Source organism: Eulemur rufifrons, chromosome 15 (assembly GCF_041146395.1).
Source record: "Eulemur rufifrons isolate Redbay chromosome 15, OSU_ERuf_1, whole genome shotgun sequence".
NCBI classification, from domain to species: domain Eukaryota; kingdom Metazoa; phylum Chordata; class Mammalia; order Primates; family Lemuridae; genus Eulemur; species Eulemur rufifrons.
In genome coordinates, this window is record NC_090997.1 from 33,785,880 (window position 1) to 34,939,312 (window position 1,153,433).

Here is a 1,153,433-nt window from a genome sequence, read left to right on the forward strand (position 1 = left end):
CATGTGTGATGTATGTGACATAGAAGTAACACAGTTATTTTAACCATTTGCTAAGACATTTGAGTTGTTTCAAGTTTTTAGTGACTACAAACAAATGAAGCTGCTATGAACATTAGTTTACAGGTTTTTATGTCAACACAACTTTATTTCTCTGGTGTAAATGCTCAGGAGTACAATTATTATGTCATAAGATACATGCATGTTTCATTTTGTAAGAAACTGCCAAGCTGTTTTTCTGCTTTATTTTAATTAATCTTTGCACAATATATTTTTCTATCATTTTACTTTCAATTTACCGATATTTATATATTTGAAGATATTTTCATGTATATAGCATATAGCTATGCTTTTTAATACACTCTCACAATCTCCATCTTTTAATTAGTATATTTATACCATTTACATTTAATGTAATTATTGATTTTTTTTTTAAGTGGTTAAGCCTGACACTTTGCTTTTTATTTTGTTTATTCTCTCTATTTTTCTCTTTTTTTCTGCCTTCCTGAAAGTAAGTTTGAATATTCATTAGAATTCCATTTTGATTTATCTAGAATGTTTTCAGTGTATTTATTTGTATAGATTTTTTTGAGCTTCCTGTAGGTAGGAGATTATGTGTATGTACATAACTTATCACAATCTATTGGTGTCATAATTTTGCCAGTTCTGGTAAAGTATAGAAAATTACATCACTTTATTCTCCCACATTTATAATATATTTGACTTAAATATTTTCTCTATATAAATTATATACATACACTATGATGTATACAATGAACCATCAAATATAATTTAGAAAAGTTAAGAAGGAAAGGGAAGTTTATTGGATTTTTACTTGTTCTATTTTTCTTTTTTTTTTTTCCAGCTTATTATGGGGGTACAAAAGTTCAGGTTATATATATTGCCCATGCCCTCCCATCCCCCCAAGTCTGAGCTTCAAGCGTGTCCATTCCCCAGACAGTGCGCATTGCACTCATCATGTAGGTATACACCTATCCCCCTCCCCCCACCTCCCACCTCTGTCTGATACCCAATTGGTGTTATTCCCAAATGTGCACTTAGGTGATGATCAGGGAACCCAATTTGCTGGTGACTACATGTGGTGCTTATTTTTCCATTCTGGGATGCTTTACTTAATAAAATGGGTTCCAACTCTCTCCAGGACAACAAAAGGGATACTATATCACCGTTATTTCTTATAGCTGAGTAATACTCCATGGTATACATATACCACATTTTACTAATCCACTCATGTATTGATGGGCATTTGGGTTGTTTCTACATCTTTGCAATTGTGAATTGTGCTGCTGTAAACATTCGGATGCAGGTGTCTTTTTTATAGAATGACTTTTGTTCTTTTGGGTTGATGCCCAGTAACGGGATTGCTAGATCGAATGGTAGGTCTACTTGAATCTGTTTAAGGTATCTCCTTTTTTTTTTTTATCATCTCCTGTTTAGAAAAAAAATAACTTAATCATTCTTTTACCTTAGGTCTGCTGGCAACAAATTCTCTTAGTTTTCATTCATCTGAAAATGCCTGATTTCCCCTTCATTCCCCAAGGTTATTTTAATTGGATATAGAATTTTGGGTTGACAGTTTTTCTTTAGGCAGTTCAAAATTATTGTTTCACTTCTTTCTAGCCTCATGGTTTCTGATGAGAATTCCACTGTCATTTCAATTATTTTTCCCCTATAGGTAAGATGTCATTTGTCTCTTAGTATTTTCTAGATTTTTTCCTTTGTCTTTAGTTTCCAGAAATGCTATTATGATATGTCTTACCATAGATTTATTTGGATTTTTCCTGTATGACATTTTCTCATCTTCTTGAATCCGTATGGTTGCATCCTTTGCCAAATTTGGGAAATTTTCACCCATTATTTGAATACTTTTTTAACTCTCTCTCTTTCTTCTCCTCTTCTAGGGCTCTGACAGCATAAATGTTACATTTTTCATTATAGTCATAACAGATCCCTGAGGCTCTGTTCTTTTTTTTTTCCCAGACTTTCTCTGTTTTTCAGATTGAGTAATCTCCATTGTTCTATTTCTTTTGTCCTACATTCAAATTCAAGTTCTTTTCTCTGTCATCTCCCTTCTGCTGGTAAGCCTATCCATTGACATTTTAAATCTCAGTTACTACATTTTTCAGTTCTAAAATTTCTATTTGATTTTTTTTTTTTTTTTTTTTTGAGACAGAATCTTACTCTGTCACCCGGGCTAGAGTGCCATGGCATCAACCTAGCTCACAGCAACTTCAAACTCCTAGGCTCAAGTCATCCTCCTGCCTCAGCCTCCTGAGTAGCTGGGACTCCAGGAGAGTGCCACCACAGCCAGCTAATTTTTTCTATTTTTAGTAGGGATGGGATCTCACTCTTGCTTAGGCTGGTCTTAAACTCCTGAGCTCAAGCTCTCCTCCCACCTCAGCCTCCCAGAGTGGTAGGATTATAGGTGTGAGCCACCATGCCCAGCCTATTTTTTTTTTTTTGACAGAGTCTTGCTCTGTTGCACCAGCTAGAGTGCAGGGGCATCATCATAGCTCATTGCAACCTCAAACACCTGGGTTCAAGTGATCCTCCTGCCTCAGCCTCCCGTGTAGCTGGAACTACAGGCACACGTGTCTGGCTAATTTCTTTTTTTTATTTTTTGTAGAGGTGGGGTCTTGCTCCTGCTCAGGCTGGTCTCAAACTCCTGACCCCAAGCAATCCTCCTGCCTTGGCCTCCTAGAGTGCTAGGATTACATGCATGAGCCATCGCACCCGACCTATTTGAATCTTTTATATTTTTCTTTTCTTTTCTTTTTTTTCAGAGTCTATTCTTCTGTGAAGATTTACTATTTTTTCAATTGCTTCAAGCTTGTTGAAACATTTTTATAATGGCTACTTTAAAATCCTTGTCATGTAATTCCAACATGTTTTTCATCTTGATGCTGTCATCTGTGATTGTCTCTTCTCATTCAAGGTAAGATTTCTCTGTGTTTTCGTATGACAAATGTATTTATATTATATTGTATCTGGACATTTTGCTTATTATGTTATGAGACTCTGGATCTTATTTAAATTATTTGTTCTAGCAGGACTCCTCTGACAATGTACCAGTAATAAAAGGGAAGGGACACTACATCATTAGTGCCAAGTGGCAGTAGAAGTTCAGGTTTCCCACTTAGCTGCAGTTGACACCCCAAGGAAGGATCCTTTCTTGCAACTGGATGTATGTAGAAATTCAGGCTCCCCACTACACTTCTATTGACACCACTGTGACTTGGAGAGGGAGCAATGTCTCATTCTTGCTCTTGATAGTCTCCACTGACACTGTGAGGGTGGGGTGGGGTACAGTCTTGTTAACATTGAGAGAGAATGAAAGTTCTAGCTTCCCACTCTACCTTCACTGATTCTACCCCAGTGGAGAAGGGAGCAACTCATTGTAAATTCACAGAAGTAGAAATTTTGGCTCCCCACTCTGCACATTATCAAGGGTGTGGGTAAATTCACAATTCTATCCACAGTGTTTGGCTGGTGTAGGGAGGAATTGTATTGTCTAACAGTATTCTCAGTTGGTTGCAGTGGCTCACATCTATAATCCCAGCACTTTGGAAGGCTGAGGTAGGAGGGTTACTTGAGGACAGAATTTGAGATTAGCCTGGGTACCATAACAAGACTCCATCTCTACAAAAAAATTTTAAAAATTAGCCATTGTGGTGGTTCATGCCTACAGCCCCAGCTACTCAGGAGGCAGAGGTGAGAGGATCACTTGAGCCCAAGAGTTGAAGATTGCAATGCACTATGATCATGCTATTGCACTCCAGCCTGAGGTGACAGAGGGAGACTCTGTTTCTTAAAAAAGAAGTAAAAGTCGCTAGGCCATCTCTTTTCTTGTTCTTTGACTTGAAAGAGCAGACTTTTTTTCTTAGGGCTATTTATTTATTTACTGGTCTAGACACATTGGGGTTTCCACATCCCTGATTCTTCAGCATACGTTGAAGGATATGAGGCAAAAAGAAAACCCAGGGAACTCAACACAGTGAGAAGCCTAACTAGTCTGCCTCCTCCGTTCCACTTTTCAAATTCTTCCAGTGTTTGTTCAGTATGTAATGTCTGGGATGTTTAACTTTACTTAGCAGGAGGAATAAGGAGAAGTACATCTACTCCATCTCATCCCCAGAACTGGACCAGATGTCTCTCATTATGATTTCAAATTGCATTTTCCTAATTGCTAATGATGTAGCACTTTTTTTACGTACATTTTCCATCTGTATAGCTTCTCTGGTGAAATGTCTGGTCATATCTTTTATCCATTTGGGTTCTTAAAATAATTTCCTAAGGTATTGTTACTGTTGAGTTTCAGTTTATTGTATTTCCTAGAAGCAAGTGTTGTCAGGTATATGGTTTGCAAATATTTTCTCCAAGTCTATAGCCTGACTTTTCATCCTCTTAGAGTCTTTCACAGGCAAAAGTTTTAAATCTTGATGACGGTAACTTTTTTAAACAGCTTTGAATACTCAGACTATTAAAAAGTTCTTCTACTTAATTAAACACATGGCAGAGAGAATTGTTAGAGATGTTTATCAGTGCCCAATGGAGAAGGCTCTGGATCATAAAACACTAATTAAGAGATCACTCTCCTAAAAAGAAGCATAGGCTTTGAGACAGGCTATGTGGGACATCCATCGCTAACTAGATGTCTGGCCTTTAACCAATTATTTGACTTCTTTGGAACTCAGTTTCTTCACATGTAAAAGGATGGTAATCAAAACTACCAGATAGAATTATTATAAGTTAAAATTTTAAAACATATAAAGGCTGGCACATAATAAGTACTTTAAAAATGTTAACCACTATTATTGCAATTGTTCTTAGCATTATCATCACCATTGTTGTTGTTATCGCTTCTCAGTCTAACACTTAGTGCCAGATATGGAACTTGAGTATCAAGGAACCCCCATGTAGTCCTTTGTCAAATCATTCTCTTTAGAAATAATTTAGTTTCTTTCATACTAATTGAAAATCTGTGGAAACTGATAAAACCTTGTTAACCTCTGCTGATAGGTAATAGTCCACATATTACAGACAACACTTGCATATTCATGTAGTCTTTTAATCTCAACAATGTCTCACAGCTTCTGTTTTCTAGATTTTAAAACATTTCTGTTGTTCTTTCCTTATCATTGAAACCTTTTTCTTATATAATATAATATCAAATAAATAAGTCATAATTATCTTAACTGAAAACTTGAAAAATAAGAAAAGCAGAAAAAAAGAAAAGTATCACATAATCCCATCACCTAAATTCTGAAAATACTTTGATATATTTTCTTCTAGTCTTAGTGTTTTACAAAGTTTTTGGCCCTCTAAGCAGAATGATAACCCAGTTTTTTAAAAAATTTTTAGTACACAAGCATTTTCTCATGTTATTAAAATAGTTTTATTAAGATAATTTTAATGGTACTATAATAATCTTTTGTGAAGAAATAAATGAAGCCAAAGGACATGAAGAGTTTAATATGTTCATACACACACACATACACACACACAAACACATACACACAATGCTCAAAAGGAATGGTATCAACTGATATTGAAAATGAAAATCAGGGCACCATAGTGTCCATTAGAGCATTCTGATTCCAGAACTGCACATTTAAAAAGTTGTTATGAATTATGATAGGTGAAAAGTATTTCAGCATTTTAATTCAAAGAATAATTCTAAGTGGTATATTTGAATATATTTCCACATTATTGTTAATCAGTTATATTTACTCTTTTGTGAATTGTTTCTTCCAATTTCTCTTTAATTCCTTGTGGTCTTTTCAGTAGACAATTTACAGAACAAAGATATTAACCCTTTTTCAGGGTCACATGTACAGGTTATGCTCTGAACTAGGGTATCCAGCAGAAAAGGTGAGTAGACACTGAAATCCAACTCTATACACTGATAAAATGTGTTTTGTGAATCACACAAAATTGTATCTTTGGACATACACAATTAAGTGTTGATCTTTTTTGTTCTAATTTTATAACTATAATTTAAACCTTTAAAGTTCTTTCTCCTCTAGACATTTGATACTCAATAACTCTAAGATATTCAAGCCTTCTTTTTTTCCCACAATTAAGTCTTTAAGTCATCTGGATTTATTCTGATGTCATGTGAGATACGATAAATAGATTTTCTTCCTAAGTCAGTAGCCAACTGTTCCTGAACCATATAGAAAATAAACCACTCTTTACTTGACCATTTTAATGTTTTTAAAATTCCTTTTAAAAGTTAAACGAATGCTAAGATAGTTTTCTGAGGTATTTTTCCATTCAAATGTCACTGTTTTAATTTTTGCAAGCTATATTTTCATAGTGTTAATACTTTTATCATAGGTCTCCGTTTTTTAAAATTGTCTTTACTTTTGTGTTAATTTTTCCAGAGTACGTTAAAATTGTTTTTCAGAGATGAAAACACAGCTGATTGAAATTTGGATTATAAAGGTGTTAAAAATACAAGTTAATTCAGTAATTCTCTGCTTTAAAAATGTTTCACTTTCCCCATCAGGATTGGGTATGCCACTCCATTGGTTCAAATTTTCTTTTCTATTTTTTCAGTAAATCACTATAATTTTTATAACACCTGTTCTATGTATTTTTCATTAAATTGAATTCTAGAGATTTTATATTCCTTAGGTTCTCTCATGAATAAGACCTGTCTCAAAAAGCTAATCATTGGTTACAGTCAGCTATGGGGGGGAGGGGATGGGTGTATACCTATATAATGAGTGCGATGCGCACTGTCTGGGGAATGGACACACTTGAAGCTCTGACTCGGTGGGGGGGGGGCATGGGCAATATACATAAACTAAATTTTTGTACCCCCATAATAAGCTGAAATAAAAAAAAAAAAAGAAGTAACACTGCCGTATCAAATAATCCTCCTTAAGACAGAATTCTCTAAGAGGAAGATGATTATTGGTTTTCTCCATTCTGTGCACCAGAATCTTGACTACGAGAATGAGAAAAGGTGTACTGTTTCAGATAGCTACCTTCAGTAATACCCAGAAGTACTGTTTAAGTTGAAAAAACATGAAACCAATTAACATTTTGAGGGTATGTGAACTCTCTACTTTTAGGATTACTATATGCAATGTAGTCTATATCTGTACATGTAATAATCTTTTTTTGGATATACATTGGTTTTAGCTATCTGTCTCCAAATCCTCCTCACTAAGAAACTAGTGATGATGTTTAAACAGTGTGGCTGGGAAGATAATCTCTCTGCTTGTCCTGTCTGTATTCTCTATTTGTGTGTGGTAGGCTGTTCATTTCCAGGTGCACAGTACAGCCTTAATCTTTGCATATGCATTTGGCTCTATGCACAGGATTGGCTACATTATGTAAATACAGTAATTATGACTGCCTAGCCCAATTTACCTTCTGCTTCTAGTCTGCCTGGATTCTTTCAGTGTGGCTATGATGCTGTAACAATTTGGAAGGCTGTTAGCAGCAATTTGGGGTTCAACCAGGGACCTCCATTTGTGTGATGCTATAAAACCTTTCTCTGTAGTTCCATAGAACACCCCTTTGAAATAGTTGCTTATATTAACATTTAATTATTTTATGTGCAAGATAATGATGGTGGGACTATACTAGTATCATTTACTGAATAATCTATTATAGAGTAATTATCAGATAATTGTTAAACTCTCTAGCAATCAATCATTGACTAAGCCTTCTTTTCCCTACTGAAATGATAAATAAATAGTAAATACTATCTATTGATAAATAATAGGATCTCTTTTGGGGCTTGATATGTGTAATTATAAATATTCTAGTAACCACATTTAAGTAAAAAGAAATGGGTGAAAGTTACTTTTAAGATATGTTTTAATAACCCATTTTAGGTTCCCAAGAGACAAAATAAAGTTGGTCTCATTTGTCTCAGTTTGAGTAGAATTTTTCATGCCAGGACATTTAGCAGACTACTACTCATATACAAAGTACCCTTCTCTGGGTCAGTTGCTACTTTTCCAATTTAGTATATACCAGGGGTGGGAACCTGCAGCCTTAAGGCCACATGTGGCCTTCTAGCTCCTTAAGTGCGGCCTTTTGAATGAATCCAAATTTTACAGAACGAATATTTTTATTTTTATTAATACACTTTTGTTCATCTTTTATATTTTTATTTTATTTTTAAAATTAATGTATTTAAAATACCACAGAATAAAATAAGTTTCAATGAAATAATCCTCCCAGATTGATCAGCACAAGTAGAACATTAGTAAGCCATGAGAGCTAAACTGATGGCTGCTATGCTCATGATTTAGTTCTAACTTCCCCTGACTGACTGGCACCACTATCACATGAGGCTGGTTGGCAAGAGTTTATGGGGGTCAAGTATGCCACTCTGTTATCAGCCTTTTACAGTGGTGTACTGTTTATCTGTTTGCAGTGGAATTTGTGAATAGTTGCACAGCTTGACAGTATTTTTTAATTCTGTCTGCTTCACAGCTCATCATGCCAAAGAAGACCAAGAGAATGCTGAAGGAAGAAAACAGATTTTTTTAATGAGGATTAGGAATTTCAATATTATCTTGTTTCTGCTAAAGATAAGACGATTTCCTTGCTTTGCAATACTACAATATCAACATTAAAGAAATTCAATGCTCATCAGCATTATAACACTCATAAGGACCATAGATTTTTTAAACTAGAGGGAGAGGCACAAAAGATTGTACTGCAGAAATTAAAAGATAAAAAGCAAAAGCAAAGACAATTTTTCCAAGCAACAATAAGACCTGGAAATAATGCCACTGAAGCAACTTATAAAGTAGCTTATATACTCAAGGAAAAAAGAGAAGCCATTCAGTGATGTAGAAATTGTGAAAGAATGCATTATTGAAGTTGTAGGATGCTTAGACCCCGATAACATTTCAAAGTACAAACAACTGCCTCTTCCAAGGAGAACCATAACTGATGGGCAGCATGAATTAGCCTTCAACTTAACAGAACAACTTCATGCAATACTTCAAAAGGAAAATATATATTATTCAATCACTTTGCATGAATCAACTGATACTACTGACTTGTCTCAGGTTTTATATTTCATTTAAATCATAACAGATTTTATTTATTTATTTATTCATTTATTTTTTAATTTCAGAATATTGTGGGGGTACAAATGTTTAGGTTATAGATTTTCTTTTCTACAAAAAGTTACTTACTTTGGGCACTCTTGCTAACAGAGCATGGAGAATAGATATCTTCAACAATTTTCAAGATAAATGTCACAAAATTGGACTCAATTTGGTAAATTTAGTGAGTGTATGTATAGACAGTACACCTGCCATGATAGGAAAACATGAAGGGATAAAAACATGCGCAATTTTTTTAAAAAGTATTAACAGATCCAGATATTCTCACTTCTTTTCATTGTATCTTGCATCAGCAAAATCTCTGTGCTAAAGATACTATTTTAAGTGACACTTTGCAACAAGTTATCAGTATTGTTAATTATATTCCTGCAAATACAATGCAGCATCATCAGTTTTGAATGATGAGACATTCAGTGTGGAATTTCCATATCATTCTGAAGTGTGGGGGCTATCCCAAGGACAGGTGTTAGCCAAAATTTTATCTCTGAGAGAACGGATAGTTAAATTTTATGAGGAACAGAATCAGCAATGTGAATTATTGAAAGATTTCTATAGGAATGCAGCATTACTGTGTGATATATCAAATCAAAATGACTTGAATATGTCTTTGCAAGGTAAAACTAAGTCTATATTTAATATGTGGCAAAAAAAAATCTAAGCATTTCAAGAAAAGTTATCTTTTTTCAAAATAATTCTTCTTCAAATGGAAATTTTGCATGAACATTTTCCCCAGTTACCAAAGGTCACTGATGAGCAGGATGACATATGTGAATCATTTGAAGAATATGCAGCTGTTATGGACCTATTAATTGGAGAATACAATGAAAGTTTCACTGACTTTGAGCATCATGACATCATACTCAAATTATTATAGCACTTCAGCCTCACCTATTTGATATCTCCAAGGCATCTAAAAACCTACAGATGGAAACTGATTGAGCTCTCAGTAGATGACAGTTTAAAGTCATTGTTTGATGCTAAGAAAGATCCAATTAAAATATGGAAAAATGCAGTAGAATACCCACGCCTTCAGCAACATGCCTTAAAAATGCTTTCTTGCTTTTCAACCACTTATTCCTGAGAATCTACATTCTCCTACCTAACCCACATCAATATGCTCTTAAGGTCACATATAACTGATACCCATCTAGAAGATCAACTGAAACTGTAGACCTGCCTGCTGCAACCAAATATTCAAATGCTTTCCAACAAAAAGCAGACACAATAAAGTCATTAAAGAATTAATTAACTTTAAAATTAACAAATAGTTTTCATTTTTGAAATTATTAAGTATATAGTAGTTAGATTTTTCAAATAATGTGCATTTTTAAGTATATCTAATTGAAGTTTCTTGAATGCAGCCTTATTTGAACACAGCTAAATTAATGCAGCCTTCCAACATGAAAAGCTTCCCCACACCTGATATTTGCTACTATCCATCCAGGTTCTACCAGTCAGCAGGGAAGAAAATTTATTTCTGGGGAGACTACACATTCCAGTATGCATGAATAATTATTTATTCTTTTTTTTACACCTAATGTTATTTTGCACTGGGATAGAGTTAAGCTTAGACAAAAGGGAAATAATCCATATGAATAATTGTTATTTGTCCATTACCTGGATTTCAGGGTTTCATTTTCCATCTTGAGGGCAGGAAATCAATTGTTGGGGGCCTGTGATATTTACCCTGGCAATTGTTTTACTTTATTGCATCATAAAGCCTCCAATGGATAGATAAAGAAGGCACTGATAGATGTAAGAATATAATTGATTCATATTTTTAGTTTCTAGCAGATGCATATTTTCACCATTTATTGCTTTTCATGAGAACTCAAAGAAGGGATTTCTCAGCACCAACTCTCACTCTGTCACTATCCTAGAACTCTTGTGTTGCTGTTTTGCTGGTGAATCGGTGAATCTAGCATCTATCTCTATCCTAAAGCTGAACAACAACAACAAAATCTGCATGCAAAATTCTTGAGAAATAAATTTGCCTTACCAAGCCAAGATCAAACTAGCACATTGGAGGAATTATAACACATTCTTAGTTTTACTTCAAAAATTAAGTTAGGACAAAAACCCAGAGTATGCTACCAAATTAAAACAGATTTGTTTGATGGAAGTACTGCATATTTTATTTTATTCTAACTTATCTGCACAATAGGATCTGATCAAGAAATATAAAGCACAACAATGTGTCTGAGAATTTTTACTGCTATTGCTTGCAGGGTTACCTATTCATGCTGGGTTGTTTTCCTTCACAAGGTCCATGGAAAAGAAGGGTCTAGGTAGATGATTGTCCTGCTTACATATCAAAGTCATTTAAGAATGATAACCAGGTTAAGGTGATTATAAAGGGATATAATTGCTAAAATATGTACATTTTGAATTTCTTAGAAATTTTTGGTGATTTAAAATTAATTAGCTTATTTAAAAATAAGGTCTTATTTTAGAAAATAATGGAATAATAAAAAACATTCAACAATATAATCTCATAATTGGCAGGATAAATACAATCATCCCTAGATATACTCAAAGGATTGGTTCCAGGAGCCCCGTGGATGCCAAAATCTTCAGATGCTCAAACATCTTATATAAAGTGGTGTGCTCAATCCCCTTTTTCTGCTTGTTTCTCAGATCCTCAGAGGATACTCACAACTATTATCTCCTTCAGTCAGGAGAGTGAACAATCCTCAGGAGAAGCTGAAGCATCCTGGGGATAACAACAACAACATCTGCATGCAAAATTCTTGAGAAATAAATTTGCCTCGAGATAAGACCTACAGACCCAAACATTCCAGGATTTCTATTGAAAGGTTACTGGTCTATGATCCCATATGCAGAGACTTTCTAATTAGCTCTTGTTCTTATATATTAACAAACACCTGAGTGTCACCAGACATTTAAGGAAAGTTACCTTCCTTCTTCTGTTAAAAAAACACACACTCACACACATACAAACATACCTGCACACACACATATATATCCCTCAAACTGGAGATTAACCCAACTAACACTGCACTGCGGCATTCTGATTCCCATTCTCTGATTCCCACTCCTGATTACATCCTCAGGTTACCCATCATTTCATTACTTAGGTTTTGGATTTTTGGCTTTCCCTGGACTTTCTCAGTGCTTCTGAGTATAAAAACCACTACTCACTCCAATGTTTGTGCAGATGCATGCTTTCAGAATAGATCACTCATAAAGCTCAACCCAGGATCACCTGTCCTTATCTAAGTGGAGGTAACAGCAACAAAGAGAGGGGAGGGGTACATTTAATCATCCAGGGAGAGCTTCTGAGATAGGTTAATACAGCACATTATAAACAGACAGGAGTACTTGGGTCAGAATTTGGCTGTCAGGAGTAGTCTCTATTGTCTCTACAATCTATCATAGATTATAATAGGTTATCTCTATAATCTATTTCCAAGGATAATATATATAATCAAATTCCAAGGATATTGGGCTTAAGATTCAGGTAAAAAGAGAACCGAGAACCTAGAAGAAGTGAGACAGAATCCTATCTCAACTCACCCAAGGGAGTATGGATCAAAAGAAATATGAAATTAGACTTGACTTTTCCATAGAAATATCTTCAGTCTGAATATGGACATTCTTCTAGTCAGTGGCTGAGGTTACAAATGGTAAAAGTGATTTGGGCCTGTAGCCTAGCACTGCTGCTGTGGCCCTCTCCCTGCAAGAAGATGAGCCTGCTTGGGCCATTAACACTTATAATCCTATGGTCCCCAAACCCTGGCTATAGACCAGTACCAGTTGGTGGCCTGTTAGGAACCACGCTGTACAGCAGGAGGTGAGCAGCTGTGGAGCTAGTGAAGCTTCACCTGTATTTACAGTCACTCCCCATCACTTGCATGGCATAAGCTCCACCTCTTGTCAGATCAGCAGCATTATTAAATTCTCAAAGGAGCTCAAACCCTACTGTAAACTGCGCATGCCAGGGATCTATGTTGACACTGCTTATGAGAATCTAATGCCCAATGATCTGAGGGGGAGCTGACATGGTGATGCTAGCACTAGGGAGCAGCTGCAAATACAGATTATCATTAGAAGAGAGGTTTGATTGCACAATAAATGTGATTCACTTTAATCATCCCCAAACCGTCTCCCCTTCCCCTTCCCCCGCAGCAGAAAAATTGTCTTCCATGAAACTGGTCTCTGGTGCCAAAAAGCTTGGAGATCGCTGTTAACCCAAATGTTAAGGTCATCTTCACTGTTAATTTCTGGAAAAAGTTCTCTCAAACCTCGCCGAGTTGAGACCATCTCTGTAGAAGTTTGCAGGAAAATTTGAGAAAACTTTCATTTGAGGGAATTGATTAAAGCCTTTCCATCTCACTGGTGGTCAGAGAAACTTCATGTATTTTCTTGTATTGAATACACTTCATAGGTTTCTAACAAAGATGACTTTCCAGAAAGTGAAATTTATGTTCTGGCTCTTAAAAGGTGAAGTATAAATAAATCCCAAAATGCACTTAAAACAAACACCACCACCAGCAAGTAGGCCAAGTGGAACTGGCTGAGAAGGTAAGAAAACAGAGCCGTGCGCCCAGCCTGGGCCACCGCATTGCCTGAGGGATCATCCTTTCTGCCCAGGGCTGGTCGCCTGCAACTATTATAGCATGAGGATCCGCACCCAGTGCTGCTTGGAGCCCCAGCTCCCCAAGACAGCTCTGAGCAACAGGGAGCCCAGCCTGGGCAAGCGAGAGCGGTGCTGAGGCTGCGCTGTTGATGCACCTGCTGCAATATAGTGCTCACAGGTGAGGTAACAGCACTGCCTCCCACTTCAAATGCCACAACTGAGGCATTTGCGGCAAGTTACAGGCAGCCGCGCTGTGCTCAGCCACCAGGCAGCCAGGTGCAAGTTCTGCTTGTTCCAGGAGTCAGAGCAGTATGAGAAGCAGGTGGCCCACCTGAATACCCGGAAGGAGTATTTCTCACCCTTCTACATCCGGTGCCTGCGCTACCAGGGTAGCCTGCATAAGAAAGTGGGTGATCTACACCAGCTGGGACTGCCCCGTCTTCTCCTTGCCAAGGACCTGGATGACCAGAGCAGCTTCTGAGGCGCTTAGAATGCTAGCGACCCTGACAGGCATCCCCGCGAAGGCATGGGGGTGAGTAGAAGGGGGTTGGTGAAGAATGAATAAACTTCAGGCCTTTTGAAAACAATAACCCTTTTCCTCCATATCCCATCTGGTGGAGGAGAGTAAAGAGGCCTGTTGTCATCAGTTAATATTTTTTGATCAATGCTTCTTCATCCTGCACAAGAAATAATGTGCAGGGTTGAGAAGCTCCAGAACATTTGGAATGCCAGTATCATCACAGCTCTTTGATAGCTCCAAAGCATATGTACACCAACTCAGTTCCGCCCTTCCTGAATTCAGCAGGAAGCCCAAGAGCTCCCCCATCTAAGACAATAGCCTCTACTCCCTGAACTGTCCCCAAACCCAGGGGCTTATGCAGACCCAAAAAGAGAGTCTGACCATTTCTAATCCACACCCAAGATGATAACAGCCCTGTGGGCTTTCAGTTGGCTGCCACCCAGCCCCTCCTGTTGCCACTGAAGGTATCAAACCCCTAAAACTGAAAAGATGCATTTCTCTTCTTCCCACCCCACCATCACGTTTGAGTGTCTCTAAGGAGACATGTTACCCTACCTCTGTTGACAAGGGAAAACCTTCCACACCTAAGTGATAGTTCTAAGAAAGTCACTAGTCCAGAGGGACTTACCAGTTCAAGGTTGAGCAAAGCAACTCATGCTAAAGCAGTGAAAAATAAAACTCATATTCAATTTTCCTTAGGTAATAAGTTACTTTTGTCTTTGGCTGCACTGCCTGGTGCACTCATTTTTTTCCCAATGAATTTAGTCAAAGACTTTATTTTGAGGCAAAACTCTGAATGTGAACAAGATGTCCTGGCAATAAGTCTTTAATCTTCCAAGGAGTGGTTCACCAAAAACATGTTGTGAGTGTCCATGTATGCTAAGAACTGAATTAGGTGCTGTGTGATTAGAAGGATGTGACTATGATTAATAGCAGCCTGGAAATATTTATAAAGGAGAATCTCGAGTTCCCACATATAGTACTTTTCCTCGTACTTTCTTTAGCCTCTTGAGAAAGTTATAATGGCAGTTATGAAGAGGAAGCTATTAGCAACCAGGATATGTGAGAGAACATTCTGAAATATGACTTCTCAGAGGAATTACTAATAGCCTTTAAGTTAGAGTGACATTCAGTATATTTCAGATAAGACTCCTAAAACCAAAGCTTCTCTTCCACTTTACATATAAGAGATCTTATGATCACTTTGTTCAACTAAGCAATCATACTTCATAAGAACCAGACAAACTTTGGATTCAAAATATATCCCTCTTGGAAGAGAATCTTGAAAGGCTATGATGGGAAAGCTCTATCTCCTGGCTTAAGTGTTTTTCAGCTCCTGGAATGATTTCCTATTATTTCATTTTGTGCCTCACTGAGTATTTATCACTTATTCAGTTCTCTTAATTCCCAAGAAATGTTTTATTTTTTTCTTCATCCTTTGGTTTTTCTTCCCTTGTCAGAAAGAAATATCACTCCCACAGTTGATTTCTTCTTTTCTTCAAGGGTGGAGAGTTCTAAAATTGTTGCATTTTGCCAGGTGGTGAGGGCTTTCCAACCTCTAATGAAATGCTCTTCATAGAATTGAAGCCATTGTCACAAAATACATGCTATACAGACTCTTCATTTGTAAAGTTAACTTTCTTCTTATGATGCAACTTTCAAAATTCTGTTCCAAGTTGAGCATAGCTACAGTTAAATAATGTTTGGATGGTGTGGGAAGAGCCCAATACTCTGGCACAGAAAACTGCAAGCATTTTTCAAATGCTAAAACATCTACATATATTTAGAGAAATATAATTGTGTATTGCAAATGTCAAAGAAAAGCTTATTTACACATAGGGATTATGGTCACTAAGTAAATCAAAATTGAAAGAAGAATGATCATATGAACAAATTTTATGAAAAACTATGTATATATTCTTTCTCTTTAAAAGGTGTCTAGCTAGCAATTACCTGTTTTTCATACTTTTGCCTTGAGAAACCTCACAGAAATTCAGGATGGGAGGGCTTAAACAACCCCCAGATATAACCACATCCCTCAACACTGGTCTTTCAGCCAATTTCTAAGCACCTCTAGCAATGGAAAACACTATTTCCAAAGATTGCATTTTTCCTTGGATTTCTAAGACTTTCCTGTAATAAGTCAGTGCCTTTGAGTATAAACACACCAAATAGCTATGTCCCCACCCAGGATGCTGCCTCCATGTTATCTGTAATTATTTCTCATAATGAGCAAATATCTTTCTCCTTAAACTTGGACCCATTGGTTCTAGATTTGCCTTCTGAACCCACACAGAAAAAATCTAATCCATTGTCTGTGTAAAAGCACCATACTAAAAGACCACCCATCAAGTGTCCTCCCTCAAGTCTTCATTCTATAAACTAAACACCCCTTTCTCCAACGATGTAATATGGTTTCTAGACCACTAGATTTTCCAAACACCTCCCTCTGGACACCCTTCAGGAATCTCAACTATTATTGAACAGATGATTCCTGGTAAGGTCTAATCAACATGAAATCCAGCAAGACCACTTAGACACTTTCTATAAACGTAGCCTAAACCACAGGAGTTTTCTTGGCAGACACATCTGTTCTTTATTCATTGAGTTTACAATCAGCTAAGCCAAATACCATCTACCCAGGAATTGTACAATTTGACTTTTGAACCCAAACATATAACTTTGCATTTAGACATTGTATGTTTCTTTATGTTATAGTTATCCCAGCATTTTAACTTTTTAAAATTATTTTTGTTTGTTTCTTTATCTAACATATCATTCTTTTTTGTTTTTTAATCTGCGAATGTGATTGATACACCATTAATACATTTTTCTAAGTCCATTTATTTAAACTGTTGAATAGAATAGAATGAAAGACAGGGTCTTTGGGCATGTCTCTATAGAAATCCACTCAGAGGAACATCAATCCAGTGATATTTCCCATTCTCTTTTGGGCATGGCCACTCTGGCCCAGCTACTCCAGCCTGACCTTCATAAATAACTACGCCCCTCTGCTGTTTCCTTTAACTTTGGAAGAAATATCTATTAAGAGTTTACCAAGTTTTTACAGATACACCATCATTTCTCCCAGGTACTCAAAGCCATACTGACCTATACAATGGTGAATACAACTGATATTGTTACTATATATGATTAGCTGGATGTGTATGTTTCAGGATTCGTTTCTGTTCCAGGGCCCCTTGCACAGCATATCCTATACATATATCATCCCAGCTGCCCTATACTCTGTACAAGAGAAAAGTGATAGTTGTGTTTGACCCAAACCAAATTTGTGTGCCTAAGAAGGTAAAGGTACATTTAATGGGTCCAAGATTTAGGGAGAATGATGTCAGCTCACTATGAGGAATAATTACAGATAACATGGAGGCAGTGCCCTGGATGGAGGCAGGGGTTATATAATGTGTTTATACTTAAAGGCACTGGGTTATTCCAGGGAAGGGAGATAAAGTGTAGCCCCAATGCATTTCATCTCTGTGCTGTATCACTGCTAACAGCTACCTCATGTCCAAGAAAATGAATGGTTATTCTCATCCTATCCACCATCCTCCTACCATGGTGTCCAACCCAAATCGCTTAACATCAACACTGTCTTATACTCCAAGTCTTTCTTCATCCCCCCTACACACAAACTAAGAGCATACAGCCCATGTTTAATATTCTTAGTTGAGTATTTTACTAAGCCAACCTTATACATGCATTTGAATTAAGGTGTTAGTGTTGACAATTAAAATATCAACACACCAATTAATATTTTCATTTTAATGAAGACTGTCAATGTCCTAAACCAAAGAAGTAGATATTGAATCCTTTATGTCATGACAAGCAAATGACCATATTTCTCCACTGACATGCAAAGCCAGCCCTGAAACCACAACCATCCTTGTGAGGCTATAAATGCTGTCCTGTGTATAGGTGACTCCTCCAAAGTAAAATTGATTATTAACTTTATTTTTATTTTATATACAGATGACCAGCCCTGTTAACCTTCCCTCATTTGAAATAAATAGATAACCTTATTGTCTATTTAAAAGATAATATTAATGACCAACCTGTTAACCTGCCTGGTTAGTAAAGAGCTTTTATCCCAAAGTTCTTTTCACATATATTTAAAACATTCTATTGAGAACAAAATATCAGAAAGATTTCAAAAGCAATGCCCCAAAAGCAATTATCTGTAAAAACGTAGTAATAGCACCAATATAACCAAGGCATTGTAGCAACCAGTCCTGAATGTCAACTTTCATTATAGAAGATCTCAGACACTGCCACTGAAGCTGCATCCCATATTCACATTGAAATGCAATCAAGTTTTTTAAGTTGTCATAACAACATCTGTTCTCAAAAAACAATTTACCAGATCTCAAATGTTTTCTGATACTTTTCACCCAATTTAATTGAAATTAAACTAGTTCATATATATGCAAACATACATGTACATTTTGGGATTGCTTACCAGAAATTCCAGTAAAAATTTTATTAGCCTCTAAAAATTTTACGATAATCCTAGCAAGGTTAACAATGAAAGGTCTTGTTTTCAAGGGTTTTCAAGTGGTTTGTTAAAAAAATTATCATTAAAGTGTCTAGCATCACAGTATCATAAGGATTTAAAATGGATTTTGAAAAGTTGTCTTAAACTTTTAACTCTATGGGCTTAAGCCAAAGACAACTCAGGGAGATGAATAGCCATTCTTTTATATGGATACTTGCAGAAAAAATTTTATGACCAAAAGCTTCCACGGTGTGCCATAATCCCTGTTTTTTAAAACAAACAAACAAAACCCTAGTCATTGACCAAGAACACAATAGCCCTTATTTTCTAAAACCTCTTTTTGCGATTGTCCTAGTCTTGAGAGAGCAAGAACAGTGCGCCTCTATCCTACTGCGTCATGTGCAAGGAAACTATTCTTAGGTTAGTATGAGCTGTCTTTTCTCAAACTCAAACTCGATGGGAATCCCAAAGAGAAGTAGAGAAGATATTTTCGCAACCTTTCCTCCCCCCCCCCCCCACAATTTTATATTTGGAGGCTAAGTTTAGTTGTAGAGGCTTGATACGTCTCAAATTAACCATCGAATGTGTTTGACAGTGATGTTGTAGATCTCCGCCCTCACAGCTACTCTAAGTCAGTTGTTCTCATTTTGTGGGAAGGCAGTAGAACATAGCAAGGATCCCAGAATCATATGGTATGGATTCAAATTATCTGCTGTTTACAATACTGGTTAATCTGGCAAGTCATGTAAACATTTTAAATTTTAGTTTCCTCATTCTTAAAATAGGGATGATGGTAAGGTTGATGTGAAGAATTGATAACAAGATGGATGAGACTTAGGCAGTCCTAAGTGTGTGTAAGCACTTCAGAAAGGTTAGTTTATTCTTCACCATCATCATTCTCATTATCTTCATCATTGAGTTAAAGCTAGATCCTCTCGCTCTAAACGGAAGGCTTTTCCCCATCTCATGCATATAACCTTGAACTGCATGAGAAAAAGACAAAAGGTAAAATAAGTCAAGCATCACTGGAGAACCCTTAAGCTAGTGAGTGAAAAAGCACCATTGATCAAGAACCAGCATGGTCTAGTTAAGCCCTTCTAGTGTACAGTAGTTCCCAATTCATCATTTCATCAATAGTAACTGGCATGAGAAAGGAAGACAACTTAAAATCTCCTATAATGTGATTTTTCATCTGACCTTCACAATAACTTGTATTATACATTAGACAGAGCTGGTAAGACTAGCTCTGAACACATGTTCTTAGAAGTTAAATGTCTGCCTATATCACTGAGCCAATAAATATGAACCTGGGATCTCCAGCTCAGGTCTCCAAATTCAAGTCTCCAGCTTCAAAGCTTGGAACTTTTACAGCCACCTACTATTTTCATTTCTTATCATAAATCATTTGTTTGAAACCTGACTTGACTTTTATTGTATCCACAATGTTCTGCATAGAGTGAGTTGGTACTGTTCAATAAAATGTGTTCGTTAAGTTGCTCAGAGGAAGCCAGCATATATGTAGAACGTTATGGGTTGAAAATCATTTCCCCATTTCAAATGAAGAAAAGACCTTTGATTTTTAAGCTATCTATGAGTTTCCAACAAGTCCTAAATTGACTGTAATAAAATTGGCCTTACGGTTGATCACAATGGATTTGGCTGATGATTTACCAGCTATGCATCATTTTACTCAGCATCCCACACTACTGCAGTCTTGGCTTGGGCTGTGAATTTCCTAAATAACCATTATTTTGGCTATATGCCGTTCAATATAGTTGGTTGAGTATAAACCATGAGATCAATCGTTTTGCTTTCCTGCCTTTGGCAATCTGTGTTTACAGTACTATGCCACCCTCGGGAATTTTTTATTACAAAAGATTTGCCTATATAAAGATTCTGCAAACCTAGTAAAGATGAATTTTGGTACAAAGTCAGATTATCTTAGAGACATATGTAAGAGCCTTCACAAGTGCATTTATTAATATTTGATGCACTTAAAAAACCAGAGTGAGGGGGAAAGCATCTGTGGTGATATGAACATATGCAGCAAGTTTGTTCATTGCTTGTTTGAGACTGTTGATCTGTCAATATATGTACTGGGTAATTACTCAACTTGTAAGTGTTAAATCTGAGGGATCTGCTAAGAGAAGAAGCATAGTAAAGCCAAGTAAGTTAGTATCCAATAATAGAGACCATTAAAATGTGTAGACAAAGATGTTCTCAAGGCAGTGTATAGTTACCTTTCTTCAACCTTGGAAGAAATCATGGATACAAATTGTTTTAGTCAACACTTACAAATTTTCAACAGGGCATGAAGAATAGATGATGTTATCATTTCTTCTGACAAATCCCTCCTGACACATTTTGATGGTAGTCCTCAAATATTTTGTGTACTTTGATCAGTTTTGCAAAGAAACAGTAAAAGCCACAAAAGTACATTAGAAACAGAATGAATAAGATATGAAAACAAATGTTAAGGAGCCATTGGGGCTTTTGTTAGGACAGAAAAAGTAGACATGTGTTTATTTAATACCACCTTTGCTTAACAGAATGCTGGTACTGTAACTGGCATGAGGAATATTCCTCACTTGAAAGTCTGCATTTGGACTATAAGCTGCCCAAAAGTCTGGTTTTTCAGATCTAAACATAAACACACACCAACAACAACTGCACCTCTCCAAAAGCATTATTGTGTAAAGTTGGCTTTATGTTTAGATGTTTTTAGAAAAACTGCATTCTTTGGCAGCACCGTATGCCAAAGGAATGATGACTCTTTAGTTAATTTTAAGCTTTATATATTCACCCAAAATGTTGCTTTTGTGCAAATATATTGTAATTATTCTAATAGAATATGTGGCTACTTTTCAGGATGCTCTATTAAACCAATTACTCATTAAAACTTTTATTGGCTCTTTCCTGTTCACAAGTGGGAGGCATTTGGAAGTCTATCACTACCAGATGGAGTGGGAAATATATGCCCAGGCAGGGTAATGCTACTCTGACATCAAGAGATAGAAAAGTTTCCAGAAGACTCTCTAAAAGTGGAGAAAAGTGCTCACTCTCCAATTGTTACTACTTGTTTTGCCTTTTTTTGTGGACTTGATAGAGGACAGAATATGTAAGTAACATTCCCCAGATTGCTGTCCCTAAGAAAGGGGTGGCAGCAATGCCATGCCAACAGCACAGATCAGTGTCATACCATCTCTCCCTCACTTGTAGAGTCTGTGGTGGCTCACAGCGGTACCCTACCTTACTGTTGACCCTACTAACCTCTCTTGCCACAATCATAAGCTAGGAAATCTCCCCACTTCTACTCCTAGCCCTGTGCTCCTTTTCCCTTTATCAGTACTGTTTCTGCCTCTCATGGTGGCCAAGATGAGTGGTGCTGAGGGACCCATCCTGAGTCCTTAACCCAGAGCTAACCTATCACTCCCTGTGGTTCCCCATCTCCATATGCCACACTGCTAACACATGGCTTCATGAATGCCAGGCCCTCTCCTTCGAGTAATGGTCAACTTTGCTTTGTCTCACTGTCTGGGTCCCTGGTCTGGGATAGGGCTTGAACTTTACCCTGAGGCTGCCTCACTACAGGGGCTGCTTCTCCTTGGCATTGCTCCAGGGTGAATTTGCACTCTTCAGAGACTCATACATCATTCCTTCTTCTCCTCTTCCTCTCACATTTTAGGGTTTGTGCCTCTTCTTCATTGAAGGATATTTCTTCAAAATTGACCTCAAAATTTGAAATGGCTGGTTTTCTTCACGCTTCTACCTGGAGATTATTTTCCATTACCTTATGATTTCCTCCTGCAGCTTATCAACTTCATAATCTTAATTGTTATTTATGTCTTTTAAATTCATTTCTTTCATTAGAAACCTAAATGAAGGGCATGAAAAAAGTGAAGCTGATTTAGCCATTCAAGAATATAATATTAGTAAATAGTGGAGAGATGTAAGAAATGGAACAGGTGGTTCAGGTGACACCTTCTTTAGAGTTAACAACTAAGGCTCACACAGAAGAGCTGACTCATGTCTGCATGAGCCTCAGAACCCATGTCTCCCATCCACTCCAGTGTTCTGCTGTGTGACTCAACCTTCCTCCAGAAGCTGTACTGCAGAACCTTCCCTTCTGTATTTTAAGTGTGAAGCAACAACTTCTCTTGATCTTGCAGAAGTCTCCAATTGGTATTCTGTGAGTTATTTCTGGTCTGCAAATATGTTTGCTTTGCCCCCACAGTGTTGCTTAGTAACCTGAGCTTTAATGCCTCTAGACAGAGGAGGTATTGTTAAGATTAATAAGTCTTTGTCATTCCCTATTGTAGTATACTTTTGCTGGCTTCACTTATTGGCATGATCTGGTTTTAGACCCCTATGGACTATGTATGTCCTATGAAAATCACAGTTGACTTTTTCATTACAGAACCACTAATATGCTAAGATAATGCCTGGTACATAAGAGACACTCAATAAATATTGAATAGATGAAAATTTTATTTGAAAAAAATGTGTATGGGGGTTGGTGAAAAAAAGATGCAAAAATATAATATAAAATTGACTGCAATAATAAACTGTGCTAAGATCTGACTACTCAGTAATGTACACAGCAGTCACCTCAGATTATGCTATCTCCAGCACCAACACGTTCGTGAGCCTCACTTCATTCCTGAAATTTAGTCCTTTTCTGAATATCATCATGTTCCCCCATCCTGACTCAGTTAAATGTCTCTTATTTGTGCTCCCTTAGTCCAGTTAAGATTACAGTATATGGTACGTACTATAATATCTTATTTACTCACTTGAATTCTTCACTAACTATATACTTCTTGAGGACAAGGGCTATGTCTTATTCATAGCTATATCTGTAGCATGCAGAAAAATGCCTTATTGCCTCATGCGAGTAGGCTTTCAATTAATATTTGTTGAGCACTGAAATAAATAATTGATGACTCAAAGCCTTTCAGGTTTTAGCTCCATTTTATTTTCTTACCCTTTATATTTTATATTGAGAGAGATGCCATAATCACATCCATAAATAAAAAAAATTTGAGGAAAAAGTTCTATCTTTTTTCCTATTGGTTTGAAATTCTCTGTATCACCTCTAAAACCTTGAGAGGTGAAGTTAAGTGTGTGTGTTTGTGAGTGGAAAGGAAGGTGGAGGCAGGCAGGAAAGAAACCTGACTTGAGCAGAGGAATTGAGCTTGTGCTTCCTAGACTGTAGCTTGTCTCTCGGGCATAACATCTCAGTTTCTGCTCCATGAGATGTGAGGTTCTGTCAAGTGAAAGAACAGAAAACACCCTCCCTTAATGACAGCTTGCACCATTCCTCAGAAAGTATCACCCCAGGACAAAAACTGCATAAGATGACTCCCTTACTTTGGGATATTTCTTTGCAGCTTTTAACTATATATGTTCTGGCAGAAGCAACTTGTTATTCTTTAGTGAATTCACCAAAGCAACAGTTCAATAGGAATGGAATTTTTTTAACTGTTACATTTTTTTCTACTACCGTATCAACTTTTTCTTTTGCCTATCTGGTTGGAATACCAGATACCCCTTTGAGCTTAAAGACCATCCTTGGAAAAAGTCTGACATTCCATGCCAAAAGCCCTAAAGACTCCACAGCTTGAAGCTCAGCCAAATTGTAATCTAAAGTTTTTCCCACAAGAGATATTAGGGCAGTCTCAAAGATAGCTCAGGGGATCTGCTGAAATAGTGTTGGCATCTTATCTTTAGATCTATTGAGATGCTAAGTAAGAAAATATGGACATCAAATTACAAAGCCTTCAATAAGACAAAGGATGGGTTGACAAAAAGATAGAATAAAGGAGGATTTTGCAATATTCTAAGTGAAATAGGGTGAGAACATAAATAAGAGCAGAGGCTATGGAAATTAAGAGACACTATTGAAGGGACTCCTGGATATAGGACTAAATTGTTTTCACTGACCGCTAATCAAATTCAGATCTTCATTATCTGTCTTCTGCCTGCCAGTTTCTGAACCCAGAGATACATAAAGTTCCATCTCAGAGCAACATTTTGATCAAGAAAGCTCGAAATAGTAAGCAAAGATTTCTTTAATTTTAATTTTTACACACGGTCTTTACTCTAATTTTTCTAAAACCTTGAAGAGAATGGAGATATACAGAGTTCAAGTAGCGTATTTAGATGCCACATCTCTCCTGCTTCCTTCCCTCACAGGCTGCTGCACTGGTACCTCTCTCCAAATTCCCCAAATCCTTTTCCTGTACTTATCTTTCCCCAGCCTGGGCCTGCCTCTTGATGTTTGCAACCTTGAGTTTCTTCTTATCTCTCCAGTTCTACCTTCCTCTCCCTATTCTCTTTGGTTTTTTGTCTTGTGATTCCAGAGAGAGAGTTGGGCATCTTCAGATACTTTTTGAGAGAGTGTAGGAAAAGGGAATAACTTCTGGGCAAAACCAAAACCCCCTTTTGTAGGTACATTGAAAAAGCAAAGTTTGATTCAGAATGTTTGAACCAACTAGACCACCAACCTCCCCGCCTTCAGTCTCTTCAAGATTATGTGGTGCAGAAAGGGAAAAGGTGGCAGACAGGAGGCACAGGCTGAAGATTACTCAGATGGCTAGTGTAAAAGTTATGATGCTAATAAGTGATCAAAGTGTGGCCCATAATTATCCAATTCCCACCTGGGAGTATAAATAAGAAGGTTTCTGAATCCGTGGCTCTCAACCCTCGACCTAAGAACTACAGGGACCCACCACAGTTCCTCTCTGTCTTTGAGTATGAGTTTGCATATGTCTCTAGTAACCATGATACTTCTCCCACTGTGGCTATATGGATAAACTTTTTTTGATATGGTTTTCAACATTGTCATGTAAGCTAGATGTAGATGTAGATATTTGGAATCCAGCACTGAATGTTCACTGCTTGGGTTGTTGGTAAGAGTTCAGACTGGTACATGATCTTGGGCATCTTTCTCCCTATTTCTGCTCTGACTTGAATCTACATAGCAGTACAATTATCATACCTTTGATTGTGTGTTCTGAGTATTTCTGTGTGCCTTATCAGCATAAAAGACTTGTAAATATTTGCCTGAAGGGTTTGTGATGATCACAGAACACTTTTGAGTTAATCATTTCTCCCTTGAGACTGACATATCAGAACATCAGAACATCAGAACTAGGACCAAGCATGGGAGATCTGAAGTCTTTTGACACCTCTTCATCACTTCTAATGTCAAATAAAAGACTATGCAGATGCCTATAGAACACATTCTCCCTACTCCTGAAAATGTTATCAGGTTTTCCAAAGGCTTCAGAAAGTTACTTCATGACTATCGTAGTTTATTACTAAAGTCCTAGCATGTTTGTTAATAGGACACCAATTGTTTTGGTGATTCTTACATTTTCAAAACTATCTTCTTTTCTATGAGGAAAACATCTTCTCTCTGTGATAGTGTCTAATATTCATGCTGTCCTCAACTTGCCAATTTCAGGCCTAGGTGTCAGAAAGATTGTGGCATAATAGTCACGTCAGACTTTGCATCCTACCTTTTTTACACAGGTTTCTCTTATTAATTAATCAGCAACCTCAATCTAGGCTCCTATTTGTAGCTTACTTGTGATAAACTTACCTTAAGTCAAATTTTGAACATTCACTGATTTCATGAAGGCAAATGTTATTAAATGCTTCTATAGTTTTTGGATACCATGTACTAAATTGCAGAAAACAGGAAAAAATGTCACCTTAATAGCAGCAAGTGCTTAATAATGCTTATTATGTATCAGGGCTGTTTTTGGCACTGTACATTTATTAACTTAACTCTCACAAAAAATCCTAAGATATAAATATAGGCATGTTGCTATAATAAAAATATATGTTCTGGAAAAAAACTAAAAATAACAAGTTTTATTGGAAAAACAGAATTAGGATAGTGAAAATCTATGTACCACAACACTGTGTATCATAACAATAAAAATAATAGTAAGTTTTATTACTATTATTCACAGACAATTTTGACAGGCCAGAAAGGCAGTTTAGAATATCTGGATGCTCAGAAGTGGGGAGTGCTAGCTTGTAGGCACTCACAAGCAAATGGGTATGAAGATCTGAGATAGTTGGATAGCATCTAAGGTAGGCACGAGAGGAAGTACAACCTACAAGGACCTAAAATTATGCAAGACTTGAGTCATGCCAACAAAGTCAACTGGGCCTAGGGTTTTCTTTGTGAAAAGTTTTTGATTACTAATTCAATCTTTTTTTACTTTTTATAGGTTTATTCAGATTTTCTATTACTTTTGAGTCAGTGATAGTTTGTGTCTTTCTAGGAATTTGTCCATTCATTGAGCGTATCTACTTTGGGGGTATATAATTGCTTGTAGTATAATATTCACTTATAATCTCTTTTATTTCTAGAAGATAGTGATGTACCTTATTTCATTCCTGATTTTATCATTTAATCTCCTCTCTTTTTTTTGTCATCCTATCTAATGCTATGTTACTTTTGTTGATCTTTTTAAATGACCAAGTTTTGGATTCAGTGATTTTTTAAAAAATAAAGAACAGAAATTTATGTCTTATAGTTCTGGAGGCTGTGAAGTCCAAGATCAAAGCACTGCAAGTTCAGTGTCTGGTGAGGGTCTCAATCTCTCCTTCCAAGACGGTGCCTTGTTGCTTTCTCGTCTGCAGGTGATGAATGCTGTGTGCTCACAGGGCAGAAAGTATGGAAGGACTAAACTAGTTCCCTCCAGCCCTTTTATAAGACAATCATGACTTAATCCCAAAAGGCCCCTCCCTGGGACATAGAGCACTGCTTCAGCCTAGGTACTGGGGTGCCTGACTGCTCTGGGCAGCCAAGGCACCATTTCCTGGAATGCAGGGTGCTGTTTGAACTTAGGCACTGAAAAGGCATGACTGCTGTGAGTGGCCAACGTACTGATTTCCAGAGCAGGGTATTGCTTCAGTTCTGGCGCTAGGCGGTAGAGTGAGAAGCGGTTCCACCTCCACTTAGCCCCATGGGGAAGGGTATAACAGCTGCTCAAGCTCTGCTTGAGGACACTGGGCCACCAGGTTGGGGTGATTCAACAGTAGCTTAGCCTCAGGGATAAAGGAGAGCCATGGCTACTCACCCCCAGAGCAAGACACACTCCAGCTATAGTCCCAATTTCAAGATGGTGTAGTGAGGTAACTGAGCAGCCCACAAGGGACAGGGTACAGCATTGGCTTCTTTTCTGGAGATAGCACAGATACATGGACTCCAGGCAGCTCTCTAAGCTGAGTTTAGTGCCTGCAAGGGCAGCTGGGACCCCCAGCTGTGAGGACTGTAGGTGTCCAAGGATTTGTTGAGGGTCCTGGGATCCTCTTGTTTACCTCCTTGCAGCGGAGAGAAGTTCCTCCTAGTTCCTAGCTGATCCCAATGGGGGGTTAGGGTGGGCAAGGCCCAGTATTTCCCTCCATTCTCTCTGTGGCCATCCTGGTTTTCTCTGCTCACCAGTGTTTCTTTTACTCCTCTCTCACTCAGGTGCCCTCCCTCAGCTATTGTTATTAAGATGTAGTTGTTGTGGCTGTCTTTGTGAGGGAAAGAGGGCTAGGGGTTTCTAGCAGGCAATCTTGCTGACTTCACTCCTCTCTCGGTTTTGTTGATTTTATCTATTGTTTTCCTGTTCTCTTTTTTATTTACCTTTACTCCAGTCTTTATTATGATATTTCCTTCCTTCTGCTTTCTTTTTTTAATTATATAAATTTTTTTATTTTTAATTTAAAAATTGTTGAAAATTATTATGGGTACATAACAGTTGTATTTATAGGGTACGTGTGATGTTTTGATACAAGCATGCAATGTGAATTAATCAAACCAGGGTAATTGGGATATTCATCACCTTAGGTATTTATCATTACTTTGTGTTAGGAATATTCCAATTCCATTCTTTTAGTTATTTTAAAGTATACCCTAATTTATTGTTGATTATAGTCACTTTGCTGTACTAGCAAATATTGTTCATTCTATCTATCTAGCTATATTTTTGCACCCATTAACTATCTCCATTTTATTTTCCATCCCCACTGCTCTTCCCAGCCTCTGATAACTGTCATTCTACTCTCTGTCTCCATGAGATCAATTGTTTTTAATATTTCGTTCCCACATATGAGTGAGAACATTGCTTGCTTTGTTATAGTTTCCTCTTCTTTTACGTGTTTTTTAGAGCAAATATTAAGTTATTGATATCTTTTACCCTTTTAACATGGGCCTTTACAGCTATAAATTTATGATAAATTTTGCTGCATCTTATGAGTTTCAGTATGTTGTGCTTTCATTTCATTCATCTCAAACTATTTTTAAATTTCCCTTCTGATTTCTTCTTTGGTCCATTGGTTACTTAGGAGTGTGTTGTTTGCTTTCTGCGTATTCATCCACTTCTAAAAATTTCTTTTGGTGATGATTTCTACTTTTATTCTATTATAGTCAGAGAATAGACTGCATGATTTTCATCCTTTTAAATTTATTGAAACTTGTGCTCTATATCATGATGTATCCTGTAAAACATTTCATATACATTTTAGAAAACTGTATATTCTGCTGTTGAGTGGAGTATTCTGTAGCTGTATATTAGATCTAGTTAGTTTATGTTGTTGTTTAAACCTTCTATTTCCTGGATGATCTACTGTCTAGTTGTTCTGTCCATTGTTGAAACTAGGGTATTGAAATCTGTAACTATAATTGCTGAATTTTCTATTTCTCTTTTGAATTCCGTCAGTTTTTGCTTTATGTATTTTGGCACTGTGTTGTTAGGTGCATATATGCTTATAATTGTCATATCTTCTTAATGGATTTATACTTTTCTCATTATGAATGTCTTGCTTTGGTTTTATTAGCAATTTTTTCTTAAAGTCTATTGTGTCTGATATTAGTATAGCCACTCCAGCTCTCTTTTGCTTAGTGTTTGAATAGTATATCTTTTCCATCCTTCTATTTTCAGCTTATTTGTGCCTTTGATTTTTATATATCTGAAATATATCTACATGTAGACAGCATGTAGTTGAATCATGTGTTTTTAAATCCATTCTGCCAGTTTCTGCCTGTTAATTGGAGTGTTTAATTATTTATATTTTATGTGATTTTTCTATATGTCTTATTTTTTTGTGCTTTGCTGGTTTTGCATTACTGCTTTTTTTAAATCATTTGTCATTAGGAAATTGAAAATTAAAACAACAATGAGATACCACTACATACCTATTAGAATGGCCAAAATTCCAAAAGCTGATAATAGCAATTGTTGAGGAGTATGCAGAGTAGCAGGAATTCTCATTCACTGCTAGTGGGAATGTAATATGGTACAGTCACTTCAGAATATAGTTTAGAAAGTTCTTACAAGGCTAAACATAATCTTATCATATAATTAAGCAATTATGTTCCTAGGTATTTATTTAACTGACTTGAAAACTTTTATCCACACAAAGCCCTGCATGAAATATTCATTGCAGCTTTATTCATAATCACCAAAAACTGGAAGCAATAAAGATATCCTTTGATAAGTAAATAGATAAACAAACTGTGGTATAGCCATACAATAGAATTTATTCAGATACTTTTTTAGATTACTTTGTAAATCAAGACACAAAAAGATATGGATAAATCTTAAATACATACTGCTAAATGAAAGAAGCAAGTCTGAAGAGGCTACATGCTATATGGTTCCAACTATCTGACATCCTGGAAAGAGGCAAAATTATAGTGATAGTAAAATAATTAGTGGTTTCCAGGAGTTCAGGGTAAGACCAGAAGGTTAAACAGATAAAGCATAAGGGATTTTTTCCAGGCAGTGAAACTACTCTGTATGAAATTGTAATGGTGGATACATGACACTATGTATTTGTTAAAATTCGAGAGTGAGTCTTAATATATGCCAATTTAAAAACATTTTGGAAATCAGGGGATCCTAAGATATTCAATACAACCTAATTATACTGAAAATATCTGAAACAACCCTGCTGAAACAGTGGAGAGAAGGGAAAGGTGCTGACCTAAGTGACTTTGGAAATGAGTGGTGTCTATAAGACAAAAGACAAAAGAAGCTATGCATAAACACTTTACTTGAGTTGATAAGATTACTTCCCATGGCTGGATAGGTTAACAATTCTGATATCGCTATATATGTATACAGGAATTGGACAAGTAAATAGATAGTGGATGGTGGGAGCCAAGTTTCTCATCATTGGAATGGGAGGTTACAGACAAGCAAGAGGAAAAGTCCAGAGGGGTCCATGTGGTAATGGATTAGTGTTGGAGATATCAGTATTAATAGTATGAATTCAGTTTAGCTTAATGTACACACAAATCTTTACATACAGAAATGTATATAGACATTTATACACTGGTTAGTGTACATACATGTATTTCCTTGTGCTGTCAGCTGAAAGGACCTAGAAACAATACCACCTCAGAAACAACAATCACACTTAGTATCCAGATCATAGATTCTATTGTCAGCTCCCAGTAAAGGGAACCAGGGATCCATGGAAAAATGACTAATTCTAAACTGGGAGAGGGAATATACCAGATGATCTCGAGTACCTTGTAATGCTGAAATGTTAAAAAAAAAAATACTCCCCAAAATCCCACAATGATGGAGATGTAGTGGGTTGAATCATGTCCCCTCCCTGAATTCATGTCCTCCAAAAATCTCAGAATGTGACTTTATTTGGACGTAGGGTTTTGCAGATCTTGAAATAGTTGAGATGAGGTCATACTGGAATAAAGTGGACCCTAAGTCCCTTGACTGGTGTCCTTATAAGAAGAGGAGAGAACACACATAGACACAGAGAGGAGAATACCATGTGAAAATAGAGACAAAGATTGGAGTGAGTCTACAAGCCAAGGAGTACCAACGACTTCCAGCAACCACCAGAAGTTGGAAGAGTCAAGGAGTACAGCCTTCCCTACATCTTTCAGAGGGAGCATGGCCATACCAACATCTTGATTTCAGACTTCTTTGTTACAACAGCCCTAGGAAACTAACACGGGAAGTATGTCAAAGGGGCACAGCCAACCGAAAGAGGGATATCCATAGTGATTTTATTCCTGAGAGTATAGTATGGAAGTAGGGCAGGTGTAACTTTACAATAGTGAAACCTGACAAACAACCCCTTAATCAGGTGATCAAATTCAACATAAACAATGATAAGTCATGTTGATAGTATATACCTTTGATATGATGTAACGAAAATGATACTTTATCTTTGTGATCTTCCTCCCAAGAACACATAACTCTAGTCTAATAATGAGAAAAAAATTAGATAAATTCCAATTAAGAGACAGTCTACACAATACCTAATCAGTCTGCCTCAAAACTTTCAAGGTCATCAAAACAAGCAGTCTAAGGAATAGTCATAGCTAAGAGAAACCTAAGGGAACATTTAACAATATAATGTGATATAATGGATGGTATACTGGAACAGAACAAGTATAGAGAACAAGAAATCTCAAGGGAAGTAAAAATATATATGTTTAACTTAATGAAAAGGAAAATAAAGCATATCAAAATTTGTGGGATGCAGCTAAACTGGTTCTGAGAGGGACATTTATAGCACTAAAATGCATACATTAGAAAAGAGAAAAGTCTCAAATCAGTCATCGAAGCTTGCACATAAAGAACTTGGAAAAATAAGAGCAAAATAAACCACAGCAAGCAGAATGAAGGAAATAATAAAGATAAGTCAATAAAGTTAAAAAAAACAATTAGAGAAAATTAATGAAACAGAAATCCACTTCTTTGAAAAAAATCAAATTTTGTATTTTCAAAGGGAGCCCTTCACATTTGGTCCCTTTGTTCTTTTGATATATGTCCATCATTTTTTTTTTTTTGCCAGTTTATTACTTTTTGCTAAAATAATATGGCCCAGGCTCATCTAGTACTCTCCCTGTCCCAGTTGTAGAATCAGGCTTTTGTCCAAGGAGCACTAAATCTTTTGGGGAAGAATAGTATTTGGAAACCAATGTTAGGGCACTAGATGTTCTTATTGCTACTGATGTGTCATTGTCATTGCCTCTAGGCCTTCTCAACAAGCAGGGGTGGGTGTGTATGTGTTTAAAATCAATTCACTGTGATTCCTCTAATTTCAATTCAATACCCCTGGGTACCTTATAGTGTTTTTCCTTTCCTTACTTATAAATTCCTTATCCAACAATGATAAATGATAAACCCTACTCCTATTATCCTCAAAATATTTACTGATTTGCACATAGAATACAAAGAAAGCTCAGAACAAATACAAGATATTTTAGTCAGTTCTTTCTAATAAGTTTTCTGCTTCATTATCTTCCTTCTTCTCGAACTCTAACTGTACATATATCAATACTACATGATATTGCTCCATAGTCATTGAAGCTGTTCACTTATTTTCTACCATTCCCTCTCTGTTTTCCAGATTAAATCAGTTCTATTGCTCTAACTTCCAGTTTACTAACCCTTACTTTTTCCATCTCCACTCTGTTGATAAGCCCATCACTGAATTTTGTATTTTAGATATTGTATTTTTCAGTTCTAGAATTTTCATTTGGTCCTCTTTTATTTTTTTCAGTTTCTATTTTTCTACAGAGATTCTCTATTTATTCACTATGACTCTATTTTCCTTTTAATTCTTCAATATGTTTATTATAATTTCTTTAAAGTTCTCATCTTCTAATTCTAACATCTGTAGCATATTGGAGCCTGTTTCTATTGACTGCATTCTCCCTTGACCAGGAGCCACATTTCCCTATTTCTTCACATGTATAGTAATTTTTTTTAAGTGTCTTTCTCAAGAATTTATGTTTTTTCCAGAGTTCAGATATTTATTCTCCAAATTATTCTATTTATGGAAGTTATTCAAAGAGGCTTACAAGCGTTTTCAGGAAATTGATCTTATTCCAAGGCAAGCCAATATTGTTTTAGACTGTAACTTATAACTGCTTTTCTACAGAATGTCTTTTTTTTTTTTATTTCAGGATATTATGGGGGCACAAACATTTTGGTTACATGTAATGCCTTTGCCTCTCCCAAGCCAGGGCTACAAGCATGCCCTTCCCCCACATAGTGCACTCCGCCTGCATTAGTCGTGAGTCTACCCTCCCCACCACCCCCCACCTGACCAGCACCCAATGAATATTACTGCCATGTAAGCACCTTAGTGTTGATCAGTTAAATTTTATACTGAATTTTATGGATAATCTATTGTAGAGACTAAATTTTGTTAATGGCTTTCAAAGAGTTTTGATTTTTGTTTTAGCAGGGAGTTTATTCAGCTGGATTCAAACTATAAGCTCTGTTTTCCCTGCAGTTCACAGCAGCTGAAATCTCAGCTCAGTTCTCAGCCTTCCAGCTTTTTAGGTTCTTTGTAATATCGCTCATGCTTGCACGATTCAGGGTTCAGCCAAAGATTTGGATATACTTTTTAAAAATAGATTTTGGTGGCTTTCACTCTGTGAATTCCTTCTTTTTAGCATGTATTCCTAATCGTCCAGTCATGATGGCAGTACCAATGCCATCCTTTGACTCCTTTAGTCAATAAAATAGTGGTTTTCTCTAGCTTCCTGGCACTGCACCTTAGAGTAAAAGCCAAATAAATAGGAACCTTTCCCAGTTCTATATTTTTCAAATGTGATTCCCTTCAAGTTTTTTGCCTGTTTTTATCCTACTCCCTTGCCTTCAAATAATAATTTTTTTAAAAAGTATTTTATATAGGATTTAGAATTATATTAATAGTTTGCAGTAGAGTCACCCCTAATCAAGCTAATTCACCATTACCAGAAGCAATATATCTGCCCAATCATTTTTGATGGTCTCTTAATGACCCTTATTAAATTTCTTTAACCATATCAAACAAATGCATTCTATATTTTTTTGCCAGAACATTCTTATTCTTGAATATTTGACAAGTCTGTTGCTTCTTCTTTCTCTTACATTAGCTTTTTAAAAATTTATTTGTGAATTTTTTCTTACTATGGGCTCATATTTGTTAGTGTGTTTTTATACTTTGAGGTCTGCATTTAATGTTCTTTCCTGGAAAGATTCAGTTTACTTTTGTTTTTGGTTTGGGGTTTGTTTGTTTTTGTTAGACATGTAAAAGAATCCTCCAATTCAGGATTTCTCTAAACTAAATTTTTACTTTTTTGGAAAAACTAGGGAGTGAGAATTTTGGCCTCAAACCCACATGAGGAGATTTTTCCCGCTCCATCTAAGGCCATATCTGTAGGAGACAAGTTTCTTTACTTACGTAGTTCACCTTTTAAGCATGGGTGTTGCTCTTCAGGGCTTCTAGCTTTATGATAGGGTGCATAGTCCAAGTTACTTTTTAATGCAGGTACTAAGCATTATCTCCTATATTTATCCACCTCCCACCTTCAGTACCATGTGTAGGGTTCATGTCTAGGTCATTGAGAATTGAAAGATGATCAGAGCAGCCCTGGCTTCAGTCATTGCTGACTTCACTAGATTTCTATTTTGCCATGATTTTCAAGTTTTGACTTTTAGCTTTTCCCTTACTTTATGACTAGTGCAGTTAGTCATACAGAAAGATGTGTTTTTGTAGCCAGCATTTTAAGTGTTTGATAGCTGAAAGGTTTTTCAGGATATCTAATATACAATGTTGTTAGAAAAAGAAGTTTCGTCTAGTTTTAAGTAATGTTACTTTTGAGTTCTTTATTTACATTTGCCTTTAATCCAAGTGTTGACAATATTATGGCAGAAACAATTTGTTGTACTTAGCAGAAAGGCCTTTGGAGGATTTTCTTCAGTATAGTGGCTTATATACTGTATATAGCAGAAATTTGATACTGTTAATGATACATTTCCGTAGTTTCCCAGGCTGATGCTGGATTTTGTTTCCTTCTGAAGTGATAAAATGTTTATCACTTATGATCACACTACTAACTTTCTTGGATCTATGTTAGTGATACTACCTATCTACAAAAATGGATAGAATTAAGTAAGACTATTTAAGGATTAAATTGTCTGTCTCCGAAGTTCTTTTGTTTCTAAGAATTCACAAATTCAGAGACAGTTGTGATCAGAAGAACATGATTCTACTACTTCACTTAAATGAAGGAAAATTTGAGTGGTCATCTATCCATTCATTCCTCTCAAGCAAAATGACAATGAAATTGCTTTTTATAGATGACAATCTATTCTATGCAAAGATTTCCAAAGAAAACCACACTTTTAAAAATGTGGTTGCAATATTTATCATCTTTCATACAAATCCTCTCCCCATCTGTCCTACCCTTGCCTGTTGCCTCTTAGTTGCCTCAGTTTTCTTGACCTACCCAAGAAGAAATGTCAAAGATATTGGTAAATATTTAGAAAAGAGTGACAATAATTTTCTTCACTGTCTTTGGCCAGTAAACAATCAAATTCATTGTCACTTTAAGAAATAGGGATGGCACAGCTTTTATGCTGTCTGCCATCATCATGTCGCAGAGGTTACTATGGCAAAACCATCACATCTGCCCCGCCTGGTCTTACATATTTTTTAAGGAGCTTGCTAATATGTCTCTGAGACCAAAACACGATAACTATAAAAATCGAGAATTTTCTCTGCCCTCTAAATATCACAGTATTCTTTTATTTCCCCCAAATTGTTGTATTTATACATTATGCCAGCTATTAAATCCATCTTCAGTTTGTTACTCCACTATATTGATCCCTATTATTTTCATCTCTTCCCACAAATCCAATTTTCTTATCCTTTAATAATTTTAGTGGCTTTTCTCTGAAATCTCAAGAGTACACTCCTCTCAAGATGAGTCATTGAGTCATCATCATCCCTTCCAAACTCATGAAATATATACGTATATGTATGTGTGTATATAGATATATAGAAATCCAGATAGATATATAGATATAGATATAGATAATAAATATAAAATGCACCCTGCATAGAAACAACCAATAGATATAGGCTGATGTTGCTAAAACTTTTGATTCCAGGATCAGTTATAGATTTATAATTTTCCTAAATGGAGGTTGGGTCAGTCAAGGTGAGAGCTTAGGGTCTTTATGTGGTTTCTGAGCATGATTCCAACCCTGCATTGTAGACTTTCTGGTATACACTGAAATTTTTCAAAGTCCTTAGTCCTCAAAAGCATATCTCTCTTGTTTTTCCTCCTAGGCTTTTCAGTATGTCCCTCAGCTAGTACTATGTGTCTTAGGGGGCATAAAGTAGCTCATTTGCCTTTGAATATTTTAAATACTTCCCTCTGTATAGCCATGTTGCCGCTTCTGTACCCTGAAAGAGTTCTGAATTAGAAAAATAAAGGTAATTCCTTCACATTAGGCTTTGTGACACTCCCAGACAGGTCAAAAGAAACAACCACAATTCTTTGGAAACAAGAAGTCGTCTCTGCCCCAGAAACCTCTACTGGGGATGTGAGTTGTCATCTTCAAGACCAAAGCTGAGCTGGGGAAAGTGGGGATGGGTCAAGGTTGAGTTAAAATGTCACAAATATCTACCTGTTTTGAGGTGCCTTTTTCTTGATTAAATGTGAATCTTTTACTACTTTCCCAAATTCTGACAGTTTATTTTGACAGTTTTTGCCATGTTTTCCAGTGTTTCAGAGGCAGGATGTGTTCTTGGACTTCTCTACTCCATCATTTTTGCTGACATCACTCCTACCATATTCTTTTAATTGTTATCCTTATACATATAATATAGTTGATTGAATATAGAATACAAGCTGATTTTTTCATTCAGTAGATCTTTATTGTGTACATGTACATACTACATGCTAAAAACTATCCTAAAAAGAAATATAAAACCATGAACAAAGCAGCCTGAAACCTTGTTTCAGGAGCTTCTGTGTTTCTGAGAACACATCAAATACCAAAGCTACTGGATCAGCTAACCAGGGCCCATGGACCAATACTTGTTTTTGTACATAAAGATTTATTGGACCACAACCACAGCCATTCCTTTACATATTGTCTGTGGCTGCTTTTGAAGTACAACATCCGAGTTGAGCACAGGCATACCTCGTTTTATTGCACTTTGCTTTATGAACTTTGCAGATATTGTATTTTTTACAAATTGAAGGTTTGTGGCAACCCTGCATGGAGTAAGTCTATTGGTGACATTTTTCCAATGGCACATGCTCACTCTGTGTCTCTGTGTCACATTTTGGTAATTCTTGAAATATTTGAAGGTTTTCCATTATTTTTATATCTGTTATGGTGATCTGTGATCAATGATCTTTGATGTAACTGTGGTAATTGTTTTGGGGCACCACAAATAGTGCCCGTATGAGACATCAAACTTAGGAGGAAGATGCAGTGGCAGGTGCAGTGGAGCCGTGTTGTTCCCTCTTCTGCTCCTGACGCACCGCTGTTGGCTCTTGCGGAGGAACAAGTTGAGCAGGAAGCCATGCTGCAGCCATGGCTTTTAAAGATACCGGAAAAACACCCCTGGAGCCAGAAGTAGCGATTCACCGAATTAGAATTACCCTAATCAGCCGCAAAGTAAAGTCCCTGAAGAAAGTGTGTGCTGACTTGATCAGAGGCGCAAAGGAAAAGAATCTCAAAGTGAAAGGACCAGTTCAGATGCCTGCCAACACTTTGAGAATCACTACAAGAAAAACTGCTTGTGGTGAAGGTTCTAAGACTTGGGACCGCTTCCAGATGAGAATCCACAAGCGACGCATTGATTTGCATAGTCCTCCCAAGATTGTTAAGGGAATTACTTCTATCAGTATTGAGCCAGGAGTTGAGGTTGAAGTCACCATTGCAGATGCTTTAGACAACTGTTTTAATAAATTAATTACCAGTTGTTAAAAAAAAAGACATCAAATTTAACTGATAAATGTGTGTGTTCTGACTGCTTCAACAATTGGCCATTCCTCGTCTCTCTTACTCTCCCCAAGTCTTCATATTCCCTGAGACACAATATTGAAATTAGGCTAATCAATAATCCTACAGCCTCAAAGTGTTCAAGTGAAAGGAAGTGTCACACATCTCTCACTTTAAATCAAAGGCTAGGAATGATGAATGCTCAGTGAGGAAGGCAGGTGGAAAGCTGAGATTGGCCAAAATCTAGGTCTCTTGCACCAAACAGTTATCCAAGTAGTGAATGCAAAGGAAAAGTTCTTGAAGGAAAGTAAAAGTGCTACTTCAGTTAACACACAAATGATAAGAAGGTGAAACAGCCTTATTGCTGACCTGGAGAAAGTTTTAGTGGTCTGGATAGAAGATCAAAACCAGCCACCACATTCCCTAATCTAGAGCAAGGCTCAAAATCTCTTCAATTCTATGAGGACTGAGAGACATGAGAAAACTTCAAAAGAAAAGTATGTAGCTAGCAAAGATTGTTTCATGAGGTTAAAGGAAAGAAGCCGTCTCCATAACATAAAAGTTCAAGATGAAGCAGCAAGTGCCGATGGGGAAGCTGCAGCAAGTTATCCAGAAATCTAGCTAAGATCATTGGTGAAGCTGGTTACCCATAAACCACAGATTTTTGATGTAGATAAAATAACCTGCTGTTGGAAGAAGATGCCATCTAGGACTTTCATAACTAGAAAGGAAAAGTCAATGCCTGATTTCAAAGCTTCAAAGAACAGGCTGACTTTCTTGTTAGGGCTTAAGTTAAAGACAATGCTCAGTGACCATCCCCCAGATCCGAGGATCTTTAAGAGTTATTCTAAGTCTATTCTGCCAGTGCTCTATAAATGGAACAACAAAACCTGGATGACAGCACATCTGTTTGCATTGTCAATGTACTCAGTCACCCAAGAGCTCTGATGAAGATGTATAAGAAGGTTAATGTTGTTTTCATGCCTGCTAACACAACATCCATTCCATAATCCCATGGATTAATGAGTAATTTCAACTTTTAAGTCTTATTATTTAAGAAATACATTATATAAGACTATAGATGCCATAGATAGTTATTCCTCTGATGAATCTTGGCAAAGTAAATTGAAAACCTTCTGAAAGGATTAACCATTCTAGATGCCATTAAGAATATTTATGATTCATGGGTGGAGGTCAAAATATCAACATTAACAGGAGCTTGGAAGAAGTTGATTCCAACTCTTATGGATGACTTTGAGGGGTTCAAGAGTTCAGTGGAGGAAGTAACTACAGATGAGGTGGGAATAGCAAGAGAACTGGAATTAGAAGTGGAGCCTGAAGATGTGACTGAATTGTTGCAATCTCATGATCAAACTTTAATAGATGAGGAGTTGCTTCTTACGGATAAGCAAAGAAAGTGATTTCTTAAGATAGAGGCAGCAATAGGGTTTGAGACAATTGACTCCAATTTTGAAAGAAGTTCTACTGCGGGTAAAATGCTATTAAATTGTATCACATGCTACAGAGAAATCTTTCTTGAAAGGAAGAGTCAATAGATGTGGCAAAGTTCATTTTTGTGTTATTTTTAAAAATTGCTGCAGCCACCCCAACCTTCAGCAACTGCCACCCTCATCAGTCAGCAGCCATCAACACTGAGAAAAGCCCCTCCATGGCCAAAAGATTATGAGACACTGAAGGCTCAGAGGATAATTTGCATTTTTAGCAATAAAATATTTATTTACTTATTAGAAATGGGGTCTCATTATTACTATTGTGCACTCAATAGACTACAGTATAGTGTAAACATAACTTTCACATGCACTGACAAACCAAAAAATTTGTGATTCACTTTATTGTGACATTTGCTTTATTGTGGTGGTCTAGAACTGAACCCTGAGGTATGCATGTAACAAAGCTGAAATATTTATCTTTGACTGTTTATCTTTTCAGACTCCTGTACTAAGATATTGATACTCAATTTTAAGAAGAATAGAGACCGTATTACATGTAAGAATGTATAAATGTTATGATTACATTGCACTTCAAATACATAGGCAAAGAAGAATAAATTATTAATGGATACTTATTTGACCTGAATGTGCCAATAAAATTTATTAATATAAAAGAGAACACCATATGGAAAATATTGATAAATCTACTTTCCAATTAATTATGTCCACAATTCAACCTTTGTGTATGGGTATAAGATTTTTAATATAATTTGCATGTCACTTTATTATTAAACTTTCCATACAATTCTGTACTGAAAATTATAGCCTGATTTGAGGCAATACCATGGCTATAAAATTGTGCAGCATCAGAGAAGATGTACTCCAAATTTATAGGATAGTTTTAGGCTAAGGTGAAGAGAATTTATATGCATTTAGCCAAAGAATTGTATTAAACAGTTTACAAAGATTATTTTAGAAACATAACCACTTGAGAGCAGAGTAGACATTGACCAATGTACTCAATCTTAAAAACAAGTCCACCCAGAGAGACAAGGAAACTGGTGAGGATTATCTTGCTGACTTCAGGATAGGAAAGAATTTCATGGTTATTTGTCACTAACACTATGTTCAAGAGGGAGTACACGGTTTGGCTTAGCAAAAAGAAGATATCAATATTATAATAGTACGATGCAAAAGTAGCATCTAAGAAATGAGAAAATTAGTCCTATAAAAATTATCTGCAACTTTCTTCAACACACTTCTCATTGAAATATTTTTTTACCTTCTGGGTACAGAGATTAGAGATAAAGATAATTTCTTAGCACCCTAGAGAACTAAGACCAGCACTAGACAGTTATCTAGAAAGTGCTTGAACTTGCTCCCCTAAAATCTGAAAGCAATTACTATTAAAATATCTGACTGTATTAATATATTGCTACAAACTTCTAGGAGCATTACTGGCTTGTAAAAAGGCATAAACTAACATGCTTTGCAGTATCTTTTTCTTAATCTTGAAGGAATTACTGATTTAATTATGACAAATTTTTAGAGCAAGACTCAAATCGCCTATATATAGCAATATATTTCACAACCAATTCCTAAGGACAACACGCTAACTTTGTGCTTTAACACACCGCAAGGTTGTCAATTAGTATCAAATTAAATCCAGGACGGACACATTAATTATCACTAGGTCAAAACATTTCATTAGATGTTCTGTTGAACATGTTCCCTCTGAAGATTTTTTTTTGGTAATTACTAAAGAATGTTTGGGCCTCTGAAGTTCAATCTTTTCCTCACACGTCCGTACTGCTTTCCAATCATCTAAGTGTGATAGAGTTTTAACTAGAAATCACGGGTGGTAAGACTGGCAGAGAGGCTGGATGAAGCAAACCAGATACATCTGTAGCATCGGAAACAAGATACCTTAACCAAACAGCGTCTGACAGTGTTTGCATAAAAATGTTATTTCGATGGTGGAACATTATTCAGACCTATTTTTGAAAACCTCAATTTAATTGGCAGTTCAGCTGCACGAGATTTCTAATAATGACATAATTATAAAGGGGTACAAATTTTCAAAAGGTAATTTCCACTAGACTCTAAAATTATAAATGCAATATGTTTTCATAGGTTTATTTTTGTTTGTTTTCTCATTTGTCCTATAGCTTTGAAAACAACAACAGGGAACTCTGTTCAGCTCCCTGTGAATCCTGTGCTTCACTCTGCCTGACCTCTCTCCTTCATCAGACTTCATTTGATGTGGAGAGTAACGGCAAAGCTGGCTGAGGAGGGAGACTCAAAGAATGTAAGAAAATAACAACAACAAAAATCCCAATGCTGTAGATGCAGAGCCCAGATAATATCGTAATTGTCTACTGCATAGAGACGGAAAGCTGATTAAATTTCACCTACCCATAAATGTAGAAATTACAAGCTTCAAAAAGATTTTTAAAAACTCTACTTATTGATGATTTAGTAAGGGTAGCAGTGAATTTGAGAAAAATTAGAAAGTGAGATATCAGAGGAAGGAGTATCAAGGCTCATCTTAATTTGTGGCTCTGAAATGAAAGGTTGTGGACTATCATATACACAGTATCGGCATTGCTCGTTAAATTTGGTGTGATAAGGGGATTTCAGTAATACTCAGAACAGTAATAAGAGGGTGAATTTAATAGGATGAACTCCAAATGAGTTGGACAAAACTCACAAAGAATAATTTTGTGATTCTGTGAAAGGCTGACATTACAGGATCTTCCCTCCTGTCCTGTGGGAACCAGGAATGAGTTGCATCCATTTGGAGCAAAGATGTATGTATCCATCTTTTGCAAACAATATTAGGTTGCATAAACAGAAACTATAACTAAATACCATAGAGAGAGGCAAAAATCCTGCAACATATCCATTTTTTCAACTATATTATAATAGCACTGAAAATAACAGATCAATAGAAACTGTGAGCTGAACAAAAACTTAGTGATGTTTTAAATTATCACACTCTGGGTTGCAGATAAGGAAACTGAGGTGCAAAATGGCTTGTGCACATTTTGAACCAAATGTGTGTGTGTGTGTGTATATACACGCATACAACACACATGTGCATGCACACACACATACACCTTGCCCCTGAAGTGACATCTTTCACCTTCCTGTACTTTGATAATTAAGCCCCATGCAGAAGGTCTTTCATAAGCAGCTTTGTTTTCACAAAACAGCAGCCTAAGCTTGTTAACACATGTGAAACATAGCAAAGAGTTAAATCTCCATGCAAAAATGCATTAAAATTATCTGAAAGCACACGCACAAAGCCAAAAAGAGGACTTAACTCAAAGCAGGAGGTGAAAGCAGAAGAATTAGGGTGGTTGGAAAAGGCAATTTTAGTCTCATTTATATATAATGTTTTCATTTTGGATAAGTAGAATGTCTTCATGTACTAGCTGGGCAAATAAAAATTTAATTTTAAAAACTAGGGTTTTAGTAGCTATAAGTTAATGTTAGCATACTTACATACACTTTTTTCTTTCTCAGGTTTATATTTTTAAAATTCTAAGACAAAGAACACAATATTATCATCTCTGCAACTCTAGTTGTATTATCTCAAGACCTAACTAGGTAACTTTTCATGACTAAGCATAGGAAAGCTCAGGTCTTTTCCCATCAATTTTTACCATAATCTTATATGACTTTTTTTTCTATCTAATTGATAGATCACTGCACTACAAACCACACAAGAGATAGATTTTCTTCCTATGGTATCTATTACCAAACCAGGCACCATATAATGGAACGATTACTATCAATCAAAATTTTCTCTGAAAATTTTATGAACTACCAGGAAACTAAAATCTTTATAAGGAAGAGAGTAATAGAATTCTGACATACAAATATTTCATAAAAATATGTTAGAAACAGGTAATTCTAAGATATGAATCCAGTGCTCCATCTGATTTAAACAGGTCAGTGATTATTTGATGGGAACCAGCGTTACCTGTTGTGGCCAGCTTCTGATGCTGTCACATTTAGCAAAGTTGGGGCTGGTATTCACTTTTAAATTTTGATAATTTTGATATTTTGGACACATTGTAAATAATTTTTAAATGTGAAAAGGAACGGAAAACTCTACTAATACAATTCTCTAACTTGGTTTCCATTGCCATTATTCCTGGACATCACATTCTAATTTAATGTGCATAGGAATGTAATGGAAGTAGAATTTTAGACCTGGAGAAAACCTTTGAAATCTTCTAATTCAGCTTCTTCAGATGAGAAATCAAGAACCAAAAGGTGGAGTTACTGACTTAAAGTCACTCAGCAAGTTAGTAACAATGTCAACTGGGACAAATGTGCCTATCAATATATACAATATAAATGTGCTTTCTTATGCAATCAAATTAGAAGAGTAAAATTAGTATGACAAAGATAGCCATCACAAGAGTTTGTTAAATATTTTAAGACACAGCTAAGCAAAAGCTTGCCTCTAAAATAGAATTTTTTTATATTTTCTTTTTCTGTTTAACTAACCTTACTTTCTCTTAATTAATATCCAGCATCACATTCTGCTTTCTAATTAAGATTAAATTCCTAACATTGTTCCTTACAGATAGAGCAGTATCAGAACAAGTGGACTCTTGCCAATTCCCCAATCACTCATTTTGTAAACTTTTTATTTTTTGCTCTCCTCCTGTGACTAAATCAAACCTATGAGGTACTACTGGGTTAATTCCCTTTCATTTTGTGTTGAAAAGTGCTCTTCCTCCTGCAACCTGATGTACAACTGAAAATTTCAACTGCTAATAAAACAGCATGGATTCCTAAGTTTGAAAGCAGACCATCTGTGCACCAAACACCTGGGTGTAAAGAACGAAGCCTCCCATTATTGATTCAAAACATGAATATGAATTGGGGAACTCTGGAAAAGTATCAGACAATACACTCGAAGGTACTAATAAACTAAGAGCTTCACACAATGCCTGATAGATGTTGCTTTAACTTCCCTTCAGTTTTTCTTTTTTTCATTCCTTTATGCGTAGGGTTGCCAGACTTAGCAAATTAAAGTACAAGATGTCCAGTTAAATTTGAATTTCAGATAAACAACAAAGAATTTTCTAGTATAAGTATGTTCCAAATATTGCATGGGACATACTTATACTAAAAAAATTCTTTGTTGTTTATCTGAAATTCAAATTTAGCTGGGCATTCTATATTTTATCTGGCAACCCTAGTTATATGCAGATACCTCTGAGCTATCTCTGAAGTAATCTAGTTTTTCCTATGGATTAATATGTGATTTTCACATATTTGGAGGAGAGAGAGATTCAATGAGTAACCATCTTATAAACGCTTCCTCAAGACCTGACATGAAAATTTGCCAGACTTGGTGTATTGAGAAGTCCACTGGTAGGCAAACATTTCCTAAAAGGGCCTGATAGCAAATATTTTAGGTTTTGCAGGGCATACAGTCTCTGTTGCAACTATTCAAGTCTTCCTTTGTAATGTGAAAGCAGCCACAGACAATGCGTACATAAGTGCGTGTGGCTGTGTTCCAATAAAACTTTATTTACAAAAACAGGTATTGGGCTGGATTTGGCCCACAAGTGGCAGTTTTCCAACTCATGTCACGATTGAACTGGCACTTAGGTGATATTCCACTGGTATTAAATTTAACTTCTTGGAAAATCAGTCTAACCTAATTAGATATAACCAGACTTCCAAAAATCATAAAAATATCAAGATTGTTAAGGTAATGAAATCAAGCTTTTGCATGAATACTCTGCTTTATCCCTCTGCTATTGAAGGCAGATGAGAATGAACATAAGATCATTTGTGTTGGAAACATTAATTAAAACTAATTAAATTTAGTACATTGTACCATTGCATCGTTCATAATACAGAGAAACTCTGTATTCACTTAGCAAAATTACAACTTTTTAAAAAATTAATGGAAATTTATTTAAAATTAAAATTCAAAGATGGAAAATTTAAACAAGAAAAATAACACTGAAGAAGACATCTTGTTACACAAGGGCAGCTGAAAGGCAGACAAATAACAGGATATGGCTGGTAGGATAAACAGAGAGAGACAAGTCTTAAGTAGTTTCCGTGACACATTGCTGAGCTGTGGTAACCAGAGAAGCACAGAGGCTGATTCAAAATGGATACAGAAAAAGTGAATATGGCATGCAGGAAGAGTGACAAAAAGAGCCAAGGGCCAGGAAAGAATGAAATGGAATGATGTCTTAGAGAGAGATACCTTCCCTGGCAAGACTGGTGGAAAATAGAGCCCCAGAGATTGGTTTTGTTTATGCTCTCTTGCCAGCAACTACTTGTTTACAATACAAGGGTTAAGTCAAAGATGACGGGTGTACCTGACGATGACAGGAAAGCATTTTTACAGTAAGCGTGTTTTGCAGTCCTAGGGCTTTCATCTGGTAGAAAGAATTCAGGCATCATTTAAAATCAATCATGCATGTGACAGCCAAGGATGCATTTCAGATAATCCACTGGGACAAACGTTTCACTTGCTAAATTTGAGACGCAGATAAAGAGATGCAAAAGCAAATTGAGTGGGAAAAATTTCACTTTATTAAGTAAGATTCCTTCTCCCTTTTCATCAGTATCAGAGCTGGAATAAACCTGACACAACAGTAACTGCAGAAATGACTGAAATGAAGTAAAGAGGTTATTGTCATTGAGTAGGTATCCCCGTGGCAATGGGAATAGACTTTGTACACTAAGAGTGGAAAGACTGAATAGACACAATCTGTATTCTGAGAGCTCAGAGTCATTCTGATGGTTGTGAGGATGAGCGAGAAAAGATACACAGGAGTCATCGTATCAGAAATGACCAACATTCTAGCTTTGCTGGAATGAACTAATTTGTGAGATAAAATTCTTTCCAAGTTATAATGCAAATTTAGAGAAAACAGCCCAAAACAGCTTTAGCTACTGCTTTGTTATCACAAAAATGGAAACTGAACTACTCTTAACAGGAGAATTTAGACACTGATCAAAATAACTTTAAAAAATCCCCAGCTCCTGTGGAAATTATTTTTTTTGCATATGTCACATCAAAATGCATAACAAAGAGTTCTTTGTGATGAAGTCACTAGATATCATCAAAGGAAAAATTTATCTTGCTGGAGGCATAATAACTAACCCTTATAGAGCACTTTTTAAGTGTCAGGCATGGTGGCAAGTGCTTTGATGTAAGTTTAACAACAACCCTGGGAAGAAGGTATTATTAATATCTCTATTTTCATATAGAGAAAAAATTAGACTGAGAAAGGTTAAGTAGCTTGCTAAGGAACACAACTAAGAACAGTGCAGGGATTCCACTGCAGGCTGCCTCACCTAAAAGCCTGAGTCTTGATCACAACTCTACACTAAAAGGTTTTCTGCATGCCCAGTCTGAAATACCTGGTCACTCACCCCCAAGGCAACAGCCAATGTGGCCCTCATTACTTGGCGTTTGCCCCTGGGTTTTGTGGGTGAGGTTTCCTGCCACAGGCCACAAACACTGCTCATCTCTTCACTCACAATACTGGTTGCTGGCTAGAAAGGTGATCTGATTGTGTCATCTGTCACCACACTGATTTCCACAGTTCATTCTGTCAATCTTACAGACTAAGCAGATGTGTCTTTTCTCCCTCTCTCCAGCCTATGGGTAGCCCTCAAGAAGCCCATTCTTTGGTTGTAGATATTCATAGAAGGCATTCTTTCCTGACTGAATTAATCATAGTACAGTGATCACTTAGGGCAGTTGTATTCAAAGTATAGTCCTCAAAATGGCAGAGCAGCAACACCCCAGAGCTTGATAGAAAGGCGATTTCTCAGGCCCCACCCCAGACTTACAATATCACTGTCTTTGCAGTGGAAGCCCACAAATCTGCATTTTACCAAAATCCCAGGGTGAGTTGCAAACACGTGAGAGTTTGACAGACACCAACTTAGGGGACTTCCTATGGCCATCACTTTTCCTCATGTTCAGAAGATTCCTGGCTCTATATCTGGGGATTCAGGAATCACAATCAATTCTCCAGGGCAGGCATTCCCAGTCTCAGCTGGCTAGAGATTCCTTGGCTAGAGATAGTAGATATTGGTTGTAGCCACACTTGAAAATGTCTCCTTGTCATAAAATGGTAAACTGTACGTTTTTCTTGGAGCCCTAGTTCTCCTCAGATACCCAAAGAAATCAATGACACAGCAAACTTCATCCTAGGATCAGACCTATCACAGCTCCCGGTTACTCCTGGGCTTTGGTATGCTTCACTGCATAAAAGAGCTCAAAACTGAGACCCAAAAACTACACAGAATTCAGTTCAATGTAAAGTGATGGAAAGTGAAAGGTAAGTGACAAATTTGTGATAGAGAAACACCATCCCTACCTTCCAATCCTTCAGTTTATACCTGGCTGCCTCAGTGATCACCTTTTCCTGAATGTTTACTTAATATTCAAGAGATTAATTTTGATTAAGTCCCTAGTGCCAGAGTCCTATCCTGCCAAACAAGAGGTTTATAGTCTACTTGAAGGGATGCCGTGAGTGCATAAATTATACAAAGGTAATATAAACAAAACAAGAAGTTGCAAACAAAATCACCAATTATTTATATCACAAGCGGTGGAAGCTCTATCTAAACAGAACCTGATCATCTCATTTATGCAACTGATCCTTGATAAAAAGAAAACAAATTAAACTAGAGTTTCAATCATCCAGCACCAGGGGGCCTCAGTGCACATTACAGGCAGCTCAAATGGTTAAAATTTCAGTTTTTCAAAAATGGTTAGTATAGATTTCCTTTAACTTTAAAATTAATTTTCTTCCTACTTTTTCATCTTGTACTAAAGATTTACCCCCACCTGTCTCCACATCTCACTTCCTCCTTGTCTATCTCTGTATCAGTCACCCTATCCTTGAAGTTTTTGCATCTCTCTCCTTGTGATCACACAACTTATTTTAGATCTGGCCAGAGTTTCTTTAGAAAATTTCAATCTGGACTCCTAACACCCAGAATTTAAATTCATTCTGCATCCGGACAAAGCAGGAAGGAGAGACTTGTAGAGACAGACATAACATGAAGGCAGATGTCAAACAATAGTGGGTTAAGGAAAGACAGATGTCAATAAAATAGGAGAGAAAGTTGGATCAATAAATATGTAAGCAGAAAGATAGCTGATTTGAAAGACTAAAGATCCTGTAAAAAGCTTCGTAAGACTTTGCACAATCTAAACAAAAGGCTTCAACTAACCGTGGCCTGGGTATCTGAAATTTAGCACTTATACTTTACAGTTACCTTAATCACTTATAAATAAATGGCATAATTATTCTTCAGCTATGAATGTGCATGTCTACACTTTCAGGTAGAATGGTCAAAATCATTGTTATATCAAAATCTGAGTTAAATATGTTTTCATTTTCTAATATTCTAGTAATATCAGCAAAATTATTGCATAGACTACATGTAACTTTTCAAAAAGCAAAAGCAAGGAAATTTTGGCAAGTTGGTAGTATAGGAAAAACTGTCCTTAATATAGTTTTCAAAAGCATCTCTGAATCTAATGGTTGATCCAAACAGAAGCAGATTGTCAAGTGTGCAGCCAATTGATCTTCTACGAGGAACCAGTCACATGAATCTCCATTTTGGCCCCCCACGGGCATCTTCTATCATTTGAGCACTAGATAAGTGTTTCTGATGTCTACTTCATATTTGCAAAATGAGTTATATAAGTAAACACATTAAATATATTGTTTAGGGATACTTACATATGTGCTGATAGTCTTCCTTAAAGGAAGGAGATGCTAAACATAAAATTCAGAATAAAAGTTCCCTCCCAGAAGGAAGGCAGTAGATTGCTATAAGGAAAAGCACAATGGTATTGGTGATGCTCTGGTTCTTAAATTAGGTAATGGATGTGTATTTTATTACTAGCCATCATAACTTATATCATGCATGGTTTTGTAGGCATAAAATGTTACATAGTAAAAAATTTAAGCAAATCATCCACAACTTTTATTATTCTACCAAATCTATAGAATGCCAATTCAGAATAACCCCCAGAGTTATGAAAATTCATGAGTAAATACTAATCATATAGGGAACTAAGGAAGGCTTAGACCTTAAAATATTTTTCTAATTGATTTGAAAGTAGGGAAGACATCACTTTGCCAAAGAAATCAAGAGAAGTACACCTGACCCTTCTGTTTCTTGGCTGTTCATGAATGTAACAATAACAAATTTGTCTTTTTCCAAAAATAATTTATAACCAATTTCCCCATAGAAATTATAAGTTTTAAAGATAGGCTGGGATGTATTTAAAAATGAAATGTTTTTTCTTAAATACTAGGGTACTATGAATTTTAGTTGGGATAAATGTCTGCAAATGCCACCAAGCGGGTTGAGGAAGAGAATAAAATACAGGAGCTACTACACATTTTAAAAATATTTTGATTTTTGAAAGTTAGATTTATGTCCAGAAGAGTTTTTCCTACATTTTCTTCTATAAATTTTATAATTTGATGCATTATATTTAAGTCTTTAATTCATCTTGAATTAATTTTTGTATATAGCAAGAGACAGAGTTTCTGTTTTATTCCTCTGTATGTGTCTATCCAATTTTTCCACCACCATTTATTAAATAGGGTGTCCTTTCCCCAGTATATATTTTTGTCTGATTTGTTGAAGATCAGTTGGTCATACCTATACAGTTTTATATCTGGGTTCTCTATTCTGGTCCATTGTTCTATATCTTTACTTTTGTAACAGTATCATGCCGTTTTGGTTACTATAGCCTTGTAGTCTAATTTGAAGTCCAGGTAATGTGATGCCTCCAGATTTGTTCATGTTGCATAAGATTGGCTATTCAAGCTCTTTTTTGGTTCCAAATGAAGTTTAGGATTATTTTTTCTAGACCTATGAAATAACATTGGTATGTTGATGGAAACTGTGTTGAATCCATAAACTGCTTCAAGCAGAATGGACATTTTGACAATGTTGATTCTACCAATCCATGAGCATGGGATGTTTTTCCATTTGTTTGTGTAGGAAAAACTCTTCTAGACATAGGCCTAGGCAAAGGATTTATGACTAAGACCCCAAAGGTAAATATAGCAGCAACAAAAATAAATAAATGGGACTTAATTAAATTAAAAACTTCTACACAGCAAAGGAAATAATCAACAGAGTAAACAAGCAACCTATACAATGGGAGAAAATATTTGCAAACTATACATCTGACAAAGGACTAATGTCCAGAATCTACAAAGAACTCAAACAAATCATTAAGAAAAAAAAAAAAAAAAACATCAAAAAGTGGGCAAAAGACATGAACAGAATTTTTTTGAAAGAAGATAGGCAAATGGCCAACAAACATGAAAAAATGTTCCATATCATTAATCACTGGGGAAATGCAAATTAAAACTACAGTGAGATACTGCTACCTTACCCTTGCCAGCATGGCCATTATTAAAAAATAAAAAAAAAAAAACAGATGCTGGCATGGATGAAGAGAAAAAGGAAGACTTATACACTGTTGATGGGACTGCAAACTTATACAACCTCTATGGAAAACAGTATGGAGATTCCTCAAAGAGCTGAAAGTAGACCTACCATTTGATCCAGCAATACCACTACTGGTTATATACCCACAGGAAAAGAATGATTTTATCAGAATGACAAATGCACTTGGATGTTTATTGCAGCACAAATCACAATTACAAAGATATGGTATCAACCAAGTGTCTATCAGTTCATGGGTGGACAAAGTGGATGTGTGTGTGTGTTTGCGTGTATATAGATTTCTATATACACGCAAACACACACACACAAACACCCCATGGAGTACTAGTAAGCCATAAAAAGTAATGAAATAATGTCTTTTGCAGCAACTTGGATGGAACTGGAGACCATTATCCTAAGTGGAGTGTCTCAGGAATGGAAAAAAAATATCACATGTTCTTACTGTAACAGAGGGAATGGCCTAGGGAAAAAAAGGGCAAAAATATTTTCTGTCTTTTTAAAACTTTCCCCACTCTTTTGGGAACTGCAGCTTGGCCTGCATCCCTGAGACAGGTTAAGTCTTTTGTTAAAACTCCCAGGTTGCACCAGCCCCCCAGGTGGGTGGCTGGTGGAGTTCACAGGATTTCTTTTTGGCAGAGATGGGGATTAGAATAGTTAACCACAGTAATTGCCTGAAGCCGAGAACCCTCCCTTTAATAGCTCTGTATTTCTGCCTATATTCAGGAAATTTGGGATTTTTGAGACGAGAAGGTCCTCCTTTGTCGGCAAAGTAAACTCTCTTTCCTTCCTTCTCAAACCGCTTGCCCTCTTTCTTCTGATTCGGCCTCATAGACAAATGACTGAGCTTTCAGTAACATTAGTAATATGTGGGAGCTAAACAATAGGTACACATGGGCACAAAGAGATGTAACGGACATTGGAAACTAAGAAGCGGAGAGGATGGCAGGGGGCAGGGCAGTGAGGGATAAAAACTTACCTATTGGATACAATGAACACTGCCTTGGCAGTGGGCACACTGAAAGCCTTGACTTCAGCATTTTACAGCGTATCCATGTAACAAAAGCATTAATATTTTGAAATTTTAAAAAGTTAGGCTTATGAAAACAATAAAAAATAATAAAGACTTGAATTGGTGCTTTATCAGCACATTTGAAATTATCTTAGGTATGGATATAGACAAGATAAGTGGAGATTGGGCAACAATGAGGTAAATGTACAACTTGTTGAATGAACGTGCCCTAAGAGTCAGCACTCATTGGTGGGTGTAAAGTAATTCAGGTTGTAAAGTAATCTTTATCAATGTAGCAGATTACAGGAGTATGGAAACATTAGTTAATGAAATATAGGATATAAAGAATATTCCAAATGGTCTTGACCAGCTACATTGGTGAACCAAACCCAGCAAAATGTATGTAAAGTCCAACACTTAGGGTTATAAACTGTAGTAAGAAGGTATATGTGAAAAAAAAAAAGTTACCAAAAGGGGATTTGATCTCTGTCTACATAGAAGTAGAGTGTTCAGAAGGAATGAAGTAATCATTCTCTACTCTGAACTGGTCAGCTTCTACTCAGGAAATTTTGTGTTCATTTCTGAGTGCCATATCTAAATATGTACAACTATTATGTACCCATAATAAATAAAAAGAAAAAAAAAGAGATGTTGAAGAAAACAACCAGGGTAATCAGTTTTCTTGAATCAGCATCATATATGGAGTAGCAGATATCTAAACCAAAGAAGAAAAGACATGGCAGGGAAGAGAAAATGAATTCTCAATTGTGTATACAGTTACTTCAGGAAATCTCATATGACTAAAGAACTGGATTCAATTTGCATATTGTTGTCTGTGAGGCTGAGGATATAACCAAAGAAAGGAAGAATTATCTGAAACTTTTTCTTCCATGGAGATAATTAAACTGAGGTAGAATGCTATAAAGGAGACTCAAATATTTGATATAGGTTATATGAGATTCATTTTAAGATTACTTCCAAATCTAAATGTGTGTGTCTATGTGCATGTGTCTGTGTGTAATTTTTAATTTATACATTTTTAAATAAATACAATTTTTAAGATTTAAAAAAAATAGCTCAATAAAATTTTGACTTAAACTAAAACATGAAGGGAGGGCAAAAATGAGAATCAAGAGAGTCTAGAGAAGCTGATGTTGAGAAAAAGATTAAAACAAAGAAAAATAAAATACAGTGACCAAGAGAGCATTAATGTTCCCCTCAGCTTAACTAAACTTTAGACCTCAGAGTCAGGCCTCTTCCTGACTCTGGGCTGTGACCTTTCTTTTCTTGGAGCATTTACTTTAAAAAAACCTTTCAACTGTAAATTCTTTCTCTGCCCCTTTGAGATGTATATTTTCTCCCAGCCTTTTGCCAGTTTTATAATCCAAAAATGTCTTTCTCAAGGACATGGGAGCCATCTCTTTGAAAGGTAATTATCAAGGAAAGTAGTGCCCTTATCTCTGAATCTCAGAGGAATGTCCTTGGGCACCAATTAGCAAACACATATGGCATAATGACAGAGAAGAACATTTGCAAATTCAGGAAAAAAATTGCTCACAATGCTCAACACATCCCATTGATCCTAATGGCCTCCAGCACTTTTCTACTAGCTCACCCCAGTGCTTAAAAACTCTCTTGCCCTTTGTTTAGCATAATTTAATTCAGACTGAGGCCTCTCTCCTGTATTGCAATAGGTTTGAATAAAATCTTCCTTGCCTATTTAACTTTCTCCAGGGCAAATACTGCTTTGACAATGGCAGCCAAGGTAAGACCCAAGGATAGAAAGCCAGGCAAGAAACCAAGGTCTATACAGGTGCCACCACCCAGCAAACATTTCTTAGTGCCAATTAACAGTCTATAATTGCAAGGAATATAGTATTTATAGTCTACTAGCACAATAAGGGTTTGCCACAAATGACTTTAATTTAGTTGAAAATAAGGAGTGCCTTGAGAGATCTCATAAAGTTCTATAAACAAATCATAAAGTTATATGGTTGATGTTAGAAACCAAAGACCCAAGAAGCATGTGTAAAACTCCAGCAACAATAGGAGTAAGGCAAGAGATTTTTGAGACAGCTAATACACAAACAAGAGTCAATTACCAGGCATAAGGAGTAGCAGAGTGGTTGAGAAGGTGACATGGAATAAAAAATGTGGTGAGAGTGGCAGAGCCTCTCTGCCTCAGCCCTTGATTAGTATGTGATCACAATAGGGATCACACACACACACACACACACACACACACACACACACACACAAATATGTTCCAAAGATCTGGGGGAACCAGGGAGGTCAGGTCAGCTGTCTGCTTTAATGATATGAACAGTAACAACAACACCCAATAATAGTGCCATGCCAAGTGTTTTACATACTTTACATCATTTAATCCTTCCTAAAATCCAATGGAGAAGATGCCCACTTATCTGATAAGGAAACTGAGTCTCAGAGAAGTCACACAGTCAGCAGAAAGTGAAGTTGACATTTAAACTAAAGCTGATTCCAAAACCCATATTCTTATCTGATTAATCCAGTGGTCCTCAATTCTAACTAAATGTTAAAATCACCTGGAGTGCTATTTAAAATAACAATGTTTGGTTCCCATCTCCAGAGATTCAGATTTAATTGGTTTGGGGTGAGGCCCAGACATTAGTGTAAGAAAGTAAAAAGTAAATGAACCCTACTAAAGGTGACTGTGCTATGCAGCCAATGTTGTGAGCTATTGCATTAGCTATTCTGTTGCTCCTCCTACCATTTCTGTGGTGGAAATAATAGCACAAATCAATACCAGCAGAGACAAAGCTGGCTTCTTACCACTTCCTCACCTCTAATTCACCTTAGAAAACAGCGTTCTGGCTTCCACACTCACCATCCACTCAGACTGCAACATGCTGCTAAAGCTACCAATTAACTTCCACCTGACAAATCCACAATCCTTTTAGTACTAGATCTTCTTCCTTCATCATTTGACACTATGATTAGAGCATCATTCTTGAAACTATAGTTCTTTCCCGTTTTGTGAAATACTATGTCTGTGGAACTATCCTGCGCTTCCCTCTGAGTTTTCTTCCTGGGCTCATCCCTGTAACTTCTGTGTTTCCCAGGTGTTTCCCAGGATTCCATCCTCATCCTCTACTTTTCTCATTCCACTCATGCATTCCTGCAGAGTTATCTCACCCACCCCTACATTATCAACTACCCCCTAAGAAAAACAAACTCCACATTCCTGTCTCCATCCTAGTCTCTGTCCTGGGCCTCAGCTCCACATATCCAGCCGCCTATTCCACATATCTCCACCTGCTTTATTGCAGACCAAGGATTCCTGGACCTTGGGAGATTCCAGCCCAGGAGCCAAGGGTCTCCCATGTGATCCAGAACCTGTTGTTCTGTGCATCGTGTAGGGGGCAGAGTGATCATTTACTCATCCGCTCCATGCCTTGCAAGCTTACTTCTTATGCCTCAGAAGGCATTTGCCCTCCTGATGTCAAAGCAAAAGCTTACTAAGAATATTATTTTAATGGAATGTTAAGAAAATAGAAATTAAGAGAAATGTTTTCTGCAATATCCTTTGCCTGTTTCCAGGTTCTTTTACATTCTACTGGGACATAAGCCAAAGGAGCTATTGCTCACAGTCATGGTTGATTTGCGATTTCCTTATTCTGACTCTGTACTGCTAACTAGAACTAGTATACAATACTCAGTTTTGTTTTTCAGTTCAAATATTTAAGAAACTAAATATAATTTATTTCCCAATTATTTAGCTATATACAGTTGATGTGTTTTCCTGCCTTTTTCTCATTTCTGAGATCACATTTGTTAAAATATGTTGTTTGATAAAGACAAATTGTTAGTTATATGTTCCAATTTTATGATAAATTAATGTTCATTAATTTTACTATATAAACTAATAATACTCTGAAAGAAATCACATTTTGATCATTAGCTATTTTTATAGTATTATTCTTAACAATTATGATACTAGTGATAACAGTGATAACAGATAAATTATTTTCTTTAGTGAAATTTTTTCATAATTTATGTTGCCTATTATTAGAATGTTCATCTTAGTCTATCTCTAATATATCAGAACACAAAAATGTTATAGAATTCTTTATTTTTACTAGAGTTATGAATGAGTAATAAGGTTATATAAATTAAGCACCTGGCTCAATAATTGAAGTCCACATTTATGAGTTACAAGTCCAGGAGCTGCTTGCTCAATATTAAGTGATAATTATATGGATGGGTGCACCATTTAATTTATAATAAAATACGAGTGCTTTGCAATTAACATTAAGACAAAAATCCAATTAGGAAGTTTGCAAATTTAGTCATTCCATTATTTAATATATTAATTTTGTCATATTAAAATTATCTCCCCAGTGTTAAATTTTTAAATGAATTTCTGGTACAATTTCCCCTTGCTTATGAGCTAATATGCATATTATGCATGCTGGATACAATAATATTCAATGGATTCTCCTTTTTTGCTTCATGAGTTTAATATAAAACATCATTTTCACTGTGCTCCATGTAAGACTTGCTGAAACTTGCCTATGAACACAGAATTTCTCCAAGACTTAAATTTTTTATCTCCCACTTGAAGCAAAGCTCTAAACTGAAAACTTTAGATAAGATGGTTTATGGTATGATTTGTGATGTAAAAATTTGAGTCAAGAGATGAAATCTATTGCCTTTTTCAATACTAATCTTTTTTATAGATAATTAATAGAGAGAAACACTTAAGTAGCTTTGTGGATAATTTGCCCCTAGGAATGTTCATTATGGGATTCAATTAGGTATAAAATAGGTGAGTTCATACCAAAATGGAAGCACAACTAATCTGTAAAATAAAATGCCTTGTGATAAATTTGGCTGCATGATGTGATCCAGTTATATTCCTGAGTAATAGTTTTAGGAAGAAACCAGAATTACCTATCATACACAGAAGTCAGGCGTTTGACCAGTGCCCACCAGGCCTGCTATGATGCACAGACATTTGCACTGACTACCAGGGAGACTGCCAGACACTTTTTTTCCCCCTGTAGGCTGTGGGCCACAGAAATGCCAGTGGAGACAGAAATGCTCTGGGCTGCCATCACAGCTTCTCTCTTTGGTTGTCTAGCAGGAATAATCAGCTGAAATTAACAGTCTCCCATCTTCATTCCCAGTCTCATATTTCCACATCAGTGTAATCTGAAGTTATCACCAGTGTAGAATTCCTAGTTTGATACAGAGTTCAAACATTAAAAACAGAAAAAAAAAATTACCAATGGAATTTTAAGGATAAAGAGTAGCAGTATTGGTTTCCATGTATATAGGTTAGGATTTTGTAGTCAATGTAAGCAACATGCCCTAAAAATGCTTTCTTGCTTCTCAACCACTTATTGCTGCAAATCTACGTTCTCCTACCTAACCCACCTCAATACATTCTAAGGTCACAAATGACTGATACCCATCTAGAGGATCAACTGAAACTGCAGACCTCCCTGCTGCAGCAAAATATTCAAATGCTTTCCAACAAAAAGCAGATACAACAAAGTCATTAAAAGATTAGTTAACTTTAAAATTAACAAATAGTTTTCATGTTTTGCAATTATTAAGTTAGTAGTTAAATTTTAACAAACCAATGTACACTTTTAAGTATATCTAATTGAAGTGTCTTGAATGCAGCCTTATTTGATTACAGCTAAGTTAATGCAGCCTTCCAACATGAAAAGTTTCCCCACCCCTGTCCTAAGTCACGGCTTCCTCTCTACCAGTGCTGAGTATCTTTCTTAATTTTCTAATAACTATTAAAGGGTCCCTCTCACTCCAAGTGTATGATTTTGTAAGTACAAAGCTTTGCACGAGATTACTTCTTCAATTTCCCCCCACTTTCCTCTGATATCTTTTCTGTGCGATAGATTCAACGATCAAGGGAAAATTTTAATCCACACCTCATCTGTAAAAGATTTTTTAACCCTTTCAGAAGAATTACTAGCTTTCTTCTTGGTTTTCCTACAAAGAGCATAGTACTTACTTTACTATCTTTGGTTAGTTGCATATGTATCTCTCTCCTTCAGTAGCATGTAAGTTCTTTGAGGGTAGAGATCATGACTTGCTTGTCCTTATTAAGCTTTAAAATACATGCTTTGAGAAAACAAATCTTTCTGGCCAGTGATGTCAGTTGCCATTTGGAGAGCCACTAGAGATGAAAAAGTATGGTCAGACATTCTGTTCAATTTTCTAAAGAAATGCCACAATGAAAAGTGACAGGGTATTTGAGAATTCTCCTAGAGCATCACATTTTGAAGCAGCAACTTTTGAATGCTGTTTTAGGATCCATATTTGCTCCCAGTATTTTTTTGTTCAAAGACTATGCACAGGAGATTATAAAATATCAATAAATGGTCATTTCATTCATTGCATTCTTTTTTTCTCTTAGAAAATAAAAGAAAGATATCTTTAGCCTTTAAAGATCATTTACCACTAAAGACTACAAAAATAATGATAAAGTGATTTTTGTTCCACTTCTAAAATTCTCAAGACACAAAAATAAGTTAATTCAAATTTCAGCTTACATTTCTAAAATATAAGAAAGATGACAACTGAAAAATTCATGATGATAATAGTCATGTGAGGTCAATGCCATAGTGATAGCAATTTGAGTATTAATTCACACTCAGTGGGTATGTAAAAATAGAGTTATCTTTAATTATCTTTTGTAAAACTTGTTTTTTAAAAATTATTGGTGATCTTGGCATGTACTGTAATAAAACTTCATTTTTATAAATGGAATCTTTTTGGAAGAATATTAAGGAAAGAAGGTCAAAATAAAGCAAATAAAATAAGCATTTCAATAAAGATACAGCTCATCTCTTCAGATCTAAAAGAAAAGACCACTCTACTCTCAAATACAGCTTCATATCAATATAAAACAATGCAATCTGACTACTAGAACAAGTTAATAGTTAAACAAATAGAAGAAGTTAGGGAAACCACTTATTTCTCCATATTATAACTTTTTATACTAAAATTTCAACCTACAAAGCACATTCCAAATTAAAGTAAAAATTGGTTTTGAATTTTAAAAATTAACCCTAGCTACAGGTATATAACAAAGATGTAGCAAAATGTATTATCCATCATTCTGAAGACTAATAACTTCCAAGTGGATAATTATTTCTGATAAATTTTAACAAAAATAAAATTTCTAAAGTTAATTTACCATAAATTTTACTATGCTTAAAAATACCTAATTAAATCTCATATTATGAACAGATAAAAATTAATTTTCATTTTAATTCTGTTAATTAGAGGGAGCTGCTCAAATATGGAACTTGAAATATAGCATCATTTTGTTTTTCAAAGAATTACAAAATATTCTATTTGTTGAAATATCTAGAGAAGAAATTGATGCCTATTTCAGATAAAGTATACTTACCTGCAATTCCTGAAACTGTGATTTTTTTTCAAAATTATTATATGTAATTATATATTTATCAATCTAGTTTTCCTTCTTGAAAACAATACTGACTTTGAGAATTTTAAATAGACTATTAAATCTAAATATTCCTATGGCATCTAAAATTTCACCATGAAGAAATATTTTAAAAAACTTATAAAATAAATGCTTTCCAACAGCATTTCAAAAATTTAACATTATAGAAGAAGTGACATTAGGCTGTTTAAAAACCCTTTAAGAGGAGCAAAGAACAAGGGTAATAAATAGAAACAATACCAAATATGGTCAAAATTAATCACATTATATCAGTAACCATTTTAAATGTCAATGGTCTAAATACATCAACTAAAAGAGCATATCAGAGCAGATAAAAAAATAAGACTCAACTACATGTTTTCTAAAAGAAAGCCACTTTTAATATAAAGACACATATAGATTAAAAGTAAAGGTATAGAGAAAAATAATCCATGTTAACACTAATCAAAATAAAATAGGAATAACTATATTAATTTCACACATAGCAGACTTCAGAGCATGGGAAGTTATCAGGAACATGGACATTACATAATGATAAAATGAGTCAATACTTCAAAAGAAGTAACAACCTTTAATGTTTATGTCCCTAACAGCAGAGCATCAAAATATATAAGGCAAAAAATGCAAGAGGAAATAAAAGAAAGATAGCTGGAAAATCCCAAATACTTGGAGATTGAAAAGCATACTTCTATATAAAAATGGCTAACAAACATATGAAAAAGTGTTCAACATCTCTAATCATCAGGGAAATGCAAATCAAAACCACAATGAGATATCACTTAACCCCAGTGAGAATGGCCTTTATCAAAAAAACCCAAAACAACACATGTTGGCGTGGGTGTGGAGAGACAGGAACACTTATACACTGCTGGTGGGACTGCAAACTAGTGCAACCTCTGTGGAAAGCATTATGGAGGTATCTTAAACAGATTCAAGTAGACCTGCCATTTGACCCAGCAATCCCATTACTGGGCATATACCCAAAGGAAAAAAGGTCATTCTGTAACAAAGGCACGTGTACCCAAATGTTTATAGCAGCACAATTCACAATAGCAAAGATGTGGAAACAACCCAAATGCCCATCAATACATGATTGGATTAGTAAACTGTGGTATATGTATACCATGGAATACTACTCAGCTATAAGGAATGATGAAGATACAACATCTCTATGGTTCTCCTGGAGAGAGTTGGAACCCATTATATTAAGTGAAGTATCCCAAGAATGGAAAAACAAGCATCACATGTACTCACCAGAAAATTGGTTTCCTTGATCATCACCTAAATACAAACCTGGGAACGACACCAATTGGACATCAGACTGAGGTGGGGGGTGGGGGAGGGGATGGGGGTATGCCTACACAATGAGTGCATTGCGCACCGTTTGGGGAGTGCTAACACTTGAAGGTGCTGACTCGGGAAAGGGGGGGTGGGGGAAAAAAATATGAAACTATTGTTTTTAACTTGCACTGTTCACTTAATAATTTATCATGAATATTTCCCATATTATTTCATATCATTGTACAAGAAATAATGTATACATTATGAGGACATACTGTATCTAACAAGATATACTGTTAGACTCTTTGATTCTGTAAAATAAAAAAAAAAAAAAAAAAAAGAAATAAAGTGCTATTTAAGCCACAAAAAAAAAAAATAAATAAAAAAAAATAAAAATATAAATTCCAGTTTTTAAAAAAAAAAAAAAAAAGAAAGAAAAGCATACTTCTAAATAACATACAGGTCAAAGGAGAAATCTCAAGATACATTTTTAAATATTTTGACATAAATGAAAATAAAAATATAGCCTATAAAAACTTGTGAATGCAATAAAAACAGTGCTTAGAAGGACACTGATAGAGTTGAATGCATATATTACAGAAGAAGCAGAAAGCACTAAAATCAATCATCTAAAGCTTTCACCTTAGGAAACTAGAAAAAGAAGAGGAAACTAAATCCAAAGTAAGCAGAAGAAAAGAAATAATAAAAAGTAAAACAAAAATCAATGAAATTGAAAACAAGAAATCAATAGAGAAAATTAACAAAACCTAAAGCTGATTCTTAAAAAGATAATGTTGATAAGCCTCTAGCTAGGCTAAGAACAAAAGACAGAAGATATAAATTGCTGTCAGAATTGAAAGAGGAGCATCACTATAGATCCCACAGACACTAAAAGGATGTTAAAGTAATATTATGAACAGCTCTATGTCCACAAATGTGATAATCTAAATGACATGGACCAATTCCTTAAAACATACATTCTGTCAAAACTCATATAAGAAGAAATTGACAATCTGAATAGGTCTCTATCTAGTAAAGAAATTGAATCAGTAATTAATAACCTACGAAAACCAAAAACATCAGACCCAAATGGGTTCACTAGTGAATTCTACCAAATGTCTAAACAAGACATTACACAAATTTTCTACAATCTCTTCCAGAAGACAGAAGTAAAGGGAATACTTACTAGTTCATCCTATCAGGCCAGCATTACACTAACACCACAAACCAGATAAAGACATTACAAGAAAAGAAAACTGTAGACCAATATTTCTAATGAACATATATGCAAAAATACTCAATAAAGTATTAGAAAATCAATCTAACAATGTGTAAAAAGAATTATATACCATGGTCATGTGAAGTTTATTCCAAGTATGCAAGGCTGGCTCAACATTCAACAATCAATTAATGTGATCCATCACATCAACAGGCTAAACAAGAAAAAAAATCACATGATTTATATCAATAGATGCATAAAAATTACTTGACAAAATCCAACACCCATTTATGACAAAAACACTCATTAAAATAGTAATCAAGATAACTTTCTCAACTTGATAAAGAGCGTCAACCAAAACCTTATAGCTAAGATCATACTTAGTGGTGAGAAACTCAAAGCTTTTCTGCTAAGATAAGGAACAAGGATGTTCCCTTTTACCACTGCTCTCAATATTGTACTGGAAGTCCTAGCTAATGCAGTAAGATAAGAAAAGGGAAATAAAAAGTGTACAAATTAGGAAGAAAGAAATAAAACTACTTTGTTCACAGATCATATGACTGTTAATATAGAAAATCATAGTCAACAACAACAAAAAATCTACTGGAACTAGTAAATGATTATAGCAAGGTTGCAGGATACAAAGTTAATAAACAAAAACTCAATCATTTCCTATATACAGGCAATGAACAAGCGGTATTTGAAATTAAAAGCATATTACCACGTATATTAGCACCCCCCCCCCCAAAATGAAATACTCAGTTACAAATCTGGAAAATTATGTACAAGATCTGTATGAGAACAACTAAAAAACTCTAATGAAAGATATCAAGGAAGAACTAAGTAGATGGAAAAATATTCCAAGTTCATGGACAGGAAGACTCAATAGTGTCAAGATGCCAGCTTTTCCCAACCTCATCTACAGATTCAAAGCAATCCCAATCAAAATTCCAGCAAGTTATTTCATGGCTATTGGTAAACTGATTCTAAAGTTTATATAAAGAAGCAAAACACCAAGAACAGCCAATTCAGTATTGAAGAAGAAAGGCAAAGGACTGACACTACCTGACTTCAAGACTTTCTATAAAGCTACAGTAATCAAGACCATGTGAGACTGGTGAAAGAAAAGACAAACAGATCAATGGAACAAAATAGAGAGCCCACTGGAACCCATTCTACTAAGTGAAGTATCCCCAGAATGGAAAAATAAGCACCACATGTACTCACCATCAGATTGGTTTCACTGATCAGCACCTAAGAGCACATTTAGGAATAACATTTATCAGGCATTGGGCAGATGGGAGGGGATGGGTGTATACATACATAATGAGTGCAATGTGCACTGTCTAGGGGATGGACACACTTGAAGCTCTGATTTGGTGGGGTAGAGCGGGGCAAGGGCAATATACATAACCTAAACTTTTGTATCCCCATAATATGCTGAAATAAAAAAAAAAAGAGCTGAAAAAAAAATAGAGAGCCCAGAACTAAACCCACACAGATATGGTCAATTGATCTTTGACAAAAGAGCAAGGCAATATAGTACAATACAGATAGTTTTTTCCATAAATGGTGCTGAAACAACTGAACATCCACAGGCAAAAGAAAAAAAAAATGAATCTAGACAGAAACTTCATACCTTTTACAAAAATTAACTCAAAATGGATCATAGGCCTAAATGTAAACACAAAATTATAAAACTACTAGAAAATAACAAGAGAAAATCTAGGTGGCCTTGGGAATAGCAATAACTTTTGAGATACAACACCAAAGGCACTATCCATGAAAGAATTAATGGATAAATTGTACTTTATTAAAATTAAAAACTCCTACGCTGCGGAAAACAATTTCATGGGATGAGAAGACAACCCACAGACTAAGAGACAATGTTTGCAAAAGACACATCTGATAAATGATTATTATTCAAAATATACATAGAACTCTTTAGAAGTAAGAAAATGAATAACCTAATTTTAAAAATGGGCAAAAAAGATGAACAGAAGCCTCACCAAAGTAGCTGTATGAATGGCAAAGAAGCATATAAAAAATGTTCATCCTCATATGTCATTACAGAATTGCACATTGAAATAATAGTGACTGGGAGATCGAGGTGGGAGGATTGCTTGAGGTCAGGAGTTCAAGATCAGCCTGAGCAAGAGCAAGACCCTGTCTCTACAAAAAATAGAAAAATTAACCAGCCATAGTGATGTGCACCGGTAGTCCCAGCTACTCGGGAGGCTGAGGCAGGAAAATCTCTTGAGCCCAGGAGTCTGAGGTTTCAATGAGCTATGATGACACTACTGCATTCTAGCTAGGGCAACAGAGCAGGACTCTGTCTCAAAAAAACAATAGTGAGATACCACCACACATTTATCATAATGCCCCAAATCCAAAGCACAGATAACACCAAATTCTAGTGAGGATATGGAGCAGCAGGAGCTCTCATTCATTGCTGGTGGGAAAGCAAAAGGGTACAACTACTTTGGAAGGCAGTTTGGCAGCTTCTTACAAAACTAAACATATTCTTACCATAAGATGCAACAATCACAGTCCTTTGCATTTACCCAAATGAACTGAAAGCTTATGTCCACACAAAAACCTGCACGTGCATATTTATAGCAGCTTTAGTCATAATTGTCAAAACTTGGAAGCAACTAAGATGTTCTTCAGTAGTGAATGACAAATAAACTTTGCCACATCCAAACAATGAAATATTATTCTGTGCTAAAAAGAAATGAGTTACGAAGCCATGAAAAGACATGGATGAAACTTAAATGCATATTACTAAGTGAAAGAATCCAATCGAAAAAGGCTACATAATGTATGATTTCAACTATGTGGCATTCTGAAAAGGTCAAAATTTTGGTGACAATAAAAAGATCAGTGATTTCCAGGGTTTAGGTGAGAGGGAGGGATGAATAGGCAGAGCACAGAGGATTTTTATGGCAGTGAGACTATTCTGTATGATACTGAAATGGTGGGTACGTGTCATTATACATTTTTCCAAACCCATAGACTGTACAACACTAGACATTAACCCTAATATGTACTATTGACTTTGGGTGATAAATGGTGTGTCAGTGTAGATTAATTGATTGTACCAAATGTACCATTGTGATGTGGTATACCAATAGGGGGAAGACTGTGCATGCATGAGGACAAGAAGTATAGGGGAATTCTCTGTGCTTGACACTTATTTTTCCATGAAAGTAAAACTTCTCTACAAAAAATGTTACTGGCTTTAAAAAATCTTTAAGTAATGTCTGTTATTCTCTGTAGACTAGAACTTAAGAATTGGAGATGTTATTAAAGCAACTGCAGCAAAACTGAAAATAATGGCTTTAGTAAAAGTATACAAACCTACTTATATAAGATATGAACATTTTTAAATTCATGTTTCTTTTCCTCTAAATAGTTTTCAGACTTTGTTATTTATGGATAATGGACAACTATAAAACTGCTTTCTAGATTTGCATATCTCAAACTAATCTGATGCCAATACAATTTTAAAATTATGATGTATTGACAGAACCCCCAAGGATCTCACTAATCTATGAATGTTTGAACAATAAACATTAAAAATATCACCATTGTGTACCACGGGTATAAAACCAGAGGATGCAACATGAGCAGATAGTCAACATCAACCTTCCGGTGCCCAGGTATTGGTGAATGCTGCCTCTGCTTTAGCACGCTGATTAAATGGCATGTGTTAAGTGTTTTCTCTTTTTACTTCCTTAGGAATTTTCCTTTCTAAGAAAATTCTCAGGAATTTTTCTTAAGGTTGCATTTTCTTAAAGTTATATTCTGGCATAGTAATAAAAACAAATCTATAAATATTCTAAACTATTTCTTACATTTTAAGAAATGCACTGAAAAGGAAAGGTATTGATAATTTTCATGCATAGAATACCTATTAACATCTTGAATAACAAACACCAGCGTCCTATAGAACAGGATCTGGAAAATTTTGTACTAGATGATTAAGCCCCTTCAGAATAAAAGAGAAATGTTCTATTGACAAACTCTAAGTGAACCAACAGTATCTTCTTTTATCCTGGCTAACATTGACAATAATGTCAACAGTGAAGTTTGCTCAGCCGTGGTGTCATTTCTTCTCTTCTAAGAAATACTGCTAGAAATAGTGCATAGTATATTCCATAGTATATTCCTTCAAAAGTTAGCATGCTCTTTCTACATATATGCATGTGTGCACGTGCACACATGCTGAGCATGTTATGGTTGGTAGAAATTATCAAAACCTCATCCTGAAGATGGAGAATGTTCAAGAAATGATGAATATTAAATTCACAATTCAGTACTTCATTTGTGCTATAATTTGACAGATGGAGCTCTCAGAATCTCTAACCTGATCAACCAATGACTTCTCCCTCCTTTTATCCAATCATATTTTCTACTTAACAAATGGAACAAAAACTCCTATATCTCTACCTTATAGCAAGTATCATATTTATTTTATTCTGTGTGGTATATAGAATTTGATTAAAGTGTTCAAATAATGACAGTTTAAAAGCACAAGATTCCATAACTGTTAGTTTTAGAATGTGTGGATGACAGTCCCAGGAGGCCAATTGGAACAACAAAGAGCACTGTGACCACGGATCATTCATAGAGTCAGATCATTGCATGATGCAAGTTTATCAAAAATTTCTAGGTTTTATATATCCATATCCTCTAATGCAGCAGTCCCCAACCTTTTTGGCACCAGGGATCGATTTCACGGAAGACAATTTTTCCACGAATTGGGGGTGTGAGTGGTGGTGCCAGAGCTCTGCAGCCTGGTCCTTAACGGGCCATGCAGCCCCAGGGGTTGAGGACCGCAGCTCTAATGAATTGATTTTCTTTAAACAAAGTTTCAGTTACTGAAAGATAAGAACTATAAATGTTAATTTTCCATAATATAATAAGTACATTTCAATACTCATTGCACCTTATGGTTTTGATACAAATGTGTGCTGTTGATGCAAACAAAAGTTTATATAAAATTTACCTGTTGACAACAAAATGATGCAAATTTACACTGTGGCTACAAAAGAAATCAATCTAGTATAATAGAGATTATTTTTAAAAGCAAAACACTGACTTAGAAATTTGCCTGATTTTTATTTTTTTCATTACAAACATTAGACTGGTTCTGCCTTTTTTTATAGAGATGGGGTCTCACTGCTGTCCAGGCTGAAGTGCAGTGGTGTGATCATGGTCACTGCAACTTTGAACTCCTGGGCCCAAACAATCCTCCTGCTGGGGACTATAGGTCCCACCACCATGTCCACCTATTTTTTTTTTTTTTTTTTTTTTTTTTTTTAGAGACAGGGCCTTGCTATGTTGCCCATGCTGGTCTCAGCTCCTGGTGTCAAGCTATCCTTCTACCTCGGCCTCCCAAAAAGCTGGGATTATAGGCATGAGCCACCACACCCAATCAAATTCAGTTTTTCTCTATGCTTTAGTCATACATTATTGGGTACCTAATGGGTTAGTCATATATTGTTGGGTACCTAAAGATATCATAATTTAACAATCCAATCCTGCAACAAATATTGGTTTGCTGGAGAAAATCACAAGGTAGAGAATAAGTACAACTGTGATAAAAATTTCTTCTGCACCACTTCAGTGGAAAGACAGGGAAGGAAGTAACAAAGTGAAAGCATGAACAACACACTTGGGAGACAATCAAATACTTGCTTTGCCATCTTTTGTATGAATCATCCCTTTTCTTGAAATAAAAATGTTAGACTGCCTTTTTTACTTCCAAAGTTAAAATAATTGAATGCTGTCAATCTAAGAATAAAAAGACAATAGCTGTGATAGCCCATGTTTCAGAAGGTATCACAGTATCCTAATTCTTGGAAGAAGCTCAATGTGGTATTATCTATATGGTTATTTTGAATATTATAAGTTCTTCTCCTGAGTCGAAAGTACAGGGTGTGGAACTTGCAATTTCCATTGTGCAACTTATCTTGGGAAAGCTGTATTCAGTTAGTATATCTCATTTTTCACACAATTTTCTGACCCTGTAGAGCAATTAAGGAAGACCTCGTCTTGGCTGCTTTGCTAAATGTTCTTAGTGCCATCTGCTGCATGCTTCCGGCTACTGTAGGGGGAACTACTCTAGTTAATAGGAGTTTATGAAACTAGAAAGAGCTGACATCATATTTGTCAATCTGCAGTCCATGTGTGGAAAGAAAAAACACTATTAAAGCATTCTGACACAGGAAATACTTTGGATACTATCTTAGAAATAGTTAATAATAATGTTTAGGTTTGTGATTCTTACACTAAAATTGTATCTTTAATGTACTCTATTTTCTCTGCTTAAAAGGTCTATGTGTAATAATTTTATCTAAGTGATTTAGCATTAGCTACCGGTCTCCTAAACTGAAACTATTATTATCTTTCAGCCTGCTCCTTAGATAAATAAAGAATCCATTATAGTTAGAAGCAGCAAAAATAATTTAATGGAATGAATAAAATTTATTGGGTGATATTAACATTGTTTTTTTAATTAAACAGCTTTTATTTAAAAGAGCTAAATAATAAATATGACTGATATATAAAGACATAAAAAAATAGATGCACCCATTATTCTGAAGAGCATTTCCAAAGATATATGTTGATAGGTAACTACTATTTAAGTGGAGAGAAAAGGCTGCTTGTGATTAGATTATTTTGAAGAATAAGGAAACTGGTATCCATAAAAGCGACCCTATGACACCTTAACCAACACCACTACCCAGAGACATGGTCAGTAACTCTCTGAAAACTGATACAGATCATCCAACAATGTTCCTGTTATTACTTCCTTACTTAATTTTTCTTTTCCTGGTAAAATACTCATTACTGTAAAACTTAGGATGGCTGCCAGTCACGATGAAGCTCTTGTGTCTATTCTGGTTCTAATCTTTCCCCTTGTTATAATTCTGAGGGTTCTAAATTTCCCTAAGATTCAAATAAGTATTGGCCTCAAGCGACTGCATTGTTCAATGGATGCTGTTCCAGTTCTCACATCACCTGGTGTGTTTTCTTTGGAAAGCTTGCAAGGGGCTTGATAATTTCAACTAGATTTTCTCACTTGCTGTAATAAGCATGAAGAAACATGCTATGTTGAGATAATTACATAGTTTAATCCTTAATAGTCTGGTTTGTTACTAAAATGTGTGGGTATAAAATGCTCAAAGAGGATTGCCTCAGTATTTATTTCTTAAACTGTCTACTAGCAACAGTTACTCTGTAACAATCCCTTGAGCTAGTTTTTCTTTTTGTTCTTGAGAATCGTGCCTTTCTTTTACCCTGTCTAAAGACCATTCTTACCCGGCAGACAATTAAAATATTCAAGAATCTGATTCCCTGTAGTGTTTTAAGATCATAGCTTTCTAAAAAGTACACAAGCCATTTCCTCAACATTGGAAATGAAGCAGACTCTGTGGTAACGCAAAGGGTATTTAATTATGTATAAAACAAATTATAGTTGCAAAATGATAAAGAAATTAGAAGCATTAGAGTAGAATACTGTAAGGACAAAGTGATCAAAAGTACTATAAGCTAATAACAAATATATTGCAAAAATACTTAGATTGGCAGAACTCTTGAAAGAAAGTATCAGACATTATTTCTAAAAGCCAGTTGAGTGGAGCTGTTCAAAATCTTCGGTACCAACCAACACCAGGTATACAGGAAAAATTGCATCTGAGAGAGCCTTTTTTTAAGAGTTTTCTCAAGTATAAAATGTCTAATACCTATCAACAGAAAAATGAAAAGGCACTCCTGAGGCCCTCTTGGATTCATGCTTTGTTCAGTACCTAAAATTTAAACTTCAATTCTGTCCCACAAGAGCAAACACTCAGCTACGTCCTGAGAATTTGCTGGAATGAGTCTTTAACCCTCAGGAGACTGATGGGTAACCTGTGAGCCTCTAGCAGGGTAGACACTATCTGCTCACTAAAAGATGTTAAAACACATGCCATGAGTGTGACCATCTGCCTATTTTTCCATATTTTTATTACAGTGAATATTACTTTAGAATGGCATAATTGTTTCAATTTTCTTTACACTTCATTTTTCTGTTTGTACCATTCACTCTATTTTTGTTGAATAAATGAAATCAGATTAATTTTTATAGAAAAAGGAGTAGTATAGTGCAGGAAAATATTTTCTATTTTGTTATGTTACATATAATCCAACATAACCACTTAAAGTTTAGTATTAAAAAGGCACCTATTATCAGCCTTTGAAAATGACAAATTTATGTGCCTAAAAACATAAAGAATGCTTCCAGTGTGAACATGGCCATGAAAGTCAGCATTATTCCCCTACTGGAAAACAGAGAAAAGAAATAAGAGGAATGAAAACAAAAACCTGAAATCTACATTTATAGTGAAACTAGGGGGCAAATACATTCCAGACTTAAAATACATTTAAGGCAGCCTAAAAATTAAAAATAAAAACATTTTACATTACTAACAACAGTGTATGTGAGTCCAGTTCTTCCACAACTTCACCAACATTCTGTTTGATGAATCTTTTTAATTTGAGCCATTCAAAAAGATGCATTGTTCTATTTTCTTATGATCTTAATTTATATTGGCCTAATACTCAGTGATGTTGAACACCTTTTCATACCCTTATTGGCCATTTGAATATATTTGGTCAAATGTCTATTAAAAGATTTTATTTTAAAATTGAGTTGTTTTCCTTAGTGTTGTGTATGGTGAATTCAAATCTTGCCAGTCTGGTGGTGGGAAGTGGGGGTACTATTGTTATCTCATTAAAATTTTAATTGACATTTCCCTGGTTATAAATGAGATTAAACACCTTTTAAAGACTTTTTCCCTGTATATTGCGGGGGTACACATGTTTAGATTACACATAATTGCCTTTGTCCCACCCGAGTCAGAGCTTCAAGCCTATCCATCCCCCAGATGGTGTGCACCACAGCCATCAGGTGTGAATATACCCATCTCCTCCTCCTCCCTCCCACCTACCTGACACCCAGTGAATGTTACTACTATATGTGTGCATAAGTGTTCATCAGCTAATACCAATTTGATGGTGAGTACATGTGGTGCTTGTTTTTCCATTCTTGTGATGCTTCATTTAGTAGAACGGGCTCCAGCTCTATCCAGGATAATACAAGAGGTGCTAGAACACCACTGTTTTTGTGGCTGAGTAGAACTCTATATACCACATTTTATTAATTTACTCATGTATTGATGGGCACATGGGCTGTTTCCACATCTTTGCAATTGCGAATTGCGCTGCCATAAATATTCAAGGGCAGATGTCTTTATTATAGAATGTCTTTGTTTCCTTTGGGTAGATGCTCAGTAATGGGATTACTGGGTTGGATGGTAGTTCTACTTGTAGCTCTTTGAAGTATCTCCATATTACTTTTCACAGTTTGTATTAATATGCAGTCCCACCAGCAGTGTATGAGTGTTCCTAACTCTCTGCACCCATGCAAACATTTATTGTTTTGGGACTTTTTGGTAAAGGCCTTTCTCAATGGAGATAAGTGATATCTCATTGTGGTTTTGATTTGCATTTCCCTGATGATTACAGACGCTGAGCACTTTTTCATATTTGTTGGCCATTAGTCTATCTTCTTTTGAAAAATTTCTTTTCATGTCCTTTGCCCACTTTTTGATAGGGTTGTTTGATTTTTTCTTGCTGATTTTCCTGAGTTCTATATATATTCTAGTTAACATCCCTTTATTGGATGTGTAGCATGTGAACATTTTTTCCCATTGTTTAGGTTGTCTGTTTGCTCTCATGATAGTTTCCTTGGCTGTGCAGAAGCTTTTTAGTTGGATCATGTCCCATTTATTTATTTTTGTTGTTGTTGTGATTGCCTTTGGTATCTTCTTCATAAATGCTTCGCCTAGGCCAATGTCTGTAAGAGTTTTTCCAACGTTTTCTTCTAGAATTCTTAAGTTTCACGCCTTAGGTTTAAGTCTGTTATCTTCCATGAGTTGATTTTTGTGAATAGTGAAAGGTGTGGTATCCTGTTTCAGTCTTCTACATATGGCTATCCAATTTTCCCTGCATCATTTATTGAATAAGGATTCTTTTCCCCAGTATATGTTTTTGTCTGCTATGTCAAAGATTAGATGGCTATATGAGGATGGTTTTATATCTGGGTCACAGTTCTATTCCATTGGTCTGTGTCTCTGTTCTTGTGCCAGTACCATGTTGTTTTAGTTACTATAGCCTTGTAGTATAGCTTCAAGTCTGGTAAATTGATGCCTCCAAATTTGTTCTTTTAGCTTAAGATTGCTTTTGCTATACAGGGTCTTCTCTTGTTCCATATGAATAATAGAATTATTTTTTCTAGATCTGTGAAAAATGATGTTAGTATTTTAATAGGTATTGCATTGACTCTGTAGATCACTTTGGGTAGTATAGACATATTAACAATGTTGATTCTGCCAATCCATGAGCATAGTATGGTTTTCCAACTGTTTACGCCCTCTGCTATTTCTTTCCACAGTGTTTCTTAGTTCTCCCTGCAGAGGTCTTTTACTTCCTTAGTTAACTATATTCCTAAGTATTTTATTTTCTTTGTTGATATTGCGAAGGATGTTGAGTCTTTGATTTCATTCTCAGTTTGACTGTTGTTGGCATATAGAAATGCTACTGATTTCTGTACATTGATTTTTTTAAAAGGCTCATTGGCTTTGTTGACTCCTTTTTGGGAAAGTGTCTATGCATGTATTTCACCCATTTTTTTCTATTAGATTTTCTCTCTTTTTATTGAATTGTAGGATTTCATCATATATTACAGATATGAGTCCTTTTTCTGTTAGCAAATATCTTCTCCCACTCTGTGGCTTATCTTTTAATTTTTTTTTTTTGATACAGAGTCTCACTCTGTCACCCAGGCTAGAGTGCAGTGGCATCATTGTAGCTCATTGCAACCTCAAACTTCTGGGCTAAGGTGATCCTCCTGCCTCAGCCTCCCAAGTAGCTGGGGCTACAGGTGTGCACTGCCACTTCCTGCTAATTTTTTCTATTGTTTGTAGAGATTGGGTCTCACTCTTGCTCAGCCTGTCCTCGAACTCCTGGCCTCAAGTAATCCTCCTGTCTCAGCCTTTCAGTATGCTAGCATTACAAGTATGAGCCACCTCACCCAGGCTTTAATAATTTTTATAGTACTTTAAGATGAACAAAATTCTTACTTCTAACAGAGCCATACTTATTGATCTTTTCCTCTGTGGTTAGTACCTTTTTATCTATTTAGAAATATTTTCCTTTCCAGATGTCATGAATATATTATACAAACTTTACTTCAAAAAGCTTTATCATTTTGCCTGTTTCATTAGATGCCTCATTCACCTATAAAATCGTGTGAGGTAGGGCTCCACTTTTATTTTTTTCCACACAGGTATACAATTATTACAGCACCATTTATTTTTAAAAATGTCCTTTTCTGCTGTTCTCCACTGTTTAATTCAATGTTCACAGATGCATGACTCTTTCTACCTTTTCTGCTCTGCTGTACTGTCTTAATTATTCTCTATGCATTAATGTTACTAAATCTTTATATCTGATAAAAATATACGCTAACTTGCCATATAGCACAAACTAACATATGTATCATTGCTTTTTATTTCTTTATGTGTTTTCCATGTGGAGTCATTTTTATTCTTACTAGGTAAATTCTTTAGAATTTCTTTTTATTTATTTATTCAGAATATTATGGTGGTCAAACATTTTGGTTACATGTAATGCTGTTTGTTCCTCCCAAGCCAGGGCTACAAGTGTATCCCTCCCCCATACAGTGCATTCTGCTTCCATTAGTTGTGAATTTACCCCCCTACCCCAACCCTACTGGTGCCCAGTGAGTATTACTACCATGTGAACAACTTAGTGTTGCTCAGTTAGTACCAATTTGATGGCAAGTACATGTGGTGCATGTTTTTCCATCCTTGTGATACCTCATTTCAAAGGATGGGCTCAAGCTCTATTCAGGATAATATAAGAGATGCTAGATCACCACTGTTTTTTGTAGTTAAATAGTATTTTATGGTATACATATACCACATTTTATTAATCCACTCTTTTTAGTATAGTTTTGAGGATGGCGAGCACTCTCAATTTTTTGTGTATATGAAGATGTCTTTATTTTATCTTCATTTTGGAAAATTGTTTCACTAGCTATCTGTCTTAAAACTTTGAAGATATTATTCTACTGACTCCTAGCATCCCTGGTTGCTGTTATAGAATTGGTTGTAAATCAAGCTCTGTTCCCTTGGAGGCAGTCCACCTTTATTTTTCTGTTGTGTTTAAGATTTTCTCTTTGCTTTAGGTATTCTGCATTTCCACTATCATGTATCTACATGTTTCTTTCATTCTTTATAATTCAAATTTCACTGAGATAATTTTAGCTTCATATGAGGTTGTAAGACATAATATAGAGATATTTTATGTAGACTTTCCCATTTTTCTCAATGTTAAAATTTTGTAAAACCATAATATAATACCACAACCAACATTTAGGCAATACAGTGGCTTTATTCAAATTTCTCTAGTTTTACTTGTACTTATTTGTGTGTGTATGTGTCTTTATATGTTTAGTTTTGTATAATTTTATTACATGTGTAATTTTATGTGTCCATTACCCCAATCAAGATAAAGAATAGTTTCAATACTACAAGGATCCTTCATTTTGCCCTTTTATAACCACTTCTACCTCCCTACTGCAGTCTCTTGGGTCTCAGGACCAGACTACAAAAATCAATTCTTACTCATGTTATTTTAGATCTTCTTGGTCTGTGTTCTATGTCTCTGAGCCATGTCTTTTGCATTTCCCATATTTTTGTCCTTTCATGCTACAATCTGAAAACTTTATTCTAACCTATCTTCCAGCCTACTAATTTTCTTTTTAGCTGTTTCTAATCAGTTGTTAAATCTTTTCACTGAGTTCTTAATTTCAGTTATAGTTTTAGAATGAAAGGATTGATTTGATTTTCTTAAAACTAGTTTCACATTTTTATGATATTCTGTTTCTGAAGTTTGTTTTGTTGTTACATATTTTTAGCTCATAAGTGTAAGTTATTTTATAATATATGTCTGTTAATTTCAATATCCGAATTCTTTATGGATCTCTCTCTATTGTCTATTTTCAAGCAAGGACTTCTTTACTTCTGGTTCACCTTTACTCTGAGAAAATAGTTCTTCTCAGACTCTGCAGTTGGGTAGAAATTGATTTTTGAAGTCTGTCCTCATTTCCCAGGAGGCTGCCAAAACCACAGTTCAGTTTCACAACTGTTTTTTCCAATAGACAAATACCCTCTGGGCAAAAGCAGATTTTAGTTTGGGACTTAACTCTCTGAATTTTCAGTTTATCCTAGATTTTGGCCAGGTAATTCTTCACTATACTTTTGGCACACTTATGCTTTTAAGAAATCTTTGGAACATTTTATCTATCTTTTTAGTTGTTATTCAGGGTACTGAGGACTCCCTAAATATTATTTTGCATTATCTGAAAGTTTAAATCACGTGAAATTTAGAAATTACACACACACACACGCACGCACACACACAGAGGCACACACACACACACACAACACACACACCCCACCCCACAGGCTGAGGAAGGATTCTAAAGATGTACTTGTGGGAGTAGGAAAATTTGGGAGAATTTTATCACAGCTATCCATGCCATAATACTTGTAAAATCAGCCACACAACCATGGAGTCTGTGTTTTGTTATTTACTTTTGAGGTTTAAAAAAAGATGTACATTGCCAAAACTTCTTGGCATAAATACAACTAAAACACAGAATGGAGCTTGGGGGTGAAGGAAAACAGATTTATTTTCCATATTAATCACATAAGTTCATTTACTACTGGAAATTTCTAAGGCAGTTAAATTTAAAATAATTTATCAGTTATTTTTTCTTTAGTTTTAAAACTACTTTCAAATTAGCTAAAAGGAAAGATGATAACTGGTACTGTTAACATTCAGTGTGTCTTCAGTAGCCTGCTGAGCTCTGGAAAAGTCACTATATGGAGTCTGTGAAGCTAAGAAGGTGAGAGCAGTCCTCCGCAAGAAAGCTCGTGCCTTGCTCTACAATTAACTGAAGGCAGGTCTCTACAAGGCAGCAGCAACTTCGAAAAGCAATAGCGAGGTGGATCTTAAATGTGACTCCTTGGTCAGCAATTATACCTTAAGCAAAGAGGCATACAGTATAAACTGCTTGAAGAGGGGGCAACTAAGATAACAATAATAAGGAAAGATATAAAGACACTTAAAATTGAGAGGAAAAAAAAACTCTGAGTATATATTTGACAAAGATGTTTCTATTTCATATCCTGTAAAATAAAATGGCAATGTTAGGTAGTTAACAATACTGACTGAAAAACACTAAGATATTTTAACATAAAAAGATTTATTTAAATGAAGATAAAGATGATGAGGAGTGTCTATAAGTAAGTCCTATGTAGCACTGACTATAAGTAAATCCCATTTAACCTAGTTAAATTATCTACAGACAACAAATTCACTCACATCAAGCTTTATCTTTGAGATGTTTTAACCCTGCACTTACAACAATCTTCAGAAGGTCAAGAATAGTAAAGATTTGTGAAAGATTTTTGAGCTGTCATTATCTTGTGGTCTGTTTCTTCTCTCCTACCAAAAATGGTTTAGTAAGGTCAGAAGCTCCCTACATTGAAAAAAGATATTAATATTTAAGAAATTACACCAGGTGATTTGAGTTATTTGTAGATTATGGATATTAGTCCTTTATTGGATGTACAGTTTGTAAATATTTTCTCCTATTCTGTAGGTTGTCTACTTACTCTGTCGATTATTTCTTTTGCTATGCAGAAGCTTTTTAATTTAATTAAGTCCAATTTATTTATATTTGTTACTGCTGTGTTTGCCTTTGGAATCTTAGTCATACATTCTTTGCCAAGGCCAATGTTTAGAAGAGTTTTTCCTATGTTTTCTTCTAGAATTTTTATGGTTTCATGCCTTACATTTAAGTCTTCTATCCATCTTGAATTAATTTTTGTATATGGTGAAAGATAGGGGTCCTGTTTCATTCCTCTGCATATGGCTATCCAGTTTTCCCAGCACCATTTGTTGAATAGGGCTTCCTTTCCCCAGTGTATGTTATTGTCTGCTGTCAAATATCAGTTGGTATCCCATTAAAAAGTGGGCAAAAGACATGAACAGAAATTTTTCAAAAGAAGGTAAACAAATGGCCAAGAAACATATGAAAAAATACTCAACATCACTAATCATCAGGAAAATGCAAATTAAAACCACAATGAGATACCACCTTACCCCTATCAGAATGGCTATTAATAACAAGTAGAAAAGACAATAGATGCTGGTGTGGATGCAGACAGAAGGGAACACTTATACCCTGTTGGTGGGACTGCAAATTAGTACAACCTTTCTGGAAAACAGTATGGAGATTCCTCAAAGAAATAAATGTAGACTTACCATCCGACCAAGCAATCCCATTACAGAGCATCTACCCAAAGGAAAAGAAATCACTTTATCAAAAAGACGCTTTGCACTGAAATGTTTATTGCAGCACAATTCACGATTGAAAAGATGTATTTACAGTATCATCCTAAGGGCCCCTCAATTCATGAGTGAATAAAGAAAATGTGATACACACACACACACACACACATACATACAGACGCACACACACATACTCAGCCATAAAACATAATGAAATGACGTCTTTCACAGCAACTTGGATGGAATTGGAGACCATTATCCCAAGTGAAGTATCTCAGGAATAGAAAAACAAACACTACATGCACTCTCTAATAATTGGAAGCTAAACCACGGACACACATGGGCACAAAGAGATGTAAGGGACATTGAAACCAAGAAGTGGGGAAGATGGGAGGGTGTGAGGGGAAAAAACTTACCTGTTGGTACAGTGATTACTATTCTGGTGATGGGCACACTAAAAGCCCTAACTTAAGCTTTATACAAGGTATCCATGTAACAGAAACATTTGTACCTCCTTAATATTTTGAAATATAAATAAATAAATAAGTCATTAGATCCAAACTAGGAATTTACATCACTCAAGATAACAGCATATAAGTAAAATAAATATTGAGGAATTTCAGAAAAAGAAAAAAGAAGCAATTATACCGGCGTTGACTTATTCAGAATCAGTTCTACTCTGATAGCCCACAGGATGTCTCATAGGAAATGAACTATTAAAAGTTTATCCAAGGCCTGTGGATGGCGCGGTGGCTCATGCCTGTAATCCTAGCACCCTGGGAGGCCGAGGCGGGTGGATTGCTCAAGGTCAGGAGTTTGAGACCAGCCTGAGCAAGAGCGAGACCCCTGTCTCTACTAAAAATAGAAAGAAATTATCTGGCCAACTAAAATATATATAGAAAAAATTAGCCGGGCATGGTGGCACATCCCTGTAGTCCCAGCTACTCGGGAGGCTGAAGCGGTAGGATCGCTTAAGCCCAGGAGTTTGAGGTTGCTGTGAGCTAGGCTGACGCCACGGCACTCACACTAGCCCGGGCAACAAAGCGAGACTCTGTCTCAAAAAAAAAAAAAAAAAAAAAAGTTTATCCAGTTATCATATTATGAATGTGAGTTTCCCCTACAGCACTTATTGAAGATAGTTTGTTCAAATTATTTTCTTAAAATGTTGAGTAGATACAAAAATACACATAAAATATGCTTAAAGAACAAAAATAGCGATGCAACACTTCAACACATATTTACCAACAACTAAGTTTAAGAAAACACAGTATTACTATCACTTTGTAAATCTCCTAAATGCCCTTCACCAATCCCATCTCATTTCCCAACTCTTCCTGCCATCCCAAATAACCATAATCATATTTTGTGTCATTCCTTTGGTACTAACTATGCTTTTTAAAATAGTACCAAATATGTTTGTATATGCAAACAGTATATTATTTACTTTTGCATGGTTTAGCACTGTATTTAAATGGAATTATCAAGAGCAAAATCTTCTTGAATTTAGCTTTATTGCTCCTGAGATTTGGTAACATTGTATGTGGTTGTAATTAATTCATTTTACTGCTCCTTACTATTCCATTGTAGGAACATGTCAGTTTATTTATTCAGTCTACCATTGGTTTGTTTCCAGTTTTTTGCTTTTAACAAACTAGTTCTAAAAACAATCTTGCTCATATTTTCTGGTGTCCATGTGCATGTGGTTTTTGGAAATATAGACAAGAATGGAATTGCTAAGCCAAACGATTGATACATCTTCAGCTCAATTGGAAAAAGTCAAATATTTTTGAAGCGATTGTTCCAGTTTACATTTCCACCAAGAAAATGTATTTCCATATACTAGGCAAAATATGATGCTCTCAGATTTTAAAATTTTTGCCAATCTAGTGAATATGAATTCTCATTATGTTCTTAATTGCCATCCTCCTTATTCTTTTTATTTTTTATTTTTTGAAACAAGGTCTCACTCTGTTGCCTGGACTAGAGTGCTGTGACATCGTCATAGCTCACCACAACCTCAAACCCCTGGGCTCAAGCGAACCTCCCTCCTTGGCCTCACAAAGTGCTAGGATTACAGGCATGAGCCACTGCACCTGGCCCATCTCCCTTATTCTTAATGAATTGAACATTTTATATATTTTCTGACTTTCTGTTTTTCTCAAGTAAAATGACCCTTTAGAGTTTTGGGTTTTTTCCTTTTTTTTTTCTTAATACATTCTATTTGATTGTCTTTTTCTTGTAGATTTTTGGATTTCTTTATATATTCCATACTCTAATGCTTTGTCAGTTATGTGCATTGCAAATATCTTCTTCCAAATTTAGTTTGTCTTTTTATTTAATTTGTGGATATTTCGAGCAGAAGTTCTTTATTTAATGTGCCCATTGACGCCTTTGGAGGGGAATCTTGTTTTAAAAAGCCTTCTCTATGCTGTGGGCATAAAGATATTCTCCATCATGATGTCAATTGGAAATTATTTTTGTAATTGTGTTTAGATCCAATTTCATTTTTCCCCATAATTGTCCCAATACCTTTTCTTTAAAAGTTCCTTTATCCCCATGAATATGAAATGTCGACTCATCATCAATTGAGTTTATATATGTTTCATGCTGTTTCAGGACACTTTTCTATTTTGTTGATTGGCTAAATTACTGTTGTTTCATAAGTATGCTTTATAATTAATCTCAATAAGGCAAGTTTATTCTTTTCAGAAGTGTCTTGGCTATTTAAGGTTCTTTACTCTTCAATATGAATTTTAGAATCAGTTGGTTTGTGAAGTTCCATAACAGAATAAAAAACAAGCAAATTCATCAGCAGAACTTTTACCAGAATCACACTGAATATACAGATTAACTAAAAAGAAAGCTTTATAATATTGTCTTTCAATTTTTTTAATGTCCTGATATTTAGAAAGATTTCAATCTTAAATATAGTGTGTTCTTCATTGATTTAGATCTTGGTCTTACTTAATGCTGCTCAGTTGAGTTTTATATTTTTTCCCATTAATATCTGAGAAGTTTTCTGGTAACTTATTCTTAGATTCTTCATTTTTTAATGTCTGCTAAAGGTTATATTTGTTTGATTCCATTTTCTAATTCTTTGTTGCTAATATATAGAAATATGATTGAAGTTTTTCATTGATTCATGTGTACAGCAGTCTTGATAAATTTACTCAGTGATTCTTTAGAGGTTTCAACATTTTAAAAAAATTATACTATCTATGAAAAATGTTTTCTTTTTCCTCCTAAACTTGATGTATCTTTTTTCTTCCCTTGCTGCCCTGATAAAATGCCAAGTAGAAATGGTGAAAGCAGGAATCCTTTTCTTTGGCTTATCTTAAAATGAATGCTTTTGAAGTTTTATCCTTATGTATGCTCTAGAGCTTTGAATAATATCTTTCATTAGGGAAATTTTGGCCTTTAGTTCTTACTTTGATAAGACTTCTAACACATATGAAGGTTTAATTTTATCAAATCCTTCATCTGCATCCATTTAGATCATTGTACATTTCTCCTTAAGTTGTTAATATGGTTTCTTATTGAAACTTATTTTCTGTTAAACCACCTTATGTTGCCAAATGATCATACTATCAGAATGGTTATCACTTTTAAGCAATGCTAATTTTTTCTTTAAGATTTTAACATCTATATTCACAAGTTAGTTTGCACAGTAATTTTCTTATATTGCCCTTTCAGGTTTTGGGACCAAGGTAGTGAGAGCCTCATAAAACGAGTTACAAACATTTCCTCTGTTTCTACTCTGGTAGTTTGTGTAGAATTGGAATTAAGTGATCTATTGAATGTTTGGTTGATTTTATGAGTAAAATATATAAGCCTTTTTTCAGAGGGTGCACAGGAAGGAAGACTTTTAACCACTGATTCTGTTTCCTTAAAAATGAATACCATATTCAAGCTTTTTTCCATTTTTCCTTAAGTTAGTTTGATTTATATTTTTATGGAGATTTGTTCATTTTATCTCATATTTTAAATTTATTGGCATAATATTTGAACAATAACTGATTTTAAACTACACAGAATGCCTAGTTGTGCCCCCGTTTTCACTGCTAATTGTATTTTTTACTCTTTTTTTTCCTCTTGCTCTGTCTTACCAGAGTTTGTGAATTTTTAAATTCATTTCCAATAATTTTTGGCTTTGTTGATTCTCTCTATTGTATGTCTTTTCATTTCATTTTCTATTATTTCCTGCCTTCTATATTTGGGAGGTGAATTTAGTTTTTTGTTTGTCTAATTTCTTGAACTCATTCATTATGAGGCTTTCTTATTTTCTTACGTAATAATTTAAAGCTTTCTATTTCCTTCTAAGAACCACGTTAGCTTCATCACATAAGTTTGATATGCAGCATTTTCATTATCATTCAGTTATTGGTACTTTCTAATTTTCACTATGATTTCTTCTTTGGCCTATGTGTTTTTTAGAAATGTTTAACTTCCAAAAATATGGATCTTTGAAAGTTGCTTGATCTCGTCTGATCCCAAAGCTAAGAGGATCAGGTCTGGTTAGTACTTGGGTGGGAGACTGCCTAATCTTTTTGTTAATTACTTCTAAATTAATTTCACTATGGTCAGAGAATATGTTCTATATGACATCAGTTGTTTGAAGATTGGTAAAGCTGGCTTTATGGGACAATTTGTGGTTAAATTTATAAAAGTTCTAAGTGTTCTTGAATAGCATGAGTATTTTGCAGTTGATCCATTTGGGTAAATTTGCTGTGTTATTCAGATTTTCTAAACCCTCACTGACTTATGTGCCTGATCTCTCAGTTACCAGACAAATATTTTAAAATTTCTCACTCTGATGGCATATTTGTCTTTTCATCCTTTTCATTTCATACATTCATACATACATAAAAACTGTGTTATTAAGTAGATGTATACAAATTAGAATTCTTTGATATTGCTAATAAATGAAACTTTTTTGAACTTTGTAATTACCCTACTAATGTTTTTTGTCCTAAATTATATTTGGTCTGTATTTACATAATTATACCATTCATTTTTTGACTATCATTTGACCAGCATATCTTTGTTTAGTCCTTCCATTTTCAGTCTGTATCCTGAAGGTTTAGGTGCATTTTTTATTTTTTAATCAAGACTGAAAATCCTTGTCTTTTAACTGGATCATTAATTCTATTTTTATATTCCTGAAAATAAAATTAGGAAATGCAATAATAATCATATAAAAACTCAGATTAATTTTCCCAAACATCAACAAAACACTGTAAAACTCATACAATAATCCATCAAAGATTTCTGCATTATATAAAGCATTTAAAATCCAACTTAGAAATGATTTAATGCTTTGCTTAACGAACTGTTTATTATGTTGTATCTAGTGTTTTGTGAATATTGGATTCAAATTACCTTGACTTTCTATGCTCAATAATAAATGTGTACTGTTATATAACCAAAGAAATAATATGCTAAATATGGTAGAAATGCTTCTAAATTGAATCTAGGTGTTAGTGCCTCCAGATAACTGGCAGAAGCAAATATAGAAGCTAAACCCTCAGGAAAATAACATGAGTAAGAAACAAACATTATCAGGAAAGCAGTTGAGATACTTCTGCAAAAACTGTAAAACTTCCTTCTTGAACATACAAACACCTTAACATTTTTGTTGATGTATATGTTGATATATCACAATTAGTTTTTATTTCAGATAGTAAATTTTTGATAAAATATTTGCATGTCACTATTGCAAATATATAAATATTGAGAGCTCAGAAGAGAGGGATATTTCTATTTGGATTTATTTCTTCTATCCTATTTTTGTGTTTTTTATGTGACCCATCTGTCTGTTTCTTTTTTGGTTTATTTTGTTTGTTATTTTGTTTTGTCTTTTTAAAATATTGATTGAATTTTTTTTTCTCACTCATGTTTTCCTCCACAGATTTGAAAGTTAAACATTCTTTTTCTATTCTTTTATTGGTTACCTGAACATTTTCAACATTCAACATATCTATTTAACTTACAAAAATCTGAATGTATAATTTTCACTCCTTTAAACAGGTTCTTACTAAACCTTTAAATCTGATCACCGCTTCCTAACTTAATATGTAATTATTGGATATCATAGCTCTATCTTGTCTTAAATCCAAAAGGAAGTATTTTTATACATTCAGTGCACAAAAAGGTTTGTATTTACCACTTTCTTTTTCCTTTAATTATTTTTACACCTTCCATGTAGACATGAGTTCATTTGACCTGGAGTACATCTTTTGAATTTTCTTAAGAGAGTATCCTTTGGTTGCAAACTCTCTCACTTTTTCCTGATCTGACAATAACTTTATTTCTCTTTCATTCTTCAAAGTTATTTTTGCTAAGTATATAATTCTAGATTGACAGGTATTTTCTCTCATCACATTGAAAATATTTCACTGTTTTCTGGCTTCTATCGTTGCTGAGAAGTCAATTGTCAAGCATAGTTTCCTTCTCTCTGGTTTTTTTGTTTGTTTGTTGTTGTTACATAATAGCTGTACATATTTTTAGGGTACTGTGGGTTTTTTTGACACATGTACATAATGTGTAATGATCAAACCAGGGCAACTGGGACATCTATAATCCCAAACATAAACTCTTTCTTTATGTTGGGACCGTTCCAATTCCTCTCTTCCAGCAATTTTGAACTGTATAACAAATTTTTGTTAAGTATAGTTACCCTACTGTACTAGTGAACACTAGGTCTTATTCCTTCTATCTAATTGTATTTTGTACACCTAACCAAGCTCTCTTCTTTCCCCTTTCCCCACTACCCTTCCCAGCCTCTACCGATCAACTCTCTACCTTTATCAGATCCACATTTTTAGCTTCTGGGTATCAGAGACAACTTGCAGTATTTGCCTTTCTTTGCCTGGCTTATTTTACTTAACTAAATGACCTCCAGTTCCATCCATGTTGCTGCAAATGACAGGATTTCTTCTTTTCTGTGCTATATAATATTACTTTGTATATATGTATCATATCTTCATTTTTTAAAATGTTTTATTGATATATAATAGCTGTACATATTTTGGAGGTACATGTGATATTTTGATACCTATATACAATGTTTAATGATCAAATAAGGGTAATTTGGATATCTATCACCTTAGACATTTAATCTTTTCTTTGTACCACATTTTCTGTGTACATTCATCCACTGATGGACACTTAGGTTGAGATTCCACATCATAACTATTGTGAATAGGGCTGCAATAAACATGTGAGTGCAGATTCCTTTTAGCACACTGATTTCTTTTCCTTTGGATATATATACAAATCAACATAGCACTGGCACAATAACAGAGACATGGACCAATGGATCATAACAGAGAACCCAGATATAAAACCATCCTCATACTGCCATCTGATCTTTGACAAAGCAGATAAAAACATACACTGGGGAAAAGAATCCCTATTCAATAAATGGTGCTGGGAAAATTGGATAGCCATATGTAGAAGACTGAAACAGGTTCTGCACCTCTCACCACTCACAGAAATTAATTCACAGTGGATATCAGACTTAAACCTAAGGCATGAAACTCTAAGAATTCTAGAAAAGGTTGAAAAAACTCTTATAGATATGGGCCTAGGCAAATAATTTACGAGGAAGACCCCAAAGGCAATCACAGCAACAACAAAAATAAATAAATGGGACCTGATTAAATTAAAAGGCTTCTACTGAGCCCAGGAAACAATCAATAGAGCAAACAGACAATCTACAGAATGGGAGAAAATATTTGCATTCTATGCATTGAATAAAGGGCTTACAACCAGAATCTACAAATGGATATTAATTATTTTTAACTACCTTAAAGTATTCACCATTAGTTTAAAAGCTAGAAGAGATGATAGAAAGGTTTCACATCTTCTGGAGTAAGTACTAATGCTGTAGAGAAGATCTCTGCCTGTGTCACCAGCACATGGAATTAATTAGAAGCTAATAGACTAACCACAGTAATTACAGTTGACAATGGGCTGTGACTGTTTAGTCTTTAATGCAATCCCAGCACCAATGTTTGCATCAACAGGAATTGGACTACTAAAGTGAATATCCTCCTCTAGGGGTGACATTTCTAGATGTCCCATGTTAATTAATTGGAGACATAAGATTCTCCCAGAGGCTAGGGTAATGGGCTAATTAGAAAATTGCACACCGACAAAATAAGAAATTTTGTTTTTCCTGTCCAATTTTCCTGTCTTCTATGTCTACCATTCTGTCTTTTCCTGTGTTTTCCTTTCTCTTCTTTTCTACATGAAAGGTTTTATTATACTTTTTCTATTTCTTGTCTTATCACTTCTATCTGATATATTGAGGGCAAACAAGTTGCCTTTAAGTGTCCAGGTCCTTGGATTACTAGGAGACACATTTATACCTGATGAAGAGGAGTGTACCTCAAGCAGAAGTCTCCACTTTGGAGTAGATTCAATACTTTTTGATTTGATTTGGGGGGCTTGGGGTACAATCCATGCACTTGAAGAAGAGTTGTACAGATGTTGTATAGTCAAAGGGGTGGACTATAGCAGACATTACTGGTTGTCTATCTATTCCCCATCTCTTCTAAATAAATGGATCTCAATTGTTTTCATTATGTCCAGCTAGAATAATTCACTTTCCTTCCCTTAATTTCAGTTATGGTTTGCCATGTTGTAGCTCTGGTCAATGAGAAACAGGTGGAAATTCCTCAGGAGGACAACCTTCCTGAATAAAAGGCAAAGTCCACTTTGCCCTTGAGACTCCTAGCGATACAGCAGCCATCATTATGAACATAAGGATGAACGATGCATGCTAAGAAGGTGGAAGCAGCAAACAGAAAAGGTTAAGCCTTGATGGCTTTGTGGAGGCTTGTTGGCTGACTCTTGACTCAAGACTTTTCTGCTTGAAACAGATAAATCTTACTTAAACCAGTATTTGGGGGGATTTTCTATTTGTGGCTGAACACATTCTTAATAGATACATTTGTAATATAAGGATTCAGAATCCTCAGGAACAGGGCATCTCTATCTTTCTGTACTTTGCTGTACCCAGAGATACCAGGTTCAGCTCAGTTGGAAAGTGACTCTGTTCTTCTCTCCTGTTTTTAAAGCCAGAGTGATCAGTGTTTATGCGTCTTTGCTGTTATATCATTTTTCTTCTCCCAAATGTGGCTGTTAATGAAATTTCTAAATAGACTACTCTCTATTCCTAAAACCTTTTTCTAATTTGGAGGGACATTATGATTTTGTGGTTAAAAGAACAATCTCTGGAGTCAGATAACCATTGTTCAATTCCCCCCTTTCCCATTACAATTTGTATGATCTTGAGCAATCACTTAACATTTTTGAGATTATTTCTATACCTCAAAAATGGGGAGAGTGATAATGCCCACCTCATGTAGTTGTTGCAGGATTAAATAAAATTTGGCAGGAAAACATGTAGGAAAGGGTATATTGACTTTTTTTTCCATGAAGAGTTTAAAATTTTAAATATGGCATTATTTTAGAATTTCTGCACTGTTTGAAAGGAATCTAAGTTCCATCCCAACTCAAAAATTTAATAGCTTTTTTGAAATATATGAAGGTTGTGTGGTAGAGGTGAGGGAATCAGAACAGAAACTTAAAAAAAATTAGAATAGGAGGGAGAGACTGAGTTCATTGAGATTCATGTACAAAAATGTTTCCTTTTTCCTTATACTATTGTTAATATTTATTTACTTTAGCTTTGGAGCTACTAAAAACGTGAGAGCTGAGTGATGTTGGATTTTCCAGTTAAACATGTTCCTTTATAAGAAAAGATTTTAAAATAAATAGATAAATATCCTAACATGTTGTAACTCCTAACTTTTTCTCCTAATGTATGTTTTGTTTTCCCCATAACAAAACTGGAAGGAATCTATAAGTGTTATTTAACAATACAGAGCACCTACTAGGTGCAAAGCACTTTGCATCTATTATATAATTTAGTTCATCTCCCAGTAACCCTTTATTGTCTCTCATTTTGAAAATAAGAAAATTGAGGAGAAAAGACATTAAACAACGAGTCCCAGTTTACTCATATGTTAAACAGAGTTATAGGGATTTAAGCTAATCCAGGTAAAATCTCTGATTTTTGCAGTATAATTCAAAACAGAAAACAATCTAGCACAAGCTTAATAATTTTCATTTAAACCCCAAATTAGAACATCATTCAAGGAGTATTAAGGAAATAGGAGTACTTTCATAATTCAAATATGAGGAGTAGTTTTATTTCCCCTCCCTACCCCAAAATGACTTTCTTTATCAGAACAAAGAAATTTGGAGGCTTAGTAAATCAATGAAGGCGGAGATAAATCCAACATTTTGGAGAATCTATGTGTCCATGTGTCTATAACCCAATTAACTGTGCATATGTGTATACATAAAAAATAAATACTACCAATAGAAAATGTATCTTTGATTTAACAAAGAGCTTAAAAACAAACTTTACCAAAAAAGAGGTAAATTCATTCAATAAGAAAATGAATTAAGCCATTTCTGTCCTTTTGATATTTTCAAATTCTAACAGATTTCCTTCTAACTCAGATACCATTGTTATAAAGAAAATTGTTAGCTACTATAGTATAATACATTCATATATTATCGTTTTTTTAACCCAAAGCACATAAGTACTAAAACATTCTTGTATTATTTACTGAAGTAAAAAATATTGTCAGTTTGATATAACTCTTCTAAGGTTGTGATTACCACAAGGAATGTGTATTTTTATTAAATTTCTCAAAAAAGATGTAGCAACCCACAAAGGACACACTCACATTAAAATAACACTCAGATCAAATGTCCATGCTTGAATCTCTCATAAAATACCTCTAGTGAAGTGATGAGTAGGCAGCTATAAACCATAGTTATTTTAATTTGCTGATTGATATTCTATTAGCATCCTAATCTAAGAAGCTCTTGTATAAATTTATGTGAAATCAGATAAAGTTTGAATAAACCCATGGTGTCATTTCAAGGATCTATATTCTAATGCAATCAAGAAAAAAACATCTCAGAGAGCCCTTAAATAACCACTGACCCTGAACCAACTGACCACTCATTTGTTCTTTGGCTATTTTGCTGCGTTTTTCATTTTCGTCCTATGGCGGAGGTAGAAAGATATGTTAATTTTTAGGTATAAAAATATTGATTTTTAACTGTCTAGAATATTACTAAAACAGACATGCTTACTTACCTGTGGACCTTCCCTGGTATTGTACACTTTGAAAGATTTTATTTTAAATTGGAAAAATATTTTTCATGTGAACGTTTAGCATCATTTTTCCAGGAAGATAAAAAAAGCCAAAATTCTAAATATAGAAACAAATGGTATGTAGACCAATATATATTACCAAAAGGCAGCAAGCAAAACTTCCCACCTCAATACCTTCAAAGGCTGTCCTAAAGAGTTTGTCCAAAGCAAGGTTTCCCAACCTTGGCCCTATTGACATTTTGAGTAGGATAAATTCTTGTTACGGGGCTGTCCTGTGCATTGTAGAATGTTTAGCAACATCCATTCCTCTACCCCGTGGATGCCAGCAGCAACAAATTCCTACACCTTTTCCTATACTATGCACTGTGACAACCAACAATATCTCCAGACATTGCACATATGCCCTGGAGGACAAAATCATCATGGGTGTAAAGAATTAGCTCTGGATGAATAAATGTTTCTAAAACATACTAGTTGGCTTTGGGTTATCAAGTTTTAGGTAATATTTCTGTTATTGCATGTTACGTAGTTAAGTATACTCTAAAAAGATTGTAAAGCTTTTGAAAAATTACAGTAAACCACAGGCTGCATTAGGTAGGGATAATGTTTGTTCTACGGTTTTGACACATGGTAGGAACTCAACAATTGATGAATGAATAAATTCTCACTAAGAAAATAAGACAGGAGTTTGGTCTAAACTCAGACATGAACCACTGTAAAACTGGACACTGAGAGAGGCCCACCTTAGAGGCCCAGGTAAGGGCTAGGGAGAATAGCCCCAATGTCAGGTGTGAGCAGTAGTCTGCTAGGCAGAAGAGTATTCTTTGCTGCAGGAATTATGCAATAAGAGGTTATCTAATGTGTATAACCCAGGAATGCTGGAGCCAAGATGACATCCAGAGGGCAGGCAGGCAGTTATCACTGCAGCAGTAGGTAAACCAGTAACAGGACTCCAGTTCCCATTTTGGGACACAGGGACAAAATTTTAATTCCTGAGGGTGACTGAGAAGAACAAAAATGAGCATTTTCCATTACAAAGTACTAGTCAGGCAACAGAAAAAGAGATCTAAGCATAGAAATGACTATGATCCCTTTATCAGAGTTGAGGCCCCAGCTGGACTCACAATCTTCCCTTGTATTACATGAGTAGATTCCCAGTCATTTGTATGCTTTGGTGGGCAATATTTTAAAGCATTGGATTGCAATTATATTAACATATATGTATATGTGTTTATATAAACACACACTAAATCATACACATGTACACATAAAATCATACTCTTGGATTTATAATATCCAAACTCTGGAAGATTAATTTGGAATATAAATATTATTTCGAGTAAATATGCTCCTACAGTATAGCCATATGAAAAAAATAATGAGAGTTCAAGGACTCATTTAGACACTTCTAACAGAAAAAGCCATAACAGAGATACAAAATCTGAGTGGAAGGGCTTTTAGTGACCACAAACCTTGCTATTCTAGAACTCCCTTGATAGAAATGTCATCAAGGTATTCCTGACTGAAGCCTGAGAAATAGTATAGACTATTCCAGAGAGGTCAAATAAGTTCTGCCTATTCTGAATTTTCTCATATGTCCAATACAAGTCATCCTGATGATATCCTCTAGAGAATCCTTATAAAATTCATTCTTTAAGAATATACTCCAACATCTCAAAATCTGGGACCCATAAACCCCAGGTTTTATGAATTATATCCACGTGTCTGTGAACCCCAGAACTTGTACTAAAAATTATGGTTTTTTTTTTTTTTTTACTTTTTCTAAGGCTTTTACCCAATTCTCAAACCTCCGTTATCCAGAAAAACTTTGTAATCATAAATTCACAAATATTCTAGAGTGATGAATTCAACACCTATTACAAGATGTCAAAAATATCACATCTATTTTTGAGTGAAAGTTAAACACTACTGCCATTTGAATATTGCTGTTAGAACTGAATAATATCCAAAGCTATATACATTAAGGTTTACTTTGTTTAGTTGTATCTAGTAGCCTTTAATAAGACATACATCTACACATGTATTGCATGGTACATTATCAGATGTCGTTGTGTCCACTTGCTTTTACACTTCACAAATAGTTACCTAAAAACACGTATGTAAAACTCAAAGTTTCATTTCTGGGTTATCTCAAAGTTTACTCATAGAAACCAATTTTTTACAAGTTCATACTTCTATAATTTTTACATGTCTGCTAAATCTCAGCTAAAGGTTAACAATTAAGGAAGATAATGCTTCAGAAAAACTAATCAGCTATATTTCAAATTACAAACTAAAGCACAAATTGAACCTAAGATAAATCTTGATATGCATGAATATTAGTAGTAGTAGTTATTTATTAAGGACTTACTATATTTCAGCACTGTGCTAAGGTCCTTACATGAGCTATTTCATTTAATCTTGTGATATGGACATTATTATCCCCATTTTAAACATGAAAGAAATGAAGACAGCGAGATTCAGTAACTCAGCCAGGAACCAGAATCTCACAGTTTACAAGTTTTTTCTGATTCCAAATCCTGAGCATATTTTAAAATATATTTAGATATTTATTGGTATTTATTGCTCCACTTTCAATTCTCATCACTCAAAACAATATTGGGTCTTGCCCCCAGCTTCTTCCTCATTTTTAATCTTCCTATTCACATCAGGAAATATCTTCTTCCTTAAAAAAATTTTCAATTCTGTCTCTCTTTTTCTCAATATGCTTCAGTCTCACATACAAAATGACATGCAAAAACAAAACCAAAAACCTTGAAAACATGCCAAGTAATACTCCCTCACTTCACTGTCCTTATACTGTGTTTCATCAAAATTTTACACCAGCGTGGCAAAACCCAACTTGGTTCCAATCCCATTTTTCCTCTGTTTTTCAGGACCTTGCCTCTCACTCAGATTAACTCTTTTTATTTTCCAGATTCCTATGCAAGGCCCAGTGTCTCCTTGTAGCATTTTGATCTTAACCATTTCCATAACCCAGAGCATCCCAATCAGAGTACTGCAGACCTCGGGACATCCAGAACCTCAGGCCCATCACCTCTGCCTGTCACTGGCCTCTTACTTTTGCCCCAGTGGGCCATGAGTCTTGTCATTTTGTAGCTGAACCATGACTCCAAAAGACAGGAAGTACTATTCTAAGTACCTAAGTAACAAACAGGACCATTCTTTAGTTCAGTGTTTTTCAAAAATAATTTCAACAGCCTTTCCGTTAATATAATTTTATGCAGAAAACTAGTATGTATATGTAGGAGAAAAACAAATCTCTAATTGAAACTCTGGAAACTTGTATGTCCCCACTCGTGCCAACTCCTGACCTGTCTGGGGGCCTCCAGGTATCTCCTGTAGCTATCAGCAGCATTGTTGAAAACTGTGTTAAATATTTAGCAGGTATCAGCTTCTTTTTTTTCCATATAGTTTTTCCCTGATGATCTGGTCAGTTCCTCAGTCTTTCACTCTAAATAAAATCAAACAATAACATTTAGTTTATCTAGCATGCTTCTTCCTTCCTGGTAAAACTAAACATGAAAAATGCATGCTTAGTAAATTAAATTTTTTTAATATTAGCTATCAAATATGATGATTTTTATTTAAAATGGTATTAAAGTACCGAATAAAATCAATAGAAGATGTCCCAAATTGTCTCAGACCTCACAATTGACAGTGAAACAGTATCAGTCAAAATTGCAGCTCAGTTATTCAAACACCTGTGCAGACTCACTTTCAGGACCTGTGAGAGCGGCTATAACAGCCACTCAAGTCTCAGGTGAGTCAACATCATGTTTTGTCTAGAGCCTTCCTCAAACCCAAATCCTCTGCTTGCTATAGTCTCTCTCCTACCTTTGAAATAATTATCTCCATGCCCTTATCTTCAAATTCTTTCTCTTCCTGCTCGGATCTGATTTTTATTTCTACAATTCTGCAAGAAAACAAAAACAAAAACATTTTTCAAATGACCTCTTTTTTGCAAAATCCAAAATCTTTATCTTGTTTGATCTCTTTCCACCATTTCCCTATGGAAGCTGCTTTTTAGACTGTTGTAGCAGTGGTCCTCAGGCATTACTCAGCTTCCTTTATGTCAGTCTCTTTCCTTCCTTTTTCCTCCTCCCATACCCCAAATGCTCATGTTCACCAAGACTGGGCCGTCAGTCCTCTCCCTTTTTAAACTAGTCTACAAGTGCTTCTCCAGGTAATTTAATCCCAACTTATTGATTCATCCATTATAGATATAGATTGGTGATTCTCAAATTTCAATTCTTATCTCCCCCCTGAGCTGCAGATTCATATATCCAACCACTGACTGAACATCTCCACTGGGCTGTCTCAACAGGTATGTCAAACTCAATACAAAATTGAACTTCCTTTCTCCAGACTGCTTCCCCTTCAGTCTTTCATAGTTAAGTGAACAATACCACCATCCACTTAGATACTCATGCTTGAAAATTGGAAATTAGGTTTAACTTCTGTCCACAGATTGGTAGCTCTCACTAATCTCCAGTATAGACTCATCTTTGAGTCCCCACACTCGGAATAATGTGTGCCACTCATAGGTGCTCAGTCCATATCAGGGGCTTTTCTGAAAGTAGAAATAGTAGCATGTAGGTTTCCTGTTTAACAGTCTTCTATGGCTTTCTGCATAAGTCAGGATAAAATCCAAAGTTCTTCCTGAAACTTAGCCTTAGAGCCCCTTTCTTACTTTTCCTACCTCTTGCTAGTACCTACACCTTCAAAAGCAACCTGAGCTCCCATAGAATGCAACTATTTATCATTCTCAAAGCATGATCAGCTCTCAAGATTTGACATTTTCTCAAATGTGTTCTCTGCCCTCATGTCTTCACCAAAGTCTAGTTTTTCTTCAAGACTCAGCTCATCTATTACATCCTTCAGGGAACCCTCTGTAGTTTCTATAACATTCTGTGCAAACCTCTGTGAACTCATCACCATATCATAATTACCTGCTCATTTATCCATCTCCCCTACTACTCCGTGAGTATGATATGAATCAGGGCTTTCATCTCTGCACCACTCCAGCTACTATGGCCCTGATGATTAATGATTGCTTGTTGAAGGGATGAATAAGTTTTGAGAGCTTCATAAAAGATGCTTTCTTAATTCCCCTTTGACAAATAATGGTAACATGTCAGTACCACTAGGGGGCACAGAATTATAACAGAATTTTCCAGTACAATAGCTCAAAGGAGATGTTTTCCTTTTTATCAACCTCTTCACATAGTTTTTAAATGTATAGATCTTTAAAAGATCAAATAACTCTATTCAAATTACATCCAGAAAGAAATGTTTAAATAGTTGGCTAAAAGATAGAGAGCAGTGCTGAAATACCAACATGTCAGAAAAATGAAAATGAAGTATAGCCAAATACAATAAATAGGGTTTTATAAATAAAACTGAAGATAGAACTAGGAAAAAGATCAAAATGTAAATATGATTTCAAGAAATTGTTACTATGAGACTTGAGACTGTTTCTAAAATTTCAATACAGAAAATATCTATACAGGGAAACGCTTTCATGGGGGAAAAAAAAACAGTGAAAAAGCATACTGAAGCCATTTCTGTGTTTAGAATAAAATCCCACATCCTGCTCTTAAATAACCAATAGAAACTTCTTAATATTTCTCTTTTGTAAAGAGAAACTGTCAAGATTATTAATACACAATAATAGGTTTGGGGTTTTTATTTCAAAAGTTGATATTTTAATAGATCAGTAGTTAAAAATCTAGTTTTTGTTTTTTGCCTTCATCGTTTATTTTGCATCAAATACCCCTAAGTTTGACCGTCCAGCCTCAACTACTTATTAGTTTCAAAAATTTATTAACTCTTCCGCACCTCAGTTTCTTCCCCTATAAATTGGGTATGATTATAATGCCTACTTATGAAACCGTTGTCACAATCCAATGAAATCATTCTTGTAAACCACAGTGCCTAGCATATAGTAAACACATGCTAAATAATTGCTATAATTTTGCTTTGACAATTGTAATCAGCACAATATTTTAGTAATTCCTAGACAAAGTAATTTTGTTAGCTGCTGGAATGCAAATGGTGAGACCTTTTGGAGCCCCTTCCCCACTATTTCTCAGCTCCCCACCAGCCTCTCCTTACGGTCGTACACACTCACACCTGTATCCTTTTTACATCCCTGGGGCAGAAGCTGTTTTGAGGAGCAATGTCTCATTTGCTGGGAAAGGTTGGCTTGGGATTCCTATTGTGTCAGAGCCTTCATGCAGTCTGGGTAGGCTCAGATGATCTCTGATGTTGTCCTGGGTTTTCTGATTAATTTGTGCTTGTTGGAGAAACATCTTGAAAAGCTTATATCATATCTCTTAGAGATAAGAATTCTTGATTGACAAGAAATGGTACTGTGGTATATACACTATACTGATATATTTAAAATAATAATAGGTAAATATGTTTACTGAACCATTGGTTATGAGTTCTATGAAATGCAGTATAGTTGCTGTGCTTTCTGGTGTGGTTATGGCCTAATAGGAGGGAAATAAAATTGAAAGAGAAGGGTGGAGTAGCTTAAAGGGCATTCTATTCAGGAGTGGGAGACTTCAATTCTACCTCTAGGCCTAGAAGGCAAATTGCTGAGCTTTGTACAAGTCATTGAACAGCAGCCAACCATGGATTTCCATTTCTCTATAAGTAAATGTCCTTTTTGTTCTAGGGTTTAAGAATTCTATTTATTATTCCAGCTCTGATTAGCCCAGGAACCTCACACTTGATTAAAGTGCATCGATATTGCCAAAGCATAGCACTTATGTCACTCACTAGTTGCTCAGAACCGTGAATATTATTTGATGGGAGGGTATGTTGTGGTGGGAGGTTGGGGCAAATGGGAAAATGGGTAGACATGGAGAAGGAGGAAAGGGGGAGAGTCACCGGGAAGTGACATTTTGTGAAACCAGTCCAGATCTAGTTATGATGCCTCTCTTGTGGGCATTAAAAACCTTTCTTATGCATCTCGAATTCATGTGTAGAAGTTTTTATTAACACTATTTCAGAGTACCTTTCAGAAGAAAAATACAATGGAATAGAAAACACTAAAATAAAATATTTCTAGTAACTATGTTCAATTGAAACCACATCCATGTAGACTTCCGAGAACAAATTTCCAAGGTTGCAAATTTCAGGCAGACATCTTATGATACGTAGAGAATGAATAGGTGAAAGCAAACCCTTTTCAAAGGCTGGTTGGGGGGGAGCGGTCTACTTACATGCTCTACACTAGCAATAAACATTTGTCTTTACCTCTACCTCTTCATAATGCTCAAATGGAGTTATTAGGCACAGAATATACACTATGTCGTTTTACTCATTGCTCAATATGTGTACCCTTTCTTCTGATATTCGAGTTTTAAAATTTCAGCAAAACAAACTAATAAAAGGCAGTTTCCTAGCAACATCTGTATTCAAAGGAACAACAAAGCTTAATCACACACACTTTATTTTCTCCAAAGTTAATTCTGGTCTTTTTAGGGAAGTTAGTAGGTAGCAAAGAATGCAAGGTGTTTTCTAGGAGAGGCCAGCACAGCCTCAGTCGGCCTTTTCTTCCTAGGCATTGAACAGCAGGATGTTTAGGGCTTGCAGCTAACCCAGTCTTTCCCAATTGTAGTAGGTAGAGACAGTGACACAAAACCGCGTCGTATTTTGTCCATCCTCTGTTGGAGATGCAGATCGCCTGGTGGAAGGGATACTGAACTGGGATGCCAGGCTTCTGGGTTCCTAACAACCCTGGCACCAACCACCTGGTGAAAACTTGGGCGAGTCCTTTTCTCTGGGCTGTGTGTCTAAATGGAGATTACTCTAGAAGAAATGATCTCAAAGGTGCGTCCCAGCTCTAAACTGCTACCAATCACAGGCTCTCAAAACAAAACAAAACAAAACCAAAAAAAAAAAAAAAAAAAAAGCCTGATGGCATTTCCTTAATCAAAATCACAGTTTCACTAGTATTATTGCTGCACTCCCAGGAAAGCATCACTTGGAAATTAAGCAGCTGGCTTTCTTCCAGGGAAACGCGTCCCTGTGCCCTGCCTTCCTTAGACTTCCCATGTGCAAGCCCAGCCTCACCAGTGAGATGAAAATGACCTTACCTACCCAGCAGTAGTAGAAGTCTGCAACAAGGAAAACAGCTTGGTTAAGAGGAAGTGGTTTTCATTTTACTGCCTGCAGACAAGCCAAGATTTTGACGTTTAAAGCGGGCACACGAGTCATTTTAAGTCTCTAGCTCTTTCACCCTGAAAGTCCCTGCACAGAAACTCCATGGGGAGTCTAAATATAGCAACAGCAAACTCCCCCCGCCTTCAGTCCTGGTCCCCGCGCAGCTCTAGGATTCAGGAGCTTGCTCCGGGGCGCTTTCTGCATCTGCCACGAATAGCAGGGCACGGAGCAATCTCTCTCGCACCTCCACAGTACGTGGGTGTGAAGTGTATTAGGGAAAAGCGAGAGTGATTCTGGGTGTTGGTGCTTGCTCGGAGTCACGTGGCACCGCAGCCAGCTGCTCGGAGCTCTCAGCTAGCGCCCGCTGCCCAGAGGCTTGGGGGGAAAGGAGGAAGGGAAGCAGGGTCCTGCTGGTGACCAGGAGCAGGCGAAATGGCTTCAGACAAATAACAGTGATAACAATAAAAAGTAAAAGTAAAGCATTGCAATGGAGTTGTTGCCGCAGGCAGAAAGCAGCTGCCGCGGGCGTGGGTGTGTGTACAGGGGGAAGCTGGTAGAGTATTTATCTCGGAGGGGCGGGGACAGCCGAAAGACGACTTTGCCTTAGTATTGTTTTAGCCTTAGGCAAGGGAAGGGCACTGGGGATCACCACCTTGCAACTGTCTGCTATGGCTTTGTTGTGGAAGCGTAGTTTCCCCTTCAATTTAACTTGGTGATTTTCTCTCATATTTGGGGTGCAGGCCACTCTATTGGAAGAAGTTCCCAAGCCTGGCATCCTTTCAATTCCCCTATGCTGAATGTGATGCTTAACTGGGTATGCTTATAATACACTGTTTCTGAAGGCCAGAGGCCACAGCCAGTGGCACCGTGGCCGCCCCTCCCGCCAAGGGCGCAGGCTTTGGGCCACCCCGGTGCCAGTGGTGGAAGACCCAGCCAGTTGTCCCTCGCAACAGGTCTCCAACGGCGCAAGTTACAGCATCCCCTCAGGAGCCCTCTCCCAGACACGGTGGCCGCCGCCGCCACTGCCGACACTTCGCAATTTTACGATTTTCTGGGACTTAAATGGAAATTTCTTGACGGAGGGAATCGCGTTTGTTGTCACAGGCTTCGCGCTGCTGTCAGGCGGAGCCCGGGGGCAGCTCGCTCACCGCGGAGGGGCCACTTTGGAGTTTTACGTCCTTCCCACACCCCACCCCTGGGCTGGGAAGGATGTCCAGTTAACTCGCGGGCTTTCTGTCTGTTGCTGGGAGGGAAAGTCACAGTCTGCAGGCTGTAGTGAGGCGCGGGAAGATGCCCGGTCCCCGCCTCACGGGCTCGGCAGCCGCGTCCTTCGGCTCGGCCCACTGAACTGCCTAGGACCCGCCCCGTGCGCAGGGACCCGAGCGCCACTGCCGGGAGCGGTACCCGACGCTCCCACTCCTGGGCTAGTTAATACCTGGAGGGCAGGGCAAGGCCGTTCCCGCTCACGCCCCTTGAGGAAGGATGGCAGGATCCGGCGCAGCGGCATAGCGGCAGGAGAGCGCAGCGACCTGCGCCTCCAGTTTCTCCTCAGGACACCGGGCAGACTTAACCTTCCGGACAGCTCCAAAGCCCCTGGGAGAACCAAACCAAACTCGCGCCTCAGAGAGAGGCTTCGGAGGCCCGTCCTCTGCGGGGGGAGCGGACACAGTCTGGGCGTTGGGAGCGAAGAGAGAGAAGAAAGGGGGAGCGGGGGCTGGGTGTGCGCGCGTGGGAGCGCGCCTCGGAGCGCCCCGCACTCCCCCGCTCCAGCCCTGAGGGCACTTTGGGAAGGAGGGAGTGGTAGCCGCGGGAATTAGAGGGGGTAAGAGAAACCCTCTCTAAGTGACGCTCCAAACAGGTCCGGATTTAGAATTCGAAGCTAAAGGCTGCTAGAAATTGGGACTCCTCGGCCTCCTCTGCACACCCCCCTTTTCCCCGCCCCGAAGCCCCGGCGGTTTGCTGGCTGCCTGCTTCCCCGCCCCCGGCTCGGAGGTCGCTGGCCGGCGGGCGCCCCGTCGGCTGCCGGCTTCCTCCTTGAAACCTGCTGGCGCTCATGAGGCCGCTGCCCCCGCCGCAGGCACTGGCGCCCCCCTCGCGGTGCCCGTGGTGATGCCATGCCCCGCCACCACGCGGGAGGAGAGGAGGGCGGCGCCGCCGGGCTGTGGGTGAAGAGCGGCGCGGCGGCCGCGGCGGGCGGGGGGCGCCTGGGCAGCGGCATGAAGGATGTGGAGTCGGGCCGGGGCAGGGTGCTGCTGAACTCAGCAGCCGCCAGGGGCGACGGCCTGCTACTGCTGGGCACCCGCGCGGCTGCGCTCGGCGGCGGCGGCGGCCTGAGGGAGAGCCGCCGGGGCAAGCAGGGGGCCCGGATGAGCCTGCTGGGGAAGCCGCTCTCCTACACGAGTAGCCAGAGCTGCCGGCGCAACGTCAAGTACCGGCGGGTGCAGAACTATCTCTACAACGTGCTGGAGAGACCCCGAGGCTGGGCGTTCATCTACCACGCGTTCGTGTGAGTACTCGCGCCCCTCGACTGTCCCCCGCCACGCCCGCGCCAGGGGACCCCTGCGCCTGGCCCCCTGGGTTGTGATCCGCGCCCGCGATCTGGACCCCGCGAGCGCGCGCTCACACACACACGTGGTGGCTTTTATTTCTTTGCACGTGTTTGTGGTCTTCCTCCCAGAGTCTTCCTCCTACCCCAGCCCCACCTCTCCCACCTGTACGGCTTGAACCTTCTCCCTAAGGACACCCAGTGAACTGCCTGGTGGCAGCTTCAGGCGCCCGGGGCGAGAGCCAGGCAGACGCGGGACTTAGGCTGCGCGGATAATTGGGAGCAATTAGGTCCGTAGATACCAAAACTTCAACCGAGCGGGGCGCCCGGGAGCTAGGAAATGTAAAGGGAGAACAAGCGCCCGTGTGAGGCTTGAGAGTATTTTGGAGAGATTGGGAGGTGATGGCGGGGTTAAAACGTGGTAGAGAGAGGAGACATCGAGGGCTAGGTCCCGAGGGCGGAGCAGGGGAAGCTGCTACTTGGTGGAGAGAGCTGCTAGGTTTTAAGTGCGCCCGGAAGCACGCCTCGCCACCACCTCAGTCACCACCAACGGAAAATCTGTTAGTGCTTGCAGCCCTTCCTGCAACAGAGAAGGTGGCCAAGGTCTAGAAGAGGCGAGCGGGGCTGCTGAAGCGATGCTCCCGCGCTGCGGGGGTGTGTGTGTGGGGGAGCAGTGGGAACCTAGGGTGCAGGAGCGCGGGCCGAGGTGCGGTAGCAGCAGCGCAAATGGGCCGCCTCGGACAGGCATCAGGCAGTGGGTTAAGTCGGTATTTGTGGCACTGAGTCAAAGTGTATGTGTGTTAAGTAAGCCCTCGCCATCTAGCAGAGAATGCTTAATGAGAAAATGATTGGAAGCAAATGTTTATTTTTCCCTTAGGCATTTAAAACCTTTCAGTGGCTTTAAAGTTTACTACTGTTTTCCCCACAAAGTCCATTCATTCAGCCTCCTATTAGAATTAGGTTTATCTGGGCATTTTAAGGCTGTTTTTATGTCGCCACATCATGTCTAATTCTTTTATTCTTCCTCTTCTCCTTTCTTCTTCTCTCTTTTTAGTTTTTTTTTTAAATCTGCTTCTTTTTGTTAAAATGAAATATAAAGACATCAGCCTTAGATCAGTAGAGAAAGTTGCAGGCACTCACTGATACGTTCCTTGTTTCCTAGTAAAATAAGTTTTGAACACGAACTAGGTTTCTTTTAGAAATAAGGTGTCATCCATACATAGCTTTCACCTGGGATGAGGGATTGGCATCAACACCAGAAACATTTTTTGAAATAACATGGAAGAAGGAGCTGTTTTGTAAATATGTGAACCTGGAATTTGACCACGTAGGAGTCAGGAAATTGGTGGAGCTCTGGTGTCTGGAAAATTTTATAGACCCAGATTGATGTGAACATATAGCATTAGGTAGAATATTCCAGCCAACTTGCCATTTTACAATGCACACAAGGAGAACGTTGTGTTGCATCATTATTACATCAAAAGGTATACTTTTTATTATTCAGTGATGTAAGATTCACATTGATTTAGATGTGGTTACTGTAATAAAAGATAGAGAAATGCTATAGATGCTTTTCATCTCCTCTGAGTTGACATATAATTAATCCAATTACTTAATGAGCCTGATAAATTGTTTTGACTTGTCAGAATATACTAAAAAAATTAGCAATGATGATCCTCAATTTGGCAGCTAATATGTACTGTATGGATAATGATTTTTTTAGAAGGGTATGCTCAGAATATTCATGCCTTTGAATTTTCAATATGATGCCATTTGTAGCCCTTTATTTTTGGTAAATTATGCATTGTATATTCAAAGAGGGTTAGAGACAACCTTGGTTGGTGCACATAAGTTTTCTTGAACATGAATGTGAACTTCTTGCAATGCAACATTTTTTTTTCTATGTGTTGATATTTAACAGGCTTTTAAGGACTTACAGAGTTTTAAAATTTTGATAAATCGTTTTTCCAAAGGTTCACGTTTGGATACTTCTCTACCCACCAGGATTTATCAGTCTAGCAGTGTCTTTAGTGGTAGGTAGGAAATAAATTATGTACTTGTCATTATGATGTAGCTAATGTGAAGTTTTGCATTATACATTTCTAGAGTCTGAAACTGTAATGCCTGAGCAATTGGGTAGGGGTGCTATATCCACATGAGGACAAAGAGGGAATGGATAGTATCACCTTCTATGAGGATTGTGCATAACTACAGCAGACCCTAGGGAAAGAAGCCATCTTTGGCAGTTGCTGCTTGTGATTTTAAATGAGCTTTAGACTAGCTGACTTTACATATTACATTAATAAAGCAAAGTTGCTTTGAGCTGTAAGTCTAATAAGACCATAAGAAAAAATTTCTAGAGAGGTCTAACTAACTAATTCCCTGCCAGCCTGGGAATCCCCAAATCTTACTTTAATAACAGTTTTTGTAGCACATTAAAGTTCTTGCCAAGAACAAGTGCACTATGATTAATGAGGTACTTCAGGGATGAATTTACTTGGTCGACCAGTGTCTTCACTGCCAAAAAACAAGAAAAGTATCTTTAAAGTTATGCTTCAGGTAAAGAAAAATTTCTATTAATTATGCAAAAATAATTGTTATTATGATACTTTAATGGTATAAAATGTATTTCTAAGAATACATATCCTAGCCTATTGATAAGATGGCTGGCAAGAGCAAGAAATGACCTTCTTCAAATGCTTTCTTCCAATCTTTATAAATTAGTGGAAATAAGATCTGTGCCCTTGTTGCTCTTTAGGATTTATCAGACAGCCATGTTGCCTGCCTTCAGCTCTTCTTCAGTTTACTGGATGAGCTATTCAAACATGAGGTGACATATTTCTTTGAATGTTTTTTGTCCGTTTTTAATTCCTCTCTTTTAAATGAAAATTTTAGAAGAATAATGGGGGTAGTAGAGGAAGACATGATAGGGTTCCACGTATAAATTTGCATTGATGAAGCAAATGTGGTTCTCAGAAATTATATGGGAAACATTGTCACAGATACATGTAACTCATCACTTTGCCCAAGTATCTTTGCCTGGTTTAATGCCATGGATGGGAATTTATAGATGTTTTACACTGGAAGATAGAGTCTAGTCATCTAAGCTAGGAGCCCTGAAGTAATCCTTTTTCTTATACTTACTCTTGCTGGCCACCCAAATGGTCATTAAGTTCTTTGTTCACTTTATAAATATTTTTCAAATAAATTGCCTTCTCTCCTTTGCTACTTCCACTATCACACTCTATTTCTCAATACCTCTCCATTGGATGATTTGTAATTTTCTCTTGCCTGATCATCTTGCTTCTATTCTCAGCATTCTGACTCTCTGCTCTGACACCATAGTATTGTTCCTACAATGCAAATCTTATCCTACCATCCCTTTGCTTAAAATATTTTGATAACCCTCTATCATCTACTTATTTATTTATTCATTCATCTATTTATCCTTCTATAAATACTTGAGTATCTAATATATGCTAATTTTCAAATTAATAAGGCAAGAGGACTCCACTCTTGAGGAGGGAAGAGACTCTAGCATGGTATGACTACAAGCTTGTGAACAAGTGTGAAAATAGTATTACCAATACACTTAGAGAGGTAGGTTACAAAGTTGCATGGGAATAGAAAAGGAGTGGAAGAGAGGAGAGCAGAAAGGTCAGCATAGGCTTCAAAGGGGAAGTGAGATGTGAGCTGAGTTTAGACAAATGAGTAATTTTCAGATGAGCAAAGCAGGGAGGAATGAACAATTTTGATAGTGAAAACAGCTTGAGGAAAGATATGGAATTGAAAATCAGCGCAGTAATTCTAGGTATTAAGTATTTGTAGGATGAAAGGCTGCTGTAAGTGAAGGAGGTAGAGCAAAAGGTAAGTACCTGACCTTGAATGGCCTCAGATGCTGGCCATGAAACCTTGTCTTTATCCTGTAGGTAGTAGTGGCCATTGAATAGTGATAATCAAGGGAATGACATAATCATATATGAATTTTGGAAAGATCTGCCTTTCATCAGTTTGGCAAACAAGTTGGAAGGTACTAAAAGGAATCAGTATGACCTGTAAGAAGACGATAGCAATCGTGCTAAATTTCCATTTACTCTTGCATTCTTTTATCTATAAATTGATTCTATGAATGTCTGTTGACTATTATTTGCCATGGACTGTTCTAGGAAGGTGAAAGATGATTGCCTAAGGAACTAAAGCAATAACTATGGAGATGAGAAGACAGAGTTTAATCAGAGAAATGGTAAGGAGATAGAATTGGTAGATTGTTTTCACCAGTCTGATGTGTAGTGTGAAGAGGATGATTCTGATTTGGGAATGGGAGTGCCATTTACTGTTATACAGGACAAAGGGTGAAGGGCAGGAACATGTTCAGAGCAATGTAGTGAGTTCAGATTTGGACATGTTGAGTTTTAGATATTTTTGAGTCATTTGGGTGGAGTTCATAAGTGGTGGGAACACAGCAGTGAACCAGGCACAGTCTCCTTATAATGGGTCTTGGATCAGCAACAAGAATTATTTCTGGCACACAGATAATACTTAATAAAATATTTTTTGAATGAATGAATGCATTCACAAATCTGGAGTTAAATGATCAGGTATTTAGATTTGGAAGTCTGTTGGTTTCATGGTAGTTAAAGCCATGAATAGAAAAAATGAGACAGTCTGGAGAATGCGCAGAGCAAGTGAAGACATGGTGGAGGCCAGAGACTGGGGATCACTAACACCAAGCCATGGATGGAAGAATAAGAACCTATGGAAAACTCTGGGAAAACCCTGACAGAGCAACCCAAAGGTTAAGAGAAAAGCCAGGAGACTTTATTTTCATGAAATCCAAGGAGTACATGTACAGGAGGTTATGGCCAGTAGTGTCCAATGCTGCAGAAAGGACTAGAAAAGTTGTGTAAGATTTCAGTGGATTGCTTGAAGGAGGCCACTGATAGGCTTTGCTGCAGCAGCTTCAATGGAGCAGTGAGGGTCATACATATGACTTAAGTGGACTCAGAAGTAGTTAAGAGTTGGGAAAATGGACACAGTAGTGTTAAACTGCAGATTTCTTGGAACAGTTCACAAGAGCCTCCTGGTATGGCCTCTGGCTGTCTTTCTAGCCTCATCTGCAGCCACTCCCCTCTAACATGCACCCTGAGCCACAACCTTACTGAACTGCTCCATCCTGTGCCTTTGCTCATGCTGTTTTCGAGGACTCCCCCAACTCCTTCCACTCTGGCTGTTCCACTCCTACTGTTTCTTCAAAATACGACTGAAGGATTGATTCATCTTGGGCATATTTCCAAACTGTTCCTTCCCTCTGCCAGCATGACTTAGGTGCCCTGTGTCTCAGGTTCCCTGGCACTCTGTGAATGTCATGATAGTGGTGCTTCCCCCACTGTTTCATCACAGTGGGCTACTTAGTCTGTCTCTTCACATGAGGGTGAGCTTGCTACACAGAAAGTCACCTACTTATCCCTCAATCTCAAGTGTCTGGCAAGGTGCCTTGCATCTACAGACCCTCAATAAATACTTGCTTATTGACTAAGTAAACAATTTTCTTCAGAAGCCTTCCACAGAGAGTTTCAGAGTGAGCCAAAGCTGAAGGAACTATCAAGTCTTTTCAGTTTTCTTAGAAGTAAGATGTTGATGATTCATTTAAAGGAAAAGGTGTAGGGCTAGAAGTAGGAGACTAGTGCTTTGCTCCCAGCTTTGCCAGTAATTAATTTTGTGACTTGGAGTAAATCATTTCACCCTTCTGAATTTCCAAATCTTCATCTGTGAAATGGGCACTATACTGTCTGTGATCCAACCAAGATGGTGGAGGATACTGTGGAGAGTTTGAAATACTATCATAAAAGGGAAGGATTATTTGGAATAAGAGGTGATCTGATCTTTTTATCATTTCCCTTCCTCATCTCTCAGCTGGAGGGCTGCCTCCTAACTAGTTGCTTTAATGTCATCGCTAAATCCTCAAAGCCTCTGTGCCACATAGTAGCGAAAGTGATCTTTCTAAAGACTTAAAAGAACATATTGCTTCTGTTCTACATGGTGAAGGAATCTGTTTATTGCCTATCTCCCCCTCAATTCCTTAAAGGGAGGACCTCTCTCTGTCCTATTCACTGTTATATCACTAGCACCCAGAATGGTTTCTGTCACATAGAAGATACTCCATGCATGCATGTTGATTCACTTACTGACACCCCAAATCTCCAAAATATGCTACTGGTTCCCTTGTGGAAGATGGAATTTCATTCTACTGGCCACTCTATATCAGACTCAATTAGACCCAATGAATTACTTTATTATTTTTATATATATTCTATTGTGAGTGAAATCTGTGTCTATAGAAATTGATTTTGTAGACAAATTGTTTTTGCTCCTGCATTCCTTAAAAATCACTGATTTCCCTTAAGTGTACAGATGCCTTATATAAGATATGCTGCTTTATAATCTGCTAATATATAAAATGTTCCATACCCTTCAAATCAGTTTTTAGAAATATAAACAATGCTATAGTATTTGAGGATCATATTACAATTAGAAATGTTGAAAAGTCTTAAAATATTAGCACTGGGAATAGTATAGCCTAAAAGAAAAAAAGGAGTATTTCAAAACAGAATGAAGGCTTGATACAAGAAACACTATAAACAGGGAAGATAGCCAGCAGCCTTTTGTTAATTGCTTACAAAGAAGTAGTGCCAGTTTTAATTTTTAATTGCAAATGGCTATTTTGGCAGATGAAAATGCCAGCAGAGCATGTTTTATCCTAGCCCACTGGTGTGAAACTACTTGAAGCCCAATTGTTGAACAACAACAGCTCATAGTTATGTTTAATGATATGTAGATGTTTCCATTTTAATTTCCTTTTTCTTCAACCATTTATGAGTACGTTATTTGAAGTTTTCTTTGGTTGCAACCTAGGAGACAGATTGGCCACACAACTGTATTTTTTCATAATTAGTGAAATTCTTTGATGGGTGTCAGAATTTCAGGTGCTCTTTTAATCCTTTGCAGTCATATGAAGAATGAGTTTCTTAAACATTATTGAAGTCATCAATTTCTGAACTTAAAAATAGTTTAACCTTTTCCCATTATATACATTTGTATAATATTTGTGCATATACTTTCTATACTCACACAAATGCATATACAACATAAGCATATACACACACTGTATCCTTTAGCAAAGGATTTATGTTAGTGTAAATAAGTACATTTGCCTTTGTTTTGCTCCCCTAAAAGTAAAACAAGAAACTTGAATATAATGCAATTTAGAAGTAGAGTCTTAAATTTACCCTTGATAATACAGAGATTGCCTCATAATTTGAAAGGTAATGAAATTTAACTGTACACGATGATACACATTTTATAAATTCAGTCATAGTGGTCATCATTCCCATTTATGGCACCTGTGAGGTAATTCTAAGATCTCTATTCCTTTTTCAGTCAGTGCCAGGATGATCTTTTATAATCATAATATCGTAATCCATTGTTTCTCTTCTTTTTTAACAGTCAATTCAGTTTATCATTTAATTAGTAGCCCTTATATGTACCAGTAATGTGCTCGATGCTGGTGGTTCAAAAAAAGGGGATGATGTGAACTTGACCCAAAGGAAATTCCACTGGGGAATATAGTAGGATTTAGATTCAATTATCAACTTTATTTTTACTGATTTGACAGCTACAAACAAGTTGCTTCTAGTACCGGTTTCTTAATCTATAAAATAGGAATAAAATATTCTATCAAAATGTTCTGATATTTGATATAACATATGTATACATATATAATTTTTTATGTGTACATATTCACACTCAGTATGGTGGCTGTTATTGAAACTGGATATAAAAATAGAGATAATGTAATAGAGGGCTATATTTCTATATTAAAAGTCTAGGATTTTATCCTGTAGGTGATGGGAAATCTTTGAGGAAGATAGGATTTAGACAGGTAATAATGTCATTGGATTTCCATTTTACAGTAATCACTGTGGAAGCTCCATCAATAATGGCTTGAAGGGTCAAAACTAGAGGTGGAGGATCAATTTTGAAATTGTTCCAACTTAAGTAAGAGATAATTAGAACTTAGACTGGGCAGTGGTGGTAAGGATGGCAGGAAATATGGCAATAGAGTTGAAAAGTATTAATGAATGATTGAATGTGGAAGATGAAGAAGAGGGGTAGATTTGTCATTTGCAGATTCTTGGCATGGATGTTTGGATACACAGTGGTAACATTACCTGAGATCAAGAATGCAGGTGGAATAACAGGTTTAGGGGAATGTAGGGGGTGATAAAATGAGTTTAGCTTTGGAAATGCTGAGCATTAGTGCCTGTGGAAATTCCAGCTATGTATGTACAGTAGCTTATGGATGATGATGTAAAGGACATCAGAATACAGAGAAGAGTTTAAACTACAAGGAAAGTTCGTAAAGAGAAAAGGTAACTGGTCAAGGATGGAAAACTGGAGAATACTGTGTTAAAGGGATGAGCAGAGGAAATGGGGAGTGAAATGGAGTAGACAGCAAGATGTGAGGCAATACTAGACAAAGAGATGGCAGGTGGTTGTGGAAAACAAGGCTGTCAGAAGAGTTTCAAAATACCGTGAAATGTAGAGTAGTCTCCCATGATGAAGACCAAGGAATTACCCTGGGATCTGGCAATGTGACATTCTTCAGTGATAGTTTGACCTCGTTAATGTTAACCTTCAGTGAAGTGGTGAGGGCAGCAGAAGATTGCTGTTAGTTGAAAAATGAATCAGAAGTGAAGAGAGGAAGCAGCATATTTAGGCCATATGTTCAGCCAGTTGGGCAAGAATAAAAGGAGATTGGACACTAGCTAGAAGGAAATACAAGGCTAAGGGGACAATCAAGAGAGAATATAGTTAAAGGAAGGAAGATTGTTTATCACCAATAAGTGCTTTATACACATGAACTCTTTTAAGCCTTAGAATAACCCCAAGAAATACTATTAGTGTTGTCATCTCCCTTTAATAGGTCAGACTACCAAGGTAGAAAGAGATTTATTAATAATAACTTGTCCAAGTTCAGCCACTGAATTAATGGCAGAGCAGGGCTTTGAACCAAGGCAAGTTGGCTGAGAGCCCACAGTCTTAGCCACTATGTCTTGATGGTGAATAGTACATGTGGGCCCAGGGCTCCTCGGATCACATGGGTAGAGTAATTACAAAAACTACATTCGGGTCTAAGTATAGCTCTTAGCAATATAGCATATGCACAATAAATGTTTGTTGAATAAATGAATGATAGTTAAAATGCCTTATAACCTAGTTATCAGAGAATTACTTATAACTTAGTAGTATTAAGAACTTTTGTTCCTTTGCCGTCAAATTCTAACCAGCCTAAGTTCTAATTTTCCCATAAAATTTTTCCTGACAGTTCTGGCTTATTTTCTTACCCTTATTTACCTCTCATAGCTTTTATTACTTGGATCATGTATTTAGTCTTTAATTATGTTATTGAATTATCTTCTAATTGGATTTTTATCTAATTCTTCACCGATAGTTTGTTAGTGTCTGAAGAAACTTCCCCCTTGTTTTGTGTCTCCTATGTATGCATCAAACCCAGATTTTTACTGAATACTTTTAATCAAAATTCACCTAGCTTATTACCACCAATGAGACTATTTAAATATTTTAACTTTTTTTTTCAAACAAGAATTTCCTTAAGTTTTTCTAGTTTGAATTGGGTAGTAACTCATACTGATGACCTAAAGAATTTCTCAATACCATTTCCTATTAACATTAAATTCCCCATTTATGCTTTCATTGCAGAATACCTAAGATTCATTACAAAATAGCAGCAGTTTGCTTTAAGTTTCATAATAGCTGAATATAGAACACGTTCGCTCCAAACTGATTTCATAGTGTTCTTTCTCTCTTTAAAATAATAAGTACTTATTTTCTTCATACTAATATGAATGTATTCTATTCTCCTTCCATGCTTCTCTTTCTCCCCTCCCGTATATACATTTTCATGGACATTTTTTCCGTTCTCTTTCTCATTTGTCCCATTGTTTTTTCCTTCCAGTTACACTACACCTAGTTTTGCTTTGATTTTTTTTTTCCCTTCTTCTTTGTGCTACATTTCTCTTTTTTTGAAAGCTGTCTGTTCTTAAGCGATGCATTGACCCTCTAATTACTCACATGCTTTAAGAGCATAGTGCCTAAGTAGACTGAGTTACCTAGTTTACATATCACTCTGTGGTAATTAACAGAGAGATATAGGGGTTAGAAGTGCAAGAGAAGAACCCTATTTTTCTTGGAGTTTTAGTTAGACTTAAATAAGGGGAGTGAAGCCTTAAAATTGCTCTGAGATTTTCTAATATCTACCTTTATTTCTGAAATCTGAGAATACTCAGATATTCATGAATAATTTTTAAAAAATTATACTTTCCATTGTGGAAGTTGCCTACTTTATATAGTTAAGAAATAAATTAGAAATTAACTTTTATTCCAGGTAGAATTATTATAGAAAGGCACATTAAAGAAGTCCAAGTATATTTGTAACATATAAATAGCAATTAACTTAAAAATATTTACCATATAGGCTATTAAATCATTAGGAGTCTCCTTACTCAGTGAGCCAAGAAATAGATCTATAATCTGGCACTAGAGAGCTGTACTTTTCCTTTTTAATTGGAAGATTAAAGCATGAACTCAAAATGCAAGTGCATGATAGAAGTACGTGTGAGATAGCAAACCACCTGTATTTTTTTCTAGTTGGAAATTGTTCCAAAGCGTAGAGCTTATGAGGGCTATCCCATAACCTTTTATAGAATGGAAAAGCAGTTTAGGGCTTTAATTTTTCTAAACCTGTTTTCTGTTACACCTGAGTGAATCTAGGAGGTTTGGATGAGGTTGAGAATTTAGAGACAGGGTCTCGCTCTGTGACCCAGGCTGCTAGAGTGCAGTGGTTTGATCATAGTTCACTGTAGCCTCGAACTCCTGGGCTCAGGCGATCCTCCTGCCTCAGCCTCCCGAGTAGCTGGCACTACAGGCACACACCACTATGCCTGGCAATTTTTAATTTTTTTTGTAGTGAAAAGGGTCTCACTATGTTGCCCAGGCTGGTCTTGAACTCCTGGCTTCAAGTTATCCTTCTGCCTTGACCTCCCAAAGTGCTGGGATTACAGGCGTGAGCCATTATGCCTGACCCATTTATCAGCTTTCTAATTTGTAAAATTAGGATATAATTCTCAAATATTTGTTCAATAAGCTGACCTCTTGCTATGTGTAAGGCCCTGGAGTAGGAACAAGAGGCTTACCATAAATAAGACATAGGCTGTTCCCTCAAGGAATTTTTATCTGGAAGGATATTAGTTTACTATTTACTGAGCTGCAAAAACCATCTCTCTGAATTGACTTAAGATAAAAGTAAAGGGTGGCTATTCTCCAGTGGCATTTAACTACTGCTTCTATTGAAGGGATTTTCAAGATAAACTCCAGGATCACCCTATACAGAACTGCTAATTGCCGGTTCTCTTGACCTCTTGGGAAATTCTGGAGCTGGATGTTCAGCTGCCTGTGCAGGTGGGCATTCTTCTCAGGGCATTCCCACACAGAGACCCAACGTAGGAGTTCCCACTGATCATAGTAATTTCTAAAAAGTAGTAATTAAACTAGTTAAACTAAATGTTCTAGTTAATAAAACATTCTGAATATGTTTAATTTGCTCCAAAGTATTTTTAAAAATAGAAAAGAAATCAATGCTGCTTCATAACCCTTTGTTTGGGGATGTTATTTTTTTTCCTCCCCAAAATGGTTTAAGAACAATAATATAAACCAAAAGCTTGTTTTTAAAAAAAATCAAATGTCTGTTTATTTTTGGTGTACACTTCAAGCTTCTAATATTGTTAACTTTTTAATTCTAGTACATGAAAGGAAAATAAACCCAGCCCTCCATGGGGCCCAGAATTTGCTCTTTCATTCATTCAATATTTGAGTGCCCACCACATACCATGTCCTTGGAACACTCTGGAATCACTTCTTTCCATTTGTTAAACATTCTTCAGGCATGTGGAAAATGCCTCTTTTCTTCAACGTGCCTGATGATAAAAATCCTATAGTTCTGTTTTGCTCCATCAGATGGAAAAGGCAGAGAAGTTGAATGGCAATACAAATGACTTTTGGGGAACCCATTTAGAACCTTCAAGATAGGGTCCTGAACCCAAGGGGCATCTGCTCTTACTCATGCAGTCCTTGACAACTAGAAGAAATGACACTTTGTTTAGGGGCAGCAATCTTACCAAGCCTGAATGTTCAAATTGACATCCAAGTATTTTTCTCTAGAAGAAAGCTGGGTAGGTTTTTTAGTTTCAGATCCATCAAGGGATAAACTGACTGAGATGAGTTAGTATCTTCCCAAAGGAACCAGCCACCCTAGTTACACGGTCCTGCAGTTCTTCCAAAGGTAGGATAGGAAACACACTAGGAAAGAAAACTATGCCGTCGTCATGTGTGCCAATCATGCTGACTTCTAGACAGTCATTCAGGTTACCAGTTAGTTTGGTCCACATTTGAGTAGCCCATTATTCCCTTCTTTTGGTAGAATGGCCCCAGTCATTCTACTGAAATTAGAAATTAGAGTTTTGTAGTATCTCTAGCAGGAAAGATTCCCTTACATGGTTCCAGAGCTTTTGTACCCAGTGTTGGACTTGATAAGTTATTTTACAAATTACTGTTCCTAAACTAGTTGGATCATGCTGCCCAGAGCTATTTTCCAGAGCCAGTGGGTATGGAGTTTTATTCCAGGCTTCAGGGCAGGAAGTGGATAATAAAAGTAAGTTTATAGATGGCACTGAGAGAGGTAGCGTAGCCTAGACAACCATAAATAAGAACAGTCAAACTATCACATTGTGCTGAAGAAAACATAATATTCCTCTAATTGAAGGGTGGATACCATAATTCACAATTGTCATCAATGAGAGACTGTACTTTTTTCTCCAAAAAATGTTAAAGGCAAATAATACTTGGGGTTGTTTTTTTTTTTTTCATTTCTTGTTGATTCAAATTCCCTTTCCACATTGCAATATTAACATAGATTTCTAAAGCACATGATAATATATTTAAAAGACCTATTTGCAATGAATCTATTGTGTGTTTTTACACTTGCTTCAAGGGCCCCATGTAAAGTTAGTGGTTGCTCTACAATAAGTGTCTGGAAGTGGAACAGCAACGCAGCATGACAAGGGCCTGTCCTGGAGGGTTTCCCTGGGAATGTGAGGAAGGAAGAATAGCAGAGACTTCAAAGGGAGAGCTGGACTTCTTAGCCCTCCTTTTGCTTCTGGTTGGCAAAAGAGATGAAAGAGTAAAAAAATTTCAAGGTTTCAAACAAGTGTGAATGTGAACAAGCGGAAGTTGCTTAATTCTGTTTTAGGTAGAGACAAGATGCACAAGTGGACATATGGCCCGTTTGGGCTTTGGGAGAGAAAGATGGAGGATCATCAGTTACCATTGTAGAGGTTGGATAAAGAAATAAGAAGAAGAAAAGGTGCTGAGAGAAGAGCGTAGGGTGAGAAGTTTAGGGAATATTGACATTTGGGGAGGTAAGAGGAGAAAGAGATTCGTGAAAGAGACAGAGAAGAGAAGAGCTAGGGCAATACAGCATCCACAGGAAGACTGAGTCTCAAAGAAAGATTGCTATGGGGTAAAAGTATTACAAAGAAGAGCAATGAAGATGTGCATGTAAAAAAAGGCAACGATGTAGAAAAACTGGATGAAGGAGGAGGGGCCACAACCTAGAAGGAAACTCAGCCATCTAGGAGTGGGCAGCATCTGCAGTGCCATGTGTTAGGAGGACATTCAGTTTCACAGGAAAGGTGATGCCCTGGGATAAAAAGAACCAAAACAATCTAGGTAGGGTAAAAACAAAACAATCAGCATCTCAAAAGCTACCACACAGTGTGAGGGGTGTTGCCAGAGGTATCACTGTATAACTGGAATGGGGACTCCAGGAGAGAAGGTGGTATTTAGAGAGCCTCCAGTGAAAAGCAGGGATATCTGGTTGGAAAGCAATCTTGCAGTCTCTAGGAGAGATGGTGATAAGTGCAAAGCAGTTCTAAAGAGTTTGGGATAAGGCACCAAACAGTGCTTGGAGGAGAGAAGGAGACAGATTAAGTCGCATAGCTGACAAATGAGTGAAGAGAGAGGGAGACTGGTAAATTAGGAAAGCACTCGGTAAAGCCAAACCTTTATTTCTCCAATCAGCTAGAGGTCTGTACAAATGAAAAAGCCTCAGGAAAGGGCCCCCCTAGAAAAAGGAAAGATTAAAGTAATCAAGAGGAACAAGATCCTGGAAAAAGAGAGGTCTAGATTAATGGTAAACAAAAGTTTGGGTTGTTAAAAAAGTTCGAGATAGCAGCATTGGTAGGTGTGATAAGGCAACCTTGGGGGATGAATAACTTGGCATCTTGACAACAGCAAAGGCCCTTGGTGGAGTTTTGGCATGACCAGCAGAAGACTACCTGGAGTGTGAGAGTCTGAGAATTTTCTGTAATGGTGGCATGCAGAAGAAATTTTAAAAAGCAGATGGAGCCATAACCCAAGGCTGGCAACTGTGTAGCCAAAGTAAAGGGAATGAGAAATTTTATAGAAGTCACTCATACTGAACATGTGTGACCTTGGACAAATCATAAACCTCTCTAAGCACCAACCATCTGATAAATGTGGAAATAATGAGGCAAAGTGTTAAAACTCATTATATAATTGCTGGCATACAAAATGGTAGTCTTTATACTCCCCAACCAAATATAGTCTTTTAGCCTCTTCAGAGGAGGAAATAACTACAGTAATAGGCACATGTAAAAAACGTATATGTAAAAAAACTCAACGATAAATGAGTGAATAAATTAATGAACATAATATAACTTATTTTACAGCAGCATTGTATTTGGTGCCAAGATTTATAGCCAGACATTTCCTGTTGTGTGTACAAGTTCTCTGAGCTCAGAAATCAGGAAATATTTTATAATCTCTTTAGTTTTGAATACATGGATAAAAGCACATTCTTAAAGCAGGGAATACTGCTTCGACATGTTTAAGTAACAGGATTATAGAGCTGGAAGGAGCTTTGGTGACCTACTCTAGCACTGTCCTTTTTTTAGATGGGAAAATTGAGACTGCAGAGATGTTGAGTAACTTGCTCAGGGTCACTTACTGTTGGAGCCAGCATTGGTGGTCAGGCCTTCCCATGGCCCACGTAGAAATGACTCCAGCTGTAGGTCTGTGACCTGCCCTACCTTCCTCTACTGAAGGTATTCTATGATTTTTAAAAAATGAATACTGACATTCCTTTCAAATACTATTACTTATCCAACTATTCTATGAAGAATATTCTATTAATAAGTGTTTTAGTACTTTTCATTCAGGTAAAAGAGAAAATATTTCTCCCTTTTAGAAACTCCTAATAGCCAGCAAAAGATACTAATTTCCATGACCTTTCTTTCTCCTAAGGCAAGAAATGGTTTCTTTTGGACTTAGAACGTATCGTGATTTGATCTTTAAAGGCTTTAATAACTGAATAGATCAAATAAGAAACAGATTAGTAGTTAGTCCATTCAGTTGCAGGACTGTGACAAATTTGTGAGAAATATTTCCAGACTTCAAGCTAGTGGGAGTGGGAAAGAGTATGTATAAATGTTACATGAGGAGTCTAAAATCATTATTCACTCATATATACACACACGAACACATGCACACACACTGTTTCATTACACTTGGTAAATTCATTAGGACAAGGCAAATGTATTCATCCAGAAATTTAAATAAGCTCAAAAGTCTGTACAGTCTTTACATTTGCCATGTTAAACAGGCCTAGCACCCTGTTTATATGCCCAAAAGAGCCTGGGCCAAGACAGATGTAGGCAGGAGCAGCTGGATGTGACCCTAACTCCTGTGAATCCTTGCCCTACTTCATGAGAGGTAAGGCACATCTCTAGCTTCACAAGCACAGCATCTTTGTGTGTGTGTGTGTGTGTGTGTGTGTGTGAATGGTTAAAATTACCTTGAATTTGGTTTCTACCCTCCTGGTATTTCTTTGTCTATATTTAATATGCTTTTTATTGTTAATATTATCATTAGAAAGGTAATAGTTTTATTAGTAAATTATGAGAGAGAAAATAATTTTGGTGATTGTTTAAAATTGTTGGCCTGTAAATGACTGTCTTCTACATGGGTCACGTGCATGCACTGAAATGTTGAACTGTACTGTATGTGCTTCTTCAGGCATTTTCTTTTTCTCTAAGACAATTTTGAAACAGAGGAGTGACCGGAGAAAATGAAGGGCTCCCATTTATCTTTATGAACAATTCTATATGCCCTATGAGTCCCATGATTTTTGAATACTTACAGCATTCTCTCAGTCATCATAGCCGCCGCACTGCTGGTCCTGCTTCATTGCTCAAGCCAGCTTGGGCAGGGAAGGGAATGCAAGGCAGGACAGGCTGGGTTCCCTTTGGCACAAGTCTATTGCCTTTCGCCTTAGGAAAGAGGGTTAATTTGGCACTACTAGATAAAAAGCACTTTGAAAAGGCCTCCCTTTGTCATGGAACAGATTTGTACACAAACACAGAGCTCTTTCCATTGACCCTCAGAGAAAGGGACCCTGCAGTTATTTCACCCTGAGTTTACCTACAAAGAAAGTCTAATTATTTGACATTTGTTAAACATCCCCAGTGTGGTGTTGCTGTTCAGCCACGTCAAACTCAGATCTACATTCTATGTAGTACAGGTTGGGGTATCCCTAATCCAAAAATCCAAAATACAAAATGCCCCCAAATCTGAACTTTGTGAGCACTGACAGACATGATGCTCAAAGGAAATGCTCATTGGAGTATTTTGGAGTTTGGGTTTTTGGATTAAGGATGCTTAAAGGGTAAGTATATGCAGAATCCAAAATCTGAAAAAAAATCCTGAATTTGAAATACTTTTGGTCCCAAGCATTTTGGATAAGGGATACTCAACCTAACAATATGTTAAGGTTTTTTGATGGCCCCTAAAGACAGCCACAGCTGTTATGTATTTGTTACAGAGACCAGAATTTTCTTTAATTCAGAGATCTGTGTAGTTTGCAAAGATGCAAACACAAGAATATTCCTTGAAGCATTGTAATGTCATTTTACAAATCCAGTAACAACATAAAATCCTGTCATTAACAACTAGCTAAATCAATGATGGCGAAGCTCTCCAAGGGAAAACCGCATTCTTTGAAAACAATGAGGTAGATACATGTGACATAGTATGGCATGATTTTTGAAATGAATTGTTAGGAGGAAAAATCAAGATATAAAACAGTATATATAGTATACACAAGTATCTACCTTGTAAATTAAAAAAGTGTACACACAGTAAGTTCTTGTTATTCGTGGTAGTTATGTTCTATTAAGGTCATGGCAAATACTGAATTAGCGAATGCTGAATCATTGCTCCTAGTGGAAATATAGGGTTAGATCCTTTGAGCCACAGGAAATATTGGCCACAATATTTCCATCAACCAATCAATACATAACCTTGCTTTATGTATGTTTCTGTTTAAAGACACATTATTTAATATATATTGTTGATTCATTAACACTGAAACCACAGGCAGTAACACTGTAATTCGTGCCTGAATGAAGCTTCTCCATGAGGCACATCACAGCCTCCTTGGGCTTAGGAACATCAAATAGCCCTTCTGTCTTGTGCGATGTTAGCTGGGAATGTGTGCAACAGAAAACTCACGTTTTTGGCTGCTCTGCATATGTCTGCAAATGGCCTCAAAAGCACTGTGAGTATTGGCTTGGGGGTTACAAATCAATTTTGAGTAGGCAAATTTGTAAATATGAAATCCACAAATAATGAGGATTAGCAACACACACACACACACACACACACACACACACCATGTATACGTATGCATATAAATGGAAAGTTTCTGGAAGGATTAAATGGAACTGTTTGATGGAAGTTATCTTTGGGGTATAGGACTGTGGGGCAGGAATGAGACAAGATGCACCTTTTCTTGTAATCCTCTCTACCCTACATGACTTTTTACCGTGTATATCCCATATTCCTTATTCTCTGTCCCCTCTGCTCCTTCTCTCCCACCACTGCTATCATCACCATACTCTCAGCAGGACATGCACATTTTCTGAGGAGCTCTAGGAACAAGGTTTTATTTGAGCCAAATTGATCATAGTGAATACCCACTGAATCAGGCACTTGGGCAAGTTGGTCTATATAATTTTTCAAATGAAGAGTATTTTACAAATGCTCAGTATGACACTTAGAACCTAAGTTCTCAGAGAAATTTGTGTCATGCAATATTACCTTGTCTCCTAGCACGCTGGGGAGGCCTGGACGTCACGGCACTTTATGTCTGCTAAATACTCCTGCTTAAATTCTTACTGCAGGTTGTCAATATGGAACTTTAATAAGTAGGAAATAACTTAATATTCATGATACAATAACTATTAAGTCAGTATATGACATATGGTATGGAAGCTCTCTTCAGGTAGAATTCCAGCTTCTGGATTCCTTCCACCTCTCTGATAGAGAGGAGAGGAAGAGAAGAGGCGGCAAGTCCCTTGTTTTGGTCCCCGCTGGGTTGGTGCTGGACCCAGAGTTCTTGAGTCCCACCTTCCCCACGATGTCCAGACTCCACAGCATCCACTTCTGGCTTGTTCTTAGCATGCTTGGTTTCTTGGATTATTTTGAAATCTTGCCATTTATAACTTGTAACTTTAGAAAAGGGGAAAATTTTAATTTTGATACAATGTTTCTTTCTTTGCATATGTCATAGTGTTCTTTTCTATTATTGAAAGAAAAGCCTGAATAGAACCTTCTTGTCTCCCTGCAAAGTTTTTTCCTAATTAATGTAGAGATTTCCACACCCCCTCCAGGTAATTCCTGTGATGTACTGTAACTCTGGTTAAAAGCTAGCTGAAACTAAGCTGACAGTAGGTAAAGAAAAAGATGTATAAGGCATGCCCATATCTCATTATAGCAGGGATATATTAGTATTAATGGTCTCCAATGGACTGTCACCCTATGTCCATTGTTAGTGTTTAACCTAAATTCAAATTTCTGTATAATTGGATTTCTGACAGTGTTCAATCTATCACTCAATCTTTTCTTAAATATTGAGAATATTGTCTTTTAAATATGTTTGTATGCATACACACATATATAATCAAGATGTGTGAAAACACCTCTTCGTTTGAAAAAAATCAACAGGCTTATACAGAATAACTTTAACAACAAATGGTGAGTTTATTTTAAGAATAAACTTTGTAAATGTATAGACCTCTAAAAATAAAAATAGTAAAACTTCTCATACGTTTATTTTCCTTACTAAATATGACAGTTACCCACAAGTAGAACAGATTGTAGTTATTGCTGATCTTATGTCTGAAAAACCACAAGCATTTTGGGAAAAAGCGTATGGATATCTAATGGTCTACATAGTTTACTGTTGCATCTATACACAGAAGCCTTCAACTAAATCGACCTTTCCTGATCAAAACTGTGTGTAGCTGATGTGTGTTCTGCCAATCTAGGCTTGCTTGAGTTTGAGAATGTCTTCTAACTTGGGCCGCCAATTCTGCCATGACTGGTTTAGTGTCAATTGCTCTAAGAATGTACATTGTAAGGTGATACAGCTGTCCAAGGGCAAGTGCACTGCCTAGGTGCCTTGTCCCATTTACAAATGACCATCCAGGCATGACTGTGAGCACTAAGATATGAATCACCATTACTTTGTACACTTTGAAGAGGTTCTTCTGGCTTACTAACCCATTAAAACTCTCAAATCCACATAACTATTCTATTCTTTTCCTATAGGCAAAGCCATGTGCAAAACTAAACCATCATCAGAGGTGCCTCAGTAAACATAAGCACAGAACAATCAGACTCAAATCTCATAGATCTGAGGCCCGTTATAAATAAAGTTTTATTGTAATACCATCATGCACAGTCATTTCTGTATTGTCTATCACTGCTCTCTTGCTACAATAGCAGAGTTGAGTAGTTGCAACAGTGATGTATGGCCCAAAAAGCTGGAAATGTTTACTATCTTTTGTAGGCCAGAAAAGTATGTTTTATATCATGTGGCTTTGCCCTCTGGGTAGGTAACTTATGGAGACATGGGATGAAAAAAAAATAAACATGGTGAGTCAATCATCAGTAGAGTTGAAATTGAAAGGATGCCATTAGTTAGAGTCAGAGTCATGGCAAGTGAGGTAGAGAGCAAGGTGAAATTATGAAGAAGAAGAAACCATGAGTTAAGCAGAGAAACCTGGTTAGAAGATAGGGGAGTAGAATAGACCCCCTCCCCAAAAAAGCAGAGGTGACCTACTACACAGAGAGAGAGAAAGAGAGAGAGAGAGGCCCCATATGGCTTAGGGCCCTGAGACAGAGATTAGCTTGTTCCTCAATCTCCCCTGGATTTTTGACAGCTGTCCAGTCTACAGGTATATGTACCTAAACCCACCTCTGTCTAAAGAAAGTGAAGAGCTCTTTTTACAATCAAAAGAGAGGGACTAAAATAGGCCATCATGTGTTTGGCCATCATGAGGCAAATTTATTTCTTTGATTTCTAAGTTCCTATGGGGATGACACACCCATTAGATCTCAGTAATGATAATAAGCATGAATAAACAAATTTGGGTAGAAAAGTCGATTGAAGTAGTAGACAAGGATTGTGTTGATAAAATACTTAAATGTAATGTTGACTGCAGTTAAGATACCTCACACTTCATGAAATTAAATAACAATTCCCCTTTATTTCATTTATTCAGCCACTCAGTAAATACTGAAGACCTACTAAGTGTAAAGAACTTGTGCAAGACACCTTGATGGATGAGAATATGCATGTCACAAGACTCACTCCCAGGGAACATAAATAGTCTTGTAATAAATTTGAGACAGGTACACTGACAACTACCACACAGAGAAACCTGTGGTAATTAAATTTAATAATTATTTACAGCAGACTCATTTTGTACTAAAGCATAATGCCAGGCACCATGGATACTGGATGGATGAGGCTGAGCTGTTGGCATTAGAACAGTTGCGCTATGCACAAGGAGAAAGGAGGCTCATTCTTGCCTCTGATACCAGGGAAGCCATCATGGGGCATCGTGTAGATGGGCACATGAGATATTCTTAGAATGCCCATTGCAACATCATGGCAGTAGGAAAAAATGTTCATAAAGAGAATAATGATTAAATCACTGGAAGTGTCATCATATAGTAAAATACCATATAGTAGTTGAAAGGAATGAACTTGAGCTATATGAATCAATATTGCTACATCTCAAACCTAATGTTGAGCCAAAAATAAAGATGTAAAAACATTCTCATAGTGTGAGATGAACTATACAATATTTTAAAACATTGAAACCAATAATTATATATTGCTTGGACCAATATACATATGTTATATAAATTTTTTTTTTATTTCAGCTCATTATGGGGGTACAAAAGTTCAGGTTATATATATTGCCCATGCCCCCCCATCCCCCCGAGTCTGAGCTTCAAGTGTGTCCATTCCCTAGACAGTGCACATCGCACTAATCATGTAGGTATGCACCCATCCCCTCCCTCCACCCCCATCCCCCCCAGTCAGAACTTCAAGCGTGTCCATTCCCCAGGAAGTGCGCATGGCACTCATCAAGTAGGTATACACCCATCCCCTCCCCCCACCCCCCACCTCTGTCCGATACCCAATTGCTGTTATTCCCAAATGTGCACTCAGGGAAACCAGTTTGCTGGTGAGTACATGTGGTGCTTATTTTTCCATTCTTGGGATACTTCACTTAATAGAATGGGTTCCAACTCTCTCCAGGAGAACCAAAGAGATGCCATATCGCCATTATTTCTAATAGCTGAGTAATATTCCATGGTATACATACACCACATTTTACTAATCCATTCATGAATTGATGGGCATTTGGGTTGTTTCTACATCTTTGCAATTGTGAATTGTGCTGCTATAAACATTCGGGTGCAGGTGTCTTTTTTATAGAATGACTTTTGTTCTTCTGGTAGATGCCCAATAATGGGATTGCTGGATCGAATGGTAGGTCGACTTGAATCTGTTTAAGGTATCTCCACATTGCTTTCCACAGGGGTTGCACTAGTTTACAGTCCCACCAGCAGTGTATGAGTGTTCCTGTCTCTCCACATCCATGCCAACATGTATTGTTTTGGGACTTTTTGATAAAGACCATTCTTACTGGAGTTAAGTGATATCTCATTGTGGTTTTGATTTTCATTTCCCTGATGATTAGAGATGTTGAACATTTTTTCATATGTTTGTTAGCCATTCTTATATCTTCTTTTGAAAAATTTCTATTCATGTCCTTTGCCCACTTTTTGATAGGGTTGTTTGATTTGTTCTTACTGATTTTCCTGAGTTCTAAATAGATTCTTGTTATCAGTCCTTTATCTGATGTGTAGTATGGGAAAAATTTTTCCCATTCTGTAGGTTGTCTGTTTACTCTCGTGACTGTTTCTTTGGCTGTGCAGAAGCTTTTTAATTTGATCAGGTCCCATTTATTTATTTTTGTTGTTGCTGTGATTGCCTTAGGGGTCTTCTTCATAAATTCTTTGCCTAGGCCAATGTCTGTAAGAGTCTTTCCTACGTTTTCTTCTAGAATTCTAATAGTTTCCGACCTAAGGTATAAGTCTGTTATCCACTGTGATTTGATTTTTGTGAGAGGTGAAAGCTGTGTGTCCTGTTGTAGTCTTCTACATGTGGCTATCTAGTTTTCCCAGCACCATTTATTAAATAAGGAATCTTTTCCTAAGAGTATGTTTTTGTCTGCTTTGTCAAACATTAGATGGTTATATGAGGATGGTTTTATATTTGGATTTTCTGTTCTGTTCCACTGGTCTGTGTCCCTGCACTTGTGCCAATACCAAGCAGTTTTTATAATCACAGCCTTGTAGTATAGTTTGAAGTCTGGCAAATTAACACCTCCCATTTTGTTTTTGTTGCTTAAAATTGCTTTTGCTAAACAGAGTCTTCTCTGGTTCCATACAAAGTGTAAAATTATTTTTTCTATATCTGTGAAAAATGATGTTGGTAATTTAATAGGGATTGCATTGAATCTGTAGATCACTTTGGGCAGTATAGACATTTTAACAATGTTGATTCTACCAATCCATGAGCATGGTATGGTTTTCCACCTATTTACATGCTCTGCGATTTCCTTCCTCAGTGTTTCATAGTTCTCCCTATAGAGGTCCTTTACCTCCTTAGTTAAATATATTCCTAGGTATTTTATTTTCTTTGTTGCTATTATGAAGGGTACTGAGTCCTTAATTTGGTTCTCCGTTTGACTCTTATTGGCATATATGAATGCCTCTGATTTGTGTGTATTGATTTTGTATCCTGAGACTTTACTGAATTCATTGATCAATTCCAGGAGTCTCTTGGTTGAATCCTTGGGGTTTTCTTGATACAACATCATATCATCAGCAAAGAGTGAGAGTTCGATCTCTTCTGTCCCTATTTGGACTCCCTTGATTCTGCTCTCTTGCCTAATAGCTCTCCCAAGGACTTCCAATGCTATGTTGAAAAGTAATGGGGACAGTGGGCAGCCTTGTCTGGTTCCAGTTCAAAGTGGGAATGCTTTCAGTTTTTCCCCATTCAGTATGATGTTGGCTGTGGGTTTGTCATATATGGCTTGTATCATTTTTAGATAGGCCCCGTCTGTGCCTATTTTGTTAAGTGTTCTTATCATAAAAGGGTGTTGAATTTTGTCAAATGCTTTTTCTGCATCTATTGAGAGGATCATATGATCTTTATTTTTGCTTCTATTTATGCGGTGAATTACATTTATAGATTTGCGTATGTTAAACCATCCCTGCATCTCTGGGATGAAGCCCACTTGGTCGTGATGGATTATTTTTTTGATAAGCACTTGGATTCAATTTGCTAGGATTTTATTGAGAATTTTTGCATCTATATTCATGAGGGATATTGGTCTGTAGTTTTCTTTTTTTGTTGCATCCTTTCCTGGTTTTGGTATCAAGATTATGTTGGCTTGGTAAAAAGTGTTGGGGAGAATCCCATCCTTCTCTATATTGGAGAATGGTTTATGTAGGATGGGCACCAGTTCTTCTTTGTAAGTATGGTAAAATTCAGGTGTGAACCCATCTGGTCCGGGGCTTTTCTTTTTGGGAAAGTTTTTTATTTGCTGTTTCGATTTCAGATCTAGATATCGGTCTATTCAGGAATTCTATTTTTTCCTGGTTGAGCCTCGGAAGGCTGTGTGTTTCTAAAAATTTGTCCATTTCCTCCACGTTTTCTCATTTGTGTGCATAAAGATTTTTGTAGAATTCATAGATGATATCATGTATCTCTGTGGCATCAGTCGTGATTTCTCCTTTCATGTTCCTGATGGAGGTTATAAGAGTTTTTCTTTTCTGCTCTTGGTTAGTCTAGCCAGAGGCGTGTCAATTTTGTTTATTTTTTCAAAGAGCCAACTTTTTGTTTTATTAATCTCCCTTATGGTTTGTTTGTTGTCCTTTTCATTTAGTTCTGATTTAATCTTAATAATTTCTCTCCTTCTGCTGGGTTTGGGGTCGGTCTGTTCTTCCTTCTCCAGCTCTTTGAGTCTATTCATTAGATTGTCTACTTGTAAGTTTTCTGTCTTTTGGTATAGGCATTTATGGAAATAAATTTTCCTCTCAGGACTGCTTTAGCTGTGTCCCACAGATTTTGATAAGTTGTGTCTCCTTTGTAGTTTAATTCAAAGAATCTTTTGATTTCCATCTTGATTTCTTCATTTATAAAATGATTGTCAGGAGAAGGTTGTTTAGCTTCCATGACTTTGAGTAGAAATGAGAATTTCTGTTAGGGTTCATTGTTACTTTTATTCTACTGTGATCTGAGAAGATGCATGGTATAATTTCTATTTTTTAAAATTTTTTAAGACATGCTTTATGTCCTAGGATATGGTCAATCTTGGAGAATGTCCCATGAGCTGATGAGAAGAAAGCATATTCAGTGGTTTTGAGGTAGAATGTCCTGTAGATGTCAGTCAGGCCCATTTGTTCTAGCATTCTATTTAAGTCCATTATTTCTTTGTTTATTTTTTGTTTGGAGGATCTGTCCTGTACTGTCTGTGGCGTGTTAAAGTCTCCGGCTATTAAAGTGTTGTTATCTATCATTTGGTTCAGATCAAGTAGGGTTTGCTTTATGAATCTGGGTGCACCTAAGTTGGGTGCATATATATATATAAATTTTGTTAATGTTTAGAATTGATAGATACAAGGACAGCTTTTAAATCTGGAGGAAAAAGGAGGGAATGGGATTAAGGAGGCATATGCAGGAGTTTCAACTGTATCTGAATATTTTACCCCTTTTTTTTTTTTTAAGACCTAAGTTTGAGGAAACACAGCAAAATGGGTGATAGGTACATAGACATTCATTTTATTATTCTCAGATACTTTCTGTTTGAAATATCTCAAAAGAGAAAAAAGAAAAGCCTAAGTATGTTTATATGGAGACGCATCCCAAAGAAGGTAAATGTGGGTGGTTATATTCAGGGTGGTTATACTCAGTTAATCTCTCAAACTAGATGATATGGATCAGGATGGAGTTTTAGTTCTTAGCTCCCAGTTTTATTGTGTACTTAATCATATTAGTCAACTGAATGAAATTCACTTTTGATAGAATCAAGGAACCACTTGATGTGGTCAAACTAATAAACGAAGCCTGGAGATGGCTGTGTTTGAGCACAGGCTTTGTCCTGCTTGCAGGTGTGCAGCTGTGCATATACAGACAGCAGCAGAGGGATTCTGAGAACTCTGGTAGCAGATATGTCAGGAATCCCTGGCCATACTGTTGATGCAAAGCAGATGTTTCGAACATTTTGGGGTCACAGACCCTTTCAGAATATTAAAACAAAAAAACTATTATGTAATACATCCATGTAACCAAAAACCACTTGTATCTCTAAATCTATTAAAATAAAAAAAATAAAAATATATCACAAAGGAAAAAAACAACTGCGAACCAGGTCCTTAAACAAACATGCACACTTTTGCCTATGTACATGGTTTCATATATTTCCAGAAGTTCACAGACCATGGAATCTAAGACCTGGGTTAAGAAACTCATGTATAGACACATTACCTAGGTAAATCTGCCAGTGAAAGACAATCAATGGTGCAGTTTCTGTGAATATACACAGGACTCTAGAGATGGAGCTACAGACTCAGTAAAGAGTTTACACAATCCAGTGAGACTTCCTAAGTTCATTGATTTAGATACCCTGTTAACTACCATCAATCTTGGAGCACGCATGACCAGCGTACAGAATCTGTCCTTGCACTAATTGTTTGGTAATAATTCTTGAATGCTTCTTTAAAGAATGAAGCAACTGGGCATGGAAAAATCCTTCAACTAGTTCTGTCCCTTGTTTGCAGTCATTTCGGATGCTGTAATCCAGCTGAAGCATTACATGTGAGAAGGAAATTCAGTCAGATGACAAGCAAGTTCTTGGCATCAAACCCCGACCACCAATGCAGAATATGACTAAGTAATGAAAGTTTTAGTAAAAGGTCACAGACAACATGAACTTAACACATTTTTATTCACCAGGTGGCAAATAGAAATGAAATCCCAGAAGTTTGGTTCATTGAATAAATATTGCAGTGACTGGCATATCCAAATATATTTAATATTTAATACAGACAGTCTCTCATTGCAAGTGCCATTTTTTTCTGACTGTTATATATTTTCATTCATGATTTAAACACTTAATGACTCTTTTATAATATTAAATTCCATTTCCATTCTTCTGTTTATATAGTCACTGGTTTGAAGGAACAATTAAAATGCATTTATGTGGGATATAAATTAAGTATCCTTTTTTTGTCTTTTTTCTTATAATTTAATCTGCATTAGATCACTCAACTAGTAATTGTTATTCTAATAATTTACGCCAACCATGTTCTTTTCTTTGAACTGGCTGACTAGCTAAAGTGTATAAAAACAGTGACTCATGGACATGCATTTTGAAATAACCAATATAAATAAGTACAGGATAGTTATACCACATTTTAAACAACCACCTAGACAAATTAAATGCAAAAAGAAAAAAAAGTACTGCAAATATCTTGAAATATGTACTTCAAGCTGACTTTCAGAATAGGTCTACATTTATATAGCTGTGTAAAAAACAAGGAAAATAAAACAGAAATTCCAGAATATTTTCAAACTGACATCTTGACACTTTACTATTTTCCTCTTCCAGAAGAGTAAATGAGTGGTTTGCCCTCTGGGGAAAAATCTATATAAAACAGAAAATCTTTTAAATTTGTATCTTTATAGAAGGAAAAAGTAATAGCTCTTAATAGTAGGGGAGGGGGTGGGATATGTGTGTATGGAAGGACACAGTTGAATATATTAGTATAAGATATTGTTTACTTATAATTATTTGCTTTCTTTTTTTATTCCTTACACATCTATGTGGTGAGCATTGGTTATATGAAGATGGAAGAAATAGTCCTTGCCTTCAAGTAATTTCAGTCTTAAGGCAGAAAACTCGGGAAATCAGTGTGTTCTCACCTTAGTGATGCAATGAGAATGACATGTGCTGTAACTAATCCCATGGGATGTGAAGAAGAGGATGGTCAGAGGAGGTAATGGTTAAACTGAGTGGATGAAGGAGGCAGAGGCTCAGCCTGTTTGAGAGGACAGGTGGGAAGGAAAAGGACAGAAGCCAACTCAGGAGAGAATATTTTGTGAACTGTTTGGGGGACCATAAATTGTACCCTCTGTGTGGAGGAAAGGTGTGAAGTGAGATTTCTACCTTCTTAGGGTCTGGTTTTCATACGTTTTGTCCATATATTTAATGTAGCTGTGCTCTTATTGTACTATAAATACCTAATTACTTCTTATTCTACTTTGTGAAGTCCTCAAGAGTAGGGACAGTAATTTGTTCATCTCTTTTCCCTAGTGCCTAGCATAGGGCCAGGTGACTAGTGAGTACAAAATGAAGGCTCTTTTAGCTGAATTGAATGAATGAAAGGACAGATGGATGGATGGACAGACAGATGGATACTCTGTAATTAGAAAGAAATGTACTTGGGCTATGACTCCTTCAGTGGAAAAAACAACACAGGAGAAAAAAATGCAATACATGGGGTGTGGTAGGATGTAAAAATATTTTTACTAGACATACTCTTGGACTTTATTGCAAATTAGAAATTATTTTCTCCTATGTCTGGCCCTTCTAAAATTTCACATTCATGCATACACTAGTATACTTGTTAAATTGTTGGACTAAAATCACCAATGATTTAGAAGTCTATTCTTTCATTGAGTTGATAGATTTTAAAAAGTAATGCAAGTTTTCCAATTAAACACTCTAATTTTGCCATGTGTAACCTGAATTATGTGAAAATAAACTGCTTAGTATACTGGAAAAAACTTAATTCTGTTAAACTCTTTAAAATGGTATTACATATCAAAGAGTACACCTTTAAACTACTAATGGAGGAAAATAAAATAGCTCCGGAGACACAAGGAGAGAAAGCAGACAGCTGGAATTTTTGGGAAATGTCTGTGGTATTCGGGTTTATTTTTAAGGGAAAGAAAAATTTTCCATTAAATTTTATAACACAATAACATTTTTAAAACTTATACCCAATAAGAATCTTTATAATGCTGATGTAAAACTCAGATTATATTTTAATCATGAATTACAAATATCTTTTTTGATGGGGTGGCTACGATAAGAAAGAAGCTTTTATAAGATTCTTCCATCTCCTTTAATTACATCCTCCTCCTGTCTCAATGCACACACACGAGAACACTCAATTTTTTTCAATTTTTATTTTTCATGGGATCTATGTGTCAACAACACCACATCATATATAAATAAGAACACTCCAGATATTCTCTGGGACATTGAAAGGAAATCAAATAAAACATTCTGAAATGTGTAGGCAACATTAAAAGTGCTTGAAACAGAAGCAAAAAAAAAAAAAAAAAGTGAGAGAAATAGGCTTTCTAGCCTGTGTCTTTTCTAGTTAGATGTTTCAGGAGATGAAGAAGTTTTAATTATGTGCTTCCTTAGCAGAGTGGGATATTAATTCCTCTGAATCATTCTCTCCAAGTCCCACTCTCATTTTTCACTCCCTCTTTTTCCCCCCCAGCCTTCCCCTCCCCCTCGTTCTTTTTTCATCCCTCCTCTTCCTCCCTCCCCTCCTCCAACAAAAAGCCAAAATTGCTTGGTGGTGATCCCCCAGAATTGAGCAGGATTGAACTGAGACCCATTATTGCTTGATACTATTCTCTACCTTATCCAACCTGAATATCCTTGGATCCTTTAGACTTTTTCTGATCCATATCACAGGCTGCCTCTCCCTGCACCCTGCCCAGTGGAATTGCTCAGGGGCCTTTTGAAAGGTGGAAGGGACACTTGTTAATGCCAAAAGAACTGTATTCCTATATTCTGTTGTAACCCTGAAGAGAGGCACTGTGCTAGTGAGGAAAGAACGCTGAGCCTCACATGTTGCTGCGTGTGGTCTCAGGCAAGGAAAACTTCAGGTCCCAGTTTCCTTATCTATTCAATGAGAATGGTTAGAACTATGTCACTGAAGTGTGCTTTAAATTACATAAAGTGATATATGTAAAAAGCCAGGCCCCTAAGTGCTGCTGTTTACAGCATTCTGTGATGAATTCCCCATTTCAGTCTGTACCTTTATTCACAGATAGTCACAGGTACTCACAGATGCTAAGAATCACAGTAGTAGTTGTTTACTGTTGTTTGTTTATTCCATAAGGTGGTTTATTTTAAAAAGAGAGACCTCCCTCTTGGGTTTTCATTACAGTATGTTTCAGCTGCCACATTTTCTGAATTTTTCCGTGTCTTGAAGCCTTTGTGTTGGTGTTTCATAACCAACCTGTAGGTTGTCAGAATCAGTGGAGCATGCCATTTACTGCTTGTCTTGGTTACACTGAATGATTCTTTCTTTCCCTACTGGTTCAGTTTTTGCTTTAAAGATCCTACTTTGTTTGAATAGATTTTTCATTAGTGTCTGCTTATGTAATTTAATCTCCATTTCTAATTGTGAAATTTGTTCCATCGATATGAATTTTCTTTCAGTACTATTCAGAGAGAAGATAATGGTTAGTACCCAAAAGAGGAAGCTTAAAAAATGCCTTTTTAAATTGTCACTGTATTGTGATTATCTTTATCAATAACACTATTTTATAGTTGTGGTCATTATACTGCTTATTAAAAATAGTCATTTGAAATTGCTGTACTAACATCAATCTCTGAATAACATATTTGCAAGTATAGCATTTTATTTTGTCAGTGCAAATATGTACTGCATACCAATTCATGTTGCTAAATGTGGATATAAAAACAGTTAATTCTCTTGCTAAGGATATTCGTTTATGAAAGTAAAGTAACATTATCTTAATATTTTTTCAGGACAACTATTTCCAGATATTTATTAGAGAAACTGTTCTAGGAAAAAATTAAATTATACATATTATGTGTTTAACTCTGTAATAGAAACTTACACAACCTTGGACATCAGATAGTTTCATGTAAAATTAGATATGCTATACTCAATAAATATTTGAAAGACTGTTTTATCATCTGTAAAATATGAATAATAGTAGCATCTTCTCATTGAGTTACTTTGAAAATCATTAAAAATAATTCATACATAATTTAACCTAGTGTCTAGCATGTAGTAAGCACTTAATGAATACTTGATATTATGAATGAGTGCATGCTATAAACGTAGCCCAGATTAAGACAATAAGGACATAATAATAGAAATAATCCACATTTTTAGATAGAGGAAAACAGAAAGGAAATAAAGAGAAATGACATTGTGTTTGAGACATGTGATATAAAAATAGGAATAGAAGGAAACTGGGTCCATGGAGAAGGAACTGGGAGAGTTTGGGGGTTTGGGAGAGAAAGGGCAACATGAAGTTGTGTTTGGGATACACTGAATTTAAAGTGATAGAGGTCACTATAGTGAAGATGTATGTAGCTATCTCATGGATTGGACAAGAACTTTTGTGTTGTTGTTGTTTACTTAGTTTTTCAAGAAATATTTATCGTGGGCCAACTGTGTACTACGTGAGAAACCTAGGATGGAGACACATAAATCTGTGAGTCAGTTTTCTGGGGGAAAGTTAGACATGAGGAACAATGTGCTCAGCATGGAGAGTTGGTCAATGATTACAAACAGGAGAGGAGAAAAGAAGGAAGAAGTCTCCAAGGAAGCAGCACGAGAGGCTGAAGGTATATCCTGAGAGTGCTGTACGAGCAGAGAAAACAACTTAAAAAATTGTAGACATTCAGAAGAATCACTTTTATAGAAGCTGAATATGATTTTTAGAGTTTAGGATCATTCTTGTAAGTTTCAGTGATAGAAAATGAAGATAAATAGCTTATTCTTAACTTACATTTACCATATTTACATAAGAAAATGATTACACAAATCTACTTCTTTTCATGTGAAATCATTATTTTCATAAAAGTAAAGATATTGAAGCAGTTGTTCAATGAACAATGAAAAATGTACTTTGCCTAAATCCTAAGGAAATCTGCTTGAATATTTGAAAGTGCTTAGTTTGGCAATTTTCTGTACAATTTGTAGTAAACCAGCCATATTTCTGATAAACAATGATTACTTTCTTTTTGTTTTTATGTTTAGTAGTGAGGATCTTTTTTTCTTTTAAAGAAAAGAAAAAACCTGGATGTTTTGCTTCATTGGTTGTGTGCAACAAAAGGTAAAAAATGAGGGAAAGGCCTTCAGAATAAACTGTAATGCACTTAACATGTGATCTATATAGCCCAACACCCAGTCACCAAAGGAGACCTTGAATACTGCTCATTTCAATTCAAACAAACAAATATCTATTGACTGCCTGTTTTTAAGCACTGTGTTAGGTTCCACAAACCATAAGCTCACAGTCTTCGAGTGTAAGGAAAGAAGACAATTACATAAATAGCCATGACACGAAGGAGTCTGTTGATCACTGTGAGACATTCCCAAAGTGCTGTGAAGATTCCAAGAGGAGAGGGCGAGCATCTGGTTGAGAGTGAGCAAGAAAAGTTTCATGGGGAAAGTAGAATTAGAAAGGTACAGGGAATAGGAAGAAGGAAGGATGCCACATACCAGACAGCGGGAACAATGTGAGCAAAGACATGGAGACAAGCTTGGTGAGTGGTGTTCCCAGGGAATTGTTGTCTTGTTGGAGAAAAAGAGACATAAAAGTGGAGTAGTAAGAGATTAGGATAGAGAGGGAGGTGTGGGGGCATCCTGTGAGTGCTATCATGAGGAAATTCTGATTGATTCAGTAGGCAATGAGGAGCTATTAATGAATTTTGAGTAGGGGAATGACATTACTGGAGCAGCAATTTAGAAGACTGATATGACAGCAGTGCATGGTATCTTCTGGAAGGAAGACAAATGGGAATTGGAGAAACTAGCTGGGAACCTATTATTATAGCTCAGCAATTAATGAAAGTCTGAACTAAGATGGAAGAAAAAGAAAGAAAATATATATATACATATATATGTGTGTGTGTGTGTGTGTGTGTATATATATATGTATGTCTTCCAAAATGCAAATATTCAGAAACATTCTATATATCCAGAGAACATGTCTGGATAGTGTTTTAAATTTTCCAGTTTGGCACAGACTGATCTGTGGTGTGATTTGGCACAGGTGAATCTCAGCCGCAGAGCACCACTTTTGTCTGTATGAATGATGTCTTCTCACCTTTACGAGGCCACCAGATTGGATGCATAAATAAAATTAGTTGCTGCTTCTATTCTGCTTGTCCTGGACACTCACACAGCCAAATTTCACTGGGGATTCAGTACCACACAAAACAGTATGGTTTTATGAACTGATTGCCCCAGGAGTTTTAGAGAGCCTTCTTAATTACTTTAGAAAGGCAGCTGCTCTCCTCACTCACTGTAAGTTGGACATTGTGTGTTTGCCCTCTGGGATCAGTCCTCAAGTGCATCTCTACCTGGTATTCCATCAGGAGCAACTGGTATGTTTGAAAATTTATTGCTTGATTTATTTTTCAAGAAGCTCAGTTTCCTACTCAGTAAAGAGAATATTCTCTGAGCAAAGAACATTTCGGTTACTGTTATCATCTATTTATCTGTTATATCTTTGCCCTATTAATGCATTTAATTGTAATAAAACTTTTAACACAAATAACTATAAGACAAGAATCTTTTTCAATATACCATTCCTAGCCTTGCTTTTATCTCCCTTTCACCTAATGAAAAGTAAATTTCGTTTTCTTAATTTGTGAATTCAGTACACAACATAGACTCAACTTCCTTATATTTATGTTTAGTAAGGGTTTTTCCACCACACCAATGTACACCCACAGTAAGCCCCTTATCTCTGGCTCCAAAACTTTTGGCCTGGGCTTAATCATTCCCATTGACCATTGCATTTGGGATACATTTGACTTTATCACTAGGTACTTCAAGACATTATTATAACATCATAAAACAAATTACTTTATTTTTAACCCAAATCTTGTGAATCAAGGTAGATTTTTAAGCCTAATAAAATGATGAGATGAGGAAAGACCACCCACATTCCATACATTTGTTTTGGCCTCTACACAAATACAAAAAATAATTGTCCAGTTTTTAATTGCAAGGAGTCTTAGAAATGTGCTTATGATTTTCAGTGTTTAAGAGAGTCACTTATAACTTTTTCTCTTTTGAAATCTTTCAAAATTTATCCCCTGATTAACTCATCTAGTTGATAAATGGGGACTTTTTCAATGAAATATATTTAAGTGTTAAAATGACTTTCTCAGACTGAAAGAGGTTATTTTACTTCTGAAAGTTTTGGAGTTTGCCTCATAGACTGTTAGTGCCTAAGGGAAGAAACAGGTCTTGTTCACCGACAGTGGTTCCTAGGAAATGCTCAAGAAGTTTACTTAGAGTTGCAGAATGTGCCAAGATTATAAAAATTCTTTCCTGAAACTTTTGTAGATAGAAATTCATAGCTTATTTGCAAATGATGTTATGGTATGGTCAAAGCTTACTTTTGTATATTGTCAAACTTGTATAATTATTATAATGTTATAAGAGAATTTAATGCAATGTGTAAAGAAACATTATGTTTGATATTTCCAAATCTGCTTATTCTTAGTTATTATTCTTACTTTGTGACCACTTCAACCTCACTTTTCTTGGAAAGGTCCTCAGTATCTGATACACTCAGACCACATTAAGATGTAAATGATCACCAAACTCTCTTACAATGTTTGCATTTTAATCCACAACTTAGACTGAAGTGAATCATAACTCTTTTTTTGTATTCTGGGCATCTGAAGGCTAGTGAGTATGATGGGCAGCCCAAGAAGCTTTACTTGAAGTCTTAAAATCATTCCCTTCTGTGCTTAGAACACTGATGAAGATTCAGTCTACATTCCAAAACATCTGTTTTGAAAGAATAAATGCCCAAGTAGGACCTTTTGAAAATAAAGTGGGTTTGTTATGCAAATTAGATATTAATTTTTGTCGATTTTAGTAGTCAATTACTTCATTTTTAGTGATGTGAAGGCAGTTTAATTTAAAAAGTGAAAATAGATAGAACAGGTACAGGGGCTAAGTAAAGCCCCAGGAGAAGTGTCTTTCATTGTACATTCCCTCTTCTAGAATGTTTCTTCTATTCCATATTCTCAATCTTGCTAATTCCTAGATTCCTTTAGATCCATATGATAAGTCACCTCCTCTCTGAAGTCCATCCCAAGACTTCACATGTCCAGTGACTGACTCCATCTCTGTTTCCTCAGCGCCTGGAGTGTTTAGTAGAAACATGGGAATTTCTCCCTCAACAGTGGTATCTCTCCTACTAGGCTTCTCTAGGCTCAGACTTTGTCTTTTATCTTTATTCCCAGTGCCAAGTAACTGGCTAGCTGAATGAATAAAAGTAAGTTACTACAGATTATAGCCACATGCCAATTTGAATTGTGGAGGAGTTATTTTCATGTTTGAATCTTCCAACTAAGCGATGATTAGTATTCTTGAGTCAACAGTTGAGATCTGTGCTCTGAACTTTTCTCCTTCCTGATGAGTATTGGCCACTTCCTGTATTCTTACCCAAATATACTTCATGATAGATATTTCTTGGAATCATGAAATTTTTTATAGTAGTCTGTGGCTTTAAAGAGTATGAGATTTCTAAACACATTTAACAACATTTAGACAATGTATGTGTGGGCTGTACTTATTTAAAGGTTTTTAAATACTTCCTATTAAGGGAAAAGTTAGTTTACCTTATGGTTAGCTATTCACTGGGATTGCCTTCTTGCAACTTGCTATCTCATCAGAGCCTCCCCCGCCACCCGCATAATATAATTTAATCAATAGCAACTTCACTTTGAAATCTCCACCCATACCTATCCACTTGTTTATTCATCTACCTCCTTGACATCTCTGGTGATGTCTGATAGGCATCTCTACCTGAATATATACAAAATCAGATTCATCACCTCATTCCAAACCTTGCACATACCATTGTGGCTCACTAAGTTGTAGTGATTGGATGAGCCTGAGAAACATAAAGGTTGGGGTTTAAAGGTTGGCCTGTGATTTAACTAGTTTTATTGGCTTTGTTATTTGGTCATGTAATTTAACCTCCCCATGTTTGTTCTTCATGGGTTGCATACGTGAAGAATTTAGCATTCAACTTCGTGCACAATGGGCTATTTTTCTGGATTTATATAATAGAATCTCATCATGGGATGGAACCGGATTTTTTTTTTTTTTTCTTAGAATAAGATTGTTGAGATGAAGGACTGGACTGCTTTCAAATTATTTGTTTATTTTTAGCCATCACAGCACCTAACAGAGAGTGCTGCATTCAAAATGAACTCGTGATAGAGGCGGTGCCATGCTTATGGTTTCCCACACATTCTATCTTTTTGCACTGTGTTTGTTTCATATTTTCTTCCTTCTCCTAAACCTCTATTTGGCATGATCTTCCTTCTGACGTCTTTCCCTCTGATGCATAACTGTTCACCTATTTAGAGAGCAATCTTTATTATTGCTTCCTCTCAGTACATTTATATCTTGAACCTTAATTTTTTTACAGCTGAGAAGAATAAAGTTTATTGCCATGTAAGCATATTTACTTTAGTCACAATTACTGTTTAACACTTTTTAATGATCAAAAGTACTAGGCATGAAGAATAGATATTTTATATTATAGGAATAAGAGGAAAAATAAGTAAAATTTTGTACTTTCCTTGTATAGTAAAATAAACATGGTTTGTTTCTTTTGTATTCTTTCTAGCAACTCAAGTGTGGTGGGGATGTGATGACATAAATAACTTTTGTCTGGAATGTTTTTATTTATTGAAAAGCAGGTGTGGAGCAGCTACTCGGTAGATAACATTACACTGTGCCTGTGAGAGACAAAAACGAAATTAAAAATTAAATAATATTCACAAATAATCAAACTGAAGGAGGTAAGTGATCAAAAACTCGAATTACCTCCTGGGAAAGAACATTCTTTTATATAATACCTAAAGGAATATTTTTCTCTCACCGTTAGAAAGGGCTTGTGATATCATTTAGTAATTACAACATTTTGGGCAACTTAAAAACTGACTCATTGTTCATCTTTTTGGAGATTGTTGTTGTTGTTGTCATTGTTTTTGTTTTGTTTAAACTGCCCTAATTATTAGTAAAAGAAAAATAAAGAAGGCTATTTTTGACAGCTACAAATACATACCATACAAATATGATGATCTAGAATGATTACCAAACTTTCTCTGAACTTAAAAAGGCTTAGAGAGTAGTATCAGTGAATTTGTGTTGCTCTTTTAAAAACTTTCCAAGATGAAATATTTTAAAGGTCTTCCAGAAAACTCATGCTTGGTAAAATAGTAGCTGCCTATTAAATTAGTCATGTTTTTAAGGAGACTTAATGTTTCATTTTATTAAGATTTGTCAAGGATGTGAAGCATTACACATTGCAGTTATCATCACGGTTGGTATTTAGCATAATTCACTCCTTGATGGATAGCCTTTTGGGTCAGTAGTTTCAAAATATTTTGTCTTCTGCATATAAATGAGGACACTGAACTTTGCAGGGGCTTATCTCCCAGCATCCTCTCCCTGTTCCTCTCCTATTCCCCGTTCACCATTTCATGGTTTCCACTCTACTCTCCTGGCTGTTCCCTCATCAGCAGGGCCTGCTCCAAGCATGGAGGTGATGTTGACCTCACACAAAAAGAGCAGGACAGGAGAGTGGGAACAGCTTTAAGGTGGCAAGTCTTTGGCATCTCCAGGACCAGACAATACTGTTGACTTGGTTTAGGCCTCACTTGTCCCACCCCTTTCTTTTCAGGATCTCTCTGGCCTCCCCTAGAAGTATTCTATAGTCAATATAATAGGAGGGCCCATGATCACTGACAAAAAATGGCAGGGTTTCTCTAAGGAATCTCACAACTTATCTAGAATCTGTTCTTGGGACACTTCTCATCTCGTTTCACAAGAACTAAGAGCTACCTCATCAGAGGTCTGCCTTACATTGTTCTCATTACACCGCAAAAAATGGAATAAGAAGAAAGATTCATGAGTTACTACCATCCCTGACATGGTGTAAGAAGGCCAAGTAAGGGGCTGGTTGAAAGGAAAGGTCCTATGGAAAATACCACTGGGGGTTGCAGGAATTACTCTTCAGGTGGCCATGTTCTTTGAAGGCGTAGTTTGAATCCTGGAAGAGAAAGCCATAAAAGCACATGCCAATTAATTTTAAATTTCCCCTTATATTCCTCTGTAGGTAGTTGGTATGAGACAACCAAACATATTTTGGTCTGGTACTTGACACTTTAGGTTTCACAGAAGACCATTTCTCTGGTGGGAAAAAAAAAATGACAAAATGTTTACATTTTCTAAGGGTATATATTAATATATAAAGCCAAATTTACTGCAAAGCAAATGGGCTTTAAGTGTCACAGTCCCTAACTTGCAGAGCCCCTTCCAAGGCTCTGAACTTAATTCCCCAAATTTATATTTGTAATTTTGCATTCTATTTTCTCAAAGAGAGATCTACTTTTGGGTCTACCTTGTGGTTCAATGATAAATTCTACCTAGTTTTTATGTAACCCAAGTCCAATATGAAGAAACTCTGGGAAGTAAACTCTGTGACTTGCTGAGCAATACAATTTTATCTGTAACACTCATAATGATTGTACTGAAATTTGAGCAACAGTGGGGTTACCTAAAATGGAAATATTTAATTATTGTAACAGGTAATATATAAATACTATCTTATAAAAGAGGAACTATTTTATTTATAGGCAATACTTGGTTGTGTATTTTAAAAGGCTCTATTTTATTCTCAAAAACAATGCTTTTAACCTAAAATACACAGTCTATCTATCTGCATTTTGAGCCCCCTGACTCCCTCCTCCAGTATCTTTGGCCACCTGCAACGTTGTCTAAGATTAAACCAGAGTTCCTAGAAGTGAGTGATCTGAAAATACACTCCCTTTTACCTTAATTGCTGCTGAACATTAAGTTTTAGGATGTCACACATCTCTAAAATGAAATGAAATTTTTAAAAAAACAATGTTCAGATTTTTATTGTAAGTATAAAGATGTAAGTCAAGAATAAATCTAAAATTGGCATACCATGTCCAAAAGATCCCAAATGCAAGTTCCCAAAGAAGGATATTAAGGTTTAGGAAAGTGAGCTAAGTATAGGACTTTCCCACTAAAGTATGGAGCTTTTAAAATGCATACTTCAGTTTTAAAGGAAGACTTTCTTTCAAAGACACGTCTTTTTCAAATTTTATGGTGTGAAACACAAAATATGTTCTTAAAAATACAGGTTGTATTAATGAAATACAATTTTGGTAAATATTATTTGGAAAGCTATATGAAAGAAGAAGGGAGAATAAATTGAACCCATGAAATGACAGTTTGAGAAAATAATATGATCAAATAGCTTAATTTAAGGCCATAATTCAAAGAAACTTTATTGGAATAGTGTGAATTAGATAAATGTAAAAGAAATAAGATATTTCTTAAAACTGTTATTTTCATTGTTACTGTTAAATTTGTTTGTCTTTAATCTCATAAATCTCCCCTACGAGATTGCTGAAAACATGAAGTAGTTAGCCACATAGATATTTTATCAGCTAGATAGACTGTATATTTTAAGATAAAAGCATTGTCTTTGAGAATAAAATAGAGAATTTTAAAATATCTGACCAAATATTGCTTATAAACAAAATAGTTCTCCCTTTATTAGATACTATTTATATATTATCTATTGTAATCATTAAATATTTCCATTTAATTTAAGACTGTGATTTGAGGGTAGACTCCATTTGTGTGATATGGTGTTTTAAATTAAATACAGAGTCTAAAGCTTTATTGTCATCATTTAAATCCCACCAAGAATTGCCGAGAATTTCTGGAAAGAGAATCAGTAGCATCCTTGTAACCCTCTAACTAGCTCTGTGTGGATTTTTCATGTTGTAAATTGGCCATTATATAAGAAACCTTCCAAATCAAGACTCATATGAAGTCATTAGAAGCATGGTAACCTTGCCCAAAGCAATCAAGCTACTTCCTTCCTTTCCATGTAACTATGTTTTTCATGGATAATCCACCTTTTCAAATTTCCACTTGTTTACCCTCATTGGCAAAAAATCATCAAGAGCTGCCTGTGTGAAGGTGGTTATAGCATGCCAGAAGTTATGTAACCCACACCCTGTTGTCCTTGAGGTAATATCCCCAGGAGGCCATACCCTGGTATATTATGTTATTGGAGGGGGAGGGCTATTTCTTAACCTTGATGGAATTGCCTTCAGAGTCGCTTCATGAACTACATGAGAAGATAGAGGCACATATTATAACATGAAAAAGGACTTTAACGTTAACATAAAAATTATAACTTTAAACTTTTTTTTTACCAAATGTAATAGGCTAATAAGCGATTTACCCTTATTCTGAATCAATTTAGAGCTATAAATTTGAATCTCTTTATGCCTTTTAAAAAATTCCTTAATTTTCTTTTGAATAATTTAAGGCATTGAAATTATGCATAATAGCTAATGTATAATGAAATGATTCAAAATACTTACAAAATATACTACAAGGTGATCTGAACTATATGTTTACTCAATATTAACATGAAAATGTGAAAATATGTTAATGTACTAAAGTAAAATCCTCATAATTATTTTATTATGAACATTTACACTTAAAATTTTTAAAGTACATTATTGTAAAATTCAAAATAAAGGGTAGTGAAAAGTCCAATAAGAAACTTATTAGGTACATTTATGATATAATGGTGAACTAATTTCTAGGGTTCCAACTAAATGTACAATTATGTTATTGTTTCCATCTTTCATAATTATGTATTTCATTGTTTATAAATATACTGCAATAAATACTCCTAAAATATTGGCCATGATCAATCACCAAATAAATCAGTTAAATGGTTTTAAAAAGATGTATACTGCTATAATATTAGCAAACACTCATTAAGAAATCAATGACATACTTTTTTAAAAAAGATGTCAGAAATAGTTTATAATAGGAAGTGTCTGGTCCTTGCCTCTACTCTTCCACTACTCTGTTCCTACATCTGTTTTCAGTTGCTCTTACAACAAACCATTAGGCTAGCTGAGCTCTAAAATTGTATTTCATCAAGTGAGAGGAGTGGGATGGGCTGGATATATCAAATTAAGGCAGCCACCAAAGCTGACAAGCCTGATATTTGTCTCTGCTCTGGAGTTCGACACCATTAAGCCTCCTATTATACTTGTGTTGATCTCTCAGACTCTTATCCCAACTTCACCCTTCCTTACACTATCCAGGGGAATTCAGGCCTTTGCCTTTTGTTTTTCTAGACAACTGCAGGTTTTTTTGAAAGTTGACAAAGGAAGGAAGAAAAATTGAAAATTGCCATTAGGCAAACACCACAGAAATAATTATCAATAGCAAGATCTGCCAGTAGCTGTTAAAGTACATGAACAAAAGATGGAGGAGAAATAGGATATTTGCATAGTCTCAAAGTATTTCCTTCAATATATTTGTTAATTTCAAAGAAGGAAATGGGCACTTTATGGTGGAGAAACCCATTAACCAAGTCACTGGGTGATTTGGTTAATATCAGTAGTAATGAGATGTATCTATATCATGTTTCCTAATAGGATGGTGGTAATAGGATATATTGAAATTGCATATCCTTATATGGTAGTATTTTTGTTCATAATGCATAATCTTAATCTAATGAGAAAATATCAGAAAAACTCAAGTTGAAAAAATTTTACAAAATAACTGACCAATAATCTTTAAAAGTTTCAAGATCATTGAAGGGAAAAATAGACTGAGGAACTGACACAAATTAGAGGAGACTAAAGAGACAAGTAATGCAATGTGGGATCTTGGTTTGGATCCTGGAACAGAACGAGAACATTGGTCGAAAAACTATAAAATTCAAATAAAATTTTTGGTTAATTAATAATATCATAATGTTAATTTCTGGGTTTTGATAAATGTACTATGTTTATATAAGATGTTGACACTGGGAAGGTGGGGTGAAGGGTGTAGAGAAACTCTCCTAAACACCCTATAGTATGGGTTGTACTATTTTTGCCTCTTTTTCTGTAATTCTAGAATGAGTTTAAAATTTTAAAAGTGACTTCTTAAAAAGAAAAGTTGACAGTTCAATATTATTTAACTGTATCTACTAAACATAATTACTGAGTGCCAACTAGTGGCAAGTGCTGCAAATGATGTGATGATGAGTAAATGCAATTTCTGTCCTCGAACAATTTATAGTTTGGTGAGAGCAATAAAATAAATTAAGCTAGTAATATGAGCATTGGCATAAAGGATCTAGAGATGACCTCCTGTTGGTACTCTGTGTGTGTGTGTGTGTGTGTGTGTGTGTGTTTTGGGCAGGATAGTAGGTTTAGAAGAGATTTTATGTGCATGACATGAGATAGAACTTAAAGAATAGATAGGATTTTGATGGCAGACAGAGAAGCATTCCAGGCAGAGAGAATGAAAGTGAGCGTGTTTGGGAATAATAGGTGACCCAATTTGCCCAAGCATAGAGTGCTACTTGTGGGTTATTCCAGGTGACTCAGTAGTGTATATCTTAGTCAGCTCAGGCTGCTATAGCAAAGTACTATAGACTAGATGGCTTAAACAACATAAATTTATTTTTTTATAGTTCTGGAGCCTGGAAATCCCTGGTGCTGACTGATTTGGTTCCTGGCGAGGGCTCTCTTTCTGGCTTGTAGATAGATAGCTTCTCTCTGTGTCCTCACATGGTAGAGAGAGAGCACAAGAGCTCTCTGGTGTCTCTTCTTATAAAGACACTAATCCTATTAGATCAGAACCTCTACCCTTATGATCTAATTTTACCTTAATTGCCTCTGTCAAGGCTTTATCTTCACATGCATTCACATTGGGGATTGGGGCTTCAACATATGAATTTTGGAAGGACACTAGCATTTAGTCTATAACATTCCTCCCCTGGCTTTCCAAAATTCATGTCCCTCTTGCATGCAAAATATTAATACATTTCATCCCCCAAAATCTTGACCCATTTAAGCATCAACTCTAAAGTCTAAATTCCAAAATCTCATCTAAATATCATCTAAGTCAGATATGAATGAGACTCAAGGTATGATTCATCCTGTGGCAAAATTCCTCTCCAGATATGAACTCCTGAAGTCAGACAAGTTATATGCTTCCAAAATACAGTGGTGGGACAGGCATAGGATAGACATTCCCATTACAAGAGGGGAAAATCAAAAAGAAGGAAGGGATGATTGGTCCCAAGCAAATCCAAAATCTAACAAAGCAAATTCCATTAGATCTTGAGGCTCAAGAATAATCCTTTTGGGCTTGATGTTTCACCTTCCAGGCCCACTAGGGTGGCAGCATCACTGCCACAGCTCTGCAGAATGGCCCTGTCTCGTGGTCTCTGTGGCAAAACCCACCCTCTGAAACCAAGGAGGAAACAGCTTTGCCCACCCCTCACCCTTCACCCCCAGGCCTGTGGTGGGAGTGGCAGCCCTGATGACCTATGAATTGCCTTCAGAGTCATTCTTCCCTTTTCTTGAAGAATAGTGCATGTTCACAACCAAATAGCTCTACAGTCCAGTCGTACAATCCAAGAAATTTGACAGCCTTCTTTTATTCTATCACACTTTCTCTATCCCCTTTAGTTTGAACTCCTAGTGTCTCTCTGCTGAACTGGCTGATTATATTCATGGATTGTACTCATGATTTCTTTATCGAATGGTTGTTCAGCTACACCCTTGGTGCTCTCTTCAGAACAAGCTTTCTCATTTTTTAAAATACAGATAAGCTGAGAATTTTCCAAATCTCCAACTTCTGGTTCCTTTTCACTTCAAAATTCCTTCTTCAATCCACTTCTCTCCTCTTAAATTTTACTATAAGCAGTAAAGAGGATCTAAGCTGCACCTTTGATACTCTGCTCAGAAATCTCACTGGCTGAATATCCAATTTTATTGCTCAAAATTTCTACTTTCCACAAAACACTAGAAGACAATTCAACCAAGTTCTTTGGCACTTTGTAGTAAGGGTCATCTTTCCTCCAGTTTTTAATAAATTATTCCTCAGTTCCATCTAGGTCCTCATCAGAATGACCTTTAATGTCCATATTTCTACTGACATTGTTTTCATGATTATTTATGTATTCTCTGAGAAGATGAAAGCTTTCTCTCTGGCTCTTCTGTTTTCTTTCTGAGCCCTCACCTTAATTACCTTTAATGTCCATATTTCTATTAGCAGTTCCTTCATGGTAATCTCTTCCTTTCCTAGCATGCACCTCCAACTCCTCCAGCCTCTACCTATCACCAAGTTCCTAAACCCTTCAGAACTCCTAGTTTTTTTGTTTGTTTGTTCGTTTGTTTGTAGATATTTGTTACAGCAATACCCTACTTCTCAGTCCCCAAATCTGCCTTAATCATCTCAGACTGCCATAACACAATACCATAGTGGTATGAAAAGAATAAGTGGTTTCAGCAACGTAAATTTATGTTCCCACAGTTCTGGCAGCTAGATGTCCCAGATTGAGGTGCCAGCCAGTTCAGTTCCTGGCTCTCGTCCTGGCTTGTAGACAGCCACCTTCTTGTTCTCCTCACACAGCGAGGAGAGATAGCATTTGAGATCTCTCATGTTGCTTATAAGGACATGAATCCTATGGTATCAGAGTCCCACTCTTACGACCTTGGTTAATCTCAATTATCTCCCTACAGGTGCTAGTCACATTGAGGGTTGAGGATTTAACATATGGATTTTAGAAGGACACAAACATTAAGTTCTTAACAGTAGACAGCTTTTACTTTGAGAAAATTGATTGAGTCACTTGCTGAGAGAGAAAGGAATACGGCTACTGATGTATTTTATAAGGAGTTTACAGGGAGGGCTTGTAGGGTTGTGTGGAAAGCTTAGATGTGTCTGTTGTCAGAATAGATAAAAGGATTTCTCATAGTTATGTTACCAGCATTTTGATAAAGTCTCTGTAAGAAGGAATACTCAAGCTTTCATGAACCTTATTTCAAACCATATACCTTTGTGTTTTTTACTTGGGTCTTGTTTTCTAGAGAGACAAGATAATGACAGCGAATACATTTATATTCATTACTTTAAAATTATGCTGCATCTTGGGCTTAAATTTTCTAATATTATTTATTCAGGAAATAGCACCAATTTTATAAAATATGTAGTAATTTCACCTTTATATGTAACAAAGTATATCAGAAGTATCAAAAAGTAACCCTGACAACAGCTTCCTTGCAACCTAGTCCATGATGGCAGAGAGTACATGGGCATGCAGATTCTGGGTAGAAAATACTTGTTTGTGGTGATACACACACACACACACACACACACACACACATACATATATATCACCAGAAAAATATCTATGTATATTAAGCATTTTTTTTAACAGAAGAAAGACAAAAAGATCCATTAAGATTGTATCATATACATGAGTAGGCAGCCTAGTGTTTTTAAAAATAGAAGTACAAAAGTTTTGTATCAGAAGTCCCAGGTTCTAGTTTAGTCAGTACTTTCTAGCTGTACATGATTTGGAAAGTGATACCTTCCTAGGGCTTCAATTTTCTCATGTGAGGAAAATGGAAGCTCTATCCTCTGCCATACCTACAAATTTGTCACATTCAGAAGTCATCATTCTCAAGAAAGCATTTTGTATTATATTTATTTCACTCATTATTTCATTGCTATAATGGTAATTATTTTCTAGTATTTATCACTTTCAAGTTTCCTAATTAAAGGTGATAGTAAAAGAGATATCGGTGTTACAGTAAAAAATATGATAAGAGTGATGAAAAGCACTTGTGAGAAGGTTAAATGATTTGTAGCGATTATGACTGAGGAAGAGAAGGCCAACAGGTAATCCAATACTTGACTCAAGCACATGGAAACTATTCCAGAGAGTTAATAATGATTACTAAAATAGGAAAGTTCATCATGAGTTATTTAGGATAATGGAAAACCAAATAACTTTCCAATAGTGAGAGTGACAAAGTAAAATTGGCTCCTGGGGAGGTTGTGGAATCCCCTTTTGAGAAGCTGCCCCATTGGCTAGGGAGCGTTAACCTCCAGCCTCACCTGGAGTCAGGCACTGACACTCCAGAGACCCAGTGCCTTTCAGCTTTGCGCTTTGTGCCTCCATGTGGATCTAGGGTGCTGGGTCAGTGGGTGAGGGAACATCTTATTTTCCCGGTCATGACTATTTACCTACAGAAAGAGAAACAAGGGAAAACCACACCCTGAATATACAATGTATCAAGTGTATTTTCTTCTTGGAAAAATAAAATGTCTAATTTTTATTTTGAAGTATTGGAAACAATTTTATTTAATGAGTATAATAAATGGTAGAATGTCGTTCTTTCCATGGTTTAAATGAGCACATTTAAAGTGAATGAGATGTAAAAGAAGACAAGAAGATGGGGGTGGACTAGGGAGAAAGGGGAGGGAGGAAAGGAGACTGGAGTGGAGGGATTCAGACAGGCCATCAGTTGTCCCTTTGCGGGAGCGTGCGGAGAGGGGAGACAAGGAAGGAGGACATGGGGTGAGAATGTTTTAGGTTTAGTAAAGAGCACACCCTACTGTCCATTTAGACCGTGGAAATCGGCATTGTTACCGACATCTTCTGCCTTTGAAAGTTAGCTTTCAAATCACTATGTTCAGATCTTCAACCCTCTGATACCTTTACTTTGGTACAATAACTTGAGAGGGCCACCAGAGTAGACACTGGAAATTATTTTCTAGACTGTGGTAATAGTGACATAGCAGTTTTATCCAGATGAAATCAAACCAGATGTTCTCAGACCAGAAGTTTTCCACTTCAGCAATGTGAAGAGGTTAACATGAATCAGCTTTTTATTTCCAGAACTCCAGCCAATCTTAGTACAATATGTTATACTAAAAGCATTTGCACATTATTTATTTTATTCTAATGAAACATTATCTTACACGCTATTAATACATTTTTAGCCTTAAAGACTTAAAAAGATTGAAACTATATAGTCAATAAGTATTACTATGATCCTTTTTAGAAAAGAGAGAAGGAAAATTTATCTATCTAGTTATACCTATTTATTTATTATCCATTGGTTTGTTTTGTTTTTTAGGAGAAATTATTTTTCACTTTCCCAAAGCCTCGATAATAATTAAATTTCTTAACTAGATGGATTAGAGATTAGATCCAGGAGATGCTAATGGAGATTCTTAAAAAGATTGGGAGCAGATGGGACAAACTGTCTTTTAATAATCTAAGTAAGGCTTTGCTATCAACGGATTTTGATTTCCTGCTTCATACAATAGCTAAGTTGCACTTTAGATTTTTTTTATATAAAGCACTGTAGTTCAGTCTGCAAAAAATCCAGTTGTTAATTTTTTTGCTTAGCTCAAGTCTTTCTGAGGCAAACAAGACCAACCAACCAACCAACAACAAAAACAAAACTTTCTCTGTTTATATTTCCTGGAAGACATTATATATTGGTACCCAGGGACCACTTAATTTTCAAAATTGAGTACCCAAAACAGTCTTAGGGACACATAAGTCTTAGTCATGAACTTATTTGTTAAATTATCAAGTTAATTATACTTTCTATTTCAGAGTTTTGCAAGAAAGTATAAAATTTTCATCTGTTATAAATGAAAGGTTAGTTCCCAGGAAAAATTAGATAAACAGGTCTAAATTGTATTAATTTATCTTGGAATTATAGTAATATTTAAACTAAAACATAGCACTTTTGAATTCTCTTGTGGAAAACCAGTCTTTCTCTATGCTATGAGCCATTGATTTCAGTTTGCAATTCTGGCCCTGCTGTCTGCTCCCATGTCTTGCAGTCTTGCTTCTTACGCAGACAAACAGCAGCCAGCTGAGATTAACCATCAGTGGTTAAGACTGAGTGACTGGACAATAGTGAGAGCTACCAGTGAGATAATAACTGCGAACTTTCTTGGCGTGCTTCTCACTCCAGCTTTCTGAAGGTATATGGTACTGTTTTCCAGAATGATCCAGTGAAACTTTGCCTTTATGGAATTGATCTTCCTTGTTTCACCATAGATTCTTTTAAACTAAGCCTTAGGGTTTTATGTTCCTGTAGCCTTATACTATTAATTTTTAGCAGGATTTTCCAGTGATTTATGAGATGGAAGCAGTGGCTTAGAAAAATTGATCCATTTTAGAATTGAGGGAGTAAATCACTGGACATTTTAACCTAGTTTACTAGAGAGTCTTTGCTTTGTTTTTAATATATATTCAATCTGAGTCTCTTCCTGATTTTAGAACTGGCATTGCTCCTATATAACTGTTTAAGTAAACCCAGAGCATTGCATCTTTGGAGGTACTATTATAGGCTCTAATTTCATTAACTCTTACAAAGACCTTTCAACTTTTGAGTTTGCTAATGAGAGGTAACTAACCTGCCTTGTTCTACTGTATATCCTATTTAGCACTCCATGAAAAGGACTAGTTATTCTCTGCTCTTATCTTGGACACAAAAACACCTCACCATGTGACCTAGAAATAGATGGGCATGCAATGCATCCAAAAGAATGGAAAATTTTCTCTCTCTTTTTTTTTTATGGATTGTTAAAATATTGTTTTTCTCTGCCATGAAGTAAAAGAATAAAAATCTTATGATAAAGTCCTTCACTCTACTATAAACTCAATTTTACTGAGTCAGACTATGCTCGGGGATGATGTAGGAAGGACAGCATGTTTTTGTTGTATGGTAAGTCTAAGAAGAAGTTGGTATCTGTGTTCCTAGTTTTTGAAATGACTTTCTGCAGTAAGCATCTCAAACATTCCTAAATTAAGAAAGACTATAAACGTGTCTGTATGAAAATGATAGCAAACAAGACTGGTAGTATAAAGAAATTTTGCTATTAATATTTGTTACTTTATATTGCAGCTGTGGCATTAATTGACCAGCATTACTTTTTTTAAAATGCTATCACTTCTCTTTTTGTTTATATCTTATTTTTGCTTCCCATAAATTTGACATTTTATTTAAAATCTTGGCATAATCTTTGTTTTACCAGTTTTATCCTGGTTCCTTATGAGCCATATTGATTTTTTTTTTTTTTTTTTTTTTTTTTTTTTTGAGACAGAGGCTCACTCTGTTGCCCAGGTTAGAGTGAGTGCCGTGGCATCAGCCTAGCTCACAGCAACCTCAAACTCCTGGGCTCAAGCAATCCTACTTCCTCAGCCTCCCGAGTAGCTGCTACTACAGGCATGCACCACCATGCCCAGCTAATTTTTTCTATATATATATTTTAGTTGGCCAGATAATTTCTTTCTATTTTTAGTAGAGACGGGGTCTTGCTCTTGCTCGGGCTGGTCTCGAACTCCTGACCTTGAGCGATCCACCCTCCTCGGCCTCCCAGAGTGCTAGGATTATAGGCGTGAGCCACCGCGCCTGGCCTCAGCTTCATTTTTGTATCTGTATGTGCATGTATATGTCTGTGTTTCCATAACAAGCTTTGAATTTTTAAGGCTTATCTTCTTGGGCCACCAAATCAAATTAGTTCAGTAATTGTGTTCTTAGTTCACTTTGTCATCCTGACAATGGGTCAGCCAAAACTTGGTTTGCAGGATCAAATACACACGATGCCACTACTGTCTGAAGCCTCTACTACGTTCCTCCGTGTGACATATGGTCAGGTGAGCCAGGACTTACTTATGTCGTACACATCAGTAACCAGTGTGAGAAATTCCAGGCCTTTCAGGTGCTGCCCTCTGGGAACACCAGCACCAGCCTTTGGATTAAAGATCGTCTGGTGAGATTATCTCCAGGAATGGTACAGGTGGGATAATTTCCAGACAATTTGGGAACCTCAGGAATGGGAATTTTTATGTTCAAATGACATAAAATAACTTTTGGCGGGGGGAGGGTCGTGTTGTAAAGATTACCATCGCTGTTGGCCATACCGTGAACTTTTCTAAACTACTGAAACTTATCTTGAAATGTTTTCCATGTCTAACATCACAGAAAATAAATGTTTCTGGCATTTAACATTTTACTGATGCTTGCCTTGCCTTTACTAAACCTTATCTTGTAATTGAAGAATGTGCCTGTTTTTTAATTCTAACTACAATATGCCTTACAATAATGTTTTAAGGTTTAGGTAAAGTACGGTTTAACCTTAATTTGTATCTGTGACACCAGGCACAGGAATTCAATTGAATGAGAAATTTATTCTGGTCACCTACCATGTTCAAAACATAGTAAGTACCTAGGAATTACTTATAGAATAGATATACTGCTGTTGAACTGTAGATCAAATATCAACAAACAAGTTGAATGAGCAGACTTGTTTGCCTCTTGTCATCTTTAATTACACTGATGGATACCACATGTCGTTCTTAGGTGATTTTTGTTCGGGTGGCCAGTAATTACTGCCATTATTGTCTGTGATACAGCAGTGCTCAGATAGCAGCCATTCTGCTTATAATCAGATGAACAAGATATTATGTTTGGCTTTGTTTATGGAAAAAAAAGATATTTTATAAAATTGTGGGTAGAGCCCTATTAGTAAAAAGGATGATTGGTTTCTTGGAATTCTAATTTTAATTTTTTGAGAGAAACAGATTTAGAAGTGTCCCACTGTAAGGCTCAGTTGGTTTGTGACCTTGCTTCTCTAGCTGAAATCCATTGACTCTATCAGAAATGTTGCTAGAATAAGAAATAATCCTATAAAAGGGCATTAAGCAATGCTAAGAAAAAGATGATGATGATGATAATGATGACACTTTAAGCTCACCATGTGCAAAGCATCATATTAAACATTTTAAATGCATTATCACGTTGAATTCTCACAACCCTATACCATTATCCTCATTTTACAGATGGAGAAATTGAGGCTCAGAGACATCAAAAAACTTTCTCAAGGGCATAAACAGTCCTCTATTTATCAGGATTCGAATCAGATAATTTGACTCCAGGGCTTGTGCTCTTAACCACCACATTGCTACATGTTATTAATATTATTTGATTATTAATAAAATCTTGCATTAATGGCACTTCTAAATGCTTAACATTAAAAATAGAGAAAAAAGTAACAATTGTCATGTATGTGTGTGTATTTTTTATAAAAATTACATTACGCTTTTTGTTTTTCTGGAAATTGTCATTGCATTAAGTTGCTAGAAGACCAAAATACAAAACTTGACATTTTCTCAACAAATGTGTATGATGCTCTAGTAAGTGTTTAAGATGTCTTTGGAACAACATTTAATTTGCCAAATCTTTTTTTATTAATGTGTTCAATTAAGTAATTATTTTTCCCCCTTTGAATATGTTCTGTATTTGATCCTCTGCTACATCCAAAAAGCCATACAATGTAATTCTTACTTAATCCCATTTTGACTCTAATTTGTTCCAAAAACAAAAAAATATGAAGCACTTCTTTTATCCTATTAAAATAACAAATAAAATGAAAGAATCACTCAAAGCAATTTTTTTTCAAAATTTAAAATTGACAGGAAATTTTGTTTGTAAAACTATGGAAACCAAGTTGAGATTTATATACAAGGATTTCAAAACTTGTTTTGCTAATGCAGTGTCACTCAGGATTCCCTGAACCTCACAAGGTAAGCTTGCAGGGAATGTTTGTTTTGAGAAACGATGATGATAACAGGCAAGCATTTTCTAGGTAGAAAATTGATTTATAGTTTACATAACATACAATTCACCCTTTTAAAGTGTGAAAGTCATTGGGTTTTAATATATTCACAGAGTTGTACAACCATCACCACTATGTAATTCCAAAATATTTTTATCACCCCAAAAAAGAAACCCCATGCCCATAAACAGTCACTCCTCATCCCTTACTATACCACACCCCATTTCTGGGCAGCCACCAATTCATTTTTTGTCTCTATGGCTTTGCCTATTCTGGGCATTTCATATAAATGGAGTTATATAATATGTGACCCTTTGTGCCTTTTCTTTTACTTAATGTTTTCAAGCTACATCCATGATATAGCATGTATCAATACTTTATTCCTTTTTACTGCTAAATAATGTTCCATTGTATAGATATACCACATATTATTTATCCATTAATCACTTGATAATGTTTGGATTGATATATTTTGTTCATACTAAAAGTATGACGAGTAGGAACATGAATACTGTTCGTGCTTGTTTCCAGCTGGAGGACAATAATTAACACCCTTGCCTTCTTCCCCGTATTAAACAAAGTCACAGCCTATGAAAAGAAGGTATCATTAGAAAGAAAAACTCTGACTTCTGTTATGAAGACAGTGGAGAACCACGAAAATTTTTTTCCTCGCTAAAATGCCTCAGCAAGTTAATTTTGTTTCTCCTTACTTTGCCTAACATTCAATAGTGTAAAGTCATTGGCTAGAACCACTCCCCCCATTCACGTTAACAAAAATACAAGGAAATATTTCTTTTTAATTAAGTCTAAAAATAATCAATGTAGTATAATGAAACCAAAAGTATACATTAACATTATGTTTCCTTATTGTCTTTGCTGTATTATTGCCAAGTAACCAAAAGGAAACATAAATTTCAATTTATAGTGAGTTTTGTGAACTGATACTTTAAGTGGGTGTCTGGCAAGTGGCAATGGAAGAAGGAGCAGTATACTGCAATTACTTACTGCAAATCACAAGCTGCTAGGAATGCCCCTTACTAATTGTGTACCAACCAAAGTGCTTGAGTAAAAAAGTGTCACCTGCATGTAAAAGCTTTGCTTATCTTCCTACTTGTTTCTGTAAACCATGATTCATGTTCAGTGACCTGTGCATTTATCATAGGTCCCTTGGAGAGTACACAGGTCCTGCTTGTTTGGGAAATTACAACATAGAGGATGTCAGAAGCAAGCATGGGGGCTTGCTGCATGATGATGATTGCCTGTGACTACTATTGTGGATAACTATAATAATGATAGATGATAAGAGATAAAAAACAGCAGCTGTTATTCATTGAGTAATTACTCTCTGCTAGGCCTTTTGCATCTACACTTCACCTCTGAACCTCAAACTCTCCAAAATAAGTTTTATTATCACCATTTTGCAGCCCAGAGACGTATGTCACTGAAGAGTGAAGTGATTTTCCTTGTGTTGGATAGCAAATAAGTGATGAAGCTGGAATTCAAACACAGATCCAAAATCTCTCTCTTTGAACTAGTCAAAGATGGGTGATTATGAAAACTATAGATGCTGTAAACCCATCATACTGATGGTAATATGGCTTATGTGGCCCCAAAAATGCAAGCCACTGCATGTGTGCCCTAAGTACACCGGTTTTGAAAACTTTTGTTGTGGACCTTGCACCTTCATGGGTGCCCCTTAAACCTTATCCCTATAGCTTATCATTAGCATGCTGCAGTCTTAAGACATTCAGGAGAAGACGTCATAGAGTTTTTATGGAGTCAACTTGGAAACCAACCCCTTTCAATACTTTCAGTGCTTATTTATGACTTACCAAATCTAGAATCACTCTAAAATATTTTAATTTTCCCTTGAGGAGTCCTTAAATGTACACTGGCCTCACTCCTGGGTTGCCTCAGAAGATGAAAGGAGTTTTCACCTAACAGGGAACTGGAAAACTCCTGGAGTTCCCCAGGACTTGAGGATTTCCTGGAGTGTCAAGAGCTAACCTCCTTGTGAGACCCTTCTAATCCACTGGTCCAGCTTTCAAGTCTTTGGAGAAAAGTGCCTCAATTGAGTTAGCTGTATACAAAGCCACATCATAAAATATCCCCTTATATATTTTGATGCTTAGGAATCCCATCAGCAACACTGAAGGGATTGGACAATTTCCTCCCATAGTCATGTTCTTTTGGCCAGCACAATGTTAATTTAAAACAAAACAAAAGAAAAACATTGCTTTTAGGAACAACGCACTTGCTCAAGTTCTCCATAGTCCCCTCCAATATCTGTTGTATCACATCCAGCCAAATTCCCTTGTTAACATTCTCTGCCTGACCACCAAAGGCATTTGCTTCTGCAGGTCATGGAGGTAATAATCTTCTAAGTTTCCTCCAGCTTTACTATTCTCTCATTATTTCCAATTTACAAAACAGCACTTGCACATTTTCCCCCTTTGGCCCCACACTCGGGACCTCCTTGCTTCCCTCCATCCCACTTCTCTAACCTTTCCTCCAGTGCTCAGACATCTAGTGCCTCAACTTACTGTTGGTGGTCCAAGTTCTCTGCCACCATTCCTTGCCGTCTCTCAGTGCCCGACACCCTCATATACCCCCACTTCATTCTTCTTATTACATTTTCTGTCTATGTGAAGAGTTATGAATGTAAGCTCTTTAAACTGATTCACACCGAGAATAGATGACTCCTGTATTTCTTGTTTTACCATTAGGAAGGAGGGTTGGGGTGGGATGAGGAGGTGCTTATGAGTGCCAATGGTCCTTTAATTGGTGGATGGTCAGTGTGGTGAGGGTGAAGGGATTGTGGAGGAGAAATGCTATTCTGCTAATTTTTTTAACATTTCCCAAAGAGAAAGTAGAAGCTGTGGCCTGCAGCCTCCAGGAGGCTCTTCACCTTTCTGTGTTGAAAGGAAGAGTTCATTGCTGCCTCACTCTGGAGCGTACACCCGCTCTAAGGACAGCTCTGTCCTCAGCTGTATGGGACTTGGTACCTCAGAGTGTATACCTTGGCCTAAATGTGCAGTGAATGGAAAATGCCATGCTTTATTCTTCATGTTTTATTTGGTTTGCTTTTAATTCTACAACCTGTTCTGCAGAGTGTCTTTATCACACTTTTATAAATGGAGAAATTAAGGATAATTAGTTCAAGTTCATACAGATGTTAACTGTTAAAACTGGTCCTCAAACCAAAGTACACTTGAACCCAAAAGCCAAGCCTTTGCCTCCAGACTTTTTGAGGTTTTCAGAATCCCCCATTTCAGATATTGCGGTCGGAGGAGGGAGAAATCTGCACACACATGCCACCCACTCCTGGACTTTGGTCTGCAGTGGGAGCTTAAAGCAAGCTCTTGTTAGGCACACATGCCTTTTCTATTGCCCAGCTGATCTTAACTGTACATGGTTTAGCTGTCTCTTAAGAATGCCGTTTGTATAACTGCTTAGCGACTTAACCTAGTTATGATGAGTGGAGCGATTATGTGAAAATGTTCAGATTTACATGGTCTGGAACTTAATTTTATAAATGTTGTTAATGACTAGTTTTTCTTTTACACTTCCACATAAATCATTTTCTGTCCTCATGGAAAATCTTACCTGTGGGAGAGCCTTTAGTATCTTTATTTTACTGATAATGAAACCGAGACTTTAGAGAGTTTACCGACCTGCACAATGTCAACACACAGGACTTCTGATTCCAAACCCTGTAAGTGTACTCTGTTCATGTATGTATAGTTTGTCATCTATTATGCACATGGTATGATCACCTGGTCCCTACAAAGCAAAGACAATAAGCCCATCATGGTTCTCCCAGACCTCCTGTTCTGAATGAGTGTGATCCCACCAACCATAGGCACCAAGGTCCTTGTTCATTCAAAATCCTTCTTCAGGCCCTGAAGCTTTTGTTTGCACTAGCAGAGACTGGCTACCCGACAGACAAGATCCTAGCCACTTGCTAATTTTAAGGCACATCCACATAATGGAGTGAGAGTCTGCACTGACAAAGTAATTTTGGTTTCTTTCCGAGTTGTTACTTAACTATTTTGCCTGGAAAACTCTGTCCACTGTGACAGATAGTAACAGTTTCCAAAAAAACATTGATCAATGTCTTTTTGACAGACCTGCCTCTCCCACCTGGACATTAATATCAGGCTTCTAGGCCCTAATTTTGTCATTACACATTGTATACATGTATCGAAATATCACACTATACCCCATAAATATGGGCAATTATTATGTCAATTAAAAATAATAATAAAGGCAAAAAAATTCATTGGTCCTATGCACTTTGAGTGGATCATTTACCCATGTTATCCCATGTAATGCTCTGCATTGTCATTTGGAAAGCGTTAGTTCACCAGTTATGAAAATCTTCCAAATATTGACACATTAAATTTATACAGTCACAAAAATTTACATTTGTTAATATATATTAATAATGCTGGAATAAAAAAAATATGCTCCTAGACATTGCTCTATTTCTCCTCTACCTAGTTCTTTAAAAACATTTCCATTGGGCTGCATTTCTTGGCGTACAACATTGTCCCTCCCTCTATGTTGTTTGTTTATATGTCAAGCCAAAAACAAACACAAATAAACATAGACAAAAAGAGAAAAGGGCAAAAATGATGAGATTGAGGGGAAAGAGTATAAGAGTCTGTGTTGTGCCGAATGATTGAATCCAGACAAACTCTGATTTCATTTGCAAACTCTATTTTATCTATTTTATTAACATGTGTTTAAAGCCTGGACCCAAAGAGCTGGGATCATAATCCAGTGGTTTCTGTCGGTAATAGATAAAGTTTCTGGCTACTCACTAAGTGGTTTGCTCAGAATAAATCCCTCAATCTAGTGAAACAAACTGTTTTAGGTTGAACCTCAAGTTTTAGTTAGCAGAATTGTATGCATTCTAGCATATACTGATTTGGGTTTTTTTTTCTTTTGAATTGGATATATATGTGCATAACATAATAAAAAGGCACATAACGGTTAATAGTAAGAAGTCTCCCACCCATTCCTGCTCCACTGACAACCAATTTTACTCTCCAGATATAACCACTGTCCTGACATTTCTGGTCTCCTTCAGAGATGCCGTATGCATTATGACAATAGATATTTTTTTCTTTTTTTCATGAATATTACCATATCATATATACTGTATATAATGCTTTAGCAGTTCATATAGTACTGCCTTATCTTTCAGACTATATAGAATTGCATCAGATGGATATACACTAATTTATTTAACCAGGATTCAATTATTTCCAATATTATGTATAATATCTCAATGAAAATACTTACACGAATTCATTTTACTTGTATGCTAGTATATCTGGAGGATAACTTCCTGTAAGTGTATCTTAGCTTGGGTTGCTATAACAAAATACCATAGGCTGGGTGGCTTGTGCAATAGACATTTATTTATCACAGTTCTGGAGGCAGGAAAGTCCTAGATCAAAGTGCCAGCAGATTCAATTCTTAGTAAGGGCCCTCTTCCTATCTTGCAGATAGCTGCCACCTCGCTGTGTGCTCACATGACCTCTTCTTTGTGTATGCTCAGAGAGAGAGAGCTCTGATATCTCTTCTCATGAGGATATGAATCCAACTGTGGGGACTTCACCTACATGAGCTCATCTAAACCTAAATACTTCCCAAAGGTCCCACTAATGCCATCACACTGGGGATTAGGGCTTCAACATATGAATTTTCCTATGTTGAAAATTAAGTCCATAAAATGAGTGTGTTGACAAACAGTGTGTAAAATTTGACAGATTTGCTATTGCTTCACATTGGGTCCTACCCATTCCCATCATAAGAAAGAGTAAGCCTTTGAATCTTGCCAAGAAAGTATGTTACCAGATTTTTTTATGTTCTTTGAGCTGATAGGCTGATAGTCTCAGTATAGTTTTAATTTACATTTATTTTGTTAATATGTGAGGTTGAAGAACATTTCACACACATAGTAACTATTAGCACTTTCTTTTCTGAGAACTAGCTATTCACAGTCTTTGCTCACTTTTCCATCAGGTTGATCTTTTTCTTATTGTTTTATACCTATGTACTAAAAATTAGTCGTTTGTCTTTGATATAAGCTGTAAATACTTTTCTCAGTTTGTCTTGTGTCTTGATTTTTTTAAGGGTGTTTTTTTCATGCTGAGTTTCAAAAAATATTTCTTGTATTTCATTTCCAGGATGAGATTATAAAATACTTTGCCCATCTTTACTTTCAGAACTTTTATGATTTTGTTTTTCATTTTTAAGTCTTTGATACATCTGGGATTATTCTGCTACATATTATGACATAAGGATCCAATTTGTTGTTTTATTTTATTTTTGTTCTTTTAATTAAAGTTACTCAGTTCTATATCTGTTTATTTCTTCAGAAAAAAGGTTAGTCCATCAAATAAGGATAAAAACCTTTAAAAAGTCCCAACAGTGCTAAAATAATATGATTCTGTATGATTATCTATTGATTTTTGTCACTGTAAGGACAATCTGGATAATTCAGGTTTAGAATGTATATGTACGTGTATGTGCATGCATATGTACATTTTAATTACTGTAATTAGGTATATTTTAGGCCTGTTCTTAATTTACCAGTTAATTGCGTAGCTCTTCTATGTAACTCACACAATCTATAAATTGCCTTTATGTAGTGAAGATGAGTTACCTAGAGCAGTCGAAAGTAGCACAAACCCCAGGATTCTGTTGCACCTCCAAGGCTTTACTAAATACTTAAACCAGTATTGCTCTCTGCTGTGTTTACACTGATGTGGATTGCCTGTGCCACACACTTGAGTGGAAAATCATTTTCCTCGTTGTGTTATTTCTATTGTATGTCTTACCTACCTTCCCCAGGAAAACTATGAACGCCTTAGCAGAGAGATTATGCCTTATGCTTCTATTTACTCTTTTCGGTGAACACGTATTGAGTATTTACCATGTTCTAAACACTGTCTTAAGGATGAGAGTGGCAAAGGGAGACGTAGACCCTGCTTTCAGGGAGACACAGACTGCCTAGTGGAGACACAGGCAGCCACTTGACAATGACAATAGATGTGACAGTCATAGTTACAGGGCCCTCAGAAGTTCAGAGGAAGGCCATCTGATGTGGACTGGGAAGAACATTTTGGGGATCTGAGGGGATAAAAAGTAAAAGCATCTTCTTCTAATATTTGTACTCTAAGTGCTAGGCAAATGATGGATATAAAGTTAGTTCAGGAAAATCCTGGGCAACACTTTACTTCTGTTTATGTCTCAAACTGTAAATTGATACATCATTTATTTGGTTTTTTCTAGGAATGAAAAATGAAACATTTTTCTTGCGAATTGAAAAAAAAAACCCATGTGAACACCAATATATAAAATTTCAGCCTTTTTATTGATCACTTTTTAAAATGTTCTAAATAAACAGACACGCCTGGAGCTCTGACTTGGGGGAAAGGCGGTACATGGGCAACGTATGTAATCTGCAATTCTGTATCCCCCATAACAATAAGATGAAATAAAAAAAAAAAAAGAAAAAAAAATAAATAAAATGTTCTAAATACATGTTAGAGTGCTTTCTTAATCTAACTATATTCAGCATAGTTTCAGTTTACTTGGGTTTTCAAAAGTAGTATTCTTTTGTACAGCATCTTTGGGGACTCTTTAGAACCTCCCAGGTGACTAGGTTATTAAAGTTCACTCTTTTAAGAGTTTTTTCCTTTCCCTCCCCCTGTTATCAAAGTCAAGACTGGGATCCAGGTTCACTTCCAGCATTTCTTTATCTCTATCCCCTTTGCATTTGCTGCTTTTTATTGTGTATGATTTGGGCAAAGAGATGAAGAAACTGGTCAGAATTACAGTATACCTAAAGGGAGAATTTGTAGGATCCCTGTGACAGTGTGGAGCTTCCTCTTACAAATAAATAATGCCAGAACATGTGCAGTCAATTTTGACTGTTGCCAGATCTGTTAAAGTTATTGTTTATTTCTCAGCAATGTTCAATACAGTTGAGGTTTTTAGATAAGTTACCTGAGTATGAATGGGATATGATCATATGTAAAAAAATAAAATATAAAAGGTTACTAGAAAGTATTTAATGTTACTCATCAAATACTTTATTAAAATTGCATCTTATCTATAGAAATTATTTATTATGTCTATCCATATTATCCATCTAACTTGTTTGAATGTTCTATAATAGTGTAAAATGTCTATGATTACAAAAAAGTGAGCTTTTAGAAGTTTCAGTCTTTTGGCATGTTGCTTTCTCATTGTATCCAAGTTGCCCCAAAATATAAGCTCAGTGAAAACTTATTACCTCCAGAAATATTTCATGTCAAAATAAAGCACATGTAAAAGTAAAGACAATTCTTTAGAGTGAGAAAAGCCTTATTGCTATAAAAATAATTAAAGAGTTTTGACTACTAAAAATATCATGGGAAGTCATTAAGCATTCATTGCTCATTCAAAGTTCTCACAGTTGGGAACTCAATTCACTGATGGTCTATCTACAGTTAATTTTGAGGTTTAAAATAAACCTCACAGAGACAGCCCTGTGGCGTCCTCTGGTTAAAAAACAAAAACTGCAGCTACTCCTATCAATCTTCAAATGTGTGGAGCTCTCTCACATCAGCGGGGGAACAGAATGAGCGAGGGAAGACACAGGAAGGAAGTGACTAACGGACCTTAAGTCACAAGTCTAATTCCTCTGGGGACGAAGTTGGCTTTCACACAGGAAAAACAACAGAAAAGCTCCAACAAAGAGAGGAGACGTTCCACAAGCGCAGGCAACATCCCTAACTCATCAAGCTTCTCGTAAGTGGCTACTTGCCTAAGGGGGACTGGGGGAGAGAGCATCGACCCAGAAATTCAAGGAGCACCCAGGAAGCCCACATAGCATCCTTGCTAACAGAGTAAACTGCATTTGTGACGGGCCCACACCAGAAGATTCCAGTCCCCTTGGAAAGATAAGTTTCAGAGGTGGCAGACTTTATAGTAGCTGAGAATTTGTGTTCAACTGAAAATTGGAGAACTATATATACTTGTGCTTACAATGTAGTAAGCAAAGAGTAGCCTATCTGTGCTCATTACATTAAGTTTTAAAATTAGTCATTGAGGTGGTGGTAAAGTTATGTACATGAAATGCATTACAATTCAATTACATTGCATGAGTTTTAAAATAATTACATTTAGTATTTCTAGTTGAAAAGAGCAATTTTTGTTGCAACCCCAAGTGCTGAAGGAAAATGAAAAACAAAATGAAACAAAACAACTCCATAGTAAGTTGACAGTAGCCTGACACAGTAACTGATTTATCTTCTGCTTCAAGAGTTATTTAAGAGTTACTTAAAGAGTCCAAAATTAAATTTGTAATATGTGAATTTCAAGACTTAGCTGGAACAGCTTACAAAAGCATGAAAATGTACTGTTTCCACATACTGTTTGTTGTACAATCAAGCATAGTTGCTCTCCATGTTTATTGGTATAATTTCATCATCGTCATCATCATCATCATCATATTCCAAGTTACTCTCTCTAAATTTTTGACTTGCTTCTAATTCACTGTGCTTTGGTTCCCACTCTTCTCTTTGCTATCTCTCCCTCACTAAATTGTGTGTTTCATGAAAGGGAGATTTGTGTCCTATTTGGGGTTGTGGACAGAGTATTAGTAAAATTTCTTGTCATATATTGTTGAATTTAATTGACTTAGACAATGTAAAATATTGATGTTACCAATTACTAGGCATCTACCTACAAAAGATTTATAATGGAAGTGGCAAAGCTTATGAAGTGTCAACATAAATGCTACTGATGCTCCTGTCAACAACCATTCCCCTAACCACATGCAGAACTCAATACGGGGCAGCCCATGACTCTGAAATGTATTGCCAAAAAAGCCTCATAGTGTGATATTTTTGATTTCTTAAACCACAACAGTAGTGGAACTGTATATGTTCTTTTGCAATTCTTTTCATTCCTCATAGGAAGAATGCTAATGTATATGGTATATATTAAATATCATGTAGAATAATGTACATAAATTACATATAAATAGTTTTTAAAGAGTGTAAAAAGAATGGAGATTATACCTATTATATTTTCCTTACTAATTTTTCCTTAACAATTGTTATGTATCAGATAATTCAAAAATATCCAGAATCATTAGCTCTTTAATCATTTTCATTTGGTAGCTTAAATTAAAAATAGACAGCAAACTAGCTCCGCTTCTTAGCATAGGTTCTTAGAAGTGTGAATTCAAATTAAAAATCAGTAAATTCAAAAGGAGTTATAGCTTCAGAGTACTTGGCATAATATATTTAAAAAGAATATTTATTCCCTTCACCTTTCTCTCTGTGTTAGGCTTGTGGCAATTATGTGGTTCCTCTCCATAGCCTCAAAAATAAAGAGATTTCAAGTTGGAATGTATAGTTCTATTTTCATAAGTATCATTTAGAAACCAATTTATAAACCCTGTGATTTATGAAATATTTGTGAACAAAACTCCCAGTGTCATTGGAATGATCCAAAAGAAAGAGGGTCTCATATTGAACAATTTGCCAGTTTAAGACCTGCCTTTTACAATTGCTCTGCAGTTGACCCTTTAGTCCTATTTTGAGTTACCAGATGAAAATAAGGTTTCCCTTCAAGTGGTGGTTGCTAGGGGCAACTGGTACTGACGCCAAAAGATGAATACTCTACCTCCTTAGTATAATGCCTACTTTGTGCGCTAAATAAAGAGCTAAATTGTAGAGAAGGAAGTCGTATAAATGTGAAATATCAGGAAAGAAATAGAAACAGGAATATTAGAGATGTGGAAATAAAAAGAATTACTATCAGCACTTTTTTTGATAACTGCCTGGCATTTTGGACAAATGTCCTAATCTCTTGGACACCCTGCATTTCCACTTCTCATGGCTAGAAAATTAGCATTGTTCACTGAGGCAAGACTTTCTTTTATAACATGAATTTATGTCATTAGTTCTTAGTGAATTTTGAAAAAGGAGAAGTGAGATTTTGATGGAATTCCATGGGGAAATGTTTATCAAATTTTTTAGCTTGGATTTTCACCCGTAAACATTTTGTGCCATTACAGTTGCTTTACACCGTTTGAAAAACTTGTAGTGGATATGGTTAGTTATTTCTGACTACTTCAGTAATAGATTGTTTTATGAGCATGTTGATTTAATGAGAGAGACTTCATATAGAATGTGTTATGGCAGTGTTCGTGATTCCTTTGACCAAATTATGCTTAATATATCCATTGCTACAGTTGCAAAAACACTTTTAAAAAAGCTTCTTCATTGTATCCTAGGCAGTGCTGTTCTTGAAGGGTGAGTTCATCACTCCTTTATTGGCATCTGCTCTGTGCCAGGTGTTCTGCCCGTCTACAAAGAACTCACAGACTGATTGGGAAAATCGACATAACATCACGTAATTATAGATAAATATACTATGAACTATAATCAAGGCATAAACTTGATGTTATAGGAACACAGAAGAAGAAACATATTCACTGAATAAGTCAGATTTAGCTTGCAGGATGAGTTGGAGTTTATAGGATGTGTGAGAAACATCTGCCTGCAGCAGTATCACTTCCTTGATTATCAGGGTTCATGCAACTGATCTGTTTTATTGCATGCCTTTTTCCTTCCTCGCCACTTCAAGAGCTAATTTGTTGGTTAAGGGAGATAACTCAGCTAGAGGAAGATTCTTCTTCCTTCAGTGGGGAATCCAGAATATGGGTTTCTCTATATGAGATTCTACAAATACATTCTACATCAGCATGAATGTTTTTGACATTTTCTAAGATGATGAAAAGAAAAGAATGAACTCTGTAGGCACAGCTAGAAATAGCCTCTTCAGGAAAGTATGAGCTCTGCATTTGAGACTTCCCAGGACAGTCTTGACTCCAAATGAGTCCTTTTATCCTGATAAGAAGCTGCTTATCAGACTTTATACCCTTATGCTCTTGATCCTAGAAATGTGGTCAATGTAGCAAAGACAAGGAGGAATGAAGGAGGGCTGGTGAGGAACTGCTGTGATACGGTGCAAGGTTTATGAGACTAGAAAAGTATAGAAAGACACACCATAGAACATTTTGTATGCAACACTAAGAAACCTGGACTTTGTCCTCCAGGCAGAAGAACACATTTTACATTAAGAGATGGGATCTTTTTTTTTTTTTTTTTTTTAAAGAGAATAATTCTAGTAGAAATATAGAGAATGGATTGGGCTTGGGTTTTCAAGAAAGGGACTGAACTTAGGCGTATAAATTTATGAGCTACTAACTTATGATAATAATTAAAGCCACAGGAATGGATAGTAGAATCCAGGGGAAACATAGGGTAAGAAGACACACAGGAAGAAGGGAGAAATCCTTAGAAGCATGGGTGATTGAAAATAAAAGGAGGAATAAGCAAATGAGACTTTGAAGAAGTGTTTAGAGAGTTAGAAAGAATCAGGATAGTGTGTTTAGGAGAGAAATAAGGAGAGCATTTTTAAGGTAGAGGAGTTGATAAGAAGTGCCAAATGCTGCCAAGGGGTCAAATAGGATGAGACTTGAAAAAGTACCATGAATTTGGCCATTAGGTCATTGGAAACTTAATGCTGTTTGGTTCAGTTCATAAGGTCTTCTTTGTTAGAAAAGAAAAAAATCTATTAGTAATGCGGTAAAACATTCTTTAGGACCCAGGAGAGGGAAATAATGGAGGAAAAGTTTTTTTCTTTGGAGGGAAAAAACAGAAAGATTATAGGACACTGAAACAAATCTTACGAGAGTAAAGGAATCCCTAATCATAGAATTGCAGAACTTACTATTACTGGTTATTTAAATTGTACCACCATAGGCCAAGACTCCACCTAAACTACCCCAGAGAGGTGAATATTTTAATTGCTTGTATAGAATCCTAATTATGAGCTAATAAGAAGAGGTATTAAAACTAGCATCCCACTGATTTAATTTGGAGAGAGACATTTATATTAGCTATTTCTAAGACTTTTCTTTCAGCTCTTCTCAAAACCAGTTATTTCATAACTGGTTCTTAGTTGTGAAAGTGGAACTGCTGGAGTAAAGAAAGAAATACAGTTTCAGAGGTTTTCGTTTCTGAAGGTATCAGAATCCCATGTTTCTCTTTCATTTTTTTTTTTTTTCCCCCACTGATTTTTGGAGAACACTGATTAACTTAAATTTTTAGATTTAATTTCTTCCTTTGGGCCATTACACATGAATGCCAGCTGCCTTCTGCCAAGCAAAAACTAGGACAGTTCCATTCCAGCCCACCCTGTTTTAAACTGCAGGGTCACTGAGGATGTAGTGAGAAATTATGCATTTTTGATCATGTAAAATATGGATCATTTTTTCTAGTAATTACCCCTTTTCTATATTTCACAATATATCATTTCCTTGAGACATAACACACAATAAATATGTAACATCTGTGCCCCTTATGTGGGGCTTCCCATACTGTGGACCTCAGAGAGGCCTTGCGTGGGTTTGTGCCACTGTAGGCAGGAGGACTTGGTCTGTATATAAACTGCTGGATGCCTGATGGCTTCTGAAAACTTGATAGAGTGACAGGTACACCCTTTCTTTGTGTTCATCCTTTCTTTTCATGGATTGAGAGATGTAGACAGGGTGTGTTGGAGAGTTAGCAGAAAAAGTATTGGCCTAAGAAGGAGTCCTCAGCTCTAGTGCTGACCTGGGCTCATATTAACTCTGTAACTGACTGTGGGCAAGTCACTGAAGCTCACTGCATCTGAATTTCCTCATCTATAAAATAAAGGTAATCATGCCACCCTGATTACCTCATAGAATGGTAATGAGGACCCAGCGTGAGAACATCTGGACAAACTACTTGAAGAGGTGTGTTATTGTCATGATAGTGGAACTACACATTTCTATGTTCTAGGACAAGAGCTATAGAGATATTTGTACACATAAGTACTTTGTAAAACAAAGATCCTGTGTCTATATTTGATGACTTAGATGCTATTTCAAAAGGACATTAATTTCTACCTAAGCTCAATAATATTTTCATTTCTACTTTTTCATAATGCTTTTTTTAATTTATTTTTTATTTATTTATTTATTTATTTTTATTTTTTCAGCTCATTATGGGGGTACAAAAGTTCAGGTTATATATATTGCCCATGCCTCCCCATCCCCCCGAATCTGAGCTTCAAGTGTGTCCATTCCCTAGACAGTGAACATCACACTAATCATGTAGGCGTGCACCCATCCCTTCCCCCCACCCCCATCCCCCCCAGTCAGAACTTCAAGCGTGTCCATTCCCCAGGCAGTGCGCATCGCACTCATCAAGTAGGTATACACCCATCCCTTCCCCCCTGCCCCCACCTCTGTCCGATACCCAATTGGTGTTATTCCCAAATGTGCACTCAGGGAAACCAGTTTGCTGATGAGTACATGTGGTGCTTATTTTTCCATTCTTGGGATACTTCACTTAATAAAATGGGTTCCAACTCTCTCCAGGAGAACCAAAGAGATGCCATATCGCCATTGTTTCTAATAGCTGAGTAATATTCCATGGTATACATATACCACATTTTGCTAATCCATTCATGAATTGATGGGCATTTGGGTTGTTTCTACATCTTTGCAATTGTAAATTGTGCTGCTATAAACATTCGGGTGCAGGTGTCTTTTTTATAGAATGACTTTTGTTCTTCTGGGTAGATACCCAATAATGGGATTGCTGGATTGAATGGTAGGTCTACTTGAATCTGTTTAAGGTATCTCCACATTGCTTTCCACAGGGGTTGCACTAGTTTACAGTCCCACCAGCAGTATATGAGTGTACCTGTCTCTCCGCATCCATGCCAACATGTATTGTTTTGGGACTTTTTGATAAAGGCCATTCTCACTGGAGTTAAGTGATATCTCATTGTTTCACAATGCTTTTTAAAGTTCACTGAAGGCGGCTCCCAAGAGACACAATTGAGCCACCATACTGAGGCTTCCACAGACAATGAGACTCAGGCCTTTACTCTTGGGGTCCTGAAGTGGACTGAGGAGTGCTTGGACTGGGAGCTCCCTGCTTACCAGCCCTCCCAGCAGCTCCTTCAGAGCAGCGCATGCCCCGAGGTGGAGAGACATCAGGCCTGCTTGGGCACCCCATGGGTGACTCGGGACCAGCATGCTTCTCCCTGACATGGTGAAGGATTGATCTTCTTGTTCTTGGGAGGTGAGGAAGCCCACATGGTCAGGTCTGCAGGTGAGTGCAGTGTGGGTCCTAGCTACAGCATGCTGGCAGGGCACCCCTTCCCCCACGGGAGGGCCGCACTCTCAGCTCAGGCTGTTATTCTGGGTGGGGAACCTCCTGGCCTGCAGCACAGTCATTGGGGAGCTTGGCTGGCTTGGGCTTCTACCTGCTGGCAGACACTGGAGGAAGACTGTGGAGCAGAGAAGGAGGGAAAAGAGCAAGGCCCAGGGCAGGCTGCCAGTCTGTCAATCTCAGATGGACTTTCTGGTTGGTGGGGCCACTTCAGCCCTTGCCTGATGGCTTTGCCCAGAAGCTGTGAGCAGACCTTTGACCCCTGCCAAAACAGGTACCTTGCCAGCTTTTGTAGAGCCTGAGGGCAAGTTCACTCAACCCAGCCCCGCCCAGTCACACTCCCTCACTGCCTCTGCTGTGGCACAGAATAAGGACTCACCAGGAAGTTCCATGGCCCCACCCACTACTTGGGGAATTCGAGGGCTTCTCCTGAAGGACTAGATCTGGTCACAGAACCCAAAAACAACATTACAGCTTGTTCTTCCTGCAAGCGCCATCTACTGACAGGGGGCTCAATTTTCATGCTCTTTACAGCATTTATTGACTCAATTTTATAAGGTATGTGAGGGTCCAAGAAGCGGCCATTTGGGGAGTGCCCACCTCACCCACAGAAAAACTGTGCTACTTGATAAGGACAGAAAAATTCCAGCCTGTGGCCTTAGCACTCAAGCATTTAGGCCCCTCTCCCCATTAACAGCCCTTCCAGTTTGGAGAGCTTGTCCTGACCTTCCTACCAGCAGCTCCCTCTAGTTGGCAGAAAAGCAACTTCTGAGCCAGCCGAAGCTTTCCAAAGCCTTTCAGGCTCTTGCAACCTAGCCACAAACTGCGTTGCTCCTTCCCCCATCCTCAGAGGTGATAGAGATCAAGAAACCCCCTGAGATCTACAGGGTCACTCCTAAAGCTTGGGGCTTTTATATGCCCCACTTGGGGGACCAGAGCTCACCACAGGCAAAGCAGCTTGCTCTTCCATGTAAACATCAATCAATGAGCGGGGAGCAACCCCACAACTAAGCATAGTGCCTCCCAACTCAAGCAAATAGGGAGTGGCTGATTCACACTCACAAGTACCACCCACTATCACCAAGAGTAAGCAGGGGGACATAAATCACTACCTGCTGTTGGGAAGAGATGAAGATAGCAGGTCAGAAATAACCCAAGATGTACACCAAACCTGCTAGAACACCCCCTCGGCAACTCAGGACCAGCACTCCTCTCCCTGGCATACTCAGGGATCAATCTTTGGGGACCCAAACACAGGTTCATAAGCCAGGCCCAGCACCCCTGGGTCTTGACTGAGAGGCCAGATGAGAAGAAATCAGCGAAAGAACTCCAGAAACATGAAAAATCAGAGTGAAAGGATAACCCCAAAAGAAAACAATAACTCCTCACCAATGGATGCAACCAAAATGAAAAGATTGAAATGACAGATGAAGAATTTGGAATATGGATTGTAAGGAAGTTCAATGAAATACAAGAGAAAATAGAAACCCACCACAAAGAAACCACAAAAATAATGCAGGAGGTGAATGAAAAATTTACTTGAATTATTTAAAATTTAATTGAATTATTAAAAAAATTCAAACAGACCTTCTGGAAATGAAAAATTCATTCAAGGAAATACAAAACAGTGGCAAGCCTTAAGAATAGGCTATATCAGGCAGAACAAAAAATCTCAGAGCTTGAAGACAACACCTTTGCATTAAACAAGTCAGAGAAAGAATTGAGAAATAAGAGAAATAAACAAAACCTATAAGAAGTATGGCATTATGTAAAGAGGCCTAACATAAGAATCATAGGCATCTCTGAGGACGATGAAGAAAATACACAAGGATTGGAAAACTTACTTGAGGAAATAATTCAGGAAAATTTCCCTGGTCCTGCTAAGAATTTAGATATCCAGGTACAAAAAGCTCAACAGACTCCTGGGAGGTTCGTCGTGAAGAGGCAATCACCATGACACCTAGTCATTGGACTGGCCAACGTAAACACAAAAGAGGCACTCCTATGAGATGTAGGCGAAAACAAAAAGTAATGGAAATTAAACAACCTACTGCTGAATGATTTTTGGTCAATGAGGACATTAAGATGGAAATCTAAAGATTGACTAAATGACAAAGCAGACACAGGTTATCAAAATCTGTGGGATTCAACAAAAGCAGTTGTAAGAGGAAAATTGATACCCATAAATGAATACATCCAAAACACAGAAAGATCACAAATCAATAATTTTATGAATCATCTCAAGGAATTCGAGAAGGAAGAGCAAACCAATCTCAAACCTAGCAGAAGAAAAAAAAAAAAAACTAAGGTCAGAGCTGAACAAAATGAAATCAGTAACAACAGAATTATACAGAAGATCAATGAAACAAAAAGTTGGTTCTTTGAAAAGATAAACAAAATTGACAGGCCTCTCGCTAGACTAACCACAAACAGAAAAGAAAATACTCTGTGAGCTCAATCAGAAATGAAAAAGGATATATTACAACTGATACCACGGAAATACAAAATATCATCTCTGAATACTATAAAAATCTCTGTGCACATAAACAGAAGCAAAAATAAAGACCATATGATCCTCTCAATAGACACAAAGAAAGCATTTAAGAAAATTCAGCACCCTTTTATGAGAACAACTCTTAACCAAGTAGGCATAGACAGAGCATACCTCAATATTATAAAAGCCATATATGACAAACCCACAGCCAACATCATACTGAATGGGGAAAAATTGAAAGCATTCCCACGTAGAACTGGAACCAGACTAGGTTGCCCACTGTCACTATCTCTCTCCAACATAGTGCTGAAAGTCCTAGCCAGAACTATCAGACAAGGGAAGGAAATCAAGCGTATCCAGATGGGGAAGCAAGAAGTGAAACTATTAGTCTTTGCTGATGGTATGATCTTATAGCTAGAAAATCCCAAAGATTCTGCCAAGAGACTGGTGGAATTAATAAATAAATTCAGGAAAGTCTCAGGTTATAAAATCAATGTACATAAATCAGTTTCATTCCTATACACAAACAACAGTCAAGCTGAGAATCAAATCAAAGACTCAGTACCTTTCACAATAGCAAAAAAGAAAATAAAACACCTAGGAATATATTTAACTAAGGAGGGGAAAGACCTCTACATGGAGAACTATGAAACACTGAGGAAAGAAATCACAGAACATGTAAACAAATGGAAAAACTTACCAGGCTCATGAATTGGCAGAATCAACATTGTTAAAATGTCTATACTACCCAAGGTGATTTACAGATTCAGTGCAATCCCCATTAAAATACCAACATCATTTTTTGCAAATCTAGGAAAAATAATTCTACACTTCATATGGAACCAGAGAAGACCTCGAATAGCCAAAGCAACCTTCAGCAAAAAGCACAAATCAGGAGGCATCGCTTTACCAGACTTCAATCTATACTACAAGGCTATAGTAACCAAAATAGCATGGTACTGGCACAAGAACAGAGGCATAGACCAATGGAACAGGACTGAGAATACAGATATAAGACCCTCCTCATATTGCCATCTGATCTTTGACAAAGCAGACAAAAACATACACTGGGGAAAAGAATCCCTACTCAATAAATGGTGCTGGCAAAATTGGATAGCCACAATGTAGAAGACTGAAACAGGGTCTACACCTCTCACCACTCACAAAAATTATAAGACCCTCCTCATATTGCCATCTGATCTTTGACAAAGCATAGACCAATGGAACAGGACTGAGAATACAGATATAAGACCCTCCTCATATTGCCATCTGATCTTTGACAAAGCAGACAAAAACATACACTGGGGAAAAGAATCCCTACTCAATAAATGGTGCTGGCAAAATTGGATAGCCACAATGTAGAAGACTGAAACAGGGTCCACACCTCTCACCACTCACAAAAATTATAAGACCCTCCTCATATTACCATCTGATCTTTGACAAAGCAGACAAAAACATACACTGGGGAAAAGAATCCCTACTCAATAAATGGTGCTGGGAAAATTGGATAGCCACAATGTAGAAGACTGAAACAGGGTCCACACCTTTCACCACTCACAAAAATTAATTCACAATGGATATCAGACTTAAACCTAAGGCATGGAACTATAAGAATTCTAGAAGAAGAGGTTGGAAAAACTCATATAGATATAGCCTAGGCAAAGAATTTATGAAGAAGACCCCAAAAGCAATCAGAGCAACAACAAAAATAAACAAATGGAACCTGATCAAATTAAAAGGCTTCTGCATAGCCAAAGCAAACAATCAATAAAGCGTATAGACAACCTACAGAATGGGAGAAAATATTTGCATGCTATACATCCAATGAAGGGCCAATAACCAGAATCTACAAAGAACTCAAGCAAATCAGCAGGAAAATATCAAACAACCCCATTAAAAAGTGGGCAAAAGACATGAATAGAAACTTTTCAAAAGAAGATAGACTAATGGCTAATAAACATATGAAAATGTGCTCAATGTCTCTAATCATCAGGGAAATGCAAATCAAAATCACAATGAGATATCACCAAAGTCCAGCAAGAATGGCTTTTATCAAAAAGTCACAGAACAATAGATGCTGGCATAGATATGGAGAGAAATGAACACTCATACACTGCTGGTGAGACTGCAAACTAGTACAACCTCTATGGAAAGTAGTATGGAGATACCTCAAAAAAGTAAAAAGTGGACCTACCATTTGATCCAGCAATCCCACTACTGGATATTTACTCAAACAAAAAAAAGACATTGTATAAAAAAGTGAGTTGCATTCAAATGTTTTTAGCAACACAATTCACAATCACAGAGATGTGGAAACAACTCAAGTGCCCATCAATACATGAGTGGATTAATAAAATGTAATATATGTATACCATGGGGTATTACTCAGCCATAAAAAAATGGTGAACTAATACCTTTTGTAACAACCTGGATGGAACTGGAGGCCATCCTCCTATGTGAAGTATCACATGAATGGAAAAACAAACACCACATGTACCGAACTATTAAATTGGAACTAAATGATCAACAGTCATGTGTACATACGGTGGTAAAATTCAACAGAAATTGTGCAGGTGGAAGGGGGGGGTGGAGAGGATGGGTAAATTCACACCTAAAGGATAAAATGCACTCTGGGTGATGGACACACCTATAATTTTGACTCAAACTGTACAAAACAATTATGTAACCAAAACATTTGTACCCTCATAATATTCTGAAATAAAAAAAAAAATAAAGCTCACTGAAAAGTACAGAAAATAATAGATTTTGTTGTATCTTCCCCTTATATAAGATGGTGTTACAATTTTGCCACATTTCCTTTAGATTTTCTTATGAAAAAACAAAGTTTACAGATGCTGGTGAAGCCCCACCTCTCCATCCCATTTCTCTCTTTCCTCTCTGAATGTTATCGTTCTCTTTGAACTGGTGTCTATCCATCCTGCATATTCATGTTTTTGTACTTTTTCTACACATTAATTTTTCCATAAGCTACATATATGTAGTATATATACACTTATGTGCTGCAGGAGGATGTTTCAGTCAACAACAGACCATATATATGACAGTGGTTTTAAATTAGTGTTATCTAGATGTTCTCTGGACACTCACAGTATCTTAATTATGACATAGTATACGAAATTTATTTTTCCAGTGCTTCAAGAATACTTTGTTGCATAAAGAAGAAATGTACATTCATAGTTTGAAAAGTAATAATTTAGGACTAAATAATGATTGGCACTTTGATATGACATACTAGTATTTGTAGTGATAAGCTCTTTTGAAGATGAGGATAACCAGGTTACTGCTCACCCTTCCAAAGTCTGGTATTTATTTGCAGTCAATCGTGGTATTATTCTTTACTTTCATATCTTGCTGTGTTCATCACTGTGAAACTGAAGTAATATTCTTCTAACTCATTCTGCAAAACCATTAAGTTATACATCAGGTGATCATTAAAGTCAAGCAAGGTTTAATTTTGTGATTTCATTCTATTCAAGAATCATTGAGCAACCTTTTCCCTGTGAACTAGTACTTTAAAGAGTATTGATTCTGCAGTTCTAATAGGATGGCTTTTTTTACTGGTCATTTAGACTGTTCATTTATACCTTAGATCTTACCAGTTACGTATTTCTGGATAGCATTTGAACTGTGGAGGGAGCAGGTGGGATGCAGGAAAGGAGGGAAGGGCCATGTGGAAGTTATAGAACCTAATAACTCATAGTGGGTCACAACTTGTTTATTTCCACACCTCCTCCTGCTGCTGAAATTTGGAATACAAATTCTAGTTTTATTCCTAGAGGAGCACTTTTCTCCAAACTATATGCAAAGAAAGCAGCTGAGGGTGGTAAAACAAACTGTAATCCAAGATGAATTTCAAAATCAGAAAACTTAAAAGAAATTAGGATAAAATTCCCTAGACGTCTGTGAAAAATGAACAAGGCAGGAGTGATGAAGAAATATTTGATGCTGAAAGGCAAGAATATTAAAAGAAAATAAATTGAAATTTTAAAACATGAAGTTACTGCCATTCTACATTGACGTTTGTTACATTTTTAACCATTTTATTAGTCATGGTTCTTACCTGTTATGTTGTTTTATTAACAGAGTTCCTTTTATTCAGCTTTATTGAGGTATAATTGAGAAACAGATATGTTAGCTTGATTATGGTGATATTTCACAATGTATACATATATCAAAGCATCAAGTTGTACACCTTAAATATATAGAACTTTTATTAAAGAGGTTCTTGATAAAACAAAAATCCCTTTTAAGTGTGTTCCTTGATGTTTGCAATTGATTTCCACTCAATGAGTAATCAAGTAAGTATTTTCAGGATAACGTTATTCTTTGTTTTAAAACCCAAATATGTAAAGCACCACGAAAAATTAGTATGTTTACATGGTCTTGTTTTTGTTTGTATTGCAATTATTGAGGGATTCCAGGCATTGCATGAATGTTGACATTCATTACATTACATGTTGACAAGTGTTTAAATAGAGAAAGGAGAATAAATGTTTCATTAAAATTTGGAAATAGGCTTATGTTTTAAAAAGGCAGAATATAGTTACCAATAACACAGTGTCATAATTAGAGAACATATTGATTCCTTATTGGAAGTACCAGAAAGTGCCCATTCTAACACTGTTTTGGCTGAAGCTTATAGATAAGGATGGCTCTTAGGAAAAACTAGAGTTTGGATGGTGCATGAATGGTCAAAAATCTAGATTTAGGAATGAAATCAGGCGGGACTTTTGAAATTTTAGATTCAGATTCACTTTTAAGGAGTCGGTTTCATAGAAAGGAACGGGAAAGGTTTTGCTATAGTCTTCATTGTGGTATGAAATACTGATTATCAGATGACTGCTCTGGTTCAAATTAAGGATGGCTAAAGATGATTTCAGTGGTTAAATACTGACAAACTGTCATTTAGAGATTCACATATTGCTCCAATGACCAAAAAGAGATTTAAATAATTTCTTTATTCATGTCAACTGAGTAAGAACTGCTTAGTTCTTCTCTTGACCTGTGAAATTAATAATTTAAGTCAAAATTTTTTTCTTATTACGAGAATTACATTATCCTACTTGGCTGATTATATCATGAAGTTAATTAGAAGATTGCCAAATCCCTCACTTCATTGTGAGCTATATAAATATCACAATTAAGGGACAAATGATGGCCCTATTAATCTCAAGAATTTATAATTTGATGAGTTGAAGTTTTATTTAACATAAGAATCCTTTAACCACATAATTTTTGTTCTCAGCCACTTTGGTTTAATGTTGAGATGAAATGACTAATTTGAACTTTGGTTAATTTGAAAATTTAGCATAGTACAGATAAGGCTTGAGTACCCTTACTTTCGAGTACTATTCATTACTTACACTGTTAGATTAAACTTCTGTGAGCAAAATGGTTAACAGTTATTGAATCAATGTTTTGGGCATCATGCTTTCCATGAAACACAACTTATTTTTCATGCAATCAAAAGTCATATGTTTTAGCATATTATTATTATGTTTAGGCATTATTATTCCAGTTCTTAAATGTGCAGGTAGCTCACCCAGCTAGTAAATGACAAAGCTGAGATGCAAACCTAGTTCTGTCTTGTTACAGGATCCAGTCCTTTACCTGCATTCAAGGAGATAAATAGCTATAATTTTTTTTTTTTAGTTTATCATATTCCAGATTCTTCAGACAAATGCTTCTATGAATAACCCCATTTCTACCATCACTGTTCTAGCTCAGGCCCATTAAACTCTACCCCATTCAGTTTTGGGGTTTTTTTTTTTTTTTTTTTTTTTAAGATTTATCAGATTTCAATGGAGTGTCTGCTTTTAAAACACAATATCTTATTTTGTGGTACTTAACCACAGTGAAAATTGCTAGATGTGTCATAGGTAATTTTCCTCATAACAGTAAAATAGTACATAAAAAAACTAAAGCTTACAAATGACTTTTTAAACTTAAATTCTAGCAGATGAAAGATTTTTTCTAAAACAGCATCCCATTCACTCCCCTATGATCCTATATGTTTTCTTGAAAGGGAAAGCAAAGGTAGAACTGCAACCAGTCCTCAAAAACCTTTCACAAAGTAAAGATTTGCACAGGCTAGGAGAGGATCTTCCATGCCATGCTTCACAGTGGCCAGGTTGAAAGATTGAGAATGACTGAGCAAACCTAGCCCTTAGGTAAACCTCTGTAAAGGTTTTCTTTCTAACTAAAAAAATTGTTAATATTACCTGGAATCATCAGATACCCTGTAAGTTTAGGAACAAATGACATTGTTTTCACTCTTCTATCATGTGACTACATTGCTGTTTACTAAGTTCATTCATGGTTTCTGCTCATTTTAGACATACAGCAGCAACAATAGCAACAAAATTTCCAGGTGGGACTTTAATACTAGGAATATGAGGAGAAATTTTTGGTAGCTTGAGTTATTGAAATGACTCTCTTGTGAGATTAATAAATTATATTTTGGTGCATTTTTCAGGGAATACTGTTAATTACCAGCTCAAAGTAAAAGAATGTTTAATTAAAGCCTCATATGCATGAAAATTTAAAAAAGCAATCAGACAAATTTTTTTTTTTTCGTAGTTGTGCAAAGGTTACCTGAAACTCACATAATGTTTAAGGCTTTTTATTCCAACTTCAGACCCTCTGAAATAAATTCCACTTGGTTTAACCTCAAAAATACTGCTTTAGATAATTTTTTTTTTATTTCTGAAAATAACCAAATATTATGGTAGCGGTTTTGCAAATAAAACACTGTCAAAAATGAATAAAAAAATTGGTAATTTTGTAAATAGGTAGGATTATAAATTCTATAGCTTAGAGTTATGCTATGTTTCATGCATGAGAAGAAAAAAATAAAGTACTATGGGCTGGTTTTTGATGTAGTCAATAAACTATTGCATCACTATATATCACTATTACAGAGGATACTCAACTAAATTGTTAAATTCTTTCCATAGCACATTAGAATTATAGAATAATTCAAAGCAAATACAAATTATTTTCTTGGCCTCTCTTCTTAATTTGTACATACTGTCCTAGAACACCCTTTCAGAGGAAAGTTAACTTTTACAAATGACTTTTCAGTAAAGATACATTATAAGGCTGAGGTTGAACAAAGATAAAATACTAAAATATTTGTAGCAATGTGAAGGACTACTTAGATAAAAGGTAGGAACCAAATACAATCACCAATTCATGTGGCTCAAGGGAAATAAATGTGGGCATTCCTAAGTTATTGGCCAAGAATAAGGAAATACGGGTTTCTTTCTTTCTTTTTTCTTAAGCAGTATGAAAAGGTTTAGGAAACAGGTAATTTTTTACTAGTGATAAAAAAGTATGAGTGTTTGGAATGTTGCAATAAATAGCTATGGTTCAAGTAAAGAAAGATGTGTTTTCAAATTTCAAGGAACAAAAACTCCCTTTGTTTTGTTCCTCTGTGGAAATACTTGAAGACTCAGCCCTGAGGACTGTGCAGCATCAGATAAGTTGTGATGTCGTTCTCCCATGTCCTCAGCATGTGACCCATTCAGATACAAACTTAGGTGCTAATTGTCAAGTAGGGTATGTTTCCCTAGACTTAGTTGCAATTGGAAAATAAAATTGTAACTTTAAAGTATGATTTCACTTCATAAAGGCACACTTTTGGCAGGCCCGGGTGAAAAAAAAATCAGCCATATTTATTATCATAACAATTGTTCAGCCTCTTTACTGCCTTAGAATCAGCCTTGATTCCTTTTCAAAATAGTTCGCTAGTCTTTCTCCTCCTCTCCATCCCTGCCATCTCTGACCTGCCTGAGGCCTTGTTCAGCTCTCTCTCGTTCAGCCTCCTAACTGGATTGTTCCACTCAGTTCTGCCCTCTGCACAGCCAGAAGAGTGGTCTATTTCAGATGCATATCTGTTGATGTCACCCAACTGCTAGAGCCCTGCAGCTAGAGTCCTCACCACTAGCAGACACAGGACAAGCTCTAAGCAGGGCAGACCACTCCTCGTGGGCAGGAGCAGTGGTTGTTTGTCCATTTACTGTACCCCGAGACTCTCAACTCCACTCCAGCAACACTGAACTTGCAGGGTGCTGCCCTTCTCAGCATCTGTCTTTGCCAGTGCTACCCCTTAACACTCTTCCTCTTTCCATTTACTCTAATTTCTACTCTTAGAGTCAGCTCCCATGTCACCTCCTCCAGACATTGGTTGGGTGACCCTTGTCATTAAGCCCATGTCCTGAGTATGTCTCTATTATTGTACTTCCATGTTGCTTTGTAGTCAAGTGTCTTCCTCCCCAGTAAAGTGTTAACTTCTGAGGGGTTGGAACAATGTTATACCAATCCAACAAAACCAGAGGGGCTGAAAATAGCTAGTTAAACCATTTCTTAAAAAATATTTTATTTGGCCAGAACCAAGATACACAGACTTAAATTCCTGCAAAGAAGCATTTGCAAAGAATCCAATTCAGTCTATAAAGTAGCAAATTTATGTGGTGTAGATGTATGTCAGTGTTTTTAGATATTGCTTCATTGGGTCTGATTTTTGAAAATATTTTCCATTTATCCAATTCTATTTGTAAGATGTGCTTTAATTTTCAGCTAAATTGCAAGAATGTGCATGGCCTTGAAAAGAAAGTAATTACCCAGGATGAGGACATTTGATATATTTGCTGTTCCTGTGAAACTTGTTAAACTACTCATTCTAAGAGATTTTCTCTTAAAATAAGATTTTGCGAAAGGAGAAATTCAATAAATGGTTTACTTGTGGCTGCTTTTAAATACTAATATTTTATGCTACATTTTGAGTGCCTTAAAAACATGGCCCAACCATGCTTTTCTATGAAAATAAAAGTGAATCCTAAGTTCTCTCTGAATACTGATAACTGCACATAACAAGGTGTTGTGTTTGAAAATTTCTTCATCAATTGTTTCTATTCTAGGGTTGAACTTCACATTCTCAGATATGTTTTCATTATCATAATTAGGTTTGGCGGAAGATCATTTCTTATTTTCTTCTCTTTTAGTGTGTGCAATTATAAATCTTTAGAGAAATATTTCTCCCTGTGTTTATAGAGTGATAGTGGAATCATGTTAACTTTATTTTAAAAAAAGATTGTTTTCTAAAACCCAAAAACACCAACCTGAAATATCTGCAAGTTCATTATTGAAGTCTTTAAATAATACATTCACAGCATGCATGTTTTCTTTATGTCTTTATAAATTGTCCTGTTTTTTCTAATTTCTCAGATATTACCCGATGAGACTCTGCAGGACTGCATGCAAGAGGTGAATGATAGATTCGATTCGATTCTCTTCTCTTCTCTTCTCTTCTCTTCTCTTCTCTTCTCTTTTCTCTCTTCTCTTTTCTTTTTCTTTCTTTCTTTCTTTTTAAGAGAGAGAGTCTGGGCTGGAGTGCAGTGGCATGATGGTAGCTCATTGCAGCCTCAAACTTCTGGGCTCCAGTAATCATCCTTCTGCCTCAGCCTCCCGAGTAGTTAGGTCTACAGGCATGTGCCATCATGTCCGGCTAATTTTGTTTAATTTTTTGTAGAAACGGGATCTTGCTATGTTGCTCAGGCTTGTTTCAAATTCCTGGCCTCAAGTGATCCTCCTGCCTCGGCCTCCCAAAGAGCTGGGATTATAGGCATGCCCACCAATAGTTTCTTTTAGGCAACTGCAATAATGGCTTTCTTTGCTTAGTACAATACATTAAGTATTTTGCAAAAAATAAAATCACACATGGAATGATATATACCAATAGAAATTTTATAATTTGAGGGGCTCTTTCCTAATAAAATGGGATTGTAATATGAGCTTAAGTGTTCCATATATCTTGTTCTTGCTTTTTAAAATTGTAATCTTGGTTTTTCTGAAAAATAATTGTTATAAATGATGCAAAGTTATTTCCATTCTTATAAAATGTAAAATTTCCACTTTGCTTAGACTTAATACAGAATTACATTCTGTAACTATTAATAGAAGCCTTTTCAAATATAAAATACTTTTATTTGATCTTTATGCACTCTATCCTATTGCAAATCCTTCGATTTGTTGATACCACATAGAACACACTATCTATTTCCCTTTGTCTTTCTCTGCCTCATTAAGTTTATTGCATTTAAAAGATGATTATAATGCTATTACATTAAATGTACAAGTTGCTTACAGAGAAGATGTCACGGTTATAGATTTTATGATATTCTCCCCTCAGCTCAGAAATGTAGAAGTGCTCCACTGCCACACAATAGCTTAGCCTACCTTTCAAGTTATTTATTTCTTGATTGTTTCATGGTGTCATTGTTCCAAATAAACTGAACTAGTTAGTGTTTCTCCAATGATTTCGGTTCTTTTCTGCCTCTCTGCCTTTGCTCACTATATTTCTTCCACCTGATGTGCTTTCCTCAGTGTTTCAGTCCAAATACCATACACATCAGTCACCTTAACCACATAGGGAGGTGTTGATGTTCTTGATACTTGCACCCTAGGGTGTACTAAATAACTACTTAATCACTTCAGTCCACATAGTCAAGTTGTGAGGAACAATATGCTTGATCATTCCAGTTCACCTCGGATCTGCTAGTCATCAATAAAGCTAAATAGCAGAAGCTAAAGCTAGAATATGTATTTGTATTAAATCCATTTACTACATTTGTCAATGTTTGATAAGTATGAATTTCACAAATATTGTGAATCTTGCAAATGTTGCCAAGATATAGATGGTAGAATTTCCTCTATACAATAAAAGAAATACTAGTTGCTTCCTTGACTTTGTGCTTTCTTAAAGTAAGAAAGTTTAAGTAGGTGCAGATTGAAATGTTGAAGCATTTAGCTGCAACTATTCTTAAAAACATGCCTAGAGGTTTTGCTTTCAAAGCATTTTTTAGATAAAACACAGCCAATAAGGTAATAAAATGTGTAAAATATAATCTCTTCTGTAGGATTTTGTGGTCCCTTTAAAAAGTAAAGTAAAGGAGAAATTTACAGAGCAATTATCGGACCTAATTTTTAACACAAAAGAGCTGTCAGATTTTATACTCTAATTATTTCAATCTGGGAGGTAATTTGTTATATTGTTACAATGTTGACAGGCTCAAATTCCCTGAAATAAATTATCAAAATAAGTCTAGCATAAGATAAAAAAAATTATTCTTTTTAGTATTACTGTCTTACTTTAAAAAATGAGGGTTTTTTGTGTATGTGAAAATTTAAACAAAAGAAAGAATAGCAAGATATTAAAATGAGGTATTATGTTGGCATAAATTGATTTTGCAATAATATTTGACAAATGTTTGCTGCATGAAGAGCTGGTTAATTTACTTTGGAATTTTGGCTAAATGAAACAGCGAAAGTCAGAAATATTAAACACATAAAAATGAAATTTAGTTAAAATGCCACTCAATGTGTAGTTGTATTTTCCCTTTTTGTAATGAATTGTGGAGTGGATCAAAACAGAAGTACCTTACTTTATCAGTCACTATAAATCTAGCTATTATTATCTCTTATATTAAAGCAGAAACATTGACATACTTTGAGTACAAACTGTGAAGTGTAAAAGATATTTTCTGTATAAATTAAGAGATTCTGATAATTGTATTATTTGTATAAAGTATCTTGTTACAATTGAAATTTAAAAGATGTCTGTTTTATAGTAAGGATCAAAAAGATGAAATCAATCACCCATTAGAGATTTCTTTATACTTTATCTTTAAAACACTCAGGATGAAGAGATGAATTACAACTATCAGTCCTCAGAGATTTAGAGTACACAGAGAATAAACAGACATGTGACCACATAAATGTAATAGAAATAATAAATGTTATAGGGATGGTTGTATGGGATATAGTGAAAGCACAAAGATAGTGGCCTTACTTTGCTCGTGGCCGTTTTGTGAGTCTTAAAGTATTTATTATATATGTTAGAATATATTCATATCTTTATCACTGAAAAATCTTAATCCATATGTAAATGTATATATTTACATATTTTAATTAGCTTGTGAATTTCAATCTCTGACCATTTCTTTCTTCTTCTTCCCATTCCCAGATCACTTTTTGATATTAGATTAAGTAAATGAGAAAGTTTATTAACTACGTTTAGCAGTAGGTTTTTTCTTTTAGTCAATTCCCAATGTGGCAGCCTAAATTGATGTCGTAGAGACCTTGAAAGCATCAAGATGCCTTCCTAAATATCTGAATTAAAACAAAAACATAATTTCACCAAAAAGGAAAATGTGACTACTGCAAATTTTCATAAAAAGAACAGAATAGTTTTCTGTAGTGATCTACACCATCTGTGATTATAAAGTGTCATCTTTGTCTCTTCCCTTCTTGTCAAAAGAACAATACTTAGAACCACATGTAATAATTTTCTATGCTCATTCATATTTATAAACATGCAGACACCCACACCAACAAAATCATTCTACCTGTATTATTCTTAAGATATGTTTAGAAAAAAATTATTAATTGTTTCTTGGTTTCCATATTAGGGACAGAGATGTCTAGCTAACATGATCATAAGAACTATGAGTGTATGTGCATGTGTGTATACCTATTTAGACATGTGCACCAACCAGGGTTTCCAATTGGGAGTGACAGCTACTTCATGGATGGTTTTTATATTTTCATGCATATTCACAAAACCACCTGCTTTTTAAAAATATTGACTGTTTCCATTACTAAATGTGAAATTTTGAATCTCACAAATGTTGCATATCCTACTAGAGAACCTGTGTTGATAAATATTGTTTTAAATATCAAAGCAGCAGGCCTTAATTATATTAATATAAATCAGTATTAATTGTCTTGATAATAGAAGTGTTCTATATGTGATCATTGTTGCCTCACCTGCAGGTGTTATCTAGCTCTTGATTATATGTATGTGTGTGTTTATTTCAGAATTATTTTGCATGACATCATCATACTTTATATCTGGATACAGTAGGGAATTAAATGAAGTTTACATTTGTTAATTGAAATGAATAATATTGAAAACTATCCAAAAATGGACCTTGAGAAAAATTATAGCCATGGGAAAATGCTTAAATGTTCAATTTATTCCATGATCCTTAAATCTCCTGGAATTTAAATTATACATTAAGCTGATAATATTAAGAGTTAATTGAGGACAGAATATAAGCTAAATCCCAATTATAATTTTTATATGTACATGTTAATCATTCATCAGACACAGAACTTATTAATAAAATCTGAATCAAAAGATTGTGTTTCCACTAGCTCTCCAGAGCAAGTGGACAAGTGTTCAGTCTCTGCAGCTGACATGGAGGCATTTACACAACCAGCCAGCACCTTCAGGAATTTTGCCCTGACCTGGCCTTCAACTCAAAATCAGCTCCAAAACAGTAGTTCTTCCCTGTTTAAGATTCATACCCTCCCCTCTATTTATTTTTCATCAGTCCTAAAGATGCAGTCCCCACCTTCGATTATTCTCACCAACTGCTATTCAACTGCTTATCTTGGACCTCAGACCACTTTTGAGGAAAGTCATATTACCTATTCAAGTTCCAGGCACAGTTTTTAAGAAACCCACCCCATACTTAAATATTTAGGTCATTAAATATGAAAAGTCTGATTTTGAATCAGAAGTTTCATTTATTATATCTCAAACAAGAAGTAGTACAATTAATAAAAATATGCGCCTAAACTATCAACACAGTTTTGCCATCTTAACTGTTGCTTGTTTATGCCAGCAGCGAAGAAGCCTGGAGAGTGAGTGGCAAAGAAATTGCAAATGGCATTTTCCACAGCTTGTTGAGAATTGAATATTTTTCCTTGCAAGAAGTGGTCTAAAACCTGGAAGAAGTGGGAGTCAGTTGGTGCAAGGTCTGGTGAATAAGGTGGGTGACAGAGAGTTTCCAAGTCCAGCTGCTGTAGTTTGAGCAGCTTTGTTTGTGCGACATGTGGTTGAGTGTTGTCTTACAAGAGGATTGGCCTGTCTCTATTGACCAATCTTGGCTGCTTAATCACATGTATCCTCTTCCAGTTGGTTGCAGTAGACATCCACTGTAATTGATTGACCAGGTGTTATGAAGCCATAGTGGATAATACCAACCCTGGACCACCAAACAGCCACCATGAGTTTTTTTTTGGATGAATATTTGGTTTTGGACTGTGTTTTGGCACTTCATCTTTATCCAGCCATTGTGCCAGACACTTATGATTGTCAAAAAGAATCCATTTTTCATCACATGCAGCAATACCGTGTAGAAATAGTTCACCTTTATGTGGTGACAGCAAAGAAAGGCAAGCTTCGAGGCGATTTCTCTTCTGACATTCATTTAATTCATGCAGTACCCATCTATGCAGCTTCTTTACCTTGCCTATTTGTTTCAAATGGTCCAATATTGTTTGAATAGTAATGTCAAACCTTGCTGCTAATTCACACGTAGATTGAGATGGATTCGCTTCCACTACAGCTTTCAATTCATCATTATCCACCTTGGGGTCAAGTCGCCCACGTGGCTCATTTTCAAGATTAAAATCACTAGAATGGAACTTCTCAACCCATTGATGTACTGTGCATTCATTAGCCACATCCTCCCCAAATACTTTGTTGATTTTTCAAGCTGTCTGCATTGCACTGGTTCCATGACGGAACTCCTATTCGAAAATAACACAAATTTTTTACTTATCCATGATTTCACAGAAATTGCTCTAAAATTTTTTGACAAATAATCACAAGCCAAACAGTGCATTTGGAAGACTGAGGATGTACCTTCACAATAAAAATAAAACAAGAACAATCAAAGTGAAATGTCATAGATAGCAACTGTCGAGCTTAATACTTAAGGAAATTGGACATTTCATACTTAATAACCTTAATCCATCTTTTCTTTCCCCCCATATACATTGTCATATTTCCAAAGTAACTGCTTTCTGTAAACTCCTCAAGAATTCTCATTACCCTTTGTTTCATTGGTTTCTCTTAGACTTGCTTTACTCAGTTCTACTTTGGGACTTTGCACATATGTTCTCCATGCCACATGAAAAGCACTTTTCTCTTAATTTTGTCTTTTAAGTACCCTTCTAGCCTTCAGAGCCTATTTCAAGGCATCCCTTCCATGGAGTTTCCCTCAGGCTCTTCATTTCTCTGGACACTATAAATCACAAAAATATTTATTAGCAATATAGGACATCTAGACTCCATGAGAATGTCTTCTGTTGTACTCCAGCAATATCATCTTTTACCATGGACCCAGATTTTTCAGACAAGGACCCATATGTTAGTCTTTTCTTGACCCCAATGTAGAACACAAAGAGACATAATAGATGCTCAGTAAATGCTCATTTATTGAGTAGTTTACAAAGATCATGATGAAAACTGTAAGTCAGTGGTTCTCAATTAAGGGCAATTTTGGCACCTCCAGGGGACATTTAGAAAAGTCTGAAGATATATTAATATTTTATCATCAGTTGGGAAGGAGATTCTGCTGGCATCTAATGAATCAAAGCCAGGGATGCCACTAAACCTTCTACGGTGCACAGGACAGCCCCATAATAAGTTATCCCCAACCCCCAAAATATCGAGAATGCCAAGGTTAAGAAATCTGGCTCAAATGGATGTTACATATGACTGTAAACAAAGATCTCATATGTTTTCTCAAAAGCAAGAACCTCTAGTGATTCAGCTATTAAACACAAATATATGCAGTTCCCCTCTTTCTTTCTATTAATACTATTTATGGAAGATCAAAGAACTGCTCCAGAGATAGCCAGGAGTGATTTGAAAACTTAGTTCTTTAAACTGTCATGTAACTACAATGTAATGAAATTAAATAAAAACTGAGTCTACACTGTTTTTATCAAAACATAGTAGGACCACATTGATCCTTTGATAGTGGCTATCCTTATTCTTCCTAAATTTACTCTTTGATCTGTGAATTCAATAGTCTTTACCCTTCTTTATTTATATTACCTCCGATGATGAGAATAAGGTTGTTTTTTTTCTTTGTTCATACTTAAATTGTAATGACAATTAATGATAAAGCATTCATGAATGTTATTTTTTTCAAAATAGTTGCTCATCTTAAGGCATATTTTATATGGATTAAGCTATGAAAGGGAAAGGAGTCAGGATACAGAAAGATTTTGGAAAAAGAAATTAAAGCGTAAAAGGGAAATTTCTTTTAGATATTCTTAAAGACATAACATCATTTGGAATTTTACCCTATTGTGAAGAGGAAAAAAGTTACATTTGAGCTTATTAAACAAATACTTTTTTCTTCAAACTTTCTCTAGATGAAGAGACAAATGAAAGTGACAGTAGATGTAGTTCCTCTTTTGGCTCATGTACTTTTCTACAAGCAATTAGCTTTCTACCAGGATATTTTGAAAGAGAACAACATAATTCTGTAAGAATTTGCAAGTATTACATATATAGTTTTTATTAAATTATACCTATTTTTAGAAAAATGTTAAAGTAATAAATAACCCAAATATAATATTGATCAGTTTTCCTTACTTTTAAGATTCTCTAAAAATAAAACAGGCATAGGAAACATATCCATTTTCTTAATAATACTTGGTTTGAAGTACAAGTCTTTCTAAATGTGTGCTTTTATTGCCTTGTTTTTAAGACATTTATTTCAATTCATACAAAACATCCAAATTATTTGGTCCTGGAATCCCATTCATTAGTGAACTAAAGGACTATCCAAATAAATAATAATCTGGGATTATACTTGGTCCTTAGAGAAGAAATATTTCTAGAAATAAAAATACTGTTATTCTCTTTCTCCTGTAATTTTCATAGCACTCTGATGGCAGTTTTATGGCCCCTGACAGAGATTTGGCCCAGAAAAGACATGCTTAAACAGAGGGTGTACCCCTGCTAAATCGAAATGAATTGTGAAATAGCTAGAAATGTTACAACTTCTCTTCATCCTCTGAAAATTGTTTCAAGATGTTTTCTATAAACTTTCACTACTTCTTCTTTTTAAAAAATATTCATTCATTTAGCAAATATTTACTAAGAACAAACCATGTACCAGCCACTAGGTCTTAAGTGCTGAGTCACTGGTGAGCATAACAGATTCTTTCTGTACTACAGAGATTACCCTCTAGTGAAGCAAACAGTAAGAATCAAATAGCCATACAAATAAATATACCCATTAATTTATTTAAAAAATATTCATTGAGAGCTCTCTGTGTTCTGGACCTGCACCAGACTTGTGGAATACAGTGTCTGAACCCATGAAGCTTACATTCTGGTGGGCAAATGAAACAGGAAGCAAATAAACAAATAAATAGATATTATTATGGTGGGTGCTATGAAGAAGAATAAAGCTATGTAAGGGCATAGAAAAATTTGGGATTTTGGATAGTCTGTTTAAAGAAGAATGGGGTGAGTGAGGGGAAGAATGGTAGGAGAAGAGGTCAGTGAGATAGGAAGGGGCCAGATTCTATACATGGCAAACAGTGTTGGTTATTACAAACTGTGAAAATGCATTGTAATAAATATAAGGTGTTAAGAGAATAGATAATTGGGAGCCTAACCTAACCAGAGGAATCAAGGGAAGCTTCTGTAATGGAATGAATTGTGTCTTTCCAAAATTCAAAATTCATTTGACTCTCAATGTAACAACCAGAAAACAATTAACAAAATGGCACTGATAAATTCCTACCTTTAATAGTTATTTTGAATGTAAGTGGATTAAATTCTCCAATCAAAAGGCATAAAGTGGCTGAATTGATAAAGAAACGAGGCTTAACTGTATGCTGCCTACAAGAGATTCATTTCACCTTAAAGGATACTCATAGACTGAAAGTAAAGGGATAGAAAAAGATATTCCATGCAAATGGAAACAGAAAAAGAGGCTGGGTAGCTATACTTATTTCAGGAACTAGAGACCATACTTTTAAGTGAAGTATCACAAAAATGGAAAAAAAAAACCGATATGAACTCACTACTCAATTGGAACTAATAGATCAACACTCTTGTGCACATATGGTAGTAAAATTCAACAGAAATCAAGCAGGTGGGGGGGTGGAAAGGGGATAGAGAAATTCACACCTAATGGGTACAATACACACTATCTGGGTGATATACACACTTATAATTTTGACTCAATCTGTACAAAAGCAATTCATATAACCAAAACGTTTGTACCCCTGTAATATTCTGAAATTTAAAAAAAAAAATAGACTTTATGTCAAAAACTGTAAAAAGAGACAAAGGTTATTATGTAGTGATAAAGGTGTCAACTTAAGAAGATATAATAATTGTAAATATATATGCATCCAACATTGCAGTACCTAAATATATAAAGCAAACATTAAGAGTTTTGAAGGGAGACATATATTGCAACAAAATAATAGTAAAAGATTTCAATACCCCACTTTCAACATTGGACAGATGAGCAGATAGAAAATCAGTAAGGAAGCAATAGACTTGCACTACACTTTGGACCAAATGGATCTAACAGACATATTCAGAACAAAACATACCACCCAACAGCAATAGAGTACACATTCTTCTAAAAGTGCTCATGGAACATTCTCTAGAATAGATCACATATTAGATTACAAAACAATTCTTAACAAATTTAAGAAGATTGAAATCATATCAAGTATCTTTTCTGACTCCAAAGATAAGAGACTAGAAATCAGTAACAGTAGAAATCATGGAAAATTAACAAATATGTGGAAATTAACTCCCAATGTGACTGTATTTGGAAACAGGGTCTTTAAAGAAGTAACTACACTTAAATGAGGTCATAATGGCGGGGCTCTAATTCAGTAGGACTGGTGTCCTCCTTGTAAGAAGGGGAAGAGACACCAAGGACACATGCACACAGAGAAAGGCCATCCAAAGACACAGCAAGAAAGTAACCAACTACAGGCAGAGCAGAGAGGCCTCAGGAGAAACCAACCCTGCCAACACCTTGATCTGGATCTTGGACTTTCAGCCTCCAGAAATATGAGAAAATAAATTTCTGTTTTTTAAGCCACTCAGCTTGCGGCATTTTGTCATGACAGCAATAGCAGACTGATACATAGGTGTTAACCACTTGAAGACAAGCATAAAGGAACAACATGTGCAAAGACTGTACATTTGGAAAGCACTTGGTGTGTGTGAGAATCTGGAAGAAAAGCCTGTTGGCTGTAGCTAGAGATCAGACATGATAGTGGTACGAGGAGAGATGAAAGAGGTAGAGTGAAGGCAAATCATTCAAGGTCTGGCAGGCTTTGTGAAGGATTTTGGCCCTTATCCTAAAAGAGCAGACATGATTAGATTTGCATTTTTAAGCATCGTCTGGCTGTGGAGAATTGGAGTAGGAAAAGAATGGGTGCAGGGAGTCACATCCAAAGGTCCCAAAGAGATGAAATAGCCTAGTTTGGGATGGTGACAGTAGAATTAGAGAGAAGCGGATTGATGCTCACAGATGAAGTTGACAGCACAAGGATTACTCCTACATTTCTGGGTTGTTCCAATGGAAGGAAGTTGATGCCATTTTTGAGGTGGAGAACACTGGACTCATAATTTTACCCCCAACTTGACAGTTCCATTTTGGACATGTTGAATTTGAGATGCTTCTGAAATATCCAAGTGGAGAATCAGTGAGTAAATCTGGAGCTCAGAGAACAGATGGAGACTGAAGATATATAAACGTGGAGGTCAAAAGTATATATATAGTAATCAAAATCTGCTACAGTGTAAGTTCTCTACAGACTGGAATTGTATCTGCTTTGTTCACCGATGTATCCCAAATGCATGGATCAATGCTGTCACGTAGGAGGCACTGAATCGTATTTGTTGAGTGAATGAATAAATGAATGAATGAATCATGAATTAATAGATTATCTATGGAAAGAGTTTAACATGAAAAGAGAAGGAGATCTAGAATAAAATTATGAGGAATGCCAACATTCACAGTCTGGGTAGAAGAGAATGAGCTTACAGGGAAACAGCAAAGGAATAGTCAGAGAGAGGAAGAAATCAATACAGTGTGAGGTGTGAGAAAGGTGTTGCCACCCTATGAAGTGAGTGGCCCACAGCAGCAAGCATAGCATAGGAATGAACACTTCTGAATTGTAAAAGCTAAAGTGGCTTTAAAATGGGTAAATCTGTCACTGTTGTCAATCTTTGAATCTAAGATTTGATTTCTTACATGTAAGATTTCTCTCTGATAATAGCCTCTGAGAACTACCTTTGAAAGCATATCTCTGACACATTCTCAGCATGAGTGAATATATAATTACATCATCATTCTTTGTGTTAAATTATGACCATAATGACAGTTGGGGGAAAAACGTATTCAACTGATAGAACACCAGTAGCTTTTCTTGATAAGTTGACTTGAAGTATTCTCTCAGGATGGAAGTGCAACTACTTTTTCTTTACTACCTCCTGTATTTCACTCTGTGCTCCCCTTTACTCCTCAGTAGGACAGACTTTATTAACTTCATGCATAACCACATAGTGAGTCATAATTAAGATTTCAATGAGCAGTAAAAAATGATTTTATTTCACCACGTATATACCTTCTAAAAATAGACTGATTAAAAGGAAAAAATGATATTCTGGTGAAGATTATAATTAATTTCCGATGTTGTGACTATACCATGTCTAATCCTGGTTATTCTCATATGGATTCTCTGCCTTGCAGCATAGCTGTGGGCCCTTCTGGGCACTGTTCTTCACACTCATAATGAGCACAGTTATAACTAAATTGGGGTCACAGCTCTCAACATAAAGATTAAGGATATTCACTAGAAAATCCTGCCAGTCCATCTCATCTGAATGACCTCTTCCTTGAGCCAGATAATCCACTTGACTTTTACATGTAATTATCTGTAGTGGAAAGAATAGGAGAAAAGTCATTAATTAGTCCATCGTTTGAATCTCAACTGCAGACAGTAAATATTTAGTTTAAGAAATACTTCTCCCTCTCCCTCCCTGCTTTATTTTCCTTCAACACACTTGTCCTACTTGAAATTTTATCGTATGTTTATTACTTACTTGGTTTTGGTCAGTCTTCCCTTGGAAGATATCCTGTGTGAGAATAAAAACACTCTCTTTTTTGCTGCAGCCCCAGACCCAAAACTAAGCTTGACATATTGTAGGTGCTCAACAATATGTACAGAATAAATAAGTAAATACATGCTGATGGCAGGGAGGAGATATAAAAATGTCAGTTGAGTGTGCAATTTAGTTGGAGATGCAATTCCTGAAATCAAGTTACACATTTGAAATCCAAGAAAACATCTTGGCTTGCTAACATCTCTAGCTGACTTCTCCTAAGCTCTAACCCCACATCGGATGTTTCCACATGAAAGTCAAACAGGAACTTTGAACCCAGGGAATCCCAAACATGCTTCTCTCCTTTACTTCCTGCACTGCACACCAACCCTCATACCTCCTCCTCCTCAAGGCCTTTCTTATCTTTGAGAAAAGCACCACAATCTACCTGTTCATTTGAATTACAAAACTCTTTTCTACCCCTTCTTCAGATTTACATCCAATCAACAAATTCTATTAATTCTGTTTCTACAATGTCTTTTATATCCACCTTCCAAACCACCTGTCTTGGTACATAGGATGACCTCCCCTTTCCCAGCAGTTGCAGTAGCCTCCTAAGGAGTTCTGGTACCTCTAGTCTCTCTCTTGTCCAGTCAAGGTTCCAAATTGTCAGCTAAGATTTGCTAAAATAAGATAATAATTAATTGATGTGATTATTCATTAATTGTTAAGTATATATTAGTTAAGTTCATTTTATGTGTCTTTTCTTGGCTTAAGGAATAAATACTCCAAGCCTGCATGGGCTCCTTGTCTTACAGAGGGGCATGGAGACTAGGTAGGCTTATGTCATTGCCCTTCTCAAAAATGTTCAAAGACTTCTCATTTGCAGTGGAATAAAACTTAACCACTTCCTATGATATTCTCAGGCTTTTACATGTGGACTGTCTTGCCTTTCTAACTCCTTCCCAGATCATTTCCAAAACCCTAAACACAAACACTCTACCTGGCCCCTGTTTCAGGAGAGGCACGCACTCTCACCCTGATTTGTGCCCCTTTTGTCTCGTTCTCTAATGGGAATGAATTCCCTTTCCCCTTACACACATGATAAAATCCCATTCATTCTTAGAAGACCCACTCAGATGTCAGCTCACCTGTGAGCCCTCACCTGCTACCCTTGGCAGAATTACATCTTTTCTGTTTGCTCACAGATTTCATTTACTCCTCTGTAAGAGCACTTACGTCTGCTATGGAGGATATTCTGAGTGCCTTAGAGAAGTGTGTGCTGGGTGAGTCCATTATTTGGTGGTTGTTGTTTAAGGCCTCTTAATTACTAAGTCTTAATCTCTATCTAATTACTTATTTGAGATATCAAGTTCTTATCAACTACTATGTTTCTAAGAAGTTCCTAGATTCCCTGCAATATGCTCTTTAAAGTGATAGTGATGATTGCACAAGGCTACACTAGCTGCTGTGCCCTTTTTCTCTGAAGTTCTCTGTCTCTGATCTGTAGCGATGGAGGAGCTTTTTATAACCCTTTTGGTAGGAAGGTTCATACCCTCCTTGGAGTTCAAAATGGAAATGGATCCTCTAGTAAACTGGACAAAAAAGCCTTCATAGCACATCCCATGCAATATCGTTAAATACTTTCCTTTCCCTTCTCACTGTGATATAGCTCAGGAGCAATAGCTTGCATACCTCATGCTTAATATTGTGTGAGTTACAAAGGGAGAAAAAATATCTTTTTATCGTACGTATGGATAGTGGTTACCTCGGGCGTTGTTTGATAGCTAATGTACCTTCACTAATGACCCTCAGACTCAGTTTAATTGTCAACTGATATAATGTCAGAACTCCTTCATATACTAGCTAATTTCCGAGAGTTTCTAAACGATAGCTGCTAATGTCAAGGCAGTTCAAAAATAGCAAAAACTTGATTTCCCCTTAATATCCTGAGGATCATATTCATGGGCACCCGGGAGTCTGAGCAATAAATCTGATGGATTTTTGCCATCATATTTAGAATAAACAAATTAATGGTAGAAACAGTTTTCCAACAGGAGATAATAAAGGAAATGGGCAAACAAAAATAAATGTTACAAAAAGGAAAAATGCAGTCTCTGTGAGCAGATTAACTGTTTTTCGTAAACTAGATGGGACGTTATAAATGTAGGAGAGAGTTTTAAAATTATATTATTTGACTAAATAACATAGTATTTGTTCCTGTTGTTAGTTGTCTTTTAGTTGGGGCCAAAATTGATATGTAAATATTTTATTACAAAGAAGCGCTTGCCATATTATTTACTAGTGAATATTTCTTTCATCGGACTGAGATAAGTGAAAGTATGTTTCATCCCTAAAGTGGCCAATTTCAGGCAGGTCATTGCAGGGTGTGTGCGGAGATTAACTGGAGTCCCGATACCTGTCGGCGAGATCACTGAAGAACTCACTCGGTGTTTGTAGCACACAGAAGGACTACATATGTGAGTGCGTTCACAGTACAACCAAGTTCTCCGACCTGTCCCAAATCCTCAGGCCAAATCCCTTGGCGGTCTGGCTTTCACCTTGCAAACTTTGGCTGCTAAGCACAGTTACAGAGCCTTGTACACTGTAGGCTTTCAGTAAAAATGTTTGCCCTTGATTATTACAAAGCCTTTCTTGGTACAGGGATTCAGACAAGATTCTGAAGCATAAGGTGAAAATACAAGAATGAATAGAAAAAGCAGATTATAAACTTTGCTGAAGTCAGCTCCTGCCTCCACATATTGAATGTCCTTCGTCCCTCACTAAAATACAGAAAAGATGGACATATAATTTACTTTGAAATATGGATGCATCTAAATTTTAAAAAAAGAAAATCATTTAAATGATGACATTTATAAAAAATCTGTAAAATAATATTTGGTGTTGTACTATGGTATTTTAATGGTAATTAGATATTCCAATACTATGAAATTCTAATAATATTCTAACTAGGTTCTTAAAAAGGGTAATTATTTCATAAAATCTGAATATTTTAATATAATCTCAATTTTCATCTCTTAAGAAATCTTATATCTAAGTAAAATAATTTTCCTCCATAATGTATGTCAAAATTCAAAAGTTTGTGATTGATGTTTATGTTAGAATTTTTTATTGTTATAGGTAAAATTGTGAAAATACATTTCAGACTATAACTGAGTGCCTGTTTCAAGAAGTTTGTTCAGTATGATAAATACAATGAGAGAATATTTGTCTCATTAAACTAGAGTCCACATCAAGAAACATGATATTTATGTTTAGCATAGACAAAATAATACAGTGGAGTCCATTTTCTTTAAGTTGTGAAAAATAGATGTTTCACATAGAGCACTTTTAGTTCAGGTAGTATACAACAGATCAAATGGTAGCTGATGAGGTTATTTTAATGTTTTCATACGTTAGTTCTAAACCTTAAACTTTCGCACTCTTAAATTTTCCATATTCTTTCTGATCTTTTATTTAATGGAAACAATCTTTATAACAGATGTTCACCTATTTAAAGAAAATATGTTATATTTATAATAACCTATGATGATGATTCTAAGAATGTCATCTAATAAATGATACATCTTTTCTAAAGAACTTCTAAATTATATTAAAACATCAAGGAGCCTTAATATTTGGGATTTGACATAAATCAGATAACAAAATGCATATATCTATTTGGAAGAAAGACTTAAAGCTTGAAGAAAAATGATATAAAGGATTAGCTGTTGGGAAAAAATCTTAAATTGAATGTAAAGAACCAGATCAAGTCAAACATAGTCAAATCATCCTTTCCCATAGCCCCTCTGAAGGATATAGTTTCCATTGTTTTTTAATTTTTAATGCTTTGTATCTGCTTATGGATTATTTTAACTATGTTATTAAAATTATGTTTCACTTCTAAATGTATGATTTTGGAAGGTTTTCAGCAATGTTCTCTCTGTGATTTCTTTAGGAAATTATATATTAATAATGTGATAAAATAAAATTATTCTTTTAGGAATGCATCTTTAAAGGGTAAGTACAAATTTCTAAGGTCCAAGAACACACATATTAGACAACAGGAATTTATCTTAACAATGGTCACCCCAACAAGTTTTCCACTCATCCCAATGATATTGCTATTATTCAAAAATATTTCAGAGTTCCTCTTTTGGATTTGCCTTTATAATCAAGTTATGAACTACATAAAAAATTCCTAATATATCATAGTTGCCTCTTGTTCTTAATCCAAATGTCATTGCCCACCTTGATTATATTGTATATCATAAGTGACTACAAATGATTTTTCACAGCCCCCCAAAATAAAATTTGTTCTTTGATTTTATTTAAAAGAATATGTCACAGTTCTGAAAAAAATTAAATATTGAGTTTGAAATATTTAAATGGATGCTCATGAGAATAAATATGTAACTTCACAAAGTGACTATTTCATAAAGGGAAGCAATAATTTAGATTTGTAAGGTATGATGTGTTCAGTCATATGTTTTTATTTATTTATGAATGAACTACCATATTAGCATGATAAACTATTCTTAGCATCAAAGGGGCATTTTTAAATTTTCTTGTCTTGTTTTAAGGTCATTTGCTTAGTTGAATATTCATTTGGCTTTTGCAAAACCAAAAGCAGTGGATAAAATGCTGTTTTAGGGGCTTCTCCATAGTCTTTATTAATTTCAACAGAAGCTTTATTTTTTGTCAGTTAACCTTGGGCACTCCATTTTGTAAAGGCTGGGTCTATGGCCACAAGATTAAAATAAATTATTTTCATGTTTTTATGACATGAATAAGACCAAGTCTGGTTCACTGGCATATGGCTATATATAGTAGGTGTTTAATTACTGTCTATGGAGTGGATGTTGGATGTCAGACACACATTTTGTGATATCTAGATTTTCTGACATTTGAGATAACTGCTCAACTTTGATAAGACAAGAGAGAAAATAGTGTTTTAACAAAAGTAACCTTCAGAGAACAGATTGCAGGGATTTATTCATAAAGTGTGAAGTATAAACTTCTTGCTCCAAGTTAGCCACTGTTTCCCTAGTGCCATCTCAAAGCAGCAATTTAAATTTATTTATGCATTCAATCAACACAATGTTTATTAAACACCTACTGCATGCCAAAGAATGTTCCAGGGATTGGGAAAATAGCTATAAACAAAACAGAGCTCCCATGGAGTTTACATTCTAGTGGAGGGAGTGATAATGATTGTTGGAGATATTGTAATTTATTTGTTAGTACTGTTTCTGATTATTGACAAAGTGTGAGTAATGATCCTGATCCTCATGTAGTAGAATCTCACCGGTTAATTTGATGAGCTTCATAAACTGTGTCATAGCAGGAAGTACTGATTATCCAGTTTGAGCACATCTAGACAACTTGGATGCCTAACACCTAGTGTTCTTTCTCTTATGTTACAAATGTCTTGCTTAAGAAGAATGGTTGAGCTAGTCAACAATAAGGTATTGTATATCTCAAAATAGCTAGAAGAGAGCATTTTTCTGTGTTCCCACCACAAGGAAATGATAAACATTGGAGGTGATAGATATGTTAATTACCATAGTCTGATTATTACACAGTGTATACATGTATCAAAACACCACATTGTACCTCATAGATAAGTACAATTATTATATGTCAACTAAAAATAATTTTAAAAGAGAAAAAGAAAAATAGTTGACTATCTAGATTTTCCAGGAGTTAATTACCCAGTAACATATCATGGGAGAACATTCATGTACGTTCTTGGATATCATTTTAGAGAATAATACATGTGAAATATCAGTTCAGGAACCCTTATTTTTGGTGCAATCTTTAATAAAGGCTACAGGCTTTGGGGCTCTTGATCTTAGTATTAACCGCATATTTAGGGTGTGATAGGAACAACATAATAGTTGAGAATTGCTCTCCATAAGACTGCCTCTAGATTTTTTTTTACCATTCATCAAGCCACAGAAATAAAAATCGAGTGAATACTTTTGTTTATGTACTCATGAATGAGTTTCCACAAAAGCATGAAAAATATTCCTAGCACTAAAGAGACGTTTGAAAAATTCCTTTATTTTTTAAAGGCCATTTGTTTAGTAGAATATTCACTCAGCTTTTACAGTACAGTAGTACCAACAGTAGCTGGAGTCTTCCCCAACATGACCATACATGACTCTTTCTCCCAATCAAGTGTTACACTGCCGATCATTAGCTGCATATCTCTAAGAGGGCAAGGATGGTGTTTTATATGTGCACTCCTTCCACCCTCTGTGGCTGCCCCAAGGCATACATGCCTCCTCCATGGAGCACCCTTACGTTTTAAAAATTGACTTTAGCCAAGAGCTTGAAGAACTCTCTCCTCCTTCCCCTGTATTGCTAAAAATTTGCCTTGAGTGGCTTTCCTGAGAAACTGAGGTTGCCCTAGAAGCCAGCGTTTACTTATTCTAAATTCCTTGAGATATCCATGATTGTGGAAGAGCTTCTCCGAGCTGATCTCTAAGAGGGTATGAATAGTTAATTATGTTACAGACGTGTGCCTCTTCTTTTGCTGGTCTGCCTGCTCTGCTCGCCAGTTTTCCATCAGCAGTTGGTGGCATTAAGCAGCAGCTGCCTTCTCTTTATCTCGCTTTTCACTTGGAGATTCAGGAGCTAAGCCAGGTCTTGAGACTCTTCCCTTCTGCTTCTTCTTATGGACTTATTTGAAATCCTTTCACATATTTGGGATGCTCAGACAAGGGGGGACTAAAAAATGACAGTTTCTCCTCACTTCCCAATAGAAGTCCCATTTTAGGCCTGCTTCTGTATATGCTTATATTTATCAGTTGCTCTTTTTGTATTGAAATGTAAAACTATTTTAGCTTTGTTTTCTAAAAATAACTGCTAAGAAATAGTTCGAAAACTATTCGAAAAAAACATATTACTGGGATCTGAGAAGAGGGGTATTTATATTTAGCGTTTCCTTATTCATTTATTCAGTAACTATTTAATAAACGTCTCCTATTTGTGAGGATCTGTGGAGCTCAAAAAGGTAAGATATAATTCCACTTCTTTAGAACCTGAAGTTCAAATGGGAAAATTGTAATCTTGCTCTGAGTTGGCAGGGATCTGAATTCTTGCTCAGATTTTTAGACCAAGTTTTCTGATGGAAAAATGTTATTCTGTCTTCACCATGAGGAGTATTTGGAAAGACTAACACAGTGCACATTGAGGTGGAAGACAAAGGCAGATCTCTCCAGACATGAGGCATCCCTTGCTGTTTCCAGTCTACCTGCTGCTTCCGAAGATAACTACATTTAGAAGCCCCTCTCTCATGGTTTCCTGTGAGAACATCCCAAACTTCTTAAGAAATGATAAAACAACAGAAAAAAGTTTTAATTAGCCAAAGTTCAGCTATATACCAGCAATATTTCATTAAATTCTCAGAGCAATTAGATGATGTAGATATTTTACTGGTGAAGAACCTGGGTACCAAACATCCAAGCCAAGCCTGGATTCAAAGCGAGTTCTATGTGATTGCAGAGCCTTGCTTTTAAAGTCAGAACTTTGGGGCCTCCTGCTTAGAAATCCTTCCCTGTGAAGGTAGCATCTATTCTTGGCAGCAGTGGCCCAATGGGCCCATGTGGGCATCTTTCTTAGGTTCTTCTCTTATCTCTCCACTGGTTCTCTTGCTTCCTCAAACAACGCCTCAGGGATCGGACAGTGCAATGTTAGTCTCTCAGCAGAACCCTCTAGTGCTGGCAGCAGATCTCTAGACCCCTCCCACGGCACTTACTCAAAGACTGACACCCCAGACTTAGGGCCTCCTGGCTTGACACCATAGAGCTGGAGTCTAAACTCTGGTGGAGATACAGTAAGTATTGAATAAATGTTAGAGACACGGTCCAAAACCATGTCTGCCAGAAACTGAAGGCAGTGCTCATTACCATTCTACCATTCTCTGGAGTGTCCTTTGACCCATAGCGAGGAACTTTATACATTGTGCTTTTGAGTGATGGTGTCAGCTTATTGTAGTTTTAGTATCTTCTCCATTGCTTTTTACTGTTGTAAGCGCACAGCTCACTTTCTGGTAGGTTTGCTGCTTTTATTCTGCCACGGAATGGATAATCAGATTTTAGAATGCTTTTTCATATTGTATTTAAAATGAGAGATGACAAGATTCCCAGGGAAGGACTCCTCTGTGAACTAGTGCATTTGCTTAAGTTTCTGAATCTACCAACTTAATTGTTGCCCGTTCTAAGGAAGTTTTTGCTTACTCCATGGCCCTCACCTGTATCATGTTATTTGTGTTGCTGAATTTTGGAAGAAGTAATTGATAAGGCAATGTTTTTCTCTATTCCCACAGATTCTAGGCAGGGTTTGAGCATGTGACTTTCTTTAGTCTCTTTCCTTTTTAGCCATTTTTTCAGCTGAAGAGATTTCTGCTAATACTGCTTTCTTCTACAAAGAAACTATGCTCATATCAGTGTGGAACGATATGTGATGTTTGATGCGATTCATAATTGCTATACTCATAAAACTCCCAGAAATACAGAATGATAAGGGATTTTAGATATTAGTTTGTCCGGTCTTCTTATTTTAAGATTGCAAAAATGCAGACTATGGAGATTAAGGGATTTGTTCAAGGTCCATTTAGTCCATTCTTCTCCCTGTGTCAACACGTATTTCTTCTTCTTAAAACCAAGCAGGAATATCTATTAAATGCTTATAGATTTTATATTTAAATTTTATGAATAGGGAAGTTAATCTCCTGTGAGTTAGCATCCTGCAGAGGACAAAGCTGCAAAATAGAAAATGTATGAATTTAGAAGCCAGGCAGACAATAAGCAAATACATGTTCTGTCATTTTCTAGCTGTGTGATATTGGAAAAGCTGTTTAATCCCTGTGTACCTCAGTTCTCTGATCTGTAAAATGGAGATTATAATACTTAACATGTAGAGTTATTATGACTGTGAAGATTAAATGAATTAAATGAATTAATTAGCTCTTAGAACTGTACCTGGGCCAGAGTAAGTGTCCAGTAAATGAGATGTACAATTCTCAGATGTCTCCTTCCCTTTTATCAGAAACAAGTAACTTTTTTCCTTTATGCTTAAATTGGTGACTTTTGTTGCATTGTTATTATTTTAGGTTTATGATAAATCTTACAAATTAATCTGTAAATAGGTTAAAAATATACATTTGATTTTTGTGTTTGTGTTTTTTTAAATCCTGATCTGATTTGTCACATGGATTGTGGAAGGAGTGAGTGTAGGTTTATGAAGACATTTAAGGGTCATAGCCCAGCCTTTCTCAAATGATGATCTCAGACCACCTGCATTAGAATCATCTTCAGGGATTGTTTACAAAAGCAGATTCCTGGACTCCACCACAGACCAAATAAATAAGAATATCAGGTGATGAAGAGGTCCAAAAATGTCTATGGAATAACAAACTCAAAATGTGATTTTTATACATTCTAATTTTTGAGAACCACTGCTGTAGATGTACTACTTGTTAAATTCCAGATTACTTAACCTAAAATATTACTTTAATCATGCTGTTTCCCTTTTTAAATAAGCATCAGTAGCTCTCGCTAATTTTCAATTTGGCAAGGAAAGTTGTATCTCCTACCGGGCAGCGTTAACTTGCCTGTCCTTTCTGGTGGTAGTCTGAAAATGTTCCCCAAAGATGTCTATGTGCTAGTCCTTAGGATTTGGGAATATGATATTTTATATGGCAAAGTGACTTTGTAGATGTGCTTAAATTAAGGATTTTGAGATGGAGAGATTATCCTGGATTATCTAGGTGGCCCAAGGTAATCACAGGGGTCCTCATGAGAGAGACAAGAGGATCAGAGTTAGTATATGATGACAGAAGCAAGAGATTGGGGGGATACAAGGAAGGGGTCCAGAGCCAAGAAAGGCATATAACCTCTAGAAGCTGAAAAAATAAAGGAAACAGAATGTCCCCTCGGAACCTCCAGAAGGAACTAGCCCTGCTTGACTGATTTTGGACTTCTGACCTCCAGAACTATAAGATGATAGATTTGTGTTGTTTTAAGCATGGAATTTGTGGAAACTTGTTATGGAAGCAATAGAAAACTAGTACCTTTTTGTTCTCTGGGTACTCATCTTTCTGGACCTGTGGCGCTCATCTCACTGGTTCTTGTACTTTTTTTCAACTAGCCTTGCACTGTCCCATCTCTGGGTGCTCATTTCCATCTACCAAGCATACTTTCCCTTTGCTCCACTTTTGTTCTACAAATTTTTCAAAGCTCTAAATAAATCCTTTCCCCTATTCGTCGAAATGCCTTCCTTCCTCCCAGCCAAGAGTGGAGATTTCCCTCCTTTCCTCCCTTCTCTTCTTCCTTTTTTCCTCTCTTTCTTTTCAACTCAGGTGATTATATGAATAATTTGACATTTTAAGTACTTTGAATATGTTGGATTTGGGAACAATTTTTGCAAAAGAATTCTGTGATTCAATACATTGCCATTCATCATTACCTACCCTTTACAACCCTTCATGCTATTTTAGTGCAGATGAGAGCTCTCCTATCACAGCTAATTTGAATTCATTTTTCAAATGGGAGTTCATGAGCTACTATGCTAAAATTAAGGTCTATTACATCTTCTGCACTTCCTTTGTCTGCTAATGTTGTAATATGATTTTGAAGTAATTGAGTTTCTTTTGACATGCTTTCTTATTTAGAAACTCAGGCTTATTTGCAAGTCTTTTATCTCTGTAGATGTTTATGTTACATAGATGTTTTCTCCATAATTATTTTAGAGAGATTTGGAATTGGTTATTTTTATTTAAGCTATATAAAATAGCTCCATATGAACAAGGAAATATGATACAAGAATGCTAGGAAAAATTGGTTGTAATGACTACTTTTGTTGTTAGAAGCAAGGAAGGGAAAATCCAGCTAATACCTGTAAGAAAAAGAATAAGTACTCTTGAATGTACTAAATAGATGCCTCAGAATTCACTTCTTGCCATTTATTATTTTTAAAACCAAAGAATGATTACCTCCTCTTCTTTTTTCTTTTGCCTCTTTTATTCAAAAAAAGACATAATTTTATACATAATTTAGAGCACTATATTTACCTGAAAGGCAACTGGGAATTTCCCCTATGACTTGTAGGATGGTCTGTTCTTTGTGTATTCTTCCTAGAGTACAAAAGGAGCAATCATAGATAGTGGTTGTAGACTCTCCTTGGAAAGCTTTCGTAGTAGCCCAGTGCCTTAGAAAACTGTCCATTTTGCTTTGAGGAGACGTTCTGACTCTGGACTCACACACACAAGTGGATTGAATACAAGAAATGGAGAATTCATTTGACAAAGCATAAAACATTTTGCTCTGTTGAGAGATTTATGCTCCTCGTGTTCTTCCTTGGTCAACACTGCATGAGTGCCATGGCTGAGAAGTGAGAGTCAGGGTTGAATGAAGCCCATATTTCTTTATAGCCTGAGTGATGTGTGGTTTTACTCATGAATAAGCAACAGCTCATGCTTACACAAAATGTCTGTCTGTGCTCTCTCACTGTGGGTCTCAGTGAAAAAGAGGCATGTGAAGTCAAATAGAAAATATATTGTTTAACTTACCAGAGGCTTCAGCACAGAAATACAAGTTATGTTTTACCTTATAACATGGTTGCACTAGAGAAAGGAAACAATATAAACACTCAACGTAATCCTAATAATGTGTTAGTTCACTCATGATAAAATTAATAAACTTTCCTAAAGGGTATGTTAAAAATTAATTTTTTATATACTACAAGAAGGATATATTTATTACGTATAATTTTTTTCTCTGTTTTTCCGAAAAATGGGGTTTATTTTTCAAAATCCCCTAGTAGAGAACAACCATAGTATCTTTTCAAATAGATTTTTTTAATGGAGTATCAAACTATATTATAATCTAATTGGTGACAAAATGACATTGAGTTATATTAATTCTTTATATATATAAAATTCCAAAAATTTATGAACTCTTAATATATCTCATGGAGATCAAGGAGTAGTCATTTTTTTCTGTGTTTATACAAGTTTCTCCAAAACTGTTTGATCATATTAACTACTGTTTTTGGTGGAGAGGGGAATTTCACTGATTAATTTAATAGTATGTGTGGTGGGGCATGACTTTTTTTGAATAAGTGTAGTATAAAAAAAGTATTTTGGCCAGATGTGGTGGCTCATGACTATAATCCTAGTGCTTTGGGAAGCTGAAACAGAAGGATTGCTTGAGCCCAGGAGTTCAAGACCAGCCTGAGCAACATAGCAAGACTCCATCTCTACAAAAAATAAGAAAATAAAAAAATTAGCAGGGCATGATGGTGCATGCCTGTAGTTCCAGCTACTCCAGAGGCCTTGGCAGGAGGGTAGCTTGAGGCCAGGAGTTTGAGGTTGCTTTGAGTTATGATGATGCCACTGCACTGTAGCTTGGGCAACAGAGTGAGATCACTGTCTTAAAAAAAAAAAATTCTACAAGAATTATTTTTAAAGTTAAACTCGTAAAAGTAAAGAATAGAATGGTGGTAAACAGAGGCTGGGAAAAGGGGATGGAAAGAGAAAGAGGAAATGTTGATCAAAGAGTACAAAATTTCAGTTAGATAGGAGGAATTAGCTTTAGTGATCTATTGCACAGAACACTGACTATAATAAATAATAATGTATTTTATATTTCAAAATTGCAAAAAGATTATATTTTAAATGTTTTGACCACAAAAAAATAGTAAATAAGTGAGGTCATGGATTTGCTAATTAGCTTGATTTAATCATCCTACAATATAAACATATATCAAAACATTACATTTTACCCCATAAATATAAACAGTTATTATTTTTCAATTAAAAATTGTTTAAAAGAATTATTTTAATTGCCAAAGATAGTATAATCTAGTTATTTTTATTCTTAGTAAGAACCCCCATTTTAGATTAGAATATTTGAATTTTATAGTGAAAATAATCTATAAAATCAGCCATACATTTATCAGAAAATTTATAACAAAAGTGGATGCATCATAGTCATAGCTTTCTTATCACAGTTTCCTAGAATGCCTTATTCCCAACATAATTTACATGCAGAATGAATGGATTTATTGTATATAAAAATTTTAATCTTGCATCATCTAAGAAAAAATTTTGAAGTTTGGTAAAAATATTTTAATTAATAATAATAGCATGATCCTTTAAATTTGTCAGAGAAACCCAGGTATGTATAAAGTATAGATAAAATCTGTATTTCAATATTGCCATGTTCTCACAACAAATGGCTTCTTTTCATAAGTTTTAATATTCAAAATAAACAGGGCACCTTTAAAATTCTTGTCAAAGGTGACTGCCAATGCAGGCATGGCAAGTGGGGGGAGATGACTGGATAATTTACAAAGGAATGTTAAGTGGAGAATAAATTATGAAATGTTGCTGAATAAGCACAAAGAAAATTTAATATTCTGTTTAATTCTCTTTTGAAGTTAAAGGAAAGAAAGAACAGTGAGAAATAAAATAAAAAGAGAGGATACAAAAAATGGGAGCAAAGATAAAGTTCTGAGGCTTGTTTATTAAAGATAAGCTGTTCAGATCACAGTTGTGACATGCAGGAAAATGATTTCTTTTTGAAATATAAGTCAGCTAGTTAACTACTATAACAATTCAATCCTTAACATGGAAATGTTTTCTTGAAATGGAGTAAATGTAACCATCAGTGTTTAACTGTGATGGACCATATTCTCTATCTAGCACAGGAAGGTCTCAGTGTGACCTGCCACGGGGGCAGGAGGGGTGAACTGTGAACAGTGTTCTAAGCACTAACACGTCACATAGAATCACTTTTAGCTCCTGGGCTAGAGATTTCTACTTTTTAATCTTGATCAAGATTTATGGGCAAATAAAAAGTGCTGAAAATGTCAAGCCTGTCTCTGAGGTCATGACTTCCAGTTTGTGTAAGATTTTCATTTCATATTATCTAAACTTTTTTCTTAATATTAAATAAAAATGTTTTCACATTGAATTCAATTATAATATTTGTATATTCAGTGTCCCTCTCTCTCAGAGAATATCCCCATTGTTTTCTGAGGGGCAGCCATTTGATTTCACAATTTTTCTGGATCTTTTTGAACTTTTGTAGACATGTACTAAATTGCAATGACTTCCAATAATTGCCTCTGTAATAAGTTGGAATCAGTTGCTAGCAACTGTTATTCCTTCAGTAATTCTTCAGATTTCTGGGTTGGAATGTTAGTTAGCTGTTGCCATAATAATACTACATAATAGGTTACCTATACCTAAGGGCATTCAGGAAGCATTTATTTCTTCCTCTCATGTTGGTTGGAGTCCGTGAGGGGTTGGCTGATCTAGGCTGCCTTCAGCTGGGATTGGCTTTTCGTTGCAAGTTGGGTCTAGATCCACTGCACCTTTCTTTCTTCCTCTTTGGACTAGGAGCTATGTGAGCCATAGTGTTCTCATGGCAAGAGGCAGAGTAAATGCATCAAAACGCAACCCAGCAAGAACATTTTTGTTCCCTTTTGGTGTGCTTCTGCTAAAATTTCATTTGCCAAAAAAGTCACATGGCCAAGCCTAACATCAGTGAGGAAGAAAATATGCTTCCATTCTAGTGGAAAGTTCTGCAAAGTCACATAGCCTACATATAGCTAAGGGAAAGAATGAAGAATTGGAAACAATAATACAATCGGCCATGCTCCACCTTCTATATTGCAATTATTCACATGCTGTCCACACACAAAATACCTCAGTCCTAATAATCTCCTTTCTATAAACTTCCTAGAAGTATCACTAATTTATTAAATCAGGTTCAAACTCCAGGGTCTCATGATTTATATCCTCTCCAGATGCAGTTCCTCTTGATCTGGAGCCCTGAGAATTTAAAAGACAAGTCATGTAATTCCCCCCACCCCACCCCCAAACACATACTCTCAACGTATAACAGTGGCATGTTAAGGGGTATGTACCCATCATTGTCCCCTTTTTGACCAGAGTGTTCATTGGGATTATTCTATGAACACTCCATTCAAAAAGGGAGCTAATAAAAAACACATGGCAGTCACTGGCCCCCATAGCAATCCTGAAACCCCACTGGATAAATGATACCACATCTCCCTACACTGGAGGAAGGGAATGTACTTTGATTCTGCTCCCTGGGAATTACTAGAGAGGTTGTATCAACTCTTGCTTTGGTGTATATACTCAGAAGCCATCAGAATTTTTAAGACAAACAAAGAAAAAAAATTCCTTTTGATCGATTGTTGCCATTTTTGTGTACTTCTTTGATATGACATCGCTTATTACATAATTACACAGGTCTCCAGAGTCATAAGTTCTCGATGTTATGATGTTTCCTTTATTTATTTTATTAAAAATTACTTTTTAGGTTTTTTGCCTATGTAGTAAATTTTAATGGCCCAAACATCAATAAGTATGAAAGGATATAAAGTGAAAAGTTATGTCCCAATATATTTCTATTTTTCTTCTCTTTTTCTTTTTTATACACACAAAGGTAGTATACTATAAGTATTGTGCAATGTTCTTTTTTTTTCACTTAATGTGTCCTGTAGATTTTTTAATACCAGTGCATTAATAGCTCCCTCATTACTTTTTAGAGCTGTGTATTATCCCATTTAATGGCTATACCATTATTTATTTAATCCATCTTCCATTAAAGGACAGTTAAGTCTTTCCAATGTTTTGCTCTTACAGATAATGTTGCAATGAATAATCTTGTACATATGTCTATTCACACATGGGTGAATATATTTTTAGGAAAAAAATATAAAAGTGGAAATGTAGAGTCAAAGGTTTATGAGTTTTTAATTTTGAAAGAAACTACCAAATTGCCTTGAATAGAATTTCTAACAATACTTACTACTACCAAAATTATACAGGATATTTCTTTATCTGTATCCTTGCCAACAGTGTATGAGTAAACTTTTGGCATTTGGTCAATTTTCAAAGTGAAAATTAAGTTGCATTTTTTTTTTAATGAATGAAGGAAAACTTATTTCATGTATTTAACAGGTTTTTATTTTTGTTTTTTAACAATTTTATCTTCTTACACTGGGACCATGTTCTATTGGGTTGTTGGTTTTTGTCTTCAATAGATATTAGGTAAGTGAGTATTTTGTAGGAGCTGCATATATGCCAAGGAAATTAGTCCTTTTTAGGTTAATTGAATTGTAAATATTTTTCATATTATTGGCTTTGCTTATAGTTTAAAAACTATTTAGAATTTTGTTTTTCTTTAATATATGGACTAATTAAGCAATTTCTCTATTATGGCTTCTAGATTTTGTGCCTTTGCCTTTCCCCACTTCAAGGTTATAAAAGGAATGCTCATGTACATTTCTTCTAGTACTTTTATTATTTTGTTTTATTACATTTAATCTCTTATCCTGTTAGAATTTCTTCTGGTCTATATGTAAGATAGAGATCCAACTTTTTTCTATATGGCTACCCAGTTGTCTCAACACTATTTATTGTATAGTTAATATTTCGTAGAGAAGATAAGTTGTGTTCAGTTTTATGTGAGATGAGTTCAAGATGAGTGCAAGACTCACTGTTGTCTAACTTGGTAATCAAAGGTCTCTTAGGTAAACTAACCACCTAATAATAATCAATGATTATAACCTGTAATTTAGCTTAAAATCAACACTATCTGTGGGATGGTTCTCCTGAAATAATTATAGTTCAGGTGGAGAAGGCCAGACCTTCAGAATCAAATATTATATTTCAGCAGAATTCAATACAAGAATTACTGACATCATTTGCATTTTAGAAGTTTTCAAAAGGCAAATTTCAAAGACTGGGTTGAAATCATTGTTATAATAAATGACTTCCAATGTTTCTTTTAAAATAGTTATTCGTTTTGTATAAAATGGGGTACTATTCATATTTTCAATAAGTCATAATACACTACAGTATCTTTAGACTATCTTTTTATAAAAAATGACTATGTATCTTTACATAAAGTAAATCTTAATTTTAAGGAACTGTGTTTCATTTATAGTTTAAATAAATGAAAACTCAAGTCTTTGGATTAGTGAGTTTCAAGCACACGGCAACTTATCATTTCTTTAGATTTAGAATTCAGTTTATTATTTGTGACTTTTAGTTAGAAATATTTTTTAAGCAAACTAAATTATCTTTATTTTTACAAATTTTATTAATGTAGTCTTTTTAGATGATTTGAAAAATAAGAAAGCTTTCATATTTCTTCTAATTTGTATAAATGCTTTGTTTATATAATATCACAAGTAGAAATTTAATATCATTTTGCTAATATTTTAAAGTCAATTTGAAAAACTACTTCAACAAGATTATTTTTGATATCTTCCTAAGCTAAGTAACTTAAAAACTAACAAGTTTTTATAGCAAAACGTATATACCTAGTATAGCAACTTCAAAAACTGATATTTCTGAAATTTTTCCTTTTTTAAATTGCTTTTTTAGAAACATGAAACTCATAATTTAATATTCACAAACACACACACACACATATACAGGAAGAGATTTCCCAATTTAAATTTTTAACCTAAGATTTGTGACATTGACAATTTTTGTCAGAACGTATCAAAAGCCCTAATATATGTAATTCCTTTGACCCTTGAATTCTGTTCCTAGGAATGTATCCCAAGAAAATAATTCAAAACAGGAAAATACTTTCCGTACAAAGAATTTTAGTAGTGTTATCTATAATAGTAAAAAGTGGCAGCAATCTAAATGTTCAATTATAGGGACATAATTAGGTAACATGGTTTAATAGTAATATGGATTACTATATTGGCAAAAAGATGATAAATATCATTGGTAAGAAATATAAGAACGTGCTTATGAAGTAATGTTAAATGATAAAGTATAGAATTAATTTAAATTATGCTTATGTGTTGTTAAAGGTTTCAAGGGAAAAAATTTAAATAGGCAATATGTAAAGGTGAAAGAATTATCATTTTTCTTTTAAATATTTCAAATTTGATGAGATGATAAATATATTTATAGTACAGAGCTTTTAAAGAAAATCAAGTTCAGTGGTAAATAAAAAGAGTTTCATTTTATTAATGGTGGTGGTGATCATAACTCTCATCATACATATTATTTAATATTAGTGAGATACTTACAATAAAAGAAGGAAAAATTTTGAATTTCTATGTTAGATCTAGTCTGTAATCAAGCTAGGCTAGGCAATGCCTCTGACAGTTCAACAGTGTACATGGTATAAAAGCATATGATGCTCTTCCAGAAAATGTAGATGATTTTTATCTCTTTAATGCCCCCAGCCTGATCGAAGTTAGAAGCAGCTTCCTGAGCATGCCAGAGGGAAGGCTTAGTTGGGCACTGGAAGGTAGTGTTCATCCTATGAGTCCTCACCCATTAATAGGGCTTGATATCAATTTAGTGAATGAAGAACTGCATATTTGTTTTTGTTTGTTTGCTTTTGTATCATTTATTTTGGGAAATTTTCCTTTTACACTTAGATGCTAATGAAACTACATTTCATATTGACTTTTTTATATTTTCACTCTATCACAATACTTACAGGTAGGTATTGTTTCATGAGACTTGTCTTCGTTTTATTTGTGGGGAGAGGTGGGAGGTGGAGGGGAGAGGAGAAGAAAGGAAAAAGAGAGAGAGAGAATATAAAATGTATTCATTATGGTCTGAGTGAGAAAAGTTTGAAAAATACTCCCTTAGAGGGCAAAAATAATCTGTTCACAAGAGAGGAATGAAAAAGTTAACTTTCCAAGTCCCTCAGATTCAAAACAGCCTCAGACCCCTGTAACTTCACTCACCTGGAAAGTTCTGGGGCTGCTTTCAATTCTCAGAGACTTCACTATAGAATCCAGATATCCTGATGTATAAAATAATTTTATTCTTTAAATTACTGTAAATATTATATTATGCTTTAGATTCTAAACTCTATCCATTTAAATATTTTTCAATGCATCAAAAACTGTGCAAATAAACTGGTAAGACTTTCAATTCACATACTCATTGGGACATCTTGTTTTTCTTGATTTTTTTCTTTCTGCTGTTATCTTGATTTATTACATTATTTTCCATGGTCAGTTACAAGAATTTATACGGTAGCATATAAAAAAATATTTTTAAAAGGAACTACAACAACCAAAATGTCCTTCAGTAGGTGAATGAAGTAATAAACTGTGGTATATTCAGATAGTGGAATATTGTTCACCACTAAAAAAAAGAGCTATCGAGTAATGAAAAGGCATGGAAGAACCTTAAATGCCTATTACTAGGTGAAAGAATCCAATCTGAAATCTGAAAATGCTACATATACTGTATGATTCCAATTATATGACATTCTAGAAAAGGCAAAACTATGAAGAGAGTCAAAAGATTGTGGTTGCCAGAGGTTGGGGTGAGGAAGGGATGAATAGGCAGAGCACAGAGTATTTTTATAGTAAAAATACACCGTATGATACTATTATAGTAGACACATGTCTATTATGCATTTGTCAAAACCTATACAATGTGCAACACCAAGAGTAAACCCTAAGGTAAACTATGGACTTTGGGTGATAATGATCCCTCAATGTAGGATCATCGATTGTGAAAATGTTCCACGATGGGATCTTGATATAGGGAAGGCCATATGTGTGTGGCAACAGAGGATACAGGGTAGCTCTACATGTTCTCCTCATTTTGCTGTACACCTAAAATTGCTCTAGAAAATAAACTTTATTTTAAAACAATTTTAAAAAGAAATTTGGAATCAATATGAGAATTGTGGAAAGGATGTAACTGTGGGGGAATTATAGAAATCAGTTCTCATTTGGGTATTTCCATGGGGTAACTCTGCTGAAAATCTAATGCTAGTGCTTCATCTGAAGGATTGAAGTGACTGTCTGTGTATAGGGGCCAACAAATAAGACATGAGGAAAAAGATCTTAAATTTTACCACATCCTGTTCTATCAATGACCTCTCCACCAACTGCTTGTTTTGGTTTTACTCTGCTTCATCTCTATTGCTTCTGAACTTCTTTCATTTCATAACAGAAAGTCTGAGCTTTTGCTGCTTCACTAAATTTCATTTTAAAACCCATTCTTTCTCAGAACTGATAATACAAAAACCACTTTTACAAACACAACATTCCAAGAAACTCATAGTCCCTAAATAATGTGTTTCTCTATCAGAGAAGGCAGCGTAGCTACAGATGGAGCTGAGGATTTAGGACCATGGAGCTGTTAATTCCCACAGCAGTTCTCCTAACTATTTGATGGTCCCAGGACCTGAAGTCATTCAGTCTGCTTCATACACTATAAATCTATAAAATGAGAAAATAAAATTAATTCTTGTATTTTAAGAATATTTACAGCATCATAAATTTAGGCTATTATATTAGTTATCTGTTGCCAGGTAACCTTTGTGGCTCAGAATCACATAAATTTATCTCACAGTTTCTGTGGGTCAGGAGCCGGGGAAGAGTTATTTCAGTTCTCTACTCAGGGTCTCACTCAGTTGAAATCAGATGTTGGCCACCAACAAACTGAGGTACTTTGGTATTTACTAGAGGGATTGTTTTTCCAAATTTTTATTATAGTCGTCCCGTAGCCTTCTCACTAATTTTCCGTCTCTTCCCTGAATAGTGGGATTTCCAAAGAGCCACTGCCATTTTTCCAACTATCTTCAGTTCAAAAATATTTTTTGATTATTTCTTATGCGCCAGTTCAGGTATTGGAAATAAGGGAAGAATAAGAGGACTCAACCTCGGGAAATGCATGATCTACTAGGGAAGTAGATTGAAGGCCTCATGTTGAGGGAGACCAAGCCTGCATCATTTTGAGAACAGGGAAACACAGACTGGCTGCCAGGATCAATTTGTCTTGAGAGAAACCTCCCTACTAGTGAGTAACTGGAAATTGTCTGCAGATGATAGGTTTGCCATGAGCAGCTGTTGTATCGGGAGACTGAAGCTGTCTGCAGAGGTCATCCAAGTTGACTAGGGCCGTTGTAACACAGGAAGGCTAAAATGAGATTCTCAATGAACAATCAAGTCCAAGCAGCAGTTTTATGGCAGCATTTTTAGAGGATGCTGGGAGAGACCACAGGCAAGAGAAATACTTAGGAGATTTAGCCATGTTCATCCAGACCCCATGGGAGATGCAATTCTGACCAGAGAATCAAAGGCTGGATGAAGACTTTTCCAAGCATAGTTATGCAAATTGATGGAAAGACTCTAGGAAACAGGATTGTATGTTGAAAGGGTCAAGCTGCTCATGTCATTTTGTGCCTTGAACCCAGGTAGAACCCTAAGGATTTTAGTTGCTAAGTCCTGCCAGCTCTTGCTTCCTTGTCCAGTCCTTTTGCCTTTCCTCTAATTATGACTTTATTGATGCTGTAATTGAGCATCTTTTGGGAGAGGCACCAAGGAATTGTTCTAAGATTTTTGGCGATTATGGAGGTCACATTCCAGTACTTGCACCATAATGAAACTTGGAGCCCAAGAACACCATCACAGGGTTCTCTCCTGGGAAAGGGTTTAAAAGTGTGAATATGACATTGGTCACCCATAAATTAGGGAGAAGAGTGCCTGGTGAGAGTTCAAGTGTAGTCATTGATGTCTTGCACTTTCCCTAAGGTTGGGAGACAGAGGTCAGAATGTTCAGGAAAGCCAAATAGGCAATGAGCTGAGCCTTGGTTGACATGAACTTGGATATCAGATTGCCCAGTAAATGGGTCCTCAAAGGGAGCTCCATGCTTAAGTTCTCAAGTGTCACATCAGATCACACAATGTTTCCCTTTCTGGTTTTTTTTTTTTTTTTTTTTTTTTAATAATAATGAACAACCAGGAAGACTTTGTGGTTTACTTGAAGGGATGGTGCTCCTTGACTTTCTACCACCTTTGGTCACCAGCCTGTAAGAGAATCCTGAAGGTGAATGACAGTGTCTCTCACCAAGAGGACTAAGGGGCCAAATGTCTCTTGGGGCATGTTTTTCAAACTTATATGAGCATACTAATTACCTGGGGGATCTTTTTAAGATGCTCGTTCTGATGTAGCATGTTAGAGAGGTGGAAGCGGTGAGAATTTGCATTTCAAACAAGTTTCCAAGTGATGCGGATGCTTCTGATCCATGAACTTCATTTTAAATAGCAAAACTTTGGAGCATTAGAATAGGGAAGACATACCTCAGATGATGTGATTATGGTCTTGATACACTATAAAGCCACTAAATAAGAGGAAATTTGACTTATCCCATGCAGCTGAAGTAGGAATTAAAGAAGTCTTCAGGAATACTTCCAGAACTACAAGGGGCGGGGTGGGGGGGGCGCGGAACACCCAAATATACATATTTGCTGAAGCTAGTGTCTGTCTTTTCTGAAGGATATGTCATAAAAGAACGGGAAATCTGGCAGTTGCTAGAGAAGCAGACAAACCTCTGAAGCATATATAATCCTTCATTGTTTAGTTTTAGGAGTCACTTAATACTAGCTGGTTAAAGAACTCTGCCACACCCCTACACCCTTACCCACATCATGCCCTGCCAATTAACCCTACATCTGCCACTGGCTCTCAACTGCTTTCATACAATAGGAAAGCAACTGAAGATTTCTTGGCTTGGAGATGAATTCTAGACTTGGTTGTCAAGTATTCTAGAGTGATGCAGGGGAGGGGTAGAGAATCTTTCTAGGCGTAGAGTGATAGTGGAACACTGGTTAGAGCTTCAGTATCCTTTATTATAATAGGTCATTTGAATATTTAAGGCAATGCAATTCAAGGATCACCAAAAAGTTCATATTTCTTTTAAAACTTAATGCAGTAAAACTTCCCTTGTTTTTAGTAGATGCCTTTGTAATGCAATCTTAGAAATAGTTTTCAAAGTTCATAAGGGTTGCAAAAGTTCTGCTTGATCTACTCACGTATACAAATGTTCTTTCCCTGCTCCTCTTTCTACTGCTATTTATATCAGCTGTTCTACGGATCAGTTTTCTTCTCAGTATTTGATATAAATAACCACGATTCTCTAAGTATGATCTGCTCAAGATTTCCAGGTAGCTCATGGACTAATATCTTGTTATTTATATTCATGATTTGCCAGTGATATACTTTTGTTACTAATATTAATGAATACTTTTCATATAAAATGCAATAAAAGTTGCACCTGACCTCAATGATATTTTTATTAAAAATTCTGCTATTTTTAATGAGCAGGTAAGTAGAGTTTGGACACTGCAGGGACATTCAGAAACAAGCAGCAGCAGTGGTCTTTTGAGGCCATGCCCTTGAGTTGGAATTTTCCCTGAGAGTCAAGTCCAAATGCAGACATGAATACAATATACTCAATAGAGTGCAGCTGTCTAACTTGCCCCAAGTCTGTTCTGGTATCTTTCAGACCTACAGAGTATGAACTTCTGATAGTTTTCGTTCCCCTTACACAGTAGCTAAAAGAAACCTGAAATATTCTTGCTTCTTTGAAAAAAAAAAAAAAATCAGACAATAAAAACTGGAATATAAAACTCTTTTTTGAGGATGTCAAACCAACCAATAATGCTGTTAGCTTGAAATTGTCCATGTTAAAGACTACTCAGTCTAGCTTCTGCACAAAATTCTTCAAAAACCTTTGATCATTTTAACCATTTTAGATGTATCTTGATCTAAAATGCACTCGACTTCAGGTAACAGCAGCAATCTTTAGATACTTAAAAGATTTAAAGATCAAAGTACGGAATAGAAGTAGAAGGTTTAACTACATAAACAAAAGTATTCATAAATAAGTAGGTTATAGTTTTTCTCCACTGGTAATGAGTCCAAATAATATTAAATCTACCTAATGATATCTTTTATAATATAAATAATGCATTTTATTAACTATTTTTCATGATTTTAGTCACTAAAATGTAATTTAATTATATTAATAGAATTTTAATGGATTTAAGCTAATGTTACTATGCAGCGTCATAATTTAAATTTTAAAATAAATTTGTAGTAAATACAAGTCTATTCTGTTTTCATTTCACATTATAAAATATAGTGGATGACAACAGAAAGTAAGGGCAATTTTTCAAATTCAATTAATCAGTGTCCCCAGTAGTGACCATAGCAAGATCATGCTGCAATAAACATGAGCCCTTTTAAAATCTGAATCCTGTCCTTACTATTAGGACTATTCTTATATTCACTTTATATCTATTACAAGCAACTTAGAAGGAAGGAATGCTTGACCTGGATTCAACTTCTTATTTGCATTCTTACCAGGTTTGTTGACACTGAGCTTTAGTTTTCTCTTTGGTGAACTGGTGATTCTAATCTGCACTTTGCCTATTTTATGGACTAGTATTAACTGAGGTGAAAATGAAGTATTGGATGTGATATGAACTTTTGTTATTGTATCTCTCCTGATAGACTAGGTTTTGCTGCAGTAACAGAAAAACAAAGCTCCAAATCTCAGTGAGTATAAACTTAGTCCATAGGCAAAAGTTTATTTCTCCCTTATGCTTCATGTCTACAGGAGCTTGGTTTCTTATAATCCCTGTGAGCCCCTGCTTAATGGAAACTCTATGTTAGCATGTGCTTCCACAGTCACCAGATCGGGGAAAAGATGCTGGCAAATCATGCTCTGGCACTTAAAACTTTTTCCCAGAAATGACACATCTCACATTTGTTAGCCAAGTCAAGTCTCATGGCCACATGAGTGAATGGGGAAGTGCAATTCTACCATGCACCTGTATAGGGAGAGAGGAACAGGCCTATCTGTGATGAGCTTTAATGACTTTCACAGGTATTTAAATGCAGAATTATAACCTATTTATCTTGTGATGAATTTAGTGAAGAAATTATTTTTGCTTTGCAATGGTAGGGAGGATCGTTATATAACTTTCTATATGAATTATGGATGTGTGCAGCCAAGATTTGAGAAAGAGAGATGTTCTCATATGAAATAAATAAACATCTATACTTTTTTCACAGCATATGCACTATTTTGTTTCTATTATTGGGAACATAAGATAGGTAGAGAGAGAGATAAATAATATGATTGATAGATACTATGGATGATTGATAGATAGGTAGATATACAGAAATGAAATAGAAAAATGTAAGAAAGGCAGACAGACAGCAGGCTTGCTGAGGAATCCTATAGCTAGAGTGGGGAAGGTTTTGGGGAGAACATTAAAGATTGAATGTTGAAGATTATAGAGAGGAAAGGATGAACTGTAACACAGAGAAGTAGAATTCAGAACAGAAATTCTGATTTCTGGGCTATTCTTAATGAGCACATTTATGTTGTTTTTGCTAAAATATCAGGACCTTTTAATCTAATGACTCAGCTCTTCTTTGTCTCAATTTCTCTTGCACTTTGTCTTATTGATTTGCCATTTAAAAGTCCAACCATGGAAGAAATTTTGGAAACTATGTCCATTTCTGGGTGCAATAGCTCCTTAAAACTGAAAAGATCAATTAGGAAATTATTGGCTCCTTCATCCTTCTTTTGTCACCTCAAATTATTAATTGCTTGAATTGATCTCTCTAACTTATCTGTGTGTTAAAATATCAGATCAATAAAAGAGTAAATGTTTAAATCAAGTGAGTGTATATAACTTTCACACTCCTTGTGATTTCTAGGAAACACTCCAAATCGTTGAGGATTTTCAGTCAATAATGGCGCCAATTAAAGCCAGGATCAGTTAGGGTACTTGCAACTTTTGATTCTTTTTCCTAAGTTTCAGCCTTCATTTATGGGAATAATAATGCAACCAGGCTTTCTTTAAACCAGTTTATATTTTGGTTTGAAATTAAAGCAGCTTTTTGTGACAAATTAAGTTTGCTGCCCTAATGCTAGTCATAGTGAATTTCTAACCCAGCTTAAAGGAGATGGTTGTATTAGTTTTCTTGGGCTGTGGTAACAAATTATCACAAAGGGAGTGGCTTAAAACAGCAGACATTTATTCTGTCATAGTTCTGGAGGCCAGAAGTTTGAAGTCAAGGTGTGTCAGGAGGTCATATGCCTTGTGAAGGCTCTAGGGAAGAATCCCTCCTTGCCTCTTCCTGGCTTCTGGTGGTTCCCAGTAATCCTTGACATGTTTTGGCTTGTAGCCGCATTACTCCAATCTCTGCCTTTGTTGTCACTTGGCTGTTTTCCCTCTATCTCTCCTGTGTCTCTGACTCTGAATTTCTCTCTCCTTATAAGGATACCAGTCATTGAATTTAGGGCTCACTGTAATCTAGCGTGAAGTCATTTTAACCTAATTACATCTGCAAAGACTCTTTCCGAAAAAGGGTCACATTCACAGGTGCCAGATGATACCTGTATGATAACATAGCAAATGATATGTTACATATCATTGTGGAGGACACAATTCAACCCACAATAATGGCTTTATTGAAACTTTTCTGCAATTCTCTAGCATTCTATTTGCAGGATTCTGTGAAATACTTCCCCTCCCATCCCAAAAATATATGCCAGATACTAATTTCATCAAGATCATTCCCCTTGCTTCTGATTACCGCTTTACTTAAAAGTCTCCATCATTGTTTACTTGCCTTAAAACTTGGTTCCTTGATATCAACTTTTCTCTTTCTTATGATTTTCTCTGTGTGACTTGTCAAACTTTTACCTTCTTTCAAAAAGCAATGGGAGGCAGTTCAGATGTACCAGAGTAGACACGCTAGTGATCAAAGGTGAGTCACTATTTCCCCCTCTTTCGGGGATCTGCTGACAGATACTAATGGTAGCTGTCATTGAACTAAATCTGAAGGAATGGTTGAAAACAAGATTTGCACCACTTTTAATGAAGATACTTAGAATTGTGTTTTTCTCTTGCTCTTCAACAACCAAATTGGGTATATTTATATTAATATTTAGCTAAATGCTTTTTTTTAAATCTAAGCAAAATCTTAGAACACCATCTTTTCTTTCAAAGTTACATCAATATAATTTTAAGTATAGGAATAAGGGAAAAAGTTAGAAAACCTCATCAAGGATAATAAAGTGAGACCCAACAGCATCCTTTTATATTTCATTACATTGCTGTGTTAAACTAACATATACCATACATCATATATACTAATGTATTAATAGTAGTTGCCGAAAGTAATGAAACTGCTTGATTCTATCTGGCAGAACTGCAAATCCTTTCAATTACAGTAACAAAAGATGACATGTTGTGGTGTAAACCTTCCCTAAGATAGAAGGGTATGGATTTTGAGATCTCTTAAGGATTATATTATTTTATAATTATAATATTTGCCTTTGTCTAGTTCAGGGGTTCATAACCCAAGGTTCAGAACTTGGATAGAAAAAAAAATACATCTTTATTTTCACTAACCCTAAATGATATTTGATATCTCCTTCAATTATGAATGTAAGCCACAAATCACAGTGGTATTGGCACCAACAGAAATTGTAGATTAGTTTGAAATTACATCACAGGTATTGAATATATTTCAAATATAATTTTTACTCAGCACTACTTTAAAATTATGTTAGCTACTACTAGCACGTTAGATCTGTTGATAGACCTTGTTATTTAATGTGTTAATAAAAATTGTTTAAATATTTTGATTACTATTTGTACATAGTTCTTTTTCATTGTAATATTTTTATTTTATGCATTTTAAAACAATTATGTCAAAAATGGTTCCTCACATTTTAGTACCTTCTATTTCATGACAACAGATTAAAAGATAGTTCAAATGTGAGCATTAAATACTACAATTTTATTTTTTTGTCAGATAATTCATTAATAATCTGAATTTTTTTAATGATACTATAATACCTAACATTGGGCTAAATGATTGAAGATACAGGGTTATAAAAATAGAAGTATAACATATACTTCCTGTCCTCAATGACATTATAGTCTAGTTAGTTTCATAGCACATGAGCTGCCACTGTTTATGTCATATCTTAAAATAATTACTTATATGGTATTTATATAATGCTTTTAAAAACATTCTCAGAATGCTGTCCTATATAAGAATTCATTGGACACCATCAACAGGGTTATTAAATTGGTAAAATAAGATCATACCAGATTGTTAAGAAGTGAGTTTCCCTTATCCAGTGAGAGGTGGAACAAGAAAACAGTAAGCTCTTCCAAACTGTAGGTCAGCGAGACTTTCATTTCACATCACTGTTTCCTTAGAAAAATCCTGCATCAGAAAATCTTTAGTCTTTTTCAGTATATAATCTATACATTTCCTAAAAGTATAAGATGGCTTGTTAGACATAAAGTGGGTTGGTTGTGTAAAGACATGGATATCTCATAGAGGGGAGAGAAGAGGGAGAATATGTTGGGATTGGGAAAGTAGCTGCCATTTGTGAACTTTTGCACAGTTGATGTGCAATTGTTTTTCTTTTTATCCCAACCTATTCCTCAATGAAAATACTCACTAGGGAAAGAGATGGAATCAAGCTGAGACAAACTCAAACTGGCTTTAATATCAGCTAGTTGGTTGTAACCTTCGTGTCAAGGAACTATATACTGTAGGACCTTTTTACTCAAAAGGAGTAATAAGTAGATGAATGGCTTGTTAGAGCATTGCTTGGCAGCTTGTTACAAATGAGTCTTTTTTTTTCTTTTTTCCCGTCCACCATACATAAATGAGAATTTTGAGCCCCATCTCAGACCTAATAAATCAGAATTTGCATTTTAACAAAATCCTCAAGTTATTTTAATGCACATTAAATTTTAAGAACCTCTGATGACTTTAAGTTTGGCCATAATAACTGAGAAATGATTGTAAATTCTTAACACCTCACTCTTCCATAATTTAAGGAGTTCTTGTTGCTGTTTCTACCTTCATCAAGAGATATGAGGCCCATACTAATAAAATGCATTCAATAATTAGTTTCGGTGAAAATCTTATTAAATCAGGCAGTTGTTCCTAAAGAGCTTATAAACAAATTTTCATAACAGAGAGCTGAGGGTATGAGAAAAACCAGCCCCTACTAGTACTACAGACTTTACCCGGCAAGCTCAGTGAATGTAAGTGGTAACTGTTTAGAGGGAACAGGGCCCAAGTATTGCGTTTAGGCAAATTATAAGTGTACATTGTGCCAGGGAAAACCAATATTTTTCCTGCACCAGCTCTGACATGTTCACACATGAATGTATTTCATTCAGAAAAAGTCAAGACTCTAGAATGGCACAGTCTGGTTTTATGAGAAACAGATGTGTAATGGTTCACCCACTCCCTGACCACCTGCGGTTTGCCCATGACTCAACTTTCTTGAATACAGGGAGTTAACTCTTGGATCCTGAACAAACTCTAAATTACATATTTATTTTCTTCCTCCTCATATTTCTCTTCACTGCTCATTGCCATGATAGAACCTTACAATTCAGGGAAGTTTGAATACACTACAAAAGGAATTTTCAACACTTCAAAGCACATTCATTTAAAGGCGAATCCTTGCTCTGGTATGTAGATTGAGATTCTGTTAAAAGTTCAAATAGAATACCAATTTATCCAGCCAATTAGAAAGAGTGATTTTTGTTTATATTTTAAAGCTACCTGATTATGAGGTATCTTTACTTACTGCTTATTTTTTAGTTGAGGATAGGAATTATTCTCTTTCAGAAATATGCTTTTAGATGCCATTGGTTAATCACTTAGTCATCAGCTACCCCTATTCATAGAATGATGTGGACAAATTAAAGCCATCAGTATTCCTCAAACTTTAGTTCAGGCAATACCTGCTGTTCAATCTCACTCTGAACCACTTAATTGCTTAAAAGTAACCAAAAGGAATGATTTGAACTGCATTACATTTTATTTCTCCTGCCATGCTCTACTTTCCATTCCACAGAAAATGGGCAGGGAAATGGTCCAATCATAGGTAGGTGGATGGAAAAATACAAGGCACAAATAACCCACATAGGGATAATCATGCCTTGAGCAGTCACTGACAGTATTTTTTAAAAATATTTTTATTACCATTTATGCAATCAACTTAGGGTTGTTTTTGACATATCATAGGGGCATTTCATTTTTCTTTTATAAAATCTTTTAAATTTATTTCTTTAGAGCATTATCTAATTAAAAGCAAATATATAAATTAATGTAGCTTGTCAAGGAAGTATTTGCCATTTTGTGGGCCAAATTATAATTACAATGACAACATTATCAAAGAAAAGCAAAAACCTTTTAAACCCCATTATTACTTCATTATAATTTTAATTGAAATGCAGATAACATGGAATTTAAATTTCATAAAATCTTCATCTGTATGTCTTGTTTTCAAAATGCTATCCAAATAGCACATGGAAAATTTTATATATTTTTTTATAAATGGGAAGATTTATGGGACAAAGAAGCAAACCTGGCCATAATGTGAGTCACTGGCAAACCTTGGAAGGGAACTCCCAAGTACATTTCCTGAAAGAGTGATTTGCGAGTTTAAATGGACTACCTCTATCCAGAGTGAAAGAATGAATAATCTATGAAATCTGATATCCCTAAGCATTAATTATTTAGATGTAAAAATTTGCTAAAAAAACAATTTTAATGTCATTGTGAAAAGAAAATATTTAATTTTAAAACAGTAGGTTTAGAAATGCAGAACTACTTGAAGTTTACTCAGGTATGATAATCCTCAATGAACTACCAATGTATTTTGGGATTTATTAATTTTATAAACCATAAAACAAAATGATGGTAGGTTTTGGTGATAGACTGAGCTATGGAAAAGTAATAAGCTTTTGTTAAGACAGTTGATTTTTCACATGGCCAAAGTATGATGCATTTTAAGCCCATTTGATTAAAAAATTCACAATATTAACATTTCAGAATGTAAGTTATTCTGTATGTTCAGATATGGTTCTATTTGATATAGTACAATTCCTGAATTTGAAATTAAAATGTTTTAAATTAAATAGATATAAAATAAAAATGCCAGATGATTGGTCATATATACTGATTTTATTCCTTATAAGCAAAGCTAAAATGATATTAAAAGAGCGTAATTTACCCAAAATGAATCCTTCATTTTGTACCTGGTGATAATATCCTAAAAAAGGGCTTTTATTGTTCAAGTCTTCTACTTCCATCCCTTCAATATATCTAGTGAGTTTCATCAATTTATGTCATTCCAAAAGATGCATCTTCTGAGTATGCCAGTTGACCAGTGATACCAGTTCAGATACCATTTTGCTTAGATAGAGCTGATACTAGGATGGAAAAAAATGGCCAAGATATGGTTCCTACCATTAAGAAGCCTACAATTTGGCCTAAGGGAAAAATCTGTCCAAAATTTGCTTTAATACAAGGCAAGAGTTATCCCAAGTGCTGGTGGGGAGGGAGAGGCATAGAGGGAGAGTGAGAAGTAGCATTTGAATTGGGTTTCAAGGGATAGGAAATGTTTTTATTGAAATGTTGAAAGGTAACTTCAGGAAGAGGGTACAGTGTGAGCCAAGGCATGGACTCAGGAAAGTATAGGGTGAATTTAGGTATTGAATCATCTGGTGTGATTTGGGCTCAGAATGGAAAATGTATTAGGAAATACAGATGTAAACATAGGTTGAAGCCAGATTTGAGGAGGCTTAAATGATGTGCTATGGAATTAAGACTATTATTTAGGTAATGGGGGAGCAAGAAAAAATGTGAGTTTTTCTGTCATTAGATTATATTCACATTGATTATAAAAAGGATAACTGTAATGTATATATTTAGAATCATCAGAAAATCATCAAATAGTTTGAACCACTTGAAATTGCCATTTTTGAAATTTAACAGCAGTCAGATATCTTCACTTTCATATAGTTCATCTTAATAATTTACCCTAGAATCAGAAATGTATATTTTACCATTGACTTTTTAAATGAAAATACATTCTTAAAATGCAACATAATCAAGATTAAGATGAGCATCACTGTGATTTAGTGAAGAAGGCAATGGATCAATTCTACAGTTTTTGACACCTGCTATGTCCTAAGCACACTGTAAGGCACATTATATACCTTTATTCATTGATTATTACTAAACTCATTTTAAGAATAAATGATGGTCAGAATGTTTATATAAATTTCCAAATCATTAGCAAGAAAATGATTTTTAAAGATAGGAAAATGATGCTCAGAATGTTTATATAAATTTCCCCAAATAATTAGCCAGTAAATGATGGTGTTGAGATTCAAATGTATATCTTTTGCTTTTTGTCTGTTTTGATTTTGTCTTGGATTTTGGGTTTGCTTTTTGCTATAATACTGTGTCCTGCTTCACATTGGGAGTAACCTGTCTCTACAGCATGACTGGAAATCCCCAGTGAAAAATCAAACATTTGTTGAGCACCTATCTTGAACGAGACACAGAATCAGGTGCTGGGTGTAGAGCAGTCACCAAGAAAGACATTGTTCTTTTTCTTATGAAGCTTACATTAGAATTGGGAGACAGATAACAAAACACTGATTACAGACTAATTTCTTTACTAAAATCATTGTATATGCTAGGAGACAAAGTACAGATGAGTTGAGAGTGTATAAGAGGAGGAACTTGATTCCTAGGACAGGAAAAATGGCCTCAGACATTTCAATTAATACCTGAAGATAAGTAGGAGTTAACAAGTAAATGGAGATAAGAGGACTTTAGAATAGCTTAGGGAAAGATTTTTGTTTTTTTACCTAGTGAAACAGTAAGTGAAAACTATATCTCAAGGCAAACAAGATTGGAAATAAAAACCAGGTCCTAAAGAACATAGTTGTACTCTAGCACTGCCCCACCCTTAGGGGCACTCATCTGCAAAGTCAATACCAGCTATTTCTGTGAGTCTCCAGGTTGGATCTCACGTGTTTGCTACCACAGTCCATTACACAGATTGGATCCCCACACTCCCTTGTATTGCGTAAATTCTAAAGTGTGCACATTTTAGACTGACAAACTGGAATACCCAGTACATGTAAAGTAGGGAACTAGAATAAGTTATTGTAAAGCTCTATTTCTGTTCTTGTAATCTATAATAATCCATAATATTGCTGAAGAGGCAGAAAAACTTATATACTCATTGTCAATGTTTGAATATTATTAACAAATTAATAATAAAAAATGAATGCAATTTCTTACTTGCTAAAAAGACTTATATAGTCACGTAACAAACACCACAATCAAGCTATAAGGTATTTCCATAACCCCCGAACTTCCTCTATTCTTCTTCCCCCTAAATTGCCCAGTTTCTGGCAAACACTGATCTGATTTCTGGCTTGATAGTTTTGCCTTTTCCAGGATGTCACGTAACTGGAATCATACAGTATGTATCTTTTTGTGATTGTCTTTTTTCACTTGGCATAATGTTTCTGAGATTAATCCATTTTGTGGCATGTATCATTCCTTTATTCCTTTATATTTTCAAGTTTTATCCCATTTGGGGGATGTGCCATAAAATGATAATTTGTTTATTCTTTCACCAATTGTCGGATATTTGTTTTTGGTGATTATGAATACGACTGCCATAAACATTCTCGTGAAGGTCTTTGTGTAGGTATTTTACTTGGATAAATATGTAAAAGAGGAAATCCTTGGTTGTATAGTAAATGTATGTTTAACTTTGTAAGAAACTGCCAACTGTTTTCAAGTGGCTGTACCATTTTACATTCCCATCAGTAATGTATGAGAGTTTCAGTTGTTCAACGTGTAGATCAGCACTTGCTAATGATAGTTTTTAAAATTTCAGCCATTCTAGTTGGCATCTAATGGTATCTTATTATAGTTTTAATTATCATTTCTCTAATACCTAACGATGGCAAACATCTTTTCGTATGGTTTTTGCCACCCATATCTCTTCTTAAGTGATGTATCTTTTTAAATATTTTGCCCATTTCTAAAAAGTAATTGGGTTGTTTGCTTTTTATTAGTGAATTGTAACAGTTCTTTATATATAAATTCAGGATTGAAAGGTTTTTTTTTTTTTTTTTTTGTACTTTATTGTATTGACTAGGACCTCCAATATAATGTTGAATAGGAATAGGGAGAACAGTTGTGCCTTGTTCCTGGTCTTAGGTAAAAGCATTCTTTCACCATTAAGTATGCCATTAGTTGCAGGTTTATTTTCAGTGCCCTTTTTCAGGTTGAGGAAGTTCCTTGCTATTCCAAGTTTGCCAAGGGTTTTTATCATGAACGGATACTAAATTTTGATAAATGCTGTTTGCATATCTATTGAGATGGTGATTTTCATTTGTGTAGTAATAGCTGTTGTTATTATTGTTAGTATGCTGAATATTGAACCAACCTTGCATTTGTGGGATAAACTCACTTGGTCATGATGAATTATCTTTTTTTTTTCTATATCACTAGATTTGATTTGCTAAGTTTTTTTTTATGGTTTGAGAACATATTTTATATCAGTGGTTCTCAACGTGGGATAGTTTTTCTCCCCAGAGGACATTTGGAAATGTCTCAAGACATATTTGATTGCCACATCTGTGGACAGGGGAAGGATTTGCTATTGGCATCTAGCGGATAGAGGTTGGAGATGCTACTAAATATCCTAAATTGCATAGGAAAACTCCCCACAACAAATTATCTGACCCCAATGTCAATAGTGCCAACAAACTCTGCTTTATGGGATTTCAAAAAATTTTAAATTTGTTCAGATATATTATTTTATGGCCCAGAATATGACTAGCTTAGTGAATGTTCAATAAATACATGAAAAGAAAGTTCATTCTTTTAATGTAGAAAGGAATGTTATATAAGTGGCAGTTAGGTGAAGTTGATTCATAGGGTTTTTCAAATCTTTTATATCTTTACTGAATTTTGTATGTGCTTTTCTATAAATTACTGGGAGAAGAGTGTTGAAATATCCAACGATAATTGTGAATTTGTCACTTTTCTTTTCAGTTCTATCAGTTTTTTGCTTTGTATGTTATGAAGTTATGTTGTTAGGTACATTCAGGTTTTTATATATCCTTAAGGAATTGACCTCTTTATCATTATGTAATATCTTTCTTATTCCTAGTAATATTTCTTATTCCAAAGTCCGCTTCCTTTGATATTAATGTAGTCATTCTGGCTTTCTTTTTATTAATGTTTGTGTGGTGTATTTTTTCATCCTTTAATTTTTAACTGATCTATGTCTGTATATTTAAAGTGTGTATTATATACATCATATAATTGGGACTAATTCAATTTGACAATTTCTATCTCTTAATTTATGTGTTTAGAGCACTTACATTTAATGTGATTATTGATATGGTAGATTTTAATCTACCATTTTGCTAGTTGTTTTCTATTGATTTCATGTATTCTTTGTTCCTTTTTCTTCTTTTCTTATCTTTGGATTAATTAAATATATTTATGATTTCATTTTATATACATTATTAACCTGTAAATTATTCCTCTTTTTAAATATTTTTGTAGTTGTTCTAGGATTTACAGTATACATCTGTAACTTATTACAGTCTACCTGCAAGTAATTTTGCACCATTTCACCTATAGTATAAGAACCTTACAATACATATTCCATTTACTCCTTCCTATTCTTTGCGATATTGTTATCCATTTTACTTCCATATGTGTTATAAACTTCACAGGGCATTGTTACTATGTTTGCTTTAGATAATTATTTTTAAAAGTTATTAAAAGTAAGAAAAATATCTTTTGTATCTACCTTTACTTTTATCATTTCCAGTGCTATATTTTTTTTTTGTATACTTCCAGATTTTCATCTGCATATGCATTCCATCTTAAGAACTTCCTTAACCTGGGCGCATGGTTCATAACTGTAATCCTAGTGACTTGAGAGCTGATGTGGGAGGATCATGTGAGCCCAGGAATTGGAGGCTGCAGTGAGTTATGATCTATGTTCGTGCCACTGCACTCCAGTGACCTTGTCTCTTAAAAAACAACAACAACAAAAAAAATCCTTTCTTTAACCTTTCTTGTAGCATGGATCTGTCGGCTTCACCCCTGTCCCCCAGCAGCATCCAGTTTCCCCCTCCTGCATGCCTGTGCCACTCAGGGACCTCTTCTCTTTAGTTTCCCTCTCCCAGTCTTTCTCATAGGCACCTGATGGAGGCCCATGGAAAGAGTTCATGAGTAAGTGTGGACTCCCCTGTGTCTGGAGTTCCTAGGTACATCTGTCCTTTTCAAATCTGTGAGAATTTTAGCTAATTTCTTCCTACCATTTGTAAGGAGGCCCCCTCTTTCTCCTGTGCTTTGCCAAGGATAGAATAGTTTGCCCTTGAAGGGCTTGTCACTCTTTGGAGTTTAGTTTACTTGGTTGCCTGGCACCTCACTCTCTGATGCTCTAATGGGCTCAAGAAAAGTTGTAATTTGGTACATCTTCTGGCTTTTGTTCATTGTTAGAGGGAGCAGTGTTCTATGTCTTTCTTTTTAATTTTTTTTTTTTTTTTTTTTAGCATTCACCTACTATGGAAACCTCTGTGTCTGTCTACAATCTCTATGGAAATGGAACTCCTCGCTTCACTTCTTAAACAAATGTGTTAGCTAATTTTGGGTTTGGAATGGCAGAAAGCATTTTGGAACTCCATTTTACATGTCTTTTAAAATGAAGCCTCTGGAGCCCTGTGCTATCTTATATAATCTTAATTGTTAATATTCAGAAGGATGTGTGTCACCTTTTAGTAATTTGTAGGGATTTTATTGTTAGAGATTATTTATCATGGACCCCAAAGGATCTATTTCTACATAAGCATTAAAATCATTTCTCAAAAAGCAATAACTGTGAAAGTGTTATAAATTCCAAGGCCTGGATTGCTTGAGGTCAGGAGTTCATGATCAACCTGAGTAAGCTTGAGACCCCATCTCTACAAAAAAAAAAAAAAAAGAAAGAAAAGAAAAATTAGCCAATTGTGGTGTGTGCCTATAGTCCCAGCTACTTGGGAGGCTGAGGCAAGAGGATCCCTTGATCCCAGGAGATTGAGGTTGCAGTGAGCTATGATGACACTATTGCACTTTAGCTGGGGTGACAGAGTAAACCTCTGTCTCAAAAAAAAAAAAAAAAATTCCATGGCTCATAATTGGGAGGTGTTTGGGGGGATGGTATATGATGAGATTAATTTTGTGATCTTCCTAAATTCTTATATATTACATTTTATTTGTTTTAATTCCTATAAATGTTATGCATAAGATTAATAACCAACTTATGGAACATTTATCTCTGGAACATATTTACCATTCCCTCTTCATATGTACTCAAATAATTGAAATACACATACTTGATAAAGGTAAATCCATTTAAAAACAATCAAAACAATCATTATTTTTAATTTCTTTGAGTTTAGACTGCATGCAGAAAACAAAATTTCAGGATTCTTTTAAAATTTTTATGTATAATTAAGTCAGAATTAAGGCAAGCTTCTGCATATTGAAAACTGCCTGGCAAATATATGAAATGTAATTTGACATTTCAAATATAAAGAGAAATGTTGATGCCCATGAAGTAATTTCACCTTCATTTATGCTAGCATCAAATATTGCGAAGAAATTTAACATAATATATGGATTAATATAAAAAGAACTGGATGGGCTGTAATAGAACATTCAGATTAAGTTTTTCATATAGCATGCTCAGATGTTAGACCTTAAAAAATGTGACTAGATCTAATCATAGCAGCAGCGAGTACTATTATGCATAGTTTGCTGAGTAAGGCACCCCAGGAAAATGCTATTCATGTAACATTGCTTAATCAGTGTTCATTTAAGGCATCTTTAAAGGAAAATATATACAGATGGCCCTCGACTTATGATTGGGTTATGTCCAGATAAACCCATCATAAGTTGAAAATATCATAAACTGAAAATGCATTTAATACACCTGACCTATTGCACATTGTAGCTTAGCCTTGCCTACCTTAAACATGCGCATAACACTTACATTAGCCCATGGTTGGGCACCATCATCTAACGCAAAGCCTATTCTATAATGAAATGTTGAATATTTTATGTAATTTATTGAATATTATACTGAAAGTGAAAAACAGAAGGGTCATATGGATACTCAAAGTATGATCTCTACTGCCTATGCATCACTTCTACACCAACATGAAGTCAAAAACATTGTTAAGTTGAACCATCGTAATTCAGGGACCATCTGTAGATCCTTTATAAACAGACCTTTATTATTTCACTTTTTAGAATTTCCCACCATGACAAAATTAATAGAATTAGGAAAATAACACTTGATTAAATTCATTTCTAAGAACAGAAGAAAATTGAAGAAATTAATTGTGAAGTTATGAGCTGTATCATTGAGCTCTTTTTGGAACTTGAGGAGTTTAGTATTTGAGTCAGAGTGATTCAAGAAATATTTATTTACCAGGCACAGACCAGATATTTCAGTGGCTGCAGTAGCATAGTCTCTGCTCTCAGGTGGCTTCCAGTCTGGTAAGAGGATATACATAGCCATCAGTCTAAGTACTAGGAGACACGTGAGGCATTCAGAATGCCCAGAGATCTCCCATGCGGCAAGGGAAGGGGAGCATTGAAGATGGAGCTCACTGGAGAAGGATGGCATTAAAGCAGGAACAAAAGAAAGAATCCCCTCTTCTCCTCCTTGTGATACCGTTCATAAGATGATGGCCTCAGAGCCAAGCTCTTATTTTCGTTAAGAACATGGAGTTCCTTCTAGAATTCTAATAGTTTCTGACCTAAGGTTTGAGTCTGTTAACCACCGTGATTTGATTTTTGTGAGGGGTGAGAGCTGTGTGTCCTGTTTTAGTCTTCTACATGTGGATATCCAGTTTTCCCAGCACCATTTATTAAATAAGGGAATCTTTTCCCAAGAGTATGTTTTTGTCTGCTTTGTCAAAGATTAGATGGCTATATGAGGATGGTTTTATATTTGGATTTTCTGTTCTGTTCCACTGGTCTGTGTCCCTGCCCTTGTGCCAGTACCAGGCTGTTTTAAGAACCACAGCCTGGTAGTATAGTTTGAAGTCTGGCAAATTAATGCCTCCCATTTTGTTTTTGTTGTTTAAGATTGCTTTTGCTAAACGGGGTCTTCTCTGGTTCCATACAAAGTGTAAAATTATTTTTTCTATATCTGTGAAAAATGATGTTGGTAATTTAATAGGGATTGCATTGAATCTGTAGATCACTTTGGGCAGTATAAACATTTTAACAATGTTGATTCTACCTATCTGTGAGCATGGTATGGTTCTCCACCTATTTACATGCTCTGCGATTTCCTTCCTCAGTGTTTCATAGTTCTCCCTATAGAGGTCCTTTACCTCCTTAGTTAAATATATTCCTAGGTATTTTATTTTCTTTGTTGCTATTTTGAAGGGTATAGAGTCCTTAATTTGGTTCTCCGTTTGACTGTTATTGGCGTATATGAATGCCTCTGATTTGTGTGTATTGATTTTGTATCCTGAGACTTTACTGAATTCATTGATCAATTCCAGGAGTCTCTTGGTTGAAACCTTGGGGTTTTCTAGATATAACATCATATCATCAGCAAAGAGTGAGAGTTCGATCTCTTCTGTCCCTATTTGGACTCCCTTGATCCTGCTCTCTTGCCTGATAGCTCTTGCAAGGACTTCAAATACTATGTTGAAAAGTAATGGGGACAGTGGGCAGCCTTGTCTGGTTCCAGTTTGAAGTGGGAATGCTTTCAGTTTTTCCCCATTCAGTATGATGTTGGCTGTGGGTTTGTCGTATATGGCTTGTATCATTTTTAGATAGGCCCCGTCTATGCCTATTTTATTAAGTGTTCTTATCATAAAAGGGTGTTGAATTTTGTCAAATGCTTTTTCTGCATCTATTGAGAGGATCATAAGATCTTTATTTTTGCTTCTATTTATGTGATGAATTACATTTATAGATTTGCGTATGTTAAACCATCCCTGCATCTCTGGGATGAAGCCTAGAAGAAAACGTAGGAAAGACTCTTACAGACATTGGCCTAGGCAAAGAATTTATGAGGAAGACCCTTAAGGCAATCACAGCAACAACAAAAATAAATAAATGGGACCTGATCAAATTAAAAAGCTTCTGCACAACCAAAGAAACAGTCACGAGAGTAAACAGACAACCTACAGAATGGGAAAAATTTTTCGCATACTACACATCAGATAAAGGACTGATAACAAGAATCTATTTAGAACTCAGGAAAATCAGTAAGAAAAAATCAAACAACCCTATCAAAAAGTGGGAAAAGGACATGAATAGAAATTTTTCAAAAGAAGATATAAAAATGGCTAACAAACATATGAAAAAGTGTTCAACATATCTAATCATCAGGGAAATGCAAATCAAAACCACAATGAGATATCACTTAACTCCAGTGAGAATGGCCTTTATCAAAAAGTCTCAAAACTATACATGTTGGGGTGGGTGTGGAGAGATAGGTACACTCATACACTGCTGGTGGGATTGTAAACTAGTGCAGCCCCTGTGGAAAGCAATGTGGAGATACCTTAAACAGATTCAAGTAGACCTACCATTCGATCCAGCAATCCCATTATTGGGCATCTACCCAGAAGAACAAAAGTCATTCTATAAAAAAGATACCTTCACCTGAATGTTTATAGCAGCACAATTCACAGTTGCAAAGATGTGGAAACAACCCAAATGCCCATCAATTCATGAATGGATTAGCAAAATGTGGTATATGTATACCATGGAATATTACTCAGCTATTAGAAATAATGGCGATATGGCATCTCTTTGGTACTCCTGGAGAGAGTTGGAACCCATTCTATTAAGTGAAGTATCCCAAGAATGGAAAAATAAGCACCACATGTACTCACCAGCAAACTGGTTTCCCTGAGTGCACATTTGGGAATAACACTAATTGGGTATCAGACAGAGGTCGGGGCTGGGTGGAAGGGATGGGTATATACCTACTTGATGAGTGCGATGCGCACTTCCTGGGGAATGGACACGCTTGAAGTTCTGACTAGGGGGGATGGGGTGGGGGGAGGGGAGGGGTGCACACCTACATGATGAGTGTGATGTGCTCTGTCTAGGGAATGGACACAATTGAAGCTCAGGATGGGGAGGCATGGGCAATGTATATAGCCTGATCTTTTGTACCCCCATAATGAGCTGAAAAACAAACAAAATAAATAAATAAAGAAATAAAATAAAATAAAATAAAAAAGAACACGGAGTTCCACGTGTGATTCACTCATATCTTCCAAGCCCTCCATTCTCCCATCAGTCATTACCTTTCTGTTTTGCTGTTCCTACAGATGCATTTTAAAACTACTGTTTTTATTTTTATGGGTCTTTATTTTTCAGGATTTTAAGACATTTTTATTATAAGATTTTAGTAATTTATGTGAAAAAGCATAACTTTACCAAATCTGTAGCCACAGATAATCCAAGGGAGAGTTCATGTTAGAATTGGGGGATCAGGAGTCAATTTTCTCCTAACTATATACAAAGTGCTCAGGTCAAACCAGAATTTAAGACAGTAGAGATCTGAAGTCTGTGCTGCGAGCCAGAATATAGTAAGAAGCCTTTGACACTATCAGCTGCCAACTAGTAAACGTGTGAGAAGCAGCACACAAATGAGCAAAGTAGTAGAAATGAGATTTACAGCAATTGTAATATATTTATACAGTGCCTATAATCATCTTTGAATGTACATTTTGTATTGCACATTTATTAACATTTCTCTTAGTTTGCCATTGTAAAAGTTATGTGTCTATAAGAAAGTTATGTGTCAATAAAAAAGAAGCATGTCAGTTAGGCCCCATCCTGAGTTCTTACTAACTTGCTTGACCTAAAGGTACAGTCAAAGAAATAAAAGTATGTTAGGAAGAAGAGGATATTAACATCACTCGCAAAGATCAGAAATTTTAATATGAATATTTATTTATTTTTTTTTTTATTTATTTTTTTTTTTTTTGTTGAGACAGAGTCTCACTTTGTTGCCCAGGCTAGAGTGAGTGCCGTGGCGTCAGCTTAGCTCACAGCAACCTCAGACTCCTCGGCTTAAGCGATCCTCCTGTCTCAGCCTCCCGAGTAGCTGGGACTACAGGCATGCGCCACTATGCCCGGCTAATTTTTTCTATATAGATTTTTAGTTGTCCATATAATGTCTTTCCATTTTTAGTAGAGACGGGGTCTCGCTCAGGCTGGTCTCGAACTCCTGACCTTGAGCAATCCACCCGCCTCGGCCTCCCAGAGTGCTAGGATTACAGGCGTGAGCCACCGCGCCCGGCCTAATATGAATATTTATGATAGAGAATCATTGAAACTAGAGGTTTAATAAGGAGGAAAGGGATCTTTGGCTTTCAGCAACTTTCTATTGGACAAAACACCTTAAAGCCAAAGAAAATCAAAGGCAGCACGTGATACTTCTGATGTCAGATTAACCTGGCACTCCAGCACAGAGCCAGCAGTGAGCAGTAACAGAGTTGCATAAAAGCCAAAACCTGAGGACATAAATGACCTCTTCATTAAGATTCCTCTCTAGGAATGTGAAGAGATGAGATCTAAACTCAAAGACTCTGACCTGTAACTTTCTGGATCTTTAAGTCTGAGGTCAAAAGACATAAATCTTAGCAAACAAGTTTCCTTTTCTCAGAGGCTTTCTGTCTCTTTCTCACTCCATTTATTAGCAAAAAATAATTATGGTAGAAGAAAGAATGATCAGGTCAAGCTAGTCTTGGCCAAGGTTAAAAGAGGACCCTATGTAAGTTCAGCTTTGTAGCAGTCTGCCTCTTCCCATTTTTATTTAGCTCCCCAATAAAGTAATGATCACGCAGCAGAACATTTTGGAATTGTTTCTGGTAGAGGCATTGCCCAGGTTTTACCTGTGCATAGATGGAGGACTGTTTCCTGTGGGTAGGTAACCAGGCCTTTCTGTTTACCTACTACTGCCCCAGTTTACGCCCCTTTTTCTCAAAATATCATGGTTTGGATGAAAATATAAATGATCACCCTGTTAAGGGGCCACTCCTCTAGAGATGGCTCCTCCCCAGAAGGAAAACTAGCCAGCTAAACATACCCACAGATGGTATTAAATACTACTGAAAAGTAAACGTGAGCTATTTTATAGTCACGTTAAAAGAACTAAAGTAAAAGAAGTCCAAATATTATGTGAAGGGATAAAGCTTCACACACACGCATATGTTCTCTCTCTCTCTCTGTCTCTCTCTCACACACACACACACATACTCCAGTCTATTTTTCAAATTGAAATGCCTGTGAGACTTAAAACTATGGTAAGAAAAAAAGGGAAAAAAAGAAATGTGCTGTGCAAATATGATAACCTGTACAAAAAGGGTGAAAGGACAGAAGCACAGCTATTACTGAACAGAACATACTGAAACACTCAGCATTTCTTCCCCAGGATGACACAGAACTGCTCTGATCAAATAATTTCGTAAGGAGGAAGGAGTGTCTTTCCAGATGACAGGTTTTCTCTTCACAATGAGGGTGTGCAACTATTGGACTTTGTCTATACTTGGTAACTTTTATAAATAAACCAAGTCCCGTAATTCATGCTGTACCAAGAAAGTCTCTAGTTGGAAGAGCAACATTAGCATTTTTGATTTTGCTCTAATAGACAGTGTAGCAAGGTCTCCTGGGTAAAGTTTTAAGAGCAATTAGAGCTAATAAAAAGACAGGCTTGTCAGCACCTGAACAATGTGGAAAAAGAGAGCCAGTGACTTGGCTTTTGATTTTGAACTACACCCAAGTTAAAGCTAAATACAATTGGTTTTTCAGGAGTATGTGTGTGTGTGCGTGAACATGTGTGTGTGTGTGTAGTGTGTGTGTGGGGTGAGGGGGTTCATAAACATAGATACAGTTCAGCTTTGGAATAAAAGTGAAAGGCTTTCTTAGTTGCTTTCAAATCGTCTAAAAATAGCCACAAGTCTCTGCCAAAGCTAATATAGACAGGATTCCCATGGAAACCCTCTGAGCTAGAAGGGGCGGGTGTTATTTTTTCACTGGTTATTGGTTAAATGACTCCTACTCATTTTCTATAATGTAGCACTGTATTTATTGTCAAAACTGATGAAACAAACCCTAAAGGCACCTGTCTATCTGGTCTACTTATTTAAAGGGGGGGGGGGGGAGTACAGCAGTATCTGTACTTAGTAAAAATTTTTTGCAAGGAAAACTTTATAGAAAAAAGGAAACGTGCCACCTTGTTTGCTTTTAGTTTTTGTAACTAGTTTTATAATTCCTGCTTTCAGTATATAGTCACAGCCATATTTTATCATTTAATATATTATTTGTCCCATATATATCTATGATGACAATCATCCTTCCTTACATTTTCTCATTTTCAGGGATGATTTTTTTTGATGTATTTGTCAATTCTGGGGGACTAAGAAGAATTAAACGATATGTGATCAGGCTGCAATTTGACATTGTGAAGTTTGCCCTTGGAAAGTTTCATTTTCAAATGGAAGGAAAAAATTTCAAAAAATATTAAGAGTTAAGAATGATCAAGTTATTTGTCTGTTTTGTTTTGGAATTATAACACCTTTGGGGAAAGTATTTTAACAAAATAATTAGCTGTTATCACTATCATTTTACAAATACAAAGATAAAAAGAACTTAAATATTTTTAAAGATTACAAAAAGCAAGAGTACAATAGAATTACAAAAGTATTTTCTATATAAGTTTCAATAGGTAAAAATTATGACTCATTTAATGACTAATTGACCATGATTTTAAAAAATTTGATAGCCTTATTATTTTATTTTAATTTTTTCCCTTTAGCCTTATTTCCAATAATGGTGTTTCCTAAGCCACATTATAAATAATAATTAACACATGTACATGGTTCTTTTTTTTTTAACTCCCAGAATTCCCTGACAGAGTACATGGTTCTTAATAACCTATAAATCACTTCCACATAAATCAGACTTAATCATCATAAATATAAACATAAAAGGTCATAAAGTCATATTTTATAATTATTGCATGATTATTAAATAATATAAATATTCTTTATATGTCATTTCATTTCCTCATGCACTTAGCGTCATTTAACCTATAGTTCTAAGATTTTTTTTGCATATTTTCTTGCTTAGTATTTTATATCTTTGAGTGAGGATTAGGGAGGGAATGCAATGCCCTAAAATATTACAGTTCACCAAATATATCATGGAGTTACATTTTAGGATATTCTTATTCCCAAGTAGTAGTTGTGGTGGCTAGAAACAAAATTTTGATAAGCAGGAGTCCCGCAGATTCCTAGACAGTATCTGGAAGTGTCCAGGGCCAGGTGCTGAAGAGGTCTGGTTTTCCTCTCCTGTCACAGTGGCGAAGAGGCCTGTGCAGAAAAAGTTGTGGGTCACACACACAACCCTCTCATCCCTAGAGCTGGGTTAGGGGCATGTCTAGCAAATATTTTCCTTCTTCTCAGCCCCGCCTGCAGGAGACATTCACTATTCCCAGAGGGAACCCTAGCAGAGGGTCCCAGTCAATCTGAAATATCTGTTGGCATTCCATATATGAATATGAAAAAATTTTAAAAATCACATTAAATGTTTGGAGGGAAGTAAAAGATAGGGAAACACAGCCAGGAAGCAATGTTTTTATTGTTAGCTTTATAGATTTAAATTTGTCAGTGTGTGGTTTTAGTTTTGTGAGAAATTGTAGGGAGGTGAAAAGAGAGGGCATAGAGTAAAGAGCATATGTCTTGGAACTACTCAGGCCTGGATTTGAAACACAGCTTTGCCACCAACTAGCCAATGGCCTTAGAATGCTTTTTTAAAAAAAAAAAAAAAATCTGTTTTTAATTTGGAGCCTTCACACTTTTTAATTAAATACAATGCAGTTAATGATATGAGATCAGTTCATTTAACATTTTAATCAGGCACCAGCTTTCACAATGGTTAAACAATGTTTGACACTGAAGAATTTTGAAAACATCGGGACCAACAGGTAGTATAGTATGGCCAAAAACGTGATACTGTTGTAATCTATCAGAAAACTAATTTAGATTGACATCCAAAGTTGGGCGATGTTTCCTAGGTACTGGAATAAACACAAGCTATTGTCCAAATAAGAGGATGACACTGTTGTGATTAAATAAGTGATACTATACACTATTGGCCACTGTTAGAATAACATTTACTGCTGTATCTCATGAATTAAGCATATCACATTCATCCATGTTAGCTATATTTTCTTTTTATCTGCTAAATTGGCCTATCATTGTCACTTGAATATAATTTAAACATTTGATTTCATCTTCCCAAGATATAAAAGTAATCAGGCAGCACTGAACCAGTTTAGTAAAGCTTCCAGTAACCACAGATATACACACTAAAACCTACAAAATTATATTGATAAGCTATTATCCAGAATCAGATCTGTTTACATATAAAAGTAATAAAAATTTATTACATAAATTGTAGATTTTAGTTTACTCATAAACTGTGAACAATGTAATGCATCACTTAATTATTATAAACGTAAAAATTCACTTTCATATAAAGATTTAATTTCTTATTTATTTTTCTGAAAAAGTCCCAGTGCCCTTGGCCCTGGGTGTGTCCCTTAGATAGTACATTGAATAGTACTAACAAACCTTATATTAATTATTTTTTAAACAGGCCTACTAGCCCCACAGACAGGATGTGTTGGCCTTAAAGGCATGAGTTATTATAAACACTATCTGTGTAGACATTTGAAAGAAACAGTGTGGGAGTTAAAATTACAGGTTCAAGAACCTATTTTTCGTCTTTCTCCCACACATATACTCATCTCCTGTCATATTCTTTCCCAAAAGTTTGCAAATTTCCAGTGTTTCTCAATAAATCCTTCCTTTAAATAAATGTATAAAGTGTCAGTTACAAGTCATGCTTGGGGCCCTCTGTTGTCTTTTGTCAAGATTCTTCATATGTTGACACAAGAATTAGAATTCTTACAATCCTAATACTTTAGAACTAGAACAAATTATGTTATCAGTGGAAAAATGTTCAAGTCTGAGGCTTCTATCATACTTTCCACCCTAAAGGAAGGCCCCAGCTAGTGCTTTCTCCGAATTCCATAATATTCTAGTTAAGGTTTGCCACATAAGGAGAGGGGAGGACCATACATAGAAGAACAATTTTAATGTTTCATGTTTTCCAAATAGTCACTTAAGCAGTAATCGTGTTGTTGTGGAAAGAACAGGACATTTTGGGGAGAATAAAACCTGAGATGAATTCTGGCTCCACCATTTCCTTGTCCTGTATCCTTGGGAAAGTCAATCTCTTTTTAATTTTGTCTCCATTTCAATGTATGACACTCATGGAAACAACGTTTTTGAGCAGATCCAGAGCTCTCTTTTGTAAAATGACTTTGTAAACTCTGAGTTACTGTGGAAGTATAAGGTCTTATGATCATTATTTTGACAATAACTTCCTAGAGAAAGGAAAGAAAATCTAAGTAGGCCAAGTAGAAAGGTTTCATTTGCCAAGGTCATACTCAGAACACTAAGCAAATATTGTTAATATGTGATTTCTAATAAGGAGGAAACATTCTGCTTTAGTTTAATTGGAAAATTAGGCCCAATTCTAAATTGTACTCACTTGGAATGACAAAAACAAACAAACTATATGAGATTCTATCAGAATACATTCCCCCAACTCACTAACTAGAAATTGGTGTTTGGTATCCTGTAAAATGAAAGAATATAAACCATTAGATGAAACAAATAAATGTTAAGCATCTACTATGTACCAACCACTGTGGGAAGTGCTAGGGATACTGTTTTAAACAAGTATCCTGATATCTTCAGCTTATATTCTATTGTGTATGTGTGGGCAGTGGGCAGGGGATGGAGAGAAGAGAAGAATACAATCTTTCATCAAGAATATCAGATCAAGGCAGACAGCCGAAACATAGCAGTGAGTCAAAATTGCCAGTGTCTACTTTATACTGGGTGGTCAGGAAAATCCCTTCTGATGAGGTGATATTTAAGCAGAAGTCTCAGTGACCAAAAATAAGCCAGCCCTATGAGGACTGGAGTCAGAATGTTCCATTAAAAGGGACCAGATAGTACCCAAAAAAAGGCCCTAAGACGGGGGTTATCCAGAAGTGCTTGGGGAATAGTACAGCTAGAATGTACTTGTCAAAGCAGAAGGATGGACTAAAATACTGAGAGACAGGCAGGAGACAGCTCATATCAACCTTCCTATGCCACAAGTAAGGTGTTTGCACCGTATTGATATTGTAAGCATGATGAGTTGTCACTGGGAAGTTTAAACAAGAGAATGACTTAATCTGATTTTAGAGTATATAAAACATAACTGCTATTGCTCTGTGGAGATAGACTGTAGGAAGCAAGACTGGAAACTGAAAGACCTGTTAGGGGATTATTGAGTTATTAGGCAAGAGACTATAGTGGCTTGAACTAGGGTGGCAATAATAAAGACATGCATTCATTCATTTCTTTATTCATTCAACAACTATGTAGTAATGGCCTGCTATGTGCCAATATCCTGTTCTAGGTATTAGGCATGTATCAAGGGTCAAAAGCAAAGAACCTGCCCTCATGCAGCCTGTGCTCAGTGGAGGACATAGACAATCAAGGGGAATGAAGAGTGATAGGGCTACTTTTAGATGGGCTGGTCAGGGGAGACCTCTGGTTAGACCTAAATAAAGTGAAGGAGGAAGCATTGTAATTGTCTGGAGGCAGGGGGATAGAAAGAAGACCCTAGAATGGAAATATGCTTGAAGAGTTAGAAGAAAATCCCTAAGGCTGATATACTTGAAGAGTTGGAATACCATTACTAAAGCTGGAGCACAGCTGGGCAGGAGGCAAATGACAAGAGTTGAGATCTGGAGGCCAGCTAATGCCAGATCATGCAGGACTGGGCAGCCACGGCAAGGACTTGCATTTGGTTCTGAATTTTATGAAAAGCCATTGAAAGGGTTTTGGACAAGACAGTGACTTGATCTGATTTATATTTGAAAAGAGTCACTCTGGCTGCTGTGTGAAGAAAAGATAGTGGATATGGAGGTAATAGAAAGGAAGCAGAGGGATCCATTTGGAGACTGTGGGAGGAAATCAGGCAAGAGATGATGTTGGAATGCCCTAGGTTGGTAGCAGTGGAAGTGGTAAGAAGTGGTCATGTTCCAGATATAATTTGAAAGTAGAGCCTGAAGAATTTGCTATAACATTAGATATTGGATGTGAGCATAAGGAGCCAAGAAAATTACAAGGCTTTTGTCCTGAACAAATAGGCAAAGGGTGGTACTATCTGCTGAAGATGGGAGGAGAAAAATATGGTATCTGGGACAGTGAGGGAGAGTTGGAGGTCAAGTGTTTGCTTTTGGACATGTTAAGTTCAAGATGCCTATTAAGTATCCAACTGGAGTTGTCTAATAGACAAGTTGGATATGTAAGGCTAGAGTTTAGAGTAGAGGATGAACCTAGAGATATAAATTTGTGTTATTACAGCATATAGATCGTATTTAAGCCATGTAACTATATGAAATCACTAGAAAAGTGAAGGTGGGTAGCAAAGAGGAGATGAAGAGAGTGAATTTAGGATGTATTTTGAAGATAAAGGTAAGAGAATTTATTGATGAATGAGGGAAAGGAAACAATCATGGATAAATTGTTGGCTTCAACAACTGAATGGATAATGGTATCATTCACTGAGTTGGGAAAGACTGAAGAAGGAGAGGCAATAAGTTTGTAGGAAAGGAATCAAGAGTTCTCTTTTGGCATGTTAAATTAAAGATGACTGTTAAACATTCAGAGGAACTTGTTAATACATAGTAGATATTTAAAATCAAGAGGGGGTGATGTCACCTAATGGTATTAGGGCAACTGGATAACCACATGCAAAGGAATGAAGTTGGACCTTTACCTCACAACATATATAAAAATTAAGTCCAAATAGATCAAGACCTAAATGTAAGAGCTAAACTATAAAGCTCTTAGAAGAAAACATAAGGGTAAATCACTATAACCTTGGATTTGGCAAAGAATTTTAAATATGACACAAAAAGCATGAGCAATAGAAGAAAAAAATAAGTTGAATTTCATCAAAATTAAAAACTTTTGTGCTTCAAAAGACAGCATCAAGAAATTGATAAGACACCCTACAGAACAGCAGAAAGTATTTGCAAATCATGTATCTGATGAGAGTCTAATAACCAAAATATATAAAGAATTCTTACAATTCAGTAATAAAAAGACAACCTAATTTTTAAAAATGCATAAAGAATCTGAGTAGATATTTCTCTAAAGAAGATACACAGATGGCCAGTGAGCATATGAAAAGAGTTTGACACCATTAGCCATCAGGGAAATGCAATACAAAACCACAATAAGATACCACTTCACCCCAACTAGGATGACTACAAAGAAAAAGGCAAATAACAACAAATGTTGGGGAGGACATGGAGAAACTGGAATCCTCATATACACTGGTGGGCATGTAACATGGTGCAGTGACTTTGGAAAATAATCTGGCAGCTTCTTAAAGGCTTAAATGTAGTGTATGATCTACCAGTTTTACTCCTAGAGCATTACCCAAGAGCAATGAAAACATGTATCCACACAAAAACTTGAACATTAATATTCATAGCAGCATTATTCATAATAGCCTAAAAGGGAAAATAACTCAAATGTTCATCAACTGATGAATAGATAAATAAAATGTAGTGCATCTATACAATAAATATTATTTAGCAATCAAAAACATGAAGTAGTAATACATGCTATAAGATGAATGAAACTTGAAGACATTGTAAATCACAAAAGACCACATATTGTATGATTCAATTTATTAATGTATGAAATGTCCAGAATAATTTATAGAGACAGAAAGTACATAAGTGATTGCCTAGGGCTGGGGGTGCATGCATGGAGGAAATGGTTAAGAGATATTGGGAAGTGACTACTAAAAAGTACAGGGTTTCTTTTGAGGGTGATGAAAATATTCTAAAATGGTGATGCTTGCACAACTCTGAATACACTAACAACCATTGAATTGTGCACACAAAATGGATTAATTTGTGGATATATGAATTATATCTCAATAAAACTGTTACCAAAAAAAAAGAGAGAAAGATAAAAGAGAGAGCAGCAAAGCAGTGTGCAGTGAGATGGGAAAACTAATGGAGTGCATTGTCATAGAAGCTAAGAATAGATTTCTAGAAAGAGGGAATGATCAACTGGGTTGAACACCACAAAGACATTGGGTCAAAGAGACCAGAGGGTTGACTACTGAGTTTGGTAATCAGGCAACAATTGGAGAGCCTTCTTGGTAGAGTTGAGGAGGGAAGTCCAGCTGGAATAGGTGGAGGAGAGAGAAGGAGGTGAGAAAGGGAAGATAGTTACCAATAGCTTCTTTAAGAAATTTTGCTTTAAAGGCAAGTAGAGAGATGGGACAAGAGCTTTGTTAAGGTGGGGTGACTTTTGTAGCTTTTATTTGGTTTTTGTTTTCTTTTGTTTTAGAGCAGCTTTGTTTTCTGATATGATTGTTCTAGTAAAGGAAGAGAAATTGATACTACAAAAAGAGATAGAGGATAACTATCAGGGCAAGGTCTGAGAAAGAATGAGATCCATAATCCACATGGAAAAGGGATGAACCTTGGATAGGAGCTGGCACCCTTTATCCAACATAATTGGAAGGAAGGCAGATAGAGTGAGTACAAATGAGTGACCCTAATTATATGACAATCTAGTTCATGAGGATAAGTGGGCTTCTTTATAGTTGCCTTGTTTTTAAAAACATTGCTTCTTGGTGTGTATGTATGTATGTGCATGCATTAAATATATTTTAGTTGAAAAACCCAATTTTTGGTTCTTTTTCATCATGTCCCAATCTGGGATAATTTCAAGCAGTTTACACTGCTAAATATTTTCCTGTCCACTTTGCTGTTGGAGCTATGTGTGGGCTTTAGCCAACAATTCTTGCAGTGGAGGAGGAAAGGGAAGCATTTCATCATGTGGGGAAGAGTCACTCTCCAAATAGCCAGTCTACTGATCCCTGGCCCTAGCCCAGAACTCCCCAAATACTCCCTTTCTCCAAATACTTTGTTTTCCAATTTCTACTTATGCAGTGATTAGAAAAGTATAAGCCTCTAGAATAAGAGAACAGAGTTAAATGATTTTGAAGTAAAATAGAAATACTATGCCATGCCAACACATGGATAAAGAATAAATGCATATATTCTCAATTTTGTTCATCTTTTCAAAAGTGATTTTATATTTTTAAAAGTATCATGGAAATAAAATCAGTGATATAACATTTAATGCTATGTACATAATAAAAATACAAGCTCTAAGGTAACAGTTTTGTTTTGGATTGTTTGATGGAATTATAAAGTATCAAGCTAAAGCTAGGCATGATCAAATGTCAAATCATAGCTATATCACAAAATATGAAGAACTATCTGTATTTTTCAATCCTTGCAATCATCTGGTGGAGCTTTTAAAATAAAATATGAATGCCTAAGCTTCACCCTAGATCAATTAAATCAGAATCTCTGGAGGGGCATCTGAGCAGCGATTTTTTTTTTAAAGCTCTATACCTAATTCCATGAGCAGTCAGGGTTGAGGACCACTGGGCTGATCATTGAGAATTTCTTGTAGAAATGCACACAACTGTATTGTAAGCTTGTGTTCTGGACATTGCAAACTTCCATTACTGATATATGGAAGGAAAAAAAAAAAACACTGAAATGCAATTCTATCCCTTCAGAAACTTCTTACCTCATAGCTTTGTCTGAAAACAATTTGTATAAAGGATAAGAAATTAAAATAATAAACTTTTTCTTGGTTTGTCTCAAGATGGGGAAATAGAATAAAAAGTTCAACAGACTTCAGAGATGCAAAGAACTCAACAGCTGTTAATTTGATTAAAGTGGGAAGTCAGCCAGACTAAGAACTATTTTTAGCACTGTGCTGACAGGTGTTTTACCTTCTCTCACACTCTCCTGGACAGGGCTTGCCTAGAGTGGATCCAAGTTTTAAAACTATGGTCAATAAAAGAAACAGATGTCTGTAAATCTGTGTAGAGACACAACAGCATGGAAGCCCTCTCAATATCATCTCAAGCAACAGGTTGAAAAAGCTAAAATGGGAGATATGATTTTAAAATGGCTCATTTTGCTGAAATTTCTTTTAGGGAGAAATAAATTCTAGAAAATGTTGGTAGTTATATCAAGTGAAAGCATTTTGTTATAAGTGATCCAAAAATGGAAGTAATGGAAAGAAAGGAAAGAGGCAGAGGATAGGTAGGTCTAGCTCTCAAGATGACTGGCATGGTACCTCAGGAGGCATCAGGAGACATCTCACCTATTCCACTTTTCTATTAAGGGCGTTAAAACATCAGTGGGTGATTGTGAAAAGTTTCAGTGATGGTTTGACAAGCAGATTAAGGTTAGGGGTTTGAAGGGAAAAGAATATAATAAAACAAAATATTATAATCTTTGAAAGTTATAAAATACAATGACACTAAATATTATAATCTGCAGAACAATCAGATTTATTTTTAAAAAGAGTTTGTTGGATGACCTAAATCACATATTTATAAATCAAAAACAATTTAGTATGAAATCAATAATTATTATAAGTAGAAAGGAACCATTATTCATATATGTGGGTCAATTTCATTTTACATATTTTTAGGGTGCTTTGTTATATGTGGACTTCAATATTACAGTTTCTTGTCTATTATTAAGATTCATTTAGTACTTCCATGTGAATATCATAAAGTCAACTGAAAAGCTAAAAATAGGTACTTAAGGAGTCCTTTGTTCATACAATCATAAATTAGTAATATTAGCCTTTAAAGGAGCTTTATCAAAATAAATATACCACTACAGAAAAGATTCCTTCATTTATTTATTCATCCACAAACTTTCATTGTTCACCAATGTGCCAACCACTATATGAGGCATTCCTCTATAGAGATAAATATGAAAATCTCTCAGCCCTCAGGGGACCCTCAATCTAGAAGGGGAGGGGGGAAGGGAATTATAATCAAAGCATGGCAATGAATTTGGTCCACTGAAGGAAGTTCTTGCACATCTAGAGGAGGAGCAGATACAGGAGTGGGTCAACATTCCTGGAGGGTGAGTAGGGATGAAAGTGTGAGAAACTGCTTTGCTGTCGGCATGCAGGTTTATGAGTAGTCATCCAAGGCTTAGACAAGATGAGAGGGTGTCCATTTATTCTAGTTCAAGAAAATAGCAATTAATGTATTTTGACTTTAATTAAACTTACTTTTTTCAATAAGGACTTGAAGAATGGGAAGATGTTTAACCTGTTGGGAAACCACAGTGTTTTTCAGTAATTTAAAAACCAATAGTGAATGAGAATTTCCTTTTCTCCACACCCTTACCAACACTTGTTATTTCTTGTCTTTTTGATAATAGCCATCCAAGCAGGTGTGAGGTGATAGCTCATTGTGATTTTGATTTGCATTTCCCTGCTGATGAGTGAGGTGGAGCACCTTTTCACATTTAGGTGCTCTTGCCACACACATAACAAAAGTGTAACTGTGTAACATGATAAATATGTTAAAATATGTGATTATAGTAACCATTTTTTAATACCATGTATACGTATAGCAAAACATCATGTTATATACCTTAAATGTATGCAATAAAAATGGCTTCTGATGGTAATGCAATTTATAAATAGGAACTTTTTTTTCAGACTTCATTAAAAGAGGATTTCTGTAATTTTGATAACTGACATAGATAATAGTTCCTGTGGATTGAAAAGCTGAAAAAGTGGATACAGGGGAGTAGAGGATGGGATCTATGGATGGGGTATTTATTTATGGATAGGGAACAAGGACTTTTAGAATCACTGAACTATCATATGCAAAAAATGTGTTTTTGTATATTTTTCTGAGAATGTCTTCTATATTTTTCAACAAATTCTAGAATGATTCATAATTCCAGAAAAGAATTTATTTTACATATTTTATGATGCAAACTTTTCACTACTTGAGTATCCTTATTATTCTGAGTTTGTGAAATACATTGCACTATGAAATTTAGCCCTATATAAGTAAATTCTATCTTGGCAGTTATAAAAATATAACATGTATACACTTACATATTTTTTTTTATTTCAGCTTATTATAGGGGTACAAAAGTTCAGGTTATATATATTCCCCATCCCCCCCTTCCCCCCGAGTCTGAGCTTCAAGCGTGTCCATTCCCTAGACAGTGCACATTGCACTCATCAAGTAGGTATACACCCATTCCCCCCCCGCAGTCCCCACCTCTGTCTGATACCCAATTGGTGTTATTCCCAAATGTGCACTTAGGTGATGATCAGGGAAACCAATTTGCTGGTGAGTACATGTGGTGCTTATTTTTCCATTCTTGGGATGCTTCGCTTAATAGAATGGGTTCCAACTCTCTCCAGGAGAACAAAAGGGATTCTATATCACCGTTATTTCTTATAGCTGAATAATACTCCATGGTATACATATACCACATTTTACTAATCCATTCATGAATTGATAGGCATTTGGGTTGTTTCCACACCTTTGCAATTGTGAATTGTGCTGCTATAAACATTCGGGTGCAGGTGTCTTTTTTATAGAATGACTTTTGTTCTTCTGGATAGATGCCCAATAATAGGATTGCTGGATCGAATGGTAGGTCGACTTGAATCTGTTTAAGGTATCTCCATATTGCTTTCCACAGGTGCTGTACTAGTTTACAGTCCCACCAGCATACACTTATATTTTTTAAAGTGCTATATGTCTTTTAGAAGACTTACTGCAGAGAATATGTTGATGCAAAAGGTCATATACAAACTTCTAACATAGACCTAAGCTTATAATCAGCCATTTCAGTAGCCTATAATAACCTACTTTATGACAAAGTATTAATACAGTGAGGCAAGTCTTAAAGCTAATTGTTGAAAAGAACAGTGGACACCAGCTTATAAAATTTGTGCATAGTTCATTGTAAATCATCAAGTGGTTTTATACACTAAGTAGGGAAATTTCTTTTTTTATTCTGGTAAAATAAATGGCTTCATAGAAGTGAAAATTGCTTCCATGAAGATACAGGTATTAACAGTGTTAACTTTGCAAAATGGCCATCCCTCACCTGCCTCCCTCTGAGGTTGTTAGAATTATCTAATGAGATAATGTAGGCAAGGTGCTATGCACCACATTATCCAATGATAACTCAAAACTCCACCAAATCCCACCAGATGTATTGAAGGGATGTGCAGCATCCCTACTTTGTTTAACCTACTAACTGTGGCTTGTTGGGTAAGAAAACAATGCTACTCTTAAAACAGACCTCACTGAACTGCAGCATTCAGAAGAAATAACAACAGCACAGCCCCCTCTGACTTGAAAACACTGAGACGTGTTCAGGGAGAGCTTTTTCCTAAGAACTCTAAAGCTAGCAAAAAAAAAAAAAACCACTTGTCTTTATTGAAAGAATAATGTCTGCATATGCACCACACCTGAATTACAATGGTTACCTTATGGATTTCCAATAGAAAATTTTAAAATTGAACTAAATTGCCAAGGACATCTTTTGTTTCAATGTCACAGATGATCTAGATTTTAGTTTATCAATGTTGCACTTTATAAAACACACACTGTTGAATATATCAGTAAATAAGAGGGATATATAGAAAGTCTCCATTGGTCTAAATAGTTTTAAATATTAAACTCATATTTAGTTTGGAGCATTCTTTTCATATCTGAAAAATAAATATATTTTAAAAAATGAAACCCTTTTGTCTACCTCCCTATCAAAACATTTGGCAAAATCAATATTAAACTTTCTAAAATGCATATGGAAATGTAAAAGGCCAAGAATAGCCAAAGTGGATTTACATTACCAAACATAAGACCTATTATAGACAGTATTTGTGCAAAGATAAACAGTATATTGTTCAATGAAACAGAATCGCGAGCCCAGAAACAGACCCACACATACAGGTCATCTTATTTATGACAAAGATGACACTGTGGTGCAGTGGGAAAAGGATTTTTTCTCCCCAATAAGAGCTGCAAGGTCAGATGGCGATAGCCTTATCGGAAAAAAAAATGAATCCTGACTCTTTCATCACAACATACAGAAAAATCAATTCTAGATGAATTGCAAATCTAAATGTAAAGGTTAAAGAAAACCTTCTAGAATTGGGGTTAGCAAACTTTTTTGAAGGGCCCAATAGTAAATATTTTAGGCTTAGCAGATCACACAGTCTCTGTTGTGACTACAGACTTCTCTGCCATGGTAACACAAAAGCTAGTTTTAAACCATATATAAGCAGATGACTCTGTCTGTGCTCCAATAAAACTTTATTTACAAAAACAGTTGACAGGCTGGATTTGACTTTTGTAGAACATCTTTCTGAACTTGGAGTAAGCAAAAATTTCTTAACTGAACACAAAGGGTGGTAACCAAAAAATAAAATTTCATAAATTAGATTGCATTAAATTTTTAAAATTCGTTTATTAAAAGGCACTGTCAAGATTAGGAAAAGACTCCCCATACAGTGGAAAAAGATATTCAAAGTATATATGTTCAACAAAGAATTCATATCCAGAATATATTAATATAAACCCACACATGCACACCCTACAGATTGATAATAAAAGAAGGTGAACCCAATAGAAAAAAAAGAATAAGAAATTTTAGAGGAAAGTTTCACGAAAGGTAATATCCAAATGGGCAATAAACAAATGGAAAGGTTCTCATTGTCATTAGTTATCAGGAAAATAATAAATGAAACCTCAGTGACATACTTCTATGTGTCCACAAATGAAAAAGGTGGGCAATTGTCAGGGATGTAGAACAAATGGAACTCTTACCGCTTGCTGGTGAGGCTACAAATGGGTACAAGTCCTTGGGAAAACTGAGGTGATCATAGATAAGTCCTATGGTCTAACAATTCTATTCTTCGGTATAAAACAACATAAGTGTGTCCATATGTTCACTGAAAGACATATACCTGAATGTCCATAATGGTACCATCCATATTATCACAAACGGTAAATGAGCCAATGCACATCAACAAAAGAAAACATAAATACATGTGGTATATTCACACTATGAAAACACCATACAGCAGTCAGAATGATCTATAAGTACACACATGGAAATACATTGTGATATATTCATACAGTATATATGTGTAGTATTCTACACAACAATAAGAATAATCTATATCTACATGCAACAACATGGATGAATTTCTTTCCAACATCACCCCCCAAAAAATATTGAGTGAAAGAAGCCAGACACAGATGAATACATCTAACAGCATTACATGTATTTGTATAAAGTTCAAAAACAGGCAAAACTTTGCTATGCTTTTAGAATTGAAGATCACGGTTACACTGGGGTAGAGAGGACATACTAACCAGAAAAGAGCAAGTGTGAGGAGGGTACCCAGAGAGCCAGTAATATTCTGTTTCTTGAACAGGTACTAGTTCCCCACACTTGTTTAGTTTGTGAAAATTAATCGAGATTATATTTAAGTACACTTTTTCATTTACATTGTTCTCTGCTGTAGTTTCTGTACAGGGACTTAAATCAATTGAAGAGAATTAGATTGGAATTAAACTAATGAAGGTGATGGTCCTTGGCTCCCGGTCCCCGTTCCTGCTTCATGTTTCTTTTGTTTTCCTTTTACTTCTATTTAATGTAAATTTAATGTTTCAAAAATAATCCACAATTCATAAGTCTATACTGATGTAAGTAAATGATTGAATAAATTAATAGATGAGAGAGAACAAATAAAGCTCCCATGCAGAAGAACTCTAAATAATTTATGTAGATAACTGCCCTCATGGAAGTGGAGCATTGCTCTGCCTTTTAAGGGAAGGCTGCACATCGTGACTGCCTTCCAAAAAGTACGGTACAGAAAAGAGAAAAGAGTAACTTTATAATAGAGAAACCTGACAAATACTACCTCAGCCAGGTGACCAAGGTCAACATCATCACTGATAAGCCATATTGACAATATGCAACCTTGGCATGGTGTGATGAGATGAGAATGGCACTTTACATCTGTGGTCTTCCCCCACCAACCAAAACCATGACCCCAGTCTCATCACGAGAACATGAGACGTGCCCAAATTGAGAGACATTCCACAAAATAGCTCACCAAAACTGTCAAGGTCATTAAAAGCAAGGAAAGGCTGAGAACCTATCGGAACTAAGAATAGTCTCAGGAGACATAACATCTAAATGTAATGTGGTATCCTGGTTGGGATTGTGGAACAGTAAAAGCATATTAAGTGAAAACTAAGGAAATCTGAATAAAGTATGGACTTTAATAATAATATATCAATAGTGGTTCATTAATTATGACACATGTACCCTACCAATGTAAGATGTTAACAATAGGGGAAACTTGGTACAGGATATACTGGAATTCCCTGTACCTAAAATTATTCCAAAATTAAAATTTTCTTAAAAATAAAAATAACCTACATAATAAGCACTGGTTACACTTAAACTGGGAAGCATGACCTACAACATCAAGTTATTAACAATAAGAGAATACAAGGGTAAGAAACAAGGACTAGTTTCATTACCCAATAGCCAGTTAAAATGCAGTAATTATTTTTTGTTTTCTCTACAAGTCTGAATAGATTTCTAGTCATTAAATTTTATGAATGTGAATTACTTCTGTTTATTCTAACACATTAAGGTGAGAGCTTTATGGACAATTACTTACTCAGATATTTAAGTTAAACTTTTTATGTATCAATCTTCATGCGGAAGAGCTTAGTGATGAAATAGGGAATGTTTTTGTTAGTAATTATGGACTATTAAAAATTAACTTTCACTCCATTACACTCTTTCAATAAATATAATAGAAGCATCATAGAATGTTGGAGCTGAAAGGGACACTTAAGAGATTAGTTCAGCTCCTTAACTTTATATGAAATAACTGAGTGCCAGAGAATTTGGGACTTGCCCAGGGTCATAATAAACTGGTGAGAGAGCTGGAACTCACTTATTCAGTTGAACAAGCATTTACTTAGTATTTATTATATTTCAAGCACTGTGATAGGTGCAAGAGATATAAAGATGAGTAAGACTTTATCCTTCAGGAGGAGGCAGGAGCAGAGAGAGGCAGATAAATGGATAGATGAATATAGTACAATGAGGAAGCATGAGAACAGGGTGCCATGGAAATGAAGGAACAGATCACTTGACGCAGCTCAGACATCACCTGAGCCTTTGGAAGATGGGTAGGATTTACAAGGTGAGGAGGCTAGGAACAGATACTCCAAGCAAAGATGATTGCTTGAGCCAAAGGTAGAAGAGGTGAAATAACGTGTTGTGCAGGAAACTCTGCTGTCTGCTGTTACTGCAGAATACTCTAAGCAGGGAGCAGGGATAGATTAAACTGAAAATGCTGGACCATGGAGTGGATTTTGTGCCATTTAGTAAGCTGAATCTTTATCCTGTAAGAAATGGAAAGTTATTGAAAGGTTCTGAATTATAATTTGGTCACTTGGATGGCTTAGAGAAAGATTTGAGAAGGACAAGAGTAATTAGTGGGAATCCTATCAAAGAGGTTACTGTGGTGCTCAAAGGATGGATGGCAAAGGGCTGGTTTGGGAAAGTGTAGTAAATATGGAGAAGAGGAGGTAGATTCAAGAACTATTTAAGAAAAATGATTGGTGATTAATTGGTTGGGGATGGGGTAAGTGGGGTGGGTAGATGAAGTTGAGGAGTCTTGAGCAGGACCGTAGTCTGTACCAAGGAGCACACATTTGCCTTGGGCTCCATTTACACATATTTTCACCTCCACCCCGGGAAGCAGCTCAGAATACCAGAAAGTGAAGCTGCTTTTGGTAAGCATTCAAAAAGAAAAACAAAAGCAACAGAACTCTTGTCCTTTTCCTAAGTCCTATACTAGGACAAAAGGTCTCTTCTTGCCCTATATAGACACAAGCAGGAGAGACCATAGAGATGATTTCTTTGAAAAGCTAAGAGAATTTGCTTCCAAGGCTTTTGTCTTTGCTCCTAGGCTACAGAGAGCCTGCCCTAAATTTCAAATATACCTCATAAGGGGCACTACCTTGAATCTCTGCCCTGGCACAGCCTGCGTTAGGCTTTGGTGACTGTGGACGATTGTACTGCCTATGAAAGAGACTGTGGGAAGAGGATCAAGAGAAAAGATAATGAGTTCACTTTTCAAAAAGCTAAATTTTAAATGCCTATAGAATATTCAGTTAGGAAAATTCAAATGGCAGTAGGATAATCAACTGTAAAATTCAAGGGAGACATATTAAAGAGTTATAGGTCATGGTAAGAAAAAGACCTTGAAAGTGGATGCCATTTCTCAGAGACATCTTTCAGGATGAGAAGATTAGTGGAAAGAATAGCAGACCCAATGTGCAAGTCACGTGGTCACCAACATTTCAGTACAACTCTTCAATAGAAAATTCAATGACGGATGAATATGTTTGGGAGATCTATTGTACAGCATGGTGACTCTAGTTCATGACAATATATTGTATACTTTAAAATTGCTAGGAGAGTAGACCTTAAATGTTCTCACCACATCAAAAAAAAATAGCTATGTGAGGTGATGAATATATTAATTAGCTTGCTTGTGGTAATAATTTCATAATGTGGACATATATCAAAACATCACATTGTATGCTGTAAATATATACAACTTATATTTGTTAATCATACCCCCAATAAATCTGGAAAAATATTTTTTTAAAATAGAAATTCAACAAAACAGAAATCTACCAGAAAAAAACTAGAAGAGTGGTACCCCAGAGCATAGAAGTTTAGATAGTTTTCAAGACAGAGTGATCAATTGTATTGAATATAGATAGAAGAGGTGCCACTAAAAACGGTTCCTATAAAAATATCCGTGAAATTTGGCAGTGAAGAGGACATAGGTGACTTCAGCGAGACAGTCAACTGAAGTTGATTACAGTTAATTGCAGTGAGGTGGATTGATGGCTGTGTGGGTGATGAAGAAGTGGAGATGCTTTTCTAGGCTATTCTTTGAAGGTTTAGGTGAAATTGAAAGGAGAAAGGCAACTTCTAGAGGCAGAGCAAAGGGAGACTCTCGTTTGTCTGATGTGAGATGAGATGTCTTGTGTATTTGTAGGCTACGACAAAAGATGCTCTCTAGAAAGCAGGTGCCGACAAGAGAGGACATGACAATCAGAGTCGCAGAGGAGACCAGGGAGGCCAGGGTCAGGGATACACAGAAGAGGGGCTGGCATTCAACAGTGGAAGAAATGTTTTTTCCAGACCCAGAAAAGAAGGAAGCAAGCCAGCATAAATGAATATGTAGACAAGTTTGCAGAAGTGTGTGTGTGTGTGTGTGTGTGTGGCCTCAGAGAGGGTGGTGGGCAGGCAGTAGGGAGTTGAAAGAGATAGTGCTCGAAGACTTCAACTGTCATCTATTTATTTATTCATCTTTTTTTCTAGCAGGAGGTCAGGTAATCTGCTGAGGATGAGATTGAGTTCTAGGAGAGCAGTGAGTATTTGGATAAGGACTGAGGAGAGTAGGCAAGGGAGTTACTGAGGACAAAAATAAAAAGTTTAAACTGAAGGTGTTAAGAGTGGGAGACTTAACTTGGGCAGCAACAATCTGTAGGCTTATATGATTTTTTTCAGTTGTACTCAGCTACCATTATTTAGTTAAAGATATTTATTAAGTGTCCTTTACTATATTCTTGGCATTACACATTGCAAACACTACATCAACTCCAGTGGGTACGTAGGTACGTTTATTACCCCAATTACAGGTTAAGTAACTTCTCCAAGGTTGCACAGCTGGTAAAGAGGCAGAGCATAGGCCTGTCTGACTCCAAACCATATGTTATTTACCATATGTTATATATCCTTCCAAGGAGATGGAGCTTTAAGAATTGATTAGACATTTTGCCTAGCCTCAGGAAAAACTACTGCATGAAAGAAGATATGCCAATAAATACTCACAAGCAAATGTGAGGGATTAATGTGCTCAAAAAGCAGAGAAGAGGAGCCCATCACTTTAAGGCTTCAGGGAAGCCTTCTTAGGAAGGTGACACCTGAGCATGGACCAGATCTGAATTGGTATTCACCAGGTAGGCAGGGTCTGGGGCATCCAAGACTTTGGGACTGTATACACAAAGACAAGGAGGCATGAGAAGGCATCACAGTTTTGCTCAATGCACCTGGGACATAGAGTGACTGTTGGATAAGAGCCGGGAGACATGAGGGAGACATGGGACCCCAAATTCTCTACTGAGAACTTACTTTGTCTGGTAATCAACTGGATGACATGTAAGGTTTTAAAGAAGAGAATATCAGATTTGGGTTTTGAAAACATGACTCTATCAATAATGGGCAGGAGGGATCACAGAACAGGGAGATTAATAACTATAATAATTATAAGCTGTCACCCTGGATCAGGCACTAAGTAAGTGATTTTCATAGATTCAGTGACTTAATCATAGAAATCTTGTGAGGGGATTATAATTATTCCCACTTTACAGGTGAGGAAACCAAAGCCCTGACAAGTGAATTAACTTGCTCAAGGTCTCAAGGCTAAAAAGTGGCATATGTAGAACATGAACCCAGGCATCCTGGCTAAGGCAGGATCTTGGTTAGGGGGATATTGCAATGGCTTTGGGTAAAAGATGCTGAAGACCAGGTCTAAGGCACTAGCAATAAAGCTAGAAAGGAAAGAACCAACTCCAGGTTCCTAGCTCCGAAGCCAGTGTTCTTTCCACTGTTTTCTTATTTTTCTTAGTTTCTTTGTTTATATCTGAAAATAAATCTTATGACACCTGTGATGGGTTGAATAGTGTCCTCCCCTCAAATTTGTGTCTATGCAGAACTTCAGAATGTGCTCTTACTTGGACAGAGGGTCTTTGTGGATGTCATTAGTTGTTAAGATGAAATTGTTAAGAGAGTGAGCCCTAACGCCAAAGATGGTTTCCTTGGGAGAAGAGGAGAGGACACCCAGAGGGGAATGTGATGACCAAGACAGAGATTGGAATGATGTAGCCACAAGCCAGGGAACACCACGGATTGCCAGGACCCACCAGAAGCTAGGAAGAGGCAAGGAAAAATTCATTCCTAGCGTCTTCAGAGGGAGCATGGCCCTGCCAATACCTTGACTTTGACTTTGGACTTTTAGCCCCAGGCCACAAGAGAATAAATGTCTGTTGTTTTAAGCCACCTGCTCTGTGGTAATTTGTTTTGGCAGCCCTAGGAAACTAATACAACACCTTTCTTTTCTCAAGTTAAATTTCTAGTTAGAGCTACATTTTCATATTTTTATAATTGCATACAAATAAGTGCATGGTTTTTAAGGGAAAAATCGCTCACAGTTGATGATCTCATGGGCCTGCATTTTTATCTTTATTGCATTTCACTGTCATTTGCCTGATAGATTAATCTTATTTGGATTTCCTGGGGCGAATCTTGTTTTTATCTTCATGCTGTTATTGCTACCCACACTTTAAGTATTTTGGGTTACAAAAATAGATTCTCTTTTAACCCTGGTCTGGAAGTAGGATGACTTTATAACCAAAACAATCACCTCTATGCTTGAGAAAAGGTATAAAATGCTCCAGCCTGCTTTCAACTTGACTTTTGCACTGACCCAGGAGTTGACAGAATCTGCTCTTATACAAGACTGGAATTATCAGGAACTGTTTGCAAAATGTGTGATAAGCCAGTTAGGCAATCGAACACAGAGGGAGTCTTTTCACATCTTATTTGAAACCTTGAGTTTTGACAACATAGAGCTGTAGAATTTTAGAGCTAGCCAAATACAAATGACATGTAATGAATAGGAGGCAATATCATTTGAATTTCTACCAAAACAGTGGTATTGACTTAAAATTTAACCTTACATCATTTGTCCTTTTGCTGCCAATCATTTTCTTGTGAACATGCCATTTACATTTGTTACCTACTTCACAAATGTTTCTGGGATTGGCTGTCTTCAGCATCCATTTTTCACATAGAAAAGCTAGACACAAAGGCATTTGGGGTTTTCTAGGGCTGCCTACTCAGACTCATCAGTCACGGAGACCACCGTATGCATGCACATGCATGCACACACACACTCCCACAAGGATTTGGGGGTACATCCTGATGACAAAGAGGGAGACATGGTGACTTGAGCAGTTCTGCTCAGAGCATCTTCACAGAGCATGATCTCACACAGTGCAATTCATTTCATGCTTCCCAATGAATAAGAGTATTGTGAGTTGTGTGTGCATACAGAGGTATATGATTTTCCTGTTCTTCAGAAACACCAATAAAGTATCACAAAACATGCAACACTTGCCTTACAAAATTCACTCCTGCAGGGTTTTTTATGGTCGTTGTTTTGATGAATTAATCATATTAGAACACAGGATGCAGATCTTAGGGTCAGTGATGCAGAGGCTATGGCCATTCAGGATTCAGCTAAAATGTTTCCTCCTCTGAAAGCCCCTTGTCCCTCTGTGTCACCTGACCCCATTTTATTTTATCATAACACTTACTTGGTTTTGCTATTTTTTAATTTATTCACTGGTCTGTTGTCTGTCTGTCCAGATTTGCATACTCTTACCTTCCTTATTCACTACATTATCTTCAGAGTCTAAAATGGTACCTGTTGATAACCAAATGTTTAACCAATGAATGCATCAATGAAGGTGGCTTAGACATCCCAGGAACTATAAAGAGTGAGGATTGAGAGAAAGAAGTGGTGATGGAAACTGTAGGTAGTTGAAGACAGAGGTTCTTTAGCAGAGGAGAAGCAGGGACTCAGGTGGGGACCTACAGCAAAAATCCTGGGTAACACTGGGGAGGAGTTGGCTTCAGGGTCTACAGAAACAAAGGACGGAGGCATTCAGAAGACCGGCACAAAGCAGCTATGGGTGGTGGACACAAGGGCAATTCCTAAAAGTGTGTACTTCAGGCAGGTGGGTGGGGAGGTGATGGAGGGAGGAATGTAGGCTGAATATTTCTAAAGCTGGCCTATAAAATGTGACAAGTAAATCAGACTATCATAAAAAGGAAACTGCTGAAGTCCCAAGCACCACTTTCAAGGGCTTTACATTACAATAAGAGTAGACATTTTGAAATTTATTATTTATGCTTATGTATATACTCCATGAAAAATGGCATTATAATATAGCAGTGGTGTGCAGTGCAATAACGTACTGGGAAAAACTAATTTAGACTTTGAAACGAAGTAACTAATTCAACAAATATTCAGGTGAATTTACCTGTCAATGGGATGTGTCTTTGCCTGTTCTCTCTCCCTGTGATCCCATGTGGCTTTAAATCGGAAACAAAAAAGGCTTATTTCACCCAGCATATCCTAGGTATTTATTGCCAGATGAAGAAATTATAGAAAGAAAGCAGAGGATATCATTGTGTTGAAAGAAAAATGGAGAATTGTAGTTATATCAACATTACCCATTGTCACCTAGTTACATTAAAAAGTTCTGACTAAACAGCTCGAGGGGAAAAAGACATTTTCCTTTTCTGAATTAATATATCTCTATGCTGTTGTCTGGGCACCTTTTCAATTTTCCTTTGTTGACTTGTCTGTTTTTGGATTGGAGGCTTCTTTTTCTTATCTGTGGGGAGGAATGCTTTTCCAGCTAGAGCCTTATGATTTTGCTGGGATGACAAGGATTGTGTGGGTTTACCGCAGAACACAAAAGGCTGTGTAGCCCATAAAAAACTGAAATATGTCCTATAATGCTCAAGGGCTTACCAAATGGGGAGATAAGATCAGCATTCCAACATGGGGAGCTGCCACACCACCTCTCCTGCCTGGATACCTCTGGCGGTGATTCCACCTGCCCTCCAATCCTCGACTTGTCTGGCCAAGGTCTGGGCACACTTCCAGCACAGTGCTGTAAGGGATACTCTTTCTCCTGGGGAGGGCACAATCTGATGTGAGGGGTCTCTGAGGGAGGGTGCTGCCTGTGTTCCTGACTGTGCTTCTAAACTGCCACTACTGTTGAAGGCACTGCGTTTATTTTACATACAACTTTTCCTGGATTCCAAATTTGAGGAAGTAAAACCTAACAGAGAGAAGAGAAGGAAGAGAGCAGAGAGAAAAAGATAAGTAGATGAAAGATGTAGGAGAGGCACAGTCATTGAGATTTTCGGGGCGGGTGTGGAGTAATATAATATTATAGATACTAGTATATTAGTTAAGTTGTATTCACTACAGATAATAGAAAATTAGACTAACATGGCTTAACAAAGTCAGGATTTATTTTTCTCATACAACAAGAAATCTGGAGGAAGTTAGGCCTCCACAGTGTCATCCGGGACTAGGGCTCTGTCCAGTCTGCCCTTCTCAATGTGTCATCTTCATGTTTGTCCTTTCATGGTCACAAGATGGCTGCTCTACCTCCAGCCTTACAGCTGCATTCCAGTCCAGTGGCAAAGGCACCAGGGGGCTACCAGCAAAGCTTTGCCTTTGCATGGGAAAAGGTCCTCTTCAGGAATCTCTGCCAATGTCACTTTAGCCAGAACTAAGTCACACGATAACCCTTATCTGCACAAGAGTCTGAGAACTTGGAGATTTACTTTTCTAGTCTCAGTGGTAGAGGCTGGCCCAAAAGAGAGAAAGTGGAAAGCCAACTTATCAAATAATCAAAGGAAAAGAATAAATCTAAGCACCAAACTACTTAAAGCTAAGCAAGAGTTAGAATGATCAAAGGCCATGTAGCTAGAGAGCAACAATGTTAGCCAATGACCATAACAACCACCAGAGACAATTGACCAATACCAAAGTGCTTTAGGCGTTCTTGGCTTTTGTTTTCTGTCTTGTAAAATATTTCTACTCTTACACCAATGATGACCAATACAGCAAGAATATTTTAGAATTAACATAGGCAGTTTTCTCTCCTGGGATGTTGTAGGAGCACATGCCCAACTGAGTGTCCCTGGAACTGTGACTATGCTCCTTTGGTCTGGGGCAAAGTTTCTAGCAGCAAAGGTTGGAGTCACTATGGAGCTGGGACAGTGACTGGAAAATAAGACAGAGCTAGGGAGTTAGTAAAGAACAGGAGCAGGTCAGAATTATATATTTTTCTCATCTCTCCTTCCTTTTTGGCACCTGATTAACTCTTAGCCTTCAAGTGTAAGCTTAATCATCACCTCCTCCTTGGAGTCGGTTTGCACTTCATGCTTTCTCCAGTGGTCTAAAAGAGTTGCCCCTCCTGTGTGCACACATCACAGCTGGTATGTGCCTTCATCAGAGTAACACCTTCCCTCAACAAACAATTACTTAGAATCCACCGTGTTCCAAGCTCTGCCGCAGGCCCGGGGTCCAGGGCAGTTCAACCTCTGCACTCGAGAGCAGCACTGCCCAAGAGATATATCTACATTTAAAAAGGCAAAAAGAAATGGTGAAATTAATTTTAATAATATATTTTATTTCAACCACTATGTCCAAAATATTTTTATATAATTATTATTACGTATAACAATTATTAATGAGAGATTTTGCATCCTTTTTTTCCACACTAATTCTAAAACATTCAGTGTGTATTTTATATTCACAGCACATCTCCGTTCAGACTCGCCACATTTCCCGTGCTCAGTAGCCACATATGGTGAGTGGCTGCTATATCGGACAACACTGCTCTAGAGCTTACAGACTATAAATAATGATTTATTATAGAACTTGTTAATTATGCCTAATAGATGTCTAATATAGCGAGCTCACAGCATGTGGTAATGGGGAAGCAGGCTCATGTGAGGAAAGCCAGCTGCTTCTCTAGTCAGTTCCCCAAATGCAGTCATTTGTCTTAGTGATTTCACCATTGCCTAGAGTCTAGATCTCAGCCACATGGGTTTAGAAAAACTTGATTTATTCAAAGACCTAAAATTGATTTACTTCAGAATGCTGGCTTCTGATGACAGAATTCTGAGAGGCTGGTGTACAAAAATGAGAATCCCAGTCTGTTTGTGACGGTACTTGTCAGGAGGTCTCTGCATTTGTGTCCTCTCTGTAGACCAGGGTTTAGCTACCCTAGCCTGTGAAACAAATCCAGCCCCCTCCTCACCTGTTATTGTATAGCCACCAACTCAGAATCATTCTTACATTTCTAAATTTTAAATGAAGCAAATCAATGGAAGGATAAAATGTTGTGATAGATGGAAATTGCACACACAAAATTCAAATTTTATGGTCTATAAATAAAGTTTTATCGGAATACAGACATATACATCCATTTAAGTATTATCTATAACTGCTTTTATGCTACAACAGCAAAGTTGAGTAGTTGCAACAGAGACCATATGGCCCACAAAGCCTAAAATATTTACTATCTGGCCCGTTACAGAAAATGTTTGCCAAACCCATGTCGTATATGTGAATCATTTGAGGAGCTTTCAAGAAGTACAAATATCCAGCACTACCCTCAAGTCATTCAGATTTAATTAATCTCTGGTGAGGTCTAAGTATCACTATTAACAAAAAAGATTTTAATACTGTAGCCAGTCTATGTAGGAAGCCAAAGTAACCGGAAGGTTGTGTGGCAAGCCTGGACTGAGAGCAAAGGGGCAGGAGAGTAACTTAAGTATCCATCCTCGCAGTCAGTCTCTGCCTGTCAGCATACAAGCCACTTGAATTAGCATGCCAAGGCACATTCTTCCAAGTCACTGCTCATCCCTGTTTGTGTTCACCTCTGTGACCTTGATGTTCCTCCACTTCCAAACTTAACCAGCTTCTCTGCTGATTGACACATTCTTCCTGTGCATTCACCAGTTAATCCACCCTTATCAGCCTGGGGGCCGTTCTGTCTCTCTAACATGATTTTGTTTATGTCTGTTCTGAGTCACTATGTGCTGCTTTTATAGCTCTCTCCAGACCAATCTAATTTTCCTTTTTTTTCCCCCAAAAATATTTCTTGGTTGCCTCAGTGCTTGTGCCTTAGACAACGTACCAATTGCTGCTTTTCTTAAGTATCTTTGCATCCTCAGACTGACATGCACTGGTCACTTGAGGGTTTGGTTTAGTAGATGGGTTCATTGGTAGTTGAATAATTGAATGGATGAATGAATGGGGAAGAAAAGTTAGAAAAAATAGAGGGGAATTTTGCAGACTATGTGTTATGGTATAGTGAATTTAAAATCAGAATGTTCAGGTTCAAATTCCGACTCTGCTACTTTCCCTGGAAAGCCCCGTGGGAAGAGCTCTTTGCTGCTCTGAGAACAAGACTTTGGGTGTCTGCAAAATGGGGAGAGTAACGCCTGTTTCACAGAGTAGTATGGGGATGACATCAAATACAGTAGCACCTAGTATAATGCCTGACCCATAATAGCTCCTTATAGAATAGGAAGTTTCTTCCTCCTTCCTTCTGCCTGGCTAAGACATCTTTTTGCACTTAAAAGGTCCTGAATCATTTATAGTTATAAATAATTTGCAGTCTTACTTACTAATTTATTCAGCTGATAGTAGCATTATTAAAGATAACTTGGTAAAATATATTTTATTTAATCATATATTTTATAACACAATTTTTAAAATAATTCTAGATAATAAAAGTCTATATTAACCTTTTAGTTCAATATCATGGCTCTAATAGATTTTTTTTCCAAAGACTTTTTAAGTTTTAAGGTGGGATTTTACTTTATTTGATCCCATGTCTCATATTTTATATACATTAAAAAAAGGTCCATGCTAAGAAAACATTGTTTGTATTGTATTTGTTGGTTACAGAATAGTCATAGATACTGAAGGACCAAAAAAAAAAAAACAAAAAACAAAAAACAATGTTTCTGAACCTAGCTTCACATTAGAAACTCCTAGGGAGATACTTTTGAATACCGATGCCCAGCCCCACCCCAGACCACAGTCTCTGAGGGTGGAGCCAGGGCATCATCTGTCTTCAGGCACAGTGATACCAATGTGCAGGCAAGGTTGGAAAACACTAATTTATCCCACCCTCTATGTTTAACATATGAGGGAATTTAAAGCCCAGAGATGAAATGATTGGCCCAATGCCCCTCATCTGAATTAAAACTGAAACCCAGATTTTCTATCCCCAGGCCAGTGTTTCAGGCTAATCCTAAACCAAGAATATGAGGATGTGCAGTTTTCTTGATGCATATGAAAATTTCACTATATGGAATGTTGCTTAAATTAATTTAAATATGTGGATATAGAAAGTGTATCAGTGATAGAAGAATTAACTGGGTATCTGTCCAGTGGAAATAATTTTATCAAAAAGACACTTGCACTCAAATGTTTATCACAGCACAATTCACAATTGCAAAAATAATCAGTCTAAGTACCCTTCAATTCATGAGTGGATAAAGAAAATGTGGGATATATGTACACCATGGAGTACTACTCAGCCATAAAAAGGAATGAAATAATGTCTTTTGCAGCAACTTGGATGGAACTGGAGACCATTATCCTAAGTGAAATATCTCAATAATGGAAAATCAAACACCACATGTTCTCACTAATAAGTGGGAGCTAATAGATGAGTACACACAGGCACAAAAAGTTGTAAAGGACAATGGAAACTAAGAAGGGGGGACGATCAGAGGGAAGTTAGGGATAAAAACTTACCTAGTGAGTATAATGAGCTTTGTCCTGGTGGCGGGCACACTGGAAGCCCTGACTTCAACATTATACAGTGTATCCATGTAGCAAAAACATTTGTACCCCTTTAGTATTTTCAAATTTTAAAAAACACTGAAAAAAATTAATTAAGTCTATGTTTAATTCATTTTTAAGTTCAATTAAGCACACATTTATGTGTTAGAAGTGGTGAGTTATTCATCATTAGGTCTGTTTTGTGAGGTGGATATTATCATTCACATATTTTAATTTTTTTATTTCAAAATATTAAGGCGGTACAAATGTTTTAGGTTACATGGATTGCTTTTGCAATGCTTGAGTCCCAGCTATAGGGGTGCCCATCACCCAGCTAGTGTTCATTGTACCCATTAGGTAGGTTTTTGCCTCTCCCCTCCTTCCTCTCCCCCTGGTCAATTTCCACTGAGTTTTACTTCCCTCTGTGCACGTGTGCTTATTGGTTAGCTCCAGTTTAATAGTGAGTACATGTGGTGTTTGTCTTTCCATTCTTGATATACTTCACTTAGGAGAATAGTCTCCAGTCCCATCCAGATTTATGTATTCATATTTTAAATGAGAAAATTGATACACAAAGAGGTTAGACTTCCATTAGGTCACATATCTAGTGAGTGGCAAAGTCAGTAAATGAACCCAACTCATAGGATATTTAGTCCCATCTTTCTTTTCCCTTCCTAAAAATAGAATCTTATATTTCTACAATTCTTTGCCTTTTGTGATTTTTTTCCTTGAAGACATTAACATCTTAATTGATTTTGGTCAAGACTTTCATTAACTCAATGGCAAAATTTTCTTTATTTAGAAAATTGGAGAAAGATACTTGAAAATGGGAATGTGTAAATTTTGCAGGATGAACCTGATAGTTAAAAATTATCTAAGGCATCTCAAGAAGATTTTAATAGGACTATTTCCCTGTTAAATTTAGTATGTTGGCAGGGTATGTCATTTTGTTTTGTTTTCCTTTTTGAAGGCTGAGTGTAAAGGACCCAAGGACCCACTGGATAAGAGTAGTGAGCAGAATGCACTTATGTCCCATAAAGGGTCATTTTATAATGAACTTGGATGGGTCCCAGTACAAGAGAACAGGGGAAGAAGTGTATTGAGATGAGGGGGTCATGCAGTGTCCAAATACAATCAGAACTAGGCTCAACTTGTCAAGATAGATGTTTGACATGTCTCTCCAGAATTCATTAAAATGTTGTTTTAAACATTTAACAATTTCTTAAAACAGTACTGCTGGTGCTTAAAAAGTAGTTTCAACAAGTTTTTCTTTATTCTTCATTGACGTCTAGTTCTTTTGTGCTCTGTAGAATGACTGTAATCACAAGATAAGCTACCAAAGTAATAAAAGTTCCTCTGCAGAAATGATAGGGTCACCGAAGCCCAGGGTGGCCACATCCAACGTCACATGAAGTAGAATGCAATGAAGGTGAATTTAGTGGCCAATGTAATTTGACACCAAGTTGAACTACAGATTAAATATAGAAAAATAACTTGTACAAATGTTTCTATTTGGGAAAATTATAGTCATTTAGAGAGTTAAGAAAATTAAAAGAATAAAGCAAATAGTATTAAACATGAAGATAAAAACAGAATTTTTAGGTCCAAAGAATTACATTTAATATTTATGGTAAGAATGGCAAATAAGACAGACAAAGACTTTGCCCCCAAGTGCCTTGCATACTAGTGGAAGGAAATCATCTGTAAGCAAACACATAAGTCAATAAAGAAGATCATTATAGCTGTTTGTCTGCTCTGAAGAAAATGTACAGGCTGTGGTCATGGAAAGTGGCTGGTGGTGAGTGAGAATGGCTCCTTCCACAGAGAATCAGCAAGGGCTTCTCAGAAGAGGTGACATTTGAGTGAGATCTAAAAGGTAGGAAAGAGCCAGCCACAGGATGAGCTAAAGGAGAACATTAAGCAGAGTGGTTTATGTAAATGCCTGAGATAGCAGCTTTGCATATGAGAGCAATAAAAAGAAAGCCATACACTCACACAAACACACACACACACACACACACACACACACTGAATGATGAGAAAGTGAGAACATCAGCTAAACTAGCATCCAGAAATCAGGTTGATAAATTCCCTGGATCTCATATTTTGAAGTATTCCAACTTCCTTCTCTCCTACCCTGTGCCCTCCCCTCTTCCTCATTCCAGACACACATATAACTTGAAAAGATTTAAAATACTGACTTCCAGAAAGTTGTATCATTATCTCTAGTGTAAAATGTCATATCAAACGATTCCTGCCTATATTTGGTTGGTGGGCGGCTTTTGTAAATTCAGCTGTTTGGAAACCACTAGTTGCCAAAGGACTAACGTACAAGAAAAGAGTCTTAGTCCACTTTGTGCTGCTATAACAGAATACCTGAGACTGGGTCATTTATAAAGGGCAGAAATTCATAGGCTCACAGTTGTGAAAGCTGGGAAGTCCAAGATTGAGGGGCTGCATCTGGTGAGTCATAACATGGTGGAAGGCATCGCATGGCAAGATAGCACACACCAGAGAGGGAAGGGGGCTGAACTCAGTTTTTATAAGGTCTCCACTCCTGCAATAACAGCATTAATCCATTAATCCAGCTCTGTCCTCATGATCTAATCTCTTTGTGAGAGTCCCAACTCTCAACACTATTTCACTGGAGATTAAGTTCCAACACATGAACTTTGGGGGACACATTCAAACCACAGAGAAAGCTACTATATTTTCATAGAAAGAAGACTAATATAATATACTGTCTAAATTGAGACTCGACTCACAGAAAATAAACTTCTTTGGATACCATGAGTATAAAATTCTAATTTGAGCTTCATTCTTTAGTCACAGTAGCAAATCAAACTGTTGAATACATTTGTGACTCTCTAATTATGGAGAAAGCTACTGTTTTACATTCCAAAACTCTTTAAATATTTGGGTTTTTTGTTTTTTTACCTTTTTTTTTTTTTTTTTACCATGTTCACTTATTTCTTGAGAACACTGTTCACGAAACTTCCAGTATGTGGTTGTAAATTCAAGCTTCTTCGTTGTTTCTGCTTTGGCAGGGGACAATCTTGCCATGCCATTCTTTTTACTTTTGAAGCACAATAAAACAAATAGTAGAGACAACCTTTTTGTGCCAGTATTTTGGAATCCATGTTCTCTACACGTCTTACAAGTAAAACAGCTCTTGAAGTAGATCTTTAAATAAACATGGACCTTAAAATGGCTATATTCTAGTAATCACAGAGTAGTGAAATGAGAGCATTTCAATGATGGGTCATGTCCTTTTTATCATAATTTAGAAATTTTTTCAGATGACTTTGAGATGCTGTTACAATTCAACCTGCCTCTGGTGTTTTATATGCCTTAAAACTTGTTGCTTCTTTCTATATAATAGCTCAGAGAGCATAGCTGCAGGGTTCCAATTACTCTAGCAAAGGAACCTTATTACATTGTCTCCGGCTAAGCATGTAATTAATGTCTCTATTTCAAGGCTATTTCAGCAAATTCAAAACCAAAGACTATCCATACATATTTAGAGATGCATAGAAACACTTGTGATGTCTTCATTGCAGCAGACAATAATGCCAGAGGAATTTTGGGGAAGAATATGGAATATATCATCCTGGGTTGCAAAAATGTTATTATAACTAAATATGTGGTTTAAAATTAAACATGTCATTCTAAAAAGTCTCCATGGGAATAGAATCAACCCCCATCCTGGCAGAGTTTTTTAAATGGGTGAGATGTTTTCAGATTGTCACAATGTCTGGGCAGAGGTCAAAAGTACTAACTAAATACCTGTCTGCAGTGCATGGGGCTCTGCACTTTGAATATCATGCTGGACATTTATGTAGGTAAAAAGTCATTTCACAATCATCTGAACTCAATCCTATCTCCATTTTGCAAATACGAAGTATTTTTGCGCTATTTTAATACTCACTAAATTTTCCAGGAGTGCAACTACTGTATAAATCAAGAGACAATTGTAGTTAGTTTTGTTTTAGAACTTTACCAAGAGTTGGTCACCATTTCAAAAAATAAAAAAAGCCATTGATGTCAGCACAGCTTGTGGCATTTGAGTTGCCAATAAAACATGCCCAAATTATTAGACATTTGCAACAGTTGCAAGGATCCTGTGTTTAGCTGTCACCACCCAACAATTTAATTATACCTTCTAATCAAGTATATCAAGCCCAAACATTCACCTATTGAAATACATTTTCATTATGAATTACTTTCCTTATTTTTTTCGTTATATTGCAGGGATTATTGGCATTATGGGTTTAGGCAAATCATTCTATTTATGAATTCATTTTCAGGATATTAAAGAGGCATTTAATTATATTTTTAAAGGAGAGTTAGGTGAAATAAGGTAAAAAACAATTCTTCTTTAGAAAGAAGAAACATATCTCTTCTCCAAGGCAAAGGGTGATGATGTAATGTGCACGCGTGTGCACTTTATGCGAAGAAACGAAAGGCAGGAAAGGGAGATGAGAGAATTAGCCTTGATTTCAGCTCTATTCTGTCAGGCCCTGTGCCCAACCATTCAAATGCATGATCTCATTTTTTGTGCGCAATACTGAGAAATGCCATGTCTGCTTTGAATCTCCTAGCCCCGGAGTGCCACATTCAGAGCCGACTGCGTGACATTTGGAGAGCACAGACTGAGAGGAAATGAGTAGATGAATATTCTTGACATTGCTGGAGTGTTAGAATTATTTAAAGTTCTATTAAATAAGTGCCAGTCTCAGAGCCTGATCTATGGAAGTTAATGAAATTTTCACAAAGAAGTAATTATCATGAAATTTGAAAAAAAAAAACCATAGTAGATGCACACGCAAATTCATGTGCATATGAATATCAGTGCACATCGGTGTGCTCGTGCTTCCTATTTATAGCTTTCGGGACACATCAGAAAGTGATAAATGAACATTGAAATGTTACACATATGTTTATATCCACTTTTAGCCATGGGGTTGTTTCAAAAAGTGGTATCTCCACCGAGCCAAATCCCAGGCATTTAGAAAGTACAAGAAATTTAAAACTTCTAAAATGAACCAAAGGAGGAGAAGAAGAGAAAATAAAAACCGAGAGGGATAAGCAATCATAAATCCGACACAAAATTATTTTTTGAAAGTACTGTATGAAAAGTAAAGTGTATTAGAATTCATTACTAATTCTTATTTTTTGGTTGATTGTAGTTTTTAAAGACTGGCAAAAGAGGACCTTTCTGATACATAGGCATTGCTGTGACATTTTTAAGCCCTTGAAGATAATTTTACTGTATAACATTTCAGAGTTGTCAATTTAAATATATTGTAATTTTGGATAAATGACAGATTGCTTTCCTTTTAAAATGCCCAAGTAAAGCTAAAGGTTAGTATTGAATAGGAGTGTATGTATTCATCTCTTTTTTTACTGACCAGAGTATTGCCGTAAGAAGGAATAAAACAAGCAAGGCAGGAGAGACTGAGTTCAGAAGACAGGGTACCTGTGCTGAGGATGGCATTTTGCAGCCACTGCAATAAAATGAAGATGACTGGAACTTAAAAAACCTCTTTCTTAAGTTTCCTTTAGTTGCCAGTTGCAGAAACATAAATAAAATTGGTTTAAGCAAAACAGAATGTGCTAGGTCACCTAACTGAAAAGTCCAAGAGTATTACTTGCTTCAGCCATAGCTAGCTAGACACAAGGAATCAACTTTTGTTATTAAGATGGTGTCTCTCTCTTGACTCCGCTGAATTGACTTCACTTTAAAGTAGACTCAGCATATTGGTGGACAGAAGCCTCATCCTAAATTATCCGAATCCAAGCAAAAGGAAACATCCTTTTTCCAAAAATTTAAAGATAAAGGGGAAGGGTGTCTTATTGAACCAATTTGGATCACACACCCATGAAGCAAATACTGTGGCCTGGGGGATGGAGGATGCTGAGTGCCAGGCCAAGGGCATGTGCCCTTAAGGTGGGGCTGGGGAGGTGTCAGCTTCACCAGAACCTGAACCAAATGCACTGAGACTGGAGGAGATGAGATTCTGTACCCTCCAACTGCTGGTGGCCCAATCTAGGAGGGAGCAGCCAGGATTTGCAAAAATTCATTTTACATAAATTACACTAGCATAAATCTTAATTTTTTTTCATCTTCCTCTTGACATGGAAGGATGCATAGTTAGGGAGTGAGAGAATTTTAGAACTGAAAGAGATTCTGTAAATTATGTAATCGAGCACCATCAATTTAAATATTTTGTGAGAATTCGCTCATCTTTAAATTGTCTTGCTAATTGCAAGAGCTAGTTGTTATCTTACAGCAGTACAAAGTACTGGAGAGGAGGAATATAAGATATGAATCAAAATTATATTAAAAACATTTGGTGTATATCCCAAAGATAGTTTAGGCGTAACTCCTGATTTTAGGGATTATTACCAAAAGTTTACACAAAATTAAAAAACAAATCCTATCTTTTTCCTTTCCCAGCTATGTTATCATTTCTAAAGTTTCCGTTATTATATTATAGTAAAGTGTTACTCAGCCTAAAATGTTTATTTAAAAGTAATTGACTTTTCTTTTTTTATATATATTTTTAATTCCTCTGATCACTATTTCTCCTAATTTTTGCAGATAAGCACAGTTGGTGTGCCTTTTACTAACAGAAAATAATCATTTCATAAATGTATTTATATGTGTTCATTTCAGAAAATGTATACCTTTAAAAGGAACCTAAAATGAAGCCCAAATAGACAGACACTTAAAGCATCCAAATTCTAATAGCTCACGCTAAATAGAGAAGTATTTATGAGAGTATTTATGTTTCTAATCACCAATGAGTATATAATATTTACATTTACCTATTGTAAGCAAGTCATTATTAAGTATAATTTATGAAAGCAGTTACAGAATATTAAATATATTTTGAAGTAATTGCTGAGTGCCTTATGCAAAGTAAGAGAAATTTGACCCCAAATTAATAATCTCCCATTATTTGAGGTTTTAACATTGTCGGGTCCACATTTGAGTCCACATTTAAAAATTATGTGACAGTCTGTAATCTCACCCCAGGGCCCTGATAATGATATGAAGCAGGTGTCATATTTCAAAGCTAGCCAGGACCACAGGGAGCCAAAGGAACTCTTGTGTCTGCAACTGGTTACCTCAATTCAATAAAGCTGGTGATAATGAGGCCAGGGTTAGGGATCTGATCCCTGGGAGTGCCCCAAGCTCTCTGGATCTGAGTCCACAGACCATAGCACTGTCTCTGTCCTTAAGAGGAATAAGACTTAAAGGATGTGGACAGAATAGCCCTACAAGCACATCTACATAGCACGCTGTCCAGTGCTAGTGGCCAGACTATTCATTCCAGAGGCATTCACATCATAAATGGGAATTATAAAATGATGGAGATTTTTGCTTACCCATGAAAGCTGATTTAAGGTTTCAATATAATTAGATGTTTTTGTCATATTAAAGACAGTAATATTAAATTTTGCAAGAAATACTGATTTAAAACATTTCAAAGGTCAAAAATTGAAATGAAAATAGATACTGTAATAGGATTAAAGGGCAAGAACAGCTAATGGTGAATCTGTTCATTGAATATAATGAGATTATTCTCAGGCAAATGAGTCCTTAGCTTAAACAAGAAAATGAGCTCCACAGAGCAGAGCTGTAATATTGCAACTTCTGTGAAATCACTGCCTTTCTGTTTTGCTAATATACATTAATTCTGGTTTCTTTTTGGAAAACATAAATACTTGTCATAATTTCAGCAAAGCTGAAATAACTGAATTTTTATTTAATCCAAAATTTATCTGTATTAACTAATCCATTAACTATTCCAGTTAGTCAGAATAGCATATCAAATAAAAACTCATAATGTCTCTGAACTATACTATTTTTTGATTTATCAAAATCTTAATATACGTTCTGTTATATTTACATTGACAAGTACCCCTAATATGCTATCAGAACTCAGCCAGCTAAGTTAATGTTATATTTAATAGGTTATTATAGTGATATTATTTAGTCAACTGAGGTTTTAATTGTGTAAATAGGATACATTATAAATTTAAGAAATTTTATTAGATTTTTATGAAATAGTGACTTATTCCATTAGATATAACATAGATTTATGGTATGAATAAATAATAACAAAATAGAGATCAAATTTTGGGGTACTTAGGGCAGGAAAAAAATCAATATATTAAATCGTTAGGCTGTTATTTACAATTTTTGACACTCTCACTAATTTCTCATTAGAATGATGCCTTCTATATTCATTATTAGCAACAACCAATATATCAAATTATATCAATCATTCTTGAGTGCCTAAAATATGAGTCACCATGTATAAGATGCTATACAAAGAAATATGCAAATTGTTGATTTCCTAAATAATTTACAGCCTAGAAGGATGCAAGATATAAAACACTCAAAATATATAAAGCATTTTGTGATATTCATGAGTGATTTGGAGGGTAAATGCTCTAATAATTAAAAAACTAATAATCATACTTGGCTTCTGGTTTCCTATTCTGCTTAAGAAGATCTTCCCTGCCCCACCAAATAATTTTATTAATTTAAAACTATATACATAGCTTCAACAAGAGAATACACTTGTGAGCTTAATTAAGTCGTATGCCCACATTGTGACTCATGAAGAAGACAGACTCTGTATTTTCTACAGCCCAGTCTAGAGGCATTTTCTTTGAGGTCAGAATGGAGGCTCCAGAGGTAGAATTTGAAATGAATATGAGGAAGACACTGAATTTTGTTCTTGGCATAATTGTCCTTACCTATGGGACTGCCCTGGAGTCCTGTTCTTGAATGGGAATGGTAACCAGCCTTCCTTGAGCACGTTCCTTGTGCCAGACCCCAGGCCAAGAGTTGGTCATGCCTTTCATTCACTTCTCACAGCAATCTCACTAAACTCTTCCAAATAGTGTAACTGAGACTTAGATTTCCGGCCCTCCCCATGATGCTGAAGAAGTATCAAGTCTGCTTTGAAAAATTATATTTCTAATTTTATTTATTTATCTTTAGTGTATCAAAATGGCCTAATTACTACATTTTAAGGGCATTTAGAATAATTCATATTAAAGAAGAGGGGGAAAAAACAGTTTACTTTGATTACTAGTACCTTGTTGCGTACTTTTTAGATCTGTCTCTTAATAACCACTAATAAATAATTATAAGAGAAAGCCTGCCTTTATTCCCACCCACATGGCAGACTCTCTATATTACAATTTGAGTTTCAAGGAATAAAGCCATACATTTTTAATGAAGTTTTATTGGACCTCTCATTTTTTATACATCAAAACAATGATAGCAATTTTAGATCACTCAAACATGTTACAAAACAAAATAAACAATCTCCTTTTTACTTAATCTGATGTTAAAATTAACCATTGACTCAGCTCTGTCCCTCATGCAGGCAAAGCAAAACCCAACATCATACCATTATTTTAGCTTATAAAGAATTCTGTTTGTGTTGGCTATAGTCTCATTTCAGTAACAAAGATCAATATGAGACAGATTTCTGAGGATGAAATTTTTGTATATTTCTTAACACAAGTATTTGGTTTAGAAAGAGCCTTGGAGTACACGTAGAGCAATTGTCTTAAGGTTCAGAGCTCATGTGCATTACTAGTTGAAAATAAAGCAGAGGCCAGGACTCAGACCTCCCACCCCCTACCCCAACTGCAGCCCAGTCAGTTACACTGCATTCTGGTCTTAATGGAGCTTAGTCTCATAAAACTTGTTTCTCCTTGTAAACTATTTCCTAAAATAAACATGCACCTCTGCGTTGAACTTAAGGAATTATAACATGATGACTGCATTATAGTGAATGCCCCTATTTCCTTATAGTTCTTCCATGGCCCTATCAATTCCTAGGCTGCACCAGTGTCAGAGTTTCTGGAGATAATTAGGGAGCTTTCCTAAGAGATTGCACCAGTACAATTGTTCTGGTCTCTAACAGCAGTACTTGACTTTGTTCCTGAGGCAACCACAGTGTCCAGTCTCAGGCCAACAACCACCATCAATAATTGTCTTGGACACAGTCTTCCTATTGTCATACTCCCACTGTTCTCCATGTTTTAAAAGAAACTTCATTTTGGAAGTGAAGAGGGGTATGGAATGTCGTCATGTATAGGCTTGTTCTCAATATTTTAATTTTTGCATATAAAAATGTATGTAATAGACTCAAGAAAAATCTGGGCCAGGAACAGATACTTAATAGGGAAAAAGTCACCACACTGCCTCCTTGCTGGCACCTAAGAGTCGTGTCTCTCAAAGTCTGATGTGGGAATTGCCAAGCTTATACATTTCTCCATAGACCTTAACTCTCACCGGCTTTTCCAAGAGTTTATGCTTAATGGTTTCAGTTTCCAAAAGTAGAGCTTATACCAGCTAGGTCTGCCCAGTGTGCCTACACAGACACTGCATCTGTCCTATAAATTAGTCCCTACCACATTTCCCCTCAGAATTCTGGAGCTTTGGCAATATTGTATAATGACTTTGTTTTATATACTTTTGAGGAAAAGAAAAGATATTCCTAATATGTTCACAAATCATTGTCACTAGGAAATATTGCTCCTACTTATTGCCATCAAATACTTTTTACTCAGTTGATTCTTTGACTAAATACTTAATATCATGATCTTTCTCATCTTTTCTTATTTTCCTGAAGTGGCTTTTTGGAGATCCCCTAAGAAAGATTCTTCTTTACTCTTAGAAATAATACTTTTGTTTGTAATATAAGCCCAATAATCTTCCCTTGAATAACTTTAGTGGCTATAAATAGATATACTGTAGGGGAGGAATAAAGCATAGCTAATTACAAAACTTATAAGCAAAAGCATTTATAAGTCACATTTACATGACCTTACATGTCACTGTTCTGGCTTTTTTGAGAAAGGTTTCACCACAGTATACTTTACTTCTTCCTGGTGCCTGAAATCTGCTGAAAGGTAATTGGTGATAGAGATCTAAAGAAGGAGGCAGGATGGAAGTGGAGCCCAGAAATATCTTGGATTTTGACTTTATCTCTTTCTTCAGTGGTCTTCTGCAGTTTCATGATGCTAAATGTGTTCTGTGTGCTTAGATAGAAACTGAAGCTTGCAACTGTGTCTTCTCTTTAACTTGCTATTGATTGGGATCCTCACTGTATGGCATTAATTTCTTAACTACATTTATAACCATAAAAGGGGATAGAGGCATCATTTTAGACAATTTGGGTAAACCCAGTTGACACAAGAAATGAGACAGGCAAAAATGCAAAAAATGACAAAACTTGCATCCCGTGAGGAAGGAGTCAGTCCTCATCTAAGTAATGCCCTTAAAAATAAGTTTGCTTCCTTATCTTATTTTACTGATTGTAAAAGTAATATACATTTATTGGGTAAAGTTCAAAAACTAAGAAAAATAGAACAAAGTTTTCTAATAATCCCATTAAGTACCACCACTACTTAATATGTTGCCATATTTCCTTCTGATCTTTTTACAATGCAGCATTTTGCCTTTTTTTGGTCACACTGTATGTTCTGCTTATAATTGCTTAATTTTGCAAAATAATCATGTATCTGTGTTACTGAAAATTCTTCATAAAACTTACTCTTAATGGTTTAGTAATAATCTATCATGTGGAATTTCCCTAGTGCTTAACATTTTGGTTATTTCCACTTTTTCACAATTATAAAGTCTCCAATGGCAAACACCTTTGTGCTAAAACATTTTGTGTGTGTGGTGTGTGTGTGTGTGTGTGTGTGTGTGTGTTTGAGTATCTCAGGTTATGTCCTTGGGATAGATTTCTAGAAAAGGAATTACTGGTTCATAAAGCTATCTCTACACATCTTATAAAATTGATTTGTCAAAGGTTTATAGCAATTTATAATTTACCTTATCACTACTCCTTTTACTGATGCCTTAATTACCAAATCTACCTGTGCAGCAGGCTAGGGGTAGGTTTTCAAGTATTAATGTAAATATGAATTTTAAAAAAGAATTTATATAAAAGCTCCTTGGTAATGTGAAACTTAGCTGGTATGCTCTTTCAGAGTGACATATTAAATATTGAAATGTTAATATTAAAAGAGGCACTACTTAATTGCCAGGTACTGATTTTCATTAGTAAGTTACATCATTATATGCATGAATATATGCATTCAGAATCTAAAAAAATTTAGTACAGTCTAATGAGAAATAGTGCTCTTTTATCCTGTTTGTTGTCACTGTTGTTTGTTTCTTGTTTCCTCTTAAGTTGCATGACTTTTTAAGAATCTTGAAGAGCAGGACAGAACATGTGTCTTTTTTCTTCTTTTATGTTCATCTATAGTCATTAATCATTTTCACGTGCTGCTCTTGCTCCTTGAATGCTTCAGATGGACTTTGAGGAAGACTTTGTGAGCTCCAGGCCAGTGGTTTAGAGTGCAAGGAGCAAAAATGGGACTGGCTTGTCGAAATAAGGGTGGGAACCCAGTACTAAAGTACAGGCCAAATCAAAATCATGGGAAATATAATATACAAATTAATTCACTAGTTATAGAGGTACATTAGCCCAACATCTTGGAGTCTTGGAATTTTTAGACAAAGCTTCATATCTCAGGCAGGATATCTCAAGAGGACCTTTCGAAGTTCTTTGAGCATTATGACTCTCTACTTATTGCCCTACTTTGCCTGTTGTTAATTTTTTTCCTCCAGTTTTGGTCCTTAAGGTTTATGTTGAGCTGACTCTAACTCTTCATATTGTCTTTTTAAGGATTAATTGTTTTCTTCTTTTTATTTTATTGGGTAATTTTCAGTTTTTCATTTTCTTTGTATGGGAGTAAGATCTACAAACAGCATTACAGCTTGAAAATATCTTTTCTATAAATAATGAATATTCATTACTATAACAGCCTTTGTTTCTCTTCTTACTTATTATATGTATGTCTCATCTCTCATGGACATTTGCCAATGAGAATTCTCTCAACTTGTATGGTAAGGTGTTTTATTCTAATTATTTATTTATTTATTTATGCAATTATTTATTTTGATATCATGACATCCTACAGTTCTGTTTTTATGAGTTAAATTATTTAGTCAGTCAAGTGACTAGCATTGAAACAATGAAGGTTTTGGTATCAGTATGTTTGGGTTCAATTACTAGCTACATCTCGCTAATCTATATAATATTCATACCATAGGACTTAGTTCATAGTAAGTACTTAATAAATTTTATTTTTAACCTCCTCATGTTGACTTAGTATTTACTATGTGTGTAGAAATGTAATAGATGTTTCAAAGGTATAATTAATTTATGCAATAGTTATCTTTGCTCTCAAGAGGGTTAAAGTCTAATTATAAATAATAAATTAAATTATCATCTACTATCAACATCTTTTGATACTTAGAAATTATTTCTGTATTTCACTTAATATCAGAACATCTCCTATCCTGATTAATTTTGAAGTGAAGCTCTGATTCTCAAAGTTTGGAGTGTATCACAGCCACCTGGGGAAATTTGTTAAATAGATGTCCAGGATACACGACAAATCTATTGAATAGTTGGGCTCAGCAACTGTTAGGCTCATTAGAGCTTACAAACCACTGAGGTAAATCTTTATTGTCTAACATTCTTACATGGGTTAGTGGTGTAAGCATCCAACATACCATTCCTTGTTTTTTGCCCCTCACCAGTATCAACTTCCTAGAAGTGAAATCTAAGATAAGACCTAAAGAATAAATAATGAGTTGCTCTACACAAGAGACTGGGACAGGATTTGGGGAAAGTGTTCCAAGTATACGAAAGTGCAAATACAAAGGTCTACAGAGCAAAAGAACGTGGTCTTTGATGGTAACTGGAAGAAGTTCAGTATGGCTATTTTATAGGAAGGGCAATAGGAAAGGAAGTAAGTAGTGTTGAATAACTTGGACTCTATCCTGAAATTACCAAGTTGCCAAAGAAGAGTTAGCAGGAGATAGCTGTAATCACATGTATGCTTTACTGGCAGCAGTATGGGGAGTTGACTAGGGGCAGAGTGAGGGACAGAAATTGAAGGAAAGAGTCAATGGTGGCCATATGTGAGTCAGTAGCAAAGGAAATGGGGAGAAGTGGACTGATTTGAGTGGTACTTAGGAATATCTAAGAAAGGGGGAGTTGTTGAGTATGCTTTTTGAATATTCTACTGCAAACAACTAAATGCACAGTTAAGACAGGAAACATAAAAATAGTATCCACTTTACGGGTGGGAAAAGTGAAGAGATGTAACATAAAGAAGCAGATACTGAGTTGATTTATTTGTCTTTGGTCTGGAATATTTAGTTAAGGTGTCTACATCAACCAAATCAAAACACATCTATTAAGCTTCCATTTTACTGTGTGAGATGTAACCATCACCAAAACTTATCTTTTTTTTTTTAAACTTATTATCTTTTAATTAGCCATAAATTTTCTCCTATTTCTTGTGTGACTCATCCTGATGATCCACTGTATCTATTTAAAGTAAATTGATAAATGAAAAGCCCTTTTTACTTGTTATTTGTATGTCTTGTGCCCTGGCACTTTCAAGGATCCTTTCCTAAGCCAAGTAGTGAATGAAGAATGACTGTAAAAGTGACACTCCATTTTTAGAGTCACATCTATGTTGACTAGGTAAAACCTTGCCCATGGAACACAAGTAAAAATGAAATTCCATGTGGACTGGATGCTGACCATGTCTGATGTAAATCTGCACATAGAGCCCTTCTCTACAATTTAATCCTAATAATGTCAAGACAAAGAAACATTTAGCAAGAGTCATTCTGCCTGGATAACAGAGGTATGCTGCTTTCTAATGCTTCCCCTTACTTTCACTCTTTTATAAAGTTCACAGATGTGCCCTTCATGTGGTCCGGGTATTTTTGTGAACTGCTGGAAAATTTCACTCACACACTAATGGTTCCAATGAACACAAAATACCTCTTCCAGAGAGCAGTTGCCAATAAGCAGTATTTTTAGAGGCACATGTCACAGTTTCTGTTTGCCTCTGTTGTGACTGTTAATGGGCCCTGAATGATTAAGAAATAGCCTCTGATAAAAGGCATTATCCCACTGCTTCATTATATACTATGGGCAGTAAATGTTTACTACACATTGGGCTCAAGCTAATATGTTATTAAACCATGTTCCAGTTAAACCAGCTCCCAGCGCACATAGCTTTACTTTCTTGAACATGTTTGTCATTTCCCTGTGCCTGAAGAGCAGATTGTTCCTTTTGGGTTCCTACTGCTAAATGCCCCTTAATGATGATGTCATATCATTTGTGCATGCTTCCTCAGGGAAATATTTTAGTTTTCTGAATTTTTTGGTAAACTTTGTCACTCACTCTAGGGGACTATCCCTGTTTCCAATAATTTCCTCTTACCCTACTAAGTAAAGAAATTCTTTCCTAAGAAGAAGTGGGAAGTAGAGAACACAGAGTACAGGAATCGAAACACTAGATATAGTAGGACATTTTATTGCACAGCATTCATATACTATGATATCCTGGTATGTCCCTGGGACTGGCTTTCCTCTGAGGATTGGAGAACAAGGATTTCTGGTATCTGTTCAGAGTAGAAATCTATTTTCCTTTCTCATTGTAGAATTTGTGAGAGTATCAAACTTTCTCACCCTCCAGCTCTGCAAGGAAACTTTCTATTTCTTCTACTGTGTTTGGAAATGAAGGAGGAAATGCTTGCTTTTGAAAACACTCCCAGCTACTATAATGTTAATACTAGAAATTACGACTGTGAGCAATTAGAGGGGAAAAGTCATTCAGGTGCCATTTTGGCTTTCCATAAGCATAGCTATAAAAGTAAAGTGCCTCTTTGGGTATGCTTAGTCATTACTTTGGGGTTAAAAATGAAGAGAGGGCAAAAAACTATCTGAAACATAAACATGTGTTTTTCATTCTGACATATAGAGTTAACATTATTTTCCACAGCTACAACTATGAAGAGTTGGTATCTTTTAATCTGTCTATTTTCTAAAACAACATGGTAACATTTTATATTGGCTCACCTGGAGTGCTAAGAATACCCTGTGTCTGGTTCTCCTTGGTACAGGGTATTCGTTTGTATAAACTGATGGTTCATTTCCATGTGTTTATACAAAAGCAGGAAAATGTCTTCTTGCCTAAAGCTCATGCATGGGATCATTGCACGTGGCGTGGCTCAAGCAAAGATCTCCCCAGGTAGCTCCAAAATGCAGGGGAAGCTGGAAGTTGCCAATGTCAAAGCCTGCATGCTAAATAAGCTGCCACCGTTGGCATCAAATTTACATAATTCCCTGTGCTGAGTTTGCAGTGAAGGAAAATTCTGTTGATGGTCAGTTCTGAAAAGAAAGATTCTGGTAAAAAGGAAGAATTGTGGAGGGAGATTTTTTTTCCTCTCCCCAGAATACTTTGCTTATGCTTCTTGAATCTAAGGAACTCTAATAAATTCTGACTTCTAGAGAATAAATCATGAAGGCTCATTTGAATGTCATCCACTACTCAAGTTCTATACAGCCCCACTTAGGAAAGGATCATAACTTATTTTTCCTATGTTTGTGGATAAGTATATTGTAAATGATACATCTAAGCATCTCTTTCCCACTAAAAAAGAACAGTATATTCCACCAGCAGTTTTCTTAAAAGAGACTCCTCTCAGAATTAATCTACACTCCCACAGCTTTGTAGCAGTAACAGCGTGTTTCACGGTCGACATGTATTAGGACTATTTAAGGATGATTCTTTCTGCCCCAGTAGATTGAGAGCCTGTGGGTGCTAGTTCCAACTGTCACTCATCCTTGGACTCCCTACATGCATAAACAAACACTTTACCTTTAGTAGGTGCTCAAATCATGTTTACTGAAAGAAATCATATTGAACAGGAAGCCCATAGGGAATATCGTTTATACTCTGCTGAAAAGCATTTAATGTTAGGATACATTTAATGGCAAAAGCCCTGTGTACACTGTCATGAACTTAGTGCTAAAATTGTGTACACAGGGTACCTTGGAACTGTTGTGATAAAAATTGGTAAGAAAGAACTAAAGAGCCACTTTGTATGAGGAGCATCACTCCTGGCCAGGAATGGAGGAACAGAGGCTTATTAACTTTGTGTAGAATGGAGCTAGGTTAATTGGACTGGCTTCAGAGGCTAGATCTACTTAGAAGCCATAGTAAGTGGCACATGAAGTACACCCAGTCTTCCTTTCTAAATGTAAGGAAATATTGCAAAGGTTTTAGGAACAAGTGAGAGCAAATCACAAAATAAGCAGCAAACCAGGGTAACTACTGTCATGACAATTACTGGGTCAATGGAGAGGCATTTTAAATTAGAAGCATTATCATTTTTTTATTTAAATGGACTAAAATGCCTGGGTGATTTAAAATCCATTGAGAACTTATTTATAAGATAGAATTACAATGTAGTACACAGTGTTTTGGAAACATTCCAAGTGAGATTGCTTTCCTGATGAAATCAAGCATAGTTTTTATTTTTCTTTTTTATTCCATACCTAGAGATGCTGTTTATTCACTTTTAAGAGACTATGGTGTTTCATCTACTTGATTTTGCAGTTCATTGTATTTGTTTTTATCGGCCACCTGTGACTAAAGTGAACTGTCTGAGAAATATATATTTAAACCAAACAAAACTTTTAAAATAGCCTTCTTTTCAGAGGCTTATTTCCAAGATTCTCCATGTGTGAAGGTCTCACCCTGAAGATAGATATATTAGGCCAACTGGGGAAATGTTTATTTTTTGAATCCTACTCAGGTATAGTTTATTCCTTGGTAACAGTAATATGAGTTTACAAGGTTTTCCATCAGTTTGTTAACATGCTGCATGTATCTGGGAATAGAAATATAACCGTTTTTATCCAAATGAGCAGCTTCCTCTACTTCCTACAATTATTATTAATAGGCATTACTTTATCTCACCTCACCTCATGTACCACCTTCTAAAGTGAAAGCTTTAGCCTACAGTTTTAGCAACTCAGGAGGCTGAGCGGGGAGGATTGCTTGAGCCCAGGAGTTCATTGAGTCCAGCCTGGGCAACATAGTGAGACTTCATCTCTACAAAAAAAAAAATTAATAAATAAAGAGGATCTTTTACTTTGAATTACAGTTGTCTCCCAATATCCATGAGGGATTCCAGGACCCCCACAAATACCAAATGATGCTCAAGTTCCTGATATAAAATGATACAAAAATGATATAAAATGTAGTATTAATATTTGCACAGAACCTATGCACATCCTCCCACATACTTTAAATCATCCCTAGATTACTTATAAATACCTAATACAATTTAAATGCTATGTAAACAGTTTTTATGCTGTGTTTTCTTATTTGCATTTTTTCTTATTGTTATAACATTATATTTTCTTTTTCAAATACTTTTGATCTGTGGTTACTAATTTCTGCAGATGTGAACCTGTGGATACGGAGGGCCTACTGCACCCTGTTGTAGTCCTTGGATGGGGCATTTAGGAGCAGTGGCTGACTACTGCTAGGATATCCTAGATTGAGCTTTGCTTTGTGCCACTGTCACCCAGAACCTGTGGGGCTAGGCAGGATCAGAGCAGGAAAGGAGGTAGGCAGGGCTGCTGCCAGAACAAAAGCATGGCCCAGCCCAGAGCCAGCCCCCAGGCCACTGATGACAACAATGACAACACTTTGGGGTAAGGAACAGAATGGAAGGAAAGTCCAGGGGTGGAAGACAAAGAATGGTTTTTGTGTTACAGAAGAGCCACAAGAGCAGAAAAGGGTCGGCTCTCAACTGGAGAAAGCAGAGCCATCATGCCCCAAGGTGGTGGCCCTGTCTACCCTAGGAAAAGAGTGCCTGTGGGGAAGGGGAGCCTCTGAGAGTGGGATGAATTAGGCACATTCCATGTCCCCCCTCCACTGCAGTGCAGTGTAGCAGTTCACTGCCCACCTGCAGCCATGCTGCCTGGCTTCCAGTCCTCACTTTGCTACTTACTGTGTCACTTTCAGGAGCTTACTCAAGCTCGCCTAGCCCCTGTTTCTTCATCTGTAAAATAAGGGTTATGAAATCATTACCTACCTCATAGATTCCTGGGGAGATTACTTAGAAAATACAAAATACTCAAGCTGGCCGGGCGCGGTGGCTCACGCCTGTAATCCTAGCACTCTGGGAGGCCAAGGTGGGCGGATCCTTTGAGCTCAGGAGTTCGAGACCAGCCTGAGCAAGAGCGAGACCCCATCTCTACTAAAAATACAAAGAAATTATATGGACAGCTAAAAATATATATAGAAAAAAAAATTAGCCGGGCATGGTGGCGCATGCCTGTAGTCCCAGCTACTCGGGAGGCTGAGGCAGTAGGATCGCTTGAGCTCAGGAGTTTGAGGTTGCTGTGAGCTAGGCTGACGCCACGGCACTCACTCTAGCCTGGGCAACAGAGTGAGACTCTGTCTCAAAAAAAAAAAAAAAAAAAAAAAAACCAAAATACTCAAGCTCACTCCTGTGAAGACCAATGCCTGACACAGGAAGTTGTTAAGTATTTTTGCATTGTATTGTCTGTTGCAACCTCAAGCACATACCATTGAACTCTTTAATTTCTGTATGGCTTTCTTCTACCACTAGTATTTGCTATGGTCTTTGTTTCCTTGTCAAATCCTTGCAGTAAATCAATTCTTAAATTTAAATCCAGCTGTTCACTCAGGTGGAACACATCTAAGCATAGAAGTATAGTCAGTCTTTCCTTTTTTCATCTTGTTAATTGACAAAGGCACTGGGGACACTGCCAATCCAGGCCACAGTGACAATCAGCAGAGTAATTTTACTTGACTGTTTTCGTGTAAATTTCTTTTAAAGCAGAATACCTTTACTTAGAGTTTTAAGTAGGAGACAATTTGTCAGAATAGAGCACTTACTTAAAATGTTAAATAAGAAACAATTTGGTCTGCTGTTCATAATTTTGCATGAGTTTTTACGTTGAATGTTGTCAGCTGAATTCAGATAGCAAACAGCAAATATCATACAGGGGAGTGCATGGGAAGAGGAGTGCATTGGAGAAGTAGACCACTGTAACTGAATCCCATAAAGCATGGGATTCAGTTTTAGATCATTTTAGATCATATATGAATATGCAACGTTCCAGGGCTTGGTGTTTTGAGATGCAAAGAAGAATCGGACATAGTTTTCACTCCCAAGGAGCCCATAGAGTCTAGTAGGTGTTATACAACATGTACATGGGGACTTTACAACCCCAGGACCTAACACATACCTGGCATGTAAGAACGATGAATCACTCACCTTTTATCCCCAGAACACAGCAAAATGAGGAAATGTTATAAAAGGTTAAAAACAGAATTTTACAAGCACCCTAAGAGAGGTGTAAAGTGGTATGCAGGCTATGTGGCCTTGTAGGCAGAGAGGACGTGAGCACAGGCAATGAGGTGTGAGGATTCAGGAGACATGGGAGTCCTTGTGAGCAGGTTAGTTTGACAAAAGGGAAGTGGTGAGAACTGAGGTTGAAGTAGATTGGCTCCAAACCAATCAGGACCCTCAAAGTTAGGCATAGAAATGTGGACTTGATTCTGCAGGGAATGAGGGCCCAAGGAAGACTTTAGAACAGGGTAATAGCATGATTCAGTTAAGCTTCAGGAGGATGATTCATTAAAATGGATCAGCAAATTTTGAATGATGAATCCAGGGGGGATGAGAGTTGGGCCATCTGGCAGTGAGTTTAAAAATGAGGAGATCCATGCAAGAGGCACTTAAAAGATAAAATTGATATGACTCATTTTGAGCCTCTAAGTGACAGATGATGGTGCCATTAGCAGAGCCAGGCAGCACCAAAGGAAGAGCTGGTTTGACAGGAAGATGATGAGTTTAACTTGGGACATAAGTTGAAGGTGCTGCTAGGACATACAACACTGGGACTCAAGAGAGAGATTTTCAGGGAGGAGATCATTCACATGCAGAAGATAATTGAAGCCTTGGAATTACCAAAGGAGAAAATGCCTAAGAACAGAGGATAAAGGACATTTCCTTAAGGAACACCCCATTCACAGAGCAAGAGCACATAAAGAGGGAATGGCAAGAAATGAAGTGAACACCTTGGAGTGTTGCAGAAGTCATAGGGGAAAAAAGTGTCAGAAAGGTAAGATCAGACAAGAATTTTATGGTTGCAAATAAATATGAAACCTTAGAAGAGATGCTAAATTTGGTGACCAAGAGGAAACTGGTGACCTTTCATGAGAGTGAGGGCCAGAGCCACGCTGTAAAAGATTAGGGAGGGAGTATGTAGTGAGAAAGTGGAAGCAAGGAGCATAGAAGACTGTTCCCAGGATGTTTGGTAGTAAAAGGAAAGAGATCTTAGAATTATCTCAGTTCTACAATTCCTTTGAAGGTCACCAGCTTTGACAATTTAAGGAATAGTAAAATTAAAGTAACTTTGTAAGAACGGGGAGACTTCGGGCCCATAAACCGAAGAAAGGCTCAGTGCCCCATGAAGGAGTAAAACTGAAAAATAACAGATCCCAAAGCAAGTGGGAAAATATGGGATCAAGGACATAATTGATGAGTTCTGATTTTATGAAATCCACATTATGTATCTAGATTATTATAACAACGTGGTCTCCCAAACAGCTCAGAACTGGCCACGAGGGGAATCCCAGTGGTAGGTGAGTCATTTTATGATCCAGCAATATGGTCACCCATGGATGTGGCCTGTCTTCCCAAGGACAAATTAATTACCTTATCTCTTTATTACCATTGTCTTTCCATTGTCATTGTCTTAGTAATATCAGAGAAGTAGCTAAGTAATCTCTTCATAAGAAAGTTCCTCAAGATGGAAAAGGAAACCAGACTCTCAATAGTACATTCAGCAAGGAGTAGTGAGAAATAGTCCTGCTAAAACTTTCCTTGTATATGAAAGACAGGAGTCAGGTGCAAGTATGTCACTAACCTGAGAAACACAGAAAGACATCTGGGGTATTGTCCAGGGCCTGCTAGGATGTGTTTATTGCCAATGTGAGTAAGAATTGCCTAAGAGTTAACTGTTGGGGGAGGTAAAAAAGAAGATCTGCCTACTTCCACAACCAAGATAACATATATAGAAGAGTTCATCTTGAAAACAAAATCACATTTAAATGCCATAAATTAATGTGGTTATTTTTATTATCAGCACTAATAGAAATGGTGCAAATATATACTCACACTTGCTACTATATATCAGATTGAGAAATGGTAGGGATAAGGCTCAATTTATCCTAGTATAACAATGATTCAATCTATATGAGAAAACTGATCATTGTATGTTCATTTTGTTTTGTTTTTTTTTTTTTTTTTTTTTTTTGAGACAGAGTCTCACTCTGTTGCCCAGGCTAGAGTGAGTGCCGTGGCATCAGCCTAGCTCACAGCAACCTCAAACTCCTGAGCTCGAGCGATCCTCCTGTCTCAGCCTCCCGAGTAGCTGGGACTACAGGCATGCACCACCATGCCCGGCTAATTTTTTCTAGATATATTTTTAGCTGTCTATATAATTTCTTTGTATTTTTAGTAGAGATGGGGTCTCGCTCTTGCTCAGGCTGGTCTCGAACTCCTGAGCTCAAAGGATCCGCCCACCTTGGCCTCCCAGAGTGCTAGGATTACAGGCGTGAGCCACCGCGCCCGGCTGTATGTGCATTTTGAATACCTTAAACCAAATATTTATTTTAATGTGCATTATTCATAATTAGATTGTAACAATATGAAACAAACATGATGCTACAGCACAAGTGCAAAAGGTAACTTAAAATGCATTATAAAAGTGGGGTAATACTTCAGAAAAATGTATAGATATTGAACAGAATTGAGAAAGTACCTCTTGGTGCAATCAAGGAACCAGAATTAAAGCTGGGAAGGACCTAAAATTTCCTGATAGCCTCCTGGTTTTATTATTGGGGAAACTGAGGCCCAAGGTGTCCAAGAGCCCCATTAAGTGAATACTTATAGACAAATCAAGAAAATATCTTCCATAAATCAGTAGGGCACAAACACTGTGATAGATTTTATATTTTTATATTGATCAGTTAATTTTTTAAAAATATCTAAGCTCAGTTTGAATGAACCTTAACTTATAAGCAATGGAATTAGCCATTCTACCTAATGAGTTTGAAAAAATTATGAATAACCATTCACACATACTTATTTAAACTGGTATTAAGAAATGCTGATTAATAAAAAGGAAATTTCATTAAGTCATATGTTAATGTCAGCATGGTTTTAAAAAATTAATTGCTTTATTGATTAAAACCATAAATCTCCTAATTTAATAAATTTTATGGGTATTTATGAATACAAACTGTACTGTTATTAAGAAATTTTTATAGTTTTAAAAAACTATTTTTTGCACTAAGCATATTATAAGGAGAAAACAGCTAGGAAGGATATTTTTCTGAGTGTTATACATTTTAGTTGTGTTTGTAGTGCCTATGTGACTATTTTAATTGCTGGCTTTATAAAAGCTAAGATCAGCTAATTTGAAATTCATAAACATTGCCATTAATAGTTAACTAAAATCTATACATTAATTAAATTAGAGGTGTTATATTTGATATGTATTTTATAGAAGTATAAGTATGACACCATATGAGCAGTTCTCTTAACGTGTATTATGTGTTAACAATTATTTTAGAGATATTTTGAAATTTTTAATAACAGAATTAGTTAATTAATAATTCTTTAATAAAGACTCAATCATTAATTATATGTTAATTTTTTAAATAGTAAATGCTTACATTTAATTTTGAAATATTTTAAAATAAATTTTTATATTTTTAATAATTTTTTAGTATTTATATTTAAGTAATCTTTAATTCTTTAATTCTTTAATAAAAATTTAATTGTTTTAATAATAAGATTAGACTTGAAAAGTTTTTTATTTCACAGTAATACTTCAGTTGGATACATGCATATGCTTTGTTAGACGTGACACATGCTCTGAAAAGAGAGTTAATGAATGTGCATGCATTCATTATGGGGTGGAAAGTTCTTACTACTATTGGTTCTGCTATTTCATGATTTGAAAAGCTGAGAGGTCAGTAAAATGTGCAATTGATATAGGGAATTAATATTCATCCAGCAATAAAGCCACAAAAAAACAGCATATCTATAAATAAAGGTACAAAGAATTTAAAGTGAAATCATGATATTACATAACTTGATTCATATCCATACATAATTTAAAGCGCCTCTTTTTTTTTTTTTACAGAATCACTACTAAAATCAAAGCTATTTAGTGTTTCTTCCAAGAGTGTTCAAGAGTAAAAATTGGCCGGGCGCGGTGGCTCACGCCTGTAATCCTAGCACTCTGGGAGGCCGAGGTGGGCGGATCGTTTGAGCTCAGGAGTTCGAGACCAGCCTGAGCAAGAGCGAGACCCCATCTCTACTAAAAATAGAAAGAAATTATATGGACAGCTAAAAATATATATATAAAAAATCAGCCGGGCATAGTGGCGCATGCCTGTAGTCCCAGCTACTCGGGAGGCTGAGACAGGAGGATCGCTTGAGCTCAGGAGTTTGAGGTTGCTGTGAGCTAGGCTGACGCCACGGCACTCACTCTAGCCTGGGCAACAGAGAGAGACTCTGTCTCAAAAAAAAAAAAAAAAAGAAAGAAAGAGTAAAAATTATCTGATATTCCTTACCCAAGTAAGGAATATCTAGAGTGAATAGTTGGTAAAACTGTTGGGTCCTGCAGATGGGTCCCCTTGCTGCAGGAAGGACTCCTCTCCCTCATCTCCCAGCTTCTAGTCCAAAGTCCCCGGGACTCTGCCCAACAGGCTGGGTTGAGGCATCACACCTCTTCGGCACATCTCACTCACTGGAGTAACTTCTCACCTATCATGTTTCCCCATCTCAGCTTTGGCCCAGTGCCTCTTGAGCTTCTCCAAAGGTGACCTAAGCTTCCTGTTTGTCTGCCTGCTGCAGCGGCACCTGATTTCCACGTCCTGGGCAGCCTGTTGACCTGGGAGTAGAGCCCCACACTTAGTTTCTGCTCCTTACTCTTTTTGTACTTCCTCTCTAGTCTCCTCTGCTCTCACTCCTTCCTCTGCCCATTGCTTTTCAGATCACCTTTTTTGAGGCTCTTTTAGCTGGGCATTACCGCTCCATTTTTCTCACTCTTCAGATATGGGGCCGTGGAGCCCAATGTACCCTTGTAGGCCCACTAGGGACAGATGCTTCCACTCTCTACCATAGTAATTGTCTTAGTTTATATTTTTCTTTCTTTTTTTTTTTTTATTTCAGCTTATTATGGGGGGTACAAAAGTTCAAGTTACATATGTTGCCCATGTACCGCCTATCCCCCCAAGTCAGAGCTCCAGGAGTGTCCATTTCCCAGACAGTGTGCATTGCACTCATCATGTAGGTATACACCCACCCCCTTCTCGCAGCCCCCACCTCCCCGAGTCAGCACCTTCAAGTGTGACCATTCCCCAGACGGTGTGCAACGCACTCATCATGTAGGCATACACCCATCCCCTCCCCCCACCCCCCACCTCAGTCTGATATACGATTGGTATCATTCCCAGATGTGAATTTAGGTGATGATCAGGGAAACCAATTTTCTGGTGAGTACATGTGATGCTTGTTTTTCCATTCTTGGGATACTTCACTTAATATAATGGGTTCCAACTCTCTCCAGGAGAACCAAAGAGATGTCATATCACTGTTATTTCTTATAGCTGAGTAATACTCCATGGTATACATATACCATAATTTACTAATCCAATCTTGAATTGATGGGCATTTGGGTTGTTTCCACATCTTTGCGATTGTGAATTGTGCTGCTATAAATATTCGGGCACAGGTGTCTTTGTCATAGCATGACTTATGTTCCTTTGGGTAGATGCCCAATAATGGGATTGCTGGATCGAATGGTAGGTCTATTTGAATCTGTTTAAGGAATCTCCATAATGCTTTCCACAGTGGTTGCACTAGTTTGCAGTCCCACCAGCAGTGTATGAGTGTTCCTGTCTCTCCGCATCCACGCCAACATGTGTTGTTATATTTTTCTTTGGCAACACATTTCAACTTATCTTGTCATAGTGTGTGAAAGTTTAGATTGACCAAGTAGAGGACCTCATGGTTCCCATTTGAGGGCCAAAATACTATTATCATCAACTGGATATTTAGGGAAACTGGGACGTAAAGAGGTTAAGTCACTTGAACAAGCCACCCAGCTTGTGAGATTTACAGCTGGAATTCAAACCCAGAGAGTCATGATGCCCAAGTGTGTGTTATGAAGCACGTACCCTGACAACTTGAGGATATGCAGGCATGGTGGACTATTGAGGATTCTCCCAACAAACCTAGTCACCCTTTACATGTTACCAGCAGGTTCTTATTTTTCTATTTTTGTAAGTAGATTTAATAGGTTGTGAGTTTATGTATAAATTCCAAAAAGTAGTATGTTCTTTAATAAGCAGCATAATTGGAATCTCTCATTTTTCTATAGCAGGGAAAGAATAAAACACATTAAAAATAGGAAGACAGAGTAGGCCTAGGGGAAAAGTTCAGAGAAGATGGCAGCTTATTTGCTCTCCCTGGCATTAGATCAAAGACAGACACACAAAAAGACAGGCAACACTCAAGATATCAGTGAAATATACCATTTCCCTCTGCAGTGAGGACCTGTCTCTGATCACAAGCAGAGCCTTGGAGCCATAGCCACACATGTGGTGTTTATGAATTGAGGGTTTTTTAGAAGTATTATAAGAATTGTCATTTTCCAAATAGCGTTTTGTACGTTCATCTTGTGCTTGCTGGAACATTTTGTGAATACATTTATAAATTGTCTTGCTGGACTTTGGGCTGGGCTTCTGGAAGCAAAGCTGATATACAGATGATGACTCTGCGTGTTGTGACACGGAGGCAAGGGCAGAGGACAAAAAGGCAGCAGATACTACCAAGGACTGCGAGGCTGCACAGGCTGATGGAACAGGGAAGATAATGTGGGGATATTGAGACAAAGAGACGGATTAAACTGGTAACTATGAGGGACAGATGCTAGGAATGTATCAGGGGTTGCAACTGTATTTTATAAATGGTGGTGGAATATTCGGCATGGTCACCTAACATTCGTGTTCTCTAAGCAATTTGAAATCTCTCCACAAAAGGTGCTTTCTACTAAAATCCCTATTCCGTACATTCCAACCTCTCCCCCAAAAAGCTGTTCTAAGGAAGGAATACCAGAGATCCATCCTAGGCTCTAATCCTCCTCTCTAACATTTGGACACTTACAGACATTATCCTTTCTTTTCCTTGCGCTCAACTGCAGCATGCATATAAATGAGAGACAAATTTACTTGCCTACCTCCCAAATTGTCTTTCATTGAATTTCACATATTATGTCCTGTCACTGTGGAAGACATTTTGAGCTAAATATGCCATCACAACTGAAGTGCCACAGCCATTTATCTCTCCTTCTGAATAGTGTTTATTGCAGAGTGGCCATTCAATGAAGTTTCAAGGGAAATCTAAAAAATACATTGGAGTTTTCTCTATATCTGGTAATTTCGGACGTTACTCATCTTTTAACTCATCGCTCCATCTCCTTTGCTTTTACTTTTATTTAAAAATGATTATTTCTTACCAGGGCTATTTTACTCCCCTTCTGTTGCATTTCTTGGAGTCTGGGTCTCTGGTACCCTCTCACTGCAGTACCTTAGTGTCGCTACCAAAACTGCCCTTCTACAGGTCTGTTTAGCGATTTCTAGTTTTTCTCTTTGGGTTCCTGGCCGTGCTTCTTATTGCCTAACAAAGTAGGAACAATGAATTCAGTCTGTGCGTCAGGCTCTCATCACAGCCCCTGAACAGCCCTCTCTCATCCCTGATGCCTCCTCTCTGGGACTCTCAGAAAGGCTCTTCACTTCCTGGTCAGCCTTTTCCCTATGGGCCTAGGTTCCTAGCATGCTCCATACCACCCTCTTTTTCCCCCAAAGGATATTTGCAAATCTGTCTCCTGCATACACCCTTCTCTGAACAGCTGGAGAGACAATCAAATCTGTGTAATGACAAGGATGTAACTTCTAGGCCTCCTCACCATACAATATCAATTTGGATTTTCCTCATAGGAGATATTACTGTTTCCCAGCAAGCTTCTGCTGCTATATGTGGTCATTTGGGTGACTGCATTTCTGCAAATTCTCCATGGAACACAAAAGATGTTTATAATAAACATTTAGGGATTTACTAATTTATAAAAATTGTAGAATGATATGCATGTTTTCCTTATAACTTTTTTTGACTCACCATTCCTTGTGTGTTATCTGCCAGCTTTGTTCATAAGGATGGTCACCATGGTGACCAGTTGTTAAAATTACAAAGTGGCAATAGGAGAGATGTCCACAGGATGCTTCCACAAAGCATGCCTTCTTAATCTGTGCATCTGGGAACTTTCGGGTGCTTCTGTTCTTTTGGTTTTGTTCCTTTTTTCTTTTTTAGAGTCAGTTTCTTGTTCTGTTGCCCAGGCTGGAGTGCAATGGCATGATCATAGCTCACTGCAACTTCCAACTGGGGTCAAGGGATCCTCCTGCCTCAGCCTCCCGATTAGCTGGGAGTATAGGCATGCACTACCATGCCTGGCTAACTTTTTTTTCTTTTTTGTAGAAACAGGATCTCACTATATTGTACAGGTTGGTCCCAAACTCCTGGCCTCAAGGGATCTTTCCCCCGGGCCTCCCAAAGTGCTGGAATTACAGGCATGAGTCACCAAATCCAGCCTGGTTTTTACTTGAATAACTTTTATCTTCAGTGCATTATTATTGAACATCTAGCATTTATGGAGAATGGGGCAACAAATCAATTTATAAACTCTTTTAGTTTCCTGTTACTGATGTAACAAATTACCACAAACTTAGAGCTTAAAACAACACAAATTTATCATCTTACAGTTCTGGAGCTCAGATGTCCAAAATGGGTCCTATGGGGCTAAAATATAGGTATACATAGAGGTGTAATCCTTCTGGAGGCTCTAGGAGATGATCCATTTCCTTCCCTTTTTCAGAATCTAGAGGCCACCTGCATTCCTTGGCTCAAGACACCACATCACCCAGACCTCTGCTTCCACTGTCACATTTCCTTCTCTGACCCTGACCCTCCTGTCTGCCTTTTATAAGGACCATTGTGATCACACTGGGGTCACTCTGATCATTCAGGATAATCACCCCATCCCAAGATTCTTAACTTCTCTCAAGTCCCTTTGTCATGTAAGGTAATATATTCACAGGTTCCAGGGATTAGGACATAGACATATTTGGGGGACTACATTTCTACCTACCCTACTCTACTTAATTGTAAATTTGAACCTGTGTTTTATACTTTTCACATATTGAATTGAACATAAACATATTAATATCCAAATGAAGAGAGGAAAGTTATTTTTTAAGATCACAGCTAACAGGTACTTAGTGCTTGATAGAGCATTACGTTGATATTTTTTATGGAAGAATATTAATCACATATTCTTAATATGCCATGGTGGTTATATATCAAATTACTATTGATGATTTCTTTACACTGATTATGTGTAGCATTAAAAATGAACAAGACCTAAAACTGCTAGAGTTCATTCAATATAAGTACTCATAGGAAACTCAGAATTTCGGCATGTAACAATACATCAAATTTCTGAAAAAATTCTCCCCACTGACACTTTTTCTTACTCTGCCTATGGTTTTTTTCATCAGTAGTATTTGGACATAAATACCTTCCCCTGTAGCAACCTATGAGCCAATAACAGCTGCAGAAGGGAGCTCCCAACCCAGGCCTTTTCTGGGTCCACCAGATGCTTCACAGCTCCCTGCACATCCTACTTCTGCGACACCACTGAGGTTGCACCTTGTGGTCCAAGCCATATCTAACTCAAGGGCTCAGAAAGAGAGAACGTTGAAATGATAAGATTCTCATAAACTTTGTACACCAAATATACGTGGATAGATTGTGGGAATTGTGAAGAAAACACATTCAAATACATGTCATATAGTGAAATCTGGCCAACTTCAAATCAGTTAGTTTGATCTACTTCAGCCACTACATTTGTGTAGGATTACCTTTCCTTCATAATACACAAATATATAAAATATTTTAATGTGTTTTTGTTAGATTCATTTTAATGTTTCCAAATTATTTCTATTAATAAGAATTTTTAAATGTTCTCTCCTGTAACTGTTGTTTTCATCCAAAATCACTATATTCCAGTTTTTAAAAAAATAAACATTAAAGGTTTGGCTCTAATATTGTTTCAGAAAATTAGTTTCCCTTTTAAAATAGTTGCTAATATTTGAAGATTAAAAATCATAAACTAATTGCAAGCTCCCTACTTACCATTTTAGAAGCAAGTGAGCAATAGAAATGATCTTCAAATTTACCAATTCCTGATCTCTAGTAAATTTTTTGGGGGGGAGTGTCTGTGAAATAATAAAGAAGAAAATATTTGATGTTTTTAAAAGAGAACAAAAGAAAATCATTTTTACTTTTTGTGTCAAAATATCCAATAATTTTGTCATTTGTTACACATTCTTTTTTTTTTTTTTTTTTTTTTTTTTGAGACAGAGTCTCACTCTGTCACCCAGGCTGGAGAGCTTTGGCCTCATCATAGCTCACTGCAGCCTCAAACTGGTTTCAAGCAATCCTCCTGCCTCAGTGTCTCAAGTAGCTGGGACTACAGGCACACTCTACCATGCCCAGCTAATTTTTATATTCTTTGTAGAAATGGGGTCTTGCTTTGCTCAGACTGGTCATAAACTCCTGGCCTCAGCGATCCTCCCACCTTGGCTTCCCAAAGTGCAAGGATTACAGGCATGAGCCACCGTGCCCAGCCATTTTATGTAATCTTAAAGGAAATATTTTTCACACCAGTTTTTCTATTTTTCACTTGGCAATTATTGATATTTTCTATTGCCTGGGTAAATTAAGAGCCTGCAAAATTAACCTGCCTTTCAATTTACACATTACTAAAATCGATATTTTACCCTAGAATTGACCATGTGCTTTACAGTCTAATGGTAAGGAGCAAAGTAACCTCAGGAGAACAAAGCTGTACTGGCCATCAGTGGTGATTTGCAGGTAGGAGCCTCTCTCTGTCTCTCATATTTATACTACAATTAATAATGTTTGGATATAGGAGTAGTCACTCCACTTATTTCTAACACAATTCTGCAATAGTAATGCCTTACCAGTATGTAGAGTTTCATTGTTTTTAACGTACCTTTACAGCCATTCTCTCCTTTGATCCTCACAACATCCCTGAGAGGTGGGCAGGAGAGACATAATATTCCCATTCTGATGCATGAAAAGACTTCTTCAAGTGCCAGTGTCTTTGAGGACCTCTGGGTGGTGTTGTCATTCATCCACACCAAGCCCATAAGTGCCAGGTAAACACTGCTGAAGGAGCAGGCTAGAGAAAAATAAAAAGCAACAAAACACATTTGCCTGGTGCACCTAGGGTGTACCCTGACCCCCTTTACCATTTTCACCTGGTATAATGTTCACCCACACTTTCAAATGTTCCATGCCTTCAGCCTGTCTTTTTCCCTATCATCCCTCAATCTACTATGCAAAGAGGATGACACCCACCCACCGTCCCCAACACTTTTGTTCTTCCCTGCTTTCTTTTTTTTTCCAGAGCACTTATTACTTTTGTATGTACTACACTGTATGTATTTCATTTATTTACTTAATGTACTGGTTGTCTGGCTTTTCCACTGGATTGTAAGATACTTGGGGGTAAGGCTTTTTGTTTGTTTTGTACATATATCCCCAGTAACTAGAATAGTTCCACTGGCAAAGGGCACAAGGAAATGCCAACGTGAGTCACCAGGTGCAGACTAGAACTGAGGCAGAAATGGTCATCTGGTTTCCACTGGGAGAGTTCTTTCCCACACTCATGGATGAGTGTGGGAATAGTCTTATAAGAAAGACAAAGATTGCTTGACTTAGAGTAACAGTTTGGCCTAAGGTATTAGCCCTTCACAGAAGCTTAAGGGACCCCCAATGTGTAACATGTGGAACTTTGAGGGCCTTGGATAAGCTGAGTTTGGGAGCAGGCCCACTTGCCTGGGGAAGGGAATTCCTTCAGTTCATTCCTGGTCCACCTGGAAATAGTTGTTAGGATCGATAGATACTGTTTGTCTACCTGCACTGGCAGGCGGGATGCATTGTATTTGTTGAATGAACGTCTGAATGAAACCAGTCATTCATATGATAAGGTAAACAAATGTCTTGGAATGTTTAACCTTAGAGAGAAAGCCTCAGTCAGACAAAAGTCAGCAAATACAGAAGGGATATTTGGGGTCTAGGAGGCTGATTCAGTTGGCCAATCACAACTGCTTTCATGGGGTCAGCCCTAGGTGTTGTTCCAGCAAGCAATTGCACTTTCCTGATTAGAAAGCCACTCTCTGATTTTGGAGCTACTCTTCCACCACTCCCTTCATAGATCCATGGCAAGAAGCTTCAGCCCCAGAGACTGTAATTTGCACATACCATTTCAGGATATAAAAGCAAAACTACATAGCTTGTAAAGCTACCAATTCAACTTGCTCTAACCATCAAAAATACATACATGACATCAGGAATGCTTTAGTCACCAGTCATTCTTCCTGTGAGATTAGTCATTAGATCCCCTGATTGGCCTTGTTAATGCCTTGGGAAAAACCAGATAATTATAATGAGCTAAATTTAGAAACAACAGTCATTTTTGGTGGATTAGAAATAGTGAAAGTCGGTGTCTCTTCATCAATCTTTCCACCTCAAAAGCTACAAGAAAATTATAAGAAATAATGATTAGAAAGAAGTATATCATACTTCTAGTGGAAAAATGGTTTTTATTTCAGCTGCCTATCTGCTTAAATATAAGCATGCTTATGTTTAATATTCCCCAAGTGTCCCTACTATGATCTTAAACTTTTTTCTTAAAATTGCTCATGATTTTAATACAATCTACAAAATAAAATAAGTGTATAAATATATACATATTACACATATATGTATATATCTCTTTATATAAATTTATGTGTGCATAAGCATGTATGCATAGAGATGCTCTCATATACTTTCCTCTGAGAAACCCAACATGTTTCACATTCTGCAGCAAGATCTCTTATGAAGATGCTCTTATCAACTAACTATTGCTTATTGCGATACATTCCTGAAATCTGAGAAACCAAGACAGCAAAGGAATTTTTTTTAATGGAGTTTCATACAGCAATTAGACAGATGAGAAATACTTTTGGCCCAAGGCATTCTGTAGTTCATGCCATGTAAGGGAGCCTTTTTGATTCTGCTTACAAATGATTTTACCGTGGTATTAAAGGTCTCTCTCTCTCTCTCTCTCAAACTCTTTCATTTATTCATTCAGCACATACTTAATGAATGCATTTTATGTGCAAGGCATAATGCTAAGAACTGTAGTAAAGGTTTTAGACTCATAAGCCACATACTCAAAACTCTACAGTATGAATTTGCAACATGAATAGTTTAAACAATTCTACAGGTGCCATAGGTGTTCCAGGAGAAAGAATGCTTCTGGCCCAAAGGATCAGAGTAGCATTCAAGGAGGAGGTGGCCTCTGAACTAGCAAAGAGGGCATTAAATATAAGTAGAAGTTCAGTACATGGAGGAGAAGACAAAGGGAAAAGATGATAAAAAAAAAAAAAAGTGTACGCGAGGGAGAGTGAATAGATGTTTGAGATAAGACAAATTTTCAAGTTCACTTGAAATAGAAGGTTTCTCTAAAAGAGTGGTGGGAAAGTGGGACTAGAAAGTCATGTGGTGGGCAGATTGTGGGTTATTCCAAATGCAGGCTGAAGGACTTTAATTTGTGTATTCATAGGTAAAGACAGCCATTAAGGATGTCTCTAAGGGGGTAGCATGATTGGAGAGCTCCTTTACTAGGGTTAAACTGGAACACAGAGAAGATTGGAGTGGGGTTTTGGTGAAGTGATGTGGGCCTGGTTTCAAGAAATGTGTAATTGTCAGGAAACCCTGAATTATAAAGGAGGAGTATGAGGCTAACAGGAAGGGAGGAGTCAAAGGTAATGAAGATGTTAATCCTGGATGTCTGGTGGGATAGTGGGGTCTCTAATGGAATTAGAAGATCAGGAAGAGGGCAATCTCAATTTCCTAGAGGTGATAATAGGTTGCCCACAGAGGAATATCCAGCAGGTAGCAGGAAAGACAGAGAGGACTGGGAGACAGTCTGGACTGAAGATGCACATTTGGGAGTCACTCACAAAGAGATGAAAATTGACAAGATATGGCAATGGATGAGATATTTGAAAGAATGAGAGGATAGGGAATAACTGAGAGCAGAATCCTTCTTGTTTTAACCAAATTTTAGTAACCAGCCCTAGCTTTTACCATCCTCTCTGTTTTAGATGACTCTACACCAGTAGTTCTCAACTGAGGGCGATTTTGTTAAAAGTGCGGGAGAAGGTGGGTGCGATGCCACTGACACCCAATGGGCAGAGGCCAGGGAAGCCCCTCTGCAGCCTGTAAAGCATAGGACAGCCCCCACAGCAAAGAATTATCTAGCTCCAAATGTCACTGGTGCCAAGGTCGATAAACCTTGCTCTGTGTTTGCCAAAAGAAAATCCTTTCAACATCTTGTTTAGTCAAACAAACATCATCTCCTAAATGCGCTCATCTCCGATAAGAACTGAAAAATGCAAATGCTTTAAGAACCAAATGAGGTCTCCTACAAGAGTCTCCACCTCTTCCTTCACCTTTCCCTATAAAAGAAAAACTAAATACTCAAGGATGAAGGTTTTTGAACAAACTATTTTCACAAGCAAGCAAGCACTCATTTTTTTCAAGTAATTCCAACTGTACACATATATGGTAAAACCAGTGGGAGGAAAACTAGGAACAAGCTCAGACTTGGTCATTTTAGTTCAGGATGTTCACAGGTGCACAATGCCTTTGATCCTTCTCACCTGGTGCCAAAGGCAGCATCCATCCACCCAAGCTGTGGTGTGCCTGTACTTCATTGCACAGATTCCTGGTGATTCTGCACTTGGAAATAAGATTTTATTCTTGGAACTGTCCCTGAGAGATGCCTGCTTCATTCATTGTGATAAAATTGGAACAATAAGCAAACATGAAAGGGTCAAAATATTCATGAACTCCTCAATAGGCCACTTAAATTGTCTGTCTGACAGCAGTTTAGCACAGAGTTTAAGGGAGGAAATTCTGTGCCATTCCATCCAGATCCACGTCTTGCTCACACTTGTTATTAATGTGAATTACCTAATATATCTTTCTTGGTTTCCTTATCTGTAAAGTGAGAATGGTAACATGCTTACCTCATAGGGTTACTGGGGGGCCTGAATGGGAGAAGTGCCTGGCATATTAGAAACCACACAGTGATTGTTAGCTTTGACAGTTATCATGATGATTATGATTAATAGGCTGGTTGTAAAAATTAAATGAGAACAGCACCTGGAACATAGTAGGCCTGCAACAAAAAGTATTATCTAAGTTTACTTCTATCATTAAAGGCCTAGAAATTATGTGATTTAAACATGCAATTGTAAATAATTATCAATTAGAGCTGAAAAACTATGAGAATCTAAATATTCCTCATAGCCTAAATATAAATTGTTAGACACATTCCAAAAGATATGGAACCATCATAATGACATTATTTAGCATTGCTTAGCATTTCACCAAACCAAACTCTCACATTTTATATCCATATGTTACCCCACATGGATATAGTAATTTCTTCCCTGTGAAAGACACAAAAATATAATCACTGAATATGGCTTAGCATAAAAAAGTAGATAGATTGTTCACTGGGATGTCATTTTGTAAATATGTGTATGTATCTTTCTCTAAAGATCCCCCATACCAAAAATGCTGATAGAGTCTTAATATTTATTTAACTTTCTAGATAGTGGGATTGAAAGAGATTTTGTTATTTGCTTGTTTAAATTGTTTGCATTGGAATTAAATTTTTAAATTACAATTTGGAAAACAAATTTTTTTAATTGACAAAAAATAATTATACATAGTCATGGGGTACATAGTGATGTTTTGCTGCGTGTAATGTATAGTGATCAGATCAAGGTAATTAGCGTATCATTTGTTTGTATTGGGAACATTCAATATCCTCCTTCTTGCTATTTGAAACTATTAATGCATAGTATATTATTGTTAACTATAGCCATCCTACAGTGGTATAAAACACTAGAACTATGCTTCCTATCTAGCAGTAATTTTGTGTCCTTTGAAAAATCTCCCCCCAGGCCGGGCGCGGTGGCTCACGCCTGTAATCCTAGCACTCTGGGAGGCCGAGGTGGGCGGATCGTTTGAGCTCAGGAGTTCGAGACCAGCCTGAGCAAGAGCGAGACCCCACCTCTACTAAAAATAGAAAGAAATTATATGGACAGCTAAAAATATATATAGAAAAAATTAGCCGGGCATGGTGGCACATGCCTGTAGTCCCAGCTACTCGGGAGGCTGAGACAGGAGGATCGCTTGAGCTCAGGAGTTTGAGGTTGCTGTGAGCTAGGCTGACGCCACGGCACTCACTCTAGCCTGGGCAACAGAGTGAGACTCTGTCTAAAAAAAAAAAAAAAAAAAGAAAAAGAAAAATCTCCCCCCCAACCCCCTACTCTTATAAAGAAAACAGCAACTTTTTAAAAAGACAAATTACATGGGGTTTTTTTCAGTATTTCTTTTAGAAAAACCTAAAAGTCCATCCATAGAAAAACAGGAAATAAATTGGTATATGCATATGATGAAGTAACTTTACAGCAATTAAAAAGAATGACATATCTGTATTTGTTGACATCAATAGATCTCAACAAATAAAAAGTTGAATGAAAGAAGAAAGGAACAAAATAATATGTAAAGTTATACTACTTGTGTAAATTTAATAAGAAACATTATGCAATACTGTAAATGGATTATGGCTAGCAGTTGTATCTGGTGAAGGGAAGTAGGGGAATAGGCTGGGGAAGAAAGGAGAGACTTCAGCTTTATCAAAAGTTCTGTAGTTCTGAGGCCAGGCACGGTGGCTCACGCCTATAATCCTAGCACTCTGGGAGGCAGAGGCGGGCGGATCGCTGGAGCTCAGGAATTTGAGACCAGCCTGAGCAAGAGCAAGACCCCGTCTCTACTAAAAATAGAAAGAAATTATCTGGCCAACTAAAAATATATATAGAAAAAATTAGCCGGGCATGGTGGTGCATGCCTGTAGTCCCAGCTACTCGGGAGGCTGAGGCAGTAGGATCGCTTATAAAACCAAATAAATATGTAAGAAACAAAAATGGCAAAATGTGAACAGGTGTGAATTTAGGGGTTGGACACATGAGTATTTGTTACATTATTTTTTGTAATTTTCTATATTTTTCAAGCTTTAAAAAAGAAAAAGGAAGAAAAGAATGTTTCATTAAATGGGGCTTGAGTGTAGAAAAAAAGAATGAAATTGACTGCAAAATAGCTACCCTAAAATTAGGATGATTTGCCAAGACCTGTACTACTCAAAAGTAATTCTTGTTCCCTTTCCAGTAAGACATTTAGTATTGAATATTATGGATGTTCGTTTGACTCTGAAGTATGTACCTAAATAGGATAAATGAATTTGGTTTTTTCAGTAGAAGCTCTAAAGAGAATATGCTGGAAGATGCCTGCAAAATCTAGGAATTGATTTTTATAATTTGAGAAACCTGATTGTAGGTAGTCTGACACTTGTCAATTTTATACAAAATAGTTCCACAGAGCATATGCTGCCCCTTGATAAGAAGGCCAAGGAACAATTAAATTTTACTTTTTTTTCTTTAGGAAACTTTAGAATTGGCGGCCTTCTGCGAGACCCTGCTGGCCTTGCATATTTTATGTGGAAATGGAATTGTTATACCGCTTGGAAAGCCAAAAGCAAGACCTATAATCTTTTCTTAACATGCATGTGTAACTTCCATTAACACATATCCCAAATAATATTCCAACATTGCTATTTTTGTTGCATGGCTCTCAAACGGAATGTGGAAAAATACCCAGGAATGATTTTTCTTTTGGTTGCAAGTCCCATTTATTTTGTATCATTTTCCAGCTGCCCCTCCCCCAAAAAACATCTGAATTGAGCCAGTTTTGTTTTCTAGTTCTGTGACTATAAATTGTATAAATTTTTTATGAAGTCACCATCGTATTTTAGTTAACCTCCATTTCAAATGTGTGATACCCCAAACTCAGGAATATGTTCAAATGATGTTTTTTTTGTTTTTGTTTTTGTTTTTCTTTCCTTTACAAGCAGAGTAAAACATGAATTTTTTTCAGGCACTATAAGCATAGACCTACATCAAGGATGTTCAATGCATGTAATGGTTTCTTTTCCCTCCATTGCTAACCATAGCTATTGCTTATATATTAAAGTTCTCTTTCCTCCCAATCCTAGAAGCAGCCTCAGAATCTTTCTCAACATGACACTCTCAATTAACCAGAATTTATACCCAGGATAAAACCTATTTGCTCTTGCTGCAGATGTATGCCAGAATGTATGGAATTCTGTTATGCTTCACAGTCTAGCTAATGAAACTGCATCAGTCATACTGGTCAAGCTCATTTTTTCCCCTTACAGTTTCTAGTAGTAGAGTACCATCAGATGTCTAGGAAGCAAAATATACTAAAATTTTGAGATTCTTAGATCACAAAATAAGAAGTATATTTTCTCATCAATAAAATTCCACTCATTTTTCATCACAAGCAGAGTAATTTTGTCAACCGTGTGCTATTTATAATAATACATGGAATAAATTATTATCTTTCAGACACTGCTAAGTGTAATACATGTATCGCCTCATTTTATCTTTGCAACAACTCTACCAAGTACGTACTATAATTATACAGATGAAAACACTAAGGCTTAGAAAGATTAGTCAACTTGACAAGTAACACCTGGAAGTAGCAAAGTTCAGTTTCAAATCCATGTACCATACCCTTAACCATTCATTACTGTACACTCAGTGCTATGCTGGAGCCTGTTCCGACTAGCTCTCAAGAGCCAACCATTGAATTTTCAGGAATTTTGCAAGCTAGTCATTAAGCATGGCCATTATTAAAAATTAAATTATATAAAATTAAATAAGTTACATAAAAAAGTAATAAACCCTAAAAAACCCCATATATTCCTAATTACTCCATTTTGCTATTTAATATTATAACTCTATAGGTTATTTATATCTATTGTGTCTTCATGGCAGAATGACTATATAATAGTATATATTACTGTGCTTCTCTTCTCAACTGCCAATTCAGTGACATCACATTGGTAGTTTGAAATCAGCCATGGATGGAAAATTTATGCCACAGAAGTTGGCCAATGCAACAAATCAGGGTTTTGTTTTGTTTTTTTGAGAGCCTGTTGTTAGATGTTTACCAACACACCACTGACATAATAAAATTATGTCATTATTCATTCATGTGTTCATTTATTCAACAAATTTTTGATAAAGTACAATAATAATATAAGCATAATAACTACTATCTATTGAGTTCCTACTATGTTCCAGGTTCTAACATATACCAGTTACTTGCTCCATCCTATACAAAACACACAACAACTTTATGAGGTAGCTGTTAATATTATTCCCATTTAAAAGATGAGGAAACTATCATTTAGAAAGTTCATGTTACTTGTCCAAATCTGAACCCAGATAATTGTTTCTTAATTTTGAGCTCCTAACTGCCTAGTACCCTGCCCTTGTATTTAACATCTGTGCTAGGAGTTATGTGGAACGTCAGAAAAACATAATATGTTATGAATATTGAAGAGCTTTCAGCTTCATTGGAGAAAAGACACATAGGAATGAATACATTAAAAAGGTGGGTATATAGCCATTGAGCCACAAAAAAAAAAACAAAAAAAAAACACCAAATATAAAAGGCATAAATGAAGGTCTTACTTCTCAATTAGTAATACTGGGTTTCTTTTTGCCAGTATAAAACATTCATATTATCAATCCTGGCAAAAGAGATCTGAGAAGTCATGTTATATATATTGTTACCTTTAATATTTGGAGAATACAGTACAGGTTGAATTAATGTGGCTAACTAGAAACCTGATAACATATATTATGGACACCAAAGTTTTTGATAGCTTTTTCACAGTTTCTTCAAACACCACTCTCTATCATCAACTCTCTAAATAGAGTATCAATGTCCAAGACAGTAGCTCTTTTCCTGTGCACATCCCTATTAATTGAATAATTCCTTTGCTTCTTATACAGTGTGCTAGAAAGCTCTCATCCAATAGAGCAAAATAGATCTCTGTATTCCCTGAAGAAAAAAACAAAATAATATGTTGTAAAAGGAAATCAGTGAATGAGATCCAGTAATCATTCACAAATATTCCCTGCCATCTTTTCTGTGACTAATACATACAAAATATAACATAGCTTAACGACATTGCTCACACATTATATCACTTTAATTTTCATGAATTATGCTTATAAATTTTATATTACGTAATCTAAAAGAAACACCAACATTTAAAAAAATAGGTACTGCCCAAAAATTTGTGAGGAATGTAATTTTACACCACTTTTTATAGTTGGTATTCTCTTTATAAATGTCATTATATATTGTATTTCCTGGAAGTTTGTTACAATATGAAACTAAGTGGGATTTATATATTTCTCTTCTTACCTAGAATTGCCAACTAATGTTTTAGTTCACTTTTTATATGGGATTGAGTCCAAGTATGTAAAAGGAATTTTTCTGTTTTATGGCCTTTCGAGCAATAGGTTTTAGGTATTTTTCAGGAATAAGTATTTGACTAACAGTCCATACAGTGCCTGTGTGCAAATTTGTAAAAGATACCCTTTCCTCCAGATACTACTTCTATTTGTTTGGAAATTGTTTTAATATACTGTTTTTATTTTTTTAATTTTCTCTGCCAAAATTTTGTACCATTTTATTCATTATAAACATATTTTGTTTGATCACACTGAGCATATTATAATAGCTGCTTTAAAATATTTGTCTTATAATTCCAAAATTTGGGTCATCTTGGGGTTGACATCTTTTGGTTGTTTTTCCTTGGAAAGTGTGTCATGTTTTCATGGCTCTTGGTCAAATAATTTTGAATTATGTCCTGAACATTGTGAGGATTATGTTGTGGAGACTCTGGATTCTATTATATTACTCCAAAGAGTATTGATGTTTTTGCTTGACTAAGCAATTATTTTGTTTAGACTCAAAATCCAAACTGTCTCCCCGACATTGTTGGCAGCTCGGTTTACCATTCAGATTGCTTATTTTATTGTTTTTTATTTTTTATCGACAAATTATAAATGTATATATTTATGGGGTACAATGTGATATTTTGATATATGTATTTAGTAGAGAATAATTAAGTCAAGGTAATTAACATATCCATCACTTCACATACTTAATATTTTTTGTGATGAGAACATTTGAAATTTACCCTTAGTAATTTTGAAATATACACTACATTACTGACTATAGTCACCATGTTGTGCAACAGATCTCAAAAACTTATTCCTCCCATCTGACTGAAATCTTGAACCCTTTACCAACATTTCCTTTTCCCCTACCCTCCCAGCCTCTAGCAACTGCCATTCTACTTTCTGCCTATATGAGTTTGATTGTTTTAGATTCCACATAAAAGTGAGATCATGTAGGATTTGTCTTTCTGTGCCTGGCTTATTTCATTTATCATAGTATTCTCCAGGATTATCCATCCATGTTGTCACAAATAACTGAATTTCCTTCTTTTTAAGGCTGAATAATATTTCATTGTGCATATATACCACGTTTCTTCTATTCATCCATTGATGTACACTTAGGTCTTGGCTACTGTGAATAATCTGCAGTGAACATGGGAGTGCAGACATCTCTTTGACATACTGATTTCAAATCCTTTGGATATGTACCAAGAAGTGGGATTCCTGGATCATATGGTAGTTCTATTTTTAGTGTTTTTAAAGAACTTCCATATAGTTTTCCATAAAGCTTTTAGTGTGTCTTGCACTTGCCTGATTCAAGGGTTAGCAACTTGAGCAGGCTTTATACACAAAACTTGTGATTCTCTTTCTCATGCTCTCTCCTTTATGAAGCTCCCCACTTCATTCTTCAGTGGCTCTTTCCCTCTAGTTGCTCCAGCTACCCTCTGGATAAAACTGTGAAAATCTGAAACTCTACTCATGTTAGTCATTTATTCCGAGTATTGACTTCCCTTCAAAATATTCCTACTTTTATTTACTCTCCAAGGCCCTCAGGTAGTTGCTCTTCTGTTATAAATCTGTGAAGTCTGTGATTCCGGTGACTCCCTCCCTGGCTAGGTAGTGTATAATCTTTTGTGTGCAACACCCCTGATAATGCATGCAGATTATGCCATAAGCACACAGTTACTTTGGTACAGACATACCATTAACCCCATGAGTGACTGTTTTGTACAAGGTCTAGGGTTATGTTTTACATTTGTCTCTGGTCCTCACCTCCACTGAGACACTCACCTACAGCACCCAGTCTGTTGAGCATCGGTCCTGCTCTCAAGTCACTACAGAGAGAGCTTTCTCATCATGCTTTGAGTAATCCATTGCAATACTTACTATAAAATTGCCAAGAAAGTCTAACTTAAATCTAGCCCACCACCTCTGTCACTGCCATAGTTTACAAGCTAAATCCTATGCTGTTTGTAAAATTATCATAATTTCCATTAGTTTTGTAAAAACTATTTGACTACGAACCTTTGATGGTGAAGACCAACCAGGTGCATCTTATTACTTAACATATTGAGCCAAAACCTTTATCTAGTTTGAAAGAAGCTTATCAAAGTGAATTAATCCCATTTTTCCAACTTTCTATACTGCTATGATATGGACCTGCCCCCTTCCTTATTCTGTCAGAGATATACCACATCACTCTCCATCCAAAACTTTATTACAAAATGCATAGGACATTGAAAGAAATACCTCTAAATATTTACATTCTTTCTTATGTTTATTCTTCCCAAAACTAATTATTAAAGATGATAGTGCTATATTTCTTCCTTGCTGTTTTTATTCACCATAGCTCTTTCTCTGCCAATATTACACCAGATTATTCCTGAAGAATCCTGTATGCATGAAAATGTTCCTTCTCTCATTTGGATATATAATGCTAATTAAACAATGAAGCCCAGTGCTTTCTTAAAAGATATCAGAACTCATCTGTCCACTTGCATCAATAACAGATTAACTGTATACATTACTTTAATTATTATGACACATTTAAGGGATGTTGATATTCAAATCAAATACAGCACAAAACAGGTGTGCCAAAAAGATGATGATGTTAAATAACTTTTAGAAGCTTTTTGTGGATCTTGGTTGTCATGGAGTCTTTAATTGCTACAATACTGCCTCTTGGTTAATACACATAAAGTATAAAGGTAATTTTAATCAAAACTAGCTCAAGAGTGGAATAAATAAGAAATATCATAGAATTAGTAACTTCTGTTAACTGGACATTCACACGCAGCATAAAGCAAGGGTTAATAAGAGATCAGCCTGAAAAGTTTTCAGGTGGAGGAGTGTCAACTCTAAAAAAAAATTTGGAAATTGATGGGATGTAGAAATGAGCATGCCAATATGTATCATCATCTGTTGAAATGATTTCCAGAAAGAGAAACAGTTTTCAATTTTCAAGTCTCCACTGTCCATTCTACTTTGGCCACTGTCTTTATATAATAGGTAGGAAGTAGTCACTCTGCCTGTGGGACTAAGTAGCAAGAGCAATGTTAACAAGAAGAATTAACAACTTTGATTCATTAAACATGTACTGTGTGCATACGCTGTGCTCATTTGTTTGGCCAGACTATCTGTAAAGCAGTTATCATAATCCTCATTTTTCAGAGGAAGAACCTGATGCTCAGAGACATTATATGGTTTATCCAAGGTCACACTGATAGAAATGGCAGAACTAGGCTTATAACTCACATCCATCTAACTCTCAAAATTGAGCTTGTAACCACTGTGTGGCACAATGCTTTTTGGAGGGAATGATCTCATCTAATAAGAACATACCTTGTAAGCACTCTCTAGAAAGGTTCAAGTCATAGATATAAAAAAAAATCTTTGAAAGCTAGATAGTGCTATAGCGATGCAAGGCATTATTCCTTCTAGTTTGCTCATTTTTCTTTGTTTTTCCCCTTTTCTGTCATCACACTTGGTAAATAGATGAGTCATCCTGAAAATGTGCACTTTTCTTCAGTTTATTCATCTCTAGATCTAGTCTATAATGAAACATATTCTTCAGTAGCTGAAGACAATATAAAAATAGTAGAATTATAATAAACCACTGTAATTCAAACTCTACGTATCTGTATTTTGTATTAATCTAACTTTCTGTTATGACTAACTATAATACAAAAACATGAGAATGAACCAATAAACCCGACTCAAGTCTTCCTCTTCAAGTATTGCATAAAACCTAAATTATACTGATGGAAATAAAGGTCCTCCATAAAAATCCCGCAAAGTACATAATTTTAAAAAATAAAACAAATTGTAAAGTAATCAGTCCTATGGAAGTGACATCTGTAACCTTTCCCTAAATTACATGAAGGTTGTGACATTTAATGGCCACTGACACAGCTAAATATAAAGGGATTATTCTGTGCCTGCTCCCTGTGCTTTTGCTGACTGACACAACAATTAAGGAAACAAGTTTCCTTTGTAAATTACAGCTCCATGCAGCTTTGAGTAAGCAGAAAGTGTACATTAGAAATATTTTTAGCTTGACACGAAACTTTCCAAAGGCTCCTAATTAAGCATTTAAGTCCAAGAAACTATAATTGCTACTGCCAAAATAACTGGGAAATCATACCTTTGGTGGGATCAATCTTAAACTCAAACTATTGTTTGGAAAACCTTTTGGAAAGGCTTTATTATTCTTTAACATCCTCTTAAACAAAAGGGTACTTCTAATATTGTCCACTTAATGAGAAGTTCAGGTGCACTGTTTATATGCAGAGTAAATACAGTGAGTGTGTAAACAAATACAAGTGAAAAGAATGTACGCATTGGTCATTTATGACTAGAAAATGAATCTCCAGAGTCCCATCCTAGTGAACATCAACGCAGAGCATCACAAACCCATGGGTCAGATTTGGATTCTGTGGAATCCAGCTGTGGAATTCAGCTATCAGAAACACCAGAAAAGGTCTTATTAGCACACCAGCTCACTTACAACTTGATCCAAATACTACTTAATCTCCATGAATGTGTCACATTTCCAAAAGAATAGGAACAGAGTTTTATGCAGACTATTTCTATACAGCTCAGACTTCAAATATTGTTATATAAAGGTAATATGCTTTTTGCACTTTCAATGCTAAAAGCTTACCAATTGAAACATCAGTTCCTTTAATGAGGAATGTCAGAGCCATTAGCATATATGAATTTAAAATAACAGTCATCTAGCTACTGTTGTCATAACAAGTCATATTACGGTCACTGGTGCAGTTACCTAGATAAATCTTCTGTGAATGTGTTTAGGATTTTATATGCATGTAATTTTAAATAAATAAGCATACTAAAGTGTTTATTTCAGTTTTATTTTTATTTGAATGTATTTAAGTTATTATTTTTATGATTCAGTCTAATCCCAAATCAGGAATTTTGTCAGCACAGTGAGTGGCATAAAATGGGCTGTCAGTTGAACTTTGTTGACAGCTGACATTTGTAGAGTTCTTTCTGTGGGCACCAGGCAATGCATGCATTTACTCTCTAAAGCCCCCAACACTAGTATCATAGCCATTCTACTCAGATGAGGAGACTAAGGACCACAAAGATTAGGTAGTCTGTATAGGGGGAAAACAGTAAATTGGATTTGTACTCAACCAGTCCCTCTATTAACATCAACACTATGTTAATGAGTGAATCTCTGTTAAATCAACACATGAATGAATGAATACTACTCCATCTTAGAGAAAACCATTAAAGTATATCAGAATATGGTGTAAAACAACGAGACATTTTTAAACAAATATATCACATTGGTTTTATATGTATGTAGTTTCAGAATAGGTCCCTTGGGACACTTTCATCTTATTATACTAATGTCACCACCATTTGTCAAAACAATTGTGGGTTATTCTTGAGAACTGACTGTAGAACCCATTTATAAACTGTAATCTTACACAACTTAACCTAATGGCTTTATAGTCCTGCCACTTTTTTTAAACCCAAGGGGATTACCCTGGCTGATTATGTACCTTTCTCACCAAAGGTGTCTCTGAATGACATTTGGCTGTTAAAAGAGTCAAATCTACCCTCAAAGGGTAAAAATGTGCTCACTGTCAAAGTATTCAGAAGCTTCTATTGTAAATTATTTTAATCAATTCCAAAAATGTTTTGGGTAATAAAGGACTGTAAATGTGTGGTCCATTAAATTGAAAGCTCTGATGAGTATCCTATTCTTTGGATAAACAAGTTATTTAGAAAACCCAAAAACTGGCCTCATTCCTTTAAAACCCATGTATGAAAACCTGTGCCTTGCTCCATGTTATGTACTAGACAATAAGGGATGGAATAAAAAGCAAAACAGATAGCTACTGATTTTTTTCCCCTAGAATGTTGTAAGGTTGACATCTCTAGAAAAAAATCTCTTTCCCTACAAAAAAGTCTTTTAATGGTGGTGGTGATGATAGAAGGGTGTCAACAGCAATTTACTAGAAGTGGAAGAGTAAAGTATTTTGATTGAGAATTGGCCTTAGGCAAAGCATAAAAGTCAAAACTTTGTCTTTTGAACACCTATTAGGTCCCTCTTCACCCTCTATTTCCTCTCCCACTGAGCTTGCTCCCCATCCCCAGCATTTCAATTCTTGTTCTATGCTGCTGTCAGGAAAGGCCTAGCTAATGGCAGCTTACCATTATGTTTATGGCCAATCGCTCGTATTTGCATTATACCAAGAAACTTTCACAGAAGAAAAAAGCAGCCTAACTCTGCCACAGAGCAAAGTTTCTATCCTCCACACCCACTTCTTTTGATGGAGACTTGCAAACCAAACCATCTCTGAAACTCAAAAATGATGTTGGCACCTTTCTTAGGGAAAACCAAATAGCTCAGAAGCTTATATTAAACTTGCTGGTGTAATCAGAATAATATATCACAAGAGTAACTACCTGAAGAGAACCTTGAATTTCTGTCATTGTGTCCAGAAAAGCTAGAAAAGATAATCCCCAATAAAAATCATCGAGTTTCAAAGGAAATATCTGAAATTAGTCTGGTCCCTGTCCCAGAGGAGGCAAGGATGGTATTATAAGCACTTGAAAGGCCAGCAGTATCCTGCTCATGTAATATCTTCATGATAAACTCTCACGACAGCCTTTTAATATTGGTAAAGTTTACCCTTGACAAGAATGTAACCTTGATAAACATTAACATTGACTAATGCTGATTCATTACTAACAAATGCACTTAGTTAACAAAATTAAAGTTTTCTTGTGCAATATGGAATGAAGAGAGGAGAATTCTGACCTTGCTTTGCAACTCAAATAACTTTACCCATCCCTAAAAGTCTAAACTAACCCAAATGGGAAATGACTAGGAGTCAACTTATAAAAACATCATTTTAGCCTTTAGCTGTCTGATAGACAAGGTTAGATATATCTATATGTATCTGCTCCACTGTAAAACAGCCAACTATGTATTGATTCAAAGAAAAAAAAGGAGGGGTAGGCCAATTTAACTAGACATACATCCAACAGAATTTGAAATTTGAATTATTAAATCTAAGTGGCCCCAAAGTAATTATTAAATATTCAAGTAAATGAAGGAGAACCAATGCAATGATCCAGGATCAATGCTGTTAAAATGCATAGGAAGATGAAGGCAGATATTTCTGATTCCTCAATAGACACTGTTCTTCAGCAGATCTGAGAGATACAGGTGAGTCATAAATTAGTAGTGGCATGAGGCTCCATGTTGACATGTGAAAAATTGATGATGAGGCTAAATACCTACTAAATAAATACCCATCAAACATATTTAAGGGAAAGGGGCCAAACAGAGAGGGCTAAATGATTCCAGCAATTTAAATCTCAAACAGTGCAGCCATGTTGCTTTCTATGTAAAGGAGAGGCAGAGCTGTGGCTCCTTAGCTCAGGCTCTGATTCAGATCCATTAAATAGTATTTATTGAGAACCTACTATATGCACAGCATAGGCAGTCCATCAGTTTCATTGTGACTTCAGGCACATACATCTCCCTGTATGACTCTTGCCCCTAACTCTCCTGTGGAAATAATCTTTCACACTTATCTAGTTCCTGAAAATGCTGTGAAAATTGACAAGTGAATATTTGTGAAATACAAGAAATCCTCAGATGAATGTGTTATGTAAACATGAAAGAATGCTGCCTTTCCAGGTCATAGCCATAGCCTGGAGCTTCTCTAAAAAGCCAGGTTTTTCTGCTTGGGTGCTACCTGCCTGGGGCTGTGTGATTCTGAGATAGCTGGTATGTCCATTATTAATATGTGTCCCTGACTCATGGCCTCATGGAAGACAAGGATATGAAGATCAAATTATATCAAATTATATTTTACATGAACTAAACGTCTCCTAATCCCTTTCATCTCTGGGACGAAGTACCTCAAATCTTGGTGATCATTATACATAAAAAAGAGAGAGAGAGAAAGAATTTGCTTCTTGACTAACAAATATTCCTTGTATTGAGGAAGATTTTTGCAAAGATATTCAAAACCCAAAAGTAATGGATTGCTTCAAAGCTGGTTCATATATAACCAAAGGGAATAATTTCTAAAGTTCTATCGAATTCCAAAACAATTTAAGAAATCATCACATTAAAATGATGTGTTATCAGATTAAGGATGTTGTTATCACCTTTTCAAGTAGTTCAAACATTAGAAAGCAATTCATATGAAGAGTTTTAATGGATTCACTGAATAGCTTGTAAATTTATTTTGTAAGTTTCCAAAAACCTCTGCTATTTAAACTTGTCAACATACATCTGAAATTATTAGTTCAATGATACTTTCTGCAAAATACAATTTTGTATCTCTTATAATGTGTGTCAACAGTTATCGGTATTAATTAGCACTCAGCAGTCAGGAACTAAGCTTATTTCCAGCTGTTAATCTGGGACCAACTCAACAAAGAGTCCTATGATCTAAAGAAGTCTGGCTACTGGTCCATCAATTCACAACATGTCATACATTTCTGGGTAAAGCTTTATTCCCATATGTTTTTTTAATACCTGAACTATTATAGTCTCTTCTTACAATTAATTTACTGAAAATAATACTCTCTGAGGAAATCAGCATGCACAAGGCAAAATATAAAATCCAACCTAGGGTAGATTATAGTTCATTTCAATTTTGATATATTCCATCAATTTGAGTCCCACCAACTTCTCTCTACCCTCTACAGTCATTTGCATAAAACTTAAGTTATTCTGTAAACACTGCAGGGTCAAATTAATGTTTTTTAAAATTATCTATGCTTATTAATAACATTAAGAATAATTATGATTAGTTTTGTAAAATTATATTTTGCAGAGTTGTTTTTCTTGAAAATAATTGAGATTTTTTTCCATATCAGTTATGTATTCATAGGTAGATTGATACAGATAAATTTCACCATATTAATCTAGATCAATAGAGATAGATAATATATAGATAGAGATGGACATATTTTATTCCATAGATAAATACACATAGACATAATATTAGTAGATAATAAACTAGCTCTTCCTATTCTCATTTTTCTCTCTAAAACTGATTATTAAACAGCAAGCTTCACTATGGCCTTCCTAATAATATTTAAAATGAACTCTTTAACAATATTGAAGAGAACACAATAATTTAAGCATGAGTAAGCAGCACATATTTCATTATATTTATAAAAACATGAAAGTCTACTTATCCCAGTGGTGTGCTGGAAGTGACTCACACCAGCTTGTGAGAGCTGGGTGTTAAATTTTCAGGAATTTTGTGAGCCAGTTGTTAAACATGCACATTATTAAATTATTAATTACATAAACTTAAATTACATTAAAAACAAAATAAGTACTCAAAAGTCACTACTTCCTAATCATTTTATTGTCTGTGTTCTTGAAGTTATGAATTGTATCTACATGATGGGAATATTATATAATAGTGAGCTACTGTTCCAACTTTGCATTCAGTGACATCTCATCGGAAGCTTAAAATCAGCCATGGGAGGAGTATTTATTTACACCATGGAAATCAGCGAATGCTGTAGATTAGGGGAGGTTGGTTTGTTTCTTGGAGAGTTCATTGTTACACAATTAGTAGCATACCACTGACTTACTGACTAACAAAATTATTGGGTAAATACTTAATTCTGTCAATTCTTTATATCAGTTTATCCTTTTCCTTCTGGTAGACTTTAAAGTGAGAAAAGTATAATATTTTATATTCCGATCAACTTTGCATTTCTCTTACATTCTGTAAAAAAGTGCTTTGAGATTTTGTGATTCTAAGCCCTCTTTCTAAACTTGAACTTCAGGTGGGATCTTAGGCAACACTGAAAATTTCACTTTGAGTGTAGGTTGGCAAATAGCTTTTGCGGCCTTCTATAGGGCAGCCCTGGCTTATGGGCAGCCAAGTTGAATATCTTGCCCTTGTGTCCAAGAGCAGAAGGGAAGCTCAGTCAACATCCAGTGAAGGGAAGCAGAGCAATCTTGGGAATGGAGAGGACCCTCAGTTTAAAAGTGACTCACCAAAGTGATTCATCAGCAGTGCCTGTCCAGCAACACCCCCAAGTCTTCACAGTTCATTTTCCATTCATTTTTATTTTGTAGCACATTTTACCATGTTTCTTGTAAACATTTAGAGAAAGATATAGTTGAGTTATATATACACTGAAACCTTAAGGTAAAGCTATATTTATGAATTACTGCACATCTTCTGGATGGAATCAATTTATCTTTTTGTGTAAAACACTTCCAACAGGGGCCACAATGAACCAAACCATGGCAGCGCCTACTTTGTGGTGAAGTGTCTGCGCAATGAAGTTACAATGACCCAATAAATGGAAATCCCATGAGAATGCTTTTTTAAAAATCTGCATGCAGCATGACCTTCGAGATTTAAATTGGCATCTTAAGTGATTTATCCTAGAATATAAGACAGGTCTTTCCAATGTAGTGGAAAAGCATGCTTGTCTCAGCTAGTAAAGTTAGAAAAAAAGGGGGAAAAGGATGTATGCATATGAATAAATAATTTCTTTACAATATGTTTACATTGAAATTTCAAATTACCCAACTAATGTTACATATAAAATAATTATAATCACACTTTAACACATATTTAGACAACACTAAATATGGAATGATCAGAGTGTTATTCATTGTGGAAAATGGTTAGCAGATTATGTAGCTTTAATTAATGACAGTATGTCTTTTCCTATTAATAAGTTCATTTAGTAAAAAAAAAAAAAAAACCCTCAATATTACTACAAAATTCTGTCACAGCTTTTTAAAGTAATCCAAAAAAGTTTACAATGTCTATCATTAATTCCTGAAAGAAAGAATAAGTGTGAGTATAGGTTAAAGGATTCTTTTTTTGTACTTTAGTCCTTTGAGGTATGTTTTCTTTTTTTTTTTTTTTTGAGGTATGTTTTCTATTCATCTTTTTTATAATGTCAAAACATGAAGAAATCATATCTAAATGACTTGCTAAGAAGTTGGTAACAAACTCTCTCATTCCCTCTCTCATTCTCTACACACATACACACATATACATACACACATACAAACACCATGTTATATGGGTGATCAGAGCAAGTAGATTAATTTTATCATGCTGGTTGAAAAGTGTCATTTATGAGTTCACAATTTTCCTATTATAATTACATGGCCTTGTGGAAGAAAAGGAATAATTATCATTTTCAGTGTCCCTGGCCTCACTGAGCAAATGGCTCTTGATATTGACATTTTGTACCATGGATAATGATACTCTTCCTTCATTCAGAGGAACAGGAAATGCTACACAAGCACTCACTCATCAATGGCTATTGTTTCATTATCAATTATCACACATTAGAAAAGAAACAATGTACTATTCAGCCATAAAAAACAATGGTGAACTAATATCTCTTGTATCATCCTGGATGGAGCTAGAGCCCATTCTTCCAAGTGAAGCATCACAAGAATGGAAAAACAAGCACCACATGTACTTACCATTAAATTGGCACTAATTGATCAACACTTACGTGCACATATGGAAGTAATATCCATCGAGTGTTGGTCAGGAGGGGTGGGAGAAGGGGATGGGTGAATGCACACCTAATGGGTATGGTGCACACTTTCTTGGGGATGGACATGCATATAGCCCTGACTCAGGTGGTTCAAAGGAATATATGTAACCAAGGTGGTTGTACCCCTGTAATAGTCTGAAACAAAAAAAAAGAAAAAGAAACAGCACCTAGCCTTACCTAATGCAAATTATTATGTTCTCATGAAGCCTCACCAGTATTAAACATTCAAATTAAGTCAATACTTTTGATAGGAAAATAAGAAACTATGCCATAGTAGACCAAATTTTTTTATCAGTTTTAACATTTTAAACATAGAAAATTAAAACTACTTGGAATTTAAAAGTTTATTTTTAAGGAACATGAAAACCCTGATTAAAATTAACTGGATACTTTAAAAAATGCTCAAGTCTTAGTTACTTACATTAAATGCACATGTTTAACTAAAATGCTGAGTTAAAAGAAGCAATTTTTAAAATAAATGGCAATGCAAATAAAGGTAATCATCCTATGTTTCTGTCTGTATCAGTATATATGTATATATATATACACACATGCACAAAATATAATTTAAGCAGAAATAAGTAGGTCTTTTTTTTCAATACTTGGAAGTCCAAGATGAGGATAGATCTTAATTTGATACACCACAGTCCATTATATTTGTAGACAAACCTAGAATACAAAAATTTTTTTCAGTTTGGTCAAGTATTTTCAGTTATTCTGAGAAGACACCAAAGAAATGATGTTCGTATGGTTTAATGTAGTTTGGAAAGGCACTCAGGTGAAATTTTGGCTAGTATTAGGCTGGAGGGAGAAAGCACTATTATAGAAACCAAAGGCTTGGAAGTGAGTGGTTTTTGAGTCAGGAGCATATTAAGCTGTAGAAATAATGAGTGCTACCATCTGAGATGTAAAATTCACCATGCAGATTTCATCCTCTGGTATAGGTGAGATTTTAAATTAGATTTTAGCTAAAGGCTTATTTTCTGAAAATCTTAACTGAAAATGTTGCCTGAATCTGTCGGTGTGTCTGAATTTGTCATGACTTAATTAACCAAGTCAGACAATACTAACATATACAGGAATATGGGATCCTGTGTGAAACCGTTGTAATTTATATCCATACCTCTCAAAAGAAGCAAAAATGAGAGGTTTTGTTCCCTGTGAATTGAGGAAAGTATACACTCTTACTATGTAAATTTTGAATGAACATTTTAAAATATCCTTATTAGGCACAGCTGCTTACAAATGGTGTTTCTATTTTGGCTCTGTTCTGTTAGTGATTCTGTTGTTTTTGTCATTGACTTTTTTCTCAACTTCTTCAAGCATTCTGAATAGAGGCCTTCTAAGATGTCAACACACATGAGACTGGTTTAGATTGCAACCTACCTGGCATGTATTGCCTTGCTCAATTTTTTATTGCAATAATCTTGAGGTTAACAGTGGTATTATTTGGGGGAGCCTCTTGCCTTAAAAGGTTCAAAGATTCCCTACATGAATTTTAGTCTCTTAGTTAAGAGTTTATTTCATAGTTGCGAAATGTATAATTTGGTAAGAATTTAATAATAAAAGTAGGCCAATTATAATTTTACCACATCCTTGACAGTAATATATGTATATGTATGTGTGTATATTTAAATGAGGGTGCTTTTCAGCATGATAGAGAAGTTGGGAAAAGGAAACATGGTATGAACTGTTTTCTTTATGACACCTCCTCATATTGAATCTTCATAAAAATATTAGCCTAGTGATGGAACTTTGTCAACAGTTACAGAACAAGAAAATACATTAAATCTGAATATATAGTGCCAAACATAACCAATATATAACCTTTTTAAAACTCATCTAATGATATAGAAATATTTGTGTGTTAAGTAACTCTGATGAGTATTCTTTTGATTCTAGTTCATGCTTTCCTTCAGTTAAACTGACTTTCCAAAAGTTTCTCATAGAAACTTTTAATATTAATGTGGTGAAATACAGACAATTCTCACTTTGCACAGTTCCAGTGTACACAAATTTCAGTTACCAATGTTCAGTTAAGTAACAGCAGATCCCAAAAAGTAGGTTGGTATATTAGCTATGAATAACTGTATAAAGCGCAAATTTCACTGCCAGTTCTTCAGTTCAATAATTAGTATGTAAATAACAAATTCACATAATCGGTGGCCAATTATTGCACTTCTTCCAAGGCCATCAATGACTGGTCATTGGTGATCTGTTATTCAGTTCATGCACAGGCAGCAAAGAGTACGGTTTTGTTGTTTCCTTGTCTCCCAGTGGTAAACCACGTGACATCTTACAAAACTGGATAATGCAAAGAGGAGCTTGCCCAACAGAAATGAAAATGCAGCAAAGAAACAAAAAGTAATAATGCCGAGAGTGAAATTCGAATCCAACCAATGGAAGAAATAGCTAATAGTGGGAATGGTCACACTGTCACTATTCAGCAGACTCTAGATGTTCAGCCAGGGGAACCTGGTGAAGGTGAACCTATTGACCTACATGAGGAAAGTGGTTATGATGAAAAGAATGACAATGTCCCAGAGAAAGTGACATTAGCAAAAAAATTTCACATGAATGGAACTTTCGGAGAGATTTCATGTCAGCACAGTGTGAAGGACAGAATGTTGAAAGCGAATCCAAACTTAGAAAGGAGTTATGACAATTTTCCAAGTCATAGAAAAAAATGCTTGTTCCATATCATGAGTGTTTCATCGTTCACTGGCCAGGCTATCTGGCCTAGTTTAGAGGACTGATAAGGTGGGAGACCAGTGCGTGATTTGAGGTCACGGAGAACAGATAACAGGCACACCAGGCTCAACTGGTACAGCAAGAGAAGAGAGAGGATGTACAAGAGGCAGCCCCTAGCATTGTTTTGGTTGCCATGGCCAGTGGATCCACTCCACAGCCAACTCGGACAAGATAGCTGCACACACACTTTGCAGCAGAAGGACCCCGGACCCTGACTGCTCCAGCCGTGGAGTCTGAAGTGCAGAAAGCTGGGGATGTGCCTGACGGCCATGCTTAAGCAGAACAACGGAGTACCAATCAGGCCTGGAACGGGGAAAGATACTCCCTCACAAGGCGACAAGCCCGGCACAGGCTCTGAGGACTCTTTATGTCCCAGTAAGGAAAAGTTCTGGGCCCAGAGCCACTCTTACATGGCTTGCAGGGGGGCGACAAGCTGGGCATGACTGCCTTGCCCAACAGTACATTATATGACCAGAAAAGAAAGCAAGCACTATTCAAACTATTCTTAAAGAAATAAAACACTTTTTTTCTCAGTGTTTCTAAGGTTTAAAGTTACGGTATACTAAACAAATATTCATTTTACTTTTTTTTTCACTTCCTTATATATTTATAACTGACAATGAGAGAATCTTTAATGTTTTTTTAAAAAAATTTTTTTCAAGGTCATGGATTAGTCATAATTTTTCCCATTGATTATTAAGATCACTTTGCACAGTTTCAGTTTCCAGTCATTTTTGCAGTCCCACACTACTGTACAAAGCAAAGACTGGTGGTCTACTTCTAATGTTGGTATCTTCTACAAGAAGGACAGTTTACATACAAAACAAGTTCACAAGATGAAGCCTTTGCAATTGGTTCAATACTGACCTTGATCTTCTGTCTTTGGTATTAAGCATAAAATTAAAAGATCTTACAATGTAAATGAGCATCTATCCAGTGAAATAATTTGTATTTATTGCATATTTACAATTCAGGGGAGAGAAAACAATGGTGGTTTTGTTGACCCACAATACTAACTTGTGACTTGAAATAATGGGAATTCTCTCAATATGTGTTACATAACCCAACCTTATTATTAACAATTATTACTCATAGCCCACTATGTATACAGGAGAGGATACCCAAGTACATGGCATGGACACCACTCTCAGAGAGTTTGCAATTTAATTGGAGAATAAAAACATATTCATTATTACTCAATAAACATTTCTTGAATGCCTACTATGTACAAGCACTGGACAAACTTTTGGGATTCATAAGAAAACAAAATGCACAAAGAACTCTTCCCCATAAAACTTACATTCCTCAGCAGTGAGTTAGAAAAATACAGTTAAGTGAAAAATGGTGTGGATCGAAAAGGAGAGCAAATAGTAAGGGCTTAAGAGGTTGGGAGAAGTCATTGGAGAAAGTAGAATTTGAGCTGAATCATAGCTAGTAGAACTATATATGGAGTATACCTTAGAATAAACTTATTCTAAATTTTTCCCATGGCATTTAACTTTAAAATACTTTTTTACTTTGAAAAAATGTATTTATATATAGAGAGAAAAACTTTGCAGATACTGAGCTGTGCTTTAAAACTGTTTCTATATTTCTACTAAAATATATGTGTGGCAATGTTGTTAGGGAGGCAGCCATCATGAAGTTCTCTGTGCTTTTAAAATGCATGACAGCCATTATACGAAGTCATTTCTATTGGATAAGTTCTTCCCCTTCAAAAGGCATAGTTAAGATTGATGACTTTGAACCATCTTTTCTCAATAACGACGTTCAACTTCTTTCTCCAGACGGGTGCAAACTTTTGGTAAAACTAAGAGAATTCCATTCCTGGAGAGAACTACCATTGTTCATCCAAATTTGGTGATTTTTTTTCTATATCTACAGAATTTTCTGTCCTCTTTGTCTCCTTTCAAGAAAGAGAAAACATCACAGACCCACATAATATGTATGTATATGTATATATGAAGCACACAGAATCATTCATTATCATAAAGTCTGAAAATAGCCTTTCTCTTGATAAAAAAGAGCTAATCTCTAAGTCTCCGAAGTTCTGAAGTTGAAAAAATATATTTAGCCATCAAATATATTTACAAAGGAACAGTCTTAAAATGCACATTTACATTTTTCTTTTTTATTACTCCAGTTCCCTTTTCATACCTTCCTTTACCACCAACAACCTCAAAACAATAACTTCTTTGGTGTAAAAAAAAAAAAATTTTTTTTTTAAAAACCTTACAGATTTTTTTCTATATCAAAGATAAAATTGACATTCTTTGGTCCATTCTTGGCTTTTGGTTGTTTTTATTCCATGTATTCATAAATAAGTCATTAGAAAAGATAATGACGTAAAGGTCATAGTGCTGTGCTAAATATATTAATCGTATATAGTATTTAATTAGTGACTGAGATCACACGTTCCTATATTTCTGTCACTTTATGCTCTTTTTTAAAAGAAAGACTGTTTTTCTGAGACATGTAAATTTTGAGGAGGTTTGACTATTTCCTCATTGTGGAACATGACATTGTAGAAAAATATTTATATTTTTCCAAGTCTTCTGAAAGTACTAACCTTCAAAATATGATTTTTTTACATTGTTGCTCTCCAACCTCTATATTTATATTTTCAGTTTATTACATTTTTGTCCTTGATATTTAATTTTCTATTTTTTTCTTTTATATCTTCTGGTTTTATATTCCATTTATTTATCTTTCTTAAGACAGCTTTCTTATTAGCATCTCTCTATTATTGGATCCTTCCTTGCCAAGGTATTCTCCAGTTCTATATCTTGATTGTGGTGGTGGTTATACAAATGTACACATGTAATAAAATTTCATAGTATTATAAACACACACATTCAAAAGAGCATAAAAACTGGTGAAATTCAACTTATGTCTATAGCTTAGTTCATTGCATTGCGCCAATGCCAATTTCTTGGTTTTGGCAAAGTGTTAAAGTTATGTACAAGGTTACCATTGTGGGAAGGTGTGTGAAGGGTATACAGGAGCTCTCAATACTACCTTTGTAACTTCTGTGAATCTATATGTATTTCAAAGTAAAAAGTTTTGTTTTTTTAAGGTTGTTCTCTAGTTTTCATCTTTCTTCAGATTAGAACTCTTCATGCCATATATTATGTGAATTTATAATTTAAAATGTTTATATACTCAAAGAGAGTATGAACTTCCTCATTAAAAAATTCTAACCCTCTCTTCTATGACAATAACGTTTTATTATAATAGAATTCTATAATAATAATTAACTTTTGTTTTTAACTACATATATTCTTTTATTCCATAATGCTGTAAGAAAAAAATTATTAAAACATCTATTAGTACAAATTGTATTTTTTAAAAATAAGTAACAATGTGTAGACATGATTGACAAATAATTTAGCATTACTTTTCCCATGTTACTCATTTTTTTGCAATTTGACTATCTCACACATCATTTTTTCCAATATATGATTTTTTCTTTGCTTCTCCTAAAATGCCTTCATTCCTCTATTTTTCTCGTATTTAAACTCTGTACTTCTTTTTTGTATGTTTGTGCCTGCCCCTTTCACTTATTCCTGATTTTTAAATACCTGTTTGTCCTCATATTCTGTTATTTCTTCATCATTATGTAATCCTGTTTACCAAAAAAATCTTTTTCCCCTTTTGTTGTTTCTGCCCTCAATAAGCAATTATTAACCACCTTCTCTGTGTAAGATATGGGCAGGACACCAAAGGGAAAACAGTGTCCTTTCCTAAAAAGCCTAGGCCAAGTGGAGAGAAGAGAAACAGGTACAATGATAACCAATGCAAATGGTATGAATAAAAATACAAATGATATGAGGCTCCTAGTGTTAAGTGTCCTGAGCACAGTGTCACTTCCCCAGCTCTGTTCCTATTTTTACTCTATCTGACTAATTTTGTCTTCTTTTGACGTCTCACCTGCAAGGTAGCAAACCATAACAAATACCTGATCCTCCAATTCTGCTTAAACTTTACTCCAATTCGGTCATTTCAACAGGACCTTTTCAAAGTGCTCAGTCTTTCTTAGGAGAAAAAGTTTTAAAAGCCCTGGAACACAGGCATTAGAGTGCTGGCTTCACCCTTTACTCAGTGTGTGACTGTGCCTTACTTACTTAATCTTTTCTAAGCTTCAATTTCTTCATCTGTAAAATAATGGGGGTAATAATATAGAACCGTTCTGAGGATTATGTGAGACAATTCATGGAAAACACTTAGTACAATACAAAAAAAAATTAGCCATCCCAGTGCATATTTTTTCTTCCTTTTTTAATTATCAGCGTCAGTGATTTGTAGAGAATCAGTTATTCGTTTTTTACTATGAGAACTTTAATCAAGCAGTATCCATTTTCACTATTAAAGAATCTATTCATTCCAGGGATACTTCCTCCTTCAAAAATATTATTGTATTTCACACACTTTGGGGTATGAATTTGACTCCTATGATCTTTATTTCTGTTTTTTCTTAGTCCTAATGTATTTCTGGCTCACTGCTGTCCTTTTAAGGCTCTTGTGTGTATGTGAGTGTGTGTGATGGGGAGATGGAGGTAGGGAAAAGAGATCACACTCTACTTTGAGTAGCTTTCCCTTTGATTGTATTTTTTGTCCATTTTGATGTACACAAATTGGAAGCTTTATCTAAAGTATCCTATGTCTATTGGGGTTGAGCCCACATTTTTAGGTAGCCACATGAATACTGCTGTTAAGCCTCCTAATGTATTCCGAGGCTGATAGGATAGAAGAGTGGCCACCAGGCAATTTGAAACCCTTTGAGGTCATGATGAGAATGGAGAAGTCCGGCCAAACAGGGAAACAGCATGTGCCTCGTGAATTTTTTTTTTTTTATTAGTAATGACTCAAGAAGAAAACAGGTGGTTGTAACTATGCAGACCAACCAGCAAAATTCCAAATACAGAAAATAAACATCAGAGATTCCTTTAAAAGTTAATTTAAAACACAAATAAATTCCCAGAGGTCCAGTAGCACAATTGAAATATGTAGAAGGAGGACCAGTGAGGTATTTGGGGAATTAAAGAATGAGTTGTGAGCGCAGCCCTGAGAACCCCAGGAGTACATAGGCTTCCAGAGATGGAATGGCCAAAAGAAAGAATTCACCAGAATATCCCTAATTAAAGGTCTCTAGAAAAAGTTTCCTTTAAAATTCAGTCCAGATTCCTCCCGACCTACTACAAAAGATGCCTTTTAGTGTGTTTTTGGATGTCTTCATCAAAAATCACTTGATTGGAAACAGAGGTGAAAGTAAAGTAACAGAGCTTAAGCTTCAGGGTCCTTTCCTTAAGCTTCATGGGCCCCTGTACCGAATTTTCTATTGTTATTGCAAGTTCTTCTTCTGAAAAAAGGCTCCCCAAATGATATTAATATATATTTCAGGCCCCACAAAACCTGGATCTACCCCCAGGGTGGATCTGTCAAGGATAGAAACTCCTTTAAACCAACTCAAGTAACTCATCTCTTGTGAGGTCTCTAGCTTCTTGTCTCTGCTCTTCTGACTGTGTCTCCTCCGTTTTCCTGCCACTGCAAAGCAGTCTTCTCAGCCTACTCGTGGCTTCCCAGCCCCACTAAATCTTTAGGCTTGCATGTGGTTCTGGCCAGCAGTGGTGCTAAGTCTGGCTCAGACTCTGCATGAACTTTCAAACCAAACCCCCGCAGGCAAATAACTGACTCCAGTCCTCTGCCCCAATTCTAAATTCCTTGGAGAGGGGACCTGACTGTCCAGTTTGAGTCGGTTGTCACCCCGATCCAGTCAGCTGTAGCTGGGCTAACTGGGAAGGGTCCTGTCATGGACTAAGTGGAACTGTTTCTTGGGCAGTGAATGGGCAAATTCTCTAAGGAGGAATGAGTGGGGAGGCAACAAATGTCATGTTTCCTGTATTTAAAAAGGAAGTTGACTCAGTGTTTTCAATCTACTAAAGATATACTAATAACTGAACAGGGAGGGGCAATAGCAAGTGACTTGCTTTCTCGTTATGATTCACAAAGTGCTTGGAAGTCACTGTTTTCCTGCACTTTCTTTACATATATATTTATTTATTTATTTAGTATTTTGCAAATCTCTCAGCAAATAACTTTCAAAAGACATTTTTTCTAATTTCCAGAATATCTCATAAGCTCATTCTAGTGTTTTACCACCCTTATAATCAAGAGGTTCTTTCCCTCCATTAGGTTAGGAAAATAAACCTAGCCAATGTCTCTTATACATCTAAAAAATTACATTTCTTTGTTTTTCTTTAAGCTGAATACCTTTGCTCTGTTATTCATAGGCGCATATCCGAAAAAGAGAAATGATACTATTTTCTAGAAAACATAGGCTAAAAACTAGAAGCAATTTATGACAGACTAATTGACTCAGTAGATACTGTATGTATAAATATACTCTATAAAAAAGTATAGAGAATGTATTTTTTAGCAACCAGGTACACATTAAATGTGTTAGATGGGAACATAGAAAATGTATGATCCCAGGCTTCTAGGAAAAATCAGCCTTTTCCTGATCTACTTGTTTTCTGCCCATACTATATAGCCACATAAAGACTACAATTTTTCGAGACCCTTACATCTTAATCCTTGTAAATAAGCTACCAGATAGCTGAACACAAACTGGGTCAAACAAGACTGTTTTTCAGAAGGCAAGATGTGCCATCCTAACACCATAAATCACGCTTGCTTTAGAAATAAGTATTTCCTTGTTCCAATTGCCTTTTCTCAATAATGCATTTCTAAAATTTACATCTTGGTTCTGCATATGATTATACTATATCTATACACATATATGTGCATATATATATTATTAAACACAATGCATTTTATTGAAAAGATTCTAGAGGGCTTAGGAAAAGGAAAATTTGGTACTGCAAAGAGAGCTAGACAACCATTCTGAAAAATAATAAAAACTAATTTTTAAAAGCAGCTCATGGTAGGTAAGGGGGAGTAGGTACACCCAAACAAGACTGGTCAGTTTCTACCTGAGCAATGAAATAATGAAGTAAGGTATTAGTTTTCTCCAGATATAGGTATTTCTATAATAAATATTTCTTTCTTTCTTTCTTTCTCTCTTTTTTTATTTTATTATTATTATTATATTTTTTTTTTTTAGTCAGGGTCTCCCTTTGTCACCCAGACTGAAATTCAGTGGTGCTATCACAGTTCACTGGATCACTGCAACGTCTAACTCCCAAACTCAAGCAATTCTCCCCCCACAACCTCCCAAGTAGCTGAGACTACAGATGCATGCCACCATGCCTGGTTAATTTTTTTATTTTTTGTATAGATGTGGGTCTCTCTATGTTGCCCAGGCTGGTCTTGAACTTTTGGCCTCAAGCAATCGTCCCACCTTGGCATCCCAAGTGCTGGGATTACAGGCATGAGCCACCATGGCTGGCCACACATATTTCTTTAGAATATATATATTTTCATTATCCCAGAAAGATATCTAGCCCCGGGCAAACAGTAATCTACTTTCTATCCCTATAGATTTACCTATTCCAGACATTTCATATAAATGAAATCGTGTGGTCTTTTGTATCTGGCTTCCTTCACTTCTCATGTTTTCAAAGTTCATCCATGTTGTAGCATGTATCAGTACTTTATGATGAAAATGTTTTGGAATTAGATAGTGGTGATGGATGCACAACCCTGTGACTATAGCAAAATCTAAAATCCACTGAATTGTATACTTTAAAAGGGTGATTTGTATGTTATGTGAATTATACCCCAATAAAGAATAAAAAGTAATAGTCCAAAAAAAAAGAATATATATATTTTTAATTTTTATGCTGTTTATTTATCAAAACAAGTCTTTAAAACGGTGGTTGAATATGGATAACATAAAAAATTACAGCTGAAAATATCAAATATTTAAATTTATATTACCCAAGTAGTTTTATTATATATTGGAAATAAACAATAAAATTCTAAACTTTCATTCGACCACCGCTTTCTCCTACCAAGGGAATAATTGCTCCCTGGTAGGAGCAGTTTGCGTCTCAGTCCGTATCCATCCCCTTCTTATTGGTGTTGCGGAGGGATTGCTGCCTCCCCTCACGCTTAGCTCAGTGTCTAAATGTCAAAACTATCTAGACCCTGCTGCCTGTGTCATAAATTCCTGTATCTCAACCTATCGTTCTCCTATGTACTTCACTTTTGCTTATGCTTTTTTTATTCCTATTCCCTTTATACTCTACATCCATCTGAAATGCAGCATGCACATAGGGCTCACCTATATTCTGTGAATGCTACCTATTGTGCTCCCTGGCTTTCTATGCTACTACTTTTATTTTTATTATCAGTACAGTAATAGTGGGTCATCAGTACTATTCAAGACACAAAGCCACTTAGTGAACATATATAATAAATTACTAAGTTCTAGCAGCCTTACTAACTTAATGCCAATTCCAAACTGCCAAACTCTTTCCCCAGAAGCAATGTTTGTTCACTGAGAAAATCTGGGTCAGTACATGGTCTTAGTTAAGCTGCTTGTCTTTTCTTTATCTCGTCTTTTGCCCTGGGGTATTAGCCTGGTTATTTGCAAAATAATGTGATATTCCCAAAAGGTAACATTTATTAAATATTAAAATATTAACAGTAGCCAAAGCTTAAGTGAATTTGATTTTATGAAACCATGCAGAATTATTTGAAAATGCTAGTTTCTATCAATGATAACATCACTACATAATTTAATTTCACACACACACACTGTCCCAAAAGTCTTAGTAAGGTTTTAGGTTTAACTAAGTTAGAAATATAACTGCTACAAACTTTCAAAATACGTCATTTGAAAGTTTAAGCTTGGACTTCTTTCTCATTGATTTACTTTTGTCAATTTTGAATAATAAAAGTTTAGTCTCAATTTTTTTTTTGTTTCAAATGTTCACTTCCTTCAGTCAGAAGAACTGATACACATTTCATGGACATGGAAAAACTAGAGTCATAAAAATTACATACAGCTTTTCGCATCCGAGTCAATATTTGAACGTTGCTCTAATTAGCAGTTAATAAAGTTTCTGCTATTTGGAGAACCACCCCATTAGAAATAGTTCATACAGTAAACACTTGCTGAGAACTTTCTACCTTTCAGGCCTACACTACATTGGTGTCATTCCTTCATTTAATCTTTACAGCATCTTTGGAGGTAGATATCATAATCCTCATTTTGCAGATGAAGAACCTGAAGTGTAAAGTACTAAAGTAACTTTACCATGACACTTGAAAGTTGTATGTGGAAATCTAGACCTGAATCCCAAATCCTCCAAATCTACATCTCAAATTCTTTCCACGCCATTGTGTTGTAACTCTCTTTTTTGATGTTCTGCATATAGACTGAATTGTTATTCAAGTGTGACTATATCTAAAAGTCATCATGAAAATATATCTTGAAAGGCATTCTTGGCCAAAGTACAGAAAATTAACAAAGTACCTCATAGATATAATCTCCTTTATCCAGCATAATTAAAAGAACTAAGTGGAATTAGTGGATTCACTACAGAATATTAAACCTACCTCAGGCTCATACAATAATGGTCCTGTCGCCACCCTACTCTCTGTAAGATTCAGTGCATTATCTCTTTGACAGGCTAATCCCTATGCTGAGTTCTTTTGATCATAAGGGATCCTGAACAGGATGTTTTGCCATCCAGAAAACCAGTGCTGTTGGGACGCCAGCTGGAGACATGTCATGAAAACTTGGCCCCAGTTCCAAAGCCAACAGTGTGTTGAAATTAGGGCATATCATTTACTTAGTTCCTGGCTACGTACTTTACAAATGACAACTGGAGATTACCAATAATGTCTTCTATGCATATGTACTCCTCATCCAGGGGGATTCCAAGTCACTGTGTCAGTGTTTAGCACTCATTTAACTCTGCTTTTAAGTCTTCAGAATCTTCAATATAAGACAGTAGGAAAGGAAATACTGCTTTTCTGCAGAGAAAGGTTATCAATTAAAGATCTAAACCTTTTAATCCCTTCCTGGAACCATACTGCCTTTGTCAACTTTCCTGGTAGACAGACAGATAACAAACATTTTATTGAACATACACTATATCCTGGGAACTTTACAAAATACAATGTTAATTATTCCCAAAGTGCTTCAAAATAGCTACTATTAAGCCCTTTATAAACAGGAATACTAAGACTCACATAAATTAGATAACGTGGCCAGATGTCACACAGTGTAAAATGACAGAGTCAGGATTGAAACCATGTCTGTTTGAATCTGGAGTCTGTTTACAACTTTATTACGTCCCCTTGGAATTGCTGATTCTAGTTCCCTCACCCCTCTTTATTTCAACCATCTCACTTTGGTCCTTCTCTATGAGGATCTTAGCCTGAACCCCGAGCCCCAGCCCCCCCAAAAAGCCAAAAGAAATGATACAGTTGTTTGTTAATAGATAAACACATAGGCTTGTCTTCAAACCACACTTTAGTCAAGCCCTTTAGTTCATTTCAATCCCTGCCATACATCCACATCATCAGTCAGTTAATTTACAAGCATGAAAACAGTTTCAGAATTCAGACTGTGCCATGATCTAACTACACTGACTTTGTAACCTCCATCATCAACATTCTCAATTCCACTCAAATATAGTTAGAATATCCTTCCTTAATATGGAAAACTACATAAACCTTTTCATTTTTATCACTTCCCCTTTGTCTGCATGAGCTCAAATTACTTGCTCCCAAAATATATTTAAATTTTTTCTGTCTAGGCTTTATGAAATTATTCTAATCAATTAAACTCTGACACTGCTACAACTGATACAAGCATGGGTTGCATATTACTTTAATAATTGTGTGATAGACATGTGTACATAGAATTGAGAGAAGAGTTTGAAATTATGTATGTGAATCTGCATTTGCTTTATGGAAGGAAATAAGTTACTAAAAACCTTAATCTAATTAAATACATCACACAAAATCGACTTAGCCTTTGCTTTCTCAGAGTTTCTCATAGCTTTCTTTACACTTCTTTTGAAAAAAGTGATTTAAGAAAATACAACTTTGGTTTTGTTTAATTTGATAATTATTAATATTTAAGTTAGAATACTGGGTATGTAAAGCTCAGAGTCTCTCTTGCCAGCCTGTTACAGCTCTCTTTGGTCGTGGGGTACTTAAAAGAAACACAGAATGTTGTAGAATAAGGGGAATTATAAATCTACATTGGTGAAGCCAGCTGGACTAGTGCTGTGCTTTGTCTGAGAAAAAAATACAGATAAATGAATTTGAAGAAAAATACAGATAAATGGAAAGAGGCATATTAACCAGATGTAGTCTAGGAATGGACCCAACCTGAGCCTCGATTCCAACACTAGCTGTGGTTGTTGAAAGAGTGGGAGGAAATGGATTTAGGCAGGTACCATGCTACATTCTGCAAATATTGTCACTGACAACTGGTGACTCTGCAGTTGCAGCTGGCATCAAGCACCAGGCAAATGTAACAGACAGGTAGAACACAATTATGGGAAAGACAGGAACCAACAAGCCCTAGAGAGATGGCAAAATGGATGAGCAGTCTGCATCAGAAAGATAATGTCTGGAGGTAGCTGAGCTCCCATAGAAAGGTGGTGTTCTGGGGATCGATCTGAGGACAGCAAGGCAGCTCCCACTTCCTAAGAAAGGTAATGAAAATAGAGATTCAAGTATAAGAAACAATGTCCAGATCCACTTTCTGGTCAGGACTTAGTCTCTAATTTAAAAAAAAAAAAAAAAAAAAAAAAACAGGTAAGAATTAGTGTTTACCTGCTTACCTGTAGAGCAGAATTTGTGATGAGGCTGAGTCTTCCCAAGTGTCAAACTAGAATTCCTTTTATCCTCTCCATCTGGGGATCTGAGCTTGGGGCACACTGACATTGCAGGTGAGGATCAAGTGACTCTTACCTGACAGCAGGGAATCAGGCAACATGGAGAATTCAAATCTTAACTTAGCATTTAGACTAAATGGTCTTTTGGGTATTTTCTAACTCTTAAGTATTCTAATTCTATACGGACTTTTTTGCACTAAAGTTTTTCCATTTTTCCATTTACTTAAGGTAAATACATGAATGTCTTTTCCTCTGCAGGCTTCCTCGCACATCTTTTACAAGCATAGCACTTGTAAAGACAGAACATTTTGACACAGCCTTTTTGATATTCAGTCACTTCAAGATGTAATTTTTTCTTTTATAAATTGAAAGGGGTAGTGTTTTCAAGTAATAGCATAAGGAGTGTTTTTCACTCCTGTGACACCGTTCAGGATGTCCTCCATGGGGTGAGCAACGCCCAGTGTCAGGTTAAGGCTGGACACGGATTGCAGCACAACTTCTGGACAGCGCACAAGCCAGGGGTGTGATGTGGGTCAGGGAAGGAACACAGATGATTTTTGTGCAAAGAACTTGATATTTCAAGTTGAGAATTTAATGGTTGGCTCTTTAGGGCATATCAAAATATTCCCTTGCCAAAATTGCTGCCTTGAAAAGTCCTCACCATCAAAATGGCCCTATCAAAATTTCACCTGCACATGCTCATACCACAAAGAACAACTGTTTCTTAAGTGCTGGCATTTTGATTATAATTCTATTTGACTACTTCTTAAAAATGTTAAAATTTGGAATCATGGTATAATTATTACACCGTATAATCAGATACCTGAATTTTTGTTATGATTACAGTGACATCAGGATTAATAATCCTGCTGGTTGGGTGATGTATGCTGTCTCTCTTAATATTTCCATGCTGATGTGCCCTGCACGCTTGGCCAAAAACAAAACAAAATAAAACAGAAACACAATAAATCCCTCATCCTTATTAAACTGCATCCCAATATTTAATGCCACTCATTTTTTAAACTGATTTACCCTAATTCCATTGTCCTGAAAAAAAAATATCACTTCTTTGAATGCCATTTTATTTAAGATGTAACCAGGTAGAAATTTTATAGTCAGGGGAAAAAATTATAGAGTGTACAAATAATGCAGTAATGCAGATTTCTTGTGTATATCATCCTAATGACTATAATTTATACTACAGTATATATGTTATATAGGCTATTTAAAGTCAAATATTCAATAGAAGAGGATGATGGTTATTTCTTTGCTGCTTCAGTTTTCCCTTAATTTTTTCCTTTTCCTTTTATGTTTTAACCATTTGGGAGCAATATCTGGAAAAGAACAGGTATTCTAGCTTCCAGGTAAATACCCTGAGAAGCCACACACATAGGCCCAGGATTGGATTGGCTGGTCTGTTACATACAGTAATGGTCACTGTCACTGAGCATCCTCTGTGTCCCAGTCTTGAGTACTTGGCCCACTGTATCCCTGTCATCACCACAAGCTTTTGAAAATGAACTAATGTCCCCATTTCGTGGAAAACTGAAGGAGAGCACCAAGATGGCTGACTAGAGAAATCACTTGTTAGACCGTCCCACCTGAATAGAATAGAATATTGGTAGAATATTGAGGAGAGCAGAGAAGAGTTGCAGCTTAGCTGTGGATCACGGAAAGAGACGACAGAGACATCTGGGGACCTAACAGAAAAAAACTGTGAAGCTGAGAAAGAAGATAAAGAGGAGAAGATAGCAGTGTTGAGCACACCCAGAGAGGCTCAGAACTCAGAGAAAGGGGAAGAGGGTTTTCCCCTCTCCCACCTAGGTGCCCTCACTGAATAGCAGGACACAAAGTATATTGAAGGTGCTTCCACCCTGCATGAGCCCAGCATGGCAGCAAATTAGGAATAGTGGGGTGAACCAGCAACCCCCAGGTGTTTGGGTGTCCATAAGGGACACCCCACAGAAGAGTGCCGTGAGAGACCACAGTGCTGGCTTTCTTACACCTAGACACTTCCTTAGTTCTTTGAAAAGATAAATAAAATGGATAGGCATCTCACTAGATTAACCAGAAACAGAAAAGAAAGGACCCTAATTGTTCAATCAGAAATGAAAAAGGAGGTATTACAACTGATACCACCAGGCATAGAAATACAAAGAATCATCACAGAAATACAAAGTATCATCTCTGAATACTATAAAAATTTCTATGCACATAAACTTGAAAACATTGAATCGCTGAGGAAGGATATCGCAGAGGATGTAAGCAAATGGAAAAACATATCATGCTCATGGGTCAACAAAATCAACATTGCTAATATGTCTATACTTCCCAAAGTGATTTACAGATTCAGGTCAATCCCCATTAAAATACCAATGTCATTTTTTTCAGATCTTGAAAAAATAATTCTATGCTTCATATTGGAACCAGTTGGGAGCCCAAATAGCCAAAACAACCTCTAGCAAAAAGAATAAATTGGGAGGCATTACTCTACCAGACTTCAAGCCATACTATAAGGCTAGAGTAAACCAAAACAGCATGGTACTGGCACAAAAACAGAGACATAGACCAATGGATCAGAACACAGAACCCAGATATAAAATCATCCTCATATTGCCATCTGACCTTTGACAAAGCAGACAACAACATACACTGGTGAAAAGAATCCTTATTCAATAAATGGTGCTGGGAAAATTGGATACCCACATGTAGAAGACTGAAACAGCATTCACACCTCTCACCTCTCACAAAAATCAACTCATGGTGGATAACAGACTTATACGTAAGGCATGAAACTATGAGAATTCTAGAAGAAAATGTTGAAAAAACTCTTCTAAATATCAGCCTAGGCAAAGAATTTATGAAGACCCCAAAGGCAATCCCAGCAACAACAAAAATTAATAAATGGGACTTGATTGAATTAAAACACTTCTGCACAACCAAGGAAACAATCAATAGAGTGCATAGACAACCTACCGAATGGGAGAAAAGATTTACATGCTATACAGCTGATAAAGGGCTAATAACCAGAATCTACAAAGAACTCAAGCAAATCAGCAAGAAAAAAATCAAACAACCCCATTAAAAAGGGAGCAAAAGACATGAACAGAAGCTTTTCAAAAGAAGATAGATTAATGGCCAATAAACATATGAAGACATGCTCAGCATCTCTAATCATCAGGGAAATGCAAATCAAAATCACAATGAGATATCTCCTAACTCCAGTGAGAATGGCTTTTATCAAAAAGTCCCAAAACAACAAATGCTGGCATGGATGCAGAGAGAAAGGAACACTTATACACTGTTGGTGGGACTACAAACTAGTACAACCTCTATGGAAAGTAGTATGGAGATACCTCAAAGAACTAAAAGTAGACCTACCATGTGATCAAGCAATCCCACTATTGGGTATTTACCCAAAGCCATTTTATCAAAAAGACAATTTCACTCAAATGCTTACTGCAGCACAAGTCACAATTTCAAAGATGTGGAATCAACCCAAGTGCCATGAATACATGAGTTGATTAATAAAATGTGATATATGTATATCATGGAGTACTACTCAGCCATAAAAAATGGTGAACTAATATCCTTTGTAACGACCTGAATGGAACTGGAGACCATTCTCCTAAGTGAAGTATCACAAGAATGGAAAAACAAACACCACATGTACTCACTATTAAATTGGAACTAATCAACACTTATGTACACATATAGAAATAAAACAATGGAAATCAAGTAGGTGGGAGGGGGAGCAGGGGATAGGTGAAATGACACTTAACGGGTACAGTGCACACTATCTGGTGATAGGCACACTTACAACTTTGTCTCAAACTGTACAAAAGCAATTCACTTAGCCAAAACATTTATACCCCTGTAATATTATGAAAAACAAAAAAACTGTAACAATAAGAGGTCTTCTTCATTAAATTATTTTCTAAGTTGGAAAAAGAGATTATTTAAGTATGTATCACTTCTATAGTTTGACTTCCAACGTTTAATTTGACCATGTAACATATTCTGTTTCTGATTCCACAAAACCTAGTAGGAAATTGTGGGGAAAAAATAGAAATAGAATGCTAGCTTTTCCCCTGTTTCTGTTCTCATTTTTTGTAATGCATTTGTATTTATGTAGTGGATGCTGTGGTGACATGGCTGCCAACTCCTTCATGATTTAATCTGCTAAATAAACAAATGTGTGTTGGAATCAGTCATTAAAGAAATAACTACTCACCAAAGTTAAAAATTTCACTTTGAGTACAACAACTCCATTGTAGTAGTAACAAGCAAAATTAACCGAAAATATTCTAAATTATACTTGCCGTGTCAATCCAAAAAGAACAATATTTGACCTAAATGTAAGCTAAACACCACCGTGCTAATTCACTATACACAGAGTAATAAAAGCCAGAGTAAAATCAAAGAAACTGCCCTAAGTTCCATGTAATGTACTGTAATTCCTTACGTAAAGTTGCCTCTCCCTCTTTCCCCCTCTCCTCTGAGTATGGGTCCAAGGATATTTTTCATCTAGCAGAATCTGGGATTGAGCAGGTATTCATTTGTAACCTCATAACTTTTTCTCAAACAGATCATTAAAGAGATAAATGTTCATTCTGAAAGTACTTGAGAAAATTTTACTCTTTCCTCCCTCCTGCCAGGATGGAAAACTTTTCCTAAAAAGCGGAAAACATAACAAATAAAGAGCAACAGCAAAACAAATAAACTTAGGTCTCCAGGGAAGGATGCAAGCTTCTTGACAGAGTTTCTTCAGTCTTTGCAACTCCACATAGATTTTTGATAAGTATTTGATCAGTAGAAGAATGAATATCTAGATGGATGGACTGATGGATAAATGGAGAGATGGAAAAGGAACGTAGCCTTATCTAAACCTATAGCTCCTGTGTCACCATGACCTTTATCCTTTCCCTTTACTTTGTAAAAGTGCTCTCAGCACATGTCTGAGTCATATGCTAATGCAATATGTGTTGCTATTAACCTGCTATTAAATTAAGTGCTGAAATTTTAAAATTATTTCTTATTTTAAGTTAAAGCAGATTCAGAGTGATCTCTATAATAATGTGTCACTATTGCTTATTTGCATTCCAATATGATATTTGTCATGAGACAGTAAGGAGGGTTACTCTGTAGAAAATGGATCGACAAGGTGTTTTGCACATGTGGACATTATCCGTTTTGTAAGTCTCAGCAAAAACAAAATGTTGGAACTACTAATCTGAAATAACAATAATAGCTGGTACTTACTGGATAATTTCTATATGCCATACATTATTCTAACAGCTTTAAGTGTTTTATTTCATTTAAACCTATCAAAAACTCTGTTAGGCAGCTATTATTATTCCTATTTTATAGCCTAGTGTGGTTAAGTAACTAGACCATGTCACACAACTAGTAGTGATAGAGCTAGTATTTGAACCCAGGCCATCTAGCACCAGGGCCTTTGCTTTGCTGTTTTACAATGAGGGAATGTTTTCATTGTCTAATTTGTGCAAAAATAGGGCAGATCTACATTCAAAGCAACTCTAATGAAATACTCTTTATTACTGCCATCTATGGGAAGTATTCAAATTATACATTCTATGTCTAAAATTGAAAAAAATTCTTGAAATTGGCATCCATATTTTACGTTAAATTATTTTTATATAGAATTATTTATTCATACAGGTGTTGGAGAACCTACATATTCCTTGTAGACTTAACCAGGTAGATCTTCCACTAAAACAAAATCAGAAAGATAGGCGTGATATTTCTTCTCTAAGTGTCTGGAAATGAGAGTGCTCATATTTTTCTTAGAGGCCTACTTAAGCATCTTATACACTTGGAAGAAGAATCTCCTTTCTTTCTAATCTAAACCTCCCCAAAATTAGTATATCTTTCCCTTTTTTTCAAGCAATGAGATCTGATTTTCATTCTCTATAAATAGTTTATATTCACATAATTTTACTATTCACATTTCTCTCTGGCATTAATATTACTAAAGCTAAAATGAAATGTACCAATTGAAGATGATATTCAAGTTTAATGTTTTTATTTGTGTTTACTTTATTGGAACTTGTGAGGTATACCTTTCACCTTGGGTAATTTAAGATCAATTATTGTAGTTTATGGTTCTGTGGGCTGGGCACCGTGGCTCACGCCTGTATTCCTAGCATTCTGGGAGGCCGAGGCAGGAGGATGGCTTGAGGCCAGGAGTTCGAGACCAGCCTGAGCAAGAGTGACACCCCATCTCTACAAAACATAGAAAAATTAGCTGGGCATGATGACACACGTCTGTAGTCCCAAATACTTGGGAGGCCGAGGCAGGAGGATCACTTGAGCCCAGGAGTTTGAGGTTGCAGTGAGCTATGATGACGCCAGTGCACTCTAGCTCAGGTGACAGAGCAAGACCCTATCTCACAAAAAAGGAAATAAAAGTCATATGGTTCTGCATTACATCTGCCACAAAGATGGTGTGCCCTTCCTGAAGTACACCATCAATTTTGCAAAACAACCTCAAATCCCACTAAATAAAGCTGTTCTGTGGGTACCTGTACAATATGGGTGAGATTTCATCTGACTCCATCAAAAATCTTACTCTAATACAATCCTCCAACCTTTTATGGACAGGAAAATAACAGAAATGCTTACATGGTATTTCTGCTTCCAGATATCAGATGTGATTTATTACTGAGTGAGGCTGCCGGCGCAATGGTTTTAACTGGCTTAGAAAAGCCTAGCTGTACTTTCTCCCTAATCATGTTAGTAGCAATCTTAGTATTTAATTACATTTCCAGAGAATCTCAATAGGAGTAGAGTGTTTTTAGTACATTAAAAATAATCTAGAAAAACTGTTTTTTTGCTTCCTAGGCAATGAGATGGGCTAAAGTCCCTCAAACCTGAAACATTCTAAGATAGCAGTTTAATAGGCATATGCTTATATTTTGAAATTCTTCCCCTGTATACATATATATTTTTTACTAAACTTTAATGACAGTCAGCAAGCATGTTGAGAATGAGTTGAGAAAAGACTGTATAAACCATGACACCCAGTAATATATAGACTCTGAAATGTATCTTTTGATTAAAGTTTCTATTACATATTAAGTAAACCTAAATCTAGCTGATATTATATTTAATGTTTTAATTATGATATCCTTTAAGCATTAAAAATTACAGTTTTTAAGCCAAAAAGAATGCCTCTTCCAACGTGAAAGGACAAACATTTTAATAATATCAAAAATAATTCACTTTGCTATTTTCAGAGTACAAAAATAAAGAAATATGGTTTTAGTTTTCTGGAATATATACTATGAATAATTTCATCAAATTGGCTAGGTAAACTAGATACAGTTTTAATTTTTTAGGGAAATTTTATAAAAGTGAATTTATTCATATATCTAGAAGAAATAAATATGCACTGAATTTCTTAAATAAGGGAATAAGGTTGTAGAATAGAGTGAAATATAGTTCTGGGACCTGGATGGTTTATCAACATAAATATTTGCTGCAAATGATTTAAGAATCGTAGAATGAGATTTTTTTCAGAGAAATTTATTTTCTCTTCAATCACTGAAATAGCTAACACCAAAACAAAAAAGCCTATTCTTTCTGAAGTCTAATGGGAGTAATTTAATAGGAAGAAGAATCAACAGGCATTTTGTCAAATGAATAATACTAACATAAATAATGGCAATCATAATCATAATAACTACCTTTTATTTAGTGCCTGCCCAAACCAGGCACTGGAATATGAGTCCTCACATCCTCACTTTACCGATGAAGAACCTGAGTCTCCTACGCCAGTTAAAGAGCAGAACAAGAATTCAATCTCTAGCCCATGTGCTTCAGTAGGTTAGACACTCCCATGAAATATTTGTATTTAATTTCACAAAAAATAACATTAAATTATTTCATATGTACAAAATGGAAAGAAAAGTTTCTCAAAAAAGCATAGCAGGGTTTATAGTCATTTTTTAAAAAATAATGCTGTATACATTTCTTCCAATAATGTTGCCATTAATGAAAATACTCTGGGAATCTGGTCTGAAATTGCCTGAAAATCCCAGAGCATATTCCCTTTGTCTTCCCTGGTGGAAAATCTTTTGTCTGGTAGAGATGAAATTCACATTTTTAGAAGCAGCCTGAAGGCATTTAGAACTTTGTTTTATGCATAAAGTGATGATTAATGCAGTTAATACAATATTGCTCAAAATTCTTTTATAGAAAGTCCATTATTACATCATCATAGTAAAGTAGGTCAGACAATTCCCTGGCTTTGTTTTACAGAATCTCTTAGATGCTTCATGATTCCTCCATCACAGTGGATTTGACTGAGCATTTTACCCAATAATATGAATTCTCCATGAATAATGAATGTCATTGATACCAAGGAGCAAATCAACATTCATTTCACTTAGATTTTGGCAAGTAAGCTTTTCTACATGGTGGAATTTCCACTGCAAACATTCATGGTTTATTTCCAGGTTTTATGGGAAACAACATATTTCATCACCAGTTACTATTTTTCTCAAATACACATTATTTTGTCCACTTTAGTTGAAAGCACACAACAAATGTCAAATTGTCACAGTGTTTGTTCATCAGTCATAATATGGAAGACATCTTGGCAGGAACTTCATTCTTAAGTTGTTTTGTTATAAATGAAAATGTTTTTATTATATAATTACTCAACCATCAACTTCACGGTTAATCTATTTAAATAGTGCAAGTCTACCTCCAATTCACTATTTCTGTTCATCCCTTGGGCTCTATATGTATTTTTATTTGAATCTTTACACTAGAGATATATTAATTGAAAAAAATGTAAAAAACAATGGGTAATATAATCATCACCAATGTACCTGCTACTGATAGACAAATTATATATAATGTATAGAATTGTTTGTGTTACTTTTCTTTATAAAAATTATATCACGTGGTATATTATTTTCTGTAACTTGCTTTTTCACTTCACCTAGTCAACTGCCTTTTTGATATCTTGGGGGAGGTGGCTTTTTTGTACAAAAAAGAGTATGTACAGTTAGTTATTTGTCTTTAAATTAATATCCTCTTTAATAAAATTTTAACTTTAATGCCTAGCTTTTCATAAGATTTCAAAGTAAACTTACAAATCTTATTTTTTAAAACTAGCAATTTGTGAATAAATTAAAATATCAGATTTTAATTGTTCTTGAATTAATATTGTTTGTTTATACATTTACTATATTAGAGTTCCCTAAATATTTGAAAATATTTAGAGAAAATTTAAGCAATTTCTCTTAAACATTTTTAATTAAAACCACAAATTTGAGAAATCTGTTTTCAATGCTTCAAACACTCAGGAAACAGACTTTCAACTACTCACAAAAACACCAAAATCTTCCTAAGCACTCAAACACGGCTTGTAAATACAATAAACCTAAATGGATAGTTCTAATAAATCAAATTGCCTTAAGCATCTGAACATTGATTAAAAGGTTAAGTTAAATCTTTCTAAGTATTTCAATTAAAATCGCACATCCTTTATGTCAAATTCCTTTAAATGCCTCTCTTAAGATAGCACAAATACAAATTAACAAAACAATTACAAATCTTTACTACACTTTCACTTAATACAAAAATATAAATATTAATTTTAATTTAATATAATAATTTAACTTAATAATTAATATTAATTTATGTCCTGTCTTTATCATCTCTATCATTTGTCATATGATCAAATGTTAAAATCTTTTGCCATGGAAGCAAAATGACCTCTCAAACTGGCTGTTTGGTTAGAGATTAAGATGAACAAATTACAGAATTAGAACCTGGATGTGTTTATAGATTTGGATTCTTAGCCAGAGATTTGAGATGAAAAAGAGGAACCTGAGTGTATTTTCTTACATGGCAGAGCCAGTGATTACCGGGATTAGATCTTTTTCACAATGCCATCTACTGCTGTGTCAAGTGGTCTTTTAGGGAGAAATGGTTTCTCACAGCCTATGCCATATATATCCCTTAATTGTCACCATCAGCCATTTTTTTTTCTTTTTTACTGCTCAAACACAACTTTTTATCACAGCCTCCTTAAATTTTCACCATCTGATTTTGTCTCATGGGGCTGATGCAGGTAAAATACAATGTACTCACGTAGTTTCAGTTGAGATATGTATTTTCTGTAGACGTCCTTGGAAATCTCGAGATGCCTTTGCTTCCATATGTTTCATATGATTGTCCTAGTTTGCATATATTATAAATTCATGGCCTTTGACAGGATACTTATTTTCTTATTGGTGCTCTGATTGTCACAACCCGTGGAGGCACTTTTCCCCCCTTTATAGTAAAGCACCCAGACATCTTTGAAAGTATTCTCACTTTTTGGTAGCAACTACCTATTTCAACTACAACTTTATTTTCTCTACCCCATGACAGGGAATCAATTACTCTTCAAGGGGTCCTGGCTCCTTTTATGGAATATGGAGACCAAAATCTGGGCATCAGTAGTGCACCTCAAATTTTTACTCATACAAGCTGGAGATAGAAACAGTGACATTTTTCCAGGTTACTTAATAACTAAGCTAGGAAAGACACTTTTGGACCTTCCTGTGAACTTCAGGAAGTTTATTTTATCTTTAAATTCAATTTTATTATGGTTTGTTAAAGACTTTTTGTCCTGGTATAAAATTTTTTATCTCATTTATTTCCCATCATACTATCATTCTTTCAGCACTCCAAATATACCATTTTATTAGGTGTCATAGCAAGCTATATGATTAAATTATGAGAGTGTCTAGCCTTTGTTAGTCTGATGTGATTTGCTTTGATCGTATATCTCTCTCAGCTGCAGCTGAGGCTTCTCTTTCCTTACATGAATCATAATTTTACAGTCATTTTTTGGAAAAAATATTATATTTTCAAGATCTTTCTATGTTATGCTATGTATTTTGAGTATCAGAGACAATGTTGTAAAAAGTGTCCTATATGTTTCTCTGTTACCATGTGCTAGGGTTTCCCTGGGATCTAAATCTAGAGGTGGAATTATTAGGTTAGAGGTTCTGTTCACTTTTAACTTTACTAGATATTGACAAATCATTCTTCAAACTGAGTTGACAATTTACAATCCCACCAGGAGCATACTCAATTTCCAATTTCCCCTCATTCTGATCAATACTTGATATTGTCAACGTTTTAATTTTTTGCTGCTTCTGATAATGAGAAATGGCTTCTCTTCATTGTCTTACTTTTCACTGTCTTGACTACAAGTGAGAGTTAGCATCTTTTCATATGTTTATTTACCAATTGAGGTTCCTGTTTAGTGAATTTCCTATCCATACCCTTGCTTATTTCTCTTTTATGTCTTTTTCTTCTTCTAACTGATGTTATATATTCTAAATATTTATCTCATGTATTAACATATATCTTCTCTCAGGCACTTTACTTTTAGTATCTTTTATTGTAGAGACATTGTATGTTTTTATCTAGTAAATTTATTAATTTTTTATTGTTTTTTGTTCTTATGTACATATGAAATTCTTTTTTGCCCTGATAGAATGTGAGTATTCTCCTAAATTTTCAAGATTTTTCAAGTTTCTTTTTCAGATTTAGGTCTTTAAATCATTTAGAATTTATTTTTATGTATGGTAGGGAAAAGAAGTCTGATTCATTTTACATTCTTTTCCAGAGTCAGTTGTCCCAATATCACTTTTAGTTCCATTTCTGTATTTTCTTTGATGATTTTTAATGCCTTTTTACCATATACCAAGATCCATATATGCTTGAGAAAGCTTCTGGGCTCTATATTCTTTTGCACAGATTTACTTTTTATCTATCCCTGTGACCTCCAATATTCTTGATTACTGTATATTTATAACATCTGGTAGGGCAACTCTCTTCTCCTTGCTTTCTTTTTTTAATTATCATGTCTAATCTTGGACCTTATTCTTCCATATGGTAACTAAATCACTTTGTCAGTTTGCCCCCTCCCAAACAAAACCTGCTTATGATTTGCTTGGAATTCTTTATGGAAGAATTTGAAATAACTAGTATCTAAATAATATTATGTCTTCCTATCTTAGTCCATTCAAGCTGTTATAACAAAATATCACAAACTGGGTGGCTTATAAACAACAGAAATTTATTTCTCATGGGTCTAGAGGTTGGGAAGTCCAAGATCAAGGTGCCAGCAGATTCAGTGTCTGGTGAATGACTGCTTTCTGGCTCATGGATGGTGCTATCTTGCTGTGTGCTCCCATGGTAGAAGGGGTGAGGGGTCTCTCTTGGGCATTTTGTAAAGACACTAATCCCATTTATGAGTCTCCACTTCCATAACCTCCCACCATTCCTACCTCCTAATACCATCATCTTAAGGGTTAGAGTTTCAATATATGAATTTTGGGGGGACACAGTCATTCAGACCATAGCACTTGCTACCCATGTATTTGCCCTATTTTGCCATTCATTCTGGTATTCTGCAAGTAACAATGAAGGTCACAGACATGTGCATGTGTTTGCTATATTGATGCCTGGATACCTTAAAGGGTTTGTTGCCATTCTGAGTAGTGTCTTTTTATTCTGTTTCATTTTTTGTTTGGCTATTGCTGCTGTATGGAAACACTATTGATTTTTATATTTTGGTCTTATATCTTGCAACCTTGCTGAATTGCCTAACTACTTTCAATAGATTTTACATTATCTTAAATTTTACTTATAAATTATGTCAACTTTTTTTCTACCTTTCTAAAACTCAGTTTCTTATCTTATTGCTTTGACTAGAACCTCTAGTACAATGTTAAATGGTAGAATTGATAGTTCAAAGGGCAAATGGCAAGAGCAAAAACATGGATAGTTGGATTGACCCAAGGTTTGTGGAGCAGAAAGAAATTAAAGATGTCACTATGATTATATTTGAAACTATTAACTGTGTTAATCCAACTAGACAGTGCAGATGATGGTGGTGATAGCCAAATTTTAATGAATAAGTATCACTATATTTCATAAATTACTAAATATTTTATATTTGTATCATACATATACCTTAGGAAAACCATATGAGGAAGGTTAACTATTATTATTGCCACCTTAGGGATGAGAAAATGATTCCTAGGGAAATTTTTAGTGCCTTGATCATGGTCATACTTCATAGTAATCGATGGATACGGGCCACCAATATTAATTGATGGGTACAGGACACCAATCCAGGCGCTTTGCCTTAAAGCCCTCAACATTAGACCATTGACTAGTTCTTTAGTTCTATAAAGGACAGAAATAGAGGTAATGGTCCTCCACTCTAGTAAAAATGATTTTAACACCGTTTTCACTTCTTCCTCAACTATGTCTCTGATTATTTTCTCTGGAGGTTTTTAAAAACAGAACAGAAACCCATGTGTCTTAGGTTACACTTAATAAACACCTACCACACACCAATTATGTGCTAAGCTTGATGAGACATTGAAAGATAGCTAAAGCAGTTCTTTAAAGAGATTTCAGTAAGCCAAAGCAGACGAATGAGAATATGACCAGCTATAATTTCAGGCAGAATAAAATAAGTATTGTAAGTAAAAGTACAAGCAAAATGCTACTTGGAATAAAAGCCAGGGAATAGATTAGATTACATTTTGACACTTTTCAGTTGGTGATTCTGCAATTCGGACATTACTTTTAGGCTTTCTGATTGTGTACTCACTTATAAAAAGAAGTAAAAGGATAGAAATGGCTGAATTTCTCTGGAGAATTGCCCATGCACTTGCCTTTTTTTTTAATGAACAGAATAGAAAAAACAAGATAGTATACTTTCCCATTAAGTAATAATTTTATAAAATATAGGATGCCACTTCAAAAGCCAAAATACCCCAATTTAAATTTTAAAAGATCTGTGCTATTACAGATATATTTAATCTCTGAATTTTATTCCTGCTGTACAAAGAGAGCATCATGTTAAAAGTGGACGTGGGTGGTTCTAAGGTTCATTTGCATAATAGTTAGTAATGCAAAGCAGGGTACAGGAATCAACTAGGAAATACCCTTCTTAAAAGGCCTGAACTTGCACAAGCAAATCTTAGGGGAACTTTCTCTAAATACATACGATGTTATAAAAGTTTTTAAAAATGCCCCTAACTGCAGAGCAAATGAGAGAATCCATCAGCAGGTGATGTGTTCAGGAAAAGCTAGAAACACTGACATTGTATAAAGTTAAGAGAATCCGATTTTTTTTTATTTTTCATTTTTAATTATTATGGGTACATAATAGTTGTACGTATTTATAGGGTACATGTCATGTTTTGATACACGCATACAATGTGTATTAACCAAATCAGGGTAATTGGGGTATCCATCACCTCAAGTATTTAACATTTCTTTATGTTAGGAACATTCCAATTCCACTCTTGTATTTATTGAACATTCTTAATCCACTATTTTAGTTATTTTAAAGTATACCATAACTTATTTTGACTTTGTAGTTCTTTGAATCACTTTGTAGTCCTATCAAATATTGTTCATTCTATCTAACTATATGTTTGAACCCATTAACCATCTCCACTTTATCCCGCCATCCCTGCTATCCTTCTCAGCCTCTGATAACTACCATTCTACTCTCTGTCTCCATGAGAACAATTGTTTTAATATTTAGCTCCCACATATGGGTGAGAACATGTGAGATATGTCTTTCTGTGCTTGGTTTATTTCACTTAAAATGATGTTCTCCAGTTCCATCTATGTTCTTTCAAATGACAGGATTTCATTCTTTTTATGGCTATATAATATTGTATTGTATATGTGTAACACAATTGCTTTATCCATTCATTCATTGATGGACACTTAGATTGATTCCAAATTTTGGCTATTGTGAATAGTGCTGTAATAAACATGAGAGTGCAGATATTTTTTCAAGATACTGATGCTCTTTCTTTTGGATATATACCTGTCAGTGGAATTGCTGGGTCATATGGTAGTTCTATTTTTAGTTTTTTAGGGACCTCCATAGTGGTTGCACTAATTTACATTCCCATCAACAGTGGATGAGGGTTCCCCTTTCTCCACATCTTCACCAGCATTCATTATTGCCTATCTTTGGATAAAAGCCATTTTAACTGGGATAAGATGATATATCGTTGTAGTTTTGATTTGCATTTCTCTGATGACTAATGATGCTGAGCATTTTTTCATATACTTCTGGGCCATTTGTATGTCTTCTTTTGAGAAATGTCTATTCAGTCCTTATATAATACATTCTCGTTATTAATGCCTTGTTAGATGGATAGTTTGCAAATATTTTCTCTCATTCTTTGGGTTGTCTCTTCACATTGTTGATCATTTCCTTTGCTGTGCAGAAGCTTTTTAGCTTAATGTGATCCCATTGGTCCAATTTTGCTTTGGTTGCCTGTGCTTTAGGGGTATTACTCAAGAAGTCCTTGCCCAGACCAATGTCCTAAAGCATTTCCCCAATATTTTCTTGTAGAAGTTTCATAGTTTCAGGTCTTAGATTTAAGTCTTTAATCCATTTTTATTTGATTTTTGTACGTGGTGAGAGCTATGGGTCTAGTTTCATTCTTCTGCATATGGATATCCAGTTTTCCCAGCCACATTTATTGAAAAGACTGTCCTTTCCCCAATATATATTCTTGGCACCCTTGTTGAAGATAAGTTCACTATAGATGTGTGCACTTATTTCTGGTTCTCTATCCTGTTCCATTGGTCTATGTGTCTCTTTTTATGCCAGTACCATGCTGTTTTGGTTACTACAGCTAGTATAATTTGAAGTCAGCTAATGTGATTCCTCCAGTTTTGTTCCTTTTGCTCAGGATGGTTTTGGTTATTCTGTGGTTCCACATAAATTTTAGGATTATTTTTTCTATTTCTGTGAAGAATGCCGTGGTATTTTGATGGGGATTGCAGTGAATCTGTAGATTGCTTTGGATAGAATGGACATTTTAACAATATTGCTTCTTCTAATCCATGAGCATGGAATATCTTTCCATTTTTCTTTTCTTTTCTTTCTTTGTTTCTTTTTCCCCCCCCTCTTCAACTTTAATCAGTGTTTTATAGTTTTCACTGTAGAAATCTTTCACTTCTTTGGTTCACTTTGTTGGTTAAGTGTATTCCTAGGTATTTTATTTTATTTGTAGCTATTGTAAATGGGATTACTTTCTTGGCTTTTCTTTCATATTGTTTACATTTGGCATATAGAAATGCTACTGACTTTTGTATGTTGACTTTGTATTCTGCAACTTTACTGAATTTGTTTATAAGTTTAATAGTTTTTTTGCAGTCTTTAGGTTTCTCTAGCTATAAGATAACATTGTCTGCAAACAAAGATAATTAGACTTCTTTCTTTCCAATTCGGATGCCCTTTATTTTTTTCTCTTGTCTGATTGCTCTAGCTAGAACTTCCAGGAGTATGTTGAATAACAGTGGTGAAAGTGGGAATGTTTTGTCTCATATCTTAGAGGAAAGGCTTTCAGTTTTTCCCCATTCAGTATGATGCTAGCCTTGGGTCTGTCTTGTATGACTTTTACTGTGTTGAGACATGTTCCTTGTATACCAGTTTTTTGAGAGTTTTTATCATGAAGGGATGTTGAATTTTATCAAATGCTTTTTCAACATAAATTGAAATGATCATATGGTTTTTGTCCTTTGTTCTGTTGATAGGATGTTAATACATTGATTGATTTGTGTATGTTAAACCATACTTGCATCCCTGGGATGAATCCCACTTGATCATGGTGAATAATCTTTTTAATGTGTTGTTGAATTCAGTTTGCTAATATTTTTTGAGGATTTTTGAATCTATGTTCATCAGAGATATTGGCCTAGAGTTTTCTCTTTTTTCATCATGTCTTTGTCTGGTTTTGGTATCAGGATCACACCAGTCTCTTAGAATGGGTTTAGAAATATTCCCTCCTCCATGGTTTTGGGGGTTTTTTTGTTTGTTTTTTGTGTTTTTTTTTTGTTTTGTTTTGTTTTGTTTTGGAATAGCTTAAGTAAGATTGGCATTAGTTCATCTTTAAATGCTTTGTAGAATTCAGCAGTGAAGCCATCAGGTCCTGGGCTTTTTTTGGTGGGAGACTTTTTATTACTGCTTCTATCTCATTATTTGTTATTGGTTTATTCAGGTTTTGGATTTCATCCCGGTTCAACTTGGTAGGTTGTATGTGTCTAGGAATTTATACATTTCTTCTAGGTTTTCCCATTTATTGGCATGTCATTGCTCATAGTAGTCTCTAATGATCCTTTGAATTTCTGCAGTGTCAGTTTTAATGTCTCCTTTTTCATCTCTGATTTTATTTATTTGGGTCTTTCTTTTTTTCTTAGTCTGGCTAAAGGTTTGTCAATTTTGTTTATCTTTTCAGAAAACCAATTTTTGCTTTTGTTGATCTTGTATATTTTTTTGTTTTATTTTTCTTTATTTCTACTCTGATCTTTATCATTTATTTTCTTCTACTAATTTTTGGATTGGTTTGCTCTTTTTTTCCTAGTGCTTTAAAATTCATCATTAGGTTGTTTATTTGAAGCTTTTCTACTTTTTTGATGTAGGTACTTATTGCTATAAACTTTTCTCATAGTAGTGCTTTTTCTGTATCTCATAGGTTTTGATATGTTGTGTTTTAATTTTCATTTTATTTGAGAAATTTTTTAATTTCCTTCTTACTCTCTTCACTGGTCATTCAGGAGCACATTGTTTAATTTCGATGTGTTTGTATAGTTTCCATTGTTCCTCTTGTTATTGATTTCTAGTTTTATTCCATTGTTGTCAGAGAAAATCCTTGATATAATTTCAGGTTTTTGAATTTTTTAAGACTTATTTTGTGGCCTAACATATGATCTATCCTTGAGAATAATCCATGAGCTGACTTGACAAATGAACATGTATTCTGTAGCTACTGGATGAAACATTCTATAAATATCTATTAGGTTCATTTGGTCTATAGTTCAGATTATATCCAATGTTTGTTTGCTGATTTTCTGTCTGAATGATCTGTCCAATGCCAAACGTGGGGTGTTGAGGTCTCCAACAATTATTACATTGGTATCTATCTCTCTCTTTAGCTCTGATAACATTTGCTTTATATGTCTGGATGCTCCAGTGTTGGGTGCATATATATGTGGAATTGTTATATCCTCTTGCTGATTTGACCCTGAGAATCGGATTCAAATGCTAGGAAATTCTGATACTTTTCCTTGGCTTGTCTTTAACCTTCAGGTATTCATTTTTCTAAAATTCAATACTTCTCACATTTGAGAGTTTTGAAGTAATTATGCTAAAGTATGAGCATATTGTTGTTATTCTTTTCTTCTCTTTTTATCAGCATACTTCACACACATTCTAGGGATGGTTTAACTCATTTCTCTGCATTCTGCTGGGTTGATGTTGATTATGAGGTGTCTTTCCAAGGAATAGAGGGAAGTTTGACAACAGCATATGCATTATTGTAGGAGCTTTATGGTCTTTCATTTTGGAGGCAACATTTATTTTTTTCATGTGGGAAAAATAGATCTATATCCCATTTTATTTTCAGCTTGCTTTAGATAGAGAGTTTTAATGTGACTAACAAGTTATGACTCATGCATTTGTTGGTCTGTAATTAATTACAGGCCTAAGACTCATCAGAAACCCACTCTTCTGTGAGATTTCCAGCAGTTGTGAGTCTTACGTTCACCAATCTTCCTTCTCTACCCTTAAGGTGTGTCTAATAATCATTGTCTGATGAGCTACTGAAAATAAGAACAGTATCTATGCTCTGCACTTCTCAAAATGTTTAACAAGATGAATTTTCCTCTTACATTGTTTTTATCTATTTACTTATCCCATCATTTCTTTCTAAAACAGTTGATGCCACCTGTTCTCAAATGAACGTGTTTTTTCTGGGCATACTGTCTTTGTAAAACAAAATGAGAAATTATAACATGAAAAAAACCTGATAAGACTACTTTTTCTACTGAGTTCAGGCTCTATTATTAATAAAAATCCCTGAAGCATCCATTGTTGGATTTTATAGACTTCTCTTAAAAATTCAGAGCCAAAACCTTAAAGGCTTAAGAAAAGAAAGAAAAAAGAAGAAAGAGTCCAATATAAAACAAAAACACTTGGAATAGAGCTGACTTGGAAAGAAAGAAGAAATCATCAGCGTGGAACATTTGCAAGCAAAAATGAGAGAGAACATCATAAAGAGAGCGTCGTGGCTGGGCACAGTGGCTCATGCCTGTAATCCTAGCACTCTGGGAGGCCGAGGCTGGAGAATCACTTGAGGTCAGGAGTTTGAGACCAGCCTACGCAAGAGCGAGACCCCATCTCTACTAAAAATAGAAAAAAAAATTAGCCGGGCATGGTGGCTTGCTCCTGTAGTTCCAGCTACTCGGGAGGCTGAGGCAGGAGGATCATTTGAGCCCAGGAGTTTGAGGTTGCTATGAGCTAGGCTGACACCAGGGCACTCACTCTAGCCCAGACAACAAAGCAAGACTCTATCTCAAAAAAAAAAAAGAGAGAGAGAGAATATGCACAGAAGCCGGGGGTACAAAAGAACTGAACAGAAAATCTTCCATTGCAACCTGCAGAAAAATCCCATGCTGCAGCTCATCCCATAGCAGCCAAAGGGTGACAATAAGAGGAGACTACTAGGCAGTCACCTGGGCTGCCGTAAAAGATAAGGAAGTGGAGAGAACAAAGAACACAAAAGTCTGGAACCCATAATAAGGAAGATTAAGAAGTGGGGGGGGGGACTTAAAATATGTGCTTAAAAGCACAAGTAAGGCTGAATAAAGTAAAAGTTGCTGCTGAAAGGATGTCATTACTAAAATTAAATGTAACTATATATTATATAACGATTACCACGGTTATTTCTTGATGCATATTAAGAATTGATACCTTTAAGGGCATATACAATGGGTCTTCTTCAGTTTCTCAGTATTTATACAATGAGATAAATCCCTGCCACATCAAGTAGATGCTTGAAGATATGACTTAGTGTAAAATTCTTGATACATATAGAACAACTAAGGTTTGAATTCTTTGACCAGAAGTTTTCACACTGTGATTAGAACAGTGTTTTTGCCTGAAGATACTCCTAAATCCAGCACATAACCTACAGCATAAAAAATCCTGATAAGAGTACTTACCCTGCTAAACTCATGCTCTATTAAAAATCCTTGAATCTTCTATTGTTGGATTTTATACACTCCTCTTGAAGTTCAGAGCAAAAACCTTTTAAAGGCTTGAAGAAAAGACAGCAAAATAAAAAAGAAAGAAGTCCAATATGAAACAAATACACTTGGGATGGAGCTGACTCAGAAATAAAGAAGTCATTAGAATAGAGCAGTGCAAGCAACATTAACAGATAATATCAGAAAGAGCATTGTCTACGCATAGAGGGTCCATCCTCAGGGATACGGCTCCCCACTTGCCTTTTGATATGTTCAAGTGAATTTCTGAAACCATGTATAATGTTGAGTTTGTAGCAATAGGCAACCATTACATGAATTCAATAGGAGATATTTAAATTTTTAAAATTTAGGCCACAGCTGGGATATCATAATAATTATTACACTCCTACTCCTCTCTTACCACATACAAGTCACTTCTCTCAGCCTCAGCTTCCCCATCTGTAAAATGAAATAACAATAATGGCAAACTCATAACATAATGGTGAAGAATTATATGAGACAATAAGTATAGAGCATTTATCAGAACAACTAGACAATTTTTAAACTAGAAATGATTCAACACATTAGCTTTTATTACTTTTAACTTGTTAGCTTCTCAAGTGCAGGGTCCATTTCAATTTAGACCACCTTTGTGTGTACAGCAGCTAACTCAGTGCATGAGTGCATAGTGAATAATAGCAACTGAATAATATTCCTTGGCTGAATAAATTATTACATGGTAAGAAGCAGTTCCTACACTCAGGATGAACACAATCAACTAAAAGAGAGAAAATTTAATTGACATTTACAAACGAATGTACTAAATATTATAATATGGGAAATTTGGAACAATGTAAGAGAGACTTATCTTTCTAACATTATGATTGAACAGGTACTCTGAAAATCCTTCTTATAACATCACCTAAAAAATGCATAGCTGAGCTTACTAGAAAATAAGGGAGCTCCTCAAAGACCTAAGTTAAGGAGAAATCCTGAATCCAGAGAGAAGGCAGTTGGCATGTGCCATGTGCTTCTGCCAGTGCCTGGTGGCCTACAGCTTAGATCACACAGGAGCAGGGGAAGAAAGCGAGCCTAGGGAGCTGGTGAGAGTGTCCCAAGTGAAGCAAAAACTGTTTTGAGAATTATTGCCACATATAAATAGTAAAATGGGATGGAGGAACCACCTTACAAAATGAGAGACTAAAGAAACCAATCTATCTTGACCTTGGCTCTCACTGGAGGGAGGAAAAAATCCCCACTGATAACTACAAGCCTCCTCTTACATGTGTGTTCCCCCAAACCTAAGCTCACATCTCACACAAGTAAAAGAAAACCCTCTCTAGGTGAATACACCTTACTCCAGGACTCCAAGACTTCTCACAGGTAATACCCAAAGAGCATGAGCTAAATGAGTGAGAGTTAGCAAAAGAAACAAATGACAGAATCAGGCCATTAAAAAATTTTAGATATTGTACCAAGCAGTTTCAGAACATAAAATAGGCAAGTAACATCGTAAAGAAATAAAAGAGCATTCCACAAATATGAGTGAGGAACAGGGGAACATTAGAAATACCCGGGCATAATATTTGAAAGGAGAATGAATATAACTTCTAGAAATTATAGTGTGTTTGTGTGTGTGTAGTAAAATATTAGACAGTGTGAAGAATTAGTGAAGTCTAGACATGAAGAAATTAGCCAGAAAAGGATGAAAAATGTGAAAGAGATGTTAAAAGCTACATTTAATCAGAATTCCAGAAAGAATAAATAATATGGGAAAGAGGAAATATTTCAGAACATGATTGTCGAGAAATTTCTAGAAGTGAAGAAACACACCAGTTATCCGGTTCCAGCAACCAAATTTATCCCAAAGTGGATTAATAAAAATAAATCCATATGCACCATAGACTAACTGTAGAACACAGAAAATTCTTATAAGAAGCTAGAGAAAAAAGCAAATAACCTAATAAAGAATGACAATTAGACCAACAATTGACTTCTCAACAGCAACAATGGAATACAGAAAACAGTGAAATAATTAAAGTTCTGAGACATAAATTACTGACAAGTATAATTATATGTCTTTCAAGAACAAAGCAAAACAAATTCATTTTCAGCCATTCCAAAAAATAAATATAAAAAACTACAACTAAAGAATTACCAAGAAACCCTCACACATGTATTTTCCTAAAAGATATACTTAAAGAAAAAGGGCGAATTATCCCAGAAGGGATGTCTTACATGTTCCCACAAAACCTAAGCTCACACCTCACATAAGCAAAGGAAAATCCTCCCTGGTATTTTCTGTCAATTTCAAGAAATTGACAGTTCTTGTTTTATTCACTAAGACTTTCTTATCTGAAAGATGAGAAGGAATGGTGAATGTGATCATGTAAATGTAAGCAAATAAATGGAAAAATCTAATTATCATCATCGTGTTAAAATCTACTGAAAACCAATAGCAAATAAATTTTGAGGGTATTATCAGAATAAAAATGTTGCAAGGAAGAAGGAAAAAATTCCTCAAGAGATGAAAGAAAGTATGATGAACAAAGAAAAGAGTAAACACAGAGAGAAATCTAAACAAACAAAATGATAGAAAATAATATTTAATTTGCTTGTTAAACAAAACACCTAAAAAGCTGGGCAACAGTATATCAGTTGTTGATAGTAAATTAACATGTTCAAAGGTCCTTGTATTATTCCAAAAGAGGGTAAATATATTAAATAAATTTAAACTTTAAGATATATTTTATATGTATATATATATTAGAAATTAGAATAAACACTAAAATCATAGAATTCAAGAGTACAGTGCCAAAACTAGTAGACAGGAAAACTAAGAAGAGAAAGAAAAATATCTAATTAGCTCAAAAAGACTGAAAGGAGAAAATTAGAAAAAGCACAAATATACTGTTAACCTAAGAAGTGAAAATTGGCTTAATACTCAAATTAAAAGGCAAAGATTGACAGATAATAGATTTTTTAACTAACTATATTATGTTTAGAATAGGCCCACTCAAAAATATAACACACTAATATTGAAAATAAAATTGTGAGAAAACATATACCAAGAAAACTAACCAGAGGAAGTTGATACAGCTATATTAAAAGCAACAAAATAAAATTTAAGACAAAAAAAAATATTGTCAAAGATAAAGAGGGTTAACGTAGAAAATAAAATATTAAAATTTGTCAGAACCACAAGAAGAAATTGACAAATCTTGTGTTATTCACCAAGACTTGGTGCTAAGTCTTGCTGTGCTAAGAAGTAGAGGGTAAGTTAATGCATTCCAGGGAGTACAAGGAAGGCTCTCAGAAAAGTTGGTATTTGCGTCGGGACTCAAGGGATCCTGGAACTTGGCCAGATAAATAAGGTGGAACCAATAAAGGAAAATAAGCACACAGACACAGAGACCATAGCATTTTTGGAAAGCCACAAGTACTTTGATATGACTCTGTGCACAGAGGGCAGGTAATAATGAGGAGAAAACGAAGAACTAAAGTAGAAGTTTTATGCACTGTTAGGAAAAAAACATGGAAAATCACTGCTGCATCTTAAGCAGATGAGAGTCATTATCAAATTTTTAATTTGAGACCAGTAATTCTGGTGGCGCTGAGCATAATGGCTTACTGGGGATCCAGACTGAGTCTGTGATGAACCATGTATCGCTCTGGTCTCAGAATCAGGGGATAATGAAATAGTGACAACAGCTATAAAACCAAATGAAGTCCTTCCACATGATGTGGGCCTGACTGCTATCTGGAGTGCCCAGAGAATAACAGCATCTGGTTTGCCCTAGTGTTGGTGAATAACCATCACAGCCAAATATAAGGATGTCTTGCTCTCCTTGCCATAGTGCATTTGTGAATAGTTCTTCATTCACCCGTCTTTTTATTCATTTGATATTTACTGAGCAAACTACTGTTGGGCATACATTTGTAGGCATTGGGGATACAGCACTGGGCAAAAGAAAAAAAAAAATCCAGGCCTTCATGGAGCCCATATTCTGTGTGTATGGCTGAGTCTGTTTTTGTCTGCCTGTATGTGTATAGGAAGATACAGACAAAAAACACAATGCATAAGTAAATTATACAGGATATTAGAAAGTAATAAATACTATGGACAAATAGAAGAGGGTAAGGTAAATGGAGAGTGCCTGAGCAAAGAGATTAGTCTTAAGTATGTGATCATGAAGAGGCTTGTTAAGGTAGTATCTGAACTAGGACTTGAAGGCAATGAGGAAGTGGACCATGCCACTATTGAAGGAAGAGTATTTCAGGCAGAAGCAACAATAAAGGTAAAGACCCTGGGGTGTGATTGTGCCTGGTATGTTGAAGACCGTCAAGGAAGTCACAGAGGCAGAGGGATAGAACCAGGAGCAGTTGTAGAGATGTCACTCTGGGGGAGAGGATAAGATAGGACCTTGGAATCTTGGAAGCCACCAGAAAGCTTTGAGCAGAGAATTGCTCAACTGCATATAACTCATGCATCTATAGTGTGTGTTAGGAATAGCCTGAGATGTATTCAAGTAAAGACTTACATTCTCCCAGCACCCTCCTTTCTTACCATCTTGGTTATTGGAGGTAGAAACTGAAGCAATACTGCCAAGGAGAGACTTGGGCCATAGTAAGAGAAACAAACTTACCTTTACTGAGCACCTACTATGTGCCAAGCACCATGCTAGAAATGCTACTCTTTTATCATAATTCAGCAGCAAAATCAGTCTATCAGGTTTTAATGGCACAAAGAAGTGAGCACATAACACTTTACAGAAATATTTTAAAGACAGTTACCAAATGGTAAGCTACAATTTTTTTAAAAAAAAAAGTCCCCCCCCCCCCCGCATAAAGAAAAGATAAATGTGTAAGGTGATGGATATCCTAATTACCCTTATTTGATCATTACACATTATGTGAATGTATCAAAGTATCCCATGTACCCCAGAAATATGTACATCTATTATATATTAAGGAGAAAAAGGTCTCCAGCCCTAGCAGACATTTGCTAAGGGCACTGTGGCTGTTCGCATCCCTGTATGCAGAAACCTCCATGAGCAGGAAGGGCACAAGGCAGAGAGAAGTGAGTTCAGTCACAGCTGAATAGTGCTGGTCATGTGTCCAGCCTCCAGGAGGGGGGTCCACTTATCCCTGCCAGCAGTAGCCAGCGTCGCAGAGCCCTCTGCCCAGCGAAGGCAAGATTAGCTCTGAAGCTGGGTTATTTCTCTTTCTTTTTTTAAATTTTATTGAGATATAACTGATGTACAAAAAAAATTGCACATATTTAATGTGTACATGTTGATGTATTTGGACATATGTACATACCTGTGATACTACCACCACAATCAAGGCACTAAGCATATCCATCATCTCCCAGAATTTCCTTGTGTTCCTTTGTGGATTTGTTTTGTTTTGTTTTATTTTGTTTTAAGAACACTTTACATACTTTATAATGAGTAATACTACATTGTTAACTATAGGCATTATATTTATCGTACAGTAGATTTCTAGAAATTATTCATCTTATATAACTGAAACTGTATATAGGATTGTTCATTTCTGTGGCAACTCCTCATGCTAAAGAGCTCTTATGTGGGAGGAAGGGAGTTATTAGGTTGCATTAAAACAAGCCATTGACAACAGTAGCAGGGTTGTGGGTATGTGGCAGTGGCTGCCACTGTGGGAGGTTGTGTGCCTGGCAGTCATGAACTATGCCAGCACTAGCACCATTTGACAGTGAGTAGAATACTAGGGCATACCAGGATCAAAACCATCTTGCCCAGGTTCTTATTCTTGATGCAAATAGATTTGTATTTCAGAAATTATCAGATGAAAATTTTTATATCTTAACTAAATCAGGGGTCCTGGTGACAAACACTGAACATCAGGAAAGAAGCCAACCATGTGGCCTTTGTACAGAGAACATACCTCTCCTAAGAGAATTCTAGTAGTTGGAGCAGAAAGAACTCTAGCCCAGTATCTACGAAACTCCTAAATGAGATTTAAAAACCATTGTCCACAGTTGTGGAAGAATTTGGGGAAAAGGGAAAGGTGCTAGAAGACCACAGATAGGCAAATACTAGTGCCAATTTTACTATTTTAGAGAATTTCGAGAGCCAGCCAGCTTCATATTGATCGAAAGCAATATTCTAGGTTGGATTAGTTAATAGATGGGTATATGAGTACTTTGAAAAGCAAGTGTCCTTGGTAGCTTGTATGAGCTCACCAAGAATAAATCACACCACACTTAATTCCTTGTTTGATAGATTTACTAGACCCATAACTCTATTATTGCAGTTAAATCCAGATTTCAGTAAAGCCGTTGACAAAATCAACCATGAAAGTCTTCAGAAAATGTTCAATTATTCCATTCTATAGTTAAGTACATATAAATGGTTGGATGAACATATTCAAAAAGTGTCAGTTTAGCTATTGTAGAGAATTATCAGTATTTGGAGATATTTGGATAAAGGACCCTTCACATCCAGATAACCTATGATTCTAAGACTCTTACCTGATGACTATGCTATCGCCACTAATCGTGGCTAAAATGCCTAGGAAAAGGTGATAAATTAAAATGATTTTACACCATGTAACTGAAATTGCCTGCTCCACATGACCCCCTACATTATTGTATAATCCACAGTTATATAGTGAATGCTTTAAAAATAATAGAGTTGTATAATTTATCCACTGAAGTTAGTATTCAATATCTTCCTGAGATGCAAGCCCCCCATCTTGTTTAATCCTTATCACAATGAAAAAATATATCAACATATACTAAGGCTCTAGAGCCTTAATTTTAAAATAGAAAAAAATAATCCCTATAATCAAGACCATTCTAGAATTCTCTACCCATCCATCCCCCATTCACCTCAAAATCTAACAATATTCTAGAAGCCAGAAAGGTTTGAATGTCCACATATTTGCACATAGGCTTTAAGAAGTTCTCAGATCTGGAGTTAGTAATAATTATTGCTGTTAACAGCACCATGACTACTACACTTTATGATCAATTTAAAAGAGATTAAAGATCACATTTACCGTGTGTAATAGTTTGTCTCTCTCATTAGATTTACAACCTAATCTTTATGTAAGATGCTACTCTATCATTTGTATTAGCTATGTATGCACTATCAAAGAATAATGGACAATGATTTCCCTTTCTCCCAAAAAAGGAAACCAATTAACATTTACCAGGTGTTTGCTAAAAGAGCACCACCTTACTAGAGCCTTCCTTCAGGAAGGTCAGAACTCATCTCCATCAGCAGTATCCCCTTATGTCTGCTTTGAAATGCTTTTTCTTTTTTCTTTCTCTCTTTCTTTTTTTTTTTTTTTTTTAAGGGTCTTGTTGGTCTAGGTTATCCTATGGTAGAGTGCGGAGCATGTACATTGCTGTCACATGACTGGTCTAGCAGATCTAATATAGGTCAAGTTCAATCAGATAATTTGCAGTACCTCAATTGGTCAAAGCCCTTAGACATACACAGGGCTTCCCTAGTTTTGAGAAGGAACATTGCTAACTCACATCTCTGATGAAAGTTCACCCAGATGCCCGTAGCAAACAACTGTGCCCTTGGCTTAACTACAGAGGTACCTATCTGGCAGATTTGTAGAATTTTAGTAAATGTACCAACCCTAACGTGTTATGACAAGAGGATTTCCTCTACCAATCGTAAGAGTAGAAATGTCTGGGAACTGTTATTCAGTGGGGAGCAAAGCTCCTCCAACTACAAAGCAACTTGCAGACTGACACATGCTACAGCAATTTTTATCATGAGTTTGTACCTTGAATGGAACCTGTCTTTATTTGAAAAAAGACAGTATATCTTATATCCTGGCTTGTCTAGATTTTGAAATAGAATAACAGTAGCAGAAAATATTTGTTTCCTGAGCCTCATCTGCTCTAAATTAAAGTATCCAGGTTGGGGTTTTTTTGTTGTTGTTGAAACAAGAAAAAAGTATACTACCCTTAACAAATTCTATTGATTATCAGCCATGATCGCTAAGCTTATAAAATGGAACCATGTGAACACAGTCTCTGTAAAGTTATAATGGGAAGAATAGACATATGGACATCCCAGGGGAAGAGGGGGGGCATGTTTTTCCCATTTGCCTACTCCAGAACTTTCCATATTGAGTAAAATTTTCCATCCTTGTTCATCTCCAAAAATGAAAATAAAGATTATAAAACAGCTTTCTGAGCATGGTGCAAGCAGAAGAGTAGGGTACGGCTGAGTGGTGTAATTGACTTTTTTGATGTGAGGACTGCTGGGAAGCAGTGTGGGGCCAGCTGAGCACACGGGAAGCTAAGGAGTGGCCATAAAAATGCTGGAGACTTCTCTGTCCTCGGCTGCATTGAGATGAATGCATCAGACTTCTGTGCTTTTTTAAAAAGTGCCAATTCCAGACTTTTTTTTTTTTGCTTTGTAAAATAAGGCTATCAAAAAGAGGAGTGGCGGAATGTTTCCTCCAGTTTGTCAGTGTCTGCGGCAATAGACAGGAAACCTGGCTGTCTTCAACAGAAAGGGTGTGGGAATAACCAGGAGATTGGAAGAGATGCTTTTGCAAGGAGCCTGAGAGAAAATTTTGGCACATAACTTCCCCAATCTAATCTGCAATGCAATGCTTTTGGAGAGCCAGGCACCACATTAGAATCTTGTTAAACTAAATATTGCACTGTTTTCTTCTCTTGGTAAACTTTGTGTCTTATGAGAAAAATGATATCCTTTTGATATGAATTTGTTCTCCTAGTAATGACAATAGATTTACAGGTATTTATCCATACCATTTTTGTTACCCAGGTAGACATTTTCAAGGCAGCTCACTAAGGTTAGGTGAGCAACCCATGATCATTCATTCATTTAATAAATTTTAATTAAGCAGCTACTGTGTGTGAGGCACAGTGTTTGGCACAGCTACAATAAAAATATTGCCTCTACTCCAAACTCCCACTTGTTAAAACTGCAGCAGGGAGCTTTCCCAGGTCATCCTGGGATCCCAGCCCCACAGCTCCTAGAGCAGTGATTCTCAGCCTTTCTGATGTTCCAATACTCTACAATTATTAGGTATTGTGAATCACCATCATTTCTAAAAGTATTATAAGAGTTTGTTTGTCTTATAAATTAAATTAAAAATAATTTGGTTTAGAGCTTTATAGTAGCCTTCTGCATAACTAGAAACATTCTCAAATACTGAAATCTAAATAATCACTCTGCAAGTGTCTTTTATGGGTCCCTTTAACAGTCGTCATGTCTATTGACTCAAATGAGTCAAAGCAATTATTCTGACACTTGAAATTTTACCTTTAATGTTTCCTAGGAAACATAGCTTATACTCACCCCTACCCCTCCCGTGGGGCCATTTAAAAAGGAAGTAATCTGGAAAACAGCCATGCATACACAGAATTACCCAGTGGCTTCATGGTTCCTCATTTCTCTGCTGGCATTCAATCCAACGGCTGTCACTGTTACCTCTGCAGGAACTTGGTTCTTTTATGGCAACTTGAGTGGCATTGAGCTTTGATGGAAGGTCATAACATCTTTGTTAGGAATGATATGCAAATTCTTCCAAGAGGTTATGTCTCAAGTTTTTATTCTAAAAGCAAGTAAACCTGCAAGACCAATTTCTTTGTAAATCAAATATTAAGAGATGATGAAAATAATTACCCACTCCTTTTGTCTTGGTTGACAATTCTTCTAGGGTAAGGTTGATTATTTTTGTGATTCCTCTCAGAGAATGTCAGATCTGTCTGATTAAGTGAAAACTAGCATAAGAAGATTGTATAAAGAATATTATTCATATGAAATCATTCCTTTTAGAGGCTAAAGAAAATTTTTCTTACATAGAAGGAAATTTAGACATTTTATGTTGGTTGTCTTATTTTGAGTACCAAAAATCACATTTCGAATCCTGTATGAAAACTCCCATATTTTAGAGGAGCAATTAATCTCAAAGAGGGTAAATAATACAGCCACGGGATGTGTGTGGTCAGAAAAAATTTTGAATTAGATCTTTCCCAGAAACTAAAGCCCAAACTCCAAAGCAATAGGACACAGACTCCTAGTTGTCAATGATTTCCATCTTAATGAAGACGAACATACAGTGGTTGTCACCTGGAGATCCCATGAGAACACACACACACACACACACACACACACACATGTAAGCCTCAACTCCACACCTTCTGACTCAGTAGGTTTGAGGAGAAGCCACAGAAACTGAACTTTCAAAAAGCTCCACAAGTGATAAAAATGCTCATCCTCAGTTGAGAACCACCACACAACATGCTACTCTGACTTCATCTGAACCTGTAAATGACAAGAATGCTGGCCAAGACATCTTATTAACAATTTAGAAGCATGCCATGGAGAACATGATTTTTTTAAATAGGAACTTTTGAAGAAGATAAATACAGCATGCAGTCATATGGATTCTTTAAGAAAATACAGAAGTGGGGAGGACCAGGGTTAGGGAGAACATTAACCAATACTTAAATTATTCATTATCATGAACAGTATAATGAGCTCAATTTCCCAACCACTGAGGAAAAATATATGTATATTTGTGTGTGTATACACCCATAATAGGCATAATGCATTTATTTAATGTTTAATTATGTATATTGAAACTATTAGTCTTTTTAAAGAATGGAAAAAGGACTTTAGGAGCTTTTCTCTTACATAAAAAATAATCTATATTAATCCTCAAAGGGTTTGTAAAGTGTTACAGTTAAAAAAGTTTTTATATCTACTCCAGAAAATCTAGTTACTTATTAGAAAATTCAGTGAGATCTTTACTAGGTGGGCTGGACAAATTCTAAACTTCAGAGCAGAGAGTAGGACATTGCAGGAAAAAAAATTATTTTAAAACAGTGTACCTGAGTCACAAAACTTAATAGTCTCAATATAGACAATGGGTTGAGTTCCAAAAGTTCATTTCTTAGCAAGTCTATTAAATTATAATGAAGTCGTTTGTAAATTATAATAAAGTACCCGATGAGAGTTTGTAAAAGAAACCACAGTGTAATTGAAATGTCATATAGTTATCCTGAAAAACTGCTTGAAAACAATGCTTCTATAATTATTTAACAGTATTTAAACCAAGTCTTTAAATTGGGTGCCCACAGTGGGCATAAATGCATTGTTGGAAATGTCAGCCAGAAAGTAAGTTTTAACTTCATATGTGTACTGTACTCTAAAGGTACTCTACATAGATTATTTACTTAGTAAATGGTATTGATGATGATCTCCATTAAATGTTTAAAGGAAGATTATTGAATAGACTCACAAAGAAATGCCTAGGTATTTTTTAAAAACCTTTTAGAGTAGTGGTTCTGAAACCCCAATGAATAAGCAACTGAGGAGCCTGTTTTAAACGCAGATTCATGCTGTAATTGCAGAGATTCAGACTCAGAAGTTCAGAAATTGGAGGGTCTATATTTTTAACAAATACACAGTAAGAGGCAGTAAAAGTTTGTTCATAACTGTTCTACTTTTTGCTTGTTGTCCCTGTATAATTTTTAATGACAGCCACTTCCACTCTCAGTATACTAGTTTCGATGATAAATTATGGTCAGCTGAAGTTTAGAATACCCAGAATTCCCTAAAGTCTCTCAAGTTGTAAAAAATAATGCTTCTAGAATTCTTAGGACACCCCCACCTCCGGAGCCACTGGTGTCTTTGCTGTGTGGTGGTCATGGAGCCATCTCTCAAAAATTCACAGAAAACTCAAGTAGTGTAGAAACCACTGCAAAAGTAGTCTCTTTTGGTATTCTCTTTTAGAGAATTCTCACAGTCCTGTTATTGTCCACCAAGTTCTTAATGACCATATTCTGGTATTATAGTCATCTTAGGAGGCCATTCTAAGCAAAATGGAAAGCAAGAATAAGAGCTCCAACATAGAAAGCAGAACATATTTGGATAATGGTGATAAGTGTGCAGAGTAGTCCTGTAGTGGAAGAAAAAGAGAGTCTTAAGTGTAAAGTGGCCCACTTTGGGGACCAGGATGATGGGGAAAAGAATTGGTGGAATTGCACCATTTCTATGACAGGAATTACTGAAAACAAAAAGTTATAAAAAATGAGGTTCAGTTAGAGATGAAACTGTTAACTGTTTTTTGGTTAACTAAGAGAACACATATGAAAATACTTTGTAAACAATAAAGGCTCATGAACCATTAGGGACTCAATAAAAATAGAACTGGGAAAAGAGATAGCAAAAAAAAGGGGGGGGAAGGAGAGGAGAGGACGTATAGCAGGTGAGAGCAGGCCGTGGCTGCATCCGGACAGGCCCTGGAAGTCGGAGGAAGAGGAGGACCACAGCCTGAAACTTACGGCTTTGCTGGGGGGTGGAAGTGGAGGGAAAATGTTTCTAAAACTAATTTTGAGATTAAATGAACTTCCTAGGAAATGTTTGTATCTTATAATTGATATTGTCTTTATTCTAAAAAATGAGGCAGCATCTATCCTGTCTACACTCCCAAAATCCTGTCAGTCTTGTCCCTACGACCAAACAGAGCAAGGTGGGAATATTTTCCTTTAATATTTTGTTCATCTTCAACGATAAAGTAAAAAGTTCAAGTCCTGCCAGCTTGCCATTTGATTTAATATGCATGAAAAGTATGTTTTCTTTTAATGGATAATGACATGTGAAGGAAAATGTCTGTCCTGAGACAGTATGGAGCAGATAACTTTGTGTCCTGGTTTTTCATTTACACTTTAACCAAAGCATTTTCTCCTGATAGTCTATGTTCTTCTCAAAAGTCATTTTTAGTAACCATATACTATTCCAACTTGTATGTGTACCAAAATTTTCCAGCAACCATCATCCTTCCTTGATACATTTCAGATTCTGTTTCTCTTGAATATTGCTGTGTTTTTTCTTAGATCATTTATTAAGATAGATTCATAATCCTATGATTACTGGGTTAAACAATATGAATATTTTTGAGGTACATGGTACATATTTGCAAATTATTTTGAAAATAGACATACTCTTTACATACATATATTCTGCAGTGTGTAAAATTGTTTATCACAAATTTAATCATTTTGATAATAAAATATTATATTTATTTTTCTTAATTTACTTTGCTTAGTAGTCGGGTCAAATATATTCACCCATAATTTTTCCTTCTTTGTAAGTTTTCTAGTCATATTATTGCCTGTTTATTCCTTTGGATCATAATGTTTTTCTTAAAAGATTTGAAGAAGTTTTGTAGTCTATGGCTGTCATCATATTATTGACCACACTATATTTTTTCCAACTAGATTGTGGTGTGCCTTTTAGATTTTAGTGTATTCCTTTGAATCACATAGAAATTTCAAATCTTTATTACTTTTACTGTGTTATTTTGTACATGCTTTTAAAAGTTCACCCTCAAGTTGATTTTCTATAACTAATCATTTATATTTTTGTTTAGATTGTTTGGGGCTTTATTATTTATAGTTAACCTCAATATATGTGGAATTTCTTGTTAATGCTGTGAGACAAAGACTTTACATTACTTTTTCTTCAAAACTAGCTAACCATTTGTCCTATAACAATTTGTTCACCCTTCCCTTCTCTACTAACTGTGACAGTTCTTTTATAAAAAGTAAAATGAGCTATATATATTTTTTGTTCTAGGCTATTTCTTTTACTCCCTTGATATGCCTATCTACCTTGTGATGTTGCATATCATCTTAACTATTACACTTTATATTTTGACCAAAAATAAATTTTCAAAACAGTTTCTATCTAGTCAGAGTGAGTGATTTGACTTCATTTGGAGAAGAAATTCTGACCAACCTTCATCTGCAAAATAGGTTAGTTTAAGGTTCTAAGCAATCAAGTGAAGACTTTTCATAAGAATCAGTTTTAGGTACTTTTTTTTTAAGAGAAGGAGGTCACTTAAAGGCTGTAATGTTCCAAATCCACATCATTAAGAGAAAAAAGGCTTAGCGGTGCCTTTTCTGTTAATTATTTCCAATAACCTTTCACGTTGTGACACCAGTGGAGATACAGGCTTTTTCTTTTCCTAAGTGATTAGTGCATACAATGAACCATGACAAGTAATTATCATGACCCTTGAAATTTTAATGTATAGGAACATTGCTACAGTGTTATTTTTAGACAGATCTCCTAAATTGCTTTCTCCTAATCTTTTCAGTGACATATCTTGAAAATTCTTAGCTTTCGAGTTAGTTCTACACTAACTAGCTAGTGCAGGCCAGTTAGTGCAGATCATCTGCTTCCTCACTTTTACCTACACAGATGAAGAATTATAGTCAGAAGTAGGTTCAAATTTACCAGTAGCTAAGCCAAGACTTAAGTCCACCTTTCCTGAATACCATTTCAATATTCTTTTAACCCTCCCCTCACAAGTTTCATATCTTTCCATGCTATGTCATTGCTTCACTGAGGCAGTGTCACAGAAATTTGTCATCATTCAGAAGATAGATGTGTATTTGCTTGTATTGGAAAATAAAAATACCACACAGTGCAGTCTGAACCAGTAATATTCATAAAAGTACCGAATAAGCAAAGATGTTTTCTTCCACAAGTGCCCCACCAATTATGTATATGAGTTCAACATTTCTACTTATCAAAAATTTGCATTTTTTTGCAAACTAAAACCACTATGAGATATCACCTCTTACCTGTAAGGATGGCTATTATCAAAAAGACAAGAGATAACAAATGTTGGCAAGGGTGTGGAGAAAAGGGAACTTTGGTATACTGTTGGTGGAAATGTAGCTTGTAGGTATAGCCATTGTGGAAAACAGTACAGAGATTCCTAAAGAAATTATAAATAGAGCTCCCAGATGACCAGCAATCCCTCTTCTGGTATATATCCAAAGGATATGAAATCACTACCTCATAAAGAAATCTGCACTCTTATGTTCATTGCAGTATTATTCACAATAGCCAAGATATGAAAACAACCTAAATGCCCATTGACAAATGGATAAAGAAAATTTGGTGTATGTATACAAAAGAATATCTTTTAGCCTTAAAAAATAAGATCCTGCCATTTGCCACAACATTGATGTACCTGGAGGACATTATGCTAAGTTAAATAAGCCAGACACAGAAAGAAAAATATTGCATGTTGTTACTTATATGCGGAATTTAAAAAAAAAAAAAGCTCAAATTACCAGCCCAGAAGCCAGAGAATGAAACAGTGGTTACCACAAGTGGGGAGGGGAAGGACATGGGGAGATGTATGTCAAAGGATACAAAACAGCAGATATATAGGAGGAACAAATTTAGAGATCCAATGTACAACATGAGGACTACAGTTAATAAAATTGTATTGTTTTAGTAATTTTATTTGGACTAGTAGGTCTTAGCTGCTCTTGTCACACAAAAAAGTAACTATGTGAGATGACAGATATGTTCATCCACTTCACTATTGCAACCACTTTACTATCTATATGTTCCCATAACATCATGTTGTAAACCTCAAATATACACAATAAAATGTATTTTTTTTAAAAAAAAGAATTTGCATTTTGATCTTTATTTTCCCCTAGACATTTAAAAATATGTGAAAAAATATACTTTATCCACAGGCAGATTTTCTATATTCATTTAACTATGTCTCCAGAGAACATTTATCAACAGAAGCTAAACATATGGACTTTCTAAAATTAAGAAAACTTTTTTGGAACTTGAGGAGACTTTTGAATAGGGCTCAATGCAACAAACCATAGTGAATTATTCAAAAACAGGAGATCAAAGGAACAGAGGAAACAATTTTGTGCTATAGAAGCAAAGCTCTGTAAATTGATATGTGGCGATATTCAGGATAGTTTAATTTGGTGGCCTGGAAGAGAATCAAATGAATTGAAGAAATTCATATAAATATTTCTCTCTTCTGTTTTAAAATTAAAGATATATGCTAATTTGAATATGCCACCTGTGCTTTACTCCAATGTTCAACAGTTTCTTTTTATAAATTAAGAAAAATGCATCTAATTTCACAAATATTCCTCATTCTCCAGAATTAAAAATATGTGCCTGTAATTTAATATTCTTATGAAATTGAATATCTAAAATAGAAAAATCCTAACACAGACCTTCCTTTATGATCATTCTTGAGATATTTTAAATCCTCAGACATTTTAAAATTGAAACAATAACATTTCAGTGGCAAGATTTTCAAACAAAAGGTAAAGCTATAGAAGCATAGTCAGATCTTAAATCACTTGAAAGAAAAATGTAGGTGTAAGGGAAAAAGTTACAGGTAATAAGATTTAATGGTTGTGAGAAATAGACAAAAACTAATAGTGTTCTCTACAGAAAATAGCTTTGGGGCAGACAGAAGAGAAATGAGGTGTGATACTAAGCGGAATTTTAAAAATAAAGAAAACAGAAACAGTAATAGAGAAAGAACAAGAATTAAGAGAAAATTAAATCAGAGGATAGTATATAAAGAGTCCCAAAACTTTTGTCTTGATCAAATGATGGGAAATTAAGCACTAAGAGTACATTTTTCCAAAGTAAGAATAATGATCATTGGCCAACATCAGCTTGTTTCCATGGATGGGGCTAAGGACAGGTGACAGTTGTGGTGGCTTGGGTGGGGAGACAGCCTGCACTGTGGCTCTGGTCCAGAGCTGGGGCCATTAGACCCATGCTGAGAGACAAGCAGTTCAAGAGGATACTTTCCAGTCTGCCCAGAACTCTTTGCACCTGGAAGCAACAATGTCCAAAGATAAGCCAAAGGGTCACCATGCACCTATTTGGAGGTTTCTTACACTAAGTAGGTTCAAAGATTTAAGGTATCCTCACAGAAGGCCTTTAGGCATCAAGCTCACCTTACTGGATAAGATAAAATGTGATCATCAATGAGAACAGTCCCAGGTTCTTTCTTACTGTTGAATATCACTGAATTTCTTTAATGTGGAGTTGTATCTTCAATAGTAAAATGTAAGAAAATATATGAATCGTTTTGTCAAATGCAACTCAGTTTGTTTTTTTTTACTTGATTTGTATGGTACAAGGACATTACTGCCACCAGTTTGTGATACTACTGAATTGCAGGAACACTATTTAACCGTAAAGACAATCTGATTATTATTTATAATATTAAGTTTGAGAATTTGTTATGATTTTATTTCTTGCACATTCCTAAGAAAATGCCAATCAAATGATTGAATTTGGAACCAGACAGGACCTTTAAGTTGATTTCTTTTATCCTCCTCATCTTACAATTGAGGAAGTAAAACACTAAAGTTAAATCTGTTCAATGTTACACAGTTAATGACAGAGATAGAAAGAGAACCATCTGCCATTGTATACCATGTTTATATTGAATATTATAAGAATTACATCTTTACTACTGCCACCTGCGAACCATTCTCTTACCTATCATTCTTCACCTGATTACCTATTAATGTGGAGACATTCATAAAGTTAAACTCTTTCATTTATAATGACTCATAGAATGGAAAGGTTTGTGTGTATGTGATTCTGATAAACTATTGACCACTGTGTACTTCTTCTCCCACTTGTACTTCTTCACTTCTTGCCTGGACCTCCTTCTCTTCTTACTCAAATCCCCTTGAACTCTAAATTTGGTTGCTCTGAGTCTCTGGACAACTTCCTAAGTGAGAAGCTGAAAGAGGATAAAAATGAACATGAGTAACCATGTATATATAAAGTGCTGAGCCTGAATGTGGCTTAACACTCACTCTATGAGCAGCACTGCAAGGGGTGCGGAGATTCGTCAGCCTTCTATCAGCTGACCACGTCAAGAAGCTATAGAGGGAAGGCACACAGTGGCAGACACTTGGAAGGAGGAATGAGTGAGAGAGGCCTGAGGAAGGAAGTTCACATGCAGGGGCTGTGCCCATGACTCCAGATGGGGTCATGGTGAGGTTGTCAACAGCTTTGTTAGCTGCACTGCACTAAGGAGTTTTGAACTTTATCCCAATGGAAATCCCATGAAAGTTTTAAAATGACAAGACCAGATTTATGCTTTGGAAAAATCCTTCTGGCTTTAATGTAAGAACTGGAGAAAGAGTGCAATAGACAAAATATTTGTGGCCCCTGAAAATTCATGTTGAAATCCTCACCCCCAATGTGATGGTATTAGGAGGTGGGGCCCTTGGAAGGTAGCAAGGTCATTAGGGTGGAGCCCTCATAATTGGGAGGAAGACCCTTGTAAGAAAAGGCCAGAGAACTATCTGACTGCTCTTTCCACCATGTGAGGATACAATGAGATACCAGCAATCTACAACTCGGAAGAGGACTCTCGCCAGAATACTGTCATTCTGGCACCCTGATCTCAGACTTCCAGCCTCCAGAACTGTGAGAAATATATTTCTGTTATTTATAAGCCACCAGTTTGTGGTACTTTGGTATAGCAGCTCAAACTGGCCAAGACAAGTGGGGAGGGGCTTGAGTAGTGAGTAAGACCAGTGCCTAGAAGGGTGCCTGACAAATAGGAGGTGGTAGATAAATAACTGCTGAGTATGTATGGCAGCAGGGAAACCAATTATGATGCTGTTGCAGAAATCCAGGCAGGAGGGGATTACCAGGCCAGCATGGCAGCTGTCATCGAGTGTGCATTAGGAGTTAGTGTTCAATGCAAGTCTTCAGAACTAAGAACATCTTACGTTTTTAGGTTGTGTCTGAATCCAGAGTAAAGACAAAGTTCAATTTTGTCTGTCAAGGTAGCATTTCACTTTTAGCAGTTTCTTTTCCTTAAAGATGTCGCATTCTTTCACCACTAACGTTGCATTACTTCTGAGCTGGCAGTTTTGCTGATGGCCTCTGTGCTCTGGAGGACTTGCCCATTCATTTTCTGCTTCCCCATTTGGTAGTGCACATTTCTGCTCTCCTTCTTCACTGCAAGGTTCAAATACATAACCATTCTAATTACTAACAACCAAGAGAGGAAGAGATTGGAAAACTAACATGCAAGAGTAAGCAGATACACACCTGGTGAGTTATTGCAGAGTATTTCTCTTAATTGATGGCATTATCATCCCAAATGTTGACAGGCCAAGCTTGGATAGGATCCAGTATACTCACTGTCACTGAAAATAGTTAATTATTTGGGGGAAATTATGTGTTCCGGCAACACAGGGATATACACATATAGACAAATCAGAAAAACTTAATGGGTATATTAATCCATAACTTTATTATAAGCATGAATTGATTAGATCAATTTACTAAGTGCATAGATACTTCTACTAGAGAATAAAGCTTTCTATTTCCTTATTAATCCAGAGTCCTTCTTGCTTAATTTCAGAGCTGTTTGTGATTTCCCAGCACTGGCAGCTACTGTTTTCCTTTTTGTAGCCTCGAGCAATGTAAAATGCTCAGGCTTCATCATCATACTGATTTGGGTTTAAATTCAAGTCTTGGGACACTAAAGCCTGGTGACCATGTGCAAATTGTCAAATTTTTCTGAGTCTGACATTCTCCTCTTATAAGTAATAATCACAATCTCAAAGAAGTGCTTGAGGGGTTTAATTAGGTTGTTTATGTCTTTTAAAATTCTAGCACAATGTCAGACACATAAAAGGAATGAATCTTCATGACCATTGTACCAAATGAAAAATTCTCCAAAGATATCTTTTGTTGTATTTAAAAACATTAGATGGGCTAAAAATATTTTTAATAGAAGCTCAGAGATGACCACACTGGTGTTACTTGAATTCTGTATTACTACTTGGAAGATTTCATTAACTTCTTTAAAAATGACACATACTTTTGTATTCTTCAATTATGATGTATATGTTAAGCCTAAATTAATTTAGGTGAAAATACTAACTTGAAATATTAGGAGTATTCGCTGTAATCTAAAGTTTCAGGTGTATCTTTCTACTTTCTATTATCTCATCACCAGTAGATTTCAGTTAGATTTTAATCAATGACATTTTTGATGCTAAACAAGGTTAGGAAACTCTCACGTTAGACCATGTGATAAAATTATGAAAATTCAGACTAAAAATAAATCTTCACAGCCACTAGATAATCATGAGAGTTTAAAGTAATAGGTAGCACTGTGTTAATGTCATTATTCCCTAGAGCAGTGGTTCAGAACTGAAGGGTAAATCTTGGTTTCCTTACTAAGAAGTGTAACCTATGAGGCTAGGCTGATGGGAGGTTATTCAGTCATTGGTGGCCCTGAGAGAGCCATTGGCTGAATCTTTACACTTGGGAGGTTACATATTCATATACCTGAGGTGGAGGGAAGAACTTTTGGAAGAATGCAAGCTCAGCAGGTCTCCTAGTCAAAGGAAACATGTAAAATCCAGATGAAATAAACACTCCTGGCTGTCTGTGGCTCTCTCTTCCCCTCTCCGTAGAGAAGGTTGTCTTTTCTATGGCTCTGCATTTAAAAAAAAAAAAAAAAAAAAAGGTGTGGAGAGAAATTTACAAGAATGATACAAGAACCAGAAAATAGAACCTAGTAATTAAAAAAAGGTAAAGGGGTTGAAGTTATTAGTCAAGAGATGCCAAAAGAAACAACTTAATAATGGCTTTTTAGCAAAAAAAAAAAAAAAAAAAAAAAAAAATTGCAGTGAAAATGTAGATCTATTTTTTTCCCACTGAGGCAAAATAAGGAGAAGTAACCAGAGTTGGCAGCAAGATATATTTAGATTAGACATGAGGAAGGACTTCTCAGTTATAAGGGATGTCTTTTCTAATTATAAAGGGTGTATAGCTTGATTGCTTAAGATACAGTCTGGTTTCAAGGATATTTTGCCTTTTATTTTAAAAAGCTTCAATAACTATTGATTCTTTGCTTTTAAAAAGGTCCACATTTTTTGGTCCTTTAAAAATAATTTTTAAACAAGAACTGTATGTGTCTACGCTAAGATCTTGAAGTTGTAAAGCCCAGCAGACCTTTTCCTGTGTGATGTGTGCCCCACCTGTACACACACACACACACACACACACACACGCATAATCACACACAGGCACACTGACAAAATTTTAAATACTGTCAAAAATTTCCAACCATTAGAAAAATGACAAGTTCATAGTACATCTGTTTTCACATCTACCCTTGTGAATTATTTATGTAAGATCTTGTACTTAAATATTAACATATAAAAATGAATCTAGCTTGAAATGTAAGATTCATGAAATGCATAGACGCTACCAAAAATCATAATCAGCACCAAAATTCTCACCTAAATCAGAATTTACACAGAAATTTGAGTCTAAACAGAGCACCACACGTGATTTTGCTAATTGAATTCCCCTTAGACTGTGGATATTAGGCAGCTTTGGTTATTATGCCTGATCGATAATCTTGGAGAATTGAGACATCACTATAAAATTAGTCTTTCAGAGAAAATACATTTTTAATGTTAAATTATTAAAACTGAGCTCTTTTACACAACTCAAAAAACTACAGCGACAGTGCAGAATCATTGGTAGTTTCTATGGCAGCGATTTCTCATTTTATGTCTTTTTCCCAGCCACTTTATTATTTACACAGGATTAGTAATGGGTCTTATTCCTAATACAAAGCAAAAACAATTCAGTTTTCACCCCAAGAATTACATGGTCATAACCCCATAACTACCAGATACTGTGCCTGTCTTGAAATATTTAAGATGCAATTGCTATTAGCTCATGCTGTCTTAGACCTTTCGGGGGATAAACCAGGAGAAAATCTAAGGGAACCAGAGAGGAATAAAAAATAGGGACTGTGCCGATGATAAAGAGAAGCAGGATGACTATGCGATGCCAGCTCACTCTCCCTTACGCACAGTTGTGCAGATTCCACTGCGTCCTAAGCACTGTCGGAGCAGAAGAGCATGTTTGTATGCAGCTTGAGTATTCCACCCGTGGAGCTCAGCAGTAAACCTGCCCAAATAGGAAAGGGAAAACATTTTCCCTGCTGTCACTTACACTGAGGTAGAAGTCAATTCTCTTTCATCTCTCACCCTTAAGTAAGTCCAAAGAGTTTTCCTGTATAACTATGGTCCTCTGCAAGATTCGATTTAATAATTGCTTTGATTCACCAAAAGAGGTTGACTTTAATAATTATATTAACAATGGCATATTCATAAACAGATCAAAAGAATGTTCTAGCTTTATTTCATTTAAACTTGAAAACATGAAAGAAAAATGCAACCTCTCTATACCTTAGTTGTCTGATCTGGAGGGAATGTAGCTTTTCAGTGTACAGTTGGCCAGCTCTAGGGGTCACACAGCGGCTGCAAAGGGCCAGGAGAAATGAGCAGCATTGACATTGGGCGGGGGCCTCCCACCTTACCCCAGTGAGGGTGCATTTCCCAGGCATCTGAGAGTGAGAATTACCCTTCCACGACAAGCTGGGGCACCTCCACAGGGGTTGGGAAGACTAGTGATATAGAGGAGGGAACAGGAGGGAGTGTCCCAATATAGCTCAGCGAGTATAGGGAAAGAATCCACACCCCTATGCTTGCTGGCCCGTTTCTGCCTCTGGAAACTGATGTTTCCCAAGGAGGAATAGTGTTTCTAAGATGCATCTTCAAGTGTCTACTTCCATAGTCAATTACGGGACAGATTTGAGAGGCAATAGGCAGACCCTGTGCTGAAGTACATCCCTACAGAGATGTCTAACACTTCTTCCACGTGAGTGTTCATTTCCTTGTCCTCTTCCTGCACCATGACCATATTCCCTGGCTATGGGAATGAGGCTTCAGTGTTCTTATACTTCCGCGGAAATGAGGTCTCCATCTGGGAAGAGTTGCTGGGCAACTCAAGAGGGGCCCAGGGCACTGAAGGGGAGAGAGCACGTGTAGAAAGCAGGTGGGGAGAGGAGGGACAGTCCTCAAAATTGCCTTGCAGTCGTAACCGAGGGACACCTCTGCTGCTGCTTATCTCCCACGGCATGTGGTAGAAATAAATTAGACTGAGTAAATCTTGAGAAAGCATGAGACTAGGAAAAAAAAAAATACCAATACTTATTTCACCCTTACTTTCCCTTTTATGTTGTAAATTTGAAATATTTTTAAAAGAATGAATATAATAAGACTGAGAGACATGAAAAAGCCTTTTGTTAAACTGGGCACATCAAGGACCTGCAGAGAACTTAATCTGGTACATATTCTGGGAGATTTCAGAGCTCCGTTTTCATAAGATGTTTTGCTCTGGGAAGGAAGGATGTGCCCAGGAAGCCTCCCGCCCACTCCTTCTCACCCCGCCCCTCAAGTTACTGTTAATATTGCTGGATCAGTTACTATACCCTGCGTGGGTCAGGATTTCTCAGCATTAGCAGTATTAACATTTGGGCCAGGTGATTCTTCGCTGTGGGGCTGTCCTGTGCATTGTGGGATGTTGAGCAGCATCCCCACCCTCTGCCCACTAGATGCAGTAGCACTCCCCACTCCTGAATCGTGACAACCAAAAATGTCTTCAGACATTGCCAAATGTTCCTGGGGAAAGTAAGTGGGGCCAGGGGGGACAAACAATATCCAGTGGAGAACCACTAATATAGATTAGACTTTCAAAACTGGGTTCCCTATGTCACTGTGCCCCATGAAAAAGTGGCATCTTAAGAACTGCTCTCTCCCCTTCTTGAAGATTCCTACTGCAGATTAGTGTTATATTTCAGAATCTCTGAGATGTCCAGCATGACTTTGTTTAAACTCATACCAAATTTCCTTAAGGATGAGACTCCTGCTTCTCACTAACATCAGTGAGTATTTTGTGGAACTCTTTGTCCTTGAAACACTCTTTGGATGGGCTTTGGCTGGCAGAGCTTAGCATAATGGAACATTTATTTTATTGTTTTAATGGTTCATGTGCTCAAAAGTCTCTGAACATGAAGGGAACCATTCTTGCGAATGTGTCTCAAGGTCATGAGTGAGAGATCTTTATATGAAGAGAGGCAAATTTTATTTCTCCCAGGGCCTTGAGAATTTTGAGGAGAGCCAGCGATAGAGAAGGGAATATGGAGCTGACAGTAAAGTTCCTAATCAGAACTTCAAAGGAAACTGGGTGCTGGCTGCCCTACATTCCTCTTCCCTCCATAAAATCAAGCCAAACTAAACAAATTAATACAGTGAGAGGGAGATAAGTGACAATACCTGGCCTAGATGCTACCAAATAAAACTTTCGGGTCCTATTTACTTACTAGGAACCCCTATGCTGTATATAGTTCTATCACACTATAATATGTTATGGAGAAAGGACAAGAGTCATGTAAACAAGCTCAAGTAAACAAATGGCAAGTATTAAAAAGAAAAGCTGTATGAAGTCCAGAGTTATAGAGACTAGAGCTGGGAACAGGGAAGATTTCAGGGGCTGAAATCTTCTTACCCCCTCTCTTTTCTTACCCCCTCCCCTCCTCATCTTCCCCCTCCTTTCTTCTCTCTCCCTTCATATTTCTCTCTTCTTTTCTCTCCATAGACAGCCTTCTGTTTCCTGATGGCTTCAGTTTTCCTAACTTCAGTTAGCACATGACTTTGTTCTGCTCCAGTGCTGACTTTGGCCTTGATTCTAGATGACATTTTCCCAAATGGCCCAAGTGTCCATGGCCATTCAATGGACAAGGTGGCCCTGGATTAGGTGTTTGCCCCTGGTCCAGTCATCTGAAGCCAGGAGAAGAAAGGACAGGCACAAAATCATTACAGGGTCCCCTCAACTACCCAGTCAGCTATTTGTAAGGGCCAAGGCAGCTCTTAAAGAAAGAAGTCATCGATAAGACAGAAACTCCAACACATATTAATAGCTATTACCACCAGCTGCTGTGTATAACTACAACAGTAGCACTGACACAAACCATAATAATAATAAAAACTAGCATTTGTTGAATGGTTGAGTGCTAATTATATGTGTGTCAGGCACTTTTCTAAATGGTTTTGGTCATTCACTCATTTTATTCTCAAAACAAACCCATGAGATAGTTAGAATTATTTGTCTTATTTTACAGATAAAGAAACATAACAAGAGAAATGCAATTCCCAAAATCAAGCCACTGATAAATGGTGGAGCCAGGATTCAAACCTGGGAATCTGTCTCAGATCTACTGAACTTCCTCTCTGAAAATTAAAAGTAATAGTAATCAGAATGGAAAAATATAATTTCGGGCAATAAGATGCCTAGATTTTGGCAAACGGTCTTGGGTGGGCTTGTATTTCTGAAAAAGTGTCAGCCAGTATTAAAGGAGACCTGCCTGTGGCTATGGATCATTCATGTAGTTTGTGTCTGAATTTCCATGCCCACTATGGCTGTGTTCTCTGAGAGCTCACTAGTGATTTACTCTGCTTAGAGTCTTCCTACTGCTTGGAGCCAACAGGCTAAGCCCAGCAACTGTCCACCACAATCCAGAGCTGGGTCCCATCTGCTCAGTGAACACATCTTGTGACAGCACTGCCTCTACCTCTACAGTATAAGAAAGGGAGTCTTGCCTCCCTCCTCACTTCCAGCAAGCCTGTGCTCCTGTGTTATGAGATGTGTACCTCTCTTTTTCATTGATAAGTCAAAAGAAAGGTTCAATCCCTTTAAATATAACAGAGCATTCTGAACCAGGATGTTGGAGTCCACACCTGAGATGATCTGTGACCTTATGCAGATCACTTATATTCTCCAAAGCTTGCTCTATTATTAATAGGATGGCCATTAGAGCTATTTCCTGAAGACTTCCACCATTCCGGTCTTATTTCAGAATCAGGAAACTCTAACCTTTAAAATTTTCATGACATTTATTTCAGTGAAGAAAAAGCCTGATGTTCTTTTTTTTTGTTCTACATCTTTTGCTCAGAATAATGTTACTGGTCCCAACCACTCACCCAATTCCAATCTGTCTTTTAGAAATATTTTTCTTACTAAATCTTAGTCAATCCTTTTTATGTTTGTATTTAGTCTGACTTTTTAAATATAGTGGTTTCACTACACACTAAAATTTAGATAGATCAACTATCTTTAACTAGTGAGTCAAGGGTTCTGCTTGCTACCACAGTATTTACCTGGCTTCAACAGAAGTAATCTTAGGTTATACATTTGAGTTGCATTCAATTGGAAACAAAATTTACCTTAAATGTTCTTCCTTATGTGTTTGATTAAACTCAACAGACATTTATTGGAACACCTAAAACATGAAAAGTGGACTCAAAGCGTAGTGAAATAAAGCCCTGCCATGAAGGAGCTTATTGTCTGGTTGGGATGAGGGGATAGAGAAGCAGACTTGAGCAAGTGTTAGAGTAAGCAGCCCTAGTTCCATATTAAGACTGACTTCATAACATAGGGAATGTTATATGTTATAAATCACTATAACAATGCTGCTTGAGTTGAAAGGAAATAGCAATAATATTTGATTAGAAATGTATAGGAAAGCCTTCATTGGAGGACACTGTGCAAGAAGTATGATTAGGAGGACCAATTTGTGAAATATATGAACACAGACACAGAAATAGAAACACACATCACAAGATTAGAGAATGAAGTGAAGGTGGATTGGACTCAACGGCATGGTAAGTGTGGGAGAAGAATAGGAGATGAGCCAGTTGACATGGGGCATTTCTGGAGAGCCTGAGTGTATAGTGAATGGCAAAGAGCAAGACAGCAGAGCCAGGAATATCAGAGTTTGAATCCTGCTCTGCTACTTACTATGACCTCGCCTACATAAGAGAATTTCTTTGAGCTTCAATTTCCTCCTCCAGAAAATGGAGGAAATAAGAATCTACTTCACTAGGTTGTTGTAAGAATTACATGAGCTAAATCATGTTAAGTTCTTAAGTACTCATAATAAGTACTCAAAATTTGTTGGCCAATCTTTTGTCCTAGAGAGTCTTGAATTGAACATTTTGACAGAAAATTTCCCAATGGAACAAATCAATAATTCCTAATTCATTGAATCACTGAACCCAAACCTAACTCGACTTTATGACCTGAATATAGTAACTTTGTCAGTTAGGGCTATAAAGAAAAATTTTAAGGCATATTCACTCAGCATAAGACTCTTGATAGTGTTAAAGGATGTTCCTCCAAAAGAGTGGGACGGGGAAGAGACAGGGCCAGGAAAATCCATATGCTTATAATTTACTAAGCAATGGCAATGATATGTAGCTAGCAATTCACTCAGAAGATAGCAGAGACACCAGCCCCAGTTCCGTATTAAGACTGATTTCATATTTGTGGCCATATTTTATGAATAAACTTCCTAAGGAATCTAAGCATATAGCAAACACTCAGTCAATTCTAGTGGATTATTTAATAGAGGAGCATATCTTATTTTTGTCTGTGCTTTAGTTACCTATTATATAATACTCTACATTTTATAAAATCTTTATTTTTTACTTAATTTTATTTTTTAATTGACAGATACAATTGTACATATTTATAGGGTACAAGATGCTTTGATATATGTGTACACTGTGGAATGACTAAGGTAATATAATTAACATATCCATTACTTCATATACTTATAGTTCTTTTTGTGGCGAGAACATTTAAAATTGGCTCTCTTATTAACTGTCAAGTATGCAATACATTGTTATTAAGTATAGTCACCATGATACACAATGTTTCTCCTGAACTTATTCCACCTGTCTAACTAACATTTTATATCCTCTGACCAACATCTCCTCAAACCCCATCTCCCTACTACCATAATTCTACTCTCTGTTTCTATGTGTTCAACATTTTTTGATTCCATATAAAAGTGAGATCATGTGGTATTTGTCTTTCTGTACCTGGCTTATTTCACTTAGCATAATGTTCTCCAAGTTTACCCATATTGTCACAAATGACTGAAGTTTCTTCTTTTTCAAGGCTGAATAGTATTCCACTCTGTAAATATACTGTATTTTCTTTATCCATTCATCTATTGATGGACACTTGGGTTGATTCCATATCTTGGCCATTGTGAATAATACTGCAGTGAATATGAGCATGCAATTATCTCTTCTACATGCTGATTTCATTTCCCTTAGGTATATGCTCGGAAGTGGAATGGCTGGGTCATATGGTAATTCTAGTTTTAATTTTTTGAGGAATCTCTGTACTGTACCCATAATGGCTGTACTAATTGACATTTCCACCAACTGTGTATAAGGGCCCCCTTTTCTGTACCTACTTGCCAACACTAAGTATCTCTTGTTTCTGTGATAATAGCTATCATAAAAGGTATGAGGTGATATCTCATACCTGGTTTTAATTTACATTTCTGTGATCATTAGTGATGTTGAGCATTTCCTCATATTACCTGTAAACCATTTGTATGTCTTCTTTTGAGAAATGTCTTTTCAGATCTCTTGCCCATTTTTAAATCAGGTTACTTGTTTTTTTGCTAGTGAGTTGCTTGAGTTATACAGTATTTAAATAAAAGAGAATTATAAACATGGTTTCTGTCTTTGGGGATGATTTTTAATGCAGGGGTTTCCCTTTCAGGTCAAGATGAGCTTGGAAAAAGGCATTGAAATAATTCAATCAGAGTTTGCTAAATGAGAGCATTTTGCCAATACTTGATGGGCAACATAAATAATATTCAGTTAGTGAGGTTTTTATACTATATTCCATTTTCACATCTTTTTCTAAAGAATTTTTAACATGAAAACAAGTTTTCTTATAGTTCATCTTCTAATCATTATATCCCATAACATGCTCATTTGAGAGCTACGAATCATTTCCATAACAACTTCCAATGTAGCTGAGGTAGGAACTCATGACAGATTTTTTAGTTTTTTGAGCTTAAAGAGCAGATTTCAAAATAACACATTGAACTAATCACAGGAAACTATGAAGCAGAAATAGCAAAATTTTCTGAACAGAAATTAATATTAGAACTATCAAATCGGTGATTTCATATAAAAGTCAAAACTGGGGTCACCAAAATCCTACTTCAAGGTGTTTACCTCTTGTTAAAGACTTTGGGTAAAAGTGTCTTCTTAAGTGGGTCCCCATCTCCATCCTGTCTTTCCAGTCCCACAGCCTAATTGTCATTGACAGCACATCTCTGGCTCTGTGATTAACTCACTGTGTTATTTTGAAATCTGCTCTTCATGCTAAAACCTCCTCTCAGGTGCCAGATCCTCGTCTTCCCTTCCAGAGCTATTCAGGATCCTTCTCCTCTCTCACCCTCCTTCTACCCAGACAACAACACACACCCCCATCCTTCTGACCTCCCTTGTAGGTTGAGCAACTGCTGTCTTGGTTTACCCACAACTGAAGGATTTCCTGAGATATAGAATTTTCAGTACCAAACCCAGGGGGATTGGTCACATACATGAGGAGTGGTGAGGGGACAGGTAGCGAGGGGGCCCGGGCTGTTCCTCCTCTTTGTCCTTTTTCTGCTTGCTGGATTGCACAAACCTGTACTCACATCTAAGCCAAATTTTAGTTCTTTTTGTTTTCTGAAGAATTATTCATAGGGGGAGAAAAAGAGAGGATCCTTTTAATGTTCAATTAGTTCTTCTCAAAATTTATCATTTTAGGGCATGAGTCTCTGAATCCATCAACTGTTTTCTAAAAAGTCTCCTCCTAAGATTTATAAACCATGAAAATGTTTATTTTTATTTGATAGTACATGGCAGAAATAGATGGACCTGCCATTGAAAATTCTCTCTCAGTAAAACATTAGCACCTCATAGTAAAGGAAATAATTGAATTAATTTTTCAGAAAGATGTGTAAATAAGAACGCCCCACATTGTGGATGAGAGTGTTCTCATGTAGCTTCCTGTGAATAGGTGAGAAGTGAACTGTGGCAAGATACCAATGTATGTGGGGCTTTGGAAATCTAGATGTGTTCCCAAATGGAGTTCTTCAATCCAAATCTGTCAACTCAGTAAAGATGTTTATAAAAATCAGTCAAAATAGCTGTCTAGCATCTGAATCACTTAATTAAATGCTTTATACCTCAACTAGTTGCTTTTGCATCTTGTAATAATATCCCTAAGAGGCCAACATCATCAGAATAGATCTACAAATAATCACTCATTCATCCATTCAACCAACCGTTTCTCAACTGAGCGTTCACTATGTGCCAATTGCTCTTCTAGGCATGCTCTCAGCAAGAGTCTCAGTGCCTGGCTTCATGGAGTTTATAATACACTGGGGGTATATAACCAAACACAAATAATCCAACAAATATATAAGTAGAACTCATGATAAGGGCTTTAGAGGAAAAGTGATACAAAATCAGGTGGAAAACATGGCCTTGTTGAAATCTGAAGTTTGGCATCATCCAGGCAGGGAGGAAGGATGGTTCTGGGTAGAGAGAACAATCTGTGTGAGGGAGGAGCTCGCTTAGTTCACCTGTGGGAGACACTGTAACCGGAGCCTTCCAGGCAAAGGGAAGCTGCTGTTGAAGGTGACAGTCATTGATCACAGAGACATTTGTAAGCTGAGGCAAAGGCTCTGCATTTTATATGAAATGTAATGAGATGCCATTTAAGGGTTTTACACTTAGGTGCTTAGATGTGTGGTCTAGTTGATGTTGTATAAAGATTACTCTATCTCTCTTGGTGAAAACAGACATAGGAATGCAAAAAAAAAAAAAAAAAAAAAATAGCTGGGAGCCAGAAGAGGCTGCATCTCTGCAATGTGGTGGATCCAGGAATTGTTTCCGGTTGGGAGGTGGGGATTGAGAGCAGAGTTAAGGGTCTGCTGGCTCTTTCCTTTGCCCTCAGGGATCTACCCTCATTCATCCTGTGGACTACCAGAAAAGGTGATAAACTTCTCTGCACCACAAAATTTTATTGGTTTGGGACACAGAACTGGCTAGAAAAAATTAATTAATATTACTGCTGCAAGAAATTATCAGCTCATGAAAAGCTACACTGTATTCAAAACTAACATGCTTATATTGTTTATGGAAAACATCTGTTCACAGTGTCTGCTAAGGCATCCTCTCTTCCACTTCTCTCCTCTCTCTCTGACATTTTATTATGATTTCTAGAAGCTGATGTATTTTTAAACTATAATCATTATTTCTGATCATGTAGTTGGTCATGTAAACAGTAGTACCTAATGATTCCCTAGACCTCGAATTATATTAAAAGACACTGAGCAATATCTAAGGGGGTACAACCCTAATGTGCCTTAGAATGTTCAATTTAATTATTTGAAGGGAAAAAAGCTACTTGTGAAAATTTGAAATCCTCTTCATGTGAGATTTTTAAGGGAAAGATAAGAAGACTTGTATTTTTATTAAAAACATGTAGGGACAAATGAACAGTTCCAACAAGTTTCTCATTACTGTGGTGACTTCTTGTCTTTTAAGTTCAGCAAATCATTCTTACTACTTGATTGATGTTTAGAGAAAGTCAAGACTCATTTCATTTAAAAAATAAAAATCAAAGCCTCACAAAACGTTGACAAAAGGAATTAAATTTTACAAAAATGACTAACTGTGGTCCCACGGGGAAAAAAATTTATAGCTGTTTCAGTCGTACTTAGTGGTTCTTTAGTAGCCATGTGAAATGCTAAAACTTTTACAACCAGAATTCTGTAGTTTTAATTGGTGGCAAATATTCTTGGACTAAGTCCCACTGAGCTTCTCAAATATTTCAACTATGACAAGCTTAAAAATTTTTTTCAGAAAATATGACTTGTTCATATCTCACTTTGGAAAACTGTTTGATTTGTTTATACTACAAATCAGAGAAGCAAATCATCTCTTATTTTATGAGCTGTTTTTGTCACGTGTTCTCCTGTGATTTTGGAGAATCCTAAATATTTCTACAAAGATTTTTAGCCTAATATGGGTGACAATGAGACTAACACAATAATAATTTTAAATAAATTTAGGGTTTCAAAACAGAATCATTTAAATCTAGAGAAATGATCAGTGTGCAGATGGGTAAAAAAAGAGAGAGAGAAAAGTGAGAAAACGAGGTAGACAGGAAAATCTGGCTAACTTCCTACTGTTGGAAAAGAAAATATTTAAAGATCATGATATAAATAGTATGAAGGCCAACTCAACCATAGTCTGTATTTTTCTTTAATCTTGCATATTTTATTGCTTATGTTAATTTAATTTTCTAAGATTGGATTGAATTTATCAATTTATATTTTTTTAACTAAGCATATTGACATTAATTTTCAGTCATTTATAGGTGAGCAACACAAATTTTTTTCCCACTTATGTTTACAGATGATAATTCTGGACTCACAGATCTCTAGGCTTTATTCCTGGTCACAACAGGTATTCAACAAACATTGGTTCCCATTCCTGTACCTAAGGCTTTCTAAGCATTAGAGGAAGAAAAAATGTGACCCTTGAAAAACTTAGTATGGAGAATAAATATATGACAAGGAGGAAAAACAGAAAAATTATATTTTTAAAAAATGTATACTGTTTGAGAACTCTTTAAGCAACAAAGGTGTTGTCTCTATTAAAAGCAGACAAGTAGAGTTACCTAAGAAGAAATTGATGTCTTCATGTTAGTCTCTTTAACACATGGCAGATCCTTAGGTACACAACAGATTATGAAGTTCTTAGTTTCTGTTACTCTAATTTAAATGGATAAATCAGAAATACAACTTTGCAGTTAGTCAGCTATACCAGTCAAATATTTTATTGGGTGCTCATTGAATTGAAAAAAAAAAAAAGATGTTATAAAATATGCCCAATGGTATGGGAACTATATGCAGATGGAAGAAACGATTGCAAAAAACTCTGAGGAATCTGGGAGATTCCTCACACTGTGCTTCACAGTTGCTATGTGGGTTACATTTAAATCTTTTCTACATAGGAAGAATTTTAGGGTTAGATAATTTTCCATCAGCCTATTAACTACACCTCCCATAAAATTTTAAAGAAAATTCACTGAGGTTAATTGTAATATGAGAGATTATAAACAGAGAGCCCCATATTTTTGGATCTCTGATATTAAATAGCATGAGGAATTTTCATTTTATTTTCAAGTAAGCCTCATTTTAGGAAAATAAATGCCCAGATAGATAGATAGATAGAAATAGAGAAATAGTTATAGAACAGACTCTAATATGTGTCTATGTTTGTATCTATGAAGAAAAATCTCTCTTAGTCTAAATGCTATGGAAATTAGATGTTAGAATAAATTGCTAATACACCCAGCACAGTTCCCTATTCTGCAGGTGCCAATAAGCTTTTGATTTTTTATTCATTAACTTTTTTACTCAGTCAGCCAACATTTATTAAACATTCTGTGCCTGGCACTCTGTTAAATGTTGGAGATGTAAAGATAAGTAAGACGTAATCTTTTTGTTCAAAGACTCACAAAGCATTCCAAGGCTAGCTCCCAGTCCTGAGTCATGTGTATAGAAGTAGAGGAGAACCATGATTATATAATTAATCAATCTGATACTTATTTTAAAACCCTAACCTCATAAATGCTGATTCATAACTGAAGCTCTTCATAACCAGTTGTAAAGCCATAAACAAGTCCTTTAACCTCTCAAAACATTAAGAAGTTTGATTTGCAAAATATGGTGATGAATCTAAGATTCCTTTTGTAGGATTGAGCAGAAAGTGACCGTTGATCAAATGCCTTGTTGATGTAGACGAAAAGAGGTGAAAGCTTGTGTCAGTTAACCAAGAGAAAGAGAAAATAATAGAGTTTAGTGGAATAAGACCAAATGGACAATGTAAACTGCCCATTCCTCCTATGCCTGCCACAGGCACATAAAATGACAACCAGAAAATGCACTCTCAGTTGTCTGGGCATGAGGAAATATCTGGCATACTCTCTTATTCATTAAAATCCTAAATATATTAATTAAGGACCTTGTCTTTTGGACTTACAAAACCAACTCCGTGTGTTTCATGTGGTTTTAAACTGCAAAATTGTCAATTTATAAGCTTGTAGTTGTGCCAAACGGAATACGTAGACTACATTAGGTTGGACCAGAAATTTAATAGGATAGAGGAAAATGGCCCAAGACAAGAATATGCAAGATCCAGAACATTAAAATGTTCATTTTATCCAAAATGATTTTAAATGTATACAATTTGTTAAACATAATTGTTGATGAAATTAATAAAGAATATAAAAAAACATTTGGTAGGTGTTAATATTAGACATAGTCTTGAGATGAGAAATACCATGGGCAAGGACTATGTTTTGTTCATTTTTTATTTAGATGAAATTTATGTAATTTAACTTGTTTTCTTGTTGCCATAACTGTCAAGAAGTTTAGTGTAAGATTTGATGCTCAGTCCTAGTAACTGGTAACTATTCGTGCTCTCCTCCTTTTCTTACTTTTGGTTCTATTATTCTGTGTTGATCTCATTCTATGAGTGATCATTTTTAAAAGCACTCTTAAATCATCTTTACAAAGAGGTCATATATTAGTGTAATAAGAAAAAATATGTACCTTTGTATCCGAGTTGAACAGAGTTCCCTATGTAGAGTAGGAGCTTAACACATATTTGCCACATTAAGTATTAATTAATTGGTAAAGTCATAAATAAATAGAGAAAAGACATCAACCAATTTTTGTTAAAATATTGTTTAAAAATCAAGTTCATCTTAGAGGAAGAACTATATTACATTAAAACTTACAAAAAGAAGTTTTCTTTAAATATAAAACCCTATCACTTAATTCCAGAGAGACTGATCCTTCATTTGGCTTTGTGCATTTTAGCCAGTCTTGGCTTTCCAAATCACATTGAAAACAAACAGGGCAATTGAGCTATGTTTGCTGTTAACTAGATAATATACCAAGAGGCTTTAGCTAATTTTTTGAGGTCATTAACATAATGTAGCTAATCACCTTAGTTAAGACATATGGGCATTTTACAAAAAACCTGTGCAAATGGTCCTTAAAATAAGGATAAATAGATCTAATTTATGTTAAACTTTAATTAACCATATGCACTACTATGTAATAATGTTCATGCATATGTTGCTTACATTAATTGCTTTCATAAGTTAATTACTGCAACACATTTTGGCTTCTGTTCACTTAAAACTTAACAAATGTTCACACCAGCTGTGGGAAATGATTGAAGGCAATAAATGAATGAGTAAACCCATTGGTTTACTTGTTTAAATCTGCTATCTCAAGCTGTCCTGTGTCTTAATACATTAGAAAAGACACTTGGGAATCAATGATCATGTAATTCCTATTTTAATTGCTGTTTAGTCATACTTATTTAAGTAATAGAGACATTGAACTTTTACATTTGTTTGCTAACCTCTTCTCTCTGTAGTTAATTGGGTCATCATTGACTGTGGTTTACTTTTATTATAGCAGTATTGACCTGTACTTTGATAAAATCAGACATACATCTGGTCCTTCTACAGAAACATACAGACTCTGTCATGCCTGATGTCTTTTACAGAACACTTTAATTGCACACTAAAGTTTGTGTTTAAAGAGATTGTTCACATAGACAAATGACATTTTTTAAATAATAGAACTCTTATTTTAATAAAACTAAAGTTTACTTTAATAACATCAGTTTGTCTCCCTGAATCCATACCATGTTGGCCAATGTAATGTGATAATAAGTTACTACTAAAATATCTCATATGAAAACCTTATATTTTTCTTAACTACATTTCAAATCACTTTTGTTAACAATCAAATTTCATGATGTCCAGTTAAAGATGGTGGGTAGAACACATGCATTAGCCTCTGATCCCCTTTTGAAAACCCCAATAAAATGAATTTTATAAAGAATTTTTTAAGGATCCTAAATCACTAAGACATAGGAAATAAAAGAGAACACAAACAACAACCCTAGGAAGCATATGGACAAGTGATAACTGACTTAGCAGAATCTGGAAAGTTAAATCCTAAGTCAGCAGCTGGGAAAGCCAAGAAGCAACCTGATTTATGTTGTAGACCAAAAGCCTCAGAACTAGTGGCTCCAGGTACCTCTGGGAGAGGAAGTGAAGGGGGAGCTAATGCAAAGGCTTCTTGTGAATTTGCCTAAGAGGCAGTTAAACACCCCACCACCACCACCACCAAGGGCTCCTTCCTAACTCAATTCAACCAAGTAATTGACCCTCCCACACTCTGGCAAAAATTGGAAGTACATTCTCTGGAGAGACTGCAAGAGAGACCTTCCAGACTATGGTCCCCAGGGCTAGTTGAGGGATGAATACTGAATTGAAACAGGCAGGTAGAATGAAAGTCAATATATTATAGGTGAACACTCTCCCACTTGACTCCCAAAACGTTGACAAAGAGGATTACACCCACCAAGCACTGGAAGAGTCTTCTCTCAGGAATCTCTGTAGTCCAAGAATAAAGACCTGACTCCATAGAAATAAGGGCTGGGGCAGGGAGTCCGTCATGAAAAAACCCAGCCAGATGGCCCGACACTAAACTCCACCTAGCTCCCAGAGCTCCCTATCAGCTTTTATGCTCCTCACTACTTGGCTCAGCTGAGGATAGAGATTACATGGTCTTAGTAATAGAAACATTGAACATGGACCATAACTCTGTTGGGAGAGTGAAAGCTGAAGCATGGAAGATGTGTGTGCACGTGGTGAGAGTGGCAAGGAGACAAGGAGAAAGGGAACTGCATCCTCAGTTTCCTTATAGGAAGTCAGTAGATGATGCCTAAGCCAGAATAACCAAAAAGCAGCAAATTGGTCTAAATCTTATTTAGATTTTCTTTTTAAATCAGTTAGACCTGAAAGCAATTGACTTGAGAGTAGGAAACTTTGTGATTCTCTCATTTACATGCATGGGCCAGTTGCGGTGGCTCATGCCTGTAATCCCAGCACTTTGGGAGGCTGAGGTGGGAGAATCACTTGAGGCCAGGCATTCAAGACTACCCTGGACAACATAGCGAGACCCTATCTCTATTAAAAAATTTTTTTAATTAGTTGGGTATGGTGGCTTACACCTGTAGTCCTAGCTACTCAGGAAGCTGAGGCAGGAGGATCACTTAAGCCCAGGAGTTTGAGGCTACAATGAGCTATGATCATGCCACTGCACTTCAGCCTGGGTGACAGAGCAAGACCTCGTCTCAAAAACTAATAATAATGATAATTATATGCATGTATCATCTTGACAAAATAAAAACTAAATTCAAAATTATAGTAGATCCTTATGTAGCTCTCATTGTAAAAACAAACTTTAAAGAGAATAAGAAAAAGCTCCTATTTTATTTGATCGATTTCCCAAACTTGGTCTTTTATAACTTATTTTCATGTAGATCCTCTCCTATTTTAAGGCCTACATAGCTGTAAAATTATCATTTTTGGCCACCCCATCCTACATTATATCAAGTACAATAGTTTAAAATACATCTATGTCGTGCATTAAATATAAATTATGTGTGGTATAAAATTTAAGAGAGTTTTTATATTTTTGCTTTTTAAATTATTGTTGCTTCAGGGAACTCATCTACTTTATTATTTGTTAGCATTATCAGTTTTTCTATATTTTATTTTACTGTAAAACTGTTTTTGAAAATACCTGAAAAATATTTCTTGAAAATTCACATGAGCTAATGTATAATATTATCTTTCTTAGCTAAGAATATAAATCTGCCATTTGCCTCTTATTTTTATAAACACAAATTAATTCTGTTGCTTTAAAGCAGGTTTGAACATGAAAAAAAAAAACAAATTCAGCACTATTCTTAATAGTCCTGAAGAAAGCAGCAAGACAGGAAAAAAATCTGAATTTTTAATAAGCCAATATATTTTGGAGTATATTAAATAAAAATCACCTTCAGATGGTCAGATTGGAAAGAATGCTAAATAGAATTTACTATGTTAAGAATTTAAGTTAAAAGTGTTAATTACATTAAGATTTTACCTTAAGAGGTATTATGAAAACTGTAGATGAGAGTCCATGGGAAACTATGAGATTATCCTTTCCTGGCTGGAATCTTTCACCTCTCTGCCTCAAATTAGTTTCTATCATCTGTTGATGGATTGTACCTTTGCTTCTGGTGGAATCCCATCCATAATTCTTACAGGATGAACATCCCAGCCTGCTGGCGGTGGAGGCGGGGTTGGGGGTGAGCTTAAGGGGCAATAATACCCTCATTCTTCTGGAGATTTGCACCTTGCTTCTAACCACATCCTGTTAGCTCAGTCTCTGCTGTGAGTACTGATTAATGATCTGTCATCTGTCACAGGTAATTAATTCTACTTGATTGTTTCAAATTAGCTCTAGTGACTTGACCATTACTTTTCTTCCACTCTCTAAGCCTAAATCTTGAGTCTTAAAAAAGAAGTAACAGTTATGCTTCAAAAATACAATGTATGAATCAATTGCATATTCTTTAAGTTACAAACTGTTTCTTTCTTTAAATTGATCCCATTGTGGTCATGCATTGCCTCCTAAAAATAACAGTAACTATTTGTAGAGGATTTTACAGCTTGCCTTTTCATTCACAAATACTGATTCATCAGTACTATAGACCAGTCATTGTTCTAGTTTTTAGGCAAGGTCCCTGATCTCATAGAATTTTTTCTTGAAAGAGGCAATACAAACAATAAACTAGTAAACAAATAAATGTAATTAAACAAGTAAACAAATAAATGTATACCATCTCCCATTTTTAAAAAAAAATCCAGATAATCATAGAATATGAGAAATAAAACTGAATGCTTTAGGAATAGAAAGTGTCAGAAGTGCACCTTTGTGCTAGGACTCAGTTTAATAAAAAATTTAAAAATAAAAATAAAATAAAATAAAATAAAGGTACCAGAAGGCATGGAGGTCTTTCTTTAGTTTGGGTGATTGAGTTTCTCTGAGGAGGGGATATTGGAAATGAAAGTGAATGACTTGGTGAGCAAAGATCTGGGGACAGTGTTCTATGCAGGGTCAGTAGGAAGGGCCTAAACTAATTACGGCAACCTATATATGTCGATGATGATGACAATGACAATGGTGAGGAGGAGGAGGCTGTTGGTGGTGGGAGTGGTAACGATGATGATAATGGTGATGGTGATGATGACAATAGACAATAGCAGTGATGGTGATAATGAGGGTGGTGGCGATACCCTTCTTTTGTAAATGAAACTAAGCAAAACTAAATAAAATGCCCATGGTCACAGGATTAGTAAATTACATAGCCCTCCAATCCAAAATTTTTAATGACAATGAGACTTCAAAGGTAACCCTGAGTTTTGGCCTTTTAGATGTTGTATCAAAAGTGCTCTTAGAGACAGGAACACTCATACACTGCTGGTGGGACTGTAAACTAGTGCAACCCCTGTGGAAAGCAATGTGGAGATACCTTAAAGAGATTCAAGTAGACCTACCATTCGATCCAGCAATCCCATTATTGGGCATCTACCCAGAAGAACAAAAGTCATTCTTTAACAAAGACACATGTACTCGAATGTTTATAGCAGCACAATTCACAATTGCAAAGGTGTGGAAACAACCCAAATGCCCATCAATTCATGAATGGATTAGCAAAATGTGGTATATGTATACCATGGACTATTACTTAGCTATTAGAAATAATGGCGATATGGCATCTCTTTGGTTCTCCTGGAGAGAGTTGGAACCCATTCTATTAAGTGAAGTAACCCAAGAATGGAAAAATAAGCACCACATGTACTCACCAGCAAACTGGTTTCCCTGAGTGCACATTTGGGAATGACACCAATTGGGTATCGGACAGAGGTGGGGGCTGGGGGGAAGGGATGGGTGTATACCTACTTGATGAGTGCGATGTGCACTGTCTAGGGAATGGACACACTTGAAGCTCAGACTCGGGGGGGATGGGGAGGCATGGGCAATATATATATAACCTGAACTTTTGTACCCCCATAATGAGCTGAAATTAAAAAAAAAAAAAGTGCTCTTAGAGAATTGGCATATCTTTACAGGAATCCCCTAATTTCAAAACAACTCCCTAAGCACTTCCCAAACTACAGGAGCTAATCTTATGCTAAAGGACCCTAAAACTCCATCTTGATATCAAGCGACTCTTTCTCTTTAGTCTGGGTTTTCATGACCTGCATAGCTCAGCTATATTGTTTCACTCCACTGATCAACAATGTCAACCAACACTAAAAACTTGATTTTAAGCATCTTACTTCCTACTCCTGCAGCACTTACTTTGATATCAACAATCCCACCAAGTCTTCAGCCCACTGGAACCTACAATAAAGTGACTCTAACACTTTACCCATCACCACACTCATGTACTCACTACCTTCTTTTAACTATTAGTAGTGTGCATTCTCTGCACCTTTACTATGCCACTCCCTTGCAGTCTCCTCTCTCAATAAAACTCCAACCTTGACTAAACCCATATATTGGCATTTTCCTATCCCGTGCCTGAGAAACCAACCCACATTTGAGAAAACCACATAACCATGCTGACTGGTATCCCCTTAAATTCATGACCGTATGTCTCAATGGGTCCTCACTCCCTTGTTAATTGTACTTCCCAACACCCAGAGCCCTCTTCTCTTCTTTACAAGATTGGTCATTTCCTTTCTACTATAGCAAATTTTCTCTTCTTTATAAGATCAGTTATTTCCTTTCTATTGCATCATTCTTATGAGTATTTAAACATTATCTAATATCTCCCATTAAAAAGAAGAAAAAACCACTTTCTTGTTTATCTCTCCTATCTCTATCCAGCTCATGCCTATTCCTCTGCTCCCCTTCATAGTAAAACTTCTGAAAGGGATGGTCTGCACTTCCATAGTCTCCCATTCATTCTAATTCATGCCCATCAAGCTTCCGTTCTCACCTCTGCACTGAAACTGCTTTTGCTAAATTCACAATCTTCACAGTGCCAAATTCAACAGCATCCCCTCTGCCCTCCACTCTCTCTACCTCACAGTAGTATTCTATGCAGATGATCAGCCTTCTTGAGACTTTCCTCTCTTGCATTCTAAGACTCTATACTCTCTGGTTTTTTTCCTCTCTCCTAGAAGAACCCTCCTCAGCCTCCTTCATAGCTTCTCTTCTCTGATATACTTGTACACTTGGAATCATCCCAGGACTCGGCACTGAGCCACCTTCTTTATTTTCAAATTTCCCCTAAATGGTCTCACTTAATGCTATGTCTTCCAATCCTACTCTATGTTGGTAATGCCCTTTTGTATGTGCTTCCCTGATCTCTCCTGCAACTCCAGGCTCACACAACCAGCAGCATCTCTGACATTTCCACTTACTTATTTGAGAGTCATCTCAAACTTAGCCAAAACAGAACTTTGGTGTCAAGGAAAAAAATATTATTTCTCTTCTGTAACCCACGTTTCAGTATTTTGCACCTTCAACTTGGTCTCATATTGCACCGAGTACAGCATTCTTGATTCTTCCCTTTTCCTTACTCCATATCCAGACCATCAACAAATCCTGTCAGTTCTACTTTTAAAACATTTGAAACTGTCCATTTCTTTCATCCTGTTACTTGCCTCCTTCCTGCAGCCATTACAAGCTTCACTAATTTCCAGCCACCCTGGTCTCTCTCTTCCTCAAACACTATAAGCTTGTTTCTGCCCCAGGGTCTTTGTACTGGCTGGTCATACCACATAGACGGCCCCTCATATCTTGCTTTTGTTAGTACTGTCTTCTCCATTCAAGTCTCAACTTAGATGTCCCTTTCATAAAAAGATTTCCTTGGCCACGTCATCTAAAATAACCTTCTCAGCTACTCTCTGTCCCATTACTCATTTTTATTGTCTTCACTATACAGAAATCTTTACTCATGTATTGATTTTCTTGTGCATGATCTACCTTCCCACCAGAATGCGAGGGTAAGGAGCTCATCTGACTCTGAGTCGGACTTTAATCTCAGAGCATAGCACAGTGTCTGATTCATAGCAGATGCTCAGTAAATATTTATTGGAAAATGAATAAGAAAATGAATGGAAGAAAGATAAAACACTCCAACTTTAGCATTAAATTTAACTCAAACATTTATGTGAGTGGTTTTCCTAAAATGAAGGAAGGTAGCATAGAATTAGATGTATTAAAATGAGTCACGTGCAAAGTTTTGAACTGATAAATTTATCATTTTTCCAATCTCTTACAACTGAAATTGCAACCTTGGCAAATATTATATTTAGTATCCTACAATTAAGTTATCTGATTTTTTTAATTAATGAATCTGCATAACTCATTAAAATATAAATTCCATACCTAATTCTTGGCTTTTGTCAAAGCCTCCTTCTTGCCTCCCTCTTCCTCAACTTTAATTTCCATGTTACTCAGTCTCTCTAGGCCTTAGTTTTTCTCATGTCTGAACTCGATGGCTTCCAGGTTTCAAATTCTCTGACGCCATCTTAACACTACCATCATACAGATGTGCTCTTCTTCATGCGTTTACTTGTCTCTGTAATTTCCCCACATTTTCATTTGTGCATTTTGCATAATTGAGATAGAACTGCGGCTGGAACTGTAACCATGGCTGTGAGTCCCCAGGGAGCTGAGCATACAAACAAAATAGCTACCTCGTAAAAACAACTATTCATATTGATAAATTATACATACACGCTGGGGTTTTAAAGGAATAAAGTAAAATTTTATTGCAGCAATTTATAAATAATGCTCTATAAAAAGGAATCATCGCCTTACATAAAGTCTTTAACAGTCGCCCTCCCCTCATTTTTTTGGATATTCAAAGAAAACAGGACTTGAAGGTCCTCTGTGATATTCCGTAAGTCCAGGACAAATTCAGCTGCCACATGAAGGCCATTTCACTTCTAGCAAGGAACTATGTCATCCTTTGCTTAAACCAGCAAGAATCTGCCCTGAGGGACAGGAGAACAAACCTTCACAGGCAAGGGCCAATCAGAACCACGTTGAAAAGAAAGTTATGCTTGCTTCCACCATAAAAGCATATGTTCATAAAACATAGCACACATTACCAAAGGAAAGATAATCTGATCAAGTTAAAGTATGTTTCAATGGAAAGTCATTTCCTTTTCTTTTGTAAGGCTTTTAATAATTCTTTCCCATATCACTTAGGTAATGTAAAAGTGGATGAGTTGTGCATCCTCACCCAAAATGAAGGGCAAGATTGAACAATCAGCCATACAAAGAAGTCTTCAAAAAGCTGTTTGGAAGCTATTTGCCAAATAACAAGAGGAAAATATGTGTTTTTAGAAACCCTAAAGACTCAGTTCTCCGTGTTATTACGCATGTGTTAACCTCATTTTAAAGTAAAACTATTTTTTATTGTACTACATCAAATAAATTAGGTGTTAAAGATAATGGGAGTTTTTATTTAAGTTTTATGTAAAAGTCCAAATATATTTATATAGACCCCAAGTTTTCTCAATTTTCTGTCACCTTAATTTGAGCATGATGGGGTTAATACTGGGTATGTAGTCAGAGCACATTGCTTTGTCACTTACAGTCGGGAGATCTGAGCACATCACTCACCCCTCCTAGGTCTATTTTAATCATTTTCAGAAAGCATCATCCTGCCCTGACCACACCTCACAAATTGTTCTGATGAAATGAAATGATGCCAGATTAAAGTACCTGATATACAAATGAAAACGCAGGTTTTATAAAAGTGTTGCATTCCTAGTATCCACGTAACTCCTTAATTAAGACATTGATTTAATAAACTTTTATGGAGTACCTACTAAGTGCCAAGCATTTCCTGAAGCACTGGGGCTTCAAAAATGAATAGGATAGAAAACAGATTAATGGTTGCCCAGGCCTGGGGGTAGGAATGGGAGTGAAGGCGAATGAGCACGAGATTTCTTTATTTATTATTTATTTACTTACTTATTTTAGAGTCAGAGTCTCACTCGGTCACCCAGGCTGGAGTGCAGTGGCACAATCATAGCTTACTGCAGCCTTGAACTCGTGGGCTTAAGCAATCCTCCCGCCTCACCCTCCCAAGTAGCTAGGACTACAGGCACAAGCCACCATACCAGGCTCAAGCATGAGATTTCTACTTGGGATTATAGAAATGATTTAAAATAAGATTGTGGTAATAATTGTACAATTCTGTAAATTTGCTAATAATCATAGAATTGCACATTTAAAACAGGTGAATTTTACGCTATACATATATACATATATATATTACCTCAATAAAGCTTTTTAAAAAAAATGACATAGTCCCTACTCTCAAGAAGCTTATAGTCTTACGAGGAACAGTGAAATATAAACAAAAGAATGCTACAATATGCTAGAGAAATATGGATGTTGTTGGCCTACAGTTGTACATAATTGAAACTTCAAATGATATAAATATTAAAAAATAAAGATTAAAATACTCCTATCATTAGTAATACTGTTTCAAACCCCAAACAGATTTTATACTCTATTTAGAAACATAAAATATCTAAAATTTGCAAACTGATTAACTCTTGTACCGAACTTGGCATGTGTGAGACTGTATTTTAAGAAACAAGGCCCTGACATGTCTGGAAATGTTGCCAATATTGTCAATTTTATGTTCGTTGAGCATCACAGATCCCTCAGTGCTGTTGGAGGGCGAATGGAAGCTGGGCTGAGGAGGAATGGCCAAGCCCTGGCATACTCAATTGCTTCAACCCAGTCCCTCAGGGACACTGGCTGGCAGGGCTCCCAGATCATCACAGAGCAGGCAGGATGGAACGGAGTGGGCAGGGCGTAGGTTGCAGACCCACCACAGCTGGGAGCCCTGCTTCCACTGGGAAGGAACAAGTCTGCAATTCCGGTCCATGCGTTCTATTTCCGGAGACAATTTTCTGCTTTAGCGAAATGTAAAGGATACCCTTGCTCTGGGTTTGAAGTTGGATCCCAATTCTTTCAAGCTTCCTTATATTTCCAGCAGTTGTCCTAGTTTAAATCCTAAGCCTCCAAACTGCTTTTCAAACTTCCTGGAGAGACATCTCTCCACCAAGTGTCTGCCTCCCTGAACAAGTATTGCATATTATTTTCTACCAGCCTAATTTGTACGCCTCAGAGAAGAGACGCCCCATATATGCTCCCCCACTGATTAATTTATGCATTCTTTCATTCACTCAGCAAGTATTTATCAGGCCTTATTATCTAATTAAATTTGATCCAAGCCTATAAAATCAGATAGCATCTCTGGTACTAAACCACATAAACCTACATGCACATCTCCCAACTGAGCCCCTTGTATTTGGCCCCTGGCTACCCCATAAGCATGTGTTCCCTTAGCAGAAAATAGGTATTTCTTTATTTTCAATTGTATTGAAGATGAATACAATGTAAAAATGAGTAGAAAGTTTAATAGCAACAATCATTTACTGACTGGTTTTCTCAGGTTTGTAGCTAAACGTGAAAGCAGCACATGAAAAATGTTAATTCTCCATGGTGTCTTTCTCTCCAAGTAATTTTAAGGTTTGAAAGAAATATTCATTCTTTTTAAACTGCTTCTCTGGGCCTTAGTTTTCTCTCTTATAAAATGAAGGTGTTGATTCACAACCTCCAAGGCCTCTTTAAGTTTGAACATTCTTTGATACTCTGAATCATACCCAAAATTCAGCCCTCAGTTTCACAGCGGAGATGTGGAGGTTTGAAGTAGAACTAAGTGAGGCTGACTGTGCTCCAAGACAAGACTTAATCTTTTGACCACATCTACCAGAGAAAACATTTTATCAAACTGCATTATGCATTGTTATTGACATGGTTATCATTTCAGTCAAATTATTAAAGTTTCAACAGGGAACTTTTTGCCTAGCTCTGATGTTTGTTTTCATGCATAGGACAGGTGTTGTCTAATCTGGCCTGCATCTCGTCTGACTGGAGAATGTCTCCCCAGCCCTACTCATGCCCCAGGTGGGGCTGCAACAGTCACGGTGATGTCCATGGGCCGGTAGGGAGAAAGGCCAGGTGTGACCAGGATTCTGGGATGCTACTAACTGCCAGTCAACACTCCCACATGGGGGAAGATATGGCCTTACTGTATATGTCCAGGTAAACTATTTTAGTCAGCATAACAAAGACCACTCAGACAATCCTTTGATTGTTCAATAATCTGTTTGCCCTATGAAGAGGCAGCATAAGGTAGTGATTAAGCACAAGGACTCTGAATTTAGACTCTCTGGGTTTGAATCATGGCTTCAGCACACACTAGCACTGTGATTCTTAGCCTTAGTATCCCCTGTTGGTAAAATGGGAATACCAATAGGGTTGTTTTAAAGATTAAATGCATTTATAAAGTATTTATAAAAGCACCTGACACATAACAAACACTCTGTGCTATTTATCTGCGTGTTATACCTCCATGTGGAAAAAAATTAAAATTAAGTCCCAGAGAAAACATTTAGATAAGTGAAGAAAATGTGGCATGATGTGAAAGAAAGCACTGGCATTGGGTGGGGTCGTATTGTCATGAGGCTGAAATGAGATGTTTATTAAGTACGTAGACTAAGAAAAATCTTGATAACTATTACTTCCCTCTTCCTACTTCATATCCTTAGTTTTATTTCTTTTGCTTTCTTTTGTTTATGTTTCCTTTGTTTATCTTCCTTCCTTCCCTTTTTTTTTTTTTTTCTTTCTTTCAACCTTTCAACAAATGGTTATTGATTTCCTTCTCCATGCCAGGCACTCTGTAGATTCTGGAGATCAAGTTGGAGAACAAACCAACATGGTTTTGACTCTTATAGTATATTGTAGGAGAAAGGTATTTGTCAGATTACCTCACTAAGAAATGTGTAAAGGCAAACTTTAGAAAAGCGTTCTGAGCAACCAGAACACTATTTTGTAAGGCATATGTCTAAAGCACCAAACCTATGAGAGAGCAAAGGAGAGTTTGCCAGGCCCAGGCCCCAAGCAGCAGGGGAAGGGCTTTCTCTGCAAAAGCAGCCGCTCTTGCAGAGGATCTGTGGCCAGAGCGGCCATTTTAAGAAGGTGACTAGAGCCCAGGGAGGCAGGTAACAGCGCCCAGGCTCTCCACAGGAGAGATTTGGGGAAATATGACATTATCTAGGCAAAAAGCTGCTTTGCCTTCCAGATAACCAAACAGTGCCTTATGAATTATTTTTACTAAAGAGTTTCTTTTCCATTTATAGAATCACACATTTTAAAAATACATAAAAGTTATTCACTGATTGACCTGGAGTATCAAAATTCAATCATTTCTCTTGTTCTACGTAAGTCTGTGTTACTATAATTGCCAGTAACTGCTCCCCATACTCACCCAAACATTCATCAAGATTTTATGATTACTCTATATAAAAATCGAGAAGTGGAATCATTCCTGACGCCAGAACTCTGCAACTACCAGGTAGACATCCAAAACAGGCTCAAAAATATATTACACAGATAAGAAAGTAAAGAGATTGACAGATTAAAGAATTAAAGAAAGCATAAGCTCAATTGCAGAGAAATTCAGCTTCAGTACACTAATTGCCTTTTAACTTTTCAGATTATTTTGGGGAAATTTGAATATTGAATTGAAGCTTCAAAAGTATCTGAGTCTTCTAAGTAGAAATGCAGGTTTCTTTAAAATAATTTTTCCTCAGATGTTCACTGTGGTGCTGCAGGGACTCTAACATGATCTGGAATGACTGCAGTCAGGGCAGTGTCTAGAGTGAAAATGACCAGTTTAATTAGCTAAAAAGTTAATCACTTCAGCTTTGGCCCGCATCTATGTGTATAAACCTATTTGGCTGATTTCAGGGAGAAAACTAGTTGTAACTTTTAATGGAAAATAACCTTTTCGAAGTTTCAGTCTTTCACTTTATAGTGTATTTGGCGTACTTGGCTAGGTTTCAGAGGCTGTTTAAACTTAAAAAGTGGACCTGCTCTGAGCAGAGATTTGGAAATTAGATAAGCGATTGTTTTTTATCCTTTTCATAGAAATTAAGATCATACCATTGATGCAACTAAACAGGCAATTCGACATTAAAGTAAGCATAATTTCTTCTCATTTACTATTTAAATATAGTCTGCACTGGTTAATAATATTATTGTCTCATAGTATTTTTTTTAATTGAATATGTGGTTCAACCATTTTTCAAAAGCACTAACCTTATATACAGTCACTGAAAGATGATCTTGCCCTTCCTTGTGCCATGTGGAATCTGCATGATACATCCTAAACTATAACCTATTGTTGAGAATCCATCACCTCAAATGGGGAATTAAACATAAAGAATTTGTTAATGTCAAAAGAATGCAAAGCTGGTCTCACTGAGATGAGGTTTACTTTTAGTTACTAATAATTTCTGAAGACTAAATTACAGAAAATAGGGATCATTTTCTAGTGTGTTTGCTCTTAAAATTAGTCAGGCAACTGGGTTAATAATTGCACAGTTTTATTAATAACCTACAGAAACACCTGTACTTATTCATCAAAAATCTTCAAAATGATACTCTAGTCAAGGAATGTCAAATTATCATTGGAAAATTTTTTATTTTTAGTTTTAAGTTAATTTATTACATAAGAGTAGAATGCTAGTACAACTTGTTTGAGTAGAAATTATGGGAATAATGGATTATGCTGGAATTTGAATTGTAGACAATGACAATTCAGTAATCTTTGGGGCACTGCTGAAAAGCTTGAGATGAAAGAACAATACAAAGTAATAATAGTAATCACTGACATTTGTTTAGCATTTATGATGTGTCGTGCAGTTTGCTAAGCATACATCTAATCCTCACATCAGTACCGCGATACAGATACTACTATTGCCCTCTTTGAAAGTGTAGGGAATGAGGCCCGGAGGCATTCAATAACTCTCTGAGTCACAGAGCTACTAAGTTGCAAAGACAGAATATTGAACCCAATAGCCTGCACTCTTAAACATGAACTATACTGCTTCTTTCAAAAGACAATGGTAATTGGCTTGAATTTTTGGGAAATTTTCTTTTTTTTTATGTGTTTTTTTCCTCTTTTTTTAATTTTTAATTTCAGAGTATTACAGGGGTATAAATGTTTAGGTTACATATATTGCCTTTGCCCCACCTGAGTCAGAGCTACAGGAGTGTCCATCCTCCAGACAGTGTGCACTGCACCTATTAGGTGTGAATATACCCATCCCCTCCTCCCCCCTCCCACCTGCTTGACACCCAATGAATGTTACTACCATAGGTGCACATAAGTGTTGATCAGTTAGTACCAATTTGATGGTGAGTACATGTGGTGCTTGTTTTTCCATTCTTGGGATACTTCACGCAGTAGAATGGGCTCCAGCTCTATCTAGGATGTTACAAGAGGTGCTAGATCACCATTGTTTTTTGTGGCTGAGTAGAACTCCATGGTATACATATACCACATTTTATTAATCCACTCATGTATTGATGGGCACAATTCTAAGGAGTGGTTTATTACTAAGAGTGAATTAAATACCTTTAGTATATTCATTTGGGGAGATATAATAGCAGAGAAGTTACGACGAGCACAAGATCTAGAGTTAGACTACTAGGTTCCAACCTTAGTTTTAATACCTACTAGCTTTGTGATCTTGATCAAATTACTTCTCTGTGCATCAGTCTCCTCACCTATAAAATGGTAATGATAATAGTACATAGTGATTGCTAACATTTAAATAGCTCCTACTTTGCATCAGGCATTGTTCTAAGAAAGCAACTGAATGTGTGAGAGAGAGAAACAGAGAGCGAATGATAGACATTACATACCTGGTACTATTCTAGGATTAATTACACATTTAATCTTCTGTGAGGCAGCAAGTATTATTGCCCCATTTTGTAGTAACGAAACTGGGGAACCAAGAAGGTAAACAACTTGCCCAAAGGCAGGTAAGTATCTAAGCCTGAATTTAAATCCAGAATGTTTAGCCCCAAAGTCTGTCCTCAACCATTACACTACAATGCCTAACACACATCCATATAGGTCTGTTAGTTAATCAGATGATATAGATAAACCACTTAGACCATTGTGTGGTTCCAGTAAATATTCAATGAACATTAGTTACTATAACTGATTTATTTTAAAAGTACATATTTTGCTGTGTTCCCTCTTTTATTGAATTAAATATTTAACTTTCTACTGAGTTTTTTCTTATATCATCTTTTGCTATATTTTGTGGGATTTGGTAAGATTATCTTAGGGTCAACACATATTAAAAAACATCACACGTTTTTGGTTTCTAGTAATTTCACATACCAGAGTGGGAAACAATCAAGATCAATTTTTTTAAAAGTATCCATTCATATTTTTCTACAAATATTTCTTGAGCACATACTACATGCCTGGCATTATTCCAGGACCTATTCTAGAACATTTGGCAGAAAACAAGACAGACAAGGTTCTGTCTGTCACAGAGTTTAATTTCCTAGAGAATCATTTTGTCCTTAAGTCAGTTCAAATTTGTCTTTAACCCTTGGAAATTGTGTCACAACTAAGACTGAAATCTTCCATCGTGAAGTAACTTGGACATTAGCACGGAGATGCCACAGCCCTCTGTGTCACTGGCTTTTCCTCAGGCACTTGAGAAAACTTCTTCAGAGCAAATCTCTGAAGAACCTGCCCCAACCTGTGCCAGCCCACCTCACACCAGCAGCTGAGGGACAGAGAGCAAAAGCATTCCAGGATCTCTGAGAACTCTGTCCATACCTAAAGCCCTTTCAGAAAGGATGCACTGACCATGATTTTCTCCACTGAAACATCAGTGGATGTTTCACGAGTTACCCATTCTCTTCATTACTGCGTCATGAAAGCCATCAGAGTTCCAAAATAGAAGCTGAGGCTTTCAAATTCCTGAGGACAGAATTTGACTCTTCATCTCACTCCCTTATGTTGTTTTCCCTTGCTCTTGTCCTTTAAAAAAAAAAATTCATATTCTTCTATCAATATTATGTGAAATAACTAATTATATTAGCAAAGGTTTTTCATGTCAGATTATGTCCTTTCAACATACGAGGAAAAGCAACTCATCATTAAAACAATATTATTTTGATATACTTTTTCAGTCATTTTATTATTTTATGGAAAAATGAGCTTATAAAAATATAATCCCCTTAAATGTAGAAATTTAAGAGAAAAGCCTTTTCTAGTTTTTATTTTTAATTGACAAATAATAATTGCATTTATTAGAGGGGAACAATGTGATGCCTTGATGTAGGTATACGTTGTGAAATGATTATTTCAAGCTAATAAACACATCCGTGTTTCCTTGTTCTGTAATTCTGGCGATCTATTCTTAAAAGATGGAGGAGGAGAAGAAAACTTACGTATATTGATCACTCACAAATTTAACATATTTAATCTCACTTAATTCTCACAACTCTGGAAGTACATGTATTTAACACCCATTTAACCAAGTGAAAATAGAGATTTAGGAAAGGCATGTATGTAACTGGCCCAAGTTCACTGAGGCAGCAGAGCCAGGACTAGACCATCTGTGTCCAAAGGTCGTGTCCTTCCTATGAAACCACAGTATTTTACATCAGCAGAGGTTGTGCAGATATCTGTAAGACCTGTGCTGTTCAAGAAGAAACAGTTTTGAATAGTCTTTTATAGAACCTGTTGTTACATGTGTCACATTAATATTAGCATGAAGAATACACTAGCATGTGTTCATGTAATTCATAAAAAAAAAAACCATTGGGGCCGGGCGCGGTGGCTCACGCCTGTAATCCTAGCACTCTGGGAGGCCGAGGTGGGCGGATCGTTTGAGCTCAGGAGTTCGAGACCAGCCTGAGCAAGAGCGAGACCCCATCTCTACTAAAAAATAGAAAGAAATTATATGGACAGCTAAAAATATATATAGAAAAAATTAGCCGGGCATGGTGGTGCATGCCTGTAGTCCCAACTACTCGGGAGGCTGAGACAGGAGGATCCCTTGAGCCCAGGAGTTTGAGGTTGCTGTGAGCTAGGCTGACGCCACGGCACTCACTCTAGCCTGGGCAACAAAGTGAGACTCTGTCTCAAAAAAAAAAACCAAAAAAAAAAACCATTGGATTAGTAGCTATTCACAACAATTTTAAAGCAATTGTACTTCTCAGATGAATTGCTACATTTTTAACAAATTATTTGATGATTCCATTAAAAGGAATAAAAATGATGTAATTGGCATAGATGAGATTAGCACCTTTCCCCATTCATTTTATGATATACCTTTCAAAGTCATCATAATCACCAAATAATATTTATTACACACTATAATTCCTAGAAAAGCAGGGTTTGGACTGGAAAACATAACAGATATAAGAAAGACTTACTGCTTATTTAATAGATCATGAGCCATTAACTGCTATGGAAGTGTTGTGTTCTTACATACTGATTAGGAAAATCTTTGTATTCATTTGTAGAAAAAGTGGACAAAAATCAAAAGCCTACAAGTATTTTTGCACAATATTGAATTTATTCCTTCTAAGAAACCAGACACACATTTGTTTTTTCTCTATCTCATCATCTATTAAACCTAATGGAAAAAGCAAGGAGAAAAGGAAATAAATATGGACTTATTTATTGGTAAAGTGTTTGATCTTGCTGTTAATTATATCTTGACTATAGAACAACGTAGATATAGAAATCTTAAAGTATTTCAAACATATTTATCTCATTTACAACATATGGAAGAGGAAGATTCCTTTCCCTCATTTTCCCTGTATGAAACTAAAGCCCAGCCAGGTGACATATATTGAGGTCCACAGTGACTTGCGTAATCGTGACCATCCTCAGACACCGAGTCTGACGGTCTTCCAGTCAGACAGGTTCACAACTCTTCATGTTCCTAAGTTTTTCACTTTTGGTTTTCCATCACTGATTGTTTTAACTATATCGCTAGATGACTAACATCCACAGTAGCCTTTGAACCTCAATATTAACTGCAACTATATTCATGAACTTGCAGGGCCTTATATGTAGACTTGCATGGATAATATTCAATAATGATACTGTTCAGAGAAAAAAGGGTAAAAAATTCTTCTAATGTTGAAACTAATATATATGCTTCACTTGACATGCTATTTCTCCTGAGTTTGAACATAAAGTTTGTTCCACACTACGAACCTGAGGTCAGGCAGTTTTTAATTTACTCTTTTGATGCTAAGTCAGGAGGGAAAGTTTAGAGTATCTTAATTTATCATCATCATAAAAAAATATTTATTACACATTGTGCTCCATAGAAGAAGGGCAAGGTTTGGACTGATAAACATAACTGCAATACAAGCACGACTTCTTGCTTACTTAATAGGTCATGAGCCATTTTAACTACTGTAGGGATGTTAAGTATGTTCTTTTCTACTGGTTTGGACTATCTAAAGGTCAGTGGAATATCTCTAATGAAACACCAGTGGAAGTGTTAAAGGATTTCTCACTCTTCGTCTTAACAAATATAATTGCACCACATCCAGAAACATTACCTGTTTCTCTTTGTGTACTTCAAAATATATTAAAAAAAAATATGATTTGTCTTATAAAGAGGACTCATGGCATACATCTATATCTCTCAGTCCATCAGTCTATCGATCCATATTGGCTGTGTTTATTCTGTCAAATATTAAATAATAAGATTTATTATTATAGCCAAAGAAGGCATATCTATTTGGAAAGTTATACAGCTAAGTGACATGAAGATAGTTTATAGTTCATTTTGTTTTCCAATAGAATGCTTTAACTAGAACATTGGCTTCTGTACAATTTAGATACAGTAAAAATATAAACAACCACTAAAGAAAACAACAGGTTTCATAAAAGTCTTAGGGATCCAATTATACAATGTTATGAAGAGGTCTCAGCATGCTGGGGTTTTCCAAGAACACCAAAAAAATCAATTAATGTAGCACCACATCAGTTTAAAAAGCAATTATCAACTTTTCCTACAACTCAGGGTCAAATTTCATGGTGGTCAAGTACTTCATTTTAAAATAATTGCTGGACTGAACTTTGATTAACAAGACCACAAATTTGAAGGAAATATGTTAAGGTTCCTTGAGGTCATTCTTATGATATTAAAAAAAAAAGAAAATGCATTGGCTTCACAAAGGGCCAAGACCTTTTTAAAACCAGCTGGCTTACAAATTCAACTGACCTGTCGTTACCATTCCTCACAGTTAAGAACCACGAGAACAACTTGTTCTGAATCTTCTGGCTGATTCCCCATGCACAGTGAGCATTGAGTATCTTCTGTGATTAACATATAAACTGTTTTATTGAGTTTTGGCTTCCTTTCTCTCATGGAACAGATTATTTTTTTAATTGGATTTATTTTTATTTTATTTTATTGATTTTATTAATTTTTTTATTTTATTAATTTTTCTTCTCAAGGTATGTATTATGAAAAAAGAGAAAGTGGAGACTGATTTTATGCTATCTTCATATACTTAAGTCTACCCCCAAGTAATATATGTTTTTATATTTTTGAAAAGTATTTTCTTAAGTTATTGTCCATATTTCAGTATTTAGGTTACTTGTCATGCTGATGGATAAACATACACCAACCGTTCATTTTAGTTTTCTTTAAGTAGATTCAGAAAGAAAAGCCTGAAAGAGCTTGAGTTTTATGAAAAGAAGATGAAGATTTTTTATATGATGACTTTAATGATCGATGTTAACAACATTATCTTCTTGAAATTCCACAAGAGAGGTTGGTTGCAGATTTGTAGACCAAAGGAAATTTCAAATAGCAAACAAAGGTGCACATATTCTGCCTCATTAGAGCCTGAAAAATACTTTTTTTTTTTACTATTTTTTCACTATTTTTTGGTTAGTATTGTTATTAGATCAAAAATCAGAGTAGTGTTCCTTGATTGGCAATATTCATACTTATATTCATTCAGAAAACAGCAGAAAGGATCACTTATTTTTAAACTCGTTAAAATTGAAGTACAACTTAGACACAAGCCCTTTGGCCTCCTCAAATAGGTAATTCAAGGCTGAAAAGTTGAGTTCTGGCTTACAATTCGTATGAATTCTCTACAACATTATAGAAATCATCTGCCTGTGCCATCTCATAGGAAATATGAATAGTGGAAGTATTATTTCCTCTCTTGGACCTATTGTGGCTCTTGGCTTTCATAGGCTAGAGCCAAAGGGTGCAAAACAGCATTACATGTGGCAAATAGCATTTCCAACCGTGTTAAGTGGAGCACAACCTCTGGATCCACCAGAGGAGCCACCCCAGGCACTGGCTGGAACGGAGCCTCCCAGTGCAGTGATAGTCAAGGACAGCTGTAAATATTCCTATACTTTTGATTCTCTCCCATTTCTTTAAAATAGATGATGAAGCATCAACATCAATCAATGCAATATTTTTCTGAGTTTATACTCCCTATGCATATTATGGTGTCAATATTACAAACTGTACAGGAAAATTTTAACTACATTAGTATCACTTTAAAAGTATTCATATTGCACTCATTTTCACACATACATCAAGTCAGTATTTGATCATAGTCAATTTTGGCACTTTCGCTCAATGGAACATGAGTGGACATTTCTTCCCTGATTAATAAATCATTCTTTCCATTCTTTTTCATAAATCTTGGTGGGAATAAAACTAGCTGCTACTCCCATCAAAGTTGCACTGGGAAGCAAGAGTAATATTTGCCTTACTGTTCCCCTCCCTCAATAAACTAAATTTGTTTTTTAAAATGCTTATCAATTTATACTGTATTTAATCACGAGGGAAGAACAAAAGTTCTTCCTTTTTTTATTCAAAATGTTTTACCCTCTCAAATGGCTTTTCATTTAAAACTCTCTTGCACAGTCTTTTCATTCAAAACTCTCTACCTTTTTCAAATTTCCAAAAGAGCTGAAAAAAATTTGCTTTTGTTCTTTCAGGAGAAGAATTAGTATAAGAATATCAAAGAAATATTTCTTGAATTATTTGTCAACGAGGATCTTAGTAATCCTCATCACTAAAAGTCAGGAATAGCTAAGAAAAACTAAGAATTGTGCTCCCAAAGACCACTAAAAATTTGATTCCTTACTGCTTTTTTTAAAAACTGTCTTGATAGCAGTTTGTAATATTAACTGGTGGAATATTCAATATCATTTCTTCATGACATACCACTAGCAGCCAATCTTGGTAAACAAACTGATTAAAAGATTATCTGTCACCCAGGGTTTCATCATCCTCTACACTGATTCACTTGTTTGGAATCAGGGAACAGACTGAAGTCACCGAATGGACTTGATGAGGCTAACATTTCACAAAATAGAAAATAAAAATCATTGTCTAAAAATCAGGCAGAAAATCCTCACTGATTATTGCCAACTTGGGTGATGCATGAAAGAAAAGCCCAAGTGGTTGGTAAGACTCTGACTGTATGGTGCCCATTCACAAGTCACGGGAGCCACAAGTTGCAGCAGAGCCTCTCAGCTGTCTCACTGCCTCCCCTGGTGTGAGCCAGCTGCTGCACCCTGCACTCGTTTGGTGACAATGATGACTAAGATCATTACACCTGCTGCAGCAATGACCACACTGACATGGGCAGTCAGTTCTCATCTGTGTGTGTGTTGGAGAGGATTGGAGAAGGGGTAAATTCCAAGAACTGGATCAGGAGAACAATTCCAATCTAGCAAGGTCTGCCTTGAATTCTAAGAATATATTTTCATAACTTGGAGGAGGGCCATATCATGAAACGGGGAAACCCAAATATTGACTCTATTTGCCTATGATGGTATCTTAAGGATTAGTCATCCAAATGTAACTTTCAGAGCTCTAAAACAGTCGTGTGAAATCAGGTTCCTGTTGATGATTAGATTAGAGATCTGCTCCCAAGACCTCAGAACAATCTTCTTGCTTTTTCTATTGTTACTGCTTAGATCTGAAAATGTTGATGATGTTTCTGAAAATTTAACTCTGATATTCATTTCCCTCTACTTTTCCCCAAATCCTGAAAAATCAATGTTGAGAACTAGAGTATTTTCACATGTAGAGGAAATGTTTGAACATGGAACAAGTGTGAGTATTCTCCCAACGATCAGAATTTTCAACTCTCTTTTTCTTCCCATATTCTCCTTTTTCAAAAAACTATTCTTCCTTGATTTAACCCTTTAGCCTTCTAATATAGAAACCTATGTCCTCCCCTAAGATATGAACCCATCAGTAATTATGAAAATATATATGTTTGCTCTTTTATTTAATGATAGTGTTTTTATTTTATTCTAATCCACAGCCATTTCCCATAGAACATCCAAGGAACAAATATTTTTTAAGGATGAATACCATGTATTATGCATGTAGAACAAGGGAAACATTCAGTTCTTAGTATATGGCAAAACTGATCTCATTCCTTTAGGGTCTAATGTACTTCTAGACCTTCATATTCTCTTCAAATCCATTAAGTAAAAGGAGGGATTGAAGGAACTGAGTGTAAAAGTAGTTATTAATGACAATTTACCAACTAAAATGAGGGTCACTTCTCTGAAATTAAGTAGTTTGGCTTATATAACTCTAGTTAGATATGTAAGGATGTTTGTGCCTGGCACACGGAAGTCGCTACTTAAGAACAATTGGTGCATGTGGGAAAAAATGGCCATGGTAAATTTGCCAAGTTGAAGGTAAGAAGGGTAAGTGGTGAAATAGAAACAAAGAAGAAGGATTCCATGAGATTTAGTAAAATATTGCTAGATACAGATAACTGGTGTTTCACGTGATGAAGCCAACTTCAAAGTTTGACTTCGAAGAACACTTTCCAAGAAAACACACCTGTGCACATATACAAAGCAAACACAAACACCCAGTATTCTCTACCTTTCACTCTGCCAACAGCTTTTTTATTCTATTTGGTTTAGGATTTTTTTTTTCCTTTTTGATATCCCTTATCTTTTGCACTATTGAAAAAAAATTTTTTGTAACAAGGTCTTGCTATGGTTGCCCAGACTGGTCTCAAACTCCTGGGCTCAAGCAATCTCTCCTCCTCATCCTTCCAAGTAGCTGGGACTATAGGCATGCTCCATTATACCTAGAAAATAAATTTTATTACACATGATGCTAGATCTAATTTGGAACCCTGTACTGTAGACTTCTTTAATACATAGTCATAACTTCTCCTTCTAGACCACAGCATTCTGGAATATGTCTTGCAACTGTTTTAAGAAGCGCCCCAAAGTTTTAGAAAGAAAATATTTTTATAATGGTGTGAAATCACCTTAATGAAATCACAAATGTCACAAAATATTTTAGTCTCCTACCACAATGCTAAATTCTAAACCTAAGTCCATTTTATAAATTATTTCCTAGCTTAAACTGAGTTTAGACACTGTGGAACTCAAAACCAAATTATCAGATCCCACCTTCTTTGAAACTCCCTTTCTTTGATAGTAACTGCTTCCTTCCTCAGTAATTCTCTAATTAGCAAAGCTCTTGAAGATCTTTTTCAGGAATCTTTCCTACCATTCATTCCCTCTTTTATCACCCTGCCAAAATCTTTTCTTAACTGAGGCTTTTTTCTTTAAATAACTCAATTTTGTTGTTTTAAGTCAAAAATCATAAACTCATGCTACATCTACATTATAAATTCCAGAAACAGGGTTCTGTTCTCTTTCCTGTTTCTCCTGAGGACCCAGTAAAGTGCCCCTGTATGCAATAAATGCTTACTGATAACTCTCCAGTAGGCTGATTCCATCTGATTTTTTATCCATTCAGTGATTATTTGTTTAGTATTAGTACCTAGTGTGTGTCAATCCTAGTGCTAGACTCTAGATATACACCAAGTGAGTGAAACAGGCTTTGTCCCTGCCCTCAAGGACCTTAGAGTCCAGTGATGAAGTTTACATAATGAGAACTTCTCCTGACACACATTTTATCCAGTAAAGATACATATATGTGTATAAAAAATTGATTAATTAACATTTTCCCAGGTGGACTTCAGCCTGAGTTGCAGCCAACTAGTATAAACCAACGTTTTCTTCTTATGAATTACAATTTCAATTGGCAAACTGTGACTCACAAGATCTTTCCAGCCCTCAGCATAAAGGCTGGTAATTCATCCTTCATTTCTCAAAGGGAAAGTTACTAACAAAATGTGACTGAAGCCATTGGTATTGGACCCACAAGTGTTTTAGTTACTATCTTTCTCATCTCGTAGGAAATGACATCAACAAATTGTAAAATGTTTAAATACCACTGAAACAACAATTACACTTAAATCTCCCATCAAATCCGATGAATCATACTAAGCTGTCACCTCTGTCCCTCTCCCTCCCCAAAGAATAAGAGCCTCTCTCCTAGGGCAGCCCCCGCTGATCCCTGCTGCCTGATTTAAGATCATTCCATGTCCATCCCTTCTTGTAACTGAGAAATCCTGGACTGTGTGTACCCACTTTGAGAAACACGAAGAGGACTCTCACTTTTTCAGTTACCTGTGGAGATTGGAAGCAGGGTAGACAAAGTCAGGAGTGGAATGAAACTTCCTCAATGTGCACATGGTACAGTTTTGACTTTTAAAGCTTCAGAATGCACAAAATTTTAAAAGAAAAAAATTACAGGAAATAGAGGCAATATGCTGAGAAAATGAAAAGGGCTGGATGAGACAGTAGAGCCAATATTTCACCCGCAATCATTATTCTTTATCTCATCTGTCTGGAACCCCCAATGTTTCCCTGGAATGACTTAGGAGATTTCTGTTAACCATCCACCCACAAAGAACAGTAGCAAAACTGAGTCAACAAAAGGCCTTTGCCACTTAAGTTCAAATTCCTTGGCAATCTTTCAAAGTTTTTCTTTGGCAGACCTCAGTACAACTTAGTAAGAATATGATGTCTTTGAGTTCATCTTTAGGTACTTTATCCAGCTTCTGTATCTTTGACACAGTACAAGATTCCCTAAGACCATGCCAAGCTTCTGGTTCCAACTATAGGTCTGTGTTAGACAGTTGTACCTGGAAAATCAAGTGTGTCACATCCAGACCTGCATGACTTCAGTGCTGTTAAAGAGGAAAATGTGTGTTTGTGGGGAGGAAGGAGGTGAGGAGCCAGAAGCTTGGTGGCCGTGAATGTAGGTGGAAAAGAATGAGTAAAAATAACAAAATAACCAAATAACACTGCAGGAAAACAGCTTGCATTCTTAGTATATCCACTTAAGGAAGGGTTGTTAATACAGTTATACGTTAGTGGATGAGGAATTAACTTACCGTCTAATTGCATTCTTGGAAGATTTTTCCAGATTCATCTGTGTGTGTGTGTGTGTGTGTGTGTTGATTAAAAAAAAATTCTCACTTCCAGTAAACTTAGAATAGGCTATTTCTTGCTAATCTATCTCATTGGTTATAAAAAAAAAAAAAAAAAAAAAAAAGTCACTCTGTAGTCAGGGGTGAAAGGAATTTAAGTTGAAATCATGATATGGCTACAACATGTGCTTTTCTAGATACGTAGCCTTTTCCCAAACAGACTTGGCACGGTAAGTTGGTTTAAATGGTTGGTTCCATCTGTGTGGTAAAACTGTGTCTGACATCTGTTTAAAATGAGCACATGATGCCTGCAAAAAAAAGGGCCAGGCTCAGGATTGAACGTGATAGAATCTGGGGGCCAAGGCTCTTTGTGTGTATGTGCAAGCTCCCAAGCTCACACGGTCCACCGGTCTTGTCAGCTGTGACTGCCTTTTTATCTGGATCCTGTTAACTTGAGATTTGTTCTTAGCTCATGGAAAAGGACTCCCTGTGTTTTCTTCCTCCAGATAGGAGAAGTCTCTTGGCAGAGTTCTTCAAAGGCAGTTAAGTCGGTAGCATCATGGAAATTTGGCAGTGAGTTCAGTAGTAGGGCAGATCTAAACATTAGTTTAGGTTATTTTCACAGGCAATTGTTCCACTATTTTTCATCCCTTTATTTTAGCAGTGAGCGTAATCACTCACAACCGTCGTTCCTAAAGTGAACCCGCCTGTCCATTCTTATCATTGTGTAGTCTGAGTAACCGTGAAATTTAAATTTAAATTGGATACATAAACATGGCAGAACATGAATAAATCATCCAAAGGCCTTCTTAATTGTTCAGTTTACACCTCTTCAAAGTTAATACAAAAAGTAAAATTGAGGCTTTTGATTAAATAAAAAATTGAACAACTAGATTACATTGATGTATTTCATCTCCAGTAATTTTGTCCTTTTGCCTTTTAAATCATTTTTAATTGCTTTGAGTGTTGCCAAAATGCATGCTCACTCTAATCTATTATAAATACTAGTAGGAACTTTATGCCTCTAATAAAAAGAAGGGGATGTATATTCTAGGCGATTTAATTCACCTTATATCAGTTGGGTTACTTGGGAAGTGTTGCAGGTAGATATAGAAGGAATTAGGACCTGGCCCTTTAATAGTGTCGCAGATGTTAATGATCTTGAAACTGAATTATTTTGCATTTTGTACAATGGAAGCACTGTGATATGTCAAAGTAACATACAAATAAATGGGTCTTCTAAGATTATATTTTCTGAAGATACTAAGCAAAAACAATAGTTCTCAAAATAAGGCCAACCTTAAAATTTTTTAAGTACTAAATTCTTGGGCCTATAATCTTCTATCACCATTTTACAGAAACCTTTCCATTTCTGTCAACTAAAGGGAAGAAAGGGAAATGAAACTAATATATTTTGAGCACATGCTTCGTGTTGGATACATTTAGTGCTTTATGTTTGCTTTTGTTTTTGTTTTTCTTTATTTCAAAATATTAAGGGGGTACAAATGTTTTTGTTACATGGATAGCTTTTGTAATGCTTGAGTCGGAGCTATAAGTGTGCCCCTCACCTAAATAGTGTTCATTGTACCCATTAGGTAGGTTTTTGCCTCTCCCGTCCCCCCTACTTGATTTCCAATGACTTTTACTTCCCTCTATGCATATGTGTGCCCTTCGGTTAGTTTCAATTTATTAGACAGTACATGTGGTGTTTGTTTTTCCATTCTTGAGATATTTCACTTAGGATAATGGTCTCCAGTTCCATCCAAATTGCTGCAAAAGGCATTAATTCATCCTTTTAATGGCTCAGTAGTACTCCATGGTAAACTGTTGGTAGAACTGCAAGTTAGTACAACCTCTATGGAAAACAGCATGGAGATTTCTCAAAGAACTGAAAAATAGACCTACCATTTGATGCAGCAATCCTAAATTTGCTTTTTGTACTAAATCCCTTACTACATTTACCATTTCATATAATACTGGCAGCAAGCCAGTGAAAATATCTTTATTTGATGTATGAAAAAAAAAAACTGACGCTCCAAGATGTTGCTCAAAGCCACTCAGAAAGTCAGTTATCAGAACAAAAGATCCAACCCAGAGCCAATGTCAATTAGCAACCTCATAATTAAATTGCCTTCAATGTCTAACCCTCCTTTATGTGTAAATATTCTTTCAAGGATAGGAGATGTGAGGCCGGGCGCGGTGGCTCACACCTGTAATCCTAGCACTCTGGTAGGCCGAGGCAGGTGGATTGCTCAAGGTCAGGAGTTCGAGACCAGCCTGAGCAAGAGCGAGACCCTGTCTCTACTAAAAATAGAAAGAAATTATCTGACCAACTAAAAATATGTATAGAAAAAAAAAAAAATTAGCCGGGCATGGCGGCGCATGCCTGTAGTCCCAGCTACTCGGGAGGCTGAGGCAGGCTGAGCCAGTTGGATCACTTAAGCCCAGGAGTTTGAGGTTGCTGTGAGCTAGGCTGACGCCAGGGCACTCACTCTAGCCCGGGCAACAGAGTGACACTCTGTCTCAAAAAAAAAAAAAGGATAGGAGATGTGATTTAAACAATATTAAACAAAAACTCAAGTCATTATATTCCTCGATGGTTGGGAGGAAGACCTTAAAATGCTATTTTTGTAGCTTCTTTTTAGTTTTTTTTCTTGACATGAAATCTTACATGGAAAACCTATATATTCAACAGATAAAAACTGAGATATTCTGGTTGAAGGAGGAGAGGGGCAAGGCAGGCTGAACTCCTGAAACTCCAGCTTTCCCTCTCTCTCACCAAGATGGGCTTTTGACATCTCAGAGGGACCACTGATTTAAGTGACTTTAGAAGTTCTGAAGTTATAATAGAGTTACTGTTACTAGACTATCCGAAGGTTCCTCAAAGTAAGCATGGGTAAAAGCAGATGTTTGGAGCACTATGTGTTCAGGCCTATTGCATTAGTGTCCAGGGTCAGCACCGCCTCTATTTTAGGGTATGGCCTTGAGTGTATCACTTAAGCCTGTGGATCTGGGTCTTCGAAGCTTTGAGATGAGTGAGCAGATCTCAACCCTGGCTATATATAAATAGGAAGCTTTTTAAAATACTGATACCTCGGCCTCACTCCAGGGGTTCCAATTTGCTTTTATCTTTGGATAAAGCCTGAACATGCTTCTTTTTTAAATATTCTCTAGATGACTCTAAAGTGCAGTCAGAATGGAGAACCACTGGTCAGGAGGCTCTCCCTGTTTCCTTCAATTTCTAAACCGATCATTTTCAATGAAATGCTAATGAGGAAATTTTCAAATGTCTCAGCTATCCTCTTCCATAGCATCAGGAGCTTAAGGCAGGTTCATTCTTATAAATGTCACTGTCCTGGTTTCCATATTATTCATGGACTGGATTTAGTCACATGATTGGTCGTTTCCACAGAAAACCTGAGAAAAAAGACTGATAGCTCAAGGGGTTCCCCAGGAAAAGATTTCATTCCTGTTCTCATCTTCCTTTTCCAGGTATATTCAATATTTTCTATAAATCATTCTTAAATGCTAAATATTACAAATAGTAAAAAAGAAAAATTCTGATCCCTCTTTCAGGATGACTACATTATTTTACTAGATTCCTTAGAGCAAGCGCTGTGCCCTATGAACTGATGTGTTCCCAGTGCCCAGTGCAGGGAATACCTGGCACGTAATAGGTGCTCCATTTTTTTTAATTGAATGAAAGACATCCAATGGAATTTTGAAAGCTAAATAGTGTTACATGAATAGGGTTCCTTTATGAGGCCTCTAACTACCCATTACAAGAGAACAATTTGAATATATTATAAAACAAATGGGCAGTAGAGGTGGTCAATGCCATACCCTCCCCTCCCCCATACCAAGTTTACCAGTTGGGAAGATGAGCGATTGATTTGATAGCATTACAGTACCAAGGATAAGGATTGTCTTAAATAACCTATTTATAATGTATAGTTAGTAAAAGCACAAAACTATTGATGTGTTCAATTTATAAACACTGCTTCACAATTTTTTTTCATGTGAAGTTTAATATCCTTCAAATCTAGCCCCAGAAATCAATTCTACACTCCCTCCCATCATACCCATGGACACAAACAAAGAATTCTCCTCTATCAAAAACAAACTCGCTTTCTAGGTTCTCGCTTTAAATTAAGAGGCTATAAGCTGTTAAAGTCAAGCGTTGTCTCTGCATTGAACATTGTAGAGGGAGTTGTAGAGGGAATATATGTTAAGGGAATTTAGATTATTTTATGCAGATATATTAAGCTACAACAAAATATGAAAACCATATAAGGCCTCACACATAAGGTACACAATAAATATGTGCTCAGTTACTGTTGAACAGGACTTACAAGAATCAGGTAACGAAAGACATCTACAGGGAGAACTATGAAACACTGAGGAAGGAAATAGCAGAGGACATAAACAGATGGAAAGCAGTACCATGCTCATAGATCAGCAGAATTAACATTGTTAAAATGTCTGTACTACCCAAAGTGATCTACAGGTTCACTGAAATCTTTATTAAAATATCAACATCATTTTTCACAGATCTAGAAAAAATAATTCTACACTTCATATGGAACCAGAGAAGACCCTGTATAGCCAAAGCAAACTTAAGCAAAAAGAACAAATTGGGAGGCATCAATTTACCAAACTTCAAGCTATACCACAAGACTATAGTAACCAAAATAGCATGGTACTGGCACAAGAACAGAGGCATAGACCAATGGAACAGGACTGAGAATGCAAATGTAAGACCCTCCTCATATTGCCATCTGATCTTTGACAAAGCAGGCAAAAATATACACTGGGGAAAAGAATCCTTATTCAATAAATGGTGCAGGAAAAATTGGATAGCCACATGTAGAAGACTAAAACAGGATCCACACCTTTCACCACTCACAAAAATCAGTTCACTGTGGATAACAGACTTAAACCTATGGCATGAAACTATAAGAATTCTAGAAGAAAATGTTGGAAAAACTTTACAGACATTGGCCTCGGCAAAGAATTTATGAAGACCTCAAAAGCAATCAGAGCAACAACAAAAATAAATAAATGGGACCTGATCAAATTAAAAAGTTTCAGCACAGCCAAGGAACTATCATCAATGCGAATAGACAACCTCCAGAATGGGAGAAAATATTCACATGCTATACATCCAATAAAGGGCTGATAATGAGAATCTATATAGAACTCAGGAAAATCAGCAAGAAAAAATCAAACAACCCCATTAAAAAGTGGGCAAAGGACATGAACAGAAACTTTTCAAAACAAGACAGACTAATGGCCAATAAAATGAAAAAATGCTCAACATCTCTAATCATTAGGGAAATGTAAATCAAAACCACAATTAGATATCACTTAACTCCAGCAAGAATGGCATTTATTAAAAAGTCCCCAAACAACAAATGTTGGTGTGGTTGCGGAGAGATAGGAACACTCTTACACTGCTAGTGAGCCTGCAAACTAGTACAACCTCTGTGGAAAGTAATATGGAGATACCTCAAAGAACTAAAAGTAAAACTACTATTTGATACCTCAATCCCACTACTGGGTATTTACCCAAAGAGAAAAAAGACATTCTATAAAAAAGACATCTGCACTATAATATTTATGGCAGCACAATTCACAATTGCAAAGACATGGAAACAACCCCAGTGCCCATCAATACATGAGTAGACTACTAAAATGTGGTATATGTATACCATGGAGTACTACTCAGCCACAAAAACAAATGGTGAACTAATACCTCTTATATTATCCTGGATGGAGCTAGAGCCCATTCTTCTAAGTGAAGTATCACAAGAATAGAAAAACAAGCACCACATGTACTTACCATTAAGTTGGTACTAATTGATCAACACTTAAGTGCACATACGGAAGTAACATTCATCAGGTGTTGGGCAGGTGGGAGGGGGTAGGAGGGGATAGGTAAATTTACACCTAAGGGCTGCAGTGTGCAATGTCTGGGAGTTGGGTACACTGTAGTTGTGACTCAGGCAGTGCAAAGGCAATATATGTAACCAAAGCATTTGTATCCCCGTAATACTCTGAAATAAAAGAATTAAAAAAAAAAAAGAATCAGATAACAATTCCAGTGACATTAATGGAATAATTGCCTTAATTGGCACTGTAGGAACATGGTTTCTTTCATTTTCAAAGTACGAATCATCATCTGAAAACAGAAAAACATGTGGTAACCTTCCATTAGTAGCATATTAGGTAGAGATGTTAATGTTCCTATACCACAGCTAGGACCCACGTTACTAACAACACCAATGAATACAAGACCATAGGTGTGGTAGCACATACACAGGCAGCAAAAATGAACAGGAGAGTTCAGAAAGTGTTTATCCTTCTCTTTTCTCCTATATATTTCTGAATTATATCCTAATACTTAGGATATTACCAGCCAGCCCATATTCTTTGCTTTCCCTTTTGAGAATGTGAACTTTAAATCAGATTTTTTTGCAGGAGAAAATGAGTTTTATAATCTATGGTCTTGTTATCAGGCAGAGTATGTGTCAATAAGCAGAATAAAATGCATTCAGCTTTCAGGCTAGGCCTTACAATAATGATCCTGCAAATTAGAGCTAGGATTCTAAATGCTGTGCCTGGGAATCTTGCCCAGGGCCTTTTTGGCTCTCATTTTTGCTGTTTCATATTTGCTGTTTCATTTATATGCATCAAATTAACACTAACTTTCATGTTTGGGCAAGAAAAGGAAGAAAAGTTGCTGGAATTAAAGAACTCCAAAGAACTCTCTAAGGAACATGGTCTCATGGTCTCCTATTTTTAGGAAACATGCAATTGGTTACCTACAAAGACATTCAACGCACATCCTTAATTCTAGAAATTGTGCTACCATTAAGGATGCCATGAAAATATTTTAGGAGACATAGTTTACTACAGCATATCAGAATCAAAAGAGTAACAAGCAATGTTCTTTGACATATAATGTCCTGGGCAGCCGTGAGATTCAGAAATGTTAAGGAAAACAAGAATTCTTCCCTGTAAATATATGACACTTTCTCATTTCAGAGTTTACAATACAAAATAATGGTTTTATCATTTTTTTAAATATTGCTTTGGGGAAAACTCAGAATGAAATGGTTGGTGAATAAAAGTTTATTTATAAACTTGAGGATGTAGGAGATTCACAATACAATTCAAATCTAATTACAGGAATGACATCCCATAGCACAAAGTATGAAAAGTGTCTTGAGTATGTTTAATTTTTTAACTAAACTTTCAGCAATAGCTCTTTTCATTTAACACTTGAAAACAAATAAATATAGAGTGATTTTTGCACTGCTAAGCATGTTTGAAAACATGCCAGCTTGGGCCAGAGTGGAAAGGAATGCTTTGATGCACACTATTTTGTGTGTGCTGAGTTTTCATCTGTGATAGACTGAGGATACAATGAAAGAAGCTTGACAACACAATCCTTCTGTTGCCATTGTCGTGACATCTGAGCCTCTCAAATAATGGGAATTACCAACATAAGACTGAATACTGGGGGGAAAGTGCCCAAATGATCCTATAGACATTCAACCATAGTATCACTAGCACAAATGATCAAGATCTAACAGTAGACAATTAATTAAGACAATTTTTAAACTACTCATGGTGTTAATTTATAAAAATATTTATTCACCAAATAGACTTTTCTATTCCCTTATTTTCTTCATTTTTAATAAATATTTAAGTGTTTCCTTCAATAGTCTATTTCAGTGCCCCCAAATAAGTTATTTTTATCTAGGAATATTATCATATTATCATAATGTAACAAAATAGTAACTATTTTACATGGTTAGTAAGGTAATTAATTCACTTCTGAAACTGATGCAGCTTAGTAAAGTGAAAAGTATAAAATATGATGCTGACCCTCATCCTCTACTGTGGACAAGAGTGATATAAATGAAAAGTTAGATAACAACGCACTACCCACGTTTATAATCACATATCAAACTATGCAAGACCACAGGTGGCATTTTAGGAGATGATTTTGTGTGGGGAGTTAGCTACGCTCCCAGCAAAGAATCGGGTCACTCTGGCAGGGGTCGTAGCAAAGGAAGAAAAAATAGTAGGAAATAGAAAATAGAAATAAAACAATACACAGAGGCAAAAATATAGTTTATAAACAATAGATTTATGAATATAGAAAAAGGAGGGTGCTCGAGGGACCCCAAAATATCCCCATGAATTTTGAGGTGAAGACTAAAGTTTTACATCAGTATTTATAGGTACAGTCATCGGTTGCCAGGGGTAACAGATTTACATAATAACAGGTAGTTCCTTTTAGGTTCAAAGTCTCCCAAAAGACTTCTATAGGTCCCTTAATTAACTCTATGTGAACAAATGGTTACAACATCGTTTTAGGACAAACTTCTAAGTTTTAAGATAAAACTATCCCTTTAGCAAAACAGAGACATAGTGGCTCCATATTTTATCTAGTTATTGTGTATTGAGACAGATTCTTCAGAAGTCAAGCAAGAGCTGTCCCTTAGGCTAATTGCTCTAGCCATAGGTGTCTGTCTCCCCGTCCTGTGGCTCCATGTAAACCTGCTTTGTCATGCAAAGCAGGTGAGAACCACAGGCTTGAGACTGCAGCAAACCTTGGAATGCAGCTGCTGCTGACCATTGAGACACCCTCCTGAGGAGAGGCAGCTTTTGATATGCGAACTAACATGCTCACATATTCCTTCAGAGCAAAGCCTTGCAAAACTCCTGAAATCATTTCTGTCTCTAATATTATAGGGGGCATTTCCATAAATCGATATTTCTTAGGCACAACAATTTTGAGGTAAAGTGAAGTGGACTGGGGAAGGCAGGGTTGGTTTTGGATGGGTTGAGATGAGAGGACAAGGAATTTCAGATGTGAACTTGAGGAAGAATGCCCAAATGAACATGAAAATGAGGAGACCCACCCAGAGACTTGTGCATGTGGAGAACAGTGGTTGGCAGAGGAAAATGGAAGGATCAGGTCTGGGTCGTGCATGCTGGCCTTGGAAGGCAATGGAAACCTCGTTCAGTTCAGGGGGCTCTAGGGAACCACTGAAGGTTGGTGGGGGGAGAAAGTGAACTGAAAAGAGGAAGAATTTAAGAGCAGTTTGTAGACTATACCGCAGTAGAGAAAAAGTGGAGCCAGAGAGACTGGCAGAATCCAGTTGTGAGGCTATTGGAGCCTGCAGTGGGTGGAGCCAATCCAGTTGCTTCTCAGGACCACATCCTGTCCCTATGCAGAGGACTTGAAGCTTGCTATTAATATTATGCAAAGCCCAACTACAACCAACAACTATCTTACATTCAGAAATTTTGTTATCTGAGGATTTAGATGTATTTCAAAGACACTACTGATTCTTTTTTTCCTCTAAAGTGATGAGATTTTTATCTCATACTTTTCTGAGGAAAAAACTTTCATCCAAGTTCTAATATTTATGCGCTAAAACATTATGCATATTTCTCAAGAAACAAAAAAAGCCAAGCACCCAGGTTAATTTGCATATTCACAAAAGAAAAAACATTCTGGGGCGAGTTGAGTTTATGCAGCTAAAGCACTTTCAGACATTTTGAAGTTAGTTCCCTTTAGAGGCAATGATATAAGTTTAAACTTCAGATCTAAGGTAGAATATTTTAGAAGGGCTCCTTACCTTTGGTCACCAAAAAGCAGAAAGTTATCCAATTGGAAAAAAACAAACACTCTTTGCTTGAGCAATGCAATATATGGGTTGCACATACAGAATTCATGCTCGTAAATGGTCTATTTAAAGCTCAGGTGAAAATGTGATTTAACTAATGTATTTTAGCACCTGTTTTTCACTAAACAAACCTTAGCATTACTGGAATTAAATTTATCATTTATTTTATTAGTAATTTATGACTATTCTTTCTTACTGAATGTCATAGAAAATCAATTGGCATCTGCATTTCTAATACTATGAAAATGTCTAAAACCTAGGAGTATTGTTTAGCAAATATGTATTGCTTAAATGATGGTAGAAAACATTCATGTCAAAGACTGAGTTTGAAACCTTCATTTATATTGCTATAGCTGTTAATCACAGCTTTTGTTTTTAAGATGGTGAGCTTAATGTATTTCTTGTCAAGTCAATCATGATGAGTTCCTGTGCCTCATTTGAGTTCCCATAATTTTTAATTGTTTCAGAAAATTAAAAAGAGTGGTTATTCACTGAAATGAATCACAGCAATGTTGTCTTGGCCAGTTTCACAACATTAGTTCTCAAGTCAGTGAGTGCCTTGGCAACTTTGTATTTATTCAATCAGTGGACTCAGTAATTATAATTGTCCCCTGATAGGCTTTTAAATGTAAGCTTTGAAACATTAAAAATTATGGCATCATCTAGGCTGCTCATTTGACTCCTCTGGGTGACCCTTGCAATTATATGTGGATTTTTTTTTCTTTTTTTTGAGACAGAATCTCACTCCATCACCCTGGGTAGAGTGTAGTGGGGTCATTATAGCTCACTGCAACCACAAACTCCTGGGTTCAGGTGATCCTCCTGCCTCAGCTTCCCAAGTAGCTAAGAATACAGGTGTGCGCCACCATGCCAGGCTAATTTTTCTATTTTAGTAGAGACGTTATTAGGATGTTGTCAAATGATTTGTCTTAATCAATAGTAAGAACAAATCTCATCACTCTCAAGTCTCTGAGTGTTGTATTTATAGGCTCCATAGTTTTTCCTGTTGTAACTCCTATTTATTTGTTGATTCTAAAACAAACTACCTTTATTCATGGTGAAAATATGCATTAGGGTACGGAAAGATTATTTGTACGTGAGCTATAAATACTTTATTATCACTCATACTCTGTGTTTATAAGAAAGCATTCTTTCAAGCTCATATTTTATATGATTTGATAATACCATTCTTTGCTTTTTAAATAAAGGAAGTTATGCTATTTAGGTGTTACTCTGACACTTACATGCAGCTTATACAGAGTTGATCCTCATTATTTGTGGATTCTGTATTTACAAATTTGCTAACTCACTGAAACTTATTTATGATACAGAAATCAATACTCATGGCGCTGTCAAGATCATTAACAGAGCAGCAAAAGATTTTAGTCTCGCAACATACAGGTTCCCAGCTGAGTCTGAACAAGCTGACACTCCATCTTCTTGTGTCAGCTCTCATACTGTAGACACACTTCCCTTTCAAGGCCAATTTGCTGCCACATTTTTCTCAGGTTTGTGCTTTTCGTTGATAATTTCACCATTTAAAATGGTTCCCAAAGGTTGTGCTGAGTTACTGTCTACTGTTCCAAAGCATGGGAAGGCTGTGATGTGCCAATATGTGTGTTAGATGAGCTTTGTTCAGGCATGAATTATAGTGCTGTTGGTCATAAGTTCAATGTCAATGAATTAAAAATATATATTAAATATGGTGTCATTGAACACACATAAAACAAGGTTATATATGGATCAGTTGATGAAACTGTTGTGACCAGAGGCTCGCAGGGACCTAGCCATGTATTTTCCCTAGGAGAAATGGTTTGGTATTCACTAACTCAGTGCTTACAGTGACTTTACGGAACATAACTACTAGTGCAAATCATTATTTTCTTCTGGTTTTTTTTCCCTAGAAGCCATTTTCTCAATATTCCTTTTTTTTTTTTTTTTTCTTTTTTAGAACAGGAAAGGGTGAGGGAAAGAGAAAAACTCAACCTTTCATCATAAACCATTTCAGCCTGGTTAGGAATGTGAAATGTGTCATCTGAGCAGACATTCTTATTGTTTTACTACCCATTGATCTGTAGCATCAAACGATTTACAGGAGAAAAGTGGCCCTGTACTCTCCAGAGTTATTAACCGTTGGATACTCATGTATCTTATTGTTAAATCCAAACTTCAACAACCAGGCTGCTATTAAGGTTTAAATTATTAGGTTTAGAAATTATCATTTAAATTTTTAGGAAAGACTCATGACCGCGTTATGTACAGTAGAATCATATTGCTCGAGAGTGAGCGGCACCTAGCAAAGTGCTTTTTGTAAAATAGAGAGTAACCCACTTTGTTTACATATGAGAGGGTCTGCAGCACACTTTTACATGGAATAATATTCTCATGACATATTTGGACATACCTGGAAGTAGAGTTTGGGTGTATGCATAGCAACCTCTAGGTTTTACCCAAGAGAGACATCAGCCCCCAGGAGGTTAAAGTGCCTACTCAAGCTACATGCTGGGGCATCCCTGGGGAAGTGCTGCCGTCCAGTCCAGTGGAAGTACTGCCCCCCGTTGGACCACCCTTCACCAGAGACCGTGAAGCCACGTACAGACAATGGCATACATTTTTATTACTCTGAGATGTCATCCCAAGCCCGACAGAAATTTCTTGTTCCTATCTCATAAACATATTACTTTTCTCTTTCACTGGTGTAGGCACATTTATGAATAGAAGTCAAATAGTCCCAATGAACTTAGAATCAGAAATTTTATTTTGTCTTTTCGTTGTAAAAAAGGAAAGCAATACTTTGAAAAGTACCCTTCTCTTACATTTGGGCTGATGCCCAAATATTTATCCTATAGCTGAACTTTCACTGGGAAAAGAGAAACATAACTGTGTTCAGTTTGAAACCCATGACTGGATCTTGAGCAGGGGAAGGCGAAACGCACTGTGAGATGGGGCACAAGCCTCAAGAATTTACTCCATGCAGTCTGTGTTTGGGAGCCCAGGACTTGCTCTGTGACTCAGTAACTGGCACAGGTGGTTGGCAGGGACTAACAACAGCTGATTTCAATAAAATCCACTCAATTATGCCTTGAAGACTTGTTGTTTTTGGAGGGAGTTGGAAAAATTAAGGAATGTGAACTGATTTTTTTTTTATATCTTGTAGAAGTCAGAGGAAGATATATAAGGACAGAGATATGTATAAGGTACAATTATTTTCTTCTACTGTATTTTATTATATGGAGTAAAATTTCAGCATTGGCCTCCTTCAGCTGTGACAAAAGAGAAAATCCATGGTTATAAAGTTTTCCATTAGACTCCCCTCAACGCAGGAAATGAACTTCCATAAACTTAATGATATGATTCTTAAGGTTTTATTCCCCATTTTAATAACCCTCTTTAGGATAGAAACACATTTCTTGCCCTATAAAAATTTTAGTCAATAAGTTTTTCAAGTTCTTACAGTGATTTGATAATCAGTCCCCATACCCTCCTCTTCAGTAACTTTGATCAGTATAGTGGAAGGTAATGGCATTATGTAATTTTAAGGTGTACATCTAAAACAAAAAACAATCTTTTATTTAATTAAAGATAAATAAATCAATGAGAAAAATGTATGGTGAAAGCTTTTGGCACATACTATTTATCTTTCAATATATTTTTCATTCATTTCTTCTTATTTTCCTTGAACCATATGAAGCAACCAACAAATACTTATTGGGTACTTTGATGTTTTCAGAACTACGCTATGCACTAGGAGAGTCTCTAATGGAATAAAGAACATGATCCCTGCTCACAAGAATGTAGAATTTTCCACACCAGGTTCTAAGAAACATTAAGTGTCACTTAAGATATCAATAAGAGGATGAGTAGGATGATGCTTCTTGATCCCAATTTTAGAAATATGGAATACTGAAATCTTTCCCTAGAACTTCACCATTCCCATCTAAGATCTCAGAAATCCTGCAACAAAAAAACTTTGTTACTGTCATTGAACCCAGAACTGCTTAAATATACTTGACAGAGCAATTTCTTTTTAAGGCAGACTTATAAAAATCTCTTGGGATAGTGGTGTTCTATGGAAAACAATTTGGGGAATGCTAAATTAGAGAACCATGTGAGACATTTCATTATTAACATTTGAGTGTACACTCAAAATGCTGAAAGTGTAGAGAAGAGACAGATCGTTATGATCGAGGCTGGTCAACAGAAGAACCTCCAAAGTGGTTGAACTTTAAAAGAAATAAAAGCGCATTTGAGAAAAGCCGAGCACTGGGATGAAGATGGGGACACTCAGATTCTATCTCCCAAATTGTTGACATTGATTATTTGGGGCAGGGGGGAAGAATGCAAACAATGATTACTAGGGACTTTGACTTTCTAAGTTATACATTTCTGTATTATTTATGTGCTTGTTTTTACAGTAAGTGTGGCTTACTCTTATAATTAAGAGATTTTTTAAAAATAATAATAATTAGATATTTTCCTAAAGCTCACTAAAGTTTACCTATTAGATTAACTAATGCTGTGTAGAGCTCTTTACTTCCATAATTATACAGATACATATGTAATGTTTACAAACATAAAGATGTACAAATACAGTATCTTGGCCAAAAGTAAGTTGAAGCATCAAGGTCAACCTGCATTGTAAACTTGGACAGCACCTGTTGTTTGTTCCTCTTTCAAGTGTGGCTGACTTCAGAGATGAGAATAAACAATGTGGTCTCTTACTAAGTTTCCCTTTTGGCTAGTCACCCAGTCGGTATGTGATGACTTTGTACCTGAAACTAAGGAGTTGAGGAGTAAGCTGAGAATAGCCGACTTGAGTTTCCTAACTACAGTTTGGCTCCTGTAAGAACCTTTTGGTTGCTCCTCAGTTTCAGTGTGTTCATTTTTTAAAGTATATATTATTTTTAAAGTGGCAAATTGAGGTATTACTTAATAGATAAGCTTCTTACACTCAAAACACAACGTATGGTTTTAAAAATATAACCAAGTTTGAAAGTAATTGAACTGATAATCCCTTAGACAAAGGAGGTGTTTTATAAATATTGTTGTCAGCTTAGAAAGCCATCTTTTCCTTCATCTCTTTAAGATTTTTTGAATCTGGGAAGAAGATATACGTGAACTTTGTGTTTGGTGTACATAAATATATATACATTTATACACAACTATGTGTAAGTATAATACAGGTATAAAATGTAAGGTTGGACCATGTAAAATTGCTGAAATTCAATTGTTTCTGACCTACAATAATTGCAATTTCCTATAGTTGAACCTAATAGTTTAGCTCAGTCATTAGTTAGTGGTCTGTTTGCCAACTGTGTTGGAGTGATATGTCATTGACTTTCATCTCATTCCCAAGTTAGGCCTGAGTTCCCTTCATCTTGCCTCCACCACTTATGTATCAATCTGCTCTGTTTCTTGTTGTCTCCTAGAGATTACTGGACAGGCTGATTGCTTATAGCAATGCTTCTATGCTAATCCATTTCCTGACTGGCAAATTCTCAGACATCTTGAAGGTCAAAGAAAGTCTGTGTTGAGTTCAGTACCATATACAGAGAATTAGTCAACTATTGTTGCTCTTTCCCTATTATCTGTCCCTATTTCTATTACTTTTTATCTCATCTAAGAGTATCTAGACACTCCCAGAAATTCAGATACCTGAGAGAGTCTGTCTGGATGACAACCTCTGATTGTCTGATGTCGCTTCTGAACTGCTTGTAGGAGGCCTAAGGCCTGCAGGGACAAATGCTATCAAAAACAATACTCCTCTCATAATTCAAACATGTTTATTACGGTTTTTTTTTTTCCTATATTTCATTCTTCGTTGCCCACCACTATGATTACAGATCAAAATAACTACGAGCTTCAGTGGATTAAGTATCTAAACCTTGATGTTACTGGTCAATAGTTTGATTACCACCATGTGTGTATTACATTTCCACGTGTATACAAAGGTGACACAATAATCTGTAAGTTGCGATGGGTTTTTTCCCACTTGCAATTTTAGCAATGCCAATCTAATTACCCAGTTGAGAAGAATTAGGCATTATAGGAGGTGGTAAATACGCTCTAGTGAGTTTTATGGTAGACATTTTTTTAGTAGTAACAAGAACAATCACTTCTGATGGCTTTTCAATGGTGTCAAAGTCTGCACTTCCTTTCTAGCTACTGGTAAAGAAATTCTGTAACCATAACATCTGTCACGGCCCTACCTCTGCAAACTTCTGTCAATCTGAATGAAGTCTACCAGTCCAGAAAGCCGGTTTTCAGATTCTTCCTCTGAGAAATCTAATGTAGAAACAGACAAGGTCTTATAAGGAGTTACCTTTTCTGTTTACTAGTAAACAGATGAATATCTACTTATCATTAAATATAGCATTTAACCAATACAAGTCAACAAATAATTATTGAGTTGCTTCTTTATATAAGATCGTGGTGGTTAATACTGGTGCCTAGTAGGTGTTCAATAAACATTTCTTATATTAAATTTAGAGTAAGACAAAGGCCTGCTTTCAGGGACTTTATAATCCTCTCACAAGAATACCATGCATTTGTAGGATGCTTTCATTTCATCACCTACATAACCAAATCCTATCAACACACAGCCAGTATTAGACTTCATTTTACAAATGAAGAAATTGAAGCTGAGAGGAGATAGGAGATTTTTCCATGGGTTCCAAGCTAAGAAGTAGGGAAGCTAAACTCAACTCCAGGCCTTCTAATGCTTAACCCAATGCTAGTTCCATCAAATCTCCCTGGCTCTCACTATATAAAACTGAAAAGGAGCTTGGCTAAGAGAAGAAAACAATAGCCATTCATTCATTCATTCACTGATGCTTCAAATGGGTAGAAAAACTAGTCCCACTGTCTGGAACATATGGCCCTCTCTTAATAGTTTATTGATCATAGGTTACTGGTTACTGTAGTCATATCATATTGACAGTGCTATAAATCTAATTAGTAAAAAGAAAAATTTAAAACTTTAGCATCATAAAAAATCTCTGTACCTTCCTCTCAATTTTCCTATGAACCTAAAACTATTCTTTAAAAAAAAAGTCTTTAAAAAAACAAACAAACCTTGGGATCAACAGTACTTTTTTAAAGATGCCATAGGCTTTTTTCTAAGCATTGAATGTTGGAGAGTTATTCTCAGAAGCATTAAAAACGTGTTTGTATGTATGTACATTAAAGCATTTGCATTTTTTTTTTACTGGAGGGAAAGGATTTTCTAGAAATCCTTTAAAAGACTGAATTATTATGGAAAATCATCTTGAAATTTGAGAACATTAAATTGCTTTGCTTCTCAAAGCTTCATGGGAAAAGGGAGATGCTCTGGAAAACTTTTCAAGCACTTAGAATTTTATAGTGATGTAAAAGTCATCTGACACCCATTACAGATAATAGTAGCTGATTAATTTCCTACTGCTTTTCTTTCAATTATGGTTTTATATCAAGCAACATTAAACAGAGAAGGCAAAGATCAAATACCCTTCAGATCAATTCACGCTCATTTTATCTAATACAAATGAAAAACTGGGAATAATAAAGAACAGAAATTGTTTTTCTCTTAGTTCTGTCACTTGCAAAATAGTATTGAGAACTTAGATCTGCCAAAGAAATTTCAAGATATGTGACGTCTCTTTGTCTGCATTTATCTGTCCTTTGGTTATTTTTGTATTTAGAGACAAAAAACATTCAGTGCTATACATAAATTTTTCCCATGTTTTAAATTTACATTTTAATGACAATCTTTAAATCTACAATAAATTCTGACATAAAAGTACACTCATGATGGGTCCTTTATGCAAAGACTTGAGTAGAAAGAGACATACACTGAAAATCTTTTGGGGGGAAAATTACCACTGTCTTGCCAGATGAGAATGGAAATCACGTTGTTGCCCTTTGTAATACTCTAGTTGGCAAACTATGGCTTGTGGACCAAATCTAGCTCACTGCCTGTTTTTATAAATAAAGTTTTATTATAACTATATTACTAGGATTACACTTATTCATTTACAGTCTATGACTGCTTTTGCAGTACAACTACAAAGCTGAGTAGCTGCAAGAGAGACAATATGGCTCATGAAACCTAAAATATTTACAAGCTTGTCCTTTACAGAAAAAGTTTGCCCACCTCTGCTGTATGTCTTTCTCCTTTCCCTTCCTCTCCTACAGATGGCAATAACTAGTGGGAAAAGACATAGTCTAGACTCTCTTATGGCAAAAAGTGAAAAATAATGCATTCTTTTTCTGGATTGTGCAGGTTATACTTCTTGGTCCCCACCAGCCTCTTGCATTTTGAAGGGCCCAGGAATCAGAAACCATTTCTGACTCTCTGATAGCATGGTCTTCCTGCCTCTACTCTCTGAATAGATGGAGAGACTTCAGAATATCCAAAAACAACTGAATTTTTACCTCATAGGGACAGGTTTATTTAGTGCATCTCTATCAGCTTACTGATTAGAAAACTGAGTTATGTTTCTGTTTAAAGATAGTAGAATGGGTTCCCATGAAACCTGAGAATTTAGGCAAAATATCCATACTAATAGCACTTTCTACTCTTCCATCTCCCATCACCATTTAATACGTTTTAGTTTCAAATATGCACCTGAAACAATAACAATAAATTTAAGTAAACATCTCGAATTTTCAGTGAAAGGTAAAATATTGCCCAGGCGTGAGGGCTCATGCTTGTAATCCTAGTACTCTGGGAGGCCAAGGTGGGAGGATGGCCTGAGCTCAGGAACTCAGGAGACCAGCCTGAGCAAGAGCGAGACCCCGTCTCTACTACAAATAGAAAAAATTAGCTAGATGCCATGGCAAGCACCTGTAGTCCCAGCCACTCCTCAGGCTGAGGCAGGAGGATTGCTAGGGCCCAGGAGTCTGAGGTTGCAGAGAGCTATAATGACACCAGTGCACTCTAGCCAGGGCAACAGAATGAGACTCTGTCTAAAAAAAAAAAAAAAAAAAGTTAAATATTATATTAGCTAGAGCCATATTTTGTTTCCCTTTCTCCCTCTGCCGCCCCCCAGTGTGTTCCTATCTACATGAAATCACCAACTTCAATGTTTTGGTCACACACACACACACACACACACACGCGCGCGCGCGCACACACAAACACACACACACACAAAAAGAATGCCTGATGCCAATCTATATAGCAGCAGCAAAAGAAAAACATACTCTTTTCCTTACTTATTGGGCCCTGGAGGAGTGTCTACAGTTTTTAAAGCTGCCTACGAATATATTTTTGGAAAGAGGAAGTATGTGTTGTCTAGTGTCTGTCCTTTGCTTGCCAACTTTTCTGGTCTATAAAATACTTCAGTGACTCCACGCACTGATGCTGGCTTTCAGCTTTCTTTCAACTCTGGTCACCAAGAGCAACAAGTGCCATTGTAGGTCAATCCCTAGAAAAACATCTATCTTCTATATTCCTTGGGCAGGTACTTTCATGTGTAGTAGTTTCAGAGTTTATGGTTATTACTCTCTGGAGACATCTGCCTGCTGGGTTTATTTTTTCCTGATGTTGTACCACATCATAAAGTCTACTGCCAAGCGTACTTTACTCAAGAAGATTTTGTTTTCTGCTATTTTAGTCACTTTACTACTTTATTTCTGTAAGAAAAATGGAGTAGAGAAAGTCAGTAGCAATTTCCCACTCCATAGGCCCCGTAGCATAACCTGACTCAATTTGGGTGCAAGTTCTTATTTTGTGACAGCTTTAAGGCACTCTCATGACAGAAGAAGTGATGATGGGTCCTTTTGTATATATGGGTAACAAAGAGTTGCAGAGATTTTCCATGAAGTGTGAATGCTTTCAGAAAACTTTTACAGGTTTTTTTAAAGCAAATGAATTATGTGGGTCTAATCCATTGAAAGTAACCAAATGCATAATTGATTTTTTGTTATCAAATATAATACTTAAAAATAGTTCTATTTTTGCAAGAAAAAATAACTTAAAGCCTATTTTATCCCCTCCTACTTGTGATCTCAATAATAATATTGAAATAAATGTACTCTAGAATTTCTATTTTTCATTTTCAGATAATATAATGGTTATCATCATATAGGCATAGGAAATTGCAGTGATTAAGTCATTATTTGCCTAATAAATGTACAACCTTTTTATGGAAAAATGATTCAGGCCAGACAACTGTTGTCAAACATCTTTTAATATATGTTTTCAACCTTTGCCATAGCTCAGTTTCTTGCATAAACAGACCCTTCCAAACAAAGCATGGAAAATTTAATACACAGAGATTCATATTATCAAAACTATTAGACTGGATTATTTTCCATGGTGTCAGCATTGAAATTAATTTCTTGAGAAGATGACTAAAAGGAACACTCATAGACTTTACAAACGTCTCTTCTTCACCCTAACAGATAACTTTTATTTCATTCATAGCTATAATTAGCACTTCTTCTGAGGTGGCCCTTTTCTTGGGGTGTGGATGAGCGAATTTTCTGTTCATTAGCATGGCAGCCTCAGTCAGCAGAGTCGTTAGTGGTCATTTTAATGATAACTTGGAATCTCTGCCTGGTCAATTTAACTGAGGCTCATTCCCACATACTGACTGCAGCCAAGCAGCTTCACAGTGCCGCTACCCGTTTATTTAGGGCAGCTTCAAATAGTTTCCCAGGAACTGGAGTCATGAGGGGTGAAACAGTGAGATCCAGCTCACCAAAGCTGCTGTGTGTCAAGAAGATACTGTGACTAGTCAACCCCGAGCACTTCATTGTACGCATTCAAACCCTGCACTTACATCATCATTCTTCAAGCACATTTACTTACACCAAGTCAGATTCTTTGAGCACTTAGGACTTTGCTGGGCGTTGTTTCATGTTTTACATTTGTAAATGTCTTTCTTGCTATAGAAGCAGAGATTTTAGTTGCTAAATTAATTTAATTCATTGTCCTAATTGTTACCCATGTTATTGAAAACATAAAAATTATGTAACAATTATGTGTCAATTTGCACTTTTAACTCAATTTAGAATTTATTTATTTGTTAAAACACAGATTCTCAGTTTGACGTTCTCTCATTGATCCTTACAACAACTGTAGAGAGGCAAGGGGGATGTGGAAAGGAGGCCCTGTGCATGGGGCAGGCAGAGTCTAAGCTCAGCTGGGACTGACTGACAGGAGACATGCTGACTGTGCCAGCAGGCGGGGGAAGCGGCACACAGTAGCGTTAAGTTTCATTATTACATCACATTACTATGTTACAGCATGATATTGTGCAGAAAATAGAAAGGAGTCAGGCCTGCCCAGAGGGACCACTCTGGAGGAATTGAGGAATTAATATTCTTATGCAGATCTTTAAAGACAGACAAAGGAGTTTGGATATGGCAGCAAGAGAAAGGAACCCTAAGTTTTAAAACAGGGAATTGGCATGATAAAAGCAGTCCCCTAGGGAGCAGTCCGGAAGGCTTATGCAGGCTGAATTCCAAATGCACCATGGCTTTGGCTCGATGGGCCATGGGATTTCACTTCTGAAATTCAATAAATGTCATCTTTTCCGTGAGACCTTCCCTGGCCACTCTGTCCAAACTTTCAACTCCCCCTACTTCTGTGTCCCATCCTCCTTTTCTGCTATTTTTTTTTTCCTTTCCTCCTTAGCAGTTATCATTCTCTCATATAGTACACATTTTATTTACTTACATCGTTTATGGCCCATCTCTCTCAGCATAATGTAAATTCTGTAAGGGGAGGGATGTTTGTCTATTTTATTCACAACTATACCTAGAACACTGCCTGGCCCAATGTGGTCCTTGAATAATACACGTTGCATGAATAAATGAATTGATTAGTACCTGCAGGAGGCCCTATTCTTGATACTGGAAATAAAGTGGTAAATCAGAGAGACAAGGTTCCTGCTCTTGTGGAGCACATGTTCTAAGAGGATACCAAAATAAACAAACAAATATGTAATTCTAAATGGTGCTGTTTTCTCAGAGGAAAATATAATAGGGTAACAAGACTATAAAATATCAAATAGAATGCTCTCCTGTTGCATGCATTGACTATAGGACATGACAGTAGGAAAGGCTGTTTTTGTTCTTCATTTTAAATTCATTATATCTGAACAATATACACTGGTTTTCAATCTCAGTTATTTTTCCTGGAAATGATGCAGAAACAGAGCTTGCAAAAGCAAGAACCCAACCATGATTGCTAAATTGCAGACCTGGTTCTATTTGGTAAGATCATTCAAGATCCATCCAGCCATCAGCTGTGTGTCCCATCTACTAGGATGAAAAGCTTGCTAGGACATGATCCATTCGATTCATTACAGACGGACTGAGTGCCTTCAACAAAGTCAGACTTGCAGGCACCCAGAGATGGGGCAACAATCGAGAAGAGTCTGGACTGTCCAACCCAAAGTCTCTTCTCAAGGAGGTTGTAAACACAGACTCTAAAAAACACAGACTAAAGTGGACAAAATAAGGAATCAGACACATGCCTAACAGGGATTTCACATTTCAGATTTAAGCAATAACCTTGAAATAAATGAGATTTAATATGTTTTTCACTCCAGGAAAAAAAAAAAAAAAGAAACATGGTTAGGAGTTAGGAAAACCATTTTTTTAATAACAGTAAAAACAAGAGGTTTGAAACTCTGGACAGAGACTTATCAGAGGAGCAAGAATGAAGTAACACAAAAAGAAACCAATCTTGTTCACCTAGAAATTTTTCAAAGAACTCAGATTTTTACTCTATAATTTTAAGTGTAGAAAAAATGGAAGGCATGTAACTGAGAATATATTTTTTTAATTTTAAAAACCATGATCATCAAGAATAATTTCAGATAAGGTAAAAGCCAGGTAAACTATAACGTGTACTCCCTCAACCCTAAGAAAAGTCTTCTTTTCTTAAAAACAAGAAAAAAGGAATAGAGAAGAAATAATCCTACTGTTAGGGGTCAATAGTGTTTCCCTAACACAGATAAATCAAAGCTATTTAAATCCTAATCTATTCTTTCTTTCCCATCCAAAAGCATGATTTTCAAACTAAAAGGGAATTTTTTTAAATGTGACTAAAAGAAAATAAAAAATATACGATGGGCAAATTGTTGGCCATTAATGAGTTCATATTTCTGGATCTAGATTTATGTTATAAGCCATCAAAGTATTTGTGGATGAAATTGAAGAACTTTTATTAACAAACTTTAATAAATTTTGAAAAAAAAGTAATGGGCTTCAGATGACCAGAGAGAAGAAGATACTCTGAGTGTCAAAAAAGAATTAAGTACGGGGGCCTGGACTTTCTATATTGATAAGCTCAATACCAATTCCTGAAATATTCCACATAGAATATTAAGCAAATGATTTATAATAAATTCAAAAGAACTATGATTACTAGAAAGTAACACAAGTTCAAGAGCAAAGAACATTAAATTATGCTTATTTCTTATTTCAATACATTTCCCAGCTTGCTGTATCAGGAGAATAGAGTAGATAAAAGGTCTTGATTTCAGCACAGCACTGGAAAGTGTTTTATATAACCGTGAGTAAAGAAAGAGAAATTCAGGCAGGGTGATAGTATTCTTGGGAGAATATGTACCTGATTAGAAGTCTCCAGAGACAAGCCACAGGGTTTGTAAGCAAACCCTGAAGACAAGTGTAGGACATGTGGAGGTTCTTGGAGGAGCGAGTCAGTAGTTCATGCTAGGAATAAATGAATCAAGATTAGCATAGTAATGTGTAAAAGTAACAAATATAAAGACTTTTCAGAAAATCAAGGGAGCAAAATCTATTCATTTTACTTTACTGTAAGTTAAATTTAAGCCAATGGAGTCATTTAGTTCTGTAAAAAGAATGCAACTTCAGGCTGCATTAATACCCCCATTTCAAGGAAAGAGTAATGACAGACAGAAACACTTTTATGTCACTTCAGTATTTAGTTGAGTATATCCTGAATACCTTGCATCATGCAGAAAAGATTTGAGACGGCTAACAAAATATATATAGTATGGTGGATAAAAATAAGCAAAGGTCTATCTTCCTGTGAAACTGAAACACTATTAGGACACAAACCATGCCTGAGTTCCTGGTGCCTGGTACAGTGCCTGTAAATATTTGTGACTGGTACAATATAGTGAAAGTAAAATAATGATAGAATAGTACAAAGAAGTCAGGAATGAAGTTAATCTACAAACATATACGCCAGAAGGATCTGGGCCATTATTAACATGAGTCAGAAATGCACCTCTGAGCCTCCTAGCAGCCAAGGCAAGAAAATAAATATGTTAAAAGATCACTGTCTACAAAAACTAAAACATCATCTTTTTTTTCCAGAAGCAACATGGATTTTTCTTGCAATAAAATCCTGAGAGAAATTTCTCACAGAATGCCTCATTGAGCAAATATAATGTGAAGTACTGAGAAACTTTAAAAATATAGTAAGTTGGTTGAATGCTTTTTACTCCTTCGCAAGGAAATAGCAGAAAATCAAGCACAGTTTAATGAAAGTAATTACTTTACGGACCAAAGTAGTGGGGTCCAGGTACACGGGTTGTCGGTGGTCAGGTTTGCTCCGGGCCCTGTGGTGTGGTAGGAAAGGTACAAGAAAATAAGTGACGACTGCATATCCTTGAGACAGTCCTTTTTGAAACCAAGCTTTTGCAATGAGCTGGGCAGTGGAAAGTTTGAACTTGGATTCCCTGGCAAGAATCACAGTGCAGATATTTTATGCTGGTGATTAAATGCCAATTCTTTTGTTTACACTGGGGGGGAAGGATGGGTCTGAGTCTCAGTGGGAAGGATGCAATAACCAACTGGGTAAACTTAAAGGACAGTGACAAGGAGAGCAGCAGATCTAGGCATTGTTTCATATGCAAAGCAGACAATGAATTGGGGTTGGTATGTTGAATCTGCAGACCGACAGGCAGGTCGGAATAAAAACCAACCTCAAATATCTGATGAGCTGTCTTAAGGAGAAAGGAGCACATGTTCTCTGTGGTCCAGAGCCTGACCCAGGACCATCAGTAGAGCTGTCTGTGACAGGGCTATACTGTCTTAAAATGGTGGCAGGGTCCTAGATGCTGGGAAGATTCAAAGAGAAACTGCATAGCCATCTGTAAGTGATGTTTCAAAAGTAAACCCTGTCCTGAGAGGGAGACAGAATCAGAAATCCCTCTAGCCACATGGATTCCCTGATCCTGGGGTGTGAATGCAGGCAGAGCATGCCCTATGTCTGTGTTTACACAAAGTCCAGTGACTGCTCTGAGGGAAGCCTCTGGAACTGCTGATGGGCTCTCTTGCCTTGTCCTAGCTCATTTACATTAACCATAGTCCTCTCAAGAGACACTCTAAGCAAACAGAAACCACTATTTCCCATATCCTCTGATTTCCTCTTAACGCCACACGCATGTAAAAGGCAACATTTCATTTTTTAAAAAATGTTAGCTGACGACCCTATTTTTAAAACTTCACAGAGACTACCATGATAGTATTTATTGACTAGGATCTTTGTTAATATTTAAGGTTTATTGCACTGGAAAAGCAGAATCAGGCAGTGTTTTAATCTAATATTCCAAATCACCTTTAAAGATACCAAAAATGTCGTATTTAATTTTTATTGCTTTGTAATGGAAGCTGGGGCATGATGTGAATAGATTTCAGGTGCAAAATGCACTTCTCTTATGGAAAAATTATTTATAAAGGACATTTTACGAAGTACCGGGTTTAGAAAGAAAGGGAAATTTAGGATGCTGGAAGAAGAAGAAAAATGGCTCCAGCCCTTCCCTCTGATGATGAGGTTTTGATTTCATTAGATGTCTTGTCCTCCAGGCAAGTGCCGTGTCGGCTAGCAGGTCATCTGCAGTCACCAATGCCAGCATGAGTACTCCAATTATCATAATTCATGATATGCTCGCAAGGTCGTCCATCAAATGTAGTGAAGAGCATACTTTATCAAAGCAATACTTTAAAATGTATGAAAAGTCAGAGGCAGAGTTGAATTTCCTTTGGAAGTTATTTCTGAAGAATTTTTTTTTTTTTAAGATTCTATATCCCCTTCCTATTAACATCTTTTATCTTAATCCCATGATTCCATTCCATTTAAAACATTTAAGATCTCCCCTCCCCCAAGGTTTTCTTGATAAGAATAAGTGACTTACATGGACCATTATACCATGCAAAAGCTTATAGTCTGCCAAAATGCTTGCAGAGACCACCTTTGGGTAGAAATGTGTGGTTGCTTTGCTTAGCAAAGCTCACACTGTGGATTTGCCTATTTCACCAAACTAAGCTCAGTGAGATGTCTACTTTAAACATCTGCTCCAGCTCTCCTTTCTTCTTTGCATCATTCACAATTGTTTGTGAGTGCCTGGGGGTCGTGTATTTGTGTAACTTGCCATAGTTCATTCAGCAGATCTTTTCTGAATGCTTTATTTCCACATCACTTTAATTCTTGCTAAATAAATCCGCATTCGATGTGCAAGCTTTAGAAGCCGGACATCACCTGTTCCACAAGCACCCATGAGATTCCCAAGTCAAGCTTTCTGTCAAATTAAATCTGACAAATTGATTCTTAATTAACCCACAAGAAAAGTTAATGATAGTTTTCTCGAGTAAATATAAAGGCCTTTAAACTGGTAACATTTTTTTCATAAATTATCTTCTTCTCCTCTTACAATAATCAGTGCCTTCCTTTCAAAGAAGAAATTTTGGATAAAAGATGTGGATAGAAATGAATTTCCTAAGAAACAAAATATAGATGATTGCTTCAGACAAAATAAAGGCCAGTAGCTGTTACAGAACAATTTTGAAGGGATATGCATCTTATGATACCTCAGGATTAATGTATAAAAGAAAAAAATCTATATTTTAAAAGCTCATCCTGAAATATAACTGAGTAAGTGGGTGACAGGTGCCAAAATAGGCCTTCTCCCAGTGCCCAGCCCCCGCCTTCCTAATCCTCAACCACAGGCGTCTGCAGTTTTTTAGGAGCCACAGACCCTCAGCAGTCTGGTGATGACTATGATCCATTCCTCAAATGGGATTGCAAAAGGAAAAAATTACGTTGAAATGCTACTGTTAAAAATTAAACAAATTTGTGATATGATAATGTATATTCTTCTTTTTAATACATTAAAATCAATGCCTAGCAGTGGGTCTAATAACTACCATAATCTTGAAATAATGATGAACAAAATTAGTATTCAGGATGAAACACTTATGGTTTTATCTACAACTATAAGATGAGGTTTAAAAATAGCTATAATTTCTATGAGTGACAAAGTCACAAGAATTGCTAATACCATCATGATTTGTTGCCATGGTTTGTGAAAAATAAAAAAAGTAAAAAAATTTCCCCTCCATGTTCACAACCCCCTAAATTCTATCTACAGATCCCTTGGAGGTCCATGGGCGCAGATTAAAATCCCCTAAATGTTGTGACTCTTGCCACTGGTCCCACTTGTGTTCAACCGATAGAGAGGTGCAGTGGGGGAACAGTCAGTTGTCAGCACGCATACGTGTGCGCAGGACCCTCAGAAGCAGACATGTCAGCAGAGCCACCCACAAACCCCACCAGGGCACCATGTCACTGCCAACAAGCCCAACGTCCAAACACTGTCACCTCAGAGGGGTCACTCTGTGTAAAGTTCAGTGCTTTCTCCAGCTAGAAAGTCTGTCTCTGGCAATGCTAACAAGAGCTAATTCATACCAGAATGTGTTCACTGTTCACCTTGATTCATTTGCCAAGATCAGAAAAATGGTTTTCCAATGTCCTTTATGCTTATTTACCAAAACCTTATATGCCTGATCTGCGCTGTCCTCAGGATAATATGTTCCATGCATTTACTTTTGGGGGAAAAAAGTTCTTCCACATCTCCAAATAGAATTCATGCCCAAGATTTAGATTCACATTTGCACATGGATGTCTAAAACTGGATGTATCATCTTCTTCCCAAATTCAGTTTCTCCTCCTGACTTTTTGACCTTTTGCTTCCTGACTTATTAGGAACATCACCAGTAACTATGTGTGGCCACCTCAGACTTTACAGCCACCTCACCCTTTCCCAGACTCCACTCCCCAACCTACAGCAGCCCTCCATGTCTGCCTCTCTCTTCCATTCTCATTTCTACTGTTAGTTTACAACCAACTTGGATCACTCTTACCCTTGCCCCCGTCTCTCACCACTCAGATCCATCCCACACACACTGCTGCCAACTTCATTGTCCCAGAAGGCACCTCTGGTGACATTAATACTCTGTTCAAAAATTTTCAGTGGCTCTCCGTTGTCTACTGAACTAAATACAGACCCTGCCCTACAAGCTTCTCCTCAACATGGCCCCAGACTCCCAATTCAGCTGCCTATTTTACCCTGTACTGCAAACTTTGATAATGTTTGTTTTGTGAAACAGGGAACAAATATTTTGTCTTATTTATTAAATATTTTCTGACTTGCTGCCTTTCTCATATTGTACTATCCTTCTGGAATATAATTCTCCAGAAACTTCTCTTGTTGAAACCTTACCCTTCCTTCAAAAACTCTCTCAAGCACCACAATTTTTTTTTTCTGCGTCTTATTTTTTTTTATTTCAGCACATTATGGGGATACAAAAGTTTAGGTTATGTATATTGCCCTTGCCTCCCCTCCCCGCTCCCGAGTCAGAGCTTCAAGCGTGTCCATCCCCTAGACGGTGCACATCGCACTCATTATGTATGTATACACCCATCCCCTGCCCCCACCCACATCTGCTCGACACCTGATTAATGTTATTCCTAAATGTGCTCTTAGGTGATGATCAGTGAAACCAATTTGATGGTGAGTACATGTGGAAGCACCACCTTTTTAAAAAGGAACTTTCTTGATGTGCTCTGATGTTTCCAACTAATAGAACCACTCCCCACTTTCAGCCTCTGTAGCATTTTTCTTATCACTCATCTGCCTCTATCTTCCATTATGATCCAAGATGCTCAGCTTGCTCACCTCAGTAGATTTTTAATTCCTAAGGGAAGGGATTGCTTTAATTTATCCTTGGACCTGTGGTAGTGCTTACAGAGTGTTTTTCACACTAGGTATTCAATACATGTTTTCAGTTGAATTGAAATGATTCCAATGCAAAGAATGGATTTGCAGGAATGGCTTGCATTCCATTTCTCATGTGTAGCAGAATAAACTAGCTAGTGGGTGTTCACTAACTCTCATTTATTGATTAATTAGTAAATTCTAGTGATGTTGTGCTTGCATTTGGCCTTCACCCACACAGTCTCATGGACTAAAGCACTCTTTCTCCCCAACCATTGTCCCAACTAATTCCTGCTGGGCCTTCAGGGTTCAGTCTGGTCAGTATTTTCTCCAGGAAGTCTTCCCTACCCCCAGGTCTGGCTTCAACATATGCAGCTGCATGGAGCCCCACACTTACAAAGGTGCCACAGTTCGTTTCATGCTTTGTTGTCACTGTCTTGAAAGCCTTCATTTTTTTTTTTAACATAGGGCCCACATTTTCATTTTGCACTGGACTCCACAAATTCGGCAGCCAGTCCCGCCTAATCCCTCCTCCTCCATATGCTCCAGTCATTCCCTGTATTTTCCTGATCATTGTAATCATCATTCAGAATTTCAATTTTCTGTTTACCTCTATTTATTTCTCTGTATGCCTCGATAGACTTTAAACTCTGTGGAGGCAAAAAAAAAAAAAAAAAAAAGAAAGAGAGAGAGAAGAATTAATCCTGTTTTTGTTATATCCCTGCAGCTCAGCCTAGCATTATATACTTAATCAACATTTGCTGATTGGATAAATGGATGAATGGTTGAGTGAATGAATGAATGAATAAAGGGATGATAAGCTAATGAATGTATTTACCCATCCGTAGCCCCTTGGCAGCAGAGCAATGGATGTCTCTGGCTGGTAGTCTTCAGATGGTCCCCTGTAGCAATGACAGAATGCTGGTACAGAAACTACTCTTTTATAAAGGACAGTGATATTAGCTCAAAGAAGAAAATGGGAAAAGTAGAGAGACGAAGAAAAAAGCTTACGCAGCATTTAAATATTAATGAAGAAGGCACTAGCAAAAAGATCTGCTTTGAAAACAAACATAGAGATCATGAAGCTACCATTAGAATCCTCTTGGAGGAATAAGGTATCTTAGTGATTAAATAATCCCCTGCTTGCTTTTCCTAATGTTTTCTGGTAAGCAGGACTTGGGGGCGAGGGCATATCCGAATAATGGCCACTCACCAGAGGGGAATATCTGTCACTGTTAGTTGATGCCACAGCATCCTCCCAACTACCTTAGTGATCCCTGAATTTTACTTTCTCCTTGGTAGTTTGAAGGTCAGTGAGTGGACTGGATTTTGACCACTAGTTTACAAATTTCAGTCCATCAGGGCCAATTTAAAGTCTAATCCAAAGTACCCTGAATCATCAAATGCATGAATCAAGAGTTGGTAAGTCATTATTAACATTGTGTCCTAGGGTTTTTTCACTAGTAGACTCCTTCCCCTGGGAGACTTCTATTAATGATCTTTGGAATGGCAACTACTTCCCTCTCAATTTGAGGAAATAGAGAAGTATCCCCAAAAGTCTCCCTGAGTCAAGAATATTACTGCCATTCCCATCGATTCAAGCTCATTCAGTAACACTGTGTGGAGGCTTAGACTACACAGACAGTGCTTGGGCTGCTACTTGGATGAGTTACAACATGTTCTTCATTCTTGGTTTTCATATTTGTAAAATGGGGATAATAATATTTCTGCTCCATAAATTTGTGAGGCTAATATGGTATGTAAAGGGGGCTTAGCACAGTGCCCAGCTTATAGGAAACCTTCTCTGAATGGTAGTAATTATTATCAGCATACAGAACATGAGCAGTTATGAACTACCACTCCAGTTCTGTGTTGGGGTAGATATAAAGAAATAAAGAATAGATGATATCACTCATGAGTCAACAAACTTTTTCTCTAAAAGGCCAGATAGTAAATATTTTAGTCCTGTGGGCCATACTGCCTCTGTTGCAACTACTCAGTTCTGTAGATAAAGCAAGAAAGCAGCCATAGACAATACATACATGAATGAGTGTGGCTGTGTGCCAATAAAACTTTATTTACAAAAACAGGCATTAGGGGCCAGATTTGTTCCACAGGCATAATTAGTCAATCACTGGCTATTGGTCCTTGGGAGCTTCTAATCCAGTGTAGTAGAAAGACTTGTAAGACTTTTTAAGGGGAAGCCAAGAGGAAGCAGGGACTAACTTCACTGCCATACAGAGGAACACAGAAACTGGTGTTTTAAGGGTGCTTATCATGAATTTCCCAGTGATGAGTAAAAGTGAAAAATGTGGCCTAGAGCAAATAGCTCGGTGGTTTTTGTTTTGTTTGTTTTAATCTTGCACTTCAAGATAAGTTACTTCAACTTTGAAACAGAGCCTTCTCTTACGTTAGACATTTTCCTTGGCAACTCAGCTCCCCCCTGATCCTGGAAGTTCCTTATTTCTAGGAATAAAAATGTCTGTAGGTTGATTAGGTAGAAAATGCCTGCTCCTGACTTCTGCTCCCTATCATTATACATGAATAGACATAGCTGAAGGGTCATTTCTCTAGCAGTTTGATTGGAAAGAAATGAAAAATGCATGGATAGCAGAGGAAATCATCCACTTCCTTTTCTATTCTTGCTATTAATATAAAGAAATGACAAATGAGAATCCATGAGCAATATCAGACTCTGGAAATGAGCCAGTGGCTTGTAACAACCACTTAGAACACCTGATGGTTTACCGAAGCTGCCAAACACAGGGCAGATTCTGCTTCTTTGAAAGAAGGGTGGCTACAACATGTGCTTCCAGCATAGGAGAGCAAGAACACACTTTCTGGGCCTTTCTCAGGATCTCTACTTGGAAAAGAGGTTGTATGGGAAATTCACAGATTCTTAGAAGTGAACATTTAAATGCAGCATGCCACACATACAAGCCCACAAATGCAACCTTCTCTTCGTCCATAAAGTTGCAAAGGAGTCCCATTTGCACTGTATATCATATTGCATTTTGATATTCAAAATGCCTAGTACCTTCCAGGGTCTTTATGATTTAATCTATGCCAGTTCTAATGGGTCTCCTACTTTATTCATTAGAAACAAGAAGTTAAGTCTGTTAATGATAAGGCAAAGTTCTTATCAGATTTCTCTTTTTTGTTATTGTTTTACAGTTTTCTCCTTGTCTTTGGTTGCTTGATTTTGTCAGTGTTTTCTACCATCCCTGAGCACACAAAACTGGCCTCAAGTTGCCTCTTGATTCTGGTAAGTAAAAACTATGAACAAGAATGTACATAAAGTTTATATAATATAAGAACTGTCTACATTTATGCTATGCATCTTATCCCACAAAAAGTTCTGTCTAAAAAAAAAAAAGAATGACTGTGAAATATAAAAGTTTCAAAGATCACTGAAACATTTGTCCACCACTTTAACCTTTAGTGAATCCTCAGGAATATATGGAAATATTCGGGATTGCTACAACATAGCAATATCTTGTGTTATACATACTCATACATCATAAATAGAAGGCAATATTTGGAAGCAGTTGTAAGTATGTGTACCTATGTTAATAAACAAATTATAAGAAGAATCAATATCCATGAGGGCTCTCATTATATTGCTAAAGGCCATAGGGTAGAGAGCATTTTCCAATAACTGCAATTTGGCAGCAGCTAGGTATAATTGGCCAAGAACTATGAGCATATGGCACCTCATAAGAAAATAGAAGTCTCCTTCATGCTCTTTTCAACCAACAGACTACATTATGAGTTTTGCTGCTAATGTGGTTACCTGGTGAGCAATTCTGCAGTTTGCTCTGTTTCCATTATGCTGTCAATCCTTAACCACAGAGAATTGCTCAATTCACTTTAAAATGGAAAAAGACCCCAAGATATTTTAGTCTGAATTATTCTAGGCTTTTTATGATCCTATACTTTCTATTACAACTAAACTATAGCACCGTATACTCAAATCACATCTGATTGAAAGTTTGGTTCATTTACAACCATTTTGACCCATTCAGTCCAAAATTATCAGATTTGACAGTCTCGGAACTGTCTGGATGAAGTATCAACTGGAACAACTCACTTTTTCTGTAAAGCCTAGTGGAATACATAGGAAGCAGGGTGGGAGGAGGAGGCAGAAATGGAGGAAGATTGTTTATGTGCTGTAATAAGCAGAGATTGGTTATGTTGCAACAGTAAGCACTCAATATGAAAAAATTGTTATTACCATAAAGGTGGAAACTGAAAGATTTCAACTCACATAACCTGAGAGGAGGGCAGATGCTTTTCCTACTTTTGCTTTCAGGTGGCTAGTTTGTACTTGAGGTTGCCAAGACATCATCAAGTCTTTCAGTCCAATATCAGGGAGAAATCATGTTTGAGTCTGGAACACATCTATCCCAATTTGTATTCTATACAAATTGTGTCCCTGCAATATATTGCTAATATTAAGGTTACTGTTTCAAAACCCAAAGTAGAGCACAGATAGCCCAAAGAGCACATCAGGGATTCGTTCCATTTACAAGCTCTCCATTTGGGTAGCAACTGGGCTTTTAGCTTTGTCCACTCCTTTAATAACAACAAATGATTTGAGCCCAAGGTCTAAGGCACAGCTGGCTTTTAGGTGCACATACAGAACTACAATCAGGAATTTTAGACTGAAAATATTAACATAAATCTGATTTTTAGACTTAGGAACATGAAAAACTGCATCAACTGCATGACCAATGATATGCATTAGGAATAATTCAATCATTAGGAATCCCATTAAAAGGTTTCTTTCATAACCAGGTCAAGAATCCAAACTGTTAGGTTTATATCCTCCAAATCTCTGAAATATTAATTCAGTCATAGCTAATCAGTTTCTAAATAGTCCAAGAAACCCATGTAATTACAAAGCCCAAAACTGATTAGTATCTTTACTTTCAAAACCTGTTAAGCAGTGAACAATTGATCAGTTTAGTAACTAGAGTGCATTTTAGTGGGGAAAAAAATGTAGATGTCGGTCTCAAATGCCGTCGAATTTAGCAAAGTGGAAAGCAGTCCCTCTGTGCAAATGAGGCCTTTGTTTTGAGCAATGGGGTTAGTGCTACAGACAGATCTCAGAAAGCTGCTGCTATTTGGTTTTCTCTAGGGAGAAGGTTTGTTAATTCTATCTTTGTGCTACAGTCATACATTGTCAAGGTGTATTCTTAAAACCTACCTAAAGATATTCAGACTCTGTCACAGAGTTAAGATTTACTGATGTTATTCTTCAACAATGTTTTTTACAAAAACTGCATTTTATGTGGACAAAAAATTCAAATATAAGTCTTTGTTTTTCTTCTTTTTCTTTAGTTAGCAATTAATAAATTGGGAAAGCATGCATATTTTAATTATTTTTTACAATGAGTTAACGGAGTTTAATCAGTTGTAGAATATTAAGAAAATCTATGAGAAATCTTAATGATTTAAGGAATCTCTTATTTATTATCTTTTAACATGTATGCTTGAGATAGTTAATCTGATTTCAAAGCCTGTCTGTCCTCTGAACATCTAATCAAACAGAATTAATAGAACACAATTCTGAATAGCAGTGTTTTTAGTTCCCAAGATGGAACATATTTAAAGAATTACCACCCAAATAGTAATAGGAATGGCTTTTAAAATGTTTGCAAAATTTACAATAAAGTCAATTTTGTACACTTTTGGTGTACAAATATACCACCAGAAGAGTAAATTTAGAATTATTTATAAATCATACATCACAAATAACTCTGTCCCTTTGGAGGTTTTTTAAACATTTTAAAATATGTTCAGAGAGTTCCTATAATTCTATTTCTGTGCAAGTAAAAGGTACCCACTCTTCTCACAGGGAGCATGCTACAGGCATACCTGGCTCATAGACAGAGCCCTCTTTGACACTCACTCTTTTCCACCTGATTGTTCCCTTGAGGGCACCAGTATTAAAGAGGCCATTGCTTTGGACATGTGCTTACCTCCTGGGGCCCCCATGAAGACTTCTGCTCTCCATCCCACACCCCAAAGGGAAGGCTCACCTCCTTCCCATCCAGAATTACACTCCCAATACTATTAATACTTGTAAACTTGTAACTTCAAAAACTCACCTCCATTTTACATACCAGATGAATACCTGTTAACTTGCTTGTTTATTCTTTTCAGTTGTGTGAACTGAGGTTTCATGTTATAAACCAATTTCTATTATTTTGTCCCCACTAAGCAGTGGAGCATAGACTTAAGAGTGTGATAGCAACTGTAGCCAGGCACCATGAGTTCAAATTTCACTTCTGCCACTTTTTACCTGTGTATTTTTGGAAAATCAATTCTCTGTACCTCAGTTTTCTCATGTGTTAAAAATGGATAGGAGGATTCTGGGAAGATGGCAGAGTAGGAAGCACCAGGAATCTGTCTGCCCACCTAGGCAACAATTGCACTGGCAGAATCTGATGTGACTATTTTAGAACTCTGAAATCTACTAAATGCTTGCAAATTCCAGGGGAAGACTTGGATGGCACATTGCAGTTAATTTTGGTCATTCCAGAATAAAATGAATAAATTTGTTTAAAAATTAGAAGGTAAGGGGATTTCCAGAAAAAAAAAAATTTTTTTTTTTGGTCAATTTCAGCTCTTAGCACAGTAGCAGCTACCCATCTCCCACTCCCAGCTCCATGGCAGGCAGTTGTGCACATGTTCCAGGAGGGACCTGAACACAGCTTGCAGGAGCCAGGGTGGGCAAAAAGGACCCTATCCTCCAAATTGTAAAGATCTGTCTTCTGACAGCTGATTGCTGCTTCTGATCATAGAGGTGCAGACAGAAAGATGGCAGCCATTGTTGTTGCAACTTACCTCATTGTTGTAAGCCCCTCCCCCACAACCTGAAGTGACTTCCAGGAAATTAAAATGGCCGTTCCCCCTCCCTTCATTATTCTTTTTCCCTTTTTTGGAATACAGTGTATAAAGATTTAATTATGTGACATCAGTAACCAAGAGGGGTAGGGAAGGAGATGTAAAGGAGCAGAGTTTTTGAATGTTATTGAAGTTAAGCTGGTATAAATTCAAATTAGAGTGTTATAACTTTAGGATGTTGATGTAATCCCCATGGTAACCACAAAGAAAATAGCTATAGAACATGCACAAAAGGAAATGAGGAAGGAGTTTAGGCTTTTCACTACAGAAAATCAACTAAGCACAAAAGAAGGCTGTAATGCAAGCAATGAGGGACAAAAAAGCCATAAACTATATGTAAAACAAATAGCAGAATGACAAAAGTATGTCCCTCCTTGTCTAACCACTTTAAACGTGCATGGATAAAAGTTTCTAATCAAAAGACAGAGATTGGCAGAGTGGATAAAAACACATGATTCAACTATGTATATGCTCAGTACAAGAGACTCACTTTAGGTCCAAAGACACAAATATGTTGAAAGTAAAAGGGTGGAAAAATATTACATGCAAATAGTAAGCAAAAGAGAGCAGGTATGGGTATATTATAATAACACAAAACATACTTTAAATCAAAAAAGGTTATAAGAGACATAGAAGGACATTATATATTCATAAAAGGTCCAACACAAAAAGAAGATATAACAATTATAAACATTTATGCACCTAATAACAGATCATCAAAATATACAAAGCAAAAACTGACAGAATTAGAGGGAGAAATAGACAGAGCTACAATAATAGCTGGAGACTTCAATACCCTGCTCTCAATAATGGACAGAACAACTGGACAGAAGATAAGTAAGAAAACAGAAGGCATAACAGAATAAACAAACTAGATCTAACAGACGTATTCAGAATACTCTGCCCAACAATAACAGCATGTACATTATTCTCAAGTGCACATGGAACATTTTCCAGGACCCATTATATGCTCACCCACAAATTAAGTCTCAGTAGATTTTAAAAGATGGATACCACACAAAGTATCTTCTCCAACCACAATAGGATGAAGTTAAAAATCAACAACAAATAAAACTGGAATATTCACAAATTTATGGAAATTAAGCAACATGCTCTTAACCAATGGATCAAATAAGAGATCAAAGGGAAATTAGAAAATACTTAGAGATGAATGAAAACAAAAGCACAACCTACCAAAACTTATGGAACACAATGGAAGCAGTGCTAAGGGGGAAATTTACTATTCCCCCCTTAGCACTGCTATTATGCTATTATTAGCTATGTCAGCTATTAATGCTCACATTAAAAAACAAGAAAGATCTGAAATACCCTAATTTCACAACTTAAGGAACTAGAAAAAGAAGAACAAACTAAACTGAAAGCTAAGCCAGGCGCAGTGGCTCATGCCTGTAATCCTAGCACTCTGGGAGGCCAAAGCAGGAAGATCACTTGAGGTCAGGAGTTCAAGACCGGCCTGAGCAAGAATGAGACCCCCCTCTCTTACTAAAAATAGAAAAAATAAGCCACTCACAGTGGCATGCACCTGTAGTCCCAGCCACTCGAGAAGCTGAGGCAGGAGGGTCGCTTGAGTTCAGGGGTTTGAGGTTGCTGTGAGCTAGGCTGATGCCACAGCACCCTAGCCCAGGCAACAGAGTGACACTCTGTCTCAAAAAATAAATTAATAAACAAATAAACTCAAAGCTAGCAGAAAGAAGGAAATAATAAAGATTAGAGCATAGATAAATAAAATAGAGAATAGAAAAGCAGTAAAGAAAATCAGTGAACCCAAAAGTTGCTCCTTGGAGAAGCTCAACAAAATTGACACACCTTTATCTAGATGGGCTAAGAAAAAAATGAGAAGGCTGAAATTAAGAAAATCAGAAATGACAGTGGGACATTGCTACCAATTCTACAGAAATAAAAAAGATTGCAAAAGAGTACTATGAACAACTGTATGTCAACAAATTGGAAACCTAGATGAAATGGACAAATTCATAGAAACACAAAACCCATAGAGACTAATCACAAAGAAATTAAAAATCTGAACAGACCTATAACTAGTAGGGAGATTGAATCAGTAATCAAAAGTCTTCCGACAAAGAAAAGCCTGGGACCTGATGGCTTCACTGGTGCATTCTAACAAATATTTAAAGAACTAATACCAATTCTTTCAAAACTTTTCAAAAACATTTAAGAGGAAAGAACACTTTCTAACAGATTCTGTGAAGCCAGCATTACCTTGATGCCAAAGCCAAAGACACTTCAAGAAAAGAAAACTACAACAATATCCTTTATGAACATTTATGTAAAGATCATCAACAAAGTACTGGTAAACCAAATTCAGCAGCATGTTAAAAGTATGATACATCATGACCACATGATATTTATTCATGCAATGGAAGGATCAAAAACCAATCAGTAATACACCACATTGACAGAATGAAGGGAAAAAGGCACATTATCATCTCAATGCAGAAAAGATATTTGACAAAACAACACTCTTTCTTGATAAACAAACAAACAAACAAACACTCAACAAACCAGGACTAGAAGGAAACTAGCTGAACATAATAAAAGCCATGTACGAAAAACCCACAGCCAACATCATATTCAATGGTGAAAGACTAAATACTTTTTCTCTAAGATCAGGAAGAAGGCAAGGATGCCTGCTTTTGCCCCTCCTATTCAACATATAGTACTGGAAGGTCTAGCTAGAGCACTTAGGCAAGTAAAAGAAATAAAAAGCATTGAAATTGAAAATGAAGAAGTAAAATGATCTCTGTTTACTGATAATATGATCTTACCTGTAGAAAAACCCAAAGATTTCACACACAAAAAAACTGTAAGCGATAATAAATGAATTCACCAAAGTAGCAGGATACAAAGTCAACATACAAAAATGACTTGCATTTCTATACACTAACAATGAAGAATTTGGAAAGGAAATTATGAAAACAATTCCATTTTATAATTTCCTAACAATTTACATGCTTAGGAATTAACCAAGGAGGGGAAGCACTTGTACAATGAAAGCTACAAAATATTGCTGAAATTGAATAAGACATAAATAAATGGAAACACATCCCATGTCCATGATGTGAAGATTTAATTTTGTTAAAATGTCAATACTACAGATCCCCATCAAAATCCCAATGATGTTTCTTGTAGAAATAGAAAAAAATCCATTCTAAAATATATATGGAATTTCAGGGGATTCTAAATTGCCAAAACAATTTTGAAAAAGAACAAAGCTGGAAGACTCAAAACAATTTCTGATTTCACCATTTACTACAAAGCTATAGTAGTCAAAACAGTGTGGTACTGATATAAAGACAGACATGTAGACCAATGGAATACACAGAATAGAAAATCCAGAAATAAAACCTTGAGTACACGGTCAAATGATTTTTGACAAGGGTGCCAAGACCATTTAATGGGGACAGTGCAGTCTTTTTAACAAATAGTGATGGAAAAATTGGATATCCACATGCAAAAGAATGAAGTTGGATCCATACCTAATACTATACACAAAAAATAACTCAAAATGAATGAAAGACCTGAATGTAAGACCTAAAATTGTAAAATTCTTTGAAGAAAACACAGGGCAAAATCTTCATGGCATTGGATTTGGCAATGCTTTCTTTGCTATGACACCAAAGCAACAAAAGGCAACAAAAGAAAAAAATAGACAAATTGGACTTCATAAAAATTTTTAAATCTTGTGAAAACATTCTCAACATCACTAATCATTAGGGAAGTGCAAATCAAAGCTACAATGAGATACCACCTCATGCCCATTAGATGCCTACTATCAAAAAAAAAAAAAAAACAGAAAATAACAAATGTTAGTGAATCTTAATGAAGATGTAGAGAACTTGGAACCTTTGTTCACGATTGGTGGAATGTGAAATAGTACGGCCACCATGGAAAACAGTATGGCTTCTTTTTCTTCAAAAAATTAAAAATATAATTACCATATGATGCAGCAATTCTGCAGCTGGGTACATACCCAGAAGAATTAAAAGAAGGGTCTCAAAGAGATATTTGTACAGCCATGTTCATAGCAGCATTAACATAGTAGGTAACGCATGGAAGTAACTCAAGTGTCCACTGATGGGTGAACGGATAAGTGAAATGTATATACATAAGAAGGAATATTATTCAATGTTCAAACGGAAGGAAATTCTGACATATGTCCTAACCTGGATTAACCTTGAGAGCATTATGCTAAGTGAAATAAGCCAGTCACGAAAAGAAAAATATTGTATGATTCCACTTATATGAGATACTTAAAGTAGTCAAAACACCATAGAGACAAAGTAGAATAGTGGCTGCCAGGGCCTGGGGGGATTAGGGAATGGGGAGTTATTGTTTAATAGATATAGTGTTTGTCTTACAAGATGAAAAGGATTATGGAGATGAATGGTGGTGATGGTTATATAACATTACGAATGTATTTAATAATACCACTGAACTATACTTTGAAATGGTTAAGGTGTAAATTTTATGGTAAGTGTATTTTGCCACAATAAAAAAATTGAGAAAAAAAATCTTTAAAAAGTTAAATGAAATTAAAAATTCCAAAAAAAGTATATAATAATGTACCCTACTTCATAAGGCTATTGCAAAGATTAAATACATTCAAGTGCCTAGGCCTGGGCGCAGCATGGAGAAAGCTCTTGAAAAGCTAACAAGTATTATAATATCACTGGCTCTTCCATATATAATAGAGGCCTAATAGGGACACAAGTACAGGTGAACTGTGGAATATCTGAAAATGCTACAATTGAGAAAATAATATTATACTTCTATAATAGAAACAAGTATCTTTGTAAGAGTTTTCTCACCGCAACCAAACACTGTTAATTACGGCAGCTTTCTACACAAACATGTTCATCTAACTAAAAGTGAGTCAGTCGTACACATTCAGCGTGCAGCATGTGCTCACAATAACCACTTATTTCTGGTGACTAATGAAACAGATTTTTATTGTTGTAGCTTTTTGTAAATACATCTGATGACAATGTTCACGGCTTTATAAAGCTCTTCTCTCAATGTCTGCATCTGCCGAGCGGAGCATCAGGCAGGGATGACTCCAGATCTGACAGAGTTACTTGCTCACCCATCACTCTGGGGATAAGATTTACGAACTCAAGAGCATATGTGAAGGTGTGTGCCCAAATTCCAAGGACAGTTAGAAGCTGGTGCTAATTTCCTATATTTTGTGAATTCATCAAAACCAAAAAGGAGCTAGCATTTTTTAAGTAGCTTTTATTTATTAGGCTCATTTCTTATTTAAAAAAATAAAATAAAATGTGCAGTTTAAGGATTCCCCCCACCACCACCACCACCCACCACAACCCATTTAACAAATGGCTAAATAAGCTGTGCAAGGTAATACAGCAGGTATGAAATAGAGCCAAGATTCCAGCATTAGCCTGGCTGAGGAAAAGCCTGGGCTGTCTGTCTTCAGGACATTCAGCTGCCTCTCATTCTCTTGCCTCTTTCAAGGCTGACAGGTGTTCCCAAGTGCATCTGCCAGCACCCAATGAAGTGCTAATGTCCAAGGCTTCTTTTTAGTTCCATATGTGCCAAGTGATGCTTATAACACTTTTTCGTAGGATAAGTCAGTCTCTTTTTCATAAGGAGTTCCAATTACAAAGTTATCACAAATGGGTATATCAGTTCAGACCACTAGAAGTTCTTTGTATCACAAATTGTAAAAACTATTTTGTAAACAATCAATAGCCTGATCCACAGGGTAGGTAGGCAAGTGCAAAGTTTCGTCTTCCAGGCCCAGCTCACTTTGTTCAGTGAGCACCATGCTGTTGCAGTGAGCTACCCTATGTCCGGGCCGGACTACTGTGGGAAGTTTTGTTTTGGTTTGTTTTGATTTCACTAGCCGGAGGTTGTATGTTTTAACATTTCATTTTTCACCTTGTTGAGAAAATATCGTTTGGATTGAATGTCCTCTCTGCTGAATAATTCTTGCCTTCCAGGTTAATTTTAAAGTATTTATTTTAGGTCTTTCAATGCAAATTGTTCATCACATTGAAAACAGACAACCTCTCCATTTAATGAAAGTGATGTACATTATTGGCACCATTTTCATTGAATGTTGTCATTTCAAAAACTACCCACCCATAGGCAGTAAAAGGAATGCCACTATCGATTTTAGCAAGATAGAGACTGTCTCAGTGTATTTGCTCTTGTACCCTCCTGCTGTGTTAGACAGACTCCAATGGATCGGAGCTAAGCAGCTGGATGAGTATTCAAACACATGGTAAAATAGCCAGCTTTTTCCAAACATCTGGATGTTTCACACCTTCCATATGCATATTTGCTGTTTATGCTTCATGTAACAAAGCAAACACGGGTTTACTGTTTTCCTGCACAGTGAATCAGTTCCTGAAATGTGTACAAATCCAATTTAGGCAGACCTAATTATATCTTAAATGTACTAGTGGAGCTTACTATTTAAAGAAAATCTGTAGTGAATCCCTTTGAAAAGTGAAGCATCCCCTGGAAAAGTTATTAACAACTACACAAGTAATCTGTTACATGTTTGTTTTCTTGTTAAGGTAGGTACATGTGGGGTTTTTTAATTACTATATGACTGTCCACTGCATAACATGGTATTGAAGAATTAGAAATGTTGCTATTCCCTGCCTACTGGTATTAGTAGAGGATGGAAGAATCAGCCACAAACACGTTTACCAGTCCTTGCAAAGCACAAAGGTTTGCACGGAAAACTATGGATTTGATGCAGAATGAGGTTACATTAGTCTTTACATTTAAAGCTTCTAGTATTAAACATTGTAAGAGAGGATAACAGAGCATAAGGATAAGAATCCGTTTGAGGATATTAAATCTTATGTTTGTAAAGGAAGTGACAAGAGTGTGAGATATTAAGCAATCAGATATGAGGAATGAGTGATGCTTCTTTAGATTTATCACATCCCTGTAATTTACTGTAGAAAGCTCTCAGAATATCCCAATGAACATTGAAAACTGCAATTATTTTCCTTTGCTTCTCTTTCATCAAGGAAAATGCAAATAAACTCTAAAATGATTCATAGAGACTAACGACCCTCATCAATCTGCTGACGACTGAAAAGAAAAAACGGGAGTAGTTATACACCTACACTGAATCTTAACTGAGGGATAATAATATAGTAAGTAAGTTGCCCTGTGAAAAGTATTTCAGATATTAGAGGAAAGAGTTGTTCAAGTTAAAGATAATGAAATTGTGCCTGAAAAAGACCATGTCACCGCTATCTACAATTAAGGAAGGAAAGAACTTTCTGCATTTTTGATGCAAGCATTGATGTCTAACCAAGTAGTTCAGTCTATACCACAGAATTTCTCTGTGGTATAGATTTTATTTCAAGACTTGAGCAGTCCAGCATACATCCTTAGAACTATCAACAAGCCACACTCAACCAGGTCCACACGGATGCTTAGCTTCTGTGTCCTTTTGAGCTCCACAAAAGTATATTCAACTGAGAGAGAAAGAAAGGAATAAGGCAGCATGATACACTACAGTGTTGTGAGAAAATAATAGAATCCAAGATGGCTGGCAACAGAAGGAAGAACACCCTCCCTCACTTTCTTTCCATGTTTTGATCATTTCCACCATTCAAAACCTGAGCCAAACACCCCCTCCTTCCTGGAATAAACTGTCTCTTTCCTCTGACTTCTTTGAGCACTGTCTACTTGACATTGTATCTTCTCCATTATTCATTTTTTCAACAAGATTTATGCAGTGCCCGATATGGGTGAGGCATTCCTTTAGGAGCTGAGGATCTAGCAATAACGAAACAGGCAAAATCTCTGTTCTCACATAACTCACGTTTTTGTGGCGAAGACCTGCAGTAAATAAATTAGAAAATCAACATATGAACTAGTATAAGTAAAAGGAAAGCAAGAAAAAGGAATAGATAATGAGGAAGTGTTTTGATAGTATGTTTAGAGAAGTCCACTGAAAAGAGTGGCATTAATTAGAGCAGAGACTTGAAGGAGGTGAGGCAAGAAGCCATGCAGAGGTTGGGGGAAAGGACATTCCAGCAAGGTGGAGCTTCCAGGTCAAAGCCTTGGACGGGAGCGTACCTGCTGAGACAAGGAAAAGCAAGAAGACCAGAGCAACTGACCAGGAGAGTAAGCAAGGAGGGAGTTGAAGAAAAATGAGGCACCAGCTGGACTGTAAATTTCTTGAGAACAGAATCCAAAGCTGATTCAGCAGCAGCACTAGATACAGTGGGATCAGGTGGCAAATTATCAATAAATATTTTCTGAAAAGAAAATGACCCATTTTTAAAGTATACAACATTACTATTGAAATTTTCAAAGTATTGTGGGTATGGTACCAAAATTAAAACAAGATGCAGAACCTGACTTTAGAATGGACTGGAGTAGGGGGTTATAGGACAGAAGCCATTTAGGAAACAGTTCAAGTCATTCGTGTAAAACACAGTGGAGCCCTAAACCCAACAGAGGCAGTGGGCACCCAGGGGAGGGGATGGACTAGAGCAATATAGGTAGTTTAAAATCCAAACTGTAAGTCTTGTTTAATTGGTCTGTGCCTTACAGAAAGTCCAGGAGGGCTTTTCTCCTCAGAATGGAAGTACTCTGCCCCTTCAGTTACCCCATGGCTCCAGGTGACTCGCCTCCTGCCCATCACAGTCTGCTTTACTCACCGCCTCTCTGGTTGAGACCCCACCGTCTTGCTCTGACCTACGTATCCAAACTCTGGATTTCCCACTTGGTCTCTGATCCTGTGGATTTCCATAGATTTTTCGGATATTTCCCTGGATTCTGTCTATCCTCTCTCCTAGTTTCTCCAGGCCCAGTCCCTTAACTAATTCAATTTTAACTTAAATATACAGTATATTTGCTTCCTACTTTCCAACCTCTGTGCTGCGGACTAGAGTCCCAAATATGAATGAGGCATTGCCCTGCCCTGGAAGAATTCACTGTCTACAGCATGTTATTATCTATAATCTCTGATTGACTCCAAAAAAAATAATCTTGAAATCCTGGTGAAATGGTGAAATTAGGAGATGAGAGGAAAAAAATGTGTTAATTCATCATTTTTTTTAATTCCCACTTTAAGACATGTCCACATGAGAAAATAGACTTATGTCAAGTCATCATTCTCTCATGAAGATCACAAATGAAATGATCAAAACTATTTTCAGTATAGGTTACTACTAAGCATGCTTATATTAATATATTAAATATTGATTGGTACAGCACAAAGCCAAAAGCTGGAAGCAATAGGGTGAGTCCCACTGTTGCCCATGCAGGTATATACATCAGGGGTCACAATTAAGGTGAGAAGACACATCATGCCTCTGCAAAGTAGATTAGAGAAAAATTTTCCAAGCTGTAAATGGCAGCTTGACAAACAACATTACAGGCTAGATTCAATGAAAATGCTGCAGACCTGGCTTCCTCCAGGGGTATAAATCACAGTGAGTCCACAGCACATTACTGGAAAATGGAGAACAGAAAAGAGACTGTGCAAGTGTTACAGGCCCTCCAGCCGTGGCTCACTGAAGACTAATTGAAGGAGATTCAGGGCTGCAAGATCTCAGTATCATGGGAAAACCTGGAAAGCCCTCTCCTCCCAAAAGAGCACTGAAGAACAGCCTCAACAAAGAAATAAAAACTCCAGACCAAAACAAACTGCAGGGGAGACCAAGAAGGTGGCAAGTGAAGGAGTACCACCCCTAGGCGTGCCCGGCAGGAGGGAGGACTCACTCTGATTCTCACTCCTCACCCCTTACTCTCCTGAACATTTTTTTCTCTTTCCATTTTGTGGATGAATGAACATTAATCAGATGAAATCAAGTACAAATAACATCAAATGCAACCTTAAAAAAAAGAGAAATCCCCACATAATTGGAGGGGTATTATGCAGAAGTGAAGAAGGGCCAGTGAGCATTCCTGCCTCTTTGACTAAGTGATAATAATGACTGGAGAATTTGTGAGTTAATTAAACCTCTAGGAATCTGGAGGTTTTTCTGCCCTAGTCGGTCAACCCATCTGCTTCTCTCCAGCAAGAAGCTCTTTCCTGGGTCACTATCTGGTCTTGACCCTATACCAGAAGAGAACTGGGTGCCCAGGATCACTGTAGCCAGGCAGGCATACAACTGGCTAAGGCAAGTGGACTGTGTGGTGAGGTCAGGAAGCTTTTCGGTTTGCAGAGCCCAGGACAGAGCTACGGGAGAGCTCTAGGCTGGAGATCATAAACATGAAACGTCTAGCCAGGCCCTTCCAAGGCCCAACACGGTGAGGAAAAAAGTTTCCTTGAGTCACATTTGCAGACTGAAGGATTTTTTTTTTTATCTTGAGCTTCTCATTGATTCATTAATTCATTTATTCGCTCCTTAAATAGTCCCTAAGCACCTACCAAGTATGCTGTGAACTACAGGCACAGCACACATTATATACCAGCTGTACCCTGAGATACTCATCCCTGTCTGTGATGATTCTTTAAAATTATTTTCCTAGTTAAATCAGGTAGAGAATTTAGGGTATTATGCAAACGCAGTCTATCTTCTACCTTAAGTTTCCCTAAGGCAAATTACCGCATCCGCAATTTACGCAATTGTAAATAGGGTAATGATGTTAATGTAACATGGAAATTAGAGATGATTTTTCCCAAATAACAGCAGCTGAGCATAAAGCACATCGGCCTAACTGAATGCAGCAAGAGTGAAGGAATGAAGTACTGCTATATCCACCTTTTTTATTTTTTTTTTAATTTATTTTATTTTTCAGAGGCAGGGTCTTGCTCTGTCACCCAGGTTGGAATGCAGTGGTGGGATCATAGCTAATGGCAAGCTAGAACTCCTAGACTGAAGTTATCCTCCCACCTCATCCTCCCGAGTAGCTAGGACTACTGGTGTGTGCCACCATACCCAGCTAATCTTTTTATTTTTTTGTGGAAATGGGGTCTCGCTATGTTGCACGGGCTGGTCTTGAACTCATGGGCTCAAGTGATCTTCCCACTTCAGCTTTCCAACATGCTGGGGATCACAGGTGCGAGCCACTACACCCGGCCTCACCTTTTTTATTTTGGACACTTGCTGTGCCTTGGAAGTTATTTATGAAGCAATTCTCCCCTGTCTTTGTGCAGAAGACACAAACATAAAATGATGGACAGAAGTGATCCCTCTTTAGCATCACCACGTTTTGTGCAAAGCCAGCACCTCTGTCTCTGCCTGTAACATGTGGCAGGGTGCCCTTATCTCCAAAACCCAGCCGCCTGCCTACTTACTCACATCCCAGGCCGTCAGACTCTCTTCACCTTGGTGTAGGTGAAGGCCAGGATTACTGAAGCATTTCCCTGTTAGAATTTGACGTATCTTTTTAACTGTACTTATATCTTATTAGGATTGTTGTTTCGTTAGGTCTCTGTTTACAAAGTTCCACAGGTTTAGAATGGTTTGCCCTAATTGTATTTTTATCATAAACCCTATTTTTTCCAGTGTGAAATCTTGCTCAAAACCAGGCTTTTCAGCAATGCATGTATTGCATTGTGGCAGCAAAGCCAGTATTTAAGTGGATAGAGTTTACCTATTCTAACCATTCAAAAGCACACATCGTATTCTGCTTGATAATATGGTCTTTTTAAGTGAAACGATCAGCAGCAGAAGCTTAGTTAGGGGTTGTCGTCTTTTAGGTCAAATAAAAAAGGATAAAAACCTCTATCAGATCATGGTTTGGAGTACTCTTCATCCAATCAAACTTCTCTATTCTCCTTTTATCAAGCTGTGTTAAAGAAATTTTTAAGCTTCACAAATATATTTTCAACAGTTCAAATTTTTTAAATTAGCCTAAATTTTAATAAAGGAAGCTTTCAGGCAGTTTAGATTGAAAAATAATGTTCTATGGTGCTAAAGTTAAAAACAAATTTTAAAACTGTTACAGTAGAGCAAACTGAGCATATTTTTTATTAAAAATACAGGATAATCTGATATAATTATAAACTTCCTTTTTCACTTTATTTAACTTTAAGTATTTTGACATCTTCTCAGTATGTAAAATCTATGACATTTAGATTATTCTATCTTTTCCTGTTTTTAACCTAAAGTGAAACTCCAAATAATTTTCAGAATTAAAAGATTCAATTTCATACTTTGTCTTGAGAAAAAAAACAAACTCTTTTTCCTACTCTATTCTCACAAGGCAGAACACTTCTGACATCAGCTGTGTGGGGGATTTTCCCCACACCCCAAGCAAGTGTTCGGTTCTAGAGCGGACACACAGCCCGAGATAGCAGCAGATCCCACAGGTTGAGGGCTCAGTCCCACAAGACTGCCCCCGCCTAGAGACACCAATCAGAAGTGTCAAGTTGTTTCACCTGTGCTCCTAATGACCAGTTATAAATCGGGGTTCCCATGACCCTCTCCTGGGCTTGGATTAATTTGCTAGAATGACTCACAAAACTCAGGGAAACAATTAATTTACTGGTTTATTATAAAGGACATTACAGAGGATACGGATGAAGAGATACAAAGGGCAAGGTTATGTGGGAAGCGGCACGGATCTTCCGTGCTCTCCCCTGGAGCCTCACCCTCCGGGAACAGCCATGTGTTCAGCTATCTGGAAGCTCTCCAAACCCTATCCTTTTTGGTTTTTATGGAGACTTCATTACATAGGCATGATTTATTAAATCATTGGCCACTGGCAATCAACCTAAGCTTCAGCCCCTTTCCCCACATCAGAGATTGGGAGGTGGAGCTGAAAGTCCCAATCCTCTTAATCCTGTCTTAGTATTTTTGGTGACAAGCCCCCAACCTGAAGCTTCCTAGGGGCAGCCAGCCACCAGCCAACTCATAGTATACAAAAGACACTTATCACTTTGGAGATTCCAAGGATTTTAGGAGTTGTATATCAGGAAACAAGGACTAAGACCAAATATACTGTCTATTTCACAATATCGCACCTTGCCACACATAGGCTTCTCCCATCCTGGTCTTTCCCACATACCTAGGCTAACTTCAATTGCCCTTAAAGGTGACCACATATGCCCCAGTACATGTGCGTGCACACCTTCTCAGTCATATACTACAATCCAATAATACTAAACCATTCACATTTTCCATGCACCCTGCCTCTGTGCCTTTATAAATGATGTTCCTTCTATTTGGAAAGCCCAGTTCTACCATTTCCCTTCACTGCCTTGGTAATTCCTATTCATTTTTTTAATTCTCGCTCATGTCTCCTCTTCTTAAAAGTTCTCCCTGAGTCGTTCTATTCCCTTCCTCTGTGTTCTGGGGCCCAGCACAGCTCTATAGCAGGAGGTGGTCTATAACAGTGTTCATCACGCTCTGGTATGGTTATTGGTTTCCACACAAATATTTTATTTCTGTTAGACTGAAAACTACGTAAGAATAGGGGCGATATGTAGGCAGCCTTTGTCTTTCCTAGTGTGTCTCGCAATGCCTAGTGTGTAGGAAATGTTCACTATATACGTGAATAGCCTGACCATCCAACCTAGAAAAGCCAGTAGTAATTCTCCCCATGTAATCCTGTTTTGTTGTCTTTATAGAATTTGTCACTATTTGATATTTTCTTGCTTATTTGTTATTATTTTTCATCATTGGTTTCTGTCATCAGAATATAAGCTCCCTAATAGTGGGCCCTGGTCATTCACCACTTTAGCCTCAATGCCTGACGCAAAATAGGGACTCAGTGCCTGGAACAAAAGAGATGCAGGATAAAGCCATCAGCTACATGAAATGAATGACTAGATTCAAGTTTTGCTCTCCTGTACTAATAGCAAGCTTTTTAATAAATTAGTATATAGGTTCAGTGCCTCCATGGAGACATTAAAATACTCTGGTTTCAATTAATCTTGCAATTTTACCAGTATTAAATTCCAAAAACAATTTTTCTTTTTTTTTTTTTTTTTTTTTTTTTTGAGACAGAGTCTCACTCTGTTGCCCGGGCTAGAGTGAGTGCCGTGGCGTCAGTCTAGCTCACAGCAACCTCAAACTCCTGGGCTTAAGCGATCCTACTGCCTCAGCCTCCCGAGTAGCTGGGACTACAGGCATGTGCCACCATGCCCGGCTAATTTTTTGTATATATATATTTTAGTTGTCCATATAATGTCTTTCTATTTTTAGTAGAGACGGGGTCTCGCTCAGGCTGGTCTCGAACTCCTGACCTTGAGCAATCCACCCGCCTCGGCCTCCCAGAGTGCTAGGATTACAGGCGTGAGCCACCGCGCCCGGCCCAAAAACAATTTTTCATTCATTTGGAGGACCTATAAAGATAAGTATAATTAAGTAATGAGGAATCCAAGTTTGAAAATCTAAAGTGATTATTTGCTAATTTTTACCTCTTTTTTCACTCTTTCTCATTTTCCCCTGAGTTTCATTTACCCTTCTCAGCCTGGGCTAATTAATCATTTATGTTATTAAAGCAAATACTCTGATATCAAAGCAGGCTGATCATTAACATTAAAGAATAATAGTATAACATGAGTCTGTAGCCAACATTAAAAATGAATAGGATCATATAGCAAGAATTACTGCAAAGACCTAGCCAGTTATTCAACACTAATGTATTTTAATTAAAAAGTCGTTTAGTAATAGCTGAGTCATTCTCTAATGATCTCCAGAGGCAAAAGAAAAAAAAATAGACTAATGTCTCCAAACAGCTTCCTGTAACATCTTAGATCAACTGAGCCAAGACATAGTTATCACTTACTCCTCAGACCTCACGTGATACTTTTATATTTCACTTTTGACACATCGTTAGCTTTAAACCATGCATTAAACAAGCATGCCTTGAGTACCTACTATGTTTTTGGCTCAGTGGTCTAGCTCATTTCTGATCTCATTCACACTTAAGTGAGAGAATCCAAAGTAAGTGGAATTGGAAGCTAACAGAGGGGGTGACTTTTTCTCCACTGGCAGTTGGAGAAAGTTTCCAGAAGTGGAGACATTTAAGCTGAGTCTAACATCACAAAGGTCTGGGTCAGTCAGATTTTCTGGGAGTTGGGTAAATAAACAGCTCAGAGGAAGGTTGGAAACAGACAGAGAATAACCTAGTTTTCTAAGTAAAGTCATATGAATTTTATGCTTTAAGTGATGGAAATTGAAAGGGGGTCTTTAGCACAATGACCTGATCAAATTTTGTTTTGGAAAAGATAATTCTGACTACTCCTTGGAGAATAACTGGAAGGGAGAATGAACCATGGAAGACAGGAAAAAATGGAAGCCACTGCATTGCCCAAGAGCTACAAAATGAATATCTGGACTAAACAGAGGCAGAGAAGATGGAGAGGAAAGGCTAATTCAGGGGACATTTCCAGGGTCAAGCCAACAAAGGGTAGTGTTTGAGGTGAGAGAATGGAGGTGAGAATGTCTGCACTTTCTGACTTTGGGGCATGGTCAGATAGTGATGTCATCAGCCAAGACTAAGAACACAGGCATTTGACAGGTTCAGAGGAAAGATGGTCTGGTCTTCAACATATTACATTTGGCTCACTTAGGGACCATCAGGAGGTACTGGAAATATTTATCTATAGTCCAGGAGATGTGAGAATTGGAGATCATGGGTAGATTGGGGAAATGAAGGACTCCTTAGAGGTGGAGAGTGAAAAAATGCATATCAAAATAGTATCCATTATGACAAGCAAAAACGACCCAATATTAACACTCTTCATCTTTGTATTGTGACCTGGAACCTCAATTTCAATCAGCCTTTCTTTTAAAATTTAGACTTGACACATTTCATTAGGTACCTTCCCAGGACATAGCTTACCACCTGCATCATCTTCAGTCCTGACATTTAACTACTTAGACTATTAGTTTATAACAGTCTTCTTTTTTTTTTTTATTTCATCTTGTTATGGGGGATACAGAATTGCAGGTTACATACGTTGCCCATGTACCGCCATTCCCCCCAAGTCAGAGCTCCAGGCGTGTCTGTTCCCCAGGTCGTGCGCGTTGCACCCATCATGTAGGTATATATCCCTCCCTTCCCCACCTCCCCTTCCCGAGTCAGCACCTTCAAGTGTTACCATTCCCCAAATGGTGTGCAATGCACTCATTGTGTAGGCATACACCCATCCCCTCCCCCACCCCCCACCTCAGTCTGATATCCAATTGGTGTCGTACCCAGATTTGTATTTAGGTGATGATCAGGGAAACCAATTTTCTGGTGAGTACATGTGATGCTTGTTTTTCCATTCTTGGGATACTTCACTTAATATAATGGGTTCCAACTCTCTCCAGGAGAACCATAGAGATGTCGTATCTTCATCATTCCTTATAGCTGAGTAATATTCCATGGTATACATATACCACAGCTTACTAATCCAATCATGTATTGATGGGCATTTGGGTTGTTTCCACATCTTTGCTATTGTGAATTGTGCTGCTATAAACATTCGGGTACATGTGTCTTTGTTAAAGAATGACCTTTTTTCCTTTGGGTATATGCCCAGTAATGGGATTGCTGGGTCAAATGGCAGGTCTACTTGAATCTGTTTAAGATACCTACAGTCTTCATTTTTTAAAAAAAGTCTTGGTGGTCCTGGATGATGGAAGCAAAATTGTGGGGGGAGCCTTCTTCCTGTGAAGGAGCTAGGGGTTAAAATTGCACCAAGACCCACTGAAGTTAATTTTTCAAAAGGGCTCACTAAGAAGCAGTCTTAAACCTAAATCTAAGATATAAAAAACAGGCAACTTTAGGGTGATTGCAATCACCTGCCACTGCCAATTTTCTTACAGGACAGAGGGATGGAGTTCTCCAAGAAATGGAGCACCTTGGAAGGCTTAGTTTCTTTCGTCTTCATAAATGTCCAAGGTTATGTGGAATCAATGCTTTACAGGAATCTAACATCTTCCCCAAATGCCAATTCTCTTTCAAACAATCACTGGGTCAATCAAAATTGCCTCCTAACACATCATAGATAATGTCCTGCCCCTTGAGAGCCACTCATCTAAGCTGATGTGAACTGTAAGCATCAGTCCTTAGCCTTAAGCCTCTGACATCAATAATCCTGGCCAAGTACCTGAGCAGCAAATATCAATACAGTAGTTCAGTCAGTGGCACAAGCATCTGCCTCATTAGGCCAGAATGATGTCAGAGGGCAAAAATTATTAAAGAACAAAAAAGCCTTAAGTTACCCACATCCGTGAATTTCCCTTGATATATCATCAAATGATAGCTATCGATTTTAAAAAGTATGTCAAAGTTTGGGACTTGCAGGAGATGAGGGCAGGAAGGCAAAAGAGAAAAATTAATTGCTTGGGAAAATCTCCAAGAGAAAAAAAAATCCATCTGAAATGCAGGATCACTCTTTCTCTTGACTCAGTAATATTCAGAAATATAGAGGGTTGAAATAAAATGTCAACATGATTCGACCCTAGCCAGAGCCAGAATTCATTTTTAGGTTTCTTTCAACTGCCAACAACATTTTTGTTTAATTATAAGATGGAAATTTCTAACCACTATAGTGACTAGCCACTTTTTTTAAGACTGCCATCTCAGATGAACAAAAACATTATTCAAGTAGGTTCTCTTTCCAACAGACAAAATATCACCAAAGCAAATAACCACATTCAACTTGTATGAATCAGGTGCCAGCCTATGAATGCTGGGTGCACTCTGCATGATGACAGTCATCCCACTGCCCTCCTTCCCATCAGCAGTGTCTTTCCCGAACACTCACAGACTTCAACATTTAAGTAATAGTATCAATTATAAGCCATATGCTTCTCTTAACATCTTGAACACTCAACATTATGATTGAGAGATGGGAAAGAGAGTACTATTTTGCCACAACCCCTTTAGTAACATTCTCACTTTATGGTCACTCCTTTACATGCAGCCCCAAAGTCAGCAAATAAAAGAAATTTGAAGTCTCTTCTCCCCAACTGAGGTTTAGATGCCAGAAAAAGTGAAAAAGCAATCTGATTCTTTTTTTTTTTTTTTTGAGACAGAGTCTCACTCTGTCACCCCAGATAGAGTATAGTGGTGTCATCTTAGCTCACTGCAACCTCCAACTCCTGGGCTCAAGCGATACTCCTGCCTCAGCCTCCAACTTCAGTTGCATGCCACTATGCCCAGATAATTTTTCTATTTTTGGTAGATACAGGGTCTTGCTCTTGCTCAGGCTGGTCTCAAACTCCTGAGCTCAAACAATCCTCCCGCCTCCGCCTCCCAGAGTGCTAGGATTACAGGCGTGAGCCACCGCACCTAGCCCAATCCGATTCTTTCTATCTTCATACTATTCCAGAGCCATATGAACCAGACATTTATCAAATTTTGAGAAAATGATGGCAGTTTTACCAAAACTGTTGCAACATAATTGATGTTCCAGATTTTCAGCAAGAACAATTTGAGCAGTTGAACAGGATAAGCAAGCATTGTAGGGTTTTATATCCTACAAACTCATAAATAAAACATTTCAAGTGTTTTGAATTTCCATTTAAATTTATCTTGGAAAGTATGTAAAAATCAGATATAAGATGATTCTTCCCATATCTGCTATTTTTCTTTCCTTTACTGCCAATAAACAATATCAAATCTAACATTGTTTCTCATCTCCTCAAAGCCATTCTTGGAAGCTTGTCGGTTCATGGCCACACTGACAACTAGGACTGAGGAACTGTGAGCTGGCATTTGACAGAATAGTACCCACATGAAGGTTCTGATCATCATGGAAAATTATCTAATGAGCATATGATATATTTATATTTTCAAGCTTCTGCTTTTAGCATGTATGAGGGAATGCCTTGTTCTCAGCTTAGATTCTCCTTCCTATTCTCTTGCCTAGAATAGACATACATCTGAGTCTTGTCCCAGTTTCTATGCCCTGCTCCTTGGATCATCTGTGGGTTCCCAGTTCCTCTCAGAGACATCTCCCATCTTTACCCAAACCTGGTGAGGGACAATAGCAGCTGTGGTGAGGAGACAGAGAATCCAACCCTACAATGCTTGCTTATCCCGTTCAACTGTTCTGCCTGGGCCATTGTCCTGGAACATACCCCCCCTTTCTCACAGAGTAAAAGCCAACGTTCTTCCAATGCCAGGGAGGGGCCGTGGTGATAGATGGAAGCAGCTTGCACATGCTGTTCTCACGGAGAGGATTGAAAGTGGCAAGTAGATTGATCATCTCAGAGCATTGGGAATCAACAGAGGTGACAGGAGGTTCCTGAAGAGAAGGAGAGGGAAGTGGGGTGACCCACTCAGCAGGATCAGAGGTACATGGAGAAGGCACCCGAACCTGGGGAAGGGACACAGGAGAGAACCCCAGGGCGTCACAGCTCTCCCCTGGAATTGGAATCAGAACTGCAGGAGGCCCCTCCACCTCAGTCGGCTGCCGGACTGACACAGGGAGCTGACTGGAAACTGTGCAGTGGCATTGCTCTGGAGAGAAGGCACAGCAGGGTCCCCCTGGCTTACAAACCCTGAGCAGTGTGGCCAGTGCCATTTTGAGGTCCCAACCCCAGAGCGCTGTGTCTACCAAGGGGCGAGATCCATTGCTGCCTGCCTCACTCCCTTAACAACTTTCAGTCTGCTGCGAAAGGCCTACCTTGACTCTGCTATTTAAGGCTGGAAACCTGCCAGCTCTTCCCACACCGTTACCCTCTGTTATCACTCTCGATGGCACTTATCTTCCAATGTTCTATAAAATGTAACTTGTTTATTATATTATCTGCTTCCCTCCACTGGAAGCATCAAATGGGCAGGGATTTTTTTTTTTTTTTACTGTGTTCACTTCTGCATCCCCAGCATCTAGAAAAGTACCTGCCTCATAGTAAGCACTCAGTAAATATTTAATAAATGGCTTTCTTTTATTTAACTGCTATAAAGTGGTTTCTATGTATCAGGCACTGTTCTAAGCACTGTACAAATATTAATTCATTTAAACTCTGGTGACAACCCTATCAACAATGGAGTTTTCTTCCCCATTTTATAGAAAAGAAAACTGAGGCACAGAGAGATAAAGTTAAATTGCACACATCCCATAAGTAGCAGAACCCCTCCATACTCCTAACCCCTGCGCTCTGCTAAATGAATAAAAGAGACATAGTGAAGTCTCCATTTTCTGTACTTTGTCCTGAGCATCCCACTAGCACTGAATTCATGAGCCCAGTGTTAGACACTGATCCAATCAAGTCCCCGTGCTGGCCTTCTGCTTCCCTGGAACTTGCAGCATTTTAGGTATTCAGGGGCCAGTGTCAAGGAGAGAGAGGCAAGTAGGCCTATCTATTGGGTAGGTCTGTCTCTTTTTTGTAGAGATATAAAAAGGATCAGAACAATATTCAAATTCAGAGCAAGGAACTAGTGAAGATAGGGCAGTGGAAGTGGGTCTCAAGCCCCTTGGATGAACTGTAGACCCTTCCTTCTGGTCCGGCTTGTCATGGTTCAGCTAGGCTAGGGGCTGCCTCCACTCATCACAGGGGCCCAGAGCTACCTGTGGGACAGACTGACACGTATTTGTGTATTAATTTATGCAGCTAGCTGTAGCTTATTGGAATAATTATCTCAATGTTTGGGAAACATTTAAGATGATTGAAAGGGGGTAATTAGAATTTGGGAGGAGGCATATCTCTCACCAATTTTCCATTGAGTTGATACTTGGGGAATCTCTGCTAACAAACTGTTGCCAAATAAAGCTCCTGCTGGGTTTTCTTTAATGAATGAGATGGCTTGGTTGTAATTATTCCATTAATTGTTTAAATGCAAATAAGTGCTATTAAGGATCTTGAAAAGTATTTCCTCTTAACTATGCTAAACCTTCCCCCTTGTCCTCTCATTTCTGTTCTTAAATTGCTTAGTAAATCCTCTTTTAATAAATGGGACAAAAATAAGTATCAGCCGAACCCTAATGGAATTATCACAAATTCTGAATTAGTGGAGTCTGAATGGAAGTGAAGAATTGTATTTGAGCTCTTGAAGAAAATAAGACTCTGTTAACCCATATTTACTATGCAAACAAGCAGAGTAAAATAACAGAATTGTAAAAATAGGAACTTTCAACGGGATAAACGATTTATAGTCTCTGATAAGATCTCAATCTTGGAAACATAAAGCTAGTCTTTGAACACTGTACTTTCAGTGACTCTAGATACTCTTTCCTATGTGGGGTGGGGCGGGGAAACTTGCTGTGATTCTGTTCCCTGCCTGCGAAGATCCGGGGATGGGGAGTAAAGGAGCAGCAGGGAAGAGTCTCCCCCACTTCCACACCTGCACAGAGATTCTTGGGGCTTCAATCACAAGAGGCTGTGATGGAAGCAGCGGCACAGTGAGGCTGCCATAGGTGGGTGTGATGGCATTGCCTCCCTAGAGGCTTCAAGGACTGGCCTGGAAGGTAAGCAGGTTGCAAACAAGAGAGAGGCAAGAGCTGTTTCCCTTTCATCTGAGGAAATTTCCCACAGCCCTCCTTGTTTCAAGAGGAGAAGCCACCCCTGTGGATCCCTTGTTCCTTTTTCCTCCAGACCAACCTCCCTGTGCACTCTGAGCCAGGCCGTACATTTACTTCCAGTGCACTGTGCTCCACGACTTCTTTGTCTACCTTTTTACAAAAGGTCAACTTGACATGGCTGTATCATTTTACATCTATTCAGGCATCCCATGCTGCTTAGCAAATGGGAAGAAGTGCACTTTCTCTCTCCAGTGCATTCTTTTCAACGGCAGACCCTTGCTTCTGAAAAGACAATTATTTTTGTCCAAAGCCTACTTCTTGCTTATGCCATGTAAATTCAACACGTGGGTCTATATTTCCTTGGCTTTGGTCACCAATTGTGTACAGGAGGCTTTATTAGTTAAAATTGTGAGTTGGCCCTCTCATATATCATTAAACTACTACTATGGTCTCCAAATCAAGTATCATGTTGCCAGGTAAGAATAAGTCTACAGCCAAATAAAGGAACAGGAGCACAGAGGAGGGTTTCAAGTTACTGTGACAGATCAGTTCCCTCCTATACTAAGTGACTTTCCAAATCAGTCCAAGTGATGGCAATTCATCCTGCAGATAGAGGCCACCACCCATCAGAGGTTGTTTGGCAGGTGTGCATAATGGGTGACAGGCAGGCACTGATGTATTAGTTAAGATGTGTTGATATGAGCAGAGGTGTTTGGCAGTAAAAACATTCCAAATACTATGGGCAAATAAGGGTGATGGCTTCTGTGAAATAAGAGTTATCTCTGTCTGAGATAAAGGATAGACAAAGCAAGATAAGGCATTTTCTTCCAGCAGGGAAACTTCAGAAAAACAAATGGTGATCAGAATGTGGCTTGGTGGATAAAACAACAGAGATTATTACAGAAACAGAGGATACCTCCAGGTATTCCTTAGATTCAGCTGTCAGGATAATTCACCATTAAATCTAATTGATAAATATTCGCCATGAGCTATGTCTTATGCTTAGGGATCATAAAAAATGGGCATTCTAAAACACTTAGAAATTTCCCAGGTAGCTTTCTTATGTATATCCTCATCTCAGTTTTTCTTAACCCAGTAATTATAGAAGACATATTTATTGTTTAGTGGTTCAAGTGAACAACAAACAGAAGGGCTTGTTAAATTAGATCAAGATCGTCTAAGATCAGGCCCTTCATCTTACTCAATCTAAGAGTATACTTGATTTATAGCATGACTGGTCTTGAATGATTTTGATAGATGACTAGAAACAATCAGTGATAAAAATAAATATCCCAGAGTCATGACAGATTTCATAAAGGATAAACTGTGAAAATTCACATGGTTAATAAAATTGAAACTATTAAAATAAATGATCCTGCATGTATTTGATTTTTCTTTGTGATCCAGATGTTTTAAATGGCAGAAAACTTTAAATTTTCCTTCAATTTAGAAAGTGTTATTAGTGAAATATTGTTACAATGCCTAATTTATGTACTTTGGGGATAGTTAACTTTTTTATGTTGATCAAAGATTGCACAGAAAGCTAATATGCTTTCTATGTGTGGTAGTAAGTTCTGTTAATAGGGTCTCCTGTGTATTTTCATTCTTAAATTTTTGCCTTTCCTGTTTTTCTGCATGAGCCTAGTTGACAAGTTCCAACATCAAGTTCTGAAAGTTTTTGTGTGAGTGAGCATACAAGTGTGTTTGCAATATGCACAGGAAGAGATGTGTGTTTTCCTATCTCTCAAAGCTCACCAAAGGCTGTTACATTGTCACAGTAAACTAACACCAATAACACATACCATAGTAACAGGAAAAATATATAATCTTAGGTAATGAAATGCACTTTGGTGTTTCTAAGAGAAAACAATCATCATGAGTAGGAGAGGAGGAAGGCAAGGCTAAGTTTTGTATCAAAATATCTCTGGTTTTGCCAGAAGATCTAGAAGGAGGGTGGGTCAGATGATCTTTTGAGAAAACATGGAGATTTCTCCCAGCGGGTATATAGGTCTACAGGAAGCTTAAGGGTATGAAAAGAAAGCAAAATAGTATCTGATTTCTGCCGGACTCCAACACTACCCATAGCCTTTTCTTCCTCTGAAAGCCATGATCCCAAAGGTTTCTATTTCTTCTGGGTTATACTCACCATTTTCCCATTCCTTCAACAAGCAGAACGTCTTTCCCACTGACAGTTCAATAGCTGAGGTTCTCAGAGTTCAGCCCCTTCATCAATACAGCCTCTGCTTTCCTCATGGCTGAATACGTAAAACACACTGCCTGCTTAAGCTCAGCCTTCAGGAGCCATTTTGACTCTACCCTGAATTTCCTACAAAAACCAAGGCATTTGGAGATCTGCCTAAAACATGGTCAAATAAAAGGAATAAACTCTCACTTTTTCTCTTTCCCCAGCCTTTCTTAAGAACAACGGTGTAACCATTGATGAAAAATCTTAGCATGCTAGTAGAAAAGTGAAAAGGAGAAGAGATATCCCATGACCACAAACAAAAATAAAAATTATTTAGTAGTATACACCATAGAAGTGAAATTAGGTCATTACTGTCCTATAGCTTTATCAAAATAAACGCACACTGACACCAAGACATCTTGCGGTAAGAAGCTATTGACCGTCTCATTGCAATTAGTGTCAATAAAGCTGAATAGACAGGTCAGAGAAAAAAATCATAGGCCAATTAACTTATTCCAATATCTCTAACCAGCTTTTTCTCAGAATTTTGATCTTAATGGATTAATAAAACAAACAGTATGCTAACTGGGTTTTGCTGACCCCAAAGCCTTGAACTGAAAGAAACTTCAATAAACATTTAGTGAGGGCCTTCCTTAGGTGAGGAGTTACAACAACGGGTAAGTAGTTTCTCTAAGAACCACCGCTTAGAACTCATGGCATATCATTTTGTAACTTTCCTAGTGGGAGTGCTTTATCTTACCCAAATAGACTATAAACTCCTCAAGGGTGGTAGAACACATTGTTCATTTTTATATTCTGCATATTTATGGTATTCAGTGTAGGTTTGTAGGGAGAATTCATGAAAAGCAATACACCTATAAATGAAGTAAACATTGCAGAGAAGTTAGTTGTACTATACACCATCTAAATACCCCAAAGGAAGAGTGAAGGGGCAAATATTCTGGAAGTCAAGGGATGTCTCAGTATAAGAGCAATTTCTTTGGTCCAGGAAAGGGCAGCTGTAAGGACAGAGCTGTAACACCCCAGTAAGAAAAGTTAAACGTTCTGAAAGTTCTCCAAGAGCACACGCCGTTCAGACCTGATCCTCAGCCTCTCAGTAGCACAGAAGCCACCCTAACTCTTGTCTTGGCACAGGTGTCCACCTCCACCCACAGAAAAAATATCACTAACAGGAGAAGATTTGCTTTACAGTCAACTTGGCTGATGTATATCAATTTCTCAAGGCCAGGGATATCTCTCTTCATTGTAAACATCATTTGTTTTAAGGAATTTTATTTAAATTTTTATAGATATCTTAAATTTTAATTGTAAAGGCATTCATTAATTAATTAATTTCCCTTGCATGTTTTCTTATTATAACACTAAAAGAATGGCCTCATTTTATTTCTGGTACCAGTATTAGTTTTAAATTGTGAGTCAAATTATTTAGGGGCAAGCTCATATCATTCTTAAGAGAAGGAAAAGCCTATAGGTAAATGAGAAATAGACAAATTAGTAATTTGAATCAAATGAAAACTTGGTTTGATTTCATTTATTTTGGAGACTCTTTTGGTGTCCTGATTCAGGGCTTTCAGCTTCAATTCCAAGTTGAGATGGTTAATTTGTGATTATTTGGCAAAATCCTAACAGAATAGATATCTGGGTTCAGTCCAAGGTGCAGCAAACCATTTTCAATTTTCTCCAGCTTGGAGTTTTTGATTCAGAAGTTTGGTTCCAGTCCTTGCTATATACACATGTAGCTGCATGCCGACACACCCATATATAAACCTCAAACCAATTAGGGTATAATTAGGTGGGGGTGGGGGGAGGGTGGACAACCAAAAAGAACTCAGTGAGCCTGCTTTCTGTTCCTAGGGAGGGAAGAAGAGAACGTGAGTGAATCCCAATCACGTGCATTAACAACTCAGGCTCCTCCACAAAGGGCACCACTGCAACTTAATCCCATGGACAGACTCCACCTTTGGCAGGTGGAGGGGAAGGCCTAAGACATCCTTTGCCCTGATGCATATATGACTTTTGGAACATAAAATGTGAACACAGAAGGGGTCACTTGGGTGGCTGCCTTATGCCAGGCAGGCTTTGTAGCAACTGACAGCAGCCAACCCATCCCCAGGCATCTAAAATCACTACAAGAGAAGATAGAAATCCTCACCATGGCAGACCAACTGGTAACCGGGATGGATAGGGCCACTCTAGGCTGAACACCTAGGGGTAAACCAGGAATGTCCTGCTATTCCTGTTATAGTGCTCTCCTTCGCCCCAAGAAGGGGGCACCCACTTCTCTCTGGCTCATATGGTCTCAATCTGTATTCCCAATATCTGATAAAAACCTGCCCTAATCCTTCCTTGGTAATAAAATGTAAATCAGTCATTTAGAATGGGGCATTTTCAAACTATTCCCTTCCCTATGCCTTTCTGAAGTAAGTGAACACTGCCATAGTGTTCACTTACATAAGGTGTGGTTAAGTGAATTACTTTTCAGAGGAAGAGTTACATTTTAACCAGTGTGAAAAACTTGAGTGGATAAATCATTTATAGAGAAATTTCAGGAATTTCTGAACCAAAAGAAAAAAAAACCCACAGAGGCACTGGATTTTGCTGGTACTACTCAAAGAAATTCATCTACCAATGTCTTCCTAAACCTTCCAGCCAATGAGGCTAACCCTAGTCAGACTGTCTTTCAAACTGTCATTGAAGCATCCATGCCCCTTCACACCTTGTTCTAATTTCCCCACCTCTCCCCACTCCCACTTCTATGTCCTCCTTCTCCCTACTCCCAACAGGGGCAGTGTCTGCTAAGCAATTTAATACAGTTCTGTCATACTCTCACCACCACCTCTATGTAGACAGGATTCTGAAAGTGTTGATATGTCCTCAACTCCTGCTCAAATCAGTTCTTTTGGTAAAAACATTCATTCCTTCAAATTCTCTTCCACTAGTAGTTAATACACCTTCCCAAAAAGTATGGAGAAATTTGAAAGCTAGCTGGATTGATGATGACATGTGATGTCCTCTAAGTAATGGTTAACAAGCATGTTTTTAGGATATTTTTCTGCTCTCCAAAGAGACAAAATTCCAAAAGATGATTTATTTTTGTATTTTTATATCCACATTTTTATCTAAGTGCAGAGCCATCTCTAGATCTTAATTTCATTTCCTTAATATGTATTATACTAGAATTTTCCAAATTACAAAGAATTATAACTACAACCCCTCTGATGGATGTCTTTCTTTGCAATTTACGACGCAGTTTACGTCACAAATTCTTTCCCTGAGGGGATTATGTAAGGAAGCATGCTGGCTTGCTAGCCCTATGTTACTTTAAGTATATTCATACACACACACAAAGCAGCAAAAAATAGCTGGGAATTGATTATGCTGATATTCTGAATAAAAGCAATAGTTCTAATTTTGTATATCCAATTAGCCATAGCTCTTCAAGAATTGGTGCAAATGTCACAGGGTTTAAAATGTCAGCATTTCGTCTTCACAAAAATGCTATTTGATGCCATAAAACCAGGAAAAACTAATGGCCATAGAAGACAGCTTGTAGATTAGACAAAGGTCAGTGTGTTCTAATGAACAGTGCTGTTAATTAATGAGAAAACAACTAGAACATGAGCTTTTAGGCATTGTGAATTTGTATGAAGACAATCAATCAGTCTTTAGCTAAAACCTCTTTAAGTAGCTAAAAATCAAAATAATTGCAAGAACAGAATTCAAACCTCAAATGATACAACAAAGTCATATATATCAATGAAATTGCACCACAGTTCTCTGGTTGGCATATGAAAGGGGCTTCCTTAATATCTAAAAAAGAGGGTTAATGCTAGATTAGTATGCTCCATAGATATTCTAGATAAAATTCAGGACTCGCTCTAGCACTGCCTCTTACGTTTCTTAATTTCCTTAGTCTTTTAGAAGAAGGAAAGATGTTCTGTGTTCAACCAAAATTTTATGAGAACAAATGAAGAAACTAACTCCTTCAAAACCAGTGATAAAAATAATAAACATTGCCTTTGGTTTTGTGGAGGACTGTCAAAGCCAAGATACTCAGGGCTTCAACAAGGAAAGACAGGACCGTGGTTAATAACACCAGCTTTCCACTACAGCTTTTGTCCAAATAGGTCAGGTATTCTGAATATTATTCACTAATCTCTTTAGTGGCCATTTGAGTAAATAGTGGGCATTTTATTTCAACTAACTCCAAGTGAGAGAAAATGAATAGATTCATCCTGAGGTACAGCAGGAAAGGCACCAGAACATGCCTCATGGCTGATGTTAGGTGCAGGCTGGGAGCACTAACCACAGGAAAAGAGGAAGGGTGCAAAAACAAGGAGGACAATGAGTATTTAGAACTAAATCTGCAACAGCAGGACCTTGAGGTTAGGGACTTTTCCCCACCAGGAGCATGCACAGAAACCAGGAGCTAATGTCCAATGGTAACCTTTTCCCCATTAACATACATTAGCATATGGCCGGGCGCGGTGGCTCACGCCTGTAATCCTAGCACTCTGGGAGGCCGAGGCGGGTGGATTGCTCAAGGTCAGGAGTTCGAGACCAGCCTGAGCGAGACCCCGTCTCTACTAAAAATAGAAAGACATTATATGGACACCTAAAAATCTATATAGAAAAAATTAGCCGGGCATAGTGGCGCATGCCTGTAGTCCCAGCTACTCGGGAGGCTGAGGCAGTAGGATCGCTTAAGCCCAGGAGTTTGAGGTTGCTGTGAGCTAAGCTGACGCCACGGCACTCACTCTAGCCTGGGCAACAAAGTGAGACTCTGTCTCAACAAAAAAAAAAAAAAAAAAAAAAAAAAAAAAAAAAAAAACATACATTAGCATAGTAAAAATCACACCCACTAGCACCATGACAGTTTATAAATGTCATGGCAATCCCTGGAAGTTACCATATAAGAACAAAATTGGGGGAAATGCTTAGCTTTAAGAACTCTCCACCCTTTTCCCAGAGAAATAATGAATATCCACCCACCATTTACAAGGTGTAGACATAAAAGTAGAAGTGTGGTAAGACCCCAGCGTTTTCTCCACTCGCGGAGATAGACCCATTTCCCCTCAGGAAATGTACGTTCGCTTTCTATGCTATACTGAAAAGCCTGCAATAAAAGCTGCTTGAGTGGAAGTGCTACTGCGTAGCACCGGCCCTGCTTGCGATTTTTTCCAAGCAGTGAAAAAAAGAACCAGGACAACACCCCTCAAAAAATCAACCTTGACAGCTGAGGGTCAGAAGAACCATCCCTAATATCAATCATTTCAACTGAACATAACAGATTTTTATATTTTAAACTCATTTGAAAATAAAATGAGTCCCATCCAAACGGTGATTTAAAGAGTACCGCTAAACCAAAGCACAATGAGATCGGATCTAACATCTGACTTGAAGAACACTTCTTCTCCTTTCATGAGTCTACCACCCTGGCCAGATTCCTGCCAATGGCTTTTTTTTTTTAATTCAAATTTTTATTGAGATGTTTGTAGGTCCACATGCAGTTGTAAGAAATAGAACAGAGATACCCTGTGTACACTTTACTCAGTTTCCCCAAATGGTAACATTTTGTAAAACTATAGTATAATATCACAGCCAGGATAATAATATTGATACAATTCACAGATCTTATTCAGATTTCTCCAGTTTTACTTATACTTATTTGTACGTGTGTGTGTATTTAGTTCTGTACAATTTATCACATGTGGACATTGGTGTATCTAACACAACAGCCTCAAGATACTGGCAGTTCTTTTTTTTTTTTTTTTGAGACAGAGTCTCACTCTGTTGCCCGGGCTAGAGTGAGTGCCGTGGCGTCAGCCTAGCTCACAGCAACCTCAAACTCCTGGGCTTAAGCGATCCTACTGCCTCAGCCTCCCGAGTAGCTGGGACTACAGGCATGTGCCACCATGCCCGGCTAATTTTTTGTATATATATATTTTAGTTGTCCATATAATTTCTTTCTATTTTTAGTAGAGACGGGGTCTCGCTCTTGCTCAGGCTGGGATACTGGCAGTTCTATCACCACAAGGATCTTTCAAGTTGTCCCTTAATAGCCACACCTTACCTCCTCCTTCTCACTTGCCTACCCCTTCTCCTCACCAGCCTGACCCCTAAAATCCACTAATCTTTTCTCCATTTCTAAAAATTTTTTATTTCAAAATTGCTATACAAATGGAATTACATAGTGTGTAACCTCTTAGGATTGGCTTTTTTTTTCACTCAGCATAATTCCCTAGCAATTCATCCAAGTTGCTGTGTGTATCAATAGTTCATTCATTTTTACTGTTGAGTAGCATTCCATGGTACTGACGTACCACAGCTTGTTTAACCATCCTCATGGTGAAAGACATCTGGGCTGTTCTTAGTGTTTGGCCATTATGAATAATTCTACTATGAATATTCATGTACAGGTTTTTGTACAAACATAGGTTTTCATTTCTCTGACATGAATTCCCACGAGTACAATTGCTGAGTTATATGGTAGCTGTTTCGTTTAACTCTATAACTATCAGGGCCAGGCACAGTGGCTCATGCCTGTAATCCCAACACTTTGGGAAGCCAAAGTGGGAGGATTGCTTGAGGCCAGGAGTTCAAGACCAGCCTGGGCAACATAGCAAGACCTCATCTCTCCAAAAAATTTAAAAATTAATGCACCTTTAGTCCCAGCTTGGGAGGCAAGATAGAAGGACCACTTGAGCCCAGAAGTTTGAGGCTGCAGTGAGCTACAATTGCACCACTGCACTCCAACCTGGGTAACAGAGTGAGACTCGTCACTATTTAAAAAAAAAAAGAAAGAAAGAAAATATCAAGCTGCTTTTCAGAGGGACTGTACTATTTTACATTCTGAACAGCAATGTTTGAATGATCTAGCTTCTCTGCATCTTCCCAAGCATTTTGTGTTGTCACTATTTTATATTTTAGCCATTCTGATAGCTGTGTAGTGATCTTATTGTGGTTTTAATTTGCATTTCCCTGATGGCTAATGATGTCAAATATCTTTTCATGTGCTAATTTGTCATCTGTATGTCCTTTTTGGTATATATGTCATCTTTTATGAATATCCTCTTCATATCTTTTGCCAAATTTGTAAATGAGTTTTTTAACTGTGGAATTTTGAGGTTTCTTTATATATTCTAGGTATTAGTCCTTTGCCACATATGTAGTTTTCAAATATTTTCACCCAGTTTATAGTTTGTTTTTTCATCCTCAGTACATGGGCTCTCACAGAGTAAGTTTTTACTTTTCATGGAGTACAATTTATCAATTTTGCCTTTTATAATTTGTGCTTTTGATGTCATGATTAAAGAACTCTTAAATCCTCAAAATTTTCTCATATATCTTTTACTAAAATTGGTATCTTTTTATGTTTAATATTTCAGGCCATGGTCCATTTTTAAATGATTTTTGTATACAGTGTGAGGTATAGATTGAAGTTCATATTTTTTGCCTAGGATGTCCAATTTCTCCAGCATCATTTATTGAAAGACTCCATTGAATTGCTTTTGCACCTTTAACAAAAATCAATTGAGCACATATGTATGGGTCTAGTTCTGAGTCCTCTGTTCTGTTCCACTGTTGTATGTGTCTATCCCTCTACCACGACCACATGGTCTGAATTGCTGGAGCTATCTGGTAGCCTTAATATGAGGTAAAATGATTCCTCTTGCTTTATTCTTTTTTTGTTGGAATGTTTTTAGCTATTATAGGGCCTGTACATTTCCATGGAAATTTGAGAATAAGTTTATTTGTATCAAAAAAAAAAAAAAAACCCTGCTGAGATTTTGATAGGAATTTCATTAAACCTATAAATCAGTTTGGGAGAACTTGACTTCCTTATTATGTTGAGTCTTTGATTCGTGATCATGGTATTTCTCCCTGCTTATTTGGGTCTTCTCTGATTTTTTAATTTTATCGGTATTTTGTAATTTTCAGCATATATCAACTGTACATGTTTTGCTAAGTATGTATCTAAGTAGTATTTTTTACTTGGAATGGTTGTAAATAATATAGGTTTTAATTTTGATTTCCATATGCTCATTGTTAGTATGCAGAAATGTAATTGATTTTTATGTGTTGATCATATATCTTGCAATCTTACTGAAATCACTTAGTAGTTCCAAGAGTGTTTTTGTAAATTCTTTGGGATGTTTTCTGTAGATAATCATGTCAATGACTATCTGCAAATAGAGACCATTTTATATTTACCTTTCCAAACTGTATGCTTATTTTCTCTTATTTGCCACATTGCAGTGACTATAACTTAAAGTACTGTGTTGAATAAGAGTAGTGAAAGTAGACATCTTGGTTGTTCTCAATTTTAGGGGAAAGCATTCAGTCTTTCACCATTAAGTGTGATGTAGGTTTTTCATAAATGCTATTTATCAAATTGTATTGTCCACCTTCTATTCCTAACTTGCTGAGAGCTTTTATCATGAATTGGTGTTGGATTTTGTCAAATGCTTTTTCTGTACCAATTAATATGATTATATAATTTTTTCTTCTTTAGCTTGATGATATAATGCATTATATTGATCGATTTTGAACACTGAGCCAGTATTGCATACCAGAAATATATCCTACTTGCTTATGGTCTGTATTTTTTATATATTGTTTGATTTCATTTGCTAATATTTTGTTGAAGATTTTCTTATCTAAGTTGCTGCGAGAGATTGGTTCATGGTTTTTGTTTTGTTTTATTTTGTTTTTGTATTGCCTTTGTCTGGTTTTAGTGACAGGATAATACTGGTATCATAGAATGAATCGGGAAGTGTTTTCTCCTCTATTTTGTGGAAGAAATTGTGTGAAAATTGTATAATTCTTCTTTAAATATTTGGTTGAGTTTGCCAGTGAAACCATCTGGCCTGGACATTTCTTTTTAGGAGATTTTAAATCATGAATTCAATTTCTTTAGAGGTTATAGGGCTATTCCAATTATCTAGTTCTTCTTTGTTGAGTTTTGGTAGTTTGTAGTTTTGAGAGATTTGGTCCATTTCTTCTACATTGTCAAATTTATGTACATAAAGTTATTCATAGTATTCCCTCATTTTTATTATTATTATTTCTTTTTGTAGAGACACAGGTCTCACTATGTTGCCCGGGCTGGTCTGGAACTGCAGGCCTCAAGAAATCCTCCCACCTTGGCCTCCTAAAGTGTTGGGATTACAGGCATGAGCCATTGTGCACAGCCCACTCTCATTTTTTAATGGCTGCAGAATTTGTAGTGATATCCCCAATTAATGGCTGATACTGGTGATTTTTGTCAGCTTGCCAGGGGTTTATCAATTTTATTGATTTTTTTTTTTTCAAAGAACCACTTTTTTATTTCATGGATTTTCTCTATTGTTTTCATCTTTTCAATTTCATTAATTTATGCTGTTATCTATATGATTTCTTTCTTTCTGCTTTCTTTGGGTTTTACTCTTCTTTATCTAGTTTCTTGAGGTAGGAACTTCAGTTATTAATTTGAGGCCTTTCCTCATTTCTAATATAAGTACTTAGTGCTATAAATTTTCCTCTCTGATCTGCCTTTACTGCATCTCACATATTTTGAGGTGTTTTGTTTTCATTCAGTTCTATGTATGTTTTAATTTTCTTTGAGACTTTCTGTTTGACCAATGGATTACTGAGAAATGTGTTGTTTAATTTTCACATATTTAGAGATTTATCTTTCTGTTATTGATTTCTAGTTTGATTCCATTGTGGTTCTAGACCACATTCTGTGTGATTTTATTCTTTCAAACTTTTTGAAGTTTGTTTATGATATAAGATATGTTCTATCTTGATAAATGTTCCATGCATGCTTGGGAAAAAATGTGTATTCTGCTGTTATTGGGTGGAATGTTCTGTATCTGCCAACTGGATCCTAAAAGTTGAATGTGTCGTTCAGATAGTCTATATACTTGCTAATTTGCTTTGTAGTAGTTCTGTTCTGGCAGTTCTGGGGAAAGGGGTAATAAAGTCCCCAAATATAATTGTGGATTTGTCTATTTCTCCTTTCAGTTCTATCAGTTTTGCTTCATGAATTTTGAAACTCTGTTTTCATCTTTTTCCTAACATCTTTTAAAAACAAAACAAAAAAGAAGCAGCAAGCAATATTTCTGAACAATGGGCCTTGAGTAAGGAATTTATAGGTGTAATTCATCCTGTCTCACTGGAACACAGAAATACTGTAGTGACCTTGGCATACCTTACTTAAAAACAATGTCCATACATCCATTGGTGTCATCTGTTTCCATGAAAAAGAAAAATCATTACATGGTAGTGGCTGAGGGCTCTGGCTACATTTGGGATTTTCTTGGGTATCTTTCATAACAACCTTTCACAATTAGAGTGTCAAAATTCACAGCACAAGCAGGAGTTAGGGGCAGGGATAGAAAATTGGACCTGCTATTAAACCTAAGTTGGGCACAGTCACAGCTACATGGGCATTTTAGGCCTCACCATGCTTTCTCTATGTGGAAAGATGTGTTAGATTAAAAACAGATTATCTAGCACCTTAAACACCTTAATAAATGAATAGACTCAACTACCCAGATATACACTCAAAACCAAAACAAAGCCAAAACTAAACAAAACCTTCAGATCATTAATGAATGTATATTGACCTTAGTTTTTGTTATCTGTGCATAAAGTCATCTTCGAAGACTTATCCTGCAAGCAGTTTCAAGTCACTGTAAGTGAACAGTGATGATATTGAGGATTTATTTCCCATCATGAGAAATATTTGTGGATTATCTAGTGCAAAATAACAGAAGGATAGAATAATATATCACTACTAGGCATTTCAAAAGTGCAGCATATCATCACACGCTCTAAATAAGAAACAGACATTTGCCCGAAACTTGCAACAAAAATGCCATTTTTGTAAATTTGGTAACAGTTTTTATCTTGGGAGTGGGATGGGAGAGTGGGGAATGGATTAGAACTTTTACTTTCTATGCTCTATATTTCAGTGATGTTTGAAAGTTTTAGTAAAGACCATGTATCACTTTTATAATTAAGCAATTATAATAAATATTAATAAATATTGTTATAAATTGTAAATCTTGGGTCAACTCTTGTTTAAAAACAAGAAAGGGAATTATTTTTTAAAGGAAAATCAATTTTCATAAATGCAGTGCCTGTCTCTCTGGGGACAGCAAGGTGATGCACTAAGCTTGCTCCAGAGATGCTTTCCTTTTACAAATTCCATTTGGTTTTTCATTCTGTGACTGACTGTTTAATGAGCCACTTTAGCTGGCCTTTCCCCAGGGTTAACTCACAACTCTTCCTAAATAATCTCGAAGTCATTTTGCTGGAGCAGGTGTTGTTTTCTAGCAGCTCTCGCCAAAGGGCAGCATATAATTAACAAGCTTTGGATCTGGAGGATTCAGGGTCTCATCTCTGGCAAACGATATATGTGCCATACACAGTAATGCTACTTAAACTTACTCATTTATAAGAAGATTTTTGACACTGTAACAAAAGAACTCAGTATATTTCTAAATATTTATTTCTTTCTCTCCGAGAACAACTCTTAAAGGTTTAGGGATTATGTCACTCCTTGCAGCAAAATCAAGCTCTGTTTTCTGTAAAACTTGCCATTATATTTCAGGATCCGTGCTATTTCATTTCAGATACTTCACATGTAGCTAAAGTCAGTAACGCTATAAATTCCGGATGGGACAGATCCATTATGCATCCTGCGCATTTAGTATTGAAACTGACTCCTAAATTTGCAAAGTGTTAGTGACTTGAAAAGGAATAGCATTCCATGATTCCTAGAGAATCAACATGAGGTTCGGATGTTTTCCAGGTTTAGTTTGATTTGGAGAAGAGGAGATGTTCTTAACTTCAGACGTTAACAACTAGATGTTCTAGATAAAATGCCTAAATGTCCAAAAATATTCATAGAGCTGCTTGCTGTGGTTTCCTCCATAATGCTTCTCTCTGACACGTCTTATCTGATATTTTAGGAGTTCGTGATGATTGTCGTCTTTGGTTTGGAGTTCATCATTCGAATCTGGTCTGCGGGTTGCTGTTGTCGGTATAGAGGATGGCAAGGAAGATTGAGGTTTGCCCGAAAGCCCTTCTGTGTTATAGGTGAATATCAAAGTCTCAGGTACCTGGACTGGTGACACTACACCCTCTGTCTCTCATATTGCAACATTTGATTAATATTGAAAGGTAACATCCATGGAGTACTTACCATGGACCAGGCACTCTTGGGGTTTAAAAACGTTGACTCATTTAATCTTCACCACAACACTATGAGATAGATATTTTATTATCCCTATTTTACAGATGAAGAAACCGAGGCAAAGAGAGGCAAAGTAAGTTGCTGGAAGTCATACAGGTAGTAAGCAATAGAGCTGGGATTTGAGCCAGGTGATCTGACTCTAAAACACCCAGTTCTATCAATTAAGTTACACTGAAATATATGGTTCACCTGTGTTGCCCTGATTTGGGGAAGTATTGATTTCAGCAAATATAAAAGACTCCTTTTGCTCTGCAACATAACACCAGGTCATGCTCTTGATCAGCTGGAATGGATGGCAATGTATTTAGCATGCTTCAGGAATTATTAAGAATATGGTTTACTTAATGCATTGATAACTTTAGGCCTAAAAACATGTTCTACACTCTGAAATATGAGTCTCCCAACACCACTCTACAATCCCCAAATAAATAGCACATACCTCCCTAGCTGCTATGGTGTCTGAGGGAGTCCCTTCACCTGGGTTCCAGCTTGAAATTATACTTCTTAATGAAGATGCCAATGGGCATTCGGGAGTTAATCTCTGCCCTCTCCCAGTAACATATTTTAAAGTATTCTCACAAAATTGAAAACTTTCTATATAAAAGCTGTTATTAATTATTATTATTTGACAGCTAAATTTGGTTTTCTTGCCCTTTTGTCCTTCTCACTTCTTAGGCAGTCATTCAAACCCAAATACTGGAAGTTCTTGATGAAGCTTACTTATTTCAATTATTTCCAAGCTGAGAAAGTGGGTTTTAAATTTACAAGGTAGTTTAGATGATCTTCTTCATCTACAATGGGTTTTCCATTGTGCTTTAGGGGTCGGGAATTGTTGAGTAATCTGTTTCCTCCCTTACTCCTGTTTCCCCCCTTACTCCTGTTTCCCTGTGGTGAGGGCAAAGTGGATTCAAGGAGGAAAGTGTCTCCCCATCCATGGGCACTGTTAAGAAGAATCTTTGATTCCATGCGTGTTTCATAGTATGCACATTTCAAAAAGTCTCCACTCATTCAACCAGAATTAATGGAAATTTGGCTGTGTGTAAGACACTGGTGTTACAATGGTGAATCTAATAAAATTCTAAGTTAAATCAATCTTACAATACCTTGCTTGGCCTTCACTAATGCAATCTATTTGTCCAGCTGTCTCTCTTCTCCAAAAATAGGCTTTACTTCTTTTCTGAAGCTGTTATGCTAAGGTGCGGAGGAAAGTAGGTAGTAACTCCCAGCCTTGCAGGTCCTTCTAGCCCCAAGGCATGTTAATAAAGGCATTTGATTTTTCTCTCTGGAGACTTTTTTCTCTGTCTGAATTCTCTCCTCAAGCAACATTATGAAGGACTGTAACTTGATATGAAACTACTGCACAACAAGTACTTTCTGTCCCATAAGGGGCCCAAACAAAACAATTCATAAGGCAGATGGTTGGCCAAGATTCACTCAACTTCTACAGGATAAGGTTGGTTCATGGATGACTGCAGGAATGTTTCATTTCAGATTTTAAAACCAATTAAAAATTGGTTTTGTTCCAATTCCAGAGGCAATGCCAACATAACTCTGGCCTCCAAGCTAAAAAGAAAGTTCTTTCCCAGATGCCTGCTGCCTTTTGATAGCCGTTTTCAACTACGGATACATCAGCACATCTTAGTCCTTTAAACTTTCTCTTCCTGTCTCAGATCCTTGCAGGTCTTGATATAACATGTGGTTCTAAAAATGCCATTATGTTATGTTATCTGTAATCTTACTTGCCTCTGTACCTATCAATAGTGGCCTTACAAATTTAGTATGACATGGCTTAGGTATAATCGCAATTTTGTTAAGTGTTGAGGCCTTTTCTTGATTTGGATATTTTACCTCTAGAAAATTAATTGCTTTGGAAGAAAATTTCATGAATAAATATATGATGACTCCTCATTAGAACAAAAACTAGATTTGTACTTACAATTAGAATAACTATACATTTGTTTCAGTCTTTTGTTAAATGTGTATGTTTGATCCGTGCTCCAGCTGAATTGATGTAATAATGAAACATGTTCAAATGTGGCTTATCAGTATGACATCAGTAAAATTTAACCTTCACAGAGGAATCAAACATCACCTTCTCGAAGATAGCAGACTATACCAAGTGACTATTGAGACTATTTGTAGGCCAGTTTAACAGGTCCATAAAAATGCTTGATGTCATTGTTAAAATGGTAAAGTAAACCCTGTAATCCTCTGTTCAACCTAATTTGATATGAAAAAAAATGAAAAAAAGAATAGCATCTCTCATCTGTCCACTCTCAACTGTCAACTGTTCTGAGTGGGAGTTTGGAAATGTAGGTAAGACCTCTCAAGACTCCATATATTTGTAATATTTGATTACTCTGAACATGCCAAATACCCAAATGTTTTTACAAGTCTTAAGCATTCAAGAAAAGAACATAGAAAAGATTGTGGTAGGCTGGTTGTGCCTTCAATGTGGGAAATGCTTTCCATAAATAAAAATAACCAGTGTTATTCTTTCCAATTGGAAACAGACTGAGGCTGCTGCAGTGGTCAGCTAGCAAGCCTCGTATGGTACTGATCCCTACTGACAGAGGCCCTATTGAAGGAGACCTCACGGACTAATTGCCAAAGACTTCAGCACCTCCCTTTCTGAACTGCCCCTGCCTTTACCCCTGCACTCTAGCCAGAACCAGGAGCATATCAAAAGTTCACTGATTTAAGATCCAGTTTATTAGAGAGTACATGTGGTGTTCATTTTTCCATTCTTGAGATACTTCGCTTAGGATAATGATCTCCAGTTCCTTCCAAATTGCTGCAAAAGGCATTAATTCATCCTTTTTATGGCTGAGTAGTATTCCATGGTATACATATAACACATTTTGCTAATCCACTCATGAATTGTTGGGCACTTGCGTTGATTCTACATCTTTGCAATTGTGAATTATGCTGCAACAAACATTCCAGTGCAGGTGTCCTTTTGATAGAATAACTCATTTCCTTTGGATAAATACCTAGTAGTGGGGTTGCTGGATCAAAGAGTAGGTCTACTAGTTCTTTGAGAAATCATAAAATCATTGTATACTTGTGTTTGGAAAACATATTTTAAACAACTGTAACCTAAGGGAAGAAAAAACATCTATTTGATTTTTTTTAATTGGGTACTTTCTTTCATTGATACCGTGTATTGATTTATCTCTGCTTGATTTCAAGAGTTTTCTTGGAAAATTGGTAAAATCTTACCTAGAATATAAAATTTTTCCTCACACCTATGTGTTCAATTTATATCTCTCCCCTAAGACTCTGTCATAATAACATGTCTACAGCCGTGGTCAATAATCCTTGCATTTGGAAAGTCGAGTATATTTTGGGATGACTACCCCAGCTTCCCTTCATTTACCTGGGCTGGCTGCTTTATGATTTCTGTACATTCAAACACAAATTACTCACCCAATAACGTCAGCATTAAGAATGTGTGAATAACCTCAAAGACTGATTTCATAATTACTCTTTTTCTAGACTTCCTTAATGACCTACCCAAAAATTGCAAATAGCACCAAAGGCTGATATTCAGATCATAATAATGAGCTTGATGTGTCAGGAAGCCAACAAATTACTTCTAACAGTGGCTTTTTTAGATTCCTCGGTAACTCTTTCTAAAGACACATATAACATGGCCATATTTTTCAGTCTTGCAGTGACTCTCAGTGAAGCAGAAAATACCAGCCTGTTATTAATCTTGGATCTGTATTTGATGCTAAATGTAAGTTGATTTCTTATTGCTATTTTAACAGTTTCCCCTCCCCTTCAGTGTAATATTTCCACAAGAGGACAAAAGAACCACAGTACAGATGTTTCCCCCATGAACTGAGTATACATGTCTTTGAAATAAGATTAAAGTTCCTCAGGAAAATGCCAACAAGTATATTTTTATTAGAAAATACAACCAGCTTCTTACATGGCTAAAACAAAATTGAAGCCTTTATTAAAATCAACCACTTGGTTGAAGCTGCTCTAATGTATCTGTGAGTTCATCTTATTGAAAGGCGACTTAACCTGCTAGTGTGTTTCAAAGTTAGATCACAAACTCCCAAAACTGCCACTCGCTTCTAAACTGATTTAAGACATCATTTTTCTTCTTCTCTGCTTTCTCCATCTTTTGTTCTGAGAGCCCTGCTCTTGTATGGCACCATTTTTCTATACCTTCCAATCTCTTTTCTCCCTGAGTAGAAATTATATTGTCTCAGGCTATTTCCTGTCAGTCATATACTCTTCTGGGACTTCTCTTTACTTCTAAGTGTTCACACTCCTTCAGCACACATTCCTTCCATTGGATTAACTGGACCATCTGAGGACAATTAAAAACATTTCAATCCCTTTAGTTAATAATAGCTGATATTTATTGGGAACTACCATATGCTAGGTACTGCTCTAAGCACTTTATAAATATTGTCTTATTTAATCCTACATAAGTACTATAATATCCTGTTTTATAGATGAGGAAATAAGACAAGACTTAAGAAACTTGCCCAAAGTTATAAAGAGGATAGGTGAAAGAACCAGGGTTTATTTCTCATGATTTTACTGTAGAAAAATATACCTACCCAACTGTGAAAATTATGCCTATTGTTTATTAGCATTTTAAAATTAAATTTAATTGGACCATGTCTATTGTCATCAACTTATAAACAAAGAACATGATACTTTCGTGTTCATTAGTAATTCAAGATCTTTGCATGAGAAGCCAGACTTTACAGAACATTAATTGCAGTATCAGCCTTAATTATATCAACTAAATCAGATTACCTGTTGCTGCTCTCTAACCTGAAGGGGAAATTTGGGTCCAAAAGACTTATTTGCCTTGTATCAAATTGCATGCACTCTTGAGGAATGTTTTCATGAGGTTCCCTGGGTGTTTCCAAATTGGAGACATCTTCAGGATAAGTAATGTTACTCCCAGGAATGCCTTCATATGTTTGTTAACATTAATAGACTCTTGGTAATTTAGAAAATTGTTTAGGTAATTGTTGACCTGCTACACAAACTTATCAGATTAGCTGATATGATTTGACCATTTAGAGAATGCCCCTTAGAGGAAAATGAATAACTAAAGACTATTTCCCACTCCTTCTATAAACTTTAGTAGAACACTATGATATATTGTTCTAATATTCTGTACTATCATGTTATGTAAGAAAATTCATTCACAGAGTACTTATGTGCCAAACACAATCTTAGGTGCAAAGGATACAAAGATTAATAAAACATGGTCCCTGCCTATAGGAATACAGTCTCCTGTGCCCTTAAAGTAGGGCAAAATGGAAAGGAGGAATACTAATTATGGTGATACAGAGCAAAGGTGATGGAAATTGAAGTAGCCATGGAAAGAAGGCTATAGAATATCTTGACTGATTGCATGAGACAAAGGAGCAAAAGATCACCACCAACCCCCCAGGTTTTGAGCTTATCTTTGAGTTGTGCAACAAACACTTACACAATTTCTACCATATCATGGGGAGGCTGTATTGCACCAAATGAACAAAGTCTTCCTTCTGTAGAGCTAAAATTCCAGTGGACAGAGAAAAATAATACACTAATATATTTTTGAAAACAAGATAACATCAGCTAGAGATAAGTATAATGAAGAAAACAAAACAGAGAAAGTGGGGGACTACCTTAGATTGGGTGGCCTGAGAAAGTCTTTCTAAGTTTTAGACACTTCAGTTGACCTGAATATTAAAAGGGAGCAAGCCAAGAGAAGAGTTAAGCACAGATCTTTCCGGGCCAGCGAATAGTAATTGCAAAGATTGTGAGACCCGACGAGCTTGGTTTGAACAAGGAGGAGACATAAGATACTGTGGCTGGAGCTCACTGAGCAGTGGGGAGAAGAGTAGGAAGTGGTAGGGGAGATGGGAAGAGGTTACACCCTGAGGGCCACTTAAACCACGCTGTCCTGAATCAAGGCAGCTTAGAGACAGGCCACCAAACATAAGTCCAGTAGGCTGTTGGCAGGCCTAATGTGAATACTGTTTGGGTTAAAATCAACAATATTAGCCAGGCAACATAAAGTATGGCCCTGGGTTTTTTGGTCATCTATACCTGGTTAAACTTCATATGAGCAATATACAAATTATTACCCATTCCAAAAAATATAGACATAACTTCATAAGGAAATAATCCTCTGACTTTCTACATTTTTGCCCTTAGAAACATGAAATTTCAAATTTAAAAAGAATGGCCGGGCACGGTGGCTCACGCCTGTAATCCTAGCACTCCGGGAGGCCGAGGCGGGTGGATCGCTCAAGGTCAGGAGTTCGAGACCAGCCTGAGCAAGAGCGAGACCCCATCTCTACTAAAAATAGAAAGAAATTATATGGACAGCTAAAAATATATATAGAAAAAAAAAATTAGCCGGGCATGGTGGTGCATGCCTGTAGTCCCAGCTACTCAGGAGGCTGAGACAGGAGGATCGCTTGAGCTCAGGAGTTTGAGGTTGCTGTGAGCTAGGCTAACGCCACGGCACTCACTCTAGCCTGGGCAACAGAGTGAGACTCTGTCTCAAAAAAAAAAAAAAAAAAGAAAGAAATTATATGGACAACTAAAAATATATATATAGAAAAAAATTAGCCGGGCATAGTGGCGCATGCCTGTAGTCCCAGCTACTCGGGAGGCTGAGGCAGGAGGATCGCTTAAGCCCAGGAGTTTGAGGTTGCTGTGAGCTAGGCTGATGCCACGGCACTCACTCTAGCCTGGGCAACAAAGTGAGACTCTGTCTCAAAAAAAAAAAAAAAAAAAAAAAAAAAGAAAATGTGTTATGATCTATGAGCAACTGGAATTATAATAGAATGCAACAGAAACTTTTTAATAGCCCATTGATAACTATCACCAATAAGCAATTCCTAAGAGCCTTCTTACCAAAGGACTCTGTTCCATACTCTTAGCTATGATGATTACAATACAGAATTATTTCATTAAAGGTTGTTTATTTCTTTTGAAAAATTGTCCATTTTTCCCTTGAGATGTTATCTGAAAGCTTATGATCTATAAGAAGCATTAAACTGTCGCTATGGGGTAAATTTTCAAAGTGGTGCTTAGAATTTGCCAGTGTGAGTCCCATTAACTTCAGTGGAAGTCCTGCAGTTAAACGGCTGCACATGGCTTTGAAAATGTTCTGCAGTACGTCTTTGCAGTGCCTTTTTTTTTTTTCAGTTTTTAATAAATACCACAGAGCGACTCAGTGCACAGCTGATTGCAGTATTTAAGAACGTGGATAATGCACTATGCAGTAGGAGGCTTTTAAAATTGGATTTTAAATCTTCATTTCTATTAAGAGTCACAACAACAATATAAATACATCTTTAATTCTTCAAAGAGCACCTTTCTATAAAGAAATTTGGAGCTCAATTAGAATATAGAGCTCATAAAGCAGCACTATGTCCCTCTGAGACATTGTTTATCTCACTCTATAGACGGAAAAATTGAGGCATCTTGAAGTGGGGGTACTTTGTCCTCAGCTCGCAAGTCAACAGTGAGGCTAGGAATAGCATGCTGGCCTCCCCATAGCTCCTTGCTCTAAATCACTGCCTCTTGTCAGAGTCAAACTTAATTACAGTATAATCTGTTTAATCTACACATGGAAGAATAATGAGGGAGCAGGAAAAATGAATTTATTAACAGACTGATGGGAGACCGTGTTACATAGATTAGCAACTTTCTTTTCAGGATCCAGATTTTCAGCATGTTCTAGGTAGTGTCTGATGACATGAAAGAGATGATACTAATTCCACTGGCCAGAATTGGCAAAAGACTTCTTTACTTTCCTCACTTTGAAACTTAAGTAAAGGCCTCACTTGCAAATGATGCAGAACCATCTTTTTTGGTCATAAATAAACCTGATTAAAAAAAAAAAAAAAACACATCATGGGAGGAAAAGTGTGGAATTTCCCTCCTCACCCCTTCTGGGTTAAAAGAAAGAAGTACATTGAGTTAAATGCTCAATTCAGCCTTCCCTGAAATAAAAGATGAGTATGATTTTGCTTCATTTTTTGGCTTTTGATGACTTTTCCTCTAATTCACCATGGCTGTGTATGTGTTAGTCCATCCATTGTCTGTTTCCTAAATACACATTAAAGAAGGGACAATAGTTGAAGAGCTCTATATTTAAATAAGAAATCTTCCCTTGAAGCTGAGAATAACAGGCAGTCAGGATTTGGGCTTCCTGGTGTTATATCAACAGGAATAAAATTCCATGGATTAAATTGTAAGTCATTAGCAGAGCATGGTAGTATGCACCTGTAGTTCCAGCTACTCAGGAGGCTGAGGCAGGAGGATCACTTGAGCCCAGAAATGTGAGGTTGCTGTGAGCTATCATGACACCACTGCACTCTAGCCCGGGTGACACAGTGAGACCGTGTCTCAAAAACAAAAATTGTAAGTCATATTTATGACCTGATATGACCTCCATACAATCTTACTAAAGTTGGAAGAGATTATAACCCCCATTTTATATATTAAAAAACTGAGATTTAGATTAACAGCCTTGTCAAGGGTCACACAGCATATAAGCCAAAGGTGGGGTGGAATTTGCTCACATCAAGTCTTGAGTTCTTTCCATGACACCCCATTATCTCTCTGCACCATTCATGTGCAGCACAGGAACAAATTAAATAAACCATGTGATGAGGTCTGCTTCCTACTCCCAAATCCCCCTCCCCACCATGAGACATTATCTAAAGTCTAAAAGAAAATGGATGTCAGTGTCATAAACGATGCAATTCTTTCTTCTAATAGTCATCTTTCTAAGATTTTTTTCCAATTTTTTATTTTGAAATAATTTTAGACTTACTTAGAAGTGATAAAATAGCACAGAGTTCCCATGTTTGTATGTACCCTTCACCCAGCCTCCTCTAATAACATCTTACCTAAACATAATGCAATAGTCAAAACCAGAAGCTGATATGAATACATACTATTAACTGAACTACAGACCTTATTAAGATTTTACTGGTTTTTACATGCACTCAAATTTTTTATATATATTATTATGAAATTTGATCACATGTATGGAAGCATTTAACCACCACACAATCAAGATACAGAACTTCTCTATTACCCTAAAGAAACTTGGGATGCTATGCTTTGTGTCATCTCTTTACAGGTATTTCCTCCCCCAATCCTAGCCCTTGGGAAGTACTAATCTGTTCTCTATCACTATAATTTTGTTGTTTTTAGAATGTTATATAAATGAAATCATAGTAGTAGTCTTTGGAAATTGGCTTTTTTCCACTTAGCATGGTGCTTTTTTTTTTTTTTTTTTTTTTTTGAGACAGTGTCACCCCAGCTAGAGTGCAGCGGCATCATCATAGCTCACAGCAACCTCAAACTCCTAAGCTCAAGCAATCTTCCTGCCTCAGCCTCCCGAGTAGCTGGGACTACCACACCCAGATAATTTTTTCTATCTTTTTCTATTTTTAGTAGAGACAGGGTCTTGCTCTCGCTCAGGCTTGTCTCAAACTCCTGAGCTCAAGCCATCCTCCCGCCTTAGCCTCCCAGGGTGCTAGGATTATGGGTGTGAGCCACCACACCCAGCCCAATATGATGCTCGTGAGATCCATCCAAGTTGTCACATGCATCAATAGTTTGTTCCTTTTTATTGCTAAATACTATTCCATTATGTGGATATGCCACAATTTGCTCATTTATTTATCTATTTACCTGTTAAAGGTCATTTGAGTTGTTTCTAGATTTGGGCTATTACAAATAAAGCTGCTATGTCAATTCATGTACAGGTTTTTGAATGAACATAAGTTTTTATTTATCTAGGGTAAATATCCAGGAATGGAATCAGTGGGTCATATGGTAAGTGTTTGTTTAACTTTGTCAGAAACTGCCAAACTGTTTCCCAGAGTGTGCCCATTCCTTTTAAAATACGGAAATGCCAAGAATGTTTCATGGGAGTGAATTGGATCTATGCTGACTTAAATGACATTTTTATTTTCATAGAAAATGTATGTTTCTGCTTTTATTTTTCTATGAAAATTATTTTAATAAGCAGAAGTTGCTGAAATTCATATTTCACCACTTGCGTCAAGAAGCAAATGAAAATATAGCCCATTAAGAAGCAGTCCTTCATGCTCTGATAAATGAATGTAAATTTGATGTTTATGTAGATGAGGTGTTAAGAGACCAATTAATGTAAAAAAGCAATACTGTACAAATTCCTGAAGGACCATTACTTCAATACAACTTTACTTTGTAGAAAGTCCTTATTCAAGCAAAGTTTACTGAGACCAATACTAATTATTCTTGCCTGCTAAAGCATACACATAATCACATTAGTTAGTGTCTCAAAGTACTACTCCAATGGAATAAAATGTATTAAATTGCCACCAAGGCCCAATGGTACTTTATAGCGAGTTGGGTCCAATATTCATGGTTCTAATGTGACTAAAAAGAGATCTTTTGTTGTTCTTAATATAACCCCTCTCAAAAATACCCTATTCTTAAAACTATTCTCTAAGACTCTGCTTTTCCTCCAAAACCCTCTTTAATGTCTCCCAGTGAGTCTTCTTCCATCATAACCAACAAAAAAATCATTTTCTCAAAAGTTAGTAAGAACCCCACATAGCCAAATTCATGAATTTCAACTTCATCCTCATTCTGATTATAAGCAATGTGGGAACAACTCATCACTTATTTGGAAATAGATAAAATTGAATCCATATCTATCTTACCGTATTCCAAGATAGATGCCAAATAATGCAGAAAGTTAAAATAAGACCATAAAATACTGGGAAGCAGAAATGGGTAAATTCTCTCTAACCTTGGAACCAGGAAGGACTTTCTAACTATAATGAAAAGCACAGAAGTCTAGAAGAAAATATTTATAAATCAGGCCACATAAAATCAAAGAATATTACATAATACACAAAACAAAACAATGAATAGAGTCAAAAGACAAATGTTAAAAAATATTTACAACTCTATCAGAGACAAAGAGCTAATCACCTTAAAATATAAGGAGCTCTAGAAATCAAGAAAAATACAACAACCCAATGGAATATAAAAGACGGGAAATGGATAGGTCACAGAATAAGAAATACATACATGCCTCTTAAACATACTCAGTCTCACTCATAAAAAAGAAATGCAAATGATAACATTTTCTCACTTTTCAGATTGACAAAAATCTGCAGTTTTATCACACACTTTTTATTACTTTTTGTGTAAGAAAGAATGTATATTCATATTGCTTATATTTATATTTTAAAAATTGGAAAGATAAAAAAGTGGGAAAAGAACAGTAAGTTTACCCAAAGATAGTGATTGGGGACAAAATGAATGGAAGCAGGGGGTAAATGCAAGATTTCTCATCATTTACCTCTTTATATCATTTTGCGGTTTAGACCATCTAAATGTATTAACTGTTCAAAACTAAATAAAAAGAACTATTACCTGGCACAGAGTAAGCACAGTTTAAATATTGACTATTATCATTATTTTTGCATAGCAATATTGGGGTGAGTTGATTGGTTCATATGCTGTACAGTTGTGCAGAATCTCACACTCTAGTCACTTTTGTCATTGCAAAGAGGGACAATGCCAAAGATAACTTACCATAGGATTTTCATGTGAATGCCCTCAGTTCTAGGCTGAAGTAACATAGAATGGCATTTTTAATTCTCTTAAAGCCCTACTCTAAAAGATGTTTTGTGATTTGCCTTAATTTCCCCTCCATATATTTTCTTAATTTTTTCTTTTTTTAATTTTTTTCCTATATCACAAGATATTAAGTAAATTTCCTTAATTTTAAACTTAGAACTTTAATTGTACCTTTTCAAAGGATTGTTTAAGAAGATAAAATGAGGTGATGCATGTGAAGTGCTTAGCTTAGTGCCTGGCATGTAATCATCACTTCATAACTATTAGTGGTAGTAAACTCATCATAAAAATGCATTCAGTGTAATCTCTGTTCAGTTCTACAATAGATAAATACAATCAGAAAAAATATCTAATCAAACCTCTTTGTATATTTTTGTTGATTATTTTTTCTCGAAATATCGTCATCAATATTGTATTCCTAGAATTTGAGAATCTGTATTATAAATAAGAATAAGTTTTATTTTAAAAGGAGAGAGAAAGGGATAAGAAACAATCCAGGTACTTTTTGAATCTAGAACTTCTGGATATAAAAAATAATTTCAGGAATGGTGTACATGGTACCTAAAGGATATTGGGCTAATTAAAGGGGGTTTGAAGCTTTGTTTTAGACTGGTTGTTAATTATGGCTTAATCTACATTTCTCCCAAGGGGGCTTCCCTGGCCCCTTAGCTAAGTTAACTGTCCCTGAAATTGTGCTCTTTATATTTCTCCTATCATAACATTCATCACCCTTGACTGTGGTTTCTAGATTCAGTGTCTTCTAGACAAATAGCTTATTCAGCCTGGTGTGGACAGAAGGCATCTCTATTTTCTACACCATCCACACCTCATCCATACCCTTTGCTATTATATACTCAGATTCTAGAAGTTTCTGGCCACAATGAATGTGGATTGGATAAATAAAAAATTCAAAAAATTGCAAGGTGGTAAATATTCCCGTGAGGAACTTCATCACCAACACCCCTGCCACCATTGCAGCCCCTACACACACAAGGTAAAAATGATATGTTCAATATGAGCAAATGAAGAAAAAAATTATGGCAATTATCCAAAAATTGCAAGGTAAAAAATAGCACTTTTTACCTCAGTTATCATAAGTTTTCAAAAGAATAATTTTTGCCTACTTTTTTGTCTAATGTCTTCAACTCTGTACTTCAATTTGGTCATGTGAATGTGATTATATTCTTTAATAAAGTGCTTATTTTGCATGCTTGTAATTGTAGGCTTTTTTACAGGAGCCTTGTCCACTCCCAAACTGCCTTTTACTCAGTTTTTTTTTTTTTTTTACTTCTGCCTTTTGCAAAATGTTTTAAATATTTGATTTTAGCCCCTACCACAGACTCCAAATCTGTGCTTGGAATTTGGAGATCAAAGTACTGTAGCTAATCCTTAGGACATTTGCCATCCTGCGACTTAAGAATCCATCTCTTATCAAGTTTCTGTGGTTTTCTGGAGCATTTACTGGTCATAATGTCAAAATGTGCACATCTGAAACTGCTTTTGAATTATGTTTTCTTGATACTTTTCCATATTTAGTTAATCGGAAAATGTCCAGCTTCTGAATGGTATTGAACTTCACTAGACTGTCTCCAGCTTCTCTATAAAGGATTCCTAGGTTGTATCATCACATGTTTTCAATAAGCCTTGTTTTTGTTCTCCTTTAAACAGAGCGTGTCTTATTCAAAAAGTTCATGACTGTAGGAAAGGAATTGATAATGAAAAGAAAGTAAGTCCAAAGTAGGATTTTTCCTCATAGCTTTAGGATTTGTTATAAGACAAAGTGTTTCACAGCCTGAACTGCAGCTTCAGGAGTTAGTTACCATGAATTCTAATCCTGTCTCTGGAAGTAATTTATTGCACTATCTTGTACAAGCCTCTCTGGGACAGTGTTTCTTTCCTTTTGAGCACAGATAAGAACAGCAGCACACTTTGTAGGGTTCACAAAAGGTAATACAGAAAGCAAATATGAAATTAGAAAGTTCTAAAAACTGCCCTTTAGTACCAATGAGGGCAAATATTGGCAAGGGTTTTATAAAGATGGGAATTAGATGCACAATTAAATGTGACCTATTTGGTTAATAATTCCACTAAAAAATATAGATAGATAGATATAATAGATCTGCACGTGGCAGCAAGTAGAATTTTCAAAATTATAATCAGTGTCAGATATTTATTTATGGTTTGTATTTACTCAAATTCACTCCTTTAAAGCCCTATCTTTTCATTCTTCACAAAACGAAAAGTCCATTTTCACACCCCAGTGTTTATCCCTAAGGATTAGCAAGTGCCTAAACTGTATCCATTTCTTATTTCCAAAAATAAGAAATTGTGTTTTGAAAAAGATTAAGAGAGCCAGGTGAACCAGGTAATTTTCAATTTTCCCAGATAATACCTGGAATGAATTTCCATCCATAGGTGTCCTTTGCTTAGTGACATTTGAGCTTACGTGGCATCTCCATTTCAAAATCCAAATAGCACAGTCTATTCAAAGAACTTCCTGAAGATATCCTTTCAAAAACTTTTAGTAGTAGATGATGATTAATCATAACCTGCATGTCATCTGACAATAAGTATCAAGTTTCTCCAAGAAAAATATCCCAACACTACCAAACATGACTGGCTGCCAAGATGCAGAGAGAGAGTCGGTATCATTCAACTGCTTGAAATAAGTGCAAAACGGGAGTACTGAAAGTTAGGTATTGTGTTTTTACTCTGTAAATTTAAACCTGTAATGACATTGTTTGCCTGTTGGTGTGTAAACATTCAGGTTATGACCCCGAATGAGATATCCACGCATTGGATTTCATCATATTAATAGAACGTTAGGGGATTTCCAGTAGAAGTTTCAACTTTGATCATTTATTTGTGGGAATCCAAATCTGTTTTTAGATCTGCTGTCAAATACTGGGATGGGGCTCTATTTAGGAATCGAAACTGCAGTTTTGTCATTGGGTATGTGTGAAAATAGGTGCTAGAAGAAAATTTTAAACATCGGAGGGTATCAAAGTGCAAAATTCCTGCCTCTAAAACCTGTCTTGTACTTTCTATATAAAAGAACATAATATAAAGCTGCCATGTCATTGCCCTAAACCATGTTCTGAATCATCCAAAATTACACATGACTTTTTATCCCTTTGATTTTTGAGGACTGATGGAATTACACCTAGGTAATTTACTCAAGATACTATAGTGTACCTTAAATAGGATGTGTTTGCTTCCTACTCATTCATGATGGCTCTCAGGGGACAAATGCTTCTTTCCTGTTTTATAAATACAGAAACACAGCTTCCTTACATCCTTCAATCTGTAACACACACTTGAAACTAAACATTTGTGATCACACTGTGAAGCAATTGTTTCAGTAGGTTACTGATACCGGAGGGCATTAGTTCTGTAGCATAAAAAAAAAAATCTATTGCCTGACTCTGCCTCGCTGACCACTCCCACGAACTCCAGCCTCACTCATTGTCTACAGATGACTGCTGGGCATCTCAACATTAACACAGCCAATCTGGGCACAGTGGCTTATTGAATTCCCAGCTACTTAGGAGGCTGAGGCAGGAGGATCACTTGAGCCCACAAGTTGAAGGCTGCAGTGAGCTGTGATTGCACCAGTGCTCTCCAGCCTGGGCCACAAAGCCAGACCCCATCTCTAAAAATATAAATAACAGGGCCAGAATTGAACTGGCAGCTTTGTCCCTCAAATAGTGCTCATTACTCACATAGCCCCAGCAGTATTACCCCATCTCAGTAAATGGCACTTCATTCACCCACTTGCTCAGACCAACAACACTGAAGGCAGCCTTAGACTCCCTTGTTTGTCTCACATTCCACAGTCACTCATGCAGCAAGTCATGGCCTCTCCACCTTCACAATGTGCCACCCATCTAACCCCTTTAACCTTATTGTTTGTAGAGCTGCTCTCACCTCTTGTCCAGACCATGGCAGTGGCTTCTTAACTGGCCTTCCAGCTTCCTCTCTGGCATCCAGCCCACCCCTGATCTGTTTCCCAAAGGCAACCAAAATGATCTCATAAAATACAGGTCTAATCTTGCACTCTACCCAAAACTTTCCCTGGCTACTGTCACACTTAGAAAGATGTCTCAAGCTATTCCCAAGGCCTCAGTGATCTGGCCAGAACCCACTCTCCCTTCCCTCACGCCACTCTAGCTAACTCAACTCCTTGCCTCCTTTGAATGCGCCAACCGTGCTTCCACCCAAAGTCTTTACATTTTTTGCCTGGTACCTTTTCCCCTCAGATATGCTCATGGCCACCCCTTCACTTAATTAGGTCTCAGCTCAAACATCATCTCCTCCAAGCTTTCCCTGACATCCCAGCTCGGGATAGCACCACTCACTGCTCTGTTCTTCAGGGCCCTCGTCACTACCTAACATTACATTCTGTACTGATTGATTTGTTTAACATCAACCTACCCCAATAGAACATAAGCTCCATGAGGGCAGAAAACTTTTCTGTTTTATTCAATTCTCTATCCCTAATGCTTGGCTCCTGGCAGACAGGCAACAAAAAAGGTTTGTTGAATGAACTGATGAATGAATGAATGAATGGTCTTAACACTTAATTTAAGAAAAAATCATTTCCAAAACACTCCTGCTGATGCTTTGTCATTCAACCAGTATGCAGAACGAAGAATGTACCACTTAGAATTCCAGCAATTTGGAGTTAGAAAGGATCCTTAACACTCTCCAGTTCAATCCACCTCATTTTGAAGGTATGGAAACTCGTAACCTCTGTGCCTCCCTGGAGGCCCCTGAGAGATAAGTGGTGACAAAGTGAAGTTAATGGCAGAACTGATGGTTAAAACAGGCATAGTTCAATGATCTTTATGCTTCTACACTTGACATGTTTGTTTCCTTTGAGAGGTTAGAATTTTGTATACATAGGCAAGTATAATGGAACCACAAAATTCCAATTCCTCCTTGTCTTGCTGCTCTGTTGGCAATAAAACATCTGGCACATGATATACATGGGATATAAATTCAGGCAGAAATGGTCCCACACAGACAAGACAGGTTCACCTCTCTATCACAGTCTGCTGTCCCATTGGGACAATGTAAAATATAAAAATCTATTAATTATAAGAATTTTGCTAAATTTTACCTGCATTTCAGCCATTTGCAAGTCCCATATATATTCTCCATTCTTAACAATACTTGTTGGAATTTCACTTTAAGCCTTTGTTGACTGCCTATTTCCCTGTTTACTAGTCTTTCTACTAGATAAGATTTATGAAAAGAGAAGCATGGAATGAAATGCAAGTGCTCTGGAAGCAGACAGATAGGAGTTTGGTTCTTGGCTCCATTTACTAGCTAAATGACCTTGGCTAAGATTCTTGAACTTTCTTTGTATCAACTTACTGATCTAGAAAAGGTGAAGAGGTATATATATAAAATAACTTTTTTTAGGTTGAGAGTTGACATGATACCAGGCACACTAAGACAGACGAAGAGCTTTGTATGTATCATCTCATGCAATCCTCACAATAGCCCTGTGGGGGGAAAATGATTCTATCCCCTGTTTACAGGAGAGGACTCCAAGACAGCAAGATTAATAGGCCTGAGGTCACACAAGACGGAAAGGATTGAACTAGGAATCCCTGAGCTCTCTCACACGAAGTTCACACTCATAACCTCTGTGCCTCCTTGGAGGGCTGTTATGGAGAAGTAATGAAATAGAGTGTGTGTCCTGAGCACTCCGCGTAGCCTCATACATCAGAGGTACTCAATAAGTATTGCCCATTTCCTTTCTCTGCTCCCACCACTGACTAAATAAATTACCTTGGCCAATGTGGTAACCTTCCTGGTAAATAGATTTTTATTTTAAATAAATATTTATTCTCTTTTTTCTCATTACAAATACAATACATGGTTATTGTAGATCATTTGAACAAACGAGTATATTTTTAAAGAAACTAAATTTTACACATAATCCCACCACCTAAAGGTAATCACCATTAACATAAAGGTATATATGTACTTATAGTATTTGTTTTCATATATACTAGAAGAATATATTGTTATCCTTTTGGGGGCAAAACTGGAATCATCCTATGTAATCAATTCTTTATATAATGCATTAGAAACATTTTATCTCATCAATATTCTAAAACATGATGTTTTGTGATTGCATAGTATCCATGGTAATAATAATAGTAATAATAAATTAGCTAAAATTTATTATGAATTAGCACTGTAATGAGATGCTTCACATGTTAACTTATTTAATTCTCACAACTCTGTGGCATAGGTTCTATTATTATCCTCATTTTACAGATAAAGAAATTGAGGCACAGAGAAGTTCAGTAACTTAACCCAGGTAACCCAGCTAATAAGAAGCAGAGCCAGGGCTGGAACTCAGGCACATGAGCTCCACAGCCCATGCTCTAGAAGGGATATACCATGCTGGTTTTGATCAATCCATTTTTATTAGAAATCTGGATCCCTTCTAACTTTTTATGTTAAACATGCTGATGCAAACTTTTGTTGACATCTACAGTATTCTCACTGGGATAAATTCCTAGAATTAAAATGCTAAAACAATAGGTATTCACATTGTTAATAGTTTTGGCAGACAATGCCAATTGCTCTCCCCCCAAAAAATTATACCACTTTACACTTACAGAAAATCTTGAAAGAACATTTTCTTCTCCTCATTGCCAGTATTGACAATTCATTTGTTTATACCAGGGGTGGGGAACCTTTTCATGTTGGAAGGCTGCATTAATTTAGCTGTAATCAAATAAGGCCACATTCAAGAAACTTCAATTAAATATACTTAAAAATGTATATTATTTTGTGAAAATATAACTACTATGTACTCAGTAATTTGAAAAAATGAAAACTATTTGTTAATTTTAAAGTTAACTGATCTTCTAATGACTTTGCTGTGTCTGCTTTTGGTTGGAAAGCATTTGACTATTTGGTTGCAGCAGGGAGGTCTGTAGTTTCAGTTGATCCTCCAAATGGATATCAGTCATTTGTGACCTTAAGGAATCCTGATTTGGGTTAGGTAGGAGAATATAGATTCCCAGCAATAAGTAGTTGTAAAGCAAGAAAGCATTTTTCAGGTGTGTTGCTGAAGGCGTGGGTATTCTACTGCATGTTTCCATATTTCAACTGGATCTTTCTTAGCATCAAATAATGACTTTAAAATGTCATCTACTGAGAGCTCAATCAATTCCATCTATGCTTCTTTAGATGCCTTGGTGATATCAACTAGGAGACTGAAATGCTGTAATAATTTGAGCATGATGTCATGATGCTCAAAATCAGTGACCCCTTCATTGTATCCTTAATTAATAGGTCCATAATAGCTGCATATTCTTCAAATGATTTGCATATATCATTCTGCTCATCAGTGACCTTTGCTAACTGGGAAAAATGTTCATCTGAAATTTCCTTTTGAAGAAGAAGTGTTTTGAAAAAAGATAGCTTTTTTCCAAATGCTTGGATTTCTTTTTGCCACATATCATATATAGACTTAGTTTTATCTAGCAAAGAAATATTCAAGTCATTTTGATTTGACAGGATGTCACACAGAAATGCTGCATTGCCACAGAAATCTCTCAATAATTCACGTTGCTGATTCTGTTATTCATAAAATTTAACTCTCTGTTCTTACAGAGATAAAATTTTGACTAACACCTGTCCCTGTGATAGCCAATGCACTTTAGAATGATAAGGCAAATCCACACTGAATACTTATTGTTCAACTTTAGCATGTTATGAAACTGATGATGCCATGTTACATTTGCAGGAATGTAGTTAACAATACTTATAACTTGTCGCAAAGTATCACTCTAAATAGTACCTTTGGCACAGAGATTTCACTGATGCAAGATACAATGAAAAGAAATGAGAGCATCTGGATCTATCTATTAATACTTTTTTTATCTGTGCAATAGACCCTTCATGTTTTCCTGTCATGGAAGTTGCACCATCTGTACATATACTCAATAAATTTACCAAAATTGGTCCAACTTCATGACATTTATCTTGAAAGTTGTTGAAGATATCTATTCCCCATGTTCTGTTGGCAAGAGTGCCCAAAGTGAGTGACTCTTCATAGCAAACAAAATCTTCTGTTATGACCTGAATGAAGTATAAAATCTGCACTGAGTTCGTAGCATCAGTTGATTCATCCAAAGCGATTGAATAATATATATTTTCCTTTTGAAGTATTGCATGAAGTTGTTTTGTTAAGTGGAGGCTAATTCATGCTGCCCATCAGTTATGGTTCTCCATGAAAGAAGCAGTTGTTTGTACTTTGAAACATTACTGGGGTCTAAGCATCCTACAACTTCAACTTTGAAACATTATTGGTGTCTAAGCATCCTACAACTTCAACAATTCATTCTTTCACAACTTTTACATCACTTAATGGCTTCCCTTTTTCCCAAGTACGTAAGTTACTTTATAAGTTGTTTCAGTGGCATTATTTCCAGGTCTTATTGCTGCTTGAAAGAATTGTCTTTGCTTTTGCTTTTCATCTTTTAATTTCTGCAATACAAGCTCTGATGAGCACTGAATTTCTTTAATGTTGATACTGCAGTATCACAGAGCAAGCAAATCATCTTTATCAGAAATAAGATAATATTGCAGTTCTCAATCCTCATTAAAAAATCTATTTTCTTCCTTCAGCATTCTCTTGGTCTTCTTTGACATGATGGGCTGTTAAGCAGGCAGAATTAAAAAATATTGTCAAGCTGTGCCACTATTCACAAGTTCCACTTCAAATAGAAACACAGTGCACCATTGTCAGAAGCTGATAACAGACTGGCATACTCGACCCCCATAAACTCTCTTGTGTGGCAATGTTGCCGGTCAGGCAAGGGAAGTTAGAACTAAATCATGAGCATAGCAACCATCAATTTAGCCCTTATGCTTACTAATGTTCTAATTGTCCTAGTCAATGTAGGAGGGTTATTTTGTTGAAACTTATTTTATTCTTTGGTATTTTAAATATGTTCATTTTAACAATAAAATAAAAATATAAAAGATGAAAAAAATTATTAATAAAAATAAAAGGATTTGTTCTGTAAAATTTGAATTCAGTCAAAAGGCCACACTTAAGGACCTAGAAGGCCACATGCAGCCTTAAGGCTGCAGGCTCCCTGCTGCTGGTTCAAACTGTCAATTTGATAGACTGAAATGGTAACTTACTGCTATTTTAAATTTTCAAACTAGAAATTGTAAAGAAGAACTTTCTTTATATTTATTGGTCATTTTTACTTCCTCCTGGGGTAAGTTTATATTTATGCCTTCTGTCCAATTTTCTACTAGTATGTTTTCTTATTACTATGTTTATATATTAAAGGTATTAGCCCTTTGTCCATCATGATATATGTTACAATTTTTTTTCCAAGTTTGTTTTTTGTGTCTCAATCTGTGTGGGGTTTTTTTTAACACATGGAATGTTTAAATTTTGTGTGTTTGTACCTCAGCTTCTAAACTGCAAAATGAGGGAGATTTGAGGATATTATTTCTAAGACCCTTGAAATTATAAAATTGTATTCCATTTCTTTGAGTGTTACTATAAGCAAATAACTCATCAAATAAGTATCCATTAAATAAGTTCTGAACTTCTATAGTACGATGGGTACTGAGTGAGGCACTGAGGTTACAAAGAAAAATAAGCACTTCTGCAGCCGTCAGTTTCTTACAGTATACTATGGAAGAGACCAGCAAGTAAACAGACTTCTACTAGAATCCTAGGTAATAAGTGTTACGACAGGAGCATACCACAGAGCTCTGGGCACCGTGGTGTGAAAGCAGGCTTCCTGAATGGGTTGATGCCTGTGCGGAGTTCCACAAGCAAGCAGAAGTTAACCAGACAGGGAAGGGGGGACGGCTTTCCAGGAAGGGCAGCAGCATTATATAGAGCACTTTCAATGCCAGGCAGCTGAATCTGATCTTTGTTCTAGATACTGGAAGTTTTTTGGGTTTTTGTTTTTTTTTTCTTATCAGAGAAATAACATAATCACCTTAACATTTTTATCTGGCAATAGAATACAATATGTTTTAGAGAAAGACAAGACAAGAGAGTGGAGAGGAGGTCAGAGGTTATAGGGACAGCCAAGAGGGAGGTACCATAGGCCTGACCGAGGAAGGAGACAGGAGAAACAGAAAGAGAAAATTACATGTGGAAGATACTGTGGAGGCGGAATCAACAAAACTAACCCACTCAATGGATATGCGATGAGAGAGGCAATAAAGAAAAAGATGCCAACTTATAAATTTAATATAAAATCTGTATCAGAATTTTTTTAACTTGATAAATTTATTCTGAAATTCACTTGGGAAAATCAATAGATTTTCTAATATTTTTAAAAAAGAATAATGTTGAAGGAATCTTACCCTATCAGATGTCTAGTGTCGTACTAATTCAGGAATAAGCAATTAAACAGAATAGAATCCGAAAGTAGGTTTCTCAATACATATATGGAAACATTTGGAAAAGGACAGACTTTTTATTTAGATGATATTGGAAAAACAGACTATCATATGGCATAAAAAATGAGATTAGTTCTCTACTTCCCCACAGAGACAAACACAAATTCCATAAAAGTTAAAGATTGTATAAGTTAGAGTAATGCTAATTATTGTAACATACACATCTCCAAATTCCAGTAACTTAACAAAACAGAAGTTTATTTCTTGCTTGTGTGATAGTCCAGAGAAGATGCTCCTTGTTGGGGGTTGGGATGTGTGGTAAAAGCTGTGCTCTGTGCTGTCATGCGGGAGCCCAGGCTAACAAAGGCACTGCCATTTTCAGCATTCTAAGGACATCCTTAGTACCAACACGCAGTCGACAGACAGGAAAAGAGAAAGTGACAAGGCACATGTGCTGCCCCTCAGCCTGGAAGTGGCATACATCATTTCCACTCACCTTGCATTAGCTAGAATTAGTCACCTCTCCTCACCCCGAGACAAGGGGATCCAGGAAATAAGGCTCCTGGATGGGCAGTCACCTTCCAAGGATAAGGCTGTACCTCAGAAGAGAAGCACATATGTGTGGTGGAGAGGTGGACATAGCTACCTTTGCCACGAAGACCATTCTTAATAGTAAAAGTAAATTCATTAACTAAACAAGCATATAAATACACTAAAATAAAATAGAGAAAAACATTTTTATAATGTTTGAATGGACAAAGTCATTCTAGACAACTTGACTTTTATGACTCCTAAATGACATGAAATTAATCCAGGAGTCTATTTTTTAAAAAGAGATGATTTTGCCTTGTACTGGCAAAGATTAAAGATTTATAATATTGCCTAGAAAAATGTCTATCACATAGTAAACAGTAAATATTATCCCTTAGTATTACTATTATTAGCATTTCTTTTTATTAGGAAGGAGGAAGAGAGAAATAAATATTTTCATATTATCAGTGAGGATTGGTACCATCATTTTGAGGACATTTTGATATCTATCACAAATCAAAATGTGCCAGCAATCCAGTCTCTAGGAATTTATCCTTAAAAAGAATACCTATAGAAATAGATGTACAAGCCTGTCCATTTCAGCATCATTTTAATAGCAAAACTAAAGGTAACCTAAAAATTCATTAATAAGTAATTGGCTAATTAAATAAATTACTTTCCTATTTTAAACATATTTGTATTGTTTTGATATTTTATAACAGCTACTGCTTTTATAACTTTAAACATATATTTCATTAAAATTATTCCAAGTTTAGTTTATAGTGAAGCCACTAAAAATAGTTCAAGGCATTGGAACAAAAAAGATGGTGGGAAAGGATAATATAATCATTAGGAACATTGCATTTATTGGATTTCTGATTTTCCCAGAGAGAGCAAGATAAAGTGAGTTTAAAGGGCAAGAGGGCCTGCTGGGATCAGGGGACCACCAGGTTGCCTAAGGAGGGGTCAACTAGCCCAGGTAGGAAACGGAGCAGGTCAAACCTCTGGTGCTGACCTATAGTGGGAGCGCACCTGTGAATAGCCACTGCACTCCAGCCTGGGCAACATAGCGAGACTCGTCTGTAAAAAAAAAAAATTTTAAGTAAAAAAAATAATAATTTAAAACAAATAAATAAAGGGCAAGAGGTAAATTTATGTTAGTTATTAGGGAAAACTTTCTGAGACTTCAGAATAACTTAGAATTTGCAAAAATTTAAAAAGCCTGAAGTCTACAGACAGTTTCTAGGGAGGGGTCAAGATGTATCGTCTTTGTGGTCCGCCTCTAGAGAATGGATCCGTCTTTACAACAACTAATTTAAAAGTGTTCAACCATGGTTTGTTTGATCCACACGATTTAGTTCTTTGCATTGTGATTTTAAATTGAGCCAAGTTATGCCTTCTAACAGATGCATCATGTAGTGTAATTGTGGCAACCAAACACAGCGGGTCAAGTTCAGATGTATAATTGGCCTTGCTTTAACCCAATCCTTGCATTCATGATAGCATAGCATTAGATGTGAACCCACCTTATAATGAGGGCTTTTTGGTATTTCTGTGACTCATATCTTGTAAACAGGGTCCATGGTGATCAATTCATATCGATTTTGCTGACTAAATGATACTCAAGCAAAGCTTCTGTGGCATCTAATAATAAGTTCTTTCACAGTCCCTATGTGTCTTAAATATCATTACAGTATTTATTTTGTTCAAATCTTTGCAGTCACCTCAAATCTCAAGAATCATCTATAAATCATTCTAAGTGAGTCAGTAAGTTTGTGAAACTACTTCCTAATACCTTGTAAATCTATATTCCACATTTCTACTGGGCTGCTTCTAATCAATAACTCTTTCTTCACTACTTCCCAACTTGTTCATATCTGTTTCCTTTGGGAGATGTAGATTTTAAGAGCTCAGGATTACATGCTTTTTTTTTTTTATGCAATTTAGAGCTCCTCCTTGTTTATTAACAGTTCTATTTCTTTCTCTAGCCCCATTTCCTCTTGATGTATCCATAAAAGTACCATCTGTTTTTTAGCATCATTTTATTTCTGCTTTATCCTCCCTGCACTTCTCTCCTCCCTGAATGCTTTATGTGATAACAATTTATTCTTGATTTGTTATCCACCTGCTTTCACAGCTTCCCCCTTTCTCTTCCTCCCCCACCCCCATCCCGCCCTGGATTTTTTTTTTAATCCAAGGAGTGGTACACCATAACTCTTAAGGACACAGCTTTGGAGTCACAGCTCAACCATATATGAATGTTGGGCCTTGGTCACTTGACCACTACAAGCCTCAATTTCTTTATTTATAAGAAGGAGATGGTTACAATACTACCTACTACATAGGGTTGTTGAAGAACTAAATAATGTACATTAGGCTTTCTCAACCTTGGTGCTATTACATTTGGGGCTGAGTCGTTCTTTGTTCTGGGGGCTATCCTGGGTATTGCAGGATGTTTAGTAGCAAGCCTGGCCCATACCACAGATGCCAGTAGCAACTCCCTCCCCAGTTATGACAACCAAAAATGTCTCCAGACATTGCCAGGTAACCCCTGGAAGGCAAAATTGTCCCCATGCAGAACCACTAATGTACATAGAACATTTAGCACAGTGCCTAATACACAGTAGGGACTTGATAAATATTTGTAATGGATGGATGGTCAAATGGATGAATTAATATTCAAGTGTCTAATGTAATCCTTGACACTCAGTTAACTGCTTAATATGTAGTAGATAAACAAATGAACCTGAAGCCAATGAGCTTCAAGGGCTATCTGTAGTTTCTACCTTACCCTAAAATGTGGTATCTTCACCAAACACAGTTCAGTTGTTTCAAAGAATATTTTAGACAATTAACTAATTGCACAGAATAAACCACTCTCCCAATAATCTTAGGGATATTTAATTTTTATAAATTTTAATAGATGACAGCTATAACTATTATGTTGCAGAATTCAATGCTAAATACTGAAGTGATCTTTTGATAAATTTAAGAGTATTTTAGGTTGATATCCCAGTTGTTAAGCCATTGATGTGGTAAGAGAACAAACCTCAAGCTACTTCTAAATGTTTTTAATCTAAATTCATTTTATAAATATTTATTGAGTGTCTGCCACATTTCAGGCACCATCCTAGGATACTTGGGATACATTAGTGGACAAAACAATGCTCCAACACTGTGGAACCTCCATTCTATAAAGTAATAGACCACAAAAATAATAAATACATGAATAAAATAAAAGTAAAGTCTACTCATAACTTCTAAAATATTAGCCTAGAAAATATTCTAGGTGGTACTGACAGCAGAATTCCAGTGGAAGACTGTAACCCAACCAGAAGCATTTTTGTGACTGCATTCACTGTCTGCCATTTGGTTGCTCATCTATGATTTCATTTTACTGAACTCTGACTTTCTCGTCTGATCTGAATTACAATGAGGGTATTAAATCAAATCTGTGGTTACCTTTGCATATTTTGAAACTTCAAACATTGAGATTATCATTCACTGTGTGCATAATTTTTGAAATTTTGTCAAGTCACCAGTGTTCTTTTTACTTTCTTTAGGTTTCCTCTAGTGAGCTAACTTCATAGCATACTTTTTGTGCTGTCACATAACAAATCAATAGCTGATTTTTTTAATTAATACAATATATGCTTTTTGTGCCTCTCCTGTTTCATCTGTAAAATGGAATCTGTAGAATACCTAACTCATAAGGTTGTTATAAGGATTAAATGTTTATAAAAAACTTAAAGAAAATGCTAGGCACATAGTAAGTTTTAAGTGTTGTATTTTCTGCACCCCTACTTATTTACCATTTACTTATTTCTACTATTTCAAATATTATATATTTTTCTTTCCTTTCTGCACTTAGGAGAAAGTAGGATTCCAATGAAATAAAAGCAAATGTATATCCAGCAGGGCCACATAAGTAATGTCTCTTTGTCTGTAAACCACTAGTCTCAGGAGTAAATCCCTCCAAATGATGAAAACCGAGAGATGTGTTTGCACATAACTCTTTTTATAAAAGTTTTTTTTCCTGATTCAAAAGACATACTCATTGTTATAAAATTCCAACATTACAGAAATTAATAATTTAGAAAGTGAAAAGTTTCTTATACACATATCCACCCCAATTTACTACCTCTAGAGATAATTAATGGTAATACTCAGTGTATATTCTCACGTTTTCCCTACTCATATATTAATATATATTTTTAGTAAAATAAGATCACATTGTACATACTGTTTTGCACCTGGCTTTTATACACTTAAAATATGTCTTCGGTGCCTGTGTCAACACATTAGTTCCTTTTCTTTTCTAAGAGTTGCCAAGAGTAGTAACTCAAGGATGCATTTGTGGCTCTTGGGGCCCCCACCCACTGCATAATGTTTAGATCTGATTTGGGAAAAGTCCTGCCACTGACCCTTGCACTGCCAGCCACTGACCCCTCTCTGTCTAAGCACTGACCCATAAAAGGGCACCAGCAGAGTGACTCAGAAGATCTCAGTGCACACCAGGAGACCAGACCTTTCTCAGCACAGGGGGAAGGATGAACTGAATGAGGAATACACGTTCATTCTACAGTTAATCCTGAGGATAACAGAAACATTGCAAATGCAACACCCTTGAAGTGGAACTCCTCTTTGGAGTGTGGAAGCCCAGTCACGCACAACCCACTTGGAGGAGGAAGGAAATTGTATTTGAGGATATTTAAGTCAAGCTAACTTTTATTAAAATTGCCACAGGAGGCCATTCATCCCCACTTCACTTCTCCCACTTCAACGCCTCTTTCCATTACTCAGATATTGACTCTTGGAGTGATTAAGTTCTCTTTTATCTTTTTGGTAGTTTTATTAGCTGCTCTTTTTCTCTTTTTTGCTTACAAAAAGGCAGATATTTTTTATACCAAATGTTAATATGTCAAACATTAAATGTCCATTCCCATGCAATGCACAGTGTTTATAATTACATACTCTATTGTAACAAATGTAATATTACTTAATGTGTGCACCAAACTTCACACACAATTGATGGGCCGGCTATAAAGACTACTCTATACAGAAAGCATAGAGTATTCAGCTTAGTTGAGGCCTTTGTTAAACAGTATGTGCAGTTGTACACTCCACATTAGGGAATTTTTGGCATGAAGGAGATAAAAACTTCTTTGGCAAGAGAACAAGAGGCATAATCATTCCTAGCGGCACTTTCTCGGCTGGACAGGCTACGATTCCCTGGTCACATCAACCAGAAGCCTTGCCATTGGGGACGGAAGCAGGAGCTCCTTTCTGCCGATAGGAATGCTGATGACAGCAGAGATGTTGTGGAAGGCTACCTCAGAAGGCCATTGTCCAATCTGTTGAAGGTTAAGTAGCATGTGGTTCAAAATTGCTTAGGTAAAGCACACAGTTGCCAAGGGGTCAGAACTACAGGAATAGATAAGTCCCATTCTCTGCATTTCCACTCTCCAGTCATGGCAGAGCCCAAGTGGCACCAGGTGAGGCTAGGGTCCAAGATCTGTCTATTTGATCTTGAATAAAGTGCCAAGTGAACCTTTCGGAAATATTGTTTTGAGAAATAAAAAGTCCTAGTCATGCTACTTACGGCTGTTTCAACCTGTTTCTTTCAGATACCATTGTTCTTATTGCTTCAATAGCAGTTGTTTCTGCAAAAACTCAGGGTAATATTTTTGCCACGTCTGCACTCAGAAGTCTCCGTTTCCTACAGATCCTCCGTATGGTGCGCATGGACCGAAGGGGAGGCACTTGGAAATTACTGGGTTCAGTGGTTTATGCTCACAGCAAGGTAAGATTTGCTCTCTAAGTTTTGGAACAAAATTTTTGAAACTTTTTCACTGATTGCTGTAATATTTGATAAACCTATCACAAATAAACTTAGTCATTTCAGAAATGGGTTAAAGCAATTTTGGGGTATGGTATGTAATGGATTATTTAAAAGCCATCACAAACATCCAAGACATAGTAAAGTGAATGGAATCATGCAGATTTTTTTTCCTTTTTCAAAAACCTTCTATCTCTAAAAATCTTTCATTCTTTTTATATCTAGGAATTAATCACAGCTTGGTACATAGGATTTTTGGTCCTTATTTTTTCATCTTTCCTTGTCTACCTGGTGGAAAAGGATGCCAATAAAGAGTTTTCTACATATGCAGATGCTCTCTGGTGGGGCACGGTAAGTATAAAAATCTGTTTTTATTTATTGGATGTCATGAAATTTTCCTGTGAATACAGTGTAATGGTTCCTGTGGATAGTCTCAATAAAAATATTAACTTGCAAAAGGGAGTTGTGTGAAAATATACACTGCTTATAATTGTCTAAAGGTTTTCCACATATCTTTGGTCCAGCTAAGGTAAGTTCTCTTATAAATCATCAGTAGTATTTCTTGAGTGCTAAATTGTTGCCAAAATAAAAATATATCATTTTTTAAATGGTGATTAAAACATTGATAGTCTGGTTTGTTTGTTTGTTTTGACTTTGTGGAACACAGATTTAAATTGCTAATTGTTGCATTGATTTGCCACTCATCAAAAAGTTTATCTGACGTTAAAAAATGAACAGAAGCTGAATAAAAGTTAGAAGAGTAAAATTACAGCACAGAAAAATGAAAAAGAAAAGACTAATAACCATCTGTGAGATCAGAGATTATAGACATCTAATTTCAAAACTTTCCACTCAAAAACTACTTTTTATTTGTATTCTTATTAGCGAATAATTTTCCAAACAAATAAAAATAAAATCATGATACTCATACAGATAGAAAATAAACACATGCTAAATAATTTTATTTAACTCATTTTTTTATTTGTCATTATTAATGAGGAAACCAGTAAGATGTTACAACCAGTTTAAAGGGCTATCCAAAGAATAAAAACATTTTAAGATCAGAAATACTGAAATGAATTTGCAAGTAGAGGCAAAACTGGCTTCTTCCACGGTGTGGGAGGGAAGTTCAGTTGAGCCTCCACTAGACAATTTATTTACATGTCTATAGACAAGAATTATTTTGCATTGCTACCAGTTATCTACAAGTTACAGAGTTGTAAAATAGCTCAAAGGCCATGAAAGGAGCAGAGCCCCGTAAAATCAGAATCCAAAAACCTGGAAAGGTGTTCTCTGAAAAACACATAGTTTTCCATTGAAGCAAAAATTTCCCCTACATTAAGAATTTATAAAACAGTCATTGGAACTTCTGCCCAAGTAAGAATGTCACAAGATATGAGAGTGCTTTATGCCATGCATAAATTACATTTCTTTTTATTTGATTCCTTTAAGACATTCCAAAGGGTGGGTATGTGAAAATATACATTTGTAATTATCTAAAAAATTTCCATATCTCTTTAATCCAACAAATTTAAGTTTTCTTATAAATCATTATTAGTATTTCCTGAGTGCTAGCTTGTCTCTAAAATAAAAATATATTATTTTCTTATCTGTGATTAAAACATTGATAAGCTTTTTATTTGTTTGTTTGTTTTGTGGAGCACAGATTTGAGTTACCAATTGTTGCCTTGTTGCACTACCCATCAAAGCTCATCACCAAGACCTAGAACTCTTGCCTGTCAGACACAAGGAAAACTTGTCAGGGCTATATTAAACAGAACTGGATATATTTTTTGGCCGTATAGCAGGCATGAAATGAATAAAAATCAGAAATACACTCACCTAAAGACTAGAATTTTTTTCTTAAATTATCTTAGTAAATGCCTATGGGATTGTGCCACTGGTAATCCAAGCATTTTTGTGGGTTGAATAATTTGGTTTCTGACTCCTCCTCACTATTCACAGGCAATAATGGACATTTGAAAGGAGAAGTGGAAATCTGAAAGAGAGCAGTCATCTGACATTCTTAAAATACTTTTTATATGTAGAGAGCACATGAAAATCTATGACTCATGGTGGGATCAACTGTGTAAACTGAGAAAACGGGAGGATTTTCTTGCCAGCAAGGGTGACACAGTTTGTCATCCCAGCCTTCAAAGCAATGGTTTGAATTCAGATTTAGTTTTTGCTTCTCTTGGATAATTCTGACATATTTAAATTACTGATGCACTATGCACTCAGGTGCATCTCCCCATTGAGATGCAGTTGTGGTGAGTTCAGCCTGGCAGCTCTTTTTCCTTCTTTTCTTTAGTCTTCCATTTCTCCTTATTACTAATAAGAATTGCTGGATTGTGTGTTAAATAGTGTGTGGGAAACTCTTAATATACCTCTCACTTAGTCACCAGCTTGTTTTTTGGTTTTTTTTGTTTTTTTTTCTTCCAGAATAACCCACATAGCAGGTTTTCAAAAGTCACATCTCTGACTTTCAGGGAGAAACAACATATTTTCATTGATTTCCATTTCAGTAGTGCTATTTTGACTGACATTTAACCTCTACTTAACAGGTTCCAGAATGGCCTAATTATCTTTCTGCTTTAAAAAAAAAAAAAATCTAGTTTTGAATATGAGAGTAAAAATCTTCTAAAATGCCAAACTTCTAAGGATTTTTTAAAAAAAGATCTTATTGGTCTAATTGGTCCACAGCAGGTTTGTTGATATTAACTGACTCACTACTTAAATTGTCTGAAGCCTAAAAAGACACAAAAGGCAAACAAGAGGGCTTATTATTTCTATTCATTATAAGAACATATACTAGATCTCTAGTGTGAAATAAAATAAATTTAGACTATTATACCTTTTAATATACATTAATCAAGACCCTAATGAAATATATGGCTGGATACTTTTTAGTTAAAATTTTCCATGTTGCGCATAATGGACACCTTAATAACTATGGAAGTATCCATAGTAAATTAAGAAATAAAAGCATCCTGGGTTGGAGTATTTCTAAGTGCCAGGCTTTGATGAAAAAAAGGAAGTCACCTATATTAAAGGAGCCCAAAGTATCAAGATTAAGTATCAAAATGCAATCTCTTTTCTATGGTACAATGTCCCATTGAATTCTAAATACTAAATACTAAACTCCTTCCACTAAGATGGTGAGAGCTGGCCCCAAGATTCACTTTTGGAGGGATACGGCGATGGGATCAGCACTGCTCAAAGCCAGTAACAATTCAAAGAGCTATGATCCCTGAAAACCGTTTCATACTAGTGAATAGCAATACCTAGCCCACTGGTTAAGTGAGATGACAGATCCAAAGGGCCTGGTACCAAAAACATAGCAAGTGCCCAACAAAGATGATGGCTGTTGTTGGTGTAGACATCGCTGTTGTGCGTGTAAACACCTTTATAACAAAAGGAACAAAAAGAGCTCTGTGCTTCAATGCAGAGCCACGGGTTAAGCGCAGAAGGGTCTTGGGAATCGGGTGCTGTGAGAAAAGATGCTCTGGGTTCTGAAGTGGCAACTAAAGTAGCGTTGATGGCAGAAAATGGAAGAGGGACATATCTCCAGCAGCTGAGGCACTGACAGCCACTGGAAAAGCGGATCTTCTGATGCTGGTTGGGGCTCTGTTTAATATTTTTCATATTATCATTATTATTATTATTTTTCTCCTTTTTAGTTGTTCTAGATTTATTCTGAAATAATTTAAGAATGAGTTTTCCTGGGGTTATTTTCTATTATTATCTCCTTTCTTGCTGTTATGTTTCTCCTTTTGATTTGCTTTAGATTTATTCTGCAATAACTTAAGATCAGGTTTTCCTGAAGTAATTTTTTCAGGTAATAACCTGTTCTTGAAGGCCAGTTTGTCTTCTTTCTATTTCCTGCTACTCCTGTCATGAAGATAGTGTTGTGGGTTTAAAAAAACAATGCATGCAGCAGCAGATAGCATAAATCTACTCTTGAGTAAGCATATGAACACAGACTCCACCTGAGACCATGTGCTTGAAATGATTACCTCAGGCATGTGAAAGAATTTTATATCAGCCAGAGTTAGTCCGAGAATTCATGCTGAAAATCTTACAATCTTTCTAGAAGCAAACCATATGGAAGGTTCTATGAATATAATGTAGTATACTTTGCACTCAACATGTTGTACATCCCAAATATATGCGATGAGTTTCATCCCCCTGCAAAAATCTAAGAATAAGAAATTGTGTAAATTTGTAGAATGAAAAAAGATACCCTTGTCCTTGATAATGCCAGTTACCCTTCAGCAAATCAACTTTCCTTACCTTGAGTTCACCAATACAAAATGTTTTCTGAAACATCTTATAAACTGTTGTTTTCTGACTTAATACTGGCATATTAAATTAAAGTTAATTGGCTAGGCATTGTGGCTTATGCTTGTAATCCTAGAATTTTTGGAGGCCGAGGCAGGGAATTGCTTGAGGTCAAGAGTTCGAGACCAGTATGAGCAAGAGCAAGACCCATCTCTACCAAAAGAAAAAAAAAAAAAGAAAAATTAGTCAGGTGCCGTGGCACACACCTATAGTCCCAGCTACTCAGAAGGGTGAGGCAGGAGGATCAATTGAGCCCAGGAGGCTGAGGTTGCAGTGAGCTATGATGTCAGCACTGCACTTTAGCCTGGGTGACAGAGTAAGACTCTGTCTCAAAAAAAAAATTTTTTTTAAATAATTACAGTTATTGGTTGTTTCTTACTACAGATGCATTACCAGCCCCTAACTATTCAAGACAATCAGCTACCAAGCAAAAACTGAGATGCATGTACCCCAGCTGCTACCCACCAAAAAATCCTAGCTGTTATGAGCATCTGTAAGTCCCATGCCTACCGTAATGGTATGCATTTGTGAAATGTATTATTGTAAGCCTCTTTGGGGAATTCTTTCCTAAGGAGAGGTCTGTTTCCTCAATGACATCTTCTCACATGTGGCTCTGAATGCTTTTTCTCAGTGGTGATTATTCAATAAGCATTAAGCACATGCTGTTTTGAAAAGAAGAGAAGAATTAGAGTTAAGAGACCTGGGTTCTGGCCCCAACATTATGATTTAGTGGAAGTATGATACTAAGCAATCATTAATATCTCTGTAAAATAGAGATAATTATATCACCCAAACACAAAGTCGCTGTGTGTATGAAATGAGATTAGGGCATGTAGATGTGCTTTATCAAGCAGTAGGCAAATGTCAGTCATTACCATTGTTACATTATCTGACTACCAGTCTGGAAGGACAGTATGGAATGTCAATGCTCTGAGCTACCACAGCAGATCCCAAATTATATGATGGTACCACCACAGGTGATTCTGATGTTTGAAGATGGAAAACCTTTCTGATCTACTAGTTCAAGGTGACCAAATTTTGAAATTGACTACACAGATTCTATGACCACCCACTGTCTGAAACTAGGTGTTCTGGAAGTACCTAGAGAGAAGGGTGAAAAAGAGAAGGGAAAGAAGGAAAAGAAAAGAGAAAGAAGAGAAAGGGAGGGGAGTGGGGAGGAGGGTTGACAAACTGCTGGTATGAATCATCGTTCCTTAAAGGACTTCCTTATGGGGAAATTATGCTGTGCATTGGAAATCTACCAACAGTATATTCTTAACTTGTTCACATGAATGTATTAGCTAAACTAGTATTCATAATGTTCTCTTCAAAATCAGGCCAATAAATATTTGTTGATCTTGTTACTTGAAGAAAAGAAGGAAGGACTTATATTTCCTGAACCGGAATTAATTCTGCTATTGAAAAAAAAATCCTGTAGCCTAACCAATGTCTAAATTATAATCTGACCATCACATCTGCCATTCCATTAAAAAAAAAAATGAGTCAAGAAAGTTTGGATCAGAATTTTTTTTTTTTGAGACAGAGTCTCTCTCTGTTGCCCGGGCTAGAGTGCCGTGGTGTCAGCCTAGCTCACAGCAACCTCAAACTCCTGGGCACAAGCAATCCTTCTGGCTCAGCCTCCTGAGTAGCTGGGACTACAGGCATGTGCCACCATGCCCGGCTAATTTTTTCCATATATATATATTTTTTTAGTTGTCCATATAATTTCTCTCTATTTTTAGTAGAGACAGGGTCTTGCTCTTGCTCAGGCTGGTCTCGAACTCCTGAGCTCAAATGATCGTCCCACCTAAGCCTCTCAGAGTGTTAGGATTACAGGCATGAGCCACCATGCCCAACCTAGAATTTTTATTTGTTTTCCAGTATTATTTCTGAGGAAGAATTGTTGATTGCCAAACACACTGAGGTGCCCCCACTCCACCTCTGATTGTGCTACTACAGTGATACTTTATGGCAACATTTGTAACATAAATATTTTCAGAAATTCTCTCTTTTCACCTGCATAGCTGCAACTTAGCATATGAACACGAGGGCAAAAAAATTTATCTGCGTTATTCCCATCTGCTAAGTCACCTTCGAGTACATGGTCCAACCAGAGAGATGGCACAAACTCCCAAGGATTTCTGAAGCCAGCTGAGGTCAGGCAACAGGGCAAGGTGGGCCAGACCTGCTCAGACCCTGACCCATGTTGTTACACCACAGCAGAGAATGCATCTATGCCAGCTGCCACCTCAGATCACGGAGTGTGGCAATAAACGGCATCTTCTCACTTCGTGAGAGTCCTTCTTTGCCTAAAACTGCACTGAAAGACAGATGTTAGACTTTTTTTAATTCATAATTTTTAGTTTATTTTTTAATAAGTAAATTCAAAACTTTATGCCCTTCCCAATAATATTGTAAATATCATATTCAAAAGTCAATGAGTAGGAATCCTGGAAGATATTTTAAAATAAAAATTTGATGTATTCTGCATGTGATAACCAGCATATTTTTTATAAGCTCTGGAACTAGGTCAGGAATGAAATTATAGTGTGGGTTTTTGTTTTGTTTTGTTTTGTTTTGTTTTTTTCAGAAAGGGAAGCAAATAAGAAGTGTGTTTTTAGTCAATATTTTAAAAATACAGACTTTGTGGCAACTTATAAATAAATTTCTACTATAATAATAAATTGGTACTTTGCACTAAGAAAACAATATAACCAAAAATTCATTTCCAAAAATAAGCAGTACCTTTTGTTAGGGGTGGTTTACATTTATGCATAATTTTGCCTTTAAAAAGGATGATTGTTACAATCAAGTATATAACCACTTAGATATGTCTAAATTCTGTCTGTTAAAAATATGTCCTTTTAGAGAATTCAATGTAATTGTCTCATTCTTTTTTCTTCAGTGAATTTCTCAAAAAAGCGGTAGAAGTACTCTTTGATGGACAGAATGCAGAAAACTGTTTTTGCCCACCCCCAGATCGTACTGATATCTATAATACAGGCTAGGCTCCAAGGGAGCCTAGCTCTAATTTGTGAAGTAGCCCTAGTTTAGAAAGTAAAAATGACATGGTAACTAACAATGGTACTAGTCAGTATCAAAAATTAACAATTTTAGGTATCTTTGTTTTGGGTTTCTGTGGGTTAGGTGCATCCAAAATTTCTTCATATTCTTCACTCATTCCCTTTGCCCAGCAACCGTGATCGTTTGATCTGAATTCTAACTTTCAGGGCAATCTTTCTTAAAATGTTCCACAGAGCCACAAAGTTTGCAACCACCACCATCAACATAGAGTCCTTTGGGATTATCGGGACAAGATCTAGACAGGTCTCCCATTTCCCCACAAACAAAACATTTTGCAAAAGGAAATTCACCAAGAGCTGGATCTACTTTAGCCTTATACTTGGTTATTTCATGCTCTGTTGACCTACCCCGCTAACACATTCCGGTGCCCTTATCTTGATTTTCAAGTGTGGCTGAGCAATCTGCAACTCCATGACCAGGTTCTACAATGGAAACATACCACTGCATTTTTTTTTTGCTGCTCATCTTTTTAATCATCTTCCTTCCCGACTGTCTTGCTTTAAAGCAACTGCAATTTCTTCCCTTACTTTCTGAACTTCTGTTGCTATAATCTCCCCATTGTGAGCCATCTGTGAATTCTGTCTTAGGTATTCCATGAATCCATTCACATCTTCATTTAAGTACTCTCTTTTTCTTTTTGTTCTTTTTATGTTTTGCTTGGGGCGCATCAGTTTTAAGGGATAGCCCGTTGGTTTCAATTTGTTTATGCTTTCATAGGTTTTGGCCTGTTCCCTCAAAGGGCTCCTTCTTCATGTCCTCCCATGATGTCGTAGGCAAGGGTCTCTCGTTATGTGTGGTACAATAGTAACTCGTGACCACCTGGTCATAGTTTCATCAGCATTCAGGAACGAATCCTTCGGAGCAGCTGAATTCCCAATACAGGGTTGTAAAAGTCCATCTGTCCCGTTCTCCTGCTTCTCATCTCTCACACGTATACAAGCAAAAATTAATGCTCACACATGTGTAAGGATATCAAAGTTCACAAAATATTATTTTGTTTACTTGTCCGTTCTTATAAACATTGTATTTGTGTTAGAATAGAGGCTCTTGAAAATTATTTCCTCTTCACTGGCTGGCCAGATTAACTGACACTCCCCACTCCTATAAAACATGCCAAGTGAGGCCGGCAGCACAGTGAGTGCTCTTTAGAATCCACAGAATTCTCTTCTTAACATTGTTTGAATGCTTGCAAGGAGTCAGTGTGTTCATTCCCAAACCTTTTTATGCCAGTTGTATTTGTAATTATAATGGCAAGGTTTAATTTTATATTATTGCATAAACTGATGACATATGGTACAGAAAGAAAGATGGATAGTTTTATGAAAATAGAATGCTTTAGAAAAGCTCAATAAATGCAAAACACTAAATATACTAAAATACTAAAAATATTTTAAAAATCAGGGGTGAACACACAATTATATGGGGAAAAAAACCTAAATGTCTACGACTCTGTACTCAGATGGCTCCTGCAAAAGTCATGTCCACTAAAAAAAATAATTTTTAAAAAACACTAAAATTAAGAAAAATAATAAATGATGCATTATGGATGAGATTTATGCAAAAAAGATGAGACAAAACCCCAATTGCAGAATACATCTTTCATTGGAAATATTGGGAAATGAATGTATTAATACATTTATGTATTTTAGGTTAAAATAAAATATTTAGCATACACATATATATATCTTTGTGACTATCTGCTCTAGTCAAATGTCTGACTAAGCAACCAACTAGCCATCACAGAAGTTTCCATTAGGAAGGCTTCTCTGTATCTTCTCATGCATTGATATATGATATCAGAACATCATCTCACCTACAAAGAATAACGGGGCTCTTTCATAAGAACATTTATTTTACATTGATTCAACTGCTTTATAGTTCAACTAATTCCTTTGAAACACATTTGTTATGCAGAGTAAAAGTCTGATGTATTGTGATTCACTTTTAACACTGTATATATTAGAAGAGAATTAAATGCCTTGACTCAGGAAGTATCAAAAATATATTAGTACAAAGAGAACCCATTAACCGACCACACTTTAGTTCTTTCTGTCATCCTCAACCCACCCCATCCCTGTCATCTCCACCCACCCAGCCTGCATGCAGTCATGAAGCATCCTCATGGTTCACCCCAGATGAACAGAGAGTCCCTGAGTTTGATTCCAGCACCATCACCTACTGGGCTCAGCCCTTACACCCTAATGCCATGTGCACATGTAAAACTGGCAAGGAATTACACAACACGAGGTGATGAAGGTATCTTCAAAGGAGGAGCTATGTCATTTATTTAATGCTGGATTGCCAGCCTAAAGAGAGTGCTATTTCCAAGGAGGTGCATTATTTGTTTATTTGTTTTTCATTACAACAGTACTGCATTACTACATCTATTTTTTCCCATATCAACTCTGGCTCTTTAAGTTCATTCATCCCCTGTCACTATATTAACCGTATACTGTAATTAATAATCACCAACTGCCCTTCGGACTGGGAGTCACCAAGGTACTCAATGTAGGAGCAGCCACAATGCAGAGATGATGAGATACAATAGAATAAGTCATCTTGCCATACCGTGCCATCAGGATGCTCCTGGGTGCTTGGAGATCTGTGAAGAGTTTTTTCAGAAAATGATCAACTGCCCCATCACCCAATTCACCTTTGATGTCTAGGTGTGATTTCCTCCAAGGCCCTGAAGATCATATATGCAGCCTTTCAAGGTCCTCTGAAACCAGCTGTTGGTCCAGGATCTCCCAGAATATTCTGGAGAGCTTGTGTCTTTGGGTTCTATGTGGACCTCCCTTTCTCTGATTCTGAACCTAAATGAAACTAATGACTGGGTTCAGCCACTGAAAACACTCAGGAGATTTCTGGAAGGCAGAAATGGGTCTATTGTTTAGCACAGGCATGGGAGAATAGGCACCCAGAGCACTGCTCAGTGCATGCACAGAGAATCAGCTGACAAACGTTGGCAGGGCCTTCCCAGTGCTAGCAAAAAGAAAAGAAACATAATGTAGTTGTACTGTCCCAAGGACACTCACTGGTACTTCAAGGGCAGCTTGACCTGAGAGTCCAGAAAATCAATGAGTATCTATGCAGGGCTCATCTACAGACGGCTTTACCAAAGGAAGCTGGTCTTTGCCTTAGCAAGTCGGCAGCCAGATCAAACAGATGGGTCAGTGTGAAGTCCTGGAGAAGACTCACATCTTTTTATTGTAAGTGTACCTTAGAGACTTTATAATTTTATGTATGGTACTACCTTTCTGTGTACATCATGAAGCCCATTCATTCCCTTCCCGTCCACAACAGCGAAATGATCCACTTTCCAGGCAAAAAATAATGGAAACCCCTCCCTGGCATGGAGGGAAACAAAACTGCCACCCAACTGCCAGATCCTTCCCAAGCCTTGCCTGGCAACAAAAAGCCCCAAAGCTTTTCAACCGAGAAACTTCCCAAGCTCCTCTGAAATCCGAGTAAAAGAAGGTGTTGAATCCAAAGGTTCAGCTTCTGGCTATTCAAGTCCCCTGCTCTCGGTAAAATGTGGTCATCCGAGAAGGTGGGCAGTGTCTTTGCACACCCCAGAGGGACTCAAGGTACTGTCTCAGAGTTCACAACATTCTACTCTCCCCTACAAACCACCACTGTAAGAGAAAGGGGCCTGAGGCGAGAAAGAGCTTGGTGTGTCCGTGAACAGCAAGGCAGGTGTGCTGGAGCAGGATGAGAAAGAGTGTGGTGGAAGACCATGTCTGAGTAGTATGCCAAGACCCAATCACACAGAACCCCATAGGCCATGGAGAGGAGCTGGGACTTTGCTCTAAGGAACATGAGAAGCCTCTGGAACTGTTAGACCATGGGAGAGACGTGACATTCAAAGACATTCCCTGGCTTGGCTTTAGCCTATCTAGTTCACCTCCTTTTCCACTAATCCTTGTCTTTTTTTATTGTAAATGGACAGATTACAGGTGTACATATTTATGGGGCACAAAGTGATGTCATGATTTATGAATACAATGGGAATAATTAAATCAAGCTAATTAACATATCTATCACCTCAAATACTTGTCATTTTTTGTGTTGAGAACATTTAAAATTTTCTCAGTGATTTTGCAATTACAATACCATTAGTACTAACTATATTCACCACTCTGTGCAATAGATCTCAAAAAGAAAAAAAACTTATTCCTCCTGTCTAACTGAGGCTTTGTGTTTTGACCATTATCTCCCCATTCCCCCCACCCCCAGCCTCTGGTAACCACCACGCTACTCTCTGCTTCTATGAGTTCTATTCATTTAGATTCCACATATAAGTGAGAACATGCGGTTTTTGTCTTTCTCTGGCTGCTTTATTTCAGATCATCTCATTTGTTGCAGAAAAGGCATCTGACCAAATTTTATCATCCTTTCATGACAAAAATTTTCAACAAATTAGGTATAGAAGGAATGTACCTCAACACGACAAAGACCATATGTGATAAGTCCACAACTAACATTATACTCAACAATGAAAAATTGAAATCCCTTCTTCTAAGGCCCAGAACAAAACAAGGATGCCCACTTTCACCACTTCCATTCACTATAGTATTGCAAGTCCTTGCCAGAGCACTTAGACAAGAGAAAAAAATAAAAGGCATCCAAATAGGAAAGGAAGAAATGAAATGGTCAGTGTTTCCTGACAACATGATCTTATATTTAATACATAGGAAACCCTAAAAATTCCACCAAAAAAATGGCTAGAACTCTAATAAACTAATTCAGTAAAGTTGTAAGATACAAAATCACACACAAAAATCAATAGTTTCTAAACGCTAACAAGATATCAGAAAAAGAAATCAAGAGAACAATCCCATTTACAATAGCTACAAAAATATATGTACTGTATACACTGAAAAAAGGTACACTATGCACTGAAAGCCATAAAACGCTGATGAAAGAAATTGAAAAGCCACTAATCCTTTTCAAATGCACCATGCTTGGGTCCGTTGGAACAAATAATACTTTGTAGAATGCACCCTATTTGTTCTCACGGCTGTGCAGCTGGTTTCCGCTCTCTAGACGACCCTCATTATTATTTCTGCCTCTCAAAATGTTACCCCTCCTTCAAAGCCCAGGTATGATGACATCTTTCCAATAAAGCCTCCTCAGCCCCGCTAGCTTGTAATGATCAATCTGTTCCTTGAATTCCCATAGCAGGTTATTTGTGCCCCCACCATAAAACCTGTCTCGCCCTATTTTGTGTTTTAATTATTTGTGTGCGACATGTCTCCCTTGGCAGGCAGTAAATATCTCAGGACAAGCGCTATGTACCTCTCATTTTTGTTCCACTACAAATCATAACACATACCTTGTACACAGCAGACCTTCAGGAAATGCCTGCCAAGCTAATGAAGGGACAGCCTTAACTAGCATAAATTATTGCTCTGTGTACTGATCCAGTCCTAAATCCACGGTGCTATCATTTCTGTATCACTGATGGTTATCCACTTACTTAAATAACCTTTCTTTGAATACACTTAGAAAAGATGGAAAACTGTGTTATAAGGGAGGAACAAGTATGTAGGTTATTCCCTTCCTTAAACAAAGAGAAGTTCTGTTATGCGTCACGGAAAATTAAAGCTCGGTAATAAAATGCGCCAACGAGACTTGTTGAATAATGATTTAGTGGAAATGTTGCTTTGCCTCCTGTTCATAGGTCCTAACGTTCCTCTCAAGGACTTAAGCTGCATGTTCTATTTATTTTGTTTTTAGATTACATTGACAACTATTGGCTATGGAGACAAAACTCCCTTGACTTGGCTGGGAAGATTGCTTTCTGCGGGCTTTGCACTCCTCGGCATTTCGTTCTTTGCACTTCCTGCCGTGAGTATCTCCTGCAATAATACAGCAGTATAAATTAGGTCTGAGAGGTTGATTAGGGTGAGCACTCACATATTGGTATGCTTGAGAACATATCTGTATTGTTTACAAATATAATTTTTCTGATATAATGTTGACTTTCCTAAATATATCTATTTGGATAATTTACAAAATATGATCTTCCCTTGGAAATACTTAACCTGAGACTTCAATATCAGCTAGGTCTTTATAATAATTCAGATGGCATCACCTTTTAGTCGATATGCTGCTAACACATTTAAACCATTTGTAAAGATTTAAAGTTATCTTCTTTTTAAACTAATCCCTCCAACTTGGTTTATAATGTGTGCTACTGAAAAAATGGATGTGCACAAATAGAGAATTTTTCTCTTCGGATCTAGTTGAGTGAAAAGCATATGACTTTAAAGGGTTTTAAAAGTGTTTGATGATTTATTCTTTGTTTCATCATCATCGATTTTTCTTAATGAGCAGTTTCTGCGTCTTATCAGAATAAAGAGCACATTGCTCTACCCCCAAGCTTCTGATTATTTTCTCCTTCATGGGTGAAGCTTGCCTTTCTGATCATCTTATCCTCTTGTTTCTTTAAAGACAGTTGGTCCAAATGTTACAATTTGCTCCCATCCCCAAGTTCTCCCTTTTATGCACTCCACCTGGGGTGACAGTGAGGGGAGCCAACGAAAAGGAGTGTCAAGGTGGTGGGCGCAGTCATGCTTAAGGAAAATAGCTCCAGTCTTGCTCCAGGCACAAGCTGATGCTGTGCACAGCCTCTGCCGAGCAGAGACCCCAGAGCACCTCGCCAAAGGAAGCCAAGGAAGCGGGGAGGAGCTTTTAGCTACCAAGGCTCCTCTGCCTATTAATCAGTGCAGAGGACATTCTTGTCCTTCCCATGGCCAGTCCCCAACTCCAGATTGACCAGCTGGTTCTACCCTAGACCACTCAAAATCACAGAAAAGAAACTGAAAAGACCACGTGTGGGCAGTAGACCTCAGTGTGAATTCTGTCGTTGTCGTGCACTAACTAGATGACTTGCATTAGTGTGCTAGGGCTGCCTGGACAAGGTACCACAGACTGGGTGGCTTAAACAACAGAAACTTATTGTCTCAAGTTCTGGAGGCTAGAAGTCCAAAACCAGAGTGCTGGCAAGGTTAGTTCTTTCTGAGAGTCATGAGAGAAAGATGTGTTCCAGGCCTCTCTCCGTGGCTTATAGATGGCCGGCCGTCTTCTTCCTATGTCTTCACATCTGTGTCCAAATGTCCTCTTCTTATAAGGACACCAGTCATATTGGATTAGGGTCCCCAACCTAATAATGACATCATTTTAACTTGATTACCTCTGCAAAAACTCTGTTTTCAAATAAGGTCACATTCTGAGGTTTTGGGGATTAGGACTCCAACATATGAATTTTGGAAGGACACAATTCAGCCCAGTGACCCTGAGTATGTTTCTTCATCAATATAATGGAGGAAGAATTATTGAGCCCAGGGAAATTTTGTGAAGACCAATGTAATAATTTAAGTCAAGTGCTTGTCATAAAGAAGATGCTCAATAAATGTTACTTCCCTTTACCTGTATGAATCTAGAAATACAGGTTTTCTGGTGCAAAATCAAGGAGGGTCAAAAAACATCTTACTTATCCAAGGTAACTTCATCTGGCAATCTCAACAATTCAGAATAGAGAAGACTTTCACTCAATAATTAGCTTCCCTACAAGAAAATACCCTTAGAAACAACAAAATGCAGTCTTGGGTTTTCCCCCCAAAATAATGGCACAAAATAAATGCTGCTTTTGTGTTTATATTTGCCCTAAGGCCAATATATAGCAACCTCTCTGATTCCATGAAAAAATATGAACAAGGAAGTAGTCAACCTCAGGGTTGTTAAAATAGACAACAGTGTATGTTCTGTCCTCATTAGAGAGCCACTTGAGACCTAATTCATAACCTAGTCTTCATTCAGAGAAAATTCTGATAAACTGACCTATATAGTTTCACAATTCTTTGAAGATTATAAACAGCTAAAGGAGACTAATAGAACAAATACTACAAAAGGAAGAAATGGTGAAAAACTAACAACAAGGAAGGAAAAATAATATCTGTAAGAAGCAAGCATACGTAAGTGTTCAAAATGTGTAAAGACCTGAGGCCAATTAGCATTAGTGTCAACCCACCTCTGGAAGTTGGCTTCATGCAGCATAGCAAAACCCAGGCCTTAAAATAAAACTCCTAGACTATCGTGGGGGGGGTTAAACTGTGTTGTTATGTAGTATTTCTCAGCATGGTACTAAAACTTAAATCTAAAAATTTTAAGTCCTGTTATCTTAGAAAATGAATTAAAACAAAACTCAATTTCTAAGCATTTGCATATATTGGTGTCACTGTCTGGAGGGATGGCACTTGTGTTCAAAGAGGAAGCCATGTTTTGTGTGTGTATGTATATGTATATGTGACATATATATCATAAATATATATAATAGCAGGCCTTAGTTTAACAGACTTCTATTTCAGTGCACTGAGCTGTGTACTAAGAGAGAGGTGGAAGAAAATTGGAATGGATCCATAATGAGACAGGGAACAGACCTGGTTTAATAACTGCTGTAATGTATAGTCTGGTGCAAGAGATATGTAGCAAACATTTGCCATCTACTAACAAATGTTTCTAAGCAATACCAATGTGATTTTCAGTGCATTTTAGTTTGTTTGGCAGATGTTAAATTTGTGGCTGTGTAGGGCCTGTCTTCATTTTCCAAAGGGGATTTACTGCTGAACCTCATTCTGTTAATTCAATGTCTACAAAATCTGACTTATCCTTTATATGAGTGGATTATACAAATACATAATGTATGTACCTATAACACATATTATAAATATATGCTGGAAATTAGAATGTTTCATCTTCTCTTACATGTTTTCTTCATAAAAATGACTTTAAAAGACAAATCAATCAACTTTTCCTAAATGATCTTAAACAGCAGAAAAAAATTAGGACCTACAAATGGCTGGAATTGATCTGGATTTGGAAATGGAAGGCCATTTTCATAACCTCTAAAAGGAGGAAAATTTTATTTAAATCTACAAACCAGACTATAAAGACCAGGTTTTTATAGAGCTTAGTTTGTGCACTTTCAACCTATATGAGATAGAGATCTTAGTGTGAGACAGTCACTAAAAAAGAGAGATGGAAAACAGAACCCATGATGTAATTTCTAATTTCATGGTACAGCCATTTATTTTAACTAATAATGGAGTAGATCATTCCTCATTAATAGCAAATAGTATTATTGTATAATTGTGTCTTTAAACATGATTGCATTACTTATTGTCTGGTTATTGTCACAGATGTGCTCAGAATTGTGGAATCTCAAGATAAAAAGGAAGGTTAAAGGCTATCTAGAGCCCAAAAATATCCAGCCAAGTTGTTATCCAGCTGAGACGTAACACCTCCCAGAGATGAAAAGCCCACCACCTCTCCAGGCAGCCTATACCATCTTTGATCTACTTGAAAAATATAAAGAAAAGAAAAACAACCATACCTTACCTGTGGCAAATACTGAGTTAGGGCTTATAAAATGTCCATCTCTAACCTAAGGGTTGAACTCCTTAAAGTTTAATAAAAAGCTAATAATTTATAGCTAGCAATTAAAATCTGTAGACTTGAAAGCAGGAGAGCTCCAAGTCCCATGCCAATACAGTCAAGAGTTACGGACGAAGCCCAGAGATTGCATTTAGTAAGCTCTGAAAGCCAACCCAAGGCTGAGACAAAGCATCTCAGTTTCACAAATATTAGACCAAAGCAAACTCAAAAGAGAGGGGAACATCAAAGAACCAGAATTTTGGCAGATCAAGATGATAAGCAGAAGGAAGGCAAACTAGCCAAAAAACTAATGTAAACATGGGGGGGATACTAATCTTACTAACCCCAAAATCCGAATAGGTGAGCCAAAACCAAAAAGCTAAGGAATGCTAAAAGTGTGAAATTAAAACAGAAAAATTGGAATGTGCTCCGCAATGACCCATGCTCTTGTCTTTATTGTACAAACAGGCAAAATGGAAAAACCTCTATATCTTCAAAACTGAGTGTCTGTCTCATCTGGATGACTGTCCCTCTCTCCCTTTTACTTTTCTTTGGTAGGAGTAGAATGATAGCCTCATGAAGAACCATATCTAGGACAGAATTTAAACACTCTCCCCTCTTCCTCTTTTCCATTTCACAGATAGTTAACATAAAATTTCAGAGTTTCATCAAAGTGCAAGAAGTGCTCCCATGTCCACAACAGTGAGGCTTTTTTTTTTTTTTTTTTTTTTTTTTTGAGACAGAGTCTCACTCTGTCACCCCAGCTAGGGTACAGTGGGATCATCATAGCTCACTGCAACCTCAAACTCCTGGGCGTAAGTGATCCTCCTGCCTGAGCCTCCTGAGTAGCTGGGACTACAGGTGCATGCCACCCCACCCCGCTAATTTTTTCTATTTTTTGTGTAGCCAGGGTCTCGCTCTTGCTCAGGCTGGTCTCAAACTCCTGACCTCAAGCAATCCTCCTGCCTCAGCCTCCCAGAGTGCTAGGATTACAGGCATGAGCCACCTCGCCTGGCCAGCAGTGAGACTTTAACTCTCCCAAATGTAAAACCCAAAGCCAGAACTCATGTCTTCTACATTCTGTCACTGGATAAGACTATTCACTCTAATTTAGGCATAAAGAAATGTCACAAAGAATGCCACACACACACACAAAAAAATTTATTGTGATTTTTATTTGTAATTATGCCTCTTACTATATCACAAAAGATAATAAATGAGACTGCCTAGTTGATTTACTAAAAATCAGGTTGTTATATCTCATGGCACTATTGCCCAACAACTTAGCTGATGGCACTATAGTGTTTGTTTTAATAAATAACATGCTCATGGACAGATTACATACTGTATTTCTTCTCTGAGACTCATTTTAGTGGTTTTCTTATGTTTGTGTTATTTAACAATGATTTAGAAATTTTTTTTTTTTTTTTTTTTTTGAGACAGAGTCTCACTCTGTTGCCCAGGCTAGAGTGAGTGCCGTGGCGTCAGCCTAGCTCACAGCAACCTCAAACTCCTGAGCTCAAGCGATTCTCCTGTCTCAGCCTCCCGAGTAGCTGGGACTACAGGCATGCGCCACCATGCCCGGCTAATTTTTTTTTTCTATACATATTTTTAGCTGTCCATATAATTTCTTTCTATTTTTAGTAGAGGTGGGGTCTCGCTCTTGCTCAGGCTGGTCTCGAACTCCTAAGCTCAAACGATCCGCCCACCTCGGCCTCCCAGAGTGCTAGGATTACAGGCGTGAGCCACCGCGCCCGGCCTAGAAATTTTTTTAAAGTACTATTTTTTGTATTTTGTTCCAGGGCATTCTTGGCTCAGGCTTCGCATTAAAAGTACAAGAACAGCATCGCCAGAAACACTTTGAGAAAAGAAGAAACCCAGCGGCCAACCTCATTCAGGTAAATGTCAATGTAACCGGAGGATGGCAACATCTGTCTCTATAAGTGATCGCTGGGTCATTTCCCAATCTCCGTGCTTCATTGCTTGATAGAGCTACTGTTTTGTTCTTTTTAAAAAATGAAGTCAGAACTTAATGTACAGTCTTGGATTTGGGCAGGTGTTCATCCTCTCCTAAATAGAAAAACGTATCTATTCAGCAAATGGTCCGTGCATTGTTCAGGTTAATTAACTGTGCCAGCAAAGCCATGCAGAGGCTAGCAGCTGTGTTGCTCCTGGAATGACCTAATATGTCTTATGAACCACTTGGTGGAACATAATTGATCATTAAGTGATGGAGCAGAACAGGGCATTGTTCCTAAAGAACAACATATTTGTTTAGAATGTCAAGGTTTAGTACCTGTGAAATTGCTTTTAATGCTATCTAGGGGCAATAACTTGAAACAGTTATACTAAGAGCTCTTGGGATTGTGGACTACATCAGTGTTTGGGAATATGAAACAACAAGCATATTATTTGAAGCTAGCTCATAATAGATAGGTAGTTATTTAGCATTTCATTTTCTTTTCAATAACTCAGGATTTGTTTCAGTACCAAAAGGAATGCTTCTCCTTTTGCCATCAGTATCTTTTGGGAGATAGAACCATCCTAGATCCAGATTAAGAATCACAAAATATAGTTTTTGCTAGATCTATAATATGGAGTTAGCATTTAATTATAAACAAGAAATCTAAAGTTTCTTCCCAGAACTTCTTAACTGGAGAGGCTTGGGGTGGCTTCAAGTCACTAAGAGACTCATCTTCATGCAGTAGAAACAAGCACATTGTTTTAATTTAGGTTGTGGGTTTGAGTGGGTACATTGGTAAAAGAAAACCACGGTGACCCCTACCCTTAGCCTTTATCTATGGCTGTGACATGTAGTGCCTCCAACAGAAACAAAGCTGGGGAGAGGAGGAGGGCGTGTGGCTCTGTTATATCCTGAAGGAGATCTGTTTGTATCTAATCACTAAATAAGGACACTAATTTTTAAATCAAGCTATTCTATAATTATTGATGAGAAAATGGACCATTGGATGAGTTCCAGTGCAAGCCACTGAGATTCTCTCTCTCTCTCTTTTTTTTTTTTTTTATTTCCAGGTTTTAAAAGAGCACTAAAGAGAAAGTAAACTTTACTTTCTTAAACAAAAAGGTCCCTAAGTACTAGGAGTGTAAGATCTGACTCCAAACAATAATCAGCAGAATGAAAAAAGAGGAGTCACACTCTTCAGGACACACACAAAACACCCCGAGGCCCAAAATTCGTAGCCTTTCATCCGTTAGCGATGCTTGACTGGCTATGCGTGTTTCCATACTTCTAATTAATTTTTTTCCTTACTTTTTTTATTTTTTAATTTCCCTTCACTCTAGAACAATGTTTTTCAACCTGTGTATGCAGAAGTTATCCCATGGGTTCTTTGCATCCATCTGGGCAGCAAGCCCTGTCTACGTGTGGAACCAATAATACATCTTACACAAATAAAACCTCTTAGAATATCAGCTGTTCTGTTAGAAAGCGAGCCCTTTGTGGAATTTCTCATGCATGTATCAGTGATGATGATATGGAGCTGTGCTGCCCAATACAGTAACCACTAGCTGTGGGTAGCTATTGAAATTTAAATTAATTAAGGCCGGGGTGTGGTGGCTCATGCCTGTAATCCTAGCACTCTGGGAGGCCGAGGTGGGCAGATTGTTTGAGCTCAGGAGTTCGAGACCAGCCTGAGCAAGAGCGAGACCCCGTCTCTACTAAAAATAGAAAGAAATTAGCTGAACAACTGAAAATATATAGAAAAAATTAGCCAGGCATGGTGGTGCATGCCTGTAATCTCAGCTCCTCAGGAGGCTGAGGCAGAAAGATCACTTGAGCCCAGGAGTTGGAGGTTGCTGTGAGCTAGGCTGACGCCACGGCACTCTAGCCCGGGCAACAGAGTGAGACTCTGTCTCAAAAAAATAAAATAAAATAAAATAATAAATTAATTAAAATTAAAAATTCAGTTCATCACTGGCGCTAGTCCCTTCTCAAGTGTTCAACAGCTATCAGTGGCTATTGGCTACCATATTGCACAAGAAAAATATAGAGAAAAACAGGAGGAATGTTCCTGATCTAACTGAAATTACAGCAACTACTAAATTGTGCAAAAGCCATTTCCAATTGAACTTGAAAATAAATTGCTATTCCTGCAGCAAATCACTGGAGCAGAGACATTTATATGTCCACAGCCAAAACAAGGCAAGGCCTCCCTTACAGGTAACCCGTAAAAGGTGGAGAAGAAACTGATTGAACAGTTTTGCTTGGAGGCCTACTATTTTATTTTATGGAACTGGTTATGTAACATATACTGTGATCAGTAATTGAACTTGTACATATGTAGGTAACAATGGAGTGAAATCATGAATTTTTCTTCTACTTAAAACTCCAACTTATACATTATTCTTAAAAAAGAATACAAAATGTAAGGCTTGAAACGTTCAAGAATACCTTTAAAATCTAATCATAGTTTCATTAATCAAAGTAGAATCTACTAATTTAAAAAGCAATTGCTCTCATTTAAATGAAATTTATTTATGAAGCATAGGAATAATAATATAATTATTAAATTTGATCATTGTTCTTACTTATTGTAGTCTTTAGACAGAACTCAGGGTTTTAAACCCTGATTATAGATTGTAGAAATTTATTTTTCAGAATGCACTAGATTGAAAAGCAAACTTCATTCACTAATCCATTTAATTTCTTACCCAATAAACACGACTTGGTTTGCTGAACACACAAAGCATCAAGACCAAAAGCAATCTCATTTCTTTTAAACCAGAGCAACTATCTTCCTAAAAGGGCAAGTGAGATGCCCAAATTGCTCTGTCATTTGGTTGGTGGGAGAACTAAATTAACCAGTATTTCAAGGTTTTAGAAAAAAGTTTAAAACTCCAGCAGCTTGCAGCACATTTAGCTGTGTCAATATCTTTGCATGATTCATTTAAATTAACTTTTCATTTCAAGTGGAGCAGTCTGGGAAACTCAACGTTTTGAATACCTGCCCAAATGTCACAACTTTTATTAATAATGCCTAAGACTCATGAAGTGCTTTTTAGTTTGCAGAGTGCTTCTAATATATTATATTACTTGATCCTCGGGACAAGCCTAGGAGGAGCTAGGGCTCGAATCCCTGCTGTCTGATCCAAATCCTTTACTCCTTACAAAAAGCAGTGGCTACATCCTCATGCATTACCCAGCCCTGGGATTAACACTGAAAGATTCTTCAGAAGTTCCACGTTAGAGGTTTACTCCTGGAGAAACTGGGCCAGTTTAAGGTGGAGCCAAGATGCTTTACTAGAAACACAAACAGGGGAATTAAGTGAAAATTTGTGAAATAAATGCTGATAAATAGGCTTCATTTCCTTAAGGGAACAGATTAGAAGATGCCCCTTTCAGGAAGCTAACTAGCCCAACAGAAAAAAAAATCATATATTGAAACTTTGGCTTCCCCTATCAAAATAACTTAGTCTTCACCCAGTTACCCTAAAGTGAAGCCACCAGTCAAGCCACTTATACAGAGATTATACATCTTTTTTTAGTGCTTTGGTCATAAATAAGAACAAACTCAGAAAAAAAAATCTGGATATGAAAAACATGACAGTAGGAAAAAAAATAGAAGGAAAGATAAAGTTGTGAAAATCTCCCAGAAAGTAGAATAAAAAGAGAGAGAGAGTCTAAGGCCGCGCCGCCCCGGAGGCGCCCGATCCCGTCTGATCTGGGAAAAAGAGAGAGAGAGAAAATAACACCAAAATAGGTAAGAAAATTGAAGGACCCCTCCAGCAGTTTCAATATCCAGCTAATAGGGGCACCTCAAATAGAGTGCAGGGAAACTAAGGGGAGGATTTTATTAAAGAAATGTGACATTATTATTCTCCAGAACTGGAAGACAGGAATGGCCACAGTAAAAGAGCTGACCTGACTGAGTGCCCAGCAGTGTGAGCCAAAAACTTTACACCTAGATTATCATAGAGAAATATGAGAACACTTGCAGAAAAAATGGAGAGATCCTACATGCTTTCTGGGCAGGACATAGCCAAAGGATCAAGAATCAGGAAGGCACTGGATTTCTCTTTAGTAACCCTACAATTTGAAAACAGTGAAACAATACTTTGAAAATTATAGAAAAGAATTATTTCCAACCTAGAATTCTATGCCAGCCAAACTACTCCTCAAGTATGAAAGTCGCACAAAGACATTTTTAGACATGCACAATCTCAAAATTAACCTACCATTTACCTTAACTCAATAAGCTACTTAGAATTGCTCTCCCAAAACAAGGGCTTAAACCAAGAGAGAAAAAGGGCATCCAGGAAATGAGATTCCACGCAGGAAAGAGTAAAGGGGATCTCTGTGATGACAGGGAAAGGAAGTCCCAAGACAACAGCTGCAGCAGCCTTGAGAACAAAGTGAGAAGGAGGCTAAGCTCCAGGAGCTTCAAGGAAACAAAAGAATGGAACTGAAAGATTGCTTGATGTATTTGACTGGAAGAATTTTATAGTCCTGTTGGAGAGATCAGGAATGTATCCATAGTAGGTACATATAGGCAAATCAAGAAATTAAAATAGGGCAATAATATTATAACTCAAAACAATTATATAGAAAAGAGTAGCCATAGTACATCGCATTGCTGAACTGGGAACAATACTACATGGTCATAGTAATATAAACACTAAATAGCAACTTAACTAAAAATTGTGATAGAAAAATGTTGGAAGGATAAGAGCAGGGAAAGAGGGCATATAAGTGGGCTATATCATTATCTTTCATGATGGGAAGTCAACTGATAATGCCTGAAATTGAAAATGAAGAAATAAAAATATGAGCATAGTCTTTAAAAATAAGAATTCTTAAAAACAGAAGCAAAAACTATAAGAATTGAAGGGGTTGCCTTTAAGGAAAAAAAAAAAAAAGTGTGAAGAGAGATGGGGAAAGGGACTGCTGGTTTATATACTAAATCTTTCAGGACCCTGACATTTTCATTTTAAGTTCTCTACCTTGAAATAATAAGCTCCATGTTAATTATACTTTTCAATGGTCAGCTAAAACTTTCTGCACCATTTCCAGAAAGGGTCGAACATCCCGTAGCTGTAAGACGCACTCCAGACGATGCAAACTGAATACTCCCTAAAAACTGAGTTATTCTGACATTGCACTTATAATTATGAGCCAAAGTTCAACTCTTAGCTGCCTAGAGCACCAGGAGCACCTGAGAAAGGATAGATTTGGCTTTCGTTTTGCTTCTTGTTGACTTGTCCTTTGGAGTATATATACCATGTAAATTAACCATAGGAAATCCCTCTGAGGTGTTATTTTTCCCTTGCCAACCACTATGTGATTTTGGCTTTAAATATAGGAACATCAGCTACTGAATCATATGGATGTGGGCTTGAAATTCAGCTACTAGAAGCAATTAGCTGAGAGAGAGCTAAGGACAGGACAAAGTTATCAGAGTGTAAGAGTAATGGAGTTCCACTTTCCACTTTCACTTTGACTGTTACCTAATGTCAGCCCTGTGACAGATGCCACTTGCACCTTCTGTACCTCTAATTTACAAGGCATTTTTAAGAGAAGAGTAATAAAGGGAATAAGATCTCAGTGTATCACATTAAGAGAAAAAATAAAGATAAAAAAAAAAGGGGGGGAATAAGAGCTTAGCTGCTGAGATCACTTTGATAGAAAAAGAGCAAGAAGCCAGGTCTCATTATAAAGAAAATCTTCAATTTTCTCAAATTAGTCTCTTTTGCCCCCAATTCTTTACAACATTAGTAGGTAATGCCTTGGTCCCATTTTTTGTTGTATTGTTTTGGATTTTTTTTCACTGGTGTCTAATAATGCATAGACCTGTTTTATGCTTCTAGTTCTATATGAGTCTTGCTTTCAAAATATCAGAGTTCATGTATATGTGGTGCCTTCTATGGAAACTGTGTAATTAAGGCAGCTCTCTATGCCATTATAGCATGGGAGGATCTCTGGGCCTCACTGCTACAGATAAAGCTGCAGTAATAAATCCATGCATTTTTATTGATTATTCTAGATCACTCTATAAATTGTGCATGTATAATATTTGTAAAAACTAACATTTCAAGATATATGGTGATAATTGCTTTGTTCTCCATAAAATGCCAAGATGCTTAGCACAAATTTCCACAGATTAAATCAACATGAACCGTGTAAGGAAAGCCCCAGGCAAGAACGCTACTTTAATCATTTAAACCTTCCTTAAAAATATAAAAAGGCTTCATGTCCTACTATATATTTCTCTAGTTTTTTTATATCACTTCCTGAAATGTTATTGCAGTGTAATGTGCATGCAGAAAAGAGCACAGATCCTAAGAAAACTGAGCACTCAGATAAACAGAGCGTGACCTCCTATATTCCCTTTCTCAATCACTATCCCACACGGATAACTACTGTGCTACCTTCTAACAGCATAAATTCATTTTCCCTGGTTTTTGTATTTTTATGGAAACGTGTTCTTTTGTGTCTTGTTTCTCTTAGTCAACATTATACATATAAAGTCCATCCATATTGTTAAGTGTAGTTACAGTGTACTATTGCCATGTAGTATTCCATTATGTGAATATACCACAAGTTTTCTATTTATTCTACTGTTAAGAGGTGTTTGGGCATTTTCAGTTTTAGTATTAAGAAACCAACGTATCTTTTGGTAAATCTAAATAAGTATATCTGTTTCATATATACTTAAGAGTGTATAGCTGTATCTTAGTATATGTATATGTTTAGCCTTAATATAATAGATATTGCCGTACAGTTTTCTGAAGTAGTTGTGTCAATTTTTAGCTCTTTTATACAGCACACATTTATTCAATGATATTCTCAGGAAAAGCATATCATTAGATCACTTTTTTCTTCATTGTAGATTTCAAAATCGTGGCTGATGGTTATATAGTAGAGATATGAACTATTTAAATGGACTTGCCACATAAAATAGAATGCTTTGATTAATGAATCATAATAAAAATTTTTCCCTGAGGAGACTGCAATAAATGCTTGGTCATTAGAGATGTCTGCAAACTCATTACAAAGGAAGAAATTTACCAAAATCTATATGGGAAAATAAGTTCAGGCAATCTCTCAAATGAACAGTTCAGATGGAAGCTTTTCCAAAAACCGTCTTCAAACAGTCAGCAAAAATCTCAGTGGAGGGATTCTATGACCAAGAGCCAGGCAATTTAGATATTGTCTCAACTCCACCAACCTTGTTGAAACTTCTCCATTTATTTGAGCTTTTATTTTCTCATCTACAAGATAAGGGTCTTAATCCATGCTTGATTATGAGGATCACATAAAAATACTTTGTAATTTTACAAAGTTTTTACATCAAAGAGCTATAAATATATTCTTAGATCATGACTTTAAATCTTTAGGTGCTTTCCAGTTGTATTTCTAGAGAATACATTTTCCTCTATCTTGTTTTAGCTCTGCTTCTAGTTACTACTGTCTTGATTTTTAGCATTAAAAGTATTGCATATGGTTCAACTTCAGGGATCTCGTTAATTAAATTATAAACATGCCCTGGTGATCATTAGTGTACCAGTTAGTTTACTAGTTGCATAGTGGATTTTCAGTAGTCCTTTGCCTCTATCTTATCAAATACTGATTAAAGATCAATCCCTGGAATGAATGTTCATGCTCAAGTAGTTTCCCTAATTAGTATCTTGGACATCAATATCTATTGAACCAGTCAATCATTACTTTTCTTGTTTTGGATAATATAGTATCTTTCCCTAACCAGTTCAAAATGAAGATTTTTTTAATTTGTAGTAACTTAATAATCTTCCTTTCATTTCATTTTATCTCCTGCTCTTTTTTGTTTCTCTTTTTTATGTCCCCATGTATGCCACATGCAGTGTGTCTGGCGTAGTTATGCAGCTGATGAGAAATCTGTTTCCATTGCAACCTGGAAGCCACACTTGAAGGCCTTGCACACCTGCAGCCCTACCAAGTAGGTATCAGTGTGACAGCTGGTGCTGTAGTTGAGTCTTTTCGAGTTTGTTAAACAAACCATACACACACAAAAAAAGTGTCAATTTTTGGCTTGTCTTATTCTCTGTTGGTCTCAGAAAGATTCAAACGTGTATAGTAGCCATTCAGGCAGAAAACTTAATGGAATCAGTATCATTTCTCACAATCAGCAGACTGGGATTAAAGAGTGAAAGAACATAAACTTTTATAGAGATTTGCTTCTACTATTTCTTGCTTCTTTTCTAATATCTAATTTTATAAATCCCACCACAATTCTAAAAGTAAGCACTACAGTTCTTCAAAAAACAAGGATCATTTGTCTTCCACCCATCACCTGACCCCAAAAGGAGAATGCTCTGAGAGCAATATACGTTTGCACATTGAAGCCTCTCAAAGTCATTTCACATCTGCATCCCCTTCCAGGATGGTCCTCAAGCTTTCATATCAGTAGCAAAAGAAGAGAAGGATTGGGGTCTTGATAGTATTACGGTTTACAGTGAGGCAATGGGACCAATCAGGTTAAAATTTGGAATTAGCATTCAAAATTTAAAAGTAATATTGTGGCCGGGTGTGGTGGCTCACGCCTGTAATCCTAGCACTCTGGGAGGCCGAGGCGGGTGGATCGCTCGAGGTCAGGAGTTTGAGACCAGCCTGAGCAAGAGTGAGACCCCGTCTCTACTAAAAATAGAAAGAAATTATATGGACAACTAAAATATATATATACAAAAAATGAGCCGGGCATGGTGGCACATGCCTGTAGTCCCAGCTACTCGGGAGGCTGAGGCAGTAGGATCGCTTAAGCCCAGGAGTTTGAGGTTGCTGTGAGCTAGACTGACGCCACGGCACTCACTCTAGCCCGGGCAACAGAGTGAGACTCTGTCTCAAAAAAAAAAAAAAAAAAAAAGTAATATTGCTATCATTCCCATTGTATTGGCCAAAGTAAGTCACCCAGCCAGGCCAGAACTCAAAGGGGACAGAGAAGTGCAACCCTACCATGTGCCTAGAAGGAGGGGAGAATCAAAAAAATTATGGACAGTCCTAATGATTAGCACAGTGATCTGCAACTTTAAAAAAACAAAAGAGCAAAAAAATGCCCTTAGTCCTAGAATCCTGGACTTCAGTTCAACTAGCAAAGCACATGTTAAATCATAATCACCATCTAATTAAAGAAGTCCTCGTTGAAATACCAAAGCAAGTAAGTCACAAGAAAGGTTTTCTGTGAGTCACCCAGCTTGATTAGAATAGTCAGTTCCTCAGGTTGCTCAAAAGTTATTAAATTGCTCATCTGACTTAGTGTTTTAGAATACCAGCTCTTTCCCTTCTTAGCCCAACAAAACCTTAATCCTGGTGGCTTCATGGGATTCAAGGCACCCTGAGTCGTATCATGACTCAGGAAAACCGCTTTGTTGTTACTGATCTGGACGGGATACGAACTGGGGAGACCTTCAGGACTTACTCCCTGCCATAGCCGTCTTAATGGAGATTGGTAATGCAGCAGGATGCACACTGCTGGGAAGCAGCAGATCTGCCATTAACTAGCAGGATTCCTTACGTTGCTCCCCTGTTCTGCCTGGGCCTCAGTTTCCCCATCCACAAAGAGAAGGACAAGAGAGCTGGGCAAGATGCTTCCTAAACTCTATTGGGACATGTCTCCTAGAGGTTGGTGTCTAAAACTCCGTCAGCACCTGGGACAGAGATATTCATAGAATCCCAGGATGCTACAGAGGATGGAACTTTAGCAAGGACAGAAGCATGGATACTGTTGAGTGCATGTGTGGATTAGAATCCTCTTCTCATTTAGATGTTGAAATTCAGTTGAATTCCTTTTATTGAATATTAGACTCTTTCAAAGTTTTGGTATTTAAAAAAGGGGGCACAACGCTTTCCTTAGGGGTATGAATCAAAAATAAGAGTTATATAGAATTGTATTTCTTGTCTTTATAAAGTCTGCTAGATAAATGTAAGAGGAAGATTAGTAGGAAAACCTATAGAGGATTCTCAAGTGAAAGACTGGAGTAGTCTATTATCATATGTGATTATTTGCCTTCCCACTTATGCAGTTTTTGGATGAAAAGTCATTCTGAAGCCTGGAAAAACTATTTAATAATGAATCAAGTTCTCCCAGTAAATCAACTGTTATTTTACTTACATGATTCTTTCTTTTCCTCTGATATTTTCCCCGTGATAAGTGGGGGTGAAGGTGGAGGAGGATTTATGCCAATACCTGCATTCATCTTGTCCCACTGTACCTGTCAATCCTCCCCTCACTCTCCTTTCCCTGCAAGCTCATTGTTCTCTGGGCTCAGCCCCACTTACTGAAGAGCAGTTATTGTCCAGAATAACATAGCAGTCACTGGTAAAGTTCATGGGAACCTGGATGACCTCTTCCTCTAGCGATGCTTCATGGTTTCAGATTGCAGTGGTTTTAAATCTTTGTTGTTGTCGTTGTTGTTGTTGTTTGCTAAGCCAGTGAGAATGTGATGGAAATTATGGGCTCTTTCCCAAGAGAAATATTTGACGCACAAAAAAAAATCAAAAATTTGCCTACAATTTTGATGTATTCACAGAGTCCCTGAAGCCAAGCTCCGAACCTTTGCTTTAGAAAGCAAGGCTGCTTTTGTCCAGTTTGTAGGTCTGTGAAGAGAATAATTCATAATGACTTAGAGGGATGTTTTTGCATTTATAACTAGCTGGCTTGCTGAATGCAGACTGATGTAATAAGAAACAGACAAAAACTGCTTTTTATTTACCTAGTGTATTTCCCTGTAGCATTCAAAGCCTAAGCACTTCTGAAGGGAAAGATCATTCATTCATTCATATATTCATTCAGAAAGTATTCATTGAGCACCTACTGTGTGCAAGGCACTATTCTAGGCACCAGGAATGCAGTCAGAGAAAAAAAAACAAAGAAGTTAGAATCTCAGGCCTCAGGAAGTATGTATTCAAGGGATGCTGGGAATAGACAATAAAAATTTTTTAAAAGTAAAATATAGGATAGATTAGATGGCAATAAATGCTAAGGAGAAAAGTAAAATAGGGAAGGAATTTAGGCAGCATCAGGAGCTACAACTTTAAATAGGTGGTCAGGAAAAAGATTGTGTTATCACCAACATCACCATCATCATGATCATCATTGGTGTTGTTATTAAAAAACGCCAACCCCATGCTCTTGCTCCCCATAGTTTTAGAGACACAATGGAAAGCTTTGACTTCACAACCTCATCCCCGAGAACAGGATGGGAGAGAGTTCTAAGAAATAACCATGCAGGAGAGAGGTGGGGGGCAAGAGGCGTGCCAGACCCACTCAAACCTGCCAGGGAGACAGCCCAGCCATTTATTACTCTCTCTTCTCCAGTCTGGATTGCCTCTCACATACACGTCAGTTGTTATTTCAAAGTTTTGTTTTAATAACAGAAGGATTTATGGAGGGAAATATTTTTATTGATTTTCTTTTCAAAGAGAGTGAAGTGTATGCAAAGGGGGAAACATAGGTAAATATGCTATTTTAGGGAATGAGTTAGATATTTTATGAAGCTATGAGGAATTATCAAGCTCCAGGGATGCCGTGTGGTACCTAAAGAAGTCAGAATTTAGAGATTATTAACACAATGCCTTCAATTTAGTTGTAAGAAAACCAAGACCCACGAGAAAGTAAGGTGCCTGGCCAACAGCACACAGCTCATTTGCAAAGAGTAGGAGCTCCACACCACGATGCCTAGACCTAAATTTGCTAAAAATGAGTTATTAAAAATGCCACCCCATCTGCCCAAGAGCCTGGCTTAAAAAGGAAAAAAACAGAAAAGACAAAAATGCCACCCCAACAGTAAGCTTAAAGAGTTCCAATAGATTTTCTATGTACCTTATTTATTCCAAAGGAATTCATACTTTATATAATACAAAAAAAATCTGCCTCAACAAGTGACTCAGGTATACATTAATGAATCTATATTTAGAAACCCAGGAGTCCTCCTAAAGCACAGGCACTACATCCACATTGTAACCAATAACATGGTAAGAGTCTTTGCTAATGACGGTTAGATGAGAACCACTTTTTCTTAACCATGCATAACTGGCTCATGAAGAATCTATGGGTTTTGGTTATATGTGAGCAGAGTTGGCTTTGCCAAGTAAATGTTGTGCTATCTCAGGTCTGTGCCACAAGGAACCTGTGAAAAAGTTGGGTACATTTATTCCAAAGAATATTGCTTTTGTGGATCTTGCCTGAAAAGGGTTACTTAAGGTACTTGATTCCCCAATCTCCAGCTTGGCCATTATCAAGTGCGATAAATGTATTCACCAGTTTATCATCATTTCTCTTCTGTCTGCACGCACCTGAAGGAAAGAACAAGGGGAAGCATCAAGCAGGTTTGTGATTTCTGTTCTGCTACATGTTTGTTTATAAATCTAATGCCTAACAGATGTTTTAAATGTGTCTCATGTGAATAAAATCGATCAACAAATACAAGATGATTAAAAGTGACCTTTCACAAGATTGCCTGCAAAGGTTGCTACTTTATTGATTTTTTTTTTTTTTTTTTCCTCCCTTGGGAGCAAAGTGTCTTTCCGTAACTCTCTCACTGCTTTTTTTTTACAATCTGCAGGGCCTGGAACCTTCCGGGAGGGAGGTGGAATAACTATGGCCTTTGATTAGTCCTTGCTGCCCCTGCTAGTTTTCCAGACAGAGTCTTATCCAAGTATTCAGTAATCCAGAGAGTGAAAGAAAGGAAGTTTTTTCCTGAATGTTATAGGCTCAGGACCTTCTTTTGGAGTGAAAAAAAAAATCTTTTCTTGTTAAGAGGACACTTGTATACAGGAGATGAAAACCATCTCTCTGTGACATCTCCAGCCCTTTGAATGCTGATATTTACTCAGGTGATCTGATTCAAAAGAAGAGGTCCCCCCATCCTTTAAGGTAGCCCTCCTCAAAATTCTCCAAATAATTATGGTCACTGTTTCACGTCTTAGATCGAAATGCTTTATCAGATTGCATAGCAGAGAGTTGGACCTCTGGGGACAGGAAATGAAATAGGAAATAGGGGAAGAAAGAGAAAATTTTGATGTGTTAATGAGTACCAGGAAGGGTCTGGATTTGGGGGCAAAGCCCTGAAAAACAGAGCCAGGTAGATCCCAGCACGGAGGTTTGAGGAATGGCAGAGGCAGAACCAGCAGGAGAATCCCAGGCGCCTGGCAGGGAAGAAGGGACACAAGTTTTTTCCTGTCATTGCCATTTGTTTCAGTAGAAAGGAAATGAAGGCATCCACCTGCCCAGAGTTAGTCCCTTGGTGGGGGTCAATGGGGGTCCAGGGATTGTTCCTTTAGCTTTGTACTGTTATAATAATGACATTAATCATAATACATTTATGCAGTACTGAAAGTAATTTTAAAAGTTCATGTGGGATAGAGGTTACCCATTTTACTATTATGTTAGTGCTTTAAAAGATTCACAAATCCAGGCTGGGCGCGGTGGCTCACGCCTGTAATCCTAGCACTCTGGGAGGCTGAGGCAGGAGGATCGCTTGAGGTCAGGAGTTACAGAGCAGCCTGAGCAAGAGCAAGACCTGTCTCTACCGAAAATAGAAAAAATTAGCCAGGCGTGGTGGCACGAACCTGTAGTCCCAGCTGTTTGGGAGGCTGACGCAGGAGAATCGCTAGAGCCCAGGAGTTTGAGGTTGCTGTGAGCTATAATGACATCACTGCACTCTACTCCAGATGACAGAATGAGGCTCTGTCTCAAAAAAAAAAAAAAAAAAATTCACAAATCCAAACATAAATGCGTTCATCTATGATGGCAGATAGACATGGTAGGACATACAGCATCCGGCACTCCTCTGAGTAGGTAAGTCTACCCAGGGGATGGCATTAAAGATTCTTCTCTTACTTGGTAGCCATGGAGTTAGAGCCAAGGGCATTGGATGGTCCTTTGTGGTACTTCCAGAACGTTTTAATTGCCTAAAGAGTTGCTCTTTTCCACGTTAGAGATATTTTTTAACAAAGAGTGGTTTTAGTCATTAGACTCAGAATATTCTTTGCATAGATACTGGAAGAGTCAAAGTGACCAATTCTAACCCTTCAGTCCTCTTTCTAGATTCTGTACAGAGCCCACCATTTTTCTGTTGTGACTTTACTTGAAAAAGGTTACACAAAATAAGTCATAGCCATTATAAGCTATGTTTTAGTCTCTTTGGTGATATTTGAAAAGCTTTCCTTGACTCAAGAGCTATCCATTTACAGATTATCTCAAAGGGTGATTTGTCTCCAAATCCTAAGGACAGAGATTATCTATTAACTTCAGAGCCACTTGAGAGTATGAGCCCCTGTCTTGGTTTCATCCTCCAAAATAAAGCTGTTGATACCCAAAGGAGACATTGGTAAATCATGCAGAGGTGCTTGAATAAGTGTAACCCTCATGACAGTCCTGGGTGAGGGGTCACCTTGGGCTGACACAATGATATTGCACGTTTTTCAATGTTAACATGGCAGAAAGCAAAGACAAAATTAAAATGTCCCTATTGGGCTTCTGCTCACCAGTCCAAAAATGAGCCTCCTAGTCAGCTGTCACAATTCAAAAAAACTACCAACAAATTTTCTAAATTTTATGATATTCCCATATATCTAAAACATTTAAATCTATGCAGCATGCTTGTGCCTAAGGTTGTCCAAGATAACTCACCCATAGGTTTGAATATGTACAGAACCACTGAACTGGGTTTATGACGTAGAGAATCACACGCAGAAATTTCTTGCTTCTTTATGGTCTTTGGACATTCGGCAAAAGCCACCTTGAAACAAGTCCCGTACTATGACTTAGCCTGGCTACCTCACTTAATGTCTCATGCTTCATACACTTAGGTCTCCTATCCCCAAACTATCTATCACATCCCCCTGTGGAAAAAGCTATGACAGAGAATGTCCTTGATAAATAATTCTTGGATAGAGTGATAAAATGTCCCTGACCTCAAATAATTTATGTGAAGAGAGATAAACACCAAGAAAAATGAGAAAAGAGGAGACATATAAAAAGAGAGAAAATGAAAAATCATAAAAACATTGCAATAATCTAAGGGAAATAAGCAGAAGCTTCCATTTTAATATTACCTTAGCTTTCACCTTGTGCTCCATATGCAGAATTACCATACTGCATAATGAATGCGGAAAGACTATTGTAATAACAATAGCAACAGTACTATCTTAGAAAATAACAAATTTGCCCTTACCCAAGCAGAATATGCATAAAGAAAAATGCATTTACAGTGAGAGTTATCCCTTAGAGAAGAGCAGATCTGGGTCCAGAAAATTGTTAATTAATGCTTGACCCCATTTCAAATGAACCGATTAACACCGCCCAACTGCAGAGTCTTTTACTGCCCTTGGGGCCATTGAGTTATTGATGGTAATTCAGATAAGCAGAATAGACAAGCTTCAGCCCAAGTAGGAGCCAACTTTTTTATCTCTCAGATATCTCAGAGCCTGGAATCTCCTAAATCCTTCCTCGTGGTTTGTCTTAGTGTTAAAAACTGAGAGTAACCTACGTGTAGATGAGTTCAACACAACAGCCAGCACTTCTCTCCCGACAGCTGTAGACAGGCCGTACACAGAGAGGCTTTTCTTTCTGCAGAATGGATTAAGGTGTCAAACACAGTCATATAATCCTTAATTAACTGTGTTCCCTGCTTTGGAATGTCCTTGTTAAAAAGAGGAGATTTTGTCTTTCTACAATGAGGTTAGGGTATGTTTAAACAAAATTTGTCTACTATGTTTTCGGCTAAGGAACAATATCTCATTGTTTGCGACAGATCTAAAAATGTTCTTTAAAAATACAAGCCATCGGTCTCCAGAAGAGCTTTTTAAATATAGTTCAACTGAGCAATAGTGAAAATAATGTTTCTTTGGTTCTCTTTCGTTCAGATTCAGGTACAAATTACTGTTAGTCTCAACTGAGCCCGCTCTGTTCTTCCTCTACTTAGACCATAAATACAACTTTTTTAGCATCATTTAATTACTCATTTCTTTTCCTCTATCTTCCCACTAAAACATTTCTAATCTCGTACATGTGGTGGTAAATGTGTTTATGTATTTTATTCTAATTAATCACCCAATGAAGTAATTTTTACAACCATTTTTTCAAACTGGACAGGTTTTTCTCTGTTTTTGGTGTAAACTGCCGTTTTCAGAGATTAGAATTTACCTGTGAACCCATCTGGCCAGATTAATGCAGTATTCTCACTTTGAGGTTCCTGTGTTGTGTTCTCTTCCTCCTTGACCAGGTCATGAAATAGTGGTCAGTTAGCCATCATATTGGTACAAAAGGGCTTTTCCTTCTTTCTACCTAACAAAAACAGATTATACCATGTGAGATTTGGGGATTGTCCATAAATCTCACTGCCTCTGCTTAGCCTGTCTTCTTAATCAGCAATGGTTGGCTGTCTACCTGCTTCATAGTTAAACTGCCTTAACTGCAGTTTATAAAGCATTACTAGAACGCTTTTAGACTTCATAGACAATAGACTATCTACAGTTGCTTTAGCAGGTACCTGGAAGATAAAGATGCATGTCTTAAAAGTTAAGGCACAAATGCCATTCTTCTATTACATTACGATCTTGTGCTGAGATCCAGAGTGCTTTGTCTGACCTGCTCCTGTGTGGTTGTCTTTATTGGGTTCTGAGGCGGTGTGTGGCTCTTGGGAGAGAACTCTAGAACACTGGTGGCAAAGACTGCGTTCTTATATTTCTTCTGCATTTATTTTCCATTATTTGCATTTTCATTCTTCTGTGTGCAATGAATGATCTGCATGTGTTATTAAACTAAACTCAGTAAAACTAGACTTTATTGTTTCTTTCCAACATAGTCAACTTGTGTCCTTACTGCCAAAATGTTAGGTTGTTTCAAAAACAATCTTTTCAAAATGGTCTCTCCTTCTGCTCACATTTATTGATAGAGGGAAAATGATTTAGTTTTTTAAAAACACATCATAAGACTTAAAATAACAAATGTACTTTTTTTTACAAACTAACAACCTAGAATCTTTTCCTCCATTTTGTCAAACATGTATTCTATCTGATGATCTGTTTCCTATATTAACTGTAACTGCAGGTGTTTCACACAAATCCAGAACTTACGTTTTTAAATTTCAAAGCAATTAATGTTGCCTACTTCATTGATGTCTGTAAATATTTATTCTTAAAAGTTTTAAAATATTTTATTCTTCAATCATTTATACTATGTTGTATTGATATTTATTACAGGGGTTACTATAGTCTAAAATGTTTATATTCTTATTTTGATATGAAACAGAGGCTAACATAGACTACCATCATTTGTAATGCCTATTTCAAATCTAATTATTTCAACCTAACCATTAAGATCACTGGATATATTTCAAGCAGCACAATTAAACTACATAGTACTCACTGCTTAAATAGTCTGTGTACTTATATACGAAAAACCGTAAAGCCAAATGGCTTTGTTTTTATAAAAAGAAAGAAAAACTCCCTAAGCACTTTCCTAGTGGTGAAATACTTAGTAATGTGCTGCTCTATTTCCCTCACTCCTAGTAAGTTCTGTAGTAATAAGCAGAAGCTCTTCAGAATGTACACCTCACGGAAGCAGAGGTACCCAGCATCCCGGCTATTGACATGAGATTTGAGAATGCCAACTAACCTCAGGTGCATGATCAGGTTACACCGCCACCCCACTTGAGCCCTGTTCAGAGACTTACTCTTCCTAGGGACTTCTTGAATGAGGTTTTCAACCCGCTTGTAATTTTCCTTGTTGCTTGTTGCCTGCTTTCTCTCCACCATTGGTTCAAACAGGCAGCGTCCCGCGTTAGCATTGGCAGTCAGCCCTCTGGCGCCTCCTTGTGGTTGGACAACTGCTGAGCTGCTGCACGCACTAGATTGTGATGGCTCAGTTGCCATATTGTGCCTGAGGCGAGAATTTGCAAAGTGCTTATCCTATAAAGCGCTAAAACCCTAATTAAGTATAACAATAACTACAGCATTCCAAGCCCTAGAGTATTACTGTGGGGTTATGATGATGCCACACAGTTCCCTGGCAGGCAACATCCAGTAGTAGTAGGCTGCATGCTGGGCCACTTGTCTAACTCATACATCTGGTTCCTAGAGAGGGGAGAACTCCCGTGCAGAGTGGTTGTGCAGGCTCCCTTGGGCATGGTCCACAGCTGGGAATGTGGGACTGCCTACTAGGAAAGATGCTCCAATCAATGACCACAGCGACCTTTCGGTTACTTTGTCTAAAGAGAGACCTCCCTGTTGGTCTCCTGGGGATAATCTTTGACAATCTCTTCCAAAAACACTGTTACATAAATCTTTCTCAAAAAATCGTGTTTATAGATGTCACCAAAAAAAGCAGGAAAATAATGAAAACTTGAGTGTACCAGAGAAGAGTCTATATTTTTAATCAATGTGTGTTTTCAATAACAGCCACCTAATCAGTTTAATAGTCTTCTAATCAAGATGCTCTGTTGATTTTCAAAAGGGAAACAAAGTAGAAAAACTAATAAAAATGAGCTTTTTGTAAGAGGACACAAGAACAGATCTTTTCCTTGGAAAAGAAAATTTTGTCTGCTCAAAAGTTCTGGGTTAAGATTTTATCCTTAACTATCACACAATTATGTAAAAAGAGAAAGTGAAAACATTATAATTTTTTCTAATTTAGAGTGTGATGTGCTGAGTTTATTTTAAAATAATTCTTCAGAATTTTTTAAAATAGTAGATATTAGCAAATACCCATGTAGTTTAGAAGGACAAAAAGGGAAATGGTACCTAGACTTTATTTATTAATATATCAACTTTAAATGCTTTAAATGATACTGAGATTCAGAGAATATTATTCCCACTTTCCATTAATTCATACGGGTAATGTCTAAATGTTTCATAGAGGCAGTTTTTTTAAATATTTTCATAGCAGCAATTTTTAAAATATTTTGTAATTATAAATAAACTGTGATGGATTTCATGCTAATACTTTTATTTTAGATATTTTTACTTTTTTAGTAATTGAAACTTTTAAAAATGAAAAAACATAATTTCATATTAAGTGGTTTTTATGATGTTTTTATCAGTTTCCTGTTTATTTAGTTGGCATAGGAAGGAGATGTATCTTGAAAGTTTGAGAAGATAATTTGCTATGAACTAAACCCAACCTTTTATAGTAACTAGCATCTGTTAGTTCCAGAAAAAATAACAGATAAGATGAAGTACAGTGAAGACACTTGTAATGATAGCTATGTCAACTTGAGCCGTTCATTAATCTAAATAAAGGTGCAGAACTGAGCATATGCTTCCTGAGCCAGATCATAAATTTAAATTATGAAACAGATGTGTTGAAACTAAAAAGAGATTTGAATTTTTTTACAATTAAAAAAAAAGCTTGAGAAAAGTATACATTTTGGGCACTATCCCTTTGATGGATTTGTTTAAATAATTGAAGGCTTTTGGATGACATAGAGAACCTCACCTGAGAATTAAGATGCAGTTTTATGATGTTATTGTTGCTCTTGTTTCATGTAATCTGTCAATTAATCACACGTTTGTCAAGTACAGATAAATCCTTCGACTAATGGGACTGTTGTAAAGAACCCTTGAACCCACCTGACCTCATCACAAAACTGCCCCGCCTGTCCTTTGCATGTGCCTCCCCCAGTCGTGCCAGACTTAGCTGTGTCTGCCTTTCAGAGGGGTGCTGTCAGTTGCATGGTCAACTCGTTTATTGTTTCCAGAACTCTATGATCATGATTTGATTTGTTTTCATGTAAACACACATAAAACGTGGTGCCTTTTTAGAATATCATTTGTTAAGCAACTAGGCATGGAAAAATAAATGTTATTGTTTCTTGTTAGCTGCAAAACACATATCCACTAAACACATTTGCTGTTGGCATGCTGCAGTTGGGGACAGTGGACATTGCGGTAAGTGGAAAAGACAAGGCCTCCAGTGCGTCTCAGATAAGCCTTATCTATGAGAACACTGCCTTTATACCCCACTCCCCGCGGACCCCCATCATTTCTTCAGCCCCTGCAGAGTCCTGGGCCTCTCACGTTGATGACAGTGTCACCTAATAGATAGCAAGAAACAGTGAAACAAGAAGACAAACAAAATGGGCACACAAAACTTTTTACAGTTCATTTGAGTCCCGCAAAAATCCGTTAGCTATGTTGCTACTTTTATGTCCATGTTAGAGAGAAGGACTCCAAAACCCATGTCTGATTCCCACCTGCCCTTCCTAGTACATCACACCACATCTCTAGATTAGGAAAGTGTGAAGATGTACTTCGGATTTTGTTGTTGTTAATGCTTCCTTTATCAGCCCACAACAATTCAATATTAGCTGGCATCAGAGAACTGAATGCCTGAACAAATATAATTTACCAGTAGCTGCCACAGCAAATCAATAACCTGTTTTATAGCAGGAAATTGTGTTAGTGAACATAACATCTCATTCTGTTAATCAATCATCACATTCATTATATGTTGGGGCTGTTCTACCTTGCGTGGTTTTTTTGTCTCATGAGAATGAATCTAAGCATAAAAGAAATGTAATGTTAAGTGTTGTGTGTTTAATATTATGTATGCAGTGCTACCAACTGCTATGAGATTGCATGAATTTATTGACATTATAACCTTGCCTGGAATATAAAAATGCATGCCGAATGTAGGTATATATGTAACTGTCATCCCTGTTTTCCTGTAGAAATGTTTAGAAATTACAAAGAGATATGCTCCCAAAAAAAATAGCATTTTTTAAATCTCAAAAGTTAAAGTTAAAGCTAAAGTCATTCAACTGTTTTTAAAGTGAATTCCAAACCAGTTCTTGGTTATCTCCAGTGTAATTGTGTACAAACTGCTGGTGTCAGTCCTTTCTGTGATGAATCCAAGGAGGATGTGTAAACCTGTAGAATGAGATGGATCTCAAATGAATTCAAGCATAGAGATTAAATAAAGCTCAATTTTTTCAATATGGGAAAAATACATTACGATGCTCCTACTTGCTGAAAACATTTTGTCTATTGAAATATCTGACCCTCTACAGTTTCCTCAAATTATTTACCCAAGTGGAGTGGAAGAAATTGCTTGAAATGCAATAATCCTGCCTCTGTTCTCCACAGTCAGAAGCTAAGTTTTAAGGAGCGAGTGCGCATGGCTAGCCCGCGGGGCCAGAGTATTAAGAGCCGACAAGCCTCAGTAGGTGACAGGAGGTCCCCGAGCACCGACATCACAGCCGAGGGCAGCCCCACCAAAGTGCAGAAGAGCTGGAGCTTCAACGACCGAACCCGCTTCCGGCCTTCTCTGCGCCTCAAAAGTTCTCAGCCAAAACCAGTGATAGACGGTAAGCCCTGTTTTTCCGTAACCATTTTTAATTTGATGGGCTACAGGAGGGAGATTATGAAGTAATTAATTCTCCATGATACCACTTGAAGATAGAAGGGAACAACCCCAGGCAAAGAACTGTTTGTTTGTTTTATTGGAAATTTATTCATTGCCTTGGGTAAATGTACGGAACATAAGTTTACTTTTGGAAACAACGCTGGCAGCTAAATCTACATTTCGAGGAAGCCAAACAAAATTCTGTGAATTCTTCACTCCTATCTACAACATATTTATTTCTCAGACAAGGTCCATATTAAGATCAGTGTGACTGCTATTCTGATACATATGTTATGTCTGACCAGTAAAAGTCCAAGGCTCACTGACAACCACATGCTCTGTGAGTATCTTAAAACACCGTTACGGGGGATAATTTCTGGTCAACAGTGAAGGTGCTCTTTCCCCTTCCCATCTACCACTAAATCAGAGACCACTGCTAATCTTCCTTAAAGAGATTCGTGTTGAACATTCTTTCAAAGTCTTCCAATGATAAGTGAAATTCAAGTTCTTCTTCCAAGAGGAATTAACCTATTTTATTTATCATATTATATAGCAGACATTTACATGCTAACACATTTTATTGAGTGCTACATAATTTTCATGTTTATAAAATAAAACATTTTATTTTTATTTAAGATTAGCTTGGCTTTCCTTTTAAGTATGCCCCCTGGGATCTCTTATACTGGGCAAAGAACCAAAATCAAATAGCATCTTCCATTAATGCATAAAAACTGCAGAGGCTATCAGTCCTTCTGTTCTCATTCCCTAGAATAACCTGTATTTTCCCAGGCCCTGAAAACCCAAGGGATAAAATTAACAACCAGGGGTCATAATTGCAGTGATCTCAGGCTCCCTGCAGCCACGGGTCCCTCCCAGCTTACTGAGAGATCCTCGGGATATCCCTTCCACTCTGAAGTTAGCAACACAAGCCCCTCTTCATGCTTCTTCATTCACCCACACGCCCGTGGGTGCCTTGCTTTTCGATACAACCCTTGTGTCTGACCCCATGTGGCCCTTCCTGACAGAGCTTGCAGCTCCCATCTCAGTTGCAGAACGTGCTGATCTCCCTTCCACCTGTCGCCGTGCTAAGGTGGGAAATGCCTCCTCCACCAACACTGGACACTCCTCCATCAAGCCATTTGCAGCATCTGAGTCACTTGTGGCACAGATTTTCGGTGTCCTCTGGTTTCCACACTCTCCTTCCTAGGATTTTGGCTGAAAGCCCTTGAGCAGCTGAGTCAAGAGTTACCAGTGACGGGGCTTTATGTTGCACTCAAAATAGACTTGCTGAATATAAATGGGTACATCCTTTCTGGAGGGCAATTTGGCAAAATATATCAAAAGTCTTTACATATGCCTAAGCCTAGACACATCCCACCCACCAATTCTATTTCTAGGATATAATCGATATAATGAAACAATATCAGACATTAGAAATGATGGTATAAGTTAAAAATTATTGACACAGAAAGATGATCACAAAAAATTAATCATTCCATTTTATATAGATATATAGATATACAAAAATTCACATGTTTATAGGGAAAAGTCTGGTATGAACAGTTACCCCTGAGTGATGAGATCACTGTTATGTCTTGTTTCTTCATTTTCTTCATCTGTATTTCCATTATTTCTACAATGATCATGTAAAGCTTTTATAATAAGAAAGCAAAAGAGGATTTTTTATTTAAAAAATTAGCCCTTAGCTTATAAAAACAAAATGATAAAACAGAAAGAAAGATTTTTAAATTATCCCTTCATTTCACACACTGCCTTCTTGCCTCCCCCTACTCTAGGGGTCCTTGAATAACCAGTGCTCACCAGCCTCCTTAGGCTGATCTCGTCCCCAGCGGTAGAAGGTGCACCTGGTCTTGGTGGCGGGGACCAGCCTTCACTGCCTAATGATGTCTCCAGCTCCCACTACAAATAGAACTTGTATTAGTTTGCTCACGCCGCCATAACAAAATACTAGGTGCCTTAAACAGCAGAAACTTATTTTTTTCACAGTCTGGAAGCTAGAAGTCCAAGATCAAGGTGCCAGCAGGGTTGGTTCCTTCTGAAGGCTCTCTTTGTGGCTTGCAGAGGGCCATCTTCTCCCTGTCTTCACATGGTCTTTCCTCTGTGCATGTCTGTGTCCTAATTTCCTCTTCCTATAAAGATACCAGTCATACTGGATTAGGGCCTGCCTTAATAACTTTATTTTAACTTAATTACCTATTTAAAAACCTTGTCTCTAAAGAGTCACACATTCAGGGGTACTGGGGGTTAGGACTTCAACATACGAATTTTGGAGGGGACACAATTTGACCCATAACAGAGCTCCTGCTCACCCACATCACAGCATCCCTGGCAAGCTGAGATGTGCCCATATTGTCAACCCTGACCCTAGGTTCACACTGTCCTGGAAACACATGTATTACACATTACAGTGGGTCCGTGTTCTTCTAACACGGGCTTCAAAAAGCAGTCACCTTTGTGTGTAAGGTCCTTACAGTTGGCTGAGCACATTTAAATCAAAAATTCATAGAATCTGGATTCTGAATAGGAAAAATGAATTCTATGTGTACTGCTTGGCCAGAGGGGAAGAATTTTCAAAGGCTCACTAGAGTCAGCCCTATTCATCACTGTATTTTTTAGTATCTGCAAAGATGTCTCAGAGGTCATAGATACAGAAGTCCTATTGTCTACCAAATCATAAATTGGAAAGGTCTCCTGTCATCTGTTTTCTAGATCATTTCATACAAGCACATTTTTGTTTGGTTAGAAAGGAATTGCTTCTCCCTGATTGATGGCCATCTCAATGGATTCCAAGTTCCCCAAGTGACAAGAAGACTGATTGCTGTTCTGTTGAAGTAGCTTTGTTGGCTGCCCCCCTACAGGAGATGGTGGCTCCTGACTCCTCAGTTAATCCAATAGTCCAGAATCTTTACCTTTGATTTAACTTGACATTGGCTCGTGGGTAAATGGAAGTTCTTTTTTTACAGAAAAAGAAAAAAAAAACTGAAGTAGCTATCAAATCAATACAGATTTCAATTACACATTTTTATTTATAGTGCCTCCCCAGGTTTTAAGTATTTCTAAAGTCCACTTACTACCTATAGAAAATAAGCCAACTTATAGCCAACTTTCAATTATTCCAGGTCTAGTTGCTCGTTTACTTCTGGGATTCTTTTCTTCTCTCTTTCCTTCACACATTTTAGGCATTTCATTGCCCGTTTGTGTGCTCAGGGAGAGAAGATGAATGGAAGAAAGAATAATGGAAATTCAGATCAACCTTTAAGTTAATAACTAGAAGTTACATTTGGAAAATAATGGGCCTATAACTGAAAAGTAGTATAAAAGAGAAACAAAAAAAGTAGGGTTGATCTGTAAGTTTTAATAATTTCTGCCAAATCTGATACCCTTTGCTACAGATGGTAGTATTTTTATAACTAAATGACTCTTCCAAAAGGTTATCAAATATCCACGTTGTTTTATTCTTTGCTATAATTTCTAATGAGATTAGCATTACCCTTAAAAAAAAGCACGATTGTTTCCTCATAGTCCTAGAGAAGTGGAAAGTGGCAGGAACATGTTGAAGCCAGAAATGTACAAATGACAAAGGAAAGAATGTAAACTATACGGGACTGATGTGGTGTTGCCATAGCAAATTTATTTTGACCAATCAGAATAGTATTTTTGGCTTATAAATCCTGTAATAAGAGATAGAAATGTTCCATTATTCGGTCAATAGTATTCAAACCTCTTCATATAATTTTAGAAATTAGCTAGCATAAAAATATTTTTATCACAAATATATAAGAATAACAATAATAATGATAAAACTAATATTTATTGAGCTTCTCTGTGGCATGCATTGTTCTAAATTCTTTACCTCTCATCTCATGCAATTCTCCCAATACCCCTATGAATTAGTTACGTTATCATCTCCATTTTATAGATGAGGAAACTGCAACTTAAAGCTAAGTAACTTGCCCAAGGAATAACAGATATAAGTAAAGGAGCCACAATGCCCACCCAGGCAGCTGAATTTCACAGTCCTCCTATAGACATATTCTAAGATGTGCTCCCAGATGTCATATCAATTTCCCTTTAGGCATCTTTCATTTATTCTCCTCCCCTCTTTCCCACTCACTGCTTTCACCCTTCCATCTTCAGTGGGTCAAACTCCCCTTCCCATACAAGCCATTTGACCTTGCCACTGTCCCATCTTTCTCCCAGCCCCAGCTGCCAAACCTATCAACTACATCATCATCTGCCAGAGCTAGCAGATTAGTCAAATTGGGGAAATGGCCTTTCAATAACCCTTCTCTGTTTTGATCAGGTGTCTGGGAAAAGACTCGGGATAACAGTCGTGCTGGTCTGTGTTTGTTTACCCAGGAAGGGAGGCAAATGGCTAGGGTCATCTGAGGCCAGTTTCAAGATGCTAAAGGTAGTATCAGGAGGTGGACAGGTGTCGACAACAGAAAAGCAAGTGGAGGGTGGCAGATAGCAAGTAAGAAGAATAGCTGGCAGCCGAAATCCGCAAGAATGATACCAAGGGGCAGCTGAGGGAAAGTCTTCAGATTTCCGGTGCCTAGTTTGCTGTCAGGGAGGGCTGCACTTGCTGGACCCTACTGCACTTGGGAATGCTGTTCAGAATTGCACTCGGGAGAGCATGATAACCTTGACAGAGAAGGACAAGGCGGTGGCTTGAGTGAGCTCTACCTCATAGCGCTGAATAATCCAATAGTAACTAATCCCAATATTCTTTTGTTTCTGTTTTTGAGATTAATATTACAATTTATTACTTAACATAAGGAGGACAGATTTGAAAAACTAAATATTTTATGGTAAAGATCCCTCTATAAGAAAATGTAGAAGTTTGATATTAGAAAATGCTAATTCTAAAAATTAATGTAGATATTGAAATTTCACACTTTTTTTTTTTTTTTTGACAGAGTCTCACTCTGTTGCCTGGGCTAGAGTGCAATGGCATTAGCCTACCTCACAGCAACCTCAAACTCCTGGGCTCAAGTGATCCTCCTGTCTCAGCCTCCTAAGTAGCTGGGACTACAGGCATGTGCCACCACGCCTGGCTAACTTTTTCTATTTTTAGTTTCCCAGCTATTTTTTCTATTTTTAGTAGAGACGGGGTCTCGCTCTTGCTCAGGGTGGTCTCAAACTCCTGGCCTCAAGTGATCCTCCCTTCTTGGCCTCCCAGAGTGCTAGGATTACAGGTGTGAGCCACCACACTTGGCCTGAAATTTCACAGTTTCAATCTTGTATTTACCACAAAATCAATTTCAAACTATACACAAATAGTTTCACAATAAAATATTATATATATATGTTCCATAATTAAACAATAGTTAAATCTAAAAATATATTAAATAAAATCTTCAAAACCTATACAAAACATGTTTTAAAATACTATGGTATAATCTGAGTTAAACCCAACATCCTATAGTAACCAACTAGCACCTGTTAGCTCCAGAAATGGTAATAGATCTAAAAACCCTGTCTGTCATATATGTATAACCATGCATGTTTTAACACGTTTGACATTATTTCTGCTTAAGGAGAGGGAATCCTGCTGGGCAGTCCTCAGGGATCCTGCTGGCTGCTGTGGAAGGTACATCCTTACCAGGGGGTTATGGAAAAGACTGGCTCAGGCTGCGTGCAGGAGATGTGTGGGGCTTACCTGGGTGAACTGAAGGTGTAAATACCTTCTGTGGGGGTCCCTGAGGCCAGCCCCCTTGTTCTAGGCACTTCTGATATCTCCTCTCTCTTCACTCTTCGTGTTCCTCTTTCCCCTCAGCCAGTGTACTAGTCAGGATGATTTGTCAGCAGGGCAGATGCAGATTCAAATACTTGAGATTATAATGCACCTTATAACACTACATAAAAAGAAGTTTGGAGATAAGACAGCTCCCCACAAGGAGCATCAGGGCTCTGGTTTCATTGCTCTGTGATTCTCCTGACTCTCTTTTTGCCTCTGCCTTCTGTGTGCCCACCTCCTCTCAGGCTAGGAGCAAAATGCCTACAGAGGGTGCAAGCACCTGACCCAGATGCAACACTTTCAGAGCAGAAAGGAGGCCATCTTATGTTTGTATCTCTTTGTACACGAGGAAAACCATCCATTCGCATCGTATTTTGCAGAATTCTCATGCCTAAAACAATCGCTAGCATGAGTGGGACCACACCATCATTGGCAGTCACCAGTGAGGACCCCGCACCTGGATCTGGGGCCAGTCTCCCCTAGAGTGCATGATCAAGTGTGTTGAGGATTTAGGTTTAGGGATTGGATACTGGGAAAGCAACTTCTCATAGTGTCTGATACAGACGAGAAATTCCTTCCACTTTGGGGTGAGGGGAAGGAGGAAGCATGTCCTTAAACATGATGCTTTCTCCCGAATATTCCGTCTGTATGTCATTTCAGTTCCTCTGACTGTCTGGGCTTTTTAAGCATAAAAGCCAGATTTAGACTTTTTTTTTTTTTTTTTTTTTTTTTTCCCTCTCTTTCTCTCTTTTGTCACATCATTTCCATGAGATAATGACCACAGACTGGCCTAACTCCGTGAATTTGGAATGAAAGACAAAGTGCAAGGGCCCCACCAGGGCAGTGTCCAACAGCAGGGAACATGGAGACACCCCTCAGCTTAGCTCCAGGGGCCCAGAGCGGCCCAGGTTTCTCCCTGAGGGTCCTACCAGGTCCCTGGGGGAGACCTCTGAGAGGAAGGTAATGGCACAGCTGAGGTGGAGACAAAAAAAAAAAAAAAAGATAAAGTGGATAAAGGAACAACTAGCAACAATAAATGAATTAGTATTTCAGTCCTGTAATCCCTCACACACAGTCAGCCTGAACGTTTCCTGTCACGGCCGCCATCGAGGGGGACTGGTACAGTTCCCTTCCTCTCCACCCCCACAGCAGCTCCACGACACCCGCTCTTCTAGCTGTTTGGCTTGCAGACTCCTTCCTTTTGAAGTTAATAACTAACCCAGTCTCACCTAAAAATAGCAAGAGTAGAAATACACAACTGGAGCCCTCAAGTCCTCTTAAAGGTAGTTAACCCCTTCCTCTCTTCTTTACCCTGGGCCTGGGCCACGGGCCCCCCACCCACCCCACCCCCCCCCCGGTCTACCACAACACTTGTTTGACACTGTTGATTTAAGATCACTGAGGAAAAGGAAGCATTTTAATGCAATGGTTTTGACAACTATCCTGAACAGTCTCCTGTACCCATAGTGGCATATTTTTTCCAAGTAGTATAAATCACAAACTATCAGCATTTTATACCTGGCTAATTTATGCACATGTACGTCGATCTTATACTAATCCTCCTTTAAGCTTATTTTTCAATGGCATCTTCTTCCTTCATGTTTTTCTCAGTCTCCCCAGTTGACATTTTTGGTATTTGTAATCCTGGCGCTCTTGGGAGGCCAAGATGAGAAGATCACTTGAGCTCAGGAGTTCGAGACCAGCCTGAGCAAGAGCAAGACCCTGTCTCTACTTAAAAAAAAAAAAAAAGAAAAAATTAGCTGGACGTGGTGGCAAGCACCTGTAGTCCCAGCTACTTGAGAAGCTGAGGCAGGAAGATCACCTGAGCACAGGAGTTTGAGGTTGCTGTGAGCTAGGCTGACGCCACCTAGCCTGGGCAACAGAGTGAGACTCTGTCTCAAAAAAGAAAAAGATTTTTCCTGACTTTCCATAATGATGGCCCAACTTCAGCCAGACTTTGATAATAATTTTCCACATGATGCTTCCTGGCACTTTCTGAAATTGTCTGATAATGACTCTGCATTGTGTTGAGAGAAATAATTCTTGTTAAAGCAGTATTCTATTAAGGCTTCCTCGTAACCTGTTTGTACAGATTCCTGGCCTGGGATTCTGACTGAGGACTACACCCATTCCTGTCTGCTCTATTTGTACCAAAACCTGAGAGTTTTCTTTAACAAGAGCAAAAATGTTTATTGAGAATGACTGGCTATAAACCCTAGATATGTACTCTCCATACTGCACTCTACATTCAACATAATTGTTAGAATAATTCCCATATAAAAGCCTACAAAGAGTATTCAGTAGAATTCTAAAAGTCACTGTCAATTCCTCACTAACTTGTTGGTAAAAACCATTACCTGAAGAAATGGATTCAATTCTGGTCCATAGGTATCTTTTTTTCTTTAGTTATCCATGTTCTTCAATCAGTCAGTCAGTCAGTCATTTCTTCAATCAAAGACATATCCTGGCCGGGCGCGGTGGCTCACGCCTGTAATCCTAGCACTCTGGGAGGCCGAGGTGGGCGGATCGTTTGAGCTCAGGAGTTCGAGACCAGCCTGAGCAAGAGCGAGACCCCACCTCTACCAAAAATAGAAAGAAATTAGATGGACAGCTAAAAATATATATAGAAAAAATTAGCCGGGCATGGTGGCGCATGCCTGTAGTCCCAGCTACTCGGGAGGCTGAGACAGGAGGATCCCTTGAGCTCAGGAGTTTGAGGTTGCTGTGAGCTAGGCTGACACCACGGCACTCACTCTAGCCTGGGCAACAGAGTGAGACTCTGTCTCAAAAAAAAAAAAAAAAAAAAAAGACATATCCTAGTCCTCTCCTGTGTATCCTATACTGTTCTTGTCCCTCTAAGATCTGCTTCTCTGTTCCAAGGTTCTTATTACTATTGCGCTGGGAGAGAGACCTCTCAATCTCTAGTGACAGGCTCCAAGTGACTATTTCTTGTATTTCTGAGAAGAGTTGTGCTGTAGTCTGTTTAGGCTGCTGTAATAAATATACCATAGACTTGGTAGCTTTAAATAGCAAACATTTATTTCTTACAGTTCTTCAGGCTGGAAGTCCAAGATCATGGTGCTGGCAGATTCGGTGAGGGCCCAGTGCCACATGGTGGAAGGGGCAAGTTATCTCTTGGCTCTCTTTTATAAGGGCACTGATCCCAGCCATGAGGACTACCCCTTTATGGCCTAATCACCTCCCAAAGTTATCACCTCTTACTATCATTACCTTGGGGGTTACAGTTTCAACATATAAATGTTGGGGGAACACAACCATTCACACCACAGATTGTTTTTCCATTACTTTTTGTGAAACACCTGGTCCTGGTTTTTAATTACAAGAGAAATGCTTTTCTATTTTGATTGGACTGGAGTTCCTTCCAGCTTTCTGTGCTAATCCAAGTGCTCTTTGTATTATAGATAGGATTTGTCAGATTTCTCTAGGTTCTGTCCCAATGTTTGTTGTCACCCTACAGTGATAGGGAAAATTATATTCTGTTCCTAATGGTGGGGGAAAAAAATAGCTCCATGCATGAGCTATGAATGGATTCCACCTCCTCCCTTCCACTAGAAACTGAGCTGCCAAATAACCTCTGAGTCCCACCTTAAACTGTACTTTTTGGTTTCCATAGATCCAGGCTTTATTGAGAAACCCAGGGTTGTAAACTAGAACTTCGTATTTTGTTTCACCAGCAAAGTGTGTGTGCATGTGTACACTGATACTTTAAAATGAATCAGAATACTGTGCTATCTATTGTTACATAACAAATTACCCCCAATTTAGTGTTTAAAACAACACACAATTTCTGTGTTCAGGAATCCTGGAGCAGTTTAGCTAGGTGGTTATGGCTCAAAGTCTTTCATGATATTGCAGTCAGGCTCCTAGCTAGAGATGCAGTCATCTCAAGGCTGAACTGGGAGTGGACCCACTTTCAAGCTAACTCGAGCATTTGCTACCAGGCCTCATTTCCTTGCCACATTGGCCACTCCACAGGTTTCCTGAATATCCACATGACATGCAGCTGGCTTCCACCAAAGAGAACAGAGAAAGTACACTCTCAAGAGAAGGAGAGAGAGGCCAAGGCAGGAGGATCGCTTGAGATCAGGAGTTCGAGACCAGCCTGAGCAAGAGCAAGACCCCATCTCTACAAAAAAAATAGAAAAATTAGCCAGGTGTGGTGGCACACGCCTGTAGTTCCAGCTACTCAGGAGGCTGCAGCAGGAGGATCACCTGAGCCAGGAGTTTGAGGCTGCAGTGAGCTATGATGACACCACTGCACTTCTAGTCAGGGCAACAGAGCAATACTCTGTCTTGAAAAAAAAGAGAGAGAGAGAAGGTGAGACAGAAGCTGCAGTCTTTTATAATCTAACCTCAACAGTGATATATCACTTCTTCCATATGCTAGTGGTCACGCAGGCCAACCCTGGTAAAATGAAAGAGGGGGCTATGCCATGGGGTAAATACCAGGAGATGAGGATCACTGGGGAACATGTTAGAGGCTGGCTGCCACAGATGCCTTTAAATCCATTACATCTCTCAAGTCACAGATGTCTACTACTCCCCGTTGTCTTCCCAAGAACCCCAACCACCAATTCCCTATCCCTCTCAAATGTTTCCATTACTTGCCTGCCTCTAAAGGCATTTGGGTTTATGACTTCTGGTCTAACCATTTCATGTCCAGTGTCCTTTATATGACACACACACACACAAAAGAAATCACATCCTAGCCCTCAACCATGATCACATTACAGCTAGACGATTATATTCTATTCTTAGTGCAGCCTTTTGAAAGTAGTATTAACAAAATATTGAGCATAGGATTAGTGCAGCAAAAAATAAAATAAAATGAGGGAGCAAGAAACCAGCTAGTCAGTTGCAAAACCAAAGTATTCTAACTTCTAACCCAGCACTCTTTCTTGTATAATGTATGGCCCCTCTTCAGCTGCTTCAGAGGTTGAAGATATGTTGTTGGTCACTTCCAAGGGCAGAACTGGAAGCAAGAGGTGTGCAATACAAATTTTTCATTCAATATAATGATAGGTTGGCAATGAAAGACCCCACAGTGACAGAACGGATTCCATGATTGGAAGCATTCCGACGAAACTTGGATTCCTGGACCAGACAAGGAGATCAAACCAGACAACCTCTAAGAAATTTTCTTCCCAACCTGAGTTTCTAATGACCTGCTTTTCTGGCCCAATGGAAAGTAACTTGCTTAGCCATTAATTCTTATCCTCACTGGTAAGTCCAAACTGAAAAATGGAAGAGGAAAAAGAAGGATTGGCTGAGGAATGCTGAGGACCAATTTTCTGCTCTTACCCTGGTTTCATGTCTCTGGCACAGAGAAAAGTGCTGCCCATTGTTTCTTACGTCTCACAGTCAGCCACAGCCCTACTGTTCTGAGAAGTGTGTCCCACCTATCATTACAGGGTTCATGTGCGTGCTCCACAGTGTGTGTTCCACAGTAGATTCTGCATACAGTTTGGCTGAGCCCTCAACTGGAGGATTACAATTTAAATCAGAAAGTATTTGAGGGCTGCTGCTCGGGACTAGCATTTTCCAGGGCATTTAGCAGGCGGTGAGTAGATGTGACAACTGCCACCTCAAGGAACTTGCCATTCGTCTCTAAGTCTTACCACCCCAACCTCACCCCGGTTACAGTATCGATTGGCACTAGGGGAACAAAAGGCATCGTCCTCACTCTTCAGACTTCACTCTTGTCAGAAATAACCTGTGGGTGACCTCTGAAATCTGCACAAAGTAAGCACAAAGTTAACCATTGCACAAATCACAGAATTTAGTCCATATTTAAGAGAAGCACTTTTCAGCTGCATGGTGATTTTTCATTCGCACATCTCAAATTATTTCCTTCAGAGGCACACTTAGTTGTCTGCTTCACAAAGAGAAACCAATATGACACAATTTTAAAATTATATTTAATCGCTTTCATGGTGTGCTCTACTTGGTAAAGAAGAAAAAAAAAAGGGTTAGGTAAAGACCAGGATCCTTTTTCTGCAATAGACGGCTGACGTTGGAAAAAGACAAGTTACCCACGCTTTGCTTTTGCTACCTGCGGTATGAAACTCTCTTACATTGTCCCAAATTCCTTTTACAGGTATTTTATTTTCAATGTCTAATTTTTCCCAGCTTTTCTTCTCTTGTCATCTTTTTCTTCTGTCACCATGTACAATGCATAATGGTTCCTGGACTCCAAAAATAATATTGCCTGGGGAAAATTAATCTCTGTACCCCCAGTTACCAAGAATCATGTGCATATAAAACCCTTAATTCCCGCCGCTGAGAGATTTACATCGTTCATTAATCTAATGCAGTAGCAACGAGTGCATCACATTATTCTGTTGGAATTAGTGACTGATCATCCCCAAAATTGTTTTGAAACTGTTGTTCCCGTATTTTGTGTTTTGGTTGAAAAATGTCATGATCCCATATCTCCTTACATGTGTATCGGTTATCTGTTGCTGAATAACTGACCCTCTCCCGCTCAGACTTAGTGGCTTAAAACAGCAACCATTTATTTAGCCCACAAGTCTGTTCTGCAGTTCTTCTGGTCTTGGCTGGACTCACTCATACTCTATGAGCAGCTGCTGTGTTGGCTGGGGCTGGCTGGCCTAAGGAGGTTGGTTGGGATGACTCCTCTGCTCCATGTGGTCTCTCACCCTCCAGCAGGCTGGACTGGTTCACATGGTTGCAGTGGATTCCTAAGAGTAGTACAAGCAATACCTACACAGCCTCTTGAAGTTCAGGCTCAAACTCTCACAGTATAATGTCCACTGCATCCTGTTAGTCAAAGCAAATGACAAGGACAGCCCAAATGCAAGAGGTAGGGGAGGGATTCCACCTCTTAAAGTGAGGAGCTGCAAGTACTGGGGCCAGTATTGCATCCTACCATCCCAGTCCCAGTCATTTTTTAGTATTTTCAACATCCTATTGGTTCTATGAAGATGGTATTAGTGTCTGATTCATTTTTTAATTTCTCCCTGTAGTTTTGCACACTTCCAGAGCCTAAGAAGGAAAAGAAGGGAAAATAGCATCATTAGCACCTAATATAGCCTATGTGTTGACTAGGCATTTTCTATGTGTTGGTTCATTTAATACCCACGTAGCCATTTTGCAGATAAGGAAATTGAGACTCAGAAAATGTAAATAACTTGCCTACATACTTCCGTCTAAATGCTGAAGTTGGAATTTGAAATTGCACTTAGATCTAATTTCTAAGTTTTTTATGTTCTACCATGCTTGCTACTTAGCATGTTTTCTTTTATATAATTCACATTGCTAATGAATGAATGAACAAAACTTAGTATAAATCAGCTATATATTTAGTGTTAGTGCAATGATTTATTGTCTTCTTTTTTAGTAAATATGGCAAATCTGTTCAATCCATGCCCCTTTACCTTTGTATACACTACACATATTCTCTCTCTATCCCTTTGTGTGTCAATGAAGGTAATGCATCAGTAATTTCCATTATTTTTTGAAAGCAACACTTATGTTGCCATCTCAGGTCGAGCTACTCCAAATGATCTTGGGGTTAACATGTTGGCATCTCCTGGCAGTATCACTGCTAGCCGAATAAGAGTTGAAAGTTGAGAAAAAGTTTGCTGGATCTACTTAGAATTCCCCAACAGATTTGATTTAATCGTAATGCAGATTAGTGATTCTGCAGTCTGTAGGACCATTATAAAGCATGACTGCTTTGATTGAGATCAGATGTTTCTGAATATGGTTCAAAAAAAAAACAGATCTCATCCCTGTGGAAATAGGATTAAATAAGTCCCTCTAAGTCACACTGATTCAGAATATCTCCGTATGATGAAGTACTGTCTGTCTTAGTCTAGAATGGGAAGAGCAATTCATCACTCTGTTCTGATTTGACCTAGTTATGTTACTACTGAGTAAGGAGGCTGTCTGAAGATGACGTTTCAGATGTGTAGCAACAACTATCTCAATGATCTGAATGTGGCCGGCCACTTGGCTTTGCCAGGATTGCGCTCGACATTCGGTGCTGATAAAGGCAGTCCTTTTACACTATGAATTTACCTTGCTTTTGTTACAAATGCCTTTTGTAGTGGAACTATAAACATTGTTTTTTGTAATTATGAGTAAACAATGTTTTCACGAAGCTGTGAGTTTTATGTTTTTGATTTTGTTTTTATTGAGAAAACTCATAGTGCCATGAGTATGGTAAGTTCTCAAGGAATATTTTATGAAAATTGAATTAATCAGACATAGTGCATGATTTTTAAGTAAAACAGAACTTGTATCAAATCCTGGTTCCTCCACTAGGTTGAGATGAGACAAGTGACTTAATCTTACTGCACTTTAGTTTGTTTCTCTTTTTCCTCTCTCTTTATCTCTCACTCTCTAAAGTAGCAGGAATGATACCTACCTAATAAGGTTGTGTAGTAATAATGAGACATAATGTGTGTAAAATTCTTATACAATGTCCAGCACAGAATAAGTGCTCAATATAGCAAATGTATTTAATTCATTAATGCTAATTTCTGCATTAATTTTAATAAGTTGAAGTCCTGGACTTCATTAATTTGCATCTTCCCTTCTTCCAGTACTTGATGGCAATTCCTACCTGTGGTAAATAGAAGGTTAAAAGTTATATGCTCACGCAAACTGTATTCCTTCATTCTGAGTTTTTAAGAGTCCTCATGTTGAATAATTCATATAATCACAGAAAGAATGAATTTATCTTTATTATGCCCCATGATATTACTATTTATCAGAGATCATTGCCTTCATTGAAGATGACAGAAATATTTCTTTTGGGGGGGGCAGGGGGAGGGTTCTATGTAAACAATCCTATCATCTGTGAATAACAGCAGTTTTTCTTTCTCCTTTTTCAGTCCCTAAAACCTTTTCTTTTAATAGCGTATTGAGCTGGCTAGGACCTCTGTCACAAGGTTAAATAGAAGTTCATATGTTAAATGCTGGCTACCCTGATGACAGAAATATTTCAGTCACTCTGGGAGAGAGGCATTGGCTTACTACGTGACAGCACTGTGTGTGGCACATGGTAGTTGCTTGGAAAATATTTATTTTGAATGAATAGTGAACAGATTATGAACAAATAGATTAGTCAGTCTTTAATTATTCAAGAGTCAATTAATTAAGCTTTATTAATAAAAATTGCTTTGGGATTATTTAAAAAACCCACACACAAGATGTATCACTGAGGCATAGGATGTGCCTACTATTTTTTTTTTTTTTTTTTTTTTGAGACAGAGTCTCACTTTGTTGCCCAGGCTAGAGTGAGTGCCGTGGCGTCAGCCTAGCTCACAGCAACCTCAAACTCCTGGGCTCAAGTGATCCTCCTGCCTCAGCCTCCCGAGTAGCTAGGACTACAGGCATGCACCACCATGCCCGGCTAATTTTTTTTCTATATATATTTTAGTTGTCCATATAATTTCTTTCTATTTTTAGTAGAGATGGGGTCTCGCTCTTGCTCAGGCTGGTCTCGAACTCCTGACCTTGAGCGATCCACCCGCCTCGGCCTCCCAGAGTGCTAGGATTACAGGCGTGAGCCACCACGCCCGGCCGGATGTGCCTACTATTAAAAGTGTTATTGCTGGATCACTGAATGCTCAGGTAGTCAATAAGTGGGTATTTGAGTGATTTTAAGAAGATAATGAAACTCTTCTATTACTTTACAGTTGAGATAATTTTTAAAGAACACATAAAAATATATTCTAGTGTTCCCATCTGAATAAAGATAGCGTATATAACATATGTAATTAAAAAGAAGAAAGAAACAAAATTCTTTATGTTTTTTTCTTTTTACCTTATCAACAGTTACTAAAGCCATTATTGTGGTGTGACCAGCAATTTTAGCAGTAGAGACCATAGTAATTGTTTTTGAAAACTCTGTAGTGCTTTATATCATCACTCAAAACAGAGAGATTCCTTTTGATTAAGTGCCAGAAACTATTTATGAAATTTTGCCAGTATTCCTGCTAGCCAGTCAAGTTAATTGACCATCCTTAATAGAGAATCTTAGAGAAATTAATATCATAATTGACATAATTTAAAATGCTGAGTATGCATGAATTATATACTCAGTGTAAGTGGGGTCCTTGATTGTAAAGAGAAAATGTTCGAGTGCAGTAGTATCTTACATAATAGACATCCTCATTAGTGTGAATTATTAATAGTACTTCTAATGTTGCTAATCAGCAAGCCTGAGAACAAACACAATAAAAATCAAATTTTCCAGATCACAAAAGAGTATGGGTTAGTATACTTGGTAAGCACAGTTAGATTACTGTTTTGACTGAATCTCCCAGCAACCTAGTTTACTGTGTTTGCAGGCACTGTGGACAGTCTGTTTTGCCTGCCATAGGAATAATCAACTATGTACCAAAAGTTTGTAATGAAAGTTGAGATAAAAAATATTTCAGGAAGTCACCAAGAATATATTTTGCAAGAGATAAGGAGATGGTGTTCTATTTCTGCTGTGACTATAGAAAGGTAGAGAACTTAAAAGAGAAAATGACAAGAGTACCTCTCATTTTCTCAGAATTTATTTCAACCAGCTATTGAAGCTGCCAGTGCTCTCTTGTGCTTTAGGGCTTGTGTCAAGTAGCAGAAATGCAGACCTTGTGCATTTCTCATCACCTTGTAGAGAAGCATGTGGAAAGGGGGCAGATAACAAACCTCAGGACAAAATAGTTTTTTTATCTTTCATGTCAAAGAACAGTGGGCAATTTTTTTTAAATGTCTGAGATAGAATTAGTGATGAAGTTAGTAAAGAAGACATACTGAAAAGTAAAGATGAGGGATGTGTACCAGGCAGGAAAGACTGTGTCTACTGTGCTTTTCAAGCTATGGTAAAATGTCATGAAATCAAATGAATAGGTTATGATCAGCATTTTTTTCATGCAGTGAAATAGAAGGAGATGAGAAGTTATGGGGCAAGATGGGAAGGTCTGGTGTAAAGTGACATGGGGTAGGACAGAATAGGAAATACATGGAGTGTATTACGAATAGTAAGAACCAATATTACTATTTGAGCCTTCTAGGTTTCTTTCTAAGAGTTTTTGTTTTACCAAATACATATGCCTAGTTTTAAAAGTCAAATAATTAAGATCACTCAAAATGAATCAGAGACTTAAATATATAGCATAAAACTTTTAGAAAAAAAACACAAAGGAAAATCTTTGGGATCTAGAGCTAAGCAAAAAGTTCTTAGACTCAATACCAAAAGCATTATCCATAAAAGAAAAATTGATAAAGTGGATCTCATCCAAATTAAAAACTTTTGCTGTGCAAATGACCCTAAGAGAATGAAAAGGCAAGCTGCAATTGGAGAGAATATATGTACAAATGACATATCTGACAAAAGACTAGTATCTAGAATATGTAAAGAACTCTCAAAATTCTACAGGAAAACAAGAGTTGAATTAGAAAATAGGCAGAAAACACGAATGGACATTTCACTGAAGAGGATATACAGATAGAAAATAAGTGCATGGCAAGATGTTTAATATCATTAGTCATTGGGGAAAGGCCAATTAAAATTACAGGAGATATCAGTACATATTTATGAGAAAGACTAAAATTTAAAAAATAATGACAACACAAAATGCTGGGGAAGATGCAGAGAAGCTGGATTACTTATACACTGCCGGTGAGAATGTAGCATAGTACAGTCTCTCTGGAAAACAGTTTGGTAGTTTCTTACAAAACTAAATATGCGGTTACTATATGACCAAGTAATTTTAGTCTTGGGCATTCATCCCAGAGAAGTTATGTTCATAGAAAACCTATACATGAATGGTCAGAGCAGCTTTATTCATAATAACCAAAAACTGGAAGCAATCCAGGTGTCCTTCAGCAGGCGAAGGTTAAACAAACTGTGGTGCGCACGTGCCATGGAATACCACTCAGCAATACAGGCGAGCAAACTATTGATACACACAACTCGCATGAATCTTGAGGGAATTACACTGAGTTAAAAAATGTCAATTCCAAAAGGTCACATACTATATTATCCAATTATATAACATTCTTGAAATGGCAAAATTATAGAAAAGTAGATCAGAGGAGTGGTGGCCAGGAATCATGGCTGGGGGATAGGAGGGAAGGGGTGTGGCTCTAAAAGGGTGACATGAGGACTCCTTGTGGTGATGGAAATGACTGCATCAACCTTAATACCCTGGCTGTGATGTTGCACCACAGTTTTGCAAGATGTTACCACTGGGGGAAGCTGGGGAGAAGGTACATAGGATACCTGCATTATGTCTTCAACCACATGAGAATCTACAGTTACCTCAAAATTGAAAGTTCATCACCAGAAAATTGGTTTCCTTGATCATCACCTAAATACAAACCTGGGAATGACACCAATTGGACATCAGACTGAGGTGGGGGGTGGGGGAGGGGATGGGGGTATGCCTACACAATGAGTGCATTGCGCACCGTTTGGGGAGTGCTAACACTTGAAGGTGCTGACTCGGGAAAGGGGGGGTGGGGGAAAAAAATATGAAACTATTGTTTTTAACTTGCACTGTTCACTTAATAATTTATCATGAATATTTCCCATATTATTTCATATCATTGTACAAGAAATAATGTATACATTATGAGGACATACTGTATCTAACAAGATATACTGTTAGACTCTTTGATTCTGTAAAAAAAAAAAAAAAATAAATAAATAAATAAATAAAAAAAAGAAAGTTCAATTCAAAAATAATAAAATAAATTAAAAATAAAATAATATAGGCCCTTTATAACAGAATGTGATAGTTTTCTTCCTCAACTCTCCCACTCTACACCCTCCCCCACCAGCCTCCTTTCCAAAAGCAACCATTTTCTATATTTATAGCTGGGTTTTTTTTTATAATTACATATCTTCATATTTTTCCAATAATATGTGCATACTGCTAACTTCTGGTTAATCAATTTTGAACATCATCTATTTACTTCCTATTCTGGTAAATGAAGATTTAGCTCTTTTTTCACTGTTTTCTTTCTGCAGACCCTCCCATCCTTCTAATATAAGTTACTATGGTTTTTTGATGCCAAAATTTAATGTCTACATTATGCCTATGTATTATATTGCACTACAATTGTTTCTTGGTTTTTGCATTTCCTGTAGTAAATAAATACCTTGTGTGTTGTTGTTTTCATAATTCTTTCCACATCTTCCAATGATTCTCGGTAGAATTTTTCACAATGTCAGTTGCATCAGATAACCAATCAGTTCCATTGTGACGTTTCTCAGAGGATACATCCTGGAAACTTTCATCCTCTTTTTATCTGACCTGGCTGCTCTCTCAGCCTGCTGCATAGCCATTATCTTTGGAATTCTCTTTTATTTTCCTCTAGATTGGATTCCCCGTTTCCAGGATCTCATGTTTTCATCTTTCTTGATTTGCTTCATTCTTTCAGAAAGTAAAACTCCAAGATTTTTTGAGGTATTAATAAAATACAGTATGATGACAGAAGGCATGGTAATGACAGCTGTCAATGTGCTGTCCCTTGATTCACACTAGTCCTATCTGGACCGATTTCCCTCCCCACCTGGTGCACAGGGATTTTCCTTCACCGTCACCCTGGTGACTCCTGGTGTGTCTCTCATGTTTTCTGTGCCCGTGTCATCCGCTCTCTTGGTTTACTTTTCCGTTTTGATGAAGTACATCCTCTAGTACATTCCTGACAACCACTAATCTGATCTGCTGTTCTATAATTTTTCCATGTACTTGAAGAGTGCACGGAAAGCAAATTTTTTAAGAGCTTGTATATCTGGAAATGGCTTTTGTCCATTCTAGAATATTTTATTGATTTTTTTTTTTTTGGAAATTTTCTCTGTTCTCTCTTTATGGAAATCTGTTATTTGGAAGCTGGACTTGCAGACTGGTCATGATTTTCTTATCTTTCCTCTCCCATATTTTACCTCTTTGTCTTTTTGCTCTACTTTCTAGGATTTTTGGTCAGCTTTATTATCCAAACCTCTTATTGAGATTTTCACTTCTGCTATCATTTCTAAGTTTCTTTATTGTTGTTGTTCACTAAGTGTTCCTTTATTTCAGCATCCTATTTTTGTTGCTTGGATACAGTATCCAGCCTTATAAATATCTATGAAAATATTAACAACACTGTTTTGAAATTTTCTTTTCCTTAGTTTCTATTTCGTTTTAGTTGCTTTTGATCTCTATCTTTGTGTTGGAAGATTTTCTCAGGTATTTGGTAAACCCTGGATGTCTCCTCATAATAAAGTGTGGGTACTACAAGGGTAACTGGAATTCCTGAGCATATTATTGGAGGATCAGCTGATCAGCTTTGATCTCTGCCATAGGTGGCCAACCATTTCTTGGGGAATTCCTGGTGTCAATATCTTTAGCTCCTTCTTCTTCTGCTGGTCAGAGTCCTTAGAGAGTACCCATCCAAACTCCTGGAGGGTAAGAATCTTGCTGCCATTGTGATGATGATGAGTGGGTGGTGGCAGGTTCTCAACATTCAGTCCATATGTGGTAACTTAATACCCCAGCTTTTAGTTTAATGCTTGTCCTTGGACTGTACTGCGTGGATCTTTGCATGGGGAGCATGACCTCTCATCCAAAGATTTCTGTCTTCTGCTGGAAAAGGAGAGGACCATATAGGGGTCTGGGCAGATTGCACACAACCTTCCTTGTTGTCCTAGTTATCCCCCTTTACCCTTGAACCCGGAGGTACCTAATGCTGCCAATTCCTGAGCCTTTTGAGTCTCCTAGAATATAAATCTTACTGTTTCTTAGCTTTCCCAGTGTTGGCATAGGGTTTTCTCTCTGCTGTCAGCTAGTCAGTTACCTAACTTGTCCATCTGCCTTCCCACTTTCAAAATTTTGTTGTTGTTGCCTCCTCTTCTCTTCCTCTGATAGTGTATTTGAATGTGTCCTAGAATTATTTATTCTGAGTCCTAAATTTTCTGTTCCATGTCAAGAATGTCATAACACTAAAAAACAAAATAGCCTTTCCACCCTACCCAAAGAGCTGTCCATATGGCATTGTTCCAGATTCCCATTGTAACTTGAGAAATTTTCACAATGTCCAGAGCCCTTGATGTCCTGCAAATAAAGGAGGAGGATGTCTCAAATTCCTTGCAGCAGGAACCCACTTAGGTGGCACCAACCTTGACCTTCAAATGGAACAATGCATCTACCAAAGGAAAAGTGATGGCATCTATTAATACATCAAATTTGAAGGGGATTGAGAGAAGCCTCTGCTGGCAGCTCATGCCATCGTTGCCATTAAAAAACCTGTTGATGTCAATGTCATATCCTCCAGAAATACTGGCCAGCGGGCTGTGCTGAAGTTTGCTGCTGCCACTGGAGCCACTTCTATGGCTGGCTGCTCACTCTGGGAACCTTCACTGACCAGATCCAGGCAGCCTGCCAGGAGCCACACCTGGTTACTGATCCCAGGGCTGAGCACCAGCCTCTCACAGAGGCCTGTTATGTTAACCTGCATACCGTTAACACAGATTCTCCTCTGTTATGTGGACATCACCATCCCATGTCACAACAAGGGAGCCCATTCAGTGGGTCTGATGTGGCGGATCCTGGCCTGGGAAGTTCTGCTCATGCGTGGCACTGTCTCCTCTGAACACCCATGAGAGTTCATGCCTGATCTGTGCTGCTACAGAGATCCTGGCGATACTGAAAAAGAAGAGCAGGCTGCTGCTGAAAAAGCTGTGACCAAGGAGGAATTTCAGGGTGAATGGACTGCTTCGGCTCCTGAGTTCACTGCTACGCTACCTGCAGTTGCAGACTGACCTGAAGGTGTGCAGGTGCCCCCAAGCCTATTTAGCAGGTTCCTACTGAAGGCTGGAACACTCAGCCTGCCACGGAAGCCTGCTCTGCAACTCCCTTGCCCAGGCCACCGAATGGGCACAGCCGCTGAGTGGGCTTAAGCTGTTCCTCCACTGGCTCTTAATCAAAATGGAGATAAAGTTGATGAAAAATAAGCATCAGTTTTAAAAAGTAAATAAACAGCAAGCCCAGCTAAATTATGCAATCTCTATCGAATCTCTGTCAATCTGTAATCTTCAGCTGTGCTAACAACATTTGCAATATAAATTACATGGACTTTGGTAAAAATACACAGGAAAATGCAATTGCCTGCTCAAAATAATAGAATCAGCTCTTTAACTAAAATATTGCTTTAAAACCTCAGAAAGATATTTGTGAAACCAGTAGATGCTACAGATACGAATACTTGGACTTTTTTCCCAGTAAAAATAATTTTTTCTATTTTTCAGAATTTTTTAAAATATTGCATCATTTTAACTCTATAGCCTAGGAAAAAAGTAATGGGAATGTGTTCACAGATGCATCAAAAATTTCCTAACTATTTTTTATTTCAAAATATTAAGAAGGTACAAATGTTTTTGTTACATAGATACCTTTTATAATGCTTAAGTCAGGGCTTTTAGTGTCCTCATCACCCAAATAGTGTTCTTTGTACCGAATAGGCAGGTTTTTACCCCTCCCTTTCTCTCCCCTCCCCCTTCTTGATTTCCAATGACCTTTAGATCTCTTTGTGCCCGTGTGTGCCCATCGATTAGCTCCCAATTGTTAGAGAATACATGTGGTGTTTGTTTTTCCATTCCAGAGATACTTAGGATAATGGTCTCCAGTTCCATCCAAGTTGCTGCAAAAGACATTATTTCATTCCTTTTCATGGCTGAGTAGTAATACTCCATGGTGCGTGTGTGTGTGTGTGTGTGTATAACCACATTTTGTTAATCCACTCATGAATTGATGGGCACTTAGGTTGATTCCACATCTTTACAATTGTGAATTGTGCTGTAATAAACATTTGAGTGCAGGTGTCTTTTTGATAAAATGACTTCTTTTCCTTTGGGTAGACAGCCAGTAGTGGGATTGCTGGGTTTGAGGAATCTCCATACTGTTTTCCATAGAGGTTGTACTAATTTGCACTCCCACCGACAGTGTATAAAGTGTTCCTTTCCCTCTGCATTCACGTCAATATCTATTGTTTTTCTGACTTTTTAATAATGGCCATTGTGACATGGGTAAGGTGATATCTCATTGTGATTTTAATTTGCATTTCCCTGATAATTATTGATAGTGAGCATTTCTTCATATGGTTGTTGGTCTTTTGTCTATCTTCTTTTGAAAAACTTCAGTTCATGTCTTTTACCCACTTTTTAGTGGGGTGGTTCGGGGTTTTTTCTTGCTAATTTGTTTGATTTCTTTGTATATTCTTGATATTAGCCCTTTATCAGGGCTAATTGAAATTGTAAATATTTTCTCCCATTCTGTATGTTGTCTATTTACTCTGTTGATTATTTCCTTTGCTGTGCAGAAGCTTTTTAATTTAGTCGGGTCCCATTTATTTATTTTTGTTGTTGCTGTATTTGCTTTTGGGGTCTTAGTCATAAATCCTTTGCCTAGGCTGATGTCTAGAAGAGCTTTTCCTACATTTTCTAATAGAATTTTTATGTTTTTATGCCTTACATTTAAATCTTTTATCCATCTTGAATTAATTGTTGTAAGTGGTAAGAGGTAGGGGTCTTGTTTCATTCTTCTGCATGAAGCTATCCAGTTTTCTCAGCACCATTTATTGAATAGGGCTTCCTCTCCTCAGTGTATGTCGTTGTCTGCTTTGTCAAAGATCAATTGGTTTTAGGTAGATGGTTTTATTTCTGGGTTCTCTATTCTGTTCCATTGGTCTATGTCTCTATTCTTATATGAGTACCATGCTATTTGGGTTACTATAGTCTTATAGTATAATTTGAAGTCTGGTAACATGATGCCCCTAGATTTGTTCTCTTTGCTTAAGATTGTTTTGGCTCTTTGGGTTCTTTTTTGGTTCCAAATGAAGCATAGAATTATTTCTTCTAGATCTGTGAAATATGACAGTATTTTGATGGAGATTATGTTGAATCTGTTAATCACTGATTTCCTAACTCTTAATAAAAATTCATTTGTAAGCTGTTTACTCCAAATTTTCTAAAATTCAGAACTGAGTAAAAAATGGTCACATGACTGAAATTTCACAATTTGTTCCTACACTACCAACAATATAAGGTATTGAGATAAAGGTCACATTCAGAAAACGACAAAGGAGTGATAGATCTAAAAGTTACATATGAGGTAACATTATATCTTGCTGTAATGTATTTTCCTTTCCATTAGTGTTACCTTGTTCTTGAAGAGAAAAATAAGTCTGGATTGCCTTTTTGTTATATAAATGTGGATAACATAGACAACTAGAGAGAGAGAGAGATCCCTCTTGCTTTTTGTACCGATGCTAAAATCCTTCCATTATTTACTAATTATAAACTTATAGATCCAAGAATTTAAAGTGGGCCTAAGGCTCTAAACCATTGCTGCCCTCCACACGTCATCCTCTGTGCTTAGGATAACTTAAAATGAAAGTAATTTCTAGACTGCAGAATAAAGTTATAGTTCTCAAAATGGCACAAAAGTTACATGTGTGCTGAAATTTAAATGGCATGTTCTAATTATTCTGAGGTTCTCCCCATTTGGGGGTGCCTCTTGCTATTTTTGGTGCCCTGCACATATTATAATCTGTCCACCACAAATTCGGCACCCAGAGATTGCCAGCCAAACAAACAGGAAAGGAAAGGCGGGTGGATGAGGGTGTGTAGCCAGTCCCCTTGGGAGAATGGTGATGACTTTTATACAGCTCCTAGAGAAACCGTTGACAGTTTGGTATGGCTGGGACATGGGATGGAAAGGCCCTAGTAAGATGAGGCTGAGCAAGGGCTTCTGAACTATCAGAACAAAGTTCCCTCATGTGGCAATCAGAGATGTTTAACTTTACATGCGGTGAGAAATTGACTTTGACAAATATGTTACCCGGAGTATTGTTCTAGGTTCCTTACTAGTGCCTTGAAGACCTAGTTTGTCTCTTGGTAACTTAGCAACATCTAGCATGGAACAGGAAAAAAGGTCCTAGCCAAGAACTTAGCTAGGCCGGGCGCGGTGGCTCACGCCTGTAATCCTAGCACTCTGGGAGGCCGAGGTGGGCGGATCGTTTGAGCTCAGGAGTTCGAGACCAGCCTGAGCAAGAGCGAGACCCCATCTCTACTAAAAATAGAAAGAAATTATATGGACAGCTAAAAATATATATAGAAAAAATTAGCCGGGCATGGTGGTGCATGCCTGTAGTCCCAGCTACTCGGGAGGCTGAGACAGGAGGATCGCTTGAGCTCAGGAGTTTGAGGTTGCTGTGAGCTAGGCTGACGCCACGGCACTCACTCTAGCCTGGGCAACAGAGTGAGACTCTGTCTCAAAAAAAAAAAAAAAAAAAAAAAAAGAACTTAGCTAAATGAAATTGTGCTACTGCAGCAGGGTCCAAATAGTTACTTTAAATTCTAGTTAAATCAAAGGAATTGTTTTTGGATTAGCACGTGTCTAAAATGGAACCTCTAAATTTAGGATGATATTTAAGGTGCTGAGAAATGAGAGCGGAGGGTGAGGGTGATGGGGGGGGTGACTAATTGAAATACAACTAGCATCAGAAGGAAGGAGCCCTTGGAAAATAAATTATACTTCATGACAGGATGTAATAAATTAGTTATCACCACCATTAATCGTGGACATTTTAATGTGTGTTCCCCATAGCATAACGAAATAGAATACTGCATGCTTCGTTTAAATTTCCTAAAATAAAAATGTGCTGTGGACTTCTAGCCCTCACACTTTCACTGTAAGAAACGTATCCTAATAGTGGTTGCCTTTAACTTTTGAAACTTTGGAAGATTTTCTTCTTTATTCTAATTGTTTTTCTATTTTTCAAATACTCTATATCAAAAAGCACATATTTTTTATGATGGAAAAACCTTAAATTCCTTAAGGAATTTTAAAAGAAATACAACTAATTTATAATCTCATGTGCTAGTACAACTAATTTCATTTTTACATATTCTCTTCTAGCTGGTTTTCTTTTCATGCATCATTACACATTGTAATAATCAACATAAGTATTTAGTTTCATATTTTAATTTGATTACACATTTTAAAATATATTCATCTTATTACATACTGTTCATAATTATCTTTTTCATAGCTATGTAGTATACTTTCATGGTCAAGTTATATAATATACTATAACTTACAGTTTCCCACTCTAAGACATTGAAATTTGTATAAATATTTTTCTATAGTAGGAAACAATACAATAAATATTACTGCATTAAGCTATCTTTCTTTTTGAAATTATTTTCCAAAGAAAACTTCTCTGGTACAAAATTATAAGATTTCTGATTATGAATTTTTTTAAGTTTTTTATTGTCATAAAAATTTGTTCCAATTTACATCGTCACCAGCAATGTTAAAGTGTACCAAATTGATCTCAATTTTGCATGTTATTATTATTTTGCAAATTAAATAGGTAGAAGTCCATACTTTCAATGTATTTTTTTTAATTTCTAGTAAGCTTGAATAGTTTTCAGTCATTTTTTCCTAGTAGTTTCTCCTGATTGACTTATTTATAAATTTATATTTTGGATTGTGATTCATTTAAATAAGTGCCTTATACATTACAGATATTAAGCCTTCTTTCTATTTTGCAATTTTTTCCTAATCAAGAGCTTTTTTGGTGTTATAATTTAGTTATTGTGGGTAGTAAAATTTTGTGTCTTCATGATGAAAGCTGTTTGCTCTCTGGTTTATAATTTCTTCTATTGCCTCAAACATGAGGAGGACATTATCATTCCTCCACAGACAAAATAAATGTTTTCTGCTAGATTTTCGACAACATGATTTTATTTTGGACTATTAAGATGTAAGCTTCTTGTGTGTAAAAACAATAGTGACTCATTTAAAAGAGAAGGAGTGCCAAAATCTGAAAACCGTGGGGTTTTAGACAGCTGGAGGTAGAAGATAATAACTGGAATTCAGTTATTATTCAGATGACTAGAATGCCAGGATTGGACAAAACCTTGCTCCTATATCACCAATTTGTCCAGGGATTTTTTTTATTTTTTCTTCTGTTTTTTATGATGTAATTATTTCCTGTTGTCTTATAAGGCACCTACGTTGTCTCAAGTTGCTCCTCTGCAAAATATATCAGTGGAACTAAGGAAAACAGAATGGTGAACTATTCAAACACACTCCTCGGCTCTGACTGAAAGAGACTAGGGAACATCATTTTTTCACCTACAATCAGTGGTCCTTGCCCTTGGCTGCACACTGGATTTCTCTGGGGAGCTTTAAAAAATTTCTGATGCCTGGGTTCCAGCCTTTAGTTTCTAATGCTCTTAGTCTTGAGGATATCATGAGTATTGGGATTTTTTTAACACTCACCAGATGATTTTAATATGCAACTAAGGTTGAAACCCACTGTAATCATTTCATCAAGAAATGCAAAAAGGGCCTGGTGCAGTGGCTCACACCTGTAATCCTAGCACTCTGGGAGGCAGAGGCAGGAGGATCACTTGAGATCAGGAGTTCAAGAACAGCTTGAGCAAGAAAAAGACCCCGTCTCTACTAAAAATAGAAAAAATTAGCCGAGCAATTAAAAATAGAAAAAAAAATTAGCTGGGCGTGGTGGCAAACACCTATAGTCCCAGCTACTTGGGAGGCTGAGGTGGGAGGATTACTTGAGCCCAGGAGTTGGAGGTTGCTGTGAACTAGGCTGACGCCACAGCACTCTAGCCCAGGCAACAGAGCGAGACTCTGTCTCAAAAAAAAAAAAAGAAAGAAAGAAAAAGAAATGCAAAAAAGGATATCCAAAGGAAAGAAAATCAATATGTCTACACTCCCATGTTTACTGCAGCACTGTTCACAATAGCTAAAATATGGAATCAACCTAAGTATCCATCAGTGGATGAATGAATAAACAAAATGTGGTATAATACACACAGTGGAATAGTATTCAGCCATAAAAAAAGAATTTAATCCTGTCATTGCATCAATATGGATGAAACTAGAAGTCACTATATTAAGTGAAATAAGCCAGGCCCAGAAAACAAATATCACACGTTCTCATTCACATGTGGGAGCTAAAAAGGTGGATCTCATGAAGACAGAGAGTAGGTTGGTGGTTATCATAGGGTATGGGGGGAGGGTAGAATGAAGAGAGGTTGATTAATGAGTAAAAATATAATGTTTGATAGAAGAAACAAGACTTAATGTTTGATAAATCAATGGGTGACTGTAATTTTCTGTGACCTATTATATATTTCAAAATGCCTAGAAGAGAATAATTTTAATGTTTCTAGGATAAAGAAAAGACAGGTGGTCGGGCACGGTGGCTCATGCCTGTAATTCTAGTACTCTGGGAGGCCAAGGCGGGTGAATCGTTTGACCTCAGGAGTTCGAGACCAGCCTGAGCAAGAGCAAGACCCCATCTCTACTAAAAATAGAAAGAAATTAGCCAGACAACTAAAAAAATATATAGAAAAAATTAGCCGGGCATGGTGGCACATGCCTGTAGTCCCAGCTACTCGGGAGGCTGAGGCAGGAGAATTGCTTGAGCCCAGGAGTTTGAGGTTGCTGTGAGCTAGGCTGATGCCATAGCACTCTAGCCCAGGCAACAGAGTGATACTCTGTCTCAAAAAAAAAAAAAAAAAAAAAAGACAAATATTTAAGGTGATGGATATCCCAGTTATATTAATTTGATCTTTACGAATGCTATGAATGTATTAAATTATCACATGTACCCCCAAAATACGTACATCTATTATGTATCAATAAAAAAATTATTTTTAAAAATACAAAAAGGAATCTCATCTATAAGAGGACCTGACCAAGAGAAAGAACTAGAAATTACCTGTCCTTCTTTCATAAATACCTGCATCTTGATGGAACACTTTCTTAGTGGAAACAGAAAAATGGTCTTTGGACATAGCAGAAGTTTCCAGAATGTTCTTTACCATCCTCTCTCTTCATCATCTAAGGTCCAAGTGGTCCTTTCCAAACACTATGAAAAGTAGCAATTAGTAGTTTTTCAAAATTCAGTTTAGATTTTCCTAAATGTGGGGAGCAAAGTATTTGAAAGCAAATCCTGAACATTATTAATTAATAGGGAAAAAAAGGGCTGGGGGAGACAAAAGGTTGTATTTTATACTTCTTTTTCTCCCCAGTGCCAAGCATGGACCATGCACTGGGTTATACCCAGGAGGATCACCCACAGGGAGGAGGACTTTGGGGAACACCTTATTCCACTGGCATTTTGCCCTTTGTGGCTGGGTTTTGTGCAGATGGTGCTCACATGAGCTTACGTTCCCCTGACCTACATCTCCCAAGCTGCCAAGGCAGAGAGCGGACCTGAAGCTGGAGAACAGACATCCAGCCTCTGCAGGAAATTTAGCCCCACCCAGGTGCCTTAACATTCACAGAGGGTCTTAAGCCCCTAGGAATCATAAGAAAGACATTTAATGTATTATTATTAACTCTCCTGGAAAGAAAATTGATATCTCAAGATACGGCAGGTCCTCGAATAATAGTGTTTCATTCAATGTAATTTCTTTATAATATTGAAGAGAAAAAAATCAGTTTTGGTGGAGGGCCTCCATCTGTGTGGAGTTTGCATGTTCTCCCCATGCCTGCCTGGGTTTTCTCTGGGTACTCTGGTTTCCTCCCACACGCAAAAGCTGTGTGGGTGAGGTTCATCGGCGTATCTAAACGGTGCCAGTGTGAGTGAGTACGGATGTGTGCGAGTGTACCCTGGGATGGGACAGTCGGTACGGTGTCCAGTTTAGGGTGGGTTCCCACTTTGCACCCTGAGCTTCCGGGTGGGGCTTCAGCCACTCTCAAACCTGAACTGGAATAAGCGGGTTGGAAAATGAATGAATGAATACAAATTACTGTAAAATAAAAATTGTCAAGTATGCAAATGCAAGGCAATAAACCATGCAGTCCAAAAGTGCTCAGCAAGCCTCCCTTATTTACTCTTGTTTGTTTCTAAACTGTGTGGTGGTAGGAGGTGTTCCTTATAATTTGTGCTTTGCAAATATTTATTCCTTGATTTAACCCACCACCACTATGACCACTGTCACTCACTGATTCACAAAAAATTGGGAAATAATTATCTTACTTGTTTTTATTATATTTTCTTAAATGTATGTATAGCTCACATTTATTTCATTGTTTAATTCTAAGTGTTTTAGGTCTTTATTTAGAAGTTTGGTGATTTTTTGTGACCAGAAACATGCTATAGGAACTGAATGCTTGTTTATATCAATTAGCCTATGGTAAAATGGTTTTGTTTTACATCATTTCACTTAAAGTCAGTTTCCATGAACCTATAGATGACGTTAAGTGAGGGCTCACTGTACTTATGAAGCAAGAGATGGCATCGTCCCCATTTTTGTGGCTTTGAAATAGGAAAAAAAAATTCCGTAAGTCAGTCCCTGCTAACATATGGCAGTAAAGATATATTTCCTACTTATTTGCACTAACCAAACAAACCTACCACAAAAAAAAAAAAAAACAGGACTGAGTGTTTAATGTATTCCTTGAACAATTAAATTATAAAGTGCTATAATAAAACTGCATACTCAGATGCATTTGGATATGATGGCATTGGTGACTGACTCTCATCCTCTGTCCAGCCCTGTTCCTAAACGGAATGGATAGACTGAGCCTCTTACTGGGGTACAGGACGTGGGAATGAGAAGGGCAGCATAAGGCTGGGAGGTAACTGTCTTGTGATCATTTCCATATACAGTCAGTTGTGAACGTTATAGTTTCAGTATCTTTATTTTTGTGCCTATTGTGACAATACACACCTGCTGAAAGAAATAAGTTTCCATTAACCTCACAATTAAAGGACCCCGTATTGTATGCTGTTTAATTGTTCGGACCTGCATCATCATGTTATGGTTGGCTGTCCTGTATTTTCAAGCAGAGAAGTTTTTGCTATAGGTTTGCTGCATCTGTCTTGTAACCTCTCCAGTGTTCCCCAGTTTCCTGAGGTACAAGGTGGGACCATGTTAGACGTACTTCTCATTAGGGTTCAGAAGAGGGAAAGCTGTCACATGCCTCTATTTTGGAGGACAGTATAAAACACTCTTGTGAATTCTTTGCTAGGAATCCTGATAAAGTGTGCTATTTGGTATTTGATATTTCCTTTGTGGACTAACATCTGGGCTTCTCACAGGGCTCCATACGGCGGCTGGTGGTCTCAGCTCTGTCAGCCACCCGGCCTGTACGTGAGTCCCCCACTGCACCTGATCTCCCCTCACAACTCCCACACCCCCTCCTCCAAGTTCCAGGGTCTGTGTATTTCCAGGGCCCCCTGTGAGTGTGGACTGGCTCCGCACGTGGCCTTGTGCCCACAGTGCTCTAAAATCGGATCCTCTCTCAATGCTGTGGGGTCCACACTAAGCCAGGTGCTCACAGCCATGTGAAGGAGAATGTGCTGCAGGAGAAGGGAACCCAGATGTCAACAAGAGAGACAAGAAGGGCATTTATGGAAGGGTCAGAGGTGAGATTCGGGGTCAAGCAGCTCCAGAATCCCACTGCCTGGGTTTAAATTCTGGTTTTGTCACTCTCCACGTGTCCTCCTGTGCCTCACTTCCTGTAAAACAGAGGGTAATATTAATAATAATACATACCTCGTGGGGTTTTATACCAATTAATTAACGTTCTTGACACATAATTATATTTCTCTTAAAAAGCTCTTATTACGATTATTATCATCATCATTATTATCCTGGAGTGAAGAATTGGAAACCAGGAAGAAAAGTTTTCCCAACTGTATTAAGTCCTAGGGCTGCCACAACAAATTACCACAAATTGGGTGACTTGAAACAACGGAAATTTATCGTCCCACAGCTCAGGAGTCCAGAAGTGTGAAATCAAAGTGTCACTGTGATCGCTTTCTTCTGGAGGCACTGAGGGGGAACCATCCCCTGCCTCCTTCTTGGCCTCTGGTGGTTCCAGCAATCCTTGGTGTTCCCTGGCTTGTAGATGCATCACTCCAGTCTCTGCTTCCATCTTTCCTGTGTCCCTGTGTCGTCACCTTTTCAGTCTTGTATAAAGACACTTTCACTGCATTTAGGGTCCACCCTAATCCAGTATGATCTCATCTCCAACTTTATCTTTATTATATCTGCAAGACCTTTATTCCAGATAAGTTCATATTCTGATGTTCCAGCTGGACATAAATTTTGTAGTGACAATATTCATCCCACTACGGCAACTAAGAGCAGTTTGGGATCAAATCGGAAGAAACCATGAACAATTCCTGGAAAAATGTTATCTAACCTTGGGCATAATGTTTATGGTCTAGAAGGGCTGTGTTGTGTGGGTGGTCAACCAAGCAAAATGGGTCAGCAACCCTGGAGACCGTCACTGAGTCTAAACTGTCGAACACAGAGTTAATCAACGTACTCACATTTAAAGGGTGGCAAACTTCTCTGGAGAAAAGCTGAATGTATCCACAGGGACTGGCCGTACATATCAGGCAACACATTGTAGTAAGCTCTTTGTCCTGTCTCCTCTGACATGTTGTATGTCGCTATTTAACCCTGAACTCATTCCGACACCAAGTAATGCAATGTGAATGGCATGAGCTTGGGAGCCTCAAGGAACTGGATTTTAATATCATGCTCTGCAATTTACTAGCTCCACCTTCATGGCCTCAGACAAGATATTTACCTTAATTTCTGTGTCTCAAAACTGCGCATAATACCACCACCAACTTGTAGAATTGCTCTAAGTATGAAAAACAATATATGCAGAAGTTTCATGTAAGTGCCTGGCATAAATTCCAATGAGGGGTTGCCATTTGTCTTAGGCTGTTTGCACTGCTGTAACAAATTACCTGAGACTGGATAATTTATTAATATAAAGAACCGAAATTTATTTCTCACAGTTCTGGAGGCTGGAAGTCCAAGATGAAGGCACCATAGGTTCAGTGTCTGGTGAGGGCCCAGTCTCTGCTTCCAGGACGGTGCCTTGATACTGCTTACTCCAGAAGAGACGCACACTGTGTCCGCACGTGGTGGAAGGGACAGAAGGGCAAGAGGGCCTAGCTAGTCCTCTCCAGCCCTTTTATAAGGCTGTTAATCCCATTCATGAGGGCTCCCCCATCATGACTTAATCACCTTGTAAAGGCCCCACACTCTTAATATAATACTGTCACATTGGCAATTAAATTTCAACATAAGAATTTTGAGGGACAAATTCAGACAATAGCACTATTATTATTAATATTATCATTATGGTTAGGTGGTAGTTTCATCTTTCCCCTTTACGAGGCTTGAGGGCAAGAAGGCCGATGGACCCTGAAGTAGAGCCGTGAAGACCCATCTTCATGTATCTCCTCATCTCTGCCCCCACCACCTCCACCCTAGCACAAAGCAAACTGGGTAAACACACAGTAAATATTAGCTGCACATCAACTACATTCCAAATACAAGCACTGCCTCAATGAATGAACCTCCAATTGTCTTTCAGGATTCTGAACCTGACCAGGATAGCCCATAGGAAAGTCTGTCCCTTTCAAGATTTAGCAAGTGGACACCACACAGAGCCAAGGCAACATGAAGTAGTATCGGCCCTCTAGTCTACGTCAACACTTAAGAGGCTTGGGCCATATAAAAATGGCACTTGGGGGCAACATAACTCATCTTTCATGAGAGCATTTTTATTCATTTATTTTTTTATGACGAAGGTAATACATGTTCATTGTAGAAAATTTAGAAAATATAAGCAAGAAAAAACAGTGAAATCATTCTTAATTTCAGATATATATATAGACTGTTTTCATTAACAATATAGTGTGACTTTTTTCAGTCATTAGTCTTCAACATCATTTTTTAAAGCTTCCTAATATTCTGTTATATAAGCCAACTAATATTCATTTAACCCATCCCCGTCACAGGAATTTTAACTTTTGTTCAGTATTTTGATACTGAAAACAAAGATGCAATGATATGAATTTATTGCTTATTAATTTCACAATTTCCTAGTAATTTGGTATTTATTATATTCCTACCTCCTTCTCCAAACATTGCAATTAACCCAAAAGTAAATTTTCTCCGTTTAGGAGAAACTGATTTTCTTATTCAGTCTGAAAATCTGCTCTCAACTTTGGCTATAGCATCCTAAGCAAGCTCTCTCCTTGGCCGCCTGTGTCCAGTAGCTGATAAGTAAGTCGTCAGCGTTCTCGAGTCTGACTGCTCAGCTCACTTGTTCAGGGCAGAGGGCTAATAGGGTCAATGTCATGGGATTCGAGCTTAATATATACAGGCCAGTTAGTTACGTGTCCAAAGACCGTTTCCCTAACTCCAAACAGCTGTCATTCAAGTGCTGGCTGTTAATGTCCCAGGAACTGGGCAAAAGAGCACAGGTGGATGGACGCAAATCTATCACCACTACTGCAAAGACAGAGTGTCAACAGCTTCATCTTCCTCATGGAAAACAGCTCAGAAAAGCATTCGTGTTAAATTACACAAAACTGGTGAGGTTGCAGAAAAAGGAGAAAGAATGACATTGGGAAAACAATTGGCTGGTTTTATACATATATTGGTTTACAAACATAATCTGTGATAACCCCACCCTTCCTATGTGAGACAAATTCAGCACCAAGTTTCAAATTGCTGGTGGTGGTGTTACTTAACTGGCAATTCTCTCTTGCAGCTGACACTGCTCTCGGCACTGACGACGCATATGATGAAAAAGGGTGCCAGTGTGATGTATCAGTGGAAGACCTCACTCCACCACTTAAAACTGTCATTCGAGCTATCAGGTTGGTGAAAATCTTGAACAAAATGACTCAGAGACATGCCTCTGATTATTTGAATCACTGTGTTGCTTCGTTCTTTTTTCTGCTGGTAAATCTGGAATCACCACTTGCCCTTTTCCTATTCATCTGCATGCCTACTAAGTTGTGAAACACTTTTTAATATGAAACTGTGCTGTGTTCAACACAAAGTATATTATAAAAGGAGGGTGGGTGTGAAAAGCCAGTAGTGTATTTGTTGCTTTAAGGACATTTAGTTTATTGATGCAATTGGATTTTTTATATTATTTTTATGACTCGATGCTCCAATCTATGTTCTTACAGTATTTGTACCAAAGAAAAGGCCTTCTAGGTTATCTTAAAGCAGGCTGAGTTCTCAAAATGAGAAACCTAAAGTACTTTGCAGTGACTTGGTCCTAACCTCTGAAATGTCATTGTTAAAGGCTGATGTTAATATGCTTCCTCTACTGATGGCGGAGAGCAGAGAGCTAAGAGAGTACCCAGGGCAATTTAAATTTATATTTCCAAGACCCTCCCACACAAAAATATATTTATGATGTGCACTAAATGAACTGCTGCGTGCTCAGCCGGCCCAGTGTAACCCCTTTGAAAGAATTTCCATCTGTCAGAGACTGCTGAGTAACTGTGTTGCAAATGAAAAAAACAAAAACCTCTGATCTTTTTGGCTCTTTCTGCCTCTTACCAAAAAGTCAGAAGAAAGCTTCAAATATACAAACCAATTTAGCTATTCAGATGCTTAGTCTAATCTCAAATATCAGTATGATTGATTATTTACTTGTATTTTTATTTGGTCATTTAGCATCATGCTAGACATTGCTTTACTCTATGGGTGGGAGTCACTGGGAAAGCAGAAAAGAGTTATAAAGATTTTGGCAAATGTTTGTGGGGGCAAAAGAAAAATCAGAATATGATGAAAATATGTGTACTCTAGAACTGCGGTCCCCAATTCCCAGGCTGTGGACTGGTACTGATTTGTGACCTATTAGGAACCGGGCTACACAACAGGAGGTGAGCGGTGGGCAAACCAGTGAAGCTTCATCTGTATTAACAGCCTCTCCCCATCACTCGCCATCCGCCCCCAACCCCAGTCCATGGAAAACTTGTGTCCCATGAAGACAATTTGTCCCTGGAGCCAAAAAGGTTGGGGACCACTGCAGAAGATACATAAACATTATCCGTAAGAGCAACCTAAAAAGAAGTGAAGTCCAGTTACTTCCCAATGGAGCCCTCAAGCAGCAAACCCTGTGAGTGGGGAGACCAACTCATTGTATGGTCACCTATCCCTGGGGAACCTAAAAGACTTGGATGATATTTAAGACCAGAAACCCCAGAATATGTAGTGAAATGACGTCTGAAACCTTCAGTCAAAGGGAGAGAGCAGACGTAGAACTGCACTGTCCAATACGATAGTCACTGCCCACATGAGGCTATTTAAATCTGAATAAATTAAAATGAAATACAATTTAAAATTGGGTGGATCCATCCCACTATCCACATTTCTAGTGCCCAATAGCCACAAGTGGCCAGTGGCTACTATATTAAAGAAAAAAATATATAGAACATTTAACTCATCACAGAAAGTTCTATTGGACATTGCTGGTCTGGAAGTCACCTGAAATTCTTTACATGCATTGATTATATCCATCAAAGACTCTAAAGTGAAGATGGGGCAATTCAGCCCACAAATTAATCTGACTTGCAACAAGTATGGAAAACCTTATCTAGTGGAAGCAGATTAGGTTTCCTAAAAGTCACACTGAACCCAATTTGTGTCATTTCCCAAGACCTTCTGAAGCTTTCTGCTTTTGCTTCACAACCTATGAAAGGGATTATGAGCTACAAGAAAGAAAATGAAATAGGTTTATTCTGCTAGCTAAGCACTTTAGCAACAGCTTAAGATTTACTTTGTTATACTTCTTCTTGAACTTGACTGATTTTGTGAAATCCTTTGCAGAATTCCCTTGCTTTTCAGAATTCCTTATTGGTGCTTATTTTTAAAAGAACTTTATTATTTATGTGTCTGTCCTTTTTGTGAAATTCTGAAGCTTGCTGCTTTTTACGTTGTGACACTGGGGAGGATGTTTTTCTCCTCCATATACTGATTCTGCTTAATGTTTTTTTAATCACTCCTAAATTCCATTTTAAAATTATTGGGTTCTATGAAAACCTAATAGTGACACTCAATACTTTAATAACTTAATTGGAAAATTTTCTCTCATGGTTGTACTTAATTTCTAAAGATATATAATTTAAAAACCAACCAATACAATTAGCAGTTCCAAGAAGAAGCTTGCAGGTATGAGTTCCTAAATTTTATGCAAGAGTATTCTTTCCCTGAGGAGTTTAATTATACAAATAAGTTCAGCATCAGCTGACTGAAAAGTTTTTTGCCAGAACCTGCCCACCTCTTGCCGCTCAGCTGAAATAGTATTTTATATTTATCTTACCGATTGCAAATGTGTACCCTCTATTTATTCATCTCTAAAATAGAAACTTTGTTTTGGCATTTTCTTTGTTATATTTTGGTTGTCAGAATACTTAATATGAATATTTGAATAGGCCTTTTGTATTCTAGTAGCTCTTACAATAATAGTTTTTCCTAAGAGCTAAATTAAAATTAAAATTTGTAACAAAAAATATGTATTCCGCTGCAAAGACGACAGTGTGGAAAATAATATTACTACATTCACAAAGAATAAAGTAAGAATTCCTATTTTCAGTTATCAATATTTATTAAACATCTGCCATTTTCTAGAGATAATTAAGGACACTCTTCTCTAACGCTAGATATAGCTAAGAAAGAAAGAAAAAAAAAAAAAAGGACACTCTCTGAACTTGTCTGGATTCTATTACCCAAATGCACTTTGAGACATTTTTTTTTTAAGTGAATGATGTCACTTTTTATAGTACATAGCAAACAATGATTTCTTAGACTATTTCCAAAATATATCTTTTGCTCAGAAGAAAATTTAGTTTTGTATATTTCCTCCAGGATTATCATAGATTTTTCACAAAATATTATTTCATGGAAATGTACAAATTTTCTGGAAATATGTTTTCAAACTCACCTCTGAGAGCAGAGATTGCCCTTATTTTTAACGAAAGCTCTATATGTTATTAATGATTCAATTCAAGCAATGTTAAGTTTATTTTCATCCACTTATAGAAATTAGTTTCTAAATGGAAAGAAAATTAGTAGGGAAGTAAACAAAATTGTAAACAAATCGATAAACTCTTGAGCATTCTACACACTCAGTTTTCCCCATATCATGGTAGGATGCCAGTTTTCCTATCACTGTTTGAAAAACATACCCCATAATAATTTGGATATGTTCCTTGAAAATGTCAAGCAGCTGGCTATTTGGGAATATCTGAAGAGGCTGACTGTTACCTCTCTGCATAAATATGAATCTTGGGCAAAGTCTCACACAAAAATTAACATATGCTTTTTATTTGAAATAACAAATGTTTGAAAGTCATATACAACTGCATAGTTCTATTTTTTTAAATTTTTTTTTAAGACAGAGTCTCTCTCTGTTGTCTGGGTTAGAATGCCGTGGCATCAGCCTAGCTCACAGCAACCTCAAACTCCTGGACTTAAGTAATCCTCCTGGCTTAGCCTCCCAAGTAGCTGGGACTACAGGCATGCACTACCACCCCTGGCTAATTTTTTCTATTTTTAGTTGACCAGGTAATTTTTTTATTAGAGACGGAGTCTCAATCTTGCTCAGGCTGGTCTCAAACTCCTGACCTCAAGCGATCCTCCCACCTGGGCCTCCCAGAGGCTAGGATTACGAGCATGAGCCACCACACCAGGCCACAGCTGCACATTTCTAAGAGTCCCAGAATAATAACTTTTTTAAATACAAAAGAAATTTTGTAACAATTTTCTGTAATGAACTGGCAGGGAAGTTCTCAGATACGCACACCAAGGCAACACATAAGTGCTGTGTAAAGGATTTGGCATTTGGGGAAAGAGCATTGTCTGTTAAAACAGTGCAATGCAAAGTTTACATGCTTCTTACCAGTGTTGTTTTCACAGAATTACTATATCTAGGATTAAGGCTACTCTTTTTTTTTTTAATTCTTAAAATTATTTATCTCAACAGATATTAAATTACTCTGTCAAATTGCTATTACTAGTTTCTAAGCACTGATCTCTTCACGGACTTGGTACCCAACAGTTGGTGAAGTGTCTCCAGTCCTCAGACCACACTTTTAATGCCAGTCTTAACAAGATCCTCAGCAGTTGTTCTCCTGTCAGCTTGTTTCACACAACCATGTTTTCTGTCAATCATCAAGAACTGAATCAGAATACCGTGCAACCTGTTCTTGTGAATATGACCCAAAGCGCCTCATATAGATTACTCATTATTTTGAAGAGAAATGACCAAGATGCTGTTGACCGTGTCCTGTTCTTAACTTCTCTTAATACCTCCGTGGAATAACCGCCATGCCTACTGTGTTTCATGGCATGCAACCTCTTCTTCCCCAGGCCAGACCAGCCTTTTAGAGAATCACATGAATAGATAAATAAGGTCTGCGTTAAAAACTTAAAGAAATCTTTAGTTGAAGTTGCAGCCTGACTTTAGCCCGCACCACTGGCTAATTCTACTCCCCCCACCCTCTCCAGCACTACCCAGGAGAGGTGGTCCAAGAAACACAACAGCCCCTGTGCCACCTTGAGCAACTCACATCCCCTCTCTGGGCCTCCATTTCCCCATTGGTGAAGTAGGGATGATAATAGTGTTGGCCTCCTAGGGTTGTGGTGAGGAATGAATAAATGAATAAGCATTTGCAAAGCACTTAGAACAGTGCACAGGGTGGGCACTATGTAAATGCTAATTATTATTACGGTTTAGTTGTCTAGACTCCTTAATGCATTCCAGCGTTCTGCCTCCACTGCCCATCCTCTGTTCTGAGTCTGCCCTTTCCTCTCCGAGCTCCACCGGCTCCCATGGCAAGTCACGTGGGAGAAACACTTCGCTCCCTCTTCTGAGGGGTGCTCCCAACTTCCAAAATGTTTCCAGCCTGCACCCTCTTCCCCAGGAAGCACTTACTGTTACCCTTGAAGTTACCTCCCTACTACCTGGGCTGAGAAATTACTTGGGGCTGGAAAAGCAATGTTTTCACCCAATCATGAGGCAATGTTCCAAGCAGAGCTCTCCCCCTTCGTCCTCAGGGTGAGCTTGCATTCTTCCTAGGCACCCTCTAAAGGGAGAAGTTACTTCCCTCCTCTCCCTCCCCGACCCTTGCAGAGGCCTGACTACAGACTCCTTACAGTTCCTCCCTAGGAGTTAGGCATGCACTCAAAAAATAGTTACTGAGCTTCTGCTCTGCACCAGGCACAGAGATAAACATTAACAAAAAAGATCAATCCCTGCTTAGAGTTGGGAGGGGCTACCAAAAAAGCAGAGTCAATTACGATGCAGAGCAACAGATCACTACGATGATAGAAGTCCAGGATGGTTTGGGCCAACCTAAGTCAGCACTTATGTGGGAGCTGGCATTGAGGAAGGCTTTCTGGAAGAAGGGAAAAAAGAAATCTGGTAGATATATAGGGAGTAGCCAGGTTACTATGGGGGGAGAGGTTTATGCAGAGAGAACTGCAGTTGCAAAAAAAGCAGAGGTGAAGGCGGCATTAGGAAGTATGAATGTTGGTACTGGGAAGGGTCAAGGAGAGTAGAGGTGAGGCTGAAGACAGGAGCAGGAACCATTATGATGAACAGGAATGTGGGGAGGCTTTTAAGTACAGAAGTAAATTATCAGGTTGGTGCTTTATTCTAAAAATTGGAACGATGGCTCTGATTGCAATGTAAAGAACATATTGGAAAGAGGGGACCATTGTCATTACAATACCTGCATCTGCTGGGGCCTGAGCCAGGTAGTCATGATGAAGAATGGTGAAGGATGGATTTCAGAGCACTTCAGGCATAAAACATGATAGGATTTGGATATTTACTGGTCGGAGAGGATGGAGTGGAGGAGCAGGAGGAACCGAGGATGGTATATCTGGATGCCTGGTCAGACAGAGGCTGGCTCGGGGGGCGATGGGGTATTATTGTGAATGTTGAGTTCAAGGGTTCACAGTGGGGCTCAGCAGGCAGGTGGATCCCTGGATGTGAAGCCCGGGAGAAAAATCTGAAATGGGGACAAACTTGGTAGCTGTCAGCACAGAGATAAATGGTTTATAGAAGTCTCTCCCCAGGGAGTAAAAAGAGAAGATGGTCAACACAGAATGCTAAGGCTCACAAACAAGTGAAGAGCTGCCAAAGGAAGACGGCTCTGAAGGAGACAGATTCGAAGCAACCAGACAGATGGAAAACCAGGAGAGTGTGACAGAAGAGGAGCCAGAGGAGGAAAGTGTTTCAAGCAGGAGGCAGATGTCATCTGTGTTAGATGCTGCTAAGAGGTCAAAAAAGATAAAGAGTGAGAAGGTCCTTTGAAAGTGGCAACAGAGAGGTCATCAGTGTCTCTGGAGAAAAATTTAGCAGAGGGAAAAGGGTTTGAAGCCAGGTGGTAAACAGAACACTTTTTAAAATTATCTATCAGAATCTTTCACTCTAATATGAACACAGATGAAGTGTCAAGAATTTCTTTGTAACTAGCAAAGACTCATCAACTCTTCCAAAATAGCTCAGATGTGATCAGTGAACTGCAGAACCACTGATGACATTTCAGAGTTTCTGAGGTGGGTATGCAAATCAGGCCTCACTGTTACCCTGGATTGGGTGACAAAGTTTTCCAGCGTTCTTGCCCTTCTGTTCTTCCTGTTCTAAAAAGCATGTACAGGGCCATCCTCTTGACCATCCCTAAAGTGCAATCTCAACTCTGAATCCTTCTTAAATCTCACTTTATACTTCAGACAAGAATACCCACAAACAGAGAAGAACCACACGTTTGCCATTGTGGGTTTTGTTAAAGGTACAAGCTGTCTAATCGTCACCAGTTCTTAATTTTGCTGATGGCATCTCTGCTATTTCAGCAGAGGTGATGAGCCTTTGTTTGCAAGTCACTATTAAGACATTCTTGACAGCCAAGTCTATGACATGTTACAATAAAGGATGCCACTGGAAGAACATTTTATGGATCATTTAGCACATATCTTTAAAATCAGCTAATATATTCCCTTGAATAGTCTTTTTGTTTGTTTTTGTTTTGAAGGTAATTATCTGTGGCCACATTTTGCTCTGAGGCTGCATTAAACTAGTCTTTCACTGAAGAGGCACTTACTTTGTAGCACCTGAGATTTTTAAACTTTTATTTGGTTATGATTTAAACTGTATCTCCTATTGCTTGCCATGACTAAAAATATCTAAGAGCAGTCAACAAGTATGGTCCATTTATTTATTTACTTATTCATCTCACACTTTAAAATTTATGCAGGATTTTACACTCCTAGGAAAACAAAATTCCCAAATTTAGTTACCATATCGATGCTCACAAAATCCTGGGAAGAAAGTCAACCATTTACAGACTTACCTGGATCCAGAAGTTCTTGCTTGGGTTTTATTATGCTTATACCAGTAAAAGAAAACCCAACAAAATCTACAGGAGAGCCTACTAGACCCTGCATATAAAGAACAGTAATGACAAGTATTAGAATAGCTACTCTACTCTCAGTGGTGGAAACCATGTGGCCACAGAACTTGTCTTAATGTCCTAAGTCTGCCAAAGGGGGTATGTGCTTACCCCTACAGTAAGGACATCAGGTAGGCTATACACAAGTAGAGCTAACTTACGTGTCTCTATTAGGAGTTGAAAGCAAGACAATGAGACCGATCCGTGCATTCAGGGACTCCTGGGGTTCCTTGATCACTGGCTAGTAGCCCAACTGAGAAGAAAGAAGGATGGAGGAGCCTTAGATATATAATTCTGTAACTTGCTTTGCAGGGTTGTCAGAGTTTAAATACTGTATACACAAATGCAAATCTGTATTGTTGAATTGTGTTTATGTATTAACAGGAAAACAACATTAATAAATATTCTAAACAAGTGACCAAAATTATCAAGTTCTGTAGCCCTAGACTGGATTTGCTCCATTATCAACATGGTCCCTTGATCAGTCTCTAAAAATTGAGAGAGGGCTGTCCTGCGAGAAATTCAGTGATCAAAAAGCTCTGGGTGGCTGGGCGAGGTGGCTCACGCCTGTAATCCTAGCACTCTGGGAGGCGGAAGAGGGAGGATTGCTTGAGATCAGGAGTTCAAGACAGCCTGAGCAAGAGTGAGACATCATCTCTACCTAAAATAGAAAAATCAGCCAGGCATGGTGGCATGCACCTGTAGTCACAGCTACTTGGGAGGCTGAGGCAGAAGGATTGCTTGAGCCCAGGAGTTTGAGGGTGCTGTGAGCTGGGCTGATGCCACAGCACTGTAGCCCAGGCAACAGAGTGAGACTCTGTCTCAAAAAAAATAAATATGACAAAATAAATTTAAAAAGGAAAAAAAATAAAAAGCTATGGATGACCTCAAGGACCGGCCCTGAGGCCTTTGCTTTTAAGGCAGATAGAGGCTATATTTCTCATGGAGAATCAGAAATCAGAAGACAAAATTTTTCAAACTGGGAAGAGGGAGTGTTTCAAACTGGGAAAAGTAAATGGATCATGAGGGCTCTGCCCTCTTGAATGGATTAATCCATTTATGGTTTAATAGATTAATTTCCCCCAAGACTGTAATTTATTTTAGAAAAAAAGAATTTATTTCTTGCAGCTATGGAGTCTGGGAAGTCCAAGGTCAAGAGGGTGCATCTGGTGAGAGCCTTCTTGCTGGTGGGGACTCTGCACAGTCCCAAAATGGCACAGGGCATCACATGACGAGGGCCCTGAGCATGCTAAGTGCTAGCTCAGGTCACTCTTCCCTTTCTTATAAAGCCACCAATTCCCCTCCCATGATAACCCATTAATCTATTAATGCATAAATGAATTAATCCATTCATGAGGGCAGAGCCTTCATGATTCAGTCACTTCTTAAAGGTCCCACCTCTCAATATTGCCACTTTGGAGATTCAGTTTTAACATGAATTTTGGAGAAGACACTCAAACCATAGCATGGGAATATAGAATGCATGTCTGTAGAGTAAATCAATCCAACTAACCAACAAAAAGTAAGGAGAGGAGTCAGTTAGGGAGCAGGGAGGCAACACACATCCACCCCATAAACATACGATCTGGGAACACCAGGGGGCCATTTCAATAGTCTTGAGAAACTTAGTCATATCCCCAGACAAAGGGGTGCAGAGCAGGTAAAGGACTATCATCTCCTCCAGAAATCATTTCCTATCACCCCTACCAGTCTGGGTTAAACTCCCCTCTCCTGCATTCCCATATTGACCTGGGCTTTCCACCACCTTGCACTTCAAAGTGAATTATAACAGTCTGTCTACTTGTCTGTCTGCCCTACTAGACTGGAAGTGCTCTAGCAACAGGATTTATTTCATCATTGTATGCCTGGCATCCAGCACAGAGGCTGGCACACAGTAGGCATTCAATAAATATCTGGTGGGTGGGTGAATGAATGGATGGATGAATTCTTGAGTACCACTCATCAGGCATCTCTTGGGGAAGCAGTCACATAACTCAACTAGAGAGCTCCAGGCTCTGGAAAAATGAAGCTCTCAAATCCTTTCAGAGCTCACGGTCGCAGCCACCATTGTTTTGCACCGTGACTGTAGACAGGAAGAGAATGGAGACCAAGTAATTATCGCCATCGTGTAGGAGGCTCCTTCGGTTCTGCCAGCTCCTGGCAGTCCCCAGCAAAATATCGTAGGTGCTCAATGAATATTTATTGAAAGAATGAATGAATCATTCACCTTGGCACTCCCTTTCCCTTCCAAAGTAATCCTTTGAAAAATTAATGGAACTTCTTAACTACTTCTTGCATGAAACTTCAGACCTCACTTGGGGAAGGGTAGGTGGGAAGCATTTCGGTTCTGATTAGAGGCCTGACACCAAGGCACACTAACACTCTGCCAGTGGGTCTGGCATGCGTGACTTAAGCAAACCCTCATAAATCACGATAAGGCCTTTGCATGGGGGCGGGGATTGCTCCACTCCCACCACTGTGCACCACCACCCCAATCCCGCCTCCACTTCAGTGGCTCTCAACCTTGGCTGCACTTAAAATCTCTGGACCAATTTCAACAGAATTTCTGGAGATGGGACCCAGGCATCAGCATTTTTAAAAGTTCCCCGGGTGATTCCAACGAGCAGCCAAGCTTGGGAAGTACTGCTGTCTTGTCAGTCAATCATGCTGCCTCTTTAGTTCACAGTCGGCTGAGCCCTCTCCACCCTGCACACGGTTTGGCTGCTGGCCGGGCCCGTCCATCTGTTTGGTGGCGGCAGCAGTCACTGCTGCTTCTGTTTTCTCATCATTCTTATCTCTTCATATTCATATGCAATGTTTTTACCCTGATTTAGAGGACTGGAACAAGACTTTTGCAAGATTTTATAACTCATGGCAGCACAACAAATGCACCTACACTTCCTTATAAGTGCACATGTGTTTGTGTGTATATATAGATATATTCTACCCAGAGTTTAACTTTGCTTTAGCTATTTCTTCGTGCTCAGAAAATTATATGAGCAGACTTTTCAAAAGGAGGTGCGAGTTTAAGTTTGTGATGAATCTTTTCCACCCTCTAGTGGTACTACTGGGGTATGTCAGTTTTCTCGATAGGTTTATTAGATTCCTAGCCTGTTACCAACAGCATCAAAAGAGACTGACTTTGCGGGTCTTTTGTTCTTTGCTGCTGTATTGGCCCCAGTGGTGCAACTTACCCTCAGGAAGAAAGGAAGCCAGTGAGTGTGTACCTTACTCCTCAGCCTTTTGTTGATCCTCCAAAGGCCTGTCCAACAATACCAGTCAGAACAGGCCGTTCACTTAGCAGAGGTTTATCAAGTACCTACTATGTGCCGCGCACATGTAAGTAAAAAGAGCCATATCAGATTAAAGTGTCTTTTTAGTTGTTATTTTGTGTTAAAATATTAAGATCTTAATATTAAGACAATAGTAGAACATTATTGTTAAGAGCTGAACACTAGAGCCAAACTTGTTTATATCCTAATTTCATGCTTACTAGCTGTTTAACATCAGGCAAGTTACTTAACCTCTCTGTGCCTCAATTTCTTTATCTACACTAAATGGAGACAGCAATAGTACCTTTCCCATAGGGGTATACTACAAAGTGCTGCCTAGTATTATTTATTTTGTTTTATTTTTATTTCAGTATATTTAGGGGGTACAAGTGCAGTTTTGCAACATGGGTATATTGTATAGCAGTGAGGTCTAGGCTTTTAGTGTACCCATCACTCAAAAAGTGTACCTTGTACCCAAAAGGTAATTTTTCATCCCTCACTTCCTCCCACCCTCCCCCCTTTGGAGTATCCAGTGTCCATAATTCCACTCTGTATGACCATGTGTACCCAGAGTTTAGCTCTCACTTTTAAGTGAGACCATGTGGTATTTTATCTTCCATTCCTGAGTTACTTCACTTAAAATAATGGCCTCCAGTTCCATCCAAGTTGATGCAGAAGACACTATTTCATTCTTTTTTATGGTTAAGTAGTATTCCATGATGTGTGTGTGTGTGTGTGTGTGTGTGTATCTCACATTTTCTTTATCCACTTATCACTTGGTGGACACTTAGGTTGTTCCATACCTTTGTTATTGTGAATTGTGCTTCAATAAACATACAGGTGCAGCTATCTTTTTCATTTAATGCCTTCTTTTCCTTTGGATAGATACCCAGTAGTGGGATTGCTGGATCAAATGGTAGATATACTTTTAGTTCCTTGAGGATCCTCATACCACTTTCCAAAGAGGTTGTACTAATTTACAGTCTCAACAACAGTGTATAAGCATTCCCTTTTCACCACATCTGTGCCAGCATCGATTGTTTTTTGACTTTTTAATAACGTCTATTCTGACCGGGGTAAGGTGGAATCTCATTGTGGTTTTATGCCCAGTATTATTGTCAATGTAATCATTAAGTGTATTTTAAAGGTCTTAATTTTACTGTGGAACAATTTGCTCAAATACTCCTTTCTACCAGGAAATATACAGATCATATTAAACTTCTTTTGTAAGCATGTAAGAGCCTACCAAGGTCTTCTGCCCCTTCCCCAGGCCAGGTCATGAGTTTTCATTTATTTCTGCCTTCATGGCATTTCTTCATAGCTCTCCTTATCTAGACAAAGGGTCGGCTAACTACAGCCAGGGGTCAAAAGCTAACCCAAGGCTTATTTTTGTAAATAAAGTTTTATTGGAACATATCTATGCTCACTTGTTTGTTTGTTGTCCTGTGGCTGCTTTCAAGCTACAATGGCAGAGTTGAGTAGTTTCCACAGAGACCCTATGACCCATAATGTATTAAATATTTACCACTTGGCCCTTTATAGAAAATGCCTTCTGCCGCTTGTCTAGACTTTGTGCTGCTCTGGACTTATGCCCAGATATGTTTGCAGAGTCAAGACACAGAATGTTGGGGCTTAGCCTATGTGAGAACTGAGACATGAAATCAGCTCTCACTCTTCCACCTGTCAACAAAGATGCCCTAGTCCCCAGCTCTCCCCTCCTTCCCTTTATCTTGTAGTTAAGACCCTTAATATATGAAATGCAATGATCTTGGAGAGAAAAATATTTGAAAGACCTTTTGAATTCATGGTCCAACAGCTACTTTTAGACATTTCCCTCAACTTTCAGCACCCTCATACTTTTCCTGAAGTCTAGATTTATTGAATCCTGAGCTTCTTTCTTCCCAAAAATAACCAGAAAATGATCTACTCTCTCCTTCTCTTCTCAAAGACTAACTGCGTTGCTTTTTGCTCATGATGCCAGGAAATACACATTGTAAAGCAAAACTAACAGACTACAATGAGACTGGTGTATATATCTCATAACTGGGGTAGACTAAGCAGAGGGCCCCTAGAACTTGTGATAAAAGGGAAAACATTCCAGTCATTGGGAGTGGGGAACACGCATTAGCCATGGACTGATTCTCAGAGTAGAACCTTTGAGAGAATGAAGGTGGCCAGGTTAAAAGGAAGAGTGCATTCCAACTATGGGATCCCTTTTGGGAAGACAAAGATGGAGATAAGTAGAATGACTAATGTGGCCTCAGATTCACTTGTGTGCTGATGTCAGAACACACAGGGAACAGTAGAGGTCAGACCCAAAGATAACCTAAACATTCTCCTTAATGTTTACAAGGTTGCCTACCCGTGATTCACTCTGAGATGCTGCTTAGTGGAATGGTAAAAACATGGGCCTTGGCATCAGCAATAACCTGGCCTCTTACTAGTTGTGTGACCTTGGACAAGTTACTTAACCTCCTGAGCCATCACTTGACCCAAATATCAAAGATAGAAAATTCTTAAGAGTTTTAAGTTGACACAATCCAGGTAAAGTGCTGAGCATGGCACCAGCCATCCAGCAAGGCACAACTAGTGGAGACGCACTCAACATTAAGTTGAGAAGGGCAAGATCTGTTCTTGCTCAGCTTTCTTATCCCCACCATCCAGCTCTGTGTCCTGAAGATGGATACTGGGTGTCCACGTCAAGTTCACTGCATTGTACAGACAGAGGCAGTTCTAGACATCCCAGCGATGACCAGAGAAATAAGAAAATGGTGCAGGGGCAAAGGAGGACAAGACTAAATACTCAGAGATGCTTTCTCAGGCTTAGCTTAGTCTCAAGTTTTCCTCTCTCTACCTTCTGATTTTTTTTTTTTCTTTGAGACAGAGTCTCGCTCTGTTCCCCAGACTAGAGCGCTGTGGCGTCATCCTAGCTCACAGCAACCTCAAACTCCTGGGCTCAAGCAATCCTTCTGCCTCAGCCTCCCAAGTAGCTGGGACTACAGGCATGCACCACCATGCCCGGCTAATTTTTCTATATATATTTTTTAGCTACCCATATAATTTCTTTCTATTTTTTTAGTAGAGACGGAGTCTCACTCTTACTCAGGCTGGTCTTGAACTCCTGAGCTCAAACGATCCACCTGCCTCAGCCTCCTAGAGTGTTAGGATTACAGGCATGAGCCACCGTGCCCGGCCTTACCTTCTGATTTTAATCATGAAAATCATGTCCAGTCCCTGAAGAAGTTAGAGGGAGTTGAATGGAGAGAGGCAGGCTGAGATAACTGAATGATGTCAGCATCTCAAATTACCTGACGCTGAGGACCAGGGGTCTTTGCTTGCAAAGAATTGTCATATGGTGGCTGAAACACTCAGGAGTCCCCGGGTACATCCCTCACACCCAGCCCCGCTTTGAGCAAGCCTGGCACACATGAGTTTTAGAAGCACTTACAGCGGTCTCCTAGGAACAGAAAACAAATGGTGTATTCTTTTTAGACTCTAGCCACATGTTTTCATCCCTGTTTTCTTGATGGTCCTGTAACACTGTAAAATCCATTCAGCCAACATAATTATCTCAACAAGCTCTTCTTTCTCTTTTCCTTGGACAGTTTTGTTTTGCTATTAGCTCTCTTTTTACATTTGCTGCTTACTAGATTACAGTATCATATATTCCTTGACTGTCAATGTTTTTGCCTTTCTCTCTACTTCCTCATCATGATATCTTATTGTTGGTGATTTGGTTGCTTTGTGAGATCCTAATTACATTAGAAGTCTAAGGGGAAAGAATATTGTTTTCATGATTTTCAGAAGCAGTTCTATTTAAATTACTTTTCTGAACCAGACATGGTCCTGACTATTAAATGAATGAACACTTATTTTACTTTAGAAAGTTTTTGTGTTTGTAGATGACAGTCAAAAGCTTATGCTCTCTCTGATGTGTGCCTAAAGAACGTGAATCTATTCTAAGGCATTCTTTTTAAAAGATCTGTACAATAGTCTGCCTTGTCAGAGAACACAAACAACTTTGAACAACTATTAAGTAGCAAATCCTCATTCATTTCTTCAGCTAGCATTTGTTGAACCCCTAATATTTGCCAGGTGTTGTACAAAATGCTGGGTAAAAAACATAGTCCCTGACATCAGTAAATTCCAGTGGGTGAGATATGCTGCCACAGATTTAGCTACGTGATAATGCCTTTGAAAGCACAGAGAAAGACCATCTTTCCCAGTGGGGGGTGGCCAGGAAAGATTTCCTAGAGAAGTCGATGCTTGGGCTGAATCTGAAACAGTTAGCATTCTAGGTAGAGTGCAAAAAGGTAGACTCCGGAGGAATGAGCACTTAAATGACAAGAAAATCCAGATGGGCTGCAGAGCAGGCAGCATTCAGAGGAATGAATAGAGATGAGCATTTGAAGAGAGAAGGGCAGAAGCTCACTCCATCCACTACCCTCTTCTCTCTAGAATTCCCCTCCTGGTCTCCTCCGTAGAGCTTCTAGACCAACAAACCTTCCATGTTCATTAAACTTTGTGTAAAATGTTGGGATATCTAGAGTAGAAGACATAATCCCTATGTTCAAGGGCCTACACAGTCTGGTAGAGGAAGTTAGTACATATGCAAATAATTATAGTATGGTGTGCTAGGTACTAACCTAGAGGGTCATAGGCAAGTGATTAATTGTTTTGTGGAAATCAAGTGACTTTAGAGCTGAGTCTTGAAGACAGTAGGATTTCAGGAAGAGGAAATAGCATATGGAAATATTTGAAGTATATAATTGATTGACTGGTGTTTTTGTGGACCTGCAAATACTTTATTGTTGCTGGAACCTAAAGTTCCAAGGAGGAAGTGGAAGGTGACAAGGCAAGAAAGGTAGACAGAGGCCAGTTCATAAACGCCCTTATAGGATGTGCTCCTAAGGAGTTTGATGAAAAACCAGTGAAGGATTTTAGGAAGGAAATAATATGGTCTTATTTGCATTTTGAAAGCTTTATTCTCTCCGTGGCTGTAGCAGTGGAGATGGAAAGGAGGGGACAGCTTTGAGAGCTATTAAAATGTGCTTGGTCTTCCCTTAGCAAAACTAAAATGGCAGGGTCATCATTCTTTATATAGATTACTGATTTCAAAAATATTTATGCTGGCCAGGTGTGGTGGCTCACACCTGCAATCCTAGCATTTTGGGAAACCAAGGCAGAAGGATCACTTGAGCCCAGGTGTTGGTGACCAGCCTGGGCAATATAGTGAGATCCCATCTCTACAAAAAATAAAAAATTATCCAGGCATGGTGTATGTGCACCTGTGGTCCCAGCTACTCAGGAGGCTGAGGTGGGAGGATCGCTTAAGCCCAGGAGTTGAGGAGTTGAGGAATTAAGGTTGCAGTGAGCTCTGATGATGCCACTGTACTCTAGCCCAGGCAACAGAGCGAAGCTCTATCTCAAAAAAAAGAAAAAGTAAAAAAAAAACTTATGCTTTTAAACATTCCTTCCACATTTATAAAACATAGTACCTGATTTAGAATTTTTTATATCTCACTTCAAATCTCCTTAATGTTTTTGTTTTCAACCCACAACAGAGCCAGATAAGAAAATCTATTTGATCTCGATCTTAGAAAACTTAATCTATAAGTAAGAAAGTTGCATACCCTCAGTAATGCCCAGGTAAAAGCTTGGCCACCAGCTCTCCATGACCACTGAGGGCTAGAATGCAATATTATCTATCAAACGCCTTCAAAATGTACCTTCTGTTACATCAGAAGAAAGCCCTGACTTGTAGTGTTTGCTAATTTCTGCTGTGTAAATACTCATTCAATAGCTGATTTCAATCTACCAGTGTGACATCACTGAGCAAGGACTTGAGAAGGGATGTGCGATATTGTATCCTTAGACAGTATTTCCACCATATAGATACAATACACATGAATAACTCAAGAGCATAGACAGTAACATGTAGTAAAATAATGAGGAAATGGTGAGTTTTGAGTATTATCTTTTTTAATATTATTTAATTATAAATTTACATAATTTAATTTTTAATAACAGCTATGTTTAACAACCAGTAAAATTCCTAAAACCTGAACAGTCAGCTCCTGGGAGTCAGTACCAGCCTGCTCCCACCACCATTGTACATAACCCTCTTTTCCAAATAATTAGAATGACATTTATTAATCCAATGTTCACTGTTTAATTCTGGTACATAAAGTGGAAAAATCTGTAAGTAAAGCACTGGAGAGAAAGCAAAAACACTTGAACGGTGGTATGATGTGTAAAAATAAATGGTAAGCCTATTAAGAATTTTAAAATCTACTCTATTTAGCACACCTATCATTATATGGCTATACTGAAATAACATAAAAGATGATCGGTTTCCTTTTTAATATTGATCAAAATTATAAATATTGATCAAAATTGTAAACTGTGGGTTTTAATTTGGCTAGCTCATAAGTAGTAAATATGTAAATTAAAATGAAATTATTTAAAGCCTGCATAAAATATGACCACATGAGGGCTAGAGTAGAATATTATCTATCAAATGCCTTCAAAATGTACCTTCTGTTAAAACATCTCTGAAAGGAAGAGAGAAAAGCAACAAGCAACTTTGAAGTGAATTATCAGAGAGAGCTCACATGACATGCTCCCAAGAAACAAGGTAAGGTCCCCATTACTGCAAAAAAGATAATTCAGTTTGGAGGTATGTGGGTCCGCCTCTGGGCAGACATGCCACTGGCCACAAACGCCTGAGAACTGATGCCATGGAAAAACCAGGAGGTGGAGTTCGAGACCAGCCTGAGCAAGAGCGAGACTCAGTCTCTACTAAAAAATAGAAAGAAATCAACTGGACAGTTAAAAACATATAGAAAAAATTAGCCAGGCATGGTGGCGCATGCCTGTAGTCCCAGCTACTCGGGAGGCTGAGACAGGAGGATCCCTTGAGCCCAAGAGTTTGAGGTTGCTGTGAGCTAGGCTGACTCCACGGCACTCTAGCCCGGGCAACAGACTGAGACTCTGTCTCAAAAAAAAAAGAAAGAAAGAAAAACCAGGAGGTGATGTCTGGGTGAGAATCAGACAGATCTGAGTGGGATCCTGGCTTTTCTTCATACCATTGGCTTGTTTGGGGGTAAATCACTTAAATTCTTTGAAGCTCAGTTTCCCAAAAAGTAAAAAGGAGAAAAGAAAATCTTATCAAGAACTGTAGAAAATAAGACATATACTGGCCGGGCGCGGTGGCTCACGCCTGTAATCCTAGCACTCTGGGAGGCCGAGATGGGCGGATCGTTTGAGCTCAGAAGTTCGAGACCAGCCTGAGCAAGAGCGAGACCCCCATCTCTACTAAAAATCAGAAAGAAATTATATAGACAGCTAAAAATATATATAGAAAAAATTAGCCGGGCATGGTGGCGCATGCCTGTAGTCCCAGCTACTCGGGAGGCTGAGACAGGAGGATCCCTTGAGCCCAGGAGTTTGAGGTTGCTGTGAGCTAGGCTGACGCCACGGCACTCACTCTAGCCTGGGCAACAGAGTGAGACTCTGTCTCAAAAAAAAAAAAAAAAAAAGAAAAGAAAAAAAAGACATATACTGGGAGGCTGAGGTGGGAGGATTGCTTGAGGTCAGGGGGTTGAGACCAGCCTGAGCAAGAGCAAGACCTCATCTCTACTAAAAATAGAAGAAATAAGCCAGACACGATGGTGCCGCCTGTGGTCCCAGCTACTCAGGAGGCTGAGGCAGGAACCTAGAAGTTGGAGGTTGCAGTGAGCTGTGATGATGCTGATGACGCCACTGCACCTCTACCCCAGGTAACAGAGCAAGACTGGGGGTAGAGGGAGGAAGGGAGGAAAGGGAGGGGAGGGGAGGGAAGGGAAAGAGAGAGAAGGAAAGAAAGAAAGAAAAGAAAACAGGAAAGAAAGAAGAGAGAGAGAGAAATAAGAAGAGAGAAAATGAAAGAAAAAGAAAGAAAAGAAAGAAAGAAAGAAAAAGAAAAAGAAAAGATATATAAAGTACTTCCCATAACAAGTGATGACTGATGTTATTCAAAACACAAACAACCACGACAACCACCAAAAAACCACCTAGGGATGTATGAAGATGATTTTCCTTTATTCCTGACCGCCCAGGCATCATTAACTACTTTGAAAATAGCAAAGAAGGATTCTGGGCTGTTGGCTTAGCTCTTCTGGTTTTATTCTTAATATGACCCAGATTAGAGGATCTCTTCTCTAACTTTCTTGCCTTCCTCCACTTACTCAATATTTCTTACTGAGTGTCAAGAACTGAGCTAAGGTCTGAATACAATGTTGAAGAAGAAGAATAGTAATGGTAACAGTCATAGTAGACGTGGTAGTAGCAATCTCTGACTTGTATTAAGCACTAACTGTGGAATAAAAGACTCTCATCTCTGCCTTTACCTAATTGACAGTCTGGTGTGGGGAAACATATTTACATAATAATTACTCAGGCTCAGAAACTTCACAGGTTACTTATTTCACTATTTTTCTTGGTTTTTCGATATAGTAGTCCAATCCCCTATGAAACCTAAATGCTGGTAAACAAATTTGGAACCAAAGCTAAATACTGACAGGTTAAATTAAAATACAGATTTTCTTTACTTTCTGCTGAATGATTTTGCTTAAATGTCTTTAAGGGGGAAAAAATCTATCCTGAATAAAGAAGGGGTTGATAAAGAAAATGTGGCAGCAAGATGGGATAAGAATATTATGGATAAATGATGCAGGAATAATTAGGATATAATTAATTTGAAGTTAGTAACACAATTACAAGGATTTGGGCTTCTTAACTTATAAAACAATTTGGATTCCTTGAAATCAGCTATTACTTAGGATAGGTAATAAGTATTTTCTTTGTAAACTCTACATTTGTTCCTAATCTATCCACTTTCCACCAAGGGACAATAAATGTTGGTTCTTAGAGCCTAGTTGATTGATTCCTAGCCTGGGATCTATGAGTGTGATAATGAGAGTCTGTGAGCCATTTAATAGTTGAAAAACACTAACAGATTTAACATTTACCTGCTATAAGGCTGCTAATTTGAATGTTAAGTTTCTTTGTTTTCATCAGGAATTTTATCAAGTTATTGAAGGATTAATCTTAGGCAGATTAGCTATTGATGACATCATGGAATTTATTGATGAAATATTGTTTTAAAATATGGGGTCCATGTTGGAGGAGGCATTGTAATAAGAAATCTCTGGTTCCAAAAAGCTTAGGCACCCAAGCCTAGTGAATAAAAGTGTTATGTTCAAAACAAAAGGAACTAGGCTAGCTAATCCAGCAGTATTCTGCAGAAATAATTTATGAAGAAAATTCACAAATTTTCACATTAGCGTGCATTTCTCTAGAGAGAATAAGAGAATTTTGCAAACACATTTGCACCTCAAAAATGCATGTATTAATAGTTACCTAAAAGACCATTTTAACAACCTTTATATTTTTTAAGGGATGCTATCACTAGTGTCATGTCTTGGATTTCTGGGGATCACATGGAAAGGTTAGAATTGCTTTTTGACTTTGACTATAATTTAGGATTTCAATGGACATTAAAAAGGCATAACACTTAGTATTCAGTTTATTTTTTAGTGTGTTTTTCTACTCTTAAGGTATGCCTCACATGAGATGTTCTTAAATTATCTGTGTAATCTCAAGCTTTTATATTATATTTCTGCAAAAGCCTTAAATAATTTGATGTATGACTTTTCAGCTTCTTATATTTACTAGTAAACTATTTGGTAACTTCTTTTATTAATATTAATATGTAATATGTTGCTTATACAGAATTATGAAATTTCATGTTGCAAAACGGAAGTTTAAGGAAACATTACGCCCATATGATGTAAAAGACGTCATCGAACAATATTCTGCTGGTCATCTGGACATGTTGTGTAGAATTAAAAGCCTTCAAACACGGTAAGCAATGAAAATGTTATTCACTGTAAAGGAATCGGCATAGAAACTATCTAGGGGAAACTTCTCTTTAGGAGAGAAAACCTCTGAATTCTGTATTTCTAATTCATTTTTAGTGGGCAACTGGATGTTGGCTTTTAACATCGAGTAAATCAGGAATTAAAAGCATCGAACTGTCTCCATTTCCTCATCTATAAAAATGAGGAGAATGTTAGTTCTTACCACACAGAGTTGTCATGAGCATTGAATGAGTTAATAGATGTGACTTATAACATGTTAAGAGACCTGGAACCAAGTGCCGAATAAATGTTAATGGTTGTTGCTGATGTTTAAATTATTGCTGCTGCTGCTGCTGCTGCTGCTGCTGCTGCTATTGTTTTTGTTATTATCTAAACCCTAACCATCTTTGAGAAATCAGTTAATCTTTCTCCTTCATAAAGCTTTACCCAACCATCCAGCGCATAAAGACAGACCTTTCTCTTTTCTGACCACCTACAGCACTTAGAGTCTACCACAGAGCATAAGGACACTCAGAATCTTGGTGTGCTGGGCCAGAGCTGAGACACAGTCTTTATATTATTCCCCGGTTGTATGTTCTTCTTGCTCTCGGCTAAGACTAGGGCTAGGCCCTCTCCTTCATTTGTGTCCTGCACAGTGCTGGACACAAATAAGGTGCTGTCCTTCCAACAGCACCTTATTGAGTGGTTTTAAAAATGAATTCAGCCAGGTGTGGCAGCGCACCCCTGCAATCCCAGCTACTCAGGATGCTGAGGCAGGAGGATCGCTTGAGCCCAGGAGTTCAAGCTGTGATCTCACCACTGCACTCCAGCCTGGGCAACAGTGAGGTCTCATCTCTTAAAAAAGAAAAATGAGTTTAATATGTTAATTCCAACTGCATATGGTTGATTGTGTTATCTTGAAGCCAAAATATTTAGTCCATTCCATTTTTTGATTCTTGCTTCATTATCAGCACAAATTAGCATTGTGATTGAAAGTTCCTAAAAAGCAAGGACTGAGTTTTAACATTTTTTGTATCCCTACAACAAACACACTTGCTCCAGTGTGAGGCATATCCGAAGCCCTTTGTAAAAACACCTATTCATCACTTATAGAGGTCACAATTTGTTCATTCATTAAGCAGATAATTACTGAGCACATTGTGTGTGCCAGGAACTGTGGACATCCAGAGATTAATGAAATGATGACCCACTCCTTGTAGAGCTGCTGTCCCCAACCCCTGGGCCCAGGGACCGGTATCTATTAGCACAGCAAGAGGCAAGCAGTGGGCCAGCGAGGCTTCATCTCTATTTACAGCCGCACTCCATCACTCGCATCACTGCTTGAGCTCCGCCTCCCCCTCCCCCACTCTGTGGAAAAATCGTTTTCCATGAAACCAGTCCCTGGTGCCAAAAAGGTTGGGGACTCTTGTTGTAGAGCTTGGAACTTAATAGATTAGATGCCATGGCAGAAAGTAGACACTATGTTTCTGTGCAGACAAAGTAAACAGTAAAGTTGAGTCAATACCCCTAAGAATTCAATTCTGGAACACACACCAGGAAAAAAAAAAAGTAATTCTCATTTAGGCTGATCAAGTTTTTGGAAATTGCTGTAGCTCATCCTGTGGTCATGTTACAATCTCTATGTAGGGGCCATGGTCTTCCAAATATTTTAATAGAAGTATCTAAAACGACAACTCAAAGTTCTTAAGGGAAAAAACTAACTATGGCTCCCAGGTTTTTATGAAGTTGGAACTGTTACAGAATTTATAGAACTAATCTTGAGTTTCTAGCTCATGTATATTCCTCAACTCAAATTCCAAAAGGAAAAGACCATAGCTTTCTTATCTGCTTATCTTCCACATATTAGATTTACAATAAATGCTCATTGAATAATCTGTTGTATTAATTCAAAATAATCATAATTTCGATTTTGTCATATTTTGAAGTGGTTGAATTCAGGAACTACCTGATCTCAGGTAGAAACAAATTACTTTGTAGTGTAGAACAGTTTTTTCTCTAGAAGATTCCCTCATAAGTGGTTTCATCTTGACCAGAATAATGACAAAATTAATGCCATGTGTCTTCTCATGTTACCAAAATAAGCACATCAACTGGAACAAGTTCATCCTTATTTCATCTTCCTTAAATTGAAGACAATTGTATTTAATTTTTTTTCAAAACACTTCATTCTGGCCTAGGGGAAACTCCATCTTCAGCACTCGTAATCAGATCTCCTCTTTCTCTGACAGTGTTGATCAAATTCTTGGAAAAGGGCAAATCACAACAGATAAGAAGAGCCGAGAGAAAATAATGGCAGAACATGAGACCACAGATGACCTCAGTATGCTCGGCCGGGTGGTCAAGGTTGAAAAACAGGTACAACACAACTACATTGGTTAACGTTTTAGCCAGAATTTTTCAAATCAAAATTGATTATAGGTAATTAGATGTATTATAGTGATTAATGTATCTTATTAATAAAAGGAATAAAATCAAGAAAGAATGAATGAAATTAAACTTTCTTCTCACAGTTCTGGAGGCTGGGAAAATAAATAAATAAATATATAAATAAATTTTCTTTGTGCATAGACAGTGTTCTCTAACACACCGTTGGATTTCCATATAAGGAATAGAAAATTTCATCTCATCTATTAATACTTAACTGGAAGCAGCTATAGATTTTCAATAGTAAAATAACAAAGATCTATTTTTCATTTGTATTTTGGTTATTTTCATTGTCTCTCTTTTGGTCACTCTTTTTAAAAATAAAACAAAACCTTATTATAATTATGATGACACATTGAACGTTTGTTAACCCTGAGGCTGTATCATCACATACAAAGACAATTTCCCAAAAGTCAAATTGTTCCCCCAATTTAATTATCAATATTTCAAATATTAGTTCTGAAGCATATTGTACCTTTATTTTTAAATTCAGAATCTCCTAGATTGATACTCAAGGTCTTGATTTCATGATAGAATAAATTCCTTACTAGACTTCAGTAGAATTTCAGAATGTCTTCATAGAAGGGCTCAGGAAAGGCAATCTGATTGGAATGGGGAGCCTTGAGGTTGCATTTTTATAGTGCTTATATGATTTTTGAGAACATCAATTGTTCATTTTAAAAGAAACGGGAGGGAGAGGTGCCAATGCAGATTATATAGAAGCTAAAGCCTCTCTCTACCCCTAAATCCTTCTCTGGCCCCACCACTGATAAGTACATTCACTAAGGGTCAAGACTGCATTGTACTTTAGACTCAATATTTATTTAAGTATATTGGCACACCCTGATTTCACTTCTTAATTCTAGAAGTGAAGTTTATTCTTAATAACAGGTTATGTTCATGTGTACCCATTTTTCTCACTTCTAGGTACAGTCCATCGAGTCCAAGCTGGACTGCCTACTCGACATCTATCAACAGGTCCTCCGGAAGGGCTCTGCCTCCGCCCTCACTTTGGCTTCATTCCAGATCCCACCTTTTGAATGTGAACAGACATCTGACTATCAAAGCCCTGTGGATAGCAAAGACCTGTCCAGTTCCGCACAAAACAGTGGCTGCTTATCCAGATCGGCTAGTGCCAACATCTCGAGAGGCCTGCAGTTCATTCTGACACCAAATGAGTTCAGTGCTCAGACTTTCTATGCGCTTAGCCCTACTATGCATAGTCAAGCAACACAGGTGCCAATGAGTCAAAGCGATGGCTCTGCAGTGGTGGCCACCAACAACATTGCAAACCAAATAACCACGGCACCCAAGCCAGCAGCCCCAACAACTTTACAGATCCCACCTCCTCTCCCAGCCATCAAGCATCTGCCTAGGCCAGAGACCCTGCACCCAAACCCCACAGGCTTACAGGAAAGCATTTCTGACGTCACCACCTGCCTTGTTGCCTCCAAGGAAAACGTTCAGGTTGCACAGTCAAATCTGACCAAGGACCGTTCTCTGAGGAAAAGCTTTGACATGGGAGGAGAAACTTTGTTGTCTGTCCGCCCCATGGTGCCGAAGGACTTGGGCAAATCTTTGTCTGTACAAAACCTGATCAGGTCAACTGAGGAGCTGAATATACAGCTTTCAGGGAGTGAGTCGAGTGGCTCCAGAGGCAGCCAAGATTTTTACCCCAAGTGGAGGGAATCCAAATTGTTCATAACTGATGAAGAGGTGGGTCCCGAAGAGACAGAGACAGACACTTTCGATGCCGCGCCGCAGCCTGCCAGGGAAGCTGCTTTTGCGTCAGACTCTCTAAGGACTGGAAGATCACCGTCATCTCAGAGCATTTGTAAGGCAGGAGAAAGTACAGATGCCCTCGGCTTGCCTCATGTCAAACTGAAATAAGTTCTTTGTCTTCTTTCCAGGCATAGCAGTTCCTTTAGCCATACATATCATTGCATGAACTACTTTGAAAGCCCTTCTAAAAAGTTGAAATTGCAAGAATCAGGAAGAATATGAAAGGCAGTTTATAAGCCCGTAATCTTTTAATTGCATGAAAATGCATGTTTAGGGATGGCTGAAATTCCAAGGTACATCGACATTAACCCATTCACTTAGTAATGTACCTTGAGTTAAAAAGCCTGAGAAACCAAACACAGCTAATGCTATGGGGTGTATGAATATGTCAAGATTAGGTCATTTAGGAGATTTGATGCTGTAATTTCAAAATTTTGGGAGTAAACACCTTCAAATTTCAAGCATTTCTGCTTTGTGACTAAATACAAAATACATTTTCAAAATTAGGCCATAATGTATATTTAAACACAATGGCTATCAACAGCTGCTAACAAGGTATCAAGTAAAGCAGAATTTGGGAATAATAGAAATGGCTGCTTATTTCAAGATATATTTGCCAACCCATTCCTATTCAGTCATATTATTATTAATGTAATTTGAATGTCAATTTATGTGCTTTTGGTGATTTAGCGCTGTGGCAAGCAATTTTGCACATCATTTTCATGTTGTTCTTTATGACAAGAATGTTCTTCAATTAGAAAATGTGCAAATAATGAAATTCAGGGCCAGTGGGGCAAATAGACTATTTGACATATTTGGCTTTATGGAAACATATTCCCTGATGGCAGAATCAACTGGATAAGTGGTCAACTTCTACACATGCTTGTGAAATACTGATTGGTAGGACAGCCACTGTGATTGGGCTGGTCTCTCTGCAATGGCAGCAACCCCAGGCTTGCCATTACTGCCCACATGAAGGGCAAGTGTGAGAAGCTATTCTCATTTGGCTGACATATTGGTAGGACCCTGGGGATGGGACATTTGAGTGGGACTGAGATAGGAAAGGCTTGAAAAGAATCCAGCAACAACACCAGGAAGTAGGCAAAGTTAAAGAAAATGACTTCCCCCTCAAAGAGCAATGAGAGGGAAAGAAGCAAACCAAAATAAAAGAAATAGATTTTTTAGAAAATGAGTATTGCTAGGGAATTCAACTACCTAAACATCCCTTATTCTTATATATAAACAGAGAATTTTGCAAGGTATTTATTTTTTAATATGCCCTGAATGTCTTTTGCTATTATGTGTACATTTTGCATATGAAAGGCTAAAACTAAAGTTCTTTTCCTTTTTATACTATAGTGAACATTTTCTATTCTCCCCAAGAATGTTGTTCCAAATCTGAAATAACTGGTTCAGTTTCCTGATATATACATTTACAATCAGACGCCAGATAACACTGACAGGGTCTACAAATAAAAACACTTAATAATATAACATGGCAGCAGAAAGACAAAGGGAAACGAAATGAAAAATGTATTTATCAGAAAGCAAGCATTGCTGACTGCTTGTTAGAAACCAGTTTAGCTATCTCAGACCATCAGAACTTCAGCCTAAGTAACAGCATTCAAGAGGCAAGGAGTCAAGAGATAGCATTCTAATTCAGTTAAACCCTAGCCACAGAAGGACTCAAGAAAGGAAGAGTTTTTTTTTTTGGCAGACATTAGTGCTGCCTCCAGAAATACTTCTCCAGCAGCTAGGCAGAATGAACAGGGATATCGAGTGGCTGTGTGAAGGAAAGAGGCCCTGAACTCCACCAATCCTCCCCAACTCTCTCCCCAACAGGCTTTCTCCATCACTGACTCTCCCCTGCTTTTCTTTTTTATTAATTGCTTATTGATTTCCTGCTTCTGTATTTCACCAGGCCTTAACCAGCCTCCATCCCCAAGTAAACCAATTCACTCTACCTTCTCAATCTTTTAAAATCTTCGTCCCTTTTGATAAACACTGAGATTTTAAAAGCTTTCTCTTCTCACCCCACTTGGATTCTAACACACTCCCCTGGAGTGTATCATTCAGAACCTTCTTGGCTGCTGGAGACACACAGAAGATGGAGTCCAAATTTTACACTCCAGTTAAACAGATGTTGTCAATCTTTTAAAGCAATTATTTTTATTTTACAAATATAGAATGTTAGTAAGTTATTAAATGCAATTTTTCATCTACCCATGTCTCCACTCAACCTGTAGTTGTGATACACTCTCCCAAGGATGTTGCACACATGAATACAAACACACACACACACACACACACACCCCTCCACTGACCTAAAGCCAGACACCTGCCATGCACTTGGCAGGCTCTCTCCAAGCATTAGCTGAGGAAGAGGAGGGAGGCAGCAACTTTCAGGTAGCACTGATTCTTGGACATACTCTGTCCTGGGTCGAACCCCACTGGCAGCAGGAATTCTGAATGTATTGGGGACCCCTCCTTAGGCCTTGTTAGGCCTCAAACACAATACAGTTCATCCAGAATTGCTGAAGACTGAAGATTCAGAAACAAAAGCTAAACACATTACTGAGGTCTTAATCATAGCAAAATGTGATAAACCATGTTGTGAAAAACTTTTATACATTGAAGCCATGACCATTCTGTGTCTATCTTACTCTAGCACAAAAATTTTTGGATGTTAAAAGATAGTTGTATTGTGTGAAAACTGTAGGATTCTGTCTGTTGTGTTACTGTCTATGGAAATGAGAGGGGTCTCCCATTTACACTTAGCCAAGTCCATTGGTTAATCCCAAATGGTGTCTTGAAGCACAATTTAGCTGAGCACTGAGTAGCACATGCTTTCTCAGTTCAAGTTTGTCTGCCTTCTTCAACATGTAGGGTTGATCAAGCTACTACTTAATTACAAACAGCCCTTGTATGAGATTAATTAAAAAATTTTGCTATGTCTGATCTAAATGTTTGCATTTTGTTCAACTAAATTAATATCTGCAGATTGCAAGTTTTGTTTAAAATAAGACATTTTATTTAAGTTTTTAAGTCCTTATCTCCTGTTCTAAGGTGCCTTTCTAACCTCCCATTGACTCAGTGATTCTGAAAGTTCTCAATGTGCAAGTAAAATAAGACTAAAAAGAGAGGAGGATATCAGGCACAAAGTGACTAATTCTCATGCCCATTTGCAAAGCAAAACTGTAAGGAATGATGAGACCTCGGCAACTAAATTAATGGATCATTTCATTCAACCAGATTAAGGAAATATCGTAAATATTAACTTATCTCCCCAGAATCTGATTTTTTTGCCTTAAATGACATGGTTGTGTTTTTGTAAGAGAAACTTAATTTAATATAATTATGTGCATTTAAGTGAGCAGTTCTAAAAGTCATGTATGACAATGCAACTGTCTGTTTCTTGAAAACAAATAAATCGGGAACATCATATCCATTTCAAGCTACCATTAAAATGTAATTTCCTTTGCTCTCTTTTACTGGGATTATTTGTTTTAAAGTAAAACATTAAAAAGATGTCTGTAAACAGCTAGTATGACTATTTTTATCTGGAACTAACTGACTGGTCCAATCAACAAAGCTGACTATGTACAGATTTTGGAATGAAATACAAAAATTATCTTTTTGCAGTGTTGCTGAAGAAATCTTTGGTAATTTGGAAAGGGGAGAGATTTGCATATGCTCTTGAAGGTATCATAAGAAACATTAATTTGATATTGATCATAACTCAGATACCAGCACACGTGAGTTTTGTGTTAACTATTATATAATAAAAGGGTTTGTAAACAAGTGATCAGAAACGGGGACCAGGTGCCCAAATGCTGCAGCCTTTGGCAACTCAGCACCTATCTAGCTCTGATCTACCAGGGCGGGGCTTCTGCTCCAAAGGGATCTTTTCCCCTTCTTCCCTAAAAGATCACATTCCTAGGCTGGGCGTGGTGGCTCACGCCTGCAATGCTACCACTTTGGGAGGCCAAGGCGGGAGGATCACTTGAGCACAGGAGTTCAAAACGAGCCTGAGCAAGAGTCTCATCTCAGAAAACTAGAAAAATTAGCCAGGCGTGGTGGCATGCTCCTGTAGTCCCAGCCACTCCAGAGGCTGAGGCAGGAGGATAGCTTCAGCCCAGGCGTTTGAGGTTGCCGTAAGCAATATTACACTACCACACTCTAGCCCAGGCAACAGAGTGAGACCCTGTCTTAAAAATAATAATGATAAAAATAAAATAAATTAAAAATCCCATTCCTTCTGTTCCACTAGCAATTTTGCACTAAGTGCCCAGGATTCATTCCAGTGGAATTATTTTCAAGGAGGCTTAGAATGTTAGAACTTTCGAATACAAAGCAAAAAAGCCCTAACAGAGGTATTTTAGATAGGAGTAGAAGAATGACTGAGTGTTATCCCGGAGGGACGAGAGAGCTTCCCACCATGGCTCTAAAGGGATCAAACGGGTATGTGTCTATTCTTTTTTTTTTTACATTAAATAAGTTAATTTTACCTTTGCCTTTGAATGTACACTTTGTAGCAAAGGAACAAGCAGTACTTCTAGAGTTTATGCATTCTCTTTGATAGATAATGAATTCTCTTTTTTTTCCAGAATATTATGGCGGTACAAAGGCTTTGGTTACATAAATTGCCTTTGCACCACATGAGTCACAGCTACAATGTGTCCAATCGCCCAGACAGCATGCACCTCACCCATTAGGTGCAAGTTTACCCCTCCCTATCTCCGCCCCCCCCACCTGCCCAACACTCAATGGATGTTCCTTCCATATATGTGCATAGGTTTTGATCAGTTAGTACCAATTTAATGGTGAGTACATGTGGTGCTTGTTTTTCCATTCTTGTGATACTTCACTTAGAAGAATGGGCTCCAGCTCCATCTAGGATAATACAAGAGGTATTAGTTCACCTTTTTTTGTATGTCTGAGTAGTACTCCATGGTATACATATACCACATTTCATTATTCCACTCATGGATTGATGGGCACTTGGGTTGTATCCACATCTTTAGGTATGTGTCTAGTCTTCTAGACAATTGAAAATACAATTGTGTATAGAACAGGCTTGACCAACTTAAAAATGTAAACTGCTTCCAAACATTTTTGGAGCTATTTTAGGCATACCTCCTACCCCCATCATTTAAAAGCAATATATACTTAAAATAATTATTCTACTCTAACCATTGATAAAAATAGATTCCCAGACCTTGAAATGGCTATTTTTATAGCTTCATTTCAACTCCAACAAGAATCTGGTACAAGTAAAAATTGTTTATTTGAAAAACTTAAATTTTTATTAATTATGAGACTTCTCCCTTAACCTAATTCCAAATTCCTGAGGTTTTCACCATATTTCAAAGCAGAAATTTATCAGATACATTATGCAAACTATAGATTTATGTACTGCCCTGAAAATCACAGCACCATAAAACAGGTGAATGGCAAATTTTCCTGCAGAAATAAATAGGAAAGCCAAAGGTACATTGGTATGATATATTACTCTTTGCCAATTCACATGATTTACTTCATTTCTGTCATAATTTTGGTAACTATCTTAAGTCCAGTATGCTCTAGGATAGGTATCAGGGTTCTAGGGTTCCCATACACTGTCACCATACCTGCATCTACTTTTAAAACTTTTCACCTATATAGTATTTTCCTTATCTTTGATGACACGCATCTCTTTCCATTACTTGCTTCTACTTCCTTCTCTTTTCCTTTGCCTACATTGCTGTGATTCACTTCGTATATTGCCAGTCCTTGCCCATATCTGTGCAGGTACTCACACCTTCCCCATGCTGCAGCTCAGGGTGCCACTTGCCCTTATATAAGCCATAAGGACATCACACCATGCATGCACCAAAAGCAAGATGTTTTTGAGAATTCCTGCTGTTCCTCACCGGAGCCCTCTGTCAATGCTGTTATCAGAGATCTCTCTGCTTGTCGGGAGGGAAGGCTAACACCATTCCAGTATGGGAACTCCTTGCTTTCAGAGCAAACTAATTCATCTGCTCTGTGTTCCCACGCCCCTAGCTGTCCCCAGTCGCACCTCCCCTGCCCCATATAGACAGCATCTCACTCTCACTCTTTCTCCTCATAAACATGCTTACCCCTCTCCCATGTTACTAGCAACTTTCCAGTACCCTCCCTTCCTCTTTAGTTTATCCTATACTTCATCTTCACTTTAGAAACAAACTCTGTACTTATAATATAAATTATATAAAGTACTTCCATTTCCACAGCATCCATCCGCTAACCTGCACATGATAGACCCACAACCACAGGACAAACTGCTCTAGGAGGTCCTCCACAACCTTCTAGAAGCTGGTTTGATGAACACATTCAACGAGCATCTTATTTGGCTTTTCTGTAGTAGTTAACACTGCAACCACTCTTTATTTATCTTGAAATCCACTCCTCTTCAGAACACCACCCCTTCCCAGTTTGTCTCTCTAAGATACAGAGAAAAAAACCAAAGTGTATTCTCTCACTCGGCAATCAACACAGAAGACTTCTGTGACTTCTTGATCACCAAGAAGTGTGTCGAGATTTCTCCCCACTGTAAAAAGACAAATTACAACCAATTTAATTTAAAGATCTTGATTGCCTTTCATTTGCAATTCTTGAATTGGGCAACACTTCATTCTATGAAAAAGAGTAAGTGTTCTGATGAGCCGAGCAGAGGAGGTTGGTTTCATAGAGTGAAAAGGGCTGAGGAAAGCAGAAACAGAAAACAAAAAGCAAATTGGTTGTTTCAAAGTTACTTCCCTTGTAAAGGTTAAAGCACAGGGGACCTCCTTAACTTGTAGGCTAAAACTGGCCTATTTGGAGATTTGGCTAGTATCTCTCTCCTGATTTCTCAGAAGATCAGACAAACAACTTAGTTTTGGCTTGGTCACGTGAATCTTTAGCATGACTGACTCCATTTTGGTTTGGTCTGTTGAACCTAGTGCAGGAGCTCAGTCCAAACCAATGGCCTCCTATACATTTTATTTAACACCACCACCAACCAATCAATCAATTCTGCAGTGGACACCAGCTGGGTGTCCTCTAATTCAATTCAATTCTGGCACTATCTACCTGGAGGTAGTGTCAGATCCCACAGGTTGAGAGCTCAGTCCCACAAGACTGCCTCCCACTTCAGATGCCAGTCGCAAGCCCTAGGTTGTTTTACCTGTGTTTGTGACTGACCAGCTATAAATTGGGGTTCCCACGACCTCCTCCTTGGGGGTTCAATTAGTTTTCTAGAAAGGCTCACGGAACTCAGGAAAACATTGACTTACATTTACTGGTTTATTATAAAGGATATTATAAAGGATACAGATGAAGAGATACACATGGTGAAGTTATATGGGAAGGGCCTGCCACCCTCCAGGAACCCCCATGTGTTCAACTATCCAGAATCTCCACAAACCCAGTCCTTTTTGATTTTTATGGAGGCTTCATTTTGTAGACATGGTTGATTAAATCATAGGCCTTTGGTGATCGGCTCATCCTTCAGCCCCTCTCCCCTCTCCAGAGTTGGGGGTTAGAGTTGAAAAGTCCCAACCCTATAATAATCATACCTCTGCCTTTCCTGTGACCAGCTCCCATCCTGAAGCTATGTGGGGCCCTAGTCACCAGGCAGCTCATTAGCATACTAAAGACACTCATCACTTTGGGGATTACAAAAGTTTTAGGAGCTGTATGTCAGGAAAGGGGACTAAAACCAAATACTGTACGTATTTCAGAATATCACAGTCTCCTACTTCTGTGGCTCAATCATCTTTATGGACTTCTCCAAGCTCCTTACTGTTTTTCATCACTTACTAGTCGGTGTTCCCATGGATTCCATCGTCAGCCTCTTACCTTTTCTCCCTCATGCTTCAAGCTCTCCCCAGGTGGTCTCACCTATGACTCAACTACTAAAGCAGGATGACCCCACCCAATCAGTATCTCCAGCTCGGATGTCCCTCCTGAGCATCACCTTTAGATGTCTTCACTTGGGCCCAAAGTTACCTTGAATGCCCCAGATTAAAACTACTTAAGGGCAAGGACATCTGACTCACGTTATACCTCTGGCTTCTCACTCAGTACTAGGTAGTAGGCACTCAATATGTTAATGAGTGAAAGCGCCAAGCCTTTTATTCAGCTTTCAACAATTTCCAGACCCTAACTTCAGAGGCCTCTCAGTCAAGGGCAGAGTGTGCTCATCAAGCTTCATTCGCACCATGTCACAAATTCAATCTGTTACTTTTCCCAGAGGTCTTGCACTTTTCCAAAGTGGCCTGGAAAGAAATTAATTAATGCCATCTAACAAGTAACTGTGTTTCTACAAGACTGAGAGGAGCCCCTCCCTAAGCAGCCCCACTCTCATGCCATCTAAGCCTCAGCATCCTTGGTCTCTATCCCTCCTCCATCCCCAAAACAATTGGCTCAGACCCATAGAGGACATCCACGCCTAGACTTGTCCATTCATCAGAGACTAACTTCTCTCAAACTTCACTGTAGAAAGAAGGGGGACTGCATTTGAATGCCAGCTGGAAAAAAAAAATTAAAAAAGAAAGAAGGGGGACTATTATCTCTTTCCTTGTCCCTGAGCCCTGTAACACTACATTCCTGCTCCCTACTTCTCTTTCCCCTATTTGCTACCAATGCCAAACCCATAGCCAGAGCCCGGACTTCTTAGTCTTTGGACCCCAGGCTTTAGAATAGCAACACATAATTAGTGACTACCCAATACTGTGCCAAAAAGTGCTTCCCAGTTATTGCCTCCTATAATCCTCACATTACCACAAATAATGTTTTGGTTAGGATACATTGGGCTGGAGGCATAAGAAAACCTTAGCTGAAACAATCCTAACCATGAGGACATTTTTATCAAACATGGCTGAAAGTACAGAAGCGCTGCCTCCAGGCAAAGCATAATTTGCTCAATTACATAATCAACTTTGCTGGTTCTCCCTGTCTCTGCAATCTAGCAGTATACCATTGGTGGTTCCTCTGTTGTCCACAAGATGACAGCTAGTGGCAATTGGTGCCACACACCTCCTTGATTACATCTAACAAAAACAGAGGGGGCAGGAAGCCCTCCATTAAAGTGCGGAATATAAATCCTTTCCTGACACATGATTAGGCTAACACAGGTCAAATGCTCATGCCTGAACCAGTAAGTCCCAATGTATAGGCCCTCATTCGTTAAGCCAATCAATCAGCATTAGCTTTTTGGAGCAAGGAAGGTAGGGGAGACTTTTACCAAACAATAGTTCTGCTAAAAGAAAGGCAGTGAAAGAATGTATGCCAAAAAAAAAAAATTGTCGATCACACTCAGTTACTATTATCTGTTTTATACATCAGAAAACCAATGTTACCAAAAGTTTGGCACTTGTCCCTGAGGCAGCATCAAAAGACTATGGACAATTGATTTGAGGAGAAGGAAAGAGTGTTATTAATTGGCTGGCAAATGGGGAGGATGGAGACTCCTGTCTGAAATGCTATGACCTGCTTCTGAGCAGAAGTATAAAGCTTCTAAAGGTTCTCATCAATCCCATCTATGGCTAAAACAATCTCATGACCTCCACCTGGATTAATCCTATCATCAGCTAAACCCATCTCGTGACCTCCACCCAGTCAATTCCCTGGAGCCATCTCCTTGTGGCACAAAGAATGCAAGACCTTCCCCTGCCCCTCCCGACCACTGGCCTGAGACAGGGATATAAGGCCTAGTTCTCCAAAAGGAGTGGTGGATTTTTAAAGAGACATAAAACATTTGAGCTATCTTTTCAAGCCATTTCTTCTGTTACACCAATGCACTGAGAAACCAGTTAACCACCAAAGATCATAAAACTACTTAGTGGTAGAGCTGAGATTTAAATGGATGCACCCTCACTCCACTGTTTGAAATATTAACTCCTACATTATAGTACCTAGGATGTGCCCACACAGAGACCCTTGGTGACTGGGGTTTAGATGTCAGAATTATAGCCTTCAGAAGACAGAATGTTAATTTGATCACTCTTGGTGTGAAACTTGATCAAAGGCTAAAATACTCTCTTTTGCACATGTCTTTTACAAATTAAGTTTTCCCTCTACTTTATGAGCCACCAATCTTTAAATTATCAACTTAGAAGTAAACGTGATATTCCCTTTGAGAATAGTATAATTTGGTTTTGTTCTTTTTCCAGTCAAAGTGTTTTTCCACTGTGAATCTGAGCTTCCCAACTTTTATTTATTAACTGACCATGTGAAAACTACATCATTAGCAAATCTTGTTGGCTTCAAATTCAAGCATTTCCTAACATTCGACCCCTCCACTCTGGTCCAAGACACAGAAAGCTGGAAAAAGCAGCAAATTAAGAGGAAGTGTTCAAGTAAGAACATGTTTAACTTGCCATAATCTTGGGTAGAGAGACCCAGAGGTAGATTTGGCATTTGGGAGAAAGTTCTGGAATGGAGATTTAGGAAGCCTTACTAGTCGGATTTATTCATGTTCTGAGGGGCCTCAGAATCCTTTGCTCCCTGAAAGCCACGCCCTCCCCTCCCCCTCCCAACCTCTGGCCATCAGGGCCCAGGCCTGGCTGCCTGCTCACTAGGCACTTGGGGGAACACCCTCCAACTGTCTGGACCCCTCCTCCCACTGTGCCTTTGTCCCTTTTGTCTGCATTTTCAGGTCTGGGAGGACCATGGGACTCCTACGAGGGTCCCTTCTTTTCAGAGGCCCCTGTTTTCACTCAATTCAGAGCTGCCTGACCAAGGTCCCAGTCTAAGACAAGCAGTTCATAAAAGAGCTGTCTTGTTTCCGGCTCCTTCACTTGGCTGGGCCTCCCCGTTAGCACTAGGCTTGCCCAGAGAAGCTCCTTCTGGGCTGGATAAGTTGATCCAAAGGAAAGAGGACAGCACGCTCAAGGCTTTACATATAAGGTGGCTTATTTTATTGGGTGTCACTGCCATAGAACAGAACACTTTCTTCCATTTAGGAAACTTCCCTCAGACACATGCCTAGAAGGCCTGCGAGGGACAGGACTGGGCCCACGAAGTCAATCTTGCAGTGTCTTTCAAGCCTTTCTCAAAGGCTAAGCCAAGACTTCCTCTTAGGTCTCAACTCCCCTGGGGAGATCAGTCCTTTATCACGAATACAGCGAACTCAGATGGAACCCGTGACAACCAGCCAGTTGGTAAGAGGAAGCCTGAGGAGCACTAAGAGAGATAGTTACACTCATTCTGGTGGCCAAAGACAGGTCCCCGGTGTTGGGCTCCATGCTCACGGAGGTCGCCAGGTCATTCTCGGTCAGGGGCTGGCTCCGGACACGCCGCAGCATCTCGAGGCCTGTGGGGGGAAAATGCCCAGGGCTGGTGAAATAGGGCCCACGACTGGAGCCCCAGGGCAGGCCAGAACTCCCATGGGGACACTGCAGGGGTGTCACCCCACCCAGGCCTTCCCAGGTGACCCATTGACACCTCCTCAACACCTTCCCCTCCCTCAACAACTATTAATACATGCCACAAACAATGGGCCCTTCCCTTCCCAACAGCCTCCGGGAGCACCTGGATTCCCAGGCACCCAAGTGGTTCCTCAAGAACCCAAGGTGCCATGCAACTCTGCCAAGTCTCCACTAGGCCTTCAGCCAAGGATACCTACCCCGGGCGTGACGATAGGAGTCCTGGCTCCCCACACACGACATCATGTGCAACAGCCACTGCTTTGCCCTGGGGGGCCCGACTACAGTGACACGAGTCTGGCCTGTGGCTGTAAACCAGCTCTCCAGCTGAATGAGGGTGTAGCTGTGCACCTCGATGCAGCGAAGGTATGTGTCACTCTTCCCTGTGAGCATAAGAGGGGACAAGACGGACTGTAAGCCACCAGCACTTGGGGAGTGGCAGGTGGCCTTGGGGGTAGAGACCTGGGACGGTTGCAGGTGGGAAGGTAGGGGAAGATCAGAAGAAGGGAAAATGGAGGGGGCAAAAGCCACTCACCAAAGATGAGCTCCTCCTGGTCCTCTTCCATGTCAAATATCGTCGGAGCAAGAAAGTTTTCGGGCACGGTCCACCATGGCCTCTTGCCGGGAGCACTAGTTTCCATGTCCGCACACTCTGTTGCTGCCTGATTCAGAAATGGAGCAAGCGCAAGCAACTGGCTGAAAAACGACTTGCAAAAGGTGAAGAAGGGCCAAAGCCCTGTCGTAAATATAGGCACTTAAATGACCCGCCTCTTGAACCACCTTAGAAATGTTGTCCAATCCCAGAAGCTCCTCTCAAGAAAATCCATTCTAAACTGGGTGTGGTAGCTCACTCCTCTAATCCTAGAACTCCAGGAGGCCAAGGCAAGACAATCACTTGAGGTCAGGAATTGGAGACAGGCCTGAGCAAGACTGAGACCCTGTCTCTACAAAGAATAGAAAAAAAATTAGCTGGGCGTTGTGGCATGCATCTATAGTCCCAGCAACTCAGGAGGATGAGGCAGGATTGCTTGAGCTCAGCACTTTGAGATTGCTGTGAGCTATGTTGATGCCATGGCACTCTAGCCCGGTGACAGAGTGAGACTCTGCCTCAAATAAAAAAATAAATAAATATTTGGTTTCTTAATCTCTTGTAAGCTTGGCAAGCTTAAATGAGGGAGAACAACAATTTAGTCATTTGAGCTCATTTAACTTCTGGGAGAAAGTCATATAATGATGATGAATTTAGAACCATAATAGCATAGAATATTTGAAAAATTATCATTTTTATACATATTTTTTAGGCAAACATGAAAATGAGGTTTATTGAGGAGAGGAAGATAGGATTACAGAGCAAGAAGAAGATACACCTTTACAGAGCAGGATACATATGCCGCAGAAGATGACCGGACCCACTTCGGCAGCAAAGGAAGAGCAAAAAGCTATGTTTTTCAATATGAACCATTATCAAGCAACATTAGGCTGGGTGCAGTTGCTCATGCCTGTAATCCTAGAACTTTGGGAAGCCAAGACAGGATTGTTTGAGGTCAGGAGTTCAAGACCAGCTTGAGCAAGGCCAAGACCCCATCTCTACAATAATAGAAAAATTAGCCAGGTGTGTTGGCATGCACCTCTAGTCCCAGGTACTTGGGAGGCTGAGACAGGAGGATCACTTGAGCCCAGGAATTGGAGGCTGCAGTGAGCTATGATGAGGCCACTGCCCTCCAGCCTAGGCAACAGAGCAAGACCCTGTTGCAAAAAACAAACAAAAAAGCAACATTAAATAATCTTCAACAAAGGAGTTTCCAAAATATTTGTACAGAGCATAGATAGTTCCCTAGCACAGGTCAAATAATCATGAACTCTCCTCCTGAACTAAAGGAAGGAGAGTTGTCCTGAGAGTGAGTCAGGGCACTAACAAATACCCAGGGACTTTAATTTATCCCATAAAGTATATTATGAATGTCAGTAATTGAAAATTGACAAAGAACTTTTCTTTTTTAAAAATCAATGCGTTAACAGTTATTGTGTCAGTCTATATAATAAGGAGGGTCTTTTAAACTTTAGACATATACAATCCTTTATTACAATTAACCTAGGAAAACTCAACTTTTATTTCGACTTGTCTTTTTTATGCTATTCTAAGTTTGGTAACCAAAAGAGCACTCATAATATTTGTTACTCAAAATCTGGAGAATGTCAAGCAAACATGAATATTCCTTTTATTCTTTCCTTTGTAAATTAAAGGAGCAAATATCGTTAACAGTGGCCATTCCAGGAAACCTAAATAAAAGACATCTTAATGGTTTGATAACTTTGGACTTGGGGCCTGTATTTTAGAAAAATGAAAATAAGGTATGTGTTAGACTAGAGCACCAGTAGGTGTAACAGTAGGAAATGGACGGGTAGAGTGAACAGGATTTTCCTATTTCAAGATTTTGGTCAATTACATTATACTATTTCCGGGGTGGGCGGGAAGAGGAGAATAAAAAGATAAAAAAAGACTTTGGCCAAGTGGCTCAAAAAATAAAAGTTTTTAAAAATCAGATTGGAGACCGAGTACCGTCCCAGTCCAATGTCTGCACCCCGATCAAGCGCACCAGGGTGACGCTCAGCTGACAGCGAAGCTCCGCGCCTGAAGGAGTGTGAGTAGTAGTGGGGAGGGCACGGGCAGCTGGACCAGCTGTGGGCCCGGAAAACCTCCTGCACCCCCACACCCACGCACTCCTTTGGGGTTGCAGGCTGCTCCCCCAGAGTGGAGGCAGCGAGAGGACGTGCGTTCGTCGAACGGGTCCGCGCGGGGAGAGCGGCGGGGACCGAGCCTGGGCGCCACCTCCGGGTCGGAGAGGCAAGGCAGCGAGACTGGCGGCGCAGCCACCTGGGCGGGACCTATTTGCTTGAGTCCATCGCAAGAGTTTCTTCTCAGTATAATGCGCTTTGGGTGGTGGGACTGAGACCTGAGGAGGGAGCCCCGGGTGACGGATGTAATGAGATCACACGTGCATCTCCTAGAAAAGCATTTTGCTCAGTGCCAGAGATTTAGAGCCTGGAGCATCCTCCTTACCCTTGCTCCCACTTTCCTTCTTTCTCTGTCCTGCACCCCATCTCAATCTCTCGCCTCTGTCGCTCCCTTTCCTCCCCCCCGCCCCCTCCTCTCCTTCTTTTACCTTCCTCTCACCCTGGGCACGCACAGGGTTTCTTTCTCCTCCTGGAGAGGATTGCCTTTTCTCAAAGGAAAGAAGTGCAGTAAACAGAAAATTTCTTTCTGCCCAGGGGGAAAAACAAGATAGAATACAACCTCGGGGAAAAAAATAGAGTGCAGAATGCAATTAAGCTGAAAAAGGGAAACTGGCAAGACATCCAGCCCTGGTGCCCAGAGAGGGAAAGCATCAACTTTGACTTCATTTTGGTATTGTAAAAAAAAAAAAAAAGTCTGACTTCAAACTGTGGGAGGAACACAAAGGAGCTCCATCGGAGCCTGGACTTCCTGCTATTGGCAATAATACAGTACTGTCTTGACATCCAACTTCACCAGTGTTTCCTGTTACTTGCAGTTAAATGCGTGCTATGTGATTCTCCTCCCTTTTACATACTTCTCATTTTGATTGATTGGGTTCAGCAGTGGTCCACTTTTGAAGGAAGGACAATGAATTATAGGTAACTAATATTTTATCACATAATATCTTCAGAGCAAAAAGCACAAATATATCTTAATTATTTTAATTTATAAGCACTTTCCAAATAATATATTAAGCATCAAAGGATTTATAATCAAAATGTATATTCAGTACCAGAAAACTATTACTATAGAAAAATCCTATTTTATGTTAAATGTGAAGCCCCTTTAAATGTAATTCTCTTACTGTACATTTGCTGGAGAGAAATCCTATTAATGCAACTAGTATGAAAAAGTCTGCAGTGATAATTCTATCAAACCTGAGAAAATTCACTGGGCATAAGTCCAATAAATGTAATGAATTTAAAAAAAAAAAATTCTTCTCAAGGCCGGATGCGGTGGCTCACCCCTGTAATCCTAGGACTCTGGGAGGCCAAGGCGGGCGGATCCTTTGAGCTCCAGAGTTCGAGACCAGAGTAAGACTCCCATCTCTATTTAAAAAATAACAATTTCATTAAGAAATAAACTTTACCCTTTTAAAGTATACAATTCAATGATTTTTTAATATATTCAAAGAATTGTTCAACCATCTACACTATCTAATATTAGAACGTCATCACTACCATAAAAAGAAATCCATATCCATTGGCCAATCACTGTTCCTTCCTACTCCCAGCCCCTGGCAACCACTAACCGACTTTCCATCTCTGCATTATACTAAATGTGGCCTTTTGTTACTGGCTTCTTTCATTTAGCGTAATGTTTTCAAGGTTCGTCCATGTTGTCGCATATATTGGTACTTCATTCTTTTTTATAGCTGAATGATATTCCATTCTATGGCTATTCCACATTTTGTTTATCTGAAGTGTTTTTCACATTTTTTTTTTGTCTTTGCAATTTCAACTCTGCAACATACATAGAAAAAAGCTGGAAGGCAAGATACTATAAATTTTATTTTATTTTTAGACAGAGTCTTACTCTGCTGCCTGGGCTAGAGTGCCGTGGCGTCAGCCTAGCTCACAGCAAACTCAAAGTACCAGGCTCAAGCCATCCTACTGCCTCGGCCTCCCAAGTAACTGGGACTACAGGCATGCGCCACCATGCCCAGCCAATTTTTTCTATATATTTTTAGTTGTCCAGCTGATTTCTTTCTATTTTTTCAGTAGAGACGGGGTCTCATTCTTGCTCAGGCTGGTCTCAAACTCACTCGCCTCAGCCTCCCAGCGTGCTAGGATTACAGGCGTGAGCCACTGCGCCCGGCTGGGGTTGCTGTTTTTGTTACTAAGATTGTAAAAGACAATGTGGGTTAACAGAAACAGCTTGAATTTTGAAGTTAATGGGATCTAGATCCACTCCTAACCAGCCGTGTGACGTTGTACTTGTCATTTAACCTTTCTAAACCTGTCTCCTTCACCTATCTATGCAAAGAACTTGGCACACAGCAAGAGCTCAGTGAAGTTTTGCGATTATTAAACGAACTAATGCATATGCAGAGTCTGAAAGACATAAAATATTTCAAAAATGGAAGCAGTAAACACTCCCCTGTGTTCAAGGTTCGGAAGGCTCTAAGCCATTTTCCCAGCACTAGAGACAGCGCCCAGGTACGTAGGAGGTGGGGCGAGAAGGGACTGAGTCTCGAATGTATGTCCACCGTCGGGCTTCCATGGAGTGCCAAGTTGTACCCAAGTCCCCTAAATTTGGTGAGAAACGGGAAATGACCGAAGAACGGGCAGACCTAGCCTCACACGCCCGAGCGAGGGCTCCAGCGGCCACTTCCGAGACCAGGTCAAGCCCCGCCAGCAGAAGCCGCGCTGGAGCCCCAGTCCCGTCGTCGCAGTGGGGGCTCACGAGTGCGCTCCCTACTGCAGGGCGCTAGGAGGCGCTCGCCCCGCCCCTTGCCCCGCACAGGTCCTGCTTTGCGCGTGCGTGATTCCTCTGCCCTAGCGTCCCTCCCCCTCCCCCTCCTCCCCAACACCAGTTGCTTTCGGCCTGTTTCGTTCATGGGGCGTCTTCACGCATTTGCTGACGTATAAGCGGCGCCGGAGCCAAGCGGAAATCCAGCGAGATTACAGATAGAGGAAGGGCGGGTGAGGGGAGAAAGTGGGCCGGAAGTGGAATTAATCTGCCTCCCTCCCTCGCGCCGACTGGGATGCCGCAGGCCCGGCGGGGGTGTGGCCTCCGCAGGCGGAGGGCGCTGCGATTGGCCCTTCTCTGTAGCGACGGCGACGATTGGCCTCTGCATGCGGAGCGCGGTGAGCAGCTGTGGGCCGTTGGAATTCAAACCGGGCGGCGGTGGCGCGGGGCTGTCGGTCGCATAGCGTCGCAAGCGTTCTCTGGTAGAACGCGGGTCCCGGGATCCCCGGAGCCCAGTCCTCTTTCATTGCGCTCCCCCGGCGTGTGTGGGACGGACGTGGACATGGAGCCGCAGGTGAGTAGGGGCGGGCGCTGGTGTCCAGCTACAAGGGCAGGGGCGACTGCTGGCCGCCCGGATGCTGTCGAGCACTCGGCTCTCGGCTGGCCTTTGTCATGCCTGCCTGGATAGCGAAGGTCCGTGTGCCCCCTCGGCAGTGGAAAGGGGCGGAGGAGCAACTGGAGACTGCAGGGAGCAGCTCTGGGAGATCGGAAGGGATGTCTCTGTCCTCCCATCCCCTCCCACAACAGGCAGCTCTTGAAGGACAGCTAAGGGGGCTATCGGAGCTGCTTGCGAGGCACAGGCATGTTCTGGAGGAACTGCAATATGCACTTGTTTATTCTCAAAGATTATTTGAGGTCTCTACCCAGCAGTGGGAGAGGGCACTCAGGCACGTATAGCGAGCTGTGTTTGAGGAGAGAATTCCCAACAGCACAATCCAGGGGTTGGAGAAAATTTGGGGAGGGTTTTCCAGATAACCCAGTTGCCAGCGTTGAGTCTTTAGTAAGCTTAGCTAATTTAAAGTTTAAAACTGAGTAGGTTGCAGCTGTTATAAATTTGGGAAATTGGCCGGGCGCGGTGGCTCACGGCTGTAATCAATCCTAGCACTCTGGGAGGCCGAGGCGGGAGGATCGCTTGAGGTCAGGAGTTCGAGACCAGCCTGAGCAAGAGCGAGACCCCCCCCCGTCTCTACTGAGAAAATAGAAAGAAATCAGCTGGACAACTAAAAATATATAGAAAAAATTGGCCGGGCATGGTGGCGCATGCCTGTAGTCCCAGCTACTCGGGAGGCTGAGGCAGCCCGGGAGTTTGAGGTTGCTGTGAGCTAGGTTGATGCCAGGGCACTCTAGCTCGGGCAACAGAGCGAGACTCTGTCTCCAAAAAAAAAAAAAAAAATTTGGGAAATTAATCAGTTTTTCTTCCACTTTTATGGTTACGCTGGGCTCCTTGTGGGAAATATTCATCACTGGCTGTAATTCCCATGAATTCCGGGGAGCCCTAGGGACCTGTCATTCCATATCTTCTGTATTTAGCTTTATCAATTGTACAGTAGGTTTTTGATCACTCTTTTGCTGTTCTTTAGTGTGTTGTTTTATTTCAAATAGCTTTCTTTTTTCTTTTTTTTGTTCATGGTTTACAAAGCCTTATAGGCCACTTCAACTAAATGAGATATGGGCAAGATAAGAACCCCCTCTAAATTCTGTAAATTCTGCCGGATATCAGGCATGCTCTGGCCAAAAAAGTTCATATTAATTAACATTGAATTATCAGGACTTTCTGGATCTACATCAGTGTATTTCTGATATGCTTCCATAATCGTTTCTAGGAAGGCTGAGGGATCTTCATGTGTTTCCTGTTTTATTCCCTGAACTTTGTTCAGGCTTTTAATTTTGGGGACTCCTTTTCTAAGCTCAACTAGGATGCAGTCTTGAAAATGTTGACTCTTACCTTCCTCTCCATTGTTTGGGTCCCAGTTGGGGTCATTCGTCAGAATGGCCAGATTAGCTCCAGCTCTCACCTGGTTATTTGGGTCTTCTGTATGCATTCGGTCAGCTTTTTCTTGAGCCTTTTCTAAGACAGTGTGATGCTCCTCAGAGATTAACAGTATGTTAAGCAGGCTCTGGATATATGCCCATATGGGGTGATACATGACCAAAGTAAATTCAGACAGATCAGTTATATGCTGTGGATCATCCCTGTAGGCAGGGTTATTCTGTTTCCAACTATACAAATCAGAAGTGGTAAATGGGCTATAAACCCACATTAATCCAGCCGGTTGTTCATTCTCATTTATTCCTCCTATAGAGACCCATCCCAAAGGAAATTGCCCTGCTGGAAAGGAGGAAGGACCCCAGCCAAATTGTGCACCGTGTGAGTGTGTGAAGGAGAGACCATGTCCTCGTGCTTCCCAAGACTATTCCCAGAGAAGGAAGAAAGCGAAAGATAGATAGCCAGCAGGGGTGAAGAAAGGGGTCTAGAGTCATAAGGGGGTGGGGACAGGAGGATTAGGGGAGGGATCCCTGAGAGTAATTGGAACTGCAGTCGAAGCTTCCGCTGGCACAGGCACAGCTGGAGCTGCTGCTGCAGCTGCTCAGAGGTCTTCGTGGGCATTTTCTTCTGTTGTCAAGATGGGGTTTTTAGATCTAGCTTCTTGTTCCCCAAGATTGAAAGCTTCTGTCCTCTGTATTAGAATCTTATATTTAATTTGATCTGGCTTGTTTTGATACAGAAGTGTAAAAGACTGTACGTAAGGGATTTCATCCCATTTCCCAACACGGTGCCAAAATGAATTTAATTGGAGAATAATATGGTAGCATAATGATCCATTAAGGGGCCATGTTTCCCTAGACCTGCAGGTATACTGAGGCCAGGCAGTATTGCACAAATATACCATTTTTTCTTTATAGGCTCATAGCCATATTGAGACCAATTTGTAAAAGACAGTTGGATTAAATTGTTTTTGACAAAGTTGGGACTTGTTCATATGGCCAAACTTTAGTTGTCCCAATAGGTAATGTAATGAAAACTATGAACTAAAGTTTTGGGTAAAGCAGTTTTCATGACAGTTTGAGTTTTTTTAAAAGGCCTCTTTAACCTTTATTTTCCTTCAGTTTCAAACGAGTAACTGGCTGTTCTCGGTTGGCCTTGAATTTATGATGACGTAATTCAGTGAGCTCCATCTCAACACTCTGTAACCTAACAACGGCAGCTTTACCAGGCAAAAAATACAGTTTAACAAACTTTGCATTTTAACTCTATGGTGGCAGATTGACCGTTTGAACTGTGAGATTTTCTTGTAATTTGTCCATCAATTTAAACACGCACAAGAACAAAACATAGTATGTGGAGACCAGCTGGAGTCCTAGAAAACCTGGCATCTCTTTAAACTTTATAATAGACAATACATTTATATGTCACATACTCATTACAAAGAGAGACTTCAAAGGTTTCAAACACAAGCCCGGGAACACCACATTAGACAAAGCAAAACTCAAAACAGATAGAATACTTCCAAACAAATTTCTGCAGAGAGAGACTGGAGAGAAGTTTTCAAGAATCTTATCTCAAACCAACCATTACCACAAACAATCTTCCTGGGTCTAAATGGCATAAAACCCCAACAGCAGAGTCAGAGGATTCCCAGTGTACAGCTTTTACATTTAGGGATCGAATTCTTATTTCCCATAGTCACACATACACAAACACACACACTCACACACCAAGTGGACTGCAGTTCTAACAAATAAGCCCAGGGAGAGCTAAATACAGTTGGAGGTCCTGCTCTCCCAAATGAGTGGTTGAGGCTTGCAACCCAAATGGATTTCCCCTGAAATTCCCTAAATGGAGAGAAGAGCCTGCAGGTCCTGCTCTCCCAAATGATTGAGGCTTCTGGTGAGGCCTCCAACCCAGACAGGAATTCCAGAGAATTTCCCCAGATGGTGAGATGAGTTACTCCCCTGTGAGATACCTTAAAATAGCACTCACCTGTCCTGACGCGAATGTCAAAGATCCTTTCCTCCCTGACAATCAGGGATGTGTTTGGGACTGGCGACAGCGAAGCTGGTGGCAGAAACTCAGCTGGGCAGGTGCAAGGGAGGCTTTAAAGTTTCTCCCTGCTCCACAGTCTCCAAGCCACCAGCAACACATCCTGCAAGAGCCCCCAAATTGTTACCGAACCCACAGGGGGGGTTCAGTGTTGCCCACTGCACAGAAAGCCAATTACTGAGACAATGAGGATTGTCAGGAGGAAAAGGATTTATTTCTACGGATGCATCAACTGGGAGGGGGAGGTATGAACTGCCTCAAATCTACCTCCCTGACCAAAAAGGTCAAGGAGTTTTTCGGCAGGCGAAATGAATAATGCATGAGGGGTGTGAGCATCATTGTGTGTTTGGAGTGGAGTGCAGGGCACACAAGCACAGTGAGAAATCATGCTAGTACGTACATCCCATGATCAAAAAATGGCAGATAAGTCCCTCCCAGGGCAGAGATGTTAGTATTATAACAAGCTAGGGATTAATATTGGTCATTCTTTCAACCTTATACGCAGGCTCAGTGGGTCTTCAAACACAGTCTATGGTGGACTATTGCTTGTCTTGTCTTCTCTGGACAAACAGGTGGTATGAGGCTTTATAGGAGGTTCCGCCATTCCTGGGAAAGAAACTCAAAAGAATGCATCAGTACAACAGAAAGTTACAAAGTTCTGGTCAGCAAATTTTGCTAAAGAGTTCTCTATTTTCTGCCTAATGAGACTGTAGCTGCTAAGTTAGCAAGGCTGAGATAAATCTTACTGTCAAGGCCACTTAGAGCTGCCAGCCCCAACCATAATGTGAACACTGAGCACTCATTGAAATATGAGGGAACCAAAAACATTATTGAGAAAGTATTTTTTTGCTTATAGAACCTGTTATATGAAGCCACATCCCTGCTAATGTCCTTTTGTGTTGTCTCTCTCATCATTGCTGCTGCTTCGGGATATAGGAAAGAGAGAGAGGGAGTGAGACAATCTGAGCTGAAGGACTCCTCATTCTCTCTCCTTCCTCAGGTTTTGCAGATTCCTGCCCAGTGGGACTGGTTGACTTAGTTCCTTGCCTTATTGGTGCCCTGAGCAAGAATGAGACCCCGTCTCTACTGAAAAAATAGAAAGAAATCAGCTGGACAACTAAAAATATATAGAAAGAATTGGCCGGGCATGGTGGCGCATGCCTATAATAGGGAGTGAGGTTGCCGATCACAGTTTGTCTTCTGGAAGCTAAATGAAGAAAGAAAGTCTATTGAGGGAACAATCAGTTGTATCAAGTGCTGCTTGATGGGTCAAGAAACATGAAGATAAAGAATTGCCTTAGCAACATGAAGTTACTGGTGATCTTAAGGACAGCAGTTTTAGTGCTTTAGGAGAATGGCTTTAGGAGAAAAATTGGACACAGCAAATACTCTTTAGGCAATAGTTTTGAGTTTTGCTGCAAAGAGCAGCAAGGAAAAAGGATAGATCTAGTAGCTGGCAGGGAAAGCAGAGTCAAGAGACTCCTTTTTTTTTTTTTTTTGAGACAGAGTCTCACTCTGTTGCCCAGGCTACAGTGCCATGGCGTCAGCCGAGCTTACAGCAGCCTCAAACTCCTGAGATCAAGCAATCCTACTGCCTCAGCCTCCTGAGTAGCTGGGACTACAGGCATGCACCACCATGCCCGGCTAATTTTTTCTATATATTTTTAGCCGTCCAGATCATTTCTTTCTATTTTTAGTAGAGACAGGGTCTCGCTCTTGTTCAGGCTGGTCTCGAACTCCTGAGCTCAAACGATCCGCCCGCCTTGGCCTCCCAGAGTGCTAGGATTACAGGCATGAGCCACTGTGCCCGGCCAAGAGACTCTTTTAGGTTGCAAGAAATAATAGCATGTGTTACATGTACACCAGTTGAAATGATCCAGTAGAGTGAAAAGTTTATGGTGTACAGGAGGGAAAGGAGGGTTGCTGAAGCAATGTTCCTGAGTTGGTGAGGAGGGTGGGATATGGTGCACAGGTGGAGGGGTTGCCCTAGGAGCAGGGCATCCATCTGTGATCTTATAAAGTGCATGTAGGAGGGGTTGTATGAATGTCTGTTCTTATAGTAGATTAAGCACTTATGCTTTTCACTGTGGAAAGTTGGAGGACATCGTGTCTAGCTTCATAGGTGGGAGAAAAATAAATACTGTACTCTTTGAAGTTGTCCTGAATAAACAAACCTTTGAACACATTTTCTGAATCCACATAAATTCTGAGGAAATAGGGTTTGTAGCAGATCCACTATGGTAGTATAAAAGGAGGAAGGGCACAGGTTATTTAAAAAATTTAGTGTTCAACCTCGGAGTACTTAAAGAAAAATTTGGTTTTCATACTATATTTGATTAAACTAAATCAAAAATAAGCATTATTTTTGCACATTTCTGCAGGTGGTAGGGAAAAAATGCCATCTCTTTTTTTCTTTTTTATTTGTGTAGAAGCCAATGGTTTGGATGTATCAGGGGTTTTTGTTTGTTTGTTTTTAAAAGACAGGGTCTTGGTCTGTCATCCAGGCTGGAGTGCAGTGGCACAATCATAGCTCACTGCACACTTGAACTCCTGGACTTGAATGATCCTCCTACCTCCTCCCTCAGTCTCCTGAGTAGCTGGGACTATAGGTGCGTCACCACACCTGGCTAATTTTTAAATTTTTTTGTAGAGACAGGGTCTCGTTATGTTGCCCAGGCTGGTCTCAAACTTCTGGGCTGAAGTGATACTTCCGCCTTGGCCTCCCAAAGTGCTGGAATTACAGGCATGAGCCACCATGTTTGGCTATCAGTTTGTTTTAAGTATCCCCCACTGACAGACATTTGATTTCATTCCTTCAAGAATTGTAGGGTCCTACCATGTAGCAGACATTGTACTAGGCCCTCTGGTTATAGAGTTATTAAAAAAAACAGATGAGTTCTTATGGTGCTCACAATCTAATGTAGGGAAAGACAATACACAAGTAAACTAAAAACAAAAAGCAGGGTATCAGATTGTTTCATAGTTTTCTCTATAATGATCTATGAACATCCTTGAATGTATATCTCATTGTATCACAGGCAGCTCAAACTCAGTTTCCCAAAGCCAAACTTAGCATCTCTTAAAAACAAGCTCTTCAAGTACTCTCAGATAGATCTCTCTGTGTTATTTCTTTTCTTTTCTTTTTTTTCTTTTTATTTCCTTTTTTCTTTTTTTTGAGACAGGGTCTCACTCTGTTGCTTGGGCTAGAGTGCAATGGTGTTAGCTCACTGCATCCTCAAACTCCTAGGCTCAAGTGATCCTCCTGCCTCAGCCTCCTGAGTAGCTGGGACTTAACTGGTATGCGCCACAATACCTGGCTAATTTTTCTGTAGAGACGAGGTCTCACTCTTGCTCAGGCTGGTCTCAAACTCCTGACCTGAAGCAATCCTCCCACCTCAGCCTCCCAAAGTGTTAGGATTACAGGCATGAGCCACCGCCCCGACCTCTGTGTTATTTCTTACGTGTGAATCTACAATGATCTTAAAATAAAAAGTGTAGTTAACAAAACCATGCAGGTGTGGTGGCTCACACCTGTAATCCCAGCAATTTGGGAGACTGAGGCAGGAGGATCGCTTGAGGTAAGGAATTTGAGACCAGCCTGGGTATCAAAACAAGGCCCTTTCTCTAAAAAAAGGGGGGGGGGGGGTAGAAAAACAAAATCAGCTCTTCCTCCTGTGATCTTGATTAATGGAACTTTGGCAGGCACCTTGGAGTCAGCCTGAACTCCTCTCTTCACCCTCCCTCCCTCTCCCAAGCCAGGTCCTAGTTGGATCAATACTTGATTTCATGTAATCCAGCCCCACTACCTTGTCCCACTGCCTAGCTTTTTTTAAGGCTCACCTGGTTCTCTCAGATGGATTTCTGTTTAGAATTGATCTCTAATGTCCTAAGGCATCCTTTGTTTGCATCTAGTGAATTCACTTCTCTCTTATGCATATAGAATGGTGAGAGCTGTGTACATCCTTAGGAGAACTGAGAAAATAGATCATTTTCTATAGAATGTAATTCTCTTGCAGTACTCCAGTTTGAAAAGACTGCCCTAGAAAGTAAGGTCTGGGAAGGCAGGGACTTTATGTTCATTACCTTCAGCCTAGCACCTATAACAATGTCTGGCACAGAGCAGCCAGTTAGCAAATGTTAGTGCAACATGCCACCCCTCCTTGCTTTCTGACTGGGATGCTCTTCCTTAGCCCAAACTCATCAGACTAGCTCCTTTTCATCCTGAGGACTAAGCCAAAAAATACAGTCAGACCTCCATATCCATGGCTTCTGCATCCACTGTAATACTCAGTAAAGTTTTAATCATCTCTTTAAATGCTTCTCTTCCCTGCTGTCCTCTGAGCATCTTGAGAGTCGGGACGATCTCTGTTACTCCAGAACCCAGATCATTTCCTGGCATGTCACACTTAGTAAATATTGAATAAATGAAGTAAGTTAAAGAGCAGAGAGAGACTGGCCTTGGAATTAAAAGTTACCTATAGTGAAAAATCAGAAGTTGTTCTGTGTATTGTGCTTTCTTGATGGTGGAATAGGAGTAGGGTGACCGGTTGTCCTGGTTTGCATACAAATGATCTGGTTTGGGCACTGAAAGTCCTGTGTCCCAGGAAATTCCTCAGTCCTGGGTAAACCAGAATGGTCGTTCACTCTAGATAAGAGAAACCATGGGGTAGGCATAATCCCCAGGCACTGAATTTTAGGCTGCTTAAAGGACAGGATCTCTGTGTCTTTGCCCACAGCTCCCTCAGCCGTATACTTTGGCGGTCGCCAAATTGGTATGCTACTTCTAGCCTTCCCCATGCAAGTCAGCCTACTTACAACTCATTATTGTTCTTTATAATAGATTCCATGGTATATTTGTTTACATGCCTGATCAAAAACTGTAGCTGGCTCTTCACAGTATGAGGGAGAATGCCTCCTTAGCCTGGCATCAAAGTCCTGTGAGGTACTGTGGTCTAGCCAGTTAAACACGTGGCCTCTGGAACCAGAGTATCTAGATTTTGCTCTGGCTCTGCCTTTGACTTGCCGATGACCTTAGACAAACTATTCCACCTCTTAGTGCCTTCCTTCCCTCATCTACAAAATGGAATTAATAATAGCACCTCCCAAAATGGGCTTCTGTGAAGATTAAGTAAATTGATACAGGTAAAGCATTTAAAACAGTGCTCAGTAAATGTTACCTGCTTCTCCCAACCAATCTTCAGCCTTATCTGTCTTCCACTCTTTCCCTTATTTATGATTCTCAGCTCCAGCTAAAATGTTCTATTGGTTTCCCAGTGGTACCATGTGCGTGTTTGAGTTTTTGCCTTCTGAAAAGAGTGTCCATTTCTGTTTGCTTATTTAAGTACTACCCTTAAAGTTAGCTCAGCCCTAACATCCATCCAGCTTTCCCCTTAGAGATTGTTCCCACTTTTATGTTATGTCCCACTTCTGTTCGTGCTATTTGGCTGGCACACGATCTGTGAGTTCTACCTTTTGACACATGTGGTACTCAGTTAATGCTTGTTGGTGGTGATGTTGAGAATTGAGGCTGGGGGAGCCAAGAAGGGAAGGTCTTGGAACATTTGGGCTCCTGGGTGTTGTCTTAAGGGTCTCTTTTCCCAACAGAAGCCCGCCCTGTTAGAAGTGAAGGGGAACGTAGAGCTGAAGAGACCCCTGGTTAAGGCCTCTTCCCGGCTTCCTCTCTCAGAAAACAGACTCAAGAGGGGACCTGACCAGATGGAGGATGCCTTGGAGCCTAAGAAGGTGAGCTGAGTGTGGAGAGCTGTGTGTGTATGTATGTGTGTGTGCACGCGCGCACGTGAGAGAGAAAGAGATTATAAACCAATTAGAGAGGGTGGCTATAGACCCCGTTTTTATCTTTCCCCAGAAGCGGACACGAGGCCTGGATGCACCAACCAAAATTGCCACGTCCTACTCCAGAGCACCACCCCTCACCACAGTGCCACAGACCACAGGTGGGCTCTAGGGGTGGGTTGGGAGGGACCAAGGGCATGGAAGTCCAGTGCTCTTCAACTCACTTATTTCTTTTCTTTCAATTTTAGTCTATTTTGAATAGGTAGTAACATTTCACTGGGTTCAAAAGTCCAAGTACACAAAGATTGTTGTACAGTGAAAAGTCTCCACTCTGCCTTTGTCCCCCAGCTGCCCAGTTCCCTTCCCCAGGGGCAACTGCATGTCTTTCCAGGGAAATTCTATAGGTATTCGAGCAAATACCTATTTAAGCAAATACCTCTTTCCCCCTGACTTTTTTATACAAATGGTAGCATACTTTAGATATGGTCCTGGCCTCCTGCTCTTTTTACTTATCTTGGTCCAAGTTGCTTCTTGATACATTGAATACAGTTGGCCCTCCGTGTCTGTGGGTTCTGCATCTGTGTATTCAACCAGCACAGATTGAAAATATTTTTAAAAAATAAAAAATAGCAATACAACAAAAAAATAATACAAATTTAAAAACTGTACGGTAAAACAACTATAGTCAAGTGTCACTTAATAACAGGGATGTGTTCTTAGAAATTAATAATCTTGCAAACATCACAGAGTATACTTACACAAACCTAGATGGTATAACCTACTACATACCTAGGCTATATGGTATGGCCTTTTGCTCCTCAACTACAAACCTGTACAGCATGTTACTGTACATACTGAATGTTATAGGCAATTTTAACACAATGCTAAGTATTTGTGTATCTAGGCATATCTAAACATAGAAAAGGTATGATAAAAATACAATGTAAAAGATAAAAAATGGCATAGCTGTATAGGGCATTTACCATGAATGGAGCTTGCAGGACTCTAAGTTGCTCTGGGTGTTGGTGAGTTAGTGGCGAGTGAATATGAAGGCCTAGGACCTTCCTGTACACTACTGCACACTGTATAAACACTGTACACTTAGGCTACACTACATTTATTTTTTAAAAAATCTTTTTTTCCTAATAAATTAACCTTAGCTTACTATAACTTTTTACTTTATAAACTTAAAAATTTTTTAACTTTATGACTCCTTGTAATAACATTTAGCTTAAAAAACAAATATATTGTACAACTGTACAACAATATTTTTTCTTTATATCCTTATTCTATAAGCTTTTTTATATTTAAAAATTTAAGAATTTTATTTATCCCCCCCACACCCCCCCAAACAAGCTTGAAACTAAGACACAAGCACACATTAGCCTAGGCCTACACAGGGTCAGGATCATCAATGTCGCTGCCTCTACCTCCACATCTTGTCCCACTGGAAGATCTTCAGGGGCAATAGCATGCATGGAGCTGTCATCTTCTATGATAACAATGCCTTCTTCTGGAATACCTCTTGAAGGACCTGCCTGAGGCTGTTTTACAGTTAACTTTTTGTCTTTCTAAGTAGAAAGAGTATACTCTAAAATAACAATAAAAAGTATAGTATAGTAAATACATAAACCAGTAACATAGTTGTTAATTGTCATTATCAAGTAATTTATGTACTGTACATAATTGTATGTGCTATACTTTTATACAACTGGCAGCACAGGGTTTTTTTATACCAGCATCACCACAAACAGGTGAGTAATGCTATGACATTACGATGGCTACGATGTCCACTAAGCAATAAGAATTTTCAGATCCATTATAATCTTACTGGCCTGCCACTGTGTATGCAGTCTGTCGTTGACCAAAATGTTATGTGGCACATAACTGTATGTAGTATTTACATTGTATTAGGTTTTAAAAGTAATTTAAAGATGATTTAAAATATACAGAAGGATGTAGAATACTATACCATTTTATATAAGGGACTTGAGCATCATTGCATTTTGGTATTCTTGGGTGGGTCTTAGAACCAATCCCATTGGATAATTAGGGATGACTATAATTTCTGATCCCAGGAGGGATATCATTAGGAGCTAGCCAGACTCAGGGAATGAGGGAAGTTATCATTTTTCTAATTCCCAGGAAAAGCACCTGCCCTGTCTTTGTGCCTTTGGCCTAGCAAGTGTACATGCCACCCTCAGAGTGATCATTCTACTTTTTCCTCTCTCCCATATCTCGGACAGCTCAAAAAGTTTCCAAGAAGACAGGGCCTCGGTGTTCCACAGCCATTGCCACAGGTAATAGTGCTTAAGAGCTGGGGCTGAGAAGGGATTTGGGGTATATGTAAAGGGAGAATGATGGAGGTGGAGGGACACTGGCCCACATAATTCCTGTCAACTCCCCATTTCTCTAGTGGTGAAGAACCAGAAGCCAGTCCCCGCTGTTGCTGTCCAGAAGCCTGGCAGTAGGTGACAAATGTAACCCTTGGGTGAGAGGCTGGGATAGGGAAGAGGAGGTGGTGAGTACCCAGAAAAATCCATGTGGTCTCTTCCCTGTCTGGAGTGGAAGGAGATAGATGTAGCATCAGGTATGGAGGCCTTAAAGGCCAGAAGGGAGGAGGGATATAGAGCCAGGACTTCACTGACCTTTGTCCTTTCTGTGCCCATCTTAACATCAGCTGTTCCTCCCATGGTGGGAGGGAAGAAACCCAGCAAACGTCCAGCCTGGGACTTAAGGGGTCAGTTATGTGACCTAAATGCAGAGCTGAAATGCTGTCATGAGAGGACTCAAACACTGGACAAGGAAAACCAGCAGCTGCAGGACCAGCTCAGAGATGCCCAACAACAGGCCAAGACCCTGGGGATAGAGCGTGGGACACTGGAAGGAGAATTGGCCAGGGTACGGGCCCAGGCTGAGCAGGGCCAGCAGGAGCTGAAGAACCTCAGTGCCCGTGTCCTGGAGCTGGAAGCACGACTGGGCACTCAGGAGGGCTTGGTTCAGGAGCTCCAGAAAGAACAGCTGGAATTGCAGGAGGAGCGGAGGCAACTGACCTCCCGACTGGAGGAACAAGAGGTAAGGGCCAGATTCTCATCAAGTGCCCAGCCTGTCTTTCCTAGCAGAGCTCGTGCCTCCCCTCTCTTCCAGGTACTCCTGAAGTCTTTTTGGGCTGAGAACCCCTGACCACCTATTTCTAGCAGTATACCTCTGTCCTCTACCCATTTCTCCCCTAGCCCACTCCTGACAGTATTGCTTTCTGTCACACTTTTCGCCACCCTTGACTCTGTTTGAATAGGTCCCACCTGGATCCATGTCTTCCCCTAGTCCTCCATGCCCCTCTCTTTCTTCAAGTCCCCATCCTGACCACAAATCCCCCTGGTATTCTCTCTCCCTTCTCCATGTCCATTTCACTCTTTCCCGGTGAGCACCAACTAGATTGAATTACCTGCAATCTCTTAAATGACTCAACTTTCATTTCTGGGCATTTAGTATATGTGCTTCCCTCTTTCTGGAATGTCCTTCCTCCACTCCATCTTTCCCTTGGTTTATCCCTATACTTTTGGGTGTCAGCCTATGTCATCTTCCTGTGCCCCTCCTAGTTATTCCCATAGCACTCCTCGTCCTAGTACCATGATTCCCTGTTTTCTCATCTCTCCTTCTTTTTTTTTTTTTTTTTTTTTTTTTGAGACAGAGTCTCGCTCTGTTGCCCGGGCTAGAGTGAGTGCCGTGGCATCAGTCTAGCTCACAGCAACCTCAAACTCCTGGGCTTAAGCGATCCTACTGCCTCAGCCTCCCGAGTAGCTGGGACTACAGGCATGCGCCACCATGCCCGGCTAATTTTTTGTATATATATATTTTAGTTGTCCATATAATTTCTTTCTATTTTTAGTAGAGACGGGGTCTCGCTCTTGCTCAGGCTGGTCTCGAACTCCTGACCTCGAGCGATCCACCCGCCTCGGCCTCCCAGAGTGCTAGGATTACAGGCGTGAGCCACCGCGCCCGGCCTCATCTCTCCTTCTTTACCAGCCTCTGAGGTCCTTGGGGACAGGGACCCCACCTCCACCCTGCTACTCCATCTTGGCCATATGATTTGTTCTTATTCCTGGTTGCATCTCACGCTCTGTGTATGTTCTCTTCTGTTCTGGACAGAGGCGGCTACAGGTATCAGAAGCAGCTCTGTCAAGCAGCCGAGCCGAGGTGGCATCTCTGCAGCAGGAGGCTACAACCCAGGCAGCCTTATTGGCTGAGCGAGGAGAACGTATCTATGGGCTAGAAATGGAGCGCCGGCGACTGCACAACCAGCTGCAGGAACTTAAGGGCAACATCCGTGTATTTTGCCGGGTCCGCCCTGTCCTTCCAGGGGAGCCTACTCCACCCTCTGGCTTCCTCCTGTTTCCCTCGGGCCCTGGTGGACCCTCTGATCCTCCAACCCGCCTTACCCTCTCCCGGACTGATGAACGGCGTGGGACCTTAAGTCGGGCACCAGCCCCCACCACCTGCCACGACTTCTCCTTTGACCGGGTATTCCCACCAGGGAGTGGACAGGATGAAGTGTTTGAGGAGATTTCCATGCTTGTCCAATCAGCCCTGGATGGCTACCCCGTTTGCATCTTTGCCTATGGCCAGACAGGCAGTGGCAAGACCTTCACAATGGAGGGTGGGCCTGGGGGAGACTCCCAGTTGCAGGGGCTGATCCCTCGGGCCCTGCGGCATCTCTTCTCCGTGGTCCAGGAGCTAAGTGGCCAGGGTTGGACCTACAGCTTTGTGGCAAGCTACGTAGAGATCTACAATGAGACTGTCCGAGACCTCCTGGCCACCGGAACCCGGAAGGGCCAAGGGAGCGAGTGTGAGATTCGCCGTGCAGGGCCAGAGAGTGAGGAGCTTACTGTCACCAATGCTCGATATGTCCCTGTCTCCTGTGAGAAAGAAGTGAGGACCCATGGTCACTGGAACTGGGGAATGGGGAGGAATGAGCAGGCTGCCACAAGGTGGAAGTAGATGGAGAAAGGAGCAGGAGAAAATTGAAGGATGAAGGGCAAGTTGGGAGGATAGAGTACCACGTTCAGTTTTGGCTGGTGGGCTGCAAGGATATAGAACCAGGGAAGGAAGAGGAGTGATACATCTGCTTGATGCAGGGAGGGTCACCAGCCCCCTGCCAGTTGTCTCTCAGGTCTCAGTTCTTGCTACACACCTTGTTCAGTTCACCCTAGCATGCTGGCCTCTTGGGTGTTCCTCAACCCGCTAGTCATACTTCTATCTCAGAGCCTTTACCTGAATGCTCCTGCCCTGGAGATCTTAAGGCAGTGAGGCCATGATTGGCTGTCCTGCCTAAACTTGGCCCCACGCTCCACCTTCACACACTTCCTATTTTGTGATTTTACTCCTTAGCATTCTCAGACATACTGTGCATTTTATTTTGTCTCTTGGCTGGGTAGAAAGAAAGCTCTAAGAGGGCAGGGGCTGACTGACTTATTTTCTCTCTCTTTTTTTTTTATTTTAAATTTCGTTTTTTGTCTGTTTATATCTTTTTTTGAAGTTGCTCCCGAGCTTGGTAGCGAGACTTACTCATTTTCATTACCATACCCGACATGAATGTGTACTGACTTCCTGCCTACCTCTGCCCCTTGTTATTCCCCATCTGCAGGTGGAGGCCCTGCTCCGTCTGGCCCATCAGAACCGGGCTGTGGCCCGCACTGCCCAGAATGAGCGATCATCACGTAGCCACAGTGTGTTCCAGCTACAGATCTCTGGGGAACACTCTAGCCGAGGCGTGCAGTGTGGGTCCCGCCTCAGCTTTGTGGACCTGGCTGGGAGTGAGCGGCTTGACCCTGGCTTAGTCCTCGGCCCTGGGGAGCGGGAACGCCTCCGGGAAACACAGGCCATTAACAGCAGCCTGTCTACATTGGGGCTGGTCATCATGGCCCTGAGCAACAAGGTGGGAATGGGAACAGGGGGAGGTGGAAGCTTGGGACCAGTTAGGGTTGGCCATGTGGAACCCTGCCCAATGCTAACCGCTCGTCCCTCCTCAACCCTCTAGGAGTCCCACGTGCCTTACCGGAACAGCAAGCTCACCTACCTGCTGCAGAACTCTCTGGGTGGCAGCGCTAAGATGTGAGTGAAAGGGATAGATGGCAGGGGTCAGGTAGGAACTATGTTGGAGTGAGGGGTGGAAAGGGGGAAGAATGGAGACCTGTTCAGGCTCTGCTGGCCACTAATGCTGGGCTTGGGCATCTTTCTTTTCCATAGGCTCATGTTTGTGAACATTTCCCCGCTAGAAGAGAATGCCTCTGAGACCCTCAACTCGCTACGCTTTGCCTCCAAGGTACGATTACCACCAAGCTTAGGCCTTGTCAGGAGCCGTGGATGGTTCTGGGCTTCTCCATCCTAGCTCATTCTGTCCACCAAGCCATTGGGCGAGGAGGGCACATTTATCCCAAAAGGATTTACATTTGTCAGACATCTAGGATACTACTCAACTGGTTCCATGTTTAACTATTGGCTTCTGAATTAAGTTTTTTTTAGAGATGATTAAAAGGTCTAAACTCTATGGGGGGTAATACACAACACAATGAAGTTTTACCACCACCACTGTCCACCCCATCCTCTACCCGTGTAGTCCCCAACCCCAGGGCACGGACAGGTACTGGTCTGTGGTTTGTCAGGAACCAGGCCGCACAGGCCCTGCCATCCGCCCCTGCCTCTGGTTGGTGGAAAACTTATCTTCCGTGAAACCGGTCCCTGTTGCCAAAAAGGTTGGAGACCGCTGCTCTACCCCTTCCAGTGTTTCTTTTTGCTAATATAAGCCATATGCATGTTCTTATTCCCCCTCCTTATATAAAAGGCCTCTGTCTCCCTCTCTCACATATCTGTAGTTCTGAGTCTTGTTTTGTTTAACAAAACGGCGCCAGTGTTACTACTTCCCATCGGCACACGGATATCAACGTATTAGTTTTAGGTCTGTCTAGGACTCCACTCTGTGGATGCACCAAAATTTATCCACCAGTTCCCTCTACTGGACACTTAGATTGTTTCCACTTTTTTTCTGTTACAAACAAGACCAGGTTAACTACCCTTGTATATGACATTTGGTATATCTTTAGTTACATCTAACTATCTGGGGCAATATTCCTTGAAATGGGATTGCTGGATCAAAGGAGATTTATGGGTTTTTCAGACTATTCCAAGTAGTATGAATTTAGGCTCCAAACCCCACGAGGCCATGAATTCTCAAGGAGACTTAAGCTTCTTCCCCTAGAGTTAAGCAAGTCAGAAAGTCTCCTTACTGTCTGTGTCTGGGGGGAAATTTCTTCCTCTCATTCACCCTTTTCCTGAGTATATAGCTCTTTGATGGGTTCTGGCTTTATTTGAGGTCTGATCAGGTCTGTCCTTTCGTGGCACTTGGGCTTCCTCCCAGTGAGCGTGGATGACTGCCATGGAGCAGCCAGTTGGCCCAGCACCTGCACCCTTTTCTGATCTTCCTTTGATCAGGATTTCCCTCACGATCTTACAAGTTCAATTAAAAGGGTGGTGGTGTTTTTTCTAACTTTTTATTAATGTTATCTCAACATTAACACCCAACAATATGAACTTCTTAATATCCTCTAATACCCAATTTATGTTAAATTTCACCTGACTCTCAGAAGTGTCTTTTATACATTAGATTTGTTCAAATCAGGGTCCAGGCAAGGGCCACCGACATCGTTTGGTTGAAATATCTCATTTCATTTAATCTATAAGAATCTACTCGTTTCATTTAATCTGTAAGAATCCCACCCCACCCTGCCACTGGTATGTCATTTATTTGTTGAAGAAGTAAGGTTATTTGTCCTATAGAATGTATCATATTCTAGATTTTGGCTGGTTGATTCCTCTTCCTCCCATACTTTTTGTTATCTGGTAGTTAGATTTAGAAGTTTGATTAGGTTTTAATCAGGTTCAAATTTCTTGGCAAGAAAACTTTATAGATGGTGCAGTTTACTTCCTCCTGTTTCTTTTCTTTTTTTTTTTTTTTTTTTTGAGACAGAGTCTCGCTCTGTTGCCCGTGGCGTCAGCCTAGCTCACAGCAACCTCAAACTCCTGGGCTCAAGCAATCCTCCTGCCTCAGCCTTCCAAGTAGCTGGGACTACAGTCATGCGCCACCATGCCCGGCTAATTTTTTCTGTATATTTTTAGCTGTCCAGATCATTTCTTTCTATTTTTAGTAGAGATGGGGTCTCGCTCTTGCTCAGGCTGGTCTCAAACTCCTGACCTCAAGCGATCCTCCCGCCCCAGCCTCCCAGAGTGCTAGGATTACAGGCATGAGCCACCGCGCCTGGCCCTTCCTCCTATTTCATATAAGGAGACACCTAATATCTAGTTCTACTTTTAATGATATATTGATCATTAGATTTGGGTGTTTCATCCATTTGAAAACTCCTCATTGACATTTTCACATAATGATTTTATCAAACAATGATTATACCTAGAGCCATCATTTCATTGAGGGGTTTTAAAATAGTGATTTTTATTTATTTATTTTATTTATTTATTTTTTTTTTGGAGGCAGGGCCTCACTGTTGACCAGGCTGGAGTGCAGTGGCATCGTCATAGCTCACAGCAACCTCAAACTCTTGGGCTCAGGCGATCCTCCTGCTTCAGCCTCCCCAGTGGCTGGCTCTAGAAACACGCACCACCATGCCTGGCTAATTTTTCTATTTTTTGTAGAGATAAAGTCAACTCTTGCTGTGTTGCTCTCAGGCTGGTCTCCAGCTCCCAGCCTCAAGTGATCCTCCTGTCTTCGCTTCCCAAGGTGCTAGGATTACAGGTGTAAGTCACCACCCTCCCAACAACGATTCTTCTGAGAACTGAGAACTTTCCCTTGCCATCTATTTGGTTACTCTGAAATTCAGTTCATATGAAAAAAGCAAGATAATTGCTAGATTCTTTATTATTTTCAGTATTAGGAGTTGATATCCTAGCAACTTCCAAAGGTGACCAATGAGTTTTTATCTGAGGGTTATCATTTTGCAGATGCTTGTGTATTCGATGTCTGTCTTTTGCAGCTATTCTTTCTGATGTTCAATTGTCCCATCTTTGGCCAGGAGCCCTTTCAAACTGGCTTCTAGACAGGACCCCAGTAGTCTTTGTTTCTGATTCATCTAATAGGTTATTGTTTTAGAGGGGGAGAGTTTTGGGGTCTCTAGACCAGGGTATTTTTGGGAAGCGGAGTCTTCTCTGTTCCTCAATCTTCACGTAGGGAGCTTCTATCTCTTCTCGGGCCTTTTCACCTCCTCCAGGCCCAGTGGACATAGGAGAGCTAAACACAACTGGGACCAGCCTGAACCTGCCTTCAGAACCTTTACTTCAGTTTTCCTTGAGGGCAGCTCTAGCACTGGGGGGAGGGGGAGGAGATGTTGAGAGAATTGTTATTTTGGTTACTCTATAAACTTTTTTGTTCTGTCTAACCATTCCCCCCCCCCAGGTGAACCAGTGTGTTATTGGTACTGCTCAGGCCTGCAGGAAGTGAAGACGGATCCAGATGCTGTGTGTGTGTACTTTGGGGGTGGGTGCTGAACCAGTGTGGTATTGGTACTGCTCAGGCCTGCAGGAAGTGAAGACGATCCAGATGCTATATGTGTGTGCTTGGGGTGGGGTGCTGAGGGATGTTTAATTGGGTGGAGGGTGCTATGTATGAAGAATAAAGAACAGTTTAGACAAATGCAATAAAACCTTTATTTTAAACTGTTCATTCTTCAATGAAATACAATAAGGCCTTTATTTTAAACTGTTTACTCTTTAATCAAATGCAATAAAACCTTTATTTTAAACTGTTCTTTATTCTTTAGGCAACTGCAGTAAAACCTTTATTTTAAACTGTTCTTTATTCTTTAAAATAAAGGTTTTATTGCATTTGCCTAAGGAGAAGGGTTCTTTTCATATCTGTAAAGGTGGGAGCTGTGGATGTCCATTTTGCCATTCGTTTGTTTTGCAGGGAGTGTGCGGGTGGCGGGGGAGGCTCTTGGGTTTTTCCTCCCTCAGCTCTCTGGTTCTAGATCCAGGTGTGGATCATCTTCCTCTTCCTAATGCCCCCTCCCCCGCCACTCACATCGAGGCGATGTGGCCACTAGCTACACACACCCCCGCCACCATCACTAGTTAACTTTCGCGCCAACCATCGGCCACCCCAGCCCCAGGCAGGACCGCTCCTTTGGTGGGTGCGGAAGGTGGAACCGGAGGCCAGGAGCAAGGAGGCCAGGAGCAGGGCCGGAGCGCGCTCCCACCAACTGCGGGCTCCTTCCTCCCTCCCTTTCCCTGCCTTCCCGTTTGAACCGTCCTGCCCGCTGCCCATTGGCTGGCTCTTGCTGTCACTGCCCCTGGTACCAGCTCTCTTCGTCCTTGCACCCGCCCTGGTAGGAAAAAGTCTAGCATGGACTGAACTCAACTCAAATTTGTACAGAGGTAACTGAGTGTTTTAAAGAGACCAAGGGAGTGAAAGGTGGGTGGGTGGGGGCTCAGGAGAGTCAGAGAAATAAAAGATTACAAAAACTGGGAAGGGGCATTGGTCTTTGTTAAACTCAACTGGGCTCGCTGACTGGAACTTATGCAGTTTAGGCTCCTAACCACCCACAGAGGCTGGGATTTCGGTTGTTGGCCAGCACAAACAGTAAATTTTTCTAGCAGCCTGGAGTTTTCTCTGCCAGTTAAAAGAAGCGAGGGTCTTCCCAAGGATGTGGCCTTTAGCTGTTAGAAACTATGTTAGTGTTTAAGTCTTTATTGCCCAAGGGTTGAGACCTCGTTGAGAAAGGGTTCAGAGAAGTCTGGCTAGCGTTTGGTCAGGAGAGAATCTTTGTCAGTCGTATGGCAATTCTATGTCTGACTTTGTGAGGAATCCTGGTTATCTTTTTGTACCTTTTGAAATACATATGACTGTACTGATACTATAAAAATAAAATTAAATAAAAGGTATACCATTTGGATATCATGTATATGCATATTATCAAGCAAGCATTACTATCTAGAATTTATGGAGAACTTCCACAAATTGATATGAAAAATACAACCAATCCAAGAGAAAAAATTGAAAAAAGTATGAAAGACAATTCTTCAAAGAGGAAACAGAAAATGCAAATTAAAATAACAACGAGGCCGGGCGCGGTGGCTCACGCCTGTAATCCTAGCACTCTGGGAGGCCGAGGCGGGTGGATCGCTCAAGGTCAGGAGTTCGAGACCAGCCTGAGCGAGACCCCGTCTCTACTAAAAATAGAAAGACATTATATGGACAACTAAAAATCTATATAGAAAAAATTAGCCAGGCATGGTGGCGCATGCCTGTAGTCCCAGCTACTCGGGAGGCTGAGGCAGTAGGATCGCTTAAGCCGAGGAGTCTGAGGTTGCTGTGAGCTAAGCTGACGCCACGGCACTCACTCTAGCCTGGGCAACAAAGTGAGACTCTGTCTCAACAAAAAAAAAAAAAAAAAAAACAACGAGATGATATTTTAGATCCATCAAATTGGCAAAGATAAGTCTGGAAATATCAAATGTTGATTAAGCTATAGGTCAATAGAAACTGTCTAACATTGGATGGGAGGATGAACTGGAAAAACCGCTGTGGAGACCATTTCCCAATGTCTAGTAGAGTTGATAATACAATTCCACTTAGAAGCTTATACTCAAACTCTCCCACATTTGCCCAAGAAGGCATGTAGAAGTAGGTTCATTGTAGCATTGTTTTATATAGCAATATATAAAGTAATTGGAAATACTTTAACATCCATAAACAGAAGAATGAATACATTCTTTGTGGTATATTTATATAACTGAATATTACAGAGCTTTACTACCCAATATGGTAGCCACAAGCCACATGTGGCTATTTAAAGTAAAATTCAAATTAGGCTGGGTGTGGTGGCTCATGCCTATAATTCTAGCACTTTGGGAGGCAGAGGTGGGAGGATCACTTGAGCCCAGGAGTTTAAGGTTGCTGTGAGCTAGGCTGCCGCCAGGGTACTCTAGCCAAGCAGCAGAGAGAGGGGAGACTGTCTCAAAACAAATAGATAAACAAAAACAAAAAGAGCACCTTCTGTCCAGCAGGAGACTATTTCTTCCTAGTTTGCAAACTGATATCACCAGTAAAGCTCTCCTTTTATTTGGCCATCCTGGTGGTCTTTTGGGTGACAATGTTCTCACCACAAAAGTGATAATTATGTGAGGTCATGCATATGTTAATTAGCTAGATTTAGTCATTTCACAATGCATATACATTTCAAAATATCACGTCAGTAGGCGTGCTAGCACACGCCTGTAGTCCCAACTACTCAGAGGCAGAGCGAGAGGATCTCTTGAGCCCAGGAGTTCGAGTCCAGTCTGGGAAACACGGGGAGACCTTGCTTCTGAACAAAACAAAGCAAAATCATCATGTTGTACACACTAAATACAGTTTTACCTGTCAATTTAAAAAATGAAATAATCCAAAAATAATAAAGTCTGGAAGGAATTGATAACATTACTTGTCTTCAGGACAGGGAGGTATGTTAATGAGGGATGAAGTGGCAGGGATATTTTTCCATATATCCCTTTGCTTTTACATTTTGAACTATGCAATTGTATCATTTATTCAAAAGTGATAAAATAAATTCTCCCAGCCCCAATCAAGTCCAAGGAAAAGGCTCAATGCTTGTACAGCCTATTTGGATTTTGGCAAAACCATACTTATTGGTTATTTTTTGAAACCCACCCACCAGATTATTTTTCAAAAATAATCTTGTGTTTCTTCTCTGTGATGATTTTAAGTTTCTGCAGAATGTGAAATTTGAGTTTTGGTACTGAAACTTCTATAATAAGCTCTTGCTCAGTTCTCTACATTTTGTTTCATGTGGAAATGAAAACCTTTGGGTGTGGCTAAAAAAGTCTTGAAGGTACTTATAAAGGCAAGAGCCAACAGACAAAGATAAAGTGAACATGAAACTAATCTGTAATGTTTGAGCTAATAAAGGAATCCAGTTTGGGCTGGCCACAGTGGCTCACGTCTGTAATCCTAGCACTCTGGGAAGCCAAGGCGGGAGGATGGCTCAAGGTCAGGAGTTCAAGACCAGCCTGAGCAAGAGTGAGACCCCCCATCTCTACTAAAAATAGAAAGAAATTAACCGAACAACTAAAAATATACAGAAAAAATTAAGCGGGCTTGATGGTACATGCCTGTAGTCCCAGCTACTCAGGAGGCTGAGGCAGAAGGATCGTTTGAGCCCAGGAATTTGAGATTGCTGTGAGCCAAGCTGACGCCAGGGCACTCTAGCTCAGGCAACAGCGTGAGACTCTGTCTCAAAAATAAATAAATAAATAAAAAATAAATGCAGTTTGAAACATTAAAGATGCTATATCTTCACGGATTCATAAAAATATAGTAATAGTGTTAGGCCCAGAGCCAAAAGAGAAACACACAAAGCCTCGTGTATACCAAAATGCTGTTTATTTTGAGCATCTGGGTGCAGATGGGTGGAGGCCTAAAAAGGCATTCATGAGAGAAAAGGGGAGAGCCTTGGGTTTTATAGGGGTTTTCTTCTGGGAGGAGTAAATAAATGCTTTTCAAACAACCGGGAAGGGATAAGGAAAGTAAGTTCCCCTCTTGCAATCCATTCCTGTATCTCCCTAGAGAACAATGGGAGGGATAAGCATGGTCCTTGTCAGGAGGGATGAGGAAAGTAAGTTCCCCTTTTGCATTTCATTCCCTTATCTCCCTAGGATCTGGCAAAGGTTTATAGGAGCTTTGGGTAGAAATTTGGGGAAAGTGAATTCTTTCAACCTAACAAATAGTACAAAAAAATTCATGGGAATGATCATCATATTAAGGCAAGAGGATACCAGCAAGGACCCCAAGGGGCGAGCTGGGCCCCCCAAGCATAGAAATAAAGGAAAAATCTTGAGTCCCTTCAAGGGAAATTCCAGGCACCTAGCCAGCTTTGAAAATTAAATGAGCAACCTGATAAGAAGGTAGTAACAGTATTCTCCCCAGCAAGCCAGAGTGGCAAGGTGTTTTGGTTCCCTATAGAAACTAAAAGATAACATCATAATATATGTTCTTGATTTGTTTTTTCAGAAACCCCTACCAGATGGAAAACCCAGGTAAGGGGGAATGGAGGATTGAACTCTTAACCACCAGTTCTTTGTTCTAAATTTCTCCCTGAGGGACCTGGAGAACATCCACCTTAACAAAATCAATGTATAGCCTCCATGTATTGGTTTACTATTTATTTACTTATTTAATCATTGGCAATCCTTTTGCAAGCACTGGATTGATTTACAATTTTGCCTGCAACTTCTGCTTTCCTGAAATGTGCCCCCGCCTTTAAAAACCCTGGCTTGTAAGCCATCGAGGAGTTTGGGTCTTAAGCATAAGCCGCCTGTTCTCCTTGCATGGTACCATGAAACGAAAATGCTTTCTTCTCCCACTGCAGCTCTCAGAGTCAGTGTCTGGCTTTGCTGCTGCAGAAGAAATGGATCCCAGTTGTGTTAGGTAAGGGTTATTTCAGGGGAGGGAGGGACGGTGTCAGGACGGTGCATCAACTGAGCCTGGAGTGTTTTACTTATTTAAAAAATAAGGCAAACTGGTAGTGTACATTTAGTTTGTTTCGATATAAGATGTGGTATAATATGACATATATTTGGTCTTTGTTCCCTGTTCCTGTCACAGAACTAAAGCCCTTGGGATTTCTAGAGTGATAGGAGTGTCTTTTGTTACTGATTATAAGATCCTTTTGATCACAGCAGAGTTTATGCTAATGAGGTGATTTAGGGTGGGGCCCCTAGGTCAGCCTCAGGGTTGGGTGGTCACCTGAGAGACCAAGTGATTAAAGGATTATAGATTTGTGGGGTTTTTTTGGGGGGGGTTAACACTTAATTCAGAATGCAGTAGAGGATTATAGATTTGGAACTTTCAGCCCCATCCACCAACCTCCAGGAAAGGGAGGTGGGGCTGGACACCCAGCTCTAGAAAAACTCCTGAACAAGAGTTGATGAGCTCCCAGGCTGCTTGAACACACGCTGGTGCTGGGAGGGTGGTGTGCCCTGAGAGGGCCTGGAAGATCTGGGCCTCTCCCCCCGCCCCACACCTTGCCCTGTGCATCTCTTCCATCTGGTCGTCCATCTCTGTCCTTTATAATAAACAGATAAACATAAGTATAGTATTTCCCTGAGTTCTGTGAGCTGTCCTAGCAAATTATCTAACCCAAGGAGGGGTTGTGGGAACCCTGATTTATAGCCAATAGGTTCGAGCACAGATCACAACCCTGGACTTGCAATGGGCATCTGAAGTGGGGAGCAGTCCTGTGGGACTGAGCCCTCAACCTAGGGGAAGCTCATGCTATCTCCAGGGATACAGTGTAACGGGGAATGGCCTGAAAAAGGGTAAAAATGTTTTCTGTCTCTTTAAAACCTCCTCCACTCTTTTTGGGAATTACAACCTGCATCCCTGCCTCAACCCAGTTGGTCTGGATGGGCAGGGGAGTGTCCCTTGTTCTCTGGACCACAAGAAATGGCTCAGCGGAACTGTCCAGCAGTCGGGAAGAGGAGGTCACAGGATTGTCTTTGCAGGAGATGAGATGGATCAGAATCATCAACTCAATAGCCTGAAGCTGGAAACCCTTCCTTTAAAAGTTCTGTATTTCTGCTTATGATAGGACGATGGCATTGTAAGACAGGAGTCTCCATCTTCCTCATTTGCTGGCATATGACTACACTCCTCTTTCCTTTTCCTCAACCATTTGTCCTCGTTATTCTGATGTGGCCTCACGGGACAAGTCCCGAGCTTTTAGTAACAATAGTGTCAGAATTGAATGAAATTAGATAATACCCAGATGGAGTCTGCAGGAGAACTGGTTGGTGTGTGGGGAAAACCTTCCACACATCTGATCACAAAAGTGTTCTGTGTTGTGTAAGAATATAATAGGAGAAAAGTAGTTTTTTTTTTCCTTTTACAGTTGAATAAGGGCGTGGTGAACTAGTGAAGTTCATTATGGCTGTTCTATGTAGTTTTCTACTTAAATATTTTATAATTTCAAAAGAGAGAAAAGAGAAGGGAGAAAAGTATTTTAAGCTTTAAGTGTGAAGGCCTGGATGTGAGAGAGAACTAACAGAAGGCTTCTGTGGCCGGATTTTAGTGTGAGGGTGGATTTGCCCTGGAGAAGTCTGGCCAGATGTGCAGACTTGGCACATGCATATGCTAATTAGCTAGATTTAGCTAGTGGGCTGAGTCATCACACTGGACTGGTTAAACTATGGTGAAATAAAAAATATGTAAGGCCTTCTTTTAAAAGAAAATATAAGATCTGATATATGAATTATTCTTTGAAGAATCGGAGTCTTTTTTCTTTTTTTTTTTTTTTTTTTAGAGACAGGATTGCTCTGTCACCCAGCCTGGGTAGAGTTCGGTGGCCCAATCATAGCTCACTGTAACTTCGAACTCCTGGGCTCAAGTGATCCTCCTACCTCAGCCTCCCAAGTAGCTGGGACTAAAGGAGTGCACCACCATGCCCAGCTAATTTTTAAATTTTTTGTAGAAACAGGATCGTTCTGTGCTGCCCAGGTTAGTTGAACTCCTAGCCTCAAGCAGTCCTTCTGCCTGGGTATCCCAAAGTGCTGGGATTACAGGCATGAGCCACCACACCTGGCTGGAAGTCTGTTTTTAATTAGCAAAGAGCTCACTAGCTGGATTTGGAAAATTTCAAAAAGCTTAGTACAGTTCTCAAAGTGAATGTATCTTTACTTTGCTCATCAGTACTTCTCACTGGGCGGGAACTTCAGAAAAGGGAGAGCCCACATCTGTCATATCTACTGCTGTATTCCCGCTGTCCAGCATGGTGTGGCCCTTCCCAGGGCCCCTGGTGCCAGACAGTCGAAACACAATAGTGTTTCTAACATTGAATTTGCATCTTGCATAAAAATGAAGTGAGTGTTACTAAGTGTAGCAATTTTTTTTACTTTTATGACTAATATTTTTCTGAGGAGCAGTGACCAGGGAAAGGAAGATTGTTCCCTAGTCTTCCTTTAAAGGGCATATCTTCCCTGGATCTTTGGCCTTCTGGACTGGTTATGGATGCACACGAGGAGTGGCTGTCTCCTGGAAGGCCTGTCCGTGCAGATGGAAGGTGTGGTGGTGCAGAGCCATGTCTCCCTGGTAACTGGCAGTAGGGACCAGAGAGGGAGGTCTTCATGTCCAAAGGCAGGGATCTGGGGAAAGGGGAGTGTATGTAGAGACTCCCTTTTTCATTTAACATCTTACATTTCTCATCAGAGAAATGATAATAAAATATGGAAAAGCACATTTCTTTCTTTTAACTCAACATCTAGCCCACTAAATTATTAGTTATTTCTGAGTCTGGATCTGTAACTTTTCGTTATGAGAGACTCTCCAGGACCTTTGTTCAGTTCCACTTGCAGCAGTGGAATTTTGTGATACTGGCACATGGATAGAAATGGCATTCCTATAGAGGTTTTGTTAGGTAGATAGTAAGGGGCCTCAGCTTTCCTGGGGACCAGGACAAGTGTCCCCCTTCAGATAACCACCACAGAGGGAGGAGGAGGGCACTGCCAATCAGAACTCGGCTTGCTAACTGCAAAAGTGGCCAGGGATTCCCAGAAGAAGAAATTCCTAGAAAGCCAAGCAGCGCAGGTGTAGTAGGGTGTGGAAGGTGACCAGATGACCAAAAGTAACCTTAGGCCAATCATCATGTCATTAGCATACATCTGCATTGTGGTCTCCGCCCCCCCCCCCCCCCCCCCAGTGAGCTTTCAAAAACAGCGCAGGGAAAATGTGCATATGTAGTAAGACTCAGGTTCTATAACTAACAGCTGTCCACCAAGGTGATGAATGAGCCATGCCTGCCATGGAGGGTCCAACCCAGAAGATAAAAAATAAAACTGTAGTTAACAGTCAGAGCCTTCTGTAAGAATAGGGGCCCGTTCGAGATCTGTGGCAAACATATCTTGCTTTTTGCTCAATAAACTCTGCTTCTGGCTTGCTTTGTTAATGGCGTCTCCTGTCATTCTTCGGCTGGTAGCGCACGAAAAACCAAAGACAGATCGCAGACCTGATGAGGCCTAGCGGTTAGGATTCCTGGCCTTCAGCCAGGCAGCCCGGGTGTGGCTGCTGGTGTGGGAACCAGACTGAGACCTGACAGTTTGAGATGACACAGATGTGGTGCCTGGCCTCTGAAAGTGTCCTCAGGCCCGACGATGTCACACAAGCATTCTCAGCCCAACTTGCTTCCTCTCCTGTCTTGATCTGTGCCTTTTGCCAATCTGGGAGCATTTTGATAGTTTGGGAGCGAAGGGAGAGGAACGGTGAGATGGCAAAAGAGACTCCAGCCATTTGTTTGGAGCTAATGTCAGGAGCGCTCTTATCCTTCTGAGAGCTGTTAAGTCACTAGGGAAATAATTACTATATGGACTGAAAAATCTCTATTAGTCTTTGGGTAGAAAAATACAAAGACACTGAAGTTTTCCAGTATCTCCCACCTGACCTTTGTGTCCTCAAAAGCATCCCAAGTGGGAAGGGAGATTTACTTCTTGGTCTCAAGGAAACCTTTTAGAAATTCTCTTCTCATACCTAGTATTGTAACCACATTAAATGACGTTTGAAAACAGTGATGAGTTTTGCATTTTGATTATTTTTCCCCATTCTTTTTCTTATGCATTTTTTTCCCCAAACATAATTTTGGATGTAGTGTACAATGTGGTGGTCTTTTTACTTCCTTTACATTATAAATGCTTTCCTTTGTGGAGAATAAAGATGCCACGATGTGGGGTTTTTTTGTTTGTTTGTTTGTTTGTTTGTTTTTGTTTTTTGATTTTTTTGTTTGTTTTTGAGGCAGGGTCTCCCTCTGTCACCTAGGCTAGAGTGCCCAGTGGCATCATCATAGCTCACACCAACCTCAAACTCCTGGGCTCAAGCCATCCTCTTGCCTCAGCCTCCAGAGTAGCTGGGACTAGTAGGTGCATGCCACACTTGGCTAATTTTTCTATCTTTAGTAGAGACAGGGTCTCGCTCTTGCTCAGACTGGTCTAGTACTCCCGACCTCAAGCAATTCTCCTGCTTTGCCTCGGCCTCCCAGAATGCTAGGATTACAGACGTGAGCCACCGTGCCTGGCCCATGATATGTTTTTAAAAACAAATGTGCTATATAATATTCCTAGGAACTTAATGTCCCCCAAACTTCATATGTTGAAACTTAATCGCAATTTTGGTGGTAGTAAGAGGTAAGGCCTTTTTTTGAAATGATTAAGTTATGAGGGCTTCACCCTCATGACTGAATTAATGCCTTACAAAAGGACTGGCAGGAACTAGCTGTGGCCCTTCTTTGCCCTTCCTCCTTGCGCCAAGTAAGGACACAGCATTCCTCTCCTCTGGAGGATGCAGCAGTAAGTTTCCACATTGGAAGGAGAAGCTGGACCCCTCGCCACACACTGCATGCCAGCACCTTGATCTTGGACTTCCCAGCCTCCAGATCTGTGAGGAATAAACTTCTGAGGTATATAAATTACCCAGTCTCCAGTATGTTGTTATAGTAACATAAACAGACACCAATGAATACCATTTCACTGTACTTATACAGGGGTGGGGAACCTGTAGCCTGAAGACCACATGTGGCTTTCTAGGTCCTTAAGTTCCACCTTTTGACTGAATCCAAATTTTACAGAACAAATCCTTTTATTTTTATTAATACATTTTTGCTTATCTTTTATATATTTTTTTCAATGAACACATTTAAAATACCAATGAATAAAATAAGTTTCAACAAAATGATCTTCCCAGATTGACTGGCACAATTAGAACATTAGTCACCATTAAGGGCTAAACTGACAGCTGTTAAACTCATGATTTAGTTCTAACTTCCCCTGCCTGACTGGCACCACTGCTGCGTGAGGCTATTTTATGGGGCTGAGTACACCAGTCTCAATGGGTGCACTGTGTTTCTGTTTGAAGGGAATTTGTGGATAGTTGCACAGCTCAATAGTATTTCTTAATTGTGTATGCTTAATAGCCCATCATGGGACCAAGAGAATGCTGAAGGAGGCTGGGTGCGGTGGCTCACGCCTGTAATCCCAACACTCTGGGAGGCTGAGGCGGGAGGTATCGCTTGAGGTCAGGAGCTCGAGACCAGCCTGAACAAGAGCAAGACCCTGTCTCTACTAAAAATAGAAAGAAATTAGCTGTATAACTAAAAATATATAGAAAAAATTAGCCAGGCATGGTGGTGCATGCCTGTAGTCCCAGCTACTTGGGAGGCTGAGGCAGAAGGATCACTTGAGCCCAGGAGTTTGAGGTTGCTGTGAGCTAGGCTGACGCCACAGCACTCTAGCCCGGGGAACAGAGCGAGACTCTGCCTCAAAGAAAAAAAAAAGAAAAAGAGAATGCTGAAGGAAGACAACAGACTTTTTAATGAAGATAGAGAATTGCAATATCATCTTGTTTCTGCTACAGATAAAGTGATTTGCTTGCTCTGTGATACTGTAATATCAACATTAAAGAAAGTCAATGCTCTTCGGCATTATAACACTCATAAGGACCACAAATATTTTAAATTAGAGGGAGAAGCATGAAAGGTTACATTGCACAGCCAGGCACAGTGGCTTACACCTGTTATCCTAGCACTCTGGGAGGCCAAGGTGAGAGGATCACTTGAGCTCAGGAGTTTGAGACTAGCCTGAGCAAGAGTGAGACCCCGTCTCTACTAAAAATAGAAAAATTAGTGGGTGTGATGGTGCATACCTGTATAGTCCCAGCTACTCAGGAGGCTGAGGCAGGAGGATCCCTTGAGCCCAGGAGTTTGAGGTCACAATTGATGAGCTAGGCTGATGCCAGGGCACTCTAGCCCAGGTAAGAGAGCAAGACTGTCTTTAAAAAAAAAAAAAAAATCATGATATCCCATTCAAATAACATTTCAGCCTCACCTACTTGATATCACCAGACCCCTAAAGAACTACAGATGGAATTGATTGAGCTCTCAGTAGATGACCTTTTAAAGTCATTGATGCTAAGAAAGATGTAAATGAAATATGGAAAAATGCAGTAGAATATCCATGCCTTTGGCAACATGCCCCAAAAATGCTTTCTTGTTTTTCATCTACTTACTGCTGCAAATCTACATTCTCCTACCTAACCCAAATCAAGATTCCCTTAAGGTCACAAATGACTGATAACCATCTGAAACTGCGGACCTCCATGCTGCAACCAAATATCAAAGGCTTTCCAACAAAAAGCAGACACAACAAAGTCATTAAAAGGTTAGTTAATGCAGGACTGTCCGAAGAGTATAGAATATCCTAAAGGGGTTACACGCAAAGGTTTGGGGTTTCTCTACATAAATAAAATTTTGTTTTGAAAATTTAAAAAGGGTTAGTTAACTTTAAAATTAACAAATAGTTGGGGGTTTTTTTGTAGGCAAATATTTATAGCAGCTTTATTAATAATTGCTCCATACTGGAAATAACTGAAATTTCCTTCAGCTGATGAATGAATAAATAACCTGTGGTACAATAAAAAGGAATAACCATTGATGTACTCAACACGGATAAATTTCACATGCTTTATGCCGAGGAAAGGAAGCCAGAGTTGAAAGGCTGCATTCTATACATTTGATACAACACGCTTTAACAAATAGTTTTTACTTTTTGAGATTATTAAGTACATAATACTTCAATTTTTACAAAGTAATGTACATTTTTAAATATATCTAATTGAAGTTTCCTGAATTTGACCTCATTTGATTACAGCTAAATTAATTCGGCCTTCCAACATGTGAAGGTTCCCCACCCTGTACCTATACAACCCACAAGGAGGGAAACTCTAGATTTGAAATCCAATTTGGCAAGAAAATATGTAGATATGATTAATTATAACAAGATCAGTGAGGTTATAAACAGTGGCTTATCAACATAAGGATGGTGTACAAATGTAACTTCACATAACAGATGTAGTCAACTTGGCTGGGCACAGTGGCTCACGCCTGTAATCCCAGCACTTTAGGAGGCTGAGGCGGGAGGATTGCTTTAGGTGAGGAGTTCAAGATCAGCCTGAGCAACATAGCAAGACCCCTGTCTCTACAAAAAATAGAGGGACAGCTGGACAGCTAAAAATATATATAGAAAAAATTAGCCGGGCATGGTGGCACATGCTTGTAGGCCCAGCTACTCGGGAGGCTGAGGCAGAAGGATTGCTTGAGCCCAGCAGTTTGAGGTTGCTGTGAGCTAGGCTGATGCCACGGCACTCTACCCCAGGCAACATAGTGAGACTCTGTCTCAAAAAAAATCATTAAAAAAGAAAAAAAAAAAAAAGCAGCACAAGAAGTTCTTAACAAGCAATTTACCAGTAAGTAAGCGTAATCTGTCAAGTGTAACTACTGTAACTGGTGACTTCACACATTAGCATTCCACATTTTCTTCTCAGCCAAGGTCAAATATGTAACAATAATAATAATATAACAATATGGTGGGAGGAGGGGCAGCTGTCAATTTATAAGGTATTTCCACTTGTCTCATCTCATAGAATCCACACTTTCGTTATCCCCGTTTTACTGTGAGGAACCTCATTAAGACAGTCATCACTAGGTATCTAATTATTAACAACAAATGGCGAAGTTAGGACTGGAACCCACCTCTCCTGCTGCTAAGGTTTATATTCTTCCTACATAGGCAGAGAAGGAAACTTAAAAAAAAATATTCTTTCTACTAAGTCATGTGCTTCATGTCTAGAAAATAATAGGCTTTAAGCAAATTCTCTACAGGTGCACCTCAGTTAGCATAATTGAAAGTACCAGCTGATCCTTATTTTAAAATTTCCCAAGGAGAGCTCTGACTAATACACATTAAAAGGTACGGCCTTTTGTAGGAATTTGGTTTGGGGATTCTCTAACAATAGCCAAGTAATGAGGGTACCTGGGTCATAGTTAGGAATTTTTTTCTTTGGTTCTCACTTATAATTTATTCTTTAGTAGTTAGCAATGTGTAGTGTTTGATATTTGTGGCCAAGTGAAACTCTTCAACTCTCAGACAAATATGTGATTTCACATATATTGAATACAAAGAATAAATAAATATATTTAGCAAACAATCTCTTACTACTGCTTTGCCACGAGAAAGCATCACATAAGTGTTAGCCCGGTGAAAATACATGTTGAATCTCTGTACCACAGCCTATATTGTTGGTAGGAAGTGTACATTTGACCATTTCACAAGCTTAGAAAACTTCTTACTGAGAATTCTAGGCCAAAAATAAAATAAATAAATAAATTATCCATCACAGTTGGTGACTATTATCTGTTTTATAGATCAGAAAACCAATGTTACCAAAAGTTTGGCACTTGTCCCTGAGGCAGCATCAAAAGACTATGGACAATTGATTTGAGGAGAAGGAAAGAGTGTTATTAATTGGCTGGCAAATGGGGAGGATGGAGACTCCTGTCTGAAATGCTATGGCCTGCTTCTGAGCAGAAGTATAAAGCTTCTAAAGGTTCTCATCAATCCCATCTATGGCTAAAACAATCTCGTGACCTCCACCTGGATTAATCCCATCATTAGCTAAACCCATCTCGTGACCTCCACCCAGACAATTCCCTTGAGCCATCTCCTTGTGGCACAAAGAATACAAGAGGTTCCCCTGCCCCTCTGGATCACTGGCCTGAGACGGGATACAAGTCCTAGCTGGCCAAAAGGAGTGGGGGGTGTTTTAAAGACACATAAAACATTTGCGCTATTTTTCAAGCCATTTCTTCTGTTACACCAATGCACTGAGAAATCAGTAAACCACCAAAGATCATAAAGCTACTTAGTGGTAGAGCTGGGATTTAAATGGATGCACCCTCACTCCACTGTTTGAAATATTAATTCCTACATTATAGTACCTAGGATGTGCCCACACAGAGACCTTTGGTGACTGGGGTTTAGAGATCAGAATTATAGCCTTCAGAAGACACAATGTTAATTTGATCACTCTTGGTGTGAATCTTAATCAAAGGCAACAATACTCTCTTTTGCACATGTCTTTTACAAATTAAGTTTTCCCTCTACTTTATGAGCCACCAATCTTTAAATTATCAATTTAGAAGTAAACGTGATATTTCCTTTGAGAATAGTGTGATTTGGTTGTTTTCTTTTTCCAGTTAGATTCAAAGTGTTTTTCCACTGTGAATCTGAGCTTTCCAACTTTGATTTATTAACTGACCGTGTGAAAACTACATCATTAGCAAACCTTGTTGGCTTCAAATTCAAGCATTTCCTAACATTCAACCCCTCCACTCTGGTCCAAGACACAGAAAGCTGGAAAAAGCAGCAAATTAAGAGGAAGTGTTCAAGTAAGAACATGTTTAACTTGCCATAATCTTGGGTAGAGAGACCCAGAGGTAGATTTGGCATTTGGGAGAAAGTTCTGGAATGGAGATTTAGGAAGCCTTACTAGTCAGATTTATTCATGTTCTGAGGGGCCTCAGAATCCTTTGCTCCCTGAAAGCCATGCCCTCCCCTCCCCCTCCCAACCTCTGGCCCATCAGGGCCCAGGCCTGGCTGCCTGCGTCACTAGGCACTTGGGGGAACACCCTCCATCTGTCTGGACCCCTCCTCCCACTGTGCCTTTGTCCCTTTTGTCTGCATTTTCAGGTCTGGGAGGACCATGGGACTCCTACGAGGGTCCCTTCTTTTCAGAGGCCCCTGTTTTCACTCAATTCAGAGCAGCCTGACCAAGGTCCCAGTCTAAGACAAGCAGTTCATAAAAGAGCTGTCTTGTTTCCGGCTCCTTCACTTGGCTGGGCCTCCCTGTTAGCACTAGGCTTGCCCAGAGAAGCTCCTTCTGGGCTGGATAAGTTGATCCAAAGGAAAGAGGACAGCACGCTCAAGGCTTTACATATAAGGTGGCTTATTTTATTGGGTGTCACTGCCATAGAACAGAACACTTTCTTCCATTTAGGAAACTTCCCTCAGACACATGCCTAGAAGGCCTGCGAGGGACAGGACTGGGCCCACGAAGTCAATCTTGCAGTGTCTTTCAAGCCTTTCTCAAAGGCTAAGCCAAGACTTCCTCTTAGGTCTCAACTCCCCTGGGGAGATCAGTCCTTTATCACGAATACAGCGAACTCAGATGGAACCCGTGACAACCAGCCAGTTGGTAAGGGGAAGCCTGAGGAGCACTAAGAGAGATAGTTACACTCATTCTGGTGGCCAAAGACAGGTCCCCGGTGTTGGGCTCCATGCTCACAGAGGTCGCCAGGTCATTCTCGGTCAGGGGCTGGCTCCGGACACGCCGCAGCATCTCGAGGCCTGTGGGGGGAAAATGCCCAGGGCTGGTGAAATAGGGCCCAAGACTGGAGCCCCAGGGCAGGCCAGAACTCCCATGGGGACACTGCAGGGGTGTCACCCCACCCAGGCCTTCCCAGGTGACCCATTGACACCTCCTCAACACCTTCTCCTCCCTCAACAACTATTAATACATGCCACAAACAATGGGCCCTTCCCTTCCCCACAGCCTCCGGGAGCACCTGGATTCCCAGGCACCCAAGTGGTTCCTCAAGAACCCAAGGTGCCATGCAACTCTGCCAAGTCTCCACTAGGCCTTCAGCCAAGGATACCTACCCCGGGCGTGACGATAGGAGTCCTGGCTCCCCACACACGACATCATGTGCAACAGCCACTGCCTTGCCCTGGGGGGCCCGACTACAGTGACACGAGTCTGGCCTGTGGCTGTAAACCAGCTCTCCAGCTGAATGAGGGTGTAGCTGTGCACCTCGATGCAGCGAAGGTATGTGTCACTCTTCCCTGTGAGCATAAGAGGGGACAAGACGGACTGTAAGTCGCCAGCACTTGGGGAGTGGCAGGTAGCCTTGGGGGTAGAGACCTGGGATGGTTGCAGGTGGGAAGGTAGGGGAAGAAGGGATAATGGAGGGAGCAAAGGCAAAAGCCACTCACCAAAGATGAGCTCCTCCTGGTCCTCTTCCATGTCAAATACCGTCGGAGCAAGAAAGTTTTCGGGCACGGTCCACCATGGCCTCTTGCCGGGAGCACTAGTTTCCATGTCCGCACACTCTGCTGCTGCCTGATTCAGAAATGGAGCAAGTGCAAGCAACTGGCAGAAAATCACTGGGAAAAGTGAAGAAGGGCCAAGACCCTGCCATTAATATAGGTGCCTAAATGACCCGCCTCTTGAACCACCTTACAATCGTCGTCCAATCCCAGTAGCTCCTCTCAAAAAAATCCCTTCTAAGTTGGGCGTGGTGGCTCACACCTCTAATCCTGGCACTCTGGGAGGCCGAGGTTGGAGGATCACTTGAGGTCAGGAGTTTGACACCAGCCTGAGCAAGAGTGAGAAGCCATCTCTACTAAAAATAGAAAATAAAGGCTGGGCGCGGTGGCTCAGACCTGTAATCCTAGCACTCTGGGAGGCCGAGGCGGGTGGATCGCTTGAGGTCAGTAGTTCGAGACCAGCCTGAGCAAGAGCGAGACCCCCGTCTCTACTAAAAATAGAAAGAAATTATCTGGCCAACTAAAATATATATAGAAAAAAATTAGCCGGGCATGGTGGCGCATGCCTGTAGTCCCAGCTACTCGGGAGGCTGAGGCGGTAGGATCGCTTAAGCCCAGGAGTTGGAGGTTGCTGTGAGCTAGGCTGACGCCACGGCACTCACTCTAGCCCGGGCAAGAAAGCAAGACTCTGTCTCAAAAAAAAAAAAAAAAAAAAAAAAAGAAAATAATTAGCCTGGCAACTAAAAATAGAAACAAAAAAATTAGCCGGGCGTTGTGGCTCACGCCTGTCGTCCCAGCTACTCGGGAGGCTGAGGCAAGAGGATCACTTGAGCCCAGGAGTTTGAGGTTGCTGTGAGCTAGGCTGATGCCAGAGCAACAGAGCGAAGACTATGTCTCAAAAAAAAGAAAGAAAGAAAGAAAGAAAAAAAAGAATAAAGAAAATCCATTCTAAGTAATTGTCTACTCTGAGCTTAGTCCTTTCATGGCAAACTGAATTATCACATCAGTGCTCACCTTTCTGATGCCTAGGAATCCAAAATTTTCTTCCTTCTAACTTCAAAGAGTTTTGGAGCAAATCTGCTGGGCATGAACCAGGGCTGGGGTTGAGGAACAGAAGGTACTGGAGCAGGAAGGCTCCAGAATGGGCTCCCTAGGTATGGACAGGTGCCAGCATCCAGGCAATGACTATATATCTGTAGTCAAACAAGGATGGCTTTATTTAACGTGCTGCATCAAGGGACAGAAAACACCGCAGGAAAATAGAGCCATATGGGAGAAAGTTGTGGAAAACCAATTACAGGAGTGGCTAGGCGAGTCTAAGGAGAGGTTAGGGAAATAGGCCACTTTTCTAACATGGGGCAATTTGGTGATTATCTCGGTAACTTTTATCCAGGAGGCAGGGAGGCTCTAATATGGTCTTGATTGCAGAGTATTGTATCTCTCTGGTTTCCAACGTAGTTACAGACTGGCCTTTCTACATCTTCTTCCATCACAATCACTGAGTGCTCTTAACTGGTAAAAGTATTTAGCAAGAGATATTTATGTTTGGTAGGGATGATTAGAATTTACCTGTCAGCTTCCAGCTGCAAGCTCCTAGGTGCTTTTCACTTGCCGGCCTCCCCTTTTGACCAAAAACAGACAAAGTCAGGCCTCAGGACTTTAATCTGTGCGGTGCAGATCCATATCGCTGGCAGAATCCACTGATCACGAGTTATTGGGAGAAGGCTGTCTGCGTCTACATACACGTGGCCGTCATATAGCTTTTCTTGCAAAATGAGATGTTGAATCCTCTGAAAAGACAATGATTGCCCAGTAGCATTTAAGCTGAACAGGGTGCACTGGTCAACTACCATACAGGTAATTACTAGAAACAAAATAATTATTAATCCTAATAATAGGCTGCAAAGACAAGGGCCGAGATTTCAAACCCAGGCCATGAAATCACATCCAAAAATCCAAATGAATCTGTTCTAGAGAGCCAGATAATCTTTTCTTTTAACGTAGTCACAATACCGTTCTACCTGACCAGTAATGTTTTAGGTAGGTGCTACAAACACTGTTTGCTGTACAACAAAGTTCTTCTTGGCTACCCAAGAAGAAACCAGAGACTATACAATCATCCATGACCACCATCAAATTTTAGTAGTTTATTGGACCTCTGGAGAAAAAATACTGTCATTTATGACTTCTGTTAGGCCCAGAGACAAATTTGGAACCACATTTTCTACTTATATTATTCCTACTAGTGGAATGGTGGCTCCCAGAGAGTAGATGAAGAGACAGTCAATTATTAATATCTCTCCATGCTTGCTTTGTTTTAGGTCTCTGAGTATCGTTCTCAGAGAAACAGTCTCCTGTAGGAGTAGATGTTTAAAACACCATTAATAAAATAGTCTAAAAGTATATTACACAGGATAGGTTTGTGTAATGATGAGGTGACCACATAAAAAGTAGTGCTTTAGTGTTGCACCAGGTACTATGTCAGGGGTGTGTCAGTATCATTGATCACAGCGACAGCAGGACAATTATTAATCCTTCAACATGTGAAGATTGCTGGAGTGAAGGCTGGGGAGTCACTGAAGACAACAGACTCATACGGCAAGGATAGCCTCAATACATGGTTACAATAATTCCAGCAGTATTTTGTCATTTGGGGATAGTGTTCAATTTTCATAAAACTGAAGGTTAGAATTAATATTGTCAGAGAAATTCAAATTCGAGGAGGGACCTATAGAAGAAAATCTGCCTTTTGAAGTGTTGAAAGAAATAGCCATTACATTTTTGTTAATGGAAACAGGTGGAGGATAAAACATACATTAATGAGTTAGATTTAAACAGTAGCTATAGTCTGAGAAAAACAGAGTTTTGCCATTCCTTAGGTGGCAGAGAAATTCTGGACTACAGAGGATTAAGATCAACATGTCAACAAGATTTGTGACTCTTAAAAACTTTTGCTTGGCCTTTAGGGGGCACCAAAACACAATGATGAGTGGAGCAAAAAAAATTTTTTTTTAAAAGGAGGGTGAAGATATCAGAAAATTTATCTTGTTTTATAGTCTTGGGTAGAAGTAGCTACTTGGTATCATCAGCAGCTTGATCCGAAGATCTTGGCTTGGTAGTTTTCCTCCAAAGATAATTTGTTTCTGGACAATACTTAATAACCCTCAGTTTATGGTCTCCCTCCCAATGATCTCCTTCTCCATTGAGGCCAAGGGTAGTTTTTCCTTTCATTTTTACAAGTTTAGTCTCTTCCAAAAGACTAAATCTTCAGATCTCTAACCATGATAGGTTAATTAGGTGGATTTTGGGGGAACGCTGCTGTTACCTATTAGAAGTTAGGCGCATCCAATTAATTCTTTCTAGTACTTGGAACTGTGAGTGAAAGGGGTGGCCTTGCTGAAATAACAGGAGAATATCTAATCCCACAATTGCCTACTAACATCTAAAGATCAATCATGAGCTGTCTCCCTGCTCTCTATTCTCTCCCTAGCTGGCAGGCACCTTGCAGGAACTCTGTTTGCACAAACATCTGACAAGATCCCAGAGGCAGAAAGGAAATGCAAATATTTCTCTTCATTTGTTTTATGGACTCAAGGTGTTCCCCCAGAAGCTCTTGGAGGGACAGCAGGCGGGCAAACTCCAGGCCTTAGTTTCCTGCCCAAAACCCCATCTGAGGGGCAAAATCACATTCCCTGCAACAAGCCTGACTACGCTTCGGAGATAACCAAGTCTCCAGGAGCAGAAAAAATGAGAAATCTGGAAGCCTGGTGTTTGGAAGCTGCCCCTGCTAACTACTCTACAGCCACTTCCGTTTCAACTGACAACAATCACTACTTTTTTTTTTTTTTTTATTTCTCTTTGTCCCCAGAAAATCAGCCAGCCTCTTGGCCTCAGGGCTGGCACCCCCTTCTCTTTCTCTGGGACGCCACTGTCTCCCTGCTCTCCCTCCCTTTCCTCTCTCCCTCTCATTCTCTCCCTCCTAAAAGGGTAAAATAAACTTTTTTAGTTTTATATATCCTAATCTCTGCATCAGAAAATTTTCTCCACCCACACCATGAGCACCTACTAGGTTTTCCAACTTAACAGTGAGCTTGCAATGTGGAGTGAATTCCTAAATGCATAGAGTGGCATGTGGATCCCAGGAGGAGTTCAGTTCATTGTCATCAAGGCCAACACCAATTCTCAAGCAATGGAAATGAGTCTTGGACACTATTCTCAAATTTATTTTTAGAAGTCATTGTTTTCTTTCCAGTTTCTCTAAATATTTTGAAGCTATTTTTTCATTCCAAGCACAGTGAAATACGTTGCCCATATCACTGAAGAATAAGTTAGAATTCCTTAGGTTCCAGAACAACAATCAAGCAATTTTACCATCAGAACCTTGGCTATACATCAGAAATATCCTCAATCCATGCTGGAAAGAAGCAGATAATGGCCAGATATATTTACAAACCATCACTGGGACAATTGCTTTGGTCAATGCTACTTATTTAGCATAATGCTAAACTAAGTTATTACCTTGGGATTCTAGGTAATTGCACTTTCAATAAGTCTCCATTCTTTATATGGTTAACCCCTTAGGTAACAGCAACGCTTCTAAAAGTTCTTTAACTTCTTTCCATAATTAATGAGATTTTCACAAGAGGTCAGAAAACCTATTTCCAAAGTTTTCTGAACTAGACCAATCCAGTTGCCTTCTATTACCTACATACATATTTGGTTGGCAAGGACAGTGGCTTAAGCCTGTAATCCTAGCACTCCAGGAGGCCAAGGAAGGAGCATCCCTTGAGGTCAGGAGTTGGAGACACACCTGAGCAAGAGTGAGACCCTGTCTCTACAAGAAATAGAAAAAAAATTAGCTGGGTGTTGTGGCACACACCCATAGTCCCAGCTACTTGGGAGGCTGAGGCAGGATTGCTTGAACTAAGCAGTGTGAGGTTGCTGTGAGCTATGAGGATGCCATGGCACTCTAGCCTCTGTGACAGAGTGAGACTCTGCCTCAAATAAATAAATATTTGGTTTCTTAATCTCTTGTTAGCTTGGGAAGCTTAAATAAGGGAGAATAACAATTCAGCCATTTGAGCTCATTTAACTTCTGGGAGAAAGGCATATAATGACAATGAATTTAGAACCATGATAGCATAGAATATTTGAAAAATTATAATTTTCATATGTATATTTCTTAGGCAATCGGGAAAATGAGGTTTATTGAGGAGAGGAAGATAGGATTACAGAGCAAGAAGAAGATACACCTTTACAGAGCAGGATACATACTCCGCAGATGATGACCGGACCCACTGCGGCAGCAAAGGTAGAGCAAAAAGCTATGTTTTTCAATATGAACCATTATCAAGCAACGTTAGGCTGGGTGCAGTTGCTCAGGCCTGTAATCCTAGCACTTTGGGAGGCCGAGACAGGAGGATTGCTTGAGATCAGCAGTTCAAGACCAGCTTGAGCAAGAGTGAGACCTCCACCTCTACAAAAAATAGAAAAATTAGCCAGGTGTGCTGGCATGCACCTCTAGTCCCAGGTACTTGGGAGGCTGAGGCAGGAGGATCACTTGAGCCCAGCAATTGGAGGCTGCAGTGAGCTACGATGAGGCCACTGCACTCCAGGCTACACAACAGAGCAAGACCCTGTTGCAAAAAAACAAAACAAACAAAAAAACAAGCAACATTAAATAATCTTCAACAAAGAAGTTTCCAAAATATTTGTACAGAGCATGGATAGTTCCCTAGCACAGGTCAAATAATCATGAACTCTCCTCCTGAAATAAAGGAAGGAGAGTTGTTCTGAGAGTGAATCAGGGAATTGACAAATACCCAGGGAGTTTAATTTATCCCCTAAAGTATATTATGAATGTCAGTAATTGAAAATTGACAAAGAACTTTCTTGTTTAAAATCAATGCGTTTCCTGTAATCCTGGCACTCTGGGAGGCCGAGGTGGGCGGATCATTTGAGCTCAGGAGTTCGAGACCAGCCTGAGCAAGAGCGAGACCCCATCTCTACTAAAAATAGAAAGAAATTATATAGACAGCTAAAAATATATAGAAAAAATTAGCCGGGCATGGTGGCACATCCCTGTAGTCCCAGCTACTTGGGAGGCTGAGACAGGAGGATCCCTTGAGCTCAGGAGTTTGAGGTTGCTGTGAGCGAGGCTGACACCACCTAGCCTGGGCAACAGAGTGAGACTCTGTCTCAAAAAAAAAAAAAAAAAAATCAATGCGTTAACAGTTATTGTGTCAGTCTATATAATAAACTGGAGGGTTTTTTAAACTTTACAACTATACAATCCTTTATTATAATTAACCTAGGAAAACTCAACTTTCATTTCGACTTGTCTTTTTAGTGCTATTTTAAGTTTGGTAACCAAAAGAGCACTCATAATATTTGTTACTCAAAATCTGAAGAATGTCAAGCAAACATGAATATTCCTTTTATTCTTTCCTTTGTAAATTAAAAGAGCAAATATCATTAACAGTGGTCATTCCAGGAAACCTAAATAAAAGATATCTTAATGGTTTGATAACTTTGGACTTGGGGCCTGTATTTTAGAAAAATGAAAATAAGGTATGTGTTAGACTAGAGCACCAGTAGGTGTAACAGTAGGAAATGGACAGATACAGTCATCAGGATTTTCCTACTTCAAGATTTTGGTCAATTACATTATACTATTTCCGGGGGCGGGGGGGAAGAGGAGAACAAAAAGATAAAAAAAGACTTCGGGCAAGTGGCTCAAAAAATAAAAGTTTTTAAAAATCAGATTGGAGACCGACTACCGTCCCAGTCCAATGTCTGCACCCCGATCAAGCGCACCAGGGTGACGCTCAGCTGACAGCGAAGCTCCGCGCCTGAAGGAGGGTGTGTAGTAGTGGGGAGGGCACGGGCAGCTGGACCAGCTGTGGGCCCGGAAAACTTCCTGCACCCCCACACCCACGCACTCCTTTGGGGTTGCAGGCTGCTCCCCCAGAGTGGAGGCAGCGAGAGGACGTGCGTTCGTCGAACGGGTCCGCGCGGGGAGAGCATCGGGGACCGAGCCTGGGCGCCACCTCCGGGTCGGAGAGGCAAGGCAGCGAGACTGGCGGCGCAGCCACCTGGGCGGGACCTATTTGCTTGAGTCCATCGCAAGAGTTTCTTCTCAGTATGGTGCGCTTTGGGTGGTGGGACTGAGACCTGAGGAGGGAGCCCCGGGTGACGGATGTAATGAGATCACACGTGCATCTCCTAGAAAAGCATTTTGCTCAGTGCCAGAGATTTAGAGCCTGGAGCATCCTCCTTATCCTTGCTCCCACTTTCCTTCTTTCTCCGTCCTGCACCCCATCTCAATCTCTCGCCTCTGTCGCTCCCTTTCCTCCCCCCCGCCCTCTCCTCTCCTTCTTTTACCTTCCTCTCACCCTGGGCACGCACAGGGTTTCTTTCTCCTCCTGGAGAGGATTGCCTTTTCTCAAAGGAAAGAAGTGCAGTAAACAGAAAATTTCTTTCTGCCCAGGGGGAAAAACAAGATAGAATACAACCTCGGGGCAAAAAATAGAGTGCAGAATGCAATTAAACTGAAAAAGGGAAACTGGCAAGACATCCAGCCCTGGTGCCCAGAGAGGGAAAGCATCAACTTTGACTTCATTTTGGTATTGTAAAAAAAAAAGTCTGACTTCAAACTGTGGGAGGAACACAAAGGAGCTGAATCGGAGCCTGGACTTCCTGCTGTTGGCAATAATACAGTACTGTCTTGACATCCAACTTCACCAGTGTTTCCTGTTACTTGCAGTTAAATGCGTGCTATGTGATTCTCGTCCCTTTTACATACTTCTCATTTTGATTGATTGGGCTCAGCAGTGGTCCACTTTTGAAGGAAGGACAATGAATTATAGGTAACTAATATTTTATCACATAATATCTTCAGAGCAAAAAGCACAAATATATCTTAATTATTTTAATTTATAAGCACTTTCCAAATAATATATTAAGCATCAAAGGATTTATAATCAAAATGTATATTCAGTACCAGAAAACTAATACTATAGAAAAATCCTATTTATACGTTAAATGTCAAGCCCCTTTAGATGTAATTCTCTTACTGTACATCTTGCTGGAGAGAAAACCTATTAATGCAACTAGTATGAGAAAGTCTACAGTGATAATTCTATCAAACCTGAGAAAATACACCGGGTGTAAGTCCAATAAATGTAATGAACTTTTTAAAAATTCTTCTAAAGAACATTGGATTTTTTGTTGAACTAAAGAACCTATAGTGGAAAAAAATATGATAGATCATCAATATGGAAAGCCAATCATTGACCCACTAACCTAAACATGTACCAGAAAAAAATCTTTTACTTATAATCCATGGGAAGTTTCTGTCCCTTCTCAATTTATTAGGTATCACTGAATGCACACTGGAAATACTCTATAAATGCAATCAATGAGAAATGTGTCAATGTCCTTTCATCCTGTTGCAGACATGAGGAAACTCACATTTTAATGAACTGCAACTATACTGAAGCCATGGATTCAGGTATTTTGCACTCAAGGAAGTATACAATTCAATGACAAAAAATTTCAAAGTAAATTATATCCTGAAATATTCATTTTGTTGGAAATTTTTTAATAGACATCATAATGTATTCAAAGGAACTTAGCTCTTCCTGTTGATTCAGAGCAATAGTCAGGCAATTTTTTCTATAAAGAGCCAGATAGTAAATATTTTATGCTTTGTGGCATGCAGTCTCTGTCAAAACTAATCAACTCAGTGACTGTAGTGCAAAAGTAGCCAGAGATAATACATAAATTATGGGTACAGCTGTGTCCCAAGAAAACTTTATTGATAAACACAAATTGAATTTTATATAATTTTATATGTAATGAAATATTATCCCTCTTTTGATTTTTTAAACCATTTAAAAATGTAAAAATGGGCAGGGCGTGATGGCTCACACCTGTAACCCCAGCACTTTGGGAGGCCAAGGTGGGAGGACCCTCTGAGCCCAGGAGTTCAACACCAGCCTGGGTAATATAGCCAGACCCCAGGGCTGCAGAAGAAATTTTTAATTAGCAGGGTGTGCTGCCGTGTGCCAGTAGTCCCAGCTACTTGGGAGGCTGAGGTGGAATGATGACTTGAGCCCCAGAGCTGGAGGCTGCAGTGAGCTATGACCACACCACTGTAGACTGAGAATCAGACGGAGCCCCTGTCTCAATAAAAAAAAAGGAATATAAAAATGATTCTTAAACCACAAGCTATATCACAAAACAGGCATGAAAAGTAGTAGTAGTCCTATCCAGGTACTACTATTATGAAACATCAATAAATGAGAGTGTGTTCACTGATGCATGAATAGAAAGATTTATCAATGGAATAGAAAACCAAAAATACACAGAAATTTAATATTTGATAAAGGAGACAATTCAGATTAGTATAGAAAACACTGATTACTCAATCAATGATGTTGGGATAAACAGGTAAGCCAGCCGGGCGCGGTGGCTCACGCCTGTAATCCTAGCACTCTGGAAGGCTGAGGCGGGTGGATCGCTCAAGGTCAGGAGTTCGAGACCAGCCTGAGCAAGAGCGAGACCCCATCTCTACTAAAAATAGAAAGCAATTATATGGACAACTAAAAATATATATAGAAAAATTAGCCAGGCATAGTGGCGCATGCCTGTAGTCCCAGCTACTCGGGAGGCTGAGGCAGGAGGATCGCTTAAGCCGAGGAGTCTGAGGTTGCTGTGAGCTAAGCTGACGCCACAGCACTCACTCTAGCCTGGGCAACAAAGTGAGACTCTGTCTCAAAAAAAAAAAAAACAGGTAAGCCATTTAAAAATCAATTGGGGCCCCGCCCAGTGGCTCACACCTGTAATCCCTTCGGGAGGCTGAGGCAGGAGGATGGCTTGAGCCCAGGAGTTCCAAGTGACAGTGAGCTATGATTACACCACTGCATTCCAGCCTGGGCAACAGAGCAAGACCCTGACTCTTCAAAAATAAAATCAATTTGAACCATAACTAATAACCTAAATTAAAGTATCGATACTATTAAATCAATACTATTAATGTATTATAATTATGGAATGAGGAAGGCCCTCCTAAGAATGAAACAAAATCCAGAGGCCATCAATTAAAAAAAATGAATTCAACCTCAGAAACACCAAAAATGTCTACATGGCAAATACCACCAAAGGAAAGTAAAAAACAAATGACAAACTGGAAAGAAATACTTGCAACTCATATTATAAGCAAAGCATTAGTTTTTATAATACATCAAGAGGCACTACAAACCAATAACAACCCAGTGAACAACAGCCTAAATAAACAGTTCACAGAAAGTGCAGTATAAATTGCCTTTATAAACATGAGAAGATACTCAGTTGTTGAGCCTAAGAATACTGAATTATAGAAATGCCCCCTGTATTTCTGGAGACTGTTTACCTCCCCCTTTTTGTTTTAATAACATCCTGCCGACTACGCCAGTTTGCGGGGAGTTAGCTACGCTCCCCGCAAAGAGGTCCTTTTCTCTTTGTTCTGATCAGATCTCTAAGTTGACTACGCCAGTTTGCAGAGAGTTAGCTACACTCCCTGCAAAGAGGTTTTTCTTCCGATCAGGTCTCTCAGGCAGGGGTCATCGCAAAGGATGAAAAATATAGTAGGAAACAGAAATAAAAATATAAAGTAATGGCAATAATAATACACAGAGCCAAAGATATAGTTTATAAAGTGAAAGTTTATGAAAATAGATAAAGGAGGGTATCCGGATGGAAATATTTTACCCGCATCAAATATTTCCCCGACTGAAACTCCACACAGGTATTATATAGGGTACATACAGGCTCCGGTTGCCAAGGGCAACGGGATTTTGATACTAACAGGCAGTTTGCTTTAGGGTCAAAGTCTCCTAAAAGTCTACTACAGATCCTTTAACTAACTCTAACTAGGGGAACAATGGGTTATAAAATCTTCTTGGGGCAAACTTCTAAGTTTTATGATAAGGCTATTACTTTAGCAACAAACAGAGACATCTTGGCTCTGGTGATTGTGTTCTTGGAGACAGAGATGATCCCAGAAGTCAACATGGGCTGTGCTTTGTGTTAATTACTTTAACCACATGGTTCCATCTGGGCCCGGCTTGGGCATTAGCATAGCTATCTGATTAGCTCTCATCTCCGGGGGTCCACCAGTCAGCAGCACCAACAACCTTTGGTCCTAAGGGAGGCCTGCCTTGTCTTTCAAAACAGGTGAGAACCAAAGGCCTAGTTTACAGCTGTCTCCTTGAGATGCAGCTTCTACTGACCAGCAAGACGCCCTCCTGAGACGAGGCAGCTCTTGAACTAACACATTTATCTTTTCCTTAAGGCAAAGACTTATTTGACTTCTGAAATCAAATCTTGTCTCCAGAAATACAGGGGGCATTTCTATAATTCAGTATTCTTAGGCTCAACACTCAGTGCCACTTCTAATAAAATAAATGCAAGTTAAAACTGCATTAAGGAACAATTTTTCAGGCCAGGCAAGGTGGCTCACGCCTGTAATCCTAGCACTCTGTGGGGATTGCTCGAGGTCAGGAGTTGGAGGAGACCCGCCTGAGCAAGAGCAAGACCCCATCTCTAGGGAAAAAAAAAAAAAAAAGGAAGAAATCACTTTTCATCTATCAGACTGACAAAAAATATTCGATACCCACTGTTGGTGACGGTATGGGGAAACAGGTATGTTAATACATACATGGTAAAAGTGTAAATTGGTCAACATCTAAGCAAGGAAACTTGGCTATATCCATCCATTAATCCATTAATGCACTTTTAGCAATTTATCCTGCAGATAAATGTGCAAAATGATGTATGCACATTGCAGTACTACAGTAGTTTTTGTTACAACAATAGATTGGAAATAGCCTAAAAGTCCACCAATACAGATGGGTTGAATGTTACATCCATACAATGGAATACTATGTAGCTATAAGAAATAAGGAGACAGTGTTTATCTCCTTATTTCTATGTTCATCTCTAAAATGAAACCATCTGCAAGATATATTATTAAGTAAAAAAAATAAAAACAGACAAGGTGGTAAAGAGTGTATTGTATGATGCCATTTGTATAGAAAAAAGAAGAAAAAATTGTGTATCTATGTGTATTTATCTGGGTACTAAAGACAAATACAAGAAAGCAGAAACAAATTTAGGAATGAAACTGTACGGCTGAAGGACAGTGTTTGGAGGGTATCTTTTTCACTAAAAGCACTTTTTGAATTTTGAAACTTATGAAGATATTACCTATTCAAAAAAACAAAATTTTAAATTTAAATTAAAATGCCCTAGAGGATATTCAATTATTGGTTAAGTAAAAAGTAGTTCCACATAAAGACCACACTTTAAGCTTAAGTAGATATTTTCTTTAGGAAAATAAAAAATATTATACCTACTGAACAGAAAATGACATGTTAATCGTAAAGAAACCAATAAGCCATTTTTATTAACAGTCTCCTCTAGAGAATGCTTCAGGGAAACAACCTTCATTGGGACCATTACTTGCAGAAAGTGACAGCTCGGATTCCTTCAACCCACTGAAGTAGGTACAGACCCATTATGAGATAAAAGTGTTTTCTGGCAATTGTGTAATGAAAACAGCTAATACAGAGCCATGACTGTCATGGCACAAATTTGAATGGAGCTGGGATACTGTAGTACCTTTGGCAGTCATGAAAGTCTTCCCTAGGAATGTTTTTGTAAGATCAGTGTTGATTATTGTCTAAAGGTCAAGTATGCCCATTTATTTGCTTATGCCTAGAAACCTGGAATGTGCTTCATTCCTGTAATAGGTTCTTTTTTCTCGCAATATTAGAATAAATTCCTAGCCATTAAAAAGACTTACATTGATTTACTCAACAAATAATTATTGAGGGCCTGCTATATGGCAGACACTGTGCTAGGCCTCAGGACTACAACACTAAACAATTAGTTTCTAGAGAAATAGCTTCATTGAACAATTTTTGAGTATAATATTTATAAACTTATAGAAAATACCATTTTCCCACTAAAAAAAGTAGCCATTATGTGTAAAGCAGTTACACTGGCAGTCTTTGAAGGGTCCGAAATCTTTCAGTCTTTTCTTTTAACTCCAAATAACTCCAGAGTTAATTAAGATATTTGATCATCAAGCAGCAGCAGGACAAAGGGCTGGGCCCAGAGGCTCACACCTGTAATCCAAGTGCTTTGGGAGGCCGAGGCAGGAAGGTAGCTTGAGACCAGGAGTTTGAGTTTGAGGTGGCAGTGAGCTATCATGGTGCCACTGCCCTCTAGCTCAGGGTACAAAGCGAGACCTTGTCTCAAAAAAGAAAAGAAAAGAAGCAGCAGTACAAGTTCTTAACAACCAATTTACCAATAAGTAGGCATAATCTGTCAAGCATAACTGGTGTGACTAGTGCCCTCCTCACCCATTAGCATTCCATATTTTCTTCCTAGCCAAGGTCAAATATGTAACAATAATAATAATAACAATATGGTGGGGGGACGGGTACCTGTCAATTTATAAGGCATTTCCACATGTGTAATCTCATATAATCCATACTTTTGTTATCCTCATTTTACTGTGAAGAAACTCATTAAGAGAATTATCACTAGGTGTCTAATTATTAATAATAAATGGTGGGCCGGGCATGGTGGCTCACGCCTCTAATCCTAGCACTCTGGGAGGCCAACGTGGGTGGATCCTTTGAGCTCATGAGTTCAAGACCAGCCTGAGCAAGAGCGAGACCCCCGTCTCTACTAAAAATAGAAAGAAATTAGCTAGACAACTAAAAATATATAGAAAAAAAAATTAGCCGGGCATGGTGGCGCATGCCTGTAGTCCCAGCTACTCGGGAGGCTGAGGCAGGAGGATTGCTTGAGCCCAGGAATTTGAGGTTGCTGTGAGCTAGGCTGATGCCACGGCACTCTAGCCTGGGCAACAGAGTGAGACTCTGTCTCAAAATAAATAAATAAATAAATAATAAATGGTGAAGTTAGAACTGGAACCCAACTCTCCTGGTGCTAAGGATTATATCCTTTCTACATAGGCAGATAAAGAAACTAAAAAATATATATAGTCTTTCTACTAACTCATGTGTTTAATGTTTAGACAATAGGCTTTAAGCAAATTCTCTACAGGTGCACCTCAGTTAGCAAATTTTGAAAGTACCAGCTGATCTTTATTTTAAAATTTCCCAAGGAGAGCTCTGACTAATACACATTAAAAGGTACGGCCTTTCTTAGGAATTTGGTTTGGGGATTCTCTAACAACAGTAAGTAACTGAGGGTACCTGGATCATGGTTGGGGAATTTTTTTTCCTTGGTTCTTGATAATAATTTATTTTTTTTCTTTCTATTTTTTTTTTTTTTTTCTTTTTTGAGACAGAGTCTCACTCTGTTGCGCGGGCTAGAGTGCTGTGGCATCAGCCTAGCTCACAGCAACCTCAAACTCCTGGGCTCGAGCTATCCTCCTGCTTCAGCCTCCCAAGTAGCTGGGACTACAGGCATGCGCCACCATGCCCGGATAATTTTTTCTATATATATTTTTATTTGTCCATATAATTTCTTTCTATTTTTAGTAGAGAAAGGGTCTCACTCTTGCTCAGGCTGGTCTCAAACTCCTGAGCTCAAACGATCCGCTCGCCTCGCCCTCTCAGAGTGCTAGGATTACAGGCGTGAGCCACCGCGCCCGGCCGTTTATAATTTATTCTTAAGTAGTTAGCAATGCCTAGGGTTTGATATTTGTGACCAAGTGAAACTCTTCATCCCTCAGACAAATATATGATTTCACATATATTAAATACCCAGAATAAATAAATATATTCAGCAAATAGTCTCTTACTACTGCTTTGCCTACAGGAAAGAGTCACGTAAGTGTTAGCCCATGGAAAATGCATGTTGAATCTCTGTATCACATCAAATACTGTTGGTAGGAAGTATGCATTTGACCATTTCAGAAGCTTAGAAAACTTCTTACCGGGAATCCTAGGGGCGTAGGCAGGCAGAAGGTGGAGGTGGGTGGTAAACTTTGCAACCTAGATTCAAAAAGCACTTCTGCGTGAACTCAAAAAAATTATTCTCTCTGCACATCAGTTTCCTTACCTGTAAAATCACATTAATCATTCCTAATTCCCAGCAGTTGCTGGATCACATATATTAATGTGTCTGAGTACCAGGCTTTGAGGCCTCTGCCTCTCCCTGACACAGGTAAACTGCTTATCCAGGTACTTGATCCCCAAATAGAGATTCTCTGCCAGGGCCTGCTTAGCTGCATGGTACCAAGCTTTGAGCTGCTAGGGCTAGGGGCCATGACTCGGTGGGAGTCCACTGGTGAGAGAAGCGGTAGTAATGTCAAGGGCAGGGTTTGCAAAAAGAATTTTAAATAGAACCTGCTGCTCAGGTTACAGAGTTTCCCTGAAGACCTTCGTCTTCCTACTCCCTGTCAGACAATCTGGGGAACAATGCGCTCTTAAGGGAACCTAGTGGCTCAGGCCAGAACATTTGGAGATTCAGGTAGTGTTTTACCTTCCCTTGTGGCTATGGAAGTGATTCGAGTTGGCACTCAAGTCTATGTCCTCTCCTTCCTCATCTTGATCACACAAAGGCTCCCTACTGACAAAGCCAGTATTTTTTTTTAAGGTCTCTCTATGTTGCCAGGCTGGAGTGCAGTGGCTACTTACAGGTACTCTTGAACTCCTAGGCTCAAGCTATCCTCCTGCCTCAGCCTCCTCAGTAGCTGGGAGTACATGCACACGCCACCGCGCCTGGTTGATTTTTAAGTTTTTGTTTCTGTCATGATTACATGGGAGTCCAATGTTATTTATAGAAGAGGTTGAAATCATTCCATCAAAGACCTAGCAAAGAACTAAGGGACAGAGTCTGGTCTGGGGAGGGTTAGTCAGCCCCTGACTCACTCTATCATTTTTCTTTAGTTCACAAAGTTAATTGTCAATTTATCCTCAATGCTCAGAATGATGCCTAGTACCTAGTAAGCAATCAGTAAATATTTGTTTAGTGAATGAGTAAATTATTACCATAGTTTACCTATTTCTCTGTTGAAATTTCCATTTTTCTAATTTTAAACTATTATGAAAAAAATGCTTCCAGTTAAATATTTTGCATGCTTTTTTTTTTTTTAAGACCTGGTCTTACTCTGTTGCCCAAGTTGGAGTGCAGTGGCACATTCATAGCTCACTGCAGCCTCAAACTCCTGGGCTCAAGTGATCTTGCCTCAGCCTCCCGAGGAGCTGGAAACACAGGCACGTGCCACCATGCCCGGCTAATTTTTTAATTTTTTGTAGTGATCGGGTCTCACTATGTTGCCCAGGCCGGTCTCAAATTCCTGGTCTCAAGTGATCCTCTCGCCTCAACCTCTGAAAGTACAGGGATTATAGACATGAGCCACTGCACCCACCCTTGTACACCTCTTTTTGAACACTTGTTTATCTGTAGATATGAAACAGTGAAATTAGAATGTCTAAAGCAATGTTTTTAATTGTAATCAATATTACTTTGAAGATAATTATTTAATTTTAATATTTTCACTTGAATTAATATGCCAAATCCCACCCCCGACCCCAGGTAGCTATACTGATTTATACTTCTACCAAGACTATCCACTTGACCACAAAACACTTCAGTTTCGGCCAGTGTGAGAGAAAATGGCTCTCTCCATTGTTTTGCTTTGCATGCCAGCAGTCATCAGTACTGTTAAGCATCTTTTTTATTTTCATTTCTATTTTTTTAGATGCTAATCTTATCCAGAAAAACCATCTTTTTTATTTAGTCATTCTTATTTTATTCTTACTTCCTCATCTATGTATTGCCTATTTATACATTTGGTCACTTCTCTATAGAGTTATTTGTCTTTTTCTTATATATATTTTTTCACTATTCCAGTGAATATTTCACATACAGTGTCCACTGTATATGTTTTCTCTCTTTTTTAACTTTATTTATGGTATTTTTGTCCTATGAAACATTCTAGCCCATGCCTTCAAATTCTCTTCATAGAAATGGAAGAATAATGACCCTTATAAACACCTTGTCTACTCCCATTTGGTAGCATCAAATCCAATTGATTCAAGTCTTACCCTCCCTTCACAGGCAATATAGTGTGCTAATCAGAGGCATAAACTCCAGAACCAGAGTGCTTATGTTCAAGCAAAGGTTTTGCCACTTAGTGTGGAACCTTGGGCCAGCTGCTTAAGCCCTGTGGGCCTCACTTGCCTTCTTTGTGAAACAGCGATAATAACTGTATACACACTTCATAGGGCTGCGGTGAGGATTAGATGAGTTAATATATTTAAAGAGCTTAAACCAGTGTTTTGTGCATAGCAAGTGCTATACATTCCTCCTCTCTTTTTTCCTATTTATTTCCTCACTATGCCTTTGCTTGACTGTTGGCCCTAATAGAAACTGCTGGTCCAACACCTGGCAACATTTCATGCCAGTATTTTATTTATTTATTTTGAGGCAGAGTCCCGCTGTCACCCTGGCTAGAGTGTGGTGGTGTCAGCCTAGCTCACAGCAACCTCAAACTCCTGGGCTTGAGCAATCCTTCTGCCTCAGACTCCTGACTAGCTGGGACTACAGGCATGCGCCACCATGCCCGGCTAATTTTTTCTGTATATTTTTAGTCGTCCAGCTAATTTCTTTCTATTTTTTAGTAGAGACGGGGTCTCGCTCTTGCTCAGGCTGGTCTTGAACTCCTGAGCTCAAACGATCCGCCCGCCTTGGCCTTGGCCTCCCAGAGTGCTAGGATTACAGGCGTGAGCCACCGCGCCTGGCCCATGCCATTATTTTAAATGACTTCAGACTAATACAAATATATCCAAGTAAAATAGTTTACGTTTTAAAGGTGTTACAACCATTTTGTTTTGAGATGTGTCAACAGAAACCTATGTTTCTTTTCTTTCTAAATGTTTAAAATGTCCTCAAATCAATTAACAATAGAGTGGAAGTCAGGCTCTCTGGTTTAATTTTTCTCTTTATATTGCTATCTTCTGTTTCCACTGCTTTTCACTTATTTGGAGCTTAGTTTCTTTATCTGCAAGATATCCTCAGGACGAACTTAATTAGAAATGTGCAAGATCTAGATGAAGACCCACCAGATAGGATGCTCTCTGCAAACACACAACTCACTGACTCAACCAACGAGGAAATTATCCCACAGAGCAGACAGTCCAATGGAAGGCAGAATTCAGGACTTAGCATCTAAGTGATGCCACCGGGGGCCGAGGCTTCTCCGTCCCTTCACCGGACTAACCGAGTTCGACACCACACGGGGGTCAGGTCGCCAAAGCCGGCTTGACCGGCAGGGATGAAGGCGATGAGGGCGGCGCGCCACAGGCGCCGGCCCGGGCCGCCTTCTGACTGGGATCTCGGCGGCAGCGGCGGCGGCGGCGGCAGCAGCGGGCCGCGATGAATGCGGGGACGGCAGTGCCCACCCGGCCGCGCACCCGGCGCTCTCGGGGTCCCGGCTTGCGCGGCACCAGGCGCAGCCGGGCGGAAGTGGCGGCCACCCCGCCGGAAGCGTGCGGCTGCGGGGGGAGGAAGCAATGCTGCGCCTTCCTCTCGCTTGTTCTGGGTTGTAGCTCCTAAACCCGGGAAGTGGGGGTGCGCGGAGGGAGGAGTCAGCGGCAATGACCCAGGCCTGGACGCCCCCTCCGGCTGAACCGCCGGAGCTGCGTGGCTAGTGGCCTTGGAGCGCTGTCTTCACTTGGATCGGGCTAGGGCTCGGGGACCCAGACTGCGGGGCTGCCTCTTCTGCTGCCTTAATTTAACCCCGAGATAGGGTGGAAAATCCTAGACACCCTCGGGAGTCGGCCGCCAAGCGAGGTCTGGACTCTCCAGGAATGTCTCCCGAGGAGGGATGTTTTACCCAGTCTGTGGGGGGTACGGGGAGATCTGAAATGCTCCATATCCCCAGTGAACAGCCTCTCGTGCATCACACCGTGATGTATTGGGTACTCCATCAGCCACTTGGGCTGGGGAGAAATGCATGTTGTTGGATCTCTGTTATTCTTTCTTGTGGGTTCCATTTTATCTCTGTCGGTTTATGGCCTTAAACGTGAATTTGAAGAATTCTCCTTACTTAGCAATATTGGGAGGGAGATACTTTTGTTCAGCTCTGTTTAGAGGTGGCTCTGCCCCCTGGGAGGCATAGGACCCTGCAATTCCTCTAGGTTTGTGCCTTTTTCAGTGAGATCACTAATGTAGGTAGGGAAGGCTCAAAATAGGTACTAGGAGTGAAGGAATACAGACGCCAATAAAAGTTCGAATATGGAGGATTTCTCTAGTATTCTTTTCATCCTACGGCTTCTGGCCTATGAGCTGGTTCAGGCAAAAGCCGAGGAGTCTTATACCAGTGCAGCCATAAGGAGGCAGATTGCCCTTTTTGGGCAAAGATGCTCCCATCCTTGGTGAAAAAGGCCTTTAGGAAACCAGGAACTTGAGTAGGCTGAGAACTAAAGGTCTGAAGATTCTATTGAACAGGTATTTACAGTGCCAGTGCTCAACCAGGGACTGAAGGGCAGGAACAGGTAGAGCTGTTCTGGGGGCATTCCCCTGGCAAGCCTAGGCTGGAGGCACACAGGAAGAAACTAAATATGAGGCATCCCAAGTCAGGTGTGGAAGCAAATGAGCCAGAGTGGAACCAGGACCAGCCAGGGCCAGAGCAGGGATGAGAGTTCCTCTGGCTGACATTGGCAGGGAAGCAGAGTCAAAAACCTGGAATGGTTTACTTCAAAGATTGGATGCTGCCTACTGACCTAGGAGGCCAGTAGTATCTGGGCTCTGAGTGAGCAGGGCAGATTTTAGAATGAGCTCACAACCTCAGCTAGACCAAGACATAATTACTGCTAACTTCTGCTGCTCCTGGAGGTAGAATCATTTGAGAGGCAGAATGCCCCCACTGATTGATTGAGGAATATCTGTGCATCCCAGACACTGGCCCACTTTAGGGCAAGAGTATCCATTTAGCTCCTACCCTTGAGTGTGCAGGGCTTTAGTATACTTTGAATAAAGTGGTGCAGAACAAATTTCTAAGACCCTTAGGTTGTTTAACCCTTAGGTGTTAAAATTTGTCTAATTGGGCCGGGCGCGGTGGCTCACGCCTGTAATCCTAGCACTCTGGGAAGCCGAGGCGAGAGGATCGCTCGAGGTCAGGAGTTCGAGACCAGCCTGAGCAAGAGCGAGACCCCGTCTCTACTAAAAATAGAAAGAAATGATTTGGACACCTAAAAAATATATATATATATAAGAATTAGCCAGGCATGGTGGCACATGCCTGTAGTCTCAGCTACTCGGGAGGCTGAGGCAGGAGGATCTCTTGAACCCAAGAGTTTGAGGTTGCTGTGAGCTAGGCTGACACCACGGCACTCACTCTAGCCCAGGCAAAAGAGTAGGATTCTGTCTCAAAAAAAAAAAAAAAAATTGAGCAAATTATATTTGTAAGTCCATCAGTTTTGGTTTATTAGTTATGAAAGTAGGTATATAAGTACTTAGTGTTTTTTTATTAGAGAAATGTTAATTAATGGACATAGATTAAGGAATCAGATATCAAACAAGATATAAATAGAAGTATTCTTTCTCTTTAGGCAGATTGAGTCTCTCCATAAAACGCTCTGAATCCCCACCCTTCCTGCCTCCTGTTACTACTTACGCTCCTGTTCCTACCAGAAGCTGCTCCCTCCACCATCGCCCCATTATGTCCCCTCTAGCTCTCACTAGGGCAAGAAGGCTTTGGTTATCTCCTTTTACCTCTAGATTGTCAGCCTCTCCCTCCCACTGTATCACCCCTGCCCTCCCCCAACACTCCAACCCCTCTACTGCAAGTGATAAGCTCCCTCTTCCCACAGCCTCTCCATTCCCAGCTATTTCTTTGTTTCCTGTCTCAACTAAAATGATCCAGCCTTTTCTGTCCAGGAGCACCAGTTCTACTTACCAAAAAAGCCCACTTAGGCCGGGCGCGGTGGCTCACGCCTGTAATCCTAGCACTCTGGGAGGCCAAGGTGGGTGGATCGCTCGAGGTCAGGAGTTCGAGACCAGCCTGAGCAAGAGTGAGACCCCGTCTCTACTAAAAATAGAAAGAAATTATATGGACAACTAAAATATATATATACAAAAAATTAGCCAGGCATGGTGGCGCATGCCTGTAGTCCCAGCTACTCGGGAGGCTGAGGCAGTAGGATCGCTTAAGCCCAGGAGTTTGAGGTTGCTGTGAGCTAGGCTGACGCCACGGCACTCACTCTAGCCCGGGCAACAGAGTGAGACTCTGTCTAAAAAAAAAAAAAAAAAAAAAAAAAAAGCCCACTTAGATATGTTCTGCATGCAGCCCCATTTAAATTCTTCAACTCACTCCAACCTGTCATCTAAGAATCTCACTCCTACAACTGAACTGCTCCTGCTAAAGCTAACAGGGAGCCCTTGTGGTACACAAAACAGGGAGAAAATTTCTGTCCTCATCTGACTGGACTGCTGGACAGAATCCCCCATGACACACAACTCCCTCCTTGACACTCTCTGCTCTTACTGGTAGGGACCCAGGCAAGAAAGAGGAGTGTGGACTGTGGATCTACAGCAGTGGGGTGGGGTTGAGGAATTGTCCAAAAAATTTTCACTCACACCCCAAACACTGTGACGAGCCAAAACAACTAATTTTTTTCTTTGCTTTCTTTCGTTTTCTCTTTGTCTCTTAAAAAAAAAAAAAAAAGAGTCTTGCTGTGTGATCCAGGCTGGAATGTAATGGCAAGATCATAGCTCACCTATGCTATGATCTTCAAAATCCTAGGCTCAAGTTATCCTCCTGCATCGGCCTCCCAAAGTGCTAGAATTACAGGCTTGAGCCACCACTCTTGAAAAAACATTTTTTTTTTTAATTTCTTTTTTTAAAGGCAGGGTCTCACTCTGTCACCCAGGCTGGAGTGCTGTGGCATGATCATAGCTCATTGTAACCCTGAATTCCTGGGCTCAAAGGATCCTCCTGCCTCAGCCTCTTGAGTGGCTTGGACTACAGGTGAGTGCCACCACACTTGCCTAATTTTTAACATTTTTTTGTAGAGACAGGGGTCTCCCTATGTTGGCCAGGCTGATCTCAAACTCCTGGCCTCCAGTGATCTTCCCACCTTGGCCTCCCAAAGTGCTGGGATTACAGGTGTGAGCCACCACGCCCAGCCCTGAAAATGTTTTTTCTCTTCCTCTTCTTACCCTGGAAGAAATACTCAACACAAAACTAATGCAAATTATGCATTATAAAGTCATTGGCACTTCACTTAAAAGCTGGAGCTTGCAATAACTTAAACGATTACAGAATTAAGAACACCTGCCCCTTGCACCCTCTCCTCATCCCCACCTTTCTTTTCATGGCACAAACAGAAGTGGGGACCTCCTGATCTCCAGGCCAACAGTCCTGCAAGCAATGCCATCCCGATCCTGAGATCCCGCCAGGACCCAGCCTTAAACGGAGCGCCTGGAACTTTGCAGCCTCCTGACTCTCGTGCTCTGGCTAAAAAGAAAGCAGCTGGTCGAGTGCGTGCTTTGTGGAGATGACCTTAGCGCGGTGATTTGCAGACTTTGGCATGCATCAGAATCACCGCGAGGGCTTGTTAAAACACAGGATGCTGTGTTCCCCCTCGTCCCCACCCCTGGGTTTCTGATTCGGTGGGTTTGGGGTGGACGCCGTGTTTGCATTTATAACAAGTTCCTAGATGATGCTGATTCTGCTGGTAGAGGGGATGCAGTTTGAGATTCGCTGTCCTAGTGTATATAAGTGACCTGGCTGTCGCACAAGAGAGATTCGGTGGAAGACAGTCCCCTAGAGGAGCTGCCCTAGGGATTTCCAGGGGACTTCTAAACCTGGAGTGCACAAATATGCTAGATTTTCCACCTTTGGGTCAGGCCACAGTCTCCCTTTCCCAGCCGCATCTCGCTCATTCTACTCAAAAGCCAGGAAGCACACTTCAGGCTTAGTGACTGTTTGATTGTTTTTACCACTGTCTTAGGCCTTCAGACTAAGGAACTGGAGTGATCCTAAACGATGGCAGAAGCAGAAACCCACCTTTCCGGGCCCCAGGGTGAATGAAGCTTTCCCTACCAGGGCCCCCAAAACCGCCCACCTCGATTTCTGCAAATGCAAAGCTGGAAAGACATCGTCCCAAGCAGGAGCAGCGCAAGGGTCTGGAAAAAATGGCCATCCATAAATGTAAATCAGGAATTCACATCGAGTATGACTCCGAACACTCTTTCGAAAACCGTCCGCATTTCTGCATTCTCGCCTTGGAAAGAAGGGTGCGCTAAGTCAGAGGCGGAGGCAGCCCCCACCACCCCGCTCCCGCGTACCGCAGGGCCAGCCGGCAGGAAGGGACCAGATAACGATGGGAGAATCGAGGTTCAGGTCGCGAAGGAAAGGGGTATTCCGGGTTGGGTCATCCCGGACTGGACCATGGTACAGTCTAGGATTCAAGGAAATTTCAAGGGGCACCGTATCAAGGCCCGCCCGCAAGGAGAGTACCGTAGGCTGCATGGGACGACAGGCGACCTGCAGGACCTTCGAGGGTCTGAGCTCCCGGCTCACTCACCTAACAAGAATGGAAACATCCACGACTCGAATAAAAACACCTGTGGGTTCCTTGATAGCTGGTTTGTAGTTTGGATGCGACCAAACTCTGGGAACCGGCGGCGGAGAGGATCGAGAAAGATCTGAGCCGCAGGGAAGGGGCAGCGGCTCCGCTCTCCTTTTCCGCCGCCTCGGACCCGCCTCTCCCGCCGCAGGCCCCTCGGACTCGCCCCCGATCTAAGGATCCCGCCGCCGGCTCGCCCGCGCTCCCTTTCTCCTATCCTCTCGACGGGCTTTTACCGTTCAGGGACGCTCTCTGTCACCGCCTCTGCCATCCGGTTGCCCGCCTGCGGTCTGAGGGCCCTGGCACACTCCCCAAGGCGGCAGACAAAGTTCGCGAGGGGATCTAGCAACGACGTGTTGGGGCCAGTTGGGGCTGGACCAGGGACGCCGCGGGGGAGAGGCTCACTGGGTGACAAATGGTGGGAGGCTGGAAATGAGGATGCAGCGTGGACGGCTGAAAATGGAACCCACGCCGCCTCGGGGCATTCCGCTATCCACCCTCAAAGCCCCCAGGTCTTCTGGGAGGCCCTGCTCCTTCTCCGCGTCTGCGGTCTCCTGCGCTCCTGGGGGACCCACGACGGCGCGCGGAGCCCGGCGGTGGGGCTGAGGCGGGTGTCGGCTTAAATCGTGACCGCCCTCCGGAAAACAGGCCCCTAACTTGTTTAGAGAGAAGGGAATCAACTTGTTTGGATGAAGGGGACCTTGCACTTGGGTGGAAGGCTCTGTGGCTCCAAGGTCCGAGCCGTCTCTAAGTTAGCAGATTCCGCCTATTAGGCATTGAACTTTACAGGCCCGAACTCGGACACGGAGCGTGATGAACAGAGAGCAGCTCCGCGGACGCGGCCGGCTCTCCCGAAACTGTAAGGCAGGTGGGCTCCGCCCGGGCCACCCTCTCCCCTCCGGCACAGTCAGCCGCCCCAGTGCCACGCGGGGCCGGGCCTCTCGCTTCTCCTACCCCAGGTGTCGGGTCACCCTTGGCGATCGCGGGAACCGGCAGAGCAGCGGCAGTCGGAGCTGGATGGGTCCGTGAGCAGCCGAGAACGAGCCCCAGTCCCTGCGCTTTGGAACCACCGCGGCGTTTAGATGGCTCCAGGCTCACCGGCCTCACCATTTGGGTAAGGCAGTAAATAAATTGGCACTTGCGTGACCATTTATGTTGTGGTTCAAGCGGCTGAGCTACAGATAGTGGTGGGACACTGCGACCCCCAACATGTAACTCTGAATTTGGATGGTACCTGACTGACACCTGTGCAGAAGAGGCCTGCTGCAGGAGCCGGGTCAGCCTTCACAATTCGCTAAGGCTGTTGTGAGCAGGGAAGCGGGGACAAATAGGGATTTGGTCATTTACCAGTTGTGCGATCTTGGGCAATTTATTTATATGAGCCTGAGTTTTCCAGCCTGAAAAGGAACATCATCTTTTCCTTGCAAGAATTAGAGAAAAAAAAAAAAGAGAGAGAGAGAGTAGTATTTGAGGGCTACTAGACATAAACTATTGCTAGTATTATTTTTACATGCTAATGTTTCACTGGAAAATACCTCCTCCCCGACCCCCTACACACACACACACACACACACACACACTCACACATCTACTCCTCAATGGTGAGTGAAAGAGGGTAGAGGGAGTCTCTTTCCTCTTAATGTACCTGCTTTGCCACCTGCATCTACAATATCTACATATGTACAGATAGAACACTCCAGAGCCGAAGGCACTGAACCACACTTTTAAAGACTGACAATGTTTTCCTCTCATAGCTGCTTGACATTACATGGATTAATGGATCTAGAACTCAAGGTTCAGGGCAATCACAGAATTTTATGGACACAAAGTGTTTTCAGTTATTTCAAAGTCAGACACTGACCACGAAGCAAGGTAGAGCATACTAGCTAATACGAGGGATATACCCTGAGACCCATGCTAGCTTCATGGAATCTGTGAATGTCTGTCAAATGTGCATATATAGCTTTCAACAAATTCTCTAAGGCAGTGCTGTTCAATAGATTTTCCTGCAATGATGGAAATGTATGTTTGTGTTGTCCAATCTGGTAGCCACTAGCCACATGTGGCTATTGAGCACTTGAAATGTGACTAGGGCTATCAGGAACTGAATTTTTAATTGTAGTGATTTAAACCTTCCTTTTTTTTTTTTTTTTTTTTTTTGAGACAGAGTCTAACTGTTTTCCGGACTAGAGTGCCGTGGCGCCAAGCTCACAGCAACCTCAAACTCCTGGGCTCGAGCAATCCTACTGCCTCAGCCTCCTGAGTAGCTGGGACTACAGGCATGTGCCACCATGCCCAGCTAATTTTTTTTTTCTATATATATTTTTAGCTGTCTAGATAATTTCTTTCTATTTTAGTAGAGGCGGGGGTCTCGATCTTGCTCAGGCTGGTCTCGAACTCCTGACCTCTGAGCGATCCTCCCGCCTCGGCCTCCCAGAGTGCTAGGATTACAGGCATGAGCCACCACGCCTGGCCCTGAATTTTTAATTTTAAATAATTTAAATTTTGAGCTTGGAGGAGGACATTCTAAATATTAAAAATAAATTAATTAAATTTAAATTGCCACGTGACTAGTAGCTACTGTATTAGACAGTGCAACTCTAAAGAATTCATTGCCTGCCCCAACCCCCCAAAATAATCAGAGATTTAGAATTTACCAATTTTTGTCGTAAACATGGAATAGACAATCCAAAGCTAAATAATATATTAAATTGAAACAGGAATCCTTTCAATATTACTCTCTACTGAATGAATTATTGACCCAGCTTTGCAGAAAAATAAGTAGAAAAGCTAAGATGAGGTGAGATGGCATTAGAAAAGTGAGGATTGAGGAAGTATTTATCAGCTTTTGCTTTTGTTATGCACGTAACAAAAAACCACAAAATCTCAATGGCTTACAATTAAAAAGGTTTCTTTTTCTTCTACTCTATTACTCATCTGTAAGTTGTCTCCACTCTTGGACCCAGTGAAAGGAGCAGCCCCATGTAGGACATGCCAGTCTCATGGCAGAGGAGAAGACAAATACATGTATTTCTTGAAATGTCTTCACACTTCATTGACCAAAAGATGTCAGGTTTGGTCATATGACATAAATGGCACGGGAAGTACATATACTTCTCCCTCAGGGAGGGGCATCAAGGAAGAAATAAAGAAAAAGAAAACAGCCTGCATGTCCATCATAGAAAATGAGTTAAATATAGCCACGTTTAGTTGCTTTTACAAAGCAAACTAAGAATGAACTATGATATATCCATATAATGTAATATTAATTATTCAGCAATGAAAATAAATGAGCTATCAAGCCACAGCATGCCAGGGAGAAACCTATATTGCTAAGTGAAAAAAGCAAGTCTGAAATGTACTGTATGGCAATATACTGGCAATATACTGTATGGAAATATACTGGCAATATACTGTATGATTCCAACAATGTGACATTCTGGAAAAGGGAAAACTATAAGTGACAGTAAAAATATCAGTTATTGCCAAAGGTTTGGAAAATCGGGGAAGGATAAATAGGTGAAGTACAGTATTTTTAGGACAGTGAAATTACTTTGTTTTTGTTTTTTCTTTGAGACAATGTTTCACTCTGTCTCTCTGAATAGAGTGCAGTGGCATCATCATAGCTCACTGCAACCTCAAACTCCTGAGCTCAAGCGATCCTCTCACCTCCACCTCCTGAGCAGCTGGGACTACAGGCACACACCACCTCACCTGGCTAATTTTTCTACTTTAAGTAGAGACAATGTCTCACTCTTGCTCAGGCTGGTCTCGAACTCCTGAGCTCAAGCAATCCTCCCGCCTCAACCTCCCAAAATGCTAGGATTACAGCCGTGAGCCACCACACCCAGCCTATTTTGTATGATACTATAATGGTGGCTACATGACATTATGCATTTGTCAAACCATAAAACTTTATAAGACAAAGAGTGAACCTCAATGTATGCAAGGTTGAGGAATTCCAGAAAAGAATTCAGATTGTGATGAGAATCTAACTATATCACAAATCTATGAAACAACTCACTGAAGGGAGTAGGGAGAGGGAAGTGCTGACCTAAGTAACTTAGGAAATGGAGTCTGTAAAACTAAAAGAAAAAACCTACACATAAACATTGTACTCTAGTTGAAGTTGATGAAGTTGTTTTCCATGGTGATACAAGTTAACAATTCTGATACAGTAGTCCCCCCTTTATTTACAGTTTTTCTTTCCATGGTTTCAGTTACTATGGTCAACAAGAAGGGTGAGTACAGTATAATAAGATATTTGAGACCACATTCACATAACTTTTGTTATATTGTTATAATTGTTCTACTTTATTATGAGTTATTGTGTTAATCTCTTATTATGCCTAATTTATAAATTGAACTTTACCATAGGTATGTATGTATAGAAAAAATTGTACATATAGGGTTCGGTACTATCTACAGTTTCAGGCATCCACTGGGGGTCTTAGAACGTATCCCTCACGGATAAGCAGGCACCGCTGTATCGCTTTACGTACATACTGCAACTGAACGATTAACTAAGTGGACAGTGGATGGTGGGAGCCAGGTTTCTCATTGTTGGAGTGGGGATTCACAAATAAGCAGTGATCTATGTGGGAATGTATTAGAGTTGAAGATATCAGTAATAAATCATGTTTATTAGATACAGATGGTTCATATAGAAATATTTCTTTTTTTAGTCCTATGAACATTTGCATGTGTTTAGAAATATTTCTATATACACAGGTTAATAAACACACCTGTACTTCTTTGTTGTAAGCTGAGGTGGCCTAAAGAAATAACACCCAGGTAACAAAAAGCACACCTAGCACCCAGATTTTGGTTTCTAATTCTACATTCAAAGCTCTTTGGATAAATGGCTTCTTCTGGGACTGGGCCAGAAATATGTATATTACTCTACTATATAGAGAGAATACAGTATGAAACTCTACTATCAGCTCAAGTTTTCTATAAATCTAAAACTTCTAGGAGAAGTGTGTGGCCTGAGGATGGGGTGGGGCCCAGGGACTGCTCCATCCTTCTTTCCCCATTTCCACCCCCACCCTGATGACCCCTAAGGCACCAGACACTGATGGCCGGGAGGATCCGCACTCCCCTGGTTTCTGCACCAGTGTCCAGGATCAGCCTGGCCCTGCGGCAGGAGATCAAGCCCGGAGTGCACAAGATTCACCTGTGCAAGGACAAGCATGGCAAGACCAGGCTGCAGCTGTGGACCATCAACAAGCAGCTCTTTGTACAGTTGATCCAGGCAAACACCCCTGCATCCCTTGTGGCACTGTGCTTTGGGGACCAGATCCTGCAATCAATGGGTGCCACTTTGCCGGGTAGAGCACAGACAAAGCCCATCCCGTGGTGAAAAGGGCATCAGCCACGAAGATTGTTATGTCTGTTCAGGACAGGCCATTCCAGCAGACTATCACCATGCACAGGGACAGCATGGGCCATGTCGGCTTTGTCATCAAGAAGGGCAGGGTCAGGGGGAGTTCTGCTGCCCACAACAGGTTCCTCACCAACTACTACGTGTGTGAGGTAAATGGGTGGAGGTCATCGGTCTGAAAGACAAAGAGATCATAGAGGTTCTAGCCACAGCCAGGAATGTCATCACCCTATCATCCCCATTTGTGATCTATCAGCACATGGTCAGAAAGTTGTCCCTGACCCTGCTCCACCACGCCATGGCCCACTCCATCCCAGATGCCTAAAGCCACAGAGGGCACCTCTGGCCCTCCCGCCCTCCTGCAGGAAGGGCCAGCTACCCTCAACAATGACAGGTTGCCACTGGCATGCTGCCTGGGGTTGGGACTGTCTTGAGGGGGCATATTCCAGGTAGGTACACATCAGATAGCTGAGTCTGTCGTTTATACACACAGGCCTCCTTCAAACCTCAGACTCATAGCTGGGCTGAGGCTCTGGAAAGGCCCACAGGCAGCCAATTATCTGTGCTGGTTTATGTGTTGGGCTGGTCGGCAGGCTGGCTAAACACTTCAAAGTTGCAACCGGGTCCCTTTCAAGATTTTGTCTCTGATAGAACAATAATTATACTTTTTTTTTTTTTTTTTTTTTTTGAGATAGAGTCTCACTCTATTGCCCGGGCTAGAGTGCTGTGGCGTCAGCCTAGCTCACAGCAACCTCAAACTCCTGTGCTCAAGCGATCCTCCTGCCTCAGCCTCCCGAGTAGCTGGGACTACAGGCATGTGCCACCATGCCCGGCTAATTTTTTCTATTCTTAGCAGAGACCAGGTCTCAGTCTTACTCAGGCTGGTCTCAAACTCAGCCTACCTTCCTGCTTCATAAATTAGAATCCATGAAGGTGGTAATGAAATCTTGGAAGACATTTCAATAACTGAAAAAGCTCAACAGATACACACTTAACAGAGAATGAAACTGCTCAGGACAATAAAAATGCCAGGTAAGTGTGGGTTGTTTTTTTGTTATTGCTAGTTATTGATGTTGTTCTCTTCTTGCTTCAGTTTTGTCTGCAACTGTATCAGACCGCAGTGGCCACTGCTCCTCTCCCACAGAGCTGGGGTTCTGGGGGAGTGGCTGGGTTCAATGTGCCAGGAAGCCCTAGGACCAACCAGACTCAGCAGGCTGACTTGAGGCCATTCCCCATGTGACAAGTACTCTTATATATGAGAAAAAGGATTTGATAAATGGCTACTAGGAGAGCATGGCACTCAAATCTTGAGCCATTCCCTTCCAAAGGAGAATTTATGCAACTTAAAATTCACAGGACCAAGGGTAGATAAAATTAAGAAATTAAATGTGCTTCCAAATCTTCATCTTGTTCTATATCATGATACTGATGGCCCCTTTTTAAAGTTTTATTAAAGCATTTTTAAAAAAGCAGTATAGTAGTGCCCTGAACAAGAGATAAATTGTTACGACTGTAATTATCTCCGGTACGAAAAAGGGAAGCAATCTACTCATCCCCAAGAGACCTGTGACCAGGCTACATCCTTGGAACACGACCACCAACCAACCTCTCTTCCTACAGACCTACCTCCCCAAGGAAGGGACAGGGTCTTCTACTTTCTAAATTCATAAACAATTTGAATCGATTAGAGAAAAAAAACCTCACTAGCAGAGGGTAGAGAAACCAACGTGAGTAATATCTGATTATTACTTAATATCTTGAGTAGCAGGGGAAAAAAGGCCTTCACCAAAAAAACTATTGAATAGTATCTGTCTATAAAGTTCTCAATCTTACACTCGTGGCTATTTCAAAAGAAGCAATCAATCAGTTTAGGCCCTGATAAAGGAAAAGAAATATTCTTGACCTTTGACAATAAGTCCAATAAAACATCTTAGACCAACTACAGAAGAAGACAGATTGTACAGACTCTTGTACTTGTTGGACCAAAAAAGAACAGTTGTGGGACTTGTCCTCACGTAATGATGGTTATTATGCTGAAACACGATTGGTAAATGAATTTGGAAGTTCTTCCCTTTTCTCTTTTCCTTTTATGTCTTTAATGATCTCTGAAGAATTTTATGATGAAGACTGATTTCAAAATATGTCCTTCATGCCTGTAATCCTAGCACTCTGGGAGGCCGAGAAGGGTGGATCGTTTGAGCTCGGAAGTTCAAAACCAGCCTGAGCAAGGGTGAGACCCCCGTCTCTACTAAAAAAAATAGAAAGAAATTAGCTGAACAACTAAAAATATATGGAAAAAATTAGCTGGACATAGTGGCACATGCCTGTAGTCCCAGCTACTTGGGAGGCTGAGGCAGAAGGATTGCTCAAGCACAGGAGTTTGAGGTTGCTGTGAGCTAGGCTGACACCACCGCACTCTAGCCAGGGTGACAGAGCAAGACTCTGCCTCAAAAGAAAAAAAAACGTCCTAAAAATTCCAAGACAAAGGCTTCTTTCCCCCTCTTAAATAAAATGACCAAAAACAGCAAGTCTGAGAATCACCATAAACAAGATTCTAGCGCTACCTGGTGGCCAACAATGGAATTAACTCCTGAAGCTAGGAATTTGCCAAATTTGCAAAGACCTGAGGCCTCTTAACAGGAAAAGGGGAGGAGGTAGGTGAGGAAGAGTAATGTTAAGTTAAAAGGGCAGACACTAAGTTGAAACATGCATGTTCAAATGCTCACTCTTTGGCAGTGCTTGTGTTTTTCAGCTATGCTCTTAAAAGATGACTAGGGAGACCTGACTGATTATCTCTCTACTGTAGACTTAGTCCCTAATTAAAAGTAAAGAGAGAGTTGGCTACTTAAAACATGTACAAGCATATCAACAGAAACAATTCTTCACAGGAAACGGTTGAAAAGAGGAGGACCTGGGATAGCAGAAAAACCTTACAGCTAGGGTTGCCAGATAAAATACCAGATGCTCAGTTAAATTATATATGTCCCAAATACCTAAAACTTACAGATTTCTTTTCAACAAGTGACATCACAAAGTTAACAGATGACAAATTTGAAGAAGGTACTTGTAACACCAAAGAAGAACCAACAATAAGACATTGATGTGTAGACCATGTAAGGAATCCTTGCAAATAAAAACAGGGTGGCGGCCGGGCACGGTGGCTCACGCCTGTAATCCTAGCACTCTGGGAGGCCAAGGCGGGTGGATCATTTGAGCTCAGGAGTTTGAGACCAGCCTGAGCAAGAGTGAGACCCAGTCTCTACTAAAAAAAAAAAAAAAAAATAGAAATTAGATGGACAACTAAAACTAGAAAAAATTAGCTGGGCATGGTGGCACATGCCTGTAGTCCCAGCTACTTGGGAGGCTGAGGCGGTAGGATCGCTTAAGCCCAGGAGTTTGAGGTTGCTGTGAGCTAGGCTAATGCCATGGCACTCACTCTAGCCTGGGCAACAGAGTGAGACTCTGTCTCAAAAAAAAAAAAAAAAGGAAAAGAAAAGAAACAACCCAATTTTTTTTTTTTTTTTTTGACACAGGGTCTCACTCTATTACCCAAGCAAGAGTGCAGCAGCATCATCATAGCCCACTGAAGTCAAACTCTTGGGCTCAAGTGAAAACATCCTCCTGCCTCAGCCTCCTGAGTAGCTAGGACTACAGTCATGTGCCACCATGCCTGGCTATTTTTTTTTTTTTTTTAATTTCTTGTAGAGACAGGATCGCACTGTTTTGCCGAGGCTGGTTTTGAACTCCTGGCCTCAAACAATCCTCCCACCTCAGCCTCTCAAAGCTCTGGAAATACTGTGAAATAAACTGGTACATCCAGACACAATGGAATACTACTCAGCACTAAAATGATCTGTCAAGCCATGAAAAGACACGATTAAATTCATGATACTAAGTGAAATAAGCCAATCTGAAAAGGCTGCATGCTGTATGATTTCATTTATATGACATTCTAGAAAAGACAAAACTATGGACAAGCAGAAAGATCAGGGGTTGCCAGGAAATGCAGAGGAAGAATAAACAGGCAGAACACAGGATTTTTCGGGCGGTGAAACTACTCTGTATGATACTATAATAGTGAATATATATTATTATATATTTGTCTAAACCTATAGAATGTACATTACCAAGTGTGAACCCTAATATAAACTATAGACTTTTCATGATGGTGCTGTACCAATGTATGTTCATCAGTTGTAACAACTGTACCAATCTGGTGAGGGACGTTGATAGTTGGGGAGGCTGGGCATGTGTGGGGGCAGAGGATTATGGGAATTCTCTGTTTTCTGCTCAATTTTTCTGTGAACCTAAAACTGCTCTTAAAAATAAACTCTATTCCTTTAAAAAAAAAAAAAAAAGTAATAGGTAAGACAAGCCCCAATTCATTGTCTACCTTGAGGATAAGAAGGGAAAGTTTGATCGTTAGTAGAGATTTGATAAAGACAAGTGTAGAGAACTTCAAAAGTGCCACTCAGAGAGCTTATCTGTGTCCTCTAGAATTTGGGGATGGAGACGCTGGGATCTGACCCATTACTAAGTAGTCATAAAGCAAGAGGCTGGCTAGCTACCCTAGCACCTACAAGCTACAAGTGTCTTTAGTGAGAAGAGGCTGCACTTTCATAAAAAGAGGAGCAAAGGCACCTATTTCCCATGGGCCAGATTGGAATCATCCTTGGATGTCTTGAAAAGGACGCCAGCAAAATGACCCCAGCCAGCAGGATGGATGTGGTAGTAACAACACAGGACAGGCAAGAAAAAAAAAAGAGTTCAATTCAAGACATAAATTGAGTGCTTTTGAGAGAAACTCTGTTATGTGCCAGGCCCCAAAAATGATTAGACAGCGTTCCTGTTTCTGTGCTTTAAAGCCAATGGATGATAAAGAGGTATTCAAATAATTTCAATATAATATGATGCTGAGGAGGTTGGATTATATCCTGTAAGGACCGGATGCCACTGCCACTGCCACTGCAGGATTTAATGGGGAGTTTCACAATTAGATTTGGTGGCAATGTGAAGGGTAGATATAATGAAACCAAACGTGGAAGTAGAAAGACCAGTTAGATCCCAACATCAATTGCTAAATTCAAAATGAGTGTCAAGGGCCTGATCTAAGAAAGTGGTAGTAGGTACAGAAAAGAAGAGGCAATTCAAGTAAAATCTAAGTAATAGCCAACACCTGGCAATGCCTAAAAACTGACTTGATTTAGGAAATGGGAGTGAGGAAAGGAGTAAAAAATTAACAATTTAAAAATAAGATACTATTTTATTCATACCAGACTGGCCAAAAAGCAAAGCAAAATAAAACAAAACAAAAAACTGGGCATATCAAATTTTTGTGAGAATGGAAGAAACTTTTCTGCACTTTTGGGGAAATGAAGACGGGTGCAGCCATTCTGGTGTGCAATGTAGTAGTATTTAGTGAAATTAAGTACAGAAAGTATGAACATAGCCTACATCTCACAAAAAGCACACTCCTGGATGATTACCTGAGAAATTCCCCACATATTCATAAGAGAGCATGTACAAAGATGTCCATCACTGCATTGTTTGTAGAAGTATTAATAAAAGCAATAAAAGCAAAAGAACTATTAATAAAAGTAACCTAAATGGGCCAACACTAGGGTGAAGACTCAGTAAAATATGGTGTGTGCTTTGAAATACAAAGCAGCTATCAGAAGCAATTAACTAAAGGTATGCCCAGAAATACAGATACAGTTAAAGGACATGGTATTACATTTTAGAAGTAACAAACAATTAAATCTATAGCACAGTAACTTTTGTGTAAATTTTAAACATATACATACACAAAGCCATATAATATTTTTACAATGTTATATATCAGGCATATTTGAGTGGGAACATATAGAGATGAGAAAGGGTGGCTGGGCGTGGTGGCTCACGCCTGTAATCCTGGCACTCTGGGAGGCTGAGGCAGGAGGATAGCTCGAGGTCAGGAGTTCGAGACCAGCCTGGGGAAAAGACCCCGTCTCTACTAAAAAAAATAGAAAGAAATTATCTGGACAACTAAAAATATATATAGGAAAAATTAGCCAGGCATGGTGGCACATGTCTGTAGTCCCAGCTACTCAGGAGGTTGAGGCAGAAGTATTGCTTAAGCCCAGGAGTTTGAGGTTGCTGTGAGCTAGGCTGACGCCATGGCACTCTAGCCTGGGCCACAGAGCAAGATTCTGTCTTCAAAAAAAAAACAGAAAGAAAAGAAAGTGTAGGAGGCAAAAATCAAAGTGAAGACAGAGGATCGGGGGAGGGGAATACTCATATATGTGAAATAAATGCAGGGCTTTACATGGATCCATGATGACCATGTATCCTCAACTGAGAAGAATTATGGACTCAACCTCTACTACTGAGGTCCAGGGTAAAAAATAAAAATCTAACAAAGTTACCTAAGCGCAGGTGAGAAAGTGGATGACAACTATGTAAACATACAAGGAAGAAAGGAAAGAAAATATAGGTAGGAAGAAAATACATACAAAAGAGTAAGTGTCCAAAGTACAAGAAAACATAACTCCAAGAAAAAAAGGAGGAAATCCTTCTTCCCTTCTTCAATTAACTTCAATTACTTTGAGTTATAGGAAAAAAAAACACCAATAAGCTTTTTTTTCTAGAACTAGAAAATGGGAAACTCAAGTTCATATAGAAAAATAAACACACTAGAATAGCTAGGAAAATACTTAAACAAAAGATCTGAGTGGAGACAAGCCCTAAAAGATATTAAAATGGACTACAAAGCTTCATAATTAGTGTGGCATCAAGACATGAATAGACAGACCAAAGGAATAGAATAAAAAGTCCAGAAGTAGAGGCAATGACACACAGAAATTTACAATATGGTAATATCAGATCAGTGGGACAAAGAAGGCCTTTTTCCCTACCTAGGACAACGAGATAGCCATTTGCAAATAGAGAAAACTAGAGTCATTCACATCATACACAAGAATAAATTCCAAATGGATCACAGATCTAAATGTCAAAAAATAAAGCTACACAAGTCATAAACATAAGTGAATTTTCCTATAACCTGTATTTAGAGAAAAGCTTTCTAACTATGACTCAATATTCAGATACAATAACAGAAAAAATTGATGTTTGACTTCATAAAAATAAATTTGTATGTCAAAAATACCATAAATAGGCTGGGTGCGGTGGCTCACGCCTGTAATCCTAGCACTCTGGGAGGCCGAGGTGGGCGGATCGTTTGAGCTCAGGAGTTCGAGACCAGCCTGAGGAAGAGTGAGACCCCATCTCTACTAAAAATAGAAAGAAATTATATGGACAGCTAAAAATATATATAGAAAAAATTAGCCGGGCATAGTGGTGCATGCCTGTAGTCTCAGCTACTCGGGAGGCTGAGACAGGAAGATCGCTTGAGCTCAGGAGTTTGAGGTTGCTGTGAGCTAGGCTGAAGCCACGGCACTCACTCTAGCCTGAGCAACAGAGTGAGACTCTGTCTCAAAAAAAAAAAAAAAAAAAAAATACCATAAATAATGTCAAAAAAGAATAACAAATTGAGAGAAAATATTTGTAACATATATCACAGATAAAGGACTAATATCTCCCTTTTTTTTCCCTACCTTCTGGAATTAGGAGAAATATCTCTTGTATACAAAGAAATTTTACAATTCTGGGAAAGGACCAAAAATCTGATAGAAAAACAAGCAAAAGACATGAACAAATAAATACAAAAAATATCTTAAAATAGCCCTTAAGCATGTGAAAAGATGTCCAATTTCATAATAAATGCAAATTAAAACTGCACTGAAATACCATTTCTTATCTCGAAATTTAAAACTATAATACACTCAGGGCCTTTCCTTCCCGGGCAGCAGAGATGGCCCACCAGGCAGAGGGAACCTACAGAGGGTGGTTTCTCTCCTATTTTCCTGTCCCACCGAGTCAGCCTGTCCCCCATCCCCACTCCGGCTGGCCTTTGCAGCTAACTCTGCGTGTCAATTAAAAAATAAATAAATAAATAAATAAAATATATAAATACATATATATATGTACACACACTCAGAAGGCAAGACTTTGGAGAAACACTTTTTTTTCTTTTTTAAACATCAACTCAAACCAGAGAGAAACAATTACTTGAATATAGTGCTATGGGGAATGCAAAATAGCACCACACTTACGGAGGAAATTTGGCAATATCTAACAAAACTACATGTGCATTTTTTTTTTTTTTTGTTAAGCCAGAGTCTCTCTCTCTCTCTTGCTTTGTTGTCCCTGGGTAGAGTGAGTGCAGTGGCCGTCATCGTCATCTTAGCTCACTGTAACCTCAAACTCCTGGGCTCAAGTGATCTTCCTGCCTCAGCCTCCAGAGTAGTTGGGACTACAGGCGCATGGCACCACACCCAGCTAAATTTTCTATTTTTAGTAGAGATGGGGTCTCGCTGTTGCTGAGGTGGTCTCGAACTCCTCAGCTCAAGCCATCATCCCTCCTCAGCCTCCCAGAGTGCTAGGATTACAGGCGTGAGCCCCTCCACCTGGCCTGCACTTACTCTTTCTTTTGAGACAGAGTCTCCTTCTGTTGCCCTGGCTAGAGTGCCATGATGCCAGCCTAGCTCACAGCAACCTCAAACTCCTGGGCTCAAGTGATCCTCCTGCCTCAGCCTCTCGAGTTGCTGGGACTACAGGCATGCGCCACCATGCCCGGCTAATTTTTTCTGTATATATTTTTAGTTTTCCATATAATTTTTTTCTATATTTTTTAGTAGAGATGGGGTCTCGCTCTTGCTCAGGCTGGTCTCGAACTCCTGACCTCGACCAATCCTCCAGCCTCGGCCTCCCAGAGTGCTAGGATTACAGGTGTGAGCCACCGCGCCCGGCCTGCACTTACTCTTTAACTCAGGAATCCCACTTCTAGGAATTTACTCTGAAGATACACATCCAGTAATACAAATATGCATATGAACATGGTTGTTTATTGCAGCATTATTTGCAATTGCACAATATTGGAAACTACATAAATTCCCAAATATAGGAGTAGTTTAATAAACCATGTTACTGCCACGCAATGGAATGCTATGCAACTATAATAGAAAAGAACAAGGAAGCTCTGATTAAGTGAAAAAGAATATACAGCCAGTCACAGTGGCTCAGGCCTGTAGTTCCAGCTACTGGAGAAGCTGAGGTGGAAGGATGGTTTGAGTCCAGGAGTCAGAGGCCAGCCTGGGCAACATAGGGAGACCTCATCTCTAAAAAAAATAAAATAAAATAAAGAATACACACACACACGCACCAGTAGCAAGGATCATACCTAGAATGCAGATCTTGGTTTCTAAATAGTATTCCCTATTAAAAACTAACAGGAGAAATGATTGATTCCAGGGCAAGCGCAGTGGTCAGGGCTAGAGCAGGGACGGTACAAGGTGCTTCTGGAACATCTTGCAGTGCCAGAGGTAAGCAAATACTTTTTAAAAAAAAAAAAAAAAACTGATGATCATGGAGCTAAAAGATACAGGATCCAAATCAAAAGTTTCACCTGGCCAAAAAATTTTAGAAAATAAAAAAATAAATATAAGGTAAACAAAAACATAAAAGGAAACAAAATAATTTTTTTTTTTTTTTTTGAGACAAAGTTTCACTCTGTTGTCCGGGCTAGAGAGAGTGCCGTGGCGTCGGCCTAGCTCACAGCAACCTCAAACTCCTGAGCTCAAGCGATCCTCCTGCCTCAGCCTCCCGAGTAGCTGAGACTACAGGGGCGTGCCACCACCATGCCCGGCTAATTTTTTCTGTATATTTTTAGTTGTCCAAATAATTTCTTTCTATTTTTAGTAGAGACGGGATCTCGCTCTTGCTCAGGCTGGCAAAATAAAAATTTTTTAAAATACAAAAATAAAAGTGAAGAAAACAAAAGGCTCACTTGGCCAAATCTGGGACAATTTGAATATCAAAATAAATAACAATAGTAATATATTCTAAACCACAGAATAAATTAAGAAACCGTGAGTTCATGCTAACACTAAATAGAAAAAATAAAGAGGGAGAAGGCCAGGCTCTTCCTCATGGTGGAATGATAAATGTAGAGGAATAGTGGAGCTGGAAAATCACCATTTTGAAAGCATCACATTAAGAACTGGTTTGAGCAAAATCATCAATAGATGTTAAATCCCGGGGGAACATTTGATGACAAGCACAATATCTGCATGGTCTTAAAGTTTCTCCCCAGAGATTATTAGTTGCAACAGGAAAAATAATAACTGGGCAGTAGAGAAATTAGACAAGCTTTTAAGTCATCAAATTTAACATCACCAATGAGGGGCAGGACATCACATGCCTCTAGATGAGATGCCCTAAGAAGGACACACATTGAGAAACATTCTTAAAAAAAAACACTATATTCTTTAAAAATGTGTATATAAGCAAACAAAGAAAGGCTGAGAAGTTGTTCCAGATTAAAGGAGACTAAATGGACATGACAACCAAATATGTGACCTTGGACTGGAGGGGGGGAAATGCTATAAATGATATTATTGTGACAATTGATAAGATTATAATATAGACTATATATTAAATTAAATTATGGTATCAATGTTTAATTTCCTGAGTTTGGTAACTGTACTGTGCTTATGTAAGCGAAGAGCCTTATTCCTTAGAAATATATACTAAAGTGTTTTTTTGTTTGTTTGTTTGTTTTTTTAGAGATGGGGTTTTGCTCTGTCACCCAGGCTGGAGTGCAGTGGCAGGATCATAGCTCACTGCAGCCTCAAAACCCCGTGCTCAAGCCATCCTTCTGCCTCAGCCTCCCCAGTAGCTGGGACTACAGGAGCCATACTGAAGTATTAAGGGGTAAACTGATGCTCAATTCCAGTTCCCTGGTATTAAAAAATATTTCAAACCTGTGTGGCATAATCTACTACCTACCTAGACTATATGCTATAGCCTATTGCTCCTAGGCTACAAACTTATACAGCATGTTAATGTTCTAAATACTGTAGGCAATTGTATGTGGTCCATCAATGACCAAAACATCCTTATGTAGCAGCACATGACTGTATTTGAGTGCTTAACCACTTGCCAGATACTTTTCTAAGCCCTTTACATTATTAACTCATTCAATCTTCACAACAACTTCATGAGGTACTACAATTATTATCCTCATTTTCAGATGGAGAAAGGAAAGCACAAATTGTGCATCTAAGGTCATACAGTTATTTTCATAATAGCCATTTCCCTGTAGATAGAATAAGAAATCTCTCCCTCTCCATCACACAACTCTGGGCAATTGTTTTCCTTATTTTCTTTCTTTCTTTCTTTTCTTTCTTGCTTTCTTTCCATCAGTGCATGGGCAAATTTTATTTTATTTATTTATTTTTATTTTTTTATTTCAGAGTATTATTCGGGTACAAACGCTTTGATTACATAAACTGCCTTTGCACCACCTGACCAGCGTGCCCATCCCCCAGAAAGCATGTTTTCTTTATTAGATTCATGTTTGCATCATTTAAACAAGACCTGTGATGATGAGTTGAGAACACTTGTTTCCTCTCAACTTCTGAGATAGAAATGAAGCTAGAGTCAAATTAGCTGAATTAATCTAATTTAAGCCAGTGGCTCTCAAGCTTTAATGTGTATCAGAATCACCTGGAGGGCCCTACCCCAGAATTTCTGATTCTGAGAATTTGCATTTTTAAGAAGTTCCCAGGTGATGCTGGTCCAGGGACCACTTTGAGAATGACTGTATTAGGACTCTTAATCTCCCCCCACTTTAGTTTTCTCATCAGTGAAATGGGCATTACAACATTGTAATAGAGACAAGGAAGAGGAAGTGCTTTGTTAATTGTTCAGCACTAGGGGAACACTGTTAACAATTACTATTATTAATATTTTATGGGAGCTATAGGAAGTTATTTTAATCTTTCAGACTTTGCCACAGTACTCCATGTTCAAATGCATGGGTGTGACAAGGGACTCAATATCAAATAGAGTGAAGGAGAGAACACCTTCCTATGCTACACTTCCACCCAGTCAGCCAGTGTAATAAGCTTTCTTGTATGTCCTGCCAAGAATAAAAATGTTTCACACACACACTCACACACACTAGAGTTGCACTGTATACAAATTTAACTTATCCCAAGATTAGTAAATGAGAATTCCCTTCATCTACCCAAAGTGTGAATATCCCACTGGACTAAATGTTGAAGATATGTATTATTCCAAAACCTAGGCACTAAATGCAAACAAATCAATCCATATCATGTTCAACTTTTACAGAAATATCTAGCTATGAATAATCATGAGTAATTTTTTTAATTTTTATTTATTTATTTTTTAATAGACACTGTTCCTGAGAAATCATGAATAATTCTCTACTCATCATACTTTTGCCCTGGCACCTTTAAACTAAACCCCCTTCAAAATGCAAGTACATTTTATCTTCCTTTACATCCTGTACACAGGATTACATTTGTTAAACTACTCTGTTAAAAAGTTGTCCACATTAACCCAGAATCTGATTTCACAAACTTCAAAACACTGGAACTTGTTTTGGCTTCCAAGGTATCACAGAATAATTCATATTCATCTTTTGTTAATGACAAGCCTTCATGACTTTAGACAGCTATCTTCTCCCAACCCACATAAATATCTCTTCATTCATCTTATGACATCATCTAAAAATTATTCTTACTGTTGAAGAAAATAATTCCTCAGAATGAGGAAGGCTGCTTTTAGTTAAATAAAACAACTAATTCCCGTCCTCCAAGAAATACTGATGTTTTTGCATGAAGGACATGACCACTCAATTTTATTGATATTACTCTAAAGATAAATGGTGACTTGCTGGTAGACAACCATATCTGAATTCAAAAGACTATTAAGTTTCCCTTTGGAGTAAAACTTAAATAAACAAGGACTACCTCAAAAAATCCCATGCCTCCCAGCCCTTCCCTCTTGTCCTAGGATCTGTGAACTACACATATTTTTTTCTTTCACATCCAGCACAACTCAGCCATCCAAGTATGTGAACAAGAAGGAGCCACTTTAGAGACCAGAAGTGGGACCTTCAGAAATGTGGGCTGAGAGGCCGGGTGGGGTGGCTCATGCCTGTAATCCTAGCACTCTGGGAGGCCGAGGCGGGTGGATCGTTTGAGCTCAGGAGTTCGAAATCAGCCTGAGCAAGAGCGAGACCCCATCTCTACTAAAAAATAAGAAGAAATTAGCTGGACAACTAAAAATATATAGAAAAAAATTAGCCGGGCATGGTGGAGCATACCTGTGAGGCAGAAGGATTGTTTGAGCCCAGGAGTTTGAGGTTGCTGTGAGCTAGGCTGATGCCACCGGCACTCACTCTAGCCTGGGCAACAAAGCGAGACTCTGTCTCAAAACAAACAAACAAACAAACAAAAAACCCTTCCCATAGTTTATCCTTAACAGTTAGACCATATTCCCCCTTACATATTTCTAATGAATATATACTAAATGAAAATATGATCATCCTCTCGTGTTTTGCAACTTACTTTTCCCCAATATATCTTGGACTTTGTTTTGCACTGACACATATAATTTTCATATACCATAATCCTCCTAACAAATGGAAGTAAAATGATTAAATAGATTTAGATGACTTTTTTCCAGGGTTATAAAATATCACCCAGTGTGGAAAAGTATCACAATTTCTATTCTAAACAGGAACCTGGGGGCGGGGGCGGGAATCAAATAATACAAAGTAATCATTAATCTTGGAAAGTCATGTTATGTAACTTGGGTGAGGAATGCAATCCTGACAACTCACGTCTCATCACCCGGATGTCAGCCACTTCTGCTAGTCTACCCACCCTAGCCGCCCCCCGCCCCCAAACCACCATCCTGAACACAGGGAATAGCCCCTGACCCCAGCTTTTACTAAAGCTTTAAAAAGAGAGGAATTGTCCATCTGTTCCTCCTCTTAGTTCTCTCCCCTTCCGCAGATGCCAAGCCCTGTTTCTTTCACTCTACTTGTCCCCATTAAGGTCCCATGCCTATGACAGAAACTCAGGCTAGGAGCCCTAGTGTTGGATATTTTCTTTTCCTTTTTCTTTTCTTTTTTTTTTTTTTTTTAATTTTTTGTGGAGACCAGGGTGTCTCACCCAGGTCTCCAACTCCTGGCCTCAAGCCATCCCCCCACCTCTGCCTACTAATACTACTGGGATTACAGGCATGAGCCACCCCACACCACCCTTTTTCTTCTCCCTTTTAAGAGGTACAACTGAATATTACAGTTGTTTCTTGGTATCAGGGGGAGATTTGTTCCAGGACCCCCTCTTCCATACCGAAATACAAGGATGCTCGAATCCTTTACATAAAATGACTTGTTTGCATGTGACCCGTGAACATCCTCCCCTATGCTTCAAATCATGTCGAGATGACTTGTAATACCTAGTATAATGTAAATGCTATATAAATAGTTGTATTGTTTGTATTTTTTATTGTTGTATAGTTATTTTTTGTTTTTTTTTCCAAATATTTTCCATCAGAGACTGGTTGAATCCATGGATTCAAAGGGCAGATACAAGGGGCTGATTGTATTCAGTTTGGCATTTTAATAAAGATAAATCTTATATATCCCCAAAACAACAATAACTATACTTTCTGCTAAAGCTAGAAAGAAAATAGAAATCCCATGATATTAGGTCCAGCTTTTGACGATTGAAATGTAGTTGGGATAACCTGGTGGCTTCCTTTTCCGCAGCAGAGATTACTAAAGGTTACAAGACCTGGTTCAGCAACCTCTCTCTGGACAAATTCCAACTCCCAAATTCAGGTAACATACAGATAACCCTCCTCGAAAAAAATTCTTACCTCTGATTAGTTATCATACAATTTAATGTTTCAAATTTCTTTCATGTGAATAACATTCCAGACGCTTATTTTCTGAAAATATTCTCTCTGAGATCCCAAAACTGTTCCCCGGTCACATTTTAATTTCCGTTTTCTCCCTAAACACCCTTCCAGGGGTAGGCGGCAAAGCAGACACTCAACGAATGTAATCAATAAATAAGTCGATGGAAGCAGTGGGGAGGCAGGGCAGAGGGATTGGAGAAGAATCAGGGTCCTCTCTGAGATCCTAGTAGGAGGGAGAAGGAAACTAATCTGCTCTGAGTGGTTCTGGGTGGTTACACGAGTCACCTCCCCGTTAGCCGGGCCCTGAGCAGGCGACCTGCCTCCTGTCTCCCGGCCTTGCCCGGGCCGTGCCGCTCAGCGGTCTGTTCCCGGGTCTCTGCAGAACGCGCTTTCCTTCCTCCTCGCCTGGCTCACCGCTGTCGGTCACTCAGGCCTCACCCAGAGGTGACTTCCTCGGGGGACCTTTCCTGACCTCCCTGCCCAGGTCCCGTCCCCCATATTTCAGCCTCCCAAGCACAATCAGGCTCCTGGCCACACTTAGCCCAACCCCTGAAGCTCCTGCAGGGCGGGGCCCGCCTGTCTGCAGGAGTTGAAGACTGGCTCCAGACCACCCTGCAGGCGGCTTCAGTACCCCGTGCCCGCTAGCAGTTCCTGCTAGGAGCTTTTCTAAGAACCAGTCGGTCTCCCACTGGTATCCAGCCCACCCGAATAGTAAAATGTAAATGTGACTATATAAATCCTGAAGAGGGGGTGTGACTGCTGAGGCCTCGGTTTCCTTAACTATACAATGGGAGTTATATTGAGGATTGAGTCAATAACGGAAGAGCCTGCGGAGATCCCGGCCGGCCGGAGGCTCTCAATCAGCATAGGCTATTGTCATTATTATGAGCCACTTTGGGGTCAGAGGATTTCACAAGATTGGATTTTGCTTTTGTTTATCGCCTCTTTTTTTATAAGGCTTTCCTGGACTATGCCCTATTTTACCTTCTTTCCAAAACTCATCAGTGCCATTGTCTGACCCTTCTTGGGGCTGACTCCTTCATCTCCGTAACAATGAAAGCTTGTTGTTTTCCATAATTGTTGGCTTACCCTTGACAGAAAGCTGGTTGAGAGCTTGAAACTCAAAAAAGGAAACCACTCCAAGACAAACACTGTTTTTAACCTCCAGACTGTTACTTCCAAAATTTTTCCTATGAATTTCCTTAAAGTATTTTTGTTGTTCTTGTTGTTTTGGGGGGTTTTTTAGGGCTGAAAAACCCTATGAGGGTTTATTAGCCTCCATGATATGCATGGAACTTATGTCAGATTCTTAAATTTCCCTCTTTTCCTACTGTAATTGACATCGATTTGCATAAAGTTTTTTTACATTTAGAAGCTCTGCCCTTAAGATGGAATTTTTGACTTAAAGGTCTAGGGGCAGTTTTTCTGTGCTTTAGTCTTCATTCACACTGCAGAATTGGGGTTCAAAAGTATCCAGTTAATTCCCACATACACATTCACTCACTGCCAACAGATTCTTCCAAGGGTACGTTAGCTGGGAGTAACTTGAGGCTGCCACAGCTGTTAGTTTGTAAAGCAAACCAAGCTAGAAGTTACAGAAGACAAGGAGACTTCATCTATCAGATCAGCAAAAAAACAGTGAGCCAATGGGGAAAATAGCAATCTCATATACTGCTGCTGGGAGTGAAATTGTTTCAACCCCCATGGAAAACAAATTGATAATATCTAGCAAAATTATGTTTTTCCCTTTTGGACCAGCAATTTTCCCTATGAGAATTTAGCCTACAGACATACTACTTGCAAAACAATGGCCTTCAATGTCTTCATGGCACCTTTATAAAAGCAAAAGTTTCATAATAACCCCAAAAGTCCTTTTGTGGAGAATTAAATAGAATAATACCCATCAGTAAGGAAGGAGAGAAAATAATCTACATTTATAATTGCTTGTGTTTGCATTTAAAAAAAAAAACAACTCTAGAAAGGACAATAAAGCTTTTTATTGTTGGGGAGTAGGAAATGCAGGAATATGAAATGAGCTCAGAGGAAGACTTGTCTATCATTTTAGGATTTTGATCCATGTGACTAGTATCTCTTTAAAACAAATTTAAGTAAATTTAAATATTTAAATATTAAATTGGTGTGCTACCTAAGAAAATGTTTTTTAATGTAGCAACAACTAGTATTCTCTACTTTCTGTTCTGTCTCATATGGCAACTGTTGACACATCTCCAGAAATATCCTGCTCAATGCCATTCTGTTCAAAATGTGCCCAAAGCTACTGGGGACCACCTTAAGGTGACTGGAGTCCACGGGCAGTCTCTTCCCTGGAAACTGAGATGCCCCTTCCCACAGCCCACCTCAGCCCACTATTAGCCTCTTCCCAATCTGTGGACACTCGGACCCTGGTACTGCCTCTGGCCCTGGCAACCAATAACTGAGAGGCCCTAAGACCTTCCTGCCTAGGACTAACAATTCTGCAAGGCAGACCATCCTTTTTAGTATCTGTGGCTTCTTACCACAGGGAGTTGAGCCAAGTTTCCCTGCTAACACTTCAAAGAGAAGGAAACGCATGCATCTGTGTTTGGTTCTCCAAAGTCAGGGATGGAACTGTTTTAACAATTATCATTTCCTTGGGAAAAGTGAGATTGATTTTCCTCCAAAATCTTGAGCAAGAGCTGAGCTGAGTGGTCTAGGACCTTAAGGCAGAGTTGTCAAGGCTGGGGTGGGGGTTGAAACACCAATGAGGTACATGACTGGTCTCTTCCTCTCCACTCCAAATAAACCTCAACAGCATTCCAAATGTACCTTTGTCTTCCCAGTGACCCACAGGTTGTGTGGAATCTAATGACCCCAGAAAACTGCACCTGTGCTCTGTATTTCCACAGAGTAGGGAAACAATGCCTTTAAAAAGGACTTTCACGACTTTCTGAGTCTTCAATGATGAGACCCTTAGGAGGACAGAGCTAGAACTTGGAGTCCCTCCTCCCTCAGACCTGGGAGGGGAGGAGTCTAGCTACAGTCCTGCCATGGAGCAAGAGTACCTCTTATCATGCATTCAAGAAATATTTATTGAATGCCCATGGTGTCATTGTTCTAAGACTTCACAGAGATTTAGGACATAGTCTTAATTCGTTTAATCCTCACTTTTGTTTTGTTTTGAGACAGACTCTTCCTCTGTTGCCGGGGCTAGAGTGCTATGGCATCAGCCTAGCTCACAGCAACCTCAAACTCCTGGGCTCAAGAATTCTTCTGCCTCAGCCTCCCGAGTAGCTGGGACTACAGGTGTGTGCCACCATGCCCAGCTAATTTTTTCTATATATTTTTAGATGTCCAGCTAATTTCTTTTTTTTTTTTTTTAGTAGAGACAGGGTCTCACTCTTGCTCAGGTTGGTCACAAACTCCTAAGCTCAAAGGATCCACCCGCCTTGGCATCCCAGAGTGCTAGAATTACAGGCGTGAGCTACCGCGCCCGGCCAATATCTCCATATTTATAGATGGAGAATTGAAGCACAAAGGCTAACATACTCATGATTCCCAAGCTAGAAAGTGGCTGAGCCAAGATTCAAACCCAGGCCAGTCTAGTTGGTGTGTCTTATAACACTATTCTTAACCACTCTACACCATATTGCCCCTTTAAAAAAAAAAAAATCAACATCCCTTCCTTGTTGGAGTTTACATTTTAGTAAGGGAGAGGAAGAAAATGAGCAGCTAACACTATCAGTCAAGTTTATAAATGCCATGAATAAAAATAATGCAGTTAAGCAGAGACTTTGGAGGACTTCCCTAGAGGTGAGTATAGACCACCTGAGAGAAGAGCAAAACCACTTGAAAATCTGAGATTTTTAGGCCAAAAACCAGCAAAAACAAAAGCCTGTAAGTGGGAACATACATAGTGTATTTGGGGGGCAGCATAAGGATAAGCTAGAGCAGAGGGCAAAAAAATGTGAGTTCCCATTAGGTTGAGGTCAGGTTCCACAGGGCCTTATAGGTCAGCATAAGGAGTTTGGGTTTTTAAGTTGGATGGAAAACTGTGGAGTCCCTTTTGGAGGAGAGGCCATATGATTTACATTTTAAAAATTAAGTCTGCCTGCTAAAGAACAGGCCCTGAGATGAACAAATAGAAATCAAGACCTGTTAGCAGTCTGTTTCAGTAGTACTACCAAGAAAGGATAGGACTGGAGATATCTAAGGTATTACCCTCCAATCCATCAACCACAATGTCAAGGAGCTATATACTTACTTAAAACTTTATTCTTTAATTAGCAACCTTGGAAAAAGATATTCACATCAGGACTCAGAGCAAGGGCAGAGACCCCCAAACAGAAGGTCTTTCCTTAATTCAGCAGGTGCAGGATGGTCTCATGGGGGGAGGGTTATAAGGCCAAATTGACTGGACTCCCTCATGGATTTCACACTGTGGGTGAGGCATCAAGGCAGGCTCCTAATTTGTGGCCTGAACCACTGGTCCAAAATGGTGGTGCTGTTCACTTACTGATAGCTAAAGGGGAGAGAAGTTGTTTGGTGGACATGCCAGATCTGTTTCTTGCAGAAAATAGCTGTTAGTTTTCTCTCCCATTACTGACAAACATATCCAAGAAATAGTCAGCACTTGCTACTACATACGATGCCTGTCCTAAGTGCCCTATGTATTATTAACAGTTAGTCTCATAATTTCATATGGGGTCATATGCCGTTAACTTCATTTTAGAGACTGAGAAACCGAGAGGGTTAAACAGTTTGCCTAAGGTCATAGGGTCCTGGCACTTTCCATATTTTTGTTTTGGAAAACATATACTTCTTATTTTGCATATGTTCTATCAACCTATTATAGGATTGTTTTTAAATGAAAGAACGGGTTATTTCCAGACTGTATCATCACATCACCCCTAGGTTTTTGGTTCAGTGCTGCATCTCAGGTCTTGACTCCTAGACCCTTTTTGACCCGAGCCAAGAGTGCCCTTGGACCTCTTTTCAGCTTTGGGGAGTTTCAATAAAGGGGTAAACTCAACAGCCACACCTCAGCAGTGCTTGAGAGATATTTAAGGTATTACCTCCAATCCATCAACCACAACGTCAGGGAGCTATTTACTTATTTAAAACTTTATTCTTTAACAACTACATCAGGACTCGGTAAGGGCAGAGACCCAAAAAACAGATGGTTTTTCCTTAACTCATCAGGCTGGAGCAGAGTTTAAACCAAGCTGGAACCACTCCAGGTCTGGCTGCAACCTAATCTTGCGACATCCTGGCCTCAGTCCCATTGTCTGGAAACTGGCTTCACTTCATCCAAGGGCCTAGTTGGAGGGCACTCATGGCTTCTTCAAGTTTGAGCATCCCTGCACCAGAAAGAGCAACAGCAGGGTGAGTATGGTGGGGGAGGGTAAGAGCCTGACCTTTCTCTGCCTCTTTCAGGATTCCTTTCTAGAACCCTCTGAGCCAGGCATTCTGGGCCTGAGATTCTCTGGAACCTCGGAACGTGGAACCACTGGGCCCATTCCAACATTCTCCAAGAAGCTGGAGGAGGAGGGGGAAGGTGGAGAGATCACACATAATCCCGCCCAATGGGTCTAGCCCAGCCCCCTCTCATCAGAGTCTCACCCCGGGTCCCCAGGAGCAACGGCCCGCACCCTAGGCCCCAGACTCCCAAATGAGTCTTGGAGACTGCCCAGACGCAAAGAGCGCCTTTGGTGATGCCCGAGGTGTGGTGGTGGTTGCGGACAGTGAGGAGGTGAGAGAAGAGGAAGAGAAGCCACCCCCATGGGCCTCTGTTCAAAGCCCCTCATCACCGAGTGTCTCACCTCGCTCCTGCCGCTGGCGGTGCCATTCAGCCATGGACTGGAGCATCCACTTGGTCCGGAGCTTGTACACGTAGGAGCCATACACCAAGACCTCGGTGAGGTCTGAAGATTCCAGAGCTTTCAGCTGGAGCATGGCCTTGCTCACCTGCTCGATGTAAGGGATGCGAGATCCGTCTGGGCCTGTTGGGGGAAGGGGATGAGAACTCTAGGCGGCGGAGACTGAAACGCCGAGGACGGGGCACACAAGCCAGTCTGGGCACACTCACCAAACATGGCTCCCAGCAGCCGCGTCTGGACCTGAAACACCGCTGGATCTTTCAGATCTTCGGGAACTTTCACCCACGGTGGAATATCTTTACGCTCTGGAAGCGTTCCCATCTCAGGACCCTCAAATCCTACCACTTTATCGCGGAAGCTAGGCCTACCCGTGCCCACCTTGGCCGCAGCGCGCGCAAAGTCTAGCACCTGGATGGCCCCGCCCCGGCCAGACCCCGCCCCTGGCTCCGCCCCCGGGCCCAATGGCACGTTCGCCGCGCTGCGCCAGCACCCCCAGCCCTGCCCACCCTGGTCCAGCGGATTACCATCTCCCCGGCCTCGTGCTACTGTGGAGAGTCGTCCCTCGGGCCCAGCTGTCTCCAAGCTAACTAGGGTTTCCACCTGCATTGCCTCGTGTCTTCCACACCAGAATCCCATGGGCTTGGGAGTGGGTAGGGGGAGGGCGCTATCGACTCTTCCCCCTAGGAAACAACCGGTTGGGTCTGAACCCTGAAAACCGGGAATCCAGGTTGGAGGATGAGAGGACTACCCACAAGCTGCCAAATCGACTTCTTGTTTCACACGTTCCAAAGGAGGGTCAGTTCTCCCTCGGGCCAAAGGAGCAGGACCAGGGGCTGGTTTCACTTTGAGGGCGACCTGGACAACATCGGGGAACTCAAGAATAATTTGTCATTTAATAAAGAGGAAACCCCGAAATTCGGAAATTCATTATCTTACTTGAAGGGACGAGATGAGGGCTCTGAAGTGCCCCCATGGTTAGCGTTCATCGAAGTCCCTGGCTCTGGAGCTTTTGAACCGACCCAGATTTCAAAGCTTACGTGTGCTCTGCCTCGCCACTCTGAAACGGGTGCAGGCTTCTGGCTCCCCTCTCAATATAATAAATTTAGTTTATTCGTTTTTAAAATACATTGCTCGAAGCGATGCACTGGATTCACTCCATGAGGGTGTGATTTCAATGTTTTGTGGCTTTACAGATGGAGATGAAGCTGACTTTTCCCAAGCCCAGTTCTGGTAACATCTAATATCCCCTCAGCTGGCTCATTATGACGGCTTCCTGAGGCAGACCTCTTCACAATCAAAAAACTGTGGGTTCTTTTGCAACCACCAGTGTAGTCAATTTAGAAATGATCATCAATGGCTAAAACTATCAGATGAAGGCTATTGAGGAACTAGACATTCACAAGGTCTGGACGTCCCATCCCACAGATTATGAATTAGGAGAAAACTTTTCTTTACACCTTAACCAAAAGCCAAAGTTAGCATCATCAATAATAGGACAAATAGACTTCTGGTATGTCAATGTCATGAAAACAAAAAATTGGAGGAATTTTTGTTTGATTAATTGACTAAAAATTCTGTGTGGGCCAGGTGAGGGGGCTCACGCCTATAATCCTAGCACTCTGGGAGGCCAGGGCGGAAGGATTCCTTGAACTCAGAAGTTATAGACCAGCCTGAGCAAGAGCAAGTCCCCATCTCTACTAAAAACAGAAAAATTAGGTGGCGTTGTGGTAGGTGCCTGTAGTCCCAGCTACTTCAGAGGCTGAGGCAGGAGGACCACCTGAGCCCAGGAGTTTGAGGTTGCAGTGAACTATGATGACACCACTGCACTCACTGTAGCTCCAGCAACAGAGCGAGATTGTCAAAAAAAAAAAAAAAAAACAAAAAAAAAAAACAATGCTGTGTGCATGATTCAAATAATCCTGAATCAAAGTAGTGGGGTACATTTCAGGACAATGGAAGAAATTTTAATATCCCTTATACTGCAAAGTAGTGTTTTATTAATGTTTAGAAACTTCTAGAGTGGGATAGGGGTTGTTTTGTTTTGTTTTGTTTGAGACAGAGTCTTGCTCTGTTCCCGGGGCTAGAGTGCCGTGATGTCAGCCTAGCTCACTGCAACCTCAAACTCCTGGGCTCAAGCGATCCTACTGCCTCAACCTCCCGAGTAGCTGGGACTACAGGCATGCACCACCATGCCGGGCTAATTTTTTCTATGTATTTTTAGTTGCCTGGCTAATTTCTTTCTATTTTTAGTGGAGATGGGGTCTTGCTCTTGCTCAGGCTGGTCTCGAACTCCTGACCTCAAGCGATCCTTCTGCCTCGGCCTCCCAGAGTGCTAGGATTACAGGCGTGAGCCACCATGCTCGGCCAGGATAAGTGTATTTCAATTATGAAGAGAAGGTCCTTATTCTCAGGAGAAACATGTACAGTGGATTGTTATATCTGAAATTTACCTAGAAATAGTCCAGCCCCCTTTCTTCCAAACCTCAGCATTATATATATGTATACATTGTGTGTGTGTGTGTGTGTGTGTGTGTGAAGAGAGCCAATATGGCAAATATCAACAGTTGGTTCTAGAGCTTTTCTTTTCTTTTCTTTTTCTTTAATTTTACACCAAACCAGAACAGTTCTAGATCAAGGACAAAATTCTTTCTATATTTTTTCAATGTTTCTGTAGTCTTGAATTTTTAATAAAAGGGAGAAGAAGAAATATTATGGTGTGTCAGGTAGCTAATCAAAAGAAAATATTCTTTCCTTTGTATCTTTCTCTTCCTTCCTTCTCTCCCTTCCTCCCTTTCTCCCTCTTCCCCATTATTCTGTCAGCCCTGTGAAGGCAGGGACCCAGGTCTGATTTCACCGTCACTGTATCCCCAGTGGGTCACAGGCTGGCACACAGTGGGTGCTCAATACATATGAGGTTGTCTGGAATGAGCGGCCCAAGGGTCTTTGCTGGTGGCATGAGGGTGTCTTCCATCATTTCTGCACACTGGAGGATTAGGGCATCCCTGGAGGCAGGACATGGCGGCCCAGGTCTCTAGGTCCAGCCCCCACCCCTCTTTGCTAGTATCTGAGCCCAGACAGGGACAGGGGCATGTGGGGGGTCCTACAGTAAGTAGGGTGGGGGCAGGCGCAGGTGCCCAGGTGCCACTCTGGGCCCTGGGCTGGCTAGCACCATGGAGGATGCCGGATCCCTGCCTGAGCCCCCCATGTAGTCTCCGCTTCCTGGGGGCCACCAGGGAATAGGCTCCAGGCCAGCTAAGGGATGGCAAAAGGGGCTCATTATCTCATCAGGCAGCGCAGCCATTGGCTGAAGGCTTCTGGTGGCAGGAGCTGGGCCCTAGCTCCCCAAGACCCAGGAGAGGGTTGCAGGGGCCAGCAAGGAAGACCTTGTGTGAGGAGGGAAAAGGGCAAGAGGGGGGAAAGCACGTGAATTGGGGAATTTGCAGTATCTGCAGGGCTGTGAATGCATCTTAGAAGCATGTCTCCCCTATTCCTTCCGTGTTACCCCGCCACTAGGTTTCCCTCGCCTGACCACAGAGAGGCCAAGCTTGGGGTGGGGAGGCATGAGCAGAAGGGGAATGAGAGGGTCCCCTCCCCCCAGCTAAATTAGGAGCCCCCATCCTTCTAAGGGCTCCTTTATTAACCAGCTCCCCCCATACACACACACAGTGTGCCCAAGGCAGTATGGACAGAAGTCCCCACCCTCAGTCAAAACACACCTCCGTTTGCCTAACTGTGCCTGAGACACACCATTCACCCCACAGAATTTCAGGGCACACATCCAGGCCATAGACATTCTTGGAGCACCTGCAGGTTATGGGGGGAGGCTCCACCTCTCTGACCCTGAGTTTCCTCTCAGTTTCCCACTGTGTGAAATCAGGTTGATAGAAATCCTGACATTCCTGACTGCTGTGAAGATCCATTCAGTTAGGGAACACTGGGATACAGTGGTGACCAAGGGAGGACTTGACTCAGCTTTTTGTGCCATAAGGTCTGGTGGGGAAAACAAAGACAAATGGATACAGTGTATCATTTCAGAAGGCCACAAATGCAAAATAAAAAAAAAGAAGAAAATAAAAGCAAGGGGATGAGGTGGAGAGTTGGATGCTACTTCACACCAACAATCAAGGAGAGCTAGCCTGAGGTGATGTTTAGGCAGAAAAAAAGAAGCTGTGAGAAAAACTGGGAGACGAGAGTTCCTTGTGGAGGAGAACCAGCCTGTGCAAAAACCCTGAGGTAGAACCGAGCCTGGTGTGTAGGAGGAACAGTGAAGAGGCCAGTGTTGCTGGAGCGGAATGAGCCAAGGAGAGAGAGGAGGTGAGGATGGGGAGAAGATAGGAACAGGTCATGCACGGCTTTAAAAATTTTTTTCTGGGGGAAAAAATGCAACATATCTTGTATCTCGCAGTGAGGACTTATCACACTTTCTAAACCCTCCCCTCCCCCATTTCAATACCGTATTTAAAGAAACACAGAGAGGGGCACTGGAGTTGTCTCCAACTTAAGGGTATTGGAGACATACCTATATAACTGTACAAACTTCTTTCTTTAGGTAAACAACCAGGACTTAAACTGCTGGCTCAGAAAGTATGACCATCAAAAAAATTGAATAGAAATGACCAACAGCTCTTCTAAAGAACTCATTTAGGGTTACATCAGCACAAGTATGTCACATCAGCCATTTAAGCATCCAGTTTCCTCATTGGTAGCAATTTTTCTCAATTATGTTTGCCTTGCCACTGGGATAATTTTTCATTTACATATTTTGAATCTAGAAACAGATACACAAATTGCTGGCTGGGAGTACTAGTTGAAGGGTGGCCTAATTTACTAAAAGGAATGAGATTCCCTCTCCCTCTTTTCCCCTCAAAAAATGGTGCCATCGTCTACTCCTTCATGTTTGCTCTTAATTTTATGTTGTATGCAGCAATTGTTTACATATTTCAAGGCAAGCCTTTAGATTGTGAGCCTGGCCCCGAACACTGAAAAATTTACTCTCAATCTCAGCTATTACCCGCCTGCAGCTACTATTTTATTTGAAGTGGCTGAGAACCCCACCCACAGGCTGCAGTGCCATTACACCCACCTTAGCCTCCTTTCCCACTCTGAGTGCTTTAGGCTGCTGGATGGCAGTAGGCGAAATTGTGGGCGGTCTGCTGGGAGCACCTGGATCGCCCCCACTCTGGGCCTCAGAGGCCAAGCAGGTAAACACCAGATGCGCCAGACCAGAGGTGCCAAAGGCTGATGAAGCACCAGGAGCTGGCCCGTGGGCGCCCTTGAGGACTTTCTAGAGACCTGCCGCTGGACCTAGTCAGCTTCATCTGGACCAGGATCCAAAGGCTTCCAACCACCCCAACACTAGCTGTGGCAGTGTGGGTTCAAGGTGACGCCAGAGCGGTGGCTGGGTTCAGCCCCCAGGGGTTCACGCCCTCCAATCCCGGGGTCACAGAGAGGCCTTTTGTCTGGACCACCAGCTAGGAATGGCTGCAGGACGCCTCTGCCTTGTCCGTGGTGCCCCTCGCCCAGGGACTGAACTGAGAGAAAGGTACAGAATTGGCCAGTCACGGTGGCTCAAGCCTGTAATCCTAGCACCCTGGGAGGCCTAGGCAGGAGGATTGCTTGAGTTTAGAAGTTCTGTTAGGTAGATATGAGGGATTCCCGGTCTCCTAGGGACAAAAGTGGGTGCTGTTGCCCCATCTTGGTCCTGCCTCACCCTAATTCCTCATACCTGGGGGAGGAGGGAATACTCTATGAATCCACCAATCAGAACTTGGCACACCAGCTGCAAAAGAATGCAGAGGACTCTCTAGCCCACCGGTCAACCAGCATGGGTATCATAAAGTCCTGAAAGTGACCTACCCTCATGCGCAGTTAAGGCTTAGGTCATGTGACTCCCAACTGTCCAATCAAAGTGGTTCCATGGTGACCTCTGAACCAGGAGGGAGGTCCCTATATGGGCACTAAAAAATAAGAGGCAGAGGATAGCCTGTCTCTCTTTGCGTCCTTCCTTTCGCTCTTCCTTAGCTGCAACAATGGGTCCGGTTGTGATTTGTGGCATATGTACCATGCTCTGTAAACCTATATCTTGCTCTTCCCTGTAATCCTATCTTTCTCTTAGTAAACCTCATTTTTGTGCTTGTCTAACTTTGGCATGTCTGGTCAGTCTTTGGGTATGAGCGCGCCAAGAATAGAAATTTCAGATTGAAACTTGACAGTTTGAGATCAGCATGAGCCAGAGCCAGACCCGTCTCTACTAAACATGGAAAAATTAGCCGGGTGTCCTGGTGCGCACCTGTAGTCCCAGCAACTCGGGAGACTGAGGCAAGAAGATCACTTGAGCCCAGGAGTTTGAGGTTGCAGTGAGCTACGACGATGGCACTACACTCTAGCCAGGGCGACAGAGTGAGACTGTCTCAAAAAAAAAACAAACAAAAAAAACCGAAGCTACAGAATTTGAGGGGATGCTGCAAATACGAAAGGCCGTCCTGACAACACTCACGCAACCCCTAGCCTTTTTCTCAGGAAAAGGATGCCGTCAAAGGCAACATTGGCTTTGTGGCCAGGAAGCCCCTGCCAGGCACTGGGCGCACGATTTCACTGGGGTTTCACAGAAGTGATTTCCCACGCCTAGCTCAGTCACAGCAGCCCAGATACCCTTGACAGGTCCATCTTCCCCTATCCCCTCTCTCCATGCGCTAAGACCATCTCGTGTCTCCAAGGGTTGCGTTGCCAGGTTGAGCCAGCGGGCGCTGGTAAACTCTGCGTCCTGCGCCTCCGTTACGGCGGGAAAGCGGGTGAAAATCCCGGTGACCTGCGTGCTTGCGTTTAGAAACACAACCACAAGTACCAGAGCCGACCTTTTGTCCATCCGTTCGGTCTCTTTGGCTACAATCAAGAAGTCTCCACACAGATGTGGAGAAATTAACTGCTTTATCAGAACCATTTTAAACTCAATCGCCATTCTAGCAGTTTTCTCCCATCTCCAGGTGCACTTCTAGTGCACTCACGGCTTCCTCCAGTGCCCGCACTTTGTCGCTCATAAGGAGACCAAAGCACTGGGGGAGCACAGGCCCCCAAGATCTGGCCAGGGAACCCACTACTCTAGATTAGGGAAGAGCGACCGCACTAAAAGCAAATTCCTACGACCCCGCCAGGGTGGCTGCGTCTGGAAGTGCTCCCATTAGGGGACAGTGTTCGGCCATTGCCGGAGCTGAGACTCTTGGGCTGGCAGGAGCAGCGGGGTTAAGGAGCGGAGAGAAGTCCCCAATCTGCCAGCCCTCACCTCGGAAGCGGCCATCGCGGTACCTTCCTGCTGTGACCTGCAGCAGCCACTCCGCCCACTTCCTGTGCCTTGGGCGGTCGGCGATGGCGACCTCGGCACACCCGGCATCACTCAGCGAGCCTGCTACTTTCAAGTCCAAAAACACCTCTTTTACCACCCCACCCCCACCCCCGACACACACAGAGCCACAGGACAATGCCCAGACATGGGAAGGGTGGAGGCAGGGCCAAGAGCTGGGCGGGCCCCCTTACTGCCGCATGTCCCCCTAGGGTGCCGGAGCGAGGAAGGTCGCTGGTCTGGGTTAGACCGTGCGGAATGGAGCCAGCTAAGCCAGGTCCTAAGAACAGCGTGGAATTCCAGGAAGGACCGCGGCAAGGGGCGCATACTTGAGGCCCACTGCTAAGGTGGAACAACAAGGAGGCCCCAGCAGGACTCGCTCTACCTAGGGAAGATGGGCTCCGAAGACACTTTTAATGTGCGTAACCAGGAGACTCAGCAAAATGTACCGGCTGCAGCCACCATCAGGCTCGCGGAGTTCCTCTACGCAGGAGCCCGGGAGGCCGATCCGCTTCCAACCAAAGTGCACTGCCATTTCAGCTTGCAGCTCCTTAGGTCTGGCCAGGCCCCGGGACGGTGATCAGATAAAAGGCAAACTTTTCGCATAGCTCAGGGAAAACCTAGGACTGCCTGAGACCCAGGACTAGAAGGCCGAAGTTTCAGAGTGAACTGGGCCCCTTCCCCGGAAGTCTAGCCTGACCGGACACTCCAACCCCAAGACTTGTTTTGTTGTTTTTTTTTTTTTTTTTGAGACAGAGTCTCACTCTGTTGCCCGGGCTACAGTGCCAGGTCATCAGCCTAGCTCACACACCTCAAACACCTGGGCTTAAGCAATCCTTCTGCCTCGGCCTCCCGAGTAGCTGGGACTACAGGCACGTGCCACCATGCCCAGCTAATTTTTTCTACATATTTTTAGTTGTCCAGCTAATTTCTTTCTGGTTTTGGTAGAGACCGGGGGGGGGGGGGGGTCGTCTCATCCTTGCTGAGGCTGGTTTCAAACTCCAGACCTCGAGCGATCCTACCTCCTCCACCTCCCAGAGTGCTAGGATTACAGGCATGAGCCACCACACCCGGCCAAGACCTTGTCTCTTAAAAAAATAAATTTTTAAAATGCAGGTTCAGTAGGTCTGGGGCAGGCCTAGGATTCTGCATTTTTAACAGCTTCCCAGGTGATGCTGATACTGGTAGTTAATGTATCACACTTTGGGGTAGCAAGGTTATAGATAGCTCAACTATCTACCTACCTCAAGATCTGGAAGGCAAAAACCAGTAGTCAGAAAGTGTGGGGCAATTAGCAAATTTTTTATAAAGCACTCCCTCAAGCTCTGTATAATAACGCATGCTGTTTTAACATCCTGGGCCCGATACCTGTAATCCTGTAAATAGCCTGCTCACCCCTGACCTTACCAGGTCCCTTCTCCTAGTCCTCAAATAAAAAGGGCAGCCATTTTTTATTACCACCAGTCAACTGAAATTCAGGGATGTGGTCCCCAGAACTGCTAGAATTCTAATTTTTATGTGAAATATCCCATTTTTATAATGTTGGCACTTGATTCAAAAGTTAAAAGAAAAAAGATGGTGTGGGCTTCACCAGGCCTGTGGAAACCAGTTATCAACTTCCAGAGTGTTGCCTCTTCCTGGTCTGCTGATATCTTTAGCCTCCAGAAAATAGTGTGCTTCCAAAGGGTTGTGAGGCCAAGTCCGCAATTCCTATCAAAATGCCAGCAAGATGTTTTGTAGGTGCAGATTAGATTATTTTAAAATGTATATGGGAAGGCAAAGGAATTAGAATAGCTAAAACAATTCTGAAAAAGAATTATCGGTCTGGAGCCGGGTGCAGTGGCTCACGCCTGTAATCCTAGCACTCTGGGAGGCCGAAGCGGGAAGATCACTCGAGGTCTGGAGTTCAAGACCAGCCTGAGCAAGAGCGAGACACCCCCCCCCCCCCACTAAAAAATAGAAAGAAATTATCTGGACAACTAAAAATATATAGAAAAAATTAGCCGGGCATGGTGGCGCCTGCCTGTAGTCCCAGCTACTCGGGAGGCTGAGGCAGAAAGATTGCTTAAGCCCAGGTGTTTGAGGTGTGTGAGCTAGGCTGATGACCTGGCACTGTAGCCCAGGCAACAGAGTGAGACTCTGTCTCAAAAAAAAAAAAAAAAAAAAGGAATTATCGGTCTGCTTACTTTTAAGACTTACATAGCTATATGGCTGGTCCGAGTGCAGTGGTGTTTACAACCTGTTACAGTTTCCTTTGTTTCTTCTCCACTCCCACTGCTTCACTTTACTAGCCTTTAACAAAAAATAAAAATAAAAAAATTTTAAGGCTCGGCCTGGTGGCTCACGTCTGTAATCCTAGCACTCTGGGAAGTGGAGGCGGGTGGATCGTTTGAGCACAGGAGTTCGAGACCAGCCTGAGCAAGAGCAAGACCCCGTCTCTACTAAAAAAATAGAAAGGAATTAGCTAGACAACTAAAAATATATAGAAAAAATTAGCCGGGCATGGTGGCGCTTCCCTGTAGTCCCAGCTACTTGGGAGGGTAAGGCAGTGGGATCGCTTGAGCCCAGGAGTTTGAGGTTGCTGTGAGCTAGGTTGATGACACGGCACTCTAGCCTGGGCAACAGAGTGAGACTCTGTCTAAAAATAAAAAGAAAGAAAATGATAGGAATATAATACTACAGCTAGAAAACAGACAGCTATGAAGTTTCCAAGTCAATTTCTATACTCTAAACCATCTTTCTCTTGGTTCCATGAAAAAAAAAATTTACTTCAAAATATAAAAAATCTTTATTTGTTGGTTGCCTGCTGCTTTTAAGCTCCACCTATAAAAAATATTTCTCCTTTCAATAAACCCAACATATAAGACACCACCTCCTATTGCCACAATTACTTTTAATGCTTCCACTTCATATTTCAGTCTTTGGTTATCAACTTGTAAGTCTCCGCTTCTCTGTTCAGCCTGTACTAATTGTGCCTCCAACAATGCTTCTAATTCTCTCCTTCCTTCCTGGAAATTAACTAGTTCATCCTGATCTACCTGGAGGCGAATCAGAAACAAAGTGGGAAAGATTAGTTATAGTACGAACTACAAGGATCATCTTGAAGATAATTGTATCTCCATTCACTAATTTTTGCCTGAATGCTATTGCTACTACTTTAAAACTTACTAAAATTTTTTTTTAAGTTATGGGAGGCACACAGCCTAAGATCCTTCACCAGAAAAAGCTGTGGTGATCTAGGATGATGGGGCTGAAAAGCAAGTGGTTTAGATTGGAGCAATTAAGACATCAGGAGCAGAAAGACAAATACTGCATGATTCTGAAACTGCCCATATTAAAATAATGTAGAGTCACAGGTATAAATAGTAATCAAACACTGATTTTTATAAAAGTATAGATATAGCCAGAAGTTAACCAGCCATTATTCCCTAACTTCCTTGCTGCAGTAATTGATTACTGCTTAATGGCACTATCCTCCCTGATAGGTGCAAGATTTGTGACTCTCCTCCACTACTTCTATAATAATATTGTTGTCATAAATCCTAGGACTTGTGATTCTATAGGTAACATTGCTGCCTTAAATCTTAAAATTGGTCTTTGAGTTATTTTTCAGACTCTGTGTTCGGAAGACCTACTGATGCCAAACAGACTTGTGGATAGGTATGGGAAGGGATTCAACAGCCCTGAAACTCCCTAACGAGGAAACCTCCCAACTGAGAAGATAATTTCTGCATCCCAACCCTATGAGCTCATCCCCCACCAATCAGCAGACCTAATTCCCTAGCCCTTTGCCTGCCAAACTATCTTTAAAAACTCTTTCTTCCAAATTCTGGGGGAGATGGATTTGAGAAATTACTCCCATCTCCTTGCAAGGCACCTGTGATAATAAAACTCTTTCTCTGCTATAACCCCTGCTGTCTCAGTGTATTGGCTTCCTCTTTTTTTTTTTTTTTTTTTTAAGGGTGAGGACCGGAAAACCTCCTAGACAAATTCTGAAAGAGCTGGAACACTATATTGGCTTCCTCTTGAGCAGTGGACAATGAACTTGGCTGGGCTGTAACAATTTCACTTATACGAAGTATCTAAAATAATAAATTCATAAGCAAAAAGTAGAACGGTGGTTGCCAGGGGCTAGGGTGCAGGGGATATGGGGAGTTAGTAATCAATGGGCATAAACGTTCAGTTAAACAAGAAGAATAGGTTCTAGAGAGCTTCTGTATGACATTGTACCTATAGTTAACAATACTATATGTGCAGTTAAACGTGTTAAGAGGTTAGATCTCATGTTAAGTGTTCTTACCAAAATAAACTAAAAATTTAAAAATAAAATCAAATCATGAATTTAAAAAAACTGCAGAAGCAATACTGTCAAGAAGATGAAATCATGCATTGCTTGATGTACTTGAAAGTACTAAGGAAAAATTTACACAGTTGGGGAGAGTTTGGAGGTAAAGGAAGAATATAAGGAAAAATGAGGCTGGGCACGGTGGCTCACGCCTATAATCCTGGCACTCTGGGAGGCCGAGGCGGGTTGATCGCTCGAGGTCAGGAGTTCGAGACCAGCCTGAGCAAGAGTGAGACCCAGTCTCTACTAAAAATAGAAAGAAATTATATGGACAGCTAAAAATATATATAGAAAAATTAGCCAGGCATGGTGGCACATGCCTGTAGTCCCAGCTACTTGGGAGGCTGAAGCAGGAGGATTGCTTGAGCCCAGGAGTTTGAGGTTGCTGTGAGCTAGGCTGATGGCACGGCACTCTAGCCTGGGCAACAGAGTGACACTCTGTCTAAAGAAAAAAAAAAAAAAAAAAAGGAAAAATGAGCATTTGAACAAGAAAGCCATTAGTAACATCAAGAAAAACTAAACATTGGCAAGGAAAGAAATCATAGTAAAGTATGTGTAGTTATGAATAGTTTACAAAGTGATAATAGTGTAAACATTAAATATTGATCTAACAAAATCATATTATTGGATTGAGAGGATACCAGATCTGATGTGTGTAGGTGATTCACAGCTTACCTGAACTGGGAGGAGAGTGACAGATAGTGGTGTATTTTTTTTTTTAACCCCAGAATTCTTAGCTTAGTTTCTGTGTACCTGAACACATTGACTGCCACACTAGAAAAAAATTTTTTTTCCCTGGGAACACGGTGTTTTATTACAAAAATAGAATAAAAACTTGAAAAACAAAATGATCCTTTCTAATTTAATGAAAATTTTGTTATTTTTTATTGTTTTCTGTGCATGAGTTATATGCAAGTCACGTGGTGCTAGAATCAATATTTACACTGCACACCAATTGAGTTGTATGTGACTCACAACATATTTTTTCAATTTGTTTCGGAGAATTGAGTCTTCATATGGTTCACGAGGCCCCAGAGCATGAGTTAAATAAAAACTCATCACTCTGCATGCGTTTTCTCTGTACTTATATTTAGGATAATCTTTATGGTTCTACTTCATGTAATGTACGATTTTATATAATTCTTAAATGTTTTTAATGTATCTGTGCACTATATATAGAGAAATGTTACTGTCTGACTGTAACATGCGTAATGCGTATGGGGAAGGGGGCAGGGGAAGGTTGTATATGCTATTTATAACTTCTGTACAATAAGACCAGCTGGAGGTACCATTGTGCTGGTGTGATCTGCTAAAGAATACTTAAGAAAATTAATACAAATGATTAGTATTCAATTAGCCAGGCATGGTGGCACATGCCTAGAGTCCCAGCTACTTGGAAGGCTGAGGCAGGATTGCTTGAGCCCAGGAGTTTGAGATTATAGTGAGCTATGATGATGCCACTGCACTCCAGCCAGGGTGACAAAGCAAGATGGTGTCAATCAATCAATCAATTGTATTCAAACAAAGTAAGATATGATGTTGAATGGAGATTGGCCTGGTTGTTTTCCTAATATTGTAGCACCTGAATACCAGGACAGCTTTGTACAGCACTTAGTCACTCTAGTGATAAATGGGGAAATTTACACACCCATCAGTAGTCTATAGCTAGCTCCCAATTCCCTGTAGAACCAGTAATACTGTCTCATCTGCTTATAAGCTTTAGATTTGTCTATTAAGATGCAAAATGGAAACCATTCCTGGTTTTACCTTCAAAGCTGAGTAACATGTTGGTTTAGTCTTGTTTCTTTTCCAATCTTCTTTTTTAAACCAGTTTAAGGAAACTCCAAAGACTTCCCGCCTCTGATTACATATATGTTCTTGTTTATATCATTAGTGACAACATGCTAATGATGACACATAGCTCTAAGAGCAATTCTGGGAGAATTAAAGGAAGAATGATATAACCTGTAATCTGGGTGGTAGTGGTTACGTCAAACTGCCTTCACCTTTTTCTCTGATCTTTAAGGACAAACACAAGAGGCCTCCCTAGTTTACAAGTCAGAATCATTTGTAGACTATTTAAATGCCTTCATCTTTATTCTTGTTTTGATACATTGCTTATGACTACATAGTTTAAGTACAGAATAAAGTTAAAGTGAATGCCTCCAACTCAATTGGCCAAATAGTTTACAGAGTCTTGACTTGTTTAGACCATAAAAATCTTTACACCATACTACTAGGATTCTTTTGAATTAAATTAAACTATATTAAAACAAGTGTATAACAAAACTAACAAGATTAAATATCCAGCCAGTAAAATATTTTTTAAGGCAAATAAAGATGATTAGCTCACCTTTAGATGACAATCAGGAAAGATGACAATGATGTCTCGTGATATAAAAAATACTAAAGATATCAAAAATAAGGGACAGTATCACCAAAATATTATAATAATATAGAGCACAGCATTTACTTTTTTCTGGAAAAAATAGTGGTGAATATTAGGCATCTTATTAAAAGAAAAAAAAACCTTTTTAGAAAGCAAGCAGAATTGTTATTGGGAGAAAATCAAGCTTTAGATTAAAAAAAAAGTATCTCAAGGAGTATTTCAATCCTTTTCCCATAAATAAAAGTACACTTTTCTTGTTGGCAGAAAAATGAAAATTAGCAACTTCTATCATATAGAATATATAGTCAGTTAGTATACAGAATATATTATCAGACAAGACAGGAGGCATAAAAGTTACTGTTGCTCATAATTTTAGGCTAAAAATGGATATAATTATATCCATTTTAAAATAATTATATCCATTTTAAAACTACTTAAGTAAAATATATTCTGAATGCAATTTTTTTGACCTCTTGGTATCACTGCTTTCTCCTATACAAGAAATTTAAGTTACTATTTTGGGCAGGTGAAGTGTAAATGTTAATGGCAAGAGAAGTTATGAGTTGAACAATTCTGTCTCATATTATTTCCCAAATAAAATACTGCCATGGCTGGAGTATTTGAAGAACTAATTGAGTCTGTGTCTGGCTAGAAGACAAACATTTTTACGTGAATAGTATCTCAAGGGTATGTAAAGTTACAGAATTCCTGCTAAGCAGATTAAATTTTTCAAACCAAGGAAAAAATTCCTGCAGCAGTTATTCCCTATCTTGACGGCTTCAATCATTCAGATCAACAAACATACTGCTATTCTGGGGAGAGTCTTCTACCCATAGCCTGAAGAAAATGGGCATAGCCTTTAAGTAAGTTATCACCTATCCTGAGGATGTGATATATTGAATAGAAATGGATGTAAATAAAATTCAGATCTCGAGAAAAAAAAAAAAAAAAAAAAAAAAAACTCAGATGGCAGTTAATGTGTGAAAGACTATTTGGAGGATTATCTAAAAAATTCATGTTTCATTTCCTAAAACTGTAAAAAACCAAACCCTTAGTCCTTACTTAAGCTTTCAGGGTTTACTTTTGATCTTATTCTATTTGTAAATCTAGAAAGTTTTAACAATTTCTTTCAATGGCCTCTGAATGATCAAAGTTCTCGCTGACAAATATCAACTACCCTCATACATGGTAAAAAGCATTGCAAAGTACTTTAATTTAGTCTGAATTAACAAATAAGAATTTCCCAACTACTAAATAATTCCTATAAATCAAATAAATTCAACTTATTAATGTTGATTTGGTGAACATGAAGTTCTCTTCAATGTTCCAATACTGAATACAAATTAAGATTTTATCTTAAAATCACACATCTAAATCAATTACTTATCTATTTCTAAATGAAATTACATGACTGTCTAATATGCCAAATTATCTAAAATATTATAGAAACATAAAATACCATGTATGTAGATTCTTTTCTTTTTTGCCACTTTGAAACACAATTGAAGTACAATAAACTGCTTATATTAAAAGGTGTACAATTTCATCAATTTTGACACATGCAGACACATTACTGAAACCATCACTGTAATAAAGATAATGCACATTTCCATCACCCTCAAGAGTTTCCTAGTGCCTCTTTCCAATCCATACCTCCCTTCATCCCCAGCCTCAGGCAATCTCTCCTCCTGGCTTTCTGTTACTATAGATTAGTCTGCACATTCTAGGATTTTACATAAATGACAGATTCCTTTTTTATACGATTAGTAATACCATGGTTTTAATTCTCTTAAATTTTCTATAGCCAATTCTGAAACTTCAAGGGAGTTAAAATTCACACACATAGATACACACATAGAGTAACAACTCTAGAACTGCAAGTATCCTGTTACGCCAACTAAGGAACAATAATACCTACCTAAATCATTTTGGTATAAGAAACAGATTTCAGACCAGAGATTTTCATTGGAATACTTCCTGGATTAAATTCTAGTTGGTGACATGAATGGGACCTCCAATCTCAATTTGTACTTGCTATGTTAATGACTCCATAAACCCTAGATGGGATGGTTATGGAGCCCAGTGTAAGGTTTTTTGTTTTGGCCGGCGCCAGACAAAGAAAGACGAGCAGAGTTGAAAGGGGTAAGCAACGAGGCTTTATTGGGGCGCTCCCGGGCAAGGTTCATGGGGTGAGAGAGAGAGGCCCGGGAAGTCGCATCACCCAGAAGTTTTGAGTGGGCTTATATATGTTTTTAGGGCTGGGGGTGGGGGTTTCTTTGGCGGGAAGATTTATGGTGGCGAGAGCAAGGAATTTTCCATTGCAGTTTTAGGGCGGGTATTTTTTTTTTTTTTCCCATAATCTTTTTTTTTTTTTTTTTTTGAGACACAGTCTCACTCTGTTGACCAGGCTAGAGTGCCATGGCATCAGCCTAGCTCACAGCAACCTCAAACTCCTGGGCTCAAGCAATCCTCCTGCCTCAGCCTCTCGAGTAGCTGCGACTACAGGCATGTGCCACCATGCCCGGCTAATTTTTTCTATATATTTTTAGCTGTCCAGATCATTTCTTTCTATTTTTAATAGAGACAGGGTCTCACTCTTGCTCAGGTTGGTCTCAAACTCCTGACCTCGAGTGATCCTCTCGCCTGGGCCTCCCAGAGTGCTAGAATTACAGGCGTGAGCCACGCCACCAGCCTAGGGCGGGTATTGAGAAATAAGAGGGGGGGGTATTGAGAAATAGGAGGGGCTGGTGGTATGCGTGGACTCCAGGGTGACTCTTATCAGGGTAACCATCTAGGTGTGGTCATCCTTTAACTTAGCTGGGCCTTGCAGGTATTGTTTTCGGCAGGTCTCGTGGGCTTCTTATTTTTCCATTAGGGAGGGGACGGGTGCCCGCCACCAGCCTTACACCCAGATCCCTGAGTTTCAGTTGTATATGCACATAATTGTTCTGCTCACCCACAGAAGTTTCTAACTTCATCCTGTGAGCCTCTGAATGGAGTTTTGCCTTTCTTTGGCTCTTAATTCATATTCTGCTTAGGTCTCAAGGCCTTTGACCTTCTCAGACACTTTCAATTTCTCATGCACTTCCTTGGCCTATAGAACTGCCACGGAAGACTACAAGCACAAGCCTGACTGAATTCCGGGAATCACTCTCTCAGCTTGTTCATGAAGCCCCATCTACTGATGTCATAACTGTAGCTTCACTTTCCTGAGTAGCATTTAATAGATAGTGTTTTAAGCAGAACAAAAAGGTCAAGAAAAAGAAATATAATGGAAGCGTCAAAAGAATTCCAAAGGATTTTCTTTGGTGTCCAAACCACGTGGACCATTTGTAGTGGGTATGTTCATGGCTGCATTAATTAGAAGCGTGCACGCCTGTACTCCCAGCTACTGGGAAGGCTGGGGTGGGGATGGGGGGATTGTTTGAGCCCAGGAGTTCCAGGCTAGCCTGGGCAACAAAGGGAGATCCCAAAACTTAAAAAAAAAAACAAAAACAACCCCACAGCTCACTTACTTTTGACTGTGCTCAGCTGTCTTTAACAGGTAACAGAAGAGAGAACAGTCTGGAAACGTGATGCTCAGAGGGAGGGAACTTAGTGGCTGAGGTTCAGGAGAGCGTTGTGGACCTATGAAGTTTTCTGTCCCGAAAGTATCAGTTCGAAATTTCCTCTGTAGAAGATACTGTCCTGATATTGGAGCTTCCCGATCCACACTTCCCTGAGCCCATAGTTATGACTCCCGCGGCTTCCCGCCGGACACCTCACACCCCGAGTCGAGCCTCTCCCTCCGTGCGCGCTAGGAAAAGAGCTGGTCCGTACGGACAGGACACTGAGAGAGCAGCCCGGGAACCAGTGCGCTTGCGCGGCCGCGGAAGAAGCCCGGCTGCCGGGGAGGCGAGGCCTGGGATCCAATGAGAAGGGCGCAGGTGGGGAGGGGCTGGCTAACAGCCCTTCAAATACGGCGCAGGCTGAGCCGCAGTGTCCACGCCTTTCTCCTGCGCGGCCTTCGAGTTTGCGGCGGTACCGTTGGCTTCCCCGCGAGGCCGGCCGCAGCATGGCCACTCCCAAGCGGTTTCCAACACTTGTGCAACTGCAACAGCGAGAAGGGACGCTCTTCGAGGTGCTCGGTAACCTCACCAAAATACCCCACTGGTTCCACTACGAGTTCCTCAAGAGTCCGAAGGCAGTTCACCTCGAGGCTTGGTTGGTGGAAGCAATCTTCGGTAAGTGGGCCAGGGGAGGGGCGGCGAATGCGGTCTCCTCACCGACCCCTGCCCACGGCCCTCGCAGTCTGGCCGCGTGCCAGGGCAAGCCTGCGCAGTAGCCAATGCCCTCTGCTGCCTTCTCCCTCCGCTTTCGCCTCCCAAGACCCCGGGAGCCGCCGCGCCCCTCATAACGTCTCTGCTTCTGGAGCAGGCCCGGGCGGAGAGCACATTCCGGACGTCGAGTGTGTGTCCCACGTCCTTCTTCACGTGAATCGGTGGGACCCGGAAGGCGAGGCTGAAATCTTGCTATTTGGACGGCCTTATTACCAGAACGACACAGCCAAATTACTCATGAACTTGGCTGACCATCACCGCCAGCTCCGGGCCCAAGGTACTGACTGTTCTGGGAACTGGGAGGGCTACCCAGAGCAAACCCCTTTCCTAGCTGCTTGGGCAGCGGTGTCACCCTCCCAGTCGGCGCCGGAGAGGGTTTTCTCTTTGCAAGGGATCTAAAAGGCCAAATTGAACTCGCGTTCTGGGATTCCGGGCCCCTACTCCCGCAGCCGGCACGTTGACTATCGTTTTGTGGAGAGGGTATGGGGACACAGGTGTGGCCTCTGCACACTGCTCTTTTTCCAGGCTCAGAGGAGGTCCCTACTGAGGAAACCAAGACTCAGCAGTTTCCGAAGGCTGTCCAGGAGGTCCGGACCCAGCGGTCTCCTGAAGCTAACGGGGAGGCTGGGATCCAGCGGTCTCCCGTCCAAGTCCGGGAGGCCGGGACCCAGCGGCCTCAGGTCGAGGTCCGGGAAGTCGGGACCCAGCGGCCTCCGGTCGAGGTCCGGGAAGTCGGGACCCAGCGGCCTCCGGTCGAGGTCCGGGAAGTCGGGACCCAGCGGACTCTGGTCTAGGTCCGGGAGGCGGGGACATCTCAGGTCCTGAGAGCCCGATTCTTCTAGGCCCTATTTCTGCCACAGATGCTGGGGGGAGAATGGTGTGGATTGTCTTTGTTGTCTCCTTCTGTTAAATGTTTACAAACACACAGAGTTGTAATAAAGAATTGCATTTCCCTAACGTCTGTTAATTGGAAGGTGGAGAGGGGAAGGGAAAGGCGCATTCCTCCAGCAGCCAAGTTCTGGTCCTATGTCGTTCTCTACTGCAAAGCAGGTGGGACCTTTCTGATTTCTTCCCCCGCTGCAGTCAGGTATGCCCCTTATGGTCCTTAACTGCGCACATCTGGCTTTGCTTGGTGAGAGCCCTTTTTGGCCCACCAAGTCGAAAACCTCTCCAAGCTCATTGTGGTTCTACTCCAGGTGACTTAGAATGCCAAAATCTGGTTGTGACTGGCCTTGTGACAGGGGCCCAGCTGGATTTGGAAGGACTGTCTGGGTGTACTACAGCGCAGCCACCAGACACTTTGTTTTGTTTTGTTTTTTAGTAGAGGCTAATTTTTTTCAATTTTTAGTAGAGACGGAGTCTCACTCTTCTTACTCAGGCTGGTCTTGAACTCCTGACCTCAAGCAATCCTCCCACCTCAGCCTCCCAGAGTGCTACGATTACAGGCAAGAGCCACTGGCCCCTTTCTAGCTGGGGCAACTGTTGGCAGGGAGGTGAGGAACTGGGAGAGAGCCTGGGTTGGGGCTGTATTCTGCAGCTGCACTGCTGATATCTTCAAGTCTTGTTGGGATCACCAACCTTCTAGCAAGTTTGACACAGCAAAGTACAGTGATGGTGACTCTTTCCACAATTAATATGGCAGCAAGGAGCCCCAGAGGTGGCTGCCTGGCTCCTTTGGCTTTCCTCTCTGATCCCAGCGCTAGTCCAGGCACTCGGATGCAGGTCTTCAAGCCTGAGTGTTAATCTAGAAGGATGCAAGCTAACAGCTGGATGCTAGGATTAAACAATAACATGCAGTAATTTTAGGATTATGACATGTTTCATTTAAAAACTCAAGTAAACCTAACTTTTTTTGAGACAAAGTCTTGCTTTATTACCCAGGCTATAGAGTGCAGTGGTGAGATCATAGCCCACTACAACCTTGAACTCCTGGGCTCAAGTGATCTTCCTGTCTCAGCCTCCTGGGTTCCCTGGGATTACAGGTGTGCACCACCACAGCAACTTTTTTTTTTTTTTTTTTTTTTAGTGGAGAGTCTCCTGTGCCCTGTGCCCATGGTTCATGTCTATAATCCTAGCACTCTGAGAGGCTGAGGCAAGAGGACTGATTGAGCTCAGGAGTTAGAGAAAGTGTCTCCCTGTGTTGCCCAGGCTTCTCTTGACCTCCTGGCCTCAAGTCGTCCTCCTCCTTAGCCCCCCAAAATGCTGGAATTACAATAGGCGGGAGCCACGTTGGCCATAAACCTAACTTTAAATACGAGGGGAATGGTATGTCTATCACAGACCCTTTTGTCACCTCTAGTAGATGATCACTCCAGTTTTAAATAAGCATTTCTTATAATGGAATTAATGTAAAGCTGAATTTACAATAGGTTATTAACTATTTTTAACAATTTATTAAAATAGTTGACTTATTTTTCTTTTTAATCTTTCTTTTAGAGGCAGGGTCTCACCCTGTCTCCCAGGGGGATCCTTGAACCTCAGCCTTCTGAGTTGCTGGGATTACAAGCACTCACCCACCAGGCCCAGCTGATTTTTTTTTTTCCCCAGTAGAGAATAAGTCTTGCTACGTTGTCCAGGCTGGTCTTGAACTCCTGGCCTCAAGGGATTCAACTGCCTTTCCCTTCCAAAGCACTGGGGTTATAGGTGTGAGCACTGCTCCAGGACCACTGACTTTACTTTTAGAATGTAAAAAGTGTAGGTGAAATCGACTTGAGACATTTTAAATCCAAATCAATGCAGAATCAAAATTCCAAGTGAGGCTACATCACAGCAGAACTAAAACACAAAGTGTATGTTGTATGTTTTCTTGTATGTCTTTGGTCCCCAACCCCAGTGCATGGCCTGTTAGGAATCAGACCCTGCATCACCACCTGAGCTCTGCCCCCACATCCCTCATGGGGATGCCCCCCTGTCTGTGGAAAGATGTCATGAAAGATGTCCTAAGTCACGAAACTTAGGAAACAGGGCCACATAGTAGGAGGTGAGCAGTGGATGAGGGAGGGAAGCTTCATCTGTATTTACAGTGGCTCCCCATCACTTGCATCACCACCTGAGCTCTGCCTCCCCCTGACCCCACCAACCCCCACGGCCCACCGTCTGTGGAAAAATTGTCTTCCATGAAACTTGTCCCTGGTGCCAAAAGGTTGGGGACCACTGTTCTATGAAATGCCCACATGACCAATGTCAGGTTCTTTTACAAGCTGTTTCCACTATACTCACCCAAACTAAATGTAACCAATCTATTTTATGTCCATATATGACTTTTATGCTTTTTTTTTTCAATATTTAACCTTCATCTTAACTATGTAGCTTTATAGAATGTTTTAGTGTTTGAAAGGGCAAGTTTCCTTCAGATTGGAGGAGGGAAGAAAATAAACAAATCAAAAAAAAAAAAAGTAAGAATAAATAAAAAGAAAAAAATGAAAGGGCAAGTCTACTCTCACTTTTTTTTAAACTTTTCAGTTGGCAGTCTTGGTCATTTCTACATGAAACTATTTAAATACATAGAAAATTGGTTGAGTGAAAAAGTATATAGAGATGGCTTCCAAAGATACTGGTTTTGTTCTATTTCTTAAGCAAGGTACACTAGTGCTCATTATAATGTACCTGTAGTTTAAAGAAAAAATATATACATATGTATATGCAAGAGTATATTTTACCAATTAAAATAAGAGGGTAGCAGAGATGGGAAGATACAATCTATGTCATTCTATGCCTGCATGATCTCTGGTAAGTGTGGGCCAAGGCCTTTGTCGATTCTGTTCAGGACAAGGAAGGGGCAAGAAGTCAGTGGGGAGGCTGCTGCAGGAACAGAACAGAGTACTAAGATTTGAGCCGGGTGATAGCAAGGGACAGGCCAGGTGGATAGGAGGATAGGTGACCCCTTAGAGCAGCTTTGTTCAGTAGAAATATAATGTGGGCTACATACGTAACTTTGAATGTTTTGGTAGCCACATTTTAAAAAATGAAAAAACAGGTAAAACTAGTTTTAATAATATATTTTATTTAACCCAATATCTTCAATATTATTTCAACATGCAGTCATTATACAAAAGTTGAGATATTACTTTTTTAAATACCAACCTAATGACAATAGCACATCTCAATTTAGCCACATTTCAGTTGTTTTTATATACGTGTGGCTGGAGGCTACCATCTTAGACCACACAGCCTTAGGTTCCAGGAAGATCTGAAATGGCAGAACCAAAGGTAAGGGGGCACATGGTCCATATTATTCCCCCTTTAAGGGTGTTCCAGAAGCAGCTCTGGAGATTTACTACCATCACCATGAAAATCTGCAGAATAAGGAGAAAGTAAAATTTCTCTTTGAATTCCAGAAGACCCAGGCCAAGGCATTTCATTTCACCCATTTCTTCCTGATTTGTATGGCTTTAGAGTTCATTGTCTCTCTGGTCTATGGCAATAGCTGCAGATATAGTGGGATAACTATTACTGAAGGAACTAGTAATTCATGAGTTCCTTCTGAGCAGCTCTTTTTCACTGTCTCCAAGTTTACAAATCAACCTGCTGGTCCCACACTGCTCAGCCTTCAGGAATTACCTGAAGTTGGAGGCCTTCATGGAATTTCATGAAGGTAAGACTTGAGCTTTGCTGGACCTAGCCCATTCTGTGACCATTGGCATGTTTCTCATCATTGTGGATCAGAAAGCTGATCTCCACAACTTTTTCTTTTCTTTTTTTTTCTTTTTTTTTTTTTTTTGAGACAGAGTCTCGCTCTGTTGCCCGGGCTGGAGTGAGTGCCGTGGCGTCAGCCTAGCTCACAGCAACCTCAAACTCCTGGGCTTAAGCGATCCTCCTGCCTCAGCCTCCCAAGTAGCTAGGACTACAGGCATGCGCCACCATGCCTGGCTAATTTTTTCTATATATATTTTTAGTTGTCCATATAATTTCTTTCTATTTTTAGTAGAGACGGGGTCTCACTCTTGCTCAGGCTGGTCTCGAACTCCTGACCTTGAGCAATCCACCCGCCTCGGCCTCCCAGAGAGCTAGGATTACAGGCGTGAGCCACCACGCCCGGCCTCCACAACTTTTTCAACTCACATAACCAAAATATGTATGATCGTCTTTCCTGGAACCAACATTTTGAGTTTTACCTGTCAATATGGCCTCTTTTTCCTCCTTAAACACCCAAGAAATGGAAACTCTATATTATACTGAAGTTATAGAGGTCAGCAAGCCAAGCCAGCTGCCTGGCATGGAGGAGTAGGAGAGGATGCCCTATACCAAGAGTCCCAAGAGTCAAAGGTTTCAAATATTGCCCATGTGTTTTGCACATGCTGTCACTCAGCCTACCAGCTTCCAAGAGGATACCTCATCTAAGCACTTAATCATCTCTTTGCTGTGAGTGGCCCAGTTTGATCCCACCTGGTTTAAAACAAAAATCCAGAGACTTTTGATTCTAGCAAGGAATCAGAATGATTGAGGAATTGTTCTTTCATCCTAGGTCAAAAATAATTTGGTCATTTAGTTCTTCTTTAGACAAAAACTATAGAAGTCTGAGACACTTCTTTTTTTGGTACAGGATCTATAAATTTATTGAAATTAAACAAATCACACAATAGCTTTCCTAGGCTCGGGGCTACCCTGCCCAAGCCATTTCCCACACTCTAGAAGCATGAATGGAGCTGGCACAGTAATGAGTTTTTAAAAAATAATTTCTATACTGAAATCACATACTGTCACAACATCGTCATGGACTAGAGAGTATTTATAACCTTTCACATTGTAAGTATTCCTTTTATAGTTGTTCCCTCCTTTCTGCACCTACCTGGGGGGTCCAGTACTTTTGCTTGACTGATCCTGAAGGGGAGGAGATACTGTAGGGGAGGAGATACTGTAGGGGAAGAGGTTGAGGGCTCCTTGTAGCTATTGGCACCACCCCCAGAGCGTTGTCCCTTACCACAGGGTGGTGGATGGTCCTATCTCAATCGGGGGGGGGGGGGGGGGGGTTGGGGGGTGGGCAGGGCTGGTTCAAAAACAAAAGGGATTAGACAGATGAGGCAGGTTGGGGCAACTTCCTATAGGCACAGGCATCCACTGCCCGTCCTGACCTCAGCTTACACTGTCTCAACTGGGGAGTGAGGGGCTAGTTGCAATGGTGAAGGATAAGCCCGGCCCTGGGTAAAGGAAAAGGCCTCCCACACCAGTCCCCACTCTTCCCAATAGCCAGAAAACTGTCTATCCTTCTGAGGGTGGAAACAGATGGACAGGTAGGGGAGAAGAATCAGGCTGGTGCCGTCCCAGCATAGGAGAAATAAAGATAGTAAAGTTCTGAAGTGCCCAGACTAATGGGTAAGGGAAGTGAGGGACAGGAAGTTCCTCCTTGTGTACATCCCCTACAGCCCAAGGGCTGGAAAAATGCAGACCTTGCCTGTAGAGTGCTGTAGGTTCTGGCAGGGCTGGGCCACAGGCAAGCTTAGAAGAAAGAGGTCAGGCAAGAGCACAGGAACCTGGCATTCTTGACCCGGGTATGCCTTGCCATGCTCCTTGCAGGGGTGGCTGCAGAGGGTGAGTTGGAAACTCTGCCTTTAGTCCTGCCAGCCACTAGCTACCTCTCGTCCTCCCACAAACCAACACCCAACCAACATTGGAGGACTGCCTAGCTTAAAGCTGAAGGTTCTGGGCCAGTGGAGTTTATTCAGGGTTGTGACCCAGGCCTGGACTCCTCAATGGAACATACCTTGAGCCAGGTTTCTTGCTATGGTAGGTTCAATCACGTTGGCAATTTGAATTTATGCACGCCCTATAACTCAGCAATTCCAATCCTAGGTATATGCTCAATAGAAATATATTTATGTGTGCATCAAAAGTAACATACAAGAATTTTCATAATAGCACTATTCATTATAGGCCCAAACAGGAAACAATGAAAATGCATACCAACAGAAGACTATAGTTTATTCATTGCAATGAAACTATAACTACATGCAACATGGATAAATCTCAATGTTCAGTGAAAGAAGCCAGACCTAAAAGAGTAAATACTGAATGACTCCATTAATTCAAAATAGTAGTTACCCTTGGAGGTGGGTGAGAATGTAAAAATGAGCTTCTGGGCCGGGCGCGGTGGCTCACGCCTGTAATCCTAGCACTCTGGGAGGCCGAGGTGGGTGGATCGTTTGAGGTCAGGAGTTCGAGATCAGCCTGAGCAAGAGCGAGACCCCATCTCTACTAAAAATAGAAAGAAATTATATAGACAGCTAAATATATATATAGAAAAAATTAGCCGGGCATGGTGGTGCATGCCTGTAGTCCCAGCTACTCGGGAGGCTGAGGCAGTAGGATCGCTTGAGCCCAGGAGTTTGACGTTGCTGTGAGCTAGGCTAACGCCACGGCACTCACTCTAGCCTGGGCAACAGAGTGAGACTCTGTCTCAAAAAAAAAAAAAAAAAAAAAAAAAAAAAAAAAAAAAATGAGCTTCTGGAGTGCTGGTAGTTATTTCTTTTTATTTTTGAGGCAGTCTCACTCTGTAGTCCCAGGTAGAGTGCAGAGCTCACTGCAACCTCAAACTCCTGACCTCAAGCAATCTTCTCGCCTCAGCCACCCACAGTGCTAGGATTACAGGAATGAGCCACCAACTCCCCGCCCATAATGTTATTTATTCTCTGGGTGCTGGCTAAATGGGCTGTGTTTCCTTTGTATTTGTTTGATAAATCTTTTCACAGTTAGGATGTTTTGAATGAATGCATCAGTAAAATGTTAAAAAAATTAACGGGAAATATTGGGAGTAATGGGAAACTACTTAAAGGTAAAGGCAGGAGATATTTTTGAGTAATTCTTTTAATACTTTATTGCCTATCTTTAATATTGATCATATAGGTATGTTTATCATAAAATTCATAATGCTACTTTTATTTTGGATATGCTACTAGTAAATATTTATATCAGCAACCTGTTAAATTAAGGTTTATTCTAATTCCTTTCTCTGTCTCTAAAAAAAAAAAAAAAGAGAAATAAGTTTAAATTCAGCTGGGGAGAGAAATAAAAGCAAATGGGAAAGTATAGTGCAGAAGTAAGAGTTCGAATCCTAGAGTCAATGTTTTGGTTCCTATCTTACCCACTCTCCTGCTGCTGTCCTGGCTCTGTGACCTAAGCAAGTTACTTATGCTCCAAGCAGCCTATTTAGGTGCTTGGCACAGAGCCTGGTATGTGGTACAAGCTCTAATATATAGGTAATATTATCCCCAAATTCTGAAAGGCAGAATGACAGCAACTATCCCTTTTAGATATTGAGAGGTTATGAAACTATTAATATGAAAATAGTATAATATTGGCACACAGATCAAAGGGAACACAGAGAAATACAAAATTAAGTGCTGTATTAGTTTTATAGGGCTGTCATAACAAAATACCGCAGATTGGGTGGCTTAAACAGAAATTTATTTTCTCACAATTCTGGAGGCTAGAAGTCTAAGATCAGGGTGTTGGTCAGCAGGTTTGGTTTCTTAAGGCCTCTCTACTTGGCTTGTGGATGGCTGCCTTCTGTGTCCTCACATGGTCTTTCTGTGCTTACACATATCTGTGCCCAAATTTCCTCTTCGCATAAGGACACCAGTCATATTGGAAAAGGAACTACCTATATGATCTCAATTTTACCTTAATTACTTCTTTAAAGGGCCTATCTCCAAATACAGTCACATTCTGAGGTATTGGGGGCTAGGACTTCAATGTATGTTAATGTGTACAAAGGATGGAAGGAGTACAGGATTATCCAGTAACTTTTGAAAAATTGGAATAAGTTTTAAATTTACCCCTTTCCCCCCAAATAATAGTCAGAAATGTTGAATAGCTTTGCAGATGCCAATGCTGACCAAAGCCACCTGCCACCAGCCATGGTCAACCCCACAGTGTTCTTCAATATCACCTCTGTAGACAGCAAGACCTTGGGCCACATCTCCTTTGAGCTGTTTGCAGACAAAGTTCCAAAGACAGCAGAAAACTTTTGCACTTTTAGCACTGGAGAGAAAGGATTTAGTTATAAGTGTTCCTGCTTTCACAGAATTATTCCAGGATTTATGTGCCATGGTCGGTGGTGACTTCACATGCCATAATGGCACTGGAGGCAAGTCCATCTACATGGAGAAATTTGATAAGAACTTTATCCTGAAGCACACAGGTCCTGGCATCCTGTCCATGGCAAAAGCCCAACACAAATGGCTCCCAGTTTTTCATCTGCATTGCCAAGACTGAGGGTTTGAATGGTAAGAATGCATCTTTGGTAAGGTAAAGGAGGGCATGAATATTGTGGGAGCCATGGAGTACTTTGAGTCCAGGAATGGCAAGACCAGCAAGAAGATCACCAGTGTGGACTGTGAACAACTCTAATAAGTTTGATTTGTGTTTTATATTAACCACCACACTATTTCTCCACTCCTCCACCCCCTCTGTTCCCAATATCCTGTAATCTTTGTGCCCTTGCTGCAGTTCTTGGGTTCCATATTTTCCTTATTTCCCTCTACATGTAGCTGGATTGGAGAGTTAAATTTATGATTATGAAATAAAAACTACAAAATGTTCCATGGTTTTGTAAAAATCCCAACAGGAAAAACTTCCAAGAATATCAAATTTTTATAGGAGTGAAATCAGGAGCTCCTAAGCTTAAGAGCAAGGTTGGGGATGCAGGGAAGTCACAGAGGAAATGATAATTGATTTAATTACATAAAATAAAAATCTTTCATATGCAAAAAATTGTAGAAGCAAACGGATGGGATATATTGGCAATAAGGGACCACTGTTTGTTACAAAATCAGCTGCTTCTTCTTTTTTTTTTTTTTTTTTGAGACAGAGTCTCACTTTGTTGCCCGAGCTAGAGTGGCATGGCGTCAGCCTAGCTCACAGCAACCTCAAACTCCTGGGCTCAAGCGATCCTCCTGCCTCAGCCTCCTGGGTAGCTGGGACTACAGGCATCCGCCACCATGCCTGGCTGATTTTTCTACATATATTTTTAGCTGTCCATATAATTTCTTTCTATTTTTAGTAGAGATGGGGTCTCGCTCTTGCTCAGGCTGGTCTCGAACTCCTGAGCTCAAATGATCCACCTGCGTCGGCCTCCCAGCGTGCTAGGATTACAAGCATGAGCCACCACGCCCGGCCTGTTATAAAATCTTATAGAGATAAATAAAAATCCTTATCTTCAGAGTTGAAAGAAGTCACTATAGGAATGAATAAAAAAATATAAAACTGAATCAAAGTAAGAAAATGTTCAACATCACCTATAATCAAAGAAGCACAATGTAAGAAACTTGTTGAGTTTAAACTCTTGCAAGCCTGGTGCACTGGAGTGTACCTGTAGTTCCAACTACTGTGGAGGCTGAGGCGGGAGATCACTTGAGCCCAGGAGTTCCAGACCAGCCTGGGGAACAATACCCAGACTGTCTCATTAAGGAAAACAAAACTCTTGCAAACAGCTAGAACCTATTACTGCCAAGGGTTGAAGAAATCACGTAAGAGTCAAACCAATCCCAACTTAGCCTGAAACGACAGACCTCTTGGCACCCTTCCCCCCATGAATTCTGCTTTCTGAAATCGGTGGCGGCAAGGGTAGGAGCTGTTTTCAGACTAGATATCACAGTGTAATGCGTAATAGAAAAACCTGGCCACACCGGACACCAGTGCGACCTCATGGAAAAAGGAGATAGATAGCTGGCTCCAAGGGAGGACATTCTCCGAAAGCCAAAGTGCCAGGGATCCGGGCTCTTCCTCAGTGAATCACAGCCCCAGCATAATGAATGCTGACTACCTTGGCTATCGTGTTGGAATGCCCCGGTGGTGCATGTATGAGGCTCAACTCCAAGAAGAAAACAGCCAGCCAGTGCTCCACTGGGGCCAGACTACCAGCTTCAAAGTGAGAGCCTTAAAGGAGTTGCTTTGGCAGCACCTGTGAGCCTGGAGAAATGCAAATTAATGGGCCCCACCCAATGTACTAAATCAGAATCACTGGAAAAGGGGTGTAGGAAATTGTTTTAACAAGCTCAAGGTGACTTCTTACAAGCTTTAAAGTTTGAGAACCAAATATGTAAAAACAAAACAAAAAACAGATCACCATTTGTGAGATTATCTGCCCCTGCATCTCTGACCCCTGTGCTTGAGGGTCTGACCATAAAGTCATAAAAGGATTAGGAGTTTCCAAATGATAGAAACTAAGCAAAAAAAAAAAAAAAAAAAAAAAAAAAACCACTACGTATCAGCCTTCTATCCACCCCCTCACATCAAGACATGAATGAACAATATTTTATAAATTTGCTTTATCTTAAGTGAGCAAAAATCTTTGCCATTGGACAAAACAGAAATCCATTTGTTTTTTACAGTAGTTCTACAAACGCATTTTTGCAACAAAATAAACCAAGACACAGGAAAAAGGAATGCAGAGATTTACGAAAGCCAAACTTGCTTCTCTTCACCTTTAGTAGAAACAGGACTGTTCTCATAATGTTTCTGACAATTATTTTGCCTTAAGCAATAGGATGCTGGGGAGTGTTGGAACCTGATGCACGGGCCTTCAAGGTCTCCTCAAGGTGCTTCATCTTCTCAGCTGGAAGAGAAGCAATTGATACCAACCATGGACAATGAAATGTTTACTGTTTCAAACTACTCCATGATTGGGGGTGGGTGAGGAGAGAGAGGAGAGAAGAGGATCTGGCAACATTGTTTCTCGGGATGGAGGCTCTGAACCTGAGACCTGAGAATACTGCTGTAGCCCAGCTGAGGCTGACTTAGGCAATGATGGGCCTATCGTCATCAGATCCTGGCTTACTTTCTCAAGGTCTTACTCGAGGGCTCCCCAGAAACTGCCTGCAGCTTCCCGGGGGTTGTAAACCGCAAGAAGTTTTGAGAAGGCTAAGGGAGGATGGTAGGAAGCCGAGTAAGGCCAGTAGGGTCACCTCTGGCTTCCTCCACAAGCAGGGTCTCAAAGACTCTCACCTCGGGCACGACGTTCTCGATGAAACCACGCCAGGCCTAGGAGCATGCTCTTCACCCGACTCTGGACACTGGGCCGTCCGAAGACAGTGATTTCAACTAAGTTCTCGGAGTCCACCATGTTCACCGTCAGCAGGGCCTGGCTCATCCACTCCATTTCTGGAATTACGGCTCGGTCTGGGCCTAAACAGATAAGGAGAGACTCTGAGGGTCCGCATGGTCTCAGGTCAAGAGGAGCTAGATTTGAAGGAAATGTATGCCGGGGAAGGGAACAGCTGGAAGCTGAGCATCACAGCAACACATTTGGCCTGCAAATCCGGGAAAGAGGCCGTAGAGAGTTGCTCTGCCGGGCTTCTCTCAGACCGGAGCGGGATAGCCCGCTAGCACACCAGGGGTTGCTCACCAAAAATCGCGTCCGCCTGCCATGCCTCCAGGTAGAACACCAAAGGGTCCCTCAGTTCCTGCACCGGAAACCACCAGGGCCGGATGCGAATCTGCGGCGGCGGAAGTGGCTCCTGAAGCAGTGTCTCCAGGGAGTGGGCCGGCGACCGTTTGTCCCCCTGGGACTCAGCAGCACCAGGGTCGTCCACCATATTGGGACCAGCTGCCGCAGACATCACTCGGAGTGACGGGGCTTCCTCCAGACCCAGGCGCGAAGCTCGGCCGTCTTTGACCGCGTCGGGCCAGGCCCGCCCTTCCGACGCCGCCTCGCCCCCTTGGCGTGGGCGGGCCCAGTGGGAGCTGGGCCATCACCCGGCGCTTCCTGCTCCGCCTCCATCGCCGGGACTTCCTCTTCGACCTTGAACTAGTATTCACTGAGCTCTTTTTGGGTCTCCAGCGCTCTGTCGTCATCTCTGCCTCAGAAGGTATCTCTTGGCCTGAAAGGCCTGTGCCCTGGCACGTAGCTGATTCGCAGTGTGAGTTCGAGTTGGCGACCCTGTTGACTGGGAATCATATTCGGTGTCTAGGTTAAGGTTTCGGAGTTACCTTCCAAAGACAGGCAGATAGACCAGGCGTAGGGCAGGCTCATTGAGTCTGTAAATTTCCCCTCTTCTGCTCCTTGTTACCTTCTGACTCTCCGGATGGCTACCATTTTGAAACCATAGGAGCAACCCTGTCATGTTTTAAACAAAACGGCAGAGGTGGTCGTAGAACACGTAGCAAGTTATACAACTTTCCTTTATTTTCACTATCCTAAGACAACCAGTGTCGATGCACATTTCTTCCCAATGTTCATAATTTTAATTAAAAATTTAAATTATGAAAGATTTCACACATCCAAAAAATAATGAAATACAATCATGACCCTTCCCCAATTTATTAATAACAGGTGTTGATATTTTCCCACATTTGCCTCACTTCTCTTTTTTTTTTTTTTTTTTTTTGAGGGGGTCTCCCTCTGTTGCCTGGGCTAGAGTGCAGTGGCATCGTCATAGCTCACTGCAACCTCAAACTTCTGGGCTTATTCCGTCCTCCTGCCTCAGCCTCTTAAATAGCTGGGACCACAAGCATGGGCCACAATGCCTGGCTAAGGTTTCTATTTTTTGTAGAGATGTGGTCTCACTATGTTACTCAGGCTGGTCTCCAACTCCTGGCCTCAAGCGGTCCTCCCACCTCAGGCTCCCAAAGTGCTAGGATTACAGGTGTGCGCCACCATACCAGCCTCTTCTCTTTTCTTTAAAATAGGTGTTAATAAAGCATCTTTCCTTTCCCTCCCCAGAGGAGATCATTATCCTGGGGCTGGTTTATATTACACCCATGAGTGTTCTTAACATATTTTCTACTACATTTCTAGAAATATTGTTTGGTAGTTGTTTTAGAATAGATGGCATCTGCTGTACATACTTTTTTGTTCTTACAATTAGCTATGTATTTGTTTTAAAAATCTTTTTAATGGATAATTTCAATTCTTTATTTAAAGCAGTATACTATTAATATTCCAAAGTCCCTCATTCACATCATCTAGGCCTCAACAATTATCAGGAGATAATATCTATCAGAGGAGATACTGAATCTAATTTTAGTGGAGTTTTTACTTCTGTTTAATTTTTAAAATCAATGTCATATATGCACATTGTAAAAGTCTTGAAGATATAAATATGTGAAAGTTCTCTCTTTTACATAGTCTCCCTTAGTTTCTTTTTCAATTATATATATTGTAAATATCTTCTTCCAGTTTAAATTGTCTTTTTACTTCCTTTAAGGTGTGTTTTGATGAACAAATTCTTAATTGTTGTTTTTGGTTTTTTTTTCTTTTTTTGAGACAGAGTCTCACTCTATTACCCAGGCAAGTGCGGTGGCATCAGCCCAACTCACAGCAACCTCAAACTCCTGGGCTCAAGCAATCCTCCTGCCTCAGCCTCTGGAGTAGCTGGGACTACAGGCACGTACCACCACTCCCAGCTAATTTTTTTTCTATTTTTAGTGGAGAGGGGGTCTCACTCTTGCTCAGGCTGGTCTCGAACTCCTGAGCTCAAGCTATCCTCCCACCTCGGCCTTCCAGAGTGCTAGGATTATAGGCATGAACCACCACAGCCGGCCAAATTCTTAATTTTGATATAGTCAGATTTATCAGTCTAGTACAGGTTGAGCATCCCTAATCCAAAAATATGAAACTCCAAAGTTGGAAGTTACCATCATACGTGGAAAATTCCTTACTTTGTGATGGGTCAAAGTCAAAATGCAGTCAAAACGTTGTTTCATGCACAAAATTATTTAAAATTTGTATAAAATTTCCTCAGGCTATGTGTATAAGGTGTATGTGAAACATAAATAAATTTCATGTTTAGACTTGGGTTGCATTCCCAAATATCTCATTATGTATGTTAACCCAAAAGGTTAAAAAAACAGGTGTTTTGGACTTAAAGAAATCAAAGTTAATTTTATTCTGAGCCAAGTTTGAGAACTGTAGCCCAAGAACACAGACTCAGCGAAAACCGAGAATGCATCCTGCAGTAGGTTATGTGAGCACACTATTTATAGGTTCTGGTGCTTAGTGGTATTATACATAAGATAAAACAAATATGTGATGGATGTGCATAGGGTAAAAGGTTAACGAATGCATAGGTTTCTTAGGGTCTAGAGAGAAATGATCGATTCTGTCCTGCCTTTGTGCTTCATCTGATAGGCGAAGTTACAATTGGTATATATTTAACAAACTCCAGCCTCACAGGTGAGAGTTCAGCTTAGTTCATAGACATAGGTTCTATTACCTGTATGTCCAACCTACAGCCATTTTGGGTTACTTTTTAAAAAAATTTTCTTTCAGATTTTCCTTTTTTCTGGACAGTTCCCAGCCTTTGGTTGAAATCCTCCAGAGGAAGACTTTGAAGACCAAATAATATAATTTGAGGGATTTGATGAGAATAGGACCCATTTGTTTAGAATTATAGGATATAAGGGTTCAAATTAAAATTCTGAAATGCTCTTGTTCTACTCTTCATCCTTATATAAAGTTTTATCCTCTGGTTTGTCAGTGAAGGTGCAGAGGCTCCAATTTTTCCTATTGGGATGGGAAAAGCTCTTGTTCTATGCTAATGTTTCCTCATCTCACAGAGAAATGACAGGATCGTTGCAGTTAGGATTATTCCCTTAGGAGCTGTTTCTCAGACATGATGAGGCTCATGTGCACAGTCAGCCATATTGGTGAGGGGCCTTGAGGAGTTGTGTGGAAGAATATCCAATTTGATGTCTTTTATAAGCCTTTAGGGCTAAAAAAAAAAAAAAAAGTTAAAATGGTAAACCCTCAGGCAGAAGTAGGGGAATGTGTTGGACAAAATGGGCAATAGAAGACTGCCTTACATACATTCTGTGGCTGCTAGTTCAGTTGATGAACTAACATAATTTTAGTTAGAGTTCTATTTTTTCGGTGACATTTGCAATTTCTGAAACATTTATAACAATTGTAATGCAGAAATTTTAGAAAGATAACAATACAATGAACAACTAAGAGGTTCATTGAGGTAAAAATAATGAAGAAAAGAAACAATGTATCATAGAAAAGAACTCTGAACATACATTTTAGTAGTCTGTGACCAATCGAATAATTTTCCTTCTCTTTTCATTTGTTTGTATTTGCATCTTATATCTTTGGATTCATTCAGAACTGTAATTAACCGATGATTTATAATATCTAATTGCTCATCTGGCCATTCATTTTCTGCTAGTAGTACAACTTGAGGAGTGCTCAGTTCCAATTCCCAAAATATTTGGTTATCAATGTCCTCATTATCATAAGTGTTATTTTATCCTAAAAGTAACTTTCCTAAGAACCCTTTTTTTTTTTTTTTTTTTTTTGAGACAGAGTCTCACTCTGTTGTCCGGGTTAGAGTGCCATGGCGTCAGCCTAGCTCACAGCAACCTCAAACTCCTGGGCTCAAGCAATCCTACTCCTTCAGCCTCCCAAGTAGCTGGTACTACAGGCATGCACCACCATGCCCGGCTAATTTTTTCTATATTTTTAGTTGTCCAGCTAATTTCTTTCTATTTTTTTAGTAGAGACAGGGTCTCGCTCTCGCTCAGGCTGGTCTCAAACTCCTGACCTCAAGCAATCTGCCCACCTTGGCCTCCCAGAGTGCTAGGATTACAGGCATGAGCCACCGCACCCAGCTCCCTTGGAGTTTCTTTTTAATGGAACTCACTTTAAATATAGCGTAGCCAGCTCTATGGTTTCATCTGATATTAGTGTTAAAGCAGCCTTTTTTGCTGCTGCATCAGCAAAATGATTTCCTTTACTCTCTGGGGAATCAAGTTTGGAGTGTCCAGGATTTTTTTGGTAATTGGATAGCTTCCAATTACCAAAAAAATTTGAGAGCCAAGTTTAATAGGATGTCCATAGGAAGTTAAATAGCCTTGCTATTTCCACAGAATTCCAAAGTCATGAAGTCACCAGAAGTGTAACAGCTGTCAGTATAAATATTAGCCATTTGATTTTGGGCCAATTGACAAGCTCTGGTGAGTACTGTTAATTCAGCCAACTGTGCTGATTTTGCTTTAAGCAAGGGATTGCTGTCTGTGATGCCCATGAGAGAGACAACAGCATAGCCTGCTTAGTACTTTCCAAATTCATCCTTTGTACGATCTGCCTTTGAACCAGATGATATTTTTCAGTGATATCTCCTATAAATCTTGTCTGGGCATCAAAAACTTTTCTATTAGTAAAATACAGTCATGAGGTGTCTCATCAGTTGCTTCAGGAAGTAACATTGTGGGATTAAGAGTATTACATAAAGAAAGGATAATATGTGGCAGAGAGTAAAAGAACTTCATAAGAAGCCAATATATTAACTAAGAGTGTTATGTGTGATGTGAATTCAAAAGAACTTCTACAGAATGAGGTACATATATGGTCAAGGGAGCTTCCATTACAATATCCTGAGTGGCCTTAAGGAGCATGGCAACAGCTGAAATGACCCTCAGACAAAAGGGTAGCCCATGTGCTACAGAGTCTAATTGCCGACTATAGTAGCCAATAGGCGTATATCATCCTCCGTGTTTTTGGGTTAGAACACCTAGGGTGCTGGCATGGTTTTCATGAACAAAAAGGAAAAATGGTAGCTGATAGTTTGGGTGGCCCTAAGCAGGGGCCCTTGTAAGATTTTCCTTCATTTCTTGAATGGCTTTTTGTCCTTCTGATGTCCAATGTATGGGGTCATGTTGATCTTCCAACAACGCATATAAAGCCTGTGGCATGAGATAAAAATTGGAGAATCCAACTACAGCAGTAGCCAGCCTAAAAACTCTCTGAGCTGTCTTTAGTTTTTGGAGTTGGGCATGCAAGAATTCCAGTTACCCAATCTGGATTTATATGTAGTTCCTCCTTAGAAATTAAATGTCCCAAATATTTTACCTCTGTTAATCAAAATTGGAGTTTTTCTTTAATACTTTATGTCCTCTTTTCACTAATTGTTCTGGAAAGTATAGGGAGTCATTTTTATAATCATGTAGACTGGAGGCACATAACAAGAAATCACATACTGAAGTAGAGTGGAATTTCCTTCAAAATTTAATTCAGCCAGGTCAGCCCTTAATATTTGTGAAAAATAAGTTGGACTTTCAGTATAACCCTGAAGCATAATAGTCCAGGTTATTGAAGGCTGTCCCAGGTAAAGGTAAACAAATATCGACTGTCAGAATCTACTGGTATGCTTTAAAAAAAGCACTGCATAAATCAATTACAGTGAAATATTCACTGCTTACCAGTATATTGGATAAAAGAGTGTGGGGCCTTGGGACTTCTGGGTGATGGGGAAATCACAGTGTTGTTAATGACTCTCAAATCTTGTACTGATCTCTATCCTTTCCCCTTAGGCTTTTGTACTGGGAGGATGGGAGTATTTCAAGGACTAGTGCAAGGGATAAACAATCATTTATCTGGCCGGCACGGTGGCTCACGCCTGTAATCCTAGCACTCTGGGAAGCTGAGGCGGGCGTATTATTTGAGCTCAGGAGTTCAAGACCAGCCTGAGCAAGAATGAGACCCCGTCTCTACCAAAAAAATAGAAAGAAATTATCTAGACAATTAAAAATATATATGTATAGAAAAATTAGCTGGGCATGGTGGCACATGCCTGTGGTCCCAGCTACTTGGGAGGCTGAGGCAGAAGGATTGCTCGAGCCCAGGAGTTTGAGGTTGCTGTGAGCTGGGCTAATGCCACAGCACTCTAGCCCGGGCAACAGAGTGACACTCTGTCTCAAAACAAACAAACAAACAAAAAAAACAATCCTTTATCTGGCCAGCAAGGGGGCTCCTGCCTATAATCCTAGCACTCTGGGAGGCCAAGGCATGAGGATCACTTGAGGTCAGGAGTTTGAGACCAGCCTGAGCAAAAACAAGACTATCTCTACTAAAAATTGAAAAATTAGCCAAGCGTTGTGGTATGCACTTATAGTCCCAGCTACTCTGAAGGCTAAGGCAGGAGGATCGCTTGAGCCCAGAAGTTCAAGGTTGCTGTGAGTTAGGCTGACGCCACAGCACTCTACTCAGGGCAACAGAGTGAGACTCTATCTGGAAAAAAAAAAAAGACTGAGAAAGACAAGTTCTTTTGCCATTCCCATCTGGATGGCAGTTGATGATCTAGTTTTATTTTGGAGGTATAGTCATTTGGGGGTTCCATCTTTATTATATTTCTTACATTTGGCAAGCCCTGAATTTTATTTGCTGGCTCCCGTGGCAGCCTCAAATAGAACCGCAGTGTTTTTAGCATTTAACAGAATCTGCCAAGATGAGTCAGTTTTGTCACTCTATTACCTCCATTCTATTACCACTCTATTTCCTCTCGGTTTGACTTTGATTGAGGGGGGGAGGAAATTTCAATGACATAAAAATTTACATTTTATACCTTTCATTTAATTTCACCAGTTATGAACACTTTGCTACATTTATTTTATTTCTCTACGACATAGACTTTCTTTTTTTTTTTTTTTTTTTTTTTTTTTTTTTTTTGAGACAGAGTCTCACTCTGTTGCCCGGGCTAGAGTGAGTGCCGTGGCTTCAGCCTAGCTCACAGCAACCTCAAACTCCTGGGCTCAAGCGATCCTCCTGCCTCAGCCTCCCGAGTAGCTGGGACTACAGGCATGCGCCACCATGCCCGGCTAATTTTTTTGTATATATATATTTTAGTTGTCCATATAATTTCTTTCTATTTTTAGTAGAGACGGGGTCTCGCTCTTGCTCAGGCTGGTCTCGAACTCCTGACCTCGAGCGATCCACCCGCCTCGGCCTCCCAGAGTGCTAGGATTACAGGCGTGAGCCACCGCGCCCGGCCGACATAGACTTTCTTGTGGACTATTTATGTGTAAGTTGGAGACATCATGGCAGTTTACACTGAGTACTTCAACATTATTGCCTAAGAATAAAGGCATTCTCCTACATAGCCATACAAAATTATTCACTCAGGAAATTTAATGTTAGTCTAATACTAATATATCTAACATAAAGTCCAATTTTAATTTCCCCAATTGTTCCATGAACTTTATAGCTAATTTTTAATCCAGCCAATGAGGGTGCATTGCATTTAGTTGTCACATCTCTAGTCTCTTTTAATCTAGAATTATTCTCAGTTTGTTTATTTAATCTTTAATGATATGGATATTTTTGAATTATTTAAATTTTTTTTATTGTGAAAAATTTCAAACTTACTAAAATAAAGAGGATAATCACACAGTATTTTTCTTTCTTTCTTTTTTTTTTTTTTTGAGACAGAGTCTCACTCTGTTGCCCAGGCTAGAGTGCCGTGGCGTCGGCCTAGCTCACAGCAACCTCAAACTGCTGGGCTCAAGCAATCCTTCTGCCTTAGCCTCCCAAGTAGCTGGGACTACAGGCATGCGCCACCATGCCCAGCTAAATTTTCTATATATTTTTAGTTGTCCAGATCATTTCTTTCTATTTTTTTTAGTAGAGATGGGGTCTCGCTCTTGCTCAGGCTGGTCTCGAACTCCTGAGCTCAAAGGATCCACCCGCCTTGGCCTCCCAGAGTGCTAGGATTACAGGCGTGAGCCACCGCGCCCAGCCAATCACACAGTATTGAGAAAAGAAAATAAGCTTTTTATCTGAGAAATGTGAGCCCCTTTAAATTATTAGGCCCAGAGAGGGGGGCATTGAAATGTTACAGCAATCTTGTCTCACTCCCCTTTGAGCTACATAATCACCTCTCGAAGTTACTTGCTATATGTGGTCTCGATGACTGACTGACACCAAGTAGCCATAAATTAACCTAATAATGCCATATGCTGGACACCATAACTCATGACCCTGTAGTTCACCAATGTATAGCCAATCACTAGTCATGTTATTTCTGTGAACCAATGAGAATTTCCATCAAACAACTTTGTATCTGCCCACTCCTTTTTTCCTTTTGCCTTTAAAAACTTGCTTGTAACAAAGGCCAAACCGAGCACTTCCTAAGACAACTTGGAAGTATTTCCCAGGCAACTGTCCGCATTTTGGCTCAAGTAAACTCTTTACAATTATATTTTGTGCCTCAGCTTCTTCCTTTAGGTTGACAGCTTCAACAGTTATGAACTCATGGGTTATCTTTTGTGGAAATAAAGACCACCCAAATGAAAACAAAAGCTATTTATTCAGAGTTTGCTGTAGTAAGGGAGGAGTCAGCCACCAAACACTGTGTTTGGCAGAGACTCAAAGACAAGTAGAGGAGTGGGAAAGCTTTACAGGAAAAAAAGGAAGTTTTGGGACGAGGCTATTGACATGGAAAGTTGTAGGTGGGCTAACTAGACACAGGGCATGCTCTATGATTGGCTTTCTTTACTTGAGAGGAAGGGAGGGAAAAAGGAGAAAATGGGCCATTATGATGGACAACAACAAATGGCCCATAGAAAATGAGAGGAAGAATGATAATAAGCAAGTAGATAAAAAGAAAACGGGAATTCAACAGGTGTCTTGGTCTAATATCAGACCAAGGACTGCTAGTCATTTGCTTGTTCCAAAGGTATGGTTTGGCCATCTGCTTCCCAACACTTTCTGCTTCTGGAGGAGTTCTGGGAGGTCTGAGCTTGGGTCCCATAGTGTAGTAGCTTTCCAATTGTGTATAATTCTCAATTGCTTCTTTAGTTGTAAAATGTGACTCCCTGGAGTTTCACTGTTGTATTTGTTGTTAACAGTACTTAATAAGGTCCCTTCCTGTGAGGTTCAAGAGCAGTTTTTCAGCTGGGCATGGTGGCTCATGCCTGTAATCCCAGCACTTTGGGAGGCTGAGGCAGGAGGGTTGCTTGAGGCCGGGAGTTCAAGAACAGCCTAAGTAACATAGTGGGACCCTGTAACTACCAAAAAAAAAAAAATTAGCTGCACGTGGTGTTGCAAGCCTATAGTCCTAGCTACTCTGGAGGCTGAGCCCAGAAGTTTGAAGTGGTGGTGAGCTATGATGACACTACTGCACTCTTGCCCAGGCAACAATGTGAGACCCTGTCTCAAAAAAAAAAAAAAAAAATCTCTCTGATATCTCTTGTAATAGACAAAATCTCCTGGTCACAGATAATGAAGAGATTGTTTAGGAAGACATTGTGGGAAGGTGGCCTTGAGCTATTAGAGAAAGGTCTGGGCATAGAACCTGAGTCCCTTCCAATATTTTGCCATGTCTGCATGAGGTAGGGCAAAGACTAGTATTGAAGATGAAATATTTAAATGCATGAGCCTACCAGTTACTAATTCATAGGGGGATAATCGATGTGTCCCCAAAGGAGTGAACTGCTACGGCCAAGAGGGCTAAGGAGAGCACCTCTGGCCAAGGAACCTCAGGTTTCTGAAAGTTTTGCTATTTAAGGATGTCATTGGTCCCTTAACCCTCCACAGAAGATTGTGCATGGTAAGAACAATGTAGTTTTTGAGTAAGGGGTAATCCTTACAGAGTGCTTTTATAATGGTTCCTGAAAAAATGTGTGCCTCAATCACTTGATATAAAAAATTTGAGGGCCGGGTGCAGTGGCTCACGCCTGTAATCCTAGCACTCAGGGAGGCCAAGGCGGGCAGATCCTTTGAGCTCAGGAATTCAAGACCAGCCTGAGCAAGAGTGAAACTCCGTCTCTATTAAAAATAGAAAAAAATTATATGGACAACTAAAAATATATATAGAAAAAATTAGCCAGACATGGTGGCACATACCTGTAGTCCCAGCTACTCGGAAGGCTGAGGCAGTAGGATCACTTGAGCCCAGGAGTTTGAGGTTGCTATGAGCGAGGCTGATGCCACAGCACTCTAGCCCGGGCAACAGAGTGAGACTCTGTCTCAAAAAAAAAAAAAAAAAAAAAATTTGAGATGTCCCAGGTTGGAAATACAAAATCAAGCAGCCTTTTAGTGACTATAAAGGCTGTAGCTTTTCATCATGGAAGTACCTTAACCCATCCTAAAAATGCACATATAATAACAAAAACATAGTCAAATCCCTTGGAGGGTGGAAGCTGGATAGTCCATCTGAAGGTATTCAAAGGGCCTTGAGGTTTTGGTTTCTGGTCATGTCCCACCTTTACAGTTTTTCCAGGATTATATTGTTGACAGGTGACACATGACCCGAAAATACCCTCAGCTATCTCTCTAAAATTTCTCCATCAATTTTAGATAGTTACCAATTTGTCTCTTCCATGGTGGGTAGTTTCATGGAAATTTAGCTAATATCCATTCAAATCATCTGGTGCTACTAAGTAGTTATTTTAGAAGTGCCAGAAATTACCTGAGTGGTGGGTACAATCAGATTTTTTCTATTTTCTCTTTTTAAAATCAGGGGCTAAATGTTGATATTTTATAATGGCCTGTTTAATCACTCCAGAGATTTATTTTTTGGGGGTTTAGATGGGCTCACAGCCTTTGTTAAAGTGACTTCTTTAGCATAATGATCTGCTAGAGCATTTCCTTTATCTTCTTCTTTTTTTTTTTTTTTTTTTTTTTTTTGAGATAGAGTCTCACTCTGTTGTCCGGGCTAGAGTGCCGTGGCGTCAGTGTAGCTCACAGCAACCTCCAACTCCTGGGCTCAAGCAATCTTTCTGCCTCAGCCTCTCGAGTAGCTGGGACTACAGGCATGTGTCACCATGCCCGGTTAATTTTTTCTATATATATTTTTAGTTGTCCAGATAATTCTTTCTATTTTTTTAGTAGAGTCGGGGTCTTGCTCTTGCTCAGGCTGGTCTCCAACTTCTGAGCTCAAACTATCTGCCCACCTCGGCCTCCCAGAGTGTTAGGATTACAGGCGTGAGCCACCGCGCCTGGCCCTTCCTTTATCTTCTATAGTATCTTTTTTTTTTTTTTTTTTTTTTTTTTTGAGACAGAGTCTCACTTTGTTGCCCGGGCTAGGGTGAGTGCCGTGGCATCAGCCTAGCTCACAGCAACCTCAAACTCCTGGGCTCAAGCGATCCTACTGCCTCAGCCTCCCGAGTAGCTGGGACTACAGGCACGCGCCACCATGCCCGGCTAATTTTTTCTATATATATTTTAGTTGTCCATATAATTTCTTTCTATTTTTAGTAGAGACGGGGTCTCACTCTTGCTCAGGCTGGTCTCGAACTCCTGACCTTGAGCGATCCACCCGCCTCGGCCTCCCAGAGTGCTAGGATTACAGGCGTGAGCCACCGCGCCCGGCCTCTATAGTATCTTTTTTTACGTAGGCCTCAAACTTTAAAATAGCCACCTCACAAGGAAGTAGGAGTGCATCTAAAAGTTCCTTAACCTGTCCATTTTTTATGGGTGTTACAGCAGAGATGAGAAACCTCTTTTGTTTCTGAATCATCCCAAAGTCATATACTACTCCAAAAGCATACCTGGTAGCTGTATATATTTTTATTCTCTGGTCTTTGGCTAGTTGGCAAGCTCTAGTAAGTGCAATAAGTTTTGCCATCTCGGCTGATTTTACCCCAGAGGACTGTATTCTAAAGTAGAGCTTAAGTTAGTGATAGCATATTCTGCTTGGTAACCTCCACTTTCAGTTATGAGGTATGATCCATCAACAAATGTGAGGTCAGGGTTCTTAATTACAGTCTCTAGTAAATCTGAGCAAGGTACAAAATGTTCCCTGAGGTGAGACAATCATGATATTCCCCATCTTCTGGCAGTGGTAGGATTCAGGGTATTGCAGTGGTAAGTAGTAATGAGAAAGGGAGAAAGTGACAGACTCTCATACGTGATTAAAAGCCTTTTTGAAAATGTGTTCTCAATCAGAAATGTCTGTACTACATAAGGAACCATGAAGTCAAGTGGGAGCCTAAAACTATTTAATAGTTCAGCAGAAGCACCAGCAAATTTTGCAGGGGCAACTGCAGCATTAAGACAAGGGAGATAAACCTTTGCAACTGGGTCCAGGGTAAAGTTATAGTAAGTAATGGATTTTTGGTGGTTCCCATGTAATTGAGTTTAAGACCCCAAGAGTTTTTCTAAATCATTCAAGCACAGTTTTTCTAATCATTCAATTTGATGAAATGGCTTTTTGATAGAAATGCCTTGGGAAGGAGGCTGTCAGGAGCAAAAACTGAACTGCCGCTAGGTGTCAGAGTAGCTAATTAAAGCAACAAGCCAAAAAAAAAAAAAAAAAAGAGTTAAGTCTTGAATCACTATTGCAATGGTAATAAGCAAAAGGCTAAAACTGGAGAAGTGCTCCTCCTCCCCACACTCCCACCCAGATCTGTGCCCCCCGCCCCATGGAACAGTGCACCACATTAGGATCATCTCACAGTTAAGGGAGCAGTTTTATGAATGCTGGGTTCTAAGTCAGAGAGGGGAAAAGTGTCTTCAATATTTCCCCTTCTTTTTCCCCTCCACTGCCTCCCATAAGGATGCTCAGCAGAGGTTCCTGAAGACAACCTCTGTACAAGGCCCCAGATAAAGAGCCCTAGGAATGAACTGGACCTGCATGCACAGATTCAACCAACTGCAGATCAAAATATTTTAAAAATAAGAATAAAAGAATACTACAATTAAAATAATATAACTTTTAAAACAATACAGTATAATAAGTATTTTCATAGCATTTACATTATATTAGGTATTATAAGTAATCTAGAAATGACAGAGTATAGGGGAGGATGTGCCGTAAATTATGCAAATACTACACCATTTTGTATAAGGGATTTGAGCATCCCTGGATTTTGTTATTGGGGTGTGTGTGTGTGTGTGTGTGTGTGGCCGGGGGGAGGGCTTGGAACCAATGTCCTGTGGATATTGAGGGACAATTGTATATGAAAGGGTACAACTAGCCAGGGCTGCTGAGTCCTTTACTGCACCTCTCTTCAGAGTCAGCAATGCATTGACTCTGCATTAAGTCTTTCAACAGATTACTTATTTGGTAGAATATATTTTCCTGTTTCTGGGAGATAAATGTATTGACATTTACATTATCCCGAGTCTTAAATAATTTTCCTTCATATTATTTCTTTCTTTCTTTCTTTTCCTTGGGAAGTTTTAAAGCAATTCTTCATTGTCTTCTGGCTTTTAACATCGCTAGAGAACTGAGGTGCCATTCTGATCTGATTCCCTTTCCTTTTGGTGTGTGTTTAATAAGACTTTATTTTTTTGAGCAGTTTAGGTTTACCAGCAGAAGTGAGAACTACAGAGTTCTCATATACCTCTGGTCCTCACATAGGCATAGCCTGCCTCACTGTCAACATCAGGCAGCAGAGTGGTACATTTGCTAACAGTCAATGAATGGCTGGGTTTGGTGGCTCATGCCTGTAACCTCAGCATTTTGGGAGGCTGAGGGGGGAGGATTGTTTGAGGCCAGGAGCTTGAGGTTACAGTGAGTTAGGATTGTGCCACTGTACTCCAGCCTGGGCAACAGTGCAAGATCCTGTCTCTTAAAAAAAAATACAATTGATGAACCTACATTGAGGTTCACCGCAAATCTATAATTTTCCCATTTTCCTTAGGGTTCACTCTTGGTGTTGCACATTCTATGAATTTTGACAAATGTATAATAACATGTATCCACCATCCTTTTTATGTGTCATTTTCTTATTCTGCCTCTGTGTTTGTTTTTGTTTTTTTTTTTTTAGAGACAGGAGCATCACTGGGTTGCCCAGTGCCTATTCACAGGCGTGATCATCGTGTACTACAGCCTCGAACTCCTGGCTTCAAGCAATCCTCCTGCCTCAACCTTCAGAGTAGCTGCGTAAGCCACTGCACCAGGCTCTGTAAGTGTTTGGGGCCTTTTCTTTGTCCTTTAGCATTTTGATGAAGTATCATTGTGATTTTCTTTTAGCCACTAGGTTGTTTGTTGTATGAAAACAGACTTTCTGGGAAATTTCTTTTTTTTTTTTTTTTTTTTATTAGGATAACGAAGGTTTTATTAAAGACATAGTAATTAAATTTTCCATTGAAGGCAATGAGAATTAATTATTTTATGCTCTATGTTTTATTAATATAATGAACTAAAATTTCCTAAACTCTTAGTATGTTCATATGTATATTGAATATGTGCTTGTGAATTTATCTTGATGAGATTGTGTCTTCAACAGCAATAATTAATGTTTAAATAGAGTTGCTTAATGTAAAGATGGCCTTTTGTACAGATTATCTTACTGGTGCCTTATACAAACCCTGAGGGAAGTTATGACTGGCCAAAGGACATACAAATATTATGTGGCAAATTCAGGAATAAAACCCAGATATTAACTAAATTGGTACTAATTCAACAGAACAGAGAACCCAGATATAAAACAATCTACTTACAACCAGCTGATCTTTGACAAAGCAGACAACAATATACACTGGGCAAAAGAATCCCTATTCAGTAAATGTTGCTGGAAAAATCAGATAGGCACATGCAGAAGAATGAAACAGGACCCCTATCTTTTACCACTTTGAAAAACTAATTCAAAGTGGATAAAAGACTTATATGTAAGGCATGAAACAATAAAAACTTTAGAAGAAAATGTAGGAAAAACTCTTTTAGACACTGGTGTAGGCAAAGAATTTATGACTACAACCCCAATGGCAATTACTGCAACAACAAAAATAAATAAATGAGACTTGATTCAATTAAAAAGCTTCTGCACAGCAAAGGAAATAATCAACAGAGCAAATAGACAACCTACAGAATGGGAGAAAATATTCACAAACTATTATATATGATGAAGGGCTAATATCCAGAAACTACAAAGAACTCAAACAAATCAGCAAGAAAAAAACAAATAACGCCATCAAAAAGTGGGCAAAAGACATGAACAAAAGCTTTTTTTTTTTTAAAAACAATAGTTTCATATTTTTTCCCCACCCCCCCTTTCCCGAGTCAGCACCTTCAAGTGTTACCACTCCCCAAACGGTGCGCAATGCACTCATTGTGTAGGCATACCCCCATCCCCTCCCCCACCCCCCACCTCAGTCTGATGTCCAATTGGTGTCGTTCTGGGAAATTTCTTGAATGATTTCCTTGGTAATTTTCTCTGTTCTTACTTTCTGAAATCTCTGTTAGTTGATTGTTATATTGGATCTTTAGATCTAATCCAGTCGGATGTTCTCTCTTTTCTTCTTTCTTTCCTTTGTTTCCTTTTTTTTTTTTTTTTTTTACCAGATCTGTGTTGTCCAGGCTAGAGTGCAGTAGCTATTCATAGGCACCTAGTTTACTCCTGGCCTCAAGCAATCCTCCCACCTCAGCCTCCTGAGTAGCTCAAACTACAGACACATGCCACCATGCCCACCTTTTTTCATATTTTTTCTTTCCAATTTTATAAATCTCTCTTTTTAGTCTTTGAATATGTTTTTATAATCTGTGGTTCTTACTTCATGAATGTAGTATCTTATCTTTCAAAGATATGAATAAGCCTTTTTGTTGTTGTTGAGACTGGGTCTCACTCTGTAGCCCCAGCTAGAGTGCAGTAGTGTCATTATAGCTCACTGCAACCTCAAACTTTTGGGCTCAGGTGATCCTCCTGCTGCAGCCTCCCAAGTAGCTAGGACGTTAGACACACACACTGCATGCATGGGTCATTTTTTAAATTTTTTATAGAGACAGGGTCTCATTATCTTGTCCAAGCTAGTCTTGAACTCTTGGCCTCAAGGGATCCTCCCACTTTGGCCTTTCAAAGGGCTGGGAGTATAGGACTGTGCCACTGTGCCCAGCCTTATGAATGAGCATTTGGAAGTTTTCTTTTGTTCACTACATTGTTTTTGATTTCACAAGTTTCTTTTTTTCTGTTTGTTTTGTCTCTTTTATGTTAGAGATTTTCTTGTAACATCTGCTCATTAAATATAGCTGTTCCTATTATTTAAGAGTTGATCTCTAAAAAACTTGATTGATAGCTTTGGGGCACATGTTTAATCTTGTTGACTGACAGTCTTCATTGCAAAATAATCTATCTCAGTGGTTTGTAAACTTTGGCTGTAGGAAAATCACCTGGAGAGCATAGTAAAACATAGCTTGCTGAACGCAACCATACTTCCCTTCTCAAGGATGGGGCCTTGTTCCTAAGGGTTGCTATCACCTAGGAAACTCAGTGGGCAAGGCCTTCCTCCCAGTGTCAGCGGGGATGTCACTATAATTTTTGTTTTTTTTTCCTTGAACTAATCAATTTCACCTTAGAGAAATTATCCACTTGTCTTCCTGGAAGATATAAATCTGTGTCCCAGGATTCAGTGAGCCAGTGGGGACAATGTGGTTGTATTAATCCTGTTTTCATTATTGCATCCTGCTTTTACAGCATCAGTTGGCCTAGAGTCTAGGATTTTTCTGGCTCTTCCTATCTTTTCCAAATAGGCTGTCTGTCAGGGTGAGGACAGAATTGTTGGGGAGAGGTCTTTCTACCTCTTACATAGGTTTTCAACTGATTATTCTCCTACCTTTTCCCTCATTTTCAGAGGTACTTGATACCTCTCATTTCTTAGGCAGATTGGGATTCTATAGAACAGTCTTCTTCAAGGCTTAGGTTTCATCGTTCTCTGGTCTTAATGAAATACTACTTTCATCTGTTTCTAACTTCCAATATTTTATTGCTGCCTTCTTCCTGCCCATTCTTTATCCTTGTGCATTTATGTTTTTTAAAAATATATTTACTGGCAGTTCATTTCTCCAACAGCCAGGAAGGACATGTTGAGGTTGGCATACCCATCAAGGACAGTAACTACCATGGCTTCCAGTGCTTTGACAAAACCTCAGATGTGTGGCCTCCTGGCCAGGTGTCTGCTGTTTCATATTGTTGGAGCATTCATTGTATCCCTGGGGGTTGCAGCTTTGTATAAGTTTGGTGTGGCTGAACCAAGAAAGAAGGCATATCCAGATTTCTACAGAAATTATGATTCTATGAAAGCTTTTGAGAAGATGAGGAAGGCTGGCATCTTTCAGAGTGCAGAGAAATTTTGGAATATAAAAGAATTTCTTGGCCGGCGCAGTGGCTCATGCCTGTAATCCTAGCACTGTAGGAAACCGAGGCGGTAAGATCACTTGAGGTCAGAAGTTGGAGACCAGTCTGAGCAAGAGTGAGACCCCGTCTCTACTAAAAATAGAAAAAAATTAGCTCTGTGCCTGTAGTCCCAGCTACTTGGGAGGCTGAGGAGCCCAGGAAAAACAATAATAATTTCTTTGGGTTGATTTACATAGAAGTTTGTCACTGACCTGTGTTCCTGAGCTATGAATATGTGGGCTGAGGAACAGTTACTCTTGATAAATAAATAATTAACAAATACTAAAAAAAAAAATCTTTATTATCATTTTAGAGGGGTTTTGGCAGGATGCCTGAAAACTGCTGTGTGTTTCAATCTGCCATTTTTTGAAGCTTTTCATTTTTAACAATATTTTTAATCTTCCTTCATACATGATAGTTTGGATATAGAATTTAAGGTTTAAATAATATTTAAATAATATTTTATATATAAAACTAATAATTTATGTCCAAATTTGCACTCTAAAGTCTTATGTTAAATGCTTTCAGGTGGTTTGTTTGGGTTTTTTTTTTTTTTCTGAGACAGAGTCCCACTCTGTTGCCCTGGCTAGAGTGCCATGGGGTCAGCCTAGCTCACAGCAACGTCAAACTCCTGGGCTCAAGCAATCCTTCTGCCTCAGCCTCCCAAGTCGCTGGAACTAGAGACATGCGCCACCATGCCCAGCTGATTTCTTCTATATATATTTTTAGTTGGCCAGATAATTTCTTTCTATATTTTTTTAGTAGAGACAGGGTCTTGCTCTTGCTCAGGCTGGTCTTGAACTCCTGAGCTTAAATAATCCACCTGCCTCAGCCTCCCAGAGTGCTAGGATTACAGGCGTGGGCCACTGCGCCCAGCCAATGCTTTCAGTTTTTAAAAATCTGAGGAAATAAATGGGCCATGAAGTCAAACACATCTCCATAGAAAAAGAGCAACTACCCACCTCTAGGACAGAATGAAACAGAGCATAAGTAACTTACACAAATGGAATTTTAAATAGCTGAAAATTTATATTTCATCAAGAGCTGATAGTTAAAGAAAAAAAAAACCAAATAATGAAAAGGGTGTTGCAAACTCTACTTGGATCACCTGGGACTGGGTGGCGGCTCCATCAGTTCTCTGCCCGTGAGCCCAACTGCTCTCCCACCCTCAACGGTTTCTGAGAAAACTTGAGTATCAGGTGTGTAGGGGATACTTTCAAGAAAACAAGATTTAGCTACGTCTCTGATGCATCAAACACATAAAACCTTAACCTAATCAAGAGATTTAATTACACTGCTATAAACAAGGAATATTTCTATTTTACACAACTTTTTTTTTTTTTTAACCCGCGCAGTCCAATTTTTTTTTTTTCTTTGAAGATAACAGGGTTTGGCTCTGTCATCTTGGCTGGAGTGCAGCGGCCCAATCACAGCTCATTGCATCCTTGAACTCTTGGGCTCAAGCGATCCTGCTGCCTCAGCCTCCCTGAGTAGCTGGGACTACCGGCGCACGCCACCACAATCGGCTAATTTTTTTTTTTTTTTTTTTTTTTTGTAGAGGAGGGGGGTGTCTCACTATGTTGCCCAACCTTTGCCCAGAATTTATATAATTTTAATGACTTCGCCGTGTGGGTTGTAATGATCTGAGCCATACACGAATAAGTTAATGAACTTCTCTCAGATTTCCATTTCCTGGTGTGGATATGATAGCACCCTGTCACCTTGCCGGGATCTTCTGCGAGAAAGCCCAGCACGTTGAACACATGGGTAGCAAGAGTTAGTCTCACTCAGAAACAACTGGCAAGCGGCAGGTTCGCTCACTTCTTCCCCGGGCAGTTTTACCTGCCGTAGCGAAATCTGTCCCCTCCTGCGGGGTCCCCTGCGCAGTGAGAGGCGGGGAAATGTTGACACCACCTCTCGAGCCCACGGGGAGACGGACAGCGCTCTCGAAGCCTCGCCCGCCAAGCCCGGCGGGGTTTGGAGCTAGAAAACCTTTCCGGAACTGGAGAGACAAACGGGCCTCTTTAGGGGGGGGGGGGGTCAAGTGGGGAGAGTTTTTCCAGGTGCTTGGAAGACGACGCCGGGACTGAGGGGGAGAAATGCACTGAGCGTCGCGGAGCGAGTGCCCCAGGAGCCGGCCTGGGCCGGGTTAGCAGAACACTTTTCCAACCGTCCGGGTTAGCTTCTCTGGGTCCCAGCGGTCGTGTAGTGCGCCTGACGCCAGCCCGAGATCAAAATGGGAAAGTGGCCAGTGCAAATTGACACTCCCCACAGTTCTTCAGAGCCAGGAGATTCTAAGAACGCGCCGTTGGTCCACATCAAGGCTGAACTGGTGGATGCGGTGTAGGTAAGCGTTAGTGGGTGTTCCTCAGTTCCAGATGCCCCCATCCGGGCTGCAGTCCCTCCCCACTGCGGGCATTGCATCTACTAGACATGGCTTTGTGCAGCTGGCAGCCAGGACCGGACCTCCTCAGAGTGACCTGTTGCGCACTGGCTCCTTACTTCGGGCCTTGGAGAGACCCGGACTGGTACTGTCTGGACCTGGCGCAGGCCTGGGTGGGGTCTACCTCCCAAAGATAGAGCGTGGGTTCAACATTGATCCAAGTGGACACATGCTTCAAGGCCACCATGGAGATCCCAATCTACAGACCCATGCTATTCAGGGAATGGACACAATGGATTATCCAGACCTTGGTTGAGTGGCAGTGTTGCTGCCTGGACTGAAGTGAAAGGCTGGGAACTCTGTGCATATGTGTGTGGAGGGGAAGGGGATTCTTCCCCTTTCTGCCCCTTCTGGAAAGCCCCTCCACCCCGACTCCTGAGCCTCTAAATCTACGGGAGAGAATTGGTTAGCGTAAGCACAGCCTGAGTTCAGATGGAGTACAGAGTATGGAAAGTAGGAAGAGCCAGGGCTTCACCAACTTGAGGGGTGTGGGGCTTGGCAGCCATGTGCCTGTTTTATATTTTATGTTGCATGTCTTTAATTCTAATTTGGCTGCCCTCCTCTGCTGTGCAGGGCTGCTGAGACCTGAGGAGGCCAAGAAGGCCCTTGAGACAGGCTCCAAGACGAACTAAATCATTTTGCTGGCCCTCGGTGAAGGCAGCTGGTCTCGCCCTGCGGGAGAGGGGTGCGAGAATGGGGCTGAGAGCTGCAGGTCCAAGTCCAAACTGTTATGGCCCTGGAAATTGGAGAAAAACAAGAGTTCTCAGTTCCCCCGCGTTGCTTTGCCTTTCCTTGTTTCTTGACGCAAACATTTATTTCAGGGCTAAGCACTAATCTTAAGAGTTCAAATAAAGAAGCACAGTTCTGTGCTAATGGACAGGAGGGACAACGTTCGGTCTCCCAGCAGGTTGTTGTTGGTGGTGAGGGTGTATAGCAGAGTTGGCCTAGAGTCACCACGACCTGGGTTTGATGGACCTTCGTCATTTTACACACCAGCCTGAAGTAGCTGGGGGTGAGGTGGGGGGAGGATCTGCCACGTCTGGCCCTAGGTTGAGGGTGTGCTCATTCTCAGCCCCTCACCCCCAAAGTCCTGCGGCATCCGGTGGACCACCCGAGGGGTCCTGAGGCATCTGTGGGGTGCAGGACTGTTGGCGGGGAGCCCTATCATGAGACCCCTTGGGGGCTCGGTACTAAAACGACTAAGCTGGGACCACGCCCAAACCACGACTGGGAATTCCCGCCCCCCTCACCCCGCCACGCCCTGCAGCCGAAACCGAATTTTGAACTGAGGCTCTGCAGGAGAGCGTTGCTACGACCTTGGTCCCCTGGGAGTCCTTGCCTGAAGTGGTCCGAGCAACTTTTCAAACCTAGTGACCTCAGGGACACTGGATTTTGTCTGCATAGGCCCCAGGCCCAAACTCCAGGAGAGGAATCATAGAAGGGGTGGGAGGATCAGCGGAGCTACTACGCCTGTTTCTTCCTGCACTGCTTGGAGCGGTCCCGGGTCAGGTTTCGCCTCTCTGTAGCTCTCCAGTCCGTGCAGCCCTGAGGAGAGGGTCCAGGAGCAAGTGGTACACAGGCTCACTTTGAGACTAGACAAGGAGTTTCCTTAAATCTTCACAATCTCGCATAGATTACTGAACAAACACTTGAATTCTAACTCAAAGACTGGAAGCACCTGGATGTGAAACAGACCAAAGTGTTAACTCATACCAGAAAAGAGAATATCAAGAAAACTATGCTGACTCGGGAAAGGGGGGGTGGGGAAAAAATATGAAACTATTGTTTTTAACTTGCACTGTTCACTTAATAATTTATCATGAATATTTCCCATATTATTTCATATCATTGTACAAGAAATAATGTATACATTATGAGGACATACTGTATCTAACAAGATATACTGTTAGACTCTTTGATTCTGTAAAATTAAATAAAAAAAAATAAAATAAAAAAAAATAAATAAAATAAAATAAAAATAACTTAGAAAAAAAAAAAAGAAGAAAAGAAAACTAAAGGAACTTTCCCAAAATCACCCATTGTCTTAATAGAAGAGAGGAAACTAGTGTTACCCACCTTGAAATGACTCCTCGTTTTCTAACCCAGCATTTAATAAGATTCACTGTTTTTCTAGTTAGCCTGAAGAGGTTGTCTCCAGAGTTCTTTAAAACTGGGAAGAGAAAATAATGGTTTAGCTCAACGGTGATTCTTTTAACCCCACCTCCCCTGCCTTCCCAGGGATGGAAATTGCCTGCTAGTGGGCTATTCCTATGTCCTTGCCTCTTCTCATCTTTTCAAGTGAAGCCACTTTGGATTTTGAGAAGCTCAGTCTTTTGTGTATCATCAGAGGAGATATCACTGGATCTTGGCTTCAACCTCTAATTTGAATCAAATCTTCCTCTGGTCCATTAGCACAGTCATGGGTTGTTTAATGAGGGGGATACATTCTGAGAATGTGTCATTAGGTAATTTCATCATTGTGCAAACATCATAGAGTATACTTACACAAACCTAGGTGGTATAGCTAGGCTACGTGGTATAGCTTATTGCTCCTAGGCTATAATCCTGTACAGCATTTTACTGTACTGAATACCACAGGCAATTGTAACAGAATGGTAACTATTTGTGTATCTAAACATAGCAAAAGTACAGTAAAAATATGATATAAAAGATAAAAATGGTATACATGTATAGGGTGGAAGTTGCTCTGGGTGAGTCAGTGAGTGGGTGCTGAGTGAATGTGAAACTCTAGGACATTACTATACTGTAGACTTTATAAAGATTATACCCTTAGGCTACACTAAATTTATTTAAAAAATTTTTTCTTTCTTCAATAATAAACTTACCTTAGCTCACTGTAACTTTTTTACTTATAAACTTTTTAATTTCTTAAACTTTTGACTCTTTTGTAATAACAGTTTAAAACACATTATACAGCTGTACAAAAATATTTTCTTTCTTTATATCCTTATTCTATAAGCTTTATTCTATCTTAATTTTTTTTTTTTACTTTTTAAACTTTTTAATTAAAAACTAAGATACAACACACATATTAGCCTGGCCCTACACAAGGTCAGAATCATCATCAGTCTTCCACCTCCATATCTTGTCCCACTGGAAAGTCTTCAGAGACAATAACACACACAGAGCTGCCAACTATGATAACAGTGCCTCCTTCTGGAATGCCTCCTGAAGAACCTGCCTGAGACTGTTGTACAGTGTGTATAATATATGCTGTAAAACATATATACACACACATACATATATATGTAAGAATACATTCTAAAATAATAAAAAGTATAGCATAGTAAATACATAAACCAATACCACAGTTGTTTATCATTATGTACTGTACATAATTGTACATGCAATACTCTTATTTATTTTTTATTAAACCTTACACAAGAAAATGTACTATACTTTTATACAGCTGACAGTGCAGTAGGTTTGTTTACACTAGCATCACCAGAAACACATGAGTAATGTATTGCACTATGACATTACAGCAGCTACAATGTCACAAAGCAATAAGAACTTTTCAGCTCCATGATAATCTTATGGGACCACTGTTGTATGTGCGATTTGTCATTGACTAAAATGACATTATATAGCACGTGACTGTAAACAACTAAAAAGCTGGACAAAATTTCTGAAGCAAATGTTTTTAGATGTTAGAAAGCTGGCAGCACAAGAGAAGGGAAAATTAATAAGGCGAGCCCTGTAATCACCCTGGATTTCTACTTGAAGGCAACTTCTGAATTACAGTATAGATATTAAGCCTCAAAGCTCTAAAGAGCCTGACAATACTGAGGTGAAGAGACAGAGATCAGAGAGCTGAGGTGGCTAGAATGTGTGGGACAGAGTAACAGAAAAGAGGGGTAATACCAAGTAAAAGCTCCAGAAATCTGCATAAAAGTTCCCTTGAACATTTGGCTGAATACCACAGTATATAGGTGTAAAATGAAACACCAAGGTGTGGGGGTGGGGGAGGGCATGGGGGAGGGGAGTTGGACAGACTACTGTGAAGCTGTAAAGCCAAACAACTCAAAACAACTTTCCAGGCTCCCATAGTTCCCACCAGAGAGCAAGGAGGCTTTGTAAAACATGGGAAGCATTCAGTAGAGACATTAGAGGGTTGGTCATATCTTAATAGAGAGGGTAAACTCAGCCTAGAATAAAGAATACTCTACACCTGCCCTAAGAACCTTAAGTAAAAGCCTTAAAAGGATCAAACTGATATTTAAGTAACCAAGTGTCTACTTGGTTAAGCTGAACTAAACGTCTCAGAATTCTTTTCCCTATATATTTCCGGTTAGGATGAGCCATAAGGGACATTTTTCATGAGATCTGGAAGGTAGAAGTGAAGTAGCAGCTGTATTGCCTTTCTACTCAGGTTGGTATAGGGGAACCAGATTCTGTTGCAGTTGATGCATATTATTGCCTATCTGCTGACTCAACTTGTTGGTGTGAGTCAGCAGCTGCATCTGCAGTTTCTCCACCTTCTGAATCCTTCTTGAGTTTCTCTGACTCCTTGGTAAGGTACATGTTTAGCTTCATGTAGAAAAGCACCAGTTTCCCCTGCAGTACACCCAATAACTGAAGCTGGAAGACTGACGTGGGCTCTAGTCCATCCTTGTGGGTTCCATTTCATGCTTATGGGTTCCACGTGGTCCCTGCTCTCCCTTATTTTACATTGTCTTCCGTTTCCAACTGTCTGCCCTGCAGACTTCAAGCTCCAGCACCAGGTGCAAAGACAGCCTTACAAAGACTACTTAACCAGCTCCCACAATGGTGTGAAGTCAAACCCTGATATGAAAGGGGAAATATCTGTTTTATTAGCAGATGATATGATTGTTAAAGAGAAAGAAATTTTAAAAACTATTGAAACTAATGAAAGAGTTTACCATGTTTACTAGATACAAGAACATACAAAAATCAATAGTGCACTAGAGGCCGGGCGCGGTGGCTCACGCCTGTAATCCTAGCACTCTGGGAGGCCGAGGCGGGTGGATTGCTCAAGGTCAGGAGTTCGAGACCAGCCTGAGCGAGACCCCGTCTCTACTAAAAATAGAAAGACATTATATGGACAACTAAAAATCTATATAGAAAAAAAAATTAGCCGGGCATAGTGGCGCATGCCTGTAGTCCCAGCTACTCGGGAGGCTGAGGCAGTAGGATCGCTTAAGCCGAGGAGTCTGAGGTTGCTGTGAGCTAAGCTGACGCCACGGCACTCACTCTAGCCTGGGCAACAAAGTGAGACTCTGTCTCAACAAAAAAAAAAAAAAAAAAAAAAAAAAAATAGTGCACTAGTAGGCAGCAGTAAACAGAAAATATAACAATTTAAAATCCCATTAAAACAATCACTCAAAAATGTAAAGTATCTAGGCTGGGCATGGTGGCTCACACCCATAATCCTAGCACTCTGGGAGCCTGAGGCAGGAGGATCACTTGAGGTCAGAAGTTTGAGGTTGCAGTGAGCTGTGACATCACCACTGCACTCCAGCCTGGGTGACACAGTGAGACCCTGTCTCCTAAAAAAAAGCCATATACATATGTATGTACACACACACACACACACACACAAAATAAACCAAAGTATTACAACAAAGAAGCTATTATAAGATCCCTGCATTTATTACAACTTGGTCTATGCCTGCTGTGGCACTAAAAACCAATAAAGGAAAGGCATGGCATTTTCAAAGTCATGGTCTCAATTGGCTCTCTATATGGAAAAACAATAAAATTAGAATCCTACCTTACACCACAAAAAATGGAAAATTCTAGAAAAAGAACAAAACAAGAAAAGCTCAACTTATATCCTTTAGCAGAAAATATAGAATATCTTTATTACCTCAGCAGAGAAAGGTTTCTTAAGACACAAAAAACACAGAGTGTAAAGGAAAACATTAGTGGATTTGACTGTTTTTTAAATAGCACTTTTTATACGACTAAAACATCATTAAAAAGATAAGAAAGGCAGAAAGCAGAATAGGAGAAATTATTTTCATTACATATAAACTAACAAACAATATCCAGAATTCATGAAGAACTTCAAGTTAACTTGAAAAATACAGAGAATATAATTTTTAAAAAATGAGCAAAGGGTAAGGAACAGTAAATTCACATAACAGGAAAGCAAATTATAAATGAATATGTATAGTATGACACAACTGTAAGATTTTAAAACATGTAAAAGTATACTATAGATCTTTATGGGTGCAAACAGATGTAGCTCAAAAACATGAACAATACATAATGTGGAAGTATAAAATTAAAAATTGGTTTGATTTAACCTTAGACAAAATTATAAGAAACTAGGTCACAAATCACAATGATATTATTCAGAAACCTTGAGAATTGTGAATACTTAGTCTCCAGTGACCTCTGTCCAATGACTTATTATTATTTACATCCTTCCTCTGCTTGAACTCTGCCTCATGTTTTTCTTTCTTTTCTTTTCTCTCTTCTTGTGTTTCTTCCCCACCTCTCTCCTTCCTTCCTTTCTTTCTTTTCTTGATACAGGGTCTCACTCTGTTGTTCAGGGCTGCTAGAGTACAGTGGCCTCATCATAGCTCACTGAAACCTCAAATTCCTGGGCTCAAGTGACCCTCCTGCCTCAGGCTCTTGAGTAGCTGGGAGGCATATGCCATCACATCTGATTAATATTTTTTAAATTATTTTTGTAGAGATGGGATCCCGCCATGTTGCTCAAACTGATCTTGAACTCCTAGCCTCAAGCGATCCTCTCTCTCTTCTGCCTCCCAAACTGCTGTGATTACAGGCATGAGCCACTGCTTCATGTTTTTCTGTTACCGGATTCTCTTTTCTGTGTTGGTTTTTGAGTATTCCTCTTTTTGTTCTCTTCTTTCTCTATTACCAGTCCTGACTTCTCCACTGCTTTCCTTTGACAGCTTGGTGTTCTGAAGCTCCCGTCCCTCAGTTCTCGTTTCCCTACACATTTGTTCCCTAGGCATATTATCAACTCCCAGATTTGACCTATCACATATAATAAATTACAGTCAACTTTCAGTACCCCTTGGGGATTGGTTGCAGAAAAAAAAAATCCCGAGATGTTCAAGTCCCTTATATAAAATGTCATAATATTTGTATATAACCTAGGAAAATGCTCTCATATACTTGAAATCATCTTTAGATTACTTGTAATACCTAATGCAATGTAAATTGCTATGTAAATTGTTGTTTTACCATATTGCTTAGGAAATGATAAGAAAAAAAATCTGTGCAAGTTCAGTACAGATCCGACCATTTTCTCCCCTGGAATGTACTGATGTACTGTTGAATCCACCACCCACAGATACCAAGGGCTGACTGTATTATTTTATTTATTTTCTGTGGTGGGGGACAGGGTCTCACTCTGTCGCCAGGGCTAGAGTGCAATAGTCATAGCTCACTGCAACCTGAAACTCCTAGGCTCAAGTGATCCTCCTGCCTCAGCTTCCACAGTAGCTGGGACTACAGGTGTGCTCCACCACGCCGGGTTAATTTTTCTATTTTTTGTAGAGACGGGGTCGCTCTTGCTCAGGCTGGTCTGAACTCCAGGCCTCAAGCGATCCTCTCTTATCGGCCTCCCAAAGTGCTGAGATTACAGGCGTGAGCCACTGTGCCCGGCTGAAAGTTATTGAACGAATGTTCAAAGAAGAAAATGATTAAAACTGGGGAACAAGTATTTGAATCACATAATACATGTAATACAGTACATTGTGTTAAAAATAAAGAAATAGACTGAACTGACTGACCCAGAAGAGTTAATTTTGATCTACAGTTGCGTGAAAAGAACAAGTTAAGAATTTGAACAGCATGACTCCAGTTTTATATCGAGTACTCAATAGTCACGCGTGCTAGGGGCTCTGGTACTGGACAGCATAGCTGTCTGGGGACGCCAGCGCGAGGGAGAAGCCTGACAAGGGAGTGGAGCCAAGGACCAGGTTGTGTGAGTGTGGCGCAGAGCTTGCCCGAGCAAGGAACTGACGGTTCCATGAGCGCAGGATTGGCTTTGTAGGTGCTGGGAAGCCCAAGCACCCACTCGTAGGCGGCCCGTGCTACCTGCCCCCGCCCCAGGGCTCTGTAAGCCTTGGCTTCTGAGCCTGGCGAGCACGGGACTGCATCTCATCGCAGCCATCTCTGCGCCTTCGGAGACCGTCCCACCCAGGTCGAGTTAGGACTGAACTAATGGGGACGTGAAAGCCCTTTGTAAACTCCGGGGCACGTTATTGGCTCCCTGCAAATCTGAGGCTGGACTTTTTCTTTTTTTTTTTTTTTTTCTTTTCTGGGACTCGAGACCCCGCCGAATCGGTTCTGGCTCCGAGACCAGCGGCCGGCGCCGCCCCTTGCTCCCGCCGCGCCGCCTTCGGCTCCTGCTCCGCCATCAACCCCCTGGCCGCCACTTTTCAAGTAGGGACCCTTGACGACCTAGCATTGTGCTGAGATTTCCTCACCTGCTCACTAGACGCTTCGCCCGGCCACTAGGTAACTGCGGAGGATGTGCCGGGACGGCGGAGGTGGTGCGCCCTGGGGCTGTGGAATTGGACGGCCCCGCCCTGGCCGTGCTCTGGAGGCCAGTGAGCCACTAGGCAGGGGGCTCTCCGAGGTCCGAAATTCCGCGGTAGGCTTTTTTCAGGACTTTGTTGCGCCCACTCTCGGCGAACTGGGCTTTGGTTCCTCACTCAGCCCTGAGCATATCTAACGTTAATCCACGAAGAAACCTGGCAGAAATGGATTTTGGTGACGCCCACGTGAGGCTCTCACTGCTCCCTTCTCAGCCCAGTAGGCGCCCCGCTGCCAAATCGCCCTCTTGTCCCCAAGTTCTTCCTGTACACAGGCAGATCCGTGAACTCTCGCTTGAATCCGGTTGAGATCACGGTCCGCAGATTGCTGCTACGCACGAAACGGGACTGATGAAAGATCAGGTCCTGGCCCAGCGGGCAGAGGTGTACGGGGCTGAAGAGCTCTGAGAGTTTTACTTCCTTCCCAGTCCCAGGTCTGGGCATAGGCATGGGCCTGACTCGGAGGGGAAAATGACTGGACCAAGGCCGACCTATTCATTAGGTTCAGTAGTCAGAGTGCCTGGGAGCCACGAAAATACTCTTTGAAAATGATTTAGTCAGAAGAAAATAATGAAGTTATAATGAATCCAGTCTGGATCATATTTGTTTGTATACCAACACAGTCATAAAGTGTAATTTTATGTATTTTTTATTATTACTTTTTTCCAATGGAGGAAAAGGGCCCATGAAGGCAAAAGTACTAGCGCCCATAAAAGTCATAATGCCTGGGTGTCCTCATCTGATGATGTGGAACGTGGAGGTCCAAGGACTGTGACTCCTTTCCAGGAGCCACCTCCAGGTATGTGCCCAGCCCTCCATGTCTGTGGTGCAGAGGAGGTCAGATCCACAGGAGCAAAACCTGAAGCCAACCCCAATCCTACTAGCAAAAAAAGTTGATGGTTGCTGAGATGGTGAGGGAGGTTCAGATTCCAGGCTTGCCCCCATCCCTGAAATTTTGGCCAAACATATTCCTGTTTTTGTTTTGCTTTGTTTTGTTTTGTTTTTGTTTTTTGCCTTCCCTCTCCTTTGTATTTGCCTATGTGATTATAGTCTGGAGTTTTTATTGAAACCGTTAAAATGCATTTCTTAAACTTGGGGGAGGGGAGACTGACCTTATACTTAACTCTTTTAAAATATGGACTTTCCTTGCTGCACTTGAAGTGGCTTTGGGAATATTGAAGGTGAAGTTGAGGTCTCTAGCTATTCTAGAGTCCCCTCCCAACCACCTATTTGCTGAGAGAACTAACATTTTGTCAGCTAAGAGAAGAGAAAGTAAAGATTAGCTTAGTAAGAGAAAAGAAAAACCTGGCCTGTCATTTATCAGGCTGGGGTGAACACAAATAAAACCAATTGTAAAGTTAAAAGAAAAAAAAAAAGTTTCTCCCCGAAAACATACCGCTGGTGCAAATTGCCATAATGATCTCCCCTCCTGCCTTTGAATCACTATTGCATTCTTACTCACTGAGAAACTTTGCTCTCTAAAATCACAGACTATCAGAAACTTTGCTATTTGAATATATATATTAGTAACAACAAAACATCCTGTTTTTTCCTGGAGGATCTAAAGCAATTTGATACAGAGAAGCAGAAACAGCTTAGTTGCAAAGTTTCAGATAAACTGGAGCCAAAATTTCCAGATCCCTTTTAAACACATCCAAATGGATTTTATTGTGTTCCCCAAGAAATAGCATTGAATATGTTTAGTCATTTTATGTCTATTTTTGGGATATACCAAAGCTTTAGAAAAATCTTTTCAAAAAGAAAATAAAAAGGTGCTTGACTTTGTCTTTTCTTGCCAGGCAATCCTGAATTCTCTCTCCAGTGTTAAAGGTACTAGAACTGTTACTAAGGAGCTTTGTAAGAAATTACATCTTATGCATAATCTGCACTGTCTATACTACTTTCATACTTCATGTAAAATAGGAAGGACAAACAGAACTTTCAAATCTAAGTCAGCAAAACTTTAAGAAAATTTTGAATTTCCTTGGTTTAAATTGTTAATGAAAATGAGGACAACTCCTTTGGGAGTTCATTGACTTTCTCCATATGAACTGATAATTGGGCATCCTATATCTTTTTTTTTTTTTTTCTTTTTCAATAGTTTTGTTTCTGTTCTCCGTCTCTTGCATGGTAGGGCATCCTATATCTTTAGAACAGCGTCCCCAATCTTAGTCTCCACTTTATTTAGGCTAACATAGCTAAATATTACAAGTACATATTGTTACACTCAGTAGGTACCAGAAGCATTTCCACATCCTCTGAAACAACTTCTTTACAATTTAAATCCTGGAGATTTTCTAAAAGAGACACCAGAGATCAAAAAGATCTTGCCACATACCATTAACACTACCATGATAGTAAAAGTCATGTTGATCCTTGAACCCATGTTTTTCAATTAAAAAACATATGCCACTGGGCACAGTGGCTGGCACCTGTAATACCTACCAGATACTGGGGAAGCTGAGGTGGGAGCATCACTTAAGCCCAGGAGTCCAAGGGTGCAGCGAGGTATGATCATGCCACTGCACTCCAGCCTGGGCTCAAGCAATCCTCTTACCTCAGCCTCCAGAGTAGCTGGGACTACAGGTGTGCCACCATGCCCACCTAGCAGTTTCTTCTTGATACCCACATACCTGCTTATTTTATGAACCCAGCTAGCTAGCTCTAGGGATCTGAGTGAGATATCCAATCCCCTTCTTAGTCAATATCCATGTGATTTACTTTAATTCTTCCTTTAAGATCGCAGAGATTTCATGAATTAGCAGCCCATATAAAAGTGTTCTTTATTGACCATTCCTTACCATTCAGCCCAGAAATCTTTGACTATACAGATATCTTGAGAACAGGAGCCTAATTTTTCCTCACTGTTCAGTAAACAGCCATCAAGTTGGCCTGTCCTACAGAATTACACTGCTTTCTTCCATAAATGGAAGGATATTTCATTCATGGATTAGACTTAGACCCTTATCTCCCAACGTACACAAAAATTAACTTGCAAAAGAACGGCAGAGCTCAATGAAAGCTAAAACTATAAAACTCGTAGCAGAAAACATAAAAGTAAAACCTTCACGACCGTGGTTTAGGCAAAGATTTTTTAGAATACGAAAGCAAAAGTTATAAAAGAAAAAATGTTAAATTGGACTTAATCATAAAAGCTTTGTGCTTCGAAAGACAACATTAAGAAAGTGAAAAGATAAGCCACAGACTGGGAGAAATTTGCAAATTATATTTATATCCTACTATATATTATATATGAGTGTGAGTGTATGTGTGTGTATATGTATATATGACAACTCAATAAGACAACCCAATTAGAAATGGACAAAAGTTCTGATAATTGGGCTACAAAAATGAAAAAAAAAATGGACAAAAGATGTGACTAGATCTTTCACCAAAGAAGATATATTAATGGCCAATAAGCACATACAAGGATCCTCTACCCAGTTAGTTATTGGGGAAATACAAACTAAAACCACAAGATGGCTGGGCATGGTGGCTCACACCTGTAATCCTAGCACTCTGGGAGGCCGAGGTGGGAGGATTGCTCCAGGAGGAGTTTGAGACCAGCCTGAGCAAGAGCAAGACCCTGTCTCTACTGAAAATAGAAGGAAATTAGCTGGACAACTAAAAATATATGGAAAAATTAGCCGGGCATGGTGGCGCATGCCTGTAGTCCCAGCTACTTGGGAGGCTGAGGCAGAAGGATTGCTTAGGCCCAGGAATTTGAGGTTGCTGTGAACTAGACTGATGCCACAGCACTCTAGCCCAGGCAACAGAGCGAGACTCTGTCTCAGAAAAAAAAAAAAAAAATGAAAACATGAAAAAAAAAAAAAACCACCACCAAGTTTCTAATAACATAGAGAGGGCAGATACATTCTGTGGCAAAATTCCAAATCAAGGCCAGGCCTCCTGGTGCCCAGGCTTATGCAGCCACACAGCCCACCCAACCTTAATTTGTGTTGAGGAGAGAATTCTAATTTAGGGAAATGATCTTGGGGTTTCCCTGTGGTTTTCTCACCAGTGGCTTCTTGATCCTCATGGGTTACATCAACTTTTCCTTCTCTGCCTCTGAAAGAAAGAAAACACCCTGATTTGCGGTTCACAGGGCCACGCACACTCCAGGCATGTCGCAAATCCCTCAAACACAGTAAATAGAAGCGTAGGGAGCCTGGCCCCACTCTTGTTCCTTGGGACTGAGTTGGGACGTGGTAGGAACCTTTTGAAGTTAGACTGGGCGCAGAGGGACACATTGGTTTCTCCCCTTCCATCTTACCTCGTTGCTAGGTCTTCAGGGTCCGAGGGAGTGGTATTTCCTTTCATTGACAAAGTGGATCGGGACTCAGGCTCTGGAAGGCTCCGGGGGCAATGCGGAAAGGCGAGCAGAGCTCCCCGCGTGGGGTCGGAGTAAGCAAGTACCTGTGCTGTGGCCTGTGTGGGGACCTCTTCACATTTCTGCATTGGGCCAGGTCACAGCACAGGTACTTACCCAGTACGATCCCCACCCAGAGTCTGGAGCCCCCAGAGGTCCTTCCTAACCTCAGGTGACTAACCCAGGAGAAGTTGGTTTTTCTGCATAGGAGTGCCTGATTACAGCAAAAGGCAGAGGCAGGACTAATTCGTTCTCTGTGAGCTGGGACATATTTCTCCTGCCCTTGGAATTGGGAGCTCCTGGTTCTCCAGCCTTGGGACTCAGATTGGATTACGCCACTGGCTTTCCTGGGTCTCTAGCTTGCAGAGGGCAGCCCCTCATGGGCTTTGCCCTCTCTTTCCGGGAGTCTGAAGATCGAGATGCTTGCCAGCCTCCTTGGGGTCCAGAATTTGTTTACTGTAGGATCTCGGTCAGTTACTGGAAATGCGGGAGGCGCGGCTGGAAGGGAGGCACCGGAGGGGGCGGCCCTAACTGGGCAAGGTGCTAGCGGAGCTGGGGAGAGAGTTGGAGAAGGCGTGGCAGAGGACAGACCCATCCACTCACTCACCAAAAATCTTTTCCGTCTGTTCTACGGGGTAGGTCAAATACCACTGGGTTTTCCAGGTGCTCCTCTTGGGAAGGATGTGCAAATCGATGCGTCCGCGGCTTGTGAACACCGGTAAATCTTCCCCGGCCCTTCTCGAGAGAGGTCGCAGGCATTTCTTGGTCAAAGCGGGATGCCTCCCGCCCGAACCTGGAAAGACCTCTGAGTGGCTCCAGGCGCTCTTTAGGCCCCTCAGGCTTGGGCAGTTTTCCGGGGCATCCCCGGTGCGCAGGCTAGACCCCCGGGCGGGCGAGCCACGTCATCTGCAGATTCTCCGGCGCTCGATACCCCGAAGGCTTCGCCAGGGCGGCTCAGCGCGCGCGCAGCGACCCTGAAGAGCCGCCCTGAGAGCGCAGATCCTGGCGACAAAGACGGGAGTGAGCAGCCGGAGACAGTCCTCTGGAAAGTCGGGGCAGCTTCCTAATTCCTCGTTTTTCTCAGTCCACAAAAGCTGGAAAAGCGCTCCCAACCTTGACATAATGTGAAACAGCGCTCATATTCTCTCTTTTGGACCTGAGAGAGCTAAATGATCAAAAATGAACAGCTCATTCTGTGTACGCTTGCTGAGATACTGAGACAGGGTGAATTTTTTTTTGTTTTGTTTTTTGAGACAGAGTCTCCCTCTGTCCGCCCGGATGAGAGTGCAGTGTTGTCATCGTAGCTCACTGCCACCTGAAACTGCTGGGCTCAAGGGATCCTACTGCCTCAGCCTCCCGAGACTACAGGCACGTGCCACCAGGCCCCGCTAATTTTTTTTTTTTTTTTTTTTTTTTTCGATTTTGGGTAGAGACAGGGTCTCGCTCTTGCTCAGGTTGACCTCTAATTCCAGACCTCAAGCAATCCTCCTGCCTTGGCTTCCCAGAGTGCTGGGATTACCGGTGTGAGCAACCGCGCCTGGCCAGATAGGCTGGAAATCTTTGAAAACAGGGACCACGTCTTATCTATCTAGGTATTTCTAGCACCTAGTATGGCTCCTGGCACAAGATGTTTATGGAGTGAATAGAAAAATGTGAATTTCGGTTCTAGCTTTAATACTTCTTGGATTTGTGACTTTGAACAGTTTACTTCTCTCTACCTCAGTTTGTTCATCTATAAAATGTAAACAATTAAAAATAGAAATGTAGTAGGCCTTCCATATTTGTGGGTTCCATAAGGTGGACTGAACTAACTGCAGATGGAAAATGTTTAGAAAAAACAATAAAAATAACAATACAGCCAGGTGCCCTGGCTAATGCCTGTAATCCTAACATTCTGGGAGGCCGAGGAGGGAGAATCGCTTGAGGTCAGAAGTTTGAGACCACCCTGACCAAGAGCCAGATCCTGTCTCTACTAAAAATAGGAAAAGTAGTGGGGCGTGGTTGTGCACCTGTAGTCCCAGCTACTCGGGAGGCTGAGGCAGAAGGATCAATTGAGCCCAGGAGTTTGAGGTTGCTGTGAGCTAGGCTGATGGCATGGCACTCTAGCCCAGGCAACAGAATGAGATTCTGTCTCAAAAAAAAAACAAAAACAAAAAACCCAATACAACAATAAAATAACACAAATAAAAACAATGGAGTATAACTATTTACATAGCATTTACATTTTATTAGGTATTTTAAGTAATCTAGAGATGATTTAAAGTGTATGGGAATCCTGGCTGAAAAGAGAAAAATAAAGTGTATGGGAAGATGTGTATTGGTTATATGCAAATACTATTTCAATTTATATAAGGGACTTGAGCATCCGTGGATTTGGGTCTCCATCCAGGTCTTAAAACCAATCACGGCTAGGTGCGGTGGTTCACGCCTGTATTCCTAGCACTCTGGGAGGCCAAGGCAGGAGGATTGTTTGAGCTCAGGAGTTCGATACCAGCCTGAGCAAGAGCGAGACCCTGTCTCTACTAAAAATAGAAGGAAATTAGCTGGACAACTAAAAATATATATAAAAAATTAGCCGGGCATGGTGGTGCATGCCTGTACTCCCAGCTACTGGGGAGGCTGAGACAGAAGGATCGTTTGAGCCCAGGAGTTTGAGGTTAAAAGCTAAGCTGACACCACGGCACTCTAGCCCAGGCAACAGAGTGAGAGTCTGTCTCAAAAAATAAACAAACCAACCAGTCACCCACCCATACCGAGTGAGGGCTGTACTTGTAGATTTATTCAGAAAATTAAATAAATTAAGGCATGCAAAGAGCTTAGCTTAATTCTTGGCTCCTTATTTTTCTAGCTCTGTAAAAATTATTTCCATTATACACCACAATATACTTACACTTTTAGACTGTCTCCAACATTTGCAATCAACAATGACTAGTTGCTCTGAATTCTGGATCCTGCTTCCCCTGTCCCTGTTTCTTTCCCCAATTCCCACCACCACGAGCTACCTGTGAATGAGACCTTGGGCAAGATGTCTAACCGCTAAATTCCTCAATTTTCATCTGTAAATTGGGGATGATGATAATAGTACTTCTGTTCTAGAGTTGTGAGGATTGAGTTAATACATGTAAAGCTTTTAACTGTGCCAAGCTAATTAACACTCAATAAACACCAGCTATTACTATCTGCCTACATAAAACTTCTTTGTATATTTTAACCATTTCTATTAGAAAAGAACCTCAAGATTTGAAATTACTGGCTCAAATATCACTGTTAGGACTGGAGGGGATGTGGGGAGGGAAGAGGGGGCATGAAGCCTGTGAGGCAAAATGCTGTTTATTTTGAGCACATGGGTGGAGGCTGAAAAAGGCGTCTATGAGAGAAAAGGAGAGAGCCTTGGGGTTTATAGAAGGTTTTTCTAGGGGAAGTAAATAAATTCTTTTCAAACAACAGAATGGACAAGGCAAGTAAGTTCCCCTTTTGCATTCCATTCCTTCATCTCCCTAGGGAAGAACCGGGAGGGATAAGTGTAGTCCTTACCAGGAGGGATAAGGAAAGTAAGTTCCCCTTTTGCACTTCATTCCTTTATCTCCCTGGGGGCCTGGCAAAGGCCATGTGCCTAACACACCCCTAGGAAGGGGAGAGGGGTGGGTTTTATAGGAGGTTTTTATGGCAGTTTGGGGAGGGCAAATTCTTTTTTTTTTTTTTTTTCTTTTCTGAGACAGAGTCTCACTCTGTTGCCCAAGTTAGAGTGCCCTGGCGTCAGCCCCGCTCACAGGAACCTCAAACTCCTGGGCTCAAGTGATCCTCCTGCCTCAGCCTCCCGAGTAGCTGGGACTACAGGCATGTGCCACCATGCCCGGCTAATTATATATATATATTTTTAGTTGTCCAGCTAATTTCCTTCTATTTTTAGTAGAGATGGGGTCTTGCTCTTGCTCAGGTTGGTCTCGGACTCCTTAGCTCAAATCATCCACCCACCTTGGCCTCCCAGAGTCTTAGGATTACAGGCATGACCCACCATCCCTGGCCAAGGGCAAATTCTTTAAGCCTAACAATCACAAACACATTTTATTCCTTTTAGAGAGTGCATTTTTTCTTTTTCAATTTTATTTGTATCAAAGTACAAAGAATCATGAAGTACAAAATTAATCGAGTATGTCCAACTCCTTACCTGGCAGCTACTCCAAAATAGGCATCTTATCTATCATTTAACCTGCTCCCAACATTTGCCCTTCCCTAGAGTTCTTCTCAGTAAAGGCTACCACCATTCACCTGGTTGACTCCTCTCTTTGTCTCACATGTCACACCCATAAAAAATCTTATCAGTACCACCTTTGAAATATTAATACGTCTTTTTTTTTTCTTTTATTTATTTATTTATTTTTTTGAGACAGAGTCTCACTCTGTTGCCCCAGCTAGAGTGCCGTGGGGTCAGCCTAGCTCACAGCAACCTCAGATTCCTGGGCTCAAGCAATCCTACTGCCTCGGCCTCCCGACTACAGGCAAGTGCCACCATGCCTGGCTAATTTTTTCTATATATTTTTAGTTGTCCAGCTAATTTCTTTTCTATTTTTTTTTTTTTTTTTTAGTAGAGACGGGGTCTCACTCTTGCTCAGGCTGGTCTCCAACTCCTGACCTCTAGCAATCCGCCCGCCTCAGCCTCCTAGAGTGCTAGGATTATAGTCGTGAGTCACCACGCCCGGCCAAGATTTTGCATTTTTAAACAGACAAGAATATATGTAATTACAAAGAATTGTGTGTCTAACAACATGGGAAAATGCTTATTTTATAAAATTTAGCTGGTGGCTCACGCCTATGATCCCAGCACTTTGGGAGGTAGAGGCTGATGATTGCTTGAGGCCAGGAGTTGGAGATCAGCCTGGACAACACAGTGAGACCCTGTCTTTACAAAAAATAAAAAATTAGTTTGTCGTGGTGGTGCCGTTAGTCCCAGCTACTAAAGAGGCTTGAGGCAGAAGGATCACTTGAGCCCAGGTGGTTGAGGTTGCAGTTAGCTAGGCTGATGCCACGGCACTCTAGCCCAGGCAACAGAGTAAGACTCTGTCTCAAAAAAAATAAAAATAAATAAAAATAAAAATAGAGTTGGAAGGAATCAGTTTATCTCTGGGTTATATTTTTGTTTTTCCAAATTGTATGCAATGAACATATATTAGGTCTGTAATCATCTTAAAGCTAAAGGTAGCTAACCCGGTTCAGGGGAAGTATAGTTTTTTCTTGAAAAAGGGATTGCAGTTTGATAACTGAAATCCTTTTTCTCCTGGAAATGCACTCACTGGCCATTGAGAGGCAAAATGACACGACAGAAAATACCCAGCTTTTGCATCACTTCCACCTGGGTTCCCAAGTGCAGGTCTTCTCAGACGTCAGTTTCTTCATCCGTGAAATGGGGATATCCACACCCACCTCACAGTTTTCTAAGAATTAAATAAGAAGAGAACCTGGCAGGTTGTAAGTCTTCAACATATGATAGTGCCACCCACTCTGGTCCAGGTGATAAATTAAACCCTATGGGGTATATTTTTCAAAATGAGGGTTCCCACTGAACTCACATGGGGTGCCTGCCTGAACTCAAGTGGAAGTTGCACATTTCCCTGCTCGGAGAGCCAAGGGCGCGCTATTTGCTGCTGCCTTTTGAGAAAGTGGCTCCTTGACTAGGAGGGTTGGAGGAGTAAGTTCGAAGGCAGCGGGACCCTCCCCTCTTCCACCGCAGCCAAGCCAACGTGGGGTGGCGGGAGCGGGGGCGCAGGGAGGGGCCTCACCCCGGAATCCTGCTACTGTGCAAATGCAAGGGAGGCTGCGGCGCAAGCTGGAACCCGGGGGGCTGCGTCTGGCGCCCCGCAGTCCAGGGGAAGCTGTGTAGAGAAGGCGGATCACTCAGCACCCTAGTCAATTCGGACGCGGGAGCTTTGAGGAAGCCAGAGGATCAGAAAAAACCGCCCAGCAGGCAGACGAGAAAGGCCGGGGTCGCCTTCCGAGATTAAGAGGGTAAAGCGAGAAAAGTCCCCCTCTGGTCGGGAACAGGTGGTCAACCCCTTTCAGGTCACACCCGAGGCAAAAATGCATGCGAGTGGAAATCTTTCTGCCTGCAACAAAAAGCCTAAAGGGACCCTGAGGTCAAAATCGGGCTGGAACTATATGACTTTATCCTTTTCTGTGTCCGGAGGGGAAAAGTGGGTGGTAGATCGGACCTGAAATCCCCACATTCATACCTGGTTTCTGCTTGCCTAGTGAATGCCCTTCTAACTCCTAGGATAAGCAATTCCTTCGCTTTTTATCACAAAAGGCTTAGTGTCTAGGAAATAATACATTTTGCTCTATTTTGGGGAAAAATTCAAAATACACAAAAGTACAAGGAATCTGGAATCACCGTTTTCTTTTTTCTTTTTCTTTTTAATTACACCACATCAACAGGATTTTCTTTTGAATTACCGTTTTAGATATGCCTTTCCTCACCACCCCTAACAACATGAGAGAGAATCAAAATGTTGTGCGCTAATCATCTGCCCAAACTCAAGGAATCAGCTGATCCAATTAAAAACAAAACAGCCAGGGCAGGCGGAGTGGCTCACACCTGTAATCCCAGCACTTTCAGTGGGCAAGGAGGGAGGATCGCTTGAGGGCAGGAGTTTGAGGTTGCCTCCAGCTATGATAAGGCCACTGCACTCCAGCCTGGGTAACAGAGCAAGACCTTGTCTCAAAAATAAATAAACGAAAAATTTGAGACCCAATTTTCTAAGAAGACTGTTTTAAAGAACAATTTTAGGTTAACATCAAAACTGAACGGGAAAGTAGTCATTCTTTGGTATTTTGGGTGAGGGCAGGGTATGTTGGTTCCAGGACCCACCGGATGCTCAAATTCCTTACATAAAATAACATAGTATTTGCATATAACCGATGCAGATCTTCCCATATCCTTTAAATCATTTATAGATTACTTAGAATACCTAAGACAATGTAAATGATATGTAAGTAGTTGTTCTACTGTATCAGTTACTTTTGCTTTTCTGTTTGCTATTTTGAAGTCTGATTTATTTGTTACTCAAAAAAATTTTATTTTTGACTGGACTCAGAACTAGAAGCTTTGGGGGCCAGACGCGGTGGCTCACGCCCCTAATCCTAGCACTCTGGGAGGCCGAGGTGGGTGGATCGTTTCAGCTCAGGAGTTCCAGACCAGCCTGAGCAAGAGCAAGACCCTGTCTCTACTAAAAATAGAAAGAAATTATATGGACAACTAAAAATATATATAGAAAAAATTAGCTGGGCATGGTGGTGCATGCCTGTAGTCCCAGCTACTCGGGAGGCTGAGACAGGAGGATTGCTTGAGCCCAGGAGTTTGAGGTTGCTGTGAGCTAGGCTGATGCCACAGCACTCTAGCCTGGGCAACAGAGTGAGACTGTCTCAAAAAAAAAAAAAAAAGAACTAGAAGTTCTCAGAGAGGACAGCCTGTGTCTCTTGTCAATTTGTTTCTGGCATTTTTCTGTGGCCTCCTTCATTCTCTTGGCCAAAAGTTTATCATATTCTATGGCCTCTTCCTTTTTTTTCTGATAAACTGTCTCTTCAGAGCAATACTCCAGGCGTTTGTGTTGCAGGACGTGGGGAGGAACAGGACTCTGAATCTTGGGTGGCTTTGGTCCTAGGTTTCTTACCTTTGTTTAAGGGCTTTCTTAAAACATTTTTGGCAGACATTCTCTTCTTCAGAGATTAAACAGTTTGTGTATTCTGCTAGTTCTTTTGGGCCCCAAGTGACAAGGCACCATAGTTTCTTTTTTCTTTTTTTTGCTTTGAGGATTACATACAACTCTTTTTTTAATTTCAGTGTAAGGCACCATAGTTTCAGTCAGTCCATGAATATTCTTTTCTTCTTCTTCTTTTTTAAAATAATAACCAAGTTGAGAATGCTCAGATTTGCATCTACAATGCAACCCCAAGCAGACTTGAGTTTGCTTTCTCTAGTGCTCCTTGGTCTATAACAGGAAATCCCTTACTCAGTAGTAGGCAAACATGGACAGAGGTCAAAAACACCCTGCTTCAATGCGGAAACTAACTGTCCTTCCCACCACTGATTCCAACCACATAACTGTTCCATTCTAACCCAGAGCTTCAGCATCTTCTGTGGCTTCTCATAAAAAGTATAAGTCTGTGTTCCTCATTCACTTCAATGAGTTTCTGGCAGCTAGTGGCTTGGAAAGAGAGATTCAGCTTCATCTTGAAGCAGCTGATTGCCATGAAAAGATGTATCTTTAAAAGTTTGTATTATTGTGTATTGCTGTATTGTTATTTTTACTTATTTATTTTTTCCATCTGTGGTAGGTTGAATCCAGGTATGTGGAACCAGGGATAAGGAGGGCTGACTGTATAGAAATTTCCCATTTACTCCCCATCCCTCCCCAAACATACACACACAGCCTGCCCCACCATCAATATCCCTCACCAGAGCTCCTTTACCAGTGATACATTTGTTACAATGGATGAACCTACATTAACACATCATTATCGCTGAAAATCCCTAGTTTGTATTAGGGTTTATATTAGGGTTCACTCTCAGTGTTAGGAAGTATTCCCTCCCCTCTCCAGGCTGATGGCTCCTGGCTTTTTTCTATGCCGAAGTGGGAGGAGCACTGGAGCCCAGGAGTTTGGTGTTGCAGCGAGCTATGTTGTTGCCTCTGCACTCTAACTCTAGCCCTAGCTCCAGCAACAGAGTGAGACCTTGTCTCAAAAAAAAAAAAAGTATTCCTTCTGCTTCTATTTTCTGTAAGAGATTCTGCAAAGTACAGACCAATATCTCTTATGAACACAGATGCAAATATCCTCAACAAAATATTAGCAAATTGAATCCAATACAATTCCTCTCTAAAGATTGTTAATACTATCCATTTCAGATTAAGGATTAGAGAATAGAAATTAAATGCATAACACTTATTTTTATGTTTTTATATATTTCCTAGGTACTCCAACAGTATTTTATTCATATTTCTCCAGAGATGCTAGCATTAAGGATTAACACAGTTAATTTTTTTTTTTTTTTTTTTTTAGACAGTCTCGCTTTGTTGCCCGGGCTAGAGTGAGTGCCGTGGCGTCAGCCTAGCTCACAGCAACCTCCAACTCCTGGGCTTAAGCGATCCTACTGCCTCAGCCTCCTGAGTAGCTGGGACTACAGGCATGTGCCCCCATGCCCAGCTAATTTTTTCTATATATATTTTTAGTTGGCCAGATAATTTCTTTCTAATTTTTTAGTAGAGATGGGGTCTTGCTCTTGTTCAGGCTGGTCTCAAACTCCTGACCTCGAGCGATCCACCCGCCTCACCTTGGCCTCCCAGAGTGCTAGGATTACAGGCGTGAGCCACTGCGCCCAGCCAATACAGTTAATTGGATATAGGTTAATCCATTCAACCAGGATGGAGGAGGTCTTGTACTTTAAAAAAAAAAAAAGAAAAATCCATGGTACTGACTACAGTGGCTAGATTGTAATAGGTGTCCACTATGTTTGACAGATAATTGAACTGAGATTTGTTCGGACAATTGGAAACTCCTAATTAACAAGGCATTCTCAGCTGGCTTGCAGCCCTGGAATAGTATGTCCAGCCACAGAGCCAGGCTGCAATCATGGGAGTGCTTCAGGCATCTGTTCAATTTACTTCTTTAGCTCTAAAATCATAGCAAACATTCAGGTCACAGTGTGTGATGCATTGAACAGTTGAACAATGTCTCTCAAGCCAGTGGTTTCTTTTTCTTTCTTTCTTTTTTTTTTTTTTTTTTTACTCACAGGGTCATAGCTCACTGCACCCTTGAACTCCTTGGCTCAAGTGATCCTCCTGCCTTAACTACCCAAGTAGCTTGGAATACAGGTGCACCACTATTTCCAGTTAATTTTTTTCGTTTCTTAAGAGATGGGGTCTTGCTAAGTTGCCCAGGCTGGTCTCCAACTCATGGCCTCTTAGGATTCTCTTGCCTCCCAAAGTGCTAGAATTACAGGCATGAGCCACCGCACCAGGCCTCAAGTCAGTGATTTTTAAACTGTGGATCATTAAGTAAATTTTGTGGAGTACAATCATTTAAAAAACTGAAATAGGCTTAAATATATTAAAACGCCGCTAACGTAGCAAGGGTAAATGTTTTGTCAACCTTCTGTTTCAAGTTTTTTATGTGTGAAATTGGGTCATGTTGTAAAAGTGACTTGTATTCGAGTCACAGTTAAAAACGTTTCTGTGGCACTGAGATGCGGGTACCTTGCGTGGGTGTCTAGCAGGGCGAGGCGCAAAGTGGGACTTGGGAGAAATCACAAGCCCGAAAAGGAAAATAAAATCAGGCGCATTGATCAGTTTAAGGCACACTTCCACGATTAAGAGAATGCATTGGCTAAACCGGGAAGGGCCTGCCCACAACGCTCACCGACCAATGTCTGTGTGGCAAGAGCCGGGTGGGGCGGAAGCAGAGGCGGGGTGAGCCTCGTGCGGGCTCCTTAAGTAGCGGCTGCAAGGCTGCCCAGGCACAGTAGTCTTGCAACCGCGCGTGAGAGTACCGGGGAGCGGATTGGAACGACGTCGGACGCACCTGTTCTTAGAATCATGTCTGGGCAAAAAACAGGAACCAACGCCTCCAGTTGGGTCGTTGCTTCCCGGCGAAGCTCTACAGCGTCGCGCGCTCCAGAGAGGAGGCCAGCGGTGGAAGCGAATCGCACAGGTCCGGAGTCTAGTAGGGGCGGCAGAGGTGGCGGCAGGAGAGACGCTGGTCTCCCGGATCCACCTCTTTGTTTTGGCCTGAAAAACCACTTCGTCGGCCTGGTGATCGGTGAGCAAAAGAATGGATGTGGTGGGCAGGGGCGGGGAAGGATCGTGAGTGGGGTCGGTGGCGGAGCCTGAGCAAGGGCGCTCCCTTCCCATTCGCCTCCAATCAGTTGATTCAGGTCTCCCTGAGCTGTTTCTAAGACCTTCTGGTGCTAGAATAGTGTCGTATAATTCATCTTTTACGGAGACAACGTTTTGGGGAGATTTCTAGAAAATTTATGAAATCTTAGGGATGAAGAGGAACGCTTAAAAGATCAGGGCTTTTGACAGCTTACCCCAAAATGAGAAACTGTTGAATTTGGTCTGTTTCTATGAGCACCACTTAAAGCCATTAATCAAAGGAAACGTGTAGGATACTGTAGATTTGCGCAGAGCATCAGCCATATCTTGCTTTTAGTTTCTTTAACTTTACATATAATTTATCTGCTGACAAACAGGATTTTTTTTTTTTTTTTTTTTTTGGTACCTCTTCAGTCTTAAAAATCGATTCGTGGGCCGGGCGTGGTGGCTCACACCTGTAATCCTAGCACTCTGGGAGGGGAGGCGGGCGGATCATTTGAGCCCAGGAGTTCGAAACCAGCCTGAGCAAGAGTGTGACCCCGTCTCTACTAAAAAATAGAAAGAAATTAGCTGGACAACTAAATATATACATAAAAAATTAGCCGGGCATGGTGGTGCATAACTGGTAGTGCCAGCTACTTGGGAAGCTGAGGCAAAAGGATTGCTTGAGCCCAGGAGTTTGAGGTTGCTGTGAGCTAGGCCGACGCCACGGCACTCTAGCCCGGGCAACAAAATGAGACTCTGTCTCAAAACAAACAAACAAAAAACTATTCAACAACTCCCTGATTCCTACTGCCCCTATTCCAGGAAACCACCATTTGTTTCTTAGCTTGCCTGTATAAGTAGAGTCATGCAGTAATTGTTCTGTGATTGGCTTATTTCACTTAGCATAATGTCCTCCAGGTTAATCCATCTTATAGCAAGGGATGGGATTTTCTCTAAGGCATGATATTCATTGTTATGTATATACCTGACTGTTTATCCATTTATCAGCTGATGGACACATGGGTTACTTCTACATTTTGATTATTGAATAGTGCTGCTATGACCATGGGAGTGCAGATATCTATTTGTGTTCTTTTACATGTATACCCTGGAGTGGGATTGCTGGATCATCTGATAGTTCAATTTTTAATTTCTTTGAGGAAACTTCATACTGTTCCATAATGACAGTACCATTTTGCAATCTCACCAACAGTGCACAAGAGTTCTATTTTCTCCTCATCCTCACCAACACTAGTTGTTTTTCTGGTTTTGATAATGGCCATCCTAACAAGTGTGAGGTGGTATCTCTTTATGATTTTGATTTGCATTTACCTGATTGGTGATACTGAACACCTTATACCTGTTGGACATTTGTATGTCATTGGAAAAATTTCTATTCAAGTCCTTTGCAATGTGAAAAGTTTCCCATTTCTCCATATCCTCTCCAGCACTTTCAATCCAATTTTTGTGTGAGCTGATAGAGAATCCTTTACCTACAGTTCTCTCTGGGAAAGGAGCCTCCGAATACCCACCAAAATTTGGAATAGAAATCTCTTCCCTCATTCCAAGCAAAGTAATTATTGGACCCCAGGAGACTTTGAATGATTTGGGGGAGGAACTAGAGAAGGTTCTTTGAGGAAAATAGGTAAATCCCTGTTAACTGATTCCAACTTACAATCATACATTCCTTTATTTTTAAAAACAGGTCGTGGTGGGTCACATATAAAAGATATCCAGAGAACAACAAGTACCAAGATACAGGTAAGTCATTGTGTTCTGAAGCCCTAAAAGAACATAGTTCATTCCTAAGGAAGCACCTATTCTAATTTCTGCTCAGTTATTAACATCCTGTGGTAAATTAAATAAGTTGCCAAAGCTCTTCAAACTGCTATTCTCAAAAACCCACCTGAGCTGTAGTTGGTTCCAGGTGTAGGTTTTGTGACTCTTGGATGTAAAAATCTTTACAATCTCAAAGTAACAATGAAGTCTTTGGACTATTTATCATGCCCCAAATGCTCCCTTCCAGAGCCCCTTTTCTCAAACCTTTACAAGATCCTGTGTTCCCAATTTTAGCGAATGGCAGCATCATTGACTGAGTTCTCAAGCCAGAAATCTCAGATTATCTGTTGTGGTACTTCCTTCTCCTTATCCTCATCCACTACAGAGTCTTATGTATTTCCTATACTTCTGGATGGAAATGCCATCATTTGCATTACATTCCAGTGCCCTCTAACTATTCTCCAGTGTGGTCAGAGCAATCTCTTTGTCTTTCTTTTTTTTTTTTTTTTTTTTTTTTTTGAGACAGAGTCTCTGTCACTCACTGCTAGAGTACAGCAGTGTCATTGTAGCTAACTGTAGCCTCAAACTCCTGGGCTTAAGTGGTCCTCCTGTCTCAGCTCCCAAGTAGCTGGGACTACAGGCACATGCCACCACACCTGGCTAATTTTTCTATTTTTGGTAGAGACAGGGTCTTGCTTTTGCTCAGGCTAGTCTCAAACTCCTGAGCTCAAGTGATCCTCCTGTCTTGGCCTCCCAGAGTGCTAGGATTATAGGTGGGAGCCACCGAGCCTGGTCCAGAACAGTCTTTTTAAAACACAAATTTATGTGTTCATGTCCATTTGCTGCATAAAAACCTTTCATAGTATCTCAAGCCCTTAAGGCCATACTCCTTAGCATGGTTGTCTTGATCTGGCCTGTTGACTGTCCAGTCTCCTCCCCTACTCCCTCTTGAGTATTCCACCCATTTCCTGGCACTCTGCTATCAGAGCCATCTCTTCATAAAAATATTCAATCAATGAGGGTATCTGAAATTATGCGTGCTTAAAGGTGTTACTTGTAGATTCTATCCACAAAATGACATGTCAGCCCTGTAAACATCACTCCGTAACAGTATACATGTGTAAGTACAGAATTTATCAAGTTAAAAATTTATATAAGTGCCAGACAGTTCAATAAACTCTTAGCTATCTGGCATATAGGTTAATCCATGTAAGCTATACAATTTGGTGAGATTAGCTAAACAAATATCATCATTTTATAGGTGGGAGAACTCAGACCCACAGTATCACCTGTCAGATTAATGCCTTAATTTTCCCCTCTATGCTATTTGCTGAATTTATTCCCTAGCTGTCAGTTTTTTAATTTACAGATTGTCCTCCTCCCCCATCCAAACAGGAGATCAATCCCAGAGTGGATATAAGTAGCATCTCCAAATTAGAAATTTAGACATTGGTTGATAACAATACTATATTTACTTTATACTTTTATACTTTTTGAAGTCTGAGTGATTGTTGGGGGGGAGTGAGGGGACTTAAGTCTCACATTTTCCCCCTTGTATCTAGATAATAAAAGGATATCCAGAATCATTAGTGAAAATATTTGGTACTACAGCGATGCAAACAAAAGCAAAAGCAGTGATAGATAATTTTGTTAAGAAACAAGAAGAAAATTATTATTCAGAACGCAAAATTGGTAAGTAATGTTTGCCCAATGAAGCCCTTTAAAATTTTTTAAATTTCCTTCCATATTATAAGCCATTATACCTGATTTCCTTACATTATAGAAAGCATTCGATTGCCATAAATCTAGTCTTATAAATCTTTTCTATGAAATTCCAGAATACATTTTTCCTCAAATTAAAACTACTTGATCTCTGGTTAAGCTTACCAGTTTTACTTTGAGCCACAGGTGAGTAAAAATGAAATAACCTTTTAATATGTACCCACTTTAATATTAATGGTAAAGATTGATCCTGGGCTTCTGACTCATCCCCAGATCCATGACTGACTTTGAAAACTGCTTAGGTGTTTGGCATTTTAAAAATCTCAGATATATCTAGAAGAGAAAAGCCATTGAACCATATCTAGAAGCAACATGGAAGTAGAACAGGAAGATGTGGGTTTAGATGGCAGCATTGTCCCTTAGTGTTTCTTGGGAAAAAACCTCAAGGGCCCCATTTGTTTATCTGTTAAGCCGGGGTATCTGCATCACAGGACTATTGTAAGGATTAAGTAATATGTATGACAGTATTTTAGCACACACTAGACTCATGCCATTTTCCTTCCCCTCTCCAATAAATTAAATTTTTCATAAGTTGTTAAATATCATACTGTAGTATGGAACCCCAAATATTTTTTTAAACAAAATATATTTTTTAAAATTCAGATTAGGGGTACAGACATTTTGGTTACATGTAGTGTGTTTGCCTTGCCCAAGCCAGGGCTACAAGCGTGTCCTTCCCCCATACAGTGGGCTCTGCTTCCATTAGATGTGGGTTTACCCCATCTGGTACCCAGTGAGTATTGCTACCGTGTGAGCACCTTAGTGTTGGTCAGTTAGTACCAATTTGATGGTGAGTGCATGTGGTGCTTGTTTTTCCATCTTTGTGGTACTTCACGGTGAAGGATGGGCTCAAGCTCTAACCAGGATGATATAAGAGCTGCTAGCTCACCATTGTCTTTTGTAGTTAAGTAGTATTCCATGGTATACATATACCACATTTTATTAATTCACTCATGTATTGATGGGCACTTGGGTTTGGAAACCCTAAATTTTATATTTCAAGCATTATCTGGTTATTAGAAAACGATAGAAAACTAATCCAGTAAAATACTTTCAACAGATATTGTTGCCTTCCAACCTTCTGTTGGAAGAGGTCGAGGCACAGATGACAATGTTGCTGCAGAAGATCGGCCTTTGATAGATTGGGATCAAATTAGACAGGAAGGTTTGAAATGGGAAAAAAAAAAGTGGGCAGGTCAGTGCTGCATGCTAACATTTACATGTATTATTTCTTAGAACTGCAGTTTTGTTTTTTTTTTTTTCTTTTTGGATTTATTTTTTTTGGGGGTTTTTTTTTTTTTACATCCTACCTAGACCAGCTAGAAACTGCAGTTTTTATCCTCTGTAAAAAGTCTGTGCCTTATTTTTAGTAATGAAATCTACATGAAAAATAGTAATTTAAAATGATGTGATTCCCTAGGTCATGACAGTTACCTGCTGTGATTTATACTGTAAGTGGAAGATTAAATATATTTATTTATACTTTGTGTTATTTGAGGTAACTCGCTGCAAAAGGTTGATAGGTTAATAAATCAGGCAGGCCCAAGGGGAAAACATAAAGGGAATAAACATAAATTATTAAATCACAAGAAGCACAACAGTTTTTGAGACAGGCCACTTTTGGTTTGCATTTCATTTATTTTTAAAATTTTATAATCTTTCTTTGTCTTTAATTTTTTTTGTCAGACTTAGCATAAGAATATTTATTTGCATTTTAAATGAAATTTCTCACTTAGAACATTATACATGGGGGAAAACATTTCAAGATAAATTCAAGCACTGACCTTGTCTATCAGAATGGGGCAGGAATACAGCATCTTTTATTTTTAAAATTAAAAAGCCAATGCACTAATGTGAGCAAAATATTAACAGTGATTAAGGGCACTGGGTTGGCTAGCATCTCTCCATGTCAAGTTTCCGTGCTGCCTTGATAATATATGTGTTGGAGGTTTGGGATGGAGGACCAGGGAAAGGATTTCAAGTTTGGAACAGCTACGATAGGCATTTAAGAAATGTAGCTTCAAAGGGCTGAGCGCAATGACTCACCCCTATAATCCTAGCACATTGAGAGGAAAAGGGGGGAAGGTCACCTGAGCCCAAGAGTTCATGGATATAATGTAAGCTATGATCATGACACTGCACTCCAGCCTAGGTGACAGAGCTGTCTCTTAAAAAGAAACATAGCTTCAAAGAGTAGACCAAGGATATAAATTAAACTCCTAAAAAGTTATGGGATGGGCATTCAACCCCCTATTGCTAAATTTGACTGGCTAAAAAAAAAACATAAAAAAGAAAAGTGATGGGATGAACTTTGAAATAAAAGATAAAAATCAAGTACTATGGTTGATAGCAGATTCATCAATTATGGTGCTTTTATGTTTGTAAGACATGTTTTCTTTTACTCTAAACTTGAATATTAAGAGATCCCTCTCTTGGGTGAAAAATGTAATTGAAACACAAGCCAAAAAGGGAGATCATTCAGATTGGCATAAAGCCTGGCTGGCAAAGAATAAAATTGTCTAAAACTGTATATTCATGGTAAACATATTTTAGTTTGATTTCTGTAGCTTTGACTGTAAGTGTTAATGAAATGTAAACATAGATTTTCATCAAAAAATGGATTCTGTCTTGGTCCCAGACTTACCTCCAATTGAGAAAAACTTTTACAAAGAGTCAACAGCAACAAGCTCGATGACACAGGTGGAAGTAGACAATTGGAGGTGGGTAGCTTTATTACCTTGCTGAATTGAGTTTTTGTATAGTTATTAGTATTCTAGGCAAAGATGTAAAATGATTGCATTTGGGTATTGCACTTTCCATATTCAAAGGAAAAAAGGGTTGCATCCTACATGATATATATTAGAGCATTGCTATTGAGTAAAATTTTCTGCAATGATGAAAAATGGTCTGTATCTGTGTCTAATGGAGTAGCCATATGCAGCTATTGAGCACCTAAAAAATATGGCTATTATAACTGAGCAACTGAATATTTATATTTCTAAATTTAGCCTTATGTGGCTAGTACCTGCAGTTTTAGAGAATTGCTTCTCTAATACATGAGAATTGAAAAAGAAATTGATCTGATACCTGTATTAGAGTAACTTCTGACACTCTTCTATCTTTATCTGAAATTAGAATGTTTTACTTAGAGGTCTATCCAAGATACATTCAACTTTTCCTCTTTTTTTTTTTTTTCCTGAGACAGTCTCATTGTGTCACCGGGGCTAGAGTGCCTGAAATTGGAATGTTTTAATGGCAACTGTTTTTACTATTAAAGTCTGATAGAAAACTAAGATTGTGCAGAATAGCAGAAAGGGGGTCAAGATGAGGCTCAGACCCAGGGCAAATAACTAATCGTATGATCACTTGTCAAATGAGAATGATTCCTGCTTCACAGGATTGTGGATTAATGAAGGAAATGTATGGGAAATTGTGTAGGCCCTCGAGTGTTTGCCAAATCTGGTTTTGAATTATGAAGCTTATTATTTTCAGGCTTTACTCCTTGTAATTTTTGATCCATGAGACAGTCATTGGCCCACTGATGCATATAATCAGATTTTTCCTCCTCCCCCCTGCAGCTATTCTCAGTACATTTTACCATAGCTACCTTACAGTTAGTTACTGTTTTATCAGTTACAGCTGAATTTCTAGATAGGACCTGAACTGATTTTGGAAAATTTCATTCTTGGGGAGTACAGTGACCAAAGCCACTAATCTTTGTTTTATTTTTTCTTTAAAGAAAGGAAAATTTTAATATAATGTGTGATGATTTGAAAGATGGTGAAAAACGACCAATCCCTAATCCTACCTGCACATTTGCTGATGCTTTTCAATGTTACCCTGAAATTTTAGAAATCATTAAAAAGGCAGGTTTTCAAAAGCCAACACCTATTCAGGTATGCTTTCCATAATTCTAATTTTTCTCTGAATGTTGTTTCCCCCCAAAACAGTGTTATCTGATTGTGAGAAGTTAAATTACCAGGGAGGAACTCTTAATAGGTTCTCCCAGCACCACCCACCTAGCACTCAAGAAATCTTTGCTGAAAGATTGGAGCGGGGAGAGGAGGAACTGTTGGCAAAAAGATAATTTTTGTTTTAATGTTTATAATTTGTTTCAGTCACAATCGTGGCCAATAGTTCTACAAGGAATAGACCTTATAGGAATAGCCCAAACAGGAACAGGAAAGACGTTGTCCTATTTAATGCCTGGATTTATTCATCTAGACGGTCAACCAAAGTAAGAATTCCTATGGCTGGGTTCTCTTATGGGGATTTAACAGATAGGGACACCAAAAGTGTAATTACAGTTTCTTTTATCTGTTGCATTGTTCAAAAGGTAATGCCTAGCTTCTGAGAGGATGTAAGGAAGTAGATAGTTACACTGTACTGCTGAAATTATAAATTGGCAAAACATTTTTAGGAGGTAATAGGTGGTATCTACTAAAAGTCTTAATAATGACAACATTTGAAACAAACTGCTTTAAATTATGTTCTCTGGTAAGAAAATGTTTGGCATTTTAAATGTTAGTGAAAAGACCATGGTAAATGGCATGGTTGGTATTGGAAAGTAGGGTTTTGTGTGTGGATTTTTTAATTTCCCTACTTTTTGGTAAATGTGTATTGAATTTGTAATCAGAAAAAGTTTATAAAAACTTATCACTAAACTAAGTAAAATAATCTTAACTCTTTGAAAATAAATGTTCTTACAGGGAAGTATTTTGGCATTTCTACATAGTATCAGCAATTTTGTTAGGTGTGTGGATGATAATTAGTAAACAAAAGTCTGTAGTATACCATGGGAACTTTTAATCATACACCTTCTCAGAAAAGGTATAAATATGTCTGTGACTATGTCTGACTTCAATACTCCTTGGTATAAATCTTGAAACCACTGAATGAATGTACCATGCATCTGAGACAGGTAATCTAATGCTAATCTGTTTTCTCTCCAAAGAGTTAGAGGAAAAAGGGGCAGACCCGGTATGTTAGTTCTCACACCCACTCGTGAATTAGCTATTCAAGTGGAATCTGAATGTTCAAAATATTCATATAAAGGACTTAAGAGGTAAGTATTATTTTTGGCCATTCCTTCACTACTATTATATATTAATCGGTTATGTTATCTTTTCCCATTATTTTTCATACATTTAGAGGGATAGGAATTAGCCCCTGATTTAATTATAGCCTGGACAGTAGTAACAAGTAATGGTACAGGCATGGTTCTTTAGGACACACCACGTAGGTTGGGTGTGCATAGTTCTTAGAAAGGGGCAGATTCCATTAAAGGTATGACACTCTTTTATTTTTATACCTCTTTTTTTTTTTTTTTTTTTTGTTTGAGACAGAGTCTCACTCTGTTGCCCGGGCTAGAGTGCCATGGCATCAGCCTAGCTCACAGCAACCTCAAACTCCTGGGCTCAAGCAATCCTCCTGCCTCAGCCTCCCGAGTAGCTGGGACTACAGGCATGTGTCACCACGCCTGGCTAATTTTTTTTATATATATTTTTAGTTGTCCATATAATTTCTTTCTATTTTTAGTAGAGATGGGGTCTTGCTCTTGCTCAGGCTGGTCTCCAACTCCTGAGCTCAAACAATCTACCTGCCTGGCCTCCCAGAGTGATAGGATTACAAGCGTGAGCCACCAAGCCTGGCCTCTTATTTTTTTTTTTTAACTTATTTTATACCCAAAATGCCTATGTAGGTTGAGATTTTGAGTTGTGAAGAGATATTCTTTGCCTGAACATGAACCTCTGGATTTTTTTTTAAGTGTTTGTGTATACGGTGGTGGAGATAGAGACCGACAAATTGAAGATCTTAGAAAAGGTGTAGATATCGTCATTGCAACACCTGGAAGGTTGAATGATCTGCAAATGAATAACTTTGTCAATTTGAAGAGCGTAACCTATCTGGTAATCATGGGAGGAGGGCTTTGGGATGCTAGGAAGAAGAGGAACTGACCTTATTTTTTGAGACAGGGTCTTGCTCTGTTGCCCAGGATGGAGTGTAGTGGCATAATCATAGCTCACTGCAGCCTCAAACTCTTGGGCTCAGGTGATCCTGCCTCAGCCTCTCAAGTAGCTGAGACTACATGTTCATGCCACCATACCTGGCTCATGAACTTTTATTAAAATATTTTTTGAATGGTGTAAGATTTATTTCATAATGGCTTTAGGTTCTAGGAAGATTTCCAATTCCCTTTGGCATGTTAAAGATATTTAAAATAATTATATTTAAATTATATGCATGTTTATTTTATCTATGAAAATGCAGATAAGTACAAACAAATTAATCTACTTGGATTTTTTTTTTTAAAAGACAAGCATGGAATGAAATTTATTGAGGAGGGGCAAAATAGGTTTACAGAGTAAGTGCAAGATATGTTTGCCACAGAATGGTGAACAAATCCCTCTGTAACAAAAGGGGCCATCTTGGGATATTTTAGATATAAATTTTTTTCATTAAATAGATTTAGAACCCATTGGAAAGCCAACCAAAACCAGTCTATAATACTTATAACTAAAGATGACTTAGTTATTTTGACCACTATGAAGAAATTAAAATAATGAAGTGGGTAATAAGGCAAATGAGAAAATGCTAAGTGTTCTATTCCTAAACAAAGCATACATTCTGGCTGCCTCCAATAACTAATCTAGCCACGTTCTTCATCGTTAATGTAGGTTTTAGATGAAGCAGACAAGATGCTTGATATGGGATTTGAACCCCAGATTATGAAGATTTTGTTAGATGTGCGCCCAGATAGGCAGACTATTATGACAAGGTAGGTATATGCCTAATTACCGTGTAAAACAGAAAGTAGTGGAATTGAATCCCATTCTGTTTGATTTCCAAACTATTTTAGGGCATTCATTGAAAGTATTTTTTGAGGTCTTTAGGTCAAATATGTCATTACTTAGTTTAGCAACTAAGCATAGCTGTAACAGACTACTGTATTCATGACTATTGGGTTTCCTAACTTATAGATGGAGATTTCTATAAAAAACATTAACTTATTCAAAAGTCTCACATTTGAATAAAGGATCACCTACCTGTCCATGGAAATAGACATTTGATTAATGAATACTTTCTCCCAAGATAAAACTGAGAAAGCAATGATTGTTTGAATCCAGAGTGATCTATAAAGACTAATTTCTCCTCTCTTTATATCCTTTGTCATTAATAATAGTATGTAATTGAGGAAATATACTAAGTTTCCCCTATTTGTTTCTTACAAATCTTACCATTTCAAGAAAAGCGAAGTTGGATTTCATTGTAATTACTGTGAAGGCATAAAAAGTGGTAACTTTCATTATTTTATAAGTGGTTGAAGAAATGTTAAAATTTGTATATGCTTTTTTTTTTTTTTTTTTTTTTGAGACAGAGTCTCACTCTGTGGCCTGGGCTAGAGTGAGTGCCGTGGCATCAGCCTAGCTCACAGCAACCTCAAACTCCTGGGCTTAAGCGATCCTCCTGCCTCAGCCTCCCGAGTAGCTGGGACTACTGGGACTACAGGCATGCGCCACCATGCCCGGCTAATTTTTTTTTTTATATATATATTTTAGTTGGCCAGATAATTTCTTTCTATTTTTAGTAGAGACGGGGTCTCGCTCTTGCTCAGGCTGGTCCCGAACTCCTGACCTCAGGCGATCCACCCGACTCGGCCTCCCAGAGTGCTAGGATTACAGGCATGAGCCACCACGCCCAGCCTGTATATGCTTTGATCAGTATATTTAAAGAGATTTATTTGGCATAAGCACTCAGTTTTGCCTACTGACACTCAGAAGAACTTTTTGGATTTTTTTTGTTTTTTGTAAGGGCCGAGAGAACTAAAGTAACAGTAATTCCATTTACCTTTTTCTAGGCTAGAATTTTGTTGAAGGGATATAGGTCTTCACCTTTGGTTTACAAAAACCTATTAAACCTATTAAATTTTTCATCTAGTAGCTTTACTATTGAGTAATTTTTAGGGAATCTTTTTTTTTTTTTTTTTTTTTGAGACAGAGTCTCACTCTGTTGCCCAGGCTAGAGTGAGTGCCATGGCGTCAGCCTAGCTCACAGCAACCTCAAACTCCTGAGCTCAAGCGATCCTCCTGTCTCAGCCTCCCGAGTAGCTGGGACTACAGGCATGCACCACCATGCCCGGCTAATTTTTTCTATATATATTTTTAGCTGTCCATATAATTTCTTTCTATTTTTAGTAGAGATGGGGTCTCGCTCTTGCTCAGGCTGGTCTCGAACTCCTGAGCTCAAACGATCCGCCCACCTCAGCCTCCCAGAGTGCTAGGATTACAGGCATGAGCCACCGCGCCCGGCCTAGGGAATCTTAACTGTTGAATCTGCCTTATTGAAAAGAGAAAGTACCTAAATTTGTCTTTTATGAATAACTTGATTCATGGCATACTCAAGGAAACATAGTAATGTTAATTTACAATAAATCTTTAATGTTTGTGTCTTCTATTTCTAGTGCAACTTGGCCATGTGCTGTTAGGCGACTCGCACAGTCATATTTGAAAACACCAATGATTGTCTATGTGGGAACATTGGATCTTGTAGTAAGCTTTGCTTTTTATTACTATTTTATGCATTTCTTATAGAAATTTTAAATATAGGTAATTTTGGCATAGCATCTGCCCAATTTTAGAGCAAATCCCAGGTGCACATAACTATCCATAAATATTTCAGTATTTCTAAGATTAATATAACTGTAGTACTAATTTCTCAAATTTAAAATTTCAATAATCTGTTAAACTTGATAGAATCAGGGTCTAAACACTCATCTACATACGTGCATAAATGTGAGCCTGTTCCATTTTTATGAAATTGAGATTGATTGTTGGGTTCATATATTGTTAGTCGGACCCCTCCAATATAAAGTTCTGTTGGCTTTTTTGTTATTTAAGTTAGAGATGGGATCTCTATGTTGCCCAAGCTAAAGAGCAGTGGCGATTCACAGGCAATCACAGTGTACTATAGCTTTGAATTCCTGACCTCAGGTGATCTTCCTGCCTCAGCCTCCCCAGTAGCTGGGATTACAGTCAGGTACCACTGTGCCCTCAGGCCTTCTACTTAATCATTAATAAGTAAAATTGGGTCATCATCTATTTCATAGAGATTACAAATGCTAATCAAATAAAACTTATTTTATAAAATGATTGTTAATCTCTTTGTGGACCAAAGAATGGTGCCAATAGTATTGAGATTTTGTATTATATTGTCAGAATACTCATTGAGATTCTTGTGTAAGGGCAATACCCCAAATTCAGGATGATAGACTTTGTTAGCTTGGCCTCACCTCATGGATATGTTCTTTTCCTAGAATGGCAACCAGTTGCTTTCAGCACACTCCGCCAAGCATTCAAGTATTCCCAACTTATGGGTGAATGAATGATGACAGTGAAAGGCTAAGCTATACATCTTGAGTAGAAACACAGTAATTTTGCTAGGATTGCTGCATTTCTCTTAGATTATTAAAATATTAACCAATGATAGAAATAAGATGTATTTTTGAGCTGATATATGGGGTGTCCCCCTCAATGTTGATGTACTATGTTCTTTTCAATCTTTTAGGCTGTGAGCTCTGTAACACAAAGTGTGATTGTAACAACAGAAGAGGAAAAACGAAGTCATATCCAAACTTTTCTAGAGCATTTGTCACCTGATGACAAAGTCATTGTCTTTGTTTGCCGAAAGGCTGTGTAAGTATTTTTTCTTGCACTTCCATTGTAATTAGTCAAATGGATTGGAATTACTTCCATTTGTATACTTATTTCAAATGGGAGGGATAGGTGCTACTTTGTTAGTACAGACTTTTGGTAATAGAAGTAAAAGTGGTGAATTGATGGTGGTAATAGAGTGAGCATGTAAGAATGTTGACTTTGTCTTTTCCTTCAGTGCGGATCATTTATCAAGTGACCTGATTCTCCGACATATATCAGTGGAATCGTTACACGGCAACAGGGAACAGAGAGACAGAGAAAAGGCGTTACAAGATTTTAAAATGGGTACTTTTATATGATTAGTATTTTTGCAGTTTAAAATAAGTCCAATGCCTGGGCTTGGCAGAGTGATAACATCTTTGCTTTTTCTTTTTTGAGACAGAGTCTGGCTTTGTTGCCCAGGCTAGAGTGAGTGCCGTGGCGTCAGCCTAGCTCACAGCAACCTCAAGCTTCCGGGCTCAAGCAATCCTCCTGCCTCAGCCTCCCAAGTAGCTGGGACTACAGGCACGCGCCACCATGCCTGGCTAATTTTTTTTATATATTTTTAGCTGTCCAACTATTTTCTTTCTATTTTTTTTAGTAGAGACGGAGTCTTGCTCTTGCTCAGGCTGGTCTCCAACTCCTGAAGCTCAAACGATCCGCCTGCCTTGGCCTCCCAGAGTGCTAGGATTACAGGCGTGAGCCACTGTGCCCGACCGCATCTTTTCATGGAACCCATTTCTAAAGTCTGTCCTCAGCTTCTGTATTACAGAACTATACTTGTTTAGAGCTCTAAATATAAACCTGCCTCCAAGAACTATCGAGCTAAACTGTAAAAAGGCAGTTTTTAAACCTAGATATCAAGATACTAATTTGCAAAGGGAGACACATCTAATTTATCTGAAAAGCATGTATCTTTCTGGCATAGCTTAGGGACAGTTTGCTGAACCATGGTATTTGTGTATTGTAATTTGCCAGCAGTTAAAGAAAAATGGCTTTTTCATATTCACTAAGTAAGGGTTATTAATGTAAGTAATAATGTGGTTAAATAATAAGGGCAAATACACATTTCATTTTATGTCTTGGGTTGGTTTATGCCGGAATCGATTAATATTTATTTGGCTTGACTCTTTAGGAAAAGTAAGAATCTTAATTGCCACGGACTTAGCATCCCGAGGTCTGGACGTTCACGATATTACTCACGTATATAACTATGACTTTCCAAGGAACATTGAGGAGTATGTTCACAGAATAGGGCGGACTGGAAGAGCAGGGTAAGAAAGCATAGCCCACCCCAAAAGAGGCCAATTCTGGATTGTCATTACTCCCCTAAAGAGGGGAGTTTTCTTGCTGAGAACCTCTAAATTTCTGCTCCTCCCCAGAATCTGCCTTACTACTTTACTTTATCCCTGTCCATTTGGCCTGTTACAGATTCAACCAGATCCCCTCATGATTCACTTCATAAAACTGTTCTGATTCTACTCTTTGTTCTATCTCTAGTCTCATAATGGCACTAAGCTCTGAACTCAGCACTTACTCTGAACATTGTTGACAGATTGCCCACAATTGGCATGGGTTTGAGAGGACCTTTTCTCCTTATCAGCAGTACTATATCATATACCCCCTTATGATGTTTAAATAACTGTAGATTCAGATTCTAAATCTGTTTGAATGATGCTAAATCTTAATATATACTTGGGCTTTTGTGAAAAAGTTGTCTGCTTTTATTTTCTGTTTTATTCTATATTAACTGAATCATGAATGCATATTATAAATGAAATTACATGAGTTTCTGCCCTCCCCACACACAGGAGAACAGGTGTTGCAATAACTCTTATCACAAGAAGCGACTGGAGAATTGCAGCAGAATTGGTCGATATACTGCAAAGAGCAAATCAAGTGAGTATATGTAACTCATTAGTAATGTACCTCTTTTTTTTTTTTTTTTTTTTTTTTTGTTGAGACAGAGTCTCACTTTGTTGCCCAGGCTAGAGTGAGTGCCGTGGCGTCAGCTTAGCTCACAGCAACCTCAAACTCCTGGGCTTAAGCGATCCTACTGCCTCAGCCTCCCGAGTAGCTGGGACTACAGGCATGCGCCACTATGCCCGGCTAATTTTTTCTATATATAGATTTTTAGGTGTCCATATAATGTCTTTCTATTTTTAGTAGAGACGGGGTCTCGCTCAGGCTGGTCTCGAACTCCTGACCTTGAGCAATCCACCCGCCTCGGCCTCCCAGAGTGCTAGGATTACAGGCGTGAGCCACCGCGCCCGGCCGTAATGTACCTCTTATCATGACTTCTCCAGTGTTTGAAGTCATTTATGCTGGGTACTGGACTGGAGTTTGCCAGCTATCAGGAAAGACAGATATAAATGAGTTTTTAAATGTTATGAGGGCTATAACATGACAAAGATAAGGAGCTCTGGAAGCATATAATTGGGGAACCTAATCTAATGGGTCAGCAATGAAAGCTCTGCTGAGGAAGAAACTAATGGGGTGGAGGTGGGGAGAGTTAGAAGATGGGGTAAAAGTCCCAGGAGGGGGAACATGTTCAAGTGCAGAGGTGAGAAAAAGGATGTGTGGAAAGTGATAGCAGATAAGGGCATGTTAAGGGCACTGGGAAGCAGTAGTGTAATGATGGGTGTTTTTAATTTTGCTTAATTTTTTGTGGCCTGAGATGGATTTAGAGTTTAATAGGCAGAGAAACAATTTCTTTTTGGAAGATGCCATGTAACAAGTTGTACAGATTATCTGAAATGATTTGGAAGCATTTTAGGATATTGTAGAACAGAAAACAGACTCTTAACAACATTATTAATTTCAGAACATCCCGGAGGCGCTTAAGGAAATGTCAGAAAGGTACAAAGCCCATCAGTTGAAAAAACAAATGGAAAGAAAAATGGGAAGAACTCAAGGCAGGCCCAAGAAGTTTTATTAATGTCTCATTGAAAAGTGCTGCAGGTAACACTTAAATAACAAATGGACTTTCAAATGTCTGTCTGAAACCAGGCTTTGTAAATATTTATTGCAATCAGCACTATCTTCAGGAGTCTAACAAATTATTAGGTGTCACTTTTACCTAATACCTAAAGTGTACTGAATGTATCTTTAGAAGCACTATAGACTTAAAAAACTTTTTAAAGTTATACAGAAAGATCATTAAGAGTACAATGGAATTGGTAGACATAAATTGGTATAACTTGGTAATATAGTGAGGGGATTAGATGAATAGACTATAATGCATTGGTATATTACACAGCTGTTGAAGAATATGTGAACCATCTTTAAGGTATCTTCTGTGTTGAAAGCAAAAAATTTTCCACTGGGATGCTGGACTGAGTTAAAACAAGAAACTTTACCTCCTGTTTCAAACTCAATAGAAATGCTGGATAGAATATTTTTTAATGTTCCCAAAGCTGGGTTATGGATAAGGCTTTATTTTATGTATATGATTAAAGAATTTTCCATAATAAAACATTTCCATAATTAAAAGTCCATATTTACCAACCCAATGATTCAGCAATTCAGCAAAATTTACCCTGGGCTAGAGGGGTTGAGGATGGAAGAGTGAGCTGCCAGAACTCTGAAGGCTAAATCTAGACCTGTGCAGTCTCATGCTGAAAAAACTAACTTTAAAAATGTCAGTGAACAGGTGAAATGCTTGACTATTCCACCCATGAAAGATAGAACACCAACAATTATATCATAACCAAAGATTTACAGAGATGATAAAGTAAACCAAAAGGGGCATTAATAAATATGCTTGGGAAGTTTAAGATATAAGATCTAATTTTTAGCTTGTAGTGAAGAATTAAGGTGGGATGCGATGGCTCACCTATAATCCTACTGCTTTGGGAGGTGAGATGGGAGAGGATTACTTGAGGCCAGAAGTTCAAGTAGTCCTCCAGCTTCCCCCTCCCAAAGTGGTGGGATTACAGGCAAGAGCAACCACACCTAGCCATCTGGTATTCTGTTACAACAACACAAAACAGACTAAGACAGCAGAGGACAAGATCTTATATGTAGGAACCCCTAAAGATTGCACAAAAATTGGCCGGGCGTGGTGGCTCACGCCTGTAATCCTAGCACTCTGGGAGGCCGAGGTGGGCGGATCGTTTGAGCTCAGGAGTTCGAGACCAGCCTGAGCAAGAGCGAGACCCCACCTCTACTAAAAATAGAAAGAAATTATATGGACAGCTAAAAATATATATAGAAAAAAAAAATTAGCCGGGCATGGTGGCGCATGCCCGTAATCCCAGCTACTCGAGAGGCTGAGACAGGGGATCGCTTGAGCTCAGGAGTTTGAGGTTGCTGTGAGCTAGGCTGACGCCACGGCACTCACTCTAGCCTGGGCAACAGAGTGAGACTCTGTCTCAAAAAAAAAAAAAAAAAATATTGCACAAAAATTCAACAAAGTTGCAGGATAGACAATCAACACAAATTTCTTGCATTTCTATATAGTAACAATGAACAATCAGACAAGAAATTTAAAAAAACCACTCCATTTAGTGTAGCATCACAAAGAATAAAATACTAGCCTGGCGTGGTGGTTCATACCTGTAATCCTACCACTCTGGGAGGTCGAGGCGGGAGGATTGCTTGAGCTCAGGAGTTCGAGACCAGCCTGAGCAAGAGCGAGAGCCCATCTCTACTAAAAATAGAAAGAAATTATATGGACAGCTAAAAATATATATAGAAAAATAAGCTGGGCATGGTAGTGCATGCCTGTAGTCCCAGCTACTTGAGAGGCTGAGGCAGGAGGATTGCTTGAGCCCAGGAGTTTGAGGTTGCTGTGAGCTAGGCTGATGCCATGGCACTCTAGCCCGGGCAACAGAGTGAGATGCTGTCTCAAAAAAAAAAAAAAAAAAAAAACTTGAATAGATATTTCTCCAAAGAATATATACAAATGGCCAAAATGATGCTTAACACAGATCATCAGAGAAATGAAATGAAAACCACATATTACCTCATGCCCATTAGGATGGCTACTGTGGAAAACAGAAGATGACAAGTGTTGGTGAGCATATGGAGAAATAGGAACCCCTTTGTACTCTTGGTGGGATTGTAAATGGCACAAATGCTATGGAAAACAGCATGGAGGTTCCTCAAAATATTAAAAATAGAACTACCATATGATGCCCCATATCCACTTCTGGATATACATACAAAAGAAAGTGTACTCTTTATTTGTACTCTAATGTTCATAGCAGCACTGTTCACAATAGTGAGAAGGTGGGAACAACCCATGCATCCAGTGGGTAAACATAACATGATATATATGTATATAATGGAATATCATTCAGACTTGAAGAAAACTGTCACATGTTACAACACAGATGAACCTTGAGGACATGCTTATAGAAATAAGCCAGTCACAAAAAGACATACTGAGACATACTGTATACATCTCCTTTGAAGTACCTACAATAGTCAAAATCACAGAAACAGAAAACATAATGGTGGTTAACAAGGACTGGTGGAGGTAGGAAGGGAGAATTATTTGTTGTTTAATGGGTACAGAGTTTCAATTTTACAAGAAAAATTCCAGAGATTGGTTGGTTGTGCAACAATGCAAATATATTTTATACTACTGATCTGCACACTTAAAAGTGGTTAAGATAGTGAATATAGTTGTATATTTCATCACGATTAAGCTTATTAAAAACAATGTGAACAGCAATTTACATTTTTTCCTACTTATTTTTCAGAATTCAAGATATTTTAGAAACACATACTGGATATGGAAGTACTGGAACATATTGGCAGTTATGAAGAGACTTCCCTGATTCTTAAAATAAGTGTTTTGAAAATATTGAATTCTAATATTTTATACTTCAACGAAATGAAAAGTATTTAAATGTGAGTTAATTTTTTTCCTGGATATTTGTTAAGGAATGTAACAAGTAGAGGTTTCCTTTTACTTAAAACTTTTTCTATTTAAAAATTTTAAATTGTCTACTGTAATGTTGTTGTACTAAGGTCACCCTTTAAAGAGTTTAATGCTTGTTCAGATGTCATGGCAGTGAAAAAGATACCATTAACAAAATGTTAATTTATGTGATAAAAAGACAAGTTGATGTTTTTTCTGTATATAGAATTTTAATCTTATGTTTGATTATACTTAGTATCACCTACTTTGAAATGAAAATAGTGAAAAAATTATTTCATGGGACCAAAATATGTAATAATTATTTATCCTTACATTTTAGCCCATAGCTCCATGTTAAAAAATAAATCCTGTGAAAATCAAATTACATTTCCATGAAAATTTCTTTGATCACATTCACCATCTTTCTCTTGCAGTTTGTGTTATCTGTTCTACCATAAATGAGGGTTCTTATATTAACTTTTAAAATTTATTTGTGTATCTGTAGTCATACTTGTGTATAATTAGTTTAAGCCTTCACATCATCTTGCATTTTTCATTTATGCAATAAGTTTCCTCATTAGCCATAAGCTTAAGAAGAGAACCTAATAAGACGAAAAATAAAAGCAGTAATGAATAAATCACAATAGAGTTCAGTGAAAACCAACAGCTGATTTTGTGAGACCAATCAGATACATGTTTCTAGATAGAAGTACTGGAACATACTGGCAATTATGAAGAGACTTGACTGATTCTTTTTTTTTTTGAGACAGAGTCTCACTCTGTTGCCTGGGCTAGAGTGAGTGCCGTGGCGTCAGCCTAGCTCACAGCAACCTCAAACTCCTGGGCTCAAGCGATCCTCCTGTCTCAGCCTCCCGAGTAGCTGGGACTACAGGCATGCACCACCATGCCCGGCTAATTTTTTCTATATATATTTTTTTTTTAGCTGTCCATATAATTTCTTTCTATTTTTAGTAGAGATGGGGTCTCGCTCTTGCTCAGGCTGGTCTCGAACTCCTGACCTTGAGCGATCCTCCCACCTCGGCCTCCCAGAGTGCTAGGATTACAGGCGTGAGCCACCACGCCCGGCCTGATTCTTAAAAATAATGTTTAAAAATGTAGAGGCCGGGCGCGGTGGCTCACGCCTGTAATCCTAGCACTCTGGGAGGCCGAGGCGGGAGGATCGCTCAAGGTCAGGAGTTCGAGACCAGCCTGAGCGAGACCCTGTCTCTACTAAAAATAGAAAGACATTATATGGACACCTAAAAATCTATATAGAAAAAATTAGCCGGGCATAGTGGCGCATGCCTGTAGTCCCAGCTACTCGGGAGGCTGAGGCAGTAGGATCGCTTGAGCCCAGGAGTTTGAGGTTGCTGTGAGCTAAGCTGACGCCACGGCACTCACTCTAGCCTGGGCAACAAAGTGAGACTCTGTCTCAACAACAAAAAAAAAAAAAAAAAAAAAAAACATGTAAAAATGTAGAATTCAATATTTTATGCTTCCATAAAAGCAAGTGTTTGAGTTGAAAATTTTAAGTGTGGAAGTGGGAAGTTGGGAATATGGAGGCATTAAATAAGAATACTGTATAACTTTGCCAACAAATCTGAAAATTCACAAAATTGACCACTTTATATGTTCCTACATTACCTCAGTTAGGTAGTTAAGCTGTATAGACAAAACATAGAAGCAACATGAAAGGTAATCATGGGCCTTCAACAAGAGGATAAGTTCCTGTGTGCCAGAACATTTAAAAGATAAGTTTTTCCATTCACTCTATAAAGCTAAAGTGAAAACTATTAGACTATATATATATATATATATATATATGTAAGCATATTCATAGAAGGATACATAAGAAAACAGCGGTGATTGCCTCTGGGAAGATAAATGGGTGGCTGTGTGTTGAAAAACATAAACCAACATATTAATATGTTGTAGACTTAGGTTTTCAGTGAAAGTGAGCTAGGCTAGCAGCTAGGAGACCAACCTTCCTTTTGAAAACAATGCAGAATTAAATATACAAAGGTCTTAAGCACAAAATTTCTTTTTGAGGTCATGAAACAATCTGTGAATATACTAAAAACCATTGAATTATACACTTTTTTAAATGAGTGAATGGCATATGCATTATATCTCAAACTGTTACTAAAAAGTCTGCTTAAAAGAAGAGCTGGCAGTAAGAAGTAAGAAACTGGTAGCTCAAAATCTAAGACTTGAGAGCAAAACAGCACAGGCAACTCTAAGCCACTTTTGGATGTGAGGACGTTTGATGATCCTGCTCTGCCAGGCCAAGGGGAGATGGGGGTGGGGTGGTAAACCTTCAGACTCAGGGGCCAGAGGCCACAGCTGGCAACCGATTCGCTCAGGAGCATATGAAATAGGAAACTCAGCTTGTCAGAGGATTGGTATTGGGTGTTGATGGGAGTGCAGAGGGTTGGTATTGGATGTTTATGGGAGTAGCCCTTACAACTGGCTATATAACCATCTGGAGCTATTCTCACTGGAACTCCCAGACCATTCAGGGGCAAGACACCAGATCTACTTTGTTGGGAATGAATGTTCACCTCACATTTACATTTAATTGGAGCCCCATGGTCCACACAAGCCAGTATTGTTTGCAACAACTTCACAGGCATAGTTTCACAGATCCCTGCAAGAGACATGCCCACACTTGGGGAAACTATGGCTTCCCATACAGAAAATTTGAATTTTGCCTTTGGTGACAAAAAACAAGGCTTTCTACTACAAGGGAAGAATTTAAATAAAACCTTCGTCACATTAAAGTAGGAACTCCAAGGGCTACAACCTTAAGTTAATGGTGAACCAAAAGTAAACTCACTTCCAACTAATTTAGTGCAAGCAAGTTTGCTCGGGTACTTAGAACAGCTGGTCAAAAGGAAAAGTCAACATTGAGAACTTACAGACTCACGTTACACAGACGTGAATCCCAGGTTCACACTGCTTGGGTGGCCTCGCAAGCCTCAAGAAGTAACCTTCATTTGAGGTGCTTCGTTGATTGCTGATGTTCCCAGTACCCTGGCAAATGTAAACAAATCCTTTCTCAAGGAGGATACTGTCATACTGGCTAAAAAGAGTCCCCACAAATCATTTTTCAAGGATAATTCCATAAAAAATTAACCAAGCATCACAAATGAGAATCAGAAGAAACAATGGAAACAGCAGAAGCAGACTACAAATATTAATTATCAAATTATAAAACAACTATGCTTAATATGATGAAACACAAGCTTCAGATTACCTGCCAGAAATAGAAATCTCTAAAAAGTGACATAGCAGATGAGAAAAAGAACCAAATAAAACTTCTAGAAATGAAAAATATATATATATAATAATAATAAATTTCATGTTCAGTGACCACAGATGAAATCAGAAAAGTGGAATGATGATATTGTTGAAGCCAGGTGAATATGATATTGTCCTCTTTACTGGTTGTAAAGGCTTTCATAATAAATTTTAAGGATGATTCTATCAGCAGATTAGACATAATTGAAGAGTAAATAAGAAATGGAAGATAGGTCAGAATCCAGACTGCAGGAAAGAAAAAGATGGAAAATACAAAAGTGGATAAGATAATAGAAAATTTAGGCATTCTGACATACATTTAATAGAGTCCCAGAGAAAAGGAAGAGATGGGGGGGGGCCAGGCAAATATTTGAAGAGATAAATGGCTGAGAATTTTCCAGAACCTATGAAAAATATCCACAGAATCAAGAAGTTCAACGACTACCATGCAGGATAAATAGATACACACAGATATTTCATAATAAAATTCCAGAATACTAAAGACAAAAATCCTGAAATCAGCCAGAGAAAAATGTTAGATTAGATTAATAATGCTCTCTCTCTGGGTAGTGGAATTATAAGTACTTTTCACTTTCTTCTTTACATTTTAATGTAAACATCTGAATTTTTCACACTGAACATATATTACTTTTAAATTTTTTTCATTTTTATCAAAGTCATATAAGCATGCACTGTATAGAGGCAAATGGTTCTACAAGACTTATTTAAAAAGTAGTTTTGGCCAGGCACAGTGGTTCACACCTGTAATCCTAGCACTTTGGGAGGCCGACGTGGGAGGATTGCTTGAGATCATGAGTTCGAGACCAGCCTGAGCAAGAATGAGACCCCCCCATTTCTACTAAAAATAGAAAATTACCCAGGTGTGGTGATTCATGTCTGTAGTCCTAGCTGCTTGGGAGGCCGAGGCAGGAGGATCCCTTGAGCCCAGGAATTTGAGGCTGCAGTGAGCTATGATGGCAACACTGCACTTCAGCCTGGGTGACAGAGTGAGAACTTGTCTCAAAATAGAATAAAATGAATAAAATAAAAAGTAGTCTCCATTTGCCTTTGCTTTGTGATGTTAAAAAAAAACAAACCAAAAAACATAGTCTCCGGCCCTCATTTTCCACTCCTAGGAAATACCTATTTTATCTTTTAGCCATTTCTTTTTTTGTTCAGTCTCCGTAGAGACTGTCAAAAATTGCCAATGCCAACTATCATGGTGGGGTATTGGGAAAAGTTTTCAATTAGCAATAATAGCGCCTCGGATAAACCTCATTGGCTACAATACTGCCACTGCGCAAAGCTAGCCATTTCTAAATAATTTGCTTCTATTAAAGTTTCTTGGTTTTTCAAATTTGATATTATCTACTGATTTCCTATAAGAAAGATAATTCAGTTTTTTCATGTCTGTGAAGGTCAGACTCTTAGGGTGGTCCCGTGACCCCCCCATTCCACTTCCTGAGGTTCACATCTTTATAGAAAAGAATTTAACCTAACTCAAAGAAAGGCCTTGCCTTTGCCCTTCCTTGGCTTCTGGGAGGTAATGACTAAGGCCTTGGAATGTGCCAGAAAGTAAAACAATGTGATTTATAGTGGGGCTTTGGGCCACATAATATCAGCTCATACTACTTGACCTCCAGAGGAGCTGGAGACTAAGGTTAGACATATGGGCAGCCAACCACTGAGCCCCATTTTTTTTTTTTCCCAGTAAAAACTCTGGACACTAGGGCCAAGAGAGTTTCTTTGGGGGGCAATATTCCCTGTGTATTGTCACACATTGATCTCAAGAGGATAATGCATCCATGACTCCATGGGGAAAAGACAACAGAAGCTCCATGTTTACCCTCCTGACCTCTGTCCTATGCACTTCTTCCTGTGGTTGATTTAAATCTGAATCCTTACCATGTAATAAACTGCAGCTGTGACTATAATGGTTTCAGTGGGTTCTGTGGGTCTTTCTAGAGAATTATCAGACAGGAGGTGGTTTTAGGAATTCCTTAAAATTGCAACTGGTGTCAGAAGTGAGGATGGTCTTGTGGGGACTGTTTTCCCCCAACTGTACAGTTGGCTAAACTATTAAATAACACAAAATCCTTGAGTGATTCTTCTCCCCTTGAGTATGGGTGGGACCTGTGACTTGCTTCCAACAACAGAAAATGGTAACGGCAGTGGGATGTACTTTATGTGTATATACTTGTGTTAAATACGATTGTAGCACCCCTCTTGCTGGAGTCCCTCCCTTGAGCTACTGCTGTGGGTGCCTGTGTTGGGAGGCTCACCTGGTAAGGAACTGAAGGCAGTAAGGAGCTGAGGGCAACCTCTGGCCAACAGATGGCAAGAAATGGAATCCCTCTGTCCTACAAATATAACAAACTAAATTCTGCCAACAGAAGTAGATTCTTCTCCAGTCGAGCCTCAGATGAGGCCACAGCCCTAACTAACATCTTCATTATGGCCTTGTGAGACCCTGAGCAGAGCCATGCCCAAAATCCTGACCCATAGAAAATGTGAGATCATAAACGTGTGTTGTTTTAAGCCACTATGTTTGTGGTGAATTGTTATACCACAGTAGGAAACTAACATAATCCCCAAGGCCTCTACCACCACTACTACCACACAGGCACTTGGCCTGCTGTCCTATCCTCCCCACAGTTAATCACAATTTTGATAAGGTTAATAGTCAATGGTTATATTACTATAACTTTCTAATATTCTGAGCAACATTCTCAAATCAGACTGTAATTACATTTTTTGCACACATTTTTAATAAAGAGTAGCTTAGATTATTTTATTTCCCCAGTTTTCTACTTATTTATCATTACTTGTCCCCAAAACTCTTCTCCAAATGTCTAACTTTTCTCTTAGTATGTTTAAACATAGTAGGTTGTTAGACAAGATGTATAAAGCAAAAACCATAAAAAAAACTAATAGATTCAACTCCATTAAAATTTTAAAACCTTGTTTACTAAAAGACACCAAAAAAGGTGAAGACAACCCACACAGAAGTTATTCGTTACATAGACAACAAAGGGTAAGTATCCAAAATCTATAAAGAATTTGTACAAAACAATGAGGAAAGGATTGAACTAACCAACAAGAAAATATGCAGAACATACGAACAGGAAAAATTTAACAAACAGCAGTTGCTTCTAGGTTGAACACTGAATGAGCAGAGAGGAGAGAGGGTAATGTTTTACTCCACACCCATTTGTCTGAGCTTGGCACCATGTGTATGTATCACCTTTTCAGAAACCCATAAAAAAGTTTACTGAAAATAAAAATAAATAAAAGAAAATAAGTTATGTTTTATTTTTTTATTTATTTATTTATTTTTTTTTTTTTGAGACAGAGTCTTACTCTGTTGCCCAGGCTAGAGTGAGTGCCGTGGCGTCAGCCTAGCTCACAGCAACCTCAAACTCCTGAGCTCAAGGGATCCTCCTGTCTCAGCCTCCCGAGTAGCTGGGACTACAGGCATGTGCCACCATGCCCGGCTAATTTTTTCTATATATATTTTTAGCTGTCCATATAATTTCTTTCTATTTTTAGTAGAGATGGGGTCTCGCTCTTGCTCAGGCTGGTCTGGAACTCCTGAGCTCAAACGATCCGCCCACCTCGGCCTCCCAGAGTGCTAGGATTACAGGTGTGAGCCACCGCGCCTGGCCAAGTTATGTTTTATATTTAGTCACATGTATTAAAGTACCTTATATTTTCCTATAGGATCATGTTATTCCTGAGACATGCAGAGACACTGTAGAACTTTTTCATTTCCTTCCTTCCTGTCCTAACATAGGACAGGGCATTGCTTTCAAATATAGCTGTATGTTGAACAAAGCTTAGTGGTTTTATGGAGGCAAGGATCATTTCTAATATTGTTTCTCACAGCCTTCCATACACCTGTGCTAGGTAAGAGCTGCTGTTCAACAAGTACTCGATAAATTTAATTAAGGTGATATGTATTTTATCTTTTTTTCATTCCTATCTGGTAATGTTTTTAGATTTTAAATATTCCTTTTGCTTCTTATTCTTTGACTACTCTCTTTCCTAGAATACTGATTAGCGTTTATTACAACAAACTGAGAACTGAATAATTATTTACATTCATTTTAGTCAACCATTGCTATGACAAATTCAAAACACTCTATTATTCTTTTTTTGCTGCCCCGCCCCCCTAATTATTATTCTTGACTCTTTTTAAAAACATAATCTCAAAATTCATCAAAAACTGGAAATCCATTGTTTCTTTCATATTCAATTTGCTTTGACAGAAATTCTTTACTTGTTTTGTCAATTTGGTCCTGAGAGAATAGATTGACTCTGGGAATAAAATAATGCCCAAGTTGTTCTGTCCTGAGGCACTGAAGAAAGTATGCCACACAGTCATCAAAGCGGAATTCCAGATCTTTGGAGCACCACTGACTGTCATCAGGGTCCCGGGTACAAACGTGGAAGAAGGCAGTTTTCACATGGTAAGAACAGAATTTATCCAGTTCTCTTCGGTTCTCAAACTTTTTTTTTAGCTGTTCTAAAAGGTATTTCATTAGTTTTAAGCAATCTTTCCTGTTGAATAAAAGAGAAAACCATTTATTTTCACTTATTGGCAACCTGTTTCATTCAACAAAGGACTTTAGGCATTTTACAGGACAAACCTATTGAAACGATAAAGATATATAATATAAATATAGTCACCCTAAAACCTGATTATGTTTTCAAATATATGCTTTGAAGTTTTAAAACCACATTTTTTCCCTATCTTCTCCATTCCTAGCTTATTTTATCAATACTTCAACTATATAAAACTGATAACATATTATTCATCTAGTTATTCAGTACCTACAAAAATCTTGTTTTAATTTTTATACAACTATTTTTACTTGATTGGACTGAAAATATTTACATTATTCATCTAGTTATTTAGTAGTTGACAAAATTTAATGTTTATAAAATTATTTTGCCTTATCAGCAATATATTTTTCTTAATCTCTGCTTCAAGGCCCGCACATGAAGCCTTAAAGAACCTCTGTGCCTGCATGTTGAGCATTCTTGTTTTGACTTTTTAACTTCTGTGACCTTTATAGTGGTCAACTTTGAAACTCAAATGAACAATTCCTTTTCAATCTCAGTTCTTTAGGGTGTGTATGCTATTGAGAAAAATAATTACCTCCTTAGTGTTGTTTTAAGTCTAGCCAGTCAGTCCCTAGCCTGTGACGGAGCCAAACCATTCCAAAGCAAGAACCAACATTCAATAAAAGAGATCGTTTGGCCTCCTCCAATTACATGACATTAACATTAATATTCATTACCTTTAAGCAACCAGAATACTAAGACACATCAAATTGTCATGGCTAGTGTTCATACCCTCTCACTCGATCCTACTTATACATCTGTCTGACCCAGAGTTCAGGACAACTGCTCGCTGGCCTTGCCTCCTAACAATATCTTTCCTTGGTCCCTTGGATCTAGTTTCTCTGGTGTCATATTCACACTCTCTCTAGGTCAACCCAGCCCTGCCCTGCCCCCCACACCCAGCCCAGCAATGATCATCAAGTTTGGGTTATGGAGTCAACAAAGAATTAACCATACCATAGATAATCCGCCATTTAACAAAATAAGGATGTTACCTGCAGCATTTCATTCCTCCTTTTTCACAACATTTTTTATCTTCTCCATGATTGCCCAAAATGTCCTTTTCAATATGAGAGAAGGATAGCCGCCATGTTTCTTCTTAATTTCAAAAAGAAAAATAGAAAAGGACTTTACCAAAAGTGTCCATATCTAAACAACACAATATTTAATTGATTCCCTTCATTAAAATATCATTCTGAAAAAATTCTAGGGTAACATAGACCAAAAGAAGTGAACAGATACATAATGTAAATACAAATGAAAATAAGTGTTTTGAAACAAAACGCAGGCCTAAATGGGAAAAAAAATGACAGGGGAGAAGGAGGTCAGAACGTAAAAAGTTAATATAGTTAGCCATAGTGAGATGTATTACCTTTTATATATTGCTAAAATCAGTTTGTTAATATTTTGTTTTAATAATTTGAATCAATTAATTCATGTTTTTTCTACCATCCTTACAAGTTTTGGTATTAATATAAAATTAATTGAAGAACATTTCCTTTCCTTTCTTGTTAACATATCAATTCTTCGTAACAGTTTGTGTAAAAATAGAATTATTAGGTCAGGCGTGGTGGCTCATGCCTGTAATCCTAGCACTCTGGGAGGCCAAGGTGGGCGGATCATTTGAGCTCAGGAGTTTGAGACCAGCCTGAGCAAGAGCGAGACCCCCGTCTCTACTAAAAATAAAAAGAAATTATCTGGCCAACTAAAAATATGTATAGAAAAAATTAGCTGGGCATGGTGGAGCATGCCTGTAGTCCCAGCTACTTGGGAGGCTGAGGCAGAAGGATTGCTTAAGCCCAGGAGTTTGAGGTTGCTGTGAGCTAGGCTGACGCCACAGCACTCTAGCCAGGGCAACAGAGCAAGATTCTGTCTCAAAAAAAATAAAATACAATATAAAATATTTTTAATTTATTTAACATTTTTATTTAAAAAATATATATATAAAATTCAAATGCAGGTTACTAGACATTTTAAAGTTGAGTATTTTATACATATATACTTTTTTTTTTTTTTGAGAAAAAAAAAATATTCTTGCTCAGGCTGGTCTCGAACTCCTGACCTTGAGTGATCCACCCGCCTCAGCCTCCCAGAGTGCTAGGATTACAGGTGTGAGCCACCGCGCCCAGCCGAGTATTTTATATTAATAGTGCAACTATGCCTTTTCAATTCTATCTCTTACCAAACTCCCACCCTGTAGCCTATTTAGCCTGATGGCTCTTGAAATACCAACAGCATTGCTTAGCTGTTGATCTTATACTGCCCTAGCATATAACATTAACAACTCTTTTGTGTCTTTAAGTTAACCTTAACATTCAAAATACCTTGAAAACCATTTCCTTCCTTGGCATGCTTGGGTACAAGGTAAAATGGCTGTCGTCTTAGGTTGGTCTTAACTTTTGCTCCAAGCCAGTTATTGATGGGCATGCCTTCCTGGGTGCTAGCAGGCCAGCTACTTTTTGATTCCAAAGCCAGGATTATATCCACAGATATTGCTTCAGGTTTTCTAATGAGAAGTGTTACAGCTGGGCTCCCTCTTTTCTTCCTCTCCACAATGATATCTGCATCTGTTTAAACATATAAAAGAGAAGCAAGTTTATCAATCCAATTTTCTCTGGAAATATGTGGGAAATAATATAACTATAACTGAAGACTCTGAAGTGCTAAGTACAAGGTGAACATTAGTTCTAAAATGGAAATTGGCTCCGCTAGGCAAAGTTTTTACTCATTTAACCAATATTTATTGATACTTACCATGGAGAGACATTGGTAAGATTCTGTTTGGCATATAAGATGAGGGGCCCCCGAAGACCTTGAGGTTTGGGAGTGCTGTGGTTAAATTTTTATTTAGAATTACAGATGGCAGTTTGGAGGGAAGCCTGGAGAAGAGGTCAGACCAGTGGCAGGGAAGACAGAGGCAGTGAGAAGACCACAGCAACAGCCAGCGCAGAGGTCGGGTGGTAGCACAGAGGCAATGAGCATCAAGACACAGGGGCAGGGCCGGACACGGCGGCTCACACCTGTAATCCCAGCACTCTGGGAAGCTGAGGTGGGGAGGATCGCTTGAGGTCAGGAGTTTGAGACCAGGCTGAGCAAGAGCGAGATCCCGTCTCTACTAAAAATAGAAAAAATTAGCCAGGCGTGGTGGCATGCACCTGTAATCCCAGCTACTTGGGAGGCTGAGGCAAGAGGATAACTTGAGCCCAGGAGTTTGAGGTTGCTGTGAGCTAGGCTGACGCCACGGCACTCTAGCCTAGGTGACAAAGCGAGATTCTGTCTCAAAAAAAAAAAAAAAAAGGCACAGGCAGAAGCGCAAGCAATTAGAGGTTCAGATCGACAAAACTGGTGGACAGATTGAGTCTGTGCCCTGAGCAGGAAAGTACAAGCCTGGGATGGCATCCCAGGAGTTTGGTCTGGGAAATGACTGATGTTGATTCCATTCCCCAAAATAGAATAAACAGGAAGAAGAAAGATTGGGCTGACTTGAACTTCATTAGACACAATGAGCTCCAGGTGTCTGTGGGACACACACGTGGAGACGGCCATTGAGCAGGTGGCTATGGTGGTCAGAAGTTCAGGTGGCTTTGGGAGCTGGAGTTGTATGAGCAGAAAGGTGGCTTTTGCCTGCAATCCTAGCACTTTGGGAGGCCGAGGCAGGAGGATGGCTTGAGCTCAGGAGTTCAAGACCAGCCTAAGCAAAAGCCAGACATCATCTCTACTAAAAATAGAAAAATTAGCCAGGCCTCATGGTGCGTGCCTGTAGTCCCAGCTACTTGGGAGGCTGAGGCAGGAGGATTGCTGGAGCCCAGGAGTTTGAGGTTGCTGTGAGCTACGATGACACCACTGCACTCTAGCCAGGGCAACAGAGCAAGACTCTCTCTCAAAAAAAAAAGAAACAAACAAACAAAAAAGACTACTCCTTGATAAGATTTCTAGGAGGGACCACAGTGAGGAAGTAGAGTACAAAGGAGAAAATGCTAGAGAAATTTGCAAACCTGCCCACCTCTTACCCATTGCATCCTTCTCTCCTGTTACCACTGAGGAAGCGTCCTTCCACCTTTCAAAGAACATCTATTCACATGTTCTCTGGATCCCTTCCCTCTCACCTTCCCAAGCACCTTGCTCTTCAATTATTCCTTCTCCCCATGAACCATCTCTCTCCCTAATGAATCATTCTTAAATGCATAAAGGGTTACAGTGTATCTTTCACCTGAACTATTATAATAGTTTCCTTTCTAATCTCATTTGCCTTCTTATAATATCTCCAAAGAAGCCAGAGTAAACTTTTTTTTTTTTTTTTTTGAGACAGAGTCTCACTCTGTTGCCCAGGCTAGAGTGAGTGCCGTGGCGTCAGCCTAGCTCACAGCAACCTCAAACTCCTGAGCTCAAGGGATCCTCCTGTCTCAGCCTCCCGAGTAGCTGGGACTACAGGCATGCACCACCATGCCCGGCTAATTTTTTCTATATATATTTTTAGCTGTCCATATAATTTCTTTCTATTTTTAGTAGAGATGGGGTCTCGCTCTTGTTCAGGCTGGTCTCGAACTCCTGAGCTCAAACGATCCGCCCACCTCGGCCTCCCAGAGTGCTAGGATTACAGGCGTGAGCCACCGCGCCCGGCCCCAGAGTAAACTTTTAAAAATACAAAGCCAGTCATTACTCCCTGATTAAGACCTGGCTTCTCAATGAACACAGAATAAAATCTGAATTCCTTTCCAGGATCCACAAGTCCTTACAGAATCTAGCCCCTGGATGCCTTTTCAACTTCATTTTATGTCACTCTTTCCCTTGTCCACACGGGCCTGGTTTCTGTTCCTTGAGCTGGCCAAGCTCTTTTCTGCCTCAGGGCCTGGCTCCACTGGCCCACGCCACCCTAATTGCTATCATTTCTCCCTTCAGAGCACTCACTGCAATTCGTGTTACATATTATTCACACTCTGCCTCCCTACCATAATGGACTACGAGCTTAAAGAGGGGACCCCGCTGATTTTATCCATGCACATACGGGGTATGCCCAGTGGCACAGGCAGCAGATCAGTGAATATTCATTGAAGACTGAAATAGAGTTGCAGAAGAATACCAAGAAGACGCAGCAGACTAAAACCAAGAGCAAAGAGTTGTCTCTGGAAAGTAGTCAGTCTCTGGTAGTAGTCAGTAGTCTGCTGCAGCGAGATCAAGAAAGATCAGGAGAGGAGCACATATTGCCAATTAGTAGGTATGATTAGACCTTTAAAAACTAAAAGACAAAAATTTTACCTTCAATATTTTTAATTTCCTCCTTAATGATTTTCCTAAACTTTGACAGCATCTTAGAAGCTGATAATATTTCCCCTTCTAAAAATTGACTCAGAGGATTTCCTTTCGGATTTCTTTTGAACTTCACAAAGTAATAGGCACCACTGTTGCGATATTCTTCTAGTTGAATTCTGGGGACTTCCAGTTTAAACATGACATCAAATTCATTGGGTGCAGAAATCTAAGAAACAGTAAAAATAGCACTGAAATGTTTGCTTATGAATATTTTCCAAATAATTGCATTTTTTTCCTTGAAATTTCCACTAAAACCATACTTTAAAAAGCAAGATTCCTTGGGAGGCAGAGGTGGGAGGATCGCTTGAGGCCAGGAGTCCGAGACCAGCTTGAGCAACATAGCAAGACCCAATATCTACAAAAAATAGAAAACTCAGCTGGGCATGGTGGTGCAATCCTATAGTCCTAGCTACTCAGGAGGCTGAGGCAGGAGGATTACCTGAGCCCAGGAGTTTGAGGTTGCAGTGAGCTATGATGACCTCACTGCACTCTAGCGTGGGCAACAGAGCAAGACCCTGTCCCAAAAAAGAAAAAACATACAGATTCCTAATATTTACACCCTCTGGGAGTGGGACTAGTAATACTAGTAATACTCTTGTATTACTAGTACAAGAGTATTACTGGTTTTAGTTTGTAGGTTCTACACTCAATTTTTTTTTTTTTTACCATGACCAAGAATTATTATTACTATTGTTTTTAGAGACAGGGTATCACTCTATCGCCCAGACTGAAGTACAGTGGCACGATCATAGTTCATTACAGCCTCGAGCCCCTGGCCTCAAATGATCTTCCCACCTTAGCCTCCCAAGTCTCTGGGATTACAGGGGTGAGCCACTGAGCCTGGCTTAAGCATTAATTTTTAATTAAAAATAATTTTAAATGATATAATGTGAGCTCTCAAAATCTATACCAGTTGTTTCTTGAGTTTAAAGTTCAATAAAATTAGAAACCTTTAGATTATTACCTTTTATGTCACAAGATATATGCTGCAGCCGCCACCTGCCTGCTGTCACAACGGTCTCAAAAATGTGTGTAGTCACATCCTGGTCAGTTGATCCAGGGCCAGCTCTCATAGCAGCCAGCCATCCAAGCGAGTGGGAGCTCCAAGTCCCACACTACATTAGTGTCTTTGAACCACAGCATTTGTAAGAGCTTCAAAGAATCTTCTTTTTCATCTTCACAATAATTATAGCCATTATAATAAATATTTATTTTTTCTATATTAAAAGTTCCACTACATACAGTGTAGTCTAAGTGGACTACACTGTTCAGTATGTTACAGACTAGCCATACATGTCTATGCAGTCAGTCCAAATTGAGATATGCTGTGTTATAGACTGAATTGTGTCCTCTCCCCAAATTCACATGTTGAAACCCTAACCCTCAATGTGACTGTGTTTGGAGATACGGCTTTTAGGAGGTAATTAAGGTTACATAAGGGGCGGGTGGGAGGGAAACAAAAAAAGGTTAAATAAGTTCATATGGGTAGGACCCTAATCAAAGAGGCCATGTGAGCAGACAGTGAGAATGTGATTTTTGCAAACCAGGAAGAGAGCCTTTACCAGAACCCTGTCAGGCTGGCACCCTGATCTACGACTTCCAGCATCCACAACTGTGAGAAAATAAATTTCTGTTGCTTAAGCCACCCAGTCTATATAGTATTTTGTTATGGCAGCCCAAGCTGAGTAAGACATACTGTGAGAGTGAAGCAAACACATGAAGCGACATCCATAGGAATGGCCAGGTAAGAGGCTCCAAAAATTGCTCTTCCACCCAAGCAACAAGAACACAGGCAGAGATCATCAAATTCAACTTTTTCAGAACTCTGCAAATTAACTAAAGGCTTGCTGGCTTTAACAATCCAAGCTGGCTTTATTCAAGAAAAACAGCAGAATCTCAGGAAGAACAGTGAGTTTTCTTGGCATTCCAAATTCACCGCCAGCACCATAAAAGCTTCTCGTTCCCTCTCCCTGTTAGCAGAGAGAGTGGGAACTGCTCCGCCGCGGGTAGCCTCTGTTCTGACTTCTAACACCACAGCAGCTCTGCCTGCTTGGGGATGTCATGCATCTGGCATCACAGGGCACGCAGTCTTTTACGTCTGATCTCTTCCAATCAGCATTACGGGTGTGAGATTCATCCATATTGTGTATATTGATTGTTCTTTTTCATTCTGTGTAGTATTGCAATGAGTTAATGGAATATATGGAAATATAGTTACTCATTCCTGAAAGGTGGTCATACTAATAACCTACCTAACAGAGGAAAATAAACTATCAAACAGAAAGTAAGAGAAATAAACTCACAACTACCCTTTGTTTAAATAAAACACGTGTGGCCTAACTTGTTATCTCTGAGTTCTTTCTCAGCCTTGAAAAAGTTCCTGAGCAGAGAGTAGGACTGCAAGCTTCCCCTGCTTCCTCCAGAAGAGAGAGTACCAGGTGCCTCCCCCTACCAAGAAGAATGAAGAAACTAATTTCTGCTATCAGTCTGCTTTGAGAGAAACAGAAAAAAGCCAACACAGCAGCTTCACAGCTGCTTTTGTTATCAGTCCCCTGAAGCAGAGGAAAAAACAAAAGCCATTTCTACCCTTTAAAAGCACCAAGCAACTTTCCTCCAGGCCTGACACTTCTTTCCTTCCTCTGCGCCCCCCCCCCCATATATATATATATTTCTCTTCTTTCTTTCTCTTCCTTCCTTCCCTCCCTCCCTCCCTCTTTCCTTTTCTTTTTTCTTCCTTCTCTCCCTCTCTCTCTTTCTCCCTCCCTTCCCTCCTTCCTTCCTTTCTCAGGAAAAATAAACTTTTACTTCTGTATATCCTAATCACTGAGAATTCTTTCTCCCCACCCCCCGCCCCCCTGCACACAGACTTCACACCCTAACAATTCTATTGATGGATATGGGTTATTTCCACTTTTTGACTTATATTTCAAACAATGCTATTTTCAGCATTCTTGTATATGTCTTTCCATGGATATGAGCACTTGTATGTACACCCAAGAGTGGAAATGCTGGATATAGAATGGCCATATCTTTAACTTGAGAAGAAATTATCCATTTTCTAAAGAGGTGGCACCAATTTATCCTCCCATCATCAGTGTAAGAGAGTTTCTGTTGCTCCACATCTTCTCCAACACTTGAGATTCTCAAGTATGTTTTTAAAATTTCTAAAATTCTGAATTTTAAATTCTAGTGAACAGATGTGTGCAGTAGAATCTCATCATAGTTTAATTTTGCATTTTCCTGATGATTAATGATGTTGAAGACCTTTCACATGTTTGTTTGTTCAAGGCTTTTGCCCAATTTTGAATTGGTTTGTATGAGTCTTGTCAAATACATATATTGTAAATGTCTTCTCTCAGTTTGTGTCTTCTGTTTTCATTCTCTCAGTGGTGTCTTTTGATGAACACTAGTTCTTAATTCTAATGAAATAATGAAATGCAATTTCTCTTTTTTTTTTTTTTTTTTTGAGACAGAATCTTGCTCTGTCACCCGGGCTAGAGTGCCGTGGCGTCAGCCTAGATTATAGCAATCTCAAACTCCTGGGTTCAAGTGATCCTCCTGACTCAGCCTCCCAAGTAGCTGGGACTACAGGCGTGCACCACCATGCCTGGCTAATTTTTTCTATTTTTAGTAGAGATGGAGTCTCGCTCTTGCTCGAGCTGGTCTCCAACTCCTGACCTCAAGCGATACTCCCACCTTGGCCTCCCAGAATGCTAGGATTACAGGCGTGAGCCACCACACCCGGCCTTCTTTATCTTTTATGGTCGACAACTTTAGTGTCCCATTTAAGAAATATCTGCACATCCCAAGGTTATGAACATATTCAAATACGCTTTCTTCTAGAAGCTTTATTGTTTTACTTTTAGGTCTATGTTATATCTCAAATTAATTTTTGTGTATGATGTGTGGTATGGGTCAAGGTTCATGTTTTTCCCATGCAGATAGCCAACTTGACCCAACACCATTTATTTTCAAATAATCGTCCTTTCCCCCACTGAATTAGATTGCTGCACATTTTGTGTACTATATTGAATTACATGTGTGGTCTGTTTCTGGACATTCTATTCAATTGGTCTATTTATCTATCGATGTATCAATACCACCTGCTTAATTAGGATAGCTTTAGAGTAAATCTTGCTCTCCAATATAGTAAATCCTCCAACATTTTCTCCTTTAGAATTGCCATGGCAGGCCAGGCGCGGTGGCTCACGCCTGTAATCCTAGCACTCTGGGAGGCCAAGGTGGGCGGATCATTTGAGCTCAGGAGTTCCAGACCAGCCTGAGCAAGAGCGAGACCCCGTCTCTACTAAAAATAGAAATAAAATAGCTGGACAACTAAAAATATATAGAAAAAATTAGCCGGGCATGGTGGCGCATGCCTGTAGTCCCAGCTACTCGGGAGGCTGAGGCATAAGGATTGCTGGAGCCCAGGAGTTTGAGGTTGCTGTGAGCTAGGCTGACACCATGGCACTCTAGCCCGGGCAACAGAGTGAGACTTTGTCTAAAAATAAATAAATAAATAAAATAGAATTGCCATGGCTATTCTAGGTCCCTTGCATTTCCATGTAAATCTTTTAATCAGTTTGTCAATTTAAACAAAAAACTGATGGGATTTTGACTTAAATTGCATTGAATCCATAGATCAATTTGAGAAAAAAATGAACATGATATAGCTTTCCATTATTTAGTTCCTCTTCAAATTTACTCAGTAATGTTTTAAAGTTTTGAACATCTTTAGTGAGATTTATTCCTAAATATTTGATATTCTTTAAAATAAATTTTTTTTTTTTTGAGACAGAGTCTCACTCTGTTGCCCAGGCTAGAGTGCCGTGGCATCAGCCTAGTTCACAGCAACCTCAAACTCCTGGGCTCAAGCAATTCTCCTGCCTCAGCCTCTTGAGTAGCGGGGACTACAGGGATGCACTACCATGCCCAGCTTATTTTTCTATATATATTTTTAGGTGTCCATATAATTTCTTTCTATTTTTAGTAGAGATAGGGTCTCGCTCTTGCTCAGGCTGGTCTCAAACTCCTGAGCTCAAGCAATCCTCCTCGGCCTCCCAGAGGGCTAGGATTACAGGCGTGAGCCACCGCGCCTGGCTACTCCTCTGATCTTATGCCTTTTATTTCTTTGTCTTGCTTTGTTGCATTGGCTGTATGTATTCCTTTGCCTTTAGTTCAACATTATTTTTGTGATTCATTCACATTGTTGCATGTTGCTGTATTTTGTTTTTTCTTTACTAGTTATATCATTGCATAAAACCATCACAATCAGGCTGGAGGAGGTATCTCACACCTATAATCCCAGCCCTTTAGGAGGCCAAGGCCGGAGGATGGCTTGTGGCCAGGAGTTTGAGAACATCCTGGGCAACATAGTGAGACCCCATCTCTAAAAAAATTAAAAAATTAGCTGGGCATGGTGGTGTGCCTGTAGCCCCAATTACTTGGGAGGCTGAGGCAGGAGGATTGAGCAAGCCCAGGATTTCAAGGCTGCAATGAGTTATGATCACACAACTGCACTCCAGCCTGGGTAACAGAGTAAGACCTTGTCTCTAAAAAAAAAATTACTGAGAAGTATATTTTGTCTATCTTTTTACTAATCATAAATAGCTTAGAATTATAAAAATTTTGAAATCCAAGTGTATGCATAACAAATCCAAGTGTATGTGTAAAAGAAGAAAATACATCAAAATGATAACAGCAAATAAAATAAATAGAAGTAATATTATTTGATATGCTTTTCTGACTTTTCTAGGGATATCACATGGCACAGGGGTGAATATGGGAGAGGGGTAAGGAGAGAGCTGATGGGCTGTCATGGAAGCTTGCTGGAGGACAAGCAGTGGGTCAACTCCACAATGAACACATGTACCTTCTATAATCAGTAAAAAAAAAAAAATGTTTTACACAAAACAAATTTCACTGAATTTCTTTCCACCAGCATAATTTTTAAAAAGAGACTGATTCTGATTGGAGACCGTTATCTAAATGTCTTATTGTTCTCTAATTCTAACCAATAATTTTCTTTTTTTTTTTTAAGAGACAGGGTCTTGCTCTGTTGCCCAGGCTGGAGTGAGTACAGTGGTGTGGTCATAGCTCACTATAACCTTGAACTCCTGGGCTCACTCAGCCTCCCAAAGTGCTGGGAATACAGGCATGAGCCACCACGCACAGTCTAACTAATGACATTCTTTTTCCCTTGGACTCTCCATATACATTAATTGAACTGAATTGATATTTATGTAATAAGAATAATGCTCAAGACACATTCTGATGAAGGTTTTGCTTACTTGGCTTTCAAGAAACTTTTAGACAGAATTACATGAGTGGTCTTCCGTGCTGAAAGAGTTTACGATCCAAAGATCAATACATACACTGCCTTTTTTGACAATAAATATCACTGAGTCCACACCAACAGAATGAGTAGCTGTAGAGTGCACACAGTTGTATAAAACATCATGTTACAATGGAGCTTACAATCTTGGTGGGAAGCCAAAAACAATTTATGAAAAGTTTAATTTCTACTGAAGGCTACCAGATTAAACTCTTATTACGGAATTAAATCTGAATTTGCTGCCCTGAAAAGGCATGGGTCTTCAGTGAGATCACCCATCCTTTTTTCTTGAGCCCATTCATCCATTCGTTGCCTTGAATGCTTGCTATATGTTAAGGCTTAGAGATGCAAAGATGCACAACATGTGGCCTGTTCTCTTAAGAGTTTATAATCCTAAAACCCTAAATCTCGAGTTTTACAATCATCTACCTTCACGAAGAGAGCAGTCAGTTGAATAAAGCCAATATGTCACTCTAAAATAAATTGATTACTTAATAAATATACGCTATCAGTCTCTATTTCTGTTCCTGCTACACACAAGATCTTACTGGAATTAAAGAAGTCACAGCCCAGCAATTGGAAAACTGACAGAGAAGGCAAAAAATACAACCAAAGAAATGTGTCAGCAGTCAGCAAACAAACTCAAGTCAGGAACTTGTTTCTTTTTCTTTTTTCTTTTCTTTTTTTTTTTTTTTTGTTATCTTTTCCCCAAAATCATGGCTTGTTGGAAGAAACTTGTTTCTAAACCTTCAATTTATAATGGAATGGTTAATGACTCAACCACCCACAAACAAATGGAGCTGTGGAATACACACTTAAAAGCAATTATATGGGATGTGTACTTACGAAGCATACTTTCGGTATCTGTAGGGGAATTTTCTCCTCTTTTTTTTTTTAGCACTACACTGTGAGCTACGGTCACAGTGATAGCTATGATTCCCATGATATCTGTATAAGAAACTGGGGAAAGAGGGCCAGCAGGGGAGGGGGCGGTTTAGTTGGGGGATGGAGGATGGAAGATATTTTTCCCATGGAGTACAGATATCCTCATAGGAAAAAGTCCACATTAATGTTATATATATTAACATTAATATGGAATTTTTCACAGACCACTTAAATTATCCAAGTCAGAATCTGACTTGAGATCTCAAGTAAACACTACCAACCACAGCACTGTTACAGAAACTCAACACTTGTCTACCTACATGAATGAATCCATACATTTGATTTCCCCCAATAGGAGTGTCTGGAGAGTAGGTGGTAATCAATGTCGGTTGGTTGTATCATCATTGGATGTATAGTATAGATGAATAAACAAACTATTTGTCGTTTTACTTAGAACTGTGTCACACACCACCAAAGAACTAGCAAGAGTCTAAGATACTTTCGAAGGGAGTGAGGGACCGAGACCCGGGAGAGGTGAGGATTACTGGGGAGGCCAGGGAGAGGGGTCAGGATTACTAAGGAGACTAGGGAGAGGGGTCAGGATTACTGGGGAGGCCAGGGAGAGGGCTGAGGATTACTGGGGAGGCTAGGGGGAGGGCTGAGGATTACTGGGGAGGCTAGGGAGAGGGGTCAGGATTACTGGGGAGGCTAGGGAGAGGGCTGAGGATTACTGGGGAGGCTAAGAGGAGGGGTCAGGATTACTGGGGAGGCTAGGGAGAGGGGTCAGGATTACTGGGGAGGCTAGGGAGAGGGCTGAGGATTACTGGGGAGGCTAGGGAGATGGCTGAGGATTACTGGGGAGGCTAGGGAGAGGGGCAGGATTACTGGGGAGGCTAAGGAGAGGGCTGAGGATTACTGGGGAGGCTAGGGAGAGGGCTGAGGATTACTAGGGAGGCCAGGGAGAGGGGTCAGGATTACTGGGGAGGCTAGGGAGAGGGCTGAGGATTACTAGGGAGGCTAGGGAGAGGGCTGAAGATTACTGGGGAGGCTAGGGAGAGGGGTCACGATTACTGGGGAGGCTAGGGAGAGGGGTCAGGATTACTGGGGAGGCTAGGGGGAGGGGTCAGGATTACTGGGGAGGCTAGGGGGAGGGGTCAGGATTACTGGGGAGGCTAGGGAGAGGGGTCAGGATTACTGGGGAGGCTAGGGAGAAGGGTCAGGATTACTGGGGAGGCTAGGGAGAGGGGTCAGGATTACTGGGGAGGCTAGGGAGAGGGGTCAGGATTACTGGGGAGGCTAGGGAGAGGGCTGAGGATTACTGGGGAGGCTAGGGAGAGGGGTCAGGATTACTGGGGAGGCTAGGGGGAGAGGTCAGGATTACTGGGGAGGCTAAGGAGAGGGGTCAGGATTACTGGGGAGGCTAGGGAGAGGGGTCAGGATTACTGGGGAGGCTAGGGAGAGGGCTGAGGATTACTAGGGAGGCTAGGGAGAGGGGTCAGGATTACTGGGGAGGCTAGGGAGAGGGCTGAGGCAGGACGCGGAAAGCAGGCGCGGTGCCGCTCACCTTCACATGCTCGTAGTAGCTCCCGGTGCGCAGCAGCGCGACACTTTTGAACTCAGACTCGCAATTCTGCAGCCTCCGCAGTAGGTGGTCCACGACCCTGTTCACTACCTCGGCCGCCGCCGAGGTGTCCGGGCGGCTCAACCTCAACTTCTCCAGCACCCCCCGCAGCTTCCAGCCCCCCGGCGCCGACTCCCTGCGGTTGAGACTCGCGGCCGGAACGGGCGAGTCGGAGCTGGGCACCTTCGTGGACCTGGGCGGGGGTCTCTGCTCCCCAGAGCAGCGCGCACCCCCCTGGCGGCGAGATCCAGCCCTGGGCAGGGGTGGCGCTGGGGCCGCGGGGGGCTCCGGCCTCTCCGCCGGAACTGCCTGCGCCTCCGCCCCGGCAGCGCTGGCCGGGTCCTCGGCGCGCAGAGGGGCCTTCTTGGCGCGGGACCCCAGCGCGCGGACCTGCGTCCCCTCCTTGGAGTCCGGGACGCTCTTCTTCTGCTGGGATCCTGACTTCCTGGCGGAGCCGCGCCTCTCCGCGTTGGGCTGGGCGGTCTTGGGGTCAGCTGGAGACTCACTGGGTTCCATCCCGGCGCCTCTCGAACTCCGCGCCGAAACCTTGCGGACCGAGGCTCCGGCCTTCGAAGCTGTACGCGTCGCCTTTCCGCGCCGAGGGTCCATGGCTGGCGATCTCTGCTCCCCGAAAGAAGAATAAGCTTTGGAGAAAGGCAGTGAGAGGAAGAACCAGCAGAAGCGGTTGGAAACGAAACTCAAAAATCTGGCGGGAACTTAGCGTCTCCAGCTCCGGAGCTGGCACCTAAGAGGAAGCCCAGGCTGGGAAGTCACTGGGAGCCACGCCCCCGCCGACTGGAGGCTGGCCACGGCCACCCCCAGTGCTACCAGAGTCGCTGATTTTCTCACCCTCCAGTGTGAGCTGTCTGGGGGAACTGCAGATACAGGAAACAGTCTCGAGAACTTTGATGGCGAAACGCATTTGATGTTGTACCACCTAAAATTGTGTTGAAAAACTATATACCTTCTCGCACATTTGATGTTGACAGAGAATCCTTCTCAATATAAGTTTCAGTAAGGGTTTTTTTAATCATTAATAAGAAATAGAGGCCAGGGGAGGTGGCGCACACCTCTAATCCCAGCACTTTGGGAGACTGTAGCGGGAGGATCGCTTGAGGCCAGGAGTTCGAGACCAGCATGGACAGCATAGCAAGACCACGTTGAAATCAATAAAGGGGTGCAAGGTGAGTACTGTGGTAAAGGCCTAAAACTTTGTGAAGGCACAGGCCTAGCTAAAAATATTAATAGTAATCAGCCACTGTCCCCATGTTTGCTTCTCTATAATTGCTGCTCTAGAGTCACATAGCCAGTGATCATAAAGATTCTTAACTTTCCCCTCTATTCTAACTTTCCCCTTCTTAACATCACCCTTGTGAAACCTAAGGCTAGTTTTGGGGGTATCTTCTAGGCCCTGTATTCCGGTGGAAGGGATGACTCACCCAGACCAGTGGCCCATACCAGGGAAAGGACTCAGCTGATATTAACCCACACCCAAGAACCAACTCAGCAAAGAAGACAATTTCTACACCCCTATGGTTCCACCCAAGCCCACCCAATTAGCAGACCCAATTGCCTAGCCTTTTGCCCACCAAACTGTCTTTAAAAACGCTTTCTCCCAAATTTTCGGGGAGATGGATTTAAGAAATTCCTACTGTCTCCTCCCATGGCACCTGCAAATATCAAATGCTTTCTCTGCTGTAAACCCTGCTGTCTCAGAGTATTGGCTTGCCCTTAAGCAGTGGGCAATGAACTTGGTTGGGTGGTTCACCCAACTCTCTACAGAACACCATCTCTACAGAAAAGAAAGAAAGAGACAAAGAAAGAAAGAAAAAGAGAAAGAAAAGAAATAGAAAATATTCAAGTTTTTCAAGATGGAACATGATGAGGATTGACTGAAATTGGAAGGAATATTTCATTTTATTTGACTTTTTTTAAAAGCACACAAAATCTTGAAGAAGTGTAAAGTATCCGTGATACTTTATCGATTGGTTCTTTAAAGCCCATCAAGGTCCCTTTTTGCACCCTTCCTTTTGCTTTCCCTTTGCTGTGATGATGGGTCCACTTGTCATCTGTGTCGTATGTATGATGCTCTGTAAACCTATATCTGGCTCTTGCCCTATAATCCTAGCTTTCTCTCCTCAATAAATCTCATTCTTGTGCTTGCTTTACTTTGGCATGTCTGGTCATTCTTCTGCCATGAGCGCACTAATACCGACATTTCAGACTAAAATGTGACTTATTTGGTGCGGTGACTCAGATGTTTCTTTCTGAGCAAGACTTGCTCTGCGCCTTCCTGCCCTTTGCTCTCGCTTGTCCACCCCCGCCATTTCGTGACTCTGATCTTTCTGCCTAGGCAACCCTTTCTTCCATGTTGCTTTGGGTTTTCCTACCCTTGCTTTTGCTTTTCCACCCTTGCCATTTCCGTGACTTGGATGTTTCTCTGTGAGCAAGCCAGCTCACCTTTCTCCCTTGCTTTGGATTTTCCTGCCTTTGCTTTCGCTTTTCCATTTCTAAGACTGCGTGGTCGAGTTCTTGGCTAAACCTGGGTGTGTGATAAGGAATTTGGGAATGTGTCCCTTGTGATAGGGGAGAGGTCTTTCATTTTGTTTCTCTTTAGGGAAGAGGGCTTTGTGCTGTAACTTTTGTGTTTCCCGGCTTTGCACTGGTTTTGGTAATGTATTTTTCTTTCCGATGATGAGGTGCTTGTGGCCCCTTCCCGTATTAAGGCTAAACCCATCCTCCCCCGGTTTTGATCGGCACTAAGTCATCTAGTGCCTGACTCACTCGCTCAGAGTGAACGTGTACGCCCAGTAATAAGTAAAGTGGGACTTAGTGCCATTTAGGACTCCAAGGGTTTATACAGCCGGTGGATAGGCCTGTACATGAACAGACCTGGGTTACCTTGAGGCACCTCTTCTGTGCCTATCCCTGCGATGTCTCTCCTACGTGGGGCACAGTTAAATACCTACACCCCTGGTCTTATTGGGTGTTTCTCCATCACCCTCTAGCTGCTTCTTTCGCTGTATCCCAGGAAGTGCCTTCTTTATTGTGGGTGGCCACCCAATCACTGATGCTTTTACAAATAAGCCAGGTCATTATACCAACAGATATCCTTGTTCTGGTGCTTAATAAGGAGAGGCTCCTAGGTTTGAGGGGTTGTGCACAGCCCCTTTTCCTACTGATCGGAAAAGAGACATCTGGACCGGTACTTTGGCCGCATGGTCTGGGCTGTTACCTGGGGACGCCCAGCTCTCACAGACCCCAGTGGGGATAGCCTCTCCCCTTTTCCCTGTTTGCCCCAGTGATCCAGGTAGTCACCTGGGGAGACCCAGTTCTGACTGACCCCAGTTGCTACCCTTTTCCCTCAAACTGGAACAATTATGATGCACACGCTCTAATGTTTGATCTTATTCTGCACAACCACCTGGCGACAGTGCAAGCTGGACAGCAGAGAACAGTGGTCACCACATGGGACTTTAAATCACCCCACCATCTGACAATTAAAAAAATAAACCCCATTAAAAAACAGCACTTATATTTTAAATCATCCATACTGCTTTGGCTGTTGTGATGCCAGAGTTCAATACAGGCTTTCAAATATCCATTTCTAAAACCAATCTTCCCTCTTTATAGAAATACATATTAGACAGGAACCTCTTGGGTTAAGAATGCCTTGATTACTTTCTTTAAACTATTTTAAGCATTTGTATCATTCAGAGACATGATATACATCCACGTTGTTGTGCAACCATCACCACCATCCATCTCCAGAACTCTTCATCTTGCAAAACTGGAGCTCTGTACCACATGTACATATGTACAAATAACTCATTCCTGAGTGGGGTGAGGTCAGAGATCACCAAGTTCACACACGTTTGTGTCTTTCCACAATGTCAGACTTATTTTTTTTTTTACCCGGAGCCACGCCCAAGAAGCCTTGAGCAAGTGGACTCCCACAATATCAGACTTTCTTTTGTTTTGAGACAGAGTCTTGGTCTGTTATCCTGGCTAGAGTGAAGTGGCCTCATCTTACCTCACAGCAACCTCAAACTCCTGGGCTCACGCGATCCTCCTGCCTCCGCCTCCTGAGTAGCTGGGACTACCTGATGTGTACCACCATGCCAGGCTAATTTTTTATTTTTAGTAGACATGGGATCTCACTCTTGCTTAGGCTGGTCTGGAACTCCTTGCCTCAAGCAATCCTCCCACCTCAGTTTCCCAGAGTGCTAGGATTATGGGTATGAGCCACCACTCCCCACCTAATGTCAGACTTCTGTTGATGATGTTTCAATTATAAAAGCCACTAGCTGTGTGGAGTCCCTAAGGAGGCAGTGCTCTTTAGTACTGTCCATTCACTCAGTAGTCAGAGTCGCTAATACACAGGCTCAAGCCACTCCACAAGTCAGTCAATGTTGTAAACCATACATAGTGGTATACTTAATCAATATATAAATGTTATAGATTAAAATTTCCACATTAAACAAAGTAACATTTAACATCCAGACAAAAGGAATAGAAAAGGGGGTTAACGAACAAGTCCAAGGACAGCAACATGGACAAGGAGAATGTGCTGGGCTGATCTGGATGGTCATTAGTGATGCTGCCAGTGTCTTGCAAGGATTTGGCAGGGCCTTCAACAGCTGAGCCTAGTTGCTTATCACAAGGGACAGCAAGGCAGTCACTACAGAAACGACTGACCATACCTGGCCAGGGAAGTCCTGCTCTTTTTATGGTCCTTGAATCTTCTGGTAGGGACTGATAGTACAGGGTTATGCCCTTATTTGTTTAGATGCAGTCTGTAAACATCTGCTCTTTGTTGGCATGATGCCTTTTTAAAAGAAGTCTTTTTCTAAGATGGAGTCACTTAGGTTAAGGGTGCTCTATACACTCCCTATTCCCTCCTCACTCCAGTCCCTGGCAACCACCATTCTACTTTCTGTCTCAGGGATTTTTGAAAATTCTAAGTACCTTATGTCAGTGAAATCATGCACTATTTCTCGTTTTGTGAGTGACTTATTTCACTTAGCCAAAGTTCATTCAACTTATGTGAGGCTTTCTTTCCTTTTTTTTTTTTTTTTGAAAAAAACTCTGTTGCCCGGGCTAGAGTGAGTGCCGTGGCGTCACCCTAGCTCACAGCAACCTCAAACTCCTGGGCTCAAGCAATCCTCCTGCCTCAGCTTCCCAAGTAGCTGGAACTACAGGCATGCGCCACCATGCCCAGCTAATTATATATATATATATATATATATATATATATATATTTTAGCTGTCCATATAATTTCTTTCTATTTTTAGTAGAGACGGGGTCTCGCTCTTGCTCAGGCTGGTCTCAAACTCCTGAACTCAAACAATTCACCCGAATCTGCCTCCCAGAGTGCTAGGATTACAGGCGTGAGCCACCGTACCCGGCCGATTTCCTTCCTTTTTAAAGCTGAATAATATTCCATTGTATCTATATATCACATTTTGTTTATCCATCCATCAATGGAAAAAATGCGTTGATTACTTTTTCTAAAAGCTTTTCCTAAAACCAGTATTATTATTATTTTTTTTTTTTTTGAGACAGAGTCTCACTTTGTTGCCTGGGCTAGAGTGCCATGGCATCAGCCTAGCTCACAGCAACCTCAGACTCCTGGGCTCAAGCAATCCCTCTGCCTCAGTCTCCCGAGTAGCTGGGACTATAGGCGCGAGCCACCACACCCGGCTAATTTTTTATTTCTATTTTTAGTTGACTGGCTAATTTTTTCTATTTTTAGTAGAGACGGGGTCTCACTCTTGCTCAGGCTGGTCTCCAACTCCCGACCTCAAGCGATCCTCCCACTTTGGCCTCCCAGAGTGCTAGGATTACAGGCGTGAGCCAGCATGCCCAGCCTGAAACCAGTATTTTGATATATCATTCTATTTGGTACACGGAGGTTTTTTTTTTTGGAGACAGAGTCTCACTGTCTTGCCTGGGCTAGAGTGCCTTGGCATCAGCCTAGCTCACAACAACCTCAAACTCCTGGGCTCAAGTGATCCGCCTGCCTCAGCCTCCTGGGTAGCTGGGACTACAGGCACGCGCCACTGTGCCTGGCTAATTTTTTCTATTTTTAGTTGTTTGGCTAATTTCTTTCTATTTATAATAGAGACGGGCTCTCGCTCTTGCTCAGGCTGGTCTTGAACTCCTGAGCTCAAGCAGTCCTCCTGCCTTGGCCTCCCAGGGTGCTAGGATTACAGGTGTGAGCCAACACGCCCGGCCTGAAATCAGTATTTTGATATATCATTCTATTTGGTACACAGAGGTTTTTAACACCCCAGAGCAATGAGCCCTAATTTGAATTCCGATACCAGAGAGGTATATTTTTCTCTTGTAAAATGGAAGGAGAACTATTGTGTAATGGGCTTGTTTTCAAGCAGACCAATTTCAGGGAAGAGTAAAATGGAAGTTGAAATGTGGAAATCCATTTCCGTTACAATGTAAGGGCTCCTGGATAGTCTTCCAAGATGTTCAGGGATATGCCTACCCCATTCCAAAAACCTCTGCTCTTTGATTCTGTTTGTTTTCTCCAAGGGCTCCAGCTGTTTGTCATGAAATCCTGTAAATGACTCTACAGTTAGTTTAATGCTTTCTTCCAGAGGTTTCCAAAGTCCACTGGCATGTTTGTTTTTTTTTAACCAAAAATGTGTAAGCAACAATCCACTGGAGCAGATCAAATGCCTCTACTACTGGCCTGCCAAAGGAGAAAAGCTCAATCTTGCTGCAGCAACCAGTGTCCAAATCACAATGGGAATGACTTTTTAGTTGAGTCTGTTTTTTTTTTTTTTTTTTTTTGAGACAGAGTCTCACTCTATTGCCCGGGCTAGAGTGCCATGGGGTCAGCCTAGCTCACAGCAACCTCAAACTCCTGGGCTCAAGCAATCCTCCTCCTGCCTCAGCCTCCCAAGTAGCTGGGACTACAGGCATGTGCCACCATGCCTGGCTATTTTTATATATATATATTTTTAGCTGTCCAGCTAATTTCTTTCTATTTTTTTATAGAGACGGGGTCTCGCTCTTGCTCAGGCTGGTCTCGAACTCCTGAGCTCAAAACGATCTGCCCGCCTCGGCCTCCCAGAGTGCTAGGATTACAGGCGTAAGCCACCACGCCTGGCCCTTAGTTGAGTCTTGATATGGAGCTTGGTTATCTAGTAGGAAAACCCAAGAAATTTGTTTGTGGCTATATATTTATCTAGTTGATTTTATATTTTATTCCTTACATCTCATGTTTGTCTCCAGTAATTCACTTAGTTTCAGAAAAAATATTTGAGTGCCTACTATGTGCCAGGCTCTGTTCTAGGCTCTTGGGCTAGACTCTTGTCCTGGAGCTTACCTTCTGTCTGGGAGAAAGAAGCAATACACAATAAACATAATACATAGGTAAATTATTTCATGTAGTAGAAGATGATAAGCTCTATTGAAATAGAATAAAGTAGTGCAATAGGGATCAGGAATGAGGAATGGTGTAATACTAAGATAAAATACTGAGAGAATGACATTTGAGCAAAGATTTAAAGGAGGGAATATGCAGGGGAAGAGTGTTCCAGGCAGGAGGAAAAGCCCATGCAAAGGACCTAAGTGGGACCATGCCTGCTTGTTCAAACGATTGCAAGTATAGCTGGAGCATGTGACATTTGAGACATTGTATCCATTATCAACTTATTGCCTCTTAGCTCCAAATGCACCCTTCCATATATACTCTCTGATAAACAACAGAATTCCTTTAAGCATTTCTCCATTAAAATGATCACTGTATTAAGCTTTCTCAGTAGAGGCTGGAGGAACATTGCAGAAGAAAGAGGCTTCCTGCAATTTCCAGCCTAGCGGAGGGAGTGGAAGAAGGTTGAGGGAGAAAAGGTCAGTCTCGAGTATGACCTTAGCCACAGGCCTAGAAAGTGATCCCTCTGTGAACTTGCAGCCTTGGCCTGGCCATAACCTGTTCATAGCCTTCTAGATAGGAAACCAAAATTCCCACCTGGCCTGCATATAACTACCTGTGGGCCAGAGAATCACACAACTAGAAGCTTATCCTTTTGCAAACCCCTGCGTGCAGCCCATCTGTGGCTCAGGAGGTCCACACAGAGCTGCTTCTCGCTCTGCAGGCCCCCAACCTTGCATTGCCCATGCTCTCTGAAGGCCTTCTGTACTTGGCATCTGAACCCCTTCCAAGTTTATTCTTCCATGGGTACTTTCCCTCAGCCCTAGGGTATTATATGGAGTTTCCTTATGTCTTAAGTTATTCTTTTATAATAACTAATCATTCTTATATTAAAAATCCCCTGGGCTGGGCGTGGTGGCTCACACCTAGCACTCTGGGAGGCTGAAGTGGGAGGATTGCTTGAGATCAGGAGTTTGAGACAAGCCTGAGCAAGAGGGAAATGACGTCTCTACTAAAAAAAAAAAAAGGAGAAAGAAATCTGGCTGGGCAACTAAAAATATACAAAAAAAAAAAAAAAAAAAAATTAGCCAGGCGTAGTGGCAAACGCCTGTAGTCCCAGCTACTTGGGAGGCCGAGGCAGGAGGATTGCTTGAGCCCAGGAGTCTGAGGTTGCTGTAAGCTAAGCTGATGCCACGGCACTCTACCAGGCAACAGAGCAAGACTGTCTCAAAAGAAAAAAAAAAAAAAATACAAAAATCCCCTGTTTAATCTACTGTGTGATGTCTATCACCTGATTGGACACAAATTGCTACAGAATTGGTATTGGGAGTGGTCTCAGAAGACAGAGGCCTAAACATGGGACTTTGATATTAGATTGATTGTGCCCTGGAGCTTGAGTACAGTGCTCAAGTAGAAACTAGCAAAATAGAATGAGAAGGAGTAGCCAGAAAAATAGGAAAACCAGAATAGCTTGATGTCTTGGAAGACAAGAAAGTATATCAAGAAATATATGTGAAGGATGGGGGAAAGGCAATATATGTAACCTAAACATTTGTACCCTCGTAATATGCCAAAATAAAAAATAATAATAAAAAGAAAAGAAATGTATGTGAAGGAAAAAAAGCATTAACACATAAAATGTCCATCTTCTTGCCTATGTTCATTTCTAAGGCATAAAATACCATAAGGTTTATAGGGGAGTGGGAGTATGGGGCGGGGGAAGAAGGAGAAAGGCATTCCAGGCTGAGGGAACAGCAACTTCGAAAGGAAAGAAACTAAGGAAGATATTTGGAGATCAGATAGATAATAAAGGATTCCCCAAAGACTCTTATTTCCTTTTATGATGAATTACTTCAAGTTCTTTTTCACAGGTTAACTCCTTTTCAGAAACAAACATTCCCTATCATTGGGGATAGGATGACTCCGTCTCTGCTCCCTGTACTCACAGCTCGCTGTGGTTTTATCGTATCCTGATTGCATTGCCTCATAACTGTGTGCCTGCCAATCGCTAGTCTGCAAATTCCTGGAGATTATTCATTTCTGTAAGTCCAACCTTTTCCAACTGGTGGTAAAATTGACTCCTTTCCCTTCTTTTGCTTATACCCTGCCTAAATTGCTCATGGAACCATAAGAATCTCAAAGACAAGATTTGATTTCTACTTTTTTCATTGCTCAACAAATAGTAGACTTAAAAGTAAGTGGAGGACAGGAAGAGAAGAATTCATTGACAATTAGAGTTATCATTTTTCTTTTTTAGAGACGGAGGTCTCACTCTGTCACCCAAAAACAGTCCAACTGAAGATCAATGAGGATTCCTTTAACTCATAAAAAGGGTGTGCAGTGAAAGGTTAACTTGGCATGCTTAATATGTTCAAACCTTGCTCATTCCAAAGAAAGGACTGGTCTTTGACTGGCTCCTTTGGCTCCCTCTAAACATTTGTAATATGCTGCCTGACAAAAGCATCTTTTTATACACCTGGGCCATGATAGTTTATGCTAACAAAGTGATTTATGGTGGCTCTTTGGTCATGCTGTATCAGTTTGACACATGGAGAGGCTGAAGATTTAGTAACAAAGCTCAGTTATGCAGGCACTCAATGCCTCGATGACTGACTCCCAGAAAACTCGCTGGGTACCAAGGCTTGGGTAAGCTTTCCTGCTTGGCAATAGTTTGTTCCTATTGTCAGGCATCACTGCCAGGAGAATTAAGTGTTGTCTGTATGCCTCCACTGGGAGAGACAACTAGTAGCTCATGCCTTCATTCCATGGATGGTTTTAGTGGGAAAAAAAAGTAGAAGCTCATCCCTGACCTCTCCTAGCCTCTGTCCTACACATCTTTTGCCTTTTCTGATTTTAATCTGTATCCTTTCATTGTAATAAACCATAACTACAAATATAATAAATTTTCTGTATCTGTGAGTCCTTCTAGCTAATCATCAAACCCGAAGATCATCTTGAGAACCCCCAACACAAAGGGTAACAGGTTAACTTCATTGTGAAGACTTTTATTGTTGGGTTTAAAGAATTCACCCTCCCCAAACTTCCATCCAAACTGCCTATAAAACCCACCCCTCTCCCCTTCCTAGGGGTGTACTAGACACATAGTTTTTCCCAAACCCCTAGGGAGATAAATGAATGAAACCCAAAAGGGTAAGTTACTTTCCTTATCCCTCCTGATCAGAACACTTATCCCTCCCAGTTGTTCCCTAGGGAGATGAAGGAATGGAATGCAAGAGGGGAACTTACTTTCCTTATCCCTCCCAGATATTTGAAAAGAATTTTACTCCCCCTCAGAAAAACCCTCTATAAAGCCCAAGGCTCTCCCCTTTTCTCTCATGGACGTCTTTGTCAGACTCCACTCATCTGCACCCAGATGCTCAAAATAAACAGCCTTTTGCTACACAGGAGGCTTCATGTGTCTGTCTCAGCTCTGGACCTAACATTATCTTCTTTTACAGTAAAAATCTGGTTAAAACCTACACTATGCCTAAACACCCTATCTTTGGGCCTGTGATTTATGTCTCTGTTGGAAAGAGAAAGATCTCACTTGAATATACATCATGTGAAGGGATTAATGAATAGCTTTCAAATCCAAGATGTAGGCTTGTGTTTCTCTAATTAAAGGCTCAACTATTGATTTTAAAATATTTATTAATAAAATAGTATATAAAAGCAAACGGAAAGTGACATAGATCTGTATTTATTGGATAAGAAAATGTCCGTGATTAACTATTATGTGAAAGAGTAGATTACAAAACAACATATATAGTATGATCTCATTTTCATTAAAAAAATTGAAAATATACTTTCAGTTTAATAAGAATCCAATACTGGCCTGGCACAGTGGTTCATGCCTATAAATCCTAGTACTCTGAGAGGCCAAGGTGGGAGGATCCCTTGAAGTCAGGAGTTCTAGATCAGCCTGAGCAAGAGCAAGATGCTGTCTCTACTAAAAAAAATAGAAAAAAAATTAGCTGGGCAACTAACAATAGAAAAAATTAGCTGGGTATGGTGGCACACTCCTGTAGTTCCTTCCAGCTATTCAGGAGGCTGAGGCAGGGGGATTGCTGAACCCAGGAGTTTGAGGTTGCTGTGAGCTATGACATCCCTGCTGCACTCCAGCTTGGATGACAGAACGAGACTCTATCTCAAAAAAAAAAAAAAAATCCAGTATCCAATACTGGCTGCAGTGTGGAGAAATAATCTTATACACTGTTGTTGCAACCTGATACAAAGTTTTTGGAAAGTAATTTAGCAGTTTATTAAAAATTTGGACATTAAGAAGCCTCTTGGCATCTGTCCAAGTTGGTGGTGGGAGCCCTGAACGCTTGTCATGGAAGGGGTTCTTGAGCTGCTGCTGGATGCTAAGTCCCAGGTCACCAACCAGCTTATAGATTTTCAGTGGAAACTGAGTATGGTTGTGAGCTCGGACAGTTGCCAATCTCTTAAGTATCCTTATGTTGCAGTGATGCTAAAAGAGGCAGATCATTCTGGCCAAATAAAGAACAAGTCCTTTGCAATGACAATTCCACAGTCTCAGAATTTCTACAGACAACGCAAGGAAACTGCTGCAATTATTGAAACTGTGTGAAAACTGATTATTAAATTGCTGTCATCATTCTAAAATCATGGACTTTGCTTTCTGCAACAAAACTGCATGAGGATCAAGTGGTATTTATTTAAGGAAAATTACATTTATGTTTTTCCATTTTTTAAATAATAAATCAGACAAACAGGAATTAGATAGTGGTGATCAATGCACAATTTTGTGAATGTACTAAAAACAACTGAATTGAACACTTTAAAGGGTGTACTTTATGGTATATGAATTATATCTCAATAAAAAATAATCGAACAGTTAAAAAAAAAGCCCCTTAACCCAGTATTTCCACTTATAGAAAGAGTTCCATAAATTTAAAAAGATGTATATACAAGAATGGTAATATCAAAAAATTAGAAATAATCCAAATGCCCATTAATTGTAGTTGATTAAATAAATCATGGTTCACATATACAATTGGATATTATATAACATTAAAAAGTGAGATTCATGTATACTGGCATGGAAAGCCATCAAAAAATACATTAAGTGCAAAGATGCAAATTGCAAAACAGCATAATCACAGTATTATATATACAAAATAATAGTAGCATTAGTATTAGAAAATCAGGAGGTGTTAGCAACAAGATGTTGCTGATGAAGGCATGGTGGAAGTTATAGGTTCTTTTCTGTAAGGTTTATATATATATGTTTACTTATTTTAGAGGGTCAACCTGTCATGTGAGGTTTAAATTGTATATAAAAAACGTTTATTAATAATGTAATAACACAAAATTATGTACATGATAATTTTAATAATCAGGACAATAAAACTGCTACTGTTACATCATCCAGTCAAATGTGCTTAACCTCCAACCCTCCGATTCTTCTAATTAACGGTCAAGAACCTTTCGTCCACAAATATATTTGAACTCCTTTCAAGTCATTTTATTTTACTTTACTTTATTATTTTATTTTATTTTTGAGAAAGGGTCTCACTCTGTCACCTGAGCTAGAGTGCAGCAGTTTCACCATAGCTCACTGCAACCTCAAACTCCTGGACTCAAGCGATCCTCTCGCCTCAGCTTCCTGCGTAGCTGGGACTACAGGCACGTGCCACAACGCCTGGCTAATTTTTTTTTTTTTTTTTTTGTACTTTTTGTAGAGGCCGGGTCTTCCTCTTGCTCTTGCTCAGGCTGGTCTGAACTCAAGCAATCCTCCCATCTGGGCCTCCCAAAGTGCCAGGATTACAGGGGTGAGCCACCGCACCCACCTAACCTCAAATCTATTCTTATTTTAAGACTCTAGTTTTTATAAACAAACAGAAGTCAAGATGATAGTGTAGCAGAAGAATCTGATGAGGCAAAGTTATCAAATTCATTGTTAGTAGTAGCCACCTGGCGATAAGGACTGCAACGCCTGAGAAAGGACAAAAGATGATCTTCAGTAGGAGCCACCCACCCAGAGCTATAGGAAATCAAAAAGCCTACAAGGGCCAGGAAAGAAGGCACACAACTCCCAGACCACCCGCGCTGTCACCGCGTCTCCCTTCGCGGGGAAACTCGCGCCAAACCGCCAATCAGCAGCGACGCTGAACGTAGACGCGTTACGCCGGGGCATAAGGGCAAGATGGCTGCGCCCTGCAGATTTTGTCTTGTCTCCTAAGTTTTTTGTGCCTCGCTCGTGTCAGGTTCAAAGTCACATAGATTTTTCTCCCAGCATGTTCTCCGTCCGAGGCTGTGGCCGCTGGGCCGTGGCTTCCCTCACCAAACAGCACCCTCGGTTGGCCCGGTTCTGCGGTGACAGCGCGGCACCCGGGACTCCGCACTTCGACGTGGTAGTCATTGGTGGAGGACATGCCGGGACCGAGGCAGCCGCTGCTGCGGCTCGGTGTGGCTCCCGGACTCTGCTCCTCACGCACCGCGTGGATACAATCGGTGAGGAGCGAGGGTGGTGTGGCGCTTGGCGCAGGACGCGGGCTGCAACTTTCCCCCCCTCCCACTGTCTGATGGGAGCGACCTTTTCCCTACCCCAAGACTAATGAGAATCCTAGCTTCTGTGTTTTTTTAGCCTTCATCTGTGTCTCGTAGGGATCAGGCGGGCCGGGCCAGAACTCTGCATTAGTCTGTTAAGCGGACCACAGATTGTGTTTCTGTGGATTCCAGATTGTGTTGCTGTTGAAGCAAGTAGTCATTTGCGGGATGTGGGGCGGTGTTTTGGGAAAGGACCTTCAAGAATACTGGCTGGTAGCTTCGTAGTTCATTGTTGCATTTACCTTCTACTATCTTGTTACTTTAGATAAAGGGTTAACACTAGTAATAATTGTTTGTTAAACGATCGTTGTTTTTTATTTAAAAAAATTTTTTTAGAGACAAGGTTATGTTACCCAGGCTGAAATGCAGTGGCTACTCACGGGCACGATCATGGCATTCTACAGCCAAGTGATCTTCCCACCTCAGCCTAGCGAGTAGCTGGAACTATAGGCTCGTGCCACCACATGGGCTTCAAAACCCATATTCCGTCAGCATAGTATGATCTGAGTTTTATGTTTAGATAAATACAATTCAGAGATATTTTAATAACTGTTATAGATGAGCTTATTGAATGACAATTCTATCTTAAAAGTTTCATTTTTATGGTAATTTGATATAGTAGAGTATTAAGTATTTCTACTTGACCTCAGCAAAGAAAGATAGCTTTGGCTTAGAAAGTTGAGATTCACAGGAAACCAGAATGCAAGAATTGTCCCATTGTGATTTAATCATATCGTCTGCTAATATCTCCTTTTTTTTTTTTTTCCGGGGGGCGGGGGGGGGGTCTCTCATTGTCACCCAGGCTAGTCTCCAACTCCTGGCCTCAAGCCATCTTCCTGCCTCAGCCTCCCCTCAGACTCCCCAGTTGCTGGAATTACAGGCGTGAGAGCCACCCTAACCAGCTCTCCTCCTTTTGAAGTCAAGATGTATACATTTTCATTACTACTACTTACCCCAAGAACTGGTACCACACTTTAGATGTTAGTAGGCTCTGTTTAAGAGCACAAATGACCAATAGAGTTTATTTCTTATGCCAACTCCAAATGATTGGGAATGAATGCTTGTTTCCTGGAGTGCTATGTTGGGAAAGTCTTTGAGAGCTAAGCAGAAGAGAGTGACATGTTCAACTTTTATAAGTAAGGAGAGGGGCTCAACATTGATCATATGTTTTCTTGAGAAAAAGTTTTGAGCAATTTAAAATCCAAGGATTTCTTTGCACTTTCACAAATGTAAATTTTATAAATGGACATATAGTAATATGAACTATTTCAATAAAGTACCTAGAAGTTATTTAGCAACATAAGGCAGTGGTGGGATTTCAATAATTTATTCTTAGCGTTGATTTTTGTTTTTTCTTATGTATGAGGAGACATTTCTAGGAATGAAAGTTTAAGAAAAATGTCAGAAATTAGTGAGATTCAGAGATTTTTAAAAAATTAACTGATAATAAGAGCTAAATGCCAAGTGATTTTGATGAGTAGCAACATCTAAAACAGATTACAAGTTCCAATGCTGTAGGAGCCAGACACATAATTTAAATTTGTGAAGCTGGGTGGATGTAAAACAACATGGAATAATGAGAACAGTGGTGAGCTATTATAGAAAATATATTTCCACTTGGTGTTTTGTTTGTTCTTAACAGAAGCCTTAAATGTATCAAGCAAAACATCATTGGCAAGCCACTGGGTTATTACTATGATCTAAAACTCTCCAGGCCGGGTATGGTGACTCACGCCTGTAATCCTAGCACTCTGGGAGGCCAAGGTGGGAGAATTGCTTGAGGTCAGGAGTTTGAGACCAGCCTGAGCAAGAGCAAGATCCCATCTCTACTAAAAGAAAAAATAGAAAGAAATTAGCTGGGCAACTAAAAATAGAAAAAAAAATTAGCTGGGCATGGTGGCACATGTCTGTAGTCCCAGCTACTTGGGGGGCTGATGAGACTGGAGGATTGCTTGAGCGCAGGAGTTTGAGTTTGCTGTGAGCTAGGCTGATGCCATGGCACTCTAGCCAGAGTGAGACTCTGTCTCAAAAAAAAAATAATAAAAAAATAAAACTGTCTCCAATGTGGTAGCTCAGGCCACCTGTTACTTGGGAGGCTGAGGCTGGAGGATCAACTGAGGCCAGAAGTTTGAGAACAGCTGCAGCAATGTAGTGAGATCCCATCTCAAAAAATGAAAACGTCTAAAAGTATCTAAAACATTTCCTCTCTAGAGATGGAGAGGAATGTTGCTTAAAAGTGGTACAAAGTAAAAGAAACAAATCATACTTGGTAAAGTCATTATGTTATTCTCTGTTTTATTTTTTATATTTCTGTTATAAAATATTTTAACATTTTTATTTGAAATAGTATTTTGGATTAGCAACTCAGGAGTGAAAGTTGGTTGTTTTATTTAAACTCAATAATATGGTAAATATTCATATTCACTATACCTATTGATTTTATGTAAAGTGTATGGATCACTTTTCTAAGATAGTCATGTAAGGATACTTACATAAATAGTAATGTTTTACACATTTTAGAAAATAGTACTGACAAGTTTTTTTTAATGTTGCTAGGGATGAATATTATTTCAGATTATAAATAAATTTGAAATTCAGTTTTATTTGGGGTTTTTTGGAGGTTTTTTGTTTGTCTTTTGAGACAGGGTCTTGCTCTGTTGCCCCAGCTAGAGTTGAGGGTCACCATCAGAACTCACCGCTTCCTGGAGTTCCTGGGCTCTAGTGATCCTCCCACATCAGCCTCCCAAGTAGCTGGGACTACAGGCATGTGCCACCATACCCAGCTAGTTTTTGGGGGGTTTTTTTGTAGAGATGGGCACCTTACTATGTTGCCTAGGCTGGTCTCAAACTCCAGGCCTCAAGCACTCGGCCTCCCAAAATACTGGGATTATAGATGAGAGTCACCATGCCCAGCTACACATGGATTTAGACCTTCAAATAAGACTGGGTGAATGGGAAAATGTAAAATATAGGCTCTACTGTGTTTATAATTTAATTATTTCTGCAAAGTAAGAATTTAGGAAGGTTTCATGAGGTAAGGATTTCACATTTGGAAGGAAAAGGCCACATAATGAAGCAGTAAATATGCATCAAGGAAACTATTCCAAATAAAGTTCAGGCAATAGTTTGTCTTCCAGAATCCAGGATGCTCTGGGCAACTTTTGCATCCTAATGGGACTTTGGGATTTTCTTCGTAGTATATGTTTCAAGTTTCCTATTTTTTATCATATGAAATGATTATGGTCACCTGTACAAACATTTGCTTATTAAACACCCATTATGTGCAAAGTGCTCATAAATTTATTTTTGTCTATGTCCATCCTCTTTAGGTCAGATGTCATGTAATCCTTCCTTTGGTGGCATCGGAAAGGGGCATTTAATGAGAGAAGTAGATGCCTTGGATGGCCTGTGTTCTCGCATCTGTGACCAGTCTGGTGTGCATTACAAAGTGTTAAACCGGCGTAAGGGACCAGCTGTGTGGGGTCTGAGAGCTCAAATTGACAGGAAACTTTATAAACAGAATATGCAGGTAAGAATAGAGCATGAGCACAGGAAAGATTATGGTGATTGTTTCACTGCTGTGTTTCAGCTGGCATTGTCTTTTGACAGAAAGAAATCCTGAATACCCCACTGCTTACTGTTCAGGAAGGAGCTGTGGAAGATCTTATCCTTACAGAACCAGAGCCCGAACACCCCGGGAAATGCCGTGTCAATGGTGTTGTTTTGGGTATGTACTGGTTATAGATGGTAATAATAGCATATCGAACTTATGTGAGAGATTCATTTCAGAGCAAAGTATGGAGATGTTTTGCTCATTCCAGGAAATTGTTGTGTTTTTTCTTCCTGGATGAGAACAACTATATAAATAACTATGTTTTCAGAGTTTATTGCTTAGTGAGAACTTGTAACCCTAAGATATCTACAAAGCAAAGGCTCCTATCTTGTCGCTGCAGGAAAGCTGAGAATCAGGTGGTGGCCTAGTATGCACTGCCTGTCTCTGCACACCTTAGCAATCAAGTTAATTGAATTCATTGTAGTTTAGAACGAGCCTCTAGCTCAGAGAGGGCTTTGAATGGCCAATTTCTCTTTCTCCCTCACTTCCCTCCCTACCTCCCTCCTGCCTTGGCTACCGGCTGGTTCCCTCCCCTTAGGATTCCCCAGTCCGTACCTCCTTCTCCGTTCCTTTCACCCCTACTCCCTCCTCTGCCCTGTTAAAACACCCACCAGCTCTGTAGTTAGGACCCCCTTAAGTTGGAGGAGGCAGAAAGGCAACAACAGTGAGAAAGAAGTCAAGACATCTGGAAAGAATTACCCAGAACTGGCTTTGAGCAGCCCATTGAACCAGCGACTTGAACCAGCCCCAGGCAAACACTTTTCTCCCAATTTGCACTTCCTGGGTTCTGCTGAGTCTTCCCTGGGCTTTTTTTTTTTTTTGGAGACAGAGTCTCAGGTCTTACCCTGTTGCCCTGGCTAGAGTGCCATGGCTTCAGCCTAGCTCACAGCAACCTCCAACTCCTGGGCTCAAGCGATCCTCCTGCCTCAGCCTCCCGAGTAGCTGGGACTACAGGCATGCGCCACCATGCCCGGCTAATTTTTTATATATATATTTTTAGTTGTCCAGCTAATTTCTTTCTATTTTTTTTTAGTAGAAACGGGGTCTTGCTCTCGCTCAGGCTGGTCTCGAACTCCTGAGTGGATCAAATGATCCACCCACCTCGGCCTCCCAGAGAGCTAGGATTATAGGCATGAGCCACCACGCCCAGCCTGCTTCTTTTTTTTTTTTTTTTTTTTTTTTTTGAGACAGAGTCTCACTCTGTTGCCCCGGCTAGAGTGAGTGCCGTGGCGTTAGCCTAGCTCACAGCAACCTCAAACTCCTGGGCTCAAGCGATCCTCCTGTCTCAGCCTCCCAAGTAGCTGGGACTACAGGCATGCACCACCATGCCCGGCTAATTTTTTCTATATATATTTTTAGCTGTCCATATAATTTCTTTCTATTTTTAGTAGAGATGGGGTCTCGCTCTTGCTCAGGCTGGTCTCGAACTCCTGAGCTCAAACGATCCGCCCACCTCGGCCTCCCAGAGTGCTAGGATTACAGGCGTGAGCCACCGGCGCCCGGCGTGCTTCATTTTTTATTTGCTTAGTTTTCTATGTACCTGTCCAACTTTTTCATCAGAGATATCTATCATTTTTCAAAGTCAAATGTCAAGTAATCAGTCAATTCTATTTTTATCCTTGATACTTCCTTTCTAGAGACATCAACTTCCACAAGCCCTAAGCCCTATCTGCTATAATCAGGACAATTGCTCTCTTGGCCTATTTTCTTCTATCATTTTCCTGTGCTCTCTTTCTGCAACTCCTGTCCCTTCCTGGATTGGTCCTCTAGGTTTCTTCTGTTTTTATTTTTCGTCTTTTTGCCATACTCTCTTAGATTTCCTCACTCTTGTTGTCCAAATTCGTCTAGTGCATTTTACAAAATGTATTATATTTTGCATTTATAAGCAGTCTTTTTTTTCTGATTGTTTCCTTTTCTTAGCATCTTGTTCTTGGTTTGTGAATCTGATATCTTCTCGATTCTATATAGGGATTTTAATTATAGATTTCTGAAGTTTCTTTCTGATTTATATATTGTTTTCTCCAGACTTCTTTATTCTGTTTCCTTATTTGGGCTTCTCTCTTTCATGTACACAGCCTTCATCAAATATCTAGGGAACTTTGGTTGTCCATCCACATTTTTTAATGAGGCACTAAAACACTGATTGGAAGATTTGTGCATGCTGTTGATTTTATTGCCTGTCAGATTCTGTAGTAATGACTAGGAATTGAACTGGCCTCTTTGTTGCTGAATTTCCAAATATCGAGGTCTGTTAGTTCTTAGGAGAAGAATCAATCTTCCATCTGGGGAATAATATGGCTCCCTACTAGCAATCTGGGAACAAAATGGTAAAAGAGGCTGTGCCAGGGAGTGTAATCTTTTAAAATACATACCTTAATTCCCCTGTTTTCATTTTAATTTTATTATATATTTATTACTTTTTTTTGAATGGGAAATACATACACATGACAAACAATTTAAAGGGCACAAAGAGCATGTAGAGTGGAGTCTCTCTCTTTCACCTTGTCCCCTAGCCAACCAGTTTTCTTTCTCAGGAGCATTTGCTGATACTGGTTTCTTGCATGGTCTTTCTATCTGTGCATATATACATGCCTTCGTGCATGTGTATACATGTTTTTTATTTTGTTCACAAACAGCATATTATACACACTGTTGTATACTTCCCCCCTCTTAATCTGTGTTTGCTTTGCTTTTGGAGACCATGTTTCTTTTTTAAAAGTTTGTGGGCTTGTTCTGGTGGTTACCTTAATAACCATGATTTTCTATGCTTAATTTTCTCTTTCTTCAGTTAATGCTTACTGACTGCCCTCCATGAATGATTACTAAATTATTTAATAGCTTTGTTTTCATTTCCTTTTCTTCCCCACCCCACTCCCTTTCTTCTCCAGATTTAATGATTATACTATTTGTATTAGGGTAGACCTTTATTATGCCCTTATTTATACTTCTTTTTTTTTTTCTTTTTGAGACAGAGTCTCACTCTGTTGCCCGGGCTAGAGTGCCATGGCGTCAGCCTAGCTTACAGCAACCTCCAATTCCTGGGCTCAAGCAATCCTCCTGCCTCAGCCTCCCGAGTAGCTGGGACTACAGGCACTCGCCACCATGCCCAGCTAATTTTTTCTATATATATTTTTATTTGTCCATATAATTTCTTTCTATTTTTAGTAGAGACGGGGTCTCGCTCTTGCTCAGGCTGGTCTGGAACTCCTGAGCTGAAACAATCCGCCCACCTCGGCCTCCCAAAGTGCTAGGATTACAGGCATGAGCCACCGTGCCTGGCATTATTTATACTTCTGTTACTTGATTTAATATCTTTAAATGCTATTTTGGATTCTGTGTATTCTGTGTATTTTGTAGACCCAACAATAACAGTTTTTTTATGGTGGTAAAACATATATAACATAAAATTTACCATTTTAACCCTTTTTAAGTGTACTATTCAGTGCCATTAAGTACTTTTCACAATGTTGTGCAACCATCACCACTAACCATCTCCAGAACTTTGTCATCATCCCAAACTGAAATTGTGTACCCATTAAACAATAAGTCCCCATTGCCTGAAGAATAAACCTCCATTTTCCTATAAGGTAGATCTGTCTAGGGACAATAGCTTAATATGTAGATTTCAACTATTTCTTTCACTTTCAGCCCCAAGTTTCATTCCTACATTCCTCAGTTCTCCTTTTCAGTTCTCCAATTTCTGAGCCTTTCTAGGACAAATTAGGTCGTTCTCATTGGTGTCTTCTCTTCAGGTACTTGAGTTATAGCTGTCTCCCCTCTGCTAGGTTAGCTGCCATTCTTCCAACTACTTTCTATCTTTCAAAAATATATTGAGCCCTGGCGAGGTGGCTCATGCCTGTGATCCTAGCACTCTGGGAGGCTGAGGCAGGAGAATTGCTCAAGGTCAGAGGTTCGAGACCAGCCTGAGCAAGAGTGAGACCCCGTCTCTACTAAAAATAGAAAGCAATTAGCTGGACAACCAAACATATACAGAAAAAATTAGCTGAGCATGGTGGCTCATGCCTGTGGTCCCAGCTACACAGGAGGCTGAAGCAGAAGGATTGCTTGAGCCCAGGAGTTTGAGGTTGCTGTGAGCTAGGCTGATGCCATGGCACTCCAGCCCAGGCAACAGGGTGAGACTCTGTCTCAAAAAAAAAAAATAATATATATATATGTGTATATATATATATATATATATATCTCATCTTTTGACAAGTTCTTTCCCATTACTTGTCCTTTTAGTTTTATACCTCTTTTACTCCTTTATTTAATGTTCTTGGAGTTTCAGGAGGGAGAAGAAAATTAATTTTTTTTTTTTTTTTTTTGAGACAGAGTATTGCTGTGTTGCCTGGGCTAGAGTGCTGTGGCATTAGCCTAGCTCACAGCAACCTCAAACTCCTGGGCTCAAGCCATCCTTCTGCCTCTGCCTCCCGAGTAGTTGGGACTACAGGCATGTGCCACCATGCCTGGCTAATTTTTTTTATATATATTTTTAGTTGTCCAGATAATTTCTTTCTATTTTTAGTGGAGATGGGGTCTCGCTCTTGCTCAGGCTGGTCTTGAACTCCTGACCTCAAGCGATCCTCCTGCCTCAGCCTCCCAGAGTGCTAGGATTACAGGTGTGAGCCACCATGCCCGGCCCTAAAATTAATTTTTAAAATTAACTGAGACTAACTTTTCAGTGCTGATTTGATTTTAGGAACATGTGAATTGGTGACAACACACCATGTTCTCTCTCTGAGATTTCTTAGATTCTTGAGATTGCTAACACGTAGCCTTCTTACTCATTTAACATTTTTTTTCAGGGGTGGGGGAAATGGGGAGATATTGGTCAAAGGTTACACATTTTCAGTTATAAGATGAACAATTTCTAGAGATCTATGGTACGGCGTGGTAACTATAGTTAATAATAATGCATTACATACTTGAAATTTGCTAAGGGAGTAGGTTAAGTATGTTCTTACCACACACAGAGAGAATGCTAACTATGTGAAGTGTTAGGTGTATTAATTTGCTTGATTATGGGAATCATCACACAAAGTATACTTACATCAAAACACCATGTTGGTCAGCCACAGTGGCTCACGACTGTAATCCTAGCACTTTGGGAGGCTGAGGCGGGAGGATCCCTAGAGGCCAGGAGTTCAAGACCACCCTGAGCAACATGGCGAGACCCTGTCTCCACAAAATATATATATGCCAGGTATGGTGGCACACACCTGTGTTCCCAGCTATTGGGGAGGCTGAGGCAGGAGGATCGCTTGAGCCCAGGATTTTGAGGTTGCAGTGAGCTATCATGATGCCACTGTACCCTAGCCCAGGTGACAAAGCAAGATCCTGCCTCAAAAAAACAAAAACACAAATACCATGTTGTGTACTTTATATACAGTTTTTTAAAAAAATTTGTCTCACATACTTCAATAAAGTTTAAAAAACACAAAAACTGAATACTAAGAAAAGATTCTCAGGTTTCTAAAGATTGAAAGTTTTTCTGTAGTTCTAATGTAAAATAGTCACATTCCATTTTGATCCATGTAACAATTAACGGTTTTACTCTTTTTCTTGTCATTTAGGGGATGGAAGCACAGTATGTGCAGAAAGTGTGATTCTGACTACTGGGACATTTCTGAGGGGCATGATTGTAATTGGATTGGAGAGGCATCCAGCAGGACGTTTAGGGGATCAGCCTTCTGTAGGGTTGGCTGAGACTTTGGAGAAGTTGGGGTTTGTGGTGGGAAGGTTGAAGACTGGGACTCCACCCCGCATTGCCAAAGAGTCCATTAATTTCAGCATTCTAAACAAGCATACGCCAGATAATCCATCCTTACCATTCAGCTTTGTCAATGAGACAGTGTGGATTAAGGTAAGATAATTTATGAAAACCTGGCTTTACAGCTGATATTTATGACAATTCACAGCAGGAGTTAGTCTAACCATTTGATTTGTTTGGTTTTTTTTTTCTTTTTTGGCAGCAGTTCACTATTATAGTATCACTATTGCTTGCAGTGCAAAGAAGTGATCTTTAAGAGGATTAGCTAAATTCGCTAATTGGGTGTTTCTATATAGTCTTTTTTTTTTTTTTTTTTTGAGACACAGTCTAGCTTTGTTGCCTGGGCTAGAGTGCCATGGCATCAGCCTCTCTCACAGCAACCTCAAACTCCTGACCTCAAGCAATCCTCCCTCCTCAGCCTCCCAGAGTGTCAGGATTACAAGTGTGAACCACCGCACCCAGCCTGTCATTTCTCTTTAATCTCTAATCTGGAACTGTTCCTCTGTCTTTGATGATACTGACATTTTTGAAGAGTACAGGCCACTTTTGCCTATCTTTTGAGTTTTAAAAAAATGTATGGCCAGGTATGGTTGCTCACACCTGTAAACCTAGCACTCTTGGAGACCCAGGTGGAAGGATCCCTTGAGGCCAGGAGTTCAAGACCAGCTTGAGCAAGAGTGAGACCCCATCTCTACAAAAAAATAGAAAAATTAGCTGGACATGGTGGTGCATACGTGTAGTCCCAGCTACTCAGGAGACTGAGGCAGGAGGATCCCTTGAGCCCAGGAGTTTGAGGTTGCTGTGAGCTACAATGATGCCACTGCACTCTAGCCTGGGCAACAAAGCAAGACTCTGTCTTAAAAAAAAGGGATATTATATGTTTAGGATTGAGGATTAGTTATTGATGGTCCTTGTTTCTGGTGAGCGTTATCCTGATGAGTAGCTTCAAACATTCTATTATTTTGAGCAAGTAAGTCACTTTTATATTTTTACTTTGGTAAAGTGCAAATTATGATAATTTGTTAAGTATGTATATTTATTAACTATTTATTGTAAATTTTCAGGTTTACACAAAGTAGGGAAATAGTATATTATTATCCATGTGTCTTATCACCCAGCTTCAACAAATAACATTTTGACACTCTTGGTTCATCTTTTCTTCTCAACACGTCGGTTTCTTGCTGAGATTTAAGGCCACAATCCCAGACATCACATCATTTCACTTATAAATACTTTGGTGTATGTCTTTAACAGATAGGAACTTTAAAAAAAAAAAAAAAAGCCACAACACCATTGTCACACCCAACAAAACATAATTTCTTTCTTTTTTTTTTTTAATTTTTAATCTTTTTTTGGTGCCATGACTCGGATAAAACATAATTTCTTAACATCATCTAATTCTCCATGTTCAATTTTCCCTAATTGTTTCAAAATTGTTTTTTACAGCGGCTTCTCTAGTTCCACTCGTGGGATTGTGAGGCTCGCCCGGGTCCCACTCTCGGGGACTCGTTACCCCGACCCGAGAGCTCTCCAATAAAACCTCTTTACTTATCCCTTTCAAAAAAAAAAAAAATTTGTTTTTTACAGTTGTTTTATTTTGAACCAGGAACCAAATAAGGTCGATTGCCTTGGGTGTTATGTTTCATAATAGTTCCCCTCCTTTCTTTTTCTTTTCTTTTCTTGGTTAACATTATATTTGGAAGAAATTGAGTGATTCATTCTCTAGAACTTCCCTCATTTTAGATTTGTCTGATACCTTAATCATGTTCTTCTATCCTATTTCCTGTAAACTGGTGGTTAGCTTTAGAGGCTTGTTTAGACTTAACTTCATCTTTTGGGTTGTTTATTTATTTTTGGCAAGAATACTTCATAAGTAGTGTTGGACATAATACATAGATTTAATGTCTATTAAAGTAAGTAGATATTGTATGGAATTTATTTGAATAAGAAAACAAACTAGTAGAGAAGGAAAACAGTATTATTTCTGGTTACTATTTTTTAGCCAGAAGATCAGCTGCCATGCTACTTGACTCACACTAACCCTAGAGTGGATGAGATTGTCCTTGAGAACCTTCACCTTAATAGTCATGTTAAAGAAACTACAAGAGGACCCCGGTAAGGACAAAATGTCAGTGCTCAATTACCTTAAGGAATGATGTCAACCCTCTTTTGTTTGTTTCAATTTTTAAAATTTCAATGTCTTATTCTAGATACTGTCCCTCCATTGAATCAAAGGTTTTACGGTTTCCAAACCGTCTACATCAGGTTTGGTTGGAACCTGAAGGAATGGATTCTGACCTTATCTATCCCCAGGGGTTATCTATGACGCTACCAGCTGAGTTACAGGAAAAAATGATCACGTGCATCAGAGGCTTGGAGAAGGCCAGAATGATTCATCCAGGTAAAGAGAGTCACAGCTGCCCTTCAGCGTAACTCAGCACTGCTTTAGCGGCCAGGGAGGAGGGCTCAGCTACCATCATTGTTGCTTAGGGCCTCAGATGATGAAGCCCAACATCTGTACGTTTAAAATAATCTTGTTTTTTTTTTTTTTTTTGAGACAGAGTCTCACTCTGTTGCCCAGGCTAGAGTGAGTGCCATGGCGTCAGCCTAGCTCACAGCAACCTCAAACTCCTGAGCTCAAGCGATCCTCCTGTCTCAGCCTCCCGAGTAGCTGGGACTACAGGCATGCACCACCATGCCCGGCTAATTTTTTCTATATATATGTTTAGCTGTCCATATAATTTCTTTCTATTTTTAGTAGAGATGGGGTCTCGCTCTTGCTCAGGCTGGTCTCGAACTCCTGAGCTCAAACGATCCGCCCACCTCGGCCTCCCAGAGTGCTAGGATTACAGGCGTGAGCCACCGCGCCCGGCCCTAATCTTGTTTTTGAAGGACATTAAATGGTAATCTTTGCATCTGTACCTTGAGGCAAACCCAGCTCCTTGTTTACTTATTTTATGCCATTTTTTCTTTGGTCAGGCTATGGTGTTCAGTATGATTACTTAGATCCCCGTCAGATCACTCCTTCCCTCGAAACTCATTTGGTTCAACGGCTCTTCTTTGCTGGACAGATCAATGGCACCACTGGTTATGAGGAAGCTGCAGCTCAAGTAAGAGGTTACTGACATGTTACTGTAAATCAAGAGGAACCATTTAACCTGTATTCCTCCTTTTAACATCTGTTGTGTTAACTATATAAATCTTAATACAACTCATAACTGCAATAGAAGGTGGTTTCTGCTTTAGGGTATTTGGGCATGGCTTTTGTAAATGATCGAATTTTAAAAACACTTGTGGCTTTATTACTCTTTTCTGAGCTCCTAGATCTGATATTGTATTTTGATTAGATTATTGCATTGCTTCTGAAGCTTAAAAAAGAAAATTTAATTATTTTAACATACCTTTATTGAAAATTATATTATTCCTTATAAGTGGGGGATTATGTTACTTTTATTTGTAAGTGGGAAAAGGCTAGAAAATTTTCACAGGTGGGTTTAAAAAAAAAGATCAGCACACCCACCACCCCCAGGCCTCATCAGGAACGTTAGGTATCTCAGAAAGCAATGAATCATAGCCTGCTAAAGTGGTACATCGCCCGTACGTATTCTGTTGCCAAACATGGATCACATTTTCTATCGCTATTTTATCCCTGATGGGCAGTGCCTGTTTTCTTCCTGTCCCATGCCATTCTTTCCAGGTAGTCTTCTGAATAGGGGTAGCCCTTTGTTCAAGTCATAATGGCCTTTTAAACATTTCAGTCCTCTTGTAGGGTGTGATAGCTGGAATCAACGCCAGTCTCCGGGTCAGTCGAAAGCCTCCCTTTGTCATCAGCCGAACAGAAGGCTACATAGGAGTCTTGATTGATGACCTCACCACACTGGGCACCAGCGAACCCTATCGCATGTTTACCAGTCGAGTGGAGTTCCGTTTGTCACTGCGCCCTGATAATGCTGACAGCCGGCTCACGTTTCGAGGTAACTCTTCACTGAGCCCTGCAACCTGGCTTGCTCTTCTTTGAAACCTCTTGTTATCTTCTCTCTCTGCCTTCCCTAGGGTATAAGGAAGCTGGCTGTGTGTCCCAACAACGATATGAAAGAGCTTCTTGGATGAAGTCTTCTTTAGAAGAAGGCACTTCTGTGTTGAAATCCATTGAGCTTTCAAGCTCTAAATGGAAAAACTTAATCCCAGAGGCTTCTATAAGTGTTACCAGAAGTCTGCCTGTCAGGTATGCATTTTTAAAATAGACCTTTCTCACTTTTTATAGAAAAATAAGATCACTTCAGAGAGACATTACCTATAGTCCCTCCTTTTTTTTTTTTTCAAAGATGGGGTATCGCTCTTGCTCAGGCTGGTCTCAAACTCCTGAGCTCAAGCAATCCTCCTGCCTCAGCCTCCCAGAATGCTAGGATTACAGGCATGAGCCACCTCGCCCAGCCCAGACATTACCTATAGTCCTCTGCCTACACATTTTAAATGAATATGGCTTCCTTTTGGTGTCTTTTCAAAATCCTTTAGATGTAATTCATTTATTTTTTCAGTATTAAAATATATATATATAATTTTAAAAATGTATTTATATATAATGTCTCTGTGGCTCCCATTGAGCTCTTTTGGCTTTCCTAAGATCTAGAGGGCCCAAACTGAGAAATATAGTTATCTGCTTTCTTTTCTAGGCTTGGAGCAATGGGAGTGGTCTCATCTTGTCCATGAAACCCCTTTGATAAAACCAAAGCAGAGTGTTATAAATTCTTTGGACTTACTTGAAGAGTCCCTTGCTGCATTTTAGGTTTTTGTCCTTGTTTTCAATGTTCTGGTTATATGGACTCAATGAGTCTAAAGGACATTAATATAGAGCATTTTTTCTCCAGAGATATGTTCCTAAAGATGTTACATAATTCAAAATCTGTATATTTTACCATTGATTTTTCCCATTTGGAAAAAATGTAAACTAATTAGGGTGGAAGATGCCCAAAGGGTGTAACTCTACAATTATTGTAGCTTAGAAGCACTTTATGCACATTACAGTGGCATTGGTCTTGCTTATGGTGGCATTGATCTTGTATATTTTTCCCCCCTTTTTAACCCCTGTTTTCTTGTGGTGGTTTCTGTGGACTTAAAGATATACCCATTTTAGGCCGGGTTCGGTGGCTCACGCCTGTAATCCTGGCACTCTAGTAGGCCGAGGTGGGTGGGTAGCTCGAGGTCAGGAGTTCAACACTAGCCTGAGCAAGTGCTCTACGGGTAGAAAGAGATCAGAGATTCCACAAATTGAGTCTGTGTATGTCAAACACACAGGGCTGCCCAATTTTCTGTTATAAGCAGAAGAGGCAAGTTCTGGAGGGGATTTGCAGATGATAATGGGTGCTTAAGAGATCAAGACTTTCTTTCCCTTTGCCTTATTGTTCAAGCATATATTTTTAGATTAAGTCCAGACACCAGAAGAGTCCTTTGCAAAACAACTTTAAAATACTCTGAGAAATTAGCTTTGGAGCATCTTTGTTGTTAACCAGGTAGTAAATCAGAAGCTGAAGTTTTTTTGTGGTTATTTTCTGTCTAATGCCTTGAATTTGCCATACATTTTGGAGAGTCTATTAATGCTATAAGCTTATTTTGTTCAGATGAGTACTCATTTGTTTTTATGATGCCTAGGAAGTAAGAGGTGCCTGGCATTGTTGTCATTTAGTCATTGTTTTCTTTAGTATAAAGCTGGAGAGTGGCTAGGCGCAGTGGCTCACGCCTGTAATCCTAACACTCTGGGAGACCAAAGCGAGAGGATCGCTTGAGCTCAGGAGTTCGAGACCAGCCTGAGCAAGAGCAAGACCCCATCTCTAATTAAAAGAAAAAGAAAAAAATTCTCATGTGGTAAAATTGAAATGGAGATTATAGCATGTTAGGTGGAAGTATGACTGAAAGAATACTTATGAATTCCTATATCATATTTTTTTTAATGACAGTTATTCTAAGATAAGAACTCCTATGGCATTTCTATCAGTTTGTTTTGCAGAGACTTCAAACATGCTCACAACAGCCTCTTGGTCTTCCTTAGGGAGTTCTGTAAAAGAAAGTAGGAAACCTCTATCATGCTTCCCAGCATGCAAAAGATGACTCATTCACAGGACACTAGGCCTTAACATGGCATAGATTTAAAAAGCACATTCCCTGTTTGGGGAATCTGATGAAACCCTTGTTAGAAGATATTCTCTCCTCACACAAAAGGGAGGACAAATGGATTATTGGCATTCCACCCTTACCAACTACTTAATTCTCCTGATAAGAAGTTGGGGAGGGCCGGGCGCGGTGGCTCACGCCTGTAATCCTAGCACTCTGGGAGGCCGAGGTGGGCGGATCGTTTGAGCTCAGGAGTTCGAGACCAGCCTGAGCAAGAGCGAGACCCCATCTCTACTAAAAATAGAAAGAAATTATATGGACAGCTAAAAATATATATAGAAAAAATTAGCCGGGCATGGTGGTGCATGCCTGTAGTCCCAGCTACTCGGGAGGCTGAGACAGGAAGATCGCTTGAGCTCAGGAGTTTGAGGTTGCTGTGAGCTAGGCTAACGCCACGGCACTCACTCTAGCCGGGGCAACAGAGTGAGACTCTGTCTCAAAAAAAAAAAAAAAGAAGTTGGGGAGAATCAAATAATAAGTCTTGTTGAGGTCCTACTGTTTTGCAGATGCTGTTACATTTGCTCAATGTACTTAGAAACAATTAAGAGTATCTTTTATTATTGTTTATTCTGAGATTTGGCATTATTCCGTACATGGATCCTTATGTTGATGAAACTTTTATATATTTGCAGCGCTCTGGATGTTCTGAAGTATGAGGAAGTTGACATGGAGTTATTAGCCAAGGCTGTTCCAGACCCCTTGAAGAAGTACACTGAATGTAGAGAGCTAGCTACAAGACTGAAAATAGAAGGTAGAAAATAATTTTTTACCTGAGATGCCTATAGCTTATATACTCTCTTTCCCATTTGTGCCAGTTATGAGTAGACAGTAGATCCATTAAGAGTTCTATGCCAGGAGGAGCCATTGTTATCAGAGGACCAGCATAGTATTATCCTCTGTGCCATCTGAGTGTGGTCGCCAACTAGCCACATTGCAATACCTGAAGCTTGTTATAAATGAAGAATCTCAGGCTCCACCTCAGACCCATTGAGTGAGAATCTGCATTTTAACAAGATTCTCAGGTGATTTGTGTGCACATTTCAAGTAAATGGTACCATAGAGCTCCTTGTCGAAAAAAACTTATTTTTAACCTTGAACTTTTTTGTCACATTCTCCCCACCTAATGTTCTGTTTTTGTTTTTGTTTTTGTTTTTTTTGAGATGGAGTCTCCCTCTGTCACCTGGGCTAGAGTGCCATGGCATCAGCCTAGCTCACAGCAACCTCAAACTCCTGGGCTCAAGTGATCCTCATGCCTCAGCCTCCTGAGTAGCGGGGACTACAGGCACACACAACCATATCCAGCTAATTTTTTCTATTTTTAGTAGAAATGGGGTCTCACTCTTGCTCAGGCTGGTCTTGAATTCCTGAGCTCAAGCAGTCCTCCCACCCCGGCCTCCCAGAGTGCTAGGATTACCCGTGTGAGCCACTGTGCCCGGCCCAAAAGCTCTTTGTCAATTGTAAAAGGCCATATCAATGTAAGTTGTTAGTATAATCTAGGTATCATAACATAATTCTAATTTTGTTCACCAGCCACTTATGAATCAGCATTGTTCCATCAACTACAAGAAATAAAGGAAGTTCAGCGAGATGAAGCTCTCCAGCTGCCAACAGACCTAGATTATTTGTCTATCAGGGATGTGTCTTTGTCCAATGAAGTTCGAGAGAAACTGCATTTCAGTCGTCCACAGACGGTAAGAAAACAGGCAGTAGAATAGGATCAAGTTATAAATAAATATCTGGGGCTTTAATTTTTTAAACCTGGGGTTTACAATGGTCATATAACTGTATTATTTAATCATAAGAAATTTTACCTTAGATTTTCCTATTTCTCTGTGTATGACAGATGTTGGTATATCCTTATGAGAGAGGATAAATCTTAGAATAAATAAATAACTGGAAGTCAAAAATTGATTTGATTATAATTATTCTCTTGTCCCAACCATGTGCTAAACCATATGTGCAAACTAGTATGCGTGGCTTAAAAGAAACCACACTGTGTTCAAAGGTAGTAACATATTAGTGGTTTTCAAATCACTAGTTAGATCCCTCCCTATGAGTTTCATGGTGTTGTCTTGGGAGTGAATGGGAGGAAGAAGAGAGCCAAAGAGTTCCCCCACCCTGTGTTTCAGCTTAATTGTTTGTGTGCATGTGCACATTCATATGTGTAAACAAATAAACCTTTCATTTATTATGTAGTATATAGTGTTGGGCTTCTAATAAATATTTAAAGACTGACAGGCTATATGTATTGATTCTGAGATACATATTTTTCCACATTGTAACATCTCTAAAATTGGGTTGTATCTTAAAAATTGAGGTATGTCGAGTGTAATGGGCAGTATTTCTCTTAGTAGTGGTTCATAAAATAAAGGAGAATTCTACAAAAATATGGTCTATAAAAAAGTCCAGAAAAAAAATCTATTTTTACAGTGAAGTGACTTCATCAATATAACATGGTATTCTTAGCAGTAGTCATCATGGAAACCAGGCCAAGTAGGCCTTAAATTTTATGACTCTGACCCTTTCCTATTGATTTTAGGCTATGTTTTTATGGATAATCCTAGGCTGCCCTGCCCAACACAATAGCTACTAACCAACTGTGATTATTTACATTAATTAAAATTAAATAAAATTTAAAATTCAGCTCTTCAGTCTCACTAGAGACATTTCAAGTGCCCAGTAGCCACATGTGACTAGTGGCTGCTATATTAGACATTGCATTATTGCGATGCAAATGTTACCGAAAACTTCCGTCATCACAGAAGGTTCACTTGGACAGCACTGGTCATTGGAGTTCAGAACCCCTTAGCCACAATTCCAAAATACAAAAAGTTCTGACAGACTTTGCCACCGACTTATTTAGTAGCAAAACTGATCTCAACTGACTTGAGGCTGTTTGGTCTTTATACCACTTATAGTGAATATTCATACATTTCACTGTACAAATACAATGCAGAAATAACAACAGAATTAAAAACGGAGGGTGCTGCCCCACACACCACTGGAGATGTTACATTATGTGCAATATATACACCTTATTAGAAAATCATATGACCTCAAGGATTTCAAATAAGGGACTATGGACCTATATTTGAAGAAAGGAACTCTATTATAATTTTTCTTTGTTTAATGAAAAGAAAAAGTAGGTACTCTAACATCTGTTAGTCATGTGATCTTGCACTAGTCATTTGAACTCTCGGAGCCTCAGTTTCCCATCTGTAAAATGAAGACATAAAAAATAATCACATTTCCGTTATCTACTTTACATGGTAATATATTAAGATATAATTTTGAAGATATTTTATAAACTATACAGTTTGTTATTAGGAGGAAAATAGATCTGATTTGACACAGCTCACTTACAGTTCTTTTGTGGTTTTAATTCTTAGATCGGGGCTGCTAGTCGTATACCGGGAGTGACACCTGCTGCCATCATCAATCTGCTCAGATTTGTGAAGACCACTCAGCAGCGACAGGCAGCTATGAATGCATTGCCCAAGACTGACCAATACTTATGTGATACAGACAAACTTCAAGAGAGAGAACTATAGCTTTCAATTCATACAAGACTTTTAAAAAGTGTGTGAATAATTTAAGCAATACACAAGTATAGATAAGAACTATTTAGTACCTGTTAAAATAGCTTTATTGTTATTATGAGTTTGTCATTAATTTATGAAGAGAACAGAGATTATAATTACGTTTTTTCTGTATCTGAAAAAACTAGTTGTAAACAATTTATATTCTTTCTCTAAGAAGCTCTAATATGGTTAGCCTGTTCATATATCTTTGTGCAATGTTCATCAAAGAGAGATATAGTGAACCTAAAACTAAACCTAAAAAAAAAAAAATCGCAAACTTGCAGATTTGCCTACTTATGAGGATTTTGCCCATTAAGAGTACTAAATTAATTAATTAAAAGTCTTGTCTTTCAACCTGTTTTGAAAGTTAGTAATCTTTTGACTGTTTATACTAGGTTAGGAAGCAATATCAAAGCCCTCAAATTCTTAGGGCTAAAAATTTGAGATGATAAAAAATCATCCAGAATCATTCATCTGATTTCCAGTATTGGAATGTAGTATATAGGATGAAAGTTGACTTCTGAGATTTCTGTACTTCTTCAGGAAATCCTCACCGATAATTGTTTTTGAACATTAATGAAAGCCCTATAAAATAGAAAGATTGGAAATCACCATTGTTTCCTATCATCCGCAATATGGAAACTTATTTGGTAACCTGGTTAAGGGAGAATAAAGTAAAGGTAGTTGTTTTATATCATACAATAATTTTCTTATGAAACTGTCATGGCCATGATTTCTTAGCATTGAAGACAGGTCCATAGTAACTGGTGAGTAGTATTTCCCTGTTTTTAAGCCAGAATTGACAGAAAAACCAGAATAGTGCTGGTACCAAGTGGGATGACCAGCTGGGCCTTTTGACTGGCCCCTCAGACACCTCAGCCTTTCTGGACAGACAAGGGGATGAATACAGCCAAATGGGCCATAGGGCCTGCCTGTCCCGGGAATGCCAATCCAGATCTCTAGTGTCACCCTAGGGAGAAGCTCCCGTGTCACCTTCAGGCCAAAGCAGGCACTTAGGAGAGTTCCAACAGTTCCAAAGCCACTTTGGCTATAGATCTATATGTGAAGCCTGATTATGGGTGTGAGGCAACCAAGTATCTTGTTGCTATATATGGCCACTTGGATGTAGCTCAGTTTTGATGAGTTTGTTTCATTAATTTTAGTCTTTCCAGAAAGTAGTCAGATCAGTAACAAGTAAAAAGTATTTGTAATGTTGGATCATTTAGCAATGATGAGTTCTTTTTGATATTTGATTTAGTAATTTCAAAAGATGGTAACTTTTCTTTTAGTCATTATTGCTACTCATGGACAAAATTCTTATTACAGAGACCAATACCATATTATATATATTAAAAAGAAGGCATTTTATGTATCTGTTTAGCACAAGAAGGGAAATCACTGTTTTTAAACTTTTTTCTGATTAACTACAGGAGTAAAAGGAGTGAATGGGGTGCCTTCTGAATAGAATATAACAAAAATTTATCTTAAGGAAACAAAGTTCCTACGTGCTTAGAGAGGTTCTTGACAGCTACGGTGTGGGTCTAGTGACACTACACATACAAAGAAACTGGGTTTGTAATGCTATTCCATTACAATAGTAACTATGTCACCAAAAAATAGAAAACATTTATTTTAGCTTCTGCCATTTGGTTTAGGATGTGAAACCTCTTTAAATCCACAATTGAAAATATGTTAACATCACTCAAAATAATATTTCTGGGTTTTCTTTGGGGGGGGGGTTGCTTGTTTGTTTTGAGAGTTTTTTGTTTTGAGACAGGGTCTCGCTGTGTCGCCCAGATTAGAGTGCGGTGGCATCATCATAGCTCACTGCAGCCTCAAACTCCTGGGCTCAAGTGATCCTTGTGCTTCAGCTTCCCAAGTAGCTGGGATTACAGGCACATGCCACCACGCCCAGCTAATTTTTTATATATTATGTAAAGACGGGATCTCCCTATGTTGCTCAGGTTGGTCCAGAACTCCTGGCCTCAAGTGATCCTCCTGCCTCGGCTTCCCAAAGTGCTAGAATTACAAGCATGAGCCACCTCACCTAACCGCTCAAACTAATATTTCAAAACAGCCTATCTTCTAGCGCTGATAGCCAGAAGTGCTATAGAATATGATGCCCTAGGGGAAAATGAGCTAAAAATGTAACTGTATTCAATTCAGTTACTTCATAGAAATCCCCTATCACTGGCAATAGTCGGTTTCCAACAAAAGTTGACCACACTTGGTGATTTCCTCCACTCACCACAGACCAGACTGTCTAGTAGTTGAAAAAGCCATGCTAAAGTTCATTTCAACAGGAACACCAACATAAAAAAGAGGAAATGGCTAAGAAACACTAAGCGTTGGTAAAATCATAGGAGGGGAACGGGATGAAGAAGATAGGGACCTATGCTAAATTAAATCATTATGGCCTTGAAAATGAAGTTCCTTTATAGCCAAGAGCTTGAATTTTATTACTGATTGTCTTTAAAATATGTTGTCATTTTTGTGTTTCAACCTAGATTGGAAAAGACATGGCTTTTCCACTTCAGGAATTTCAACTCGTAGAAGAATGTCCTGTTGAAAAGTGGTTAGGAATATCAGGAAAGCCTCTGACAGAGACTAGGAGCTTATTCTGAGCTGGCAGAGCTGCTTGTGCTGGAATGTTAACTGTTCCGCGTAGACTTCCTCTCTACAACACTTACATTATTGTACTTATTTCATTCTACCTTAGTGCTTAATACATGTCTACCTTAAAAGATGTAAGCCTCTTGGGTGCAGGCAACGCCGTAGTTGTAGACATTCTTGCTTTTTGAATGAATTAATGAAATTACTAAAGGCAAGAGTAGTATCACTAAAACTCAAGTGAGTAGCTAAATGAGATAGAAATATTTGTGACACAAATATTAAGAACTATACACTTTTGTGTTTGCCTTTCTCTGGCTCCATAACTGTCTTCTGTCTTCATATTCTCTTCAGCTTCATTTCCTATCTTCCTGCCCTATCCCTGCCTTTCACTGCTTCTGATCTAAAATTGAAGATTAATGATATTCATTTTATTTATTAAGCAGATTTTTTTATTTTTTATTTCTTAGTTTAAAAGCCAGATGAAGGATGAAGGACACAATCAACAGCAAAAAGGTAACCCATATAATAGAAAATATTTGCAAATCACATATCCGATAAGGGGTTTATAATCAGGATATATGAAGAACCTCTATAATTCAACAACAAAACCCATTAAAAAATGGGCAAAGGACTTGAAGAGACATTTCTCCAGAGAAGATATACAAATGGCCAATAACCACATGAAAAGATGTTCAATATCACTAATCAAAAAATGCAAATCAAAACCATCAGAGACCATCTCATACCCATTAGGATGGCTATTATCAAATAAAGAGAAAATAACAAGTGTTGGTGAGGATGTGGAGAAATTGGAACCCTGGTGCATTGTTGTGGGAATGCAAAATGGTACAGCCACTGTGGAAACAGTATGGAGTTTCCTCAAAAAATTAAACCACATGATGATATAATTCTACTTCTGGGTATACATCCAAAAGAATTGGTCGGGCCTGGTTAGTACTTGGATGGGAGATCGCTTGGGACTACCAGGTGCTGTAGGCTTTTTAATTTTTTAAAAATAAAGAAATTAAAAGTACATCCAAAAGAATTGAAAGCAGGGTTTCAAGAGATCCTTGTACATCCACGTTCACAGCATTATTCACAAGAGTCCAATGAATGTATGGATAAGAAAAAAGTGGTACATATGTACAATGGAATATTTAGCCCTAAAAAGGAAATTCAGACATGTGCTACAACATAGATGAACCTTGAAAAAATTATGCTAAGTGAAATCAGCCAATCTTAAAAAGACAAATGCTATATGATTCCACTTATAAGAATTACCTAGAGCAGTCAAATTCATAGAGACAGCTGGGTGTAGTGGTGTGTTCCTATAGTCCCAACTTCTCAAGAGGCTGAAATGGGAGTAGCTCTTGAGCCCAGGAGTTGGAAGTTGCAGTGAGCTATGAACACTCCACTGCACTCCAGCTTGGGTGACAGAGCAAGACTCTGTCTCTTAAAAAAAAAAAAAAGAAAATTCATAGAGACAGAAAGTAAAGTGGTAGTTGCCAGGGGTTGGGGAGAGAGGGAAATGGAAAATTATTGTTTAATGGGTACAGAGTTTCAGTTTTGCAAGAGGAAAAGAGTTCTGGAGATGGTGATGATGCTTGCATAATGATTTGAGTGTATTATTATTTAATGCCACTGAACTGTACATTTAAAAATGGTTAAGATGGTAACTTTTATATTCTGTGTTTTATCACTATTTTTTTAAAAGCCAGATGATGCCCATAAGTTTATGAGCAAATTAACAAAATGCGATATATGTATATACCATGGAGTACTACTCAACCATAAAAAGAAATGAATTCATATCTTTTGCAGTAATTTGGATGGAACTGGAGACCATTATCCTAAGTGAAGTATGAGGCCTGTCCGGAAAGGATCTGGCTGTTAATATAACAGGAATGGTTTTCAGGACATCAATGTAACGTGGCAGCCAAGGAGAGTGGACTGGAATGCACATGTGTGAACAATGACTCACTGTACTAGACAGTGGGGCGCCAGATGCCATTGAGTGAGTGTGTGTACTGTGTGAATGTCACAAAATGAGCAAGTAGAGGAGAATCTGCATCAAATTTTGCGTTAAGCTTAAACATTCCTTGGTGGAAACTATTCGGGTGATTCAGAAGGCTTTTGGGGATGATGCAATGAGTGCAGTGCAAATAAAAGTGTGGCACAGGCCGGGCATGGTGGCTCATGCCTGTAATCCTAGCTCTCTGGGAGGCCAAAGTGGAAGGATCGCTCTAGGTCAGGAGTTCAAGACCAGCCTGAGCAAGAGTGAGACCTCCCTGTCTCTACTAAAAATAGAAAGAAATTAGCTAGACAACTAAAAATATGTAGAAAAAATTAGCCAGGCACGGTGGCACATGCCTGTAGTCCCAGCTACTCAGGAGGCTGAGGCAGAAGGATTGCTTGAGCCCAGGAGTTTGAGGTTGCTGTGAGTTAGGCTGACGCCACGGCACTCTAGCCCGGGCAACAGAGTGAGACTCTGTTTCAAAAAAAAAAATGGAAAAACTAACACCACATGTACTTTTTAATAATGTGGAATTAATTGATGGGCACAAAGAGAAGTAAAAGTCATTGGAAATCAAGAAAGGTAGCAGGGGAGAGGGGTAAAAACCTACCTAACAGGTACAATGAGCACTATTCAGGTGATGGGCACACTGATAGTCCTGACTTAAGCATTATAAAAGCTATCCATGTAACAAAAACATTTGTACCCCCTTAATATTTTGAAATTAAAAAAAAAAAAAGCCAGATGAAGCTAGGTGAGGTGATGCACACCTGTGGTGCTAGCTACTCAGGAGACTGAGGCAGGAAAATTACTTGAGCCTGGGAGTTTAAGGCCAGCCTAGGCAACACAGTGAGACCCCATCTCAAAATAAACAAATATATATTAAAAAATAAAAAAGCCAGATGAATTAATTTGTATATGTATCTTGGTCCCCAAAACCTACTTCATTTCTTTATTGATAATTTATCCCCTGCTTATGTCTAAAAACATAGTTAAGGCATTTTAAAGTAAAACGAACAGTTCAAGATTAAAGATCTGCTGAGGAAAAGGCAGATTACACTTAAATATCAAATTCCAACTCTGGGCCAGGTAAAGTGACTCTTGCCTATAATCCCAGCACTTTGAAAGGTTGAGGCGGGAGGATTGCTTGAGGCCAGGAGTTTGAGACCAGCCTGACCAACATAGTGAGACCCCCATCTCAACAAAAAATATAAATAAATATTCCATCTCTGAGCTTCCTGGCAATAATGTTCTTTCTACTTTAAGGAGACCAGGAGAAAATTTTTTCCTATTACTAAAATCTAAGAAAAGTTTATCACATGACCTCTTAAGAAAAACAATACCTTCAGTAATGATTTTATAAAAGATAAAAGTAGCTATTACCTAATAAAGTTTATTGTGTGCCATATATGAAGTTAAATGTTTTACATGTATTGCATTCAAACCCATAATAAAGCTGTTCCCATTCTAGAGACAAGGGGAACAAGACTTGGAAATTATAAGTAACTTGTCTGTGATCAATACTGCTGGTTGTCTTCCTCTCCAAAAGAATTGGGATTTTGTCCACTCTCTTCCCCCTGCAGCCCCAGAAGCTAAATTTTCATTAATTTAAATCAATCTTGGTCATTGCAGTCCCCCAAGTGTTTGTTCTAGGCCTGAGGCTGGGGGGCAAACTGACCCCATGAATTGTAAAGGGAGTCTTCTGGGTGGTTTTTTGCCCTTAAAAAGGGAACTTCTTTTTGAGGTCATGAAATAATCTCCCAAAATTAGATTATGGTGATGGTTGCACAACTTTGTGAAGATACTAAAGACCATTGAATTGTACACTTTAAAAGGATGAATTTTATAGTTGTGACATATATCAATAAAGCTGTTATTTAAAAAAAAAAATCTAATGGAATGTGTGATTGGCAGGCCCTTGAACTAGGATTCTCAAACCTGGTTGGACATCAGAATTCCCAATAGAGCTCATGAAACATGGAGATGGTCAAGTTTTACCCCAAGCAGTTCTGATTCAGTTGGCCAGGAAGGGCTTGGCATCTATGCTTAACAAGCTTCATAAGCTATTCTGATGCCCAGCCAACTGTGACAACCACTGGCTTGCTTTCATAAATATCCATTGTCACAGCTGCTTTTGGCAGAAGCTATGTTACAATTAATTTAACAGTGTGTGCTGGCTCAGGAACCCAGAATACAATCTGTATTATTGATTGAAGTACTAGAGCAGTTTTGTTATGCAGGAAAGCTCAATTCACATCCTATTATAAAGATTCAAATCTAAAGTAAAGCCATGCCACCTTCCAATGAGGTGGGTTGTGATGATTGGTGGGCAAGACCAAATATTTTCAAATGTAAGCTTCAGGAGTGCTTGAATGCTTGGACCAGTTGAGACCCTGTGCTTTCATGCTAAAGAGAAAGGATGCAGTTATTTTAACCTACAACCTCATTTTGACTATCAGTGACCAGAATCAACAGTTTCCAAACTATTGGCTGCAATTCATTAATAAGTCATGACATTTTCTGTCACAGGTAGTACTATTCCCTGAAATTTTTGTTTCAGTAATTGACACACAAATTGTAACCCCAATTTTAAGATACACATTTTTCCATATTTTAACATCTCTAAATTGGTATTTTATATTCAATGGCACGTAATAATTATAATCAGCAGCATTTAACAACTTCCAGTTAAAAATGTCTTATATACAGTGAAATAACAGTGTGTGTTTGTATTGTGCTGCAATATAAAATATATTTCTGGCCTGGCACAGTGGCTCAGTGCTGTAATCCCAGCACTTTGGGAGGCTGAGGCAGGAGGATCACTTGAGGCCAGGAGTTTGAGGCCAGCCTGGGCAACATGGCAAGACCTCATCTCTACAAAAATAGAAAAATTAGCTACAAATGGTGGCACATGCCTGTAGTCCCAGCTACTCGGCAGGCTGTGGCAGGAGGATCGCCTGAGTCCAGGAGTTGGAGGCTGCAGTGATCTATGATCGCGCCACTGCACTCCAGCCTGGGTGACAAAGCAAGACTCTGTCTCAAAAAAAAAAAAATATATATATATATATATATATATATGTATTTATATATGTATATGTATATATATTTCTTACTGTGGATCATAGTTAAAAGTTTGAAAAACTATATTCTGATGGGAAAAACACAATAGGTTTCTTTTACATCTGTGTATTCCTCAAAGTACTTTTCTAAAAAGTTTTTAAAAACTTAGTCTTCTTGATCCTTTCCTTCCTTCCTACGCTCTAATTTTATAGCTATAACTTAGCCTTGCTAAGTGATGTAATTAAAGTCTAACTTCAAGTTGCTGTTGAGCATGGATCTCAGGTCTTCTGACTTCACAACACCTTTCTGCCACTTATAGTGGGTTATTTCCCCCTAGAGACAAGAGGTCCTCTACTAAATAAAAAGCTTCTCTGTCCTTCCTAAACAATCTAGGATACAAGTCTGTTTTTTTAGTTTAAGCTTCAGTTCTCACGCACACCCTTTGTAGCGCATTTCATGCTAAGCATTTATGGAGTTGCCATGCTTAATTAGCCATTATAGCACTCACTCTAATTTAAAGGTTATCCCAGAGTTTGGAGGGTATAAGGGAATTTAGACTTTGTGTGAATTTCACTTTGAACAGCACCCTCTGCAGACTTAAAATAGTCTTCATGTACTTGAAGACAGTAATAATTTCTTGGTATTTGCCAGGCTAAACAACTATTTTTTTAATCCAGTGCCTCATAATTAAGTCATTTTTAGTCTTTAATTATATTGGTTACTTTTAGAATTCTTTTCAAGTTGGTCTACACCCCTTAAAAACATGGATGATCCGAATTTAAAACAGCACAGTAAGATACCTAAAAGAAAAAACACTGCCTAAATTTGAAAAGCAACATTTCTAGAATATACTGCTTTTTTTTTTTTTTTTTAAACACAAGACCAGACTTTTCTGTGCATGGAGGGGTAGGGGGTAGGGAGTGGGGGGTGGGGCCAGTGTGTGGTGTTCCAAGCAATGAAAGGAAACTTCTTGAATTTTCTGTATTTCCAATTTCACAAGAAACAACCTCAAGGAAGGCAGTTTAACTCAAAATTCAGAATCATGTATTACAACACCAAAGAAAAATACTCATGAGCTGAGCAGTTGTATAAAATAATAAAGACTTTTAAAAAATTTTTTAGATTTAAAAAATTTTTTTTTCCCCACTGGATACCTCTTAGACAAATTAATGGAGAAATTGAGTTCCAAGAAATGCATCCCTAACCTCAATATAAAGACAGCTATGAGAAAATGTTCTTTGTACCCAACCACAACTGAATAAAAATCACCTCATTTCTTTTTTTTTTTTTTTTTTTGAGACAGAGTCTCACTCTGTTGCCCAGGCTAGAGTGAGTGCCATGGCGTCAGCCTAGCTCACAGCAACCTCAAACTCCTAAGCTCAAGGGATCCTCCTGTCTCAGCCTCCCGAGTAGCTGGGACTACAGGCATGCACCACCATGCCCGGCTAATTTTTTCTATATATATTTTTAGCTGTCCATATAATTTCTTTCTATTTTTAGTAGAGATGGAGTCTTGCTCTTGCTCAGGCTGGTCTCGAACTCCTGAGCTCAAACGATCCGCCCGCCTTGGCCTCCCAGAGTGCTAGGATTACAGGCGTGAGCCACCGCGCCCAGCCCTCATTTCTTATTATACATTTACTGAGTTGTCAGTTCTGTATATTAATAGAATCCTTTAAGAGGCTCAACAAAGAAGTCCAAAGGGTCAATCAAGAAGGTATGGTAACAGCTAAAGTGAGGTCCTTGCTTTGCTGCACTGATATAGCTGCACCTCTTACACCCAGGCCTTAGGAAATATTGCGGATATCCTCACCAGAGGGTTGAGAACCACTTCCTCAGTTTGGGTGCCTCCAGACAGCACTAGAACTCAAACTCAGATTGCTTATGTGGCAACTCTAATTGTCACACCAACTAGGATATTCCCTAAATCACATGATTTTACTAAATATATAAGCAGACGGAATATTTATGTTCTTTCCTTATTAGCCATCTGGTATTTAACCTCTGGAAACCACACTTACAGGATCACATCACACTATCCTCTGTTAACTTATGCTTTTTTACTGGAATAAATAAAACTGCCTACTTTTGACTTAGGTCTATTTTAACAAAATCTATTTGGTTTTACACAAGCAATAACCTACAATTTAGACAATGTATCAAAAGAGATTGTGTTGGCCGGGCGCGGTGGCTCACGCCTGTAATCCTAGCACTCTGGGAGGCCGAGGTGGGCGGATCGTTTGAGCTCAGGAGTTCGAGACCAGCCTGAGCAAGAGCGAGACCCCATCTCTACTAAAAATAGAAAGAAATTATATAGACAGCTAAATATATATATAGAAAAAATTAGCCGGGCATGGTGGCACATGCCTGTAGTCCCAGCTACTCGGGAGGCTGAGACAGGAGGATTGCTTGAGCCCAGGAGTTTGAGGTTGCTGTGAGCTAGGCTGACGCCACGGCACTCACACTAGCCTGGGCAACAGAGTGAGACTCTGTCTCAAAAAAAAAAAAAAGAGAGATTGTGTTAAAGGCAATATCCAGACTACGTTGTTGCTTTGATCTGTTCCGAATTAGCTTTAAATGTAAAGTCTGACAAAAAGTAAAACTACCTGAACTTTTTTAAGGAGACTATCATTGTTTAAAATAAAAACATTTAATTCCTAGTACAAAGATTACACTCCCACCTTGACCTTATTAACTCTAAGTAGTAGAACAAATTATTTTTGTCTGCCAAAAAAAGGAAAGTAAATTTAAAGTTATCACCTAATTCACCTTGCTTTTACTAAACAGTTGGTAAAATTTTCATGACTGCCTTGTGATTAACATTATGAAATATGGCCTAGATTATAGTATTATTAGGTGGCTTTGCAATTAGCTGGAACACTATAATCAAATAACTGTTCTCTAGTGCAGTTCCGCAGGCCTCTGGCTTTGGACCTAGTTTAATACTTAAACCAGTAATTTAAGTAAAAACACAGAAACATAAATATCAGATTTGTAAGTCACAAAGCCCACATTTTTACTTATGCTAGTTAGCAGTCTCTAGATTCAAAATTATCTCACCTAGATGATGAAATATAGCATAGATAAATATAAACTCCCAACATTTGAAGTGCTTTTGTTGTTGTTGTTGTGGACAGCAGAAAGATTTATTGGTGGGCCTAGGTGAGGAGGGGGCAGCACAGCAGAAGCCCTCATGAATGCAGGGCCTGCCACTTGTCCAGGGGACCATGACTGGGGATGTATTTGACTCCATACCCACCCAGGATGAACAGCTTCTCAGCCACCAGGTCTTCAAATTCGTCTGCATTCAACTTGGTAAAGCCCCACTTCTTTGAGATGTGCATTTTCTGGCAGCCAGCGAACTTGAATTTGGCCTTCCATAGGGCCTCAATCACATGTTCCTTGTTCTGCAGCTTTGTGGGGACAAACATGATGACTTGGCCAATGTGAATTCTGGCCACAGTGCACTGGGGCTTTCCAAAGGTACCTCGAGTACCTGTCTGGAGCCTAGACTGGGGACAGCCCAAGGTCTGAGACATGAAAGTATATTGGAAAGGGCTGTCTCCAAAGGTCCCTTAGAGCAACCTGCACAAGTGACAGGATGCGTGCGAACACTAAAAAGGAGGCTGGTGTTTATAGCCATCACAATTTTTTAAAAAATTAACCATACAGTGGTGTGGCATCCTGGATTGAATCCTGGAACAGGAAAAACCATTAATAGAAAACTTTGTGAAGTCAGAATAAAACCTAGAGATTAACAGTAACACACCAATGTTGGTTTCTTAATTTTGACAACATACTACGGTAATGTAAGATGATAACATTAGGAGATGCAAACTAGGTGAGGGGTATATGGAAACTCCATCTTATCTTTGCAACTTTTCTGTAAACCTTGTTATTCCAAAATAAAAGTGTAAGGCGGAAAAAAAAACACCATACAAAGGGTTTAAAGGAGATCTTCCTAAAATATAATTTGCATTTTAAAAAATCAGGTGATGTTTCTTGACCATAATTTAGAAGTACAATGGAGTTGCTTAAAGCGACCGTGCCATGATCTTCCAAACTGTAATTAATAAAAGCTATCTTTTATTGGCTGCATATAGTAGGCCAGATACTGGGCGAGGGATGCCTTATTTACTAACTCATTTCATCTTCACAACAATCTTGAGAGATAGGTAGTACTGTCCCCAATAGAGAAATGACAAAAGGGATAGCTTTTCCCCACTTATACCAATGATCATCTAGTCCAAACGCATAAATTTAAGAAACTAACACCCAAAAAAGATGACTTATCTCAAATTACATTAACAGAAGCACACTCTAGATTAAGAGAATATTTTATGCATCCAGTCATATTTAATTTTGGTGAAAACTTTAAAAGCTATAAACTGAAATCCTCATTTTCTGAGGCTTATGTATACACATTAAAATGAGATTTTTCTCTTATTAAAATAAAATCTATAAACTGGAAAAGAGTACAGCATGGGAAGAATCTAGGAACCATGTGACATAAAATTAAGAAACAACTGTAGGAACTGAAAGTGTTTTCTTTTTTTTTTTTTTTTTTGGAGACAGAGTCTCGCTCTGTTACCTTGGCTAGAGTGCCACGGTGTCAGCCTAGCGCACAGCAACCTCTAACTCCTGGGCTCAAGCAATCCTCCTGTCTCAGCCTTCCGAATAGCCGGGACTACAGGCATGCACCATCATGCCCGACTAATTTTTTCTTTATTTTTTTAGTTGTCCAGATCATTTCTTTCTATTTTTTAGTAGAGACGGGGTCTCGCTCTTGCTCAGGCTGAAGAACTGAAAGTGTTTAGCTCACATGTGACTAAGGGGCAATAATTGGTGTCTTCAAGTAAATTGTGGCTCTAGTAGAAAAGAGAATGAAGTCACGATTATACTAGAGCCCACATATGACTGGAAGGAACCAGCAGGCAAACGTAAATATTGAAATAAATTCATCCAGCAATAGGGTAATTTAAAAGGTAAGCTCCCAATACCTAACCTCTTCATGCATCCGTCTGTCATCTGTAATATGGGTACCTAGCACGTACAAAGGTTGGCAAGGATTCAATGAGATGTCTGCCCTGCAATGTCTGACATACAAGCAAAGATTTCAACGAATATACTCAAAGCTGATTGAGCTAGGTGGCTCATGCCTGTACCCCTTAGCACTTTGAGAGGCCAAGGCAGGAGGACTGCTGAGGCCAGGAGTTCAAGAACACCCTGGGCAAGATAGTGAGACTACCCCAACAAAAAATTAAGAAATTGAGCCTAGGCATTGGAGGTTATAGTTAGCTATGATTGCACTACTGCACTCCAGCCTGGGAAACAGAGGAAGATCCTGTCTCTCAAAACAAAACCCACAAAATGGACTCGAAGTTAAAGCTTTTTAAGTTTTCTTCTGATTTTCTATGTGATTGTCATGAGGCCAAGTTAAGCCGCATACACTCTGAAATGTCTAAAAAGTAACACATTTTTATACTCTCCAATAACTCCCCTACTTATCCTTCAGGTCTCAGCTATTCCTGACAAATACCTTCTCTCTGGCCAGTCTAAATTACATCCTGTTTACTCTTCTCCCTCATAGCATCCTTGTTTTCCTTCGTAGCATCTTATTGAATATCTAGCTCCCCCACTGACTACAAACTCAAAGGGCACGAACTGTGCCCATGTTCACAGTTCTATCCTCAATGCTTAGAATAATGCCTAGCACATAGTAGGCACAGTATCTTTAAAACAAATTAGCTCTTCACTGTCCTATAAAATCTCTTAACACTATTCTTCTTCTTTAAAAAACCAATCTCTTGATTACTAAATGGTTCAGTTACTTTGGAAAACAGCTTGGCAGCTTACCACACAGCCCAGTAACTCCATTCCTAGAGTATTTATACAAATAAAATGAAATGTATGTTACACACAAGCCTATATGTGAATGTTTATAGCAGCTTTATTCGTAATTGCCCCAAACTGGAAACCACCAAATGTCCCTCGGCTGGGAATGGATACACAGTCATACATCCACCATTAAAAAGGAACAGATTAATGACATATGCAAAATGGATGAGTCTCAAATGCATCATGCTAAGTTAGAGGTCAGACTCAAAAGGATTATATATTGCATGAGCCCAGGTATGAGTATTGAAAAACAAAATCATAAGAATAAACAGATCAGTGGTTACCAAGGGCTGGGGATTAGGAGTTGACTACAATGGGGCACAGGGGAACTTTGGGGGATGAAGAAACTGTTCTGTATTTTAATTGTGGTTAACTGTATACATTTGTCAAAACTTCAGAACTATGTAAGAAAACTTTTAATGTATCTTTATAAAAGTTGGACTTTTAAGTCCCTTGCTTCATATCTTCCAATACCCTTTGGTTATGTAGAATTATTGAAACAATTTCACATTATCTTTGTCCTATCTCCCATAGACTACAAACCGAACTCTCATTTAACCCTTAGAAATCCATGGGCCTACTAAAAGCAGTCCAAGGTAAATGACAAGTTTTTGACAGTTGCAAATAATCAGATCAGAGCAACAGACATTTAAATAGCAATCTTTAAATGAAACCTTTTGGAATTACACCAAAATATAAATGGTAGGTAATAGTCACCACAAAATGTTTACAAAGTCATAGTTGACAAATAACCCAGTGCTAAAATTCTGGCCTATTAACCCGTCAATATTCTTCATGGAGAAAGAAATGAGACAGGATTGATGTTAGTTCAAAACAAATCATGTCCCACCAGCAGACTTCCACGAGTCACAGCTGAGGACTGATTCACCTAAGATTTGGGAAGTAACTTATCAGTGGGATTAACTATGGGAAAGGCAAGGTACTGAAATTGAGTTCTGATCTGGCCAAAACCCAGTAATTTTGGATGTCCTTAACTTGGGGATAGGATGAGTTAGAAGAAAAAAAAAAAATATGACTTAATGAAGATGTTTTTAACTAGAATGTCTTTCCCATTTCCTTTAATATCCTAAGATGACACTGGAATTTCTGGAGGAAAACTTCAAGTCCACATCTGAAGTTACTTATAACCAAAAATGGCTGTACAACTTAAAACATGGTTTTAAAGTACCAGTTTCAGGCAATTCAAGTTAGTTTTCACTTTTGAAATCCACTCCCAAAAATTGTTTTTAATCAATTCTAACACAATAGTTACTGTAGTTAATATATGCTCCTCTATTCTGTTTAAAAATTCATCTATTGTATTTAGCTAGTTTGTAATGAGTACCAGTAGGTGGTGCTCAAACCAGACAGTTGTCTTAGTCACACACACTGGGTTTCAGCAGGGAAGTGAAACTTACTATACAATTAGCTGAACTGGAGCTCTTCTGAGACTGATAGTTCTGCTTTCCTATCGTTTCACGGTAATAGCAATTTTAAAGTTAGACCTTGATTGTTGGAGTTGGAGTAGTACATCCCTCCTGATAAATCCTGCAGCTGTGCCAATTTGCTATTAATACATCAACCATCTATTGGCCACCCATTCTAAATGATCTTGTATCTTCTAATCAAGCAAATAGCAAGCTTACACCAACATGAGGCAAGAAACTGAGATGATCTTTAGCCATTCAATTTACAGCCCTTGATGCCCGAGAGCACTGTTAAGGCATTTTACCCAGTTCAGGCTTAAATGAGGGTAAAAGGCTACAAACATTTCAAACTGGTCTTTCATCTATGGCCACATCAAGTAGCTTGATGGGGCAACCCTTTGAATTTTGACCATCACATTGAATATCACTATATATTCTTTGACCCCATAAACTAAATCCCACTTAATTTGCCATGTATTAACATATCATGTAATTTTGCCTGTCTTGTAAACCAAACAAGTTTTTTCATAAGACAAACACTGCTTTAGATATTAAGGCCGATACAGAATTACTGTTAAAAACTTCAAAGATTCATGGAAAGTGTTATTTCAAGCACATAAGTGTCCAAAACCAGGAACATGGAGTGACTGACACAAGGAAACCAATTACCTGTTGTTTCCCTGCTAGTAACCAGCACTCTTAAGGTCCCCCCCTAGACAATCTTACAATTATCCCAACAAAGTAAAACACAGGACTCATTCTCGTCCAACTACTTAGCTACTTCAAACCTTAATATTTCTGTTAGTGCCATGCTCCTATAATTGTTTTTGAATAACACTTGGTAACCTTCAAAACCATTTCAAACTAAAGCTTAAGTTTACTCTTTATCCCTGTGCACTTAAGCTGTATTTACCACTGTACCTCAAAAACCTTGGGTTTAACCTCCAGCCTAAAAATGTTAACTTTTTCACCTAATCCTGGCTCTTTAGATGAAATTTCTATTGGAAATAAATTTCTTATGTAACAGTTAATACCCAACTTTATTTTCCTTCCAAAAGCTGAAGTCTTTAATACCACTATAAGTCTCACTTCTAGCTTCTTTTAACTGCTGTGATTTATAAATGCACATTCTAGTAACTGAAAAACTAGACCTTATGATTCTAGAAGTTTACTTAACTAGAAAGTTTTATATATGTAGCACATGACTTTGAAAGTTACAGGTTGTCTTCCCTAAAATTACAGGTGAATGAAAGCATACCACATTTCTATGCCAACCAAGTGTTACAATCAACCAGAGACCTCCCATAGCTTTTCACTAGCTACTTCAAGATTCCTCCTTAGCAATAGGTGGAGGGGGGAAACCCTTTATTTCCAACCTAGAAAAAAACCATTAACTCAATTATTTTCTACATTTCAGCAGCACATTTAATCACCAGAAATAGATTATAAAGTCTTTTGCCTAAGGATTTCTATAAAATTTTGAGTGTTGACCAAAAGAAGACACAGGTTTCTCATTAAACTTTGTTTTAATGGGTCTCAAAATTCTGTGACAGATTTTTGGTCAAGTTGTTTCCATTAAAAAGTACTGATTTTAAAAACTAATAACTTAAAACTGCCACACAAAAAGAAACAAAAGTGGTCCACAAAACATTTTCTTTTCCTCCTGAAGGTTTTACGATGCATTGTTATTAACAACCAGTCTTTTACTATTAAACTTAAATGGCCAATTGAAACAAACAGTTCTGAAACTGTTCTTCCACCACTGTTTAAAAGTGGGGTGGCAGGTATTAGGGATAATATTCATTTAGCCTTCTGAGCTTTCTGGGCAGATTTGGTGACCTTGCCAGCTCCAGCAGCCTTCTTGTCCACCGCTTTGATGACACCCACAGCAACTGTCTGTCTCATATCACGAACAGCAAAACGACCTATTAAAACAAATTTAAGAATACCATGAGAAACACTTGGTTCAAAATAGTGGTATTTTTCACCGTTAACCTCTAATTGTACTCAAAGTAGTCATCCTTACCCAGAGGAGGATAGTCTGAGAAGCTCTCGACACACATGGGCTTGCCAGGAACCATATCGACAATGGCAGCATCACCAGATTTCAAGAATTTAGGGCCATCCTCCAGCTTCTTTCCAGAGCGGCGGTCAATCTTTTCCTTCAGCTCAGCAAACTTGCAGGCAATATGAGCTGTGTGACAATCCAGTACAGGAGCATAGCCAGCACTAATTTGGCCTGGATGGTTCAGGATAATCACCTTGGAACAAAGATTTGCATTTAGTGTCTCAGACTTTGGGTTCTGCAGCAACTTTAAGAACATATCACTTATCTTAAATTGTTTTACCTGAGCAGTGAAGCCAGCAGCTTCCATTGGTGGGTCGTTTTTGCTGTCACCAGCAACGTTGCCACGACGAACATCTTTGACAGACACATTCTTGACGTTGAAGCCCACGTTGTCCCCTGGAAGAGCTTCACTCAAAGCTTCGTGGTGCATTTCAACAGACTTTACTTCAGTTGTAACATTGACTGGAGCAAAGGTGACCACCATGCCAGGTTTCAGCACACCAGTCTCCACTCGGCCCACAGGCACAGTACCAATACCTAAAATATTTACAGCACAGTATCATAAATACCTTACATAAATGCAGATGGCATTTACCCAACACTACGTTGTGCCCTGATAGTATTTTAATGAAAAACTTACCGCCAATTTTGTAGACATCCTGGAGAGGCAGACGCAAGGGCTTGTCAGTTGGACGAGTTGGTGGCAGGATGCAATCCAGAGCTTCAAGCAGTGTGGTTCCACTGGCATTGCCATCTTTACGGGTGACTTTCCATCCCTTGAACCAAGGCATCTAAAACAGAAGATTGTCAATTAGTGTTACCATCAAATCGCCATTCCCAGAGCTTTGTCAACTGTTTCAAAAGTCACTTACGTTAGCACTTGGCTCCAACATGTTGTCACCATTCCAGCCAGAAATTGGCACAAATGCTACTGTGTCAGGGTTGTAGCCAATTTTCTTAATGTAAGTGCTGACTTCTTTAACAATTTCCTCGTATCTCTTCTGGCTGTAGGGCGGCTCAGTGGAATCCATTTTGTTAACACCAACAATTAGCTGTTTCACACCTAGTGTGTAAGCCAGAAGGGCATGCTCACGGGTCTGCCCATTCTTTGAGATACCAGCTTCAAATTCACCAACACCAGCAGCAACAATCAGGACAGCACAATCAGCCTTTTAAAGAAAACAAGAATATATCCTGTTAGAATGTCAAAGGACAAACCTAGTTTTCCCAATGTAGAAAACGTGCCCAGAGTTATTAATCCCACAAACCTGAGATGTGCCTGTAATCATGTTTTTGATAAAGTCTCTGTGTCCTGGGGCATCAATAATAGTCACATAATATTTGCTGGTCTCAAACTTCCACAGGGAGATATCAATGGTGATACCACGCTCACGCTCAGCTTTCAGTTTATCCAAGACCCAGGCATACTTGAAGGAGCCCTTTCCCATCTGTTAAGATTAAGAGTGGTTACTAAGACATGACCAAAACTCCAGCTTAAAATTCCTTACTCCCCGTATTTGGCAGTAATATATATCCCCTATTACAACTGCTAGGCCTACGTGGCTTTACAGAATCAACGTGGTAACTGAGCTGAGTTTAAAAATTGAATTTGTCATTATTTTACCTATTAACATCCAAATCTACATAGCTGCTGCTTAGTTTGGCAAAAATACTACCACTTGATATTTTCTTTACTAATAAACTCAGTGTTTTAGTTAAACTAGTTTTCCCTTTGTGCTTTCATACATACTTCAGCGGCCTCCTTCTCAAATTTTTCGATGGTTCTTTTGTCGATCCCACCACATTTGTAGATCAGATGGCCAGTAGTGGTGGACTTGCCCGAATCTACGTGTCCGATGACGACGATGTTGATGTGAGTCTTTTCCTTCCCCATTTTGGCTTTTATGGGTGGTTTTCACGGCACCTGAAATTAAAGAAAAAAACCTTTGAACCACTGTTGAAAGGCCTGAGAATGAGCCAGGACCCAAACTCAAAGGGCAAATTCCAAGGAGAATTACAGCCAGCGCCAAGCTGGCCTAACTCTTCAGTCTCCACCCACCAAGTGTGGGGAAACTCCAGCGCACAAAATCCCCTCCCCCACCGCGAGGAAGAGGTTCTCCAAAAGCTGGGAGGAGTAATCGAGGTGCCTGGACTGTGCCCGGGCACAACGCCGGGTCGCAGGAAGCGGCGGCAGAGGAGGGAAAGGCCCTTTTCCTTTGTGTGTGTGACTCACCCGCCCCATCTCCCGGGCCGCCGCGTCCTCCATTTTGAGCTCCCTGCAGCAGGGCCGGGGAGCGGCCATCTTTCCGCGCACGCAACTGGTGCCGAGCGGGCCGGCCGCGCCGCTGGGGTGGGGCGGCACACGGCAGCGCAAGGCTGGCACCAAAGCCGCCCGGCCCCCTCCACGCCACCCGTCCTCCCGTCCGACTCTCGGTGGCCGAGACTCGTAGGCCCCGCCTCGCCGAACATGTGCGCTGGGACCCGAGGTCCCCGCCGCCGCCCGCTGCGCCTCGCGGCGGCCCCACAACCCCAAGAACCGGACGGCGAGCTCGTGGACACCCAGCTCAACATCGCCAAAACTATCCCGGCAGAGCAAAAAATCGTAGCCGTTCACCTAGAAATTAAGCGACCGGAGACGAGAAAGCAGAGTAGGCTCGAAGGTGCGACCGGATTCGCACGCGGCGGCCACGGCGCCCAAGCCAGGCCTCCACGCATGCACGAGGCGAAGGGGCTCCGGGAAAAACCCCAAGGCCTCGAACTCTCCCACCCCCCTACGGGCGGAAATTCGGGATCGAGAACCTCGTAAAGTGGCCCAGAAGCATGGCACTGGAGAAAGGCACGCGAGGGCCAAAACCATCTGGACGCGGCTAGGCCCGCGTAAGCCACACCCGGCACTCACCTGTGTTCTGGCGGCAAACCCGTTGCGAAAAAGAACGTTGAGGGCGACTACGGCACTTATATACGGTTCTCCCCCACCCTCGGGAAAAGGGCGGAGCCAGCACACGACACCACTTTCCCAGTTTACCCCGCGCCACCTCCACTAGGCACCGGTTCAATTGCCATCCCCTCCCCCCCAACTTCTCGGGGACTGTGGGCGATGTGCGCTCTGCCCACTCAAGGGCACGCTGCTCCTCGCGCATGCTCCTCTCGACCCCGATGCTGACGAGAGCGAGTGGGTGGGAGGCGGGGACACCGCGATCTCTGGGTTCTGGGTTAGTGGGAGTTTAACGACGGTCCCTGGGATTCCCTAAGGCCGGGGCGAGTCCTCCTTTTGTATGAATTACTCTCAGCTCCAGCTGGGGGCGGAGGGCGGGGGCGCCGGCAAGGAGGCAGCCTGGAGGGAACGTCCAGAATCTTCCCTCTACTATTCCTGGCTTAGTCGGAAAGGTTACGTCGAGATTGGGGTATCCCTTCACCTCGCAATCCACCTCCCCCTCTCAGTCTTGCCATCTGGCTGGTCCGGGACAAGCCCCTAGAGCTTCTTCCTCTGCTAGTCCCAGCCGGGTCCAGGACTGGCTCCTCCTCCGCCCCTCCCGTCTGGAGAGGAGGAGGAGTACCAAGCCCCGGGACCCCGAGGGAGTTGGGGCGCAGAGCAGGCGCCGGAGGGCCGGCTTCGCGGCTCCAGAATCCAAAGGCGGCCGTGAGGCGTGAGCGCGACGAGTCTGCTCCTGAGCTGCCCTCTTGGCTCCTTCCATTCAAAGCCAGCTGCTTTTATCGAAGCCTGTGATAAACGCCACCCCTCTGTGGTACTCCAGATGTCCAAGTTTTCAGTTTAGAATAGACTTCAATCTTACATTAGCTTTACGTCTAATTCTAGTTTTGTTACGCCAAAAAGATCCTGACTGTGTGTGTGTGTGTGTCTTACCTTCGTGGTACACATTTTAAGTGTACAGTCGTTTGATTGCAAACATGACTAACCTAAAAAGAATGCTTCAAATTCAGTTTTTCCACATGATCTCATGTAGAGACTGAGATCCACAGCATGAGCAAGCTTATCCACCCAGTTTCCTATCCTCAACACTTGCTGTGAAATCACTGCTTCTCCTATTTAAGTAAGTATCTATGCTATCTAAATAAATGCCTTCGTTTTCTGTCGTCCCATTGACTGTAACTGGGATTCAGCATAAATCTAAGGGGAGATTTGATGAGACATGGCCTTTTGGATGGCTATCAGGGCAGGCCCTGGGAAATGCTCCTCTGAGGAAAGAGAGCTTATTTTTAAGCTCTCTGGATTACTGGATAAGTATGTTTCTTTTTCCAGGTGTAGAATATCACTGCCCAACTTCTCAAACCAACCTATCGACAAGTATTTATTTGAGAGCCTACCATGTGTCCAATGTGGAGTGTGCAAAAATATTTCCTTCTGGAGAGGAACCCAGGGTCACATTGGAAGAGGAAAATTAATATATACAACAATTGGAAAGCAGTTAAGGCAACTTGTATGGTGCTTACTTGGTTTTTATTTCATCGTATAATATAGTTCTAATGCCAGCTTTCAGCTGTTTTTCACAATCCAAACACTTTTCTTTCTTTTTAAATGAAAGAAGTCTTCTGCAATAGACTTCCTTCGTCTTTTTGTTGTTAATTGTTTATTTATCAAGAGCAAAGGAAAAAAAAAAAGAGCAAAACTCTTCCTCAGCCCACATATTCATAGCTCAGAAACACAGGTCAGTGACAAACTATGTAAATCAACCCAGAGAAATTCTTTATGTTCCAAAATCACCTTGCACTCTGAAACATACCAGCCTTCCTCATCTCTGCAGAATCTTTCATAGAATCCTAATCTCTGTAGAAATCTGCATATGCTTTCTTTCTTGGTTCAGGCCACCAAACTTACAGAAAGCTGCAACCCCCAGTGATACAATGAATGCTCGGACAATATGAAACCACAGACACCTGGCCAGGAGGCCACACAACTCAGGTTTTGTCAAAGCACTGGAAGCTATGGTAGTTACTATCCTTGATGGGTATGCCAACCTCAACATGTCCTTCCTGGCTGATGGAGAAATGAACTGCCTTTTTTTTTTTTTTTTTTTTTTAACCACTTCTTGTAGATAAAATTTCTAAAAATCAGGTTTCTCTATTTTTTCATTAGGTTTCTAGCCTTCTCATTTTCTTTTCTTTTTTTTTTTTTTTTTTTGTTGAGACAGAGTCTCACTTTGTTGCCCAGGCTAGAGTGAGTGCCGTGGCGTCAGCTTAGCTCACAGCAACCTCAAACTCCTGGGCTTAAGCGATCCTACTGCCTCAGCCTCCCGAGTAGCTGGGACTACAGGCATGCGCCACTATGCCCGGCTAATTTTTTCTATATAGATTTTTAGGTGTCCATATAATGTCTTTCTATTTTTAGTAGAGACGGGGTCTCGCTCAGGCTGGTCTCGAACTCCTGACCTTGAGCAATCCACCCGCCTCGGCCTCCCAGAGTGCTAGGATTACAGGCGTGAGCCACCGCGCCCGGCCTAGCCTTCTCATTTTCCTTTAACTTTGAGATAGTTTTAATGAAAGAATCTAGGCCAAATACAGTTTCCCTGGAAATATATATAACTAATCTATTTCTATCAACAAAAGCCTTTTTTATTTCTACATTTCTAGCTTCTCTCCTTTCACACATTCTTTTTTTCACATTGAATTTTCTTAGTGCCCTTAACCAATCATATACACGTGGAATAAAATTATCTTGATACCCTAGTCTCTGTTTGTAATAAGAGAAAGATGTAAGTGGTACCAGTGAAAATCAATCACAAGCAGTAAAACAATGTAAATACTTCGCTCTCATTTATTTTCTTGGAAGTATTCATTAATGCCTATTCTTTGGGGCTAGATTCCTACAATCAACTATATTAGTATATCACAGTAATAATAACTGCACACAGGTTAAGATTAGGGTGCCACACTACACTTATTTTGCATGCCTTCTTTAACAGTGTATGCCTCAAATGGTACATTGTTGGAGATCATACTAAGGCACATATTCAACAGAAATGGCAAATTTTTTTTAAATCTAAAGAAACGGTTATTTTACAACAGGAGGGAAAACAAAGATTAAACAAAGACAGAAGGTTGACTATTTCAAAGCCTTACATGGAATCCAAAATCATAGCTAACACCTAATCTAAAGAAGAAATGAAAAATCAAAATGAAAGTGGATATTGCTAAGAGGGGAAAGTATCAGAGATAATGTCAGTTTAGTAAATAAAAGTGTAAAATAAAAGTGAGAAAAGTGATCTCTGTGAAATATGCACTGTTCATTGAAATGTGACATTGCAAACTTAAGTACTTTTATACAATCCTAAAATTGTAGTAATTGAAGATATGTATTTTTCAGTGGAATTAGTCTATTTGAAGATATAGACCTACTATCATTTAAGCAGTAATTTTTAATAGGAGTGTGTATTCGGCATCATGTTGGGATTCCTTAAAAGATGACCGAAAACATCTCCACAGATGCTTATAAAAACTACAGCTCCTGATTTAAATCTGACCTAAACCTTTTCCTAATACCATAACTTTACTGCTTTGGATGGTGAACAGAATCCAACATTCTAAACATAATTAAAGTAGCAAAATGGTCCAAAGGTGTTCCTGGGACACAAATAATGGCAGCCAAACTTTTACTATTATGCTCAGAAAAAGAAAAATTGAAAAATATGAATCCAAAGCTATCTCAGAATATAGGTAGGTTTTCCCCAAGTCACTGTGATTGCAGATAAGAGTAAACGCTTTATAAACACCTGATAGAGAATGCTTTTAAAAACAGCATCCAAGGAACAGCAAAATCACAGGAGTCCTTGATTTATATCTAAGTTACCTGCGCACAACCACATGGGTGCTCTCAATGTTGCGACAATGGCCGAGACTTTCTTTGAGGGAGGGGAGATCTCAATTCTCGTGCTTAAGAACCTTTGAGCCCATTGAAGCCATATTATTGTGCGTTAGGGGTAGACACTGGCCACAAGCATTTTCCCTGGGCAAAGATCGCATTTCTGCTCTCGGTCGTGGCCAGAGGTGGGCCGGGAGCCGGAGCTGGGCCGGAACGGGAGTCTCCGGGGAAGCCCCGCGCGGCTCGGGGCGCACCCGGCTTCCGAGGAGGGGAGGCTGGGGCGGCGCCCGCAGTGCGTGCCCTTCCCGGGCGGTAAGGCGGGCCGCGGTGGTCCTTCTCCCGCGCCAGCTCCCCGGGCAGCGCCGCTGGCGTTTCTCTGGCGCTCGGACACCTGCGGACCCGCCGGGTCCCGCGGCGCACAGCGGGGCGCCACGGAGCAGCCAGCTGCGGTCTCGCAAGCGCTGGGTCGCCCGAGCCCGGCCCCCCGACACGCCCCCACCTGAGGTCACTTTCTTCCGGCCTCAGACTGCGGAAGGGAGGGCCCAGGAGGAGGTAGAAAACCTCTTGTGGCTCAGAGGGAGGGTCGGTTTTCGTCACCGTGGGCTGGCTTCTAAAAGACTGGAGCAAATCTTTTTCAAAATCCCTTTCCCCCATACCCTGTGGTTTGAACATAATCCTGCCGCATTTTCCCCCACGACTTTACAGCAGATACAGTGTGTCTTTTACTAACTTAAAGGTTAAAACAGTAACATTGTTAAGACTCGTAAATGCGGTTTTGGGTCATAATCTAAGATCTCATTTTCCTTAAGATTTTCCTTAAACTTGTTCATACGTTTAGAGTGGCAAACTTAAAATAGATTGTAAGTAAACATCAACATGACCCCTTTTAGGAAGAAAAACAAGGATTTTAGTTACGTTGTAAAAGTGAACAATAGTAGTACTTTGAGATTTTGTAATTGTGATTCACCAAGCATCTTTCAGTGTTGGCTAATCACTCTGCCATTGGGTCTAATTTAAAGCGGCTTTAAGTAATTACATTTTGCTGTGGCTTGCCACAGGTGTTCATCTTGCTTGTGCCAATTGAAAATGATTTTTTAAATCTTTTTTTAATCTGCCGTAGCTACCTCTACAGAGAAAATGACTTTTAAAGGGGTATTTTAGAATATGATTACACCAAGGAATTATTTGGACTTAGAATCAAAATAAAATGGCACTTTGGTGTGCCAGACATTGTTCTAATATTTGCAGTACTTACTGTAATCCTACCACCCACAGTTTATAGATGGGGAAGCTATAGGCAACAGATAGTTTATGCATAATCAAATACAGACATATTTTTTAAGTTTTACTTTTTTTGCCCAAAATGCTAAAATACAATATACCACTTAGCCTTTTCCACTTAATACATCTGAGTGATCTTTTCTTGTGAGTACATTAGGACCCTGCACAACAGGATAGGTACCCAGGTAATCTCCTCAGAGAGCTATAGTCCTAACCCTTACCAGCAGGTCCAGATAGCCTGGTATAATAAAAATATCGATGGCATTGGAGTCACAAAATCAGAAATTCAGTCCTCACTCTTCTGTTTATAGACCGTGTGACAGCTGGTGCTCCTGAGTCTCTCAGTGCATCTGTAAAATGAGTCTGCTCATTGTTCATATTTAGCACCCACCTCACAATTCTAATGTGCAATGACTTAAAAGACATGGGGGCACTTTATGAGCGAGTTAAGACAGTGTTTCTGTAGGCTTTTTGGAGAATGCCTACCCTCAATTGGTATGCCTTGTGACACTAACTTGAGTCAGTAGAGAAAATAAATCCGCTATATTAATAACTCACTGCAACCTTAAACTCCTAGGCTCAAGTGATCCTCCCATTTCAGCCTCCCAATTTGCTGGGACTACAGGCAGGTGCTACCACACCTGGCTAATTTTTAAATTTTTTGTAGAGATGGGCTCTCACTGTGTTGCCCAGGCTTGAATTCCTGAGCTCAAGCAATCTTCCCATCTCAGTCTCCCAAAGTGCTGGGATTACAGGTGTGAGCCATTGTGCCTGGCCCCATTGGTATCATTTTAATTGTAGGCATTTAAAAATAGGTAATACGGCTGGGCGCGGTGGCTCACGCCTGTAATCCTAGCACTCTGGGAGGCCGAGGTGGGCGGATCCTTTGAGCTCAGGAGTTCGAGACCAGCCTGAGCAAGAGCGAGACCCCATCTCTACTAAAAATAGAAAGAAATTATATGGACAGCTAAAAATATATATAGAAAAAATTAGCCGGGCATGGTGGTGCATGCCTGTAGTCCCAGCTACTCGGGAGGCTGAGACAGGAGGATCGCTTGAGCTCAGGAGTTTGAGGTTGCTGTGAGCTAGGCTGACGCCACGGCACTCACTCTAGCCTGGGCAACAGAGTGAGACTCTGTCTCAAAAAAAAAAAAAAATAAAAATAGGTAATACATCTAGATAGTAAAAATTGTACAGAGTTTACACAGTGAAATGTTATTCTCCTTTTAGCAATTTAAAGAAATTCTGAAGACTATATCAGGAAAATTAGGAAACTAAAGGTATTTCTACTCCTGCTCTCTTAATTGCAAATCCAGTGCCTATCAGTGGTCTCTCATTTGGTATGAAGGAAAGGATTTTCTTCTCTTACTCCTTGTTTTTAGTGATTATATTTGTTATTTTATTGCTATGTTAGAAGTGAAAATAAACTGTGAGAAGCTACAACAGCAGGCAACTTCATGAAGATTATGAAGCAATGGAGGCACCCATCGTAGAATTGGCTTATCCTGTAGCAGGAGCAAAGACTACGCAACAAAGGTCATCAATGGTAAGATTATTGACAGCATCTGCCATCTGGAATTTACGCACCGATAGAAAGTTTAAAATCAAGCTTAAGGAAACATTGGCTACCCCTGACCTCTTAGCCAGGGATCATAGGTGAGAAGGGATCAAGAAAGGCCTAAAATCTCTACGAACGCATAGGTTTACAAAAAACAAGCCCAGAACCAAGATTCTCAGGCAATGTTGAAATTTGCTCTTGGGATGAGGTCCCCATTTTACAATGTTTGAACAGCCTGTTTTTCCTGCTGGAATTTTGTTCTTCAGCATTAGTTCTCTTTAGGTGTCTTTTTTTTTTTTTTTTTTTTTTGAGACAGAGTCTCACTCTGTTGCCCAGGCTAGAGTGCCATAGCATCAGCCTAGCTCACAGCAACCTCAAACTCCTGGGCTCAGGCAATCCTCATGCCTCAGCCTCCCGAATAGCTGGGACTACAGGCATGTGCCACCATTCCTGGCTCATTTTTTCTATATATATTTTTAGTTGTTTGGCTAATTTCTTTCTATTTTTAGTAGAGACGGGGTCTCGCTCTTGCTCAGGGTGGTCTCCAACTCCTGAGCTCAAACAATCCACCCACCTCAGCCTCCCAGAGTGCTAGGATTGCAGGTGTGAGCTACCCCGCCCAGCCTTTTCTCTTTAGTTTTGACCTGTCAAACTTCTCAACCTCTGGTAGGTCTGGCTTATCACTCATCTCGACTAAAAGAAAGCCCAAGGCTGGGCACGGTGGCTCACATCTGCAATCCTAGCACTCTGGGAGGCCAAGGCGGGTGGATCGCTCGAGATCAGGAGTTCGAAACCAGCCTGAGCAAAAGAGCGAGATTCCCCCCCACCCCCGTCTCTACTAAAAATAGAAAGAAATTATCTGGCCAACTAAAATATATATAGAAAAAATGAGCCGGGCATGGTGGCGCATGCTTGTACTCCCAGCTACTCGGGAGGCTGAGGCAGTAGGATCGCTTAAGCCCAGGAGTTTGAGATTGCTGTGAGCCAGGCTGATGCCACGGCACTCACTCTAGCCAGGGCAACAAAGCAAGACTCTGTCTCAAAACAAAAAAATAAAAAAAAGAAAGCCCAAAGGCTTGAAGACTAGCAAGGCTGCTACTTGATCTGGACCAGCTTAATGTTCCCTTGCAGAACCCTATACTTAAAAGCCCTCACTCACTAAGTTTTGTGAATCCATATTTTATAAACATTCATTTTCAGCATTTCTGTGTCTTCATAGGTAATGTAGTAGACAGAACACTGGACTAAGGGAAGAACTGGAATCTATTCCCAGATATTTTCTTTATTAATGTGATCTTGAATAAACCACCTTTGAGCTCACTAGCCCATCATAAAATAGTGTACCATATATTTTATAGAGCTGATTATGAAGATAAGATGCTGTACCAAAAGACACAAACCATTTTTACAAATGTCAGTGCTCATTATCATTAGAAAATAATTACTAGCTCTTTCAAAAAGCAAAAATCTGTTTAAACTATAGAGAAACTTACTATTTGTCAACATTCATCCTAAAAATGAATACTATTTGTTCTATTTCACTTAAGTGTTAGAACTATAGATTCACCAATACACATAACACTGTGTGTGTATTCTATAAGTGGCAAGGGATTTTGAATTATGGCATTCAGTACATGTTGGTAATTGTGCAGGAGTTCGGAGATCAGTCTTTATTCATCTATTGATCAAACATTTATTGAGCATCTGCTATATGCCAGGCACTTAGCTAGGCACTAGAGAGACAAAAAGCAATCTCTGCCAAATGGCTTACATGGCAGAGACTTGGAGAGGTAGGGGAGGGAAGACTAACAGTAAACAGATGACTCCAAGGAAGCATGAATGCTGGAACCAGGTAAGCCTAGGGTGTTTTTGAGCACTCAGGAGGTACCAAGACTGGAAGAAGGGATGAGGATGGCAACAGGGAAAACTTCTCAGAGGACAGATAGTCTCACCTGGGTTGGGTAAGAACTGTGGGAGTCTGCCAGTGGAAAGAGGCTATGGAGGTGGGTGCTTTGGGTGATTGTGCTAGGAAAGAAAGTGGGTCTGGGAGAGTTTATTCCTCCACAGGCAGGAATAGAGAGCAAGATGTATCTAGGTATTCACCGAGACCCTCAAGGAGCCTGTGAAGAACATCCAGGCTCTAGAGATAGACCAGCTTGGGTTCAAGTCTGGCATCCCCACCTACTGAACGCGCAGCTCTGGGCAAAGTATTTGGCTTCTTTAAGCTTCAGCTCCATTGCCTGTAAAAAGGTGATAGTAACACCTACCCCATAAGATGGCTATGAAAATTAGATACATATCTCAAGTGCTGAGCATGTTTTTTTGCACCAACTTAAAACAATAATTGCCAGGAAGTTTTTGTTCCCTTTTGTTTGTTTTAATCCATTGTGTATATTATATAGTGCTTTAAAATGGGGAAGCTCTGAAGTCAGGATGTCTTCACTCAAATCTCTGTTGGCTCTACCACAACTAGTGATAGCATGTTTAGCAAGTGATTTAACCTCACTGAGCCTCAGTTTTCATGTTTATATAAGGTGAGAATAAAAATAAATAATACCGGCCGGGTGCAGTGGCTCATGCCTGTAATCCTAGCACTCTGGGAGGCCGAGGCGGGAGGATTGCTTGAAACCAGTCTGAGCAAGACCCCGTCTCTACTGAAAATAAAAAAAATTAGCCAGACATGGTGGTGCTTGCCTATAGTCCCAGCTACTCGAGAGGCTGAAGCAGGAGGATCGCTTGAGCCCAGGAGTTTGAGGTTGCTGTGAGCTAGGCTGATGCCACGGCACTCTAGCCCAGGTGACAGAGCAAGACTCCCTCTCTAAATAAATAAATAAAAATAAATAATACCTCCCCCATAGGCTTGTGGTGAGGATTAAATGAGACAAAAATACTACGTAACCCAATGCCTGTCACATGGTAAGCATGCAATAAATCTTAATTGTTTCTTATTGTTTTATTTTATTTTTTGTTATTTGAGATTCCTCATTAACTAGAATCTTGTTATAGAATGGAGTTTCTTCTATGCCATAATGACCTTACTTTGAGCTCTATGTTTAACATCCCTGCATTTTAGGTTTCCTTATTAATTTTCCTATCAGCTTCATTTTTAGAATCTTAATGATGTTATCTTAGTCTGTTTGGGCTGCTATAACAGAATACCTTAGACTGGGTAACTTTTTTTTTTTTTTAAGGCAAGCACAAAAATGAGGTTTATTTAGGAGAGAAAGATAGGATTATAGGGCAAGAGCAAGACATAGGTTTACAGAACATGATACATGTCCCACAAATGACTACTGGGCCCATTATAGCAGCAAAGGGAGAGCCAAAGGAAGGGCAAAAAAGGGCCTGGGTAACTTATAAACAACGGAAATTTTTTACTCTCGGTTCTGGTGGCTGGGAAGTCCAAGATCAAGGCCTCGCCAGATTCGGTGTCTGGTGAGAGCTTGCTCTCTTCTTCAAAGATGATGCCTTCTGACTGTGTTCTAACATGGCAGAAGGGTGGGGGGACTCCCTCAAACCTCTTTAAAGGGACTAATCCCATTAATGGGGGTAGAGCCTTCATGACTTAATCACTTCCCAATGGTCCCACCTCTTACTAGTATCCCATTAGGTTTTAAGTTCCAACATATGAATTTTGGGGGGGATACCAACATTCAAACCATAGAAGATGCTATGTTTTAAGTAATTATGAAGTTAGAAATTTTTAGTTTTTTTAAAATATTGGGACATTTTAAAAATCAAAAGCAGTGTGAACAATCGCCCCTAATTTTAAAATCCTGTCATGTCCTTGTACTTTCTAAGATTAAATGTTCTTTATCTTTTTTTTTTTTTTCATTTTTAGTATAGTATCTTTTGAATTGTTGCTATGTCATTGCCTCTGTTTTTCTAGTACCATCTGCTTCCGGTATATCTATTGGCAAGCTATTCCTGCTGCAAAAGGAACTTTGCAGATTTAGTTCTAAAAAATACCCAACTATTTCATATGTCACATAATCATCAATGAAAAGGGAAAACTGGGTCTCAATAACTGGGAAACCACTAAGGTAAGCTCTGAGATCATTTTCTTTTTTATTTTCAGAATAGACTCATTGAGCCAGGCGCGGTGGCTCACGCCTGTAATCCTAGCACTCTGGGAGGCCAAGGAGGGAGGATTGCTTGAGCTCAGGAGTTTGAGACCAGCCTGAGCAAGAGCAAGACCCCGCCTCTACTCTAAATAGAAAGAAATTAGCCAAACAACTAAAAACAGAAAAAAATTAGCCGGGCATGGTGACTCGTGCCTGTAGTCCCAGCTACTCGGGAGGCTGAGGCAGGAGGATCCCTTGAGCCCAGGAGTTTGAGGTTGCTGTGAGCTAGGCTTATGCCACGGCATTCTAGCCCGGGCAACAGAGTGAGACTCAGTCTCAAAAAAAAAAAAAAAAAAGAATAGACTCACTCAACATGAAGAAAGAATTTAAAAGCCATTATGTGAATAAAAACTATTGATAAATCTCTCCATTAGTTTGTTTACCTGCCACCTGTGGATCTACCACAAAATAAATACCACTATCCTTTTTTGGATAATGCTGTATTATTTCTATACTTGATTTCATTAATTTCAGTTAACCTGTACTAGCCTTTGTTCTCAGGGTCTAGAATAATATATTCTCCATTCTGGAAGAGAGTTTAATCGTCATCTAGTGAAAACTACTAATTTTACAGGTGAAAAGTACGACTGAGTAATTTGCCTGGTGCTCATGTGACTAAAAGGAAAGTGTACCCATCCTCTGACCTCCATTTTTTGCCTTCAGTGGGTAAAACAGGGATTAAAAGTGTATATTCTAGAGCCAGACTAGCTGGGTTCAAAGCCCAGTCCTGATATTTACTAGCTGTGTGACCTCGGACATATTACTTCTTTAAATCTCAGCTTCTTCATCTGTGAAATGGGGATAATAATGTTCCTTATTTATAGAGTTATATGACAAATAAGTTAATATATTGTAAAGATTTTTACATTGTATGAATATTAACTATTATCATTTTGTTTATCCTCACCACCTAAAACAGTATCTGCACAATGAATATTTGCTAAATGAATCAGTGAATGGATAAAGGGTGAGCTGCCTCTCTATGTCATCATTGACTAATTGACTCAAAAAGATTTTTTAAAATATATATTTTTGTGGAAGAATGATGGTTCTCACTGTCAGACATCAGCAGGTTAGTTTAGCTGGATGTGGTGGTATGGCCTGTAGTCCCAGCTACTCGGGAGGCTGAGGCAGGAGGATCCCTTGAGCCCAGGAGTTTGAGGCTACAGTGAGCAATGATTGCACTCCTGCAATCCAGCCTGGGTGACAGTAAGATACTGTCTAAAAAAATAGAATAAAAATAGTAAGACTTTGCTTATACACATAGTAGTCATCAAACTGCTGAAAACCAAAAGATCAAGAAAAAAAACTGAAAGTGTTCAGAAAAAAATAGCACATTACATACAAGGGAGCAACGATTGAAATGATTGGATGCCTCATCAGAAACATGGAGGCAAGGAGATAGATGAACAACATCTTAAAGTACTGAAAGAAAGAACAAACAAATCTGTCAACCCAGAATTCTATATCTGGTGAAAATATCCTTCACAAATGAAGACAATAAAATCACAATGAGATACCGCTATACACCCACTAAAGTCGCTAAAATTAAAAAGACTGACAATACCAACTCTTGGCAAGCAATTGGGACTCTTACACAGCTGGTGTAAAATTGTGCAATCTCTTAGGAAAACAGTTTAGCAGTTTCTAAAAAAGTTAAACATACATCTACCATATGACCATCCATTCTGCTTTCAAGTGTTTACCCAAGAGAAATGAAAGCATATGTCCAAACAAAGAATTGGGCCAAAATGTTCATAGCAGCTTTATTTGTAATCACTCAAAACTGAAAACAACCCAAATAGCCATCAACAGGTGAAGGGATGAACAAATCACGGTATATCCATACACTAGAACCTAGTTAGCAATAAAGAGGAACGAACTATTGATACATGCAACAACATAAACGACTTTCAAAATAATTCTGCTGATAGAAGCCATACAAAAAATAATACATATGGTATGATTCTTCATCCATATAAAAATTCTTCTATAAAATGCGAACTAATCTGTAATGATAGAAAGCACATTAATGGTTGCTAGGGGAATGGGAAGAGGCTAGGGAGGAGAGAGAAGAAGGGATTACAAAAAGGTGGGAGGAAATTTTGGGGGGTGATGAATATGTTTGTTTTTTTTTTTCTCCTTTGGACACAGGGTCTTGTTCTGTTTTCCAGGCTAGGGTGCAGTGGCATCATTATAGTTCACAGCAACCTCAAACTCCTGGGCTCAAGGGATCCTCCTGCCTCAGCCTCCTGAGCAGCTGAGACTACAGGCACGTGCCACCATGCCTGGCTAATTTTTTTTTTTTTCCTAGAGATGAGGTCTTGCTATGTTGCTCAGGCTGGTCTTGAACTCCTGACCTCAAGTGATCCTCCCACCTCAACCTCCCAAAGTGCTGAATACCAGCATGAGCCACCTTGCTAGGCCATGTATATTATCTTGATTGTGGTAATAGTTTCATGGGTGTGTACCTATGTAAAAACTTATCAAATTGTATACTTTAAATGTATGCAATGCATTAAGACAACCATACCTCATAAAATTGGGGAATAATAGAGAAAAAGGAAAAAAATGAATGTAAAACAGATACATTTTTGGATAAAATAAAACTAAGCATTTGTTACCAGTAGACTTGTACTGTAAAAAATGCTATAGGATATTCTTCAGGCTGAAGAGAAATAATAACCATAGAAATGCATGCTCTTCCAATGAGTCTTTGGATCTAAAACAGAAAAAAAAAAAAAAGATAAAAAGAAACTTATGCTCTGGTTTTTCTTCAGAACAAATAAATCTTTCCCCTTTTATTAAAGACTTAATAAAAATATTTATTAAACTTTGTAGAGAGGAACAGTTTTAAGCTGGTAACAAAAGTTTTTGAGATTTTGCTTAGGCTGGGCTAAATTTAGAACAAAAAAAAAAAACCAGTAGAAACTCAAATCCTCAGGAAGGAATAAAACAGAAATGATAAATATCTAGGCAAATATATAAAACAACTTTTTCTCTTAATTTCTTTACATTATATAAACATATTGAAAGAAAAATGATAACATTGTCTTGTAGGGTTCGTAACATATGTGGATTAAATGCACATAATTTTATAGGTTAAAGGACAGGGGCAGGGACATGAATGGGCCTATAGAGTTGTAAGGCTTCTACATTGTACAAAGAGCAATTCAATATTAACTCTAAGTAGATTGTGACAAGTTAAGGATATATATTGTAACTGTTAGAGCAAACATGAAAAATTAATGCAGAGAGATATAACTAAAAAGCCAATGGATAAAATGAAATTCTAAAAGAATATCTGAATAATCCAAAAGAAGAAGAGAAACAAAAAGCAGAAAGGACAAGGGAAACAAATAATAAAATGATAGACCTAAATCCAACTAATTCAATAATTACAATAAATGCTAATTGGGATAAACACTACAATTAAAAAGGAGAATTTGTCAGAATGGACAAAGCAAGATCCAACTGTATGTTGTCTATAAGAGACACATTTTAAATATAAGAACACAGATATGTTGTTATATTAAATAGATTTCGCTTATTTTGGCACATTGGAAATGACTTAAACTTTGGTTGTCTCAATCACAGTGCCTGTAAGACAGGAAATAATTATACTCTGTCCAAGATTGTAGCAATTAAAAGTAATTAAATGATTATAAGGCAGTGTGCAAATACTGTTTGGCATTATCATGTCCTTATAATAATTACTTTATATATTATTTTATTCCAGTCATTTTAATGTTTCTTTCTGAACAGGGTCACCAATGCTTAGTGTAATGGCCGGGCATGATGGCTCATGCCTGTAATCCTAGCACCCTGGAAGGAGGTCAGGAGTTCGAGACCAGCTTCAGCCAGAGCGAGACCCCCCGTCTCTATTAAGTAATAGAAAGAAACTAGCTGGGCAACTAAAAGTAGAAAAAATTAGACGGGCCTGGTGGTGCAGGCCTGTAGCCCCAGCTACTCAGGTACCTGAGGCAGGAAGATCCCTTGAGCCCAGGAGTTTGAGGTTGCTGTGAGCTAGACTAACGCCATGGCACTCTTGCTCAGGCAACAGAGTGAGACTCTGTTTCAAAAAAAAAAAAAAAAAAAAATCTTAATGTAAGCATTTATGTTACTCCTATTTTACTAATTTATTTTATAGCATAATAATTGAAATCATGGTTCTGGAGTCAAATATCCTTGAGTTGTTGGCTCTGACATTTACTAGATGTCCTTAGACAATTTTTTAAACTTTATTTATTGATCTTCAGTTCCTTCATCTGTAACATGAGTGTAATACTTCATTAATTAAATAAAATAATATATCTATGATACTTAACACAGAGCCTTTTAGCTGGTTGTGATGATGCATGTCTGTAATCTCAGCTACTCAGGAGGCTGAGGCAGGAGGATTGCTTGAGCCCAGGAGTTGGAGCCCACGCTGAGCAACACAGTGAGACTGTCTCAAAAAAAAAAAAAAGGCTTTTAGACATTTTTATGTTTCCGTTGGCACTCTCAACAAATTCATAATTAACTGTACTTTAATGAAACAAAAAGCCTAAAAGAAGCTAAAAAAATACGCTAACATATAACAATCCCCCAAATAAGTCTCTAAACAACAAAAAAAATAGTATCTCTTACAAAATTAAACTGGCCTCTATCAAGATCCTCCTATGTTTGAAAATATTCTATTCTGACACTAATCTTTAAGAATTAAATGATGCAAATGAGAGCCAGATAGCAGAAGGAGCCTATTATTCCTAATCTGAAGTAAAAGTTGTCTACAGAAACCCTCTTTTTTTTTTTTTTTTTTTGAGGCAGAGTCCCATTCTGTCACCCTTGATAGAGTGCCTTGGTGTCAGCCTGGCTTACAGCAACTTCAAACTCCTGGGCTCAAGCAATCCTTCTGCCTCAGCCTCCCAAGTAGCTGGGACTACGGGATCTCACTCTTGCTGAGGCTGGTCTCAAACTCCTGATCTCAAAGGATCCTCCCACCTCAGCCTCCAAGAATGCTAGGATTACAGGCATGGGCCACGGCCCCTGGCCAGAAACCCTCTTTGGATGTGGAAATGTCCATCTTGTGACAGGAATATGGGAGAACTTAAAGAATGCAGGTATACAATGGAAACTGTGAGCCTTCAGCGTCAGAATGCTGAATTGGAATTTGGAGACAGGATTCTATGAAAACTGGCAAAAATGCATTTTGTCTTGATTAACTGTCAAAATGCAGGAACATTTTTGCCCATACAACAGTTTTTACTGTACAGATGGCCACGGAAATTGGTAAGATGGGCAAAGGACACGACTCAGGCATGGCTGGCTCCAACTCCTCCCACAGATCTCATTTTTCATGCTGCCTTCTCAGTGGAATCCTCTCTGACTACTGTGTCTAAGAAGGTCCCTGTTATTTTCCATTATCGCTCCTTCTTTGTTTCCTTCTTAGCACTTATCACAGCATGTAATTATTACATTCACTTGGCATTATTTCAGCTTTGTCTCCTTTACAAGAATGGAAACTCCGTAAGAGCAGAGATCTTGTTTGACTTTTTGTTTTAACTGTGGTATCCAGTGCTTGGCACATAGTAGATGCTCAGTAAACATCTGTTGAATGAATGAGTGAATGAATGAATAGGGAGGAAATCTGGGAATGCAGTCTGCTACTCCTCAAGTAAATTTATGTCATTGACATATGTACATTGTCCATGAAAACCTGTTTTTTGGTGTTAAACAAAAATCATTCCAAAATTTATGTGTTTCCCAGTAGCCCTCCTAATGTCCCTTGGTCTTTCTCCTTCTCTATTTTAGACTTGCACTATGTCTTCTTGCTTGTTTTTTCAGGTTTGCCTCGAAGTAAGGAGTTTCACCCAGGCTCTTGTAGGGGCAGAAGACATTCCTAGACATCATTGCCTTGATTCCTGCTTAACAAATAGAGAATGGCATTTTCATGTGGCCTAAAAAGAGGATTTGATCACATTCGTAAGAAAAATTGGCTTTGAAGCAAGTAGGGAGTGGTGAGGGCTGCGGGAACTCATTAAGAACAGAGACACATCTGTTTCTTCAGCTATCGCCCACCCATCCATCCTCCCCCTTTCAGTAATTATTGTGTTTACTGAGCTCAGACCTAGACCAGAACTGTTCTAAATGTTTCATGCATATCAACTAATTTAATCCTTACAGTTATTATAAAGGCAGGGATATTATTATCCTCAGCTTATTAATGGGCACACCAATAATCACATGTCAAGCATTTTTGCTCAGTGGTCTTTGTTAAGGAGCAATCATTATAGAGTCACATAATGTAGTCACAAAAAAAACTGATAACTTTCCAAATCGTTTTTGATACGTAATCATAACGGAGCAGTATTTAAGCAAAATTACATATACTGTCTTAGAATTATGGAAAGTGCTGTTGCCATATAAAGTACACACGTTTTGGGATGAAGTCAGTGCTAAACAGGAAAACTAAGCAAAGTGCTGTGGCTGCAGGAAGGAAGCTGGGGGAGGGGAAAGAACATAGTATTGGGGTTGGAGAGACTTGGCGTTGAATCAGGTCTGTTCCTCATGAGCTCTGGGATCTTGGGCAAGGTGCATGAGCTGCAGTTCCTACGTCTCTGAAGGGAGAGTAATAAAGCCTCCAGAGGGCTTTCCTGAGTTCCCCAAATTGAGCTGAGTGCCCTCCTCTGTGCTTCTCCATCACTGTTTGCAATGTCTTGCATATCATTTGTTGCATGGAAAGTTCTCCATCTGACCCTCTCTTCCTTGGCTTACAAATTCTTTCAGAGCAGCAATATCTGGGGATGCTCCCCACCTGCACCAGGGCCTGGGTGAACTCCTGCCTTCTAGTTAAATCTGGGAATGGTTCTTTAGATCTCAGCTCAGTCACTTTTTCAGGAAGCCTGCCCTGACCCTCCCATTCTACCCCCATCCCCTCCCCTTAAAGATAGGACAGTTTCCTTCTCATAAATTTTTCTATATTGCCTTCCTTCAGAACACTTAGTTTGTAATTATCCATGGATTATTGTGAATATTTGATAATTGTCCCCTGCAAACCCATGGGCCTCGCGAAAGCAAGGACCAGGAAGATATGGTTCACCAATGAATTACCCATGCCTGGGGAATCCTCATGGAGAATATGGGTCTTGAAAGATGTAAATAATTTCTATGGCCATTCGAGATTGTAAAAATAGTAGTTTAAGATGTGTTAGCTCATGTTTTAAGGAAAATTGAGTAGTCCTCTATGGCTCTAGAACAGTGGTTCTCAAACAAGGGTGATTTCATCTCTTTCCCCCACCCCCACTTGGCAAAGTCTGGGAACACTTTTTTTTTTTTTTTTTTTGAGACAGAGTCTTGCTCTGTTGCCCAGGCTAGAGTGCCATGGTGTCAACCTAGCTCACAGCAACCTCAAACTCCTGGGCTCAAGCAATCCTTCTGCCTCAGCCTCCCGAGTAGCTAGGACTACAGGCATGTGCCACCATGCCCAGCTAATTTTTTTCTATATATATTTTTAGCTGTCCAGATCATTTCTTTCTATTTTTAGTAGAGACGAAGTCTTGCTCTTGCTCAGGCTGATCTCGAACTCCTGACCTAGAGCAATCCTCCCGTCTCGGCCTCCCAGATTGCTAGGATTACAGGCGTGAGCCACAGCGCCCGGCCTTTTTTTTTTTTTTTAAGACAGGGTCTCACTCTCTTGCCTGGGCTAGGTGCCGTGGCATTAGCCTAGCTCACAGCAACTTCAAATGCCTTGGCTCAAGCGATCCTCCTGCCTCAGCCTCCTGGGTAGCTGGGACTACAGGCACGTGCCACCGTGCCCGGCTAATTTTTTTCTATTTCTAGTTGTTTTGGCTGATTTCTTTCTATTTATAGTAGAGATGGGGGGGGGGGTCTCACTCTTGCTCAGGCTGGTCTCGAACTCCTGCACTCAAGCAATCCTCCCGCCTGGGCCTCCCGGAGTGCTAGGATTACAGGCATGAGCCATGGCACCCGGCCACATTTTTTTTTTAAGAGACAGGGTCATGTGCTATTGCCCAGGCTGGAGTACAGTGGCAGGATCATAGCTCACTGCTGGAGTACAGTGGCAGGATCATAGCTCACTGTAGCCTCAGACTCTTTGGCTCAAATAGTCCTCACACCTGAGGCTCCCTAGTAGCTGGGACTACAGGTGCGTGCCACCACACCTGGATAATTAAAAAAAAGAAATGTTTTGTAGAGACGGGATCTCGCTATGATGCCCAGGCTTGTCTCAAACTCCTGGCCTCAAGCAGTCCTCCCGCCTTGATCTCCCAAAGTGCTAGGATTACAGGTGTGAATCACTGTGCCTGGCCCTTGGAAACATTTTATTGTCATGACTTGATGCTACTGGCATCAAGTTAGTAGAGGCTAAGGATGCTGCTAAACATCTTACAGTGCACAGGACAACACTTTCCAACAAAGAACTATCCAGCCTAAAATGTCCATAGTGCCAAGGTTGAGAAAACTTGTTCTAGAATAAACAAAGCTAGATACACACTTTATGAATGAGTAAACTGATAAACACTTGTTAAGCATTTTTGCTCAGTCGTCTTTGAGAAGAGAGCAATCATTATAGAGTCATATATTGTAGTCACAAAAAAGTTTGAGGCTTTATCGGGGCCCCGAGCCCTCTTTACAATCTCCAGCACTGATTAGGGCATACTGGTATGAATAAGTACTTGTGGAAAGGATTTAAGTCTTGAAAAACCAGTTAAATGTTAAATTCAGGGCAAATATTAAAGGAAAATTTACCAAATACAAAAAGGAAGAGGAAGTACTTTTCCTCTTCAGTCAGGGAGATGTAGTTTCTGTCTCTTCAGACGTGTCATCTTTAAAAAGATCTTCCCCTGATAAGGACCAATTTCTATTTCCATGGAAAGAGGGACATGTTTGAAACTTAATTCAGCAGTTTAAATAATATTTCATTCTTTTAGTTACATTTTCTTTCTTTCTTTTTTTGGAGACAGAGTCTTGCTCTGTTGCCTGGGCTAGAGTGCCGTGGCATCAGCCTAGCTCACAGCAACCTCAAACTCCTGGGCTCAAGCAATCCTCCTGCCTCAGCCTCCTGAGTAGCTGGGACTGCAGGCATGTGCCACCATGCCCAGCTAATTTTTTCTATATATTTTTAGTTGTCCAGCTAATTTCTTTCTATTTTTAGTAGAGATGGGGTCTCACTCTTGCTCAGGCTGGTCTTGAACTCCTGACCTTGAGTGACCCTCCCGCCTCAGCCTCCCAGAGTGCTAGGATTATAGATGTGAGCCACCACGCCTGGCCTACTTACATTTTCTTGGCAATTTAATTCTATTTGGTTGTGCTGTTTAATTCTATTTAACTGAATTTAAGTTAGTTAGATTTCAGGGATGGATAATAGAAACAAAAAGTTCTTGGACATTTAGCTATCCTTAAATTATTTTTTGCAGTTATCTGAGCATGCAGTTGGACTTCTGAGATTAAGAGAAGGAGGTTCCTTTTAGAAATAAACAGATTACAGATTACTGAATTAAAAAATAACTAAGATATACAAATTTTAATGTAGAAAAGGCACACACTATCAAACTGAGAATGGCGAACAAGGTTCAAAAATAGGGCACTATAGGTCATATCACTCAAGAAATTCCAAAGGACAGGATTGGAGATTGTAAAACACTACAAAATTATAATTACTAATTTCTACCTTGAGCAATCTTTTACCTTATTTTGTTTTTTTTTAAAAAAAAAGGAAGTCCAAGGTTAAAACTCTTAATAAAGCCACAGAGGTTATCTTCTATAATGCCCAATTAGAAGTTAAGGGGAAAGGCCAGGCGCGGTGGCTCATGCCTGTAATCCCAGCCCTCTGGGAGGCAGAGGTTGGGAGGATCACTTGAGCTCAGGAGTTCGAGACCAGCCTGAGCAAGAGCGAGACCCCCGTCTCTACTAAAAATAGAAAGAAATTAGCTGGACAACTAAAAATATATATAAAAAAAATTAGCTGGGCATGGTAGCACATGACTGTAGTCCCAGCTACTTGGGAGGCTGAGGCAGGAGGATTGCTTGAGCCCAGGAGTTTGAGGTTGCTGTGAGCTAGGCTGATGCCATGGCACTCTAGCCCGGGCAACAGAGTGAGACTCTGAAATAAAAAAAAAAAAAAAAAAAAAAGTTAAGGGGAAAGAAATTAATCAGATAGGATTCATGGCTGATTGGTGGGGAATGAAAACAGAGTCTTGTGATAATACTGTATAAAGCCCAAATTACTGAGATTATTGAGATTATTGAAATGCAAGTATCTTCATTGAATTAACTGATCTCAACATAAATGTGATTGCTTTGTTCTGGTTTATGGCTATTCCTAGGTTGTCTTTTTGGGGGGATTTATAAGTGATCCTGTGTATTATTTGGAGATTTCAGTAAGAGCAAATGAAAACACTTGACACTCCATCAATCTAAAGACTGCTTTAATTACAGAAAGCTGCCTTAATGCTAGAAGCCAATCAACACAGGGGATCATCCCAAGACTGGAGAAGATGCAGCTGCACACAGAATAGGCAAATGTTCTCACCATCTTCATAGACCCTGGGCTTCTTTTACACCAGACATTCCATAATTAGTTGTATAGGTGGCTGCTTTAGAGTCAGGCTTGCTTGTTGCAGAAGAGTTTTCTTTTTTATGACTGCCTCTGTCCTTGAGTCTCTTGCCCAGCCTTGACTAGCAGGCCCAGGAAGGTCCTACTTCCTATGGTATGAGTTTACAAATTTGGACTCCCTGATGGATTATGCTAGAGTTCTCACAACTACGTGTGTCAAATTTGGTTGGTGATGTGGCCATGCTAATTGGACTTTAAAAAATAAATACTTCAGGTAAGGGATATTAGAGATTTTTAAAAAATATATTTTGAGCTAGGCAGGATGGCTCTTGTCTGTAGTCCCAGCTACTCAGGAGGCCGAGGCAGGAAGATCACTTGAACCTAGGAGTTCAAAACCAGCCTGGGCATCATAGTGAGACCCCATCTCTATAAAAAATTTTAAAAATTAGCTGGAAGTGGTGGCGTGTGCCTGTAGTACCAGCTACTCTGGAGCCTGAGATGGGAGGATCACTTGACCCCAGGAATTCAAAGCTGCAGTGAGCTGTGATCATGCCACTGCACTCTAGCCTGGGTGACAAAGTGAGACCCTGTCTCAAAAAAAAAAGAGCCTTAGGCAAATGTATAGTATAGTTCTCAGTAGTAAGAACGATGAATTTCATCACTGAAAGTATGAACAAGATTCATACTTATTTTTTCTTGTAGATGGGTAAATAGTGTAAAAGGAAGGCCTGAAATTGTTTGACAACTTATTGACTTTTGTATTTTGAATATTGGGCAGGGCGCGGTGGCTCACGCCTGTAATCCTAGCACTCTGGGAGGCCGAGGCGGGTGGATCGCTCGAGGTCAGGAGTTCAAGACCAGCCTGAGCAAGAGTGAGACCCCCGTCTCTACTAAAAATAGAAAGAAATTATATGGACAACTAAAATATATATATACAAAAAATTAGCCGGGCATGGTGGTGCATGCCTGTAGTCCCAGCTACTCGGGAGGCTGAGGCAGTAGGATCGCCTGAGCCCAGGAGTTTGAGGTTGCTGTGAGCTAGGCTGACGCCACGGCACTCACTCTAGCCCGGGCAACAGAGTGAGACTCTGTCTCAAAAAAAAAAAAAAGAAAAAAAATGTATTTTGAATATTATTTATAGGGCCTATTTAATTGACTGTTACTAAACTATCACCTTATGCCTTGAAATAGTTTGCTTTCCTGTGTCCCTTTCGATTGCAAGATCGACAAGGGCAGGGGCCAGGCCGAACTTATTTACGGTTCTTTTGGCATCCTCAGTGCCTCACGTGCTATGAGGCATAGTAAGCCCTAATTATTATTAGTAGTAGTAGTATTCTATTTCAGCATATTAAGGGGGTACAAATGTTTAGGTTACATATGTTGCCTTTGCCCCACTCGAATCAGAGCTTCAAGCATGTCTATTCCCCAGATGGTGTGCACCACACCCATTAGGTGTGACCTAATTATTTTTTGAAAGATGAATAAATGAATGAAATATTAGTTTCTACATAGAATTGTACAACATTAACATCTAAGCCACAACATCTGTATGAAAAGAGCTGCTTTCATCCATTTTCTCACTTGATCCCCAAAATACCCCCATTTGGTAGGAGGGGTCCTTCTCTTTTTCAAGGCGAGGAACAGAGAAGTCCTAAGAGGTAAAATGAAGATCCTACGATGCATGGCTGGTAAGGCGCCGAGGCAGATCTTCAACCAGAGTCTGAATTCCAGAGCCCAGGCTCTTTCCTCTATGTTGTGCTTTCCCATCACTAAGTCTACTTGAGGGACAACCTTTGTAAGTCAGTAAAATGAAATTGTCTCTGATTGAAATGTTCTAAAATTGCTTTGTGGCAACAGTTGCAAAATTTGGTACACTTACTAAAAATCATTACAATATACACTTAGAAATGACTGAAGTTTATGTAGCTTATACCTCAGTAAGTTTATTTTTAAAAAATGAAATTGTCTCAACTACTCATCTCTCTCCCCAAATCATTGTAATTCCTTTGGCAGGATACTGTTAACATATCAAATTCTTTTGTAAAAGCCCTTTAGGTCATTAAGCTACCATGTGTTTATATGTGCACAAAATGCACACTATTCACATATAGGTACATAATTGAACCCAGTGGGCCTCCAGTTATATTTTAGTGACATTTTAAATAAGGATTATATTGCTTGAAATCACATTGCCAGTTTTCAGCTGCAAAAGCTGAAACAGCCTCTTTCGAATAAACAATGATGGAAAAGAAGTTCTTAGAATCCAGTAGAAAGAGGAAAATGGCATTCATATTCTTCTCACCACTAACCCCACTTCTCCAAATTCCTGATTTATTTATTGTGTGGGTTTTTTTTTTTTTTTCTCCCGGTACATATTGTTTTGTTTTGTGGTCTGTGGTTGTGAAGCCTGAATTTGAAAATTAAATTGATTACTACCTCAAGATAGAATTAAAATGACCATAAAGAATGAGCTTGAAAAGGTCAAATATCTTTTCTCCCTTCTGTACTGTACACAAAGCACAGGGTCAGGTACATTCCTTGGAGAAAATAATCAAACTTTTGAAATAGCCCAGAGAGAGTTTCCCTCCCACCCCCGGGAGTGGCAATGTTTATTGTGATAAAATACACATAACATAATGTTTGCCATTTAAACCATTCATAGGACACAATTCAGTAACATTAAATACATTCACAATGTTGTGTGATCATCATCACTACTTATATGTAAAACTTTTTCATCATCCCCAACAAAAACCCTGTACCATTAAATAACAGCTCTCCCTACTCCCCTCCTCTTACTTTCTGGTAACCTCTACCAAAGAGAACATTTTTTTCCCAGAGTCTCCATCTGTCCCCAGGACTAGAGTGCCATGGAGTCAGCCTAGTTCACAACAACCTTAAACTCCTGGGCTCAAGCGATCATCTTGCCTCAGCCTCCCGAGTAGCTAGGACTACAGGCATGTGCCACCATGCCCAGCTAATTTTTACTCTATTTTTAGTGGAGACAGGGTCTTGCTCTTGCTCAGGCTGGTCTCAAACTCCTGGCCTCAAGCAATCCTCCTGCCTCTACCTCCAAAAGTGCTGGGATTACAGGTGTGAGCTGCCGCACCTGGCCCAGAGAGAGCATTTTATTTTATTTTATTTTATTTTTTTTTTGAGACAGAGTCTCACTTTGTTGCCCAGGCTAGAGTGAGTGCCGTGGCGTCAGCCTAGCTCACAGCAACCTCAAATTCCTGAGCTCAAGGGATCCTCCTGTCTCAGCCTCCCGAGTAGTTGGGACTACAGGCATGCACCACCATGCCCGGCTAATTTTTTTCGATATATATATTTTTAGCTGTCCATATGATTTCTTTCTATTTTTAGTAGAGATGGGGTCTCGCTCTTGCTCAGGCTGGTCTCGAACTCCTGAGCTCAAACGATCCGCCCACCTCGGCCTCCCAGAGTGCTAGGATTACAGGCGTGAGCCACCGCGCCCGGCCAAGAGAGAGCATTTTAAATACTGGATTCTTGAAAGATAATTTATTGAAGCTGTTCAGGAAGGCATTTTTACGTACTTTACCATAAGGAATAAATCTGACATTTAACAAGCCTTTTATACACCACCTTTTGATCTAAGTGCTGGGGATATGACTACATGAGATACATATTATATTATAGGCTGCAAGATGAGTGAGTCAATCACGTAAAAATGTGAACAGCTTAACTATAATACCAAATAACATAAAAACGATGTATTATGTAGAATTCTTCTTGATTCAATGAAATTCAATAGAAAATGTCAATGACACAGTAAGAACAATGTATTTTACTTTAAATCATATATTGAGCTCAATTTAAGCCTCTATTGTGATCTGTACCAGGAGTTGGCAAACTTTTTCTGTAAAGGACCAGACTGTAAATATTTTAGGCTTTGTTGGTCATATGGTGTCTGTCGCAATTACTCAACTCTGTCATCGTAGATCCATAGACAATATGTAAATGATGGGTATGGCTGTATTCCAATATAAGTTATTTAAGAACACTGAAATTGTAATTTTTCAAAAGTCATGAAACTTTTTTTCTTAAATTTATTTTCAATGATTTAAATATGTTAAAATCACTGGGTGCAGTGGCTCATGCCTGTAATCCTAGCACTCTGGGAGGCCGAAGCTGGCGGATTGTTTGAGCTCAGGAGTTCGAAACCAGCCAGACCCTGTCTCTACTAAAAATAGAAAGAAATGATCTGGACAGCTAAAAATATATACATAGAAAAAATTAGTCGGGCATGGTGGTGCATGCCTGTAGTCCCAACTACTCGGGAGGCTGAGGCAGGAGATTGCTTGAGCCCAGGAGTTTGAGGTTGCTGTGAGCTAGGCTGACGTTACGGCACTCTAGCCTGGGTAACAGAGTGACACTCTGTCTCAACAAAAAATAAATAAATAAATAAATAAATAATGTTAAAAGCTTTCTTAGCTCTCAGGCCCAATAAAAACAAGCGACAGGCTAGATTTGGCCAGTGGGCCACAGTAGTTTCCTACCTCTGCTCTTTACTAATACATTTTTTGCATTGAGGTCTTCAGAGCTTATTTTAGTCCCTCGGAGTTTTACAGCTTGTGAAACATTGTAACATTTCTTTAGAGTGTTAAGTCCCACTTATGTTTGAAGAGTGAAAGTGCTGATCAAAAACAAGATCTTTCCACTCCCACTGCTTCACTTGACCAGCCTTTGAAAAAAAAATTAAAAAAACAAAAAAAACCCCCAAGATCTCGCTCAGGCTAAGTTATTATTCTTTAAGATAGAACTCCAAACTGCACCTTTACTAACAACCTTGTTAATTATTCTTTTCCAACAGCTCTTTTTGAAGTTATTCATACTGCTGATCACACATTAGGCATGATCTCATCCTCTGTCCTCTCCAAAATCCATTCACAGTTGGTCCTGCTTAATCACCTAAATTTACCTTCATCAGTGTCAAACTGTTCCAGTCCGGGAAGAGTATTTTTGTAAGAGCCTCATTAAATATTAAATAGCTAGGGGTTTTCTTGGAGTTTTTTATTTGTTTATTTGTTTTTTAAGCTGAAACATTACTCAGTTTGCATGGCTTACCTTGCAACTATGAGAGGTTCGGTGAGTTCAATATCAGCTCTTGAGTAGCTTTCATTAAAATTCAAACCAGTTAATTTGGAGAACAATAAGGTAGCAATACAGTCAATTGGAGTTCACTCCCAGTTCAGTGCAGTGATGGGTTCCCAGGGGATACAAAAGAACTACAGTACCTTTGAGGAGCTTGCTTTTCAGTGGGAAACACAAGATGAATGTACAAGAAACCATAATGTATTCATTAATTAAGTCGAGGACTCCCATTTGCAGCAAATCACTGTATTATATATTATGTCATTTACTCCTTATAACTATTAAATGAGATAGATATTATAACCATTTCACAGATGAGAAAAAAATTGAGGATTTGAGAAATTAAGAAACTTACTCAAGGTAGCAATTCATAAGTGATTGCCTGGCTCCAAAACAAATTCTTTTTCCCCTCCACCACTCATTATCTAGTCCACTCTCCTCCATTAAGGAAATAAAGAGTTAACATGAGGAAGATAACTTATTTACTTCCTAATTCAATGATTTCTAATAATGGCTATTGTTAAAATCAGTATAATAAGAATAATGTGGGCCGGGCGCGGCGGCTCACGCCTGTAATCCTAGCACTCTGGGAGGTCGAGGCGGGAGGATGGCTCGAGGTTAGGAGTTCAAGACCAGCCTGAGTAAGAGCGAGACCCCCGTCTCTACTAAAAAATAGAAAGAAATTATCTGGACAGCTAAAAATATATATAGAAAATGAGCCGGGCATGGTGGCGCATGCCTGTAGTCCCAGCTACTCGGGAGGCTGAGGCAGGAGGATCACCTGAGCCCAGGAGTTTGAGGTTGCTGTGAGCTAGGCTGATGCCACGGCACTCTAGCCAGGGCAACAGAGTGAGACTCTTGTCTCAAAAAAAAAAAAAAAAAAAAGAATACTGTGGCCAGGCGAGGTGGCTCATGCCTGGAATCCTAGCACTCTGGGAGACCCAGGTGGGAGGATCACTTGAGCTCAGGAGTTGGAGACCAGCCCGAACAAGAGAGAGGTCCGTCCCGCCCCCCATAAAAAACAAAACAAACAAACAAACAAACAAAAGAATAATGTGGTTAGGCAAAAAGGCCATGCTGGTGTAAAGAAGCTCGTACCAGACAGCTCATCTGCAAGAACATAGTCTGCATGCGGCTAAGTGCTGTAAAGGAAAAACATTTAAACTAAAATTTATAATATTAATCTAAATTTAATTTAAACTTAAAAATTTTGAATTTAAATCTAAATTTATTTGTTAAATAAGGCTACAGAGCTAGAATCTGTCAAGGAAAGTAGACATACAGGTGATTCTATGCCTATGATGTTTACAGAGCTCATTTAAATCAGTTCCCAGAAGACATGACAAGGAGCCAAGACTTCAAGGTTTGTTTCTGGGAGACTAGGAAGAAACTAGAATGTCTCCTGTTTAGATTTTTTTAAGTGATAGCTCATTTAATTGAAGTTCCTGCTGGTGAGCACTGATAATGTCATTAATAAGTCAAGGCCAGGCTGCCACCAGGGTATTCAACCCAGTACAAGATACCAAAATTCCTCAGGACTTAGAATGAAGGGTGGAAAAAGCATTATCATCCCCTGAAGAGCTTTGTCCAGAGATACAATGAGATTAGGAAATGATAAAAAAGCAAGGAGGAATCTTGTGTAGGCTGGCCAGCAAAACAAACAAGTCATCAAGATTATGTTACCAGCATGTTGTGATTAATGTTTATATATAACAAAGTACTTAAGGTTATTTTAAAAAATAAATCTACACTGTGAGTATACAACGGGAACCCTTTGCAGTATCTTTGCAATTTCTGTAAGCTTAAATTATTCTAAAATATTTGGAAAAAAATCTTTTTTATGATATCTTGACTATTTATCACATCCTTGGCAGGGGGTGGGTGCAACTCCCGCCACCAACAGTGTCTTTTGTAAGCCCCAAGATGTCCCACCAGTCTTTTACTGTTAGAAGTAAAAACACTGGTAGATTACCAAGAAGCTAACTCTCCTATGTGTAAATCTATGTAATCGATATTTGTTTTCACATGGGAATCAATTTCAGTTTCAATTTTATTTACACTGTTAGTGCAATAAATCTTCTTCAAGTTCACCTGCAAAATACAGGTTATTAAAAATTACATTATTTACATTTTCAAACAACTGAGGCATTATAATAAGGGAAGTAATAAAGTCAGAGACTTTCTAATGTCTTAAATTTAAAACCCAAGTATCCCCTCCCATCAAAAGAGAGTAGAGACTTCTCTTTTGATATCTGATCTTAAAAGAAATGAAATAAAATCTAAGAAAAAGAAAGACTAGGAGTCGTTTACAGTGATAATCAACTTTTTCCAGTAAACCACTTATAAAGAGAGAAGCTTTTGTTAAGGAGGGAATTAACATGTATTTACTGTATCCCAGGTGCTTTACAAATGCTGTCTCATTTAATCCTCACGGGAGTGGCTGACAGTGTGGCAAGCATTATTGTCTCCAGTTTGCCTAGGAGTAAACAAAGATTCAGAGACATTAACTAACTTTCTACAGATCTGCAGCCAGTAACAAAGTGGAGGCAAGCTTTGATCCAGGTCTGACAGATTCTAACACCTTTTGCCACTACCCCACATGTTTTAACAAGAAATGTAAAACCTCTCACCCAGCCATTTAAATATATTCTTCCCTACACTTAAGTGATTGCAAAATTTTAATGCATGCAGTGTTTCTCAAAGTGTGGTCCATGGCTGACATATGTCATCAAAATTACCCAGGCTACAACTGGGTGCAGTAGGTCGGCCTGTAATCCCAGCTACTTGGGAGGCTGAAGCCGGAGGAAAAAAAAAGCAAATTAGCCAGACAAGGGACTAAAAATGTAAATGTTGGGGTGCTGCCCAACCGCAGATCAATTGAATCACAGTCTCTGAGGTGGGGCCTGGAAATATTCCCATTTAACCAGTTCCCAGAAGGAATTCTATATGCTTTCAGTTATGAAAAGACAGTTGGTACTTTTTAGCAATTCATCTGCATTTCTTGAAATCATGCTCTCCCACAGCTGCTGCCAAGAACTCTCAGAATCAATCATCAATCACCTCACTTTTTCTTTCTTTCTTTCTTTTTTTTTTTTTGAGACAGAGTCTCACTCTGTTGCCCGGGCTAGAGTGCTGTAGCGTCAGCCTAGCTCACAGCAACTTCAAACTCCTGGGCTCAAGTGATCCTCCTGCCTCAGCCTCCCGAGTAGCTGGGACTACAGGCATGTGCCACCATGCCCGGCTAATTTTTTCTATATATATTTTTAGTTGTCCAAATCATTTCTTTCTATTTTTAGTAGAGATGGGGTCTCGCTCTTGCTCAGGCTGGTCTCGGACTCCTGACCTCCAGCGACCCTCCTGATAAGGAAAACCCCCATCTATTACTTAGCACAGCAGCCACCTGAGACCTCCACCTCTCACAGAAGACCCATATTAGCATATTACTAACCTAACACCTGGCACATCAGCATAACACTAAACCTATTACCTGGTGCAGAAACTAACTTAACCTATTACCTGGCGGGCATTAGACATCTGAGATGTCTCCCCTTGGATCACCCCAACTTAATAAAATAAAAGTATGAAAAATTGGGTAGACGGGGCTCAGAATTTGGTGGCAAAACCCCCTGTGAGCCCACTGGCGAATAAACCTTGATTCTCCGACTCTCCATGTGCCGCTCGGTTTGTTCTCGGGACCACTGGCTGTAACACTTGCTGTAGCACTCCTGCCTCGGCCTCCCAGAGTGCTAGGATTACAGGCGTGAGCCATCACGCCCGGCCCACCTCACCTTTTAAATTCACTTTTTTTTTTTTGAGACAGTCTTGCTTTGTTGCCCAGGCTGGGGTGCAGTGACTGCAATCTCCAACGTCCAACTCCTGGGCTCAAGCGATCTTCCTGCTTCAAGACACCTAGCAGGTGGGACTACAGGCACATGCTACCATGCTTGGCTAATTTTTTTTTTTTTTAGAGAGATGAGGTCTTGCCATTGCCCAGGCTGGTTTCAAACTTATGGCCTCAAGAGATCCTCCCACTTCTACCTGCCAAAGTGCTAGGGTGCTAGGCATGAGCCACCACGCCTGGCCCTCAATCACTTCCCTTTCTTTGATGGAACTTTGTGGGCAGCCTTGGACTTCAGGTTGTTAGGGGAAGCAACAGTTTCTAGGTTATAAATGCAAATAATAACAGTAACCAGAGTGAGGAATTACAGATCACATTTTAAATGCAAACAGATACAACTCCATAGTTTTCACTTTCCATTGCTTCAGAGCCTCCATTTGAGAGATGAATGTACTTGGCCTTCTTACATAGATAGCACTTAGCTTTCTAGATTAATGCTATCAAAGTTGTGTTTTCCATCTCTTCCCTCCCCTTTCATTTTCCTTCCTTTTTCTTCCTGTTTTGTTCTCTTTTTCCTCTCTAGCATGACAATGCTGCAAAGTGATACACTAAAATGTTAACAGTAGTTAACACTGGGACTGTGGATAGGTGATTTTCTCCCCCCTCTTTCTATTTTCATGTTTGTCAATGTTAATTAAAAACACGCATATACGACAAGGAAGAAATCTGTGGAAGGAAACACAGTCTACTTTTACTTTAAAAGAGAAAGTGGGGAGACTAATTACTTTGCATCTTTGTGTTTTTTCACCAGTTAGGTGTATTTTTTGAAAATAGTATGGAAGAATTAAAACTGTTTCTCTAGGTTTTTTATTTTTTTCTTCTGCCTCATTTTTCTCTTTTTCTTGTTGACTCTATCCCCTCGCCCTCCCCGACTGTGAATTCTGTGTTAGCAAAGCAGCTGGCTGACACTTGCTGGAATGAAAGGGCCACTGTCCGCTCTCGCTATGTAAGTTTAAACCACACTGTATTTATGTATAGCCTCTTTCTCCTGGAGGATTGAGATACCTCTTTATAATTCCACTGCTATTTTTAACATCCTTTCAGGGTAAGGGGAAAGCCAATCCCTTCATCTTGGAGCTGGCCATACATTTTCTGAGTCTCGGTTTCCCCAGGGCAGATAACACCAGGCCAAAGAGATCATCCACAGACAGTTTAGAAAGTGGTCTTGGATGATAACTTCTTTCCATACTCCTAAAGAATCCAGACCTCTTCGTTATTAAAAGGCCATAGAGGAACGAAGAAAACACATGCGTATTATTTTGTATTGGAGGAAAGATCCTATAATTGTTTATAACCTTTGAGGCGTCACTCAACTGTGTCCTCTAATCCTGAGTGAAGAGTGCCCCAGACAACGAACAGATTGGTACATCCGGCAAAGGCAGAAGCAGCTCCTGCCCCAACACTCTGGGCTCTCAGTCCCTGGGCCATGTGGCCTTGGTAATTTCCCTGATTACTCTGGAGACTGTTAATTTTTCAGTTTGTACTTGGAACAGAGCTGTAATTGTCCTGTGCGTGCAGAGGGACAAGGTAAGTTAACCCTGGGAGGAGGCACCGCTGGGCCCAGCTGGTTGCCATAGCGGGCCCCAGGCACTCCATAGCGGGCCCCAGGCACTCCGTAGCCGGGCCCCAGGCACTCCATAGCGGGCCCCAGGCACTCCATAGCCGGGCCCCAGGCACTCCATAGCCGGGCCCCAGGCACTCCATAGCCGGGCCCCAGGCACTCCATAGCGGGCCCCAGGCACTCCATAGCCGGGCCCCAGGCACTCCATAGCGGGCCCCAGGCACTCCATAGCGGGCCCCAGGCACTCCATAGCCGGGCCCCAGGCACTCCATAGCCGGGCCCCAGGCACTCCATAGCGGGCCCCAGGCACTCCATAGCCGGGCCCCAGGCACTCCATAGCCGGGCCCCAGGCACTCCATAGCGGGCCCCAGGCACTCCGTAGCCGGGCCCCAGGCACTCCATAGCGGGCCCCAGGCACTCCAGCTGCCCTCGAGCTGCTCCGTGTGAGCAGTGAATTGCACCCAAGGACTGGGAACCGCTGCAGCTGTGGCGCCTGCACCTTTCTCAAGAAGACTGAAATGAATTTCAACTCCCAACACGGAGCTCATTTTTAGCTATAAGGATAATTTTAGCTATCTCCAGCCTGGGTTTTTCTTCAAAGTGTGAAGTCCTCACTTAAATACTTTAAATAGTCCTAACAGCAGAAGTCCCTTGATTCTTCTGAAAAACAGGAAAATAGTTTTAGACATTTTTAACACCATAAATGGCTGTGGAGGTGCCTTCACATTCATAGCTGTCAGTACTGGTTGGGGCTCATCCTTTATAAAGCTACTAAGGGTAGACTTCAACCACATTTGCCCTCAACTTTCTTTCGATTTGGGGTTATTCTTTTACATTGTAGAGACTAAATGTAGGCTAGTGGGTGAGACTTCAGTGAGACGTAGAAAATAGGAAGTTTTAATCAGTGTTGTAGGCTGATAGGAATTTTTTTTTTTTTGGAGACAGAGTCTCACTCCATTGCCCTGAGTAGGGTGCTGTGGTGTCAGCCTGGATTCCAGCAACCTGAAACTCCTGGGCTCAAAGCGATCCTCCTGCCTCAGCCTCCAGAGTAGCTGGGACTATAGGTGCAAACCATGACGCCCTGCTAATTGTGTTTTATATAAATTTTTTTTAGTAGAGATGGGGTCTTGCTCTTATTCAGGCTGGTCTTGAACTCCTGACCTCAAGCAATCCTCCCACCTCGCCTAGGCCTCCCAGAGTGCTAGGATTACAGGCGTGAGCCACCGCACCCGGCCACATAGGAATATTTTAACTTGAATTGCTAAGTATACATATACATAGATTTACCAAAAGCAAATAGATTTGGGACATTACTATTTGCCATTTATGCATAAGAAAACAGCCTACGTAAGACCAGACTCTCTAATCAACAGTAATCTATATGGTGACTTTTTCCAATTAAAAGAACTTTAAAAAAATAACCTAGTGGACACTCCGGTGAGAGTTGTGATGAATGACTACTGATGTCATTCAACCTCATCAATTCACCCAATATGTCCTTAGAGCCAGTGATCCAGAAACATAAAAGACAGGTCTTTCCCCTTCTGGAGGGCTGGTGGGGGTGCCCGAGGGCACTGGGGGAGATAAGCATGAACAGAAAGTGATAAGTATTTTCATATGGTATTAACAGGCCCTCCCTTTCCTTCCACCCTGGAGATAGGAGGTTTCTGGGCAGCTCAGGGAAGGGTGTCATACAGGGTTGGGGGTGCCGAGGGCTGAGCTCATCGATTGTCTTGTTTTTCCCAGGACAGCTGCAGGGCCAGGAGGAAAGCCACAACCCCCATCTGAAAGGCAGGGCAGCACCTGGGCTCCATGGGGGAGCGGCTCAACTCCACCAAAGACAGAGGCTGACTGGTCTTCTGTTTTTTTCTTTCTTCACTAATTTGACCTCTGCTGTCACAGTTTTGTTCTTTCTCCACCCTAATTTCCTACCCCTTCCCTTCCTATCTTTTCACCAGAGAAAAATGACAAAAGTGCACCGCCTTAGGCCCTAAACTGGGTTAAGTAGCAGTTGGTTGGCTTGGTTAGTTAGGCTTCTAGAGTCTAGGGCTGCACTTGATCTTGTTTCTCTCATATCAGAAAGCCATTAGGCAAGTCTTCCAACTTCTACACTTGCAAATTTTCACTTTCTTACTTTTCTAAGGAAGCCAAAATGGTTACCCAACCCGTTTGGCTTAGTTTGGTTACAGATTTTGCCTAGAACCTGATTTTTCCCAGTATTATTCTTGGCGTTAACAAAATGAACAGAAACATATCCTATTGATAGAGAATCTTGGCATCATCCTCACAAAAACCCAGGAAAAGCCCACAAATATTTATGAAATAACTTTCAAGGATTTTTAAAAAATATTACTGCTATAAGGCCTAGAAAACTCATGAGGTAGGTGATATTGTTCTCCATTTTATTTTATTTTTTATTTTTTTATTTATTATTTTTTTTTGAGACAGAGTCTCATTCTGTTGCCCAGGCTAGAGTGAGTGCCGTGGCGTCAGCCTAGCTCACAGCAACCTCAAACTCCTGAGCTCAAGCGATCCTCCTGTCTCAGCCTCCCGAGTAGCTGGGACTACAGGCATGCACCACCATGCCCGGCTAATTTTTTTTTTCTATATATATTTTTAGCTGTCCATATAATTTCTTTCTATTTTTAGTAGAGATGGGGTCTCACTCTTGCTCAGGCTGGTCTCGAACTCCTGAGCTCAAACGATCCGCCCACCTCGGCCTCCCAGAGTGCTAGGATTACAGGCGTGAGCCACCGCGCCCGGCCTGTTCTCCATTTTAAATATCAGGGAATTAAGACCCAGAGGGTTGAGGTGATGGTCTCAGGTTTACATACCGGCTGGACATGATGGCTTGAGTCTGTAGTCCCAGCTACTTGGGAGGCTCAGGCAGGAGGCTCCCTTCAGCCCAGGAATTCAGACCAGCCTGGGCCACGTAGCAAGATACGCCCCTCCCCCCATTAAAAATAGTTACATAACAAAAAGGAGCAGAACCCATAGTCAATGCAAGTCTTTGATTACTAGCCTTGGACTATTCCCACTACTAATCACCACCAAGGATTTTTTTTTTTTTTTTTTTTTGAGACAGAGTCTCACTTTGTTGCCCAGGCTAGAGTGAGTGCCGTGGCGTCAGCCTAGCTCACAGCAACCTCAAACTCCTGGGCTCAAGCGATCCTTCTGCCTCAGCCTCCCGAGTAGCTGGGACTACAGGCATGCGCCACCATGCCCGGCTAATTTTTCTATATATATATATTTTTAATTGTCCATATCATTTCTTTCTATTTTTAGTAGAGACGGGGTCTCACTCTTGCTCAGGCTGGACCACCAAGGGTTTTCAACAAAGAATGGTACATGTGACAAAAATCTATCTGTTCCCTTTTCTTTTTGAATTACTTAACATTTGAATATTCAATCTCTTGTCCTCTTTTGCCTTGTGTTTTGATGCCATCCTATCCTCAAAGAGGGGGAGATACTTATCTTTGATTGGACTTTATATATAAGCACCGGAATGAAGTGCTTAGGGATGGTTGCTTTGACTTGCACAAGAAAACTCAGTGGCCATTTTAGGAGAGAACATGCTTTGCCAGCAAATGGAAATGGAGAGAATCAGGCACCCAAAACGGTGAAATGAGAGAGTGAACAGTCTCCAGAATTTTCTACTTCTCTCCTTCCTTAAGAATTGCAAATTTCCATTGCTTATAACTGTGATAGAAACTAGAGATGTCATAGAGATAGTACTTCCAAAAAACAAACAAACAAAAAAATCAAAGGAATCTCACCTCTATTTTTTTTTTTTTTTTTTTTTTTTGAGACCGAGTCTTACTCTCTTGCCTGGGCTAGAGTGCCGTGGCATCAGCCTAGCTCACAGCAACGTCAAATTTCTGAGCTGAAGCAATCCTTCTGCCTCAGCCTCCCAAGTAGCTGGGACTACAGACATGTGCCACCATGCCCGGCTAATTTTTCCTATTTTTAGTTGTTTGGCTAATTTCTTTCTATTTTCAGTAGAGATGGGGTCTCTTGCTATCTTCCCGCCTCAGCCTCCCAGAGTGCCAGGACTACAGGCGTGAGCCACCGCGCCTGGCCTACTATTTTTTTTTTTTTTTTTTGAGACAGAGTCTTTCTGTCGCCACGGCGACAGTGCCTGTCCTCAGCCTAGTTGACAGCAACCTCAAACTCCTGGGCTCAAGCAATCCTCCCACCTCAGCCTCCCGAGTAGCTGGGACTACAGGCATGCAACACCACACCCAGCTAATTTGTTTCTATTTTTAGTAGAGATGTGGTCTCCCTCTTGCTCAGGCTGGTCTTGAACTCATGACCTCAAGCAAACCTCCCACCTTGGCTTCCCAGAGTGCTAGGATTACAGGCCTGAGCCACCACTTCCCATGCCTAGCCTCACTTCTACTTTCAAAGTTCCTTTCCAAATCCAATTTCTAGGACACCACTCTTTAAGCAAACTCCCCTTCCTTCCAATTTCTAATCCTACTTCCATCACTGAAATGGGCAGAGTCAAATTTTATGTATGATAATTACAGTTCTATAATCCCCTGTGCAAAAATAATTTCCAGTACACAAAAGTTAACTTCAACTAGCTAGGAATCAAAATCTCAGGAAACACCCTAATCCCATTACCCCATCACCTCAGCTTTCCTAGTACATGTCTGTTGTGTTTCAGAGGGAAATTCTCACTAACTAAATGTCAGTGCTAATAGCTCAAGTTTTATCTCTAAAGTTTAGAATTTTCTAAATCACAAAAGGCTTTAACATTTGAACCACGGACCCCAGGCATTTGACAGATGCCCCTTTGTAATTGGAAAACTACAGTTGCTACTTGGAAAATAATGATGTTCATGATATTGTTCACTTGCCACTGGAAATTTTCAGAGAGATTATTTGAGTTTATCCAACAGTGCATGAATACCTGGTATCACAGGTACCAGTTTGGGCCTACGTGGGCACACATCACGGGTGACAACCATGCTAATCTTATTAGAAGGTGAGTAGGGAATAGGCAAGCAAAGAATGGATCCTGTTCCCTGCCATGGCCTGATGACTATTCCCCAAATACAATGAACAGAATGTCATTCCCATCAGAATTTTATTTTTCTTTGAGGGGGTGTATAGTGCAAGGAATGCCTTGGATTTCTGCTCCTGCACATAATCGTTTTGGAGATTTCAGCTCCAGTTTCTAAAATTCATATCTGTGATTATGTACATATCAGATATTTTCTTATTTTGTCTACAGAGAATGTGTGTACAGAGTGTGTACATACCCTGTAGACAAAATTAGTATATCTCAGTTGGGATCTTTTTATTTGTTTGTTTTTAACCTTTGTATCCTGAAATCCTAGAACAGTGTTTGATTCTGAATGGATGCTCTTAGATAACAAACAGATAAATATTTGTTGAATAGATAATAAATATTCCACTGGGTGACCTTTTTGAAAATGAAGATGATTTCTAAATTACAATAGACAAATATAACCAAAAGCTATCTCATAGTTTCTATTGTAAAAAGTGATAATATGGACATATTTTGCTGCCTTTGCCAGGCAAATATTATTCAAGTGATTTTTAGCCACGAAGTTCATAACATATGTTGTGGTGAACTGAATGGACAATAGAACTCAATTGTAATCTTAAGGGCAGTTTTTATGGAGGAGATGGAACTATTAATAGGACTGAACTGGGCCTAGATGTTTAGCTTGAAGTAAGCAAAAGAGAGAAGCAAGAATATTCCAGTAAGGGGACATTGTCACATTAGGCTGAGAACAGTGAGAAATTTGTTTGACTAACCAGCAGGTGAGAAATTTCAAGGAATAAAATGGGAAAGGGAGTGAGCTCAGCTCATGGAGGGCCTTGAAGGCCACACGGAAGTGTTTAAACTTGATCCAGTGGGAAACAAGGAGCCACAGGGGTTTTAATGGGGTGAATAAACTGAGGAAAATAATGTATAAGGAAGTTAGCTGGGTCGGGCGCGGTGGTTCACTCCTGTAATCCTACACTGTGGGAGGCCGAGGCAGGCAGATCATTTGAACTCAGGAGTTCGAAACCAGCCTGAGCAAGAGTCAGACCCGTCTCTACTAAAAATAGAAAGAAATTAGCTAGGCAACTAAAAATATATAGAAAAAATTAGCCAGACATGGTGGCGCATGCCTGTAGTCCCAGCTACTCGGGAGGTTGAAGCAGGAGGATTGCTTGAGCCCAGGAGTTTGAGGTTGCTGTGAGCTAGGCTGATGCCACGGCACTCTAGCCTGGGCAGAGTGAAACTCTGTCTCCAAAAAAAAAAAAAAAAAAGAAGGAAGTTAGCTGGAAATGCCAATAATATTAGTTTCCTTCTATTGAGGACTTGATGTGCTAAGCACTGGGCCAACAGCTGGAAGAGGGTAAGAATTATTGCTTCCTGCTGGACCCGGTGGCTCACACCTGTAATCCTAGCTCTTTGGGAGGCCAAGGAGGGAGGATTGCTTGAGGTAAGGGTTCGAGACCAGCCTGAGCAAGAGAGAGACCCTGCCTCTACTAAAAATAAAAAAATTATTCACTATGATGTTGGCTGTGAAAAAAGAAAATAGAAAAATTAGCCACATGTTGTGGTGTGGGCCTGTAGTCCCAGCTACTCGGGATGTTGAGGCAGGAGGATGGATTGAGCTCAGGAGTTTGAAGTTGCAATAGCTGTGATGATGCCACTGCACTCTAGCAAGGGCAACAGAGTAAAACTCTATCTCAAAAAAAAAAAAAAAATTATTGCTCCCATTCAACAGCTTGGTAAAATGAGACTCTCAGGGGTCAGATGAATTGCTTGAGCCATAGTCAGTAAACGGCTAAGCTAAGACCCACACTTGGGTCTTTGCCTCCTAAATTTCTGTTTTAGAGCGAGAGTTGGCAAACTTGAGCACACAGGCCAAATCTATCTCACCATCTGTTTTTGTACAGCCTACTAGTTAAGAAGGTTTTTTACACTTTTAAGAGGTAGGAAAAAAAAAAAATCAAGAGTAGAATAAAGTTTCTTAACATGTGAAAAATCCTAGGAACTTTTATTCTATGAAATTTACATCTCAGGGTCCATAAATAAAGTTTTATTGGAACATAGCCACACCCATTGTTTCCATATTGTATGCCTGCTTTCATGCTATATCAGCAGAATTGTACAGTTGGACGGAGACCCTATGGCCCACAAAGTCTAAAATTTTACTATCTTGCCCTTCACAGAAAAAGTCTGCTGACTGCTGCTGTAGATCCTTGCTCTTCAAAGTGTGGTCTGCTGACCAGGAACAAGGGACATTCTCTGGGAGTTTGTAGAAAGGCAGAATCTCAGGCCCACTCCAGACCCACTGAATTCAAAGCTGCATTTTAGCAAGGTATGGAATGATTTGTAAGCACATTGAAGTATAAGAAGCATTGTTAAACTACCTTGCTGTTTTGGCTGAAGAGTTGGAGGAGGACAAGCCTAGCAACTAGGACACTGGGTGGTTTAAGACTAGGAGACAAAGGCAGAAGGGACAAGGTCCACAGACATTTAAAGAATGTCTGCCATTTGAGTGTGCTCAGGCAGCCACACATTCCTGCCCCAGGCCCCTGGGATTCCTGCATATTTAGTGTGGAGAATAGGAAGCCATATGGAAGTTAACATAAAAATGTGCATTTCTTATTATTAAAATGTGTTTTGCCAAGGCATTCTGAACCAACAGAAGGATAATCAAATTAGCCAGTATTCAACTTCCCATCTTCCTGACAAGCACTAACTGCCCATTCTGCCAGAAATTGTCCTGAAGCACTGTTTTAAGAGATAGTAGCTCAAAGATTTTGCTGAAGCGTTTTTTGCAAATGCTTGAATAGATGTGAATAAGATTGTATGGCCTGCAGTCTTCCTCCCTCAAAGATACTCTCATGGAAAGGTGCCATGTGACAGCTTTCTAATTTGCTTTTTAATCATTAGTCAAATTCAAGGAAAAATTTACTGGCTCTTCAATTTGAAACCACCCTGGAGTTTATATTTATAAACTCATATTACATGCCGTTAAACATTACAATGTTTCCATTCTCTGTGGTCTCAACTTAGCACTAGGAAGTTAACAAACTGTATATTTAAGGGTGATTTTGCATTCACTCAAATAACAGAGAATGTGCTAGGTCCCCAGGAGATATATATATGATAGAACAAAAGGGTCTGAATACAAGAAGTTGACAGTCTAAAGACAGATATGTAAAATAATAAACAGCAAAACAACATTTTGGGCCAGCATAGAGAAAGGAACCAGTGAATCTAACTAGAAATACTGGTAAAGACATGTATGTATTTCAAATGTTTTTATTTTCAAATATTTATTTAACATTTATATTTAAACTACTGGTGTAAAAAAAAGAAAATAATATTTATATTTACTGATATACTTTTAACTTTTTTATTGTGAAAAAGTTCAAACATATACCAAAGTAGAAAGAATGAGAATGATTCTTCCTCCACCTACCGTTCCCCATGTTCCCATCCATCAGATGCAACCGTTAACTCATGGAGGTCTTATTTCATCTTACCCCACTACTTCCCTCTCTCCAATTGAATTATTTGAAAGCACCATAACATTTTATGGGGAAGTCATGTTTCTTTTTTCTATTATTTAAAAAAATTTTTTTTGTAGAGACAGTGTAGAACAGGAAGGAGAGCAGGAGTGACTCCATGACAGACTGGACCTCCTGAAATAGGCCTAAGTTTCGGTTTCCCCAACGCGGGTCCTCCCCTTCCCCGAATGCCCCTGATAACAACTAAAAGGTCCCGGGACTTGGAACCAACCAATCAGGAGCCAACATGATCAGCCACTTTTGAAGGAGCAAATGAACTATTAGGGAGGGAGGGGGATGGTGTGCCCAGTGCATGTAACCTACTGCAAAGTATAAAAGCTTAGTTTTTACCCTAGGGCGGGGTCCTGGTTCGTGGAGAGGCCACTGCGTTGGCGCTCTGGGACTTGGACCCTAGCTCGAGCTAGCCAATAAACTCCTTTGCCTTTTGCAGCCTCGGTGACTCTGCCTCTCTGTTCCTGGGGCCGAGGGGAACCGGTTCTAACAACAGGTCTCACTATACCGCCCAAGCTGGTCTCAAACTCCTGGGCTCTAGCCATCCTCCCACCTCAGCCTCCCAAAGGCTGGGATATGCCCAGCTAAAAGGCGTGAGCCACCACATCTGCCAGATGTTTCTTTGAATTAAAGTGTGAAGGACGCAGAAAGTGAATACACCGAGAAGGAATAAGTAGCCTCCAAGTGGAGGGGCTGGCTTGTACACCAGCAAGGGCAGGAAAGTGAAAGTCCAGACCAGTTTGGCTTGAGGGAAGACTTCTACAGGTATTCGTGGGAAATAAGTTTGAAAGGAGAGTTAAACTAGAATGAGGGCAAGAATCACGCTTATCTGCTTGGTCTTTGTATACCTTTAATCCCCATTGTGTCTGGGGAGAATAGTGCTCAAAAACTGTGGAAAGAATAAATCAGGTGGCTGACACCTATAATCCTAGCACTCTGGGAGGTCGAAGTGGGAGGATTGCTTGGGCCAGGAGTTCTGGGGACCACCCTGATCAAGAGTAAGACCCTGTCTCTACTAAAAATAGAAAAATTAGCTGGATGTGATAGCATGCCTATAGTCCCAGCTACTCGCTACTTGGAGGCTGAGGCAGGAGGATCACTTGAACCCAGGAGTTTGAGGTTGCAGTGAGCTATGATGATGCCACTGCACTGTAGTCCAGGTGACAGAGCCTGACCCTGTTTCAAAAAGAAAAAAAAAGAATAAATCAGAGATGGTGGGGGCAGATGTTGGGGTTTAGAATGCTAGGGTCCTATAGTTTATTCTGGGGGCTACTGAGTGATTAGTTTAATTGAATTAACTGTGGATTGTTACATGATTAAATGGTGTTTGTGGAAGATTAATTCATACAAAAACAAACATATGTTACAAGAATGTCAAGTTCTACACGGAGATCAGTTCTACAGACTATAGGGCCTCAGAAATACCCTGATCCAATGCAGCTCCCTCTCAGCTGAGCCTGAGGAAATCATGGACCTCACTGAATTTTTTTTTTACTTTAAAAATAATGATAATAATTCCTGATTTTTAAAAACCTATTTTATAGCCTCAACCTTAGGATAAAATAAAACATGAAAAATATTCTTAAAGTGTTATATATGTGTAGCCAACAGCAGTATTTCCACAAAATATTTTAATTATAAGCTATGATTGCTTCTTGTAATTTGATATCCCATTACCTCGAGGGAACCAGGATAATATCTCCTCTTTGGTGGCCCCACAACTATTCCCAGGAAAGGGAGCTTTCTGGTGTGTTTCCGGTGTGTCCTTGGTGTGTTCTTGGCCCACAGGGTGGAATCAGATTTCCCTGTGCTCAGCCAGCTTGGTGGCAAATTGAGGTTGCATAAGAGAGCAGGGTACAAAGTACATGTCTCAGGCTTCAGTTTGCATCCACTTAGTCTGTTACACATGTTATGTGGAAGGTGCTGTGAGGTGGGTGGTGTGAGGGTAAATTGGGAAGAAGAGTTAAGTGCATCAGGAGAAGCTGAACAGAGGTAGGAAAGGGTATGGGACTAGCAGCCAAGGATTTAGCGTTTAGACTGCCAAGAATTGTGAGCTGAGGTAGAAAGTGGGTTCTTGGAGTGACTATGAATGCAACAGGCCAACTTGGGATGCCTGGTTCCAAATGCCATGCAAGCCAGGATGATGATTAGGCTCACATCTTTATCCTGGAGCTACTGCAGGAGTCCCCAGCACTTTAGAATAGTGTTTGTCATACCTCATGCTATATCTTCATTACCTGGAGGCCAAGTTAAAGCACTGATTGCTGGGCCCTGGAGTTTCTGATTCTGCACATCTAGGTGAGACTCAATAATGTGCATTTTAAGAAATTTCAAAGTGATGTAGATTCTTTGAAACTACTGGTGTCTGTAGCACACTTTGAGAACCATTGCCTGAATCTGATGACTGGTTTAACAAACCTTCTGAGATCAGACTCTGAAACCAAGTGATGCTGAGCTAGTGGCTCATGCCTGTAATCCCAGCACTCTAGGAGGCCAAGGCAGGAGGAATGCTGCTTGAGGTCAGGAGTTTGAGATCAGCCTGAGCAAGAATAAGACCCCGTCTCTACTAAAAATAGAAAAAGTTAGCTGGGTGTGGTGGTGCTCACCTGTAATGCCAGCTACTCAGGGCTGAGGCAGGAGGATAACTTGAGCCCAGGAGTTGGAGGTTGCAGTGAGCTATGATCAATCCACTACACTCTAACCAGGGTGACAAAGTGAGACTCTGTCTCAAAAAAAAAAAAAAAAAATCAATTCAGAAATCATTTCCCAGTCATTTTGCCCATAAACAAACCTCCAGGTTAGTTTATGTGTAGGTTGAATATAATAATTTAACAAGTGTATTTTCAGCTATGATAATGTCTTTGTAAATAAAGAATGCCACTACATACATAGATTGTAGGATAATTTCAAAGAATTTGTACTTACAAAATGGAATATTAGACCGCTCTCCTAATTGGACTACCTTTGGAAAGCAGGTGGTCAAATTCTGTGGTCTCCAGCAGAGCTCCTTGTGCAGCTAATCTTGCTGTTGCCTCCTTAATACCTAATCTGCTCTTTTTTCTGGCCCCCCCAGTGTTGCTGTTTTCCCTCAGCTCGCCTGAATATACTCACTGGCCTACAGTAGTCTCTGGAAAAACTTGTGGGAACAGAGCAGTTTGGGAACTGAATAGCAGGATCGGGGCAGGGCATGATGAATAAGCAGGCTTTCAACCAAAAAAGTCCATCATTGTAAAAATTACTACCGAGCTTGCTCCAAATTCCAGAGACACATAGCTCTAGGGACTCAGAAGGGCCAAGAAGCCCAGCGTGGAAGCCCAGCTCTGTTTGGCACATATAATCTGCATCTTCCTATTTAACTTACATGGATATTTGGTTAAGTGCTTCCTCTCTGAGTGTCTATGCATTTTACTGAACCATTTGGCTATAAGTCCCCTGGTGGCACATAAGCAAATAATTTTAAATGCAGCTTTGTTGTGTCCTATGCTTTCATTCAATTGTTCGGTCTCAGCCATTTGTCCACTAAACACTGAATCAATCAATGTTAAGAAACATACTTGACATTAGAACTACAAAAATGAGTAGATGATGGTTGCGGACCACTAGGGCTTTCAGGGCACTGGAGGAGACAGATATGAACTCAGGTAATTCCAGTAAAAATGTAAGTCTTGAAATAGAGGTATGTAAAATGACTGATGGAACAGGACGTGCTCAGAGAAGTTCCCCAGAGGAGATGACAATGGACATGAGTCTTCGTTCATTCCTGAATTCCTGTAATCCAGGCTGAGGAAACAATACGTGCAAAAGCGAGGAGGTGAAAAAGCAAGTGGCTTACTCAGCATGGCTGCTTGGCAGGGTGTGGCGGAGGAGTGGCAGCAGATGGGGCCAGAAAGGTAAGCAAGGACATCAAATAAAGCAATTGCACACATAACCAGATATACCAGCTTTCATTCTGGATAACATCATGTAGAATAAAGTAGGAAAATACCTACGGAGTGTTTAGCATATTGCTTTTAACCTTAAAAGCAATTACCTTTATTTATAATAAAACAGAACAAGCATTCAGCTAAATGTGTATTAAAAAGGGCAGTTTAAGAATCAAAAAAGGAAGCTCAATACTCTGTAGGAAGGTCGTAGATAGACAATTATCTTATTTTAGTCATACTGTTTGAATATTATGACTACTATCAGAAAAAAGGTAAGACTCTTATCAAAAGGGTTTGTTCCCATTGAACCAAACAGTATAAATCTTCTACAAGTCTCTAGACCTTTTGTCCTCTTAGCAAAGGGACCATGTCTGATTTGAGACTTCTTTGTTGGATTATCAATGTTAAAAATTTCCTTTATTTTTCAAATTTGTATTTATAGTCTTGACTATCTAGAGAAAGAGTGATGTTCTCATTGAGTTTTCCTTTTCTTTTACATTTTTAGTACAGTGTGTATTTAAATCACTTTTAATCAAAGCACAGTTCTTCTCTGATACGTGGTTATCAGATTTTTCTTACAACATTTAGAGTGATTTATATTTAGTACAAAAGAGAAAAGGAGAGGAGAAGCAGTCTGGGAGAGGAAAGAAGTTCTGGTGGTTGGTGAAGGATTAGAGTGAAACCAGAACGTTTTATTCATGTTGACTGAATTAATATCAGACATTGATTAATCCCCACAATGTGCCAGGTGCTAGGCTTGGTGAAGAGAGAGGGATGAAAGGCTCCCATCCTCAAAGAGCTCAACACCTGGGGTAATGAGAAGTTATAATACAGTGTGATAAGTGATGTCACGGAAGTCATCTCCGAGTGTGACAGAAGTACAGAGAAGCGGCATCTAGTTCAACTTTAGGGATGGATTGGGAGGCAAAAAGACATGCAAGAGAAGATATTGATACTTGACTTAGGTTGCTTTAAAAATGATTATTGAAAAATGTTGTTTTATGAAACATTTCAAACATTGAAAAGTGTAGAAAATAATATGGCACCCATATAACTATCATCTATATTTAACAGATGGTAATATTTTCTTGAGTTAAGCCTTACGGGTTAACTCAGTGGAAGACACCAGTAGAAGGATGTGTGTTTGTGTGTGTGTGTGTGTGTGTGCACCTGCACAAGTACGTGTGTGTGTGTGTGTGTTTCTAGTTTAGTGTCCAGCGCCAATTATTCTGGGACCCAGGCTCACGTAGCATGTGTTCCTTCATCTTTTTAGTTAATTTTTTTTTTTTTTTTTTTTTACTGAGGGGCTTTGTGTGTAAGAAAACAAACAAACAAAAAAAAAAGTTTTTTACTGAAGATCAGGGCTCAAGGATAATAAAAAAAAAAAAAGAAAAAAACGAACAAAAAAAAAGTTTTTAATTTTTTTATCTTTTTTTTTTTTTTTTTTAACGTGTTCCCCTCCCACCGTAGACCTGCCCCTGAGCTGCTCCTTCATCTTCAGACACAGGAGACCAAGGGCGTTCCATGTGGGGGTGTGGTTCTTTTACTGGGACAGAAGGTGCCTGTGAGCTGCTGGTTTTCGGGTCAGAAGGAAACAAGATGTGGTATTACTATTCGGAGAGACTAAGGAGTTGGATCCTACACCATGGCAAGCTCTTTTGCTACTAAATGCTATAAATACACCCCTGATGTATGAACTTTAAAGTTTAGTAAACCTTTTGGATCTGTAAACACATTTGGCCATCATTCCAGTCCTCAGTGTACGTGGGACAAGTATTTGAGGTCTGGGTTTTTTTTGTGTGTTTTTTTTTTTTTTTTTTTGAGACAGAGTCTCGCTTTGTCACCGCAGCTAGAGTGCAGTGGCATGATCGTAGCTCACCATAACCTCCAACTCCTGGGCTCAAGTGATCTTCCTGCCTCAGCCTCCCAAGTAGCTGGGACTCCTGGCAGGTACTGCCACACCCAGCTAATTTTTTCTGCTTTTAGTAGAGATGGGGTCTCACTCTTGCTCAGGCTGGTCTCGAACTGCTGATCTCAAGCAGCCCTACTCGCCTCGACCTCCCAGAGCGCTAGGATTACAGGTGTGAGCCACTGCGCTGGGCCTAGGTCTGTTTTTACAATCAGGAGCCAGAGGCCCAGAGTGAGTAAAGTGGATAGGAATAAATGCTTTAAGAATATATGATCTTATTAAAACATTAATTTTTTTAATAAACAAATTAGGTAGTAGTTTCTGGGTATTAAAAACTCATCAGAAGCATTTTCCCCCTTATATTAATAAAATAAGTCATAATGGGCTGGGCAGGGTGGCTCACGCCTGTAATCCTAGCACTCTGGGAGGCTGAGGCGGGCGGATTGTTTGAGCTCAGGAGTTCAAGACCAGCCTGAGCAAGAGCAAGACCCCGTCTCTACTAAAAATAGAAAGAAATTATATGGACAGCTAAAATATATATATAGAAAAATTAGCCAGGCATGGTGGCACAAGCCTGTAGTCCCAGCTACTCAGGAGGCTGAGGCGGGAGGATCACTTAAGCCCAGGAGTCCGAGGTTGCTGTGAGCTGGGCTAACGCCATGGCACTCTAGCCCGGGCAACAGAGTGAGACTCTGTCTAAAAAAAAAAAAGTCATAATGGTGAACAATTATATCACTTAATAGCTTATAAAGGGTTTGATATGCATTTTTAAAAGTGGACCTTCCAAAGCTGTGAGATATAATAATGCTTATTTTGGAGACTAGAAAACTGAGCATAACAGGGGTCTTGTGACTTGCCCACCGTGGCACTAGCACTGAGTGGCAGCTCTCTGGCCTGGAAGCGTCACATTCTTCTCGCTATACCATGTTGACATTTTTTAACAATTGGTGTAAGATGCATATTCTCCGAGACAGATTAGAGGGAGGCTTGATTAATTGTGGCTCTACCTTTCCTCCTAGTTTTGGAGCTGTGAGACCTGTGCATTGTAAGTGAACGATGAGGTCCACTTGCCTCTGAGCAAGTTAGTTTCCACACTGCTGCCGCTTGTAAGCGATGCACAATGAACTGAGTTCATGAGTAATTTTCTCACTCTTGGGGTGGCATCTCTTCAGTCCATTTTCCCCGTTGCTGTTCCTCTTCACTTTCTGGTCCTGCAGTTGTCAGTGCTCCTGTCAATCTTTGCAACCTGTCCTCTAAATACCTCTCCCCAGCAGTTGGCCCAGGACATGCCGATCTTCAGCACCCTGCCAGAAAAGGCTGCTTTCGCAGAGGGAAGTGTGGCTTCCTGGACTGCCTCCTGGCAAAGGGCTCTAGCTTGTCCAGCTTTGGGCCAGCCCCAGGGTCTATCGGTTCCAGGAGAGGTGTTGAAAGGCTGTGACAAATGCCTGACCTGGCAGATGGAACAAACGCTGGCTAGCTTGAGAGTGCAGTGTAATAGCAGCTGTCCTGAGAAGGGACTTCCGACTGTTCCTGGGCCCTGAAATGACATCTGCATCAGCACTGACCCACCTGGGGGGCGAGGCCTTCACAAGCACCAGCATCTTTGAGGATCTTTACTTCCAATGAACTGGCAGTTACCACCACTGTGCCACGGAGAGAAGCTGAGAGGGACCCAAAAGAATTAGCCAAAAATCTTTCCTGAGAGGCAGCCTGGCAGAGAAGCCTGGGTGCAGGAGGCTGTAGACCTGCGTCAAGGGTTAGCTTTGATGTTGGGATGTTCTTGGGTGCTACAGAAAACTCTGACTCAGTCTGGCTTAAATAAAATGGAAAATTTATTATTTTTCACAAGCAGAAGTAGTAGGGTTAGCTCCAGGCCCTCTTTGATCAGTGGCTCAGTGATGTCATTAAGGACTCAGGATTCTGTCTGTCTCCCCATTACTGCCCTCCTCAGTGTTGGTGTCATCCTAACACCAATGCTGCTGGTTCTTCCTCATAGTTCCGAGATGATTTCCACAAAGGCTGCCGGCGGCAATCAGAGCTGCAGGCTTCCCTTGCAAAAATTAGCGGCAGGCAGAAACCTCTCCCAAACATGGACTATAAATCCTTTGTTTCAGTCTGATCAGCCCAACTTAGGCTTCCAGCCTACCACCCCTGGACCAGTAATAGTCACCAGGGAATGTTGTGCTGATGGGCTCAGACCTGCTCTATCCAATATAGAAGTTACTAGACACATGTGGCTACTGAGCACTTGAAATGTGGCTAGTCTGAATTAAGATATATTGTAAGTGTAAAATACCCAGCAGAGTCCAAAAACTTCATACACACATGTAAAAAATATCTTTTAATGTTTTTTATACTGATTACATGTTGAAATTATAACATTTTGGGTATATTGGGTTAAATAAAATGTATTATTAAAACTAATTTTAAGTCCGGGCGCAGTGGCTCATGCCTGTAATCCTAGCACTCTGGGAGGCCGAGGTGGGTGGATCATTTGAGCTCAGGAGTTCAAGACCAGCCTGAGCAAGAGCGAGACCCCGTCTCTACTAAAAATAGAAAGAAATTATATGGATAGATAAAAATATATATAGAAAAATTAGCCGGGCATGGTGGCACATGCTTGTAGTCCCAGCTACTCGGGAGGCTGAGGCAGGAGGATTGCTTCAGCCCAGGAGTTTTAGATTGCTGTGAGCTAGGCTGATGCCACGGCACTTTAGCCTGGGCAACAGAGTAAGACTCTGTCTCAAAAAACAAACAAACAAACAAACCCTAATTTTACCTGTTTATTTTTATTTATTTATTTTTTGAGGCAGGGTCTCTGTTGCCTGGGCTAGAGTGCACTGGCATCATCATAGTTCACTATGGCCTCAAATTCCTGGGTTCATGTCATCCTCCTGCCTCAGCCTCCTGAATAGCTGGGACCACAGGTGTGTGCCACCATGCCTGGCCTATTTTTACTTTTTTAATGTAGCTATTAGAAAATTTAAAATGACATATCTGACTTGCTTTCTATTTCTGTTGAGTCTACTTGTAGAACTGGAGAGGAACAGATTCCTGTACAAAAATCATGTGTTTTTTTTGTTTTTTTGTTTTTAAGGCAGAAGTCTTCTCTTTTTGAAATAATCAATGCATCATATTTCTTTCCAGATATTTAACAGAGAGGATGGATGAAGGGCAAACAATGAGAGGCTATACATTCACTGAGGACTATTTATGTAAAAATGTGCTGTGCTAAGGGTTGTGGGGAAAAGAAATTGCTGACTGAGTAGAGGAGATAAGATATGTAGGCATGTGAGTGGTGTGGATAAAGGCTGTAGGATTTCAGACTTTGGGAGAGAGTCTGTCTTGTGTGACAATGGAATGCCAGTTTGATCTGGGCCTTGAAGGTAGGTGGGGTTTCAATAAAAGAAGTCGGGTGTAGAGGGATGGGTTGGGAGGCCTTCCAGGAGGGAAAAGCACAGAGAAAGTGCTGAGGCAGGACAGTATAGACTGGGGTTTTAGTGTAGCTGAGGCTGAGGCCTCAAGAGAAAGAAGACTGGGTTATACCTCTAAAGGCTTTACACCACGAGGGGGAATTGCTTGAGGCCAGGAGTTTGAGACTAGCCTGGGTGATACAGCAAGACTCTGTCTTTAAAAAAATAAAAATAATATTTATACCCAGACCACAGAAGAAAATCTGTCTTTATTCTTGGATGGCTGATGGGAACATTTATTAGAGGTATGGGCAGCAGTAAAACACATCATTGAGTACTTTGGCAGAAAAAGCTTATTTAAGCCAGGTCACGGCAGAGCACGGTGGCTCACGCCTGCAATCCTAGCACTCTGGGAGGCTGAGGGGGGTGGATCATTTGAGCTCAGGAGTTCGAGACCAGCCTGAGCAAGGGCAAGACCCTGTCTCTACTAAAAATAGAAAGAAATTAGCTGGACAACTAAAAATATATAGAAAAAATTAGCAGGGCATGGTGGCGCATGCCTGTAGTCCCAGCTACTCGGGAGGCTGAGGCAGAAGGATTGCTTGAGCCCAGGAGTTTGAGGTTGCTGTGAGCTTGACACCACGGCACTCTAGCCCGGGCAACAGAGTGAGACTCTGTCTCAAAAAAAAAAAAAAAAAAAAAAAAAAAGCCAGGTCACATCTTTCCTATTGCCCTTAGGAAGACTTCACAGGACAAGCCAGAATAAATGAGTGCTTGGGATCATGAAATCTTGTAGACACCCTGGGTTCTAAACCCACCTGTGCAATTTATTAGTTGTGAGATTTTTGGCAATTTATTTAGCTTCTTTTTGCCTCAGTTTCCCTATCTATAAAATGGGAATGATAACAATAATACCTACTTGGTAGGGTTGTCGTGAGGATTAAATGAGTTAATATCTGTAAGGTTTTTAGAACACACAGTGTCTGTACAGATAGTATGTGCCATAAGAGCTTGCTAAAAAAATTAGTCTGTTATTGCTGACTACACATAGCTAGACAGCTAGGAAGCCACAGTCAGAAAAAAATCTATTTTTTCAAAATCTGCATTTATACGTCAGTAGTAACTATATGTGTATAAAGATAATCCACAGAGAGAATCCTGTGGGAAGAAACACCATTGTTAGGTTAGTCTGGCACAGTGAGGCTAGTTCTGCAGCCCCTGCAGCCCTTGCTAACCCTGCTTTGCTGATGTCGACAGAAACTGTGCATGCATTTACAAATAAGTCTCCAAGTATTTAGCAAAAGTGGAGCAAAGTACACTAACTAGGTCTAAGTATTCTTAACAAATAGAATATTTTTCCAAAATGCAGTGTTGAATTGGGCTTTCTTTTCTTTTTAAATTGCTTCTCCTCCTGCCACCTTCTCTCCCTCCTTTCCTTTTACTGGGAGAATGTAAGAAGTAAAAAATGTTTTCTGAATTTAGATAAATTGCCCAAGTTTCCCAAAGTAACTGTATATACTAGTACCCTACTATGCCTGGAACAGATTTTCTTCTGTGGTCCAGGTGTAATCATTATTATTATTATTTTTATTTTTTTAGAGACAGGGTCTTGCTATATCACCGAGGCTGGTTTCCAGCACCTGGCTTCAAGCAGTCCTCCTGTCTCATGCTCATGAATATCTGGGACTACAGGCTCAGTGGCTCCAGACTACTGGGTATAATTATTATAATAATAGCATCCTTTTCCCTCTCATAAGTCTAGGTTTGGATGGCAAACCACATGGTCATCTCATCTACAGGAAAAAGAGAGGCAAAGATGGACTTGTGTGTATTAGTGTATCAGGAATTGGACGCGTTAGTGTATGGGTGTTAGTGTATCCCTGGGGCTTGGAATATGAGTCAAGGCAGATTTAGAGGGACACCTTGTGAATTTGGATGGCATCCTGGGCTGTAGGGCCGGCAGGAAGCTGTCCTGGGCAGGGCGAAGGGTGGCTGAGACAGGAGGGGTGAGGGACGCCGGCCAGCACGGGTTTGAGAGCGAGCAACGCCTCCCTTCCTTCCCCCGCAGAGCACGTGCTCCGGGAGCTGAGCCTGGGTGCAACCCACAGAGCTGCGCCTGGCTGCGCTGGGAGCGGCCCCAGGAAACTGCCGGGTCCTGGGGCCCTGGGGACAAAGGTGGGGCCTCCCTGAGCTGGTCTGCCCCTGCCTGGACTTCTTTTCATCCCACGCACCAGCAAACACACCAACGACAAAAATCCTGGGCACTCAACACATTCTACTGATTTTCTAATGTTGGCTGCAGCCACTGTATTCCTCGAGAGTAACTGAGTCCCACACAAGAAACCCCAAGCTCAACAGGTTCTGACTTAGACGAATTTTCAGAAGCGATCTCCTAACCACCAGGCTTGGGGCCAGCTTCTTCCCCGAATCCCTGTTCCTGCCAGAAAGCGCAGATTCAGATTCGTATCCGGTGAGGCCAAGCTGGCCGCCTCGCCTGCAATCATCGCAAAGCCCTTCGCCCCGGCCTGGAAGCAAAGGCTTGTGATGCGGAACCTCGTGCTTTCTTTTCAGGATAGTTTTGCGGTGAGTTAAGAAGACATGTGTAGGGACCTATCCAGCTCCACCCCGGCCAGGGCATGAGTCGATCTGCGGTCTCCATCTGCTGTTTGCTGCCCGGGGGGACCCTGGCCTCTGGGAATGAGGCCCCGGATCTTTGCTTTTAGATCCACAGCTCCTGTGGATTTTGCCAAATTATCATAATTATGGTGCAACCTTGGATGCTAAAAAGCAAGAAACGAGGGTTAAGAAAGTCACTTTTTGCTTAGCGTCCCTGCTGCCCGCAGCGGCCGGCAGCCCCCGGCGCGGGCGGGTGTGGACGCGGCTTCCGAGGCCCCGCTGTGACTGTCCATTGTTCGCCGGGTCAGCGCCTGCCGCCCGGCCGGGACTGACTCATTCTACATTCCTTTCTTTGTGTTTTCTCTCTGCGATCGCGCGGAGATGGTTTCTCTAATAATCAGCTTCTTTCCTTAAACCAAAAACATCTAGTCTTTGATAGTTCTGATTCACGAGTCAGCTAAAATATGAATCAAACTCAAGTTTCCTGAGAGCTATAAATATTTGCTCTACCCCACCCTGCTGGGAAAAGTCCACAGTTAATGTTTCGCCACCAAGTGGCTCAAATCAGGAGGACTTCTCTGGTGTCCAGCGAAAAACGATCTGCGCCCTGAGTGGTTTTTAGGGCAACGAAACTGCAGTGTAGCCCGTGCTTCTGAAGAGAGAAGTGGGGTGGGGGTGTGCGCGAGAGTGTTTGCTTTAAAAATCAGTTCTTTAAAAAGCATTTTAGACACATAAAATCCATAAGGTGAAAATTAGGGACATTTACACTGGGATAAGGCAGTAGAGAAAGTAGCAGGACTGAATGACATTCTCCAGACATGTCAAGTTTTTTTTTTTTTTTGGCAGGTAAATATGGGTCATTTGGCATGGCCTGTGGCTGACATGAATATCAACAAGGGCTACTTTGTGGGCCACTTTGTAGGCCACAGAAGCCACTTTACTACCCAGCCTGCAGTGTAAAGTTTGAGGGTGATAAGATATGTGTGTGGGGGGGGGGGGGCACTCCAGCCTGGCCCTCCAACGTCAGAGACCCTGGGTTTGGGGTTCCAAAGTTGGAGGAACAGTTCTGGGGCTGCCCCTGAGTTTTTGTAATTTTTTAAAATAATACATTTTTTCCTACCCAATGCAATCTGCAGATTTAATACAGGCCCTATCAAAATACCAATGACATTTTTCACAGAAATGGAAAAAAAAAAATCCTAAAATTGATATGGAACCACAAAGACCCAAATAATCAAAGTAATCCTGAGCAAAAAGAACAAAGCCGGGGTATTACACTACTTGACTTCAAAATATACTACAAAGTGATAGTAACCAAAACAGATACATAAACCAATGGAATAGAATAGAGAACCCAGAAATAAATGCACATATTTACAGCCAACTGATTTTCAACAAAGATGCCAAGAACAGACATTGGACAAAGGACACCCTAATGCTGGGAAAACTGGATATCCATATGTGCAAGAATAATACTAGACTCCTATCTCTCACCATATGCAAAAATCAATTAAAAATGTATTAAAGTCTGGGTGCAGTGGCTCACGCCTGTAATCCTAGCACTCTGGGAGGCTGAGGTGGGCGGATCCTTTGAGCTCAGGAGTTCGAGACCAGCCTGAGCAAGAGCAAGACCCCGTCTCTACTAAAAATAGAAATAAATTATATGGACAGCTAAAAATACGTATAGAAAAAATTAGCCGGGCATGGTGGCGCATGCCTGTGGTCCCAGCTACTCGGGAGGCTAAGGCAGGAGGATTGCTTCAGCCCAGGAGTTTGAGGTTGCTGTGAGTTAGGCTGATGCCACGGCACTCTAGCCCGGGCAACAGAGTGAGACTCTGTCTAAAAAAAAAAAAAAATGTATTAAAGACATAAATGTAAGACCTGAAACCATAAAGTTACCAGAATAAAACATAGGAGAAATACTTCTGGACATTGGTCCAAGCAGAGATTTTACAGGTGAGACTACAAAAGCACAGGCAACAAAAACAAAAATAGACAAATGGGACTACATCAAATTAAAAAGCTTCTGCACAGAAAAGGAAACAATAGAGTGAAGAGGCTCCTGGCCTCTTCCTATTTAATTTAAATATAAACATTTTGCTTTTTTTTTTTTTTTTTTTTTGAGACAGAGTCTTACTCTGTTGCCCTGGGTAGAGTGCAGTGGCGTTATCATAGCTCACTGCAACCTCAAATTCCAGGGCTCAAGTGATCCTCCCGTCTCAGCCTTCTGAGTATCTGGGACTACAGGCACATGCCATGATACTCGGCTAATTTTTCTGTTTTTAGTAGAGATGGGGTCTCACTCTCGCTCAGGCTGGTCTCGAAGCCCTGACTGAGCTCAAGGGATCCTCCTGCCTTGGCCTCCCAGAGTGCTAGGATTACAGGCGTGAGCCACTGTGTTCAGCCTTTTTTGCTTTCTCGAATGATTTGCCAGTTTATATATATCACCCTCCTCTTGTGAGCAAGAATTTTCATCTTCCTATATCCTTTGCTATCCAATTTCTTTCTTTCTTTTTACTTATTTGTTTTGTGGGAGGGTGCATGATTCCTGGAGGTACTATAATACCAGGTCAATGTTTGGAGTGGTCGGGGCAAGCTCCCATTCCAACTCCCTGCTCCAAAAATCCACTCTATGTATTGTCCTTGGATAGAGGAAATACCAAATATTAAACTGATAAGAACAGATACTATACTTGATCTCCGCCAAAAGGTCTTATCAAGCTTTCTAATTAAAAAAAAAATTTTTTTTTGAGACAGTGTCTCCTTCTGTCACTTGAGGTGGAGTGCAGTGGTGTCATCAGAGCTCACTGGAGTGCAGTGGTGCAACCATAGCTCACCACAGCCTCAAACTCCTGGGCTCAAGCAATCCTGTCTCAGCCTCCTGAGTGGCTGGGATTACAGGTGGGTACCACCACGCCTGCCTTACATTCAATTTTGACACATCTCTTCACTATTTCCTCATCTCCTTTAGTTTTTATTCACTTGACAGTCTTGGATAATCCTGATTCAATCCATTCCACCCTTCTCCTCTTTCCTAATCTCAGACTCACAGTGGAAGAACTGGAACTCAGAGGAGACTTAAGACAGTGCATGCCAAGCCTGCCTTCACCTCTGGCCAGTCTAAACCTGGAGAGAAACTCACTACTGTCTCTCATCAGCCTCCATTCTACTGAATGGGTCAAAAAGCAAGGGCAGATAGAAGGACAGGTGTCCAAGGTGGCAGCCCAGAAAGAACAGAGGTAACGTATGTGAGTGTGATACAAATGCTGTTATCACACGCTTCTCTGTAGCTGGTGATGGAAAAAAAGAAAATCCTTAGGAATGTCGCAGGATAAACTTCCTACCACTAATGGTAGAACAACTCAAAGCAGTACAGACATCTGAAACATCTTCTTAGTATTTAAAAAAAAAGTGCATTATAATAGACATTGGATGGGTGATTTATACAACACAGACTTGAATTTCCTCTAACAGAATCCCCTTCCTTCACACAAAACAGTTCTTGAGCATTAAAAAGACCACACTATCTATCCTATCCAGATCGTTTTCAATCTCAACTAAACTTTCTGGGGAAAGTTCAAGTTTCAGACTGTATAGTGAAAGTTGCAAAGTGCTTAAAACAAGGGGCTATTTGTGGCGCTCTAAAGGAAGACTGAGACCAATATGCACACTTGATCCTGAGAGGTGACACTGGTGGAAATGTTAGCATATTTCAATAGTTTCCAACAACGAGAGTGCTTTCAGGAAAAATTTTAATACAATATATATGTATATTCCCCCTTCCACCAGAAAGTCTAGACTATTATGGCATGAAGATGTGTGTGAGGGGAATCGGACAGTTTACATGCTTTTTCAGCTCCGTTGTGCAATAATGGCTTCTCACTTACAAGCACGGGATGGGCAATGACGTGGAACTTCTAACTCTGCTCCTCCCCCAACATCAAGAAAAAAGTGAAAGTAAACGGGTGCTTGGAAAATTACTAGTGTTCTTCCTCATCAAGGCACATCAGAAAAGCGGGCAGAAGATTAGATTCATTACATTTCATTTCTTTTCAGTATTGCTTGTGCTCATAGCTTTCCATCGCAGAACTCCTAGAAGGAATTTTCTGTTTTATCCTTTTAGAGTAAAAACTTTTATAGTTGGTTTTTCTGCTTATGGTTGCTCTAAAAGGCAGAGACATGTGAAAAAGCTTTGTGATCCATCTTAATTTACATCTCTATAAGAAAGATCATTTATTCTTTAACTGAAATTAGACGTTTACTCCATGTCTATTTATTCATCGGAGGCAGTAATATGCTTTTACTGAGAGGAACTGGGTCTTTTCCTGTACTGTTCTTCCTGCCTTCAAATTTAAGTACGACATCAATATTTTTCTATTTGGGGGAATTTTATTTTGGACAGTTATGTGCTGCCCTCAGAGGGGAGATTAGATAATTTACTTTGCAACAGGCTGTAAATTCAAACATCTCTGATTTCTTGAAAAGGAAACAAAGGCTGAAGTAAGAAAGACATTACAATGGTTGATACAAACTGCTGATTTCAGCGTTTGTCGCAGTTTCTTTCATAGACCTGATTCTCAAGGACAGTTGGCATGCTTATTCCTGCTGGATTTGATTGTTGGGTGGATAATGATGTTTTGCATGAAAGGTTTCAAAGGCTGGAATTTATGAAGAAAAGAAAATGGTTTGATAAATAAAAATGTGAGCCCTATGAGAACAGAAACTTGCTTTTTTTTTTTTTTTTCTTTTCACTGCTGTATCGCTGGGCAAAGAACAATGCCTGGCACATAACGAATGCTCAATAAATATTTGTCGAATAACTGAAAGAGAAATTATTTTGCCTATACAGAACTAAGCTATTCTCAGATACTTTCAAAACTATTTAACAATAACTGTCACATAACTTATTTTGAGGTTAGGATATCAGTTCTTCATTAAAAGCTATTAGCACATTTAATTAACTATTTTTTGGAGAGAAGAAACGAACAGATTAAAAAATAATATATGAGATAAAAATTTCAATTTATTATCCATTTAGCTTAAGGGTTACAATTTATTAGGCAACTAAAATGAACCAAGCACATGTTGTTGGGAAGGAGATCCTGCCCTCAAGAGGCTTGTGATGACTGTAGTAGGGAGACAGACACAGACACGTGTTCACCATAAGCATTATGCAGGAGCCGGACTGAGCTCCAGGGAGGGACAGTACTGTGGGAAATGCATCCTTGTATCCTTATTGCCTAGTACAGGGTAGATACTTAATATTTGTTCAACCTGTGAATGAAGAAATTTAGCTCTTCCATAACCGAGCATGAGTCTGAGTTTAAAATAAAGGAAAAAATCAAAATAAATAAATAAACACTATGATGTTTTAGTGGGTCAAAGGAAAAGACCACATCTAGATCAGGGAGGGTGGAAGAAATCAGGGGTCATAAAGGGAGTTGGGTTGAAGAGTGACTTTTTAGGCCCAAGGAATGAGATGAATAAAGGCTCGGAGAGGAAAGGGAAGATGGAGAGCAGGTATGGGAGAGTTGGGTAGCTGGGTGTCACCGCAACAGGGCTTGGTGGGAGGTGAGGATGGGGAGGCTGGGCCTGGTGGGGGGCAGGGGTGCTGGGCAGGCAGAGGGAAGCCAGGGGCTCACATTGGGGAGCACCCTGATGGCGGAGATGAGTTGTATACTGGGATGGTTAGTCCAGCACTGCCGTGAGGCTGGGACAGAAGAGGATCGAGACTTACGGCAGTGAGACCACTTAGCTTTTCTATTCTAGGTGGAAATAATAGCTACAAGGCTCTTACCTAGGATGTGGCAGAGGGATTAAAATACAAATTCCAGAGACATGAAAAAACTGGAATGGAAAAGACAGGTGGTTGCTTAGACACGGGGTAGGAGGTGGGGTGGGAGACTAGGGAGGAGGAACAAAAAATGACTCCAGGGCCAAGCCAGCGTGACTGGGGAAACTTTTCACAGGAATAAGGAAGGTGGCAGGACCAGCCAGTTTTTATTCAGAATGAGGGTGGAAGAGTGAGGTTGCATTTCTTTTTTTTTTTTTTGCACCCCTCCCCCCTGAGGTTGGATTTTAAACAGTCTCAGGTGCAAAGGCGATAGCCATTTGGGGACGTCCAGTAGGCAGTTGAAAACCTGACGATGATTATACAACAGCTTGAGCAACAGGTGCTTTGTTTTGTTTTTATAATGATGTATTCATTTGAATAGCTTATACTGCCACATTTGACAATTAATTTGAAAATTAATTCTCCTTTCCATCCCTAATTGCTTATTTTACCTCTCCAGAGGTAACCACTTGTTTGCAGAAAAACAAACTCAAATTGTGGCTATTCTCTCACTCAGCAACAATCAACACAGAAGACGTGTGTGTCCAAATGTGTGGGTTTCTTTCCCCACATACCATGTAAGCAATTCTGCAGCAGACACCAGCTGGGTGTCCAATTCAGTTTTGACACTATCTACCTGGAGACAGCATCGGGTCCCGCAGGGTAAGGCCCACAAGAACCCCCAACCCCCTTCAGACACTAGTCATAAGTCTGGGCCTCCAGCACTTCTGACCCACCAGCTTCAAGTTGGGGTTCCCACAACCCCCTCGTTGGGTTTAATTTGCTAGAGCAGCACACGGAACGCAGAGAAACCCATTAGCCAGTTTATTATAAAGGACATTACAAAGGATACAGATGAAGAGATGCACGGGGGGGGGGGGTCTGCGGGGAGGGGCACAGAGCTTCCATGCCCTCCTCGGGCACGCCACCCTCTGGGAACCTCCACACGTTCACCTATCTGCAAGCTCTCTGAACCCTGTCCTCTTGGGCCTTTTATGGAGACTTCATTGGATAGTCATGATTGACAACTGGGTAGAAATGTGATTGGACAAAAAGAGTATGATCTAACACTAAAAGACTTGAGTGGGGAAACCAGCAAGTCCTGTCCGTTGAGATTCTTTTGGCTTTCCTGTGCAGCATTCCTTCCTCCAGGGTATGGGGCAGGACCCCTTCTGAAATGGGGGTCTTATGACTTACAATTAAACAAGGGGGGGTCAGAGAATGTCTTTATGGCCAGCTCTAAGACAGAAAGGTAGGGGAAGATTCCTGCTTTGGAGAGAAAGAAGCAGGTGAAAGGAGGGCGGAGACAGTCAGAGAGAGATATTCTGTTTTCTGAAGCTTGCTCCTGAGGCCTTACAGTGCCCCAGTATCATAACAGGAGCTATGGGAGTTATAACACAGGAACCGTGGATGAAAACCAACATGTATACATATATTACTATGTTATAATATCACACTACTGTTTCCAATTTCCTGAGTATTATCCTAGGGGTATACTGTATATAAAAGTTTTACCAAAAAAGAAAATAAAAAATGTTTTAATGTCTCTGGGAGACTTTTATATTTTTGTTTATAGGCTAAAGAAGACTTGCATATCTCTGAGATAGAAGGAAAAGAACAAGGAGAAAGATTGAAGAAGCAAACCGAAGAGGAATTGCTGAAGCACGTTCTGGGAGGAGATAGCAGAGGACAGAATCAGTGATGTTGGTATATGTTTTAGCAAGACGAGTGGACCCTACCCAGAGGTAGGAAGGGCAGGTTGATGGCAATAGAGATTTCTCACGTTGCATCACTTAGATGGCCCAAGTCTCTGGTGGTGGCAGAGATGCATGTAGAAATAGATGCAAAAAAGATTTTTTTGTATCCTTGAGGAGGATGGAAAAAAGATGTAAAATAGTTACTGTGGACACGAAAAAATAACACAGAACTGTCAGATCCAAATATCAATCCAAAAAGGTTTATTTTGATGATTTATAAAAGAAATGTCACCATAGCAACTTAAAGCTATTTACAAATTTAAAAATAAATTTACATAACTGTATTCACATCATATTACATTCAACAGTTTTAGTTAAAATGTTTCAGGTAGTGTTGAACAAACACAATAAAACATAAACCAAGCTTTAAATCACACAGATGCCCCCAGCATGCTCAACAAGCACTGGAACGATGGTTCAGGAAAAAACTGGAAAAATAATGGGAACCAGCAGTAAAGATGATTACACACTGGTCCTGGGTGATGTGGCCTTCAAAAGTCACTTTAACTTGAAACTGCAACCAGAAGCTTATAGGAAGACAGACTGAACAAAAAGTAAGAGTTTAAAACATTTTTAAATTCTCATGTAGCTTAAAAAACACAAAAATTTATATATACTCTGATCCATGTGAGAGTAGTTTTAAACAAGGATGATATTATCTGTGATTGGGCATCACGCTTTTCTTTTGCAGGTTACATGCCAGTGGATATTCTACTGTGCTGGGGAGGGGATGTAGCTGTGGGTCTCAGTGCTTCTGCCTGCTCAGGGCTTTATCTACACATGAATAGCCCTAGGGGGAGAACACCCGTCCAAAGACTTGAAACTGACCCTGGGCTTGGGTGTTGCCTCTGATAAATGCTGGGCGCTCTGTCCCCTGCCCCCCGCCCCCCAAGCCAGGCAGGGAGTGCTTGGCAGCTGCCCGGGCATGCTTCCCTCAGTCCAGTTGCCAGGCCCGATTACACAAGTGCTGGCAGCTCCATGGAGAGGCTAAAGTTTGACCTAAGTGTTAGAGAGAGCTGATAAATAATTTTTATGAGGAAAGTGGACAAAACCAGGTGTTTATCATTAATACCTGAGAATTATTATCTGGTTTAATTAAGCAAAGGTAGTGGGGGGGGGGTCCCTTTCAGTTCATTCCCTTAAATATGGCCCTTAAAAGAAACAGAACTCCCCTACTTCATGCTTCCTGGCAGCCAGGTATGTGCACCTGAAGTATAAGTTCCAGCATATATATTATTCATAATTAAAAATAGTTTATTTTACTAATCTGGCAACTAGTGACATTTCATGATTAGAAGCTTTAAAAATTTAATACAAGTACAATTTTTAAAAATATATTAATAGAATGCTTACACATTAAAATATCAAAGGCACTTTTAGGGTACATGATAAATAAAAATACATTAATAGAGACAGGATTATTTATTGGTTCCTTCAGTGTCTGTGTCCATGATGATCATTGAGAGCCCAGTTTTGCACTTCACCTTTGGCGAACAGTGTAAAGAAAAAGGCACCAAATACATTGATAGCAGCAGCGATATAGAAAACAGTTTGCCATTCTCTAACGGTGTTCTGTAGAGACAGAAAGAAAAAAATGCAAATGAAAAAAATTTTGTTTGTAGTCTACTTTGCAAAAAAGGCAGTGTCACAAGACTGTTAGAACAGCAGCATTATCGATAAAAGCCGCCATGCCTGAAACAACCCAAATGTTTATCACTAATAGGATTGTGGTATATTTGTTCAATGAAATACTATACAGCAATGAGAATCAATGAGCTACAACAGAAATACATCTCACAAACAAAATGTGCAAAAGAAGCCAGGCAAAAAGAGTGCATACTGAATGATTCCATTTATATGAAGCTCAAAGTCAGACAAAACTAATCTCTGGAGTTATAAAGCGGCAGAGCGGTTCCTCTCAGTGGATGTGAGGGAGGAATGCTGGGAAGAGGTACCTGGGGGTTTACTGAGGGAGGTAATGTTCTGTTTCTTGATTGAGTGCTGGTTACATGGATGAATTAACTTTGTGAAAATTCAACCTGCTGTATACTTGGGATTTGTGCATTTAAAAAATCTGTTATACTTCAGTAAAAAGTTTACTAAAAATAAACAGTGTGGCATGTCCCAAAATCGAATGTCACTAAGAAAGTGTTATGCCTGAGCATCCTCTCTCAAGTCCTTAGGTGGGTGGTGTCGGGTGGGCCAAGAAAAGATGAGTTACGATGAGCTCTAAAGTTCAGGTTTGAGGGTCTCTGGGACATTGGAGGGAGGCCTGGCCAGTGTAAAAGACCTTGAATGGCACACAAAGCAGGACATGTGTGGCATTTGCCAATAAAAGATTGACAATTGTTCAGTGTATAAACCAGTGACATAAAAACATGTGACGTTTATCTAAATTTCTGGGTCCTGTGACTACCTTTAACAATCATTTTTTGGATCTTTACAATTTCAATCTAACCAGAGTGCCTACAATTTCAGCATTTAAACAAAACAAGCAGTAGAACTGGCAATGAGAAAGAAAGAGAAGGCACTGGGGAGCCAGAGTGAGGTTTAGAAAAAAAGGAAAAACATGGAGAAAGAAAGGAGGCTTAAGTCCACCTCTTGAAGGAGATGTTCCACTAGTCCTTTAGGTATTTATAAATGGTGGAAAATTGGGAGTTGGAAGGGGCTTTTGAGGCCATTTATTTTGATTTCTTAAACAGTGTAGGCAACTTTTAAAAATGCTCTGCTTACTGACCTGGCCCTGTGCCGCCTTCCAGCTTCAGGACCGTGGGCCCACCCTGCCCCAAGGGCTCAGTACCAGAGCCCAGGCTCTGTCCCGGCCTTATCACATCTCCGGCTCACTCCTGGAGGGCTCCTTCCCCGCCCCTCCCACCCCAGGAACAGAGAGGTTGTTTCCTCCTGTCTGCCCACAGTGCTCTGCATGCATTTTTCCTGCAGCATTTGTCACACTGTACTTTTGTTACAGCAAGTGTTACAGCGAGTGGTCCCGAGGACAAACTGAGTGGCACATAGAGAGTTGGAGAATTAAGGTTTATTTGTTGGTGGGCTCAGAGGGGTCTCGTTATTAAATTTTGAGTCCCGTCTACCCAATTTTTCCCACTTTTATTAAGTTGGGGTGATCCAAGGGGTGGGGTCTCAGGTGACTAATGTTTGCCAGGTAATAGGTTAGTATTATGTTGATGTACCAGGTAATAGGGTAGTTGTTGTACCAGGTAATAGGTTTAGTGTTATGTTGATGTGCCAGGTAATAGGGTAGTTGTTGTACCCGGTAATAGGTTTAGTGTTATGTTGATGTGCCAGGTAATAGGTTTAGTGTTATGTTGATGTGTCAGGTACTACATTAGTTGATGGGCCAGGTGTTAGGTTAGTATTATGTTGATGTGGGTCTTTTGTGAGGGGTGGGGGTCTTAGGTGGCTGTTGTGTTAAGTAATAGATGGGGGTTTTCCTTATCATTCCCCCCTTTGATGTCCTTATATGTCTATTATAGGGCATCATTTTCTAGTGGGTGATAGTCTTGTAAGGTCATTATGTGAGTTGTTGTTCTCCGGGTTACAGTTGTTTTTACAAATTTTATAACCGTGTTGAGTATGTAGGGGCCTATAGTGACAAGGAGAAGAATAGACTGTTTGATAACATATGATCTCTAAATGATGAGTTTCTCAAGTGTAAAAGCAGCTTATCATTTTGCCTTTTAATTCTTAGTATCTAGCAAATTAACAAGCACTCAAGAAATGCCTGTTAAATAAATGTTTGACTATTTTAGGGCTTACTAACTCCTAAGGCAACTCATTCCATAAAGTAACAGCTCGGAACAGAAAACCTTCCTAATGTCTCCTCGTAACTTCTCTCCATCTGTCTTTGTGGCACTGCCGAGAATAGGTCTCCATCTTTTATTTAGAAGCCCTTCAAATATGTGAAGAAATCTAGCATGTTTTCCCAAGTCCTCTGATCCTCTAAACATTCTCAATTATTTCAATTGTTCCTCTTTCATTCTCAGTGATTTCCTGACACCTCACCTTCATGGGCCCACTTTTTGAATAATATTACATTGCCAATTTTTATTCATCCAAACCAAAGACACGAATTGTTCATCTGGTGTAATAATATAACTTTTAACTACCTGTGTGGTTTCAGCTATAAGATCTTAATTTAACTTAGTCCTACTGTTCTGTCTAAAACCCAAAGAGTATTCTTTGAAAATATACTTTCCCATCCATTAAGGCATTTAGTATTTTGTTGCCAAAAAGAAGTTCATAAGAATAAACATTCAGAATTTTATCCTTAATTAAAATATACTCAACTTTGACACAGATGTATAGCTCCAAAACCTTTTCAGTTTACAAGCAAATTATCTACTTACGTTAGGGGTCAGACTTTTAGCAATGACAGGCCCGACCATTCCTGGAATAGTGCCAAATGTATTTGTGATGCCCAGGAGGATACCAGCATACCTGCAGAAACATTTTTATAGGGGTTTATTATTGTGTTACGCATTTAAGCAGCTTCTTTCAATAGATAGCTATTCTACTCAGATTGTATTCTTGTGAAATTGTATGTCTAAATGAAATGTCTTACTGAAATAAGATTTTATATTCAGCTGGTGAAAAACTTGCTTTTCAATAATTACCCTTTTAACATTACCTAGAAGAACAAGCCATTAAAATGATCCCTTTTAAAGTGATATATTAACAGAAAAGTGCTGAGACATGATTTTCATATATGACCGTATCTGGATAGAAAGTTTGGTGTGTCTAGCTTACATTTTTTTAAATTTTAAAAAAGAATTTATTTTGTGATTACAAAATTCAATTGTAATAATTGTTGAAAATTAATAATAAAATAAGAAAAAGAGTAAGAAAATAAAATTACTTGTTCTTTAACATAGAGATAATGAACATTAACATTTTGGTAAATATCCTAATTATTTTTTTCTATATTATGTATTTCTAGTATGTTATTATAGACATGAGATCATATTGAACATACAATTTAACTTGTTGCACTAATTACATATTTGCTTGTAGCTAAATCTTTGCATACTGTCTCAAAAGTAGACAAGTTGGGTCTACATTGTGTGTATGACAAAAAGCCATTTTTGTTAAGTTTGGAAAAAGTTTCTCAAATGCAATGATTTATTTTAAGGATAAATCTTAGGGGAGTGGGATATTTCTATCTATGTTTAGATGCAAATCTTTAAAGAATTTCTGCCTGCAGTTGGGAAATGCTAATAACCTGTTTTCTCTAATACATAAGCAATGTATGTAGACTAAGGAAGGCTACCATATCCAAGATCTTCAGTAAGTCCATCTTAAAAAGAACAAAATGCTTATAATTTTCTATCAAGAAGTCATATTGGACTGATTATCAGGAAACCTAAAGATTCCTGACCTAGCTTCACCATTAATGACGTGTGACCTTGGACAAGTTAGTGATAGACTATTATTTCTGTTATTATCCGTGGGTTTACAGATGTATACAAATAACATATGTGGTGGTCTCAGCTCTCCCTTCACACTCTACTAGGTGAGTGTGAATTATACTACAAAAAATTTTTTGAGTATAAAATACATGAGTAAAAGTACACAAACCATCGTGTAAAGTTTGCTGAATTTTTACAAAATAACCTAAACACAACCACATTATTAGTATCTGATCAAGAAACAGAACCTATTGGTATAAAGGTTTTTAAGGACATTTATATATGGTTGAACTGTCTCTCAAATTGTATAAACTTTCATTTGAATAGTCATAATTTTGTCAGGTCACCCCTCTCTACTAAAAAACCTACATGGATGATTTAACTCTTACTTTCAGAAAACTTCAGTCTTCTGCCTGGTTTGCAATGGCCTGGCCCTGGCCCATCTACACAGCCTTATGTCCCAGTACTGCGCAGCACACCTTCAGATCCAGACAGCTTTCATTCTGGCGCTCACATCTGCCACGCTCATTCCTGCTACTTATCTTTACTCACGCTATATCTGGTACCTGAAATCCACACTCCTTCCACGTTAACTGCTCACTTGGTACTTCTTCCAGGAAGCCTTCTCTGCCTAGCCCAACTCATATGGAGCAGTCCTCACAGAATCTTTATTGTCTTTAACCTTAGTACTATGTTTTTTTTTTTTTTTGTAATAGCCATCCTCACAGGTGTGAGCTGAAATGTCATCATGGTTTTGATTTGCATTTCCCTATTAGTCATGTTGAAAATTTTTTATATACCTGTTGGCCATTTGTATGTTTCTTTTGGAGAAATGTCTACTCAAGTTCTTAGCCCATTTTTTTTTTTTTTTTTACTTTTTTTTTTTTTTTTTTTTTGAGACAGAGTCTCACTCTGTTGCCCAGGCTAGAGTGAGTGCCGTGGTGTCAGCCTAGCTCACAGCAACCTCAAACTCCTGGGCTCAAGCGATCCTCCTGTCTCAGCCTCCCGAGTAGCTGGGACTACAGGCATGCAGCACCATGCCCGGCTAATTTTTTCTCTATATATTTTTAGCTGTCCATATAATTTCTTTCTATTTTTAGTAGAGATGGGGTCTCGCTCTTGCTCAGGCTGGTCTCGAACTTCTGAGCTCAAATGATCCGCCCACCTCGGCCTCCCAGAGAGCTAGGATTACAGGCGTGAGCCACCCCGCCCGGCCATAGCCCATTTTTTAAATGGGTTATTAGGGTATTCTTGTTTGTTTCTTATTGAGTTGTTGTAAGAGTTGTAAGGGTTCCTTATATATTTTGAATATTAACTCTTTAACAGATATATGGTTTGCAAATATTTTCTCTCATTCCATAAGTTGCCTTTTCTTTTTCTTTTTTTTATTTCAGCATATTACAGGGGTAAGTACTGCGTGTTTTAAGATGTAATGTTCTCTGATTCAAGTCTGCTGAGTCTGACTCCGCAGTCTCATTGCAAACTCGTGTTTTATTTCCCTTTATTATATCCAGTGCCCAGCATAACACATGTGCCCATTCAATACATGATGATTAAAGAGAGGTGGCAAGTGACCCACAGTTGATAGAGGCCCCTTGTGTAAACTCGTGGGGCTCAGAATGCATGGACCACTGGAGCTTTGTTCCACACAGACTGGCACCCTCTTGGGCGTTAAGATCCAAAGGTTGCTGATTCCTGATCAGAAATTTTATATGGATGGAATCATACAGTATGCAACATTTTGGACTATGTACTAGGGCCATTGAGCACCATTCCAACTTGTTGTGTGCATTAATAGTTCATTTTTTTATTGCTGTCTCTTTTTAATTGAAGAAACTAGGATGTTTGTCCTAGAGATAGTTCTAAATTCTGAATTTTGTAGATTATATCCTTGAGGTATCATTTAACACACAATTTTATGTCTCCCGTATTTCCTGGACATTGGTAGTATCTACACCAGATCCTTGAGGGTTCATTAGATTTAGGTTTGATATTTTTGGTAGGAAAACTTAAAGGTGATGAAGGAGTTCAGTTAAAATAAAAACTTAAGTAAATGGCATTTATTAACTAATTTTTCACAAAGATCATCTAAACATACATAAAGTCCAATTAGAGCTTTAAATTACTTGTGAGATAATTAGTGTCACTATAAAATATAATTCCAGTCAAAATTAGAGAAGCATGGTGTTTTATTAGTTCATATAGTGTTATTGTGGGATAATGCAATTTCTATTAGGATTTAGCATCCTCAATACCTAGGTTGTAAACTACTGATCTGAACTCCCTCTCCCCATTTTGGATGGAATTGTGCCTAAATAAAAAATCCTGTTGAACCTAATTCAGTTATCTATAAGCATCACAAATTTTTATGTCCAAACCCCTGCATACACAACACAATAATACAACCATGAGGCACAGATCTTTCTCGTTTATCTCCTTTAGGGAGTGTATCTTAAATTAACCAAGCTTGGCAGGCCCTATCTTTTTTTTTTTTTTTCTTTAAACCATTAACACCTTGGCAGTAGGAGGAACTAACTGCAGTGTGCCAGGCCTTTCAGTGACAGATATTAAGTGCAGATGAGTGCTGTGAAATTCTAGATGTCAGCACCAAGAAGCTCATTCAAGTATTTAGATTACACTTGGCCAGGAAGGGCCATGAAAGATTGATGATGGCTTAGAAGAAAACAAGTTGTATGGACTCAGTCTAGATTCCTTGCTGTTGGAGTACTAGAATTTCGTGGGATTAATAGTTGAAAATCTACCCAATTCCCAGGAATCTGGGCAAAAAATTACCATAGGAAATCTCTATTTCAGTCTACGGAAGAAAAGCTTCAGAAAATACCATGTACATATTTATATGTTAATAGGAATACTATTTATCAAAAAAACTTCTATCACACATGATTATAAATATTTTACATGTATATTATCTCATTCTCATAGTAAAATCAACCCCATGAGGTAGGATTATCTCTACTTTATAGATAAAGAAAGACTAAAAAAATGTTATCCAATTTGTCTGATTCCGAATCAGTACTTAGTATTGTAATGTTTTAATGTACGATGCTACCTTGTTAAAAACCATAGTGATCACTGAACTCAATCTGTTGGAAAGATGAATTTTCTCATGCTTAATTTTTTACCACAAGTTCTGGTGCTGAATGCTTAAGTGTCTGTGGTTCTCAAGTGTTCTTGTTCTAACCAGTGGAGTGTTACATTGAATGGGCACTTGGCTGTTACCAAGACAAAAAGGAACTAAGCAACAAGGTAGTCCTAAAATATGTAACCTGCTTCCTTAACCAAGACACAGGAAACTAGAAATAACTAGTATGTTTTGAAGCAATAAATTCTAGTTGGAAAATAAAAACTGAGAGCTCATCTGAAGGGTTGAATCAAAATATAAAGGAGAGAAATAATTTTGAATTTGATGAGATTACCTTACATTTTTTTTTCTGAGACAGGTCTTGCTCTGTGGCCTGGGCTAGAGTATAGTGGTGTTATCATAGCTCACGGCAGCCTCAAACTCCTGGGCTTAAGCAATCCTGACTCAGCCTCCTGAGTAGCTGAGATTACAAGCAGGAGCCACCACACACAGCTAATTTTTCTATAATATTTTTTTTTGTAGAAATGGGGTATCGTTCTTGTTCAGGCTGGTCTTGAACTCCTGGCCTCAAGCAATCCTCCCGCCTTGGCCTCCCAAAGTGCTAGGATTACAGGCTTGAGCCACCACACCCAGCCCAGGTATATAATTTTAAAGGTTTGTTCACAGCCATAAATCACAGCCACGATCAGCTGAGCAAGTTGAGCAGGGTTCATTACCTGGGGCATACAGGCGCTTACCATTCTCCTAACTGCTACAACTATTTGCTGGAGTCATTTATGTTACTGAACTGTTTGGCTTCATACCATATCTGCATAAGCATCCTTTCTGACCTATAAGACTCACAAAATTTCAGGGCCGGACCAGGGTCTTTAAGATGTAGCGTTCAACCACCCCGCTGATGCTTGAAGCTCAGCCACAGGCTCCCCCTGCTGGTTATTCAGCGTACACTTCATGACATGACCCTATGTATCACCCTGCAAGCCAGCTTAAGCTTACACAGATGCAGGCAGGAATCATGTCACTTTCCTGTTTGTGTCTTCAACATCTGGTACAGTGCCTGGCACAGTGTTTGTTAAACCTGCGGTCCCCAACCCCAGGCCGCAGAGCAGCAGAGGGGTACCAGTCCGTGGCCTGTTAGGAACCCGGCTGCGCAGCAGAAGGTGAGCGGCAGGTGAGCCAGGGAAGCTTCATCAGTATTTACAGCCACTGCCCATTGCCACTGCTGGCATCATCGCCCTTGCTCCGCCTCCCCTCCCCCCTCAGGTTGGGGACCGCTGTGTTAAACGACTAGATGTACTAATCAACATGCTATTACACTGACAGTTAGTAATTATAAAATTTCCTAATTGTACATCCAATTCACCTTTCTCCACCTTGTCCAAAAGGGTATCATGGGAGACCTTGCTGAAGTCCTAACATACCAAATCTACTGTGTTTTCTCTCTTGTATTAGGCTAAAAATGATGATGAGATTAATCAGACTTTTGCCTTTTTGGCTTTTAGTGATCCAGCAGTGGCTCCTTAGTAAGCAGTATTTTGTTTTCTAAGAACTCATCAATCATCCCTTTAATAGTCTATTTATTTATTTTCTATTTATTTTTTGTAGAGATAGGGGTCTCGCTACGTTGCCCTGGCTGGTCTTGAACTCCTGGTCTCAAGCGATCCTCCTGCCTTATCCTCCCAAAGTGCCTTTAATATTTTACTTGGATTGGTTTGTGACCCTGGCCATAACACCTAACTTAAAGTTAGCCAGAAAATAATAACTGCATTTATTAAATTATGTGCAAATGCATTTACTGCATTATAAGCAAAGTGCAGCGTGTGTGTGCTCTATTTAATCTTCACAGCAATTTTATGTGGTAGGTACTGTGGATATTTGTTTTTTTCTTCTGCAGCATCCACTCTCATCTTCTTTTGTCAATAGCTCTAATTTTTATCTGATGATTCAATTTTCCTGCATTGCCAGTTCAAGAGAGCAGGTGGGGCTCTTACCAGACTCCAGAGCTTCTGACAAGACTTCAGGACCCTGATGAATCCTAAACTACATTTCAGCTCCATGAAATAGAACGGGTGGCTTACCACCTTCCTCTCACTGGATGACTGCCGAGCCAATTTTATGATTTTTATAATTTTTACTTCTCATCTTTATGAACATAGATTTTTTTTTTTTTTTTTTTTTGAGACAGAGTCTCACTCTGTTGCCCAGGCTAGAGTGAGTGCCATGGCGTCAGCCTAGCTCACAGCAACCTCAAACTCCTGAGCTCAAGCGATCCTCCTGTCTCAGCCTCCCGAGTAGCTGGGACTACAGGCATGCACCACCATGCCCGGCTAATTTTTTCTCTATATATTTTTAGCTGTCCATATAATTTCTTTCTATTTTTAGTAGAGATGGGGTCTCGCTCTTGCTCAGGCTGGTCTCGAACTCCTGAGCTCAAACGATCCGCCCACCTCGGCCTCCCAGAGTGCTAGGATTACAGGCGTGAGCCACCGCGCCCGGCCCCTGAACATAGATTTATGATACATAATACATGCATTAACCAAGGCAACTAGCCTATGTGTCTGTTCTCTGCAATGAGTTCTTTTCCTTGAATTCTCCAAATAATGATTAGTACCTCTGCAATGACCAGTTCTTTAAGATTTTTAAATAAGTTATTGTGAGGCAACTTGATGTAGTAGAAAGATCCTCAGACCTTGACTCTGGAAGACCTGGATTCAAGTCTTTGGTCTGCCATTTGCTAGCCACATAACTTCTCTGTGACCGAGTTTCTTCATCTTCAAAATGAGTCCTTCGTGTCCACATCTTCATGTATCATAGTGGATGTTATGGAAGGCTTTCTCAGCATCCATTCTCACTCCCTGCCCCGTAGCCCCAACTGTGTAGCAGTAATAACATTTAAGGGGCATTGACCCTTTCACTTCTAACTTTAGGGGTGGGTGCTGATTGTCCTAAAGTCAAATGGTATTCCCTTGGCCATTGGGGTTGGTTCAGGGGTGAATATGTCACTGAGTTTTGTTCAATCAAAACGAAGCCCAGGACTTATTTCCATGATTGGGAAAGGAGAAGATCCTTTTCTTTGTTGCTTGATGTGAATGAAGAAGCATGTAGTCCTGATTGTTGCTAGTAATCATTTCATTGTGAGTTTTATAAGCAGACCCAATTTTAGGCTAAAACTACTACCATAAAAGGTAGAGCAGAAAGTGGGAAGGAAACAATCTGGTGATATCAGTGGGCAGCTGGTTATCAACTCTTGCCTAAAGCTTATTATCTCTGGACTTTACACTGAAGTGAATCGATAGATTATGCTATTTAGCCAGTTTGAGTTAGAATTCCTATACTTAAACTACAAGCATTCTAAGAGATAACACAGCCTAGACCTCTTTCTTGCCAAAACTCTCGATTCCCACACACTTTTGACAGTCCATCAACCATACACGCTTGTCAAAACCTCAAGTCTAGATCAATCCAACAGCACATTTTCAACCCTATACTTGGGCTGCTAAACTTAACTGGAAGAAAAAATAACAACTTTGCAAAATACTGTTAGTACAAAATTAATCTCCAACTTTAGCTGATCCTCATCAATGTCAAAAATCTTTTCAATGAGTTTTTTGTGACTATTTTTCTTAATACCATTTAGAACCTTTATCATTTTTTAGTCTTTTACTCTACTTATCTTCTTTCTTAGCCTCAGCAATGAACTTGACTCTTGTCTCACAGAGAAATGGAAGACTAGCAGTTAAGATTTTTTTCAATAAGTTAATTACCTCAAAAGTTAGCAGCTTAAGGCGAATATTTATTGCCTCCTAGTTTCTGTGTGTCAGGAATGGAGAGCAGCTTAGCTGGGTGGTTCTGGCTCAGGGCCTCTCATGAGGTTTGTTAAGATGTTCTCCAGGGCTGCAGTCATCTGAAGGCTTGACTGGGGCTAGAGAACTGGCTTCAAAGCTCACTCACGTGACTGCTAGCTGGAGGCCTCAGCTCTTTCCTACAAGGGCCTTGCTGCAGGGCTGCTGCATGTCCTTAGGACATGGCAGTTGGCTTCCCCCAGAATGAGTCATCAAGAGGGACAGAGAGCAAGGATGCTGTGATGCCTTTTACGGCCAAGTCAGATATCATTACTTTTGCCATATTTTATTCATTGGAAATAAGTCACTAGGCTGGCATCTCCCTTCTCTTTCTTTGGGATGTCATGCCATCTCTCTGCTCTCCCCTGCCACCCCCCTCTCTTTCTCATTCTCTCTGTCCTTTTAAAGGATAAAATAAACTTTTTTTACTTTTATGACTTAAAAAAAAAAGAAAAAAAGAAATAAGTCATTAAATTCAGCCAACACTCAAGGGAATTAAAATAGGCTCCACCTTTTGGAGGGAGGAGTGTTAAAGAATTTGTGGACATATTTTAAGACCAACACAATTCTTAACTTTCCATCTTACCCGAAGACTTTTCTTCAGCTGAACTGATTTTACTACCTGCCTTCTCAGCTGAAAGTTAATCCCTCCAGTTGGACTCTGGATCTCATTCCTTCCTGCCAATTCAAAATAAGTAACCTTTACTTTTCTTTAAACTTTAACCTCTAATCATTTATTGGCCTTCTTTTCCTGGCATATTAACATGCTTGGATCTCTTTTATCTTAAGAAAAAAAATTTCTTTGTCAACATATGCCTCCAGAATTGTGAGAAAATAAATTTCTGTTGTTTTAGCTTGCTAGTCTATGGAATTTTGTTATGGCAGCTTGAGTAGATAAGATACACCAATTTCTTTTTCTTCTCAAATAAATTCTTCTGTCTGGAATACTACTTCCTTTTGCCTGCCCAACTTCTTCCCACTCCTTCTTCAGGCTTCAGCTTAAATATCACTTCCTCAGAGATATTTTCTTAGTTCATAGTATATATTATAGCCCCTCTATTCTCTCCTTTTGCCTTCAAAAGTCTGTTTTATTTGTGCGATTCTTTCCCTAGACTTAGTTTACCACTCTAGACTTCTGCCACTTCAGACTAATAGCTCCATAGGCTAGGGCTGTGTCTGTAACGGCTGGTAGTTGGTAGGCATTTGATAAGTATTTGCTGAGCTGTGGCTCACACCTGTAATCCCAGTACTATGAAAGGCCAAGGCAGGAGGATTGCTTGAGCGCAGAAGTTTGAGGTTCCAGAGAGCTATGACGGCACCACTGCACTTCAGCCTGGGCAACAGAGTGAGATTGTCTCTGGGGCGGGGCAGGGAAAGAATTATCATAGTATATTACGATTGTCTATTTTTTTTTGAGACAGAGTCTCGCTTTGTTGCCCGGGCTAGAGTGAGTGCCGTGGCGTCAGCCTAGGTCACAGCAACCTCAAACTCCTGGGCTTAAGGGATCCTACCGCCTCAGCCTCCCGAGTAGCTGGGACTACAGGCATGTGCCACCATGCCCGGGTAATTTTTTTTTTCCTATATATATTTTAGTTGGCCAGATAATTTCTTTCTATTTTTAGTAGAGACGGGGTCTCGCTCTTGCTCAGGCTGGTCTCGAACTCCTTACCTTGAGCGATCCACCTGCCTCGGCCTCCCAGAGTGCTAGGATTACAGGTGTGAGCCACCGCGCCCGGCCGCACGGTTGTCTATTTTTTATTGTTTCTTTCCTGAACTAATCTTCCAAGCAGGCACTGAGTCTTATATGTTGTAATGTTGCGTAATGTGCTAAATGTGTAGTAGGTACTCCATGAGTGTTTGTTGTATGAGTGAGAGGACTACACTAAACCAATGCCTCATACTTCAATGTGCACGAGATTCACCTGAGCATCTTAAAAGGGAGATTCTAGTTCAGCAGGTCTGGGGTGGAGCCTGAGATTCTGCATTTCTCAGAAGCTCCAGGGTAATGCCACTGGTCTAGGGACCACACTGAAGTAGCAAGGGAAGAGATTACTTTTTTTTTTTTGAGACAGAGTCTCATTCTGTCACTCTGGGTAGAGGAGATTCCTTTAAATCCTTCCAAGTTCTAACTTTCTATGATTCTATAAGCGACATAATTGAACAATGTAATTTGTTTGCCTTACTTCAGGTGAAATCCTTTCCAGATTCCTTTACTTGTTTAATCTGTAGCACAAAAGAACATATTTTGGTTCTTTAATTACAGTATTTGCTATTTCCTTGAACCCTCTTTTGGGTAATCAAGCCTAGCTCCTACTTTGCAAATTTCCAATACTCAGGTCAAGTCACTGAGCTGCTCTTTGTTAGGCAACAGGCCTCTCCTCTCCCCCACCGAGATGGCTTCCTGTGCCCCTACTCCTTCAACTGGAAGGGCTTCTGCTGATGTTTGGTTATATTTGTATCAGGTCTTTCAAATTCTCACTAAATTTAACTGAGTTTTCTTGAAGTTAATTTGCTTTTCAAATATTCTTCTTTTATTAAACTCCTTCAGTTCATACCTCACCAATATGTATACTCAGTAAACATTTCCTAGCTTCTAAGATTCATAGAAGTCTTCTATTTTAATACTTTCTCTTTTTCACAAAAGTCTCCAGTGTACTGTACTTCCAACATCAGACACTTAGTCTTGTGATTAAAAACAGAGACTCGTTCATTCAACAAATATTTACTGGGTGGGGGAGGGGATGGGTGTATGCCTACACAATGAGTGCATTGCGCACCGTTTGGGGAATGGTAACGCTTGAAGGTGCTGACTCGGGAAGGGGGGTGGGGAAGGGAGGGATATATACCTACATGATGGGTGCAACGCGCACTATCTGGGGATCAGACACGCCTGGAGCTCTGACTTGGGGGGAAAGGCGGTACACGGGCAACGTATGTAACCTGCAATTCTGTATCCCCCATAACAACAAGATGAAATAAAAAAAAAACCCACAAAAAAACCCCAAAGGAACCCCAAATATTTACTGAGCATACTCTATGTGACAGGCACTGTAATAAGACTTTCATGCATAATCAATCTTGGCTTGTAAAAACACAATTCCATTGCTAGACAGGATAAGGGATATATTCAAAGTTTTTTCACAACAGACTTCCCACATGCAGTGTAATATTTTTATTATTATTCTATCCGATCCATATGATTTTAAAAACAAATGTAACTCGGTAACTACATTCACATGAAAAACACAAAAGGTTTTATATTTAACAGGGATTAATTAATTAATTTAATTTTCTAATTGAAAAATAAAAATTATATGACTGTACAAACGGTAAGCTTACATTTGAAAATATAAACAATGCAAAGACTTTATCTGATGGGTTTAATAATTAATTGAATATATTTCTTACTCTGAAACTTGAAATTTTTTAATTATATCAAAAATATGATTGCAGATAATTAACTAAAAAAGGTATCATTTTATCTGTAAAATGGGTGGCTATTTAGTAGTCAGCATATAACTAATTATTCCTATAAATTTCTAACAAAAATATTACTCTTTTTCTTTGTTCTTTTTGGTGCTGAAACTCGAAATAAACCAAAATATTGCCATTTAAGACAAAGAGTTACCACTGTCAAATGAGCAACAGCTAGTTTCACACTACACTAAGGAACAACAAGCTCTGTAGGCTCACACAGTTTAACTGATGTTGGAATTCTGAATTTTGGGAGGATCCTTCCATTCCAGGACTGTGATTAGACTAGCAAGGTTTAAATTAATAGGATAAGGTAATATGCAGTCATGTCTTATATTAATATAATTAATTTTATGAAAGAATTACATGAAAATAAATATATATTTATGAAATTTATGAAATTTATATAATATTATATATAATATAAATATATAATATGTGAAAAATGAACACATAATAGCTATAGAATACAGATGAACATTAAAATATGCCTGTTGAAATTGTTTTAAGATGGGTGTAGAGTACAGAAGTTGAGAGGACAAAAGATCTTAATGAGCAAAATCTCATTTATATATATTATTTCCTTTCTGCTCTGGATCTCTGTAAATATTACTTTTTTGACTTCAGTCTTAATGTTATTGTTAATATGAACTTACATAGTATCCTGTGGAATTCACTATTATGTAGACACCTTTTATAACTATCTAAACATAGATATACAAACTCAGCTATTTAACCAATCAATTTCTCCAATTAACAGTTATCGTAATAGAAATGAAGAAATAACTAAACAAGGGTCATATTTCATTTACTAGGATTAGGAAGTAAAAACATTCATTAAAAGTAATATACAGGCTGGGCACGGTGGCTCACGCCTGTAATCCTAGCACTCTGGGAGGCCGAGGTGGGAGGATCGCTCAGGGTCAGGAGTTTGAGACCAGCCTGAGCAAGACCCAGACCTCGTCTCTACTAAAAAATAGAAAGAAATTAAACAACTAATTTGGACAACTAAAAATATATAGAAAAAATTAGCTGGGCATGGTGGCGCGTGCCTGTAGTCCCAGCTACTCGGGAGGCTGAGGCAGAAGGATTGCTTGAGCCCAGGAGCTTGAGGTTGCTGTGAGCTAGGCTGATGCCACAGCACTATAGCCCAGGCAACAGAGTGAGACTCTGTCTCAAAAAAAAAAAAAAAGTAATATACAATTAATATACATTTAAAGCTGCCACCTTTTGCAATAACCTGAAAAAAAATCTAGCTAATTTTGTGGATAAAGGGGTAACTACAATTCACTCTAAAAAGATTTACAAATCTATACTGATAACTTAATAATTCTATGAAGGACTGGAGAATCACCTTTTAAAATCCCAAAGATAAAAAAGTGACTTAAAACAAAGCCTAGGAGGTAAAGCAAGATCTTTAAAGAAAAGTGGTTAACACAATGGAATATTATTCAGCCATAAAAAGAATGAAATTCTATCATTTGCAGCAACAGGGATAAACCTAGAGGATATTAAGTGAAATAAGCCCAGCACAGAAAGACAAATATGGTATGATCTCACCCATGTGTGGGAGCCAAAAGAGCTGATCTCATGGAGGTAGTGAACAGAATGGAGGTTACCAGAGGCTGGGAAGGGGCGGGGATGGAGAGAGGTTAGTTAATGGTTATAGAAAACTCAATTAGATAGAAAGAATAAAGTTTGATAGCACAGTAGGGTGACCATAGTTAACAATAATGCATTGTATATTTGAAAACAGAAGAGGGCCGGGCGCGGTGGCTCACGCCTGTAATCCTAGCACTCTGGGAGGCCGAGGTGGGCGGATCGTTTGAGCTCAGGAGTTCGAGACCAGCCTGAGCAAGAGCGAGACCCCATCTCTACTAAAAATAGAAAGAAATTATATGGACAGCTAAAAATATATAGAGAAAAAATTAGCCGGGCATGGTGGTGCATGCCTGTAGTCCCAGCTACTCGGGAGGCTGAGGCAGTAGGATCGCTTGAGCCCAGGAGTTTGAGGTTGCTGTGAGCTAGGCTGACGCCACGGCACTCACTCTAGCCGGGGCAACAGAGTGAGACTCTGTCTCAAAAAAAAAAAAAAAAAAAAAAAAAGAAAACAGAAGAGAAGATATGGAAGGTTCAACACAAAGAAATGATAAATGTCTGAGGTGACACATATCCCAATTACCCTGATTTAATTATCACACATTATATACATGTATCAAAATGTCACATGTACCCCATAAATATGTACAATTGTTATGTATCAATTAAAAAGTATTGACATATAGTAAGATCAATACACAAATAGGTGTTTAGAAAGAATTTTACCATGGCATTGAATATGAAAGTCCATTTTCATTCTTCCATTCATACAGTTGATCAACTGAGCACTGACCGTGGCCCAGAGCAGGGCCAGGTGCTGGCACTACTGTAGTAAACAAGACCGACTTAGTCCCTGCGCTGTCAGAGCTTTTAGTCCCAGGACTTCTGCTTCAGCTGTCTTTTTTTTTTTTTTTTGAGACAGCGTCTCACTCTGTTGCCCGGGCTAGAGTGTCATGGTGCCAGCCTAGCTCACAGCAACCTCCAACTCTTGGGCTCAAGCGATCCTCCTGCCTCAGCCTCCCCAGTAGCTGCGATCACAGACATGAGCCACAATGCCCGGCTAATTTTTTCTCTATATATTTTTATATGTCCATATAATTTCTTTCTATTTTTAGTAGAGATGGGGTCTGGCTCTGAAGCTCAAACGATCCGCCCGCCTCGCCTCCCAGAGTGCTAGGATTACAGGCGTGAGCCACCGCGCCCAGCCTTCAGCTGCCTTTTATTTCAAATGGTTTCTTAGTCTAATGCCTAAGTACTATCAGTTCTCCTTCCTTGGTTCCCCACTGTTAAGGGCACATGTAGCACTGAAGCTCCTACTTTCTTAGGATAAGCATGTAAATCAACCATTCAACAAGTATGCGCTGAGTGTGCCTCTCCTTGTGCCAGGAGCAATATTGTGGATACACAAGATGTCTCAGGCTGAAGGAGCTTACACCCAAATTGAGATCAGAAAGATAAGAAATAATTGTTTATTAAGGTAAGGCAGTGAATCCAAATGCATCTAGCACAAAATTATAAATGGAACGCACAGAGAGAAGGAACAGAAAAAAAGCAGGCAGTGGTGGTGTGGAAAGGCTTCATGAAGAACTGGGATGCGAACTGGGCAGGGGAGGAAAAGGCACTACCAGAGAGGGGCCAAGTATCTCAGCAGAAGGCGCCACAGAGTGGCAGACAGACGAAGTCTCTAATCTGGTGGAACTTTCTTGATGACTTCTTATATAAAACGAAAGAATGGATTAGAATGATTTCAAAGGTCTGCCCAAGTTCTCTGAGAGGTGGGTTAGTGGAGCTTCTCTTAGCATGTTTATTGAAGGGACAAGAGACCGAGGATTAACAGGAATCAGGAGATTCTGTGGTAGTCTAGGTGTGACGGTTTTGGGGTGGTGGAAAGAGGGAGACCACTTGTCTTTTCTCCAAAGATAAATTCATATCTATTATTTTTACAAATGAAGTGTACTAAATCTTTTGGGTTAAAATATTTACACAGCCCCCTAAAGAATTCTAGAAGCATGTGGCCCAAAGAATGTTTCCAGAGAGCTGTAGAAAGAATTTGGGGCTTAAAAGTAAAAATTTTATGTTTAAGTTTTTTAAGTTTTGGCTCTATAATTCGTTAGCTGTACGGTATAGGACAAATCACTTAATTTGTCTGAACTTGAGTTTCCTTACCCTTAAAATAGGGCAAGAATACCTACTTCATAGGACTGTTTTAAGGATGAAATGAGATAATGTTTGTGAAAGTGATTTGCAAACTACCAAGTACTGTACAAATATACCTGCACACAGGTAATATAATATTAATAATTGAATAAATTAACTGGCCTGCTCTTTGGCATTCATCCATCCAACTAAACGCCTACTATGTGCCAAGTACCATGGTGAACCCTGAGGATAAGAGTTTCTGCTTTCAGAGTTCCTATTGTAGACATAAGTTATAATGTGTTATTGCAATGTTTGTATAAGAACACTCTGAACAGAGATGACTTACTTAAAGATTTAAAATTAAAAACAACTTCATGCTTTAATTATTGTATAAATTGAAATTTTTTTTTAAATTGAAATTTTGTAAAGAATTAAAGTCATTCCAACACTGGTTAAATTCAGAGGCAGAAAGTAGAATTACAGTTTCCAGGGCCAGGGATAAGGAGGAAATGGGGAACTAGTGTGTAATGGGTAGAGAGTCTCAGCTGGGGAAGATGAAATAGTGCTAGAGATGGTTCGTGGCAATAGTTGCATAAGAATGTGAATACTTAATATCACAGAACTGGACACTTAAAAATGGTGAATTTTATGTCATATATATTTTACCACGATTAAAATAAAAGAATTTAAAGTCAATCACGACAAAACTTTATATTAGTACTCACGAAGGTGCAATATCCAGATGGTTGATAGTAAATCCAGAAGAGCAAAAGCCTCCCAGTGTTGTTGATATGGTTAGGAATGCAACAGCCAAAGAATAATCACAGCCTATATATCCAGCAGCTATTAAGAATACTGCAGGACCAATCATTCCTGGAGTTAAAAAGTTATAAAAGAAAAAAAAGAAGTCACAGCATTAGTATTTGCTCTACCTTAATATAGTATAAATCTGAAATTTGATATTGCTGCCATCTACTGTAGAAACACTGTACTGCCTAGAAGACTAATGAATTTCATGGAAAAAACTACTGGCAAACATATGGGCATCATACAACTAATATAATAGTAAAAGGAAAATCTCATTATGCAATCTTATTACATCTGCATGTGACCCAAATCAGCTAAAGTTCTACAGTGCTACAGAAAAGAGCAAGAAGAAAATGACAAAAATATGGGTCTAGAGGGAAGCAAGAGCTGACACAGAATGTGATTTAAAATTCATAGAACCAAAGAAGATAAACTAAATGATAAACTCAGTTGGATAAAGTTAGAAAAATACTCCATTCTGGTTCCAACAATTGACAACAATATGCATTGGTCATTATAGGCAGTTAAGCATAAAATATGAGTAACATAGAAAGGGATTTAATGAGTAGACAGTCTTTCTGTATCTACCACAGTGCTATCCAATAACTGTGATGATGGACATGTTATATTTGGAAATACTGCAACTGAGGAACTTATTTTTAAATTTCAATTAAATTTAAATAGCCTCATGTTGGCTGGGCGAGATGGCTCACGTGTGTAATCCTAGCACTCTGGGAGGCTGAGGCCAGAGGATCGCTTGAGGTCAGGAGTTCGAGACCAGCCTGAGCAAAAGCAAGACCCCCGTCTCTACTAAAAATAAAAAAAAATTAGCCGGGCATGGTGGTGCATGCCTGTAGTCCCAACTATCGGGAGGCTGAGGCAGGAGGATTGCTTGAGCCCAGGAGTTTGAGGTTGCTGTGAGCTAGGCTGACACCATGGCACTCTAGCCCGGACAACAGAGTGAGAGTTTGTCTCAAAAAAAAATAAAAATAAAAAAATAAAACTATCTAAGACAATCATTCAACTTTTTTTTTTTTTTTTTTTGAGACAGAGTCTCACTCTGTTGTCCGGGCTAGAGTGCCATGGTGTCAGCCTAGCTCACAGCAACCTCAAACTCCTGGGCTCAAGCAATCCTCCTGCCTCAGCCTCCCGATAGCTGGGACTACAGGCATATACCACCACGTCTGGGTAATTTTTTCTATATATATTTTTAGCTGTCCATATAATTTCTTTCTATTTTTAGTAGAGACGGGGTCTCGCTCTTGCTCAGGCTGGTCTTGAACTCCTGAGCTCAAACAATCCTCCCGCCTCGGCCTCCCAGAGTGCTAGGATTACAGGTGTGAGCCACCGTGCCCGGCCTTAGATAGCTATAAAATATACCTTTCTGAAAGCAGAGATAGAAGCATATGTAGATTATTATTATTGATCAGATGGCACCCAGGAGTATGAAGGAAAAAAAAGATTATTATTGAGTTCTTTGATTCATAGCTCCTTATTTGATATAATGATATTAGTAAATAATTTTGGATTAAAATTCAAAATGGCTGGGTATGGTGGCTCATCCCTGTAATCCCAGTGATTTGGGAGGCTGAGGCAGGAGGATCCCTTGAGCATAGGAGTTTGAGACCAGCCTGGGCAACACAGTGAGACCCTATCTCTAAAAAAAAAAAAAGAAAAAAAATTAGCTGGTCATGGCAGAGTACAGTGGTAGTCCTAGCTACTCAGGAAGCTTAGGGAGGAGGATCACTTGAGCACAGAAGTTTGACGCTGCAGTGAGTTATAATGGTGCCACTGCACTCCAGCCTGGGCGACAGAGTAAGATACCCTGTTTCTAAAAAAGAAATGAAAACTGTGTTCACTTAGCAAAGGGATGGAGGCTTAAAAATATTTTTCATTGCAAACTTAGAGAGCTGAAAACAAAGTGATTTATAAAATTCTGGGGGTGATGTTCAGCAAAGCAAGCCATTTTTAAATAATTACAAGCTATGGTGGTAGATAATAGGATATTATATTATAAATTTTAATCCTCAAAATGAATGGTTTAAAAAGAACCATCTGGTACTGAAATCCACATCATTAAACATGCACATATTAAAACATCATAGTGTTTTAATATGTGAACAAAATAGATGACTAAGATTACCATTTTTTTTGCACTGTTGCGATATGATAAAATAAGAAATACACATTTGGTTGCTGCCCCCAGTTTTTGGCCCACAGCTCCAGCTCCTAAAACCCTTGGAATCTCTGGAGTGATGAATTTGTCTTTTGTATGCTAAGGAAATGCCTGGAGACTGGGGGCCCCCAGATAAGCTTCAGGTTGGGGGCTGGATTAGAAAGTTGGGACTTTCAGCCCCACGCCCTTCCCTCCCCAACCTCCAGGGAGGGAAGAGGGGCTGAAGGTCTAGTTGATCCCAATGGCCAATAATTTAATCAATAATGCCTACCTAACGAAACCTCCATAAAAACTCAAAAGAACAGGGTTTGGATGAGCTTCTGCAGAACACACGGAACACTCGGAGGTTGCTGGAGGGTGGTGTTCCCCGAGAGGGCATGGAAAATCCCCCCTTCCCACATTCCTTGCCCTGTGCATTTCTTCCATCTGGCTGTCCACCTGTATCCTCTGTGATATCCTTTGCAATAAATGCATGAACATAAGCAAAGTGTTTCCTTGAGTTCTGTGAGCTGCTCTAGCAAATTAATTGAACCTGAAGAGGAGAAAGTCATGGCAATGTCGATTATAGACAGTTGGTCAGAAGTCCAAGTCACAACCTGGGACTTGTGATTGGCATTTGAAGGGAGTGGGGCAGTCTTGTGGGACTGAGCCCTCAACCTGTGGGATCTGGCACAATCTCCAGGTAGACAGTGTCACAGCCGAATTACAGGACACCCAGCTGGTCTCTGCTGCAGAAGTGGTTGTGTGTGGGGAGAAATCGCCACATACATTGTGGTTACCAGAGTGAAGTGTTCTGTGTTGAGTACTGTGTTAACTGTGAGAGTGGGAAGAACACTTTTTTTCCTATTTCCAATAACTATAAACACAGTAAATAATTGTAAACCAAAACAAAACCTGATTCACTTCCCTTACCTATTAGGGTAAAAATTCTGCGAACACATATAGTGGAAAAATTCCATTTTGCCCTTAAATTGTCAGCAGCTTGACCAGACAGGATCATACATAACCAACAGCCGAAATAAGGTAATGCAGATAAAAACCCATTCTGGAAGGAATCAGAAGATACAGGATTAATTATGTGGGAGGAAAAAAAAAATACACACATATATCACAGCCAACCACCACCACTTGAAAACAAAGGAAATATATAGCAATACGCTGTTAATTTTCATGTAATTACAGTAAATATGTTTGGCCTTTAGAAGAATTAAGGGATTCAGTTCAATGTAGTCCCTAAGGGCCTGTCTCAGAGAAAAACAAGGCTCATGATATTTTTTTCTTACAATTTTATTAATTAAAGAACCTAGGCCACATTTTATTTTAAAAAGATCAGTGCCAAGTAAAACCATAACTCAGAGAAACTATCTTAAATCTAAAAGTACATCACATGTTTACTTACTTACACACATATGTATACTATTTACAGAACCTGAGATTCTTTCTTGATAGTTTCTTCTGCCTCATATTTCACCTCCAGTCACCAAGCACTGTCTGTTCTTTTTTTAATAAAAGCCTACTCTTTCTGCTTCTCTCTGTGTCTACTCTTCCTGCACCCCATTCTGAGGTCTTCCTCATCTCTTGCCTGGACTACTGTAACAGCCCCCTAATTCCTGCCTACATGTTCTCATTAACATTAACTTCAACCTTTTCATTATCTCAGTTTCATGCTTCCCACTCTCTGATGAACCCCCGTCTTTCCAGCTTATTCCCTCTAGCACCTGATCCCAATCAATTGATCCTACCACCTTTTAAAACTTTATTTTTATTTACTTAAAAAATTTTTTTTTAAAGGCTAGTCAAGTGAAGCAGTGGGAGTGGAGAAGGAACAAAGGAATCTGTAACTGGTTGTGATCAGTTACTTATAAACACCACACGCTCATACCAGCCCCTACCAGCTTCTGTTCTCCTTCAGCTCTTTGTTGCTCTCCCTCCTCTCCTTAGTATCAATTCCACGGTGAATCATTATAATCAATCCCATCCATAGACCCTTGACTCCTTGTTCCTCTCACACTGCATCTACTTCCTTGTAAAATCCAACTCTTTTCCTACTCTGCACTTGCACTTGAGCAGGTGAACACGGCTAGAGAAAATCCAGCCATGCTTACCTGTCTTCCTGTAGGTTCGGGTGCATGAACCTCAACTGGGCTTCGATGCCAGCAGGTAATTGACTCTCTCTGGTTCCTTCTCCCATTCACTAGCAACTCATCTAATGACTTTTCACAGTGTTCTCTTACCTCACCCATCCCTGACACTTCTTCCTCCCTAGGGGTAAATCCAAGTTTTACATTTAAGTGTGCTTAGGAAAGGGAGAGATTTAATTTTTTCATCATAGTTTGTGATTCTCTATATTTAGATGTATGCTTCCAGTTTTACTTCTGTAGCTGAAGATTTTTGTTTCTCTCTGGTTTAGCTGAGTAATTTCCTCTATAAATTTTATTCCATTTAGACTTCTACCTAGTAGGATCACATCTATCTTTTTTTGGTTTTCTTTTTTTTTTTTTTTTTGAGACAGAGTCTCACTCTGTTGCCCAGGCTGGAGTGAGTGCCGTGGCGTCAGCCTAGCTCACAGCAACCTCAAACTCCTGGGCTTAAGCGATCCTACTGCCTCAGCCTCCCGAGTAGCTGGGACTACAGGCATGCGCCACCATGCCCGGCTAATTGGTTTTCTTTTTTTTTGAGACAGGGTCTTACTCTGTTGCTCCAGTTAGTGTAGTGGCATCATCATAGCTCATTGCAACCTCAAACTCCTGGGCTGAAGGAATCCTCCTGCCTCAGCCTCTCGAGTAGCTGGGATCACAGGCACACACCACCACACCCAGCTAATTTTTCTATTTTCTGTAGAGACTCAGGGGTCTCATTTTTGCTCAGGCTGATCTTGAACTCCTAGTCCCAAGCAATCCTCCCACCTTGGCTTTCCAAAGTGCTGGGATTACGGGTGTGAGCCACTGTGCCCAGCCTCATTTTCTTGATCGTGTCCTTTGATGTACAAGAGATTTAATTTTGATGAAGTTCAGTTGATCTATTTTTTTCTTTGGTTACTTGTGCTTTTAGTATCATATTTAAGAAACCATTGCCTAGTCCAAGATCACAAAGATTTGCACCTTCTAAGAGTTTTATAGTTTTAACTCTTATATTTAGGATTTTGATCTATCCTTTATTTTGAAGAACAAAATCCCCAAATTTTCCTTACAAACTGTGCCTCCTTAGGCTTTTTCTCAATCTATTTAAAGATAAAATGTACCTTAAGTCCATCAACACAGAGATAACAGGAACACACTAAATTTAACAAGTTCAGGAGGCAGTTTCAGGAAAGACCCATCTTATACAGCTTTACAACTATCCCTCTTGCAATGCCTAATGACTGCTGTAGCACAACTGCGAACAAGAACCTTGTCTCTCCAGCCTCCCTTCTCAGCTGCCGGCAGAGTCCCACACCATCCCTGTAGGAGTGAATATTGGTACCATTTGAATTTGTCATCTAATATCTTGGAATAGTACTAGGGTCTAGAAAAACCTTTATGATTAAAGGGAATACCAGACAAAAGATATCTTGAAACAACAGGGAACACACACTGAGAAAAAAGAAACAACTGTGGAGGCCAAAAGGAGAAATCTCTAAAATTCAGTACAGCAGAGTAAAATGGAAGATACAAAAGAATTGAATTTCACACAGATGAAAACAAATTCTGTGTGTAGTTTTAAAATTATATATACTCTACATAAGAAGTAAATGATTACTTGTTTTCTTACCTCTTGAACATCAAACCTCAGGATATCCTTCATATAAGTTGGCAATAATGTCAATAAAGTATAAAAAGTCCAGTTGTAAGAAAAATGTGCAACTACAATAGCCCAAAGTGGCAGTGATTTTAAAATGGGTCCCCATGGCACTGACTTCTGTGAAGAAAGCTGAAGAAAACGGGCTCAATTAGGATATGCTATAGCTGTATTAATGCTTAGATTCGTACCATATTAGCTAAAACTCAATCTAGAACACATATAGAATATCAGCCTTAATTAGTCAACTTCAGATTTTTAAGCTGACTCCTTTGAAATATTAAGTAGTAAAATACATGATAAATGTTTAGTTGTTTGATTATTTATTTATTTATTTGAGACAAAGTCTTTTTTTTTTTTTTTTTTTTTTTTTTTTTTTTGAGACAGAGTCTCACTCTGTTGCCCGGGCTAGAGTGAGTGCCGTGGCGTCAGTCTAGCTCACAGCAACCTCAAACTCCTGGGCTTAAGCGATCCTACTGCCTCAGCCTCCCGAGTAGCTGGGACTACAGGCATGCACCACCATGCCCGGCTAATTTTTTGTATATATATATTTTAGTTGTCCATATAATTTCTTTCTATTTTTTTAGTAGAGACGGGGTCTCACTCTTGCTCAGGCTGGTCTCGAACTCCTGACCTCGAGCGATCCACCCGCCTCGGCCTCCCAGAGTGCTAGGATTACAGGCGTGAGCCACCACGCCCGGCCGAGACAAAGTCTTGATCTGTTGCCTGGGCTAGAGTGCCGTGGCGTCAGCCTAGCTGACAGCAACCTTAAACTCCTGGGTTCAAGCGATCCTTCTGCCTCAGCCTCCTGAGTAGCTGGTATTACAGGGGTGCATCACCATGCCCGGCTAATTTTTTCTATTTTTAGTAGAGACGGGGGTCTCACTCTTACTCAGGCTGGTCTCAAACTTCTGAGCTTAAGTGATCCTCCTGCCTCGGCCTCCCACAGTGCTAGGATTACAGGCGTGGGCCACCTCGCCTGGCCTATTTTTTATTTTTAATAAAGGGATTTGTTCTGTACAGTTGTTTGATTTTTAAAAAAATATATTAACTACTGAGAGTCCATGATTTAGATTAGAGGAAAAGATGGAAATGCAATCTGAGAGCTACGATGTCAACTCTAAACACTCTTTGGAAGGTCCAATGAATTCATATTTCATTATCCAATTCAATATTTTAATTACTCTTATTGAATATAATTCAATTAAAATGATTTATAAGAACTGTGCAGTCGGAGGTTTTTGTATGTAGCCATGTGGAGTAGTGGTCTTCAAAGTGGAGTGTAAGCACCCCAGGGGTATTCAAGATAATCAACCCACTGGGGTAGGAAAGACATATTAGAATTTCTATTTATATTCATTTTTTATTCTAAAAAAGAAATTAAACCGTATTAATATGTAATAAATAGGTTAGCCCTGGAATATGTCAGACAATTACAAATTGTATGATTTCCCCAGTTTGGAAGGGTTAATGATGGCATCCTCATTTGTTTGTTTATATCATAAACAAACAAGTGTATTACAGCATGTTGCAGTTTACATTTGCCTTAAGTAGATTTGTGGATTTTATTAGGCAGTTTTAATTAAAACAAACCTCACAAAATTAACAGTGTCTTCAAAAGTTTCCTGCAGAGCAATAGTCAATAAAAGAGAATTCCAATAATATAAGCACAGTGAACACTAAGAAAATAGCAAAGCTGCTACTTGTCCTCATATGAGTCCTCTGTTAGATACCTCGAAAAGCAAAATAACGGCAGATCATCAAGTATAACATATTCAAACACATTGCTCTCATTAAATATTATTATAATATTAACAAATATTACTAATTTTTAAGTGACAGCAAAAACGTTTATCCTATTAAAATTTAAAATTTATGTATATACTATTTACTTCAGCTTATTCATCCTCTAAAAGTTCTATTCTTGTATATATCTTATGATGCACATAAGTACAGTAGTATGTGTAGATAACCTGTGAATAAATATACACACGTTCAGATTGTGAGCCCCACACTTGTTTATTGGTGGGTTTCATGATCAAGAAAGCCAGGATACCACAGGTCTGGGCCATCAGATTTTTACGTTTCCTATATACTGAGGCTCTGTGGTTTTTCTCTAAAGCAAGAGCAATCTATGTTTCTGCCTCCAGGGTTCACTGTTATTTCAAAAAGAGGAAGAACCAGTATTAACCTTCTTTTGGCCTTTTTCCTTGGAACTTTTTATTTGACATCTTGGTAGATACTTTCCTGTGTTTCCCAGTATGATCAAAGATGTAGGGGGTGGCGGGAAGAGAAGAGAGGGAACATTTATTCTTTTACAGTAGTGGTTCTTAATTCCAGCTATACTTCAGAATCACCTTTGACACTTTGAAATTACAGATGCTTGTGTTCTACCTAAGACTTATTGAATAAACACAATAAAACCAAGAAAAAAAAAAAAAAAACCTCTGTGTAGGACCAAAAAATCTAAAATTTAAAAGGGTTCACAGGTGATTCTATAGAGCAATGATTGAATGCCTGAGGTGATGGACACCTCAATTACACTGATTTGATTAATTCACATTGTATACCTATATCAGAACATCACGTGTACCCTATAAATATATATAACTATTATGTGCCCATAATAATTAAAAAATAAAAAATTTAAAAAATTATTTGTCAAATGTGTGAAATCTAGAATACAGGGAAGGTAAGGTCACTCAACAAATATTTGAGTATTTTCTAATGTGCCATTTCACAAAACAATGTTTTTTTGTCAAATGCGAGTAATGGCAAATTGATTTAGGAAAGTTGCATGCAATAAATGTTCTTAATTTATGGCAACTAAATATTCGAACAAAGTTCCCCATTTTATTTGCTTCATAATGCTGCAAAGTTACATACTCTTCCTAAAAGGTATATAGGAGAAACAAAACAGTTATAAAACGTAGTACCCTTAAGAATTAAGAAAGAACAGAAACAAAAACAATACCAGGTATATAGGAAAGAATAACTTCAATGGGTGAAGTGGTAATGTCTTTTCACAATTCACTAAAAAGAGATCTTCAAAACAGCAGTAGTTGATGCTCTTAAAGCACTCACTTACAGTATAGGTGGTCTATCCACGAGCTAGTTATGAGATAGCCTTCTGAATTTAACTGCAGGATGCCCCGCAGGTTTTATTCCTCTTTCTGCAGCATCTTTTTCTTTTTAAAATTTTATTGATACACAATAGCTGTATATAGTTTCAGGGTATATGTGATAATTTAATATATTTATATAATTTGTAAAGATCAAATCAGTGTACTTGGGATATCTATCACCTTAAATATGTGTCTTCCTTGTGCTAGAAACATTCAAATTACTCTCTTCTAGCTATTTTGAAATGTGCAATAGATTATTGTAAACTATAGTCACCCTACTGATCTATCTAACACTAGGTCTTATTTCTTCTCTCAAACCATATATTTGTACCCATTAATCAACTTCTCTTCATCTTCTCTCTCCTCACTATCCTTCCTAGCCTTTGGTAACCACCAATTTTAGCAATTTCTGCATCAGATTTAGAACTATCTATGCTACTATAATACTTAATTAAATACTTAATACTTAAGTTTAAGAATGAAATAACATTTCTGCCTATAAGTACTGATTCTTAGCTGGATAACCAAGACAGTATTCTAACTGAAACTCCTGCTTGTTCCGCTAAATCTTCCCTCCACGCAACAGTCAGCATAAGCAATCTAAAAGGCAAACCTGCTTCTGCCACTTCGAGCTTACAAATACTCCATGGCATCCCAGTGCCTAAAGGATAAAGCCTAAGCTCCTTAGTGAGACACAGGGGACCTTCCATGATCTGAGCTCCTCTTGCCTCCTCCATCTCCTGCCGCTCTTTGCCTTGTTCATGTCAACACCACCAACTGGGCACATTCTGGAAGTTATCACTCTCTCTCTCTCCTGTGCCTTTGCTCACGGTATATCCTTGGCCTGGAATGTCTGTATATCTCTCACTTCCCCAATTTGCCTGCTTAACTCCAACTTCCTTTTCAAGACTGTTTAGATACAGCTTCCACAGTGAGAAAGAAAAAAGCAGTCCTTGGCTGCTGTCAGCTGAGCTGGACTGGTTCAGATAGCTAGGCCATGGTGTTCCCCTATTGAACTTAAACAAGGCCACTCTATGAACATGCTGGAGCAAGACAAAAATAAGACCACTCCACAATCACGTCTGAGTTCAGACAAAAACAAGAATGCTATAAGCTACAACGAAGAGCAAACATCTTCCTCTCCCAGCTAATGAATGATTGCTGTGTCTTTACTAATTACAACTTCAGCCTCACCTTCCAGATAGAAATTAAGATGGAATCATAGAATTGCTACTGCTTTCTTTTTTTTGGAGACAGGGTCTTGTTCTGTTGCCCAGGCTGGTCTCAAACTCCTGGCCTCAAGTGATCCTCCTGCCTTGACCTCCCAAAGTGCTGAGATTACAAGTGTGAACCAGCACACCCACTGCTACTGTTTTCTGATAACACCAAATCCAGAGCAAAACGTTGGTTCTTTACCCTCCCCCCAAGTCACCTAATACAAGACTAAACTATAATAAGATCCTCTTAACTTTGTCACTGAGATGTCCTATGGTCCCTCATGACGTGCTTTCTCTGGCACTGAAAGGAACCAAGAAACCCAACTTTGTTCAATACAGGTGTGTTCCTGATAGTCCTTGGCTAGAAGGTATTGACACCAGGAAGCCTTCCTATCCGTTCCATGCCGGCTGAGGACCCCTGCCTTCTCTGTTCCAAAGATGTACTGTGTCTTCTTTATTTTTTCCTCTTATTCATTGCTAAGTCCTCAGGAGCTGACGAAGAACCTAGGTCAGTCATAGTAGGGTCTGAAAAAGTTGTTTGTTTAAAGAATGAATGAAGTAGAGTAGATGCTGCACATTTCTTGGATCCAAGATTAAAGGTGGAGCTTCACGTAATACATCATTATTTTACGGCCTTTTCAACTACAACATCATCCGCTCTAAGAATGCAGTCTGGGGTTCTATGAAACCTAATCCTCCTAACTCTTCTTGCATCTGAATATTCCATTTTCTGAAGCATATAGGAAAATAACCTAAGTTTGGATATTGGGCGGATTAAGACACATATCAAGATAGATAAAGCATTTTGAAGAATCTAAGAAAACTAAAAGGTTTCATAACTTCATAAAAATAATGACAAAAATACAGTATTGGAAGAAGCAAACCATTAATGCTGAAAAAATGTGAGAAAACGTGTTTTACAGGGCAAGACCTATTTACAATGTATAAATTCTTTTTATCTATTCTTTAAGAGGAAAAGTAGGTGATTCATTTAATTAATATCATATAAGACTATCATATAAGACACTAAACTCTCCAAGTAACTTTTTTTTTTTCATGAGACAGGGTCTCGCTTTGCTGCCCAGGCTGGAGTGCAGTGGCACAACCATAGCTCACCGCAGCTTGAACTCCTGGGCTCAGGGGTCCTCCTATACAGGTGCACGCCACCACACCCCTGGCTAATTTTTAATATCTTTTTTTGTAGAGATGAGGTCTCACTATGCTGCCCAGGCTTGTCTTGAACTCCTGGCCTCAAGCAATCCTCCCCTGCCTCAGCCTCCTAAAGTGCTGGGATTATAGGCATGAGCCACTGTGCTGGGCCTCTCAAAGTAACTTTTTAAATTACATTGCTGATTTCTTCTGTTTCTAATTTTTTGCCAATCTTTAGCAAAGACCAAGAGATGTCGGGTTTCTTAAAGTTCAGGTGCTTGTAGAGACATTTGTAGCAAAATTTAAAAACGTGAAATGTTAAGGAGTAAATTTTTAAACACAGCCTGGCTATACTATATATAAAAATTTGAAATATAGACATGGTGTGATGGCTCGCACCTGTATGCTTGGAACCTGAGCAATTTCAGATTTCTGATTTTTTTGGATTTTGGAATATTTGCATTGCTTATATCAGTTGAGTATCCCAAATCTAAATATCTGAAATCTGAAATGCTCCAATGGGCATTTCCTTTGAGCATCATGTCAGCACACAAAAAGTTTTGGATTTCAGAGCATTTCAGATTTTTGAATTTCAGAGTTGAGATGCTCAACCTGTATAAACAAACTAATTGGTTTTCTTTTCTTTTCTTTTTTAGTTACCTAGCTAACTTTTTCTATTTTTAGTAGATACAGGGTTTCACTCTTGCTCAGGCTGGTCTCAAACTCCTGAGCTCAAGCGATCCTCCCACCTCGGCCTCCTAGAGTACTAGGATTATAGGCGTGAGCCACCACACCGGACACTAATTGGTTTTCTAACAACAAATAGAATGTAGGTATGAGATTCCTTTCATAAATAACATATTTTCTACTAATTAAGAAGAAAAAACAAATTTATGACTCACTTGATAATCATTACTCTAAGTTTTAAAATGACCTTGAAAAGTAATTTTTTGTAGTTTATAAAACTATACTTTCTATAGGAAATAGAAAGAATTAGAATTCTTCAGATAATATTTCATACATTTATTTCATTTGTCTATTCTACTTTGCCTAGGGCATGCACAATAGAAATATCTATATAAAAAATTAGTATCTTAATTCTGAAGAAAAAAAGGTTCTGAAATTATTTTTATAATGTTCCAAAGTCCATACCTGATTTCTTAATGATGAAATAATGTACTCCTTTTCATAATGGGAGATTGTCCTGTTAGTCTCTGGTGTGTCACTAACTAACCAGATCCATAAAACAAACCAAAATATTCCAAGTAAACCTTAAAATAGAAAATTAATAGTTAAATAAAATTAGAATGTACTAACAGAAATTTTTACATGTTTTGAGAAAATTATATAACTATAAATTCAATGTAAAATTGGTTTCAGTTTAGATTCAATTTCAAGTTTTCCTCAATTCTTTAATGGGATAATTGTTATAAATGTATTTTACCTATAAATTTTGAAGGAAATAACTTTATTTTATTTTTTTCTTCTGCAGCTTCCTCCCCCAATAACTTTTAACTATAACAGATAACCCTATCAGTGTCTACCAGACAAATCTTTAAATTAAATTTCCACAATCTATATATTTCCATAGGTGTCTGTTTTTGTTTGTTGATTTTTTGGTTTCAACTGCAGATATAATTCCTGCATGAAATATCTATGTGAAAACCTAATTTATTAAAAATGTGTATTATTTTGCCAATTAAACTGAGCAATAAAATGCTCTGGGACTAAAAAAGAAAGAAAGATTAAAACTACAAAGTGAATGCATCCGACTTTGCTTTTGAAATATTTTCAAAATACACATTTTGTATTTATAATACCCAAGACAAAAATTTTTCTTAACAAATGTGCCATTTAAGTCTAAAATCCAACAGTAGTTTTTATTGAGAAATATTCCAAAACTACCATCAGGTCAAAACTCAGCTAGGTCATTTTAACCATATCAATTTGAGAAACACGTTATCAGTAAGAGTTTTAGAACTTGGTAGTTTAGGAAATGATTGCTTCAGTGAATTCGGGGATATGTGTGTGTGTGTGTGTGTGTGTGTGTATATATTTTTAATATTTTTTTATTTTTTACATTTCTTTTTCTTTTTTCTTTTTCTTTTTTTTTTTTGAGGCAGAGTCTCACTCTGTTGCCTGGGCTAGAGTGCCATGGCATCAGCCTAGCTCACAGCAACCTCAAACTCCTGGGCTCAAGCGATCCTCCTGCCTCAGCCTCCCGAGTAGCTGGGACTACAGGCATGAGCCACCATGCCCGGCTAATTTTTTCTATATATATTTTTAGCTGTCCATATAATTTCTTTCTATTTTTAGTACAGACAGGGGTCTCACTCGTGCTCAGGCTGGTCTCGAACTCCTGACCTTGAGCGATCCACCCGCCTCGGCCTCCCAGAGTGCTAGGATTACAGGCGTGAGCCACCGCGCCCGGCCCAAGAATATATATTAACTAATTATTAGACTACTAATATATTTTGAAATTTCTACATTATAATTTAGCTTAAATTTTTAAAACTTACCAAAAAAGTAGAAGACGTAAGTCCAATTCATATAGTAGCAAATTATTCCAGAAAGAGGAAGAGATATTACTGTCCCAAGTTGTGCTCCTAGAACAACACAAGACTTTGTGAACTTTGGAGAGAGAGAAACAAAGGCTGGACAGGTCTATTGCTTAAAGAAGATGGGTAACAGATGATGAAGAAAAGAAAGAACTACTCAAATCCAAAAAAGTTGAATTAGTCACATGTAAATATAAACAATCCATCCTCTTAAGGGATTATTGACTAGAAAACCTACAATATATAAAACATACACATTAATATGTAGTTGCATTGGTTACAACTAATGATGAATTAGGAAGTATCAATCAAAAGAAAACTCCTAATCTTGATAATAAATGCTACTGTTAGAAATCCAGATACCCGGGGAAAGGTTGAAAAGTGGTTCAAGGCTTTTTTTTTTTTTTTTTTTTAGGGGTAGGGGGTTGTGAGGACCGGTAGGTGCTCAGTTGCCTTGTTTGTTTTTGTTGAGACAGAGTCTCACTCTGTTGCCCTGAGTAGAATACTGTGGCGTCAGCCTAGATCACAGCAACTTCAAACTCCTGGTCTCAAGCAATCCTCCTAACTCAGCCTCCCGAGTAGCTGGGACTACATGCATGCAACTTGACATGTGGCTAATTTTTCTACTTTTAGTAGAGACAGGGGTCTCACTCTTGCTCAGGCTGGTCTCAAACTCCTGAGCTCAAGGGATCCTCCTACCTCAGCCTCCCAGAGTGCTAGGATTACAGGTGTGAGCCACCACACCCAGCCTCACTGCAAACTCTAACTCTTGGGCTCAAGTGATCCTTCTGCCTCAGCCTCCCAGGTAGCTGGGACTACAGGCATGTGCCCCAATGCCCAGCTGGGGTTTTTTTTTTTCCTGGTCTTTTTTGGTAGAGATGGGGTCTCATTCTTGCTCAGGCTAGTCTGGAACTGTTGAGCTCAAGCAATCCTCCCGCCTTGGCCTCCCAGAGTGCTAGGATTACAGGAGTGAGCCACCATGCCTGGCCTCCAAGGCTGATTAATACAATCTACTGCATCAATCATTTGAGGAAATAAGAATGAAGCTTTTAGTAATCTCCCTATATATTACAAACAATTGTTTCAGGTAAGTAAATAATAAAATACATTGTAACCATCAAATGCATCAAAGACATCTTAGTAGGTGCTGCGGGAGCTAAAATGATCAATTAGATATTGTTTCTGGTCTCAAGTTTTAGTCTCAGGTAGGAGATAAATATAAGCCAATAATTATTATATGTTAGGAAGTTTTAAGGGTCACAGAGCAACAAGGAAGTTCAAATATGGGAGATAATACTTCTGACTTCCAGAGGCCAGGAAAAGATACAAGCAGCAGACTTTGAAAAGATGGCTAAGATATGGTCCCGTAGAAACAAGATTAGAAAAAAGATATAGAGGCAGGGTAACAGGACAAGCACAGGAATGGAAGTTGGAAGGCACAGAGTAGTTTGGAAACTTTACTTGGGTAAAGGAAAGGAGAAGAAGATAGTGCTGGAAAAACAGTTTGAATACTCACTGAGTACCTACTCCATGCAAGGCACTATGTGCCAGGGATTAGGCTAGCTGTAAAGAAGCGGTGAAGACTGTGAAGAATTTTGATCCTTAGTTCAAGGAGTTTGGACTTTATTTAATAAGTAAAGGGGAGCCATAGGCCGGGTGTGGTAGCTCACGCCTGTAATTCTGGCACTCTGGGAGATGGAGGTGGGGGGGACTGTTTGAGGTCAGGAGTTCGAGACTAACCTGAGCAAGAGTGACACCCCGTCTCTACTCAAAAAATAGAAAGAATTAGCTGGGTAACTAAAAATAGAAAAAAAAAAAATTAGCTGGGAGTGGTGGTGCATGCCTCTAATTCAGCTACTTTGGAGGCTGAGGCAGGAGGATTGCTTGAGCCCAGGAGTTTGAGCTTGCTGTGAGCTAGGCTGACACCACGGCACTCTAGCTCGGGTGACAGAGTAAGATTCTGTCTCAAAAGAAAAAAAAAGGGAGCCATAGGTAGTACCTGTTCTTGAACTTATCATCAGATTTCTCACGTCAATCTTTACATTGCTACAAGAATGACCTTCTTAAAATGTAAATTGGATTATGTTTTTCACTTGATTGAAAACCTCTGATGTCTTCCCACTGTATTTTGGGAAGAAAAATTTATATTCCTTTCTGTAGACTGTAAGGCCTGATATGATCTAGCTCTTGTTCTTTCTTTAACCTCAGCTTATGCCATTATACTCTTTATTCAGTACATTTTAGCCACCCACAGTGGTTTTTCATCTCTTTGAACCCTTGCGTTATTTCCTGCCTGAGAGCCCTTGTACGTGCTGTTCTGAGGGGCTGGAATGCTCTTCTATTTGCTCTTTGCATGGCTGGTTTGTTCTTATCCTTCAGATTTTAGCTCAAAAAGTCACCACAGAGAGGCTTCACAACTATATTTAAAAAGAAGTTAGGTCAAAAACTTTTCACTTGTAAGAAAGACTATAAGTTCTTATGTAATCTGATAAAATAATAATTCACATACATAAAATTCATGTTATCTCACCTGCATATCAAAATGATGGCAAATAAATACACAGAAAAAGGATACATGAAGAGAGGGGTTGAGAGTCATGACATATGCATTTGACAGTCAAAACAGAAATCACAATTTAAGGACAAAAGTGCTTAATTTTCTAACTATTTTTTTTTTGATACAGGGTCACTCTGTTGCCCCGGCTAGAGTGCAGTGGCATGATCATAGTTCACTGCAGCCTCAAACTCCTGGGTTCAAGCTATCCTCTTGCCTCAGCCTCCCAAGTAGCTGGGACAACAGGCATGTGCCACCATGCCCAGCTAATTTCTAATTTTTGTAGAGATGGGGTCTTGCTCTTGCTCAGGCTGGTCTCGAACTCCTGGCCTCAACTGATCCTCCCATCTTAGTCTCCCAAAGTGCTAGGATTATGGGCTTAAGCCACTGCACCTGGCCTGGCTTTTTTTTTTTTTTTTTTAATAGCATTATCTATATATGAAAAGGCAACATATTTTGAAATAAATGATGGCAGATGGAGAAAATGACTTTAGCCAATTATGAGAAAAATTAAGAATAAAGTTGTACCCACAAAAGAGGTACCAATATTGCATGATTCTGGCATGAAGGCACTTTTTCCCCAAGGGTGATACATATATAACAAATTATGGCAAAATTTTTATAAGAATAGTTATCTCACCTGCATATGAAATGCTAAGAAGCTTGCTTCTTTCAAGAGGGGGAGCCCAAGAAGACCACATGGCATGCATGGCTGGATATGTAACACCCTGAAGGGGAGAAAATGATATTTCTAATGAAATATAAGGTAGTTTTGTTAATGTTTTATTTATTTTTTAAATTTTTTTTTTTTTTTTGGAGACGGAGTTTCACTCTGTCACCCAGGCTAGAGTGCAGTGGCATCATCAAATCTCCCTGCAACCTCAAATTCCTGGGCTCAAGCCATCCTCCTGCCTCTGCCTCCCAAGTAGCTGAGACTACAGGTGTGCACCACCACCCAGCTAATTTTTCTATTTTTTTGTAGAGATAGGATCTCCCTCTTGCTCAGGCTGGTCTCAAACTCCTGAGCTCAAATGATCCTCATGCCTCAGCCCCCCAGAGTGCTAGGATTACAGGCGTGAGCCACCACACCCAGCCAGAATTAAAATTTTAAACAATGATAAAAATGTTAAGAGGAAGAAAAAAAGAGGCAAAAATTAATAACAATTCTAAAAACAGCGGAAAGGACAGAAGAATCACAGAACTGAGATAGTTATATAAAATCATAAATTATTTGTCTTTACATTAGAGGATCAGAGAAAAGAGAAAATGCTAAAGAAGAGTTTCCATGAATAACAACAAATTTAAAAGTAAAACAAAGCAATTCAACAGTCTATTGTGCAAAATGTTTTAGATCTGAGAATCAATGATAGAACAGAGATAAACTGTGGCAAAAGCTCAAGAGGTAAGGATGGCCTATCTTAACCGTTTAATAGTGGTTTATTTTCTTCTCTCCTAAAGCATGAGCTATGAAGTCTCCCCTGGAAAAATGTTTTCTCTAGAGTTTGAGTAAAGCTTTCCAATCAAGACCTCATTGACCACAAACAAAATCTTGTTCAGGTTATTTTCTAGTTACTGCTTTCCCTAGTTAAAAAATAAATCCCTGGCGGGGTGGTGGGGGGGTGGGGGGAGAGGCGGAAAAAAAAAATAAATCCCTGTCATTATCCAATGTTAATTTTTGGTTTATAGTCATACCAACGAATGATATCTTTAAGAAGAGAGATTGATATAGGGTAAGGAGTAAAACAAAAGAGAAAAAATAAATTACCTCTCCTAGGCCTTCTAGTGCTCTGAGTACAATGAGAGGTCCAACTCCTAAATCTGCAGCAATGGGAGTGAACAGGGTCAAGACAGCAGTGCCAAGGATCCCAAATCCTAGCAGCAGTTTCCCCCCTATTTTGCTGGCAATATATCCTCCAGGAATTTGTGTGATGATGTAGCCATAAAAAAATGAACCGAGAATCCATCCTTGAGTTTCTGCATCCCATGGATACTTTTTACCCTATAAAAAGTAGAAGAAAAAAAAAACCACAACAATAATCCTTTAAGACTTTGACTAAATAGCTCTTTTCTCTTAGTGGCACATAAGTACATATAAAAGAAATTTTGAACCACTATTTTGGACTGAAGAACATGCAAACTTTCCAGTAGGTGGGTGAGTCATCATGATATAGACACATGCAGTTTGTAGAAGTGAAAGGAAAAGAATTAGAAGTCATAAACTTCAAGAAGGCTTGTTATTTTATGAAACTAGAGACCATAGGATGAGCTTAGAGACTTTGTAATAACCACAACCAAGAAGGCTCAGAGAAGAGTCACAGGCTTAATTCAGAAAGCTATTAAACAGGATACTGTAGTGGATGAGCTAGAATTTGGAGCCAGGGCTGAGTTTAAGTCTAGTTCTATTACTTATTGGATGTGTGATCTGAGAGGATTAAATGAAAAATGCACATAAAATAAGGCCTGATACACAGTGTTCACTTAATATTGGCAATTAACATGTATAAATGCAGATAATTAATATCTCCCCATTTCAGACCAAGCACTTAAACAAGCATATGGAACAACACAAAAGAGCAAGAATTCAAACCAAGCCATAAAGTTCATGTAAGTAGGACCTGACTTTTAATTAGTAGCAACACACAGTAAGGTACTAAGGAAGATTTAGTGACTGATCTGAGTATCTGACATCTTTAGTGCAGGTAGCTGTAGAACCAAACTAACATGTCAAGAACCATTCCAAGCTTTCTTTTTACTGTGGACATAAGGCAGATGAAGATAAGTAGCTAGATCAACAAAGGAAAAGATACAAAGCAAGCTCCTAGTCCTGATTATCCTTGTTTAGGGTACCAATTTGTAGCTCATCTGTAGAATTCTAGGACTTTGTGTATGGTCCAGCAGTACTTCCCATGAAGGTCATAGGTTGGAGTAAGGAAAGTAGGGGATGTGTATCTAAATATGTTATTCAGCAACATTATTAAAGTCAAATATAAAGATTTTTGATAAGTCATTAGTTCTCTTGGGGAGAAACCCTCTTTCCTGCTTGAATGCTCCTGTTTGTAAATGGCAGAGAAGACTCACCCAAGTATGATCCAGTGCCTTCATGAGCACTGAAAATGGATGAAAATATACTCACAAAAAAAATATGAGTCTTTTCTCCCTGTACTGTTTCCTTGTGTGATAAGCAAAGTAAAATATTTAAGGGGCATAAAACTTAATTCTAAAGAGATGATGAACAGACATTTATCACAATTCCACTATAACATGAGGCAGGCAAAATGATTTAAGTAGCTTAGGTTAGACATGTATAAATTTAGAAAAGAATGGCCTAAGAAATTAGCCAGTTTTTATTTTTCATCCTGCAGCTGAGATTATATAAACCCTCCTGCAACAGTAACCATATAAGTGAAATAGCTATTAAATAATAATACTATAAAAACTATTTAGAAACATTTGAAACAATCTAATTTTCTGATATATAAAATGGGTTTTTTCAAATTCTCTTCAAGAATGGCATATTTATAGAGGGAACTGAAGAACTACTTTTCAAACAGATCAAGTACAGCAGTAGTAGCTACAGTTACAAGTTATTGTCAAACCAGTTCTTGGAGAAATACAAAAAGAAAGTGATTCAGACTATACGTAAAGAAAGTGTTTGTGGTTTCTGTAGGATGAAGAAAGACCTTTTCATATTTTTCATTGGAATATTTTAGGATTAATTTTGTTTGCTTAAAAAATAACACCTACCGTTTGATTATGAGGAACTTTTACAGGCGCAGAATGCTCTGCACACTCCTTGGAAGTTCTATTATCTGCTAACGTTGTATTTGAATCTACCATATCCACTAATGCAACACTCAAATTCACACGTAATGCATAGACAACGAAGAAACCCAAAAACGCCAAAATTGCTAGGTTGTAACGAGCAGAGCAGCACACTGGAGCTGAAATAAAGATTGGGGGAAAGCTTTAATTAAAAGAACAAATTAGATGATATTGCCTAAATGATGGAAAAGGTTACTTTTTAGAAACTTACACAAAAGTCAATAATCATGAATATTTTCCTAAGAATATTCTCAGGTTAAGAAAATCTAAAAATATTTAGCAAAGAGAATTTGTTCAGTAGTCATCTTGTTGCAAAAAAAAATTTACTGCCAAGACTAGGGCATGAAACCTCTCTTGATACATTTCTTACCTTGAAGTATATCCTCAGAGTCTGGGTTTGAATCAGAAGCCATGATTAATACTTAAGGCTATCCTAAACTAAATGTATTTAGGATCCAGAAGCAAACTTGCAGAATCTGTGACAGTTATAGCATCTGTGACAGTTGCTCAGTAGCTATCATGCTTAGAAGGCCCACAGCAAAAAGGAAATAAGTGAATGCACCACAATGATTCAAAAAAAAAAAAAAAAAATAAGGAAGGCAGACTAGATTGGAAGAACCAATGAAAGATGGATCATGTGGCAGGAGGAGTTTGATCTATTTTTTGCTGTAACTGTAGGCTTATGCAAGTAATTTCTCTTTTTTCTTTTTTTACTGAGTTGCAGAATTGGAGAGAGATGGGAATTCAGAAAGCTGACTAAGGGTGATCAGCTGCTTCGTGACAAAGAGAAATTAGAATCCAAAGTCTGCACATTTTAAATTTGGTAACCAGTGTTTGATAAATACCTGTTTAAAGATATGAACATGTATTTCATTGGGCAATGGCAAATTAAAATTAAATACGTATATATGAAAATACATGTGCTTTTATTTGGTAATGACACATTAACATTATATAGATGTGTGTGTTTTTCCCCTCTTCAGAAATCGTGGTATTTTCATTGACCTAACATCAAAGGAGAATACATTTTTCAGAGTACAAAGGTCTCGGTACTGACTCAGATGAACTGAAATTCAGACTGAAACATTAATGAATAGGGCACAACTATACTTTATATATATATATATGCATATATATATATTTTTGAGACAGAGTCTCGCTCTGTTGCCTGGGCTAGAGTGAGTGCTGTGGCATCAGCCTAGCTCACAGCAACCTCAAACTCCTGGGCTTAAGCAATCCTCCTGCCTCAGCCTCCTGAGTAACTTCAACTACAGGCATGCACCACCATGCCCGGCTAATTATTTCTATATATATTTTTAGTTTGCCAGATAATTTCTTTCTATTTTTAGTAGAGACGGGGTCTCACTCTTACTCAGGCTGGTCTCAAACTCCTGACCTCGAGCGATCCACCCACCTCGGCCTCCCAGAGGGCTAGGATTACAGGAGTGAGCCACCGCGCCCAGCGATTTAGGTATATTAATATGCCATGATCCCCTTCACTTTTCTATAAGCCCTCATATACTTAACAACTGATATCAATATTTTCCCTGTGCAAGATTAATCTTTTAACAGAAAAATTTTCATTTGGCATTCTTGAATCCTTTTTTCAGGTGTACAGCTATGAGATTTATGGCGCCACTACTATAGTTAGATCCAGATCTGTAAGAACTGTTTTTTTAAAGCTCTATTCACACTCTCTCTGTTAATTGAATCTAGACAAATTTGCTCTCTGCTCCAACCAAATGGGCAGCTATCTAGTTAAGGACAGTTTCGATATTGCAAGGCATGTTCTGTAGAAGAACACATTTTCTTTATCATAGCTTAGTGTCAGACAGTATTACATAAAAGTCTGGATGGGGGACTCATAATTTCACCAAATTTGTGCAATTAAAATATGTTACTTTAGGCTGGGTACGGTGGCTCATGCCTGTAATCCTAGCACTCAGGGAGGCTAAGGCGGGAGGATCGCTTGATTTCAGGAGTTTGAGACCAGCCTGAGCAAGAGCGAGACCCTGTTTCTACTAAAAATAGAAGAATTAGCCAGGCTTTGAGGCCTGCAGGCCCAGCTACTCAGAAGGTGGAGGAAGGAGGATCGCTTGAGCCCAAGAGTTTGAGGTTGCAGTGAGCTATAACGGCACTCCACCCAGGGTGACAGAGCAAGACTCTGTCTAAAAAAAAAAAAAAGAAAAAAAAAAAGAGCTTATTTGATTGCTATGTTCAGATTACAGAGGGGAGAAGGGAGAAGTGTGACTACGGGTGGAGACGTAGAATCAGGGAGATCACTTAAGGAAATACTGCACCTTGCCAGGTAAGAGAAGGTGGCAAGAGATGGAAGCGGAGGCCATGAAGAGTAATGGGCAGATTTGAGATAAGTTTAGAGGCAGAATTAATGGGCCTTGCCTACATGTCAGATGTGGGAGCAAGTGAAAGAGAGGGACAACATTATTAGTAATTCTCTTACTCTAAACAACTTTATTTTAGGCTACTATAATTTGTAATATAATTATTCTATTCTATTCTTTTTTTTTTTTTTTTTGAGACAAAGTCTTGCTCTGTCGCCTGGGCTAGAGTGCCGTGGCATCAGCCTAGCTCACAGCAACCTCAAACTCCTAGGCTCAATTGATCCTCCTGCCTCAGCCTCCTGAGTAGCTGGTACTACAGGCATGCATCACCATGCCTGGCTAATTTTTTCTACTTTTAGTAGACACAGGGTCTCGTTCTTGCTCAGGCTAGTCTCGAACTCCTGACCTCAAGTGATCCTCCTGCCTCGGCCTTCCAGAGTGCTAGGATTACAGGCGTGAGCTACCACGCCCAGCCGAATATAATTATTCCATTCTATTCTTATCTGTAGTTACCTTCTTTTACTGTATGTTATTAGTTTTCCCCAAGTGATGCTTAATTTGGACTATGACATAACTTACCATGTGAATAAGATGTGGGGGCTAGGAGCTTGAGAAGCGAAAAAAGTGTAAGTAAAATGATTTCAAATTCCTGGTGATATTACTTGGAAATCTGACCTACGAATTATGGATCAGGCAATTTAATTTTTGGGGCACAGTCAATAATCAGAATATAAAAAGCCAACACAAATGTCACAAAGTATATAATATGACTATGAAGTTTTAAGAAATATTAAAAATAAACAGTATTAGCTTTATAAAAATGGTTGCTGATTATATCTATTTATTTTATTTTTTTATTTTTTTGAGACAGAGTCTTACTTTGTTGCCCAGGCTAGAGTGCCATGGCATCAGCCTAGCTCAGAGCAATCTCAAACACCTGGGCTCAGCCGGGCGCTGTGGCTCACGCCTGTAATCCTAGCACTCTGGGAGGCCGAGGTGGGTGGATCGCTCAAGGTCAGGAGTTCAAGACCAGCCTGAGGCCTGGCGCGGTGGCTCACGCCTGTAATCCTAGCACTCTGGGAGGCCGAGGTGGGCGGATCGTTTGAGCTCAGGAGTTCAAGACCAGCCTGAGCAAGAGCGAGACCCCATCTCTACTAAAAATAGAAAGAAATTATATGGACAGCTAAAAATATATATAGAAAAAATTAGCCGGGCATGGTGGCACATGCCTGTAGTCCCAGCTACTCGGGAGGCTGAGACAGGAGGATCGCTTGAGTTCAGGAGTTTGAGGTTGCTGTGAGCTAGGCTGACGCCACGGCACTCACTCTAGCCTGGGCAACAGAGTGAGACTCTGTCTCAAAAAAAAAAAAAAAAAAAAAAAAAAAAGACCAGCCTGAGCAAGAGCGAGACCCCGTCTCTACTAAAAATAGAAAGAAATTATCTGGCAAACTAAAATATATATATAGAAAAAATTAGCCGGGCATGGTGGCGCATGCCTGTAGTTCCAGCTACTCGGGAGGCTGAGGCAGTAGGATCACTTAAGCCCAGGAGTTTGAGGTTGCTGTGAGCTAGGCTGACGCCACGGCACTCACTCTAGCCAGGGCAACAAAGCGACACTCTGTCTCAAAAAAAAAAAACAAAACATCTGGGCTCAAGCGATTCTCCTGCCTCAGCCTCCCAAGTAGCTGGGACTACAGGCATACACCACCATGCCCGGCTAATTTTTTCTATATATATTTTTAGTTGTCCATATAATTTCTTTCTATTTTTAGTAGAGTTGGGGTCTCGCTCTTGCTCAGGCTGGTCTTGAACTCCCGAGCTCAAACGATCCACCCGCCTCGGCCTCCCAGAGTGCTAGGTTGCTGATTATAAATGGATCTAGTCAGAAAAACTATATTTCAGATTAAGTATGGAAGTAGAGCAAAACATGCCTACGAGTTTGGATAATCTTTGAAATCGATACCATAAAAAAATGTGTTGCATGATCAAGGTAGAGAACATTCATTGAACATCTACCTGAAATCAAGTTCAAAGCAAAATTATGTTTGCATAATGAACAAAGCACCCATCAAAACAAACATCAGCTTCTAAAATATGTTTTAAACTTAGGAGTGGGGGCGGGGGTAACTGAAAGAACACAGACTCATTTAGGGTGGGACTTGGGAGTAAATTTCAGTTCTGATTTTCGCTGGCTGTATGTCTTTGTAGAAATTATTTATAGTTTTCATTCTCTGCTTTCTCATCTCTAAAATGAGGAGACCACTATCTACCTCACTGGGCTGTGTGGAGAGTAAATGAACTACTGTAGGACACTCAGTAGAACTACAGCAGGCACTCAGTAAACATGAGTTCCTCTCCTCTGTACCCTGGAGAAAGTTATACCAGTAAGATAAAGTACAACGACCAAACGTACAAGGGACAAAGGGGACATATTAAGCTGCCCGGAGGTTGAGTGCAGTCAGGGAAGACCTCTCGGAGAAGGAATATTTGACTGAGTCTTCATCAACCAACAGGAAGTCACCAGACAGGACAGAGGAGGGAGAGCAATCTGAGCAAAGGCAGCAGTGTGTATATAAGTATGAAAATGAGGAAGATAAGACAGGGAGAGCAGGAAATTCTAAATGATCCAAGGTGGCTGGACTATGTACTGCAGTAACTCTAAGAACTAACATTATTGAGTGGGATAGTGGGTATTGAGTTTAAAAACATAAAATAATGGCTAATATTTTTACTGAGCACTTACTATGTGCTGGGTATCAGTCCAAGTGTTTTGCCTGTATTAGGGTTATTATTTGGATTAACTGAGTTAGTACATGTAAAATACTTAGCACACTGCTTAGCACCTAGTAACCGTGATTTGTTATTATTATTATTGCTTTTTCTGGATATTAGGAAATGAGGTTATTTCTTAAGAATTGAGGTTATTTCTCATTTGTGAGAAACCGGGATTTGGGAAAAGTAAGAAGGTGTTGAAGAGAGTGGGAGCATGAGGTAATATTCAACTAGTGTAATCCCACCTATCAGCAATTAATTCCTGATAAATCCTTATTTATTTCTAGCTCCAAAATTAATACTCACATATATGAAAATGCCACATTTCATTAAAATGGACCCAGTTACTTCAATATTAAAACTGATTATCACAACATGACCCAAGGCCATTTTCCTTCATTTTGTAATATGGTCACTCTCTACCAGTACCCCATACCTCATATTTGACTACTTTCACAAACTTAAGCATCTCTTTGAAACTCAATAGTTATTAACTGAAACTTTAATGTAAATCCCCCGCCCCCAACAGAACAGGGGAAAAAAAAATCAATGAAAACAAAGCACAGGAATTATAAGCTAGAAAAGCACAAATTCCAGTAGAGTGTGACAAGGAAGAATAGGGCCCTCATTTTTCCATGCCTAGCTTCTCTGAGGAATGCAAATTCAAAATGGTTTTCTTTGATGCTGCTGCTACTAATGAAAATGATAATAATGGCAACTAACACTATATGGTAGACTCTATTCTGAGTACTTTCCATTAGCTCATTTAATCCTCACAATAACCCTATAATTAAGTATATTATTTTCTCCGATTTAGACATAAGGAAAGCACAGAGAGGTTAGGTTACATGCTAAAGCTCACACAGCTAGTTAGTGGAGCTGTGATTGGCAATTAGGCACTCGTCTCCAGATCTATGCTCTCTCTTTAAACACAAAGAAATGTCTTGGAAGCCCTAAAACTGATTTGTCCTAACCTGAATGAGCATGTCTTTGGTGCAAGTGTATTTTGAAAATCCAATTAATCAAATACAAGAGTGATCGCATTTATACAAAAGTAAACTTTCAGTTTGCGGGAACTGTAGTGAATGTAGAATTTTTATGCGTGGGAGGGGAAACTTTGCTCTCCCTCACCTACTTTTCTCACTTCCTCCTACCTAATTAGGCAGAAAAACCTACAGACGTCCTGTTGTTCATTAGCATAAACCATACTTCCCCGTGAAAGCAAATGTTTGCGAGGAAAACCATAACTGGGTTGCTGAGAATTCCATCAAATCATATCAAACTGAGAAGTATTAGTTCTTTTTTTTTGTACAAGTGAAACATTGTCCCAGAGATAAGTATTAATTCCTAACACTAAAGAAATATATTTTAACTTTAGCTCTCTTAATAAAGAAGCACTGTGCATATTTAAAACCATGTCCTTTTATTCCAGGTGGGGTGAGAAACTTAAAAATTTGTGAAGGATCAAGTAAAAATGATAAAGCATTTTGTAAGTAGAAATTTTTTGACTATAATACAAATGTGGCAGTGTTGTGTGTTGAGGAAGGAGGATAGGACTAAAATCCAGGAGAACCCTGAGGCCAGACCTTAATAATACCATTGTGTATTAATACAACTTTTCGCAACTTAGTTAAGCCCTCTCGCCTTCAGTTGCCTGCATGTAAGTGACACTCCACTAGATGGTAGTCTTTGAGGTCTTTTTACTGCTGTAAAATTTTATGACTATGACATTTTATCAGCCTTTCTCTACTTAGGTGTAGATAAGGTACAGCTAATTTCATACTAGTTTGTTCCAGAAACAAACATAAAAGGTAAATAGAATGCATCTAAACATATGGAAAGGGAAATTTTTTTTTTAAGCCCTCCCCCCAAACAGAAGTTTTAAGGGCTGCTAAAACCAAAACTTTTAAACAATAATTCTGATGGAGGCCGGGCGCGGTGGCTCACGCCTGTAATCCTAGCACTCTGGGAGGCCAAGGCGGGTGGATCGCTCAAGGTCAGGAGTTCGAGACCAGCCTGAGCAATGAGCGAGACCTCGTCTCTACTAAAAATAGAAAGAAATTATCTGGCCAACTAAAATATATATAGAAAAAAAAATTAGCCGGGCATGGTGGCACATGCCTGTAGTCCCAGCTACTCGGGAGGCTGAGGCAGTAGGATTGCTTAAGCCCAGGCGTTTGAGGTTGCTGTGAGCTAGGCTGACGCCACGGCACTCACTCTAGCCTGGGCAACAAAGCGACACTCTGTCTCAAAAAAAAAAAAAAAAAAAATTCTGATGGAAAGTCTTTTTTTAAGCATACACTCATACCTTCTTAAATATGCAAACTAAATACATAAAACATAATTTCATCTTTAAAAAATACATCTAAGGGTCATCGTGTTTCCTCTATTAGATCACACGTGGTATATAACTATTACTAAAGCTGGGACGGGGCATTGCTGAGAGGTAAATGAGGTAAGCCCTGGTGTCTTCTATAAAGTTGTTATACCCATCTTTGTCTTTTCCACCTCTTTTCTCCTCTCTTGTCCTGCTCACAACACCTCAGACACATGGCTTAATTTAAAATAGTGTTGACTAATACCCTATAACTGTAGGTTCCTCCTCTATAAAACCTTTATCATAATTTAAATAGCAAAAATAATGTGTTACTACTATTTCTACTTCACTTGCTCTCCAGTAAGTATGCAAACAGTGAAAATGAGAAGGGAAATTGCTGTAATGAAGGCAGCCTCATCAAGCCAGGAAGAACAGGGTTAATACCAAAGCTCTCTATACACTCAACCTATAAATCAAGCAGGGATTATTTATAGAAGTGATGCTAGGAGCTAATTTTCTCCTTTTTCAATTAACTTTATTAAAATATAATTTACATGACAAATGTACACATCTGTCCATCCCAATCAAGACCAAGATGTAGAACTTTTCTGTCACCCCGAAAAGTACGCTAGTGCCTCTCTTCAGACCATTTCCTCCTGCCCACACCTTCCAGGCAATCACTGATCTGCTTTCTGTTATTATATATAGCATTAGTTTTGCTTGTTCTAGAACTTCATATTCATGGAATCATACATTAATATGGTGGTTTCTTTTGCTCAGCATGTTTTTGATATTTATCCATGTTGTTATGTGTATCAGCAGTTTGTTCCTGTTTACTCTACTGTACAGCTATATCACAATTTATCCATTCACCAATAGATGGCTACCTAGGTTGTTTCTGTTTTTGACTATTATGAATAAAGCTGCCATAAACATTGTGTGGTCATATGGTGACGTATGTTTAAAAGAAACTGCTCAATAGTTTTCCAAAGTAGATGTACCATTCTGCACTGTTACTAGCAATGTACTAGAGTTCTAGTTGTTTCATATTCCTGCCAACATTTGGTATTCACAGCCTTTTTGGTTTTAGCCATTCTAAGGGCTACAAAATGGCTCGTTGAGGTTTTAATGTGCATTTTCCTGACAATGTTTAACATCTGAGTTAAATTTTGATTATATATACATATTTTCCAATTACAACCGAATATAGTAATTTCTAGGGAATATCTTTATTATGGCATTTGTTATATTATTTTACAGAGAAATATTATGAAATTCTAACCATATATGCTGCAGAAGAAGATCAGTTTATGAAACTAAGTACAACTTCGAGGTAAAACATCACTATGGTACAGTATTTGGTACATTGAGAATTGACTAAAATAAACTCCCAGCTGCTGCATGGAGCTATAACCTCTACTGCCACCATCTGGTAACATTAAAAACAAATAACAAAGATAACACAGAAAACTAGTAATGTATTGTACTCGGTCAGCAAAAGTCATATTTCTAATTCAACTCTCATGCACCTATCTTTGAAACTATAGAGTACATGCAAACTAATTTGTTAATTTTCATTACTTTTAAAGAAAGTATATTATAAAAATATCAAACAAAATATTTTAATTTCCCCAAATTCAGGGAAGATGCTTTGTGAAGTACCTTCCTTTTCGATTTGTTGCAATACCTTTGGCAAATTGCCTGAGGGCTCTATAGATATCCTATTTTGAGGATAACTAAATTGTTTTCTAAAACTGTGGACTGCTAGATGGGGTAAAAATGAAATGTCTGCAATATTCTAGTCTCTTACTAGACAATGTCAAGATGTTCGCTGGGTTATTATGCAATAATTGCCCTCCATATACTCACAAATGTTAACCTCAGTGTTTTCTTGTCTCCCCTCCCCGCCCAAGGAGTGACCAGATCACATGCTGACGGATAAGCAGTTGCAGAAACCTGGCGGCGACAGGGAAGAAGAGCTAGGGGCTCTTCCTGGCCCTTTGCCTATTGATTTGCAGATTTCTCTCCTGGTTCGCTCTTACACTGGGGTCCTCCGCCCCGCCCTTTGCCCATTGATTTGAAGATTCTCTTCCAGTTTTCTCTTTCGCGGGGTCCCCAATTCAGCACTATAGAAAATAAACACAAGCCCGGGGCCGGCGGCACACAGCCGCTCTCCGCCGGGTCCCGCGGGGCTGCACCTGCCGAGGCCCCGCCCGAGTCCCCCGCCCGACCTCGCGGTCCCCGCCCGGCGCCCGGGGTCCCGGTGGGCTTCTGGGCTCCGAGGCGGGCAGAGGCTGAGTGGGGCCCTGAATGGGCTCCCCCTTCTCGAGTCCCCTGGTGGCTCCGGCCCCACCAGCCCAGGGTGCGGGTAGCCTGGCCACGCTCGCCCCAGGACCGGCGCCCGATCGAAGCCCCTCGACGGCCCGGCCGCTTACCGGCTTCGGCCCGCGGGGCGCCCCGCAGAAGGGGCGTGCTGTCTGTGCCCTCCTCGCCATCGTTCACGGCCGGGCCCCGAACCGGGGACCTCATGACGCCTACGTGGAGCAGGTGTGCTCGCGATCCCGCCAAGACAAGCGCCCCAGCCCCACAGCCGTAGCCCCTGCACGGAGCTAGAGGGGCTGGGCGGGCGGGGGCGCTAGCACCGCCCCCGGCCTGGCACCGCCCCGGCCACGTCGTGTCGCTGCGGCCCCGCCCCCGCCGCCATCTTAGGTGCGGGCAGCGGCGGCCGGGTCGGGCGGGGCGCGGCGCAGTTCCGGGAGTCCTGGGCTGGCGCCGAGGGGCGGCTGGAGTTAGCTCTGCCCGCCGCTCTGCACCTGCCTGTAGCGCGGTTCTCAGAACTCTGCCCCCTTGTGAAGCGCAGGGCCCCCCCCTCCGGGAGCGAGGATGAGCGGCCGCCTGGGGGCGAGTGGTGGGGACTTGATCGTGCCTAAGGGGAGGGCTTCGGGCGAACTAGGGAGGTGGATGGTGTGCATTTGACGTCCAGCTGTCTGCAGTAAATTGCCACGACGGTTGGCAACCTTTGTCCTTCTACCCCGTGACGCACCTTGTCCCTACAAGAGCTCTTGAGGTGGAAAAACAATAAAGGGGCATAAATTTATGTTGTGTCCTATGAAACTGTGGATTTTATAGGTAAAAATAATCCACTATAGGCAGTTTCATATGGGTCAAGCTATAGAACCCTCTGATGTGTATGAGTGTGTTTATATCTCTACAGGTTTAATTCTGATAGATTGTGCTTGCATTCGCTGACTCTGAGAAAGTGTAACTAGGAAAACCTAAGAAACTGGGAAACCGGCCTTGGCAGGGCAGAGCCCTGGAGCCGCTGTCAGGACCGTGGGCAGTTCGGCAGCTGTCATGGGTAATATAGGCTATCTCTGGGGAGATAGGAAAATAAGATGTGCTGGGTGCTCTCGGGGAGTTCGGGTAGACAGGGAAAACTCACAAGCCGATAATTCAGGAAACCAGGTATGAGGCTCGGGGAAGGTCCGTGCGGGAACAAGGGGGAGGGTCCTTTGCCCAGCAAGGGGGGTGAGGATTTCTGGAGGCATCCCCGACTTCCAGATCAGTAAATACTGGGAAAGTTTTCAAATTAAAACAACAAATCAAGCCTTATTTCTGAGTTACTGAAATTACCGTGCAGATTTTAAACTCTCAGAGGGTTGTGGAAAAATGCCACCCAAACTTGATTATGTGCATCATCACCTGGCGGATCCTTTCAAAATGTAGATTCAGATTCAGCAGGTCTGGTGTGATGGTTAATTTCGTGAAGCTACGTGGAGGGTGTTTTTGGCTGAGATTAACACTGAAATCAGTGAGCTTTGTTTTGAGTAACGCTGGTTTTCCTCCATAATGTGTGTTGGCTTCATTCAATCAAAAGAACAAAAGACTAGCCCCCGCTCCCTCCCCAAGTAAAGGCGAATTCTCCAGCGGAGTGTCTTCAGGCTTCATCTGCACCCGGGCCCTCCTCAGTCTCCAGGCTTGTGAACTCTGGGCTTTTTTGGGTCTGGAGTCAACGGCCTATATTGTGTGAGCCAAAAGCTTATAGTCTCTCTCCTCTCTCCCCTCTTCCCTGCCCTCCTTTTCCCCAGCTCTCCCTCCTACCATCTCTTTCTATCTCTTATCTCCTATTAGTTCTATTTCTCTGATAAGCCTAATACATTTGGGATAGGCCTGAGATTCTGTATTGCTAACAAGCACCCAGATGACCAAGGTTATAGAGGTTATAGAGGAACAGCAAGGTTATAGGGGTGTCAACAAAAAAGAAGCCAAACTCTGTCAAATGATGTATTTATTTATTTTTATTTATTGTTTTGAGACAGAGTCTCTCTCTGTTGCCAGGCTAGAGTGCCATGGCATCAGCCTAGCTCGCAGCAACCTCAAACTCCTGTGCTCAAGCAATCCTCCTGCCTCAGCACCCACCAGTAGCTGGGACTACAGGCCCATGTCACCATGCCTGGCTAATTTTTTCTATTTTTAGTTGCCTGGCTAATTTTTTTTCTATTTCAGGTTTTTTTTTTTTTTTTTGAAAGACATGGGGTCTTGCTCTTGCTCAGGCTGGTCTCGAACCCCTGATCTCAATCGATCCTCCCTGCCTCGGCCTCCCAAAATGCTAGGATTACAGGTGTGAGCCACCAGGCTGGCCTCTGTAAAATAATTTAAGGAGGTTTATTCTGAGCCAAATTTGAGGACCATGGCCTAGAACCATGCCCAAGAAGCCTTGAGCAAGTGGACTCGCTGTCATTGGGTTACAGTTTGGTTTTGTACATTTCAGGGAGACAGGAATTACATGTAAAGGCATAAATCATTGATTTACATGGAAAGCATACATTGGTTTGGCCTGAAAAGGTGGGACTTCTCAAAGTGAAGGCTTACAGGTTATAGGAGAGTTTAAAGACTCTTTGATTTCTAATTGGTTAAAGAAATGAAGCTTTGTCTAAAGGCTTGGAATGTTTTAAGTTAATACATTGACATACTAGAAAAAAATTTTTTTTTTCTTGTGGCCACGGTGTTTTATTACAAAACTAGAATAAAAACTTCAAAAACAAAAGGATCCTTTCTAATTTAAAAAAAAATTTGTTATTTTTTATTGTTTTCTGTGCATGAATTATATGCAACTTGAAAAATAAGTTTTCTGGGCTCCCAAGGTGTAGAGATATGTGAGTAGCATATGCTACACGAGGCCCTGGCTCAAAACTAGCCTGAGTTACATACAACTCAAATGGCAGTTAATGTGTTAAGATAAAGGTCTGTTAATCAGAGACAAGGCTCTGGACATATGCCCCGACTCAAGTGATTTATTATGTATATCGAGGACCTGAAGGTTTGTCTTGCATAACTTTAGGCCTGTTAATGAGATACAAAGGATATCTACAAGAAGAGAGGGGAGCATGATGATGCTTGTCTGACTTCCCTTCTCATGGCCAGCAACTCAGTTTTAGGGGTATCCCCTTGGCCAAGAGAGGGTCTATTCAGTCTGCCGGCGGTGGGGGGAGCCTTAAGATTTTATTTTAGTTCACAGAAGACTTGGGCCAGGGAATAAAGATTCCAACAGACTTTAAAGATTTCAAACCAGAAGACTTTTTTTTTAAATATAGTTTTTATTTGAGAAGTTTTAGGTTTACAGAAAAGTTGGAAAGACAGTACAACAAATTTTTCGTACCCTTTGCCTAGTTTGACCTGTTAAGATCTTATATTATTATATCTTTGGCACAACTAATGAGTCAATATTGGAAGATTATTATTAACTGAAGTTCATACTTACTTTGGATTTATTTAGTTTTTACCTAATGTTCTCTTTCTGTCTCAGGATCCATCCATGACTCCACATTATATTTCATCATGATAGGTCAGACTTTTGTTTTTTTTGCTGATTTTGACAGTTTTGTGGAGTACCAGTGGGTTTTACAGAAAATCTCTCAATTAGGGTTTGTCTGGTGTTTTTCTTATAATTAGACTGGGGTTATGGATTTTTAAGGGAAGATCAAAGGGGTAAAATGCCATTCTCATGGTATAATTTCAAGGGAATGTGCTGTCAACAGACCTTTTCACTGATCATTATCACTGGTGATGATAAGCTTCATCACATCATGTGCCTGAGGTAGTGTTTGTCAGGTTTTTTTTCCCTTGTAAAGTTACTCTATTTTTCCCCCTCTCCATACTTTTCTCTTTGGAAAGAAGTTAGTATGTACAGTCTTCACTTAAGGGATGGGGAATTATGTATATTTCACCAGTTTGAGGGGCAGAATTCTTTTGTATGGGAGATTTGTCCATTTTCCCCCATTTATCTATTCAATTATTTATTTATTTATTGTATATTATTATTATTATTTTTTGAGACAAGGTTGCACTCTGTCACCCAGGCTAGAGTGCAGTGGCACAATCATAGTTCACTGCAATCTCAAACTCCTGGGCTTAAGTGGAACAATGTGGTCCTATAAATCATCCTCTTTTAAATCTCAGCTTTTTCTCTAAAATAATTATAATAAGTTGTAAAGATTATTGAGATATGATGATTGAAATATTTTATTCAATATTTTAATTTATTTTTTTTTTTTTACCATATTTGACAATTAATCATTTGAGGGTTGATTCAGTCAGGTTAATTTCTAAATTTCTTATTATTTTTGAGTCTCTGGCATTTAGTGCTTATTTTCTTCAAACTATATCATCTTGCTATGTAGGAAGAAACATTTCATCATTTGGAGACCTTTTCCTCAAAGAGTTTTTTGAGTTAAAGTCATTGATCATTTTTTCTTATAATATTGTAACTTTTACAGTATTATTAATCAAAATATTTGCTCAGAAAATAGATTTATGCAAAGGAGAAACACTGAAACTTTAAGTACTTCACAAATCAGCTTAACTAAAGCAATGACCTAAATGTAATGATTTAAGGAAGAGTGTTAAAATATCTTAAAAACATATGCTTGAGGCCGGGCTCGGTGGCTCATGCCTGTAATCCTAGCCCTCTGGGAGGCTGAGGTGGGTGGATCATTTGAGCTCAGGAGTTGGAGACCAGCCTGAGCAAAAGCGAGACCCCATCTCTACTAAAAAAAAAAAAAAAATAGAAAAAAAGTATATAAACAACTAAAAATATATATAGAAAAAATTAGCTGGGCATGGCGGCTCATGCCTGTAGTCCCAGCTACCCAGGAGGCTGAGGCAGGAGGATCGCTTGAGCCCAGGAGTTTGAGGTTGCTGTGAGCTAGGCTGATGCCACGGCACTCTAGCCTGGGCAACAGAGTGAGACTCTGTCTCGGGGGAAAAAAAAAAAAAAGATATGCTTGATAGGGAATGGAATTTTCCATTAAGTCTAAGATTTATCTCTACTCGAATGTATTCCCTTTGTAATACTTCTCCTTTTCCGCATGAGATTATCATCTACATGGACTTCAATGTTATCTCTCTAAAATGTGGATCTGGCACTGTTATCCCTTTTTAAAAACTTTCAGTGGTAGCTTATTGCTTGGGTATTCATATCTTTTTTCTTTTTTTTTTTTAATGTGTTCTAGATGAGTTATTCACATCTTTTGATTGTGTATGCCATCAATAAAAATTTTGAATATGCACTGGTAAGGGCAGAAAGGTGTGATATCTTTTCTCACCCATCATAAGGGTCAGAGTCAACACTCCTATAACAAAAGACAGGTCAACAAGAGAAAAGCATAACAAATTTAATTGAAATTTTACATGACATGGGAACCTTCAGAAATGAAGACCCAAAGACCCAGGAAAAACTGTCTCTTTTTATGCTTAGGTTCAATGAAGAATGGATAGCTGTGTAAAATGTGATTGCACATAGGGTATGATCTAATGGAAACAGACTGAGTGGGGGAGCACCCACTAATGCTTGTCTGTTCTGAGTCTTCTTATCCTCTATGTGTAGCATTTCTTCCTCCCAGGTCTTCTAGGTATGGGGTAGGTTGTGGAATGAAGGAGAAGGGAGAATTAACCTTTCTAGGTTTTATGGCTTGCTTTGCGGGTTAGGAGTTCTACCTTCTGTGACCCACCTCGGGGAAGAGGAATTCAGATTTCAGTACTTTGAGAGAGAAAGAGGATTGGGAGACAAGAGGGCAGGAAAAGGTCAGAGAGACCTTGGTTCTGAGGTTGCTTCTGAGGGCTTCCAATCTCCTTTAGTTCAGAGCACTCGGCATGCCAAACCACCATACTTTGCAGTATTGGTTTTTGAGCCCCCAACAACACAACATGTATATATATTTCTTTATAAATTACACACTGACCCTCTTTCTCTCTTGCATGTACATACACACACTACAAACACTCAGCACTTAAAATTAAAAAGGATGGGCTGGGTGCGGTGGCTCGCACCTGTAATCCTAGCACTCTGGGAGGCCGAGGTGAGAGGATCGCTTGAGGTCAGGAGTTCAAGACCAGCCTGAGCAAGGGTGAGACCCCATCTCTACTAAAAATAGAAAGAAATGATCTGGCCAACTAAAAATATATAGAAAAAATTAGCCGGGCATGGTGGCGCATGCCTGTAGTCTCAGCTACTTGGGAGGCTGAGGCAGAAGGATTTCTTGAGCCCAGGAGTTTGAAGTTGCTGTGAGCTAGACTGACGCCATGACACTCTAGCCTGGGCAACAGAGTGAGACTCTGTCTCAAAAAAAAAAAAAATTAAAAAGGATGAACTACAAACTATCTATCCAACAACAGATTAATAATCAGAATGTGTAAGGAACTCAAACAACTCAATAGCAAAAACCCCAAATAATCTAGATAAAAAGTGGGCAAAAGGCCGGGCGCAATGGCTCACGCCTGTAATCCTAGCACTCTGGGAGGCCGAGGTGGACGGATCGTTTGAGCTCAGGAGTTCGAGACCAGCCTGAGCAAGAGTGAGACCCCATCTCTACTAAAAATAGAAAGAAATTATATAGACAGCTAAAAATATATAGAAAAAATTAGCCGGGCATGGTGGTGCATGCCTGTAGTCCCAACTACTTGGGAGGCTGAGACAGGAGGATCCCTTGAGCTCAGGAGTTTGAGGTTGCTGTGAGCTAGGCTGACGCCACGGCACTCACTCTAGCCTGGGCAACAGAGTGAGACTCTGTCTCAAAAAAAAAAAAAAAAAAAAAAAAAAAGTGGGCAAAAGACCTGAGTAGACATTTTTTTAAAGAAGACATACAAAAAGCCAACACATATATGAAAAAAATGCTCAATATCACTAATCATCTGAGTAATGCAAATCAAAGCCACAGTGAGATATTATCTTGCCCCAGCTAGAATGGCTATCATCAAAAAGATAAAAAATAACAAATGCTGGTAAGGATTCAGAAAAAAGGGAACTCTTATACACTGTTGGTGGGAATGTGAATTAATACAGCCATTATGGAAACAGTATGTAGGTTCCTTAAAAAACTAAAAATAGAACTACTATATAATCCAGCAATCCCACTACTGGGTATGAAAAAGAAGGGAAATCAGTATATCAAAGAGCTATCTGCACTTCTATGTTTATTGCAGCATTATACACAATAGCCAAGAAATGGAATCAACCTAAGTGTCCATCAATGGGTGAATGGATAAAGAAAATGTGGTGTGTGTGTATATATACATGTACACACTGACATATATATACACACACAATGGAATTTTATTTAGCCATAAAAAAGTATGAAATTCTTGTCATTTGCAGCAACAGGGATGAAACTGGAGGTCATGTTGAGTGAAATAAGCCAGGCATAGAAAGACAAATATTGTATGTTCTGACTCATATGTGGGAACCAAAAAAGTGGATCTCATGGAGGTAGAGAATTGAATGGTAGTTATAGGAGGCTGGGAAGGGTAGAGGAGAGGGAGGGATAAAAAAGTTTGCTTAATGGGTTTAAAAATGCAGTTAGAAGGAATGAATTCTAGTATTTATCTAGTCTCCCTCTCTAGTCGGGAGACTATAATTAACAATAATTTATTGTATATTTCAAATTAGTTAGAAGAGAAAAATTGGAATGTTTTTAACACAAAAGGTAAATGTTTGAAGTGAAGGATATCTGTTAGCCTGACTTGATTATTACACATTGCATGCCTGTACCAAAATATCACATGTACCCTCAAAATATGTATAACTATTATATATCAATAAAAAACTCATCTAAAAAATTAAAAAGGATGAGAAAAGTTAACTATAAATGTTTTGATTTTTCCCTGGATCATTTTGCATATGCTCTTGAATGAGTGCACTCCACTTTGGAGATCGCTTGTCTAGAGGACAGAATGCAAATTCTTTGGTGTAGAACACAAGGCCTTTACAAAATGGCCCCATTACATTTCCAGTCTCATCTTCCACCACTGCTGCCTCCTGCTCTGTGCTTTACACATTGTTCTACTCATTCAACCTTATGTGTATCATGTTTTCCTTGTGTTGTTCCCTCCACCTGTTTGCTTCTTTTGTGTATGGTAAGTTCTTATTTGTCTTTTGAGGCTAAAATGTCATCTTCCTTTTTTTTTTTTTTTTTTGAGACAGAGTCTCACTCTGTTGCCCAGGCTAGAGTGAGTGCCGTGGCGTCAGCCTAGCTCACAGCAACCTCAAACTCCTGAGCTCAAGCGATCCTCCTGTCTCAGCCTCCCGAGTAGCTGGGATTACAGGCATGTGCCACCATGCCCGGCTAATTTTTTCTATATATATTTTTAGCTGTCCATATAATTTCTTTCTATTTTTAGTAGAGATGGGGTCTCACTCTTGCTCAGGCTGGTCTCGAACTCCTGAGCTCAAACGATCCACCCACCTCGGCCTCCCAGAGTGCTAGGACTACAGGCGTGAGCCACCGCGCCCGGCCGTCACCTTCCTTTTAATGATTGCTTGCTAATTCCTCTCTTATTATGTGTTCTCATGTATGTTAAACATACCTTTGTTATAGCACATTGTGTTAGGGTTATCTAAGACAGTTTAATAGTGTGTGAGTCATTGTTTAAGAGCAGGGATCTTGACTTATCTTCTACTTCCAGCTTTAAGGAGAGAGAGCAAGTATTTATGGGGCCCCATATTATATGTGAGGCACTGTCTGGGTTACCATGGGGATATACAAGATGCATAAACATGCTTTCTGCCTTTAAGGATCTTATAAGTGAAATATACATTGAAGGAAATATTTCTTCATACCATCCAAAGGAAATATAAAATATTTCTCTAATAGTTATAGAAGTCAGAGGACTTATTTTTAATTTCTCTTTTCTAGAGAGCAATTGGTATATGATTAATGTCTTCCAGAGGAAGAATGATCATGTTTTTAGGAAGGAGTTTCAAAAATGGATAGTTTGGACATAATTTCCCATATCCTGTTTCCTTTAGTTTGCTGTACTGTCAAATGTCTTTAGTGTTCAAAATATAAACAAAATAAGATAGGCAAATGTGCACAGTTTTATGTTTATATTATAGCAAGCACTCATTGTTTTCAGAGCAAGAGTTTGCATTTCCTCAGTGCTTTACAACTTAACAATTGGGTAATTCTTTTGACATACCCAAGAGACGTGAGTATTATTATAAGCATTTTAAATAGGGAAACTAAAAGATGGCAATTGAAAGAAGTGATCTGCCAAAGGTCAGTGAGAGCCACTATTACAATTCAGATTTATTGCCTTTCCTAGTATTCAAATCTTAGGATGGCACTTCTTCATAGTTCCCTTAATTTTCTATACCTTGTATGTTGCTTTTATATCTTAAAGGAGCACCATTTCACTTAGTCTTGGAAGTCATTTCAATGATAAATATATAATATGTGGTCAATGGCTGATTACAAATTATATGGCCTTTTCTTTGTCAATTTCAGTTACTTGCTATAAGGGAGATGAGAAAGTAGCCACTTAAAAAAAAGATATAAGTAATATTGCCTCTGTGAAAAGCCTGGAAGAGATCGATATTTAAAATTTAAACACACTGAAAAATTTAAGAAGACTTGTGATAGTTTTATCTCTTTAACTTCAGGGAATTTAAAATAAGCCAAATTTGCAAAGACCATAAAATATCAGTGGAACAGATACCAAATCAGCTGGGAAAATCACCCAAGAAGCACAAGAAACAGAGTGACCTTGAGAAATGAGGTAGAAGTGCACGCAAAGCAACTCAAACTCAAAACTGGATGACTCAGCAGATGAGAAGATTAAGGTTCAAACCTGTTCTTTTTTTTTTTTTTTTTAGACAGAATCTCACTCTGTCGTCTGGACTAGAGTGCCGTGGTGTCAGCCTAGCTCACAGCAACCTCAAACTCCTGGGCTCAAGCAATCCTCCTGTCTCAGCCTCCCGAGTAGCTGGGACTACAGGCATGTGCCACCATGCCCGGCTACTTTTTTCTGTATATATTTAGTTGTCCAGCTAATTTCTTTCTATTTTTAATAGAGACGGGGTCTCGCTCTTGTTAGGCTGGTCTCAAACTCCTGAGCTCAAACGATCCGCCTGCCTCAGCCTCCCAGAGTGCTAGGATTACCAGTGTGAGCCACTGCGCCCGGCCAGCATTCATATTTCCTGACTAATAAAAGACGTAGTGGCCGGCCGGGCGCGGTGGCTCACGCCTGTAATCCTAGCACTCTGGGAGGCCGAGGCGGGTGGATCGCTCAAGGTCAGGAGTTCGAGACCAGCCTGAGCAAGAGCGAGACCCCGTCTCTACTAAAAATAGAAAGAAATTATATGGACAACTAAAAACATATATAGAAAAAATTAGCCGGGCATGGTGGCGCATGCCTGTAGTCCCATCTACTCGGGAGGCTGAGGCAGTAGGCTTGCTTAAGCCCAGGAGTCTGAGGTTGCGAGGTTGCTGTGAGCTAAGCTGACGCCACGGCACTCACTCTAGCCTGGGCAACAAAGTGAGACCCTGTCTCAAAAAAAAAAAAAAAAAAAGACGTAGTGGCTCAGAAACTAATTGTTGTTTTATAACAGAAAAGAAAGCCCAAAATCAATGGAATGTTTTAAAAAACCACTGTAGTGAAGTATAATTGATATATTAAAACTACATATAATGTATACAATTTGATGAGTTTAGACATATGCCTACACTTCTGAAACCATCACTGCAGTTAAGGTAATAGACATATCCATCTCCTCCAAAAGTTTCCTTGTGCCTCTTCCATTTTGTTTTTGTTGTGGTGAGAACACTTAATCTGAGACCTACCTTCTTAACTTTTTAAGTGTACGCTACAATATTATTAACTATAGGCACTATGTTTTACAGAAGATCTCTAGAACTTATTTATATTGTATAACTGAAATTTTGTATCTATTGAACAACAACTCCCCATTTCCTCCTCCCCCCAGCCCCTGGCAACTTCATTCTATTTTTTGCATCTATGGGTTTGACTATTTTATATATGTCATGTAAGTGGAATCATGCCTTTGTATTTGTCCTTCTGTGTCTGGCTTGTTTCACTAAATATAATGTCCTCCAGGTTCATCCATCTCATCGCAAATGACAGGATTGCCTTCTTTTTAAAGACTGAATAATATCTCATAATATGAATACACCACATTTTCTTTACCCATTCATCTGTAGATAGATATTTGAGTTGCTTCCACATCTTGGCTATTGTGAATAATGCTGCAATGAATATGGAAGTGCAGATATCTCTTCAAGATCCTGATTTCAATTCTTTTGGATATATACCGAGTAGTGGGACTGCTGGATTGTGTGGTAGTTCTATTTTTAATTTTTTGAGGAGCCTCCATGCTGTTTTCCATGGTGGCTGTACCATTTGACATTCCCACCAACAGTGTACAAGGGTCCCCTTTGCCCCACATCCTTGTCCACACTTGTTATCTTTTGTTTCTTTGATAGTAGCTACCCTAACAGATGTGAGATGGTATCTCCCTCTTGTCTTAATTTGCATGTCTCTGATGATTAGTGATGTTGAGTACCTTTTCATATACCTGTTAGCCATTTGAATGTCTTCTTCTGAGAAATGTCTATTCAAGTCCTTTGTCCGTTTCTTAATCAGATTATTTATTTTTTGCTATCGAGTTGTTTGAATTCCTTATATATTTTATTAACCTTTTATCAGATGTATGGTCTGCAAATATTTTTTCCCGTTAGGTAGACTGTCCTTTCTCTCTGTTAATTGTTTCCTTTGCTGTGTAGAAACTTTTTAGTCTGATGTAAACCCACTTGCCTATTTTTGCTTTTGTTGCCTGTGCTTTTGGTGTCATATCTAAGAAAGCATTGCCAAGACCAATGTTAAGACTCTTTTCTCTTATGTTTTCCCTTCCAGGAGATTTACAGACCCAACGTCCTATTCTTACGGTGCACAGCCCTAGGGAAAAGGGGCGAGTGGTTTATGGCAGCCTGATGGCTCTGTGAGATTGGGAGAAGGTGCACAACACTGAAATTCACCCAGGAGAAGGGAGGAACGAACGTGCACATCCATACGAAAGGTTTCAGAGGCTCCTGGAATATCTAGCTGAGTCTATTGGCAAAAGTCTTTCTCTGCAGAAGCCAGTCCATAAACCAATGGAATTTTGATATTAGAAAGTTTAAAGCATCATGGAAACCTGTCAATTAATACAGCTATAATGATTTTTCTGATGGGTGTATTCGTAAAATTTTATAAAAATTCAATCATATTTAAGAGACACATTAGAGTTTGCTATTTATAGAGAAGCTATGAGTAATCATTTTTAAAAGAGATAGCTGAATTTTCATTTTTTAGGTATTCTTTTAGTAGGGCACATTTATATTGGTTTTTCCCTTCAGAAGCTTAAGTGAAAAGAGAAATGCAATCATGTTTAGGTTATCTTTTTAATTGAATTCCTCATGAATAAAAATTACAATCTTAGAAGTCAGTAGTTGTAATGATAATAAATCACAATATTTAAACTCAATCCTTTCTATTTAAGAAAATTCCATCAGAATTGGTTCAGTTGGTGAAATGACTCCAATCTCTGTCAATAGGCCCCTTTTTATAGAAACAAACAAACAAACAAACAAACACAAAAGCCTCAAGGAACGAAATCCAACAACAGAAAATCAAAACTTAGTCTAGAGAATTTGATTGATTGCTGTACTCCCCCAACCCAAAATAAAAACCAGCAGCAGTAAGGTACATAATTAATGATACTGTGCAGTAACCCTTATGTATAAAGGAAAGCACTTTAACTAGGTCTCAGTTTTAACTTGTGAGATCTCGGTATAAAATAATGACATGTGTGAGGGAGAGAGATTTAAGAATTAACTCTGAATACAGTTCTAAGAGGAAAGTTCCAAAAGTATTTTGAGGGATAGAGTAATTGGAGAAAAGGTATTTAATCTGTTAAAATTTGTATTCTCTTTTACATTAATCTGTGTTTACTTGAAAAAAATCCCCCTCATAGTTCTATTACTTTGTTGCATTATTGTCCCTTGTGTAGCCAAGCTACCAGCTTAGCCATAGTGATGTCAACAGAGGTAGACCTTATATGACACTTTTGATGTAGAAGAACATCAGTGAATTGATAAGAAAAAGATATCTTTTAGACTGCAGGGTTGATTTTTGTTTTTCCTAGCAAAAAGTCATGGGTGGGGCAATTTGCTTAGGGACAGAGGTGCCAGAGGAAAGATGTGAATCTAGGTACTATCTTTTCAAATTCCTAAGTTTGTCTGAAAGTTGAAGTAGTATACAAGTTGAAACAATGCCTGGAGCACTGTAGTATTCCATGAATGTGGATTTGCTTCCTTTCCCGTAGAACCTGGGGAAAAGATGCCCCTTCACGCCTATTGTCCTCTCTCTACTCTTTTGTACTTGAACAGGCAAGATCAGTCTGTTACTGAGCATTATCCTACAGTGGGCCTATTTTAATATATGATCTCCAGTCAATAAGAAGTAAGAACATTTTCTGACCTAAAAGTAAAACAAGCAAAAAAATAAGAAACAAACAAATCCACAATACATTAGAGGACAGCCCTGATTAATTCTGGTTTTTTTTTTGTTTGTTTGAGACAGAGTCTTGCTCTGTTGCCCGGGCTAGAGTGCCATGGTGTTAGCCTAGCTCACAGCAACCTCAAACTCCTGGGCTCAAGTGATCCTTCTGCCTCAGCCTCCCAAGTAGCTGGGACTACAGGCACATGCCACCATGCCCGGCTAATTTTTCTATTTTTAGTAGAGACTGGGTCTCGCTCTTGCTGAGGCTGGTCTTGAACTCCTACGGTCAAGTGATCCTCCCTCCTCAGCCTCCCAGAGTGTTAGGATTACAGGCGTGAGCCACCGTGCTTGGCCTTGATTAATTCTAAATCAGAGATTAGTGTCATCATAGAGTTTGGGGTTGCCGATACTTTTTGAGTACACATAAACTAGAAGTCAAGCTATGAATGGTCCATGAAAGGTCTCAATCATGGATGGCTTTGCACACACAGGGCTCCAAACTTAAAAGCCTGGTCCTGATATTTGTACTCAGTATCATTGCAGAGTCTGCCTAGTGGCTTGCTGTCCTTCACAGATAGCTACTGCTTCTAGAAATACCTGAAGTTGACAGATCACTCAAGTCTACCCTAAGAATCCCAGAGTAACCCCTTTCCACAGCAAAGTCTAAATACAGTGGAAACTATTTTGGAATATGTAACCTAGTCCTAGTTTCAGGTACTGGAAAATCTGTTCTTTAGGAAGTATGAATGGAAGTATTTTAGGATGGGTGGCATTTGTCTTAAGGTTGAGCTTGGCACTGAGTTGAGGTTATCTTCCTGTTTTATTGAGGGAAACTGAATTTCTTTTGTCCATAGTGAGGTCTACAGTGATGAATATACGGTTATTTATGTTCAGGGCAGTAATCCTGAAATCCCTATGGTCTCATTTCATGTCCTTCCCAGCATTCTGTGTGGGTGAGCCAACCATCTAACTGTGGTGTAAGCTGAGGTTATTGATGGTTCGTTTCATTGATGTTTAAGGAAGTGACAATTAAACAGTTGTCTCATGTAGACTTCTAATTATACAACAGGTATAAGAATTACATTTAAAAAAAATAATTGGGAGCATCTTTTCATAATTTTATCTGTACCTGTATTACCATTGTCACATGGAGCTTGTGTCCTCCCCGTACTCCTCCTCCCCAATTCCCATACTGAAACCTAATCACCAATGTGATGGTATTAGGAGGTGGAGCCTTTGGGGTATGATTAAATCATGAGGGTAGACTCGTGGACTTCCCATACTTCAAAACGGTGAGAAATAAATTTCTGTGTTTATAAGCTAACCAGTTTATGGTATTTTGCTACAGCCGCCTGAATGGACTAGGACACGTTGTGACAGAAGTGTCTCGTCTCCTCTCCTCTCCTCCTTAATTTTACCAGATAGATAAACATTGACTCTGCGGCACAGAAAGGGATGCGGCTGTACGGGGTTCGTGTGGTGTCTCCAATAGCATGTTGCATCAAACTCTGTGACCACTAGGTGGCAGGTTGGTGCAGCCGCTGGGGAAACTCCGGCCGGTGTTCTACGTCTGGCTTCTGTGGGCACTGGCATGATGATGACGACCCTTTGCCACAGGCTTTTCCTGGATTCAGAATGTTAAGATCTAGATGAATTTGAGCATTTGTCACCTTATGGACCTACAGCCCCAATTTCCTCCTCATTTTTTTCCTTGAGACCTCCAAACACAAACGACTAAGGGATCCTACTCCAGAAGACCATTTCCTTACTCTCTTAATGTTATTCTTGGGGCCCTTAAACAGACATCTAGAAAAGGCATGCCTCCTCACTTTGGGGACATTTCTCAAAGGAGATGGGAAAGTAGGGCTAGTGAAACACTACCTTCACTAACAACTCCTTGGCCAGAACATGGTCACACAGCTGAACTGGGAAATGTAGTTAATTCTGGCTGCCTGTGTTTCCAGCTAAAAGTTCCTTTACTATAGAAGAAAGAGGAGAAGGGATATTGAAGAACAACTAGAAAATTCTACTATAGATAGCAATACAAATCAATGGAAAAAAAGATTTATTGTTTAATACATGAGTTGGGACAGTGGATTCACATGGAAAAATAAAATTAGATACTTTCCTCACACTGTACATAAAGAAAAACCTTAGATTAAGAACCTAAATGTGAAAAATAAAATTTTAAGACTACTTGAAGAAAATATAGGAAAATAACTGTATGTTTTTGCAACAGAAGAGATTTTTAAACAGAAGAGACATAAAGTACAGCTCATTAAGTAAAAGTTTGGTGAATTTGCCTTTGTCATGATTTAAAACTTCTGTACCACAAAGGATAGAATAAACAAAATCAAGAGACTGAGAAAGATATTTGTAATTTATATATTAAGATAACACTGTAGAATCCAGAATATGTAAAGTTCCTACAAATCCATTAAAAAAAGAAAGACAACCTAATACAAACTGGACAAAAGATCTCATGAGGTAATTTATGGAAGATGAAAACGGAATCGCAATTAATACCTGAAAATATACTCAACCTGACTAGCAAAAGTATTGACTGGAAGGACGTAGACCAAATTACAATGGTGGTTGCTGCTGGGCAGACAATACCCGGCATCTAGTGAGGGAGAGGAATAGGACTGCAGGAGTGAACAGAGGGGATTTCAACTGTTGTATAATTCCTAGTCTTTAAGTAAAAGAAAAATGAAGAAAGGAACAAACCCAAACCATAAAACCCTCTCCAGAAGGCTATTCTCAAGTTATCTGCATGCTCTTGGATGGGGCTCACCGAGGTCTGCTCACCCATTACGCCCTGGCTGGACAACAGAGAGCAGGGGACAGTCTGAGTGTTCCAGCACTTTCTCCCCCACGACAGCACTTGTCCTTTACGAAGGCCATTGCTGAGGAGGGTGGCTCACCATTTATGCAGAAGCCCTCTGCCTCTAGTTCTCTTAGCTGCCTTATCTCTAACAAGGGAAATGCATGGATGCTATCTTGGCTTTGAAACAGGATACCCCGTCATTCTCTAACCTTGCAAGAAATTTCTGCTACTCTTTGACTGTTGGAGACATAAGAGCTACCTGAATCAATTTGTCCTTTCTTGGTGGGATGTCCTCTGGGGCTAAAGTCCAGGAATTCTTAGTGAAGTATCTGATGCTCCTTTATCTGCAGATTGTGCCTAGTTAAAAATAAAAGAAAAAAAAGGCAGCATGTGATAATAAAGTATTTCAATAATCAAAGGAAGCATCTGAAATGAGGTCCTCCATATCTGATTTTTTAACATATGTCAAATGAAAACACCATCTTTCTGTCAGAGATAACGCACAAGACTAGTTTAGTGGTGGTGGTGGTGGCGGTTGGGTGACAGGCCCTCTAGGAATCTTAACTGTGCACGAAGTGCCTGTGAAAGCTAGGAGCTGGGAATAGAAGCTGGGTGGCTCTGGGGCAGAGCTGAGCCTAGGAGGGCGAGCAGAAGCCAAAATGAGCTACATGTGTGAACGGCACAGGCTCAGGGTGAGTATCCAGGTGAGGACTGCATAGCAATGCAAGTCAAGCCAGGATGGATGGGATATTGTCAGAATTGAGTCTAACAAAGCATATTGTGCTAACAAGAGTTGTCATGTGAAATTCAAACAAATCACCATTTTTTAATACAAATTTTAAAGAAAAACGGTTATATTCCCAAAGTTTCTTAACCTCACTTTTAAAAGTTTCTGCAGTTTATGGTTAAAACATCCCTAATTTTGTCCCCTTGGGTCCTTTTAAAAAGTTAAATATATATATATATTTTTGAGACAGAGTCTCACTCTTTTGCCCAGGCTAGAGTGCTGTGGCATCAGCCTAGCTCACAGCAACGTCAAACTCCTGGGCTCAAGCAATCCTCCTGCCTCAGCCTCCCAAGTAGCTGAGACTACAGGCATGTACCACCATCCCTGGCTAATTTTTTCTATATATTTTTAGTTTTCCAGCTAATTTCTTTCTATTTTTTTAGTAGAGATGGGGTCTCCCTCTTGCTCAGGCTGGTCTCAAACTCCTGACCTCTAGCGATCCTCCCGCCTTGGCCTCCCAGAGTGCTAGGATTACAGGCGGGAGCCACCACGCAAAAGTTTAATATTTTATCAAGCAGGGAAAGGCAGCATTTTATATTTCAATACTAGTAACAATAGAGAAAAAAAATGAGAAAATGACCTTGTAAATGTTTTTCAGTGGTTTTTTTGGTGAATCATATTGTACATGGAAAGTTTAAGATAGTGGTTTTTTTAGAAGAAGATAAAACTGTGTGTGACCGAAAAAGATTTTGAGTCCAAGACCGAAAGGCAAGTAACCAAGGAGAGTAAAGCTAGAGACCACAAACCCAGGGATATGAGTGGATTCATGATTTATTTCTATTTTGTTTGTTTCCATTTCAAGCCATTTTTATTTTTGTTTATTGACTATTTATTTTCTAAACATATTAGGTACAGATTTGTGTAATTACATTTATATTGGCTTTTATTCTTTTTCTTTATACAATTCCCTTTTGAAAACAGTCTATGATTTGCTACAAGTTCAACAGGCAAACACATTTTAGCATAAGGAGGTAAATATAACCTTGTGACAGCCACTGAAGCTTAACTGATGATACTTTTGACTAACATATGCCAGTAGAAGGGTGTGCCATACTCAAAAGAAAAATATTTAAGAGTAGGTGGAGAAATTGCCCTGATACCAAGAAGGCTTAACCTTGGTAGAAATCATTGACCTCAAGGGTGTGTTGTATTTTGTGGAGGCGGACAGGATGTGAAAGATTAGCTTTCATGTTGTGCAGGAGCAGAGAGAGGGAAGTGGCTGCAGAGAGCTTTCAGGCAGTGGCGAGCTCGCCATGCAGCTGGCCAAGCTTGCCCAAGGGAAGAGTCTCAGGTGAGAAAGGTCCACGCCTGACAGTCTGGCACTGACTCAGGAGTGCCCTCCCACCGAGGAAGGGGGGCATTTGGAGCGGCCCAGGCTGCCACAGTTGTTTGTTCACTCTGTGACCCAGTGCTTTCCACCTTTCTTCCCAATCTTTCCTTCTTGGTGGCTTTTGTCTTCTGAATTACAAAGTATGATGCCTGGGTTCTGGGCAGGATGAAAGTGAAAGAGCCAAAGGCTTGCTCCCTTGTGGTGTTGTCTCTATTCAGAAATGAGAATGCTTTCTCTGCAGTCTTCATTTTACGTCTCATTGTCCAGAAATACGTCACGTGGCCCCATCTAGCTGGATTGAACCTAGAAAATTGCCTATTTTAGCTGTCCAATCTCTCTGGCAAAGCATTACACAGGAGAGGGAGGGAGTGGATAGCTTTTCAGTGGCCAATCTATAGTGTTCATTCCCAAGGCAATGGTTAGGAGGTGTCCAAAAACCAAAAATCTGTTTAAATCCATAGTTTCTTTCCATTCTTTTTTTTCTAACTTCTGCTTTATTGAGATATAATTGACAAAAATTTATATATTTAGGGTGTACAATGTGATGTTTTGATATACATATACATTGTGAATTGATTACTACAAACAAGCTAATTATAATATCTATCACCTCACATAGTTACCATTTTTTTTTTTTGTGGTGAGAGGATTTAAGATCTACTCTCTTAGCCAATTTCAAGAATACAACACAGTAATACAGTATTATTAACCATAGTCACCATGCAGTACATTTGATCTCCAGAATTTACTCATCCTGCGTCATTGAAACTTTTTGCCCTTTGACCAATATCTCCCCATTTTCCCCATCCCCAGTACCTGTTATCCACCATTCCACCTCTGCTTCTATAAATTTGACTTTTTAAGATAACACATGTAAGTTAGATCACAGAGTATTTGTCTTTCTGTGCCTGGCTTATTTCACTAGGCACAATATTTTCCAGATTCATTCATGTTGTTGTGAATAATAGGATTTTCTTCTTTTTTAAGGCTGAATAATATTGCATTGTATGTGTGTCTCACATTTTTTTTAATCCATTCATCTGTTGATGAACACTTAGGTTAATTCCATAGCTTGGCTATTGTGAATAGTGCTGCAATAAACATGGAGTGCAGATATCTCTTTGAGATACGAATTTCAGTTCTTTTGTGTATATACCCAGAAATGTGATTGGTAGATCATATGGTAGTTCGAGTTTTAGTTTTTTGAGGAAGCTCCATACTGTTTTCCATAATGGATATACCAATTTATATTCCTACCAACAGTGTACAAGCATTTCCCTTTCTCTACATCTTTGCCAATACTTGTTAACTTTTGTCTTTTTTGATGATAGCCATTTTAACAGGTGTGAGGTAGCTCATTTTGGCTTTGATTTGCATTTTCTTGATGATTAGTGATACTGAACATTTTTTCATATACCTGTTGGCTATTTGTATTTTTTTCTTTTTGAGAAATGTCTATTCAGATCCTTTGCTCATTTCTTTCTTTTTTTTTTTTTTTAGGCAGAGTCTCGCTCTGTTGCCTGGGCTAGAGTGCTGTAGCATCAGTCTAGCTCACAGCAACTTCAAACTCCTGGGCTCAAGTAATCCTTTCGCCTCAGCCTCCTGAGTAGCTGGGACTACAGGCATGCGCCACCATGCTCGGCTAATTTTTTCTATATATTTTTAGTTGTCTGGCTAATTTCTTTTGCTCTTGCTCAGGCTGGTTTTGAACTCCTGACCTTGAGCAGTCCTCCTGCCTCAGCCTCCCAGAGTGCTAGGATTACAGGCATGAGCCGCTGTGTCTAGCCTTAGCTCATTTCTTGATTGGGCTATTTGTTTTCTTGCCTATTTGTTTTATTGAGTTGTTTGAGTTCCTTACATATTTTGGATATTAGGCCCTTATTAGACATATGATTGGCAAATATTTTCTCTTATTCAGTAGGTTGTCTCTTCACTCTGTTGATTGTTTCCTTTGCTGCGCAGAAACTTTTTAGTTTGATGGAATCCCATTTGTCTAATTTGTCTATTTTTGCTTTTGTTGCCTATGCTTTCGGTGTCGTATGCAAAAAATCATTGCCTGAACCAATGTCACTAAGCTTTTTCCATAGGTTTTCTTCTACTAGTAATTTCATGTCTTATATTTAAGTCTTTAATCCATTTTGAGTTGATTTTTGTATGTGGTGTGAGATAAGAATTCAATTTCATTCTTCTGAAGGGTATCCAGTTTTTCCAACAGCATTTAGTGAAGAGATTGTCCTTTCCACATTGTGTGTTTTTGATGCCTTCAATGAAGATCAATTGATCATAAATGTGTGGATTTGTTTCAGGGCTCTCTATTCTGTTCCTTTTGTCTATATGCCTGTTTTTATGCCAGAACCATGTTGTTTTGAAATCAGGTAGTATGATGCCTCCAGCTTTGTTCCTTTTGCTCAAGATTGCTTTGGCTGTCTGAGGTCTTTTGTGGTTTCATGTGAATTTTAGAATTTTTTTCTATTTCTGTGAAAAATGCCATTGGAATTTTGACAGGGATTGCATTGACTCTGTAGCTTACATTGGGTAGGATGGACATTTTAATGATATTAATTCAATATTGATTCTTCCAACATGGGATATCTTTCCATTTATTTGTATCTTGTTCAATTGCTTTCATCAGTGTTTTACAGTTTTCAGTGTACACGTCTTTTGTCTTCTTGTTTAAATTTATTCCTAAGTATTTCTTTTTCAGCATTCCAAGATTCACATATTTAGGAAAATCCAAGGGAATGGTGAAAGCTTTCTGTGTTTCCTACATTGCATGGGTCCATGGTGAACTCCTCCATGCTGGACTGTGATCGGATTCCAATGGCTCTCCTGTGTTCCTGAAACTGAGGAGGCATCTCAGCAGTGTATGTCCATGTCTCCAAAGTGAACTAGCATAACTGAGGGCCTTCCCACATTCTTCACATTAATGAGGTTTTTCACCAGTGTGAAGTTGAGAGTGATGATTAAGGCATGAAGAATTCCTAAAGGATTTTCCACATTCCTTACATTCAAAAAGCTTCTCTTCACTGTAATTTATTAAATGTTCACTTAATAGATAAAACCCACTGTTCCCAGTATTTTGTTTTGATACAATTGCTTTCATCAGTGTTTTACAGTTTTCAATGTACAGGTCTTTTGCCTTCTTCTTTAAATTTATTCCTCACTATTTTGTTTTGATACTATTGTAAAATGGTTGTCTTTTAAATTTTTTTCTAGATAGCTCATTGTTAGTGTACAGAAACACAACAGATTTTTCTATGTTGATTTTTGTATCATGCAATCTTACTGAAATTGTTGTTATTAGTTCTAACAGTTTTTGATGGAGTCTTTAGGGTTTTCTATATATAAGATCATATCATTTGCAAACAGAGATAATTTTACTTTTTCTTCCTGATTTGGATGCCTTTTATTTATTTTTCTTGGCTAATTGCTCTGACTAGGACTTCTAGTACTATATGGAATAAAAGTGAAAATGGGCATTCTTGTCTTATTCCTGATCTTAGAGGAAAAGCTTTCAGCTTTTTACCACTGAATATGATGTAGCTGTGGGCTTATCATTTATGGCCTTTATTATGTTGAGGTACATTCTTTCTATACCTAATTTGTTGAGAATTTTTATCATGAAAGGATGTTGAATTAATTTTGTCAAAATTTGTTTGCATCTATTGAGATGATCATATGATTTTTATTTTTCATTCTGTTAATGCCATGTATCATATTGATTTGCTTATGTTGAACCATCTTTGCTTCCCAGGATTAGAACCTACTTGATCATGGTGTATGATTCGTTTAATGTGCTGTTGAATTCAGTTTGCTGTATTTTGTTGAAGATTTTTACGTGTATTTTTTTTTTTTTTTTTTTTGAGACAGAGTCTCACTTTGTTGCCTAGGCTAGAGTGCTGTGGCATCAGCAACCCCAAACTTCTGGGCTCAAGCAATCCTTCTGCCTCAGCCTCCCGAGCAGCTGGGACTACAGGCATGTGCCACCATGCCCGGCTAATTTTGTCTATGTATATTTTCAGTTGTCCAGATAATTTCTTTCTATTTTTAGTAGAGACAGGGGTCTCACTCTTGCTCAGGCTGGTCTCGAACTCCTGACCTCGAGTGATCCTCCCACCTCGGCCTCCCAGAGTGCTAGGATTACAGGTGTGAGCCACCGCGCCCGGCCTTTACGTCTATTTTATTAGGGATATTGACCAATAATTTTCTTTTCTTGTAGTGTCCTTGTCTGGCTTTGCTACCAGGGTAATGCTGGCCTTGTAAAGTGAGTTTGGAAGTATTCCTTCCCTTCACTATTTTGGAAGGGTTTGAAAGGATTGGTATTAATTCTTCTTTAAGTGTCTGGTAGAATTCACCAGGGAAGCCATCAGGTTCGGGGCTTTTCTTTGTTGGGAGGTTTTTGACTATTGATTCAATCTCCTTACTCATGATTGGTCTGTTCAGATTTTCTGTTTCTTCATGATTCAGTCTTGGTAGGTTGTATGTTTCTAGGAATCTATGCACTTATTCTAGGTTATTCAATTTTTTGTGGTATGATTGTTCATAGTGGTCTCTTATGATCCTGTGTTTTTCTTTGGTATCAGTTGTAATGTCTTCTCTTTCATTTATAATTTTATTTATTTGATGCAACAACTCACCTGCTGAATCAACTAGTTAAAAAAATTATAAAAAATTAAAAAAAATTTGAGTCTTCTCTTTTTCTCTTTGTCTAGCTAAAGGTTTGCCAATTTTGTTTACTTTTTCAAAAACCCAACTCTTAGTTTTATTGTTTTTCTAGTGTCTATTTAATTTATTTTTACATTCATTATTCATTATTTTCTTAATATAGGGCTCACCTGAAGCCTGGGTCCACGGAGGCTGACCTGGTGCTTGGGTCCATGGGAATGGGCTTAATTCTGAGTCTGCAGGTACCAGCCTAGTGCTGAGGTTTACCAGAGTGGCACTGGTGCCTGGATCCATTGGGGTGGGCCTGGTGCCTGAGTCCATGGGGCAGGCCTGCAGCCTGGAGCCTTGGGGTGGGCTGGTACTTGGGCTCACTGGAGGGGGCTTGGGGCTGAGTTTTGTGGCAAAGTCAGATTCTCACATCTCTCTTTTTTCCCCCATGTGGAGGCTATCTCTCTCCATTTTGTGCTGTGCTGAGTGAGCTTGGGATAGGGGTAACTTGGGTAATATGAAACTGTTCTCCTTATCTTCTTCAATATGTCTTTTCTTATTTTTGTGTTCCACCTTAGTGCTTTACTCTCTCAGCTGGATTCCTCAGCTCTTGTGAAGGTATTGTGTGTGGATGATTGTTTGAATTGATGTTTCTCCAAGGGTATGAGCCCTGGAAATTCCTATTCCACCATCTTGCTAACATCCTCCCTTTATTTTTCCTTGCAATTTATTTGTTGAAAGAATTGGGTTACTTGTTTGATAGAGTTTCCCACAGTCTGGATTTTGCTAATATGTTCTTTCATATTTCTTCGCAAGTTGACATTTGAATCTAGAGACTTCATCAGATTCAGGTTCGATTTTTTGGCAAGACCACTTCTTAGGTGATGCTTTATTCTTCTATCAGGAGGCCTGTAGTGTCTGGATATCCCCATTTGTGATACTAGCAGCTATTTATGATCATTGTTTAGTTCTACACAATCCAGTATTGTAGCTGTTAGTCACATATAGTGACTTAAATGTAAATTCACTTAAATAAAATTAAAAATTTAATTTCTCAGTTACACTAATCATATTTCAAAGCCTCATATTACTAGTAATTACTGTATTAGGGCAGATGTAGAACATTTCCATTGTCACAGGAAGAGGTATTGGACAGCACTAGTATAGATCTTCTCATTCATGAGGAGTTGTGATATGGTGCTATTCTAATATTCATTTTATATTTATTAGCTGAAAAACTTCTATAGAGAGAAATTTACCCATATCTACTATTTGATTATCCAGTGATACAGTTAATAGAGGAAGTGCAGGATAAAGCTTAATTCTTTTCCTTTAATGAGTTCATATTGTCCCATCCTCCAATAGTGAATAAATTAAAAAAATCATTACACATTCATGAATTTAGACACTCCTTCCTTCCTTCCTTCCTTCGTTTCCTCTTTCTTTCTTTCTCTCCCCCGCCCCCCACCATGTGCCTGTGCTGTCTCTCTCTCTCTCCTTCCTTCTTACTTTCCTCCCTTCCTCACTCTCTTCATTCCTTGATAGGCTAATTGCTCTTCATGGAAACACAGTCCTCACGAACAGAACACAGCTTTGGGCAAATGTTGGTTACTGTGTGTGGTAGACTGAATTATTGGTTCCAGTTTTCTTCCATCCATATTCTTTACCATATAATTAAGTTTGCAGTTCCTCTAACAAAAAGGTGCAGTATGCCACCCACCCTTGACTTGTCCTTGATCATGGTGCTTGCTTTGGCCAATTAGATTTTAGCAAATGTCAAGTAAGTAGGGACCTGAAATATGCTTGAGCAGTGGAGCTTGCTCTCTTGTGCTTCTGCCATGGCCATGAGAAGAACTTGGAGGAGGAGAAGGAGAAACACAGAACATGAGCTGCCTTACCTGGCCCACAGACTTGGGATCTGAAACAAAAGTTTACTGTTGGTGTGATTTCAAGGTTGTTTCTTTGCTTATTAATTAATTAATTAATTTGCTTATACATCATTCCGTTGGGTGACATCTATCAATTTCCAAACCAGCAATTGATAGAGGTCATCTCAGATTAATGTGTCTTTCTTAGACAGTACTTTGCTGTTCAAATTATAATAATTGAAACCATGCACTAGAGCATTAGGGACTTTGCAGAACTCAAATTAATTGTGATTCCTTCTTCTCTTGTAGATAATTTTTTTTTGTGAGAAGATTATATTGATTTTGGTTGTATGAGGGATAGTTTCATCATGTTAGGTGAAAGCATGATTTTTCTATCGTCTTTTTCTGAAGTGAAATATAGTTAAATCAGTATATATAGATGTCAAGTTGATGAGGAATGGACTTTGGTCACTTTGTACTGTGCCAGCTTATCTAAGATGAAGATAAAATTCTCAGAATCCCCCCTCCCTGTATGCTTCTGAGTTGGTGCTTGCCACAAAAGACATTTTGTATGAATCTGGAAGCCAGCAGTGAAGCAGAAGCTGTGTTTTTTATTTTTATTTTTTATTTTTTTGAGAAAGAGTCTCACTCTGTTGCCTGGGCTAGAGTGCCATGGTGTCAGCCTAGCTCACAGCAACCTCAAACTCCTGGGCTCATGTAATCCTCCTGCCTCAGCCTCCCGAGTAGCTGGGACTACAGGCATGTGCCACCATGCCCGGCTAATTTTTTCTATATATATTTTTAGCTGTCCATATAATTTCTTTCTATTTTTTTTAGTAGAGACGGGGTCTCGCTCTTGCTCAGGCTGGTGTCGAACTACTGAGCTCAAACGATCCACCCGCCTTGGCCTCTCAGAGTGCTAGGATTACAGGCGTGAGCCACCACGCCCGGCCAGAAGTGTTTTTTACTCTCTGAAGATGGGTTAGGGCTCTAGGCAGGTGGGAACACTTGCCCATATTGTTACTTATGTGCTAGTTCACTTTGTGGTTGTGGGGCAGCAATCAAGCCTATAGCTCCTCCAGTTCACAGAAGATCTCCCCCTTCAGCTTCCTCCTACAGGTTTCCCATGACATTGAAGTTGGAGATAGTATGAGAGACATGGGTTCTAGTTCTCCATCAACTTTTCCTCGCTCTTATCCACATTTAGCTTTTCTCCTCTGGTTGAGTTATAGCGACTATAGGCTTGACACTACAACTAGGTGATTCCAAGCCTTTCTGTAAGTCTTCTTGGATGGAATGCAACATTATCAACTAATCTTTTGTAGTGCCTCTTATATTTGCCTGCCTCTAGAATGAACCTGAATTTATTGACCCACCTCTATGAAGTGAATGTTTGAGAAGAATTTTCTCAGTCTTGTCAATTTCCTTTGCTCATCAAAGCGCCCACAAATATCCCCTGCCTGTAGACTCTCTGTGGCCCGCTGTCTGTTGAAGTAAAGCAGAATCTCAGTTCCCACCTTGGACTTGCCGAATCAGCACCTGCATTTTAACGTGATTCTCATACACATTGGAGTGTGAGAGGCACTAACCTGGACCTTGGCACCTAACCCACACTTGACCCTGGTCCTCCTCTTTGACCAGCAGATGTGAGGAGACCACACTAGCAAAAACAGCTGTGTCAGCAACTGATGTGCACCCAAGGATCCACTCGGAACACTTTTCACCGTTCCCAAGTCCTGCCTGCACAGGAAGTTGGCCACTAAAGATAGGCTGCCTGTAGGAGAGGACACAAGGGCAAGCTGTTCAGCAGGGAGAAAGAGGGTGTAACAGGAAAGGGAGGAAAGCAAGTTCTGGGACTCCAAAAACCACAGTTCGTCTAGGTGCTACTTTCTCCCTTATTTAGCACGTAGCTTTGTCATGAAACGTCCCTTTGCAGACTTCTTTCCCGTTTGCACGTTGGCCCATATTAAAATGTCACCATCTAAAACTTCTCCACGAATTAGAAAGTTTAAGTTGTCAGGGACTGAGTGTGCTTGTTTTCCAATAGTTTCTGGAACGTCCCTGCTTTTATGGTGTAGTCATGGTGAAACCTGAGTCATCTGAAGATGGTGGCAGTGCCAAAGAGCAGGGGAAAGGAGCTGCAGACCAACGAGGACGGCGAAGAGTTGGGGATCAGTAACTGTCGGGCACTGCAGCCCACCGGCCTTCAGTCCTGCGGGAGAGCCACCCCAACTCTGATTGTGTTTAGACAGATTGCTCCGAGCTTTACGGTTCTACTGAATATTTTCTGTAGCAAATGTGTTTAGAGATAGCCAAAAGTATAAATTCATCTTCCCAGTCAATTGTTTCTCAGGGTTCCAAGTAGCAACACCTAACTTTTGCACGTGCCAGAATTCTTTTCTTTTCTTCCTTTTAAAGCTGAGAAACCAAAACATTTTCTTGGAGGGAAAAGCAGTGTACCTCAATTTTTGTTTTAAGGAAAAAAAGTTTTTCTCTGTCCCCATTCATATACATTAACCAAGTACACAGGAAATATGCCTGTTTGGCGCGAGTGTGTGTGTGTGTGTGTGTGTGTGTTTGCCATTTCTCAAATTCTGACTCATAGTCTGGAGGACAATGATTGATTTTTTTCCACTTCACATAGCTGCTGTGAATTTCTCCTCACAAGGATGGGCCTGTTTATTCGCTGTGGGCATCGCCGGTAGCGCGCTAGTGTAAACAGCCCGAGGAACCCGGTGGGCTGGGGAAGTGGGCGCCCTCTGTTCCGCGCGGCCGGCAGGGGTGGATGCTGGGGCCAGGTTGGGCTGACCGCGTTTGGAGACTGCTTTCTAACCCCCTGGATTTGCGATATTCGCCAAAGCAAGGAGAAGCGCCATTGTGATGCGGGTGGGAGGGGTGGAGCTTCGAAGTCCTGTCTCAATTTAGATCTCTCACTCGGCTTCTAGTCGCGCCCATTGCAGATTACTAAACTCCAGAGTCAGGGGAAAAAATATTCAGGGAGGAGGTGGCAAGCCACGCCCTGCAGTGCCCGCGAATTTCCCCGGCAGCAGACGGTCGTCCAGGCAGACGCCGCCGAGATGCAGGGTCCCCTGCTCCTGACCGCCGCCCACCTTCTCTGCATGTGCGCCGCTGCGGTGGCCGCGGCCCCCGGGTAGGGACTAGGGCGCGCGGGGGTGGGGCGCGGGCGGCGGGGACCGCTCTGCAGCCCGGGCCTGGGCTCCCGGAGGCGGCAGCTGCTCTGCGGCAGCGGGTGGGAGTCGCGCGGCTGCAGTCCCCAGCCTGGCACTGGCCTGGAGCTCTGACCGTAGGGCGCTTCAGAGTGGCTCTCCATGGAACAGTTACCTTCTCCACCCATGAAGCTGATTACCCGCCTTCCCTAGCCACAACAACTTTCTAAAGAGTCATTTTATTTTTAGTTCACGTTGCCTCTGCCTTTTGCTTCTCAACTGTTTGCTCCCAAATAACGTGCCTTCTTTTCTCAAAGACATTTGATATATCTTTTCCAGACAGGATGTCTTAACTTTGGCATTGCCAAATGTGGCTGAGCGGACTGAAGTATGGGTTTAGGTGCAGACACTGTAGGAAGATAACTAATGAGAGCATCCAAATAGTGGAAAGCCTCCATTCCTAAAGATTTTTGCAGTTGAGCCCTAACCTTTAGCTCCCAGTAGAGAAAGTTCTGCTTTGGTGACTTCTTTTGTTCCCTGCTACACCTTTCACCACTGGTATTTTATTTTCAGTTGGTGTATTTCAATCAATGCTATTGGTTAGATGATTATTTTCTTGGGTGCATGCCCAAGCATAAAAATTTGTATAAAAAACAGGCAAAATCCTAGGTTTTTTTTTTTTTCCAAGAAAATAATCACTCTGGATGAGGTCGTCTGTAAGGGAGAAGCTTAGAGTTATGTGCCAATAACTGCTGCATGCCCCGGTGTAAGCCATTTACACCATGGCTCCTTCTGTGCTGTTTGTAGGAAATAATAACACAGGCCTTCCTCTAGTAGGGGGGCATGAATTACTGCATTAAAATTGATTTATGGGAATTATTGTTGTTTCGGTAGCATTTCAATGCAATTGCTAAATGGGGCGATGTTAATTGGAATAACCACAATTGGCACAGTATGGAGCATCTATCTCATTATCTATAAAATTTGAAGGTCACAAAAGAATGGAGATATGTGGATAAGAAACTTTGTTTTTTCCTTGTTGGGGACTCTTTAGGTCCCAGTTTCTGGTGACAGCCCCAGGGATCATCAGGCCCGGAGGAAATGTGACCATTGGGGTAGATCTTCTGGAACACGGTCCCTCGCAGGTCACTGTGAAGGCGGAGCTGTTCAAGGTAGCAGCAAACCTCACTGTGTCTGTCCTGGAAGCAGAAGGAGTTTTTGAAAAAGGTAAGATAAACAGTGTAGAGTCTTACCTTTCTGCAGTAATAACTGGAATATATTAATAAGGCCATGTGTTAGGTAGCGGAACACAGGAACCCCGAACTTGCAGTGGCTCACTTTTAATTCTCACTCATGTACAGTCCCAAGTAGTGCTCCTGGGTGCTCTTCCAAGTGGAAATTCAGAGACCCAGGTTCCTTCCATTTTGTGACTCTGTGATCTTAAACATGTGGCTTCCAAGACTGCAGGAGAAGAGCAGGGAGTTACTCATGCAGGAGGTTTTTATGGGCTAGCCTAGAAATAGCTCAGGTCAAGACTGTTCATAGTCAGATGGCAAAGGAGGCTGGGAAATGTAGGCTAGTGTGTACCCCAGAAGAGGAAATGGGCGTAGTTAAAAGCTAGTCTCTGTCACAGATCCAAATTTATTGGGTGCAGAGTATTTAACAAAATAGGCCTGTGGGAAGGAAAAGAAGAGCTACACAATAGTTGAAATCCAGTTTTATGGAATAGTTCTTAGTTTTTAAAGTAACAGGAAAAAAATAGTATGAAAACAGAAACCTTTAAAAAAGAACTAACATCTCTTGTTTCAAGTTCGGGTTCTTACCTGGACCAGGATTAAATTGGGCCCATGAATGCCTTCTTTTTCAATATTAAGGGGAAAATAATTTGGGGGGAAGGGGTAAATACTTAAATACCTAAACCTTTTTTCATTGAAATGAACATTTATCGTATTTTTTTCTGATTGCAAAAGCGATGTATGCTCAGTGCTTACAACTTGATAAACACTAGCAGTAAAGGAAATAAACCAAAATCACCCTTAATCCTATCACCCAAATATAAGCACTGTTAACCAGAAGCATGTTTGCATGTTTAGTCAGAGGCTAGAAATTGAGGCATAACTTCCTATAATGTTTTTTTAAGAAAAATCATTTATGGGCACACAATGGAGGGTGGATGGGATTTCAGAACAGTTCATCATGTAAATATTTATTCTTTACCAGCATAGAGAAGTTAAAAACAGCATGAAATGGGATTAAAAATAAAAGTTCATCTACGTTCTGTGGTTCTTTCCTCACTGGAAGTTGACTGGGTAGGTAAATTTGGGTAGGAGCCAGGAAGAGATGGTGTGTACAGGGGCCTGGCCACTTCCTCATTGTTCCTCAGAGGAACAATATCAGGGAGGTGGGAGGCCTTGTTTCCCGGAAGAGGAAGTATAGATTAGCGTTGGAGATCTGAGTTTGAATCCTAGCACTACTCTTCTAGGTAGTTGTCTGATCTTGGGCAGGTTACTTACCTGCTCCGAGCCTCGGTTTCCTTATATGTAAAACAGAGATAATGAAACTGACTTCCTAGGACAGTTACAGAGTTGAAAGCAGTATGTAGTACCTACTAGGCACTCAATATGCAACAGCTGCTAATGTTATTAGTATAATAATACTGCAGAGGAAGATGCAGAAAGCCTCATTTTTTTTTTACATGGGTATAGACCTCAACTTTTGTTACCGAAGTGTCATTTCTGAAAATGAATAAATCCTGATCCTATGATAGTAAAGAAAAATTTGGCATACTAAATCACAGGAGACAATACTTAAGGTAGTTCCACATTCATTATTTATTCATTAAGAATTTATAATTTTGGCTCTATTAGCATGGCAGCTTTACATAATGCAGAGGTCCAGAATAACCTGGAAGTGGATGATTTTGATAAATATTTGGCCTTTGCTTTGACTTTTACATACACTTATTCTAGAATTTCTCCTGTTATTGTCATTTCTGCAATCTCCATTATCTCTCTCTCTTCCTTCTCTTTTCTGCAACAGATAGTATCTGCACTGGGGGCGCATGTTGTTGTGGCTTGGTTTTTAACTTTATTCTTAGATTTTTCTTTTGGGAGGAGAGTTCCTCATATGCCCCTGGGAAAGCTTAAGTGCTCAAAACTGGGTTGGACGGTGCTGTCCTGGAGCAAAATGGATCTTTGAAGAAGAAAGAGGGAAAATGCTCCTTCTTTGATTGGGTGTTTTGGATTCTGTTGTTGTACAGTTTCATTGAAAATGCCATTTTGGCTGGGCATGGTGGCTCACGCCTGTAATTCTAACACTCTGGGAGGCTGAGGTGGGAGGATCACTTGAGGTCAGGAGTTTGAGACCAGCCTGAGCAAGAGACCCTGTCTCTACTAAAAACAGAAAAAATTAGCCAGGCGTCGTGGTGTGGGCCTGTAGTCCCAGCTACTTGGGAGGCTGAGGCAGAAGGATTGCTTGAGCCCAGGAGTTTGAGGTTGCTGTGAGCTAGGCTGACGCCATGGCACTCTAGCCTGGGCAACAGAGTGAGACTCTGTCTCAAAAAAAAAAAAAAAAAGAAAATGCCATTGCTAGGAGCACTCTCCTCTTTCAAAGGAGAGTGTTACTCCATTAGCAGAGGCTGGGAGTTATTGTTCTTAGAGCAGATGCTTCCTGTGGAGTTAGAACTTAAGGATGAAGACATTTCTTCCTCCTTGTCTTCACATCCTTTGCTTTATCTGACTTCTCCAGTCGTAACAATATGTAGGTAAATGATGACTTTCTGATCAGCTGGGTCTGGATCTTCATAGGATTCACGTTTTGTTTTTTTTTCCCCATCACATAAACACAAACAAATATTAATATAATAAATATATTTTAGATCTGATTGTTTCATCACTTTCTTATGAGGGTCCCTAAGATAAGTTTGGTTTTGATACAGAGTTATCTTCTGGCAGAGCTGGGTAAGGAGCAGGATAGTTTCTGAGTGGTTCATTTCCAGCAGTCCTGACTTCTTAGAAATCCCCAGGGTCGGGGGTGATTGGCTATAACCAGAATGTATTTCAGGCTTCATTTGTGTCAGAAAAAGTAATAACTAAAGAGTTCAAATTGCCCTTAGTAAAGGCAGAAAATTATGGCTTTTCCTCAGGGAAGAGTTCATTTATTTGTTTGACAGATATGGGGGAAATTTTATTTACATTTCCTCTCTTGAGGTCAGCAGCATTGGTTGCATTACAGTTATTCATTTTTTACTATATTAATTCTACATTTATTGGGGATTGATTATGTTTTTTTTTGTGTGTGTGATTAATAGCCCATAGCCCTTTAGAAAAAGTGTTTCTACTAAACTTAGCAGGATTCTGTAAAGGTATATTAATGCCTCCTTAGTGGTGAGATTCAGATATTGACGTGTAGCTGTCATTATCACCACCACCACCGTCATTACCATCATCTCTGTAGTGAAAAGAACAAGGTTCATGATAGTATCTTCCTTTGTGTGAGAGAGTTAGTTAAATAAACCTAACTGACAAAACATAGTAAAAGTTCAGCAGGTAATAATTGCCAGGGGAGAGAAGATGGGGCAGCTATTGGCATTTGAAGTCAAGTGACACCATAATGTTGGGTGGAGAGTGAGTCCCTTTCTATGTTCCCTTATTGGTTTAAAAATTAAAAAATTTTTTTTAATTATTATGGATACATAATAGTTGTACATATTGGTTTTTATGTCTTTCCTTACTGTGAGGTTGTCCTGGAGTTCCATGCCAAATCAAGAAAAAAAAGTTAAGAACATTTGAATTTACAGGTCATAAATGAAAACTATCTTCTCATTTGTTACGGCCTGTGAGATAATTGAATTATTTTTGATGTCTTCGAAACCACAATTTCTGGTTTATTTTCCCCTCTCTTTCTACAATTTGAAATTTTCATTTGTAAATTTTCAGTATTTTTCCTGAAGAAGATTTACTTCAAGTAACAAGGAATATAGACTCCCCACCCCCACCTTAATGAATTCATTGTCACTGGTTTCACGTAAACCTGCTTTAAGAAAAAAACCTGAGCTGAAAATGCCAACTGAAAAATTTGGGGACTCTGCATGGGTGTCTCCTGGTGAGTGCCTGCTGGTCTAGAGATACCATTTATTTTTTGGTGATGCCAACCCCACGTCCATTTTCCCATTGAGGTATTGGGGTGGGATGTGCTCTCTGAGTGTGCCTATATCCTTTAATAACTTGCTTTTTCTTTTTGCCTTAAAATCTTGGAGAGCTAATGGAGTGTTTACTTTCTATTTTTTCTTTAAGAATTAAAAATCTGTTTTGTCCTTTATTGTCTTTCTCACTTTTCCATTTTGGTTCAGTACGAGTGGGAAATTTTAAAAATTTGAAATATTGGCTGAAAAACATAAAAAACAAACAAACAAACAAAAAAACCCAACAACACCCATTCAGTTAAGATGGCTTTCTGGTGGAAACAAAGCTCCTGAATACATGTTTCATGCCTCGTAGATCAAAATCAGTTCCACGGTCTTTATGAAAGTAGATTAATTAGTGTAGTGTGTGGGCAGATCTCCCAGGGCAGGTTTTCACAGGCAGCTTTGCCAACAGAACTCAGTCTGAACCTGTAGTTACGTGAGAATTACTTTTAAAGGGTGTAGGCTCTTCATTCACATGTCTTTGCTATTGTGTGTCGTGTGTATTACCAGGTAGGTGGTGCCTGAGATAAAGGACCATGTTGCGCCTGGGCTCTGGGGCCAGGCTACCTGGAGGCAGGTGCTGACCGTTCCACCTGGTGGTTGGGTGCTTGTGGGCAGTCATGATCTCACCAGGCTTCAGTTTCATCACCTGAAAAATAGTGGTTTCTGCCTTATACAATTGTATGGTTATTGTCAGGATTAGATGAGGTAACATATTTAAAGCACTTAACTCTTAGGAATTGTTCAAGAAAATGGGAGCTATTGTTATTAGAAGAGAGTAGCAACCATTTATGCGTCAAAGGCAATTATTAATCACCTATTTGGATGTTCTTGAACTGGGAAATCTATAAAAGGCACATTCCTAAGAAGGAATGGGAAGAGATTTAACATATTAAATGTTAGTTTCCTCATAGTGCCAAGGACTTTATGCACTGTATTTAATTTCAACAGTCCTACGAAGTAGGTACTCTTATCTTCGGTTTGGAGGTGAAGAAACTGAGGCTAAGAGAAAACAGTTAATTTTCCTGGGTTAACTGAGTGAATAAATGGCGAAGCCTGAATTTAAAGTTGGTTCTGTCTGAAGGCCAGAGACCATAAGGTTTTCCATTGCTTGGAAGAAAGTGAAATATTTTTTGTTTGTTTCATTTTCAGATATTGATGTAATGTTGTATAGGCATCTTTCTCTAAAATCATTTTCACATTTGCTTGCGGTAGTTTAGAGCTGGACCTAACAAAATCTAATTTGGATCTAAATAATTGCAAAATGAAATGCCAGCTCTTCTCTTAATTTACTTTGAGCTTCATAGCGTTTTGGAGCTGGAAGGGACCTCAAAGATAAGCCAATCCAATCACCTGATTTATGACTGAGGAGTCTGAGGTGAGGCATGATGTTTGGGGATTTGTCTGAGGTCAAATAGCCTGTTGGTGGCAGAGCTGGAAACATCTCAGATTCCCAAATTTGCAGTCCAATGCTGTTTCCATTATACTCTAGGAAACTTTCCTAACGTAGAGAACTGTGTGTAGGACCTAAGATATATTTGCAAATGTTGATTCTTCTGATACAGAAGAAAATAAGGCTAACTAAAGCATTTAAAAACGCATACTTGTGTATTTGTGCAAGTTTGTTTTAGCTCAAGGTGGAGATGCTCCTTGTGGACTAGTGGTTCTGCATAAGGGGAGGGTGTGGGACTCGGGGCTAGGAGCATCGTAGATCTTTTAAAAACTAAATTCTGGCCGGGCGCGGTGGCTCACGCCTGTAATCCTAGCACTCTGGGAGGCCGAGGCGGGTGGATCACTCGAGGTCAGGAGTTCAAGACCAGCCTGAGCAAGAGCGAGACCCTGTCTCTACTAAAAATAGAAAGAAATTATATGGACAACTAAAAATATATACAGAAAAAATTAGCCGGGCATGGTGGCACATGCCTGTAGTCCCAACTACTCGGGAGGCTGAGGCAGGAGGATCGCTTGAGCCCAGGAGTTTGAGGTTGCTGTGAGCGAGGCTGATGCCATGGCACTCTAGCCCGGGCAACAGAGTGAGATGCTGTCTCAAAAAAAAAAAAAACCAAAAAAAAAAAACTAAATTCTGTTGCTGTGTTTCTCCAAGTGCAAGTCATACTCATTAAAAATGCGGATTCATGGCCCCCCTCTAAACAGGGGTAAGGTTCAGAAATGTAAACTTTATGTTCCACCATTACCACAGGTGATTGTTAGCCATATTAAAATGAGAACGACTTCCCTCCAGCATCCCACAAATTGTACTCGGCCAAGTACTGGAAAGCCTGGGGGCGAGTGGCATGCCCTTGCAAGCCTGTGATGATGATTCATGGCAGCTAAGGGAAGGCCCGTCCGGACTTCCGTGTTTGCCTTTGAACAGCCCTCAACACTAAGCATTGGTGGTAATTTTCAGCAGCAGAGAAACATATCTTGGGGTTTGACTGTGAATCAATGATTGGTAGAAGTTGAAAGTGAACACACTGATTCTTCAAACTCCATGTTAAACATGTGCCGCTCCTCTTCTAACACTGAATGAGTCACTGTCCTAGTGACTCACTGAAGGGTTGTGGTGGAAATAGAAATCAGATCCTGTAAGAACTGGGGCTGGGTTACGCTTGATCCTTTATGTTCTGTGAAGCAGGCTTTACCATGCTGAAACTAAAGATATTTCCCCCCATTAATTTATTAGTTATTGATTATTTGCTGTATGTGAAGCATGAATGAGCAGGGCATGGGGAATAAGAGAAAGGGAGGCATTAGAGGAAGAGGAGATTCAGGGGTTCCAGAAGTATAACATATAATATTAAAAGTGCAGAAGCTGGAGCAGTTTTTAGTTTTTGTTTGTATAAAAAATTCTGTGTGGTTTGTAAATAGTGCTTCTTCTGTGTCACCCTGTGCCTGGTACTGTTTGTTACCATGGACTTCCAGAGCTATACAGATGTCCATTCATAAATGTCTCACCTCTGCTGACGTATTTGGCATCTGGAGGGAACAGTTATTTCCCATATTAGAGAAGGGAAGGGTGTGCCGGAGGCAAGAGCTGCCGGCTGGGAGTGGCAGCCATGAGAAGGAGATAGGAGTTTGTGTATATGTTTTCCGAAAAGATGTTTCATTCTGCTTCAGCTGTGAGTTTGGGGAGACATCCAGGTGGAGATGTCCAGCAGACAGCTTTGAAATTGTAGCTGGGGAGAGAGTTTAAGGCATTGTATTCATAGAGGCAGACAATTTCTGGAGTCCTGGGAACACATGAGATGGGCAGGAGAGACAGAGCTTATGGAAAGAACAAGACGGATGAGAGAAGCTTGGGTGGAGGAGAGTAAGTTAATGACAGGGGTAGACGGTGAGCAGTCAGAGTAGGGTAGATTGAAGACAGTGAGAAGCCAAGGGAAGAAAAAGTTTTAAGAAGGAAGATTTCAGCCGGGCGCGGTGGCTCACGCCTGTAATCCTAGCACTCTGGGAGGCCGAGGCGGGTGGATCGCTTGAGGTCAGGAGTTCGAGACCAGCCTGAGCAAGAGTGAGACCCCGTCTCTACTAAAAATAGAAAGAAATTATATGGACAACTAAATATATATATATATATATATACAAAAAATTAGCCGGGCATGGTGGTGCATGCCTGTAGTCCCAGCTACTAGGGAGGCTGAGGCAGGAGGATCGCTTAAGTCCAGGAGTTTGAGGTTGCTGTGAGCTAGACTGACGCCACGGCACTCACTCTAGCCCGGGCAACAAAGCAAGACTCTGTCTCAAAAAAAAATAAATAAATAAAAGAAGGACGATTTCAGTAGTATCAAATATCTCAGAAGGTCAGAGAAGAGCAGGACAGAGGAAAGAACATTGGTGACCCTTAAGTGAATGGTTTTAAGTTGAATGTTGGGAGCAAACGCAAGTTTTAAGGAGTAAATGGGTGGTGACAAAATATAATTAGAAAGGGATTCCACTCTTTCCAGAAGTTTGGCGGTTGAAGGAAGAGAGGAGGATGGTCTCTTAAAGGGCACAGCAGAGAGGTAAAAGTGATTATAATGCAAATGGGAGGGGCCACAAGTGGTGGGTTCAGGATTAGGGGCACAGGTGAGTGGATTATCCTTAAAAAAAACCTCGTACTTTTTCCTTTGATGAAAGAAAAAAATAGAGGAGAATGTATAAGGAAAGAAATATTTTGAGGTATGAGATTGAGATGAAAAGTAAAATTGAAATACAGTTCTAGGAAAACTTTGCCATAGGTATCTACCTACCTTTAAACTGCACAGATCTGGCCACCAGTTTATAGGAAGTGGGGGTAAACATTAAAAGCAGTGGCACATTGGAGAGAGAAACACAGGATTGGAGAAGTTCCCTGGTGGTGCCCTAAACTGGGTCACTGCTGAATGGTGGGGAATTGGAACACGAAGGCTGGAACTTGTATTGGAATCTAGGGGAGGAAGCACAGGGAGGAGAGAGGAGGAAAGGGCTGTTTATGGTGCTAAGCCTCAGTTGAAGCCTGAGAGGGTCACTTTATTACTGCCGTGATTGTCAGTGTGAGAAGTGGAATTGTAATTCCCTATCTCTTGGTCTGGACTAAGATGACCGTCATGGCAAAGGTACAGTGACAGAACTTGGGGGGGGGAGGAAGATTATGGTGGGTCCTGATCTTGCTTTGTCTCTTCTACTCTTCACTTCCCTCAGGAAAATTCTATGCATTGACTTTCTTCCCTTGCAAGGCTCAGGGTGATACTGGTAAAAGATTTGGTGCGGGGAGTAGCAGTAGGTAGGTAGTGGGCAGGTGGGTGGGCCTTTAGTTCTGAAGAAATGATTTATGAATTAAAATCTGAAAATCAGAATCGTAAAGAGCTTGGAAATAAACAGGGAGGAAAGTTTTTAAACAGCACCTGGTAGCTTACTTTTAGCAGGGCCTTGTCAGGAATTTACATTTATGAAAATGTAGCCGGCAAAAATGATTTAGTACTATAAACTTAAATGTCACTGCAATAGGTGTAAAATCTCCTCAGGAATATAGTTAAGACAGAGCATTTTATTTTTTTTCCCTTCTTCTTCTTCTTTTGTTTTTTTGACCAAGCTCTTACAGACCAACAGATCATTTTATTATTTTGAGCATTTCAGACATTCATTAGGTACCAGATTGTATATGGCATAATGCTGGGTAACATAATATTTGGTGACTGCACAAAGTTCTTGTCCCTGTACTTCATTTCATGTGCCAACTTGAGTTGGTGGTAGAGATTGCAAAGTAGGCTTCATTTCACGTGCCAGCTCGAGCTGATAGGTTGTTGGAGTGCTGTGTTGACTGTTTCAAGTCAAACCTGGGTTTATTGGATTAGCTGTGTCTGCCATGGGCATGGAAGGCGGGAGCGTGGTATGAATGCTGCAAGTGATTCTACTGGGATGAAGAGGAATGGTTGCCTATACGACTGTATAGGGGCTCGAGGTGATAACAACATGGATAAGAGAAAAAAGATGAAAGAGTGGGTGTATCAAAATAGTAACATGAAAGTGGAGGGAGTCACGGAGGAGGGGCAGGGAGGGAATATGAGGTTGTGTTTGTACTACTGTTTTGGAAAGAATAGCTGGGTCTGTCCTGTACTGTTTGGGAGGCGCAGTGGGTCTGAATGGGAGCTCTGCATCCACACTGAAATTGCACTCTAGCATCGTAGTACCTACCTCATAGCATTGTTGTAAGGATTAAATGAGGTAATGCTTTAGAGCTGCACCATCCAGTGTGGTAGCCACTAGCCACATGTGGTTTTTGAGCACTTGAAATGTGGCTGTTACAAATTGAGATGGGCTGTGAGTATAAAATACACATTGGACTTTGAATACTTAGTACCAAAAAATGCAATAAAACTCATAATTTTTATATGGATTACATGTTCAATGATAACATTTTGGATATACTGGGTTAAATAAAATATATTATCAAAATTAGTTTCACCCATTTCTTTCTTCTTTCTTTAGTGCAGTGCTTTAGAACTTTTACCACAGTGTCTGGCACATAGTAATCAACACTCAAGGAATGTACCTGACATCTCCCAGTATTAGATATTAATAGTGATGACTCCCTTCTGAGCATAGGCTTGTGGCATGAGTACAGCTCTCTCTGCTGGTGACTGATTTTGGCTCAAGTGGGTCTTCATCCTTACTCCTTATTCTTTGAGGAAGAAGGAAGTCTCCCTAAGAAGAAGTTGACCCAGGGGTCAGCAAACTTTCTCTAAAGGGCCAGATGGTAGATGTTGTAGGTTTTGCTGACTTCACGGTCTTTATTGCAGCTACTCAACTCTGCCTTTTTAGCTTGAAAGCAGCCACAGACAGTGCGTAAACAAACGAGCATGGTTGCGTACCAGCAGAACTTTATGTATAGATGCTGAAATTTAGAATTCATATAACTGTTACTTGCCATGAAATATTATCCTTCTTTTGGTTCTTTTCCTTCAGCTATTTAAAAATGCAAAACCATTCTTAGTTTATAAACTGTACAAAAAAACAGGCATGGGCCAGATTTGGTCTCTAGGCTGTGGATTGCCCACCCTGTGATTATAAATGCCCTGTACGTTTAGCAGCCAAGAACCTTGCTTGACTCTTGGTTTTTCATTTGTATTTAACTTAACATTGAGTTTACATTGTACCATTTTATTTATTTTACTTTTAGGGGTTTTTTGTTTTTGATCAGTGGTCTAAATGGTACAAAACGTTGTTTATGAAACTCATATTTATTGAGATATTTGAAAGCAAGGGGATGAAGGAGAGAAAGAAAAGAGTATATGAGGGACCAAAGGAGGTTTTTTGTTTTTTTTTTGCTTGAAATACTTGGGTTTTCTATATAGATTGTGAATTCACTGAATAGTTGTTTAGCCTTACAGTGATATTAAACTGTGAAGCAGAAACGTCATATTTTAAGGTTTTGTTTTCTACAGATTTGTGGTGGAAAATCCCATTTCTCACTTTGTCCATCTGCAGATCAAAGAAAATGATGTATAATGAGAGAATATTTAATAAATTGGTAAATAGGTCAGAATTTTCGGCTGAAAAGGTGATAATAAATTTAAGTTTATTACTGCAGAGCAAAGCTTTGCGAAAAATAATTAAGCAGCAAACACTAAGTTAGGCGCATATATAGTGGAAAATCCATGTTTTTTTTTTCATAGAGTATTTCGGGACCTAGTTAGATTTGCAATTATACACCACTCCTTCCCTTCAGTGATTCTCCAGAGCTATTTGGTGAGGACAGATGTCAGAAGAGGAAGCATATGATATTATAGAGTGTGTTTAGAAAGTTAAGGAAAGGTTAGTTTTGTGTATGCTTATTACACAGTTTAAAAATAGCTTTGACTCTATTTGTAAATCAAATGGCCAGTTCTCAGGCTGTGCCAAGTGTGAAGCCTTCAAACAAGGTTTCTTTTGAGTTGCTTAGGGAGCGTTGGGAAGGAAAAAACATCTGAAAGGGTTTTGAGATTGACTTTCTCCAGTTATCCGCAAACATCATCGGAGTTTTACAAAGTTATTTACACTAACGCTGAGAAGAACTTTACGTAACAGTGTATCTTTAGTTAGTGATTTAAAAGCTGTGCCATGCTGGCTTTCAAGAGGTGGTGACTCTTTCCCCTGTTTGAGTGGAAGGGAAAAAAATATTCACAACAATTTGCAAATACTATCTATTTAATTCTCAACCTAGCAACAGCAGAGAAAGAGATTATTATTTCTCACTCATCTACACTGCCCCCACTGCCCCCAATTTTTTGTTTTGATGGTGTAAATTGTTGTTGGAACGTTAGAACTTTCAAATAAGTTCTATGATAGGACATAATAAGTGCCTAGGAAATTCCAAACTGTATTTGTAAACTTAAAGGGAAGACAAGTTGGAAAAAATGTCACATACTTAAAGATGACCTTTTAATGAGGACACAAGACCAGTAAATGGGCCTTATTTGGATCTCTCTACACATCTCCTAAGTCACGTCCTGGATCCAGAAAGAATTAGAGGTGAATGAGACATCTCCGTCCCTACACTCTAGTTTTTGGGGAGAGCTTCTATTTCTGGCTCAAGACCTTTTCTGGGTCTGTGAACAGATGTGGTCACGGGTCTGAGCAGCGGGACCCAGACATGCAGTTGAGCCTCTCTTCCAACTTCCCTCTAGTGAGAAAATCCCTCAAAGGTTTGACTCAACTAAGAGCTGCACCAAAAAAAAAAAAAAATGTTCTGCTATGAAATGAGATTTCCTGCACTTCAAATTTGGCCAGCTTGTTTTGAATTGCCAAAATACTTGCCCTTCAATTAATAGACCTATGAGATTTATTTGGATTGTAGACTCCCAGCTGGTTTTTACTTTCTCCTTGCCGGTGTCACTTGGACAAAAATAAATTACCAGCCCTCTGCACCCCTTCTTAGCCTTTGTGAATTTGCTGATGGGTCTGTATGTCACGTCAGGGTAGAAAGGAAGCACATTGCTTCCTCCAGTCACTGGGCAGGGAAAATAGTCAACCCCTGGTGATTTATCCTAAAGTAATGAAAAATAAGCAACTCTCATCATGGAGGGTGCTGTTTTGTTGGGATGCAGCTTCCTGCAGTTTAATTTTTTTCTATTTTGTTCCAATGTGGGACACTGTGGTGGATGCTGTGCCGTACTGCCCGGGTCCCCCTGCAGGGCTGAGGGACCTATTCCCACAAGCTGTTGGGAGTGTTGCCACCCACCATCCTCACAGCCGGCCCCTTTTGGCGATTGCATCAGCTAGAGGGTCACCTTGCCCAAGGTGGCACCCCTCGTGTGGGCGGCCCCATCATATGACTGACTGACATGAGGTGTAAAGGTCCAGCCCCTCCCCCCAGTTCAGGACAACTCTCCAGGATCTGCTTCTGAGCTCCCCCTGTGGATGCCGCTTTGGAGCCTGCATTGTAGCTCCACTGTTCTCCCCGCCAGTCCTGTTCCGCCCCTTCGCTTCCACAGGTGCGGAGCCCCAGCGCCCTCCTTGATAAACTTGCATTGTAATCACCGTCTCGGTGTCGGCTATTGTTTAACTCTGAAGAGGGATGTGTCAGATCTTGGAATTAACTTCACACATGTCAGAACTGTGCAGTGTGGACATAAGAGTTCAGAAATGTTCTAGTTTTTCTATTCTTTTAAGAAGTTCTTGTATAACACAAATTATTTTGCTTCGCTGTTGGAGTGCTTAGAGTGCAGCTCCAAGGGTTGGGAGAAACGTTATGGAAGACGAATCCACGGAGTCTGGTGACTGGTTAGCATAGAGTAGAGGAGACAAAGGAGTCCAGGGTGACTGAGGAAGTGGTGATAGCAACAAACACAGCAGCCTATCTAGGCTGTGGCACTTTTTCAGTAATCGAAGGTATTTATAATGAAAGAACAAAGGGACCACCGCTTCGTGTACCGAGTCAGTGCTGAGCAGTGGTTTAAAGCTCGGACACAGGGCCGGGCGCGGTGGCTCACGCCTGTAATCCTAGCACTCTGGGAGGCCGAGGTGGGCGGATCGTTTGAGCTCAGGAGTTCGAGACCAGCCTGAGCAAGAGTGAGACCCCATCTCTACTAAAAATAGAAAGAAATTATATGGACAGCTAAAAATATATATAGAAAAAATTAGCCGGGCATGGTGGCGCATGCCTGTAGTCCCAGCTACTCGGGAGGCTGAGACAGGAGGATCGCTTGAGCTCAGGAGTTTGAGGTTGCTGTGAGCTAGGCTGACGCCACGGCACTCACTCTAGCCTGGGCAACACAGTGAGACTCTGTCTCAAAAAAAAAAAAAAAAAGCTCGGACCCAGGAGCCGGCCACGTGGGTCAGAAGCTGAGCTCCACTACTGCTTGTCTGTGTGGCTCTGGACAAGTCACTTCACGTTTCTGTGACTCAGGGTTCTCATTTGTAAAACAAGGATAATGATACCTAATAGGATTGTTGTGAGGATTAAACCAATTAATATATACATAATGCTTTTAGAATACTCTGTAAGTATTATCTATTATTATTGTTGTATTCAAAAATTTAAGAATTGTATTCCATCAGAACTGTTGATGGTTTTATTATTTCTAAGCAAATATTTAAGTCTCCCATGCTCTAGACCCGTACTGTCCAATAGAATATAATTTGACTAAATAAGTAATTGAAAATTTTCTAGTAGCCACGTTAAAAAGATAATGAGAAACAAGTGAAATTAATTTTAATAATGTATTTTATTTAACACCAATAATTCACAGATATTATCAGTTCAACATGTAATCACTATAAAAATTATTGAAGAGATATTTTACATTCTTTTTTTTCTGGTTGTTATTAATAGAAATATGGGGTGTATTTTATACTTGCTGCATATTTTACTGGGTCAATAGCCAAATGTGTCTAGAGGCTTCTGTATAGCATTGCGCACGGAGCTTTGGAGGTTTGCTAATTAAACGCTTGCTTCAGAAGTGTTCCAGTTACCTATTGCTGTGAAACAAGTCACCCCCAAATTCAGTAGATTAGAACAATGGTTTATTATTTCTCATGATTCTCACCCAGCTTGTACACACTAGATTGATAATTATTGCTTGAGTTCATTACTACTGTGATAATTGTAAAATTTCCAAATTCCATTATTCCTTCTACGTTTATTAGCTGGAATTCTATGGTAAAGAAGAACTTTTTCTTCTTCCTCATTTAGTCATTTTATTTAATTATATAGCAGCATGAGCTCATAGAATCTTGTTTTATTTTATTTATTTATTTATTTATTTTTGAGACAGAGTCTTGCTCTGTTGCTCGGGCTAGAGTGTCATGGCATCAGCCTAGCTCATAGCAACCTCAAACTCAAGCGATCCTACTGCCTCACCCTCCTGAGTAGCTGGGACTACAGACACATGCCACTGCGCCCGGCTAATTTTTTCTATTTTTAGTAGAGACGGGGTCTCGCTCTTGCTCAGGCTGGTCTCAAACTCCTGAGCTCAAGCAACCCTCCTGCCTCGGCCTCCCAGAGTGCTAGTATTACAGGCGTGAGCCACCACACCCAGCCAGAATCTTGTTTTATTCAGTAGATTATAACCCATTATCTATTTTAATGTTGAAGTTGTCTGCCCATAATTGAGAAGACATTCTCTTCACATGTGCTGAGGTACTTGGTAAGATCAGAGCAAATATTGTTACATAGACAATATTCTCAATTCCATTTTTTTCTCCCTGTATTGAAATGTTCAAATGCTTCAGCCCAGATATTTCGTAGGGTCTATCTTTTTGCTTGCAGAGTCCCGTGCCTCTCTTCAACAAATATTTTTACAAGACAAAATTTGCCAAGTAGATTGTCTCTACTTATGGTTCTTTTGAAAGTTTCACCAAGTTTAGTTGCTGCCATATCTTAGGGCTTTTCAATTTCACTTCAATTCAGTATAGAATATATGTCTATCCCATTAAAAGTGAGAAACAGAAGTTTCTTCCCGCAAGTTAAGATATTCCCAAAGCACAACTGGGTATATATTTAGAGGATGTGAAATCGTTATGTTGAAGAGATATCTGCACGCTCATGTTCACAACAGCCAAGACATGGAATCAACCCAAGTGTTCATCAGTGGATGAATGGATAAAAAAATAGAGTATATACACAATAGGATACTATTTATTCAGCCTTAAAAAAGGAGATCCCGTCATTTATGACAACATAGATGAACCTCTAGGGCATTATATTAAGTTATATGTATTCATTATATTATGAAATAAGCCAGGTACAGGACACAAATACCGATGATCTCACTTGTATGTGGCATATAAAAGATGGACTTATCGAAACAGAGTAAAATGGCCATTACCAGAGGCTGGGGGTAAGGGAATTGGGGGGATGTTGGTCAAAGGACATAAAATTTCAGTCAGGAGGAATAATTTCAAGAGGTCTATTGTACATCCTGGTGACTATAGTTATTAACAATAATATATAGTATACTTGAAAATTGCTAAGAGAGTAGATTTTAAGTGTTCTCCTTACAAATAAATAAGTATCTGAGGTAATGCATATGTTAAATAGCTTGATTTAGCCATTCCACAAGATATACATATATTAAAACATCATGTTGTACACCATAAATATATACAATTTTTACTTGTAAATTGAAAAAAATATTTTCAAAGTTAAATCATGTACAAATTAAACTCATTCCATAATAACATATTGCTAACTCAAGAAAGATCCAGGACAAATGCTAAATCAGGGTGCTGGGATGACAGTGTCACCTGGGACAATCCTGGCAAGAGCCCACCTTGTCCAAAAAGGCTTTCTTGATCTGGCCCAGCCTCATCTCCACGACTCTGTCCCCACCTGTGATCTTTGCTCACCCAGCTCTTTGCTGTCGTGGACTCTCATTGGCCTCTCCTGCTTTGCTCTTGCCGATCCTCTTCTTTCCCACCTGGCTAATTTCTCCTTATACTACAACCCCAGACACTGGCAGCATTTTCTCTGGGTGCCTTCCCTCCAAAGTGCTCCTCATCCTACCTCTATCATAGCCCTCCCACGTTGAACTACATTTATCTGTTCAATTCTTCTTCCTTCTTGACCTTTTCAAAACACTTTTTGTCTAATGTCCTATTATGTAAGAGTCCTGCTTTTTGCTTCCCATGGTGACAGTTGTTGAATAAACTGATCTGTGCTAGGTGATAAGTGATGGTGATGAATCACTTATCAGTTCCTAAAAACATACTTGTATTTCACTGAGGCCCCCTGGGATGGTGTTCTTTGAAGTGGGTGTTCACATGTCTGGGCGTGTACAAGACCATTTATAAGGGTGAAGGTAGAATATGTATTAACTTTTATTTCTATTATTTTATTGAGAAAAATTAAGAAATTAAGGTTTTCTAATATTTAATCTTTTGATTGAGAAAGTACATGTATATAGCTTTATAAATCTAATTTTATACTGGTCATGTGTACTAAATGTTTTTGTTGGTGGAGTTTTCCATCACAAAAACTTGAAGACCGTTGCCATAGGGGCATGCTCACGTCCCCCATGGATAACTCTTCAAGCTCTCTGACACTATAATGGCTATCATATATCAAGTGTTTCCTATATGCTAGGCACTGTTCTATATACTTTACAAGCATCAACATACTTATTCCTCACGACCGCCTTAAGAAATTGGTATGATTGTTTGCATCCTCATTTTATGAATGAAAAAAATGAGCTGGAGAATCAGGTAACTTGTTTAAGGAAAGGGCTAGTTTGTGGCAAATTCATAACAGAACCTCTGTGGTCTGATTCCAGAGGCCACTTGCTTAACCCTGCTGTTCTGTACTGTCCCGCTCTGGTACTGTCTGCTACCATAGGATAGACCCATGTTGCTTTCAGGAGGAGAGGGACCATGTCTGTCTTGTTCATTGTGACAGGCTTAAAAAATAGTTTTTAAATGAATGAGGAATTGAGAGCCTATCGTTACCTCTGATGGGAACTTTGGATAAACACTGTTTTATTTTTAACTTGAAACCATTTTTTTTCCCTTGAAATACATGGATCTGATGAAAAATTGGCATGAGTTAAAGTTAGCAGTCCTATGTTTAGCCACATTACATGAAAAAAAGTCTGCATCACCCCAATACTCATGAGTCAGTTATGAGTCCCAGCTCACCCCTGACGTGACTAATGCCTTCCTTTTCTTCCTTTATCATGAGGGTATGAGAACATAAGAAATAAACCTCGGGTTACTTCTGTGCACTGTATGAAGTATCTCTCAAGCACGTGTGACCTCAAAATAGCAACAGCAGCAGCGGCAGTAACGACAACAATAATGATAATGGCAAAGACAAGCAGAACTTACTGTTTTTTGGGTTCACCCACTGATACCCTTTTAATTTTGATTCTTAATTCTTTGCTACAAAGACGTGTATTAATAATAATTTCTAGGCCGGGCGCAGTGGCTCACGCCTGTAATCCTAGCACTTTGGGAGGCCGAGGTGGGTGGATCGCTCGAGGTCAGGAGTTCGAGACCAGCCTGAGCAAGAGCGAGACCCCGTCTCTACTAAAAATAGAAAGAAATTATCTGGACAGCTAAAAATATATATAGAAAAAATTAGCTGGGCATGGTGGCGCATGCCTGTAGTCCCAGCTACTTGGGAAGCTGAGGCAGGAGGATCGCTTAAGCCCAGGAGTTTGAGGTTGCTGTGAGTCAGGCTGACGCCACGGCACTCACTCTAGCCCAGGCAACAAAGTGAGACTTTGTCTCAAAAAAAAAAAAAAAAAAAAAAAAAAAAAAATTTCTCAGGTGTTCTGGGCATTAATATAATTATTTTGTTTTGACCAAATAAGTTTTTGATTCCATCTATACCTTGAAGAACATTAGGAGAGTTTTGTAGGTTTTGTATTGTAGCATCATATTCAAATTATGACAACTGTGTTTTCTTCCTTGTTTTCCTTTAGGCTCTTTCAAGACACTTATTCTTCCATCAGTAAGTATCCATTTAATAAATTTGCAAATGAAATACATTGCATCAGTGAATTAAATAAATTCAGACTTTATTGGCTTTTATATTAATTTACATGTCTTGTGAGTTTGGCTTGAGTTTAGCTCAGCCTTCAGATTATTAATAGTGTTACCCAAGGGAGATTGGTTATTAGGCTCTTCAGACTCATAGGAGGGATTTTCCTCTTGTAAACTAGAGAACTTCACTGAGGGAAACTGCCCGGACGATTGGCACAGAAACCTAGGCTGGTTTGGTTCTGTTTCTGCCTTAATGTGTCTTACAGTCTTGAGTGTATAATTATAGTCTGTTCCTCAGTATCCATGTCCTTGAAAAGGGCAGTGACATGCTGAGCCACATTGGAACCTGAGGTAGAAGGAAAAATCAGTAATACTGATCTTAGTTTAAAACTTTGACTCTTTTTGTTCATAAATTTTTGCATTAATTATATTTTAAAATATTGTATTACAATATTATTTTCTTGATTAATGAGTTTTTTGGTGCCCCCTTAAATTTTGCCTCTGAGATAAGTGTCTCACTCACTTCTCCCTAGCCCTGGCTCTGGAAGAGAGAATGAAGAATACCATCTCTATCTCATAGGGACACCCTGGAGTGAAATGAGATGTGAAAGTCTTGTAAAATTTGCGATAGAAATGGAAAGGGGTTATTACTTTGTTGAGAGATTCATAAAAGCTGATTATTAAATGTTGTTTGTGAACTAATCTTACTTCCCATGGCTTTGACTTGGAATTTTGTACTTTTATTACCGTGCTTTGTTTTGGAGCTTTGCATGTTTAATGTGCGATGTAGTAAACCACAGTATCCAACAAGAGTTGCAATTTGTTATACTTTTCTGAGAGTAGATGACTATCAAGCACGTTCAGAAACCACATGCATTTTGGGGAATTCCTAGAGCATACTGTACTGCCAAACAGGACTTTACAAAAATTACTTAATATGCTGTGTCTTATTTTGTTTCTTATATATTTATTATGTTTATACTTTCCTTTCCAAGAAATATAGTGCTGCTAACAGTAGAAAGTGGAGTTCTTCTGGGAAAAGGCTTAAAGAAAAAAAAAAAATAGAAAATGGAGGGAAAAAAGGCATAAGCAGGCAGAAATGGGGAAAAACCCCACAATCTTTGTGGCAATAAAACTTTAGATTGCATTAATATAAGCTAAAACAGGAGATGCTGGCCCCAGTGCCTGCATGCATAGCTGTTGAAAGGGTGTTCCATTGGTTAAGATTAAAATAAATCCTGTGTAATATAATTGACCTATAGCAGAAGGAGGATGGGATTTAAGTTCAGGAATCATAGCTTAAAGCATAGTAACTGTCTGGTTTCCTCAAAGGATTTTGCAATTTCACAGACCAGAAGTATAGAAAGACTGAGAGAAGGCCAGGTCTAGGGCACAAGAGCTCCTTCTAATAATATTGGTATGAAACTATACTGGTCTGATCTATCATCAGCTGGACATCTGGCTACTGTAATTCTCTTACATCTTAAGTATATGAAGTACTAACTCCAACATCTGATATTTGCCTTTAGTATTAATATTATGGCATTTCCTTTGTATGTAGATATAGCATATATATTGAAAGCTTTGCCAGAGATTATTTTTAAGAGTATACCCTTTTTAGTAAAGCACAGTTTTAAAGACTTAGTCATAAAGTCTCTGGGCAGATTTGATATGCTTGGCAAAAATAGAAGGTTCTGCATTTTTATGGGTTTTAAAGTAGAACCAATTTTTTTTTTGAACATAACCTCAAGATTTTACTGTCTTCATAATAAAACAAAAGATGCTTAGAACTAGATCACTTGGCCTTTTCTCTTCTTATTTCTTCCCAGTTCAAAGTGCTTGCATCTCTTAATAGCCAGCGTTCTCTTAGATCTGCAGTTGGGCTTGACACACTGAAGCCTCAACACAATCTTTGCAGTTTTAACTTTTTTCCGGAAAATCAGCTTCGTCTGCCCACCATAGCCACTCTGCTTCCTGTCACAACACCGCTTTCCCTAGGCATGCAGAGAATCCTTGCCCTTCTTGAACTGTGTCACTTGTGGGGTTGGTGCTTGCCACATTTCTTACAGACAGTCCTGCAGGTTTTAGGAACGTTCACCATGTTTGCGTGAGCATTATTGGCAACGAAAAAAAGGAGAACCAACTTTTAAAGTGCACTTGCATTCTGATATTTGTAAATGTAGTATCCTAAATTACTTTTGAGATTTTCATGACTTTTTATTGTAAAATGTGAATATTTTAAGGCTGCATTAAAACAAATGTCTTTAATATCTGATTTACTCATTGTTTTTACTTCGAGGCAGTAATATAGCCGGCAATAAGAAGTAAATAAAATCATAACTGATGCTTAATATAAAGACTATTTTTTTGTATAAAATATGGTAGGAAAATTTCTTTTATTCTCTTTGCAAACCAATCCAACTTCAAATGCGGGAGTGATTTTATTTAATTAGAAATGTTTTTAAAGTTTAAGTACTAATATAGTTTTAATAGAACCTATCATCTTAAATTTCTCAATTTTATTTTGAAAATTTGTCTTCTTTACTTTTAGTAACTGGCATTATTCGTGAAGTATAGGAAGATAAATACTATTGTGTTATTTCATTTTCCTTAAAGCGATGAAACTTTCAGAGAGGGTGAAATGGCTTTAAGTAGCCCAAATTAGAATAAGTAATCCTTATGTATCATCCAGCAAGGATCTTTTTGAACATGCCTTCTTTGTGCACTCTGGAGCTCTCTTCTACTCGGACAGTTTGCATTTCTGTATACTCAAAACAGACTTAGCATAATTGAAAGTCAACATGCCCAATGCAGGCTGATTGATATTTTGGTGATCAAAGCCCTCCGATATTATTGACTGCTGGACTCTTGTCCTGCTACCGGACAGTCTCCAACTGTGGGAACCGCACTTTCCTCCAGCTCAGCCCTCAGGTCAAGGGCTAGGAGTCCAGAATCTCTCTGGGTAAATAATTCATTCCTATATAAGAGATATGGAAGTCACTTATTAGGGAGCCATTGTATTTATCACCGATTCAGGGAACCCTTTCCAGTAACTGTGGACCCAAGAAGTTGAAGGCCAGCCGGGCGCGGTGGCTCACGCCTGTAATCCTAGTACTCTGGGAGGCCGAGGCGGGTGGATCGCTCTAGGTCAGGAGTTCGAGACCAGCCTGAGCAAGAGCGAGACCCCTTCTCTACTAAAAATAGAAAGAAATTATCTGGCCAACTAAAAATATATATAGAAAAAATTAGCCGGGCATGGTGGCGCATGCCTGTAGTCCCAGCTACTCGGGAGGCTGAGGCAGGAGGATCGCTTAAGCCCAGGAGTTTGAGGTTGCTGTGAGCTAGGCTGACGCCATGGCACTCACTCTAGCCCGGGCAACAGAGCGAGACTCTGTCAAAAAAAAAAAAAAAAGAAGTTGAAGGCAATTGACCAGCAGAGATGCGGGCTTCTGTTACCTCCTGGTGTGCACTCTGCTGCGGGAAGCAGATTATAACCCCTTCCAGATCTGGCACAGAGAGAGAAAATCTCATGAAGTTTGCTTAAAATCCACAACCTTTTCTCCAGTCTCCTTCTCATTACGGTGGGGCACCATGTCTGTTCTGACACCTCAGGACTCTGGAGCGCCACCCAGAGGCATGTAGTGAGGCCCTGCGCTTGCATTGTCATCTCTGATTTTCTTGTACAGGGATTAGCACTGAGTCTTTAAGGATCCCAAATGACCTAATTTTACATGTGAAGGGGTGGGAATTCTAATGGGGGAAAGTTGAACAAGCAAATTAGTTAAGGTAATCCAAAGGAGCGGAAAGACAGTAACCTCTCCCCTTGAGTCCCTGTCAGCTCCCTGAAGGAGGATGGAACAGGGCACGGAGTAAAATGCTTTTGGGCACATTGGTGTTAATTTTAATTCTCTGACTATGTGGCCTCCTTGTGGTTAATAGGCCTGTTTAGCTTCCGGCCTCTCATCGTTAATTTGACATCAGTCTTCAATCTACTGTCTGTTCTGAGGCCTCCGTGCCTCTAAAAATGATCAGACTATATCCAAATCATAAAGAGCAGTTCCATCAACCATCATACTTTAAAACATGAAATATTTATAATTCTATGCCATTTATAAGCTTATGATATGCTGGTGAAATATGATATATTTTCTTGCTTGGAGTATTAAGGAATCTGATTAAAAGAATCTGAGGACTAAAGTATCACTTGAGAAAATAAAATGTAAGAATGCAGGTTCCAAGCTAGACTCTCAGTTCCACTAAGGCATGGTCTTTGGTTCATGTTGTATCCCAAGTACCTAGGACAACCTGCTACCTAGAAGGTGTTCAATAAATATTTATTTATCAAAGAGAAGCAGATATTGATCCCAGAGGTCATTTGAAGGTGACATACTGAATATTTTCCTCACATTTTATTATAAAAATTTCAAATATATACAAAACTTGAAAAATTTCATAGTAAACACTCCTATACCCACCATTTAGGGCCTATCATTAACACTTTACTAGACTTGCTCTACCATACATTTTTCCATCTACCCACCTTTCTACCTAATCATTAATTCATCTTATTTTTCAATGTATTTCCAAGTAAATTGCAGACATCAGCACTCTTCTTCTTAAATACTTCCTGCTAACCATTTTATTGGTGATGATGTTTTATTATATTTTCTTTATATTCTTAACCATACTGATGGCTTTATGGTGGCTGCTTTTACTGGAAAATTCCCTCTGAGCTATCTGTGGACAATACTTATTTGCAAAAATGAGTTAGAATGTAGTTTCAGGACCTCAGTTTTAATATGGAAACCAACTAAAAGTCAGGCGTACTGGTTATCTATTGCTGAGTGACCATCAAGCTTTGGCTTAAAACAACAACTTTTATTTTTATTAAAAAATATTTTTTGGCCAGGCGTGGTGGCTCACGTCTGTAATCCTAGCACTCTGGGAGGCCGAGGCGGGAGGATCGCTCAAGGTCAGGAGTTCAAGACCAGCCTGAGCAAGAGAGAGACCCTGTCTCTACTAAAAAAAAAAAAAAAAAAAAAAATTTAACTAAATTATTTTAAAATTTTAAATTATTTTTAATTTAAAAAATAATTTTTATTGAAAATTTAAAAAATTTTATTAAACTTTACTCATAATTTTTGTGGGTGAAGAATTTGGGAACAACGTAGTTGGGCATTTCTGGTTTGGGGTCTCGAGAGGTTGCAATCCAGATGTTATCTAGGGCTGCAGACATCTGAAGGCTTCCCCAGGGCTGGGGCACCCATTTGGCTGGCAAGTTGGTTGTGGTGGCTGGTGGGAGGCCTCAGATCCTCCCCACGCGGGCCTCTCCACAGCCTTCTCTAGTGTCCTCACCACACCACGGCTGGCTCACCCCAGAGTGAGTAATCCCAGAGAGAAAGAGAGAACCAGGCAGAAGCTATTCTTCTTATGTATGGTCTCATTTGTAGGCTTTAGAAGTAAGTCACTAAATATGGGCAATTAGGCTCCACCTTCTGAAGAGGGGAAGGTCAGAGAGTTTTTCCACACATTTTAAAATCACCACATCAAGGTTCTTATTAGAGTAGTGTAGCCCATGTTGGGTTTGAATCTCATCTAGTGTCTAGGAGTAACTTCCTTAACTCCTCTAAGCCCCAGTTTCCTTGTTGGTGAAGTGGTTTTAGTGAGAGCATCCACCTGAAGGCTTGTTGAGGTCAAATGCTATAGTGCATGTAAACCGCTTGGTATGGTGTGAGTGGCAAACAAGCACAGACTGAAAGTGCTCTTTCCTGTTCTCTTACTCATCACAACAGTCAACACAGAAGACTTCTGTTACCAAATGTATGGGGGGTTTTCCCCACCAGCAAACAGCAGTCAGTTCTACGGTTGATACCAGCTGGGTGTCCTCCAGTTCAATTCTGACACTATCTATCTGGAGATAGCATCAGATCCCACAGGCTGACAGCTCAATCCCCAATACTGCCCCCGCTCTTCCCACCTGTTGCAAGTCTGGGCCCCTGGAACTTCTGGCTGACCAGCTTCAAGTTGAGCTTCTTGCAATCTCTTCTTTGGGTTTGATAATTTGCTAGAGTGGCTCACAGAACTCAGGGAAACACATTTATTTATTTATTATAAAGGATATGACAAAGGATACAGATGAAGAGATGCATAGGGCAGGGTGTGGAGGAAGGGGCATGGAGCTTCCACACCTCCCCAGGTGTGCCACCCTCTGGGAACCTCCAGGTGGTCAGTTATCTGGAAGCTCCCTGAACCCTGTATTTTATGCCTTTTATGGAGACTTCATTGGTTGTCCCTGTTTAAGGCATGGATGACTGTGTCAAAATGTGATTGGACAAAAAAGGTATGATCTAACGTCAAGGCCTGTCTATGCAGAATCTGCTTGGCCTCTGGTGTGCAGTATTCCTTCCTCCAGGGTATGAGGCAGGACCCTATCTGGAAGAGGGTCTTATGATCCACAATCAGATTAGAGCCTGCTTTGGGCAGGTGAAAGGAGGTCAGGAGAAGGTCAGAGAGAGAGAGAGATTCTATTTCCTGAGGCCTGCTTCTGAGGCCTGCAGCATCCTGACATTATAACAAAAGACTGTAACAAGGGCTATAGGAGTTACGACTCAGGAACCTTGGATGAAAGCTATCTATCTATCTATCTATAATCTCATAATGTCTCATAAGGTCTGCTAATGCTGGAAGGTAGCATTTCTGTTACCAATAGTAGTAGTAAAAGTAGCAGCACCACCATTCTTACCAAGACTATGATACACGATGAGCGAGAGGCAGGAAGAGAAGGCATCTCAGGAAAGAGCTTGAGTGAATATAGCAAGAAAACAAATCTGTGCAAATGGGTCTTTCACCAGTTGACTGCCTCGAATAGGGTGAGCATAGCAAAGAGCGCTGAGGTATGTTAGATATTCTGACCCACAATAACTGTCAGTGAGGACGAATTTGCACGTGGAATAGGAAATGACAAGGTGACTGCTTTTGCGAGACAGCTGTGAGGTGAGCATCCCCCACCCAGGAGCCCTGCGCTGTAACTGGAGAGCAAGCTCCAGGATGTTAATAAGAGTAAAAACAAATTCTGGTGCCCAGGAGGGGCAAATTTTTCAACACTGCGATTACTTTTGATAATACTATGTATTTAAATTTTCATTCTAACTTGTAATTAAAACATTTTTGAGGTAAAATAATGAAACCTTGATGTGTGATTTTTTTCCCCCCTCAGCTACCTCTGAACAGTGCAGATGGGATTTATGAGCTACACGTAACTGGACGTGCCCAGGATAAGATTTTATTCTCTAATAGTACGCGCTTATCATTTGAGACCAAGAGAATGTCTGTCTTCATTCAAACAGACAAGGCCCTGTACAAGCCAAAGCAGGAAGTGAAATTTCGCATTGTTACACTCTTCTCCGATTTCAAGCCTTACAAAGCCTCTTTAAACATTCTCATTAAGGTAAGTGCCGGACAGAAAAGAAGCAAGGAGTTCAAGCCGTCTTCCTAAAGCTCTCTGGGAAGTTCTGCTCATGTTACTGGCACTGGAATATCTTACAATTCGCCTAAGAAAAGCTTCCCTCTCGGTATGGGACTCCTCTGTTTAGGAAAGGCAGTGTAATAGCACTGAGTTAAGAGCTCAGGCTCCAAAGTCGGCCTGCTTGAATTGCAGTCCTGGCTTCTTTATTGATTTATCCATTTGTCAAACGTTTATTGAACTTCTGTGTTCCAGGCACTGACATAGGGCGGTGAACAGAACAGATTAAGTCCCTGCTCACACTGAATTTATTTTTCAGCAGATAGTGAAGAGACAGACAATAAACACACACACACACACACATGTAAAGGGACAGGTATGTATGTATTTGTGTGTGGGAGAGAGTTTGTATTTGCTACTTGCTATGTAGGGTTTTCAGGGGAGACATACGTGTGCAGAGACCTAAAGGAAATGAGCCCAAACAGGGAGGAGCACGTGGAAAGGCCCTGAGGTGGGAGCTTGTTTGGTGCGTTGGAGGAACAGCAAGTTGGTGGCATGCTGGAGCCGAGGGAGTGAGGGGACAAGTATTAGGAGCTGAGATCCGATACAAGCAGGTGGGTTCGGGTCGGGCTTATACAGGGTCTTCTTGGCCATGATATGGACTTTGGATTTTACAGTGAGTGAAATGAGAATTCAGTGGAGAATTCTGAGAAGAGGCATGATGTGGTCTGACTTAATATCTTAAAAGGAACACTATCAGCTCTAAGAAGAATAGATGCTTGCTGTGTGATCTTGGGGAAATTAATTAACCTCCCTGAGTCTCAGTTTTCTTATGTATAAAATATGTAATAATAATAATACCTCACAAAGTTTTGTGAGGATTAAGTGAGATGATTCAAGTAAACCATTTAGAACTGTGTGTGGCACATTGTACAGTCTCACTAAACATTAGCTATTATTATTATTATTATTATTAAAGGAACCTCTTTTGACAGGTAGTTGTTTGGCCGCTGCTGCTTGAACACTGAGTGATCTGGAGGCAGCATAGTTAGCAGACTCAGTACTTTGCTGTGAGAATCAAGGGGAAGACGGTTGAGATCCAGCTGGGCCTAGTTTTCTATATTTAGGATGAGAAGAATAGTAGACTTTTGATCATTACGTGGGAATACGGTGACCAACTTATCCCAGTTTGCCTTGGATGATCTTGATTTTAAAACTGAGAGTCCCTGGTCCTGGGAACCCCCTCAGTCCCAGGACAGTGGTCACCCCAAATATTCTAATGAATAAAATAGTGTGGAAGGTAAATTCAGGCCTTTTAGTTCAGTGCCTTCCTATTCTTCTTAGTTTCCTTGTTAAACACGCATACATACAATTTCAAGCCAGGATATATTTGTAGCAAATATCACATTGCTTGGCATGGTGCTCAATGCATATTTCTTGAACTAGTACTATTTCAGAGTGTGCAGCTCTGTGAATTTCTGCTTTTGCTGTGCACTGGAATGTCTATAAAGCAGACTGACACAGGGAATGGCATTTCTAAATTCATGTGACTCTCTGAGCGGGGTTGAACTGACTCCATTTATACCATCCTTCATCATTTATCCACATATACGGAAAACTTACTATATGCCAGAAACTATGTGTAAAATAGATGATTTAGAAATAAATGTCTGCCTACCTCTGTTTACATTCAATCCTTCCCTCTACCTCAAACAAATAAAAGTTAGCACTGGATAAACTGCCTGTTCCAGGCATCAACCCAGAACTAACCCTGTTGATTCCAGACAACTAGTCTGTGCATTTTTATTGTTCTGCTTCTCTAGTCTGATCTAGTATCTGCCTTTGAAACGTTTGATTTTGTAGATTCTCTGGTCTCTTCTGTCCCGTTTTGGACTGAGCGTGTGACATTTGGCTTTCCTGGAAGGGCTTAGAGCGGCCTTACTCTTGTTAGCTTTGGTACTGAGGGACTCTTGGCCAGGGCAAGGGAGTGTAGACTAAAATTCCGCCTGGAATCCAAAGTGCTGGGGCGCAGTGAGTGAGGGTCAGTCATCTACCCAGTCTGTGTCTGGGAGATGATACTCGCGTGTGCACTCAGGCCTGGCTTCCTTCCTCCTTGTAAGTCACGGAGGCCAGATCGGAGCACTGATGTGAATGTCCACACCGTTGTACTCCTCCGGCTGAAAACAGTCATTTGGGCCAGCGTTCACTAGACTGTGATGTTTTCTGCATCTTTCAGTGTGGAATAATTGGTTTCTTGGTAAAACTTCCTAGAAAGAAGTGGGACTTGGTGAAACTGGAGCCCCTGATTGGGACAAAGTTGTACTCGCTGGCACAGCACCACCTGCAGGCCGATGTGGAGAAGTGCACCTGAGAGCTAAATTTTGGGGGCCCGTCTTGCCCAGCCAAGAATGGTTGTAGGATGTAACTAAGGTATTGACTGTCACAGCATATTCAGGGATGTTCAGTTTTTTGGGGGTATTATTCATTCTGCCTGTCCCAATAACTGACCTCAGGAAGGAAAGGGGCTTCAGAGGTCTTTAAGCAGTGGAAAGAACATGTGCTACCTCCACCCTAATTCTGGCCTCCTCCAGCCAGTTTGGTCTAGCATTATGGAAATAATACCTCTGAGACTGTGATGGCAGCTGGCATAGCTGGCTTCTACCCTGACCTCTCCTTTAAGAAGTTGTTGCTCCTGGTACAAGTGAATGGCCTTGTATGGAAACAAGTGTTACCGGCTTGGGAGTACATCCTGCAACTGTGCCCTGACACTCTGGCCTGGAGCAGTGGTGGCGAACTAAACCTCAACCCTGGCCAGGTGAGGGGGCTACATTTGAGTGATTTGGCTTCTCTAATTCTACATGCTGGACAGACATGTCCCTCTCGCATAATCCAGGACTCCAGAAGTAGTCATTGCAGGCACATTCTCCAGCCAGGGAATTTACTGCTTGAGACAGTCTGGCATAGTTGCAGGCACTGTGCTGTGCGGAGGTATCTGACAGAGCTCTAGAGCCACTGGGAGGTCACTCAAAGAGCTACTATTCCAGCTTCTCTGGTACCCAGCATTTCTGGCTGTGACGGGGCACTGCTCACACTGTACATGGGAACGTCCCAACAGGATGTGACTGTGTGCAAATGCTGGGCTTGCCTGTGATGTCACCATGCATGGCCTGTTCAAATCTTGACGTGCTCTGTAGACTTGCAGTGTTTCTGCATTCTCTATGTCCTCCTTGTTGGTGACAGTTAGACCCAGGCCCAAGATGGGCCTGGGAAACCAGAGGGATTATCTCATCTACTCCCCACCCTCCAGGCCCCCCAGGTGCAAAGTCATCAATGAGGTCAGTTCGGACTTCCTGTGTTCGAAGGGCCATGACATGCGTGGGAGAAATGTACGCCCTCACCACAATAATACATCAGTAGGATATGGACATTCCCTTTTCCTACACTTTAGATAACATCAAGAATTATCATTATTTTAAAAATCTTTGTCAGTCTGACAGAAGAAAAATGGTATTACATTGTTTTCATTTGTATTTCCTTAATTACTGCACAGCATATATTTATCAGCCATTTGTATTTCTTCCTTTGTTCCTGAGCCTTTAAACTCCATCTCCCTCCCATGCATCCAGTTTCGGCAGGTGCAGCAGAACCAGCCGCTGATCACAGTGCCTGCCTCACGCGTCTGCCAAGGGTAGAGTGACCTGCTTGTTCTCGACTTGCTTTTGGTCTCTGGTTTTAACAATTAGTTTCTGATTTATTAGACTGCTTCCTATTCAATTCTCAGCACTCTGCTTACCCCCAACTTTCATATCCCTCCCTTGGGAGAGAGGTTTCTGCTGGGCAACTAATGCTGGGCCAATTCACTACCTCTAGTCAAAGTTTAGAGAATAAGAACAAGGGAAAATATTCCATCCTGCTCTCAGTTCGGTCTAGTTGGCAATAAGAAATATATTTTTTTGCAAAATAAAACATGTAAAATAAACATATTTTACTCCTTTTAACAGTATTATATGCTCAAGAGGGGTAAACACCATGTGTACCAGGGGCTCTCCAGGAAGTGGTCACCTCTGCCTGTTGGGGGTATGTATAGAAGGCAGGAAGCTGGACAGGAAAGGGGGGGAATTCCATGCAGCTATTAATATTACAGAGGCCTAGATGCATGGACGGGGGGTGAACTGAAAATAAATCTGTATATTTGAAGGAAAATGAGCCTAGAAATGTAGATCGGGTCAGATTATTAAGGGCCTTGTAAACTATGCAAAGGAGTGTAGACTTTCTATAAGCAAATAAAAGCCATCATTACCTAGTGGTGAGGTTCATAGGCACTATTTATTCATTGCTTGTTATATGTCAGGAACTGTGCCAAGCATTTCAGCCACTGTGACTCATTCTCAGATTTGTGTTTCAGATGTGTGACACTGCTGACAGTGGGGAAGTTGTATGGGAGGGGGCAAGACTGGAGAGGAGAGATTAGTTGCATTAGTTAGAAAATAGGACATGGTGGTTGGATGTGAGGATGGGAAAAAGGAGACAAATTAGAGCGATATTAATGAGTCAGAGTCGGCAGGGCTGGGGACGTGAGAGGGGAATCTGGGGTGGCTGCTGGCATGGCTTGGATGAATGTTGCATGACAGGATCGTCGTTTGGGAGATTATAGGAAGACTGAGTGTTTTTCATGTATTCCCCTGGGTAAACATCTCTCTGATACACCTTTGTAGAGCTAAAAGACAGACATGGGTTTGAATCCTGATCCCATCACATCTTGGTGCTGGAATATTGGGCCGTGCCGGTCACTTACAGTTGAACGTTTACATCCCTCGTCAGGCATTAGTTTTCTCCACCATGAAGTGAGGGTGACCCTGCTCTGAGGGAGCAGTGTGATTAGAGACAGGGCAGAGTACCTGGCACAGAGTGAGCCTTTAATAAATGGGGCCCATATTCGCCACAGTGGAATTTCTTTGAGCACCGACACCGCTGCCGCCACCACAGGTTTGGTGACGTACATGTTGTAGTGTTTCCTGTAGAAGGAAATATGGTGCCTGGATTTAAAAGGGGGAGCAGAAGGACTCTGATCTCGGTAGAAATACGAGGAAAGCAGAAATTTTGATTTGTCTTCTTTAGTAATACAGAGCTAACATTTTCCAAAAACTATCTTTGTGCCATATTTTGGGGAAAGTTCTGGATGTGTCTGGGAGTGCTGCGAGGTATTAATATCATTGCTAACCAGATAGGATACACATGTATGTGGGCAGCCTTTACATGTATGGTTTTCATTTTAGGACCCCAAGTCAAATTTGATCCAGCAGTGGTTGTCACAACAGAGTGATCTTGGAGTCGTTTCCAAAACTTTTCAATTATCTTCCCATCCGATACTTGGTGACTGGTCCATTCAAGTTCAAGTGAATGTGAGTATAAATATATTTTGGGGGGAAATGTTAAAATGATTTTAATAGGTCAGTTGGGGAAATATCTCCAAAGTCATTTATTCAATGAATAGAAAGAAAATAATAATATGAGCATCTAGACAATTTAAGTGGTTTATTTTTAATTTATTATGTTTATCAATGGGTTAGCCCTCATTATAATAGAGTTTAATCGTTGTCTTTTTCTGTGATTTGTGTGGAGATTAAAACATTTTGGCATATAACTGATTAAATAAATGTTTATTTATTGCATGTATTGAGCATTTTAAAACTAAGTAATGAACATTTGAAAAATAAGCTGTTATTTGGTAAATTTGGCAAATACTTTGTAAATGAATCCTGATGAGCGATTGTACTAACCTACTTTGAATCTTTGTTTAAGAAATGGCCACATTGCCTCTTGTTCCTCAATCTCCCCAGCTCCTCCACCTCTTCCTATATTTGCTGCCAACTTGTACAGCTCTGAGACCTAACGGGGCAGGGGCATTAAAATGCATCCCATCTGTCTGTGCCTCAGATTTTCTCTTGTGCACCATTGTGTGATCCTTGAAAATTTATTGAATATTTTCCTGTTTTCCTTTGGAATTAAAAATATATATAAATTAATGAATAAAAGCTTTAAAAATGTCATATTAGAAGAGAGATTTTTTTTTTTTGAGACAGAGTCTCACTCTGTTGCCTGGGCTTGAGTGCCGTGGCGTCAGCCTCGCTCACAGCAACCTCAAACTCCTGGGCTCAAGTGATCCTCAGCCTCCTGAGTAGCTGGGATTACAGGCATGCACCACCATGCTCAGCTAATTTTTTCTATATATTTTTAGTTGTCCAGCTAACTTCTTTCTATTTTTGGTAGAGACGGGGGTCTCGCTCTTGCTCAGGCTGGTTTCGAACTCCTAAGCTCAAACGATCCTCCCACCTCGGCCTCCCAGAGTGCTAGGATTACAGGCGTGAGCCACTGTGCCCGGCCTTAGAACAGAGCTTTTTATTATTGACATTTTGGACAAAAATTCTCTTTTGTGGGCTCTGCCCTGTGCATTGTAGGACATTTAGCAGCATCTCTGGCCTCTGCTCACTAGATGTAAGTAGCAGTTCTCCCCTCCCCCCAAGTTGTGACAATCAAAAGGGTCTTCAAACATTGCTGAACATCCTCTGGGGGGAAATACCCTCCCCCTGCTCTGTGGAGAGCCACTGTATTAGAAGGAATAACATGCATTAGCATGAGACCTGAGGTGAGGTAAAAGTACCCAGTACTTAATGTGTGCATTGCTTTTTACTTGCATTGCCACAACAGTCCTGAAAAACAGGTTTTATTAAACTCAATTTCTAGGTGAGGAAGCTGAAGCCTGGAGAAGTTTAGCACCTGCCAAGGGGTGTAGAGCTGGAAAACAAAAGAAGCAAGATTTGAACTCAGGTCTCTGATGGCAAAGTCCAGGCTTCCCACCTGACCCCAGGACCCCATGACCCCCACCATCCTGGTAGAAATACCTGAGTCTGGGGCCTGGTTAGAAGATGTAAGACATAGCGAACCCTTATTCAGTTTCAAAGCAGCAGCTTTGAGATTAGTTTAAACAAAAAATGATAAATTATTAGGTTAGACATGAAATTGCCATTTTTGTAGGTCAAAGTGCCAAATATGAGCAGTTTTATGTGGTTCAACCTAGAGATAACCTTCCTTCAGACAAACATGTGCTATTGATAAGAGATGCCTCAGCAGACAAATGGAAATATATGAATATTTCACATCTGAGAATTGTGATTCCTGCCAGGCATGCTGGCTCATGCCTGTAATCCCAGCACTTTGGAGGCAGAGGTGGGAGAATCGTTTGAAGCCAGGAGTTTGAGACCAATCTTGGCGACACAGTGAGACCCCTATCTCTACAAAAAATAAAGGAAAATTAGCTGGGCATAGTGGCATGCCTCAGTAGTCCTAGGGAGGCTGAGGCAGGAGGATCACTTGAGACCAGGGATTCGAGGTTCCAGTAAGCTATGATCCGACCACTGCACTCCTGGCTCGGCCTCCCAGTGTTGGGATTATAGGCGTGAGCCATTGCACCCAGCCGTGACATGGTTTTAGAGCATATTGGAGGCAATATTGTAAAAGAGGTTCATATATTTAGAGAAAAGTGTAATGCATAAACATTAAAATCATGTTGTAGGATTTTCAGCTCAGGTTTTTGCTTACTTTTCTTACTTATAACGCAGTGCAATAATATCTGTAAGAGTCTAAATGTTAGAAAAGTACAAGTTTAGAAAAGACATGGGGGCAACGTTTCATAGTGGGGGAGGCACTAGTCTTCAAGGGCCTCTCACGATGTAAACAATGGGCCATCACACTGTTTGGTTTTACCAGCCATTCTCTGTAGTGTCATGTAGTTATAATGCATTTTAGGAAGGTTGGACATCTGCTACTGGCCAGGCACAGTATGAGGTATTTTGTATATGTTCTCATATTTATTCCGCATACTGTGTAATTCTGTGAGGTGGGCATGACCATGCCCATTTTATGAGGAGAAGCCGGAGCCTGGTAGCATTGAGGAACCAACTTTCAGCTGGTAGGCAGGAGTTTGCCCTCCCATTGTGTCTTTAGTTTAAATCAAATGGCAGCTTTCTACTCACTCTGTTGCTTTAAGATTCTAAAATTATCTGGATTAGAGCAATAAACTTAGTAATATTAATAAATCTACAAATATATAATGAGCATGCTCTATGAACCCAGCTTTTTCTGTAAACTGAGGGATTAAAAATTCTTTGGCTTTTCTTTTTTTTAGTTAACATTTTTTGGGACCAAATCCTAAAAGCAGAACTAGTTCCCCTTCGTGTTTTTTTTTTTTTTTTTTTTTTTTTGAGACAGAGTCTCACTCTGTTGCCCAGGCTAGAGTGAGTGCCGTGGCGTCAGCCTAGCTCACAGCAACCTCAAACTCCTGAGCTCAAGCGATCTTCCTGCCTCAGCCTCCCGAGTAGCTGGGACTACAGGCATGCGCCACCATGCCCGGCTAATTTTTTCTATATATATTTTTAGCTGTCCATATAATTTCTTTCTATTTTTAGTAGAGGTGGGGTCTCGCTCTTGCTCAGGCTGGTCTCGAACTCCTGAGCTCAAACGATCCGCCCACCTCGGCCTCCCAGAGTGCTAGGATTACAGGCGTGAGCCACCGCGCCCGGCCCTAGTCCCTCTTCGTCAGCACATGTTTTTTGAGCATCTTTGTGAAGATGAAGAGCCCGCGGGGCTCGTGGAGAGGTTGTGGTGTAGAGGGAGAGAGAGGTGAGATGAGTGAAGCGTAGACTCGTAAAGGCATATGGAAGCCTAGAGCAGGGTGTGATGAATCCTGGGGGAAGAGGACATTTGAGCTTGTAGAGAAGGTGGGAAGAGTAGACATCTGTGAAACTTAGAAGAGAGAGAAGGGTTTGTGTAGAGCCAGAGAACGTGGAAGAGAACCTCGTGTTTCTGAGGATTTGGGAGAAACTTGGTGTTACTGGAGCATGTGGACAATGATGGGATTGGAGATTAGGAAGCATATTGTGAGTTCTAAGCAGATAAGATATTATTTTCATTTCCCACTTACATTCTCCAGGAATCAGTTTTTTGTCCATCCATCCATCCATCCATCCAATATGTGTTGAGGACTTATAGTGAGTGCTGTGATGAATAGAAGGAAGCTCAACATGTGACCTCTGCTTTCAAAGATCCTTGTGGTGACAGGAATAATATGATAAAAGTTAAATGACAGGAGGGTGACAGAAAAGCAGCAGTCAATGCAACAGCAGAGGAATTGTAAGGTGCTCAGGCCACCTTGGTTTATCGTAAGGATGAGCACCCACGCTTTTGGGGCCAGCTGTTCCCTCTGTCTTTCGTGGTCTGCTCCATTCTCTTCTCACTCTTCTGCCAACCTTCGTGGAGTTCTCCAGTCGAAATCTGAATGGGCTTTACTAACTGGCCATCACACTTACTACAAGCGAGCCTTCTCACAGGTGGCTGGTAGCCTACAGATGGGCTCCCCTTGGGCCTGCGTAGACATTGTTGGTCCAGTCAGAAGTCACTGCTGGACAAGGGCAGGTTTAGCTGGGTGACAGGTGCCAAGAGATTAATTTGTTCAATGAATAGTGAACAGAAGAAGTGCCAGAGGAGGAAGGGGGATAGAAAAGTAGAGATTTGTGGGATATGTGAGATTGTACTTTGTCTTTTTTTTTTTGTGTGTGTGTTTTAGAGACAGAGTCTCACTCTGTTGCCCGGGCTAGAGTGCCGTGGCATCAGCCTAGCTCACAGCAACCTCAAACTGCTGGACTCAAGTGATCCTCCTGCCTCAGCCTCCCGAGTAGCTGGGACTACAGACACGCCACTGTGCCCGGCTGATTTTTTCTGTATATATTTTTAGTTGTCCAAATAGTTTCTTTCTATTTTTAGTAGAAATGGGGTCTTGCTCTTGCTCAGGCTGGTCTCGAACTCCTGAGCTCAAACGATCCACCCGCTTCGGGTGGTAGGATTACAGGCGTGAGCCACCGCGCCCAGCCGCGAGATTGTACTTTGAAAGATTTATAGAATTTCTTATGTAGTGGTTTGTGGACTTGGCCTGTCATATTGCTTTGATAAAAAAAAAGATAATGCTCATAAGGAAGTTTAGGTGCTTAAAAAATTAAAAACATTCACAAGATCTGGCTCTTGCCCACCTCTTTAGCCTTGTTAAATGCCACCCTTGTCCTTGAACCCTATGCTTTAGACATAGCTGCTCTTTAAGTTTCTTAAACTCACCAGTCTGTCTCATCCCAGAGCCTTTCACATGCTGTTCCCGCTGCCTGGAATGCTGTTTTTCCCTTCGGTGTTCTAGCTACTTGCTTTCAATCTGCAGCCATTCTCTAAAATGACCTGGCCCCTCCAGACATTCCCATAGCACTGTGTGCTTCCCTAGGTTCATTCATGTCACTTTGAATTGGTGGCCTTTATAAAGGTAGAGACTTTTTGGTCTTGTCAACCCTTCTCTTCCTGCGACCTAGCGCAGTTCGTTCCACATAGGTAGAAGTCAGTATCTGTGATATTAATATTAAATGAATGTATGAAAGCTATATTATAATCACTTGCCTTGAACTAAATATAATTTCCCATTTTCCACATTCTACAAAGCATCTTTATCTTTTTGAAGACAAGCATACTAATCAGGCACTTATTATTGGTGATATGTTATAATATTAATAATTCAAGGCACACAACTAAGAAAAAAACTACCCACTTTATTAAAAAAGTGCCTTGAAGGGCCACCAGGGGTCAGTATAATCAAGGCAATGTTATGAGACATGCCCTTAGCTGCGGCCTTGGTCTCTGGTTTTTGTCTTTCCTTGACTCTGGCATTAAATGACTGTATATTGCTTATTATTAAACACCTTCTCTTTTAGCAGTGAAGGATAACTATGGAGGAAATATATTTATTATTTAAATAGTCTACCATTAGGTAGCAGAGTTGCACAGCAGAAGTGTGCTGGGCCTGTAAGTAGTCTACCGTCATAGACTGCATGTTTGTTTTTCTGAGGGAGTGACTATTCCCAGTATAAAACTCAGGGATGGGAAAAATATTTACTTTCAGGAGAATGTTTTGAAGGCCCATTTGTAGACAAAACATGGAATGATATATCAGTATTGCCACTGAAGAACAATAGCATTAAAAAAATACAGGACTTATCACAGCTTTGATTTGTAGGGACTGTGCAGATAATTAGAGAGTTGACATTCTTTTTTTTTTTTCCTTTTTCTTTCTTTTTTTTTTTTTTTTTCTTTTGTTGTTAGAAAGTGACATTCTTTAGTCACTTTTTCCCTTAGGTCAGGAAGAGGATCCTTTAAGTAAAATACACTCAATGGGCTCCTCGGCATTTTCCCAATTGTAACATGTTTGTAGAATAAAAATGAATAAGTCATTTATTATACTTTTAAACTTTCTGGATTAACTTAAATTGCATTTGACCTGTAAATATTGCTTTTCACCTTCAGAATTTTTATCTAGTAAAATTTTTAGGTTTTTATTTGTGTTTTTTATCTCCATTGTGCAGTATATGATGGTGGGACATAGCAAATTCTGTATAAAGTCATAGACATGTTTTTTTATACAATGCTGGTTTAATTAAATTGCAAAGAAACTCTTGATGATTATAATTCCTAAGACCTCTTTTTTTTTTTTTTTTTATTTTGAGACATAGTCTCGCTCTGTTGCCCGAGCTAGAGTGCCGTGGCATCAGCCTAGCTCACAGCAACCTCAAACTCCTGGGCTCAAGCAATCCTTCTGCCTCAGCCTCTCAAGTAGCTGGGACTACAGGCATGTGCCACCATGCCCGGCTAATTTTTTCTATATATATTTTTAGTTGTCCAGATAATTTCTTTCTATTTTTAGCAGAGACGGGGTCTCGCTCTTGCTCAGGCTGGTCTCGAACTCCTGACCTTGAGCGATCCTCCTGCCTCAGCCTTCCAGAGTGCTAGGATTACAGGCGTGAGCCACGGCGCCCAGCCCTAAGACCTCTTAAAATTGGTAAAATTTAGTAAGAAGACTGACCCTTTGTGTACCTATGCGTATGCTCACTTGACGTACCTGCATCTAATGAGAACAGTTTTTTGCTGCTTTGGGGATTGCACTTCTCTTGAGAACAGTCACCATCTCCTCTACCTCTGCCACTCTTTGCCCAGCCCTTTTCCAATTTTTTTTTATTGTGATAAAATGCATATAACATAAAATGTACCATCTTAACCATTTTTAAGTGTACAGTTCAGTGTTGTTAAGTACATGCATAGTGTTGTGGAACTATCACCGCCAACCATCTCCAGAACTCTTTTCATCTTACAAAATTGAAAATCTATACTGATATACAATAACTCTTCATTCTCTCCCCCCACCCCCCCATCCCCTAGCAACCACCATTCTCCTTTTTGTCTCTGTGATTTCGATTACTCTAAGCACCTCATGTCAGTGGACTCATATAAGATCTCTTTTTGTGACTGGCTTGTCTTCAAGCTTCATCTATACTGTAGCATAGGTGAGAATTTCCTTTCTAAGGCTGAAAAATATTCCATTGTATGAATATACCACATTTAGTTAGTTGCAAATGTTTTTGCATCTGTGATTTGAAAATTATATTCCAGGTCACTAGAATGTAAGTTTAGAGGTTCTTTAAAGGCTAACGCTGGTGTCTGAGAACCAGGCTCCTGGGAACCAGGAGGAATCTGGCTACAGCAGCCCTCTCCCTGCATGTTTTGCCGTGGACAGCCCGTGGCCAGAGCTCCAGGTCTCTGGGTGACCCAGGCATGGGTGCTCATGTTCCTCTGAGAGCCCAAAGGGAGAATCCCAGTCACTGAGACATTCCTGTTCATCTCATGACGGTAGCTCTGTGCCCTCTTTCCTCCGTGTCAGCGTGTCAACTGGAAGTCTGTTCTCCCTTCCAGAGCAGCACGGGCAGCTGGGTTTAGCCCAAGGGCCACCTGAGGCTCCAGCCAGCTAGAACTTGCCAGTGGTTCCGAACATCAGTGTGCCGCAGAATCAGCGGACCGGGGAGTTGTTAAAGACACATAGTCCAGGTCTCACTGTCAGATAGCAATTTACTCATTCTAGCATGGGAATTTGAATTTGGATTTTAAATAAGCACTCTAGAAAATTCTACATATTTTTTGGACCACATTTAGAGAGGCGCTGATAAATATTCACGGCAGGGCATCGTTAGTATCTATCTAGCCCACTGGGAGGCAGTGTTGGGTAGTGGACCCGGTATGGAACTAGGGACAGGGTTAGTGCTGCTCTCAGCTGTTTACCGCTCTAGTGACTAGCTAGCTCAGTAGAGCTTCCTAGCACCTTAAACTTGCCAACGCAGAATTTTTAGTATAATCTGTATTTTTGCAACAGCTTCTCTGATGCTTTAGATGCACAGCCAGCTTGGGAACCATGGAACGCAATAATATTATAGTGTCTTCTAGCTGTCACTGACTGCAATTTCTCAGCCTTTGTCTCAATCCTAAGCCAATGTTGAGGGGCAAGAAATAGAATGCAGAAAACTCAACAGACTTAAGGCTCAAAATCACTCTTTTGGAGCCCTTTGTAATGAACTGTGGGTATCGAATTATTATGTCATTCAGAAGCAATCTGTGTTGAATTATTCCTTTGCTTATAACAGTTACATCTACTTTCTCCTTAGTTGTTATGGAAAGGTTAGGTGGGGCTTGCCAACACCTCCCTATTTTTTATAGCCTTTCGGAATACTCCTTATCTTTTCTGGACTGGCCGTCCAGCTGTTGCCTGGGTCAGCTTGCTTCTGCTGGTAGGATTCTCTGGAGCTGTTTTCCCTTTGCAGAAGAGCACATCTTTTTGTTTGGACAGTTCTTGTCCCTGAAGCACTCTACAAGTAGCATCTGGTAGCTCCCCTGGCTTGTGATGACAGCTTAACAGAAAGCATGGAGCAGACTTTGACAGGTCAGAAGACAGTGGCATCCTCTCTGGAATGTGGCTGTGGCTTCCAAAATACTTTTGCTAGCTTCTCCTTATAAGAATGCTTTTCTTTTTTGAGAAGGACCTCAAGTTCTTACTTCCACATGCAGTGAGAGAGGGAGGGAGGAGTTGGTTTTAAAATGTTGACTTCGAGCATCCGCTGGCAGAGCTCAGCACTTCATTCTCCATTCTTCCGTGGGCCCTGATACACACCTCTGTGACGACCAGTCAGGGTAGTGTTATTTTCCTTTTTTTAAAAAATCATGGCCGGGCGCGGTGGCTCACGCCTGTAATCCTAGCACTCTGGGAGGCCGAGGCGGGTGGATTGCTCAAGGTCAGGAGTTCGAGACCAGCCTGAGCAAGAGCGAGACCCCGTCTCTACTAAAAATAGAAAAAAATTATATGGACAACTAAAAATATATATATAGAAAAAATTAGCCGGGCATAGTGGCGCATGCCTGTAGTCCCAGCTACTCGGGAGGCTGAGGCAGGAGGATTGCTTGAGCCCAGGAGTTTGAGGTTGCTGTGAGCTAGGCTGACGCCACGGCACTTACTCTAGCCCAGGCAACAAAGTGAGACTCTGTCTCAAAAAAAAAAAAAAAAAAAAAAAAATCATGATAAGATATGCGTAGCATAAAATTTTACCATTTTAACCATTTTAAAGTTCTGTGGCATCAAGTACATTCACATTGTGCTGCCACAATCTCCAGAACTTGTATCTCCCCAAGCTGTGATTAGTGTAGTTTTAGAAAATATGTCTGCCTCATTTATTAGACTGTGAGCTTTTTATTAATTTTAGCATTTATTCTGTCTAATGTAGTATTTGATCTGTCGTAGGAACCCACTCATGCCTGTGGGATGAAAGAGTGAGTGAATGGAGCGAAGGAACAGTTTCTTGTAGACAATTGCTCTTGGTCACTAGCCCTTGTGATGTTCTTTAACTTGTAGCCCCACCCCGCGTATGACACGACAACTTAGTAGAAGGGTGTTTATATATTTTCATTTCAAGAATATATGTGGTTGCTGTATTTGATGAATCTGTGAGGCAATGGAAAACAGGATTTTAGGATTAATGGCCTGGACTTTCTTATTTGGAACATTAGGAAAGATTTCTCTCAAGAACTGAATATCTTAGTCCCTTATAAAATTTAAAATGCACTTACAATTTTATGCTGTATTATTCCTGTGACTTTATGGAACCGTTTGATCTGTTACGGCCAGTGCTTTGGCAGTGTGCATTTTAGTTTCTGGACCCCATGCGCATTTTTGTGAGGAGTTCTTTGTCTTGTTCCTCCCCTCTGGAAGCCACCCTGGGAGTGTGCCCCTTTCAAATGTCTCTTCCCTACCCTTCTGTGCAGGTACCTATTTTTGGCATCAGTTAGAAAACTGTGGGGTCAGACTTTACTATGTCATGTTCGCCAGTGAAGTGGACGATCTGAGGGAACCATCATGTCATAGGGTCTCAGCACTGCAGAGGATCTTAGAGGTCGCTGAGATCCATCTTCTCATTTTATGGAGGAAGAATCTGAGAGAGGCGACATGACCTGCTTAGGCTGACACAGTGCATTGTGGTAGGGTCAGGACCAAAAGCTAGTTTCCTCATACTTTCAGTTCTGTAAAATTAAATTGTTTAATATGTGCAGCAATTGCTGTTTTAAAATGGTCACCCTTTTAGATTGAATTTGGATATCAACAGGACCTGCTGTATGCATTGGTGAAGAAGATGTCCACCTCTATTGTATGACTTGAGGGCGCTGCAGGGATCACCTCCACACACACTGGGTTGCTCCCAAGGTGTCTCAGATTCTGACCACGACAGCTGTGCCTTTAGACTGAGGATTTGAGTCCAGCATCTAGGTTACCTGGTAACCTTTCTTCATTAATATCTGTTAATATATTATTAAGAATTAGGTTACTGTCACCTCACAGGCTATATAGTCCTGGTCATAGGAGGCATAAAAAGATTAATTTTTAAAAGAACTTTTTACTTTGAAGTAGATTCATAGAAAGTTGTAAAGACAGTCCAGAGAGGTCCTGTGTACCCTTTATGTATTGTACCCAATGGTTATATGTTACGTTATTATAGTACAACAGCAAAAGCAAGAAGTTGACATTGGTGTGATGTGTGTGTATAGTTCAAAACGATACTTAATTTTCAATACCATGGGGGTAGTTTTGGAAAATGGTAACTCACTGGACTCTGACTGGTGGTAGCAGCCCTGGGTACCAGGGTGAGGCACTGAAATAAGTAAGGAGTACCTGGGTGGAGTGAGAGAAGGAGAAAAAAGCTAGAAATAGAATTATTTTGCCTCAAGGGTAACTTTCCCATTCAGTAAGAAGCTGAAGCTTTTCTCCTTGCTTGGGATAGGTGCCCAAGAAAGATGGTCATGTTGTGTGTCTTTAAAAACCATAATTATTTCCACCTTCAGTAGGAACAGAGAGGGTTAAATGAGTGGTTTTTGTGTGTTGTTTGTTTTTAAGGAGACTATGCTTCTAGTTAGTACTTTTCTACCAAGGGAATCGGTTTGCCCCTTTATAGCATAATGCACTTGCCCTGCAAATGGTGGCACTTTTTAGGAGTGTGAGTGCGCTTGTCACAACGGATGCCTGGCCGTGTCCTTCTAACTGGAGCCCTGTACCATCCATGTCTTGGTCATTGGTTAGGTTCCATTTTTCACAAGTCCTGTCACTATGAGTGACCATCAGATATAGACCAACTTCGGTTCTTCAGATGTCTAATTCCGATCTTGCTGAGTCCTCGGATATTTGTGATTCTTGCTAATGAGAGAAGCAAATCAGGAAAAAGCTGTCTTATGAGGTGAGTCTGGTTCCTTCTTCCTCACTCGCAGTGGATTATCTCCCTCTCTACAGAGAAAAACAGCAGTTGTCGGATGGGAATTTCTCTCATTTTCTGGACCAGAGTCACATGTCTACCTGCTTCTGTCCCCATCTCAGGGCTGCTTCTCGTCTTCTACAGCAGACATGTCATTCTTCACATCTAAGACCTGGACCTCTACCTCTGTCTTGGCGTCACCCTTCTTCTGCTTTCTCAGAAAAGTTACAGTATTGACGATCTCTTATTTCTCCTCCATCTTCAACGTGGATTACTTTCTATCCCGGATCTTTCCACAAAATCTAATATGCTTAAGTATTTCACATTAAAAAAAAGAAACCAAAATGATAGAGAAATACTGCACTTTGATCCTACTTCCCTCTGCAGTGACTTCACATCCCCTTCCTGGCTAATCTAACAAATAAAACTTGTCTAATCTCTCTACCTCCATGTCCCCAACTCACTCCAATTTGGCTCTTGGGTTTTGTTCAACTTGTCTGGATTCTCCCTGGTTGCTTTTGTCATTTATTTTCTCTTACATATTGGCGTGTTGCAAGCTTTGGTTTTAAGTTTCTTTCATTTCTCAATCTAGGCAAGTTCAACCACAGATATGGTTTCAATTTCCATGTGTACACCAGTGACTCCTGAATCACTGAGAGAACCGAGACCCCTGAGTCCCAGACCTCTACAGCCATCTGCCTGTTTAACCTCTTCACTTGGATATTTCAAAGCACCCTAAATTCTTCATGTCCAATATCATTCTTATGATCTCCCCCCACCGCACCTGGCTCTTCTCCAGTGTTTTCTATCTTACTGAATTTCTCCACCCTCCATCCAGCTGTGCAAGGGGGGGGGGTAACCTTGGGATTCTCCTTAATATCTCATGCTCTCTCACCACCCATGTCCAGGCCTTCATCAATTCCTATAGCTTTTACCCTTAACTATATTTCAAATCCACCTACTTTTTTTTTTATTTCCAGCTCTACTTCCTTTGCCCAAGCTACCATATTTTCTTAGATATTTCAGTGTCTCTTAATCAGTCTCTCTAAATGTACTTTTCCTATCTTGCAACCAAATCCTCTACACAGCAGTAAAAGTAAACTAAACATTAGTTACATCATGTTATTCACCAGTTTAAAATTCTCCAAAGACTTCCCATTGCCCTCAGAATAAAATTCAGGTATTTTACCATGGCCTACACAAAGCCTTACCTGATTTGACTCTACTTTTCCTGCCTCATCTCCAGATTTCATAATTATCTGTATATTTAATTCACTGCATTTGTCATAGTTTGCAATCATGTACTTATGTATGGGATTATTTGACAAATATCCTTCTTTCCACTAGACCAAAAGCTTCATGCATGAAGATGTGTGTACCCCACCACCCAGCTCAATGCCTGGCACTTGGTGCGATCCATCTCTATTGAAGGATGGATGAATGAATGCGTTTGTTATGTTTGGCCTTCAGCTCTGGTAATGCTGATTCAGTAGCTCTGGGCATCTCTATTTATTAAATCCACCACAGCCGATCCTCACGCTCAGTCTGGATTGAAACCACCAGAGAAATATGCTGCCGCTAGAGTTTAGACCACAGATGTTTAGACTCTGAACAAGAAAGGAAAGGATGATGTAAATGTTAATAAACATTTTCAGTCATTTTGCTAATCCTTTTGACTCTGTCATTCCTCTAAGTAGGTCAATATGCATCTGCTGATACTTTTATAGGATATTTGTATTGTGATTGCTTGTTTATTTTTGAGCTCTTTGCCAATTTTATGGTAAAAATAAAGGAGGGAAAAAGAAAGGATAATACATGATTGTTTTTCTGTAGGCAATAGATTTAAGCATAGCAAGATTATTAGGGATCTGAATAAAGCTAAAAATATGGAACTTTTCTGTTGTATGGTAGGTGGGAAGAAACACCAGTCAGTCAACATGTAAAGATGCTAAGACACAGACCCTACTTTCAAGGAGCCTAGTCAGGGATGGCTTCAGGTAACAAATGCAAAGAGCGTTAGATTGGGAGTCACAAGACCTGGGTGCGAGTGATCTAGTCGAGGGCTGATGGGCTCAGGATCTCAGTTTCCTCAGCTGTAACAGAAGGGGTTTGGATCAAAGAACTTTTTTTTTTTTTGAGATAAGAGTTTTGTTCTGTTGCCTGGGTAGAGAGCAGTGGTGTCATCACAGCTCACTGCAGCCTCAAACTCCTGGGTTCAAATGGTCCTCTTGCCTCAGCCTCCCGAGTAGCTAGGACTGCAGTCACCCCATCACGCCTGGCTAAGTTTTTCTATTTTTAGTAGAGACGGAGTCTCGCTCTTAACTCAGGCTGGTCTTGAACTCCTGACCTCAAGCTATCCTCCTGCCTTGGCCTCCCAGAGTGCTAGGATTACAGGTGTGAGCCACTACGCTTGGCCTGGGTCAGAGAACTTTCAAGGCTCTTCACAGCTTTAAAGGTCCACACCGTACGTGGACTGTAGGGCATGGACAGGGACTGGCAGGGGCAGGTGGAATGAGGCTCTGAGCTAGGCGACAGAGCTGCGGAGTCGGGAGCCTGCTCTTGCCAAGTGGAGGGATTACAGAGAGTAGCAGTCGAAGAGAAAGTTGGCGGAGTTTCTGGGCTAAGCTGTGGAGGGTGTTGGATATCAAGCTACAGTTTTTAGATTTCATTTTGTAGACAGTGGGGAGCTTTAAAACACTTCCATATTTTACTTTGAATCTTAATCAATGTTACAAATTCATATAAAACTTCTGAGGACAAAGAGAACAAAATGTATATGAACGAGTCTCTCGAATTATAAAAGATAGAGAATTATACATTTTTTATTTTCCTCTGATTATAAAAACAATGCATGATTAAGGTAAAAACATCCAAACATTATACATTAGAAAGTATGACACCCTTGTGATAAACTCCCAAACCAAAAAAAAGAATCATTAATATTTGTTGTCTTCTTCTTCATTTTTGTAGGAAGTTTTTAGGCAATAGTATGACATGATTAAAGTAGTATTTTAAGATCATTTTGTGGCAATATGTGGAGTGATTAGAGGGAGAGAAACTCAAGTCCAGGAGACTGCTGGGGCTTAGTATCCTTGTTTAAGAAATGTATGATCACTTTTCATGTTAGCTTCAGTCCAGTCTGAAGGTAGTAAGGGACCGCTTCAGGGAAGCAGCAAAAATGAAAGAAGAATGGATGAATTCAAGAACACTTTAAAGGAAGAATCATTAGGGTGAGTGACTGATCAGACTGTGAATGAGGCAAAGGAGAAAGGGGAGCACAAGGTGCCTGGGGATGTCATGTGTGGGTCTTTGGGAGAATCGTAAGCTCCCGAGAAGTCAGGGATGGAAGCTGGGCTTGGGGGAGAGAGGTGAGCGGGAGGTATTTGGACTGTGCTGTCAGAAATCACCACACTTAGGAGCTAAGAAGAGAAGTCACCAAAAGCAATGGAGAAAAAACAGCCAGGCCCGGGACGAGAGAACCCAGAGGGTGCGGGCACAGGGCAGAGGGAGGAAATTCATGTTCCATTGTTCATATTCTTACTTAACATATCCATATTAAGTCAACTTCTGTGGATCAGTCTAGAGCTCTGTTTCTGAGGGAAAATGTCCTATGAGTCAGAAATTGGGATACCTTCTGCATCCCCAGCCTTTCTTAACAGGAACAGCTGCCCAGTTTGTGGTTCCCAGTTATTTTATGTTTAACTGTGAGGTTGAACATTTATTACCCCATAGGTGCGATAAAAAAACACATTGTTCTTTTGCCATTTAGTCCTGTTCTTTGGGACCAATTCTTTCTGACTCCTTGGATGTAATGTCAGGCAGATCCCATCATTTTTATGGTTATTCTTTGGTAACAAAAGGTCTTGTCATTTTTGGTTACATTCACACGCACGAAGCAGTCTGCATTGAGTAATTAATATGTCCAGTCCAGTAACATAAAGTGCCCTTCTCCCAGCCTGGGTCTTCTTTGGTCTGGCTGCCTGCCTCTGACTCATTAGGCTGCCTTCAACTCCTCCAGATTGCATTAGGTGGAGGAAAAAGAGGTGAGGGGTAAAAAAAAATCCTACTTGATGTATGAGTCGTATGAGTTTACTAGTATTTGTCCCACAAAAATGGCAGTTTAATATCATTCAGTGTAATACTGTTGTCATCCGCATCAGAGCTCTCTGGGCTTAGCAGACATTTAAAACTAATACCTTTCCTTCTTAGAACTCATTTGTGGATTCTTTGCAGCACACTTACTGTTGCTGGGAGGTCTTTTATCCAAAGTGCCCTGGATGCTTTTGAATCTGTGTCCTCCAACTGGCAGCTCAAAACTCTGTCTTCAGCTCCCAGTTATCTAGGTGCATACCTCTAGCTTCCCTTCCCTGAGGGTTTGCATTATCCCTCCCGAGGCTGTTTTGATCAGGACAGAAAGCAGTCCCATGCTGACTCACTCTTTTTTGCATATCTAGTTGAGGGAAAATGCTCATGCTTTCTTTGCTCTGTGACACTCAGGAGGTGCAGACCGTCCCCGACACAGCAGCTCTGCATAGCTCCTCACTGCCAGTATTTTGCTTTGTAGATTTCTCAGGTGTCAAGAGCCTGCTCCCTGACAGCTTGAGGATGTTCCCAGGGACACATATCCAGCTCTCTGCATCCTTCTGTTGAAGCCCCTTTCTCTAGATTTGAAGTGAGGGGAGAGCAACTCTTACCTAATGTCTGGGGATGGGGTGGGAGCCACTCCTGGCTCATCAAAAGCTTTTCCCTAAAATTCTCTTCTAGTTTATTTTCATCTTGACTCTTTTGTGCCCTCCCCCTAGGTGAAGGGTTAAGAGTTGCAAAACCAGTTTTTGGAAACCTCCTTTGCAAGTCCTGCAAGGCAGTCTTGCACCTCACTTTGGAATGTAGACATAGTTGGCATGTATTGTCTTGAAGGCCAAAGTCAAACGGAGTCAGAGATAGCTCCATTTTAACATCCTGTGATGTGCAGATTTAAAAAATTCAATGCCTTTCTTAACCTTTAAATAAAAAGTAAATCCAGACACTGGCGATCAGTGCTAAAGCAAAGTATTAGAAAATTGAAATGATCATAAATTAACATAAATGTACAAACAGAAATAATCCACCCAGCACCTTAATTTTGTTTCTGGCATTTCTTTTTACTTCAGAAGCAAAAGTTAAAAGAAACTGGCCTGCATTATTTTATTTTATTTTATTTTTTATTTTTTTTGAGACAGAGTCTCACTTTGTTGCCCGGGGTAGAGTGTGGTGGCGTCAGCCTAGCTCACAGCAACCTCAAACTCCTGGGCTCAAGCGATCCTCCTGCCTCAGCCTCCCGAGTAGCTGGGACTACAGGCATGTGCCACCATGCCCGGCTAATTTTTTTCTATATATTTTTAGTTGTCTAGCTAATTCCTTTCTATTTTTTTAGTAGAGATGGGGTCTCGCTCTTGCTCAGGCTGGTGTTGAACTCCCGAGCTCAAACGATCCGCCCGCCTCAGCCTCCCAGAGTGCTAGGATTACAGGCGTGAGCCACCACACCCGGCCTGCATTTGAAAATATATTTTTTTAGTGGTCATGTAGTGTGCCATATTCCTTCAAATTTGTTAAAATAGAAACTCAAAAGTTGGATGGCTTCATGGTTAGAGAAGGAAAGTTCCATGACTGGAATACATGGTTTTAGTAATTCACGTGTCTCCAACTTGTACTCTGGTCATAGCATACTGCTTAAAAGGGTAGTAAAAATAATGTTTTCTCTCATCCCCCTTCATTTGACTGATTTCATAACATACACCCTCACAGTGAATGATTGACTTGGGAATAGGGGTTAGAGAAATGACAGATTGTTGAGAATGCCTACTGATTCTTATTTTCTACCTCTGCTTTAGAAATTGCTTAGAAAATGTAATCAAGGCAGGCTCACATCCAATACAAACAGAGAGTGAATATATGTGCTTCAGAGCAGGTTTTCCAAGGGAGAGCTTTCCCCATGGAACAGTGACCATATTGGGGAAAAAAGAGCTCTGAAGACATTGATGAGTTATGCCTTCTCTTGCCTGGGGAGGTGTTTGCTTAGAAAACACGCTGCCCAAGTATTTAAGCCTTCAGGTTAGCCTTTCTTCCCGGTTATTGGCAGAGTGAATCAGCATAAACTGTATTTGATGAGCTACAATTTAATATAAAAACCCATTTTGAAGCAAATTAAATTCCTTTGAAACTGAAGGAAAATTGTTTAGTGAAGGAAACTCGTACTTCCTACAAAAGGCCTGGGGTTTTTTTTGCTCCATGTTTTTAGTTAAGTTTAGTTTAGTTCAGCTAGAACTAACGTAGAACAATTTGAAAATAAATTTTATTTCTTTTTTAGACCAGGTGTCAGCAAACCCTGGCTGAAAGACCAAATCCACTCTGACACCTGTTTTTGTAAATAAGGTTTTATTGGAACATAGTCATGCTCATTTGTTTACACATTGTCTCTGGCTGCATTTGCACTGCAAGGGCATTGTTGAGTAGTTGTGACAAAGACCATATGGCCTACAAAGCCTGAAATATTTAATATCCAGCCCTTTACAGGAAAAATTTGCTGATCCCTGTTCTAGATTTATGAGAGTACTCAGTATCAGTGTTTTTGTGGTTATATATGGCATAAATGTCTACTAATTCTCTGAATTACTATTAATTTTAAATATTTCAGTATCTTCTGTACTTGATTATATATTTTGTGAACATAACTAAACTCACTGTGAAAATCGGTATGACCTATTTGTCTAATGGTTAATATGTTGAACATTGTAGAACTTCTGTATTTCAAATCCCTTGGACAGTAAAATAATTTATTTCTTGGTTTGCATTTTACCACTTATAAACATCCCGGGAAGACTTTGTGTGGTGCAAAGCACACGGTCAGCACTCAGTTACAAAATAATTTCTTGATTTAGTGGAACAATTTAAAATGAGAGCGAAAAGAAGCACTTTCCGTCTTCTCTTTCTCTCGTTTTCCATCATGGCCGGCCTCTTCCTCTCCGTGGCATTCACGTTCCTTTCAAATAAAGGGCAGAGAGTTAAGGTTACTCTGTGGCTCATTTGCCTCTTGAGAGTAGTTTGATCCTTCCCGAGAAAAGGTGATTTTAGTGTCTTGCAGGAGATGCTGTCTGATAACTGCGGCTGATCTGATGAGCACCCGAAAGAACCAGCCTGGGACAAGACGCGATTCGTTTATTCATTTATATTAATACGTAACTTTATTCAACAGACATTGAAGACATGCTGATTTAGGTGCTGTGCTCTGAAGGATTTCATAATGTCCTAGAAGCATTGGACACAAAGCAGATAATTACAGTATATTGTGTTAAATAAAATGATTGGGTTATCCACAGAATATTATGGGAAAGAAGGGAGAGGTAATCAAGCAAGGCTACTTGAAAGAGGCTAAATCTAGATAAAGAAATCCACACATTCTGTAGGACATTGAGGTGGAGATGTACAGCAGGCAGATTTGAGTCTGAATCTCTGGGTTGAGGTATGGGCTAGAGATAGTGATTCTGGTGTCTTCCGTGTAGAAATGGCAGTTAAAAACATGAGAGTTGATGAGAGTCTGGAGAGTGGGGAGAGCCTTGGGCTCAGGATAGGAAAGGATCGGACAGAGAGACAGGAAGGAATCAAGGAAGGAGTCAGATACTTAGGAGTACCAAGGGACAGAAGACTTGAGAACATTTACAGACTGAGGGCAAGGAGACAGTCAGTGGAAAGATGGGGGAAATCCAGGATTGATCAGGGATGATTGGCAAGGTAGGAGGCAGGAGGGGAGATGGAATTTGTTTCAACTATAATCTAATGTAACTACTTACGTGTTAAACACGTAATTACCTAAAACTTGGTTTCCAGGCTGTTGTTTAAAGTAAGCCCAAATAAAAGAGTTAATTTTCTAATATGTAAAAGCTAGTAGTTTTTATTTAATTTGGTACATATATATGCAGCATTTATTTTGGACCAGGCACTACGGTAGGTTGGCACCCTGTAGGATAAACTATGAGGGGTACAAAAATGATCCAGTGCGGACTTGGCGCTCAAAGAACTTGCAGTAGGATAAGCGGTATCTCTAAATATTTATGATAAAAGGTGAAAAGTGACAGGAAAGGAAGAACTAGGCTTAGAGGGCAGAGATGTTGTTTTTTAGATTGGGGATTCAGGGAAGCAGTAATACTTGGGTAGGGATGGAAGTATGTGTGGGTCAAGAATAGGGAAGAGTAAGAGCCAAAGCACTGTGCATGAAACCCCAGGACAACAGCAGTTTGAATTATTGCTCTCGACTATGTCTCCACCGCTAGACCCTCTGATGCGGAGGACTGTAATTTATCTTTTTAGCGCCTCATATGGTGTTTTGCATGTAGTACTTACTCAGTTAATGTTTGCTATATGAATTAAACTTGACAAACAGAGACATTATCGTTGTTACTTATTCCACAGTCTTCCCTGTGCTGGCGTCAGTAATAAAGCAAAAATTAATTTAAAGATTCTTGCATTCTTACATTCATCAGTAAAACAGGCAATCTAGGTAAATTACCTTCTTGACTTGATTTTTTGAGGATGACAGTTTAGAACTTATAAATGAATCAAGTACATGTAATTTATAACGTTACTGTATATGACATGAAAACAATTTAAGATAGAAGCCACAAATGTTAATATTCTTAAGACTTTGATCAAAACAACACAATTTCTTCGGGATCTTATTTAATTGACAACATTGAAGCCAGGTTTTAGACTTTTTTTTTTATTAGCATGTAAGTAGTTACATTTTTTAATTTTTTAAGTGAACCAGAGCCTTCTTTTAGGATTAAAAAATAATTTCTCGGTGCTTTAGATTAACCAAGAGTGCTTTTAAAGAAAAGCTAATATTTTATAGTTGCATCTCTGTGTTTGCTTTGATAAATTTAGGGAATCAAATTTAGAATACAAATTTCATTAGTGAAATTACTTAGCTGTTTTGGAGAGGTTTTATTTATTTATTTGTTTATTATTTTAAAAAATTTATCTTTCCAACCGCCAAGTAGAACCAGATGAAGAGTTTCTATTTAATGTGTTACCTTGATTTAGAATGGACAGTTAGAAATATGAGAAGTTAGAAAAATGATACATTAATAGGCCACATATTTTCTAGTTGATCTTGGAAAGAGAAATAATTAACTGTCTCTGTTAAAATAGGGTAGGATGTATTGATTTAAGAGTTATACTAGAAGGCCGGGCGCGGTGGCTCACGCCTGTAATCCTAGCACTCTGGGAGGCCGAGGCGGGTGGATTGCTCAAGGTCAGGAGTTCGAGACCAGCCTGAGCGAGACCCCGTCTCTACTAAAAATAGAAAGACATTATATGGACACCTAAAAATCTATATAGAAAAAATTAGCCGGGCATAGTGGCGCATGCCTGTAGTCCCAGCTACTCGGGAGGCTGAGGCAGTAGGATCGCTTAAGCCCAGGAGTTTGAGGTTGCTGTGAGCTAAGCTGACGCCACGGCACTCACTCTAGCCTGGGCAACAAAGTGAGACTCTGTCTCAACAAAAAAAAAAAAAAAAAAAGAGTTATACTAGAAAATAATTTGAGGAATTGCAAAGCTGGGGGATGTTGGCCTCTGAAGATTTTGTATCCTTGATTATTTACAAATATTTGAATTGTGTATAACTTCATTTTTCCGTTGGTTTTTTGATAATGATACCCAAAACATATCTGAAGTTATTTCTTGTCAGTTTGACATGTGTTATCCTTGTTTCATAAATTACTGAGTTATTTAATCTAGTTCTCATTTCATAAATGATGGAAGTCGGATTAAGCAGTTTGTTTAAATGACCTCAGTGAATTATAGGGACAGGTCACCTTTTTATGTTAGTGAATTGGTAAGAAAAACTGATGAAATCTCGTAGGCTTCATGTTGCAGTTGACTAAAACTAAACTTCCATAAATTAAAATAAACTGTTTTGTTTATTAAATCATCATAAATGTCACTTAAATATTAATTTTCTAAATCTTTTTTATGCAGGTAAGTAAGCAAGCAAAATAATTAAATAAGAACTCATATATTTTCTTGTTTTTTTTTTCCCTTCCGTCCAATAGGACCAGGCATATTATCAGTCATTTCAGGTTTCAGAATATGGTAAGAGTTCCTCAATTTATTTTGAAAGAAAAAAACATTTGTTACTTTCCACAGAGATAACAGAAATTTTCAAAAGATGTATTATTTGAAGTAAAAATTCCAATGGAGGTAAAATCCTGGTGTTCCTTACAGGCCTAAACATACTTTTTCCTTTGCAAAAGCTTTAAAAATCTCATTATGAAGAAAAAAGTAGGAAAAATATCACCTATAGTCCCCTTATGCTAGTCTTTTTCTTATGTACAGTTTTTCTACTTTGTTGTGATCGTAAAATACTTAAAACTTTGCACTTAAATAAAGCCAACAAATTATTTTTCATTTGGTTGGCTCTGGTAAGGACAGTCTGTTTAACTCAGGTAAATCCTCGTGGCAGGTGTCAAGCTGATAATATCGCAGTTAGAAACACATACATAGATGAAAACAGTGGGACCCACCTATTTTGTTGGTGGATGGAAAGGAAGGAAAGATGAAAGGAAAGCATTGGAGATCTGTATTAGTTTATAATTTGAGTATTTTGAGGTCACACACATGCTTTTTCATTTATTTTGTGCCACTTTTTGAGACTGCATTTCATTTAGGCAATGGGAATTCTGGAAAGTATTAATAGTTTGCTCACACCTCTGTGGCTCAGGCTCATGCGTGTCATATAGTATTGTCAGATCTGAGGCTTGTGATCACCTAGAACAGGGATAAGCAAAGTGTTTTCCTATAATCGGCCACATAGTAATTTTAGGCTCTGTGGGCCATCTGTCTCTGCCATAAGTACCCAACTTTGCCATCGTAGCAGGAGAGCAGCCATAGATAATATGTATGTGAATGTTGCCGTGATGAAATAAACTTTATTTTATGGACATGGAAATTTGAATTTCATATAATTTTCATGTATCATGAAATATTATTCTTCTTTTGATTTTATTCGACCAATTAAAAACTGTAAAAACCATTCTTAGCTCATGCTCATCATAGTTTGTCCAGTAGGGGCCACTTGCTGTGTGTGGTTACTGAGCACTTGAAATGTGGCTAATCCAAATGGAGACACCAGATTTTAAAGATTTAGTATAAGAAAAAAAGAAAGAAAAACAGTTTATTAATTAATAATTTTTTATTTCACTTACATGTTGAAGTGATAATATTTTAGATATATGGGGCTAAGTAAAATATTGCAAAAATTAATTTCATCTGCTTCTTTTTACCTTTTTTTTTTTTTTTTTTTTGAGACAAGGTCTTGCTCCATTGCCTGGGCTGGAGTGCAGTGGTGTCATCATAGCTCACCACTGCAACCTTAAACTCCTGGGCTCAAGTAATCCTCCTGCCTCAGCCTCCTAAGTACCTGAGACTACAGGCATGCACCACCATGCCTGGCTAATTTTTAAATTTTTTGTGGAGATGACGTCTTGCTCTGTTGCTCTGGCTGGTCTCAACCTCCTGGCTTCAAGCAATCCTCCCATCTTGGCTTCCCAAAGTGTTAGGATTATAGACATGAACCACCATGCCTGGTGTTTTTACTTTTTAAATGTGACTACTAGAAATAAAAAGTTATACATGTGGCTGGCATTTTATTTCTTTTGGACAACCCTAATCTAGAAGAATAAATTCTCGAGGACCAACATGTTTATAGACTATTTTCCTATCACATTGTGGTGGTGCTGGGTGGTTATATGTTGCTGAATGCGATATAGTGGAGGTGGGGAATTGATTGCCAATTATGATGTTTGAGGAAGGGGCATTTTAGTCTCCTTGCTGGGGGATCATAGTTGATCCAAGTGACTTTTCTGGCCTTCATATCCTACTGGTCTAGAGTCTAGGAGTGTCTTGGTACATTAAGGACCTTTAGTCTTGCTTGAAACTGGAGGTCTGCCCTATATTGTTGACCCACTGGCCTTTTGGATACTTCTATTGTGTTAATTGAATGATGAGGTGCCTTGTTATGAGATTTTAATCTAATTTCCTTGGTCAGTGAAGTTATAGAAAAATAAAGTTCTATAGACTGGAAAGAAACATGAATTTTCTTACTCTGCTAGAATGCTTTATGTCAAATATAGTATTAGTATTTATAAAATATTTCATATCTTAATTATGTAAAACTGACCAAAGTGGGACTTCTAATTTTGGGTGAAACAAAGGGCTTCCCATCTGTGCAACATGTATTTGAATCCTAATGAATTTAAGTTTAAATGGTAATTATCAACTGCTTCAGAACAATTTTATTTTTTATTTTATTCAATGGAATATGATAGTGAAGTAGATTCTTCAAAAGATTTACCCTTGCTTTTCTTTTCCAGTATTACCAAAATTTGAAGTGGCTTTGCAGACACCATTATATTGTTCTATGAATTCTAAGAATTTAAATGGTACCGTCACGGCAAAGTAAGTATCATTTTTCTGTTGATATGGCTCTAAGCCATTATAAAACTGTATGCCAAAAACTGATTATATACTCCAGAATGCTAGCACAATTTTTTTGCTCATTAAAATATCCTAGTGGATAGTAAAAACTATCTGTAATAATTAAGCGTGGAATAGATCAGTACAGAGAGATCTGTAGCCATCTCACTGCTTCTAAGCCGAGCCAGTCCTAAAATATTTCCCACGGACTACTGTCTTTCTAAGACTAATGAAGGGATTTACATTATAGGTAGTGCCAGATTTTTTTTAAAGTTATATCTTTGTTTATTGCCCATTCAGATGACATGGAGATGAAGTAATTTATCTCTTCTTTAATCTTATTTTTTTTCTGTTGCTAATGGAGGTTGAGCTCTTGGGGGAGGAAGTTGGTTACTTACTGCAATTAGCTTATGAGTGAATAATCCACATTTATCCATTTCAACATATATACACAGAGAATTCCAACCCACCCTGCATAATAGCTGTATGGTTGCTCTCATGCTTGGGCAGCAGAGCATTTTGTTTTGCTAAAGCAAAAAGGGTCCCTGGAGTTTCAGACTAATGGTTCTCCAAAGTGCAAGCTGGGATTGCCCTCAAGTAATTCAAGGACTAGTCTCTTGTAGCTTTTATTTTTGATGTGTCAATATCTGTGCTTTGGTTTCTGAAATGTATGTGGTTTCACAATTTGTTGCTAAGAGCTATTAATAATAAAAGCTGGAGCTCACCTCAGTGCCATCTCATCACCGTACTCTTCTCCGGGTGAGCATTTGTGGCAGTGGCAAGTGACAGGCAGCACAGAGTCTGCTGGCAGAAGCCAGTCCACAGATCAAAACCCACTAAGGACTCCTGCTTTAGATTCTGTTTGGAAAAAATCATGTGAAACCCATGTAACACAAAGGCAAAAGTGTGTCTACAATTTGTACCAAGTTAGTTTTCTGTCCATGTCAACGAAGAGGCAGCTTCCAATATGAATTTGAGTACTGTGGATGGATTAATGGTTTAGAAAACACGTGAATGCCTGCATTTTACATAGTTGTTATATTGTACTTGGTCTTTGCCAAATGTTAAGCATTCTGAGTTTGATTTTTCTTTTTTTTATTTACTTTTTTACTTTACTTTTTCTTTTTCTTTAATTCATTTATCTTTAATGTTCCTGAGCCTCCCAAAGAAGAGACCGAGTTTTATTTTATTTTATTTTAATTTTAAGAGACAAGGTCTTTTGCTCTGTCATAGCTAAGAGGAACTTCAAACTCCTGGACTCAAGTGATTTTCCCATCTCGGCCTCCTGAGTAGCTGGGACTACAGGTGCGAGCCACCATGCCCAGCTAACATTTTTTAGTTTAGTTTAGTTTTGTTTTGTAGAGATGGGGTCTCCCTAAGTTGTTCAGGCTGGACTTGAACTTCTGGCCTCCCAAAGTGCTGGGATTACAGGCATGAGCCACCATGCCTGACCCTATTTTGAATTCTTTTTTTTTTTTTTTTTTTGAGACAGAGTCTCACTCTGTTGCCTAGGATAGAGTGAGTGCCGTGGCGTTAGCCTAGCTCACAGCAACCTCAAACTCCTGAGCTCAAGCGATCCTCCTGTCTCAGCCTCCCGAGTAGCTGGGACTACAGGCATGCACCACCATGCCCGGCTAATTTTTTCTATATATATATTTTAGCTGTCCATATAATTTCTTTCTATTTTTAGTAGAGATGGGGTCTCGCTCTTGCTCAGGCTGGTCTCGAACTCCTGAGCTCAAAGGATCCGCCCACCTCAGCCTCCCAGAGTGCTAGGATTACAGGCGTGAGCCACCGCGCCCGGCCCCTACTTTGAATTCTTGACGAATGCTTATAAAACTTGGTACAAATCTGCACAAACCATTGTACCCACTGAGTGGGCGCAAATTCACATAAACATTGTGTGTGGATCTAAACAATCCATATCCACATGAGTTGGGTTGAATCTGAGTATCTTCTTTGGTTCTGTTTTATTTTTTTTGAAGACAAAGGGTCATGCTTTGTCACCCAGCTAGAGTGTGGTGGTGTCATCGTAGTTCGCTGCAACCTCAAACTCCTGGGCTCCAGCGATCCTCCTGCCTTAGCTTCCTGAGTAGCTGGGACTACAGGCACATACCACCACGTCACGGCCGGATTACAGAACGGGGGATGAACACATAAACATAAAGAAACAAACAGACACACAAAAAACAGACACAGAGACGCGAAGACGGTTCAAGGCTGCAGCACTGAAAAGCGCCAGTCGCTTTATTTTTATACTTTCTGCCCCGCAGCTACTTCCTGGTGCATGACTTTCTTTGATGGCTTGATGTAACCGGTTCCATTCGTTAAGAGTGATTGCTCAAGGGAGGTGAATGTTTGCATCTCAACCTCCTGACCTCATCACTGCGTGCAGACAAGGAGACGCCCTGGCTTGCATGCAAGACCACAGGCCTTTGGCTATCAGTCACAGGGAACAGGTTATATGATCAGCAGGCCGTGTGCCTACCTATCGATCATCTACAGACCGTGTGCAGGACCTACTGATCTCTGGCCTCAAGAAGCCAGTTTCACCGACTCTGGGCAAAAACCAATTTCCTGCCCAGGGGCGGCCCCTACACCACCATGTCCAGATAATTTTTCTATTTTTTGTAGAGATGGAGTCTTGCTCTTGCTCAGGCTGGTGTTGAATTCCTGAGCTTAAGTTATCCTCCCGCTGTGGCCTGCTGGTGGTTCTGTTTTTGGTTTTCAGAGGTGTGCCAGGGATTTAATGTACTCAATTAAAACAGTGGTTCTTAAACTCTGTTCACTCCAGAATATATATATATATTTTTTCTCCAGAATATTTTACAGGTAATTTTAGGAAGTTATGGATCCCCTGAAGCCCCACCATTGGCACCATCCTCCCCTAGCCTGATAGGCACCCTTGTAGTTTCATCACAGCTCTCATGGTTGAGCCTCTTTGAGACACTAACGGTTGAGAATGACATGACAATTATGTTGGCCTCCTGGCGTTTCTTTAGTTTTCACCGTATTGTATTCTCATTGTTTTCCTTAGTATGTGTATCAGGTAAGGTTCAACCAGAGAAGCAGAACCAGTGGGAGATATTTAAGAGATTTATTTCAAGAAATTGGCTTATATGATCATGGGGATGGCTAAGTAAGTCCAAAATGCACAGGGCAGGCTGTCAGAAAGGGGAGGGGAGGCTGGAATTCTCAGGCCCGGTGAAGTTGCTCACACAGGCTGAATTTCGTACTCTGTAAAATACCTTCACCTTAACACTTAGATTAGCATTTGATTGAGTCACTGGAGACTTTAGCTTTGCGAAGCTGACACACCAAAAAGGCCTTCACAGTATGTTTGGTTTGTCTGTTGTGGTTCACGAGGCTCCTTGTTGCCATTTAAAGTTCTTAGATCTGGCTAGTTCTGATGATTGTCCAGTTTTTCCTTCCTGTGAAATCTCCTTCCTTCAGCCTTCAGTTGCCCAGGAGTGATGTCCACGGTGAGGCAAAGGAAGGCAGTTCTTCTCTTGCAGGCGGTGCCCGTCTTCTGGGTGAATTCAGAGGAACAGCCGCCCCTATGGCCTGGGCTCCTTCCCTCTTCACCCCAGCTGCCATGAGTGCAGTTTCAGTAGAGTCTTCTTTTGCCTCCAGGGTGGAGAATCAAGACTGAGAATATAATTTGCAATTTTGCAAGATTAAGGAAATCTTTTTGACCTGAAGGATCTTTAATCAGTCTGTAAAATTTGGCATGTAAATACTGGCATATACTATTCTATAAATACTGTGTCCCAAGAAAGGTGAAAATGATTATCTTCCTCCTCCTCCTCCTCCTTATCCTGACTGTCTGTCATGATGAAAGCAACATCTCTTTTTCCTTCAGAGGCTCATTCCTCCACTTGGGCCTTGGATACTGTCTCCTATCAGGAGAATCCCAATTCTACTTCCTCTTTTGCTTATGTCTCCACTCCTTCCGTTTGGTATTTTTAACCTTTTGTTCTTTAGTGGCGTCTTCACTCTGTGCTTAATCACTTGGGTTATTAAAAGAAACAAGCCCTTCCTTGACCTCCATGCCTTCTTCCAGCTCCTGCTCTATCTCTCACCTTTTCTTCATGGTCACAGTTGCATTTTCCACTCCTTCACATTCCATTCATTCTTCCGCCACCTGCAGTCAGCCTGTCACTCTCACCAGGCCATTGAAACTGCTTTCACCAGGGTCACAAAGACTTCCTTCTTGCTCAGTCTTGGTGGGTACTTTTCTAGGTTTTTACAACTTTTTTTTTTCCTTTTGCAGCAGTGGACATTGTCCACTCCCATTTCCTTTCTGGTTTTCCTTCTTTCCCTTTGGCTACTCCTTTGAGCCTCTTGAGGGCAACTCTACATCTTTTAAAAATTCTTATTAGAGCTCCGTCTTTGGCTCTCTTCTTTCTATGCTCACTTACTCAGATTTTTCTTTTCCATGGCCAGTGGTTCTGCTACTGTTTATAATTTAATGATACCTAAATCTGTACCTCCAGCCCCACGTTTCTTTCTTGAGGTTCAGAACCTCACATCTCAATGCCCAACAGACATCTCCCACTGTGTGTCCCTCAGGTGTTTTAAACTGAACATGTCATCTTCCCCCAAACATGATTCTTCTCCTGCATCTCTGTCTTGGTGGACGGCACCACCATCTGTTTAGCTGCCCAAGTCAGCCGCACTCTTCCCACTCCCTTGATTCGTGTAGCCAATGGGCATCGATGCTATTGATTCCGTCTCCTTAGTCTCTCTCCAATCCATCCACTTTTCTCCATTGCCACTTCCTTGATTCAGGCCAACATCATCTCTCTCTCCTCAACTACTATTGCAGTTTCTTAAATGTTTTTCCTGACTCCAGTTTTACCTCTTCCAATCTTTTCTCTACTTTGTATTGAATTCCTCTTTTTTTTTTTTCTGAAAGACAAATGTAATTTTATCACTCTTTGCATGAAAATTTTTAGACCATTGCCTTGAGGGTGAAGTTCAAATTCTTTAGTAAATCTTATAGGGTTCTTTTCTAGTTTCGTGTCTTTTGAAACATCCCACCCAACCCATTTTCTACCATCCTAAACTCTACTCTCAAATTTTACTTGTGGTTCCAAGAATGCAAAATGCTTTTTCTGACCAATGGGCCTTGACACAGGCAATTTCAAGGCTTGCTACCTGTCCCTAACCCACTATGCTTATGCCTCTCCTAACCCTAGTCACATGGTGCTGCAGTTTGCTAGTCCACCTCTTTGAAGGTGGCTCTGTGTCTTGTTTGCTCCTGCACCTTGGTGCCTAGTACAGGGCCAGCCACAGAGTAGGTTTCCAGGAAATATCTATTGAAAGGACACATGGGTAAACAACATGACCCTTAAGATTTCAGTTCCAAGCAGCATATAGCGTAGCAAAGGTCTCCATAGCACATCAAAAGCCTGCTATTTGGAGTTCTGAGGATCTAGGAAAAAACAAACTCAGTTTCTTCTAATACTGTCATTCAACAATCAACACAGAAGGCTTCTATGACCTTTGATTTTTAAGAAATGTGTGGGGATTTCTCCCCATCAACAACCAACCAGTCAGTTCTGCAGCAGACACCAATGAGGTGTCCTCTAATTCAAATCAATTCTGACACTGTCTACCTGGAAATAGCGTCAGATCATAGGCAGAGAACTCAGCCCAAAGACTGCCCCTACTTCAGACGCCCATCACAAGTCACAGGTTGTCACCTCTACTTCTGACCAGTTGGCTATAACTTCCCCTTAAGGTTTGACTGATTTACAAGAGCAGCTCACAGAACTCAGGGAAACACTCTACGTAGAGTTACTGGTTTATTACAAAGGATACAGATGAAGAGATGGAGGAGATGCATTGGGTGAGGCATGTGGGAAGCAGCTGGGAGCTTCCAGGCCCTCCCCTAGCACCTGTCTAGGAACCTTCGGCTATCCAGAAGTTGTCCAAACCCTGTCGTTTGGGGTTTGTATGGACGCTTCATTACATAGGCACGATTGATTAAATCATTGGCCATTGGTAATCAACTCAACCTTCAGTCCCTCTCCCCTCCCCAGAACTTGGAGGGTGGGGCTGGAAGTTCCAACCCTTTAATCATGCTTGGGTCTTTCCAGTGACCAGTCCCCATCCTGAAGCTCCCTAGGGGCCCCAGCCACCAGTCAACTCATTACAAAAAGACACTTATCACCTTGGCGAGTCCCAGGATTTTAGGAGTTGCATGTCAGGAAACAGGACGAAGACCAAATATATATAATATTTCACAGTATCACAGGAGTGAACTAAATTGAATTGTATGAGCAATAGATTTGGTCTCATTACCAAATTAGGGGATAGAAAGTAGGGCCTGAAATCAAGTTGTTCCTTGGGTGTGTTTTGAAAGATGAGCTCTGTTGTCTTATTTGGATGGTTGTTATTAAGTTATAGAGATGATTTTGTGAATATTTATTTCAAAATAGCTATTAAAATCCTCTCTATGAGTGTATGATAAATAATTTAGGTTACTACTCTGTTAGTAACCATCTAGTTCATCAAGGCTATAGTTAATGTGCAGAGCATTGCTAGAAATTTCTCTGAGAAGAAGCTTAATAAGCATTTTTTAGTTTTGAAATCTTTAACTGAGGTAAATAAAAAATAAAAACATGCATTTATTAGCCTTGATGTGAAACATCTGCTCGTTATTCCCACCTCATTAAAAATAAACAATAGACTCTTTTCCACTAACCACAGTGGGTTCTCAAGGATTGTAAAGAAAATAACATAGCACATATCTATTTTACTTCCATTTAGCATATGTCTATTTTACTTCTATTTAACTCCTAGAGATAGTAGAATACGAAAAATATTATTTAATCTAGGTTTATTAAACTATAATTATTATTTAATGAATTGCAACATTTGTGTCCTGCAAATAAAGTGGAAAAAAAGGTAAGTGGGAAGAAACATGAATTATCCTGATAGGTTCACTTTTTAGATATTATTTTATAAACCATTTGTGCTACAACTGTTTTCAGAAAAAAAATTTTTTGTTTTGTTAATAGTATCTCAGAATATATTTGATTTGCTTTTCAAAATGTTGCCAAGCTATTATTTTATGAATAATCAGTGTATCTCAAATGCTTCCAGATTCTGTTTAGGACAATAATTCTCAGTATCCTTGTTTCACAATCATTATAATGAACTTGGTGCCTGGAAAGCTAAATCTGCTTCACATTTAAATAAAAATAAAAAATTTTTATGTCCGAGAATACTTTAAATTATGTCTGGAGTTTAAAGCTCCTTGTACTATCATGTGATATAACTTTTAAAATACAATAATCTGGTATTCTAATTTTGCTTTCATTGAATCTTTAACAAGATATGAGTAATATCAGGTTTCGAAGATTCTTGAATGAGTGAATTTGATGCTAAAATTCCTAACCAGGGTTTCCACTAACTTTACTGTTTTCATTGGAAGAGTGGTGCATTTGAAGGTGGATTTGTTTTTTCCTTCTTAATTTTGGAATATATTGTATTTTAGTATTTGCCTTTTGGTTGAGTTGATCCAGATGAGGGGCAGTTTCTGTGTTCAGTTAATGGATTCAGGAAGCAGCAGTTTACTGCTATGATTTATAGAGTGCAAAGCAAAATTGACTTCCATGTTTGGCTCAGCATTTCACAATAGAGATGAAAGCAACCCAAGAAATGCATTTAAAAAAGGCTTTCTGGCAGAAAAATGTTTACCAAAGATTGCCTCTCCTTCACATGAAGAAACTTTCCCATCATGAGAAGGGATACAGTTAATACATAGAGTGCAAAGTAGCTGAGAATGATATTCGACTCAAGAAGATAAGTTTGGTACTGTGGGCTAAAAAAATTACTTTTATTTTAAATTTTCCTACAAAAAAGCCAATTTTTGACAGCCATGAGCACATTTGGTGCTCCAGAATATGTGGTCTAATAAACCCTCCCAGCTAATAGTGGAACACGCAGCAATAGCCCACGGTGATTTCAGCTAACATTTGAAAATCTTCAAAAACTACTAAGTTTCGAGTGCCTACAGTAAATGGGCCAGTCCAGATTTCTAGGAATGAAAGATTTTCATAATCTTTTAGAAATCTTTGGACAGGAAACTGTCACTTTCAATTATGGTCAGATTTTCTCTGGGGTCTCTCAGATAGAGAGAAGCTGGGTAAAGTATGTATTCTGAATTGTTTTAAGGTGCTAAAGTTAAAAGTCTTCCCATTTTGGAGACTTAATTTCAATGATCATCACTTATTAAGGACATTCCTTGCTGGGTTTAGTTTTAAAAATTTGTAGCAGGAGTATGTTTTTAATGCAATTCTTTTATGCTGCATTGCTAGTATATGCTACTGAAAGTAATATTTTCATTGTGTTCTGCCAATATCAAGTTGATATATAAAAAAACCTTTATTTATTATTTTCAGGTATACATATGGGAAGCCAGTGAAAGGAGACGTAACGCTTACATTTTTACCTTTATCCTTTTGGGGAGTGAAGAAAAATATTACAAAAAAATTTAAGGTAACTTTTGCAGATATTTTATAACTTGTAATGGGAAAAAAATGTTTACTTTTTCTAAAAATAAGATTTTGTATTGAATTGACAAAAAATTGAGTGTAAGAAAATCAAGAGCTTTCCAGCATTGGACAAGTAAGAATTTACCCATTTCTAGTTATTAAAATGTTATCAGAGCTATCATGTTGTAACTTAGTTTGAGTTTTCTTTCTGAAATTTGAATTGCTAAAGTGAAAAATGTAATTGAACTTTTAAATGAAACAGATAAATGGATCTGCAAACTTCTCTTTTAATGATGAAGAGATGAAAAATGTAATGGATTTTTCCAATGACCTTTCTGAACACATGGATATGTCTTCCCCTGGGCCGGTAGAAATTTTAGCCACGGTGACAGAATCGCTTACAGGTTTGTAGACTTCGAAGTGAAGGTAAAGAAAGCTATTTATGTGGTGTTGCTCTATGACCTTTCTTATTGTAACTGGCGTTTTCATTTGGGAGCATTGTTGCCTTTCTAAAGATGCTATTTAATGTTGAAATTGTCATGACTGTTAACTGGTCTAACTTTCAGGATGTTTCGTAATAAGGGGGAAACTTATTTTCTATGAAAAGTCTGTACTTCAAACACATGTGATAGTTATTTGTAATTTTTTTTTCCCATTTCTATTCTTTCTTTTCAGCCTGAAAACTACGTGGAAAGGCTTATGTTTTCAGTTGGCTATCTTCTTCTATTTTTTTTTTATTTAAATCACTTAACATCTTCTGGATTCTAATTTGCTCCTAGACAGTTTTCTCTTTTAATAAGAAGGTAAAGGTTAATTGCTAGGGCCTTTCTATTACTATGTCAATAGCTTTAACCAATCCCTGAAAGAGCAAAAGACTAAGGTGGCCTTAATCTGCTGTTGTACGTCACTGCAGGAGGATGGCAGCAATGTACTGGGAAGGGGTCCATAGAGGACATCATAGGACTCTGTGGTTCTCTTAGTGTCAAAGCCAATGTAGGAATGAGGTTTATGTGACCTGATATCTTAAACCCCTTTAGCAAATAGTTTGGATGGATTTGATGGATAGAGGCTGTTGGCGAAACATTAATTTTGTATTCTAAATGGTGCAATTTCCAAAATAGGTATCTCAAGAAATGCAAGCTCCAATGTGTTTTTCAAGCAACATGATTACATCATTGAATTTTTTGATTATGCTACTGTATTGAAGCCATCTCTCAACTTCACAGCCACTGTAAGTTGGTGTATTTATTTCTAGTCCATAGCAGTAAGTTCAGTTTAATGAAATAGAATGGTGTTATTTTTACTGCTTTTATAAAAATTAAAGTTAAAAGGCAGTAGATTACTTTTTTCTCTTTAGATATGTGGGACATGTAAAATTGTTTCCAAGTGACCTTTGTCTAATTTTTCTAAAAGAGTAGTCTCCAACAACAAAAATATTTTTTTGAAAATGCATTTAACAAGCAGTTTAAGTTAGATGTGGATCGTTACATTGAAGCTTTTATTTATTAATTGAAGGAATCAGATAGTAGTCAAAAAATGGATTTTTATGATGACTAATTTTAGTTCTAGCAAAGATGTAGCATTAAAAACCTATCAACAGGCCAGGTGTGGTGGCTCACGCCTGTAATCCTAGCACTCTGGGAGGCCAAGGCGGGAGGATCGCTCCAGGTCAGGAGTTCGAGACCAGCCTGAACAAGAGCGAGACCCCATCTCTACTAAAAATAGAAAGAAATTATCTGGACAACTAAAAATATATATATAAAAAAAAAATTAGCCGGGCATGGTGGTGCATACCTGTAGTAGTCCCAGCTACTTGGGAGGCTGAGGCAGAAGGATCGCTTGAGCCCAGGAGTTTGAGGTTGCTGTGAGCTAGGCTGACGCCACAGCACTCTAGCCCGGGCAACAGACCAAGACTCTGTCTCCAAAAAAAAAAAAAAAAAAAGCCTATCAACAAATCTACTAAATTTTTTGAGATAGTGTTGAACTACCTTTTATTAATTGAGTGAATTTTGACAATGTGCAAGGCATGGTGCTGGCAGGGCTTACGCAGAGCCAAGAAGGACTCAGTCCCTACTCTCGAGTTCACAGTTTTTGTGATGGTGACAAGAAAATATATACACAGCTATAATTCAAGTCAGAATAAGATTAGTGTCATGAATTAATTTCCAAAAGGATTTAAAGCAGGGGTTGGCAATCTTTTTCTGCAATGGGCTAGGGAGTAAATATTCTCAACTCTGTGGGACATGTCACAGCTACTCAGTTCTGCCCTTATAACATGCAAGTAGCCACAGCCAACAAATGAGAGTGGCCATGTTCCAATAGAACTTTATTTATAAAAATACTGGATTGGCCCACCTTCTTGCCATAGTTTGCCGATTCCTGATTTAAAGAAAGGAGGGGTAGCTTCTTGTTGAGTGGGTCAATAGAAGTTTTAGGTAGTTCTTGATTTCAGTCATCTTAATTATTTAGACAGTTTGAATAGCTAAGTGAAAAAAAAAATGAGGCTGCAAATGGTAATTTCTGAATGAGCAGAGTGAAACAATGGGAGTTCAGGGAGGAAAAGTTGGCTTTGGGATAGGGATGGTGATTATTAAGGGACGCTTTATGGAAGAGGAAGCTCTAAACTATTTGTTTAAAGATTAGTAGGGTTTTAAATGCTTGGGCATGGGGGTGGGAGGTGGGGAGCAAGGTGAGCTGAGACAAGACCAGGAAAGCTCTGATTAGCAAGTTCAGGGTATCTTTGGGACCTGTGCAGTTGCAGCTGAGGGCTTGTGTCGGGGGGTGACAAAACAGGAGAAGCTTGGGGAGTTGTAGGGGATTCTAGGTGTCTAACTTACGTGTTTGGTCTTATGCTCTAGGCAGTGAGAAGCCCAGGAGCCTTCTGAACATGGGCGGGAGGTGGTGAAAGCAGTGTTTGAGGACGAGTGATCAGGGTTGTGTGCAGGAGGATGGCAGCAGCCTCGTGGTGGTGGCTGTGGGTGGAGAGGATGGAGGAGAGAAGTATCGGATTTGGCGTTCATTGGATTTGGGAGGTGGGGAGAGGGATGGAAAGTTCAGAGATGTAAAGTCTGACAGAATCGTGATGTTAGCAAAAATAGGAAAAGCAAGGTGGGTGCTCCATTTTAGATGTGTGAATTTGAGATGACTAAGATATCCAAGTAAAAATTAGGAATTGGAGGTATTGGGGAGGAGCTCTGGATCAAGATGAGGATGGGAATTTTGGACGTAGGGTGCAATCACAAAGAGCAAACTAAGCCTTAGGAGTACTGAGACCTTTGAGGAAGAGAGAAAAACAGATGACTGATAATTTGGCAAATTCCCACATTTGGAGAGAGGGAAAAAGAACCAAAAATACACTGAAAAGATTCAGAAAGAGAAGTAGGAAGCAAAGGAGGTTGTGTGGAGCCGTGGAAGGCAAAGGAAGCCATAATACTAAGAAGAAGGTGGTCGGTGGTGTCGGATACCTTTAGAGATAGGCCACTGAGTCTGGAGTTAGAGTGCCACCAATAGTTGTTGAGAGTTCAATTTCGTGGGAATAATTCAGATGGAAAGTGGATTCAATTGCGCTTAAATCCTTTGCTTCTCTTATTACCTGTTTTTAAAATGTCTTGTTTTGACCATTAGGTGAAGGTTACCCGTTCTGACGGCAATCCACTGACTCCTGAAGAAAGAAGAAATAACGTTGTCATGACCGTGGCACAGAGAAACTATACCGAGCACTGGAGCAGATGGAGCAGTAGAAATCAGCAAATGGGACCTGTCCAGACCATAAATTACACTGTCCCCCCGAATGGAATCTTTAAGGTTGAATTTCCAATCCTGGAGGATTCCAGTGAGCTACAGTTGAAGGTGCCATCTGTTTCCTGTCATTATGCCACGGCAGCAACACCAGTACAATTGTAATCTTGTGGTAGGCACTCAGCTTGGCAGAGCTCAAAGTGCATAGGAAGTGGACACATCTTTCTATTTAAAAAAAAAATGGAGGAAAGTGTTAAAAGTAATTTAATGACCGTGGCTCAGGGCTAGACTGAATGTTTCCTTGTCAGTTCACTTAGAAGGGCACAGTAAACTATAGCAATGTGAAGATACGATGGAGAAGCTCCTCAAACCCTAGGTTGATTTTCAGTCATTTGAAATTTTATTTTGGCAGGAGCTGAAATGAAAGAGGAATATATGTTTTTTTACACTTACATACCTTCGTTGAGCTCTCTTTCCCAGAACGGCTTGTCTGAGACTCCTCAACCATTTCTGCCACCTTTTGCTTACACAGCCCTGCCCAAGTCAGGGCTCTGGCCGAGCAGGGTGCTCCTCAGATGTGGCCTCTTTGATTTTTACTCTGAGCATTGGTGGATCTAGTGGGGTGGTATAATTTTTTGCTTGTGTATGAGCTGTGTGTCTTAAAGAGAAGAAAAGAATCCCTTTCCCATTGCATTCTCTCTTCTCATAGTGTTTCCGGAAAAAATACCTTTGTTTCTGAAATAAGCCAGGACTATGTTTTTTTCCTCTTAGGTTATGACAGTGAAGGCCCTTTCCCATGTTTTAAAACTATCAGTTTCTTTGTAGTACAGGCCATAAAATGATGAAGTTCCAATGTCTGGTGAACGTATTAATATTTTTTCTGCCTGAAACAAAGTGAAAGTGAATTTGGCTTTCAGTAATTGTTCAACAGGTAGCATCTTTTCTCAAGGTATTACTAAAGATAAACATTTATAGCTCTCTTTTCTTTTGTTATAGGCCTTTTTTCTTGATAGCACAAGTAGCATGGCAGTGCATGGTATGTTTACTTCTCCCAGTAAGACATACATCCAGCTAAAAACAAGAGATGAAAATATAAAGGTAATTCTTACAGCTCACTTGATAATTATTAATACAACATAATGGGCTTTCTTGCCTTTCTTATGTATGTATTAATTAAGATATTTTTTCTAGGTGGGATCACCTTTTGAGCTGGTGGTTAGCGGCAACAAGCGGTTGAAGGAGTTAAGCTATATGGTAATTTCTTACAGAATCTAAATTTATGATCTATTATAGAATCATCTTAAGTGTTGCCTACCTATGTCTACACTGAGCTTACTAATTTTTAAAATTTTGCCTTACACCTTTTTAGCCTGTCCTTTTTATATTACAGTCATATCTTTTTTCATCCTTCACCTATATTTGTATTTTCAGTTTAAAATGGATAATTAAATCCTGTATTATGTTTAAAATCTAAATTTCTATTGGGTAAACCACATATATTCATTGTAGAAAGTTATAAAATATAAGAAAAACAAAAAAGAAAATAAAGATTGCTCTCCATGGCCTTGAAATTTTGCTAATCCAGCTCTCCCAGCGGTGCCCTGTGTTCCTTCCAATAAAAAATGGGTTCTTTTTTTAAATATATACATATATATAGTTTATTTTATTGATTTTGAGATAGAGTTTTGCTCTGTTGCCTTTGCTCAGCTTAGCTCACAGCAACCTCAAACTCCTGGGCTCAAGCAATCCTCCTGCCTCAGCCTCCCGAGTAGCTGGGACTACAGGTGTGCGCCACCAGGCCTGGCTAATTTTTTCTGTTTTTAGTTGTCTGGCTAATTCTTTCTGTTTTTAGTTGAGACAGGGTCTCGCTCCTGCTGAGGCTGGTCTCAAACTCCTGACCTCAAGCTATCCTCCCACCTTGGCCTCCTAGAGTGCTAGGATTACAGATGTGAGCCACCACGCCCGGCCAAAAAATGGATTCTTGACTATGAAGCTACTGTTGTGTCAATCAGTATCACTTTAACTTTATCATTTTTTGTTTCCCAGAAAATACTCTCTGTGTTTGTCAGGGAGGTTTTTTGTATCCAAAAGACTTTGAAGCTGGTTTAAGTCAAGAATTTGTGTATATCTTTAAAATTATGATAAACATAGCTTCAGCTGAGATCCTATTAGTTTTAGCAAAAAATTTAACTCACCTATTCTTCTTTTCAGGTAGTATCCAGGGGACAGTTGGTGGCTGTAGGCAAACAAAATTCAACAGCGTTCTCTTTAACACCAGAAAATTCCTGGGCTCCAAAAGCCTGTATAATTGTGTATTATGTTGAAGATAATGGGGAAATTATAAACGATGTTCTAAAAATTCCTGTTCAGCTTGTTTTTGAAAATAAGGTAAGATTTAAAGTAATGATGTTTAAAAGAAAACTTCATATTAATGAAGTCTGAGAAATACAGTATTTCTTTATAAAAGTATCATTAAATGGAATTGGTTAGAAATTTATACTATTCATTTCTAGAACTGTAGTTGAAGCTCCTCATATTTAGTACTGTGTAAGTATTTTTGCCTGTAGAATCACTGGGCACTGAGGGTCTTATTTGTAAGATGTTCCTGGCTGTAGGACTTTAACTCAAATCCGTGAAGCCTTTTCAGGATTTTTCAAAGGGTTGAGTAAATACTGCTTTGGCATGGAACTCCAGAAAGTCCAGTGGCAATACAGAATTCCTGTGGTGCTGATACTGGTGTGAGAGTGAAACGAAGGGTATGGGAGGAGGTGAGGCCACTTGAGATGATATGGGTTGAAACTTTGTCCTGGGTTAGTTTCCAGCTAATGAAATAGATATATGAAAGCCCAGCTCTGGGTTGTAAAACTGGCAACAGGCTGGGAGATTTATATTTCAAAGGGGCAGAGAAAGAATTTATGGTTGCAAGTTTTCTAAAGTAAATGCTCTAAGAAAAGGCTTATAGTCAGGAAGAAGCCTGTCTAAAGTTCAGTTGAGCTGAGGAGAACATGAAGGCTTCTTGGGGAGGCAGTACAATCACTGGCCCAGTGGAAGTTGAGGTGCAGCTGGTGAAATGAAAACTCCTAGTAGGAAGGGGCCTCATGAGCAAGCCATTTGATTCAGCAGTGATGAGATGATTGGTATTCTTTATGAGTATTAGTAGGACGGCGCTTTGATGAGTGTAATGACAGAGGAAGTGCAGGTAGCCATGGAGACACAGAGCATAGAGGTCTGACTAGTGTTCCATCTGACCACCTTCTTCCTTGGAAAGAGCCCTCCCTCACCCTCAGCCCAGTTAGATCTGTGAGTCCTCCAGGGAGCTCTTCTTGTATTCACTCCTAAGTCCGTGTTGCCAATATGTAGGCATCTGTAGTTTCTTTCTTCTTTCGTGTTCCTCCTCTTGGATGCTGGCCTTCTCCAGGTGTGCTAGACACTGCTGTCTTCTCTTCAGCACTAGCTGGGGGCTGAGGGGTGGGAGATGGAGAAAGGGAAGAGGAAAGATAGAGAACTGAAGAATAGTTCAAATTTATACCACTGTGAGATGTTCCATGACTTGCAAACACTGTGGAAGTAGTTTTTTAATTCCTTTCCCTAGAGAAGGGTTACGTATGGTTTTAGAATTATCCCTGAGCAAAGGCAAATGTAGATTCTTTTGCTAGATTTTGAGTCATTGATCTACTATTGGTAAGACATATATATAATGCTTTAAAAAAGTGAAATAAGTCAATCCTACTTTCTCTCTTTTTTAGATAAAGTTATTTTGGAGTAAAGCTAATGCCGAACCATCTGAGAAAGTCTCTCTTAGGATCTCTGTGACACAGCCTGACTCCATAGTTGGGATCGTAGCTGTTGACAAAAGCGTGAATCTGATGAATGCCTCAAATGATATTACAATGGAAAATGTGAGTTTAGCCATTTTTTCATTGCAAAAATACATGTTAAAGAGAAAAAGGAAATGTTATTGCTTACTTTAAATAATTAAAGAAATCTTATTGTTAATAGTTTCTTGCTTGTATAAGTCAATAATCAGTAAAGCTTCCAAATAAAAAAGAATCTTTACATTGGTTTTGTTGGAAAGATGCCTATGTGGTTAGGTGCCTGTTATCTCTCAAGAGAAATGCCACTTAAAGTTAGGTTGGAGGAGAAGGTTCTGGAGATCTATTTTACTGCATGGTGACAATAGTTAATAATAATGTCGTATATACTTAAAAATTGCTGAGAGTAGATTTTAAATGTTCTTACCATGAAAATAGCAAGTATGTGAGGTGATGGATATGTTAATTATCTTGATTTAGTCATTCCACAATATATACCTATATCAAACCATCACATTGTACCTCATAAATGTACACAGTAAAAAAAGAAGAAATGTCACCGAGAGCTTTCTCTCATTTTAATACTGTATTTTGATTTAAGGCATTCAGGAACATACTAGAAAATTGACTTGTGCAATTCCATATGACACTGGATAAGAGAACTTTAGAATTTTGAAGTGCTTTCTATTTTGGTTATATGTGATGGTTATAATAATTGCAGTCCCCATTGAATCAGGAATTTGCAGTCTATTGAGGGAGTGAAATCATGTCAATCTGCAGAAAACTTACAAACCAAGAAGTATATGAATATTACATAAACTAATCTCATCATCATTAGTCACTGCATTTTTATTTATATATTCTTAATATATCCTGTGTGCCATCGTCAGCTGTAATAGAGATTGTATAATCTATGTCCATTCATTGATTCAGTACAGTGATTAACAATACATGGGGAAGAAAGATATATATTGTTAGGTTGATTTGGTCATTATATTGTAAAATTAATTCACTTGTGAAAAATTATACATTTTCTTCAGTTTATAAAACTAATTTTTTTAGTCTTTTTTTAAAGAAAACTTTAAAAAAACCAATCGGTCATTTTTTTCTCTTTGATGTTTCCTAAATTCATATTACTCTTTTTTTTCTATTTTTTTTGAGACAGAGTCTTGCTCTGTTGCCCGGGCTAGAGTGCCGTGGTGTCAGCCTAGCTCACAGCAACCTCAAACTCCTGGGCTTAAGCAATCCTCCTGCCTCAGCCTCCTGAGTAGCTGGGACTACAGGCATGCGCCACCATGCCCGGCTAATTTTTCTGCACATATTTTTAGTTGTCCAGATAATTTATTTCTATTTTTTTAGTAGAAATAGGGTCTCGCTCTTGCTCAGGCTGGTCTCGGACTCCTGACCTCTAGTTATCCTCCTGCCTCAGCCTCCCAGAGTGCTAGGATTACAGGCGTGAGCCACCACACCCAGCCAATGCATATTCTTTGAGTCTTTAAATCTTGCATTTGATTTAACTGAATGTAGTAATATCTCTCATTTTATCACTTTCTAAATAGCTTGATAAATACATTATTTCATTTTTCTTCCCTATATATGTATATGTTTGTGTGTGTGTGTGTACTGTCTCTGTCTCTATTTATGTTAATATATATACATGTGGTATGTATATATTTACATTAAATTTTGTCAGATATTAATAATGCTATGCCAGCTTTCTTTTGGTTCATATTTGCCTGGTATGTTTTTCCATCTTTTTATTTTCAGTCTTTTATAGGTTTTTAAGTGTATCTTGTTGATTTTGCTTTTGTTTTTTTAAACTAATTGCATAGTCAATATCTTTTAATAAGCTTCTTTAACCCATTTACAAATATGGTAATTCTTGTTCTAATTAGGACTTTTTCTGCTATTTTATTTCCTATTTAAAAATAATTTAGACTATTCTCTTTTTATTTCTTTTTATTTCTGGGGGCTAGATCAAATTTTGTTTTGCTGGTTTAATATAATTCTATTTTTGTAATTATGTTAGATGTCCTTAACTGCTGAACCATACGTATTTATCTTTATTGATTTATTTATCCTTATCCTTACTGATTTCTTAAGGTTATCAATATTTGTATCTTCATCTAACAAGATGAGCATTTTAGTATGCTTTTTTACCTTTTTTGTCTATGACTGTCTCCTTGTCCTCCTCTACCCCTACCCTAGTCAGATGGTGTTGCTCGTGTACAGGTTTTAGTCTGTGTTATTATGGGTTGCCCTTTTAATCTATGCTCTTCCTTCATTTTTTAATTCTGGAAATTTGTGTCCATTATTTCTTCATATATTTCTCCCTCTTCATTTTATTTTTTCTCTCCTGGGACTCCTGTTCAGAAGTGGGCACTTCTACTTCTATCCTTTACAATCTCTTAGCTTTTTGTTTTATGTTTTCCATCTCTTTGTCTTTTCTGTATTTCTCTAAGAGAGTTCCTCAGTTGACTTTTCCAGCTTACTGATCGTTCATCAGCTGTGTCTATCCTACTTTGATCCCTTGTATTGTGTCTTTTATGTCAGCTATTATATTTTTAATATCTATTGTTTTTAGTTGGTTCTTATTTTTTGTTCTTGTTTTCTTATTGCTCATATCTCCTCTTATCCCCTTATGTGTATTTATGAGGCTTATTTTGAATTCTTGAGTTGACTTTTTCAGTAATCTTGTATCACATGAGGTATGTCTAGTTGGAGGTCTTTCTTTCACAGTAGTTTTACTCTTTGGAAATCTAGTTGATTTGGCAGTTGCTCTGATTATATCTGTTGGGGAAGGCTGAACATCAGGCTCCAATCTGTGTAGGTCTTGTGAATTTAAAGAGAGGAGTCTAGCCTCAGGGACAAGAGAATTACTCTTGATTGACTCTGCTGCCTGCCTCTCTTCAGTTTCACTCTTAAACCCTTCAGGGAAAACAACACCAAGAAGAGAGAGTCTCTTGAGGTTATGATCCACCTGCCCTGAGGGTTTGAAGGGGGAGAGGAAGAAGAGTACATGCTGGAGGGCCATGGGTCTGTCTACATGTTTTCCCCACTTTTTCACACCAGAAGGTCAGAACTGACCTGGTATTTTCCTTGGGACACCTGCGCAGGCGGTGGGTCTGCTGCTGATTTTGGCAGTGAAGTTGGGAGGCATGATTGTCCTGAGGCTAACCCTGGGAGAGAAGCAAGGGCAGAATTTAAAAACCTTTCCTCCAGCCTGTCTTCTGACTGCTGCCTTTAGCTGCCTTCTGTCTCAGACTGAAGCCACCCACTTTCTTCCAACACCAATTCCAGCTATCTTCTACTCTTCCAGGGTTTTTCTCATCCCACTTATCCAAGTTTCCTGCTGTTTTTATTGTTTCTCCAGAGTTGGCTCTGAAGGAGGGAGTCAGGAGCCGGTGATAATAGACTGTTTTGGCTTCTTTCTTGCTTGTTAAATTTGTGTGTGCTGCCGAGAGCCTCTTGAATGCCTTGGCATGATTTAAGTGTACTGCATCTTCCAGGAGTAATTTTTAGACACCAGCCTTCTCGTCATTAGCTTGTGCTGCAACTTCGAAAGTGCATTTTTATTAAGCAAGTGAGAAAAGGAGGATTTTTTAAATGCGATAGATGCTTTATTTAAAAAATAAATTTTATCATGTATATTTGAGGTTTACAACATGACGCTATGGGTTACATATAGATAGTATAATGCTTACTATAGTGAAGCAAATTAATATACCACATGGCTATTTGTTTTTGGTGACAAGAGCGGCTAAAATCTACTTGTTTAATAGAAAGCCCCAAATACCACACAATTTTATTAACTCTAGTTCTCATGTTGTAAATTAGATCTCTAGACTTGTTCATCCTACATATCAGCTACTTTGTACCCTTTGACTTATATCTCCCCATTTCCTTCCTTCTCCCCTTGTCCCTGGTAACCACTGTTTAGAAGCTGCTTCTTTTCTTTTTTTTTTTTTTGAGACAGAGTCTCACTCTGTTGCCCGGGCTAGAGTGCCGGGGCGTCAGCCTAGCTCACAGCAACCTCAAGCTCCTGGGCTCAAGCAATCCTCCTCCCTCAGCCTCCCGAGTAGCTGGGACTACAGGCGTGCACCACCATACCCTGTTAATTTTTTCTATATATATTTTTAGCTGTCCATATAATTTCCTTCGATTTTTAGTAGAGATGGGGTCTCGCTCTTGCTCAGGCTGGTCTCGAACTCCTGAGGTCAAACAATCCGCCCGCCTCGGCCTCCCAGATTGCCAGGATTACAGGCGTGAGCCACCGTAGATGCTGCTTCTTGAATATTGCTATCTGTTCAAGCCTGAGTGGGAGCAGATGCAAATCCTTATGTATTTGCATTTTGTGGCAAAGCTAGAGGCCTGGAACTAAAACCTTTTCTCCTCATTATGTCTGGCTCTGACTCTATCATCTGTAGTTGAGCTAACTCTGTTTGCCAGCTTGTTGAAACATTGTGAAATTTTCTGTCTTCTCATTCTATTGTTTCCTTATTGGTGCCTGTTCTAGTAGCTTACTGTGGACGAAGCCATGGTTGTTGTTAGCATTGCAGAAACAGTGGTTACAGTTGTTTAATTTTATGCCAGAATGTGTTTTTTCAACTTGTACTTAGATTCTTTCACGGTTTCTAATCCTGCCTTTGTCTTGTCTAGTTAATGCTAATGTAAATAAGGGAGAAGTATCAAAATAGTTACTTAAAAAGGTATAATATCTAAATTTTTTAATTGTAGGTAAATATATAAAACATAAAATTTGCCGTTTTTACCATTTTTAAATGTATAATTCAGTAGCATTAATTACTTCACAATGTTGGATGACCATCACCACTTTCTGTTTCCATAACTTTTTCATGGCCCCAGAGACTCTGGAACCACTAAGGAATAATTCCCTATTTCCTCCTGCCTCTAGCCGTCGGCAACCTCTAATCTACTTCTGTCTTTATGAATTTGCCTATTCTAGATATTTCACATAAATGAAATTATATAATATTTGACCTTTTGTGTCTGGCTTATTTCACTTAGCACAATGTTTACAAGGTTCATCCATGTTGTAGAATGTATCAGAACTTCATTTCTTTTTATGGCTGAATATTATTCCATTATTTATACATTCTTCTGTGGATGGACACTTGGGTTGTTTCCACCTTTTTGGATATTGTAACTAATGCAGCAGGGAACACTGGCATGCAAATGTTTCTTTGAGTTTCTGTTCTCAGTTCTTTTGGGTATATCCCTAGGACTGGTATTACCGGGTTGTATTCTAATTCTATGTTTAACTTTTTGAGGAACTTCTAATTTTGCTCCCTCTTTTAGCCTATTTTACCCACTCTTGCTAGCAATGAGAACTGTTCTAAAAAACAGTAGCATTGCTAGCTGGTCCAAAGGTAGCAAGTTATCTCACTTGATTGTTCATAGTCAGTTACAGATTGAACTTCTTCTACTCTTTCTCCCTTCTCACTACTGCACTTGACTAGTAAAAAAAAGTAAAAAAAAAAAATAGCATTGCTAATGTGATACATGCAAATATTGAAAAAACCGTGTCTCATTGATGCTGTAATTTGCATTGCTTTATCAATGAGGCAGAATATTATTTCTGCTTATTAATAATTCATATTTCCTCTTTTCTGAATTACCTTTTTAGGTTATTTTTAAAAATTTAGGCCACTGATACTTTGCAAAGCTTATATTAATCTTCATCAAATTTAACCTGTTTATCTCTGCCAAAAGTATGGGTCATTTTTAATACTGACTTCTACCTGTTGGTCTTTTCAAACAGTGACATTTAAGTTTCTTTTGGGCAAAACTGAAGTCCAGACTTCATAGGAATGCTGAGTTGCTGAACAGAGTGAAATTAAGATTAAATTAAAAATGTAGTTTTGACTGATTGAATCATGAACAAAGCATTTGCATATTCATTACTACTTGATTTGTGTCACTTTTAGATTTGATAAGCATGAGGGCTGTGTCTTATCTAAGTTACTTATAAGAAATGTTGTGGAAGGTTGATATGAATCAATTCATTCTGTGTATTTTATCTTCTCCTTAGGTGGTCCATGAGTTGGAGCTTTATAACACAGGCTATTATTTAGGCATGTTTGTGAATTCTTTTGCAGTCTTTCAGGTATGTTTAGTTTGCTATATTAAAAAGATATTAATATCTTTTATTATGGAAAACACTTTCAGGATTAATGATCATTATGAAATGTTAACCTTTTATTAAATGTGTCGCTGGAGGAAACATTTATATTAACACTTATATGTTATATAAGTGAAATTTGAAATGAAAAGGTAATCATCCTTCCAGTTTTAAAAGCAAATGGAAACATTCACTATGAAAGAAATTAATGGAATTGTCATTAAATAAACAATTTCCTCATTACTGCACTTGGCTAGACTAAAAAAAAATCAATTTCTTTCCTTTATATATATATATGTGTGTGCGTGTGTGTACATATATATGTACACACACACATATATTTCCTTATAAATATATTTTATACATTTTCCTTGACTTTGAAATGGCTGTTTATTCATATGAATACGTGTGTTTGTGTGTGTGTGTGTGTGTGTGTGTGAGAGAGAGAGAGAGAATTGAGAAAGAGAAAGAGATCAAATATACGTACATGTATGTACATACATGTACTGAAGCACTCTAAAATGAGAACGAGTGAGTCAGGAGTGTGGCAGACTGCTAAGGTAACTTAGAGAGCATTTAAACTTGTGTTTTTAAAAGAAAATTAAAATTATTCTTTCTAGGAATGTGGCCTCTGGGTATTGACGGATGCAAGTCTTACAGAGGGTTATATTGATGGTGTTTGTAAGTAAAACCTGGCAATGTGCTTATAAAATATTTATCTTTCACTCAGATATTCAACATTACTTATTAATATATAGGTATGGATATTTTCTGGTTGAATATGATTTTCACTTTCTGTTCTCTTGTCCTTAGATGTTTGGAGTTTAATGTACTTGGAAGTACATCTGGACCATGATATGGAATGGTCTTCTGGGCTCCTGTCTAGATCTTTGAAATACATCTTTCCATTTATTCTCTGTAATTCTTTGAGGTAGTTATATTTTTGGACATATTGGCAGGTCCTGTGCTTCCAATTTGTATCACAAACTACGCTATTATTTTGGAATTAGTTAAAAGGAGCAACATATTTTTGAAACATTTCTCTAGCTTTTTAATGTTCACCTAGAAAATAGCCCAGATGCCATGAAGTATGCTAGTATACACACACACACACACACACACACACACACCCATCAATATGAACTCTTCCTGGGCAGGGTCATATCTGTACATCCTAGTTCCTTCAATTGCTAAATAGAGTTGGCCACCCAGTAATAGGTGTGCTTTTAACAAGAGCCCACAAATGTTCCGATGGAAGGACATGTACAAATGAGAATGGTTAACTGTAGAAGTTATTCTCTTTTCTTTCAGATAAATTTATACTAACATCATTTGGAAAGGCTTCCAGAAGTTTCTATCCCTGAATTCCCTATTTCTGTCAGGTGTTCTCAGTTATTCCATACTAAGCCTCCAGGGTCTTTTTGGGCTGGTTCTTGCCACCACGGGACACCTGAACCTCTGTCCTGAAGCTTAAAAGATAATTTTATATTCTTAAAGATTTATGAAGTCATTATGACCTCTATGTATTAAAGATGTGTGGTACATTTTGCTTTCCTCATGTAGTGCTCTATCCTAGACAACCTTCCAAGCATCTTTCTTTTTCCATTTGTCAGTCTCCACTTTTACCCATCTTTGTTCGTCTTTACTTATCACCTCCTGCGTGATGCCCACTGTAATACTCATTATATTGTTAGTAATAACTTTTCTGAAATCCTTCTTCTACCTTTTCACTGTAACAGGAGAAACCTGATATTCTCACTAGTATATTACATCCCTCGAAAACTTTTCAAGTGATCGACATTCACTCTGTGCATGAAGTTTATAATTCACTCTCTCTAGTGACTGTTTTCCTAACCATTGTCAATGTCTGTTTATAGATGACGATGTGGAATATGATGAGAGGTTTGTGGAGGAAAGCGAAGGATCCATGGTAGACATTCATGACTTTTCTTCGGTTAGCAATCCACGTGTCAGAAAGCATTTTCCAGAGACTTGGATTTGGCTAGACACCAAGATGGGGTAAAAATTTATAAAGTTCCTTGCCATATATATTTTGTTTAGTGTTTGTTTTAAATAAGTTTAGATTAATTTCTAATGTTTAAGTACAAACATAATGTGATTCGGAACTAAATAGGCTAAGAGGTTTTTGTTTTAGAATGATGTTTATTGACTCTCAGGATAGTATTTGATAAAGCCACAGGCAAATTGTGGTGGGAGAGATAGGTCTTTTTTTTTTTTTTTAAACGAAGGGTGATTTTAACTTCTTTGAAGTCTCATGGTTCTTAGGTAAATCATGAAATCTACACAGTATTTTATAGTCAGCCATTTAGGAATACTTGAGATAAGACATGACTCAAATCTCAAAAAAATATAAATAACAGCATTGACAGGGATACAGAGAAAAAACTTTTCTGCAAATTTAGAGGAAAAAAATTGGAGTTAAAGTTTGAAACTGTGTTTTATTCTCTATGCAAAATTTATGAAAAAATAATGGTCATTCTGAAATATAAACATTGTAAAAGATTTTATGGGAATATGGGTCAGTATGCAGTATTATGACCTTATGATGATCTATTCCTTGAGAACTTGGGATCTACTATTTTATGTTTAAATCTTTTAAATAGTTTTACATGTAGATATGTAAATGATATGGAAAATTAAAATTCTTCCAAAAATAATTTAGGTTATGTTGATTTATTTTGAAATATGTCAGTTCTTGGTTTTGTGATTTTTATGCTTACCTTTGACTTCAGATCTGGGATTTTCCATGAATTTGAAGTTACTGTACCTGACTCTATCACTTCTTGGGTGGCTACTGGTTTTGTGATCTCTGAGGACCTAGGTCTTGGACTAACAACTACTCCAGTGGAGGTATTCCATTAAAGGGGCGCTTACTGAATGTTGCAGTGCCATTAAGCTAAGAAAGTCTCCACTCCTCAGTGGGTTTTTAGAAAATGATTGCTTATGATGTTTTTCACAGTTTGGAGATTACTTGGCTTTGCCTTTTGCTTTTCATCTGTTTTATATTTTAGAACATGAGCTGTATTAAACTGCTGAATGTGTGAAGTCTATATTTAGATTTGGATAGAAACATTTATTATTGACCTGATCTAACCACCCCAAAGGCCAGAAGAGAGAGTGTTTCCATGTGTCCCCCTTCAAGGATGAGCAGAACTTCTCCAGACGTGTTCTAGCCAACGTTACTTCACATCAGTTTGTGGTCAAATTGTGTCATGTGTTGTTTCCTCAACTAGTCACTGGCAAGAAGAATATAATGACCATGGGTGGCCTTAGGCCAGTAGCTCTCACTTCTGTTATACCTGAAAGCACCCTTTTTTATAATAGATACTTTGTGTTGCCTTTTTACTATCCCAAAATGAAATGCATAGAAAGTATAACATACCTACGTACATGATTTTTTCAAAAAATCAGTATGTTGCTCTGAGTGAAATACTAAGGATAAGTAAAAGGAAAGTAATATATAATAAAATATTATAATATGTATCTCAGTATGTAAGTGAAGAATTTTGACATGAATCAAAATATGTACTCTTTGTATTTTTTCCAGCTGCAAGCCTTCCAACCATTTTTCATTTTTCTGAATCTTCCCTATTCTGTTATAAGAGGTGAAGAATTTGCTTTGGAAATAACCATATTCAATTATTTGAAAGATGCCACTGAGGTAATATATTCAAGGTTTTGTTGATCATTTACACTTCACGAGAAAATGGAGATAACGTGCAGGGATTAGGTTGTGTGGTGTCTGAGCATCCGGCCTTCTAAGCATTTTATATGTTTCTGGGAGATAATATATTCAAGGTTTTGTTGATCATTTACACTTCAAGAGAAAATGGAGATAACATGCAGGGATTAGGTTGTGTGGTGTCTGAGCATCCGGCCTTCTAAGCATTTTATATATTTCTGGGAGATTGAACACAGATATATTTTGTCAATGATTTCCTCTGCTAATTAATATCTAAGGATATCCTTAGCGTGTCTGAGCATTCTTTCCTTAATTTTCAGCACAGGTTATCCACTTTTACCATGTATCTTTTTTATTGTCTCTGAGGCATGCCTTTCTCTTTCCTGCCTTCCTGCATTTTCCTCTGGGCTTCCCACATTTAGATGTGTTGCCACTTCTAACTGCCATTCTATGTCCACTGCAGTTGACAAGAAGTTATCCCCTTCATGATGTGGCTTGAAACTAAGTTGCGTTTCCTGAAGCATCTCACTCATTCTGTAATGATTCTGTAGGTCCCATGTTTACATGTGCATTGTATTTCCCAGGGTTTACTTTTCTTTTTTTTAGAGACAGGGTCTGGCTCTATTGCCCAGGTTGGAGTGCAATCGCATGATCGTGGCTCTCTGCAGCCTCAAACCCTGGGCTCAAGCGATCCTCCTGCCTCAGCCTCCCAAGTAGCTAGGACTATAGGTGTGTGCCGTCATGCCTGGCTATTTTTAAAAACTTTTTTGTGGAGATGGAGTCTCATTATGTTGCCCAGCCTGGTCTTGAACTTCTGGCCTCGAGGGATCCTCCCACCTTGGCCTCCAAAACTGCTAGGATTACAGGTGTGGGCCACCACTTCTAGCTAGATTTACCTTTTGGGTCATGTGCCTTGTGTCTCCTTAGCTAGTCATTTCCCTGGAAGGCATGACACAATTCCCACTGTATTGTGCCCACAGTAGTGTTAGCCAAATGATTGATTCTTTTCTCCCCAGAATAAGTATGGTTTTGTTTTTTTTTTTTTTTTTTGAGACAGAGTCTCACTCTGTTGCCCGGGCTAGAGTGAGTGCCGTGGCTTCAGCCTAGCTCACAGCAACCTCAAACTCCTGGGCTCAAGCGATCCTCCTGCCTCAGCCTCCCGAGTAGCTGGGACTACAGGCATGCGCCACCATGCCCGGCTAATTTTTTTGTATATATATATTTTAGTTGTCCATATAATTTCTTTCTATTTTTAGTAGAGACGGGGTCTCACTCTTGCTCAGGCTGGTCTCGAACTCCTGACCTCGAGTGATCCACCTGCCTCGGCCTCCCAGAGTGCTAGGATTACAGGCGTGAGCCACCGCGCCCGGCCCGGTTTTGTATTATAATTAACTTTATATCTCTTTAAAGTACTCTATCTAGAGAGCAAATTGATTTTTTATTTTTTAACTTTACTTTTTAATCTAGTCATCATGGTGTAGTGTAACAAGCAAAAGAGTCAGAAGGCCCAGATTCAATGTCCAGTCTACCACTTATCAGCAAATGACTTATTGTAATTATAGTTTTCTCATTGGTGAAATGGGAATCATAATTATCTCTACAAAAATATTTTGAGAAGCAGATGAGAAAATAAATGAGAAAAAAATTCATAAAATGTAAGACCTAGAGAAATGCTATTCATAATAAGGCTGGTAACTTAGGGATAATTTACAAAAGTTTGCAACCAAGATATGCTTCAGGACTAATGTCTGAGTCATGCTTTCCTTGGAAGAATTTTTTTCAGAGACTCTCAATGAATGTAATAATATTTTATCCTGTTTGTCCCATATTTTTCTAATGGGACCAGTGTGTTTTAGGATGACAGAGTTAAATGAGGCTGGTGGGGATATCAATATATGAAATAGCATTTCTGTGCACATCCTTACCACTTAATGGCTTCAGATAATGAGAGAATTTAATGTTACTGGGAGAACTAGAAATGGAGCTAAAGAAGGCCTTTTCTCCGCGTGCCTTGAGGTAGAGGGAGAAAGCATAGAAAAGAAATGCTTTCTTTCTAGGGAGTCTTGAGCCTCACAGATTTAGCAGCACTCAGAGTGGTGATAAAACATTTTACCGGAGAGAATTTATTATATATAACCTTTGATATTTTTTTCTTCCAGGTTAAGGTAATCATTGAAAAAAGTGACAAATTTGATATTCTAATGACTTCGAATGAAATAAATGCCACGGGACACCAGCAGACCATTCTGGTTCCCAGCGAGGATGGGGCAACTGTTCTTTTCCCCGTCAGGCCGACGCGGCTGGGAGAAATCCCTATCACAGTCGCAGCTGTTTCACCCACTGCTTCTGATGCCGTCACCCAGAGGATTTTAGTAAAGGTACGTATCTGAAGTCTTCAATAAATGAAACGGAAATACGTAATTGGAAGGAAACAGAAGTTTTCTACTCTTGGTTAAATTTATTGACAAATCTAGTAGATTGTCTCCTCCACCCTCCTGTCAGTGCCTAATTGTTTTCTCATCTGTATGTAAAAATATATTACACGTGTGTTTTAGAGATAAGTGCCAATTTCCTCTTTAAATTTAATCAGAAGTATGACTATAAAGACTGTAAAATCTCTTTATAGTCATTTGCATCTAAAAACTGTGTTACATTGGATCCTATTAAATCATGGTCAAGGTGATATGTATATTTGGAATATTGGAATTTCACCGTGCAGGTAGAAGAGATTTTGTCGATTTTTTTTTTCAGAGAAGACATTCTGTACAAAAAGATAACTCAGCACAGTGGGTAAGCACTTGTGTTCTTGGGTGAGACAGCCCTGGGCTTGAATCCCAGCTCTGCCAAGTATGACTTTGCTAAAGGTATTTAATTCCTGTCTTTGGATAATAATAGGAACCACCTCGGAGGGTTTTTCTCATTACATTTTCACCTTTTCCTTTGTCATTTTCATGGTCATTCCATGATGTGTTTTGTCTAATTTAAGTAGAAAGTGAACATTAATAGATTTGAAGAATCAAGAAATGCTAGGTACTTAAATATGTCATCAGATTTAATTCAGCTCCATGGAAACAGTGCCAATTAAGTTCAGATCCTGTTGAAAAGCACCTTTCAGTTAATGCAGGGTCCTATATTTAGTGAGAAATCTTAGTAGAAAAAAGTAATCAAAGTTATGGCAATTTGTGGTAATACAAACTAAAAGGAAAAACTCATTCTGTGAAATATTTATATTACTTGTTTAAATAAAATAGCTAATTTAAGGGGGAAAAAAGAAGAAATGATAGTTACTTATCTAGGCATACACAAACCACAGGTACAACAAGTTGGATGTTTGTCTTCGTATCTACATACAGTTCTCTGTAAATAGATGAGTAGAGACCATGTTCTTTGTGTTCCTTTTTTTCAACAGGCTGAAGGAATAGAAAAATCATATTCACAATCCATCTTATTAGACATAACTGACAACAAGCTACAAAGTACCCTGAAAACTTTGAGTTTCTCATTTCCTCCTGATACAGTGACTGGTAGTGAAAGAGTTCAGATCACCGCAGTTGGTAAGGATAGATTATGTTACCATCTATTGGTTTATTTGTATATGATAATATATATTGTTCACTTATTTATAGATGTAATTTCTTATTTAGTCCTAATGAGAAGACACTGCAAGAGTTTTTACTTGGTCCCAACTACTGATTACAATAGAAAAGCTAGCAAATTATGTATCCTTGACCAGTTCTTCTCAATCTTCAAGGTACATGTGAATCACCTGGGGATCTTGTTTAAAAGCAAATTGTGGTTTAGTAGGTGTGGGGTGGGCCTGGGATTCTGCATTTGTAACAAGTTTCCAGGTGATGGTGATGCTTCTCATTTGCAGACCACACTTTGAGTAGCGAGGCCTCACTACCGTGTGGCTGGAGGGAGAGGTTATTTTAAGAGCAAAGTCTCTGGATTCTGTGGCTTTCTACCACTGGTGAATATCAGAATGTTGTAAGGAAATTTGTAAAAACACGAATATCTGGGCTCTACTCTAAATCTAGTAAGTCAGAATTTCTTGGGCTATTGCTAAGTTTCACCAGTGATTCTGATAACCAAAGGTTGAGAACTACTGCCTAGAGCAGTTCTCTGTAGGATATGAGTAACCTTTACAGTAGGAAGCTACTCACTGACTTGAGTCACTTCCGTAACCCAAAAGTGCTTTTAAAAAAATTGACAGTTTATAATTGTATGAATTTATGGGGTATAGTGTGATGTTTGATTTATAACTACAATGTGGAATATGTAAATCAAACTGGTTAACATATCCATCATCTTAAATACTTAACATTTTTTTGTGATGAGAACATTTGAAATTTATTCTCTTAGCAAATTTGAAATGTACAATACTCTTATTACTAACTATATTCACCACGCTAAAAGTACTTTTGAATTAAATATAGTTTTACACAAATGGCGTATTAGTCAGAGTTCTTCAGAAAAACAGAACCAATAAAATATATATATTTATATATATACACACATACATATATGTACATATATATATATGTATATATATAATTGGCTCATGCGATTATGGGAGCTGAGAAATCTCACCATCTGCTTTTGCAAGCTGGAGACCCAGGAAAGCTGATGATATAGCTCAGTGAGTCCCTGAGAACCAGGGGAGCTGACGATATAAATCTCAGTCTGAGGGCTGGAGAAGATGAGGAGATGTTCAGCTTAAGCAGTGAGGCAGGAAAAAAAGGGGTGAATTCCTCCTTCCTCTGCCTCAACAGATTGAATGAAGTCCAACCACCTAGGGGAAGTCAATCAAATTTGCTGAGTTCACTAATGCAAATGCTAATCTCATCCACAAACACCCTCACAGATACAACCAGAAACAGTGTTTAATGTGGGCACCCTGTAGCCCACTCAAGTTGACACATAAAATTAACCATCACAAGTGGTTTATGTAATTGTGCCTTACAAATAACTGAAGAAAATGTTACATTTAATGGCTTCTAAAATAGTTTGTTAGGTCTTTAAAGTGTTGGGACCTAAGGTACTTTTTCAGAATTCTTTTAAATTTTACCTGCATGTGTAATGCTTTTTGTTACAACTACAAACATCCACTCCGTAGACAGAGGACTTTATTTGGAGCCTCAGATATAATTCTTCTTTTTTTTTTTTTTTAAGAGGCAGTGTTGCCCTGAGACTGGACTCCACTCCTGGCCTCAAGTGATCCTTTTGCCTCAGCCTTGAGTAGCTGGGACTACAGTCCCTAGCCTCTGCTCTGGCCAATTCTTAAAAAGAATTAAGTAAACTCTCTATTTAGGGAAATAAATTCTGCCTAAGCATCTCCTACAGTATTGGGATGCTGAGAGATGCAGTACATATATACATACATGCACATATACACCTAGAGGGAAGAAGTCTTAAATTTAATTAATTAATTTGAGACAGGGTCTCACTCTGTTACCTGGGCTACAGTGCAGTGGCGTCATCATAGGGCACTGCACCCTCAAACTCTTGGGCTCAAATGATCCTCCTGCCTCAGTCTTCTCAGTAGCTGGGACTATAGGCATGTACTATTACGATCACCAAAGTTTTGTATTTTTTGTAGAGATGGGGTCTCACTGTGTTGCTCAGGCTGGTCATAAATTCCAAGCCTGAAGCAGTCTTCCCACCTTGGCCTCCCAAAGTGCTAGGATTATAGGTGTGATCCACTGTGCCTGCCTTGCCCTTGAATTTTAAATGTATATCACCACTCTGTACTTACAAATGAGTCTATCTATGGTCATAGAAATATTCTAAGGCTTAATTTTTGTGCTTGACGTAAAGAATAAATTTTCAAATTTTATTTTTATATGTTTTTTTAAGCTTATTTTGTAGCCCAGAATCTGTGAATATTAGCTTGCTTCTATGAACTTTGAGAGTCTAAGTTTCTGTTCACTTTGAATATTGGAAACATAACCTGCAGTGGTAATAATGTAAGCTCTATATATTCCTTTGTGTCAGCATCCAAAGTTTAAGACATTGGCATGGCTGCCACCTACTCACCTGAAAGAGATCTTTTTCTCTTTTTTGTATTCACTTTTTTAGGATCAGATTTTCACTAGGTATTTGTACTTGGTTTGGTGTAAGTTTTCAAAATAAACCACAGAGAAGGATACTCTTCTCCAGATAGCTTAAAACAGCAGGGTCAAAATTAGAACTCAGCCTTCATAGTTCTGAATTTTTACTAATTTTCCTGAGTCATGGTGTTAGGACGTGAATAGTAGAGTTTTTTAAGCATGCACTTTGTTTAATTTTGGATTAAGAAGAATACCCTTAATCCTTTTTGATCCTGAGAGTCATTGAAGTACTTATACTTGTTAGTTCTACTTTGTTATTGCTCAATAGAAAGCATTGAGAAACACTACAGTCCCTGCTCTTTTAAAAAATATCATTTCTCAAGTACTTGTAGAGTATCGTCAGTAAGAAATCAGAATAAAGTTCGGTTTATGTGCAGAATACTAATAATAAAACATTTCTTTCCTTTGTAAGAATGATGGTGTCCTAATGGTTAATTCCTTACATATTGGTTCAAGATTTTTTTAAAAATATATTTTTTTCCTCATTTATGTCATATCTTTAACTCAGCTAAAAGTCTTCTAATTAATCACATAAGCTACAGATCCACTACCACTACAGTATTATTTTTTTGACCAGTCTTCCTAAATCCTGATGTAAAGTTTCTACTTTGTTCCAAGCAGTGGAATAATCATTGCTCTAATGACAGATGCCTTCTGTCCTTGGTGGAAGTCTCTTCGCCATCAGTAGGTACAATCACTGAGTATTCACTGAATGAATTGAATGTTTTGTGCTTTCAGGAGATGTTCTTGGACCTTCCATCAATGGCTTAGCCTCATTGATTCGGATGCCTTATGGCTGTGGTGAACAGAACATGATAAATTTTGCTCCAAATATTTACATTTTGGATTATCTGACTAAAAAGAGACAACTGACAGATAACTTAAAAGAAAAAGCCCTTTCATTTATGAGGCAAGGTAAGCATTTTAGAAACCTACTTTTGTTTCTTAAAAAAAAAAAAAGTTTTTCTTTGTTTTTCAGGCAGGGTTCACTCTAGACCATATTTCAAAATACACAGATTTTGTCTGCGGTGGATGATGGGTCTAGATGGTGTTGAAACATGCCGGAAGTGCAAGCAGTGGGAAGCTGTTACCATTCTTCCTTCAGCCAACTGTTCACTCATTGCTGCTAAGGTGTTTGTTAGCTGTGGTTTAAGGAGTCAGTTTCTGCAGGGGTTTTTATTATAATAAAGGATCTGAAATTTAAAACTCTTTAAAAATCTAAAGGAATGCTCATCCATTTGTTCATTACACATACATGGAGCGTCTCTTCATGCCAGGATTAGTTCCTTTCCTCTTAAGGAATTCATTGCTCGGTGGAGAAGATGGTGGGTACAGAAACACGTGAGGTCCTGGGGTGGGACCTTCTCCGTACATTTAAAATGTCAATCAGATGGGGTTAGGAGAGAAATGTTTGTATGGGGAGGACCTGTTGGCCCCTCAGAAAATGCCACACCAGTGATGACTCTACCCTGACACCTTGAGAGGTGGAAACTGTCCACAGACACCAGGCGATTTGTGTCAGCAACTTGCTAATAGCAACAGTTAAGGTGAGTTGAGTGTTTGCTGTGTGGCAGACCATGTTCTAAGCACTTTACAACTCATCTCTCATTGAATGCTCACAGTCAGTATTAATAGTGCCATCCCGTTGTTTGCAGATGAGGAAGCCGAGGCACAGAACAGTTAACTAACTTGCCCAGGGTCATATAGTCAGTAAGTGGCAGAGCTGGGATTCAGACTCCGAATTCATGCTCTTAACATCCACACCTAGGAGAAAATGAAGTGTTGTGAGATGTGTTTAATAATGCAAATTTGATTTCCTGAAATACTCCAAAAGCCAACCCAAGTTACAGTCTCAGTTTTGCATTTCCCCTTATCAGGGGATCTCTAGCAAGATCTCCGTGTGGCTGAGTATTTCTCTCTGCACAGTTTATCTGATATATCCTGCCCATCAAACTCATTAGGATTAGAAGGGTTCATACAACATGATTAGAAATGCTTATTCAGTTAATCTAAGAAAAATAAAGCTGAACACTTTCCAACTCCTAATTTTTTGTTTTTGCTTTTTTATAACAAGTTAAATGCAAAGTAGAGGCAAGCTATCAGCTGTTTTGCTCACTTTTCCATAGAAGAATTAGAACACTCAGTAAAGACACCATTTAAAAAATTTTTTTTTTTAATTTCAGCATATTACAGGGGTACAAATGTTTAGGTTACGTATATCGCCTTTGCCCCACCTGAGTCAGAGTTTCAAGCATGTCCATCCCCCGATGGTGTGCATCGCACCCATTAGGTGTGAATATATCCATAAAGACACCATTTTGAGGTGAGCCTTTCTTCTGGGTTTCCTCATTATGTAGCCACCTGTTTATCCTAAACTAATTCTATGTAATAATAGTAATAGCAACTAACTCTGTTTAAATGTTTTCCACGTTTCATTTAATTCTTGCAAAAACTCTAGGAGGTGGGTATACTGTTGTTATTTCCACGTTAAAGATGAGGAAATTGAGGCACAGGAAAGTTAAATAACTTGCTCATGGTTAACTCTTCCCCCCAGCCCCCGCCAGTGGTCTGGCTCCAAAGCCCACCCTCTTCCTTAGAACACTGTGGTATAGTTCTAGTCTGCAATGCTCTTGGATTGTTAGAAGCAAAGGGGTAGGATGGGAAGGACCAGGAATGAGGCCAAGATGCTTGAGTACCACCAACGTGCCAGAGGTCTCAATGGGGGTTCTGATAAGATGGTGAGGGAGAAACATGGGGTTCTGTAGGTAAGGAGACGGCAAATGTGAGGAGGTAAGGAGACGGTTCTGTAGGTAAGGAGACGGCACCAGCCTCTCTGGTGTCAGATTAGACTGCGGTGAGTGGTACAGTGTTGGGTTCTAGTAAATGAGCCGGAGTCAGTGTCCAAAGATCTCCCTGGGGTAGGATGACACAGACGAAGGCAGAGCGGGAGTCAAGGGGTTGTGAGTCAGGAACGATGCAGTGCGTGAGAGGACAGACCAAAGGAGACCAGGGTTTGGAGTCAGGGCTGAGCGGGACCTGAGTTCTGAGTGGGGAAGGACATAATGGCATATTTACCCTCAGATTATGGCCAAGCCCTAAAGACACTGTGGCCGGCCCTCAAATCCAGGAGGTGGTTAGGTCCTCTGGGAAATTCTCAAAGATCTGGCAAAAATTAGTGTTTTCTGTACAGAATTGCCCATGTAAAATTATCCTTCTTTGTCCATGTTTATGGATCAGTCATATAATCAGTCATATTATATATCAGTCTCTCATATATAGAAATATATACATATAAGAACTGGTTCTTAAAAATTTTAATTATAATTAAGTTTAAGAAGTGGTACCAAGTGGTCTCTGTGGCATATTGTGTGCCACGCTAAAAACAAATGAGATCTTTATACATTGGCCTAATGGCTAAAATTAAGGAGATAAGTAAAGAATATTTGGGATTGTTATAATCCCAAATTATAACAATTTGCACCTTTTGAGGACAAGATGTCAATTTGTATTGAAGATTTAGTTTGTTTGGTTTTAAGTAGAAAGTACCCAGGAATTAGGCCGGTGCAGTGGCTCAGACCTGTAATCCTAGCACTATGGGAGGCTGAGGTGGGAAGATTGCTTGAGATCAGGAGTTCAAGACCAGCCTGACCAGACCCTGTCTCTACTAGAAATAGAAAAATTAGCCAGGTGTGGTGACAGGCACCTGTAGTCCCAGCTACATGGGAGGCTGAGGCAGGAGGATTGCTTGAGCCCAGGATTTTGAGGTTGCTGTGAGCTACGATGACATCACTGCACTCTACCCAGGAGACACAGCAAAACTCTGTCTTAAAAAAAAAAAAAAGAGGACCGGGCACAGTGGCTTATGCCTGTAATCCTAGCACCCTGGGAGGCCGAGGCGGGAGGATCACTGGAGGTCAGGAGTTCGAGACCAGCCTGAGCAAGAGTGAGACCCCATCTTTACTAAAAAATAGAAAGAAATTATCTGGACAACTAAAAATATGTAGAAAAAATTAGCTGGGCATGGTGGCACATGCCTGTAGTCCCAGCTACTTGGGAGGCTAAGGCAGTAGGATCACTTGAGCCCAGGAGTTTGAGGTTGCTGTGAGCTAGGCTGATGCCACAGCACTCTAGCCAGGGCAAAAGAGTGAGACTCTATCTCAAAAAAAAAAAAGAAAGAAAGAAAGGACATAAGAATTGGTACTTTATAAGTACCAATAAGTACATAAGATTGGTGCTTTATAATTTGTTATGCATTCTTTGGGATATTTTCATAAAATTAAAATATCTTTGAAAATGCCACATAATTTCATATTTATATATGCTTTATGCACTGTCACTTTGCCTAATCAAATAGTAATGCTTTAAAAAAACGATAAATTTTAAATAGCTTGAACCATTTAAGGAGTGATAGATAACTCATGCCTTAAAAATAATTTGAGTTTGTGTCCTAGATATATTGCTCTGGGTCAGCAGCTGTCCTCAAAATAAGTGGTTCAGATCCTCAGTATCTGTTCTTTTCCAGAAGCAACACTGGTCTTTCAGGCTGGTCCTGACCAGGTGGGTGCCAAACTGTAGTTTTTCAGAGTGGCCCTCTGGGCATCTCTGCTGACTGCTTGGGAGCCTTCCTCACATTTGTTGGTCATTAGAAAGTGCAGAGTGGCCAGAGGGCAAAAAAAGCATTGTTCTCTAAATGCCAAAAAAATCTTCCAGATTGTTCAGAATGATGAGCACGCTGCTATAATGCAGGCGAGTCTCCCTGGGGAGGACGTAGAGGTCAGGGGTTCGGCGCTGGCCGTGGAGGCAGTCAGACCTGTGCGCTAACTCCTGGCCTCGACCTTGGGCTGGTTTCCACGGCCTCCCTGAGGCTCCATTTTCTCACCTATAACACAGGGGTAATAAAAGAACCCCTTTGGTGAGGCTGTTTTGAGGATTAAATGAGATATTTTAGCATTTGATTCAACACATAGTAAGTGCATAACAAATATCAGCTATAGTAGAGTTAGTTGCTTCTAACTGGAACCAGGGTCTAAAGTCAGCAAGTAAATCCTGTCCCTTCTGTCTCTAAAAACAAATGGTAAAATACTCCCACTTCTCTCTGTCCTACTGTTAGTTGTTCCGTTCAAACAGCATCATTGGTCACCTGCCCTAATCCAGTGGCTTCCCGAGCAGTCTGTCTGCTTCTGTGTTCACTGCCTTTTGCTACATTCTCCCCGTGATAGAAAAGGGATCTTTTGAAAACATCAAGATCCTGCCACGTGCTTGCTTAAAATCCTCCAGTGGGTTCCTGGCCTGGACCTTCAAGGTCCTGCGTGAACTGGCTGGGCCTCCCTCTCTGCCCCGTCTGGCGCCACTCTGGGCTCCCCGTGTGGCTGCATCTGAAGCCCTCCCAGCTCCACAGCGCGTCAGGGCCTTGAGGCTTGTTCTTCCTCTCCTGGAATGCTCTTCCCAGAACTTTCCATGGCCGCCTCCTTTTCATCATTCAGGTGGTGTTTCCTTCAGAGTAGCCTTCCCTGACCAGTTAGTAAGTCTCATTTATGCTCCTCCATTTTGTTTTTTTCACTTAACATTATTTAATATTATCCTGTCCATCATCTGTCTTCCGCACTTAGAGGGTGGGCTCTGTGACAGTGGGGGCCGTGTTTAATCTCTTCTTCATTGTGTTGCTGTGTGGTCACCTCAATAAATACAGAATGGATGAATGAGTTCCTATCAGTAGGAACTTCTTTGGACTTTAGGTTCAGCATCCTAATGTGGAGATTGGGCCTAGAAGGTCTCTGAAGTGCGTCTACAGTGTAGTGATTATCTGTGGACACCAGCAGTTCCACCTGGCCTTGGCATGTCCTTATCAGCTAGGAAATGTGACCAGTGATTTTGATGTGTTACTCTGGGTGAAATCAGCACAATGGAGCTCCCCAAAGTACATCATCTCACACGCTGAACTAAATTAGATTTCAAAGTAGGGGACAAAAGCTTCTTGGTATAATGTTTTTCATTATGAAGTCAGTGTCTCATTTCACAAACTCTGTTTTTTCTTTTGCCATCACATGTGCCAAAGTCCTTTAAATATACTGTAGTTGTTTTTATTTTTTAAGAAATTAAAGTGGCTTTGGTATGAGTCATGATAATATTATTTAAATGTCATTTATGAACGGCGCATTGTTTTACTTAAATCATGCTTGGCCCGGGACCCCTGTAACCTAACCCATTGTTTTTTTGGTCAAAACAACAGCTACATCATTGAAGTGTCTTTGCTGTAAAAAAGAAAAATAGAACCATAAAACAAAAACTGTTTTTGATAAGGACTGGAAATTCTGAACCTGCTAATTCAAGATTTAAATCACTTGTTTTCCTCAAATATTTAAATCACAGGGCCTGCAGCTCAATTTTTTAAGTGAGACTCAGGCGAAGTCGAGGTGAAAACACAAGAAGAAGTAGGCTTCAATGATGCTATCATTGGTCATGAGTATAACTAGAGGCGATAGTGAAGCTTAAAAAAACTCTAAAGTTCTCATTTTCCATTTTATGTCATAGAAAGTAGAAAGTTGATAATGATTACTGTTTTTTTTAGTACAGAGAATATTTTTTATCAGCTTTTTACCAGCGACAGTGCTTGATGTAGTCACAGGAGCTGATTTTACTTTTATTTACATGCGATTTTGACACTTGTAGTAAGTCAAGTCATATTATGTTCAGAACGTTACTCTTTGATGTGTTTCTGTGAACAATACTTTCACCTTTATTATGATAAATTCTGAGGATTTTACATTCACGGTTATTCCAAAGAAAACTCATGACCCAGAAAAGTAGATATTTTATATGACGCTTAATAAATAGCGGTACATAGGTCATTATCCTTAACAGCTTCATGACTTTTGTATTTCAATTTTGCAGAAGTGTCTGGAAGTCTGATTATGCTATTACTTCCCAAACTCAAGAGCTGTTCATAAAACTATTAACTTAAAGGTGATACTCTTATTTCCTCGTAAACTTTTGGAGAAAACTATGTTTTTGCATTTCTCGTTTATTGTGGTGAAGTCTCCAACTTAGGTAACTACACTGGAACGTTGAGTTGTTGCATTAACAACAAACCTTATAGTCAAGTCAGCAGTATCCTTTTCTGCTTGTGGGATGGGAGTTAGGCCTGATACCCTGGGATGACTGGGAGAAAAAACAGCTGAGGGTTCTCCAATGATGCATGGTTAGTTTAGGATGAGAAAGGGACCGTCACAGGAGACTTCCACTAGTTCTTCTCTCTCGGTTCTGAGTCCCTCCTTTATTTTTCCATGGGAACAGGACTGGTGGTTTGGGTTCTCCATTTTATCTAAGCTGGCTCAAGAAATTCACTCCACAACTGGAGATTATATGTGGCCTCTTATCCCCTGGGCTGGCTGCCTCTAGTGGAAGAACAGTACTAGTTGTTGATATTAACGGGGAATGTTGGAGGTCAGCCACCTGAGGGGTAATTTCCATAAGCACTGATCTCATCCCCATGATCTCATCTCTCCAGCCAGTTGCACAATGTCTCAGACTTGGAACCGCAGTTGTTGATGTGATGTAGGGGCTGGGAGGCACATGGCCCTCTCCTTGAGGTTGGTCCTTCTTTCACAGAAGTACCTACTGTAGTGTTTGAGGGCCTCAAACTTCTTTTCTCTTTTCCCCTCCCTGCCCCTGTCTTCTCTTCTTTCCTCTTTTCTGTTAGATTGAGTTCACAGTTAAACTCTGGGTATCTGAAAACTTTAGTCCTGACTTGAAAATTGAGGGAAAATGTCCTGGACTCTTTTGCTAATTTGCTTTGTGAACATTAAAAAATTAATCTGCTTCTCTGTGATCCCTGACTGCTTCTGAAAAAAGAGACACTATACTGTGTTTTCTTCAAGGTTATTTGAAAACTAAAATATGATAAAAGTAAACTATTTAGTGATAATGCCTTCACTTAATTTTTTCCATTCTTGTTTATCTTATATTTTGAATATGTAGAACATTAACATGCTTCCCCAAATCATACTTATTTTAAAAAGTATACCCGAAGGGGTGTCCTTCCCTCTCCTTTTCCTTCTCCCTACCCCTTGTGGGTAACCTAGGTCATTAGTTTCTAGTTTATCTTCTTTCTCCATCTTTTTGCAAAAATAAACATATGCATGTATGTTTGCTTATTTCCTCTTTTTCTTACACAAAAGGTAGTATACTATGTATGATATACAGTGTACATAGTGTGTGTATATATATGTGTGTGCATATATTACTTTAGGGTTTGCCTTTTTTTACTTAACAGTATATCCAGGAAATTACTGTGTGTCAGTTCACAGAGACATTCCTCATTCTTTTTTCATAGCTGCATGGTGTACTCCATTGTGTGTATGTACCATAACGTACTCAACCAGTCTCCAATTTTTGCACATTTAGGTAGTTTCCAATATTTTACAATTACAAATAATGCTGTAGTGAATAATCTTCTGCACGTATATTTTTGGATTTGTTGGAGGTATATCTTCAGGGTAGATTCCTAGGAGCGGGATTATTGGGTCAAAGGGTAAGAAAGACATTCTCCTTTATAGTAGTTGGCGCCTGCTGAATTCCCTCTAGCAATGGGTGAGTGCTGATTTCCGTACAGCCTGCTCAACAGAATGAATGCTCAGACTTTTGAATCTCTGCTAATCTAATGGGTCAGAAGTGGTATCTCAGTGTAGGTTTAATGTGCATTCAACTTCACTCCTATTGTGAAGTTGAACATGTTTTCATATATTAACGTTTGTCTTTTTGTCTTTTATGACTCGTCTGTTCTTGTTTTTGTTCACTTTTTTCCACAGGACTTTTTATCTTTTCCCCTAATTTTCTCTCTATATGTGTATACATATATGTAATATTAACATATAAACATATAAATGAAATTTATATATTATTATTGATATTAGCTATTTATTCATCTTATATGTTGCGAACGCTTTCTTTTAATTTGTTACTTATTGTTTTAGCCTTGCTTGTAGTGTGTTTTGCCATGGAAAAGTTTAAAAACCATTTGTGTGGTCAAATTTATCAATTTTTTTATTTTGTCAAATCTGCTTAGAAAGTCTTTCCCTATATCTGTGTTACAGACTAATACCTATTGTTTATTGAGAGCTTGCCATGTAAAAGGTACTGTACTAGGGACTTTGCTTATATTAATATTTTCCTGCTTAATCATTGAAAGAGCTCTGTGAATTACTAGGAGACAGTGACTTTGGAGCCAGATTGACCATGAGTAACTCCTAGCTTCACTACCTACCAGCTGTATGGCCTTATGCACGGTGTCTGTATTCTCTGAGTTTGTCTCATTATCTATAAAAAAGGGGATAATAATAGCATTAACATCATAGGGTTGTGAGAATTACCTAAGTTAATATCTGCAAAAGGCTTTGAACAGTTCCTGACGTCTAGGCAGTGTTGAATAAAAGTTTGTTATTTAATTACGGTACCATACTATTTCAGTTATAAACATAAAGATCATAATCTAATGCTCCCTTCTTCAAATTAAGCAAAATTCTGTCATCACTTTAAATGTTTATGTTCCTTTTCAATAAGTCTTAAAGGTCACCGTGTAACATAGTATCTTGTTTTTTCACACATTTTGTCTTACTGTTACTTGAGTCAGATGCTCTAGGATTGCTTATGGAATAGCTCAAGGAGAAAGGTTTGAGACTTAATGGCAAGAGCAGATTAACTGTAATTTTAAACCATTAAAGCTCATGTTTTGTTAGTCAAATATGAATACTGATCATTACTGCTGCTTCTAAAATGTGGTGTTCATAATGTAAAACCTGTCTGTTGCTAGAGTTCACTGGGGATTGAATTCAATGTTTCATGCAGGGGTGTGGTTGCCAGCCATGTTGCCAGGCTCAGGCTGTGCACCCTCGGCTGCCAATGGTGGAATCCTGTAGTTTTCAGGAAGGATTCTTGATTATCGGAGAATCATCGATAATGTCTTGAGCTGGAAATGTTCTTGCTTTTGCTTGCTTTTAAATGATAAATTATTGCTATTTTCAGTTCATTTTTTAGTAAGTTAGTTTGTTGTGGGTTGTTTGGTGAATCCTGTAGTGTTTGGCCTACAATTTCTCAATCACTGGACTTTGAGACCTGTGTGCATAGTTTTGCAAATATGAAACATCTGCTGTTATTAAAGCAGATACATGAGCCTTAACCTCCTTCCTAATTTACTTCTATGTTGATACTTCATTACCACCAGCATGTACTGTTTTTTTTTTTTTTTTTTTTTTAATAGAAACATGGAATTGGTGTGGTAGGTGGACCAGTTGGTCTTTTGATTTATCTCAGTTGGCCATGAACAAAATATTTAAGAGCCATTGTCTTAGATTACTTAGCATTTTCCCCCTTTCTATTGCTGGCCTATGAACAGTTTAACTATTCATAGTTTATTTTCCAGTTGAACCTTCAGCTTTAATTCTTATATCCTAGATAGTATTTTTCTTAGGTAGCAAACAATTTTAGATGACGAAGCATTGAAACCATTATGGTGAACACTAGAGAGCTAAATAAAACTCTACCTTTAATTTGTGTGGTTTTGAATGGCTAGAAGTGTCATCCATGCTATAGTATTCTTCTGAATTTACTTTACTTGCTGGATATCCCAGTTTTTATTTTATGCATTCTGCTTGAAAAGCCCTGGCATTTTAAATTTCCTACAGCACTGAAAATAGAAAGTACTCAATATTAGCTGTTGGTTTGATTTCTTCTTTACCCTTCTCTGCCCATATTTTCTCAATATGAAGTCATGATTAGAAACTTTCATTCATTTCAAGTTATGATGATGTTGAATATTGGTCCATTTTTGTGTCTTCAGGTTACCAGCGAGAGCTTCTCTATCAGAGGGAAGATGGCTCTTTCAGTGCCTTTGGGAATCATGACCCTTCTGGCAGCACTTGGTAAGTGTTGTCGCCAACTGGACAAATCCGTGGTGTGGAATGGGCTTTCACTAGGTCACCATGGCCGTGAACTGGGTAGACATGTCTCTGTGTATTATGGACTGGGAGGCTGCCTTTCCCATAGCCTGGCTTTAAAAGAGATTCTCCTTTTAAAATATTATTTTAAAACATTAACAAGTCAAATGTTTTTGTTTAGAAAAGATAAGTCATAAATCCACTTTTTTGCATTTGGGAAAAACAGCACTAAAGATAGTTTATAATGATGGCGCAGCTGATAAAAAAATTGGTTAGTAATACTGGGTGATTGTGACATAGCTTTTTTCTTAATCTGACCTGGATAATACAACTGTTTTGTTATTACAGTCCATGTAGTTTCTTTAAGATTATTTTTTTGTGAAAAACGACCAGTTAACGAAATTAAATAGGGACATCCAGAGTTTCCTCCAGACTGGAATCTCCATGTAGCTGATTTTGGACAAGTGATCTCTCTTCTTGCACGTATCTTCAATTTCCTATTTTCCCCATTGAAAGACTAACTGTATATCAGTCGGGTTAGACCAGGTGTGCTGTGGCAACAACCTCTCTTCCAAATCTTAGCAGTTCATTAACGAAGGTGTTTCTTGCACATGCTGCATGTTCATCTTGGACCAGCAGGGGGCTCTGCAGTCGTTCTTCAGCGGCCACCGTCGCAGCAGCTCAGTGCGAGGCTGCAGGCTGACCACAGCCTGGAAAGACGAGGCTGGAGTCTGCAGCACTGGCAATCAGAGACTTCAGCCTGAGTGGAACATTTCTTCTTACTTTATCATTATCAGAGCTGGTCACACGGCCATGCCTAACTTCAAGGGGGCATGGTAGTGAATTTCTCTGTGTACCCAAAGTAAAAGAGAACTGGGTGTTATTGCATATTACTAATGTTTGCCACACCAAACCTTTTATATGATGAAGCAGATCTGCTTCCAGTTTTCTCTTGGCCTGAGTCAGAATATAGATCCATAAATAGAAAGGTTTCAGTGTTTTATTGCTTAATGTTCTTGTCACCTCAATACAGTGTTCTGTGGCAGGGATTGGCAAACTTTTTTCTAGAAAGGGTCAGATAGTGAATATTTTAGGCATTTCGGGCCACGTAGAATCTGTTGCACATTTTTCCCTCCTCTCCTTTTCTTCTTCCTCCTTTCCGCCTCTTCCCTCCTTTCCTCTCTTTCTCCCTCTCTTTTTTTTTCTTCATTCTTTTCTCTTTCTTTCCTTTCTCCCTCAAAAAAATATTCTTAGGTGGTGGTGCACACATAAACAGGCCCTGGGCTGGCTTTGGCCTGACGGTCAGATTTGGGTTAGGCAGATTTGCCCACAGGCTATAGTTTGCTGACTGCTGTCCTGTAGGAGAAGAAATAGCCGTTTTCCCCACTTTAAAGTACTACAGTTGCTGACCAAAGTGCGTATGAGATCTTCTTTGGTAAATACCCAGAGGAGTCCAAAGATGAGTAACCTTGGAGAACTTATTTAACTCTCTTGAACTGTCGAATTCTCAATCTATAAAATAATGAGACTAGATAAGATGATTTCTAAGTTCTTTGTCAAATCTGATATTTTGTGAGTTGATCTGGAGTTTCTTGGCCCTGTTCAAGTGGAGGCCAGGTCAACCTGCTAGGCAGAGTTGTTTACATTGTCTCTTTGCTGCCTTTCTTTTCTTTCTTTCTTTTTTAATTTCAGAGTATTGTGTGGGTAAAACATTTTGGTTACATGAATTGCTTTTGTGCCATTTGAGTCAAAGTTATAAGTGTGCCCATCACCAAGATAGCATGCATTGTACCCATTAGGTGTGACTTTATCTCCCCCCCCACCTGCTTGGTTTCTACTGAGTTTTACTACAATATGTGCACATTGAGTGTTGATTGATTAGTTCCAGTTTAATAGTGAGTACATGTGGTGTTGGTTTTTCCATTCTTGTGATACTTCGCTTAGAAGAATGGTCTCCAGTTCTATCCAGGTTGTTACAAGGGTATTAGTTCACCATTTTTTTTATGGCTGAGTAGTACTCCATAGTATACATATACCACATTTTATTAGTCTACTCATGTATTGATTTGATGGGCATTTGGGTTGTTTCCACATCTTTGTGATTGTGAATTGTGCTGCTATAAACATATGAGTGCAGGTGTCTTTTTTATAAAATGTCTTTTTTTCCTTTGGGTAAATACCCAGCAGTGGGATTGTTTGATCACATGGTAGGTCTACTTTTAATTCTTTGAGATATCTCCATACTACTTTCCATAGAGGTTGTACTAGTTTGCAGTCCCACCAACAGCGTGTGAATATTCCTTTCTCTCCGTATTCACGCCAGCATCTGTAGTTTTGGGACTTTTTGATAAAAGCCATTCTCACTGGAGTTAGGTGATATTGTGGTTTTGATTTGCATTTCCCTGATGATTACAGACTTTGAGCATTTTTTCATATGTTTATTGGCCATTAATCTATCTTCTTTTGAAAAGCTTCTGTTCATGTCTTTGCCACTTTTTAAGTTTTTCTTGCTGATTTGCTTGAGTTATTTTCTTTCTTCCTTCTTCAGTGATTATTCCTTGTGTGACTTCTGATGGGGAAAAAGTGTTGTTTTGTCTGCTCAGCATTATTTGGAGGACTTTATAAAGTATTTTTTTTTTGTAATTTTTTCTTCTTTTCATAAAGGTTGTCAGCTTTTGTTTTAAGATGTTTCCTTGAAGCTGATCCTTACATAGATATTGATCAGAATGTGTTACACAGAACATATACATGGCTCAAAGGACGTCAGAAATCCAATGGTGAATTTTGGGAGCCAGGAAGAGTGATTCATAGTGAGCTTCAAGGTGGCAATAAAAGTCCATTAACACTTACAGCCTATATTGTGACTTCTCTCCTGGGATATAGAAAATATCAGGTATTTAATCTTTAATTTAATAAATGATAGGTGGGAAATTCAAGGAAAGTATGTCTCAGTGGGTCAAATATGTGTCCGGAAACTTAAAGAGTTTTGCAATTTTGTATTGCATTTAAAATCTGAATTTGAACACCCTTTTGCTTTGCATTTGTGGTCACATTCTAAAATCAAGATAAAAATATTTTATCCACTCTTTGAGATTAACTGAGAGGATTCTAAAAATGCTTTCTAATATATGTATTATACTTGCTATTGGTAAGATAAGTCAATACATATTTTATCATTGGAAGTATTAATTTCTTAAGGGAAAGAAAATTCTTTAGAATTTGGGAATGTGTTCTATCTGGTTTAGGTTGTGAAGGATTTTTTATTTCTAAGAGATCATGGGACAATTACAGTGTCTGTTAATTGAGTGCTAGCTATACCTACACTCTGGAAAGCATGGTAAGTGGGTACAAATGCCTGGATGAGAATGAGGGTGCATGGAGGGTTGTGCTAATGAGCTTAATTTTTCTCCATACCTGTCCCCGTGACTGATGCCTTTACTCTTACTGCCGACTGCATTTCATAAGATCAACAACAGCCATTCTCTTTATTAAGCTCCCTGCTATTTTCCTAGCCCAGTGTTAGGCATGTAGATGATAAGTGTTTCCCTGAATTTAGAGCTTCAACACCTGAGATCAAATATGAGAAATATCATTCTCAAGCTATATTTTCTGCTCTCATTTGAGTTTATGATACTCAGTGGGAGAAACACTGACAAAAGCTCTACTTCTTACTTCTTCTAAGGAATGGTGCCTGTTTACTTATAAAAACTGAAAAGCGATATTCTTTTCTTTCTTTTTTTTTTTTTTGAGACAGAATCTCGCTCTGTCGCCTGTGGTAGAGTGCAGTGATGTCATCATAGCTCACTGCAACCTCCAACTCCTGGGCTCAAGTGTTCCTCCTGCCTCAGCCTCCCGAGTAGCTGGGACTACAAACGTGTGACACCACACATGGCTAATTTTTCTATTTTTAGTAGAGACGGGATCTTACTCTTGCTCAGGCTGGTCTCAAACTCCTGAGCTCAAGCGATCCTCCTACTTTGGCCTCCCAGAGTGCTAGGATTACAAGCATGAACCACTGCGCTTGGTCTTATTTTCAAAATGCATGGCAAATCTTTAAATGTCAATGATCATTGTTAATTCCCATTGCCTAAGACATGGTAAGATGGTTAATAGACACTGAAAATTATTTTTTTAAGTGAATATTTTAAAGCATTTTTTGTTTAAATATGTGGTAATGGGTTATTTTGAATAGTAAAAAATATATTTTTTCTTTCAAGCCTAATATTGATGTGCAAGATTCTATCAACTTTTTGGAATCTGAATTCAATAGAGGAATTTCAGACAATTATACTCTAGCTCTAATAACTTATGCGTTGTCATCAGTGGGGAGTCCTAAAGCCAAGGAGGCTTTGAATATGCTGATGTGGAGAGCAGAACAAGAAGGTAATGTGTGGGGCCTGCTGAGGTTGTTAGACTGTTGTGTATTATGAAATATATAAATTACATGAGAAAATTTTATAAGCCAGGTATGAAGTTGATTACGTTTGCATCTTTTGAATGAGATGATAAATGAAACACAGAAAGAGATTAGGAAAGGCCTTAAGTGGCTAAAATGCTTCTAGTCTCCTTGGGAATTTTTTAAAATAGAATTTCAGGGCTCAGATGTCTCTTTATTTTACATATATTCTGCCCTATGTCAGTTACTCTTCGAGTGTCTGGTACCATTTCTGGTTTGGTGCCCCTGTGTGTTTGCTAAGCCCTTGGATTCTGGAGAGACTTGGGTTCAAATTCTGGTTTTGCAACTTACCTTATGAGCTTCAGTGTCCCCAACTGTAAAATGGGAATAACACCTATTTTAGAATTCCTGTGGGGATTAAATGAGATAATGTATGGTGCTTGATGCATAACAAGTGCTCAAAAGTATGAACTAAAATGCCGATTAAAAGAAATGCAAATACCAAAAAAATGCTGTTAGAAGTGGGTTGTATGATTTGTTTTTTTGAATGGGGATTGCGATTGGGCTACGATAGGACAAAGAGTACAGATGTTGTTACTACCCCAGTGGTCTCTATAAAGTGGTCAGGGATCTATGTGCGTGTGTGTGTGTGTGTGTGTGTGTGTATGTGTGAGAGAGAGAGAGAGAAAGAGACAGAGAGAGAGAGATAGGATTAGGTGGGCAGAAATAATTTTAAATTCAAAGTTTCGTTTACTCAAGAAGGGATAGCTGTAAAAAGTGCTTAGAGATGTCTGAGGCTGTACAAAATATTGTATTATTATTAACAGAAACTTAGATTTAATTCTTTTTTTTTTTTTTTTTTTGACAGAGTCTCACTTTGTTGCCCAGGCTAGAGTGAATGCTGTGGCATCAGTCTAGCTCACAGCAACCTCAAACTCCTGGGCTCAAGCGATCCTCCTGCCTCAGCCTCCCGAGTAGCTGGGACTACAGGCATGCGCCACTATGCCCGGCTAATTTTTCTCTCTCTATATTTTTTTTAGTTGTCCATATAATTTCTTTCTATTTTTAGTAGAGACGGGGTCTCGCTCTTGCTCAGGCTAGTCTCGAACTCCTGACCTTGAGCGATCCACCCGCCTCGGCCTCCCAGAGTGCTAGGATTACTAATTCTTATTACATATTCCAGTCCTGGGGACTAGAAGATCCTTGCACAGAGGCTGAAGCAGTCCTTGACATTTGTTCCTCTCTGCTTGGCTAAGTGGTAGTTATTTCACATTCCGCCCAAGTACAATCATCATCTAAACAGCAAGTTTAGTTTGAAAGGGGGCACCAAGTAGGATGGTCCTCTGGGGGCTAGAGCAGGGTTATCTCTAGGAAGTTGTTCGAGGTGGCCAGGGGCCCTCATTTTTCTCACGGGGGCTTGCATTTTGAACTTGTAACACCAACTTTCAGGTAATGAAAAAGAGAGAAGTTTCCTAGAACGTTGGAGCTGGTTAATGGCAGATCTGCAGAACAGGATTCTTTCCATTGTGTCCTAAAATAGTTTTGGGATGGCCTGGTCAGATAAGTAACATAAATTGTCTTCTGGAGTATAGTGTATTTTCTCTTTTATTTTTAGCTGTTCAGTCTTGAATCAAATGTATAGAATTCTCTTGGGAAAAATATTTTCATCAAAACATCCTCAAATACAGGCATTAGGAAAAGGATGAAAACTTATAAGTGGTACAGGTTGAGTACCTAATCCAAAAATCTGAAATCCTTCAACAAACATTTCCTTTGAGTGTCATGTCGGTGCTCCAGAAGTTTTGGATTTTGGAGCATTTCAGGTTTTGGAATGTATATATTCTGCAAATATACCAAAATTTGATAAAAACAGAAATCTGACACACTTCTGGTCCTAAACATTTCAAATAAGGGATACTCAACCTGTAATTGTTTAAAAAGTGACATATAGGTGTGTGTGTGTGTGTGTGTGTGTGTGTACACATGTACATATACTTGCTTGGCATAAATATATATATGTATAAAAATAGACGCATTTTTATGCTAGTCAAGTAGAATTTGGACCAGTGTATGAATATTGAATGGTATAAAATGTAATTTTTTTTTTTTTTTTTTGTAATTGATCAGAATGTTATTACTTTTCTCTTGCAGAGGGCACGCAGTTCTGGGTGTCATCAGCGTCGGGACTTTCTGACTCCTGGCAGCCACGCTCCCTGGATATTGAGGTCGCAGCCTATGCGCTGCTCTCACACTTCCTGCAATTTCAAGTTTCTGAGGGAATCCCAATTATGAGGTGGCTAAGCAGACAGAGAAATAGCTTGGGAGGTTTTGCATCTACCCAGGTGAGAGATGATGGATTGTTTTTGCCCTTAAACTAATATATATATATGTATATATATATTAGAAGGTGTGTGGTTACTTTATTTTTATCACTTCATAAAATTACTTGGCACTTTAAAAGTTTAGTAACTCAAGTCAAAGGCTTAAGTCACTAATTTTCCTTTTTTCTCATCACTGTTGTGAACTTCACATCTGATATTTGTGTGGAATAAACCAGTTCCCCATCTATATCAGCCATTTTTCACTTGCAATAACTGGTGTAAGAGCAGATGCTCAGTTCCATTTAGCAAGTTTTCTCAGCCTCTCCTTTCTAGGCCAAGGAGATTCAAAGAGGAGTCGGGGAGTGTTTGACTCTCAAGGAAGGTGGATGAATGCATAGCAGATTTCCTAAACATTATTGAATTTACTCTTTGGAGGTCTTGATGTGTACTTACATGCACAAATGTTTTTCTTCCCTCAACAGGATACCATTGTGGCCTTAAAGGCCCTGTCTGAATTTGCAGCCCTAGTGAATACAGGAAGGACAAATATCCAAGTGACTGTGACGGGGGCTAGCTCACCAAATCCTGTAAAGTTTCTGATTGACACACACAACCGCTTTCTCCTTCAGACAGCAGAGGTGTGGACAAGGGGTGGTTATAAAAAATCTGTGTAGATGATTTTTTATGCTGGAATACTTCTTTATTTCTAATCTGCTGATTTCAACCAAAGACTTGCTCCCAGAGCCCTGTAGAGGAATGGGGGAAAGTGGTACTCTTGTTTGGTCAAATTTGCTGAGCTTTAGAAGGGTGGAGAGGATGAGAACTTTGGAAAGATTGTTGGAAAAGGAGAAAACATGGGCACTGTCGCATTGGGAAACAATGTACCTTACATATGCTATTGCATTTAATTCTTAAACCAACTCTAAATACTTTTATGCCCATTGTACACATGATAAAACTGAGGCCGGGGCTGGGTGCGGTGGCTCACGCCTGTAATCCTAGCACTCTGGGAGCTGAGGTGGGTGGATCGTTTGAGCTCAGGAGTTAGAGACCAGCCTGAGCAAGAGCGAGACCCTGTCTCTACTAAAAATAGAAATTAGCTGGACAACTAAAAAATATATAGAAAAAATTAGCTGGGCATGGTGGCGCATGCCTGTAGTCCCAGCTACTCGGGAGGCTGAGGCAGGAGGATTGGTTGAGCCCAGGAGTTTGAGGTTGCTGTGAGCTAGGCTGATGCCATGGCACTCTAGCCTGGGCAACAAAGCAAGATTCTGTCTCAAAAAAAAGAAAAAAAAAAATTGAGTCCGAGAGAGGTTAAGTAACATGCTCAAGATCATGTTACTAGGAACAGTAGATCTAAAATTGGAACTCATGATTCCAAAGACCATGTTTTTTTCAGCTGCTCCACATGTCTTCTTAGGAGAATCAATAGAGCCAGTAGTAGAATTCTTACTTTAAATGGAATGTAAGAATATGCTAGTCTGTAACTTTATTCCCTTGGTTAACCTTGTGGGAAGTTGAGGACAGTGAATGAAGGTGGTCACTTCAAGGCTAGAAACTGAGGAATAGGGCTAATGGCAAAGGAAAAGAAGGAATAAAGTTAGGCACAGTCAATGATGACACATCGCTGTGTTCCCAGGAAGGCAGAGGATTAGGCTCTGGACGTTTGCTTCTTGTCTTTCATGCTCCCAACAGGAAAACAACCTGTCAGGAGCACTAATGTGTTCTCCTAAAATGGAGAGGTGAGGGGGCCTGGAGAGCGGGCACTTCCTCTGCCTTCACCTCACTCAGCCCTTGACTCACAGCTTTTGATAAATGAGATCAAGCAAAGCTATTAGCACTTTCTAGTAATTACTTCCACTCCTAATGAGGGATAGCACTGATCTCTTGTGCTTCTTGGAAGCATCTACATATGGAAAATTAGCCTCATTCACTTTTTTTTCACCTTATTCAGCTTGCTGTGGTACAGCCAACTGCAGTTAATATTTCCGCAGATGGTTTTGGATTTGCTATTTGTCAGGTATGTAATGATGTTTATTTTTTAAAGTTAAAAGTGGCTATTTAAAATAATTTTTTGGTTTGGGGCATTGTGAATCTTTAACTTAGATAACTTGAATAAAATTCTTAATGACTTACTTCTGTGACTTATGAAAGATACATGACTCTCTTTAATAAAAAGTATTAGAGATGTTACCAGCTAGTGAGTAAACAGCAATTATAAGGATTGATAATCTATTTGAAGAATATTTCTATAATTATCTGCTTTTTGAAGTGGGGGCTAAAATCTCCCAATATGATTCATGTGAATCAATCAGTACTCCCACCTTTTTTTGTGAAAATATAGTTCAGAAATTATAATGCTGGTAGAGTTTCTACACATTTTTCATACAACTTCTTAATATTCATTGAAGAATATAAAGAATACACAAGTTATTGACTTGAAGATAGGAAATGTGCCCCTTTAATGTAAAATCTTACATATTAATAATAGTAAATATAACAATTAGAGAATGATTATGCTCAATGCTTTGGCATAGGTAGAAAATTCAAAGAAATATTTTTTAAGGTGCAGTAGGAGCTACAATAAAATGGAAGTAGTATGAAAAATACAGAATGAAATAATTATTACACTAAATAATACATGAAAATCTTGGGGACTTTAAAATCATCTTATTGGAAACCCAAGATAATATGTGATAGGACCAAGAATGACTTTGTGCTTGGGTAGAAAAAGCAAACTAAACAAACCCTGAAACACTTATGGAGAAAGTAGTAAAATGGCCATTATATAGAAAAAAATACTTTCTCAAAAACAAGTACAATCACTGTATTTGAGAGAACAGGTGCACTTGCTTAGTAGGGCAGGTGTACGTTGCTAAGCAGGTATTGTTTTTAAACCTCCCAATGATTCTAAGATTATTTTGCATGATACTCAAAACACAGTAAACAGTTTTTAAGAGTTGAGGAAAAATGATCACAGTGAAAAGGAATGATATTCAATGAAAAGGATAGAAAGAGAAAGTGAGTAATTTATATTGGTCTTTACTAACAAAGATCATGGGAAGATTCTCATTCTCAAGCTGCCTTTCAATGCAAAGAGTAATTCCCAGAGTAAATATACAGTGTATTTTAGGTAAAATTGAAAAATTATATATACTTAAATCACCGAGTGGGTTGGAATTCATTTTTGATAAACCAAATGCAGATAAATTACTGAAACCAAATGATTTTCACTTGAGGTTTGAAGGACCCAGGGGTAAATGTGGCACCTACGGTTCAGAATGTTCGCCCGTCCCATTTCTGTCTCAAAATACAGAAAACAAAAGGTGGAGACCAATAGGCGCTTCCCATGCTGGATGGAAAAACTTGCAAACACTGTGGTCACCCAGGAATGGGTATTGAGATTTCCTTCATTTGGTATTTTTATAAATGCTCTGGAAAAAGAAGGGCAAAAGAAACCTCTTGAGTTTGCAGTAAATATTACCCTCTTTTGGGTAATAAAATGCTAAATTACATTTGTAAATTTGAAAATAAACTGCAAGTTCTCTTTTTTTTCTTTTTTATTTCAGCATATTATGGGGTACAAATGTTTAGGTTACATCTATTGCCCTTGCTCCACCCAAGTCAGAGCTGCAATCGTGTCCATCCTTAAAGTGCTCAGAGTAAACAGTTGAGCTGTGGGCCACGTGAAAACCCTAATACTTAGATATAAATGGGCATTCATTATGACCTGGGAGATAAATCTAATAGCCCTTGTTTATTTCCTGATGACATTGGCCTCTAAAGGGACAACCGCATGCCTCCGGAAAGGGGGTAATGAAAATAACAGAAACCATTCCCCCAATTTTATGAAACCATTCTTCAACTGCTCCAGAAATACTCTATAATTTTAATTGCTATAGTTTAAGAAAGAGTTGGTTAATGTCCAGAGTGAGATAGCCAGGATGATCAAGGGGCTGAAGTATTACATGAGTTTGGGTTGTGGCAGAGTAGAAAAATTGTAACTCTTAGATTTGGAAGGTGAAGGCTTAGAGACAGGATTTTTTGAAGTATGTAAATTCACAAAGGGTGCTAGATGTTTAGTTTTCGGGTAGGGGTGTGTGTGTGTGTGTGTGTGTGTATACATGTATGTGTTTCAGGTATAAATAAAATAAAATGCAATATTACATAGGAATAGTAAGCTTTATGAACCTTGGCATCAAAAAAGGGAATGAGATAAAACATTTAAATAGATACCAATCCACCTGGGATGAGGCTGGCCCAGGAAATTTTGACTACGTTCCTAAGCTTCTCATTTAGGGTCCTTTGAGAAAGACACCGGTCCTCAGGCTACCTAGTGTCCCCAGAGCACCATTAACATCAGTGATGGGCACCAGAGTATATGCTGAAAAGACCCAGTTCATGTGAAATCCATAATTTATTTTATCATCTTTGAAAAATGTATGATCAAAAGAATCCTTAGCAGTTGAACAGGTTTATGTTCAACTAAGGCTCTTAGATGTTTTTGTTTTGATTCATTTTACTGAGAGTTTCTAAGGTTCCAGTTTGTGAAAAATGACTCCATTTAGGCAACAGGACTTAGAAATCCACGAATGTTCTCAAGAAAGTTGGCAGTAGCTTCAGTTTTTCCCTCAAGGGGATGTTTACATTCTTTGAATAAAACAGTATCTCATCACTGTCATCCACAGTGGTCTATGATACTTGTTTTGGAATATTACCTAACAATTTTCTCAACTTTTAAAATAATTTTTATAAACTTTTATAATATTTGTTAATAATGATACTTTGTCAGGCAGTAAGATTAATTTTTTTGTAGTTTGAAGATTACAAATTTAATTGGGTTTATCCCAAAGAGAAATACCTAATACAGTATTTAGAATAGATAATGATGGAAATTATTGCCAATTTATTATTTGTGCTAATTTATTTATTGCAGCTCAATGTTTTTTATAACGTGAAAGATTCTGGGTCTTCTAGAAGACGAAGATCTATCCCAAATCAAGAAGCCTTTGATTTAGATGTTACTGTAAAAGATAATAAAGATGATATCAATCATGTGAATTTGAATGTGTGCACAAGGTAAGTAATCTGTTTAGGTTCCTCTTCTTCCTCTTTCTTTTTCCTTTAAAAAAATAGATTTGAGATTAAATTATATATAGTTGTCTATCTATATCAATGTAAGGCATTATATGTAACAAGTAATTCAGTTATGCATCACACTTCAGATTATAAACTGGAAATACTACTAATTAAGCATTTTTTAGATGTGTCCAAAAATTGTTTATAAGTTTTCTATTTATAACAAATTTGAATAGAATAGTATATTTAAATTAATAAAACTCAGGTCTAATTTAGGAAAACTTTAAATTAATCAATCATACTTAATACTCTGAATATGATTATTTCTTGTTATGAGTATTCTGTTGAAATAATTATTCCAGGTTCATATTTAACCTTAACTATTATGCTTTTTAACCCCAAAGTTTATGAGAACAATGCAAATTCAGTGAAGGGAATAGTTTTTTTAAAGACACTGAAAACATTCCAGTTTAGAATGTTCTCATCTTGGATAATTAGACACTTACAGCTAAAGATTCTGGGAGTACTTATTAATGTGATTCGTAAATCTGTATCCAGATTCTTAAATCTGTATCCAGGTCTGTATCCAGAGCATCTGAGGATCTTGTTAGGTCATAAGGGAAAGGGTCCTGACTTAACAGCAGGGCTGTGAAGCTGCAGCTTCTTGGTTATTCTAATGCACACACAAGTTTGAGAATACTCACGTGAAAGTTCTTGAATCAAGAGGCTTTACAATGTGTTTCTTGTCAATCTCTCCTCATATATCTGCATTATTTGGTGTTGAGCTGGGAGTTACTATAAAGATGCAATGACATTGAGGAGCTGTCGTCTGCTCTTTTGGAATATCCGTGTCATTCTGGTTGAACTTAGCTTGTTGCACGGGGAGCCACTGTTGTGGTCCTGAGCTGTCCTCTCCAGGGTCATTTCTGGGTGTTCACCCACGTGATCAGTCTTCTTAGCCTTTGCCTGAACCCAGTCTCCTCCATTACTGCTACCACCTGTATTATCCTTGGACCTTCTTGTTCCTGATTTTGGGGTAAAATGTTACATGTTTGCCCCATTCCTCACCTTAGGCATTCTGAGCCAGCAGCAGGGGCATAGCAGAGTCTCTGCAGTGGCTTCCTTTTTAGCTGAGAAGAAAGTAGAACTCCAATTAGTCTTTGCTAAGCTTGCAACTGGCCTCTGTTCCAGAAAAACAACATCCAGGTATTATTATAAATAGTAACACCCTACATTAATCACAAACTTATATGGCAGGCACTGTACCACACATTTTTACATGCCTCTCATTTAATTTTTTACAATAACTCTATAAAGTAAGTGCTATTATTATTTCTGCTTTCCTCATTTATTCATGCCTATTTTCATTCACTCACTAAACATTGTCTGTCTGAATCTGCGCCATGTGCCAGGCACAGTGTCAGGCATGGGAATACAGTGGTAAGCCAAAAACACAGAGACCCTGTGAGGGGGAGAATGAAATAATAATTGAATGAATTCATTTATTTTTTTTAATTCATGAGAATGAATTAATAAAAAAAGTCCCCTCAGCGAGTCTAAAATTCTGGTTTTGAGGAAGGCAGAGAAGAGTCTCATGGAATTATGAGAGGGGGATTTTTACCTCTTAGGTAGGTTAAGTGAGGAAACATGAGGAAAATGGCAGGGGCACCAGGATTCAGACCATGATGAAGCCTCATCCTTTATAGGGGTTCACATAAGGATGCAGGGTTCCCAGTCTTCACCCCGCATTGGGCATCAGGTTGGTAGGTAGAACCTGAAGAAGGGAAATGTTTTCCTGTGAGGGTAGGGTTTTGAAAAAAGGATTTAAATGCTGCTACTAGTTTTCTGAGAAAACTCTGGTATGAAGCACAAATAATATGTAAGTGAATTTTTTCAGCAGCACATTATAAAAAGATTACCTGGTATTTCAGGCACTTTATTCCTATCAACAGGGTCCAAGACCATACCTCATACAGGGCTTTCTGTGTGGTATGGTCGTTTAAGAAATTCTGCCCCTGGTTGGTGGAGAGATCAGGGCAACCAAGGTACTTTTGATGATGTACTAAAAAGTATAATCTGCATCATACTTTTAAGTATTTAAGCATGTTGGCTGTTTTTCTCATCTGTAGTTTTTTGCTCATACACAAACACCTCTAGTTTCAGTCCAGTTATTAGTTTTCAGTAGCATCTATTTTGGCGAAGTGCATCACTCAGCAGATGGTTTCAGTTGCTTCGGGTTGCTGGGCCAGCTGAAGTCAGCAGTTGTACTGTATGGCTTTTCGATCAGTCATGTTTGGCAGGCATCAGTTCACTGCTCTAAAAAGCGAGATTTTCTAACAGCCCTTCCTGCTTTTGCCATCTACAAGGACAACAGGAACTAACTTAGTGCTATGACACTTTTATGTTGAAGGCAAACTTCTTTCCATAATGAGTCTGGGTTCTTGTTGCTCCAGATGAAAAGCTCTTGCCATTTATTCATTTTAGAAAACTATTTATTTTCAAGGAAACAAAATGTTGTTGGTGTCCAGATCCTTTGGTGCTCACATTGTGTACAACAGGGTGAGAGAAGGATGCGGTGTAGTAAAACTTTCCAAGGCTTATAATTCTCTCAAGGGGCCAAAGAAAACAACAAAATGTGCCAAGTATGTGGGAGAACAAAGGGAAGGCCTTTCCCTACTGTTCTCATTTTTCTAAAACAAGACAAAGAAAAGGTTGCTAAGGACTTGGCTGGGGTCTACCAGTGGTCAAGGGATGTCTCCTTTTCAGGTCCCGGCTTTCAGCTGGAAAGTTTGGTGCGGTCAACTTTTGAGAAAATGAAAAACGCCACTCAGTTTGGAATCACCACTAGAAAACAGGGGTATCTGTTGAAAGGATGTATAATAGGTTATACCTGTTACAGCCTGTGAGCACAAGCCTGCCACACTGCAGAAATTTCATACTATCTGTCAAATGAACACATTATCATGTCAGTCCCCATAGGGTTGAAAGTTATAAGAATATCACACATGTAAGAAAAAGATAACCTGTTTTAAAGTCCTCTGTAGTGAATTTTATTTGAACTCTAACAGTATTTGGAATAACCTTTGGCAGTTTTAATTTTTGTATGAAGATCATTTGCTGACAGCTTTAGGTATTTCCTAAAGAGTTTTCTTTCATCCTCCCCTCTTTAATTTAGGTTTCTGGGCCCTGCTAGGAGTGGCATGGCTCTTATGGAAGTTAACCTACTCAGTGGCTTTACTGTGCCTTCAGACGCGATTCCTCTAAGCGAGACAGTGAAGAAAGTGGAACACGATCATGGAAAACTCAATCTCTATTTAGATTCTGTAAGTAGTAAAACGTTAAGTTTCATATAGGTAACTATTGACAAAGCTACCATTTATTATGTTCAAATGTCTACCTTACTTTAAGTATGTTTTCATTAAGTCATTATTGTTTTAGCTTTTTGTGTCCCTGCTTAACTTTAATGTGGCAACCATGTATTTGTCTCTACTGAAAAGGCATCACGATGAGATTAGTTTAGAGAGAGTTACTATTAATGATGAGCCTGGTGAAGATCTGATAACTAAGTCATTATATCATGCCAGCTATAAAATACATAGAAATTTTCATATTATAATTTCACAAAATTCAGTCCAGATCTCAATTTGACAATTGCTCTGCCTCAGGGAATTGCTAAGTATATTTGTTTAAATGCTGAGGATGAAAGCTTTAGTGACACATTTTAAAATGATTTCATGAAGCTTTTAGCAAATCTCAAAGGGATTAATGTTTCTCTCTTGAAAAGTTAGGTGCTTAAATCATAAAAGAATATTCTCATAAGTTTGGTCTTGACACAGAATTATATAACCTTCATGTACTCTTCCCATTGCTGCGTGAGTGCTACTGATCCAAGAATAAAGTGCATAAAATAGGTGAGGGAAAGGTAAGTGAAGAATTCCAGACTCTACTTTTTTTTTAAATTTCAAAATATTACCAGGGTACAAATGTTTTTGGTTGCATGTATCAGTTTTGTTATGCTTGAGTCAGGGTTATAAGTGTGCCCATCACCCAGATAGTTTTCATTGTACCTGTTAGGTAGGTTTTTGCCTATGCCCTCCTCCCCGCTCTCCTCTGCTTGATTTCCACTGAATTTTACTTCCCTTTGTGCACATGTGTGCTCATCGGTTAGTTCCAAATTAATAATGAGTACATGTGGTGTTTATTTTTCCATTCTTTAGATACTTCACTTAGGATAATGGTCTCCAGTTGCATCCAAATTGCTGCAAAAGACCTTAATTCATCCTTCTTCATGGCTGAGTAGTATTCCATAGTATACGTATACCACATTTTGTTAACCCACTCATGAATTGATGGGCACTTGGGTTGATTCCACCTCTTTGCAATTTGAATTGTGGGGCCATTCGAGTGTGGGTATCTTTTTGATACAATGACTTCTTTTCCTTTGGCTAAATACCCAGCAGTGGAATTGCTGGATCAAATGGTAGGTCTACTTTTAGTTCTTTGAGGAATCTCCATACTGTTTTCCATAGAGCTTGTACTACTTTGAAGTCCCACCAACAGTATATAAGTGTTTCTTTCTCTTTGCATCCATGCCAGCATCTATTGTTTTGGACTTTTTAATAAAAGCCATTCTAACTGAAGCACAGTGATATTTCATTGTGGTTTCAATTTAAATTTCCCTCATAATTAGTGATGTTGAGCATTTTTTCATTTGTTTTTTGGACATTTGTCTATCTTCTTTTGAAAAGCTTCTGTTCATGTCTTTTGCCTACTTTTTAATAAGGTTGTTTGTTTTTTCCTTGCTGATTTGCTTGAGTTCTTTGTAGATCGTGGTTATTAGTCCTTTATCGGATGTATAGCTTGTGAATATTTTCTCCCATTCTGTAGGTTGTCTATTTACTCCTTTGCTGTGCAGAAGCCTTTTAATTTAATCAAGTCCCATTTATTTATTTTTGTTATTGCTGTGATTGTCATTGGGATCTTCTACATAAATTCTTTGCGTAGGCCAATACTAGAAGAGTTTTTCCAACATTTTCTTCTAGCATTCTTATGATTTCAAGTCTTACATTTAAGTCTTTTATCCATCTTGAATTAATTTTTGTGAGTGGCAAAAGCTATGGATCCTGTTTCAATCTTCTGCATATGGCTATCCAATTTTCCCAGCACCATTTATTTAATAGGGCTTCTTTTCCCTAGTGTATATTGTTGTCTGCTTTGTCAAAGATCAGCTGGCTGTATGTGGATGGTTTTATATCTGGGTTCTCTGGCCTGTTCCATTGGTCCATGTCTCTATTTTGTGCCAATAGCGTGCTGTTTTGGTTACTGTAGCCTTTTAGTATAGTTTGAAGTCTGGTAATGTGATGCCTCCAGATTTGTTCTTTTTGCTTAAAATTGCTTTGGCTATTTGGGCTCTTTTCTGGTTCCACATGAAATGCAGAATTATTTTTTTCTAGATCTGTGAAATATGACATTGGTATTTTGATGGAGATTGCATTGAATTTGTAAATCATTTTGGGTAGTATGGACATTTTAACAATGTTAATTCTGCTGATCCATGAGCATATGTTTTTCTATTTGTTTGTGTTTTCTGAGATTTTTTTCTTGAGTGTTTCATAGTTATGTTTGTAGAGATCCTTCACTTCCTTGGTTAAGTATATTTCTAGGTATTTTATTTTCTTTGTGGCTATTGTTAATGGTTTGACTTTGATTTGATTCTCAGCCTGATTGTTATTGGTATATAGGAATGCTATTGATTTATATATACGGATTTTGTAACCTGAGATTTTGCTGAATTTATTTATCAATTCCAGGAGTCTCTTCTTGGAGTCTTAGGGGTTTTCTAGATATAAGATCATATCATCAGTAGAAAGCAATAGTTTGACCTCCCCTTTCCTTATTTGGATACCCTTTATTTCTTTCTCTTTACTGATTTCCCTTGCTAGTACTTCTAGCACTATGTTGAATAGAAGTGACAGTGGGCACACTTGTCTTGTTTTAGTTCTTAGTGGGAATGCTTTCAACTTTTCCCCATTCAGTATGATGTTGGCTGTGGGTTTGTCATATATGGCTTTTATAATCTTGAGATATGTTCCTTCTGTGCCTAGTTTGTTGAGGGTTTTTTTTTTTTTTATCATGAAGGGGTGCTGAATTTTGTCGAACATCAGCATTGATGCTTTTTCTACATCAATTGGGATGATCATATGGCCTTTGTTTTTGCTTCTTTTTATGCAGTGAATCACATTTATACATTTGTGTATGTTGAACCATCCTTGCATCCCTGGGCTGAAGCCCACTGGGTCATCATGGATTATTTTTTTGATGTGCTGTTGAATTTGGTTTGCTAGGATTTTTCATCTATATCCATAAAGGATGTTGGTAGTTTTCTTTTTTTCTTGTGTCTTTTCCTGGCTTTGGTATCAGGTTGATACTGGCTTCACAAAATGAGTTGGAGAGGATTCCCTTGTTCTTCATGTTATGGAATAATTTCTGTAGTATGGATACCAATTCTTTTTTGCAGGTCTGGCACAATTCAGCTGTGACTCCATCTGGTTTGAGGCTTTTTTTTTTGTTGGAAGTTTTTTTTATTACTGCTTCAATCTCATTGCTCATTATTGGACTGTTCAGGAGTTCTGGTTTTTCCTGATTGAGTCTTAGAAGGCTGTGTGTTTCCAGGAATTTGTCCATTTTCTCTACGTTTTTGAGTTTATGTGCATAGAGGTTGTCATAGTATTCACAGATGATATTTTGTATTTCTGTACAGGTATTGGCTGTAATATCTCCTTTTTCATTTCTGGTTGAGCTTATTTGGGTCCTTTCTCTTTTGTTCCTGGTTAATCTAGCAAGAGATCTATCAATTTTGTTTATCTTTTCAAAGAACCAGCTTTTTGTTTCATTGATCCTTTGTATTAGTTTTTTATTTTTGATTTCATTTAGTTCTGCTCTGAGCTTAGTTATCTCTTTTCTTCTGCTGGCTTTGGGTTTGGTCTGCTCTTCCTTTTCTAGTTCCTTGAGATATGTCATTAGATTGTTAATTTGTGATCTTCTGTCTTTTTGAGGTAGGCATTTAAGGCTATGAATTTTCCCCTTAGGACTGCTTTGCTAAATCCCATAGATTTTGATAGCTTGTGTCCCCTTTGTCATTCAGTTTGCACTCTCCTTGTTATGTCTCAAAACTGCTGGCATGTAAGTTTATTCTTTTTGTCTAGCATCTTTACACTCCTCATAGGTTGACTCAATATTGAGTTCTAAGCATTGTTAGGATTTCATGTTACATGGGAGGAATACATGTGTTTCTTATTACAGTTTTGCCAAGTATGAATCAGAAATATATTGCTAAATGTCTACTTTAAAAAGCTAATTCCTGAATGTTCCCATTGGTTTGGCTCTTCAAAAGCCATTCTGACTAAAGCCCTGTTAAAACTCATTCAGTTTTCAGATTCTTTTGAGCTTCAGCAATTTTCTTATATTAAATAATGCTTGAAATCCATGGGCCTGATTTGGAATTTGAAAAATAAATTTAAGATTTTTATTTAGTATGTAATTGGTTTTGAAGTTTGTCTTGTATCTCTGATGTTCTTGTTAATGGTTTTCTTACTTTGAGTATTCTGTACTTTTTGAGTGATTAATTTGACTTTTCATTTACTGCTGTTGGGAAGTAATGGGATGTTTTAAGTAATTTACCAATTTTTGATCCCTTAACCAGCATTGCTTACCAAATTGGCAAAAGCTGTTCCTCCTAGAGGCAGGGAAGCTGGCCTTGTGTACCCCATGTCAGTCATTGCTTGTGGGGTATACTCCATATCTTGGGGTTACCCCACTTACTGGGTGATATGGCTCCCATGGGCTGAGGGTGATTCCCAGGAGAAGGGTGCTGATCTGGTGAGGCACCGTGGTTCCAGGAATGTGCACCCTCAGGCTTGCTGCTTACTTAGCAACTTTAATTCTCAGTATCCCTTATCAGCAAAATGGAACTAAGAACAATACTTATCTTGTGAAGTTTGTTACAAGTTAAATAAGATAATTCATAGGAAGTACTTATTGCAGTACCTGGCACATAGATGTCATCTGTTTCCTAAAATGATAAGACAAGTAATATATTTTACTTTATTTATCATGAACATATCCCCTCAAGAGTCTTTTGTATTTTTCAAGGTAAATGAAACCCAGTTTTGTGTTGATATTCCTGCTGTGAGAAACCTTAAAGTTTCAAACACCCAAGATGCTTCGGTGTCCATAGTGGATTACTATGAGCCAAGTAAGTGTGTTTTGAGTTCCTAATACATAAGGCATTCATTCATTCATTCATTCACAGGGTCTACCTATTAGATTTGTTTTGTGAAGGGTTGGTAGGGGAACATGTAAGAGGTAGGGATGTAGGAGGTGAGCTTGCCATGTAAATGAAGACTATTGATAATTTACAAGGGTCACATGATAACATTTAGCAAATGAATATTCAAAAGTGATATTTTTGCTCATAATGTTTTAGGTTTTTAACTCACAATTTATAAAGCAAAGTTGACATAGAGAGTCTAGTTATGTTCAGTTTCCAAGGTTTTGCTTCTGTTCCAAGCACTCATTCCATCTGGTTCCTGTTTTAAAACGGGAGTTCTTTAGGAGGAAGCATGAGCAGCATCCACAGTGTAACAGTGTTTAACTGGGTTTAACTGTTTCTTCACTGAGGGAGTCTGATGTTTTGCTAAAACTTATACTCTATAACAGATTTTTTTTTTTTTTAGTATACCAGGAAAAATGTAGTCTGTTTCGAAAATAACTTGAGCTTCTTTGATGTTACTAGTAAACTTCTTATTTTATAAAATGATAGGAATTTAGGATGTGAAAATAGAGAGCTTGTCTGGAGATCCCCCAAGTTAAATAGGACTAAGCTACATTCAGTCACAGAGTGTCTTTTTGTGAGTTGTGTGATCTCTGGGCTAAGGTTTCTAATTGTAGTAAGTCTTACGGTCACTTGCAGTGACTCAGAATTGTCTCAGAATGCATGAGAAGCAGAACATTTTCAGGTGTTAGATATTTGTGGATAATTATACTTTAAAATAAAATGAACTTACTTATATTGTTGGTAGTGCCTGAGAGAGTGTTCTAGACTGAGGTGTAGCACCAGTTCTCTCTCCTTCTCAGTCAAAAGCCAGTTCCCTGTCTTTGGCCTCCTATTGGAATTGAGGAAGAGGATACACCCAGGTTCCTGTGGGACATTTTGGGAAACCTAGATGCAAAATTCCCCAGTCGATATTTCTTAGCTGCAAGGGAGAACTTTTAAAAAAATTTAAGAAACAAAAAAGATTCAGTCTGTGTAATTATTTTGTGGAAAATAACTTATTTATGAGGGGTCATTTTAAAATGAAAATATGGGAAAGGTCAGAGTAATCAAAATCTACCAACCCATTTTTAAAAATCTGAAAACACATTTAAGATAGGGAAAACAATCTCTGAAAAATCATGAAGAAATTTGAAAATAGAATGTGTTTTTAAAAATTGTAAAAACAAAACTCATTTATGTTTTATAGTGAGTTTACTATAGAATTATAGGTACTTTATAATATTAGCTTGTGCTATACATTTTACCCAGATTGCATAAATAGCTTTAGGCACCATGTGCTCAATGTTTTAAAACATTGAAACAAGGCATTGCATAGGCAGACTTCACTTCACATTTATGTATTTTTTTTTAAATAAAGCCCAGTGTTAATGTATGTTTTCAGTAGTTCTAATGATTAGAATTTTATTCGAATGCACAGAAAATGTCATCCTAAAATAAACTCTTGAGGAAGTTGAACAGTCCTCAATTGCAAATTCTTCCTATTGTAGGAGATTAAGTGGCGCTTTGACTGCAGGGTGCAGCTGCGGTCTGTTTGCTCTCTTTTAATCGGGCCAACCACTGGTGGCTGATAGATTGGACTGAACACGCTATGTCTCTCTAGGATTTGGTTAGCAGTTTGGACCCCTCTTGAGCATTTCAATTATTTCTCGTAAAGAAAAATAAAATTATGTGAAGAATGGAAAACTCAGAAAAGCGTATTGAAATGCTCTTACATTTTGGCAAAGTAAATGTTTCTAAACAAGGGAGATGTGTAAACTGACGTCTGCCTCTTTGGACAGGGAAACAGGCGGTGAGAAGTTACAACTCTGAAGCGAAGCTGTCCTCTTGTGACCTTTGCAGAGACGTCCAGGGCTGCAGTCCCTGTGAGGATGGAACTTCAGGCTCCCTTCATCACTCTTCCGTCATTTTTGTCATCTGTTTCACGCTTCTGTGCTCTTTGCAGCATTGGCTGGGATTTATTTTTTGAGGAATCCATAGAACACTAACATTTCCAGAAGTCATATGTGATTGTTTTATTTTCACAATCAAATATTGCTTCTGACTGTTTTGAAAACCAATTTTTTCTCTTTCTATGTGGGGGGCGGGGGTGAATGGTGTCCAACAGGTCCTAGTAGGTACAGCTGCATAGATTTCTTCACCTGATCTTTGTGTGGAAGAAGATCAGAATGATTGCAGTCGTATATCTATATTTCCCCCCTCTCCAAATCTTTTAGGATTTTTTTTTTTGAGGTGTTTGTTTTCTCTAGAATAAAAGTATTATTTTAGAATAGTTACTCTTCTTGTTTTGTAAAAGAAATGAACCTGGGTTCTTAAGCATTATTATGTATCAGTGTTGGCGTTAGTATTGAAGATGGATTTCCCTGGGAGCTGGGAGAAAACAAGCAGCAGGAGGATCTTGTTCTGTTCTCTTCCCACCTCCCGCCCACCCCACCCCAACCCTAGTTGTCCCAGTATATACTTCTTAACTGGACATTACTTCCTTCTTTATAGATTGTAAGTGGTGATTTTTTTTTTAAGTGAAATGGTTTTTTCCCACTCCAAATCTGATCACATATCCCATTCTTTACCCTCCCTCTCTTTTTCTTCTGGAGAAAAGAATGAGGGGGCCATGTGTTTTCCTGTGCTTTGCACACTGGCTCAGAGGTTGAGGAATGTACTGACAACTGCCCTGAGGGGTACTGGGTGTGCTCTCTCCCTCCCACGTCCTCAGCCCCAGCACTGGCTCTATTTCAGGGGTGAGAGTCGGAGAGCATAGCAATATGTGCCTTATGTGCCTTAGACTAGAAGAGCCTAGACCTGGAGACACCGTGAGCCAGGGGTACAACAAGATACTGTATAAGTCGCAGTAGGCTGACCTCCCTGTTGTGTGGGAAAGAAGTTGGGATTTGCAGGGATCAGACAATCTTGATGTGACTGCTGATCTAAAGTATTATAGGATGTTGGCCAGGTATCCTGTAGAACTTCTAGGCTCAGGGGTCTGAGTGTCAGACTGCCAGCTACCTGGTGATATCTGATGCTTGCTGTCAATCTCTAAGAAAATTCCTGAATTCCAAGCACTTTAATCATTGGTTACCCTGTATTCTGAAGGGTAATATTATTTATCCGGGAGAAAATTCTAAAGAAAACTCTGTTTCCTTCCCCCTTTCTTTTTTTTCCTCTTTCTTTCTTCCTTGGTTCTTTCTTTCTTTTCATCCCTTTTCTTCTTTCCCTTTTAAATATACTGAAATAATTTAGATATATAAAAAAATTAAGGATTTTTTACTAAATCTAGGAAATGCTTTAATTTTGCTCCTTTAACTCCATGGTATTTCTTTCAAGTGGGCATGGAGAAAGTAGCTGCCCTGGGCTCTGAAGAGTTTGCTGTAAGATATTTTCAGCTATTTAAAAATAAATCTATCAAAAGGATGCAAATATATCTTTTAAAGTTAATTTTAAAAAGAATGCTCTCATTTTAGTGAATTTTAAGAAACTATAATGGAGTGGATGTTCATGTATTGCTTATGGATGTTTTGAATACCAAGGTAGAAAAGATCAACACTCAGTATTTTAAAGCTTGCAAACATGTATGTATTAACAGAAAATAGATCCTCAGAGAGTGGTCTAGGAAGACCGTGGTTAAGTATCAAATATATAATTGTTGTTGTATTTATTTTTAAGTGGGGAAAAGTTTTTAGATGTGCTGCACCTTTGACACAATTGTCCTAAAAAGGCATTTGTGTTTGGGCCTCCCTGTAATGGTGTTTTTGGCCTTTATACTCTGGGATTTCTTTAGAGGTGAAATTATCTTAAAATGAAGATGGGAAGGGTCTCGGCAAAGGATGTCCCCCTCCTCTGCCCTGCCCAGGGAACCATATACTGACCATCAATACCTTATATGCTTCAGTACATAATTGATGGCGAACTTCTAGTGTAACACATTAGGAAAGACTAGCATGGAAAGACCATTGGAAGACAGGTTATATCTTTTTTTTTTAGACCATATTTCTTCATTTAAAAACTAGAATTCAAATACTTTTTTGTGAAGTACTTTAGATTTTCAAGTTAAAAGTCACTTTGTAACTCATCTCTTTTTATTATAAATTTATTAGAAATGAGGAGCGGGGCGAGTAGGAGCAAGGGTCAGCCGGCACTGCCTCATGGTGCGTGGGGCGTGGAGAGGTCCTGGCCCTTTCCTCCCTCACATCTCTCTTAGAGAACTTGCTCTGCTGCAGGCAGCGGGTTTGGACTAGAAGTGATTAAAAAGCCACAGGCATAAGGAGAAAAGAAGTACAGGTGGTAGTAATCATTAATCAGTAGTGTAGATCATTTTCTGCACATGCTATGAATAATGATATTAAAAACCTCATTTTACCTTTCAGATTGCTTATGCTGATGCTCTTCCATTTAGAATGCTGTCAATTTCATTTACTGGTAGGAACTAATTTAAAGTCTCCCTTCTTTTCCTCTGCCTGGGAACCTTATTAAGACGCCAGCATATCTCACTTCCCTTTTTGACCAGCCAATGGTTCCAGAGACTAAATGTTGGCAATATCTAGTAGCCAAACAATTCTAGGATATAACAACACTTTTATATTTGGTTTCATCTTTTACTACCTTTAGTTATAGTTCTAAAATAGAAATTAAAGCCCATAAAAATATGCCCAGTTAATGAAATGCTTCTTTTTATTATGTTGTTCTGTTACACTTTATTTTTCAAAATATTCTAAAAATACTATCTTTGGTTTCATATTTTGGTTATATTACAATCTAAGGAACATTGTGTCCATAAAGAATCTAGATATACATCTATTACCTAGCAGTTTGGCACTTTTATATGCAATCCCTTACCTTACATGTAGGAATTTTCAGAATTGTAGACAGCATAACTCTTCCTGCTCCTATTCTCTTGAGCCTGGGTGTACTTATTTTTTAAAAAAGTCATATTTAGCCTCAATTTCTTTTTATGCTAAACATAGTTATAAATAATCTGGCAATATAATGGCAACAATCTTTATTTTGACATAATTCAGTTATTTGATTTGACATTTCTAGCTGTCCCATGACATTTAAAAAAAATTAGAACTATGATTTTTCTTTGTCATTTATTTTTTATAGAGCCATTTTATTAAACTGCTGGCATGTAATCTGGAGTTCTTTATAACAACCTTATTTTTTCTAATTTGCTTAATTGAACTATTGAATACTTATATCTATAAAAATATGTTGTAAATACCCCCTTGGCAAGATTTCTCAAGATAAAAGCGTGATTATTTTGAATCTGCCAAGTGGCTATCATGGGTCAAGGTGCCAATATATATTCTTGGGTGCATTATTTTCTCACACATTGTAAATTTAAGACACTTATAGTAAGTGGATAAGCTTGAAAACCTTTTACATTCTCAGTAGAGGCTTCTGTTACACAGGCAGAAGAGTATATTCCTCACTTTTCTTTGTCTTCGAATTCCAGTAAGGCATAGCACTTTTAAGAACTTAAAATTTTTCTATCATTTATTCAAATGATATTTATGTTAATATTGAATATCTTCAGTTACATTGGAAGTAATTTGAAGTGCAATTATTTTTTATCACTACTTTGAATAGAGGACCATTATCCTACTTTCTTCAGAAAACTAAGCAGTAAATGTAACTTTTTTATTAAGTTATGTATCAGTGAGAGTAGGCTTTGTTTTAGGACTATTGCTGGCCCATGAGTTGTGTTTTCATGGGCCTTATCAAAAGACAGTACCACATTGCATCATTTTATAAAATACATTGTCATTTTCATTTCAATTGTAACATAGGAAAATAGATATTTCTTAGATGATTTCTGGGTGTCACACTTCAAAGGATGCTTGCTTAGACATTGGTATGCATGTGTCTCTGTAGTAGGGATGGTTTTGATTTCTGTATTGCTACATGTTTAAGAATCATTCCTCATGTTGTCATGAGGCCAAGATTCACCACTCTTTTGCCCAGTGTATTGAATTGGTGGTAGAAGGTAGTTCCATATTTCATTTGTAGATGTTTAAGATTTATCTTTGATAACTTCAACAGAATGTGGCTTGATTCTGGTCCTTCAAGCCTTCATGTTTTGGGTATTTAGGAGGATGCAGTGGATGTGGGGTCAATAACTTTTGTACACAGGAAACTTTATAAAATTTCATTTATAAATTCCCTATTGTGGGAGGCTGTTTTGCAGATAAGAAGAGTACTGTTGAAATAAACATCATTTTTCCAGGAACTAAAGCTTTATAGATTGATTGAAGTGATTCTGAAAGTTTTAATTTTAAATGTTGGAATGTTATGTTATTGTTAATTAATTATACTCTATTATGTATTCAATAGAAAATCATGATTCATCAATAAAAATTTAAATTCCCCTCTATTTATTGTATGTTCTTTCTATTTTAGGATAAAGCATATCTATAGCACATCTCCCTTACTTAAACTTATTTATGAGAAATGGTGTGTCTGAGGGTGGCTTAGAATAGGTGTTACTGTGTTACAAAGGCTTGATATATGGATGAAGGTTGAGAGACTTCATCACCAGTCCCCTCCATCTCCCTCCTCATTTTTTGCTTTAGATGCTGGGCTGGCCGATCGTGGATAGATGATACACAAATAAAAAATTGTGTGAGGTGAGCACTTATGCAACTTTTGGAAATTACATAGAAATACAGAATGCATAGTTTGTATACATGTAGGAAAATGGAGGTGCGCTTGTTGCATCCACAGTGTAACATTTGAGGTGCATTTTGATTCCCACCCAGTGTTATTTAACACTTCTCTTGCTGTGAATTTTCTGAGCTTCTGTGACATGCTAAAGATAGCATAGTGGTTAATAATTGGTAGTGATTTTGTCCCCTGGGTGACATTTGCCAATGTCTGGACATCGTTTTGGTTGTCACAACCGGAGGTGGTGCTGTTGACATCTAGTGCGTAGAGGCAGGGATGCTGCTCGACATCCTACAATGCACAGGACAGGCCCCTCAACAAGGAATTATTTGTTGGGCACTTCTGGATCACCTCATAATGTCAGTTAACTTAATATGATTAACTAAATACATCCTTATACAATAATAAAGTCATAGAATCACAGGGCAGATACTTAGATTAAAAAATAAGTTTATATCCCAACCCTAGGAAACTTAGCTAACAGACTGGGAAAAGATGTTGTCATTATTTTTTTGAAAATATCTATAATGGTAGTTTCCAAACTTGATAGATAGATCATCAGACTCCCCTTATGAGCCTGGTTTAAGAGAAAATCCTGGTCTTACTTCTAGAAATCCTGCTTCAGCAGGTCTAATTAGGTTCTGGATCTGAATTGTTAAGCAAATAGATGATTCTGATGATCTTTTCGGTCTGGGAACCACTGGAATATATAATGAGTTTTCCAGACCTCACTGGCCTGGGTATAAAATAGGATCCCGAAAATAGCATCATCCAAGCAATGCACGTGATACTGCAGGGCCTCCAGCCCCCAGAACAGTCCTTCCCAGTTACTCCTCCAGGACTGTTTCATGCTCTCACAAAGATCCTGAGAGCTGTGATCTGCTTTGTTCCTTTTCTCCTGTGTGGCCCACTTTGTGGATGTCCAGTGGAGCAGACTGCCATTTTCCTCCTCCCACTCAGCACTTTCTCCTCCTCCTTCTTTGTCTCGGGGTCCTGAGTTTACTCAGAGAGGCAACTACATTTCCCAGCTGCCTTTGCAGCTAGGCAGAGTCCTGCGCTAGATTCTGGCCAGTGGGATATAAGCTAAGATGTTAGTGATGCTTTCGATAAGTATTCTTAAAAGAAAGGGGGTAAGGCCCTTATTTTGCTTTTTCTTCACTCTGCTGCCTGGATTGTGGGTGGCTGGCTGGAGGTCTCTCAGCCTTTTGGTCTATTGGGAGGAAGGCCGGGCCCTAAGGATTGTGAGCTGGAGAGCTTGAAGGCACTGGGATCCCTGATCAGGGTGGCGCCACCCTGCCTGCCTACCTCTGGGTTTCTTTTACAACAGAGAAAACGCCTATCTCATTTAAACCCGTGCTTGTGCCTCAGTACTCACAGAGTTTTTAATGGACACTGTTCTTTAATTTCCTCCCCTCCCCCCAACCCCGACCTAAGACCAGGAGGCTGGGCTATATGCCATGGGGTACAGATACTATACCGTCATCCTACTCCGCCTTCTTTGTGACACAAACTCTCCCTCTCTTTCTTTCCTTCCTCTCTAAAATCCTCAAGCAAAGCTGACTGCTGATATCTTTCCCCCGGTGGGTAAGAGCATGGGCCCTGGGGCCGGGCAGGCCTGGCCTCGAATCTTGGTTCTGCTTTTTGTCAGAGGGGAAAGCCTTTTTCCCCCTGGTGTATGTGGGGTGGAATTTTGCCCTAAATGTTCTTAGATTCTCTCTTTCCCTTAACTCACTCCACCACAAAGGAAACAGAGTGCTTTTCTGCATTGTCAAGGAGAATTAACTGGCAGTGGTGGGCTCATCTCCCTGTTCTCCACCTTGGACTCCACCCTGACATCCTCCCCAGCTCCTCTGTGCTGATCTAGGTCTTGCCTAGGCCCAGAGCTACCTGGGATGGTTGAGGTGGTCTGGCCAACAAGGGGCTGCAATGGGAAGATCCCCTGGGTTCTCACCCCAGGTTGGGTACTCCAATTTACCCTGTATCAGGAATAGAGTGAATATTTTGGTTCCTTCATCTGTTGACCTATGTACACAGGAGAGGGATGAAGGATTTATTTCACTCCCTTAGAGACCCTGACACCTCTACCAAGAGCATGACCTTGGGCAGGTTTTACAATGTTTGGTATATATTAATAAATTATGGTAGTAACTATATGTGTGCATACATCAGTGAATATAGTTTAGGCTTTAGCTATACATGCACAACTTTGGGTAGAAGGGGAGGGAATTCTTCTATTCTCCAGCCAAGCTGTTGCTTATGGGTGGCCCCCTTTGATGCCCTGTAGTTTGTACTGATGGCATCTCTAATATTCACGATGGACCAGAGGTGGTGCTTGGCTTGGGAGCTGATGGATTCTTTTCTCCTCCCTGCTACTGCCTCTACCATAATTTCTGCTAAGGTGAATTCATAAATGAGACCTTAAAGTTCAAGTAACAATTTATTCAAGATCACCAGTGATATATCCAAAACATAGAGATGCAGACATAGGAATATTTTGTCCCCTGGTCCAGCCACATTGTCCTATCATGCTGTACAGGACCATGAGGCCTCACCACCCAGACTTCCACAGTGTCCCTCAGGACATTTCCTACGCTAGCAGAGACACTTGTGGGTGGATTCTCACTGCTGTCTTTAGGCCCTCTCCGTCTTCTTCCCCGACAAAAGCCTGCATTTTGTCTCTGTTCTCCATTCTGGGATTCCCACCTTTTCCACTTTTCCTGTCCGTTACTTCCTCCCAGACTGCAGCAAGCCCCGTCTCCCCTTTGCCTCATGTGAGCGGTTTTCTCTTTGCCTCACGTGAGCACGTGAGCGGTGGGGCAAAGCTTTCTCTCTTCTGCCTGTTCTGCTCGGTCATATCCCAAGGGTGGAGGAGTGATGAGTGAACTTTGGATGATTCTCCACTCTGATTGGTAGTTGGCTTTTATTCCCTTTTATGTTATCCCAATTATCTAAAAGATCAGACAACCACGTAGTTCAGGACGAGAGAGACGTAAAATGGCAGCACACTTGAGAAAGACTTGATGGTTGAGCAAATGCCTCCAGTTTCTAAACAAAGGCGGCATGAGTTCGAGTACAGCCTGCGTGTTTCCAGGTATTACACCTGGTTCCTGATGTCACAGTTTAAGAAGGTAGACCAACCACAGTCCATGTGGGGCAGAGTGGCCATACTTGTGTCAGGATGAAAGGTTACATGATTTGTGGATGCTCAGCTGATGAAAGAAACAGCTTGGACTCTAACGCTTGTCTTCAAATATCTGAAAGGCTGCCGTGAGCAAGCTGAAGTGGCAGAATCAATACAAGTGGGTAGATTTTGGCTCAATATTAGGAGGACCCTGGTAGAACATCCTTATTTCAGAAAGTGGTCACTCCATGGTCCCTGAAGTTGGTTAGCAGAAGCTGATGCTGACACTTCTTAAAATGGTATCTTATCCATTGCATTGAGTGTTAAAAATAGTAGAGGCTGAGAGGTTTTCTAGTTTAGCTCTTGTTATGGGTTGAATTTGTCCTCTCCGAAAAGGTATGTTGCACTCCTAACCCCTAGCATCTGAGAATGTGGCCGTATTTGGAAATAGGGTCATCGCAGATGTACTTAGTGAAGATGAGGTCCTACTGGAGGAGGGTGGGCTACTGGAGGAGGGTGGGCCCCCAATCCAATATGACTGGTGTCCATATACGACTATAAGAAGATGGCCATGTGAAGATCGAGACATGCAGGGAGAACATGTGATGATGAAGGCAGAGGTTGGAGTTATGCAGCTGCAAGCCAAGGAATGCCTAAGATTGCCAGCAAACCACCAGAAGCTAGGGAGAAGCAAAGAAGGTTTCTCTTACAGGTTTCAGAGGGAACATGGTGTGGCTGACATCTTGATTTCACACTCAGCCTCCAGAACTGTGAGACAACAAATTTCTGGGTTTTTTTTTTAAGCTACCCAATTTGTGGTACTTTGTGACAGCAGTCCTAGGAAACTCATACAGCTCCCCAATTACACTAAGACCCAGGGAGATTAAGTGCCTTGAACAAGTTCTACAACTTCTCCTTCTTTTCCCCTCCACAACTTCTTAAGAGCAAATTCAAGACTTCTGCACGGCATGCAGCAGGCACTCACTATTTGTGGAACGAATATCCCCCTACTTTCTCTTGAGTTTGAATTCTAGCATGTTGATGGCTTTCCCAGCTCCTGCTTTCTGTCCTGTTCCCAGCTGGTGCTTAGGGCGAGGCCCCCACACTTGCCCTCTGCTCTTGGCACTCCTGTCTGCACTCCCAGGTGGGAGGACTGGAATTGCCATCCATTCTAGGCTAACTTACTCATTGTGTTTTTAAATAAACTCTTACAGTTAAATTGCCAAATTGATTTCCTCTTGAGTACGAGCTGAAATTAGTTGGAAATGACTGCCCGGGGGTTTCTGCCAGAGATTTGGAGGCCACTTCTGAGCCCAATGGGAATAAGAGTTAGAAGCAACTGTGGACATCTGCACATGCGAGGCAAGGCCAGATGGTGGCATTTGAGCTGGAACTTTGCCATTCCTGATTTAGGGTCTGTGCTACACAATTTAGCATTTATATTGCCTTGCATTGTGGATTAATTGTTTTTATTGGTGTTGGTCTTGATTCGCTTACTATATTGTAAACCTACATCTTTAGAATTTTCAATCCTATACCATAGACCTTCTCTCTCTCTCTCTCAATGAGATATTTTTGATAAATGCTATTTGACTGTTGTGTCCAGTGTACTCTCTAGGCTTTAAAATATAAAATTTATGAATAATAACATTATTATAATAAAGTTATACACTAAAAGTCCAGGCATCGCAAACAAATAAAAAGACAACTACTTTTTTTCCTAAAGGCTTTGATTTTCTAGTTTTCCACCCCCTCCCACCCCCTACAAGTTAACATACTTTTTGTTTTCTTAGCAATTGGTTGACTGATATTGAAAAATGGACAAGTTATTTAAGAATATAAGATTATATGATAAATTGACAAGTAAGAACTTGGGGTCTGAAGGATTTTATTTTTCTCTTTCATTTTATTTAATTAATTAATTTATTAATTTATTTGGAGACAGAGTCTTGCTTTGTTGCCCAGGCTAGAGTGAGTGCCGTGGCGTCAGCCTAGCTCACAGCAACCTCAGACTTCTGGGCTTAAGCTATCCTTCTGCCTCAGCCTCCCGAGTAGCTGGGACTACAGGCACTCGCCACCATGCCTGGCTAATTTTTTCTATACATTTTTAGTTGTTTGGCTAATTTCTTTCTATTTTTAGTAGAGACGGGGTCTCGCTCTTGCTGGTCTTGAACTCCTGACCTTGAACGATCCTCCTGCCTCAGCCTCCCAGAGTGCTAGGATTACGGGCTTGAGCCACCGCGCCGGGCCTATAAACCTATTCTTTATAAATTATACCTTCGTCTCTATATATTCTTTTATTTCTATATACTATTATTTTCTATTTTCTATTATTTTCTTATCCTTTACAACGACCCCTGCCTGAGGGACCCAATTCTTTACTGGGAGTGCAGCTAACTCCCCACAAACTGGCCTAGTGGGCAGGATTTAACGACAGGGCCCTGCAGACAAATGACTTCGCCTGAGTGAAGGAGACCCTCGAACAGTGTCACAGGGGACCTGGCGAAGGCTTCGAGCCGCAGCGCCCAGAGAAAAAGGTGAGTTACTCCAGAATTTAAATATTTTACTCGGGATAACGTGAAAACAACCTTTCTATTCGGAGTCTCAGACTCTTCTTTTAAGGAGACGGAAGAACTCCATCCTAAAAAAAACACGGTGAGAGATCCAAACCCTACTTCTTTTTTTTTTTTTTTTTTTTGAGACAGAGTCTCACTCTGTTGCCCAGGCTAGAGTGAGTGCCGTGGCGTCAGCCTATCTCACAGCATCCTCAAACTCCTGAGCTCAAGGGATCCTCCTGTCTCAGCCTCCCGAGTAGCTGGGACTACAGGCATGCGCCACCATGCCCGGCTAATTTTTTCTATATATATTTTTAGCTGTCCATATAATTTCTTTCTATTTTTAGTAGAGATGGGGTCTCGCTCTTGCTCAGGCTGGTCTCGAACTCCTGAGCTCAAACGATCCGCCCACCTCGGCCTCCCAGAGTGCTAGGATTACAGGCGTGAGCCACCGCGCCCGGCCCCAAACCCTACTTCTTACACGAAGGAGGACATTTACCATCTTCCGTCTACATCGCGCCAGGATAAAAAAGAGCCAATAAAAATGGCCGCTGGCCCTAAACACGGGTCTGTGAAAAATAAATAAATAGATAAAGAAAGAACAAAAAGATTCTAAAAATAACAACTAAAAATTCCTGCTCCACTCAATTTAGCCATTTTAAATTTTCACCTGTGGAACCACTACTTTCTAATACAAATGGCTCCCCAAAACATAATCCGCCCTTAAAAAAGACTATTAAATAAACTCCTAAAAAACAAACAAAAATCTTAAAAAATATCAGGAAAACACAATTAAATAAAAATTTAAAAAGTTATCTTTATCCTGTTACTATAGTACAGCCAAACTTAAACTCAGATGATCAGGACGGGGCGAGGCAAACACCTGGAAGCCCTCGCTGTCTACATGAGCCTATTCCGTTTAAAACTCTCACAGAATTAAAACGAGCCTGTGTCTCATATGGTACAAACTCCGCACATCAGCCTCCCGAGTAGCTGGGACTACAGGCAAGTGCCACCATGCCTGGCTACTTTTTTCTATATATTTTTAGTTGTCCAGCTAGTTTCTTTCTATTTTTAGTAGAGAGGGGGTCTGGCTCTTGCTCAGGCTGGTCTCAAACTCCTGGGCTCAAATGATCCACCTGCCTTGGCCTCCCAGAGTGCTAGGATTACAGGTGTGACTTTTTTTTTTTTTTGTCTATTCAGTTTTTAATTTTCAGTATCTACACAGAGTTTGGCATATAGTGGATAATATAATAGGTATCAAAAAATTTATTTTTTGGACTGGAGGGAATATTATTTGTTTTTTAGGCCCACTGTCTGATTCCCTCCAGAAACTCACTTAATTGGTTTAGATGCTAAGTACAACAAAGAGTACATCTCACCCATGCTCTCTCACAGCACCTAACATTACCTTTAACACTGGAGATGTTCAGAAATGTTTAACCGAATAGTAGAATTCAAGGTACCAGCAATTAACAACTTTCCCACATGAATAAATGAAAGATACAAGAATAGCAATAGAGGAAGTAAAGGGGGAAAAGGGTGGAAAGAAAGAAGTGCAGATGAAGGAGAAAACAGGAATAGTTCTAATAATGACGAGTGAGTGACTTGTTAAATATCACTTATGGGGATTAGTGGAGAATCTCTGCTGATTCCCAAACACTACAGACATTTCAGTCTTGTTTTAAGTGCTAAATAAAAAGTTAACCTTAATTTGTATAGTTATGAGTAAATGCTGATCTGTGTGTTCTTGTTAAATTATTTAATTTCTTTTTGCCCTTGCCCAGGTCTGCAGGAATAAGGTTTCAATTCTTAGTTTTCACTAATTTCGGTAATTAATATATTAGTTGTGAATTACTAAATATACTTTTGGAGTGTTATAATTATAAAATAAGGGCTACTATGAAAGAATAGTAATTGACTCCTCAGTAGCAGAATTTTAAAAAATCCTAGAACTTTTCCATATTAAAAATTCTGTGTCTCTCTCAGCCGTGACTCCATCTTTTCTCCCTTCATAGCCAAATTCTGATAGAGTTTTTTTATACATTTCCTCACCTCTTGTTCCTCAAACCACTGACACCTGGACTTACTTGACAGAAGATACTCTAAATAAAGTGACCAGCTCTCTCCTTTTATTAGGCATCTAATAGACAGTGTCCTTCCTTCTCTTCTTGACATCTTGGTAGCATTTGATGCTGTTGACCACTTTCCTCCCTGAATCTTCTTTTTCCTTTGACCTCTGTGTCTCCACACTCTCCCATCTGTGAGATGCTTTTTCTTAGTCTCCTTTGAATTCTCATTTCCTTTTTTATATTCATTAAATTCAGACTTAGAGTATTTTGGAGGTATTATCAGTAAGACTTGGGAATAGATTGGACGTAGGAAGTGAGGAAAAGAGAAGTCAGGAAGTCTGGCCTTAGCAACTAGGTGATGGGGGAGAGGTATTTATTGAGATGAAGAAGAAAGATTGGAGAGAGGGAGAAGTGTGTATGTATGTATCAAGGCTTCATTTCGAGTCAAGCTCATTTTATCCCCAGTGAAGAGGAACAACAGTTAGGACCCTCAAGTAATCTCCCAATGTAGAGAATAACAACACATTGTATTACCTAATTATTCCCATAAAATGCTCTATTCCTGTTTTTGTTCTTTTGTAATTGAGAGCAATTTAAACATTATTGAGGAATTTAGGAAAATCCAAAGGAATTCATATTGTAAACTCATTGGTGTGGACCACAGGATTTTACTTTTAAGAAACTTTTAATTTTGAAATAATTATAAACTCACAAAAAGTTGTAAAGTAGTTCACAGAGGCCCTGTATGCCCATCACCCGGTGTCTCTCATCAGTGACATGTTAATTGTTTAAATAATGCCACTGTTCTGGCATTATTGAAGCTAGGACATTGATTGGTGCAATGCCGTTTCTTGGACTATCAACCTTACTCGGCTTTCGTGACTTTTTAACGAGCATTTATTTTTATATGTCTTTTTTGTATAAGTCTAGGACATTTTTATCACATGTATAGATTTATATAACTACCATTATAACCAAGGCACAGATTTGTTTGTTCACCACAAAGGAACTCCTTCATGCTATTTTATGGTCATACTCTCCCTGTCCTTCCTTAATCCCTAGTAACTACTTATCTGTTCTCCATCTTAATAATTGTTGTCATTTTGAGAATGTCACATAAATGAAATAATACAGTATGTGAGCTCCGGAAATTTTTTTCATTGAACTAAATGCCCCTAAGATCATCCAAGTTGTTACATGTATCATTGTTCATTTCGTTTTACTGCTGAGTAGTATTTCAAGGATTTGATTTTGATATTCCACTGAATTCCTAGGTATAAAGCATACATCACTTTGCCAACCTGATACTGTTTTCAAAATGAAATAACTAAAGTTGACGTATTGGGGAGTAACAAGTGTGACAAAAGAAGAAGAATCACAAGGGAGAAAATTCTTAGCCATTCTCAGGAGGAAACAATGGGATTGGGGACAATGTTTACATGCCAACACTTGCCCAGTTGTAGTCTACAGGATGCCAACGGGTCTAATGTGAAAAAAAGTGTTTAATTGCAAAAAATTTAGGAAATCACAAAAATTATCATTTCTGTAGGGGTTATCTTTAATATGGTAATGTATATTTTGAATTCTAAAAAAAGGGTATGATATTCCATCATTTCTAAACCCTTAGACCACCACATGAATGTCATTTACCCCACAGTATCTCTCTCTGGGAGTTTACCCCAAAAATATTTTGGGTAAAGTTGGTATAATTACTACACAAAATTTAAGCAATAAAATAATGAAGTTTTATCACATAGTCAAACGTGTTTATCAAGTTGGTTTAAAAGTTTAAAATAGGTGTAGAATACAACAGAGTTACTCTGTGGTGGAAACAAACACTAGATAGTCCTAATGGAAATCATCTAGTAGTACATAAAAATATGCTGCCACTAGGGGGCAGAGGAGGATTAGAGGAAAGGAAGCCCTTCCCCTAAATTGTTGCCTAATTAAAAAATTCCTGCTGTGTACTAAAAATGAAAGGAGATCTGAGGGCTTTTTCTCCTTTCTGTTCAAGCAGATGATAATGTTATTAAAATAGTCTCCTTATTACTATATACTTTTAAGGATGCATTCTTATCTTTGGCATGTCATTTGTGCATAATAATTTATTATTCTTAGAGTAAAAAAACACATCCAGAGTTGATTTTATAAAAGTAAATCTTGATTTTAAAACCTCAGATATCATTAACCTTTGGACAGTTTAGAAAGAGGTGCTATTGCCAAATTCTACTGTCATTCTTCTAGCCTGTTTTGGTTAGGGAATAAGTTATGGCAAGTAAAGTTTGACCTAGAATTTGTGGAATTTTAATCTCCCGATGGAATCAAAGAGTCCTAGAGTCCTCATTAAGC

The 1,153,433-nt window shown here is 38.9% G+C and overlaps 13 protein-coding genes, 1 non-coding gene and 9 pseudogenes across 23 annotated transcripts; 11 read left to right on the forward strand and 12 right to left on the reverse strand.

The window, feature by feature from the left end:
- The first annotated feature begins 38,115 nt into the window (after positions 1 to 38,115).
- Positions 38,116 to 38,524, forward strand: LOC138395952 (small ribosomal subunit protein uS10-like). Its single transcript, XM_069489066.1, has one exon. The coding sequence runs from the start codon at positions 38,129 to 38,131 to the stop codon at positions 38,522 to 38,524; it is 396 nt and encodes a 131-aa protein (XP_069345167.1). The 5' UTR covers positions 38,116 to 38,128.
- Positions 38,525 to 99,507: 60,983 nt separating this feature from the next.
- Positions 99,508 to 607,670, forward strand: KCNQ5 (potassium voltage-gated channel subfamily Q member 5). Of its 5 annotated transcripts, XM_069487726.1 has the most exons (15): positions 99,508 to 99,899; positions 439,879 to 439,969; positions 479,186 to 479,312; positions 507,681 to 507,856; positions 508,118 to 508,243; positions 521,057 to 521,167; positions 526,558 to 526,653; positions 534,593 to 534,687; positions 539,046 to 539,072; positions 544,260 to 544,316; positions 547,833 to 548,053; positions 582,457 to 582,565; positions 603,208 to 603,339; positions 605,585 to 605,711; positions 606,708 to 607,670. In XM_069487726.1, exons 1-15 carry the CDS (start codon positions 99,508 to 99,510, stop codon positions 607,668 to 607,670), a joined length of 2,850 nt encoding a protein of 949 aa, XP_069343827.1. The 5 variants fall into 5 exon arrangements, with proteins under 5 accessions (XP_069343827.1, XP_069343830.1, XP_069343828.1 ...); XM_069487729.1 differs by lacking the exon at positions 544,260 to 544,316; XM_069487727.1 differs by lacking the exon at positions 539,046 to 539,072.
- LOC138395776 (zinc finger CCHC domain-containing protein 9 pseudogene) lies at positions 515,331 to 516,144 on the reverse strand (annotated as a pseudogene).
- Positions 561,791 to 569,847, forward strand: LOC138395586 (small ribosomal subunit protein uS2-like; annotated as a pseudogene).
- Positions 607,671 to 624,967: 17,297 nt separating the features above from the next.
- Positions 624,968 to 644,021, forward strand: LOC138395212 (kinesin-like protein KIFC1). The gene is made up of 12 exons (XM_069487804.1): positions 624,968 to 625,032; positions 634,165 to 634,302; positions 634,427 to 634,514; positions 636,600 to 636,653; positions 636,770 to 636,820; positions 636,938 to 636,943; positions 637,034 to 637,428; positions 638,503 to 639,282; positions 639,998 to 640,288; positions 640,391 to 640,464; positions 640,600 to 640,675; positions 643,814 to 644,021. Exons 1-12 carry the CDS (start codon positions 625,021 to 625,023, stop codon positions 643,856 to 643,858), a joined length of 2,010 nt encoding a protein of 669 aa, XP_069343905.1. The 5' UTR covers positions 624,968 to 625,020; the 3' UTR covers positions 643,859 to 644,021.
- Positions 644,022 to 659,431: 15,410 nt separating this feature from the next.
- LOC138395953 (KH homology domain-containing protein 1-like) lies at positions 659,432 to 662,074 on the reverse strand. Its single transcript, XM_069489067.1, has 4 exons — positions 661,900 to 662,074; positions 660,277 to 660,403; positions 659,944 to 660,126; positions 659,432 to 659,631 (listed from the first exon to the last, which is right to left on the reverse strand). The coding sequence occupies exons 2-4, from the start codon at positions 660,380 to 660,382 to the stop codon at positions 659,432 to 659,434; spliced, it is 489 nt and encodes a 162-aa protein (XP_069345168.1). The 5' UTR covers positions 660,383 to 660,403; positions 661,900 to 662,074.
- A 26,936-nt stretch (positions 662,075 to 689,010) lies between these two features.
- LOC138395954 (syntenin-2 pseudogene) lies at positions 689,011 to 689,641 on the forward strand (annotated as a pseudogene).
- A 19,643-nt stretch (positions 689,642 to 709,284) lies between these two features.
- On the reverse strand, positions 709,285 to 710,379 carry DPPA5 (developmental pluripotency associated 5). Its single transcript, XM_069488402.1, has 3 exons — positions 710,222 to 710,379; positions 709,956 to 710,135; positions 709,285 to 709,493 (listed from the first exon to the last, which is right to left on the reverse strand). The coding sequence occupies exons 1-3, from the start codon at positions 710,331 to 710,333 to the stop codon at positions 709,435 to 709,437; spliced, it is 351 nt and encodes a 116-aa protein (XP_069344503.1). The 5' UTR covers positions 710,334 to 710,379; the 3' UTR covers positions 709,285 to 709,434.
- A 10,927-nt stretch (positions 710,380 to 721,306) lies between these two features.
- On the reverse strand, positions 721,307 to 721,360 carry LOC138396173 (U7 small nuclear RNA; annotated as a pseudogene).
- A 6,776-nt stretch (positions 721,361 to 728,136) lies between these two features.
- Positions 728,137 to 729,281, forward strand: KHDC3L (KH domain containing 3 like, subcortical maternal complex member). Its single transcript, XM_069488664.1, has 3 exons — positions 728,137 to 728,305; positions 728,499 to 728,678; positions 728,927 to 729,281. The coding sequence occupies exons 1-3, from the start codon at positions 728,137 to 728,139 to the stop codon at positions 729,193 to 729,195; spliced, it is 618 nt and encodes a 205-aa protein (XP_069344765.1). The 3' UTR covers positions 729,196 to 729,281.
- A 7,918-nt stretch (positions 729,282 to 737,199) lies between these two features.
- On the forward strand, positions 737,200 to 737,746 carry LOC138395462 (peptidyl-prolyl cis-trans isomerase A pseudogene; annotated as a pseudogene).
- A 2,126-nt stretch (positions 737,747 to 739,872) lies between these two features.
- On the reverse strand, positions 739,873 to 740,995 carry OOEP (oocyte expressed protein). The gene is made up of 3 exons (XM_069488401.1): positions 740,742 to 740,995; positions 740,342 to 740,521; positions 739,873 to 739,952 (listed from the first exon to the last, which is right to left on the reverse strand). The coding sequence occupies exons 1-3, from the start codon at positions 740,953 to 740,955 to the stop codon at positions 739,873 to 739,875; spliced, it is 474 nt and encodes a 157-aa protein (XP_069344502.1). The 5' UTR covers positions 740,956 to 740,995.
- Positions 740,996 to 784,126: 43,131 nt separating this feature from the next.
- Positions 784,127 to 800,581, forward strand: DDX43 (DEAD-box helicase 43). The gene is made up of 16 exons (XM_069488379.1): positions 784,127 to 784,349; positions 786,096 to 786,151; positions 787,732 to 787,861; positions 789,012 to 789,146; positions 790,590 to 790,671; positions 791,691 to 791,847; positions 792,070 to 792,188; positions 792,906 to 793,016; positions 793,719 to 793,860; positions 794,629 to 794,729; positions 796,413 to 796,500; positions 797,516 to 797,643; positions 797,840 to 797,949; positions 798,779 to 798,917; positions 799,455 to 799,542; positions 800,468 to 800,581. The coding sequence occupies exons 1-16, from the start codon at positions 784,127 to 784,129 to the stop codon at positions 800,579 to 800,581; spliced, it is 1,923 nt and encodes a 640-aa protein (XP_069344480.1).
- Positions 800,582 to 807,991: 7,410 nt separating this feature from the next.
- Positions 807,992 to 808,120, reverse strand: LOC138396082 (U4 spliceosomal RNA; annotated as a pseudogene).
- A 2,900-nt stretch (positions 808,121 to 811,020) lies between these two features.
- On the reverse strand, positions 811,021 to 826,221 carry CGAS (cyclic GMP-AMP synthase). Its single transcript, XM_069488376.1, has 5 exons — positions 825,532 to 826,221; positions 816,695 to 816,914; positions 813,763 to 814,005; positions 812,434 to 812,536; positions 811,021 to 811,372 (listed from the first exon to the last, which is right to left on the reverse strand). The coding sequence occupies exons 1-5, from the start codon at positions 826,195 to 826,197 to the stop codon at positions 811,021 to 811,023; spliced, it is 1,584 nt and encodes a 527-aa protein (XP_069344477.1). The 5' UTR covers positions 826,198 to 826,221.
- Positions 826,222 to 837,321: 11,100 nt separating this feature from the next.
- LOC138395830 (COMM domain-containing protein 6 pseudogene) lies at positions 837,322 to 837,699 on the forward strand (annotated as a pseudogene).
- A 1,459-nt stretch (positions 837,700 to 839,158) lies between these two features.
- MTO1 (mitochondrial tRNA translation optimization 1) lies at positions 839,159 to 858,777 on the forward strand. Its single transcript, XM_069487263.1, has 12 exons — positions 839,159 to 839,459; positions 842,885 to 843,084; positions 843,165 to 843,282; positions 848,742 to 849,031; positions 850,941 to 851,053; positions 851,149 to 851,339; positions 851,918 to 852,048; positions 852,708 to 852,912; positions 852,992 to 853,163; positions 855,739 to 855,857; positions 856,637 to 856,797; positions 858,496 to 858,777. Exons 1-12 carry the CDS (start codon positions 839,243 to 839,245, stop codon positions 858,655 to 858,657), a joined length of 2,079 nt encoding a protein of 692 aa, XP_069343364.1. The 5' UTR covers positions 839,159 to 839,242; the 3' UTR covers positions 858,658 to 858,777.
- An 11,150-nt stretch (positions 858,778 to 869,927) lies between these two features.
- LOC138396181 (small nucleolar RNA SNORA70) lies at positions 869,928 to 870,051 on the reverse strand (annotated as a pseudogene).
- Positions 870,052 to 875,378: 5,327 nt separating this feature from the next.
- Positions 875,379 to 878,698, reverse strand: EEF1A1 (eukaryotic translation elongation factor 1 alpha 1). Its single transcript, XM_069488804.1, has 8 exons — positions 878,664 to 878,698; positions 877,515 to 877,688; positions 877,033 to 877,212; positions 876,637 to 876,933; positions 876,405 to 876,555; positions 876,045 to 876,301; positions 875,723 to 875,957; positions 875,379 to 875,621 (listed from the first exon to the last, which is right to left on the reverse strand). The coding sequence occupies exons 2-8, from the start codon at positions 877,656 to 877,658 to the stop codon at positions 875,497 to 875,499; spliced, it is 1,389 nt and encodes a 462-aa protein (XP_069344905.1). The 5' UTR covers positions 877,659 to 877,688; positions 878,664 to 878,698; the 3' UTR covers positions 875,379 to 875,496.
- Positions 878,699 to 933,625: 54,927 nt separating this feature from the next.
- Positions 933,626 to 933,818, reverse strand: LOC138396231 (U2 spliceosomal RNA). The gene has a single exon (XR_011235686.1). It is a non-coding gene; the product is annotated as a U2 spliceosomal RNA (small nuclear RNA).
- Positions 933,819 to 940,056: 6,238 nt separating this feature from the next.
- SLC17A5 (solute carrier family 17 member 5) lies at positions 940,057 to 989,465 on the reverse strand. Of its 6 annotated transcripts, XM_069487752.1 has the most exons (12): positions 989,315 to 989,465; positions 979,819 to 979,839; positions 979,371 to 979,567; positions 977,392 to 977,625; positions 976,267 to 976,354; positions 973,034 to 973,120; positions 971,667 to 971,785; positions 964,997 to 965,155; positions 962,159 to 962,291; positions 958,989 to 959,136; positions 943,048 to 943,138; positions 940,064 to 940,255 (listed from the first exon to the last, which is right to left on the reverse strand). In XM_069487752.1, the coding sequence occupies exons 1-12, from the start codon at positions 989,406 to 989,408 to the stop codon at positions 940,118 to 940,120; spliced, it is 1,509 nt and encodes a 502-aa protein (XP_069343853.1). In that variant the 5' UTR covers positions 989,409 to 989,465; the 3' UTR covers positions 940,064 to 940,117. The 6 variants fall into 6 exon arrangements, with proteins under 6 accessions (XP_069343855.1, XP_069343853.1, XP_069343854.1 ...); XM_069487753.1 differs by lacking the exon at positions 979,819 to 979,839 and having other exon boundaries at positions 973,034 to 973,117; XM_069487751.1 differs by lacking the exon at positions 979,819 to 979,839.
- A 27,787-nt stretch (positions 989,466 to 1,017,252) lies between these two features.
- On the forward strand, positions 1,017,253 to 1,138,648 carry CD109 (CD109 molecule). The gene is made up of 33 exons (XM_069489068.1): positions 1,017,253 to 1,017,326; positions 1,018,397 to 1,018,569; positions 1,036,882 to 1,036,910; positions 1,044,159 to 1,044,389; positions 1,049,681 to 1,049,806; positions 1,071,187 to 1,071,226; positions 1,073,506 to 1,073,590; positions 1,082,023 to 1,082,119; positions 1,082,378 to 1,082,519; positions 1,083,237 to 1,083,346; positions 1,085,740 to 1,085,964; positions 1,086,850 to 1,086,951; positions 1,087,045 to 1,087,107; positions 1,088,065 to 1,088,241; positions 1,089,600 to 1,089,752; positions 1,095,718 to 1,095,792; positions 1,096,428 to 1,096,488; positions 1,097,685 to 1,097,826; positions 1,098,561 to 1,098,678; positions 1,099,376 to 1,099,489; positions 1,101,670 to 1,101,888; positions 1,102,920 to 1,103,064; positions 1,106,359 to 1,106,535; positions 1,116,455 to 1,116,536; positions 1,119,216 to 1,119,444; positions 1,120,769 to 1,120,934; positions 1,123,099 to 1,123,289; positions 1,123,751 to 1,123,906; positions 1,125,223 to 1,125,288; positions 1,128,205 to 1,128,347; positions 1,131,523 to 1,131,670; positions 1,136,499 to 1,136,601; positions 1,138,461 to 1,138,648. Exons 1-33 carry the CDS (start codon positions 1,017,253 to 1,017,255, stop codon positions 1,138,646 to 1,138,648), a joined length of 4,350 nt encoding a protein of 1,449 aa, XP_069345169.1.
- LOC138395696 (large ribosomal subunit protein eL42-like) lies at positions 1,038,733 to 1,039,043 on the reverse strand (annotated as a pseudogene).
- Positions 1,138,649 to 1,153,433: the final 14,785 nt, after the last annotated feature.

Excerpts from the sequence above, each read along its gene's own strand:
- LOC138395952 (XM_069489066.1), top strand. The coding sequence starts at position 38,129 with ATGGCTTTTAAAGATACCGGAAAAACACCCCTGGAGCCAGAAGTAGCG.
- KCNQ5 (XM_069487726.1), top strand. The coding sequence starts at position 99,508 with ATGCCCCGCCACCACGCGGGAGGAGAGGAGGGCGGCGCCGCCGGGCTG. Across the intron at positions 507,857-508,117 it reads TGGTTTATGCTCACAGCAAG|GAATTAATCACAGCTTGGTA; the intron begins GTAAGATTTGCT and ends TTTTATATCTAG. Across the intron at positions 544,317-547,832 it reads TACACCTCACGGAAGCAGAG|TCAGAAGCTAAGTTTTAAGG; the intron begins GTACCCAGCATC and ends TGTTCTCCACAG.
- LOC138395212 (XM_069487804.1), top strand. Across the intron at positions 639,283-639,997 it reads CTGTCTCCTGTGAGAAAGAA|GTGGAGGCCCTGCTCCGTCT; the intron begins GTGAGGACCCAT and ends CCCCATCTGCAG. Across the intron at positions 640,465-640,599 it reads CTGGGTGGCAGCGCTAAGAT|GCTCATGTTTGTGAACATTT; the intron begins GTGAGTGAAAGG and ends TCTTTTCCATAG.
- LOC138395953 (XM_069489067.1), bottom strand. The coding sequence starts at position 660,382 with ATGGAAACTAGTGCTCCCGGCAAGAGGCCATGGTGGACCGTGCCCGAA. Across the intron at positions 660,127-660,276 it reads CCAGGAGGAGCTCATCTTTG|GGAAGAGTGACACATACCTT; the intron begins GTGAGTGGCTTT and ends TTATGCTCACAG. Across the intron at positions 659,632-659,943 it reads CTCCTATCGTCACGCCCGGG|GCCTCGAGATGCTGCGGCGT; the intron begins GTAGGTATCCTT and ends TTCCCCCCACAG.
- DPPA5 (XM_069488402.1), bottom strand. The coding sequence starts at position 710,333 with ATGGGAACGCTTCCAGAGCGTAAAGATATTCCACCGTGGGTGAAAGTT. Across the intron at positions 710,136-710,221 it reads GCTGCTGGGAGCCATGTTTG|GCCCAGACGGATCTCGCATC; the intron begins GTGAGTGTGCCC and ends TTCCCCCAACAG. Across the intron at positions 709,494-709,955 it reads CCGCCAGCGGCAGGAGCGAG|GGATGCTCAAACTTGAAGAA; the intron begins GTGAGACACTCG and ends TTTCTGGTGCAG.
- KHDC3L (XM_069488664.1), top strand. The coding sequence starts at position 728,137 with ATGGCCACTCCCAAGCGGTTTCCAACACTTGTGCAACTGCAACAGCGA. Across the intron at positions 728,306-728,498 it reads GTTGGTGGAAGCAATCTTCG|GCCCGGGCGGAGAGCACATT; the intron begins GTAAGTGGGCCA and ends CTTCTGGAGCAG. Across the intron at positions 728,679-728,926 it reads CCGCCAGCTCCGGGCCCAAG|GCTCAGAGGAGGTCCCTACT; the intron begins GTACTGACTGTT and ends CTCTTTTTCCAG.
- OOEP (XM_069488401.1), bottom strand. The coding sequence starts at position 740,955 with ATGTCTGCGGCAGCTGGTCCCAATATGGTGGACGACCCTGGTGCTGCT. Across the intron at positions 740,522-740,741 it reads GCAGGCGGACGCGATTTTTG|GCCCAGACCGAGCCGTAATT; the intron begins GTGAGCAACCCC and ends TTATCTGTTTAG. Across the intron at positions 739,953-740,341 it reads TCGAGAACGTCGTGCCCGAG|CTGAGAAGATGAAGCACCTT; the intron begins GTGAGAGTCTTT and ends CTTCTCTTCCAG.
- DDX43 (XM_069488379.1), top strand. The coding sequence starts at position 784,127 with ATGTCTGGGCAAAAAACAGGAACCAACGCCTCCAGTTGGGTCGTTGCT. Across the intron at positions 791,848-792,069 it reads AAAAGCCAACACCTATTCAG|TCACAATCGTGGCCAATAGT; the intron begins GTATGCTTTCCA and ends AATTTGTTTCAG. Across the intron at positions 798,918-799,454 it reads GGGCGGACTGGAAGAGCAGG|GAGAACAGGTGTTGCAATAA; the intron begins GTAAGAAAGCAT and ends CCCCACACACAG.
- CGAS (XM_069488376.1), bottom strand. The coding sequence starts at position 826,197 with ATGGACCCTCGGCGCGGAAAGGCGACGCGTACAGCTTCGAAGGCCGGA. Across the intron at positions 814,006-816,694 it reads GGAAATTAAAAATATTGAAG|ATGCAGATATCATTGTGGAG; the intron begins GTAAAATTTTTG and ends ATGTTTAAACAG. Across the intron at positions 812,537-813,762 it reads GGAAGGAAATGGTTTTCAAG|AAGAAACATGGCGGCTATCC; the intron begins GTATTTTGAATG and ends TTTGAAATTAAG.
- MTO1 (XM_069487263.1), top strand. The coding sequence starts at position 839,243 with ATGTTCTCCGTCCGAGGCTGTGGCCGCTGGGCCGTGGCTTCCCTCACC. Across the intron at positions 855,858-856,636 it reads TACAAGACTGAAAATAGAAG|CCACTTATGAATCAGCATTG; the intron begins GTAGAAAATAAT and ends TTTGTTCACCAG. Across the intron at positions 856,798-858,495 it reads ATTTCAGTCGTCCACAGACG|ATCGGGGCTGCTAGTCGTAT; the intron begins GTAAGAAAACAG and ends TTTAATTCTTAG.
- EEF1A1 (XM_069488804.1), bottom strand. The coding sequence starts at position 877,658 with ATGGGGAAGGAAAAGACTCACATCAACATCGTCGTCATCGGACACGTA. Across the intron at positions 876,556-876,636 it reads TGTTGGAGCCAAGTGCTAAC|ATGCCTTGGTTCAAGGGATG; the intron begins GTAAGTGACTTT and ends CTTCTGTTTTAG. Across the intron at positions 875,958-876,044 it reads CTGCTGGCTTCACTGCTCAG|GTGATTATCCTGAACCATCC; the intron begins GTAAAACAATTT and ends CTTTGTTCCAAG.
- SLC17A5 (XM_069487752.1), bottom strand. The coding sequence starts at position 989,408 with ATGAGGTCCCCGGTTCGGGGCCCGGCCGTGAACGATGGCGAGGAGGGC. Across the intron at positions 976,355-977,391 it reads CACTAGAAGGCCTAGGAGAG|GGTGTTACATATCCAGCCAT; the intron begins GTAATTTATTTT and ends TCTCCCCTTCAG. Across the intron at positions 943,139-958,988 it reads CATCTGGATATTGCACCTTC|GTATGCTGGTATCCTCCTGG; the intron begins GTGAGTACTAAT and ends ATGTTTCTGCAG.
- CD109 (XM_069489068.1), top strand. The coding sequence starts at position 1,017,253 with ATGCAGGGTCCCCTGCTCCTGACCGCCGCCCACCTTCTCTGCATGTGC. Across the intron at positions 1,083,347-1,085,739 it reads CTCTCAACTTCACAGCCACT|GTGAAGGTTACCCGTTCTGA; the intron begins GTAAGTTGGTGT and ends TTTGACCATTAG. Across the intron at positions 1,125,289-1,128,204 it reads TTGGATTTGCTATTTGTCAG|CTCAATGTTTTTTATAACGT; the intron begins GTATGTAATGAT and ends TATTTATTGCAG.